At 41.0% G+C, this 1153433-nt stretch overlaps 4 protein-coding genes, 1 non-coding gene and 1 pseudogene across 5 annotated transcripts; 4 read left to right on the forward strand and 2 right to left on the reverse strand.

Moving 5' to 3' along the window:
* Positions 1-35129: 35129 nt before the first annotated feature.
* LOC125079791 (uncharacterized) lies at positions 35130-44985 on the reverse strand. The gene is made up of 5 exons (XM_047693544.1): positions 44957-44985; positions 44365-44504; positions 43385-43544; positions 42716-43011; positions 35130-35478 (listed from the first exon to the last, which is right to left on the reverse strand). The coding sequence occupies exons 1-5, from the start codon at positions 44983-44985 to the stop codon at positions 35366-35368; spliced, it is 738 nt and encodes a 245-aa protein (XP_047549500.1). The 3' UTR covers positions 35130-35365.
* Positions 44745-100928, forward strand: SLC6A5 (solute carrier family 6 member 5). Its single transcript, XM_047693770.1, has 16 exons — positions 44745-44986; positions 46357-46893; positions 49638-49776; positions 52503-52634; positions 52976-53149; positions 60248-60389; positions 63370-63502; positions 70972-71106; positions 72817-72920; positions 75797-75921; positions 81050-81162; positions 81912-82043; positions 82978-83077; positions 89075-89175; positions 93896-94063; positions 96309-100928. The coding sequence occupies exons 1-16, from the start codon at positions 44984-44986 to the stop codon at positions 96462-96464; spliced, it is 2394 nt and encodes a 797-aa protein (XP_047549726.1). The 5' UTR covers positions 44745-44983; the 3' UTR covers positions 96465-100928.
* Positions 100929-113135: 12207 nt separating this feature from the next.
* Positions 113136-958324, forward strand: NELL1 (neural EGFL like 1). The gene is given in 22 exon segments (XM_047693683.1): positions 113136-113794; positions 123026-123154; positions 194720-194870; positions 241492-241662; positions 284208-284304; positions 305967-306039; positions 306660-306742; positions 313451-313585; positions 314759-314861; positions 324296-324369; positions 328922-329021; positions 343275-343403; positions 521198-521323; positions 623042-623164; positions 737318-737337; positions 737339-737362; positions 737364-737415; positions 914663-914803; positions 938585-938778; positions 953252-953428; positions 955992-956216; positions 957736-958324. Coding segments are annotated over 22 exon segments (2433 nt in total). The 5' UTR covers positions 113136-113739; the 3' UTR covers positions 957787-958324.
* LOC125079940 (60S ribosomal protein L26-like) lies at positions 290756-291186 on the forward strand (annotated as a pseudogene).
* On the forward strand, positions 666526-668137 carry LOC125079939 (isocitrate dehydrogenase [NAD] subunit gamma, mitochondrial-like). Its single transcript, XM_047693684.1, has one exon. It carries the CDS (start codon positions 666574-666576, stop codon positions 667741-667743), a length of 1170 nt encoding a protein of 389 aa, XP_047549640.1. The 5' UTR covers positions 666526-666573; the 3' UTR covers positions 667744-668137.
* Positions 875601-875704, reverse strand: LOC125080214 (U6 spliceosomal RNA). The gene has a single exon (XR_007121250.1). It is a non-coding gene; the product is annotated as a U6 spliceosomal RNA (small nuclear RNA).
* Positions 958325-1153433: the final 195109 nt, after the last annotated feature.

The raw sequence follows: 1153433 nt of genomic DNA on the forward strand, positions 1-1153433 counted from the left end.
GTGGCTTTGAGGTGTTTTTGGAAAGCAAGCAGCGTATGATTTTCCCCTCTTTGGTACTGGACCAGAGACCACAGGAACATGAGTGGAGCCCCAGGTCTTTCATGAGTGTGTGTGTCTCTAATGACTCTCCTGCTGGGACCCTAATAGGATTTATTCCCCTTACACCTTCATCTGCTCTGGCTCCTCATGCTGTTCTATGGTATTTAGTTTAATGAGATAACTCCTGTGATCCAGGGCAAAAAAAAAAAAAAAAGAAAAAGGGGCCTGTGTTTTCCTTAAGTAGACAAAGGATAGCTGGGGAAATTCAGAATTATTTTCTCTGCCGTTATTTTATGTGACCAATATTTGATGGCAATCCTGAATATGCCGAGCCAAGAAGATGACAGTGGTCAATGGGCAGACTACATCTCACGGAAGTCCATTTAGCCTTGATAATGTGGAAAGACAGCAGCTGGGAGGGGTCTGGGGTGGGTAGCTATAAGAACTTGAAGTAATCTAGTGTCTGTGGAATAAGCAATAAAAGTGTATCTGTGAAGTGTTTAAAGTAACTAATGGAAATAAGATTAATAGACACTGGGAAGGTTATGGCAGTAGAAATAAGCAAAATCCTCCTCTATCATAGAAAAAAGGAACATAAAATGCCTAAAGGGATGTATCAAAAAATAGAGATATATTATTTAGGAATGTAAAAGTGACCACAAGAAAAATTTTAAATTATTTAATAAATTCAAAGAGGTTAGCTCTTGGGAGGAGTTGCTCCAGAGGACTGGAGCAAGGGAATCTTGTCTTATTATAATGATGATTCTTCTCTTGTACTCTGTGATTTTATAACCAAGTGTATATATAATAATATATATAGTAAAATATGTGTATGTGTATATAGTGTAAAATATTTTTATATATAGTAAAATGTAATAATATAGTATAATATACATAGTAAAAATAAAATATTTAGGTATTAAATCTGACCCCCTCTGATACTCAGGTTGGGGCTGAAGAGAGAGAAGGAACAGGGTCTGGGATGTCCCACCAAGAGGCTGATACAGTGTATCTGATTTAGTTGTTGGCCTTGTTCAGGTGTGAATGAAGAGCATGGGAATTTGCGTGGCCTGCAGTGGTCCTGCTGTCCCGCCTTCCTGTCCAGATTTGGATGCAAGACAGGTAAAAGCACATGAGTAAAGAGCACTACGAAGTACAGTTTCAAAACTGAGTTATTTCCACATTCTTCGGATGGCCTAGAGAAGTGGTCCTGTCCTGGTCAAGCTACCTATAGAGGATTATAGTCATGAAATAGCTTGGGGAGGGGTGGCCTTTTCTCTGCCTCAGCCCCATAATGAATCATACTTTAGAAAGAGAAATCTTGATTCTGTGCTTGCTGCTTATGCTGGAGCTGGAAGAGATATATGACTAAGGAGCTTGTTGGGTCAGAAATCTTCTCTACTGTTCAGTTTTACCACTGGTCCCCAAGGGCAGGTCTGCATATTCCGGGGAACTTGATTGAAAAGGCAGATCCCTGGGTACCATCCAAGAGAGTCTCATGCTCTAGGTCTTGAACAGCGCCAGGAGCCTGTGTCTTTCTGACCAGGTGTGAGAGCACGGCTTTAATCCAATCTGGTATATGTAACCCTCACAGCAGTCTTAAGAAACAGAGACCAAAGTTCAAAGACATGGAGTCATCTTCCCCAAATCGTGCTTACCAGTGAAGTCAGTATGTTAAGCATCATGTCTGCCATGATGTGCTGGTAAATGTTTAACATCCACTCCTCCCAAAACAGACCTCCTTCCCTGAAAAGAGCCCTGATGTGGAGGCTCTGCCTGTTTTGTTGGTGTCAGTACCATTACTGTGGCTGATTTCAAGTTACCAACATGCCATCCCTGAACATGGAACTGGGGAGATGCTCAAGAGACCACAAATTTTGCACATGTACAGAACAGTGTCTGGAGTAGAGCTACAGGCATAACCTTATGTAAGAGCCTAGATTACAATCAAGTGCAATTAAGTCATTAGGAAGCTGTAAAGTCTTAAGTATCCATTACCTTTGTAATGTAATTTATTTAATTGTAGGTTTAATTTTTAATAATGACTGAGTTGAGCCACTGGCTCTCACAATCACTTGAAAACTGGACACCTGACTCACGAGCTGCCCCAAGCCAGTGGGCCTGATCCAAAGCCCTCTCTAACAGTGTTTAGCGACACATGGTCTGTGGAATTCTGTAAAATCTTTTTAAAGATCAAATATGTTTGGGAAGTACCGGGTGGTTGATTTGCATCTTTAAAAAATCTACCATTTAGATTGGCGTATTGTAGTCCCTAAGAAGTTTTGGGGTAAGGAGACCTGTTGACCTCAACACCAAGTTTCCCTTTGCATGTAACAGCTTTCAGCATCCTGCAAGATGGGTGCTTCTCTGAGTCTACTTGGGGACACGCGGTGCGTTTGGGGAAATCCTAGCACAGTGATTAAAGCACTGGCTCCAGAGCTGACCACCTACCTGTGTTTGAATCCTGGTTCCACCATTTCCTGGTTGTAGGTCTTTGGGCAAAAACAAACTTCCTCAGCTACGACGTAGGCATGATAGTAATTCCTGTTTCCTGCGGTCATGGTGAAGGTTAAATGAGTTAGCAGATACACAAAGTTCTTAGAGCAATGGCGGGCCCCTGAGAAGTGCTACCTGAGTACAGGCCAGGATCAACCTTGTTCTTACCCTGCTGGACCTCTCAGTTTCCCAGCAAGCAGTATGGGAGGAAGCCACTGGTTCAAAGCATTTCTAGCCAACACAAGAAGGATTTAGGATTTGTCATTTTCTTCCCAGAACCTGCCAACTCAGACTGGGATTTTAGATTTTACAATCTCGATAAGGTCATAATTTTAACTTCCCTCATTTTACAGAACAAGAAACAGGTTCAGGGAAGAGAAATAACTTGCTCTGGATCCCACAGCTTGTGTTTGAGCCCAGATCTGTCCCCAGAGCCCATCTCCCTTCCAGTAGGCATGCTTATTCTCACTGTGTGGCTTTGAGGGAAGGAACGGCATGGAAGATAACAAGGAGGCACTAGGTATGGAATCCAAACATGTGAGCTCTTACTGCTTGAGGGGCTATGGACAAATGATAGGTAGAGGGCATTATAGCACAGACGATGTATCAGAGAATCAGCCACAATCCAAGGCCCAATTGTATCTCTTAACACTTAGGAGCTGAGTGATTATGCACCATTTACTCAGACCCCTCTAACCCTGGCTTTATCCTTCCACAAAAATGTAGAATAATTAATAAATACCTCCTTCACAGTAATGGGAATCACTTCCGTGCCTGGCACATGAGCCCAGTCAATGGTTGCTAATATTTTAACAGAAGTAAAAGCACTTTTTGGAAAACATAAAACGCTCAACAGATACTAACAGTTGCAAGCTACAGTTTGAAGGAACACAATATTGAAGGCAGGGAGACATTCCAGTGGAAGAATCCACAGGATTTGGCAGCTGGCTGGCACCTGCAGATGAATGAATGTGACAAGTTTAAAGGGTCACTGAGGTTTCAAACCTGGATAAATAATGAGGATCTTGACGAAGAAAGCTTCATTGCTGATTTGTGAAAAATGTGTTGAAAAGTCGGTTGGTGGCAAGGAAGGCTGTCTGTGAAGGCGATGTTCATTCACTGATGCACAAACACCCATCAGTGCCTGCTGTGTGTCTGGCACTGTGGTAAACTCAAGCACTGTTGGGGGAGGGGGGTGCTGGGCAACAGACCTCAATCAGATCATCACACACGTAAGTGTAAGATGCATCTGTGATCAGTGCAGAGAGAAGAAGTACATGGCATTATGAAAACAGAAGCAGAAAATGTTTCCGGAGAAAGTGATGATTCAGCAGAGATCTGAGGGATGAATGGAAATGTAAACAGGTCAGTTTAGGTTGTTCCCGGGCAGAGGTGTGATCAGGTTCCTAAAAGGCTGCTCCTATTTGGTGAGGTCAAGCAGAGGTTCTTAAACTTGAGCGCTCACCTGAATCACATACCCCGCGCTGGGATGTACCGCTCCCCCGCACCCAGTCTGATTCAGCGCATCTGGGCTGGGGCTTGTGAGGGGACACCAGTGCTGCTAATCTGGGGCCCCCTTCGAGAACCTTGCTGTAAACGAACACCCATAGCACATCTTGCCAACGAACAGAACTAAACACGAGCAACCTCTGACAAATGTTTCTCAGGTTGCGCACCACAAAAATCAATTTCCAAAGTCTTTTGGTTGAAACGATTTTACACCCGGTTGAATGTTAACAGTACATGTTCAACCTTTCTCTTTATTGAAAAATGAAAAAAACAGAAAACACCACCGTAATCGTAGCCTCGCCCTGCAGTTAGCCCTGGGTGAACAAATGTCAGAGCACTGTAAACACGCTAATGGAATCTTTGAAGGGGAAGTGGAGTGCCTGGCCCGAGAGGCCACTGTGGGTGCAGAGCCAGATGGGGGGAGCTGGCCGAGGAGCTGGTTAATTCCAGATGATCCCCTAATTTCCAGCATGGGAATTCTGTTCTTTAGTGGCTGGGAAAAGGAAGAGGTGTCAGCCATCAACCACTGATCTATTTTTATGCTTTGCAACACCACACAAGAAATCCATGACTATATCCCCTTCTAAACAAACCAAAGCAGTAGAAATCAGGCCTTCTCGGCACTCATTCTACGCTTCCTTTCCCCAGAGCTGATTTCTGGTGTAAGTTCAGCGTTTGTTTTCAGACCCTCTTCCATGCAGTTTCTATGGGAACAATTGATTCTGATTTCCCGTGAAGCTATCACGCTCCATGTTGTTCCACAACTCACTTTTTTTCCACTCATCGATAGGTACTATGGATTTGTCCACATTGGCACAGAACTCCAACCACGCTCTTCTTATTTTTTGCATATTACTGTGTAAGATAGAACCAATGAGGTTCCTTCACAGACACACATCTAAGCTGTTTCCTCTCCTGCCAGGTTTGCTGCTATTCCGTTCTGTTTTTTCATGCATACAAGCAATGCTGGAGTGAACATTCTTGGACATGGCTTCCCATAGGCAGGTGTGGACGCTTCTTGAAGGCACATATGGAGAAAGAGCACCACAGAGGCCCAGTATGAGTGTTTTATGTTTTAACAGATAGTGGCAGACTGGCCTCCACCCAGGGGGGGGCACTGCTTCCTTATACATGTGCCAATCATTGGTAAGACCAAACGTTTCTGGGCCACCATGCTGGCAGGTGGAAAAACAGTATTTCATTCATGTTTTCGTCTTCATTTCCTTCATTACTAATAAATCTGAGCATATTGTTTTTTATTTTAAAGATTTGATTTATTTGACAGAGATCACAAGTAGGCAGAGAGGCAGGCAGAGAGAGAGAGAAGGGGAAGCAGGCTCCCTGCTGAGCAGAGAACCCGATGCGGGGCTCGATCCCAGGACCCTGAGACCATGACCTGAGCTGAAGGCAGAGGCTTTAACCCACTGAGCCACCCAGGCGCCCTGAGCATATTTTTATATTTTTACTGTCCATTCAGTTTCCTTAGCCGTGAATCACCTAGTCATGACTGTTCTTTTGGGCTAGCTTTCTCTTATTGATTTGAGGCATTCCTTATATAATCTAAACGGGAATCTTTCCTCTCCGTTTCGTGAACACATTCCCCCATGTGTCTTCATTTTAGCTTTGGTTATGGATGTCTCTTCTAGGCTGGAGACGTTTCGTTTGGAATAGATTCATCATCCTTTTCCATGTAAGGGCTTTACCATCTATATCTTGTTTAAGAGGGTCTTTATTCCTGTCTTCATTTACCCTGGACCCACTTATGTGAGTTATCTTTAATGCCAGTGAGTTGTAGAACCAAAGTGATCTCACAGGCGCGGCATTCTAATCCTTTCATTGTAAAGCTGAGGAGATGGGGCACAAACAAGGAATGTGGTGTGTGATGATAACACAAATACCCCACCTCATAGCTGAGTGACAGAGCCCGGGGTTTCAGATCCCAAGGAAGAGGACTCTAAGTCGTTCCCTCATGCACTCACCATGACTTTGAACAATCTTATAGAGAGGCCCCCAACTGAGAGAAAGGTCCGTGACAGTGGACCAGAAGGTCAGAGGGCTTGGGAGATGCATGCCTTTCCCCAGAGCCAAGCTGCCTGTCCCCTCACTTATGGGAAGGCAGCATGGCTCTCCTACCTACAAGCTGTGTGACCTTGAGGAAGTGATGTGCTGCCTCAGTTTCCTCATCTGCGTGGTAGAGGTCAATAATAGCACATTCCACAAGGGGTTGATGTGAGGTTATGTGCAATGATTTAACCATAAGGATTTAACATGTAATTTGTATCCAGTAAATATTAGCTATTATTTGTTAATAACAATAACAACATATCATTATTCTTGCTTGTTTCTGGAAACTTCTGTAACTTGGGTTTCTGAGGCTTCAACCAGCTCATGGGTGCCTGTTTTGGGCACCTCTTGTCTACTCCTTCAGATCCCCCCCAGCCCGCTTTGGACTCCGGCCACTGTGTGGTGACCAGTGCAGCGGAGACTTCAGCCTGCTTTGAGCAGGGGTATGAGTCAGTACCTCCCGTTGGGTCCCCTCTCCTGACAGCCTGGGTGGGATGCCTGAGAACTTGCCGGAAGTGCTGGGCAATTAACACCCTCGCGCCACTGTGACAGGGCTACTGAGCCAGTGGACAGACACTTCCCCCTCTTCATCCCTGGGCACAGTCCTGAGGTGCAGGCCATTAGATTCCCAGCAGCTCCCACACATCACGGGGTGGCCGACTCAGCAACACATCCTCGTGGTGTATGTTTCACTTCCCTCGTCCCTCCCTCCTGCTCCTTGGGAGCATATTCCCAAGTAAACTAACTCCACGCAGGCCTTTATCTCAGGCTCTGCCTTCAGGGAGCCCAGGCTAAGACATAAGGGGACAGAGGTACCTCAGCTGTCACATGTTGGTGTCCAGCCCGGGATCTCAGGCTCAGCCCCCTAATCCAGCACCCTCCTCCTCCCACAGTATTTCTGGGAATCCTCAAGGCCAGCTCCCCTGTTTCCATGTGTCTTCCCCACATGTTCTTTGCTCTGGGACCCTCACTGATCTGCCTGAGAAGCCACTTAAGGTCCTCTGATGTCCCTTCAGATCCTGCCTGTGCCCGGTAAGGATGCACCCCTCCTCAAAGCACTGTGTTCTGGCATTCCCAGACCTGCAGCCCTGAGGAATGAAGGCAGCATTACATTGGCTCAGGGAAGCCTCATGGCAGAGGGAAAGCTCATGGGAAAGAGGACATGCCCTCTAACCATTTCTTATCACCTAGCCCTTTGGCAGGCTGCTTGGGTCTGCCCTGCAAACGGCTGTTCCAGCATGTCCTTCTGCTTGCCCTCTGTAGGGCTCAGACAGAAGTCTGTGGGATCAGGCTAGGGACTAAGAGCCTGGCAGGTACCCTACTCCCCTCCCCAACCCTGTCTTTTCTGCTAAACAAGTTTTTTCAGGATTAGGAAACTGAACTCATCTGTTTATCTCACAGATATCTGAACCCCATTTTAGACTATAGCCAAGACCTCTGGTGTGCTTGAAAGATAAAGGGCCCTGTGCATTTTACTGGTGCTGATGTCTGCATCTCAGAATCGTTTCACTGGGCCTGAGACATACCTGGTAATTTTCATTCAGTGGGACTTGGCTCAGCTGTTATGGCTCCAAAGCCTTCCTTGAACCCCTCCTCCAAACGAGGCTGGGAGTTCCTTTTGCTATCAGACAGAACCGAGTATGAGATCTGACTCCTGTCTGACGATGTTGCAATCAGTTCTAGTGCTGACACTCCCATCAGACTGGTCAAATCTTGAAAACAACAGACCAGTCAAATCTTGAAAACAACTTGTCTTTGCCTTTAAATTCCCAGTTTACAGTGTGGCACTTCTAGGCCCTCAGAAAATGCTTTTCAAGTGAATGAATAAGGCAGTAAAACACTGAGATCTTCTGGGAAGTGGAACTATCACTATCAGATGGATTCAGACACAGACCAGCTCAGTAAGACAGGGTAGCGCAGAAGAATCTAAATGCTTCTTGTCCCTTCCTCTAAGCTGTATGCTTCGTGACAACAAAGAGTCCTTGTTTACTGCTGTATTCTCATACCTGGAAGAGAGTTTAGAACCATATATGCCCCCCCATCAATATTTATTAAATAGATGAATGACCTACAGATCTATTTCTATATGTCTTCTCTCTGGAGACACTAACTGGCTTGATTTTCTGGTTTTCGTCCCTTCCCAGGAAGGAGGAGGGTCTTGAGCTAATCTTCTTCCCCTCCTCCCAACCCAATGGAGTACTGCAGATGCATTTTTGCAGATGTAAGCTTGAACCTCAATATCAGGCAAGCCAGAAGTGCACCCCAGAGAGTCAGGGGGAGCAATCATCCAGAAACACGGTGCTATGGATGGGCTGAGAGCAGGTGAGAACTTGGCCACTGAACTGAAACTGTAGGGCAGAAGGTAGAGGGTACTGTGGTATATTTTTCTTTTGATTTACTGCTTTTGTAAGAAGTGGCTCATGTACCCAGAGAATTATGAAGATAACTTAAAAATCACTACACATCCTGCAATCCTGAGGGATTAACGTTAACGTTATGAACATCCTTGCAAGAATTTCTGGATGCATGCTTTAGGTTACATTCACCTACAAACGACTGACAACCAAAATGATGACGATGTAAACGAGATTGCAGCTCATTTCTCTCTCACGTGGACGTCTGCATAGGTGGTTCAGGTTTGGCAAGGATCTCCAGCATGTCACTTACCCCGGCTCATTCCATCTTGTCACCATACTTTATGTGGCCTCCATCTCATTTTCCCAAGGACAGCATCTGCATTCTAGAAAACAGAGGAAGGAAAAAAAAAAGAGAGAGAGAGATTGCAAGAGAGGCCAAAGGAATACATATATTTCTGCTTATATCCCATTGGCCCGAACTAAGTTACATAGCTACAAAGGACACTGGGAAATGTAGTCCTTGTTCTGGCAGCCATGAGCCCTGCTACAAAATCTATTACCATGAAAGAGGGGAGAAACGGATATCCAAGGTATCTGGCAGTCTCTGTCATAGTGTTTATGCAATAATATGTAACAGGATCACAAAGACAGTATAATACAGATTACAAGCTGTGGAGATAACTGTGGGTTGAAATGGCTTCGCCACTTACTCTCCAGTTTTCTTGTCTGTAAACTTGGGGATTATAACAGCACAAACCTATTCCATAGGACTATTGTGATGATTGATGAGCTGATGTATATAAAAGGGCTTAACACAGCACCTAACAATAAGCTCTCAATAAAGGGGCTGGTTAATCTTCTGTTCTTTTTTTTTTTTTAAACACTCCCCAGTACAGTTTGGAAATTATTTTTTATTTTTTTTTTTAATTTATTTGACAGACAGAGATCACAAGTAGGCAGAGAGGCAGGGGAGGAAGCCGGCTCCCTGCTGAGCAGAGAGCCCGATGCGGGGCTCGATCCCAGGACTCTGGGATCATTACCTGAGCCGAAGACAGAGGCTTTAACCCACTGAGCCACCCAGGCGCCCCGGAAATTTTTTTTTTTTTAAACACTCCCCAGTACAGCTTGGATAAAGTTCTAAGTTATCATCTGTAAATGTACTTATCTTATTCTTTTAATGACATCATAGGATTCCATTATGTGGCAAGAACATAATTTATTTAACTAGTCCCCCCTTGATCACCATTTTAGGTTGTTCCTAATTTTTGCCATGATCAATGATACTTGCATCAACATTATTTTGTCCTTGCATGATTATCTCCTTAGGGTAAATTTCTAGATGTGAGATAGCTGGGTAAGCCTCATACAAGCAATTTTTGTAAGTAATGACATTTCACCAAAGGTGGGTATTATTAACAGGTAGCTCCTGAGGATATGGGAGCATTCCATCATAACCAAGTTTTGAGCACCTACTGTATGCGGAACCTTGTGCTAGTGGCTGCAGAGTGTCCAGAGATAAATAAGCCATGCCCTATAATCGAGAGGAAATAACCAGTCAGGGTTGGGCAATACAAAATTCAGATGCTGTGTGTATTGATGACCTGGGGCTCGAGCTAGGGTGGGAGATGGAGAAGTTCTCTCTGAGGAAGACCTATTTCACCTGGGATCTGAGACCCAAAACATGTATATGTGTGGGGAAGGAGAGGATTGGAGCAGGAAAGCATTTTCCAGGGGGAAAGGAGAATGTGTGTCGAATAGATAAGATAATGGCTAAGAACATACACTCGGAAGCCAGAGTGTCTGGGTCCAAGTCATGGCTCTGCCACTTACTGCCTGAGAACGACTTCTTCATGCCTCAGTTTTCTCATCTTTACAATGGGGGGGGGGGTGACAGTAATTATAGGGTTATCATCAAGATTGAAGAAGTTAATACATAGAAGTATTTAGAAGAGCTCCTGGCAGCTAGAAAGCACACTGTGTCAACTAGGATTACTGCTTTCCTCTTCCTGCCTTTGCTTAAAAGTCAGCCCAAGACTGAGAGTTCAACAGTCATCATCAAAGCTACTGTTTGTTTCCCCCATTTTCCCCAAGAGGAGTTTTGTCTTTCACTCTTTCAACATGTATTACTGAACACCTCCTAGAGTGTAAGCAAAATAATCTCAGACCCAGGCTTCGAGAAACAACTGTCAGATGGTGAGACATCTTTAAAATTAAAAACCTCACACAAACAGAAGCTCATTTACCCATGAACCAATCTGTGTTGGGCAGTGAAGCACAGGGTGATCTGGGAGGGCTGATCAGGGGCAGGTCCAGTGAGGACGGGTTTAAGACGACCTAGGGGACTGGGGGGTTAGGGGAGAGAGGAGACTGGCAGAGGGGGCAGTCTCTGGAAGGACTTTGAGAAGGGCTTGTCTAGCACATGGGAGGGACTGAAAGACAGCAGTGAACCAAGGGGAGGAGGGAGCGAGGGCAGAGGCACAGAGGGAACACAGTGGCAGGCAGTGGCAGGAACACAGGAGGTCTCCAGCACCCAGACAAAGACCATCTTGGAGCCTCAGGGTGGGCGTGCTGAGTCCCATCATGAACACCCATGTAGCCTCTCCAACATCTTCACTTTTGCCACCCAAAACCGACCTTCCTTCCAGCCACTAGTTTCTCAACACTTCCTTGTACTTGGCTCCCAAATAACCTCGAATTCAGCGGGAAAGTCCTCCATATGAACACATGTTCAAGAAAGAAACAGCATCTATCAAATACCTAGTATGGACCAAGGAATGCTCTGAGCCTTTTACCCATCTTTCCCCATTTACTGCCTGACAATCATGCAGTAAGTGGTATTACCTTCTTTTGATAAATAAGAAAATAGAGACCCAGAGAGCATAAGCAACTTGCGCAAAGTCACACAGCCTATCAGATGGTAGAGTCCGGTGTCTGAAGGCCTTGGGTAAACAGTTACTCCGTGTTGCTCAGACCATGGGGCAGTGCTGGGGCTTCACATGGGCTTGTTAGAATCTTGGGAGACCACTTGGCTGTGCAGAGTGATAGTTTCAGGCAGCAGCAAGCTGAAAATTACAGAAACCTCTTTTCAACCAAGTGTAGAGTTCATTAAGCTGCAGGGAGCTCTGAATATCTTCAGCATTTCCCGGCAGCTCTCTGCTCCGTGAATAAAGGAAAGAACTAATATCCATCCCTAAAAAGGTGAATGAAAGCTTTTGCTAACTCAGTACTGCAGATGAGTGTCTCCCCCATTTGGCCGCAATTACCTCGGCTGGTCCCAAGTTACATCATTGCTAGTGAAATGATTAACAAAATAATGGTAATGATACCAACGGTAAATTAAATGGAAATAAAAGGAGCTCAGCGTACTATTCAATTTCCCACTTGGGGACCACTCCTAAGTTGTGTTCTTCAGCTTCCCACTGGGAGTTTCCACATGTAAATAAATATGCCTGGTTGAAACTGCAAACTTGGACCTCTGTACAGGCCTAACCCTAGGATTGCTTCTCTCTCCAGCCAGCGAGAGTTCCCGAGGCTAATGTCAGTGAAGATGGATTCCCCCTCCCCACAAAATGTTCCAGTGAATTATGTAAATAGAGACAAACACCTTATAGGACTGACCTCTGTCACAGAATTTGACATCCTCCTGCCCTAGCCAAACCAAGTGGAAAATTGGATTTAAAGAAAACGAATCAGGACTTCCATTGCAACCCAGATGCTTTGTGGTGTCTGGGTTCTCGCCACCACAAATCAACACAACCCCACCAAGAGAAATGACCAAGAGATATGACAAGGAATGGGCATGGCCGTTGAGGTCCACTTCATGTCATCAGCAGGTACCTATCTTGTCAGAAGCCCTTTTATTTGGGTTTCAGCCATAGTCATTCGTTTTTCTAATAGTTTGCCCTACAAGAAGATGAGAGCCCTGGCTTTAAAATCCAGCTCTGCCTCTTACTGACTGTGTGATTTCAGACATGTTACTTAAAAAGCACCTGGGAACCATTCCCTCATCTTTAAAATAAGGATAATAATAGTACCTATTGACGATATGGCTTTGAGAAGTAGATAGAGAACACAGTGCCTGACCCAGACTAACCTGACCTAGACTCTGATTTTTAACATGACTTGAGGCTGTCTTAGGTCTTGAAGTTATATTGCTATCAGCTTGCATAAAATTAAGCTGTTCTTTTAAGAAGTACCTACCTGACACTTATTAGCAACATAATTTGGAGCAAAGCTCACCTTCACAAGGTTTTAGTTTCCTTTTTTGTTCCACTGAAATTGAACAAAGATAGAATTATAAGACTCTTAGAAGATAAAATCATAAGAGAGATGAAATTATAAGACTCATAAGAAAACATAGGAGTAAACTTTCATGACCTTGGATTAGGCAATGACCTCAGATATGACACAAAACGTACAAGTGATAAAAGAGAAGATTCACAAGTTGGACTATATGAGAACTGAAACCTTTTGTGCTTCAAAGGACACCTTCGAGGGGCGCCTGGGTGGCTCAGTGGGTTAAAGCCTCTGCCTTTGGCTCAGGTCATGATCCCAGGGTCCTGGGATCAAGCCCCAAATCGGGCTCTCTGCTCAGCGGGGAGCCTGCTTCTTCCTCTCTCTCTGCCTGCCTCTCTGACTACTTGTGATCTCTGTCTGTCAAAAAAAACAAAAACAAAAACAAAAAACAAAAAAAACGAGAAAATGAAAAGACAACCCACAGGATGGTAGAAAATATTTGCAAATCCTATATATTAGATAAGACTTGAATCCAGAATCTATGAAGAACACTTAGAATTCAACAACAAAAAGACAAATAAAACAATTTTCAAGTGGGCAAAGGATTTGAATAGATATTTCTCCAAAGAAGACTGACAAATGGCCAAAAGGCATACAAGAAGATGCCCCACATCATCGGCCAGAAGGAATTCCAAATAAAAACCATACAAGATCGTACTTCTCACCTATTGGAATAACTGTGAAAAGGACACATAGTAACAAGTATTAGTGAAGCTGTGGAGAACCTGGAACCCTCATATACTGCCAGTATAAAAAATGTAAAAAGGTGCAGCCACTTTTGAAAAACAGTCTGACAGTTCTTCAAAGGATAAACATAGAGTTCCTTCATGACTTAGGTGCACTAAAGTGGAAACAATGCAAAGGTCTACTGACTGGTGATGAACCTTGAAATCATTAGGGTAAGTGAAAGAAGCCAGTCACAAAAGACTACGTAGGATATGATTCCATTTTTATAAAATGTTCAGCATAGCTAAATACATAGAGACAGACTCCAGAAGGCTGGGAGAAAGTAGGAAATGACTGCTGGAACGTACAGTTTCTTGGGGGGGGGTGGTAATGAAAATGAATTTTTAAAAAATTTATTTGTCTTAGAGAGGGCAGGGGAGGGGCGGAGGAAGAAGAAGGAAGAAACCCAAGCAAACCTCCCCACTGAGCACAGAGCCCAAAAGGTGCTGGATTCCACTAGCCTGAGACCAGCACCTGAGCCAAGCCAAGAGTCTGAGGTCTAACCCACTGAGCCACCCAGGTGAGCTGGTTATGAAACTTATTTAAAATTAGACTATGGCATTGTTGGTCAACTTTGCATATATACTAAAAACAACTGAGTTTACATTTAAAAAATTCAGTGGTCTGGGGACACGATGATTGATTTGGACCTTGTCCCGTTTAACACATTATAGAATAGAAGCGGATCTTGGAATGGTGCTGGGCCCTACAGGGAAAGAATGACCCCCTTCACGTTTGTGCACCATGAAGGAGTCAATTTAGCTTGCGTACAGTAACAAATCCCATTCCCCTACCATAAAAATTCGCTATTTCATGGGTTAGCTGCTGCATATGCAAACTAGTGGTCAGGCACTTTATAACCTCTAACGTTGGATGAGTTGCTTATTACATGCGCATGCGTGCTGACAGCAGCCCCAGGAGGGCTCAGATGAGAAACTGAGGATGGAGGGTTGCAAAGACAGGAAGTTGAGGGGTTAGATGCAAATGCAAACAGCTTGACCCTAAGGCCCTTGGCCATCTTTCTTTCCATCCTGCCTGACTTCCTGTACTTGGGTGCAAGTATGTGCTTAATCGGCAGTAAGCATATAACGGACTTAAAAATAACCTTATCATTTCTAGCTTTAGTTCTTAAAAGCGGTGGTATGCTCATTCGTTTTTTAAAGCTGTGAACTCAGCTTCCCTGGATGCTCGGGCAGGCACTGTGATTTGCTTGCAGGGCACACGCTCACAGCTTTGCAGGGCTAGATACACGCCTCTTATCGAAACCAGGCTGACTGTTCTTTTTAATTTTTCCTTTGTAAATGTCTGTAATGAAAGAGCTTCCCAGAGGGCTCCTGGAGCTCTGCATTACTCCACACCTGGGGAGTTTGCTCCAGAAGCTCTAAAGAAGCCAGATTTCAAAGTGCCTGTCCCACAGTCCGCAGTTCCTCCAACCTAAACACCTGAAAACTGCTCTGGGAAGGTAAAGGCCCGGCCTCCCGCGCTGGCCGTCCTGCGGAGGGGCGGGGCAGGTGCAGTTAACTCGTGCCCTTCCCGGACCCGCCTCTTCCTGTGCACGCTGGCTGCCGGGCCTCGTGCCGCTGCACCCTGCAGCAGCCTAGAACGTTCGCTTGCCCCGTGTTTATGCCAGAGAAACCCTGGCGCAGCTCTGGAGCTAGCCACAGGCAAAAGGAAGGTTAGTGCCCACGCTGGGCGTGAGCTGCCAGGCTCCGCGCGGACAGCCGGGCCTCCACCGTGAGGGCGGCTCGCTGGGCCAGGCGTCCTCCTGGTTCCTGCCGCGTCCTTGCCCCGCACACGCGGCCTGCGGCCAAGGGCGGCCCCGCAGCCGCGTCCTCGGTGTGTGCCCAGTCGCCAAGGCCCAGTGGACCGCTGTGGACACCAGAGCTCCTTTGGGACTGTGCTTCCTTTGCAGGCATTTAGCCATTTTGCAAAGGAGCTGTCAGGGTCTGTGTGTTTTAAAAACAAAAACACCCAAACCGTGAAAATCCAGAGTTGTACGATGACCTCTGCCTGGGGAGGGGGGAATGACAAAAGAGCCCCAGAACGCCAGATTCCCCCCTCCCTCCATACCCTCACTTGCAAGGGCTCCTGCGTGGGGGTGGGGGTGGGGTTGGGGGCTAGTGCTGAGTCCAGGCTTGGGATTTCTTGTCTACAGCCCCTTGTCTACAGGCAGGTCCAGAGGGTCCCAAGGCCGCGCTTGCGGCCCCCTGCGGCGTGGCCTGATCTCCCAGCATCAGACTCTCTGCTTTAACGAATGTTTCTTTAACTGGCAACGCATCCCTGAGAGTGGGAAGAACCCGACGCTCTCGACGTGTACAGTCCGATGCGAAGAGCCAGTCAGCGGTCTCCTGCCTTACCGAGGGGCAAGAAAGCAGCGCAGAACGTGAGGCGGTGGAGATCGGGTCGTCTTCCAGGGCTCCAAGGAGGTGAAGTAACACACGCACGTACTTCGGTAAACCGCCTGAAGAGGATGGAGGTGGTGAGACCTCCCCAGCTCCCTTGCCTGAGTCACACCAGGTAAGCGATGCCTTCTTACCCGGAACAGTGGGTCAGGTTAACTGGAGAAGAGGAAGCCTGGGCCGGAGCTGCTTGGGCAAGCGGAGCCTGAGGCCTGCTCTCTGTGTTCCTCCCAGCCTTTCCCTCCCCAGGGTCAGTCCAGTTAGGAGGCTTCCAAGATTCCCCCAGACCTGGTTGGCTCCTGCGGCCCATCCCCGCCTTGTGCAGGCCTCCCTTTCTGCCTTTGTAGCATGTGGGATGGGACCTGCGGGGTCAGCTTGCCACTCTGTGACTCACTGTGAAACCCAGGCTCAGTAATAGAATCCGAAGCTCTTCCTATTCATTTTCAAGATGGTTCTCTGGGGTTTTTTATTTCTGCCAGTCTCTCTGCTTCTGGCCTGAAAACGCTAGGCCACAATCAGATGATCACAGCATTTGGTGCAAGACAATTGCTCTGATTTGCTGTTGCTTCAAGTCTGGATTACCTGCAGTAGCCTTTCTAATTAAGCCCCTCTGAGCACAAGATTTTAAAACTCACAGGTATCAGGGCCCTTCAAGTCATCAGTCCTTCCCAATCTGTCCCTTGACGCCCTTTCTCTAAAATACATGGACCCTCTTTACTATCCTGAAATGAAATTCAGAACATAAGTAACCTTCATACACAATTTTTTTAAAAAATCATCCTAAATAGGAGAAGTTAAAGTAATTTATTAGGAATATATACTTTAATATGGATGTATTTGGGTACAACCCAACTAGAGACATAATGAAAGAAGTCAGAACCTCCTCCTATGCACGTAATCATGTATATGATTCAACGTATATGCCTGCGTGAGCTCCAAATGCACAGGAATGCAGGGTATTGTATTGGTGACTCAGACCCCATGAGTTGTGTCAGTTTTCCAAAATGAGTCCCAGTATTGGTGGTTTGGTGGTTCATTTTGTGCTGGTCGAAATGAGTTCTAAAATAATTTTTTTAAGGATTTTATTTATTTTTGAGAGAGAGAGAGACAGAGTGCATGAGTGGGGGTAGGGGCAGAGGGAGAAGCAGATGCTCTACTGAGCAGGGAGCCTGATGCCAGGCTCGAACCCAGGACCTTGGGATCATGACCTGAGCCAAAGGCAGATGCCTAACCGACTGAGCCAGCCAGGCGCCCATTTCCAAAAGAATTTAAACAACTCTCAATTAAAGTAATAATAACAAAGTAACCCAACAAGTTCTACTCCTAAGTATATGTTCAAGAGAAACAGAAGTACATGTCTGTGCAAAGACTCGTACAGGAGTGCTCCCAGCAGCGTTATTCATAACAACCACAACAGGGGGACCTTCCAAATGTTTATCACCTGGTGATGGGTTGAAAAGAAGAGTGTGGTACACTTAGGGGAATGCTATTCAGCAATCATAAGAAGTAAGCAGACTAATCATCCATGGCATGGCACACCTGAACCTCAGAAAATGCTAGGCTAAGTAAAAACAGAAACTCAAAGAGCCATGTGTTGTATAATTCTATATATGTGAAACTTCTAGAAAAAAAAACAACAAATCTATTGAGACAGAAAGCAAATCAGTAGCTGCTTGGGGGTGGGGCAGGAATGACCACAGACAGGTACAAGGGACGGAAATGTTCTGACTCTCCATCGTGGTGATGGTGGCCCGACTTATCAAGCCTACCAATATCACTGAATTGGTTACATACTTCACTGTAAAACACTGATAATGCTTTAAAAATGAGTGAATCTTATAGTATGTAAATCACAACTCAATACAAGTGTTTTTAGGCCGTACTCTATCTTGATTTATATGGTAATGCCATTTTCCCAAAAATTCAGTGTATACCGGTTGTGCCAAAAATGAATTACATTCATTTCTAAGGCAGAGCCAGGTTCTAACATCAGATAATTATGAACAAGTTTTTCCTGTCCGTAAGTGTCCAGTAGGACATGGGATAGTTCACTGTGAGGGACAGTTCACGGTGAGGGACTGTCCTATGTATTGTAGGTTACCTACTATTCCTGTCCCCTGCCCAGTGAATTCCAGAAGAAGCCTCTAGTCATTGTGACACTGAAAATGTCTCTATAGAAGTCCAAATCACCCCCTAAGAAGTCGTTTCATCCCCACCGAAAAATTCCTGATGTAACCCAACATCACATGGGGAGACTGAGGCCAGGTGACGGGCAAAAACTTGCCCAGGATCCCAGAGTGAGTGAGTGCTTGGCTGCATTTTGACCCAGACATTCTAAATCACACTTCAGATTCTCTGGCCTGGGTCAGACCTGTATCATCACTGCTGTTTTTCTTTCTCTCTGGACTGCTCCATCCTTCTGGTACCTGACATGCAAACAGCCCAGCTTCATTCAAAGTTATGTAACTGAAGAGGCAGGTAGGAATGTAGAGATTGTCAGTATTATGCTAGCCCAGGAAATTCATCCTCAGGGAGCTCAAGCCACAGGGACAGCTGGCCTGTGAGTCCCAAACATGAAGCTTTGGTGAGAGAATGGGCCCAGCAATGTCAGGTACCCTCCATGCAGACTGCAGTCCAGCCTCTCCTCCTGGGGCAAACATTATTAATGGATCATGGCATGCCTGCCTTCTGAGACCGGATGCAGACTCCACCGCTTCCTCAAGACAGCCGTGGTTAACTAACTGAAATTTCCAGAAGAGACAAATAGTTACTGTCCTAGGAGTGCTGGGTCCAGATAAAGGAAATGGGTTGGGTGTGGGTATGAGACCAAGAGCCACCATTAGTCCAGGAGGAGGAGGAGAAGGCTACTGGGTGTGATAAACAAAGGAGCAGACCAAAATGAAAGACCAGACAAGGACACTGGAAACAACATTTCCGCCTTTAGTTCAGACAGATGGGTTCTCAGAGAGCAGATGCTCAGTAACTGCTTGATGAATGACCACTGAGAGAAGAACAGGGACGGTCTGTCCTGGTTTTATAGTAACCTCTTGGTCAGAGCCCAAGTAGGTTCGTGTGTGTTGCTCCCCCGAAGTGAGGCTGGAATCCAGAGGCCTCTGAAGCTGAGCTCATGGCCTAGGCTCTCTGGAGAATCCTTGTTGTGTATCAGAGGAAATTCATCCTGGACCCAAGTAGTTCTCCAGCACAGATGGATGTGATCACAAGAACGGTTTTCTCTTGGAGGGAACCAGAGAGACTCATGCAGTGGCTAAGATTTGGGGAAGAGAGTCTAGTGGCCAAGTGCATGAGCTTTGGAGTCAGGCAGACGTGCATTTAGATCCACACATTGCCAGTTACTAGCTTGGTGATCTTGAGCAAGTTGGTTAACTTCTCAGACGTCATTTTTCCTTATTTCTCCATGGGATCTAATTCATAGAGTGTTGTGAGGATTGAATGAATGGATATTCGTCTGCCTCATAAATATCCACTTATCTCTCTGCCCATTTGAAAGTAGCCATGAAATTTAGTGAGGATGGCCTGCGACCAAGCTTCAAGGAGGGGTCACGACTGATCTGATCACTTGGGGGTAATCCCAGCCCTGTTGCTACACTGATTGGTTCGGGGATGAGTCACCTAGGCTGTGCCAATCACCATGGGGGTTTTTCCTGGTTAGTTCAGTGCGCTTTAGTCAGCAAAGTTTAGAAATGTTGTTTGGTGGTAGGAGGAGGACTGACTCTCTCTCTCTCTTTTTCTCTCTTTCTTCTCCTAGGTGTGCATGAGGCATTATTTGGCCTCACTATTTTTCTCTCTGTCTCTTTCTCCTCCTAGGTGTGAATGAGGCATTACGTGGCCTCAGCCTCTGCCAGAAGCTATTTTGCATCCATGAATAAAATCTGGCCTGCAGAAAGGCAACACATGGAATAGGGCAGAACTAAATAAATAATCACAGAGAAACCAAGCCAGACCCCTCATCAAACCTTACCTGACCCAGTATGATCTGTCCTTTTTTTAAGGTTTTTATCTATTTGACAGAGAGAACACAAGCAGGGGGAGCAGCAGGCAGAGGGAGAGGGAGAAGCAGGCTCCCCCGCACAGCAGGGAACCCAATGCCGGGCTTGATCCCTGACCCTGGGATCGTGACTTGAGCCAAAGGCAGTCGCTTAACTGCTGAGCCACCCAGGTGCCCCTGTCCCTGGACTTTTAAAGCGAAATAAGCATTGGGCTTCCTGTTACTTAAAACGTAAAATGTTAGCACTTGTAAGTGCTCAATAAATGCTAGCAATCGGTCCTATTAGTGTTTTGATCAAGAAGATTACTAATTAAAAACCAAATAAAGGTTTGACATTTTCATCCCAAGATACAGCACAATTTTCCCAGTGGCATTCTGCTACTTCACACGTTTATCAAACAAGTTAACTCAACAAATTATGATTGAGTTCCTACTACGGGACCGGCCTGGTGCTGGGTGTGCGGTTGCAGCGGCGAGCCAGACACATGAGGTGCTGTCAAATGCCCAGACCCACTGGCCGGAAGAGCCTCACTCCCTCGCCACCCCTCTGAGAGGGCTCCTTCCTGCTGGGCTGAGAGGGTGACCTGCACGCTCCCAGGTGTGTGCATCCCTGAGAGGAGGGAAACCTTGCAAAATGATCACGCAGGTGGAGGCTCTGTGTGAAGGCCAAGCCGCTTGTGTGGCATCGGCTGGGAGAACTCATTCCTTCCTGCTTTCACATACTCCCACCTTGGCCAGCTAGAACCCTCCTCACCTTCTTCTACCCCTTCACCTTCATGGACCTTCAGACTTTACCAGAAGCTCTGCAAGACGCTTCCTGGCTGAGGCAGATGCTCACCGTCCTCTTCCTTGTGGGACCTCACATCCTTTTCCCTCCCCTGCTCCCTTAGTCACTCCGGGGGTTCCGGGCTTCCAGCTGCTCATTCTTCCAGCCATCCCAGCCATCCCACGGCCCTGCCCTCCAGGCTCCGGACTCTTTCAGTTCACCCTTACCTGTGATTGCCAGCCCACTGCTCTGTGCCTCAGGGGCTCGCTTTAAACCTGCCAGTGCCCCACTTCCCCACAGGGGGGTTTCTAGGGGTTCTGAAGATAATTCCATAAGGCTGAGATTCCTGACTTCTGTTGTAGCTCCTGGCCCCCTGCCTAGTCTCGCCTCATGTCTGAATAAATTCCTATCTTTAACATAATGGGAACAGTGCCTTGTCCTGGCTCAAAAGCTACATTGCTAAAAAGGGGGGGTGGGGTGCTGCATTGCTATCCCATTTTCTCCAGCATTGCTTTTCCTTTTGTCATAGATGCTGAAAGCAAACAAGAAACACATATTTAAGGGGGGAAACTCACGTTACGGCGTTTGATCAAGTGGAACGTGAAAGCCTTCCATCCGTTTTTGCTTCCGTCCGTCTCCGAGGCAACTATGCTACCAGCTGGCTGCGTAGCTCTGACCCCTGTCACCCCGGGTTCTAGAGGCAGGTCACCTGCATTCAGATCGCAGCTTTGCCACTGATGAGGTGTAGATGTTGGACAATCTAGCTAACCTCTGTGAGCCTCGGTACCCTTATGTCTAAAGCGAGAATAATAACAGGACCTACTCTTGAGGCTGCCTGGGACAGGGATGGAGGGACTAAAAAATAAAAAAGGCAGTAAAGCACTTAGAACAGCGATTGGCATATGGTCAAATGCTTAATAAGGGGAGATTATTATCAGCCCCATTTTCAGTAACAGCCATACAGGGTTCCGTAGTTGGATGTCTTTTCTTACAAGCTCATGTGGTTTATAGATTTACTCCAGACTCGTGGTCTGATGATGGGAATGAGTATTTGAAGTTAGGACCACTTGGAAAACCCCAGATCCTTGGCTTTGGTTTTCCTATTTGGAATCCAGTGACATTGTTCGTCCCAGCTTCAGGTGGTCACGTGCTGGCTAGCAGATACTGCAACAGACCGTTTTCTAGCAAGGGTCACCTCTGCATTCTTCTAGACGTGTTCTTGAACCATACACCCTTTCTTTCCTCCCGAGTTCTGTGTCCTGGGGAGCCCGCAGCCCGGATGGCCACCTCTGCTCCAAGCTGAGCTTGCTACCCATTGGAATCAGAGCACTTTTTCTCTCTGCTCTTCAGCGTGCGAGGCTGACAACACCCTTGGTTCCTAGCAGGTTAAAGCAATCCCAAAGTATCTTTGACTAGTTCTCTTTGCTGGAGAAAAAGAAAGGAAAGAAGTAACAGACCAGATGGATCTAAATTGAACACACTTTTTTCGGCACTTAATTTCCCTTACGCCAAGTGCAGAAGTCATCTGGGGGCCTTCTGGGAATACTTCCCAAACAACGCCTGGAATTTTAACCGTTTGACAGCCGTAAACCATATTGAGCCTCACGGGGCTTCGCGCCCCACCCAGGAGCTCTATCAGAAGCTACCATTTACCCTGGGAAAGCGTCCTATAAGTGGCACCAACCAATCTTCCCCAATACAAGCAGACCACAGTGGTGCTGACAACCAGGATCAGCAGAAGACGCGGGGACAAAGGAGAAAGAGCCAAGACAGTCCCCCAGAAGCAGATGCTCCGCCTTCCCCGATTAAGACAGCCATGCCTCTGTTGTCCCTTGTGTTCGTGGTGCTGTCCCATGGCCATCTCCAGATGAAAGGCAGAGAGGAGGTGGGATTCCCGTTGTTTCTTGTTCACCCCCCATATCTGGCCAGCTAGCTGGTTGATGATGGGTCTTACATCCATCCCAACTTTCACTTCTCTAGGGTCTGTTTTCTAGTTCAACAAAATATACTGGAACCATGGGGGGCTTTTTTGGCACTCATCTGAAAGAACACACCCCGACAGTCCTCCTCATTAATTGTGGGGCCTCCAGCAAGGCACTTGACCTCGCTGAGTCTTGGTTGTGTCATCTGTGAAAGGGGAAAACAATGCCCAATGCAGCGTGTTATTGTACAGATGAAACGAGAGCCGCCTCGCGAGGGCTGATGCCCAGTAGGTGCTCAGTAAATATCTTTTGGTGGATGAAGAAGTAAACGGAGACTTGCAGTTAAATGGATGAAATTGATTTGTACGTTTGAGTTTACTCTTTTATTCTTCCCCAAACCATGTAAAAATGGAGATAAACAGATAAATAGAACTGTAAACTTACACATAGAACAAAAGCAGTACAGCCTTGATCTGTGATCCCTAAAGGCACAGGAAGCAAAAAAGAAACCATCAGTGTAACATCTCCCTGTCAGTTAGTCCTTGCATAACAAACTCATCCAAACACGATGGACACAGTCATTTTATTTGCTCACAATTGTGTGAGTCTGTGGTTTGGACTGGGCTGGGTGCTTCTGCTGGTACTAATTGAGTTCAGGGTGGATGCGGTCGGGGGAACCTGGGGTGACTGAGGGCTGGTTTCTGCTGTGTGGTTTGGCTTCTCCCTCCCCGTGGTCTCTCACTAAGTAAGAAGTTGGCTTTGGCTTCTCCCCGCAGCAGTCTCAGAGCTCCTAGCAGCCAGAGGCTATCACCTAGTGCACAAACTTCTGTTGATTGGCGTCTGCTAATGTCCCATTGGCAAGTCACAGATTCAGTGTGGGAGGGGACCAGAGAGAGCCAGGATACCTTGATTCTCCGGGGAACATTCTGCAACATTATTGCACAACTTCTGAAGCACATTCGCCATCTTGCTCAGGGAAGAGGATCATGTGTCTGTGGCCTCTGGATAGAGATGTTCTCCAGCTGTACTGACCGAGCCAGAGGCAGAGCAGAAGAGATGAAAGCGGGTGGGCAAGTGAGAGCGACTCAGCCGACCAGAGAAAACAGAAGCCAACGTCCCAAGTAGGGGGCACCAAGAAGGAAACTGGTACCTTCTACGATTCTCCCTGAGAGTCAGAAATGGAAGGCACCAAGTACATCTGAAGTTCAGAGCTCAGGTGGGGCTGTAAAGAAAGGAATGGGCTGAACGCCCTTGTGAGAGGCCCTGTCCTGCCACTCTGCCTCTTTGGTCCTGCCCTGCACGATTCCGTGAATACCCGTCCATAGCTCAGAGTTAAGAAGGACCCTGGGCAAGGTGAAACCAGAAGGATTCTTATCTTGGGAGACCAGGCACTGCTGAAGGCGGGAGTGCTCTACTAAAAACAGGGGGATTACTCTGCTAACAGTAAAATAACAATAATAAGAAAATTAGATGATGCCACAAGTGATTATTAGAAATTCCAGAGAGAGAGAAAAAAAAGATTATCAAAGACTTCAATACATTTCAGTATAATTTCACAGTTTAAGGAAATGAGTTTCCAAAATGAAAAGGCCCACTGAGCACTTTGCAGAATTAATTTAAAAAGAAAAATTTTAAAGAAAAAGAAAAAAACAGAACTAAGGGAAATCACTGTGAAATTTCAAAACACTGGGAATAAAGAGAAAATCCTGACCACTTCCACAGAGAAAAGATAAGACAAACAATCAACAATGAACATGCAATGCACGAAGGTTCAGAAATCCACATGACAACAGACTTAGTGCCCACAGTAGGTGCTAGAAGATAATGGAGATGTGCTTTCAACGTACTGAAGGGAAATGATTTTCATACTAGAATGCCATACTCAGCCAAGCTGTAATTGTGGTGGTAGGCTAATGATATTTTAGACCTAAAAGACCTAAAGAAATGTACCTTACGTGCATCGTTTCTCAGGAAGCTACAAGAAATAAGGAAGACACAGAAACCAGAAAACAGTACCTGCCTGTTATTAGCATATTGTCTCTTATCTCAGAACTATAAACCCACACTTGTAATAGTCTGCTATGTGATGCCGGACGGAGACTCTGAAAAATCCCTTCCACCTCAGCCTGCTGGCTCCCTGTTAAGTTGTGCTCATGGGGAAGGGGTTTTCCAGAGGGGGAAGGGAGGGAGAGGAAGGAGGAAGGGACTTGCGCCCTCCTGTTTGCCTCCTATCTGCAATTCCTGAGAGGATCATGCTGGCCATACATTCACCCTGGCAGAAAAACCTTAAAACAACAGCTGAAACCAGTTTGCAGTTTTCCCAACACTTGCAGAATCTACTTTACTGTGCCCTAAAGATACTAGCACCCACCAAGCCACCGCCTTCCTGCACACACAGTTAAAATCACCAGATGGTTTCTGAAGCCTGATGGTAGTGAGAGGAGACCCCAGCACAAGGGGCTATGCTTCGGACTGGTGGGTCGCTTGAATGGAGAGACCCAGCTGGTGACCTTCCTCATCTATGCTCTTTGCAGACGACTTCCAGAATCATTCATTGAAACATGGAATCAGTTTCTCTGCACCTTGATTCTGGACTGCCACTGTGACTTGTTTGGCCGGGAAAATGAGATGGAAGTCATGGTGAACCAGTCCCAATCCTAACCTCAGGAGGTCTTGGGTATTTCCTTTTTCTGTCTTTGGAGTCCTCATCTGCACCATGCAGTCTGAGCTAACCCGGTGGGGGATAAGAGATCCTGGGGCATGCCATCCTCTGGCCAGCTGCCCCACCTCTACCCTCCCAAGCAGGGCTGCAGTTAACCGCAGATTCTTAAGGGAGTCCAGCTAACCCTAGGAGGACCAGTGCAAAGAGCTCAGCCCACATTGCCAACCTGCAGGACAGGGAGCTGAATGAAGCAATTGTTGTTGTTGTTTTTAAAGATTTTATTTATTTGACAGAGATCACAGGTAGGCAGAGAGGCAGGCAGAGAAAGAGGGGGAAGCAGGCTCCCTGCTGAGCAGAGTGCCAGATGCGGGGCTCAATCCTAGGACCCTGAGATCATGACCTGAGCCAAAGGCAGAGGCTTTAACCCACTGAGCCACCCAGGCGCCCCACAATTGTTGCTTTTAGCCACTACATTTTAGAGCGATTGCTGTGCAGAAATAGCTAGCTGATGTACTGGCTTAGTTAGCACCCAACCCACACTGGAGCAGGAGGACTCAGGGCTCACCAATGGATGTGTTCAAGAAACAAAATGATATCATTAGATAAACTAATGTGTTTGAATATGTTGACAGAATATTTACACCTCTAGCGAAGAGTTAAGTGATGATTTACTTTGAGATTCATTCATAGAAAGCTAGGCAATTTATAATAAAAAATAATATAATTTGTACAATCAAAATTTATTTTTTTTCTTTTTTTTTTTAAAGATTTTATTTATTTATTTGACAGAGAGAAATCCCAAGTAGGCAGAGAGGCCAGCAGAGAGAGAGGAGGAAGCAGGCTCCCTGCTGAGCAGAAAGCCCGATGTGGGGCTCGAACCCAGGACCTGGGATCATGACCTGAGCCGAAGGCAGCGGCTTAACCCACTGAGCCACCCAGGCGCCCCTCAAAATTTATTATACAAGAAAGACGATGCATCTTAATGTTTTTTTTTTTGTTTTTTGTTTTTTTTTTAAAGATTTTATTTATTTATTTGACAGAGAGAGATCACAAGCAGGCAGAGAGGCAGGCGGAGAGAGAGGAGGAAGCAGGCTCCCTGCCGAGCAGAGAACCCGATGCGGGGCTCGATCCCAGGACCCTGGGATCATGACCTGAGCCGAAGGCAGCGGCTTAACCCACTGAGCCACCCAGGCGCCCCGCATTTTAATGTTTGACAGGACTCATCTATGAATAATATCCACACAACCATAATAAAGCAAACACTGAATATTGTTTTAACCTCGAATTGTGACTTAATGATACTGGGAAGCTGGGGGTAGGTGTGACTTACGGGCGCACGTGTGATGCAGGATGAAGAGGTAAGGTAGGGAGAAACCTAAATCCCATCTTCCAGGATTAGAAGTCAAGAAATAGCGGAATGAATATGTTGGATGCATAGAGACAGATTTCAGAACAAACAATTAAATTAAGTAGATGCCTCTGTGGAGTTGCAGTATATATATAAAATAAAATTCAGATTTACCAAAATGGATGACCTTTGTGGATTTCCTTCTGTGGTAATTGCCAACTCACTATTGTGAACTTGATTCCCAAAGCTTGGTTTCAGCAGTTCTGTCTTTTTGTGTTTTTACTAGTGGAAATGCAGATAATATTCCTGAATGTTCTCCTGCGTCCCTCAGGCCCTTGCTCCCAAATCTAATCACTGTCTTTGGTTCTCCCTCCCAAATATGGTGGCCCCCCTCTCTCCGCCACCATGTGTGTGCAAGAGCTCAGGACCTCTTCCCAACCAGTTTCCCTGTCTCTTGTCTTTCTTGTTCCCTTCAGATATTCTTCACTGAGCTACCAGAAATGATCTTTATAAACAACTTACCTCAGGTCATGGCCCTGTCTAAAATTCTCCTTTATCCACTCACTAAAATGGCATGCATGGTCCTTCATGGTGTGGGCTCTCCTCTTCCCAGCCTCATCTCTTGCCACCTGTCAAGCTTATCTCCAGCCATACTGAGCCTCTTCCCACCCCTTGTTTTTGTCATGTTCTGGTTTTCTGCTTAGTTTTTGCACATGGGATTCCTTCTGACAGACCCTATTGGTTACCAACTCAAAATTCACTCTTCCTTTTCTTTTTACTTACAGATTCCTAGAAATCCCTCAGTCTCAGGGAAGACAGGCTCTAGTCTTAGTCTGGAGGTGGGCGTATAACACAGTTCTGGCTAATTATTTGCAAGAGTTCTGGCTATGGAACATCAGGAAAGGGTTTCCCTTCCTGATAAGAGGAAGATATGCAAGCAAAAACTCTCAACCCCATGGAGATGGGCTAGACACTTGGACCCGCTGTAAAGCAGTGGGAGGAAGAAAAGAGGTGCCTCCTGGAACTCAGGCTTCCTACAGCCTCTGCACCCATGATAGAAACACCACCTGACATTTTGCTGTAGAAAAATAATTCCTTCCTTGTCTATGCCACTGTTGACTGGGCATTACTTGAAGCTGAAAGTGTGTATGTTAGATATAACTACACTAATCAGCCTCGGGCCTGCTCATTAAAGAGCTCTGTCCCTGACCCCGTGCACCTAGAGCTTCTTTAATTATAGCATAATGGCTAATAGCACCAGCTCTGAAGCTGGACTGCCCAGGTCCATCACCCAGCTCTGCCGCCTACTAGTTGGTAACCTCGGACAAGTTATTTCTCCTCTCTGTGCCTCAGGTTCCTTGTCTATCAAATGGGGATAAGAAATTATTAGCTTTATCTAATTATCCCAGGGAGTAAATGAATTAATATATGTAATGTAATTTGTACCTGACTCCTGATAATCATTCCCTTGAATTTTGCTGTTATTAAATAGCAATATATTACCTTCATCATAGTCAATCACAGCAGCCTAATAATCCTTTTCCCTGATAGGTTGTAAAGTTCATAAAGGCAGGAGTACCTCTGTCTAGTTTATTATACTCTCGGGGATACTTTGTCTAGACATACTGCCCAGTAAATATTTACTGAATAAATAAACATAGATAATACAACATAAACAGTATGCAAAAAGCAAACCAAGTCAAACATTAACCCAGTTGGAAAGGCTTTGTTCACCTGAAGTCAGTTAAAGGAGTTATAAATTCATTTCCTTGTGAGTTCTAGAAGGCTACCACAGGAAAAATTCCCATCATTGCTTCAAAAGACAAAACACCCATCTGCTCATCAGACCCCCAGTGAGCAAGTTCCATTCCATCAAGCAAAAAAACCACAGGATCAGCCAAAAGATACTCCACAGCCAATGCTGAGCCAGGTGTCTGGAAGCAGTTGCCTTGGCCTTGTCCACACTTGGCCTTCTGAAGATGGAGAGTGTATCAAAGATGGGTTGTGGGAAATAACAATAAATCAAAGCACACCAATTCCAGATAACTGTTCCTCCAGTATCTTTCTTGGTTTATTTTGCTTTATTAAGCTTTTCCTTGCCATTCAGATCAGCAGCAGAGGACCTCCCACTCTCTGGACTTTCAACTCATCCTTACCCCTCACTTGAGCTGGAGCTTCATGACAGCGTTCTCCTTCCCAGTGTGTGTGAAAATAGGGAAGAAAACTCTAGCACAAGAATTGTTGCTATACAAGTATTTCAGATTTTCTGGTTAGTATGCAGTTTCTTTTCCCTCGTGTCTGCTGACAGGTAAGCCAGGGAGAAATACGCCCTGGGTCTTCAGAAACTTTCTACCATCAACCCTCCTGATAAATCACTTTCTTATTTTTCTTTCCCCATCACCTTGAGGAATTATGGCATCTTGCTTTGCAAAAGCTCAGTAATTGGAAAACTGGTTTATGAATCTGATAACCTTTTCTTTCCTAAAGGTTCCCCTCCCATCACCCAGAAAACTAAGGGAAAGAGAAAAGAAAGGGGGGGAAATGTGTGTATTTTGTGAGATCTAGGAAGATGAAAATTGAACTTATTTAATATTCCCATAGTTACTTTGCAAGAAGAACTGGAAAAGGGGCACAAGAATTTGACCTCTGTATAACAGTAAGGGTGAAGCTACATGAGGCATTTTCTTTTAAAAATGTATATATTTTTTGTCTGAGTAAGCTCTAGTTCCAAAGTGGGGCTTGAACTCATGACCCCAAGAGCAAGAGTCGCATGCTCTACCAACTAAGCCAGCTAGCTGCCCCCTTTTAAAAATATATTTTAAAAAGATTTATAGCCTTGGGGCACCAGGGTGGCTCAGTGGGTTAGAGCCTCTGTCTTCGGCTCAGGCCATGATCTCAGGGTCCTAGGTTCGAGCCCCAAATTGGGCTCTCTGCTCAGCAGGGAGCCTGCTTCCCCCACTCCGCCGCTTGCCTCTCTGCCTACTTGTGATCTCTATGTCAAGTAAATAAATAAAATCTTAAAAAAAAAAAAAGATTTGTAGCCTCTGCATTGATCAGACTTTAAACCACCTTCTCCAGAGGGTATCAGCTCCAGAGATCACCTGGTAACAAAGAGAAAGAACAACAAAAATAATAATACTAGCAACAGCTTTCATGTGTCAAGGACTGTGCTAAACTTTGCATACATTACTTCAGTCAGTCCCAACAAATCCATGAGAGAGGTTCTATTACTCCCTCACTTCCCAAAAGGAAATAAAAGCATAGAGGCTAAAAACCACTTGCCTGAAGTCATGGAGCTAGTAGCAGAGGAGCTAAGACCCCAAAGAGGTCTGACTGGAAGGTGCCCTCTCTCCACCAATGTGGGAACGTATATAATATGGGTTACCAGCATGGGACAGCTACCTGGAGCTGTAAGAGTGCCTCCCATCTCCCCAGAGCTTCTCCCTTCCAAGTGCAAGATTTTCATCAAAGAGATCGCCACACACAAAGAGGGAAGGCAGAGGTGCAAAGTGCAGCTGGCATGGGTACTCTGCTTGCTCCCAAAGTATTTTTAGGGGCACCTGGGTGGCTCAGTCAGGTAAACATCCAACTCTTTGATTTCAGCTCAGGTCACGATCCCAGGGTCTGTAGGATCGAGCCCCAGGTCAGGCTCCACACTCAGCGGGGAGTCTGCTGGACGTTCTCTCTTTCGCTCTCCCTCTGCCCCTTCCATGCTCACGCTCGCTCTCAAATAAATAAATGTTTTTTTTTTTAATATTTTTAACAACAGTGTTATTAGGCAGGTATTTTTTCATTTGCAACAAAAAAATCCCCATCCCTTTCTAGGTCCCTTCATAAACCAGAGAATGTCTGTAGAGGAAGTCCCTGCACATCACCTTCGTCAGCCTCCGGCTCATTCTGTGATCTTGTGCAGGCCTTCGTCTCTCTCTTTTTTTTTTTTTAAAGACTTTATTTATTTGACAGAGATCACAGTAGGCAGAGAGGCAGGCAGAGAGAGAGAGAGGAGGAAGCAGGCTCCCTGCCGAGCAGAGAGCCCAATGTGGGGCTCGATCCCAGAACCCTGAGATCGTCACCTAGAGCCAAAGGCAGAGGCTCAACCCACTGAGCCACCCAGGTGCCCCAGGCCTTTGTCTCTTCATGCCTCCTTTTTCTCACCTGCAAAGTGAATGGAATAATAGCATGTGCCTCCAGTCAGTCATGGGTCCAGAGGGCAGAGCCTCCAGCCACAGACGATTATTTCCAGGCCTTGAAACCTGGTGGAATTTTGCAAGGTTCACCCCTTTCTTCTTTCCATCTTCTCCCTTGAGGAATGGGGATGTCAGTAACTGCCTGCCCCACCATTGTATTTTGGAAGTAAACAACTTGTTTCCTAACTTCCCAAGTTCCCAGAGGGAGAGGAGATTTGCTGGAGGATGGGTCATACAGAGCCTCACCCATACTTGATGTTGATGATTTAAATGATGAGATTTGGGACTTCTGACTGGGTGATACTTAGAGGAGACTTTGGATTTGAGTTGATCCATTAATGGGTTGAAGTTTGAGAGAATGTTGGGGTGGGGTGACTTTATTATGTATGTGAGGCAGATGTGAATCTTTGGGGTCCAGAGCACAGTTAGCAGGAGGCTGAAAAACACCCCCCCCCCAATAAAAGATATCTGTGTCCTAATCCCTGGAACCTATGAGTGTTATCCTATACAGAAAAAAAAAAAAAAAAAGGAAAGAAGAAATCTGCAGATGTGATGAGGTTAAGAATGTTGAGATAGTGAGATTATCCTGAGTTATCCAGAAGGTTCCTAAATAAAAGGAGGGCAGAGTGAAATTTTTCACACCCAGAGAAGGTGATGAGGAGACAGACTCGACCCTGAGCTAAAGAATGCTGGCAGCCTCTAGAAGCTGGAAGAGGCAGGAAGAGATTCTCCCCAGAGCCTGTGGAGGGAGAACAGCCATATAAACACCTTCACTGTAGCTCAGGGATACTGACTGCAGTCTTCCGGCATCCAGAGCTGAGAGAAAATAAATCTCTTGTTTTTTTTTTTTTAAGATTTTGTTTATTTATTTGACAGAGATCTCAAGGAGGCAGAGAGGCAGGCAGAGAGAGAGGGGGAAGCAGGCTCCCTGCTAAGCAGAGAGCCCGATGGGGGGCTTGATCCCAGGACCCTGGGAATCATAACCTGAGCCAAAGGCAGAGGCTTTAACCCACTGAGCCATCCAGGTGCCCCTAAATCTCTTGTTTTAAACCAGCAAGTTTATTGGGCATTTCTTAGCAAAGCATCCCACTTCCAGGTACCAGAATGTCTTATTTGCTTCTTGGGGCTGCTGGGGTTTTTGGAATAATTAATTGATTGCATACATGGAAAGGCCTCAGAAGAGTGCTTTAAAACAGTTGTCTTTCATTTGTTAGTGTTGTCACTGTTATGGGCATTGGAATGTTTTCAGGAAATAGAACTTTTCTGGGTCCTTCACCAGGGGGTCCATGGATATTCTGGAGTGAAGGATGAATTCCTAGAATTTGTGTGTAGAACTCGAGGTGTATGTGCATATGTATAGTTGTGGGTCAGTTTGCCAGACCACAGATTGGGTGGCATCAAGAACAGAAATTCATTGTCCCCCAGTTCTGGAGGCCAGACACTTGAGATCAAGGTATCATTTGGTAAGACAGGTTTCTTTGAGGGCTGTGAGGGAGGAATTTGTTCCAAGCCTCCCTCAATGACCATCTTCTCTATGTCCCTTCACAAGATCTTCCCTCTAGGTGTTCTGTCTCCATGTCCCAATTTTCCTTTTTCATAAGGATACCAGTCATACTGGAGTAAGGACCTAGCCTCATGACCTCATTTTAACTTGATTATCTCTGTAAAGACTTTACCCTCCCCATAAGTCACCTTCTGAGGTCCTGGGACTTAGGACTGCAAAATATTTGGGAGCGAGGAGAACACAATTCAACCCATAACAGTGTGGATGTTTCCAGAACTTTCATCAGCTCTCAGAAGTATCCAGGACACATGCTCCTATGTGCATGGTCACACTTGCTTCCAGAGAATAAAAACCCTCTCGAAGGATAAAAGCCTAGAAGGTGGGCGGCAGTTAATGAATGGTTTTTTTTTTTGGAGGGGGGGACTTCCAAGCGCCAGGATTCTCATCTCAATAGGCAGATGCCAGTTTTACGTGGCTAAGCAACCTAAACCATACTTGGAAGTAGGCCGTTTATTTGAAGGCCATGCCTGCGGTGGAAGCAGCACGGGCTGTAGACTGACACCCATCAGCCTTGACTCCTCGGCTCTGTATGGCCTCATGTAACTCATTCAACTTCTGAGATTGTTTCTTGGTCTGAAAAGTACCGCCTACCTTAAGGCTATGGATACAAGGTACCAAACAGAGTCCTGATCCCTACAGGCGGGCAAAGACCTGTTCTCATGAGTGGGGTACAGCTAATGAGTGGAAACCAGCCCAACAGCAGTGCAGAATGCTGGAGTAGCGGTGGTCACTCACGCTCTGCCCTCAGTCGGATACAGATGCTGCTTGCCTCTTGTAAGTGACCTTGGCAGGCCAGGCTGACAGAAAACGGCATTCAGGAAAAATGGTGCCCATTGGTCTTCCACTCAGCCAGAATGGCAGGTAATCCTATAGTCTATTGCATGGATATGGCCCCAGTTTGATAGGAGACTCTTGCTCCCACCTGGGCAGGCTCAGTTTCACATGTATTAGGGTAAAGTCTAAAAAAAAAAAAAAAAAAAAAAGTCTAATTTTCTGCAACAAAGAAACCCCAAAGGACAGCAGTTTAAACAAGAGAAATGTATTTGTGTTTTATGTCATAGCTAAGACATGGTAGGCAGCCCCTCCATTCTTTTCAAGATTTATTTATTTATTTGACAGACAGAGATCACAAGTCGGCAGAGAGGCAGGCAGAGAGAGAGGAGGAAGCAGTCTCCCTGCTGAGCAGAGAGCCCGATGCGGGGCTTGATCCCAGGACCCTGGGATCATGACCTGAACTGAAGGCAGAGGCTTTAACCCACTGAGCCACCCAGGCGCCCCAGCCCAGCCCACATGGCTCTTACTTGTGAGTCCAGAGTGGTGACCACCGCTCTTGTTGTCTCTCAGCCAACAGGAACGGGGAGTATATGCTCAGGATTCTTAAGGCAAGACCCTGAGAGCACACAGCATTTGCTCATACACCATTGGCCAGAACTTAGTGACAAGGGCTCACTGAGCCATGAGGAATATTTGGATATGTCATCGTTAACTGCCAGGTACCCAGCTAAACTCGGTTACCGTGGAACAAGAAGAAAACAAATAGTGGCCAATACAGCCTGCACATGGCCACGTCTGGATCACGGGTTCCTTTCCTCATTTGAGGGCCACTAGTGGCCTTGTCCTTAGATAAATGACCTTCTTGATCATGCTTCTTTTCAGGAAACACCCTTGTTCTGCAGCATATACACATACACTGACACCTGTATGATTGAGAACATTTCTGTGGGCCTCAGGTCCACAAACAGAGATTCGAGTTCTTAGGACTGCACAGTATTTTGCAGTTAACTTAGCTCTTACCGTTCTCTTTTCCTATTTGATCTTCACCTCAGCTTTGAGAGGTAAGCAGGACTTAACTATCTCCATTTTAGAAATGTAGATATTTTTCCAGTGCTATGACAACTTGCTCTGCTCAAGGGCAGAGTTTGACAAGAGCTGGGGATGAACACCCTCCGGAACAAGCCCCAGCCAGTAAGGGATGAGGGTCTGTGACACATTGCCTCCTACCTTCCTTGTCCCCTGGTGGGAGAATTTGGACATGGTGCCTCAGAGGGACCAATGGGGCTAAACTCCAATGGCCCACAGTGGTAACTCACTAACGCTGTCTTTCCTGACTCTTCTCCCATTCCTGTCTTACCTTCCTTGCTCCCTCAGGGGGTCCCCTTCCCAAATAGTCCACCTGCATCAAAGACCTTGTCTCAGAGTCTGGCCTCTTTGAGTCCTTTCCCAAAGCTTCCTAAATTGTGGTTGAGATGTAGCTTTCTTTTTCCCTTGGATGATAGTATATAAACATGGGTCCATAGAATTCTGGGTGAGTCTGAAAACATGTGATAGAGGGACTGACAGGGTCCAGGACTCTGAGAGAGGATCCTCATGCTGTGGGCAGCCTGGAATCCAGACCACCTTGAAGCTGGCTCCATTTTGACTTTGACCTAGACATTACTTGGTACCTTGAGCTTCAGATAGTTTTGAGTTGGTTTCTGTCCCTTGCAAATAAAAGAGTCATGGTGGGATGATGTTTATTTTTTTCTTTCTGCTTGTATTTTACTATAATATAATTTAAAAAAACCAATTTAAGATTTTTTTTAATTTATTTATTTGTTAGAAAGAGAGAGAGAGAGAGGGAGCGAGCATGAGCACAGGCAGACAGAGTGGTAGGTAGAAGCAGAGGGAGAAGCAGGCTCCCCGCTGAGCAAGGAGCCCGACGTGGCACTCGATCCCAGGACGCTGGGATCATGACCTGAGCCGAAGGCAGCCGCTTAACCAACTGAGCCACCCAGGCGTCCCTAAAAAACCAATTTAATGGCCAAATTGAAAGAACAAAGTTCTAAAGGGGAAAAAAAGTATTGGAAATGTCTTTGACAGTGTCACCTTGAATAACCCATGTGAGGACAAACGCACCATTTTCTCTTAGTATCAGTGAAACCAGGCCTTCATGCAACAATGGAATCACTGAACCGTGAGTTGTCACAGGCAATCACACTCCCCAAATGCTCCCACAGCAGTGAATGACTGAGGGTCCTTCCTTTGTCAGTTCCACCAATCACCCAGGCTTTTAGAATGGTTTGGATGTAGCTTCTCATTTGGCCCCAAAGCTGTGTCCAAGTTAATGACTTGGAAAAACAGGCCATCATCCATATCATCTGTAAAAAACAGAGAGAGAGCCCTGAATCAGGCAATTCCACTCTAAAGGAAGCATTCCCAAGTCCTGCCCATTTCAATAATGTTTGCATTATTTCTCACAACAGTTTAATTAGATCCTGTGTAAACAGATGGGCTTTTTTTCTTTGGTCCTAATAGTTGTAAAATTTGGGTAGTGTGCATACTGACAATTATAAATATTTGTAGTTAACAAGTAATATTCTTTTCACTTAAAAAATTCCTTTATGCTAAAGAGAAAGCTGATTTAGTCTTATGGAAATGTACTATGGCTTTTTGTTCTATGGCATTTTGTAGCCCTAGATTGCTGGGTATCACTGGGGAGAGTGAGCATCACTGGGAAAAACCCCAGAGTACAGTGACCCTGTGCTCAGGGCTTGGGTGCATTTTCATGTACAGGTCCGTATCCATGTCTTGAGGCAGACCTCAAACTGTTCCAGATAAGATAGATCCAATTTTCAGAAAAATGCAATTCCTTTAAATGGTAACTTATTATAATCTGTAATAAATATGAGAGGGGTGGGGCCTGGGTGGTTCAGTGGGCTAAGTGTCTCGCTCTGGATTTCAGCTCAGGTCATGATCTATCTCAAGTCGTGGGAGCTCTACCCACATCAGCCTCCGCACTGGGCGTGGAGCCTGCTTAAGATTCTTTTTCTCCTTCATCCTCTCCCTCTGCTCCTCCCCCTCCCTCTCTAAATACATATACATATGAAACAATCCAAATGTGAAATAATGGCTTGTTAGTTAAATTGTGATGTACTCATATACTATGAAATATCTGTGGCAAGTAAAAGTGATTAAAAATGATAATGTAGATTTTATGGCAATGGGGCAGAGTATATCAACTATTTATTATAAGTGGGGAAAAAAAGCAGATCCCAAAAGACTATGAACAGCATTATCTCAATATTGTAAATACAAAAACTGTCTTCCTATACATGAAAATCTAGGAAGTCTTACAGCAAAATGTTAATAGGATATATTTTGGAGTGGTGGGATTATATATTTTTATGTTCTTTGAGATTTTCTAAATTTTCTAATGAACATGTATTGATTTAAAATGAGAAAAACTGGGGCGCCTGGGTGGCTCAGTGGGTTAAGCCGCTGCCTTCGGCTCAGGTCGTGATCTCAGGGTCCTGGGATCGAGCCCCGCATCGGGCTCTCTGCTCAGCGGGGAGCCTGCTTCCTCCTCTCTCTCTGCCTGCCTCTCTGCCTGCTTGTGATCTCTGTCTGTCAAATAAATAAATAAATAAAATCTTTAAAAAAAATAAAATAAAATGAGAAAAACAAAATAAAAAGTTAATTAAAATACAAAATAATATGTTTTAGAGAAGACAGGAAGGTGACATATAAGATATCAGGAGGCTATTCTATGATTTTTAAGGCACTCATTCGAAAACACTGAGTGCCTTTGGCATGTCAGTACAAGTAGAAATACAGGGCTTTTAAAAAATCAAGCCCGTCTGCCTTTGACGTGTTCACAATTTAGAAAGGCACTGCAATAGAATTTTCTGCAATGATGGAAATGTCCTCTGCACTGTCCAGTGCAAGTAGCTATTGGGTACTAAGAACGTAGTTAGTGTGACTGAAGAATGGAATTTTACACTTTATTTTATTTTCATTTAATTTTAATTTAAACAGAAGTAGCCACAGATGGCTAGTGTCTTTCTTGCATGAAAATAATTAGAATGCACCAAGTGCTAGAGAGGCACACAGGATGGAGATACTAACTGTTCATTAAAAGCCTCTGAGAGGAGATAGGTTTTGGGCAGTGGGTCTAAAGGTATAGGTAGGAATTCACTCTGGAGGGAGAACATTTTGGGCAAAGGACACTGCAGATGCAGAGGCGTAGACATGACTAGGCCTGGAACTTTTAAGAAAGAAACAAGTCACCAGGCAAAGATCATATCCCATCAAGAAAGATAAGGAGGGAGCACCTGGGAGGCTCAGGCATCCGTCTTCAGCTCTGGTCACGATCCCCGGGTTCTGCTTTAGGCTCCCTGGCTCAGCGGGGAACCTGTTTCTCCCTCTCTCTCTGCACTAGCCCCTGCCCTACCTCCCTGCTCCTGCTCTTTCAAATACATAAATAAAATCTTTTTTTTTTTTTTAAGGAAAGGTAGGGAGAGTAATACCTAGCAACTATCCTATAATATTAGATCTACAGAAAGAAATCATTTTGTTACTTGTTTAGGGGAATAATAGTGTCACAATTCAGGTAGTAACTTTCAAGCCCACTAAAACCTGATTTCTCAAGATAGAAGGAGCTCTTTGTCCACGCCAAACACTATTCTAGAAGTTTTCATGTACTTTATCTCATTTAATCACCAAAGAAACCCCATTTTACTGAAAAGGAAAACAAGGCTCACAAAATAAGTAACCCCTGGAGAACACACAGCTAGTTAAGTGGCTGAATGTGGATTCAAACTCTTGACTTAGGTCTAATTTTAAATTACCGTAAAAAGATCAACATCTATAAATATATCATGTTACTCCCATCCAGGAACACCTTGAGACTGAAAATAGAAACAAAATAGAAACACTCTGAAACAGAATGCAGACCCAAAGAGATTATGTTAAAAGATTTCATGGATCATTTCTAGACTCTAATGGTGATATCCCAGGAGACAACTACCATCATAGTAAATTAACACTGGGCTGCCTTTCAAAGATCATAGACTGAGCTGCCATTGTTTGATATGGTCTTGTCCTGTACTGAGTGCTGCAGATTACTGGAACCAGCAGTACCAAATTTGGTGCCAATGTCCATAGCCCCTTAGGCCCAATTTACAAGGGTTCCACCAAGTGACAAAATCATAAGTCCTGAAACTTATCTGTGTTACCTACTGGTATAAAGAGTCTTGAATTTTCAAAGTCCCATGTCCTGGACCATTGTCTTGACCACTGTGTCTTTCTGAACTTCGTTCAGATTCAACTCAATAGCCTTGGTTAACTCCATCAACTGCTTTTATAGTGATTCTTCCCAACATCTGTTCCGCCCTACTTGTGGGAATTCCTGCTAGGTCTGCATGACTTTGAACTCATTTTTTTTTTTTAATTTCACTAACTAGGACAACAACAGAATGCCAGGGGAAAAAGGAACATTCAAGAGAAAACAGAGAATCTTCTTTACTAACACTGTAGACATAAAACAACAATTTTCTTGCACTTGATATATGAGAAATCTCTTATTTCCAATAATGAATATATTTCAGAATTGACCTCTGTTACATGGTATCTTCCATTTTGGGTTTTGGGAAATTTGACAGATGGATAAACAGGGAAGAATGTGAACTTGGAAGGAGAACACTCATCAGTTAATCAAACATATACAACTTGTAAAGCAGGACTACTTGAAGAATGATGAGAATAAGGAGCAGAGGAAAGAAGTAAATATGTTATTTACCAGAAAGCATTGATATTGTCATTATGGAAGAATTAGAAACTGGAAATTTTCAGTATAGGGTAATTTTAGTTTATTTCATAGTTGAGCGTAGGTTACAAAGATGGGGGTGGGAGGCTCAGAGCATTCTCATGTTTTCCACATCATGTCCTCTAACAGTTCCAGCCCAGCAGAGCTAGGAGATAAAAATGCCAGGGCTGGGCGCCTGGGTGGCTCAGTGGGTTAAGCCTCTGCCTTCGGCTCAGGTCATGATCTCAGGGTCTGGGATGGAGGCCTGCATCAGGCTCTCTGCTCAGTAGGGAGCCTGTTTCCCCCTCTCTCTCTGCCTGCCTCTCTGCCTACCTGTGATCTCTCTCTCTCTCTCAAATAAATAAATAAATTCTTTAAAAAAAAATGCCAGGGCTTTAGAAGGAAGACTAGCCAAATATTAGTGGCTCAGGTTCTTAATTAACTGAATTCTTTTTTCTGAGTTCTGCTCCTCAGAGGAAGACAGTAAAATGGATAGAGGCTAAATACTTTGTAATAGAAGTAGCCTGTTGGGTGAACATCCTCATTAATTAAAGCAGTAGGTTCTAGGGCTGAATTTTAAAAATATCGTTTGTACATTTTTTTAAAAGATTTTATTTATTTATTTGACAGAGAGAAATCACAAGTAGGCAGAGAGGCAGGCAGAGAGAGAGGAGGAAGCAGGCTCCCCGCTGAGCAGAAAGCCCGATGTGGGGCTTGAACCCAGGACCTGGGATCATGACCTGAGCTGAAGGCAGCGGCTTAACCCACTGAGCCACCCAGGCGCCCCTGTACATTTTTTTTTTTTTTTTTGCATAAATTGATGACTAGGACAATTGCAACCTTTTTTAAAGTATGGCTTATCCCCTCTTTTTCCTGTTTGTTTGTTTTTTGTTTGTTTGTCCTTTTCATGTCTTCTCTCTCTCCTTTCCACTCCACTTACCCCAAAGCACACTGGGTGCCAGTATGTGTGTTTTCACATTGTACTGGATCTCTCTCTGTCTCTCTGTCTGTCTGTCTCTCACACACACACACAGTCGGATCATGTTATACACCTTTTAATGCATCTTGCTTTTCTCCCACAACTCCTCATGAAAATCTGTCTGAGCTGACTGTGTGGCTCTAAATCATGCTTTTTAACAGCTGCAAATCATTCCATATTTTAGCTCTATTATTTATCTAATGTGGATATTTTTTTCCCTGGGCTTTTTTTAATCAACCATGTTATAAATCAACATTCTTGTACTGAGCCATTATTTCTTCCAGTAGATTCCTAAGAGTGGAATTGCTGGATCAAAGGAGAGCACAGTCCTTTTCTTTTTCTCTCCCTTTAAAAGAATAGATGCTAGACTTTGTTTCTGATTTATAAGTGACCTTGAGCATTTGCTTTTCCTCCTTCGACCTCTGTTTTCTCACTGGCAAGGGAGACATGTGGGACTGTAGATGACCTTGAATGTCCTTTGCAGCTTGTTCTAAACTTATCTACATCTGCGCCTGCGCCCACTGCCCTGTGTTTTGCTGCAGTGAAGTGAGAATCATCCCCACTGCTGACTCAGGAACAAGCGTCCTGCCTGTCTGAGTCTCAGGATTTGGAACCTACATTTTGCACGCAGACTAGTCACTTAGCTGAGCCACTGATTTCCAGCCTTGGACTCTACTGTAATGCCTTGGTGAGGGAAGCTGATCTTGATTGGTTCGGTTCTCCCTGACACTTGAGGTCCAGATGAGAACTGGACAGTAAAGCTCATTACAAATCTCCTACCTTCTGTCTTTTTTCTTGAGATTTACCTTGATCTAAACAAAAGGTGTCTCCGGACAACGGTCACAGCACATCTATGTTTGGGTACCTTTTCAGGATGCTCCCAGTTTTCTTTTAATGAAGATAAATACTTGATCATTGCACGACCAAACCACTGAATGAGAAGGGAAAATGTTGCAAAAACGATTATCTGCTTTGTACGGCTTTCCACTCTGTGCATGTCTACCCATTTTAAAGCTTCTGGACTAGGGAGAAGGAACTGTTTTATTTGCTAAATCTGATGGACTTCGAACAGATAATTTTTCCAGCCTGAGTAATAACAATTGCTTATTGATAGCAAACCAGGCGGCTGACCCTTCTAGGCACTTCACACGCCTACTCCCACTTAAGCCTCAAACAACCCTCGAGTCAGGTTAATACCCTCATCATCCTTATTTTACAGATGGAGAATTCACCCTCAAGGTCACAAAGGCTGGGCGGTGGCTAAGTCTGTCTACGGAATCCATATTCATAGCAGAAAACAACACTGCAGTGGAACTGGACAGTAGTGGGCAAGTGAGACAAAAATAGGGCAGGGCTTCTTGTCTCTTGTCAAGGACACCTGAAATCCACACTGAGCCTCCGCATCTACTGTCTATAGAGGTTCAAGGTGTTTACGCCCGAAATCACCCCAACGCCAGCATCCCAGGTGGTGGGGTGGACCGGAGTCAACACAGATCTGGGCTCAAGTCATAGCTCTGCCCGCTGGCCTTAGGCAAGTTTCTTCCCCTTTCTCTCAAACTAGCCCCTTGCTCTTTCTCACCTGCTCTCCCGAGGAGGACAGGAGGCTGGTACCGCCAGCGCCTGCTAACCCCAGAGCAGGCACTGGTAAAACCCCCGTCTCCTCTCTCTCCTGTCTTCTTCCCTCGTGGGGCGGAGGGTAGCACCCTGAACGCGGCGGGCCGCACTCCAGGCCTTCTCCTGCCTGGGTTCCAGTTTGTCCCCCGGGTCGTGGCACAAACACCGGACCGGGACGGCCCCTTCTTCAGTAGACGCCACCTTCTCCCCCCACAAATGCCGTATAGACCCGGATTCTCACAAAATAGCTATTTATTTGCTTATCTGCAGGGAGCGGGGGGCAAAGTGATCGAGGGCGAAATCAATTACTATTTTTCACCTTTGACAAAGTAATTAAGGCCGTAGTGACTGGTTAATTCCGACAGAATGGCTACGCGGTGATGGACGCGGATTTACGGCCTCTTTGGCGGCGGCGCGCGGGCCAGATTATCACTCCAAACAGGCGCCGCGGAGGGCGGGGGCGGAGGCCCGAGACCGCGGGACTGGCACCTTTTATTCTAATTTTTTTTTTTTTTAATACTGCGGCTCCATCCCGGCGCCGTCCAAGCGCAGACACTCAGCCGCACAGCCGACGAGCTGCCCCGGGCCTCCAGCCTCGCCACGCTAGCTCCCTCCCGCCCTCGCATACCCCCACCCTGCCGCCCGCCGGCTTCACAGCGACCCCTCTTGGCCTCCCCGCCCCAGACCCTCCCTGCACTCGGCACGCAGCCCCTCCTTTCTAGAATCTTGCGGCTGGAAGTGGGGAGAGGTGGGAAGCTCAACCAGCGCCTCCACCACCACGCCCCCACCCTGCAGCCTTCCCTGCGCGTCAACCGCCTCGGAAGGGCCCGACGCGTGACCGGCGCCACGCGGGAACCCAAGTGCGCATTTGGCCGGGGAGGGCCCGTTGGCGACACGTCAGGCCTGGGGGCTGAGCCGGGGCGGGAGCGTCACTTGTGCCCAGGGCCGCAGTACTCCCGGGTCCCGCCCCAGCCTGGGACGTCAGTGCGTCCCGGAACGTCGGGGTGCAAGTGGACGCGCCACCCGCTCCCACGCACGGCGGGGGCGGCTCAGATGCACGCAGAAAGACCAGAGCCTTTCCAAGTCGTGACTGCCCGCGGAGAAAGTCTGTCCCGGGCCAGCAGCGGGGGGGTGGCGGGGGGGAGGACGGGGAAGACCTACCCGACCCAGGGCCGTGCCTCGTGGCTTGGAAGTGGGGGCTCTCAAGCCTGCCCCTTACCCGTCTGGCATCTTGGTCTGGCTCCTTGGAAACTGGGGTCTGTTTCGGAAGAAGCTCCAATAAGCCTCCCTCGGCTTTCCCCGGGGGTCCCAGAGTCTGGGGTGTTTCCTAGCGCCCACCGAGGCGGAAACACGCGCTCCTGCGGGCTTTTGGGCTCCGCCTGGTCTGTTGACCCTCCTACTGCCAGAGCCCAGCGTAGTCCCACCCGGGTCTTCCTTACTCCTCCTCCCCGACCTCGCTTGGCTTCCTGAGGAGAGCGCCTCCAAAGAGAGGACGAGTGGGTCCCCGCGACGTCCCTGTAGGAGGGGTGGGGGGAGATTTTCCGGGGTGTGAATGAGACTTTCTAAACCTTAGTTTCCCAAGGCTGTTGCCAAAACTAAATGTAATAATTCATGGAAAGCTCTTGCACAATGGTTCAATATTGAGAGCTTAATAAATGCTAACTCCAAACTACAATAAAAAGCGACCTGAAACCCGGCAAGCAAGGCGATTCTCAAGGAAGGCTTTATCAGGGAACCTATGCTCGTTCCATTCTAGTGCAGACCGTGGGTCCCAGCTGGTTGCCCTCGGAAGGGCCAGGCGGGCTAGCCAGTGAACCGCGGCACCCGAGCGCTCTCGAGCAGGTCGAAAGGAGGCGGGAGGGGCCTCCGCAGCGCCCCGGGCGCTCACCGCAATCTGCCGCCGCAGCCTCCCCCTGCGGCCTCCGCGGCATTGTCCGACTGCCGCGTTGGGACGGCCCAGCGGAGTGCGACGGAGCCGACCCCGAGGCGGTGGGGCGGGCTGCGGACGGCAGGGAAGAGACTGAGTGCCTTCCTAGACTCCCAACCCCCTAGGCCAGGGGTTCCCCCAAGGAGGCCGGCCAGAAAGGAGATAGGGGAAGCGTTTTATTACGAATCCCCTTTTAGTCGTCTTTGTAAAGGTGTCTTCCTTTTCTTCTGATCATAGCCATTGCTTTGTACTAACAGGAAAGTCCATCTTTTTATCTTTAGGGCCACCCCTCGCTCCTGCCGCAGTACGGTAGATCATCCTATCCTCCCGTGGCTTCCCGGTTGCCCAGCCGTGCTGCCTGGTTGTTGGAGATCGCGATTTGAAGCATCTCGCAGACATTGCACTTCCACAGGCCGGGCCGTGGTGGGGTTTTATTGAGGGGCTATGAATAAAGAATGGGTGTCTTTTGACTTTGAAATTGACCTAAGAACGAAGTCACTGTTGAAAGTAATTTCCTCTTTATTTCTCGAAAGTATTTTCAGAGGAGCCTAAAAAATACAATGAGAACAGTCACAATTTTACCCAGAATGTCTTTTGTGTTAATAGAGATAAAACAGGAAGGCAGGGGCGCCTGGGTAGCTCAGTGGTTAAATGTGTGCCTTGGGCTGAAGTCATGGTCCCAGGATCCTGGGATCTGGCCCAGAGTTGGGCTCTCTGGGAACCTGCTTCTCTCTCCCTCTCCCACTCCCCCTGCTTGTGTTCCCTGTCTAGCTGTCTCTCTGTGTGTCAAATAAATAAAATCTTTTTTTTTTAAATAGGAAGGCAAATATTAGACCTCAGTTTGTAAGCGAAACCCCTAGTTTTTTGGGAGGGCTGTCTAACAGCCCTCTAGCACTGGTTGTCTCCTAGGGTAAGGCCATGAGGATCTGAAGTCTGCATACATGCGGGCAGGTACATCTTTATAAATGAAGGACGAGTGAGCACCAGCCATCCCAGAGCTGTGGTGCTACGTGCAGACCCTCGATCTCTGGGTAATACTGTGGAATCCGCCGCCTGCAGATTGGAGAGGCAGCTATGGGATCTAGAGGAAGAGAAAGACAGAAACATGACAGTGATTTAATTCCTCCCCCCTCTCCCACCTCATAGCCCAATCCGCTCTATTGGCGGCTGCGCCTCGCCTTGGGTGCAGTGGGACGTGTCCCTCCCATGTTTCCCTTAATTAGGAGGAGGCAAACTTCTGTCATCCCCTCCCGCAGGCTTCGGTTTAGTAATCAGACCCACATGAGTCACGCCGAACACGCAGCCCCCTCCCGCCGGAGGGACAACTGGCCGGCGCACTCTTGGCTGTTGTCCCTTTAAAACTCGAATCCAAGGGGGTAATGATTTATCAAACTTGTGTTATCAAGAAAATGTCAAACGAAGGGCACCTTGCTTTGCACTGACGCAAGCCTGGCCTTTCCCAAGGAGATATAGGAAGCGCCTCTCTTGCTGGAGTCAAACCCAGTCTTGTCAATAGCTGGTTTCACTCTCTACCGGTTCAATCTGTTGCCCCTGTCAGACATGGTGAGTGTTTGCTTTTGTTCTTTTAAGAGAAGAGGGAGCTGCGGGTGGAGGGAGGGCAGATTCGTTTAGAATACTTCTTTTTGAAGTGTTCCGTGCATTTTGGAAGGGGAACGGAGGGCAGGTCTCACAGCTGTAGGTATTTTGTTTTTGTGAACATCACCTGAGGTAGGAAAGAGTTTCCTGAGGCTGTGGAGGTTGGAGAGAGCTCTTAACTGGGATCCTGGGTACTGTCCTTGGTGCTGAAAGCCAGGGGCCGGTGCTGAGGCTAGGCGCTCGGAATCCTAGAGGCTATTGAGATAAGAACGCTTGCTGGAGCCATGGTGCTTAGATCGGGTGCAAATTAATGAGTTCTGTTCTGTGCATTTATGAAAGATGGTTAGATGAGATGTGTGCTGTTGAGGTGAAGGTTATATGACCATTCTTACAGTATAGTAGTAAATATTAGTGCTAATTTTTAGGGAGCCCTGCAAGATAACAGGAGGAGAGGAAGCAGACAGAAAAAGCACTGCAGGCATTTCTCTTCATTTGAAACTCAATTGAGAAAAAGCAAATGAAAATTAGTCCTGAGTTTTGGCCCCCAAGCAGGTGTAGGGGCATGAAGGACATTAGACTCCTGTGATTAGTTATTGGAGGAAGAAGGAGAATCCAAAAACTTTGCATGCTGTTTTACATATCTGGGAATCTGGAAGTGTGTAGGTTGTGTAAGATAACAAACCTGGTTACTATCTTGTATTTTACATCTGGTTTATTATGGTGGTTGTGGGGTTGTTGTTCTTGTTGTGTTGATTGCAGCCCTTACCCCTACCTTTGCTACCTGGAGGGTAGGGATGGTGCGCTGGGATTTGCACAACTGATTTGGTCTGAAAACCCCGCTGGTGCCAGGGCATCAGCTTTGTGGCCACAGCTTGCCTATCGCAAAAAAAAAAAAAAAAAAAAAAAAAAGGCAATGTGCATTATTGAATGACAAAGGAAATGGGGCGGAAAATTAAAGAATCTTTCTACAATGGTGATGGGGAGGTGGGCACCTACAGCCGTGATGTGAAATCCAAAGAGAGCAGGGAGCTCATGGCTGTAGGGTTATTTCCACCCTCCTCTTTTCCCCCCCTCCAAAAAAAAATTCTATTTCCTTAGTTTTCCCACGATCAAGGAGAGAAATAGTAACCGGTTTATGCCATCTGGTTATTGCCAAGACGGGCAAATTGAGAAATACGGTTTTTCTTGGAGAGGGGGAAAAAAAAATTCAGATTCCAGTTTATTCCGTAGATATTGTGTCTGGACCTGAGTGGTTAACGTCTTTATATGCAGGTACAGGTATTTTTAAAGCAGCCGTGATTTTGTGTGTGTGCACGAACTTCACATTGTATTTGCAGGATTGCGGTGCTCCCAAAGAAATGAACACACAACCAGCCAACAGCCTGGGGGCGGCGATGGCGGTGGGCCACCGCAATGGCCCGTGCGCACCCAGGACGAGCCCGGAGCAGGAGCTTCCCGCTGCCGCCGCCGCGCCAACGCCGCGTGTGCCCAGGTCCGCTTCCACGGGCGCCCAAACTTTCCAGTCCCCTGACGCGCGAGCCTGCGAGACCGAGCGGCCGGGAGTGGGGGCTTGCAAACTCAGTAGCCCGCGGGCGCCGGCGGCCTCGGCAGCTCTGAGGGACTTGAACGAGGCGTGCAGCGCGCAGGCCGCCGCTCCTTCTGGGGCCGCCGGGCCCGGCAACGCTCTTCATTGTAAGATTCCGGCCCTGCGCGGCCCCGAGGGGGATGCTAACGTGAGTGTGGGCAAGGGCACCCTGGAGCGGAACAATACCCCGGCTGTGGGCTGGGTGAATATGAGCCAGAGCACCGTGGTGCTGGGCACGGATGGAATCACGTCCGTGCTCCCGGGCAGCGTGGCCACCGCTGTCGCCCAGGTAAGTAGGTAGCGCTCAGCCCGCGCCGCCTCCTGCTCCCTAGGCGTGCGAGGCGAGCCGGGCTGTGGCGGGTGCACGTGTGCTGATGGGGAGACCGGTTGGCAGTGCCAGGTAATGGATGCGGGAGGCAGCTTTGGGGCTTCGGAAGCTCGCACTGCGCTGGGGTCCCCAGTTCAGGGCGTGAGGGCCGTAGTGACCCTGCCAGAGAGATCGAGAACTCAGGAGCTGCCACTACCTGTCCCTCCCCATTCTCGGTAGCCTCAGACATTGGGGTGCAGCTTCGTTAAGCAGTTGAGGCAGATAGGTTTATGAAAACAGGACTCCCCCTTTTGTCTATGACTGAGTCTTTTAAAATGTTTTTCCTTAATTAAAAAAAATTAAAAAGGGGCACCTGGGTGGCTCAGTCAGTTGAGCCTCCGGCTGGATCTCAGCGTAGGGTCCTGAGTTCAAGCCCCACAAGTTGGGCTCCACGCTGGCCGGAGCCTACTTTTAAAAATAAAAATTAAAAAGCAAATGAATACCGAGGAACACAGCCCCCCCCCCCCCCCCCCCGCCGCACGGCAGGGAGTAACAGTTTAAGTACCTCAGCCTTTTCACTTAGAGTTACCACTTATCATTTGAGAACTCACTGATTGATGAGAGGTGGGTTTACATGAAGCTGCTTCGAAGCTTAAGCTTCAAGACCCTTCCAAAACCCAGTATCTTACTTCATTATCATAACTTTGTATATTTTGGTGTTCTTATTTTAAGGGGAAATATCTCAATTGAGTAAGTTCCATGCCCCACAAACCTGGACCTACCTCTGGATTTGATCCTTTATGCTCAACCAGAGGCATGAAAAATCCACAAAGCAAATCCCAATCCTGGGTTGGGGATAAGGCAGCTAATACTGGTTATTATTACCCTCTCTCATGGGCTCTTGTCTTCTTCCATTTCCCTCCCATCTCTCTCCTTCCTCTGATCTCTTCCCTCCTCAGTCCTGTCTCACCTATTTTAGCTATTCCCTTCCCACCCTCAGTCTTTCTGCAGTCTCCTCCCTTTCCCTGGGCTTGGGGGCTAGGCATGCAACCCGTGGTGGGTGCCCGAACCAAGATATCTGCTTGTGTGAGATTTCAGGTTTATACCCTGCTTGTGTTCATGGTCATTCTAGTGTTTGTATGCACACACACACTCACACGCACTCATCCACAGGCTCACACTGCAGGAACCCAGATGTTAGAATAAGAACTAGAAATGAACGTACACTGAGGCTTTCCCACTTGCCCCTGTTTGTGGAGTCCACTTCTGGAGTGTTTGTCTGTATATATTAGCTGCCTCTGACAGCATGTGGCCCAACAGTGTGACCCCAGGTGGAGGCAGAAAATTGTTTCAGAGGCCTTGCTTAACCTCCGCACTGCGGCAAAAGCAGCTGGAACTCCCACCCCTTTAGCTGGGGAAGAAAGGGATGGTGGGTTGGGCGGGAGGTGGTGCGCCTCGGAGGGGAGGGGGAGATGTTGCGGAGCAGGTGAAACCTGACATTTGCCTATCTTCATCTCTGCCCATTTTTCTGTTTTTGCCTTTCTGACACCTACGTTGGCCCTCCTCTCTTCCAGAGACTTCCTCCTGTCCTGATAGCTTCTTTACCGCCCACAGCCTGTGTCACAGTGTGAGACCTACCAGGTTGCTAGAATAGGAAATGAAGTATGACTGAGGAGGCAGACGTCAGGCGGTGACTTGGGTCCCTGGAACCTTTGTGTGGTGTCCAGGTGTCCTGAACATTTTGAATTTATTTGAGATGGCTTCACCCCCATCCTTTGGTGCTTAGTAGTGAGGCATTCCAGAACAAGGTACTGTCCCTAAGGGAGCATCTTAGGGTGAATTTGGAGAGGTGAGCCTCAAAGGTCCATAGATTGCTGGAGCTGGAATGTGCCTCAGGGGATAGTTATTCTGAGCCCCTCGTTTTTCAGATGGGGGCACAGAGGCTCGGAGAGAGCAAGTGGCTTGCCTGGGATTATCCAGTGGTAAAGTTTAGACCAGAACTCAAGGCTTTGGATGTCCTGTCTCTTCTCTGTCCTTCCTCTTGTTTCACACCCACATCTCCCTCCTGCCTGTTCACCTTTCCCTGGCGTTGAGAGGTGGCCCCCTTAAATTAGCGGACGAGGCAGGTTCTGCCTGTAGGCTTTGGCAGAGAACGTGAGGCAGGGGCTCTGGCTGGCTTTGGGCATCGCGCAGCTCTATTTCTGGACTAGCAGACTCCAGAGGGAGAAAGGGCTGAGGAAGGCCTGTGTTGAAGGTTTAGGGGAGGGAGGGGGTTGGTTAGGGATCTGCTTGCTGGGCATTCTAGGCATGATATGGGGGAGGGGGGCTGCTTGCCAATTGAACTCTTGGTCAAGGGTTGGGGATGGAGGGACCTGCTTGCAACCAACCAACAGTTTCAGGGTTTGGGGAAAGCTGCTTGCTGGTGTGCCCTGACTGCAGGACTTGGGAAGGTGGGGTTTAGGGGTCTGTTGAAGAGGAATCTTCAGATCCGAATAGGGAGCCTGCTTGCTGGAAGGCTCTCAGTGCAGGGTTGAGGGGTGAGGGCCCTGCTTGGAGATGCATCTTCTCTTCCAGATTGGGGTCCTGCTTGCCAATGCATCCTCGGTTGGAAAATGCGGGCCTGCTTGCCGGGAAAGACCCTCAGCAGGGGGGAGGGGCGGAATGGGGCCTGCTTGCGACCGACCCCCCCGGGGCTGTTATCCGACAATGTGCTTTTCCGCCCCCAGGAGGACGAGCAAGGGGATGAGAATAAGGCCCGAGGGAACTGGTCCAGCAAACTGGACTTCATCCTGTCCATGGTGGGGTATGCAGTGGGGCTGGGCAATGTCTGGAGGTTTCCCTACCTGGCCTTCCAGAACGGGGGAGGTACGGCTTTTCCGGTCTTTCCGCCTGCGGCGCGGCGGGGCGGGCACTTGCGGGTTGGGGAGGCGCGCAGAGCCCTGGGAGGGGGCTGGGAGGGGAGGCTCCCAGCAGCCTCCTCACGCTCCAGCCCCATCCCTAGTAGGCATCAGTGCTGAGCCAGAGGGCAGGAAGCACTGTAACTGGTTGGCACTGGATGCAGGAGGCTTTTATCAGGAGACTCAGGGAGAGGTGGGCCTCCCTGATCCCCCACTGAACCAGCCCGTGGGACTGGGTCCCCAGCCAAGTGGGCATTGACAGAGGGGAGTTCAAACTCTAATTTGGCTGACGAATATTCTGGTAGCAGCACACTTTATGTACCTAAACAGCAGTAGCTGTGTGGTCCTGGACACCAAATTAAGGACGGTTTAAGATTATAACCTGGAAATCTGAGCCTACCTGAGAGACTTTGGGAATGGGTGCTTGAGTCACGCAGAATGCAGACTGCGAGCAGAACACGCGGCGTGAGTGGAGAGAAGCCCGGGCTTGTACTCTCAAAAACCTCTCAGAAAAAAAATTTTTTAAAAATTAAAAAAAAAGTTTTTTTAAAACCCTCTCAGAAGTATCCCCACAGATACACCCTCTTGGGCACCTGTGGGGCAGATTTTGACTTTAGCCAAATTGGCAAAACCGGTTTCCGTTTCATTGGTCTTCACTGGGTGGAAGAAGCTGCTTTTGAAGGAAAACCATTTCGGAAATGGTAAAGATGCCAGTTAGGCACACGCCAGCTGCCAGTCCGCTAGAATCCCCTGTACGTCTTGTGTGCCCACCAAGGAGGAGGGACCCAGCACGTTCCAGGTCCTTTTTGTTTGCCCTCGCCACCCTGAAGCCTCTTCACCAGTGGCTTGCCCGCCCCACACGCTGCCCAAACTGACGAGTTCCCATCTCGGAATAGGAATTTTAACCTAGACTCCCTCCTAGGACCAAAGAGACCCTCACCCCCGCCCCCAGGTTAGGATTTTTGTATTTTGTTTTCTCTTGGGTGGGCTCCAGACAGGAGACCGGTGCTTCCGCATGGGGTGATTAAAATAGAAAAACATGCCTTCTCCCCTCCAATTCCAAATAAGGATGCACTGACAAGTACTTAGGAGGACTGTAGACCCTTTGCAATCAGAGATGCCCTAGAAACAGAAGAACGTGTGCTGGCCACACAAACCGAGGCCCCCTAGCTGGGTTTCCACTTGGTTTTCAGCAGGAGTCCCAGCCCAGAATGCAGGAATTGGGCTGGAGAAGCTATACTAAGGTTTCCATTGACAGCAAGCAGCTGGGTACCGCAGGATGGGGCTAGGGAGGGAGTTTCAGCGGGGGGAGGCAAAACTGCTCCAGTTTTGCCCTCCACCCTGTCCCTGCCCCTGCCCCTGATCGCCTTTGTCTGGTCCTGGGGTTCCAGGAGCTCCTTGTGGAGCCAGGCACAAGGAGGGGGAGGCAGACTCCTCCCCACCCCCCCCACCCCCCACTGCAGCTCTGGCAACCCCCTTCTGGCCCTCAGCACGGGAGAGCTCCCCTTGCCTCCTCCTTCTCAGGAACAGAAGAGAAGGATTGCATAATCCACATCTTTCTCAAAAACCCCATCAGGAGAGGCTAGAGCAGGATCCCTTGTTTTAATTTCCATCCGTTTGAGGACACTGCTGGACCTTCCCTGGCTGGAAAGGCCTGAGCAGGGGTCCTTCTGCCAGACAGGAAGTTGGAAAGAATAGACTAGAAAAAAATCAGCTTCCCTTCCCTGGAGCACAGCATTCTGGGCTCCGGCATCCCTGATACCCAAATTGGCTCTGACCCATGCAACATTTTTCCTGGTCCAATCTTTTCAAAGATCATGGCTGTTTTCCCACAGCCTTCCCAAACAACCTACAAGAATCATTGAAGGGAAAAGAGCCCCAGAGAACCTCTCGCGGTCTGTGGAGGCCTCCCGACTGCTACTGTCCTGCTTGGGGATGGGGGGTGTTCCAGGGAATAAAGAGATGGAGTTGGCAGCCCCAGGGAGCTAGATAAGACACCAAGTCTAGATAAGACACCAAATAAATATTGTCAAGTGCTCAGTGCCTGGGGAAGTGACTGTGGGAGGACAGAGGAGGGAGGCTTCTTGGAGGAGGAAGCATTTGAGTTGACCTTGAAGGACAGAAGGGACTTTTTATGTGGGGAAGGACGTTGAGAAGTGCTGGTGGCTGTAGTGGTGGGGAGAGGGATATTCTAGCCACTTGTCTGGCAGAGCAGACCCAGGACCCACAGCCAAGAGGTGTGCTGGTAACTCGGGTTATTGCACAGAAGGGCTCTTGGAATCTACCTTAGTAGATGTTAGGTCCTCGGAGGGTAGAGATGCCCAGAAGATTTCACCAAATCTCACTCCAGTATTGAGTCAAAGGTGTGGATTTGTTGCATGCTGGAAGAGCTTAATTTGGGGACATTGAAATGCTATAATAAGAAAAGAAAAGAAGAGAAAAGAATAAAACCCAATAGCACACAACCCCTAGTCACCCATCCAGTGGGGAATTGGAAAAAGGAATGTGTTTGCGGGGTACACTCACATTTTGTAGAGGAGGGCGATTAAATGTCCCGGGGTGCCTTTGGTTGAGCTGGAATATCAAAAGTTTCCTGGAAAATGAGGGCGAGCCAGCTCCCACTGCAGAGGGCAAATGTGGTCCAAGACAGCCTTGGTCTCCCGGAGCTCTCACTTGCTGCTCTCTCTTCCTAAGGTGCTTTCCTCATTCCCTACCTGATGATGCTGGCTCTAGCTGGGTTACCCATCTTCTTCCTAGAAGTGTCACTGGGCCAGTTTGCCAGCCAGGGGCCAGTGTCTGTGTGGAAGGCCATCCCGGCCCTACAAGGTGAGTCTACCCTGCCTTCCCGCCTCCTCCGCCCTATCATGCTCTCCCTGGCACCACGTGGCCTCCAGGAAGGCCATCTGCTTTTGTGAACAGTAGAATTGATGGTTTCCTTTATTTGATCAATTCCACTTCTGAGACCCTCTGGAGGGTGACCTATGGTTGCCTCTGGCGTTGTTCTGTTCCCAGGAGAATGCCTCAATTTCCCCGATAGAGTCTCCTCCCCTGTTCGTGTATCTGTGTGTAAAAGAGAGCCACCATCTAGCTGCCCACCCCTGCGCCCAAGTGTTAGAATTCCCTAGGATTGGGATTGGAATAAATCCCTGGAAATTTTGCTTCCGCAGGCTGTGGCATTGCAATGCTGATCATCTCCGTCCTAATAGCCATATACTACAATGTGATAATTTGCTACACACTTTTCTACCTGTTTGCCTCCTTTGTGTCTGTGCTGCCCTGGGGCTCCTGCAGCAACCCTTGGAACACACCAGAATGCAAAGATAAAACCAAACTTTTATTAGGTAAGTTTGGATATAAGTGGCGGGCACAGAGAGTAAAACAAACAACCACATATACTTCATTCTCACATTTATTTTTAAAATATTTTATTTATTTACTTGACAGAATGTGTGAGAGAGAGGAAGCACAAGCAGGGGGAGGGGAGAGGGAGAGGGAGAAGCAGGCTCCCCGGTGAGCAGGGAGCCCTAATGGGGACCAGACCCCAGGACCCTGGGATCCTGTGACCTGAGCTGAAGGCAGACGAGATGCTTAACTAACTGAGCCACTCAGGCGCCCCTAATTCTAACATTTTAAGAGCTCATGGCTCAGAGGAGGAGTAATCAAGCTTTGTTTGCTCATGCCTAATGGGTGTTAAAAATGCAGATTAACAGGCCCACCAGAGAGTCTGTCTGACATGGCAGATTTGGGTGGGGTTGGGAAATTGGCATCTTAGCAAGGTCTGTAGGCAATTCGGTTTGCTTGCAGGGGACAAGTCGAAAGCGATGGGGTCTGAGTCATGTGATCCTGGGTCCACTCTTGACAAAATGCTGCTCAGTGCATGAGGTAAAGATGTTCGACTCGAAGACCTCTGACAGAAATGTGGATAATGCAGTACCTAAAATGGGGATGTCCATCGGCCTGGGTAGACAGGGAGAGTTCCTGAAGGTCCCCTTCAGACCTGAAATCCCCTGGGACTTGAAGGCTTGTGGGGAGCTTTCCGCTTGCTGGATCTAAGGCAATAAAAAAAGTGAGGAGGAGCCGGGCAGACTTGTGGGCCAGACCCTCCGGTCTAAATGATCTCCCTGCCCCTGACAGGACGTGGGTCTGGGTCAGGTAACTTCACTCTCTGCATCTGTACTTTTGTCTTTAGTCAGGTAGAAATAATACTATCCTTTATCCTACTCACCTCACGGGACTGGTGTCAGGTAACAAGAAACAAACGGCCTGGGAGCCCTCCAGAAATCAGGGTGCCTCGGCCGCCTTTGGTCTCCCGTCGTTTCAGTGGGCGTCAGTAAGCAAGCCGTTTCTTGTTTTCCCAGCAGCTCTATTCGCCCCTGTTGTTACCTCAGTCTGCGCTGAGGTCAGACTCCCACGATGTCTAGCTGGTGGGCTCTTGGCTCCTGGGCCCTTTCAGCTAGCTCACTGCAGAGATGGGGGTGTTCTACAGGCCCCAACGTACACTGGCGTGTTTTTACACATGGGCATGTACATGCACGCCGTGACCACCTCCACCTAGAGAGGTGGGTTTTTTTTCCCCCCAAAGATTTTATTTATTTTTGAGGGAGAGGGAGAGAGAGCACACAAGTGGGGTGGGGAGGGGCGGAGGGAGAGGGGGAAGCAGGCTCCCCGCTGAGCAGAAAGCCCATGTGGGGCTTGATCCCAGGACCCCAAGATCTTGACCCGAGCTGAAGGCAGAGGCTTAACCCACTGAGCCACCCAGGCGTGCAGAGGTTTTGAGTAAGAGCTAAAACTAAAGACTTGTGCCCATTCAATTCAAACTGTGTTTACCCGGAAGTGCTCAGGAGTGGGGGGCGGGGATTTGTGGAGGTTCCCAGGTGTGTGGCTCACTGATGGTATGGCCAAGAGTTAGTGTCCCTTAGACTCTCTGGGCCTCAGTGTTCTTATCTGCACAGTGTCCGTGTTGATGGGTTCTTGGGTGAGGGCAACGGTTCTCAGCCCAGACTGCTGTGTATCAGAATCACCCGAGGAACTGACAGATCAAAACGTCACTTATGGTCCACTTCAGACCAATTAAATGGGGCAGTTTGGGGATGGAGTCGAGGAATCTGTGGTCTTCAAGTTCGCCAGGGAACTAAACCACCGGGTTGGAGTTTGCCCACACTCCTTCGTTAGGATGCCCCTCACCATTTTTGGACTGGAGGGTCTCACCTTCTTGCCGAAGTTTCTGCCCCCCCAGGGGTCACCTCTGCAAAGCTGCTCTCTGAGACAATGCGGCTCGGTAGCCCTTCGCAGAATCACAACTAACAATGAGCTGCTCGAATGGTTTGCTAGAGCATTTCCCAGGCTCTAGGACCTAGATGCAGAAATACCTCAAGGTCGTCTCGGAGCCTTGCTTGTCCTTCCCAGATCCTGCCTGGGAGGGAAGCGAAGTATCTGCTGAAAAAAGGGCGTATCTGCTGAAAAAAGGGCGGCTGGCTGGCTTGGTTCGGGCTCTGCGGGGAGTTTCCCTCGAGACTTCCATCAGGCACCCCATGGGACACGGTGATCAGTGTCCTGCAGCAGTCCTCCAGGAGGGAGCGTAACTCAGAAACAACATTCTCATCAGCTGATGATACCTACTGACATTTCTCTAGCACCTTAACGCTTGCTGACCGTAACCACATCTTACATACTGCATACTGTGGAAACCCTTTTACTCATGTTAAAGCCCCTGGCTTTGTGGAGTGTCCAGTCTGGCTCACAGAAACCCAGGAAACATTAAAGGCAGAGTAAGGGCATTAGCAGCTGAGCTCCTAGTTGACTAGTACAAACCATAAAAACTATGCAAGCTCTGAGCAGAGAGGAACAATGGACATTGTTCACTCTGGCTATTCCCTGGGAGCACATGGACAGGCTGGACAGATTTTTATCTCATTCTTAGCAAGTGCTTTACATTTTTTTCTTTTTTTCTTTTTTTTTTTAAAGATGTCAATCCCCACTGTCTTTTTTTTTTTTAAGATTTATTTACTTATTTATTTATTTGACAGAGAGAGAGAGAGAGAGATCAATCACAAGTAGGTAGAGAGGCAGGCAGAGAGAGGGGGGGAAGCAGGCTCTTTGCTGAGCAGAGACCCCGATGCGGGGCTTGATCCGAGGACCCTGAGACCATGACCTGAGCCGAAGGCAGAGGCTTAACCCACTGAGCCACCCAGGAGACCCATTCCCCACTATCTTTGTGTAGCTACCCACCCCCCACGCCCCGGTCTGTTCGTCTCTGTGCTCTCTGCACATGTCTGTGCTCTGTTTCTGGGGCCAGGCTCACCCTTGTGGATGTATTGGTCCTTTTGGGTCCTGGGCTGACTTTGGAAAGGTGATGATGGTCTGACTTGCAGAGATACTGGCACCTTTCTGGCCCCACTGCTCTGATGGACAAGTCAGGAGTTCACACAGTGGATATTCCAGATTCTTTCCCAAATGGCCATTCTGAGAGAGGCTTGTTTAGGAAATGCGGGAAAAAAAAATCCCTTCCCCTGGTGCAGTGTTCCACTGTTCCACTCCAGGCTCAGCCTCTCTCTGTTGCTGCCTTACCAGGAAAGAGCGGGCCACTGGTCTCAGGAGGGAGGGATTGGCTCGCAGTTAGTACCTTCAGCCTTAGCGGGGAGGTGTCTGTCCCATGTCTGGCTCAGCCGAGCTGGGGTCCAGTCGCTCTGGAGGCCCACCTCACCCACGAGGTGCCAGGGCCCTCTAAACCACCCAGCCCGGGCTCTGTCCCTGGGTAGAGGCTGGGCTTGCAGTGTATTTCTTAAGTTACAGGTTGTAAGAGAGACTGTCTTCCTCAGGAGGACCCAACCCTTCAGGTCTCTGTAAGGGAGAATGGCTAACCCATGCCCTGACAAGGGAGTCCAGTCACCGTCCTGTGAAATTTAGGAGCTGGCCGGGTCATTTAAAATGGGGACACCATAAATACCATTTCTATTTCTGGAAAGACTTCATTTTCATTAGCACTTTAATTCAGTGATCCTTTTTCCTTCCTTGTCTTTCGTGTGCTTTCATTTATCAATAACTGCCCCAGTAAAGAGAGGCCCATTCCACCAGCTTCCGATTTAGCGACATTCTGTTCGCGGGTCTTTGTTCCGCCTTGCGGGGCGGCAGCGTGCGGCGGCCAGGCCGGTCAGTCCTCTGCCGGCCCCCCTGGAGGCGCCGGGAAGCACGCTGCTGCCGCCCAGCGGTGGGAAGGGATACTGCAGGAGGCTTGCGGCGGCGGGAAGCCCGCTGCAGTGACGCAGGAATGGGGTGACCTTGCGCTGCCGCGGCGAGCAGGGATCCGGAGACATCCAGAGCCCAGAGCCCTTATCTAGCGAAGCTGCCCCGCGTGATTCACAGTGGCAGTTCTGGAAGCAAGCGATGTGGCGTTTGCCCACATATTAGCGGCGTCTTCAGTCTCAGGGGATGGATGCACTTTTTGGCAGGAGGACAGGAAATCACTACCGTGCGTACTTAAAAGTGATAGCGACAGCCCTTTCCGGCCTTCACTCAGATCGCTGCTGGGGAAGCAAATGCTCCCTCTGTAAATATTTGATAGTTATTGGGCCGGAAGCCCTCTGGAACTCTGTCATTTGATTACACTAAAGAAGAAATTATTGAATAAGGTATTCTGAGGACATTCAAAGCAGTGGCTCTCCACCCCGGGGAGATTTTTCAGGAAACATTTGATCATGTTATAGGTATTTGGGGTTGTCGCATCGGGATGGTGGGGTGCAGGCGTTGGCGGGTGGATGCTCCTGCCATCTAGTGGGCAGAGGCCAGCGGTGCTGTCCAGTGTCCTGCGATGCCCGGGACAGCTCCCCCTGCAGGGAACTTTGGCCCCGAAGTCAGTCGCGCCGTTGAAAACCTGGTCTGCAGAACTTATCAAAGGGAAAAGATTCTTATAAGAGTGGTTTTTAACATTTTATCCGATATAGTGAGATCTTCTGGGGGAATGGGTGGGAGGCCATAGGTGACTTGTGGCTGGCCAGTGGCATTGTGGGAGAGGATACTAAGGACTAGAGATGCCCACCCGGTAAAAAGATGTAACGATGACTGAGTTATGGCTAAAATCGGTGGAGTCCAAGAGTGCTCTAGGCATGGTGAGAATTATTTTTTTCATCCTCGGTGTCACTTACTTTGGCTTTTGCAGCATTTTTGTGACCTAGACACAACTATTATCCAACAGGAGAGGCTTGGACAGGTAAAGGAACTCATCTAAACTCTCCGGGCAGAGGAGCCTCGGCACCCATGGTCTTACCCACTTTGTTGTTCCATGGAGGGCATGCATTGGGAGCTCATGTTTCAGACCTGGGGGCCCATGTGCTCTATTTTGGTCATAGTTCGGTCCATGATATTTAAAAGTAATTTGATCTTATTTCCAACGTTTTAAAATGGAGAGGTTTCATGTAGATATGCACATCTTCTGTGTCTTTTTCCCAGAACACCTGGAAAAGGCATGGCACGGGTTGGCTGGAACATTCTCTGGTTTGCCAGAGTCCCCACCTCCCCTTATTACCCTCTTTTATGCCTTCATCATTTGTGTCACCAGCCTGCCTTCTGACGCTGTTCGAGTCTATGATCCCTGCTCTCTGCCTCATCGCAGAGTGGCTGAGATCATGGCTCCCAGAGAGAGAATGGTGGTTTGCCTCCTGGTTTTGCTGCATGGTCTTAACAAGCATGCTCTTCTCTGTGCCTTCGTTTCTTTATCTGCAGCGTAGACAGGGGCCATACCTACCTGGTAGGGATGATGGGAGGACTAAATTAGTTGGTACATATAAAGCACAGTATCTGGTATGCTTCATGTAAGCGTTTGCCATTGTTACTGTCGCTTTTCACTCCTTTGTAAAATAGTATCTTTTAGGATAAAATAGTATGTTGGTGGACTCTACTTAAACTATCTGTCAAGTGATGAGTTTTTATAAAGCTGTCAGAGAGGCTTGTAATATGGACAGAAAGACTTCAGCTTGTTCCTATTTAAAATGAACATAATAGGGACGTCTGGGTAACTTAGTTGGTTGAGCATCTGACTCTTGATTTCAGCTCAAGTCATGATCCCAGGGGTGTGAGATCAGGCCCCACCCTGGGTGTAGAGCCTGCTTAAGATCCTCTCTCCCTCCTCTGCCCCTGCCCCCTGCTCGCTCTCTCTAAAAAACTAAAATAAAGTATTATAGTAATATACACCTGCCAGATCTGATGAGGATCTCGTGGGATAAGCATTGTTAAAGTGTCCAGAATAGTGCCTGACACACTAAGAGCCACGTGGTGAGTCCCCTTTCCCCACTCCAGCCTTGGTCAGGCTTTCTCAACCTTGACGTTCTGCACATTTTAGCCAGATAATTCTATGGTGGGGGTCTGTCCTGGGCACTGGAAGATATTTGGCGGAGTCAGGGGCCTCTACCCACTAGATGCCAGTAACTCCCTATTCCCCAGAAATGACAAATAAACATGTCTCCAGACATTGCCAAGTGTCCTCTGGGGGACAGCTTTGTCCCCAGTTGAGAAGCACGTGTGGGGTCTTGCTGGAGGCCCACAAGCACATGGCATGGCAGCTGCCTCCACTACCCCACATGAGTGTGTGGAAAGCAGATGCAGGCTGTGTCTTAAAGCGCTTACTGTATGTCGACTTCAAGGTGACCTCCTTAGGAAGCCTTCTGTGGAGGTAGTCCTTCTGAAGGCTTGTTTACATCTGATGAAATTTCAGATTGCAGATTTCAATTTTCAAAATTCAATTGAAGATTCATTTTTGCAAGCCATTTGTTTTCTATGGAGTCATAGTCATAAGGATCAGGGTTTGAATTCTGATTCTCTTCCTTATTGGCCGTGTGATTTGAGTAGAGTTATTTAGCCTCCTTGAATTTTTCCCTCACTTTTTTAAAGACTTTTTTTTTTTTTTAAGATTTACTTATTTTTACTTGAGAGAGAGAAAGAGTTGGAGGGGGTTGGGGAGAGGAAGAGGGAGAGAGAATCTCAAGCAGACTTCACGCTGAATGGGGCTCAGTCCCACGACCCTGAGATGGGGACCTGAGCTGAAATCAAGAGTCAGACACTTAACTTACTGAACCACCAAGGTATACCCCCCCACCCATTTTTTAAAAAGGCAGCAATAGCACCTCTCTCTAGGCTGTTGTGAACATTAATGAGATAACACATGCAGAATGCTTGGCACAGCTCTGGCCATATAGGGAGTGCTCTGAAAACAACAGCCTTTGGTATCAGCACAAGGCACTGCTGTGGGTCCCGGGGGCTCCAGCGTGAATAACACATAATCCTTGGGTTCGTCTGCACCCGGCTATGCTCAGTTAACACTTCCCCAAAGTTACTCTCCAATATTTGGCAAGTATTTTCGGCTCTTGTTTTCCAGTTGCTAGAGAGAGACGTGCGTGTGTTTTCTGTACAGATCTCACCGTGTTTCTGCTCCATGCCCTCTTACACAGATTCCTGTGTCATCAGCGACCATCCCAAAATACAGATCAAGAACTCAACTTTCTGCATGACTGCCTATCCCAACTTGACAATGGTTAACTTCACCAGCCAGGCCAATAAGACATTTGTCAGCGGGAGTGAAGAGTATTTCAAGTAAGACTTTTTTTTTCTTAACTTTCTAAGGGAAACCCAGTGAATGAATGAATTTTCAAGCTGTCATCTAGAGGTGTGGGTGGCCCAAGGGATGGGTTGCCTCCCTCTGCAACCTCCCCACTACTTGAGTGACCCAGAAGGAAGGTTTCTTCCTTGATTGGGCTTCTGAGAGCGGATTGTTGGTCGTTGTGGTTTGGGAGAGCAAAGGTGACTGCGTGCTTCTGGGAATAGAATTGGTGGTGCTGTCACTCTCTATGTTGGTGACAGAACACTGCAAAACCTTCAGCCGATGGGGTCAAAGCAGACCTTCAATGAACTAGGTGTTGGGTTTTTATTTTTAATTCCTCCGAACTTCAGAAGGGAAGAGAGGCAAAAAGTATGAAAACAAGTCATTGTCGATGACTTAGTTTAAAGAAGAACTATTTTTTTTTTAAACAGTTTTGCCTCACTTTTGTACTTTCTATATCCATTTTAGTCTGGTCTTTGAGGATTGAGGTTCAGGAATATAAGGAAATCCTCAGCCATTCTAGGAAGATTTCATAAAGTTTATGGATGATTTTTTAAGGTAGATAAATGTGGAAAGAGTTCATTGAAGGGTAGGTAAGGAGTGTTCTCCAGTTAAGCTTTATGTCAGCGTTATAAACTCAGACAGGCCAAGGGCTTGGCAGGGAGGTTTTGAAGTATGAACAAGATGATAGAGAATGGTGGGGACTATGGCAAACTAGAGAGCCTTGTCTGCCACGGGGGAGGGAGGCTGCTGCTGTTGAGCTCCCAATGGTCACTGTCTTGTGGGAAGTGGGGTCACTGCTGCTAGAACTTCCATTTTATTTTATTTTAATTTTCTTTTTAAAAGATTTTATTTATTTATTTGAGAGAGAGAAAGAGAACAACCAGGGGAGCAGCAGAGGGAGAGGGAGAAGCAGACTTCCTGCTGAGCAAGGATCCTGATGTGGGGCTCAATCCTAGGACCATGACCTACCCCTGGCCCTGGGACCATGACTTAATTGACTGAGTCACTCAGGTGCCCCTAGAGCTTCTGTTTTATGAGAGTTTGGAAATAAAATCCAAATTTTTATGTCTCTCCAATTTTAAATGTTAGCAAACTAATTCAGATAAAACACTGGGGCCAAATAAAATTCACATGTCAGTGGACCCCTGGTTTGTGGCCTTCACTTAGATAGTAAGAAGTAGTCATTCCTATCCCCAGTAATTCTCCCAATTGCAAGTAATTCCTATTCCAGGTTTTCTCTCCTGTATGCACGCAGAGGGTACATGGAACAGGACAAAAGGGGGAGTTAGGCTGAATGATGACATAATTCTTTGTGAAGATAATGTAGTGGGTCTTGATTCACCCTTAGTATTGGGAAGCTGAGTTTGACCTGCTGGTTAGACAAAATCTGATCACATTATCCATGTGGTTCGAATGATTCTAGGTCTGCTTTTGGTGGTTTTCACTAATCCTCTGGGACCAGTCTTCATTTCCAAGAAGAAATGTTATTAGCCTTTGGAGAAGTCCCTTATTAAAGCATGGCGTACTTAGCATGGCCTAGATGCTGTGGAATTAATTGTTGCCTAAATGGTTTGCCCATGAGGGGAGTGGGGACACGGTAGAGAGCCTTGGCACTGCTTGGGAAATGTTCCTAAGGTTTGGGGGCCCACGTTACTTCCACCCTTGGTCACTTTTACTCAATTGTTGTTTTTTTTTTAAGATTTTATTTATTTATGTATTTGAGAGAATGAAAGATAGAGCATGAGCAGGGGGAGAGGGAGAGGCAGACTCCCCACGGAACAGGGGGCCCAACCCGGGGCTCATGACTTGAGTCGACGGCAGACGTTTAACTGACTTAACCCAGGCAGCCCACTTTCACTCCACTCTTGAGCCCTGATTGCCACAGGGGCTGAGACAGAAAGGAACGTGGTTGTTCTAGAACGCAAGGCTGTGCGCTGATTAACGGCCTCCCGAGTCCACACTCACTGGCAGGCTGGAGAGCACCGTTGCCAGCCAGGCCAGGAGTGGTGCCACCTTCGCGTCCCTCTGCAGGTCAGAACGTTCTGGGCTGACGTTTCTGCAGTCCCGTGGAGTCTGGATTCTAGCTGGCCCTTTGTTCAGGTCACAGAGAAATGCTAGGCTACAGCGTGGTGCTTGCATCCAGAATCCTGGCACTGGTCATTGCAGTTGAAAGGATTGTCTGAGTCACCGCTCTGTGTCCCCATGACTACCTCCTGTCCCCCGGAGGGCGGCCGGGCTACAAGCCACTGCCAGGGATGTGGGGGCTGCCAGGCGGGCCACGGCTTCTCGAGCAGATACACGGATGACCAGCAGTCCCCTTCTGTTCACATGTTCTCGGTCTTTGCATTCCTTGGGTAAGGGCCAGCCGGCCCTGCTTTTCCATTTCAGCCAGGCTCGGCCAGCGCCCAGAGCAACTGAACTAACCTACGGAGCAGCAGTTTTGGTCATTGAGCCTCATGACTCTTTTACATTTAAAATTATACAAATGCAATTGGAATGCAGCCTCTTAAAAGAGTAGAACACTACAAAAAATACACAAAAATCGTCCCTGATGGTTCAGAGTGCCTGTTAGTGGTGTGTCCTTACGGAAAGACCTCAGCCTCAGGAGTGTCTGTGGGCAGGCTGGGCCAGGACCCCCAATGCCGTTGGACTTGTCACACCTGTCCTGGGGCAGCTCCGGATGCCAGGGGAGCTGACTTAGCCTTGTTCGGAGGCTGCCCGGGGCCATGAGAGGCTTCCCAGCCTGTAACTGGGAACCGGGGACATCCAGCTGGCCTTTTTGCAGACAGCTGTGGGCTCGAACCCAGATCAGAGCATTCCTTACCCTGATCTCGTTAGGTCCCTAACTGGCAGGGTGAGGAGGGCGGGGGTTTATCCAAGGCTCCTGGCTTTGCTGGGAGATGACAGCCTGCAGACTGTTACCTCCCTCCCTCCTCATTCCCCTCCTTGCTCTCTCTTTCCTCTTTTTAGGTACTTTGTGCTGAAGATTTCTGCAGGGATTGAATATCCTGGGGAGATCAGGTGGCCACTGGCCTTCTGCCTCTTCCTGGCCTGGGTGATTGTGTATGCGTCCCTGGCTAAAGGAATCAAGACTTCAGGAAAAGTAAGAACTTGTATTTATCTTAAAAAAAAAAAAAATCTCTGGGACTCCCAGGCATGGTTGTATCATGAAGCCACAAAAGAGCCCTGGCAAGAGAGTCAGGATACATGGGCGTAATTCTGACTCGGACCCTAAGTAGCTCTAGGACCCTGGGCAAGTGACTTCACTCCCATCTGGAAAATGAGATAATAACACCTTTCTTTCAGGGTTGTTTTGAGGACCAAATGAGACAAATGCACACAGAGCTCCTGAGGCATGGTGTGGGTTCTGATTCATTTCCTTCCTCTCCTCTCGGGGGCTGCCACTTCGTTCAGCAGATGGGACCCGTGTCCCATGATTCAGTCACTCTCCCTAACTCTAGAATAAGTGCTACTGGCTTTTCGCTTCTTGGTGTGGCTGCCTAGTCAGTTAGTGCTTCTGCTGAGAAGCTGGAAAAAGACCAAAATTGTAAAGTGGATTCCTTCTCATCACTCCCACCACCATGTTCTGGACGTCTCATGCCCTTTTGCAACCCCCACAGCGCAACACTCTTCCACTTCATGTGCCCAAAGCACGACATGGTGACAACTCTGCCAGTGGGATTTTTGTTGAGTAAAGACTGGGCCACTCTGTCTGAGCAGTCCCTTGGCCGGCCCTTCGGAGAGATTGGAATTCCCACCCCAGGCTCAGTTCCAAAGCACAGAAGGCAAGGGGTCTGGGAAACCCCAAGACACACCGGACATTCTTGTAAGGGTCACACTGTTTCCCCTCATCTTCTTGCTGCTTGATAAAAACAAAACAAAACAAAACAAAACAAAAAACCTGTTAAACAGTTAATTGGTCACTTGATGATAATCAATATTATTTGATCATCCTAAGGGTGGCTCAGGATGAAACCCAAGATGTCTTTCAGGCCCAAGGAATGAGTGTGGCAGTGGTGGGCTCAGACCAGAGGTTGTGGGGTTGATTTGGTCTAGGTGTCAGGGTCTCAAGCTCTTCCTCCCACCTCCCAGGTGGGCTTCATAACCCCCCGCCAGGTGCCCAAACCTGGCACCCATCAGCGCAGAGCTGAGTTTGTCCTCTCCCTGGGCCCATGGCCGTGCCCATAGGTGTCTTTGGATAACAGCTCTTTCTGCTGCTCGCCCTGTAATCTGCAGCCACAGGGGCTCGAGCTGTGGGCTCCAGCAGTGTGGTCAGGATTGCAAGAGGCAGGGCCTGCACCTCAAATCACATAAGGTTGGGGGAGAAGCAGACTGGGGGTGAGGAGCTGGGTTCTAGTCCAGGGCTTCCCATGGGCTTTGCTGTGTGGGGACATCTCTACATGGGTCATGAAGCCTGGCTTAGCTTCTGGTTTGCTCTTAGCTTATATTGTTTCTCTGCTACAATGAAAAGCAAATTTTTCTTTATCTCTTGTGGAAGTCTTCGGCTTCCCCATTTCTAAAGTAAAGGCAGTCAGGCTGAGGGTGTCTGAGATGCTAGAGCTCTAACGTCATTCTGTCTGAACACTTGCTGGGGGAGCTGATCTTAGTTTTCCTCTCTGGCCTCAGTTTCCCCTTCTGTAAAATGAGAGCTGGGATCACATGACCCCCGAGGAGCCTGCTGGCTCTGAATAAGTGGTTAAGACTAGATTGTTTTTCTAAGGCAGCAGGAACATCATTTGGTCAAAGGGAGATAAGCAGAGTGTCCCAGGGAAATGTTGACATGACCCTTACAACAATGGCCCATGTGTCCTGAGGTTCCTGAACTCCTTGCCTTCTGTGGCTTGGATCCCAGCCAAGTGCTTGCTTAGCAAGAGAGGCCAAGTATTTGCACAAAGAAAACCTCACTGTTGGGACTGTCCCTTACAACTAGAAATAGAGACAGGGCAACCTTGACCATGATTGACATGGCCAGAGAGGTCTCTAGCAGACAGGTCTCTAGCAGGATAGGCTAGGTGGGGACTGCTGGAGAGAGGTGGTAGGTAAGGAGGGAGAGCAGTGGTCCTGTTGGTGACCTGGGGAAGGATGGCCTGCTGGCTCTAGAGTTGGAGCAACCTGACTTCAAATCCTGCCTTTATCACTTTCTCACTGTGTAACTTTGGATGAATCATTTGACCCACAGAGCCTCAGTTTCTGCATCTGTAATTGGGGGTAACAGTATGTATCACATAGGATTGTTACAGGTATTAATGAAATCAGCCACATATAATCCCCGGCATATGGTCGGTTCTTCACTAGCATTGGCTTTTCTCATTTTTGTGACGATGAAAGACTGATGTAGTGGGTGGGAACCGCGCCACTCTGACATCCTGAAAGCCGCGGCTCTGGTGGGGAAACGGGGAGAGGAAGGGAGCTTTGTCGAGCACCAGGTGCCTGGCCCTGTGCTAACTGCGGCGCGTGCATCAGTTCAGTCATCTGCACAACGGCCCGCTGAGTAAGGACATTTGCTCCCATTTTATAGATAGAGAAGGTGAGGTACTTCAAGGCCCAGTAAATTGCCTGAGGCCACACAGCTTTTAAGTGGCCATGGTGTGATCTGAACCCAAGGTATTTCCCTTTAAAGCCTGGACTCTTCCCAGGCCATGACATCCTTTCCCCAGGAGGGGCTGTTAGGAAGAGATGGGCCTGCAGAACTGTGGAGTCGTTGTTTGCACAGTGGGGAGGAAAGTCCCCGCACTGGGAGCCAGCACCCTGGCCTCCCTACCCCATCTCCACCACCACCAGCTGTCGTTGGCAGGGGGGCAAGTCCCAGGAAGCATTGGGGCCTTACTTTCCACCTCTGCAAACTCAAGGCTTAGAATGAATGTTCTCTAAGAGCCTTTGAGCTTTATTAGCCCATGGTTTTTTAGGACAATGTTACAGCTCGTTCTTTCTATTGGTTTGGGAGTTAATCCCTGGTGCTAGATTTTACTGGCTTTCTGGTCTGGGAAATTTTCAGGAGCCCTGCTAACTTCTCATTCTGCTTCTTTGAGAAAGGTTGCCAACTAAGGATCGATGATCTTTTTTTTTTTTTTTTTTTAAATGAGGAATGCCACCAGAAATAATGAATCCCAATTTGTTATCTTGCCCTGGGGTGTGCAGACATTGATCACGCACAGAGCATTGTTTGAAAGCCACGGTGAATGCTTGGCTGAAGCTCCTGGTTCTGACGGGCTCCTTTGTAATTGAAATCCCACAAAGACTGCCAGACTGCCATTTCTCTCTCTCTCTCTCACTCTCTCTCTCTGTCTTTAAGATTTTATTTATTTATTTATTTAGAGAGACAGTGACAGAGAAAGCACAAGCACAGGGAGTGGCAGGCAGAGGGAGAGGGGAAGCAGACTCCCCGCTGAGCAGAAAGTCCGAATCGGACTCGGTCCAGGACCCCAGGATCACCACCCAAGCCAAAGGCAGCTGCCCAACCGACCAAGCCGCCCAGGTGCCCCAGACTGCCATTTCTAAGCAAAAGAGATGTCTACCTTCTCCTGCAGCAAGATGAGCTCAGTTCCTCTTATGGGGGACCCTCAGAGACAAGAATGGCTTGTTTCTTCCTGTGAGACCTCCAGCTCCCTTCAAGCAGCTAGAATTCCAGGGGCAGGGGTGACCAGCAGACCGCCTGAAGGTCAGCTTGCGGCCTTTTTGAGCTCAGGGCCCACACTGCCTAAGCGCTATGGCACCAACAGTGCCTGGGATAGCAAGATTTCAGGAGACACTCTTTCTCAGGCTCCTGCACGCGTGTGGTCAGCTCTGAGAGTGAGTGCCTCCTTCAGTGTCACACCCTTAGTGCTGCACTGGCCGCCCCCCAGTCCCAGCTCTGCCCATCCATTTCTGATCATGTGGCCAGCAGAGTGGCCCTGCTGAGAAGAACAAAGGCTTTGGAATGGGAAAGCTTTAGGTTTGGATCTTCGCTTCAGCTGGGAGACCCTGAGTGAGATGTTTAACCTCTTGTGACATGCGTAATTGGAGTCTCACTTTTCTTCTGCAAAATGGGACTACTCACAGCTGACCCATAGAGGGAGCTCCAGAAATGGTTGTTTTCATGCAGGCTCCCCGGTAGGCAGATAACAGGTGTCTCAGCTCTGTAGACTGGTGCCATTCTGGTGGTTTTCTTCTGCCAGCCCCTGCTGCCCGGGTCACCTCTTCTTCCTTGCCTCTCCCCATCCTTACTTCCTGCAAGCCCCCAGGGTCAGGAGGTGAAGAGGATATTCCTCTGTTGTCACCTGCCCTACTGTCTTGGTGGGGTGGGGAGGTCAGACTGGCCAGGATCTCCTCCTCCCAGTTCCATCCCACAGTGGGGAGGGCATCCTGGGGCTGTTCTGGGACGGTGATTTTCTTCCAAGATGTCAAATGCCTTTGGGTTTCACAGTGTGTGTGTGCTGAAGGGCTTCGCTTCAGGGGAGAGGCAGGGTTGGTGGGATGGGGAGGATGGGGGCTGCCTTTCCCCACAGCCCCTAGTAATCACATTCTCTAGGAAGGGAGGCAGGGAGCCGCAGAGACCCCCTGACCGGTGGTGGTAGCAGTGCAGAGAAGGGAGACCCGCCAGTCCCTGCTCTGTAGCCAAAAGGAAAGTCTTGACCTTGACGGTAGGTGGTGTTTAGAGGAAGAAAATAGCCCCTCCTGTTTCCTTAAGTGGCAGCTTGGCGCAGTGGGGAGTCTACCCTTTCAGCTGCTGAGGCCGATCCCTGGCTCCCCCCAACCCATCTTTCTCTCTCTCATTCCACATTGAATCATCAGGAAATCCTGTAGCTCTTTCAGCAAAAGCATATTCCTGTTGGAGGTGTCACTGGCCCTTGCCAGGAGTACAGCCTGGCCTCCTAACTTCTGTCCCTGTGCCTCCTTTGCACCCCTGCAGTGTTACCCACCACTTCCCCTCTGTGCCACCCCGGCCCTGGAGGTGCCCAACTGGCTGAAATGTCAGATCCTGTGACCCGGCCGCCCTATGGCTGCAGCAGCTCCCTATATCCCACAGGAAAGGCCCCCACGGTTGGACACGATCAGTCCCCTCTCCACACCCCCACGTCTCTGAGTTCCTCTCCTACCTGTGCTCCCGCCAGCCACCCTGGACTCCTTCTTGCTGTTACTACGAGTCAGGAACACTCCCTCCTTAAGGCCTTTTACTCCAGCAGTTCCCTCTGCTAGACTAGCTCTCACACCCAGTTGGGTCCCTCTTACTTCCTTCAAGTCTTGGCCGATTTCTCAATGACGCCTTCCCCGCCTGCCCATTTCAACATGGCCGTCTTCCCAACCGCCCACCCCAGCTTCCCACCCCTCTTTACCCTGCTCTGTTTTCTCTGTTTCCCAGTGCACTCATTACCCTCCAGCATGCCAAATAATATGGTTAGCACCACTCCTGGCTGTCTGTCTCCCTAGTTGGAATGTCAGCTATGCAAGGGCAAGCGTCTTCATGAAGTTTACGATATACCCAAATGCTTAATGAAATGACCCCAACAGTTCTACCTTAGTCTCGATCCTAACCTTCCCTCAGCCCACCTTTGCAAGTCCCTGACTCCATCCTGGTCCCCTGAAAACCCAGTGCCTGCCAGTCCTGGCCATTCTGGAGCCCCCTGCCAGGCCCTGGGGTCTGTATATCCAGTGTGTGGTGGCATCTGTGTCTCCCTCCCAGGGGACAGGTGTTCCAGGTGCCCTAGGAGGGGAGACAGAAGCTGGGGATTTGGAAATGTGTAGCCCTGAGCCCGCAGTGCTTGCCCACCTCAAGGATCAGGGAGGGTTTGGGGGGAGCTCAGCCTCATCCCTACGAAGTTTTTGGTTGGACCTTTGGGACTCAAATGGCTTGTGAGCAGAGGGTTGCCATCGTTACAAATTCAGGGCTGGTGGGAATCCCGGGCAAGACTAACATGGCGCTTCTGGTGCCAGCACCCCCAGACCTGTCCCATTTTGTGTGACCTGTCCCAGGGAACTCCTCCAAGAGTCCCACGAGGAATACGCTATCATTACCGCCACTTTGCGGGTATGGACACTGAGTCTCAGAGAAGTTAAGTCATTTCCCAAGTGGCCCAGTTTGTAAGGGATGGGGCTAGGATTTGAGCTCAGGCTTGCAGAATGGGATCCTGATCCCAAGCTCTTGCTTTTACCCAGATGTTTGGTAGACAGGTAAGTCTCATCCAACCACAGTCCCCAAGTTCTGCTGATGTTACTTCCCAAATGTTTCTTGACTCTGGTCCCTCCCAGGAGGGAATCCAGGAGCATCCTGAATCCAGAAGCCAGGAGCATCCTTCGACTGGCATTCAGGGCCTCTCACGGTGTGCCCAAGTTGTTGCAGTAGCTCCCTATTTCCCACTGAAAATGCCCATGCTCCCGGGGACCCCCATCACTCAGCCTCCACGCCATGCCCTCCTATGGGTCATCAGACCTTTGCCCTCACATGTCTGCCTTGCCCACTTTCCTCCTCCACCTCCCCTTGCCTCCCTTAAGTTGTCCTTGGCTTCTAGATCTGGCTCAGGTGTCATCTCCGTGAATCTTTTAGCAAACTCCCAGGTTGGGTTGTACAATGCCCCCCTGGACTTCATAATGTCCTGGGTGCAATGGCGTGGCCCATTAAGCAGACATCTCTGGGTTCTCTAGGTCCTGAATCCCTCCTTCCTAATGCATCTGACACCTGGTACAGCATCCAGCTCTTAGCAGGCTTGTGGAACTTAACTGCACTGAATGACCATCTGTTACAAATCAGGCTATGCCAGTGGCTTATTAATCCACACAATTCTTTTTTTAAGAACAGTGTCCTTGTGCCCAGTTTACAGAGGCAGACGCAGATTCAGAGAACTTATTAGCTTGTCAAAGGTCTCACAGCTACTCAGGGCCAGATGTGTGGTTTCATTTGAACTTAAATGTTCCTTTTATTATTATTATCATCATCATTATTATTATTATTAAAGATAATAATGAGAGGGAGAGGAAGACAGAATCTCAAGCAGGCTCCCGCAGAACATGGAGCCCAACACAGAGCTCGATCCCACTACCCTGAAACCATGACATGAGCCAAAATCAAGATTTGGACTCTTAACCACCTGAGCCACCCAGGTGGCCCTAAACTTAAATGTTTCCAAGATCGTGCTCTTTGCACCTCGCCAGGCTGCCTCCCTTAAGGTGTCTGTATACACAAGGATGGAAAGCTTGAGCTAGAAGATCCATCTCTCATGGTGGATTTGGGGGTCTCAAGCAGAGGGTGGGGTTGGAGTTGGGGAGGAGGGAGGCATGTTGCTTTCCTCCCTGGGTAGTTCCTCAGGGAGCTACCTCGGCAGCTGGGTTGGGGGGTGCGAGGTGGCCCCAGCCTTCCGCACTGCACCTCACACGCCCACAGTCCTGGGTGTCGCCGCACAGACTTTGTTTCTGGTTCTCCCTGCTCTTGGGTCCCCAGGCCTGCCTTGTGCCCCCAGCGTTGGCAGAGTCTGGGGGAATGACCCTGGCAGCCTCACCGCCAGGCTTGTGGGTCCAGTCGGCCTCTGTCGATGCCCCTGCAGCGTGGCCACAGCCCGTGGCTCGGCTCCTCCCAGCCTCCCTTTCGGATGGTTCTTTCAGGTGGTGTACTTCACGGCCACGTTCCCGTATGTCGTGCTCGTTATCCTCCTCATCCGCGGGGTCACCCTGCCCGGAGCTGGCGCTGGGATCTGGTACTTCATCACGCCGAAGTGGGAGAAACTCACGGACGCCACGGTGGGCTTATGCTTTCATTTACAAGCCCCACTCTGGGACAGCTGGACAAGGGGGCACAGACTTCCTCCTGCAGCGTAGCTCACTGCTCACTTTTCCAAGGTCCTGATAGCCTCGGGCCGTGGTGTGCTCGGGAGCTCTTTCATGAGAAGTGGGCAGCAGGGGGTGTTCTGACCCCTGGAGCGGTTGTCCTCCGTCGTGGTCCTCCCTCCGGGGCTGCTGTGCAGTCTGGAATGAAGAATGCCCTCCCCTTATTCATAGCATCGGGCCCCTCACCCCTCTCCTCTGGTACTCATTACCACGTGCTGGGAATGGACTTCTGCTGGGTGGACAAAGGCATTACAAACCATGATAATTATGCCTGAAAGGGCGTGGACGCATTTGCAGACTTGTGACACACGGACACGGGACGAGCGCACGCTTGTACTTCCTCTTTGCCTATCCGTGCGGGCAAAAATCCCCAGCCCCCAAACCTGCCAAGGAGGGGTTCTTTAATAAGTGAATTTTCTCACCTTAAAGAGAGACTCACTTTTATAGAGTACATTAAGAACACATAGCCATAGCTTGGATGGGTTTGACTCCACCTAGCAGAAACCCCCCAGATGATGACAGTGCAAATAAGAGTTTACTTCACTCCTATGCACTGAAGTGGCCCTGGGGCACATAGCGAGGTACTCCACATAGTGAAGGCTCCACAGTGTCCCCGGCTTCCGTCTTCCCATTCTCAATCACTCACTTCTCTTATGGCTGCCGGAACTCCTGCCATCATAGCAGCATTCCAGGTAGCACAAAGGGGCGAGGAAAGGAATGGAAATAGGTACCCTCCCTCTCTTTAAAGAAGGAGAGCCCTAGAAGTCCTGCATTACGCTTAATTTTCACATCATTGGTCAGAAACAAAATCATGGAATTATCCCCTCCTAGCTGCACTTGCCCTTGATGCTGGGAGGCAGTCTCCTTGGGCCAGATGTTGGGCCTTTAAGGAAAACCATGACTTTGTTACTAAGGAGTATGGGAGAATGGATGTTGGGGTAGGCACAGACTCACCAACACACAGCACTCACCTGAATTTTCTCTTTGCATATTAAAAGCTCAATTTTAAAACTGGATTTAATTTATAAAAATGGTAGGAGGTCTATTCTGCAAATCATGTAAGTCTCCAGCGCTAACTCCTGAGCGGCCTTCTGGAGTTTTATGAGGACTGTGCTGAGAAATCACCGAGAGAACCAGGAGGCATTGTCGGCCAAGTTTAAGGAGGATGTGGCTGTAAGATCCACTGGGCTTCGGCACAGGTGGTTTTGCTAAGGGGAGGAGCTGTAGGACTTCACATCTCTAATAGCGGGGGACATCTGTGAGAATGTCAGCTTAAACAGATCTTTATCTTGTGTCCATGACTGCATTTGGCTATTGCAACTGTCTTTGGAGAGTGTATGTAGCGGAAGAAAGGGCTCTCCCCTTCTGCTCAGCTTTATCTGTGGCAGGACATAGAAGCATGAAATGTGTGTGTAGTTTGAGTTCCTCTCCTTTGCTTACAGTCTCCCGGGTAATTTCCTGCCTTTTTGGCTTCCAGCACAAACGATGCATGGCGGTGCCAATGTCCTCTCTCTCCTGACTACCTCTCCACCGGGGAGGGGACGTGGCACTGGGCAGGAGAGACTCCCCTCCCCTGGGCCAGCCTCCTCCTGACCTTGGATCTTCTCCCCTTTGGCCTCCCAGGTCTGGAAGGATGCTGCCACTCAGATCTTCTTTTCTTTGTCTGCTGCGTGGGGAGGCCTGATCACTCTCTCTTCCTACAACAAATTCCACAACAACTGCTACAGGTATGTGGGGCTGCTGGAGGGCCGAGCAGCAGGTGAGTGGGATGAGAGCGGGGACAGACCAGGGACTAAGTTGCAGACTCCTAAGGCCACATCCTCACACTTAGCCTGAAGCAGAGCCAGAGGGCTTCCTCTGCCAGAGGGGAAACCACCCGCAAAGGCCTCAATGTTGGCTTCTGGGGCCCGGACCCCAACCTGCAGGGCTGTGTCCGACACATGGCTCCGGGGCTGTTTATGGGATGGAGCTGAGGCTCTCCAGAGTTTGCCCTGCTGCCCGCTCTGTCCTGGGCTACGGAGATGATCAGGTGGTAGTCCCGGATGGAGTGTGGTCACTGTCACTTGACAAATGTTTTTCCAGAGGCCCCTGTAAGGAAGGCAGCAAGGTACAGTGAAAGAAAACTCTGCTGATGCATATGTTAAGTAATGGAAATGTCAGCAGGTGTGGCAGGGTCCCTTTCATGCTGTATATGTGCATCAAATCATCAGGCTGTATGCTTGCACTATATTACCATTTGTATCCATTGTCATACTTCAGTAAAGCTGAAGAAACAATGTGGAACCTGGGTCCCCACCCAGATCTGTTAATGAGAGTGTCTGGGGGTGGGGTGGGTCCAGGGGTCTACATATCCAGACGGGATCCTCGGGAGATCCTGAAACGTGGTGAGAGTGAGAACATTTGGATGGTGTGATATTAGACCAGGGGCTCTGCAACCCCAAAGACCTCCACCTGGGAGAGCCTGGACAGCTCCTGGAGGAGGTGACATCTGAAAGTTAAACACATCCAGCAAACAGTAGAAAACAAGGTCTGTTCTCCTGGAGAGCTGATTTAAAATAGGAAGGGAGGGGAGGAGGGAGGGAGGAAGGAAAGGAGAGAGGGAGAGAGAAGGGAGGAAAGGAAGGAAGGAAGGGAAAGAAAGAAATAGAAAAAGGAAGGAAGGGAGGGAGGGTAAAATGAAAAGAGAAGGTGTGCCCAGAGTCAGATGGACTTGGATTTGGATTATAACTTCACCATTTACTAAAACTTGAGACGTGGGCAAGATACTGCACTTCTCAGAGCCTCTTTCCTCTCGTCTGTAAAATGCGGATGGTAGTATCTCGTGGAGAGGTGAGAGCTGATGTATGCAAAGTTTGCACAGCAGTATTTCACACTTAGTAGGTACTCAATAAATGGTAGCTGCCATTATTATTATTATTATCATTTTCTAATAATGTATGAGCTATTTTGTGGACCAAGAGAAACAGATTAAGTGCAGCTGTGACCTGAGCCAGCTGGGATGGCTCCAGACAGGTGAGATCCCTGCTGGGCCATGTTCCAGCGGGTGCAGGGAAGGTGGGAGTGTATGGTACATGGTGGGAACAGCCAGCAGGGGGCATGAGTGCCAACATGATGGAGATGTGGTGGGAGCTGGTTCAAGCACTGGAGCAGATGGAGTGTGCACATGAGGCTGGAAGGAACCCAGCCCGAGCTCCGCTGAGGCCAGGCTGGAGAGAGCCTGTGTATGAGCTTGCGAGGGGTGCGTAACAAAGACCACAGCGCATGTGGTCTAAACAGCAGACCTTCCTTTCCTCACAGTTCTGGAGACCGGAAGTCCCGGATTATGGGTTTGGCGGGGTTGATTTCTTCTGAGGCCTCTCTCTCTGGCTCTCCTCCCTGCCTCCCCTGGGCCATCTCCTCCCCGCGTCCTCACGTGCTCTTCCCTCTGTGTGTGTATCTGTGTCTTCTTCTCCTCCTTTTGCAAGGGCACTGGTCACCCTGGAGGCCATCCTACCCCGATGACGTCCTTCTAGCTTAATTCCCTGTGTAAACACCTTGTCTCCAAACACAGTCACCTTCTGAGGAACTGGGGGTTAGAACCTCAACACAGGAATTTGGGGGCACACAATTCAACCTGTAACCTGAATGCCAGCTAAGGTGTGTGAACCTCGCTGGTCACAGCTGCTCATTAATGTGTGATCCCAGAACCCGTCTGAATGCAGTCCAAGGGGGTCGCATTGCTTTGCATTTGGGTAGAAAGGAGGCTCTGTGGTGTGGCAGAAGGAACACGGACTGGACAGGGAGTCTGGATTCAAATTCTGACCCACCATGAATGAGCCCATTCCCTGCTCCTGTACCTCTGTTTCCTCATCAGTAAACTAAAGGGTCAGACAAGGTGGGTTGTTCACCAAGCAGTTGCTCTGGGCCAGGCTCTGCGCACAGCAACCTGTGAGAAAGGTGGGGTCAGTGCCGCCATTTAAAATCATGTGGAAAGCAGTGACTTGCTCCAAGTTCTACCACCAACAGGGGGAGGATCAGGGTTTGAATCCTCTCTGAGGCTCCATCTGGCTTGACCTCTCTTTCCAGTCTAGGGTGGCCGGCCAGCCAGCTGGGAAACCGCAGCTGTATTACCAGAGAGGGTGCCTGGGTGAAGGCAGAGGGCTGGTCTCCCCTGCCTCACCCCCCGGGGTTCTAGGTGCTCCAAAGCCAGGCTGTCCTCAAACCCTGGTGGCCGTTCATGGTCCCACCGCCTTCTCTTCTCTCATATATGATTCCTGTCCTGGAGTCCTTGAAAGGCTCCATCCTCTCTGTCTCTGCTCTGATGGGCAATCCTGCCTCTGCCCCTTGGAGGACAGGAGCCCGGGCTCTAGAGTGCCTGGGGCTTGAGCTCGGAGCAAGAGGCCCAGGAACAGGGCAGTTGGAGAAATGTTTTTGAGCCTTTCGGTGCTAGAAAATCGACCCTGGGGGGTCTTTGATCAGGACCGTGAAAACGTGTAGAAGCAAACATGGACTCACCAACATGTGTGCGTAAGAACACACGGGCATGCCTTTATGTGTCCTTCCCCTTGTCCCTTCCGACTCACAAAGCACAGCTAATGGCACACTCTCGTCTCCTCCCCCTCAGGGACACTCTCATTGTAACCTGCACCAACAGTGCCACCAGCATCTTTGCCGGCTTCGTCATCTTCTCGGTGATCGGCTTCATGGCCAACGAACGCAAGGTCAACATTGAGAACGTGGCAGACCAAGGTAAGGTCACCTCCTGAGCTCCTGACCTGTGCTTTCTTGGGAAGCTGGCCTTCTGGAATAGAAGGGACAGTGGGACAGCCTGGGGTCCCTTTGTTGAGAGACTTCAGGCAGGGCTAGAGCTGACCGGTGGCTCACCAAAGGGGTTGCTCACCAAAGCCACATTCCTGCTTGCCTCTTCTCTCCTCTGTCTTCCGTTTCTTCTCTTAAGTCAGCTCCACGCTGAGTAAGTAAGCGCTACACCTGTTGCACCTGTTAAGGGCAGGTAGGGCCCTAAACTTCAGGTGACCTAGTGCCCCTGGAGCTGGTGTGGGCCCCGCCCGCTGCAGGCTGCTGTCCTTGCAGAGAGCCCTGGACAAACCCAGTTCAATGCTGGGCAGGAGCACTGACTTCCGAGCAGCCTTTTCCTGACAAAGTGCTTTTGGCCGAATGATTAGCTCAAACGTGCTTTCAGGACCTTCTGCTTAGTTAGAAAGTACAATGTTTACTTTCTACCCAAATGATCGCTGTATTAGTGGCTGACATTTGTATGGAACTTTCGAGTTTGTAGGGAGCTTTCCTTTTTATCTCACTTGGTCTGTATTTCTTGCACAGCCTTTTGTAGGAGGTGCTGGGTAGTTTTATTTAACTTTTCTTATTTCCACCCAGCCTTACTGCATGAGGTCTGGGGTGTTTACTAGGTTTCTGTGATAAACAGATTTCACTGTGGCCGTCGCCTGTTGTTATGATCATGCTCTAATCAGATGTTTATGGGACGCCTCAGTGTCAGGTCCAGGCCAGGGATGTGTGGGGACGTGGCCGTCCGCAGTGTGTCCCTGTGGGCAGCTTCTCCGTGCCATTGCCTTTGTTGGAAGAGCTCACTGCAGTTCTCAGATGATGGCTCGGATGCCAGCCAGGAAGGGAGCAAAGTCCTGGAAATGTCACCTTCTTGGTGGGCTGCTGGCTCTCGGCTGGTCCCCCAGGGGTAATTAATTATGGCTTCAGCAGTGCTGCCAGTGCGGTGCGCAGCGGGCCTCAAAGAGTTAAGAACTGGCACCTTGCAGGGGGGTAATTACCTCTCCCTGGAAAGAGTGTTAAACCCAGAGGGATGTTGGTTCTGCAGCACTGCATTTAACTGGCGTTTCAATAGAATGTCACCCCCCCAACTCCCACAGGGCAGCTTGGGGGTGAGAGGAGGAGAGAAGGCCCTGTCTTCGTGGGTGCCCTGCCACCCCCGCTGTCCTCATTTCCTCCCAGCAGAGTTGCTGGAGCAGGAAGGTCCTGCCCCACTTCCCAGCAGATCTGAGGTGTTTGTCACTTTTGCGACATTACAGCCAAGCTCCCTGGTAATCGGTGGCCGTGTTGTAGGGGTGAGGAGTCCTGAGATGTGGGGTCACTTTAGTTCACTCTTCTGAGCTCCTTCCTGCCCCAGGAAAGAGATCTGGGGACACATGTCACTAAAAGCCGAACAGGATTTTGTTTTCTCTTTGCAAAGAAAGACTAAGACAATTGCCTGTGTTTCTTTCTGAGATGGCCCCTTTCCAGATTTTATTCACTTTCTCTGATTTAAGCGGGGAGGAGAACACTTCCTACAGGTTCTAACACCTTGTGTTAGTGTGTGGCAGTTTCTTATCGTCACCAGCACAGGGACAGGAGAGGGGACACTGGCTCATGAGGCCTCCTGTCAGACCTTGTGGGGTAGCTGTCCCTGTTCATCTGGGTGGACACACATTCTTAGACATGACTTGCAAGATGTCTGATGTTCTCAGGGACGATGGAGGCTCTACAGAGTCTGGAATGGGGATATGGGGCCCCACTACCTCTTCTCTGGGGGAACATAGGCACGCAGACCATCAGTACCTGTTTGCTGACCCAATGTCAGTAACTGTGTTTTGGTCTTTAGTCCAAAACAGGTTCTCTTCTCAGGGGAGGCATTTCTGCCAATGTCCTTTCCCCAAATTTCAGTCGGTTTTGGGGGGACACAGGTAGGATTGGTGATGATATCAGGTTGTCCTCTGCTTCCGCAATGAGCATAGGAAAGGGGGCATGTCCAGAAAAATACCTTCCTGGGAAGCCAAACCTTTTTTTTTTTTTTTTTTTAAAGATTTTATGTATTTATTTATCAAGTGTATACCAGCAGGGGGTAAGGCAGGCAGAGGGAGACGCAGACCCCCTGCTAAAGAGGGAGCCCTGGGGTCATGACCTGAGCCCAAGGTACTTGCTTAACCAACTAAGCCACCCCAGTGTCCCTGGGAAGTCAACCTTTAGGGTCACTTGCCAACCACCTTCCTTACTGCCTGTGGAGCTGAGACTTACAGTCCAAATCCACCCGGAACCTGTACGGGCAGCAGACATGCTCTTTCTCCCTCAGAAGGACTGGGTTAGACCACAGTGCGTGAACACAAACGTGCGTATTGGATTCAGAGTTTCCAGGTCCGGGTCCCTAACCGTTCAGAGACACTGCTGATGAGAAGGGACACTCTCAAACAGGGACTGCCCGTCCACCCAACTCTGTCTCTCACGTGGATGCCAGCCCTTCCTTCCAAGAGCACAGCAGCCCGGCAGTGTCTTCTCTGAGAACTCCTCCCTTTGTCACGGGCTTCACAGCAGAGATCCCTCCCACAGTGGGCCAGGATGGTGAGGTCCCCCGTTGACCAGAGCCCTGGTTCTGTCTTGAATGGTTCTCTGGGAGACAGGATGTCAGAGACCTCCTATCCAAGCTGCTGACATGCAGAACCTCTCTCATCCCCTCTCAGGAGAAGAGTACGAATGATCTCTGTTTCCTGAGTTCTTACCAGGTCTAGGCATTGCTTGAAGCCCTTTATTTGTATCCGTATATTTACATCTCACAGAAGCAAATGTACTGATGTTCATCCAGAGAGAACCAGCCGCACCTCAAGTCTCTTGGCTGGGAAGAGGCGGAGCTGGTTTGGCAGTCCCGGAGGAGCGGGAGCTGTCATGAGCCTGCCTACCAGCCCTTGGGCTATACTTAACACTGCTTCCCAGCGGGAGAGGAGACGAACAAGGCTCTGCCTCTATGGGATATCCCGGCCTCATCTGGGGAAAGCTCTGCTGGGACTCAGTCAATCCCTTTTTCCAGTAAAACATAACAAAAGACCAAACTGAGTTGTACAAACTAATATAAAAATGTATTTTAATAATCCACTCCCCGGCCATCTTAGACAAACTGACTTTGCTGGAAACGATGCCTTCACCTGGGTGCTCTGGGGAGGCAGATGTAATAGGAAGAAGGCCGGGTGTTTTGAAATCATTTCCTGCCTCCCCAAAAAAGCAGGAAAACCCAAAGGGCCAAATCCTGTTAAAGCAATCAACGAGGTGCTCCGGTAGTGGCCATTTCAGGACCTTCTTATCCACTTTATGGCCCCAACTGTCACCAGAGCCCCGAACTGCCTTCCTCGGTGTTCTGCGTTTGAGAGCTGTTTTGAACTGTACTTTAATACAGACTTTAATGGTTTACGTGGGGGGCCCTCAGAGCCTGGCAGTACTGTCTGGTCGATAAGCGCATAGAGCGGGGCTGTCTTAGGTGTTCAAGTCTTTCTATTTTAAATACCCCAAGGCCCTTGGCAGCATTAAGAACTAACAACCTGATAAATTCCAGTTTAAAAAAGTGCTGCTGGGGCACCTGGGTGGCTCAGTCATTAACCATCTGCCTTTGGCTTAGGTCATGATCCCAGGGTCCTGGGATTGAGCCCTGCACCAGGCTATTGGGATTGAGCCCCGAATCAGGTTCCCTGCTCAGCGGGAAGCCTGCTTCCTCCTCTCCCACCCGCCTTCTTCTGTTCCCTCTCTTCCTATGTCTCTGTCAAAAAATAAGCAAAATCTTAAAAAAAAAAAAAAAAGTGCTGCTATGCTCGAGTTATAAAAACTCTAGGTGCTGTGATAATCTTGTTTCCAGGCATGCGCTGGCTGTGGGTTAGCCCGGTATTCGCTTGTCTCTGCCCCTTATCATTTAGTTTTCTGTGTACAAGGAAATGCATAACTGCTGGGTCTTTGGCCATGGTGGGTCCCAGTGATCTCCCAGTGAGTCTGCGAGGCAGGTAGGAACGGCTGGCAGGCTCGGTGAGGGCGGAAAAACGGCCCCTTAGACATCCTCCTCCAAGACTGCTTGTGGGATTTGTGGAAGACCCTGAAGCTCGTGTCCAAGTTCATTGTCCACTCCTAATAAAACTGAATATTCTGTGAGTGCTCCAGATGTGCGAGGCACTGGTCTCATGCTCTGCCTGTGCTCTCTTATTTGTTCCCCATAAACACCCTGTGGGGGACTATTGCTCTTCCCATTTTGCAGATGGGCAAAATTGAGCCTTATAGAAATGAAATGACTCGTCTAGGGTTGCATAGCCCATAAGTCATGGAGTCTGAATTTGGACCCGGATCTGTCTGACCATGAGAGCCCACACACTCTTCACCCTCATGCTGTGTCTCTCAGCCCCCTCTCCCTAACTGATTACCAGTGGATTGATGTAGCCCCATCTTTACCAAGCCTTTATAGGGCAAGATAATAAGAACGATTGATGGATTCATGATTTATGAAAAAACTTCTCCAGGAGAAGCAAATAGGGAGGGAATGATGTCATTCTGGGCATGGTCTAGCCTGTAGAGCTGGATTTCTTAACCTCAGCACTCTTGACCTTTGGGCTGGATAATTCTTTGTTGTGGGGACTGTCCTGTGCATTTCATCCCTGGCCTCTGCCCACTTGATGTCAATAATCCCTCCCCCCCAGTAGTGAGAGTCAAAAATGTCTCCAGGTATTGCTTAATGTCCCCTGGGTGGGGGTGGGAGGGCTGTACTTGCCATTGGATGAGAATCACTGTTCTACGGGGTGGTTCTTAGATGCTTCCCCAACTCATCAACACAAAGATGGGGCTTGCATGAGATACAGCCTGGCTTTGGACTCAGTCTGCTTTGGTACTATTTTTAGCCTCCCCTCTGAGTTCCCCAAGGTGTGGACCTGATGCCCCCGGTCCTTCGCTTCAGGGAACTTGAGGTCTAATGGGGAAAATGGAAGGAGATGAGGGAAGATAACTGGCAGAAGTAGCATATGGTATGTCTATGGAGAGGCCCCTGTGGGCTTCCAGGAAGAGGGGGCCTGGAGCTGAGCCTGTTTGCAGTCATCTCTCTTGTTCCTTTCAGGGCCAGGCATTGCATTTGTGGTTTATCCAGAAGCCTTAACTAGGCTGCCCCTCTCTCCATTCTGGGCCATCATCTTTTTCCTGATGCTTCTCACTCTTGGACTTGACACTATGGTAAGCCCCTCCCCCCTTTGACGCCTACCTGAGGCTCTGCCTAAAGACCCCCCTTTCCTGGATCCTGCATCCAGCCTGTGGCAGGTGTGGGCTTGGTGGTCCCCACATGTTTCCCCGGGTGATAGAGGATGGTGAGGTCCCTGTCTGGGGCTCAGGATAGCTCTGTATTTGTGGGTGACTCATGGGACAGTGCAAAGCAGCCATCCTCCCTCCCTCCCTCCTTTCTGCATGCAGGTTTTAGCCCGTGTCCTTCCTTTCTTTGGTGTCATTTTGCCAATGCAGATTCTGTGGGGCTGGATCTGGGAGAATAGTACGAAGTCGATTTTAGAGAGATTGCCGTGGGGCTGAGACTGCCACAAATCTTACTGACAGGCACTCAGAGAGCTTAGTGGTTGGGTGCAGAAAGGGTTTTTTCCTCAAGCAGAAGATCAAATTCGAGGTAAACTGGAGGAAAGGAATTTACATCTCATGAATACAAAGTGAAGCTTCAAAGTCCGTGATGGATGAATGTGCGCGCAGTCTCTGGGGGCTGGAAAGGCAGCTTCCTAAGCTCACATCCTGTTGGATCCCCCTTGCTGGCCTTGTGGGTTGGACTCCAACAAAGCCCTTTAGACCCATCAGGGGATTGGAGTCCTAAGAACCGAACCTAATACTCGTACCGCTTTCCCTGGTGGGAAGCACAACGGACTTTGGGAAGCTTTGGGGTTGGGTGGCTTGTCTGAGCTGCTCCTTTCCTGGCTCCATTCCAGTTTGCCACCATCGAGACCATCGTGACCTCCATCTCGGACGAATTCCCCAAGTACCTGCGCACACACAAGCCGGTCTTCACTCTGGGTTGCTGTATCTGTTTCTTCATCATGGGCTTTCCGATGATCACTCAGGTAAGCAGCCTGCTGGCCACAAGCTTGGGGACTGATCTATCCTTTTGTCCTTAGCTCTCGGGCTCACAGCAGTAGCCAGTCACTGCCATATCTGTGTAGACACCACCAAGTCATTAGGGATTCTGCCTGCAGATGGAAACATGTCCCCTTGGCTGCCACTGTTACTTGTAGCATCTTCGTAATTGAGATGTAGCCTTCTCGAGCCAACAAGGCAGCTGTGTCCTACTTTAGGAAAATAGAATACATGGAAATCCAAATTTACTGGCCAGAGAAGTTCCCAGTTGGGTACTCACATTATCCCTGGGAGTCTAACTGTGACGGGATTCCTTCCCGTCCTGAGTGTCTTGGTGAACGGAGTGTCAGCCCCACTCAGCTTACATGTTCCATTTGCTCTCTCTGTGACCCTGAGCCAGTCACTGCCTTGCGGCCTTAGTTTCTTCATCTGTGAAATGACGAATGGGAATAAGAGGGTCTCGAAGCCTCCTCTGTTGTAGAGAAACGGAAAGGGCAAGGTAAAGATGCAGGGGGATGTGTGAGGAATGCCCAGTGACACCTAAAGGTCAAATGAAGGTCAGTCAAATGCAGATTTATGGGTAGAAATGGCGACCTGTTGCTTAAGGCAAAAATGAAGCCATTTGCCTGCCTTCACTTGTTCATCCTCAGAAGTTGACGTTTGCTTTTTAAGAGCGAGACGTTAGATCACTTTTTGTGCTTGTTCTGTTGGTTGGCTGAGTCTCTCGAGGGTCTGCTTTGCTCGCATGGCAAGGCCTCCAGCCTGCGTTCTGGACCAGGCTTAGGTTACTACTGTGGAGGGGAGGGGAGATCCTTCGGCTCCTTGCTTACCCCTGACTCTGTCCTGCATGGGAGGATTGGCTGTTCCCAGTGGGCAGAGCCTGGATCCAGGCTCGCTGATGTGGTTCCTCTTTCCTACCAGGGCGGAATTTACATGTTTCAGCTTGTGGACACATACGCGGCGTCCTATGCCCTCGTCATCATCGCCATTTTCGAGCTAGTGGGGATCTCCTATGTGTACGGTAAGGGGACCGCCGCGCCGCACCCAGGGATTGCTGAGTGGCATAAGGCATCCACGGCGAGTAGGTTTTCCAGATTTACTAAGATAATGAAAGTGTTTAATTCCAGCAATTTAGGAGACATAAGGGACCTATATCTTTATTTCCAAATTTGCTTCTGAACTGTGATCTGAATGTATCTGAGGAGCAAAAGGTGGCTGAAGGTGAGACCCAGAAACCCCTTTGTTTCTGAAGCTCCTAGGACCTGCGCTCTGGGTATGGTCTGGCATGTGAACAGTTAAGATCTGGGGATGGGGCCAGATGAGGGAGGAGGAGTCCTGCTTTGCAGGTGTGGAATTATTTCCTGGTCTTGCTAGTGGCAGTCCCCGCCCTGTGTAGCTTGAGTGAGTGAAGAGTAGCTTCAAGACTGGTCCCCAGATACTGTAATGAGAAAAGAGACCAGCAAGCTCACAGATCCTTAGGAAACTTTATTAACATCATGGAAGTCTGTGATGCAAGAGCACCACCCCAGCTTCTCCTGGAAATAAACTTCCAATTTCCTTCCAGTTTAGTCTGTCCTCTCATCACCATAGCAACCTGCATCCCGTAACTAGTGGGACAAAAGGAAGGCAAGTCAGCAGGTGGCATCTTTGCCCTTTGTGTAGAGGTGCTTGTGCTTGGCGGGGGTCTCACTGGGTGATCTCCTCCACCCCCCGGTGTGTACTGCCAGTCACGTAAGAATGCCCTACTGAGTTCAAGGCATTAACGACCTCTTTGTGCCTGGAAGTCTCAGAACCATCCCCAGACTAAGGTAGTTAGAGTCTCCATAGCAAACCCCAGGAAGGTGAAGAATGCCAGGTTGGACTATCTATTTGTATTGTAAAACCCAAAAGAGATCACAGCAGGCTGTAAATTAAGAAGAAATGTAGGATATCCCTTGGATATGCAGAAGGGACAAATGTGCGGAGAAGAGGGGCCAGGCCAGAGGGCTCTGTGGAGCTCCCCCTTTAAAGGTGGGGATGTAGCAAAGTCCACTGGACTGCCGGGTATCCTTGGTGGGAACATCTTGCTTTTAATGTCAAGTTTCTTTTGGAAACTTAGCCCCTTATGGGGTCACCAGATGATCCGTTGGCAAAGTCACGACGGCACTCCATTTGCAATACTGGTCCAAGTGCAGCTAGCCGTCTTGACCTCCATGTCCTCACTGGTAATTGCCACAAAAGGCACACCTTCACAATTCTGTTCTATAGAACAGGACTGCCCAGTGTGGGTTACAAGCATCATTACAATAGAAACATTACACAATTTTTTTGTTTTTAGAAGTGAAATTGCACCCCCGGCCCCTTATAAATCTGATAGTAGAGTTCTTGGTTCTGAAGGAAAAAGGAAATCCTGAGTGCTTTAGTCCCTGGGACCATCCAAGGAAACTGCCTGGACTCTCAGAGAGCAGGGGTCTGGACAGCCTCCGGAGCCAGGCCAGCTCTGTGCTAGAGCTCAGGGTGAGCACAGGAAGTGGGTGAGAACCTCTGATTTGGACCTGGATAGAATTTTTAGAAGTGGATCTTAGAAGACGTATTTGAAATAAACTAACATAATTGCTGGAGGGGAAAGGAAGAGCCTGCACGTGCATATAATTTGTACTCCAGAGGGTGGTTCCTTCTCTCCTGAGAGGATGAGGCCTAAACTGTGCAGTTAGTGTTAGGCCATTGAACACGGGCTTGTGAAGAATGAAACGTTCCTGCCTGCCTCTCCTTGAGGGTGCAGGGTCCCCCAGCAGCACGTGCTAGGGCTCAGTAAGCATTAGGAATGACAGGCTTCAGTCCGTTAATAACACACACAGGTAAATGTGTGTCAGTAAATGAACAGGTATTTATTAGGCGCTTACTGTATGCCCTTTGTGCTCCTAGGAAAGCAGGGAGGTTCATTCAGGCACCTTGCTGGCTAGCTACTAGGACAAGTAAAGCCACGGCACGCTTACCTTGAGAGGAAGGTCAGGACTCAGCTGTGCATGGCTGGTTAGGGTGCTTTGCTGCCCAGAGATACAGGTGGCCCAGAGTGGCCAGGAAACCCTCAAGAAGGGAGCCTCTCAGAGATAAAATCATATAAAAGAGAATAAAGCCTGAGATGTAGTGAGTGTTGAATTTGTCGCTAACCAAGGTGAGGAAAATCTGAGCCAACACATAGGGTTTTGACTCTGAGGGATAGGACCTTTATGTTAATGATAAATGAATAATGTGAGGGACACACAGGACTGGAGACCTAATTTGTGGGACCTAGCACAAAGTGAAAGTGCAGAGTCCCTCACTGAAAATGCACTTAGAATTTCAAGATGGCAACCAAAGCCCATTCCTTTGGGAGCAGCACCCTTCTGGGCATAGGGCTCTGTAGAAGGCATAGTTCACATGCCCCAAGGATGGCCATGGCCCCATGGGAGGGAGAGCGGCCCCCAAGGCTGTGGTTTATAGAGAAGAAGCCACGAAACTGCATAGGTGAATGTGATCGGCTGGTTGAAGCCAGTGTTTGATTTCTCCGTTCAGGGTTGGTGGTGGTTGTGAGGAGCTCGTTGTGGGCCAATTTCTGAGCCTCAGATCACTTTGTTGAATCTACAGTAGTAGCCATGAGCTTACCATTTTTTTTTTTTTCCCTTCTGTTTTTCTGTCAATTTGGTGATGAGCAATTGCTCAGATCCGTTTTGGAGCCTATCTTACCGCTCTGGGGTCAAGGTCGCACAAAGGGAAGTTGCCATGTGCAGGTTCCACAAACAATTCTTCTATCAAGAGTTGGGCCTCGGGGCGCCTGGGTGGCTCAGTCATTAGGCGTCTGCCTTCGGCTCGGGTCATGATCCCAGGGTCCTGGGATTGAGCCCCTCATCGGGCTCCCTGCTCAGCGGGAAGCCTGCTTCTCCCTCCCTCACTCCCCCTGCTTGTGTTCCCTCTCTCGCTGTGTCTCTCTCTGTCAAATAAACAAATTAAAAAAAAAAAAGAGTTGGGCCTTGAAGATAAAAGGGATTTGTGTCGGTGGAAAGGACAGAGCAGGCAGAGGGAGCCACAGAAACAAAGGTCTCAGAGGAAGGCAGCCAGTGACTTAGTAAACGACTCAGGTGGGGACTTGGGTGAGTCAGGCCAGGGGGGTGGCGGTCTGGGGAGGGGTGGGCTTGTGGCTGGGCAGGAGTTGGAGCTGGTAGAGGATGGAAGAAGGGCTGGAGAGCCTGGCTCAAGAATGAGCGGGAGGCAGGAAGATGCCTGGTGGCTCCTCCTGGTGTCCCTGGGCTGTATGTGCAGGGCCCTCCCACAAGTCGGCAGAACTGTCAGAACATTCATGGGACCTGGAGCCAGCTGGAGGCAGAGGCTTGCTGTCCAGAGCCCCTATGTGAGGCTCTGAGAGGGAGATGACCTTCCTGACACTGAGCTGGCCTGGGACCCAAGCCTCCCCGCCTCAGTCCCAGCACTGCTTCTCAGCAGCAAACTCTGCCTCTTGCTGGAACCTAGTACCCGTTGTCCACCCCTACCTACAGCTCTGGGTCTAGCTCGTTGGCCCCTCTGCAGAAGCTTAAGCCCCTTTCCCGCCATCCCCCTCCTCAAATAGGAGGCCCATCTGTATGTCTTCTTAGGGTCTAACCCTGAGCCCCAATAAATGAGTTTCCCAGTCAAGCTACATGCTGTCTTGGAGATGGTCTACTGGAGAGGAATAAAACAGGATTGAAAATGATAACAGAAACTTCTAGAATCTTTTCCTTGTTTGTTTGTTTGTTTGTTTGAACAACTGAGGCCTGCCCTCAGCGTCTTGCATTTTCCAGGGCCTCAGCTTTGACTTTTATTCCTTTGAGTCTCTTTCCTCACTTGTGCTCAGAGAGTAGCGTCCAGAGACCCCTTGCAGGAAGGCATTTGATAACGCTAAAGAACATGCACCAATAACGGGTCCGCAGATAATCAGCTCAGCAGCTCAAGGCACACAGTCCTTGCCTGTGGTGAATGCAGAGAAGCAACTTGGACCCTGTTTGTGTCACGGATTGAGCTCCCCAGTCCCCCCAGTAAACCGGCAAAGCTCAGAAAGAGATTCCCTTTCCTAAGGCCGCACAGGGAATGAGAGGTGGAGCCGGGAATCGGCTCTTCGATCCGAACTCCCCACCCGGCGTTCTTCGTGGCGCTCACATTTGTGGTTGCCCTGATCAGGGTTTCTTTAAGGTAGAACAGAAAGCTGGATTTGGAGTGGATGTTAGAGCAGCTGCCTTTGGTGAACCTCCCAGCACTGTTCCCGGTGCAGCTGTTCGTTCTACAGCTGGCCTCCGGCTTGGCAGTCCCCTGTCACGGCTGTGGTCAGCGTCCTGCTGATTCACGGTCATGAGAGGCTGGTGACGTGCCGGGTCTGTGCTGGGCACGGGGTCAAAGCTCATGGCAGGAACTAAGGGCCGCGGAAGGTCTCAGCACCTGTCGTTTTGGTGATGGCAGCTAGAGCGGACTTTGGAGGAGAACTTTAACATTGCTCCCAATACTGTGAACACAGGCATAACGGAGCATACAGTTGAGTGAATTTTTACTGCAGGTAACCAGCCTCCAGATCAAGATACAGAATATTATCAGGCCCATTTTTTTTTTAAGGGGCTGAGATGAACTCTTTTGTTCCCTAGAGGAACACCGGTCTCAGCTTTCTACCCTAGGGAGAGATTGCTTTTTCATGTCCCATTATTCTTCCCAACTGCGTGCAGCTTCAGTGTCCGAGGGAGCAAGGCTAGAGGGAAAGTCTGGGCGGAGGCAGGGATAGGGGCGCCCGCTGGGGGAAGGCAGCTGGTGCATGTGGTGCCCAGAGACGGGATGGCGTAGGGTAAGAGACAGCAAGTCAGGGCTGGGAGGGGAGCCCCCAGACACAGAATCCCCCTGCTCCTTATGGCACTAAGGGCAGAGGACCCAGGAACCCCAGGGCGCTGGGAGAGCTTGGGAACAGGAGGAGCAAGGGGCCCACATCTCAGGCAAGAAGGTCTCGGGGTGTGTAGAGGGTTATGCTCCATAGGAAGAGGTGCCGTGGAGTGGGTGCTTTCCTTGAGGGGTATCTCTGCCCCTTTTGACCTATAGTGTACCCACTTATCACATAGATGACCCAAGGATGAAGAAATAGGGAGATTAAAGCCAAGGCAGCTGGGTCCCTGGTCATAGCTGCTGACTGTGACGGAACTTGAACCCAGGGACCTTTCCTGTCCTGTCAGCCTGGTAAACCCCCCCCCCCCCCCCCCCCCCATTGAGGAAAGCCATGCGTCTGCTGAGCTCAGGAAACAATTCGAGAAGCTGCCCCATTCCCGAACCTTCCTCAGCGGCTCCTGCTTCCAAAGAGTGACTTAAGGTTCTTGGTGAACCGAGAGCATGTGGGGTTGGTGGTTATGCATGGCCGTGAGAGGTTACTGTCTTTCCCTTGGTACCAGGACAGCAATGCTTTGAGTCCCAGCAAAGTGGGCAGTGGCCACTTGGAGTTTACTTCAGTGTTTGCCTGTCGTTATCATCTCACACAGAGTGAAGATACATCGGCTCATGGAAGAGTAGCCTTGGGAGGGTGGGGACAAAAACCAACATGCATGGACTCTCGGTCTGAATCCCTAGGCTTTCATCGTCCACCGTGCTTACTGACCGCAAACATAATTGGTGTTGCCAGAGTGCTTGCTAAGCACACAAGGCTGTCTCCAAAAACAACCATGCTGGTGACTGTGCTGGGCTGTGGCCATGCTGAGATGCCCGGGCCAGGCTGTACTGAGCTTTTTAGATGTCACCACGGGATGACATTTGTGAACTTCACCCCAGAGAGTATTTGCTATCTATTTAAATGTTCAGTTTGCCCTGAACTTCCCGGCAGTGAATCATTTGTCTGATGGTTTCTTGCATAATAGGGGTTATGTTGACACCAGGCTGGGGCCCTTTGTAGCCAATGGCGCTGGAGTGAGGGGCTCTAGAGCCTGTCCTGCACCTCCGTCCCCCCCAGACCTCACCCACCCCCTTCACAGCCCCTCATGCTCTGTCTCCACTTGTCTCTCTGCAGGCCTGCAAAGATTCTGTGAAGATATAGAGATGATGATTGGATTCCAGCCAAACATCTTCTGGAAAGTCTGCTGGGCGTTTGTAACTCCAACCATTTTAACCGTAAGGATTGCATGCTTCGTCGTGGACGTAGGACCTCGCGTGTGGACGTGCTGCTTTATGTTTGAACAAAGCCTATCATTCTTGTATTTCAGAAGGGGAAATTGAGGCTTGGAGAGGTATAGCAACTCACCTAAAGGGGCTTAGCTGTGACTCAGGCAGTCTGGAGATCTCTGATGGAACATTCCCTATTATATCAGTCTGCCTCATGAACCGAGAGCAGATAACAATCACATTTCCCACGGGCTAGTCAGAGTCCCAGCTCTGTTCCAAGAAGATTATGTGTGTATCTTCCTCTCTCCCTCACAGCAGCTGCTGGGATTGGTTTTAAATCATCCCCACTTTACAGTTGGGGAACCCGACACCCCCAGGTTATGTGATTGCCTAGAACTGCACACCTAGTTATGAGCAAACACAGCCGGAGTTCGAACCTAGGCAGTTGGCTCCAAAGCTCTTGCTATTAACCACTACTCCATACAGCTGCTCTACAACTAATAGAGCATACGTTAGACTTTTATTATTGCCTTTTATTGTTTTCGAGAACTATCTTATTATCCTCAAGTGCGATGATGACATTTTGAGATCATCTGACATTCTTCTTCTTAAAGATCAGAGCCCTTCGTGTGTCAGTAAATCTGCATAGGGACTTACATGCACATCCATCACCTCCTTTATTGTGCTGTAGGCTGCGGGCTTTGCCTTGATCCACCCTCCAAGCACAGGCATTGACAAGACCCTGCCTTTCCCCCGCCTCTGTGGGTTGCAATGGGTGCATCTTGGCAAGGCTGCAAGAAACTGGCTGTAGTTCTCCTTGGAGCCAGCAGGTGGCACTAGAAACCAGATCAAGACCCTTGTTTTCCCACACAGCAACCAGGTTCTCTAAAGGAAAACCAGACAGGATGTAAGTAAAATTGTAAAGAAAATATGTATTTCATTCTTTTTTCTTTTAAACTGTCACAGAGTGAGTTTTAATCAAAACATCTCAACTGCCTTCTGAAAAGACATGAGTTTAGACAGAAAAGCCATCCAGCGTTTGTTTTCTTCTGCACTGACACGGACATCATAGTGAGGCCCCCATCGATGCTCACATTTTAGAGGTTGTAATTTGCTGAAAAGTCCCACGACACTTGGCGCGTGAGGGATGAAAAGAACTAAAATAGATTTTTTGGTTTCTTGAATTCAGAACTGAAATGTGTATGAAGAGCTCAGATTTACCTAATTGGTGGGGGAAAAAAAAAAAAAGTGAGACTCTCCTGCCCGAGGCATTCTCTGTCTCTGCTGAGCATTACCCCAGTTATTACTACATCTCATTTATTCTTGGGTGAGATCAAGGCCTGCCTTTCCTTCCTGTCTTGGAAGAGATTAAACTTCAGAGAAATTTATTAAGTTTTGCAGAAACATACGACATACTGATAACAACCAGCACTACTATATAGAGGCAGTTCTAGTTAGAGGCAAGCACTCTATGAGCACTGTCCCTAAAGCCTCTGGCCCCTCTTGTTGGTTGGTGATTCTTCCCCCCATTTTACAGTTGTGTACACTGAGGCCCACAGAGGCTAAGGAGCTTGACCAAGGCCACAAAGCTTGTGGAAGGCAGGGCTAAGTCTTGAGTCCAGAGCTGTCTCGGCCTCAGTAAAATTCTCAAAGCTCAGTGCTCTCCTCTCCAAGTGGAGTTTGGCCAGTTTTTGGATAAAAAGAATTCTTATCTCTGTGAGCAGAAGGTCGGGGAAAGAAGTCCTAGGACCTGACGTGCTTTTTGAGAAAGTTTCTCAACTCTGCTGTGTTTTACTTGATATCTGTTATGAAGCTCATAGCAGAAACCTATAGAGATCCCAGAAAATATCCCGAACCAGATTCCCCTTCTGTGTTTGGGAGCTAGGGACAAGTAGAATTGGTCAATTTCATCATCATTGTCAACTGACATACCTCTCTCCAGTGCCTTCCTTGGCTGCCTTTAGCAAAAAGTCAGAGTGAGTCTGACCCAGTGGTTGAATTAGTGTCACTCATGGCCAGGCCCAGCTGAGGGCAGGGTTTTATCAAAGCTGGCTTGGCAGAAGGAAATGTCTGGCAAGAATACATTTGCTCAGATAAGTTTGATGTGGTATTTGTACAACTGGAAATGGGTACCAAAAGACCAAGCCTAACACTTATTTTTTGCTATTTGCCCCTCTGTAAAATGGAAATTTGTAGTGTGCTGGAATGAGCTAAGATTATGGCTTTATTTTTTATTTATTTATTTTAAAGATTTTATTTATTTTTTTGACAGAGAGACATCGAGAGAGGGAACACAAGCAGGGGGAGTAGGAGAGGGAGAAGCAAGCTTCCCACTGAGCAGGGAGGCTGATGGCAGGCTCAATCCTAAGACCCTGGAATCATGATCTGAGCCAAAGGCAGACACTTAACAACTGAGCCACCCAGGTGCCCCAAGATTATGGGTTTAAATTACTTCAGAGACCTCTGAAATAAAATTGATCATTTTTATATGTGCCTTCTTGGATTTACAGAGCTATAAATATTCTCCATGCAATTATTGTATACATAGATCACGTTACTGAATTATGCACACACATAAGCAGATGTATTGCTATTTATATAGTAAATGAAATGGAGCAACTTACCATAATTACATTAGGCCCTACTTCCAATAGACTGGTTAATAAAGCTTATAACTCTAGGGGCAAAATGTTTAAAAAGGGTCCGAGAGTAAGGCATCTCTTTCCGTAGGAGCAGAATTTTCAGCAGTTGTCTTCAGGCTCACATTGCTTCGAATCAATACATTGAATTATTGTTGCATTGAAATAAACGCTGGCCCCAGCATCCTGGGCTCTGCAGCAATAATGTAGATATGCCTTACACTCATATCATGCTTCACGCTTTCCTCAAACTCTTCCATACATCATCTTTCCTGACGTAACTCCCTCCAATCATTTTTGGGCAATTATTTTACTGCCTGAGATCGAAAAAGAGTGTCAGGGAAACACGGCACATAGGTCATCATTATTCAGTACTTTGTTCTGGACCGATGCAGGCAAGGACACCCTTTTCTCCAGGCGGTGCTGCTCCCCAAAGTCTTGGCAAGGACAGTTAGAAGCCCCGTTCTGTGGGGCGCCTGGGTGGCTCAGTGGGTTAAGCCGCTGCCTTCGGCTCAGGTCATGATCTCAGGGTCCTGGGATCGAGCCCCGCATCGGGCTCTCTGCTCAGCATGGAGCCTGCTTCCTCCTCTCTCTCTGCCTGCCTCTTTGCCTGCTTGTGATCTCTGTCTGTCAAATAAATAAATAAAATCTTTAAAAAAAAAAAAAAAAAAAGAAGCCCCGTTCTGTCCCTTCCCGTCCAGCACACGTGTTCCCTTGCTCCTTTCCAGCTGCACTCGCTGTGTCTTCAGAGGGTTTCCCTGGCCCTTGCCAGTGAAAGTGTGCAGGGATAGGAGAGGACTGGCAGCAGATAAATCAAGACCGCTCTTAAAATTGAGGGGGGACTTTTGAGTAAATACCTGTGCCCAGAAAACCCCTGTGTTGTGTACACTACGTGAAATATACCCATTGAAAACGGAGAAGTCTGCGACGTGACGGTCCCTCAGCTAGTTAACGGCAGAGGTGACATTGGCCTGCTGGTCCCCACATTCTTGGCACAGTTTGGTGACGAGGCCCTTTCTCCTTGAGTTGGTTGCGAGTGGTTACGAGTGGGCTTACTATAGGACCAGCTTTCCGCTCAGTCACCGCCGTGCGGACCGCTCACGTCTCACTAGGCAAACTTCAGCAGGTGGTAACAGGATGCTGGCCATGCCCCGTTCAAGGAGAAGGCAAAGTCGATTCAACTCATTAAGAAAATTAAAATACGGGACGCCTGGGTGGCTCAGTTGGTTAAGTGGCTGCCTTCGGCTCAGGTCGTGATCCCAGCGTCCTAGGATCAAGTCCCATATCGGGTTCCTTGCTCGGCAGGGAACCTGCTTCTCCCTCTGCCTCTGCCTGCCTCTCTGCCTACTTGTGATCTCTCTCTCTCTCTCTCTGACAAATAAATAAATAAAATCTTTCAAAAAAAAAAAGAAAAAAAAGAAAATTAAAATACATAAACGTAAAGGATTTCTTTCTTTTTTTAAATATTTTATTTATTTATTTGACAGAGAGAGAGAGATCACAAGTAGGCAGAGAGGCAGGCAGAGAGAGAGGGGGGAAGCAGGCTCCCTGCTGAGCAGAGAGCCCCATGTGGGGCTCGATCCCAGGACCCTGAGATCATGACCTGAGCCGAAGGCAGAGGCTTAACCCACTGAGCCACCCAGGCGCCCCAAGGATTTCTTTCTTATAACAAAAATTGATTATCCCCTATAAGAAGTGCAGACAGCCCCTTTAAAACCCCCAGTACCACCCATCAGTCACCTCGAGGTGTATCCTTTAAATTGTCTTCTCAGCCTGGGCACGTGTGGGCACATGTGTGCGTGCGTGCGTGTGCGTGCACGCACGCGTGTATGTGTACACCGATATGCCTGGGTCCATTCCAGGGGATGGCAACACAGGGTCTGCGTGTGCGTCTTCATCTCTCTGAAATTCAGTTTCTTCCTTTGGAAAGTGGGTCATTACTAATACCTCACTTTTGGGGTTGGTTTGGGTGTGAAATGAGAGCAGAGGTAGGAAAGCACCAGACTCATGGCAGGGGCTCAGCATGTCGCTGTTAGGAACGAAGACTTCGCATCTCCCGCCTAACACGTGTGTTTCTCCTTTCTTCCCAGTTTATCCTGTGCTTTAGCTTCTACCAGTGGGAGCCCATGACCTATGGCTCTTACCGCTATCCTAACTGGTCCATGGTGCTTGGATGGCTCATGCTCGCCTGTTCCGTTATCTGGATCCCAATTATGTTTGTGATAAAAATGCATCTGGCTCCTGGCAGATTTATTGAGGTAATTCCATCAGCTCCTTTCTCCTGCCATCCCCTCCCCAGGGAGAAGCTCTGAGAGCTCTGTGCATGAAAAAACAACAGATTTGGTAAACTTCTTCCCAAGGGAGACTTGGTGATTAAGTGTTCGCAGTTGCCACCGTTTCTATTAAACCCATTTTTATTACGTATCATTCCTCTAATGGAGAGGCTCAGCCAATCCGCAGGCCAAGCTGTTATTATGCCATTTCTCAGTGTAGGCGACAGCTCTGGGGAATAAGCCATCAGAAGCCCCCCATCCCCCTCGTAATTTAAATGCAGTGCTTGGATTTAACTACATGTCAGATTCCCCCTTTCCTGATCTTCCTCTCTGTCCAAGTCTTCCTCCAAACATCAGTTACCATTCCATTTTAAATCACTGCCCCTCCCTTTGTGCTGGTGTTAGGGATGGCTGAGGGGCCCAAGCTGGTGAACATGTCACCGTCCCCACACAGTGTGATGATGGGTCCGGGGTGTGGCTGATATGAGGTGAGACTCGTCTTTGTTAACCCCTTGCTGGACCCTTTCCTTGTTTCTTTCCTCATTTCAAAAGAATCTCCACACTGTCTGTCTCCGGGGTGGATGGGAAGGGACCGCCCCTTGTTGAGCCACCAGTGAGGTGTGGTCAGGCTCTCGCTGTGAGAAGTCACTCGCCCAGATGTGCTAGGAATAGACCAGCGCTGCGTCTGTTTGAAAATCCAGAGGTTGGGCCTTTTGGACCAGACCAGTGTTGCTCAGGGTTGGCCCGGGGACCAGCGGCATCGGCACCCCCTGGGATCTTGTGGGAAATGCAAAGGCTCAGGCCCCAGCTTGGCTCCACTGAACCAGAGCTGGAGAACTGGGACCCGGTGTCTGTCGTGTAACCGGCCCTCCAGCTGATTCTAAGGCTACCTGGAGTCTCAGACTTGCGACTTCCCTCAAGTCTCAGAGGTGTTGGGTTAGACCAAGGCCAGGAAACACCTGCCGATAGAGGGTAGTGAAGAAAGCTGTACAGGCTCTGCTCTTGGTCAGTCAGACTGAGGAAAGGAAGAGAACATCCCACAGAGGCTCTGAAGGGAGAAGCAACATGAGAGTAAGGTGTGTGAGTAAAGGCCTACCACAAATGTCCGTGTCGTGGGGAGGTGGCTTTTATCTTCAATGGCCTAAAGATGGAGACAGAGTTGACAAAGGGAAGGTAGGTGTCTCCTTGCTGAAGTGGGATTCCAGTTTCCATCCTCAGGAAATTGCCTGCTGTCCCCTCCAGGTAAACTCCCGTGGGCCCTTTTACCCCCAGAGATGGCTCCCTTTTGCCCCAGAGGAACCTCCCACCAACTGACCCAGGAATCTCGTTCTCTCTGCACAGCAGCTAGTGTAGCCTCTGCTGCTTCTGCCTCGGGGCGAAATTCCCTAAACTGATGAGTTGGCTGTACCAATTTATTATGGTTGATTTGGGACACAAAGGTTGCAAACTGATGATTAAGGGGAGATTAAACTAACAGCTCCGAGAAGCAGCTTCACTTTAATAGGTAATAAACATGTAATTGTTCCCCCTTATGTTTTCAGAAATATGTTTGCTTTCTTTTTTTCCAGAAAATATTCCCATCAAATTATGTTTCTGTAAAGTAAGTTCAGTTGCAGGATTAGAGATGTTCCCATTATTTCTAGCTCCCTTGCAAGAACCCACACTGCTGAACCAAGTCAGAAGCATCTATTTTTGTCAGCAGATAATTAAAATCTTTGCTCACTCTTGGCAATGTGTCTTTGGGGTTGCAGTTTTTTTCCTCGGCCACTTATATACTTTGGGGAAATATGCTAAACAAAATCCAATTATTTTGATGTAACAACCCACTGTTGAGACTACAGAACAAAAGTAATTGGGCTCATGTCCTTCGCAGACTGTGTTTGGCAGTGGAGAGAGGAAGCTTGCGAATTCTCTTCATTTGGAGGGAAAAAATGAATCATTAAAATCCGGGCCCTTTATCCTTGGTTAATCTTGTGCAAGGCAGACCCTGAGCAATTGTAGTATCGTTCGCAGGGTCACGTAAATAATTACAAGTGAACCAAACTCAGATTCCTCTTTAACATCCTTGGCCTAATTAATTGATAAGGCTGATCTTCCCAACTGCTTCTCCTGGTGGGGGACCTCTTGGCCTAGGGAGGGGTTCTGGCAAAAGTGGTGGATAGAGGAGTGTGGAGTAGGGGAGGGAGGTGCATTACTTCCATGACCCTGTGTATCTTTGGCTTCTTTGCAGAGGCTCAAGTTGGTGTGCTCGCCACAGCCGGACTGGGGCCCGTTCTTAGCTCAGCACCGTGGAGAGCGTTACAAGAACATGATTGACCCACTGGGAACCTCTTCCCTGGGACTCAAACTGCCAGTGAAGGATTTGGAACTGGGCACCCAGTGCTAGTCCACTGGCATGGGATGGCCCAGACTTGATCGAGTTTTTCCCCTCTGCCTCCCCCTCATGTTTTCCCCAGCTTTCTTTCCATGTTCTTCTGTCTCCCCACATCTTGGTTCATGGCCGTGCATGAGAGTGGTTATGTAGAGAGGTGAGACATGGCTTCGCATGCTGTCGTGAAGAGCTAGACAGACCACTTGAGGCACTTCTTTGCCCGAGTCCATGGTGTTGGTTTCCAGAAGGGTTGGTCTCCTGAGCATAGGCCTTTACCCAGCAGGAGTGGCTCAGCCAGGTGAGCGCTTTCCAGTGGGGTCACAAGCAGGTGTGCGCGACTTGGTCAGTAGGGAGGGATCTGCTGTGTGTGTTGTCATTGGTGGTGCCATCAAGACATATATAGGGCGGCAGACTCACAGGACTGGTATCTGGACTCAGTCGTGTTGCTGAGCAGCGTAGTGATTTCATTCAGATGCAGAAAGTTGAGGAGAGTGTGTCTGGAGCGTCGGCCGTGGCTGCAAAGTGTTTTAGAATAAGGGGGTTTGGACACCACTGAGGTGGCTAATAACGTTCACATTTCCATTTACAATTGGGGATCTGCTTTCCTTCATCTGGACCGACCATTTCAAGGTGTTCCAGGAACTAACACTTCCGTCTCTGTGCACTGGGAATCTCGGTGAAGAGTTCTTGTCCCTCTCTTGTCTTTTTTTTTTTTTTTTTAAGTAACCATATGTGTGAGTTCTCTTGGTCACTTCCCCCACCTGTGCACAAGAAGCCATCGTGTCATTTGCACCTCTCTACAGTCAGAGTAGAGGTCCATTCTGGTTTCTACGTGACATTTAGTGCCATGGTTCAGTGTCATGACTCCATGTTTCTTCTCCTCAAAATGTCTTTCTATGAGCTATAGACACCTTGTCTCTTAACCTCTGGGAAAACAAGACTTACCCCGGTTCTGTGTGTATATTTTATATATATAAGACACGACCTCTTACAAGACCGATACCTTCTCAATTTTTACTCTTTTTCATTCACAGTAAAGGCCAACTGTGGTCATAGAGAAATCAAAAAGAAATGCTGAGTTTAACAGAAAGCAACCATGATATCCACTGTGCCGGTAGTACATTTTAGGTCACTGTATTTACAGGAATTTCTGATAAATACAGCTTAGGTAAGTAGCAAGTGAGCCAATTAAGACTATAGCTTTTAAGACTACATTTAGACAATTCAATTTTAAGAGTTCTCAATTCGCAATACTCATAACTGTGCTCTAATGAGAGCGAATCCTATGTCTGCAGAGATTGGCGAAGCCGTGACCTTTATTACCTTCTTGTACCCTGAACATGCATATATGAAATTTAAAAAATGTGCTATGTGTTCATGTAGTGCGTACGTGTAGTGGTGTTTTCTATCCTTATAAATATCTTACGAATCACTGTAGAGATGGTGAGTTTAGAGTAGTGTAGTCTGGATTTTTTTTGTCCTTACTGTAATAATATCTAAACCTAAAATTGTTTCCTTTAGGGGAGACCATTTCAATCACTTTCTATTTGTTTGTCTTCATATTATAGGGTCTCAGGCAAAGTTTTCAGTTTAAATCTTGTATATTGATGTGACATTTTCATCCTGTTGCTCAGCAGTGAAACCTAACAGAAGACCTTAATGTAACATGTTTTTCTTTTTCTTTTTTTTTTTAAATGACTTCATTTATTGAAAAAAGAGGTCTCAATTCATTTTACTGAGCTCTTCTTTTTCTAGGGCAAATATCATTGTCATTTGCCAACAATGATGTGAATTTCTAGGTTTCAAGAATTACCTATGGAAACTGTAGAAAAGGAAAGAAAGATGGGTTTTGAGCTGTAGGTTTTCATCTCTTTGTCTACAGTGCATGTTTGTCTCGTTCTCCTTTCCTTCCTCCCTCCCAAAGCTAGAGCTTACTCAAATCTGTCACAGAAACTAAACTGAGCTTCCCCTAGACGTAGCGTTAGGAGGCTAAGCTGTGGCCTCACGTGTCAGTGTCTCCCATAGTGACCGTCTTGCCATGAACACTGGTTTCCCCCACGAAAGCCATATTCTTGAGAAGCCCCTGATGCTTTAGTGGATGTCACAGAGGGGTTCCAAAAATTAGCCTCTCCAATTGATAACCGGTGGGCTGGGAGAGGCAGGGAGGAAATCACTCAGTTTTGGAAATTATCTACAGCCTTTCCAATTTGAAGGCTGAAGAAAAAAGCTGAAATCAATTAGCATTTTCTTGAGGGACTGGTATGTGTGTGTCAGGGCGAATGATTTTTGGCTTCCCTCTCTCGCCTCTTGGCGAAAACTGGAGTTGGATGCTGGGTGCAACTCCATTTCTGCTAATTATTGCTGTTGTGATTAAAAGAAGGTGGTGGTGGGGGGACCCGCCGGCTGCTGCCAGGTTTGTTTTCCACACACTGCAAGTTGACTTGGGAGAGCAGGGACCTCCTTGCTGGCTACATACTGCGGCGTGTTTTTCAGTGGGGGCAGCTCCATTTGTGTTCCCTGGGATTTGTCCAAGTTAAGACCCAGTAGCGTTCCCTGAACAGCCAGAGTGTTTTTCCTTTTCCCTACAGTTTCCAAGTTTCACGTAAAATTCGCTTCAAGGTGAAAGGTTCCGAACTTATTGTGGAAAGAGTGACTCTGTGAGCTCAGTTTCACCCATTTCTCAAGCCATGTTCAACTTCGAGGCTTTCCCCTGGTAGAGAGGTGGTCAGCTTCTGAGCTGATTTGTCATGGGGCGTCAACCTTTGCAGCACCTACCCTAGACTGGGGTGGACGTTTCCACACGGTGTGTTTTCTTCCATAGTCAATTGGAAGAAAAAAATATATATATGAATGGAAAAGAAAGAAAATGAACAGCATTGTCACAAGCTGCTACTTGAACGTTCTCCTTCAAACTGAGTTAAAAACCAAGTTGCTGAGGAAAAACTTCCATCGGTTTACTGTGGAGAGTGGTGGGCTATTTTCCACGTATGAGATTATTTCCCAACACCAACAAATGCCAGAAAACCATTCAGAGAAAAAAAAAAAGCCATATGTTAAAAGCAGTAACCTTGTAATATCCTTAAAGGAAAAAAAAATGTATATTTCTTACCTATTGGTGTTGTGGCTTCTTCTGCAAATGTTTGTCTTGCATATTAGTAACTTTTAATCTCTTTCGGGCTGTGTGTCATGTACAGGTGTGTCCAATCTGGTCTTATTTTGTTTATTTCTTTTTCTTTTCTATTTATTTGTTGCATGAAAGCTGTGGTCAATGCAAAATCTCGATGACCTCAATGTCTTTGAAATTTCCCATGTGTTTTTAATGTGTAAGAAATGTAATCCACTGGTATTTCCGTGAGCGGCACTTTAAAAAGAATTTAACACAATGATCTTTAAATGGATAAGACTTGGGTTGTCTTTACGCTGATAATACCGCGTCAGAGTTGAGTGTCCCTTACTGAAGTTCTTATTCTGCTATCTACACGTGCCTCTGTGCTTCCTGATGAACTTTACCTGTCCGCATGGTCTTCCCATGCCTAAAATTAAAAATGTTTCTTTCCCCTTTGTGCCCTTGGCCGTCACTCACCGTCCTCTTCCCAGAGACTTGCACAATGACAATTGCTTACCGTATGCAGATGACTCAAGGGAGAGCACGCTGTATAGCAGGTTGTCTCGTAGGGACCAGAGGCCCCGGCCAGCAAATGAGCATTTCCTCCGCTTCACCCTGGGTGGGTATCATGCAGAAAACTTCCAGGCCGGGAGCAAAGGTTTGGGTGAGTTTAATTTCAATAGTCATTTCTCCACGAAGTGTCCCGAGGATTTGTAAAAGCAGAGCTCCCTGTCTTTCCCAGATTTCGCTTCCAACAGCAAGGCCAAGTGATTTTGCATTGTGGTCTCGGCTGGGGTCACCGCTGAGCAGCCTGCAGCCAAAGAGAAAAAGTCTTTTCGGATTGGGCATGCATCACCTGTGAACGCAGTGGTTTGATTTGCTTGCTGTGGATTAAATACATCTTCAGGTAACCATTTGCCTTATAGGTGTATTTTATTGTTAGGGTGATAGTAATTGACTAGGACCTGTTCTTTCATTTTTTTTTTTTCGTCTTTCTTTTGCACTTTATTATGGACCTATCATGGGATAGGTTATTTGGAAATTGCATACTTGGCTAATGTCCTAATTGCAGGCATCTTATGTGGAACTGTTGCCTATGAATAAAGATATATTCCCTAATCAGGTCCTTATATTTTTTCATTAACTGTACATGAAGAAAATATGTTACAAATGATGCATCATAGATATATATCTTACAGAGTACATATTATATACTGTGCATTATTCATTTAAAAAGTCATTATTATTGAGGCCCTACCTCAAATTTTGTATTTATGTCTACAAATGCAATTTATTGTATTATATATTTGCCTATTATATACTGGTATAAATTAGAATTTATCTTAATAATGTATGAGTTCATAAAACCCTAAATAAATGTCAGTGTTTAAAACATGATGATTATAGTATTGTGTCTATTACAAACCCATTACCCACATTCTCTCTTTCTTAACACATGGCCTTCAGGTATCCCCAGGATTGATCTATTGTATTAGAAGGAATCTGGAACAGGAATGGAAAACTGCCCTCCTGGGAAAATGAGATATTGTGCTGCTCTAGAAACAAATGCCAATTAAATTGTTATACCCTTAACTATCAGAATGCACTATTGTTTGCTGAATTATTAAATATCCCTCATGGGGAGGAGGAGAGGGAGTGGGAGAATCTGAGTGAATCTGGACAGAGGGACTGGGCTAGTAGAATCCCTGAGTGTTGAATGGCCATTTTGCCAATCTTCAACTTTATTTCAATTCAGCAAACATTTGTGTAGCTTCTGCATGGAGTTAGACCCCAGGCAAAACAGAGTAAAAGAACAGTCCAGATGTCAAGGAACTCAGAGCCTAGTAGAAAGACTACTTCTGTTAATCAAATGAATCAATAAAGACCATTTCCCCAGCCCTTTAAGGTGGGTGAAGCTGCCACATTCCCTGCCCAGAGTTAGGCCCTGAGTTCCTATGCCACGGGTAGGGACTGGTGGCTGGGCATCCCTGTCTGATCCTGCCAACCCAGAACTTCGACTCTGTCCTCAAATGAGTAAGACACAATCGCGCTCCACTCCCACCTTCAGCTTCTGTGTTGGCAGCCTACAGGGATGAGCTGGGCCACATTTAGGGGGAAAAGAAATGCCCTCACAAGCTGATTTTGAAAACCTGCCAGGCGCATACATGCCCATCCTGTGTCATGGGATTGACAAAACCACACACTCAGACTTGTCCGTGACCGTGTACTTCAGCATGCAGACCAAGCGGCAAATCCCAAACTCAGTCTAAGACCTTATGGGAAAGATGAAGAGTGTTTGGTGGGACCAGAGTTTGGTGCTGGCTCAGCATCCTTGATTTCCTTCCTGAAATCCCATTGCTCAGTTATGTTTTCATTTGTGTTTTTATGTCGGAAATTCTCAAGCATACATAAATGTGGGGAGTATGGAGTAACGAACTCCCATGTCCGTGTTACTCAGTTTCAACAATTACCAACTCATTTTCCAGTTTATCCCTGAACTGGAATCTTGCAGTATTTCTTTGAATCATTTCAAAAGATCCCAGAAACCACAGAACTTTACTTGGAAATGCTCTGTTGTGTCTTTATGCTCTCTTTTAAATGGTCTTTCCCTACACTTGTGATGAGCAGTGGGTGTTATATGTAAGTGAGGTATCAGTGAATTCTACCCCCGAAACCAATTTTACCATACATGTTGATGAACTGGAATTTAAATAAAAGCCTGAAAAAAATAGAGTGGTGACTGGGTGGCTAGGATGATTGAGCTTCAATTCTTTTTTTTTTTTTTAAGATTGTATTTATTTATTTGATAGAAGACACAGCGAGAGAGGGAACGCAAGCAGGGTGAGTGGGAGAGGGAGAAACAGGCTTCCTGCTGAGCAGAGAGCCCAATGCGGGGCTCAATCCCAGGACCCTGGGATCATGACCCAAGCTGAAGGCAGAGGCTTAATGACTGAGCCACCCTCAGGCGCCCCAGCATTCAATTCTTGATTTCTGCTCAAGTCATGATCTCGGGGTCTTGGGATCTTGGGATCGAGCTGGCATCGGGCTCTGGGCTCACTGGGAAGTCTGCTGGAGATTCTCCCTCTCCTTCTGTCCCCCTTCTCCCCTTGTGCACTCATATGCTCCCTCTCTCTCTAAAATACTAAATAAATCTTTAAAAAATAGTCTTTCCCTAAACAAGGACAATAACAAAATGTGGAAAGGACAGAGCTCATGCATCCGTGGCAGAACCCGTGTACTTGGGCTCTTAAAGAGGGGTGCAGGGCTCTGTCTGGGAGGAGCTAGTGCGGTGTTTGACCTTACAACTCTCCCGTCTTCCACCATCCAACGTGTCCTCTTGTTTTCATTTGTGTGGCAGTTTCTCGTCCCCTGTACTTGGCAGCTCTTTTCCTACCAAGCTTATTCCTTCGATAGTCCTCTCTGCTTTTGCTCGTGCTTCCTTCCTCCTCTCTAGATGTCTCTCCTGGAACCGGAGATTCAGAGTCTCACAGTTGCATGGAAGTCCGAGGCAACTCACTGCAGTATCTCGGATACACAGATTCTCTTACAACAGTCTGTTTGGCGGGAACTGGATTTACAAAGAGATCCGTGTGGGAGGAGTAGTCACTGTCTAGAAAATTCACCATGGGGACCCTTTCCCACAGGAGACTCCTCCAGGGCCTTCTAAAATACTGCAACTTTACAGAGATTGGATTTACTTCTCTGATGTTCACATTCTACTATGTAAAACAGAGACTATGTGTGATGGGGGACACCCCTTTCTTGCATTTTAGCATAATCTGTAATTTTATGAGAATCGTGATATTCCAAGTCCCCTTGCCTTTTCAGCAAGCTTCTCCAGACACTTGTAGGATTAGAAGAAAATAATGACTAGAATATAGTGTGGATCCACATTGAGAGAGATTCACGTTTTCATGATTCCTTGCTCCAGCCTCTCATTTTTTGATTGTACACTCAGGGTCTTCAGAATTTATGTTTCCAGTACCTAAGAGTTCATGACACATAGTAGATACTCAATAAATGCATTGTTGAAGTGAGTGAGCAAATACTGAGCATTGGCTCTGTACAGGGAACGGAGCTCAGTGTAACGATGTGCAAGAACACATGAGGAAGACCAGATCCTTCCCACCAGGTTACTCAGGCTTTAAGATGAGTATGTGCTTTCCAGGGATATGAAAGCAAGTAAGGGATGGCATGAGCACAAGACAGACCATTTCAAGAAAGAGTGATGGATGAAACTGGAAGGTACAGTATATGCTTGTGGGAAGTGAGAACTGAGGTTGAAACCGTAGGTAAGGACTTGAAAGTCAAATTCCTTCAGTGCCAATATGAAGAGTCCCGATGTCTGACAGGCCACTGGGAGCCATGAAAGGTTGTTGAATAATGGAGAGAGATTTCCTGGCAGAGGCAGCTATGATGCTGGAGACAAAGCATTGTCTTGGGGTTGAGGGCCAGCTCCTTTCCTTGTTTACACAGCCTCTGTTTTCTCACTTGTAAAATGGGAACATTTATACCCATCTCACATAGTCGCCGTGACGATTCCCTGAAGTTTGTATGTGAAAATGTAGCACTGCGGATGCATGTTGGGTATTTACTATTAGAGTCAGATTTGTGCATTTGAAGTGTTGATCCGATCTCTGTGTCAAGGATGGATGAGAGTGGGGAGGAACTTGAGGCAAAAAACTCTGGTTTGATTGTGCAAGAAACCAGCACCTTCAAAATGACAGAAGTGACCTGCAAGACACCAGCCAGGTCATAAATCTAGAAATACATGGGTTCTTTCCAGTCATCTCCTTCTCAACTCATGACTGGGGCCACCAAGGGTCCCACTTAAAGTCAGAGTAATCAGCATGGAGATGACATGAACCAGTAGGAACAGACATAGCAGTGGGGCTGGAGAATGGTCCTGAGACTCTCCCCACTGCTGAGTGCTGCCATGTTCGTTTCTGGATCTTGGCGCAGTCTCAGAATCCAGGGCAGGTGCTGGGGCAGGTGTGGCTCAGGAGTTTCAGGACAGGTTTGATATTTTTATCCCACCACTTGTTTCTCCATGCCTTCTCCTCTCAGTCAGTTAGTGAAGGCTGAGGGATTCTGTGGTTATTTATGAAGGATGCTCATTTGCACAATTTTCCCACCATGTCCCTCCCAACTGGGTGTTGGGGGACAGATGCACAGAGTGAGCTTTGGGCCGTACATTCTAAGAGAATATGAATTTGATCTTTCTTGGATGAGAGCATTGACAAAGACCATAATAAACAAAAAAATCACTCAGCCCCACCTGCTCAAAAGTGGAGAGTCCTGCTAAGCACAAGCCCATGACAGTCTTAATGAGCACTCCTTCCCCAATCTTGCATTCTTGCAAGAGCTTCATAGTTATACAGCCCCTGTGTCTTGAGGTGGGGGTGGGATGAACTTGCCCTAAGCCAGAACTGGTATTTTGTCAAGTTGGTACGATGTGAGAGAGAATGGTGGAGACTGAATTTCTCTGGACTTCTGTTCTTCCGTTCTTTAGTAACATCTTCCGTTTTAACTAGGTTTGTTGTTGCTCAGCCGAGTGTGACCCTTGGTATGGCAGATTGGCTACTGACTCTACTTCTTTACCCAACTCTGAATCACATCTGGGCTATGTCCTCATTGTGAACGGATTGTATTTCTTGCCTATTGCCTTTAATAGCATGGGAGCAGAAGTGACAGTGTACTCGTTTTGAGTCTAGCCCTTAGGAGACCTGGCCTATTGCCACTTGTTCATTTGTGACTCCTTGTGCCATGAGATAAACATATCCTGGCTAACCCACTGGTCTAAGGCAGATGAAGGGCATGTGGGAGAGTCACTCAACTGACACACAGACTTGCCATGAGAAATCAGTCAGCTCAGCCACTGTGGCCTGAAGCAGGCGTGCCTGGCTGAGACCAGTCCAGAGGAGCTGAATCTAGCCACCTGGTAGATATGTGAAAATAAATGCTTAGTGTTGTATGGCCCCTGAAACTTTATAGTTAGTTGTTATGCAGCAATAGCTAACAGATACATAGGGAATGGCCTTATGACTAAGTTCTGCCTGGAGATAAGTAAAAGTGATATGCAGGACTCTGAGTATGCTTTTCTCCTTCTCTTCGTTCTATTCCATGTTTACTGTCTGGAAGGTGGATATGATGGCTGGAGTATCAGCAGCTCTATTGGATCATAGGAATGATAGAGCAGAGATCTGGAAGGAGCATGGCTCCCTGAGTATTCCTAGAACCAGTGGATGAAACGTGGACTGCCCAGCTCTAGAATTCTTTTACCCGAGAGAGAAAGAGTATCAAACATCTCTTATTGATGTTATTATTATTTGGGAGTTTTTCCATTATACAAAGTTGGATGGACTCTTCAGTGATGCAGGTCATTAAATAAACTAGGAGGACTAGAAGGAGACCCAGGGAACCACTGGGAAATGTGGGAAAGCTTAATTTTACTTTGTTGGCAAGGAGGATTTTTGTGGCCTGTGACTCTGGAAAGTAGTCTAAAAAGCATTGGAAAGGACAATTTCCATTTTATGTAGCTGGCAGAAGCCAGTCTCATGAACTGATGGGATAGGTTGTTGCCTAATGTAACTAGAGCAGTCTCTCCTGGTTCTAAAATCTCTCACTATGCCATCCCATGGCCTGAAATTCCTTCAGTGGATAGTCGTTGTTTTGGGTCACAGGCTGGCTCATGGAAGCTGTAGTTCAGTGAGGACTTCTCCATCTCTCCTAACTCCGTGTGAGCAGGTATAAAAGCACGCCTTCCTCCTAACTTTCCTGCAGAGTACTGGTCACAGTGTTGAGCACATGGGACTTCTACTCCGAATGAAGTATTGTCTTAAGGCCTAGAAAAAAGACTGGGTACACGCTTTTGTGGGAAGCCCAGGGACACTGGGTGGTGGAAGAGACTTTGTGGAAGAAAGTTTGAAAGTTGATGAGGAGGAGTCAGTCATCTTTTCCTTACACTTTTGGTTTCCATGATGAGAAATTTTCCTCAAACTCTTTTGGCCTTTTGTTCCACTCCCTTCCTACTCCTTACAGAGGAGGGGGGAGGGCCATCGGTCCTCATTTCTCAATGAGCTCTCCTTCCCACTCTTGCTTTGTCCACACCAGTGGGAGCTGATGGCTGTGCCAAGGTCCAGCCTAGAGGGCAGGCTGATGGCCAGTCCATTTGGGCTTCCACATTAGGCTAGTCTCTTCCAGCGTTGTGTGTATATTCATAAAAGTCATGTTTGGCCTCCCACTAACTCTTTTACTTATCAATTGGTCAAAACTTATGCAGGGAACAGAGCTACTATTTATTCATCTCCCACAAGACCTCAACAAGGAGACGGACTCCATGGGCTTCACCCCAGGAGAAGCAGTAGACAGTTCTGAAGCTTAACAGTTCGGCACACAGATTCTGGAGTCATATTGCTTGGGTTTGAAGTTTGGCTCAGCCACTCATTTGGCAAATGGCCCAGTTTCCATATCTGTAACACAGGTATGGTGATCCCGCTTACCTAATTGGGTTGTCTTGAGGATGAAATCCACGGGAAGGACTTTTCTTAGAGCAGTAACCCAGCCAGAGTTACATGTAATAAATGGAGCCATTATTATTCTGGGCAGGGTTGGGGCAAGGCCTGCTTCTGGAGGACACTATCCTGTTGGAGAGAGGCATATCCGCTTTTTCCGGATCTATAGGGATGGACAACATGTGCTTCTTACACAACAGTTAACAGAACCTGGGTATGTGCACACCTTGGTTCTTGTCGTGGAACCTTGAAACTCATCCAAGATTTTTGATGTTAGAGATTAGGAAGGTTTTATCTGGAGAATTATTAGGTGCCTTTATTTATATGTCTCTCTAAAGATTTTTCTATCTGTCTTCCTACAGGTTGCTACCTAGCCTTGGTCCAAAGAGTGTTTGAAGTGGCAAGACAGAAGGACAATAGTTAACTATTGATATGAATCCTTCTAATTTGGGTGTCATTTAAGTGTGAAGGTAGTAATTGGAAGTAGACATTTTTTATGTAGAATTCATATATTCATATAGAGACAGAAGGGCATGCATGAGTATACTAATTTGACCCCTCCTTATGATTGCACGCAAGCTTCAGGAAACGAGAATACCCACAAAGGTTAGGGGTGCATGGTTTCAGGGAGCCCTGGGCCACCAAGCTTGTGAAGGAGACTTGGGGTGTTTGTGCTTTCCTAGGCTCTGCCACCAAATTGGCACTTGTGTTAATTTCCTAGGGCAGCCACATCATAGCAATACAAACTGGAACCTTAACACAGAAACTTAGACTCTTATAGTTCTGGAAGTTAGAAATCTGAAATCAAGGTGCTGGCAGGTCCATCCTCCCCTCAAAGTCTCTGTAGGAGGAACCTCGCTTGCGTCCTCTAGCTTCTGGTGGCTGCAAGAATTCAATTTGTCTCCTTTGTCCTCTGGTGTTCTCCCTGTCTCTGTCTTCCCGTGGCATTTCCTCTTCTTACAAGGCCATCTCGAATTAAGGCCCACACTCATGATGTCATCTGGACTCAATGACATCTGCAAAAACACAGTTTCTATGCAAGGTCACACGCACAAGTACTGGGGGTGAGAATTCTGAAATACCCTTTGGGGGGACAACACAGTCCAATCTGTAGTAGCACTATCCTCTGCTTTTCTCGTTTTATAAGAAAGCTTGTTATGTGTCCATAAATGTGAAGGTAGTTGGAAGGCTGTTTGGACAAGGAGAGCAGTTTGGGGAGGGGGACTGAAGGGCAGGAAATGAGATGCAAAATCTCTCTGCCTTGAATCTGCCTCTGGCTTGTGGATTTAGTTTGGATACTACAAAGAGTCCTTCTAGCTTTGCGCTCTGTGGAATCTGCTGTCCCACAAAGATTCAGCAATGGAGCAACTCTGGGGGCCGGTGTGAGAAGGCAGTCAGTTGTCTTGGTGATGGCCAGTGAGAAATGTCCGTTCTCCATGCTTTGCTTCCTGGGAGAGCAACCACTGAGTCATTCAGTGAACATTTATCCAGCTCCTAAAATCCACTAGGTTCTCTGTTCGAAGTGTGAAGATACACTGATGAACAAGAAAGGCAAAAATCTGACTCCTGTGAGATTGCATTGCACAGGGGAGAGAGAATAAATAAGACTAAATCATTATTTCAGATAATAATAAGCACTATAGGGGCGCCTGGGTGGCTCAGTGGCTTAAAGCCTCTGTCCTCTGCTCCGGTCGTGATCCCGAGGTCCTGAGATCAGCCGCGCATCGCATCGGGGCGAGCGGAGAGCCTGCTCCCCCTCCCACCCCGCCTGCCTCTCTGCCTACTTGTGATCTCTGTCTGTCAAATAAATAAAATCTTAAAAAAAAAATAAGCACTATACAAAAATAAAGCCAGGTAAGGAGGCAGTGAGAGACCTGGGGAAGTGAGAGGAAGACCCATTCTTTGGGTGGGGGCTCCCAAGGAGTTGACATTCGAATAGAGATTTGAGTGATGTATAAAGAGACACACACAGAGATTTATGGAAACAATGTTCCAGGTAGTGGGAGCAGTCCTTGAGGAAGGTATGAACTTGGAATGTTTGAGGAACAGCAAGAAAGCTGACCTGGAGGGAGCAAGGGGTGGTGAGTGGGGAGAGAGACAGCTGGGAAGGTAGGTAGAGGCCTGGTAAGATGTTGTGTTTTCAAAACATGGTGGAAAAGTGCAGGGGTATTTTTTTTTGCAAGGGAACGGGACTGGACACATGGTTGAACCAACTGAGCCACCCAGGCGCCCCTGGACACATGGTTTAAAAAGCAGATTATGACTGCTGGGGGTGACGAGTGGATCAGAAGAAGCAAGAGAGGAGGCAGAGGGAATAATGGGGGATTGATGGCCGTGGACTAAGAAAGGGACACTGATGGACTAGAGCAAGGTGGGAATAGTGAGGGGTGGTGAGAGGTGACTGATTTGGAGTTTTTCTTTAAGGTATACTGACAGGGCTTGATGGCTTGAAAGTGAGGGATGTGAGGGAAAGCGAGTCAAGGATGACTCCAGGTTATTTGATTGGAGCACCTGGCAAGGACTTAGAAAGCAGCAGGAAACAAGTTTGGGAAGAGGGAAAAATCAAAAGTCCTCGTTTGGCTATATTACATATTTTTTCCCCATAACCATTGAAGTTTTTTTTTTTTTTAAACCAGCTTTATTGAGATATAAGTTACATACCATACAGTGAACCTATTTAATGTCTACAGTTCAGTGGCTGTTAGTATATTAATCTGTGAGTTCTTCACACCGCCACAATCAACTTTAGAACATTTTATTACCCCAAAATAAACCTTGTGCTTTTTAGCTGTCACCTGCAAATCATTCCTTCCCCGTCCCCTCAGTCCTAGGCAACCACTTTCTGTCCCTGTAGATTTGCTCATTCTGGACATTTCCCTTAGATGGAATAAGATATGCAATCCCTTGTGACTGACTTCTTCCACTTAGTGTAATGTTTTCAAGATTCATCTGTGTTATGGTGTGCACCGGGACTTCATTTCTCTCTATTGCTGATTAATATTCCACAGTATAAATATATCACATTTTATTTATCCATTCTTCAGTTGATGGACATTGGGCTATTTCCACTTTTTGGCTATTATGAATAATGCTGCTAAGAACATTTATGTCCAACTTAGTGTGTGGACATATGTTTTTCATTTCTCTTGTGTGTGTACCTAGGAGTACAATTGCTAGATCGTATGGTAGCTTTCTCTTTAACAGTTTGAAGAACCAGTCTACATTCCCAACAGCGGTATGTGAGGGTTCTAATTTCTCCACTTCCTTGTCAACATTTGTTATCTGTCTCTTTGATTTTAGCTATCCTGGTGGCTATGAAGTGGTAGCTCACTGTAGTTTTGATCTGCATTTCCCAGATGCCTAATGACGTTGACTATCTTTTCATGTGTTTAATTGGCTTTTTGTATATCTTCTTTGGAGGAATGTTTATGCAGATCCTTTGCCCAATTTCAAATTGCGTTGTCTATTTGTAGTAGTTTCTTCATAGATACAAGTCTCAATCAGATATGTAACTAGCAATTCCCTCCCTGTCCCATGAGTTGTTTTTTCACTTCTGGTGGTGTCCTCTGAAACACAAATGTTTCTGATTTTGATGATGTGGTCATATTACATTTAAGACACCTAATAGGTAGTTGGGTGGATAAGCCTGGGGTTCAAAGGAGAACCTGGGGCTGGGGATACACATTTCAGAATCATCCATGTATAGACAGTATTGAAAGCCATGAGACTCGATGAGAACACGGAAGAGTGAGTGTGGATGGAAGAGAAGAAGGCTGACATTTAGGGGTCAGAAAGGAGAGGCAGAAGGATAATCCAAGGAAGCTCCTGGCTCCTGGAGAAATCAGGAAGGAAGCTATTCAGAAAGGCAGGGTGGACTTGGGATATGGTATTGGGTCTCACTGCTTCCTCCACTGAGCACAGGTCCCATCGCAGTATCCCAACCTCAAGCATCTAAACTGCCACATGGTCCCTTCGTTGCCACTACAGAAGTTTGCTGGGCGTGTTCTGTGAGACTTACCTTAGCCAAACAGGTGTACACACTCAGAATCCCCACGTAAGAAACGCACTTCTAAGAGGAGACTGAAGTTCTTCATTCTGTAGGAAGATCTATGACCTTGTTGAGATTAACTCTTGTTAGTGTTAATGGATGTGATGCTGCAAAGCTTTGACAGAACTTATGTCTTGCTTTAGTTTTTAATGGAACACGCTAAAAGCCCCATCCCACGGGACCCACTAATTACAGAGACCTCAAGATGGAGAACTCTAAAGGTCTTACCCAGACCATCTTTTTCCTGTGCTGGGGTAACGGTGTCTTCCAGGGGTTCTAGGATTTTTGACATCAGTGAAAGGGCCTTTGAAACAACAGTTCAAAACCACTACGGGCTGCTCCCATTGAGGTGTATCTAAAAACTGCAGAGGAGAGAGGGGCCGTGGCTCTCAACACAACATGGTTTATGGGTAGTCTCATTCACGAAGCACTATGACACTTGAGGAATCCTGTTTTCTGCAAGATGTGTGATTTTAATGCTGGCTTTAAATGTAACATGCTCCAGGTCGAAGGAAAAAGTCCTGACTCTGTAATGAAAACACAGGGTCGAGGTAGACAGCTCCCCTCCGGGCTTGAGCTGAATCCCGGAAGAGTTGGAGAATCAGTTTGGCTTTGACATCAGTTTGCCTCTTAATCTTTTCAGCTCAACTTCTAGAGTACACAACACACTTCTTTGTTGACTCGCCTTCCTCTTCAGCCATCAGGAGCTCGAATTTACCTGCTGGTTCATTTTATTTTTCATCTGTCAAGGGACCACAATGTGAAGGGCCAAGTGGGACAGTGGCTTGCATACAGAAATATCCAGAAAAATAGGGCAGAGATCAGAAAAGCATGTAGAACCTTCTCTCTTAATAAGCGGTACTGCTAATTTGGTGACTTTCAGTGGGGTCTCCTGGGGCTCTGGTTATGTGTATGTAGGGGTTAGAAATATGGGAAGTAAGAGGGGGTACACGAAGTGAGAAGGGCAGATACTTATCAGTGAACAGAATTATGAAACCTTGGAACTGGTTTCCCAAGGATGTGTGAGGACTGTTCAAAGATTTCCCTTTCCTCCCCTGGGATTGCAAATATTAAAGGGGCTGTTGGACTCAGAGAGAGAAGCCAACTTGGGCAAGTGGAGATTGAAATCCCATTGTGGGGGGACACCTGGGTGGCTCAGTTAGTTGAACGACTGCCTTCGGCTCAGGTTATGATCCTGAAGTCTCAGGGTCGAAGGTCATGATCCTGGAGTCTCAGGGTCGAGTCAGGCATCTGGCTCCCAGCTTCACAGGGAATCTGCTTCTCCCTCTGAACTTCTTCCCTCTCATGTTATCTCTCACTGTCTTTCAAATAAATAAAATCTTAAAAAAATCCCATTGGGGCTCATTTGGTATAAATCAGAGGTTCTGTCATCTCTGACTTCACGACTCTGTATCCTGGTTATAAATAACATTCCTGAGTGGAAGTGCGACAAAACCTTGGACATCTTTATAGGGAACGCCGGGGGTCCAGAAGGGGGTCACAGAGTAGGAAGAGGACTTCCCTTCTTGCCAGCAACAAAGTCTAACTTTTCTCCGCAGGGAATAGTGTTGTGGTGAGAGGAGGGTCCCAGAGGAACTGCGGGAGAGGCCAAAACTAGCTATGAAAGGAGAGAAGGGCTGTTGCCAGAATCATCAAGTCACCAAGAAAAAAAAAATGGTTAAGAATTTCCCCTGTGTGGCAGCATTTGCCCTGCAGAACCGGAAGGTTTGCAGATAGACTCCCCAGACCCCCACTGTAGCTCACTCCAGCTCGGGGACCCTTCTTCGGTGGCCCCGGCCTCCGCGACCTCCCCCACGCACTCCCGAAGCGCGCAGCCAGAGAGAGGGGTCCACCAGAGAGCGGAGACAGAAGGTGCGGGTGTCGAGCGCCGACTCAGCCGCCAGCCCCCTCAGCCCATCGCCCCTCCCCGCCCAGTTGCAGGAGCAAATCCCGGTAATTGTTTTCCGGGGAGGGGCTGGGCGCGCTCCGTGGCACCGCCGGGGCAGGGTTCCCGCGGGGGAAAAAGCCCACCCGCGAGGGCTCGGCGGCTCTTGTCTCGGCGGGGATGAACTGTGGCAACTTCGGCCACCCCCACCGGGGCGGCGAAGCAGAGCCAGCGACAGTGGCGAGGCCAGCTCGACTGGGCTGGAGCGCGTGAATCCGAAGGGGCGCCTGGCGTCTTTAGCGTCTCCTTTTTGGCCTCGCGTCCCGGGACTCCAGCTCCGGTGTTCCCGGTAGTAGCGGCTTCCGCGCCTGCCTCCTGGGTGTTCGCAGCTCGGCGGGCGAAGCAGGAGAACCCGATCCCAGCGCCGAGCGCAACCTGCAGGAGTGGCCGAGCCCCGCGCTCCCGCCCCAGCTCCGAGGCGGGCGCAGCCGCAGCGGGGGCCGGGGCTCGAGCCCCGCGCCGCCGCCGCCCGCGGTGGGGGGCGGGCTGGGGGCGGGGCGGCCAGGGCCGCCTTGCCCAGCGAGATCCCCGAGCGCAGCACCCGGCGCTGCCGATCCACCTCCCCCGCCGCCCGCTAGCAAGTTTGGCGGCTCCGTGCCCGGCGCGTCTCGAGATCCAGGCGCATTTGTTTCCTCCTGGTTTCCGCTCGCCGCGTTTGGCGGGGACCCTCGGGAGCGATGCCGAGGGATGTGATTTTAGTTGTGTGGTTCTGTGTGTGCACCGCCAGGACAGGTAAGCACGGCTGGGGCGGGCGGAGGCATCCAGGGGAAGCGGGGAGTCGCGCCGCTGTGCCCAGTGCCCGCACAGGCGTTGGGGGACCTGGAGACGAGCTCCGAGCTGGTCCGGGAAGGGCGGCGCGGTGTGGATGGGTGTCCCGGATCTCTCTGCCCTGCTCCAGGTGAAAGGGTGAAAAGTGGGACTCACGGGCTGGAAGAAGCCCCCACGAGTGCTCCCTTCCTTGGAGACGCGGCCTCGCGGACGCGGGAGTGAGGGGCGCGGCCGAGCCCGCGCACCCTCCCGCTCCTAGTAGCCAGCTTCCGGGTCGAAACCATTGCAGGTTCTGCCCGCGAGCCCACGCCCCCGAACTTGAAAGGTGCGGTGGAAATCGCTCTGACTGCGCGGGGCAGTGCCGGGAAGGGGCAGCCGCGGGAGTCGCGCCCGCAGAGAGAGCGCTTCCGGCCGGCGGGCGGGCGCGGCCGCGGCCCGGGAGCGCACGGCACGGGGTGAGGGCTGCGGGCGAACCGCGGCATTCTGTGGTCTCGCCTTGTCCCCTCCTGACTCTCCCCGGGGGCAACTCCAAGAGCGTTCTCTCCCTTTCCACCCTATCCCCAGGGGCTGGACGAACAATAATTGGTGGGAATTGGAACCGTGGAGCCAACCTAGGGAGATTTTCACAAGCTTCCAGCCAGTTTTCCCTTGCTGTAATTGCGGTTGGGGATTGTGGAGGGAGGACTAGGATAACTGGCGTAATTTCTGAAGTCCCCACTTCGTTCTGCCTCCAGAGACGCAGTTGTGAGGACTCTAAGAGCACCTCCTTCCATCCGCTCCCACTCGCCCCCAACCCCATATGTCATGGGGTTTGGAGACCCGTTCTCGGTCGTCTTCTCCACGGGTCTCATAGTAGAGGTGGGAAGGTGGGGGTTGGGTGGGGTGGGGTGGAGTGGGCACAGTATAGGCAAAAAATACAGCCCTCGGATGCCGGGGGTGGGGGTGGGAGCGTGGCGAATTTTTATTCCTGTGCTAGCCAGCCTTAGTATGCGCTGCCGACCTTGCATCCCAGAACCGGCGTGTGGTCACTCTTCCCCGTATCTCATCTCATCTCATCTCATCTCATCTCATCTCATCTCATCTCATCTCATCTCATCTCATCTTTCTTCTTCTTCTTCTTCTTCTTCTTTTTTTTTTTTTTTTTACCAATCTCATTTACCTTTTTAGAGGCATAGCCTCCTTCCCGGGCCAGGCTGCAAGTTTATGAGGAAAGGGCGAGGGAGGGTGCCGCGCCTTGGTTGGCCTGAAAGTTCCCTCCGCCTGCGCCCCAGGCGCTCTTCTTTGGCAGTTAGCCCGCCTGAGGATACAAAGTTGGGCGTTCGTCTACCCGGGTGAGAGGGTAGCAGCTTTCCCTTTGCTTAATGGAAGAGCAGCGGGTGTAGACTTATCCAGGGACAAAAGGAATTCTCCTCCTTTTTCCTGTCTTCATCCGAGCTTCCCAAGGCTTCAGGGACAGCCAGGCTCAGTCCAGCCTGGAATAGTTGCTTCTTGGGTATGGGCACCTCGGGATGGACTAGGCTTTTAAAACCAAGAACACACCGGAAGAAATGCGCCCCCAGAAAACCAGGACGGTCGAGGTTAATGCAGAACATGCACTACCAGTCCCGTGCGCGGAGAATCTGGTGCTGGTGGGCATTTTAATGGAAGAGAGAGACACAGATGGGGGAGGGGGCAGCTCCTTGGTCGTTTCACATCCTCAAGTGCACGTCGTTACCGGTTTGCCTAAATCCTTTGTTCTCATTAGTTCTTTGAAAAAGTCGGCAAAAAGTGCCCCCACCCGGAATGGCCTGGATCTCCGGGGTGCATTGCTCTTGGAGACCTTGAAGAACACAGTCTTTTCCCCTTCCCCACACTAAACCCCTTTCAATGTTGTAAAAATTCTGTTGTAGCGAAGATTCATTCATGTATTTATTCAAAGAACAGTTGAGCGCCTTGCTGGGTGCCAGGATTGGTTATGCAGAGAGGAAACGACTTGGTCCTTCTTGACTTACGGGAACTTAAAGCTTAGTTGAGAATCTAGGTAGAAACTGGAAGACTTTTTTTCCCCCCCTATAGCTTGAAGGGGGACACGGTGGGTGGTAGGAGAGGAGGGAGTGTAAGAAGTTTCATTGAAAGCAATACAGAGGAGAAATGGTAGGAATGAATTTTGGCGAGGGGTGGTTGGTGGTCAGGGAAGGCTTTAATCAGGAGGTGACATGTAAGGGGGGTGTTTTGAAGGCTTTACAGGGAGTTTTCCAGTTGGGCAGAGTGGGGCAAGGCATTCCAGGCAGAGGGTGGAGGCTGTGCACAGGCAGGGGGAGCATGGGAGGATCTGCCCTATTGGTTATGGCAGTTGCTAGGGAGCGTGGGTTTTCTGTGCCCCTTGGCACTTCTTGAACGCCAGAGGCCACATACTGCTTCTGCAAAAAAGTATCAGAAGTATCACGATGGCGGGGAGCGGGTGGTTTGGAATTATATCTCCAGTCCTTAACTTAGAATTTCTTGTCTTTTGAAGGGGTGCCATCAGCAGTTTTCTTGCGGGGGGAGGGGGGTGTGTGTGTGGCAGCCTCTTTGATTTGCCCAGGACCCACCATCCCTGCATCAAACCTTCATTCTCTTTGGTAGCAGAGGCTGACTCGTGATTAGTTTATCAGGATCCAAACAGCCGCTCAGAAAGTTTATTTGTCAAGTGGGACAATTGGTGTCTGGGCTGTTAACAGTCCAGGATGAAATAAACATGTGGTTCACTTAGTGAGCTGCTCAGATATCAGCGCCTTTTAATGGAAATGAATAGATGATATCAGGCACATTTTAATTAAAGCAGCACTGCTGTGCCTTAGTGGTTACATATGAAAAGATCTAATGATAGGTGTCACAGGAAGCTGCTTAAATTGCTCATTGTTCAGGGACCTTGTTTTAAGAGACTAAAATGGAGTCAAGATAGGAGGTGCTGTTCTCCAGGTCTTGTTATTTCTGGGTGAAAGATCATTCTGGGATTTCCAGGTACATGCTTAATAAGGACAGTTTAGAAGGCTACATTATTAGGTCCCTGAGTTTTCTCCGATGGATGGCTGGGCTGTGTGATTAATACCCAATTCCCTTTCCTGTTTGTTTTGGTCACCAGGCCAGGCCGGTGGTGGTGGTTGGGGGGTGGGTGGTAGTGGGGAGCCCCTGGGGCCCCTTTTGCTGCCTTTTGCTGCCACCTGCTGGAAAGGAGAGCCTTTTCTTTTTGAGCCACTTTACTGGCTCTTCATTAACTCCAGAATAATAGAGCCTTGAACAGAGCCCCCCGCCTGCCGTGATTATGTGTAGTATTTGGCTGACTTGGAACAGGCATAGAGCATGTTCTTCAAGGATATTGCTTTTGGGGAATTTTGCAGGGGTCCAGGGGTCTGAATCAACTGGTGGTGAAATCCTGCTGTTACATGAAGTCTGGGAACAGCTCTGCAGCATCCCATCCCTGTGTGTTGACCAGGAGAAAAGAGCTTCCATCGCAGACAGTGAGCCCGGATTACATGTGGAGTCAGCCAGGCCTGGGAGGATTTGCTTGGGAGCTTAGGCCCGGGGCCCTGAAGGTGTGCTGCACGGTCTTTGGGCCTGAGCACTCCCTGGCCAGGATGGTGGGGAGGCCAGCAGTAGCAGGTGTCCTGGGAGATTAGGGTGGAGGTTCTGAATCCCAGAGCCAGACCTCAAGTGCCTCTCTGCCAGTAACACGCTGCCTTCCAGGTTTTAAAGAATGTTTTTTCCCTAGAAGCATTTTATTCTGCCTAATTCCAGTTCCCAGCTTCAGTCATTTGTAGAGCAGTTGTGGCCAAAGTGGAGAACTTTTTTTTTTTTTTTTTTAATTTATTAGAGAGAGAGAGAGAGAGAGAGAGATCACAAGTAGCAGAGAGACAGGCAGAGAGAGAAGGGAAGCAGGCTCCCTGCCAAGCAGACAGCCTGATGTGGGACTCGATCCCAGGACCCTGAGATCATGGCCCGAGCTGAAGGCAGAGCAGGGGCTTAACCCACTGAGCCACCCAGGTGCCCCCAAAGTGGAGAACTTTAATAGGGTTTCCTTGGAAAGGGCAGGAGCTCCATGCTTGGACAAGAAGCAGAAACATTAAAGTAAAAAAAAAAAATTATTTTTATGGAACCAACGTTCTCATACTGCATTAGGTTCAGGAGAGGCCATGTAAATGCTACCTTATTAATAGGTTTTCTGATTCCCTAGGCAGTGTGTAGAGTGCTGTCTTTCTGCACATCCTGCTGTTGGCACAGGACGTTTTCATCAGGAAGGAGACCAATTAAAGGGAGAGAAGAAAAGTGTATCTGGAAGCCTAATTGATTTCTCTTGTTCTGTTTTTATGGGATGTTTTCATAACAAGAACAATGCAGTTATCCTAAAACCAGCGGATCCCTTTACTTGTGGGCTGTCAAGGAGGAATGAATATAGACTTAATATTTAGATTTCCCCAAGCACAGCCAGAGTGAGAAGCCCTTCCAGGTCAGTTGGGCATGTGGAGGGTTTGGGAGGAAGAGGAACATCTGTACATTTTGCACAATTCCAGTGGAGTTGAGGACCAGGGAGCTGTCTTAGGAAAGACAGATGCAGCAAAGCCCAGCCGGGCACCATGTCTGTGCTAGGCATGTTCCCATAGCTATCATCAAAACCTTAGGAGGTTGGGAGGCAGTTATGACCATCCTCATTTTACAGAGGAGGGAACCAAGGCTCAGAGAAGTGAAGTTATTTTTCCAGGGTTTAGTTAGGGGGAAGAGACAGGAATGAAACTGGCTCTTGGCTTAGTGTCCTTTCCACAACACTTTGTGGATGGAGCATGCTGTGTCCTCATTTGGGGACAAGGATCCAAGGGCATCCATGGGGGGTTCTGCCAGTGCTACAGAATCTGTTCGGGTGCCTTTTAGGCTTGTCTAGTTTGCAGGACTCCCAGTCTGGGAGCATTTTTCTTTCTTTCTTTCTTTTTTTTTTTAATTAAATTTTTTATTTTTTAAATTTCTTTTCAGTGTACCAAGGTTCAGTGTTTATGCACCACACCCAGTGCTCCATGCAATCCGTGCCCTCCGTAATGCCCACCACCAGGCTCACCCAACTTCCCACCCCCCGCCCCTTCAGAACCTTCAGATTGTTTTTCAGAGTCCATAGTCTCTCATGGTTCACTTCCCCGTCCAATTTCCCTCAACTCATCTGGGAGCATTTTAAGGATGTCAGTTATAGTGGGTCTTTAGTCCCTGCTTCGGTCAACTGCTGCTCCAATATTATTGCATACCAAACCATCTGGAACTCAGTGGCTTAAAACAACATTTATTTTGGTTCACGTTTCTGTAGGTTGTTCTGTTCCTGTGTTCCTGGCTTATCTAGGCCAGGTTTGGCTCAGCATGGTGCCAAACTCAAGTGGGGTATCTGCTCCATGTGCTTCTGTCTCCTTGGACCAGTGGAGCAGTGGGGCCATGTTCATGGTGCAGAGATACCAGACATGAAGCCCTGCCTCACAAGCATGGTCAGGCCTCTGCTCGTTTAACATTGTTGATGTCCCAAGCATCCCAGTGATTGAAACAAGTTATATGGCGAGGCTTAAAGTCAAAGGAAACAGAGGTTTACTTTCACTCGAGTGGAAGGAACTGTAAAGCCACACAGCAAAGAGTGTGGCTCTGGGAGGGGTAAAGATTTGAATCCAATAATTCAGTCAACCACAGGATTTTTTTCCTCCTAATTTATTTTTTTTTTAAATTTTGTTAGCCACTAACAAATGTTAGTACATCATTAGTTTTTCATGTAGTGTTCGGTGGTTCATTACTTACATACAACATGCAGTGCTCATCATAGCACGTGCCTTCCTCAATACCCATCACCCTGTTACCCTGTGCCCCTACCCTTCTCCCCTCCGAAGCCCTCAGATTGTTTCCTGGGGGTCCACAGTCTCTCATGGTTCATCTCTGTCTCTGATTTCTCCCCGTTAGGATTTCCTTCCCTTCATCTGTGGTCCTCCATGCTATTCCTTATATTCCACATAAGAGTGAAACGGTGTGATAAATGTCTTTCTCTGCTTGACTTACTTCACTTAGCATAATCCCCTCCAGTTCCATCCATGTTGACGCAAATGGTGGGTATTCATCCTTTCTGATGGCTGAGTAATATTCCCTTGTATATATGGACCACATCTTTTTTATCCATTCGTCTGTTGAAGGGCATCTCAGCTCCTTCCACAGGTTGACACTTCTCCAAAGAAGACATCCAAATGGTCAACAGACACATGAAAAAGTGCTCAACATCTCTAGCCATCAGGGAAATACAAATCAAAACCACAATGAGATATCACCTCACACCAGTCAGAATGGCTAAAATTAACAAGTCAGAAAACAAGTGTTGGCGAGGATGCGGAGAAAGGGGATCCCTCCTGTGCTGTTGGTGGGAATGCAAGTTGGTGCAGCCACTCTGGAAAACAGCATGGAGGTTCCTCAAGATGTTAAGAATAGAGCTCCCCTATGAGCCAGCAATCACATTATTAGGTATTTACCTTAAAGATACAATGCGGTAAAAAGAAGGGGCACATGCACCCCAATGTTCATAGCAGCAGTATCCTCAACCACAGGTTTCAAGAACATTTCCTTGGCCTGAATGCCATCCTGTCGTCTGGTGGTGTATCTCGAAATGCACATTGCTCGGAGGTCATTGTACCAGAGCAGTAAAGCTGCATGCACTCTTTAGTTCATTATTTAGGTCCTAAATCAGGGTGTATCTATGTTAGCCCCTGTGCGAGGCACTGGGGCTGCAGGGACACTGCGGCTCCAGGGACACTTCTGTCTTCTCGTGTCCAGCTAAGGGCACGTTCCCTGGATCACTTTCCTTATTCCCAGCCAGAGGAAGACAGCTTGGAGGTCCTCTAAGATCCCTCTTGGTTTAATTTCTGCCATACAGGTGTACAACACAATAGATTAGACTGAAATATTAGTTCTTCCCCTGCCTTTTCAAGGTGATCACAGAACTGCTGATATCTGAGCTCACTTGGAGAAAAACATCTCTGGTCTCCACCAGAGAGGCTCCTGGGGCTATGACTCTGGCTGATGGACACCCATTGGCTCAGTCCTTTGCATAGAGTAGGTGTTTGATTCGTCTTTGTGAATGGGGTCTGTGTGAGGAATGAACAAGCAGGAGGGGAGCTTAAGGGAGATCATGATGTAAAGTAGGAGCATCTCCTTTTCCTCTTCAACACACACCTTAAGCCCTCCAGTGATTTCCTGTTGCAATTAACATACCCATCTCCTTCCAGTGGCTCAAAAGGCATGCCCTACTCTCTGGCCTCATTTTCTACCACTCCCTGCCCGTTCTGCTCTGGCCACGCTGGTCTTTCTCTGTTCCCCAAATATGCCCAGTCTGTTCTTGGTTTGCAGTAGGCGAGAGCCCACTCTCTATCCCTGGAAACCTGTCCCCCCAGATCTGGCCGCTGCCCACCCCTGCGGGTAGTCAGGTTTCAGCTCAAAGGAACCCTCCCCGACTGTTCTTTCTAAAGCCCCACCCAAGTTGCTTTGTATTCCGTGACTCCATTTTATTTCCTGCGTGGCATTTATTGCCATCTTAAATTATTATTTTTTTTTTTGGCCTGTCTTCACCCGTTGGCTCAGGAATGTGTGCTCTGTGAGGACATCTCCAGTGCCCAGCACTGTGTTATGTTGTAAGCTCTCGCTAAAGCCTGTTGAACAGTTACTTCATGAATAAATGAATGAATGCAGAATGAGTAGAAGGAAGATCTGTCCTTGAGGAAACTGTCTCATAACGGGCTGCATTGGGAAGGGGGAGATTGAACCTTCAGTTCAGAGGACAAGGAGAAACAGGACAGAAACCAAGAATGCAGATTATGTACCCTGCCTTCGGTTTAACCCTTTTGTCTGCCTTGGTGAGCCTTCCTAGCCCAGGGCTCTGTAGCTGTAAGCTCCTGTTTTCTTTATAGGAAAAGAGGGTATACCAGCTTCCTTCCCCACATCTGTGGGGCCAGGGGTGAAGGCGGGAGGACAGATGATGTTGCAATAGCCCATGATGTCTTGATCATCATTCGCTCAGTCTCTCTCGGACACGTTGGGTTTCCAGATCTTGCCTCAGCAATTGCATTGCCAGCAGACAGAAGTTGACAGCTGTTGCTGATTAAAACATTTCCGACTGTGCAGTCAGAATTGCACCGCTGAGATGTTAAGTGTAGATAGATGCTGCCCTTATGAATGGCTTACCCACAGCCCCTTCCAGTGATCTCTAGCCTTATTAATACATAGAATTGGAAGTCACTTTGCAATCATGTGTGTGTCATTGCACAGAACGCCTCCTGGGTGAGAGATGGCCTTCTGCATTTGCCTTTCTCAGATCAGGCGATGGGGGCTTGTGGCCACGTTTCTCTGCACCAAGGTTCTCCAACTGAGTTGTCAGGGAATTTAACTTTCCCTTCAGGAATCTCCTTGGAGGGAAGGAACGCCTTTTGTTCTTTTTGGCCAGCTCCTCTGCCGCTCTACTCCAACAGGGACAGGAGTGTTCTGCGTCGCCCTCCTTGATATCAGGGCAGCTGTGCCTGACGCAGGGGGAGTGGCCCGAGGAGGTGTTTATGGGTGATGGTGGTGTCAGGTTTTGCTACTGTGTCACTTTTGGAAGCAGGCAGATCAGGGCCATGATCCTGTAGACACCATCCCTGGATCTGAAAGAATTTGGAAGCCCGAAGTTTCTTCATAAGTCACGTGACAGCAAAAGCTACCCTGAACTGGACCCTTTTGGTGGCGAGACTTGACCTTAACTGACACGAGGCTGTGTATAGTCTTTGTTTAGCCAGCCAGAAGAGAACATTGTACCTCTTGGTCCAGAAATACTATGTTTGATTATGGGATACTGCTTCAGATTTTGCTTAGGGTGTTACATAAAATGTAGCGTTTAGGACATAATACCTTTCCAACATATGATACATTCTGAATCTGAAATCTATTAAGCTCTGAGGGTTTTGGATAAAGGGTCCTCAATCCATAATGAATGGGGGGTAGGAGGGGAAGGGACAAAGAAACTCCAATATCACGGGGGCCACGAGCGAAGACTTGTTCTCCCTTTCCACCCCAGAAGGTAGCCTGTCCACCACTCATCACTGGCCTCCTTGTATTCCCTGCCCCTCCTGGGCTCTGTCATTTCTGTTCTGTTTTGCTGCAACAGTCTGTATTTGAAGCCAAGACAGCCTCTCTGTTCCTTTTCAGTGGTGGGCTTTGGGACGGACCCTGACCGGCAGGTGGATATTATCACCGAGCTCGACCTCGTGAACACCACCCATGGAGTCACTCAGGTGTCCGGACTGCACAATGCCAGCAAGGCCTATTTATTTCAAGGTAAAGGCCCCTCCTTCTTCAGATGGAGGCAGAGCTTGGGGAAGAGAATCTGTCTGGGGAGTGTTCCTGTGGTGTGTGTGTGTGTGTCTCAGGCTCATCTCCACTATTTTTCTTGTGTTCCTGTCATAAATATGTTCAGAAATGTCAACAGGGTTCAGATAACTGAGGGATGTTCTGAGGGTGGGAGGGAGGCACTAGAGGCATGGCTGTGAAGTAGTTGGTTTTTGGTCGTGACACATTTCCTTGGGTATTTTGGTGGGGATCTAAAGTTGAGTGAAATTGCAAAGGTCTTGAAAGCCATTGGCCAGCCATGTTATTTTTACAGGATATGTCTTCAACTATTACCCTTATCTTTACCCATATCTATACTATATCTACACCTAGTCGTCTTCATGTATTTTCTCTCCTATTTAATGGGTACATGAGCATGGAGGATGTTTTATGGCTGTATTCTCTTAGGAGTGCAGCTTACTTTGTTCTCAGTTATCAAGGGAGCATGGTGGGCTTCTTACTTATTTATTTATTATTTAAGAGAGACACGGATAGCAAGAGAGAGCAGAGTAAGGGAGGAGAGGGGGAAGCAGGGAGCCTGATGTGGGGCTTGATCCCAGGACCCTGGGATCATGACCAGAGCTGAAGGCAGACACTTAACCACATGAAACAGCCAGGCGCCCCGTGTAGTGTGCTTCTTAAAAGCCTGACTGCCTGAGATCAAATTCCAGTGGTACCGCTTACTGGCTTTGAGACTTTGGGCAATCGTTCAGCCTTACGGTGCCTGTGTCCTCATCTAAAACACTAACGTACCTCTTTCATGGGGACGTTATAAGCAGTAGAGGAGCTAATCCAGCGAAGTGGTTAAAACTGTGTCCAATACCTCTAGTAGCTCCCCAGTGAGTCCTGGCCATTAGTACAGAACTCGTGCTATGTACCACACAACATGCTAATAGTGGGATTGCCAGTATGACAGGTGCAGCCCGTTCTAAAATATAGTGGGAGAAACAGTTAGTGCACAAGGAATTACTGAATTACAATTGCTGTACTTACTAGGAAGGGGATGTATAGGCTGCCAAAACAAAGTAGTACAGGGAGATCTGATTGAACCAGTGTGGAGAGACAGTAGTGGTCAGGTAAAGGTTACCTGGAAAATTGATGCATCGGCAGAGACCTGAGAAATGAATAGCCAGCCTGGTGTAGGGAGGGGCGGGAATTCAGAGCACTGTGGGCAGGGAAAATAGTGTGTAAGAAGGTCTGAAAGCAGAAACCAATAGAAAGGTGTCTAGTGTGGCTAAATGATGGCCAGTGGCTGGAGAGGTCGGCAGGGGCTGGGTTACCTTGGACCCTGTAGGCAGAACAGATATTTAGTTGATACCCAGAGGCTTAGACACATTGATGGTTTATGGCCGGTATCTGTTCTGATAGGTGGGAGGCCATGTACACTTGTGAACGATTGTAATTCTTCTCCTTGGTGTAGCATCAGGTCAATCATTTCATAATCTACTCTTAGAACGGAGGGGGGGTGGGTCTTTGTGAAGGTCGCTGCAGGGAGTGACCTCATTGGATATGATAGGGAGGCAGCTTGGGTATTCCTCTGAAAAGTTCTGGCATGGTTCTTTTCAGTCAGCCTTTTGTGAAGACAGCACAAAGGATTATTTTAGGGGCACCTGGGTGGCTCAGTGGGTTAAAGCCTCTGCCTTTGGCTCAGGTGATAATCTCAGGGTCCTGGGATTGAGCCCTGCATTGATGGGGATGAAGCCTCTGCCTTTGGCTCAGGTCATAATCTCAGGGTCCTGGGATCGAGCCCTGCTTGGTGGGGAGCCTGCTTCCCCCTCTCTCTCTGCCTGCCTCTCTGCCTACTTGTGATCTCTTTCTCTCAAATAAGTAAATAAAAAAAAAAAGGATTATTTTAGAATGGCTGGACCAATGTTAAGAGCTGAGATTTACGTATTTACTCTAGAGATAACGTAGGTCTTGTTAATGGTATATAATAAATATACAGATATTATATGATGATACATAACAAGATCAGGGGTATGCCAATATCCATTTACTCTTACTAAGGAATTGGCGAAGATTTTAAGCTGGGTATGGTTAAGAGAATACAGATGGAATTCCTTTTCTTTTTGTCTTGTACAAGGTCTGCTCAGTTACTGTTGAGAGGTCATGCTTCATGAAGGCAGAAGTCATCTCTATTTGGGTACATCCCTACATCCCTATGCATGTATGGCATGTAGTAGGTGATAACTACACATTTTTAATTGAATTAAAATTTCTTCTGTCTCACGTGCTCCATGAAAGGCTTATTGCCTATTTGACTCACTTTTTATTCATTTATTTATTCCACAAGTGTTAGCTTCTTAGGCAAGAATTCTGTTACTTTGTGTGATCTTTGCTTTGGCATCTACCTCTGGGATGTCCAGCAGGCTCCAGCTGTGGGGAGGGATTTTCAGCTTCTTTGATGGGAAGATTAACTTCATTATGGGAGGTTGACCGAGGAGGACTTTCCCTTAAGGATCCTTGTGATGCATTGGGCCTACCTGGATTATCCAGCTGCAGTTTCTGCACGTCAAGATCTGTAATTTAATCATAGGCTAAACCTGCTTTGCTATGTAAGGTAACATATTTACATGTTCTGGCAGTTAGGACATGGACATCTTTGGGAGCCATTATTGTGCTTACCACATCGTCCACCCTCTAGTCCCTAAAGGTTCAAGTCTGTCCCACATGCAGGATACATTCACCTCATCCCAATATTCCCCAAAACTCCCCTTATCCAGTCTCGTCAGATGAAAAATTCCAAATCTGATTTTCTACATAATTTAAATCAGGTATGACTCTGACTCTGAGTATCATAAATTTGGGGGGAACCTCGTCTCCATCTATGGATCTGTGAAAAGTAGGAAACAGGTAATCTGCTTCCCAAGAAAACGGTGGGACAAGTGTAGGGTACCTATAATAGGTAGACCTGATAATAGAATGGAAATCGGAAGAAGAAGGGGGCCACCAATCCCAAGGAATTTTGAACTCCAGTAGGGCAAACTCCGTTGGATTTCGGGATTTGGGAGTAATCCTGTGTGGTCCTTGGCTCTGCCTTCTGGGCCTGTGACTCATTCCTTTGAGTTATTCTTCCTTTTTCAGGCAGAGTAGCATGTGTTTGTTGTTGAATAGTTTTATCAATCTGTTTCCTGTCTGTAGAATTTTCAAAGTCTGTCAGCTTTTTCTCATTTCATCTTCTTTCAAAGGTTTCCTTCAGTCCAGGTTGGCAGTGTTTCTGCTGTAACATTCTCAGGAACCTTTAGGGTTTCCTGTCCATTGGACAAGAGATCTTTCTTAGAGAGCCCCATCTCTCTTCCTGTCCTGTGCCAAGAGTCACATACCTGATCTCTCCAGAGAGACCTCTGTGTGATTGAATCTTCCAAACTTGATCCTTCAGAAGCACTAGCAAAAGGTTGATCAGCTACACCTGTGGTTTTCACCCCAGAGCAGTATTTCCTGGCAGTGAATCTCCTCATTTTATGTCTTTTGCAGTCCAGATAGGCTGAGAGTTCTCCCATTCCTCAGGCCCTAGTTTCTTCCTGCTTATCAGCTCATCACTTCATCTCTCTGTTTCCTCTCATCTTTTACTCTAAGCAACAAAGAGAAACCAGACTGCACCTTCAACACTTTGCTTGGAAATCTCCTCAGCTAAATGTCCAGGTTCATCTTTTACAAGTCTTGCTTTCTGTGTTATTACAGGATACAATTTAGCTAAGCTTTCTGTCACTATGTAACAAGGATCCTGTGTCTTCCAGTTTCCATTCCTTTTTAGCCCTTGCCAGCAGCATTTTTAATGTCCATGTTTCTACTAATGGTCTGTTCTCAACAATTTAAGTATTCCCTAGGATGATACAGGTTTTCTCTACCATCCTCTTACTTCATTTTGAGTTCTCACTAGCAGAGTCTTTAACATCCATATTTCCACTAACAGTTTGTTAGTGGCAGCCAGGGCTTTCTGTCATGCTCTTCAGAATTTTTTCAGCCTCTGCTCATTATTCAATTCCAGAGCCACTTCCATGTTTTTAGTTATTTGTTACAGGAGCATCCTACTTCTAGGTGAAAAAATCTATGTTAGTTTCCTGTTTTGCTGTAACAGATTGCCACAAATTTAGTGGCTAGAAACAAAACAAATTTATTATCTTATAATTTTGGATGTGAGAAGTCCAAAATGACTTTTGGCAGGCTAAAATCAAAGTATTGGCAGAGCTGTCTTCCTTCTGGAGTCTTTACAGGTATTTAGACCATTTATATTTAATGTCATTATTGACCTGTTTATATTTAAATATATCTTTTTGCTATTTGTTTTCTATTTGTCCTGTGTATTCTTTATTCAATTTTTTCCACTTTTTGGCTTCTTTTGGATTAATTAAAGTTTTTTTCCCAATGATTTCATTTAATTTCCTTTGCTGGCTTTTTAGCTATAACTCTGTTTCATTATTTTAGTGGTTGCTTTAGGCTTTATGGTATACATCGTTAAATTATTACAATCCACCTTCAAGTAAAAGTATACAACTTCATGTATATTGTAAGAACATTTCAATAGTTTACTTCTTTTCTCCTGGTCATCAATCTATCATCACACATGTTACTTCCCATCCCACATTATTATTTCTGTTTAATCAGTCAAGTATCTTTGAAAAGATTTAGATAATAAGAAAATCAATCACATAATTACCCATGTAGTTACTATTTTCTGTTTTTTTGGTATCTTGTGTGGATTCTTATTTCCATCTGATATCATTCTCATCCTGTCTCAAGGACCTCCTTCAACATTTCTTGTAGTGCAGGTCTGTTGGTGATGAATTCTTTTGGATTTTGTATGTCTGAAAAAGTATTTTGTTTTCATTTTTTTGAAAGATATTTTTGCTGGGTATAGAATACTGGGTTGACAGGTTTTTTTCCCTTTCAGTACTTTAAAGATGTTGATTCATTTTCTTCTCATGTACATTGTTTCCAACAAGAAATCTGTGTCACCTTATTTTTGTTCCTCTGTAGGTAATTTTCTTTCTTCTGATTTTAAGACTCTCTTCATCACTGATTTTGAGTGATTTGATTATGGTGTACCTCGGTGTGTTCTTTCTTTCTTTTTCTTTTCTTTTTTTTTTTCAAAGATTTTTATTTATTTATCTGACAGAGAGAGAGATTACAAGTAGGCAGAGAGGCAGGCAGAGAGAGTGGGAAGCAGGGCTCCCTGCTGAGCAGAGAGCCCGATGAGGGGCTCGATCCCAGGACCCTGAGATCATGACCTGAGCTGAAGGCAGAGGCTTTACCCACTGAGCCACCCAGGTGCCCCTCAGTGTGGTGTTCTTTATGTTTTTTTTTTCCTGTGTGAGATCTCTCTCTCTCTCTCTCTTTTTAATTTGTCAGAGAGAGAGAGCACAAGCAGGAAGAGTGGCAGCCAGAGCAGGCAGAGGGAGAAGCAGACTGTCTGATGAGCAAGGAGCCTGATGTAGGACTCTGATCCCAGGATCCTGGGATCATGACCTGAGCCGAAAGCAGATGCTTAACTGACTGAACCACCCAGGCATCCCTGTGTGAGACCTCTTGCACTTCATCAAATTTGGAAAGAATTTGGCCATTATATCTTTAACTATTTTTTTCTGTCCCCATCTCTCTTCTTTAGGGACTCCAATTACATGTATGTTTGGCTGCTTAAAGTTGTTCCATAGTTTTCAGATATTCTGTTCATTTCAAAAATTATAGTTCATTTTTTTTTCTGTAGTATTTTTGATAGTTTCTCTTGCAATACTTTCAGGGTCACTAAAGTTTTCTTCTGTAGTGTCTGCTATTAGTATCATTTAGTGTGTTTTTTTTTTTTTTTGTTAATCTCATATGTTATGGCTTCATCTCTGTAAATTTATTTTGACTCTTGAAAAAATATTCCATGTCTGCTTTTAAATTTTTGAATAGATGGAATCCAGTTATAATAACTGTTGTAATGTCCTTGACTGCTAATTCTATTGGATCAGTGGTGGGTTAATTTTTCTTGATTAATTTTTCTCCTCATTACTACTTCCTTGCATGTCTGGTAATTTTTGATTGAATGTCAGGCATTGTTATTTTACCTTGTTTAGTGCTGGCTGTTTTGTATTCTTATAAATATTCATGGTATCTTTCTAGGAAACAGTTAAGTTACTGGGAAACAGTTTGATCTTTTTGAATCCTACATATAAGGTTTCTTAGATAGCCCAAAGCAGTACTAATGTTAATAGTTAGAGTAGAGCTAATTATTTACCATCACTGAGGTAAGACATTCTATGTGCTCTACCCAATTCCCTATGAATTGTGAGAGCTTTCAGCTTAAATGGTAGAAATAGGTAGTATTCTCTCCTGTGTGTATTTTGAGCACTGTTACCTTTTGGGTCCTGGTTCTGTGTTTTTGGGTAGTTTTCTCATGTGCATGTAATCCACTGAGTACTGATCTTGAGAGAGATCTGTATTTTTTTTTCTCTCTGCTTTTGTCTCCATTCATGTATACTTTCCTGTGTAATATGAGTGACTTGGTCTCCCCTGACTCTCTGCTTCCCCACCTCAACTCAGGGATGTTGCTGGGCTCTGACCCAGCTTGGGACCTCTCCTAGAGCAATAAGCTTGGGTAATTGTAGGGCTCATCTCCCTTGTTTTTCATTTTTCAAGGATTACTGCCCTTTAGTAACTGATAAACGATGTCTTGAAAACTCCTATTTCATTGAGTATTCCTTTTTTTTTTCTTAAAGATTTTATTTATTTATTTGACAGACAGAGATCACAAGTAGGCAGAGAGGCAGGCAGAGAGAGAGGGGGAAGCAGACTCCCCGCTGAGCAGAGATCCTGATGTGGGGCTCGATCCCAGGACCCTGGGATCATGACCTGAGCTGAAGGCAGAGGCTTTAACCCACTGAGCCACCCAGGTGCCCCTGAATGTTCCTTTTAAATTTAAATTCAGATTAAAAATTTGTTTCCTTGCCCATGCTAGCCATATTTCAAGTGGTCAGTTGCTTTATGTGGCTGGGGTTAGTTACTCTGCTGGACTGTGCAGGTCTGAAGAGGCTCTGAGATTTTACTCTTTTATTATGCCACATTTAATATGGGCAAGCTACAAAATCCCGTCTTTCAGTAGTAATACATGATAGCAACTAGCAAGCTACTTGACTCACTGCCTCACAGTACTTCCATTTACTCATTGATAAAGTGGGTTAATAATAGTATCTGCTATATATGGTTATAGTGAGGATGAAATAAATTAATACATTTAAATGTTACACCTGTATTTGGTACATGGTGAGCTCTCATTAGATGTGAGTTCATACATTTTTAAGTAATAGGGTATAACTTTGGCCTTCTTCTCCTACGTGTATCATCTGTCTTGTGTGTTATTAGTGTCAGATTTTAACCTGCAGTGGTAGATTGGGATAGCGGGAAAAGCAGAGGGCTGGGGAGGGGGCAGAAGAGTAGGGATCAGGACTTTATATGTAACAATTTGTATCATTCTCACATCCTTACAGCCACATAAAGTAAGTACTTTTATTGCCCCATTTTATCAATGAGTAAGTGGAAGTACCTTGAAGGAGTACTTAGGGGTGCTTAGTGGGTATGTCACTTAATGTTCTCAAGAGTCAGATTTCTCACCTGGAAGTGGGAAGGATAATACATAGACTGGGTGTAAGGATTAAATGACAGTGTATGAGAAGGCACTGAAAGGTGTAAAGTGTAAAACACAAATTCATTATTCTTTCCTTCATTTATTTTTATCCCTTCTCATATTTCATCATCCTAAGTCCAGCTCTGAGTTGATATATATTAAGGGAGGGAAAAACCTTCATTTCAATGCTAGCCTGTTAATATTATATTGATGAATTTAAGTAGAAAGCTTGCTTAATTAGCAACACTCCTAAAATAGCAACTCCACAGCCTGATAGGATTTATTTGGGGGCTGGCCAGCCTTTTAAGGTTGTCTTTGTCACTGCTGTCCTTGTAGAGTGCAGAGAATTGAATAAGTAAGATTTTTATTCCCTTCTTACTTGAAACAAATTATATTTTACTGGGGGTTGAGAATGGGGGCGGAGAGAATGAATGGCTATGTGTGAGCCTGACATAGATCTTCTCTAAGCTGAAAAACATCCTAAATACCAGCTTTAGAGTGTCAAACATGATTTTGGAAAATTTCTGCTTTGCCTTGAATGGGACTCAGAGAAGGTCTGAGGGTTTGGAACTGTACTTCTCTCTGACTGACAGTGCCTTGCTGTTAAGTAGTTGGGAGAATGTGTCTGTCCATTGGTGTCTCCTTTATAAAAGTGAATTAAAATATGCATGAGTGAAGATTCTTTAATGTGTTGCTTTTTTTTTTTTCCTTCTGTCAGGAAAATGCTACCTTTCTGGAGGTCTGTTTTAGAAGAGTTTCTAAAGAAAAAAAAAATAGTATCTTTCAAGTCGTATGTTTTACGTGACAAGATAGAACAAAGGCTCATGTGGGATATTCAGGATGATTGAGGCTTTTATCACTTACTGCATTCTGGGATTAATGCTAGGTGTTGTGGGAGACACAGATTAATAAGGCAGAGATCTTGACCCCAGCGAGGTTATCATCTAGAAGGGCAGACACGGAATGCCCTTGGATACTCTCGTGTACAGGGGAGGAGAGCTGTCTTTGTAGTGGATTATAGATAAGATCCCAAGCATGCTGAAGAGAAGCTTCTCACTGGATAACTTGGGGAAGGCTCCTTGGAGGAGAGAGGTAGCACCTGAAGCAGACCTTGCAAAATGGACAGGAATTAAATACACCGCTCTTGTGGAATCATTTTCACGAAACAGTATTTGAAGCTTGAGTTATAGCTCTTAATGCTTTGAAAATCTGAATAAGATGGAGTTACCCAAAAGGTTTGTTTAATGCTGATCTTCCACATTTCCTGCCACCCACTATTGCCCAAGTCTGAATTGTTTTTTCTGTTGATTGGTTGCGCCTAGTCACTAATTACCTCTGGGAGCATTTACAAGTCAACCTCACTTTGAGTGGAGTGATTTAGTATAACTTTGCATTTAATCAATTAGTGGAGGGATTCAGTTCACATACCAGCATCTCCCCAATATAGGTATTTTTGCTCTTGCCAAAATAAAACTGAAGAAAGCTGTGGGAGTGGAGAGGGTTTTCAAGTTCCCCTCTGGGCAAATTAACACCTGCAGTGGCATAGTCTGGAAAATCATTCAGTGGCTATGTGACTAAATGTATATCGTAGAGAAAATAAATAATTTCCCAAATATGCACACTTCTAACATCTGCACTGAAATCTGTTTTCTTCGTCATGCTCCTTCTCCCATCAAATAATACATTAAGGACAGCAGAGATGGAGAGAGACACCAGAGAATGTAAAAAGATAAGAATTCTTTTAGAAATTACTATGCATATGTACCAATTCCAGACCTTGGGCAAATTACTTTACCTCTTGGCATGTGTTTCCTCTCAGGACATTGGATAATAATGATAATGTCTATGATACAAGATATTCTTTTTTTTTTTTTTTTAAAGATTTTATTTATTTATTTGACAGACAGAGATCACAAGTAGGCAGAGAGGCAGAGAGAGGAAGGGGGAAGCAGGCTCCCTGCTGAGCAGAGAGCCCAATGTGGGGCTTGATCCTAGGACCCTGAGATCATGACCTGAGCTGAAGGCAGAGCCTTTAACCCACTGAGTCACCCAGGTGCCCAGATACAAGATATTCTTAAGGGTTAATTTAGATAAATATTAAATTCATTGTAAACAACAAACAAATTAAATGTTAATCAGTATTATTACTAAGCATTCAACAAGTATAAATTTTTTCATTAACTGTGTAGCTGGTATCTACTACTACATACTAGGCACTTTCCAGTACAAGGAATTCAGCAGAAGCAAATCAGACAATATCTGGCTTTTAAGGGGAAACAGACAATAAGCAAATAAGTAAGTATAAAGTAAGTTTGGATAACTATAATTTTTTTCAATTTCAGATGACTTTAAATAATTTATGCATTCATTTAAAAAATATTTTAGTTATTTATTTGAAAGAGAGAGAGAGAAAGCATGAGCCAGGGGTAGGGACAAGGGGAGAGGGATGGGGACAACCAGACTCCCCACTGAGCAGGGAGCCCTACTTGGGCTCAACTTGGGGCTCAATCCCAGGACCCTGAGATCATGACCTGAGCCTAAGGCAGACACTTAACTGACGAAGCCACCCAGGTGCCTTCAATTTATACACTTAAATTCAGTAGAATATTTTTGTTTTGTTTTCTTTCAAAGAGTATTTGCAATTACCTACTGTACTTAATTCCTAATGAGGATGGATAACTTGTCTGAACTGAATTTTTTTTTTTTCCGAAAAGGAGGGTTATCTCAACTTCTAAAGTTTGTCTTTCATCCTTCTCCCAGCACTCTTACTTTTGTACTATATTCATAGAGTATTCTACAGATGAAGAAACAAGATCTAGAGATAGTTCCAGGAGCTCATGTTATCAGTAATGATGGACATAGGATTTGAACTCGGGTCTATACCTGCAGTCTGTGTCTTCGCCCCCCACTCCACCTCCTGCTTGTGTTTCCTTAATGGATGAGAGTAGGAATGAGTACATGAGTGCAATCCAATAAGAGACAGCTTCTCTTAAGAGAAACCAAAGGATGTCTGCTAGAGTATCTTTTGGCAGGTATTGTAAATCCACCAGGACAGATGGTTGTCTCGTCAGTTGGCGAGTTCCATTTAATAGAATTTTATGATTCTTTCCCTTGGCGGGGTGTGCTGAATGGCTGCAGATGAATGCCTGGTAATCTGTTTGGCAGCCCAAACAGAACATGCAAGAAAGTCAGAATGAACCACGGGGCTCCTCTTGACTGTGTATCCATTTAAAATGTAGTCTCTGTGGCCTGTTGACCAGAGTTTTCTTTTCTTTTTAAAGATTTTATTTATTTATTTGACACACACACACGCACACACACACACACACAGAGGGAACAAAAGCAGAGGGAATGGGAGAGGGAGAAGCAGGCTTCCTGCCTAGCAGGGAGCCCAATGTGGGGCTCGATCCCAAGACCCTGAGCCGAAGGCAGACAGTGAACGACTGAGCCACCCAGACGCCCGTGACCAGGAGTTTCTTTCTTTCTTTCTTTCTTTTTTTTTTTAAGATTTTATTTATTTATTTGACAGAGATCACAAGTAGGCAGAGAGGCAGGCAGAGAGAGAGGAGGAAGCAGGCCCCCTGCTGAGCAGAGAACCCGATGTGGGGCTCAATCCCAAGACCCTGGGATCATGACCTGAGCTGAAGGCAGAGGCTTTAACCCACTGAGCCACCCAGGTGCCCCGACCAGGATTTTCTTGAGAGAGCACTGTGGGTGAATGAGATGGGCACTCACTGCAGTAGTCTTTGATGAATGCTGTGATTCTTAATTGGGATGTATTTTAACATATTGGGACTAAATTCTTTCCTGTGGGAACACAACTCCAAAATTAGAATGTCAATCAGTGGAAAAATAACATTTGATATGCAAATGTTTTATTTAAATACAACTTTTCATGGATGCAGCCAGTGTGTGAGGTGGAGCCGACTCGTACTCGTACCGATAAGTGGGCTGGCTCAGTCCTCATGCTTACATTCTGGGGAAAAAACAAGGCTCGCAAACCGACCGGCAGCTCAGGGCTGCAGAGTAGGCGTGGGACCATGTGCCTGGGGAAGCAGGTTCTAGAATGGCTTTCGCTTGACTGCTGGGTAGTTTACTTCTCTGGACCTTAGGTCTTTTAAGTCATACATTTTTTTTTTTAACTTGACAAGGAGTTATTCTGCAAAACAAAAGAAGAATACATACAAGCAGGAAGGATAATAGAAGCAACAACACTCTCACTGTCCCCCAGAATCAGCAAATGTTAACATTGTGTCACATTTGCTTAGAGCCTTAGAGACAGTTACAGAATAAGTTGAAGTCTCTATGTTCCCGTCTTAGTTCCTTTCTTTTCTCAGCCTCCCTAGAGACCATGCTAACGTGGTAGATGATTACACAGTACGTGTGTGTGTGTGTGTGTGTGTGTGTGTGGTGTGTGTGTGTGTGTGTATTACCACATTTATGTGTGTCCATATGCAAGAAATATAACAGGGAGGGTGGCTATGTAGGGTATGTATGGTGGCTAAGTGTACAGCCTCAGGAGCCAGACTGTTTAGATCGAAATCCCTGCTCTGACTCTTGCTAGCTGTGTAATGTTGGGCAACTTCTTTTACTCTTTTACTTCCCTTTGGCTCACTTTTTTTCCATGTATGATATGGGGATAATAAAGCATCTATCTCATAGGATCGTTCTCTGGGTCAAGTGAGTTCATTCATATAATGTATTAGTACATTATCAGGCATATGGGAAACATTCAGTGAATGTTAACAACTGCTTATATAAATGGCATCACACAGTATGGATGTTTCTGAAACTTATCTCACTCCCCATTATCCTTTTGAGGACCTGTGGGTCTGGGTCATTAGTTTGAACTGCTGCAGAACACCTCAGTGCATTCATCCCTTTGCCTTTTTTTTTTTTTTTAAAGATTTTATTTATTTATTTGAGAGAGAGAGAGACAGTGAGAGAGAGCATGAGCGAGGAGAAGGTCAGAGAGAGAAGCAGACTCTCCGTGGAGCTGGGAGCCCAATGCGGGACTCGATCCTGGAACTCCGGGATCATGAACTGAGCCGAAGGCAGTCGTCCAACCAACTGAGCCACCCAGGCGTCCCCATCCCTTTGCCTTTTGATGGAACTTTGGCTTGGTTCAGATTTCTGACAAACCGTATTTTAGTGTGCACTTTTTGTGCGTGCCTCCTTGTCCATGGTTCTTAAATTCTTAATATATGTACCTTTCCATAGAGAGAATTCTTTTTTTTTTTTAAAGATTTTATTTATTTATTTGTCAGAGAGAGAGAGAGGGAGAGAGAGCGAGCACAGGCAGACAGAATGGCAGGCAGAGGCAGAGGGAGAAGCAGGCTCCCTGATGAGCAGAGAGCCCGATGTGGGACTCGATCCCAGGACGCCGGGATCATAACCTGAGCCGAAGGCAGCTGCTTAACCAACTGAGCCACCCAGGCGTCCCTAGAGAGAGAGAATTCTTTTTTAAAAAATTTTTTTATTTTTAAAGATCTTTATTTATTTATTTGACAGATAGAGATCACAAGTAGGCAGAGAGGCAGCCAGAGAGGGAGAGAGAGGAGGAAGCAGGCTCCTCGCTGAGCAGAGAGTCCGATATGGGGCTCGATCCCAGGACCCTGGGATCATGACCCGAGCCAAAGGCAGAGGCTTTAACCCACTGAGCCACCCAGGCACCCCCATAGAGAGGATTCTTTTTTTTTTTTTTTTTTTAAGATCTTATTTATTCATTTGACAGAGAGAGATCACAAGTAGGCAGAGAGGCAGGCAGAGAGAGAGGAGGAAGCAGGCCCCCCGCTGAGCAGAGAGCCCAAGGCAGGGCTCAATCCCAGGACCCTGGGACCATGACCCGAGCTGAAGGCAGAGGCTTTAACCCACTGAGCCACCCAGGCGCCCCCATCGAGAGGATTCTTTAAGGGAATCCTTAATTGTCCAGCAAGCCAGTCCTGTGGTTGGTTACCTCCAATGATGGAAATAATGCTATATCGCCAGGCAGTTCATATTATTTTGGGCTACGCTGTCAGAGATAATTTAAAGGAAGACACATTTTGACTTAATGGCAATGCCCTTCTGTTGCTCCCTCATTCCAGTCACATTGGCCACCTTTGGTTCCATGAACACACCAGGAGTTTCCCTGACCCATACTGTCATTTCTCCTTGCAAAAGTCCTGGAAGCCCATGTCTCTGCACTTTCTATACCTGGCTCTTACCCTTGACGAGGCCTTCTCCTGCCATCTTACTTGGTCCCCTGTTCCGCTCTCAGTCACCACTTCCTGGTGTTTAGTCCTTCAGAGTTCCTACCGTAAATGGAAATGATATATTTCTTTCTGTTTCCTTTAACTTTGTTTCCTAGTCTATTATAGATCACTGCGTGTCTCTACTCATTTTGTTTTCTGTTCTGAATCAGTATCCAGCACGATGCTAATGCCTGGCACTTTTGGTACTCAAGAAAGATTTGTTCAGGTCGAGGCACCTGTGACCTCAGAGTAAGTCTATATCCCCTTCTCATGAGGTAGGCTTTCAGAGATTTGCAGGAAGCTTTTAAGGTCTCACATCCTAACTTTCTTTAGGCTAAACATTTCTGATTACTGGGGCAGTTCCCCCATTGTTTTTTCTCCTTTGAATACCCAGCTCTTTGTCTATGTCCCTAATGATGTTTGACATCTTAAACTGAACATGGTGCTTCCAGCATGGGCTGATCAGGACATAGCAGAGCATCCCTTTCTTGTTCAAATACATATGTTCCTATTAATATTTTGCATGTGTCCCTGTTACAGAACTAACTCATGATAAACTTATTACAGACCAAGACCCCACGGAGGCTTGTTTGTTTGTTGTTCTCACTACTGCTGACCTCTGAGTTCTCCCTTCTTGATCTCATGCAGTTGGTTTTTTGGATTCATGTTTATATCTTTATGTTCATTATCATTAGATTTTATTACTGTCTATAAAGGGAGAGGGCTGGATTAAATCACCAAGGTCACTTGCAGCTCTTAAAAATGGAATCGATTATTCTAAAACAGCATTGTCCAATGGAGCTTTATGGGGTGATGGAAATGTTCTATATCTGTACAGCCCAGGACAGTAGCTATGGGCCAGATGTGGCTGTTGAGCACTTGAGTTGTGGCTACTGTAGCTGGAAAACTGAATTTTAAATCTTACTTAATTTCAAGCATTTTAAATATAAGTACCATATGTGGTTAGTGGCTATCATATTGGACAGCACAGTTCTGGAGAAAAACTTTCAGATTTTTAAGAGTTGAGAGGGTGTATCTAGCATATATGGGAAAACCAACATGGGGATAGAATGGCCTGCTCAGGATTCATTTACTCAGTCAGGGGTCTTTTATTTATTTAATAGTTTTTTTCTTTTTCTTTTTCTTTCTTTCTTTTTTTTTCCCACTGAGTGTCAACAGTGTGTTAGGCACAATACGAGGTACTAGAGATTCAGCTGTGAAGAAGACAGTCTTAGCTCCTGCTCTCAAGGGACCTTCTATCTGGTGCAGTAGTTCTCAGCTCTGGTTTCATATTAGAACTACTTGGGGAACTTTAAAAAATTCTGATGCTGAGGACCAATCTTTAAGAGATTATGATCCACTTATAAAATAAATAAGTCATGTGGATGAAAAGCACAGCATAGGGAGTTCAGTCAATAATATGTGATAACTTTGTATGCTGACAGGTGGTAACTCCACTTACTGTGGTGAACATGGCATAACACAGAGAATTGTGAACTCACTAGGTTGTGTACCTGAAACTAATATAACATTATATGTTACCTATACTTAAATTAAAAAATAGAGATGATGATTTATTTGATCTATCTACTGGGCGGCCCATAGTAGACTTTGATAGTCTTATAAAAACTCCACTGGTGATCCTAATTGGTAGTCAGGGTTCAGAATCTCTGGTCTAGGGGAAAGTAAGTACCCTTTTTGATAAATAGGGGAAGAGAGTCAAGTTTAACGTTCTACTTTGATGGGGAGGTTTCCTGCACATTTTGGAGTCTCCCACTTGATACCCACTTGACATAATCCAATCCTCCCTCTCCCCAAAAGAAAGCTTTTAGCTGTCAGAAACATGGTGGTCTGTGAAATCAGTTACATGGCCTTATTTGTTGGGTCATGGTGACCGACCTGCAAACATATCCCGAAGCTGTGAGCTCTGTCTTCTTGCAAATTGTTATTATTCGTCTCCAAACTGGGTTTCTCTGTGTGGTACTTTTTTCATCTATAGTTTTGGTCAGTTCAGATTCTAGAACTTGAAGCTAGCACTCGGCCCCAATGGGTTAAGAAGAGTGAGGAGCCAAATGTTGAGGAGGTGGAAGGAATGTCGTCTTGGAACCTTTATGGAGGAGGAGGCTTATGGTTGTACCACTCAATATAGTCAGGGCTTTGATGTGGCTAATACCAACAAGGATTGGGTTCTTTCTCCATGTTCATCGTGGAACACAAGAGGCTTCTGGAGCAGGCCGACAGAGCATCCTTTATGTAGAACATTGCTGGTTGTTGTGACCGAGGGAAAAAAGAGCATGACAAAGCATGAGCTGACTTTTAAAGCTTCTGACTGTAAGTATATCACTTTTGCTCAAAACAAGTTCCGTGCCCAAGTAAGAAAGTGACCTTCCCCTGGGAATGGCAGTAAATATTTGTGAATGATAATACAGTTTATTAACGGTCTTCCTTTCTCATCCCAGGTATTTGGTTCAGCCTGCTTTTGGCTCTGGAACATACTTGTCCCCCTGCCTGTCTCTAGGGAGAGCATCCAGAAATCTTGTGCATTCACAGGCATGGAGTCAAAGTCTACAATCCTGTGATGGGTCTTTATATCAGATACTCATTTGCCTCCTCTTGCTTCCGGTGTGCATGAACAAAAAAGGCAAATAATTTGCTTCCCATACACCCAATATATAATGTTAGATCAGGGCTAGAATAACTTAAATAAATATTTTTTTTTTTGGGAAAGGGGAAGAATGGGAGAAACACAATTATAACAACTTTGGGATTTAATGGGGGAGATGTTATAAGGGTCCCTTACGTTAGGAATTGAGCGTGCTCTTTTGTTCTTGAAGTAGATCTCCAGTCCATTGTTTTCCATGGCTCTTGGTTTTACTTTTTTGGGAGTCCCTATTCTTCCACTATTCTCCGGGGTGGCTGAAAAACTGTCAATCCACTTTTTCCCCATAAAAGTTTGGGAGCAAAGTGTTTTTTTGTTCTTGAACAGTTATAAACTAGTTGAAGATTGCGTGGCTCTTTGGCTGTAAAACAAGAATAAAACTTAGTCATTTCTGTCATTGATTTAATTCCAGTCTGCTGTATGTACCAAGGGCCACACTCACAGTTCATTCTGGTTACATTAAGCACACCAGCTTTTCATGGAAGAGCCAGACTCTTTTCACCATTTTGTCCAACTGAAAGGATTCACTGGCACTCCCTTGATTTGTTCAGATGTTTTAACAATGAGTGGGTTGTCTAACCCTTCATTTGATCCTTATCTCAAGGCTGGTTTTTCAGTTTTACCTGTCATTCTAAGGAGAGGACAAAAAGTTAGGTCTCTTTCAACCCAGTATGCCCTGGCATTTCTTTCTTTCTTTCTTTCTTTTTTTGTTTTTTAAGTTTGGTTTTTTTTTTTTTTTTAAGATTTTATTTATTTATTTGACAGACAGAGATCATAAGTAGGCAGAGCGGCAGGCAGAGAGAGGAAGAGAAGCAGGCCTCCTGCTGAGCAGAGAGCCCGATGCGGGGCCTGATCCCAGGATCCTGGGATCATGACCCGAGCTGAAAGCAGTGGCCTTAACCCACTGAGCCACCCAGGCACCCCTCTTTTTCTTTTTTTAAAGATTTAGTTAATTAATTTATTTGACAGAGAGATCAAAAGTAGGCAGAGAGTTAGGCAGAGAGAGAGGAGGAAGCAGGCTCCCCGCTGAGCAGAGAGCCCGATGCCGGGCTCAATCCAAGGACCCTGGGATCATGACCTGAGCTGAAGGCAGAGGCTTTAACCCACTGAGCCACCCAGGTGCCCCTGCCCTGGCATTTCTGACTCTCCGTTCCCCTTCATTTCCATCCACAAGGCGGCCAATTCTTTTCTCTTTCACCTTGTCTTATTTTGCTGGGGCCACCGTATCAAAGTGCCACAGATTGGGTGGCTTAAACAACAGCAGTGTATTGTCTCTAGGTTATGGAGGCCAGAAGTCCACAATCAAGGTGAGGACGGAGTGAGTTGGCCCTTCTAAGGGCTCTGAGGGGAGGATCCGTTCCAAGCCCCCTTTCTTGCCTTGTAGTTGGTTGTTTTCTCTCTGTGTCTCTTCATTTTTCCTCTAGGGGCATCTCTGTGTCCTTATTTCCCCTTTTTACAGGGACACCAGTCATATTGGATTGGGACCCACCCTCAGACCTCATATTAACATGTTACCTCTGTAAAGACCCTGTCTCCAAATGTGGTCCATTTTGAGTTACCGGGAGTTAGGGCTTCAACAACATTTGAATGTGGGTTTGGGAGGATATAATTCAATGCATAGCACATCTCTTTCCTCTAGTCCTTGTCAAAGGCAGCCAGTAATAATCAAGACACATACTAACTTTCTGTGTTTTTTCAAGCTCATCGGATTCATTTCTAGTTTATTTCAGATGGCAGTTTCACCAAATGTTTCATCACCATATAATATGAGTAAACATCTTTCTGGCCTCTATTAATATGTTCTGCCCACTGCCAGAAGCCAGTATTCTTAGTTTGTTGTCATCATATTGTGGTAGTACCCCAATTCTTGAACCACTGTGTGTATTGATAGGAAGGCTAGATGTTACAGTAAGCAACCTTAAACTCTTAGTGATTTATAATATCAAGAATTTATTTCTTGCTCAAGTTACAGGTGCATCGTGAATTGGCCATCTCTCTCCTTTCTATTTTCCTCTCTCTGAGCCTGGGTGCAATGTCTACCAGTAGCCCAGCCATGGCTATGGCAAAGGGAAAACAGAAATGGTGAATCATTCAATGGCTCTTAAAGTTAAAGGTTGGGAGTGTTGTGTCACTTCTGCTTCAGTTTCGTTGGCCAAAGCAAGTCATAAAGTTAAGCTTTAGGTCAAAGGAAATGGAGAGTACCGTTCTCCAGGGAGGGGCAGTAAATATTCCTGAGCCTGGTTATAGTCTAGCATGATAGGCTATTTTGATATTTTTAGAGAAGTTGAGAGAGACGGTAGACAGAGTTGACACCTTGGGACAAGGCAGGTGGGAAGACTAGAGCCAGGCGTGAGAAGGACTTTGACCTTAGCATTGAGATCTAACTAGAGTTGGTACCAGTGGGCTCTATCTTTCATCAGAGCCCTAGCAATTTAGGACCCAGCATTGAAAGAATCCTTGCAGGGGACATCATAGGGTTTATATCCCAGACCTTCAAGTTACAGCTCTATAACTTAGTAGCTGTGTGACTTTTGTCAAGTGACTTCACTTCTCCGAGTCTGTGTTTCTCATCTGTCAAAGGGGCCAACAGTATCATCTATCTCATCTCCCCCATGTAATAAATGTATAACCTTGGACCATGGTACTTACATATACTTCCATTTCTTCATCTGTAAAATGAAGGTAGTAATAATATGTATTCATAGAGTTGTTGACAGGATTTAAGGATGTAAAACATTTAAGCCAATGCTTGCCTTGAGAAAATGCTCAGTAAATGCTAATTGTTCTTGTAGTTGTATTAGCTGAGGTGACACACAGTGCCAGACACACAGTGAACACACAATAATATATGCAAGGTAATCGCTTTCTGCACTAACATTTTATTGAGGAGTGCAAATCTAAGAAGCCCGAGTCAGAGAGAGGGGGACAGAAGCAGAGAAGGAGAGAGGACAAGTACAATGGCTAATTCCTAAGCAGGCTACAGTTTCCTGACAAAACGAATTACTCAGAGAGGTCACATCTCCCCATGTTCAGTGCAGTAAGGGGGTGAAAGAGAATTTATCTGTGACTTCCAACTCCCTTGGATCCAAGGTCCCTCCATGAAGCATCTATGTCCCCAGACTTCTGGGCTGCATGTACGCAGATGGCTACGAGCCCTGAGACATCTCCTGCCTTGGTGGCATCAGGGAGGCCCTTAGAGCCTGAGGTGAAGGGGGGTGGCATGGGTTAGGAATGGTTGCAGCAAAGATGTGAGCCATGAAAGGACCTGGGAGCAGTCTCCAGAGCAGGCTGGAGTCTGCCAGTGCGGTGGTGGTGGTGGGGGGTGGCAGCCGCAATGTGGCTGTGTCACCACAGGAATAGTGGAAGCACTTGGCGGGGCGGTCGGGCTTGAAAGCAGAGCAAGTGTGTGAATCTGATGTGTCCTGTAAATGGAGTCCGTAGACACTACTTTGCCCCATTTTCTCACGTTACAGGTGAGGAAACTGATACCCAGTTTGGGGAAGGATTTATTTAGGGTGATGCAGCATGTTGGTTACAGATTCTAAATTAGAATCCAGTTTTTATGAAGAGTTAGTTCTGAGGTTTCCTAATCCTTAGTTTTCTGCTTCAGTTCTAGTTCATCTTCTATCCATCCATCCATCCATCCACCCATCTATGCATCCGTCCATCCAGCCAACATCTCTGTGGTTGGCCTTAACTGCAGGCCTCCCTTCTCTCTGGTGCTGGGCCGGGCACGTCTCACAGAAGCCCCGGGCACTGGGAGAGAAGAGCTGCGGGTTGCCTCTTTCTCCTCACTTCATGGCCTCTTCTGCTGTGGCGGTTGGGAAGCCAAGCTGTCTGCGGAGCTGAGCCAACCGGGAGGAAATTGGATGCACTTAGACGCTTGATAGATGGAATGACTGAGGTTGTCTGGGCCTGTACGGAGGGAAAGCAGTGGTACCATCTCTGATTCGAGCTCCAGTGTATTGGCAGTGGCTCTGAAATGTAGGGAGATGGATTTCCAAGGAGGACATCTGGCTTCTGTGAATCCTCTAGGACCTTGGACATGGCCTCCCCGTGGAGCCAAACCGTCAGAGAGGCCTGGTGGCTCCCTCCCTGCCAGGCACTGTGTAGGAGCTGGGAATTACAGGCAGGTCCACATTCTGCTTCCTGTCCTTTTGTTTTCCTTTCTTTCTTTCTTTCTTTCTTTCTTTCTTTCTTTCTTTCTTTCTTTCTTTTTTTGAATTGAAGTGTAGTTGACACATGATGTTACACTAATGTATCAAGTGTATAACACAGGGATTCAACAAATCTATACATTATGCTATGCTCACCGCAAGTGTATCTCCCACCTGCCGCCATGCAACAGTATCATACTGACTGTGTTCCCTGCATTGTACCTTTTATCCCTATGACTTATTCATTCCCTGATGGGAGGCCTGGATCTCCCATTCCCCTTCCCCCCATTTGCCCATCTTTCCCCTCCTCCCCTCTGGCCACCATGACTTCATTCTCTGTTTTTATAGGTAAGATTCTGCTTTTTGTTTGTTTGTTTGTTTTGTTTTTTAGATTTCACATGGAAGGGAAATCATATGCTGAAAGAACTGAAAGTATGGTTAGAAGATAAGCACATCTGTAAAAGCTTACTAATAACATTATACCATTCACATTAATAGCTAATAGTTATTGTGCCTGGCTAGAAGGGTCCTGCTGTGTCTCAGTGACCTGGACTTAGATTCCACGGACAGGCTTGGTGAGCCCATGGACCTCCTAAATTGCACACACATCTGTTTCTTGGGAAACGGCCTATTGTTTGCATTGTATTCCCGGGGATGTGTGCAGCTTCTCACAAACATAAGCATTCTCTGGCATTTCATCCCTTTTTCAGATGAGAAAACCAATACCTTGGAGAGATGAAATGGTGTAATCAGTACTTGAACCCCGGCCTTTTTGATCTCAAACCCTGTGTGTGACCCTCTTTGCCCTGGTGTACTCCCATGGCATTTGTAAGGGGAAATTGAGGCACGCAGTGGTCCGTCCATTCTGCCAGCTCTGATTGGTGCCCAGAAATGGTGTGTGACTGCTGGTTTGCACAGAAGGTCACTTAAGCTGTGGTCTGAAGGTGCTGTGCCTCCCCTCGGGTACCATGGCAGTGAGCAGCTGTCCCTGTCTCCGCTGAGGCTAGGGCCAGTGTATGGCTGCACAAAGAATGTAGTTTATACCTAAGGAGGAACTTCTGGATTTCAGAGTGAGTAACTGCAGGAGGGGTGATATCTATCAGAGTTGGATTTGTCTGAAAAAGTTTTGTCTAAAATCAGGAGAAGGGCACTAAGTCCCAGAATGCTTCCTTTGGTCTGTTTTTCTCTATGGTTCAAGGTGCATTTTATTCTCCTGATGTTCAAAGGTCAGCAATGAGTTAATTGGCATGTCCAGGCCTGGGGTCTATGGTTTCCTCAAGCTGCAGCCTTAGCAGGGGCATCTGATACCCATAACACTTAACTTTGCTGTTCACCTTGAGAAATGTAGTTCTGCACATGCCCGAAGAGGAGGTTTGTACCTCTCTGAGGCCCCCGGGGCTTCTGTTGCTTTGTGAGTTCCCTTCACACCTTGACAAGCTGCAAGACTTTAATGGGCTTCACACACATGGGAAATGGCCTGTTGAGGTTGTATTGTGTGAATTGAGATCACACAGGGAAAGCATTCTGTGGGATTTACTAGGCTGATGGTCTTGGCTGACTGGAAGAGGAGGAGGGAGCTGGAGCTTTGGAACTCATGGCCGAAATAAGCATCCTGCGATAGGGAATAGCAGTTGGGTTGGGCTGGAAAGGGGATCGCTGTGAGTGGGTGAGTGGGACATGTGAAGTATGTGAGTGAGTGCACATCTGTGGCTCTGGGAGTGTGAATGTGACCTTGGGCTGAGTCTGGGTGTGTGCCTAAGAGTAGGGTTGTGTATATATAGTCACTGAGACCTTGGTTTGAATTCCAGACCCATCGCTTACCAGCTGGGTGGGCTCGTTAATTTGCTTCTTTACATGTCAGTTTCTCATCTCACAGAGTGGCTGTAAGGATCCAAATAAAAGCCATGCATGAACAGTGCTAGATACATACCTGACATTGCTAGGTGTTGAGTCCATGGTAGGTGTTAGTGTTGTGATGGCAGCAGGTCTGTGCAAATATATGCTAAGGGTGTGCATAGTGTGTGCACTCACATTAGTTGTGTCCCCAGCCATCTCAGTAGACTCTCTGTGCCTAAGGGGCTTTCCCTCCTGTAGAATCACTCTTGTGCTCTCCAGACCTCCTTTTCCAGAGAAGCATTGCACAGCGAGTCCCCACTGGGGCCCATCTTTCTAGGATTTGGCCTGATTTCCTTTGGGATTGTTCATGGTTTTTGCCCTTTTTGAGTCTTTTCCCCACCCACCCTCATTTTCCCAGGGTTCTTTGGTTCTTTCCCAGGGTCATTGGTAGGGGGAGGAGGTGACCAGAGGGATGAGTGATCCAATTTTTAGGGGCCACCCACTGCCCCTTGAAATCTAGATGCAGATTTGCCGTTTCCTCCTGCTCGTTCCCTCATTGTTCTTGTGCTTTGTGGATCTGAATGAGTGGAAGAGGACATGTGAGTTACGTTCCACCTTGAAACCTCACATCAGCTTTCCGTGGTAGATATTAACACGTTTTCTCTGTTTTGAGACTCCTGTTTACCTTTTGACATGATCTACCTTATTGTCTACATGTAGCTACCACAGGATTTTCTGATCCCTAAAGCTTTGGTTAAAATAACTGTGCATCTTAGAAAGGATGGGTTCTTAGACCTCCATCTCAGTAATCATAACCTGATATTTCAGTGGTCTGTTTTGAGGACTGTGCCCCCAGCGAAATTGGGAGCAACTGTGGAGCAGAAGGGATTGGTTGTGGGTCCTGAGCAGAGTGTCGGGCACATTGTGGGTAGTCTACTTAGGCTGGTTTGAATGGGTGTATCACAAAGGCATGGCTCTTCCCTGGAGGAGCCCACAAGGCTGGTGAGCCCAAGTTGCCCCCTAGACTGTGGTTTTTGTCCTCATCCTGCATTAATGATGTGGGGTCTTATTATAGTTCTGCTAAGGTCATGACAAGAAGAGTGTAGTTGGGGAGACAGTGCAGGTACGTGCGAAGACGGTAAGCCACATGGGGCATTACCGATGTTCCTGGAGGACCGCCAGGTGGCGAGTGCTGTTGAAGGGCTGAGCATTCAGAGCGGATTTGGGGTTGACTGGATCTGGGAGGACTTGCAAAAGGAGGAGCAGAAGGAGGAGGGTTGGGTTCGGCTGAGAGGTGGAGGAGGCAGAGGATGCAGGGGGAGGGAAGCTGGGGGGGTTGGGGGAGAAGGTGTGGCCCGAGCAAAGGTGCCGAGAGGGCATGGTCAAGGACATGGGCATGGTCAAGGACATTGCCCCAGACAGCTTGGCTTACATAAAGAATTCATGTGAGAGCGTGTGGGTGAAAAGTCTGGAAAGGCAGGTTGGAGCTTGGCTGTGAAAAGCTTTGAATGCCAGGCTTAGGAGCTTATTGTGGGGAAAGCACGGGGCTTTGGTATCGTTGAGACGTGGGGTCATTCAGTCTTTCAATAAGTCATTTATTGAAATGCCAGCAGCTCTTACCCAGTGCTGAACAGACAGCGGGGGAACGTGAAGACCAACTGCTGTCCTTGCAGAACTTACCTTCTAGTGGAGTCAAGTCCTAGCTTTGTTATTTGCTACCTGGGTAAACATAGACCGGTTACTTAAAGTGTCTCAGTTTGTCCCCTGTAAAGCAGGGCTAGCCATAACTGAATGAAATAATGTAAATGAAATTGCCTGATACCCAGTTGGTATCACAGTAGTGTTAAACTCTCCCTTCCTCTTCCTCCTTGCCATTTTCCTTTCCTCCCCTTCTTTTCATCGGTGGTGGGGAGCCAGTAGCTCTGCTCTGTGCCTGCTGCTCTGGGAGGAGGACGGTTCACCTTCTCAGCTGCCTCTGGGCCGACCACTTATGGTTTACTGATGTCCGTCGGCACTTGGTCTCATGTGTTCGCCTCCTGGAAGTGACCATAAATTGGCATAGATCAAGGTAGTTCACCGGCAATAGAAATTAACCCACAAGGACCTTTGAAGTTTCTCCAGCCTCACTGCAAGTTCATATCGTGGTCTGAGCTTAAGTGAGATGATGCCCAGAGAGAACCAGGTCAGGAGTGCTGGCCATGAGGGGCAGGAACAGATGGAGATAGGAGGTGGAGACTGAGGAGGGGTGAATGGGAGATGAGAGGAGAGAAATGGCCTAGTCTAGGGGGAGACTCTATTGGGCATGGGTAGACCCCACGCAGAAGTTTATTTTTAATTCCTGTAAGTATTGGCTCATTGCCTACTGCATGCCTGCCCCTGTCTCACTGCTGAAGCTGTACAGAGAACAAGAAAACCATCCCCTGCCCTCTTGGCACTTGTACAGAATCAGAAGAGACAGATAATAAGCACAGGAATGAAGGTATAACAAGAAACCATTGACTAGAGATGAGGATCATTTGTTCATTCATTTATTTATTCAGCACCATTTTGAGTGTCTACTATTTGTTAGCTCGTGTTCTGGGTGCTGGGAACACAGCAAGCAAGGAGAACAGTCTTTACCCTCATGGATTTCTCATTCTGGCGGAGACATAGTTAATTAACCAGTAGACAAATAAATTCATAGTACAGGTCAGCTAGTGGTAAGTACTATTAAAAAAAAAAAAGGAAGATAACAGAGTATAGGTGACAAGAGGGTGTTTTTTAGATCAAGTGCATAGAAAAATCTTTACTAAGGTGATAGTAGAGCAGAGACTGGCCTGAGGTGATGGAAGAAGCCATATCACAACTGGGGAAGAACATTCTGGGTAGGCAGAACTGCAGGTGCAGAGGCTCCAAGCTTGGTGAGTTAGAGGAAAGTCTAGAAGGTCAGGGTGGCTGATGTGGGGAAGGTGAGAATGACAGCAGCAGGGATTAAGGTCGAAGAGGGAAGCAAGAGCCAGATCGTCATTGGCCTTGGAGGTTATGGAAGGGAGTTTGGATTTTATTTTCCATGGGCAAGAACGAGGTGGAGGATTTTGAGTAGGGCAGTGATAGATGATTTGCATTTTTGAAATCTGACCTGCTGCTCCATGGAGATAGAATGCAGAGGGCCAGGAACATACTAGAGAGATCAGCTTAGGAGGCTGTCAGCAGGAGTCCCGGGGAGATGATGGCTTTGAGTAGGATATCATGGAGGAGGAATATCATTCAGCTTTGGGATATATTTTGCAGGTAGAGACAATTGGACTTGTGAATTTGCAATGGATTGAGTATGGGATATGAGGGAACTGGTGGGATCAAGTTGGCCTCCTCAGTATTGCCGCTGGGAAGCTAGTGGGGGTCCTGCTTCATTCAGCCATATTAGGTCAGTTCATCTTTGAGGATCTTCTTGGATGTGTGCAAGGAGATGTTGAGGAGGTCATTGGGTTCTAGAAATACAGAGTTAAGGGCAGAGATGGGGCTGGAGGCATAATTCTGGGTGTCATCAGCATGAATGCGGGATGGGGTGAAGGGAGTGTGAGAAGATCATTCAGGGCAGTCTGTCACAGTGGTGGCCCTGGGCTATCTCTGGCAGCAGCACCTGGGGACTTGTTAGAAATCCAAATTTTCAAGCTCCCTAGACTGACTGACTCAGAAACTCCAGGTGTGGGTCTGGGGATGTGTGTTTTAACAAGCCCTCCAGATAATCCTGGAGCAAACTTCAGACTGAGCCTGGAGGAGTGAGTGTAGACAGAGACAAGGTCCAAAGATTGAGCCCTGGGTCCCTCCAACAATTAAAATCCGGAGGAGCAGAAGGAGCCAGCAGAGGGGACTGAGAAGAACCCTCCTGGAACATAAGAGGAAAACCCCATGCTTCGCGGTGGATGCCAAATGTTTAAGAAGGTGGTACGTAGCTGGGTCATGTGCTGCTGAGGACTGATGGAAATGAGGACCAACAATTGTCCAGTGAATTTGGCAACGTGAACATCTTTTCTTCATCTTACCTACAGTAGTTTCAGTGGAGGGGCTGGAAGGGACACTTGTTTGGGGTTAAGTCAAAGAGAGAAAGGAAAGCAAGGAAGCAGAGACTGCCAGTAGAGGCAAGCGTTTTACCAGGTTTTGTTGTAAAGAGCAGTGAAAGGGGCAGCAGCTGGAAGGTGATTTGGGGTCTAGGGAGGTTTTGCTTTGTTTTGTTTCAAGGTAGGAGATATGATACTTGAAAACGGGGAGGAGTCCTGTTGTAGAGACGATTAAGAATGATGCAGGACAGAAGGTGTGCTGATAGTGGCAGAGAGGTCCTTGAATAGGTGACAGGGGCTGGAATCCCATTTGTGAGTGGAGGGACGGATGTCAGGAGCAGGGCAAGCTGATCCTTCAGCAGGAGGGAAGGGAAGGGGGATACACAGTACAGAGAATGATGCATACTGAGGATGATGAATATAGGGCCATGACTCACAGGTGCAAAGATGAGGTTGTTTTTAAAATGTTCTCGGTGAAGTAAGAATGAGGTCATCAGCCGAGGGCAAGGGAAGGTGGTAGAGGTTTTTATTTTTTTTTAACATTTTATTTATTTATTTGAGAGAGAGAGACAGAGATACTGACAGAGAGCACTAGTGAGAGGAGAGGGAGAGGCAGGCTCCCCGCTGAGCAGGGAGCCGGATGTGGGGCTCAATCCCAGGACCCTGAGATCATGACCTGAGCTGAAGGCAGATGCTTAACCCACTGAACCACCCAGGTGCTCTGAGGTGGTAGAGTTTTGAGGTGAGAGAAGAAGATATGAAATAGAAGAAAATAAAATGGGGTGATGTGAGCATGCCTCCTCACGTGCTATCTATGCTCTCACAGTGGGAGTGTGAGAGGGCAGGGAGGGGTTAGAGTTTCTCCCACAGGGGCCATCTTTGCCCCAAGAGCCCCAAGAACTCACTAGCTGAGGAGGGCCACCTATTAATACATAGGTATGGCACGAATGTAGATTCCAAGCTGCCCCCAGTCAGGAAAAAAGTTGGGCACTCAGCCCAGGGTTGAAGCTGAGCCCTCTCACTGTGGTTTGGGATGGTCTTTAAGTTCTAGAAGCTTTAGGGTGCCTGGGTGGTTCAGTTCATTAAGGTTCATGATCCTGGGGTCCTGGGATTGAGCTCCTTGTCCCATGGGGAACCTGCTTCTCTCTCTCCCCCGCACCTCCCCACGCTCATGCTTGTGCTCAAATAAATAACATCTTTAAAAAAGTTCTAGAACCTTCTTGGCTTTTGCCCTTCTGCAGAGAAGACAGTGATGCCCTTGGTCTATGGGGCTTCTCAGAGCTGCACTCCATTAACCATTGTTAAAAATGTGGCTTCGGTTTATTTACTTTATAGAACATTCTGTATTTATTTTTAAAATGGTAAAGTACTTTATTTTCCCTGTAACAAAGGAAATAATCCTAAGTGTATAATGCAAAAGTTAAAAATTTTGAGACCTTTTTTCCCTCCACCATACCTCCATTCCCCAGTCATGCATGACCTTCTCTACTATTATTTTTTATTTTCGTATTCTTTCATTATTTACCCTCCACTCTCCCCCACCCTTCCACTCCAGAGCTCATGCACACTCTTGAGTCTGAGTCTGGTTTGAGTCCTGGCCCTCCAGCTTGCTATTTTGACTCTAATATTCTCCACTGATGGGAACTACAGCTGCCTGGATGTAGCTAATTACAAAATTTGGGGCAGGGAAACTTCACAATGGCCCTGGGGTAGTCATTTTCAGGCATACTTGGGTTATCCCCCAAAATGGCCAACGTGGGGCAATTTACTTATGGCAAAGCAACAGTTACTGCCATCAGTTGATAAAAGTTATTTCGAGAAATCCATGAATCCATGATAATGCTCAAAAGGGATATGACCCTGAGCAAGTTCATTAACTTCTTTGTGCCTTGATTTTTTTCATCTGTAAGACGGGGAGGTAATAATGGTTTCACCTCTTAGGACTGTTGGAAAGATTAATGAGGGTAATTCCTGCAGAGGCATGAGCAAGCGCTTGGTAGATCATGTTAAGTGTCAGTCATGATTCACATTATTATTCATACTACTATTTCCATGGAATACTCTACAAGGTTCTAGGATAAATATTCCAAGTGCAAAAATTCACAGTGGGGAAAAAAATCAAATATTTATTAAGAGCTGCCGTTTTCGAGGCACTGTGCAATGCTCCGATTTGGAACCGTCTGGAATTGTAATTTATATTTATATGTGAATTTATTTGATGTTGTTCTTCCACACTAGATGTAAGCTCCATCAGTTTAGGTTCTTTGTGGTGTTCAACTGCCATATCCTAGTAATTGGGGTAGTATTTGTTAAATAAATGAAGCAATGAAAAGCACTCGGTTGAATAGCGGAGAGAGGTATTTTATACAAACTGTGAGCAGTCTGAGAAAATGTAATAGAAAGGATTGTAAGACCATAGCAAATATTTCTATTATAGGTCGGAGGTGTGTGTGTGCACCCATACACATGCATGTGAGTACACTAGTACCTCCTTATTTGGGGGAGATAGGTTTCAAGACCCCTCCCAGTGGATGCCTGAAACTTCAAATAGGACCGAGACCTGTATATTCTCTTTCTTCCCATATGCACTTACCCATGATGAAGTTTAATTCATAGATTAGGCACAGGAAGAGACTAACAATGAGAACTAATAAAATAGAACAATTACGACAATAACGCTGTAATAAAAGTTATGTGAATGTGGTCTCTTTCTCTCTCAGAATATCTCCTATCTTCTTGTGATGATGGGAGACGATAAAATGCCCACGTGACGAGATGACGGGAGATGAATGGTTTAGGCATGTTACCTAGCACTAGGGTCCTCTTGACCATCTGATGACATGTCAGGAAAATTGTCTGCTTCTGGTCCTGAGTTGATCACATTTAACTGACCTGAGGAAGGCGAAACTGAGAAGAAGGGGGGACTCCTGTGTGTTTTGCAGGAAAGCATCCCAGACGAGGATGCTCTGAGCCTTGGCAGGTGGGAGATGTTTCATCAGGTTGGGAAGCAGGCAGGAGGCATTCTGGGAAGAGAGGCTGGTACCTGGCAGAGAGCTGGCACACAGAAGGGCTCAGCCCCGACAGACGGAAGGGATGAATGAGAGAGAGAGGCACTGAGGTGCTGTCAGGTCGCTGGGCTGGTGCGGCACACAGGGAGTGCTGATGATGGTGCATCACTGATGGTTTGGGGCAAGAGTGCTCCAGCTCTGACACAGGGTCCTGGGGGAGAATGGTCTGAGCTGCTGTGCAATCAAAATCTGGGTCACTTCACAGCTCATATACTTATAAGAAGATTTCGTGTTTTCACATGAAATGTATTTCTTGTTTCCTTTGTTCTTCTCTGGCAAAGTTGAGTCATAATACCCCGAGCTCCCATCCTGGATCTGGATTCAAGTCCCAGCTTGGCCAGAGCTACCTTGATGACCTTGGACCTTGTTCCCCACTTTACAAGTGGCGGAAATAATACCTGTTTCTCAGGGTATGATGCAATGCCACTGAGGGAACATCTGGGGAAGAGCTTTGTAAACTAGTTAGGAGCTGTGGGGCTGAGAGTGCTTTTTTCCTGGGGGTGGCAGTGCACTTGGCACTGAACCCCAGAAAGTGCAGCCAGACGTGGCTTAAATGAGTGTATTCTTAAAGAGTGTGGTTTCCATTGGAAGAGGAACTTGCTGTGGTGTCAGGACTGGGGACAGAGGTGTGAGGGCTTGTCTGTCACTTAGAACTGTGCTGTCCAGTACAGTAGCCACAAGGCCTGTGTGGCTATTGAAATTTAAATTAATGCAAATTAAATAAAATAATTTTAAATAAGTAAATAAAATAAAATAAAAGCTGCAGCTTCTCAGTTGCACTAGCCACCTTGCAAGAGCCCAGGAGTCACACTGTATTGGCTTCTTACTGTCCAGCACAGCTGTCCTTCTAGAAGGCTCTGCTGGATGTGCTCCTTGCACACTGGATCTGCAGAGCACCTCCCAGGGCCTGCTGACATTGCCTCATGCAGCCTGCAGAGGAGAGAGCCCTTGGGTGAGAAGTGAGCTCAGGGAGCATCAGTGTCACTCTGTCCTCCGTGCTGTATTTGGGGACGGGCAGGGCACATGGCTACGCTGACAGGTGCTACTTGGGAGCCAAATGCTCACCATAAAGGAATGCTGTCTCTGGGCTTCCTGCTGTGCTTCGTAGCTCCCTCAGTGATCCCAGTAGACAGTCCCCCAGCCGCCTGCTGGCCTGTCCGCCTGTGTCTACATTTTCTGCCGAGAGGTAGAGCGAGTGGGAGCCGCAGCATGGTGAAAGCACTTTCCCATTTCTGTCATTCCCTTGATGGTGCCTTCCCAGAAACCTCAGAAGGGGAAGGGCAGGGGGCCTTTTGCTCCACGGAGGTGCAGTGGGCTTTGTTTGGGTCATGGCTAGTCACGGTGATGGATGTCCTTCCCAGCCATTCCCTGGGCATGGAGTGAGGAAGGGACCTCCATTCCTGTCTGCAGGGCCCCCAAGAGGGAGTGCTTCATGTGCAGTGGGGGACAGAGTGAGAGAGGGAGTTGTGAAATGGTGCAGAAGACTCAAGGGGTCTGGAGGGGTGGTTTTTAAAGGACTCACTTGAGATAAATAAGGGGGTGACCAGTAACCCCGATAAGCTCCTCCTTCAAGCACCACCCTAATGCCTCGAGGAAGACTCAGAGAGCAAACCATTCATTCGCCCAGCAGATAGGGATTGAGCCACTGCCATTGGCCATGTCCTGTTGCAGGGGCCTAAGCTTCCAGCAGTCATAGGCACCAGCCCCTGTCCCCATGGGGTTTATGTTGCAGGGAGACAAGAAGAGCCAACCAACACCATGCTCCAGACCTTGTCCAGCCTGCTCAGTGGCCCCACTCACAACCCTACCAGAGGCCCACTCTCGCTACCCTTATCCTTCAGAAGTTACGTAACTTGTCCAAGGTCACTCAGCTGGGGAGTGGGAGGCCTGGTCTTGGCAGGCTGGCTTCCCATTCCACGCTCTCCATCCTACCTTGAGCTTTCCTGGCGCTCCATGAACCGGGGCGGGCAGAGGTGTGTGTGGAAGCAGAAGGCCTGAGCGGCCTCTGCCATGCCTGGGTGCCGCAGCCCCACGTGTCTGGCCGGCTCTCTCTCCTCTTCCTTGTGTCCTTCCCCAGACCTTAGCCTTAAGTAACTTTTCTGTGTCAGTGGTGTCAGGGATATACTTTTCCTAGCATCTCTTGGCCTGCATAAAAGGAATCTGAACTACTTTTTCTAGTATTTCCTTTTCCATCCCTTCTGGTGTTTCCTCCCCGCTTCCTGCCGGTTTACTGGTGCTGAGTTCTTCCCTCTTGTTTTCTTCTCTCTTTGCCACCCTTCCTGTTTTGACTTAAAGACTAAAACCAGTTTTGAAGCTGTTTTGGTCCTTCCTGGGTTTCTGATGTTCTCATTCCAAAGTGCAAACAGTAGCTGTCTCTGTGTACACCTTGATCCTGAAGACTTCATGCCCCCAGTAGTGATCTTCCCCAGCCTTGGTGTGGGTCTTACTCTCAGAGCCAGCATTCCAGTTATGGACGTTTGACCTTGGCCTCCTGGAACCTGGCTTAGTGCTACCACCATTAGGCTTTTTTTGTCTCTGAAATCAAGAACAAGTTACAAGGCATCACCTGGCAGAAGGGCTTCTGTTCCTCTCTCACTGTTCATAGATGCCGCTGCCTTCACATTGTGATTGAAGTGACCCCCGCCCTCTGTCTCTGAAGTCCATGAGTGTCATCATTTAATATCCTATTTAATATCCCTGATGAGGAAAATAAGAGCAGAGGCTTCTTGGAATCCTCCTTGTCAAGCCACCAAGAGAGTCAGGGTCTGTCTTTGTTTTTCATCTCTCTTGATATCCCTAAGAACTTTCCCGAGATTGGAGCTTCCTCAGGGAGTGACTTCTGGAGGTGGTGAGTACTTCAGAGAAAATACAGAGAAGCCACCCAAACCCATGAAGGTTAATTCTGCCAGAGAACACTCCCAAGTATTATATAAACCTCCCCCCCATCTTTTAAAAAAAGATTTTATTTATTTGTCAGAGTGAGTGAGAGAGAGAGAGAGAGAGAGTCAGAGAGCACAAATGCAGGAGTGTCAGGCAGAGGGAGAAGCAGGCTCTCTGCTGAGCAAGGAGCCTGATGCAGGACTCGATCCCAAGACCCTGGAATCATGACCAGAGCCCAAAGCAGACAATTAACTGACTGAGCCAACCAGGCGTCCCTGTATAAACCTTTTTAAATATTCTATTTATTTATTTGACAGAGAGACACAGTGAGAGAGGGAACACAAGCAGGGGGAGTGAGAGAGGGAGAAGCAGGCTTCCCACCAAGCCGGAAGCCTGATGCGGGGCTCGATCCCAGAACCCTGGGATCATGACCTGAGCCGAAGGCAGACGCTTAATGACTGAGCCACCCAGGTGCCCCTATAAACCTTTTTAAACTCCAGGAATTCTGGTACCTGGTGCTTGTATCTGGCCAGGGAACTGAAGAGTATATAATTCTCTGCTCAACCAATCACCCCTTCCTACAAGGCCCCCAAGGGACATATATTGCTGGAATCATGCTTTTCAAAGTTTAATGTGCATATCAAGCTCCTATAGATCTTGCTAACATGTGGATTCTATAGTTCAGTAGATCAGGGGTGGGGCTTGGAGCTCCGCATTTCTGACAAGTCCCTAGGAGATACTGATTCCGCTGGACCAAGCACCACACTTTGAGGAGCAAAGCAGCAGAGAGACAGCAAAGGAGTATATATATATATATATTTTTAAGATTTCATTTATTTATTTGACAGAGAAATCACAAGTAGGCAGAGAGGCAGGCAGAGAGAGAGGGAAGCAGTCTCCCTGCCGAGTAGAGAACCCGATGCGGGGCTCGATCCCAGGACCCTGAGATCATGACCTGAGCCGAAGGCAGAGGCTTAACCAACTGAGCCACCCAGGCACCCAGCAAAAGAGCATTTTTATGATTAGCTGGAATTCAGCCCCAATTCTGATGCATTCCTCTATTGACATGGAGTTTGCTGGAAGATTAAATATTTTTATTTATTTATTTATTTGACAGATAGAGAGTTCACAAGTAAGCAGATAGGCAGGCAGAGAGAGAGTGAGGAGGAAGCAGGTTCCCTGCTGAGCAGAGAGCCCGATATGGGGCTCAATCCCAGGACCCCGGGACCACGACCGGAGCTGAAGGCAGAGGCTTTAACCCACTGAACCACTGAGGCGCCCCAGGACTTCTTTTTCTAAGTGGAGACTTCTTTCTCTAGGCATCAGCCTAGTTCTTACTTGGCTTTCTTGGGGGTGAGATGCTGTGGAGAGCACATCTTCCCAAGCTGGAGAAGGTTCTACTGGGAATCCTTTTAAGCAGGTGCAGACACAGTGCCTTTCCTCTTGACTCAAGAATCCTGGCCTCTGGCCTAGTCTTTACTTCTCACGGCGCCGTGAAAACTACTCTCTGCCCTCTGGTATCACCAATCCATAGCAATACTTCTTTCTGGAGATGGAAGAGGTGTAAATGTTCTTTTCTGTCTAGAACAGCTCTGTATACACTTTTCCAGTAGCTGTACAAATCAGGTGATCCTTCCTGAGTGAATGTAGTTTCCTAACAGTATCTAGTCAAAGACTCTGCAGAGCTCCAAGGGCTTGAAGAAGCCATTAAATCCGGTGACTCTGAAACTTTTCACTTTTCCACTTGCTCAGGGCACAAGACCCAAGATCCCCTACCAAACTGATCCCTAATTTCTAGAGGACTGATGTCATCATAGTGAGATTACTGTTCAAAGTTTTTCTTGGCCTTTCTTTATTTTCTTTTGTAATTAGATGCATAGCTTCTTAGCAACAACCCAGAGCTCTGTATGAATCGTATTTGAGCCATGATTCTTCTCTAGGTTTCCTGTTCCTGCCCCTGCCTAATTCCCCCTTTGCATAGTATTTTGCATTGTATTTCCCTTTGTCCTTTGTGGACTTACCCCTAGCCCCTACACCTCCGAATGTTGGACTAAGCTCTGTTCTCAAGTACCTTATCTTTTTACCACCTTAGGTGATCTCCTCTGATCTCCTGGCCTCAAATACCACCTGTATGCTGATGACACCGAATTTATATTTCCAGCCTGCTGGGCTTTCTCCCAAAAGGCGGAGTTGAATACTTAACTGCCTAGTTAGCATTTCAAACATGAGATACCAAAGCCACCCACCGTCCTCACCCCCAACTCTGGACGTCTTCTTTTTATAAGACGTCTTCATCTCAAAAATAGCTCCATCGTCTACTCAGGCCCCATCCATCACCTACTGAGGCCCCCAATGTAGGGATCATCCTTGAACACTCTTATCTTTATATCTTTAATCCAGTTGGTACCTCCTCTACCTCCAAAATACATTTTGGATTAGGTCATTTCTCATTTCCATAGGCACAACCCTTCTCTATGCTACCATCAGTGGCCTTCTAACTGGTATCTTGGCCTCCACTTTTGTACCCTTGTGGTTCATCTCATGAAAAGAAGTCAGATAGGGCTACTCATGCTTACAACATTCCCACTGACTTACCAGTACACTTGAATCTCACACTAGGAACCTTCCTTATAAAGCTCTACCTTATTTGGCTGCATTTTGGGTCATTCATGGTAGCACTGTTTTTCTTGCTCGGTGTAATCAGACCGGTCTTCTCTGTTGGAACAAGTCTGTTGGTCAGCTAGTGCTGCACTTAAGCTCCCCCCAAACTCAGGGAGTATAAGATGAAGAGCCTTTATCCTCAGTTGTATAGAACTGCAACTTGACTGAATCAGGTGATGTTGTCTGAGCTTGGCTGGGAGGTTCTGCTTTAGGCTGAAAATACAGCTGGGCTTGGCTCTTCTCAGCAGTTTGAGCTCAAGTCTGTTCCACGTATGATCTTTTGAGACTCCAGTAGGAGGGACACATACTCAGGACATGCTCTTCTCATGGCAAAGCACAAGCCCAAGAGGGCAAGCCTACTGCACAGGCACGTTGTAAGCTTTTGCTCCTATCACATCTGCTCAGACTCCTTTGGCCAAAGCAAAGTCATTGGGCCGATCTCAGCATCTGGGGGCAGGGAGTGTACTCAGCCCATGGTTGGGGGAGGACAGGAGAGCGTGTGCTGAATGACAATGCAAACTATGATACACTCCAAGCTTGTTCTGCCTCAGGACCTTTTAATTTGCTGTCTCCTCTGTCTGGGGTCTTCATGAGCCTGCCTCTCATTATTCAGTTCTCAACTATGTGTTACTTTCTCGTAGAGGCCGTTGAAGGCCCTTGGTCTTGGCTAAATAACCTTGTCATTCACTCCCTACAGAACCTTGTTTTATCTTTCCCATCTCACTTTATTACTACCTGATGTTAAGGCACTTACTTGGTTTGTGGGGACGGGGCCCTGCAGCATTCACAGAAGTATTCCAGCACGTGGAACAGAACTTGTCACATAGTAAGTGCTCAATAAGTATTTGTCATTTGGCCAGCTCTCCAGTTCTTATATGCTTCGAAGCCTAACTCTTGAAAATTAGGCCTCAGGCATTATGGATACAGTTGTGTATCAGCACACGTGGTAGGCTTAATCAAATGACCCACAATGATCTAAATTGGTGATTATGGAGCTTAATTAATATAAATTTGTAAGCAGTCATAACAGCAACTAAGAATTTCTTGGCTGTCTAAAGACTGTTCACTCTAATGATTTAACTCACAATGAGCCGGTGAGGCTGGCAAGTGCAGATATTACCCTATTTCATAGGTGAGGAGACTGAGACCAAGGGGCCAGCCAGTGGCAGATTTCTGCTAGAATCTGGGTTTCCTGAGTTGGGGATGACTTCTCTGGTCATGTGGACTGTGGCCACGGGAAGAGGTTATCTTTCAGTAGTGTCGGTTGGCAGAGGGTGAAGCACAGGGTCTGTGGGATCTTTGACCTTACTCCTTACAATGATCCATCGATTGACGTTCTTTGGGAATCATTAGACAAAATTCTCTGAGCTTTTCAAGAATTCCACGTGGCATGGACTAGTGGAAAGATGTGATCTGGAGTTAAACAGATCTATGTTCAAATCCAGCTGTTCACTTTCTAGGTCAATGGTCTTGGGCAAGTAACTTAACCACTCTGACCTCAAACTCTTCTTCTGTAAAGTAAGGATATTATATTCTACCCTCTTTAGGTATGTGGTAAGGAATCAAAGCATGTAACAACTCAGTAAATAGTGGTTATCATTATTTCAAGTACTATTAAGCAATGCCTTTTTCTGATTCTATCGTGTATGCCAAATGAGACTTTCAGATAAAGAGATTGAGAATGAAATTTACATGATACAACTTGGATGATTTTTATATCTGTTTTCTCGGTCCACTCACCAATTTTTATATTACTTAGTTGTCTGTGTTGGTTTTGGTAAGTAGAAATTCTGGATATCTAAGACATAGACCTTCCAGTGTGGTTTGTTTCTGGTTGTGCACCATTTACTCTAGAAGGCTGGAAAGAACACTTGAAAGGACTTTGGTCCATCCCTATGACTGAAGTCAAGACCATAGTCCTACCATTCTAGGCCGCATCTCAGCAGACAGTGCCTGAGATCCTACGATCATGCGGAGATAAAAATGATCTGGATTTCAGAGGAACACTGCATTGTTTGTGGGCACTCAGACTTCTTGACCCTGGTAGCTGTGTGTGATTTCCTTCTCTTGTGTTTTTGGGAGTCAGTAGCCATATGCCCTTATCTGCCCAGTCTGTTGACATCAGTGCATGAAAGAAAGGCTGGTCTGGAAGGTGATGGGGTTTATACTTTTAGGGACTTTCTTGATTGCTTAGATTGCTCAGCACCAGTTGTTTCTTTATCCTCGCCATTCCTGACACGGGTTGTGCTTGTCCCGAGCACAAAGACTGCAACGTGTCAGCCCAGATGCAAAACCCTTATTTCATGGCCAAAGGTTTCTTCCTCCTGCTTATTCACCGTGGAGTTAGAAAACCCAGTATTCCTTCAGTCACTTCCCATGGCCCTTGGGATCAAACCATAATTTCTTAGATGGTTTGTGAGGTATGGGCCTTGCCTACTTGCCCAGTCGTGTCTTAACGGCTCCCTCTTTGCGCTCCTCACTCCAGCCACATTGTTGCTTCAGTTGGTGGAATGCCTCTTGTGTAAGTTTTGTATATTTTGCTTGCAAATAACTTACAGCTGATACTCAACTAGCTTAAATAATAAGGAAGATTTACTTATTATCTCACATAACAAGAAATCCTAAAGGAGGAAAGCTCCAGGTTGGTTAATTTAGTATTTCAGCGACATCAGCCAAAATCAAGGTTTCTCCCCCACCCCTCTCTTTTTGTTCCACTGTTTTCCTGTTGGTGTTGCCTTCCTCCTGCCCGCAGGATGGTTGCCACAGTTCCAGGCATCTCATGTAAACAACACCATATGCAGCAGCAGAAGAGCATATATCTCCTCTGGTATGCCTGTAGTTACCAGCTGAGAGATCTGTTATGAATTCTGCCTTTGGCTGTGTGATCTTGCTCTTAAATTACTAAATTTCTCTGAAGTCTCTCTCCTTTACAGCCTCAATGGAAAGAACTGGACCAGATAATCTTTGAATATATTTTCATTCTTTCCTTTCTTCCTTCCTTTTCTCCTTCCTTCCTTCTTTCTTGTCTTCCTTCCACCCATAGATACATCCAACCATTTGTCCATCCATCCGTCTTTTATTTGACATATTTTTACTGAAGGCCTCTTATGTCCCAGGAATAGGCAATTGAGCTAAAATAGGGAACTAAACAAAGTCCCTATTGTCATGGAATGTATAATGTCATGGGAAAGGTAGATATTAAATAATTACAACTAATCCAAGATTGCGGTGTGATTTGGCTATTCTGGGGATGTCTGACCTTGGTTGAGTGACAATTCTGGACTTAGTTAGCTTTGAGAGCAGGGATGGGACAAGGTGGATGTCTCAGGCTATAGTAAACATCAGGGACTATGGTGGGCAAGAAATTATTAATATCCTTTGGAAACCAGAAAAGAAAATCCAGCTTTCTTCATTAATTTCTCTCTTTTGTAAATTGAGATATAATTAACATACAATAAAATGAACAGATTTTAATTTAATTTGATGAATTTTGATCATTGTATACACTTATAAAACCGTTACTAAAAACTAGATACAGGAATTTACTTTAGCACTCTCCACTCCCCACTCTTCCCACTGCTTAGCTTTTCCTGTCTTTGGACTTTAGACAAATAGAATCATACTGTATGTATTTTTTGTATGTGGTTTCATTTGCTCAACCTAATATCTTTGATTCAGCCATGTTGCTGCATATATCAGTGGTACATTTTTTACTTCCAATTAGTCTTCTGTTGTATGAATATATTTTCATTTCTTTTGAGTAAATATAGTAGTGGAATTTCTGGGTCAGCAGGTAAGTGTAACTTTAAAGAAACAACCAGAGAGTTCTTCGAAGTGGTTGTTCCTTTTACCAGCCCATCAGCACAGTATGAGAGATCCTGTTGCTCTGCATCCTCGCCAGTATCTAGTATTGTTAATCCCTTTGACTTTTGCTATTCTAATGTGCATTTAGTAGTATCTTCTTGTGGTTTGAATTTGCATTTCTCTGGTGACTAAAGATGTTGAGAGTGTGTGTGTGTGTGTGTGTGTGTGTTCCTTTCTTATATCTTTGTGAACTGTTAAGGTCTTTTAGCCATCACATTTAAAAAAAATATATTGACTTATAAGAGTTCTTTATATATTCTGTTTATAAGCTCTTTGTCAGATATATGTACTGCAAATATTTTTCTGCCAGTCTCTGGCTTGTCTATTTGTATCCCTGTGGGTGTTTTCTTGAGCAGAATTTTGAATTTTGATGAAGTGCAAGATACTATTTTTTTTCTTTTTGTTTTGCTTTTTGTGTCTTATCTAAGAAATCCTTGACGACTCTAGAGTTATGAGGAAATTTTATCTTCTACGAACTTTACGGTTCCAGCTTTTATGTGTAGGTCTTTGATGCATCTGGAATTAATTTTTGTGTGTGGTATGAGAAAAAAGTTGAAGTTCATTTTTAAAAATACAGATATCTACATGTTCTGTTGCCATTTGTTAATAACACTTCCTTTTCCTGTTACATTGACTTAGTGACTTCAATAGTCATTTGGCTATATAGTGTGGGTCTATTTCTGTATTCTTCATTCTGTTCCGTTCAACTATAGCTTTATTCTGATGACATGATACATACTCTTTTGACTACTGCAGCTTTATTGTAAAACTTTTTTCTTTTTTAATTCTAAGTCTTGAAATCAGATAGTGTGGTAATTCCAACTTTGTTCTTTTCTACATGATTGCTTGGTAATTCTAGATCCTTTTCATTTTAATTTACACTTTTAGCATCAGCTTTTCAATTTCTTCAAGAAATTCTACTGGGATTTTGATGTGGATTGTATTAAATCTTTGTATCAGTTTGGAATAATGCATATCTTAAAAATAATGAATTTTCTGCGAATCAGTGAACATTATATATCTCTCTATCAGTTTAGGTTTTTAAAGTATCTGTCTTCATTATTTTATGGTTTTTAGTGTGGGGGTGTTGCATGTCTTTCTTTGGATTTATTCTTTGATGTTTTAGTTTGTTTCTGCTTTAAATGTAATACAGTTTAAATTTTATGTTTATTTGTTGCTATTTGATAGAATTGCAATGAACTTTTATATATTGATCATTTATCTTGAGACCTTGGTAAGTCCACGTATTCTTTTATTTTCTTTCCCATATTCTATAAGGTTTTCTTTATTTACAGGGATGTCCTCTGTTGATAATGGCAGTCTTCTTTTTTTTCAGTCTTTTGTCTTTGATTTCCTTTCCTGCCTTGTTGCACTGATTAAAACTTCTAATACAAGGCTGAATAGAAGGGATACTGAATATTTCTGTCCCAATCTTAGAAGGAAAGCAACGTTTCACCATTAAGTATAATGTTACCTGGAGGTTTTATTTGGTTAGTTATTTTATAGATGCCCTGTATCAGAATGAGGAGGTTGTCATCTATCCTCGTTTGCTAAGAGGTTTTTTTTTTTTATTGAGGTATAATGATATTACACTACATTACATTACAATGTAATATATTATTACATTAGTCAGGTGTACCTGATTCAATATATATGCGAAATGATCATGGCAAGTCTGGTTAACATCTAGACATCAGACAGTTAACATCTGTCATCATACATGGTTATAGAATATTCTTTTCTTGTAATGAAAACTTTGAAGATCTACTTGCTAAGAGTGTTTTTTGTTTTCCTGTCATCCTGAATGGTTGTTGCATTTTTGTTAAGTACTTTTCCTGTATTTATTGAGATGATCTGGTGCCAACCCTAGCTTTCTTCAGCTTTGGGGGTAGCTGTTTCAGCAGCAGGACTGTGGGAGGTCAAACATTTATAAACATGTCTTATACAAATGGCAAAGAGAAACTGATGCTTCTTTGAGAATTTTCTCTATTAAATGAAAGTATAACCAGTGAGACCAAAAGTTATTCCTTACCCAAGTTGTTGCCTTTTATTTTTATTTTTATTTTTTTTTAAAGATTTATTTATTTATTTATTTGACAGAGAGAGAGATCACAAGCAGGCAGAGAGGCAGGCAGAGAGAGAGGAGGAAGCAGGCTCTCCGCCGAGCAGAGAGCCCGATGCGGGGCTCGATCCCAGGACCCTGAGATCATGACCTGAGCCGAAGGCAGCGGCTTAACCCGCTGAACCACCCAGGCGCCCCAGTTGTTGCCTTTTAAACAGAAGATTTCGGAGATATATCTCATGTGCCAGAAATGACCATGGCTTTAAGATCTTACCATTAACTGTATCTGGGAGAAGTAAAAGGAAAACGTAGGGATGGGCACTATGCTTGGAATAGAAAGTGTAAGATTAACAGATGACACGGACACACTTGCTCTCATTTCTGTCAGCACTCTTAATATAGGACAGTGTGGTACAAACAGGAATAAGGGAAAATTACTGCCCAATTTAGTTATGAAATGGAAAGAGAGCCTCAAAGCGCTTTAAACAAGTTTTAGCTCTGAGGCTCAGATGCATCTCATTCCGAGACATATGGTAGATTTAGTTTTTTTTTTTTTTGTTTGTTTGTTTGTTTTCATAAAAAATGCAAATTTATTTTTGTTCCCCACTCTCTTAGTTAGGGGTCTCTCTCTCTTTTTTTAATTTAAATTTTATTATTATTTTTTAAACATATATTTTTATCCCCAGGGGTATAGGTCTGTGAATCGCCAGGTTTACACATTTCACAGCACTCACCATAGCACATACCCTCCCCAATGTCCATAACCCCACCCCCCCTCTCCCAACTCCCCTCCCCCCATCAACCCTCAGTTTGTTTTGTGAGATTAAGAGTCACTTATGGTTTGTCTTCCTCCCAATCCCATCTTGTTTCATTTACTCTTCTCCTACCCCCTTAACCCCCCATGTTGCATCTCCTCTCCCTCGTATCAGGGAGATCATATGATAGTTGTCTTTCTCCGATTGACTTAATTTCGCTAAGCATGATACCCTCTAGTTCCATCCACGTCGTCGCAAATGGCAAGATTTCATTTCTTTTGATGGCTGCATAGTATTCCATTGTGTATATATACCACATCTTCTTTATCCATTCATCTGTTGATGGCCATCTAGGTTCTTTCCATAGTTTGGCTATTGTAGACATTGCTGCTATAAACATTCGGGTGCATGTGCCCCTTCGGATCACTATGTTTGTATCTTTAGGATAAATACCCAGTAGTGCAATTGCTGGGTCATAGGGTAGTTCTATTTTCAACATTTTGAGGAACCTCCATGCTGTTTTCCAGAGTGGTTGCACCAGCTCACGTTCCCACCAACAGTGTAGGAGGGTTCCCCTTTCTCCGCATCCTCGCCAGCATCTGTCATTTCCTGACTTGTTAATTTTAGCCATTCTGACTGGTGTGAGGTGATATCTCATGGTGGTTTTGATTTGTATTTCCCTGATGCCGAGTGATATGGAGCACTTTTTCATGTGTCTGTTGGCCATCTGGATGTCTTCTTTGCAGAAATGTCTGTTCATGTCCTCTGCCCATTTCTTGATTGGATTATTTGTTCTTTGGGTGTTGAGTTTGCTAAGTTCTTTATAGATTTTGGACACTAGCCCTTTATCTGATATGTCGTTTGCAAATATCTTCTCCCATTCTGTCAGTTGTCTTTTGGTTTTGTTAACTGTTTCCTTTGCTGTGCAAAAGCTTTTGATCTTGATAAAATCCCAATAGTTCATTTTTGCTCTTGCTTCCCTTGCCTTTGGCGATGTTCCTAGGAAGATGTTGCTGGGGCTGAGGTCGAAGAGGTTGCTGCCTGTGTTCTCCTCAAGGATTTTGATGGATTCCTTTCTCACATTGAGGTCCTTCATCCATTTTGAGTCTATTTTCGTGTGTGGTGTAAGGAAATGATCCAATTTCATTTTTCTGCATGTGGCTGTCCAATTTTCCCAACACCATTTATTGAAGAGGCTGTCTTTTTTCCATTGGACATTCTTTCCTGCTTTGTCAAAGATGAGTTGACCATAGAGTTGAGGGTCTATTTCTGGGCTCTCTATTCTGTTCCATTAATCTATGTGTCTGTTTTTGTGCCAGTACCATGCTGTCTTGATGATGACGGCTTTGTAATAGAGCTTGAAGTCCGGGATTGTGATGCCACCAACTTTGGCTTTCTTTTTCAATATTCCTTTGGCTATTCGAGGTCTTTTCTGGTTCCATATAAATTTTAGGATTATTTGTTCCATTTCTTTGAAAAAAATGGATGGTACTTTGATAGGAATTGCATTAAATGTGTAGATTGCTTTAGGTAGCATAGACATTTTCACAATATTTATTCTTCCAATCCAGGAGCATGGAACATTTTTCCATTTCTTTGTGTCTTCCTCAATTTCTTTCATGAGTACTTTATAGTTTTCTGAGCATAGAGTCTTAGTCTCTTTGGTTAGGTTTATTCCTAGGTATCTTATAGTTTTGGGTGCAATTGTAAATGGGATTGACTCCTTAATTTCTCTTTCTTCTGTCTTGTTGTTGGTATAAAGAAATGCAACCGATTTCTGTGCATTGATTTTATATCCTGACACTTTACTGAATTCCTGTACAAGTTCTAGCAGTTTTGGAGTGGAGTTTTTTGGGTTTTCCACATATAGTATCATATCATCTGCGAAGAGTGATAGTTTGACTTCTTCTTTGCCGATTGGGATGCCTTTAATTTCCTTTTGTTGTCTGATTGCTGAGGCTAGGACTTCTAGTACTATGTTGAATAGCAGTGGTGATAACGGACATCCCTGCCATGTACCTGACCTTAGTGGAAAAGCTTTCAGTTTTTCTCCATTGAGAATGATATTTGCAGTGGGTTTTTCATAGATGGCTTTGATAATATTGAGGTATGTGCCCTCTATCCCTACACTTTGAGGAGTTTTGATCAGGAAGGGATGCTGTACTTTGTCAAATGCTTTTTCAGCATCTACTGAGAGCATCATATGGTTCTTGTTCTTTCTTTTATTAATGTGTTGTATCACATTGATTGATTTGTGGATGTTGAACCAACCTTGCAGCCCTGGAATAAATCCCACTTGGTCGTGGTGAATAATCCTTTTAATGTACTGTTGAATCCTATTGGCTAGTATTTTGGCGAGAGTTTTTGCATCTGTGTTCATCAACGATATTGGTCTGTAGTTCTCTTTTTTGATGGGATCCTTGTCTGGTTTTGGGATCAAGGTGATGCTGGCCTCATAAAATGAGTTTGGAAGTTTTCCTTCCATTTCTATTTTTTGGAACAGTTTCAGGAGAATAGGAATTAGTTCTTCTTTAAATGTTTGGTAGAATTCCCCCGGGAAGCCGTCTGGCCCTGGGCTTTTTGTTTGTTTGGAGATTTTTGATGACTGTTTCAATCTCCTTACTGGTTATGGGTCTGTTCAGGCTTTCTATTTCTTCCTGGTTCAGTTGTGGTAGTTTATATGTCTCTAGGAATGCATCCATTTCTTCCAGATTGTCAAATTTGTTGGCGTAGAGTTGCTCATAGTATGTTCTGATAATTGTCTGTATTTCTTTGGTGTTCGTTGTGATCTCTCCTCTTTCATTCATGATTTTATTTATTTGGGTCCTTTCTCTTTTCTTTTTGATAAGTCTGGCCAGGGGTTTATCAATCTTATTAATTCTTTCAAAGAACCAGCTCCTAGTTTCGTTGATTTGTTCTATTGTTTTTTTGGTTTCTATTTCATTGATTTCTGTTCTGATCTTTATGATTTCTCTTCTCCTGCTGGGTTTAGGGTTTCTTTCTTGTTCTTTCTCCAGCTCCTTTAGGTGTAGGGTTAGGTTGTGTACCTGAGACATTTCTTGTTTCTTGAGAACAGCTTGTACCGCTATATATTTTCCTCTTAGGACTGCCTTTGTTGTGTCCCACAGATTTTGAACTGTTGTGTTTTCATTATCATTTGTTTCCATACATTTTTTCAATTCTTCTTTAATTTCCTGGTTGACCCATTCATTCTTTAGAAGGATGCTGTTTAGTCTCCATGTGTTTGGGTTCTTTCCAAATTTCCTCTTGTGATTGAGTTCTAGCTTCAGAGCATTGTGGTCTGAAAATATGCAGGGAATGATCCCAGTCTTTTGATACCAGTTGAGACCTGATTTAGGACCGAGGATGTGATCTATTCTGGAGAATGTTCCATATGCACTAGAGTAGAATGTGTATTCTGTTGCTTTGGGATGAAATGTTCTGAATATATCTGTGATGTCCATCTGGTCCAGTGTGTCATTTAAGGCCTTTATTTCCTTGTTGATCTTTTGCTTGGATGATCTGTCCATTTCAGTGAGGGGAGTGTTAAAGTCCCCTACTATTATTGTATTATTGTTGATGTGTTTCTTTGATTTTGTTATTAATTGGTTTATATAGTTGGCTGCTCCCATGTTAGGGGCATAGATATTTAAAATTGTTAGATATTCTTATTGGACAGATCCTTTGAGTATGAGATAATGTCCTTCCTCATCTCTTATTATAGTCTTTGGCTTAAAATCTAATGGATCTGATATAAGGATTGCCACTCTTGCTTTCTTCTGATGTCCATTAGCATGGTAAATTCTTTTCCACCCCCTCACTTTAAATCTCTAGGTGTCTTCAGGTTTAAAATGCATTTCTTGTAGGCAACATATAGATGGGTTTTGTTTTTTTATCCATTCTGATACCCTGTGTCTTTTGATTGGGGCATTTAGCCCATTAACATTCAGGGTAACTATTGAGAGATATGAACTTAGTGCCATTGTATTGCCTGTAAGGTGACTGTTATTGTATATTGTCTCTGTTCCTTTCTGATCTACTACTTTTAGGGTCTCTCTTTGCTTAGAGGACCCCTTTCAATATTTCCTGTAGAGCTGGTTTGGTGTTTGCAAATTCTTTCAGTTTTTGTTTGTCCTGGAAGCTTTTAATCTCTCCTTCTATTTTCAATGATAGCCTAGCTGGATATAGTATTCTTGGCTGCATGTTTTTCTTGTTTAGTACTCTGAATATATCATGCCAGCTCTTTCTGGCCTGCCAGGTCTCTGTGGATAGGTCTGCTGCCAATCTAATATTTTTACCATTGTATGTTATAGGCTTCTTTTCCCGGGCTGCTTTCAGGATTTTCTCTTTGTCACTAAGACTTGTAAATTTTACTATTAGGTGACGGGGTGTGGACCTATTCTTATTGATTTTGAGGGGGGGTTCTCTGAACCTCCTGGATTTTGATGCTTGTTCCCTTTGCCATATTGGGGAAATTCTCTCCAATAATTCTGTCCAATATACCTTCTGCTCCCCTCTCTCTTTCTTCTTCTTCTGGAATCCCAATTATTCTAATGTTGTTTCATCTTACGGTGTCACTTATCTCTCGAATTCTCCCCTCGTGGTCCAGTAGCTGTTTGTCCCTCTTTTGCTCAGCTTCTTTATTCTCTGTCATTTGGTCTTCTATATCGCTAATTCTTTCTTCTGCCTCATTTATCCTAGCAGTGAGAGCCTCCATTTTTGATTGCCCCTCATTCATAGCTTTTTTGATTTCAACTTGGTTAGATTTTAGTTCTTTTATTTCTCCAGAAAGGGCTTTTATATCTCCCGAGAGGGTTTCTCTGATATCTTCCATGCCTTTTTCGAGCCCGGCTAGAACCTTGAGAATCGTCATTCTGAACTCTAGATCTGACATATTACCAATGTCTGTATTGATTAGGTCCCTAGCTTTTGGTACTGCCTCTTGTTCTTTTTTTTGTGGTGAATGTTTCCGCCTTGTCATTTTGTCCAGATAAGAGTATATGAAGGAGCAAGTAAAATACTAGAAGGGTGGCAACAACCCCAGGAAAATATGCTTTAACCAAATCAGAAGAGATCCCAAATTGTGAGGGGGGAGAAAGGGGATAAAAAGAGGTTCAGAAAGAAAAAAAAAATGAAACAATTAAAAGAAGAAAATGAATAAAGAAAAAATATAAAAAGGAAAAAATATATTAGCTAAACTAGTTAAAAAAACGTTAAAAAAGAAAAGGGTAAAAGTTTAAAAAATTTAGCAGAAGAAGAGAAAAAACTGAAAAAGAAAAAAAATTAAATTAACTGCAAGGCTAAAGAATCATGGGGAGAAAGCCATGAGCTCCGGCTTTGCTTTCTCCTCCTCTGTAATTCCATTGCTCTCCTTGGTACTGAAACTGCACTCCTTGGTAGGTGACCTTGGTCCTGGCTGGATTTCTTGTTGCTCTTCTGGGGGAGGGGCCTGTTGTAGTGATTCTCAAGCTTCTTTGCCCCGGGCGGAGTTGCATCGCTCTTACCAGGGGCCAGGCTGAGTAATCCCCTCAGGTTTGCTTTCGGGAGCTTTTGTTCCCTTTCTGTAGAGTTCCGGAGGGCGGGAATGTAGATGGCGGCCTCCTGGTCTCCGGCCCGGAGGAGCCGAGAGCCTGAGGCCCCACTCCTCAGTGTGCCCTCAGAGAACAGCGCCCAACTACTCCTGTCACCCTGGCCTCTGGCCGCGCTTCGAGCTGACCGAGCCTGCGACCGGTTCAAGGTAACCCCGAGTTTAGAGCTCACTCCTCGGCTCTGTCTCTATAGCCGGCTTCCCTGTTCTAATACCTGTAAGCTCTGCGACACTCAGACACCCCTGATCCTTCTGTGACCCTGCAGGACCCGAGGCCATGCTGACCCCGCATAGGCTTCACCCCGATTAAGCCTCTGGAGGGATGTCCCTCAGTGGAACAGACTTTTAAAAGTCTGATTTTGTGCTCCGTTGCTCCGCTCCTTGCCTGGAGCCGGCCCCTCCCCCCGGGGTCTATCTTCCCGTTGCTTTGGATTCACTTCTCTGCCAGTCCTACCTTGCAGAAAGTGGTTGATTTTTTGTTTCTAGAATTGCTGTTCTTCTTCTCTTCTATCTCCCGTTGGATTTGTAGGTGTTTGCAAACTTTAGATAAGCTATCTAGCTGATCTCCCGCTACCTGAAGTAGTCTCAGCCTGCTACTTCTCCGCCATCTTGACTCCTCTCCCCGGTAGATTTAGTTTTGATCATCTAGCCTCTGTCCTGGGGTCTTAGGGAACTCATGGACAATGAGGGAGGTGCTGAAGGGCTGGGAAAAAAAAATGTTATTTTTAATGGCGAAGTTGTAGATTCCAGAAAGTGTAGCTTAGTGATCTTAATATTTCTTCTTGGTAAAATTCTAGATTTCTTCTTTAACTAAACAGATGGGAGCACAAGGGGATGGGTGCCTGGGTGGCTCAGTTGGTTAAACTACTGCCTTTGGCTCAGGTCATGATCCCAGGGTTCTGGGACCAAGTGCTGCATCAGGCTTCCTGCTAAGTGGGGGAACTGCTTCTCCCTTTCCCTCTGCCCCTCCCCCTGCTTGTGCTCTCTTTCTCTCTTTCTGTCAAATAAATAAATATATAAAATCTACAAAAAAAAAAAAAGAAAAGAAAAAGAGAAATTGTTGTTTTCCCTGGAGCTAGTTCAAGAACCCACTCAAATGTCCCCATTTCTCTGATGGCTTTTTGGAGCCTGAAAGGGAGAATCAGTTCAGTTTGGTCTGTTGTGTGCCCCCATTAATTATACTTAACTCTAGCCCTGACCACATATTTTCTTGTAATTTGTGTCCATAGCTATTTGTCTCCTTTCCTAAACTACCTCTTTAAATGCCAATGCCAAGTTTATTCTCCGTGTTATTCCAGAGTTTAGCGCAGTGCCTAGAACTGTGAAGGTGCCCGTGAATGTCTGTGTGATAAATGAAACGCCAGGACCTGCCAAACTTATATTTTTAGAAGAATCTTATGTACCAGCCAAACTTTTGTACTTGCAATAGATCAATAGCCAACTCAGGGCTTATGTAAAAAGGAGAAATTTAGTTGACTCATGTAACCAAAGTAAGGGATAGAAGTGGCTTGCGTCTTCTTATATTAAAGAGCTCTATTGATGTCATAATGATTTTATCTCACTCTCTCCATGTCTCTTAGCTCTGCTCTGTTTTGGGCTGGCTGTATTTAAGTCAGCTGCTCCTCTGGGGAGCAAGGTGGTCCCTAGGACCCCAGGCTTATATCATATTCTTTCCAGAATCTTAGTGGAAAGGTACCTCTTTTTTTTTTTTTTTCAATAAGTAAAACAGAAGTTTTGGAACTATGTCTCATTGGACTGTCATGGGTTATATAACCATCCCTGAGTCAGACACCTGTGTTCAGGAGGATGGTTGATGCTGGATGTGCCAGCCTATGTCACGTGTCTACTTGTGCCATTGTGGGTGTAGTCAACACCTGAACCATATAGACAGAGGGTTGGGGAGTGGTGCTTCTCCAAAGGAAAACCGTGGTGTAGATAATAAAAAATAGGGAAGTGTATGATAAGCAGAAAAAAAAAATCCAGCTACCTCTGGCTTCTTGACCAGTTTTATTCATTGTTATTTTGCAGACGAGTATGCTTTGATTTCAGTGGGGCATTTAACACCGTCTCTCAGGATAGTCTTTGGGTAAGATTGTTACATGTGAACTTGTTGATAATATAGTTAGGTGGGTTTATAGTTGCTTGAACAAACATTTACTAAAAATGTTAATTAATGAATCACTGTTGATTTACAGGGTGGTCCCCAGGGCCATGGGGTCTGATTTTGCATGAAATTCTTTCTGGGCTGGTAGTTCTTATCAGTGGATTGGATGAAGACATCATGGATTACTTATCAAACCTTGGGTTGATGGCTTCTGGAATTTAGGGTTTCACAATATGGTAGTGTTGCAAAAACAATTTAGGAAATGATGCAGTGTCTTCAACTTTTTATTTTTGCCAAGGAGGGATGCCAATATATTAACTTCCATCTACTCATTTTGTCAATATTTTACTAAGAAACGACATTGATTACATCAACAAAGGAAGGTCATGATCTCAATAAAGAAAATCCAAAGAAACAGCTCTTCCCAAGAAAGGACAATTGAGTGCTTTATACTGATATTAAAGGAAAATGATGTAAAGTGTAGAGCAACAACAACTGCAATATAAAATTTCAGTTTTCCGGGCGCCTGGGTGGCTCAGTGGGTTAAGCCGCTGCCTTCGGCTCAGGTCATGATCTCAGGGTCCTGGGATCGAGTCCCACATCGGGCTCTCTGCTCGGCAAGAAGCCTGCTTCCCTCTCTCTCTCTCTCTACCTTCCTCTCCATCTACTTGTGATCTCTGTCAAATAAATAAATAAAATCTTTAAAAAAAATAAAATTTCAGTTTTCCAAAATTACAATGAACCTAATTTCTGTAATTTTCTGTCTATAGGTTTGTCATTTTGGAGAGTTACATTTGACAACGCATCATACGTGGAGCTTTAATGTGGACTTGACTGTTTTTTAGCCTTTGTGGAAAGTTCAGAATCATAGCTCTGCTGACAAAAGTAGAAGAACGACACCCTAATGCTCTTTCACCCAATTCAGATATTTTGCCTTACTCAAAGAGTGATTGGGAAACAGTTCCCCAACCCCCAAGCCATGTACATGCATATGTCTGGCTAACTCTTCCACCTGAGCATGTAGTCATGTCTCTTGCCTTCAGAACCTGGTGTGAGAGCCATGTCTTCTCTTCCTTGAGCTTTTGTATGCTCCCCCTGCTTCTTCGTAACATCTATTAGTTGGGTCTGCTGTAACAAAGTATCATAAACTGGGAGTCTTAAGCAATAGAACTGTATTTCTCATAGTTTTGGATGCTGGGAAGTCCAAGATCAAGGTGCCGGCATGGTTAGGTTCTGGTGAGGATCCTCTCTTTTTGGCTTGCAGATGGCTAATGTCTTGCTGTATTCTTATGTGGTGGGGGGGTATGGGGGGAGAAAGATTGAGACTGAGATTGAAATCGCAAGAGTACAAGCTCTCTAGTCTCTTCTATAAGGGCACTAATCCCATTGTGAGGAGACTCACCCTCATGACCTTATCTAAACCCAATTATCTCCCAAAGGCTCTAAGTCCAGTTACCATCACATTGGGGAGTAAGGCTTCAACATATGAATTTTGGAGTGACACAGTTCAGTCTTGAACAGTCCCTCATCCTGATTTCCCCTCATATAATTCCTCATCTGCTTCTTTTCTGGTCCACACGCGAAGCTGTGGCTAGTGTAGTCCTCCCATAGGACTCCTTATGGCACAGCCCTATTCAGAGTGTGGCTTGAACAATCCAGATTTCTTAGCATGACTTTTGCAATCTTACATGAATCTGGCTTCATCCCATTTCTCATATCACTTCCTGATTCTGAACCTTGTCCATCCTCCTGCTGGCCTTTGTGTATGTGTGCACTCTCATGATGCCAGTCTTTGCTCTCGGTGTCTTGTCAGCTAGAGATGTCCCTGTCTCCACTTCAGCCTCTTTAACTTCTCCACATGTACCATGTCTTTTCTCGACCAGTCTTAGATGACTTCAGTTTGAATTAAATGGGTTCTTTCTCCCGTGGGAAGATTCAGCATATTCCTTAAAATTTTACCCAAGCCACATTTTATTCTGCCTAATTTTGCACTTTGTTCGTCTGTCTGCTCAGGGAGGGTGTAACCTTCCTGAACACTGGGGCTCTGTTCACACTTGGTTCTCCCCGAGGACTTTGCACGCTTAAGAACCTACAGTAGACCAGCTACTTGATGAACATGGGAGGTTTCTGATGTATCCTCTTGAGAAGAAGAGATCACCATAGGATTGACTGGCTGAAAGTTCTTTATTTTGATGAATCTAAGGAGAGACATTTTGAATTAGAGCTCCTCAACAGTCGGTGGGTTTATCCCTGAGGGTGTTCAGGCAGAAGCTGGGAAGTCCGTCTCTCAGAGATATTATGGAGAACATTCCTGAATTAGTGGGAGAGGGGGTCCGAGATCCTCTTGGGCAGTGGTTCTCCATCGAAGCACTGCTGATATTTGGGGCTGGATCATTCTGTGTTATGAGGGACTGTCCTGTACGTTCTGGGATCTTTAGCAACATCTTGGGCTTCTACTGACTAGATTTCATAAGCTCCCAGTTGTAGCAATCAAAATGTCTCCAGACATTGCCAAGTGTCCCCTGGGGGCAAAATCACCCCACTTGAGGTCCACTGTGTTAGGGTCCCTTCTGTTGGTGAGAATCTATACATGTAATATTTTGCTTTTCTATTGTTTATGTAACAAATATCTTAAAAGCAGTGGGAATTCTGTAGGTTGGGACAATGACAGGGAGGCAACGGGGGAAGGAACCGATCTTTATGGAGCCTGCCATATGTCATGACAATCTGTGAGCTCCAGAGTTTTACCCGTATTTTATAGATGAGGAATTTGAGGCTCAGAAAGGTCGTGCAGCTGCTAAGGAAAATAGATGGCTCTCAAATGTGGACCTGCCTGAGAAACTCTTGTCTTCTTTCCTCCCCCCCCCCCCCGCTCTTACCTAAGTGTGTCTCTCGTTGCATTTGTTTATATTTATTTATTTATTTTATTAGCATATAATGTATGATTTGCCCCAGGGGTACAGGTCTGTGAATCGTCAGGCTTGCACACTTCACAGCATTCACCATAGCACATACCCTCTCCAATGTCCATAACCCAACCACCCTCTTCCTACCCCCTTCCCCCCAGCAACCCTCAGTTTGTTTTGTGAGATTAAGAGTCTCTTATGGGGGAAAAAAAAAAGAGTCTTTTATGGGTTTTCTCCCTCCTGATCCCATCTTGTTTCATTTTTTCCTTCCCTACCCCCCAAAGCCCCCCACTTTGCCTCTCAAATTCCTCACATCAGGGATCTCGTTGCATTTAAACTCAGCTCTTACATTAACCTGCCTCCCTTTCTATGCCCCGTATTCAAAGTTTGAGGGCATTTCAGTAATTGCTTCTTGTAGGTTTGCCGTTCAGCTCAGTGCTCCCCGTGGGCTGACCTGGAGGCTCAGATATTCAGAGCATCCATGGTCCTCATGGAGGAAGCCCACTTGAAGTATCTCAGTAGTTGGACGCTTCTACTTCCTGCCACGGATGACTTTCCTCCCAACTTATTGATTTATAACTGACCTATATAATGTTGTGTACATTTAAGGTGTATAGTACAATGATTTGATATGTATCCAGTAAAGTTCGTTAATTCCCATCATCTCCTACAATTATGTTCTTTTGTGATGAGGACATTTCATATCCACTCTTTTAACAACTTCTAAGTATATAATACAATGTTAACTCTTGTCACCATGCTGTTCATCGGATCCCCAGAATTATTCCTTCTATAACTGGAAATTTGTATCTTTTTTTTTTTTTTTAAAGATTTTATTTATTTCACAGGAATAGAGCCATCACAAGTAGGCAGAGAGGCAGGCAGAGAGAGAGGGGAAGCAGGCTCCTTGTTGAGCAGAGAGCCCGATGCGGGGCTTGATCCTAGGACCCTGGGATCCTGACCTGAGCTGAAAGCAGAGGCATAACCCACTGAGCCACCCAGGCGCCCCGGAAGTTTGTATCTTTTGACCAACATCTACTCATTTCTCCCATCCAGCCGCTGGTAACCACCATTCTCCTCTTTCTTTCTATAAATGTGCCTTTTTAAGTGAAGTAAAATTCATTCAGTATTTGTTTTTCTCTGCCTGACTTATTTCACTTAATGTAATGCCCCCAAAGTCCATCCACGTCCTTGCAAATGGCAGGATTTCCTTCTGTTTTTATGGTCAAATAATATGCCATTGTCTGTGTGTGTGTGTGTGTGTGTGTTTGTGCGTGTGCATATGTGGGTGTGTATTTTCTTTTTCTGTTTATCTGTTGGTGGACACCTAGCTTGTTCCCTTGTCTCGGCTCCTACAAATAATACTGCAGTGAACACAGGGGTGCAGATATCTCTTTGAGGTAGAGATTTCATTTCCTTTCTATATGTACCAGAGGTGGGATTGCTTGATCATATGGCAGTTCTGTTTTTAAATTTTTGAGGAATCTCCATACTGTTTTCCCTGGTGATTGCACAGTTTACAGTCCCACCAGCAGTACACAAGGAGTCTTCTTGTCTCGACATCCTCGCCAACACGTGTTCATCATAGCAGTGATGGCTTGTTTTAAGGGAGATTCAGATGTTAGGAGGGTTCACAAGGTGTGAATACGAATGTAACCACAGTATTGCTAATGACCATGAAGCCCCTGCTCTTGTTCCATTCTGCCCAAGAAGAACCTTTAGCTTTTATGTGCAAAATCTCAGGAACCCCAAGTCTTTCTGGGGTCCCTTCTATGGCACCTCACCACTCAGACTGCAGTATAGCTTCATCCACCATTGGGCAAGTTGTTCCTTTGTCTCTACTGTGGTCAGTTCTGGAATCTGCTGGGAGGTTTGTCTTTGCCCGGCCTGACAGAACCCCTTATGAGTCACTACTTCTGTCCATGTTGTCCTTGATGGACCCCAGAGATGCCAGTCTTCACGGATCCAGGAGGTCTTTGCTCTGCTTGAGGATGGAGCTCTTCTCCCTGCTTTGGCCTGGGACCTATACCCTTGGAGGAGCAGAATGTTCCTCTCTTAAAGTAGAAGAAAGACTCTTATTTGAGTTACTTTACACTTGTCTCATGGCCTCCAGGTATCCTTGCTTTCCCCAGAATCCACAAAAATCTCTCAAGAAAACCCCATCTCTTATGAGATCTTCTCTCTCTAGACATAGAAGCTCAAAGCCTGCGCAAGGGCCTGGAGAGGAGGGAGCAGTCCTCATTCTCTCCCTTCAGGCTGCCATCATAACAATGATGACAACAACAACAGTCTCTTCTTCTTTCTTCCTTGGTTGCCAAACAGAAGTCTCAGAACAGAGCGTGGCTGGGTAGTGTGGGGTGAGGAGAGAGCTTGCTCGTAGTTGTAGCCTCTGGGTCTCCACTCAGCAGCCACCAGGCCCTCTTCCACATATGAAAATGGGGCTTAACACTTGAATTGAGAGATGCCAGCATTTTCTGTACCACCAGTGAAAGTTTTAGGCTGGAGTGCATGTGGTTGTAATGTTCTCAAGGGTGTTTGACTCATCCTTTTGGTTGACATGACGAGTGTGGCCAGTTCTCTGCTGCTCACGCTGTGCCTGGGAGGCCGCTGATTGGCTCCTGTTAAAGTTGTGATTGGACAGCCCCAGAAACATTTGGGTGTACATCGGAGTTGGCTCAAATGCAGGTTCATCTCATGTCCCAGACCATGAGTCCCTAGACTTTATCTGGAAGAGTCTATCGGAAGTATGTTGTACTTTGCCCTGGAGTCCTGGGTGTGAGAGGAAGGCGAACGGAGTGTGGAAGGCAGTGCCCGGCCTGTGGAGGAGAGAGGGAGTGACCCACTAGGGCCCATGGTGACAGAAGTCAGCTGCTGGCTCTCACGCAGGACCTGGAGATTTGCCCTTTGAGGTCCTGTGAATTAAAAATCAAGATTTGTCATTAATACTGACATATGCTTGGGAATCTTTTATTTCCCTTCCTTTTTTTCCCACTAAACCTGCTTTTTGAGGTCTAATCCCATTTGACAGTGTCTGTTATAGGTTTACCTGCTGCTGCTGTATTCCCTGGCCTCATTTGGCCTCTTCCAGATATCAGGTCTGAAGGAAGGGAGGCTCCGCCCAGCATCTCCGAATGGTCAGCCTCTCAGAGCTCTAAACACTGAGATTGTGTGTTGTCTTGTGGAAATAAAAGTTAGCTCTTTTTCACGAGTGTTCAAGCTGCCGCCTTATTTAGCTGCCAAATATCCAGTCTTGTCTTGCTGTACAGACTGCAGGCATGTCTGGCATGCACTTTGGAAGTGTGGGGCCTGGAGAGGGTGGTGGAGGAAGAATTTTAGTTTTCCCCAGCACCTCACCATATTTGGGTTGCCCGATGTCATGAAGTGTCAGTGGGTGGCAAGGCACAGTTCATTGCAACACGACAGCGTGATGAAACTCACCCCCTCAGAGATCCCTGCTGCAAACAAGTAGCCATTCACCCAGGCTTCGGCTGGTTCTAGGGGGTGAAAGGGGGCACCGGTGAGGATTGCCTGGTGTTGGGAGCACCTGGGTGCAGTTAAAAACAACGTAGACCCACCATTTCCCAAACTTCATTCTCACTGTGCATTTTTGCCCAGTACACACAAGAAAACAACATATGCTTAAGCCTTTGCATTCTGGTTTGCCTGATGGTACTGGGGTTGACTTTCTGGAGGAGTGTGAGAAATGTTTTGCAGCCTCAGCTTAATCTTGGCTTTGTTTGTCAAGCTCCACAGACAAGCCCACGACTTTGGGAGATTGGCACATTGCTCCGTCTTGGAGGTCTAAATCTTCGTCCTTCAAATTCTAGGCAAGCAGCTACTTTAAAATGTCTTTTTGCACTTACATATTTTGAAACAAACTCTGGGGGAAAAATTGCATTTGGAGGGGAACTTGGAAGCAGGCTGGTTTTATAAGTGTGATAGAATAAGATGCTCAGAGATTTGTTTTAAAAAATGAAACCTTGAAACTTGAAGTCTGACATCCCTTGGGCCATATGATAAATGCTGATGGTTTTGCAGAACCACCCGTTCCTTTCCCTTCCTTTTCACATTTATTTCTTTGAAAGACATGCCAGAGCCTGAACTTTGAAGGGACTTGCAGCCTCTGCTGGGGAGTGGAAACCTCTTGAAGGAGAACTTTGTGGGTGCTTTAAATGTCTTGCCATTGGGTGCAGTGATGTGGATGATTTCCAAGACGTAAAGTCACATACTTGATGCGATGGTTTGTGATTCCCATTGTGTCTCTTGGAGTCAATTGTTTGATATGTTGTTTCAAGTCAGTTTCATGGTGAGCAGAGCGCCCTTTGGTTTTGTGATTTGTTGTCTAATTGTTTAGAAATGTCCTCATTAAAAGACAAAGTAAACATGGTTTCAGGTGTTGTGCTGAAGGCAGGAACTGTGGGGTGATGGGAGGGGGACTGGTGAGGTGGGAGAAACGCATGTGGTCCTTCTTTGAGATAAAAGCCGGTCCCAGAAACAAAGGCTGTCGGAATACAAAAGCTCTTTGTACTCCACTCACGTCAGCTGGTAGGGATGAACCCTCTCCAATGGTTGCTATCAAACTTGTCATATTTTATTCATGAGTTGTGGTGTGTGCCTGGATGAAATAAGAAAAGCAAAGCTCCAAATCATAATTATGGCATAACAAAGATAAAATAGTTATTATTGTGACATTTTTGAAGAATTCTTAAATCTCTCCAATAATTCATTTGGGAAAGTTGCGTGGAATGACAGGGTGTGTGGCACGTATTTCTGCCGGTTGGGGCTCCCGGGCTCAGTTACCCCCAGCCTCACACTGACAGACTCTTATGCAGAGTGAAGAAGAGCATAATTAAGGGGAGGGCTCCATCAGTAGTTACACATAAATAGAAACACTGACAGGCATCTTTGCATTTATCATGCTCACGTTATTACTCTGTGGTTGATCAAAATATTGTGGTGTTGCTTTTTCATTTATCTCATTTTTGAAAAATAGAATACGGGGTCTGGATTGTTTGGTACCAGTGGTAGGAGGATTTGGGGAACTAGAAGCCAGAAAAGCCCATTTAAAAGTGTACCTATAGGTATTGTGGGACAGCAACAAAGAATTGAAGAAAGAAGCCATTGGTTACATTGTGAGTTGGTTACATTGTGAGACATTTTTAAAAAAAGATGTATCGACCTCACTGGGGGGGAAAAAAGGCCAACTGTTGTTCCTTTGGCTTCCTCTGCTGACAGGGGGGTTAGTTTTTCCTCACTCGCTCACTGATGTATCCGGAGACACCTATCCACCCCTGCCATCCTTGTGCTCATCGCCTCCCATCTCTAGTCCAAAGTATTCATGGATTCAGTGCGGGATATTTATTTACTCGGGAGTTATTTTCATCATACTGGATTCTGTCCACCTGTTCACACTGCTAGCTTGTCAGCTTCTCGAGGAAGCTGGTGAGAGGAAGCCCTCCCAGTGTAGCCTCTGCATGGGTGTGACTCACATGGTGACGCCTGACCCCTGGCACTCAAGAAGACAGTGACAGCGACAAACATTTAAAAACTGTTCATGGAGATGATGGCATGTATTTGTCATGTTGCTTCTGTGATATAAGTATCATGACTATATTACCATTTAATGGGAGAGAAACAGAATTGCAGAGGGATTAAATGACCTGTGACTTAGATACCTAAGTGTCAGGACTGATTGCACATTCCAAGTTGGCTGATCTCAAATTCTACCACAACACGGGGCAGTGTTTTCCAATCTTTCCATATCTTGGCACACAAGGCAAATGACTATATAACTAGAGAGGAGGCAGCAGAGGGAATGAAGATGCTTCAAGATGGCCCCAGCAGTTGTAGGAAAACTACAGTGCCTCAGAGGAGGGAGGGGACAACTCTTAGGTTGTGGAGAGGTCCGTGGGGCTGAGGACTGAGAACTGACCATTGGGTTTGGCAAGATGCAGATTGTGAGATGTGGGCAAATAAGTGGGGTGGGTCCAGGCAGCTAAAAACACTGGCTGGATGGCTCCCTCCGGACTGTGTATGTGTCTTAATCCCTGTGGTACAGAACCTGCCACAGGCCACAGAGAACATGCCCCACAGTACGTATTTGAATTTTGGAGTAGGAAGGGAAATTCCCATTCAGCTGGGGCTGTAGAGCCTCGTGCCAGTGCAGGAATGGGGTAGGAGCCACGAGAGAGGATTTGGATAGGCATTTGAATCAGCGTGGAGAAGGCGTCTGGAGCTGCAGGTGGGAGATGTTGGGCTGCGGAGCTCCACGTGCCTCCTATGCCCTGGCACTCAGCCCACCTGTGGCCCACGGGCGCTTGCACGGGGAGGAGCTAACCGCCAATCTAGGAAGGGGTAGTTCGGGGAGCCAAAAAGGATATCTGCTGGGCAAGTGAGACCATGCCAGAATACGAGAAATTCTCCAGAAGCCCAATGAAGCCCCCTTTGAGTAAATTACCACGAAGGTGCTATTTACAACCCGGAAGGAATCACTGACTGACCACTGGCAGCTCAGGTGGGTCACCCTAGGAGCCAGGGTATTTGCAGCAATGACAAAAGACCAATTTTCCCCCAAATCGTCCTTTTCGTTTCTTGAGAAAAGCTTCTGGAAATGGGGATTGTAATTTTAGCCCTTAGTTGCAGATCTTGCTGGGGAAGGTGGTAGCGGGAAATTGGCCGCGAGGGATCTTGGAGCCAGAGAGCCATTAGGAGTTCAGGAGTAAGCGTTTTCAGTGATTCACTTCAAAGGTGACATTAATGTTGAATATGCTCGGAATAAAATCTCCAAAGAGGAGGTCAGGTTTCAAAAAAGCACGGCAAGAAGCCACACCCCTTTCTTGGAGCTTCTGTGCAAAGTCTGGAGTTCAAGGTGTCCATAGAGCATCACTGTTCCTGCTCAGCGCAGGGTTGAAAGGCCAATGGTTGTGTGGTTTCCCCAGGAACCCCGAAGCAGAGACAGACACCCTGTGGCCGAGGCAGATGGAAAAATGCCAAGGGAGACCTCCCCAGCAATGACTCTGGAGCTAATGAGTTAACAAGGCATGTACTTAGATTAATTCACGTGATCTAAGAGCTGACGGTGTGCTTTTTTGGACAGTGGAAATAAGGGAGCGGAGGGGAGGGGGAATAAAGCATCATACTGAGTTCCAAATTCTTACCCCTGTCAGAAATCTTCAGGGCACTTGTAATAATGGAGCAAAGAACCTTCTCTAGTAGCCCTGGCCAGCATAAATGGCCACCCTGATAGGTGGCCTGATTCAAGCTGGTGGGATAGGAGGGGGGTAGGGGGTGAGGTGGGAAGAGGGGTGGGGGTGGAGGCTTGGGGGTTGCTGTGCAGATGAGGGCACATTATTCATCTCTTAGTTCCTGCTGATTTACGTGGGACTAAAGCTGCTTTATGATTTCTTCCTCTTTTAGAATGTTGTAGAAAATATTTTTTTTCTTCCTCTTTCCCATAGCCTAGTGAGATGGGCCCATGTTCCTTCCTTTGCAGACATAGTGACCAGGCCTGCCTTAATGTAATAAGCCAATTACTTCTGGAAGGACCCCTGTAGCTAGCTGCCCTCTCTCCTTCAGCTCATTTGGAAAAAAACAAAACCGCATGTTTGAATCTTTTCAAGCCTCCTTGCCTTCGCCAGGTGCAGACTTGTATCAGGCCGAGTCCCCATCCTTTCCAGTATTAAGTCATGCCCCTCCCCTTTGACCACTGGGACCCCAGTAAAGGAAATTTACTTCTCTACCTCCCCTCATTCTCCTCTTCTCATTCTTTCCCTCACTCTGTCTGCAGTAATGCTGTCCCATTGGTCCCCAAATACCAAGTCCGTGCAGTTTCTGGGATGAGGTAATGTCCAGGCCAAGACAGTCCTTTCTTCTTGAGCCTCTGACACTTTGTTAATTAACAGGATGGTGGTCACTACAGCCTGTGTTGAAGCTGGATATTCATCCACTAAACCAACTGTTCCTTACATGGGAGAGGAGAACATCTCATCAGGAGTATTCTCCTGTGGTTGTCATCGAGCTTTGCAGGCTGTGTACTCCTAGAGCTCCTTCTAGTGTGATGATGGGGAACCCAGATTCCTGATAAAAAGTTGTATGAAGGGGCGCCTGGGTGGCTTAGTTGGTTAAGCCTCTGCCTTTGGCTTAGGTCATGCTTCCAGGGTCCTGGGATCGAGCCCTGCATCAGGCTCCCTGCTCAGCAGAGAGCCTGCTTCTCTCTCTTTCCCTCTGCCTGCTGCTCTGCTTACTTGTGCTCTCTCTCTGTCAAATAAACAAATAAAAAAATCTAAAAAAAAATAAAAATTGTATGAAGATACCCCAAGGTGAATTCATGCTTAGAGCTGTTTGCATATCCCCACTAGGGGAAGCCAGCTCTGTTTTGAGGCTGGGCAAGAAGTAGCCAGTGGGGTTTTCTGTCTGGCTGCACACAAGCTTATCCAGAGGAGTATTGCTTTCTGCTTCTCACTGCCACAACTGTCTTTTTGCCCACAGAGCCACGGGAGCTTACCTTTCAAACATTAGCTGTTCACCCTAGTAATTGCTCCATCCTCTAATTTAATGAAAACCCATTAAACCAAAACAATAATTAAAATGAGACATCATCTCTGTAGGAGGTTTGCATATTAAAATCACTGTGCATTTCAATGCAGGCAGATTTTTATTCTTGAAAAACTGCATTTGGAGCAACATGTAAAAATGATTTATAATGAATAATCGTAAATTAGAGAGCATAGCTGTTAAACAGGATGCCCTACTGTTTACTATTGAATTTGAGAAGATACGGCAAGGTCAAGGCCAGTACAGCATTTAAAAAGTCTTTTATGCCCAAGAATTAGGACTGTGCACAAAAGGGAACTAATTATAACTGGGTCAGCTTACTGCTTCAAACTTCATAACCAGGCTAGAGATGAAACTCAATATATGGAGGAGTTTAGGGTCTTGGAGGAAGAATTTTCTTGTCTTGATTATGTTGTCATTAGGGAAGCTGTACAGAAAAACAAAACAAAACAAAAAACAACAAAACTACAGAAATGGACTCAGAAAGCACATATTTGCCTCTTGTTGAAGGTAGGATCTTGGACAGGTCCCTTTTCTGGGAGTCCAAGGCAGCCTCTCTAAAGTGAGGCTGTTAGTGTCCACTCAGTGGGTTGTGGGGACTATGGGCTGTGATCCTGTGTGTGAACACATTGGCCCTTGTTGAAGCTCTGACTTGAGTGTGTAGCTCTCCGGGGTGCCTTTGCAAATCTTTGTGGAAAAGTCCTCGAGGGAGTTCTGGAAGTACTTAGGAAGCAAGTACTCTATACTGGGCAAGTACCATGTATCTATATTTCTGCTGAACCATGTGGGGTGGGTGGTATTACCACTGTGTCCTAGGCGAGAATACTCCAGGATGAAGGAAGTGGAGTTAACCAGGCTCTTCCAGAAGGTACATGGTGGAGTGGCATTCCAACACCAGCAGGGCCAAGACTGGAAGATGGCAAGGCAAGGCAGGGTTGCATTGTAGTTGGCCCAAGACCAGGGCTTGAATTCCAGCTACACTACTTAGTAGGGAACTTAACTCTTTGTATTTGTAACTCATAAAATGGAGGTAGCATCACTACTAGTGACCTCACGAGGCTTCTTGGCCAAAGTTAGGTTAAGTATTCAGCCTGATGTCTAGCACATAGCAAGAACTCCTGTGTTCTGAGTATTGGCTTGCTGGACCTAGATTGGAGTAGCTGGGAGCCCCAGAGACGATGACCAGTTTTCAATCTAAGAGAAGAGTGGACTGGCCATGGACTGCCTCCAACCATGGCTGGCAACCCCCGCTCACCTCCCCGTTGCCTTCCTCCTGGGCCACAGCCGTGACCAGCTGCAGCAAGAAGTCTCTCGTGGTGTGGTTGCTGGTGTCGTTTTTTCTTCCAGCCCTCCAGGACCCAAAGCCAGCCTCTGCTGTGTTCTACATAGACCAGAAATTGTCGTGTGTATCTTATGTGGCATGTACTGTTGGAAGAACTTAGTCTGTATTCATCGAATCTTCATATTTGCCCCAGGGGGTAGACGCAATCTTATTCCCATTTTACAGATGAAGAATCTGAGGCACAGAGAGGACCTTGGAGAAGTTAACCTGTGTGCTAAGTGGGAAAGCTGGAATCTGAACCAGCCGTTGGGATCCTACACTGCCCCTTAATGGTAGGATCAAGTCTCTGAGGAGGCACTTTTGTCCTGTTCAGGTTATTTTGGCCCTGTGATGCCTCCTGAGCATGCCCGCTTATGGCTCTGAACTAAACCACTCCCCTTCATCTATGTTTGTGTCTTTCATCCTGGACTCTTAGCCCCTCGTGACTAGAAGAGGTCTTAGTTTTGTGTTCAGAGGAGTGCCCAAAGTTTTAAAGGTAGTGGGCGAGGAAATAAGTGGATGAATGGGTAGATGCTGGAGAGCAGGGGCAAGGACTGCCCTCTTGTCTTTTGCAAGACCCTGGAGAGCATCCCATGGTGGGAACAATGTTTTTGCTTACACTTGCTGACCTTTTGTGCCTGTAGCTTCATGCAGTATGGGGGGCATGCCTTTAGGTTTATCTGAGTGTGGATTAAAATGCTACCCAAAGAGGTTGTGCTCTCAATTACTGCCAAAATAGACCTCCTCTTGAGTTATCATGGGCAGGGGCTTTGTGCTGCAGTGCCCCAGTGGGCTATCCTGGGGAGCTGACCAGCCTTCTTTATTGAGGAGGGGCACGGTATTCCATAGGAAGTCAGACCTGGTTAAGATTGGCTGCAGGGAGCATCTGATGTCCTCATTGATTTAAGAGACACAATTACGTGATTAGAAGCAAGGTGATTGGTGCTTATTTTCTTTTGTGGCTTGCCCTGATTATTTTTCATCTGTTTTTATAATATATTCTAACACTTTAGCATACATTTTCTTAAAGATAATTCTCTGATTTGGAAAATCAAGATCTGTGGAAGAAATTTTACATCAGTTCCCAATTATTGATGGGAGCTCTTGATGGCCAGTGGTCAGTCCTATCTCTGGGCCATATGTCACTAAAACTAGATCTTAATGTACAGTTATATGCTGTACATGTGTACATCTTGGGCATCATTGCCTAGATGCTTCCTATGTTCTAATACTTCTGGTATGCTTGTTCTATATAATTTTCCATTGAGTATATATAGTCTGATTTAACTGTTGGTCGATAACTTCTTTGGTATACAGTGCCATCTTTTTTTTTTATTCCTCTAAGTTTATTGAGCTATGATTGATAACCTAGTTTCAGGTGTACAACAGAATGATGTATGTATATTTTGCAAAATTATGAGACAAGAAGTTAACACCCATTGCCATCGTTAGAAATTTTTTCTTGTGATGAGAACTTTCAAGATCTACTCTTAGCCCTTTTCAAATACACGACATGATATTATTGTCCACATGCTGTGTGTCATATCCCTACCACTTAAGCATCTGGTAAATGGAAGCTTGAACCTTATACAAGGTAGTCTTAATCCCATGAACATCTTTTCATCAGTCTCTTGTTTCCTGGTCCTGTGACTCAGTTACAGATGGGGTTCATGCTTTACATCTCTTTACTCTGAGGTGCCCAACTGAGATGGGGCTGGAGGGATGTGGACCCAAGAGGAGACTGGATCAGTGGTGGGTTGTGCTGGAGGAGAAGGGCTCTTGGTATGCTAATTTCTTAGTGACAGGTGGGTGCCTTGATTGTCCTTACTGAAACTTTTAAAGGTTCATAAGAACTTGAACTGCCTAAACATGCCTATTTAATAAGTAAAATTATGGAGATACCAGAATCTTTTAATGGAGCCATATAGTAATACAATGTGTCATAGAATTCTTAGGTGGAGTCCCCCAGTGGAGGAGTCAGGGATGCTCAGGTAGCTTTATTATTCCTTAGGCAGCTCGTTATTTTGATGTACTTTTTTCAACAGGTTGGGGTTCTCGTTGAGTGTCTTTGGTAAACCTCCTTTGTTACACTGTGCTGTAGATTTTAGAGTCAAGATAGAGCCTCAAACGTCTGTTCCATTAATCATCTCTGTGCCGGGCACTCTGTAGAGTGTGGAGAATATATTGGTAAACCATTCCTCATGGGATTTACAGTCCAGTGGGCATGCTGGCCACTAATGAAATGATTATACGCAATAAAATGATTACACATAAAGCCTTGGTGGTTATGATAAATACAGTGAACACCTAGTATAGGGAATCTGAGCCGGCTTGGGGTGGTCAGAGAAAGCTAGCCTGAAGAATTGACAATTAAGCTGGTACCCAAAGAAGAGTAAACGGAGAGGGAAATGTAAGAATGTTACGTGTGGGGGCACCTGGGTGGCTCAGTGGGTTAAAGCCTCTGCCTTTGGCTCAGGTCATGATCCCAGGGTCCTGGGATCGAGCCCCGCATCGGGCTCTCTGCTCGGCAGGGAGCCTGCTTCCTCTTCTCTCTCACTCGGCCTGCCTCTCTGCCTACTTGTGATCTCTGTCAAATAAAAAAAAAAAAAGAATGTTACGTGTGGAGGAACACGGCCCTGGGAAGAAAAAGGAGGCTTGTGTGGCTGGAGTACAGGAGTGAGGAGGGGTGAGAACAGGGAAGGGAAGGAGGATGGCCACATAGGCAAGGGTGCCAGGCGAATGCCATGGAGTATCATGGTGGACTCTGCTGGGGCAAGACGCCACCTTTATCTCCATTGACTTGCTGTGTAAAGCTGTAAAACTTCTGCGCCTCTGTTTCTTCACCTGCAAAATGGGGGAAATGATATTTAGCTCAGGGATTGTATAAATAGTTTGCTGATAAATATTGCCTAAGTACAAAGTGTCCAGCGCTGGATGTATGATGAGGATTTGTCCCTATTCCACGTGAACAAAGTGTGGAGCTCACACACCTCCGTAACAGATGTAGCGGAGTGAGGAGTATAGTTTGAGAAACCGGCCTGCCAGGTTAGACTCTCCTCTTGGCTTATCCCAGTGTCTTTTAGAAAATCGGTAAGCTTTAGTTTTCTCACTTATAAAGGAGGAAAAATAACAGTAGCTACTCCTCGGGTTACTGTAAGTGGTATGTGCAAAGCAGTTAGCCCTCTACGTGGCACCACAATAAACTATACACACATTTATGCGTGAGTCTGCTTCTGGAGCTAATGGAGGTTTAATGGGAAGTCATTGTGTGTTTGCTAGTGAAGGTAGAAATCCTTTACCATTAACCAGGAGTCTCCTAGCATCCCTACTACTTTCTGCTCGTGATTTCTACTTCTTTGAAAGCTCCTTGGATTGATAACCTTAGACCTTCTTAAAGAAGGGCTGGAAATGATGGAAAATATGCCTCTTCCCTCTCCCCCTCCCCAGCCGGAGTTGCCCCATGGACAGTGGCGTGTTCTGAATTAGCGAACTTGCTCTGTACTCCTCAATGAAAAGCGACCTCCTATTTCAAATTGACAAGTGTTGCTTTACCTTTGAGGTCAATCTTACCATGAGCTTACATGGGACTTAGGCTAGAAGGATGTGCCAAGTCTCCATCTGGACTCTGCCATATGTGAGGTTCTCTGTTTAAACACGGTGTTATTACTGAGATGTCCCCCAAATTCTCCGTTGGTCAAGGCTGAGGTGGGCTGCCCAGGTGTTTCTTTTGCCATGTTTCTGGCTGCTGCTGCTTTTGCCCCTTCTGCTTGTCAATTGGTGGGGAGTTTCCTCTGATATTACTCAGAGTAGCTTCGGTCCTGCTGGACTTCTGGCGAGAGGGATGCTTGCAGAGAAAGAAAAATGCTAAGATAATGGAAAACACATGGGTGTTCACATCTGCACAGCAGTCCCGCAGTGAGTGCCCTCTTCTCCCTCTCTCTCCTGCCTGATAAATGCTTATTCATCTTTTTTTTTTTTTTTCTGCCGCTGGTTCAAAGCTCTGTCTTCCACCATGTCCTTCCCAGCCTCCACTGCCCCCTCCTTCATTTGTGCATTGCCCTTCTTTACCTGTCCTCCCCAGGTGGGATAGGATAGACAGCAGCTATTCTCAAGGTCAGGAACTGTGTTTCCTTGGTGCCCAGCAAGCACAGTGCCTGGCACAGAGGAAACACAGGTATGTTTGGTAATGAAAATCCTCATCCTATCATCAGGCAAAAGGGCAATGAAGCTGCTTCTGTAACAGGCAGAGAAGAGTCTGTGAATAGCCTCATTTAATTTCTTCAATCCCCTCCCTTCATCCAGTACTTTTTTTTTTTTTAACTGATGCTTAATCATCATGTTAGCATTTTTGGTCTTTAAAAATGACTAGGTAGAGCCATTTCATCCTAGGAAAGAAAAAGCACTTAACCCTTGCTGCTGATTTAGCACTTCTTAACTAGATCACGTAAAACTTATGGATGTTTGGAAGGACAACTTTTTTAATGTAAAATGGTTCACTGTAAGTGGTGGTGGTTCCTCCAGAGGTCACAAAACCACTTCACCAACCGAATTCAGATGCTTGAATCATGCGGCTTATTATTTTTTTTAAAAGATTTTATTTATTTATTTGACAGACAGAGATCACAAATAGGCAGAGAGACAGAGAGAGAGAGAGAGAGAGAGAGAGAGAGAGAAAGAGGTGGAAGCAGGCTCCCGCTGAGCAGAGAGCCCGATGTGGGGCTCGATCCCAGGATCCTGGGATCATGACCTGAGCTGAAAGCAAAGGCTTTAACCCACTGAGCCACCCAGGCGCCCCTATCATGCGGCTTATTAAATAAATCCAAAATGTCCAGGAGGAAGCAAGGGAAAGAAATGGAGTAGGATAGGGTCCATGCTATGGAAAGGATGGGCCACCCTACTGGATTCCTGGGTTTTGCATTGTTCACGTGTTCAGTCTTTGCCCCATCAGCTTCTTTGCTGATGCAGAGGTTACATGGACTGGAGCAGAGGTTCTAAAAAGATGGAGTTCAGCAGATGGGAGGTGCCTGGTGCCAGTGCATTTCCACTCTTGAGGATGGCAAGTACTCCTGGTCCCAGCAGCAGGTGCCTGTCAGTCTGGTGAGTAGTGATAGGTTTGATTAGCATTTCTCAGGTAGAGTACACGTGGGGCCAGAATGGGAATGGAATGAGTGTCCAGGATAGGTATCCGATTTAGGGATGATCTGGCTGTCATTTTGAAGGTGTTGTGATTTGTACATTATGACTTGGTTCTTCCACCCCATTCCATTCCTAGGTAACATGCTCATTCAGTCCTTTTTATCTGTGTTCAACACATTTAGGTTTCATTTACTGGATCTATGTTGAACACGTTTTACAGGTTTCTAACTTGCTATCTGTATTTAACACTTCCTATGAGCTTTATTCATCCTGCAAACTTGTTTCTCTTGTTCTCTCTAGCAGAATTGAATATTCTCCAGTAATATAGAAAGCACATCATAATGGTTGCATACAGCAGTACAATAGTTACTATAGATTCTCATTAATTGGCTTTCATAGGTAGCTCGTTTAACTCCTGGAAAGAGAAAAGTAGGTGACCCATCACTGGTTCCAGTAATTGATAAGTTTACATTTATGTTGATTTGGAAAATCAGCAGAAGAGAATTGTAGAATTGAGGTGTTTTGTAGGTAGAAAAGAGCTTCAGTCCTGTCCTTTGCTGGGTGGCTAGCAGCAGGGTATGGTGATGAACAGAAATGAACTCTTGAGTCCTGGAGAGAACTTGAGCCCCATAATCTCCAATCATGTCTAGTTTCAGATATGGAGTGTGAGGCTCAGAGAGGTAAAGTGTCTTATCCAAGGTCATATAGCTAGTTATCTGTCAAACTTGGTAGTCTTCAGTCCCTTGAAACCTGGTTCACTGTTCTTGCCTCTATGTTGTAAGAAGTGAAATTACTTTCTGGTGTTCTTTTGGCAGCTGAGTTATGGTAAGCATTTACTTGAAAGGGCTTTTCTGAAAATGAGAATGCTCATAAAGTCTCCATGTATGAAAATAGATGTTTTTTACGTTTCACTCTGGTGAGTGCTAATGGGGTCTCTTTATTTCAATGTGTCAGTCATTCATAAAGAGAAATGAGAAGTCGGCAGAAGAAATACACAGTTTTGTAGAGGGGTGGGGTGATTAGCAGTGTGGTTGTATTGGATTAGACTGTTAGATGGGGTGTCCTATAAACAGGAGGGGCTGAATTGGCCCTGAACATGCTTTTCTTTAAACTTAAAACCACGGACATGTGACATGTAACCATTTATTTTCTCCTTTTCTGAAAGGTATCCTATTCTTTTCTGACCATAATATTTGTGGTTCTTTGAAATAACAGCATACGTGATAAAAATAAATGGAAAATAAATCCAGGTGTCTTTATTGGATGCCTGTTTAATGCCAGGCATTGAGAACTGCAGATACAACAATGAATGAATAAATCTGCCTGTCCTTATGGAGCTTGTAGTCTAGAGGGAAAGAAAGGAAATACAGTAAAAAACAGAACAAACATGAAACGAGTAATACAAAGAAAGATTACAATAATTAAGTGGTATGGAGAAAAGAACCAGAGTGGTGTATTCAGTATTTCTGGAGAGCCTGCTTTGGAGGGAGTGACCAGGAGTTGCATTTGCCATTGGAGCTGATGGAGCCAGGCATGGGGAGAGTGGGAAAGAGCTCTGTGGGCCAAGGGAAGAGTAGTACAAAGTCTCTGAAGCAGGAGTGGGCTTGGGTGTGGAAGAAGAGTATGGAATTGGGAGACTTAGGAAAGTCATTTGGTATGTGACCTTGTGGGCCATGCTAAAAAGCCTGGATTTTTATCCTGGGAGGACAGGGAAGCCATGGAGGGTTTTTAGCAAGAGAATTCAAGGATGCTGACTTAGGTGTTAAAATGAGCTCTTGGACTGCCATGGAGAATGGAGAAAGCAAGGCAATATGGAAGCAGGGAGACCAGTTAGGCTGTTGGAGGTGCCCCAGTGAGAGATGCAGCTTGGAGAGGAGTTTGAGTGGAGTTGGGGGGAAGCGGACAGATTTCCAGACCTGGGTGTCCTCATGATTTGCTCTTGGATTGGATCTGGAGAGTAGAAGAAAAGGAAGGTTGAAGGACAAGTCTGGTCTTTTTGGCTTGATCTGGGTGCTGCCATTTACTCAGATTGTGAGCTCCAGGAGAAAATAGAGGCCTAGGGGAGAGGGGAGAACAAGGGTTTTGTCCTCAGCATATACAATATGAAATGCTTACTAGACCTTCATGTGAGATAGTAAGGATATTGAACGTGTCTGCTAAAGAAGAGATTGGGGGTGGTAGGTATATACTTGAGTGTCATTGGTCATGGAGCTGAAGTGATATCCAAGAGAATGGAGTGAGAGGTGAGGACACTCATCACTGATGTGCCTGCTGGAGGAAAGAGCTCTGAATATCATGGCTGACTGATCATTGTCCCTTTGCATTGGGCTCCTGCTTCAAAACCTCTGATGAGCTCTCTGGGTCAGCACTGCCCATCAGTTAATTCCTAATAGACAAAGAAGGAAACAGCAAAAAGGGCAAAAGTAAACATGTAAACCTCAAGAGCCACGTACACGTGTATATGTCCATGGCACTAAATTTTACGTGGAATTTATTAGGATTTGTACCCAGCAGTATAAAAATGTTAACAAACATTTGCTAATGATCTCTATTTGATAAAGCGATTACTTCATACATTTAATAGGTCTTGAATATTACCCTGCAAAGTCTTTGTCTGGGATTTAGTAGAAGATGTTGAAGCATTCCCTGAGTGGCACTTAGCTCCACCCTTGACAAAAACTAAAAGCCTGCCACTTAACAGTGAAGTGGTGAAGGACTTCCTTTGGATAGAAAAGCAAATGTCTTAGGTGGGTTTTCTGTGAGTAGAGTCCTTCACCTGGGTTAGGTGAGTAGAGTCCTTCACCTGGGTTAGGTGCCTCCAAGATAGAGGACCAGCGTTGCTCCCTGCCTTGCATAGCCTAGACTTTTACAGATGGAAGATGGTCGTTCCAACAGCAGCTTGAGTAATTACACAAGGATGGAGAGGCCCTGAGAAGTCCCCTGGTTCCCCTCTCCTCCTCTACCCCACCCCCATTTTGGAGATGAGAAGACTGAGGCCCAAGGTCAAGAACTTGAGGATTGTTTTTCCATTAGAAACCACTCTTCAGGACAAGGTTCTTCAAGGTCCCCATAGTCTGTGATGTTGCTTGGGCCACAGAGATTTTGAAGGTCTTGGCTATTTTTCCAGGAGTTTGAAAAACAAAGTATTTCTGCAGAGGATGGATGGGGTCAGGGCATGGGAGGAGGAACCAAACATTTCCTTTGGTATTCATTTGTCATCCTCTGAAGTTTTAATTCTGCTCTGTTGGTGGTGAGTTTCTGATTTGAGGGGGTGAGGTGTGCGATAGCGAGAACACCTAGTTTATCATGATTGGGGCGTGGCGGGGAGGGTTGGAGTATGAAATGATGAATGTCTCATTATGCAGAACTTGAAGAAAGTGATTCCTGGCCAGGGGTGTGATTAGTTGGACTCCCAGTTCCCTAAGCCTGCTGAATTGACCTCCGCTTTAATATTTCAGGAGTGGAGTCATCCACTCCATGTTTACAGAGAAATCCCAGGCACCCTTAAAGATCACAGATTGTTTAATCAAAAGTGGAATTGTCTGGCATTATTGACACTAGTCAGTCTCCGCTGGGTACAAAGCAAGGACACGTTTCCCTCTACGCCTCATGAAGAGAAACCGAGTCAATGGGGAAAAGTCCTGCTGGAGCCTGCTGAGTGGCATTTGGGACCTGCTTTAAACACCGGATTCTCTGAATTGAGGATCCATTTATCTGGTGGTCTCTCAGCTTTTTTATAGCAACTTCATCTGCTAGTATTCGGCCACATTGCTCAGTGTCCCATCCCAATTTCTGTCAGAAAATCACTGGCTGGCCCACGATGAATTTGTCCAGGTGACAAGTGGGTACAGTGACGGAAGTGGCATTTCCTGTTTCTGTGTTGAATGAGTGCTGCTGGATGAAGGGGTGGGTGGTGCCTGCAAGCAGGGTATCAGCGGGGGCGGGGGGCGTGAAAAATGGAACCGGGATCCTCTGGACCTTTCTAACTCTGTCTTTTCTCTTTCTTCCTTACCCTCTCCTTCATTCTGTGTTCTTTTCCTCCTCCTTGTTCTCTGTCCCCCTGTGTTTCTGCATTTCCTTCTTGACTCCTAGATACAGACAGAGAGATCCATGCGGCCCCTCATGTGAGTGAGAAATTAATCCAGCTGTTCCGGAACAAGAGCGACTTCACCTTTTTGGCCACCGTGCAGCAAAAGCCATCGACTTCAGGAGTGATCCTCTCCATACGAGAGCTGGAACACAGGTAAGCTGTACTTTCGAAAGTGTATTTAGAATTAACGGACTCTGCAAAATGCCTTGGAATCGGGAGGTTGGATCTCTAAGAGGGCATGCAGCTGGCTGAAGCCTTGTTGCTGTTGAACACACTGATGAATTTTCTTTGCATTAAGAACTTACTTTGGGGGCGCCTGGGTGGCTCAGTGGGTTAAGCCTCTGCCTTCGGCTCAGGTCATGATCCCAGGGTTCTGGGATGGAGCCCCGCATCAGGCCCTCTGCTCAGCAGGGAGCCTGCTTCCCCTTCTTTCTCTCTGCCTGCCTCTCCACCTACTTGTGATCTCTGTCAAATAAATAAATAAAATCTTAAAAACAAGACAAAAAGAACTTACTTTGGGCAGAGTGGCTTTCTTGTGGACTCTCCAAGGACCACTCCTGAGTGTCTTTCTTGCCCATCTTCTGTCTTCTGGTGGACTTGGCTCCTATGAAACTGCGTCCTCTGTCACTTTGGCTGGAGGTCCTCAAGCAAGTTAGACTTAACACCCTTCAGTAAGTACTTACATGTTTATGCAGTAACTGTGCTTACTGGGAACACTGGTGAATTATACAGCAGTTGTGTTGTAAGGATCTCATAAAGCTGTAGGGAAGATGGATGTCACGAAGTGTTCTAGATGTACTGCTAGAAATGGCTATTTAAGGAATAAAGGTGATAATAGTCCGTTCTGAAGGGTCACGGTGAGTTAAGCGGGCTTCAGAAAGAACTGTTGTTGTGTAAAGGAAAGTGAATATTCTTTTGACAGGCTGAATGAGAGGAGGAAGGGGTGTGAAAAAGGGCATTCCAGAAATTACTTGCTATGATTTTTGGGAAGGAAGAGGTGGGTGGGCTCAGTCATTGGCACACTGTGTATGGGGAGGGGGCTGCAGCGCTCAGGGTGGGCGGGGAGGAGCGGTGGTACTATAGAGGTGGGGGCCTCCGTAGCCACTAGAGAGAGCAGAAGTGTCTGGGAGTTCACTGATTCCCCCAGGCAGCCTGTAGTCCGTGATTGACAGAATGCCGAGTTCAGAAGCCTAGTTCCTTTGCCTTGGAGGCCTTAAAGCCAGACTGGCTCTGCAGCTTGATTGATTCCCCAGTGCTACCTGGGATTAGGCTGAGGCTTCCAGGTCCTGCTACCCTCCCCACCCCCCGATACTTCCTTAGGAAATCACTTGTTCTCAAGTTCATGTGTCAGTCTGCTTCTGGGGAACCTGAATTCAGGTAAACCTTCTTTTACCTATTCGGGAGGGTGTCAAGAGCAGAACTCTGTAAAGGCAGTTCGGGATGCTAGGTCAGTGGATAGGGAAGATCACACAGAGGGACAACTCTGGAAGGGCCAGAATTCTGGCAGGTCAGGAAGTCTTGAGGTACTGAACAGGAACAAGATGGGCAGTCAGAAGAGAAATGCAGGAAAATGCAATTTTGGGGGGTGGGATAGAGGGGTGCAGAAAACAGACTAATGAGGCTGGTGCATAGGCTCTCCATGTGCTTCTTTCCAGAGGTGAGGATCCAGTGTTCTTGTTTCAATGGTTAAACTTGATCTCTGCCTCAAAGGGATGTGATGGACCCCGATCCTTATATAGGGATGTTGTCAGCATCCGAATTTGGCTGTTTCTGGGTCAGCCAGAGAAAGCGAGGTGGCACGTGTTGGGGAGCAGGTACAGGTCAGAGGCCAAGTGTTCTGTAGACGTGGAGAAGGCATAGGAGTTCTTGTTACTCCAACATGGAGGTGTCCAGCCAGTCTCCACTTCACAGACCTGGAAGGGTCATGTGCTTGCCATTCCCCTTCACCCCTCCTCCTGGGGCAACATGGAGGGGTTGGGTGTGAGGGTAGCCTCAGTAGGAGGGCCATACGAGTGTCCAAATATGGAACGTAGAGGGTCTTGAATCTCCATGAAAGCAGACGGGGGGGACCCAAGGCGAGTGAGTGAGAAGTGAGTGGAATGGCAACTGTTGTAGTAGAGAGAGCACTGACTGCAGAGCTGACCTGATGGGGCCTGGAGTTCTAGGTCTCGCTCTGCTGCACTGTTGAAGGTCTCAGAACGCCCTTTCCTTGGAATGAAGGGAGGTGGCCATCTACTTGGCAGGGTTGCTTGTGATGGTGGAAGAGGATAGGGCCTGCAAAGTGGACTGCCCTTAAATACACATTTCTTCTGGTCTAAGCATAAATCTCAAAGCTACTACCTGGGTTTCTCTTTTGGATTTTTTTTTTTTTTTTGAAACCCAACTTCTTTTAGGAAAGGTTTAAAAAACAATTTGTGTTGCCACATGGTCATCTGATGCCACCTTCCCTTCCCTCACAGGTTTCTAAAGCAACCTGAGGGTCCTTGAATGGAGAATCATCTCAGTATTTTTGATTGTAATAGGAAAACCTCAGTCTTGATTGAAAAAAATAATAAACATAAGGAAATGGAGAATTTCACTCCCCCCTTGGAGTTCTATGGTGCCTTCCTCCATGTTTGTTTGGTCTAAAGAGATCACAAGTAGGCAGAGAGGCAGACAGAGAGAGAGAGGGAAGGAGGCTCCCCGCTGAGCAGAGAGCCTGATGCGGGGCTCAATCCCAGGACCCTGGGATCATGACCTGAGCTGAAGGCAGAGGCTTTAACCCACTGAGCCACCCAGGTGCCCCAGTAGTGGATTTTTTAAGTTGCAGAATATTGCATTGCTTGGATATACCATGTTTTATTTATAGGTTGGACATTGAATTTTTTCTTAGTTTTTGGCAGTTATGAATACTGCTTTGAAATTTCCTGTAGATGTTTTTGTGTGGGCCTATAATTATGTTCTCTTGGGTATATAACTAGGGTTAGAATGGCTAGATCGAGTGGTAACTTTGGTTTGTTGAATTGCCAGGATGTTTTCCAAAAGACCCTATTTTACATTCCTGCCAGCCGTATGTTGAGGGTTGGAGTTTTTTCACAGTTTTTATTTTTTATTTATTTATTTTTTAAAGATTTATTTATTTATTTATTTATTTGACAGATCACAAGCAGGCAGAGAGGCAGGCAGAGAGAGAGGAGGAAGCAGGCTCCCTGCTGAGCAGAGAGCCCGATGCGGGGCTCGATCCCAGGACCCTGAGATCATGACCTGAGCTGAAGGCAGCGGCTTAACCCACTGAGCCACCCAGGCGCCCCTTTTCACAGTTTTTAAATAGTTACTGTCTTTCTCTTTGACACAGCCATTCTAATAGATGTGAAGTGGCCCCTCATTGTAGTTTTGAGTTGCATTTCCTGATGGTAAATGGTGTAGAGTTTTTTGATGTTGTGTTGCCTGCTTAGACATCCTCTTTCGAGAAAGGTCTACTCAGATCATTGGCCCGTTTTTTAACTGGGTTGTGTTATGATTTTGTGATAGTTCTTTATAGACTCAAGTCCCATATCAGATAGGATTTATATTTTTTCAGCTTTGCCTTTGTCTTCAGGTAAAGCCCAGTTTCTTCAATTAGATGTTCAGTTCAGTGTGCCTCTTATTTTTCTTCGTTGCTGATACTTTTGTTCTAAGAAATTATTGCCTAACTGGAAGCTATTATGTCTTCTAGGATTTATTTTAAAAGTTTTACAGGTTTAGCTCTTTTTTTTTTTTTAAAGATTTTATTTATTTATTTGAGAGAGAGATAGTGAGAGAGAGCATGAGCGAGAAGGTCAGAGGGAGAAGCAGACTCCTCATGGAGCTGGGAGCCCCATGCGGGACTCGATCCCGGACTCCGGGATCATGACCTGAGCTGAAGGCAGTCGTCCAACCAATTGAGCCACCCAGGAGTCCCAGGTTTAGCTCTTTTAAGTCTTTGGTATATTTAAGTCTTTTTCTATATGGTGTGAAGTATAGTGGTTCAACTTCACCGATAACCAGTTGTCCCAGAGTCATTCATGGAGTCCTTTCTCCCCAGTGGATTATCTTTCGATGATTGTAGATTTCCAGTAAGTTTTGAAGTTGAAGTGTGAGCCCTCTGACTTTGTTTTTCAAGATTGTTTTGGATAGTCAAGTCCTCTTGAATTTCCATACAAGTTTTAGGACTGGCTTTTTTTTTTTTTTTAAATATTTTATTTATTTATTTGACAGAAGGATCACAATTAGGCGGAGAGGCAGGCAGAGAGAGAGGGGAAGCAGGCTCCCCGCTGAGCAGAGAGTCCAATGTGGGGCTCCATCCTAGGACCGTGAGATCACGACCTGAGCCGAAGGCAGAGGCTTAACCCACTGAGCCACCCAGGTGCCCCTAGGCCAGCTTTTTTTTTTTTTTTTAAAGATTTTATTTATTTATTTGACAGACAGAGATCACAAGTAGGCAGAGAGGCAGGCAGAGAGAGAGAGGAGGAAGCAGGGTCCCTGCTGAGCAGAGAGCCTGATGTGGGACTCGATCCCAGAACCCTGAGATCTTGACCTGAGCCGAAGGCAGAGGCTTAACCCACTGAGCCACCCAGGTGCCCCTAGGCCAGCTTTTTAATGTCTGTAAAGATGTCAGCTGGATTTTTCAAAGGGATTATGTTGAATCTGTAGGGTTTTTTTTTTAAGGAGTATTGCCATTTGGTGGTAGTATCCATGGACATGGAATTTCTTTCCCTTTTATATTCTCTTTAATTTTAAACAGTGTTTTATAGTTTCAGAGTACAGCATTTGCATGACTTTTGCTTTTTAAAGTAGAGTGGCATCAGATGATAAAGGAAATTGTTTTCATAATCTCACTTTGTCTGCTCATTGCTACTTTATAGAAATGCACCTGACGTTTCGTTGGACCTTGTGTGATGCAGACTTGCCGACCTCATTAGTTTCTTAGTGAATCGCTCTTAATACATACCAGATCTTGTTATTTGCAGATAGGACAGAAAGAAAATTATCTCTACTTGGTTGCCTTATTTTCTTGCCTAACTGGCCTGGCTAGAATTTCCAGTGCAGTGTTGAATGGAAGTGGTGAGAGCAAGTAGTCTTGTTCTTGCTCTGAAGGAGGACCGCTTTGGTCTTCACCACGGAGTGTGATGATAGCTTGTGTTAGATGTTCTTAGCCAGGTGGAAGTTGCTTTCTGTTACTGGTTTGTGGAGTCTGTGTGTACGATGTGTGTTTGTTTTTATCTTGAAAGGGTATCTTTCTTTTTTTTTGCTCCCCTCCCCAAGTGCTGTTCCTGCATATGTGGAGATGAACATGTTTTTATTCTGTTATTGGTGTGTCCTGTATTATACTAATTGAATTTTGGATGTTGTACCAAGCTTGTATTTCTGGGATAAACCCCACTTAATCATGTTGTATAATCCCTTTTATATATTCCTGGACTTGGTAGTATATTATTGAGAACTGTAACATCAATATGCAGAAGAGCTACTAGTCTGTGGTTGATGCCTTTGTCTGGTTTTGGTATCTGGACTTTTAAGCTGTGTGGATAGCCTTCCCCCACCCCAAGCCAACATTCGCCCATTGTATACTTGGTGCCTGGCATTTGAGTTGTATATTCTTTTTTTGATGATCCTCCTTGATTGAAGTATACCATTTTGAATTTTGAAAATGTTTCTTCTATTTTTATCAGCTATTCCGTTTTTGTCTTCCATTGTCTAGAATCTCCATAATAGCGAGGAATAAAAAAACAGATTAAAGTTCCTTACAAAAGACAGAAAGATGGCAGCCAATCCAGTCTTCATTGTGTTCCTAAATCTGTTTGATATGTCTGGTTGTTTCTATCTATCAATCTATCTTACATATAAATATGTATGTATGTTGTCTCATGTGAAGGAAATTTAGCTTTTTTTCTGATACACTGAAAGACCAAAAAAATGAATAGTGGTTACATTTTCTTTCTTGGTATCTTTTCGAGATGAGAGATGAAAGGGGGGAATCTGCAATTCACATAATCACATAATGTTGAACTCTTCCTGGGGAAAATCCTTGAATTCTCTTAGTAATGTTGTATTTAGGAGTATTACAACAATATTAAAAACAATAGCAATACTAATAGTAGCAACTAGTTTTACTTTAAGCACTGATAAAAGGCACTGTCCTAAATGCTGGACACTAAACTCATTACATACTTATTAACTCATTAAGAATCGAAATAGTAGGGGTGCCTGGGTGGCTCAGTGAGTTAAGCCGCTGCCTTCGGCTCAGGTCATGATCTCGGGGTCCTGGAATCGAGCCCCGCATCGGGCTCTCTGCTCAGCAGGGAGCCTGCTTCCTCCTCTCTCTCTGCCTGCCTCTCTGCCTGCTTGTGATCTCTCTCTGTCAAATAAATAAATAAAATTAAAAAGAAAAAAAAAAGAGAAAAAAAAAAAAGAATCGAAATAGTAGGGGGGCGCCTGGGTGGCTCCGTGGGTTAAAGGCTCTGCCTTCAGCTCAGGTCATGATCCCAGGGTCCTGGGATCAAGCCCCGCATCGGGCTCTCTGCTCAGTGGGGAGCCTGCTTCCTCCTCTCTCTCTGCCTGCTTCTCTGCCTAGTTGTGATCTCCGTCTGTCAAATTAAAAAAAAAAAATCTTAAAAAAAATAATTTAAATAGTAGTTTTTTCTGTGTGAGCTAATTGGAGGCTTTGTGAATTACTCTCTGGACTTGAAATATGTAGGTAATACGTCTTCCGTAAATGTTTCTGGTAGAGTCAGCCTGAAAACGATATGAGCTGATACTTGTTTTTGGGGAGGCTGAGAAATCTTTCACGACTAAAATGTTCATTTTCCATTTCTTACGGTATTAGGTAATTTTAAACTTTGTCAACTTACGTTTTGTCAAAAATCCTTTCACTGAGCCCTGTTTTCTGGGGGCAGAGGGTTGGACAGTCTGTTCTCTGTTTTTATATATTTGGTTATATTTTTAATTCATAATGTGAAATAATAGGTATTTCCTTCTTGGCCAGGCTTATCAGGGGACTGTATAATTTATTGGCCTTTTAAATGAAACCGTTCTTCGTTTTATTGGTCAAATCTGTTTTTCATTTTAAATTCATTGATTTCTGCTTTTTTACCTCCTTTTTGATTACTCTTTGTATTTTTGGTAGCTTCTTAGATGTTTTCAGTGTTTCGCAAGATCACTGAAGGCTTCATATTTTCTTGTGTATTGTTTCAAATACAGGCCACTGCTATCATTCTGTACCTCTCTGTACTTTTCTGCAGTTGTTAATTTTAGTTTGACTTCCTCTTTGATCCAAGTTGGGATGTTTAGGTTTTCAATCACTTTGAAAATTTTAATGTGTGACTTCTGGGTTTTTTTGAAGAAAAATAAGTGGGGAGAAATTTTAGACTTTGGAGATTGCTGATTTTTTTTTCCTGGTGACATTACACATGTTAAATATTGGTGGCACATTTAAATGGATGAATAGCTCTTGTGTATGTAGATACACACAGATACAACTTCGTATGTAACACTTTCCAGTCGTGTTACTCAATTTCTTTTTTTTTTTTTTTAAAGATTTTATTTATTTATTTGTCAGAGAGAGAGGGAGAGAGAGCGAGCACAGGCAGACAGAATGGCAGGCAGAGGCAGAGAGAGAAGCAGGCTCCCTGATGAGCAAGGAGCCCGATGTGGGACTCGATCCCAGGACGCTGGGATCATGACCTGAGCCGAAGGCAGCTGCTTAACCAACTGAGCCACCCAGGCGTCCCTGTTACTCAATTTCTATGTGCACTTATTTTCTGCTGGAACTGTGTGACTTGAGAGAGGTAGACTCCAACTTCTAGGATTAGATTTTTGTTCTGTTCTCCTGGGGTAGGTTGAAGGGTCAGATCTGGAAGGGTCATGTGTGACCTGTACCACATTGCATTGGCCAGGACTGGGAAATCGGGTTTAGCCTTGTGCCAAAGATGCGAGAACATGGGCATTGGAATAACTAGGTCATCTTGGTCTCGATTGTTGGGGATGGTTCCAGTGCCATCTGTGCCCAAATTAGGAAAGTAGCCTAGTTGAGAGACTGTGTCACAGGGTTTTTTGAATAGGAAGTATGCTTACATAAATAGTATGCACTTAGCAAGTCTAGAATGTTCCAAAGATTCATTTTCTCTGTCCCTGGTCAGGGGTGCTCAGAAATTTCATGGCCAGTTTCAAAGGTTCACATGGAATCTATTGTCCCAGGCACAGAGACGGCCTGGGATATATTACATCTTGTACAAGACCATGAAAAGGGTGAAGGTGTTGGTATCTGGAAGCTGAAATGAATAGTACCTTGGGATTTTTGTGATGATTAGAGGTATTTATAAAACCCCTAGCTTAGTTCTGGGTACCTAAGAGAAAAAGCGGAATTTTGATACCAAGGGGAAGAAAACAGGATGCAGAGGGAGGCCAGATAAGTTATAGTTCCTTTTTTTCAGTTCAGTGGTTAAAGGAAAATGACGTCTATCACCCAAACTCTTCTGGTAGCGTTCAGTTTCCAGTCAAAGTCCCCTTCGCTGATGGAGCACAGTGGGGAAACAGCATACTGGATCGGAACACTCTCCCCAGCCATCATGGGCTCCGTGGGACGTGATCATCCAGTTGTCTATTCCAAAGCCATAGGCCAGAAAAACTGCATTTACTGTTCTGGGAGTCAGTTTCCAGTTTCTGCTAGGCTTCTGGCTACTCTCAGGAAAGGCCATTATTGATTTAATGGTGGAAGAGTTCTTTTAGTGTCTGAATAGTTTTCTTAGCCAAAGGCAGTCTTCTCTCTCGCCTGGTGGGGATCCAGCAGCCAGAGGTGGATCATTGGGGGAGGTTGTGATGCCTTTAAACCAGGAGTGAACTTCTTGGCCCGGCAATATGTGGAAACTACCTAGGTAACTGAGCCAGGTGAGTACCCATGAAGATCTTAAGTGAGGAGATGAAATGAAATGGAAAACTCAGGTATAGGGAGGACTGATGAAAATGTACCTGCAGATAGCAGTTGAAGTATGATCTTATGTAATGGGCACTCTGTTATTCTAGATTTGTAATTTGTGATTTGGTGGGGGTGGTTTTGTTTTTGTGTTTTGCAGTTACCAATAGAGCCCGTAGAAAGAGCAACAACTCTTCATATCATTGCAGATTTGAGGTTTATTTTTCCTGATTCATGTGTGTTAATACAGAGCTGTGCTAAAATGGAAAGCTTAATTAACATAGATTAAATCTAATTGAACGTTCTGCCAGTGTATGCAAATCTGGAAGATTTAATGGCAAATCTTCTGTTTTTCAATTGTATTCCTAAATTACAAATAAAATTTCAGCATCGTTAGACAGCTGAAAGCAAGAGGTCTAAGACAAAGCTTTCTGTGCAACGGTTCTAGGAGAAGATGAAGACATTTCTGGTTTCCTAAGGAAGCCTCTCCCCGTCATGAAAGGAAACCTTGTATTTCAGAAGATACCATTTTCATTTCCACAGTTCGTTGCACTTTGATGCCAGGTACACCAGGAATTGAACCTAAGACTCTCAATTCCCAGATGTGTGAGCTGTAGGAGTTAATTTGCCTCCGTGTGCATTCGTGTAAAGTGAAAGTGCCCGGTTAGCACGTCTGGAAACCCTGAGAGGACAAACAGCAGCACTTGAGGGAATGGTTCCTCCTAGTCTCCTGTCAAGGCCCTCAACAAATGTCCTTCCCCTTCCTCTCAGGGCTGCTTTCCACATTTATTAGTTCTTCCCCAGTTACTACAGAAGGAAAAAGGGTGTATTGGGACCTTCTCAGCATTTGAAATAGTGATGAGGTTTTCACATCAAGAGATTGTTGTAAACAATTCTGTTAGGAAACAGAATACATCCTGTAATTTCTAAGCGGGCTTACCTTTGTAATTATGAATGATTTAAACCAATATTTATTTTGTACTTTTCAGATAATTGAGCAGCAGAATGGAAGGTAGGAGGTTGGGGAGAGGAAATTCTTAAATGTGTTACATGGTTTGGTGAAGCCAGCCCAAGAGAATGTTCTCCTGGGGCAATTAAAAGTATATTTTTCAGGGGCACCTGGGTGGCTCAGTTGGTTAAGTGTCAGACTCTTGGTTTCGTAGGCTCAGGTCATGATCTTAGGGTCATAACATTGAGCCCCTTGTCAGGCTCTGTGCTCAGCGTGGAATCTGCTTGAGAGTGTCTCCCTTTCCCTAAGCCCCTCCCCCCAGGCTTGCTTGGGGTCTCCTTCTAAAACTCTTATAAAAAAAAATCCAGTAATCAAACTTTTTAGGTAAACTTGGATGTTTTAATCCTTTCCTCCAAGAAGATACAGTGTAAGATGTATTTAAAAAGTAGGTGTAGGGGGGGCGCCTGGTTGGCTCAGTTGGCTGGGCAGCTGCCTTCAGCTCGGGTCATGGTCGCAGAGTCCTGGGATCGAGCCCTGCATCGGGCTCCCTGCTCAGCAAAGAGCCTGCTTCTCCCTCTCTGCCTGACGCTCTGCTTACCTGTTGACACTCTCTCTCTCTCTCTGTCAAATAAATAAATAAATAAAATCTTAAAAAAAAAAAAAAGGTAGGTGTAGGGTCGCCTGGGTGGCTCAGTGGGTTAGGCCTCCGCCTTTGGCTCAGGTCGTGATCTCAGAGTCCTGGGATCGAGTCCCACATCAGCCCCATATTGAGCCCCGCACTGGGCTCTCGCTTGGCAGGGAGCCTGCTTCCTGCCCGTCCCCTGCTCGCCTGCCTCTCTGCCTACTTGTGATCTCTGTCAAGTAGATAAATAAAATCTTAAAAAATAAATAAATAAAAAGTAGGTGTTTCCAGTTATTATGCAGCTTCCATTTGGGAAGAAGGGGAACAACATTCAACTTTGAATCTTGCCCTAATGCAGATCCAGCCATGCTGCTTTTGAGCTGAAGGTTGGCGGCAAGCCTCCATATTCCAAACAAAAACATTCGAGGCTTTGGATTTAAAACTATGTTCAGGTTGGACTGTAAGCTCCATTTCAACTTTCAGGAAATATTGATGGAAACACACGAAATGCTGTGTGGTGCTGCATGCTGGCACACAGTGAGGAGGATCATTAAACACGAGGGCGTGTGGCTAATACTCTGACGGGAGCGATTCAGGATCTTGTCCTTCCCAAAGGGCTTGAAAAGTCTGCTCACTGAGAGTTAGGCTTAATGGGTAAAATAGAGTAACTAGAAATCTGTCAGAAGATAAGTGGGAGAGGGTTCTGGGTGTGGCATGAGTGAGATGAGAAAGGGGATGAGATGAGCGCTGATATGCCTTAAAAAAACAGGGAAAAATGCATTGTTAATGGTGGGTGGGGATAGCATAGGTAAGGTGGGAGGGGCAAGATGTGGAGAGAAGGGAACCTGGACAGTCCTGCAGGAGGAGGGAGGATGGTGAATGGCTTTATGGGCCGTTGAAAGGATTTGACCTTTCCTAGAGCAACCGAGAGCCTGGCAGTGACTGAAGTGCAGCTGTAGCATGGCTTGTTTTTGCAGGATCACCCTGGCTGCTTAGTGGAGAATGGGATGGCTCAAACTTGGAGACCAAAGGCCAGTAAGAGGTTGCTGCAGCCGTGAAGAGCCTCGGTTGTGGCTAAGAGAATGGGTCGTAGATGAAGTCAGATGATGGTGTTGCAGGGGGAAGGAAGTTGATTAAGAGATAATTAAGAGATAGGGTGAACCAGGTCTAGTTCAATGTAGGATGGTGGGGTCGGACAGGGAGGAGTCCGGGGTGAGGCCATATCCGTTCTAGCTCAGGCTACTGGGAGTGCTTTGTTCTAAGGAGAAAGGGCAGGTTGGGTTGGGGGGGGGGTAGTTATCCATGTTTATGTCCCATAGTGTTGTTCCTTGAATTTACTTTGTTTTGGTTTTTAGTTGAATAAAAACCTAGAAAAGCTAAAAAGAGTAATAAAGAATGGGAAGTAGTCTCTGAGAAATGGGGTCACTTGCTTCTGAATGGAGGTGGTTTCTTGGAGGAAACAACTAAAAGCTAAAAATGTTCATCTAGAGATTCTCCCCAATGCCACTAGATAAGAAACCTGGAATCTGGGCTTATCCTTTTTACTTTTAAACGTTGCAGAGTTCAGGCACAGCTTCAGGGGAAAGTCTTCAGGCTGCAGTGTGTATTAGCAAGTCGTAATTTGCAGATGGACAAAAATGAGTGGAAGGACCTCATGTCAAGGAAATAAGGTTTTTGAGGTACACACTAATTAAGTAAAATTTAAATCTTTGTCAGAAGAAATGAAGCTGTTCAGATAACTTTTGACCTTAATTGAAGACCAGAAGTATCCTAGCAATAGAGTATAATGTTTTGGGCAAATTGCTCATGCTTGTATATATGCATATTAGATTTCAGATTGCCTAGTGTCTGAGAAATGGAAAAACAGCAAATGTAGCCATTAACCTTTACTTCTTTAGTAAAAAGTCACAGTTTCATTAATATTTATGCATAAAATCACTTAAGTTCAGTGGAATGTTAGAGAATTGAAATGGTCGTCTTTGACTTTCCTTGGACTTAGTTGTGAAACACTTGAATGTCTGGGTAGTAGGTGTTCATTCATTTGGTTCTGTGGAGAGAAATATGGACAGCTAAGCCTTGTCACGGTTGGAAGATTGAACCCTCTGGCTTGCTGAGTTCTGGGTGGAGGGTACTCCAGACCGTCAGTCCATTGACGAGGTTGGTGCCATGGCAGGATTGCTGGGCCTGTGGTCAGAAGATGTGGGCTCAGGTCTCTGCTTTGTCCATGAAAAGCCAAGAGCCCTCCATAGGGCATCTCCCTGTACCTCCTCTTACTTGTCAAATTGGAATTTATCACTCCTCAATTACTAATGTGTTACATATTAATCTGCAGGCAAGAACATTGGAGTCTGCAGTGGTGAAAAGGACATGCAAGTGACTTGTGTTCAGGGAGTTTGCCTTCTACCAGGGCAAGTCAGATAAATGTGGACAAAAATGAAACCTAAAGACAAAGGTCAAGGAGGAAAATAGAACAGAGGAGGGATGAGTAACAGGTCTGTGGAGAATAAAGGCTGCCAAAGAAGGTTCCATGAGGATGGGGCACTTAGACTGGACCTAAAGAAAGAGCCATCTAGGAGGAAATCAGAAAGACGAGTGTCCCAGGTAGTGGAGGCTTGAAGTACTGTGGTCCTGCAGCAGGATCCAGCCTGCTATGCTCGGGGGATAGACTGAGGGCTGGCGTGTATGGGACTCTGTAAACTGAGCGCGAGGAGAAGGAGTGGTTGTGGGTGAGCAGAGGCCAGCAGTAATAGCTGTCTTCACAATTTTAGTATGAGAGTGCTTCCAAAATGACCAGGTATGCTATTTATACAGGCCACATAATTTCAGGGCCCAAATCCCTTCTCAAACACCAGCTATAGGCCAAGAAAATTGACCCATTCATGAGAACTGTTCCTTGGAAATCAGAATAACTTCAAATAATTTGAAACTACAATTACATAATTTGGTAGAATAAAGGAACTCAACTAGTGTGCGTTGTTTAGGTCCGCCCCTTCCTTGACAGCTTTGGTTGCCGGTAATCCTGGCCTGGCAGGACAGAACTGGCAGTTGATCATCTGAAGCATGACAGTGTCATCTGGAGACCACCAGAACAAGGTTCTTCCAGCCAGTGACGGTCTTTCCTGAGAAGTATAGGGTCTTCTCCTAGGACAACAGTGGTGTCTGCAGAGGTGGGCAGTGGGCCATGGGGTATGTGGGAGGAGGAGGTTGTTATGGGGGATGTGCAGCCCACAGGAAAGAAACTGCAAGGAGTCACAGCAGTGACGTTGGCAAACTCCCCACGAAAGGTGGCCTGGTAGGACTGGAGCCTGGACTTCATCTTTGAGAAGAAAGGTCCCACGGCAGGCCGATAGTTGACTTGCACAGATGCTTCATTTGCCTCCCTTATGATGACCCCTATGGTATTCTTCCTCTAAAAATGTATTAAAAATTCTGAATTAGTGGCTGACACTTTGAAATTGGGGTACTTGGCCTGAAAAGTTGAGCTTTCTGGCTTCTCACGGAAAAATAGTGCCTGTCTTCTGTAGGTTGCCAGGCGTTAGCTCTCCTAATGGTTTCCCTGTGACTGTGAGGCCATGTGCAGGTTGTTGCTGTTTTTTAAACGTAGACTTAAGAGAGGGATTGATGATTTCAAGAAAACGACTAGAGTCTCAGCCCACCTCAGTCCTGTGAGATGCCCTCCTGGCCCTTGTAGGCACTGGAGATGCTGCTCCCCACTGTAGGAGTTGGGGTGCTGGTGAGGCGTTCTAGATGTGGTTGAGGGACCTGCTGAGATGGGAGCTTTAGTGCTGGAGGTTGTCGGTGGATCTAAAGAGGACGCCTTTACATGTTGGTATCTTTGTCGCAAGAGGAGGCGGCCAGTTCAGGACTTGGGGTTTGCAATGGGTGCTCTTCAAATTGATGCAGGAAGAAAGAACTAGGAGGGCAGCGAGCTGGAGCTAGTGGAGACCTCCTTGGGTTCCCCATGCTACACCTTCCAAGCAGGATTTATTTCAGAAGCTGCCTTAGATTGTGTTCCACAAATTACCAAAGACCTTGCATTTTCCGGTGTCCATGGTCACCACATTTTCTTAAGACCGATTTGGGAACTTTACAGTCTGATGAGGCATTTCTGGCTGACTTTGGGGGTAACTCTCAGTTTGGAAGACAGGGTTTGGTTCCCGAAATCATGGAATCCTTGGGAATTGTTCATGATCAACTGGGAATAGGACAACAAATTCTCCTATGAGAACTTTCTTTGAAAACCTGAACTGAGTAGTTCTTGTTGGTTCAGCGGAATTGGCTTTGTTAAAATGGATCTGCACGAGTTTAAATGGGACTGCGAAAATCACCCATGCTGGGCCATTTGTTTCCTTTTGTTCTGCCCTGATTTGACTCTGGGTACTTGGCTGTCTGAGGAATATGCAATAATTTCTCTCTGGATACTGTATATTCAGGGCCTTGAGGTCCCTCGATTCAAATGAACAAGAGAAAGGAATGTTTTGTGGCGGTTTCCAGCATTCCTTCTTGAAACAAGCGCATTGGAGTTCCTTTGGTGCTTCTTGACTTTTGTCTTAGAGAGTCTTGAGTTAAACACTGTTGGTCTGATGACCCTTCAGACTGAATTTCCATTTCTCTTGAGACCTAGTGAAAGGGGAGAAACAGAAATCTAAAACATGTCACGTGTTTGACCTTCATTGTCTGCTTTTGTCTCTGTCACCACCAAGATGTTCTTTTAATCTCGGAGATCAGGGAACTGCCGTTCAGAGAGGTTGAGAAATTTGTCCAGTGTTTTGCTGATACAAAGTAGTAGAACCAGAAAAGAAGTTCAAGTGTGAGAATTTAAAATGAGACCCAGACAGTCCTTAAGGATTTTGACCCAGTGTGACTTAAATATAATTTTTCATCTCTTACCTCTGGTACTGCTTCACAGGAGTAATTAGTTTTGGTGAGTCAGATGTGTTGAGCTTGTAATTCCAGCCTGACTCAGGGCACACACCGCTGACTAGCATAGGACTTCTCCCAAATACATTCCAAGGACCACTGGCCTGCAAAACCGAAAGGTTTTGTAAAACCAAAGGTATGAGATGAAATAAACTTGCAAAAGAGGACACTCCATCACTTGCTTGGAGAATCAGAATATTAGCATATTCAAGGCTCTTTAAAATCATGTAATAAAGTCCTAGGGACTCTATTAGGCACTTCACATGTGTCCTTAAATCCTGACGAAATGATAAAATCGGTTCTGTTATCAATTCATGGATGAGATTGTTGGTTGCTTTGTCAAGGGTCCTCGCGTGGTAAAATGGTGGAACTGGGAGTCACACCCCGCTGCCTGGTTCCTCAGCACCTTTTCTTAATCAGTGTGTTTTATGGTTCCTTAAACTTGGTTAAGGAACCACGGCATTTCCTCAACTTTGTCCTGGAGTGCTGTGGGGAGTGTTGAATATGCTTTGAACTAGCCTTCTAACGCTAGGAAATACCACGAGTATCGCATTGATCTGAGGCAACCATGGGCTGTCTGCACAGATGGAAGCAATTTGATGGCCTTGGAGAGTCTGAGAACACTGAACATCGTGGAATAGGTCAGTGTGTCTGGACTGGCAGGTAGAGAGACCAAGAGAGGCCTGATGTGGTTGACCCCTGGGTGGGTGCATCACTAGTCACTGGTGCTTGCACACTGCCTCCCCATGGCTGGTGGTGAGAGCCCGGCTGCTGAAGGCTGCTCTTGCAACACTCTGGAGGGATCTGGCCCGGCCAGTCTGGCTGGGGCACTGAGGGCGGCGCCTGGGGCGTTCTCCTCCTGTCAAGTTTAAGAGCCAGAAAGAGAGGAGCATTGTCTGCTTCTGAAGTGTCAGAGGAGACTCCATAATTCTTTGTTTCTGATGATGGTAAGATAAATCACTCCTGAGCTGTCTAGACCACGAGACACATGACACATAGGCTTTATTGATACCAAATTATCCTCCTTGAAGCCACCGTGGACCCCAGAAATCAGAAATGAGTGGATTGTGTGGAAAAATTCAGGTGCTTCAAACTTGCAGGAAGCCACGAGAATTTAGAGGAATCTTTTCCCACTTCCTTTTAGCAAAGGCTCTAAAACATGGTAAGCACAGCAACTCCAGGGGTTCAAGATCACATTTCATCTTGCATACTGTAGCCAGGGGATTCTAAGTTATGTACGACGGCTGGATGTGACCTCAGGGATGAAGAGCTAATCTACCGGACCCCTTGAGCTCCTTCCTGGAAGACAGTTGAAGCTCTGTAGTGGGTCTTACTGAGGGTGACAGGAGCTGCTCAGTCCACGTGGTAGTCGCAATGGAACAGTACTGAATGCTGTGTTGACGGGCCAAGAATTTTGAGCAAGCTTTTTCGGTAGTGACTCTTGCTGTTCTGGTTTTTTGGAGAGGAGAATGATTGTGCTTATTTCAGAGCCTGGAGAGTAACAGTGTTTCCGAATCAAGCCTGATGTACAGTAGCCCTGGGTGCACGTGGAACTTAGGAGGCTGATGTTTTTGTGAGGAGGATGGGTAGGCGACGGCCAGTGCTGTGTGCCCAAGTATGCCCGTGGCCAGTTCAGGGTCCATCCTGCTCTCTCCCCTCTCTGAAGAGTTACTAAATGTCTTTTATAAACCTGGTGCTGGGTCAGTTGCTGGGGAGGTGGAGATCTGCCTTTGGGGGAGATGGACCTATCGACAATTACAGCACCCACACTGCTCCTTTCCTAGGCACCCTTCGGTGGCTTCAGGATCCAATCCAAAGGGCTGACCGCGGCTGCAAGTGTGTGTGTGTGTGTGTGTGTGCGTGTGTGTGTGTCTGTCCCCAGCCTGCCCCTCCTGCATGGTCACTCAGGCATAGCAGTCTCCCGGAGGTTTCACAAACCTATCCAGCTCCTTATGGCCTTTGTCCCAAGGCTTTCATGCATCATTTCCTTGTCCAAGAACGCCCTTCTTCTGCAGGCTTCAGTCTTCGCTTGGTTCACTTGTCCTTTCCTGTGTTGACTTACATCTTGTCTCACAAGGCGCCTCTGATGGCCCTATCTAGAACCACCCGTCCCTCCCCTACTCTGTCACTGCCACCCTGCGGTATGTTTCTATAAACTTAAGCAGTTTATTTGTTTACTTAAGCAGTGTTTATTTGTGTACCCCTCTTCTCCCTCCCCCTCCACATCTTAGATTAGTAAATCAGGTGCAGAAACTGTACTTCTTTGCTACATTAAGCACCTTGAATGATTCCTGGCACCAACCGAAGTTTCTTGAATGAATGGCGTGGGGGTGGGGAATTCCTGTGGTAACACCGGTATGAAAACTGCTGACTCTTGTAGGGAGAAGTCAAGGAGGCTTTATAGAGAAGGAGGCATTTGACCTGGGACTGGAAGACGGAGTTTGCTGGGCCAAGGGTGCTTGTATTGGGAAGGGAGGGAGGGATGGAGGGTATTTCTGGTCATGATGGAAAAGGTGTGGTGTCTTACTCCTTCCACTCTGCTGCCCCCTCTGGCTGCCTGTAGCTACACATGACTAGTATCCTTGCTTAGAGTTTACTTGGGAACATCTCGTCCTCACGCCTCTCCTAACACAGTAAGATGAGCGTTAGCCTGATTGTGATAAGATTGGGGAAGGGGTGGCTGTGTTCATTCTTTTGCTGTGAGGATTAGCAGCTTCTAACCAGCTCCTGCTAAGAAGTACACGGGGGTTCCACATGCTGGCAGTGGGCCTGTAAAATGTCTTGAATTGATTGTAGGATAATAATGTCCATCTCCGAGAAGACTTGTTATGATTGTAAAATGTCCAATTGTTTTCATACATTTAAAACTCAGGATGATCTCCACTTGGGGCTTTTCTCACTTTTACACTTGGAATTTTAATTGAGCCTTCGTAGCTCGATCTTGAAAATGAGATAAGGTTCAAACACTGTAATTACATTTTTAAAAAGGGCAGCAGTAACCTACGTAGGAATGGGTTCAGCCTGTGTTCAGTAGTGATACACGTGCTGTTCCATGGGCATGTCAGGGCTGCTCTGGGACTCATTTGCATGTTACTGGGGAGCACTTGGTTTAGCAAATGAAGATGAGCCACGAGGAAGCTCTTAGATCACCTCAAAGAGGTGGACTGAGGGCCCTTCTCTAGATTCCTCAAGGTGGACTGAGGGCCCTTCTCTAGATTCCTCTGGGTAGGCAGTAATACTAGGTCCAGTTCTTAATTTCCCTCTTTTTTTTTTTTTTAATGTACTTGATTGAGGTAGGATTGCTGCACAAAAGGCTGTGCATATGTAACATGACATCCTGAATTTAGAGACGAGCACATACTAGCGTGTACCTGTGAAACCATCACAATGTAGGCCATGAATTTATCCATCACCTCCTGAAGTTTTCTCCTGCCTTCATTACTACTGATAGTTTGTGCTTGTGAGAAGAACCTCTTACCAAAACTTCACATACCTGATTGAGTGTTGGGAACCATAGGCACTGCTATCCAGCCCTTGTGGGCATCGGAGTGGTTAATGAGGCCACTGCTTTGTCAGGTTGAGGCGGCCTCAAGTCTGAACTGAGAGCCAAGTCAAGCCAGGGATGGACGCGGGAGTGGATGATGAGTTGGCAGTTGAGGCTAGACTCGGGGTGTGGGGGTGGGGATGGGGTCAGGGCACATATACAAGTTGGGTTTTAGGCAAATAGTGGGTTGGAAGCTATACTGGAAGACCCCAGGGACATGCAGGAGGAAGCCTTGTCTGTACACATACTCCTATCCCCGTGAACTTCCAATCCCAGAAGACCTGTTGAATGTTCTAATTACACGAGGAGCTTCTGAGACAGATATTTTAAGAATTGTTCTATATTCCTTGAATCCGAATCCCTGAGAATTTAGTATAGGACCGTCAGTTTTACATAAGTTCCTAGGTGACTCTGATGCCAGCATTCTGTGGACAAGTGTGTTGGAAGTGTTTGTGTAAGGCGTTTTTAACTACACCTTATGCACTGTCTTGAAAAGGGCAGAGAGAAGAAACAGCCATCCAGCTAGTGTTGGAAGGCAAGCCAAAGTTTGCTGGAAATGCCCCAGGGGATTCCCTGCACCTGCCACAGGGAATCTGTACTGTTGGGGATATGGGTTTGGCTGAAACAAAGAGGAAAATGACTGGCTTAAACAAGCTGAAAGCTTCATTCTCTGTCCAGAAGCTGTTTGAATGCAGGCAGTCCAGAGTTTAACATGCTAATATCACAGGGTTGGAGAACTTGCCTCCTGTGCATTGTGGTCCTGTGATCTCTAGGCTATTGCCTTCTGCCCCATGACTCATGATGGTCTGCTCCCCGACGTGTGCTGAGCTAGCATGAGGGAGAACAGAAGTGGAGCACGTACTCGTCACGTCCTAATGGCTGGACCTGCTCGCACAGCTCTACTTAGCTACAAGGAAGGTAGAGCAGTTGTGTGCTGCCCTAAGATGCTGTTACTAAAGGAAGGAGAAGAGAAGGCACCCTGGGTGAATAAGTGTGAATTCCTAGAATTTTTATTGCACAGTTCTGGGTGAGGGGATTGATACCCCTCCAGGAGAATCCTCCAGAGGCTGGCTGTGGAGTGAAGCTGGCTTTCCTGGCAATTCTCACCATAAAATTCTCCCAAGCAAGAAAGAGCTTTGGCTGGAGCCCACCTAAGTATTGGACTGCTAGAGTTAAAATGTGCTTATGCTTTGTGAAATTGACCTTAGCCTAGAAGTGATGGACAGAGTGGGGTGTCTCTAGACAGTCAATAGTTGCGTGGAGATGGAGGAAACTAGCATTTGCTGATGATATGCTTTTATGTGTTAAATATTTCCCATATGGGGTAGTAGGATGTCTGTCCAGAAGATTGAAATTTCAGACCTGGCTCTATTACGTGCTGGTAGTTGGTTTAACTATTAAAACTGAGAGATGTGTGCTGGAGTTGCCAAGTTAACAGCCTTCATTTTGGGGCTGGAGCACATCTGTGGTGGTGGGCACAGTCTGTTAATTAAGAACATGTAAGTCCCCAGGGAGGCTTTGCTAATAGGTTTTGCCACACAGGGCCAGTGGTCTCTGTATCTCTGCTAGTTCCAGCGACTTCATGTCTTCCACAGTATCCTAGAGAACAACGTAGAGTAGAAAGAGCATCATTGTTGTTGCTTAAGTCTGGGTTCAGATCTTACATCTACCACTTACTGTCTGTGTTGCCAAAGTCAGATAACATGGTTTATATTTTTGAACTTCAGCTTCTTCTGTAAACTAAGGATAGTGATGCTTTCCTTATGGGCTTGTTTTGAGGATTTGAGACATGTCTGCTACACAGTAGGCACTCAGTGGTGGTGGTCGTGATTATGTAACTGCTGTACTTTCTGTTCTCAGACCAAAGGGCATGGTTACAATTTTCCTAATGTCTTGCTTTATCTTGTATGTTCTACTCAAGGCGTATCTGTTGGAATCGGTCATGTTCGAAATGTGGTCTCTACATCTAACTTGTAAACACTAGTGACTCAGAATAAAACTAGTGATAATGAAACACATGTGTCATTGTCTTAGTGACAGGAACCATGAGCATAGCTCTTTTCTAAGGTTTAGAGTAGAGGTCTTTCTTGTGTTTCCTCCTTTCTTATTCAGGATGACTGGAGATGAAGACTTTGTGGAACTACTTTGGGGTTCCTCTCACCCAATAATTGGTGATCTCCTGACTTGTGCCCACTGCATGCCCTTGACTTTCCCTGCTGTCAAACAGCCACCCAATCTCAAGCAGGACGGGAGAACCCTTAATTTCTTCTCTTGTTGTCTTTACCTCCTCGTCATTGTTTCCCCCAGATGTCCTTCCTAGTCAGTTTGTGTCTCATTTTCTAGCTGTTCTTTGTAAGGGTTCACTTTTCTACAACTATATGACAGGTGGAAGCTTGATTTCACAGTTGGAACCAGGGCAGGTTGGTGGCTTTCCTTGATTTATTACAAGAATGACCCACTGCCTGGGGGATATGAGGAGAAGCCAAGAGTCAAGGTATCAAGAAAAAGCAGACTGAAGAGAGACTGTCTAGAGGATCCAGTCTTTTTTACAAAAGTAAAAGAAATGTCAGACTTTTCCATTGATGTGTCAGCCACTGGTGTGGCCTTCTTGGCTCTGCCTCTTGGGTGGGGAGCAAATAGTACTTTATTCACTTTTCCTTTTGAACTAATTTTAGACTTAGGTGGAAGTTGCAAAAACTTTTTCTATATCCCTCACCTGGCTTCCTCTGTTAACCTCTTATGTGACCATGGAAAACAGAGCAAACCTGGGAATTGACATTGCTCCAGTAATATGAACCAAAATACTTATTTTATTTGAACTTTACTAGTTTTTCCCACAAATCTTTAAAAAAAAAAAGACAACAAACCTCCATTCCAGGATCTTGTCTAGGACCCCACATGAGGTTTAGTTATTCCTCACTCCAAAAATGTGACCATTCCTCACACTTTGCTTGTGTTTATGACCCTGACACTTTTGAAGAATACTGGTTAGTTACATTGTAGATTGTCCCTCAAGTTGTTTCTGACATTTTGTTGTGACTAAATTAGGTATTTCTTGGGCAAGAATACTAGAGGACTGATGGGTTTTCTCCATGCATCACATCAAGGCTTTCCTGATGTTGATCTCTGTCTTCTTACCAGTCATGTTAACCTTGATCGCTAGTTTAAGGTGGAGCCTGATAGCTTTTTTTTTCCCCTGTAAAGTTTGTTTTTCCTTTTGAAGCCAGTTTGTTCTTTTAGAAGCAGTGATTGATAGAGGTCTTTTCCATCCCTCAAATGAGAAACTGCTTTTGAGTCTGTAGAATGGGGTGTGTTGTGGGTGGTCAGTCTGTGGGAGAATGTGATTGGAGCTCTGCCTCGGTAGTACACAGTTTTCTCTCGGCCCCATTTCTTCACTTTGCTCCTTTAACTTCTTTGTGGTTTAAGTCAGCCTGTGGGATTTCTTTGTATATTTCATGGTAAGGTCTTCTGTAAAAGGACATTTCTAGCATGAAAAATTAGTCTTTCTAGGCCTCTTGATGTGGTGGAAAGGAGAAACTTTTTTTTTCCCTTTTAAGAATGCATTTCCAAAATAGGTATTTTATGGGACTCTGAAATTCCTAGTGTGGAAAACAATTACTCCATCTTTTTGGGAGACTTGACTTTTTAAAATTCCATCCTAGTTGTATTTTTTTTTATGTTCATTTAGCCAACAGAATATGCCATTAGTTTTTGATGTAGTGTTCAATGATTCTTTAGTTGCATATAACACCCAGTGCTCATCACTACACAACTACACATGCCCTCCACTACACAACTACACATGCCCTCCTTAATACCCATCACCTGGTAACTTCATCTCCTAACCCCCTTCCTTCTATAACCCCCAGATTGTTTCCCAGAGTCCACAGTCTTTCATGTTTTGTCTCCTTCTCTGATTTCTTCCCATTCAGTTTTCCCTCCTTTCCCCTGTGGTCCTCCAGGCTATTCCTTATGTTCCACATATGACTGAAACCATATGATAATTGTCTTTCTCTGCTTGACTTATTTCACTTAGCATAATCACCTCCAGTTCCACCCATGTTGATGTAAATGGTGGGTATTCATCCTTTCTGATGGCTGAGTAATATTCCATTGTATATATGAATCACATGTTTATCTATTTGTCTTTTGAAAGGCCTCTCAGCTCCTTGCACAGTTTGGCTATTGTGGACATTGCTGCTGTGAACATTGGGGTGCATGTGCCCCTCTTCACTACATTTGTATCTTTGGGGTAAATACCTAGTAGTGCAATTGCTGGGTAGTAGAGTAGCTCTATTTTTAATGTCTTGAGGAACCTCCATACTGTTTTCTAGAGTGGCTGTACCAACTTGCATTCCCACCAACAGTGTAGGAGGGTCCCCCTTCTCCACATCCTTGTCAACACTTGTTTGCTGTCTTGTCAATTTGTGCCATTCTAGCGGGTGTAAGGTGGTATCTCATTATGGGTTTCTTTTTTGTTTTTTTCTCACCATAGCACCTACCCTCCCCACTGTCCATCACCCAGCCACCCCTTCCCTCCCGCCTTTCTCCCCTCCAGCAACACTCAGTTTGTTTCCTGAGATTAAAAGTCTCTTATGATTTGTCTCCCTCTCTGGTTTCATCTTGTTTCATTTTCCCCTCCCTTCCCCTTTGATCCTCTGTCTTGTTTCTCAGATTCATATGATAATTGTCTTTCTCTAGTTGACTTATTTCACTTAGCATAATACCCTCTCATTCTATCCATGTTGTTGCAAATGGAAAGATTTCGTTTTTCTTTTTGATGGCTACATAGTATTCCACGGTGTATATATACCACATCTTCTTTATCCATTCATCTGATGGACATGTAGGCTCTTTCCATAGTTTGGCTATTGTGGACATTGCTGCTATAAACATTTGGGTGCAGATGCCCCTTCCGATCACTACATTTGTATTTTTAGGGTAAGTACCAGGTAGTGCAATTGCTGGGCTATTTGTGGTTTTGATTTGTATTTCCCTGATGGCTAGTGATGTTGAACATTTTTTCATGTGTCTGTTAATCATTTGTATGTTTTCTATGGAGAAGTGTCCATGTTTTCTGCCCATTTCTTGACTGGATTATTTGTTTTTTGGGTTTTGAGTTTGAGAAGTTCTTTATAGATCTTGGATACCAGCCCTTTATCTGAAATGTCATTTAACCTCTTCAACATTGGCCACAGCAACTCATTTCAAGACCCGTCTCTAAAGGCAGGGGAAATAAAAGCAAAAATGAACTTTTGGGACTTCATCAAGATAAAATGCTTCTGCACAGCAAAGGAAACAGATAACAAAACGAAGAGGCAATCCACAGAATGGGAGAAGATATTTGTAAATGACCTTTCAGATAAAGAGAGGCTTGACTTTTGGCCTTAACATTTGAAAACCATAGCCTAGCAAACTCTTCGCTTGTAGAGAAAGTTGTAGTTGCAACTCCAAGAATGAGTGTCTACCTTCTCATACACCCTCCTATCCAAGAACAGAGAAGTGTTAGATAATTCCTAATAGGATATGCAGGTTAAAAGTCCTGATTAACAGCCATAGTCCTCTTGTAAATTCTTGGTGTAAGTCTGCAGACTGGCAGCAATGGCATCACTTGGACCTCGTTAGAAATGTAGTATCTTAAATTACACGTGAGTGAAATCATACGGTATTTCTTTCACTGACATATTTCACTCACATGTGGAATTTCAGAAACAAAACAGATGAACCTAAGGGAAGGGAAGGAAAAATAAGATGAAAATAGAGAGGGAGGCTAATTGTAAGTGATGCTTAACTTTGGGAAACTGTAGGTTGCTGGGGGTTGGAGGATGAGGTGGGTGTGGGGATGGGGTGATTGGGTGATGGGCATTGAGGGTACTTGAGGGACACCTGGGTGGCTCAGGTGGTTAAGTCCAACCCTTGATTCAGGTCATGAGCTCAGGATTCTGGGATGGAACCCCACCTCAGGCAGTCTGCTTAGTGGGGAGTCCTCTTCTCTCTGCCCCTCCCCCCACTTACGTGCATGCGTGTGTGCATGCTCTCTTTCTCTCTCAAAGTCTTAAAAAGGGCACCTGATGTAATAAGCACTGGGTGTTAAATGCATCTGATGAATCACTAAATTCTACCCCTGAAACTAATAATACAGTGTATGTTAAATAAATTGAATTTAAAGAAATTTTTTAAAAAATGCCATATCTTAGAACTCAGCCCAGACCTGCTGAATCAGAACCCGCATGTTAACAAGAGCTTTAATGGGCACTGCAAAGTCTGGAGCACTTTGAAAAAGAAACCATTGTGTTCACTGTGTGGCTCTCTCTCTCTCTCTCTTTGGTGCCTGGGTAGTCTGAGCGGATCCAGGATTAAGGCAGGATTAAGGCAGCTTCAGGATGATGCTGGGCAGGAGGCTGCTCCTGCCCTTAGCAGGCAGGATGGAGATGGAAAACTGGAATTCCGGCAGTGCAGTAAAACTGGATGAATTTTAAAGCCCATTAGTTCTTTTGGAAGGTGTAAGGGACTCTGGTTATACTGGCCTGTGTGGGAGAGGCAGCTCTGCCGCTGGTAGTCACCTCCTGTGCCTTCCGAGCTGCCAGAGATTAGACTTGGGCACTCAAAGTTTGCACATAATGAATTATTCTAAAATCAATTTACCTAACAGCCTGTTTACTTAATGATGATTTTCCCTAATGGTACTGCTGACATAAAATTCATGTTTGTGAAATTCATAACTGTTCACATGTGATAGGAAGGTAAATTGGTTTTAATCAAATTTGGTTTTAGATAAAGCTACTTTAGGTGAATTTTCACTTAGATATATTAATCATAGGTAAATTGATTTTTAGATTCCCTGATTTGAAGTGTTTTCTTTTGGAGGGTCAGAAAGTTCAGGACAGGTGGTAGCAATAACCTCACCCGTGGAAATGTTGAGTTTTTATCTCTAGCAGAGATCCTAGCTGTAAGGGAGGCTTAGCAATAGTAAAGGGCTGGCTGCGAACATACTGCATTTCTACTGGCCCCTGAGGAATTTACCACATAGCCCACCGCATGTTGGATGCCGTACTGTGAAAAAATGTTACCCAGCTGATCCCCATGTTCTAAGCTTATCCCTAAACTCGGTTGTTCTCTGTTACCCTACATGTTCATGAGAGATAATTTATGAAGCTTAGGTTTACCCTACGCTTATCAGCCTTGGTGGCCTTCTCTCAGTGTGACTTATACTGATCTGGCTTATTCATAGAATATGTTGCTTTCCTTCATGATACTAAGCAGTCCTCAATTTCACATTTATTGTAATTATTTCTTTTATTGAACTATAACTGACACACAGTGTTACTAGTTTCAGGTGTACAATGAGCATTGGGCAATTCTATGCATTACTCAATGCCCACCATAAGTAGAGTTACCATCTGTTACAATATATTGTTACAGTATTACCGACTATATTCTCTATATTCCCAATACCCTACTTTGCATCTCCAGGACTTACTTTGTAACTGGAAGTTTGCACTTGCATACCCATTAGCTATTTGGTCCATCTTCCTACTCTCCTCCCCCTGATAACCACCAGCTGGTTCTCTGTACTGGAGTCTATTTTTTGTTTTCTTCTTAGATTCCACATAAGTAAAAAATGAGGTGTTTGAGTTATTTCTTAGCATAATATTCTCTAGGCTCATCCATGTTGTTGGAAATGGGGAAGTTTTCATTATTTGAGTAGTATTCCATTGTGTATATATTACCACTTATTCATTCACGTATTGCTGGACACTTGGGTCGCTTCCATATCTTATTATGAATAATGCTACAGTAGGCTCTGGGGTGCATGTATCTTTTAAAATTAGTGCTTTTTTTGGGGGGGATCTCTAGTAATGCAATTACTGGATCATATGGTATTTCTATTTTTAGTTTCTTGAGAAACTTCCATACCATTTCTCAATAGAAAAATGTCTATTCAAGTTCTCTGCCTATTTTCTAAATAGACTCTTTTTGGTGTTGAATTGTATAAATTCTTTGTATATTTTGGATACTAATCCCTTACTGGGTATGTCATTTGCAATAAATGGAAAGATATGCCTGCTCCTGGATTGTAAGAATTAATACTGTTAAAATGTCCATTCTATTAGGGTCCCTGGGTGACTCAGCTGGTTAAGCATCCGACTTTTGATTTCAGTTCAGGTCATGAACCCAGAGTTGTGAGATCAACTGCATTGGGCTGCTTGTGGGGCATGGAGCCTGCCTAAGATTCTCTCTACTTCTGCCTAAGATTCTCTCTACTTCTTCCTCTTCCCTTCTTCCTCTCTAAAAAAAAAAGAAAAAAAATCCATACTACTGAAAGCAACCTACAGATTCAGTGTAATCCCTAACAAAATACCAGCAGCATTTTTCACAAGACTAGAACATATCTTAAAATTTGTATGAAACCACAGAAGACCTTGAATGCCCGAAGCAATCTTGAGAAAGAAGAACAAAGCTGGAAGTATCCTAATTCACATTTTTACTACAAAGCTGTAGTAATCAAAACAGTATGGCAGTGGCACAAGCATAGAGGCATATCAGTGAAACACAGGGTAGAGAGCCCAGAAATGAACTTACGATTATGTGGCCAGTTAATCTATGACAAAGTAGGCAAGAATACACGATGGGGAAAAGACTGTCTTTGCAATAAATGGTGCTGGGAAAAGTGGACAGCTAGGTGTAAAATACGAAACTGGGCCATCTTTTAACACCATACACAAAAATAAACTCAAAATGGATTACAGATCTAAATAGGAGACCTAAAACCATAAAAATCCTAGAAGGGACACAGGTAGTAATTTCTTTGACATGGGCCCTAACATTTTTCTAAAATCTCCTCAGGCAAGGGAGAAACAGAAGCATAGAATATTAAGACTACGTCAAAGTAAAAAGCTTCTGCAAAGGAAACCATCAATAAAACTAAAAGACAGCCTACTGAATGAGAGAAGATACTTGGAAATGATATATCTGATAAGGGCATAAGATCTAAAATACATAACAAGCTTCTCCAACACCAAAAAGCAATCTTAATAAAAAGTGGGCACAGGGGGGTGCCTGGGTGGCTCAGTTGTTAAGTGGCTGCCTTCGGCTCAGGTCATGATCCCAGGGTCCTGGGATTGAGCCCCACATCGGGCTCCTTGCTCCATGGGAAGCATGCTTCTCCCTCTCCCACTCTTGCTGTGTCCCTGTCAAATAAATAAAATCTTAAAGAGAAAAGTGGGCAGAGGACCTGAGAAAAGACTTTTCCAAAGAGCTGAAGATGGCCAACAGACACATGAAAAGATGCTCAGTGTCACTAGTTATCAGAGGAGTGCAAATCAAAACCACAGAGTTATCTAACACCTCACACAAGTCAGAATGGCTGAAATAAAAAATACAAGGGTTGACGAAGATGTGGAGAAGAAGGAACTCTTCTGCCCCATTGGTGGGGATGTAAATTGCTACAGCCACTGTGGAAAACAGTATGGAGGTTCCTCAAACAAAACAACAACAAAAGCCACAAAAACACTAATTCAAAAAGAGACAGGCACCATTGTGTTTATTGCAGCATTATTTACAATAACCAAGATCTGGAATAAACCTAACTCTCCATCAGTAGATAAATAGTTAAGATGTGGCATGTGTATATGTACAATGGAATTATGTAGCCATAAAGGAGATTGTTCTGTTTGACACAAAATTGATGGACCTAGAGACTATTAGGATAAGTAAAATAAGTCTGAGAAAAATACCATATTTTACTCATAAGTGGAATCTAAAAAAAAGGCAAAAAGAATGATTCTTAAAAATAGAACAAAGTGATGGTTTCCAGAGGGGAGGAGGATGGGGAGTTGGGCAAAATAGGTAAAGGAGAGTGAGAAATATAGGCTTTTGGTTATGGGATGAATAAGTTATGGGCACAAAACACACAGTTTAAGTAACATAGTCAGATATGGTAATAGGTATCAGGACAGATGGTAGCTACTCTAATGGTAAGCTTAGCATAATGTATAAACTTGTTGAATCATGAAGTGGAGCACCTCAAACTAATGTAACATTTGTTTGAGTATAGCTGACATACATTCTATCAGCACGTGGCATTCTACTGGCCAAAGGGATTGACACTTAGCTGAGATCACTTGATGAATGGAGAAAACATTCATTCTCCTTGGGCATTTTCAAGACCTCTAATAGCTCAGCTACTTCTGGCAGCCTCTTTAGGACATGAAAGAAAGCTACCTTCGGGTTGAAGACAACACATTTAATGGCAGAACAGAGAGGCAGAAAAAAAACCACAGTCGATACCTGAATAACTGACAAGCTTGATTACCTCTGTATTTTCCATCCTTGAGTCAATAAACTCCCTTATTTAAAAATAACCCTCAATAAATGTCAACCATGTCAATATTGCTTTTACTAACTCACCTTCAGAAGAAACTTTTATCTTCTATATTAGTGGTTCTCAACTACAGGGTCAAAGCAGTTTGATGTATCACAATGTGTGAGGTGTGCCATATGTGGTGCATTATTATTAATAAAAACCAGAAATTTGTGAATCTCATTAATTGGAAAACTATTAAGTCTCTATGCTCAGTGCTGAAATTGCAATGAGCAAAACCAGACATGGTCCACATGGAGTTCACAAACCAGTGGGGAGACCAGCAGTAATAAAGTAATTATACTACCATTCATTAGGTTGTCTTTTTATTTTCTTAGTTTCCTTTGCTGTGCAAAAGCTCCTCATTTTGTTGCAGTCCCAGTAGTTTATTCTGCTTTTGTTTCCCTGGTCTGAAAAGATCTATCCAAAAATGTCTTGCTAAGGCCAATGATCAAGAGATCGCTGCCTACGTTTTCTTCTAAGAGTTTCATAGGTCCAGGTCTTTGGTTTTTAATCTGTTTTGAATTATTTTTGTGCATGGTGTTAAAGTGGTCTTTTTGTGGTTCTATACAAATTTTAGGATTACTTGTTCTAGTTTTGTGAAAAATGCTGTTGGTGTTTTGATAGAGATTACATTGAATCTGTAGATTGCTTGGGGTAGTCTCGACATCTTAATGACACTAATTCTTCCTTGAGCATGAAATATCTTTCCATTTGTCCTCTTCAATTTCTTTTGCTGATGTCTGATAGTTTTCAGGCTTTTTCATGCAGGTCTTTTATTTCCTTGTTTAGTTTTATTTCTAGGTATCTCGTGGTGCAATTGTAAAAGGAATTATTTTCTCTTCTACTTGATTATTGGTATATAGAAATGCTACTGGTATCTGGGTATTTTGTATCCTGAAACTTTACTGAATTCATTTATTCTAGTAGTTTTTTTCATGGGGTCTTTTATTTTCTATGTATACAGTGTTAGGATAACGGCAGATACTGACAGTTTAACTGCATTGCCAATATGGATGCCTCTTATTTCTTGTCTGATTGTTGTGGCTGGGATTTTCAGTACTATGTTGAACAAAAATGGCCCGAGTAGACATTTTTACATCCTTTCCTGATCTTAGAGGAAAAAGCTGTTATTCACCATTGAGTATGATGTTAGTTATAGGTTTTTCATATATGACCTTTGTTATGTTGAGATATGTTTCCTCTAACCCTACCTTGTTGAGTTTTTAAACATTAATGAATGTTTAATTTTCTCAGATGCTTAGTCTGCATCTGTTAAGATGATTATATGACATTTATCTTTGTTTTGTTGATGTGGTATATCATACTGATTCTGCAAATATTAAATCATCCTTGGGTCACCAGAATACATCCCAACTTAATCTTTTTACTATGTTGAGGTATGTGATTTGCTAATGTTTTGAGGATTTTTGCATCTATATTCATCAGGTATACTAGCCTATAGTGTCTGTGCGTGTGAGATGTCTTTGGTTTTAGGATTGGGTTAATGCTGGCCTTGTCGAATGTATTTGTAATCTTTCCTTCCTTCACTACTTTTTGGAATGGTTTGGGACTTTGAAGGTTTTGTAGAATTCACCAGTACAGCCATCTAGTCCTGGGCTTTTATTTTTTGGAAGCTTTTTGAATACTGTTCAGTTATGTTACGTGTAATTGGTCTGTTCAGATTTTCTATTTATCCTGGTTGAGTTTTGGAAAGTTGTATGTTTCTAGGATTTATCCATTCCTTTTAGGTTGTCCTATTTGTTGGCATTTTTTTTTTTTTTTGTAGTAGTCTCATAATACTTAGTATTTCTTTCTTTTTTTTTTAAGATTTTATTTATTATTTGACAGAGAGAGACATAGCGAGAGAGGGATCATAAGTGGGGGGAATGGGAGAGGGAGAAGCAGGCTTCTTGCTGAGCAGGGAGCCCAATGTGGGGCTGGACCCTGGGATCATGACCTGAGCTGAAGGCAGACGCTCAGTGACTGAGCCACCGAGGCGCCCCAATACTTAGTATTTCTGTGGTCCCCGTTTTCTCTTATTTCTGACTTTATTTCATTCCTTTCTCTTTTTGAGTCTGACCCAAGGATTTATCAATTTTATCTTTTTGAAGAAGCAGCTCTTGGTTTCATTTTTTTCCCCCTATTAAGTCTGTCATTTCTTTCTACTCTGGCCTTTATTTTTTATTTTTTTATTTTTTTAAGATATTTATTTATTTATTTGACAGAGATCACAAGTAGGCCTTTATTTTTTTCCTTCTACTTTTCTTGGGCTTTGTTCTTTTGCTAGCTCCTTTATGTCTAAGTTTAGATTGTTTATTTGAGGTTGTCTTTGTTTCTTGAGTTAGGGCTGTATTGCTATATATGTCTCTCTTAGAACTGCTTTTGCTGTGTCCCAAAGATTTTGGACCATTGTGTTTTCATTTTCATTTTTCTCAATGTATTTTTTGATCTTTGATTGTTTCATTGATCCATTGGTTGTTCTATTGAGTTAAAGAAATCCCATTTTGAGTATGTTACATACAACATACCTCACTGTATTGGGAGCTCAAGTCTTGCTAACAGAAGCAGTCAGATCACTAGGTCATGTTTCCAAAGAAAGTCACTCAAAGCTTTCAGTACATGGAGTCGTGAGCACCTTGGACAAAGGAGGGTTCTTTCCTGGGCCTGTTTGAAGTATCTGTTCTGGCTTTGTCAGCGAACTGGCTGGCCTTGTGCAGTGTAATTCTTTGCCCATGACATCAGCCTTTCCAGTGACTCCTGTGGTTGCTTTAGTTATGGGATAGGTCAGGCAAGTCTGTTTTGATCCTCCTGGTTTTGTTATTGGAATCTGGCTCAGGCATCATTGTTCTAGTTTTGTCTTTGAACATGTTATTTCAGTGTGAGTTGGTTTCTTCACTTGTTATATGAAGATAATAGTTCGCCATTCATTAGACTGTTATAAGAATTCACTGAAAGAGTGTAAATAGAGTGTGAAGCTGGTATGTGGTAAGACCTTGATAAATATTAACTATTATAAAATCATTAATTAAACGGTGCTTTTATTGAATTACTTTGGGGGACTTGTTTTCTGGAACAGTGATTCTCAACTTCACTGTTAAAGCAGTTTGATCTATCACGATCAGCTGTGAGATGTGCCATATGATTTATTACTGTTAATAAACACCAGATATTTGTTAATGTATTCCAAACATATTAAGTCTTCACAATATGCTGTGCTCTCTGGTAGACTCTGATGATGCAGTAATGAGCAAAACTGACCTGGTCAGCACATTCATAGGGCTTTTAATCCAGTGGGAAAGACGGATATTAAAAAAAAAAAGTAAGAAAAATGTGTATTAAGAAACAAGTATTGTGATGGAAGGGAATATATTCCCATGAAAAATCTTGGGCAGTGGTGGGAAGTGCATATCAATGAAGTCTTTCTGGGTAGGTGGCATACAAGGTGACAAGGGAAGGATGAATAGAAGTTAACTAGGTAAAGAATGAGTGTAAGAGGACTCGGATACAGGGTGGAATGTGTTAAGTGCTATGTTTTGGTGGGAAGGAGGGGGTATGTTCAAAGACCTGAAAGAAGGTTGGTGTGTAGAGAAAAACATGGAGAGTGTACAAGCTGAAGCTGGACAGGTGGGCAGGGGCCAGAGCATATGGGTTCTTGGGGGCCATTTGAATTCTAGTCCAAGCTCAGTAGCTATGAAGTTAATGATTTGTAAGCTTAGGGTGGGGGTGATTGGAAGGGATTAGTGAGCAGATTGGAGTTTTGTTTTTAGAAAGATGACCTTGACAGTAGAATGTATTGGAAGGAAACAGTGGATCCAAGAAGACTGGTTGCAAGGCTATGCAGTTTTTTTTTTTTTAAAGATTTTATTTATTTATTTGACAGAGAGATCACAAGTAGGCAGAGAGGCAGGCAGAGAGAGGAAGGGAAGCAGGCTCCCTGCTGAGCACAGAGCCAGATACAGGGCTCCATCCCAGGACCCTGGGATCATGATCTGAGCTGAAGGCAGAGGCTTTAACCCACTGAGCCACCCAGGCGCCCCTAGGCTATGCAGTTTTAAGAGGTCATGGTGGCTTAAATAAGGAGGGTAGCAGTGGAGGAGCTGAGAAATAAAATACCCAGGAGTAGAAGCCATATGACTTGACCATGGATTGTACATTGGGCACAGGGGAGAGCGGTATCAAAGACAGTGTTTACTTTTCTAGCTTTCATTTTGATGTAGACTATAGTGGATGAGGACCAGGTCTGGGGGGAAAAGTTACTTACGTCTTGAGTTTACTAAATTGGAAAGATCAAAGTGTAGTTGAGTGGACAGTTGGCTATTTAAGTCTGTAGCTCAGAAGACAGGCCTAGACTGGAGATAAAAAGTGTGATTCATTTATGTTAAAAAGTATCTGAATGTATTGGAGTGGATTCAGGGTACATTAGGGCCACTGGTGTGAAGTGCTTTCTGAGAGGAGGGAGAAAGGACTGAAGTTAAAGATAATGTATCAGAAATTGACAACTGTGGGAAATCACCTATTTATCCTAGGTGGAAATGATTTGAGAACTGCGAGGGTGCAGGGTAAAGACCAAATGTCAGAGATGGGTTTTGTGAATCCAGCAGTGGTTTACTCTTTGGCTGTTTCCTAGCTCTGCTCTGCTTGCACACCTCCCCAGTGCAATCCATACCTGTTTTTTCTGTTACCTGAGGGCCAGACACACTTCCTCCTCTTGTCCTTCTTAGTAGTCCTCCTTCCTGAAGCACCTTTCTCACTCTCTCCAATTTTTAAAATTTAAGTGTAATTAATAGTTACTAGTTTCAGGTATACAGTGTAGGGATTCGACAATTCTATACATTTCTCAGTGTTCATCAAGGAGATGTACTCTTAATCCTCTTTAATGTACCCATTCCTCACCCACCTTCTCTCTGGTAACCATCACTTCTCTGTATTTAAAAGTCTCCCTTTTTTGGGTCTTAAATTCCACATGCGGGCAGTCATACGGTATTTGTCTCCTGACTTTATTCAGTTAGCCTAATACCCTCTAGGTCCGTCCATGTTCTTGCAAATCGCAAGATTTCAGTCTTTTATGGCTGAGTCCTATTCCATTGTGTACACATACACTACTGCTTTCTCCCTTAATGTGTGGAAGCAACTCAAGTGTTCATCCATATCTTGGCTATAGTAAATACTGTCATAAACATAGGTGTGTAATGTATCTTTTCAAAGAGTATTTTTATTTTCTTTGGGTAAATATCCATGACTGGAATTACTGGATCATATGGTAATTTTAATTTTTTGAGGAATGGTCAGACAAGGAAAAGTAAAAATGCATCCAAATTGGTAAGGAAGTAAAACTTTGACTATTTGCGCATGACATACAATATACAGCAAATCCTAAAGACTTCACCAAAAACTACTAGAACTGATGATTGAATTCAGTAAGGCCGCAGGATACAAAATCAATGTACAGAATTGTGTTGCATTTCTGTATACTCTTAATGAAGCAACAGGAAGAGAAATGAAGAAAACACTATTTACAGTTGAACCAGAAAGAGTAAAATACCTAGGAATAAACTTAACAAAAGAGATGAAAGACCTTTACTGTGACAACCACAAAATACTAATGAAAGAGACTGAGGATGACACAAGCAAATGGAAAGATAATTCCATGCTGAAGGATTGGTAGAACTAATATTGGTAAGATGCCCATAGTACACAGAAAAATCTACAGATTTTTTTTTTTAAAGATTTTATTTATTTATTTGTCATAGAGAGAGAAGCGAGAGTGAGCACAGGCAGACAGAGTGGCAGGCAGAGGCAGAGGGAGAAGCAGGCTCGCTGCCAAGCAAGGAGCCCGATGTGGGACTCGATCCCAGGACGCTGGGATCATGACCTGAGCCGAAGGCAGCTGCTTAACCAACTGAGCCACCCAGGCGTCCCGAAAAATCTACAGATTTAAGGCAATCTCTGTCAAGATACCAATAACAAATAAGTGCTTTGGTGTCACGTATTTGTGTAGCATAACAAATAGCATGGAGGACAAGGGGAGATGGAGAGGAGAAGGGAGTTGAGGGAAATTGGAAGGGGAGGTGAACCATGAGAGACTATGGACTCTGAAAAACAATCTGAGCGTTTTGAAGGGGCGGAGGGTGGGAGGTTGGGGGATCCAGGTGGTGGGTATTGGAGAGGGCACGGATTGCATGGAGCACTGGGTGTGGTGCAAGAACAATGAATACTGTTATGCTGAAAAAATAAAAAATTAAAAAAAATAATTTAACAAATAGAAAAAAAAAAAGATACCAACAACATTTTCATGCAACTAGAATAATCTTATAATTAGCATAGAACCACAAAAGATCCCAAATAACCATATCAGTCTTGGAAAAGAATGACAGCTGGAGATATCACAATCTCAGATTTTAAGAAACAGTACAAAGAGAATCAAAACAGTGTGGTACTGGCACAAACGTGGACACATATCAATGGAATAGGATAGACAGCCCAGAAATAAACCCATGCTTATTCAGTTTGTGATAAAGGAGATGAAAATATATAATGAGGAAGTACTTTCCTCTCCCTTCAATGTAAATAGTTTTTCTAGATATAGTATCTTTCTGAAACTTTACTGGATCACCATTCAATAAGGGGATTTTTACCCCCTTTTCTACAAAGATCAGGCTTTATTTTTCTGTAGGATTTTGTTTTGCCCCATCACATGGCATGTAAATTCCTTGAAGAGAGATATGTAAATCAAAAGTCTTCATACTACTTGGTGCTTACTAGGTAAAAATTACTGCCATCTCTTACGTAGGGTTTTCAATCTTGCTTTCCACAGAGCCTTAGGAAATTGGGCCTTTGACTAGTTGTAGTCTGGTTTGGTACAATATAAAATTTAAGGGCAGAGAGGAAGTTCTGTGTATAAAATGTCTTGTTATAGTAAGTCAAGAGGAAAGTGTAGAACAGTGAAGATAGTATACTATCATTTATGTTAGAAAGATGGGGAAAAAAGAATAGACTAGTATTTGCTTTTACAGCATGAAAAAACCTCTGAAAGGATGGTCTTATCAAATGATCCTCAAACAATTGGATGTCCTTCAAAATGAAATTTGACAAAGAGTTTACACCTTTTACAAAAATTTACTCAAAATGGATCACAAATCTTAAAATGCAAAAAACTAAACACTTCTAAAAGAAAATGGGAAAATCTACATGACCTTTGGTTTGGTGATGAGTTCTTTACAATATCAAGTATGTAATCCATAAAAAAAATTGGTAAGTTGGATTTTACTAAAACAAAACATTGTGCTCTGCAAAAGACACTATTAAGAAAATGAAAACAAGTAGTATCTGTTAAAGGATTTGTGTACAAAATATACTAAGAACTTTTAAAACAACAATAAGTGAGCAAGCAGCTCAATTTAAATGGGCAAGAAGTCTGAACAGGCACCTCACCAAAGAATATACATAAAGGAAAAGTGTATAAAAAGATGCTCCATGTCTCTTTTCATACAGTTACACACTGATTAGAATGACTGTAATTATAGTCATATAGAATGACTTTAATTAACCTGATACCACCAGTTGCTGGTGAGAATGTATAACAACAGGAATTCTTTCTTTGATAATCTTACAAAGCTCAATATAATCTTACTATATAATCCAGCAATTAACACTCCTAGATTTTTACTCCGTTATTTTTAAAACTTACTTTCATCCAAAAACCTGGGCATAAAATTTACTAAGCTGCTTTATTTATAATCACCTGAAACAAGAGGAAACCAAAATATCCTTCAAGAGGTGAATGGATAATTTTTGGTAGGTCTGTACAATGGGATACTATTCAGTGATTGAAAAATAATAAGCCTTCCAAAGATATGAATGAATCTTAAGTGCATGTTACTGAATAAAGGAACTCAATCTGAATAGGCTATATATTATATGATTCCATTTATATGAAATTCTTGAGGAGACAGAAATAGAAGGGTTAAGCAGATGAGTGATTTTGAGGGGTTGAGGGTTAAATAGGTGAAAACCAGGATTTCTTTCAAGCAGTGGAACTATGGGTGTGACACTCTCATGGTGGATATGTGACACTGTGCATTTGTCAAAACCCATAGGAATTTCTAGCACAAAGAGTGAACCTTAATGTATGCATAGTGTAAAAAAAAAATTGGGAGATGGGGGATCCCAAGATGGAATGTGAAAGTGAGCAATTTAACTGTATTACAAATATGTGAACAACCTCAGTGAAAAGTGGTTGGAGAAATTGCTAACCTGAGTAACTTCAGAAACAATTTACTTGGAGTCAGTAAAACTAAAGGCAAAAGGAACTGTACATAGATGGTCTGTTCTAGTTGATAGCTGTTTACATGAGGATACAGGTTAACAGTTCTAAAATCACTGTATATGTGTGCTGGAAGTAATAGAGGGTGGATTGGTATGAGGTTATGGATAAGTACACGGTGAAGGCTAGAATAATTCATATGGTAACAGATTAGAGTTTAAGGCATCAGTATAAACCTAATTTATATGTAGATACATACATACATGTGTGTGTGTGTGTGTGTGTGTGTGTGTGTGTGTGTATGCTGGTTATTATACCACATCCATTTCTTAGCTCTATCAGATAAGACCACCTAGAAACAATGATACCCCAGTAGCAATGAGCACACCAAGCATCCAGATCTTGGTTTCTAATACCACTTTCAAATAACAGCTAGGTTTCTTTGGAGAAATGCCTAATCTTAGGGCTGAGTCAGGAAACCTGTAAGACCATCCTTGAGCATCGGGTCCCATAATGGAAGGAAGTGCTCCAAAGAAAACTGTAACTCACAAATGATGGAAGTATGTCAAAGAGACAGAGGAATCAACTGAAAAAACTTCCAGTGGTCAAAGCTGGAACACTTTGGGCAACCAAATGAACTGGTATTAGGTGGTAACCCAGAGAATAAAACAACGCAGGAGTATATAGTTTTAGGTAAGTGGGAATAAAGAAAGAAATGGAGAGAATAGACAAGTCTTCCATGCAGTAGAACTCCAAATAATTTTGGTACTCCTCCTTCAAGAAGGCAGCATACTCCCCACTAGGTAAGTGTGGACTGCACATAGATTTCCTCCCAAAGAGGACAGTGTGGAGAGGGAGGAATAACTTCAGAGAAGAAACCTGACACTACTTAAACCAGGTAGTTTAACGCCAAGATTAATACCAAAACTAGTAAGTAATGTTGATGGTATTTTTGATAGGTCATGAGGATTACAATTCCTTCCCCAAAATCACACCCCAAGTCCATACATGAGACAACATCAGACTAATCATAATTGGGGGAAATTCTAAAAAACTCTTCTTGAGTAATTTTCAATTTTCAAGGTTGTAAAAAGTCTGAACTCTATCTTATGAGACCTGTTGGTTGAATCTAATGTAGCCTCCTGAATGGGATTGTGGAACAGAAGGAAGATATTAGGTGAAAACTAAAGTAATCTGACGGAGATATTGCCTTTGTATAACATTGTATCCGTAGTGGTTCATTAATTGTGATAAATGGACCATGTGGATATAAGAATATTAATAGGAGGAAACCGGATAATGAGGCATATGAGAACTCCTGTTCTTTCTTTGCAATTTGAAACTCTGTCCTAAAAACAAAAACGAAAATAATAAAAACAAAACAAAACAAAGAAACTTTGGAAGGATGCACATGAAACTGATAAAAAATGCTTGCCTATGAGAGACATTGGGCATTTTTTGGTTGTGTTTTGTTTTTACTAAGTACCTTAAATATAAATTTTTTTGAACCATGGAGATAAAAAAATTCAAATTAAAAATTTAAACTTAAAACATTAATAGTTAAGTGATGACTTCATATTTTTTGAGGAAAGCATTCATTTAAGTCTCTAGGAAAACTTAGAAGTATAGAAGGAGCTGTATGTATATGTTGGCCAGAACTACAACTTCTGTTATCTTGATATTTAGAATCTTCTTAGTTCAGAATTCCTGGGCACAAGGAGCTAGGCAAAGGCTTTAGGTACAAGGCAGTTGTGTGATTCTAGCTCCTTGCCTTGGGCTTTTTTGTTTAATGCTTCAGCTGTATTTGAAGGCCTCCCCAGTCAAAAACTAACCTGGCATTTTTCCCTATGTGAATTAGCTCATTGATTGCTTTTTTTCTTAGAATTTTTTTCTCATCGGTAAAAGAAATTTCCTAACTTTCCACGGTTCCATGTCTTTGCTCCTGACTCTCAGTATGTGGGAAAGGCAGAAGCCAGCCCTTACTTCAGTAAGAACACTGCAACTGTTCCCATGCTTTTTAAAGACTGCAGTGGAACTGTTTCGAGTAGGTATAAATAACCGTATTTTCACGTTTTGTTTAACAGTGAATGTTTTATTTTCAATAACAGGCAATTTGTAATTACTGTCACTGTTAATCTCTTGCTAGATGTTTGCTAAGAGGGTTAACTACAGAACTAAACGGTGAGTTTACAACTGCAAATAAGGTCACCAGGCCAAGTCTAAACAAAGGAAAGAGGAAGGCAGAGAAATGCTTCCTGAGAAAGAAAGGCAGGATGTGTGCACCCTCCCAGCAGCTTCAGGCCACTGAGGCTGTTGATTTCCACGTATGCAGAAAGAAAGAAGGGAAATCATAATCCCTCATGTACACTAGGAACTTGGTAGGGAATTTGCAAACATGGTATCACATTTTTGTTTTTGTTTTTGTTTTTTAAAGAGTTTATTTATTTAACAGACAGTGAGAGGGAACACAAGCAGAGGGAGTGGGAGAGGGAGAAGCAGGCTTCCCCTGAGCCTGGAGCCCCATGGCGGGGGCTCGATTCCAGGACCCTGGGATCACGATCTGAGCTGAAGGCAGACTTTTAAAGACTGAGCCACCCAGGCGTCCCAGGGTATCATGTTTTTTTCAGAAAAGAAACCTGTGAAGTAGATGTTCTTTTCTAGTAGATGAAGAAAGTGAGGTTTCAGAAAACGGTGTGTCTTGTCGTTATTTACACAGGGGATTCCATGCCTGAGGCAAGGATTGAACACGTGTTGGCTGGACTCTGAAGGCCTTTGTAGGCACATAGTTTCTGCTGTTTGTATTCCATGTTTGTATTCCAATAGAATTTGGGAGCAATGGGAGTTTTTTCAGGTAAATTAGGATTTTTTTCTTTTAATTTGGTCAAACGGCGTAGGCTGAAAGAACACTGGGGGCTAGAAGCCATAGAAGATAACTTAGGACCACTGAGGTGACCACTTCCCGTTCAGTAAGCATGATGTTTGAGGTTAACATACTGGGAGCTGATGCAAGAGAAATAATGGATTACTGAGGAAGATAATACCATATTCCTTTGGTATTTCTTTAAATAGCTTTTGAGAAGCATGCATTTTAAGAGATAGTGATTTATTGATACTATGTTGCATTTTTTGAGCGGAATTCTATTTTTGACAGAAGAAAATGCATAGTCTGTGGGCAGTAAGCAGAAAATTGGCACAGTGAGATTTGATCACCTGGCCAGTGATCCTGGACATTTAATAGGGACATGCGTAGATTGTAGTTTCCCTTTTTAAAGGTATAAACCAGTATGCATGAAGTTAGTGTTCCAAAGTCTATTGATGTGTAACAACCTGTCTCTAAACTTAGTATGTTTGCGGATTCTGTGGTCAGGAATGTGGACAGAGTCCAGAGGGATGGCTTGTCTCTGTTCTACAACGTTAGTGACTTCAGCTGGGAAGAGTGGACAGCTGGGGTAACTGTCTGGAGGTGTTTATTCTGGTGTTGGCTGTGATCCCAGTTGAGACTTCGGATCAGAGCACTCTTCTGCAGCCTCCCCAGTGTGCTTTGGGCTTCCTTACAGCATGGCAGCCCCAGGTAGTTCGACCTCACCCACAGTGGGCCAGGGCTTCAGGCTCAAATGTTCTGACAAACAAGATAGAAGCCACAGGAGGTTTTATGACTCAGCCTTGGAAGGGACCAAGCATTACTTCTGCCCTTAAAGCACTTACAAGCCCACCCAGATCGAGGGGAAGGGGACGTAGATCCAAACCTTTCAGTTGGAAGAGTATCAAGATTATATTGAAACACATGTGACAGGGGAGATAACATGACTAGTGGTTTTGGAAAATACCATTTGCAAAACAGTACTGAACCCTGTAATGTGGGCTGTCCTACACAAGGTGGGAGAGGACTATATTCGTGTCCCCTGCTGTTTCTACTTTTAGCTTAGCAGTACCTTTATCGCCATGGATACTTCTCAGAGTATTCGATGAATTATGGAAATCTAGACATATGCCGGACCCTAAAGACTACTTAGTTCAGTGGTTTCAGACTATCTTTGGAAATACATCTCTTTTATCTAAATGAAATAGGGGAAATTCCAAATTATACAACAGAGAGTGAAGCCTCTCTGGTGCCCAATCCCTTCCCTGTGCCTTAGACCCTAAAGCTTTTCCAAGGAATGCTGGGGCATTACAGAACCAATCTGATCATCTAATGGATGGGAGAAACCGAAGTACAGAGGGGCAGAGATATTTTTGCCAATGATTTCATGGGTTTGTAGCAGTTGTAAGGTTGAAATCAAGTCTTGGTATCCTTGGGCCAGTGTTCTGTGCAATATTACTTAAAATTATGCTATTGCCTTTTTTCTCCAAAGGTAAATATAGTCCTTGAGACTCCTGGCCTGAGGCTGGACACAGTGTACCTTCTTGGTGTTTTTGGCAGCTTCTCTTCATTATCCCAGCAGTAGGGAAAGGGCCAGAAGAGGGAAGTGAGATTCTGCATGAACGCCTATAGCGTTTTTAAAAAATGGTGATGGGGCACCTGGGTGGCTCAGTGGGTTAAGCCTCTGCCTTCAGCTCGGGTCATGGTCTCGGGGTCCTGGGATCGAGCCCCATGTTGGGCTCTCTGCTCAGCGGGGAGCCTGCTTCCCTCCCTCTCTCTGCCTGTCTCTCTGCCTACTTGTGATCACTCTCTCTGTCAAATAAATAAAATCTTTAAAAAAAAAATGGTGATCACTTTCTCATGGCGGGAGGAATGGGGCTTGTGCTTGGTCTTCAGGGGGCATTCTTTGCCAGGATGGGGCATCTTGGGGACTAAGGCTGGGGGGGAGCTGAGTCTACCTGAATTCTCTTGCCGTCTAACCTTGATAGGATCATACCATGTACCTGGAGGGGAATATGATGTGGTGAGAAGCATATGAATCCTGGAACTAAGTAGACTTGGATTTAAATCTTAGGAGTTACCTGACTTGGGGCAAGGCACTTTATCAATTTGAGCCTCTGTTTTTACCTTAAAATGTGAATTTAATAACCACCATTTAGGATTTTGGTGAAATGAGAAGTGGTAATATATTTAAAACCTCTTATGTAGTAGAAAGTAATGGGGTGTTGCCATTGAAAACCTCCACTTTAGTGTCTACTAGACTAGGGTTCAAGTCCTAATTTTGCCACTTGCAGATGTATAATTTTCAAAATTTTAAATTTCTTTTGTCTAATAAGCTTAAGAAATGGATCCCTTAGTGCAAGTTTTAGGGAAAAGGACAAAAAGTCTAATAAAAATAACTTGGCTGATCTTCAGCTAACTATGTTAATTGGAATTATTCCTGAATTTTTTCCTCAATACATGAAATTCAGAAAATCTTGTAAAACTTCATAGTAACTCTGTTCATAATACTCCATGGTGGGCTTTGGAGAATTATTCATGCTGATAGTGGAATAGATTCTCCCTAGCACTTGAGCAAGGGTGTAGTTTAAAAAAAAAAAAGTCTAGTTGTATAAATACAGGGTAGGAAAGATCACCTTCATGACATTTTGTGTAAAATGGTTTTCAGCGTTCAATGATGGGAAGCTCCTTGCAAGCCCTAGGATACACTCACGGTTGTGCACAGTCCTGATGGTGTCTGTGTTGCTGGATGCTATGTGGAAGGGGGAAACGATTCATTATGCTATAGCTGGAGCATGGTGATCAGCATGGGGAAGGATCTGGAAAGAGGAGGAAGGCAGAGAATCCATGTCCAGGACCTTTGTGGTCTAGGTAGTGTTCAGGGGTATAAGGAAGATGCTTGGGTTGTTCGGTCTGGAAAGGAGGACCACATAGTGAATGTCTGTGCTGTTTTTGACTATCCACAGGATGAGCAGACTTTTCTAGGAGCCACAATAGTTCCCTGGCTGAGTACTTGGCTGAGGCCCAAGGCTAAGGGGAGAAGGGCTGCTTACAAGTCCGGCTGGTGATTTTACCGTTCATATAGTCGGCCCCTTCCCCAAATCCACAGAAGACCTCTAAGCCCTTGAGGCCTGAAGAAAGCGGGGGGCAGAAGGCTTACTAGACTCTTGTGTATGTGATCACTCCACGGCCCCCTCTCCCTGGCAGCACTCCAGGGCTCTGACTTGCTCATGGCATCAGATTGCTGCCTCCCTCCCTGGAGCCAGCTGGCCAGGAAGTGAAGCCGCGCCTGCTATACTCACTGTAGTGCTGCTTAAACTTTAATGGGCACAGGAATCCCCAGGGGGCCATACCAACATGGAGATTCTGACTCACCTAGGTCTCGGTGCCCGCCCCCTTCCCCCGCCCCACAGTCTGAATTTCCACAGGTGGTGGTGATGCTGGTGTGTGTGTGGTGGTGATTCTGGTGTGTGGGCCATATTTTGAGTAACAAGACTCTACTGCAAATCCTGAGTCTTCCCTCCAGGCTCCAGCCCAGTGTCATCAGGCCATATGACCAGCTCCAAGCTGCTCGAAGAACTGAGGCTCACACCTCTGTTGCTGTTGGGAAATACTGCCTTAATTCCCCTCCCAGCACCCACAAGACCGTCTTCCCCAGATAGAACTTAGCCATGCTGTGGCCTGGTCATGTGGAGGACCATTTCAGCAGTTACTTGATGTATTTAAAAGAAACAAAACCCAAACACACCCCATTTCGGCTTCATCTGCGTTTGGGATACAGTTTTGAATGTGTGCTCGATGTTGTCAGAAACTTTACCCTACGACATACACATCGATTTTGCCTGACAGGGTGGATTTCTTCTCTTGGAGCTGTAGGTTTGAGATGACCCTGAGGTATCAGCTTGGTATAGTAATCTTTACAAGGTATGTGTATAATGAGCCATTGCTCAATGAAGCCATAACCGCAGGAACAGTGATTGAACCTGGTTAAATATATCTGACCCTCACTTTTAAAATTCTATCGGGTAATCAATAGGAGCATTTCTAATTATCTTTCATGTCCTTTTCTTTCTTTCTTTATTTTTTTTTAAAGATTTTATTTATTTATTTGACAGAGATCACAAGTAGGCAGAGAGGCAGGCGGTGGGAGGAGGGGGGAAGCAGGCTCCCTGCCAAAGCAGAGAGCCCGATGTGGGGCTCGATCCCAGGACCCCGGGATCACCACCCGAGCCAAAAGCAGAGGCTTTAGCCCACTGAGCTGCCCAGGCGCCCTTTTACGTCCTTTTTAAGGTCCCATCCCTTCCCGCAGAAGTAGCTTATTGGTCAAATTAAGTAATGGAGAGATTTTTAGTGATGATCTTGGTGAGGTCTCTTACACAAAATCATGGTGCCTTTTTTTTGTTGTTGTTCGTTCAGAAACTGTGTCATCTTGGGAAAGGCACTTAATATCCCTGATCACAAGTGATCTCCTCTGTGAAACAGGGTTAACATTATCTACCTTGAAGAAATTAAAGGAGATGACGTTAATGAAAGCATTGAGTCCATTCCTAGCACACGACATGACAGCTGCCTTTGTCTTGGATTTGTTTCTGACTTTTTTGTATGAGGGCCACATTTTATTTCCTTTCCTGCTAGTCTCAAAGCATCTTGAGAACAGGATCTGTATTTTAAATCCTCTTTTAGCCCTTTACTATGTGTTCAGTAACAAAACGTTGAATAAATTAATGAATGACCAGATAATCTCTAAGGTCTCCCTGGCCTTTTAAATTCTCAGATTTTGATTCTTTCAGTGTTCTAGCTGCTTAGAAGCAATTTGGAGAATTCCCTAAAAATGAACATCTTCCATGTTAAGGGATTTTCTTTTTTGCAGTCTTATGAAATATATATTACATTATTGCTAATAAGTGTGTACCTGAGCCTGGGAGTTAGCTGCAGTAGTATAAGTATCCTCCTTCGTTCATGACCTTGGGCCTGATTCTGTCTAGTGTGAGGTAGGTAGGTCAGGGTCTGGTCTTCCTCAGGACTGCTTTCTTGGGAGGATTCCTGTGAAAGATAAGCAAGAAATATGCATTTGCTCTTTGTCATGTGACTTGGGAGTCCTGTGTAGTAGAGGCTGTTTCAGGATCTGTTCATTTCAGTGCTCATAGAAGATGCTTTTTGTGTTTTAGATTAATTACAGTCTGATCTGTGGGGTTAGGCCAACTCAGCTGATTAGAAGAGGAATAGTAGGTCCTTTCAAATCTAGGGAGGGAACCTGGCTTCCTACATAGGCAGGTCCTTCTTGAGTTGTCTGTACGAATGAGTGACTGGGAAATGGTGCCAGTTGAGGCCATCTTTACTAGTTAGTCATTGTACCTCTGAGATTGACAGGAAGCTGGTAGAAAAAGCATGGGCTGTCAAATTTAGACCTGAGTTTAAATTACAGTTTGGGTAGATAGACTCCAGAATCTCAGTTTTTTAACATTTAAAAAAGGGATAATATCCGCCTTCTAGGTTTGTAGGGGTGATGAGTTAGAAAGTATGTTAAATGCTTAGTGCAATGCCTGGCAGTGAGATTAGGCCTGATTTAAAGACAACAGTGATGCATTTCAGAGGAGGCTTAGACTAAATGGTCTGCCACTCCAAGTATCAGCCTTGGAGCGTGCTGAGGAGTATCCCAAACTTCTGCATCTTATGATAAAAGTGCAGACTGCAGCGGTGGTGCTGAGTTTTTCATGGATCTGGAAAATGGGCGAACAGTCTGGGAAAAGAAAAGACTCCATTGCATGTTTTGTGACCTGATAATTTGAAATACTGGTTCATATGTGAGTAACTTCAACCATTCCTCCCTTCTCTAGGAATTGTTGTCCACTTAAAAGTTTTTGTCCAGGGTGGGGGGGATGTTTAGTAAAGTTATCTTAACTCAATTTCCTTCAGTCCCTGATAATTCTATATGATTTCTGTTGTCCTTTAATTCTTGGAAAAGTAAATATGGCAATAATAAAAATAAGCATCATTAAGTCCATTCCACACGTATAGTCTTTTTTTAGACAATAGAGTGTTCCGAAATGTGCTTCTATGTATTGGAAGAGACCCTATACCAAACTTTGCTAATTAGCTTGTGGCCATTCTCTTCCCAGTGGACCAATCAATATCCATTTCAGAGGCTCAAGGTATCAGGGTGAGGTTCTCCAATAATAGGTGAATTGGATTCCATGCAGCACGATTGATTTTTGGTTAGGAGATCTTTGGGTTGTGTGTGGCAGCTAATTGTAGATTCTGAGAAAGGGGGTCAAGAAGTAGTGAGGACTGATGACTTTGAGACCCAGAAGTAAAATCAAGTTTTTGTTCCTTCACATGCAGCTATTTTGAACTGGAGAGCAGTGGTCTGAGGGATGAGGTCCGATATCACTATATGCATAACGGGAAGCCCAGGACCGAGGCCCTTCCGTACCGGCTGGCAGATGGACAGTGGCATAAGCTCGCATTGTCCGTTAGCGCCTCTCATCTCCTGCTCCATGTCGACTGCAACAGGTAGGTCTGTGCTTCTGTTCTTCTGTGATTCTGTCCTTGAAATTGAGCAGTGGGAAGGGGAAAAAAAAATCAAACCCCTCCAGGCCTTACTGGGAAATAAAAACCAAGGGACCCTAATTGTAATTTAACCTACCAAATGGGCCATTAGATGTGCTGAAATGGCCAACCGTAATATGCTAAGAAAACAGTTCATTAAGATGATACAGTATCCTGTGACTAGGAACAAATGTACAAAAGGTTGATGACAGATTGGGGAGTAGTAAGTGCACCTCCGCGGACTCCTGGCACCAGCTGAAATTCCATGGAGCCGTGATCACAGTTAACTCTGATCTATTGTTGTTGAGCTCGTTCCACTTGGAAGCCAATGAGCCACTCTACCTTAGAATGAAGCTGAGAAGCCTATGCCACGGAGGCAGCTAATTCTCTTCCACTTCATCAAGCACAGCTTTGCTTAAATATCTTTTCCAAACAGAGGCTTCGTAAAGAGGCTGTGCTTTGAATCTTTGGGAATTAATGCCCTCCATTTTCTGCAGAGGGATGAACCTTTCAGGTTGCCAGTGGATGGCAGGACCATTGGTGAGACCTGGGGGGTTTTGTCGCGTGTTGTGAATTGGGGTGGAAAGGACATCTCGTCCCCCATGTCTGTCACTGGAGTCAAGTTTATTTGGAGCTGAAAAAAACTCTTGGTCTCCATTGGATCATTTGTGGCTGGACAGTGTCTAATGGCGGTTGAAGGGAATATTTTGATCACTCCCGAATCCACTGAAAATCCTTGTGGAGAGTGATCTCCCAGAGCAGGTCTTACCCATTGTTAGCAGTGCCTGTGAACTGTTGGTTCTTGTTACTGATAATGTCAAAGTTAAAATGACTGTTCAGCCACAGGACTTGTTCTGTTAGGTCAAGGATAAGGAACTGGCATGTTGTGGACAGTCTCCTTTCTGGAACTGAATGGGAGGAACAATAATCCAGGGTCAATCAGCTCCAGATTACGTTTCTGAGGAGGAGGCGCTCCAATGTGCTTGCAGTTCAAGCTCTGCTGGTTCTTTTGGAAAAGAGCTGGGAAGTGCAGAGAGCAGAAATTAATGTTAGGCTTAAGGGAACTTCTGCCATCTTGAAATGAGTCTTGGTCCATTTTGATTTATTTAAGATGCTTTCTGGACTTGGAGAGAATTGTGACTTCAACTGGACAAAGCTTCCGTAGAAACACTGGCTCCTTTTCACTCTATTGTCCTAACTTGGGCTGTCTGGAGAAAGCTGGCCCTCATCTGCCATCTTTCTTTCTACCTCCAAGAGCTCACTGGTTCCGTCAGTTTTCTAGCACTCCAGCCCAGGCAGCCTTCCTCTGGTTGCCCTGCTCCCATCTGTATGCTAATGGGAGAGCAGAAAGGCCCTGCATGTCCTATGCCACAGGTCAGAAAGGGGCCTTAAAGTTCTAGTTTAGTAATTCCCACTAATGGGGGATACTGCTGGTTTCTTGCTAAGCAATTTTTTGCTTACTCCTTCCAAAAGTTTTGTCTTCTTTTTTTTACTAATCTCTCTGGAGAAGGAAAAAGAGGAAAGAATATCTTTGCTAATCTAAGATTTCACACTTCCACAGATTCTCCAGTTCCTATGAAATACTCTTTTCTGACCTCCTCAGCCACTTCGGCAAGTTAATTTCTGTGCATCTCTTTTTAAACTTGTAAACTGGGGTAATACTTGTTCATAGATGGGAGTGCTAAATGAAATCGTCCATATAAGGGGCTCTGAGTGGTACTTAGGTTTTGATGCTCAGTACCATGTTCATTGTTGACTCTACACAGTTGTGGTACCTCTGTCTCCAAACTTTCATACACTGTATGCCCTTCTTGGCTGCCTTGGCCTTTCCACCAGGAAAGTGGAGAGAGGATGAGAGCTGGAGCCCACAGTATTTTATAAGGTCAGACTCATTTATAAAGAAATGGACTGAGGGGGATTCTGAGTATCCCTTCATTTCTCTTGAAATTTATCATATTTTAGTTCATAACCTAACATCCTTTATATAAGATCTTGGAAGGAGAATGTAAAGTTGTTACTAGTTAATAATTGATGGGCCCCAAACACAAATGAGGTTTTTGGATAGGTCAGGGGAAAGAAAGGCCCAGAACAACTGGACCACAGGAGAGGTAAAATTGATTTTCAGTGTAATTCCCAAATCTGGTGACACCTAAGAATTACTGGGGAACTTATAAAAAAAGATTGGGTGACCAGGCCCCATCTCTGATCAGCTGGATCAGATTCCCTCAGGGTAGAAACTTCTGAGAAGCTGTATTTTTTTTTAAAGATTTTATTTATTTATTTGACAGAGAGAGATCACAAGTAGAGAGGCAGGCAGAGAGAGAGGGGGAAGCAGGCTCCCTGCTGAGCAGAGAGAACCCGATACGGGGCTTGATCCCAGGACCCTGAGACCATGACCTGAGCCAAAGGCAGAGGCTTTAACCCATTGAGCCACCCAGGTGCCCCGAGAAGCTGTATTTTTAATAGGCTCTCCATGTAGGTCTTATGCAGGTGGTCTAGCCTTGGTACATGGAATGGTATTTCAAAACCAGTGGTTTAGGTGGAAGGGGGAGGAAGCTGAGGAAGAGGGTAGGTTGCAACAAAAGGTAAGGGACCTTGGAAAACCAAGTACCTGGTGCAGAGCCCCCAGAAAGAAAGAAGAAAAGATAAAGGAAAGAGGGTAGGTCTAGTGAATAGCACAGGCTTACCTTCTTTACAGGTTTCTTCCTAGCAGTGCTAGCTGATTCTAGGGTGGCAGAGACTCTGGTCCGTTTATCAAGATGCTGGTCTACTACTTATATCGGCCACTCACCCATAGAGTGAATGTCATAACGTCTGATTTTTTACCTTTTAAGCTATGCATTTCATCCTCTCGAGATTGTTTTGAAGGCTTTCCCTCTTAGAGGTACACTTTTTTTCTCAACCTGTCCTAGAGTTCTACTGGCTAGGTGACAAACAGTAATGTGATAATATTTACTGAGTGTTGACTTGTGCTAGGCACAGTGCTAAGCATTTTCTATAGATTAACTTGTCCCATACTCATGTTTACTATCTTGCTTTAAAATGATGGGGCTGAGGTTACATTATAAGTTTACAGTCCTGCTTCTAATATGTGGCTGTACTAGGATTTGGACGCAAATCTGATTCACGAGTGTTCTAAGTGCTAGGCTGTTCAACCCAACAGTTGGGGACTATGGCACTGGGAGGGCCATAAGGGAGGCCAAAGCCTGATTCAGTGTGAGCAGTTTGCTCCTTTACAGTATCTTCCTCCTGCACGTCTTAGATTGCTGATCCTTGGAGTTGTTTGGTGAGATACAGAATCTTACTAATGAAACTCATTTCATTAGCATGTGGGAAGAGACCTACATTTATTGAGCATCTATTAGAGGCCAGGTAACATGCTCGCCATAATATTTCTTAGGATAGTCATGTGGGGACAATTTTATTAGAGCTATTTTACAGGTCAGGAATTAGGCTCAAAGATCAATAACTTGGTCTCAATCATGTGTAATAAGCATACAGCCAAAACCTTGAACCGAGATCTAACTCCCATACCTTAGTCTTTCCATCCCTGCAGATCACCCCTGTAAAGAGTTAATGACCTGTACTTTCCAGGACATAGTCACAAGCACACGAAGCAGACTTCCCAGGGGAGAAATGCTACAGAAATTTCTGGAGCCATAAAAACATTTGCAATAGGAAGATTTCCCGGGAAATTCATTGCTCTGAGGAACTGGTATGTGGTGAGATTTTCCACCTTTTTAGGATGAGAATTGAGAAACAGTCTTTTCAGACCTAATTACACTAATTGTCACAAGAAAAGTGACTGCTATTTTAGTTGGTCGTGTTACACTTTCTACTTGCTACCGAGGCTCACACTTTTCTTCCTGCTTCAGCTGTTTAGCTGTTTTAGAAGCTCCTGAACTGTGGATAGCCCATTACCTCAAGCTAGAAACAGAGAAGGAACCACTTAGTTGGGTGCATAGCCTGATTATCTCCATCGCCCTGGGGTTTTTTTTCCAGCTGCCTTTGTATTTTTTTTTTAAGATTTTATTTATTCATTTGACAGACAGAGATCACAAGTAGGCAGAGAGGCAGGCAGAGAGAGGGGAAGGGAAGCAGGTTCCCTGCTGAGCAGAGAGCCTGATGTGGTGCTTGATCCCAGGACCCTGAGATCATGACCTGAGCTGAAGGCAGAGGCTTTAACCCACTGAGCCACCCGGGCTCCCCTAACATACTACGTTGGTTTTTATAAACATTTCTGCTACAGTCAGGAGAAGAAAATGAAGAGATGACTATCAAAGACCACAGCTTCCAAGAGATCCTGGCCAAGACTCAATCTCTTGCTTTCTCGACTGGATAGATGCTTCACTTCGTGAACAGAAACACATGCACACAATTTACTGAAATTAAGATAAAATGGGGAAACGAGCATGAGCCTCATGTCCAACTCAGCCAGCAGCTCCAGATCTTCTGTCCAGGAAGAGAGGACAAGTGAGCTAGGGAGATAGGATATACCTGTGTGTAGGTTTAAGTAATGGTAGAAGGCAGCAGTACAAAGAGCTGTTCTGAGGCTGTATGTGATGGATTGCTGGATTCCTGGTGGAGACACTCGAGTTTGGTAGATCACAGGAGGGAGAGTTGGAGATGTGAAATAGTCTCTCAGTCTCTTACCATCCCAGGTGAAAATGCATTACAATTTCTGCAGCTTTACAGTTTTGTTACTGTGTAATTTGATTCTGTACCAGTCACATGAATTTGGCATGGAATGAGGTCTGTTTTGTAAGCATTACAAAGCAAGTCACAGTGCTGGTGAGAGAGGAGTGTGTATGTGTGAGTGGAATCAAGTTGAGGGAAAGCTTCCAGGGAGGGCCAGGGAAGGAACTATGAAAGCAGGGAGGGAAGGAAAGGGAAGGAAGAGCTCTTCCCTGTGGCTTAATCTAGACTGAAATGAATGCTGAATCTTTGTCTTGGTTTTGTCGTTTATAAGATGTGATTTACATATGTTATACAGAAGTGTGAAATCAGATCATTTGTGCTTTACATTCCTTGAAGATTCTTTGTACATTCACTCATTTGCCGGGAACCATGCTTGCATCTGTAAAATGGAAATAATAGTGACTCTTCTAACTTAGAGTTGTTGTAAGAATATAGCAAGAGAAGGTGTGCCAAATCTTGATAATTTCAAGCTGCTTTATACTGCATCATGAAGTCCTATAGATGAATACTCTCAGAAAGAAAAGCTGTTAAAATATACTGGGAAGGAATTCAATATAGTCAGATTTTCCCCTGTGTACAAACAGTAGCTTATGTCCCAAGGATGAGGACCTAGTTTGGATTGTGGATCTATGGTGCATTGTAGGGTTTGAGGACAATCAGGTCCTTGATGTTACTTTGATGGCCAAATCTTAGGTAACGTTCTCCGGTAATTTGGTTCCATGGCTAATAATGCAACACCAAGGATATATGGTTTTTATACCAGTGGGGTCCCTTTTAAAAAACATAAATAAACAAACAAACAAATAAATAAAAAACAAAAATAAAATAAATTAAAAATAAAATAAATAACTAAAAATAAAATAAAATAAAAAATTGCAGTACCTCTTTAAAAATGGGAAATATTGTGAATAGGGAAGAAAACCTCCTCTCCATTGTGTGAAGATCTTTTGTTGATCCTAGTAGGGCAGTTTGGTGTTTTTCCCTTTTTAATCACGTGAGAGAGGAGGTGCAGAAATTTACTTCACCCTCCCCATCTCAGAAGCCAAAATTATCACAGTTTTTATGAGGAGATATACAAGTAGGTGAAGCTTTACAAAGTGAGGAAAACTCACTTGTTTTAATTTCCTTAACAAAGTAATTTTGCTTTTCTACTTGGAAAATCTGGCTTTTTAGCACAAGAATGTTCTGGACTGCAAACTGGAGCTGAAAGAGATTGGTAAATTCATATGGCCTTGAGGAAGGAATGTTCTGTTTCTGGGCCTTAGCTTTCCAGGTACAGTAAGGGGCTATAGGTCCAGGTGGTTTTTAGGTTTACTTCTGTCTCTGACCTTCTGGGCATGTCTCTGGTTTACTTGAGGCACGCTTTTCTTTTTTCCAATCTTCAGAACCCTGGAGAGCAACCCAGCCCTGACTCTTCAGGACCCTGGAGAGCAACCCAGCCTTGCCATCCTCACAGAGCCCTTTCTGTAGTATAGACCAGCAGAGGGTTTGCAGTGACCAGATTGATACATGGGTTGGTTCAGTTAGCGTGCTGCTGGTGAGCAAAGACTACTTAACTCTAAATGCCCAATCTTTTTTTCCCAGTTGTCTGTCCTCTTGCTGGAGTAGGTGCTGTATATGCATTATTAGATGCTAATGGATGGTCACGTCTTGTTCTCTCCCATCTTGAGCTCTTTATTTCTTCAAGTGTTCTGTCCCAGACATGTGACCATGGACAGCCTTTTGGCAGTGCTGGCTGACCTGGCGATGAAGGTCTTGGTAGATCGATGACCTATAAGATAGAGTAGTGCACCTCAGCCAGCAGATAATGTATAGTTGCACTGTTGAAAAACATTTCTTCTGAACACTGAGGGAAGAGAAAAACCTTTGCTGCCAAGCTGTAAAGATATAATGGGGGAAACTGGGTCTAAAGATGCATGTGTCCAGTGTTATAGATTCTTTGGCAAAGTGGAGAGTAGCTACTTAGTTGGTAGGCAGCCTAGATATTAGAGTATTGATGATCTCATTCTGACTGAGCCCCTCTCATTTCTACCCAGGCTGTGTACCCTGTGGCTTATTACATTCCAACCTAATTAGGTAGGTTCCACATTTAACTTTGCCCTGTCTTCTAATGATATCAGTAGCAGACCTGTTCCTAATTTTGTCTTTTCAAGGACCTTCATCTTTTCCTCTTGTGCCCTAGAGGGCCTAATGAACTGCACTCTTGGTGTTTTTAGTTTTGTAAATAGAGAAGACAACAAAGGAATACAATAGAATCTATTCTTTTTTTTTTTTTTAAAGATTTTATTTATTTATTTGTTAGAGAGAGTGAGAGAGAGCAGGAGCACAGGCAGAGTGGCAGGCAGAGGCAGAGGGAGAAGCAGGCTCCCCGCCAAGCAAGGAGCCCGATGCGGGACTCGATCCCAGGACGCCGGGACCATGACCTGAGCCGAAGGCAGCCGCTCAACCAACTCAGCCACCCAGGCGTCCCAATAGAATCTATTCTTTATTTGTTAACTTGTTGGCTACCCGAGGCCATGAGTAGATTGACAAGAAGGCACTTTACTGCATATGTGGGACCCAACATATATTAGAATACAGAGGAAAATGGGACTGCATTTCCAACTCTAGTGATTACATCTACATGCCTTCAAACACATCCTGAGTTGTCACTGTATTGCGTGGACAGGGTTATACACTGGGTAAATGGAAGGGGAAATAGGCTGCAAGAGAAGTAAATGTGTTCTTGTAGGAAACATACCGATGCTTGCATCTTTCTTGTTACAATTTTATTGTCTCTTTGATGGATATGCACAGTATTTTTTAAAAAGGAAAGCAAGGAGAAAAAAGTCAAGCCAGAACAATACGTGTGGTGGAAGGAATCTTGTCTTTCCAAAGAACACATTTACATATTGTCTCTGTTCCCCTTATGATCCATTTGTTGGAATAGAGCATTGGGGAATAGAAAATGCATGGCCCATGAGGATTTTTTAACTGGAACAAAAAATCGAAACACTGCATTAGTTTTTTAGTTAGACCAGGGGTTCTAAGGTGGCATGGAATGGATTTCCTACACTATTGTAAAGAAATACGTCTTTCTGGAAACTGAAAAAGTAGCCAGAGTGGTTGGAACTCAAAGAAACAGATGGATAGTTGTACCTGTTTGGTTGTCCCCTCCTTTTTAAAGAGGGTAAGGTAGGGATGGAGGCGTGGTATGAGGATGAGCAGGCTGGGAAGGAAAATGTTTCCACACATTGTTTTCCCTGCTCTGACCATAAATTCAGTTGACTTTTGTCCCTCGGCTTGTCCTTGTTAATTTCTTGTGTTTCTCCCAGTAGGAGTTCCAGAGCAACTAAGCCAGCTGCTTGGTTAATGTGTCTGGGCCCTCACTGGAGGGTTTTCCCCAGGCAATTAGAGTGGAAATAATTTCCTTTCTCTTAAAAAAACCTCTGTGATGCTGTTGTCTGCAATTCTTTCTCAGGAACATCAGGCTGCATCTATACTCACTAGAAGCTATTTGTCTGGGCATATGACTTTCCTGATAGCAAACTTAATACACAGGAACTTATGTGCTTGGAGCTGGGGCCATCAGCTGGCTTGAGACGCTCAGCATGTCTGAATTAACTAGAATGGAATTTTATTTCCACTGGACGTAAACCACTCCAGGCTGTGACATCCTGGTACGTTCTCAGCATTGCACTTGACTCACCTATTCACTCCGTGCACTTTTGCTGATAACTGGTCTCCAGGTCTGATACTGTCTTTGAAGCACGGGCAAAGAAAGAGTTGGGGAATTTATGGCTCCTGTTTCTTGAGTTCTTGGACATTTTAGCCTCAGAGGCTTAGCACCATGCTGGAGAAAGCTCAGACTTCTTGCTTAGTCATTAGCGAATTAAGGTTAGTGTCCTGCATTTCTTTAAAGATGATTCCTCTAATCACTTATCTTCAGTGTAGCCCTCTGAACTAGGTCTTATTGCATCTTCTAGATGGGGAATTGTGAGGTGCTGAGAAGAGAAGGGACTCCTCCAGGAGTATATAGTAAGTCTTTGCAGCCTGGAACCAACATGCAGAGGGCCGTCCTTATTTCAAAGAGCTTATTCTCTACCAGTCATTCCATTTTCTCTCTCTCTCTCTCTTTTTTTTTTTAACACCCTCATGTGACAAGAGAACACTCGTAACTTCTCACGGAAAAAGTACAATGTATTCCATTTATAAACTGAAGAAAACAAAGGTCAAGTTATAAGTGCTATTTTCTAAGACTGGGGATGCTAATCACCTCCTGGGGCCATTTCCCTGTGGCACTAAAATCTCCCTTGTGCATTCCAACCACTGATGGTCTTCAGACTCTCGAAGGCTTCTGTGGTATTGCTTTCAGACTCTTCTTCTTTCCTGGAATCTGAATGTTGATAGGCAGATTCTTGGTCTCAGTACCACAGAGAGCCTATTGGGTGAGGCCTTTGAATGGCCCATCATCTTTGTGTGATTGGTATGGCTTGCATATACCTCTGTGCTGATGTGTAATGGCCAAGGACCCAATATTAAATCACAACTGACTGCAAATGAGCCATTTGGCCATTTCTTGAAATGTATGAGAGATGAGTTACAGTAGTCTCAGTGTTACATGGGTGGTTTTATACTGTTTCAATATAAATTCTGATACGATTTCAAGGTGATAAACTCTGTGTTCTTTAAGGTGACTTTGAAATCACAAGGTCTCATTAAAAACTATTGGCAGTGAAATAAAGTATTGAGGCTGGGGACCCCTGATTAGGAGGACGTTGGTCATTATTGCTACTTTTATTGGTATTTAATTAGATATATACTAGAGCCTGTAGGAGCTAATAAGAGTGAGGTGCAGGATGTAGGTGAGCACCTTGAATTCAGAGTAATTTTCGCCAGTGGCAATTTTTCGCAGACATTAGGGTGATGCATAAGGAATTTGCAAACCTGATTACCATCTTTCCTACCCATCCCAGCCTGTAGGTTAGTGCATTTAATGGCCTCCTGTGAGTGTTAGGATTAAGGTTACAATCCTTCCTAGAGCTGTGAAAAATTTTTCCTGGTCTGGTCCAAGTTTCCTTCTTCAATTTCCTCTTGCACCGCGTTTCCTGCTTCTCTGACCTCCAGTTCTTTCAGTTCCTCAAGAGAACCAACGTCGTGGATGCCACAGGAGCGCCATACATGCCATTTTTGGAGTATTGAGAGGTAAATCCTACTTAGCCTTAATCCTCAGGACAAAAGAGTCTCTTGTGTTTTATACTTGGACTGTAAAACAGTGCTCCTTTTCCTGCAGTGGAGTTTTCGATCATTTCATTGATGTCTTCTTTTCCCATGGGCTGTAAGCGCCCTCAGAACTCATCATTCCCTATTCCCAATGCATATCGTAAAGCCATCATTGTACTTACGTAGCCAACAGATACTTGTGAATACCTGAATGAATGAATAAATGGAAGAGTTCTGCTTTAGAGGTCTGTATTTGTGGCTTCCGACCTGTGATCTTACCCTTCTAGATGGTTCCATTAGTTAAGCCTCCTTGTTCTCTTCGCCTCTGTCTCCTTTCTGGACAGAATGGACATCATTTCTACCCAGTCTGCTAGTACAGGATTATGGGAAGCATCCAGTGAGAACCAGCATGGAATGTGTGCTGTAAATTTCAATATGCTTTGTAAATTAGGCACAGGGAATGGCGAAGGTGAAGTAATCCTGGCATTTCTACTTTGAACTTCTGAGGATTATTCATTCCTTGAGGAAGGCAGTTAATCTATAAAAGGCTTTTGGTGATTTCCTGGTCTGATTCACAGCCCAGAGTAAACCATGCCTCACTCTCAAGTTGAATTGTGTCCGCAGGAGCTCTGGCAGGCATGAATGAGCTTAGGTGATTTACACTTACGGTCTGAAAGTAAACCCGTCACAGGTAGGATTAAGGGCCGATGTGCCCCCTCTGCTGGAGAGCAGACATAATTGGGTGGGGTATGTGTTGGTCCTGCAAGCTAGCTCTATCTCCAGTATAAACTTCTGAGGGTCTGCTTCTTGAAGCTGCTTTGGGCGCTCACAGGAAGGGCTGCCTACCAAGTCCAGTAAGTTAAGCCCTGTGGGCAGAGTTTTGTATAATATTATTATTTTTTAATGAGTATTGCATGCTTTTTGGGGGTGGCCTTATTGTGAAGCTCAATGGATTTTTCATTTCTTTAATTTTTTGAGATCGGGCGCCTGGGTGGCTCAGTGGGTTAAAGCCTCTTCCTTCGGCTCAGGTCATGATCCCAGGGTCCTGGGATCGAGCTCTGCATCAGGCTCTCTGCTCAGCAAGGAGCCTGCTTTTCCCCTCTCTCTGTGCCTGTCCCTCCTCCTACTTGTGATCTCTGTCCGTCAAATAAATAAATAAAATCTTTAATTTTTTGAGATCATAAAAGGTGCTTGCCAGATTCACAGAGTAAAATGTGTGTAAGAAGCTATGAGGACAGAAATTCTAGGGAACTATGTGAAGATTGGGGTGTAAGTTTCCAGTATAGGTATTTTTTAGCTTTGTAAGATGGAATAATATATCAGTGCATTTCCTATGTAAACTATATGTTACAGTACTGAATAACATAAAAACAAAGGTGAAAGGTATTTAAAACTGTATAATACTTACCACCCTACTCTTTTTTTCTTTTTTTAATTTCTTTTTTTTTTTTTTTTTTTTTTTAAAGATTTTATTTATTTATTTGACAGAGAGAGATCACAAGTAGGCAGAGAGGCAGGCAGAGAGAGAGGAAGGGAAGCAGGCTTCCTGATGAGCAGCAAGCCCGACGCGGGACTCGATCCCAGGACCCCGGGATCATGACCCGAGCCGAAGGCAGCGGCTTAACCCACTGAGCCACCCAGGCGCCCCATCTTTTTTTAATTTCTTATCAGTGTTCCAGAATGCATTGTTTATGCACCACACCCAATGTTCCGTGCAATATGTGCCCTCCTTAATACCCACCACCAGGCTGGCCCAACCTCCCGCCCCTTTCCCCTCCAAAACCCTCAGATTGTTTTTCAGAGTCCACAGTCTCTCATGGTTCGTCTTCCCCTCCAATTTCCCCCATCTCCCTTCTCCTCTCCACCCTACTCTTAATTCCATTGTCCATAGGTGATCATCAAAAGTTGTATTTCCATTCTTGAGGTTTATTTCTTTTCATATATCAGCACTTTCCCCCTGAATGATGAGCTGGAACGTGTCCTTCCTCAGCTGCTTTCTCATTTAACAGAATAAAGCCTTGTCACATCATTGGTGTGGAGAAGGTAGGGATGAGGGCTGTTTTGTTTCTTGTAGGATACTCTGGATCATTCTGTGCCTTGGTGGTGTACGTGGCAGTAATCACCTGCAGGCCTGCAGCCGCCTGCTTTGGGCTCTACACAACAGTGACCAAAGAAACAGGGCCGGGAGCCAAGAGCCCCTGCCCTTGGTCAGCATGTTCTGTCTCAGCGCTGTAGCTAGGGGAGATCGTGGCAATTAGCCTCTGCTCAGATGGGGGTTGCAAGATGGAAGTGGGTGTGTGATGAGGGTCAGATGCTCGGTGCTTGGGCATAATGCTAACTGTTGTTTGTGCAGTTGAAGTGGAGCCCATGCTGTCCCAGGTCAGGCATTATGTGAACATAATGAGAGAAAGTATAGTGGTTAAGATCACAAGCATTTGGAGTTGGACAACCTTGGTTTCTACTTGAGCTCTGACTCGAGTTATAGGATTTTTGGCAAAGTTAATTAACTTTCCTAAGCCTCAATCCTAAAGTTAAAGATGATGACTCCCTCACTGTATAACTAGACTTAAATAGGACCACACACGTGTGTTAGGACATCGCTGGTTGCAAATAACAGTGGCTTAAACTATATGGATATATAATGGTTACATAAACAAGTTGAGATGAGGCAGTGCCGGAGAGGAGTTGATATTCTGGTCATCTGGGACCAACGCATCCTTTATCTGCTTCTGCTGGTATCCCCAGCATTGTCTCTGGATGCTTTCCACTGGCAAAGGGGGAAAGGGTTGCTATGATTGTCAGAGACTAACCGTTCTTCCCTCCATGGTGCTGGAACTGCTCCAACAGCACTGGAGTACGAGGTACATGGAGCTCAGAGAGAGAAGTGGTTCTCGGGCAGGCTGTCACCAGTGCGGCCGGAGCAGATCCATAGTTGAGCTCTGCACCTGTTAAGAGTTCGGTACAAACCTGCATGGTGCCTGCTGGTGCTGAATTTGATAGCGATGGTTCTTCCACATCTGAGCAGAAGTGAATAGGACAAATCCAAGGAGGTGAGACCAGTATCTGGTGAATCAGGAGTCGTTTGCATACCCAGCCATTCTTGCCCTTGGGGCATCTTTAAGGCTGTTACCAAACAGGAGAGAGAATGAGGGCATCCAAGTGGCCAGTGTGGCTCCTGCCTTGAGCCATCGACTCTGGTGACCAGGGCAGCTCCTGTTAGGCCTTTGCTCTGGCCAGCCTGGCTGGTGCCTGTTGCTGCTGCCCCTTTCCCTCGAGGTCCCCTGGTAGACCCCTCGAAGCCAGGGCCGGACTGTAGCTTCTACCAAGGTCTGCCTTCCCCTTCTGCACTTGGTCATGCTCCTAGCTCCTGCGTTCTTGGCCCACTGATCGCTTGGCTTTTAATGCTTGCTGCTTTCCATGTATAGTTTGGCTATGGATTCAGTTTCCTTCTGTTTACTGACCTCCGAGCTTCAGGGCACCCCTGTCAGCGCCAACCCAGGACACACCCCTCTGTCAGGAGAGCCCGTTCCCACCCTCAGGGGAGAACAGACCTTGGTTTTCACTGATTGCCTGGTGCTGACTCCTTCCCGTACTTGGATCTCGTTTCCTTGCTGTATGTAAGCTGCAGATGGGATCCCCAGCTTGGTGCGGGTGCTGGTTACCTTGCTGGAGGTCAAGCAGGCAGCAGTGGAATCAGCATTTGCAGCTGGGTCTAGGGTTTTCATTTGGAGTAACTCTGAAATCAGGATTTCGGATTTCAGTGAAGAATGAAATACAGCCTTGACAGAATCTGTGAAGCTGTTTCACATACAAATTATGTGACTGAGCTTTGCCCCAAAGCTCATCCTTGCTAAGTGCTATGTGAAAAAGGTGATCCGCTATTTGCCAAGTGAGGAATCATGAGGCTTAACTAAACTGTCACCTTCAGAGGAAGTGTAGTTAGGTATTGGCTCCAGTCATCCCTCCAGGGGGAGACCGTGGGATGGTGGAAAAAACCTTGGAGTCTGGGCAGAGTATCTTCCATTTGCTTCTCCAGAAACCTTCTCTGCCCTCCCTTTTCCACTCCTCCGTGTCCTGCTGGTAGGCCGACCATGGGTTGCTTCATCATTTAGATTCTTGGAGTTCCTCAGCAGGAAGACCAGGCAGGAGGTAAGGGAGAGAGAGGAGAGAACAGGATTTCCCTAGATTTTCCTCTATGGGGTCACCTTGGGTTGACCGAGCCTCCTGACTGAAAGCCACAGGCCCTGTCAGATGGCCTTTTTGGGTTCTCTTAGCCTTTTCATCCCCAGAAAAGAGATTCCCTAGCTCCCTCTTTTTAAGCTTTGTGGCAGTACACCATCCCTTGTGGTTTATATACTCTCTGTTCATACCTCTCTAAATAATCAATTAATTATATTGGCTGCAAATTGCCAAACCTCTCTATTTCCCACCAAGACCCTGATGGTTACAGCTTCAAAGTCAGAGACCCTGGATCACTGCCTGACTTCACTACTTCATAGCTGTGTGTCTTTGAGTCCTGGGTTGCTCATCAATAAAAGTGAGGTGGCAATTACTCTTCTAAATCAGCAGGAAGAAAGAGTGAAAGGTGCACGGTGGGGTGTTTTCCTTGATTGGCCAGGAGTTTGGGGAAAGCAGAGAGGTTTGAGGATGGAGCACATAGGTCCCCAGAGAGGGTCCTGCATCCTCACCTGACCCCCCAGCCCAGTTAGGGAGAGGCATATCTGGTGGGGGGAGCAGACCCAACAGATGATCTGTCCAGGCTGAACCTATAGGACCTCATCTTCCATTCCTCTCGGCCTAGAATCCCAACTCTTAGAGAATACAGATGAGATCCCCTCCAGTTACAAATTATTTAGTCATGACATTAGCCTCTGTATGATGGACTCTCGGATAAGGCCTTTGGAAAACCTAATGATGTGGTCAGAAAAGAGGAAATTGTCAAAATGGTGTTAAGAGACATAGATGAAAAAGCCAATCCTTTGGCTTTTGTTTATTTTTGCTATTCAGAGTGCAATACTGGCAAAAGTAAATCCTGTTACTTGTGTCTGTGATAATCTGACAGTGGTAGCTTAAAAAAAAAAAAAAGAAAGGCAGTGGCATTTATATTGGAAATTTGCTTGGGAAGGTCTTGTGCCTGAACTTTGAGAGGAACATAGCACTGACTCTCGCTGGTCAGTCTTTATCAGGTCAGTCATCTCCTCCTCTTTTATTATCTCTGAAGGACTTCTACCGTGTAAAATCATCTTGATCATTTACCTGCTTACAATTTTATGGTGTCTCATTTTTCTCACCCATACCTCTGATCTCTAGTGAATAGTGTTAGCAACTTCAACTTGTCTTAATTTAAATCTGTGTCCCCAGTACCTGACTGGATGCTTGCTTGGGCATTTGTTGAATCAGGACGTGGATTAACAAATGAGGGAAGGACTCCTTTGCATAAGTGGCTGGGTTGGAATGGAGAGAAAATTCCAGGCGTTTACAGAGCTGATGTCTAGTATTATTTCCACAGCACTGAAGAGCTTGGCATGAACCCACAATTCCAAGATACAAAATGCTCAGGGCCCTGATAGAAGGAATGACACAGGTCAACCGTTAGAGGATTTGAATATGGGAAGTTTGACTGAGGCTTTAGATTGGAGCCTGACTGCTGTGTTCATAGGCAGATCCCCCGTTTCCACTCCTCTCCCTTGGCCTTCTTTAATTGGGCCACAGTTTTACTGTTTGTTAAAAAAAAGAAAAAATCCTACATTGTGGGTTTAATTGTAGTAATAGTATATAGATCTATGTTTGGCACATAATAAGCACTTAGTCATTGTTAATTATTATTGCCAATAATAATGGGAGCAATTGTAAAAGGAATAGGAGGAAAAGACTATGAAACGAGATTCACTGAATGCTAGCTGGTAGATGAGAAGGCTTGGGTCCTAGGCCTTGCTCTGCTGCTCAACTTTGTAAACTTCAAATACTTCCCTTCTCTTGGCATCATGCAAAATGAAGAGTCTGAATCTGATTGTCCCTGGGTGGCCTCAGATTGTACTTGGAAGTGTGGTCTCAAGGATAGACAATATGTGTGTGTTAGCACAGTGTGTGGGGGGTGTGTGTGTGATTTTTTTGGGTGATTTTCATTTTTTTCTGATGCTGTAAGATATTTTAACAGAAAAGAAAACCATGTTTCTTGTGCCCCCTTGTACCCAGCACACATACAGCTTTTTGGTATCAAACATATTCTGAAATACCCACTGGTTGGTTGACTGACTAGTTAGGTTGGGTGGTAGGAGGTTAGAGTTCCAAGGGATCTAGAAGAGCAAGGAAAAGGTGAAGGAACATTTCATTCCTTGATTTTTGGATTGTCAGTACATGTTTGGGTCATCCTCACCCATGTATACTTGAGGCAAAAAAGGGAAATGGAGGGACGCCTGGGTGGCTCAGTTGGTTGGACGACTGCCTTCGGCTTGGGTCATGATCCCGGGGTCCCAGGATTGAGTCCCACATCGGGCTCCCAGCTCCATGGGGAGTCTGCTTCTCCCTCTGACCTTCTCCTCGCTCATGCTCTTTCTCACTGTCTCTCTCTCAAATAAATAAATAAAATCTTAAAAAAAAAAAAGGAAATGGAGGACAGAGGTAAGAAGGAAAAAGTAGGAAAGAAACAAATATTTACCAGATGTTTATTGTGTATCGGGAGCTTACATATCGCATCTCATTAAGTGTTCAGAACAAGCCTGCGAGGTGTGGGAACAGATGTTTTTGAGGCCTCTTCACTTACATTTTGACCATAAGAGGTGAGCTTAGGAAGGGCCAGTTTCTAGGTCTGAGAAGTTGGGAGGCAGATTCCAGCTGAATAGAAACCCAGACCTATATGGTTCCAAATCCATCCTGTGCTCGTCCTTTGTGAGATGATTACTCCACATCTCCTCCTCATACCCTTGACACGGTCCTCTCGCTCACGCATTCTTGATGAACTTGCCTCCTGTCTGACCCAGACAATAAACAATCAAAAGAGAACCTTACTGGCTCCCCCTCACCACCTCTGCTAGCCTGTTTCTGTGTCACTGGACTCTGCATTCCCTATTACTGTGCACACTTGCCATGTTCTTATTTAGGGCCATTCCCCTTCATTTAGAGAGAATCCCTTGTTCAGGATGTCACTTCAATGACTTTTTCTGATAGCGTCAGTTTTCCCCCTCAACAGGACGCTCAAGCAGCATCAATATATCCTATAAATCTGTAATACATAAATAAAAACCTTTCCTCAATCCCATACCCCTTTCTAGCTGGTGGCCCCATTTCTCTACTTATCTCTGTAATAAAATCTCCACAAATGCTTGTAAATGCTCTGTCTTCACTTCCTCCCCTCCCATTTTTTTGTTTTTGTTTTTGTTTTTTCTCCTATCATGGCACCAAAGAAACCTTAAAGTCACCAAAAACTTCCATGTTGCCCATTGAAAGGATTGATTCTTTGTTTTCATCCTATTTGGTCTGTCAGCTGCATTTGACACAATTTGTTACTCTCTCCTTGACAATTACACTTCACTGGAGTGATCTTCTTTTGTGTCACACTCTTAATTGGTTAGAATTCGGTTAATCATAATATATCTAGGATCTGACCACTTTGCACCACTTACACAACCACCAGCCTGCTCCAAACCACTATCATCTGTTACGTATATTGTTAAAATAGTGTGCAACAGGTTTCCCTGATTCTAGTTTGGCCAGGTCCTATTCCCAGTCTTTTCTCATCTCCTCAGCCAGAGTAAGCATTTAAATTAGTTCCTGACAGTCCTTTACTTAAAACTCTCCAAAGCTTTTCCATCTCACTTACAGAGAAAAATGGAGTCTGTAGCATGACCTTAAAGTCCAAGGTGCTCTAGCTCCTTGCTGCTTCTCCATTCTCATCCCCTCCAGTCATCCCTGCTTCCTGTGCTCCAGTCCTATACGAGTCCCTGATTCTGCTCTAACATTTCACTCACACTCTGCCCTACGGCCTTGGCATTTGCTGTGCTGCCTACTATATATATATATATATATATATATATATATATATATATATATATATATATATATGTATATATATTAAAGATTTTATTTATTTGACAGAGATCACAAGTAGACAGAGAGGCAGGCGGGGGCGGGGAGCCTGATGTGGGGCTCCATCCCAGGACCCTGAGATCATGACCTGAGCCGAAGGCAGAGGCTTAACCCACTGAGCCACCCAGGTGCCCCTGCCCACTATATTTTTGTATTTGTCCTGACTTCCTTCCTCACTTCCTTAAAGTATTCAAATGCTATCTCATCAAGGAAATGATCTAAAGGAGAAACTCTCCTACGACATTGTTCACTATTCCCCTTCCTCTGTCTCATTTTCTTCACGTTTATCACTTTCTATATTTATTAGCTCAAGTGTACGCACGTCTGTCTTTAGAACTTGGCATAGTGCCTGGCCCATATTAGTGACCATGTGTTGGAGGAAAAAGCGGGAGTGACCCCAAAATATTGCTTCCTTTGTATTTTATATCACTCGGTGTTGAGCTCTTTGAGTTAAATATACATTTGGTTAAAAAAAATTAAAGCAAGGGGCGCCTGGGTGGCTCAGTGGGTTAAGGCTTCTGCCTTCGGCTCAGATCATGATCACAGGGTCCTGGGATCGGGCCCCGCATTGGGCTCTCTGCTTGGCAGGGGTCCAGCTTCCCCCCCTCTTTCTGTGCCTCTGTCTCTGCCTGCTTTTGATCTTTATCTGTCAAATAAATAAATGAAATCTTTAAAAAAAAATTAAAGCAGATGTTTTGATTTTTCTGAGCCACCAAGAGAATAAGAAGCGGGGTTACCTGGGCAGAGAGGCCTGCAGGGCCAAAAGGTTAGGTGTGAGGATGTTTTGCAGTAGGTACGGAACAGATGACTGCTACCCTGGTGGGAAGTGCTGGGGATCTCTTCCTTATTTGGGAACTGACCTGTGATGTGGAGTAGGTGAAGCAAGTTGGGTGGAGTGGAGGGTGGGGCTGGAGAAAATGTGCCAAGAGCTACCATCTTTTGAACAGATACTGCAGCCAGTCTCCATGACGTTATAAATATTTTATTTCACTATCCCCTAGGAGACTTCTATCACCTTTTAATTTTGTGACAGATTAAATGACTGTGCCCAACTCTACTAGCTCAGAAGAATTCGAGCAGGACATTATGGCACTACAGTCTCACAGGTGGGGAGGGAAAGGTGAGACATAAGAAGTAGCACTAGAGTTATCTTCATATCTTATGTTCTAATATACACCTATATACCTGTAATATTTAGAATCAAATGATAAGTTTTTCATTCTCTCTCTCTCTCTCTTTTTACTCTGTTACATTATTCAGCATACAGTATATCATTAGTTTCTGATGTAGTGTTCAATGATTCATTGTTTGCATATAAGTGCTCCATGCAAGCTGTGTCCTCCTTCATACCCATCACTGGGCTCATCTGTCGCCCCACCCACTCCCTTCTAAAACCCTCAGTTTGTTTCCCAGAATCCATAGTCTCTTATGGTTCATCTCCCACTCCGTTTTCTCCCCCTTCATTTTCCCCTTCCTTCTCCTAATGTGCTCCATGCTATTCCTTATGTTCCACAAATAAGTGAAACCATATGATAATTGTCTTTCTCTGACTTACTTCACTTCGCATAATCTCCTCCAGTCCTATCCATGTTGATGCAGGAGTTGGGCACTCATCCTTTCTAACGGCTCAGTAATATTCCGTTCTGTATATGGACCCCATCTTCTTTATCCATTTGTCTGTTGAAGGGTGTGTTGTCACTTCCCACACTTTGGCTACTGTGGACATTGCTACTATGAACATTGGGTTGCATATGGCCCTTCTTTTCACTACATCTGTATCTTTGGGTTAAATACCCAGTAGTGCAGTTGCTGAATCAAATGATAAATTTTTCAAAAAAGTGTTTGTCAAGTCCTCCCTCCCATCCCAAACCCCTTTTGAACAGTATGATGTTATGGGGGATATAGAATTAACTATATATTATATCTTCTAAGAAGCATTTATTGGCATTATTTGTATTCATTTATTATCTGTTTTGTGTTAGGTCCCATACTACTTGCTGGAGATTAAAATGATGATAATAAGAACATTAAAGTCTTACTGTATGCTGAGTGCTGTTCTAAGTGCTTTAAATGTGTTCTCTTAGGGGTGCCTGGGTCGCTCAGTGGGTTAAGCCTCTGTCTTCAGCTCAGGTCATGATCTCAGGGTCCTGGGATCAAGCCCCACATCGGGCTCTCTGCTCAGCGGGGAGACGGCTTCCCCCTTCTCTCTCTCTGCCTGCCTCTCTGCCTACTTGTGATAAATAAATAAATAAAATATTTTAAAAAATGTTCTCTTAAATGTCACAGGAGCCATATGAAGTAGGTACTGATATCCACATTTTTCAGATGAGAACTAGAAAAACACTGGTGACATAACTTATATGCTGAAGATTATATGACTAGTAAGTGACAGAGTCATGTTCTAAATCCAGTTACTTAAGAATGAAGTCCTAACTATCTATATTGAAGAGAAGGCTCAAGTTCTTAAGGATCCCGGGACACTTTTGGGAGACAGGCAGGTGCAAATAAATGATTCCTATACCAGTGTGGTAGGTGCTCCTGTGGGTAAGGATAGTCTGAGGATACAGGTGCTATTATTTTGCTTAGTGGTGGGACTTAGGAGGAAGGATTAAAAAAGCTTCCCTCATACCTTGATATAGAAAATGGTGATTGCCTACATCTGAATCGCTCTGCCATATTCCCCCAAAAGCAAAGATCAAGGAGAACCAACGAAAGTATACATACCCACATTATCAATGTAATTGGAGGCAGAGAGTAATGTAAACTTCAGCATGTAAAAAATAACATTATATAAAATGGGTGTAAAACAGCAGAAATGTGTATAAAACTGTTAAAAATGAGAAAATATATCAGCTGATACAAACTCTTAAAAAAAAACTCAGAGTAGAAAAAAATACAGTATTCCCAACTTGAATCAAACATCTTTTAACAAAACTTTAGGGATAAGAAAAATTCACCTTTAACCAGAAATTCAGACTAGAAGTGTACCCCCCCCAAAAAAGAAAAAAAAAAACATAAGTTGACTAAATATAGGGACAGAATGACAGAGAAAAAGTATCATTTTATAAATGAAGATACAATTACAAAAACTTCAAAGGAGAAGTTCAACTGAAAGAGTTATGAAGGACATTAAGGAAATGTGTTAAAATCACAAAATGAACATGAAATAAAAATAAAAATGACCAGAAAGAAAATGATCAATAAAGTTAGGTAAAGAAGATCCAACATGCATATAATTAAAATCTCTGAAGAAAAATGATAGAATAGAATATTGAATAGAATACAATATTTAATACAAGAAAGGCAAAGTGATCATAAAAAACTAATTTGGAGGACTCACACTTCTCCATTGCAAAATTTGCTACAAAATGGCAATCAAAATAGTGTGGTATTAGCATTAGACAGACATACAGACTAATGAAATAGAGAAGCCAGGCAGACCCTCACCTGTGTGGTGAACTGATTTTCAAGAAGGGTGCCAGTACCATTCAATGAGGAAAGGACAGTTTCAGCAAATGGTGCTGTAAAAACAGAGTATCTGCTTGAAAAAGAATGATTTTGGACTCTTTACCACTTATAAAAATTAACTCAAAATGGATCAAAGACCTAAAGGTAAGAGCTAAAACCTATAAAACTCTAAAAAGAAAAAAAAATAGGAAAAAACCCTTGTGATGTTGAACTTTGACAATCAGTTCTTGGCTATAACACCCAAAAACCCAGCCAATAAAAGAAAACAATCAATTGGATTTAAGATTAAGGACTTTTGTGCATGGGGCACCTGGATGGCTTAGTTGGTTAAGTGTCCAACTCTTGGTTTTGGCTCAGGTCATGATCTCATGGGTCCTGAGATTGAGCCCTTCATCATTCTCTGCACCCAGTTGGGAGTCTACTTGAAGATTCTCTCCCCCGTCCCCCTGCCAACTCATGTACTACTCTTTCTCAAAACTTAAAAAACAAACAAACAAACAAAACCAAAAGGGGAGAAAATATTTGTAAATCCTATATCTACTAAGAAATAAATATTAAGTATAAAGAACTACAACTCTACAACAAACAAACCTGCTGCTTCCAGATGGCACAGGGAAGAAGAATGGGAGCAAGAGAAAGGGAGCAGGGGACAACAGTAGAAAAGACTGTTGCCCCGAACAACTCCTCAGTCCTGTTTTTATTAGATATAGACAGTAATCAACAAAGGAGCTGAAGAAGGCCAAACATTAATCATGTGCCTTGTAGATAAACAAGAAGGAAGGCAAAATATATCTGGTCAAGCAGTATAAAGTTTATAGTCGAGCAAGCACATTCAAAGGGCTTATCTAATTAGCCACAGGTGCTCTCAGGGAGAAGGGGAGATAATCGGAAAATGAAGCAGGTGGCGTTCTGCCCTGAGTGAGCTGGGTATCCCCAGCTTCAAGGACCTATATCGTCCTCTCCCCCAGAGGCCTATTGCCAGTATATGTTCTTCTTAAGGCCGTATCTAAACATGCTTGGTAACTAGTATAATTTCTCATGGGTTATATTTTAAGTAATACATTGTTCTGAAGGACAGTTCACAAGCCAATTCAAAAAGGGCCAAAGAATTTGAGTAGACATTCCTCCAAAGAAGATACACAAATGGCCACTTAGAATGTGTAGAGATGCCAGCATCCTTTAAGAAAATGCAAATCAGAAATACAAGATTCCACTTCTTACCATTAGGATGGCTATAATTTAAAAAGGAAAATAACTGTTGGTGAGAATATAGAGAAATTAGAACCCTTGTACATTGCTGGTGGGAAAGTAAAATGGTGTATCTGCTTTGGAAAAGTTTAGTCATTATTCAGAAGACTGAAATGACCCAGCAATTCTACTTGATACACAAAGGAATCAAAAGGAGAGACTTGGACAGATGTTTGTATACCAGTGTTCCTTGTGGCAATTTTCACAAGAGTCAAAAGGCAGAGACAACCACAAATGTCCATTAACATATGGATAAACAAAATGTGGTATATACAAAGGGAATATTATTCAGCTGTGAAAATGGATGCAGTTCTGGTATGTGGATGGACCTCGAAAACATTATGCTCAGTAAAACAAGCCAGACACAAAGGGACTGTGATTCAGAACACAAAATGTTCTGTGATTCTACTTGTATGAAATGTCTATAATAAATTCCTAAGGATAAATTGGTTAGAGGTTAATGGGCTGAGGGGTAAAAGAATGAGGAGTTTCTGCTTGGTGGTTGTAGGGTTTCTATTCAGTGTAACGAGAAAGTTTTGGAAATGGCGGTGGAGGTATAATGTTGTGAACATAATTTATATCACTGAATTACACACTTAAATGGTTAAAATGGCAAATATTAAGTTAACTATCTTACCCAAACTTAGTGAATAATGTAATATACTCCCCCAAACCATTTAAGTATGTATTTCAAATGGACAAATTATATTTGAATTCTATTTAAAAAGTTAAAAATGCAAGACATCAAAATTCAAATCTGCATATTGAGCGGGCCCATCATGAATCTGGGAAAATTGACCTGTAGAGTCAGCACTGAGCTCTATCGTAGTAAAACTATTAAATTTTAAATAAAACTATTCTCATGACTTCAAGGCAAAAAGGCTAACATTTACAAAGCAAAGAAATTCAGGTTGGCATCAGACATCTTGACAGCAACATAGAAGGCAAGACAAAAGTTGAATTTTCAGTACAACTTGAGGAAAGATAGTATGAGAAAGGCTTCCCAGTTTGACAGCCAAGTTGAGTGCTGGTCCTTTATATGGTCAGATAAGTGGTAGGAAGGGATGTCAAAGCAAGGGACCAGAAGGATGGGAGCAAAAGAGTGCATGAAGGGGCGCCTGGGTGGCTCAGTGGGTTAAAGCCTCTGCCTTTGGCTCAGGTCATGATCTCAAGGTCCTGGGATCGATCCCCGCATCGGGCTCTCTGCTTAGCAGGGAGCCTGCTTCCTCCTGCCTCTCTGCCTGCTTGTGATCTCTGTCTGTCAAATAAATAAATAAAATCTTTTATTTTTTTTTTTTAATTTTTTTTTTAAAGATTTTATTTATTTATTTGACAGAGAGAGATCACAAGTAGACAGAGAGGCAGGCAGAGAGAGAGAGAGAGAGAGAGGGAAGCAGGCTCCCCGCTGAGCAGAGAGGCCGATGTGGGCCTCGATCCCAGGACCCTGAGACCATGACCTGAGCCGAAGGCAGCGGCTTAACCCACTGAGCCACCCAGGCGCCCCTAAATAAAATCTTAAAAAAAAAAAAAAAAAAAAGAGCGCATGAAGCTTCCAGGACTTGCAAATAGGTTAGTATGGCTGTAGTCTCTGTAAAATCAAGTGCAGACTCCGAAGGTCTTAGATTTAATCAAATAATTCATTTATTCATTCACTTAATTGATAGCTCTTTAGTATTATCAATGCCCACTTACCTATGTGTTACTGAAAGAGTTGTATGTAAGATCTATATGAAACGATGAGGAGGAGGTTAAAGAGACTAGTGAATGCACATAGAAGTTTTCATTTATGTGTGGAAATGTAGCATGGGATTTACTTGAGTAATGTTACTCTAAACATCCACTTTCAGTTGAAAATTTGCATTTCAGCTTTTCCATTGACCTAGTATTGGAAGCACAGGTGGACAGTTATTCCCATAAAAGGCAGAGCGAGCCGAGCCAGTATATCCATTGGGTAATCATGGTCATGGAGAGATGGTTATGTCCAGCAACTGACAAGACGGACACAAGTGCAAAAATTACTGAAAAACCACTTCATTCTGTGCCTGGCACTGGCCTGGTACCGGGGAAAATACATGGCAAGTTGTAAGAGCTGATTTTGGCTTTCAGGTTGCCCACACATGCGTAAATTGCTGGTAACAGTACAAAATGTGAGTGAGGGTTGGCACCAAGATGTGATGAGATGCTCACAAGTTTGATCTCACTATGCGCTGGTGAGTGGGCATCCAGAGACGTCCTGCCGTTCTTCATTTGAGTGTAGGATTTTAATTTCCAGTGTATCTTCCTCAACATTTTCATGCTAAAACATTTAAGTTTTAAGTAACAGAGATCAATCTGAATAATTATGGGCATGATGCTAAAAAGGTGACCAGAGTATCTCCTGGACTGAACAGAAGGAAGGGGAGGTAATTGGATTACTGGGAGGAGCTGAAAAACAACGTTCAGGTAGTTTAACACCTTCGTACTTGAACCATTTGCATCAGTATTGGGCAACAATTTTCAGTATCTAATTGAACCTGCAAAAAAGTAAGTCAAGCAGGTGCCTTTTTCTTTATTTAAAAGGTAAGGAAATAATCTCAGGCAGATAAAGTCAATTTTCCCAAGTGCAGTGGTTAAACGTAGAATTTAGAGTAGAAGCCTTCTGACTCTTGGACCTTTTCTTTTCCCATTAGACTTCTTTAAAACCTTCCTTTCTTACTAGTATGCCAAAATTTCCCTTTAGGATTCTCTAACCTTCTTACATTTTTCTTCTGTCATCCATTTCAGATTGGGAATTAAACGAGTCACCTGCATGTCCTTATGAATAGGCTCACTTGACACCTCTCTGAAAACTGGCTTGAAATTATACCATGTAATCTGAACATGAAGGAGCACAAGAAAAGGGGATAATTAATGAGTGGGAGATCTCTGTTGTCTCAGTGATTTTCTTATTATTTTCCATGAAATGCCTTATCAGAAATAGGCCATTATGGTTTAAATGATGAGACAGAGTTTGAAAAGGATTTGAAACTCCATCAGACACTTTCTGAGCTTGGAGTTGTAGCCTCATTGTTTTCCAAACTCCAATTTTTCCTCCACAATGAACAATAACTTTTTGATTAAACAGCTGGCAGTTACTATTGAATGTCTCACATTTAATAACAAAAGTCTTCCTTCAGAATGGGAAATTTTATCTAAATTGCTTTGTTCTTCTTTGGTGATTGTGAACTTCTAAAGTCTGACAGGACTGATAACATGAAAAAAAAAATTTCTCTCAAGAAGGTGATTACTTTTTAAAAGAAAGAGCCCAAACTAAATGAATAATTCTTCTGCAAAGCAGAAGTTAAGGCACATAAGTTGTCCTCTCTGTAAACATTATTAAAAAACAATCAAGTTTGTACTGACACATTTATGTTGGGAAGACTAGAGACAACTCTAGTCTTCTATAGACTTCTTCTATAGACTATAGAAGGTCCTTAGTCAAGGACCTTCATTAGTTTTGTTCTTTTTTTTTTTTTAAGATTTTATTTATTTATTTGACAGAGATCACAAGTAGGCAGAGAAGCAGGTAGAGAGAGAGAGGAGGAAGCAGGCTCCCTGCTGAGCAGAGACCCTGATGTGGGGCTCGATCCCAGGACCCTGGGATCATGACCTGAGCTGAAGGCAGAAGCTTTAACCCACTGAGCCACCTAGGCACCCCTAGTTTTGTTCTTTTTTTTTTTTTTAAAGATTTTATTTATTTATTTGAAACAGAGAGAGAGAGATCACAAACATGCAGAGAGGCATAGAGAGAGAGGGGAAAGCAGGCTCCCCACTAAGCAGAGAGCCCGATGCGGGCCTCGATCCCAGGACCCTGAGATCACGACCTGAGCCGAAGGCAGAGGCTTAACCCACTGAGCCACCCAGGCGCCCCCTAGTTTTGTTCTTAATAGGAGCAGCTACCATTATACAGTTAGCACCGTGTTTGGCACATAGTACTGAGTGCTCTATATGTTAGTACCCCAACGTCAGTCCTTTCTGCCCTCCTGCTGGCATTTTCCTTCGGCTGAAGCCAACTGGAATCAAAAGGGAAAGGGAGAGAACTTGTCAGTGCTTTGGCATAAAGTAAGGCAAAGTGGACCAAAGAGTGTATCTGGAGGGCGTAAATGGGGATCTCCAGCTCATCTTAGTTTATATTCATAGCGTCTGCCACTATGTGAAATTATAATGTTATTTGTTTATTTTTCATCTACACTATAATGCAGGTTCCAGGAGACCGGGGATATAATCTTTTTTTTTTTTTTTAAAGATTTTATTTATTTATTTGTCAGAGAGAGAGGGAGAGAGAGCAAGCACAGGCAGACAGAATGGCAGGCAGAGGCAGAGGGAGAAGCAGGCTCCCTGATGAGCAAGGAGCCTGATGTGGGACTCGATCCCAGGACGCTGGGATCATGACCTGAGCCGAAGGCAGCTGCTTAACCAACTGAGCCACCCAGGCGTCCCCCGGGGATATAATCTTGTCAAAATTTGAGTGCCTGCCTGTATGTTATCTATCCATCCATCATCTATGTAGTTATTAATGGGGCATGATCAGGAGAATTTTTATTTATAGGTGCTCCAAAAGGATGGGATGCTGAAGTTTTCTTTTTACTGCTTTCTTGTGTTTTTCATTAACTAGAAATAGACCCTTGGAGAAGCTCTGTGACTGCTGTTTGAGGGAACACATGATTCAAATAAGCCCTCCATCAGAGTTTATTTTCTGCAGTGAGGCCAGACTGGTACCTAGAAGTCTGTTTTTATGAGGAGCCTAGGAGTCTGTATCTTTGAAAGTCTTACTAGGCTATCTTGTCTACCCAGGTTTGGGAGTTGCCTAAGGACCTCATTGGTGCTTTCCAAGGTCCTGGAAAAGTATAGAGGTCAAAGAATACAGGTCTCTGTCTGCCTGTATTTTGGGAATGCAAAAGTTACAGGTCAGGGTTGGTCGGTGATTGTATTAAGACTTAATGGAGGGAGAAAAATATTCCCCTTATCCCTTACCATAGCTACTAGACCCTGATAGATTTCATAAGGATTGTTTGGAAATGGTCAATCATGAAGCCTTTAGGGACACATCCGTTTGTTCTGTGAAGCTTTAAAATGTTACATGAGGATGTCACATACACTCTAAGCTTGACAGATCGCTTTTGGGTGTTCCGATATTAATATAACAAGTGGCAGATGGACGTTGGATCAGAATACCTTCAATGTCCTCTCTGACCCTGAGAGTCCTGGTTACCAATGTGTGCGTCATATGAACAGCAGGCGTTCGATTTAACATAACATTTAAATTTTCATCTAGCTGAATAATAAAACGCAGTTAACTAAACTATCACTCAGGATTATCAGCAAATATTTTGGAGGCAGCTAGCGTAGGGCATAATTGAATGCTGTAAGCAGTGCATTTTGTCTTAACTCCTGGGTAACAAGGGACCAATGACTTTGGCTTCACTGTGCCATCAGTGGTAACACATAGGGAGTGATTTAGGGGGTTCTTAGCCCCCTTTGCTCTCAAGTTGCTACCCGCATGCTCTTAATGAAATTGGAAGGCTGATGTTGGGTACTGTTCTCGAAGAAGTTGAGCCAAGTAGCTTAGATGCGGTTTTTGCTTTTTTTTCCCTGAAAATGTTTTAAAGTGTCTTTTAGATTCTTATGTGAAAATAAGAGTATTGATCTTACCTAATAACATTAATTCATTTTATTTTGTTTTTTTAAAGATTTTATTTATTTATTCACATAGAGAGGGAGACAGTAAGAGAGGGAACACAAGCAGAGGCAGTGGGAGAGGGAGAACCCGGCTTCCTGCAGCGCAGGGAGCCTGATGCAGGGCTCGATCTCAGGACCCTGGCATCATGACTGAGCTGAAGGCAGATGCGTAACGACTGAGATACTCAGGTGCCCCCACATTAAGTCATTTTAAAAAAGCATTTATAATTTACAACATAGTTTTATTTAGATCATCTGTTTTATGTTCATTGAAAACCTGTGCAGTAGTTTTTTTATTTATTAAAAGTTTGAAGAAACTGAGGGTTCAGAAAGGTTCAGTAACTTGTCCCAGTTCACAAAGCATAAATAATTTAGGTAAGGCACGAACAGAGGTTTTCTGACTCTAGTCCCATGATCTTTCTGTATGTCATGCTGTTTCACCCATTGCTAATATTTGACTTTGTAAGTGTAGGATCTGTAGGGGATTATAAAGCAGTATGGAATGGTAGAAATGTATGCCTGAATTTGAATTTAGGCTTCACTCTTTACTGAACAGTATTAGGCAGGTCATTTAAGCTCTGAACATCTGTCATTTGAGTACAGCAATGCCTGACTTTCAGGGTTTAAGGATTATAAAGTGTGTAAAGTTCTGGCATTGAGTAGGCACTCAGAGGCAGCTCTTCGGAATTCTGAGGCTGTGTCTGAGCTTGAGTTTTACTGTCCTTGCCAAGTGAGTGGTCCTCCACCCTGTGGAAGTTCACTGCCTCCCAAGGCTGTTACTTCCCTCTGTGTTTTCTGACTTTCAGAAGATTTTTCCTATCTTGAGCCAAAAATGCCTCTTCATAGCTTACGCTTACTGGTATAAATTTTCCTTCTTTTAGCTACGCAGGATGAGTCTTATCCCTCTTGTACGTGACAGTCCTCCAGATATTTGAAGACTTTATCATGCTGTCTCTTACTCTACTTCTTCAGACTGAACCTTCTTTCATCCTTCAACCATTCATCATCTTTTTTATTTTTTATTTTAAAGATTTTTATTTATTTATTTGACAGAGAGATCACAAGTAGGCAGAGAGGCAGGCAGAGAGAGAGGAGGAAGCAGGCTCCCTGCCGAGCAGAGAGCCCGACGCGGGGCTCGATCCCAGGACTCTGAGATCATGACCTGAGCCGAAGGCAGCGGCCTAACCCACTGAGCCACCAGGCGCCCCACCATTCATCATTTTTTAAAAAAGATTTTTATTTATTTATTTGACAGACAGAGATCACAAATAGGCGGAGAGGCAGGCAGGGGAGGGTGGGAAGCAGGCTCCCTGCTGAGCAGAAAGCTCAGATGTGGGGGACCTGATCCCAGGACCCTGAGCTCATGACCTGAGCCGAAGGCAGAGGCTTTAACCCACTGAGCCACCCAGGTGCCCCAACCGTTCATCATTTGATTGGGTTCACAATCTTCCTTTTTTTTTTTCATTAAAGTTTATTCAGCATTTGAGAAGTTTCTACAACTAAGTGTGATTATCTCTGGACAGATTGGTTCAGATTGTAATGAGATAATTATCTTATGGTACAGTTTAAGATCACAACATCCTTTTTGACAGCCTTATCTTAGCTCACTGTGGACCAAAATGACTGAATATTTTTCAATATGTATTCCCGTTAAGTAATAGGTCTCAGATTCTGTCTTTGAGCAACATTGTCTCTAAGCATGGAGCCTTCCATCTTTCCATGTTAAATTTCATCCTATTTGGCCCTAATTACTTCCTATTAATGTTTCTCTTAACCCTGATGGTATATCCTAAATCTGGAATGATTGCAACAATCATACCAACTTCTCATTTTCCCAGAAACTCAAGCACATCTGTCAGTACACTGCCAAATCATAAGTAAAAACACAAAACAGGACAGACCTAACAGAGCCAGTTGTCTACCCGGATCCACAGTCAGCATTATCTTGGAATGGTATCTGAATCATGAACTTCTGGCGGAGAGTAATGGTTGGTAAGAAGTAGTGAGAGAGAGCTCTTAGGGACATAAATATGGTTAAGAAGGGAAAATACCTTGGTATGGAGACCTAGATGAGGAAAGATAAAGGAGATAGCAAGATCTAGTTGGTAGGTAACAAAGGTATGAATTGTTTAAATTTAAGTGTAATTAGCATGCGGTATATTAGCTTTGGGTGTACAATATAATGATTAAATGGTTCTGTACGTTACTCAGTGCTTATTATAAATGTATTTTTAAATTCTCTTTATGTATTTCACCCATTCCCCCACCCATCTCCTCTTTGGTAACTACCATTTCTCTGTATTTAGAAGTGTGCTTTTCTTTTTTCTTTGTCTTATTTCTTCTACACATGAGTGAAATCATACGGTATGTCTTCCTCTGCCTTGGCTGAGTATTAAATTGAGATTCATCCATGTTGAAAAGGGCAAGATTTCATTCTTTCTTACGGCTGAGTAATATACTGTGTGTGTGTGTGTGTGTGTGTGTGTGTGTGTGTGTGTGTGTGTATTCTTCTAGGGACAGACACTTGGTTTGCTTCTGTACTTTGGCTATTGTTAATAATGGTATAATAAATACAGGGGTGCATATATCTTTCTGAATATTTCTAGTGTTTTCAACTTATTGGGTAAATAACCAGTAGTGGAATTACTAGATCCTATGGCAATTCTATTTTTTATTTTTTGAGGAACCTCCATACTGTTCCTCACAATGTTGATATCACCTTGCATTCCCAGCAACAGGGCCGCAGGGTATCTTTTTCTCCACCTCCTTGCCAACACTTACTATTTTTGACTTTAGCCATTCTGACAGGTGTGAAGTGATCTCATGGTGGCTTTGGTTCACATTTCCCTGATGACGAGTGATGTTGAGCATCTTTTCATGTCTCTGTTCATATCTGTTTTCTTTGGAAAAAAATGTCTATTTGTGTCTGCTGACCATTTTTAATTGCATTATTGTTTTGGTTTTGAGTTGTGGAAGTTCTTCATCGATTTTGGAAATTAACTTGGCAAAGGTATGAATTTGAGTGTTTTCTAAGTGGATGAAGTAGGTCATCTGAGGACTTGATGGTCTCCGAGAAGATCTCCTCTCTCTGGAGAGAACCTCTTCTCTGGCAGAGTCTCTCCAGAAGTATTTTCTAATCTCATTTGAACACTATTGGCCTTTCATTTACCTCAGCAAAGGTATCTCCTTCCAGATTTCAACTTTGCTGCCTCTTTTTGTTTGCATTTGTATTTCTTTTGCATCCAGCTGGCAAGGAACAGTTCAGAAACCTGCTGAGCCCGGCTACTGTCCTCCCTCCTGAGCTCTGCATGGATTTAGCTTGGAATTCAGTTCTTACATGTTGGGGGCATAGTGTGTTCATGCCTATAATCCACTCCCCTGACTAGTCTATTTTCTCCTGTATAAATGCCAGAGGTATATTTTTTGAATCTAGACATCTGCTGTCAGCTGGTTTTGTTAAACAGATGGGTGGGAGGAGCCTGCAGAGCTCCTCTTTGCGGGCATTCCTTTCATGTTTTTCTGGTTCTGTGTGATGTGTACTCCATGTTAGTAAATAATTAATAGCCCCGGCCACCTGACATGGAAATTCAACAAGTAACTCATCAGTGTATACAGTTAGCAAACATTCCTGTACATTTTGAGGAAGTATTTTGTAGATGGCCATGAATGTGCAGCAATTGTCAGGGCCAAAAATACTGCTAATGATACTATAGATGATTTGTTCATTTACGTAGAGGTGAAGAACTCTGTTCCCATGTTTGCCCTATGATACCAAGACTGGGAGGATTGTGTTACGCCCCTGTTGACATAAGACCAACGAGGGACTTAGCCTCCCCTGCAGTCATTACCACCTTTTTAGTGAGGGGGGAACAGCATGGGAATTGCTTTGTGTTCTGCATAGGGCACTTTCTCCAAAGAGCACTATGGTATTCACTAGTACCAGCTAAAAGGCAGTGGAGGGTGAGGCTCTTGTCTGGCAAGGAAAGGTCATTGCAACTTTCCTCTTGAGGGAGAATGTGAACATTTTTCTTCAACTCCAACCAAAGCCCAGGATAAACCTCTTCATTTAGCATATACCATTTGGGCTTCATATTGTCTTATTGAACAGCAGCATAATACGTGTTGATCCACATGGTTTACATTGGAAATTCATTCTTGTCTATAATTGGGAAAGGTACTGTGGCGTCCCTTCAGACGTCTGTCTTCATCTAGGTAAATAGAAATCCAATATTCCTTCATAAGTAGTGTTGTTGAACCGTTGCATTGCTTTATGTCGAGCTCTGAGGGCTTTATCTGTTCACAGAAAATCGAGTACTTCATGGAATATTGACTGGTCTTTTAAGCAGATGGGACGGTCACTAGGGATGGCGTTCTTCACCAAAGTCATGAATAAAGAGATGTTGTACCTTGTGAAGAAAATTCCTGATGTGAGCCCTGGATTCAGGGAGTGACTTTGATGAGAAGTATCAGTTGTTCTTTGCATTGTTTGTTCCTCTGAGGCAGTTTTTATGTTTGACTGGTTGTTTAATTTTGCATGGTATTGTATTAGAAATGAGGTACATGTTAAAATACCCAGGTATACTAATGGTATGCAAACTTCCCATACATTCTCCCAATATAGCTTAATAGACAGTGCCTCGTTGGAGCGCAAGGCCTAGAAACATGCCTTTGTAGGAACTGAGTTTTCTTTAGCCGTAAGGAAGGGTAGATTGTAGATGGTGTAGGATGAATACTTGATTTCTATCAGACAGCCTGTGGGAATGTGGTAAATTTGGACTGATTATAATGCATTCAACTTTAGCATTAAATCATGTGCTTATCAAAAGGACTGCATTTGATCTAATTAATTTTCAAGTTACTATTTCTCTTGTCCTATCTGGTTTTCCTGTTAATGAGTTGTCTGCCTGACAGATTCAAACCAGCTATCCCTATCTTTTTTTTTTTTTTTTTTTTTTTTTTGTGGATGAAAAACTGAGAGGGGCCCATCTTGCTCTTTAGTTCGGTCGTCTTGTGTTGATCTCATGAACTGGAGAAGGTGAAGGAAGACCCTTGAATAGATGCTCACATTTCACTTGTTTTCACTGACTACAGTATCTGCAGGAAAATGTCAAGTTTGTCCCCCTAAAGTCTTTGCTGAATTACTTTAGAGCTTATCTATCTGCCTGTAGCCCTCCTCTTTTGAAGATAGTATCAGGGAGCATTCATTCATTCATTTATTCAATAAGTAGATGGAGTAGGCATCTGCTTTGACTAGCACTATTCTAGATGTTAGGGATACTGACAAGATAAGATAGATAAGGTCCCTGCTTCCAAGATTCTTGCTTCTGGTAGGAGGAGACAGTCAATCAAGAAAAGAGCCAAGACAATTTTGGAGACTTATTTGCTTTGATAAGAGAATAAGCTGAGTGATGGGTGGTAAGTTGCTACTTTACATAGGATGGTCAGGGAAGGTCCAGGGGAAGGAGACCCCGGAGCAGATGCAAGGATGTTGTGCTGCGGGTTTTATTTCCTGCATACTCAGCAGGTGATTGGTGGTTGTAGCAGTTAGGAATTCCAGGCACAACTTGGGGGTCTGAGTGTTGGGTCCAGAGTACCAGAAAAGATCAATTCCTTCTTTCTTGGCAGGGAGGTCTGAGAAAGCAGGCTCAGCTGGGATCAGACTCCTGGAGATTCCAGTGAGCAGTGAGAGATACATGGTCCTACCGTCAAGTGCTAGAGAGTAGGTCCAGATGGGTCATCCAGGTGAGGAGGTTCTCAGAGATGGGTAAAGAACTAACATGCAGGGCAGGCGGGATATATATTTTAAAAGGGGTGTATGAGGGCAGTCTGAAGTAAGAATTTAAAGTGAGGGCCTCTGCTCACTGGAGCCATCTTCATTTTCCCAGAAGCCTTTCCTATGGATTGGCTAAAACCAGTTCAGGTCCCAAATGGTCCTCACAAAGTGCCTAATACTGGACTGAACAAAAGTATTAGGAATGATGTCCTGTCCTATTTTACTCCTATAAGAACAGTGTATTGATAGGTTGTTGGTTGTTATTGGTTAGGTTATTGTTATTGGTTATTACCAATTGGTTATTGGTTAGGTTATTGTGTATCTAAACACACAGTGTAATAAATTAGCAAATCATCTACCTCTTTTTGAGTCTTTGTCTAAATCTATGTAATTTTTTTTCTTAATTCAAGTCTTTTGGTTTTGTTTTGTTTTTAAAGATTTTGTCAGAGAGAGAAAAAGAGCATAAGCAGGAGGAGCGGCAGGTGGAGGGTGAGGGAGAAGCAGGCTTCCCGCAGGGCAAGGAGCCAGATGTGGGACTCAATCCCAGGACCCTGGAATCATGACCTGAGCTGAAGGCAGATGCTTAACTGACTGAGCCACCCAGGCATCCCTAACCTTACATAAATTTATGATGAACTTTGAACAAAAGTCAAACTTGTTAAATGTTAAAGAACTTCATATTTAGGAAGGATATAAAAATCCTAAGATGTTTGCCCAGGGGGCTCCTGGGTGGCTCAGTCCGTTGTGTCTGACTCTTGGTTTTAGCTCAGATCATGATTTCAGGGTCTTGAGATCAAGCCCCGCCTGGGGCTCCATTCTCAGTCCGGAGTCTCCTTCCCTCCTTCTGCTCCTCCCCTTGGTCTCTTGCTCGCTCTCCCTTAAAAAAAAGTTTGCTTAGAACTTAGAATAGTGTAGAAAAGTTTGATTTATGGCTTGAAAGAATGAAAAGAATCCAATGAATATTTTAAAACTAAATGAAAATACAAAGATTTTAGGATGTCTTAGAAAATATACTTTGTCTAAAAATTTTTAATCCACTGTTTAGTATCTAAATTGTCAGTTTACTCTGTAACTGAAAAGGTTAAACTGTAACAGAAATGAATGCTGTTGAGTCCTTTGGTTGTTTTTTTTCCCCCCTCCCTATTACTTATTTACTTGTCCTAGCTTTTAAATTTGTAAGTGAAAAGAAATTTAGAGCTATAAAACTTTCAAAGTGGAAGAAACTTGAGACAAAGTAGATAATAGGTTCTTGAATTTTGACAGTGACATGGCATATCTTTAAATACACTCCGTGAGACAGGTGATGTCCTTCCTTTAAACTGTATTGCAAAGCCCAAGCAGGCATCTAAGTTACTGGTAGTCCCATTTCAGTAGATTCAGTCAGTGGGAGATGCAGCCAGTGGTCTGCTGTGGGTCATGGGACCTGTGATTCTCGGCATTCTCAGGCACCTGGGAGTTTAACAGAGAGTTTAACTTGGCACCTACCAAGTGCCAAGGCATTAAACATGTATTTCATTGACGCCTCAAGGCAACCCATACCATCACCAGTAATAGTTCTGGGTTTGTTTGTTTGTTTGTTTAATTGCAGAATCTGAGGTACAGAGAAATAACTTGATTAAGGTCATATAGCTAGTAGAATACAGAACTAGAATATAAATGCAAATCTGTTTTATCCTGAATTCATGTCGTCTTTGCTACACCATCCTATCTCTGCTATCTCTTGGCTTTGTGTGCATGAAAATACATCAGTCCTCTTTGATTTTCACTGGGGCGTACTAGGGCAAATAATACTGGCCACAACTACAGAAAATCTTTATCTCAGTGGGTTAACATAGATTTTTATTGCTTAGGTAGCATGCGTTGGGTGTGTCTTGCTGGCAGGTGGCCTTTCCATGTCATTTAGGAATATAGGATCTTCCATCTGTGGCTTTCCATTTGTGGCCTCTTCACTCTCTGTCTCCTCTAGTCAGCTGAAAGACAAGGTGGAGGAGGGAATGTTGAAAGATGCCCGAAGGAGATACATTTGGGGAAAAGGTAGGCCTGGAAGGGTTGTACGTCTGCTCACATGAGCTGGCCACTCCCAGCTATGAGGTCGGCTGGAAATGCAGTGTAGCTGTGAGGGCTGGAGGGAGAGAAAAGGGGCTTCTGGGAGAGCTAACCAGTGTTGGCCACATGCTTTAGCCCATGAACATGTTTTCCCCTTTCCTTCCTTCCTTCTTTCTTTTCTTTTCTTTCTTTCTTTCTTTTTTTTTTTTTTTTAAAGATTTTATTTATTTGACAGAGAGAGAGAAATCACAAGTAGGCAGAGAGGCAGGCAGAGAGAGAGAGGGGAGGAAGCAGGCTCCCTGCGGAGCAGAGAGCCCGATGTGGGGCTCGATCCCAGGACCCTGGGATCATGACCTGAGCCAAAGGCAGAGGCTTTAACCCACTGAGCCACCTGGGCGCTCCTTTTCTTTCTTTTTTTTTTTTTTAAACCATCTTAATTTTATTGTTTTCAGTGTTCCAGGATTCATTGTTTATGCTCCACACCCAGTGCTCCATGCAATACGTGCCCTCCTTAATACCCACCACCAGGTTCATCCATCCCCACATGACCCTCCCCTCCCCTCCCAAACCCTCACCTTGTTTCTCAGAGTCCACAGTCTCTCATGCTTCGTTCCCCTTTCCTTTTTGATGAGTAAATCAAGTCAGGAATTTTAACTCACTTGAGTGAGTAGCACAGATTAGGGTTTGGGGCTCAAATAGAGCTTTGCGATTTACAAAGCATTTAACCACGGACAAAGTATTTAACCATAGTGCACCCAGAACACCTCCCTGATGGTGGTGTCGTGAAGGATAAGCAAATGAACCCATGGAAAGCCCTCCATGTGCACTGCTTGGCACACACTGAGTAAGTGTTGGCCATTCTGTCTGCATGTCAGCTCCACTCTGTTTTTCATCCAAAAAATGTGCTCCGGTGTTCCCTTCTTTGGCAAGTCTTCTCCAATTATGACAGAATTCTGTTCTCCTTTCTGCTTTCATAGATCACTGCACCTCACTGAAAGATAAGGTGTGTGCCTATGTGTTGTCGTCCTGGCTCAGGCATTTGACCTGAGGACAAGGACTTGGCCATATTAATTTTGCTGTGTGTGTGCTGGGAGCCAACACCATATCAGACACATTGTAGACAATCTGATCTTGATGTGAAGGAAACCTCATGAACCAAAACACTGGAGTATCAAGTTTCCATTTCCTGATCGCTTGGGAAACCAAGGAGTTCATTCTGTTAGCTTTGACTTTTTATTTGACTTGCGTGATACCAGATTTAAGTGACAGATCCCTGGGCCTCACCTGCCTGTCGGCCTGAGCCAGTCCCTGAAAACAGTAACCCAGGGCTTGGCACTTCTGCCAAGATTGTATTTGTTTGGCGCGTCGGTGGCGTCACTCCCTTTGGAAAAGAGGTTCAGATAGGGATATGAGACTCTTCTTAGCTTACGATGTGTTGCCAGCATTTATCTGTGCAATACTTGTTTTGTTTCATTCATTCATCTTTCAGTCATTCACTTTTTCCTCCCCTTTGCCCTTCCCAATCCCTTGGGAAAACACTACCATGTGCCTTTGTGAGTCTTTAAATTTGTAGGTGTCCTTGGCTAATAGATATAAAGCTATTTTGAATGTGTGTATTTATAGTTAAATATTTTACAGACCCTCTTTCTTTTTTTACTGTAGTCTCAAAACTATCTTTAAACTACTTTAAATAATTTTAATCTTACAAGAAAGCTTTCAGAATGGCACAAAAAACAATCCTACACTTGGCCCAGATTCTGTTTTCTCTCTGCACAATGTGTGTTTACATGTGTCTGTATTTATACATAGACACACTGTTATTTTGAAACCTTTGAGAAGAAGTTGCAAATATCAGGACTTTACCCCTAAATACTTCAGTATGTATTTCCTAAGAACAGGGCACTTAAATATATATATATGATCAATTCTCGAAAATCAGGAAATTGAACATCAGTACAATACTAGTATATAATCTAGAGTTCAAGTTTCACCAATTTTCCTACTGAAGTCTTGCCTAGGACTCCCCCACCCCGCCACCCGTTCCCAGGTCCAAACCAGGATCCTGTGTCACATGGAGTTTTTATGTCCCTTTGGTTTCTTTTCTTTCTTTTTTTTTTTTTTTTTTAAAGATTATTTATTTATTTGTTGTCAGAGAGAGAGAGCACGAGCAGGCAGAAGGAGAGAGAGAAAGCAGGCTCCCCACTGGACAAGGAGCCCGATGCGGACAAGGAGCCCACTGGACAGGACCCTGGGATCACGACCTGAGCCAAAGGCAGCGGCTCAACCGACTGAGCCACCCAGGCATCCCATCCCTTTGGTTTCTTTTAATCAGCAGATGTTCCTCAGTCTTTCCTTTTCTTACCTGGACAATTGAAAGCGCACAGGCAGTTATTTTGTGGACTGTCCCTCAAATTTGGTTTTTCTGCTTTCCTTTTAAGAAAATGTCTAAAATCGATTTAGTTAAGATACAGTGTATCATCAGTTTCAGGAGCAGAATGTACTGATTCATCAGTTGCCCACGTTCATTCCGTCAGGCGTTCTCCTTAATGCCCATCCCCCAGTTACCCCATCCCTGTGCCAATCCCCCCCGCCCACCAACAATCTGGGTTTTTTTTGTTTTTTTTTTTTTGACCCTGTTTCTAAGTTCTCTTCATTTTGCTGTGTCTGAATCTGGTTTGTTGATATTGCCTGCTACATGGAATTCTCCAGTGAGGTCTACCACTTGGAGTAAATTGGCAGGGCTGGGGGTGGGGGGTTTGGGGGGGGGGGGAGAGGCAGCAGCCAGCAGATGTTCTTGGCATCAGGAGGGGATCCTTATGGGGGCTGTGTGACCCCTGAAATCAGTACACCCTTTTGACACAGGTGCCGGGTCACTGCCCTGCTTTAAGCAAATAAATGAGAAAGCAAACATCTGAGGCCCACTATTTTTAAGGCCGAAGGAGCATTTGTACTTGGGAAGATAAGGCATGATAGAAAGTTGATTTTTTTTTTTTAATCTTTCCTGTACTTAATAAACATTGATTAACAGCCCACTCTGATCACTGGAGCTCACCTTGTGGAATATTGAAAGCCAAAAAACAAAACAAAACAGAACATTGAAATTGAAAGCTCTTCTCATTCTGACAGATGCAAAATGTTTTAAAATGAAAGGTTCAGATAAATAGTTTGACAGTATCTTCAATGTATTAGTAAAACAACCTCACAGATAATTATGCTTCTTCCTCTTAACCTAAATACACCGATTTCCATTTCTTTCCTGTGTCCTCTGAAATTCACCACCCAGGAACATAATTTCTGCATCCTTGTCTCCATAGCTCATAAATAATTTTACATTCTACTTTCTTCCAGTGAAAATTATTTTGTCTGTACTTTCCCATATTTCATAACCTGCATATTTGTCACTGTTAATGACTGTAGTAAATTACATCAAGCTGATCTATAACTTACGCGTTTCACTTTTGTTGTAAATTTGGCTCATTTCTAGTTGTTTTTTTTTTTTGGCAAATATTAGGAAAAAAACCCTTTTAACGCAAGTATAGAGCAACTTCTTGGGTGAGAGCAATTTTGATAGATTGTTTTATCTAAAATCATTCATTCTAACATGTGAAAGGTATTGCATTCCTGTGGAGAAAACAGCCTGGCTTTTTAAGGGAGACTTACATTGTCTTGGTTATGTTTTGAGCATCCATTTATAATGAAAAGATAATTAGTACAGACGGACCGAATATATGCAGAGCTTTCTCCATTGAGTACCTTGCATGTATTGTTAGGAAAGAGCACTTTTCCAGTGGGGAATAAGAGTGACTGACAGGTGGCTCAGTCACAAGGCTGCAGTGTGACCGCTCCCAGCTGCAACAGCTCATACTTGTTCGCTGGCTGTGACACAGTGGGCGGTCTCTCAGTCTTGCCTTCTGGGAGCCACTGGAGGAACAGGTCACTCTGGAAGGTGGCAGGCAGATCCCTTCCAGAATGGAGGCCTGATGAATTGTCAGACCTTCTGAAGTACCGGGAGTTGACTTCTCCTGTAGCTGCTCCAAGAACTGAAGAGTGCAAGGAACAGACAGGCCCTCCAGAATAATTGAAATTACCTGAAATTCCCCACCCAGAATTCTTCTTCTTCTCCTTCTCCTCCTCCTCCTTCTCTTCCTCCTCCTCCTCCTTTTTTTGTATTATGTTAGTCTGCATAGAGTACATCATTAGTTTCTGATGTAGTGTTCCATGATTCATTGTTTGCCTGTAACAATGAATGTAACAATAAGGTTGTAACAAGGTTGTTACAAGGTTGTAACAATGCCTGTAACAACCCAGTGCTCCATGCAATCTGTGCCCTCCTTAATACCCATCACTGGGCTAACCCAGCTCCCTACCCCCTCCCCTCTGAAACCCTCAGTTTATTTCCCTTAGTCTATAGTCTTTCATTGTTCATCTCCCGCTCTGATTCCTCCCCTCTTCATTTTTCCCTCCCAGCTCCTAATGTCCTTCATACTATTTCTTATGTTCCACATATAAGTGAAACCATATGATAATTGTTTTTCTCTGCTTGACTTATTTCACTCAGCATAATACCCTCCAGTTCCATCCATGTTGATGCAAATGATGGGTATTCATCCTTTCGAATGGCTGAGTATATTCCACTGTATATATGGACCCCATCTTCTTTATCCATTCATCTGTTGAAGAGCATCTTGGCTCTTCCCACAATTTGGCTATTGTGGACATTGCTGCTATGAACATTGGGGTGATGTGCCCCTTCTTTTTCACTACATTTGTATCTTTGGGGCAAATGCCCAGTAGTACAATTGCTGGATCATAGGGTAGCTCTACTGACTTCTTGAGGAACCTCCATACAGTTTTACAAAGTGGCTGCACCAACTTGCATTCCCACCAACAGTGTAAGAGGGTTCCCCTTTCTCTACATCCTCTATAGCATTTGTTGTTGTGGTTTTGATTTGAATTTCTCTAATGGCTAATGATGTTGAGCATTTTTTTGCAAGTGTCTGTTAGCTGTTCATATGTCTTCAGAGAAGTGTCTGTTCATGTCTTCAACCCATTTTTTGACTTACTTGTTTTCTGCATGTTGAGTTTGAGAAGTTCTTTTTTTTTTAAATTTTGTTGCTAGTTTTATTACATTTTGCAAAGAGAACACGATCTATAGAATTTTTGCATTTTACAAGTTTTCCCCCTCATATCAACCATTTTGATTATTTCATAGATCTTTCAAAAGAACATGTATTGTATTCATGGTGGATATAAGATACTTAGGAGATAATACCTTCCCTATCTTGACCTATCAGTGGTAGGGGGTGGGACCTGAGTTTTTTGCTTTAATATTATTATACAGTACAAATGACATGGGAAGGGGGTGCAGTTCCATGATTTAAAAAAAAAAAAAAGAAAGAAAAAAAAAGAAAAGAAAGAAAGAAAAAGAGTTTGAGAAGTTCTTTACAGAACTTGGTTATCAGCCCTTTATCTATAGTGTCATTTGCAAATCTCTTCTCCCATTCAGTGGGTTGCCTCTTCGTTTTGTTTACTGTTTTTTTTTGCTGTGCAGAAGCTTTTTATCTTGATGAAGTCCCAAAAGTTCATTTTCACTTTTGTCTCCCTTGCCTTTGGAGACATGTCTTGAAAGAAGTTGGTGTGGCCAGTGTTGAAGAGGTTACTGTTTATGTTCTCCTCTAGGATTTTGATGGATTCATGTCTCATGATGAGGTCTTTCATCCATTTAGAGGTTTTTTTTTTTTTTTTTTTTTTAAGTATGGTATACGAGAATGGTCCAGTTTCATTCTTCTGTATATAGCTGTCTAATTTTCCCAGCCCTATTTATTAGAGAGACTGTCTTTTTTTCCACTGGCTATTTTTTCCTGCTTTGTTGAAGATTAGTTGACCATAGAGCTGAGGGTCCATATCTGGGCTCTCTATTCTGTTCAATTAATCTATGTGTCTGTTTTTTTTCTTCTTTTTTTAAAGATTTTATTTATTTATTTGACAGACAGAGATCACAAGTAGGCAAGGAGGCAGGCAGAGAGAGGGGGAAGCAGGCTTCCCACCGAGCAGAGAGTCCGACGTGGGGCTCGATCCCAGGACCCTAGGACCATGACCGGAGCCGAGTCTAGTGGTTAGGATTCGGTGCTCTCTCTCTATTTGTCTGTTTTTATGCCAGTACCATGCAGTCTTGGTGATCACGGCTTTGTAATATACCAGCAGCTAATGCCATGAGGACTTCAAACAACATGCATAACTTTTGGTTCTGTTTTGAGCTGTTTATTAATAACTGCATTCTTTGTCCCTGCAGAATTTATGAACGTGTGATAGACCCTCCTGAAACCAACCTTCCCCTAGGAAGCAACTTATGGCTTGGTCAACGCAACCAAAAGCATGGCTTATTCAAAGTAAGCACTTCTTTCTACTTCTGCCATGGGCTTTTCTATGTGCTCGACATGAATAATTGTCACAACAATTCCATGAAGTAGGTGCTTTGAAACTAGGCATAGTTGAGTGACTTGTTCAAGGTCACAGAGTTCACTCTACTGCCAAGTATGGATGATCCATAATGTAAATGATCCTCTATGTGTTTCTTACTGACCTAATTTTGAGAGGCTTAAGATAACCTTCAGATTGGTTTCCATTCACAGAATCTTGGGGTGGATAGATATCAAATCTCAAGTTCTGTGAGCTTTGGTTTTCTTATCTATCATGAAAATAATACAATAACTGCACTGTTGTACTTCTTGAAACCGCATACAGTGATAAAATGTAGTTAAAAACATCATGAAGATGTAAGAAAGTCGTCTTCAATAGAATGGGAGACTTTTGCTTCTGACACTATGGTAGAGTAGAGGTTTTTAAAAAATCTCCTACTTCGAAATGCCTATTAATGCTGGATTAAACAAAAATCTTTCAAGACCCATCATTGCACTTACAAGAAAGGAAATTCTTAGAGTGCAAATACATGGAGGAAAGTGAAAACTAGAGGGATATCCGCCATTTCCAAGAAGTTGGAAACCTAAGTTTCTTTTCTGTTATTCCAATTTGAGTGAGATATAGTTGACATAACTATGTAATTTTAAGATATGTAACATTTATGATTTGATATTCTTAAATGTTTCATAATGATTATCAGTTTTAACTTACACCTCCCTCACCTCACATAATTATCACCGGCTTTTTTTTGTCACCAGAATATTTAAGATCTCCACCCTTGGCAAATTTCAAGTACATGTATTTTCACAGCAGTCACCATGATGTCCATTAGATCCACAGAATTTAGTTGTTTACTTTGACCAGCATCTCCCCATTTCCCCTAATCTCTTGCAACCAGCATTCCACTGTCTCTGTGAGTTCAGGGTTTTTATACTCTACGTGTAAGTGATATTGTACACTATTTGTCTTTCTCTGTCTTATTTCCCTTGGCCCAATGCCCTCAGAGTTGATTCATGTTGGAAATGGCAGGATTTCTTTCCCCATGGCTGAATACTATTCTGTTGTATATATACTATAACTTTTTAAGCCATTCATCTTTTTCCTTGTCTGTGGTAAATAATGTGGCAATAAATATGGGGGTGAAAATCTCTCTTTGCGTTAGTGATTTAATTTCTCTTGGGTAAATACTCAGCTTAATCCCCCCCGATGGAGGATTGCTAGATCACGTGGTAGTTCTATTCTTTAACTTTTGGAGGAGCTTCCACAGTGGTTGTCCCAATTTACATTCCCACAAACAGTGTACCAAGGGTTGCTTGTTCTCCACGCTTGTTATTTTTCTGTCTTTTTGATGATAGCCATTTTTCCAGATGTGAGGTGATCTTTCATTGTTGTTTTGATCTCCATTTACCGGATGTTGACTGCCTTTCATGTATCTACAGGCCATTTGCATGTCTGTGCAGTCATTTTTCGACTGTTGAGTTCCTCTGCCCATTTTTTAATCCACTTTTTTGCTCTTGAGTTGTGGGAACTTTAAAATATATTTTGGTTATTAACCTCTTTACCAGGTTGCTGATTTGCAAGTGGTTACTCCCATTCCATAGGGTGATTTTTCATTTGGTCAATTATTTCTTTTGCTGTGTAGAAGCTTTTTAGTTTGTAGATTTACTAAATAATTTTAATTTTATTGCTTATGCTTTTGGGGTCCTATCTGAAAAATGATTGCCAAAACCAATGCCAAGAAGCTTTTCCCCCCATTTTCTTCTAGAAGTTTTATGGTTTCAGGTTTGCTGTTTAAGTTTTAATCCATTTCAAATTTTTCTGAGTGATGATACAGGAATCCAATTTCTTAGTGTGGTTATCTGGTTTTCCCAACATTTGTTGAAGAGACGATCCTTATTGAATATTTTTGATTCCTTTGTCAGATAGTAGTTGCATGTGCAGGAGTTCATTTTGGGCTCTCAGTCTTGTTCTTTTGGTATCCGTGTCTGTTTCACCCTGCCTCCTCTGCCCCACCAGACTGCTGTGATTATTGTAGTTTTGTAGTATACAGTTGGCCCTTGAACTAAAGGGTTTGAATGGCATGGGCCCACTTACATATGAATTTTTTTTGGTAAGTGCAGTACAGTACTGTAAATATTTTCCCTTTGGATTTTCTTAACATTTTCTTTCTAGCTTTAGTTTAAGAATACAGTATATAATACATATAGCTTACAAAATATGTATTAATTGTTTATGTTACTGCTTAGGAATTACGGTCAAGAGTAGGTTATTAGTAGTTAAGTTTTGGGGGTATCTGAACTTACATGTGCATTTTTTTGACTGCATTAAGTTTGGTGTTCTAACCTCTGCATCGTTAAAAGATCTAACATAGTTTGAAATCTGGAAATGTGATGCTTTCAGGTTTGTTCTTCTCTTAGCATTACTTTGGCTATTAGGAGTCTTTCTGGCTCCATACGGATTTTAGTGTTTTTGTTCTTTATTTGTTTGAAAAATGCCATTTAAAGTTTGATACGGATTGCACTGAATCTACAAATGGCTTTTGGTAGTGTGCGCATTTTAACAATATTCTTCCAATCCATGAATATGGCATATGTTTACATTTGTTTGTGTCTACTTTAATTTTTATCAAAGTTTTTTGGTTTTCATTGTACAGATTTTTCTCATCCTTAGTTAAATCCCTAAGTATTTTACTGTTTTTCATGTTATTATAAATGGGATTTTTTTTTCAGATATTTCACTGTTAATAGATAGAAATGCAACTGACTTTTATATGTTGACTTTGTATCCTGCTTTACTGACTTTATAAAGTTTTTTTGGTGGAATAGTTAGGATTTTCTATATGTAAAGTCTTATAACCTGCAAACAAAGACAATTTTACTTAGTCATTTCTGATGTGGATGCCTTTTGTTTCTTGTCTGATTGCTCTGATGAGGACTTCTATTACTGTGTTGAATAGGAGTGGTGAAAATGGGCCCCTTTGCCTTGTTTTTCATCTTAGAGGAAAAGCTTTTAACCTTCCACTGTTGAGTATGATGTTAGCTGTAGGCTTGTCACACATGGCTTTTATCATGTTGAAGTATGTTCCTTTGCCCAATTTTTTGAGTCTTTTTATTATAAAGGAAGTTACATTTTGTCAAATGCTTCTTTTGCACCTGTGAGATGATTCTGTGGTTTCTACCTTCCATTCTTTTGGGTTGTGTCACATTTATCCATTGAACCATATATTGAACCATTTTTGTATTCCAGGGAAAAATCTTGCTTGATCATAATGTATGATCCAATGCACCCTTGAATTCAGCTTGCTAACATTTTAATTTTTACATTTATATTCATTAGGATTATTGGCCTGTAGTTTTCTTGTAGTATTACCTGATTTTGGTATCAGGATAATGCTTATCTCCTTAAATTACTTTGGGATTTTGGGAAGACTTCCTCATTTTTGGGGAAGAGTTTGAGAAGGGTAGTTGTTAAATCTTACTTAAATGTTAAGTAGAATTCACCAACGAAGCCATTTGGTTCTGGGCTTTTCTTTTCCTTTAAACATCAATGCATAACTTACATAGAACAAAATTCATTCCTCTAAATGTACAATTTTGAGTTTTGGAAAACTGATAGTCATGTAAACACCATCATACTGAAGATAAAGGACCATTCTATAACTTCCAAAAATTCCCCTGTTGTGATGCTTTTGATTTATCTCATCCTCTGTATGCAACGAACTACTGATCTGTTGTCTGGCCCTATAGTTTTGCCTTTACCAGAATGTTCTGTATCGTGTGTATATGTATGTTGAGATTCACCCATCCGCGATTCATTTTTCTGATGGTACTCTAATTCTGTAGTATGGAGGTACTACAGTTTGTTTATACATCCCTCAATTCATGGACTTTTAGCTTGCTTTGAGATTTGGGCATTTATGAATACAGCCACTAAAAATACTTGCGTACAGGTTTTTGTCTGAACACAAGTTTTCTTTTGGGTATGTACAAGTGGGATTGCTGGTCTATATGTGAAGTGTACATCTAACTTTATAATAAAATTCCAGAGTATTTTCTGGGTTGGCTGTACTATTTTGCAATATCACAACAATGCATGGAAATCCCAGTTAGAACCTTAAATTTCAGTAGTCTGTGTGGGATGGGAACAGTGTCTTAGAGCTCACGCAACATTGGAAGATGGGATAGAAACTTCTAAAAACAAAGCTATATCCTAGAAGATTACAACTCCAGCAAAATGATAGGCAGAAGAGTCTACTACTTAGCCATGGGAAGCAATCCAGTAGCTAGTCATTCTCCACCTCAGTTTCATATAGGAAAAAATAATTTTCTGGGAAGAATTTGAAACCATAGTCCTGAGACCATGTAGCCTTGAAATTTGGGTTTATTTTGCCCAAGCTCAAGAAGCTATCTTAAAGTGAACCTTGGGATTCTGGAGGAAGAAAATAACCTTTGGGGAAGGTTTTCTTCTATGCAAACCTAACAGGATTCCCATAGATTAAGTTCATACAAGTAGGATTTTTAATCCAGCATGAGTGGGAGTTTGAAGGAGCAATAATGAATTAGCCTTCAAAGGGCTGCAGAAATTGGAATTCCAAGATAAAGGATTTTGAAAAGTCCGATGTTTTAAAATGTTTAAAGAAACGAAGTAACAAATGTGAGAGGACTAGAGAATATAAATGATGAGGGAAGACCAAAAAGAACTTCCAGAAATAAGAAAAACAATCATTGACATGGAAGGAAAAAACCTCAGTGAACTCGCTAAGCAGTAGATTAGATACAGGTGGGAAGAGCATTTGTAGAACAGAAAATATTATCAAAATAATTACCCTAATTATAGTATGAAGATAGAGAGGGAGATGGGAAGCTTGTAGAGAAGTAACACAAATACAAAAAAGGTATTCTAGATGTTTTTAGGGTGTGTTATGTTCATACATATATACTTGAAAACTCCAGAAGGTTATAGAAGAGATTAGAGGTACTATTAGAAGTATGATGGCTAAGAATTTTCTAAAATTGATAAAAGATACCAATTCTCACTTTTGTAATAATGTAGTCAAAGTGTGTGTTAGCTCTTGCTCTTTCTCAAAAAACTTAGCTATTTTTTAAGCTTCTGAGTTTTTTATTTAGGTCACAATTCTTCATGTTGATTAGATGACTTTTCTGGTCTGGCCTGGCTCTGCTTGATGTCTGCTGGGCTCTGGTGTGGTCGGTGGTCATTTAGCAGATCAGCAGGAGGCAGGATGATTTAAGATGGCCTCTTCACATCCCTGGTAGTAGGCTGGCTGTTGACTAGTGTAACTTAGTTCTCCTCCATATGGTCTCTCATTCTCTAGTGACCTAGAAGCTTAGTCACATGGAAGTCATAAGATTCCAAGTGTAAGAAGAGAGCAAGCTCTAGCATATTAGTGCTCTTCAAGGTTCAGCATTCCTTACCAGGTATGCTAATATGTTACTGTCCAAAGCAAGTCATAACCAAGAACCAAACTCACGGTCAAGGGAGAAAGAGATTCCATCTCTTAAAGGACACTTCTGCTGTTTCACATTGCAAGGATATGGATGCAAGGAGGGGAAGAATTTTGGACCATTTTACTCTTGTTACTCAAGTAAGATAAATAGGCACACTTAGAGATAATCCTGGAATAGTAGAATCCCAAAGACACAGAGAAGATATTAACAGTAACCCTTAAAAGGTAAATTTTCCACAAAAGAATAACATAGATTGAACAGCTGGCTTTTAATTAGTAAAAGCAGAAGCCAAACGATAATAATAAAAAAATGTTTTCACAGTTTTCAGGGAAAATAACTCCCAAATGTAGTAGCATATACCCAGCCTAATTATAATTTGAGAATGAACATGAAATAAGAATTTATAGGCAAAACTCTCAAATTTATGACTAATAGATCCTCATTAAGGAAACTTCACAGAAGAAAGACGTAAAAAATATAAGGGGAATTGGTGAACAAATGGAGGGTATACATAAACCTTAATCATTGCTCGATTAAATAATGACCAGTTTTGGAAAAAATTAAAAATATTAAACAAAATGATGATGGGATTATCTGATTTCAAGTACTCTGATGCCTTGTATTCCAAAAATGAATAGAGAAATTGGCTAACTGTAGACTAATTCACATGTTAAAAACTTAAAGTAACATCAAAATAATAGAAATATTACTTCCAGGTTTAAGTATTTGAGATTTTTTTTTTTAAAGTTCTATCAACCTAAAATAAGGCAAGAAGAGAACAAAGTTAGATACAATTCCATTTCATAATATTTACTATCAAGTGGTTTACACTTAATGATTAAAAGTACGAGTACTGTATTGGATTTATACAACTCAAGTTCTGATTGTTTATATTGAGACAATTAAAGATGCTATCTTTGCTTTTGGGGCCACTGCTGAAACTCCAGTGGCAAAAATGAAGTTCAGTCCCTTTATGACTTCTGACTGCAGTGATAACCGTGAAAGGCATTTCAGTGCACCTTCCCACATTTGCAGGAAGGTTAGGTCTTCCCTCCTCAAAAGCAGAGACAAAAGTATGATGTGCAATCTGTGCCCATCTGAAACGAGGATGAAGGACAGATTGTGTGAGGACACTTCAAAGGTCAGCAGACTGGCAAAGTCATCCACGTTTACAGGAAGAAATACGTCATCTACACTGAATGAGTGCAGCGAGAGAAGGTGGAGGGCACACCTGTCCACGTGGGCATTCCCTCTAGCAAGGTGCTTATTACTAGACTAAAGCTGGACAGACAGTAAAAAGGTTCTTGAATGTAAAGCCAAATCTCGCAAGTAGGGAAGGAAAAGGGCAAATAAAAGGTAGAAGGAATTGAGGAGGTACAGGAATAAAGGAATCTTCTATAGGACTTCCAGTAAAACCTGTGAAAATGAGAAAGGATTCTTAAATGTCGATAGTGAAGTGGTTAAAAAAAAAAAAACTGGCTGGAGTAAACAAAAGGAAGTTGTAGAATGTTCTGGCATTATCACACTTCAAGGCCCCCACATTTACCACATAATGTTACCATTTTTTTTGTTACCATTTTTTTATGTAATTTTTAAAAAATATTACTATTTAAAAGATGCACACACCTAATATATAACCTGAAAATATACATTACAGCATAACAGAATATTCTGGAAAGGATGGTCTTTACAGGGTCCTAGGTCAACTGAATATCCCGCTGGGGAAAGAGCTAATCTTGACCTCTACTGCACACTACATGCCGAATCAATTCCAGGGAATTATAGATATAGATCTGAAAGGTAAACTAGTAAAGCCTAAAAAGATAGCATAGGAAAATATCCTTATGACCTTGATGTAGGAAAAGTATTTCTTAAATGAAATCTAAAAGTAATAACTAAGAAAAAGGTTGATATATTGACTATGTTAAAATTTGCCACTTTTTTCCTTTCTCAAAACACCTAAGAGAGTAAAAAGGCATGCCCTAGAACAGAAGCTATTTGAAGTAGTTTTATCCTACAAAGGCAGAAAAGGGAGAAATTCATTGAATGAAATATCCAACTTAAGATGTCAGCAGATCAAGAGAAAATTAACATATAAGAACAGAAATGAGAATAATGAGTAGTAGATACGATAGACAAGATGAAGAAAAACACAATTTGGTCATTTGAAAAGACAAATCAAAGTTTGAGGAAGAAAAAGGAGAAAACATTAAAAAATACTGTGAACACTAAAGGACTAGTTTTTTTTTTTGTAATGGAAAATTAGAGAAAAACGGCGATTTCTAAAAACATGGATTATCAAAATGGACTTCAGAAATGAAAAATGATCTTAGAATCAATAAGGTGTTCTAAAGGGTATATGACACAAAATCTCCATCAGTTAGCTTTCGGTGCATAGCCAAGGGATTCAAAGCTTACTGGTTTGAAACAGCTGACAATACTGTGCTTTGGCACTTTGGCCTGGGCTGAGCTGAATTGTTCTTCTATTCTGAGTGGGTTCGCTCTTGTATTTTTGGTCAGCTGCTGGTTTTCTGGGGACTGGCTGTACTGGAATGGACTTTGCAGGGATGGCTCATCTCTGCATCATGTGCTCTATTTTCTGGCAGTCTAGTCCAGGCTTATTTATATGGTAGCTAATCAGGGTTTCCAGAACTGGAGCAGAAGTGTGCAGTCTTGTAACTTACACGGTGTTACTTTGCTACGTTATATTGACCAATGCAAGTTATAAAGCCAGATTCAAAAGTATGAGAATCATTTTCCATCTTTTTGAGGTGAAAATATTACAAATTCTCATTGCACAGGACAGCAGTCCCAGCAAAGAGCAAAGGATTGTGACCATTTTTCACAGTTTACCATGTTTCTCCATCAAATAAGTACTGAGTCCATGCATTTCTACAGGGGAGCTCTGTCGCATCCAAGGAAATGGTTCTAATCTTACGTAAATTCTTATGGAGAGGAGAATGAATAAAGATGCTATCCAATACCTTGATTTCCAAACTGGACATGGATTTTATAAGAAAAGAGCTGTATAAGCCCATGTACCTTTGAGCACAGATTAGATTAAAAATTCTAAGGGAAAAAAAAGTATGGGGGACCAGCCAAATCTAGCTGTATGTATCTGCGTATGTGAGAAAGACTAAGCTGGATATTTCAACAATGCAAATCTATTTTTTATTAAAAACTAATAAATTGCACATTAAACAGAAAAATCTATGGTTATCTCAAAGGCACCAAAAACACTAGATAAATTCTGTACTGCCTCATGATAAATTCTTAGCAAAATAGGAATAGAAGGAAACTTAATTAAATTGAAAGTGTGCATAAACCCACAAAAAATCATTTATAGTTTAAATATTAAGAAAATTTCTGTTAAAATCTGGAATCCGACAAGAAACTCTATTACCATAACTCATTTTCTTTTTTAAGGATTTTATTTATTTTAACAGAGAGAGAGGGAGAGAGATCACAAATAGAGAGGCAAGTGGGGCGGTTTGGCGGTCGGGAGCAGGCCCCCTGCTGAGCAGAGAGCCCATTGCGGGGCTCCATCGTAGGACCTTGAGATCATGACCTGAGCCGAAGGCAAAGGCTTAACCTACTGAGCCACCCAGGTGCCCCTGCCATAACTTATTTTCAACATGGCACTGTAGGTCCTTCTGGAAAAACATATAAAACAAACCAAACCACCCACACAAAACCCCTAAAAAATAAAACCTAAAGGAATATAAAAAACACAGTTCTTGGGGCACCTGGGTGGCTCAGTGGGTTAAGCCTCTGCCTTTGGCTCAGGTCATGATCTCAGGGTCTTGGGATCGAGCCCCGCATTGGGCTCTCTGCTCAGCAGGAAGCCTGCTTCTATTTCTCCCACTCCCCCTGCTTGTATTCCCTTTCTCGCTATCTCTCTTTGTCAAATAAATAAAATCTTTAACAAAAATATATAGCTCTTTACAAATTACATAAATATCTACATCGAAAATAGGATTCAGAAATTATTAGAATTACTAAGATTATTCAGGAAGAGTGCTGGATATAAAAATTAAACTGACAAAATCAGTTGCATTGCTGAAAAAAGGAGCAACAAATGTATAATTAAGCAGAATATTTCATTTATAATATAAAAAAATTTAGCACTTAAGAACAAATCAAGACAGATGTGTAACAATTACAGAACAAGTAAAAAACTTTATTAAAAATCATTAGAGGGACGCCTGGGTGGCTCAGTTGGTTGGACGACTGCCTTCGGCTCAGGTCATGATCCTGGAGTCCTGGGATCGAGTCCCACATTGGGCTCCCAGCTCCATGGGGAGTCTGCTTCTCCCTCTGACCTTCTCCTCCCTCATGCTCTCTCTCTCACTGTCTCTCTCTCAAATAAATAAATAAAAATCTTTAAAAAAAAATCATTAGAGAAGACCTAAATGAGGGCAGGTATATGCTGTTCTTGGAGAGGAAGTCTTAAAAATGTCACTTCTTCCCAAATTGATTTCTAGATTGAATGACCTTATAATAAATTCCCAACAGGATTTTATTTTCTGATGAAATTGGCAAGCTGATTTTAAGATTCATATGGAAGAAAAAAGACCAAGAATTCTATTTCTGAAGATGTAAAAGGGATGACTTTTTCTTTCAGATGTGAAGTCCTACTATTTAAGCATATAGCACTCAACAGTTTGATCTCTATGCAAGGATTGGCACATGAACCAAGATAATTGCATGTAGAGGCCAGGAGGAGACTCAATAATAACTTGGGAACATAATACAGATCTGAAATGGCATTCCTGATCTATGAGGAAAAGATGTATTCCTCAATAAATGGTTAGAAAAATTGTTAATTTGAGTATTTCACATATATACTAATAGATGTAACTGATTTTTGTGTATAGTGTCAGGAAAAGCTTTAATATATTTGGAAACAATATACAAAAGTCAGTTAGGATTACAACTGAGTTAAATACCTAAGTGTGAACTTCATGAGTTTCAGAAGACAACTTGGGAGCCCTATGTTTATAATCTCAAGGTAGAAAAGAATTCAAGCAATTGTAACTATAAAGCTGTTAAAAATATTTAGAAATTTAATATACAAACAAATTTAATATGTTTATCAAAGATCTTGGCAACCAGATCAATTAGCAAATAATAATATCCATTAAAGAAGTGCCAAAATCAGTCAGAAGCTTATAACTGAATAAGATATCAGGCAAAAGATATAAAGAGGCCATTTTCCAAAGTGGAGTAGCTGATGAATTTATTAAAAGGAATTCAATTTCAGTTGTTATTTTGGAAATGCAAATTAAAACCATTACAGAATACCATTTCTTACCCACTAGCCTGGCAAAAATGAAGAAGAAAAATCTGATGATGCTAAGTGTGGGGGAGGTTAATGGAGCCACTAAAAGGGGAAATTAGGAGTTTTTGTATAAAATTTAAGGTGTGTATATCTTGTCATGAGATCTGTCATGAGATCATGACACAGGACTGCAACCTTTATACACACTGAAGAAAATTTAATCATATACCCAGGAAGATATGATGTACAGTCATCATCCCAGGAACTTCTAATTTTAAAAACGTAAGGGGGAGGTTGCCTCCCAATAGGATAATGTTTAAATTGTAGTAGAATCATAAATACTAAAGTTGAAATTGAATAAATTTGCAGGAGAAAACTAAGGTATGAAATAATTTAAGAAAGCAGAACATTTCAGGAGTTGCCTGGGTGGATCAGTCAGTTAAGTGTCTGACTCTTGGTTTCTGCTTAGGTCATGATCTTGGGGTCCAGAGATCAAGCCCTGTGTCAGGCTCTCCACTTAGTGGGGAGTCTGCTTCCTCCTCTCTCCCTCTGCCCCTCCCGCTACTTGTGCACTCTCTCTTTCTAAAATAAATCTTTAAAAAAAGAATACAGAACAGTTCGATATATTGCTTATTTATACATCCACATATGTAAAAAAAATACATGGGGCTAAGCACAAATCCACAAGTGTTTATTTCTGAGTGGAAGGAATGGAAATTAGGGATGAACACTCACAAGTCTTAACTATAGTGATGTTTTAGTTCTTAAGCTGGTTGGTATATTTATAGGTGTTTGCTTAATTTGGCTTTCAATCCTTTTGTTATAAGTACTCAATCATGTAATTTTCAGGGTTGTAATTCATATATATATGTATGTATATATGTAAATGTACACACCCATACACACACACACACACACACACACACACACACACACACACGGTTTTTCAGTGTTCCCTTATTTTCCATGTTTCTAAGAATCCACAAATTTGTCCAGATGTTTTAATTCCAAACTGACTCACATTTGATGCTCTTTGTTTTGTAACTAGTTACTTCTTAGTGAAGCTATGCTTTTCCTGGGGGGGCCTTGGGTCTCTAATGAAGGGTAGCCCTGATTTCCAACCCCAGAAAGACATCAAAATCACACTGGAAGATTTTAAAATGCAAGTTCCTGTGTCTACCTTGACTACTTGTTGAGTGTGAACTGTAAAGCCCAGTAATTTATATATTTTTACAGGACTTTCTTAGTGAATTTGATTGTTTAAAGGCTCAATTATGAGTGTGCTGACCTAGTGACATGTGTTGATGGTCTAGATTAGAGTTTTAACTTGGTCTCTAGACAGAGCCATGAAAAGTAATATATGGTTGGTAATTACTTTTTGTTTTAGTGACTTCTTAGATTAGTGGCTCTCCAACTTAACAGTGCATTTTAGTCTCTGGAAGGCCTTGTTAAGATAGGATGCCAGCAAAATGGCACAGTAGGCAGCTAGCTCCAAGCTTCTGTCCCTCCACAGAAACAACAAAAAAAACAAGCAGGAATTGTCAGAACCAACTTTTGTCAAAATTTAGGAAAATAGTCAAAGGTTTATAGCAATTAATTGAATTCTCAATCAAGAAAGCAACATAAAGTAATAGGAAAGCTTTTGGTCTTAGTTCGGTGGGTGTCTTGATGATATCAGTCCTAGTTCTTTGTGGGACAGTGGTCCCTGTTTCTGGAGGGAACAGAGCAAGCCTTATCTGCAAATTATTTGGTGTGTCTGTTCTGCCCGGGACTGCCTGAAGGATTGATACAAGACAGTCGTCTAACTCACAACTCTCCTAGGTCAGAAAAATGGCAGGTGTTACCTGAAAATGTTGCAAACATAACAAATACTTCCCAGTTACCTGGGGCAAAAGAGCGATGTATCATAGATCCCTAAGCAAGGGTGAAATGCTGAAGGGAGATTCTTTGGGCAATTATGGCATTTAACAGCACCTGTGCTTAGAAAACCCAAATGCATGCCCAAAGCAAGATGCATGTTTGGAAAAGACCAGAGAAATACCCCAAGCTTTGTCTTTGGGCTGATCCCTCCAGGAACAGTGCAGGTGTGGCTAAGTATTGAAGGAGGGAAGATTCCACTATATCTCTTTCTCTTGCCTTCCTTCTTTCTCTCTCTCCCTCCCTTCCATTTCCCTCTTCCTATCTTTTCTCCATCTTCTTTTCACTCTCTCCACCTTTGGACCCCGCCCCCCAGCCCGCCCCAACATTCAAGGAAATCTATCTAAAACCTAAACGCAAGGTCAGAGACAGATTTCAGTGACCAGATATGACAAGGAATATAGTCTCTGTAAAAATAATTGGGAAAGTCATTGAACAAATGCACCACTATAGCATTCAACAATAAAGAAAAACTAAAAAAAAACCAGGAAACCCTGGGGTAGGGAGAGAATTCTATCTCTAGATCTCAAGTCACTACAATATTCGAATAACCCATGTTCAAATAAAATCACAAGGCAAATAAATAGCAAGGTATTGCTATTCACAGCAATAAAATCAACAGACAGAAATCATCCCTGAGGAAGCCCAGACACTGAACTTACTAGATAAGATTTCAAAACAACTATACTAAATGTGCTCAAAGAACTAAAGGAAAACACAGATGAAGAAACTAAGAAGTTAGGAACTTTAGGGGTCAGTTAAATGAGCATATCCATAAAGGGACAGGAATTAACACAAAGGAACCAGACAGATAGTCTGCAGCTGAGAAGTACAACTGAAATGAAAAATTCACTAGAAGAAAGCAGATTTGAACAGGCTGAGGAAAGAATCCTTGAACTTGAAGATAAGACTGTTGAAATTAACCAGTCTGAGCTGCTGAAAGAAAAATATGGATACAGGGAGGGAAATGCATTTGAAATCATTCTACCACACACTTTCCCGCTACGGTGCCTCCATTTCCTTGATCACTTGGTGTGATCTCCAGGACGGGCCAGGCTGGCTTTATGCCCACTTGGTCTGTGCTGTGCCATAGGGTGCTGGACTTAGAAGGCCCTGTGATCAGCTTTATTCTCTGCTGTTGCTATCTTCAACTTTTCAATAATTTTTGAATAAGATACTTGGCAAATTATGTAGTTGGCCCTGAGTAGAATTTACATGTGGGTGTTTATCATTGAGGACACGCTGTAGACTATAAGATTTACCAGAATTAGAACTGAGTGTGTTGTTCAGCAATTACTTAGAATAGTACCAGGTATGTGGTTGGCAGACTGTATACTCTTAGATGGAACACATCAGCGACCAATCTGTCATTTTATTAGTGGAATGGCAAAGCTCTCTCACAAAGGTATTGCAGATTATATGAGTATATATATTAAAAGCTCTTGATGCCTTGTGGTTTGTGACATGTGTCTTGTCCCTTTCTTGGTTATGTAACGTATTATTGAGTGCTCCCCGTATGCTTAACACTTCATTGTAGAAGTGATTGGCGCTTTTCCTGCCTTTGATGGACTTCTGTTTCAGCTGGCCGTGTGTGATAAAAAGCAGGGAGAGCAATTAGTCCTATTACTCAGTCCATCTTGCCGAGCGCGTGATTCTTGTAGGTGTCAGGCACCTTGTCCTTAAGAGCCCAGGTACCCAGTAGAGGCAGAAAACATAGGAGTGTTCATAGACCTGGACAATCATTTCTCTGCAGAGGTGGGTTGTAGGTGGTAGAAAAGTACTGACAATTATTGAGTGATTCCTGTGTTCTAGATTTTGTGTGGCCCTACATATATTATCTCAGTTAATGAAGTTTTACCCGCAGCGCATACTAATGAGGTAGCTATTATCTCTGTTGTGTAAATGAGGCACTGGGACTTGGGGGCTGAGCACCTTGTCGGTCTCACACAGCTTCTAAGTGATAGAAATGGGATTTAAACTTAGCCCTTTTAATTTTTTTTTCAGAGTCTATACTTAGTCATTTAAACATTCCACATACTTTTTTTTTTTTAAGATTTTATTTATTCATTTGACAGAGAAAGAGAGAAATCACAAGCAGGCAGGCAGGCAGAGAGAGAGAGAAGCAGGCTCCCTGCTGAGCAGAGAGCCCAATGCGGGGCTCGATCCCAGGACCCTGAGATCATGACCCGAGCCGAAGGCAGAGGCTTAAACCACTGAGCCACCCAGGTGCCCTTCCACACACATTTTTTAGGGGCTTACTTTTCATGTACTAGTCACTGTGTTAGATGGTGGACACGTTTCACTTCACAGTGTCCCACGGAGGAGACATATCCTGTTGTCTTTTCCTGGAGCTCCCCGCAAAGGAACAGGTGGCACTAGGGAGAAGCCCCAGAAGGGGGTTGGCAGGTGCACACCGCTCCTGTGGGCAACAATGTGATTCTCCTTTTTGCCCAATAAGAGGAGCCTCAAGAAATGGTTTTTTGGAAGAAACCTTCCAAAAACTCCTCTCCCTCTTAGAATTTTGTATGTCAGCCAGCAGGTTTCTGGCCATCCTTTGGTGACATGGTGCAGGTAGGGGAAATATGTCATTGTCCATTTCTGGAAATTATCTGGATCCATCCAGTGCTGTCAAACTCAGCCTGTAAAACAGGCAAGCACCTCTTGAGTGAAATTTGGCAGATCTTCAGGCTCTTAGTATTTATCTTGTAGAAGCTGCCTCCTGGATCCAAGAACCACGCCTGCTTTCTCCCCTCAGGACTAAATATGCTTATGGTGTGTTTTCAGGTTAAAATAGCAACATTCTCTATTTTAAATATTAATATGTTACTTCATAGGCAAAGTAAAAGCAAAAGCCTGCTCACTTGTCAAACCTAATTTCTCGGCCCTGATGGATCTTTCTGGCTGGAGCAGTAAAAGCGCTCCTGGTTAAAGAGGGAGGGAGGGAATTAAGCTTGGTGCCTGGTGTGCGAGCCCCTAACAGACCCAGCACAGAAAGTGGGGACCTCTTCCCCTCCAGTTCACAGCTGTCTCAGAAAATAGCTGACCAATAGTGACAGGCTTATGTGAATGTTCTGATTGTCACAGATTTTCATTATTGAGATGTTGACTACTGCTTGGTTTCCCTTTGGGAGATTCCAAGCTGATTATGCCGTGATTTTTCAGAGGGTAAAGAAAGAACAAGTTGAGGTGAATCGCAGTGAGTTAACAGGATGCTTGAGTGGTTTGAGTTTTCTTACATAACTTCATTCCAAAGCCAATCCCTGAGGCCAGGACAGGTTCTTTGTGTCTGTCTCTGTCTCTCTCTGTCCAGTGAATTTGGTCTGAAACCTTTCCCTTACCTGGACATCACTGTCTCCTTAACAGTTGAGCTGTCACTGGGAAGTGAAATTGATTACAATTTTTTTTTTTAATGCCACAGCTGTTGTTTTTTTTACCTCAGCTGGTTCCCATAATTCCCCAGATGGTAAACATATGTTTATAGGCACATAGAGAAAGAAGCTATATGGAATTCCTAATTCCATCGCCAATTCTTATTTTTCCTTTCATGCAGAAAGTCACAGTCGCAGAGCTGGGGAATCTTATACATTGGGATATTAATATTTCTGTGCATTAAGATTTTGGAAACAGCAGGACAGCTAATGATATGCTAATGAGCTGACAGTTTTTATGGATCGTAATGGAAGTCGACAAGTGTCTTTCTTGGCTTTTATGCAAGCTGGAATATTTTATTAACTATCTTCAGGGCAGAGAAATACATAATTGGTTGCATTTTGAAAATCCTCCTTGTGAGTTTCTCAAGTCTTACTTTTTGTTAGCCTGTTGCCAAAGCTTGGGTCCTTGCCAGCTCATAAACGGAACACATCTTCATCCCGTATTTACATGCCCAGCAGGAACTCTCCCCACCCCCTTTCTGTTTCAAAGCAATTTGTTTCAGTGTTTTAGCATACAAAAAGAGAGAACCATTTTCTTCAATGTAAACAGAGATCTGCAGGGAAATAAGAGCTTTAAAAAAGAATTAGCATTTGTTTGGTGGCAAAGCTGCTTTTATTTGTATCAGAAAGCTCTGAATGTTAGAAGGCTTTGCCCAGTCTTAGTTATTCCATACATAAGAGGGTACTAATATATAATTTTTCTAATCTTTATTGCATCTTTGTGTATTTCTTACCATGGAATGAGAAATGTTCTTGGAACAATGGAAATAATAGGCATTAGCTCCCCAAACAAAACTCGTGATGTATAACTTACCTGGTGCAAATTTATGTCCCAGTGCCTGGTGAGCTGAGTGCAGGAGGTAGAGGCTGGCAACCGGTGGATTCAACAAAGCAAAAAAACCTATCCATCTTTTCCCACCTTCCACCTATAAACTATAAACTGTAGTAAAAGTTTATTAATTTGGGCTTTGCTCCTTAGGAATTTATTCAGATTCTCAGCTTGGCTGAGATTAAGCTTTGCAGGAACGTTGAGAAAATGGATTGTTTAGCAAATTAATAGTGTAAATAAGATTGCAAGGGAGAATATTAAGCTACCTAAAAGGGTCTCCTGTTTGCTAGCACTAAAAAACTCTTTCAGCAAACTGTTAGTGTCTAATGCAGAGAATTTATGTTTGGTTGATTAAGTATCAGATTATCTGTTAAAGCAATTAAGATTGAACCTGATTTGGCAACAGGACCTTGTTCTAGCAACGTCTTGTTAGCTCCTATAACTATGAGACTTTCTCAAATTATCTATTTTTTACTTATGCCGTGTTGGAGTAGCTTAGCCCTGGGTTTGGAGTTCGTAGACCTGTAATTAATGGCCCAAGATTAAAGTACCCTTTAGGAAAACTACTTAAGTTGCCAAAGCCTTGGGTTTTTCGTAGGTCAAATGACCCGTGATCTGGCCCTGGATCAGTAGCTTGCCTTGCGTGTATCAAAATCACCTTAGAAGCTTTTTCAAAATACATCTGATGTCCCCAAGCTCCTCTAAAATTCTATTATGTATTCCTGGTTTAAAAACTGATATCCTACCTGATCTTTATAGACTTTACCAGCTCTGAAAATGATATTGCTCAATATTCTGTAATTAATAGTTTTTAGGAATTTGATGCTTTTCAAGTATTTATTATACCTGCTATGAGAAATATATACTACAGTAGAAGCTAGAGGGGACCATGAGACAGAAATCTGACTTTGCCTTCATGGTGTCTGTAATCTGGTAATTCTGTCTGTTGCAATTCAGATCCAAATCGCTAAGATTTTATTCATGTATTAGGATTTGGATGATGCTCTTGTCACCACTGGGAACTTTTAATGAATAAAGCCTCCTGCTTCCCCCCCTCCTCCAAAAGAAAACCCACAAATGATTGACAACAGAGCAGGGTTTTTTTTTTTTTTTTTTTTAAAGTGGAACTCTCTGACTTTTCATCAGAATCTTCTGGGATAGCTTTTCACAAACAAGTATCCTGGGCCCCCTCGACCCTCCTGAAACAGAATTTGAGGCATGACCCAGGAATCTGAATGTAAAACTCGAGGATTTTACCCAAACTCGGTGCTTATGCAAGGTGATTCCTAAGAAGCTCAAAGTTTGGGAAGCACTGTCATGATTGATGGTGTGAAATGCAGCATGGGTCTAAAAAAATGAGCTCAGGTGAGGCCGGGTAATAAGGGCCAGCCAGAGTTGCATTTTTCAGGTAAGTATAGATACATTGACAGTTAAATGAGAACAAACAGAAACCCGTGTTATTCTAATTTCGTCTTTGGGAGAAGTTGCAGGGATAGAAGGAACATCACCATCAGTAGAAATTGTCAGGTGACTTTGCTGTGAGAGGTAAGAGTGAGCTTCTCTATAGGTTTCTATTTTATAAAGCGCCTTCCATTTTCTAAAGAAAACTACATGCTTAGCAAATGCTGCTTTTGACAAAGGTCCAGGTACAGAACAGTTCATATGGCAATTCAACGCAAAACGTTCTGGTTCCTATTCTGGGGAAGGTGCTAGGATATAGACACATGCATGTGGTGCACATGTACTTGTATACACACACACACACACACACACACGCACACATGCTCAGACTTCTTTGGGTTACAGCTGATATTTGTACAGTGTGTGGCTGTCCTTCTTTTAGTCTAGCATGGAATTACATCCGTTCACATAAATTACATTTCCATCTTGATTTACTTGGCAAGAACAAATATTCATGCCAGTATGTGGGCTGACCTCCGTGACCTTTCCTCAGAACAAATACCAAGTCCTTTGAGTTTTGGTGTTAATGGGCATTGAGAAGCTGTCCGCTCTTCTTTCTGTTTGTGTTCAAGTCAACATCATTAACCTTCACCTGAGGGTCTGTAGAACACCCCCCAGTGTGGGTCAGATTAAAAGTAGGAAGGCAGAAGTGATGATGGGGGCAGGTGGAAGGAAGGTGTGGGGGAGGCAGTTTGTAATTTACAATGTAACTAAAATCAATAGTCACCTTTACAAATAGGAAAAGGAAAACCGGTATGTACTAAATTACCTTGCTACTGAGTGAACAGAAGGGATATCCTTTTCAAATGGATTTCCATTCATTTTTAGAAAAGTAATTAATACTGTGACAAGTATACTCTGGGTTTGAATGCTATTTCCATGGCTGATTAAAAATAAGAATGGGCCTCGGGTGCCTGGGTGGCTCAGTGGGTTAAAACCTCTGCCTTCGGTTCAGATCATGATGTCAGGGTCCTGGCATCGAGCCCCGCGTTGGGCTCTCTCCTCAGCGGGGAGCCTGCTTCCCATTCTCTTTCTCTGCCTGCCTCTCTGTCTGCTTGTGATCTCTCTCTGTCAAATGAATAAATAAAATCTTAAAAAAAAAAAAGAATGGGCCTGGTTTTTCCTGGTACATGTGCTTTCTCTACTTCCACATCTCCTAGGGTGATCAGCTGTCCCCGTGTGCCTGTGAGTCTGTTTTAGCACCAGCAGTCCTAAGTCCTGGGAAACCCTAAATCCTGAGCAGACCTGGGATAGCTGGTTACTCTGAATTCACCCGTATTTAACCTATTCAAATCAGACAGATGTTTTCTGATGTGTCTCTCCATTCTCTATAATCGTCTTTGATGGAAGCATATAGCTTTGTCTATTTTTTTGTTTAACTTGAAAGGTAGCGAGAGCCCAGAGATCTAAATTGTGACAATCTTGGTTTGAATGACCCAGAACTTGAGTGCTAGAAAGATCTTTAGCGTTTTCATCCAGACTTTTTTCCAGAGGAAGCAACTGAAACTCAGAGCAGGTGGTTGACTGAATGCTTCAAGTTCACTCAGTTAGCTTGAGATGGATCCAGAACTTGAGCCCAGGTCTCCTAACTTCTAATCCCTTGCTTTTCTCCTATTTCTCAGATGTGCTTGCAAGGTGCCCTGGGCACTCAAAGGCATGATCTTGCTTTGAGAAACCGAGCAGCTTTTTGTCAGGAAGAAGCTGATTGACTTAACTGATGCTCCATTAATTGCTCTCTGGGATTCCCCACAAAAGACTCTGAATTCATATTGAGAAGCAGTGGTAGGGGTTTCCTCCCCATGAGGAGGTTGTCTCCTCTTAAAATCACAAATACTGCATCATCCTCAAAGAGGAAGAGGTTAACAAATGTATTCAATTCCGAGAAAGAGTCCTATGATCCTGTTATTTCTATTAATGTTTCCAATTCATATTTCAGTCTGAAATAAATAAGCAGAAAACAGCATTTGTTGATTACCTTCTGTTTAGAAGACGAGCACATAATGTTACCCCCTGTGGAAGACTTGCAGCACAATCTTAGGCCTATATTTTATTTACAGATTAAGCTTAATATTCTGAATTGGCTTCTGCATCTTCCATCTGTTCTGTGATATATCTTCTGTCAAATCAAGAAGAAGAAAAAAAAAAAAAACCCTAAAACCAAAATCTCGATACTCAACTTAAAAAAAAAAAAAATCCAAAATCCAAGTCAATATTGTCATTGCAAGATGGCAATCCCATTGACTTTTTTTTTTTTTTTTTTTAAGATTTTATTTATTTACTTGACAGAGAGAAATAGGCAGAGGCAGTCAGGGGGTGGGTGAAGCAGAGTCCCTGCTGAGCAGAGAGCCTGATGCGGGGCTCGATCCCAGGACCCTGAGATCATGACCTGAGCCAAAGACAGAGGCTTTAACCCACTGAGCCACCCAGGTACCCCTCATTTACTTTCTTAAATCAGGTTGTTCTTCCAGACTAAGTTATAGAATGAAAAGACGCCCTTTTACTCACAGTGTGATGCTGAGCAAGTTTTAAGACTCCCCAACAAGCGCTCATGTTATTCAGTTAACAGAGAGTGAAGATTGTATGCAATTCTTTCCATGTCTCCTTTTATTTCCTCAATTAAACGAATCAAAAAGATTTAGTCTAATACATTTGTAGTGTCTTTTCTCCCTTGCTTAAAAAAAAAAATCACCTCAGTTGGCAAGATTTAATGTTCCAGGATGACTTAGGCATTGAGGAAATTTTTGTTTCATCAGTGTCTTTTTGGTTCAGTAGTTGAAGACCATTTACTGGTAGATCCTTCCTGTTACGATGTCATTCGTACCCACCAGTGGTAACTAATGATAGTTTTCTTTTTTTTAGATTTTTAAAATTTATTTGAAAGACAGAGATCACAAGTAGGCAGAGAGGCAGGCAGAGAGAGGGGAGGGAAGCAGGCTCCCCGCTGAGCAGAGGGCCGGATGTGGGGCTCGATCCCAGGACCCTGGGATCATGACCTAAGCTGAAGGCAGAGGTTTTCACCTACTGAGCCACCCAGGCACCCCTAATGATAGTTTTCTTAAGACGAATGTACTTTTTAAGATTTCCAGAGGAGGGTGGTTTGGAGTAGCTCACTGGGGACTCAGGGTTTTGAGTGAGGATGCCAGTGTTGTAAAAAACATTGTGCCCTGTAGATAGCATGTGACTGTCCAGGGGCCCCTGGAACTGGTAACCATAATCTTGATCACCACCTCTCTCTTCTGTTATCCAGGGAATCATCCAAGATGGGAAAGTCATCTTTATGCCAAATGGATACATAACTCAATGTCCGAACCTGAATCGCAGTAAGTAGCCACTTGAAACATTTATAAATTTCTAATATTATGTAACTTACTGGTAATAAGCATGTTGCCCAAAGCATACAAAAACTGTGGAGAGGTAGTGGGGACAGGGAAGTAATTTATCATCTATATTATATACTTCTCTGTCTTCTAAGTTTTAAAAAGCTTATGTGTTATAGAATTACCATCAGAAGGTGAGAAAAAGCCTACATTAGTAGTTGGGTTCTGTCGATTGATGCAGGAAGAGAAGTTTAGTAAGACAGTATAAATAGTAAACGTCTATTTAAATTGCTTGGCTTAGAGATGAGTTTAGTTTCTCTTCTTCTATGTAACAATTCACATTTTTCCAGTCATCTCACAATAAAAATGAGGGCTTAATTTTAATTTAAAAATGTCCTATGGCCTTTTCAGTTAATGGTCCTTTTTTCCTGTTCCTCTCTCTCTCCCTGTTAATAAAAGGAGAAGACCAAGACCTGAAATCCTGGGTGATTTCCCTCCAGTTGCAAAGTAATACTTAACCAGAAAAGCAAAAACCCTTCAACATAGCCAAGCAACTACTGTTGTAAAAATTTCTTTATTGTATTAGCACTGTATCAACATTTCTTATTATTTTTTCTATTGAGCTTGTCCAACTTGCAGTGATTTCTTAAGCCTGGTGCAAGGAATAATGGATTTGCAAGAGCTCTTGGCCAAGATGACTGCCAAAGTAGGTATCTAAATCTCACTTGTGATGTTTCATTTCTTTCTTAGTCCTATCTGGAATTTCAAGGGATATGCTATAATGGAAACATTTTTAGCCTTGGCATCTGCAATGTGTTACTATAAAAATGGTTTATGCTTACTTGAAATAGGACTACCTATAGAAAACATAACCATTTACCTCTTTGATACTATTAGGCTATATCAAAATGTTTACTTGAAGAATGTTTGGAAGAAAGAGGCTATATATATCACTGTGGATTCCCTGGGAGAGGAAAAGGAGTTTGCCCACTGGCCATTCAACTAGTAACACTGTGAGATGATAGATGGTCAGAGGCATTGCTGCTTATAAGCTAATGCGTTTTGAATGTAAGAATAATTGCCAATAATCAGAAGGGGCAAAATAGTCATTGTGAGGAACCAATTACTGTCACGAGAAGGCATTATATCACATTTCTAAGATGTGATTTATTTCGGGACTGGTCTTGAGTTAAACAGTGGAGGAGGCAAACTTTGCCTGTTACCACATTCAGTTTTATAGTTGTACATCTTCCCCTTCTCTCCATCATCCAGTTAACAAGCATTTTTCGAGGATTTGCTGTTGGCCACTGTGTCAGACACAAAGGAGGCGGTAATGTACAAGGCACTATGGCTACTCCAGAAGATATTGGGGGTGGAACCAAAAATGTAGACAGTTAGGGGGTTTGGTATGTGAGGTTTAGATTTATAACAAAAAGCCCTGAGCCCTGTGTTGAAAGGCACTGGATAAATAGAAAATATGTCTGATGCTATTGTTACGATACCAATCAGTCGTGGACGGGAGTCCCAGCCTAGGGCAAAGAAGGAATTAGCTTGGGCCAAAGAGGCATTATAATCTGTGAAAGGAAGAATTTTAATAACAGAGAAAATGATACATTATTCCTATGCCACCTGCAGCTATGACTGCTCCCAGCCATGAGCCAAGCAACATGAAGGGGGAGAAAAATAGTAGGTTGGTAGGTGTTTGGGAGGCAGGGCTGTGCTTTGGTCCCTTCGGTTGTGCTGCCGAAGATAAGGTTTCTCTTTCAAACCAGTTTTGGGCCAGGTTGTCTTTTGTCTGGAAAGGAGAGACAGAACCCTTTTGTTGGGGACCCTGAGACTGGAGAGCTGAAGCATTAGCTTTTCGGTTCAGAGTACAGTGGAAATGTGAAATGCAGCCCATTATTTGCCTTCCCGGCTTGTGGCATATAGAGGCTTGTGTTTTTAATTCATCGGGAGCAGCTCGATCTCCATAGTGTTGATTATATTTTAGCTTGCTACCAGATTTTTGGAACGAGAAACATGCCACTCAGTCTCAGGTGATTGTGGTTCCCCGGCTTTAAGGATGCTCCTTTCTTTCTTGTTCTTTCCTTCTGCAGAGAATGTCATTTTTCTCTTTCTAGCCATACATTATCTAGGAGCAACATTGAGCTCTGTCCTCCAAATGTTATTATGTAAAATGGGCATTTGTGAGGCAGTAGATATCTAATTGTGGGCAATTGCAAGCAGAAAATGGTTTCATCCACCTTCTAAACCCTGCCTCTGGCTCTTTGGAAGATTTATAAGACTGTTTCTTCCAAACCGTGAATAGAATTATAATCAGAAAACCAGGGACTTCCATTTTCAGTGGAAGATTTTGGAATCTACAGTAATCTAGAAGAGGACCATTGGTAAACTTGTTTAGAAGGGATTAGCTAATTTTAGGCTCTGCAGGCCAAGAGGCAAAATAGAAAATATTATGTATAAATTTATTTAAATATAATCACTTGAGATATGAGCACTAAAAAATGTAAAAATCATTCTTACCTCATAGGTCAGAGGAAAGTGAATGGTGGGCCAGATTTGGTCCACGGGCCCTAATTTGTCAACCCCTAATTTAGAAAATGCTAGAAAGTCAGTCATAGGAGGTAATATTTACAGAGTATTTGCTGTGTGTTAGTTACAGTGCTTAAATGTTTTGTATTCCCTATCACTTTAATCCTCACAACAGCCCTGTGAGTTGGGGTTGATTTATTAGCTTGCTTCCCAGATGAGAAGACTCAGTTTCAGGAATGTTATGTTAACTCTTCCCAAGACCATGGATGGCAGAGCTGGGACTCAGGCTCAGATCCTGAAAACTGCATCATGACCAAGAAAGTCTGTAGTTGGAGAAGGGAGGATTGGAAAGAGGAACAAAAGACATAAAGAAGGAATGACTGAGGGAGAGAGGCAGGTTGGCTGCTACCAGCATGGGGATGGAAAGACATGTGAGAACAATGGGCCAAATGGAAGAGAGGAATGTGTGTTCTGATGGAACCTGCTGGGAGCGAAACCTGAGCATGAAGCTTGTAGTAGCTTTTGGAGGGGAAAGTCAGGGCAAGAACAAGGCTCCTAAACTCACCCTTTTGTTTATAATCTGTTGTTTTCCTTGGAAATCTGTTTGGATGTTGAGTCCTAGGTTCCTATGCTGTGTGTTTCTGGCAGGACCATGCAGGGCCCCCTTATATTCCATGATCTCCTTAAAGGTTTTCAGATCATCAAGGCTTCCCAGAATCACACTGCAAACCTAGGATAAACCAGGTGAATTCTTAGCTAAGAATTCTTCAAGAATTCTCAAGGAATATAGTTCCCTCTTGTCTGTGCCAGTCTGAACAGGAAGGCCTTCTTTCTGTGCTTCATGTAAACCTTATTTCCTTTATGTGTACTCTTAAACTGAGGATACAGGCCTTTGGGGCCACATCTTTATGTAGGAGTTTCCTTTAAGAGCTCCCAATATGGGCAGACCCTGCTCCCTAACTCCTCTCCCCTTTACCCTGTGCAGCCATCAAGGTGGGACCTTGGAGGCTCATTGACCTTCTCCCAGTTGGTGTTTCTCCATATGTAAAAGGGTGACAATTAATTTTGGTTTTATGAAGATCCCATGAGACCAGGCAAGTGAGATTTAAAGGTCTGGTTTGGTGGATCGGTACACAGTAGGCACTCACTAAGCTTATAGTTGTTCATTTTGTTGTTAAACCTAGAAAAAAATGGACAGCCACTAGGGAAAGATGGTCACTAAGAAAATGTCCACCTTGCCTGGCAATAGCCGTGAGTTGCTGTCGGGTTCCTGGTCTTAGAGTTTGGTGCCAGGAGGTCTTGGAAAACTGTGGAAAGTCCTTACACGGTGTCCTAGCAGAAGGCCATGGCATCTTACCAGAGAGCAAGCCCACTGCACAAGCTGGACAGGAGTTGGAAGCCATAATCACATCAAACAGATGTACCACCAGATGAGCTCAGGGCTCTGCCCAGGAGGGCTTGCTCTTTCTTTTCTCTCTAAAGGAGAGAGAGTGCTGCAGGATGACTATGTCCTTGCTGAACACAGGACGTATCATGGGAGGAGCTTGCATGTACCTTCAGGTCAAGGTTCATAAGAGCCCTCTTTGAAAAATCCTGGCATCCTGGCACAGTGAACCTTTTTCAAGGTAGAGAAGTACAGGGAAGGTGTCTTCTGTCCCATTCCCTAAGCCATCTCCAAGAGACCACTGGTCCCTGGCTTCCTCTGGGAGTTCTCTCGGGTAGTCCTGACATTGTGGGAACAAACCCATTGCTGGGCTGCATACCTCATGATGGGGTCGGGACCCATCTTGCTCTTCCATCCCCCTGTCCTGTCATTGCATTCTGCCTTCAAGCTCAGGAAGAAGAGATGCTGGAGACTGGGAATTTGATTACTGCTACTCAAATCTTTGACAAATCTATTTATGCAAATCAAGCAGCACTTGGAGTGGCATTTCAGCTTGTAACATATTTAATTCTGAGACTTTCATTGTTGCGAGGAGCTCAATAGTGATTTTTCCAGTTAAGCTTAAAAGTTTAACACAGTAAAAGACTTTTTTCCCCTTTGATGTAGCAAATGCCAAATAAATAGCATTTCAAAGAAAGAAAAGTGCACCCCACTGCACGACTAATGTACTCATCCATTTGTTGACCTCTTGCTGTGAAAAAGTTCTCCGATGTCTGTCTTCGAATGTGTAGAGTTAAGAATAAATGATTCTGCCCATGGTTGCTTAGATAAATGCACGACAAAGGTAAGACTGAACACAGGTGTAGATTTGCTTCTAGGTCTATTTTGGATCTGTAGGTATTCTTGGAGGAAATGGCAGGGAGTGTAGAAATAGCTTTTGAAAATGAATTTGGGTAAAATCAGCATGCTAATACCAATGGCAAATTGTAAGTCATTTTTTGGTTCAGAGCTGTTTTTCTCCTTTCATTGTTCCTAGTATTTAACAGGGGGAAGAAGGAAGGTAAAGTTACATAGTAAGTGTCTTTGAAAAATTAGCTTTATGCTTTAATATGTCTTTGCTTTTGTGCCTTTTTCATGCACTTTTCTTATTACAGAGATTAGGGCTTTTCAGTGTTGTCAGAAAAGGCTAAATGTATTAAAAAGTAAAAACAGAGTTCAGAAGGGAGACATCTGCCCTGAGAATAGCTTCCATTAAAACTGAGGTTTTCTTGATATTGAGTTTTGTAGGTGAGCATAGCTCAGTTTTGTTGGACAGTATGGGAAATTGACGATACTGCCTTCAGGCAAATTCCTGAGTTTTCAGGAAACTTGGGCAGTCACAGAATTGCTTTTGGAGTCATTTAGTCTTTAAGAAGTTTCTTGGAGTGGTGTAGGCAGTAGATTATTGGAGATTTTCAGAGTGAGGCTCATTTCCTCTCACAAATTCCCTGTTCTCAGCCACTTTTAGGAGGGATGCAGGTCTAGTTGAACTCTTTTTCAACCCAGGGTCATCCATCAGTCACTACCCTTTGTAGGATCTACAGGGGCTATAGAAGTGAAGTAAAGGTAATATGCAGTGAGCTGTCACTTCTTATTACCTCTTACCTATATGTGTTTTTACTCACTTGACCTCACCAAATTCTAAGAAGTGTATTTAATGTGTCCCCTAAAGAATTGCCAAAGAACTTAATTCTCATGGACTCCAGAAACTCTAATTAAGCCAGAGCTTTACATGAATCTGAATTTTTGGAAGATGGTACATGTGGGAGCAGTCCTAGGAGGCTAATGTTTTAGGCATAGTTAATTCCGCATTTTGATGATGGTGCATGTGATTTGTCTAGCATCTTATTTGCTTTTTTCCCCTGCCCATTGGTACAGCCCACAAAAGGCAGGTGGGGACCTATTTTTCTTGAGAGATTCTAAACTTTTGGAGGAAGAAAATGAAATAAATTACAAAAGCCAAGTTTGGAATTGCATGTGGGTTCCATTATTAGACAGTGGTGCTCAGCAGTGCTGGTAGGAGTAATTGAGAGGAACATGTAAGGAATGGAACCACAGTTAGCATAGAAAGATTTTGGGAGTTCTCAACCCATATTCAACCATTGTATCTAAAATACTGGCTTGAAATGGTCTTGGTTGGACCAGAGATTGGCTTGATCTATGTGGGGAAAATACTGAAGACATGGAGGTATAAGTATGGTCGAGAAAGAAAATAGAAATCCCTTGGACTTAGAAAGTCGTATATTTTTCAATCAAGGCAGTCTCTAAAGAAAAAGGGGAAATGGTAATACTGCTATTGGATCAAGTTACACTTGAGTATGTGTGAGATTCTGTCTCAAAAAGTTGAATTTTTTTCCCCATCATATGTTTGAACGCGACTGCAGTAGGCTGCATGGAACGTGATCCAAGGAGAGAGGCTTGGCCTCCTGTCGTGTGAGCTCTTTAGTGAACCTGGTGGTGCTGAGTGTGGCCCAGAGCAGGTGTAAAGACAGGCTGACCTCAGATGTTCGGAGAGAGTAGGTTGATTAGGACTGGTTAGAAGGCAAAAGTAGGTCGGATAGGAAAAGTGGGGAGAGATTTCACAGCTCCCATCAAGGAAGAGGTTTCAAACATCCAGAGCTCACCAAAAAAAGTTTTTAAGGGTAGTGTCCTTCTGCCGTAGATGTGCGAAGAGAGGCTGGTGAGTCACTGGAAGGGCTTACTTGTCATGACATTCCAACGTAATGACCCTTTTCAAGTCAGAGACTCTAAGGTTCTGCGATTACTAATAATAACTGTGGGACCGGTGAAAATGAAACAAGCTTCTCCCTAAATCCTGATCTGACCCAGGGGTTTGGTTGCCTCTTGTCACCTCTGAACACCAAAGTGGATTCCTGGGGCATTCATTCTGGGGGTTCCTGAGCAGAGGAGAAACCAGATCCTTGTATGCATTTCACTTTTCCTGGCCCCAGCTCCCAGGAATTTTTCAGAAGAGAGGAAGCAGTGACTTCCTGCCTGAAAACCGTGGCACTCTGGTTAGTGTGCGAACACGGAGAGAATGGTGGGAAATAAATGTTAGTGCATCGGGGTTGCTGATGAGATCTCCTGTAAACATTGTAATGAGTCCTTGAGAACACATTCTTTATGAGTGTTTCTGTGTGGGCTTGAGCTGGAAGCACACATGTTTATGTACACTCATGAGGTCCCTGAGATACAGTTTAATGTCTCATTTGGCGCTCATTAGACCATAGGAGCCAATATGTCTTCAGTTTAGACTGATTCCACCTCATGGTTTTTGTTTTTGTTTCTTTCTTTTTTTTTTCTTTTTTTTTTTAATAATCTGGCTAAGAATAAGTTAGCTACTCTGAGCATTTATTTTTTCCTTCTCCTTGGATTTCCTGCCCACCCCCCTCGCTATTAGCTTTGTTAGGACAATGCAACTGAATGAAAGTAATTACACCTAGTAACTTTTATTTGCAGTTAAATTATGCAGAGACGAGACTTAGTCAGTTGGAAAACTGTCACTGCGAGAAGACCTGCCAAGTGAGTGGACTTCTCTATAGAGATCAAGACTCCTGGGTTGACGGGGATCACTGCCGGAACTGCACTTGCAAAGTAAGCCTCTTTGTCAATAAAGAGTGGTAGAGGGGCATTTTCACTACTTATTGTATAATCTGGTCTTGCAGTATACAATGCTGACTTTAGGAAGTCTGTATGATCTTTCCACCAATAAGCTTCTGCCTAGCAACCTGAGCCATTGTGAGGGGAACCCAGAAGAGTGTCATTTCATCTCTAAATACTTGGAAGTTAAAATCAGCTTCTATTTGACAGCACACTCTGATATGACCTAACATTGTTACTAACAGACTTAGCGTGTGGAATTTGAGGATTGAGAACATCAGAGGGAGGAAGGGACTTCGGTGATTTTTCAAGCAACCTAGCAGTTAGCTTCAGTCACAGCTTTTCACTGCTAGAATACATTTTATTTTTTTTTTTAAGATTTTATTTATTTATTTGACAGAGAGGGATTACAAGTAAGCAGAGAGGTAGGCAGAGAGAGGGGGAAGTAGGCTCCCCACTGAGCAGAGCGCCTAATACGGGGCTCGATCCCAGGACCCTGAGACCATGACCCGAGCTGAAGGCAGAGGCTTAACCCACTGAGCCACTCAGGTGCTCCTAGAATACATTTTAGAATGAGGTATAGTTAGTTAGTTTCTAGATGTTTTTATTGTAATTTACAAGGTCTCTGTCATCTGTTTCAGAGACTTGCAAGACCCACCTTCCCCTATACCACCCCTACCCCCTCCCTCCGACTTCCAGGGTATCCATCATCTGTTTACTCCATCTCTTTCAGAGAATTCAAGAGACCCCCAAAATTAGTCTGTGAACTCTGTGCAGTTGAAATTATTTGATAACTATCTGAAGGATGCCTTTGTGTGGGGAAAATACAAAATGGATTGTTAGGGCCTCAATAATGATTGACAGGGTCTGCAGAAGGTGTTATTTATGTTCTTGGAAAAATAGGCTTTTGTTTTCTGCCTAATCTACTTAGCTCACATGGGCAGGTGGAATGAAGGCAGTGATGTATATCAGAAAAGTAATTGAGGTGGCACAGGTTCATCTGGGCTGGAGAAAATGCTTCATTTGTGATCCTCGAGTAGACTGGGAATTCCTCACACTGCTTCTCTTTCCCTGATGAGATTTCTAAGATGAAATGTGAGCTTTTGCCAAAAAGGGAAATTTCAAAGAGCACTTCTGAGATTCCTCTCCCTGTCCTTCCTTCCTCAGAGTGGCACTGTCGAGTGTCGAAGGATGTCCTGTCCCCCTCTCAATTGCTCCCCGGACTCCCTCCCCGTGCACATTGCTGGCCAGTGCTGTAAGGTCTGTCGACGTAAGTACTGACTGAGGGTCAGAGTGGTCCTCTGTGCTTTGAGATTTTTTTCCCCTTAATGTTCAGGCCCCAATTGGTGAACATTGATGACATGAATTATCAGAAGTTGATATTAAATGTATGACAAGAAGAACTTCTTTGTTAATCAACTGTGATGTGCAGATACTTTACATAGGCTATTTTTTAAAGAGTCTCCTATCAACTCTAATTACTATTCTTTCCATTCCCTATAGAAGGAACTGGTGTTCACAGGGATTAACTACTTGACTAGGGTCAAACCTCTGGTGTAATGGGTTGTGTTGATCATGAGGTTGTAACTCCAAAGCTCCATGTGCTTTGGTCCCTCTTCTTCTGAATGATGAAGTTTAAGGCCCAGATTCTATAGGCTTTCTGAGGTCTTGGCCAGATTTCCTGTTACTAAAATGCCTTTGTTAGGAATTTTGAGATGAGCTTCAGTTAAGATATGACACAACTGCCTTCAGAGTTGGCTTGTCCAAGCTACAGGATTTAAATACTCTTACTCTGTTTTGCAAAGGACACCATTTCAGATGAAATAGTGAAGTGAGCCTGGAGACCAGCCATAAGAGTAAAAGCTGTCATTAAGAATGCTTGGCAGGTGCCATTTACTATGTAGGTGCTACACTTCTGTTCACTTAGTGACTGCTCACTACAGTCCTTTGGGTGGGGATTATTCTCCCTGTTTCTACAGGAAGCTTAGGGAAGTTAACTTACCAAGGTCGCAACCCTTGTAAGTGACCCCGGTGAGATAGGAAGCTAGTGGTGCCTGATGACAAAGCCCATGGTCTTTTCATCCATCTATAGGGTCTTCTGTAGCAAGAGTCTATGTTAGACACTTGTCATCATTTTAAGGTCATTTCTCTACCAAAAAATATCATCATCACTGCATCTTCTAAACCCAGTGGTATAGCTTTTTGCCAAGAGCAGCCTTTTCCCTAATAGGACAGTAGAGTTGGAGATTGCTTGTCTGGTCACACCAGCCCAGAACTTTCTTGGACTTTTTCAAAAGGGCCTTGGAAAGATCCTTCCTCCTTATGGTTGGCGCAGTACATCTCCTGGTCTTGAGGATGGGACTTGGAGTTGATCTAAAAAGAGAAACTTCCTTGTTTATTTCAAGCACTTTGGAAAGCCCTATTGGGCAATACAGGTAGCTCAGAGGCTGAGATGTTGACACGGTACTTTGATCCTATCAATGATGGAAAGATTGTAGGTACAGGTTATTTTTTTTTTCCAAACTTGATATTCTAACAGTGAACAGACGAAGAGGATGAAAAACTATTGGGAATTTGTTTAAAAAATAAGTTACTTCTAGTCCATTATTTTGAGTTCTCTGGATAGGTCTGTGAATACGGTCTCTAGGAAGCTGTTTGAACGTGGGAACAGATGAATCTTTCAGCTGTTTTGTGTTTTACTCTTTTGAGTTTCTAATTATAGAAGCAGTGTGTGTATTGTGTGACATTTGAACTCACTGGAGTAAAGAGGATGGAAAAAATATCTCCTAACACCACTACTTGGGAATAATCACTCTTGAAATTTCAGTGGATTTCATTTTTAAAAATTCTGTTTTGTGTGAGGTTGAGATCTTATTGTGCAGATAATTTTTATCCTACTTCATTGATTTACTTACACACACACACACACACACACACACACACACGGACTTTGTGCCCAACATGGGGATGGAACTCATGCCCCTGAGATCGAGTCACATGTTCTACCAACTGAGCCAGTCAGGCACCCCCATTGACTTACTATTATCACTTTAGTGTATTTCTGTGCTTTAAAGAACACTGTATAAACTTTTTAAAAGAATTCTTTTAAAGTCAATTAATAAACAAATAGTATTAGTTTCAGAGGTGGAGTTCAGTGATTCATCAGTCTTCTTTTTTTTAAAAGATTTTATTTATTTAGGGGTGCCTGGGTGGCCCAGTGGGTTAAAGCCTCTGCCTTTGGCTCAGGCCATGATCCCAGGGTCCTGGGATCAAGCCCCACATCGGGCTCTCTGCTCAGCAGGGAGCCTGCTTCTTCCTCTCTCTGCCTGCCTCTCTGCCTACTTGTGATCTCTGTCAAATAAATAAATAAAATCTTAAAAAAAAAAGATTTTATTTATTTATTTGACAGAGAGAGAGAGAGAGAGATCACAAACAGGCAGAGAGGCCGGCAGAGAGAGGGTGAAGTAGGCTCACTGCTGAACAGAGAGCCCAATGCGGGGCTCGATCCCAGGACCCTGAGATCATGAGTTGAGCCGAAGGCAGAGCCTTAACCCACTGAGCCACCTAGGCACCCTGATTCATCAGTCTTCTGGAACACCCAGTGCTCACTGCATCACGTGCCCTCAAGCCCACTCAGTTGTATGAACTTCATCTCAATGAGCTGTATGGCGTTTCATTGTTTTTTTTTTTTTAAGATTTTATTTATTTATTTGACAGACAGAGATCACAAGTAGGCAGAGAGGTAGGCAGAGAGAGAGGAGGAAGTAGGTTCCCTGCGGAGTGGAGAGCCTGATGCGGGGCTCGATCCGAGGACCCTGAGATCATGACCTGAGCTGAAGGCAGAGGCTTTAACCCACTGAGCCACCCAGGCGTCCCCCGTTTTGTTGTTCTTGATTGCATAACTTATTTAATCATTCTCCAATTTTCCCACTTTTCACGATTATAAATTACTCTTCAGTAACATGCTCTGAATAGAAAATACACTTTGTAGTTTATATTTTCTTAAGGTACAGTTCTCCAGAGTAGAATCAGTGGGCCGAAACACTGCCATTTTCAAGGCCCCTCATGTATGTCATATTGTCCCCTCAGTAGAAGTGTTGGGGATAGTCACTTTTCTTCATTCCAATTCCTTTGAGAGTTTTAAGTTTTGAAAAATATTTTAGAAAGTTACACGATTTTACCAATATGCTGATAGACAGCTAATTAAAATATCAGTATGTGTTTTTCTTTTTTGGTTTGTTTTGTTTTTTGTCTTTTTTTGTTTGTTTTTATTTTTTCTTTTTGTTTTGTTTTTGCTTTTGGAATTCATAGCAGTTTAGCTAGACAGTACTAATTTTCTCAGCAGTTTCGGTTGGTTTGTAGTTTAACAAGATGGTAATAAAAATAAATGAGTGAATGCTAGGTAAGAAGAAAAAATGTAAACCACAAAGAAATGATGTCAAAGTTCTCTGGATATTTCAAAGGTTAAGAACCTCTGGTTTAGAGGGCTTTCATTTATTCATAGTTGTTAACAGAAATGCACATTAGGCAGATAGTAGTAGTGCCTGGAATAGTGATAAATGAGCCCTCTGTGCTTCAGAGGGTTCACTTTCAAGGTAGGTGATTTACAGTATCTGCAATTCTCAGTGCGGTCACAGTAGGCACATGGAGAAGGCACGATCAGACCACACACGGATGGCTTGTGGGACAGTGCTGGGGAGATTAGGGAGACAGGTGTAGTAGACCTGGGGTGCTCCCTGGAGGAAGTGGAGCCAAACTAAACGTTTTTAGCCTTCCGGAAGATGACTGTGGTGGGTTGCACAGTGGAGAGGAGCAGAGGAGAATGAGGAAGAATAAAGCAGAGTTCCAACACTAGCAGGTAGAATTTCTAGGAGTTTCAAATACGTTCATATCAGAAGAAGATATGGAGATATTTACTTTGTCCGTTTTGGATACAATTTCCTAAGCTTCTGTTTGGGTTTGGGTGGACAGTGCTCTGGAAACTCTGAGAAAAGGTATTGATCCGGCTCAGGCAGCAGGAGCTATACATAAAAGCAAATGGTTTTGCCGGCTGACTTCATCAATGTCAACGCACTTCTCATGGCCTCAGGACCTGCAGCACTTAAAGGTGGGGGTGTTTGTTTGGGAATAGGAGAAAGAATTTGGTCTAAGTGTTTATGTCTTATTTCTTTGCTTGGAAAAAGAGCTTTGTCCTTGTGTTTTGATCAAAAGGCCCAGACACTCATGCAGTCTCCATGAATAGGGCAGCTTTCGTTATGGAGGTTTTCAGGTCGGATACTACGATGGTCTTCTCTCTCAGGAGAGCCTTCTAGATTCCTCAGTTGTGGACATGATGGTCCAGGAATTTATTCTCAGGGCCCCACCCCTACCAACCCAGCATCTCTGAACAGCGGGGCACTGCAGGCTATCGTCTGGTAGACTGACTTGAGAACTACCGTAGAGCGTGGGGAGGGGAGAGAGAGGATGATGGACAGGCAGTCTTCAGCTCTGCAACACAGCACTTGCACAGGAAAAGAGATGGTAGAGGGAAAGGAGATATTCTGTTTGGTAACAGGGTTTTGGTAGGCGAGAAGCAGGAATCTGCGAAGGTGGGTGTGGGATATGGAAGGACAATCGTATTCCTTTGAATTCATGCAGTCATTCATACTCCGGTTCCTCTCCCAACATTGTCCTTCCCTCTGGGTACAACTGTGTGCACATGTGGAAAATTTGTTCTATGTCAGGTGCTGTATTTAGCCCTTCCGGTGACCTAAACGCAGTCCCCACTGTTACCCCCATTTTATGGGTTAGGAATTGAAGCACAGAGATGTAACTTACCCAAGGTCTCTCAGCCTTGGTGGGGCCAAAATAAAGCCCAGGTGGTCTCTGGCTCCAGAGCTGGTGCTCTTAACCCATCTCCTGTCCCCACTGTGGTCTAGGGTGATGGACGCACCCCCACATTACAACAGAGTATTGTGGAATGTGCTTGTTGAGCAAGAAGCAGAGGTAGCATAGAGAAGGGAGCGATTCACTCCATCAGAACCGGGTGCGTATGAGGAAAACGTCACAGGGTAAGTAACAGTTGAGTAGGCTGTTTATTAAATAAATAGAAGTTTGCCACGTTGACAAGGTAGGCGGGAACACACCTGATAGACTCATACATGCAAAAGTCAAGGAAGCAGACATTGCATTGACTTTGTAGTCAAAAGCAAGATTCGAGGGAAGGGTTGGGGGCATAATCAGAGTGCTTTACCAAGGCTGCTGCGTTGGGAGAGCCAGAAGCAGGGTGGCTGGGTATGGGCTTCAGGCATGTTCCAGGTAGAGGAGATGAGACCGACAGGCCTCCACTGCCTGGAGAGGTAAAAAGGAAGGGATGGATGAGAGTGATGGCCCAAAGGCCTGGCACACGGTAGGTCCTCCATAACTTTTTTTTTTGTAAGAGACAGATGAATGAGGGGTGGAGCATCTGTAAGGGAGAAGTTGCCAGGTTTTGAACCAGAGCCCGTAGGAGACTCCTAGTGTGATTAACAGAACTAAGACAGGTGGAGGAAGTAGTGCAGGGCGTGATACGTTCTGTTGGGCATGTGTGAGCCAGAGATGCTGGAGGGACACTCAGCACGATGCAGGCATCTTGCTCAGAGAGGCGGTATCTGGAGCCAGGTCTGTGAATGAGCTCACTGAGGCGGGGAGGATTCCTGGGTGTTAGCCTTCCTGATCTGCCCGTCTCCTTTACAGTGCGGTTCAGAGGGCTGGTTTTGATATTCTAGCCCACTGATTGCCACGGAATGGCTGGAGTGTGTGTAGGGTACACATACTTAAATAAAGACAGAGCAGCCTAATGTCTGTATCTGACAGGGCTGCCAAGTTGTTTATTCAGCATGCGCCCAGATGGCAAAAGTGTCCAGTCATCGCACTGGAGAACTCCGGTCCAAATTGGAAGGGCCCCATGTCTGTGGGTGGACAGAGATGCATCTGGATAACTATTTCTTGAAAACCTCAGGACATTGGTTTCTGATATCACAGAAAAGTGCGTGTTGGTGCCAGGTTTCAATTTTATGGTCATACACTGTGAAATATTCTAGCTGGCATGTCCCCAGTGTTATATGAAGGGCTTCAGGTATGCATTTACATTTCTACTCCTACTGAAAGCTGTTGGAGTCCCAAATGCCCCAGCCAAAGGCACTGGAGCCTGACTCACCTTATGCTTGAATTTCCTCAGACATCAAAAATAAGCCTTTTGGCTGTAGATCAAGAGGTGGGATAATGAGGATTGATGTCAGGTGTATGGAGGGCAGTGACAGAAAAGGAGGGGTATGATCGGAGAAGTGGGTCAGAGAAAAGAGAAAGCAAGGGGTGTTCTTGTGACCTAAACTGGTGATCCTGAAAGCTGGCGCAGGATCAGTCATTGCGAGTTGGTATGGTGATCATGTCTACATCTCACACCAGTGCAAATGGCCGAGGCATGCGGCGTGATGTCGATGTCATTCATAGCCCCCCCGAGCACCGTGCTACGTGAGGACGTAAAATTCGGTGGACATGGATTTTTATACAAGACTGGTGAATTTGAGGGATGTTTCCCTCTGTGTGTGGCGTGAATGTAGACAGGAAGGCTTGCTATCTCCAGACAGATTCCTCCAGAACTCCTACCAAAGGAGAGGAATCAGGCAAATTTCTTAAAACAGGGGAGCAAATGGGTTCATACCATTCTGTGGGGGACAAGGGGCAAAATGAGGGAGAAAAGTCGATTTCTTTGCTTCCGAGCCTGGGCCAGGAAGCAGATGGCAGATTTGACAGCAGTGTGCTTAGCAGAGCTGTCACTCTGGAACAAGCCTTCTTGCCAAGTTGGTAGCAGCTGTGTTTAGGAGTGTGGAAGTTGATTGGACAGGAATTCCAGGCTCCTGGAGGATGTGTGGTCTCCCCATGCGGGTATGCAGGGGAATCTGTGTCATCATTAGGACCAATGAGTCATGGTCAGCTGATCAAGAAAACTGAGGCATATGAGATGGTCATGGGTCACTTTTTCAAGGAAGGAAGGAGGGGCTGATATAGAAAATTCTCTACTTTCTGTTGCTGCTTTTGGTCTGAAACTCTTGATGCCTGCTTTTAATGTTTGAAACTGCATTAAATAGCAGAAGGGACTCTTATTTGGGAATCAGAACTTTTGACTGGTTTTCACAACCAACTACAAGCACATCAATGCTAAAATTACTGTTACTAAGCCCAGAGGGTTGCTGATCTTGTGGCTGGAGATGAAATGATGAAATAGACTCAGACCCTGCCCTCACGGAGGTTATAGCTAGCAGGAGAGGTGTATAATGAATTGGGCGACAGAGAGAGAATGTGAGGTTTCAGAGCTGGATCCAGAGATTGTGGAAGCACAAAGTGAGGGCAGTGCACCAGTGCTGGAAGTCAGGAAGAGCTTGCTGGAGGTCAGGCTTATGTTGAAACTGATGGGTATAGAGGATGGGGCGTTGCCAGGAGAAGGCTGACAAGGCTGCCTGTTCTTGGAGAAGATGATAGTATGTGCAGATCCCAGATGCAAAGGAGAAGGCATGGCTGGGGTATCCGTGGATGTTGAATGTTTGTGGGGGGGGTTGGGAGAGTGGGGAATTAATACAGAGGAATTGATGAGCTGTGAAGCTTGAGAGAGAAGGAAGAGCTACCTGAATGGCTTTGCTGCATTAAGGAACTGGGACTATATTCTCAGGGCGTCAGTGACCCATGAGGATTTTAAAGCATGGCCTCATGTTTGTAATTAGCAAAATATGTCTGACTATTGTATGGGGAAGAACTGAATAAGATTGAGACCAGAACAAGGGAGAAAGGGCAGGAGATTCTGGGTCCTCAAGAGGAAGGAATAAAGATAGTTGCAGGTGGTAGGGAATAGACAAAAGTAGATTAACTTGAGAAACTTAAGGAGGGAGCAATGATATGTTTTGGATACTGATTGGGCATCAGGTTGAGTAAGAGGGAGAGGTTTAAGGGACCCCAGGTGGTAGGGTGTGGGTGCTGGAGTAGATAACAGTGCCATTTAGGAAAGGAGACACTAGAATGGAACAGATTCCAGTTGGGCATGGGTTTTTACAGGTCATTTTCCAACAGGAAGCAGACTCTGAAATATTTCCTTGTCCTTTATTAGGAAGGATCTGTCAGGACCAGTTCTAGGGTAGAAAGAGATCCTGAAGCAAGCAGAATCAGGCAAATAAGAGGTTGAACTGCAGTACAGTTACCAAAACGCTTCAGTCATTCTTCCAGGGAGTTCTGGAGCCAGAATGACTTTTCAGAAGGATCCCTAGTTGGGGCAAGGGGCCAGGACTTTGCCCTCCTTTACCAACCACTCACTGTATAGGGCTAGCCTAGGGAGAGCATTTGACCTTGGATGAGGGGGCTGACTTCAAACAAGGGCAAATCCTAGATCACTGTTCAGCTGAGCTGGTCTTCATCAGTTTCCCCAGTAGCTGCAGGAATGAGTCCTTTGGCCATCCAGGGGGAGCTGGGTGGCACACCACCGCATCCACTGTGGGATCATGATGTTAAGTATACGAAATCTCTGGGATTTCTTCTTCCTGTGGCTAACAAGAGGATGTTGGAGAAGTTGATTGCTGAGGTCTGTAGATACTTCAGTGTTCCATGAGAGCTGGAAGCTTAAAGAACTAGGAAACTACCAAATTAACTTGTTTTTAACAAATGCAGAAATAGAAACTCTAAGAGCTAAGGTTGTTTTTATAAGACGCAGAGTGAGTGGTAGAGATGCTGTAGCATGCATGTCTGCTGCTTCACCTGAAGGCTAGGGTAGAAGGTGCCTCATCTGTGCAGAAGGAGTAATCAGGCCCTTAGTTCCCCATTCCTGTTGATGTGGCTGGAGACCCAGCAGGGTCAGATCAAATTAACATATTCTGCACTTGTTTAAAAGAGAGTCAGCAAGTTGAATTGAGGACTCTCAATTGGTGAGGGGGTGGGGCGGTTCTCCAACCTCCAATTGAATGGGGGGCGAGTTCCATTTATGTTTTTTACCTTTTCTGCAAGGCCTGCCTCTGCTTCCCTAGTAGCCTGCTAGGCTCACCTTTCCAAAGACAGTCTCTCTAGGGCATTGATAAGTAGATTGGTTTGGCTTGTATTTCTCAATGGTTTTTGAACTTAGTGGGAACATAGAGTATAAGGGCATGCATTTCCCACGATCACAAGAGGAAAGAAAAACGGTGTCCTTCTGCATCAGGGCTCAGGTTCTGATGATTGAACATAGAAGTCCCCTTTTACTTACTCATTCATTTTATGGCTTAGAGTGTAAGAATCAAAGGTACCACTATTGCGCTCCACAGAGATGACCACTGCTGCTTCCTCGTTTTCACTTCTGACCACATCAGTTCATTTTCTGGTTCCTTTAGCAGTGACATTGAAATGGCTGTATATCCTCAGAGTGACAGACTGGTGGCAGACATAGTGAAGATGACCATTTGACGCAGACCTGACAGTTGTCCTTACAGCAGTCCTCTCTCATGTCTTACTCCAGCCAAAGATTTTTTTTTTTTTTTAAAGTAGGTCCCACACCCAGTGTGGGGCTCAGACTGTTGACCCTGAGTTCAAGAGTTGCATGGTCCACCAGCTGAGCCAGCCAGGCACCCTGCAGAGAGATTCTTACTGTTAGAATTCACTGAAGCTGGATGACACCTCTGGGGTCAGTTAGTTGCATAGTGTGACTGACCCGTTTTTCTGTTTTTGTTACAGCAAAATGTATCTATGGAGGCAAAGTCCTTGCAGAAGGCCAGCGGATTTTAGCAAGGAGCTGCCAGGAATGCAGAGTAAGTTTCCGTCTGAGGACCCCATCCCGCGTTGGGGGTGGCGGTTACCACATAGATAGATGGGCTTTGCTAGGGATCTGCAGTTGGCCTGAGTGGGTCCCTAAGGGGAAGGACTCAGTGGGGGTGGGGGAGGGTGGTGCTGCTGTCCAGGATGGGGAGGTCTCACCCTCCGGTCCTCACTCTGCTAGCTTCTGGTCAGCTGTGGATCAGGTACCTGGGGATAGCTTCTGAAGGACGTGAGAAGGTGAAGGGAGCCAGCAGTTACTAGGAGACAGGGAGCTTGGCAGGTGGCCCTGGGAGAGGGTTTTAAATTGATTTTGGGGAAATCACTTTGTGATGCCAGCTCTGGGAGGGGCTCTCTCTACTCCCAAGTGTCTTAAAGATTGTAAGAAAATGCCTTTTCCCTGCCTGCCGCCCCCCCCCATCTATTTCTTGGAGTAAGATGTGTAGAAGCAGAGATCTTCAGTCATCATTCAGCTAACATACCTTGATCAACCGCTCCGTTCTAGCCTGGTACTATTCTAGGTATGTAACGGCGAACACAAACAAGTCCCTGCGTTTATAGAACTTGTAGTCTAGTGGGGGAGACAGATAATAAAAGAAACAATGTGTAATATAATGGCAAATCCTATAAAAATTACAGAGACTGAAGAGAGAGAGAGCTTTTGGGTGGGTGTGGGTGGTCTGGGAAGGCCTTTCTGCAGAGGTACTGTTTGAACAAAGTGTGGGAGCTAGCCATGCAGTTACTGGGGTGAGGGGCCATCCTTGGAGTGGAAGAGTGAGAGACAGAGGGAAGGAAGGGAAGGAGGGAGCATGCGTGTGAGGTGGTGCATTACAGGGAAGCCAGAGTCCTACAAGGAAACGGAGCTGGTTTTGTGGGGCATTTCCAGAGAGACTGACAGGAACGACTTGGGCCTCAGAATAGCCCATCTTTGGATGTGGTTGTAACTACACCATTTCATTTGCTTTTCATCACATCCCTGAGGAAAAGAAAGGATTCTCTTTCAAGGATGGAGGAGAATGAGGCATTTAGAGACCTGAAGACGATCTGGAGGAACTTGAATACGATTCTTTATTGGGGCTGTGGTGGTAGGGGAGGTGGGTGGAGGAAAGGCTCTTAGCTGTTTCCTGTCTCTCACTGGCTAGAATTTACCCCCGGGGGGGTTAACTCCCTTTGACTTTCCTATTGTATTTTCCATCCCCCTTTCTTGGCTACCACTGGGAATGGCAGAGATTTTCTTGCTCCAGACAGTCTGGTGGGGATGGAGGTATGGTGGTCTTTCTGCATCAGCGGATGCTGTTCGTAGGAGCTCCTCAGTCCATGGCAGAGGCAGGGAAGGTGTGGCAGCGAGGGCTCTGTGATCTCTGTCAACAAGGCGGGCCACTGGACTTGGGCACGGGGAGAGCTGGTGGTGGTGAGGGGGTGAGGCGGTTCTCCAACCTGGGGCCAGCACATGACCACCTAGGATATTGGGTGGATTCGATGAGATAAAGCATGTGAAGAACAAGAAACAAACTCTTGTTTCAAATATTTTTACCAAGTGTTTTTAGAAGTTAAGATACTGTTTGTTTTTTTTTTTTTTAACCAAGATGAATAAACTCTTTTAGTGGTCTTGATCAGTTTTGTTCAATTATTGCTGCCCTGCAACAATACGTTAGTGACAATTTTTTGACTTATTGATGTGAGTTTTTGTGTTATTGGAAATTCAGGTTGAAGCACAGTGATTAGTAAAGAACTTGAAAGTGTTTATATTTAACCAATGACAGAGACTGTCACCCTAAATGAGAAAGAAAGGAAATATTGTATTTTCCCCCAACACAGAGTTCTAGGGGGTCATAAAAATAATGTACTCTAATCAGGAGGATTTAAAAATGTTAATTACTAGGTACTTCTTACCAGAAATAATTTTGAAAATAAAGTTAAAGAAGGTTTTGTGCCTAATTATGGGGCTGGACTAAATGGATGTAGAGGCACTTACGTTACTGTAATCACAGTTCTTATTATTTTCAAAATCATGCAAAGGGGTTTGTCTCTATTGAAACATTTGAAATTATGATCTTGCTCATTAAATATGTTAAAGGTTGATTAGAATTGTCTGATTTAATCAGCAGTCAAGGCAAGCCCTTTTCATTAAAAAAAAAAACTTCTCTGAGTGATTATTTTTTTTAAAAAGTCTCCCTTTTTAAATTTTAAATATTTCTTTTAACAAAAGCAAATATATACTCCAGATGCCAAAATCATGAGTATAGAGGAACAAGTACAAGGAAGAGAAAGGGAATTGCTCCAGAATCTCCCCATCTAGAGATAAGCATTAGCAGTTTAATTTTTGACAGCCAGGATGAAATGTAGCTTACCGTCTTGGTTTGGGTTCCCCGAAAAGCAGACCCTACAGTAAGGATTTCAGTACAAATGATCCATTAAAGTAGTGCTCTCAGGAGCAACCAGTAAGGGTGTTGGAGGATGCAGGATGGGGAAAGGGAAGGAACCAAGCAAGGATGGGATTTCGGGTGAAAGGCCTCACATAGCCTGGTTCCAGTAGGGGTGTTGGAGTGTAAATTACACCCCAGCTATGGGCTCCCCTCGAGGTAAAGAGCCTTCCATGCCCGTCAGTCCCTGGCTTTGGTTATGATGTTGGGGATGTAGAACTTGGGGGTAACTGTCTCTGCTCTCTGCATGGCAGAGGGGCTCCAGTGTCCGAGGAGTGCCATCTGAGGGTGGCAAGGATGAACCATTAGCAGCAAAACATTCTAAAGCTGGGGAATGGGCACACGGCTCTCCTAAACGGGATACATCAGTGTCCATCACTCTTACTTATGCAAGGAGGCAGGAGATAATACATTAATTTGACAGATAGAAGTAGAGGCATTAATGGTGAGTAAGCATTCTGTTTTCCTCTGCATTAAAGTTTATGCTACAGATGATAAGATTATTAATGTCCATGGGTTTGTAATGATTGGTTTGAGTCCCTGTTGCAGAAACTGAGGTACAACTGACAGGCATAGTGGCTGAGGACTGGTGCCAACTCTTGAGGCTGGATGGCGCCCAAATGTGGCCTGGATTGAGGGGTGAGAAGGGACCATTAGCTGTGAAGGAGACTCGGCATGCCTAGCAGGCTACATTCTCATCTTAGGGCCAGTTTTAAGATAAGAGAAAAGCAAGAGATCTGGGTAACTTGGATCTGATCAGGAAACCAAGAACAAGGAGGATGAAAAGACAGTACAAGGAATGTCAGAAGCAGGACTGTCAGGCTGAAAATGACAAGAAAGGGGAGGAAGCCATGGTGCAAATTACCCAAATGATGAGTCGTTAGAAATCAAATTGGTATGCTCATCATTGTTGATGTTCCTAATTAGGAATGGATGTGCCTGGTCAAGTGGGAGTTCCTGTCCCATGGTCCACAGGAAAGGTAGCCTCTCAGAAATGGGAAACTGTCTCTTCCCCATCCTTCCCGGCTGTCCAGCTCCCTCCTCTTCCCCCATCTATGTTAAAAAGTATCTTTTCACCTTAAATGAGACTCCTTTTCAAGCTTGAGTCTTAGTTGACTTAAACAGCTTCTTAGGAATAGGAGAGAAAAACTCAATATTTTAGATAAAATACTCTCAAACCCTTTTAAAATAGTAATTAATGGTCTAATTTTTAGAATTCAGAATAAAACTGAACACAGATGCTAGTGATGTCACCAAAAAAGACCTTTGGTGAATGAGGTCATAAAGATTCACCAGGTGAATATTTAAAATTTTATTGTAAGCAATTTTACTACCATACAGGGAAAAATCTAGTGCTCCTCTAATCCTCACTCCGGTCATTCATACTTGGATAATTTGGCTCTTTCCTGTTTTGTCTGCTAGGAAAGTCTCTTCTTCCTTATACTGTTATTCAAATGTGCCATCTTCTTTATCATTTCTCCCTACCTGGGTAGCATGATTCTCTGACGACACATTATCATACCTTAATTATAGAACATTTTTTTAGCACTTACCGTACTGTTTTAGGGCTTTTAGTTGAGATTGTCCTTTCTTCCTGCACTCCAGCTAGGGACTTGCTAAGCACAAGGAAGACATGTCGCGTAGCTTTGGGTTCACGGTGCGTGTGATCCTTGAGTGCTAAAGCTGGCTCCTAGAAGCTCATGAGCGCTCATTTTATATAACTTCCCTGCTCTGTTCAGGGATACCATGTTGGTGATTCTAAATTGGTCATCATCAGAATGTTCGTACCACAGGAATCAATAAACCCTACAAATTAGGGCTCCCCGTCCAACAGCCCATTGTTATCTTAGCAGCGTACCACTGTTAGTGACTTTCTGCTGCACAGAACTTGCCCGAAGATTACTGGTTGAAGTTGAGGCTGTTTAGACCTAGAAAAAGATGCTTTCTCTGCCAGGAGTCTCATCAGTTTCATCTCCGACTTTGTCATTATTGTGGAATTCCTGGGAGTGCTGTTAATTACTGAAGCTTGTTATCACTGCAGGCTGTTGACAACGCGTCTTATAGATTTGTATCCTCAACTAAAAAATATGAACATTGTTTTGTTTCCCGATGATTTGGCTTCCAGGATGGAGTTTTAGTAAAAATCACAGAAGCGTGCCCTCCTTTGAACTGCTCCGAAAAGGACCACATTCTCCCAGAGAATCAGTGCTGCAGTGTCTGTAGAGGTAAGAGGGGGCTTGCTGGTGGGGCTGTGGGTGGGATGAGGGTGGGGTGCATGAGGGTTTAATGCATAGTGTGAAGGTTGTAACAGGGGTTCCGCTCTGCTCTGCTACCTCGAAGCTTGTGTATCCTAGTTACCTTTCTCAGCCGTAGTTGCCTCAGTTATAATCTGAGGGTAATGATAGTCTTACTACTCAGGCCTGCCGGGAGGGCTAAACGGGAAAATGCCTAAGTACCTAGTATCATGCCTAGCATGTGATAAGTGTTCCGTAAGTGACAGTTCCTGTAAGAAGAATGATAGTCCCTGCAATGATGGTTATTATAACCCTCATCATTATTAGATTTTTCTCATGAGTGGCATTGCTAGGCATACTGTTTAGCCCTTTCTGTGAACCAATTTCTGTATCTGACAGAGACCTATAGTGAATCTTTTCTCAGAGAATTACATGCAACTTTTTTACTTCATGCAAGAAAAAAAGAAAAAAAAAAAAGCTTTAGCTAAGTAACACCTAACTGCTAATTCATTCTCTGGCAGAAATTGTTTTGCTTCCTTTTCCTGGACTTTTCTTTTTTCCCATATTTTGTCGTCTTCAAACCCCAGATCACATAACCTTTCCTCTCTGAAAGGACTCAACGTGGTAGAATTATGTGGACGGGGAGGACCTAAAATTGATTCAAAATCTTATGGAACAAATCCAGTCAAACTCGCCTCTGTTATGTAAAAGTTGTACCCACTGCACATCCTTTTCCACATTCTCAAATACTTATGGAGTTGGGTCCTTCCTGGCTCTCCCTTAAATCTTCTAGACCATAGTGGTTTAGCTTAGGTCACTCCATATTTCACTTTGTTCTGTCTTTTCTCTAGCACAAGGGTTGGCAGATATTTTCTGTCAAGGACCACAAAGTAAGTATTTTTGGCTTTGTGCACCAGAAGGTCTCTGTTGCAACAACTCTACTCAGTTGTTTGGCCAAAGTAACTGAGACAATAGGTGAATGAGACAATAGGTGAATTAGAATACAGTTTCATTTACAAGAGGAGGTAGCAGCCCATAATTTGTTGACCTCCTCCTCTAGCATCCTTGGATGTGTAGGAATGTTCTATGTTTTATCATGGAGTGTTCAGCTTCTGTGGTGGTTTCTCTGCTTGGTCATGAGAAAGCTACATTTGGTAAAAATTTCTAGGACAGGGGTGCCTGGGTGGCTCAGTCATTAAGTGTCTGCCTTCGGCTCAGGTCATGATCTCAGGGTCATGGGATTGAGCCCCGCATTGGGCTCCCTGCTCAGCGGGAAGCCTGCTTCTCCCTCTCCCACTCCCCCTGCTTGTATTCCCTCTCTTGATGGCTCTCTCTCTGTCAAATAAATCAAAAAATCTTAAAAAACATTCCTAGGGCTTCTTAGTATGTTGATAGCCAAGAATGGCTAACCATGCCGTCAGAATATCTTCCCCGATCCATCCGCCTTTTGGCTACAACTATCTTAACCCCTGAGATGTTGTAGAAACATGTAAAGATTGACTGGGACTTCCAGAGGGATGCATTTATTAGTAACCACGATAGGTCTGTAAGGTAGTTCTAATAATTTAATGCAAAATCCATCACTTGCTATTTGTGAAGGTGCCAAGTGAGACTCAGTTTATGTAAATCCTTCCTGATTTATGGTTTCATTAGAGCAGAATCATTGATTATCCCACCGAAACTCAAGAGGAATTTTGCTGCTCTGACCCAGTTTACAATAGACTTGGTGTCACTGCTTCTGCTAATTCTTCTCCAGAATGCGTGCACTTCTTTACCACTGCAGACACTGAGAGATGGGATCTCTCACTGAAAACAGATTGATTCAGGGTCCCACTGCTGCAACCTGGTGGGTTTTAGCAAACCTTGACACAGCTTGGAGGGAAAAGTGGGAGGTAGGAGTAAAACTTCCTAGATTAGATTATAGCTAGGACCAGTTTGTGAAGCTGAGGATTTTCTTCTTTCTCCTGATTCCTTCTTTGGCAGGAAACTACCGGCTGTGTTGGGAGGAGGCTGCTGACAGTTCTTTTGGAAGTGTCTGTATCCAAGAGGGTTGGTTATTCTCTTTGACACCTCTACATTTCAACAGGAACAAGACAGTGTCTTCAGGAAAGATACGATAAGGAGGGCCTTCTCCTGGGGAATGGGTTGAATTTAACCATTCAGGTATAGGTTCTCTGATTTACTCCCAACTCAGAGTTCAGACCCTGGAATGGAGGAAGCATTATTGTAGACAGAGGCCTTTTCAGCCCCATTTACTGTTGTTACCATCCCTTCTGTTGCTCCAGAGCAGAGCCCAGAATGTCCAGCGCCCTTGTTCACATGCTGGCACTTGCTCTGGCGAGCAGACAATCAGAAAAGGAAAGGAGAATTTTTTTTTTTTTTTCCCTGTGCAGTGGGTTAGTCTCTTCATTCTGAAAATGCAGAACTTAAATGAAGATTGACAAAAAGGCAACTCAGGTGAGCTCCAAGGTGTGTTGTCTCAAACTATGCTCTCCATGAACTTAATTCCAGATCCCCCCCCCTCTCTTTTTAAAGATTTTATTCATTTATTTGATGGAGATCACAAGTAGGCAGAGAGGCAGGCAGAGGGACAGGAGGAAGCAGGCTCCCTGCTGAGCAGAGAGCCCGACTTGGGGCTCGATCCCAGGACCCTGAGATCATGACCTGAGCTGAAGGCAGAGGCTTAATCCACTGAGCCACCCAGGTGTCCCAATTCCAGATCTCTTAATTCCAACGATTTCCCAAGAGGATCTTCAGAAGTAGCATCATAATCTTTCATAATATCCTGGGAAATATTGCTCACCTTGGACTTCTAGCTGTCTTCTACCTTTTCCTCTGTGTTGATGTTTTCTGCATCTTGCAAGAAGAGGAGGGGTTGGTTCATTTCTGTTCTGACAAGACCTGGAAAGCCCACTGGGCCTTTTCGAAAGCCTGTTATTCAATCCTCCCTTCCTCCTCCAGCTTCCCCTCTGTAAAACAGAAAGTAATGAAAAGGTGACAAACACTCAATTTCTATGTAAAGTAATTTTTAGCCTGCATATGGAGAGGCTGTACCATTTGCTTTGTGGATTGAGATTGCCTATTATTGGCAGGCAGTAAGTGAGCAGAGAGGCGGCCCCTGATGACCCGAGATGCGTGTTTCGGGGTGTGACTTCAGCTGTGTGGCTTCTGACACCCAGCTGTTATTGATTACAGAAACCCAAGCAGCTATAGCCTTGCTCAATACCTGCATGGAGGGCCTTTAATTAGCATATTTATCATCTCTGTCTGTCTTACTGTGAATGTCAGGTCATTAGTCTGAGGGAAATCACCCCATGAGAGCGTATCATTCCTTAGAAGTCCGGATCACAGCTTTCTTCGGGCCTGCTTAGGGAACGGATGTTTTCTGGGGTTTCTTTTTTTTTTTTTTTAAGATTTTATTTATTTATTTGACAGAGATCACAAGTAGGCAGAGAGGCAGGCAGAAAGAGAGAGGAGGAAGCAGGCTCCCTGCGGAGCAGAGAGCCTGATGTGAGACTTGATCCCAGAACCCTGAGATCATGACCTGAGCTGAAGGCAGAGGCTTAACCCACTGAGCCACCCAGGCGCCCTCTGGGGTTTATTTTCATTAGGACTCCATTAAGCCCCCCGACCCAAGGAGGTTTAGACTGGGAATGTAAGACAGTGAAGAAAGTGCTTCTTGCTTTCTGCCCTAGTTGGCTGGCCATAAAATACTCAGAAAGTGCTCATTTTTTTTTTAAATGTTTCAGTGATTGTATCTTATGAATTCTTTAAGTGTAGGAAATGAGGTAGATGGAGAAACATTCTGACCACATGGAATAATTCTGTCACTGTCCTGTCTGTGACTTGGAAGGAAATGATTTTTAGTACCAGCTATGTTGTTGGCTCGGTGTATTTCTTTTATTTTATATTCTTTTATTTTTTTAATTAAAAAAATTTTTTTTTAAGATTTTTATTTTTATTTATTTGACAGACAGAGATCACAAGTAGGCAGAGAGGCAGGCAGAGAAAGAGAGGGGGAAACAGACTCCCCGCTGAGCAGAGAGCCCGATGCGGGGCTTGATCCCAGAACCCTGGGATCACGACCTGAGCCGAAGGCAGAGGCTTCAACCCACTGAGCCACCCAGGTGCCCCGGCTTGGTGTATTTCTTATACAAAATTATGTTCAACCCATTTTGCTGAGTTATAGCTCATTGCCTTAATTCTAAAACGAATTTTTGTTGAGTCATGCCCATTTTCTTAGGCAGTTACACAGTTTACCATTGCCTCCCTCTCCCCCCATGACTAATCAAGGAGAGAGAGATTAAGATTTCTCCTGAGTTTTTCTCTTCGTAGGAATTAAAACTAAGACCACAGAGTTAAGAATAACAGATTCTGCCAGACTTATGGCATTCACTGTCTCAACAGAGCTGATGTCCAGACTACAGCCTTGGGCACCTTGTTTCTTTGACTCTTGGGTCATACCAAATGCTGTAACTAATTCCTCTGCCCTTTAAAGAGAAATGAAGGTAATCAGGTGAACTGGTGGTTAAATCCACAGGGCAGTTGGTGCAGCCAGGGTGTCCCTAAGGAAGGGACTAAAGGACAGTTAGGGAAGACAAAAGCCCAAAGAATAGTGATAGACGTTGGCAGGAGGATGCCATTCTGCAGTTGCTGGAGCCCAGGGTACCCTGGAGCCCAGGGTACCCATCACCACCAGTAACATCCAGAATATCCCTAATCCCTGCTGAGGTTTCTCTCTGCTGCTCAGGATAGTTTGTGCCAACAGCGTGCAATTCGCTTACCTTCATCATTATGTTAAGGCAATGGCTGTAGCGGGAGCCTGACCACTTAAAGTGTGAGGCGAAAAGGGGGAGTGGGCACTGGAGTGATATCTATGCTCCTGCTTGGGAAGAAGTAATGAAAGTGTGAATGTAGCCCCAGAATAACAAGACTGCTCATGAATCGTCACTGGGCTCCATTAAAGGGGGGCGAAAAGCCAACCATCTTGACCACGCGTCCTCCAAGGTGCTCCAGGAAAACACACTGATCATTTGGCCCGTTCCTGAATTCTTGACACACTCCTCATAATTGACTCTAATTGTAGCTTCAGTGTCGCTAGTGACTTTGGAGGGTTTTCCACTGCGTGTTTAAGACTTTCGGTGTTGGGGAAAAAAGTTCTTGCCAACATCTGTTCCTAGTGTGTTTATCTGTAATTTTAATTCATGCTCACTTGCCTTGTCATCTGGCCTGGACTGAAATGAGTTGAGATTATTTGTTCTATTTAAGATTTTATGCCCTTCAATTAAGTCCTCTGAAGACTTTTGGCATCGTATGATTTTTCCCCCCTAGTCTTCCTCATCATTCTAGTCTCCATCAGAATTTGTAATTGACATGGTTTTAGAGAGAGGATTTTCAGGGTATTTGAGACTAAAAGAGGCCTGGGAAAGAGGCACTTAATGAGTATATTATCTAGTGCCTATGTAGAGGAACTGGCAGTTAGCAGCTGGGGCAGGTCCTGTGCATACTGAGAGCTGGAATCTGATCACCCTCCCAACAGCCATGGGCTGAGGTGGGCTGGAAAGACAGGGCTCTCTGCTCAACTGTTGAGGCTGGGAGTGGAGGGCATTTGGAGATGAGTACAGTCTCCGGGCATCGGTGATGTCATTGGCCGTGAAAGTGCTGTAGTGTATCAGGGCCCACAGAGCCTCTAGAAGGAGACACATTGTGTCAGAGAGAAGATCTGAAACTAAGGGCAGGCTGCTTTGGATAGGGAGACCGTTAAGTGTAGACTACTGTCAAAGAGATGGATTGCTATCTAAGAGAGAATCTAGGAGAGTCCAGAGCTCAGTCTCTACTGGGCTCATCCTATAGGCCTAATCCTGTCAACAAGGAGGGAGAGGAATGTCCTTACCGCAAAGGGTCCAGGCTTCTATGGTATGTGTGTTGGTTGTGGAGTACGTACGGGTGTTGAGTTTTCATAAAGGATCTTTGGGCCATATCTCTCCTACACACTCTGTGGGTGGAGTTATCTCTTTACCAAGGAGGGACACGGAATATACTGTACTTCGTATACCTTAGTGCCTAGGTGACTTCCAAGGTTGGGCAAGCAGAAGGATGGGAAAGCTTTCCGGGATTTAAGTTAGGAGTGCATTTTTTCATTGTCCAGATACATCATTTCAGAGGCAACTTGCTTGACCTGAAGGAGGACATGTTAGGGGCAGGAGATTGGGGGCAAGAAAGGGTGCTCTCGGTGGAATCAAACTTGAGGCAACTCAAATCAAATCAAATCTTGCCCAAGGCTAGTGGCCTACTGATTCCTTGTGGAAGTCAGAGTAGTAAATCATAAAGATGCTTGTCCATTATTGGCTGTAGAAGCCAGAGATGCGGCAGAATGGATGAATGGTTTTGCTATCATTACAAAGGGTGTAGGGTGGGATCTAGAGAGTGGCAGTGTGTGTGTGGCGGCTCATTATAATATGTAGGGCTGTTATATGCAGATGAGGCTGGTGGCTTTAAAGACAACAAGTTGTTAATGTTATGGCCTTCCAGGGACAACAGAACTCTAGATACAGGACCATTAGGGGAGTTCACATTTTAGACTGTTCACAACTAAGAAGTGTGACCTCAGCATTTCTGTTGCTTCACTAATTTCCTTGAACATGATATGGGCACATGCTGCTTCATGTGTTTGGGACTCCTCCTACCCTTTGTCTAGTCAGCCTCACTCCGCCTTCACATGGCCTTAGATCTTGTATTAGGACCCTTTTCTAGGATACTTTCTTGAAGCACCTTGTTCCTCTCCATCAGAGCATCTCCGTACAACCCAGTACTGCATGTTGGTCATTCCTGCATGTGTGTTGGATGACGGAGAGCACGGTTATGCCTTTCACGGCAATTTTGTTGTTGTTGTTCTCAGCTTTTTGCCTCACACATGCCTGGGTACCCAGTAGGTACTTGTCATATGGATAAATGGTGCCCATGCTAGGAACTAAAATTAAGGAGGCATTCACATAAGACCTGGAATCTCATTTCTGTAGAGAATGTGTCTTCCTCTGAGTATCTGCTCATGGTCACCATTTGAGGCCAAGCTCCAAGTGGGTCTCACCCACCTTACTATCTTATTCAGGGGTGATACTCTGTCATGGGATTAAGTTAAATTTTCTTCTTACTTGGTGTATCCAGGTGGCAAGCTACCGTGGAATGTGTCCTGGAGAAAGAAACAAGGTTTGTTCTTTTGGAACGATCAGGACATGTCATGGACTAGAGAATGCTAATGGCTGGAGGAGTCCTGGTCTCTTTAGGCCAGGGTTAGCATTCCTGGAGTGTCCCTTGATGACTAAAATGCTGGCGGGGCAGTCATGTGGGATGGGGTGGAGAGATGGGGCATTAGAATCATATTTGGGTTTTTAGCCCTATTTCACCCATCACCAACAAGCTGTGTAATTAGAGGAGGTAGTTAACATCTTTGAGCCTTGGTGTATTTATCTTTAAAACACTCAGTTCTTGCTTTGGAGGACTGAGAAGATTTAGTCATTAACTAAACAAATATTTCTCAACTGCCTATAAGGTATTTCATATTGCCTTAGGCATGAGGTGACCACACTTCACATCCTTTGTCTTGAAGAAGTAAGCTTCTAATGAGATAAACATTATGTAAACACAAATAAATACATAATAATTGTGATTACTGCTATGAACAAGAATAATGGGATGGTATGGAAGAAAATAATGGGGCTTTCTTCAGACTTGGGAGACAAGGAAGCCTTCTCTGAAGAGCTTATGTTTAAGCTGGGATTTGAAGGCTGAGTAGCAATTACTCTGGCAGTGATGTGTAATCATGTTGTGAGTTGGTGGAGCAAGCTTGTAAAGACTGAATCTGGAAAGAGGTGGGAAGACTAGAAGAACTAAAAAGTCTGGAGAGGAATGATGGAGGGAGAGAGGGAGTCTTGTTTGTTGACTAAAGTCCAAGTTAAAGATTTTTGTATTTTTCTTCAGTAAAATGGAAGCTGTTTGAAATTTTTTTTTTTAAGGGGAAGAGCGAAGTGATCCAATCTGTTTTAAAAGAATCCCTTTGTGTGCAAAATGGATTAGAGACTGGGTAAGAAGGGGAACAGGAAGCCAAATGAGGCCATGTCCATTTGAGAGATGATAATAGTTTAGATTAGGATGGGTTTTTCTTATTACGTGAAGTAGAGGAGGAAATGATGTGTTCAGGAGATTTTTACAACATAAAATTAACGTATGCAATCCAATTTGAGAACATGAAGCCTATACCCAGTTTTGTACAGTTGAAGTAAATCATAACTTGACCTGAGCAGGCAACTTCTATTTCTTCTCTCTACTCCCTGCCCCCACCACTGCTGAGAAGTATCAGGGTCTCATTTTCATGGTGTTTCAAAAATTTTCCCCAAGTGTTTATGTGTACTGAATGTGGACTAATTGGAAAGCTCTCCAGGAGTTCCATTTCCAGGATGGCTTTGTTGATTAATGTAAGGAAATCGAGGTGATTTTGGTGATTAGCAACTTAGGCTTGGGCTGGTAGGTTTGTGGTTTAAAAATAAAAGGTAGAACTCTCAAACTTTAAAACTTAGAAAAGAGGGGCGCCTGGGTGGCTCAGTGGGTTAAGCCGCTGCCTTCGGCTCAGGTCATGATCTCAGAGTCCTGGGATCGTGCCCCGCATCAGGCTCTCTGCTCGGCAGGGAGCCTGCGTCCTCCTCTCTCTCTGCCTGCTTCTCTGCCTACTTGTGATCTCTCTGTCAAATAAATAAATAAAATCTTTAAAAAACAAAACAAAACAAAACAAAAAACTTAGAAAAGAAAATGTTTTTCAGTTGATGCAGGTGGATGTGTTTAAAAAATTTCTATAAAGGGGCGCCTGGGTGGCTCAGGGGGTTAAAGCCTCTGCCTTCAGCTCAGGTCATGATCCCAGGGTCATGGGATCAAGCCCCGCATCGGGCTCTCTGCTCAGCAGGGAGACTGTTCCCTCCTCTCTCTCTGTGCCTGCCTCTCTGCCTGCTTGTGATCTCTGTCTGTCAAATAAATAAAGAAAATCTTTAAAAAAAAATTCTATAAAAATTGACACAATATTTTTAACTTATATTCCATGATAAGCATGTGAAGAACGACATGCAACAGTACCATATATTTTAATAATATCACAACTCTGTTTAGTGTTAAAGGTTAAGTTGTGTTAGAGAAATTGGCTATATATTTGCCTCTAGAGGAACATGGTGTAGTTCTCTGCATATTTATAGATTCTTTTGTTCCAGATCACACTTACTGTGGCCTGATAGGTATTTAAGTGTTTGAAGTGACTTAGGCATATTAGGAACCTGGAGGGTGGGGCAGTATATTTGAGGGGTCAGGGCAAAGAGGACTCCTAGTTTTCTGGTTTAGGTGGATAAAGGTACTGTAGATGAATGTGAAGAGCCCAGAGAACATGGATTTGGGAAGTAACATCAAGCGTTTGGTTCTGGCTCAGTGACCTGTGAGTGCCTGTGAGCACGTCCAGATGCATTGTCAAGTGGCCTTTGGCTCTAATGATATAGTCTATAAAGTGGGATATGCTGGATAGTCAGTGCTATTTCCCATGCTCTAGAGGGGACTCTGAGCCTTTACTGTTGTTTCTAGGGAAGAGTAGATGTTATCAACCAGGGGCAAGAAATAATGGGGTGCAAGCATTGCCCTGCACTCAGTTTCTGCAGAGAATGGATTGGCAGAATCTGCTGTTGGGTCCTGAGTGGACCCATTTAGAAACCTTTCATAGCACATAGATGGGTTATAATCCACCGAGTGTAATTGTTAGTTGTCTAATGACAAATACTAAGCTTCCAAGTATTTAAATTGCAGAAGGATTATTTTCTTAGTGTTCTTCACAAGATCTTCAGAATGAAATCATGATTCTGCCTCTTCCTGACTACGGTAACTTGGATAAAAAAAGTTCAAGTCTCAACCACATTTTCCTAATGTGTAATGTAAGGATGACAGTAATTTTTTGGAGTGTGGAGGGTTTTGCGAGGTAAGGTGTTCAAGAGGCTTAGCGCTATACCTGGCGTGTTGGAAGAAGTCAGTAAATAGCAGTTCCTATAATTAAGATGTTTTCTGTGGGGTGCCTGGGTGGCTCAGTGGGTTAAAGCCTCTGCCTTCAGCTCAGGTCATGATCTCAGGGTCCTGGGATCGAGCCCCACATCGGGCGCTCTGCTTGGCAGGGAGCCTGCTTCCCTCTCTCTCTCTCTGCCTACTTGTGATCTCTCTCTCTCTGTCAAATGAATAAAATCTTAAAAAAAAAAAAAAAAGATGTTTTCTGTGTTTGCGCCAGTGCTAGTTAAAAGAACTCGCCATATTCCTCTATTACAGGAGAAAAATTCCGGAGGCGCAAGGCACTTACTAAAAATAGTCAAATAAAAAGTCAAGTAGAAGAACCTGAATATTGGGCTGTGTGTGTGTATTCCATAATCTAGTCACAGTTTCTAATTTTGGAAAAAAAAAATTGATTTAAGAAAGAGGGTGACTTTCAGTAGTCTCGTGCATCAGACTCTGTTGATAAACAGCTGAAGGAAAAATAACCCCAGCGGCTAGCTAGAGGACTTGTTGAGGAGATTGTGGTGGCAACCAAAGACAAATATCCAGGAAAGGAAGGATCTGTATCCTAAATGTCATGCTCTGGAGACACATCAGATAAGAAAGACAAATCCTTTAGAAGGATTCTGAAGTGTGGAGAAGTGAGGATTTATGACGTGGCAGCCAGTTCCGATGCTGGGGTGGGGTTTAAGGAATGAGGATGTCCAGCTGGGGTGATGAAAGTATCCTAAACCTGGATTGTGGTCATGGCTTCACAACTGTATAAATTTATTAAAAATCATCAAATCATATCTTTATATAGAGGTGAGTTTTATGGTATATAAATTACACCTCAGTAAAAATGCTGAAAGAAAGAAAAATGGTGACTAGCAAACCAGTCACATTTGCCTTCCAGTTGGTTCAGAGGGTAGAGGCATTAAATGCCACTGTAGATTCATTGGTCTGTTCATTCACTCGTTAATTTACCTTCCCCTGTTTCCTGCTGGCCGTAAGTCTATCCATCTCTAAGCCATCCGTCCAATTACCCTTGTGTGGGAAGCTTTGGTTGAGAGAAATGAATCAGACATAGACCCTGACTTAAAGAAGTTGGAGTGATCAAAGTGAGGATTTTTTGTTAAAAATGGTTGAAATTTCCACATGGAAAATAGAGATATATTGAGAATGAGAAGAAATGTAAATTGTGGTCTGTTTGAATCTACACATGCAAAAAGGAGATTTTCTTTATCTTTTGGATGTCGAGTGCTTAGGAACTTGTTGCTTTGGGGAGTGCAGTGGAATGGCCTAGTGAAGAATAACCTTGGCCTCAGACCTGGGTTCTGTGTGCCTACCACGACTAGCTTCTCCAAACCACGACTGCCTCCTCTTTAAAATACAGTTATTGGGGCGCCTGGGTGGCTCAGTGGGTTAAGCCGCTGCCTTCGGCCTAGGTCATGATCTCAGGGTCCTGAGGTCGAGTCCCGCATCGGGCTCTCTGCTCAGCGAGAAGCCTGCTTCCCTCTCTCTCTCTCTCTGCCTTCCTCTCCGTCTACTTGTGATCTCTCTCTGTCAAATAAATTAAAAAAATAAAATCTTTAAAAAAAAAATACAGTTATTAATTTCAGTTTCATAGGGTTGTTAATAGAATTAAATGGGCCAATGCATGTAAAACACTTGAGTGTCTGGCATATAGTATGTTATTATTATTATATCAGTGGCAGATTCTTTGACACTCTCCAGATGCACCCTTCTTCCTCATGGGTTGGAGTCCCCTTCCTTTCCGTAGGATTTTCTCCTCACCCCTTATCATGTTTCTATCTGTGATGAACCCAAGGTCAAGTTTTACATTCTCTAGAAGTGCTTTCTGCTTCCCTGAAACACTGATTATTTATACCTTTCACATCTCACTTAACATGGGTTGCCTTGTTTATACTACCCGTGTATCTGGCGTGTAATATCTTAGCTTGTAATTTTCCTTGTGTGCAGAGAACAGGTTTCAATCATCTTTATTTTGCTCCCATAAGCTTGTGTGGTGCCTCTATCCACAGAAGCAGATGCCCCATAAATAAAGATCATTCACTCCTGCAGAAAGGCAAGTGGACAGTGACTAAGTACTGCTTGAAAGAAGGCCTGGGTTAATGAATGAAACATAGGCTTTTGGCACAGTGGTCAGGCCCCACCAAAGTAGATTTGACATGAAGGTTGGTTTGTTCCATGGGCCCTTCACTGTTCTTGAAATACAATTTACCCAACCCCTTTCATTGTGGATTGACATGGCATACGCTTGGTAAAGATGCATTGGGACATCAACATTGTTTGAGTGGCTTTTTTTCCTGCCTGTCAATTGCACACAGAAGGAAAAGGACAGTTGCAGTCTCCCGGAAAGGGAAAGAAGAAACAAAGAATACGCGTCATAATGGATGCACGTATGACCTTGAGTCAGGCTTCCCAATGCAAGAAAACGTGACAAAGTAATTATTGATCAGTTCTGACATGGGGAAGGAAGTCCAGGAATTTTCTCTGGCAGTGAGAGCTGTGATGTCTAAAAATTGCCTCTTTGGTAGCAAAAGCAAGTCTTTTTTTGGGTAATGGTTATTTTAAGCCTTTAAAACCCTCCTAGAAGTGTTTTTGAATGGCAGAGGTTGCAGATTTCCAGCAAGTTAAGCTTTTGCTCTGATTTTGATGGGGGGAAGTTAGCAGATCGCAGGTAGTGAGGCTGAATCTGATACTGAGCTCACCATGGCTCTGGGTTCACTCTCTGATGTCCTGAGGAACAGTTAAACCCTTCACTTATTAATCCCTAAGTTTTGCTAAGAAGGATGTATAATACGGTAAAAAGTACCTGGGCCTTGAAGTTCACCAGACCTGATTTTAGAACCCTGGCATCTCCACTTACTAGCTAGATGTCAGTTTGAGCTTCTTTTTCCTTGTCTAGAAGTGGAGGAGAGCTAAAGGAGTGTTGAAAGGGTATTTTAGGGAGAAAAGTAATTATCCTGGAAGGAATGTCTGAGATTCAGAAAGAGTGTTGGGAAAATAAATGTTTAACACGTGCTTTAAAAATGATGCTCTGGGGACGCCTGGGTGGCTCAGTTGGTTAAGCAGCTGCCTTCGGCTCGGGTCATGATTCCAGCGTCCTGGGATCGAGTCCCGCATCGGGCTCCTTGCTCAGCAGGAGCCTGCTTCTCCCTCTGCCTCTGCCTGCCATTCTGTCTGCCTGTGCTCGCTCTCTCCCCCTCTCTCTCTGACAAATAAATAAAATCTTAAAAAAAAAAAAAAATGATGCTCTGGAGCACCTGGGTGGCTCAGTGGGTTAAACCTCTGCCTTCGGCTCAGGTCATGATCCCAGCATCCTGGGATCGAGCCCTGCATTGGGCTCTCTGGTCAGCAGGGAGCCTGTCTCTGCCTACTTGTGATCTCTCTCTCTCTGTCAAATGAATAAATAAGGTATTTAAAAAAAAAATGATGCCCCTGGGAAACATTCAAGAATGTTCCTTGCAGCATTGTGATTCAAAACCTGCAAGTCATCCCAGTGCCCGTCTGTAGCATAATGGACAGATGGCGGCATGTTCATTGCTATAGAATATCATACAGTGTTGATGAATGAACTATGGTTATGGGTGTTATCAGGGACAAATAGAAAAAAAAAACACCATAGAGAATATGTAAAATAACATTTCTTCCATGGGAAGTTCAAAACGGGCAAAAGCTGAATGATGTATTTAGAAATAAGTGCCTATATCTGGCCAAACTATAAAAACATGCAAGGGAGTGATTAACGCAAAATTCAGGATAGTTATTTTTGATGGCCAGAAGGGGGACTCTTTGGGGAAGTGTCATTAAGGGGCACTGATAATATTCTGGTCATATTGGTTCTATATATCCACATGGATTCATTCTGTATATTTTCTATGAATCATGAATTTTGTGGTAAGACAATTTAAAAAGACTGGTTATGTTAGAAAGTGAGGAGAAGGGATTCAGGGTCCGCATGGATCAAAGCCTTCCAGAAGGAACCTGCTTCGTGCTCAAGCACGAGACAGTCCAGAGTTTCCCATTCCTCTTCTCCTACTCCCTTCCTAGACCACCCATGCACATTGCCAAGGTCTGTGTTCATGTATGGTGCTGATAGACTGAAGAAAATTCACACTTTAGGATTTGCAAGTCTTCTGTTCTCTTCTGACATGAAATTTTATTCACTTCTTTTAGGTCATAACTTTTGTGCAGAAGGTCCTAAATGTGGTGAAAACTCAGAATGTAAAAACTGGAATACAAAAGCTACCTGTGAGTGCAAGAATGGTTACATTTCTGTCCAGGGAGATTCTGCTTACTGTGAAGGTAAGTGAGCTATTTAATAAAGTCGTCGGCGCAAAATGTATTCTTGGTAGACATGGTGGATGGTTGGAAGCCATCACTTGGTTCTGGTCTTTCAGGAACCTGCAAGAAATGACATCAACTCTTGAGGGCGCGCCGTTCTCCTGCTGTCTCCAGGCTTCTCAGTAGCATGTGAAAGCAAGACCTTTGGGTCTTGGGGAGGTTGTTCTGAATCACAGCAAAGCCACAAAAGCAATAGGGCTGTAGCAGATCTCATGTTCAGCTTTCACTGTAATTAACAATCACGAGCAAAACTGTAAAGACATAATTTCCTGTTGTCTTCAGTAGTTTTTTCTTTTTGAGTTCAGCTAAATGTGACATGGTGGATCCTCTTTTTGAATGATGCTTTGATCCTACCTTTGACATAACTGCCTTCTTCTTCACCTGCCAAGGTCAGATTCTTTTTTTCAGCTGGGCTTCTTAATGACTGATTCATGCGTTGCTAATTCACAAACTCTATTAAAAGTCACCATGACAGATGGACTCATAACTTTGGCACTTGGACGGGTGCCATTATAGGGGTTAGTGGCTTCAAGCATCGGTGATCCTATTTCCACTCTAGAGAGCAGAACAGCTCCCGTGTCTGATGTGAATGCTTCTTTCCGAGCTCAGTGCTCCACCTTGGAGTGAGCCTTGCACACTCCTGCTCTTTTCTAGTGTCATAGTATCTGAGTGCGCCCATTTTCAGGAGCTCACTGGCTATGTCTCATCAATTTAGAGAAGTTCTAATAGGCAAAGTGATGGCAAAGCTGTTTATGTCCTGGTTGGACCCAGTCATTCCTGTTATGACCACAAACAGTATATTGCACTTGATGCTCTGTAACTCAGGAAAGTCGATGTCTGGAATGGGACGAATGCTGAAAAACCTTGATCATGCTCTTCCAGTTGGTTGGGTTCTCTGCTGGCTCATGCATTCTCAAGGTAAAGACAGTTCATGATGATAATGATAAATTTTTTTCCATCTGTTTCTATCATTGGTCCTTGCTTAATTTTTTTGGCTTTGACTAAAGACTGCTTGAGTTGTTAGGAAAATGTGTCTAATCATCACTACTGCTCAGTACTTGGATGGCCTGTGGTTTTGGGTTCTCCTAGGAAGACTTTACTTTATTCACTACTTCTTTGTTTCTCATTAACGATACAGTATAATAGATCTTTTCCATTTCCCCTTTTGCTTACTTTTGTAGATTTAAACTTGATTAAAGAAACAAGGTGGTTGGGAGGATGAAGCTGGCCTTTTGCTTATGAATCGGTTCTCATCTATCCTTCAATATCTTATTACTTGTTTGCCAATTTTGAGGAAGAACACTATTAATTTCTTGAATGTTTATTTATCTTAGCATGTGCATGTGAGCAGGGGAAGGGGCAGAAGAGGAGGGAATCTCAAGCAGACTCCTGCAGAGCACAGAGCCTAGTGCAGGGCTCGATCCCACAACCCTGAGGTTATAACCTGAGCTGAAATCAAGAGTCAGATGCTCAACTGACTGAGCCACCCTGGTACCCCAGAATGCTGTTAATTTCAGGACTTTACCTTAATCCCTATTTTTTTTTTTTAAATATCTTAGGCTGTTTTTAGTTTTTTGTCAGAAAATTTAATTTCAAAACTTTATAATATGAATATTCTCCTCCTCATTTCCCATGGAAAAATCCTACAAGCCAGGTAATGATCTAAAAAATTTACTCACAGTTCTCTCTGGGGATAGACTGTGAACAATTATAAAAATGACAGAAGGAACCTCAAAATAATTTGAACCTGGCTCACCTCCTGGCAGAACCAGTATACCCACCATTCTGGACTCTGTTCAATTCTTGAGACCTAGCAGAATCTTGGAGAAAATTGCTGGTTTGCAAGTTGTCTGGGACTGTTTCATTCCTCACTGATGCCTTTTTTTTTTTTCTTTAAATCAACTGCATGAGAAGTCATTTGTGATTGTTAATCTGTCCTTTGTGTGTGAGGCCTTACTTACTGGTAATGATGAGTGATTCGAGGTCTGAGTCACTGTTTCTTGTATGTATTTCTTTTTAGCCTAGTGTATGTGCCTCGTCTTGGGCCGGTGCGTATTGTGGCGCCATCTTGGGTAACAGTGATGTGCTCAGGCTTCATCCTTTATCTCTCACCGTGGAGACGTCCTGCGAGTTCCAGCAGGCTTGTGCATGGAGAAGAGAGCACTGAGAGGAAATGAGCAAATGTGTGGTATAAGACTAGAACTCAGGAGTAAAGCAAGTGTCAAATACCGGCCATCTACTGGGAGGCACAGGGAACGAACCGGAGTGAGAATCCTCATTTAGAGCCAATGCCCACCTCTCCTCTCAATCTGCCATTGTCAGCACATTGGACCTGGGCCTTATTTTCCTTTGGTGGCTGATGACTGCCATAGCCTTAGGCATGGTGTCCTAACACAAGTGTCACAAGTAAGCAAGGAAGGAAGGGGGGATGGGTAAAAACCCTTCTCTCTGTGAGGTTCTTTGTGTGTATAAAGACAGCTCTTCCTAGAAGGTTCCCTGTAATCCCCTGTGGCTTCCCCCATGCAGAAGGTTTTTGCTCTCATATTTTTCAGATCTGGGTGACATCCTTTTTTATCTCTAGCACAATTTTTGGAAAGGGAATGACTGTTACTGGTTTGGGTTGTGTTCAATTCTTGGAGCTGGAGGAGGGGTTTGTCTTCCCTGAGACCAAATGATCTTTGTCCTTTAGCTGAACCACTTAGGACTGTGGCAATGGGAAGGGGGGAGTGGTTTTAGGTGGGCAGAAATCTCTGTCTACCCCATTCTTCTATGGTCAAACACAGTTTATGGTCATGCCCCAGCTCTGTCATCAGAGCTATGCCCAGCAGTGGTCTGGTAGACAAGATTAGAGGTCACCAAGTGCCCACCTGGGTACCAGGGACTCTCAGGCTGAGTTTATTGTCTTACCATAGTGGAGAGAGAAGTAGATCCTTAGGTACCTATGAACTGCTTTGGGCAAGTTATTTTTTACTCCGAGAATAAATGGAGTGAAAATGACCTATATTGTACAATGTACAATGAACAAGACTGCCTTGCATATTAAAACAAAATATTACACACATTGTCCAGGCTATCTTGAAAAGCCTATTCAGGTTCTCAGTGGAGAAAGAAGCACAAAAGGCTTTCAGATTCCTTAACTTCCTAGGGTAGTAGCAGAGATACAGTGCATTAAAGGCTCTGACTCTGCAGAGATTGCGGGAGAAACCGCCATAGAGAAGCTATCGGAACTCTTAGTCAATCAATAGAAGATAATAAGACCTTTTGTCAGCTATGATACAATTCAGAGGAGATCGTTTCATTTTGCCTTGTCCAACTCAGCACCAGTGTTCCCCATTTTGAAAACAGTTGTAGTTGGATTTTGGCGTTTTATGAATCTGGTCTGCTGAGGCTTTTTATCTCTGTGATGGCATTTTCAATGAGTTGGTCTTAAATGGTTCCTGGTACATTGGCTTACATGAGAGGCAGTGTCTGGGAAAGTATAGCAATTGGGGGGAGGGGGTCTACTTATTATCCTGAATATGGAGTCTGCATAAATAGCCTCACAAACTTTTTCTTGCTGTAGTTGAAAGTTATTTGGAAGAAGAAAAGCACAGTGTGGTGTCATAGACATCATGCAATATGCCAAGCATGGAAAGTACTACAATTAGCATTAAGTCACAATAATTTTTACTTACAGACTGCTCTGGATTTTTCAAAGTCCTCTCTGTGTAAATTATACTCCTGGAGACTTCGTCTCCTGGAGACTTCGCGTAAACCTGTGAGGGAAGAGGCGGCGTTGGCCACAGTGGCTTCATTTTGCAAGTGCCAGATACTAATGCTCAGAGAAATGAAGTCAAGATAATATTCAACTCCTTTCTACTCCCTACCCTCTCCATCCCCCGTCCTGTTCCAATATTATATTTTTGTTCAGGACACTTGCTACCTCCTTGATCCAGTGAAATGTGGGTGGATGTGACCTATATTTCACGGTATAAGCTCTAAGACCTGTTCTAAGGGTCCACCTCATTCTCTTTTCTTTGTAATGCAAAATTGGCACTATTCCAGAGCAGCTCTTCTCCTTTACTTGGTATTCCAGAATGAAGAGTGCTTGGACCAGTGGGACAATTGACAGGTGATGGATGTGTGGCATGCATGAGAAATAATTGTCTGAATCATGGAAATGCTGAGGGGTGCAATTATCTGAGGGTGCGATTACCTTTGCGTAACTTAGCCAAAGCCTACCATATCCCTTCCTGAATTAGCTGGTAGAAATTGTGTGGTTTCAGAAAGATAAGCTCTAGCTCAGTGCTCATGATTGAAAGCATTTTTTTTTTTAATAGACCAAGCATTGAAAGTTACTAGAAAAAGTGCCAATTGAGTGGGTCATTAATAGTCTGCTCAGGCCCTGCTGCCCTGCGATAGACTTTTTGCAGACCACAAGTTGTAAATTAGTGCTTTGTTATGGCCAATTCCAACATGGGAAATTGGATTTCCCAATTATGATGATAGTGAAACAAAGCATGTCAAAGACTTAGCAAATTGTCTGGTATTCACTAAACATTTAATGGATCACAATAGTTACCATTATGGTCATCATTAACTTATATAATTAACGCTTATGATTGTCTTTCTTGGAAGTTGAAAAATGTGTACTCCTGAGGCCAATATATTGCAAAAGTAGGCTTCCATCATTATATCTTTTGGGGGAGAGTCCTTAGGTGGAAGGATCAGGTCTTATCAGTTCTGCCAGGAGCATATTGTTGGCAGTGGGGGTACGAAGTGTCATTTATAATGATTAAGTTTTTCTTCGTTGGTAAATACATGAGTGGAGATGGATTCAAGGAAATGTTGTGGAAAAAATAATCTGTATTGGTATGAATTTAATTTCATGTCATAAAACCACTAAAATGTCTGAAACATGGCAACTGTTACCAAGGAGATTGATAACTTCTTTGAAATAACTGGTGTGATAAAGGGCCTGACCCTTTGAGTGTTAAGAGGCTGGGAAACTGGCAGAAAAGTCAGAATTCAACCAGAAAGTGGTTTCAGAATAGCTAAAGGGGTAGCTATTTATTGGTTGCAGAGGGTAGTACGTAGGCATTTCCATAGAAACAAGACCATGTGAACTCCTGATTAAGAGAATGCATGGGAAAAGAGCTAGTTGCTTAATTATACTTCTAATTATCCATGGATTAATCAGGTAACTCTTGTTGTTTTGATTTTTATAAAATGCATGAACCTCATGATATATGTAGCCCAGTTTATACTTAAATACGGGCTTTGGTCTCCTGAAGTCCTGCATTGGACAGCATAGAAATCAAAGCCTCTCTTGATTTTCCATGCTAATAGAATCTTAACCCTAAGCTCCAGCTCTCATTTATTTCCAGGGATTCAGAATGCATGAAATAATACCCTGGCGTATCCTTCCCCCCAACCCCATGGTGCATGCATGACTAATGGAGAGATCTTCTGGTACCCAGTTATCTGTCATCCTCACGCCCCATGTCCGGTCTTTCCAAGACTGTGATCTCTAGCCTTTGCTTTGCTCATACTAACCCCTGTGTCCCCTTCTTCCCAGCAGCAGATACAGATGAACCTTCTTCCTAGTCCTGACTTTGCTCTGTTGCAAAAGCATCTGTTCTGTCCTCCCAGCCCCTCTTATCAACCCACCCTTTCCCCTTAACTATCTTCTCAGAATTATTAAAAAAGACAAAGAAAAGAAAAAGCCCAAATCCAAATCCTGGTTATTGCATTTGGGTCAAGCCACTGGGTTAATTGTTAAGTTCTGGGCTCAGGAAGGAGGCCCTGATGAACCAAGTGGGCCAATGGTCAGGACTGAAGGTTAAAGTAGCACTGTTGTGTGTCTTTAAACCATGTTTGAGAAGATTTGTAAGATACTGTTCTGAATTTTTAGTTAATGCTTTGTGATAAAAGTGTTGCAAGTGTTGATTAGGTTTCCAGGCTAGCGCTAGTAGCCTGGTTAACTAATCGTGTAGCTGAACTATTATATGTCAAAGCTCTCCTGAATTCAGGGTCCTGAGAAAAAAGGACTATGTGCTTGTCTCCCAGTCTCTGTTAATGATACTTCCATTTACTCCATTCACAAACTATCGAAGTCCTCAGTCCCAAACTTTCCCTCACCCCCAATATCTGCTACATTAGGAAGTCTTATATTGGTGATCCCTCCAAAATGAATCCAAGTTCACCCATGTCTTGCCAGGACCCAAGCCTCCTTTATCTCTTGGCTAGTGATTGCAGTGGTGTCTTGCCTGCTGGAACCCATTCTCCAAACACTGATCAGCTTGGGCTTTTTAAAACTTTGAGTCCGGGGCACCTGGGTGGCTCAATGGGTTGAAGCCTCTGCCTTCAGCTCAGGTCATGATCCCAGGGTCCTAGGATTAAGCCCTGCATTGGGCTCTCTGCTCAGCAGGGAGCCTGCTTCCTCCTCTCTCTCTGCCTGCCTCTCTGCCTACTTGTGATCTCTGTCAAATAAATATATTTAAAAAAATCTTAAAAAAATAAAAATATGAGTCCTATTATGCCCCCCTTTTGTTTAAAATGGTCTAATGGCTTTCACTCATCTTGGAGTAATGTCCCAGTTAGGTCCTAGGTAAGGCTCTCTGTGAGTGGGAACCTACCTACCACCCTGTTTTCAACTCCTATTGCTCTTTCCTCTGCCCTCTCAACTGTCAAACCATAGTTCTTTGTGCTCCTCAAACAGGCTCGTGCAATGACATAGTTCTTAGCCTGGGATACCCTGCACCCCACGTCTTTGCAAATTTGTTTTCTAGTCATTGTTTAAATTGTAACGCAAATGTCACCACTTCAGAAAGCTCTTTCCTAACCACTCTCCCTAAATGAACTCTGCTCCTACCCTTAGCTACTCTCTGTAACATTTTTTATTTTCTCAATAGCACTTATTCTCTAAAATTTTGGGGGTTTTCCTGCTTAAAGTTCGGTGATCTTTTCTCCTTAGAATATAAGCTGTGTGATGGCAACAATTTTATCTTATTCACTGACTCTCAAGTGCCTGGAAAAGTGCATAGCACGCTGAAGACACAGAAAAATATATATTTTTTTAATTTATGAATGAAGGGAAATGTCAAGCAGATTCTTGCCTTTCCACATCTGACACTGCTTTCCTTTCTTGAATCCGATTGGTTGTCTCAGTGCTGCTTAAGGGCTGCTTTTTAAAATGCAGAGTCTGCTCCTTTTGCTAATGCCCAGTTTCTGTAATCTTACAGTGCTGCCTGCTTGAGTCCATGTAAAGACTCTGTGACCAGAGAATTGGTTTTTAAAATAATTTTGGTCACTCGATAGCAAAAAGCTAAACCAATTAAAAAATGGGCAGAATATCTGAATAGATGTTTTTTCAAAGAAGACATACTTGTGCCAATAGGGATGTTTAATATCACTAACCATCACGGAAATGCAAATCCAGACCACAGCGAGCTATCACCTCGCTCCCATTGAAGGGCTGGTCTCAAAACAACAACTGGTGACCAGTGTTGGGGAGAATATGGCAGAAAGGGAACTTTTGTGTACTGTTGGTCAGAATGTAAATTGGTGTAGCCATTATGGAAAACAGTATGGAGGAGGCTTTCAAAAAATTAAAAAGAGAACTACCGTATGACCCAGGAATTCCACTTCTAGGTATCAGAAGAAAATGAAAATACTAATTTAGAAAGATATATGTACCCTGCTGTTCATTGCAGTGTTGTTTATAATAGCCAAGGTCTGTAAACAGAAGTATCTACTAATAGGATGAATGGGTGAGGAAAATGTATATTTTATATATATATATATATATATATATATATATATGTCTATACATACACGTGTGTGTGTGTGTGTATGATGGAATTCAGCCATTAAAAAGAGGTCTTGCCATTTTTTAAAAAAATAATTTATTTATTTATTTGACAGAGAGAGAGAGAGAGAGATCACAAGTAGGCAGAGAGGCAGGCAGAGATGGGGGAGGGAAGCAGGCTCCCCGCTGAGCAGAGAGCCTGATGTGGGGCTTGATCCCAGGACCCTGGGATCATGACCTGAGCTGAAGGCAGAGGCTTTAACCCACTGAGCCACCCAGGCACCCCAGTCTTGCCATTTGTGACAGCACGGAGGGAACTTGAGGGCATTGTCCCAAGTAAAATAGTCAGAGACGATGTATCCTCTTGTTTATAAGTGGAATGTGAAAAACAAATCCAAGCTCAAACACAGATGTGTGGTTGCCAGAGTGGGGGAATGGGTTGGGGACAAAAGGGGTGAAGGGGAGGGTCAAAGATACAAACTTCCAGTTATAAAAGAAGTCATGGGGATATAATGTATAGCATGGTCCCTGTAGTTAATAATACCGTATTGCATATTTGAAAGTTGCTTAAAGAACTGGTCTTAAAGGTCCTCATCACACACATAAAGAAAAAATAGTAACTGTATGGATGGATGTTAACTCTACATCTTGTGATCAATGCAGTGTACACACATATCAAGTTGTGTTTTAATAACTGAAACTAATGTTATATGTCAATTATATCTCAATAAAATTTTAAAAATTAACAGAAAAAAATGTTGTGGCTTGACCCAATAGAAGCTTTCATTTCCATTCAAATGGACATTCAGGTGGATGTTCCTGGTTAGAACGTGGCTTTCCTCAAAGTTGGGATTCAGGAATCCAGACTCTTGTCCTCTTTGGCTCCGCCATGTATAATATGTGGTTTCCAAAGTTGCCATGGAAGGGAAAAAGGGAGTAGAAGGTGATGAAAGGGAGGTTTTTGTAGGGCCAGTGGGTCACATTCCACTGGCCAGAATTTAGCACTAGCTGTATCTAACTGTTAGAGGGGCTTGTAAATGTTGTCTAGCTCTGTGCCCAGGAGGCCAAAAAATCTGTTTTGGTGAATAGCTTTTCTTTTCTTGCCACAGATACTAAATGAAAAAATCCTCCCCCTCCATTAACTTTATGCTTTTTGCTTTTTGTTTATTGCCTGTGTCTCATCCAAATGGACTTCTGGTTTCAACTGGTTGTATTAACACTTGTTTACTTGGAAACTTGGTAGGATTTAAGGAAATGGTCTCTTGTACATTCTTGTTTGTCTTTTCTCCAGGCTTCTCTGTGGCTTCCGTTGTATCACCTCATCTGGATTTGTTCTTTCCCCAGTATACCCTACATGCCAAAGTGACCCATCTCCTTTTCCTTCCATAGAACAGTCATAGCCTCTCATGTGCTAGAATTTTGAGGTTTATGTTAGAAAGCAAACAACTCATGGAACAAGCTTATACACATTTGTAAAGGATTGATACCTCCATAATGTTCCCAGAGGTAAATGTATTCTCTAAAGAGGATGCTTGTTAATTAAGAAAATCCCCAAACTGTTAAATATCAAGTAATAGAGCAAAAGAAAGTGGAAATTTAAATCAGTGTGAATGTGGAAAAGAGCACACTGAGGCATGGAGACAGAACAGATTGTCCTTCCTGGGCTTTTGCCTTGGTAGTCAGCTGTCCTTAAGTATTCCTCCTTTGTAGCATTTTCTCTGCCTCCATTTTTTTTTTCCTTGACTACTCTCAAGGCAGTGATGTAGTGGAAGAATATTGAACTAAGGATAAGGAGATCTTGATTGATCCTGGCTCTATCACTTAGCAGTTGGGCGACCTTGGAAAGTCACCCAGTTCTTCCATGTCTTGATTTTTCTTGTGGTACAAATAGGACTTGAAACAAGGTTTGCATAGATCCATTTGTTGTGAAGGTTAAATGACATATTGAATGTGAAAGCGTTCTATGAAGGCTAAAGTAATGTAACTCATTACTGTAATATTATTTATGATAATTGTAATTATATATTATATTAAATAATAAAATGTATATTGCATATATAATATATAATTACATATAATATACAATTATATATGCTTATAATAGATAATCATATTATATAATTATTAATATATATAATTGTCACTGTACAATAAGTATTTTCATCATTGTCAATAATTGGACTAGAACTTGGTATTCAGCTATCCAGGGTTGAGTTATATACGTGTTGAGTTAATACGATTATATACACGTATGCATATACACATATTTAGAATATGTATCAAACTATGATGGTTAATTTTATGAATCTTGACTAGGCTAAGAGATACCCAGATTACTGGTAAAACATTGTAAAATACTGTTCGTGCATGTGTTGGTGATGGTGTTGTGTTTCTGGAAGAGATGAACATCTGATTCAGTAGATTGAGGAAAGAGATCTGCCCTCACCAATATGGGTGGGAATCCTTCAGTTTGTTGAGGATCTGAATGGAACAAAAAGCAAAGAAGACTAAATTCCTTTTTGGTCTTCTTGAGGTATGACAGCCATCTTTTTCTGCGTTGGGACATTGGAGTTCCTGGTTCTCAGGCTTTCGGATTCTGGGACTTACACCAGCGACTTCCTGGTCCTTAAGCCTTTGGACTTGGACTGAGTTATGCTATTGGACTGGTTGTTCATTTTTTAGATAGATTTTTGGCCTCCAGAATGCTATGAGCCAACACTTAATGATACATTTTCTTTTTATGTATCTATATACATCCTGTTGGTTTGGTTTCTCTGGGAAATCCTGACTGGTACATCTACCAATGTGTATATTGAGCTATTGTTTTATGTTGAACCCTCTGCTAGTCATTATGGGATTTATAGAAGTGGGGCTCTCTGTGGTGCTGTAGGTGAATGGCACCGGCTAGAATTCCACAGTATGAAGCCTTCAACATTGTGCGTAGTAGCCCTACCAAGGGCATAGAGAAGAGTCAGAACTAGGGTCTTGTCTCATTCTTTCCACAAACATTAATTAAGCACTTACTGTGGCTGAGTCCTGTGTTGGGTTCTGGGAATTCAAAGATGATTAAATCAGCATTCCTTTCCTCAAGAAGCTCATATTTGAAAGGAGAATGGAGCCCTGTAATCAGATAGTGAAAGTAAAACAGGAGTTTTTCCATTTTAGGATTTGAATTGTGTCTTAGGAATATACTAGTGAGAGCAGTGCATTCTGCCAGCGGGAAATGGCACAGGGTGCCCAGAGGAGGGTGAGCAGAGCCCAGTTTTCAGGAGGACATGTGAGGGAAGGCATCCCCAGGAGAGGGATTAGCATACGTAAAAGTACGAAGGGAAAAGTTTAGCATGGCTGGAACGTAAGGAGTTTGGTAGGCGATGAGAAAAGAGAATTGGCCGATGGTCAGATGGTAAAGAGAATTGTAGGCATGCTGAGGACGTTCAATTTTATCCTGTAGGCCTCTGTACGTCCTTATAGGATGCAGACATCACAACACGTGGAAAACTGGATCCATTGGGATATGGAGAAAACACTGGAGCTTTATTTTCATCTTACTCTTCTCATTTTCATTTTGGTGTAAGTTAAATAATGTACATGAATATTAGTCTATATTGGTATATATTAGTATATATGTATGTGTCAAAGAAATATTTTCATAAAGAAAGTGTATGCCCCCAAATCATTACCTATTACTAATAATCACTAGTTTAGGCCATAGGATAGCCAGTGGAGTGTCTTGGGGTTGGATTACATTACTGGATTGGCATGTTAGGAAAGTCATGCTCATCGCCACATAGAGAGGCAACATTGTGGAGAGGCTGGAGTCAGGGAGCCAGATTGGGCAGCATTGCTGAAATAATTCGTATCTTCTTGAGTTCTCAGGCTTGGCTGCAGTAGATACTGAGGAGGTAAGTCATCACTGAAATAACCAAGATGTGCTTATTCAGTTTTGCTTGGTTCCTTTTCCCAAATCGTTGTAGACGTGTTAGATCTGATTCTTCACCATGGCTTCCCTTTGAGAGCTCTGATGCCTGTTATTTTCCTGGCAGAATCTTTCTTACTCTAGTCTTTGGAGAATTGGTCAGAGGGGCTGGGTGGTATCCAGAGGCCAAGCCTGTGAAGATGGCCATCTGTTCTTTTCCACTGACGTACTTCCACTTTAAGTGTCTCTTTGGAAGACATTATTTATGTATTTTATGTACAGTACTTAGTGTTTCTATGTAGCAGAAGGAAGGAAGAGAAAAAAGAAAAGTCCCTGCTGATTTTCAGGGACAAATCCAAGGTAGAGTTCTAAATGGAAATAGAAATGGAGTAGATTTAAACTTTTTTGGTTATTAAAAAATACCCCTTAAGTCATCTCTAAGATTGTTAATATCTAGACAGGATTGAGAAAAATTGGACTCAGGAAGCTGTTATTGTGTCTTTGCTATTGTGACTGGCCCAGTGTCTGCTGTGGCTTCTGCTTCTTGATGAAATTTGTCTGGACAAACAAGAATTGTACCCTCCAAATAATGAGGGAAAGACAGCAGAGTACAGTGGGAAGGTTTGGCTTAGATTTGGTGCATCTTGGTTAGAAATTCTGGCTCAACCATTTTGGGAACATCGACCACTCTGTCTTTCCCATTTGTAAAACCCATGTCTAATACTTATTAGTGTCTTTTAAGAATTGATAAAAGAACTCAAGAGAGTTAAAAAGTCTAAAACAGGATCTAGTACAGAATAGGATTTTAATAAATGCTCAGACGTAATTAAGTCTTATGCTATATGGTTCAGCATGTTTGTCAGTGAGTTAGGCGGTAAAGAAGAGGACTAATTCCTAGAATTAGGGTGAAAGATGCCATCAGAAGGGTCTTGAAAGATCAGGACAAAGGTGACTGAAGGATGATGAATATGTGATGGGGAAGTCTGGGGTCCTCTGGAGACTCAAGTTGAAACAATGGGGTGTGGTGGGGTTTGCAGAGCTCTGGGAGGAATTAGCAGGAGATCACTGCTACGGTTGAGAACAGTCTTGTTCAAGGCCACTGTTAGTTTGTCTGGAATCCAGGTGGGAGGTGGAGAGTGGGGAGTGCAGAGTTGGGAGGCCTGGTGGATTTGATGAAGTTTGGATTGTACTCTAAGAGCAATGGGAAGTTGTTGGAGGGTTTAAGAAGGATGCAGTAAGATCCGATCTGTATCTCTGGAAAGCGTTCTGGCTGCAGCAGAGGCCAGAGTGTAAAGTAGGAATTCCAATGGTCCGTCTGTGGCAGTAATTTAGGCTGGATGGGGTGGTGGGAGTGGAGGTGGGAAGAAGGCGGGAGGTGATATCAGGAGGATCAGTTGGTTGATTGGATGTGAGGGGCTGATTGGATATTACGTGGAAAGTGAATTTGGAATCAGTTCTCTGGCTATTGGATTTATACCACATCAAACTAATTGTTGGGCTTTCTTCTCTGGGTTCTGATACGACTTTATTCAAACCTTTATTAAAGTACTCATCACACAGGATTTTACTTTTTAAATGCATTTTCTCGGTTAAGAGCTACTCATAGGTCAGGGCTGCATCTGCTTCAAGTTTGTATGCTCAAGATGCAGCCTGGGGCTTGGAACATCGGAGTGGATGCAAAGGGAATACTTTCTGAACCAGTGACTAAACCAAGGTATGAGTCCATGAATAAACGTCAGTGCTGTCCAGCTTCTTTCCACTAAGACATTTAGCATTACATGGAGAGATCTTGTTTCTTTTCCAATTTTCAAGTGGAGAAAACTGCCTTGAAATGCCTTTTAGTTGTGGCTTGCACATCTTTATAAGAACCTCCCCCTCCTCCTCTTAGTATCTAAAGGATTTGTAGAAGCCCTGGTGTTAGTTCTAGTTTCTAAGAAGTGACTCTAGAGATTCCTGGACTTCTTCCCATTCGTTTCTGGATTTCTGTTTTCTTGTGGTTGAATTTTGTCTTTTGCTACTGGCACCTGGCTTCTCAAAGCTCTCACAGGAACTTTTCGGAGCTCAGTTGAAGAAATTGGGTGTATCAGATAGATCGTAGTTTCTCTGTCAATGCTTGTAGCACGGTGCAAGCTTACGTTTTGTGTTGGACAAAGTGATACGTGTATTTGTTTTGGGTTGGGAGAAAAGAATGGAAATGAGCATTCTCTTTACAAGCACCAGAATGTACACTTAGGAGGGCTGGGATTGTGGCTCATTTTGTTTCCTGTTCTAGCTCTTGTACTTGTGCAGGGCTGGGTAGTGTGCTGAGCAGGTCTTCAGTCTTCTTTAGTCCTGTCTCTGCTTGGTCAATAAAGAAATCTAGTGTTGACACAGTAAATGACAGAGCCTGGATTTAACCTCAAATCCTGACATGAAAAATAATTGAAAATCCTATGCCGTGATGCAGGGAGAAAGAACTATGGCTGATTCCTGTTACACATTTTCATCTGCCGGGATCCATCCGACCAGGCACCCATTTTCTGCAGTTCCAGTCTGGGGCAAATTTCTTACTAATAACATTTTCTCCGAATGTTTGTTTTTCTGACCTACCAGTTCAGTATTTCACAGGGGGCGGGGTAAACAGAGTATCCTTTGTCAGTTGCAGGTAAGTTTTGCTAAATAGCCATTCTCAGGATCCCCGGGAATCTTCAGTTAGCTCACCCTTCCTGGGACTAGTCTTCTGGGAATCCAAAGGAGACTGGGCACTTTCTCACACATTGAGGCCTCAGTATCTCCTAATGCTGTGGAGTATAAGTAGTCAAAGGGAATCTGCTAAATGTGAAGTTTGAAATTCTTAAATTAAAAAAAAAAAAAAAGTAAGTGGTTTTAGGACTTTCTACATACTTGGTATCTCAGTCTGTTTCCAAAAAATTGATTTTCCCCAAATCCACTTGGATGGATTGCAGTTCATTTATAGTGAATAATTACTGTTACTCACTAATGCTATTCCCCTAGGTGATGAAAAAAAATAGGACTTTCCTTTTAGCGTTCTTGGACACCTTTAAGTGTATTACTATCCTTCGCTCCCATTCCAGTAATAGCTTGGCCTCCTGTGAAGACACAACTGAAATTGGTCACTTAGTATGTAATTAGTTCTGGTGTAGATGCAAAAGTAGATTTTCCTTAGCATGTGTGTTTATCTCCATTATCTATATATCCAGATGTATGTGCAAGTGGGTTTTTCACTTGCAAGCATACATTGTAATACATTTTAGTATAGACAATGTCCATGAAACATAGTAGCCTGAACAAATTATCTACTGCGTCAGGAGCAGGCCATTTGGTATGCATAGCTTCACCCAGGGTGCTTAATCGCTGGTGTCTGAGTATTGACCTCTTGTTGAAAATCTAGAGGGATTGTGTAAATGCTTCAGTTATATTTAATGTGGCATTCTCAAGTTCATTACACCTGTCTTAAACAGAGATGGGAAAATTATTATTATTATTTTTTTAAGATTTTATTTATTTATTTGACAGAGAGATCACAAGTAGGCAGAGAGGCAGGCAGGGACGGGTGAAGCAGGCTCCCCATTGATCAGAGAGCCCAATGTGGGGCTCCATCCCAAGATCCTGAGATCATGACCTGAGCCAAAGGCAGAGTCTCAACCCACTGAGCCACCCAGGCACCCCAGAAAATTGATTTTTTTATTCAAATATATATTTAGAACACATTGTATACCAGATATCGAAATCGCGTATGATGGTTTTGAAAAGCCCTTATGTAGCAGTGTTTAAGCATCTGCTAACTTAATTAACATGACTCCACCTACAAATAACACATGAAATGTACACCACAAAGCCAGTGTCTTGTGGAAAACCTTGAGGAAAATGGTCTTTCATGTGTTTACTACATTATTATCGGCTCTAGTAATATCTATAGGTGGAATTCTTAGAAATCTCTGGGTAGTTACCTTACAAATGCAAGGATTTTCTTACATGACTATAATGAGTTGTAAACACTTAAGGAACTAATTTAATGAAACGCTACAAAATCTGTTTCATTTGTACTTTGCCTGACCTCTTCATTATAAATTTTTATAATTTATAAATTATAATTTTTGTGAATTATGATGAAGAGGGTAGAGTATCATGTTTTAATATGTGACCCTTAAGCATGTGTGTGCATTGTAGTTTAGACAGAGCTTTAAAATACATTATTTTTTTTAATCTCCTGTGAACTCCCATAAAATATGGATTCTCATTCTTAGAATATTTTATAGACCGAGAGGGGAAGTGGCATCCCCAGGACCTGCAGCCTGGTGTCGAACCCACTTAAATGAAATCTTAATCCAAGTTAACGGCTCTTTCCATGTTGTCCTCTCGTAAAATGTACATTGTTTATTGAATACTTGAAGTATACAAGACGCTTTTCTTAGCATGGAGCTCAGGCTCGGAAGGATCTGGCATTTCTGCTTGAGTCCTTCATTGTGGAGTTGCTAACAGCGAGCCTCACCCAGTGCCTGGCAGCTGCTGGATAAATCATTGTAAAGTGCATAAATGGACTATAGGAATTGCTGCTCCTGCTGCTGTTGAGGACATGTTACATGTTCCTATGTTAAATGCTTTACATGCTGTTTCATCTTTTTCATATTATGCCCTAATAAAAATATTGCTATTTTCATGTTACTGATCAGGCACGGAGGCTAGGAAAAGTCAAGGGGCTTGCTGAGGTGACTTGGCTAGTTAAGTATTTCAATGAGGTCTCTGGGATTCCATAATCCTGGTTCTCTTCCCTGCAGGAGGGAATGGAGGCTCAGATGTTGTACTTAAACCTGTATCTTCTTATACCTCATTAGCCCCATCTGGCTGTTTCTGTACCAAACCACATCATTTCTCTAGACCTAATTCAGTCTTGAGGTGGACTGATGATGATGAGAGTGCCCCCATTCGGTTGATAGTCAGTGTGCTGAGCCTTTACAGGGGGTGTTTCCTTTGGTCTCCCAACTACACAAGCTAAGAACTGTTATTCCCATATCCCATAAAGAAGGTGATGGACTTGCCCAAGGTTACACTGTGAATAGATGGTATGCCCACAGCCCTAATCTCAGAAGTATTTGTATCCATTAAAAAAAGAAAAAAAAAAAAAAAGAACAAAAAGTAGAGGGGCACCTGGGTGGCTTAGTGGGTTAAGGCTTCTGCCTTACAGCTTAGGTCATGATCTCAGGGTGCTGGGATCGAGCCCCGCATTGGGCTCTCTGCTCAGCAGGGAGCCTGCTTCCCCCTACCCCCACTTCTCTCTGCCTCACTCTCTTGCCTACTTGTGATCTTTGTCTGTCAAATAAATAAATAAAATCTTTAAAAAAAGAAAGAACAAAAACAGAAAGCAGGTTTCCAAGAAAATTATTAATTGTAATGAGTTTTGTTTTAATGTTGTCTGCTTTTACTTTCTTTCCTAATATTTGGACATAATTTGTACATCGTAGGTAGGGAACAGTTGGGGAGCACTTGTCTCTTGATCCTCGGCTATGCAGCTGAGGAATAGGTCCCCTGTCATAGATTCAGGCCTGTTTCCTAGATCCCTTTCCCAGTTTCTCCCTGTGGAGAATTTCCTGAATACTCTCCACCTAGACCTGTCTGCCTTCCCTCTGGCCTTCCCTTCTTCCTCCCTCCAGACCCAGGAGTCCTCTGCCTCATCTTCCTCTCTAGATTACCTTGCAAAATCAGCTACTCCCATTTCTCTGTCTGCCCCATTTCTTTTCACTTTTTAATCCTGCCAGTCCCCTGATTTTCCAGTTATTATCAGCATTATTAATGCTTAGCATGTGATGGGACACACTGTTTGTAACAGCCGCAGATAGTTCCAGTTCAGAAAGAATGAATGGTATTTAATGCCCTCCCCTTCCCCCACCAGCATATTTCCTGGGGAAAGAATATTAAAGGATTAATTGGAAACCTCTTCTGTGCGCTTCATTTCTGGTTGACGCAACCAAGTTCTTCTCTTGAAAGGTCAATGACTTTTTCCATAATTTTAGCTGCTCTGCGAGAGGAACTGTAAATCTTTGTTTCTTTGCTTTATAGATCTCCCTTCAGCTCATTTAGTACGGGATAGAACATAATAAATATGTGGCTTTCTTTTGGAAAAACAAACCATGTTACCGTAAAAGGAAATGTCATTATTAAAAGTATAAGAAACAATAAATACCAACTTTTCCCGACTGGAACAGTCTGTGTGTGTGTGTGTGTGTGTGTGTGTGTGTGTGTGTGTGTGTGTGTGTGTGTGTGTTTTGTGTTAGAAAAAAATCCCACCACTGGGTCTGCTTGTGTTATCTTCTATATAAATAGCATATTTTATAATGTTTCCCAAAGGAATGAAATAATTGTTGCTTTGAAATTATATCTGCTTAAAACTAGGCACCTTAATGTTGTAAATAATGAAAGTACAGTGAATCTGATTAATGATGTGTTCAGAGAGGGGCTTATTCTGGTTAATTGGGCTTTTCGATTATGTGAGGAGAACATCTTAGAACGCGTTGTGTGCCCTTTTCTTATTGAAGAATCTGGTTGGAATTCTCGAACCTGTTTTCTGGCTTGAGTGCGCACATGGGCGTGTTCGTTGTAGGATTTCTGCTTGGTTGAGGACCCTCGCGAGGGGGATGCTCGCAAGGCCAGCAGGCTAACGTGGGCACTGATTCTCGGTCTGTTACTCAGCATGCTAGGTGTGTGTACTTGACAACACAACTTTGGAGGTCTTCTGCCCTATTCATGATTTGGGTCTTTCTTCCTGAAGTGACACACAGCGAAGGAAGAATGGGAACTCCTTAAAGTCAGAGGATGTGTTACTCATTGTTTCATCCCTAGCTCCTAGTACTCTCCATGGCATCTTGGTTAGAAAGTGTTTCTCTGAATACCCAATGATTTAAAGTTGAAATATTTGAGGGGGCGCCTGGATGGCTTAGTGGTTAAGCATCTGCCTTCGGCTCAGGTGATGATCCCATGGTCCTGGCATCTAGCCATGGCATAGGGCTCCCTGCTCAGCGGGAAGCCTGTTTCTCCCTCCCCAACTCCCCCTGCTTGTGTCCCCTCTCTCTCTGTCTCTGTCAAATAAATAAATAAAATCTTTAAAAAATGATTTTAAAAAGAGAAAAATAATTGGAGTCACTGAGGTTTTCGGTGTTTTGGATAGTTGATTTCCCTCCCTTCCTTTCCCTGCATTTATTAAGCACTGGATTTTGTGTACTCTGGCAGGTGCTAAGCCTACAATGAAAGGGACTCATATTCCCTCTGACACACCAGACATGGCGTTGAGTGCTTTTACATATATCATCTCAACTAATGGTCATATTACACTATAGAGTAGATCCTACAATTCTCATTTATTTTTTATTTTTTAAAGATTTTATTTATTTGTCAGAGAGAGAGAGAGAGAGAGAGAGAGAGAGAGTGAGTGCACAAGAGCGGGGATTGGCAGGCAGAAATAGGCAAGAGGGCAAAGGAGGCTGCCCCCTGAGCAAGGAGCCTGATAAGGGACTCAATCCTAGCACCCTGGGATCACCACCTGAGCCACCTGGGTGACACCCCCTACAATTCTCATTTAACGATAAGGCTCTAAATCCTGGCAAGATTAGGGCTGGAAGTGACCTTTAGGTCAGCTCCTTGCGTACCTAGTCTTTTATCCTTTGTGTGTGTATGTATTTTCTTTTTTCTTCTTTTTGTTTCGTTTTTTTTTCCTGAGAAGGTGGGAGGGAGAGGCAGAAAGAGAGAATCTGAAGCAGGCTCCATGTCTAGCACATGAGCCCAATGGGGGGCTCAGTCTCACAACCCCAAGATCATGGCCTGAGCCAAAATCAAGTGTGGGACGCTTAACTGACTAAGCCACCCAAACGCTCCTGTTGTCCTGGTTCCTGAAGGGCCGAGCCTCAGAACCTCCTGGGAAGTTCTGCGAAGACTTCTGTCTCCCAGGACCCTCCCCTGTCTGAGCGAAATTTTTATAGAGACCCTAGCCACCAAGAAGTTTGTGATGTATGCCTCCCTTAGGTGATTTAGCATTTTTGAATAAAATTATAAAATAAGCATCAAGAAGCCCTGTGAAATTCTTAACTTTTTCCAGAATGATAGCTTAAGAACTTTGAGAATATTACATATCAGTTTATCTTCAGATTTATTTCTCCCTCCTTCTTTTTTATTTATTTAAATTTTTATTTATTTATTATTTATTTCTCCCCTTTTGCATATCTGATGCCCTGCGGCATAGTCTGACTGTTGGATGACTCTGCAGTTCTCAGACCTTGGGATTCAGAGGTTGCCAGAGCAAGTTGCCAGATATTTCTCGTTCTGCCGTCTTCTTAGGTACTAAATGTTTGCCAGGGGATGCGTAGTTCTAGCCAAGGAGGTATAAGCAAAAATGATGCATGTAGCTTCCAAGCCACAATATTTAATTGTTGGGTAAGAACACTTATGTTTTTTTTCCTTTTGGCATTAGCAGCCAGCAGTCCCAGATAAGGACTGTTTTGGCAGCCTGGGTCCCTGAGGAGTACAGTGACCTGGGACCTCTGTGGACTTGCAGTGGACACGTAACAGGAATTAAATTTAGTTATCTAAGCTACTGAGATACCGGGGTCGTTTGTTGTTGGAGCAAACTCTGGCTAGCTATATGTGGAAACCACTATTCTGTATGATACAAGATGCTTGAAACTGAGTTTTAATGGCTAAGTCAGATTTTGTGGAGCATATGTGGAGGAAAGAGGATGCCAGACAGAAGGAAAGGCATCTGTACTTTGAAACTTGTTTATCAAATTCTTTTTTTTCTTTTCAGAAGTGATTTTAAAGGGGTGTACAGAAGTTGAGAAGAAAACTTCAATAGGAACTATGAATTGTTTATCTGTGGGTATCTCCGTTCTCTCCAAGTAAATGGGTATGACAGAAAATAGGTTGCTGAGTAAGGCGTGATGTGATGTTAAAATACTGTTGCGGAGTTTATTATACCTAGAGGGTGAATTATACGTGGGTGAGTGGTAGAAGATTAGCAATTCACATTCTTAACTATGGTCATTGACAGTGCCCAGTGGGTGCCTCTCGTCTTTGGATGGCACAGTGCCATGTTGGGCCTGCCGCCTTAATTTTATGAATAATTTGTAAGAATCATTAGACCTTTGGCATTAGTCTATAACACTTGCTTGGCCCAGTCCTTATTTTTCACTCCTGGTTTCCCTGATAGCAGTAAACTAAGAGAATATAGATGTGTGATAGATTGAGGTGCCAGCCAGAAAATTTTCTTCTAAGAAACCCATGAAATAAGGAATGTGTGGTGATGTAGAAGTGTGCTGATTGTACTGATTAGGTGTTCTTGATATGCAAGTGACAGAACTCCCAACTGAAAATGGTGTAAGCAGAGAAAATTGATGAACTAAAAGAACTGAAAATTCGAAATCTACCTTCATGTCAGGCTGGCTCCAGGGTACAAACAACGTCACCAGGACACTCTCTCTGGGTTTTGTTGTTACTCACAGGCAGATCTATTCCATAGCTACCACCAGCTTCAAGTTTGTCTTTCCAAGTGATCCCGCTAATTTTAGCAACAGTCAAAGAATTGGGTCTCACTGGTCTGGTTTGGGTCTAATACTTGGCCCTGAACCACTCACAGTGTCCTGATTAGCCAGTCCTGGGCACAGTCCCATGCCCGGAGCAGTAGCGGTCACCTCCTTCAGTCCTCTGGGCCAAGGGCAATGATGGTTGCTCAGAGGAAGCTCAGGGTGTTTCCTCAGAAGAAGTGTAAGCATAAATTCTGGGGAGGAAAAGATAATACCTGTCCTCTACTGTGATTTTTTTTCAACTTTGCAGATGAGGGAACTGTAAAAATGATATGGTTGAAAATGATTATGTAGTGAAAGTACTGAATGAAGATTTAGGAGAACTAGATTATTTGAATCTCCCTTTACTATTATCTGGCTCTGGTGCTTTAGTTGACTGGGTGGAATGATACTCTGAGCTAACAGGATATTACCAATGACTTGACCAAGGCCATATGGTCACTAGGGACAGAACAGGAAGTGGAGTCTTTTGCCCAGTCAAGAAAGGCAGAATTTTGGGGCACCTGACTGACTCCTTCAGTGGAGCATGTGGCTCTTGATCTTAGGGTTGGGGCGTTTTAATTCTACATTGGGTATAGGGATGACTTAAAAAAAGAGTCATAAAAAAAAAGCAGAATTTTAATAATAGTCATGAAAGTGCTCTGGAAGATTTTAAGAAATATGCCAGTATGATTTGCTATTTCTAAAAAGTTGTGTGTAGGTTTTTGGTTAGTCAAATTATTTTACAGGGCAGAGCTTACCCCTTACAGGATTTCTCTGATTAATCATTTAAATCTCTTAAGTGAAAAAAAAAAACACCACAATTTATTTTGTTTTGATAAATATTTTTCAGACACAACCTTTAGAGAATTTCAAGTCTAATTTTGTTATTTTAAGGCACAATCTTGATTTTCATTGTTTTTAGCAAGATGTGTTGGGAAGAGAACAAACTTGGGCATCAGAAAAACTTGGGCTCCAGTTCTGGCTCAGCTCCTTTTAAGCTTTGTGATTGTGGACAAGTTGTTGAGCCTCTCCCAGTCTGTAGGTGTTCATCCACTGTGTTTTTTTTTTTTTTTTTTTTAAAGACTTTATTTATTTGACAGAGAGAGATCACAAGTGGGCAGAGAGGCAGGCAGAGAGAGAGAAAGAGGAGGAAGCAGGCTCCCTGCAGAGCAGAGAGCCCGATGTGGGACTCGATCCCAGGACCCTGAGATCATGACCTGAGCTGAAGGCTGAGGCTTAACCCACTGAGCCACCCAGGTGCCCCCTCCACTGTGGTTTTTAAAATTACTCCCTGCCGTAGCATTCTGCCCTTTTCACTTGTCACCCCATCTGCAGCTTCTGAAGACACACGCTTCTGTGACCTGACACTTGGAATTCTTGCTCCCTCTTGGCTCATGTTTCTTTCCCCAGCCATTCAGTGATGGAGCTCCCCAAGACTTGCTCCTAGATGTTGTCTATGTTCATTCCCTACTTCTTCCCCTGCCTCTTACCTGTGTTGTGCTTTGTTTATTTAGCTCTGATGGTTGAATGACTACCACTTCTACGATGGATCCCCAGTCGAGATCTCTGTCTAAACTTCATGCCTGCATGTCTAATGACATTCTTGAGAGCTCTACCTGGATGTCTCAAAGGCACTTCCAATGCAATGTGGCCAGAACAGGTGTATTATCTTCCTCTGGAACACCTGTTCTTCTCTGCGTATTTCCTCTGTCTCTGAATGATAGCACCAGCCCTCCTATTACACAAGCCACAGATTTATGGGACATTCTTAATGCTTTCCTCTCCTTCACCGCAGTGTCCAGTCCATCACCCAGTTCACTTGATGTTATCTACTGAGTGTCTTTTCAATCCATCCACTTCTGTTCACATTCCCTGACTCCCTCTAGAACCAGCCTTTTTGAGGGGGGTTTATCATCCCGGTGGTGGCAGTAGCTTCTTACCTTCACTCTGGCTGTAATTGGTTTTGGATGCTGCACGCAGAGTCTTTTCAAAATGCAAAACCGAAGGTGCTATCTTCCCTAGCCTTAGGGTGTGGCTCCCCATCGCTCAAATGAGAAACGTCCGTGCTTAACAGCTTATCACAGGGCTCAAGGACCTCCAGGATCTCTCTCCTCATCTCACTTTGCACTGTGCTCCCCATTTCTCTGCACCTACACTTGCTGTTTCCTTCTAACAATATGCTAGTGCTTCTGCTAGTCCTTATAATGTGGACGTTGTTATTGACCACCCTTTCCTCAGATCTCAGATCAGTTACTACCTTCTCAGCTGAACTCACCACCTGGGTCACATTGCCAACGTTTACTCTCCTGGGGCCGTCTGTCTTTGTTGTACTCTGATAGTGCTAATTGTACATTTGTTTGCATGATGTTTTGATTATTTCATTGATTGCCCCCCCCAGACATTGATCCCTAGCAGTTATTAAAGTGTCATATCAGGTAACAAATAACTGGATCTCTTAGTGAAAAAGCATGATCTCTGATGCCAGGCACTTGGATTTATATCCTACTTTTGCTGCTAAGTTGCCTGATTTAAGTCAATTACTTGAATTCTCCAGGTTTTTGGGTCCCTCATCTGGAAAATGCACTAGTAATTCTGCATAGGTGGGAATCAAATGTAATAATGCAATAAACCACCTTATATGGGGGCTTGATACATGGTAAAAACTAAAAATGATGTTTATTCCCTTTCTTCTCGCCTTAGAACATGACATGTTATGTTTCACAAATGTTGGGAAGTTTTCTGTGCATTTTGCTCATCTTTATGGCTCTCTTCTCTTTTATCCTGGGCTGGGCACCCGCATGAATGTTGCTAGGTGCCGTTCAGTTCATTAGTGATAAGTCATCACCATCCTGTGTCCTCCTGGTGGTCCGTGCAGAATCACGTGTCACCTTAATGGCCAGCATTTATGATGATGGGCCATTTGCAGGGAGATGGGAGTAATTTGCTTAGTTTTGAAGGTACATTAACTTGCTTTGGTCACTAAGACTCAATGATTAAATTTCTTCTTGGAGTCTCCAAATAATATCTATACTTGAACCCTCTTTGATTTTAGATTGGGTCTGAATGAATTAAAACCCATGTTATACTGGCTAAGTTAGTGATTTTATTCCAGGTACGCTGGTTTCTTCAAGACTCTGGGTTGATTTAGGTCAGCTCCATTTACTGGAAGAATATTAGTAACATACTTTTTTAAAATGGGATTTGCCCGGTCAGCTTACCAGAATGATTACACTAGTGGCCTTGAGTTCTTATGAATGAGAAGAGTGGATGTGCCATTAGGAGGAGGAGGATGAGGTCAAAGAGTTACTCTTCACTGGCTACATCCTGCTTCGTTCTAAGAATATAAGAGGACATACAAGGATATAAAAGAACAGTAAAATTGTAGAAATAAATTCTAAGCCAAAGTCCCACTAGGCAGTGAAATCATAGCTAGACTAGAAAGATAGAAAATTTTATACCTGACTTTGTTGCCCATAAGGCTTATATAATTAGTAAAAATGGACCATACATATTTATTGAACTAAGGAGGAGCCATGATTCATTGCAAAATGCCCCCTGTCCGTGCTCAAAATGATGCCATTTCCTGGGAAGACGGAGTCTTTTGGATTCGGGGCCAGGCTCTTACTGCCATTGTTTCATGCAGATTTACTGAGGGACTTCTCCTCTTTGACCTCTGTTTCCTTCCTGGGCATGAGGAAGCTGGAATCAGAATCAGAAAAAGTCACAAGTCTGGCATTCTGTGGGACATATTGGGCTTGCAAACTTCTCTGTCCTACAGGGCACTTAGGAGAGACTTTGGTTTAATGCCTCTGAAAACACAGCTTGCAGGCTGGCGGTTGGCCTTCTGCTCGTTTTCTTCAAACACACCTGCCTCTCTCCTCCGAAAGCCGGGGAGCCCCAGGAAAGCGGGCCATGCGGTGCTTCGAGCTGGTTTCAAAGGAGTAGAGGGTTTGATCAGGAGAGGATTGTTCTCCTTTCATGTTCTGCCACTTTACAGTCTTCCCCATGTCCTGTTCTCTCCTGGGGAGGTGACTGTGCACATTCCAGATGGAGATGAAGGTCAGATTATCCAGAAATAGAGCACTTGTAAGCTGGTCACCGGCCCCCCTTTCCCCTAATTGGCAGATGCTTATCCTGTCTTTTCCTCATGAGCCTTTGGCAGCTGTAATCTTTAGGACCTGCTCAAGGACCCACAAGTCTCTGATGTTCCCAGTGCCAGGGGCTCACAGACTCCAGCCTCCATCACAGTCGTCTGGAGCCAGACAGCTGGGCCCTCTACCCAGAGTTTCTGATGGAATTGGTCTAGAGCACAGCTTGATGATTTGTCATAGATTCTCAGACAATGCGGTATTCCCCCTCCTTCCTGATGGCATGAACACACTCTGAGAGTCACTCTTCTAGAAATTCACTCACTTTTTTACCTTTCTTAGACCTACTTCAAGAGAACAGATGACTGTAGACCTCACACAGGCCTTATATCACAGTGACAGGGATGTACAGTTCTCTAAGAGAATCAGAAAATGCAGGGTTGGTCATGTGGCTCTTCTTTTTATCCTTCCAATTTTATAACCTTCACCCTCATAGCATTATATATAAAAGCATTTTCCTATGTAAAGTTCAAAAATTATTCAAAAAATATTTAACCAGATTGAAGAGGTAAGTATTTGAAAGAATTAATGCAGAAGACAACTGCAGAACACATAATGCAATATTTGCCTCCTACAATCTTTGGCATATGGTAGGCAATACTCAGAATGGCTTTTTTAACAGATAAGAGAGAAACCCCATAGGGATGAAACATTGCCTTGTTCTAATGAAAAAGGCCAAAGTCATTTTAATGAGTGTAGATTTTGTTCTAGACACATTCTAATCCTTATTCTCCCTTTGTAAGCCTCCTCAACTAGTTTGTCTTCTGTTATATGTACTCTTACCTGATAAAAATAGATGCGGCATGGGCTCTGGAGACAGTCTGCGGGTCTAAATCTCTCCTTTACCGGTTATTAGCTGAGAATGTTGAGCAAGTTACTCCCCTTTTTGGTGCCTCATTTTTCCCCATCTACGTAATGGGGATACTAATAGTACTTACACCATTGCTCTAAGGGTAACATGATAGATATAAGGGTTTGAACAGTGCTTAAGGCTTTTTAATATAATGGAGTTCTTGCCTCCTCCAGGCATAGAGTATTTTATGGGAGTGACTTTTTTTTTTTTTTTAAAGATTTTATTTATTTATTTGACAGACAGAGATCACAAGTAGGCAGAGAGGCAGGCAGAGAGAGAGGGGGAAGCAGGCTCCCTGCTGAGCAGAAAGCCCGATGCGGAGCTCAATCCCCACACCCCTGAGATCATGATCTGAGCCGAAGGCAGAGGCTCAACCCACTGTGGCACCCAGGAAGTGACTTATTGATTCTGAAAACCAGGATCCGTGTTTTCCACTTAAGGAAACAGAGGTCTAAGAACGGTGGGGATTCGTCTGTGCTCTCGAAGACTGGTAACTGTCCCCAGCTTAGCCTCCGGGCTTGAGCTGTACTTCCACTTCCGTTAGAGACTGTAAATATGATGTGGTATCGTCTCTCTGCTGTTTGGTATTTGGAATCCCCCATTGTTCCAAGAGATGTTTCTTTAATTTGGTAAATTTCCTCTTGCTATTTTTTCCTTGCTTGCTATCGTAGCGCATAGGGATGGGTTGCATTTCAGACGTAACATCCCTTCTTAGCAAACGTTAGTCATTTGAGTCAGAAATGAATGATCTAACATGGTAAATAAATAGCCACAAATTCCATCCCATAAGCCCTATTATCATCTGTTCGTAGATAATAATGGCAAGATCTCACGCTCATAATGCTTACATAGTTTTATCCGAAGCTTTTTCTTCTTGGGTTGTCAGAACACCTCAGGGAGGGTTGTCGTTTTCTGGATTCTCTTCCCCACAGAGCTCGGAGTTGAACAGATCTGTGTTCTCCTTTGGACTCCTCCACTCGCTAGCCCTTTAGCCTCAGGTGCAAAGCGCTTGATCTCCCTGAGCCTTGGTTTCTCCATCTGTAAGGGTAGTGCCCCTTCACAGTGTTGAAGTGAATGTTGGTTGAGTCATTTGCCTGTGCTCACTTAGCTGACAAGTGGTGGGGCTGGGTAGACGCCCAGGTGTGTGGGACACAGAATCCTCTCATTGATGATCTTCCTCAGTTTCTGAAGAGGCGGGGAAGATAGAAGGTTTGTCGTCTTTCATCTTCAGTGTCTGGGAGATGAATGAGGCCCAGGGTGCCATGGGGAGGAGCTGTCCTTCAGTGGTTTGGTTGCAGCAGAAAAGCTGGTGGGCCTCATCCCTGGGCAGGGACATCTTCCAGCTCCGTGCTGGAGAAAAAAGCCTGTTTGCAGACTCATTGCAAAAAGGGTGACCCATACAGACAAGGCCTGGGCACTGAAGCGGTTTTTAATTGTCTTGGTTTCTCCTGCTTTACTCCTATGTTTTCTGTTCCACTGCCTTCTTGACTTTGACCTTCTTTCTAGGCCTTGAACTCATCCAGTATGAGGGAGAATTGGAGGTAACTGGGCGGCTGGATGGTGTGAAATCAGTTGGGGTGTAAAGCAGCTCCAGTCACTGCCCTCGGTTCTTTCCTTGACAGCACCCTGGGCAGACTACATAGCTTTCTAGAGACGTCTGTGTATTAAAAGCCCAGTCTAGTTTGGGATTGGAATCTCCTGTCCAGTTTAATAACTTTCTCTTTCCTTGTTAGCACTGCCCAAGTTTTAGGCTGAGGGAGTAGAGCCTGGCTTTTCAATTTTGCCTCCCCTGGGCCCTCCCTCCCATTGCCTGTGTCCCGAACAAACATGGCAATCCCCTCTTGCCTCGCCTCTCCTAGTTAATTGCCACTCCCTTTCTTCTTCCTCTTTGAGCTGTTCACTCTCACAGTCTCGCGCTGCCTTGGTCTCTACTCAACTGGCAGCTCTTGCGTGTGGTCCAGCCCAGATGGCTCAAGTCTGGCTACCTTTCACGCGTTCACTGGACGCCTGGGAAGTATACATTCTTGTCATGCTAACACCAAGAGTGTGAGATGCTCTTTGGCTAGCTGTTTTTTCTGCCCTGGCATTTCTCTCCAGTGCTCTTCCTCCTCTGTTCAGAGATAAGATTACTAAGTTCATCACAAAACTAGATCCAGAAGAACTATAGCTTCGCAGTCTTTCCTCCTTGGTAGCACCATCAAGCTCTCGAAAACTAACCTAGAAAAAGCATTTCTCCCAGGCGAATGAGTTACAACACCTCATCCTATTTCCCTGCTCTGTAATCCTTGGCTTCTATGGACAGGGGAGGGGAATGGAGTTGTGGAATTGGGGTAGAAGAACCTGGAGAATGGTGTCTGGCACCCAGTACTTTCTGTCCTCTGCTTTGAGACTGATTCTGGTTAAGAGGGGAAGGTCCTGGTCAACATCCGATGGCACTCTCCTCTCTGTCGTGTCTCCAGCTGCTTCCTCAGCCATGCCCATCTTCTGGTGCCTTCTCCTGGATTTCTCAGTTTGCTGGTCTCCTGGGCAAATCGCTATACCTGAAAGACAACTCCAGTGTTTGCCCAACAGGTCTAGCTTTTCCAGATAAAGTTCAGCTTTTTAGAGATGGGATTATCTTAAGTTGTCCAGAGAGGTTCCAAGTGACCATTGGTCTGGTGAGAAAGCCTGGTGCCATATGCCCCGCCAAGGTGAGGACGGTCTTGCCTACTGCATGGGAACATACTCTAGGATGTCTTCCGCTGTCCCATTATTTCTGATACCAGCATTTCTGGCTGCTGATGGTTTTGTTGGAACATACTGTCTTTGTTCCTGTAGATCAGTGGGCTGGGCTGACTGTATAAATCCACTGTTTAATTGTTACTGGGATTTCTGAAGTGTATTTTCTCAAGAAGGGAAAGGCAAAGTAAATGAACCTTCATTATGTGACTTCTGATCTTCATACCGACGCTCTTATTTAATTTTTCCAGTGACTTTGTGTGGTAGCTGATCTTATTTCCCTTTTATGGAGATGTAAATTGAGGCCCTGAGAAATTGAAGTCACATGCCCAATCTGTCTAGAGTCAGGGCCAGAAGAAAAATTCAGGTTGGTTTGATTCCAAAATCCTTAGCTCTTTGCCCCACATGACAATGAAAAGACGGCGGAGGAGGCGTCCTGAGCCAGGCCAGTATGTTGGCATCTGCCTCGGGGTGAGTGTTTGTAGAAACTGGCACAGGCTGCAGGAGACTGCTTTTGGTGCTGGCACTGACCACCTGGGAGGACATGAATGGCTAGTTCCTGGCCCGAGGAGGGACTGCTCTTGAACTAGTACCTGCTCTGGGAAAGATACTTGCTACTCCACTCTGGCTTCCATTCTCCAAGCTTATCATTATGCACATTCCTCACAGCAGCAGAGGAAGTTAATTTGGCAGAAGGAAATTAAACTCGTCTCTTATTCTTCATTCCCCCAGAAGTGTTGTACTTGAGGAGAATCACATTCCCAAGGTGACAGGCATTGTGCAGAAAGGGCACAGCAAACTCTCTCCTTCCTTTGTTCCTTCAAAGCCTGTGTAGGGTGCAGAAAAAAAGTGCTACAAATATTTTTATTTAACCCAATAATGTTTTTATGAAGACAAAGATATTTACGTGCAAGGTTATTAATTCTGAGTTACAGGCTGCTGAATATGTAAGTAAAAACAGTTCCTGGGGCAGCTCTGTAAACAGGGCTGTGCTGATGAGGAGGCTGGGCAGGAAACTGTTTTCATTTAAATGTGAGCTCAATTACTGTACTCCTACCTAACAAAGAGGACGGGGTTTCTGGATTTCCTGCTTGGTCTGGGATTTTAATTTCTGGCCTTTACTTTAAATTGGATTCCTCATGTGTTTCATTGCTGTCCAGGTTGCTGGAGCCTAGGGCATTCTGCCAGAGGGATGAATCCTTCCTGGAAATGTAGTACTTCAGAAGTTCTTTGGCTCAATCTGCCCATCTTCTAGATTAGGAAAGGAGATCCAAAGAAGATAAGAAGCTGGGTGCAAGTTGTAGTTTGTCACTTACAAGATGGCGGCCACTCTGGCCTGTTGGGGGTTAGGGTGTTGAGTAAAAGGTACAGCCTGGAGCAGAATGTCTGTTATCCGGCCGGGTGGGGCTCTTTCCACTGGATCAGAATGACTCCTGCTCCCCCAGCCGACTTGTCATTTTTCACACTTCTTAGAAACTGAGGTAAAGGCATGGTGCTCATCATTGCCTTGCTGTGCTTTTAGCTTTTAGGGAAGGGGCTTCTGTCTGCCTAGAATGCCTTTCTTTTGTGTGCCTGGCAAACACTTAACTGATAATTCTGGCTCAATTTAGATACTTTCATGGAGCCTTCCTTCACTCTCCCAGACAGACTTCAAAATTCTCCCAACTAAGTTTCCATTTTATACATTTTACTACCTACAATTCCACTTACTGTAATTGTGATGTTGTGACTGATGAGTGAGTGACCTGTTATTCATACAGTGGACTGTCAGGGTCTTGAGGATACTCGCTAGCCTGGGTTTGGTCCCTTTACCTGTTTGTTGACTAAATGAGTAGATAGCAATGCTGGGCTGTGGCCAGGATATTGGTGAGACTTCTGGTGCAGCACATGAGGGAACTTGCCTTCACTTCTTACTTAGACGTGGCTCTACGGACTGCTCTTTGCTGGTGTCCATTAGATTGGCCACCAAAGGGAGTGTTAAAGCATATTCTTTGCCGTAAAAACAAAACAAAACAAAGCAAAAGCAGTATGAATCAGTGTGACTAAGTAAGAAATAGATATTTGTTCTCTGCCCTTCTTTCCTGGAACACTTGGTACAGAGCTTCTAAAACCCTTGGAATACTCTAAAGTGATAAATGCCTTTTTGTATGCTGATGAGATGACTGGTGGCTAAGAGCTCCTGGATAGCCCTGGATAGGGTCTGGCTGCCAGGGAGATCAACCATATGATGAGAGAGTTGGAAATTTCAATCCTGTACAGCCTTTAGCTGGACGAGGGGTTGGATGTTAAAGCCTTCATAAGAAACTAAATGGATCTGGAGAGCTTCTGAGTTGGTGAATAAGAACCACATCCATGTGTTAGGAAGATGGCACCCTCCAAACTCCATGGATTCTATAGCTCCTGGGCTCAGGACCCTTCCAGACTTCACCCTACACATCTTTTCATCTGGCTGTTCATTGTTATCCTTTAAAATATCCTTTGTAATAAAGTATTAGTAGGAAAGAACTTTTCTGAGTTCTGGGAGCCAATCTAGCAAATTATCAAACTCAAGGGTAGGGGTCATGGGACTCTCTCATTTATAGCTTATCAGTCACTGTGGGCTTGCTATTGGTGTCTGAGGTGGGGGCAGTCTTTTGTATGACCGAGAGCCTAACCTTTGTGACCCAATACTACCTCCAGGTAGACGGAGTCAGAATTGAATTGTAGTACACCCAGTGTTGTCCAGGGAGTTGGCCAGTGTGTGTGTATGTGTTGGGGGGAAATCCACACGTTTGGGTCAGAACTATTTTGTGAGTACAGGAAACAAGAGGGATTTTCCTTTAGTTATATTTTTCCTTTGAGGCGTCACCATTTTCTACATCCTTAATAAAATTTTACAAAATGTGGGGGCGCCTGGGTGGCTCAGTGGGTTAAAGCCTCTGCCTTCGGCTCAGGTCATGATCCCAGGGTCCTGGGATCGAGCCCCGCATCGGGCTCTCTGCTCAGCGGGGAGCCTGCTTCCTCCTCTCTCTCTGCCTGTCTCTCTACCTACTTGTGATCTCTCTCTGTCAAATGAATAAATAAAAAAATCTTTAAAAAAAAAATTAAAAAAAATTTTACAAAATGTGATTCCTATATTCTTCTGTCTCTTCAAAGACAATAATTGAAAGATAAATAAGTTGCGGTGGTCATATAACCTCTGTGTAGCTTACAAATAATATCTTGGTTATTTAAGACAACTTTTGAGGGGTCCAATTTACTCTGTCATTGTTGCAGAGTGCTTGGATGCTGGGCTTAGAGACACATACACCTATTTCCCCCACATACAGCACACGCTCCAAGACAATCATGGCCCAAACTCAGCAGGCCAGTTTTGAAAATAAGCACTGAACACTGTCCTGAAAAATACATGAAGATTCTCCGAACAGCCAAATGCTGCAATAAAAGCAATGTGACTAAACCTTTGTGAGCTCGAGCAGAACTGTCTGTGGTGCGTCGGTGTCTGTAAAGGCTCACAGTAGATGCCTATTTCTGTGATCTGATTTATTTTTCACTCTGGTTGGAAGAGCAGAAAGCCAGTCCGCTAAAAGCTATGCTTTCTAAATAGCCACAATTAAAAGTAAGAAAGGACAGCAAATGCATTGCTAATGAACAGAAAGTTTCTCACGTTGAAAAATGTAAAACCAAGCCATGGAAATTTGTGGGAAAAAATGTGAAACTATACACGTTTTCAAAGTGGTACTGAAAGAATATTTATGCCCATGCTTATGGTAGATTGTCCGCATTTTGCAAATCTGCCATTTTACTTACATGTGAATTAGTTTAAATTTTATTTTATAAGTGCCAGGCCTTAGAAGAGCTGAACTTGAATTATTTGTTGTCCCCTGGAGTTACTGTAGTTATTTCAGTGTAATATCCTGCTGAGATTTATATGAAAATGAATTTTAATTTCTAATAAGGTAACCATATGCTTTGGAGAGTGTTGCATAAAGTGTCATAAATAATTACTGTTTCTAACAGATTCAACCATGCGATGATCAGACCTTATTTTCACCACTCACATTAGACCTGGATTTTAGCTGTTGCCATATTCCACCATGCTTTCTTCGGATCTTGAAATAATAACGGGAGAGCTACCCTGGTGGGAGCTGCAGGGCAGAAACCTGTTCCCTTCTTCCCTTCTAGGTTCTTTGGTCAAATAGTTAAATTGACATAAGACAGAAGAATAGGAGAAAGACAAATTTTGTACATACAGGAGCCCCAAAGACAGGAGACTTAAGGGCAGGTTAGGCATTGAAGGGCTGGAATGCCATCCCTAAGGGATGGGATAAGGGCTCTGGGGCTTTAAAGGGAAGAGGCCAAGTTCATAGGACCATAGTAGGGTAGATTTTGGTATTTGGAAGTGTGCCCTGCCATGCAGATCGGTCTTCCAGGCCGAAGTGAACTCCTGTAACAGCTCCTTTTCTGCTATAGGTTCTCTATCTAAATTCTTCTGGGTGGTTAAAGGAGAGAGAAGAGGTTTTCTTGAGTCTGCTAGACCTTAATTGCTTTCAGCTCAAAATAATTCACATGCCAAAGAGGCATACGTTGGGGTCATGTATTCTTCCCCCTCTTTCTGCCCACTTAGGTATTTTATTTTAGAACCACAATGTCCCCAGGGGAGGGAGGGTATCCCACAGACTTGGCGTTACCTTTTTTCGCTTCTAATTGCTGCAAAGAAAATTGATCACAATAGGTACAGTGTGTATGAATTGTTCAGAGGAATTAACTTGACTCATCCTTTTCCTGTGATTAATAGTTATTAATTTCAGTAACGGTGAATAGCTAAGTCAGAGGGAGCAGAAATTTAAAAAAAAAATCACCTTCCAGAAATAGTTTCCTTTTCCACATCCTGGAAGAGCAGAGTGACTCCTTATCTCAGTTCTTCCTTTTGTTATCCCTTCTTCACCATCTTTCTTTGCCTTACTGAGTGTCGATCAATAAGTCAATTAGTACATATTTATGCGCTGCCCTGTTTCATGCTGGGCAGTGTTAGGACATTAAAAGAAGAGTGAGACGTGCTCTCTGTCTTCCATAAATCAACTCCTGAGAGCTAATCAGGCTCACTGAGTTTAAGTGGAGGAGAAGATTCCGACAAATGTTAGGTCACTGGGCACTGAATGAGGTAAGTTCCATGAAGGCGAATTGAAGAATGAACAAGGTTTGGATGGATTTTCCCAAAGGAGGGATTTTCTGCTCATTCTACAAGGGCTTATCTTAATACAGTAATCTACAGGCATTGGGGATGAAATCAGTGCCTTACAATTCAGTGTCCTTCAGTCCCACTCGTCCTTATCCATGGTTTCGTTTAACTGTGGTCACCCTGAGTCCGGAAGGAGATGATCCTTGTCCTGATGTATTGTCAGAAGGCCAGTAGTACCCTCATGCCATGTCACCATGCCAGAGTCCTCCACTCTATGTTCTGTCATCACGTGGGCATTTTCTCCTCTCACGACTTCATAAAAAGGGTGAGTACATTAAGTGATTTTGAGAAAGAGACCACATTCACGTAACTTTCCTTATAGTGTATCATAGTTGTTTTATTACTAGTTATTGTTAATCTCCTATGGTGCCTACTTTCTAAAATAAACACACTGAAAAGAAATAAAATAAAATGGAAAAAATTAAAAATAAAAAATAGGGGGGGCCTGCCTGGCTCAGTGGATTAAAACCTCTGCCTTTGGCTCAGGTCATGATCTCAGGGTCCTGGGATCAAGCCCCGCATCAGGCTCTCTGCTCAGCGGGGAGCCTGCTTCCCTTCCTCTCTCTCTCTGCCTGCCTCTCTGCCTACTTGTGATCTCTGTCTGTCAAATAAATAAAATTAAAGAAAATAAACATTATCATAGGTGTATCTGTATAAGAAAAAAAAACTTAGTATGTATAGATACTGATACGGTGTGTGGTTTCAGACACCCACTGGGTAGTCTTGGAATGTATGCCCTACATGTAAGTGGGGAATACTGTATAGAATTTATTTTCTTCTGTCTGATCTAATTCTCATGACTTATACTTGAGAAAAGGGGGAGGAAGTGCCAAACCTTGGGTCTCTGTTCAAAGTTTAAAGCACTCTTACAGTTTTTGGATACTTCCCTTTTCCCTTTATCTTCTCAAGGTGACACGTCCTTCTGGCAGCTAGGTTTGGAGTGTCTGCTCTGCAGCGTCATTCTCTCCCTAACTTTGGGTGAGACGTCAATCTTCAGGTGGTGGTCTCTGCTCCTCTGTATCCCAGCGGAGGTTTCCATGCTTGGCAAGTGCTCCCAGGGTACCTTCCCGTCTTGACGACTGTGGGTCCCACCTCTGCTGTCACTGGGGCTGCTGATCGTCTGAGATCTAATAGCTCCCATTTACTCACCTGCCTGGGCATCCCTGTGTTAGGATGATTCTGCCCCCACCCCTGTGGCCCCTTCCTGATGACCTCACCGTGAAAAGTTTACGCAGTGGGGACCCAGGAAACTCTGGATTCTTTCCCGCCTTATCCCCAGGATCTGAGGAACTACTGATCCTCTTTCTGCCTAAATACGCCACATCACTATTTCTGGGTACCTGCAACTTCCCCTTGTCGATGTGGAGTGCACTGTAACAGGATCGCCTGCCACACTTCCAAATGCTGGCTGAGCAGTGAATTCTTTGTTCTCCCATCTTCCTCTATCTGATGTAGAGTTTTTGTCTTCTGGATGCCTGTGCCCCTGCAAATCTAAGGGCTTGGGAGTATTAGGTCCTTGATGCCTTCATTCTTTGTACACCCTCTCTGAATCTCATCTACCTCTGTGCTGCCCCCACTGGAAAGGCTTCAGCTGCCTTTTTGTATCAAGTAGGAACTTCCCTGACATCATACTTTCCTAGAAGTCCTGCCTCATGGATATGTATACCTTGCCTTTTGTTTTTTCGAAACACCCTTGTCCTTAATGATGAGAAAAGTGGTAGGAGAAGAAAAACTACCATCACAAAACTCAATTCTCAAGAGGAAAAATACATCAAGAAATGTTTCACAAAATCTATCTACTAAAAACATACAGTATATGACCAAAGGGGCTCAACCATGTGTCTCTGATTTATAATTTAGTAAAATAGTGAAAGATGGCAGTTGCCTTAGATTTAAGATGGCAGATCCCTGACATCAAGGCAGTCATGTATGTGGGACATAACCAGACTAAAGTGAGGCATCTGCCAAAACCTGAAGGATGAGACAGGAGTGTTCAGCGGTTCCTTTGCATTTCACAACTCAGAGAACTGGGGTCAGATTAGAAGTCCATCTTCTGGGGCACCTGGGTGGCTCAGTCGATTAAGTATCTGCCTCCGGCTTTTGTTATGGTATCACGGTCCTGAGATTGAGCCCCTCATAGGGCTCCCTACTCAGCCGGGAGCCTGCTTCTCCCTCGCCCTCTGCCTGCTACTCTCCCTGCTTGTGCTCTGTGTCAAATAAATAAATACAATCTTAAAAAAAAAAAAAAAGTCCATCTTCCCAGACCAGCCCGAGAAAGAGAATAGTGCTAAATACAGCGTGTTACCATTAATGGAACCCTGGAAGAGAAGAAAGGCACTAGTGGAAGGAACAGTGAAATATAAATGAAGTCTGGAGTTGAGTTAATAGTAATGGAACAATGTTGATTTCTTAGTTTTTACAAAAACACCACAGTGATATAATATGTTGCCATTAGGAGTGTTTAGGAACTCTCTGTACCATCTCTGCAGCTTTTTTGAGGAGTTTAAAATTATTCCTTAATAAAAAGTTTATTTAAGATATGTTACTTGTATCTGTGGACAAAGCCAGAAAGCAAGAGGCAAATGCAAAACTGTTAAACTGATTACTGCAATCTTGCTTCTTAACTCTTTTGGATGTTTTTGGAATATTTTTAAGATTATAAGAATGCTGAACAATTAAAATTATATTTCTTTCTTTGTAAGTTATGTATATGTATATGTATACATTGTTTTATTTACATGTGCTGTTTTTAATGAACCGTCATTTAGATATGTTTAAAAAAAAAAAAGGGGCGCCTGGGTGGCACAGTGGGTTAAAGCCTCTGCCTTCGGCTCAGGTCATGATCCCAGGGTCCTGGGATCGAGCCCCGCATCGGGCTCTTTGCTCAGCAGGGAGCCTGCTTCCTCCTCTCTCTCTGCCTGCCTCTCTGCCTACTTGTGATCTCTGTCTGTCAAATAAATAAATAAAATCTTTAAAAAAAAAAAAAAAGAAAGGCTACCTCTCTTCCAGTACTTTTGATAGAACCATCCTCCATTAGAATGGCAGTCATCCTGCATTCAGTATAGATAACAAGGTCCCTCCCCATTTTCTTTTAATCACAGCCGATTTTTTTGTTGTTGCTGTTTCTCAAGTTTTTTTTTCCCCTAAGGATACATTTTTGCACTCAGTGTACAGTTTTTTTCCAAAATGATGATGGTGACAATTTTCATTAAGCATTACACACACTGCCTTCCCCACTCTCTTTATGTATTTCTAGTCCTGTTACTACCCAAATTAATCTTCTTTCCTAGGTGTGTAAGCACCGTGACACAAAATACTGAGCCGAAGCAGTGGCTAATTGAACAGTTTTGGCCTGGTCAATAATGTTGACCGGTAGGAAAACTTCCACTGTCTTCCCTACTCCTGCTGGTCAGCATTATTAACTTTGCAGTCTAATGAGTGCCTTTGAAAATTGCCATCAGGGTATGCCTCTGTATAAGAGGAGATTGGATTAAATTCAATCTAATGCCAAGGATGATGAAAATTACATGTCTTACCTTCTTGTAAAGACTTTTTATGGAACTTTGCTTTCTTTTTGTAATTTCACCTTTTCTTAAAAGGAATACACATTTTTAGTAGGATTCAAAGGATGATACCATCACTTGACAAATTTAACTCGACACATCAAATGAACAAGATTCCTATTATTTATTAGGCTAGACTCTGGTTTACAAAAGAGACTCTTGGTGTCCAGGTTTGGAATATGTGGTGGTTTTTAGTCTATTCTATGCTGAGTCCCTGCCTTAAATCAGTGATGGTTGTCAAATACCAAGGTTAGGGGGCTAATCCTGCAAGACTGGCAGAAACCCTGTCATGGAAGAGTACTGGACATAAGATATGTTCTGCAATCCACTGCATGGTTCTGTTTTTCTGCTTTGTGTCCTTGCCCATCACTGTTGGTGCTTTTGTAAGAGTTAAGGCTCCATTAGGCTTGAACGTGATGCTACCCTTGCATCCTGATGTTACTCTACAGCTTTGCTCTGGTCTACATGCTAGCTCTTGGGGTCTTGGCAGCGCTCTCTCTGTAGTATGACATTTTTAGTGGTGACAGCACCTAGAACCAGAAACACGCAACTCATTCCTTAGACTTTCCATCCTAAAAAGTCATGTCTCAGTTTGAATTTTTTGGGGTTTCATTGCCAATGCTAGAGCAGCGGGCCTTCCAAGGGGAGCTGAGGAACATCCATTGAAGCCATCCTCCAAAATTAGTCCCTTCTCCTCTGGTGGCTAAATTGGTACTAGTTCTGCAAGTCTAACAGTAATGGTGGCATTGCAAACAGGTGACTGTTGAAGGCATCACATGCCTACTAATACTCTTCCTCTGGACCTTGTTCTGTTTTGTTTTTAAAAGCTCATTAATAAGACTTTGAAACCTCTTTAGAAAGCCTCAGCTTCCCTTACTTGAATTTCCCTGAGCTCTCAATTTTAAAGAACATAGATTTTTGGTTTTGGGGTTTTTTTAATTTTTATGGATTTGAGTTTTAAGCTGTTTTAACTGGATATATTTCAGCTTCAAATAATGTGGTTTCTGTTGTTCTTTTGTTCATTGTAGTATCCAAAGTTTTAGCTTCTGATCTGCTACCTGCTCTGCAAAGGACATCGACACTCCAGAGTGTTTGTTAATTATATTTGATTACTTGAAAGGTCATATGAAGGCTTTGAGTGTGTGTGTTTGGGTGGCAATATTTAACACGTTGATAGATCATGTCCCTCAGGTCCCCAAAGGGCACATAAATGGGGTTGGACAAAAGGTGTTAGCAGTGATTGACTAAATCACAATGAAAGATGTGAATCTGGCTTTGGGAAACTTTTCTTTCCTAATAAGCTGACATTCACTGTTACTGTTTGAGCTTGAATAAAAACCTTAATCCAGTTTCCTATGTTGCTGAGGGTTGGTGAGATTCAAGATCATTGTAGAATGTTTGAGCGTAACCTACTTGAGAATTTCTTCTTGAATTGTCCTGTCATCCAAATCCTGCCTTTTGGTGTGCAGAGTTAGAACCTCAGAGTTGTTACTGGCTTTTGATCTTTGGCCAGAATCCTCTGAAGGTGTTGGAGTTCTTTTTTCCCCTTAGGCTTTGGATTCTCAGTATTCTTTCTCCTAGCAATTATGGACATGCATACTTAAAAAGAAGCTAAAGAAAACCTGGGAAGGACAAAAATAGCTCTTAGTCACTTTGAAAATCTTAGCTTTTTGAAATCAAGAGATTCTGTAGGAGAAAACATTATAATACCTCCAATTGATCCTAACAGAGTACATTTGACTGGGTTTATATAGATCAGATAAATTGCTTTTTTACAAACTGCAGCAGAAGGTGAAGCTTTTGATAGCCATTATTTCTGGACATAAATGTTCTTTTTTTGTAGCAGGATAAAATACAACTCTTTATGTCCCATGGAGGCAAGCTCACAGGCATAGAACAGCATAAGAGGTGACAGCTCCCTACTTCCAGGGTGAGATGTGGGACCAGTGAAGTAGGGCTTACAAAAAGGTGCCTGGAAAGTCATCTTGACTATGCACTTTATCTCATTAAAAAGTTTGTAGACAGAAGAAGCAATGGAAGATTGGAGGGAGGTTTTTGGGGGGGGGGTGGGGAGAGTGCGAGCAGCATTGTTAAATTCTTTCTACCTTTGGGAAGGGGAGAGGAGAATTTCCTCTCCTCTTGAGCCTGATGAGAAGAGCTTCAAGGATATCCCTGGGGAATTTGTGTTTCTGGGAGCTTGAGAGTTGGTTGAAGTAGTGCCTTAAGCAGTGGGGAAAGGGGCTCTGATTGAAATTTTTGCACCCCCAATTAGAGTCACATTTCAGATATCCCTGGTGGGTTACTTGGATTTTCTGGGAAGCAGATGCTGAAAGAGAGTTAGAAGGGAGACTTCTTTACTAGGGAAGAGGGAAAGACCTATGAAAAATGGAGTGGGAAGCCACCATATGGGGGAGGGGTATCCACAGACCACCTGTCGACCTGGGGGAGTCTTGGCCAGTCAGTAGAGAACTCCCTGAACCAAGAATGTCTGTTAGAGGAATCCCATGTTGCTCATAAATGGTGCTTCTGCAGTACTCAGGCCCTGGCTGGAGAGCCCAGGAAGCTTGTGGCCTCAGCTTTCATGCTGCTGCTGTGGGATGATGCAGATGTTGGCTCTCCCCGAACTGCTTTTCACAACTAAACAGCAAGATCTTTCTTGAAGACAGCCGAGCGGCACATCTCCATGGCTACCAGGGACCGATAAACCACTTCTCCATACGTTGAGGATCTAGGCCATAGGGCCTAAAAGTCTTTAGATCCAGAGAATATGGAGGCTAAGCAAGAATATTCTAGAACACTGACCTACAGTAGCTAGCCAACAAAAGGAAAGGCTTTGCAGATACTTGGGCACTCTGACCATTCTGTCCCTGGTAGATATATCTGGAGCAGTGAATGGGAGCTGCTGAAGGTTGGGGGATAAGGGAACTGTAACGTCATCTTGCTTATCTGGACAGTTTGTTCCATTGTATTGAATTAGAAAGCTTTAATTTCAGTAAGTAGAGAGTACACAGAGCAGGGGGAAGCCACTTTGGAACTTCTTCAGCCAGAAAAGACCTGCAGGCTTGCACCGAATCTTCCTCCATACTGTCCCCAACTACCTTGCTATTGCTCCAACCAATAAGTGTCACGTTCCGTATGACAGAAGGTGTTACTGCTCAGGGACTGCTTGACTGCCAGAGCTCTCAGCCAGTAGGGAACTTTCCTCCTCCACTGAGCCACTTGGGTAAGGCATACTGTCCTTGGACTGGCTCTTCTGCCAATCCTGATGCCTCCGACCGCTGGCTCATACGGTCTCCTGCCACCTCCCCCTGCAGTGGATTCTCTTTTGCAACCTTTGGCTACACTAGGAGTCAGGTCGAATGCTAAGAATTTCTCTTAATGCCCCAGATTCCTCTGTCCCTAGCGTGTTGCACTGAATCCTTAAAAGCATGGTTATAATTTTAACCACAAATAGAATGTGTAGTAAATTAATATTTCACCCACTAATGGAATCGGTAACTTCTGTATTTTTAAATATGCTATCTATTCTTATTAATTAATAACTAATTGAATAAGGATGTGTAGAAACATCTTGTATGTCTATGCTCTGTGGTGGAGTACATTTGGGAATAAAATGGTTAGACTCAGTCCCTGATTTTAGGAGGCTAACAGCCTTTACATTTTCCTATAATCATGCCTTTTGCAGATACAATTAGGTTTTTTCATTTAGCTTTATTGATTGTTGGTTCTTTGACAAAGTGGGGACATATTTGGCTACCCCTGTACCAAGACATGCTATGGGAAGACCAAGAGGTCCTCAGCAATGCAGTGGTGATGAAAATGCCATTTTTCGAAGTCACATTCACCTTGTGCCCTGGACGGCCTAGGGTGAGACTGGCAGGAGCACTAGACGTCATCTAGCCCAGAGTCCTCATTTTTAGGACTCAGAGTCCAAAGCTTGGAGGGAGCAAGTGACTTGCCCCAGGTCACAGATCCCATAAATGAGCCGCCTGGGGCTCTGGATCTTTCTCCACACCCTTTGTGCTGACTAGTGTTGGTGCAGAGACAATGGGCCTAGTGCCGGGGAAGCTAGAAGGGCATTCGCCTGCTACTGTGTGAGCTGTGGGGAAACTTGGGTCCAGGATCCCCCAGCTCTGGGGATATTTGACTCTAAGAAATACACTCAAGAATGGATGCCAAATTAGCTTTTGCATTTTACCTAAAATATTTACTTAGTTGCCTCTAAATGTTGTAGGCTCACATTTTGAGGTAGCCAAGTGTTCAAATACCAAATCTAGATGATCATTTCTCCTGGATATTTGTGGAGTGAGGGATGTTGTAATAAAGGAAGGGCCTGGGCACATCTGGGTCATGGGTTACTATACTAGTGCTCTATGATCCACCTGGACAAGTGATGGTTTTCCCATCTGCGTTTCCACTCTACTTCATGGTGCCTGTTAGAGCACCTGTGACACTGGAAGTTCATTTTCCATTTCTTTGTCTTTCTTGTCCATAATAGGTATTCTGTATATACTAATAAAACTAATAATAAAATCTAATTAGAATGGCATACCAAGTTTACATAATATATAATAACAATAAACATTAATGCAGACCTTTCTTTGATTGCAAATTACTTTTGTTTATTGCCTTTACTTCATTCTAATATATCGCCCCCCCACCCCCTCCCAAAGGGGCGTATTACCATTGTTCTATGAAGGCACAGCATTAGAGGAACCATAGTTATATTGTGTTATTTAATAGGAAAATTGAGATTTTAACCCAGGAATCCTGCGTCTAAACTCCCCATGGAAATTTTCAACTACCTGGCATGGTCTGGTACCATTTAGTTTTCACATGTGCAGGGGGAGAATAAGAGAAGTGAGCTTTCTGTACTGTTGAACTTAAAGGACCATCCTTTATGTTTTTGCCTTAAAATGTCCATTTAAAAATAAAGTGATGGTGGTAGCATACGGTATGTGAAATCTTTACTGTCTGAAAAGAATATTGGCTCAATTTATGAGAGTTTCAGTCTTTAAAAACAATGTTTTTGCAATGTGTGTTACCAATCTGCTAAACTCAAAGCCTAGGAACCACAGCTACCTTGGTAGACAGCTCAACCAGTTAATTTTTTCCATACCTGTATTTTGGAAGCAAACGGTGAGCAAACAAGCTCATATAAAATATTTAATTAAGACAACATCCATCTAAAAACCATCTAGGGCATGTCCTATGATCAGAATACACCAAATCTATTCTCTCAAATTTGCTTTAGCTACAGCTCTGGAAAGTGAGGGCTCATATTCGGAATTAGCAGAGTTGTGTTATTCTTGTGAGCTTGTATTTTATTACTATGGTATTTGCTGGCACTTAGGGGTGGTTAAAAACATTTATATGACGATTTTCTGCAATAAGATTTCAAATGAGGTTTATTGCTACTTCTCATTTAAGCCTCCTCTTAAAATACTCTGTTTCGAAAATATTCCAGACAATTACTTTCTTCTCTGTGTTTACAATATAGGTAACACTAAAGTTTTCCCCCTTTTGCCCCAGAGGCTGGTGGTGGGAGCAGAAGGTGAGCGTGGTTCCCTCAGTCTGCATTCCCACCGTGTAGCTGTTTTGAGCCGGCCTGTGGCAGAGTTCTTCCAGGGAAGGAACATGGCTGGCTCATCACACACTGGTGGCATTTGGAGCCCACTTTCTCCAAGCAGGGGTGCTGCTGCCTGATCCCTGGCATTTTGCTGCCTCTTGGCCCTTGTCTTCCTGGATGAGTAGCATGTATTTTCAATCTCTTCTTTTCTCGATCAAGACGGTGTTTATGAGCATCGGCATTAATGACACAGTTGTGCAGCCCCGAGGTTAAAGCTTTCCGATGTCTCATTAACTCACAATGGCATTTCATTTTTAATATTGTCTATGCACCCTTGCTTGAATCATCACAGTTCAAATGACTTTAATTTGCAGAGGCAAACTTAACAGTGATGGATGCTCTAGAGTTACAGCCCAGAGGGGTGGCTGCCACCTTGGTGGGCTTATTCTTGGCTAAAAATTTTGCATGATGATAGGAACGTGTCTTGTGCTGAGAGTACAACATAGCAGCAATAAAGCAAGTTTTGGACTTAGACTGACCTGGGTCTGAGTCCCACCTGCGTCAGTTGCCAGTGGACTTTGACAGCTCACTTAACCTTGAGTTATGACTTCTTTATAAAATACATGTAATTGGACTAACTTCATAGATTTTAGGGGAAGATTAAAATAGCAAAACACCCCTGGTGTCTGGCAAAGTACTGGGATATGGAGTCTGTCTTCTGTGTTGTTCCTGGTGACACTCAAGGAACTCATTTTAATTGAGTGTTTTTCTTGGAATGGCTGAGACTCAGAATGACAGCAAGTGTAGACAATCAGAAGCCTTCCTAGTCTCTCAGTATGGTGTCTAAAGGCAGAATCTCTACTCTTGATGGGGGATGCAGAATTTGGAGGTCTTGACCCTCTCCCCAAATCCCTCTGGATCCTTCTCAAGGAGTGAGATTGTTAATACAACTGGGTTATGTTGTACCTGAGTAATGGGGCCTTATCTTCCTTCGTGTGGTGACTTAGTCTGGCCTTGCTCTCTGAAACAGCTCTAGGCATCTTTGGTTCTCAGCCTGCTCTTTCCTCGTTTCAGTGCTTACAGTTTCTCAAAACCAAGTCTCTGATGGAGCCCGCTGCAGCAGGTTACGATCCCAAGACTTCTCTCAGGATTGAAGCTGTTAGCTGCATGGCGTTCATCTAAAAGCCTTGTGGGGTGCCTGGGTGGCTCAGTGGGTTAGGCCACTGCCTTCGGCTCAGGTCATGATCTCAGAGTCCTGGGATCGAGCCCCGCATCGGGCTCTCTGCTCAGCAGGGAGCCTGCTTCCTCCTCTCTCTCTGCCTGCCTCTCTGCCTGCTTGTGATCTATCTGTCAAAAAAAAAAAAATAAAAAATAAAAGCCTTGTGTCCACTGTGGGACATGACTTCCTACTTGTCATTGCCCCTTCCATGACTGTTTCCCTCAGACAACCTCATAGGGTAGTGGGTGGGCTGACCCAAAGTGAATTCCTTGGTCTTTGAGTGAAATGAGCATTATCTCCAGCAGCCTCTGACACTATCAATCACTAGGGAAGCAAAACAAAATTAAGTTCAGAGTTAACTTGAATGGCTGTCAACCTTATTGGTGGGTAAGCAGGTGATATATTTACAAATAACAGTGCTTGATGAATAACGCGATTCTGCGTTATTCTTGGGAGCAGAACAGAAGTTCACAGATCTCTTGATCAAGGCAGCGTTGTGTTTCAGACATAGGCTTCCATCCTGTCCCTTAACTTGGGAAACCAGAGAAAGCCATCAACTCGGCATCTTCCTCTTACCCTCTCACTGTATGGTTACATTTTATTTTCCCAAGTTGGGGTGGAGGCAGGCATTTTTGAAATTCCTAGAACATTTAAACTTGTTACGAATGTCCGTTCTTTGTGACATGTTTTCCCCGGAAGACATAGTAACGTGAGACGTAATGATAGGGTTGGGCATTCACAGCTGTGTGTATATATCGGGCATGGGGTGAGAAATTGCAGAAATGATTGGGATGAAAGTTACTGCTAGCCTGGGGCTGCTCTCTGCTTTAACTGCTGCAAATCTTGTTTGGAGCTTTTCGCATGCATATATTACATTTCCTGGCAGCCTTTCTCACTGGCATTCTCTTCCTTCTCTTGGATATTTCTCTGTTCTGTTAGCAACAAGGCAGCCGGATTCCATCCTCTTGGTGTATCAGTGTTGGATATGTGTGGGAGGGATGCATGCGTTCATTTGTAACTTAGGTGTTATGCTTTTATGATTGATCAGTAATTTCATCCCATCCTCCAATTCTCAAATTAAGGAATGACAACAGGATCAAGATGCCCACTTAAAAACAAGCAATTTTAAAAATTAAGGCATGGTCTACAATAGAAAGTGATTTCTGTAACACTTGGGATATGTAACTAAAGTTGTGAATATGAATGGAATTATCCACGTTTGTTTACTTGCAGAAGTGCAGACGAGGTTCATTTCCTAACATGGAGCCTTCTGTGACTTATACTAGAGACACGAAGAGTTCAGAGCTGGAAGTTGTTTTATTAATGATTTAAGGCAACCTTCTCATTTTATGCTGGGGGAAATTGGTGCTCAGGGAAGTGAAGTAACTGCCTCAAGTTTCTTAGGGGAGGAAGTTGAACTCCCCAGTGCTTTCTCAACAGCTCCCACTTGCCTTCTCTCAACTCCTACGGTAATGATAGCTCATAATCCCCAAATAATTAGATACTGGATCACACATTCTGCAACATCCTCCATTGCTTCTTGTTTCATATGCATAGACTTGTCTAACCTCCCTCACTGAAAGTATGTTGAGAGGGAGAAGCTCTATCCTAGAGCCTTTCTATCCTGAAGACCGACAGATGCTAATCATTTAGTGGAAAGATGTGGTAAATTTTTGTTGATTGAACTATCTGGGTATTTTGTCTACATGATTCTCCATAAAAGGATACTGGGATAATTTTTGAAAATTTATTAGAATGTTTTAGGGTCTCAGATATGGGGTCAAGACTGTGAGTGTCTTGGGTACAAAGGCTGCATATAGTAATTTTTAAATTCATTGAGCCTGGTACCTAATAGGTGCTGAAAAGTTGAATAAATGAAGGAATGAGTAACTGAAAGAAAAGTGTGGGTGGTAAACTAATAGCAGGGGGAAAAAAGCTGTGACCAGAAGTATGGGGGAAGGGAGGAACAAATTTATAGGGAAAGGCTAACTTGCTAGAATCCCCATGCCCATCCTCATGTGTATCCTACACTGGAATGTGAGACAGGCAGACTCAAGAGGTCTCCTTTTGGGGGGCCTAAGTCTGTGATATCTTCCTGTCACATTGTAGTACCAGCCATTCAAAGTCACTAGCCTTGGGCATTTGAGAGGGAAAGTAGAATTTAACATGAAGGGGAAGGTTATGTTCCTAAACCTCATCATCTCCTCAACTGAAGCAATTCCAAATGCCAAGAAAGGTTGACTCGACAGGCTCCAAGCAGGTTCCCAGGATCCAGTGTGAGTGTGATAGTTTGTCTGGTGGGAGGTGGGTTTCAATCACACTTTGATGTCCTTGGGGCCGTGTAGTATTTGGTATGTTTCCAACCCATAATACTTCAGTTCACTGTTGTAAACATGACAGCCACTTGAAGATGGGTCCCAATGACTGTCACCGCTGCCTCAGAGCCACCATCGACGGAATTCTAGGAACACCAGTTCCCCTGGCTCAGCATACTCCTTGGCATTGAGCCCCACAGTTTTCTCCTGTCAACTTCTAAGGAGCCTGGTGGCACTTAGTATCACTCATTCCCTAAGCATTGTTGCTGGTCTTCTATTTCTTAGATGGAGTGCAAAAAGCCGAGGCTGTGGGGCGCTGGGTGGTTCAGTGGGTTAAAGCCTCTGCCTTCGGCTCAGGTCATGATCTCAGGGTCCTGGGATCAAGCCCCGCATCGGGCTCTCTGCTCAGCGGGGAACCTGCTTCCTTTCCTCTCTGCCTGCCTCTCTGCCTACTTGTGATCTCTGTCTGTCAAATAAATAAATAAAATCTTAAAAAAAGCTGAGGCTATGAAGGTGGAAACACATTGCCTGTGTCCATGGTGCGCGCTGGTGAGAACAGAATAAGACTCCAACCCTTGCTTAGACTTTATAATGTCTTGTATGGCAAACCTGTGGCTCACGGTGAATCACAGAGCATCCCCAGAGGAAAAAGGCATGACTGGTTACCCAGAAAGCCATGCAAGGTGGCGTTTCCTCTTGTGTAATTCACCACGGCACAGGGTTGCCTCTTGTTCCCTCAGAAATCTGATTTTGCCAGTTGGCGAAGATTTCCCTCTCTTACGGACAGGCTGAGGTTTGACATGCTCATAGAACTTGATTACATATGATATCTCAGAATGCCAATTCAATAATTTATAGTAACTGTCAGGCGATTCAGATATTTGTCTCAGGTAGCCCAGGATATTCTCACCTTGAAGGGAAGGGAAAATGATCAGAGGCTTTAACAAGTGTGTGCTCAGAGGAGGATTTTACTAGCAGCAGGCTCGGGTAGGCTGGTGAGTCTGTGTGGACAGTACACATACCCTATCAGGAGGTGGCTGCTCTTGAGTGGCCACGAGAGTCCTCTGTCCCTGGGGTGCATCCTGCCCAATTCCCCATCCTTTCCTTATGGTCTGTGGTTGTAGCCGTTTGCTGTTCTGGCTTATTTGAGGAACGGAGGTGTGAAATATTTGGTGGAGTGGTTTGACTGGAATGTTTTGTTGGAGACTGTGCTATATGAATATTTTTTCTCTTAGCTGTATTTCATATTAATGTCTATGACTCACCCCTTCCCCCTGCTGCCCTAATTCAATCTGAATTAAATAATTTCATACATCTGCAAAATTTGAGAAAGCAAAAGGAAGTAAAACTTGGCTTAAGTTTGATAGTAATGCTAAATTTTAAACATTTTATTTATTTATTTGAGAGAGAGCATGAGCGAGGAGAAGGTCAGAGGGAGAAGCAGACTCCCCATGGAGCTGGGAGCCTGATGCGGGACTCGATCCCAGGACTCCAGGATCATGACCTGAGCCGAAGGCAGTCGCTTAACCAACTGAGCCACCCAGGCACCCCAGTAATGCTAAATTTTAAATGCATTACTTCTTCCTTTTCTCTAGGATTTTCTAAACCTGAGAAATTTGGTCTGTTTTATTTATGCTTTAAATTGGGAGAAAAACTTGAGCTTGAAGATCTGCATCTCTGGAGAGTTTGATGAATGTGGATCCTGAGTTTGGTGACTCAGAAGATTTAAGAAATCATAATGAGTTCACAGTTCTTGGTCATAAGCTATTTTTTCTTAATGATGTTCTTATATTACTCTCTTCTATACAATTTTTTTCATTATCTATTGTCTTTCTTTTATGGTAAATGAGGATTCAGCTTGCCAACGACTCCCCGCCCCACCTTGTCTGCCCCTTCTCTTCCCTCCCTTCCTAGAGAAATAGGATTAACAGGAGACCTCAGGTGCGGTTTGAAAGGGCTGGACTGTGCCAAGGGTGCAGTTAGAATCCCCAAAGACTGGGGCACAGCAGACCTGGTTCAAATAGCCATGCTCTGACCTGACAGCTACAACTTAAGTTAAAACTTAGGACCCTGGGTTTTATCCTCCTCAAATTCAAAGTGGTTGGGGCATCTGCCTTCTGCTCAGGTTATGATCCCAGAGCCCCGGGATTGAGCCCCACATCAGGTCCCTGCTCAGTGGGGAGTCTGCTTCTCCCTCTGACCTTCCTCCATCTTGTGCTCACTTGCTCACTTGCTCCCTCTCAAATAAATGAGTAAAATCTTAAAAAAAAAACAAACAAAGTGGCAATACTTGCCATCTAGAAATCGAGGGTAAATCATACACTAAAATGTATGTAAAGTACCTAGAATTGCATGCCTTGAAAATAAGCTAAGCTGAGGGTAGACCTGAGGGGCTCTTCTGAAATGTGAGGCATTGCAAAGCTTGACAAACATTGTTACTGGAGAATTTAAAACAGGTAAAAATATACACTCCTCACCATCCCTGCCCCGGCCCACTTCCTGACCCAGATCATTTTGTAAAAAGCCTCCACAAAGTCCAAACTGCCCAGCTTGAGTCATGTCCTCTCTGGAGTATTTTCCTGTTTTGCCTGCCCACTGTCCCTTCTGTTCAAGGTCTTTCTCTAAACCAGCGACACTGCCATGGATGAGGCTTCCTTCTGCTTCGTCAATTACAATCACACTGTAGTTCTCATTCCTTGAAATAACTCCCGAGTCACCTCGATTGGAGTTTTTGGTGCTCTTGAATTCTTCACTCATTTATAGAATTCTCGCAGTCTCTTTCTCCAGACTGCTAATCTCATCCGTGCAATGTGGGTTTCACATGTTTTATTTTTTGGGTGTCATCCTTATTTCCCTGCTGTTTGCTTTCTTAGCATTTAACTATGTGCTGAAGTCAGCTTAAGACACCTGTTTAGCGAAGTCTTTCTGTAGCTCCCACGCAGGATATGTTTGTGGTCCATTGTGTGGATCAGTCAGTCCCTTTTCTTCCTATAACAGGTTTGTCTCTCCGGAAGGAGACACCACTGAGATAGAATTCAGGGTGCGATATGTTTATTAGGGATTAACATCTGTGAAAGCAAAGGGAAGGAAATGGGATTGGGCAGAGAGAGAAGTTATAATGCTAACATGGCAAAGATCTGGAGCAAATACACATGTCAGAGTTGTGCCGTGTTCGACCAAAACATCCAAGCATGTGTATCTCCTTTGGGCTCTGTCCCTGGTGCAGCCTGCCCTGGGGAGGGCATGTCCTCAGAACTCCCATCTCCCTGCAGCCACGTGGACCCTAAAAGAGCTGACAGCTGGGGACCATCTACTGACCACACTCTGCATCTGGGCAGAAAGTCCTTCCTGCACGGGCATCTTTGGTTTCCATCTTCCTATCTATCGCATATGCAGAATCCTTTTATCAGTTTCTTAGCCAACGCCCTTGTGTGTGGTCCACTGATGATGGTCTGACTTCTCCACAGGACTGTGAGCTCCCCAAGCTCGGGGGCTCTGTGTGATTTTGCTCACATCCAGCATTGAGTGTGTAACAGGGATGCAAGGAAAAGTCATAAGTACATTTCTCCTTAGTTTCAACTTCTGGAGTTATTTCTAGTACTAGAGTCACTATAATCTGAAGAGCAGGAAACGTTTAGCTAATTCCCTGAGCCCCTTTTGGATTCCAACAACTCTTGTACCTCTGCAAAAGTAATTTCATTTTCACAACCGCTTTGCGGGATCAAGTTCTTGCTCCCACTTTCCAGTTGAAGAGATGCCGTTGAGAGAATTGGGGGAGCTCTGACTCCAGGACCTTCTATTTTCCAATGTACCACATATACCCCACCTGCTGGTGAGAGTGGGCCTCCAGGCACCATGATGAGAGAAGGTTGGGCTAGGAGCCATGTCTCTTCTGGCATCCATATTGAGATTCTAACCCCAAGGACACAGGCCACCCCCCAGTTAAGCGCCACTCTAGCCATCCTCCTATTTAGTTCTTGCCAAGCTAAGGTAGGAAGGGCTCTCTCCTACCACCAGAATGCGCTGTTTCTTAGAGCAATCATCCTGGGACTACACATCTCCATCTGCTTTGCTCTTTCTGTCCATTCCAACCCTGAGAGCATGTCCCAGCTTTTGCTTGTGTACTGTGTTCAGAGCTGTTCCCCTTGCCAGCCTTGAATTCAGACCCACAAGGTTTCCCCTAGGATCCCCTTTCTTTCTCCCCACTTGGCGTTGTCTTGGAGAGAGGGGTGTCAGAAGCTCCCTTGCTCCCTCATTCTGCACGGAAGCCTTGGCTGGCAACTGTCAGGACCAATATTCCGTTCCTGATCTCTCCCCTGAGCCTGTTTGTGCCCTCATTTGGGCAGACCCCAGGCCATGCCCTGAAACTGCTGATTTATGTGCCATGTGAAAGTGGATATTCACTTGACTTGGCCTCTCCCTCTGCCCCAAGTTCTAGAAATTTCTAGAGGAATCCAGTATTAGAAAGGGTCTAGAAATGGGCCAGTTGGGCTCCTAATCATGGAGCAAGTGTTTCCCCCCCCCCTAAAAAAATGGGTGGCTAGAGGACAAAGTTGTGGGAGTGACACAAGGGCGGCAACCTTGTAGGAGAAAATCTCAGCCTGTGCCAGGAGAGCTCAGTGGCGGATGTCTGGGCTGGAGAAAGCCCGATGCCCGGAAGTGGTAGGTGTGAACGCGGAGAGCACATGTAGTTTCGTATACGCTATCAGTCTCCATGTGGTAACTAGAAACATGGTCTGTGGTCACACTGGATCTGAATCCACACTCCGCCACCGCGTGACCTTAAGCAAGTTACTTTCCTCACTTGTAGTTTTCTCCTTTACAACATTAGGAAAATTATGGTAGCTATCTCACTGTGTTGCTGTGAGGATTAAATGGGTTTTTACATTATTACACAAGGGTGTTTTTCTTTTCTTTTGTTCTTTAAGTGAACTTTTTATTATAGAGCAGTTTTAGATTTGCAGAAAGGTTGTGGAGATAGCACATGGAGTTCTCAGTTTCATAGCAAGTTTGCTTATAGTTAAACAATATTGATACATTTTGATTAACTGAAGTCTATACCTTTATTCAGATTTCCTTAATTTTTACCTAACGTCCTTTATGTGTTAGAGGATCCTGCCCCATCCATTATACCCCTTATAGTCCGTCACCATCTCTCCTTACACTTCCCTGGATGTGACCATTTCCTTTTTTTAATTTTTTTAACATAAAACGTTTTTTATGTTCAATTTTTTTTTGTATAGTTAACATGCAATGATATATTAGTTTCTGGTGTACAACATAGTGATTCGACAAGTCTATATGTTACATTATGCTCTGCTCACTGCGAGTGTAGCTACCACCTGTCACCATGCAGCACTTTTACAGAATCATTAACTGTGTTTGCCAGGCTGTACCTTTTATTCCCAGGACTTACTCATTCCATAACTGGAAGCCTATGTCTCCCATGCCCCTTTCTCATTTCCCCATCTCTACACTCACTCCCCTCTGGCAACAGTTTGTTGTATTTGTAAGTCTGATTATGCGTGTTTGTTCATTTTATTTTGTTTTTTAGATTGCATAAATGAATGAAATCCTATAGTACTTGTCTTTCTTAGTCTTACCTCACTTAGCATTACACCCTCTGGGTCCATCCAAGGCAAATGGAAAAATCTCATTTTTTTATACGGCTGGGTAATATTCCTCTGTGTGTGTGTGTGTGTGTGTGTGTGTGTGTGTGTGTGTGTGTGTGTGTGTGTTTATGTGTATGCATGTCTATATATACAACATTTTCTTTATCTATTCATCTCTTGATGGGCATTTACGTTGCTTCCCTATCTTGGCTATTATAAATAATGCTGTAATAAACAAAGGGGTGTGTAGAAATTTTTAACAAAAATGTTTAAAGATATTCTTTCTGGTGAATGAGTGAAAGAGCATGAGCAGGGGGAGAGGGAGAGAGAAAATCTCAAGCAGACACCCCATAGAGCACAGAGCCTGATGCAGGGCTTGATCTTACCGCCCTGAGATCATGACCTGAGCCAAAATCAAGAGTCTATCACATAACTGACTGAGCCCCCCAGGTGCACCTAGAACTTTTTAAACTAGTGTTTTTGTCTTCTTTGGGTTAATACCTACTAAGGGACTATTTTTAATTTTTCTGAGGACCCTCTTTAGTTTTTCCACAGTGGCTGTATCAGTTTATGTTCCCACCAGTGGGGCGTGGGAGTTCCTTTTTCTTTAGAAGCTTGCCAACACTGGTTATTTCTTGTCTTTTTGACTTTAGCTGTTCTGACAAGTATAAGGTCAACTCTCACTGTGGTTCTGATTTGCATTTCCCTGATGGTTAGTGATGTGGAGCATCTTTTCATGCATCTGTTGGCCATCTATAGGTCTTTGGAAAAATGCCTAGTTAGGTTCTCTGCCCAGTTTTAATTGGATTTTTTTTAAATTTTGAGTCATATAAGTTTATATATTTTCAATTTTAAGCCCGTATTGGATATATTATTTGCATATATTTTCTCCCATTCAGTAGGTTGGCTTTTTTGTTGATTGTTGCCCTTGTGCAGGAGCTTTTTATTTTGATGTCATCCCAGTAGTTCGTTTTTGTTTTTAGTTTGTTTTTGTTTTTATTTCCCTATGTAGAAAAATGTTAAGGCTAATGTCAAAGAAATTACTGCTTATGTTCTCTTCTAAATCTGCATCTGCTGTGTCCCAAATAGTTTGGACCACTGTCTTTTCATTTTCATTTGTCTCCATTTATTTGTTGATTCCTTCTTTGTTTTCTTCATTGACCTATTGGTTGTTCACTGTCATGTTATTTAGCCTCCACAGGTTTGTCTTTCTCCAGTTATTTATTTATTTATTTATTTATTTTTTGTGATTTCTAGTTGCATAGATTTCTGTTCTGAAAAGATGCATGGTATCATTTCAATCTTAAATTTATTGAGACTTGTTTTGTGGTCTACCATGTGATCTATCCTGGAGAATGTTCTGTGTACACTTGAAAAGAACGTCTATTTTGTTTTTGAATGGAATATTCTGTATATGTCTGTTATGTCCATTTAGTCTAATGTGTTATTTAAAGCCACTGTTTCCTTACAGATTTTCTGCCTAGATGACCTGTCCATTGATGCAAGAGAATTACTAACATTGCCTACTATTATTGTATTACTGTCCATTTCTCCCCTTATGTCCATTAATATTTGATTTAAATATTTAGGTGCTTCATTGTTGGGCTCCCTAGATATTTAAAGTTGTTCTATCCTCTTGTTTGATCGTTAAATAATGTCGTTGTTATTTGTTACAGTCTTTGTGTTAAAGTCTATTTTGTTTGATGTAAGTACTGCTATTTTGGCTTTCTTTTTGCTTCCATTTACATGGTAAGTGTTTTTTTCATCCCTTCACTTTCAGTCTGTATGTACCTTTAGGTCTGAAGTGAGTCTGTTGTAGGCAACACGTATATAGGTCTTTTTAAAGAAAATCCATTCTGCTGGCAAATATTTTTTGATTAAAACATTTAAGTCATTTATATTTAATTATTGGTTGATATGTACTATTGCTTTTTGGTTAATTGTTCTCTGATTGTTTTGTAGTTCTCTTGTTTTCTTTGTGATTGGTGAGTTTCTGTACTGTTATGTATGACTTTATGTTGTGTGTATCTATCTCTAACAGGTTTTGGGTTTGTGGTTAACATGAGGTTCATATATAACATCTAAATATATAGCATTATATACTAAGTTGATTATCACTGGAGTTGAAACACATTCTAAAAAGCTTTGTTTACTCCTCCACATTTTATGTATGTGCAGTCCTATTTCACATCTTTTTATTCAAAATTTTCTTCTAATTATGGCCTTTTCAATTCCACTTAAGGAGGTCCCTTAATATTTTTTATAATGCTGGTTTAGTTGTGATCAACTCCCTTAACTTTTGTTTATCTGGGAAACCCTTTCTCTCTCCTTCAAATTTGAATGATGGTCTTGCTGGGTAGAATATTCTTGGTTCTAGGTTTTTTTCCCTTTTAGCAAATTTCTGATGAAAAATAAGCTAGTAGCTTTATGGGTTTTCCCCTGTATATAACTTTTGCTTCTTTTTTGTTCTTTTAAAATTCTCTGTTTATCTTAAACCTTTGATTTGATTTTTAAAAAAATCTTTTATTTTTTTACTGACATATAATTATTATTAGCCCCAGGGGTACAGGTCTGTGAATCACCAGTTTTACACTTCACAGCACTCACCATAGCACATACCTTCCCCAATGTACATAACCCAACCACCCTCTCCTTACCCCCCTCCCCGCTGGCAACCCTCAGTTTGTTTTGTGAGATTAAGAGTGTCTTATGGTAGGGCACCTGGGTGGCTCAGTGGGTTAAAGCCTCTGCCTTCGGCTCAGGTCATGATCCCAGGGCCCTGGGATCGAGCCCTGCATCGGGCTCTCTGCTCAGCAGGGAGCCTGCTGCCCCCTCTCTCTCTGTCTGCCTCTCTGCCTACTTGTGATCTCTGTCTGTCAAATAAAAAAAAAAAAAAAAAAAAAAGAGTGTCTTATGGTTTGTCTCCCTCCCAATCCCATCTTGTTTCATTTATTCCTTTCCTACCCCTCAAACCCCCCACATTACCTCTCAACTTCCTCATATCAGGGAGATCATATGATAATTGTCTTTCTCTGATTGACTTATTTCGCTAAGCATATTATGCTTATACCCTCTAGTTCCATCCATGTTGTCACAAATGGTAAGATTTCATTTTTTTGGATGGCTGCATAGTATTCCATTGTATATAAATACCACATCTTCTGGGGCGCCTGGGTGGCTCAGTGGGTTAAGCCACTGCCTTCGGCTCAGGTCATGATCTCGGGGTCCTGGGATCGAGTCCCGCATCGGGCTCTCTGCTCAGCAGGGAGCCTGCTTCCCTCTCTCTCTCTGCCTGCCTCTCTGTCTACTTGTGATCTCTCTCTGTCAAATAAATAAATAAAATCTTTAAAAAAAAATACCACATCTTCTTTATCCATTCATCTTTTGATGGACATCTAGGTTCTTTCCATAGTTTGGCTATTGTGAACATTGCTGCTATAAACATTTAGGTGCATGTGCCCCTTCGGATCACTACATTTGTATCTTTAGGGTAAATACCCAGTAGTGCGATTGCTGGGTCATAGGGTAGCTCTATTTTCAACTTTTTGAGGAACCTCCATGCTGTTTTCCATAGTGGTTGCACAGCTTGCATTCCCACCAACAGTGTAGGAGCGTTCCCCTTTATCTGCATCCTTGCCAGCATCTGTCATTGCCTGAATTGTTAATTTTAGCTATTCTGACTGGTATGAGGTGGTATCTCATTGTGGTTTTGATTTGTATTTCCCTGATGCCGAGTGATGTGGAGCACTTTTTCATGCGTCTGTTGGCCGTCTGGATGTCTTCTTTGCAGAAATATCTGTTCATGTCCTCTGCCCATTTCTTGATTGGATTATTTGTTCTTTGGGTGTTGAGTTAAACCTTTGATATTTAATTATTATGTATTGTGTAGTTTTCCTTGGGATCACCTAATTTGGAAATCTTCTAGAACCTGGATATCTATTTCATTACCTAGGTTAGGGGAATTTTCAGCTATTTCTTCAAGTAAGTTTTCTTCCCCTTTCTCTTTCTCTTTTCCTTCTGGAAATGTTAGTTGTCTTGATATTATCCAGAAGATCCTCAACCTATCCTCATTTAAAAAAATTTTTTTTTTCTTGCTGTTCAGCTTGGGTGCTTTCCGTTACCCTGTCACTCAGAACGCTGATATGTTCTTCTGCATCTGCTAGTCTACTTTTGATTCCCTTTAGTGTATTTTCCATTTCAATTATTGTATTCTTCAATTCTGAGTGGTTGTTCTTAGATATTTTTCTCTTTATTGAAGGTCTCGCTGAGTTCTTCTGCTCTTTTCTCCAGCCTGGTGAACGTCTTGATAATGATTAGTTCCAACTCTTTATCAGGCATATTGCTTATCTCCGTTTCATTTAGTTGCTTTTCTGTGGTTTTATATACTTCCTTCTTGTGGAGCATATTCCTCTGTCTCCTCATTTGCTTGACTTTGTGTTTCTATGAATTAGGTGGAACACCCCTTCTAAACTCGAAGGAGTGGTCTTGTGTATGGTCATTCCTTCTTAGGCTGTGCATGCTTGGTGACTTCTGCTGGCTGGTGGGAGCTGTGGCTAGTGGGGCTGTGGGTCATGGCCACTCCATTCTGGGTCTGCTCTGGGGAGATGACTGGAACTGGAGTGTTTGCAGACTGGGACAGCCTTGAGGCTCTCTGCGCAGGTGGTGCCCTGGCAGGACAGGTATTCCTGACATGGGTGCAAGCTGAGGGATCTGGGGTCTCTCCACACTGAGGGTGCCCTATCAGGATAGCTAAAGCTTAAGTGAGTGTGGTTTGGTGTGGTGCATGGGGTCTCTGTGCAAAGTGTGCCTTGGCAGGATGGCTGAAGATGAAGTAATTGTGAGGTGGGTGTCTTGGGGCTCTCCACATTGAAGGTTCCCTGGGCAGGCAACAGGAATGAAGTCTGATTCAGGCAGTGGTGTTCTAGGGTGCTCTGTGCTGGGGGTTCCCTGGTGGGTTGGCTGGACCCAAAGCAGGCATGAGCTGTTGTTCTTGGTGTGCTCCATGCAGGTGGCACTCTGACAAGACCCCTGGATCTAAATCAAGTATCAGCTGGGAGTTCTGGGAGTACTTTGTTCCGTGAGGGCCCTTCAAGGCATCTGAGGCTGAAATGGTGTGGGCCTGGAGTGCTGCATGGTGCTTTGCATCTATGTCACCTTGGCACCAAAGGCTGGGATTATAGTACCTGCTGACCAGGGTGTCCTGGTCTGCACTGCCCTGTGGCCACCTTGGGGGGAAGGCTGTGACTGGTATGGGCTAGACACTCTGAACTCTAAGGCAGCAGGCAGGTTAGGGTGCCTAGATCTGGCACTGGTCTGTGCTTTACAAAGGGATGGGGTATGTCAGTTGTGTCTGCCAGGCCTTCCCATTTGGGGGAAGTCCCAGCAACTCCCTAACCACCTAGGGACTCTCCCATCTGGCAGAGTTGTAAGGCTGGCTTTTTTATATACTAATTGTTGTTTTATACCTCAGCTTTTTACCTGCGTCTTGGGGTTTCCAGGATGGGTGTGGCCTAGAGGCCCAGGGCTTGCTGAAGGGACAAGCCAGCTATGGCAACCAGACCCTGCTCCAGTGTGTGCTTTCAGTGGGGAGAGGAAAGAGCTTTAAATGCTCACCAGTCCTTCTGACCCATAGAGAATTCTAGTAGCTTTTCCACAGTTTGGCAGAGTTTGAGGGCTGGTTTGATAACCTAGTTGCTCTTTTAAACTGTGGCTTTTCTTCTGTGCCCAAGGTCAGACAAAGCTTCTCCCCGTCCTACAGTACTGACCCGCCACACTGCAGTTCTCAGCATCAGGGGCGGGGGTCCTCTTCATTACCATGTCCCCATCTCTCTCTCAATGTGTAAAAGCCATTCAGTCAACCCTCATTTCTTCTTCAGAAGGAATTGGTTTATAAATAGGTGTAATTTGGTGTGTTCTGTAGAGTAGGTGAGTTCAGAGTCTTACGTTGCCATCTTGGGCTGGAAGACCCAATAGTTGATAGTTTCCTTGCTCTTGATGGCCTCAGCAATATGGAGGAGTACTGGTTGGGTAGTTCACAGACTGTCACTCCGTTGGGATTTTTCTGATGTTTTTCTCATGTTTAGACTGGGGTTATATGTTGGGGAAGGAGGACTTGTGGATATTTATACTTTGGGTCACAATTGAGTATTATATTTTTTGTTGGCTCTAATTGTCCCAACTTTGTCAAATGAGAACTTTTCCAGTCGGTTCTGGTGACAGGGATTTCAAGTTTGATTCGGCTTCATCAACTCAGTGGCTTGTTCGGATTTGATAAAATAGGCAGCCGGGGTTCTGAGCAGGGGTCGCCTGTGCTCTCGCTGCTTTTGACTGTGATTAGAGCCTTCCACTTTGCCAGAATGTGTCAAGCCATGTCCCCTGCAGGTCTCTCTAGCCTCTAAAATCGGAATTCCTGGAGCCACGCTTGTTCGGTCTGTTGCCTTACCTCCTCTCCCTGTTCACACTATAAATTCTGTTTGAACAACTGGGAAAGAGCCTCCCTAGGAGAAAGATTAATGAAGAAATGTGGTTTAATGTACCACTTTCTTAGCCCCACAATGCTAGCATTTCTTGTGGTTTGAAATTTTTCTAACCAAGCGCTAGACAGGCTGATTTCTCAGGTGAGTTTTACATTCGTGGGGCTAATGGCCCCTGTAATTCAATGTATGCATATTTCTATAATTATTTGCTTGCAGATTGCTCTAATCTCAGGAGAGTGTGAGCTCCTGGAAGGCAGAGACTATTTTATACATACTTGTGAATCCACTGTCTAGCACAGTGCTGTATTAGAGGCTTTACAATGTTGATTTATTTGGTGAACTTAAAATCTTATAATCAATTTACATAATAAAATTTATATTTAAGGAAAGTCATAAATTGGCCCCCTTCCTCCCTATGTTGTAGTCATTTTGTTATCAACCTCTTGAAGTACTTTTAGGGAAAAAAAAACAAAAAAGCACTGATTTTGGTTCTTGTTTTCTGTAGCTGAATTTTTCTGTTGCATTTTTCAAATATTTTCCTCTTGGCTTTCACTTACACCGAACATCCTTGTTAACTGACTTGAACTTTGTTTCCTCAGATCTCTGTACTTGTTATGTCAGTGCTATTTTTCATAAGGTAGCCATCTTTTGAACAATTTCTTTCTATTTACCATTTTCATTCCCCCCGCACTTCCCTTTTCTTACTCTGAGAGTGTTCTGCTCAGTTTCCTTCAAGCTTTAACATCAAGGAGTTTGATGAAGATATTAGCTCTCTTTATTGCTGAAGTCTACATAAAGAATGCACGAGGCTCTGAGACCCGGGTGTGAATGAAGAAAGGTGTTGGTGAGGGACCCAGGAGAAGAGGGAGAGAGAGAGAGGAGATTTGTTCCTGCTATTGAAGTTACTGCCGTGGTTACTTGGCGTGAACATATTGTGAGCTCAGGACTCCATCTGCACATCAGCTCTTGCTTTCCTGTGGCGATAGCAGTTTGTACTTGGGAGTGACCTTGATGATAAATGCCTGTCCAGGTTGTGTCGGCCTGACAATATATTAGCCTTTGAAGGTCATTCTTCTTTCTTCCTTTCACCATAGGCTTTAACCTGTTACCCCGAGGTGACTTTATTTGCTTTCCAGCTTTGTTTTGTCCTGTAGCTGAATCAATGTGGTTGTGAAAAGGTCAGCAGCTTCTGGAAGGGCTTGGCGTGTAATGGAATGTAAGGCCCATTTTCAAGATTCCTCTCCATCCCTCCTTCTCCTTCCCCTCCCACCGAGAATTGATTCCAGCACCCCATCTGTGCTTTTCCTCTAAATGATTCTTCTTTACAGGTGTTAACGTTGCATTTAAGTAAAACATGACATTGCCCTCTTTTAAGCAGGCACATCCTGTTGGAAACACAGTGCGTTCTCCATGCCCACAAACCTCCTGGTAATTATCCTTGCATTGTCACCCTTTCTGGGTGACCATTTAGCCGCATAAATGGTGATTTTAGGCCTGATATTCGTAGTTTGAATGTATGGAGCTTTTGTGTCTGGACACAGAGCTGCAGGTTCCTGTAAGCATCTGCCTGTGTGCTTCTAGTATTGGCGGAAAGTAACTGTGCCCCCCAGATCCTGCATTGGAAAGAGCCTTTTCTATTGTGCTGCTTATTGGCATTACTGCACAGTAATGGGTGGATACCAGATAATATACTAGAGCCTAACCTTTCTAGTTCTGCTGTGTGTAAGGACAGAGAGGACCATTCAGGGCAAGGTGGGTGTCATTACATTCTTTTTCACAACAAATCAGTTTTGGCTTAGTTTACACTTTCTCCCTCTGTTAGCTAAGGATAAACAAGTTACCTAGAGAAGCTTTGGGATAAATCAGGGAAGTAAAGTTATTGATAATTTATTCTCTCTTAGGCCTTGGAAGCATTTAGTCAGAAGCCCTTTGTAAACACCAACCAATGCTACTTTAAATAGCTAGTAGGTTCTCCAGTCCCTCAAAAAGGCATGTAGATGTGCCATGCTTTAGTTCTACTCTCTTTCTAGTTTTCTTTCTTTGTTCTCACCCATACACACTTTGTTCTCTCCATGGTGAAGAAATCAAGGTTGCTGTAACAAACCATGCCCTTCACCTCTTGGGGCTTTGCGCATGCTGTGCTCTTACCGTGTTACTTTTCCCCACGGTGGTTTCCCACTTTGCATTACCAGCAGATAAACCCCAAGGCAGCATTCAAGGCCCGTCCTTATTAAACCTTCAGCGACCCTCTCCTTCCCCACCTATAGAATTAACCACTCCTAACTTCATGCCCTACTTCTGCTTGGTATGTTGTGGCACTGATCACCATACCTGGCAATTTTTTGGTCTGTGTCTGTCCAGACCAGTGCTGTCCATTAGAACTTTCTGCAGTGAGGTAAAGCTGCTCATTATGGTAGCCAACAGCCCCATGTGGTTATTGAATACTTGAAATGTGGCTCGTGCAAATTGAGGAACTGAAATATAGTTGGTTGCTGCTGCCATATTGGATAGTGCAGGTCTAGACTGGTAGTTCTTGAAGTTTGGCCTGTATCATAGTCACCTGAGGGTTTATCAAAAAATGGATTTCTAGGACTCAACCCTACAGTTACTGATTCAGGGGTCTAGGGAAGGGCCAGATAAGTTTTATTTCTAACACGTTCCTAAGTAATGCTGATATTTTTGATTGAGCGTTTATACTGGAAAACCTAGTGGTGTGGACCACTGTTGGCAAATGACAGCCTCCAGGCCAAATTTAATCAGATACCAGTCTTTGAATATGTTGTATTAAAAGATCATGTACATGGTTTATGGCTGCTTTTATTCCACAGTGACAGGGTTGAGTAGTTGTGACAGAGATCATGACTTTGGCAGCCAAAAATAACTTGCTCTCTGACCCTTTAGAGGGAAGGTTTGTTGCTCCTTGGTCTTTGTGAATGTGCCTTTTTCATCTTCGTAGCTCTGGCCCTTGCAACAAAGTCTGGTGCAGAGCAGACACTGCATGAATGAATGAAAGAAGCATTGTCTAGGATCCCTGTTGAGTATAAATACTGGATTTATTTGTGATAGATTGTTTCAAAACTTATAAAAAGCCTACAACAATCTGTTTCTGTTGTTTTTACTTCAGCCTTGAGGCATTTAAAATTCATGTCCCTTAGCAATTTGAACAAGGTGAAAGCTTTGAGTAAAGGACTATGAAATGGAAAAACCACATTATTCGGAAAGGTAGGAATATTGCCAATTCAATTTATTATTATTATGTGTAGTAATATTTTACAGTCATCTTATTGGAAAACCATTTTACCCTGGAACTAGTAGGGTGACCTTTCCTTGAGATTACAAAGAATAGCTTTGGAGCCCTGATCCTAACACTTCCGTTGTGCCCTTCTAGGGTAAAAATTAGGGGAACTTTCAGCTTGGTTTGTCTTGGCACTCCCTCAGGCCCCTGAGTCACAGGTGTGTTGACCAATTTCAAGGTTCAGAGACCATTAATGAAGAGCTTTTTGGAGTTGCATTAAAGTGAAGATTGTGTGGCCTATAAGCATTTTTTTCTTTCCTGTTTCATGTGGCTTATTTGTGCTAATGAAGAGGTTGGAAAAATCTTAGGTTACCAGCATCTAAAGCAGGTAACCAATCTGAAACCTACAAGTTATCCTTGATCTCTTCCTGAATTTCTCTTATCAGCATAGTGTTTAAATAGGGAGACCTTGTAATCAGACTGCCTAGGTCCAAAAATCTAGCTTGGCTCATGATGAGCTGTGTCACCCTGGGAACGTTACTTAATTCTTGGTAAATTCACCAAAATTTCCTGTGCTTCAGTGTTGACACTGGATTCTATGTGGTAGATAGGGCATACCACCATCGCCATCCCCTCCTAATGGCCCTATCTTCATCATATTACAGAGAAATTCTCTTTTCCTCCATGATTGTGGGTTAAAAGCAGCCAATGACAGACACCTTTGTTGGTATTGGGAAGCTGGAGAGAAGCCACCATTGTTCTCCAGAAGCATTTACAGGCTGGCAGTAGGGTGGATGTCAAAGCACAGCAGTTTTCCCAGGAAGCCCTTGAGAGTGACATGTTTGCTCCTGAAGCTCCAGGCAATTTTGGGGGCTCTCCAGAGATTCTTTCGACATTTAGTGGCTTCCTCGTGAGCTTCCGAAGTAACAGACTTTACTGCTATAGTCTGAGATCATTGGTGGTTGCTTCCCAGATTTTACTCCCTTTGTCCTTCCAAACCATTTAAACCCCTCTGATTCTTTTTCATACCTGGCATCCACAGAGTGGCTTCTGATTTCCTAATCACACCCTGATATGGTTGGTATTCTCATCAGTTAAATGCAAATAATAATCATGCCTGCCTTATAGTATTAAATGAAAAATATAATATACCCAGAGCTCTTTGAACGTATTCTATATTAATTAATTTTTGAGTGTGTGTCCACTTCATCCCCTTTCAGGCTTTGGACTCCATTCCATTCTAGATTCCCTTCTTGGATACCTCCTCTGCTTTCTGTCTAATTTGCGTAATGTATCTGTTCTTCACTTGATCGTAGAAGTGTCAAGTCTCTCTCCTCCTTACTATCCTTACTATCGCTAGCTCCCATTATCTGTTAGGTCAAGTGTGGAAACTAGTCCCATGGAGTGGAAGAACAGGTTGTCCATGATAGATGACTTGTCCCCTCAGCCTGTCCTGTAGCCCTGCTGAACTTGATGATCCCAGAACTTAACGCTAGTATTTCATACCTCTCTGCCTTTGCACATGTTGTTCCACCTGCTAGGGAAATCCTTCCCACTTCTGTGCACCTGTTTAACTTCTCCATCTTTAATATTTTGCTCCTGTGTCTTCCTTTCCAAGATCCTAAGCACAGTTGTTCATTTATTCTTCTAACTTCCATTCTGCTTTGAACTTATTTACCATGCTTGCCTCAGAGTATTCAAATTAAATATTTGTATGTTTGTCTTTGCCTTCATTGTGTAAGATATTTGGGTCAAAAGCCTTTTCTAATTTCTCTTGGTATCTCCAGCCCAGGGAGAAGGATGAAATAGGTTTCATTAATACGCGTTCAGTGAATGAATGATCAAACACTTTCCGCTGAACATAGACCCTGTGGCTTCCAAAGGAGTACACTTGGCCACGGGGCTTAGAGGCCGTGGTGTTACTGATTCTGTCATCCTGTAAAGCCTGTGTCTGAGGACATGGAACCATAGGACATATCTTGGCCAGTGGGTACAAAGGTTGATCTGTTAAACTGACAGTGATTGGAAACAAGCCGTGAATGCTGTTGGCAGCCCTGTGATGTCAGATATCTGGGTTTGATCTTCCTGATTAGGAGACTGTCTGATTCTTCAGGGGATGCTGTTCTCCTCCCTGTCGGTCTGGCTGTCGTCGCTGGCTCCTTCAGTGTGGCGGGCGGCTGAGATCATGAGGGCCTGGTAGCAGAAGAGGTCCTTGTCTGCCAATGTAGAGGTGAAGCCAACGTGTAATGTGCTGCTCTTGCCCCACGAGCAGGTGCAAGGGAAGATGTGTATTTTTAGTGACACTTGAGTTCTACTTGGAAATTGTCAGTGAGTAGGTTACTGAAAGAAGGTTTAGATCTATTATTTACCAAATGGTACAAGTTGGAGATGGATGCAGTGTGGCAGAATCGTTCGTTCGTTTCTCATCGGCATAGCTACTTCCCGTTCCCCTCTTGTAGTCCACTTCATTTCAAGTATCCCTGATGTTTGGGCATCTCCCACTCTCTAATCAAGATGATGTACTCCTTACAAAGCAGTAGAGAAGTTTGCACTTTCCTTTCTCTCTTAATTGGGCTTTTGAAAGCTTGACTCCCCTAGGGGCATGACAAAGCGCTTTAGTTAAAGTTGGATGTAGAAGGTGTGGACTTAAGTCTTAGATCTACCACAAACTGGTTTTGTGACTTTAGACAAATCACTTAACCTTTCTGAGTCTCAGGTTCACGCTCTTTTTAAATGGGAAGGATTATAATTGGTCTTCTTAGCTCCTAGGGCATGTTAATCTGATTAAAGGCTTTCTAGTACTAGGGCAAAACTAGAACCAGTTCCAGTTCTTCCAAATGAGTGAGTTATTACACCGGAACATAGATGCTTAAACGATGAGAAGGACACGGCTGAACTTTGACACCATATCCTCTCCTGCCAGTATCCAGTGGCAGCAGAAGGGTAGGGCGTATGTGGGCCAAGACGGGGTTTGGGGGTTAGAGATTCTCACCATTCCAAGAAGAGTGTGGTTTACTCTGATGGAAGAAAAGGGAGAGTAGACTCATTGTATGCTGTTAAGACCTTGTCTGGTTAGGGACTATGCATCATTTAGTGGTTATCAATGGTGGGGGGGAGACTTTGCCTCCCAGAGGACATTTGGCGATGTCTGGAGAGATTTCTGATTGTTACAACCACAGGAGAAGGTATGGGGGATGGGGCGGGCAATGCATCTGGCATCTAATTGGGTGGTGGCCAAGGATGCTGCTAAACAGCCTGCAATGTGTGGGACAAGCCTCCACCACAAAGAGCTGTCTGGTCCTAAATGCCAGTAGTGCTCTGGTTGGAAAATGCTGCTGAATCCTCTTTTGTCCTGTCCCAGAGTTCTAGGACTAATCAGGATGCAGAGAATCCAGAGGATATGATGAACACTCTGAGTGGCCTGCTTGAAGGTCATTTCTTGGTTTGGTCCTAGACCCCACTCCGGAATTCTCCAGGTTTTTAGCTCAAAGACCCTGGTACTTGCTTATGACATGAACTTGCATTAGACTCTTCTCTGCCTGTTGTTCACCCTGGGATAGTTTCTTGTATCAATATAATATAATGATTAAGAATATGGACTTGGGGGCACCTGGGTGGCTCAGTGGGTTAAGCCTCTGCCTTCGGCTCAGGTCATGATCCCAGGGTCCTGGGATCGAGCCCCACATCGGGCTCTCTGCTCTGCAGGGAGCCTGCTTCCTCCTCTCTCTCTCTCTGCCTGCCTCTCTGCCTACTTGTGATCTCTGTCTGTCAAATAAATAAATAAAATCTTTAAAAAAAAAAAAAAGAATATGGACTTGGCAGGGGCGCCTGGGTGGCTCAGTCATTAAGCGTCTGCCTTCAGCTCAGGTCATGATCCCAGGGTCCTGGGATCCAGCCCCGCATCAGGCTCCCTGCTCGGCGGGGAGCCTGGTTCGCTCTCTCTCTCATCTCTCTCCCACTGTCTCTACTTGTGTTCCCTCTCTTTCTCTGAAATAAATATCTTAAAAAAAAAAAAAAAAAGGAATATGGACATGGCAGATAGAACGCCTACTTTGAATCCTGGGACCTCTCTCTGGCTTTACTTACTTGACTATAAAATGGAGATAATAGTACCCATCTCAGACAGTTGTAGTGCAGTGAATTTGTGCAAATAAAATAGACTAACGAATTAATACCTAGGATGGTACTTGGCACTCAGTGTTAGCAGACGTTAACCATCATGTACCTGTCGTCCAGAGCCAGTACACATCAGAATAGCATCACTCTGTGGTTCCCGTATCATTTCAATTCAGTTGGTCACAACTGTATTTCATGCCTTACTTTGTGCCCGACAATGCTGAGCAGCGGGAAATAAAAGATTTCCTTCAGGAATCCATTGGCCTGAAGGTAGATGTATTACTGTGTGGTCCAGTGTTTAGGATAGGACTCCTGTGCTCCACTGAGGCCATGCCAGGGCCGAGAGTGGTTCCTTCTGTCCACAGCCATCTGGGAAGAAAGGTAGGTGCTTTTTCTGTTTGTTTATTTGTTTGTTTGTTTTTCCATTTTAGAATTTGGTTTATATACATTGACAAAGCAGATGCGGAAAAGGGCTTTCCACATAGAAAGCAGAAACTTTTTTTTTTTTTTTAAAGATTTTATTTATTTATTTGACAGACAGAGATCACAAGCAGGCAGAGAGAGAGAGGGGGAAGCAGGCTCCCTGCAGAGCAGAGAGCCCGATGCAGGGCTGGATCCCAGGACCCTGAGATTACAACCGGAGCCGAGGGCAGAGCCTTTAACCCACTGAGCCACCCAGGCATCCCAAGCAGAAGCTTCTCATTGTCTAAACACAACGTGCTGTCTCTCTTGAACCCTGTCCACACCAAAGCTTTGTCTCCCTGACAAGTGTCACTGAATGCATCTCCCTGATCTGCAGTTGCAGGAAGACATTACTCCTTATTGTCTCTTTTCTCTTTTTATGCCTTAATAAATAGGTCTTTTTTTTTTTTTAAAGATTTTATTTATTTATTTGACAGAGAAATCACAAGTAGGCAGAGAGGCAGGCAGAGAGAGAGGAGGAAGCAGGCTCCCTGCTGAGCAGAAAGCCCGATGTGGGGCCTGAACCCAGGACCTGGGATCATGACCTGAGCCGAAGGCAGCGGCTTAACCCACTGAGCCACCCAGGTGCCCCAATAAATAGGTCTTAATAAAGAAGACATCTTTGTGTAGGAAGGCTCTGAACATGCTCCTTTTATCCCTTGCCTGCTTGGAAAGAGGTACCACTATAGGAAGCCCCAGAACAAGCTCTCATTTTGGGAGCCCATGCAGTAGACCACCTGGACATCGTATCAGACAGCAGTGGTCTGTGAAGCTGCTTGATCTGGTTCACCCTCATGATGCTCAGGAAAGAAAATCCTTGCTGGTGGGGATCGGCTGGCTGACAGTATAGACAGAAACTTGGGACTTCAAAAAAAAAAAAAAAAATTCTTTCCTGGAGTTTTTAGGCCTTCAGAAAGGTACCCAAGCTGCCAAGTATCTTTACTACAGAGAAACAGGGATTATGTTTTGCTTGCAACTGTATTTTAATGAGCTACTTTTGCCTTAAGAGTTGAGATAAATGGTATTTATATATCCAGTCTTACAGCCGGTCTCCCGAGCCAACCCGCACACCCTGAATGCCAACGTTCGATATTGAAGTTCAGCTTGATGGGGTGGGGGTGGGGCCTGCATCCAGAGAGAGCTTTTAAAACTTTAATACCTCTTTCATGCTTATCTGAGAGTGTGAAAATGTGAGTGAATGATCAGTTAATTATGGCCCATACAGTTGTGGATAATTGCTCATTCTCTTTCAAGAAAAAACAAAAAAGTATGGTTCCCTGAGTAGTTGCTTGATTTTAGGCTCGGGGTTTAAAAATTCAGCTTATTTTTATCTTGAGAACAGGGCTCAGGGAAGGCAAGTCAGATGAAGGCTTTATTATTGCTAATGATGATTTCGTACCTTTAGAGACGCACCTGTGTTGATTGCATGGAAACTACTGTTCTCCCGTGAATGCATGCAGATTGCATTATGTACACGGTACATGGCCTCCTGTTTTGTTGCATAGCGACTTACGTCGGAGATGGGAGGCGGTACTTTCACAGTGGTGACGGGCCTGGTTGCAAATTTGTTTGTGGTTGTTAAACTATCAGAAGAATGTGCCGTTTCACTTGAGTTCCAAAGGGACTGATACCATTAGCATCGTGCTTGGGCTGACCAAACCAAAGTCCCAAGATAGAACTGAGAGAAGCAAAGTGAGCTTCTCTCTTTGCTGTCAGACCTTCTCCATTCTCTTTTCTGCCTTCATGAAAAGTGCAGTTTCCTGGTTGCTTAACCCTGACATGATTGCTGTTTTTCTGTAAGGGCCTGTCCTGTGCATTGTGGGGGGCTTAGCGGCATACTCGACTTCTACCCAGTACCATGCACTCCCCCAATTCTGATAACTAAAAATGTCTCTAGACATCACTAAGCGTTCTCTAAAAGGCAAAATTGCCTGTGGTTGAACACTTGTGTGCTAGCTGATGCTGCATTGATAACAGAAAAGAATCTGTTATCCCATGACTCTCGATTATATGCTGGGTAGTGCACCAACTTCTTCAACACAGTTATCTACAGTGAACTGTACGCACTGATTGGTCCACACAAGTCCTATTTTATACTTGTTGTCCCACTGAAATAATAGTATCCCTGTTCACTTTTAGGAGTACACAGGTTTAAATGATAAATTTCCTAGGCTGCTTAATTTTGAGGAAGATAGGATTGCAGAAAAGGACAATAGGCTCAGAAATTCAAGCGACTTACTAAATAAAGGTCAGGACGTACAGCTGCTAAATCGGTTTCCTAATCCTAAATCAGGACTGTGTAAGTCCAAAGCCCTATTGGTGGTTTTGATTTTTTTTTCTGATTTCCCCACAATGATCTCTAGTAACTCTCAATATTAAGAGGGTTTGTAAAAACACCCGTAGTAGAAGATGCTGGAAGAGTTCATCCTTCTCAGCATCCAGAAGGGAGAAGAGAGAGTTTAGAGTTGGACCATTCTAGATTCAAGAATTCTAGATTCTGAATTTCAGCCATTTACTTTTCAATGGCCTGGGGAATATGCGTCTTCTACTTCTGCCTCTATGAAATAGAGATGATAATTTAACACAAGGTTATCATAAGGATTAAATTAGATAATGTATGTATAGTATAGTGCCTGACATATATTAAGCACTCAGTAAATTGTTGATGATTAGATTTCAAGATACAAAGGAATGTAGGCAGGATCCTAGGGCTGTGATAGGCAGGAAGGGTCCTGAGCAAGGGTTACCTGTCTGTTCTCTGGCTCCATGAGAGGCCTGCATCTGGAAAGACTATTCATGGAAATTTTGTAACCCAAAGCTTAAGCTTTTCCTCCTTACCTAGGAGAGTTCCAATTTATAGGAAATTGTTGGAAAGCAAACAAACAAACCAAAGTACCATAAAGAACCAAAGTGACGGGTCTGTAGAGGTGGGATTTCACTTTGCATGGTGTAGGAGAGGGAGTGGCAAGTCTGGTCTTGGAAGCCCAGTGCTGATTTTATTCACAGACAAGCAGCTGTTCGATCTTAAGCAAGTCCTGCCCCACTTTTGAGCCATAATTTTCTCACTGTAGAAGAAATGGAGACTAAGCCTCGATATCTTCCCATCTATTAAAAAACAGACTCACAAAATAATTTTATAGCAATGTGAAAAAACACTACAAGAAGCTACATTCAGCCACACCTGACATCTCTCCAAATCCTGGGTGTGTCACTTCTACTTGGATTTTAAAGTTGTATAAATCTGGATGCCTGGTTGGCCCAGTTGGTTAAGCGTCTGCCTTTGGTTCAGGTCATGATCCCAGGGTCCTGGGATCGAGTCCCAATTCAGACTTCTTGCTCAGCGGGGAGTCTGTTTCTCCCTCCGCCCCTCACCCCTCTCATGCTCTCTCTTGCTCGCTCTCTCTCGCTCTCAAATAAATAAATAAATAATCTTTAAAAAAAACAATAAAGTTTCCTAAATCTAAGGAGTTACTCCTGGCTAGTGGCAATATGGGGGACTTTTATTTTTTGGGGTTTATTTGTATTTGCCAGATGTTCTATTGTACACATCTGATGACTTCTCCAATCAGGAAACATTTAATGCTGCTGACTTATTTTTTAAGTCTATGAACCTGCCAATTTTTTCAAGTATTATTGACACACTGTGTTACATTTGTTTCAGATATACAACATGAATGACTGGACAAGCTTCTAGGTTGTGCTCTGCTCACCATGGTGCAGTGGCCTTCTGCCACCATGCAACACTGTTATAGTGCCATTGACTCTAGCCCCTATGCTGTGCCTTTTATCCCCAAGACTTAGTCATTTTTTAACTGTAAGCCTGTGTCCCCCACTGCCCTTTATGCATTTTGTCCTTCCTGGCCCACCAGTCTCCTCTGGCAACCATCAGTTCTCTGTATTTATGGGTCTGTTTCTTCTTTTTGTCTCATTTGTTGTGTATTATAGGGTTTACATGTAAGTGAAATCGTATTTTCTTTGTCTTTTTCTGACTTACTTCACTTATAATATCTTCCACATCTGTCTGTGTTGTCACAAATGGCAAGATTTTATCCTTTTTTGTGGCTGAGTCATATTCCTGTGTGCATGTGTGTGCGTGTGCGTGCGTGCGTGTGTGTGTGCATGCGTGCGTGCCACATTTTCTTCATTCATCCGTTGATGGACACTTGGGTGTCTTTCGTATCTTGGCTATTGTAAATAATGCTGCAATAAATACAGGGGAGTGTGTATCTTTTTGCATTAGTGTTTTTGTTTTCTTTGAGTAAATACCCAGCAGTGGAATGATAGAATCAGAGGGTAGTTCTGTTTTTAATTATACTATTTTCCACAGTGGCTGTACCAATTTACATTCCTGCCGGTAGTGCGCAAGGGTTATATTTTTCCTGCACATCCTTGCCAACACTTGTTATTTCTTGTCGTTCTAATTCCAAACACTCTGACAGGTGTGAGGTGATGTCTCATTGTGGTTTTGATTTGCATTTCCTCATGATTAGTGACATTGAGCCTCATTTCATGTGTCTGCTGGCCATTTGTATGTCTTTAGAAAAATGTCTATTCTAGTCCTGTGCCCAGTTTTAATGGGATTATTTATTTATTGGTGTGGAGTTGTAGAAGTTGTTTATATATTTTGGATATTAACCTGTTGATGGATGTATCATATGCAGATCTTTTCTCCCATCCAGTAAGTTGCCTTTTTGTTTTGTTGATGGCTTCCTTTGTTGTGCAGAGGCTTTTTATTTTGATGTAGTCCCAATAGTTTCTTTTTGTTTTTGTTTTCTTTGTCTTGAGAGACATATTGTCAGAAACTGTTGCTAAGGACAAGGTCAAAGAAATTACTACCTATGTTCCCCCCCCACCCCCCCCACCCCCTCCGCTGTGCCCAAGGTGTTTCATGGTTTCAGGTCTCTTATTTAGGTCTTTAATCTATTTGGAGTTAATTTTTGTATATGGTACAAGAAAGTGGTCCATGTTCATTCGGTTTTTACATGTAACTTCAGCTTTCCTGGCAGCATTTATTGAAAAGGCTGTTTTCTTCTGAATTGTGTATTCTTTCCTGTTTGTCCTGGTGACCATTAAAGTGTCAGTTTGTTTCCTGGCTTGCTATCCTGTTCCATTGATCTGTGTGTCTGTGTTTCTCTCAGGGCCTTATCGTTTTGGTGACTACAGCTTTGTTGTGTATCTTGAAATCTGGGATGCCTCCAGCTTTGTTCTTCTTGCTCAAGATTGCTTTGGGCATTTGGGGTCTTTCATTGTTTTATATAGATTTTAGGATTATTTGTTCAAGTTCTGTGGAAATTGCTGGTGGTATTTTGTTGATAGGTATTGCATTGAATCTATAGATTGCTTTGTGTGGATGGACATTTTAATAGTACTACATATTCTAGTGCATGAGCATGGAATATCTTTTCTGTCATCTTCAATTGTTTTCATTAATATTTGATAGTTTTCAGAGTATAGGTCCTTTACCTCCTTGGTTAAATTTGTTCCTAGGTATTATTTTTGGTGCAATTTTAAATGGAATCTAAATTTCTCTTTCTGGTACTTTGTTATTGGTGTAGAGAAATGCAACCAATCTGGGACACCTGGGTGGCTCCGTTGGTTAAGGGTCAGACTCTTGGTTTTGGATCAGGTCTTGATCTCAGGGTCGTGGATTCGAGCCCCATGTTGGGCTCCACATTTGGCATGGACTCTGCTCGAGATTCTCTCCCTTCCCCATCCTTCTGATTCCCCCCCTGCTCATGCATGTGTGTGTATGTGCACACTCTCCCTCTCTGTTAAATAAATGAATGTTTAAAAAAGAAGGAAATGCAACCAGTTTTTGGATATTAATTTTGTATCCTACAACTTCACTGAATTCATTGATTTTAATGGTTTTTTTGGTTAAGCCTTTAGGGCTTTCCATGTATAGTATTATGTCAACTGCAAATTATGACAGTTTAACTTCATCAATTTGGATGCTTCATATATATATATATATGTATATATATATATATATATATATTTTTTTTTTTTTTTTTTTTTTTTTTTTTTTTTGTCTGATTGCTGTGGCTGGGATTTCCAATACTGTGTTAAATAAGAGTGGTGAGGGCGGACATACTTGTCTTGTTCCTAATCTTAGAGGATAAGCTCTGTTTTTCACTACTGAATATGATGTTAGTGGTGGATTTTTCATATATGGTCTTTATTGTGTTATGTTCCCTATAAATCCACTTAGTTGAGAGTTTTTATCATAAACAGACAGTGAATTTTGTCAGGTGATTTTTCTATATTGATTAAGGTGATGACAGGATTTTTAATCCTTCATTTTGTTGATGTGGTGTATCACGACTTACAAATATTGAACCATCCTGCCATTTCTGGAATAAATCCCACTTGATTGTCGTGAATGATCCTTTTAATGTATTTTTTTTTAAATTTTATTTATTTATTTGACAGACGGAGATCACAAGTAGGCAGAGAAGCAGGCAGAGAGGGGGGGGAAGCAGGCTCCCTGCTGAGCAGAGAGCCCGATGTGGGGCTCGATCCCTGGACCCCGAGATCATGACCCGAGCCGAAGACAGAGGCTTAAACCACTGAGCCACCCAGGTGCCCCCTTTTAATGTATTTTTGAATGGTATTTGCTAAGATTTTGTTGAGGGTTTTTTTGTCTGTTTTTATCAGGGATATGGGCCCATGATTGTGTTGTGAATAAGTGTGTGTGTGTGTGTGGGGGGGGTAATCTTTGTTTGGTTTTTGGAATCGGGATAGTGCTGGCATTGTAGAATGTATTGAACATGCAAACTTAATAGGCCAAGAGGGAAAAAAATACTCTCCAGCTAGAAGAAAACTTCTACGTCTTAACACTTAGAATGTAGGCAATGTTCAACTCTGCTGGGCTTCTGAACCAAGATCTGAAAGCTAATGTAGCAAGGAACATGCTAAGAGAGGCAGTGCATACATGTACCCATGCCAAACTCCAGCTCTTAGCTGCATGTGCAGAGGTAGCTGGAGTGGCAACTTTATTCTGCTCATTAACCCGGAGAAAACAGATGTGTATGGCTCTTTGCTCAGTTGCCTTGATGGGTTTTATCTTACTTTTCCCTTTTGTACGTATATTATTAATTGCTAAGGGTTGCTCTGAGGTGATGTACTGTTGGATACAAGCTGCTTTACCAAAACAGTTGCCAATGTTTTTCAAGGTCCTTCTTATAAATAATGATGTCTAGTTAGTCATCAAAAGTAGTAACAATTCTTATCCTTTATAAAAAAGAAAAAAGACCCTGAGATGTATTGATGTTCCACAGTGTGGGAACAGACACGCTCTGCTTCACTCAGACATTCTGAAACCTTAGGAATGTGTTGGTTAATTTCATTGATTCATTTATTCACAAATTGCTGAACCACGAAATCAACTTGGAGAAATGCATTTACCCAAAATCAAGTAAGTCAGAAAAATGAAATTGATTATCATGTTCATTATTAATGTGGCTAAACTGTTTTATCACTTACTTTACCTAACAGGTTCTTTGCGAATTGTCAGTATTTGACCTGTGGACTCACATGGTCTTTGCAGGATGCACTGTCATAGGGCTTTGGTTGGGCAGTAGAGTTGCAAGTTCCACCTCTACCACTTAAAGTTGTACTTTACCAGCTTTTTCATTGATCCAGTGGAAATAATAATCATTTCTATCTTGTAGGATGGTTTGATCAGTAGTGGCATAAAATTGCTTACAAGAGTGCCTGGTGTATATTACATCTCAATGACTACATGCTTTTATTCTTCTGATTAAAGGAGTTGAATTTTGTGGGTGACAAACATGAAAGCAAATGAACTTCCCTAAAACAAGATTTAGCAAGGCCACAGGATCTTCTTTATGTTTAGGTTCATGGCTTATTCAGTAGTCTCAAATGCCATTGTTTCTTAGTAATCCAGTCACCTTCTCTGTTCATCTTGCCTGTTTATATAAATAGTGGTTCATTCAGTGAAAAAAATTCACCAAAAGCTTCTCTTCCCATGTCATGAATGGTGTTCTCTGTCAACTTCAACTTGCGGTGATCTCTCTGTCACAAACTTGAAGTGTCTATTCATGTCAGTCCCTCATTCATTCATGGAACACTCGAGGCCCTGCTTGTCCCCCTTGATAGCAATACTGTGTAAGTGCAGAGGCAGAGATGTGTGAAATACTACCTTTACGTTAAGGTCACTGCCCCCTAAGAACTTGTCTTTAGGGACATGATCTATATAGTATTCTTGAAATTTCCATGTATCATCTTTCATACTTGGCTAGATTTTATTCTCTTTCTGTGCCCGACACGTGGTGCTTTTTGCCTCCATGGTAGGTGCTCAAAAAGTACACAAGAAGGAAGAATAGATAAGAGACTGTAGCCATTCTTTTTTGAGTCTTTGGAGTACCAAGCCCTGTGTTTCATCTGCAGCATCCCATTTATTTCTACAGTCCCGTGAAGCTGGTGTTACTCTCTTCATTTTAGAGTCAAGGAAGTAGAGACTCAGGGAATTTAAATAACTTCCCAGTGTCACAGACCTGCTTAGTGAAAGACTCTGAATTTGAACCCAGGTATATTTCATTCTCATCTCCATATTCTAAAATGTTTTGTTCTACTAGATGGTTGGAGGCATGGGTGTGTGCATAATTAGGTGAATGAATTTGATCTAAAGGAAATTTCGGGGTTTTTTGTATTCTTTGGTTTTCCTCACTGACCACTACTTTTCAGTCACCCTTGATGTTTCCTCCTCCCCTTCCTGAGTTCTAAACTTTAAGGTGCCCTGGGGTTTTCTTCATGGACTTTTCTTTCTTTAAACTTTCTTGATGATTTCATCCAGTCTTCTAGTTTGAAAGAGCATCTGTGTATAAGTCATGCCCATGTTTATACCTGAGTCCCTTCCTGATCCCTCCATCCCAGAATCAGATATTTTACTGTTCACTTTATACCTCCACTTGATACGCAGAAAGCACGTAAGAGTTAATACATCCAAAACCGATCTCCTCGTATTCCTGTTTTCCCCTGACCTGCAGTTCTTAAGTTCTTAAGTCTTTGCCATCAGTTAAAAGCCATCATTTGAGTTGCTTAGGCTAAAATGTAAAGTGTCATCCTTGATAGCCATTTCTCACATCACACATCTAATTAATCAGCAAAGCCTATGGACTCAATGTTCAAAACAAATCCATACTCTATCTGCCCACATTTCACCATCTTTATTGCCATTATCTGGTTTAAGCTGCCATCAGCCGTCACCTGTTACTGTAATAGTGTCTTAAACTCCTCAGTTTATGCTCCTGCACACACCCCTCCCCACCCCATCTCTGTGGCACATAGCCGATAATGTGATCCCTTTCAGAGTGTAAATCAGGTCGTGTCACTTGTCTTCCCAGACCTTTTCTGCAGCTTCCTAATTCACTCTGTAAATGCCAAGCTTTGGAGTCCTACCTAGTCTGCTATGCCCTCACCTCCCAGAGCTCATCTCCTCCTAATCTTCCCTGTACTTAGCCTCTTTCTGCCACACTGACCTCCTCGCTGATCTGCAAATACACCAGACAAGGTTCTTTCTCTTGGACCCTGTGATGACTTTTTCCTCAGAATGTTTCATTCCTTCCTGTGTCACCAATCAGTAAAGTCTGTTTAAGATCGCAGCTCATTCTTCATCCCTGTCCCTCTTCTCCCTTTTATGTTCTCTGTAGCATCACCTTCTTAACCATAGACGGGAAGCTGTATGAAGGCAGGGATGTTTGTCTGTTGTGTTTCTTGTCTCAGCCCCCAGGGCATGCCCAGTGCATTGTATATACTCAGTAAATGAATGAGTAATTTGCGTATTTACTTGACAGTCACTGTGCTGAGCATTTGGAATTTGTTCTTAAGTTACGAAGTATTCACCATGTTCTTTTAAAATTAAATAGTCTTATGTTGTATACTTTACAGATGAGACACCTAAGCTTGAAAAGATGAACTATTTTGCTAGACTGTAGACATGGGTTTCCTTCACCTGAAACCCCCTGCTCCAAACAGTTAAGTTCTGCTGTTTATAGTGGGCCAGCCCAGATCTCTGGCCCCGCCCCCTTCTTAGAAATACATTCCATTTTAGCCCTCTTGAGACAGTTCCTTCTGGGGTGCTGTAATATTGGCATTTCTCAGTTTCTTGAGAGGGATTAACAGGCATTCGTTAGGAGAAAGGAGGAGATTTAGTGCTGGGAAGGGGGTTGGGGGAAGGCTTGGGACCAGAATTTATTTTAAACGACATCTGCAGGAAATGGTTAAACACCTGTTTCACTTCTTGCAAGGCGATAATCTGCTCTGTCTGTGAGGGCCAGCCCGGCTCCCTGGACACCTCTGATGGGGGCTTAACAGGCGGCTCTCATGTTTACTCTGGGGCCAGCCTGGCTTAGCTGTTTCATCTGTATTTCTGGTTCTTCTTGCTACTTTCAATCTCTTGCAAGGCAAGGACCGTGCCTTCTATTAGTGAGTGAAACGAGGGTGACTGTTAGTAAAAGTAAACAGACCTAAGTTCCAGATGGGTGAGTAAAGGAACACATGACCGTGTGAGGTCCATTCCTCAGCCCCCCTCCTTGACACTCTTCACGCTGGGCCTGGGGCTGATCCCAGACCCGATGCCTGTTTATTCCACCTTTGTACAGTTAATGCTCACCGACATCGTGGTTTGCTCGGCGCTGGGCCACGTCAGCAATAACCACCTCTCAGCTTCTGGGGTCTTCATATAGGACCAGAGGACAGAGGATCTGTTTAAAAGTATATTCCTGGGGGCACCTGGGTGGCTCAGTGGGTTAAGCCGCTGCCTTCGGCTCAGGTCATGATCTCAGGGTCCTGGGATCGAGTCCCGCATCGGGCTCTCTGCTCGGCGGGGAGCCTGCTTCCCTCTCTCTCTCTCTGCCTGCCTCTCTGTGTACTTGTGATCTCTCTCTGTCAAATAAATAAATAAAATCTTAAAAAAAAAAAAAGTGCATTCCTGGGGATGCCTGGGTGGCTCAGTGGGTTAAGCCGCTGCCTTGGGCTCGGATCATGATCTCGGGGTCCTGGGATCGAGTCCCGCGTCGGGCTCTCTGCTCAGCGGGGAGCCTGCTTCCCTCTCTGTCTCTCTCTGCCTGCCTCTCCGTCTACTTGTGCTCACTCTCTGTCAAATAAGTAAATAAATAAAATCTTAAAAAAAAAAAAGTGCATTCCCGGACTCCTTACAGTTCCCCCAAAAAACTTGTTTTCTCCTGTTTTGAGTTTCAGCGGGACACAGCTTAGTCTCCCTGAAATCTTCGTATTCTCTCTGAAAAGCTAATTTGTTGGACAAAAATGAGCAGTTGAAAGGCATTACCAGAAGTTGGAGTGCTGGGGTGGGCCTGGCCATGCAGAGAGTGAAGCTTAGCTGTGCTCCAGGTGTTACTTCATGCAGAATTCTCGCTGTGGCTTCTCTTTGCCAGCAGCCTAGCTCTTCTTGTACCCATGGTTTTGTTTGTTTGTTTTTTAAGTCAGACTGGATTCAAGTCTGTGGGGAGAAACAGGTCTCAGGTCTCTACATTTGTTTCTTAGAAACTCACCTGTTCCCTGTGGAACCCAGCTGAAAATAGAGACAAAACAAAATGTAACAATTTAAAAATTCCATGTATCTAAGTTCCAGAAACCATTGTACATTATAAGAATGCTTTTCACCCAGCACATAATATTTCTGTGTTGGGGGCAGTTCCTGGGAGATTTTGATTAAATTAATCCATGCTAGGGAGGGCATCGGTGTTGGAATTGAAAGCTCTCCCTATGAGTCTGACATGCAGGCAGGACGGAGAGCAGCTGCTCTCAGTGGTCTCTGGGCTGGGCACTAAGAGAATCCTTGCCTCTTGCAGATTTAATGTAGTGCCTTGGCAAGGGAGAAGTGTAACCTCTTCACAACTTAAAAAATTTTAAGGAAACTTAGCATCTTTAAATTAATCTTACTCAGCATGTCGGAGAGCAGGGATGACTGGTAATGGCCACCAATGAAATGAAAGGCTTGGGTTGACCAAACCAGTTTAATTAACTTATATATTTTCTTAAGACTCTACTGAGAATACCTCCCAGGCTGATTTTATTCTAGTCTTCCCATCCACCTCTTTCCATACTTCTCTCCCTTTCTTCTCTCTCCTTGTATCCAAACTCTCCTCTTTTCTCTCTACCTTTCTTCTTTGATTTATATTTCTCTCTTTCCCCTCTACTTATTTCTCTTTTTTGGCCAGAGTGCAAGATGTGGTAATTCTGTACTATCTGCAATATTTATTAAGGAACTTATGTCCTCAATGATTTATTTTAAAAGCAAATTAGTTGGGCATTTTCTATTTCTCTTAACTGAAAAGGTCCTGAAATGAGGTTTTTGTTTGTTTGTTTGTTTGTTTTTTAAATTTGCATGACCTCCTGAAAAGTTGGCATCCCCAGGTTCTGCCCTTCCCCTCTTATGATTTGCTGGAATCTAATAGAACCTGATTACCTCCCTAAATTAGCACAATACAAGTTAAAAGAATTCCGTGAGCCTGTAACCACACCTTTCTCATCCTCAGTATTGCATGTGGATTCTTAAATGTTAACTTTGATGTTTCAAAAACAAGCACCAAAATCCATGGATTTTCTACTTTTCTCTGGAAATAAAGGAATTAAGTGGAAGAGAACTGTTGTTGGCTTCCCTGTTAGCATGTGGGGATGTTTGTTCTGCTCCATCTTCCTAACATTCATCGCAAGTGGATGAGACTAGGGTTCTGTCTTCAGTAACTGGCCAAGTTAAGCTTATTTAAAGTTCACATCATAATTAGGTCTGCACTGATTTCCTTTAACTTTTTTTTTTTTTTTTTTGGTCAATTTGGTATTTGTGTAACAAACTCGTTTGGTTGCATAGGTTTAAATTTGCTGAGTTTCCCAGCTCATACCACTTCTGCCTTGATATCATCCTCCTTCCCCTCACTGTCTTCGCGGTTACCCTCATTACAACCACCACCACCACCGTGACCTTCCAGAGGCACGAGGAAAGCCCAGCTGAGCTCTGAGTGTCTGTGCAAGAGCCTGACTTCTCAGGCTTGTGTCTGAAAACTCCACTTGAATGACTTCAAGCAGATAATCTGATTTTCTGAGTTCCAAGCTTATATTGACCTGAACTGCTTGCTGTGTGAGTCTTGGTTTCAGGCTCAGAGTCCCAAGGGGAAGCAGGAGAGGAAGAAAGGGAGCAGGCGGAAGAGTTCAATAAAGGGCACAAAAGAATATTCGATTTAAATAAAGGTAAGAGTCACCTAACGTGTTAGCTTCCAGTGTTCAGTTCTCCCTCCATCCATTACCCTAACAGAAGAGAAATGGAAAAACTATTTGCTGCTTTTATTTTAATGGCAGGTATCTTCTCCCTGAAAGCAATATTAAAGATCTTAAAGTGTCCCGTATCCTCAGCATGACCTCCTGTGTCCTGCTGAATGGGTACTTGAGAGACAGCCGTCAGAGGACTAAATGCAGTGATCAGAAGCTCATAATAGTACGTTAGGTGACAGGTGACAGGTATGTGCAAGTTTCAGGAGGTAACAGCCTGTAGTATTGGATGTTAGCTTGTTAATCGAACTTTCAAATTACATTAGCTATTTCTCCAAGAGTCAGCAGAAGAGAGTCGTCAGAACAGGTATGTTCTATAAGAAAATTATTACTGCCCTTGTGAGTCTGGATGTAGGAACCGTGGATGGATAGGAAGAGTTCCCAGTTTGTCCTGGTTAAAGCCTTCTCAGGATCCAAAGATTTGATGTACCTCTGTGGTTGGGTGGTTTGAACTTTCGGAGACACCCTTTGACCTTTCAGTTGCACAAACCACTGTTCTCGATGAAGTGTCTGGCTGGAGTGCCTTTTCTGGGCAGCCTTTTAATATTCAGCTCATGCTATTGTTAAATCAGCAACTTGGGGACTAGGGTCCTTCTGTGCTTGGCTTCCAGTTCTATATCTGAGACCATTAACTTACTTGATAAAGACGCAGTGGTAATGAGAAGCAGTCTGTGTCCTCCTACATCTCAATTTCAGACTTGTTTTGTCTTCGTTTTCTATGTGTTTCCTCTTTTCTTTTGATTTTATTGTCTTATAGCATGTTGGCTTTTACCTGTTTAACTCAGTGGGGGAGTACATTCTTGTGCTTTTCTAAAAAAGTTTCGGAAACATACATGCTAATTTTATGTTTTTGTTTTGTTCAGATTAGAGCAATAATATGTGTTCATTTTAGAGAATGAAGTTAAAGGTCCCCAGTGATTTTAACCTCTCTTCCCCAGATAAAATTAGCATTCATCTTTTGGCACGCTTACTGCCAGGATTTCGGTGTGTGTGCCGGCACGTGTGTGTGCACGCGCATGCGCGTGTGTGTCAATATCATTGTTGGTTTTTACATCAACATCCATAGTTGAACAAGATGGCAGTCGTACTTTTAATACTATATTTCTCTTTAATATTATTTGCATTTTCCTAAGCTATAAATTTTTTAAAGAAAAGGATTTATGGTAACTGTGTAACATTGCATTGTTCAGATGTATCATTCTCTGCATTTCCCTGTTGCTAGATACTGAGGTCGTTTTCAGTTTTCACTTTTATAAATAATGCCTCAGTGAACATCCTTGTATATAAATCTTGTTTAGATCCCTGATTGTTCCCTTTGAATATATTCTCATGTTAATACTCAAAAAAATTTTTTTTTTCAGGTAAAATACCATTTCTTGGGGCTGGATAGTTTTGTGTTTTATAAAATGGGTTGATAAATACAAGCGAGCATTGTGTTCTGGGAAGAAACTGGATTCGAGTTTAGAAGGTGCAGATTGAGCACAAGTTATCCTTAGTTGTGTGACCTCAGGAAGGTCTTTCACCACACTGGGTTTTTGTTTTGTTTTGTTTTTTCCTTTTTTGCACAGTGGGGGATATGAAACTTGTCTTTTTCTTCTTCTTATGAGGATCAAATGAGATCGTGATAATAGCACTTTTGTATACTTTAAAGCACTTTACTCTGTGAGGTTTTGGTTAATGTATCTTCGCATAGAGGTATTTTTCAGGGGGGTGGCATATCATAATTAATTTTTAAAAGGATTTTATTTATTTATTTGAGAGACAGAGATCACAGGTAGGCAGAGAGGCAGGCAGAGAGAGAGGGGGGAAGCAGGCTCCCCACTAAGCCGAGAACCTGATGTGGGGCTCGATCCCAGGACTCTGAGATCATGACCTGAGCCAAAGGCAGAGGCTTAACCCACTGGCCACCCAGGTGCCCCTTGTTTTGTTTTAATTTGCTAAGTATTTTAGACAAATGGAAAGATAAAATAAAAATTCATTTGGGGGCTTCTGGGTGGCTCAGTTGGTTAAGCCTCTGACTCTTGATTTTGGCTTGCGTCATGATCTCAGGGTTGTGACAATGAGCCCTGCTTTGGGCTTGTGCCTGGTGTGGAGCCTCCTTAAGATTTATTTCCCTCTCTACCAACCCCCCCCCCCCAAATTCATGTGCCTATGGTCTATTTTAAGAAATAAGACATTTCTTAATGTTCTAATTACTAATCTAATTGAGACAACATACCCTGTTCCAGTTGTACTGTCTCTCCCTCCCCCTAAGAAACTACTCTTCACAATTATGTCCTTATTCTCAGTATGTCTTTGTAACTTCACAGGCTTTGAAGTTAGACATTTCATTTTTGTGTTTTAGATTGTCACCCTTAAAGTTGTAACATCCAGACTTAGCTTAACAACATGTAAAGTTATTGTTTTCATCCTCCTTCTGAACAGACTTACTTAGAATGCTGTAAGTCCAAATATCTATTTCTTTTATGTTACTTTTTCTCAGAATTCTAGGGCTATTTTGTTTTGTCACTACACTATTTATGCTATGTATTAATTTATTTATACTATCAGACCGGATAGTCATTGTTGGTGTGATTTATTGTCATGGTCTTTGCTCACTATTCTTTTGTTCTGGATTTTCTTTTCTCAGTGTATCTGTGAGAAGTTTCTTCAGTGAAAACCATTAATGGTAATCTCAATATTCTAGGATTTCTGTTACCTTCTGTCAGCGTCTTAGAAGCACTATACCATGGTCTTCTGGTTTCCCTTTGTTGGTGTGGAAGAGAAGTGTGCTGCTCTGATCATCATATTCTAAAAAATACTTTTTTGTAGGTGATGCCATTACTTCACTTGTATAATATGTACTTCCTCTTTTGTCAGCTATAGTTTTAGTATGATTTATCCATGTGTGAATTTCTTTATATTTAATGTGTTCAGTATTAATTTCCTGAATTTGAGTATTGGTGACAATCATAAAATCTGGCATATTTTCAACTATTCTCTTCAAGTATTGTCTCTTTCCTATTCTCACTTTTCTCCCTCCCTTACAACTCTAGTTAAGATTTCTTCCTCTGGCATCCATGTCTCTTTATTCATACTTATATACATGGCATGGAAAGGGTTATGCTGCAATTTTGGTAATTTATTAGAATATACCTGCCAGTTAATGAATTCTTTCTCCAGTTACACAATTTGTGATTGTGATAGTGATTTCTTCAGTTACAGAATTTGTGATTGTAACCCTAACCCTAATCCTAACCCTAACATCTGTACATACAGGCATACACACCCTACATATACAGACATATCACATATATGTGTATATTCATACATATATTTCTAGAAGTTCTGTGCTTTTTCAAATCTACCTGATCCCTTTTGATAGTATCTTTTTCCTTTGTTGTATTTTTGGATTCCGTCTTCAGGTTTACAAACTGCTTAAAACATACATGTTTATAACATGTATTGCAAAATTCTATTATCTAAAGATAATATTATTCTCATTTAACTCTTGGTTCCTTTTTTTGCTTAGTCTCATTGTGCATTGTTTTTTGGTTTAGTAATTGTGGATTGTGAACTCATTTTCAACAGCAATTAGCAATGGGAATCCTGTGGAGCCTGGATTAAGGGTAGATCTCTACAGACCAGAACTGTTCAATAGAAATGTCTGCAGTGATGAAAATGTTGAATTTCCAGTATGGTAGCCACTAGTCATATGCGACTATTACACACTTGAAATATGGTTAACGTGAGCAACTGGATTTTCAGTTTAAAGTTTTCATTTAGTCACATATGGCTAGTGGCCAACTTATTGGGCAGCACAGAGCTAGAGGCTCTTTGTTTTTGCTTCTTTCAGGTGCACTTTGTGACTATTCATTTGGGGCCACTTTATGTTAACTTTGTGGCCTGAGGTATTGCATACCACACAGATGAGTAGGGTTTATCCTGAAACAGTCAGTGTAAGCCTGTGGCTATGCAAATTCAGGGAGATATTTTTATATATACAAGAAAGGCACATTCCCTATCCATCTCTCTTTTCTGGTGGACAAAGTTTTAGCCCACACAGCTCTTAAGAAGTCCCAACTTTGTTTAAAGATGTCATTTCTAATCTTGGGAAAATCCATATTCTCCTCTCTTTCCCCCAACATTGAAATCTGCCAGTCATTTGGTCAGAAATCACTTATATGTCTGGTTTTTACCTCCCTGGCCTTTTTTTTTGGCCCCTGGAAATTTCCTCTACACACTCTTAAAAGCTCAGATAGTCATTTGGAAGAGGATTTGTTATATTTTATCCAGCATTACCAACTGTGATGAAATAGGCAGTTATCAGGACATTTACTGTGCCTTACTGTTGGAAATGAAATGTTGTTAGTTCTTTTTGTCTGACTGATTTATTTGTACCAGATACTGGAAGCCTTTCTTGCTGGGCATGGAGAGGTATTTGCTGGTAGTTAAGTAACAGAATAGAAATGTAAAGAAGTCTTTTCACAGGCCATTAAGTTCATGAATATAGTAGATGAAACATAATACTTTGTATCGGCAAGTAAATACGGTATGTTTATAGAGTTTAGCCTACCTAGTTTATGAGTAAGCTGCAAGCATCTTCTTACTCTAGCTGTATCAAGGCACATGGGATTATTGATTTGTCAGCCCCAAGTCCATGTTGTGAAGGTCAAATTACTTTATTTCAGCTGTGTAAGAAACCTGGAAGGTAGCAGTGAGATTCAGTTAGCTAGGTGATAGGTTGTAAATGCCTCTGTGGTTTTGTTTTTGGAAAAAGGATCTTGGTTTGGTGAGTCTATTGGTGATAAGTCTATCATTTCTCCCCCTCTCTGTTTTAAAATGCACATATGAATTAAATGTAAGTTAGTTGCTAGGAAAAGCACCTACATAATGTAAGAGAAGGCCGAGGGTAATCTGTACGAGAAAGAGAAATATAGAACTGTACTTTGGTTAATACAGACCCCACTATATAGCATTTCAGATATACTCTGTAATGTTGCACATACTGATTTCTATAATTACGGAATTGATGGTGTTAAATGAACGTTTTAGGTGTACTTTCTGCTACAAGCCAGCTCCCTCGTAGCAAGATGTCTAGATACCATCAAGGATCAAGGCTCTCCCCCCTCCCCATCCTCAGCATGTCTGTTTTTATCTTTAGGCTTGCCACATGGTTGTATCTAGACATAATATTCTTATTCAGGGTAGGAAGAAAGGAAAACAAATGGTAGCTCTGTCTGTCCCTTTAATGAGGAGAGAAAAGACTTGCTCTAAAACTCATGCAACAACAGTCTTCTGTCTCACTGGATTGTATTATGTCACATGGCCACCTCTGGCTGCAAAGGATGTTGGGAAATTGGATGTCTCACTTTTTTCAGACTAGTAGAAGGTAGGCAAGGAAGGAGTTGGGAACAGTTATTGGAATAGTTAAATTAACAGTGCCGCAGTGGGTGTTAGAAATTTAGAGTGAGGGGCATTTATGACTCACTTGGATGAGAAAGTCACATAGCGGGAGCCAGGAAGCCTCACTTAGATCAGCTCTGCCTTCTGCATGGGTATATTGGTGTAGACTGAGGACTTCCATCTGCAGACCTAGCCCCAGTGAATGGGAGTCAACCCTGAACTCACCAGCAGATGGGTTGGGTCTGGAATTTATCTCGTCCTGACATCAGGCTTCTGGAATGCATGGTTGAGAACCTTAGCTCCCACTTTTTTGCTGAGTGTTCGTGTTATCTCCAGGTGCCAAGAGTTATGCCAATCTCAATGGCAGGTTTTCAGCCTTTACTTTTCCATTGTACTTAAGTCTCTGGGTGTCACCCAACATGCTGGGCTGAGGTTCCGATACTTGCATTACTTGCTTGCAGGCTTCTCCTGTTACTCTTTACTAAATTATAGCGACATTAGTGCTGAGAAGCTCCTGCTGCTGGGCTGGCTGTCATGACTCCCACCGACGTAGTAAATCAAGATGCCAACAGGGCTCTCTGAGGCTCACCGTGACTTAGGAATACTGCCTATTTTATTTGCCTTCTTCTCAGGCTTAACCTTTCCTGGTGTTCACATCTTCTCCTTCCTCTTGTTACTTGCTTCACTGTCAAGGTTGCCCAGGCTGTGTCAGTTTTTAGAACCAAAGCTGTCCAGAGTTCCTACACTTTCCAGGCTTGACGATGAAGACAGTTTGGGTCTTAATCTTACAACCGTGAGCAATTTTAACATGGCCCGAGAATTCTCAGATTATTCGTTTACCTTCCATTCTGCTTCTAATATCTAAAATTCTAAAGCTAGCAGGTTCCTTGTTTTAGCCAGTTTTGTTATCAGCACCTTCTAGGTTCCAGGCTTTGTGGTGGGAATAGAGTTACATAGCACATTCCTGTCTACATGTTAGCCTGGTGGAGAAGATCATAATCAACAATTAGCACAAGGGTGAAGGTTTTATGAAAGGAGGAATGAACAGTGGCAATGCAGGGGCTCTGAGCCAACCCATGAAACTTGGAAATGCCTCTCTGAGGGGGTGGTTGGGACCAGGAGGTGAGGGAGGGGGGCAGCATATAGGGCCAGCACATGGGCAAGAGTGGAAGGGCCAGGGAACAGAGAGCAGGGCCTGTTTCATGGGTGAGTGACCTGTAGACTTACATAGGACTCTTCCTGGAGAACTACCTTATCCTTGTTTTAAAGCTCTGTTGTTGCCATCTTGAAAATCTTAATTTTTGAACAAGGAGGCCCCACATTTTTATTTTGTTCTGGGCTCCACCAGTTATGAGGCTGGTCTTGATGGAGAGAAATCCAATATGCTGAAGGGTGGCTATTGGAGTAGATGGAGAAGAAGGTAGTTTTTCAAAAAACAAATACTTATGGAAAGGTGACAAAGATGACCTTTTCTTCAGTCATTTACGTTCAACAAATATTAAATTAGTACTACACATCAGACAGCTTACAAGAATAAAACCACAATGAATAAAACCAGTAAAAATTCTTGCTCTCAGGTAGCCTATTGTCTAGTTGGGGAGGGCAGACAGTAACAAATAACAGAATGTCAAGTGCTCTGAAAGAGATGCAGTAGGGTAGGATGAAATGATGATGGGAGAGTGTTTGGTGTGTGTGCTATTTGAAACAGATTGGTCAGGCAAGGCATGCCCATGTAGGTGGAGCTTGGTAGAGCGGTCAGAGGGGAACACAGAGATGTGATCATGTGGGTCTTTGTAGGCCATGATAAGTAAGGACTTTGGATTTTCCTCTAAGATAGGTAGCCATTGGAGAGTTTCCAGCAGAAAATTGACATAACTTATTTATACCTTGAAAGTACCCTGTTGAGACTAGACTGCTGGGAGGCAAAGGTAGAAGCAGGAAAATTCGTTATGCTATTGTAATAATCTAGCACAGAGGATAGTAGCCTATGAGTGAGTGTTAGTGGAAACATGGTGTGACGAGTGGTTGGCTTCTGGTTGGATTTATCATGAAACTGATTGGATTTGTTGATGACATGGGATATAGTGTGTGAGAAAGGATGAGACTGAGGTTATTCCCATATCAGTCATTTACATGTTAATGTGAATAAGGACATATAATTCCTTTCTGAGGGCAAATTTGACAAAAAGCAGGATAAAGAATTTAGGGAGATGAAAAAGAAACAAAAGATTGGAAATAATTTAAACATCATATGCTTACTATTTTGCCTTGTTAACTTTTAGGAGCGAACTAGTGAAATTACATTTATATTATCCACAGGACTGAGACAAAGCATTTCTTTAAAGACTGATACAAATATGATTGAAAAGGATCACCAGAAATGTGTATAAAGGAATAAGGAATAGTGGGCTTGCCCGATGCCTTGTTTTTAAGAGTAACTTTATCATCTATACTAATAGTTTTCAGAAGTTTGACAACAGATCCTGAGCTAATTACATTGGAATCACCATTGGCATGTGTTAAAAAACAGATTTCTGGGGCTCTTCCCTTCCAAATTCTAATGTATTACTAAATGTCGTGGTTTAGTTTTTATAAAGCTTGCTAGTTGATTCCAGTGTGTATTTGTTTGGGAAACCAATATCTATAATATTTCTTTGATGATACTTTACAAAAACTGGCTATGAAAATTTTGGACTGGCAAGAAAGCAAATAGTAAAGTAGTATAAGAATCATGGATTTTATGAGTAAGTTAGCCACTTAAAAGCTATGGGGGGAGGGCGCCTGGGTGGCTTAGTGGGTTAAACCTCTGCGTTCAGCTCAGGTCATGATCTCAGGGTCCTGGAATTGAGCCCCACATTGGGCTCTCTGCTCAGCGGGGAACCTGCTTCCCCCTCTCTCCCTGCCTGCTTCTCTGCCTACTTGTGATCTCTGTCTGTCAAATAAATAAATAAATAAAAATGAAAAAAGCTATGGGATAAAAATCTTTTCATCTTCATACCTTTTAAAACCTGGGGGAAAAGAGAAATTAGTTGTCACAAACACTAAGAGTTTAGTTGCATTTTCTTTTGAAATTAGGCAATATATACACTAATATATATATATATATTTTTTTTTGGTGATTTGCTGAAGGAAAAAGAAAGAACACTAGATTAAAAATATACGGTTTCTAGTACCAGCTCTGGTAGTAACTTGCTTTGGTAGTACTGTCTTAGAACTGAGTCCTAGTAGCTCCTTAGAGCCAATTATGATGTTTCCAAGAATTGTGAGAGCCACTTGTTAACACAGCCCATATTAAAAATTAAATTGTATACATTAAATTATGTTTACATTAAATATAATGTATAATGTTATAATATATACATTAAATGTATACATAAAATTACGTACAGTTAAATTATGTTAGAAACAAAGGTAATAATTCCTTTTTTTTACATTTTACCATTGTGATCTATGATTTTGTAGTTGTGTGGTGGAAATGCTGTATAAAAGTTTTATGGACTCAATTGTGTTCTCCAAATATTGAAGCCTTCACCTCCAACATAAATGTGTTTGTAGATACATAGTTAGGGGTAAATTATGTAATCAGGGCAGGATCCTGGTGTGATAAGATGATGCTTTTATAAGAAGAGACACTGGAGACCTGGCTTTCTCTTTCTCTGCCTGTGAGGTCACAGAGAGCAGGTGGCTGTCAGCAAGCCAGGAAGTTTGCTCTCCCAAGGAAGCAAAACAGCCAACACTTTGATTGTAGACTCTCCAGCCTCCAGAACAGTGAGAAAATAAACTTCTGTTGTTGAAGCCATCCAATCTGGGGTCCTTTGTTATGGCAGTTTGAGCAGACTAAGACAAATGGTGTATTGCTGTGGATTTCTTCCCACTTCCACATATAGTGAAATCATGTCGGTAACTTGAAATTGGCCATGGTGGAAGTATTTACATCACAGAAATTGGCAAATGCTACAAATCAGGGCTTCTGTGATTTATTGTTTAGTTGGCTGTGTAGGCTGGGGCTGACGAATGATGGTCCATGGGACAAATCCAGCCCAGGACTTTTTTTTTTTGTGTAGTCAGCTAAGCATGTGTTTTTTTTTTTTTTTTTCCTTTTTTTTTTTTAAACATTTATAAAAGGTTGTGACAACAAACAAATGAATTAAAAAACCACATACATAATGAAGAATATATGGTACAGACCTATGTAGCCTGCAAAGCCTGACATATGTCCTGTCTTGCTCTTTACAGAACAAGTTTGTTGACTTCTAGCTTAGATTAGACAAAGTGACAGAGTGTTAATAATACAGAGTCATCTTAACAGCTTTTTTGTGTCTGTAGTAGTTACTTTGTGAATAGTACAAAAAATTGAGGAGATAGTCTTTTTATTATTATTATTATTATTATTATTATTATTATTATTTATTTTTCTCATTTACAGAGGAGGAGATAGTCTTCTGGCATTCAAAAATGATTTTCCAAGTCTGCAAAGAAGTCTCCCAGCACTGGCAAATGAATGAGGTCTTGAAACATGTCTGCTGTTTGATTTTAATTATCTCACTAGTGTAAATAAAATATCAGCCAACATCCTTGTTGGAATTTTACTGGTTCATCCGTTGCAGCTATAGGTTGGATTTGAATACAAGTGTTCAGCAAAACCCCAAAAAAGCATTTTGTGAGAATCAACTGGTTACATAGTGTTTAGGTAAAGACTATTGTATATTTTATGACTTGTAATACTACATATTTATAGTAGGAAAACTATGAAATAACCCCCAGTATATTTCTACATTAGATACGGATTTCTACAGAATTTAGTTGCCCTGAAGCTGTTGGCTTGAAACTCCATACATGTATTAGCTCACAATTCCTGTGGGTCAGGAGTCCTGCACAGGGTAGCTGCGTTTTCTGCTTGTGGCCTCCTGAGGTTGTGATAAAGATTTTCTGCTTAGGCTCTTCTCCCAAGGTAGCTGCGTTCTGTTCTTGTCCAAAGGCTCAGCTGCGAAAGAATATACTCTGATTGTTGGCAGCATTGATTTCCTCAAAGCTGTGAGACTGAAGAACCTAGCTTCTTTCTGGATGTCCGCTAAAGGCTGCCCTCCGTTCCTAAAGACCGCCCTCAGATCCTTGGTGTGTGGGTTACCACATGATGATGTTTATTTTTTTTTTTTAACTAATGTATAATTGACACACTGTGTTACATTTGGTTGTGCAATGTAACAATTCTACCTGTCCATTTTAAGCTATAGCACAAGTGTAGTTAACATTTGTTACCAGGCAACTCTATGACAATATATTGACTCTATTTCCTATAATGTTCCTTTCATTTCTGTGACTCATTGCATGATTGGGAGCCTGTATCTCCCACTCCCCTTCACCTGTTTTGATCATCCCCTCAGTCCTTTCCCTAGTGGCAACCATTATTTTTTCTCTGGATTTGTGGATCTGTTTTTACTTTTAGTTTGTGTATTCTGCTGGTTAGAGTCCATGTGTAAGTGAATTCATACGGTATTTCTTTCTCTGACTTATTTCTCTTAGTCTGGTATCCTCTAGGTCTATGCATGTTGTCACAAAAGGCAAGATCTCATCCTGTTTTATGGCTGGGTAGCATTCCTTTAGTATGCACCCATACTCTGCCTCTTCTCTAGCCATCCATCTATCGATGGAAACTTTGTTGCTTCCGTATCTTGGAAATAATTGCAAAGCAAATAATGCTGCAATTAAAAAAATACATCATTTTGGATTAGAGTATTTATTTTCTTTGGGTAAATATCAAGTAGTGGAATTAATGAATCCTATGGTAAGTCTATTTTTAACTTTTTAAGGAGCCACCATGCTGTTTTCCACAGTGCCTCCACCAGTTTGTGTTCTCACCAATCGTGCACAGGTGGTCCTTTTTCTGCACATCTTCCCTAGGACCTGTGTCCAGTGTTTCTAATTTTAGCCATTCTAACCGGTGAGGTGCTATCTCATTGTGGTTTTGGTTTGCATTTCCCTGATGATGAGTAATGTTGAGGATCTTTTCATGTGTTCCTTGGCCATCTGTATGTCATTTTTGGCAAAATGTCCATGTCTTCTGCCTATTTTAAAAATTGAATTATTTGTTTTTTGGGTGTTGAATTGTATCAGGTCTTCATATCTTTTGGATACTAACCCTTTATTGGATATGCCGTTTGCAAATATCTTCTTATATTCAGTAGGTTGCCTTTTTGTTTTGTTGATGGTTCCCTTTGCTGTGCCGAAGCTTTTTATTTTGATGTAGTCCCAATAGTCTATTTTTATTTTTGTTTCCCTTGCCTCAGGAAAACTATTTAGAAAAATGTTGCTGTGGCTGATGTAAGAGAAATTACTGCCTGTGCTCTCTTAAAGGATGTTTATGGTTTCAGGTCTTGCATTAGGGCCTTTGTCCATTTTGAGTTTATTTTTGTGTAAGAAGTAAGAAAGTGGTTCAGCTTCATTCTTTTGTATGTAGCTGTCCAGTTTCCTCAACACTTTATTGAAGACACTCTCTTTTTTCCATTGCATATTCTTGTCTCCTCTGTCAAAGATTAATTGACCATATAATTATAATTAATTAAAATTGACCATTGGATTTCTGGGTTCTCTTTCCTGCTCCAGTGTGTCTTTGTGTCTGTTTCTGTGCCATACTTTTCCCAAACTAACCATACTGTTTTGACTATTGCAACTTTGTAGTATGTTTTGATACTTGGGATTGTGATATGTCCAGCTTCTTTGTTCTTCAAGATGGCTTTGGTTATTTGTGGTGTTTAGTGGTTCCATACAAATTTTAAGATGATTTGTTTTGGATCTCTGAAAAATTGGTATTTTGAGAGGGAAGACATTAGGTCTGTTTACTGCTTTGGGTAGTATGGACATTTAAACAATATTTGTTCTTCTTTTCTATGGCCATGGAATATCTTTTCATTTGTTTATGTCATCTTTAATTTCCTTCATCAGTATTTTATGGTTTTCAGAGTATAGATCTGTCATCTAGTTGGATAAGTTTATTCTTAGTTATTATTAGTTTATAGGAATGCAATGGATTTCTGTATATTGATTTTGTGTCCTGTGACCTTACTGAATTTATGTATCAGTTCTAGTTTTTTGGTGGAATCTTTAGGGTTTTCTCTATATAGTATCATGTTATCTGCAAATAATGAAAGTTTTACTTCTTCCGTATGTATTTCAATGGATTTTATTTCTTGTCTGCTTCCTGTGGCAAGGACTTCCAATACTATGATGAATCAAAGTGTGAGAATAGACATCTTTATCTTTTTCCTTGTATTAAAGGAAAGCTCTCAGGCTTTCACTGCTGAGTATGATGTTCTCTGTGGGTTTTTCATATATGGCTTTTATTATGTTGAGCTATGTTCCCCTCTAAATCCACTATGATGAGGATTTTTATGGTGAAGGGACATTATACTTTGTCAAATGGTTTTTCTACCTCTATTGAAATGATCATATGGTTTTTATTTTTTCTCTAATTGATGTGATATATCACATTGATTTTTCAAATCCTGAACTACCCTTGCATCCCAGGAATAAATCCATTTAATTGTGTTTGACTGATTTTTATGATGTATTGTTGGATTCAGCTTGTTCTTATTTTGTTAAGGAATTTTGCATCCGTGCTCATTAGAGATATTGTTCTGTAGTTTTGTTTTGTTTTGTTTTTTTGAAGTGTCTTTATCTGGTTTTGGTATAAGCATAATGCTGGTCTCATAGACTGAGTTTGGAAGGTTTCTTCTTCTTCTTCTTCTTTTTTTTTTTTCAAGAATAGTTTAAGAAGAATTGGTATTAACTCTTCTTTTAATGTTTGGTAGAAGCCATCTGGCACTGGACTTTAGTTTATTGAATTTTTGTTGCTGTTGTTAGTTTGTTTTTTGATTCCTGATTCAATTTCCTGACAGGTAATTGGTCTGTTCAAATTTTCTATTTCTTCATGATTCAAATTGGAAGATTGTATGTCTTTAGGAATTTATCCATTTCTTTTAGTTTGTCCAATTTGTTGGCATATAATTTTTCACAATATACTCTTATATAATCCTCTCTATTTCTGTGTTGTTGCTTATTATTTCTCCTCTTTGATTTTGATTTTGAGTCCCCCCCCCTTTTATCTTGAAGAGTCTGGCTCAAGGTTTATCAATTTTGATGATGATCTCAAAGAACCAGCTCCTTGTTTCATTATCTTTCTCTCTCTCTCTTTTTTTTTTCTCTTTCATTTCTTTCTTTTCCAATACTTATTATTTCCTTCCTTCTATGGCTTTTTTTGTTTTTGTTTTTGTTTTCAGTTCTTCTTTTTCTATCTCCTTTAGATGTAACTTTACAGTGTTTGAGATTTTTCTTGCCTCTTGCAGTAGACAAGTATTGCAACAAACTTTCCTCCTAGAACAGCCATTGCTGCATCCCAGACTTTTGAACCATTGTATTTTTATTTGTCCCCAAGTATTTTTTATTTCCTCTGTGATTCCTTGATTGACTCAGTTATTAACAATTAATATTAACAATTAATATCAACATATTATCATGTTTAGTCACATGTTATTTAACCTCCATGTGTTTGTGTTCTTTCCAGATTTTTTTCTTGTGGTTGATTTCTAGTTTCACAGGGCTGTGTTTGGAAAAGATGCATGGTATGACTCCAGTCTTTCAGTTTTTTGGGGACTGGTTTTGTCGCCTAAAATGTGATCTTAAAGTATGTGTATTCTGCTGTTTTAGGGTGGATTATTCTGATTATATTTGTTAAATCCACTTGGTTATTGAAAGCCACTGTTTTCTTGTTGGTTTTCTATTTGGTTGATCTATCCATTGATGTAAGTGGAATATTAAAGTCCTCTACTATTATTGTACTACTCTTAATTACTTTTGTTTTTAGGTGGTTAACCATTTGCATACTCCTATGATCGGTGTATAAATATTTATAATTGTTATATATTATTGTTGAATTGTTATTTTTGTGAGTGTATAGTATCTTTTTTACCTTGTTAAAGTATGTTCCATGCCCACTCTGTAGCCCAACGTGGGTCTTGAACTCATGACCCTGAGGTGAGATCAAGAGTTGGATGCTTCCTATTTAGCCACCTAGTTTTAAAGTCTGTTTTTTCTGCTATCACCTCAGCCTTCTTTTCACTTCTGTTTGCACCTTTTTTTTTGTTTGTTTTTAACCAAGGTGATTTAATTTTTTTTCTTCAAAAGAGCTCGCTCTCTCTCTGTCTCTGTCTCTCTCTCTCTATATATATTTAATATAATATATATTTTATATTTATTATAAAATATATATAAAATATATAAAAATATATTATTATATAAAATATATATTATATAATATATTATATAATATATAATTATATTTATATATTATATAAAATATATATTATATAAAATAAATATTATATAAAATATATATTAAATAAATATATATTTAATATAATATATATTTAATATAAATATATATATTTAATTTATATTTTAGGTAGTTAACATACATTGCAATATTTGTTTCTGAAGAAGAATTCAGGGAATGATTGCTTATATACAACACCTAGAGCTCATGGTAAGAAGTACCGTCCTAAATACCCATTGCCTATCTAGCCCACCCCCTACCCACCCCCTTCCGTCAACCCGCAGTTTGTTCTCCATTGTTAAGAGTCTCCAGACGCCCGGGTGGTTCAGTCAGTTAAGCCACTGCCCTGATCCCAGGGTCTCGGAATTGAGTCCAGCATCGGGCTTCTTGCTCTGCAGGGAGCCTGCTTCTCTCTCTGCCTCTTCCTGCCTCTTCCTACTTGTGTCCTCTCTGTCTCTCTGACAAATAAATACATGTATAAATAAACAAAATCTTAAAAAATAAAGCAGGATCTATGACATCCTTGTCTTTATTGTTAAGAGTCTCTTATGGCTTGTTTCTCTTTCCTTTTTTTCTTTTACCCCTTCCTGTATATTCATCTGTTTTCTTCCTTAAATGCCACATATGACTGAGATCACATGGTTTTTATCTTTCTCTGACCTATTTCACTTAACATAATATACTCTGTCTCCTTCCAAATCATTGCAAATGGCAGAATATAGTTCTGTTTGATGGCTGAGTAATAATTCCATTGCATATAAAAACTACCTCTTTGGACTCTCTCCATAGTTTGGCTATTGTTGATAATGCTGCTGTAAACATCAGGATGCGTTTATCCCTTTGAGTCTGTAGTTTTGTATCCTTTGGATAAATACCTGGTAGTGCAGTTGCTGAGTCATAGGATAGTTCGTCTTTAACATTTTGCGGGACCTCCAGAGTGGGTGCACCAGTTTACATTTCCACTGACAGTGCAGTAGGGCTCCCCTTTCCCTGCATCCTCACCAACACCGCTTGTTTCTTATGTTGTTAATTTTAGCCATCCTGACAGGTATGAGATGGTATTTCACTGTGGCTTTGATTTGTATTTCCCTGATGATGAGTGATGTTGAGCATCTTTTCATGTTTGTTAGCCTTCTGGATGTCTTCTTTGGAAAAGTGTGTATTCATGTTTTCTGCCCATTTCTTAACTGGGTTATCTGTTTTTTGGGTATTGAGTTTGATAAGTTCTTCATAAATTTTGGATATTAAGCCTTTATCAGATACATTGTTTGCAAATATCTTCTCCCATTCTGTAGGCTTTTAGTTCTGTCTATTGTTTCCTTTGCTGTGCAGAAGCTTTTTATCTTGATGAAGTCCCAGTAGTTCATTTTTGCTTTCATTTCCTTTGCCTTTGGTGACATGTCTAGTAAGAAGTTGCTATGGGCCAGGTCAAAGAGGTTTCTGCCTGTGTTCTCTAGGATTTTGATGGTTTCCTGTCTCACATTAAGGTCTTTCATTCATTTTGAATTTATTTTTGTGGATGGTGTAAGAAAATGGTCCAGTTCACTTTCACTCTGCCTGTGTCTTAAGGTCTGAAATGAGTCTCTCTCTCTCTTTTATTAACATATAATGTATTATTTGCCCCAGGGGTACAGGGCTATGAATCATCAGGCTTAAACATTTCACAGCACTCACCATGGCACATACCCTCCCCATCCATAACCCAGCCACCCTATCCCTAACCACCCCCAACCGGCAAGCAACCCTCAGTTTGTTTCATGAGATTAAGAGTCTCTTATGGTTTGTCTCCCTCCAGATCCCATCTCGTTTCATTTTTTCCTTCCCTACCCCTCACAGCCCCCGACCCTGCCTCTCAAATTCCTTGTATCAGAGAGGTCATATATTATTCTTTCTCTGATTTATTTATGAAATGAGTCTCTTATAGCCAGCTTATAGATCTTGCTTTTTTAGAACCCATTCTATCACCTTGTGTCTTTGGATTGTGCTGTTTAGTCCATCTACTTTCAAAGTAATGATTGATAGATACATACTTATTGGCATTTTGTTACTTGATTTATAGTTGTTTTTGTACTTTTTCTCTGTTGCTTCTGTTCTCTTCTGTTTGCTGTTTTTCTTTAGTAACTCACTTGGAACTCTTTATTTTTTTGCATTCTATTACTGGTTTTTGATTTGTGGTTAGCATTAGGTATGTATATAACATCTTAAGCATACAGAAGTTTGTGTTAAATTGATTGCTTAAGTCAAACCCGCTCTTCATTCCTCTCCCTCTTCCCCCCATGTTTTGGATATGTGGTATCATATTTCACATCCTTTTATTTTGTGACTCTTTTGACTGATTTTTATAGATATACTTTATTGCTTTCTCTCAAATTTTCTTATTGCTACTTATGGCCTTTCCTTTCCATTCAAAGAGTCCCTTTTAACATTTTTTCTAGGGATGATTTAGTGGTGATGAAATCTTTGGAGCTTTGTTTGTCTGGGAAACTATCCTTCCATTCAGAATGATAGCTTTGTAAAATAGAGTACTTTTGTTTGCAGTGTTTTTTTCTTTCAGCATTTCGAATATATCATGCCACTCTCTTCTGTCTTGAAAAATTTCTGCTGAAAAATTAGCTGGTAGCCTTATGGGTTTTCTCTTCTTGTATTCTATTAACTCTTAAAGTTCTCTATCACTGTTTCCTTTTTCTTTTTTTAAAAAATATTTTATTTATTTATTTATTTTGAGAGAGAGAGACAGAGAGAAAGCTTGAGAGGAGAGAAGGTCAGAGGGAGAAGCAGACTCCCCATGGAGCTGGAAGCCCGATGCGTGACTCGATTCTGAGACTCTGGGATCATGAACTGAGCCACCCAGGTGCCCTCTATAACTGTTTTTTTTCTTTTTTAAACCATTTTCATTATGTGTCTTGGTGTACCTTGGGTTTATTTTGTTGGGGACTCTCTGCATCTCCTTAAGCTGGGGAAGGAAACAGAAATGCAGATTTTGGAAGTCTTCAGCTGTTATTTCTTCAGATAAATTTTTTGCTCCCTTTTCTGTCTCTGCTTTCTGGGCTGCCTGTAAGCTGGATGCTATTATGCTTGGTGGTGTCACTGAGTTCCCTTAGTCTCTTTTCTTTTTTACTCTTATTTTTTCTCTCTCCTGTTTTGCTTGATTCCTTTCCATTCCCAGGTCACTGATTCATTCTTCTTCTTCCTCTATCTGCTATTTATTCCATCTAGGTATTTTTAATTTAAGTTATTGAGTCCTTCACTTATGATAGGTTCTCTTTTTATGTTTTCTGTCTCTTTGTTGAGGGTCTCATCTCATTGAGGTCCTCCACTCTTTTCTCAAGTCCAGTGAGTATCTTTATTTTTTTATTTTTTTTTAAAGATTTTTATTTATTTATTTGACAGAGAGAGATCACAAGTATACAGAGAGGCAGGCAGAGAGAGGTAGGGAAGCAGGCTCCCTGCTGAGCAGAGAGCCCGATGTGGGACTCGATCCCAGGACCCTGAGATCATGACCTGAGCCGAAGGCAGCGGCTTAAACCACTGAGCCACCCAGGCGCCCCCAGTGAGTATCTTTATGACTATAAATTATCTATCATGCATATTGCTCACCTCCATCTCATTGCTGTCTTGCCATGATGTCCTGCTTTTTCATTTGGGACATATTACTTTGTCTCCTCATTTTGTCTGCCCTTTTTTTTTTTAATGTGTTTGGATAGTCATCTGTGTCTTCTACTCTTGAAAGTGGTAGCTTCATGAAGAAGAGGTTTGTGGTGCTATGCAGTGATTTGTCACTTGTTCACTCAAAACTGGGCTTTAAGGGTGTCTCCTATGTGTATTGTGTGTGTCCTACATTGTTGCTGAGCCACTTTAGCCTTTGGTCCAGTCATCTACAGTGCCTCTCCCTGCCTGTTGTGGGCAGGTTTATGTCCCCATTTTTTTCAGTGGGCCAGTCTAGGGCTGCCTTGGGCACGAGTTGGGTCAGACCAGGTGTTTAACAGAGATGCAGTAGCACCAAACTGCAGGTTGCTTTTCCCGTGTTATCTCTTCTGAAGTTTTCATGGGTGGGCATGATCTGTCTCAAACCAGATGTCTGCCCCAGCCCACTGCTGGGGCTGCCATGAGACTGGTATGTTATCTCCCCTCCTCCCTTGGGAAGGAGTCATTTTGGGTTGGTACTGGCCCTTGGTGGTGGTACTTGCACAGTGCCAGCAGGCTTGTGGGACTGCTGTGGATGGGCTCTGGCCGTGGACATATTGGAGGGTACTAGTTGGAAGGAGAATGCTGGGGTGGGTTGTATGGTATCAGCAAGGATTGCACCAGTGTGCCATGGGTGTCAGCTGCCCTAGAAAACTAATGCCCTGGCTGTGGTGGAGAAATTGGGTTCAGGTTTGCTGTTAATAAGCTAGGTTGGGAGCACTGATGTTCAGTTTGTTTCTGTAGTTGTCTATGCTTCTAGGCCGAGGTATGGGGAAGGGAAATGGTGCCTCCCAAACCTTTGGTTCTTGGAGAGGTTTCCCGGGGAACCCTGCCCCTCTGAGGTTAGTATACAAAACCTCCTTCCTGTGTGCCCCACGGGTTCTTCAAACTGCTGCTTCTGTGCTGCATGTCCTTGAGGTTGTTTGTTGTGCTATCTCTTGAAGGGTGGCAACTTGCTTCCTCATGCTGTTCTGGCTCTCTCAGAGCTGAGCTCACTGATTTTTAAAGTTCTAGATCTTAAGCTCCACTAATTGTTGGGCTCTTAGAGTTTTCAAAGCCAAATGTTACTGGGATTTTTCTTCCTCATGTGGGTCCCCTGTGCCTGGGGTGCCTGGCATAGGGTCTGGTTCTCTTTTCTCTGTCCCTCCCTGCTCTAGACAGATAGTGGATCTGTTTGGCTCTCGACCTGTCTTTGCCCTTTTACACTCTTCCGTGTGGCCTTTTCTTAAGATTTACCTGTGGAGAATCTGCTCTGGTAGTCTTAGGGTCATTTTCTGTGTTGTTTATACTGATGTTGAGTGTTACCTAGTTGTATCCATGGAAGGAGGTGAACTTAGGATCCCCCTACTCGGCTGTCTTCCCTGGAAGTCCCCAAACTAAGTATTCTTTGGGGCTGGTGGGCTACTTTCTATGGGGTTGATGGGGCTACTTCCCTGTCATGGATGACCCATTGACTGTTTAGTAGCACCTTGTCTAATCCACATATTTGTGTTTTTTTCTCGTGATTGATTTCAAGTCATACTGTTGTAGGTGGTAAAGATAGGATTTCAATATTCCTAAATTTATCAAGACTTGTGCACTGTAACTTGTCATCTGTTCTGGACAGTGTTTCACGTGCAGTTGGAAAGAATGTGAGTTGTGCTGCTTTTGGATAGAATGCTCTTATATGTCTCTTAGGCCCATATCATCTAATGTGTCATTCAAAGACATTGTGTCCTTATTGAGATATATATATATATATATTTTTTTTGCCTGGATGATCTATCCATTGATATAAATAGGGTATTAAAGTCCTCTACTAATACTGTATTACTATCAATTTTTTATGTCAATATTTGCAGTATTTAGGTTCTTCGATGGTGAGTGTATAGATATTTACAGTACTGTTATATTCTCTTGTTGGTGTGACTGCTTTATTATTTGTAAGGCCCTTCTTAATTAACCCAGGCTTTTTGTTTGTTTGTTTGTTTCCATTTGCATGAAATATCTTATTTCCACCTTCTACTTCTCGTCTGTGTTTTTACATCGGAAGTGAGTCTCTTGTAGGAAGCATATAGATGGGTCTTTTCTTTTTTTAAAAATGCATCCTGCCATCCTTTGTTTTCTAATTGGAGTATATAAACCATTTACTTTTTTAAAAAGATTTTATTTATTTATTTGACACAGAGAGCGAGAGAGATCACAAGTAGGCAGAGAGGCAGGCAGAGAGAGGAGGAAGCAGGTTCCCTGCTGAGCAGAGAGCCTCACAATGTGGGGCTCAATCCTAGGACCCTGGGATCATGACCTGAGCCCAAGGCAGAGGCTTTAACCCACTGAGCCACCCAGGCGCCCCATAAACCATTTACTTTTAAAGTAATTATTGATAAGTATGTGCTTCTTTTCATTTTGTTAACTGGTGTTTTTGTTTTTGTTTTCTTTGTATGAATTTCATATATAACATCCTTTTCACTTAAATTCAGAAAGATACTAAAAGAAATTCCTTTTTACTCCCTTCCACACATTATATATACATATGTAGAAAATCATATTTTACATATTTTTGTTTCTAATTTTCTTCTAAACATTTATTAGCATACTAGTGGGTGAGGATGAAGTCACCAAACATGTTCAGACCTTCCTATTTTCATTTGTAAAATTAAATTGTTAAATCGTATATCTCCACTTGGGCTTTAGGTAACACAGAGAGGTAAAATGTGCTTTAGTAACTGAGGTTGGTTTGTTTGGTTTTTGGTGGCTTAAACTTAATTCGACCTTTTCCATACTTGCTTGACCAGGGAATATTTTATAAATGAAATCCCACTTAAGAGCCTATGGAATTTGTCTTCTGTAGCACCCTTTTTGGGTGCTCCATTCAAGGTGATGTCCAAAATAGATTTTTTTTTTTAAAGATTTTTATTTATTTATTTGGCAGAGAGGCAGGCAGAGAGAAAGGAAGGGAAGCAGACTCCCTGCTGAGCAGAGAGCCCGGCGCGGGGCTCGATCCCAGGACCCGGGGATCATGACCTGAGCCGAAAGCAGAGGCTTAACCCACTGAGCCACCCAGGTGCCCCCAAAATAGGTTTTAATACTTAATAACTTTATCATACTTAACTTTGTATTTCAGTCAGGATCTTTGCACTCCTTGTTTCCTTTACCTAGAAATTCTTTCTCCAGATCTTTTCTGGGCTAACTTTTTCTTACCAACTCATCTGTCCCTTTCTAACAGACTTCTTTTCTGAGCGTCCTAGTCTCTCACTACTCTCTTTGGTCTGTTGTCCTGTGTTATTTTATCCAGTGCATTTATCATTGAACACGTTGAACTAGAATGTTAGAGCAACTGACGTATGGACTAATGCTGATTTTCAAATGTTTGTTACTAGTCTATGACAAGGAAAAGTAGCTTACTCCAAAACATAAATCAACAAAATCTTCAAATATGCTGCTTATTTCAGATGACATTTTTGTTCCTTTTTCTGTTTTAATTTTTTTTTTTTTTTTGGTAGCAAGTCTGTCTATAAAGGAAGTAGTGTGCTGATTTACTTTTCCATATCCATTCCTTAACTTGTGAGTTAAAATAAAATGTCCTCAGAATAACCATTTTGGGTAGCGCCAGGTTAGAGGAGGAGTTGACAGATCAAAGAGGTAAGAAGGAGTTGGAGTAAGACTAAATGGAAGACAGGTGGCAGGTCAGTAGTCAATGGAAGGTGCTTAAGGGGAATAGAATTTGAGGGAAGAGAAACTTCAGTGCTTCTTTTTTTTCCTTTTTAAACCTCATTTTAATCTGCCTTTAGATTTTTATATAAGACCAATAAAGAAAAAAAATTACCACTGTTACATGATTTTCTGTATGGGGAAAAGTTCAGTATTATGGCGAAGATCCGTACCACACCTAATCCTTGTTAAAAGTCTCCAATGCCCTGATTGCCAACTGTTTCAATTTTCATTGTGTAAAACAAAAAGGGCCAATTATATGGCAGGTTTGACTTTACTGAGTCTCCATGCAGGGCTTAACAGAGAGGAAAACCCTTCTCTAAAATGCATGAAATTGGAGAGTGGGAATTCCCAAAGGTAGTCTGGAGTCCCCTCTGAGGTAACAGATCCCCAAGCCTTTATTCCATTGACCCACACCGTTCTTTCATCTCTGTTGCAACGAAGTCTGGTTTTGAAGGAAGGTCATCCCTTCTACAATAGATGAAACTCAAGTTAATAGTTTTGTAGAGGGTGTGTAATTTCATGTCTTTACTGAGAAAAAAATTAATTTAGTTAGTTGAAACATATAGGAAAATACAGGTTAAATATGAGTAGAAACGTATTTCCTTCTAATCTTCAATAATATAAAATTATCACAAGTATTCATGTATTTCCTTCCAACTTTATTCTTTACACCCATATACTTTCTTTATACACAGTTGGGATCACACTGAATATTTACACCTCTTAAGAAATACTAGGCATCAAAAAAAGAAAAAAAGAAAAAAAAGGGCATCATGTTAAAAGCACTTCCCTATGTCCTTAGAATTCTTTGTAAACATCTATTTAATGTGGCTGAACAAGATCCTTTCACAAGTATTGAATAAATTATATGATCATTCCAATATTTTTGAACTTCCAGTTTGTTTTAATTTTTCTCTCTATTATATATATGACTTGAGCAACATTTTTTGACTCATCTTTGTATGCCTTTAGAAGGAATTGAATTCTGTTAAGCCAGTATACCAACCTGTGGCATCATGTGTTACAGCCTTGAAGTCCTCTACTCTTGATATCCTTCCTGTGTTCTGCATCTTTTATCTTAATGTACCGGGAGCTATTGTTTGTTGGTAGTGTAGACTTAGACCTTTCGTGACATGAGCACAGAGAAGGATATGGGGTACTCGCAAGAGGGAATTTTTATGCCTGCCTGGACACTGCCATTTCTCTGTTAGTAGTGTCCACTGGTCTTTGACTTCTTTGGCTCTCAACCAATATTGGATAAAAAGATGAGCATGAGAAGTTTCCTAATTTTAGTGGAAATTCAACTGTTATCTGTATTTTCATGGCCAAAGCTTAAATCACTTATCACTCATATTATCTTGGGTCATTAGAAAAAAAAATAACTTGTTCTCTGACCTAATATAATTTCTAAAGCCATTACACAATCTCTTTGTAGCGTGTATTGATAATAGGCTTTAAAATTTAAAAGGATGCAGTTACGAGTGGAATGCTGAAAAGAGGGAAAAAATGAAATCGTCAAGGTCAGTAATCCATGTCCTTGCTTTTAAACCTGTTATGGCTGTCCAGCTTTTCTTTTTCAACTTCCTGTTGTTTTATAAGGGTGCACATTACTTATCAAAAAGTGACACCTTTTCTTGTACTCATCAGCAAACCAACATGATGCCACATGGAAAGGATTTAGAGGATTTACTTGATTGTAATCTGGATTCATTATAGTTACGAGAACAGTGCCACTTGACCAAAAAGTCTTGGAGAAGCTGAGTGCAAACTATACCATTGATCCCGTATCAGTGGGTGACTCTCAGGAAGGCTCTTGACTATTTTAAAAATTTACTTTCTACATCAGTAAGATTGGGCTCATCATGTCTTAATTACTTTGCATAGTTATGGATTAACATAGTTAAGTGTTATAAAAATACACAGGGTTAATACCAATATAATATTGTTTCATTAACGGGTGACCACTCAATGGAGAGATGGAGTTCTGATTTTAAGGTGATCTTACACAGCAGCAAGTCAGGGAGTCAATTAAAGGGAGACCAGGTATTATTTCTCACCAACTGTAGGCTCGGTGGTTAGGACAGAACACATTTGATGGGCTTACAACTTGGAGAAGCTGTGGTTCCAAGGGCATGTGTAAATTGCTCTGTAGAGACCACAGCACGAATTGTTGTTAGAGCTGGGGTTTGAGCTCAGATCAGTCTGATTTTGAACATGCTTTTTATACTAGAAAAGGATTTACAAACTTTTAAAAGGGGAAAAAAAAACAAAATAACAGGACTTTATTTATATGTTTATTTTAATAGTTCTTAAATATGTATAAACACAAATTATGTATATATTTCTAATAATTATACCTCTTATATGACTACAAAGACAAGTCCGTTTACTAGTTAAAAATAAACAAAGCCATAGCTAATAAAATTCAAATGAATTATGTTGATTCACCATGAGGAGGGGTAGTATTTTGCTGAACTTAATTAAATACTAACAGTGTGTGTGTATCGTGGATTGGGAGGCACAGGGTCTTCGGATCTGGCATGTGAGCACCATCAACTGTGGCTTGATTCATTTGTCTCCACTTTCTATATTTGAACCACTCTTAAGTCTTCTTTTTTCTTTTTTTCTTATTTATTTTTAAAAAGTTTTTTTTTTAATTAGAGAGAGGGGGGGTGAGAGAGAGAGCACAAACACGGTAAAGGGCAGAGGGAGAAACAGACTCCCTGCTGAGCAGGGAGCCAGATGTGGGACTCAAATCCAGGACCCTGGGATCATAACTCGAGCCGAAGGCAGACGCCTACCTCAGCCACCCAGATGCCTTTACGTCTTTTTTAAAGGACATTCTGTAAATACCATCTGTCCTGAATCTTTTATCTGTCAAATTCACTTCTTTGTCATTTGTTAATAGTACTTAAAATATATAGTGCATTGTAAATTAAAAAAAAGGGCACAAAAAATGCATGGCAGTGCTCAGTTATGAAGAGTACATCCAGATTATCCCAAATACAGTAACATGAAAATGTTCATTTTATTGTTAAATGTATTGTATGGGTCTCCTAGACTCCTGAACAGTTACTCCCTGATGTATATATCCCTGATATATACATGTATATATGTATATATACATATATGTATATATCCCTGATGTGCCATGGACCCTTTTTCAGGACAATGGGCCATACTACTGTGCTCATGAGCCCACAGGAAAGACAGAGTCTCAAGGGCAATGGACCAGGAGCTAGGAAAATAAATATTCACAGGTGGTTTTGAGCTTAGAAATGCCATGGAGGAATATCCATTGAGATAGTCAACAGTGGTCCTACTCCAGACAGTCTATAATGTCTGCCAAAAAACTTAGCCCAGACATGTACCACTGTAGGTCAGAAGTCTGGCACTAAGTGTTTGAAATGGAAGCCTACACTGCAGACAGTAACTCCCTTGGTGCACCTACTTTTCTTTTCATCTCTTATTGGTTGGAGCCAGTCCTTTGCCATGCTGCCCGGGGGACTTGCTGGTGATAATGTTTGAAAACATCTGATGAGATCTGAAGGGGAGGTCAGGGAACCCATGTGTTCCAGCAACACTGGAGACTGAATTTTACAAAATTTGAGGTACCATTGTGGCAGTTGTTGCACTATATAGAACATGGTTATTGAGATTTCGTTTCACTGAAATGCCTATCTTTTTTGTCATTTTTTAGTGGATTCACATGCCTTTTGGTAAATTGAAGATCCAGAATGAATGGTAATTGCAGACCCGTGTATTGAAGTAGTCTTTGAAATTGTCATAAGCACACTGAGAGTAACTTATATTGATATTGAATATTTGATAATATTAACTCACCATGGGGGTGCCTGGGTGGCTCAGTGGGTTAAAGCCTCTAACTTTGGGTCAGGTCATGATCCCAGGGTCCTGGGATCGAGCCCCGCATCGGGCTCTCTGCACGGCAGGGAGCCTGCTTCCTCCTCTCTCTCTCTGCCTGCCTCTCTGCCTACTTGTGATCTCTGTCTGTCAAATAAATAAATAAATAATCTTAAAAAAAAATTAACTCACCATGGTAGAAAAGGGGGCATGTTCATGAAAAAAAAAATCTTTTCAAAATGTATGAAGATAGATGATAGCCCTATCTGGGGTGAAAAGAGTGAGTGGGCAAGGAGAGTACTTGTTTTCATTCACTAACTTAAAAAATACTGAGATTCTACAATGGCCAAGCACCTGTGTTCATTACAGCAGATGTAATAGTAAAGAGATTGACATAGTCTGGCTCTAAACTTGTGAAAGTTATATTCTGGGGTGCAGGGTGGATGTTAAATGAGAAAATAAAATGGCCATAGATTTTAATAATTCTGGAAGTCAAGGCCTTTTATCTGGGAGGAGCTTTGTGTGTTCTAAGGATTGTGGTTTTGTTTCAAGACAGGGGGAGAGAGGCACATCATGAAGTTCAGGAGGCTGGCAGAGTCTGCATTTTAAAAGGTCTGGGGGATATTTTAAGGGATCTTAAATTTTTCCTAAGTGTAAGGGGTCACTACTGAAAGATTCTAAGAAGAGGCAGAACCTTGATTTAGATTTTTTTGTAGATCAGTGACGGCTTTATGAAAAATGAATGGGAGGTGGTCACCATGGAAGCAAGGACTCCACAGAACCTTCTTCAGGGAGAGAGGGTGGTGATTGGAGAGTAGCTGTAAAGATGGGGCGAAGTGAACGGATTTGAGATCTGTTTAAATAGATAATTCTCACAGATGAATTAAATAGAGTGGAGTAAAAGAAAGGGAGGAATCCATGATGACCACAGAGTTTTGGGATTAGTAATTGTGTGGATGATAGTATCACTTAGAGGGGAAAATAAAATTGATTTGGGATATGTTCTCATTGCTCTATCTGTGTAATAGTCAAGTGGAGTTGAATAGTAAGAGATTGGATATATGAATGTCAAGTCCAAAGAAGTCTGTACTGGAGACATAATTTTTTTTTAAAGATTTTATTTATTTATTTGACAGAGAGAGATCGCAAGTAGGCAGAGAGGCAGGCAGAGAGAGAGAAGGAGGGAGAGGAGGAAGCAGGCTCCCTGCTGAGCAGAGAGTCCGATGGGGGACTCAATCCCAGGACCCTGAGATCATGACCTGAGCCGAAGGCAGAGGCTTAATCTACTGAGCCACCCAGGCACCCTGAAGACATAAATTTAATGAGTTATCAGGATATAAGTGATACTTGAAAGCATAAAAATTGTTGAGTTCATCCAGTGAGAATGATAAGAGGTCAGACCAGGTCCTGAGGAATCTTAAAGTTTAAACTTTGGGTGGAGATAGAAGGGCCAGCGGTGAGCACTGATATATTGTGCTCAGTGAGCTAGAAGGTGCCTTTGATGAGAAGGCAGGAGCCTAGGACAGAGTTTGAACGAGGTGGAGATAATTCTGTCAAATGTTGCTGAGAGACATTAGGGGATCAGAAAGCTATCTCTCTTTTTCTTTTTTTTAGGATTTTATTTATTTATTTGACAGATCACAGTAGGCAGAGAGGCAGGCAGAGAGAGAGGAGGAAGCAGGCTCCCCGCTGAGCAGAGAGCCGATGCGGGGCTCGATCCCAGGACCCTGAGATCATGACCCGAGCCGAAGGCGGAGGCTTTAACCACTGAGCCACCCAGGTGCCCCAGAAAGCTATCTCTTTGGCAGGCGGTATATTGTGATTGTTGGTGATTTTGACACAAGAGCGGTACCTGTGGGAGTTACAGAGGTGGAAGGCTGCCAGATGGCAGTAGGTTGAGGAGTGAATTAAAGGTAAAAATGTGAAAAAGCACACGCAGACGACTCTACTGAGAAATGTTAAAGAGTAGCATAAAAATGGGCTGGTAGCAGGGGACAGATTGGGGAACAAGCTGAAGTTTGTTTCTGTTACTCTTTGGTTATTGTATGCATGTATGTTCATTTTTTAAGACGAATGGTATTAGAGCATGTTACAAACACAGATAGAAAAGATCCAACAGAGGAGAGATTCATGCCAGGGGGTGTCTTTTAGGGGGACAAGTAATATACAATCTAGAGGACAAGTAGAGAAAATGCCCATTGATAAGAGGATGGACATTTCTTTTAGTAAGAAGTAAAAGATGGGTGTGTGTAGGAGTGTTGATGTGGTGTTTGAAAGATGAGTGTTTCTATATGAGCTTGTGCTCTGTATGGAATGTGTAGTGGGGATATCAGGTGGGAGCTGGAGCACATACATTCTTGGAATCTGGAGAGAAGAGAAGTTTGACTAGTCTTCTCAGAGATGGGAGAGAGAGAGAGGTTGAAAGGAATGTCTTAGAGCGTTTTGAATCTCCATAAAGCAGATTGCATAAATTTGTTTCTTGACACTGTGAACTGTTTGAAGGCAGAGAAGTGGAGAGTTGTGTTCTACACCATTTCGGGTTTTGTCTAGACAAGTGTGGCGAGGAACAGATGGCCAAGGGAATTGAGATCAGGGGAATGATGAAAAAGAATGATGTGGAATCTAGGCTATCCAGAGCAAGCAAAGGGGAGAAAGCTGGTGAAGAGGGAGAAAGCCAAGAGTAGATCACTGGATTGACAGCCTCCATGAGGTGAAAAAGATGGCAGAGGTGAAGACACTCAAGTGAGCACGGAGGGTAAGAGCTGGTGGTTTGCCTATAGAGGTGTGAAACGTGATGGTTGGCGGTGGTACGCTTGCTGCTGCTGCTGCTGAGGTGTGGGTGTGAGGAGAGGTGTGAGAAGGCTGAAGCAGACTGAGGGAAAAGGGCTTTGAGGTTGAGAAACTGAGAGTCCAGGAGACGTTTACTTTGACCTCTTCTCAAACTATGGTCTCTGGTGTACAGAAGATACGCAGAAGAGCTGTTGTATAAGGAGGAGTTTCCTATTCAAATATACTTGGTAAATGCCACATACTTTTCTATTCATCCTCTTCCTTAGATATAAGTCATACTTTACATAGAAGACTCTAAGAAAGGGCACCTGGGTGACTCAGTGGGTTAAAGCTTCTGTCTTCGGCTCAGGTCATGGTCTCAGGGTCCTGGGATCGAGTCCCCATCGGGCTCTCTACTCAGCAGGGAGCCTGCTTCCCGCTCTCTCTCTGGCTGCCTCTCTGCCTACTTGTGATCTCTGTCTGTTAAATAAATAAATAAAATCTTAAAAAAAAAAAAAAAGAAGACTCTAAGATGTTCTGCTAGAAACTTGTTAAATTGATTTCACTTTGTTATTTTTTTTTTTCAGACCACATTCTCATTTCTTATCTTTTGCTACACGTTCTTGACTATTCTCACCATTTTATTCTTCTGGACCAACATGGTCACATTTCAGTAATAATCTTGTCTGGACTTGCATTGAAATTGAATTAAATGTATAATTAAATTTCAGAATAATTGCCTTTTAAGTATTACTTAGTTTTATCACAAATGCCTTCCCATTTGTTCAAGTACTTTTGAGTCTCTAGGTAAAGTTTTATGTTTTTTTCTTTTTCCCTCCAACATATGTCCTTTCTGAATGCTTCTTGTTAATATTATTCCTGGTTATCATATGTTGTGCTAATGTAGTGATTATCTTTTTTCATTACGTGTTGTACCTTTTTATTGCTGGCGTTTAAGGATGCTATTGATTTTTGTGTATTTACTTTGTATCTCTTCATTACTGAACTCTTTTAGTAGTGTTAATGGTATTTTAATTGGTTCTCCAAGGCAGACGTTCTAAATCTCAGAAAAGTGTAGACTAGTTTTTAAAGGAAAAAATATTTTGATCAACTTGTGATCACTCCAATTATTTTTAAAGATAATTAGAATAACATTCATAGAATATGAAAATTAAGAATATGCCTATTATGATAGCTTATAATTACATATCATGAAACCATAACATCAAATTAACAGTACTCATTATATGTGGTTAATAACATTTTGTTGAATTCAAACCATTGTGTGTGATGTGACTGTGTACTGATTGCTTCAGCACACAGGGTCATTGGGTTCAGCATCAAGTATCATGCACTTGGGAAAGACCCAGTTCAAGCCCTCATTCTTGTTTTCCCCATCACTGCCAAGTACTCACTCTTGGCATCTCTTGATGAAAATGCAAAATGTAGGCTCTACTTTGTTCTTATCAGAACTCAACAATTTGGGGACAATTGTGACAGAATCATGAGGCCATTCACAATTATCATCTATGACCTGTAGGCCAAATCCAGCTTTGCCCATTCATTTATTCCAGATTTTTAAAAAAGTTACCTTTCAGATGATTGGAGAGAGAAAAATATAAAATCCCTGTTGACTACTCAAGGATCCCTGTGAATGTATCCATGAACCTTGGGGGTAACAGAATCAAGTATGAAAAATGTTGCTTTTGAGAAATGCAGGTAAAACAAGAATACAACAGCCCTCGTATTTTTTTTTTTTTAAGATTTTATTTATTTGTCAAAGAGAGGGAGAGAGAGCAAGCACAGGCAGACAGAATGGCAGGCAGAGGCAGAGGGAGAAGCAGGCTCCCTGATGAGCAAGGAGCCCGATGTGGGACTCGATCCCAGGACGCCGGGATCATGACCTGAGCCGAAGGCAGCTGCTTAACCAACTGAGCCACCCAGGCGTCCCCAGCCCTCGTATTTTTATGCAAAAAGTTATCAACTACATCTTTTCTATTTCAGTTCCTCTCTTTATTAGCTTACTGTCAGAACTTTCTGAAGTGAATTATATTCAAGAAGGATAACGAACACTCAGTTCAAGGTTGCTGTCCTTGGTTTGTCTTCTTAAGGAGGAGATTAGCTTGGTTTGTCTTCTGACCCAGCTCCCATTTATCATAAAGCTAGTATGTCAGCTAAGGGTGTAGGTGAATGGATACACTCCCTAGTGTCTCCCTAGTTTGCCACGGAAGCATGCCAAAACTGGGGTGATCAACACACCATGTGGAAGTGGAATTTTCCAAGTCGGAGAAGCTCAGAGCCGAGGGGTTTACCTTCCTAGGCTGAAGGAGAGCTCACATCCACATTGAAGGGCTTGTCTCTAGCCCTCAAGGCATATTCTACCACCCTCAGATGGCACTTTTCTGTTTCTTACTATTTCTTCAGCTCTACAGAAGCCTGCCTGTAGCTCATCAGGGAATGTCAATTCTTTCTTCTTTAACTTGGGACACTGTATAGCCCAGGGGTTATTGGCAGGTGCAAAGCTTTAAACAGCTTTCTGGCAAAAGTAGGTCTAAAGCTTTTTTGAAAATAATTATGGATGTCTTTTCTTACATGGTTTTTGATGTAGTCCGGTTTTATACTTCTGAATCAATGTGTCATCATCTGTTGCCTAGAGGACAGCCTGTCTTCAAAATTTTCATATTCATTACAGAAAGTCACCGTATTCCTTATAATTTTCATGCCTTCAAGTCTTCTCTTAGATTTTCATTTGTATTCCTGATGATGAAGATCTGTGTGTTTGTCTCATTCGATCATTTGACATCTTCCTACCTCTTAACATTTCTCTCTGAGGTAACGTGAGCATGGTCTCCTTGTTCTCTCTTCTAGCAGAGAAGTTGGGTTGTTTTTTTTTTTTTTTTTTTTTTTTTTTTTTTTTTGGTTAAGATTTTATTTATTTATTTGACAGACAGAGATCACAAGGAGGCAGAGAGGCAGGCAGGCAGATAGAGAGAGGAAGGAATCAGGTTCCCTGCCAAGCAGAGAGCCCAAAGTGGGTCTCGATCCCAGGACCCTGAGATCATGACCTGAGCCGAAGGCAGAGGCTTAACCCACTGAGCCACCCAGGTGCCCCAAGCAGAGAAGTTTTCTCATCTGCTTGGTTCCTTTTGATTTTCTGGCTCCTGTGACTTTTCAATGTTGTGAACAAACATGATTCTTACATTCTCAGGACTGTGAAAAACATGGGTCACAGTCACAAGGATATGCTTAGCACTGTTTACCAACTACTTTTTTTCTCTTGGGTTACTTCCTTCTCTTCCTTTTCATGCACATGCGATGTTCCTGCATCTGACGGCTTCTTGTCATTTTCCTCTGTTGGCGTTATCCCGTTATGTGATGGCTTCCTCCTGTGGTTGCTGTTCTTACTCGCATCTGGCAAGGCCATGCTTCTGAAAGTGCCTTGGATACAGTTTTCCAGAAAACCCACTCTGACTGGGAGTCTGGCATGCAGGGATTTTATTGGGCAGTGTCTCGGGAACACATGTGTGAAGAAGTGAAAGAAGTGGGACTGGGAAAAGGAAGCAGTAGAAATGGCGTGTAGTCATAACAACTGCCACAGCCATTTGTGGAGGAAGTTCTGGAGCTGGGGTGGCTTGGCGGTTGTCTTTGCATTGAAATAAAAGGATTGCCTTAATCCGGCAGAGATGTCATTGAGTATGACCTTGGGCAAGTCAAGGAAGGGGATATGACTTTGGGCAAGGCAGCTCTCCTTGGCTGAGGGAAATGCCTAAAAAGAGAAATCAGCTAAGAGGTATCAGCTGCCAACACCCTTGGACTCTGAGGGAGTAAGAGCCCCAGTCTTTCGAAGAGAGTTGGGCAATGTGGTCCCTCTAGCCATTATCAGAAGTCTCTCTCTTATCCTTTTCAGTATTTGCTTTTTTTGCTAAACCTTTTCCCGACCAGCCATTTCTGCCATATATTGTTTTCACATTTATCTTTCCTTCCAGAATTATATCACTTAAACCAACTTTAGTCGATTTGGATCTGAGGTGATTCCAGAAACTCTAACTACTTCACATGTTTATGATTCAAGAAACATAAGGCAAATTGGCCTCAAGATCTGAGTTAGATAGCATTTGATTAACAGGTCTAGGTTTGCACATAAACCCTTTACTTGCTACACAGGGCTTCTGTCATAGGATGTATCTTTTGAGTTTCTATTGCCACATGGCCGAGACCAGAGTGAGTGTGGTAGGGACTGCCCAAAGGTATGTCTGCAAGGTGGGACATTATTAAGGGCATTTTTGCCAATGAGCTACCATAGGTAGCATCTTGAGAGGAGGAGACACACTTCTTCCTTCTTTGTTCAAGAATCTGAAATTGTGGGGCACCTGGGTGACTCAGTGGGTTAAAGCCTCTGACTTCGGCTCAGGTCATGATCCCAGCGTCCTGGGATCGAGCCCTACATCGGTCTCTCTGCTCCGCAGGGAGCCTACTTCCCTCTCTCTCTCTGCCTGCCTCTCTGCCTACTTGTGATCTCTGTCTGTCAAATAAATAAATAAAAATCTTAAAAAAAAAAAAAGAAAATCTGAAATTGCAATGTCTTGGAGCCAACCAGTATGACCCCAAGTCCCCTTCATTATTTTTTTTCCCTTATGTGAACAGGAAACCTTGTGGTCCATCCTCATATTCTTTGGGGTCTGAGATGGTTCAGCACATTAGATAGAGTTTCTTTGTTCTTACATGTAATACTGACTCACCTTGATTTCCGATTTTCTGCCTCGCAGAATGTAAGCCATCCGTGAATGTGGAATGGGGGAATGAATGAAGGACAGGGGCGAGTGAAGGGAATTACTGATAGATGGCGGCACTTGTTGTTTTATAGTAAAGACAAAACTTTTGGTCTAATCCCACTGGTTTAAAAAATCAGCATCTTGATAATTGGAAGCGATAGAAAGTAGGGAAGTAGGAAAGGAGATTAGCTAGGGAGGAGTCATTGCATGGGTGCAGGGAGCCTTGTTCCTTACCCTTGGGAGTTCCGGACTGTGGTTCCCAGGACCACATTATAGACCCACTTCTAAGGGCCTCTTCTCACCACCTAGTTCCTTCACATTTCCACCATTTACACTAAAGCCAACTGTATTGAAGCTTTCTGAGCTGCATTTTTAGGGCTTACTTCAACATACTGTGCTTCCTAGGTATTTTTCTGCTAAGCCCATGGAGAGGGAAAACCACTTAAAGTTGTCCATCCAGCCCTGGACATGGCTGTAAGGCCTTTCCCAAAGCTCAGTGGGTCTCAGAACATACACATCCATCCCCAACAAAGATCTCATCTTTCTGTTGCTGCATTCAGGCTAAATCTTTGGAAGACTGATCTAGCTCAGTAATTCCTAGCAACTCCACATTGCATGCTTGAATTCAATGCTTTAAAAGTTTCAATGAGGGGCACCTGGGTGGCTCAGTGGGGTAAAGCCTCTGGCTTTGGCTCTGGTCTTTATGCCAGGGTCTTTGGATGGAGGCCCCCACATCGGGCTCTGCTCAGCAGGGAGCCTGCTTCCCTTCCCCTCTCTCTGCCTGCCTCTCTGCCTACTTGTGATCTCTGTCGCATAAATAAATAAAATCTTTAAAAAAAAGTTACAATGAAAAAAAATCTATATTAATGAAATACTAGTTTGACAACTGATCCCACAAGCAAACCCAGATGTAGATGCCAGTCATTGGCGATGGCTGTGCTGCATTTTAAAAACTTTAAGAGCCCATGAACAAAGATATAATCGTCTGCCTTTGTTGGCAGCATTATTAACTTGGCTTGTCCCACCTCCTCCCATCGCATGAGACGATATGTATAGTTTTTAGTTAGCTTTGCGATATCAAGGGTATGTGCGGAAATCAAAAGAAAAACCTGCAAGGTTTTCTTTTTCTTTTAAATCTCACTTCAGCCTTTCTTCTGTAAACTAATAATTTTAATCAGATTCTTGGAAGTGACAATCTGAATAGAGATTACTTAAAACTCATAAATTACATAAAGGCAGTTTTTGAGACAGTCTATTTTAAATTGGCTTCCCTCTCCCCCCTCCCCCCAATAGTTGATTTAATAAGATGTCACGTGCCTGTGAGACAGCGCAGGGTCTGAAGTGGCTGGCAGAATTAAAATATGCAGCGTTATCTGACTCAGACAAGAGGAATTATTTCTGAATCTGCTGTGACGCATAAATATGCAGACCTACATCCGGGATCAGCCTGCAAGGCTTGGGTTAGGGTCAGGAAGAGTCTTTTTCTGAGATAAATGATTTTTAAAAAGTTTTCTGCTTTAGTGTTTATCCTCCTCTCTAACTAGGATTAAGAAATGCCAGGGTTACCTCAACGTCCCTGGCATTTAGCTTTTCTTCTCTGTAGAGTGAGGGGACTGGCCTCTGGAGCCACAAAGAATCCACCTGATTTTAACATTTTGTGATTCAAAGGTCTGTTCCCGACAGCCAAGCCTCTGTGCCTCTTTGGATCTGGGGGCTTGGGGGCTACTCCTTATAATTCCTCACTGTTCTCCTGGTTCACCAGGTGGTTATAGCTCCTAAGATCTAGTCCTGATAATGGAAGGGGATCTCAGTGAAAGGAGCTTCATAGAAGAGAAACTTCCGTTTCTGGACTCTGTACCCACCAAGTTCCAGTGGTTGCTTTTTATAAGCATCTGTTGACTTTTGGACTTTCTTTTCCAGGATGGGACGTCTCACTTAAAAATTGTAGGGCAGGAGTGACGGGATAAGGAAGTGGTCTTCACCACATCTGCCACAAGTGTTCTGTTCCCCCTTCGGTTGTTGTTCTTTTATTCATTCAGTAGATCTTTACTGACAGCCCACAGTGCACCAGGCACTGCTTTAGGATGTTGGGGAGGAGGATGAACAAAGCTGGTAAAAATCCTTACCTCTGTAGGGTCCATATCCCAGCAATTGGAAATAGGAAATAAACATAATAAATTATGAGATAGTATGTATTAGGGAGGAAAAAAATACAACAGGTGTGGCAGATGGGCAATTCTGGTTGTGGGAAGGGCGGTCCTCCCTGTGAGGTTGGCAATTGATGAGACTTGGAATGAGTGAGGGGCCATTCTTGTATCTGGAGGGAGAGAGTTGCAGGCTGCAGAGACACCCAACGCAAATGCCGCAGGGCAGGAATGTTCTTGGCTTGAGCAAGGAGCAGCCAGGAGGCCAGTGTGGCTTCAGGGTGCCGAGTGGGGGAGGAGTAGGTGTGGTGAGTGAGATCTCCAAAGCCTTATGCATCATTGTAAGGACTTTAGCCTTAGCTTTGGGTGAAATTGGGACCCCCGGAGTGTCAGAGCCAAGGAGTCACATGATCTGACCTATTTACCCAGGTTTCCTGTGGCTACTCTGTTGAGAGTAGACTTTGGGGTGGGATGTGGCACAAGGGTAGTAAGGGTAGAAGCAGGCCGATTTACTTAGAAGGCTAGTGGAAAAATGCAGGAGGAGATGGTGGTATCTTGGGCCACAATGGTAGCCGTGGAGACGCTGGGAGGGGTAACATGCTATATCTATTTGAAAGGTATAGCCAACAGCTTATTAATTTAGTGAGCCATTCTGCAAATATTGACGTCTTTGGTATACCAGCTACAGCTCCAGGCATGGAAGCATAGTGAACAAGGGACTCTCTATGAGTTCTGTGAGGAAAACACAGTAGGTTCTGTGGTGGACTCTCAAGAGTGAGTGGGTGAGAACACTGGGCTGTGTAGTTTGGTTCCTGAAGAGGGTGCTGAGAGCGGAACAAGGGGAAGCCCCCAGTCTGGGGTAGAGCATGCCATTGCCAATAGGGCAGCAGACGGGAATGTCCTAGGGCAGGTACAAGCTTGGCCTGTTTGAAGAAGAGAGGAGTCCAGTGAGGGTAGGTGAGTCTAAGGGGTGGGCGGTAGAGCTAAAAGATAAAGTTGGAAAGGCCGGCAGAGCCAAACCCATGTTGGGTGGAGATCTGAGGAGGGAGCCGGAACTCGGAAGGTTGTTGGGGCAGAGACTCCAGAGAGCTTGAAGGGAGAGAAGAGGCATTCTGTGGTGGACATTAGAAGCACGCTGCTGGAGCTGAAATGCTAGCTCTCTTGGGCCCATCTTCAGGAAGGCTTCCATCCCTTCTGACCAGGGAGGTGAAGCAGCAGCTACTGAGGAGTTAGAACTGGGTGGGCTGAACTAGTGTGACCCATTCTGAGCGTAAGTGCACTCTCCCTGCTTAGAGCCTTGGAGAGTTCAGGGCAGGTGCTCTCCCCAGAGATCTCAGAGGGGGAACACCCAGTACCGTATAATGTCAGGTTAGCTTATGAGTAACAGAAAGGGGAGAATAAGCTACCGGAGTCCTGCACAGTTAGGGGTGGGAGTCCATCAGCCGTGTGCTCAGTTGTTTCCATCACTTTCAAGAACCTCCTGCCACTGTCTCCATCAGTCAAAAACAGAGGCAGCTGGAGAAATTGTCAGGCCTGGGAAGCTCTACCTAAAACATAATTGTTAGGCAAAATTGCTTTTCTTTGTATATGCGTCCATGTTTGCAATAGGTCTCCCTTAGGCTGTAGGGTGCCTTATTTGTGTGAATGTGTCTCTCTGATAAACCAGATTCTTGGTCAAAATCAATTCCTATTTATATGAAATCTAAACAATAGGAAGAACAACAGCAACAGAAAACTTGATTTTTTTTTCCATTAAGTGTTTTGTAGGTTCTTCTTATGTATTTTTCAAAATATGATTGCTTTTCCAGATTTCAAAAGTAGTATATTTTTATTGCAGAGAAATTGAAATGTAGAGAAATCTCAAAAGACCAAATAAAACCATCTGTAATCCTTTCACCTAGAGATAAACCACAGTTAACATTTTGATATGGACTCATCCAATTTATGCCTCTTTCTGTATCTCTCTTTTTAATGTGAATACTTTTCTTTTTCATAAAGGTAGTACCATATTGCATTTACTAAGTGGTCAAATGTTTTCCCATTTAACATAAACCCTAAATATTTAAGACCATAATTTTGGGTCAGGCGTACAACATTATAATTCAGTATTTGTATTCACCACAAAGCGATCACTCCCCAAAATCTCAGTTCCGTAGATCATCCTACAATTGACTGCTTTCATTCCCCACCCTTCCCCTCTGGGAGCCACCAGTCGGTTCTCTCTGTCTATGAATTCATTTTTGCTTAGTTTTGTTTGTTAATTTGTTTTTAGATTTCATGTATAAGTCAAATCATCATGCAGTATTTCTTTCTTGACTTATTTCACTTGGTATGACATCCTCAAGGTCCATTCATGTTGTCACAAATAGCAAGATCTCATACTTTTAAATGGCTGAACGGTATTCCATTGTGTGTGTGTGTGGGGGGGGAGAGACATCTTTACCCATTCACCCATTGATGGACATTTAGGTTGTTTTCATACCTTGGCTATTGTAAGTGATGCTGCAAGGAAAAAAAGGAGCAGATATCTTACTGACTTAAGTTCTTCATATTTAGATAAAAAATCCAGTAGTGAAATAGCTGGATCAGGTGGCAATTCAGAATCTCCATCATGTTTGCTACAGTGGTCACACCAGTTTACAAACCCCTCAATGGTGTGTGAGGGTTCCCTTTTCTCCACATCCTCTCCAGCTTTTGTTATTTCTTATTTTTTGATAATAGTGTGAGGCACTATCTCCTTATGGCTTTGATTTGCAGTTCCCTAATAATTAGTGGTACTGAACATCTTTTCATGTACCTGTTGCCCAACTGTGCCGTCTTTGGAAAAAAATGTCTATTTAGATCCTCTGCCTATTTTTAAATCAGGTTGTCAATTTTATTGTTGTTGTGGAGCTGTGTGAGTTCTTTGTATGTATTTTGGATATTAGCTCCTCACCAGATGTATGGTTTGCAAGCATCTCCTCCCATTCAGTATGCTGGTTTTCCATTTTGGTGTTGGCTTACTTTGTTGTGCAGAAGACTTTGAGTCCATGTTTGTGTGTATTAGGTGAAACAGTCTTGAAGGGAATGGTCTTATGAGGGAGGTAATAGGGGTTCAGAAGCACAGTCTCTCTTGGCCTCTTGAGCCAGACACTCAAGGGGCATCCCTGATGTGGTCTGTGCCCACTGGCTCTGTCGGGACAGGCTGTGCCTGCTCGAGGTAGAGGGTGGGCAGGGCTCAGGGCATTTAACCAGCCTGGTTGTGGTACCCATGCTGTATGGGCATCATAGGGCACCAGGTACTCACTGGGCTTGCTTGTGGCACACCTGTGTGTTGTGGCCAGGGCAGAAAGCACACTCACTGGAGTTGGCAGGCATTTTTGGTGTCTGACAGCTACTTGACCAGTAAGTTAGAAGGAGATTACAAAAAATGGTGCCTGTCACCCTCCTGTCTTCCTTGGAAGAAGTCACTGCAGATTCTTGCCTCTCTTGCAGCAACTTTATTGCCGTGGCCAGCGCGACAAATCGACCAGGACAACGTGAGGATAAGAGGATGGTGAAAAAAAATTAAGAGACAAAGAGATGGGGGCCAGGAGGAGCATTGAGGAGGATGTCCAACAGTACCGATTTTATTCCACATCTTACAAGCATTTATAAGGCTGACCACAATAGAAGGAGTAATACATCAGTACCTAGTCAGATGACCGCAAGTTTCTATAACAAGTTTACATTAACTACAAGCAAACCTCGTGATGCCAGGTAGTCTTGGCTAAAAGCCATTAGCAAGACAATCAACCAGGGAATGGGTTATGGGAGGTACAGGAACAACAAGGACCAACTAAGAATTCATGACCCTGACCACATTGTTCCCTTCTGTAGGGAGAGCGTGTGAGAAGTCACTGTAGGCGAGCGTTCGACACATAGCACAGACCCTTTCTCAGTGTTACTCAACTTTCCCGTCCTTAACCTTGTCAAGGTGTCCGGACTTTGAAGGAGACACAAGTCAGGGCCTGGTTTGATCCTCAATTCCAACCATACCGTAGCCTCCAACACTTTATGATTAGGAAGTGGGTCTCTTACTTATGGTTTATTTCCAACTATTAATTTTGCCTTGGAACTCAGGGCAGGACAGTCTGCACCCAAACCCTCAAGAGCAAGTTCTTTGTTCCCTACAGTTTTATAGTTCCCCTGGAGTTAATCTTGTTGACTTTCAAAACTGGGCATGTTGGGGGCTCATCTTTCTGGTGCCAGACCAGTATATTGGGGTATGTGATGTGGGGCACAGTCCCCTCACTCTTCAAAGTAAAGTTTAATATTTTGGGGATCCCTTCCCAATTGTGGGTCATTGTGGCTGGGGTGAGTTCCTTTCCTCTCATACTTATCTCACATGTTTATCTTTTGTTGTGGAGGCCATTTCATCCAGTTCTGAGGTATTTTTCAGAAGAAAGAGATTTCCATATATTGCTGTGAATTTGTTGTATCCATGGGTGGAGGTGTGTTCAGGATCTCTTTATGCTGCCATCTTGAACCCTTCCCCTCTGCAAGGACATAATTTTAAATGGCTTCCTGCATTGTATCTTCTGTGTTCTACAGTTCTTTAAAATTTAGTATTTTTTATACAACTGTTATGGTGACTTTCTATACACATTTTTTTTTAAGATTTTATTTATTTATTTGACAGAGAGAGAGATCACAAGTAGGTAGAGAGGGAGGCAGGCTCCCTGCTGAGCAGAGAGCCAAATGAGGGGCTCAATCCCAGGACCCTGAGACCATGACCTGAGCCAAAGGCAGAGGCTTAACTCACTGAGCTACCCATGCACCCCTGTATACACATTTTTGTGAGTATCTCTATTTTTTCATAGAATGTAAGACTGTCTAAAGAAAGTAGATTTCACTGTTTTAAGGTTTTTGTAAAATATTGCAAAATTGTCCTCAAAAATAGTTTATTCATTATTCATAGTTTATATAAGTACTTTGACCCTAGTCAGGTCATCTTCGCTGATATTACACTTCTTGGGTCTTTCCAACTTGATAGATTAAACCAGTGATAACTCACTGTTATTTTAATTTTTATTATTCTGATTAGAAGTGTGTTAATTATTTTTTGTATGCATAATAATATGTGCATTTTTTCTTTTGTGAATTGCAAATTCATGCCCTTTGCTCATTTTTTTGGCTCATTCATCTTTATCTTTTTAATTTTTATGGCATAAGAACATGTGTAGTTAACTTTCAAGTATGTCATTTGCCTTTTAATGTTATTTATGGTATTCTTGGATTGACAGATTTTTTTTTGATTGACATCAAATCTTTTAAAACTTTGTCATCATTGCTTCTTTCTTTGCTTTTATGATTAGAAACGTATCTTTAATTTCTGTGCTATTTTATAGTTTAATCTTAAACAATTACTCATTTCCCTTTCCTTGTGGTATGAGATAAGAGTCTAGCATTATAATTTGTTCCTCAAATAGTTGACCAAATGCACTAGAACTATTTACTAAATAATCTTAATTTTATTGCTAATTTAAAATGTCTTTTATCATATGAAAAAATAACTTATGTTATTATTTTTTTGTGGTTTCATATTGTGTTTTTACTATCAGGCTATATAAGCTTTTAGCTTAAATTTTTCTTCCTTCTTTTCTCTTTATTCTTTTTTAATTTTAAAAATTGTTTGGCTCTTCTTCCTTATTGATTTTTTTCCACAACATGTTTCTAAATTTGCTAATAATTGCAATTCCAATGAAAATGCATCCATGAAATTTATTACATTTACAAGTGCTTTTGAGAGCACTGAAGACTTTATAGGAATACAGTATTTCTCTTTTGCAAGCTAATTTCCATATCCCTTAAACTTTTTAAGTTTATTTTCTTGTTATAAATTTGTTACTGTATTAAGCATTTGGTTCACTATTAAGAATAGAACTTCTGTTATCTTGATTGTTGGTCCTATTTTTTTTTTTTTTAAGAGAGCATCGCCCAACTTAGAGCGATATTGTTCTTTTTTTTTTTTTTTTAAGATTCTATTTATTTATTTGACAGACAGAGATCACAAGCAGGCAGAGAGGCAGGCAGAGAGACAGGAGGAAGCAGGCTCCCTGCTGAGCAGAGAGCCCGATGCAGGACTTGATCCCAGGACTCCGAGATCATGACCTGAGCCGAAGGCAGCGGCTTAACCCACTGAGCCACCCAGGCGCCCCGATTGTTGGTCCTATTTAGGGGGAATATTGATCTACGGTTTTGTTTTTTCACTGGTTTCATCGCGAGCAGAGGAAATACCAAGGGAAGGATTGCTTAAATGGGCCCAGTTATGAGCAGTGGGTCAGGGGCTATTCTCATAAGAGGAAACACCTGGGCACGTTTCATTTCTCTTTCATCCTCTGTCCTCAACCAGCAAGCCCAGCATCCTTCTGAGCATACCATAGAAACTCAGTAAATACCGTTCGTGAAAAGTCCTTGTCAGTTATTCAAATAATCTGTATTGACCTCTGCCAATAGTGAGATTGGGAAAGGAGGGGTCGAGGGAAAGGTTGATTTCAACTCTGTACATTTTGGAATACTGTATTATCTGGGTCAGTATATCACTGACCCCTAACATTTGCTGAGGACTCTCACCCGTGTAGGCATCGGGCCAAAGCACAAAGCATGCATGAATGCTTTTGATCCCCTCTGCAGGCCCAGGGAGTAGGTATGTCTTTATCTGCATTTTGAGGACAGACATGCTGCTGTGAGAGAGGAGCAGTCATTTGCCCAGGTCAAAGTGGTCACAGCAAGTAGAGCCAGATGTTGACATCCAGCAATGCATTTCCATAGGCCTTGCCTTCCTGCATTTGGAGCCAAGTTACACTGACTCCTGGGTTCTCCCTCCAGGAAACCCCTTTCAGTGAATGACATGACCATCACATTAGCCATGGTGGTATGACATGATATTGGTAAATAAGATGACCTTCTTTGCTCTTTTCCAAAAGTCAAAATTCTTCTACTTGCGATCCATGCCTTAAAAATGCAGTGTAGCAGAAGAATTTTTCCTCAGAGGTGAGGAGGTTGGGGTCTACGCTCATCCCTTCATCTGACTCCCTGTGTGGCCTGTTAGTCACCTGCCCCTTCAGCTTCAGTGTCAGTCTCTAAATAAAGTCAGGATGGATTATGTAAGCTTCAGGGAACTTTTTTTGGTAACTGGAGCAACCCGTAATAATGATAGAACATTCCGGGGGAGGCCTGCCTTTCAAATGGACGTTCATTTGAGACCAACTGCATTTTCATGCTGAGCAAGAAGTTTATTCTTTTAATAAATCAATTACTTGAGCAAGCTTTTCTCTTCATTAACTTCCATTTCATTTTCTATTACAGTTGAAAGCAAGTGCTCCTCTAAAACATATAAATGTACACCAAATGAAAACTTCAGTATTTGTTAGTTCCTAGAATCACTGAATTTTAGAACAAGAAAGGATATTAGAAATTATCCAGCACAGATAAGGAAACCGAAACTCAGGGGTGCTGACTCACTTCCGGAGATCGCACAGCAACTAGCTGGCAAAAATGTGACTCAGGACCATGTGTGACTTCAAGCTGTAGCCCTGTATTAGGTCAGTGATTTCCCTGGTAAAAATATTTGAGTTGCAAAGACCTGAAAAACTCAAGAAATCTGGGGAAAAGGAGGAGAGAAGGGATTTGTGGGTTTCATTTCAAAGGCTGAAGGCTTTAAAAATAAAGGACAAGCAACAAATTTACCGTGTATATGACTGAGTATATATTTAATAAGAGTTTTGTCAAATAATAAGAAGATGGAGAAACTAACTTTTTAAATTGGCAAGACAAAACACATAAGCATTATCATAAAAGAAATATGCATGACCCATTAAAAATTGTGGATCTTGTTGGTAATTAAAGACATAAAAAATAAAATAGATGCCATTTTTTCAGTCCATAAAATAAGTCAAGATTAAGGTGAAGATAGCTTGAATAAGGAAATGGACATCCTCACAAATTTCCTTTTGGGAAGTTGATGGGACCTACTTTTTAGCATAGCAATTTGACAGTGTTCATCAAAGTCTTAAAAATTTACATTTCCAATTATTCGCAGATTTTATTCCTGGGAATTTAGGATGTGATTATGCATACATATGCCAATATATGGGTGTTTGTTTAAAATAAAGATTGAGGGGCACATGGGTGTCTCAGTGGGTTAAAGCCTCTGCTTTTGGCTCTGGTCATGATCCCAGGGTCCTGGGATCAGCCCCATATCCCATTGGGCTCTCTGCTCAGCAGGGAGCCTGCTTCCCTTCCCCTCTCTCTCTTCCTGCATCTCTGGCTACTTGAGATCTCTGTCTGTCAAATAAATAAATAAAATCTTCAAAAAATAAAATAAAGATTGAAGCAAAAATTTCCAGTAATAATAAGCTGGTTACATTTCATTAGTGTATATACATATAATAAACTTGAAAGTCATAGTGTAGAAAATATGCAATAAAATAGAAATACTTGACGTATTATTCATGTACACAAAGCAAGCTGCTAATGAGGAGTTAAGTGAAATCCCTCTTTTGAAAATTTTATCAACATTTGGATATTTCATGCCCAAATTTATATATTATGAATGATCTTTAAATTTTTACCTACCTATATTTCTTTTTCTATAATGACCAAATGTTATTTGTATTGCCCAAGAAAAACACAGTATTAGGATTATTTTCAAAGACTTCTAAATGGTTTAAGGAAACTAATTATTTTTGCTTATATCTTCCCTTAAATTCAGAAGCTTTGTTCCTTAAAACCTATGTCAAATGTTTGCTTGCTTTCAGCCAAAGTAGATACAGTGTGAGCTCAAAATCTAGGCTATAGAAGATCCCAGACCATAAGCAATGTCCTTGTGTACAAGAGCAAGTCCTCTTTTTAAGGAAATTTTATCATTTACCAGTGGATGTAGCTCCCATAAGATATAACTGATAAACTTATAGGTAGAGGGGCATTTGTATGGGCATGGGCATGAAGCAAATTTGTACAGGGTTCTCTCTGGTTTAGGTTTAGGGATTTGTAAGTTCATTATAAACATTTTCTAAAAAAAGAAATCAAATACAATTTGATTGACATCATCTAAAAATGTATTATCTTTATATGTGTTCCTATCTCCTATTATAATAAAATAGTTTGGGGTCTGACAGTCATCTTCTGAAATGAAAACATGATTTAATGACATGGTATTTCCCAGGCTTTAAGTGAAGCAAATATTTGGATTAGCGTGTTTAAATTAAATTGTTGTTTTCTTTTGCTGTTATTAGCTAGCACAGTCCGTGTCGTGTCATTTCTTGTTTAACTGCACTGTGCGTTCAGATTGGTTTTGGAAGCCGGGTGGTAGACCTCTTGGCATTTTATCCTGCTTTCACGTTGACGCTCAGGCCACTCATTGCTGAAAATCGCTGAAACCATAATGGTGATATTTGTGTTTATCCTGCGCTAGTAAAGCAAGGTGATGTCCCAGATCATAATACGAGCTTTACTTTAGCCACAGTGCCAAGTGCATTTTCTGTTGGTTTCGGTGGAGATGTAATTAACTTGGATGTAGCAGTGGATTATTCGTATGCATAGGGCTTTAAACCTATAGAACGTCTTATGGAAATGTGGCATCTAGTTTTAGTGTGGGTGGTTGGTCTTGCGTGTGAGCATCAGAGGGACTATGAGCTATGGGGGTGGGGATTCACATAGACAGGTAGGACCTAATTCCCCACTCCACCCCTTCACTGTTGTGGCTTCTCTTTGGTTTTGTGATGAGGTCCAGAATGAGATTCTTGATTTCTCTGCAAGGAGAAAATTAAATTTCATTGAAGATAGAGCCAGTCACTTGGCAGGGCAATGGCTAGACAGTCTCCATTTTATCTGGCTTCCTCTGCGTGATTCCTGCTGACCATTGCATTCCCCAGCACCTAATGCTTATTAGGCATACGACGAACTGTGAAATTCTGCTCGTCTTTCAGGGGTCAGCCCCTGTGGTACCCTTCTCCATGACAGAACAAAGATTGCCCTTAACCTCTGTTCTGGTAACATTCTACATGTACCTCTTTTTATGTACTTTTGACCTTGCATGGCAGTTAATTTTTCCTTACTCTTCCATCTTTACATACATTCTGCAAGTTTCTGAGCTTAAGGGCACAGACCAAATGTTATTCAAAATTTTATCTGCAGTGCCTTAACCCATACTCCAACAATACTTAGTGAATATTTGCTACTTCCTTTGAGTGGAACTTTGGGGATTTCTCCATCTGCTTTGGGTGCTGCATTCTGAATTTATCTAGGAGGGTTCCTCCCATGTACACCTTCACAACTAGTCCCCAGAGGAATCTTGCCTGTTCTCTTGGTTTTTAGTCCCAATGATACCAAAGGGCCTCCCAATGAGAAATTCTTAAGGATTTCAATATAATATTTTATTTTACCAAGTAAAAGAAAACTGGATATTTTACCAACTCAGAGAAATTAAGAGCTTTTTGCTTTCTGATATACACCAGGGTCTAAAAGTGATTAACATGATATGGCTGGCTTCCTACACTCTCCAGGTCGGTGATCATCTATTCATTGCCCTGTGAGACCCAGGGCAGTTTGCGGATGAATAAATAAGTCTTTTTTCCACTAGTGCTTCCACCATTGCTGCCACTGGAATTAAGTGGATTAGCCTTTTGTGGATCAGAGGTTGAATCTATGTTTCTAAATTTTAAAAAAATTTGTCCATCTTCTGACATCTTCAAGAATTTATCTGTATGGGCCCAGCAGGCCAGCCATACTGAGGAGTGTTTTATGAGAATAAACCACATAGGGTTAGGCACATTAACTAGGTGAATAGCTCCTTTTTGTCATTCTGCTTCTGCTTCTGCTGTGAACGCCATGTTCTCACTTTTCATTTCTTTGAGTCATCTCTGTACCTCACTTAGTATACTGTGGCTCCGGACTTGTACAGCTCTGGGTTCAAATCTTGATTCCCTTTCGTCATAGCTTTGACATTTTGCGCAAATCACTTAAACTCTCTGAATCTCCATGGTCCCTTTTGTGATAGTTAATTTATGTTTCAACTTTACTGGGCTAAGGGATAACCAAATAGTTGACTAAACAGTATTTCTGGCTGTGTCTGTGAGATCGTTGGAATCAGTGGGCTGAGTAACCAAAGATCTCCCTTACCAATGTGAGCAGGCATTATCCAATCTGTTGGGGGCTGGAACAGAACGAACAGGTAGAGGAAGGGTGAATTCTGTCTTTTCTTGAATTGGGATGTCCATCTTAATGCTGTTGGATATTGGAGTTCCAGGTTCTTGGGCCTGTTGGACTCCGAGATGTATGCCAGTGTTGTCACCCCCCACCTCCCCACCCCTCCATCCCTCCATCGCCCTGCCCCCCATGGCCTCTGGTTTACTGGCTTTCAGCCTCTGACTGGGAGTTAGTTACCCTGTTGGTTTTCCTGATTCTCTCGCTTTCAGGGCTCAGACTGACTCACCCCACTGGTTTTCCTGTCTCTCTAGCTTGTAGCTGGCTGATTGTGGGACTTCTTGGCCTTCATAAAGTTGTGAGCCAATTCCTATAATAAATCTCTTCTAATTTTGGTCAGTCTTCCCTGGTTCTGTTTCTCTGGAGAAAGCTGACTAATACACCTTTTGTACAATGGAAGTGGTAATATTCATCTCATAGAAATTTATGAAGATTGAATTATATAATGTTAAAACCTTGGAAATTATAAGTACTAAAAACTATTAGCTATTATTATTTTTTTAAAGATTTTATTTAATTTGACAGAACATTGAGAGAGGGAACACAAGCAGGGGGAGTGGGAGGAGGAGAAGCAGGCCTCCCACTGAGCAGGGAGCCCGATGTGGGGCTTGACCCCAGGACCCTGGGATCATGACCTGAACCGAAGGCAGACGCTTAATGACTGAGCCACCCAGGCACCCTACATGCATATTTTTTTTAAATATAATGTTTCAACCTAGTTCTTGCTGTAATTGCTTACATCTGGGAAAATGTTATATTACTGATTGCAGAATTCTGTTATGTACCAAAATAATGTATCAGATGTAGGGAAGCATAAAATACGAAAGAAGAAAATTCTTGAATTGTCTAGGACCACTTCCGTTATCTTTACTGAAAGTGGTTCAGTTTGTGGATCTCTGATCTTTGAGATTGTTAAAGTGTAAAATACACAGCACATTTTGAATTAGTGTGGAAAAGTAGAACATCTCAGTAATTTTTTTAATGTTGGTTACATTTTGGGGTGGCATTTTGTGCAAAATGAATTAAGTAAAATATATAATTAAAATTAATTTTACGCTTCTCACTTTTTAAAAAAATGGTTGCTAAAAAATTAAAATTGCGTAGGGGTCTCACATTTGAGGCTCACATATATTTCCACTGGATAGTGCTGGTCCAGGATTAGGAGAAGACTAGGAGCTTCCTTTCACCATTAGATCTTAAGCTTCAGTCTGGTTACTAATTCATACATTTGATCCCTTTGGGCCACTGCTGCTTCTCTATTTTATTAAGCTAGTTAAAAACCGAACTGTAGGAAGAGTGAACTTCAGGCTCTCTGTTGGAAGGGCTATGTTCCTACACCAACAGGTGTACTGCAGCTCACTTCTGGTACTGACCACTTGAGTTAGAGACCCGTCAAATTAAAGGGGACAGTGTGCAGCAGAATGCCCTCACCTCAGACTAACTCACTACAGATCTGCTCGGGGGGTGGGGGGTGGGTTCTTCTGGTCTTCCTCAGGCTCTGTATTTCACTAAACCAAGTTACAGTGCTCAAGAACATTCTGTAATTATGCTACAGTTTTATGATAAAGGATACAAATCCTTTATAATGAAGGGACGTGGGGAGGGCAAGGACTAGGAGGGTCCCAAACACTTCCTTGCTGCCTTCCAGTGGAATCAGAGTGTATCACCCTATGTCACCCTTCTAGCACATCAATATGTTCACCAACCAGGAATTTTGGTGTCTAGAATTTGTAATGGGATTTTATGATTTCATTATTGGCTATGTGATTGAAGTCAATCTGCAGCCCCCCTTCTCTCCCTGGAGGTCAGGCCGGCTCAAGGTTCCAACTCTCTAATCCCATGGTTGGTCTTTTGGGTGACCAGCCGGCATCCTGAAGTTACCCAGGGGCCCACCAAGAGTCACTTCATCAGCATAAACTCAGGTGTGATACAGGCTTATGAGTAACAAAGATACTTCTCCTTGGGAAACTCCCAGAGTCTTAGAAGCTGTGTGCCAGGAAGTAGGACAAGACCAGACAAATTCTTTATTATAAAACAGACTGAAAAGTCCAGTGTGGAAGAGCAAAGAGACGGATTCATCATTCAGCTAATATATATTGAGTTGCCAGGCATTGTTCTAGAAACTTAAAAGATAGCATGAACGTCGAACATCCCTGCCTTCTTGGAACTTACTTTCTAGCACAGGCATACAGACAATATGTTAAAACCTGAAAAAATAAATCATTTTTGGAGGATATTATCAAGTGGGGCCATGGGAGGAGCTGGAGTAACAACAGGGGGCACCAGTGCTGAGGTGGTGAGAGTGTCAGTGATGGGTTGTCATTTGTAGTATGTGGTCAAATTAGGTCTTGTAAGAGAGTGATATTGAAGCCAAGACTTATAGGAGTGGATGTTAGCTCTGTACAAATCCTGAGGAAGAATGTTCCAAACCAAGGTAATAGCCAGTGCGAAGGCCTAAGTGCAGAAGTGTTCGGGTATGATGGGGAAACCGCCAGAGGAACAGTGTGAACAGAGCAAGAAGAGCAAATGAAGATAGGAGAGGAGAGAAGTAGAGGAAGCAAGGGGCCAGATCCCACCGGGCCTCACACACTGTTGTGTAGACTCTGGATTTTATTTTGAATGAACTCTCTCATTGGAGAATTTTGAGCACAGGAATAACGCAAACTGATTTTTAAATAGATTCACTCTGGCTTTGTGCTAAAAATGGAATATAGTGAGCCAGGATAGAAGGGAGACCTACTTTGAGGCAATTGTCATTATCCAGGCAGGAGATAATAGGTCGGAATAAGGTGATAACAGAGGAAGTGGTGAGAGTAGTCAGATTCTGGTAGGCTTCATAGAATTTCCTCAAAAATTGGGAGGGGGGGGGGGCAAGGGAATGAGTGTCGTCCAAGATAAAACAGACAGGGAATTGGATGTCTTGTGTGCCATGGTAAGGAGTTTAGGTTTTATCCTAAGTACATAGGGAATCCAGTCAAGAGTGTAAGCAAAGGAGTTCCCGGAGTATGTTAATATTTTACAAACATTGCTCTCAAGGGTCTGCAGAAGACTGGATTTCGGAGGAGATGCTGGGGTCAGAGGGTGGCATTTAAACTCCTTGTGGCACTCCTATCTTAGAGGACTCAACCCATTCATATTCAACATACTAAAACACACCCATGACCTCTATTACATGCCAATTTTTGCTACAAATATTTAAAGGAGTTTACTAATTTTGCTTTTGAAATCATTTGGCCTAAGTTACACATTTGATTCCTGAGTGAATGATTTCTCAGTGGTCTTTATGCATACTCATGATAAGACAGATAATCTGGGGGCACCTGGGTGGCTCATTTGGTTAAGTGTCTGCCTTTGGCTCAGGTCATGATCCCAGAGTCTTGGGATGGAGTCCCTCATCGGGCTTCCAGCTCCATGGGGAGTCTGCTTCTCCCTCTGAACTTCTCCCCTCTCATGCTCTCTCTCACTCTCTCTCAAATAAATAAATAAAATCTTAAGAAAAAAAAAAAAGAAACATAATCTAGCCTACAAACCGTTTTTAGGTGTAAAGATATTTTGCAAATGTAGAAATTAACAATTTGTGAAGTTGGTGTAATAGGACATTTTGCAGACAGAATAACTCATTAATGATTGTGCTTAAAGAACAAAAAAGCTACACTTTTTTTTTTTTTTTTTTCAACAGGACCGAGAGATTTTTTTTATGGGCTCCTAAAAAGCTTATAGGCTCACAAGCCTAATGGATTAAATGACCCTGGATGCCAGGAGAATTAGGAAGCTGTTTCATTAGAGAGGAACCTTTTAAAAGGATCTGGTTCCCATTGACTTGATGAAGGCAGGATTTTAGAGAAGTCCAAGTGTATATAGTGTCCTAGTCTTAGTTTTGTAATTTCTTTTTCAGAAGTCACCTTGTCTTCCTAGACACACTGATCTTGGATTTGCTAGAATGAGTAGGTGATTTTGCTACTTGACTCAATTTGCTATAATATGATCTGTTCATTTCACTGTGGAGGTATTTTCCACCCTGATTCCGTGAGGCTGCCTAGAGAATTATTAAGGGGCTTAAAAAAACCCAGAACATTGATTTTGTTTTTACCATCCTTGATAATGGATTGCCTTTTCATTTTCCTGGTAAGCTGGCATTGGATTGCCTCTATTGAATTCAAAGAGAAATCTCGTCTTAGCTATATTATATAGGGCTAGATGTTAACTGTGGAGTAAATAATTCTAGGGAGACTCTGCTTGTTTTAACTCTGAATTCACTTGAAGTTATTATGAAACAGGGCAAAGGTTTTGCAGTGAATCTTGGAAGAAGTGTTTTCTCCCCATTCAACTGAGTAAGTGGTTGTGTGATTAAATGTTCTAATACTCTGTGTGCTACAGAAGAAAGAGAAACTATCAGTTAAAAAAAAATCAAACTAGCAGTCTTTAAAGATCAAGTATCTTTCTCTTATTGCCATGATGCTCTGGCTAGGACCATTTATAAATGCTTTCTCCCTTTCTGGGGGATCTGTGGATGCCCTAGGTGTCCTTAATTCATTTATTATTTGGAATATTATAATTTATCTGATTTGTAGCCTTTTTCCTGAGTGGGATTCCTAGTTCTACTTTTAAATGAATATTATTCATCAGATTTGATTGTTCTCTTGTGGTCATTTACTCTGGAGCCCTGGCTAGTAATGAAACAAAAGGTTTTTCTGGCTGGATATCACGCTGACAAATGATGACACCGTTTTCATCAATGATCAGTGTCATCAGTGATGACAACCTTTTCTTAACTTGGAGCTTCCAGTTTCTTCATAAAGACGTTATTTCTCCCAGTTCTCCATACACCGTTTTCATCGCTGTGATAGAAACTGTCGATGGGCAGCACTGGGATCGAATTCCTGGGCACCATGGGATCTCCTCACATCTTGTGTTGACTGTCCTCCATAATTAGTGTTTTACTTTCTTCTATATTAGTGGAACCACTAATGTTATTTTTTTTTGGCTTTTGCTTTTAATATGTCATTAAATGGTACAACATGAAATAGTGGAAGAAATACGGGTTGTGGATTTAGAATTTTCAGTTAGCAGCTTTTCCCTCCCCTCCGTAATTTCGGCCAGTTGATTTACTTCTCTCCACGTACATCACCTTCCTGATCCATAAAATGACAGTTGCTCTCATTCAATTGCTCAGTGTGCTTTTATTGAGAATTCCTATGTGCCAGGCAGTGTACTAGGCACTGGGTATATAATCCTGAATATAGAAAGTTCTGGCCCTCTTGGAACTGACCTTTTATCACCAATTGAGTGAGGTAGGACACGAGGCTCTCTGACACATGATAGTTTCTAAATACAGTGCCACTTCCTTGACCTCCCTCTCTCCACAGGAAGGGATTAACATACAGGGAAGGATTTATTATTGTTTCATTTCTCTTGGTTTGCTTTCAAACCTGAAAGGTGAATTGGTGGTGAAGTCATAGTTTTTCAATGTGAGATCACTAACAAGTACAAACAGAAAGCAAATGATCAAGGCTGGTTTGCGGACAGCACATTAAGTCAGCTGTCCTAGATTCTGACTACTTGTGAGAGTCGAAACCTTCCAATTTTGCAGACAAGATATTTTCTGAAAGTCTTGCATTTTAAAGTAGTGTGCACTCTCCCTGGCCCAGCCTTGGATGAAACACTGTGTGTCTCGGGCACCTGAGTGGCTCAGTTGGTTAATCGTCTGCCTTCGGTTCAGGTCATGATCCCAACATTCTGGGATCCAGCCGCATGTGCAAGGAGCCCGCTTTTCCCTCTCCCTCTGTCTAGTGCTCCTCCTGCTTGTGCTCTCACTTACTCTCTATGTCAAATAAATAAAATCTTAAACAAACAAACCAACCATAAAACACTGTGTCTATAATTGGAGTAAGGTTTGCTCTGAGACGTTCCATATACTGGGAGGAAGACAGTTCACAGTGCTCAGAGGAACATTGTCAGGAATGTCTTTGACCAAGGAAAAAAGTGACAAGTTTTACAGAGAGGGAGTTCTCTCTCCCTTAAGGACAAACACATTAACAAAGGAGTCTGGAAATGGACTGGAAGCAAGTGCAAAATGCTTGGGGAAAGCATGGACTTGGTATATGCCATGGATACGATGTTTTTCTAATATAGTCTATATCCTTTTCCTCCCAAATTTGTCACTTTCCTTGGGTTACGACCTTACCACAGAGGGTGATGTGTTCATTCTAGAGTCTGGTGGACTTTGGGTGTTTCCTAGACACTTCACTAGGACCAAGGCAAGTCCTTGTGTAAAAGGAGCTTTGCTGATCGAACAGAGTAATGGTGTGAACAATGGCTGACATTTCTGGAGGGCCTACTGTGTGGTGTATTCTGTTGTAGGGTTTTTTTTTTTTTTAATTTATTTTTTATAAGATTTTATTTATTTATTTGACAGACAGAGATCACCAGCAGGCAGAGAGGCAGGCAGAGAGAGAGGAGGAAACAGGCTCCCTGCTGAGCAGAGAGCCCAATGAGGGGCTCGATCCCAGGACCCTGGGATCATGACCTGAGCTGAAGGCAGAGGCTTTAACCCGCTGAGCCACCCAGGCGCCCCTGTTGTAGAGTTACTGCGTTTAATCCTCCAAAAATGTTCTGTTTTAGAAATAGAGAATTTAATTGGCTGAAGGCCATTGACTTCATTACATAAAGTCAGTTTAAATCAGGACCATCTGAGTCTAGGGTATACTCTTTTCTACTTAGCTAGATAAGCAGTGGACAATTCTGTAAGGATTAGGATCCACTGGCCAGCCTAGAATACATACAGAAATTGAACAGTGGCTTGCTGTATGGGGCTGACTCACTCTCTCCTCAGTTCTCTTTGCCTTTCAACACACACATAATGTGCAGAAGGACACGTATATTCAAACACATGTGTTTTCCAGAGCTTTGATTATTCATCAGCTGACTATAAATGGGTACAGCCAGCAGATGGGGCTGTGGAGAGGAGTGCAATCATTATCTTGACTTGGAAGAGTTGAAAGAAAGGGAAGACACAAGGCCAGTATGCTGGTAACACAGTCTGTCTGCTATTAACCAACAAGTTCAGGAGACCAAGTGCCCACAATTGTGATGCAATTTGGGCGGAGGTGAATTGAATAAATCAGTCTTGGGCCTCTATTGATTGTGTAGAACTGCCTTCTGAATATCTTAAGTTTGCCTGAAGGCAAATCCCCAGTGTCTCATAAGGTGCTTAATGTTTATTAAATAAGACTTTTGGGCCCCTGTGAACCCCTGAACCCAGGCAGTGGCAGAAGGAATGGATTAGCTCTGAATCCACGTATGTAAGATATGCATGCATTCCTTTGGAATCCTAAGGGACTTGAATTTGACAGAACAGAGCCAGGCGCTGCCTTTCATTTAGAATTTTCTTCTGGTAACATTCATTTGGCGTTTATGGCCTGGAGTTGAAAACAGTGAATATCGATGTCCACTTGGCAAGAACAGAAGGCCTTAGTTGTGGAAACAGATGGATTTGTTTTTTAAGCTCTTTGAATGGTTTGTCGCGTGGAGAATTATTACATAGTGTATCTCCCATTTGTGGTGATAGCTTCTAGAAGTTGTCAACAGTAAACAATTTCAAGAAGCGGAGTCTTCAGATTAATATTCCTGGCATGTAGCTTAGTGATATTACTCTGGGAGAATGGCGGTAAGAGGAGAATTGACGTAAAGAGTAAAGTCCGTATATTTAACTCAGTAAGTCCCAATCTTTTGTCGAGCTGTACTCTGCTATTATTCAGGTAGGCCTCTTTGCCCACACAATGGGTTGCGGTGGCATACGTTTATTATTTAATATTTTAAAACCAGACTGATATTTGGTTTGCAGTATTATTTGGAGCATTTTAGAATCTTTCTTGAGATGACTGTAATGGAGTAGGCTGGGAATCACCAATGGAAGGCCAGTGGAATATGTTGAGAAGATACGTATTTTGGAGGCAGAAAGTAGTCATGTCAGCTTGACTACTAACTGTGTCTGCGTGACCCTGTAAGAAGTATGCACACGGTGCTGAACACACAGGTGCTCTGGAAATGTTCATTGTCTTCATTTCTTCTCTTGGATTTATTGGTCCTCATAGATGGTTGAAGCGCTGTCAGGGTCTACTGGGTCGGTTAAATTAAAAGAACAAATTAATGTTCCTGTGGGATGAAACGGCACGTTTAGTCATCTCCCATCCCAAATAGCTTACTCACCTCCTTACTCCCTGACTGGGGCTGGAGGTATACAGAGGGTGATTCCAACATGCAACATTGTGCTCCATGAAATGAGAAGAAGACTCAAAGCGGTGTATACGCTAATGCCTATACATATCCTTTCTCCACTGGGGCTTTCTCATTAAATAGGGATAGAAAATTCTAGAAATTAAGAAGCCCTTCTAAACAAAGGAACGTTTTGATATTGGTAAACTTGGCATTTGAGGATCCTGGATGAACTTTTAACTTGAGTTCTTTGTTCCCTCCAAATGGTGTTATGAGACTGGCTCTCTGTTAAGGGCAAATAATTAGAAAAACAGAGAGTAGGGCTGATCCAAGAACACTGAGAATCTATTGCTGTTTTCGGGGCTTCATGCGGTTTCTGCTAAAATTGAACAATATCGATCTTTTTCTAGTTTATATAAAGGTGCAGTAATACACAGAGTGTGTTTTTTGGGAAAGATTTGTTTCCGCGCTTTTTCTTAACCTTGGCGGCTGCCGTTTTTGCCTCGTATTGAGCTTGGCATACAAGAGACACACGCAGCTCAGCGCAGTAGTATCTGAGGATAGTAGTTTAGTCGTTCAGGGGAGAAAAGAGCCCATGGCATTAAGATTTGCAAGTGAAAGAAATTGAAAATCATTGTCCAAAACTGAGCCTGAAGATGCCTTAAAAAATATCCCCAAGCAGGAGAAATTGTTAGCCAAGTCAATTATTCTACTTGCCAGATGGAAAATATTGGGTGGTGTTTTTTCTTTCCCTCATTCTGACAACTGGAAGCCCTCCTTATCCTGCTTGCTTAAAAACTGACAAACATGTCTTGCATTGTAAAGACACCACATATGCTAAGAGCTAACCTGGTTTTCTGCCTCCTGTATAATATAGTCTAGCTGCGCTTCAGTATCTGAGGACATCAGCCTGCTAAGAGGTCACGGACATGACTTTGGAATCAGGGTCATTTGGCTTTACACTTAGTGCGTAATCCTGGGCGAATTTTGAGTGTCAGTTTCATCCTTTGCAAAATAGAGTAGTACCTATCTAGTAAGTTTATTGTGAAGATTAAATGTATTAATAAAGCAGAATGTATGCTGTCTTTGGGGAATGGATCGAGTCTGGTTTGAGTATCACTATAAGCCTGGTGACTATAATGGGTACTCAGTAAGTATTTCTTAAGGGAATTAATGGGTAATGTATGTTAAGCATTGAGCAATGTATCTAGCATGTATTGGTCTCTTAATAAATGTTAAGGATAGTAGTGTAATATTGGTGTATGTTGTATTATTAGCATTAATATTGCATCTGTTGAAATAAAACTCCCAAGAACGTTTTATAGCTGAAAAGAGGACTGAGTACCTTTAAAATGACAACTCGCAAAACAACTTATCACTCAGAGCTTTTTCATGTCGTCAGTGTGGCTTTGGGCAGGTCTCTGGATAACTGTCATTTCATCAGGCCAAACCTTGAAGATGACTAGACTTCTAAGCTCTCATTACTTAGCACTATGTTTCCAGGCTGTTGAGGGTGGCTTTTGGAAGTGGCAGGTGGCTCAAAGTCTAAGCTCTCATTATTTAGCACTATGTTTCCAGGCTGTTGAGGGTGGCTTTTGGAAGTGGCAGGTGGCTCAAAGTCTCATACTTGGACTCTCAAAGCTTGACTCTAAGAGGGGAGAAAATGGAAAGCTGTTGGAGTCCTTCAGCTGAATAGGTAACTAATGAGATAACCACTTGGCGAGGCACTTCCATTTCCTTCCTTAAAGGAGGAGTGTCTTTGAATGGAGGTATCTAGCCCACTTTCAGACCAGTGTCTTTGATATCTGCATAGGGCTTCTTTGATCTCCAAGCATTCGGTTTGTTTCACCATAATGATTCAGATCTTCCCCCTGCTCCCCAGCTGGTGGCAGAAGCCTATGAGAACAAAGGAAACTGAAGCCAAAATCTTCTCTTTATCGGGGGACTAGGATTGCCTTGTCACCAGTACATGTGGAGGAGAATGAATTGAAACTAGCAACTAAGGTATCTTTATCAAGGTTTGGTCTATTAACTTGCTTAGCTTTGTAATGGAAGCCATTAGAATCTCTAGCATGGCAGATAAACTCTTAGGTAGCTGAAGCAGCTAATAGCCAAATGGCATATAATAATCAAGTCAATAAATATGGGAATTATCAAACCCAAGTGCAATGGCCTGGAATAGAAACTGAGTGCTTGTAAATTACTCCATTGTTATCTGCAGGAAAGAACAATACAAGTTGAAATATTGAAACTCTGTGCCTCACAGTTCTTGTACTGTCCTCTGTACAGGGTGATCTCTGGATTTTTTTTAGAATTCTCAGTTAAGTTGTCCCCCCACCCCTACCCTACCTGCAGGACTCTGGCTTGAATTCTGTTTTCATTTTGAACATCAATAGTTCATTGTGTAAAAAAGCGTTCTTTGGCCTTAAAGTTCTTGGTACTTTCTGTGAGGAATATAGCACAGCAACAATTCTTTATAAGGCTGGGAGATATAAAAAATGACAGACTAAAGATAGGTGGTTAAGTTCTAACAAAACCCAGCACATAAAGATTGCTTGGTAGAGATTTATACAGAGAAACAGAACTACTGTTCATGCCAGAGAAATCCGTAAAGAGGAACTGAGAAAGAAATGAAGAACGTAGGCTTCAAAGCTGTAATGAGACATGGCTGCCTTAGGCAACGTCAGTGAGGAATAACATGCCCTAATTTTATTGTCTGAGAAGCAAAACATTTCTTTTTCTGTTGATTATTCAGAATATGTGCCATTAGCCATATGTGTACATCTTTAGTCAGCAGTACGACTATAACCCACATTTCATTAACATGTGTTTTACTTCCTGCTCAAATACACAAGATGGAGGAATATGTCCCTGACCATACACAAGATGGAGGAATATGTCCCTAACCTTTTAATCTAGCTTGCTCTTTCTTCCTTCACTTCCTCATCATTTATAACACCAAAGATTCCCAAGCCCTCTCTTCCTAGGTGACATCCCTCCCTTTTTCTCTCTGCTGTTGATGTTGCAGGCTGCTCATGGCCAGTGTGGTCAAAGATGTCTTAGAGCAGAGCCTGCCAATGTCTGGAAGTTATGTTGAGCGTCTGTCTTGTCTCATCACCTTTGAGGCAGATAATAAATCTGAATTCGCTCTAGCATTTTGCAAATAATCGTTTGTCGTCATCATGGGCCATCTTTGAATAATTGACTTAGGATTGATCTGGACTCTCATTGCCTAGAGAGTTTAAAGAAAGAATCAGTGTTTGCAATTTCCAGGATGGCTTGAGTCTGCTTCCTCAATAGAAGAAAGAAAAGTACAGATACAAACCAAGTTTTGGTCTACTGCTATCTAACTATTTTTGGGAATCTGTGGTTGGGTATACATGGATGTCAGTAAGTACAAATTATCTAATGAATGAGTGGATGATTTTCCATTTAAGTCCTAGTGTAACTGTTCAGTGTTGAGCCAAAGAAGAATTTAGCCCCTCAGATCTGCAAGTCTTAGCGGATAGAGGAAGACTTTGATGCTTAAAGCCAGTGCATGGCATCATGGCTGTAGGCTATCAAGGGCTATTTGGTGGGTCTGCAGATAAAATACCAATTCACAGAAGTAAAGGTGGTTAGGAGCAAGCAGTCAGAGAGGGCTTTCTGGATTAAAGGAAGAAGGTGAAAATAGTACAAAATGCGTCAGTTTTATGACTGCATATCTTAGTAATTATTTCTAAAAATTGTTCCTGTAACTGGATTCAGCCAATTAAGTGCTATAAATAATAAGTAAATCTTTCCTATTATTGGTTGAGAATGTGAAGGGAGTGGAAGTAATTTTAAAGAGGCTTCATCTAGGCAAAACATAATACAGTTTAGCTGGAAAGAAATGGGAAACTAGCTTCTTCCAAAAGCTGTAGCATACAGAGTAGTCAGAGGTTGGAGAACACAGACCTTTGGAATCACAGGTCAGAGAACTAGAGCAAGGCTGAAAAGTCTAGTCTTTTAAGCCTTAATAGTTGAGGATGGGCTTCAGGGGTAAATGGTGCTTCTAGGAGGTCAAGGACCTTGCCACTCCAAGTGAGGTCTAAGACTGGTGGTGTCAGCATCATCAGGGAGTTCACTAGAAATGCAGACTCTTAAGACCCTCCCAGACCTACTGAATCAGATTCTGAGTATTAACATGATTTTCAGGTCATGTGTAGGCACTTTAATACTTGAGAAGCACTGATGGAGAAAGCAGCTGCATTCTTAGCTGGGCAGTCTGCTGTAATACAGAGGTACCCTGCACATGGCTGACAGTCTTCAGAATCACCTGGGTAGCTGTTTGTTTGTTTGTTTTTGTTTTTTTCAACAATAACTCAGATCTAATGAATTTGGGAGCAGATTGTATAGAGATTGTTTCTAATCGCCTTATTGAGATAGACCTTATATACCACAAAGTTTCATATATGATTACTTTTTTTTAAAAAGCTTTCTTGATGATTCTAATGCACAGCCAAACTCGGAAACCTCTGGAAGAATACAAGTAGGAGGCTATTATGCTTTCCAGATGGAAGACACAGATTTGAATTTGGACCATGTCAACAAGTAAAGGTGTGTGGGCAGAAATGCAGGGAGAAATTAAGATAATTTTCTGGAATTTTAACAGGAGTTGATGATTGATTTTACATAGGGTAAATAAGTATTTCAGGAATCTAACATTATGTCAGTTTTTCATTTGATGGACTTCCCTCTTTTCTACATAGGGTTATTATCTATAGTACAATCAAATTCAGCAGGAGAAACAAGTTTTATCATTAATAATTCTTGAACACAGTATCTTTGATTGTACATGTAAAGGGTACTAATCTCCGTCTTGATCTCTCCCTTGTCTATTGCACAAACCCTTCTAAGTACCTTTCTGTATGCCTTCCCTCCACATGAGTTAAGGTAATTAGTAAGCTACTGTTCCATTCTGGAATACCCTTCATTTATACATGCCTGTTTTCATTATAATGCCAAGCAAGAGGAGGGAGCTTTATGCTTGAAATAACCATGAGTGCTATAGGATCTGAACAGTCTTAGCCAAGACTTTACCTCTATAGTGTTTTTGGCTCATTTCACTCGGAAACTCATAAGAATGTAAATTTCCTGCAGTGTTCTTCTTACTTATCCGTTTTTCTGTAATGGGTCATGTGACACAGTGGTCAGAAGGAACATGGTTATTGAGAATGGTAAGGAGAGAAGACTGGTCCTTGAGTAAGTTGGAATCTGCTAGTTTCTCTGATTCTGTCTCTCTTGGGTTCTAACCGATTCTGGACAATTTTTATGAACACATAAACAACTGCACTCCTAAACTGTTAACTAAAGATGACTAAACAGTTTTCCAGCATCTGGAGGAAATTCTACAGACTCTCATGCTTTGTGGGTTGCATTGAGAAACACAGTTGTGAAGACAGTCTTTTTACTCTGTGTGTGTTGTGATCAGCATAGCTAATAGGAAAAAGATCAGAAGCAGCCTCAACCCATGCCTACCGTCAGTGTCTAGCATGGAGGTAGATTCTGCATCAACCAGAAATGGGGCTGGCCCTGTATGATATGGGGTGCATCCTCTGAGGTAGACAGAGTTGAATTTTTTCCTCAGCTGCACCCATCAGCTCCTCCCTTTGCTCCATTAGAGACTGTAACTATAGCTCTAAGCAAAGCATGACACCTTGCTCACTTCTTTGGCTTTATTATATACAATGCTGTAGGCAGGGGCTGATGTAGAAAATGACCTGGACTAATATATATACTAAGAATTACTGTTTTTCATAGACTGAATTAACATTAAAGACCACAAACCATGTCTGTTTCCTAGGACAAAAATCTTTTTTCAGAATCACAGAACCATTCAGGGAAGGGTAAGAGAAGACACTGTCTCAGGCCAGTAGAGCTTTATTAGTGAATGTTGGCAGAAACCAGACTCGGTTTTGTCCCTCGCATCCCAGCTTCTAATTTTAGATGTGCGAGGACAAACAACAAGTACCCAAGGGAATAAAAGTAGGGATGGAAAGGGTCACTGGCACCAAGTAATCACTAGTTTTGACTTGCTCTCCATTCATTTCAAGATGTATGAAAAGCAGAGGAAATGAGCTTATTTAAAAATTCATCAGAATAACATAAGACCATATTATTCTAAGGACTAGAGGAAATGCATACTCTTGTAGATGATGCTCCACGGGAACGAAAGGCAATTTTATGTGGTACCTCATTAAGATAGGGAAAAAAATTATCACAAGGAGATATCAAAATGCTGTAAAAAGCCAATAAACTGGAGAGCAATCTGAGATGGTAGGCCTACTGAGCAAGGAAACCATGGTAAGAATGATGACAATTAAAGAGCAGAATTAAAATTTTTTTTAAAGATTTTATTTATTTATTTGACAGACAGAGATCACAGTGGGCAGAGAGGCAGGCAGAGAAAGAGGGGGGAAGCAGGCTCCCTGCTGAGCAGAGAGAGCCTGATGTGGGACTTGATCCCAGGACCCTGAGACCATCACCTGAGCCGAAAGCAGAGGTGTCATCCTCTGAGCCAACCAGGCGTTACACTCTAACATAAGTAACATGGCAGAAAGTAGAATTGGTGGTAGGTATTTCAAACTTTGAAATAGTCTGAGAAAGCAGAGGGAAAGAACAAAAAAAATTAAGAGAGATGAGAAGGTTGTGGATAGAATGCAGCTGTAATAGTCTTCTCAAGTGGGAAACTCCAAGTAGCATTAGGTTAATTATATAATAAAGATTTTTAAAAACCTCCATAGGAGAAAAGATTGTAGGTAGCAATAACAGAAAGAGTCCTATGCTTAAATATATTCTGATGACTTCTTTCAAAGATAAAGAATTTAAAATTTGGCAAAATCCTGTAGAGGAAGAAATAAAAATGAAAATAAGAGGATAGCCTCAGAGAAACAAAATCAGGGGGGTCCCAGCCTTCTCTTGTGCAAAAGAAGGTATCAAAAGATAAAAGGAAAATTATGTTTTGATGGAAAAAAATGTGATCCAAGAAATACCAATTCAGCCAAATTGTTCTTTATGTATTATGACAATGGAAATTCTAAGGGCTCAAAAATCACCCTTTGAAAGAAGCATTCTACATAACCAGAAGTAATTTAAAATAAAGAGCTCAAGAATGGAGTAATCATATTATGAAAGAACACACATAAATATCAAAGCTGATTGCTCTTAGAATGCATCTTAAATAATTTTAATGTAAATTAATTGCCCAGGAAAAGCATGTATTAAAAATGTAAACCTAAAAGGAAAAATGTTCCGTAGAAAATAGAAGTGAAAGCATGATAAATTTTGTATTTCACGTATGACCCTGAAGAATTAGATTGCTATATATATCTATGATATAATAACATGAGAGAGAAATGGAGAAAGGAATATGATTCTGGTTTTGAAAAATCTGAAAATACTAGTAGAGTTGAAGGTTGAGGGTTTGTCTTCTTGAATCCCCACAGAAGGTGTAGGCAGACAATCACGGTCCTCTTAATAAAATGAGGAAATAGACAAATGGTGATGGAGCCTGAAACAGAAAGTCAAACCCGAGATAATAGATTAAGCATATGGTATACATTAACCGTAAACGCTTAAGGCAAAAACCTTCTTTGAGTTTAAAAAATCAACTATATTCAGATTTTAAAAGTTATAAGTAAAAATAAAATTACAGAATCGGGCCAAGGTCTAACAAATAAATCAGAACAGAAAGAATGCAGGGGAGGCAGTATTAATATCCATCAAAGTAAAAAAAATGCAAAAGACATGAAATGAGAAAAGTCACTTAATATTGATGAAAGGTAAAACCTGGGGTGCCTGGGTGGCTCAGGTCATGATCCCAGGGTCCTGGGATCAAGCCTGCATGGGGCTCTTTGCTCAGCAGGGAGCCTGCTTCCCCATCCCCCCACCCCCGCCTGCCTCTCTGCCTACTTGTGATCTCTGTCAAATAAATAAATAAAATCTTTAAAAAAAAAAAAGAAAGAAAGAAAGGTAAAACCTATGAGAAAGGCATCACAGATAGGAATCTGTGTTTACTAATAAAACATCAAAACACATAAAGCAAAATCTGTTAGACAAACAAGGAGAAATTGACAGAAACATAATTAGAGTAACAGGTTTTAAAGTACTGCTCTGTGACAAATCAAAAATGAGCAGAAGGGGGGGGCGCCTGGGTGGCTCAGTGGGTTAAGCTGCTGCCTTCAGCTCAGGTCATGATCTCAGGGTCCTGGGATTGAGTCCCGCATTGGGCTCTCTGCTCAGCAGGGAGCCTGCTTCCCTCTCTCTCTCTCTCTGCCTGCCTCTCTGTCTACTTGTGATCTCTCTCTGTCAAATAAACAAATAAAATCTTTAAAAAAATGAGCAGAAGGAGTCAATAATTAATAAAAATGGATAGATACATATCAAATGTTGTACCCTATACAAGTATACCTGTTTTTCAGATGTTCCTAGAACATTACCAACGCTGGTACTAGAAATCCACCAGTGAAGTCCCTAAACCCAGAAATTAGGCAGGGATACTTTGGCTCTTTGGCACAGGAAAACTCTGAAAGAATGGCAGTCATTTCAAGAACTTAAAAGCCTTAACAACTCAGAAATGTATATTAGACCAATCTCCTAAATAATTATTGTTCAAGGAAGAAGTAAAACATAAGTACCAGATTATTTAGAATTTTTTAGAATTGGTGGAATATTTGAAACAAACACAGCACTGCATGCCAGATTTATGCTGTGTGGCCATGATGTGGGAAACAAATAAAAATTATTAAATTTACTTACCACCTAGAGCCCACTGACGAGTCTTTGAAACAGGCAGGGTGACATTCCTCTAGGGACTCAACTGCCTCACTGTTAATACTTTGCTAAGGGCCAAAGGCAATCCTAGTCTGAACCCGAACCCAGGATTCTGTAAGTCTACTTTAACATATAAAAATTTCTTTGGAGGGGCACCTGGGTGGCTCAGTGGGTTAAGCCTCTGCCTTCAGCATGGGTCATAATCCTAGGGTCCTGGGATGGAGCCCCGTATCAGGCTGTCTGCTCAGCAGGGAGCCTGCTTGCCCCCTCTCTCTGTCTGCCTCTCTGCTTACTTCTGATCTCTTTCTCTATCAAATACATAAAAAATAAAATCTTAAAAAAAAATTCCTTTGGGGGCACCTGGGTGGCTCAGTCGTTGGGTGTCAGCCTTCAGCTCAGGTCATGATCCCAGGGTCCTGGGATTGAGCCCCACATCAGGTTCCAACCCCGTGTCGGGCACCCTGCTATGGAAAGGCTGCTTCTCCATCTTCCACTCCCTCTGCTTGTGTTCCCTCTCTCACTGTGTCTCTGTCTGTCAAACAATAAATTAAAAAAAAAAATTCCTTTGGAAACTTCTTTTGTCAAAAGATACCTGTCAGCTATCATTTCCCAAGCATATGGCCCACTGATAAACATCTGAAGGGTTTCATGACCTTTTTTCTGGAAATAGCTAGCCCCCCCTGAGATCCTGGAAACCTTGCTCCAAAATTCCTCAGAGACTTACGCTATCCCTCACCTCCTCCCAACTTGAAAGTATATAATGGACCACTCCTCATGACTCTAGAGCAGCTCTTTCTGCCCACGCATCTGTCCCTGTGCTCTAGTAAAATCACCTTTTTGCACCAACAACGTCTCAAGAATTCTTGGGCGTTGGCTTCAAACCCTAACGTCTTTCGTACATCATATGGCGCCCAGTGTGGGGCCTTGAGTCCCAAATCTCATCTGGACTCTGAACTGTGGTGCAGACTTCATGAGTACTTTGTTTTCTCTTCCTTTACTCTCATTTCAGGGGCTCTTGTACCCCTAACATCTTTCCTGTATCAGCCACACCTGTGTTTTGATGTAAATTAATACTTTTTACATGCTTTTATTCTATTAGGAAAGGTAGCTTATAGGGCTGATTAGAGCAGAAAGTAACTGAATAATAAAGATGACAAAAACTGAAGGGGCCAGTTGTTAGTTGCTTAAGAATTGCTTACAAATGTGTGTTAGAAAAGGGAAGATATTAGAGATCCTTATAAACCTCTTCTTGGTGAGAGTGGCACCTTTTGAAAGTGGTTTCTGTATGAGGAGGGGAAAGATAGAATGATGGCCTTGGTTTGAACATGTTGGCTTGTGATTCATTACTATAATGTAATAAGGTAATAATAATAGCAGTTAATATTTTTTCTTACATACTGGGGATGTGGCTAGGCACTGTGCACATTACAGTGTGTGATGTGTACATCATTGCAGATGATTTACAAATATTACCTGAATTAACCCTCATCATATTTTTATAATTGAAAAATGGTGCTTTTTTTTTTTTTTTTCCTTTCTATAGCTCTGGCATGTTTTATTTAATTAGACCACTACTGGGGTATATATTTCAGTTGTTACCGGGCTTGCTTCGACAAAATGTGTTTCAGTGAAAATCCTTGAATTTATCTCTTGTGTTCAGGGTGATTATGTTCATCTGTAGAACAATATCCTGCAAATGGATTATGTCAAAAGTATATACATTTCAGATTTTAGTAGATCTTGTCAACTTGTCTTCCAAGAATTGGTAACAAAAACATCTCTCATTTTGGGATCCTTGTCATTTGACTTTACCAATCTTTCCTTGCTCTTGCTATCATCTGCTATTATTTTCCTTATCCATGTGTCTTCTAGTTCACAGTCTTTCTCTTTATGCCAATTCTTGTCATGATTCTGGTAATTTCAACCTGTGTATGGTGAACCTATCCATGTTGATATCTCAGTTTACTGAACTAGTATTTTTCCACTCAGTCATAGCTCTCCATCCATCCCTTCTCATGGTTTAAACAATATTTGTATATTAATGATTTCCTAGTCATGCTCAAGGATTTGTCATCGGAAATGGAAACAGTTCTGAAATTTTAAATCATTTCATTCTTTAGGCAGAAAATTCTGTACTTCCACCTTCCTTGCTGAACTACTGTAGTAAAGTTATTTTACCTCACTGATGGGTTTAGTCTATTGCTTTCATCTCTTTTCCCTAATTCTTAGACCTCCTCATGTTTTTCCTTTGCTTCTTTGTACAGACTAACTTCCATCTGTACCATCTTGGTGCAGATTAAATTCCATCTGGCTCATCATTATAATCACTTTCTGGAACATAGTTCCCAATCTCCTTGTTCTTCTCTTCCATATTGTACTTACCGTAACCTTGGATGAACTCAATTATCCAACTTTTTCACATGTGTTCACAAGTAGCTGAACATTACCAAGGAAAAAAATGCAACCAAGTGAACGGATTTTATTTCACACTTAGGATCACAGTATTTCACTTAGAAATTCATTATTACTCCATAATCAACTAACCTCCTAATAAATTGAATAGTTTCTCTTACTCCTCAAGCTCTCAACCTGCCCTTCTTATGCTGTACTACTACCACTCTTGGTTTGTGACCTTATTTTTCACTGAGAAAAATAGAAGTCCCTGGAAGAGAACTACTTCATTGCCCAATATCCAGTTCTACCTGTATCAGTACTCAAATAGTCTTCTTTCTGGCTGCAATAAGTCCTTCTCATCTTCAAAGGCCAGTCCTTGCCTCTGCTCTGTATCCCATGCCTTCTCATCTTTCCAAGTACCTTGCTTCTTTGTTTGTCACCTCTTCCTTCTGTGTCATCAATTTCATCCTCTCTTTGTTATTTCCATCAGTATACCATCATTACTTTTCATCCTACAAAAAATGTCTTCTTTGTCCATGTCGTCTAAGAGCTACTGCCCCATCTTTGTACTTTCAAGGCCATTTCTCAGAATTGTCTCTCCAGGCTGTTTCTAGTTCTTGACTCACATCTGTTCCAATTCCATTTCCAATCCGACCATTCTCCTTTGACTTACATGTTGCCAGGTGCAAGGGACCGCTCCCTGTCATCTTCTTTTGGATCTCTTAGTGACATTTGATGTTAACTACTACTCCTCTTCTTGGGACACTTGCTTCTCTGTTCTTCTGTGACAACTTAATCTCCTAATTCCTTCCCCATCTCTCTGGTCACTCTTTTTCTCACCAAACTCAAAATTTAATGTTTTCTAAGAGACTGGTCTCTTTTCTTCTTCCTTTTTTCCCCCTAGAAGTTCATATTAGATATGGTCATATTAGTATCTTCAGCCCAAATCTTTTTTGAGCTGTGAGTTTGTATGGAATTGCTCAGTTACTTTTTTTTTTTTTAAAGATTTTATTTATTTATTTGACAGACAGAGATCACGAGTAGGCAGAGAGGCAGGCAGAGAGAGAGAGAAGGAAGCAGGCTCCCCGCTGAGCAGAGAGCCCGATGCCCAGGACCCTGGGATCATGACCTGAGCTGAAGGCAGAGGCTTTAACCTACTGAGCCACCCAGGTGCCCCGCTCAGTTACTTTTTAAAATTCATAATGTGTCCTGAAGTGAACTCCTGACTTTCTAAAGATGTGCCTGGCAGTCTTTTTGTTATTATACAATTACCTGTTCAGTTATAATGCTAGAAGCCTGAGAGTCCTTCTTCAGTGCATCAAGCAAGTCTCATCAACCATTTGTATCCATTTAATACAGAAAATCTCTCATATCCATCTGCTTCTCCCCCACGTTCAAAGTGCCATGATTTGTTTTTTGTCCTAGTGATGTAGCTTCCTTTTTGCTCTTCCTTTTTCCTTTCTCCTTTGTCCTTATCCCATCTAGTCTGCATCCAGCACTCACTGATCTCTGTACAAAGTAAAAATGAAGTCATATGAGTAACAACGATGTGTTAAGTGGTTTATATACAATATCTCATGTATTCATAAAATGATCTTATGAAGTACTACTATTGCCCTTATGGAGGTTAGGAGGTTAAGTAACTTCAGGTCCATGGAGATCGGGTGAGGGAACTGAAATTTAAACCCAGGCTTCTTGACCCCAGAACCCACAGTCTGAACCACCACTTAATGCTTTTTCCCAGAAATATACCATTTTCCTCCAAATAGCATCTTGACCTCTTACAGTTTGATATCTCATCTACATTTCCTGTGGGGTCCTTGGGAAAATTACAGCCAAATTCTTTACAGTAGTGGTGGTTTTTCTGGCACTCAGCATCAAAGGGAGGTTTGTTTTAGGCAGCTGAATTGGGACAAGCTTACTAGGCCTTCATCAAACACTCGAGGGCTCCATTCAGGTGAATGGGGCTTTATATAGACTATGAGGCTGTTGAGGTGAACTCAGTATGACAAAAAACAAAAACTAAAAGAAAAAACATAATTTTCTGTGAAATACAGATTTAGAAAAGAATCAAGGTGTTTCTTTAGAAATAACATATTTACATACTCTTTCTCTGCAACTGCAGAGTATCCACTGTTTTCTTATCATTTAATTATAGTCATCAAAGATGCAGATGCAGACTGCTGTCCGTGTATGACAACTTTTTCATGAAGGTCTGCATAAAAAACAAACTCTTTTAATTATTTTCCTCCAGTACCTCCTCCCTATGCTGCCAAAGTCATCTTTCTAAAGTGCAGCCCAGATACAACAATTTCAGCAAGTGGGGACATATGTGATTTCCCTCTACCAATTGAACAACAAAGGTTGGGCTCTCTTATTTTAGCATAAGTCCCTCCAGGATCTGGTTCCAGTGCCGTTTTTCTCCAGACTTACCTGCGCCTATTCCCTTAATATATATTATGCTCTCAACAGTGACACTAATTGCTTTTTGTACACAAACTCCTATTTTCTTATTCCTTTTCTCTCTTTTCTTAGCTTCTTTAGCCTGAAATGCTTTGTACTTCCCAGTGTCTGCACTCAAAAGTCCCTATTCAAGGTACAAAAACGTAAGGCATGGTGTTAGGTAAGTATTATTATTATTATTAGCGACTTTGTTTTTCTTATAGCATGATTTAGTAGAAGAGGGGCTCAGAAAAGTGGAGAGCTTTAGGGTCCTTGGTACAGGTTGGATGAGTGGGAATGCAGAGAGCGGGGCCTGTGCTGGGCTGTTTGGGCAGCCAGAGCCTCAGGCTTGGAGAATGGACCTTCAGACCGAAGTCAGTGAATCAACAAACTGGCCAACAAGAGTGGACATCTGGCCAGCTCCCAGGTAAAGTAGGAAGAAGGGAGCAAGTTTCTAGATGATAATAAAGTCAGTATATTTTTTTTACAGGGTCATTGAGAAGGTCAAAAATATCAGGGGCCAAAAGTCAAAAGAGGTAAAAAATATCAGAGGTCAAAAATACCAGAGGACCATGGCATCTTAAAAGAAAATGGTTAGGTGTGTGGTGGACTACTGGTCATGGCCAGCAGGTTGCTTAGAGTGTTACTGTTTGAGGTAGTAGATGACTTGAGGTCAGAAGCCATAGGAGGGACTTTGCCCAGGCCAGGATCACTCTTCCCAAGCTTTGCTGCTGAATTTCTTTCTCTAAGACACCTTTGGAAGAAAAAGTTGCTTGGAGACAAAAATAACTCACTGTGAGTCCTACTGCTGATTATATCCATTGTGGTGCCACTGTCACTACACTATACACTCCTTGGAACACCTCTTCTTTGCTCTTATATTATGAATTGTGTTAGGGTTATGCGCCTATCATGGACAGAGTGGGAGGCCTATTCATACATGACCTCTTACTTTGTAGACATTGCCTTATAAAATCATGCCTACAGTAATAGAGACATTCTGACAGCATTAAAAGGAAGCTTCTCTCATACCACTTTAAACTTGGGACTTATTACCAGACTCACTGCTATCTAGTGTACTATAAATTAACAGACTTCAGATTTTTAAAAGTAATTATCTTGCCAATGACACAATAAAAATGTACTGTTACCATTAAAAGTCATTTTGTATAAGGTAAGCATTATTAGCTTTTATAATCCTATTTTGGAATTTCATTTTTTGTAAAAATACTAAAAGCCTTAAAAAAGAAGTATGGCAGGAACATTACTCATGGTGTTGCAGGTTGTACTTTGCAAAACTCCAGGGAGGTTTCTGTTCTCACTGTAGTTACTGTAGATTTGTATTGTCATACTGATTTCCAGGTAGATGTCATTGAAATATCTTGAGGAAGGGATGCCTGTCTCACTTTTTTGTACAAGGTTGTGGCTGCATCTAGCAATGAGGTTGTTTTCTGAGCTGCTCTTGAGCTCTGAGGTCCTGGGTATATGCATGTCAAGGTTAATTACTTCCCATCACCTCAGTTTCCTAGTCCTTCTGGCTGTTTTATTGATGTAAAATAAACCAGTATGCCATTCAATCAAGTTTTTCATCTAATGATAGAGTGATCAGAATAACACCTGTAGCATATGATTGTTGGGAAGTTAAAACAAGATAATGAATACATTCTAAATGTGGCACTTGGCTCAAAAGATATTAGTTGTATTGATAGCTTGATTTATTGATTGAGATTGACTCTAAGTTGCATAGTTCAAGGATGAGAGTTTGGCTTTCCATATTAGGATCAAGGACTTTTCTAGCCTGAGGTGGAATGGTAGTTTGCGGGGCCAATTGTGCTGGGATATCAAGTGGGTACAGGCACCATGGTTATTTCCAGGTGGGAAATAATTTGTTAGCCAGTGGTGTGTAAGTACAAGAGACTGCTTATCATCTCACTGTACATGATCCCCTTTGTCCTTATGGCACAAGGGCAGTGCACTTGGGTCTCGAAACTAATCTTTTTTGTAGTACTGTTGTTTGAGGGCTTGATGGCAACACAGGCGTATGTTCAGACCAGTTAACAACACAACATCATGGACTTTCTCCTTATTCCAGTGACAGTTCAGGGCATATGCTCCAGAGTTAGGCTGTCTGGTATGGAATCCTAGATTTAACCTTTATTAGCTGTGTAACCTTGGACTAGAACTTAGAAGTGCTGTACTTCTGTTTCCTTATCTATACCATGAATATCAGAAGTACTTAACTTTTCCAGTGTGAAGTTTGAAGGAGGCCATTCAGTTAATGTGTTTATAACCATGTCTAGCACATAAAATTAAAAACCTGTTAGGTCTCATTCTTAAACATGTGTATATACATTCATTTATTCATTAAAAATATTTACTGAGGTCCTAGTATGTGTTAGATAGTCTAAGAAGAGAATACCGCAGTGAACAAGAAAGACAAGATTTTTACTCTCATGGGACCTACCTACTGTTGGAAGGGACAGATAGCAAACAGTCAACGAGCCCTGTATTTCAGAGTGGCAGAGGATGATAAGTGACTGTGGGAGGTGATCCTTTATCCTGATCTTCAGGGAGACCATCTGAGGAGGTGACCTTTGAGTCAAGACCTGAAGGATGAGAAGGGACCAGCTTTGGCCAAAGATTATTTTAGATAAATTATTTGGAGAGAACCAGAAATGCCCCAGTAGAAGAATGACCTGGATATATGTTCAAAAAACAGAAATTTGGTGTGAGATGGCCAACAGACACGTGAAAAAGTGGTCGACATCACTCAGCATCAGGGAAATACAAATCAGAACCACAATGAGATACCACCTCACACCAGTCAGAATGGCTAAAATTAATAAGTCAGGAAATACAGATGTTGGCGAGGATTCAGAGAAGAGGGAATCCTCCTACACTGTTGGTGGGAGTGCAAGCTGGTGCAGCCACTCTAGAAAACATCATGGAGGTTCCTCAAAAAGTTGAAAATAGACCTACCCTATGACCCAGCAATTGTATTACTGGGTATTTACCCTAAAGATACAAATGTAGTGATCAGAAGGGGCAAGTGCACCCAAAAGTTTATAACAGCAATGTCCACAATAGCCAAACTATGGAAAGAACCTAGATGTCCATCAACAGATGAATAGATAAAGAAGAGGTGGTGTATACACACACACACACACACACAGGAATACTATGCAGCCATCAAAAGAAATGAAATCTTGCCGTTTGCAATGACGTGGATGGAACTAGAGGGTATTATGCTTAGCGAAATAAGTCAATCAGAGAAAGACAATTATCATGATCTCTCTGATATGAGGAATCTGAGAGGCAGGGCGGGAGGTTTGGTAGGTAGGGAAGGAAAAAAATGAAACAAGATGGGATCAGGAGAGAGACAAACCATAAGAGACTCTTAATCTCACAGAACAAACTGAGCGCTGCTGGGGGCATGGGGGCTGAGAGTGTGGTTGGGTTATGGACACTATGGTGAGTGGTGTGAAGTGTGTAAGTCTGATGATTCACAGACCTGTACCTCTGGGGCAAATAATATATGTTAATAAAAATAATAAAAAAAAAAGAAATTTGGTGTGGAATCGAATTTGGGACAGAAATGTAGGAAAGACAGGTAGAAGTCAGGTCATGAAAGGACCACAGGAAGCCAGTCGGGTTTTATTCTAAATATAAAAAGAAAGCAAAGGAGAGTTTTAAGCGAGCGAGGGATATGATCTGATTCATGATTTAAAAAAAAAAATAACTCAGCCTGCTTAGGGAGGAGTGAATTTTGAAGGCCGGAGTTGAAGTGGGAACACCATGAAGCCGATGTAGGGTTTTTTTTGTTTGTTTGTTTTGTTTTGTTTATATGTGAGGGGCAGCTGCATTATCTTTCTATCTTCCATGTTTGAAATGTAGTATTTGCTTAGGAAATGCTTCCTGGAAGGAGTAAGGAATCAGGAACCTAGGTAAGTTGCATGTGGGAGGCATCTTCTCCCCCATGGGCTTGTAGACAAAGGCTGTGTCACACCCTTGCACCTGCCCACACCCACTTGTTTTGCTCTCAGTAATGCAAGCTGAGTGACTGTTCCCAAGGTGGAAAAAGAGAAGGGGCCAAAGATTAAGAAAGAAGGAAGAGAGTACTCTGTATCCTTTTTTTCATCCTCTAGATTTTTAAGCAGTGAACTTTGTGACATTAAACAGTTGTTTTAATTTTGGGCATATGACTTATTTTAGAAAAATATGATTTTGATTTTGCAGCCCACTAAGAGCACTAGTGTTTTCATTTAGCTAAATGTTATCTTTATGTTTGGAGAAGGTGAATTTGAGAGACTTTTCAAGGCATTCTTAATGCAGCTCATAGACGGAATTTGAGCTTCAAACATACACGGCAATACACAGCAGTCTGGGCAAAATAATAATCTTGATGGAAGTAAGTTAATAGAGTACTTCTGTACACCTGCATCTATGTTGTACATTGTTTTTTTTCTCTCTCTCTCTCTCTCTTTTTTTTAAAAGATTTTATTTATTTATTTGACAGAGAGAGATCACAAGTGGGCAGAGAAGTAGGCAGAGAGAGAGGAGGAAGCAGGCTCCCCGCTGAGCAGAGAGCCTGATGCGGGGCTCCATCCCAGGACCCTGGGATCATGACCGGAGTCGAAGGCAGAGGCTTTAACCCACTGAGCCACCCAGGCGCCCCATTTTCTCTTTGATTATCACAATTACTCTGCGGGGTAGAATTAGGTTTTCACATAAGGAAACTGAGGATCAGATAAATTTATTTGCTTAAAGCAATACAGTGAGTAGGCAATACAGTAAAACAATACAGGGAGTAATACAATTCAGTGAGTAAGCCCAGACCAAAAGCTGCATTTGAGCTCAATGCCTATATATGTTCTGTCTACCAACCCATTGCCTCTTCTTGGGTCAGCTGTATCCATAAGCTGGACAAATTCAACAGATTCGTACTGATAACAACAAGTCATTTTTCCTTCACACTATCTTATGTTGCATGTACAGGTCAAGTAAATAGAGTTTTTTTTTTTTTTTTCCAGCTGCAAAGTGAGAGAGTATTAGTTTCTTACCACAGACATCTAATTTATTACAAGTTTATCTTCAAAATGGTTATAGAGGTCAGCATTCACACTTCTTGGGAGATTTGCAGCATTTTTTAGGTAGAGAGAGACGTCTTCCCATCAGAATTCTCATCAGCATTTAATTTTTCAAAGAGGTTCGAAGTCCTTCAAAATGCCACAGCTAAAGGTTGTCGGGGGCACGGGGAATTTGAGATCAATTACATGGGTAGTCTGCTCCGATTTATCATTTGAAGATAGCATCTGTGTGAATTTAGAGAGAGGCTAGTCAATATCACAACCCAGAGATAGGACACAGCTGGTCTAAGAGTTTGAGATAAAAAGAGAAGCGAAGCCCCTAAATGGGTGGGGGATGGGAAATAGATCAAAATGCCGAGTGACAGCTACTTTAGCATAATTGTTCAGAGTAAAGCTATGCTAAGGCAGGGATTACTCATTTTACATATCATACCCTTGTGTTCATCCTGGACCAAGAGCAAAATCTAATAGATTGCAAAAGTAAATAGGTGTATTGAGCATATGGAAATTGGTTTACTTAGATTAACATGTCTGTCTCGCTTTTCATTCCCATCTTCCAGGTGGCTAAAAGGGCATGTATTAAAAAAAAACAAAAATCAAAGTGGTAATCCCTTGAAATACACCTAAAAAATTAAATAATCACTTAGGATTAAAAAATAATTGTGGATACGTCTCTTCCCACCTTTGGACAATGCCATCCCTCTTTTAGTAGCTTCTTCTCCTGAACAGAAGGAGTGGGTTATAAAGCATGCATCAGACTCCTCGTTTATGATGCATATTAGTATTGCCAACTGTATAAATTCTGTAGGAAACAAAAGTAAGGCCAAGACAAAACAAATAAAGCTGTTTATTCATAACCTTGTGGCAAGGGAAGCCATCGGCCATTACTTTCAGTTTTACACAAAGGATTCAAAACTTTGACAAAGGGCTGTCAGTTTTACAAAGTAAAAAGAGGAAAGGCTGAGACAGTCTCTGATTGGCATGCTTACTATTAAGGTAGGGATTTTGGGGAGTGGGGGAGACTTTGTAATTGTTCAGGAGCATTGGCAGTCCTTGGTGGTCAGCAAGAGAGTGGTTTAGGAGTATTTCCAATGAGGAAGGAGTATCCAGTGTTAGGGACAGAAGGCTTTCTGTGGTGGTTCTTTGTTGGAACAAATATGAGCTGAAGAGGTGTTTTTTACAGACAGATGGTCATGATGGCTCTTATTTGGGGGAGGGGGGCGCTGTGGCAAGAACTTTCTCAAGGTTCATTTCTCTCCAGCTCTGGTGGAGGATGGAGGAATCAGGGCTTCTCCTGGAACGTGGTGTATTTGTGAGTTGACTGTCTTCATCTCCTATGGGAGTTCAACTTCTGTTCTGCCACTTCCTGGAGTTTGAGATGTACAGTGATAGAGAAAATAAAGAGTCCACAAAGAGGAGAAATGACCTAAGAGTGGATGTTAAATGGCCCAGAAACATTTGGTCTCGGCTGGGTTTATAAAGGTTAGTTCATCTTCACAGTATTGAACAGCATTGTTTGTCATGGGTGATGGTGTGGATGTAAGCCATAAAAATTATGGTTAACACTCCTTTCTCAGAGAGAGAACAGAAGATGGCCATGATGTGATTCATAAATAATGGTACAAGGCATTGGGGTTCTCCCTCTTTGCTTTCTCTCTCCAGGTCTAGCAGGTATTTGGGTTGATGGCATGCTGGTGTATTTCTGACAAACAGCAGTGAACCTTGAGGTCATCGTGTCTGAGAGTCAGGGTTGGCTCTGTCACTTTTCAGCCATGTGGTCTTGAGCTCATGGAAGGGCCTGATACTTAGAGAAGGGCAATTTAGGGATGAGATTGGTGCCATTTAATGTAGAGAACATCTTCTTAAACTTGGGCTTTCTTGGCCAGCTTACTTGGAAAAGAAAGAAATTCATTTTCATATGGACTTTAACAAATGTCTTCTTTCCTTTTTTTAAAATGTAGTTGACACACAACATGACATTAGTTTCAGGTACACAGTGTAGTGCTTTGACAACTCAACGTCCTTGAGTATGTCTGACGGAGGTTATTTTCTGTTGGATACAATTTGGATGTGAGGCAAAACCTCTAGCTTGTGGGGAGACAGATCACAGTTTCACTCAGATACAGGATATATTGGTTCTTGTGAGAAGAATGCTGTTATGATATGTTCTCTCCCAACCAGTTCTATTATTAGGTATAATCTTTTTATGAGAATCATATATTGAAAGAGCTGGAACTTCAAAATAAACACAGATTGCAACTCTGGCTCTGCCACTTGCGAGTCATATGGTCTTAGGAAATTTAATTAACTTTTCCAAACCCAACTTTCCTTTCCTATAAAGTGGAATCTTGTAGATTAAAGCTAATGAAGACACATTTCTTGGCACATTAATAAGTGTTCAGTAAATCGTAGCTGTATTTGTATGACATACAATGTGTCTTAGCCAACATCAGGCAATTTGTTTGTGACCAGATATCTTCTTACTAATAACTACTCCCTTCTCTGAAGGAATACCTCTTTTGAACCTGGGAAATAGATCATATCACTCAATAGATTTTACCCCGTTGTTTAAAAAGCTTAGATAAAGACATCAGCACATTTTCTGAGCATTATAAAATATACCTATGGAATTTCCAGCTAAGTTGAAAACTGACCTTCATATAACTTTGGTTTAAATAACCCAGTTATGGGAGAAAGGGGACTTAGTGAATAAATGAGGTTATTTCTAAAGCTGATAGCAAGTGCACAGGAGCATAGATAGGAATGGGTGCTAATCTGTGGAGGTTCATTTTCAATTTTAGAGGCAAATATTTAAAAAAATATTTGAGCCTCCAATGAAGGAACTAGGCAGATGGGGAAAATGTTCATTATAGGACCAGTTCTTATCTGACCATGCTTCTAATTCTGACCTTTATGTTAATATCTGAGATATTCATCCTAGGTTTTCTCCACTGCTGTCATCCTTCCAGGTATCCGTACATCCAATTATCCATCCTCAATGATATGTTTTACTTAGCCCATAGTGGATATTAGGTACTGTTTGTCATGAGTGTTAAAGACAAAGAAATATAAGATAGCCTTTGCTTTTGAAAAAATCAGGCCAGCAGAGGAGTAGACGAATGGTAAATACTGATGATATAAATTAACTTTACAGAAGTTGACTGTATGGATGTTGAGGCAATATCACAGTTCTATCAAAGTAGGTCCTGAATCAGGAGTAATATGTACAAGGTGAAACAGGGGACCCAGTAGAAAAATGGAGGATGGAAAGGTAAGGCTTTTTTGTGGAGTGAAATTCAGAATGGGCTCTGGATAGTAAGCCTGTTTTTGCTAAAAGGACAGGTGAGTAGAACACCCATTTCCTTGATGGATACTAAATACATCCATGTCTAAGGTACCACATGAGAAGTGGCATCCAATAATGCTAGGTGATAAGATTTGAATTTGTTTTTAAACATATGATTTTCTTTTCTTTCTTTCTTTTTTTTTTTAAATTTTATTTATTTGACAGAGAGTGCATGTATGAGAGTGAACATGAGCAGGGAGAAGGGCAGAGGGAGAAGCAGGCTTCCTGCTCAGTGCCCGGAATCATGACCTGAGCCAAAAGCAGATGTTTAACCACCTGAGCCACCCAGGTGCCCCTATGCGTAGGTTTTTCTGAATAGCTTTATCATCCTCTTGGTTGAAGTTTGTTACTAGGACTCAGTGGTTCAGGATTTGGCTCAGTACTGACTCGGTTACAAGTTAGATGGAATATCCATGGTGATGTAGGAGGAAAGGAGGTAGGGAGTGGGGACTGCTGGGCAGAGGGCTCAGCAGTGAAGAGGGAGCACTCTGATGCTCACTGCCTGGCTTTGGATCTTGGCTCTGGTAGGTATGAGCTGTCTAATCATTAGCATGTTACCAAACTCTTCTGTGCCTTAGTTTTACCCATCTATAAAATGGTATGAGTGATGTCACTGCCTAATGTTCTAGTGAGAATTAAATGAGATAATATGTAGAAAGAGCTTAGAACAGAGTCCTCCTGTGCTCCAGGAGCAGCAACAGCTGCACCTGCCTCCTGGGGTGAACGAGGAAAACCGAGGCGCTTCTGCATTCCAGGCACACCTCTCTCGACATTTCACATATGTGATCAATCCTCAAAAACCATCCAAAGTGGGAGTACTTTGACAAAATAGCCATTTCATAGAAAAGGAGCTAGGCAACAGATATGCCTAAGGTCATATACACGTGTGTATGTTACATATACATAATACATCCGAATCGTTTCATCTACTGCTAATACTTGTCATGCAGAGACCTCATAGCTGGAGAACATAGGGGTGGCCAGGGAGTGGGAGGCTCCAGAATGGCCAGGGAGAGGTCTAGGGTGAGCACACCTAGAGCTGAAGTTGCTGGGAACAGGCTCATTGCAGAAGTGTAGGCAGGGAGGCCGTTCTGCTGAGGATGCTCTGGTAGGATCAGGGTAGAGAAGAAGCAGGTTGGAGTATGAGACCTAAGTTGAGTTTCCCATGAGCTGCAGGAACAAAGACATGGCAGGTTGTGGTGTGCAAGGAAGTGTTTAGCTGGATGGCTCAGAGGTTGGGGAGCAGAGGGCCTTGGTTGTAGAGTTGGTGGATTTCCATAGCTTGCACACTGCTGCCAATGTGAAGCCATCGACTAGATTTATAAACTTACAGTCAGATCTCACGAGCTCACTCAGGCCCACTGCAACGCCCTCACTGAAAGCTGTCCACACTCCGGATGACAAACGGGAGTGGTTCTTCCTGCCACCTGCAGATTCCATCTTTTAACTCCTGAGAAGAGTCCTCTTGCTGGGGATGGGGGGTGGGTTGGGGGTTATTTAGTTTTCATGGTAAATTTGCCACTAGTTCTGCCTCTTCCTTAGCCAGAAACCTCCCTAGCATTTTCAGTTTGGTCCCTTGGCAAAGGCTGCACTTGTGGACTGAATAGCTTCATCAGGCCTTTGACATCACCTGGGATCTGCTCCTGCACCTGCGTGAGTCACACTCCCTTCAGTTTCTATCATCTTGACCCATTGCACAAACTGCCAGGCCTTCTTATCAATGGGCTTTTTTAAGTGCCTACTTTTAAGCCTATGTTTGGTGTCCTTTGACCTGATCTTTCTTTCTCCTTGTTATTTCTCCCATTGCACTGTGTTCCCTGGAAACTGGGCTGCCTTGTAAACAAACGCCCTTGGACTCCTTGCAGAATGCCCTTCATCTCTTAGCCTCCTTGCATTTCTCTGGGGATACAGCTCTGCTGTAGTTCTCTGAGTGCAGGTTGCATTTTCTTTCACACTCAGTGTACCTTGGAGCCCAAATACAGCATCGGCTTTTCCAAAGACAGCTTTACTGCATCGAGAGTAGTATCTTCTGTCCTAATACACGATCTTCTTTTGAAGTCCCGGCCATCTGCTCATAACACCTGCTCCCCATTCTAGTTGCTGTCAATGACAGATATCCTAGCCACTCCTCCTCACTCACTGAGGTCTTTGATGTCTAGTGGCTTGGACTTCACCTCCATGCGGAGCAATGCCATCATTCTGGGCAAAAGTCCAACCTTGGAGATTTTTATCTTTGGGACTATAATCGCCTTCACTTTCATACCTCTTCATTATGCTCCTAGTCTTGCTTTTCCTTAACTGCTCTACCCCTAAAATCATAAACTCCCCCTAGGTAGCATCTTTTAGGCTCAAGCTTGCACATGAACTGTTTCCACTTACCGACCCTCTACAATCCTACTTCTACCCCCATTCTGCTGGCACGGTTCTTAGTGTGATCCCCAGTACTGCCCTGTCAGATCCATACTCTACACATTGCCAAAAGGAGCTTGTAAAAACCCGTCAGTGATCCTATTATTGTCTAATGTAAAACTCTTTCATAATTCTGTTAATTTATTCATTCATTTACAGATCTAAGCCATGAGCTAAGCAGTCCAAAATTGCTTGCTCTAGACACCTGCCCACACCTCATTACTGTTTTATTTAAGAATGAAATAAAAATATTTTTAGATTTCCCCTTACCCCCAGATTGCTTCCCTTATATTTCCATGTAGCTTGTATTTTCATGTAGCACCTCTGTTCGCCTTGACCTCAGGAACGAATTGCACACTCCTTCGCAGGGCGAAGTTTGAGACCTGCCTTGATCTGTCCTGTGTTCACCGTCCTCATGCTTTCCTGAGTTCTCTGTGGTTCCCCTACTGCCTTTCCGTGCTATGAAGTCACACGCCTGGATGTGTCTTCTTCATGCCCTTGAATCTAGCCTTTGGTAATCCTTTCCTTTCCATGTCTGACCTTTTCCCTTATCGAGCTTGTGAACATTTCTTTGTGATGAGCGCTTGTATCATGTCCTTTGTTACATAGAATTGCTCCTCACTTCATGTGACCGTTCCATGTGTGTTTCCTCTAAAGTGCTCGCAGCGTTCTGTCTCCACTTACAAACTGTGGAAGCCCTGGCCAAGATGTCTTCATTTCTGTCACCACCTCACCAAGTGTAGTTGAGCCTAGGGAGCACTCTGTCCCCCAGGATCTCACCATGACCAGTCCACCTGCCCTGTCCTGCTCCATCCAAGGTAGTCAGGACACAGTCCTTGGGAAGACAAGTGGCACAGCATTTCCTAATGGAACTTCTTAGAGAGACCTGATGGTATCATTTGGTAAGAGAACCTTCATCTTGAATTAGGTGCTCCCAGGACATAAGTGTGTTAAGATTCTGAGGGAGGATACTGTCATTGATGGCGCTCTGGTCCTGTTTTCTTTCTCCAGCTTTCTTACCTGGTACATTTTTGTAGATAAGCACTTGATGTTCTCTATCCTCCAGTTCCATTTCCACCTCCCTTCTCTCTTTCTCTCTCTTTCTCTGTTCTATGGAGGGAGGTGTGTTTTAAAATTCTAAGATGTATTTGCAGCTCTCAGGAGTGTTTCTACATTAGACCTCAGTACCTATCTAAAAGGATGGATATCAGCACTTTTTTAAATCTAAGAAATGCTATTATTATCATTATTTTAATTATTATATCATGGCTATTTAAATTTACTTCTCCAAGATTGTTTATCTAGGTTAGGAAGACCAGTCCATCTTTATCAGCCTTTCATGTAGTCAAGAATCTTCTTTGGCCACTTCCAAAAGAGCTTTCCACTTAGCATACATTTTGAGTGTTTATGTGTAGGCATTTTCATTTTTCACAACTTAATGGACCAAGACCTTACAGAACTGCAACTGCCCCCTGTCCCAGTCCCCTACAAAGACCTTCCAAACATCCCACCATCATTGGTCTGAGGAATTGTCCCCGCTCTCAGGCCGGGGAAGGGAAAAGTGAGTTTGTCTCGGCAGGAGGTGGAAGTCTTATGGAGGCCAGGGGGGAGCTCAGAGGAAAATGACTTGCCCTTTGTGTCTTGGGAAGGATCTAGTCAAGGGGCCTTGGCCGCCTCAGTGCATGAGTCATTGACAGGCAGAGGAGAGTAACTTGAGGAGATGACTCATTATTACTGGGATCCCCAGGGCTGGCCACAGAGAAGAGCCAGGCCGGGTAGCTTGTTGAGAAAGGCTACCTTTTCATCAAAAGAGAAATTGCAGCTAAGGACATTTCTTGAGGTCTGAGATGCCGTGCACTGTTATATATATGCGTAATGAGACCATCTCACTGCATCTTCACATAAAACACTGTATTTCTGAGATGTGGAAACCCAAGGTCAGAAACATCAGGGCACTTGCCCAGAGTAACAGTAATTGGTAGCCAAGCTGGGATTTGAGCTAAGATTTCACACATTTTTTTTCTTTCTAGCTCCTTGAGTTTCAGCTACCCAGGGACATACGTGTTTCCTCTTTCCTGAGAAAGGAGAATTGCAGGCTTGGCATTGTCCCCCTTGTTTTTTTTTTAAGAACAACTGTAGAAGATAATCCACATACCATCAGTTCATAATTTAAAGTGTACAAGTCATTGATTTTTGATACATTGCATTGTTTGACAAATTGTGGTAAAATACATATAGCCTAAAATTTGCCATTTTAGCCATTCTTAAGCCTACCGTTTCGTGGCATTCATTACATTCACAGTGTTGTGCCACCATCACCACTATCTATTTCAGAGACATTTTCACCACCCCAAAGCATCCCTGTAACTGCCTAGCAATAAGGACCCCTCTCAACCCCCGGAAACCTCCACTGAAGGTCCAGCCACAATGGCAAACAGTTGGGTGGTTCCTCAAAAACCTGAGCATGGAATTACCAGCCGGCTCAATCCTTTTATTCCTGGATATACACCTAAAGGAACAGAAAACAGGGGCTTGACCAGAAACTTGTATGCCCTCTTCATTGCAGCGTTATTCACATAAGCTACCAGGTGGATTGTTTCCTTTTTCCACATCATCCTAACAACATGCCTCTTCTTTACCAGAGCAGCCCTGCTGAATTTTTATGGTATTGTAAAATACACTAACCATGAGGTGCATTACATCTCTGGAACTGATTTTTCCAATAACAGGACATTTGTAGTGTTTTTTTTTTTTTTAAGATTTTATTTATTTATTTGACAGAGATCACAAGTAGACAGAGAGGCAGGCAGAGAGAGAGGAAGCAGGCACCCTGCCAAGCAGAGACTGCAGGACTCGATCCCAGGACCCGGAGATCATGAGCTGAGCTGAAGGCAGAGGCTTAACCCACTGAGCCACCCAGGTGCCCCATTTGTAGTTGTTGACTACTCCCTCCACCAACCCACCTCCCTCCCCACTCTGGCAATTGCCAGTCTATTTTCTATATGAGTTTGGTGTGGTTTCTTGTTGTTGTTGAGTTTTTCTAGATTCCATGTATCTGTGAGATCATGCAGTGTTTGTCCTTTCTGGACTAATTTATTTCACTTAGTGTAATACCCATTAGGTCCACCCATGTTGTCAGAACTGGGAAGAGTTTACTATGAGTGAATAACAATTCAGTGATCATATACACCGTATTTTCTTTATCCATTTATCCATTTATGGATGCTTAGGCTTTTTCCATATCTCGGGTACTATAAATAATAGTGTAGTGAACACGAGGATACATGTATCTTCTTGAATTAGTGTTTTTGCTTTCTTCAGCTAGACACCCAAGAGTGGGCTTGCTAGGGGATATGGTAGTTCTAGTTTCAGTTTTTTGAGGAACCTCCATACTGTTTTCCATAGCGGTTCCATCCATTTACATTCCAGCCAACAGTGCACAAGTGTTTCCTGTTTGCCACATCCTCTCCAACATTGCTTTTCTTAGTTTGTATTTAAATTCCAGTTAAGGGCGCCTGGGTGGCTCAGTGGGTTAAGCCGCTGCCTTCGGCTCAGGTCATGATCTCAGGGTCCTGGGATCGAGGCCCGCGTCGGGCTCTCTGCTCAGCGGGGGGCCTGCTTCCTCCTCTCTCTCTGCCTGCCTCTCTGCCTACTTGTGATTTCTCTCTGTCAAATAAATAAATAAAATCTTAAAAAATAATAATAAATTCCAGTTAACATACAGTGTACTATTAGTTTCAGTAATTCAGTGATTTAACACTCCATACAACACCTGGGACTCATCATCACAAGTGTATCACTCATCACCTATTTCACTTACCCCCACCCCCTTCTCCTCTGGGACCCTCAGTTCTCTGTAGATAGGAGTCTGTTTCCTGGTTTTCCTCTCCATTTTTTTTTTTAAGATTTTATTTATTTATTTGACAGACAGAGATCACAAGTAGGCAGAGAGGCAGACAGATAGAGAGAGAGGGGGAAGCAGGCTCCCTGCAGAGCACAGAGCCCGATGTGGGGCTCGATCCCAGGACACTGGGACCATGACCTGAGCCGAAGGCAGAGGCTTTAACCCACTGAGCCACCCAGGTGCCCCACCTCTCCATTTTTTTTTCCCCTCCCCTCTGTTCATTTGTTTCTTAAATTCTTCATTTGAACGAGATCCTATAGTCTTTGTGTTTTCCTGAGTTATTTCACTTAGCATAATACTCTGTAGCTCCAACCATGTTGTTGAAAATGGCAAGATTTCTTTCTTTCTTCTCTTTCTTTCTTTTTTTTAAGATTTTATTTATTTATTTGACAGACAGAGATCACAAGTAGGCAGAGAGGCAGGTAGAGAGAGAGAGGGGGAAGCAGGCTCCCCACTGAGCAGAGAGCCCGATGTGGGGCTCAATCCCAGGATGCTGGGATCATGACCTGAGCCTAAGGCAGAGGCTTTAACTCACTGAGCTACCCAGGTGCCCCAAGATTTCTTTCTTTTTAATGGCTGAGTAACATTCTGGACATATATATCACATCTTCTTTATCCATTCATCAGCTGATAGATACGTGGGCTATTTCCATTATTTGACTATTATAAATAATGTTGCTATGAACCTTGGGGTGCATGCATTCCTTGGATAATATCCATTCACAAGTGCGCAAGGATACCTCCCTGTGGCTTTGATTTGCATTTCTTTGATGATTAATGATATTGAGCACCTTTCATTTACCTGTTGACCATTTGTAGGTCTTTGGGAAAATATTCAGATCCTCTGGCTAATTTTTAATACAATGTTTTGATGAGTTTTATTAATTTTAAATATTAACCCCATCTCAGATAAATGATTTACAAATATTTTCTCCCATTCCGTTGATTGCCTTCTCATTTTGTTGATGGTTTCCTTTGCTGTGCAGAAGCTTGTTAGTTTGATGTAGTGTTTAATTCTACTCTCTGTATTGGGCTTCTAAGCTAGATAATATTTCAGGTAGAGGCAGGTCAGTATAGAGCAGTGTTTCTTAAGCTTCTTTTCATTATTTGCCCCCAAGGTGTCTTTGAGACATTTTTTTCCTTATCACTCTCCCATGAAATTTAATACCACAGATACTCCATATATCTCTTCATGTATTTACATATACGCTAGAGAATCACAACTTGTATATCTAAGATTTTTTTACTCCCCCAAGGGCTGCTGGTTTTTTGTTTTTTTTTTGTTTTGTCCCTTACAGGTGATTACACTCAGTTGAGAGCAGTGGCATGGAGATGAAAGCACCACCTTGGGAGCCAGGTCTACCCAGACTTGAGTTTTAGTTCTGCCCCTTACTTGTTATGTGACCGTGGGCAAGTTGTTTAGTCTCTCCATACCTTAACTTATTCATCTGTACACATGAATGCTACAAAACTTCCATCAAAGGGTTAAGATGAACATTAAATGAATTAGTGTGTGTTAGGGAAGCCTGGTGCTTCATAAAGGCTATACAATGTGAGTTATCATTTTTCTTTAACGGGTTCTTCCATTAAAAAATAGTTGAAGACCAGTGAACTATATGGAAACCAGCCTGTCTTCCATTTCCTGCCTTTTGAATGCTGTTTTTCGCTCTGTTTTTGGGTTGTATTTTCAGAGGAAAATGGGTAACAAGTCATTATTCAGTGTTTATTTTTTTCCCCTCTTCCCATCCATTCATTTTTGTATTTTCTCAATAGACACATAGTATAGGATTCTGGACTTTTTCATTTTTAAGAATCAGCTGAAATACTTTATGGTTTTGATTTTCATATTGGAGTACATAGATTCAGTCAAACATGTAAGAATTGGGAATAATGTTGATTTCTGTTTAAGAGGATTATTTCATCTAAGGAATCTTTCCACGTGAGGAAACACACAAGAAGTAGCCTGCCTTCCTGAGTATGTTCAGCTGATAGTCATTTATCATACAGATAGATGCCAGAACACAGGTACTGGTTTTATTGAATGTAGGTTGTGTTTATTAACTATCGGCTCATTGGTCTTGAGGACCCTGTTTATTTATGCAATTCACAGTCTGATAATTAATCACTGGTTAATTTGGTGCTGCAGTGAGTCAGATGTAAACTTCTGGCACCAAATCATTTATTTTTAAAAGACTAAAGCCTGTGCATTTTATTTTCAGGGCATGGTAAGAGTGGTGAATAAATAATTTGCCCAGTTGTGACTACAGCAAATTGCTATTTAATTAACCAAGGAAGGTAGATACTCTGTTGAGAAGGGGGAAGCTCAGGAGGCCTGTAGAAAGGAAGAATAGAGTGGATGCCAAGGTCATCTTCCAGCTGGTTAGCCTCTTGTGCATCCATAAAACAGAGATATTAATACGTGCCTATCTATATGGTAATTGTGAAGATGGAATGAATACACGCAAAGTGCTTAAAACGATACTTGGCACAAAGTAGTGATCGATAAATTCTGCTTACTATAAAGGGTAGTTGAGACCAGAGATAAAGAAGCTATAGATGGCTTTGCTGGTGGCATTGCTCTCCCTCGTCTCGTTCACTCTCAGCTGACTTTCCTTTATCTTTGTAAAGCAGAAGAATAGCTGACCAACATCTCCTCATTTCTCCCATGCCCCAAGCCCCTGGTGACCACTGTTGTAGTTTCTGTTTTTGTCACTGTGACTTTTTTTTTTCTTTAGATTCCACATACAAGTGGTATCATACAGTGTTTGTCTTTCTCTATCTGATTTATTTCACTTAGCATGGTACCCTCAAGGTCCATCCATGTTGTCTCAAATGGTAGGATTTCCTTTTTTCTCACGGCTAAATTATATTCTTTGGTACATATATGTATATACAACATATTCTTTATCCATTCATCTTTTGATGGTCAAAGAGTACAAACTTCCAGTACCAGATGAATAAGTTTCTGGTATTAATGTAGTGTGGTGATTCTATTAATGATGCTTTGAAAGTTGCTAAGAGAATAGATCTTAAAACTTAAGACCACAAAAATGTGGTGGTTATGTGATGAAAATATAAGCTAAGGCTATGGTGGTAATCATTCTGCTGTATTTTAGTGTATCATATCTATATGTGATACACCTTAAAGTTGCACAGTGTTATGTGCCAATTATATCTTGACAAGCTTGAAGGAAATAAAACATTGTTGCCCTGTTCAGTTGGTGATTCGGTCATCAACATTTTAGGAAGACATCTTGCTTTCCCAAGACTCAGGTATCTTGTAGGTGAATTTTTCCCCAGTTCCCTTTGTTGGAATTAGACAGTTCCTTCTCTAGTAGGACTTGTGAGGTTCGTGTTCATGTGACTGTCTCTCTGCTAGATTAGTTTCTTTATTGGCTAGTTTTTTTTTTCACTTTGTTTAAAAGCCTGAAGACAAGGACTACATTCCACTGACCTTTGGATCTTTACTGCCAGTGGAATCCGGCAATCTCTTAACACCTCTTGAATTTTCTTTCTCAACTGTAGGGAAGACCAGAGACCATGATAGCTTGTACATTTCCAATATGTTCTTTGTTAGTCCAACTGACTCACACCTCATGAGAAAACCTTAGAATTCTTTGGAAGAACTCACTGACTTTGCTGGCACCATTGGCTGAAGTAGAATTCAGATGCAGATGGACTCAGGAAGGCTACAGCACAGCTTGCACGAATTAGCTTCCACTCATTGTGCTGCTTTCCTTGCAGATACTCCACATCAGGTTATGGACACTCCCAAAAGTCAGGACGCCAGGCTGGAAAAAAAAAAATCTTAGAGTGGTGTCTTAAAATGCTTTTTCAATGTCAGCTAAGAATTGATATGCTTTGATTTCCAATGGCACAGAGATATGCTATTTTATGATAGAATTTGATTCTGAAATTGAACCCAGTGGGGAAAATAAACATCCTGGCATGACTTTTTCAAATATCTGACATAGCTATATTTGGGAAATACATTTAAATGTCAGAAAACTAACAACCTAATTTCTACATTGTGGTGTATTTAACTCTAGGAAGATTTTTTTTTTTTTTTTTTTTTACTGTGCATGGGCTGACCAGAAGATTATTTAGAGTTTTAATCTGCAAATATTAGATTAGACATTGTTTGACATGTACCTTAGATGATGATGTAAAAATCCATTTCACCAGGCAAGAGAGAAATTTAAATTTAAAGAAATTTAAAAATTAAAATCATTTTATTAGCTTTGGAGCTGCCTAAGACTGGTTGGCTTCAACAACAGAAATGAATTGACTCACCATAGTGGAGGCTGGAAGTCTGAGATCAGGGTATCACCGTGGTTGGGATCTAGTGAAGGCTCTCCTGGCTTACAGATTATTGTGTTCTTCTTGTGTCCTCACATGGTAGAGCAAGCGAAAACTATCTAGAGCCTCTTCATATGAAAGCATAAATGTCATCTTGAAGCACCACTCTCATCGTGTCATCTAAATGTAATTACCTCCCCAGAAGCCCTATTTTCAAATACTATCATATTGGGGGTTAGGGTATCAAAGCATGAATTTGGATGGGGTACACAATTTAGTCCATAGAAGTTATCTAGGCACCTCTCTAGGTTGACTTACCATTTTTTCCCCTTCTCTCTCTCTCCTTCCCTTCCTTCGTGCCTCCTTGTTCTCCTCCCTTCTTCTTGTCTTCCTCTTTCCCTTCCTCCTTTTCCTCCTTTCTTCCTTGCTCCACGAAAGCTCCTTGTGATAACATGGTTTAAGGCACAGACATTCATGGTTTGAATCTGATAAATATATTTTGCTTGGTTTGAAATGTTTGGGAAAAGAAAGAATGCAGATTTGAAAAAAAATAATGCTTGGTAACAAATAACAGGGGGGACATGGGGAGATGGAGAGAAGGGAGTTGAGGGAAATTGGAGGGGGAGATGAACCATGAGAGACTATGGACTCTGAAAAACAATTTGAGGGTCTTGAAGGGGTGGGGGGGTGGGAAGTTGGGGGAGCCTGGTGGTGGGTATTATGGAGGGCACGTATTGCATAGAGCACTGGGTGTGGTGCATAAACAATGAATTCTGGTACACTGAAAAGAAATTAAATTAAAAAAAAAAAAGAAAAACAATAATGCTTGGATATGCAACTTCTCTAAAAATATCAGAGATCTAGCCCAATCACTGAGAGGCAGTACTAGAGGGTTCAGAGGTTAGACTCTGGAGCCATTCTACCAGAATTCGTATCTTGGCAGTCCAGGTACATCTCCTAGCTGTGTGACCTTAGACAATTTACTAAACATTTCTAAACTGTGCTTAGCACATAGTAAGTGCCATGCAATGATGTCTTACTACTCCTTCATGGCATTATCTGACTGGAGCTCTGGTTATTCACAGTCAAAAGTCTTGTGATTATCTTTCCACCACTGAGATGCAGCGTCACTTTCCATGAGTCACTGGCCTTGCACTATGCTTTCTCCCTGAAAGATAGGACCTTTTTGTTTGTTTATTCTTGGAAGTAGGAAAATGAAAGTTTGATGTACGTTTTAAGAAAAATAAGAGACAATGGCTTTCTTTGTGGCAGGGACATATTTTGTATATAGATCTTCTACCTTCTTTAGGCACTTGATTTATATTTCTAGATTCTATAGGCATTTGATTTTTTCAGGAAGAAAACCATAATTATAGAGAAGCATGGAACAAGCACTAGTTTTGGAACTAGAAGACCTTGATTTTGCTATCAGCTCAATGGTCTACCTTTGGATTCTCTTTCTGTTTTCTCTGGGCTTCTGTTCTCTCATCTGAAATAGAGCATAATAATCCATATCTTGTCTACCAGACTGGATTTTTATAAGTTCAAGTCAGAGACCATATAGACTTGAAAAAATACCCAGTCTGACACAGAGGGAGAGCATTGATAATTCTAACAACTGATTGGCCAGAGCCACCATGTTTTTATAACTCGATTTCTGCAAAGGCAGGAAATTAAAGTCTGGTAGAATTGCCCTGCAGGTTAAATGACTAGTCTTTGGAGAACTTGTCCAAATCAGTGCTTTTGTATGGATATATGTTTGCTAGTTCTAGCCGCTCTTGGTTTTCAGGGGAGATGCAACTTATTTGACCATAGGTATCAAGGAACAGTGAGAACACATGGATGATCTGAATAGTATTCTTTAGGACTTGTGTCTTGAGAAAGTTTCTGGAACATCTGTACGTTCCTCAAAATAAGAGAAGAGAGGGGGTGGCTCAAGAGAAAGTGCTTCAGTAGGTTTTTATGATCTGTGGACAGAAAGCTTGAATATGTCAAGAACTTTAGAATGGTGGGGCGCCTGGGTGGCTCAGTGGGTTAAGCCGCTGCCTTCGGCTCAGGTTATGATCCCAGGTCCTGGGTTCGAGCCCCGCATCGGGCTTTCTGCTCAGCGGGGAGCCTGCTTCCTCCTCTCTCTCTGCCTGCCTCTCTGCTTACTTGTGATTTCTCTCTGTGAAATAAATAAATAAAATCTTTAAAAAAAAAAAAAAAGAACTTTAGAATGGGGGGGGAGTGGATGGTCTTTTGATACTCTCTGGTCCAACTCCCTGATATCATAGATGGGAAAATCAAGGTCTAGGGAAGAAAACGTGACCTGCCAGTGCTTATAGTTAGCGAATATAAAAAGCAGAAGTATAACTTAACTCTTGACTGTCAACCTAGTACTCTTGGTCCAGCAGTCAGAGTAGAACAAGTATGCTTCTTGGAATCCCAGGAACCTAGGTTAAAATTCTAGGTACTCTATATGTAGTTTCTGATGCTAGTCAGAAATGGATGGAAATAATGAGAAATGGAAATAATGGAAATGGAGTGAAAATAGTGAGGATGGAAATAATGGAAATATTTGATGGCATGGAAATGGAAATTATGGAAATAATGAGATGGGATATCCACAGTGCTTGCAACAGAGTACAGTCTCAGTAAATTTTGGTTTGCTTTCCCCATTCTGTTTCCTTTTTAAATGTGCATGAGAAGTAAGCATAACCACCTCCTACCAACCCCTCAGCTCCAACCTTCTCACCTTTTCCATGTTGCCTTTTTCTAGGAAATTCTTAGCAACAAGTCTGAGTAGATCATACCATTTTATCAAGGGAATTCTTTGCATTTGCTTCTATCTTAGCTACCCAGACCCTGCACTCTAATTTAATGATGATAATGCCAAATTTGGGTCTGTGTTTGCTCTGAACTCTTATGCAGATGGAATCTGGTGATATATGAAGAATCATTATGCCACATCAAGTTTCATTTTAAAGTCCATAAGTATACCTTTTGAAAATGAAAACAAACTACTTCAACATCCCGGGGTGGAACATAAATCATGTACTTTTATTACCTCAAAAGACCACCAGAAGATGAGCTCCAATATTTCAAAGGTGACAAGCAATCTATATGAATGAATCGTAATTCGAGCCCCATTATACTCAGGCTGATATATATTGCAGTGGGGTTTATAAATGTTTCTCGAAAAATATTAAAAAGCAAAAAAAGAAACAACCAGAACTTTTGTCTCTAGTTTCTAATCCTAAAGGAGACAATCAGTCTTTTGCAACCAGCATTGAGACTGTATCAAGCTCTGGGTTCAGGGTAGGAACAGAATCCCACTACCTGTTTTGGGGCTCTGGGTCACTGGAGCCCAAAGTGTGAAAATGTTAAGATTGATTTAAAAGAGCTAAAGAACCAGTGATGCATGGATTAGCATCGCTCTTCCAACAGAGTGTAGTACCAGAACAAATGTTAGGAACAGCATTGCACACAGACATAGAATTTGAAGATCTACTCGTTTCCACAGGCTTCCTGGCAGCATCAGACATATGTAACGGAGTTACAGGATTGAATCATTTTCGAAGGCTAGAAATGGTACTGTGAGGACAGTGCCAACTTTGAAGTCAGACCATGTGGATTTAAACACAGGCTCTTAGGCTTATGACTTTGTGCCTTGGGCAAGTGACCTAATAATCTCCCAGCCGCGTTCCCTCATCAGGACATGGGGCTACCTATTTCTTTCAAGAAGAATAAATGGAGTGATGAGATGCTACCTGGGGGCTACCTAGCACAGTGTCTAATACGTAGAAATGACATCTATGAGAAATACTCATGGAAATAGTACTAACCAGGTGCCAGGCGGCTGGTTCCTAGTTTTACCCTCTGAGGTTATACACATGGAACCTCTTACTCTTCTTGGTATTACCCTGTATCTAATGGTGCATTAAAAAAAAAAAAAACCCACAATAAAAACAAAAAACAAAGCAAGACAACCCATTCATCCTTCCAGTAATTAGGTTAACTGTTGTTCTTATAAAAACTTTTTAGACTGATTGAGACCTTTAACTTGAACTGGGACTAGAGTGTGTCTAGTCTCCACCTTGAGGTTCAGCCTTAGGCTTAGCCTCTTTTTGTCTCTTGGATTTGGACTGAATGTCACACCAGGAGAGAGACCCTTGCTTGGGAAAGAAATCAACTTCAGACAGAACACCCGCACCACCTGGGCAAAAGTTGGATGACTTTCAGATTAAAATCTCTGGTGCTTTGGGCATTATGCTTTTCTTCCTGTGAGCCTCAGTGCGTTCTTTAATTAGGGAGTTCTCTCTGGGGTTTGTTTGCTTGTTGTTGTAATTATTCATTACCTGTCAGAATCCTTGTGAACAATAAGCAGCATTTGTCTTAGGCTCATTTAAAAAATCTCACCTCACTAGTTATCAAGATTGTTTTCTCAGGATATTTCAACTCTGAAGATGTTCGTTAATTCTGTTTTGATGCATTCTATAATCAGATTTCCTTCTGAAGCACTCTTGAGTCCTATCGAAACTGTCTGCAGGGTTGTGCCTTTCCCCGAGGATGAAGAGGCAATCTTTGTTTCGGCAGATGTGGATGCTAGTCCATCCACTAGCAACGGACTAGCCAGATTGCTGGTCCATCCCCAGCCCCATCCAAAAAACAGGGAAATTCTCAGTTCCTTCCTTCCTACTGTATTCTTTCCTCAAGGGACCCAGCTAGAGGACTCTAAACACTTGACAATTTTTTTCCGTCCCCTCTGCATTAGTTTTATAACTAGGTAGTTTTTGTATCTCGTGTTTGCGTGATGGGGAATAAGCAATAAAGATAAGGTTGTAACAGTATAATTTTCTGGCACATTTATCAATTTTTCTGCTTTATTTTGGTGCCGTTTCTGGACCGGTACCAGGAAATTATGAGATCCGCAAGAGCTGAAATGATCAGTGGTGTGAAGTGAAAATGAAACCAGCGCAGAGATACCTCCCTGGTCCAGCGGGGATGTATGGCATGGCATCCAGTGTGACTCGTGGAGAGAAAAGGTTGGATAAATTCTCCCTGGAATCTTCTAACCATCCCCCGTCCTGTTTTTGAAAATATTTTTTTATTCAGAGTCTGAGAATCCTCTGAAACAAAGGGATGGTTCAGCTGTTTGAGTCAAAATAAGTTTGTTAAAACCAACTAACTCCTTCAAATCTTGATGAGGCAGATGCCTCTCATTCACTTATCCAGTGGCCTGAGGGAAACAAGCCAGGAGTTTCTCTCTGGGAGGAGCCGACAAAGGTCTATGACAGGGGAACGTTCATTGGAGTCAGCAGCCGTTTGGTAGCTGTGGCCCATGGGCTGAAGATTGAACTGCCTCTCTGTCAAGTCCTGACTAGTTTCTCATCTTAAAGAATGTCTGGACCTCCCTACAGAATGAGACAGAATTCAGTGTGGCTGTACCTCGGAGAGTCAAATACCAAGGTCTTTTAGCCTTCAGCTTGGCCAGCTCCAATCCATTCTCTTCACTACAGCTGAGTGATATTTTAAAAACAGAAACTGGTTTGTGCCCCTACTTGACTAAGGTCTAGACTCCTTCCCTGTGGCCCATGAGGCTCAGCAGGATCCAGCCTGAGCTTACCTTGCCAGTTTCACTTTAAATAGACAAAGGTCCTTTCCCTAATTCTTCTCCAACATTCTTCTATGTCTGGTATGTTATTCCTCTCAACTTCACCTTTTAGGTCTTCGATGAAACATCACATCCACAGAGACTGCCTCTCTGGCTCTCTCGGACCACATCCAATCCCCCTGTTAAAAGGTCTTCCATTCTTTGTAGAACTTAAAAGTTTTGCTCAATGTCTTGCCAGGCTGTGAGGTTTGTGGTGGCATTTTGGTCATCCTCTGCTTCAGGGCCTAGCAGAAGGATAATTAGTGTTCACGACTCACTGATTCTCTCCCTTCCTAACTCTGCAGAGACAACAAGTTTAGCCTCTATAGTTTCCCTTGCTTTTCCCCACCTCTGGTCTCTACTTGGTGAATTTCTGTTCATCTTTTAAGATCAAGCTTAATGGTCTCTTTGAGATGCTTTTCCTAGTCACCAGTCAGGGTGGGCCTGATGGCTTAAATGAACAGAAGCCTCTTTCAAGCTCATGCAGCATCGTCATCAGGCTCTGCACTCAGGGACCCAGGCTGAGACGGTACCCACCTGTGTACTTCCATGATTTCCAAAGCAGGAATAAGAAAATGTGGTAAGTCAAGTGCGGGCTCTTAATCTTTCCATCTAGGGGTGGTATGCTTTGCTCAGGCATCATGTCTAGTCATATAGCTATGCTTAATTTCAAAGAGGATGGGGAAGTACATTTGTATGGTGTGCCCTGGAGGAGGAAAACTGGTAATGCTTGAGGAACAACACCAATGCCAGCCAACTCCCTCCAATGCCTGGCTTCTTCTGGTATTCCCAGCCTCTCACTTTTACAGGGATCTGTTCTTCTACTCCCCTCATTGTTGCATGAAAGACTTTGGAATCAACAAGAACTGAATCACCTCCAAAATATTAATGTCAAGCACACCACTTTACAACCCTGTCTCCTAGCTTTCCAGCTCCTGCATTCTAGTACCCTCACGGTAACCACACCTTGCCTCCCTTAGGATTCCTGCTACAGTTTGGGTTCCCTAAGACGCAAACTCTGATCTGGATGCTGGGATGCAGGGAGATTATCCGCTTAGGGAGTGCTCCTGGCATGAAGGCCTCTGGGGAAGGCAAGAATGTAGGATTGGACAGAGGGAGAAGTTAGTTCAATCTCACTGAGTGCTCTGAAATCCAGATGGTCCTTTAAAATTATCTTGAGCTGGGGTCATTGAGAATCAGTCTTTGTTGTAGGTCACTCCCAGGATGAAAGTGTGACTGTGACTATATAATCTCTCATTAGCCAAGGACATTCTCCATAAAAGGATAACAACTGATGGCATTAGCAGACAGTTGTCCCATTAGCTGGGGGATTAAATTCTCTAGTTCTGAAGTGATATCTGAGAAGTGCAGTGCAGTGCCCACCTCTAGTACCCAGTCCTGCTTTCAACTGTCTGCCTCCCTCTTCATGTCCTCACATCTGTCCTTGATAGCCGAGATTCCTAGATACCTCATTATCACTAACTCTTTCTTTATTCTCAGTTCCCCTGTATCTCTTTTGACTTATAGCTGGATAAAAACTCATCTCTGGTTACACCAAACTTTCCAGAATACTTGAGTAAAGTTGGAGAAAAACACATGGCCATGTTGACTGCTCTCACTAACTCATTCACGATCACAAATCACAGCAGCTCCTTAGCCCCTAAACTATATGCTCAAAGAAATGTTGTCTCCTTTTATCAAAATGACTATTTAATACCTTATCCCCATTCCTTAAATATCTGATACCTCCTCCCTTTCTTAATTATCAGGTGTTACCCTCTCTTTTCATTTTCACTGAGAAAATTAAAACAAACAAAGGAGGGCTACTTCCTCTTCCCTCCACCAAATCTGCCAGCCAGCTCCACGTCTTCCCTGATCTCGGCTTGGTTCTTGTTGTCAAGATGACTCGTTCCACCTGGGCACTGCTTCCCCCAAGACTTTGCTCCTGCAATGCTCTCTGACTTCTACATCATCAGTTTGCCTCACTTGTATCGAATCCTTCCCAAGAGCATTACAAACGTGCTATGATCTCTCCCATCTTAATGCAAGACTGTCTTGACACCGAGTCTCCCCAGAACTACTACCCCATTTTTCTTTATGGGGAAAAAAATCTCAGAAGGTTTGCCTTGTTTTTATTTCTCTGTTCCCTCCTCTTTGTTCCCATCTTTAATTGACTCGACTCAGGCTTTTCTCCACCACCTTTCCAAATCTACACTTCCTAGGTCAAGGTCAGCAGTGAACTACTTCATGCCAAATCTAGTGGTTAGTGATGTCTTGGTCTTATTCAACTTCTTAGTAGGTGACCAAAGTGATCATCACTCCTTTCTGGAAACCTTTTCCTCTTGACTTTTGTGATATCCACTGTTCTGTGAAGCAAAATGCTTCAATGATGCCAGGAATCGACTTGTTAAAGAATTCTAATGCCCTGGGTGCCAGAAAGATCTGAACTACATCTCATGCTTATGTGCAGTTACTGTTCTATCTTAAATTCGTTGGAGAGTTCCCTTCATAGCCTAGCTTGATGGAATCTCATTATATAGTTTTTATAGTCCCATTGTCCATTTATTATAATTGTGCATTGTCCTAGATCATTTTTGGAAGCACATGATCTTGTGTAAGTAGAACACTTTGTTTATTGCCTGAAGCACTTCAGTACTTTCTCGTGTTTTGTCCTCACATTTAAGGAAGTCTTGCTAACTGCCGAGTGTCCTTCTAGGACCTCAGTTATTCCACACTAACTTTTATTTATGGACTGACAGATATTTAGTGCTGAAAAGAATCTGATACTATTTTAGTGTGTTTCATAAGGAAATAAGTCAATCTTCTTTCACTTTTAAAATCGATAAGTAAGATTTCTAGCGCCCCATTATAGCTGTTTTTATCCTTGTTGCTGCACGTGAACTGCATTAGGACTTGGGTGGTTACCTTCCTAATAACACTACGCTTGACTGTCTTTTTCAAGGTGCTTCCATGAAGTAAAGCATGGTAAAACAGAGACTGATTTCCAAGTTCAAATCCTAACAGGGCGACTTTGTGCCAGATATTTAACTTCTCTAAGCCTCAATATTCTAGACTTAGAATGTCGGTAGTGCTGTACTCGGATCATGGAATTGAATGCGGCTTATATTAGATAATGAATTGAAAGATGTGAAGCAGTAGGTTCAGAACTGACCTGTATGACAAACTGACGAGACCCTTGGGACTCAGCATGGTTAAATGCAAGTCACAGGCTAGTAACTGGAAGAACCAGAGCTAGAACTCTCATTGTGTTAGGTCCTCATGCTGTGCGCCACCATCCCTTCCTCTGCATCTCCATAAGCGCTCTGAGTAAAATGAACACACCAGGCAGTTTTGAAAACAACTTCCGGGAAAGACTCAAGTCTCTGCTTAAGGCTATGGGTTATTTCAGTTCTTACCGTGAATGCCCATGAGGAAGCGGGTGATGCTCTGACTGCCATTTCAGAGAGAAAGAAATCTTTTTGTTGAATCAGCCCATTATTCTGTCACACCGGAAGGATCTCTAGGTCAAGGGACAAAAGATGTCAGTTTGCATTAGACAACAGCTGTTGTCTATATTCACAGTACAACATGGGAGAAACTGGCTGCGCCATCATTTTTTAACAGATGGATTAAAGCGTGTCTTAGTAGGACACACGAGCAGAGAGGGCTGGATCCTCTTGATCTCTCTGATACAAGCTACACCATGTACAGTGGACATCTAATAAATATTAATTGGTATCAACTCACTGGACACAGAACTCCTTGTTTTTGGATGTTTAACTCCAGCATCCTCCTTGGAGAGGGACTAATAACAGCAGATTCAATCTTCATACTTCTTGGTTTCTTTCTTTCTTTCCTTCTTTTTTTAAAGATTTTATTTATTTATTTGACAGAGAGAGATCACAAGTAGGCAGAGAGGCAGGCAGAGACAGAGAGAGGAGGAAGCAGGCTCCCCGCCGAGCGGAGAGCCGGATGCGGCACTCAGTCCCAGGACCCCGAGATCATGACCCAAGCCGAAGGCAGAGGCCCAACCCACTGAGCCACCCATGCGCCCCACATCTTGGTTTCTTAACTGTTACATCTCACCTTGCCTCTTTCTCGAAATACTTTCAGCTCAAGATGGGATCTAAAGCACCTGAATGCAGCTGAATTTGCATTTGAGTTTTTGTGTTTACTGCATCTTGCTTTTTCTCTTAGCTTTGATGGACATTTGCCCATTTCAATTTCCTTGTCAGATGATTATAGTGAGTAGGGTTCATTCCTTCACCTAACTGTGATGTTGCTTCTTTTGTTCTCTTTCAGATATTGATGAGTGTGCAGCTAAGATGCATTACTGTCATGCCAACACTGTGTGCGTGAACTTGGCTGGGTTATATCGCTGTGACTGTGTCCCAGGCTACATCCGAGTCGATGACTTCTCTTGCACAGGTGAGCACGAAGAAGCAACTTCGATTTTCTGATTTACCCCTTCTCTGCACCCTAGGTGTGTTGTTAAATTTAGCTCCAGGTGTCCTCCGTTCTACTGTAAACCAGCCAGCTAGTTTTTCTCTTGCATTATTTTACTGTTCCCTTTGGAGAAAAAGGTGCGAAATGGAGTTTTATCTGTGTAATTTATTTCTACTCCCAGCAGACCTAGAGACATCAGTTTTAAGGATAGAAAATTACCAAATTATTTTCCTTCTGTCATGCTGGAACGTTTTTGTATATAAGAAAATGTACTTTGTCCCCATCGAGAAAGGCAAGGATTAAATTTAGAGGGGAATGGAGTACCTAGTGGTCGGGGATTGGGAATTTTCGGAGCCAGTCAAAACTTTGGATTGACATGTGCTGACAGTCAGTTTCCCTGATATGTCAGGGCTCGCAGTGCTCAGCCGGAAGAAACTCTAGGGATGTGGGCGGTGCCTTCGTGTGAGCAGTGCTGGCTTTATGGGCATTTGGTGTGGGGGGTTCCAATATACTTCCAGTTTTGTATATGGAGATGTGAACAGTAATTTGGCCACAAATGGTAGAAAGTTCTGATTCTTTTTGTTTTTGGTCAAATGTCTTTAAATGACCAATCTGTAATCTATAAGAAAAGTGCCCCTCGAGCACAAAATTTCAGTCATTTTTGTACCTTTCCCTCATTCACTCAGAATGGACTGCTACTCTTAGTGTATTTTATTCCCAAGACCTTTTCAGAAGCGCAGAAAGTGGCAGAAGTTAGGGAAGCATGTTTGTACATCTAAAAAGCCTTTTCCATTGATTGTTGTATATATAAGTTACTATTTTTCGGCTAAGGAGCTGGTAATGTGAGAGTAATATAGGTTTCTGATGGCCGCAGATGGCCAATCTCATTTATCGTTTATGTGGTATAACTAAAATTCCTAGAGAGAAAAGAGATTGCGTAAACACAGCATGCTGAGAGCTAAACATTTTAAGGGGGGGCACGAAAACCCTTTTGGACCCGTAAACAAACAGTCTAAAAATCTGATGTTCTGCATGATTGTTTCTTTGTTCTTACGATTTACCTTTACTCTGTGATCAGAAGGAACCAGTGAATATCCTTCTACAACAATAGCACATATCATGGAACTCCCTAAACCTTGATTAAGGCTCTGCTGTGTAGAAAGGCCTTGTTGAAGTCACAGCAGAATACTGCCTCTGCTTTACTTTTTCCCGAAGGGCGAAAAGACTGGCGCTCAGTGCTCATTGGAAGCCTCTTAAGGATGGGTGCCCTGCCTAGTGGTTTATATATGGAACGAGATAAAAAATGTGTTATTTATAGAATTACTTTGAGAAAGCAAACTATGTTATTTGGATTAAAAGACATGGGTGTGCATGTCAGTGGGTACCCAAGCATCCCCCCTCAAAAAAAAAAGGGAGAGGCTCAGGAGGACTTTCTCTGACTTACATAATTAGATGGCTACTCACGATCCTCTCACTTGATTTCAATTTTCTGAATATCACTTATCACCATGTAGAGTTTTTATTTTTTATATGTGATTTTCAAAAATTTGTCTCTATTAGAATATAAGATCTGAGAGCGGGGACCTTTTCTCTTCTGTTCACTACCTATTTTGGTTACTTAAAAACATAACGTAGCTGGAGGAGTTGGGGGTGTAGAGAACCTGGCAGAGCGCAGTACTCAAAAAATATTTATTGAATGAAGGAATGAACAAAACTATTTAGCCTTGGGCTATTTTTTTTAAAAATTCATTTATGAATGAAAGCTCGTATCTGCTGTATCTGCCGTAGCTGTGATATGTAACTCTTAGGTTATTGTGAACATCAGATTGTATATGTGAAAACATTTATCATGGTATTTGGATCAGTCAGGATGTTCTGCAGTAACAACCCCAAATATGCTGGACTTAAAATAACAAGGTTTTGTTTGTCTTTCACTGGTCAGCAGGAAAGCTGCTCTGCTTGTCATAATTACTGTGGAGGTACAAGCAGATAGAACAGTCAGTATTGTGAACATTTCCAGTCACCAAGATGTGAAAGAGAGAGCCTGGGGGGGTCTTGGCAACACTCATTCCATGTTGCTGTCAGGGAGGGACACGTACCCTTTCCACACTCTGCTCGTCTACTAGATCTAGTCATCAGTACCTAGCCAATACAAAGGGATGAGGAAGTGGAATTCTGGTTCGTGCCTAGAATTAGGAGAAAACTAGAACTATTTGGTAGATGGTGCTAGTGAATACTGTAGTGATTGACACTTAATAGATTCTCAACAGATCGTGTTTCCTTTGACGGGAGCTGTTTATTAAAATAACCCTTTTCTTTTCAACAGTACACGGTGTGTTGGGGAAAGTAGTCTCATAAAAATGATGATGATATTAAGCAGCACTAAGTACTATGATGGAAGAACTAGCAAAATACAATAAGAAAAAGTTGCTTGATTTCCAGAATGGAGTGTGTAGGGTGTTTTTGCAAGCCAAGAGTATCTACTGGAGTTTTCTGAGGCATGTTAGCATGCAGTGAGTGGATTGGGGTAGGATTTCACAGTGTAGAAAATGGATGGGAGTGAAGAGACCTAAGAGACAAGCATTCTTCCTGCCATTTCTCCTCTAGACCAAATTCTAGAGCCTCCATGAGATGCTTGCGTAGTAAGCTGGAGCTCTGATACTTACCTTGGTGTCCTGAAAGTAAGCCTCTTAGGCCAGAGGTGCTTTTCACTCTCTAAGACAGATCCGGTCCCCACCTCCAATCTCTGTCATTTCTTTATTGGCAAAGACTTCTTCCTCTGAGTCTCTATTTGTCTGTGGTAATAAGTAAGGTGTATAATAGATGTTGGCCACTGTAAGGCATCTTTTCAGGTATTTCATTTTTCAAAGATCAATTTCTGGGAGAAATTGACAGACCTGAAGGCATCCTTTGTTTGCCCCAAGCTCCTGATACAGCATTTCTCATTATTGGCATTCGTGATTTCCGAAGTTCATTCTAGACTCTGTCCCAAAGCAATCAGTATCTGCTGCTACTGTTATAAGTTAATTTTCTAAGTATGTCAAGGTCACTGTTTCCTTTCTTTTAGTGTGCCGTTTAGCCGGACCCGAACTGCCCTAGAAGTCAGTAGTAATACTGAAAAATTATGTTCAGCTAAATATTAGTGAGCCTAGAAGTAAAGAAGATCTACCAGCTTTGGTAATAGATTATTGAATGATTGATTGATTCACCCATGTCATTCATTTATTCATATATCTAATACATAACTAGTATCAGGCACAAATATTAGGAAATACAGTCACTGAGAATAGTGATAAATGACCTCTGTGCTCTGGGAGTTCATGATTGAAGCAACGTCTGCACATGAAAAATCTCAAATGTATATTCACTGTCAAAATATGTTCCAGTATTTGCCAAATCAATCCCTCTTGAAAGTCTTAGTAGAATTTAGATGAGTATTAGGTGTTTAATCTCATGTTAATTGTTAGCCCTTTTTAAGTTCCAAAGAAGAAACCCTGAGATAGCGTTTCCAGAGTTTATGCTGGTAACCACGGTCCTTTTAGAAAGACTGCACCTGAGACAAATAGATGCTCAAGGGGAAACGCAGTGTGTCAAATAGAAAAGAAACTTTAGCTCTTTCCCCCTTTTCATCTTGTTTTAAAAATGGAAAAAAAATCATATCTCATGGGAAAATAAAATAAGGAGGGTTTTACATTGAGAATACTTACCCACAACTTAAAATGTGTTAGGACTTAATTTTTATCCCTAGAAGCTGGGGATTCCCCGACATGACCATGTATTATATACGAGGCTCTGTACTTTTTTCTAGGAAAGCGTCCCTTGCCCTTTGAAAGGGTGAGATTAAAGCGTTGGATGCTTGGGCCAGTTTTTGGCCTTAGGACTTGTGTGCGTCTACTTCACTTTACTTTCTCTCCTATAAGAGAACGATGGGTTGTCTTTGCTCTTTTATGAATTTTGAAACTGGAGGATTCCCTGAAATTGGTCTGGTGGGGTGCTTTTCTCTTTTCTTTACCTTTTGATTTTTGCCATGGTCAGACTCCTTGATTTACTGGTCCCTGACTTTCATTTATCCCCAGTTAAACTAAGGCTGTGTTTAAGTTGTTTGATAAGATGTTATCATTAGATTCTCAGGCAGCTCAAAAGCAGAATACCTGTGATTTATGACAAAAGCATGCAGCAATAAGACAGACACTTGACAGTAATGGGTAAGCATTCATTTTTATGCCAGAAACTTCCCATGAAGGTAAGAAATAAAGGAAACAAGTAAGGTAACCTCTATCCCATGTGATTTCTATTACCTTGCTCAGAAGAATTGTATTTTCTTGATATTGGCATGGAAGAAAGCTTGAAGAAAGTATATGTTTGAACTACTTCAAATAAGCTTGGTTATAGTTAGATATCACAGTCCATTAATTTTAGTGGTTTAAATTAAGTACCTTACAATGAAAGGCAGTGAGGTAACAGTTTAAAAGACTTAGTAGGAGTAAAAGGCCACTGTGACAAATTTTAGATCAGTTTTCTGAAAGAGAAAAAAAAAAAAAAAAAACCTTTCTCCTAAGGTAGAAGATATAAAGAACACTTTGAAATATGAAGTACCTGATGTCATTTTATGAAGCAGAGCCATATGAAGTAGAGCCAAAATAGAACATTCTGGAACTTAGTAGAGCATGGTCATAAAATGTCTATTGATTATCCTTATCTTTAAAGCACATAGCATGTGCTTGTTTTGGACATGCTTGTTCTTACTTACTTTTGACTCCCTGGCAGCATTAAGGGGTTATTAATTACTTGGCCCTCAGGCTCAGAAAAGGTGAGATAGCTTTAAGAATGAAATTCCAGTCGTGGGCATGTAGACTACTTCTACTGAGTGAAAGACGCTGTATCAAATGCTTTATGGTGCAAAACTGCTTTTATTAAAGATGGCAGGAAGCATCTACTGATGTACTGAATAAAGAAAGTCAAAGTAAGACTTACAGTTTTGGATATTCTAAAACCCAGCTAAAAGTTGTGATGATTATTAGGGGACATTTATCCTTCGCTTTGATTTGGCTGGTATGTCCCCACCCTTTTCTATCCCCCTTCTTTAAATGGTTGTCTCTGTTACCCACTTCCCCATTCAGAGGAGGGATGTGACAGTGCTGAAAGCAGGGCTCCAAGATCCTGATTTGTTTTTGTGCAGAAGTTCTCAACTCTCAGCTCAGGTTAGAATCGCTCAGGACTCAGGACACAGGTAAAAGTTAATGTTCGGGTATACCCTTGCGTTTGGTCTAGGTCTGAGACCTCCTGGCTTCAGTTTGTTTAAAGGTCCAGGTGATTCTAATATGCCGTCTGCTTTTGTAAAACAGAATGGTAGAAAAGATTTTTTTTTTTGAAATATTTTATTTATTTATTTGACACAGAGAGAGAGAGATGGAGAGCAGGAACCCAAGTAGGGGGAGTGGGAGAGGGAAAGCTCCGAAGCAGGGAGCCTGATGTGCGACTTCATCCCAGGACCCTGGGATCATGACCTGAGCTGAAGGCAGATGCTTAAGGAGTGAGCCACCCAGGAGCCCTGGTAGAAAAGATTCTGAAAGGAGGAGAATTGTTCTCCATATTATCGACTAGAAAATCTAGAGTGGAGGAAGGTCAGGAAATAATGACTCAACCAGTTTCTGGAGAAAGGGCCCTTGCCTCCAAGGCTGCATTCTGAGATATGTAAGCTCTGGAGAGAGAAAATCCTCAGCAAAATACTAGCAAACAGAGTCCACAATACATTAAAAAATCATTCACCATGATCAAGTGGGATTTATTCCTGGGATGTAAGCGTATTCAGTATTCACAAATGAAACAGTGTGATACATCACATCAATAAGATAAAGGCTAAAAACCATATGATTATTTCAGTAGATGCAGAAAAAGCATTTGACAAAGTACAACATCCATTCATGATAAAAACCCTCGACAAAGTAAGTTGAAAGAGAACATAGCTCAACATAATAAAGGCCATATGTGAAAAACCCACAGCTAAAATCATACTCAGTGGGGAAAAACTGAGAGCTTTCCCCTTAAAACAAGGATGTCCACTCTCACCACTTCATTCAACGGAGTACTGGAAGTATGAGCCACAGCAATCAGACAACAAAAAGAAATAAAAGGCATCCAAAACAGTATGAAAGAAGTAAAATGTTTACTGTTTGCAGATGATATGTAGAAAACCTCAAAAGAGTCCACTGAAAAACTACTACAATTGATAAAAGCATTCAGTAAAGTCTCAGATAAAAATCAATATGAAGGGGCACCTGGGTGGCTCAGTGGGTTAAAGCCTCTGCCTTCAGCTCAGGTCATGATTCCAGGGTCCTGGGATCGAGCCCCACATCTGGCTCTCTGCTCAGTGGGGAGCCTGCTTCCCCCTCCTCTCTCTGCCTGCCTCTCTGCCTACGTGTGATCTCTGTCTGTCAAGTAAATAAATAAAAATTTAAAAAAAAAAAAAAATCAATATGAAGAGGGGCGCCTGGGTGGCTCAGTGGGTTAAGCCACTGCCTTCGGCTCAGGTCATGATCTCAGGGTCCTGGGATCGAGTCCCGCATCGGGCTCTCTGCTCTGCAGGGAGCCTGCTTCCCTCTCTCTTTCTCTGCCTGCCTCTCTGTCTACTTGTGATCTCTCTCTGTCAAATCAATAAATAAAATCTTAAAAAAAAATCAATATGAAGAAATCTATTGTTACCATAATAATGAAGCAGAAGGAGGAGAAATTAAGAAAACAGTCCCACTGAAAAGTACATGAAAAGTAGTAAAATACCTAGGAATAAACCTAACCAAAGCAGTGAAACACCTGTACTGTGAAAAGTATAAAATACTGAGGAAAGAAATTGAAGGTGACACAAGTAAATGGAAAGACATTCCATGCTCATGGATTAGAACAAATATTGTTAAAATGTATGTAGTACCGAAAGCATTCTACACATTTAATACAATCCATGTCAAAATACCGCTAGCATTTGTCGCAAAACTAGAACAAAAAATCCTGAAATTTATGTGGAACCACAAATGTCCTTGAATTGCTAAAGTAATTCCAACTTACTTTCCAATTAACAAAATTACTTTGGTAATTTTGAAAAAGAAAAGCAAAGCTGAAGGTATTTGAATTGCAGACTAAAAGTTATATTAGCTCCAGTAGTCAAAACAGATGGCAGTGACACAAAAATAGACACACAGATCAATGGAACAGAATAGGAAACCCAGAAATATACCCAGAACTATATGGTCAATTAATATTTAACAAAGCAAGAGAGAATGTACACAGGGGAAGAACACTCTCTTCAACAAAAGGTGTTGGGAAAACTGGAAAGCAACATGCAAGGGAATGAAACTGGGCCACTTTCTTATACCATACACAACCATAAACTCAAACTGGATTAATGATCTAAATGTGAGACCTCAGCCAATAAAAATCCTTGGAGAGCTCAGGTAGCAATCTCCCTGACATTGTACATACCAACCTTTTTCTTGATATGTCTCCTGAGGCAAAGGAAACAAAAGCAAAAATAAACTATTGGGACTACATCAGAATTAAAATCTTCTGCACAACAAAGGGAATGATCAACCAAACTAAAAGGCAACCTAATGATTGAGAGAAAATATTTGCAAATGACTTATCTGATAAAGGGTTACTGTCCAAAACACATAAAGAACTGATACAACTCAATACCTAAAAAGCAAATAATCCAGTTAGAAAATGGGCAGAAGACATGAACAGGCATTTCTACAAAGAAGGGATCCCGATGGCCAACAGATACATGAAAACATGCTCAACGCCACTCATCAGGGAAATGCAAATCAAAACCACAATGAGATCTCACCTCACACCTGTCAGAAAGGCTAAAATCAAAAACATAAAAAAACAATGTTGATGAAGATGTAGGGAAAAAAGGAACCCTCTTGCACTGTTGGTGGGAATGCAAACCAGTGCAGCCACTGTGGAAAATCTTACGGAGGTTTCTCATATGGTTAAAAAGCACAACTACTCTGTTCCAGCAATCACACTACTGGGTGTTTACCCACCTCAGAAAAACCCCCAAACCCCTCCACTAATTCGGAGTGGTACATGCACCCTGCTATGTTTATAGCAGCATTATTTAAAGAGCCAAATTATGGAAAGAGTTCAAGTGTCTATTGACAGATGACTGGATAAAGAAGAAGTGGTATAGTTATGCAATGGAATATTATTCAGGCATAAAAAGAATGAAATCTTGGGGCACCTGGGTGGCTCAGTGGTTAAGCCTCTGCTTTCAGCTCGGGTCATGATCTCAGGGTCCTTGGATCAAGCTCCACGTCAGGCTCTCCGCTCGGCAGGGAGCCTACTCCCCCCCCCCCCCCCCGCCTGCCTCTCTGCCTACTTGTGATCTCTCTCTCTGTCAAATAAATAAATAAAATCTTAAAAAAAAAAAAAGAATGAGGGCGCCTGGGTGGTTCAGTGGGTTAAGCTGCTGCCTTCGGCTCGGGTCATGATCTCAGGGTCCTGGGATCGAGGCCCGCATCAGGCTCTCTGCTCAGCGGGGAGCCTGCTTCCCTCTCTCTCTCTCTCTCTGCCTGCCTCTCTGTCTACTTGTGATCTCTCTCTGTCAAATAAATAAATAAAATCTTTAAAAAAAAAAAAGAATGAAATCTTGCCATTTGCAACAACATGGATGGAAGCAGAGAGTATAATGCTAAGTGAAATAGAATACTCAGAGAAAGACAAATACTGTATGATTTCACTCATGTGGAATTTAAGAAAACCCATGAGCAAAGAAAAAAATGTGATTAAAAAACCAAGAAACATACTCAAATATAGAGAACCAACAGATGGTTACTAGAGGGGAGGTAGGTAGGGGAATGAGTGACATAGAGGGTGGGAATTAAGGAGAGCACTTGTGATGAGCACTGGCTGAGATGTGGAAATGTTCATTACTATATTTTACACCTGAAACTAATAAAACACTGTTAAATGTGCTGGAATTACCATTTAGGGTGGAAAAAAGACTGTAGAGAGAGAGGCTATGTGATACCTCTGCAGGCGGGTCCTTATGGGGAGATTCTGAATCTTCAACTGTGACATGAGTGCTGGGATGCCTCAAAGAGCTCTAAAGATACATGACCTATCTGTGGCACCTTGGGTCCTCTGGGACAAGGATGAGACTTCTCCCTCTCTGCCAATGTCTTGCTCATTTGGAATCCTCTAGACCTGTGACACAGCCTGATGGAAGTAGGGAATTCTCAGATGACTGAGACAAACATTTCCACAGCCCCACTTGTCCAGGAGAATTGGAGAATCATTCATTAAGTTAAATTGAAGGAATTATAGAAATCTACATTACTTGTACATACATCTTTGTGACTGGGCTTCTCTGCTATGACAGGTGAAGGAAACAAAGTCAACTAAAGAAATAAAAGGAAGAAATTGAGAGGCCCCTCCAAACAGGGATTACATAGGGTAAAAACTCATGGAACATTGGGTGTTTCAGGGCAACTTCAGTTTTCCATATGTAATTCTGGAAAAGCCAACGGTCAGATATTTATTGTATTTCACAATAGCAGTGTTAAAATAATGCTAAAGTTTTTAAAATCAGTAAATATGTCTGGGGATAACAAAGGACATTCCCTATAAGGTTTTGGGATGAAAATAAGTCTGAAGGATTTGTGCAGTGTTTGGCTTCTTTGTTGGGTTGAAGTGGGAGTGAGTTCTTTTTATACCAGCACTGTTGTAAAGGATCTAGGACCATTGACTGCTGCAGAGAAACTAAGATGAATGATGGAGCCTGCCCCCACGGTATTTGTGTACAAACCTATTAAGTACTGTGTTACCCTTGACCCAAATTCATCAAAGAGGCTTGTTAATATTTCTACACACTCTATTGTTGGAATGGTGTGTTCAGAATCACAATTAAGCTTTCATGGAAAGGAGTTTAAGGATGACTTAGCACTTACACCATTATCGAGGCTAGTCATGCTGCCTGGCTGTGTCCACATTTGGGTGGACACAGTGCATGGACATTTCTCTTTAATAACCTAATGAGCTACTTATTCTCTTTATTTCCATCTCCAAGATATGGTCAGTGCACATACGTAACTATTGCCCTACTATTTTAAGGTTTAGTGAGCCATCTTAGGATTTCTTCAAGATAATTGAGAATATATATTACTGGTTCATGGGCCAGAGTGAAATGTCTAAATTTTCATGGTTAAAAATCTAGTGCATATATTTGTGTATAAATTTTACAGGTTGAAAGCTTTGGCACTTATTTGCTTTATGAATTGGAAAACGATTTGAGTTCTATGCTGTTTCATCAGTATCCTCTATACAGGCTCAAAGAATTATGAAGCATAAAGTGGGACAGTGTAGGCGTATCAGTTCAGATAATTTTAAAGGACGTAATAATAAAAAACCCTTCTGACTTCACTGGCTTAAATGATAAATATATTCTCTTCTAACAAAGTCTAAAGGGACAGTGTTTCCAGAATTAGTGAATTCAGCTCCTCCATAACCTCATCAGTGACAGGTTTTTTTTTTTTACCTTTTTATTTTCAGCGTGACAGTTTGTACTTGTATCTCCCTTCAAAGTCTCAAAATGGCTGAAGCAACTCCTAGCCTCATAGTTTGACTAACTGTGTCCCAAAGTCAGAAGGGACAGAGGATTCCCTTTCTGTAGTGATTTTTTTAAGATCAAAGAGAACTTTATTAGAAGGCTACCTCCAGCAGATTTGTTTTCATGTCTCATTGGCCAAAACTGTTCAAAATAACTATTAATAAAATATATCCTAGACAAAAAGAATTAGCTTGAATCAAGATTTATCTCTAAGGTTGGCGTAGGTCCCAGCTTTCTCTGTAGTACTTGGCTAACTTATATCTAAACAAAATTTGGGTTCCATTCTCAATGAAGGAGAAGGCTGTGTGTATGTGTAGATTCACAATTATAAAGACAACTGACAGCATCTGTTAAGAGTATTCAAAGGTTTGAAAACATTTACAAGCTTAGGAGTAATTACAAGAAATGCAAGTAGGTATCTATATGACTATCTGTGGGTAGATATGTAGATAGGTACTATATATTTAGTTATATGTTAATCACCCATTTCTGGAGATGGTCCAAGAAATAGGCGCTTTCATACATTGCTGATAGGCATGTTAATTGTTACAAACTTTCTTGAAGGCAATTTGAGCATTTATCAAAAGGCCTAGAAACATTTATTTATAGCAACTTATTCCAAGGAAACAATCAGTCTCAGTTACATATGTGAGAATATTTTCATTATGGCCATCTGAAATTGAAAGCAGCCTAAATATGAACTAATGGAAGTTTGATTAAATGAATTTAAAAAATCCATATATGGGAATACAGTGAATATTAAAATAATTTTTAGAAGAATATTCTCTGTCACTGTATAGTAGGATGAGATTCAAGTTGGTATATATATTGTTTTCCAATTACAATGGTAAATATAATTATGAATGAACGCATGCATAGTCACACACATATACAGACACAGAAACCAGGCAAGGCATAGCCCTCCAAAGAAATAAGTAACAAAGTATCTGAGTGGACAGTTATCTATGATATCTTTTCTTTATGCTTAGTATTTTCCAAATTTTCTGTGGAATTGAATACAGTGCTCTGAATCTGCATTGTGTTTTCATGTCAGAAAAAGGTTATTAAAATAACAGAAAATGCTAGACAAAGGTGAGATTAAGTTTATTTTGTTCAAATCCCCTCTTATCCTACTACATTAAATTTTTAAAAATGTTTATGATTTGGTAATGCTAGTGCCTTTTATCCGAGTGACCTAGATTATGAATCGGAACTAAAGAGATTTAAAGCCGTGGCTCTGCTTCCTCATATTCCTGGAGAACTTGATTGGCCAACATGGCAGTTAAAGGACTCTTGGAATTATGATGCTCTTTTCCTCCTATGTGGATCCAGGAAGGTGACCTGTTGGGTAGGTCCCACCTGCTCTATTCTTTATAAGCCCTTCTGGCAGGGCTTCCAGGTTCAAGGTGTGGTCCAGTGTTTTTTTCTGGACTGTGACCAAGACAGAGATACTGAGAAGAGACTGAACAGGCCTGGGATTTCCATAGTAGAGTAATCCCTGGATGAGAAACCAGCAACATGGATTCTAGTCCATCTAGTCCATGATGTCTAGTCTGGGTTCCTGAATTCTAGTCCTGCCCTTGCTACCAGCTCAGTGTATGAATATCACCAACTCACTGGTTTTCTTTGGACCTTGAAAGATCAAGGTTGACTAGCTCAGTAGTTTTTAGTCAGAGGAGCTGGGATTCCAAATAAGTTTTCTTCTTGAAAGATTTCAGCTTCTTTTTTTAATGGTAACTTTGTGAAACTTCTAATTCCATGATTCTATAGGCTATGGTTCCTGACCTGTAGGAGGTTATGGTCTCTTTGAGGGACATAGAATTTACATTTAAGGAGAATAATTTTATAGGGCACATAACTAAATGTTAAATTGTGAGTTACGGATAATAAATGTGGGAAAGAGCCTTGGTACTGGAAGAAAGGCATTCATTACTAATGGTGGAGAGATGTATTTTCTACAGGAAGGTGTCTGAAGGAGTTCTGTTGTTGGGTGGGGGATGGCGAAAGAAGAATTGAGAAGTGATAGGGGGTCTGGTACTTAAGAAATAGATCCAGGTCCACGTTGGTTGATCTACAGCTTGACCTAGAGCTCATCTGAGAAAGAACAGAAGTCTTTGAGTCAGATGGGCCTGGTTTCCTACTAAAATGCCAGGCATTTGTCACCTCGATCATCTTGAATTAACTTCTGATTAATGGACACGTCTTGCTCCCAGAATTGCAAGGAGTGAATGCAGTAGTGTTTATAAAGTGCTTAGAAGAGGGCTCCGCACTGATGCTCAATACACGTTTTACATGTGAGGAAGCTGACTTGAGAATGTCAGGAGGTTAAAGAATGGTCCATAACCACCGGCTAGGAAGTAGGGGAGCAGAGAGATGAATGTGGGGCTCCTGACTCCGGAGACTCAAATGCAACCACTATCAGAGCCCTTTTGAAGATGCCCTTAAAGTGCTGAGGCAACGTGGTCTGCAGATGCTTAGGAAGCAACTGCCATTATTAGAAAGAAAGAAAGAGCCTGGGACTTGGGGCACAGAGAAGCCTGTTTTATGCCCAACTCTGCAAAGCTTTGGGATCTTGGGGAGACTCCTTCAGGGTTCCGCGTTTCTGTTTATTACAGCAGGAGAGAGAGTTGTGTTTTAAGGTTTCAGCGTGTGAGGAGCCTCACCCACTGACTGACCTTTTAGTACTGGTGCTTAGTATTGAAGCCTCAAGCCTAGTAACACATTTCCTTATCCCTCCCCTCTTTTCTTCAAGCTCTTGAAGCACTTCAGAGGACAGCATGGCACCTTGGAATACATTTGAAAAGCTGCTTTTCTTGAGAAACTCAATTTCTAGAGACAGGGTCCAGAGTCTCTGGAAACACAGGTGCAGTCAGGTGCTTATGCTGCTGGGTTAAGGAGACCAGTGAGAAGTGGATTTCACAGTGGTTGGTGGTAGATTTAAAGGGAAATATTGCATTCTGAAGTTAATAGCTTGTAAGATGCAGTAGACCAGAGTTTTGGAACAAGTTCCATAAGTTCTCTTTAAACATTTAAGCTTGTTTCCTGAGAAGGGATAGCCCTTAAACTGAGAACACAACTGACATTTATTAGCCTAGACGGCTGGCATCTAGTTAGTCCTTTGGCGTGGCTATGGGACAAATTGTTTTCAGGGGAAGGATGGAAGGTCAGAACTCAGTGTAGGTTGGACTCCGGGATGAGGTCTTTGGCAGTTGGGAAATGTCCTTAAAGGGAATTTACACAAAGAGATGTGTAAAGAAAACAGCAAGTTTAATAAAAATATAAAAGTGACTCTAATGATAAAATAATACATGTATGTTGTAGTAACATTAAGAAACCATAATAATAATAATAATAATAACAATAAGCATGCATAATTTATCTCTGTTTGGAAGATTTCCTCCTATAGTTTTCTATGCCTATGTCTGTATTCTGCGTTGTGAAAATCATACAGCATCTGCCAGGTAATATTTTAATTTGTCTACTTATTTCATGAACTTAGCCCAAATTAGTAAAGTTGCAACTGTTGGTGACTGTGAAATAGGCTGTCCTATGGATACATTGTTACAGTTTTTACCAGCTGGAGAAGTGTTAACATCCAGTTGCCTCTGTGTCTTCCTGCCGCCTTATCATATGCATGTGTTGATTCTTCCTGTGTTAATGAGAGTGGTCATTGTTTTGCTCAGGTTGCTTGAGGAGTGATTTATAGCACAACAGTCAGAGCAGCCCCAAGCTGGAGGGATACGTGCTTAGGGTTACGGAGAGGGAGGAGCCAGTGTCTCGGGTGTTATTCATTAAGGACATTTCAGGGAGACGTGGGTTCCTAAAGAGCTCTGTAATATTAACACACACCTTGGTGGCTTGAGGACCTTGTTTAATTACTTTATGTAAGAAAACTTTGTAGCTAGACAGAGGCACTCTGGTGAGTTCATGATATGTGTTTTCTAAATTTATATTTGAATTCTTTGTCCTTTAAAGTTCAAAGAGGATGCATTTCCTAGATCAGCTATCCACTTTTTTTCTCCTTTAAGGCGTTGATTTCCCCATTCCAATTGATAAGTTAAATATAGGGAAAGCATTAAAGTATCAGGAGTTTCAAATAGCTGGGATGTTAGACACTTGTAAGACATCAGAACATGCTTTCAAATTATAGTCATTAGATTCTGAATTTTGATGAATTTTGTGCCCAAAAAGGTCTTGCTTATAGAGTATCTAAAACCTTTAGGGAATTTTCTCATCAGGGAAACTATTTCTTCCCCCAAAGCAAGTGGTCCATTTGACTTGGTTATATTAAAAATGTGGCATTGCGGTGTGCCAGGGTAGTTCAGTCCTTAAGTGTCTGCCTTCAGCTCAGGTCATGATCCCAGGGTCCTGGGACCGAGCCCCACATCGGGCTCCCTACTCAGCAGGAAGCCTGCTTCTCCCTCTCTTGCTGTGTCTCTCCCTGTCAAATAAATAAAATCTTTAAAAAAAAATGTGGTATTGATCGGAGGAGACAGAGATGATTCTTGCCTATCAGTGAGGTGGGGGAGGGTATTGGGACAATTCCTGTCTTATCTAGAGAGTGCGTGGCTCTAAATGATGTTGATGTTACAGTAGCCCAGGCTAGCAGCTTATGGGGCAGAAGGAAGAAAGTGAAGGTGGACCCTGTGATGATTTTCTTGGCCTCATGCAAACCTTTCATTTATTTGTTTTTTAGGGTAGGTTGGGGCAACTCACAGATTTGGAGGTGAGGAAGACTAGAAAGTTGGGCCCTCAATCTATTTTCAGGATTTAGAAAATCAGCAAGTCACAAAATAGCACTAGCAAGGTATCATATTTACCTTTCACAGCTGCTGGAGTTTTAAGTTTAATATTTGGACATGATTGATTCTGTTTCACCTCCTCTTTCTTTTTTTCCTCTTAACTCTCTACTTTTAGACGTATTATAGCTTTAATCCTTGAATCTTACTTTCGTTACCTTTCATATTTGCTTCATTAATGTGTGTGTGATTATGTATGGTTGAAGCTGACAAATGGTGTTTTAAATGAAAGACTGGGGGTCAAAAATGCTGTAAAACAGGAACGACTGCAAAGTGTTGGCGAGGATGTGGAGAAGGATGGAACTCTCGTGCACCGTTGGTGCGAATGGAGAATGGTACAGATACTGTAGAAGGTTGACCCTTCCTCAAACAATTAAAAATAGTTGTAAAATGATATCCACCAATTCCACTTCGGATATATACCCCAGATAATTGAAAACAGGTTCTTAAAGAAATATTTGCACATGCATGTTCATAGCATCCTTGTTTACAATACCAAAAATGTAGAAGCAACATAAGTCTCCCTGGATAGATCATTAGGTAGGTGAAATGGGATATACACATATTATGGAATGTCATTCAGCCTTAAGAAAGGAAGTTCTGATACATGCTACAGTATGGCTAAACCATAGAGAACATTGTGCTAAGTGATGTGAGGCCCTCCCAAAAAGACAAATACTGTGTGATTTCATTTATATGTGTTATCTAACGTAGTCAGGTTCACTGAGACAAAGTGGAATGGTTGTGACCCATGGGCTGGGGGGAGGGAGTTATTAAATGCACATATCACTTCAGTTTTGCAAGATAAAAAGAGTTTAGAGATGGAGGCTGGTGATGATTGTGGAAAAATATGAGCGTCTTTAATACTACTGAACCGTTTACTCAAAACTAGCTAAGATGGTAAATTTTATGTTACATGTATTTTACCAGAATTTTTAAATATTGGGGAAAAATGCCATTGGAGAAAGATCTCTTCTTGTTACTAAATCAACTTTAGAAATAACATTTACCATTGTTTTCCTTAGTCCATATTAGACATCAGCTTTTTGAGCTCATATAGTGATTTGTTCGTTCCTTACTTTATTCATTCATTAAAGACCACTCGAGAAATCCAAGCATCAGGTGTTGTTCTAGATGTCAGACATACACCCGTGAATGAAGCAAAACTTTGTTATCAGTGGAGCATGTGTTCTAGTTGGGTGCAGTCAAACAGTAAATGGGTAAATGTAGATTATGCCAAGCGGTGATGAGAACTATGGGGAGATGTGAAGTGAGGGAAGAGAGAGGGAGGGGCAGGCTGCATGGGCCATGGTACTGTTTGATGTGGGGTGGTCTGGAAAGGTCTCACTGAGAAGCCAGCGTAGAAGCAAAGACACGAGAGGAGTGAGTGTGCAAGCCATGCCGATATACGAAATAGCAGTTGTGGGATCTGGGCATAGCAAAGGGATAGTATAGTCATCTGCTCAGTGACTAAGGATTAGATAAGAAGGCTTATTAAATCTGGAAACTCTAACCTGCCTGTCTTTAGCCTACAAGCGTCTCTACTGTTCTCTGGTAGAATAACGTACATGGGTTTCATGGCCATTATTTGCCTCGGAGACTCCTTTCCCAGACTCTGGGTCATGGCTGTCTTCCTGAGTAGAGATGATAGATGTCAGGCCATTGGATAAATGAGGCGTTACTGTATTTTTCCTATAAATGGAAGGGAAAGGTTTAATGGCCCCAGCCATTACTAGGACAAACCCCCTTTTTGAAGAACAGAGTTCAGGAAGGGGCACTTTGAGCACAGCATGTAGGGAATTCAGTGCCCGTGTCGCATTACTATTGACGAGGCCCACATAGTTAATTCTGCAGGGTAAATGCAGCAACTCTAGAGTCAGGGCCAAAAAATATCTCTAAGCAACCAGGGAGCTGAAAGAGCCTTGGTTTTCCTTTATGCTTACATCTGTGGTTTTCCATTTTCCCTGCTGTTGATAAATAATTCAGAAAAGAAAAGAACTTTACAGCCCCGACTTTTTAATGCAGAGGACAAATACATTATGTGACTGGTCCCCGAACACCCACAGGCTTTTAAGCAAGAAGGTCAGTAGATTGTATTTGTCGGTTGGCAGCATGTTCTCTGGGGCTTTGCAATGGATTGGCTTTGTTCTTGCGATGAGAAAAAGGGGAGGTCTGTGTGGATGATATGTACAGAACTAGCGCTGCCATGTTGTCATGGTTCCTAAGTGGACTGCTCAGCAACAGGTCATAGACTGGTGGGTTGGGCGGCATGGCTCAGAAGGAAAGAATACATGGGATATCTCGTGACATCAGGTCACCATCTTGATGCCAAAGTGGCAGGGCCGCAGTGTCACAGTGAGCATCTGGGAACCAGGACATGCTGGCAGGGAGGGGAAAAGGATCAGGATGCCTCGTGTTGGAAGTTTTGTCCTCGTGTGACTAGTATGTGCATGCTAACCCAAGTATGAGATCCGTTTGCATTTACATCTGAAAATCCTTTCTAATGTAAGCATAATAATGTATAATGTGCACGTCTATGTATGTATATAAAATACAAAGCCAGAAGCTGACTTTGAAACTTGACTTTAATGGATATAAATGTTGGGGTGATTCTTGTTTAGAAACAATGTCACTACCTCTATATTTAATAATTTGGGTCAACATTCATAATGGATGCTGATGATGAGTTTGCCAAAGAAAATAGGGTAGAGAGGGAAAAATTGGTATTGGTTCACTAGAGCAGCTTATTTTAATCCAGAATAATATACTACATGCCCTTTAATAGTAGATTAAAAAGTCACTTTCAGAGGTCCCATTAAATTCCTGCTCTTTGAAGGCAAGAATCATGGCCTTGAATCTCTTCATCCACAGTGCCTGCCATAAGGAGAGGCATTTGTTCCCTTTCTCCTCCCTCCCTCCCTTCTCTCCTTCCTTCCTTTTGACTAAATGCCTGTCTTCAATCATTGGGAGCATTATAATAGCAATTTTGTTTGATTTGTAGAACTTTATTTTTAAAGATGCTTTTAGTTTCATTCTTAAAGCTTTTTAATAGATTTTTAAAATCACGTGCAGACATCCTACTGACATTTTCTTTCTTTGGTAGTGTTTGTTTCAGTGAGTATTTATGTCACTTTTGCATATCGACTCAGGCCATCATGATGTTTTATTAACTACTATTGACTTGTGACTTGGAATTATCACACACATGATCAAAGAACCTTCGTTGGCCTGTCAGGAGATTTCTGCAGAGGAAAACCGTAGACGTGGGTTCAGGATGGGCAGCTGGCCTCCCCTGTGAAGTCCTTTTCATGCCGAGTTTGTAGTTGCTTTTGAAACTTATTGGCAAGTGTCACCCATCTGCTTTGTTTAAACTGGTGCCCACAGAGCCGAAGCAGGGACGCCACTACTTACAGTGTGCTGGTGAAGGGTGCCGGTGGTGCTTTCCCTCAAGGACTGGCCCGTAGTGGGAGGGACGGGTGTGGAGAAGCAGTGATGGAGGTTCCCGGAGAGTAGAAGTAAATATCAGAAAACCTACATTCAAGTCTCAGCTTTGACTGTCCCTCACTTTATGACTTTGGGCAAGTTTCTATATATAAGGATCCTCTTTCTTCTTGGTGCTGAGGAAGAGGCCTCTGGTTTCAGGTCTCTGAAAATCTGTGATTCTAAGTATTGTGAGTTGTCAAGAAAGGCAGAAGGGCAAGTACTTGAGGCTGGGATGACTGGAGAAAACTTGGTTTGAGTTGGTAGTTCCGGAGCCTAAAAGAGGATTTTCTGCTGGTGGTTGGCACTGTGAGGACGGACTGCAAGGAGTTGAAGCTTGGATGGAGAAAGGCCCCAGGTGGGCGGAGAGTGTTTTAACTGCCCTGGAACGACCACTCTTGAAAGTGGGGGGTGCCCTTAACCAAAGATTAATGTGATGCTTTGGCTTCTTGGTTTCAAACCCCCTGATTCTGGTAGTGTGGATAATCACTCATTCAACACAAGTACATGCTAATTATCATTTATGCGCTGAGAATAAGGTGTGGAGGAGACAGGTTCCTGCTCTTGTACAAGAAACTTTTTTGGAAACTTCAGGTACCCTTATGATTTGTCAGGAATTTCTGCTGTAAGGAATTGGCATGAGTGTGGGAGGCAGTTTGGGACACTTTGAAGTTCATCTGAGAGCTGTGAACTTACACATTTCAATTATCTACTTAAGAGAATGTGCTTTATAATGCAGAGTCCAAATACATGAGTATTGGAGGTGTGATACACAGTTACATCAAACTTAAAGCCAGCAGAACTAGGTTTACTAACTACTTGAACTTGTACAAATTTCCTAACTTCCCGAAAGTTTGATCTCTCATTTATATCATGTGCATAGTATTAGTATTTATATCCAGGGTGTTTTTGAGGATTAAATGAAATATAAATGTAAAATGCTTTACCTATTGCTAGTATATGATACATGCTCAATACACGTTAGGTGTTACTGTTGGTATTATTTTTATTTTGTTTTTCACTTAATATTTAACATGTAATTATGGTACCTCTTAAAGGGGTGGAGAAACCACACCATCCCCTTTATTGCTTTCTATTAAACCAGAAGAGCTCCTTGGCTGTTGGGAGAACGTGAATCAGATGAGCCATCTGTCTTTATCTCTTTTAGAAAGCGTCTCTCTGTAAAGATTTCTTGAGTGATAGGGAGGAAAAAAAATGATGTATCTCTTACATGTGATGGTGACTGTATTACTTAGGATAGATTGATTGGTCCTATGATTGGTAGCTTGTAAAGGACCAAACCAGAGAAGTGTGTCTGGTGTGACCCAGATGAGCACAGAGCAGATGAAGATGCTTCAGGAAACATTGCTGATAGGACCACATTTCCCAGCTGGATTGGGGGGCGGGACACATGGTGCAGGGTAGAACCCTGGCTTCAGAGCCTGAAAGGCTTGAATTTGCATCTTTGTTTCACAAGTCATGTGACCTGCAGCGGGCCATTGTAACTGGTCTGAGCCTGTTTTCTCATTTCCAGAATGGAATGATCACAACCGTGCTTTTTATCATGTGGTAATGTGAGAGTTAAGTGAGCTAATACAGGTAAAACTGTTAGTGGAAGTATGGCGCACAGAATCGGCAGCTAAAATTCACAACCAGCTATCTCACAATACTGCAGCATAGTTGCTCAATAAATACTGGGCTCCTCTTTCCCCTCAATTACTTTATATACTTTAATTTGGTTCTGTAGAGTTGAAGTGAAATACATGAAACACTGGCTTTTACCTTTTGAGATTTCTCAGTTCTTAGTCCCTAAACTTAGTGTTTCATTCTCATGCCTGAGTCCCTGCAAACTGTTTGTGGATTCTAACGTCTGCACCTCTCCCCACTTCCATGGCCAGATTATAGGTTATCTTGTACCCATACGACCTTACACAAAGACATTTAGTGTTTTATTACCAAAGAATTTAAGGGTTGCAAAACAGATCTTAATGGTCTTTATATTGATCAGTCATCCAACAAATATTTAAGTATCTGCTATATCCTGGACTTTGTTCAAGTTATTGGATATACAGTTGGGTACAAGATAGACCTAGTCCCTGCCATCACGGAGCTTCTATTTCCAGACAGGGGAACTGTTGATTAAAAACAAACCTTTTCAGTTTTGTGTGGTGTGAAGAAAAACACAACAGGCATAAAGGACTAAGAAATATTTGGTGGGACCAAGAGAGCTACTTTTTTTTTTTTTCTTTTTTAAGAGGGCTACTTTTTAAAGCACAATGTGAGCAGGACGAATGAGGCACTGGCCTATTTGAACCAAAATCAGATTAAGGGGACAATATAAGCCATCTAGAGTTCTCTGAGAACATGGGAGTCAGAGGAAACAATGAGTGCTACCTTCCTCAAGAAAAATTGACTTTGGTATGTTTGAGGAACACAGAGAAGGCTGTCTGGCCTAGTGTGAGAGAGGTAGGTGGTAGGGTGAGAGCAGGTCCTGTAGGAAGGGGCACGTCCTATATGAACGACCCTGGTAAGTTTAGATTTAATTCTAAATGTTATGGAAACCATTGAAAGTTTATTCAACTATAGCAACTATTAGTCATTATTGACAAATAGATGCATTTATGTAAACTTTTCTATATTTCCAGCAGTGATGGGGGAGGGGAGGGCTTGTGTGGGGTTGGTGTCGAGTTCAGAGAAGTAGTACAGGAAATGTCTCTGCCCATAAGGAAGTTAATAAAGGAGTAGAGGAGCAGGTCTAACACATGGAACAATTTGAAAGCGATGCTCTAAACCATAGTGGTATCTTTAAGTACAAAAGAAGATAAAAGAAGGAAGATGCTTTTTGGTTTGGAGTGATTTATAAAGAATGTCTGGGAAGTTTTGAGAACCAGGTATGGAGGGCATATAAGGCTTCCTGAGTAGATTAGACATGAATAGGTAATCAGGAGCCATTATAAACTCCTGGACTGGTTATTTAGATGATTGATCTGGCAATTCTATGCTTTGGAAGAAGGATTAAATGCTCAAGATAATTTGGATTGCACAATAAACTTGTTCATCAATGCCTGGATACAGTTGGTGGCTATAGTAGCAGGCTGGGTAGAGGATATTAAAGAGAAAGAAATATATTTAAAAAACTTAAGTGTTTGTACTTTGTAGGACTAGAAAGATGGCATTTCAATGGAAATGGAATTATTGGGGGGAAAAAAGGAGTCATTCTGGAGAATAGTATGGGTCACATTGATAGTGACATTGGGTATTTATTCAGGCATTTCTATTCAGTGGGGTTTAATAAAGTGAAATAGCATTAGGTGATATTTAACCAAAGGATTGGGGATTCGATGACTCCTATTCCTTACCATCATCATCACCATCATTTGGGTTGATGTCTGTTTTCTCCAGTGACAGGCTATTGTGTGATAGTAAGGTATGCAGTAGACAATTTAATCTCAAGGTTAAATGGGGACATCATCTTCACCAGTCAAGTCCAAATTGTATCAGCAGCTCTCTTTTATGTATCCAAATGCCCAGTGCTCACCAGTAAAGAAGCAAAGAAAAGGCAAGTTGACTGGACCTCTCTTTAGATGCAGTAATTCTGCCTGCAGTTAACATGGCCCAGTTAATCCCTTGGGATATGACTCCATCTGGTTGGTATGCCCTACTCCTAGAAAGGAGAGAGGAATGAGAATGGGGTAAAGAAAGCAGTGGAAATCTTCTCCTTTCCAAGAATGGGAATTCCTCCTATAAGTGGATGGAAATACTGAACTGGATTCCATGTGGACATGAGATATCAGAAATGGAGATGTGAGTCCTTCTGATGCAGATAGATGAGTGAGGATGATAAAACACTTAGACGAAAGCGTGTCTGGGCAGTAGTCTGGAGGAGACCCCTGTGTGGAGGCCTTGGGTAGAGCCAGCGGCGAGAGGCAGCACTGAGAGTGGCAATAAAATTAAGAGATTATAAAGTAGAAATAAAAAGAAGAAAGACTTGGTGTTTGGCAATATTGCTATAGGATCAAACAGAGAAAATTCTATTATGTTTGACATGAAGAGAGTCATTGGCAGTAGTCCAAAGAACGGAATCATTACTGTCTCCAGTAATAGGATTTAAAAAAAGATATTTTGATAGGAATTTGGATGGTGGTTAGAATTTAGAGGATTTTGGTAGTCGAGCAGTTAGAATTGTAGGAGAAACCTGAAAGAAAACCAGCAAGGCCCAGTGAAAGAGCTCGTTCACCGCAAGCCGACTCACTGCAAGCCGACTTTCACCGCAAGCCAGCTTTTAAGGTGAAGACTACTGGAAAGCCATATGGGAGGAGTAGATAAAGGGTACTTAGTGGGAAGACATTGTTGTGGGAACACGGGCACAAATGGAGAGGCTGGCTTTGTGGAAGAGGATGGGAACCTTTTATGCTGAGGCCAGAAGGAAGGGTTCCAGGATGGATGCTGGGAGACGGGGGTCTTTTGAGCAAGCCGTGCATTCCTGTAGAGATCCCTCCCCAGCAGGGCACTAACTCTGTCTTTTCATTCAGTACATTTTGCAGCAACACATTTTCCTTCCTCTATCTTTCCCAAGCCGTGAAAAACAGTTATACTTTATGTAAATAAAAATGCAAGGTTTTCCCCCTGGAGGGACCTCTGAAATATAGTAGACACTTTATTGCTCTGTCACATTCCCTGTGCTTTGTTTTGTGACGGTATTTTGTTATCTGAGGATGGGGAGCACCTGATGGTAATGTTAAGTAAGTCAATCTGGGGTTGAAAGCTCTGCATGAATGGCGCTTAATTCTTATTCCCTCATTGCTCTTGGTTGGGGGGGGGGGAGATCTCATATTTGCTCTCAGTCTCCCCATCTGCAGAACTGGTATAAAAACTGCCCTTCTCCTCCTGAGGGCATGAAGGGGATTACTAAGCTAATGTTTTATAAATCACTGAGAAGATTCTAAATGGGAAGTGCTATCATTACCCACCTACTAGATATGATGGCACTCATAGCGATATATTTATTACCTCATGTTCATTTCCACGGCAGTAGCCTGCACATTTGTAAAGGGATTATGCTTTCTCTGCCAAGGCAAAAATGGAGGCATACCATCTATCACCCCAAGACATAGCAGCAAGAAAACAAAGAGTAAATGTGTGGTTTGTTTTGCCCTAAATGTTTTGGGCATAGATTGTGAAATATTCCCCTGAAAACAAAAATCTGCCCTCTACCTTGCTGGCATAATGTTTAAAATAAAACGAGACGTGAATGCTTCTTGGGACAAGCTGGGTTTGAGATGGCAACATACGAAGTTTGAAATCCAACTGTGAGTAGGGATGACTTATGAATTCAATGCCTATCAACTTTTAAAATCATATTCCAACACGAATAGGAAGGTCTGATATTTCTGTTTGGAAGTAGAACTAATGAAAGGGTCCTTCCTTTTGGCAATATGTTGGTTTAGGGGCTTTGCTTTGTGTAGTCTCATGTCAAGGGTCCTGGATGACTAGTGATCCCAGCATGTAGCTTATCTTACTCTAGGAAATACTAGACTCTATAGATCTTTTCTATAGTGAACTCTGTGGGCGTTCTCCAAGTATTACCCCTGGACGATAGGAATTGGCTCCTGTGTGCACACACGTACACACCCACACACACATCTATCTATACATACTGGCCTAAGCCAAACTCTTGTCTTGCAGATGTAGAAATTGTTGCTTTGTTTCTCTGATAAAACTGGTTTTAGACAAAAAATAGGGATGATCACTCTCTTAGACCATGCTAATGTTAATAGAGAAGAAGCATTCTTTTCTTCTATGTGAAACTTGAAATGATGTTGTCATCATTAATAATAATAATAATAAAACTTAACTTAATAATCAGTTAAGTCAAGTGATGACAGTGGAGTTTGTCAAGGAATGTCCTCGTGGGAGTGTGTTTGTGGGAATAATAGAAGCGGGAAATGTTGAAAGTTTGTGTTTCTAATAGAGGCTTAGTGAGTGAGATCCTTTAGGTCATAAAGAGATGACGTGGATAGAATCAGAACAGAATGAGTCCATCCTACCTCCACCCCCTAAAATACTGTCCTAAAGTAGGAGAAAGGACGGTCTTCATGAAGTCACAGTTGGTTTTTTTTTTTTTTTTTTTTTTTGTATATTCTCTTAGTGCTATTTTCTCAATGTGCTGTCATGCCCAGTGAGGCCTGAAATGGTACCATCAATTCAGTCCCTGTCCTGCCTTGGGGCCACTGCACTCGTGTTCTCTTTGTCTGTCATGTGCTTCCGCTGATAATCTGCCCCCTTGCTCCCTCATTTCCCTCCATCTTCTAATGAAAGTATCTAGCTCAGTGAGGCTTTTCTGGCCACATTTCTGAAATTTCAGTCTCTCTCGACACTTTTTTTCCTCACTCCTCTGCTTTTTACCCCCTTGGAATGTGTCACTGTCTACCATGCTTTCACTCTCCTTATTTATCATCTGGTTTTCCCACTGGAACAAGTTGGAGGAGGGTAGAGCCTTTTGTCAGTTTTCGCTGATGTTCTGTCCTAGCACCTCGAATAGTGTCTGGTACATAGTGGATACTTAATTAATGTTTGCTCACATTGTAGACGATCAGTAAATGTGACCAGTACAGAGTCTAGGTATTGGGCTCTGTGGTAGATGCTAAAGGTATGCTAAGTTGCAAGTAACCGAAAGCCCAACTCAAAGTAGAGTAAGCCATAAGGGGGGCAGTTAGTGGCTTACCTACACATATGTTCAGAGATTGAGTGGTTTTGAGGGCTGGTTTGATAAAGAATGAAGGGATGGCATCAAGGGCCTGGTTCATTTCCTTTCTTTCCATCTCTCTGTCTGCCTTGCATCATTTTGACTTCATGCTAAGCCTCCTGGCATCTCATTGTGATTCTAAGATGGGTGTGACCAGCAACTCTATCTTTGACATCGGCGGAGAAATAATGGTCTCTGAGAAACTGTCAAAAGTGTTAAGAAGCTTCATTCCCAGAAGCCCCAGCTCACATATCCACTCCCAAATCAAACACTGGGATCAGTGATAATGGTGAGTCGCTTAGCTTTAGTCACATGTCCCATCCCAAAAGCCTGGGTTGGACTTGGTGTCTCCCAGAAACACCCCTTCTGTCTTCATACTGGAGCTCTGTGGTTACCCTAATGAATATCAGGATACTGATAAAAAGGAAAGCAAGTGGATAATTGGGAGAGAACTACAAAGCCCTCTGAACCATACAGGATCACCCGTTTCACAAAATCTAAGGTCTACTGAAGGAATTAATGTGTAATTGGACTTATGTGCCCTGTGATGGGAATATGGATGTGAGGTTTAAGGATATCCCATATAGGGGCGCCTGGGTGGCTCAGTGGGTTAAAACCTCTGCTTTCGGCTCAGGTCATGATCCCAGGGTCCCTGGCTCAGGTCATGATCCGCGTCCGGCTCTCTGCTCAGCGGGGAGCCTGCTTCCCTCCTCTCTCTCTCTGCCTACCTCTCTGTCCACTTGTGAGCTCTCTCTGTCAAATACATAAATAAAATCTTAAAAAAAATAATTAAAAAAAAGGATATCCCATATATAAAGCACTTAGAACTGTCAGACACATTGGGGTTTAAAAACTGCTGCTGAAATTACTTGTATTGTTATTATTTTAATACACAGAAGCCTTGGAAGGGTATTCTGAGGGTCATGTCTCTCTACCACCACCAGCTTTAGAACAGGCTAGAGCCACAGTGCTGAAAGTCAGCAGTTAATAAACCCTAAGGCATTTGCTTCATGAAGCTCATAAAGCTCACCCAGGATAAAATGTATCCAATGAGTTCCCGTTTAGGTCATTTTCATAAAAAGAAGTAAGAATTTAAATTCTTTGGATTCAGATTTATAATATGTTGCCAGCTCTTTAGTAAAAAACTCTCAAATTGGAGACTTTTAAGTCAGAAAGGAAATTGCAGTTCTAGAACTATCGTCCTCATTTTATGAATGAAAAACTGAGGCCCAAAGAGATTGATTTGCTCCAAGGTTACATGAGTAGTTAGTGACACAACTGCTATTTGAACCCAGATCATTAGACTCTGTTTTTTTTCCAGATTATGTGTCAGAATTTTCTGTGACTGACACTGGAGAAAATACGTGAATGACTCTTTTTATAGACCCCACAAAATAGTCTTCCAATGTCCCAAGAGAACAAGAAACTAAGTGCTTTGGAAGATTTAGTTTTCACAGATGAAAAATGGCCGATTTTATCGTTTTGAGAAATTGGAGACTCAATTTTATTTCTTCCTGTGCCCATACACACATCCATTGAACGCACAATGCATTTGCAGAGAAAAATCTTGCTTGATTAGACTAACTGATCTTAAAAATCAAACTTGAGATCTCAAAGCTCAAAAGAAATATAACATTAAAAAAAAACTCAATAGAAAACTTGTGATTCTTCATATTCAGTCACTTGTTTCTTCAAGGACACAATCTGAAGCTAGCTGCTTCCTATCTGCTACCACCCTTCCCCCTCCCCCAAGCTCTGTAGGTTTGCTCTAAGCATTTTAGAGCTGGAGGGTTTCTCTGGGAAGCACATGCCCTTGAGTTTGCTTTTCTGGAGGTGTATTATCCTCCCTTCTCATTGTGCAACCCTGGGTGAGCCAGTTAACCTCTCTGTGCCTCGGATAATAAAAACCAGTCCCTCCCTACCCTGTAGATACACGGTAAAGATAGATTATGCTTCAGTGAATTTTGAATAAGAAATCTGTGAAGATAAATGGCCAATAATGTTGGAACCTTATAAATCTGAGGAGGAATGATAAGGGAGGTGATTAAGGAAACAGAGCAGTAGCTTACTACAGAGGGCAAACTCCAAGTACTCGGCAATGTAAGAAGCAGTGGTGAGAACATCATTCCATGTCCGCTTCTCTCTCCTTTTTCTTTCTCTGTCTCTCCTATCCCTCTTGAATAGAGCCCTGACTTGGAGGTCCAGTGCCCTGAAACCAGATTCCAGTCCTGACTCTCCTTTCCATTCCTATTAAATGCTGAGGATATCAGCTGGTCAGCAGGTGGAGGCCTGTTAGGATGAGCCTTTCCATTCCTCTCAAGAAAAATGCATTGAGTGGTAATGGAATATAGTTGGTACACTGGGGAATGCTTCACTCAGTACCTGTTCTAACTCCCGGCAGGCATGCATTCCTGTTACTTGTTGGCTGGAATGCTAGAATCCATTCCCCTTCGGAAAGGGAACATTTCCCAAGTTCCCTTGCCATGAGGGTCCCAAGCCTGACCAAGTATGACTTAGAGTTGGCCAAGTAGTTGGATTCTTGGAGGCTTTGATTAGAAACTGGGTTAGGAGGGAGGAAAGGAAATAGTAGAAGTTTCCATTGTGCTGGCTTTCCTCATGGCCGAGACAGGGTGTTGGCTTCCTGCTTTTCCTGGAGACTTTGTGGTTTGACAGGAGGTCTGTGCCTCCTGCCTGCAGCAGAAACAGCATCTTCTTGGCATGTCAGTTCTGTGGTATGGCTTGGGGAGCGGTTCCTCGAAGTTTAGCTTGGAAACTCTTGAGCCTCTCCCTGTTGCCGCCTGCTTCTCTCCTGTCATAGTGCACAGTGAAGGAGCTTGGATCCCGCTGCTTGTGGATCCAGCATATCCCTCTGAACTGCTTTATATGACGAAAGGAACTTCAGTATTTCTGCCTTGATAGCGTAGTCACTGTTTCTCATTGGGGAGTCTAGTCCAAACGGTTGCATGGCCCCCATGGGAAGGGAGTACAGTAGGGCACAAATCCGTCTGTTCCCGGGCCTGGGGGAACTCAGCGAGGCTCCCTCTGGGTCCTGAGGTTGAACTACATACCAGTGAACAAATGTCCTCCCAATGGCAGCTTGAGCGGGTTACAGGGAGAAGAGGAGGATTCGAGGAAGGATTGATGGCATGACTGTGCGCATGAGTTTCCAGGCCAAACTCCCTCCTTATGCTGTTACTATTTGCCTTCTGGAATCTGTTTGGCCATTAAGCACAAGGGTCAAAGGTTACTTTGCCCCAACTCGCTGGAGCTCAAGGACAGTTTTGGGTAAACGTTGTGGCAGCATTTTTATCATCTCAGTAGCTTGCGAGAGAATTTCTCTTAGGGATGTTTGCTTAGGAAAATAATTTGAGAAGCTCCCTGGCTGGAATTAAGGGGCTGGAAGGGCCAGGGCACTGTGCCATAGAGATGAACAGGAATGTGAAGCTGATGGAGAATGAGAAAGGAGAGGGGAGGAGGGAGAGCAGCCAGCAGCCTGTGAAGTTGGGACCTGATGTTGGGGTGAAACAGCAGGAAATCCTCCACGGGGAAGCAGCCAAATGACTTGTCGGAACAAGGATATCTCAGGTTCAAGGCAAGAAGTTTGCATAGGTGGATGTAAGGCCCTTTTAAAAAGTAAATAAATAAATGTATTTGCTTGTACAGATGCATATTACAAAGGTGCTTTCCCTTTTCCCCTTCTGTTCTTTTCTGCTTTATTTCATTCTTCTAGAAATTAAGGGAGGAGCTGAGTTTCACATCTAATTTTGTTTTATGGGAAACAAAAATAGCATACCTCCAACAGTAAAACTATGCAGAGGGTTAATGAATTCATTCAAATTATATGCCTCAGCCTCAGCCTGTTGGAATTTACATAAATCTCCTGTCGGGCTTTGGACCTGGACCATTGTGCAGTTAGGGGGTGGGCCAATCTGGAAGGTCAGGGAATCCCAGACTGATAATTAGGTTATTTTTTTTCCAAAGAGCTCTCTGTTTATAGGCAGGCTCTCCATTATAAAGTCTCAAGGAGACTGGATATCTGTTAATTTTTGAACATGGAGCCAAAGGTGAGGCTTGCAAATGTAAAAGACCAGTGAACTGACCGGGTAAGAGAAGTCTCTGGCAGCACCAGTGAAAGGACACGAAGCAAGAAGCCACCACAGCCACCCGACAGAACGTGGGGGAAGAAAGATTCATAAAGAATAGACCCCGAATGGCAGGAAAGGGTAAGTGTAAATTATAGGTTGAAGGGAAGAAGACTATATCTCATGTCTCAAAATGGTATTTCAAAATAAGTGAGGAAGGGAAAGACAGGAGGGGCTGCTGGGGAGCCTTAAGGGCCAATGCATATATATATGTATATACATATATGTATATACATATATGTATATATGTATACATGTATGTATATATATGTATATATATATATGTATGTATATATATATGTGTGTGTATATATATATATATATATATATATATATATATATACACATTTAAGATTTTATTTATTTATTTGACAGAGAGAGAGAGGGAAGCAGGCTCCCCGCTGAGCAGAGAGCCCGATGCGGGGCTCGATCCCAGGACCCTGAGATCATGACCTGAGCCGAAGGCAGCGGCTTAACCCACTGAGCCACCCAGGCGCCCCCCAATGCGTATATTTAAGGCAAGGGGACACATATAAGGGAAACAGCATGACACGGGCCACGCGGCATACAGTGTGGAAAGAAACCTCAGGTGGGTCATGAGATGGGATGAGAGCGGGCACGGTGCTGGGGAAGGCGAAGAGCGCACTGGAACGAGCTTCTGCTAAATGGAAATTAGGAGGACTCCACTGTTTTTCTTGATTATTTCATGTAAAAATTGTGTCATGATTGAGTCACATAGTTTGAGATATGTGGAGGCGCATTCATGTGTACTTTCCTGCATCTGCGTTTGCATACTACAAGTGAGAAAAGAAGCTCTTACAAAATCACACGCGCGAAGCTTTAGGTGTTCAGATTTGTCAATAATATAAAGACAGCGATGGCGAAAATAAGCAAAAGAGAATGAATTCAGGTTTTGTTGGTTAGCAGGAGCATTCTGTCTCTTATGCTACGTTCCTGGGGTCTACATCCCAGGCGAATATTCCTAGGGACCCAAAGGAGAGGATATTGTACCCCAGAACGCTGCTACTTCTAGTGTGACTGAGTCAGGAACAAGGTAAGTGAAAGTAGCGATCAGAGCAGGTGGACGGCCCTAATACCCATTTCAAGAACTAAACTGTATCCAAAGGCTGAAAAAGAGTCACTGAGTAGAATGCTACGTTTGAATATGGTTTCAGTAGTAGAATGTGCTCTAATTGGCGAGAAGGAAGAGAAAGACTGATATGCCCTAAAACCTAGACGTGAGGTAGGGTTTCCCTTGACAAGAAATCCTTAAAATGCTGCTCTTCCCCTCAGACTGTGGAATCAGGCAGAATGGCTAGGAATGCCTGGTCCATCAAATATCGGTACTCACCTGTGGGCACATCATTTCAGTGGTTTTCTCAGTCACAGAACTTAAGGAATCATCATAATAATATGTACTATATTGGGCTTTTATAATTAATGGAGCTCATCCACGTAAAGCACTTGGAAAAAATGCCAGGTACATAGTAAGTGCTATAAGGTTATATATTTATTATTATTATTATCATTGTTTCTTATGTTCCAGGCATAGAGGGCAGTGCTTAATACGGAGTATCTAACTTAATTGTCACAACAATTCTATGAGTAGGTATTACTACTAACCTCATTTTACAAATGGAGAAAATGAGATTTAGAGAAGTCCAATAATTAGTTCACACAGTAAGTGGTGGACTTGGGTTTCAAACCTAGGCAAGCCAAGCCTAGAGCATCCTCATGCTTAACTGTGTAAATTGCTTAGGTGCCTAACACACACTAATGGTGTGGCAAATAGTAGATAGTCCCGTTATTATTTGAAATGGTATTGGTTTGGGGTAGAGGAAGAGAGTTCATCCAAACAATTGAGATAGAAAGGCTTGGGTGGGTAATGCTTAATACCGATAGGCTGTCAGATATAGAACAATGTCAAAATTAACATTTGGGGTCAGATTGATGGTGCTGCTGTTACTCTTAATAAGCCACAAACATTGGAGATAAAATTCAACAGCCAAATAAGCTTGGTTTGGGCCAAGTGTTTATGTAGGTTTTGAGTAAGGCAGATCCAGTAAAAAGATGACCTCGGGACCCTATTTGACCTTCATGGTGGACCTTGCCTGTGCAATGTGCTCCTTGGGAACAATGTCATGGCCAGCTTAGTGGACTTGATGTACCAGGAGTCTGGTATCAGTCAATTCTTATTTTCCAACACTGAATTTCAAGAGTGAAGGAGTTTCCTTTTACAACACAAGGGGGTCTGGTTTTGTTTCTATTTTACTCCTTTTTTTTTTTTTTTTTTCCTGTTTTTGTCTCTTCCCTCCTTTATTCCCAGGGTTTAGCCTAGGGCCTAGAACAAAGTAAATTCATAGGAAGTATATATCCACAGAGTGTCCTCAGACTGAATCTTGTTCTGCTAGTCTTGGGCTACATAAACTAACATAAGCTATTTTATTCCCTTTCAGTTTTATTCCGTTCATTTGTAAAATGAGAATAATGCTTATCATCAAAGGTTATAAGGATGAACTTGAATAAGATGTATGTATATGTGTGTATATATGTATGTGTATATATGTATGTATATTTACATAGCGTGGGTGGGGTGAAGGGCATAGAAAAGCAAAATGAAACATTTTGCACCAAGCTTCTGCCATCTTCAGGTCTGAGGGATTGGCAGAGAAAAACTGGTGGTGTCAGAGGCAAGAAGAGAGCCTTGGGGCTATGGACTGCTCAGGGGAGCTGTGGTTATGGAGGCATGAAGATGCTAACCAAGAAAGGGGCACCAAATAAGGGAAGAAAGGGGAAGAATTACCTCGCCTCCCTGTCCTCCAGCCTCCAACTAGAGCCTCCAGGGTGACTCAGCACAGTGCCGAGAAGCAGGAGAAGAGATGCGGGTGTGAGGTGGGCGGATGGAAAATGGGGGCTCACCAGTACCCAGACCAAACTGTAAAGAAAACTAATAAGGAAGAAAATACAACTGTGACTAATTTTCATCTAGAAAATCATCCTTTCCTGCTTTGTAGTACTGACCCAATCCCAATGCACTGGCCTTCTAAATAGGGTTCTGAAGGAATTTACTTAGAATACCTTTCAGTTTGAGCAATAGCAGTTCTGTGGGACCTTAATAGCTAACATTTGGGGAAAAAAATGGTTTCTATGCTTAAATGAATGTGGTAAAAGCTGAGTTGAACAGAATAAGATTTATTTACAGAATGGTTTCTCAGAGCCTTTGCTAACTCCAGGACTATTTTGAATCTCCCTGTGGGAGAGCGTAATGTATAGCATCCCCCAAATCTTTTTCTGGGAGCTTTTCATGGATATATACTCTTCGGAATACATTGAAGGAAATTCTGATCTCAGAGTAGAGGGGAAATCTATGACCGTCGTATCTCCGCTTCTCAAATGCAAGCTGGGGCTTAGACTTTGGGGGTCAGAACCCTCAGTTGCCATAAATGGATCAGCTTCTCATGGTTAGATGCCTTTGTGTAAGAAATCGTTTTCATTTCTCTGGTCCCTGAGGGCAGTGGTTACTTTGGATTCATTTTGCATTAGTTAGAAGTATCCTAGCGGGAAGTGACGCCGTGACAATAGTGTCCTTCCAGCTAAGGCCTCTACTGACCAGGTTGTATTTCCATTGGGCCCCTTCAGGCCCAGCCAGCTGTGTCCACATTCCCAGTATCATTTAGCAAGTCTCTTAAATGTGTGTGACACTGAGTAATACAGAAAGGGTTTGATACCATGTCTGTCACCAAGGAACTGGGAATGTCACCATCAAGGGATAAACCACCCAGAGAAGAATTCCAGATCACCTTAATCAAACTCTAAAACCCATTGTGGAACCAAGGGATCTTCAGTCCTTGGTTGTAGTTGTGCGTGTGACGAAAGAAAGCTTCTCAGATGCTGCACAGCCTCACCTGGGGGTTGCAAGGAAGGGGATTTACTAAAGGGGGAGAGGGTGTGTCGTTTCAGGCAGAAGAAGCGGTAAAAACAGGAATAATAGGCTTTTTGCAGGTAAAGCATAACTTCGGGTGATGGATTCGTGGAAGGAGAGGACCAGGCTCTGTCTGATTTCTGCTGCCAAACGGATTCTGCTCGCGGTGGATTTTGCTTCAGGTTTATGAGCCTTCCCGTCGTCTCTTCCCTGAGTGGCTGATGAGCGGTGTGGGCTCGACTGCTCCCTAGGGGCTCTTAGTATCCTTTTCACCCACTGAAACTTTATTACTGGGAACAGCCCCTTGTACACCTTTCACACTGATTCATCTGCAAGGAGCCAGTAAATTGGATGGAGGACCAGGGTGAATTTCACTCGAGGTCGTTCTGCAGAGTAATGGCCAAAATAGAAGCCTTCTGAGTTCCTGAGTTTGGACAGGAAAGTTTTCCTTTTTAAGATGTGTATGTATGACAGAATACTATGCTAACATATCTCATTATATTACATTCTCTTCGGTCCCACCTTGCAGCACCGGAACAGAAATCCTGGGGATGGAGAAATAAAGACTCACTCATCCTGGGTTTGGTAGTTTGGTTTTGCTAGCTGTTCTCAATCCCCTCTCTTTCTAAACCAGTCACAGCCTATAGGGAAAATCATGAGACCTTTGTGGTAGTTTTTTTACTCTGTTACTTAGGTTCTGCTTGGAAAGGGAGACCGTATACTGCTGTTGTTAAGAACACCAGCTTTGTCATTGGGTGGACTTACCTTGGACTCTTTTTTTTTTTTTTTATCATTTTTTTAAAATTTATTTTCAGCATGACAGTATTCATTGTTTTTGTACCACACTCAGTGCTCCATGCAATCCGTGCCCTCTCTAATACCCACCACCCGGTTCCCCCAACCTCCCACCCCTCCACCTCTTTAAACCCTTCAGATTGTTTTTCAGAGTCCATAGTCTCTCATTGTTCACCTCCCCTTCCAATTTCCCCCAGCTCCCTTCTCCTAACTCCCCATGTCCTCCATGCTATTTGTTGGACTCTGTTTTGTTGGTGGCCTGGTTGCTAAGGAAATTCAAGTCTGCATCTTAGTATTCGATGCACCCCCCTCCCTCTGTAGCATGCAGCTTTACATTTTCTGTCTTGGATTTCCTAAATCCTAAAGCAACAGTCCTGCTCATCATTGACTTATTTCATCAAATATTTATGGAGCACCCGCTGTGTGCCAAGCGGCTGTCACCAGGGACGACGACACGGCCAGGATGCACGAAGGTTTTCTTCGTGTGGAGTTGATGTTCTAGGTGATGACAGGGAACAGGTTAACGGGTTTACTTGTTTACTACAGACATGACCAGCTCAGGTAGGGCTAGTGACAGTGAAAAAATACCAGCTAGTGATACTTGCTCCGAAGGAAACAAAACAGGTAAAGCTAGCAAGTGAATGGGCTTGGGTGGAGGGCTGTGACAGTTTGGGTGGTCTGGGAACATCTCTCTGAGGAGGTGGCTTTCGAGCTGAAGAATTACAAGATCCAGCCTTGCAAGACCTGGGAGGAGAGTATTTGAGGCCAAGGGAAGAGCAGTTGCAAAGGTCCTGGGCCAGTGGGAATGAATTTCCTGGAGCAGAGTGAAGTCCAGTGGTGGTGCTCAGGGTGAAGAGATGCTGGAGGAGCCCTTTTGAACTAGAAGCAGGAAAATGCATGGTCAGCAGAGTTGGGTCTGCATATGATTGGGGCTAGCCTTACCTCACTCTCAGCAAACTGTGAGTGCAAAGGTGCCAAACCATCTGGTGGTTCTTACCAAAAGAGCAAAAGAAGGGGGCTTCCCAGGCTGCCAGGGGACAGAGAGACCTCAGACTCTGACTTGGTGACTGCTGTAGCCTGTTGGTTTGGTTCAGTTTTAGGGCTTTAGGCAAGCTGGGAGCCTGCCCCCCAGAATGTCCTTTGGCCCTGTTCTCAGAAATCTCTCCATTTGCTGAGGAGCCAGGAGAGTGGTATGAGGGGCTGGTGGCCTAGAGGCAGCAGAGGTGGGTGGGCCCTGGCTGTCACCTTTGCCACATTGGTTGGTGATAGGTCTCACTTATGACCTGGGCAGAAGACCCTGAGATCCAAGTGTACCTGGAGGAGTAGAGGTGTAGTTCTCAGCCATGGCTGAGTATTTGAGTTATCTGAAGTGGGTGCTTTTTGAAATGCTGAGGCCCAGGCCTTGTCCTAGTTCTGTATGTTTTGGAGCAAAGGAAGGCACCCGGGTGTGTGCTTAGGGTGCAGGGGATGGTTGATAGCTTTTTGTTTGCACAAAACATTAGTTGTTCAGCAGTGGCGGTAGTGTCAATGTGATTGAGAGAATTTACACTTTTAATCTATTTCCTGATCCCAGTTCTCCCCTCGGCACTTCTCATCTCTGCCCTCTTTTCCCAGTGCAGCCATTTGACAGGTGGTGTGTTTTTGCTTGACATTGATTAAAGTTCCAACTCCGTTGCTCAAAACAGAGTACATCCTAAATGTGGAACCAGCAAAGAGGACTGCAGTTTTGGCCAAGAGACATTGTTTCTAATACATTTTTGAAAAACGCAGTCCTCATTTGTTTTCTTGTTGGACAGGGTCTGGGTATGTTGGTGGTTGAAGGAAAGAGAGGACAGAACTGGGGCTTGTAATACTGTTGACCTTGCTATAAGCCCTGACAATGCTGTGGACTCTTAGATTTGAACTTATTAGCATTTTCATCTCAGGAAGTATCCAGCTTAGCTTTCGTCTGTGCAATTGACAGTGGAAGGTGGTCCTTAAAATTAGAATTCCCTTAGATGAGTTTGTTTTTAATTGAACAAAAGTACGCAAATAAGAAAATCAGAAGAGGATTTTCTCTTTCCAAGAATGAGCATGAGAATGAAATATTTCAGGCACAAAGTGCTTCATAGCTTTGTGTTCTTTTTTTTAATCTGTCTATTCCCACCGATTTTACCTGATTATTTCCGGGGTGATTCTAGTGGTTTGGCTTCAAGAGCTTCCCTGTCTTTCTGTATTTACAGACTTTCTCACAAAAAAGTCTAATTTCAGGTCAGATCTGTTTCCTCTAATTTTCATTTGTCACCCCCTTCTGTCTCAGAGTGAGCTTTTTAAATTATTTTTCTGAAATTCACGAGATGCCTCCTTCCTGTTGATGCAGATGGTGCGAAGAAGGCTGGGACTCTTTATGTTCTCCTTAACCTTCTGAAAGAAGATGGATTTAGTCCAGGCATTTGCAGTACAATTGTGTTTTCATCAAGTATTTTACAAATCATAAAATTGCTAGCATGTTAAATAGACATGTTTGACCAGATGGATCATTCATTAAGCCCATCTGAGGCTGAGAGCCAGGTTCTCAAGAATGAGAAGCTTGGTTTGGGTTTTGTGCATGAGTTAATGTTGTGTGTTTGTACATGTCTGTGAGAGAGGGGGCACATCAGTGTGGCTGGGAATTACTATCATTTGTTTTGGGTAGAACAGGCTTGCAGGAGAACTCATTAAATAGTTCCTGAGCTCTCACTATGTATCAGGCACTCTACTAGGCACTGGGGATACAGCAGTAAATAAGACAGTCTGTCTGCTATCATGTAATTCATCCTCACTAAGGCTTTTGGGAGATGAAACTAAAGCAATGAAAAGGATTTTTCACTCATTTAGTGCCTAGAATATGCCTGTTACTCTGCTGTACAATTTAAAACATTGTATCACCTTATTGATCATAGTCATAAATAATATTATAAGCCAGTGAGGTAAATGTTATCCTCATTTTGCTACTAGAGCAAATTGAGGCTTAGAGATTAATATCGATTGCCCAACATTATACCCCTAGTAAGAGATGGATCTAGGATTGTCCGTCTTCAAAGTCTGTACCCTTTCTATCACACTGTGCTGTTTCTCTTAAGAAGTTGAGAAAGGATTCCTACCCCATAGAAAGTCTACTTTCCACTCCCAGAGGCAGTCATTGATTTATCCCATCTCTCTCTCTCTCTCTCTCTTTTTTTTTAAGATTTTATTTATTTGTTTGACAGAGAGAGAGATCACAAGTACGCAGAGAGGCAGGTAGAGAGAGGGGGGGAAGCAGGCTCCCCGCTGAGCAGAGAGCCTGATGCGGGGCTCGATGCCAGGACTCTGAGATCATGATCTGAGCCGAAGGCAGAGGCTTAACCCACTGAGACACCCAGGTGCCCCTATCCCATCTCTTTACTAGAATTGAGAACCATGCTATGGGCAGCATTAAAGAATTCATGTGTGACTAAACTCATGGCTGTATCTCCCCACTTAGTGGATAAGCTGAAAAGAGCTGTAAAAATGGGATTAGATTGCCTGAGTAATAAGCCATGTGGCTTATGCTGCAGGCTTCGATTGAGCTGAGACATGTGGTGGGCAGAATGCTAGTCTTTTTTTTAAAGGCTCTTTAATGAATGAGCTGCTACCTATCCCTGACTGGGGGTAGATGGGACTGGATAATTCTCAAGATCCTATTTTTAGGTCTGTTGAAACCTTTGATCAGAAACAATGCATGCATCTCAGAATATTTTCTCACCCTGTGGCATGGTGACATTGGAGTTAGGTGGAAAGATGATGGGTGTAGGACTTGACATGGCTAGGGAAATCTATCTCTGCAGCCATTTCTGGAAAACAAAACGGAACTGTGAAACCCAATCCAATTCAATCCATTAAACATTGAGTGATTATTATCTGCCAGACTTTATGCAAAGTTCTGAGGATACAGAGATGAAAAAGCCACAGTGTCTTCCCTTAAGAAACACATGTCTAGGTGGTGAGACATACATGTAAAAATATAGGTTCTCCTTCCAGCTGATAGTGGCAAAAACATAAAAATTTCCAAGTTTCTTAGATAGTCAAGAGGAGGAGAGATTAACAGAGGAACTGAAGAAAGTCTTCCTGGTAGGAGGAGAATGTGTAACTTTCTGTGGGGAGAGTTTTGTAGGATGATGAGAAATAAAGCAGGCAGTCATGGGACAGGTAAGAAGATATTCTAAGCAGTGGAGATAGAATTTGAAAGGGAGGACTTTAAGAAATGTTCGGAAAATATGTGGACTTGCTATGAGGTTAGTGCACAAAATGTGAAAACAGGGAAATAATGAAGGTGGGTGATGAAACTCACCAGAGGCCATGTCGTGAAGAACCTTGTATTATATTGCAAAAGTATGTACAGCCTTGGTTTGTAAGCATTTGGTCTATGGGTGTCTTGTGGGTGAAGGTAGGGGGAAAAAACTCAAATGAAAGGTTATTGAATTATTTCAGGGAAGATATAGCAGACTGAATTAAGGCAATTAGGAAAGAGAGTACAGATTTTTCCCAGGGTAAAGGTTGCAAATCCTGTAATTGTTGTGGTATGGGAGTGTGGGAGTGAAAAGTCAACAGACATTGATGTTTAGGTTCTGATTCACGGCACTGGGGGGATGGTGGTGCTACTAACCCAAAAAAGGAGAGTTTGATAATGGGAGATCGTTGCTTCAGTTTGGACAGGTTGTGTGGGGGGAATTTTAGAAGCTGTTACAGAAATGATTAGGTTGGGTAAATGGCTGTGCCTGGAACTCTAAATCACTAGGCATGAATATTTGGGGGGGGGGGTGTTGTCAAGACAAAAATGACATCTTAAAATGCGGAAATATTTGAACTCACCTTTCGAGAATAAACAGAACAGAACTCTAGGAAAATTAGCACTGAAAGAGGAGACTTTAACCCAGAAGACTGAGGAGTAGTTAAGAGGTTGGAAAACTACCAGGAAGGTGGTGTCCTTAAAATGGAGGAGATGAGAATTCAGAGGAGGAGAAAACAGGGAACTGAGTAGTCAAGTAACATTCCTGTAAACCATCCCTTGAGTTAGCATGTAGAGGTGCACTGTGACCCTTGCCAAGGAAGTGCTGGGACAGGGGCAGAAGCTAGAATCTTATATTAAAGGGTGGATGGGTGATTGAGAAGTGAAAACAGCAACTGGAAACCATTTTTCCAAAGAGCGTGGGTAGCAAGAGAGGGATATGGGATAGGGAGGAGGGGTTGAGATTGCTTAGACAGGGAGACACTTGAGGCTTAGAAGAAGGCAAGGTTTCAGTAACAACGCAGAGGCCAGAGACAGAACAGTGTTGAACATTACACAGTTCAATGAGCCCATCTCACATGGCACTGAATGCAACAGGACTTCTTCGTCCCGGGAGCCCGTAGGGGAGGGGGAATTTAAAGGTATCCCAATGACATGGATGATTAGATTTGAAGAGATCTAAAACTTGGAAAATGTATGGTGGTTATTGGGTCATGCATAGAGACATTGAAATCATTTTGGATAAGTCTGAAATGTGGGGTGAAGTTATTAGGGCAGCTCTTCATACACACCAAATTAAAAAAAAAATTAAAAATCCCAACCTCTTTTAAATATTTGCCTTTGACTAATACTATGTTTTGTCCTGGCTGAGCTATTCGATCGAAATATCTTTACAGTATTTCATTTTCCTCCTCACATAAATAGGACATGTAGTATTAGATATATTTGTTTGTAAAGGAAAATTATACAAGCATATAACAGCACACGGTGTGTGTGAAAGCAAGTATTTGATAGTTGTTGAATGAATTAAAATGTTTATCATCAACTTCTATGCATGAGAATGTATTGACACAATACATGCATTTATCTTTATACTTCTTGGTATAACCGTTCTTGCTGAGACATGAGAAAGCAAAATGTCTGCTTCAAATGAAAACTGCAGTTTTAAACTGATTATGTCTGTTGGTTGTTCACTTGTGAATTTGCATTTCTGATGTCCTTGTTCCTTAGTAACATTTTCTTCTTTGAGAAGCACCATGGTCTAGTAGTTTAGAACATAAGCTCTGGAGCCAGGTTGCTTGGGTATAAATTCTGTGGGCAACCCCTCTCCTAGCTAAATGAGTACTGAAGACAGCATCTAGCCATCCTATATATGAGTGTTACCTCTTCATAGTTTCTGATTATACTTTATATAAATCCATAATCATTTGAATGCTAGGTGCGATTCTACCAACTTGAGATTCCATACTTTTACCTTGGTTCTTAGTCTCATCATGTGATGTGTTAGGGTCTACACAGTAAATGACCACATCTTTGTAAAATATCCTGCTATAGCAGAATTTTGTCTGTGTTAGGAAAATACTTTTTCAGTATTCATATCTTATCTGCATTTTCATTCAAACTTCCTGTAAGTATGATGGGACTGGGTGGGCAAGTAGTTTTTGGTTTAGACATTTTTATTAAATTCATATTTATTAAATAGTAATAAAATCTTACTTTCTGTCAGATTTTTTTTTTCTCCAGAAGCCTTCATGTTTTCATGTGTACGATCTCTTTTGTTTTCTGAATTTGAGGATAGACCAGTAACAGTATTGACAGACTATAAGATGGAGGGATTGAAAGGTTGTTAGATTTGTCCAAGGTCACATAATCATCAGTATTTTTTTTTGTACTGAACATATCATACAGAGTGCTCCTGGTCTGGCTTTGACTCATGCCTTGGTTCTAATGCCTTTCTTACTCTTGAGACCAAGATGGTGACTCTCCTGGAGCTCTGTTGGAGCTAGGTCTTGGTTTCTGTGCCAGAATCTCTACCGTTACTCTATATCCTCTTGGTATTTAAGTACCTGCCTTAAATACCAAGTCAGCGTAAGTACCTTAAGTACCAGTTAGTGTAAGTCCTTGGACTTTGTCATAGGATTTAAACCCCTTTGCCCATTGGCAAATTTTCCTGAAGCTGCCTCCTTAGATCTCTACATTATATATCCTTCTTAGTTCTCCCGTGGAGTTACTTAATAGACCCAGCTGTGATTGATCAGAGGAGAAATATACTGAAGGGATATGAGAGTTAGGTAGGTGGGAGATGTGAACCAAGGGAATAAAGGCACGTCAAGGATCTTGCATTAAGAATGGTCTGATTAGGATGCCATGGGTAGTACTATGGCACTGGAATATATGCGACTTTATATATGGTTTTATCAACCCTGCACATTCAACATCATGACACTGAAGTCTCAGATATAAATTTTTTCTATAGTGGTTAGGTCTGATTGGCCAATGCCTTAGTTTCCCAAGAGCTTAAGGCCCTGAGAGAGGTCCTCTTTCCCGAAGTCACTCATTCATGCTCCAGTTGTCTTGGTATGGAGAGGGAAAAGTACTGTCCTCTTTGGCATCTGTAGTATCAGCTGGGGCTTTGCCTATAATCAATCTTGAGATAATTGTCACAACGTAAGGATGCTTAGTTGCTGTGTAATTAAACACAAAAGTGAAGCACACTACCAGCTATTTGTTATCTCATTGCTTGTGATCACACCCATATCCCTTTCACCTGAGCCACATGCTGAATCTATTTTTAGTACTCACATCCTTTTCATCGGTTCCATTCAGCTGTGGTCGCTCTCAGGTCTGGATGATGTCTCAAGACCTAACAACCAGAACCCAATTATTCCTTATGATTTTAGCAGTTTCCCCAGGCACCTCTCCTGCTAGCTAATCTGCATGTACCCCAAAGAACAGCACTGTTTTTTTTTTTTTTTCCAAAGAGAACAGCATTTGGATTTTATTAAGTACAAGCACATGTATCTCTTTGAAGAATACAGAGAATGCATATGTAAATCTCTTCCTCCCTGCCATGCACCTTTTTAAAATTGAGGACAGGTGAAGGCTTCAGGGGGTAATTTAAAGTAACAACTGCAGTGTTGTAGCATGTGAGAAACACTGAGTGTCCACAGCTGGGGACCGTTTTCTATTTGTGGTTTGAGGACATTTTTCTCAGCTAGTATTTTTTAGATCCTGTCACAAATGCCTGGGTATTGTTTGAAATGTCAGCTATTTGTAAATATCATCTGACATTGTGTTCTCTCGGTTAATCAGAATGGAAAACAGTTTTATTTAAAATCACTTTTCAGTGTATGGTGTGTTTTAATTGTATTGTGTGCCCTTTTGTTCCTCAGTAATAGTTAAAAGGGGACAGAATTTCCCTCACTACACTGGATGCTGGAATATGTTAGCAATTTTATATTTTTCTGTTATTCTACAACCAGTGCATATAGATATATGCATGTGAAATCATAATATTTGAAATCTCCTTATTCTTTTGTTTGGGGGAAAAAACAACAAATGGCACTTTCAGGGAAAGCAATTTATGAATATTTTAGCAACTTCTGAGCATGGATATTCTATTTCAAGGGAAAAGAAACTAGATTAATACTGTGTTTTCATGGAAACAAAGGAAACTTATACATTTGTATTTCTAAGTATTTGTTACCCAATTCATGTTCCATTTTAGCTCTGCTACAAATGGAAAGGTCATCTTTTTCTATCTGCATGTATTACCGCAATCTCTTTGGGACCAAAGATCCTTATAATCTAACATACTGATTTTAAAAAACTTACTCAATTTAAACGTGTATTTTTTATGGATTTGCTTTTTCAACTCTGATTTTAGCCTCTTTTTACCCTTTGCAAGTACATTGATACTTATTAGTATTTTTAAATTTTATTTACAAATTGATTTAGAAATATTTAAAATAGACTAAAGGGTATAAGGGATAACAGTACAAGTAGCTCATCTCAGAGATCCTTCTGGTTAGCTCTTTGACCCTCTGTGATGGAAGGAGCACTTTCCTTCCATCTGGGTAATTGTTCATTTCTTCTGATCACCCTCCTTCTCTTCTTTAGAGCTGCCTCTGTCTTCTCTCTCCTCTCCCTTAAGTTCCATAGGACAGTACTGTTCAAATATGATGAGTCATGTCACACACACACACATGCATACACACACACGTTACCTATATACATTTAAATATATATAATACCTATTTATTTATTTACTTAAATATATATTTAAGTTTTTATTGGCTAAATTAAAAAAGATGCAGCCAATTCTAATAGTACATCTTACCTAATCTACTATATTTAAAATATAATTTCATGCAATATTAAATGATAAATAAGATATTTTGTTTTTGGTTTTGGTTTTATTTTATTTGCACTAAGTCGTTGAAACCCGTTGTGTATTTTACACCTAAAGCACATCTCAATTTGGACTAGTCCCATTTGGTGGCATATTGGATAGTTCAGCTCTAAGCAGTAAAATTTCCCTCTCCAAACTTGACTCTGAGAATCTTTATCTCACATCTAGATCAGAATTTTGGCTTGTTTTGTTTTTTTTTGTGAGCTGAATGGAGAGAAAGTGGGCTGGGTGGAGCATGGATGGAGAAGGAGATGTGTCTCAACACAAGAGAGTGAAACGAGGGGTCATGGTATACTACAGGAGATGACTAGATTGAAGATCTAACCCTTCCAGGTGAATCTTACTGGTTGGTCTTAGAGTAGTACAGTGTGTTTGTATGGTGATCTTTTTGTAGATATAGGCAAGTTTTAACATTCTGGATAGTTCTATGTTATGAAAAACATGAAGCTGTGCCTCCAAGAAAACACTGGGCTTTGGATTTGTTTCTAAATGAAATTGTTTCTAAATGAAATCTGCCCTTAAAGCCCGTTAGACATTAGTGAGTCATTGGTAGGTCTGGGGTCGGGGGTGGGTCTTATGCAGAGTTTGAGCAGAGCCAAAATCTGCTTATGTATTTACTACCTTTTGGGTACTGTGAATAACTACTACTATAAGCTACTAGTTTAGGAATTTGTGTAACATGTGCTTTTTGCATAATTGTATGTTTTAAATAATCAGGTCAACAATGTAACTGAGACATGTTGATGCAGAAAGACATAAATCACAGTTGCTGAGGACCCAACGTGTTCATAGTCTAGAAAGGGAGACATGTTCTACTGTCAAAGTACGGTACTAGAAATTGGCATAATTTAGAAAGAGATTGTACTGAGAAAGGAGGGGTCAAACCTGTGTTGGGGGGACAGTGAGACTTTATTGAGTTAATGATAGTGGTGTCTAGTTTTGGAAAAAGAAGATCAAGTTCTTGAGAGATTGAGAAGGGTAGTCTGAGCAGAGCAGTCAGGTAGGGGATGTTAGGAAAATTTCAAGTCAGCTGGTATCACCAGAGTATACAATGTCAAAAAAGAAGTGACAGGCAAGAAAATGGGAAGCGTGGAGGACACAGGTCCTAGTGGGCTAGGGCTTCAAACCTTATCAAGTAGAATTTGGTTTAAAACACAACCGTTCGGCAGTTTTGTTGAGGATGCATGGAGAGAAGGCTTTCTATAGATAGATTGCTTTAAAGCTTTTGGGATAGTCTAGATGAAGGACAATGATGGGCAGGAGTAAATTGGTGGTAGTAAATGCTATTGAAAATGTAAACACTTAACGACTTGAAGACTTATGGACTGCATTATGTCCCCCCAAAACTTATAGGTTGAAGCCCTAAACCACAATGTGACTATATTTGGAGATAGAGCCTTTAAGGAAGTAATTGAAATTAAATGGAGTTCTAAGGGTGGAGCCCTTATCTGATAGGACTGGTGTTTTGATGAGAACAAGAAGGACCAGCAGTAGTGCATGCTGCCAGAGAAGACCGCATCTGAGGAGACTGGGGCAAGTGGCCGTCTGCGAACCTCTCAAGAGAAACTATCCCTGTAAGGATCTTGGTCTTGGACTTTCAGTCTCCAGAACTGAGAGAAAATAAATTTGATATTTAAGCTACTCCATTTGTGGTATTTTCTCATAGCAGCCATAGCACGTGGATGAAAGTGTTGATTTCAAGTAGATACTAGTTGTAAATAGTTTTCATTTAAGGACTTTTTCATTATATTCTGTACACTCTCCTTTGTAAGAGATCTGAGAAAACAAGGTTGTTGAAACACGTTGTGGAATTTAAGAGGATAAAATGGCTGGAGAAGATGAGTTAGTTGGATATTAGGACACCTGTGGGAGTCCCAGAATTCTACACACGACTTTTCTCCTCAGCCTTCACAATCTTATCTGAGACAGTGGATGTCCATGTCAGGTGCCTAGATAACCGTGGGAGAGTTTCATCAACCTGATTAGCGGGTCACCTTCATTGGTCAAGTGTTGTGTCTGTTATGCTGCATGCTCTAGATACCATGCTTTCTATGTCTTATCCAAAATCACCCCCATTGACTCCATTTCTGAAAGAAATCATGGTACTATAAAAATGCATCAGTCATTTTGGCTTTTAAAAATAGAGTAAGGTCAAAAACATACATTTTTTTCTTCAGAGCATTCAGAATATCCTGCTGTGATGGATTCTTGTCAAGAGGATAGAAGGAGACCTAAAATCCCCTGGTTTGCGCCTCATTTTAAAGTTTTTTTTTTTTTGTTTCCATTATAAAGCCACTTTGTGGGATGCAAGTGAAATCAGAGATGAAGACTCATCCCTATGTCTTATTTCTTGGCGCTTCTCTAGATGATTTCATTTTTAGTAAACATTCCTCAGTGGGAACTTTTTATTTTCTTCTTATTCCCAGTCCACTCCATTATTTTCTCACTGTAATTTCCTTCCCGTAGGGCCTTGATTCTTTATTTCAAATAATTGATTTAAGTGCATTTGATTTATACCATCCCATTGATAAAGCAGGTCTGTTTGTGTTGAATTGTTAATAATTTTCAAAAGTTGACTTCAGAAGATGTTACAGTATGTTCTAGCTAATGTCCTTTTTGATGCCATGAACAGAGGCAGACCCTTCCCTGTAATGATTTTCACTGGCTGCCTTTGGTGTGTCCTGTGGTTTTCTGTCTTCCTTCCAAACTGCTGAGTTCTGTGGCCTGGGATATGTCTGTTCCTTAGAGTAATAATAGGAACTTCCCTTGCTCTGGTGATCTCATGCAGTTCATCTTTAATGACATGTTGTGTGCTGATGACTTCAAAATTTATACCTCTTACTTTGAACTCTCTCTTAGGATCTAATCTTCTAAACCCAAGAGTCAAATTGGCAGTTCTGCCTGGATATCTAATAAGCTTTTCAGACTTGTCTTGTCCATAAGTGAGCTCTTGCATTCCTCTCAAACTTCTGTTTCTTTCTCCAGTCTTTCCTGTTTCTATGAATAGCACCATAATCCATTTAGGAGTTTAATGCCAAAACTTTTGATCAAATGAAAGAAAAAGGATATGGCAATATAAAACATAAATTTACAGATGAAGGAATAAGTAAAATATATCAGTTGGACACAGTGTAAAAAAGATGGAATTCTTATTAAAAGAGGAAAACTTTTAGAGTATTTTAAAAAGTAAAAATGTTTATATAATCATTCTGTCCCAAGCTTAAACGTCATCAGTAGCTTCCCTTATGGTAGGATAATGTTGAAACACTTTACATTGTATATTAATCAGGGATCTTTATACGTTGAGTATTAGGAAACGACTCACACTGACTTAAACAAAAGAGGATATGTGTTGACTCAAGCAGCTTGGAGGTCCAGACGTGGTACTGATTTTCAGAGTATTGACCCAGTGAATCAATGGTATTATCATGAGCAGTTTTCTTTTTTCTTCATTTCTTGGCTTGTAATACAGCATTGCCTACAATCTGAGGCTAAACCTCTCTTTGTGCTCTGAAAATGTGTGTGAGTTAGCCACCGGTCTTTCAGTTTTAAGTCTAAGAGGAAAGAGGGAATCTGCTTTTGGAACAATTCATACGAAAATACTAGGTTTAAGTGTTGGTCTGACTTGATCTGACTTGGGTTCTATGCTTTTCCACAAAAACTGTAGACAGTGGGATGGAGTATTACAGTTGACTTTAAGCCAGTCAGGGCCCTTTCCTGGGATGGCTATTGGATCAAATCTTCCCAAACACCAAGAACACACACTTGTTAGAGAGGAGGGAATGTCTTGATTATGAGGTTGGCAATTGGCAAAAATACTCATTACATCTTCTCTCAAAGATATGAATGTCTACTTCTGACCCTGAGTCTTCTCCCTTGTTCATTATTTTTCAGTTGTGTTGGTCATCTTTTTATTCCTCGGACATGTTTTCACTTCAGGACATTTGTAGTAGCTGTTCCCTCTGTGCGGAAGCCCGTTTCCCACACTTCACATGGCTGGTTTCTTCTCATTTTTTCAGATCTTTGCTTAATTGAAATCGCCCTCTTAAAATACCCTTCTTTTGAGTACTTACCTGGAATAGACCAAATGGTGCATTCTACCACCTTCTACCCAACCTTAGTTACTCTACATTATCCTTTATTTCTTTCCTTTATTATATTCATCAAAATCTGTAATACTATAGCTCGTTTACTTAATATTGCAGAGAAAGTTCTTATCAATCTTATTCTGGTTAGATTCTTAGCGTGTAGAAAAATGGGTAAGAACATAATTGGTGTTTAATAAGTATAAAGTAAAAAATGAATAGCTTCCTAAATCTTTAAAAATCTGTGTTGGAAGGAAATTAAAAGATTATCTCTGACAAATGGCCGGTCTGTCTCTGCCTTAACAATCCTAGTGACATGGAATTTACTGTGTCCCCAGGCATCCCATTTCAACTTTGGACATGTCTGACCATTAGAACACTCTTCTTTTTTATACTGAGATGGTGTTTTTTAACTCATCTGACCCAGACATGCTGATACAAGTTCTGTTTCTTGGAGCCTAATTTTATATGATATTCCTTCCTGTTGTTGAGGACAGCTAGCACTCCCTCCTCCCTTCCTATATTTTATTTTTTCTTAGTTTCTCTGATTTTTTTCTTTTAAGATTTTATTTATTTATTTGAGCTAGAACAGGAGTGAGAGACAGAGCACAGGAGGGGCGGAGAGAGAGGGAGAGGCAGATGCCCTGCTGAGCAGGGAGCCCGATGTGGGGCTCCATCCCAGGACCCCGGGATCATGACCTGAGCCGAAGGCAGACGCTTCAACCGGCTGAGCCACCCAGGTGCCCCAACGTTTCTCTAATTTTTTTCATCCATTTCTTACCTAACAGGATTTTGACTTTCCTCACCATCCTATGACTCATCAGTTAATGTGCTCTAGTGTATTTTCAACTGTGCTCAGCGATATCTCCAGTACTATTTATACTATTTATTGTCCACCGAAAGGGAACTTTCTCTGCCTTATTTTAGATACGGTAATTCTCTTAAATACTCCTAATGCCTCTAACCTCTGGCTTTCAGTTGAACTTACGATAAGTTAAAACTCCTGCTTATTTTTCTCAAGCACTACTGTCAAGTCTTAAGCCATCAACTTGTAAAATTATGCATATTTTTCAACGAGTCATCGTTTTTTGTTGTTGTCGAAAAGGTCAGAGAATTGTTTTTTTGAGGAAGGCTTTGTGAGGAAGACAGCTGGCCATTCAGGCATTTGCATTGGTTACATTCCAGGAGACTTGCCAGGGACCTTTATTGCTGCCTTCTTCCCAAATATTTGTCAGAAGATATGATTCAGTTCTCTCCCGCTGATGCAGTATATCCGCTCTCTGAATTCTAATGAGAGAGAAAACCTTGACACGACTATTACATAATTCTTATCAAAAACTCAGGGTGGCCTGAAGGATATCCAGCCCATCCATCATTCCAAATGCTCTAAATTATACCTTTTAATCTTGCCAGATCATTTGGAACCATGTCTGTTGGGACCTTGGTGCTTATTTTTTTCCCCTCATAAAACTGCTTTTATCAAGTGGTATTTGGGCTTTTACCAGTAACCAACACTGAGGGTTGCAGTAGGGAATAACCAAGGGAAAGTTGTATGTATAGCAGGGACGTTATGAAGGATGGTGTTCAAGTCCCCACACATAGTACTTTTTTTCTTAAGAAGATTGGAGAGAGGTTTTTTTCTCATGTTACAGTAGCAAAATGGTGAAAAGCGGGTGCTTTCTTGAAGAGATGGCTTGTTCTTATTTTATGACGTTGTGTATCCAGTAAATGTCTGTATTTTTCCCTCTCATTTGACTGTCGGGAAGCTTACCACTACCTTTGGCTCACGCGTAGTAACCGTGTAGGACTCTGTAGTATGCATCTTAGTGGCTGATGTTACTGTTGACTTGACTGCTGTCATACTCCTGTTTCCTTTCCCATTAAAACATAAGGTTTGGTTTATAATTTTCTGTTGTGTGATGAGGTATGCTAATAGAAGTTTTATTCTGTCTGAACTCTTCTATCTCCTTTATCCTAGTATTTTTGGAGAGACCCTCCCTTACTTCATTTGTGCCTCATGGGGCAGCCAATCATAATTCCTTGGTTGCTTTTTGGCATGGGGTAATCGTGTAACTGGTCTGACCCTTGGCCACATAGGTGGGCGTTTTATCCAAGCCAGACCAGGTAGAGTAATCCCATACCACCTATGTTGAGGACATTGGAAAAACTTCTTGTCTTTTTTATTCATAACTGCAAGGTTGTAGGCTTAGTACCTCTGGTGGGCGCACTTCCTTCCCCAGGGTACTCTCTTAAACCATTGATAAGATAAGAGAATTAGGTCAATATGCAAATAGAAACAGGCAAACAAAAACGGGAGAGAGAGAAAAAGAGACAGAGAACACCTTGAAGATATAATTTGAAATTTATCTAGTACCGAAGGCAGATCCGTACTTATGTCACAGTTCCTGTGCAACAATATAAACCTATTTCTCCTTTAAACAAATTGTATTTGTTTTTTGTCATATTTGTCTAATATATAATACTGTGTTTTAAAATTTACTGTATTTTTGGGGCGCCTGGGTGGCTCAGCGGGTTAAGCCGCTGCCTTCGGCTCAGGTCATGATCTCAGGGTCCTGGGATCAAGCCCCGCATCGGGCTCTCTGCTCAGAAGCCTGCTTCTTCCTCTCTCTCTGCCTGCCTCTCTGCCTACTTGTGATCTCTCTCTGTCAAATGAATAAATAAAATCTTAAAAAAAAATAAAAATAAAAAAAAATAAAATTTACTGTATTTTTATAAGCTTCTTTAAATACTTTGCTGAATGTCAGTATATATAATGTTTATGTGTATAAATATATACATAGTATATGTTCAATTGTTTATTAAAGACAGAAATGAACGAATTTACATTTACCTATATACAGCTGCATTCTGTGCGCTAATCTCCATCCTCTTGACAGGCTGTGATCCTTTTAGATTTAAATCCTATTATCTAATACTTCCTCTCCTTACTAACATGTTATCTGTCATCTGTATATCTGATCGGTATAACTTAACTTAGAAATCCACGTAAATCATGAACCAAAATGATACACACAATGGATTTGGGCATATACATACGTTTCAAAGACCACTTTATTGGTAGGTACAGGATTTGGGTCAGGTTATTTTTCACCGGTAAATCCGAACATATCCACCTGTGTCCTTACGGCTGTGCCTCAATATGTTTTCCTGATATTCCAAAGCATCATGTTTTCTGTGGTTCCTCATTCTACTAATAGAATGATCTTTGGTATCAGTTCCTGGAGAATTCCTAGCAAATGGTACATTTTTAAGCCTTACAGTTTTATATTTTTCTTTTTTTTTTTCCTTTTCTTTTTAATTTTTTTAATTTATTTTTTTAAAGATTTTTGTTTATTTATTTGACAAAGAGAGACACAGTGAGAGAGGGAACACAAGCAGGGGGAGTGGGAGAGGGAGAAGCAGGCTTCCCACTGAGCAGGAAGCCCAATGTGGGACTTGATCCCAGAACCCTGGGATCATGACCTGAGCTGAAGGCAGATGCTTAACGACTGAGCCACCCAGGCGCCCCTATATTTTTCTGGTCATAAAAGAAATACTAGCTTACTGTGGAACTTGTAAATAAATGTGTATATAATGAAGAAGGCAAAATTGATCTATAATCCTGCCCTGAAATAACTGTCATTTTTTTTGGTACATAAACTTTAACGTATGTAGTACGTTTTTGGTGCGTATACTTTTATGTATGTATACAGAGGTATTATTAACTTATGCCAGAGATAACTATTAACTTTTTGGTATGTATACGTTTATTCCTTTCTATGCACATAATATTACTGTGGTTTTTTAATGAAATCATGACAGATTCTTTTAGAAATGGCTTTTCTTCACTTCAAAATGTGAGCATTTCTATGCATTAATAGTTTTTTGTTGTTGTTTTTGTTTTTTTTGTGAGATGGGGAGAGGGAAAAGGTAGGGGCAGAGGAAGAAGGAGAAATAGAATCCTAACCAGACTCCACATTCAGCAGAGACTGATGTGCGGCTCAGTCTCAGAATCCTGAGATCATGATGTGAGTGGAAATCAAGAGTTCTGCATTTCTCCGACCGAGCCACCCAAGTGTTCTTGCGTTATTAGCATTTTTAATGCCATAGGGATTTTCTCTATTTTGAGGTGTTTACATAAGCTGCTTACAGCTCTTGGACAAGTAGTTTTTCTAGTCTAACTTCTGCCTTATGGTCTAAAGCCCCCGAGGTTTGGGTTCCTTTGCCTTTCTGAATCCCTGATACCTATGCTGCTGTCACTTTTTCCTTCAGAAGCCTACCTTATTACGGGAGGTGGTTCTCAGGGTCCAGAGTGCAAGTTCTCCATATTAAATTCAATACCTCAGTCCTCTTCTGGGGCAGCAGGGCAGGCATGTGGATTTCTGGTGCTCCTCCCTGAGTTTCCTCTCCCAATTTTTCTCTAAATTAGATCGATCCCCTTTAATGCTTTGTTATTGCATTGACACTGATCATTTTTTATTCAGATATTTTTATTACAATGAAAAGACAGGATTTTTCTTAGGACTGTGGCAACTGAAATTACATTTGCGTGTTTCTGAACTTCCTTTGAACTTGGTAAAATGTGCTTCATGATGATCTGGTTTTCAGATCCAAGTAACCGTATTTCAGATTCATTTTCAAACATCACGGCTGTGATGGTCCAAGAAAGGCATTTTAAACTTATTTTTTGCTTTTAAATTTTTAATTTTTTATTTATTTATTTTTTAAGGATTTTATTTATTTATTTGGCAGAGAGAGAGGGGGAAGCAGGCTCCCTGTGGAGCAGAGAGCCTGATGCGGGGCTCCATCCTAGAACCCTGGGATCATGACCTGAGCTGAAGGCAGAGCTTTAACCCACTGAGCCACCCAGGCGCCCCAGCTTTTTGTTTTTTTAGACCTACCTATTGAGCACTATACAGTCAGTAATGTCTCATCCAAGCCTGTATGTCTCTTCAGCTCCTTCTGAATCTAAAATTCTAGACTCCTTATTATCAGGTTTTTAACTAGTAGCCATTCTGCAGGAGAGTCCCCGATCAGCAGACCAAGGGAATGCTGTTTCAGTTCAAGCTTGTTAGCTCACAGTTGATTCTTCATGGCTTCTTGTCTTCTGTATCCTGTTTGGACTGTTGGGAATAAAGCTGCGTTTCAACCAGCCGTGCCCCACGTACAGAGAAGGCGGAATTTGCAGCGCATGCTGTCAGGTGATAACATGTTCCTTCCCCCAGGAACATGCGGTTGATCCCAGTGCCAAAACCACTGTATCTTCTCCGTTCTGAGCTTTGAGAAAATGTCCAGTATTTTAAGTATTTCCTCCCCAACCCCCAACATACAGGCAAGTAGTTTTGATTTCATATCCTACCTGGGTGTGTCCTGTCCTTTCCGGAGAGATTAGTCTCAGAGCCTTTTTGTTTATCTCTTTTTTCTATTATTTTCATTTAATAATGACCTTGTGATAAAGAAACCCATTTGTAGAGTATTTCACATATGCCACAAGCTGTGCCAGATGCTTTAGGTGCACAGTGAAGGCTAAGGCAATTTCTGCACCTTTTCAGAAATGTAACTCTTAACGTAATTCCCTTTTAAAGACAGTTTGTAGCTTAACCTAGATATTTCTGGGTAATGAGAGTGGGGAAAACTAGGTATTTTTTAATGTTGGCAGTTCATGGGGACTTATAAGACTTGACACATGGACAGCTGTGTCTGTGTGTGAGCACGTGTACGTGCACAATGCCACTTTGCCTTGATTTGATAGAGCGGTCCCTAAAAACAAGTTTGGGTTTAGGAACAAGGGGGATTATAAAGTGTGATTTTTCTCTATTAATGTATTACATTCCTTTTACGAGAGAACTCACTATTGGATATCTCTAAATAGCTAGCTCCCCCCCTCCATGCATTTCAAATTTGATTAGACTTGCAAAAATTTGATTTACCTACAACTTCTCAAAAAGATGTGTGCAGAAGAGTTCTGTGGAAGGAGACACACAGTGTTTGAGGCATCGTGGTTTAGATGAGTTAATTTTGACAGTGGGAGGCGGATGGGGTAAATTTAAAGCTTGGCTATAGAGGCCAGTGAGGAAAAAGGTAAATTATAGACACTTTAGCAGATTTTCTGGAAGTATTAATCTAACTTCCAGTTCTGTTTTGCTTAGAATTAAATATGTACCGTTCTCTCAGATTTACAAAGTGCTTCTACATTCTTTTTCTAGTTTAACGACTTATGTACTCTGTCACAAGGAGAATGACACTTTGTCTCTCTCCCTATTTATCAAAACCCTCCCACACTTTAATACCCAACATGAGTTCTACTTCGTGAAATCTTTCCTCATATTCCAGGAGAAGGCAGTGATGCCCTCCAGCAGGTTTTCTAGCCTAAAGACCCCACGAAACGGAGATTGGCCCTTTCCAGCAATTTCTCCCCATGTCCCCTATCTTCTCATTCTGGATAGTGGTATACCACAGGGAAAAAGCAGGGACTCAGGGGTAGGAGAGACTTGGACTGATATGTGTTGGATTCAAGTCTTGGCTTCAAACCTTTTTGGCCAGATGACCCTGGGCAAGTATGTTATCCACACAGTGCTTCAGTTTCCTTGGGAGAGCATGAGTACTTCGTTGGAATCATGTGAAGACGAAATAAGTGTAAGTAAAGCACTTAAAAGAGTACCTGCCATGTGGCAATCAACATAATTATTACACAGACCACAAGCCAGAACTTCGGGCCCCAAATTAGTGACTAAGACCCCAAACTTCTCACTTTCTATGAAAAAAAAAAAATATGTGATTGGCTAATATAGATTGTAAAGGTTAAGAATATTGAGGTGCCTTCCTCTGAATTCCTTTTGCTCCTAACTCTAAAATTTTGGCTAGACTTATCATATTTTCCCAAGGTGTGTATTCGCTGGGACTTAACTCCAGCAGCTTCACAATCAGTAGGCTTAATCAGCTCTCTACTCAGCGGACTGGTGCACAGGGTAGGGCAATAGGACGCTAGGGAAGATTACCCTGGGAGGCAATGCTTGATCTGAGAGCTAAGGGATGGAGAGTTAAATAGCCCAAGAGTCCTTGTTTATTAAATTCCACATTTCCCATAAAGTATTTATGTTGGCTGGCAAACACTGCATCTTAAAATATTCAAAGTCATTCTTCCCCACCCCCTTTAGCATCTAGCACTATTCTGGGTAGTGTATGGAGTACACGGTAGATTGCTGAAAAATATCTACACCTCGATGCCAAATTGAAGTGATCAGATGGTCCAGATCACTATTTGTCTTTGCAAATTATAAACTCATTGATTAAATGCATTCTCTATCTCGAACAATGGAAGGGAAGGGCGGAAAATGGGGATGGAAAGGAGGAGAAAAATGGCTCTAGTTGTGGCAAAGCATGTGGGCATATGGGGAGTTTGGAGGAGCAAGGAGAAAGAAACAGTGAGAATTCATTTTATCCATTTAAATTGGGAGACTGTTTGAGACCTGCTGTTCTTAGTCATTTTTTGTGCTACAGTTCGCATGAATAAATTCCCTGGGTGTGCAGAGATTAGCTATAACCCCACATCATTTATGATTTCTCAATATGGGCTGCAGAATAGATAGGAAAGACAGCAGGTTACGTGTAATTAATCCCTGTAATCTAGCTCCACTTCTTCCCCTCCCTGTCCAGAACTGAAAGGCAGGTGAATGAGGGGGAACTTATAATTAGGATCAACTTGAATCCATTTTTATTGACATTCAAGGAGTAAATCCTTTTAAACTTCTGTACTTGAAATATGAGTAGCTGCAAATCACTTGTTACTTGTCTCCCACACAAACAGGACATCCTGGGACCAACACATCCTGGCCCCATGCCTGAAAATCCTGTTTCAGGCTACAATTGGAATATTTTTGCAAGAAATTCAGGTTATGGAGTTGCTGTCTAAAATTGGAGGCAGGATTACCCTGGCTTTCTTTCATTTTTAAAAGAACTATCCTATTTCCTGAGCTCTTTCCTGTCAATTCTACATTCTGGGTGGCTTTGTGAGCTCGTAGCCCCATTAGTACCTGTAGATGACATCTTGTTATTTGTTTGGTTTCTGGGCCTTTCTGCTTGGCTGGATTTTTCATTTCTAACCACTCTTCAATTTCATGTTTGCGCTCTCTTTTTCTCTAACTGGAGAGTCCGTGTTTGAGCTCAACTTTATTGTGAATGCACATATGTTATATCCTGATACAATGAGATATGAGAAGAGATTTTTGGCAAAGCATACTTAATCACTGTAAATATTTCCTGTTCAAATTCATGATGAATTTTAATCAAGTAGAAAATGTCCTTAATTGGGCCAATTTAGAATTCAGAAGTGATCTCCTGAAATAATATGTGACAGTGCTGGTTTTAAAGTTATGTGTTTCTCCTCTTTAAGGTGAAAAATGGGTTGCTAGATAGAAATCAATCTTTCTCCATTTAGCTTCTCCACAGACGGACTGGTGACGTGAGAACTGCTCAGAAACTATATTGCGGAAGAAGCTTCAGATCACTATGACAAGGATGTCATCATGTATTTCTTCAGTGGCGTTTTTTGTCCTTGGACACATTTAAATATTAAAACCTAGTGTGAAGGGCTCTCTTCCTGGCTATGACTGCTGGCACAGCCAATGGAAAAACTTAGGCTTTGTGCGGTTTAGTTCTGACTTACAAGCTTGGTGTTCGAGGTCTTTAGTCAACTGATCCTCTGTGCCCATCTAACCTGATGGTTTTCCTGTGTGGCTTCCGTTCCATTTCTTCATCTTAACCTCATCCTACCGTATTTATGCCAGCTCCTAGATCTTTGCTGCTAAAGAACCCTCCATTCCCCATTAGAATTACCCTAGTGTTTCCTTCGTGCTTACTTCAGGCCTCCTTATTTGCATTCAGAGGGCATAGAGGGTAGTCTTGAAGCTTTCTTCCTCTTTTTCCTGATGGCTGTGAGGATTAAACAAGTTAGTGCACTTAAAGCAACTTAGTACACCGTGCCAACCACATTATAAGTGCTCCCTAAGTGGAGAGGTCGTGAAGTTTTGCTGGTCTCTGGGAACTTTCTGCACCATCAAGTTCAGAGTTCCAGTACCTTCCCTTCCCTTCTCTTCCCTTCCCTTCCCTTCGTCTGTCTTTCTTTCTTTCTTTCTTTCTTTCTTTCTTTCTCCTTCCTTCCTTCCTTCCTTCCTTCCTTCCTTCCTTCCTTCTCTTAATTTTAAGTTGTTTCATTGAAGTAAAATTTGTTTCTCCCATAGGGAGAGGTGAGATCATTTTCAAGACCAGGATTGTGGTGATCAAGGAGATGCTTGTCTCAAAAGTCTCTTTGCTTTCCTCATGGGGGATGCTGGGAATGAGACAGCAGTTATATTGTAAACCACAGGAGGACTCTGAAAAGCTGTCTGTGAGCCCACCTGGGGTTTGTTATTGTGTGACAGCTTCCTGTTGAGTGTCCTGCAAGTAGGCTTGAACCGTTTAGTAATCGCTGTTGAATTGGAGTGGTCTTGATAGCATTTTGAGGCCTTTAAAGTTGATTCCACTGAAATTTCCTCGTGAAACTGAGGAACAATGAAGGATTCTTTAGAAGAGGGAAGGAGGTGAGCCTGGCGTCCTTTTGCGCTTTGCCTACATCTGTGTCCCATCCAGTAGGCGCGGAGCAAGCGTGGGCCCTCTCTGTGTTGTCATCCATCCACAGTTCAGTCAGCAACACCAATGGGAATTTCTGATAATGTGGATCTTTTCAGACTCCCGTGTTTCTGCCTGGGTTTAAAAACCCCAGTAAAGAGAGGCAGTAGGAATGAGAAATTCCCAGGATTGAGAAGTCTCAACAGTAAATCCAGGCATAATGAGCTCCTGGGTGAGAATAAACTTGAATTTACCTTATGTTTGGCACTAAGCTGGCAGTGTCAGAGGCGCCAACATTCCCTTTCCCTGGCCTTAATGTCTAAATGTGTTTTTCCCCTAGTGGCAGGGTCACTGATGCAAGATGCAATACGAGACCCCTTGTAGGTGACAGGCTTGCCTGATACCACCTTTCCCCCAAGGCCAAGAGACATTGCCTTTGGCAAAGCCTCTAGATTCCTTAAGAGTTCTATTAAAGGTCACAATGGCAGTCACCCAGTTCATAACCTGGTACAGAGAACTTCTTGCAAATGCTGATTTGGAAGTGTCCACCCCGGAGGCTTTGATTTCATAGACTGTAGGTGGGACCCTGGAATCTACATCTTAAAGATTCCCTCATGTTTTTGATGCAAATTCTTTATACTTTGAAAATGATTGCACCAAGGACTTTGTAGTGGTTTTGGTGCCTGCAGTGTGGGAAGGACAAAGGCATATGCTTCTCATATTTGGTTCCGTCTCATGAAATCCTCATTGACTCTTATTCAATGCACAACTTCTGGTGTCTCAGTCCTATCTGAGAACTTCTGACTGTGTGGCCCTAAGAATCCCTTCATCCTTTGCCTTTCGTAAGGTAGGTGGACAGAGGCTATGTGGATATTCATTGAATATGAGTCTGACTCTCTGCTGTGATTTTACCTCTAGTGTTAATTTCACCACCACACTATGAAACAGGTACCACTGTCTCTGTTTTGCGGACCCAGAAACAAATCTGTAGAGGTCATGGATTTATCCAAGGTCACTCAAATGATGAATCATAGGATTGGCATTCAGATCCAAATCTCCCTTCTTTGAAGCCCATGCCCATTTCATTATAAAGAGTGTATAATATATCAGAGTACTTACCTTCCTCTTCTCCCATCCTGACCCTTATTCACCCAAAGCCATGTTAATGGACTCCAGGTTGAAGGAATAATAACATGTTATCTGGTCACATTGTGTTCTTAGACACTGAGAGGAGTAACCAGTTAAAAACCAGTGACCTGGTACAGGAAGTGCTACTGTTTTTTTTTGTTGTTTTTTTTTTAAAGATTTTATTTATTTATTTGACAGAGAGAAATCACAAGTAAGCAGAGAGGCAGGCAGAGAGAGAGGAGGAAGCAGGCTCCCTGCTGAGCAGAGAGCCCGATGTGGGGCTCGAACCCAGGACCTGGGATCATGACCTGAGCCGAAGGCAGCGGCTTAACCCACTGAGCCACCCAGGCGCCCCGGAAGTGCTACTGTTTTATCGTGGTCCTACTTCTCTAATAAGGATTTCCTTTATTTCACAGTTCTGCTATTTTGTTGGCCATGTCTTAGGCCACTGATTACCAAGTATTTAAAGATATTTGATCCTCATTCTCAAGGAGTTTGCAATCTAGTTGAGCATATGAAATTATGGAATTGCCAAGAGCACTGCCCCCTTCCCCTCCTCATTCTTAGGAAGATTGTATAAGTGGTACATCTGATCATTTTTCAAGGCACTTTGCTACGGCACTCATTAATAGAATTACCATAGAGAACATTATGACAAACGACCTTTCTTCAATTCTAAAATTTCTCTATTAGTACGTTTAGTTAGGGAGAAAAAAAGAAAGAAAACCCATTTAAAGGAAAATATTAAGTAAATGATAGAAGAGGCTTTTATATTTGTGAGGCAAAAATTGGAAGATAGCCTGTGGTAGCTCTCAGAGGTAACATTATGAACGATTCTGATTGGTGAAATGCTGAGGAGTTGTGCTGTGGTTGGGCAACGATCAGGTAAAGGACATCATGTCACAGTTACCTGCGCACTCTTTTCAAAGTACCCAGCATCTTTCAGACTGAAAACTGCTGGTTTATTTAACAATTACTGTCTGGGGTCTAGCCTTCAAGTAGCATAGATGTATAGTGATAGTCTTCTGTGTTACCATCACATCATTCCTGGAGGATCTCTCCCTGGAAGAGTTGTGCTAGAGCGAGGTCCTGAAAACAGAAAATGTTTTGAACATGAAAGTGGTAAAGGATATTTTAGGCAGGAGACCAGCAGAAATACAGATGTAGAGGAAATAACGTATTTGAAGGATTTTAAAGCCAAATGAAGGGGAGTGTTTGGATTATGCTCTAGTTAGCTATTGCCACAATATTTATCTATCATAAAACAAGTCAAAACTCCGTGAATTTAAAAAATGATCATTTATTCCCAAGGACCTGTGGGTTGGCTGGGGTGGCTTTGCTTCCTAATGTGGGTCTGCCAGTGTGTGTCTCCTTCATGGGTCTCTCAGCCTTGAGGCAGCAATCGAGAGAGGCAGGCTCCTAGTGTGGCAAAGGAAAGTGCAAGGCAAGCAGAAACATATGTTTTAAACACACATTTTAAGCCTCCACACACATCCTGTCAGCTAACATCCGCTGGCCAAAGTGATTAACACAGGAGAGAACAAAATAAAAGGGCAAGGATATGCACTTTTCCCTTAGCAAGAAGAACTGGAAAGTTACCTGGCGAAGGATGTTAGATACAGAGAGGTATGAGGAATTGGGAACATTAATGCAATCTTTGATAGACGTCAGCACGTGGTGGTCATGGGATATAAAACTAGAATGATGGTGCCTATCCATTATGGCTAATGGTAAATAATAAGTGCTCTATAAGTAACAATAGATGTTTAATAAGTAAGTGTTAACATGAATGGGTATAGATGAAAGACCTGGAAGTCTGTAATGTTAGATTTAACATGAGTAACTGATTTCCAAGATAGTTACATGACCATGCGAGAGGTGTGAAGAAGACTTCCAAAAAGTGAATTTGATACCCATCCATCTCCTGAATTTCTCAGTTTGGTTGCAATAACCCAGCTGCTGTTTCTTACCTATCACTTCCTCAGAGCTGCCTCCTACACAGCCAATTCTGCTGTGTGCTCTGCCAGTGATCCTTAAACTCTACTTCTCACCCTTATTCAGCTGTTTTTGGTTTTTCTGTGTTCACATGTTTGCAAATATGCTGTTACTAAATGTAAAATGTATCTTCTGTCAATGAATGTTTTTATCATTTGCTCTCTCTTTGGCATTCATGTTTTGCAATTTAGCTTTTCCCCCCCCTTCCTGGCTGTTTCCTTCTTCAGCTCAGTTGTTATGGAAACTTTCTCCCCCTCCTTGCCTGTACGCAGGCACCTGCTGCTAATTCCTCTTGTTCCATCAACATTGAGAAGGTAGAACCAGAATGAGGCTCTTGGGATTTATGCTCTAAATCTAACTGATTTTAAGACTTTCTTGAAATTGACAACTTTATATCTTGAACATTTGGCAATTTTGGATTATTCTCATCAGCTTCCAAGTCTCACATATATTTTGGTGAAAGTTTAATATTTGGCACACTTCATATGTGTTCATATTTCTCTAGTGAAACTCATGCAGTGTGAGCATTTCATAGCTTAGTTTTCTTATATTATCGTTTCTATTTCATAGAGTAGAATATAATCTTGAAAGGATGCTCAGTTTTGATCAGTGTGTTATTTTCTAGCATTTTTTTTTTTTTTTTTGTAGAGGGATGGAAGAAGACAATTTGGGTAATTGTCTAAATCTTCAAGTTAAAAGTAGAACTATTAAGGGTCTCTTCTATATAAATAACAAAGTCTTTTGACCAACATCTCCTAAAAAAGGATCCCAGTTTTAAAGACCGAGCTTGTTTTTACCATCTTCCATTTTTCTATTCTTCCACGAGTTTTTTTTTTTTAAATAAACAATAGAAAATGATTAAAAGACTCTTATCATCCTGTCTTAAAATACTGAGAAATTATTCAAGTTTGTGAATCAGTGTTGGATAGTAAGAAGGTAGGAATCTTTCTAGGGATTTCTTAAGGATAAACCATAACTTTCAGTGAGGGCTACTACAGATCATACTTAGAGGTGAGATATACAGAAAAACCCACTTTGTGTGTGAATTCAGTATCTGTTTGCAGTATTTGAAATGATGACAGTTACATAGGGCTTATTATTATTTTTTTCCATTACATTCTTTATTTAGGTTTCTAAGACCAAATTGGTTCTGGGGCTTCAGTAGTGTATACTTACCTGGTGGCTGTAGTTATCATCCACCAAATTCCTAGACCCAATGTGACTACACTAGAATTTGACTTAAAGAGGAGACTCAGTGAGTAGCCTTTTATGTGCTTCCTTTAGCCACACTTTTCATGTCATTTGAGTTAGAAGAGGTTTTATCCCTCCTCCCTTCACAACTGGAATATGGAAAGTATCTATATAGCAGTTTAGGATAGGAATGAAAAGGCATTTTCTGGGAGGAGCCACCTGGTAAATATTTTAGGCTCTCTAGGCAATGACTACCCCAGTCTGGCATGGTAGCTGCAGGAAAGCAACCACCAGAGTATATATATAAGCAAATGAGTATAGTTGTGTTCCAATAAAACTTTATTCACAAGAAGAGGTAGCTGAATGGAGAGCTGAGTTTGGCTGACGGGCCGTATTTTGACCCGAGGCAGACAAATGATTAGGAGACAGTGGTATGTACGTGGGCTTTGGGCAACATCATTTTCCTTTTTTTTTTTATAGCATTAAATTAACCTGTATTACATAATCTCTGGTTTGTATCCTGTCATCTGGAAGAAAAACAACTCTGTGGTTGCTTCCAAAGCTGAGTTTATAGCAGCCGCTTCCTTTTTGTTATGCAAATGAGAGAGTGTTAATTGGAAAGCAAATTTTTAGTTGGCTGAAATATGTTCTAATCTGGAGTTACTAATTCGTGCCTGCTTCTGTTTGCTGTGCTGCTCTTCCTGGTTCTCATCAGAGGGTCTACATAGAGATTCTCTTTTGGCCTCTCAGAAAATACTCTAAGATCAAAAGCAGACAATTTTTCTTTCTGTGGAAGAGAAATGAGTTGGCAAATAATGTAGAAATAAATCATCCATTTCTATTTATTTACAGCTGGGAGCTGTCTAGGCTTCAATTTAGAAGAGCGATTTTTGTTCCTCCTCTGGTTGAGCGGCGTACACATGAGCCCAGTTCTGTCTCTGAATTTTGTCTCGGAAGTTCTTGGGCTGTGATTTCTGCCTTCCCTTCTATTCGTCTCTGGTCTATTTCCCATCCGTTCTCTGGGGCCAAGGCTTAGGCATCACTGTGTTGGTCAGATCATCTGGAAGCCTCATGGTAATCCTTTGCCTAAGTTTCCAGCTCTTTATTTAAGAATCCCTCTTCTGGGGTATCCCCCAATAATTGAACACCTTTATTTCATAAAATGTCTTCTGCTTAGAAAACTAAACTTTCGGGCGCCTGGGTGGCTCAATGGGTTAAGCCGCTGCCTTCGGCTCAGGTCATGATCTCAGGGTCCTGGGATCGAGTCCCGCATCGGGCTCTCTGCTCGACAGGGAGCCTGCTTCCCTCTCTCTCTCTGCCTGCCTCTCTGTCTACTTGTGATCTCTGTCTGTCAAATAAATAAATAAAATCTTTAAAAAAAAAAAAAAGAAAAGAAAAGAAAACTACACTTTCCAGGTAAGTCCTGAATCCCAACCCCGTCTTATCTCCCCATTTTGTTGTTAGGCAAAGAAATCACCCTGTCAAGGAGCTTCTTGGAAAGATGGGATGCACCTAGGGCCTGTACTTCCCCCTTAAAGTCCACAAATCTTTGCTAAGCTGAATCTTGCTCCACAGTAACATCACAGGAGCTGGACCAATTTTAGGCCTTTTAAACCTAATTTATGAGTCATCACTGAGATTGTGCTGGCTTTCAGTTGCCTGATGTGGGGGGGAAATGAGCAATGATTTTTAGTATTTTTTTTAATTTTTTTTTTTTATGTGACAGAGAGAGAGAGAGATCACAAGTAGGCAGAGAGGCAGGCAGAGAGAGAGGGGAAAGCAGGCTCCCGGCTGAGCAGAGAGCCCGATGTGGGGCTCGATCCCAGGACCCTGAGATCATGACCTGAGCCGAAGGCAGTGGCTTAACCCACTGAGCCACCCAGGCGCCTCTTTAGTATTTTTTTTAAAGATTTTATTTATTTATTTGACATAGGGAGAGACAGGGAGAGAGGGATCACAAGTGGGGGGTAGGGGTGTGTAAGAGGGAGAGAAGCAGGCTTCCCACTGAGCAGGGAGCCCGATGTGTGTCTCCATCCCAGGACCCTGGGAACATGACCTGAGCCAAAGGCAGATGCTTAACAACTGAGCCACCCAGACGCCCCGAGTAGTAATTTTATATTGCATTTGTGGGGGAAAGCAGAGCAAATAGCAGAAGTTCACGTGAAACTAGGCAAGTAACTTAATTCAGGGAATATTTATTGAAAGGAGACAAGTAGCTGGTAGTTGTTGAATGGGTGTTAAGTGCCAGAACTCTGGGACTCTAAGGAATCTGAGCATTAGTAACTTGGATTTGAAACCCAATTCTGACTCCAGAGCTTCTTCTTTGTCCCTATATCCACTGTCACAGTAGCAGTACATACTGACTTCAGGGAACAGCTGGGGAATTACACCTCTTCTTCTCCCATCTCTGACCTACATACTCTGTAAGAAATTTGAACTTTTAGAATGTTGAATTTTTAGAATGTTTCTGAATGCAATTTAGAAAATGCCTCCACTTAATTTTGTTGACATTTACTCCTTTGTTTCTTCTCCACTGTAGCAAGTTTACGTGTTTGCTCTTTTCTGTCTGGACCACAGCCAAATTGCAAAACCCCCAGATTTTCATTTAAATGATAGAAAATATAACACCTTAAATTATCGTTATTTCTTTCCAGTAGTAGAGAACCAATAGGGAGAGGCTGGTTTCTGAGTGTGTGTGTGGTTCATCCTGTAAGAGTAGTAGCTATTTTTTTTTTTTAAGATTTTATTTATTTATTTGACAGAGAGAGACACAGTGAAAGAGGGAACACAAGCAGGGGGAGTGGGAAAGGGAGAAGCAGGTTTCCAGCCAAGAAAGGGAGCCTGATGCAGAACTTGAACTCAAGACCCTGAGATCAAGATCTGAGCTGAGCTCAGGAGTTAGGGCCTTAATCGACTGAGCCAGCCAGGTACCCCAAGTAGCTACATTTTAAATAGTAATTTTATGGGTCAGGCATTCTTATATTTTACATATATTGACTCATTTAATTCCCACATCAGCCTTACAAATTGGGTACTACCATTATCCCAAGGTAACAGACGAGAATACAGAGAGGTGAGCTAACTTCCCAGTTAACTTCATACAATCACTAATTAGAGGGGCTGAGATTCAAACCCTGCTTCAGGTGTACAATATAGTGATTCAATAATTCTATACATTACTCAGTGCTCATCATGGTAAGTGCACTCCTTAATCCCCATCACCTATTTCACCCATCCCCCTACCCACCACCCCTCCGGTAACCATCAGTTTGTTCTCTATAGTTAAGTCTGTTTCTTGGTTTGTCTCTTTCTTTCTTCCTTCGGGATGTTTCTTAAATTAAATATAGCACTAAAATCATATGGTATTTGTCTTTCTCTGACTGCCTTACTTCCCTTAGCATTATACTGTCTATATCTACCCATGTTGCAAATGGCAGATTTCATTCCTTATGACTAATATTCCATTACACACACACACACACACACACACACACACACACACACGTATATGTACACACATGTACACACATGTATACATACATATATGTATACATGCACACACACCACACATTCTTTTTCTCTTCATCTTTTGGTGAACACTTGGGCTGCATCTGTAATCTGGCTATTTTAAATAATGCTGCAGTAAACAAACATAGGGGTGTATATATATTTTCAAATTAGTGTTTTCATATTCTTTGGGTGAATACCAGTAGTGGAATCACTAGATCATGTGGTAATTCTGTTTTTAACTTTTGAGGAACCTCCATACTCTTCACTGCAGTGGCTGCACCAGTTTACATTCCCAGCAACAGTGCACAAGGGTTTCTTTTTTCTCCACATCCTCACCAACACTGTTTCTTGTGCTTCTGAGTTTAACTATTCTGACAGGTGTGAAGTGATACCTCATTATGGTTTTGACCTGCATTTCCCTGATAATGAGTGGTGTTGAACTTCTTTTCATGTGTCTGTTGGCCATCTGTATGTCTTTTTTTTTCTTTTTAAGATTTTATTTATTTATTTGACAGACTGAGATCACAAGTAGGCAGAGAGGCAGGCAGAGAGAGAGGAGGAAGCAGGCTCCCTGCTGAGCAGAGAGCCCGATGCATGTGGGGCTTGATCCCAGGACACTGGGATCACGACCTGAGCTGAAGGCAGAGGCTTTAACCCGCTGAGCCACCCAGGCGCCCCCATCTGTATGTCTTTAGAGAAGTGTCTGTTCATGTCTTCTGCCCATTTCTTAATTGGATGATTATTATTTTTGGTGTTGAAGTTGTGTAAGTTTTTTATGTACTTTGGATACTAACCCTTTATCAGTATATGTCATTTGCAAATATCTTCTCCCATTCAGGAAGTTGTCTTTTAGTTTTGGTGATTATTTCTTTTGCTATGCAGAAGCTTTTTACTTTGATGTAATTCCAATACTTTATTTTTGCTTTTATTTCCTTTGCCTCAGGAAACATAACTAGAAAGATGTTGCTATGGCCAATGTAGAAGAAATTACTACTTGTGCTGTCTTCTAGGAATTTTATAGTTTCAGGTATCACATTTGGGTCCTTAATTCATTTGGAGTGTTTTTGGGTTTTTTTGGTTTTTTTTGCATATGGTGTGGGAAAGTGATCCAATTTTATTATTTTATATGTGGCTGCCCAGTTTTTCCAGCACCATTAGTTGAAGAGACTGTTTTTTTTTTCCCATTGCTTATTCTTGCCTCCTTTCTCAAGGATTAATCGACCATATAATTGCTGGTTTATTTCTGGGCGCTCTATTCTGTTCTGTTGATCTGTGTGATTATTTTTGTGCCAGCACCATACTGTTTTCATTACGATAGCCTTGTAGTGTATGTTTATATCTAGGATTTTGATACCTCCAATTTTGTTCTTTTCAAGATAGCTTTGGCTATTCCGGATCTTTTGCAGTTCTGTACAAATTTTAAGATCGTTTATTCCAGTTCTGTGAAAAATGCTATTTTTTTTAAGATTTTATTTATTTGACAGAGAGAGAGAGATTGCAAGTAGGCAGAGAGGCAGGCAGAAAGAGAGGGGGAAGCAGGCTCCCCGCTGAGCAGAGAGCCTGGTGTGGGGCTCCATCCCAGGACCCTGAGATCATGACCTCAGCCAAAGGTGGAGGCTTAATCCACTGAGCCACCCAGGCACCCCTGCTATCGGTATTTTGATAGAAATTGCATTAAATCTGTAGATTGCTTTGAACAGTATGGACATTTTAACAATATTTGTTCTTCTAATCAATGAGAATGAAATTTATTTCCATTTATTTATGTCATCCTCAATTTCTTTTATCAGTATTTTATAGTTTTCAGAGGGCCGATCTTTCACCTCCTTGGTTAAGTTTGTTCTTTGGTGTTATTTTGGTACATTTGTAAATGGTGTTGCTTTCTTAATTTCTCTTCTACTTTATTATTAATGTATAGTAAGAAAACAGATTGCTATACATTGATTTTGTATCCTGTGATTTTACTGAAGTCATTGATCAGTTCTAGTAATTTATGTGGTGGAGTCTATTTTCTATATACAGTATCATGTCATCAGCAAATAGTGAAAGTTTTACTTCTTCCTTACCAATTTAGCTGCCTTTTATTTCTCTTTCTTTTCAGTTGCTGTGTCTGGGACTTCCAGTACTATGTTGAATAAAAGTGGAGATAATGGGTATTCTTTTTTGTTCCTGATCTTAGGCAGAAAGTTCTCAGTTGTTTTTTTTTTGTTTGTTTGTTTTTTTTTGGTCATTGATTGTGATGTTCACTGTGGGTTTTTCATATAAGCACTTTCTTATATTGAGAGGTGTGGTCCCTCCAAACCTTCTTTGTTGAGGGTTTATCATGAATAGATATTGTACTTTGTCAGATTCTTTTTCTTCATCTTTTGAAATGATCATATGGTTTTTATCTTTTCTCTTGTTGATGTGACAGAGAATAATGATTGATTTGCAGATATTGAATCAACCTTGCACCCTAGGAATAAATCCCACTTGATCATGGTGAGTTGTTTTTTTTAATATATTGTAGGGTTTGGCTTGCTAATATTCTCTTGAGGATTTTTGCATCTATGTTCATTTCTTTTTTCTTGTAGTTCTATCTTTTTGTAGTCTTTATCTTGTTTTGGTATCAGGGTAATACTCATAGAATGAATTTGGAAACTTTCCTTTTTCTTTTTTCTTTTTTTTTTTTTTCTTTTTCTTTTCTCTTTATTTTTTTAGGAGTTTGTGAAGGGTAGGTATTAACTCCTGCTAAATGTTTGGTAGAATTCTCCTGTGAAGCCATCTGGTCCTAAGCTTTTGTTTGTTGGGAGCTTTTTGTTTTGTTTTAAGATCTTATTTATTTGAGAGAGAGAGAGACAGAACACAAGCAGAGGAGCAGAAGGAGAGGGAGAAGCAGACTCCACTCTGAGTGGGGAGCTTGACCTGGGGCTTGATCCCAGGACAGTGAGATCATGACCTGAGCTGAAGGTAGACACTTAACCGGCTAAGCCACCCAGGTGCCCTGTTGGGAGCTTTTTGATTACTGATTCAATTTGACTGCTGGTAATCAGTCTTTCAAATTCTCTGTTTCATCCTAATTCAGTTTTGGGAGGTTTGTTTCTAAGAATGTGTCCATTTCTTCTAGGCTGTCCAATTTGAGAATAATTTTTCATAATACTCCCTTATAATACTTTGTAATTCTGTGGTGTTGATTGCTATATCTCCTCTTTCATTTCTGATTTGAGTTCTTCTTTTTTTTTTATGAGTCTAACTAAAGGTTTATCATTTTTGTTGATCTTTTCTAAGAACCACCTCCTATTTTCATTGATGTGTTCTATTGTTTTTGTATTGTTTTAAGTTTCTATTTTATTTTTGCTCTGATCTTATTATTATCTTCCATCTAATTATTTTTTTCTCCTCTAGCTACCTTTGGTTTAAGATTAGGTAGTTGATTTGTGATTTTTCTTCCTGATGTTGACTTGTCTTGCTATAAACTTCTCTCATATACAGCTTTTGCTAGATCCCAAGGATTTCTGGACCATTCTGTTTTCATTTTCATTTATCTCCATATTTTTTTATTTCCTCATTGATTTCTTTGTTGACTCATTGTTTAGTAGCATTTTTTTTTTTTATCCTTCATGTATTTGTATTCTTTTTAGATTTTTTGTTGTGGTTGGGGAAGACCCATGATATGACTTTAATCTTTTCAAATTTGTTGAGATGTGTTTTGTGGTCTAATATGTAATATTCTAGAGAATGTTGCATATGCACTTGAAAGAAGGTGTATTCTTCCCTTTTAGGATGGAATGTTCTGAGTAAATCTGTTAAATCCATCTGGTCCGATGTGTTATTCAAAACCACTGTTTCCTTTTTGATTTTCTGATTGGATGATGTGGGGTATTAAAGTCCCCTACTTTTATTGTATTACTCTTAGTTACTTTGTTTGTTATCAGCTTCTTTATGTATTTTGGTTCTCCCGTGTTGGGTGCATAAAGATTTATAGTTGTTATATCTTATTGTTGAATTATTTCCTCTATGATTATATAGTGGCCTTCTTTCTCTCTTGTTAGAGTCTTTGTTTTAAAATCTATTTTGTCCATTATAGGTGTTGCTACCCTGGCTTTCTTTTCACCCCATTTGCATGATAAATGCTTTTCTATCCCTTCACTTCCATGTGCATGTGTATGTAGGTATGAAATGAGTCTCTTGTAGGCAGCATATAGATGAGTCTGGCTTGTTTATCCATTTCTTCACCCTGTGTCTCTCTTTTTTTTTTTTTTTAAGATTTTATTTATTTATTTGACAGAGATCACAAGTCGGCAGAGAGGCAGGCAGAGACAGAGAGGAGGAAGGAGGCTCCCTGAAGAGCAGGGAGCCCGATGCGGGGCTCGATCCCAGCACCCTGGGATCATGACCCGAGCTGAAGGCAGAGGCTTTAACCCACTGAGCCACCCAGGCTCCCAACCCTATGTCTCTTGATCGGAACACTTAATCCCTCGATATTCAAAGTAACTATTGATAGACATGTACCTATTCCTGTTTTATTACTTGTTTTACGGCAATTTTTGTAGTTTTTCTCTGTTCCTTTTTTCAGTTTGTCTCTTCTCTCACTGTTTTCTTTAGTGATATATTTGGATTCCTTTCTGTTTATTTTTGCAGTTATATTACTGGTTTTGATTTGTGGTTACTGTTAGGTTTATATATAACATATTCTGCATGTAGCAGTCTATATGTAGCTGATGGCCACTTAGATGTGAACCTATTTTTTACTCTTCCCCACTATGTTTTAGGTATATGGTGTCATACTTTACATCCTTTTGTTTTGTAAATCCCTTGACTGATTTTTATAGATATACTTAACTTTATTGCTTTTGTGTTTCCTCCTTCTCTTCGTCCTGCTCATTGTTTCCCGTTTCACTCAAAGAATGTCTTTTATTAACATTTCTTGTAGGACTCATGCAGTGGTGATGAATTCCCTTGACTTTTGTCTGGGAAACTCTTTGCTTTCCTTTTATTTTTTTATTTTTATCTATTTTTTTAAAGATTTTACTCATTTATTTGTCAGAGAGAGAGAAGGAGAGAGAGCACAAGCAGGGGAAAAAGAAACAGCAGGCAGAGAGAGAAGCAGGCTCCTCGCTGAGCAAGGAGCCCGATGTGGGACTCCATACCAGGACTCCAGGATCATGACCTGAGCTGAAGGCAGAGGCTTAACTGACTGAGCCATCCAGGCGCCCTGTCTTTCCTTTTATGCTCACTGTTAGCCTTGCTGGATAGAGTATTCTTGGCTGCAGATTTTTTTTTTTCCTTTTAGCATTTTGAGTATATCCTGCCCCTCTCTTCTTGCCTGCAAAGCTTCTCCTAAATATTTAGCTGATAGCCTTATGGGATTTCCCTTGTATGTATCTGCTTTCTTTGGTTGCTTTTAAAATTTTCTTTTTATCATTACTTTTTGCTATTTTAATTATGTGTCTTGTGGACTTACTTGGGTTGATTTTGTTGGGAATTCTCTGTTCATCCTGCATCTGCATTTCTGTTTCCTTTTCCAAATTTGGTATGTTTTCAGCTATTATTTCTTCAAATAAAATTTCTATCCCCTTTTCTCTTTCTCCTCCTTCCGGAATCCCTATAATGCAAATGTTATTATACTTGAGGATTTCACTGAGTTCTCTTAGTCTATTTTCATATGTTATTATCATGTTTTCTCTCTCCTGCTCGACTTCATCAATTTCCATTACTCTGTCCTCTATGTTGCTTATTCTTATGCTTCCTCTGGCCTGTTTATTCCAATAAATATCATTTATTGAGTTCTTCATCTCTTACTGGTTATTTTTTTAATGTTTTCTACCTCCTTGTTGAGGATCTCACTGAGGTCCTCCACTCTTTTCTCAAGTTCAGTTAGTATCTTTATGATGTTTGCTTCAAATTTTATATCAGACATATTACTTTGTGTCATTTAGCTCTCTCACTGTGATTTTGTCCTATTCTTGTATTTGGGACACATTCCTCTCTCTCCTTATTTTGTGTACTCTGTGTCCATTTCTACATATTAGGAAAGTCAGCTATGTCTCCTGCTCTTTAAAGTAGTTATGAAGAAGAGGTCCTGTGCCCTGTAGTTCAGTGTCCCCTGTTCACCAGAACCTGGTGCTTCAGGGTATCTTCTGTGTGTGTTACATATACCCTTTTATTGTGGCTGAGCCTGATTTGCCTTTAGTCTGGTCATATGCAATGGCTCTCTTTGCCTGTTGTGGGTAGGGTTTGGTCCCTGTGTTGTTAGCAGACCAGTCTGTGGTCACCTTGGGCTTAAGTTGGTTCAGACCAGATGTTATCCAGAGATGCATTAGCACCAAACTGAACAGCACTTTCCCTGTGTTTGTTCCCTGAGAAGCTTTGACTGGTGGGTGGGGCCTGCAGTCAGACCTATCCTCTGTTGGTAGCCCACTGGTTGGACTAGTGTGTGTGGGATTATCTTCTTGTCTTTCCAGGGTAGGAGTCACTTTAGAGTGGTGCTGGCTTTGTTGGGGCTGCTTGCACTCTGCCAGGCTTGTGACACCACTTTGGATGGACTCTGGCTAAAGGCGTATTGGAGGGGATGGGTCCTTAGGAGAATATGGAGAAGGAAGGGTGGATGTATGGTAACAGCATGGTCCACCCTGGTCCAGTGCAACAGAGGACCTGTAGCTGCCTGAGAAAATTCCTGCCTAAGCTGCCAGGTTGAAGGAGCTGTTAGAAAGCTAGGTGGAGGGGTGCCTGGGTAGCTCGGTGAGTTAAAGTCTCTACCTTCGGCTCCGGTCATGATCCCGGGGTACTGCGATCAAGCCCTGCATCGGGCTCTCTGCTCAGCGGGGAGCCTGTTTCCCCCTCTCTCTCTCTGTCTGCCTCTCTGCCTACTTGTGATCTCTGTCTGTCAAATAAATAAATAAAATCTTAAAAAAAAAAAAAAAAAAGAAAGCTAGGTGGAGAATGTTGGTGATGTGTTGGTTCTCACAGGTGTCTGGGTATCTAGGCTGGAGGTGGGGAAGGGAAATGGCACCTGCCAGCTCTTTTGTTCTTGGAGATGTCCTTCAAAGTTCCCTGCCCCTTCAGCACGGGCTCTGAGATTAGTAAATAAATCTCCTTTCCATGTACCCCAGTAATTTTTTTAAACTGCTGCTTATATGCTGTAACTCAGTGGGGCTGCTTGTGGTGCTCTCTTTAAGGGCAAAGAATCTGTTTCCTCTTACCCTCCTGGATCTCCCAGAACCAAGTGCACTAATTTTTAAAGTTCTGAGTGCTAAGCCCCACTGATTTGAAGAACTAGGGCGACCAGGTCCCTCTGATTTTCAAAGCCAGATGTTACATGGATTGTGCTTCCCAGTGTGGATCTTGTGTGCCTAAGTTTGCTGGTGTGGAGTTCTGTTTCTGTCTTGTCTCCATGTACTGGAGTCCCTCCCTCCTGCCAATAGTCCTTAGGAGTCTGTTTATCTACCCCCCGACATCACCCCATCCCTGCCTTTCCTACTCTTTTTGTTGTGGCTTCTCTACATTTAGCTGTGGGAAATCTTTTCTGCCAGTCTTCCAGTCATTTTCTGCATTATTTATACCAAAATAGGTGTTATCTAGGTATATCCATGGGAAGAGGTGAGCTCAGTGTCCTTCTAGTCCACCATCATCCCTGGAAGTCTGAAAATCATTTTTATAGGTTTCAGAACATCTGTTCATAAGGTCAGTTGAACAAATAAACCTTGTGCCTGAGTATCTTTTTCAGGATATGGGTGTGTTCTATTGCTGTGAATGCTCAAGAGAGCTTCTGTGTTTGCAGATAAATTTACAAAGATTTAAACAATATCCACTCTCTCTCTCTCCCCTGGTGAGATGATCATTAATTAAGGAAATGGAGGCATTGATCTGCTTGATGGCATTCCATCAGCAGAGTCATGGCCTGTGAAAAGGCTGGTTAAGATTTTCATTCGTATTTCTGGGATGTTTCCCAGTTGGATGGTAGTATTCTCATCTCCCATGTTACCTGTCAAAGGATAATGGATGCCTGTGGTGGGAACAACACAGACCCAATAGGTATTCTTTCATTTTAATAATGTCATTGGAATCAGGTTTGTGGTGCCAAGTGGAACAGGATTAGGAAATCAATTAGGTCTTTGAACAATCAAGAACAACAAATAGGTATAAGGGAAGGTAAAAAGAAATAATTCCTTTATTCTGAAACGAAGGAAATCAGCTGCATTTCCATTACTGATTCTCGCTTTCTCTCTTTTAAGAATCGCAGATGGAATTATTAATTTTCTATGTGTTTTTTACATTTTGACCCATAATATGTTTCCACATTTAGTGTGGGCAATGTGATATAGAGGCAGTAGCACCCACCCTAAATCACGAGGCTGAGCGTGAGTCCAAGTTGTCCAGGAACTGCTGTGTGAGCTTGGATAGGTCAGTTGGTTTCAATGGTCTTCAGTTTTCGGTTTTGTGAAGAGGTTGGTGGTAATCAACACCCCACATTCCCCCTCCCCCATTCTTTAGGCCCCTCCCTTGTCTTGTTTTCCTTGGCTCAGTAATGTGTATTATTTCAAATCAGTCAGTTGAGAAGAGACCCTCACATTTTCAAGATATATGCCAGTGTCTCTGAAAAACACATGCCATCCCCAAAAGAGTACTAGTTTTTTTGTTTTTTTACAGAATGGTTTATGATATATTTTGCTGAAGTGAAGGTTGCCAGTCCTACTGATGAGTGGGTTTTGATTGAAGCAAAATCATGTTTAAGAGATGTAGATTTGTGCCTTCTGTTCTCATTGTTGAGATGGAAATTTTGAAGTCATTTAGTTGGGTAGTGATTTGTGAATTTTTTCACTTTTCTAAATATAGTGTTCAAAAAAAATCTATATGCACTATGAAGTAAACATGTGTTACATCCTCAAATGGAAACCTCAGATACAGCATTTTATTCTATTTTAGGATTTGCACCAGTTGTTACTTGTGTTCTATCAGGTAATCAGATAAGAATTGTCTTCTTTTGAGTCAGACCAGTGGTCTGTCATCTTGCAAATCATCTGTCCATCCCTTCTGAGGGTTTTTATTAGACAGGAATACCCAGAGATGATATAAAAGAATGTTTTCTCTCTTGATGTCCACTTCCTGAGATTATAGACAAATAGTCCAAATATTAGGAGTTTTAATTTACAATGGTTTTTTGTTTTGTTTTGAAATTTAAGTAGGGACATACTTGCATTTCATTCCAGGCTCTTTCATCTTTTTACCTTATCCTGGGCAAAGCAACCTTCCTGAACCTCACTTTCAGTCTGTGAAATTGAGACCCTACTTCCCACCTTCCCACCTCACACGGTTGCCCTGAGATTGAAGAACAATTGTAGGTATAAAGATCTTAGTGCAGTGTCTGGCATGCATTCGTTCCTTCTGCTCTGGTATTTAACCTACTTCTTGCTTACTATTGTTCATGAAAAAAGGGTTGCCTTGATAGTCCCATATCTGGGCTTTGATGAATATATCTGTTTTTTAGAAGTCAATGAAACTAACCTTAACTTAAACGAGAGACTTATTATAGAGCTACCAGGAGCTTATAGACTTGTTTCTTAGGATAGAAACTCACCTAGAAAGGCTAGAATCAAGGAGGTTCCTCATGGCCAAGGTATAGGAAGGAAGGAATGGTCTCATCGTAGGAATGGCTAGGTGGAAAACCTAGCCAATTTCTCTGCTCTCTTCTCTCTCTCAAAATTCACAGTCGAAGGGGAGGAGTCAGATTGGCTGAGGGCAGGTCACGTGGCTTCTCCATGGCATTCTGTAGCATGCTGAAAGGAAGGCCCAGTTCCCTCGGATCCTGTAATAGGAGGGGAATTCCTAGAGGTACCTTTCCACCACAGTACACACAGTAGTGGTGAAGGACATGAGGCTCCCCGTAAGGAACCTGAGGTACCAGTAGGAAGGGAAAATGCATTCTGGATGGCCAAAGTAGCAAATGTCAGTGGTAGCCTATGAGTGCTCATAGTGTCTATCATGTTTTTACAGACTCTGAATCTATCAGCTCTCAGTCTTTATCTTGGTAAACTTAAGGGTCTTGATTGATTTTAGTTTGTTCTCTTAAGACAGCCTTTCCCCATCTCCTGTGATGTTTTAATTGCTCGTCCCTGGACCTTCTCCAAGTCTTGTCAAGTCTCCATTGAGCTGCAGCAGCCAGAGCTGCGCGGTGTTTGCGTGCCGACGTGGTATGATGGGTTTCAAGGAGAGGGTAATGTGTTTGGTTTTATGTTCAATATCCTTAGTCAACACTAATGTTATTTACTGGAGGATAAGAAGCTTCATTTTTATATCACTTGGGCATCCAGTAGCATAAGCTTTGCTGCCACTTGGGAGAACTAGCATTTTACAAACAGGGGAGCGTGAATAAACAATGGTGGTATTTGGTGCTACTTGTTAGAAGGGGAAGAAATTAAAGATTCACATTTTCTACATACTCCCAATATATTCATCCCCTCCTCCCCCCGCCCCCAACCAAAACTGTTCTTTGAGTGTAGAAACCCTTTCGTTTAGGACTTAGATCCACATTTATTTAGTTGTCAATTCTCCTTTTCCAAATGTACGACCCTAGACAAGTCACTTTAGTGTTGCTGAGTTTTAGTTGTGTTTTCAGTGAAATGGGAATGATAATACTGAGCTTGACAAAATTATTAAAGCTATGGCAACATTTTGGGGCACCTGGGTGGCTCAGTTGGGTAAGTGTCTGCCTTCCACTCAGGTCATGATCTTGGGGCCCTGGGATGGAGCCCTGTGTCAGGCTCCCTGCTTGGCAGGGAGTCTGCCTGTCCCCCTCCCTCTGCTGCTCCCTCCTGCTCATGCACAGTCTCTCTCAAATAAAGAAATAAAATCTTTAAAAAAAAAATGCTTTGGCAACACATCTGCCACATGGTAGAAATAGAATTTCAAAGTCCCATTTTTTCTTACCCTCGCATCAGAGAGACAAGAGAAATTTGAAATAATGGAAATCCTTGGATCATTTTGGGGTCAGTCAAGGGAGACTTTACAGAAGAGGGGAGCCGAGAGCTGGTGTTTGAGGGAAAAGGGACATGACTTGCTCCAAGGAAGGAGTGAGAGCATGAATGGGTAAGTGTCAACATGTCTGAAAACTGGAAGTCAAGAAGATCAACCAGTTTTTGTTGCGATCATTAGAGTGACTGGCTAGAAAAAGATGCAGGATGGGGGTGAGAGGCCCTCTAAGGAGATGAAGTTTGATTGGGTTGCTTGTCTGCCCAGGAGGCATCAAGTCAAAGTAACACTTAGGATGATAAATTCAGCCATGAGAACCTAGCCTATTTCAAAAAGTAGATTGACTGGACTATAAAGCAATAAATACTTTAATTTCAAGGGTTTGCCTATTTTTTTTTAAAGATTTTATTTATTTATTTGACAGAGGGAGAGAGATCACTAGTAGGCAGAGCAGCAGGCAGAGAAAGGAGGGGAAGCAGGCTCCCTGCTGAGCAGAGAGCCTGATGTGGGGCTCGATCCCAGAACCCTGAGATCAGGTCCTGAGCTGAAGGCAGAGGCTTAACCCACTGAGCCACTCAGGATCCCCAAGTGTTTGCCTATTATTAAACTTAATGCAGTGCCTCTGATAAAGGGTGCTGACTCTATTAGTTGTCACTGGCTATATTCTAACCTCTTGTCTCTGAGTTGTCTCCATGGTTTGTAACTTTGCGTCTGCCCCAGGGTTGCCAAATTCACAGCCTTATAGAATATTCAAGATTAGGGGCACCAGGGTGTCTCAGTCAGTCAGGCATCTGGCTCTTGATGATTTCAACTCAGGTCCATCTCAGAGCTGTGAGATTGAGTCCCATGTCGGGCTCCGCACTGAATGTGGAGCCTGTTAAGGAGTCTTTCTCTCCCTCTGCCCCGCCATGCTCATGTTCATGTGCTCTCTTTCTACCATAAATAAATAAATACATACATACATACATACATACATAAATACATAAATACATACATAAATACATAAATAAATAAGAAAGAAAGAAAGAAAGAAAGAAAGAAAGAAAGAAAGAAAGAAAGAAAGAATGTTCAAGATCAGCTACTCTAATCTACCCAGTTTTCAGATGAAAAAAGAGAGGACCTCTTGTGCATGAAGATCTTGGGCTTTTGAAGCCCTGTGTCCTAGAAAAGCCATGTATTGTAGGTAGATTTCTGGTCCCTTCCAAAATGCATGAGCTTGAATATGTTATCTGACCTTTGGAATACGGATTTCCTGCCTTTTTAACGGGGTCAGCAATACCTGCCGCAAAAGGTGATCGTGAGGCTAAACGAAGGGAACACCTGGTTGCAGGGCTCAGTCAGTGTCACTTCGTTCCCCTTTCTTGTGGAACGGACTCATGTTCTAGAATTTACGGGAGGAGTTGTGCCATCCCTGAGGGGAAGGGGACACCAGGGGAAAAGTGAAATCAGAAGGAATCTAAGAGTAAATATGACCATGTATTTTTGCTCTGTTCTTAGTTCTCAGGATCATTTTGGGAAGGAGATAAACGGCATTTCCTCCTTGATCACTGCATCTAGGGCTGGGACACTTCTCATGATTATGGTAGAAATTCAGGCTGACATTTAAGGGGTGAGACAGATGGCCGTCATCTCCCTTAAGAATAACTGCACCCCAGCCCTTTCTCCACGACTCTGCAAATGTGTTTGGCTCCCATAGAAGGCTTATGTGTTGGCAGTTTTGGCGAAGTGATTCCTTACAGCCCAGGCATGTCTTTCAGATGGCCCTGTGGCTTTTTTCCTCACCTTTACTTATTCTTGGAGTCCTGACATTTATAGCCCTGAAGGTTACAGAGGCTTTTCCGCAGAGCTGAAGGAATTATTGAACTGGAATGATTTTTTTTCCCTTTAATTAAAAATTAAAAATTTTTTTTTTTTTTAACTGAAAAGCAAAGCATAATACACGGCCAGGCAAAGTGGTTAGAGAACACGTGCAAATTAGGCTGGATTTAAGTTTCAGAGTCTCCTCTTGCCTGCTCTGTGGTCTCTGGCTGTGCGACCTTGGCTCTTTGATCTTGAATATTTCTACAGTCTGTTCCAGCATAAGTTTCTTGTGATACCATAAACTACTACAAACCTAGAGAAAAATCTAGAGTGTGATATAATAAACAATCTTACCCACCACTGAATCTTTCCAGATCTTACTATGTTGCAATCTTGCCATATGTACCTTCTGTATGAAAAGGCAGACCTAGCTTTAAAGTTCCTGTATATTCTTCTTGGATCTCATTCTGAGTCTTTTCTCTCTTGAATTTGATACCTACTGTTTCCATGCATGTTTTTATACTATCATTGTCTTATTTGTATATCTGTGAATAATATGTAGTATTGTTTGGCATGTTTTTAACTTTATAAAAATGATATTATACCATACATTTACAATCACCATTTGTTTTTGTCACTCAGTGTAATGTTTTTGACTCATGTTCACATATGTAGCTCTAATTCATTCATTTTAATTGCTGTGTAGTAACCCATTGTATGAGTAGTCCACAATTTATTTTCCCTGTTTCCTGTTGACTACTTTTGATAATGATAGATGATGCTGGAATTAATACACCAGCAAAGGTCTCCTTCTGCTGTGTGCATCCTTAATTTGCCTCAGTATTGTCAAATTGCTTTTAAAGATTGGAATACCGTTGCCCCAGTTCCTTATTCCTAGATTTACTTATTTTTTATTTACTTGGTAGCTACAGCAACTGTTAAGGATCCTAAATATACTTATCTTGATTTAACAAGCATTGTACATTCTCTTTGGCAATGTACTACACTAAATATAAAAATAAGAAAGACATGATAACCTGGTTGCAATGAATCCTAGCCTTTATATGAGTCATATGCACATGTAATTATTACTATATATAATAGAACGTCTGCTCAGTCTATCAGGCTATCATAATTTACTAGTGCCACCTTAAGTTCAATGGAAGCAAATTACCTTAAAATCTTGGTCTTCTATTGTATATTTTCAGTTTTTTACTTGGAGCGCTCCTGGCATTGTAAGAAATACATATGACTGGGGATACAGTTACATTTTAATTTTTAATAAGTTTGCCTTCATCATAGAGTCCTCTAGTTATATTCCTTAGCTGCACAAAATGTAACTATTCCAAGAAAAAGGAGACTTTTTGTTGTCATTTATGTTTAATACAGATGTTAGCATGTCAAATTTAGAAGTATTGAAGCCAGAGACCCAGGAATGGCTGTCTTGTGGATTATGGAAAGCTGCTCAGTCATTGGTTCAACAAGACAGTAGGTCTTGTTTCCCGTTTTTGTTGTCAGTCAAATCCATAAGACGTGACTGGTTTGCCCAGCAGCAAGTTTATGTAGCTTTAAGAAAGGATATAGAACAGAGGGTCATGAGCTTGTTGTACAACCAACAGCATCACAGAAGCCTCAGACATGGCTTCTGGTGTCCCATCATAACGGGTGCTTCTTTTATGCTTCCAAGGTTCTGGAACTAACTCTAGCGGGGATCACATAGGCACAGGGAAGCTGGAGGGTCCTTGGTCCCCCAGCTTAAAAACCTTGAGAGTCCTCTTGTATCTAAAGGGGGGTATGCTCAGTTCCCATTCTGAAGCTCAACGGCAGGCGGAAATAACTACATATTCTGGTGACTAAAGACAGCATGCTCGGGGACAGCCTTCGCTTGGGAATCAGCACATGGCAAACCTAGCGAGACCCCTGCGGATCTCTGATGAATATGTTTCCTCATTTGGTGTTGGGAAGAAATGCAACAATCAATCAAATATTCCTCAAGCATTTCAGAGGTTGGAGGAAGAGATTATAGCCCAGGCGTTATCTCTCATTTTCTAGATTGTCTCGGATTACTAAACCTCAGCAATTCAGGAAGAAATGGGGAGATAACATAGTAAGGATGACACTTACTGCCTCCCTGGCAAGGAAGCCTTTGCATATTCTATAGGACACATTCTGAGGTTAGCACTATATATAATAGAGTGGTTTAAGAGCCTGGGTAGCTGTGTCCATGTTCAAGTCATGGTATGTGTCCCTGAGGTAGGCAGAATAGTGGTGTCTGAGAAGGTATCCATATTCGAATCCCTGGGACATGTGAATAAATGAGGTTATAAGCAAAGGGGGATAAAGGTTGCTGATGGAATTAAGGTTGCTAATCAAATGATTTTGAAAGGTTTCATTATCTTGAATTATCTGGGTGGCTCCAGTGTAATCACCAGGGCCTTTATGAGTAGAAAAGATGAGTGGAAGAGGAAGGCAAAAATGAGACAAACAGATGGAAGCCTGAGAAGGATTTAGCTCAACATTGCTGGTTTTGAAGATGCATGAATGGGACCGTGAGCCAAGGAATGTGGGCAGCCTCTAGAAGCTGGAAAAGGCGGGGAAATATCTTCTTCTGGAGCCTCCCCCACCCCTGCCCCCCAAAGACCGCAGCCTTGCAGACACCTTCATTTTAACCCAGTCAAAGCCATGTTGGATTTTTGGCCCACAGAACTGAAAGGTCTTGAATTTGCCTTGTTTCAAGCCACTGAGTTTCTGGTAATTTGTAACAGCCAGCAATGCCCTTCACCTCTCTGTGCTTCAGTTTCTCATTTTGTCCAATGATGATTATGACAATTTCTTTTCCTTGGTGACTGTAAGATGTAAGCGCTAGTGCCAGGGTCCTCTGCTGACTCTTGGGAAGACTCATTTTCTGATTGCAAGTCAAGAGATACTGGTCATAGTCTCAGGCAAAATATTGACAATAGTAATTTTCTGCCTTTCTCCCAGAATCCCATGGGAAAACCAACTATTAACTTCTATTTTTAATCAAAGTGCTGTTCATGTATAACTTTTTGTTACAGTGTAACTTACACATTTCCAATGGACTTACTGGATTGTACGTCAAAGACACGTGAAGAAAAGGCAAAGATACGACACATGAACCACCATTTGATTATAGGAGATAGTGTTGGCATAATTGATGATATTAATTCCAGTGACTAGTATTGAGTAATATGTTTTTCCTTTCAGTTCTAGATTTATAGCACTTTCCATTTCCTGCTTTTGTGGTAGTAATTATAGTTCTTTATTCTAAACCCCAGAGATGGATGTTATCTTTTAATTGCAACCCCTGCCTATGATGTTTGAATGTAAGCACAATTGTATTTATTTAATTTGGCTGAGGATGAAGTTGGAAGCGTCACATATTTGACCAGGATATAATTAGCATACCTCCCCTAACATCATCTTGAGTGTTTGAAAAGCGTTTATTAATTTTCAGGAAGTAGGATGGCAAAGTGCTTGGTGCACTGTTTGCTACTGATTAAACATATCACAAATATTTTTGGTCAATTTTGATTGAATATACAGTTGAAAGGTAAATTGGGGCAGGTAAAATTAAGACTTACTCATCTTGTTTGCTTTCTAAAGTATTCCTTTATCGAGGGCAGCCATATATCAGGTGTGTGCGTGTGTGTGTGTGTGTGTATGTGTGTATGTTTGTGGAATGAAAAGTGAACGTGAGGCCATTATAATTGGTTTTCTCTGTTTTCAAAGACATGGTAGTAAGTACTGGTTACAGGTATATTATTTGCATGTTCTTCCTTTTCAGATGACTCATAGGTACAGTTAAAGGGCACATTTTGTAGTGACAGAATTAAAAAATGCATTTTTCCTGTGGAGAATTTATGAAGCAGAGGTTCATTTAGATTGTGGACTGGAAGCGTCTCAGGAGCACAAACAGAATGCTGAAGAAGGGGGCGTGGACGCACTTTGCTGGGTAGTTAGCAGTGGTTACATCACAGCTCGCCCATAGCTGTTTCAGCTCCCTCCGAGGGCAAGCTTATCACAAAATGTACTTACCCATTTTTCAGTCCAAAGAAAGAGAACCAAGGGGGAATCTTGTTTTGCAAAACCTTGTCATTGTTTTCAAAACATTTATCCACTGAGGAATGATACTCTTTTATAATATTTCAGCAGTTAAAATGAAAATAACTCTGATGCATTCCCTGACAGTTTGTCAGTTCCTCTCTCAACATGAGGGCCAGTGAGGAAATTGGGTTTTATTTGACTACTAAAAGGTGAAAATCCAGAAGTTAAGATTGAATAAATACGTTGTATTTTTTATTGTTGCCAATAGATGATTTATCTAATGTGAGAATAGGATTCCTTTTCAAAGGGGTTGGAAGTTAGAAAAACTTACTGGGGGACGCCTGGGTGGCTCAGTTGGTTGGGCGGCTGCCTTCAGCTCAGGTCATGATCCCACTGTTCTGGGATCGAGTCCCACATCAGGCTCCTTGCTCAGCAGGGAGCCTGCTTCTCCCTCTGCCTCTGCCTGCCTCTCTGTCTGCCTGTGCTCTCTCTCTCTCTCTCTAACAAATAAATAAATAAAATCTTTAAAAAAAAAAAAGAGAAAAGCTTACTGGGATGCTCTGCTATTCAGAATTTAAATGAGGAAAAGTTAAATTTGAAATTTGGCAATCTCAAGTCAATCATAAAGTATCTCTTGCTATTATATGACAAAGGGGTGGGAATAGGGTAATTTTTCAAGAACTTTTCAAGGAGTGGGTCTGAATGCACACACTGCAGAGAGAGGGGCATAAAGGCATTTTGTTACAGAAGTTTTGAAAGATCAAGTCAATAAATATTTGAAAATGTGTTTGCATTTTAAAGCTACTCAGCATGTTTGGCATAGCCACAAGCCAAAAAAGAGCATTTTAAAAAGAAGGGAAAGTGTCTTTAGAGAGGAAAAATAATCCTCCTGTGACTAAATCTGTAACAGAAGTGTTGGAGGAACTCTGTGTCCAGGAGATACTGGGTTGTTTTGAGTTGTGTTTTCTGTAAAGTTATCAAACACCAGAAAAGTTCATAGATAAGAAGTCATTTCATTTGATGTTCCTGATTTTATATATATATATTATATATATATATATATATATATATATATATACACATACACACACACACACATATATATATATATACACACTATATATAGTGTGTATATATATATATATTTTTTTTTTTTGAGTGACAGGGATTAAAGGAAAGGTTTTAGAGACTGCTGCTTTCACTTTTGGCACTACAAAGGGAGAAGTCAGTATCAGATTTTTAGATTCTAAGGATTTGTCCTAGTTTTATGAAAAAAAATCTCATTATGTTTATACTTGAAATTCTTAGCTTTGTATACTTTACAGGATTAGATGCTAGCTGCACTAGGGTTCCTCTTTGGGGAGCCTCACAGGTGTGGATCATTCCCATTCCATCTAATTTCATTCCTTTTGAGCCAGATGATAGTTATAATGTCAGCATTTTACATTGGAGGGTTCTCCAGCTATGAAGCAAAGGACAGAGACCAAATACTTATTGACCTTTAATCACTATTAAAATGTGTCTGTAGGACAGACTGTCAGTTTCCTGGGTGGCATTTCTAGGTGCTCTGTCTCCTGCTGCTGTACTTACCCATGGCCTCTGGACCTGCTAGCAGCCACCTGTTAACCCCCAGGCTGGAGCTCCGCCCTGATGTTGGACCCACCTGCAGCAAATCAGTAAAGCTTGGCTCCTTGACTAGAAGGGTCTTGGTTATCTTTTCCCAACATTATCCTTTGGAGTAACTAGAAACTAGCATTAAACAGGAAGAGCGGATAGCTCAGTGGTTCTCAACCTTCATGTTTATCCTAGGGGACGTTTAAAAAATACTATGCCTGAACCCCACAATAACAATTCTAATTCAGTTGGTCTCCCTGATAGCTGGGCGTTGGTTCATTTTAAGAATTCCCCCAGATGTATTAATGTGATGTGTGGCCAAGAAGATCTGGAAGTTGGATCAGACATAAAATTCTATAAGTGTGGTTCCTGAACCAGTGGTATCAGCATCACTTGGGAACATTTTGGAGATCCAAATGCTCGGGCAACTGAAAACCAACTGAATCAGAAACATTTTAGGGGTAGGATTCAGCAATCTGTGTTTTAAGAAGCCCTCCGTATTCAGAAGCATGCCGAGTTTTGAGAGGTACTGCTCCATACTCATCTAAGGTTGAGAAATGGCTTGAGAGCATACTCTGCTGATGACATTATATCCAAACTGTGGGTCAGCACAGGTGCACACTGATGAATAAGTCAGGCACCAGCCTGGGAGGCTGTAGAGCCTCCTTTAGGGAGGAAGTAGAATGCAGAGATCCATGCTGGCAACCCACCATCCCAGGTTCTAGTGTCAGAAGGCAGTGCCTGGTCCTGGCAAGTTGTGTTCAGAGCGTGAGCTTTGGAGAGAGGCTGTCCTAAGGTCAAATCTTGAACTTTTTAAGAAATAGCATAGGTAACTAACTCTCTGAATATCATTTTTCAGGTAGGTAACACAAGAATGGTAATTACTATCTTTTAATGTTATGAAAAAGAGAATTAAATCGTGGATGAGGAATATCCAGCAACAGTGAATGTTTAGAACATGCCCAGTGTAAAATGCAGTCTCAAATTATTGATGATTCTCATACAAGAAATAATCATTGCATTTTCCATGGGCTGTCACATTCCCCTCCTGTGTCCATGGCAAATATTATAAATTAACCCCAGAAATCTTCTCAGTGAGCTGGGAGCTTGAGTGCTTTCTCAGATAGCTCTCCTGGCAACCACAGTCATATGATCAGACCTGGCTTTCAAAATAAACTCTGTTTGTCATCCCTGGTTAAGAATGCAGAAATCTTCTTAGAGCTCTTCCTCTTCCTTTATTTCCTGTCCATATGTAGGGAGCACCTCACACATAGGTGTCCAGTTGACGTATAATGCTGGCCACATGCATAATTTGCAATATTCTGGTAGCCACATTAGGAAAATAATATGAAACAAGTGAAATAAAATTTAACATTTTTTATTTAATGCAATATGTCCAAAATGTTACTGCTTCACTGTGTAATTGATAGAAAATTATTGAGATGTTTTGTATTCTTATTTATGGGATTAAGTCCTGAAGTCTGGTGTGTATGTTACAGTTAGAACACATCTCAATCCAGACTAGCTGTATTTCAAGGGCTCGATAGCCACGTGTGGCTCATGGATGCCATAGTGCACAGTGAAGGACTAGGTCCTCAGGTCAAGGACAGAGACAAGGCGTGTCCTAACGTCAGCTAGCTCTCTGTGTGTTCAGCAATGCAGTCACAAGCAAATCATCCTATTTTCCTGCACAACTTGGATTTTCACAAAGAGCAGAGTCATGTAGTCTGTGTGAGAGCAGAATGCCTGACATCCGTTCAGGCTTTGTTTCTTTTCCTTGTTGCTACATTGTGCATGTTTGACCTGAACGGTCAGCTCCAGTTGGAGCCTGGAGGTCTTACGCTCTCTGACCTCATCCCTTGCGTTGAGTGGGGGATTTGACTGAGTGCTGCTGCAAGGTGAATGTGCTTCTGCTATCCTGCTTGACATTAGTCCACAATAACTTGACAAAATAGCTACTTAATGAGCTTATGCTATAACACGCCAAGTGCTGTTCTAAGCTATTCGTGTAGAGGGTGATGGAAACTCACCAAGGGCTTCTACCACACTTAGGATACGCTCCTTATAGCTTAAAAAGACCTACCTGATTAGACCCATAGTTACTTGGAAGACCTGATTTCCCTACCATCATCCCACTGCCTCACTTCCCTCCTGCTGCCCCAGCCTCCTGGCCCTCCTTTCCCCCTCTGCACTCTTGATATTGGTTTTCTCTCTGCCTGGAGTGCTATTGCCCAGGATTGTTGAATGGCTTACTCCTTCATTCACGTGTCCTTAGAGAAACCTATCTAATTTAATATCCATCATTCCCTCATTCTGCTTTATTTTTCCTCATATTAATTATCACCATCCCAAATTAATGCATATTTCTTGTGTATTTATTTGTGGGTTGTCTCCCCCACTAGAATGTGATCTCCACATGCCAGGGAAATTATCTTTGTTCACCATTTTGTTTTCTGTGCTCAGAATAGTACAAACGCATAGCAGATGTGTGATAAATATTAGAATAACATCCCATACGTCTTATTTAATCTTTATCCAGCCTTTTTTACTAAAGGAAAGGAGTGTGAGAAACCACATATCACACAGTCGTTAAATAGCAAAGCTGAGACTTTAACTTGATATTATGTGCATCCAGAGCTCAGATTTCCAATTACTGCCTTTTCCCTCCTCTAGGGAAGCTAAAACGTTGTCTCTGACCTTTGTCTGTGCTTCTGTCCTCTTGTAAATTCTCCAGGAAAACCTCTTGGTTTTGTTGGTATGATTTTTCTTCCTCCTCTTATATTCATACATTCTTAGGCATCATTAACCTGAGAAAATGAATGTAGAATGTAGTGACAGGTTTCAACAGTGCTATCCACATATGCATTGATGAGCCCAGGGCCATCATTTAGTTGATCTTGATGAAAATGTATTTTGATTGCTGCAGAACTGTGCTTCTTTGGGTTCATTTTGGGTCCATCTATGCTAAGTGGTAACTGAAGACTTTGCAGAGTAAAGACCGTGTGCAACAACTAACAGGAAGTCATTTATTCGTATAGCTCGCTTTGAGGATGGAAGTCAATTTCAGAGGAGGAAACAGTCTTTTCATGGGCTTTGCCTCCATTTCAGCCCAGTTCCACAAAATCTCCTTCAACTCCTGTTTCATATCATGCCCTGGGTACAGAGCTAAGGAGATTGTCCTTGTTACCTATTGCCGTATAAATGGCTACCTCAGACTTGGTGTAAAACAACTGCTATTTTACTATGCTCGTAAATTCTGTGGGTCAGTAATCCAAACAGGGCCCAATAGAGGTGGCTTGTGTTTCCTTGATATCTGGGCCTTAGTGGGGAAGGCATCAGTGGCTGGAGAAATGGAATCTTCTGATGGCTTCTTTCCTCACATATCTGGTGCTTAGGTTGATGCTCCTTGAAGTCTGGGCTCAGCTGGGTCCATTGACTGGACAGTATACACATGTCTGGCCATGTGTCTTCAGCTTTTCACAGCATAGCAATTGGGTTCTAAGAGATAATCTCTTGAGGTGGGGCATCCAGACATCAAGCATTCCAGAAACTGACAGACATCTGACTTAGCCTTGGAAATCACGTTACATACTTTATGCTACATTCCCTTGGGTATATACATGTTTTTAAGGGCAATCCAGGTTAAAAAGGTGGGTAATTAGACTGAACCTCTTGTTGGGGAATAGTGGGGTTACCTTGCAAATAGCACATTTTGGACATTCTTGGAAATTCTTCCATAGACATAGAAGAAAATGGTATTTCACACTACCTGTGCATGCTGGAAGTCGATCACCGAAGGAGAGACACATCAGTTTCATCTTTCTTTGGAAAGCAATACTGTCCTACCGCGGACACATTATGTCTATAAATAGGGTTAAATGTCCATCTCAGTGTTCAATAAGCAGTTTTTGTGGACCTATCACCTTGCTGTAATGACTCACTGTGTGAGTTCTGGTGTTGCTTTGGAGCTTGGACTGTGTTTTTTTGTTTCTATATCTTTTCAGTGTTGACCCCCAGCCTCATGTGCCTGGCTAATTCCCGTTCAGTCTTTTATATGTCACTTCCCTCAGGAAGGCTTCCCTGACTCTTGCCTGGATTATGTTCTGCTTTTGTATATTCCAAATCTAGCGCATGTTGTCTGTGATCCGAAGAACCTGCTTTGTCTTTAGCTTGTAGGCTTTAGGAAGGCAGGACCAGGGTGTGTCTCTGCCTTTGTAATCTGTGCCTACCACTTAAGTGGTCCGAAATACTTACTTACTGTTAAAGAAAGCTGCTTTTTAAATCTATTATTGAGCGTCTGATCTGGAGGGGAAAAAAGGCAACCAAGGACAGAGAGAGGACCACAAAGTTTGCATGATCTATTTCTCTTCCTTTTCCATACTCTCTTTTCCTTCTTTTTAGTCTTCCTCTGTACTCAGAGAGGAAATCGATCATAGAAACCAGCCAGCATACTTACCTGTACCCATTGGGCCCCCAGCACTGTAGAGGGAAGTGGGGAAGTATCTGACATTACATCCTTTATGGCGAGTTGACTCTGCCAGCAACTAAGAAGAAAGAAGTCTACCATTTACTGTGTGATGCAGAACGTGTACCCCAGTGTGGGCAAGGAGGTGGATAAAGCCCCGGGTCTTCCTATGCTCCAGAGATTTTCTTGTTAATACAGATTCCTAGGAATACTCACCAGAGAGCCGACTTGGTGGAGACCTACTGTAAGCCTCTTTCCGTCTCAATGAATTCGTACTTTAATATTTCCAGGTGGCATTTCCTTGATAGTTGGCCTAACAAAAATTTTTAGATATTATTATTTTCATAGTTCCAGGCTAGTTAATTTTTTTTAAAGCTAACAGTTGCTCAGTATCTGCTACATAGTGGGCCCTGAGCAAACATTTCTGATCATATTTTCTTAATATTGTTCCGCAGCCAGGCAGGTAGTATAATGTCTGCTTTAACGATGGATAAATTGAGTCTCAGAAGGGCTAAGATGACTGGTATCTTGGATCACCTGCCTGTGGGGGCCTGTGGTTCAGACTCAGTATGTCTGCCCCTCACTCTTCCATTTACCCAACTGAAGCACGGTCAGATGATTTCATTACAGACTTGTACGTACCCTTTCCCTCGATTCTCTGGTGTCTCTTTTCCAGAAAACCATGAAGGACATCAGGAGGACTTGGCTCCTCAGTGTCCTCTCAGCAACTTAGGGTGTGAAAAATTCTATGCAATGTTTGTATATTAGTTTTCTAGCATTGCTGTAACAAAGTGCCACCCACTGGATGGCTTAAAACAACAGAATTATTTTCTTAGGATTTTGGAAGTCAGAATCCAGAATCAAGGAATCAGTTAAGGTCAGGCTGTCTCCACAGGCTCTAGGGGAGATTCTGGTAACTCCTGGTATTCCTTGACTTGTGGTTGCATAATTCTAATCTCTTTCTCTGTCTTCGCATGAACTTCTTCCTTCCTTTCTGATGTGTCTCCTCTTTTTGTAAGGGCACCAGTCATTGAATTTAGGGCTCACTTAATGGCATATGCCTTCACCTTAACTAATTACATGTGCAGAAATCCTGTGTCAATCCCCCAGCACCCCAGCAATGGGGTATGGAGGACGAATTCAGTAGAAATGAAAGAAGCATGTTGGAAAGCAGGGGACTAGGACTAGCACATTTTTCAAGGTTCTGGTGTTTCCTTTGATTCCAGCCTCTCTTTCTTGGGGACCTGGTAAGTCAAATGAGACCTCCAAAGTACCTGACAAGGAGTCACAATCACTGAATAAAAGGGAGGAAAAGAGTCTTTCTTGATCCAGTTTGTTTTGTTTTTCTGTACTATCCCCTTGCTTCAGAAAGAGAAAGAAAACATATTCATACCCAGCCTCCCGGAAGGAACAGGCAAACTTCTGTGATAAAGAGAAACATTAATACAGCACTATTTTTCCTGCTGTTTTACATTTAGATGGTTTTCTTCAGAGTTCCTTCAGATAGTTGTAGAATCAAAAAAATTCACAAGCCATCCTCTTCACAGTGGAGAGTCAGAAGGCCTCAGAAAAAAAAAAAGAAAAAAAAAAGGAAAAAAAGGTCACTTCCAGGATGCTTATATGACCATTACATAAAACCAAAGTCAAACAACAGTTATGCTTGTTTCATTCTCATGTTGGCGATTTCTTTTGGACAAGGTGTTTTCAAAGAAGCCCAGAGACACTGGACCACAGTTCAGTTCTTCATCAGTTTTGTAGTTTAATGATGCATTTCTAAATTATTCCTGTGGAGCAAAATTAACGTTTACTGAATACGTATTACTTGGTTGGTGTGCTGCTAGACACTTTTTCCATGCTTTCTCAGCTAATCTTTCCAACAGCTCTGCGTGATGTGTCTTATTGTTTCCATTTTTGGGTGATGACACTGAGGCTCAGGGACATTAAGTACATTCGCTTAGATCCCAGAGTGAGCAAATGACAAAGCTGGGCGTGGACCCAGGGCCTCTGGGGCATAGAGGAGAGTAACAAAGCTCCTAGTAAAATCCTCCCATAATTACTAAGGAAGGATTCATGGAAAATGCAGGCCAGCATGGCACTGTGGTGATGTTGATGGTGTTCCTGATGGTGGTCATGGTCTCTGCCATTTTTGAAGCACTTCCTATGTGCCCCAAAATGATATCGAGTGGTTTGCAAAGTTTATTTTCATGAGTGTTCATTATATAAATGTTTTTTGAACATCTCTTCTGTAGGAAAGTCTGTTCAGACTGAGGAAACAGAGAATAAGCCAAGTTTTCTACTCTTTAGTTTTGGTATTGTCCACATGTTGTTCACACAGAAACCGGATCATGGACAGCAGACCCGGTCTCTCTAGGATTTCCATCCAGTGCTGGGATTTGCATGTAGATTGGTCAGCCTCCAAAGCTTTGCTTTTTCTGTACAAACGTGGATAAATCTGAAACCATTTTATTCATTCATTAAAAAAAAAAACCTGTTGATTTGTAATAAAAGATATATGTTTGTTGTAAAAGAAAAATTCAGAAGTGACTAAAATAAATAGTTTAAATATCTCGTATTTATCCTTTATTCACCCTCCCCTGAGTACTAAACCACTGGTAATAGTTTAACATACATTTTATATACTTCCTATGTACCAAATATATATAAATGATTAACATGCATTGTATATAACCTACCATATTTAATATATAATACTACATATCCAAGTAGAAAAGCACTTGAAAAAAAAAAAAAAAAGCACTTGATTGAATTTCTACTTTGTGTTTTGTTTCTTACTGCTGTGGGAAAATTGAAAAGGATGGGAACTAGTCTCTACTCATTCCCACCTTTTCTCTGTAATCCACATGCCTGTTCTGCTCATAACCCTACTCAGGGCTTTGAGTGAAGGACAGCTGCTGGTTCTGGAGACCCATTGTCTCTTTGCCTATGGACAGAGTTAATACATATTTTCGAAGAGACCGAATTATGGTAGAATGAGCTGGGATGATGGGGTTTGGTATATGAAGAGGTCAAAAGGGACTGAGTTAAAGTTGCTACACTCAGGAGCCAGAAGATGGAGACCTGTAAGTTCTTAAAGGGGTGTCTCCCAGAATGGGACCAGTTCCACTGAGGAGGATGGATTTGTGGTGTAGCAAAGACTCGGGTCCGTGATATTAGGATACCCGCTCTTGGTGAAGATCTTGGCATGAACTTAGCAGGGAGTCAGCAGGACTTTGAGCTGCCTTTTTTTTTTTTTTTTTTAAAGATTTTATTTATTTATTTGAGAGAGAGACAGTGAGAGAGAGCATGAGCGAGGAGAAGGTCAGAGGGAGAAGCAGACTCCCCATGGAGCTGGAAGCCCGATGTGGGACTTGATCCCGGGACCCTGGGATCATGACCTGAGCCGAAGGCAGTTGTCCAACCAACTGAGCCACCCAGGCGTCCCTGAGCTGCCTTTTTGTGGGTTATGGTAATAACCAGTGTAAAACTCAGTCTCCTCATGAACTTTTGTCTACAATCCTGAGAACCATAGTACAATCCTGCTAAGTACAAAGTAGGAGTGGAAAGTAACGGAATGATGAATGAGATTCACTGTCCATTCCAGCAAATGGGGAGCTTTGAGATGTATTTATTTTGAGTTTGAAAGATGTTTCTTGAATTCAAGCAATTCAAGCACCATTTTAGATTGTAAGTAACATATGTCCTTGCGCCTAAAGCATAGATTTTCAGTTTTCACATTTAGGAAAGTAAGGATCATCTCGTAATTGATGCATACATTTCACACATAATTACTTTCTCCTTCCCCCCAAAATATTACTGTAAAATAAGTAGTATTTTCAGTTAAGGTCATATGGCATATTCCTAGGATGTTAGCAAAATAATTAACATTCCTTATACCCATTTGCAAAATAACATTTCATCTGAGAATGATTTCTGATGAGTCTTTACGTCCTTATCCTAGAGCATGGATAGTGAGATAAGTGTTAATAATTTTTAAAAAACTTTATTGAAAAACAGTTTTAATAGCATAAAGTTTACCTCCTTAATGTGTACAATTCAGGGGTTTTAAGTATATTTTGAATTGCACAACCATTATTATATCTGATTTTAGAACACTGTTACCATCCCAAGAAGAAAACTGGTGCCCATTCACTATTATTCTCCATATTCTCAAGCTTGGTCCTAGATAACCACTCATCTGTTTTCTGTCTCTATAGATTTGCCTATTGTGGACATTTCATGTAAATGAGATTATACAACACACAGTCTCCTATGACTTATTTCTTTCACTTAGCAAAATGTTTTTGAGGTTCATGCATGGTACATGTTGTAGCACATAGCAGTAGCACTCTTTTAATACTGAATAATATAAAATATAAAATAACATGCAAAAATAGTATTGTATGGATGTACCACATTCTCTTTATGGATTCATCAGTTGATAAATACGTGAGTTGTTTCCACTGTCTGGCTATTATGAATAACATTTATATGAATATTTCTCTGCAACTATTTGTGTGGGCAAATGTTTTCATTTCTCTTGGATATATACCTTGGAGTAAAATTGCTGGAACATGTGGTAGCCCTATGTTTAGTAGTGTGCAGAACTACCAAAGTCATTTCCAAAGTGGCTGAAATGTTTTAGACTCCCAATAGCGATGTAGAAGGGATTCGATTTCCCGACATTCTTATCATCACTTGTCTGTGTTTTTGATTCTAGCATGTGTGAAATGGTATCTCACTGTGTTTTTTGCATTGGATGTTCATAATTTCTAATGATTCTGAGCATCTTTTCACGTGCTTATTACCCATTTGTGTATCTTCTTTGGAGAAATGTCTTTTTAAATATTTTTTCCATTTTCTGAGTGGGATATCTTTTTGTTAAGTTGTATGTGCTTGAATCAAGTCACTTGTCAGATAAATGATTTGTGGATATTTTCTTACAAGGCTTAGGTTATCTCAGAATCCTTAGCAATTCTTTATGAAAGAAATGGCCTGCTTCAAAGAGAGCTCCTAAAACCACATCATTTTCTCCTCCTCCCACAAAGCCTCTGTGATAAATACATCAACACATCAGTACGAGCTGTATTTAATTTTTGAGCTCTTCAAAGTTTCCCTCACCTGTCTGATTCAATTATGTTTTTCTTAGTCTTATTTCTCCTTGACCTCTCTACAACTTTTTTTTTTTAAGATTTTATTTATTTGAGAGAGAGAGACCACAAGTAGGCAGAGAGGCAAGCAGAGAGAGAGAGAGAGGAGGAAGCAGGCTCCCTGCCTAGCAGAGAGCCCGATGCAGGACTCAATCCCAGAACCCTGAGATCATGACCTGAGTGGAAGGCAGAGGCTTAACCCACTGAGCCACCCAGGCACCCCTCTACAACTTTTTATGCTAAATCAATCATACTCTTTGTCTACCTTTTTTTTCCCCTCCCTCTTCTCCCTCGCTCCTTTTCTCCCTTCCTTCCTTTTATAAATATTAGGCACCGACTAAGTTTCAGAAGTTCTGCTAAGGGCTGGATCTAAAGTAAAGAAAGATAAATTTGAGATACATCCCCAAGCAAATTATGCGATAGTAAAAAAGGCAGGTATTAGTAAAAATACCAATACACTAATTAATGTAGAACTGTAACTAGTTACCCCTTTGAAGGAGAAGGGCTGAGTGTTGTAGGAGTAGGTTCCTTACACACCAAGGAAATCAGGTGTTCTTTACTGAGGATGTGAGGACCGAGTTGACAGAACAGGGATGAGCAAGCATAAACCGGGCTGAGAGGGAAGGACATGTGAAAGTACCCGACCTGAGGGAAGGAAGTAAAGGCAGCGCGGTTGAGCAGAGCAGGCATGAAAATGAAACAACCTGTTGCTAGGCAGTTAGGTGGAGGTGAAACGGCGAGGGGACCAGGAGGACATAGTAACAATATCCACATTTTGAGATCAAAGGCAGTAAAAGTTGAGATCAAAGGAAGTAAAAGGATGGAAGATTTCAGCAGGGACGGCAAGACGATCAGATTCGAATTCCTGATAGATTGCGCTAAATGTAGTAGGAAGAATAAATTTAAAGTGGGCAATACTGAATGTGGGGAAGATCCATTAAGAAGCAACAACACCTGGGGCGCCTGGGTGGCTCAGTGGGTTGAGCCGCTGCCTTCGGCTCAGGTCATGATCTCAGGGTCCTGGGATCGAGCCCCGCATCAGGCTCTCTGCTCAGCAGGGAGCCTGCTTCCTCCTCTCTCTCTCTCTCTCTCTCTGCCTGCCTCTCTGCCTGCTTGTGATCTCTCTCTGTCAAATAAATAAATAAAATCTTAAAAAAAAAAAAAAGAAGCAACAACACCTAAGTTAATGATAGCATCTTAGCTGTAGGTGAGATAACAGTGGTTTGGATGAGGGTGACGGCAATGGAAATTGGGATATAGGAATGAATTTGAGAGATACTTAGAAAAATCAAGACTTGGTGATGTATTTGTTATAAGGGATTAAGGGAGAAAGGGGTTTCAAGAATGACTAACAATGACATGTCTCTAATTCTTCTGTCCTGGTTTGACAGTGACTGCCTTGGTTTGACTCTATTTCCTTATAACCTTGGGTCATAACCTCTCTGTTCCTATTTCTTCATACAGAAATAGAGATGATAATAATTCTTAAGTCATATGAATTCTATAACACATTAGAGCAGAGTCCAGCTCATAGTATGCTCATTGTGTGTTACTTATGAAAAATCCCAATTATTAATGCTGTGTAGAAAAGAAGCAGAGAAGGAAAGTGACTAATTTCTTAGAAATTAAATATATGGAAGACTTTCGATTCTGATCAAGATGGAATAGCCCCATTTTTCCCAGACCTTTTCTCCTACAACAAAAAGAAAATCCTTAGACGTAACACAGCAGATAGTCAGGAAGACTCTGAAAGGTGAAAGGAAAGTAAACTACCTGAAAACTTTGGGACTTGAGGAGCCACAAGGAGTAAGTTCCCCATTTTATTTGTTCATCTCATATGTCTTAGTTGAGGAGCTGAAGAAGACTGCAGCCCAAAGCCAGCAATAGGCACATATTATAAAAGCTCCAAGAAAAGCCAACTCTACTTATTCTAGGGAAAAGGGGGATTAACAGAACAAACAGAAAACCTTTTTGAAAATATACACTCTACTTGAGCCATCTGTCAATGGGAACCTGCTGATTCCCTCCCTATAGTAATGTCATTGGAGTTGAGCGTAGACATGGCCTCCACTCCACCCAGCAGCTTGGAGACTGAACAAAGCACTGGAAGGTAGGGTCAATAGCCACTACTCTTTCCCAACTTCATTGTTAGTAGAGCTCCCCAAGGAGCTGAACCTCTGCCGTGTACTGACAAGGTATTTTGAGATATAACTAACATTATATTTAATAAGGAGAGACTGAATGCTTTCTCACTTAGATTAATAATAAATCAATGATGTTCACTCTCACCGCTTTTGTGCAACATAGTTTTGGAAATCCACATGATAAGGGAACAAAAGGAAATAAAAAGCATAGAGGTCAGAGAGAAAGAAATTAAACTATTTATAGATGACATGATTGTAGATGTAGAAAATTGTGAGGAATTTATAAGAAATATAGAATGATTTCTGCAATGTCACAAGCTATGATATCAACACACAAAAATCAATTATATTCTTATATGCTAGCAACCAACATGTAGAAACCAAAATTAAAAGAATAATATTATATACAGTGGTTCCAAGGTAAGATGAAATACTAGTTATAAAGCTAATGAAGCATGTATAGGATCTGTATGCTGAAAATTACAAAATACTAATGAAAGAAATCAAAGAATAAAGTCATGAAAATATATGTTCACATAAAAACCTGCATCCAGATGTTCATGGAAACTTATTCATAGTAGCAAAATACAGGAGACAATCCAAATGTCCCTTAATGTGTGTATGTTGAACAAACTGATGCATTTTTACAGTGGAATACTTCTCCCTAACAAGTAGAAATGGACTATGGATACGTACAACAACCTGAATGGAATTCAAGGGCATTTTGTCTAGTGAGAAAAGTTAATCTCAAAATTGACTTTATGTTTAATTCTATTTATACAACACTCTAAATGGCAAATCTATAGAGATGAGAACATATAAGTAGCTGACAAGGGACAGAGACTGGGTATAGGTGGATGTTGGGAAGTGGTAAGTAGGTGTAAACAAAGAAAAAATAGCTTGATTGTGGCAGTGGTTACCTGAATTTATACACAGGATAATACTGCTTACAACTATACACTTACATACACATACACACCCCTCAGAATAGTTGTAGATTTTAAAAACTGGTATAAGCTGAATAAGACTTTCATAGACTACTAACAATAATATACCCATGTCTGTTTTCTGGCTTCCACATTCTACTACAGCTATATACGACAGCACTCTTGGGGTCAGCTGGATGAAGTGTATGTAATGGGACTTCTTGTACTATCTTTGCAGCTTCCTTTAAATCTGTGACTATTTTCCTTTAAAAAGTAAAAACATACTGTCACTGTGGCCAACACTTTAGAAACTCCTTTGGATCGTACCATAAAGAGGAGTTTTGGAAAGAATGGAGGAAAAGAGATGAGCTGGAGGGGAGTTTGAGTTCCAGACATACAACTTATTATCTATGTACTTATACCTCTTGGGCACTTCAGACCCCAGTTTCCTCATCTATGAAATGTGATTGGTGAGATGAGTTGGCATCTTACAGTGGGTTTTTTTTTTTTTTAACAATTTTGTAAAATAGATAAGAGACTACTTTGGACAAAGAAAAGCGGCAAGCCAGCCAGACCACAGACCTGGAACATTTGCAGCTGGAGTGACCATTTCAGTGTCTTCTTTGGGTCCTGATTAGTCCACTAAGGAAAATAAGATGTTAATGGATAATGGCTTTTGATTACCTTTGATTGCAGTGTTACAGAGGTAGATCAGAGTCTTTCTGAGCCCTTCTGTGGAAGGAAAAGGAGGAAGAGGAGGAAGAGAAAAGACCTATGTGAAAATGACAGTGCTTCATGAGTGCTCAATAAATATTAGCCAGCATACCAATAATTATCATCGTCAGTGGAGAAACAGCCTTCCACCACAATCATTATTCTTTTTTCCAAGAGGGTGGATACTCCAAATATACTGTAATCAAACTCAGGTCATACATCAACAATTACAAACATAACATCCGTCACCTTCCCAATCTATAGTCTTGTTTCTTGGGAGCATAATTGAATGTAAGCAAATACTTGTTTGGGTCTTCAAAGAGCTATTCTTCTTTTATTTAATTTATTTTTAATTTTATTTTATTTTTTAAATTAAATTTAATTTTTTTCGTTGTTCCAAAATTCATTGTTTATTTAATTGTCTTCAAAATCCTGTCTTTCATTGCCTTTCTGCCTGAACTACAAGCCTATAAAGGAAAGAGGATGTTTTCTTAACCAATTTTAAATACTATCCAACAATTAAGTCTGCTGACAAATAATTGCAGTAGTGAGGGTAATAGTAATAACAATAATAAAATAGTGTACATTTATGGAGCATATACTAGTTGCATTGTGCTCTAAGCCTTTTACCTCTATTAGCTAATACAATCCTCACGACAACCTCAGGAGATAGGTTCTGTTATTATCCACATTTTACACCTTAGGAAACTAAGACACTGATTGTCTCCATCACTTAAGTTCACATAGCTAGTAAGTGGCAAAATCAGGGTCCTCTAACCCAGGCTACATGGTTTTGGAGTCTGCACTCCCAACTGTTTTGTCACGCCTCCTCTCCAAGTTTTGCCCTGCGCCTTTGACAGCATCTCCAACCGCTGGAAGGGAATTTGATGTTTTTAGAGATTATTTCTTCTACGGTTATTTCTGTCCAAGATAAGTCAGATCTTCAGTGGGAATTTGAGGCTAGTTTAGAAGAAGACCTCCTTCCTTTCTGGCTTTATGGAATCCCTTCCATATGACTTGGTTTAACTTCAACCATATCCAAATTTGCTTTTTTTTTTTTTTTTTTTAAGATTTTATTTATTTATTTGACAGAGAGAGATCACAAGTAGGCAGAGAGGCAGGCAGAGAGAGAGGAAGGGAAGCAGGCTTCCCGCCGAGCAGCGAGCCCGATGTGGGACTCGATCCCAGGACTCTGGGATCATGACCTGAGCCGAAGGCAGCGGCTTAACCCACTGAGCCACCCAGGCGCCCTCCAAATTTGCTTTTAACTGCTCAGTGATATAGTCACTCTGGTGCCCAGTGTCCTAATTCCGAGTTCCTCTACTTAATGATTTTGTGACATTAGGCAGATTATTGAATGTCTCTTTATTTCAGCTCCTTTATTGTAAAATGAGCCATCTTCATATGATTGATAGGAGAATTAAATGATGTATGTATGACATTTAGCTCAATGCTTGGCACTCTGTAGGCTCAGGACCATTATGTGAAGTAATAAGCTAAGAGAAGGTTGTATAAAATATGCTACAGTGTCTCTCTTCAAAGTTACTCAGATAAAACATTAATGATAAAAATCACAAACATCACCATGTATGTGAGTGCCTCCAAAGACCAGATTTGGTAATAGTTCCAAGATGGTAAATTTATGTGGTATGGAGAGCAGATATGGCTTTTATGGCAAGAGAATGGGCATGAAGTGGTGTTTGAAGCTGGGCAGGGGCACAGATAGTGCAGCTACATTGGGAGACTCTGTATTGAGCCATAGAAACAAAATGGCAAACTGGAGAGAGGTAGGAATGAACTACCTTTGCAGGCCAGTGATGGCACCACCTCAGCAGAGAAGACAGTTTCCTTCAAAAATAATTAGAAGACCAGGTAGAATGGATGTGTTAATTAACTTGATGAGGGGAAGTGTTTCATGATGTATGCATTTAAGAAATCATCACATTGAACACTTTGAATAACTTACAGTTTTGTCACTTAGACCTCAGCAAAGCTTGGCGGGGGTGGGGCGGTGGAAGACAAGGTAGGTGAGAGTGGACCAGACGTTTGGGATGTTGCATAAAACCATACCTTGCTTTCACCTGTTATGCCCTTCATGGACAATTCTGACTGAGAAAACCATGACCATTTTTAAAAGACCAGTTCAAATACTACCTTTTTTATTTTTTAAAAAATTTTATGTATTTATTTGACAGAGACACAGCAAGAGAGGGAACACAAGCAGGGGGAGTGGGAGAGCGAGAAGCAGGCTTCCTGCTGAGCAGAGGGCCTGATGCAGGGCTTGATCCTAGGACTCTGGGATCATGACCTGAGCTGAACGCAGTCGCTTAATGAATGACCCACCCAGGCGCCCCCAAATACTATCTTTTGCAGGAAGACTCTCCCTTTCAACAGAAATTGCTCCCCCCGCCAGGGACTCGTACTTCAGTTTATCTTGATTCCTCCTATCTAGCATCGCCACACATGCCGCCTTGCGTGGGTTATTCTGAGTCATGCCTGTTATTCCAGTGTGATTATTAGCAGAGTCCCCGTTCATTCTAAAATATATTCTGTTTGTCTGATAAGATACAAGGTCACCTACTTACAGCCCTCATTGCTTCTCTCTTGTGTTCTGCTTAGCTGCATATTGACGTCTGGTGGCTTCTATTAAAATGTTCACGTGAGCTGAGACCATATCTACTCACCTTCATATTCCCAGTACACACCCTAATAGTTATTAAATGAATTTAAATAAGGGATTGAAAACGTGGGTGTTGAAATCAATATTCTTGGACTTTTTGTGTGCCCCACATCCTCTGGTATCATACCTGCGTATACTAGGTGCTTCATAGGTCTGTAAATTTGATCTGACATCCATGCGGTTATACTATTGCTCGAGTGTGCTGGAGATGACATTAGCACAGACTAGAAGTGAGTCGTCGTAAATCTTCTTTTCTCCCTATTTGCTAACCCATGCTCATTTCTCACTGACCCGTTTGGGTTGGTCTTAAGGCTGAAAGAAAAAAAAAAAATTTAAATCCAAGGCGTTGCATCAAGAGTCATATGCTCGTTTGTGTTCTCTTATAATTGCACACGGGTGACTAAAACAGCCCTGCTTTGTAGAATTCAGCCTTTCTCATTATCGGGTCTCAGTTAGAAAAGTTAGGATAAAAATTAATGAAGATCGATGGTATTTCAACTGATTGCTACATTATCTAACAGGACCCTTTATAAACTATTGAATGTTTAGTGTTTTTCAGTTAGTATTATTTTGGGGAGGTTTCTAGCTGGGATTTCAGCTCTTGTTTTATGTTGTTTTGGGACTTACATAAATCTATTTGAATTTTCTTCTTAAAATGTCTAAGAAGTTATACTTCTTAAAATGTCTAAGAAGTTATACTTCTTAAAATGTCTAAGAAGTTATACTAGCAGATATTAAAGGGAATAGGCCTAAACTTTTTTTTTTAGATTTTTATTTATTTATTTGACAGAGATCACAAATAGGCAGAGAGGCAGGCAAAGAGAGAGGGGGAAGCAGGATCCCTGCCGAGCAGAGAGCCCAATGAGGGGCTCGATCCCAGGACCCTGAGATCATGACCTGAGCCAAAGGCAGAGGTTTAACCTACTGAACCACCCAAGCACCCAAGGCCTAAATTTTTGATACTGTTCTTTACAAAGTAGCCATTTGGATAACTACTTAAAGTTCCTGATTATGACAGGAAAGTGTCATTATCTGTGAAATCCTGATTTCTAACTTGGAATCTTTCAGTCCATTTTGTAAAGTGTTGGATCTCATCCTCCAGCATCTTGTAGGTTAAGGATGACACAGCTCTTTGAAAATGTACAACCACGTGACTGCCTATCAGGCGTCAACCCAGAGGGTTGAATGCTGACCCCTGTGAACTTGGCCTACATGGAAAACTGGAGTTCAGGGCCCTTCTGAAGGCCCTTGAGGTGAGGTCAAAAGAGTAAATCCCTTTTGATTCTCCACAACCCCATGCTTGCCAGCATTTCCTGTGACCAATGGAATTCTTTGAAATTCCTTGTTAGTAAATGCTTCGCTAGGTTAGATTAACGGAGCCTTCCTCTTCAGTTTCAAAGAAACCATGGAATCTCATATGTGGGATTTATTTCTTTTTCCTTCTTTAACCTTAGAGGAAGTTTTCCCAGCCAAGGTGCTATTGATGTTTTTATTGTAATGTAATCAATGTTTCTTGTGCTGGGTTTTCCTGTGTATCGTAAGATGCTTAGCAGCATTCCTGGCCTGTATCCACTAGATTCTAATAGCACCCCTATCACAAGCCATGACAACCAAGGATATCGTTAGACAGTGTTAAATGTTTCTAGTGGGAAGGGGATGCAGAATTGGCCTCTGTTGAGAAACGCTGCCTTGGACCCTCTATAGAAACCTTTTGCAGGACATGGAAAAGGCAATGCCCTTAGAGCAGCACTTGCCAATCATGCAACTTGCCTGACTAAGACACTGGCTTCTTGGACCCTTAGTTTCTTTGCCTGCAAAGCAGGAACAATGACATCCATCTTGTAGGGTTGTTGAGATTCCAACCTCACTAGGCACAGAAGCTACCAGGTGCATAGTTAAGATCCCCATACCCTGTCTCTGTCCCTGTCATTCTTACTTGGTGAGTCCCAGCTTACTTTTCCAACACTTGTGATGCCAACTTATAAAAAGATGTCTGTCTCTCTTTCTCCCCCTGCAAACAGAACATGATGAATGTGGCAGTGGGCAGCACAACTGTGATGAGAACGCCATCTGCACCAACACTGTCCAGGGACACAGCTGCACCTGCAAACCGGGCTACGTGGGCAATGGCACCATCTGCAGAGGTAGGCTTGCGACCTAAGCGGGGAGCCGGGAGCAGCTTCCCTGCTTGGGCTCCCGGTATTCACGTGGCAGACCCTTTCCACCATGGTGGTAGCTGAGCCTGGCCAGGGTTCCATTCCTGGTCTATCATCTGGTGAGGGCACTGTGCATCAGAGAAGAAGAAAAATGCTTTATGTCTACATTTTGGATTGAATGCAGATGGTATGCCTTTGGGTCAGGGACATGGTTCCACAATTGTGTGTGGTTCGGTTTGGCTTTGCCTCTCGTCTGAGTTTGTGAGGGACACTGTGATTGCGGATGTGGGTTTTTGCTCCCTGTGAGCTTTGCTCAGAGGACAGGTGGGAGCTGCCTGTGGCCATACTCAAGGTATGTGCTTGGTTGGAGGCGTCAAGTCTCTCTCTGTGTCCTGAGCGATTCAGCAATTGAGAGGTAGTTCCTCGGCCGCCATCTGCCTTTAGAATAAAATTAAAATTGCTCCTGATGGCTTATGAGAACATGCAGAATCCGGTCTCTGGCTCCTCTCAGCTGGTCTTTCTCTTTTCTCTCCCCTTCATTCCTTCTACAACCAACATGTTATTCCTACTTTTTCTCAGAGTCGCCAACCACATTCCTGTTTCAGGGTTGTGTGCTTGCTGTCCCCTCAGCCTGGATGTTTACTTCCTTCAGGTCTCTCCACAAGGGTCCCCTTATCATAGAAATTTTGGTTGGCCAACCCTCAAATAGCACTCCTATATTTCTTAGCCTTGTGCCCTACTTTTCTTTTCCTTCACTAATACGACATGACAGAACATTGTACATTTATGTCTTTGCTTCTGTATTGTCTGCCTCCCCATGGGGATGGAAGCTCTCTGAGAGCAATTAACTTAGTTTTGCCTCCCTGGTCTGTCCCCAGCAATTAGAACGGAGCTTGGCACATTGTAGGCACTCAGTAAATATGTGTTAACTTACTGGATTAACCAAAGAAGAAAGTGACAACATTATATTGAAAAAGGGGCAAAACGTACAAAAAACAGGAAATAATCCTTTGAGTTCGGTATTATTATAATTATCATCCCCATTTTAGAGGTGAGAAAGGTTAAGTAACTTGCCCAAGGACACACAGCGTATTATCAGCACTCCTCTGCGGAGATGACATGCTGATGAAGAGAGAGAAATAATGTGCAGTGACCAAGTGACCATATTCGTGCACTCGACTGGGGAGAATTTTTTAAAAATTGATTCTTGGTGCGCTAAGTGGGTGACTGTCAGTTAAGCATCTGACTCTTGGTTTTGGATTGAGGATTTGGCTTGGGATTGAGTGGCAAGTGGGGCTTCAGATTCAGCGTGGAGCCTGCTGAAAATTCTCTGTCTCCCTCTGCCTCTCTGCACTGCTAGTGCGCTCTCCCTCTCTCATCAATAAATCTTTAAAAAATTTGATGTTGGGGCGCCTGGGTGGCTCGGTGGGTGAAAGCCTCTGCCTTTGGCTCAGGTCATGATCCCAGGTCGTGGGATCGAGCCCCACATCGGGCTCTCTGCTCAGCAGGGAGCCTGCTTCCTCCTCTCTCTCTCTCTGCCTGCCTCTCTGCCTACTTGTGATCTCTGTCTGTCAAATAAATAAATAAAATCTTAAAAAAAAATTTGATGTTATGCTCTGTTGATGAGGTTGGGGTAAACAGATTTGTTTTTTATTTGTTTACATGACAGTGTAAATTGGTGAAACTTTTTAATGGCAATTTGAGAAAATCTATCAACATGTAAAGTAATCTGAGGAGTAATTTCAGGATTCTCTCGATTCCATCGATTTTTACCTGCGGAAATATATTATAGAAAAGGCACATGTCATGAGGGGGAGGAATATGCACTACCATGATGTTTTGCTGCATAGTTTGTATTCACTGAAAGCCAGAAACCAGCAAAATATGTTGGTAGTAGAATGATAAATCACAAGTCATTTCGTGGAATAGAGTACAGAGGTTTAAAACTTGATGTATGTATATACACGTGTGCATGCGCATACACACACTCTGACACATGTTTTTGAGAAAAACAGACCTATAGGACAATACCTATAATATCGTCACATGTCTGATTTATTATTTACAAATACCTATATGCATACTTTTATGTCAATGTGCAGAGACCGGAAACATGCAAACTGTTCATTTTATCGTCCAGGGGGATGTGTCTGTGCAGCAAAGAACATTGACCTCAATGAATTCAATGTTGTTTGCATCTTTTACAATGGGAATTTACATGAATTTTAAAAGAAGGCTAAAGATACTTCCCAAGTGAAACAAAAAGATATAAATATTAATACAATTCCATGGATTATCAAGCCCGCTGCTGGTAGTTGCATGCTAATGCTAGAGTGTGAGCAGCACATAGAGATTTGACTTCAGTGCATTTTTTCTCAGAATTATGTTACCTCATAAAGTAATATTAATTACACTAGTTCAGTGAGTCTGTGTTTGCCAAACCCTTGCATGCCACTGTGATGAGCAGTGGCTCCCCCTTTGTGGAGTTTGAAAGTCTGATTGTAAAAAAATATGAGTTCCATTAACGTTTCTGGTGTCCACAGTCTTGAAAGTAAAGAATCAAGAACAGTAATTCTGTTTAATGTGGTTCTCCCGGTCCCTTGTGTGGCCGTCAATAAGATAGGGAGCATCTCATGTTTTATATATGTTGCCTGGCGGGGGCAGGGCGGTGTAGTTGCAGAACTGGACCACGAGTTTACAGAGTCTTAGACAAGGTCTAAGACAAGGAAATCTTAGACAAGATTTTCTTGCTGGTGAGTTGTAACTTCTATATTTTTACATAGTAAAGTGGGTTAACATCACCATCTGTGTTTTTCCAACAATGTTATTGCAAAGAATTCTTAAGAGTGTATATGTATCAGTGTGTTTTTAAAATATCAAATGCTGTAAAATGTAAAAACAGTATCAGCGGTGGTGCAGTGTATGAGGAGAAGGAGAGGGGGTGGTTGATGAGTTGGCTTGAACCTCCGCCTTCTGACCGAAGTACCCAAATTTGTGTCTCAGTTTCAGAGCACGCTGTGTGCAGTTAACTTTTCCAACTGCAACTGAAACATTTACAGAGGGAGTTAGACAAGAATAACTAGACAACTGGAACTGATTTTTTTTTTTTAAGGATTTTATTTGAGAAAGAGCAAAAGAGAAAGGGAGCAGGAGGGGGGCAGAGGGAGAGAGAATCTCAGGCAGACTCCCTGTTGAGTGCGGAGGCCAACTGGGTGCTTGATCCCGTGACCCTGAGATCATGGCCTGAGCCCCAGTCAAGAGTGAGACACTGAACTGACTGAGACACCCAAGTGCCCTGCAAAGATCCTTCTAAGTCAGAGAGAGAGCAGCAAGAGCAGGGGACAGAGCACAGGGAGAAACAGGCTCCCTGCTGAGCTGGAAGGTCCCCCACCCCTCCCTGATACTGGACTAGATCCCAGGACCTTGAGTGGAAGACAGCCTCTTCAAGGCGGTGCCCTTGAACTGTGTTTTTTTTTTTTTTTTTTTAATGTATGAAAGCTCTTCTAGAGGTGGTGGTGTTCATGGAATTGACTGCATCTGCATAGAAATAAACACCATTAACAACATGCACAAGCAAAACACGAGGCAGCAAGTTCTCGAACAATACTAATTGGTATGAATTCATTCAGATGAACTTTCCTGGAGGCCACTGCCCAGGGAAGGTGTTCTTTCTTTTTTTCTTTATTTATTTTGGATTTTTTTTTTTTTTTTCATGTGGTTGGTAAGTACCTCTTCAGCTTCAGCAGTCACAAAATATGTGCAAGCCGGCTTGCTGAGTGTGTTCACATATGTTACCTCATTAGTTCCCACCGTATCCCTGGGAGGTGGATAGTGTTGTTCCAGCTCACAGGTAAATCTTGGAAAAGGCATGGCTTGATCCAATTTAACTTGATTAGTGCTACTGTCTTTAGTCCCCTTCCTTCGTGTTTTTTTTTTTTTTTTCTTCTCTTTCCCCTTCTTCCTTTCCTCTCTGGACATTCATCATTTAACACTCATTTGTTTGTTTGTTTGTTTTCTTCTAACTAGAGACCATAAAATCAGCAAGGGAAGAGACAGTACAATGGCAATATATAATTTTTTAAATTTGCTCCCATTTTTGATAAACAGACTAAATTACTTTTGAATCTAGGCAAGAGCTGTTGCTAAAAGTTTGGGGTTAAACGGACAAAACACTGGCAAACTGTTTCAGATCTGAATTGCACAACAAGACCTGAGGGTTGGGGTCGTCTGTAGGAATGTTGATCTGCTTTGCCAGTGCTGCATGAACCTGGATCTGAAACTGGGCTCTGGGCAGCTGTCGGGAGGTAAAAGACAGGGCCTTCTCCCTTGTTTGTCCCTTAGGCCTGGATAAGATGTGATGATCCTTGAGAACATTATCTTTTTTTTTTTTTTTTTAAAGATTTTTATTTATTTATTTGACGGAGAGAGACACAGCTAGAGAAGGAACATAGCAGAGGGAATGGGAGAGGGAGAAGCAGGCCCCCCCGTGGAGCAGGGAGCCTGATGTGGGGCTTGATCCCAGGACTCTGGGATCATGACCTGAGCCGAAGGCAGACACTTAATGACTGAGCCACCCAGGCGCCCCGAGAACATTCTTAATGACTGATAATATTGACATTTATTTTTCAAACATAGAGTAAATGTGAATTCTATGTCTGGAGCATAGTTCTGGGCACCAAAAGAGTAAAAGACAAACAAGACAAGGTCGCTGGAGACGTCACCATTTAGTGTGGGGAGAAAGATTCCAACAGATGCTTCCTACCCAATGTAACTATTTACAAAATAGTATTATCTCATGTGAAAGAGGCTTACAAAAAATTATTCAAAACGTCGAGCCCTTGTGAAAGGCATTATGAGGTGTTGGTTAGGACTCCTTTGGTTGCAAGCAAGAGAAATCTCCTGGCAAACCTGGCTATGAAATTGTCATAGAGCCCAGAGTAAAGTGCGAGTGGGGGGAAAAAGTAGGAAAAAAGGAAAAGTCTTCTGTTTAAAAGTACTAAAATATAAAACTTTTGCCTTTCTTTTGTAGTGTCTTTCATACCTGATCGAGGTGTTTTTTATTTGCTATTTAAAGTCACTCTCCAGGGTGCCTGAGTAGCTCAGTTGGTCAAGTATCTGACTGTTTCTCTCACTCCTTCTATCTCTGTCTCTCCCCCAACCCCTCCCCCCAAAAATCAGTTAAAAAATAATGTTATTCCCGTTGGCCATGGGGGATGCTCTTGAGGTGAGTGCAAATGCTCGGAGGAGCCTCAGGCCCATCCCCTATCTTGACCCACACACACACTCAGCCCACTGACCGCAGGGATCCTCTCTGCCCTGACCAGTGCAGTGTGACCTGGTGGGGGCAGGGAGGTTGAGCCCGGTAGCTCCCCTTCCCTTGAGCCCTGCACCCCAGTCCCCAACAGATGAGAAACCTAAGAGACCGCAGTCTCCCCACCAATTCCCTGCGTCACCGTGGAATGCACCTGCGTGCTGCTCGCTCAGGGTGAGGCTGACGCAGGCATACTTTACCTGGAAAACCCAGCACATGCATCCCCCCACGCCCCCGAGCGGTCCTGTGTCTGCACAGGACCCTGCTGGGGGCAGAGGGCAGTTGCTGCTGAGTGGCAAAGACAGAGGTTGTGAGGGAACAGGGCTCAGGGGTCTGAAGAAGGGAGAGCTGAGAACTCATCCTGGGGTGGGTGGGGGGTAGGGGAGAGGCCAATGGTGGTGGAACCACGCATTAGCTAGGGCTGCAAAGCCCCAGGGCATGCTGTCTTATTCCATTAGATTGCATTTTCAAAACCTATTCAAAGATGCAGTTATTAAGAATGTTAAGATGGGGGCACGGAGCTTTAATCCCCAGATGAAGGGTTCTTCTGAGCTGGTTGTATGCTGGTGAAGGTGGACCTGTCTGTTGGCCTTTGCTTTCCGGGTGTGTCCTACAACCTAAGGGCAAAAATGTGGTTGGGGTTTAGGAACACCTTTCTCCAGGAGCTCCAGTGCTGCTAGTACTCGCTCCTGTCTCCTTGCGGCTGCACTGTGAAGTGGCTCCCTACTTCTGTCTCCTTCTAGACTGGCTTTGTGTTTTGTCTTTGTGATTGAGGATCAGATCCTCTGTTATAACTTCAGACACTTGGCCTTATCAGGCTACCTGAGATGATCTCTCGGGGACCAGCATATTAACTATTTATGATAATTGTTATGGTTTGAGAAGAGCCTAAAAATGAAGTCTTTTTTCTCCCTCCACCTGCATTCAGAACCGGTTGAGATAAATCAAGCGGTGGAAACCCTAATGTCAATATGAATATTGATAAGAATTACACCAGAGAACATGGCTTATGTATTTGACAATAGTATTCATGATACTGAACCGCCAAATTAGACCACCACACCTGTTTACCGTGGACCAAGGCAGCCCCTGGAGCGTCTCCCCATAGGGCCTCCTCTGCGCTCAGGAGGGCACTAGAACCAGCCCAGAGTGGGTGTTTCCTTCGTACCTCCTGATCCCTAGTGCATAAGTGAGGAAAGAGCTGGGCTCTGCGTGTCCAGGTCCTCTCTCTCGCACTCACCAGCATTCAGGGAAGAACCAGAAGGTGGTTCAAGGGGAAACCTTTCTTAGGGAAATCAGATAGCTAGAAAAGAAGTCCCCTACCCCCCAAATCCACCAACAACTTCTATTAAGCAGTGGCAAAATGTTAAAAAAAAAAAAAAAAGGGCGGCAAAATGTTTGTGTGTAGTTTCACCTTCTTAGATGAAAGATGTGCAAGGAGCTTTTTTTTTTTTTTTTTGAAATTTGAATTCTTTAAATAAAAAATCAGAGCTAAGGAGTTAGCCCCTGGGGCTTTTATTGGCTCCCCATCTCACTGTCCATTCTCTGGCTAAAGCTCTCTCCAATGTGGGTCTTCTGATCTAGGGTCTGTCCTAAACCTGGTGTGATGCCCTTGCTCAAAACCCTCCAGCGTTTCAGGAGATGGTAATATCACACTCATAGTGTCCCCTCCGTGCTTTTTTGATGCTCAGAGAAATATGTTAAACACTGGAGAAGGAAAGGACAGTTATTTTCTAACCACGGGAAGAGGCTCTTTCATGACTTGGCAGGTTATCGCAATGTACCTTCGTTTTTTTTCCTACCTTTCAATTCCATGAAGCCCTCTCTGATCTCAGGCTGGGTGAGCACCCCTCCTCTGTGCTCCAAGACACTCTCCAAGCACTGCTCTAGCCCCATGCTGCAGCTGAACGTTTACTTGCCTGCTTTCTACAGGCCATGACTGCAGATCTAGGTTCAACCACATTTAGCACAGAGCTAAGCGTGGTATAGTGCTCAGAAGTTTCCTGATGAATGAACACATCAAGATGCCTTTCTGATAGAGCATACACTTGTGTATCAAGAAGATTCTTGGAAGATTCTGTAACAGATGCCTGGGTGGCTCAGTGGGTTAAAGCCTCTGCCTTCGGCTTAGATCATGATCCCAGGTTCCTGGGATCGAGCCCCGCATCGGGCTCCCTGCTTAGTGGAGAGCCTGCTTCCCCCCCTTCTCTCTGCCTGCCTTTCTGCCTACTTGTGATCTCTCTGTCAACTAAATAAATAAAATCTTAAAAAAATAAAAAGTAGATTCTGTAACAAAGCAAAATCTGCGTGGGACACAGAGGCACTTAAGCCACTCAAGCCTTGCCCCCAGCCAAGGATATCTCTGCTCCCAAAGGTAGATCTGCACATGGCCCTTAGTGTGGAATCTGCTTTGCTAATGGAATGACAGACCTTCAGAGAAAATCACACCAATGGAATTCACTTCCCTGTAGAAGTTCCTGGAACGTAGCTATGTGTTTATTCCAAGGCACCCCAGCATCCTTCTAGCTCTCTGAAGTCACTTATTATGAGTGTGTTTGCAGGGAGGTGTATTTGGGGAAGTGCTGCTTCCCAGAAATGCTGCTTGATGGGAGGCAGATAAACCTTACGAGAAAAACCCAGAAAGTCAGTTAACAGAAGGCCAGAGAAGGCTTGGTGTAGACAGAAAGATTCATGTGACAGAGCATGCTTAAGATGTAAATGAAATTCTGAGTTAAGTAAGTAATCTAGGGACCTTACCTGTCCAGGGTTGCTTTCAGAGAATCAGGGGTACGAATGGAGCACAGGAGAGGGAGAGGCAGGAGAGAAAAATCCGTTGTTTTAATACGATACTGCTGAAGATAATAAAGTTGGTAAACTGCTGGGTTGTGACTCAGAGAAGATGATGTTTAGGGATTTTGAAGCGCATGCAAGGGGAATAGGAAAGCCTTTGGCAAGAGTGCTCACGGCACTCCAGATGTCGTTTTGGAAGCGGCTAATGTAATGAGGAAGAATCCAGAAAGGTCTCAATCTAAAATTCTGTCTTTAGATATACGGACAGAACGTTGGAGAGAATGACGAGAGGCGAGATTGACATTCGGGCCAGGTTTGACACATTTAGAGCCAGGTCCATTTGTAAGAACACAATCAGAGTGATAAATAGTTAAAGGTGGTGGAATTTTTTTAGGAGTGCACGTCTGATTACAGAGCAATATCGTCATATTTCAAGGAGGGATTTGAAACTCTACCGTACACGTGATTCATTTATAAAATCAGGAAGCAGGTGGGTTAGAGGAAGCTCAGGTCAACTTTCAACAAGTGTGGACTGCATTTGGTGCAGTGAGGGCTACTGACAATTTTCCACCTAAAGATGATGGTATGGGAGTCTGTCCCTTTTGCTAGTGGTTAAAGTTTTAGTTTGTCCCCATCCCCCACCCCCGGATCATATTGAAATAATTGGACCAGGTCAGATTACTATAAGAAATGTGACTTTCAGATTTTTTTTAGGACTATTTGATGATTTGACCCTGGATCGTAAATGTAAAGAAAGGACTGATGGTGGGCATTGTGACAAAATCCCTTTCAGTTGAGTTCAGCCAGTTATAGAAGGTGTTGTTGACACAGGGGTACAAACTTGAATATTCAGTGGTAAGAAAGAGTTTATCAGGAACATGCCGAATCATAATGTCATGCTTAAACAGTCATAAACCTCAGGAGTGGGTTATAGAATGACATCATTTTCTACTGAAGAAGCTAACTTGTATTGAACAAAGTCTACACTTTTCAGCAGGGCACTCAAGACCCAGTGATAGCTTGACCCCATCTAGATATTTCTAGCCTCATCTTTTACAAGAGCTTTGCCCATTCCCTTACCACTCACACTGAAACTTAACTAAGTATTCTCTGTCCAGGCCCAGCCAGGTAACTCAGGCTCCCTTCCCTCTCTTTGGGATCATTTATTATACTGGAGAGACTTTTCCATCCTCCTTTTCTTCCAGTTGAAATCCTGTTACCCTTCTTCTTTTTTTTTTTTTTTTTCCTTAAAGATTTTATTTACTTATTTGAGAGAGAGAGTATGAACAAGGGGGAAGGGCAGAAGGAAAAGGAGAGGCAGACTCCCTCCCAAGCAGGAAGCCTGACACAGGGCTCGATCCCAGGATGCTGAGATCATGACCCAAGCTGAAGGTAGACACTTAACCCACTGAGCCACCCAGGCATCCCCTGTTTACCCTTCCTAGTCCCACTCAAATCCCATTTTTCCTTGATCTTTTCAGTCAGAATAAATCATTTCTCCTATCATTTCTGCTTGTATTTAATGCATTATGCCTTATTAAATTTAGCTGTTTATGTATCAGCCTTACTCACTGATAGGAGACCTTGTGCTTTCTGGGTGCTCAGTAAATAAATATTGATATGAAATGGGATTGGCTAGTTCATCTGGCACAAAGCCATTCTGCTCTTGTAGCCTCGTGTTAATTACCCTGAATCTGTACCATTGTCAGACAATCAAAGAAGAATTAAAGTTGTAAATGCTTGAGAAATATCTTTTTTAATATTTTAGAAAATCGTCAGTGGGCTTGTTATTTAAGTTCAAAGACTGTTGTACATACAAAATTCATTTATTCTATGTTTCATTCCTATTGATCCCAAATACCCCTTTGATACCAAGTGTCCTGTGGATACTGAACATGATCATACCAGAAAGGGTCAAATCCTTTACCCCAATGTAAGAGGCAATGGGGCAGGCCAAGTGTGGTATCTTTTTTGCGTGTTTACATCTTTTTTTTTTTTTTTTTTTTGCTTCTATTTCAGAATCTTTTTCAAATGGCTTCTGTTTAAACTCATTCACTATTCACTCAGCAGTCCTACCTAGGACTAGGTGTAGAGCAGAGAAGCACTTGTGATGGGAAGTCAGGAGAACATGGGGAACATGACAAGTTACTAAACACAGAACTCTGCCTCTCATGTTCCAAGAGACTTCCATAGTTTCTCAGCATGGGCTGTCGAGTAGGACATTGTCTTTTCATACTGTGTCTTGGCTCCCCGGTTGACCAATGGGAAACACTGATGAGTCTCAGATCTGTGTTCCACTGTGTGGCTCCAAACAGCATGGAATCAGTTATTATGATGGTCATATAACTTTGCACCATTGATAAATTTAGGATCACATTGTTTCATAAAAGTGGAGTATTTCTCTCCCACTGCCTGGTGGAGATTTAGAGTATCACCATTTTTGTCTCCATTCCTGCAGGTTCAAAATGGACATGAGACAATGTGGGAATCATAGTGTTGGCTTTATCTTGGGCTCCCTGGGACAATCAGGCCCTCTTCCAGGGCTCTCCTCTCATTCTGTCTTAATTGAAAAGGCAGAAGCTGAAGAGACAATGCTTGCTCAGATCTTTGCTTTCCTGATTGCATACAGATGGAGAGTTGTAGAAGTCCTCTCTATGCCTGATCCAGAAGGTCTGAGAGAAGAGATGGGTTGTATCATGTTGGAGCCATGGTCTCTGTGGCATATGTGAATCAGTTTGTCACTTGGCAAGGAGACACTTCTCCTTCTAAGGGACATAGCTATTTTCTGTTTGACAGGAGACACAAAGAAACTTAAAACAATCATTCTACTCATTCCCTTCTGAGGACTAAAGAAGATAGCATGCTAAATAACGACTCTCCAGCCTCACTACTCAACCCCCAGAAATGCTCACCTATTTTAAATGCGCTATTACTGGTAGTAAAAGTATATTGGTAGTCATGTTAACATGAGTATTCGAATATCAACAGCAGTATTAAGCAGCATTAAAATAACTTCAAACCTTTCTGGCAAACTCACTCTTCTACAAATGCTTACCAACCAGCACTGGTGCTAAATTTAGAAGTGGATGTGTTTGTTATGGTCCTAAAGCACGGGAGGGCACTTTTTAACACTGATTTAATTCTAAGAGGAAAAAAGTGTGTCTATGTTTAGAGGAGATCATTATGCTTAAAGTTTCAATAATGTTTCTTTCGAGAAATGTGACTGAAACTAGAAAATGAAACTGATTGTGCCATAAGTTATCAAGAGGTGCTCTGTTTATCAGCTTGATAAAGAACTGCAAGTGGGCAAAGAAGCTGTTATTTCCGTCTTGAAACCAATACAGTATGTTAGCAACACTGGGGCAAGGAGGGGACTTGGATGGTATAAGATACAATATATTGGTTGCGTAGATTGGCTTTACAAGGCAGACTTGATATCACCTCGTCCTAGCCTTTATTATCCTTTTCCTTCAAGTACATTTCTACTGGGCGAAAAGAGTCTCTTGAATGCACTCGAAGCACTTTCCATCACTTACCAAGTCCATGCTTACCTTTTAAAGTTTGCAGACAGTACTGCCTTCCTCTATAGAGAAACATGTTAAACCAGCTTGCATCACACAGGGAGTGGAAATCTGACACTTAGGCAAGTGCTGATTCTTTGGAGTGCATTTTGAGGTTGTACTTTGGTGAGTTACATAGGTGTTTGTTATCCATAATTGTCACATCTGAAATGACTCATGAGATTAGCAGAGCCATATAAATATATAGCAGTCAATTTTATTTTAAAACAGTCTACTAAACATTGACTTTCTGTTCAGAAGTCAAGATAACATGATCTTTCTTTTGTAAATAACAATTCTCAATGGACCAAGAGATGTTCCCTAATGTTCCTTTAGGCAACATTATTGAAGATAACATAGTCAGTCTCTAAGCCATCTTCTGGGTTATGATCTGTTTGGGAAAGCAGTTACTTGTAAAATATTCAAAGTATTTAACAGCAGGTACTATTATAGAATGATGCCAGCTGTACTTGACATGCCCAGATCAACTCAGAATACGTGCAGAGTATTTATTATACGTAGATCCAGAAAACCATAGTACCCAGTCAGGTGCCATATTTTAAGGCAAGGTTAACTTTAATGGAATTGGTCTCTCTCGATGAGGATTGTGCTGTGTTGTCAGGAGCCCAGGCCGGGTACTGCCGCTGGGTCTGCCTGGCCCAGATGCTTCTTTCTATTACCTTAGAGATTGCTCTTGACTCAGATTTTTACTAAAGACACAAAGGACAAATGGAAAAACACATACAATGTGTAAATGTCAGCAGACTTTGGGGGTATCGCTAATGTCAGTCCTCCCGCAATGGGATATTGGCAGAATCCTTTAACTACTGCTGGCCAGTAGAATGTGGTGGTTCACAGTTGTGTGTTTTGTATTTCTGCCTCATTCCATCCCAACACAGTGATGTGTTTCTTCATCTCAGCCACATGCATACTAGAATAAAGCTAGTATGCTCATGGCCGAGTGCCTCAGCTCTGTTGGTAATTGCTCACAGATTCCCTGGCAAATACACATCTAGGTATATATGAAAAGATGAACGAAATGCGATAAAAACAGACAGTGAATTCAGTGCGGCCAAGCCTTAACATACATTCTCCTCCAGCTTGGCCGCACTGAATTCACTGTCTGTTTTTATCGCATTTCGTTCATCTTTTCATATATACCTAGATGTGTATTTGCCAGGGAATCTGGTTAAATAGTGTCCTGTGTTAACTGAACCAGTCATGTGACCTCTTGCTACCCCTTGCCCATTTGTTATTAGACATAATGAATTCGCTTTTCAAATGTCTTCTCACTTCTTTGCTCCGAAATGGGGAAACTGTAGTGCAGAAGAATAGCTAACATACACGAGATTACTTAATGTAAGGCAAGGAAGCAGTGGTACCTGCTATGATAGAAAAGGTCCAAAATTTCAGTAGATCCAAAACAAATTCTTATTTTTCCCATCGTTGCTCATAGAGTGGGTGGCAAGTGGGACTGTTGTTCCACAGGTAGGTCAGGGACCCACTCACCTTCCATCTTGTGGTTGCAACCTCTTCCTGGTTTTCAGAGTCCTCATCCTTCCATCAGCCGATGGGGAAAAGGAGGTCATGCAGTGGAGGTATTCATGGACCAGACCTGCAAGTGCCACGTATCACTTTGGCTTACAAGGCATTGGGCAGAACTCCATCCATGGCCATACCCAATCGAGCAGAACCTCTGTGTGCCTGGGAAGCGGGAGGACACAGCTGTCAGTGAGCACCAGCGGTCTCTGCTGTATTGTTGCAAATAAAATTCTAAGTGAATAGAAGTGGCTGCATTATTATTTGTGGAAAATGAACCTCGGGGCAGTTACGAAATGGAATCTGGCTGATGCACTGGGAAGATCACTTGTAGGCCTTCAGGTAAGAAAGGCTGGGAGTACCCAGGGTTTAAAACTTTCTCCAACTGAGTGAATGCATTCTTTCCAACTGTGTCATCACCACTTCTATCTGGCTTCAATCAAATTAGACAGTTCACTTTTTGTCCAAGCTTTCTGATCTTGCCAGTTTTAAGAAAAATTGAGAAACTGCTTTATGGGTCACTTAAAAGCAGTGCAAAGAACTCAGAATCATTAAGTGTCTCTTGAGTCGAACTGCCAGTGACACAGTAAAGTAACTCTCCACCTGAGCCCTGGACCTCTCATAATTCTATGACTTAAATAACTGATTCCTTCATGTTATTGTGACAATTCTCTTCATCTTGTCACTGATGATTTCTTCCAAAATTGGTAAGTTTTCCACTTTTAATCGTAAGACAGAAATCACGTGTCTGTTCTCTTGCACTGTGTTCTTGTACTCCTTTGTGGGTAATACCAGTTTTTTCAGTGTGGTACATCCTGAAAGACGCTGGGCAGGAATAAGGCAAAAATTCAAATTTATTCAAATTATTTATTCAAATCTAGCTTATGCTTTTAGGTTTGTGGTAGGAATAAGGTCTTTTCTTATAGGTTGAACACTAAAATTGCATAAAGTGGTTATTTAGCTTGTATAAGTACCCACATAGATGACAAAGGAATTCTAGATAGCCCTCTAAAACATAGCCTGTTTTTCGAGCTGTGCCTAAACAAGATTGGGAAATAGTTTGCTTTCAGTCTTCTAGACTATTGAAAGCTGATTTGTGGAGTTTTACATAAATAAGGATATTGAATTTTGGTATATTCACTTCCAGTATCTCTTTGAAGACTATATTAAGGAGAAGAAAACCAAAGTGTAATAAATGTCTTCGGAGAGGATTTGCTTTACGTTTTACAAAACAAAGCGCAAAACATGCATATTCACAGATGTGTGTTCTAAAATCAGTAGATGTTTTGGCTCTAGAATAGCATTTTCCAGTTGAAATGTGACGTAAAACACACACATTACTTTAAATTTCTAAAAGTTGCCTTAACGAAGGAAAGTAAAAATAGGTTTGACACCCCTCAGATCAGAGATTTCAAGTGCTCAGCAATCACCTGTGGCTAGTGGCTACGTCAGCAGCTATAAAACCTTCGGGGTAGGTTACAATTAATAAGAAATTACATTGGCACACTCCTTAATCTGCACCCTTAAGCACACAGGGGAAATCTCTGGGGAGGCAACATGGCACCCTTAAAGCAGGAAATGGCATTTTCCATGATTTTGTTATACTGAAAGCCGGTTCTGACTTTCAGTTGATTGTAAAACTACAGTGTTTATTAAGCAGACAGATGGCTGGAATCCATATACCAGGGGTTGCAAATATCTAATTCCTTCTACAGTATGTCATTTCCTGTCTCAAGATGGAATTTCACCGTAAAGTCAGGTATTAAATAGAAATGGTTAACATTCATCAAAGCTCAAATGATACTAAAATAAGAGAGTAGAAGGAAAAAGAAAACAAGTCTATAGCATTTACCTTTGTTGCACCTCAAGATCAATTTTGTATTAAAAACAGTTCATAAAAGAGCAGACATAATGCTTTTCCTAACGACCTGCTCACTATGATGATGATACTTACCAGCTTTAAATAGTGACATGCTCTGCAGTCTCTTCTTAAAACCATTAGCCAGAGAAAAGCTATGCAAGTCACAAGGGAAGCGTGACAATTTGTGGATGATTTTCTGATATGCTTAAACATGTCACTTAGTGGGATCACACTTGAATGCCAGATTTACAGAGAATATAGCCTCATTATTTTAGACCCAACTGATTGGGAATAGTATTACTGATATTACCAAGAGGAAGTTCCAAACTTTGTAAGGGACTTCAGAATCCGACACTTGGAATGAAATTCTGACACATACTGTGTCATCTAGGGCAACATCTCTTAATTTCTCCGTCTTTGATTGCTTGCCTAAGGAATATGGAGGGTGTGACACTAACCTCACAGTAGGTATTACCATCCCTGTCTTTTCCATTCTGGCTGCTCTCCAGTCCATCCAGCGCACAGTCAGCAGCTGAGCGATTTTACATGTTTGACCTGCAGGCAGGATGGCAGAGTGGTAAAGAGCATAGCTTCTGTAGCTGGGCTGCTTGGTTGGAAGCCCAGCTCTACTACTTAGCTGGCTGTGCCATCCTGAGGTAGTCACCTAACCAATCTGTGCCTCACTTTTACAATTAGAGATAATAATTGTATCTACTTCCAGGGGCTGTTTGTATGGTTAGATGAGGTGTAAGTGCTTAGAGCAGTGCCTGGCATGCACTGAGTACTATTGAGTATCTATCTGTCTATCCTGTGAGTCTGTGCTGAAGACTATTTTGCATATCTACTTGACCTTCAGGGTGGGACTTGAACTTCTTAGAATGGTAGGCTGGCCTTTCTGGATCTAGTTCCCACCTACCTCTAGCCTTATTTCCTGCCACGTCCACTGTGATAAAATACATACTTGCATCAAACTACTTATAGTTGTCTTGCCGTGGAGTTAGCTTAATGGTCAAGTGTATGGATTTTTGGATTCAATCTGCTATATTTAGAACTGGTCTCCAGCACTTTGCAATTCTCATGAGCATGAAAGTTGCTCAGACTTCTCTGACTTGACAGTTAAAGAGCTTGTACATTAGGGTGGCTGGGTGGCTCAGTGGGTTAAAGCCTCTGCCTTCCGCTCAGGTCGTGATCCAGGACCCTGGAATCGAGACCCCCATAGGGCTCTCTGCTCAGCAGGGGGCCTGCTTCCTCCTCTCTCTGCCTACTTGTGATCTCTGTCAAAAAAAGAAAAGAGTATGTTCTCAGTTGTTCTGTCCTCATTTGAATGAAATATCTTTTCCCATCATTTTTGCTTGGCTTTTGCTTGTCCATCAAAATGAAGTAAAATTTTTAGCTCTTTCAAGCAATCTACCCTTGCCCCTGCTTTGGGTCCCCTGCCTAGCGCTCTGAGTCCTGCTATTATCACGTTGACTGTAACTGCTAATTTGCTTAATCCGTTTCCCTCACTGGTCTGGGAAAGCAGACAGCATGTCCTTGTTATCTTTGTGTCCTTAAAATATAAGATGTAGGCATTATTTAATAAGTATTTGTTGAGGAAAATAACCAAAAAAATAATTGTGAGGTTTAAGTGAAATAACCTATGTTGAGTATTTGACACATAGTAGGAACTAATGGCCGTTCCCTTAAGATTCACCTTCAAGGTATTTAAGTCATGTGTGAAATGGGTATTCTACTTTTCTGAGAAAACTAAGAAAATCAATAAATGAGGGTCTTGCTCAAAGCTAGTATTCTACATTTGGTTTCTGTTTAGATGTGCCTTTGGTCAGCAGATTAGTGAATGGTTTATCACCAGATTCAAGTAATTCCATTTCATATATACTGTGTTTTCTCTTACTCCAAGAATATTGAAGCAATATAAAACGTAATACTATAAAAAGATATGACCACCTACCCCCAAACCCACCCCTACGACAGTAGGAACAGCTAGCATTTTTGTGACACCTGTGAGCCACACATTATGCTAAGAGCCTGATGACAAGTATCTCTTACAGTCATACTAGTTCTCAATGAAGAAGGTCCAGTTATGTCCCCATTGTGTGTGTAAGGCATCTGAAGCTTAGAAAGGATGATTGAGGCAATTAACTATGTAGTCTGGGTCAGAGATGAAGTTAGGCAGCGAGGAAGGGTTTTATGGAATCATGGATTGAGTTGTCATGTGTGTGGTTATGAGCTTGGAGAATGCAAACACCTTCCATGGAATGTACATCATGTGGGAATTTCTCTGGAGAGAGTGATAAGGGAAATGGATTTTGGGGACATGAACAAAAAATCCTGATCATAGCCGGCTAATGGAGGAAACATTCTCTGGAGAGGATAAGGATTTAGGGAAAATTGTTTCCCAACAGCAGAAATTCCAAAAGTCATAGCCAGGATCTGTGGGAGAAAAGAAGCTGCAGAAACGACATTGAGCTTGAACTGAGACGGATACAGGGAAAGATCCTGTTTTTGGAGTGTTCATTGATGGAGCCTGGTTAGATTCATCTTAATATCCCAGTGGTGGTTCCTGGGGTTCCTGGGGTTCAGGAGAATCATAGATGCAGAAACTAGTTTATGGAAGTGACAGAAAATGAGGACAGCCAGAATAGGGAATTGAACTCCTGTTGTTGTTGCTACCCAGCATTCTTTTACCTGTTGATAACCATTCCTCAGTTTCTTTCTAGAAGCCACCTCTCCTTGCTTTCGGTCCATATGACCTTAGCATTGGACCCCTTCCTCTTTCTTTGAGACACTTAGAGCAGTGTGTTTTCCTGGCCACAGGGATTAGTTGAAGGTTTGACAAGTCACTTAAGCAGATCAATTACTCATAAGCCAGCCCCCACAAAACACACACCAGCCCTGCCTCTGGGCATATTATCTCACTGTTCTAGCAGGGGAGGAATCTGGAAGGATATGACCAGGAACAGTTGTGGTCATTTGGGAACCTTGGGGAGAAGCTATCTTAGAATGAAGCCAACACAGAATTGTGTGGGGAGGCAAAGTTGTCCTCGATCCAGAAATACTATTGGAACTTCTGCACCCAGCCACGCCTGAAGTAGGACCACCCCTAGTTTTGATTAATCTCATTTAGTTGTTTTTTTCTGTCATTTTCTGACAAAGTGCTAACTTCTGGTATGGTAACTTGTGTCTCTGTGAAGGAAAGCAGTATGAATTATTGATATTCCAATGGGAAAAATCTTTGTATTTATTATCTTTTCCCTTTTTTTTTTTTTCCTTAAAGTAGGCTCCAAGCCCAGCATGGAGCCCTGTGTGGAACTTGAACTCAGGACCCTGAGATCAAGACCTGAGCTAAGATCCAGTCAGACACGTAACTGACTGAGCCACCCAGGTGCCCCAAGTCTTTGTTATTTCTATGAGAATAAGATTTATTTAGATTAAATATTATATGAATCAGGGTGGTCAGGGTTCTAATTATTAAGTCAGAGGGAGTGCTATATTTTAAACGGACTAATAATTAGCAGATCTGACTATAGGCTTGTACATTTTTTCCCCCCTCAGGCATGACTGAATTATCAACCTCAGTATTTTCAAATGAATTTTTTCTTATTCACCAAAAATATTCATTATCGTATAAACACACATGTGGGGTATTATAGATGCTTTTCTCCTCTCTGCTCTACTCTGGAGCCTTTCAGTTCAGGTCAATAAAACAGTCACCACTTTGTACCATTCACACCATTTTTAGAACCTGCAGGGTTCTTTCTTGCCCCTGGCTTTTGGAGTTAAAAATATAATTTCCCTCTTCTTTAGCTTGGTACTGTTTTGATTCCTTATCAGCTGCCAGCTGGATTTGAAAGCCTGTAGCCTCATCACCCAGACTGGTAGGGGAAAGTTGTCATACTTTGTCTCCGGCTGATATGAATTAAAGCACCAATAAACTCCAAAGAGATGCCCTTTGGGTAAGAGTAAACCAATGACTCTCATTCAGATCATTCCATAAGTTATATTATCTTGAACAAAACATTCTGCTTTTGACATTGCAGCTTATGAATATGGGGGAGAAAGCAGTAACTCCTAATCTTTTATATCATGATATGCGTAGAGGTGATAACGTGTGATAGGCACGGGGGTATAAATAGATGAGGTGGCTCTTTGCTGAGGATCACCTGGCTGGGCTGAGGGGAGCATCGTCAGCACACAGTATCCTCTCCTTGGTGCTCTGATCAGAAAGCCCAAGATTTGCAAACTCTATGGGCTGCATTGGGATCCTAGCCTGGCCACTAACCCACACTTTATTCTTGGGCCATTCTCCTTTCCTTTTTGGTCCTCAGTTAAGTGCATCCTTAACCAAAGAATGTGAAGTCTGGTCCAGATGTAAATGTCTACATATTTGGAGCATTAATGGGCCTAATAAATGGAGGTTTAGGAGATACACTGAGGCATTAAACATATTAAGATTCCAGGGGATGGGATGGATCCCAAGTAGATTTTTGGCTTCAGGATGGCCTATTTTGTGAATTTGGTTTCTAGGCACTAGGATGTTGTTCAGAAACAAGTTCAAGGATAAGGTTTCCATATATTAGAGGATCAAGGACAAGCATAGGACTTGGGAACAGGGTTGTGTTTACTGAATGCACATGGACATGAAAACACTACTGAATATATATAGTGTATTTAAGTGTAAGGCTCTGTCCAGATGTTTACACACATACACTTCCCTTTAATCCTTATCAAATCCCCAGAAGACATATATTATCCTTTTTATAAATAAAACAGCAGAGACCTAGGTTACAACTTAATTACACTGTTAACAAATGGCAAAACTAGGATTTGAACACAGCTCTAGCTGACTTCGAAGCCTAATCTCTTTTCGTTGGTATGTAAAAGGGCTTACGTATAGGAATCTTCAGAACGTGGGCCCCAGAGGAAACACTGAATACAACTTGTGGCATCCTATCGGTTTTACTCCCCTAATACTGATCTGGAGGACCTGTATGCCTTCTGCCTTAGGTTGAGGTTGGAGGTTGATCTGTTGAGTAAAAGGGGGAGGTAAGTTTTTGACCCATTTATCCCTGACATATACTCTAACCAGACATCAATTTTTTTCCCCCCAAATCAGATGCCACCGAGGGAACCTTATCAATTTGAAAACTTGGTGGCATGTTACATATTTTAGGGTATCAGACTGAACCTCAAAATGTACCCAGGTATATGTTGATATCCCATATTAAAGTTATTCAAAAGTAGTCAGCTGCTGCTTCTGTAGTTAGTGAACAATCTGAAATGGAGCTTAAATAGAAGCTTCTCGTTTCTTGAAAAAATAGATATGGTTTGGGATTTGGCTTTTATATGTTCAGGCTGCCAGTAGAGCTAGCAAGAGAAGGGAAACACTTGAAATAAGTCAGAGGGTAGGAAGAACGATATGAAAGCCTTGACTTTTGGATGTTCATCTTTTTGAAGGTAGCTATCGATCACTTAAATGTAGTTTTGCGTTCCATGGCCTCTCAGCACCTACCTCTTGATCAGTAATTTCACCAACTGAATAGTTCCTGAACTTGGAGTGTGCAGCTGCTGAGAGGTGGAATATCCTAGTCTGTGCTCAGAAGTATTGACATCTGAGTAAATTTATAAAAAATCACATCATTATAGGTGCACCTGGGTGGCTCTGTCGGTTAAGCCCCTGACTCCTGACTTCAGCTCAGATCGTGGTCTCAGGGTGGTAACATCAAGCCCCAGATGGGGCTCCATGCTCAGCGAGGAGTCTGTTCCCTCTCCCACGACCCCTCCCCGCCGCTTGCATGTTTTGCTCTCTCTCTAAAATAAATAAATCCTTTTAAAAAAGACTACATTTTAAGTAAACCTCTCTTTGGGTCAGGATTAATCTAGAAATGGTATGAGATACTCACTGATAGATAATCAAGGGATTTTAGAGCTGGGAGCACCCCTAGGGATTTTTTTTCTAGGATTTTTTTTCTGTTTCTAGGTCAGGATGTCCTGGGGAAAGGACTTGCTTCTGTCTTAACAGAATGAGGCTGGGAAGCCAAGTTTTTAATTCTGGGAAAACTTTTCATTATTCTGTGATATCTTTTTAGACTTTGTTTCACAACTATTTCAGTATACAACCATACACGTGCGTGCACACACACACACACACACACACACATACACATACATACAGCTATAGGGATAGAGTTTATAACCATGATTTGCATAGCAATTTGCCTATTATCAAAGTAATTTTCACTCTGCTATTTCCCAAATAGTCCTTGAGGGAGATACTATCTTAGAGCCTGCTTTATAGATGATGAAACTGAGTTTAATCAGGGGAAGTAACTTGCTCAAGGCCACACAACAAAGACTCACTAGAGGTCAGACTTCAAGGCAGATTCTTTGAATACAGAATATACTTTTCTTCCGACATTTGATCATAAAGGCGACTGTGTAGTGTAACACCTGCTTTGTGACATTTTTGAGAGTGACAGAGGGAACTTATTAATGATTTCATTGGTAAGATAGTACCCTTTTAGACAAACTGTGATAGAACATGTGGTCATCTTATAGTTCACCTTCTACTACTTGGTCATCTCAGAATATGTCATGTGAAAATCGGCATGTAATGCTCAAAACAAAAATCTTGGGTTTAGTTTGGGGATTGGAGGCCTGGGAAGGTGTCAACAAGTCATTTTTAAGCTAACAAATGAGGATAACTAGACAGGGGTCCGAGGTTTGCAGAGGGAGGTGGCGTGGGGGAAAAGAGAAAGATGTCCGTGTAAATGGAACACTGGGGACCGGTTGCAAGAAAGAGCAGAATGTGTGTGGAGCGACTCCCCCCTTCATATGCTTGGTTGTTCAACTACCAAAGTTGCACGAGAATTGTAGGCCACAGGTCCATGCCAAGAATTTTTCATAGCATTAGGCAATGAAAGTGATAAATGTATCTCTGTGAAGTCAGCCTGTGTTGAATATAAGCCTAATTACAAGACTAAATGGAACGCTCATAATGGTACCTGGAGAAAATGTAACAATGGAGGGAAAAAAAGCCATTTCCTTGCTACCCAAGGAATTACATTATGGAAATTGCACCCTCAGAATGAATTAATAGCTGGCTTAAAAAAATTTAGTGCCCAGCAAACAAATGCATACATTAAGCATCTTGAGTAAGGTGAATGTTAGAGTAAGAGACTTTGCATGGAAGGAATGAGGATGAGTAAAAGGGAGCTTAGAATCTGCATAGCAGGAGAACAGGCACGTACACACGGGAACCAAAGGCTTTTGAACTGCCCTGATGTTCATCTTCGCCCTCCAACTGTCTCCAGTAGGGTCTGGACAAGCTTGGGTCTGTTGCCAGCTCCTTGGCTAGCAGATGTGGCAGAGGCCCTGGTGGTCACGATGAAAAGACAAGCAAGCTGAACCGTGTTGCCTGGTTGGTGAGCTGCTGCTTTGCCATGAAGTGGAGTTTCACTGTGTCCCTTCTTTTCACGTTACATTTCACAACCATTTCTGCAAGAGCCCAGCTGTTCTGAGATGGCCGCTGCCGTGGGGGGCGGGGTTGAGGAATGGGTGAGATAGTGTGTGGCTCAGGGATGTCTGACAGCTGCTGAACAGGCCTCATGGCCTTCGGACAGTTGCCACATTGCTTTCCAGAAGCACATTCCTTCACCTTTCTCTGACATCGGAGGGAGTGGAAGAGAGTGGTTATGATCTGAAGTGACAGACATCCTTGATGGGGATGAGCTAATTTACGGGGGGAAGTGCAGTCTACAGATGAAGAACAAAGAGAATAAGGGCCCCATGGATGGTCTTAAGGCCTTTAATGAAGCCTAGTGAGAGCATCCTTAGTGGGTAGATTGGTTTTGGAACCATGGTTTGGGATGTATTTTCCCCACTGTGGTTAGCAGGGGTTTATCCTACCCATCCATAGAAACTAAACTTCTAAATCTGACACCTCAGCTTCATTAAGCTGGCTGATAACCTGTGCTCTGCAGACTTTGTTTCCCAGGAAAAGTAATTGCCTTGTTTTTTTTAGTGGTTGAAAAACAGAGCAGCTCTCCTTAGGAAGCCCCCAGGATGTATTGTAAGGCAAATAGGCTTTTCTCCTTGGATCATCTACTACAGAGCTAACAACTAAACTCAAAGTTTCTTAGTAAAATGCCCTCTCCCATGTAGACTTGGAGAGAGAATTGGATTGCAATTTGACAAGATTATAGCCAGGCAAACATCTGGGGTGGGGGAGGCGGAGGAAAGAAGCCCAGTGTAGGTGGGAAAAGGGAAATGAAGATGTTTTGTTAAAGAAGCTGCCTCTCCTCCATTTGTGTAGTAATCAGTTTGTGTCCCCTCCTCTCCCGTTCCCTGAAACAATTTCATTATTGTGTTGCCTGACTGCAGATTATACTCTATTTTTAAATATGTTCACGAGGGGCGCCTGGGTGGCTCAGTGGGTTAAAAGCCTCTGCCTTCGGCTCAGGTCATGATCTCAGGTTCCTGGGATCGAGCCCCACGTCGGGCTCTCTGCTAAGTGGGGAGCCTGCTTCCCTTCCTCTCTCTCTGCCTGCCTCTCTGCCTACTTATGATCTCTGTCTGTCAAATAAATAAAATTAAAAAAAAAATCTTTAAATATGTTCACGAAAATATGCTAGCCAAGTGAAATTTAAAACATACCCGGTTTTTCCCTAAAAGGTTTTATTTGCTTGTGCCCCTCTGTCCTGATTCTTTATTGACCCTTGTTATCTCCACTTCTGATGGGAATCACCCCATGCTCTCTTTCTGCTTCTGTACAGTGGCTATTCTGCTTGAAAAGCTCTCTAGGTTTTAACTGTTGAGAAAAACTGTTGAAAAGCTTTACCTTCTCACAGAGGACTTTGCCAGTTCCCATATCACTCAAACATGCTCCTTCCTCGCTGCTCCCATTGCAAGGAATTCTAAAGTCCATACCAACACTTAGCACATTCACCATCGTTTCTGTTTATGGTGTTGTCTTCATATCATGCTGTGATTCCCTCAAAGGAGACCGAGCTCTTTCTTTCTCGTGTCTATGGCCTCGTGCAGTGTTCCGTACATAAAGAACACTTAACGGATGTCCAGTATTACCCATTTATGTTTATGGCATTTACCTTCCAAGGTTCCCTCACTTCATACTCGTGATACACAGTTTTTACCTCTACTGAACAATATCTGTATAATTACATATTAGCTTTTACTGAAAACCAGAGATAGGTACAAACTTGTATGACTTGGTTTGAGTGCGTTAATGCTACGTGGGGTGGATTTACTTCCGTATTATATAAAAGTTAACAGAAGTAAAGAGCTACTGATCTAAGTCTGAAGGTGGGTGGAAAATGAATCCCACTGGGTTGCCCCTTGTGGTGACAGCTAAGATCTGGAGGACAGATACACTGTCAGATCTACTCACATTGGCAGTTTTCTTTCAAAGGCAACATCACTCTTCACTTTGGCCTCTAGAGGTCACAGGCAGTGTAAAGCATTACCAAGCCTGAAATAGAGAGCGGGTCTCACCCTGGCTCCCTGGGGTCAGGTATATTCATGCTATCAAACTGTCAGTGACCTAATAATCGTGCTCGCTTTGCTAGACTGTGGAACCCGTGGCCATCACAGTAGGTAGATGACAGCTCTCATCCGTGACCTTTTCTAAAGGCTCTCACTCCGGGCTATGGATGCAAACTTGGAGGGAGGGACCTGGTGTGTCAAAACAATGATCAAGTAGCAGGATGATTAAGAGCGTAAGAGTATCTGAGTTTGGGTTCCCGCAGGGGCAGACTAGGAGAAAAAGATTTGAGTTCTTGGGGCTTTATTTAGGGGGCAAGCCCAGGAAACACTGATAGGGGATTGGGAGAGTCAGACATGAAAAGGAAGATCGCTACTGTTGGGTGTTCCATTTAAGAGAACTGAGTTACAGTTGTGGGCAAAGGAGCTCATTCCCAATGGGACATTGTCCTCTAGGTTTATCTCACCCAGCAGGCAAGTCATTGGTGGATGGCTGCTCCAGGAAAAATTAATTTCCAGTGCTCATCTACTGCTGGCTTCCTCTCAGGCTTCGAGATACAGATACTGGGAGTAGGAAATCGAACAGGTATGTGATATAATGCTAAGGCCCAAGGAGGTGTGGGAGAGGGACCTAGACTGTCTATTACAAGATGTTAGAATGGGACTCTTCATTTTTCAGTCTGGCCCCAAGATACATAGCTGGTGTAAAATTTCAAAGTGAGAGGCCAGACCACTGAGTGCATACTTCTACGTAGATATTTTCGAGCGAATTTGGGGACTTCTGAATTCCTCACCCACTTCAAGGATATGGAAAGTTTTAAGGGAGTGTGGTTAGGATTTCTTAAGGAGGATTTTTTTGTTTTGGAGAAATCTGTCCTGTGAACCTCTTAACTGCCAGATGTGCTCGCATCTTCTCTTTTTTCAAGCCTGGAAGCCCCGTTATGAGATCACTTGGAGAAGCTGGTATGTGTGTTCTGAAGTTTGGTTACACAATGATCTAGAATCTCAGTCCCGCCCCTAGGAAACCTGGAGTATCGAAAAGACAAACTGGTGAACTGCTTTGGAGTTGAAGCAAATGTGAGCTTGTAGCTGTGATGGGAAGGAACAGCACTCTTGAAAAGGACCTGGAAGGGGCATGAGTGTCTCCCCATGGCCAGTATGCTAGACTGGAGCCATTTTAAGTTTCTTTGCTAGGAAAGTTACAAGGAAGTGGCAATGGAATAGTGAGAGCGAAAGGGGATTAGAAGAGAGACAGGAGTAGAAGCTATATGGCCACCGGAGAGACAGTTCCCCATCCTTGGCCGTGGTAAGAGGGGAGTACCCTTGAGAGAGTCCATAGCCCTGCATAGGCCACTGGAAATCCCTACATTCAGCGCTAACTACATCTGTCTTTGAATATGTGCCCTCTTCCCTTGGTATCCTCTGTCAACCTGATCCTTGCAGGAGAAAAGAAAAATCGCCATCTGGGGAAAAGGGAGACACATAAGTGGGGAAAGAGAAGGGAATATGTTCCTTTCTCCCATGGTAAGTGCCCAGCCACAGCAGACCACACCAGTGGCTAAATGTTGAAGCAATTTTGGAGTCTGCATTAATGTCTGGTGGTAGATAGTTGTTCACAGGACTTTTTCTTATCTGAGAATAAGGGGAATAAGGGGAAAAGCTATGAACTCGACAAAGAGTTCATCCAGGCACAAGGAAAAAATCTTTCTTTAGAGTCAGGGGAAGAATGAAATTTGTTCCTTTATTTGTTTCTTTATTATATCTTTATTATATTTGTTTCTTTAGGGCGGTGTTTATTGAAGTGTAGACTTTGGGAAGAGAACTTTTTGAATTTCTTTTTCTGTAGTTTATTGGCAATGTGGTCTAGGTTAAGTTCCTTACTGTATTAGAGTTCTCCAGAGAACCAGTAGGGGACACCACACACACACACACACACACACACACACACACACATTTAAAAAGAGATTTATTATAAGGAATTGGCTCACATGATTACGAGGGCTGGCCATGTTCAAAATCTGTGGAAACCATCTCCTAGTTGAAGCCCAAAGGCTAAAAGCTGTTGTAGAATCAGGAAGAGCCAGTGATGTCTTAGTTTGAAAGCCATCTGTCAAGAAAAACCAATGTTCTAGTGTGAAGGTTGTTAGGACAATTCCCTCTTATTTGAGGGAGGGTCAGCCTTTTGTTTTATACCGGTTTTTATCAGATTCGATGAGGTCTACCCACATTATGGCCTGTGATCTGCTTTATGCAGTCTGCTGATTTAAACATTAATGTCAACCGACACATCCTCACAGAAATGCCAGAATGATGTTTAGCCATGTGTCTGGGCATTTCCTGGTCCAGTTAGGTTGACATATACAATTAACCATCACGGTTCCCTTTCATGAGTCAATGTCGTTACCTCATGGGTTGTGCAGAGATCTAATGAGAAAGTTTGTGCTTTAGAGAGGAGCCATATGTAGGCAATACATTCTGTGATGTGATTTATGTATGATCAAAATTACCTTCAAATCCTTTAAATCTCTTACGAAGTGTAGCTCAGTGTAGTTTCTCGGTTCATTTAGTCAACAGATCCTTACTGCGTGACAAAATTTGTTCTAGATATGGTGGGTATAGCAGGAAACTAAGCAGATGCCCTGAAGCTGGAGAGTTAGGCAATACAAATAAGCAAATAAGTATATATGATCTGTTTTCAATTTAGTGTTGGGGTACTAAGAAGAAAAAAATAAAGCAAGATAAGAAATTAGAGTGAAGGATAGAGGGAAGATTCTTTGATATAAACTGATAGTGATATCTGAGGAAGGCTTGAACTGGTGGGGAGGCAAGTCACACAGGTACCTGAGAAGACTGTTGAAAGCAGAGGGAACGGCGAGTGTGAAATCCCGGAGGGCGGAGGTAGGGAAGGAACTGCGAGTAAACCCAGGTGGCTGGAACAATTGATCAAGAAGAAGAAGAGCAGAGACATTCAGAGGACTGAGGGCCAGATCACCAGGCACTTGCAAGTTTTGGTAAGAGATGTGCTTTGGGTTTTATTTTATGTATAGGGGGAGGTCATTAGTGTTTTTCTAAAGTGGGTAGTGATGTGACTAGATTTGTCCTTTTAAAAGGATTACTTGGGCTTCTGTGAGCCTTTTAGACCACCAGGAGGCAAAAGTGGAAACAGGGAGACCAGATAAGAGCATATCGCAGTAGTTCACGTGAGAGATGATGATGGGCTATGGTTGTAGCACTGGAATTACTGAAAAGGCTGAATTTGGGCAATATTTTGAAGTTAGATCCAAAAGGATGTATTGATGGATTGAGTGTATGAGAGACAATGAGCTGTCAAGAATGATGCTCCCAAGGCTTTCAGTGAGAGCCAAAAGGAAAGAGCTATTTACTGAGATGGACACAATGGCAGAAAGAAGAGCTGTTAAAGTCAGTGAGTCCAATGCAACTGGGGTTTCCTGCAGAATCAGAAGAGATTGAGGTTTCTATAGTTTCTCTATCTGGTATAGTTTCTATACCAGATGAAGGTATGGTGTTTTGGAGCCATAGTGAAGAAAAACAGATATAAATATTATGTCTTTCAACATTAAAACTACATTCAGTAAAATACCCATGTATTTAGAGGCATAAAGGAATAATGGAGACTGCTTTAGGCAGTGACAGATTTCCATCTTCCATCTTCCATTTCAAACTCTCATTTTATGGCAAAAACTCCTTTGAAGTGAAGGTGACTGGCAAGAGGAATCATCTACGACCTACACTATTTCTCCCAATATTTTCTTCCTTCTTCCCTCCCTCCCTCCCTCCTTCCAAATTGTCTCTGCCCGCTGCTATGCCCATAAGAGTAAAGGTACAAATACTACTCCAGTATGACTGGAACTTTTTTCTTGATACACTTGAACAACTGCCATGATTGAGTTAAATGCTATAGGTGAAAAACTAGGATTTCTCCACATGAGATGAATGTAAAATGCCCTTCTTAATTTTTAGATGCATGATCTGATACTTATCTCCATACACTTTAGGTAGATTAAGAGCTGACATACAATTGCCGAAATGTTTTTAGCAAGCAGTACTCAAATAGTCTGCAAATATTAGAAAACACTATCACCTGTGACTAAATTTAATTTTAGCAAACCTGGCATGTTATGTATTCATCTGGAAATACTTAGTTCTCTTACAGTATGCTTGCTGACACCCAGACCGTCATGAGCACCATTGACAATGTCTCCCTGTTTTTTTTGTTTTTTTTTGTTTTTTTTTTTCCCCAATTGGACTGCTCTATCGGGTTCATTTCTGATTGGCTCACTGGGGAGACATTAACAAGGTACTAGACAAGTGATAGATCTCTATTCTTTTGCTTGTAATTAGATTTGACAATCAGTATGGTAGGTTGCCTCAGGAAACAGATAACTGTCCATGAAGCTGCTTCGGTATCATGAGAATGTCTTCATTTGGGGACCCTTTGTACAGCTGGAGGAGCCCAGGAATATGTGGCTGGCACCATGGATATTCAAATATGGCCCATTACTACTTGGAGCATTCTGATGTTTCAGTTTTTTAAAATCAAAGTATAGCTGGAATACAACATTATATTAGTTTCAGGTTCATAAATAGTCATTTAACATTTATATACATTATGAAATCATGATGAGTTTAATTACCATCTGTCACCATATGAAGTTATCACAGTTTTATTGACTATATCCGCTATGCTGTCCTTTACATCCCTTTGACTTGTTTTATAACTGGCAGGTTTTTTTTTTTAATTTTAAAAGATTTTATTTGTTTATTTGAGAGAGAGACAGTGAGAGGGAGCATGAGAGGGGAGAAAGTCAGAGGGAGAAGCAGACTCCCCATGGAGCAGGGAGCCTGATGCGGGACTCAATCCCAGGACTCTGGGATCGTGACCTGAGCTGAAGGCAGTGGCTTAACCAACTGAGCCACGCAGGTGCCCATAACTGGCAGTTTTTACCTTTTAGTCCCCTTCATCTGTTTTGCCCCTACCCCTACACCTCTCCTCTCTGACAAACACTAGTTTGTTCTCTGTGTTAATGATTTTGTTTCTATTTTGTTCGTTTTTTAAAAACGTAACACCTGTGAGTAAATCATGTAATATTCGTCTTTCTCTGACTTACTTCACTTACTGTCATACCCCCAGGTCCATCTGTGTTGTCACAAAAGGCAAGATTTCATTGTTGTGTTTGTTGTTGTTGTTGTTATGGAAGACACACATATTCCATTTGTGTGTGTGTCTTTATTCTTCCGTGATGGACACTTAGTTTGCTTCCGTAACTTGGCTGTTATAAATAATACTTAAGTGAACTTAGAGATGCATGTGTCTTTTTGAGTTATGTTTTTGTTTTCTTCAGGTAGGTACCCAGAAGTGGAATTGCTGGATTGTATGGTAGTCCTACTTTTCAGTTTTTGAGGAACTTCTGTGCTGTTTTCCACAGTAACTGCACCAGTTTGCCTTCTCCCCAGCGGTGCTCAAGAGTTCCCTTTCCCCCACACCCTTGCTAACACTTAGTTCTCGTCTTTTCGGTGCTTGCCATTCTGACAGATGTGGGATGATTTTTCACTGTGGGTTTGATTTGCATTTCTCTGATGATAAGTGATGTCGGCCATCATCTCCCGTGCTACTGACCATCTGTATGTCTTCTTTGGATAAGTATCTATTCAGGTGTCTGCCTATTTTTTAAATTGGATTGTTTGGGTTTTTTTAAATATGTATTTAATTTTTAAACACTGTGTTTGGGAGTTGGGGACAAAAACCGGATAAAACATTTACCTTCAGTTGGCCACTTCTGTATGCACATTCTCATTCTTTGACACCTCATACCAAACTGCAGCTCAGTGAAGAGAAGTATTATAAGTTGCTGAAGAATTGTCTGTCTTCTAGCTGGTAAGCTAACAGATTAATAAATATGTAGCAGATAGAGTCCTCATTTACATCAGGGAAAATGATATTCTGTCTTGAGGGCTATTGTGAGGATCCTCTCCCTTTTTCTCGACATACTTTAGATGAATGAATTTTAACTCACATGGATATTGGCCCTAAAAATACTAAAAGATTAGTCGATGCTCAGAAAATTTGAAGACAGCCTTTGAAATAATTTCTTTTTGGTAAAGGGAGAACTATAAATGAAAGTTAATTCACTTTCCCCTAGAAGACGTATTAATACTTTCCATCAATTTCTCAAATTGCTAAGTAGAGAAAGGTTAGAATATTAAGGGCTGTAAATATTCTTCAAGTGGATGTAATATTAAAGAATCTCTGTACCTTATTGAACAGACATTGAAGAAGTGATCATACTAGTCAACTGTTTTTGGTTATCAAAGGGTTACTTAATACATCACTTGCTGCATAGAATGTTAGTTCATTGGTTCTTCAAATTTTTTAAGTTACAGTTTTGAGCCAATAAATGTAATATGAAATTGGAATGAAATAAAATGAAATGCTGTTTTAGTTTTATTCCTTTGGTTATTTAGAGAATACCCTCAGATATTGTATTTGCACAAGTAAAAATGATTATAAACATGTATTGAATTAGGCACTGTTCAAATTGCATGTATTTAATCCTCAAAAACTCTTTGAGGAAAGTATTATAACCCTCATTTATGAAATAGGAAACTGAGGCAGAGATTTTTTTTTTAAAGCAATTTTCCCAAGGGCAAATGGTTGCAAATGAAAGAGGTAGGGTAACAACATAAGCAGTCTGCTAACTTTTAACTCTCATACTTTGCTGCCTTCAATGAAAAAAATCTATGAATGGACATTCAAAAATTAATTTTTGTTTCTGTGAATTTACACATACATGTAGTTTAAAAAGCCAAATTGTTCTAGAAGGCTTTATAAAGATGATGAATCCCTTCGAAAAATTTCCCCATTTCTTGTCCTTATAGGCAACCACTTTCAGGACTTTTAACAGATTCTTTTGCTGTTTTCATCCATATCTCTAAACAGCATCTTTCTTTGCTACTTCTTCATACTTCCAATTTTGACATTTTTTTATTGACTTCCTACCATATAACATGGGGATTTGGCTGTCTTAATTACACCTCACCACACATCTTTTTGTTAGATTAGTTATTCTGTGTTTGTGTTACGGTGACTATATGCAAGCTACTGAAGAATGAATTAACAAGTATACTTGGTTTCCTTTCTTGCACTGATCTTTGTTCCCCTGTCATTAATAATCACTGTGTTCATAGATTTTTAAATTATGTTTTTATTTTTTTATTTTTTAAATGTTTTATTTATTTATTTGACAGAGATCACAAGTAGGCAAAGAGGCAGGCAGAGAAAGAGGAGGAAGCAGACTCCCTGCAGAGCAGAGAGCCCAATGCAGGGCTCGATCCCAGGACTCCAGGATCATGACCCGAGCTGAAGGCAGAGGCTTTAACCCACTGAGCCACCCAGGCGCCCCGTATAGATTTTTTTTTTTTAAGATTTTTATTTATTTATATGACAGAAAGCGCAAGCAGGGGTAGCTGCAGGCAGAGGGAGAGGGACAAGCAGACTGCTTGCTGAACAGGGAACCTGATGCTGGGCTTGATCCCAGGATTTGGGGATTAGGACTTGAGCTAAAGGCAGATGTTTAGTGAAGTGAGATACCCAGGCACCTGGATTCGTAGATTTTATAGCACAGTATGTTATGGATTTATCATAATTTATCCCCAAACTCTTACCAGTTATATAAATACTCCTAAAGATATTAACACTTTCTTGTTCATGAATAAATTTCCCCCAAATGTTGGTTGATTTCTAGGCTTGCCACATAGCTCATGTTCCGGGAATATCTCTTCACCAGGATTCTGGGAATCCCCTTTACAGTTCCCTGGGATGGTAGGTCCTGTTCCTGTAAGTCATACACACTCTTTCTTGGTTTTTTGCTCTGGCTTGATGGAACACATTTTCCAGCAGGAAGAGGGAGGGAGAGGCAGGCTCCTCACTGAGGAAGAAGACTGACCTGGGGCTCAATCCCAGGACCTTTCGATCATCACCTGAGCCAAGGGTGGACCCTTAACCAACTGAGCCACCCAGGCGCCCCTCTATGTTTTTTCATAGCATATTGTTTTCGTTTCATGAATGCAGCAGTGTTTTTTCTCTGAAGGCATTAATGACGGTTTATTTGATGTTTTCTTCTCTTGATGGAGTCCTTGTATTTTCCTCATTGCTTCTGTTTATTGATTTGCTCTGGCTTCTGTCATTTACAATAGAAGCTTCCTCCCGTGTGTTTGAACCTGGCTCTTCACTCCCAATTAAGAGGTGGATAAAAAGACACTAATTGAAAGTTCTGTGCAAATGGGGATGTGGTTGACAGTGAAATTCAGTGTAAGGTGATCTGGGTCATTCTTTTGGTAAGCACTTGATTGTCAGTATCTTTATTTTATTTTTAGTTGGTTTCCTTAGAAAATAATTTTCAAAGCTCCTGCCTAGGGAAGCTAAGCACGGATCTCAGCATTCTCTTTGCTCTATAAATGTTCACTAATTTCCCCTGAATTCAGTACTGAGTTAGCACTTGGTTGTGAATGGTGTTCCTCAGTATAGAGCATAAATGTCCCATGTTCTCCTAAACTGGTGGAGGGGCAGTCAAATAACAGAATGATAGAGAAGAGGATCTGGGTAACTACATACTTTAAGGAGACCTTCAGCCCACCTTGACCTGCCGCTGTTGCCAATTCCTGAGCCTTTTGGGTTCTGTGATGCAAAATAAACTGTTTCTTGGCTTCTCTCACTGAGCGGGATTCAACTTTTCAAATCTGCAAATTCAGTCATCACTCTTTCATCTGCTTTCCTGCTTCCTAAATTTTGCTCTCCTAACATTCTCATTGCTCTTCTAGGTATACAGTTTTAAAAACTCAAAAACTTAAATAGAACTTCATTGGATTTCAAGAAGGAGCTGATATAAGTGCATGCATTTAACCAATAATCTTGGAAATTTGTTTGTGGGTATTTTTAGTTTTGTATAATTATCAGTTCATGTCTTAGATGCCTGAAAGTCTGTCATAGTGATCAAGTGTTTTGTGTGAGACTCTTCTTTCCCTTTTCAGGGATGGGAGAGGGAACAGGATGGGAAGAGGACACACGGAGACAAAATAGCACCAAAGAAAAGCAGCATGACGTAGGAGAAAGAACCCAAGCTTAGGTGGAAGAGACTTGAGTCTGAATCAACTGTCAACTTAACAGGAAGTATTAATCCTCCTGGCATATCACTTTCCTTAATTATAATGCAACGGGAATAACACCTACCTCATGGTTGCATTTTTCAGACTGAGATAAAGTATTACTTACCATACAGTGTTGGATGTGGTGCCCAGTAGAGGCCATTTTCCATTTTGAATTAAGGGAGGGCATTTGCAGTCACAGGATGGAAAAAAATCCATTTCAGAACATTTTTAGATTTGTATAAATTACACCTGCTTTGTAATACTGACCATAGATAAACCAGTTGGCTAACCTAGCTGGCTTCAGAAAGCCTCCTCTGATTTCAGATTCTGTACTTATGGTAACCGTATTGGAAAAAATAGTTTTAACAGGTGTAGAATGTGCTTTATAGGAGCTATGATTTAGGGCTCATTGAAAGTGCGACTTATTGAGAAAACCTGCAGTGATTGGTTGAGCGGCTTTCAAGAGTTATGTAGTCTGTGTCTCTTTAGAACTAAAAATTGAGACAGATGTAACAGAGAGGACTTCATTGACTTGTGTGTCCAATCATTGTTAGCCCAAAGAGATATTTTTGCTATACCCTGCTTAAAAGGAAAGCCTCTGAAATGCACAGTAGTTGAAGGAGGGTATAATAATCACACTTGTGGTATAGTTCTTGGAAGGCTGCAATCTTCCTAGATAGGGAGAAATAATTTAGAGTGGCGTAGTCAAGGACTCATGTAACAGAAAAGTATTTAATGGAGTTGTTCGTGTGGCTGTAATGTTTAGTTAGAAAGGAAGGTAAAAGATAAGTTGTTTCCAACTGACCTGTCATCTCAAGTCTTTACCTGTCTTCTTTCTAAGGAAGTCTAATGTCGTGTAAGTATCAGTTTCATGACTAGACTATAAACCTCACTGTTTCAGACAAAAACAAACCACATCAATAATGTGAACTCCCCACGCCCACCTTAATACCCTTTATGCGGAGAGTGGATTTTCGCCTTTACTAATGAAAACTGTATCCAAAAAAAACTCTTCTTAGGGCAAATATAAGTGTAGCTCTTCCTCAGACAAGGGTTTTTTCAGTGGATGTGGTATTGTATCATGTGGGTTCTTGTCTGGAAAATAAGGAGGGCATTTTTTGTTTACTTTCAATCTGGCTCTCCACAGTTCTGTGAGAACTGTGCCTCTTTTAGCTCTTCTGTGGTTTATTAGATAGCGATAGAATGACAGGAGAGAAATTGCATTAATGTTGTAATAGAGAAAATGGAACAAATTAAATCTCCATGCATTGATCTTTTTAGAAAAATTATTGATAAAACAGTATTCATAATCATGATTCTGTAAGATAACATGAAGTGGATTTTGAGAGTTTTCTTAAGAGTGTGTGCTAAAATTACTGCTTTCAGTGAGGCAAAGCTTTGGTATAAAGTGCTCTTGGGTGTTGAAAATTTATTGTCTCTCTTTTTACTTGCATGTTTTCCTTTTTAAAGTGGTATCTTTCAATACCTTTTTTTTTTTTTTTTTTTAATTTCAAAAACCTTAAATGTTTCTCTGCTCCCTTCAGGGTATCATAAATTTCCTCAGTTTGCCATGCAAGGTTTTTGACCCTCTGACCCCAATTTAATTTACCCCCTTGTCTGCCACTGTTTTTCTACCTAAACCCTTCCTTTCAGCCAAATGGGCATGCATAGTTACCCTACAGGCTTTCAGATTTTGCCTCCATTTCCGAATTTCTCTCCTTCCCTCCATATGTATCTACTGCTATCCCTTCTTTGAGATTTGGCTAAAGCCCTTTCCCTCCCCACCCGAGCTCAAGCACGTGGTCCGTCCATCTTCTGCACTTCGTGCCCTGGTTATGTCACTCAGGAACCATTTAGCCTTGACCCATGTTATACCTACACACATTTTGTTTAACTCTGCCTAGAACACAAGCTCCTTGAAGGCAGGAGGTTTCATATTTGTTTCGTAGCATTTTTGCTGACATTGAAAGATCCACTGGTATGTTGCTTGCTTGTTCATCTGTCTGTCTATCTGCCATGTATTTTCTGTTGTCTACTCTCACTATAGTTTAAGTTCCAAAAGGGGTCATGAATATTGCAAAAACTACAGAGGTCATATATGGCAGGCAGTTTGGCTCTGGAGCCTGTGCTCTCGATCACTAATCAGTGCAGCCTAATGGTGGTTGTCAGTGACTCCATGATTGCCACTCTAATTTTGCTTAGGGTGTCAACAGGATATTGACACTGTTGACTACTCCTTCCTTGCATCTTTCACTTTTCGTGGCTTCTGTGCCATCCTTTTATTTTTATTTTCCTCCTCCCTCCCTGATAGCTTGTCCCGTAGTCCTCTCTGTGTGTTCCAAATATTGACTTATGATCTCTAGTTTTGTCCACATCCTTTTTCTGTGCTTTCACTACAATCATCTTACTAGCCTAGTATTTCTTGACCTCTTGACATATTACGGTGTCAGAATCCATCAGGACATGTGTCAAAACCACTCACTTATTCATAAAGCATTAAGTTACAAGCGCTTGCAAATGATTTACTTTTTTAAATTGACTCGCCTCAGAGTTACCATTATAAGGATGTCACAGGAACTCATTTGCACTTCAGTAGAGCCTGCTTGTTTGTGTGGGGAAGGAAGGACTTTGAGTTAGTTGGAAGTGAATTGATTATAATTCATGGCCTATTTTATATTAGCTGAAAATATCTGCAAACTATGGTTATTGGTATGTCATTGATAGTTACAACAATTTTGAGATATTATTTGTAAACTGGGGATTTATAGTTTGTTACTTATAGTTTGTTTCCTTGATTTTACCCATGGATGCATTTTTAATGATGGAAGGAGGTGAAGAAAGCATGGATATGCATCTATCTCTGCATAGCATAGAAATGAGAATGCAGTCTAGTTACAGGTTCCAAATCAAAGGCAATGTGATGAGCCAAATGACATGCACAGTATTATTTATATTAACGTCGTGAATAAATATAAATATTATGTGCTACATGTTTAATTATAAAATGAGTTACTTTTCTGTATTAGTATATGCTTTTTTATTACTCATAGAGGTTTAAATTTGATTTTTAAAATACAGTTCTACATAGTTTTTTATGTTAGATTAGTCATCTGTATTTTTCCCTCAAAAAATGATGTTTTGAGATTGTCAAATAGTTTTACTCATCATTTACTATTACAATGCTTTTGAAAATATAACCTAAAAAAACAGCATTGGGAATGCTTTGCTTTATTTGGTCAATGACTTTTGTTCATATGTGTGTATGTCTGGTGTGTGTCTCTTATGAATGCCATTCATCATTTGCCCTAGCAGAGGAAAAGCTGAAAACCTCTGCTCGAGGCTATATTATACACACCTGTGTGGTTTACTCTCTCCCATATGTTGGTGACTCCTGAATTTCTGTCATTACCCACAATCTTTTCTCTGCAGCTGTCTCATTTATTAAGACACCCACTGGGCATCTTTTTGTGGATGTCCTACAGGCTTCCCAAACATGTCGTAGCTGAAACTTAGCTCATTTTCTGTCCTTAGTCCCTGACCCAACTGCTCTTTTTTCCAGTGTTACACATTTTTATTAGTGGTATCATCCACCCAGTCTGTTAAAGACGTTAAGCATAATATTCAGTGTCTCCTAGGTCATTAGTCTAGTCCAGTTTTTAATCTCCAAAATATCTCTGAAAGAATTTCTCTCCTTCTTCACTGCCTTTACTTTAGTACAGCTGCTTTTCATTTCCTCTTGGGACAATTTCATAGCCCAATGGTTCTCAAACTTCAGTATGTATCAGCATCATTAAAACATAGATTGTTGGGTTCCAACTCCAGACTTCTGATTTAATAAGTCCAAGGATAGTCCCCAAAATTTGCATTTCTAACCAGTTTGTGGAAAGCCTGACATTGCTGGTTTGGGGATCACTTTTTGGGTGATAGCCTGTTAATTGGCCTTCCTGCCACCAGGCTAGCCACCTTACTGCTTCTCCTCCAAAGGATAATTTTTAAAATCCAAGCTCTAGTCTCTCTCCCTGACTTAAACCATTATACTATCTTAGCGTTACACTTAAAATTGACTTCAATGAACTCTCACCCCTCGAATATGTGAAACGATGGCACCCTTGTTATTCTTTTAGCTGTACCACATATATCTTTTTTTTTCCACTAAGATTAAGAACTTTTTCACTTGTCCATGTACATTTGTAGATCAGCCTGGCTATTAAAATCTCAACCACCATCCATTTTATAATCCAATTCTCAGGGCTTCCTTCCTTCTTCATACACACCTTTAAAAGGTTTATCTTCTTTCCAACGTGAGGAAGATTTGTGTTAATCGTTATGTAACAGTGGCCCGTTGGCAGAAACAGTATTGTGTAGGCGGGCCTGGATCATTTCTCTTCCATTGTTCTCTCTCTGGATAGTCATCTGCTCCAGCCTCTGGCCCTGGTGGTGGACAGCTATTATCTATCTTATGTGACATATTAAGTGACAAACAGGTCCAGCTGGCTCCTACTCTACAGCTGTTTTATATCAATTTCCAGGAGGAGGAAGCAGTAATGTTTCCTTTCTTTACTCCCAGTGGGCTGCGTCCCAGCACACCAATGCTGGCCCCACCTGGCTTTACCTCCCTTGTGGGGAGGTAAAGATAGGCTCTTGCTATTCAAACTGTGCTAAGGGACCAGGAGACTCTGTCTCACTAGGGAACTCTTTAGTAAGGCAGAATCTGCGCTCTTCCCTCAACAAAACTGCTGAATTAGAATCTCTATTTCAGTGAGATCCTGTGGTGATCAAGTTTGAGAAGCACTGGCTTAGGCCTCTGGGATCCCTGGATATGCTCACCTTACCTCTTGCCATTCTCTATTAATTCATAATGATAGGAATTTGGCAGATATTCACACCTTTCTGTGATAGCCATTTTCTTCATCTGTAAAATGGGGACTGCAATGTCTACCTTGGTAGATTATGGTGATGTATGTAAAATATCCAGCACAATACCTTAGGAGTGATGAGTGTTCTATATTGGTAGTCATTATTAGGTCTGTATCTTCATCTTCTAGGATTTTAATAGTCCTTTGGAAGTCTGCATAAATAACTCCCCTACCTCGTCTACCAATGACTAACCTGCACCAAGGGCATTGGTACCTGAAAGTTAAATGAAAATGAGATTGTACCTGGTTTATAATTAAAGATATGCCTTATTTTCAATTAAGTGGCATAGCTGGGATGGCTTTGTGAAGCATAGATGTTGCCTGCTTTGCAGGTTGAGTGGTTAATTTCTAGATATACATAGATATTAATCCTTGTAACTCTGAGCTAGGAAAATGCATTAAAAGACACTGATCATCACAGTTAGAAGGGAAATGCAAATCAAAAACTGTAAGATACTACCACAACATGTTAGAATGGCTAAAATTAGAAATACATATCAAGTCTTGGTGAGGATGTGAAGAAGCTGTAATTCTCTTGCATTGCTGGTATAGATCTAAAATAGCACAATCATTTTAGAATAGTGTTTGTCAGTTTCTCAACAAGTTAACAATAAAAAGGAACAAACTCCAGTAGGCAGAAAATGAGTAAGGACAACGTTGAGCTAAATAACATCATCATGACCTGGGTATAATTGACATATACAGACTATTTCACCCAGTAAGAGCAGAATACACATTTTTCTCAAACTCACAAGGGGGATTTACTGAGAACACATTCTGGGCCATAAGACACACCTTAACAAATATAAAAGAATTGAATCAAATAATGTCTGTTGTGAGACCACAATGAAATTAAACTAGAAATCAGTAACAGAAAGATACCAGGAGAATCCTAAAATAAATGTGACGATTAAACAACACCTTTCTAAATAACATGTGGGTCAAAGAAGAAATTTCAAGAAGTTGAAATATATATTTTGAACAAAATGAAAACGAAAACACAGCTTATCAAAATTTGTGGGGTGTGGTAAAAGCTGTATTTAGAGGGAAATGTGTAGTAGCGAATGCATATAATAGAAAAGAATAAAGTTGTATGAATCAACAATATAAGGCTTTACTTTAGGAAACTAGTAAAAGATGGATAAGTCTAAAGTAAGCAAAAAAAAAAAAAAAGAAATGGAGTAGCAGTCAATGAAATTGAAAATAACAAATCAGTAGAGGGAATCAATAAAACCAAACCTAAACAGGCTCTTTGGAAAGATCAATGAAATTAATAAGACTTTAGAAAAGCTAAAAAAAAAAAAAAAAAAAAAAAAAAAAAAGAGAAAGAACCTAAATTGCTAATATCAAAAATGAAAGAAGGGACATTACTACAAATCCTATGGACATTAAAAAGGATAATAAGGAATTTTTATGAGGAACTTTATGCCCACAAATTTGATAACCTAGATGAAATAGAACAATTCTTTGAAATAGAATTATTTGTCACAATTCACATCAGAAGCAGCAGACTATCTGAATAAACCTACATATGTTTAAAAATTGAATCAGTAATTAATAGTCTTCCAAAACAGAAATCATCAGGCCCAGGTGGGTTCACATTTAAGAAAAAAATGATACCAATTTAAGAAAGAAATTATACCAGTTCTCTACAATATATTCCAGATGATGGAAAGAGAAAATACCTCTAACTCATTCTATAAGATCAACAATACCCTACTAAAAAGACCATACAAGGATGTTATAAGAATAGAAAATGACAGACCAATCTCTCAGGAGCGTAGATGCAAAAATCTCAAAAAATATTAGCAAATTGAATATAACAATGTATAAAAGAATTATAAAACATAATTGAGATTTATGTCAGGTATATAGTGCTGGTTCAACAATAAAAAAATCAGTTAATGTAATCCATCACTTTAATAGGCTAAAAAAAAAAAAAAAAAAGAAAAGAAAAATCACATGATCGTACCAGTAGATGCAGGAAAGCATTTGACAAAATCCAACACCCATTCATGATAAAACTAGGAATAGAGAACTTCATTAACTTTATTAAGAATATCTACATACAACCTACAGCTAGCATCATACTTGGAGAACACAAAGCTTTCCACAAAGATCAAGTACAAGGCAAGGATGTCTCCTCTAACACTCCTTTTCAATATTATACTAGAATTTCTAACTAATGGTGTAAGACATGGAAGTTAAAGGTTTACAAATTGAAAGTGAAGAAATGAAAGTGTTGTTTGCAGGTGAGAAGATTATGTAGAAAATGTGAAAGAATCAGCAGAAAAAACTTACTGGAACTAATAAGTGATTATAATAAGATTATAGGATATAAAGTTAATACAGGAAGGTCAGTTGTTTTCCTATATGCTAGTAATGAATAAGTGGAATTCAAAATTAAAACTTCAATATCATTTATGTTAGCATCCCTTAAAATGAAATACTTACGTATAAATAAAAAATATGTAGAAGACATATATGAAGAAAACTATAAAATTCTGATGAAGAAAATCAAAGAAGAACTAAATAAATTGAGTTTTCTATTCATGGATAGGTTATCTTAGTATTGTCAAGATATCAGGTCTTCCCCACTTGATGTATAGATTCAATGCAAAGTTAATCAAAATCTCAAAAAGTTGTTTTTTGGATATCAATAAGCTGATTCCAAAGTATATACGGTGAAGCAAAAACCCACAAGAGCCAACGCAATATTGAAGAAGTGGAAAACTGAAAGACCTCAACTTCAAGATTTACTAAAGATGCTACAGTAATCAAGGCAGTGATATTGGCAGAAGAACAGATAAATAAATCAATGGAAGAGAATAGGGAACCCAGAAATACAAATAGTCAACTGATTGTTGGCAAAGGAACAAAACATCATAATGGAGCAAAAATAATCTTTCCAGCAAATGGTGTTAGAACAACTGGACATACAAATGCAAAAAAAAAAAAAAAGTCTAGACAGACCTTAAATCCATCACTAAAATTAACTCAAAATGGATCTTAGCCTTATATGTAATATACAAAACTATAACACTCAAAGAATATAACGTAGGAGAAAATCTAGATGACATTGTATATGGTGATGACATTTTACTCTTATTTATTTATTTTTTAAAGATTTCATTTATTTTAGAGAGAGAGAGAGAGAGAGAGAGAGCATGAGCAGGGGGAGTGGGAAAAGGAGAAGCAGTCTCCCTGCTAAGCAAGGAGCCCAATGTCGGACTCCATCCTGGGACTATGGGATCATGACCTGAGCTGAACGTAGACGCTTAATCGATTGAGCCACCCAGGCTCCCCATGGTGATGACTTTTTAGATATAACACCAAAGGCAGGATCCATGAAAGAAATAATTAATAAGATGGACTTTGTTAAAGTTAAAAACTTCTCTAAAAAAAAGACAAACTCAAGCAAATGAGAAGACAAGCCACAGACTGGGAGAAATTATTTGCAAAAGGCACATCTGATAAAAGACTGTCATCCAGAAAATACAAAGAACTCTTAAAACTCGACAATAAGAAAACAAACAATCCAGTTAAAAAATCAGCTAAAACCTTGACAGATACCTCATCAAAGAAGATGGCAAATAAGCATATGAAAAGATACTTACATTGTATGTCATCAGGGAAATGCAAATTAAGACAATGAGATACCAGTACATGCCTATTAGAATGACTAAAGTCTGGAACACTGACAACAAATTCTGACAAGGTTATAGAACGATGGGAATTTTAATTAACTGCTGGTCAGAATGAAAAGTGGTACAACTACTTTGGAGGACAGTTGACCAGTTTCTGGCAAAACCAATCATACTTTTACCATAGAATCCAGAAGTTGTGTTTCCTTGTTACTTACTCAAATAAGTTGAAAATTTATGTCCACAGAAAACCTGCACATGTATATTTGTGGTAGCTTCATTTCTAATTACCAAAACCTGGAAAATACCAAAATGTCCTTCATGAGGTGAATATCTAAACTGTGGCACATCCAGACAGTGGGATTTAGTTCTGTGCTAAAAAGTAATGAGATATGGTCCATGAAAAGACATGGAGGTAACCTTAACTGCATATTACTAAATCAATGAGGCCAAGCTGAAGAGGCTATATACAGTGTGATTTCAATTATATGACATCCTGGGAAATGCAAAACTGTGGAGACACTGAAAAGATCAGTGGTTATCAGGGGCTGGGGGAAGTGAATGATAAGTAGGCAAAGCAGAGCAGATTTTTAGGGCTGTGAAACTATACCATATAATACTATTGTGGGAGAATACACCCCATTATCTATTTGTCCAAACTCCAAAAGTACTACCCTCGGAGTGAACTCTAGTTTAAACTATGGACTTTGGGTGAAAATGTTTTGTCAATGTAAGTTCATGAGTTGTAACAAACGTACCACTCTGGTGCAGTATTTTGATAATGGGGGATAATTTTATGGGCTGTAGGTGTTGTCTGTGAAATCTCTGTACCTCGCATTCAATTTTTCTATGAACCTAAAACTGCTCTAAAATATAAAGCCAGTTTTGAAAAAGTATATCATACAGAGCTGAGCACATAGAATAAATTTTCTATAGTAGATATCACTTCTTGGCTAGCTCTCATTCTCACTGCAGTAGAATGTCAAAATAGAATACAAGGAAGGAGAGAGAGTTGTTACCTAGCAAGAATTATGGATCTAGAATTCCACCAAAAGAAGTCAATTCAAAACAAGAGGAAGAATGCATATCTTTACATAAATTACTCTCTACTTAATGATCATCTCATTGAAGATGCTGCCAGCTACCATTTGCTCGGTGAAGACCATGTTGCGACCTTCTACTCTCTGCCATTCTCCGGAGATTTTATTTGGCCGTGAGACCTCACTGAGGAGCTTCTCTTTCAAACGCAGTATTCTTCCATTGGCCAAGTATGGTGGGCGACACACTGTGACTCTGATTCCTGGGGATGGCATTGGACCTGAACTTATGCTGCATGTCAAGACTGTATTCAGACATGCACGTGTGCCTGTGGACTTTGAGGAGATAATGGTTAACTCCACTTCTGGTGAAGAGGACATTCACAATGCCATCATGGCAGTCAGCCGAAACCGTGTGGCTTTGAAGGGCAACATTGAAACTGACCACAACCTGCCACCATCTCACAAGTCCCGTAACAACATGTTTCGCACCACTCTAGATCTCTATGCCAACGTCATCCATTTTAAAAGCCTGCCAGGTGTGGAGACCCGGCACAAGGACGTAGACATCTTAGTTGTTCGGGAAAACACAGAGGGTGAATACAGCAACCTAGAGCATGAGAGTGTGAAGGGAGTGATCGAGAGCCTCAAGATCATTACCAAGGCCAAGTCTTTGCGCATTGCTGAATATGCCTTCCAGCTGGCCCAAGAAATGGGACGCAAGAAAGTGACAGCGGTGCACAAGGCCAACATCATGAAACTGGGAGATGGTCTTTTCCTCCGGTGTTGTAAGGAAGTGGCCTCCTGCTATCCTCAGCTGACCTTCGAGGGCATGACCGTGGATAACACCACCACGCAGTTGGTATCCGGGCCCCAGCAGTTTGATGTCATGGTGATGCCCAATCTTTATGGCAACATTGTCAACAATGTCTGCATAGGGTTGGTTGGGGGAGCAGGCCTTGTGCCTGGTGCGAACTATGGACATGTGTGCGCGGTGTTTGAAATAGCGTCAAGGCAGTCGGGCAGAAATTTAGCCAATAAGAATATGGCCAACCCAGCTGCCATGCTGCTGGCAAGCTGTATGATGCTGGATTACCTCAAGCTCCACTCCTATGCCACCTCCATTCGCACTGCAGTCTTGGCATCCTTGGAGAACAGAAACATCCACACTCCGGACATTGGAGGCCAGAGTACCACAAAGGACATCATTCAAGATATAATAAACCACATTAGTACTGTCAGTTAAATGGTCAGTGCCTTGGAGGCTGGGCTATTCCCCAAGTCTCTCCCACTCTTTACCTTCCTCTTCTCACTTAGGCACTCTAGCCAGCTCGGATGATGTAGACTCTGGAATAAACTAGTTCCTGCTCTGGCTCCAACTCAGAAGAGATAGGAGAAGTAAATCTGATTTATTCTATGAGATGAAAACGTCATGAATGCCATAAACATTGCTTGTTTAAATTAGCCGAGTCTATTGTGTTATATATGTACTGAGGAATTCTTCTCTATTTTAATCCATAGTTCACACTTCTCGATGTCACGATACACTGAATAAATCAGAGCTGTTTGTAGAATCCTGGGACTTTCTCACAACCTGGAACACTGATTTTTCTCTTTATCTGGATCATTAAAATTCAGCAAATCATCCTGCAGAGAAATCTGGCTTCTCTCTAGAGGTTGTTAATGAGTTAATTAGTGCAATAAAATTTGCTTACAAAATATACATTGTAATCTTAATAATAAATAAGGTACCATAAAGCTGAGCTAGTACAGAATGCTTCCACTCCCTGCTAAGTATCTCATCTTTTTCCATGGTTGTGTTCATATTTCGAAGGAATTTTCAGTGGTATCATTTTTTACATGTGGACATCCCTGAACACTGCAGCTCTCCTGCATTCTTGAATTCCTTCCAGTTGGCCTCAAGAATCTAGAGTTCAAATCCCCAGTTAACAGGTACAGGACCCCTGATTCTTTGCTGTACAAATGTAATTTTGGGTTATAAACTCCATATTCAATGCTTCACAGTTCGGGATCATTTGCTTTCTTTCAATCTCCTTTTTTAAGGAAAGCATATACATAAGTAAATGAAAAGTGACATGAAATGAAAAAATTGAAAAGTGAAAAGAAAATGAAATGTTTACTGTCATTTACTGTCATCAGAATATATTTTATTTACAGTATTTTTAAGATCATAGTTGGGAAATACACAAACAGTAATGATAATTTATTAGGGCTCAGACATTGTTATTACCCAAGTTGGAAATAAATACAATGGTTTATGAAAACTTTCAGTGGTTTCATCTGCAGGAGTGGACTGCAAATAAAAGTGAGGTGGAGAAAAACAGTGAATCCTTAAACTATTTTGGAAACTTTTGTGTCTCAGCTTTAATGTTCATCCTGCTGTGGTTCATGAACCATTAACCACAAGTTAAAGACAGTGGACTTTTAGACTTGAAAAATTCCTTATGGTTTCCAGAAGTCTCTGCCTTTTCATACTATGTTATCATCTTATGCTCCTTATATATCAAGTCAGGGCCGGGTTTGAGGGGATTTAGTTTGAGCAGGAAGTGACTATTTACCCATCTAGAAGTCTGTTTTTAAGAACAAGGCCAGCAGGGAGAAGTTAGTTATAAAATATTCACGGTATTCTCTTAGTGGACATTGGATGTATTGTTGGCCAGGGCTGCCACTGCCCCACATGGTGCCCTGCTCTGGGCAGATCTAGAGCTGCACCAGAGGCATGGTTTGATGAGTAGAGCAATGGGTGAATTTTTGGCGTGCAGTCCTCCCACCTCCACGGCTGCACAACCCCATACTACCTGAACAGACACTACCCACTCTGTACCTCTTTCTCCCATAACTAGGGGAATTTATACATGGTGCAACCAGCCCAATACAGACTGTAACCTGGCCACTGGCTTCTATTTGACAATGAGTATTTATGCCAATAGGTATGTTTGAACTACAGTTTCTCTTTATGGTTAAAGGTGGTTGTCTCCAGAGTCATCCCACAGTTCATCCAGACTGCTCTGATGGCACACATTACAGTGGAATTTTCCATTTATCAGTATTAGGTTTGTCCCACTTAGCTATGAACTTTTTAATCTTTTTTTAATTTTAATTTTAATTAATTAATTAATTTTTAAAAGATTCCATTTATTTGACGGAGAGAGGTACAGTGAGAGAGGGAACACGAGCAGTGGGAGAGGGAGAAGCAGGCTTCCCGATAATCCGGGAGCCCAATGCGGGGCTCGATCCCAGGACCCTGAGATCACGACCTGAATTGAAGGGAGATGCTTAACCAACTGAGCCACCCAGGCACCACAAATCTTTTTTTTTTTTTTTTTAAGATTTTATTTATTCATTTGTCAGAGCGTACACACAAGCAGAGAGAGTGGCAAGCAGAGGGGAGAAGCAGGCGCCCCCCTGAGCAAGGACCCCGATGTGGGACTTGATCCCAGGATCCTGGGATCATGACCTGAGCAGAAGGCATATGCTTAACTGACTGAGCCATCCAGGCATCCCAGCTGTGAGAATTTCTAGGGCAAATGCTGTGTAATCTATTCCCTTGTCCTCTATAGCCCCTAATGTAGTGACTGATACAGACAAAATAAACAATCTTTGTTTATTGAATCATCCAAAAAATGAAGGACCTGGCATGTACTGCCTCATATTTCTTAAAGTGAGATAATCATTGTACCTACCTCATAGGGTCATTGGAAGACTGAGGGAGAAAATACAGAGCTGATAGCACTGTCACATGATAAGTGCTTGCTGTGTTTAGAGATTATTAATTATTATCCCTTTTTTACCACTCTAAAAGATAATTCTGAGGAGAATTGAGCAAATTAAATTAATACTGTCTTTGGAACTTACTGGATAAGTTGCTTAATTTATATTACGGGTTTGTAACTCACATTCAGCATGGGGAGTGAATCATATCTGCTTGTCCACGAAGTCCCCTTATTTCTCTCCTTTTTTATTTCCTTTTTTTTTAAAAAGATTTTATTTATTTATTTGACAGACAGAGATCACAAGTAGGCAGAGAGGCAGGCAGAGAGAGAGGAGGAAGGATGCTCCCTGCTGAGCAGAGAGCCCGATGTGGGGCTCGATCCCAGACCCTGAGATCATGACCTGAGCTGAAGGGCAGAGGCCTTAACCCACTGAGCCACCCAGGCACCCGTCTCCTTTTTTATTATTTCTTGAATCCAGTTACCTCTCTTCTTAACTCTCTGACCCCTCCTTTCTCATTAGACTTTTTCATTATTGGTAACTTAACAATTTCTGTTATTTCTAACTTGTGTCCTGCCTATAGTTTAGCTCCCTTAAATCTGTTTTCTGCAATGCCCTCAGTAAGTTCTTTCTGAAAGGAAGATAAGATCATGTCACTTCCCTACTTAAAGCCTCTCATTCAGCAGCTATCCTTTGGCCTTAAGAGAAGGTCAGCTGAACATAGTGTGGGAGAGACCTCCCATGTTCTGAGATCTGCTTCCTTCCCCAAGTTCACTATTTCCGTCCCTTCTCTTCACCATAGTAACAGCAGACTGTGGCACTCCAAAGAGAGTGCAGACAGAGTTCATTGTTAAACAGCCATATATCCTTTCTAGGTCAGACCTTTGCCCATGGCTTTGGTTCCTCTCCCCTTCAGGTGATGATCTCCTTTTCACCTTAGAAGACTAAACTTAATCAGTACCACCTTTGGGAAGCTTCCTTGGCTAACTCTCTTTCCATTCCGTGTTGAGATTGAGGGAAGTAGCTCTCCCAGTTCTCCCAGAGCTTGCTGGATATCCTACCTAGTATGCAGCCCTCTGGGTATCATCACATGCTTTCCTTCCCATCAACCGCAGGGACTACCGATGTGTTCCGTGGCTACAGGAATGATGGAGTTGTCCACAACTGTAACCTCAGGATCTGGTGCAGGGACAGCTCTTTTTGCTCGCTCTCAATATTAATGGAAGTAAGATGGGAAGGAAGGTAAAAAGATGGAAGAAAAAAAATAAATAAAAAGAATGGCCTGAATTCACAGGCAGGAGTTGAGAACCCAAAGAACTACTCTGTTGCAAAATACTGCTGTCTGGCTTCAGTCTGTGAACTTTCTTTACAAGTCTGCTCCTCTCTAAAGAACACCATTGGCCTCAAGGCAGTAAAACAGGTGGTTGGCAGGCTGCTTCTGTTTCCTGAGAAGATTTCTGTACATGTATTAGATGATTTTATCTCAGACTTTATCAGTTTACTCTGCTTCATTTAAAGTCCTGATGAGGGGCGCCTGGGTGGCTCAGTGGGTTAAGCCACTGCCTTCGGCTCAGGTCATGATCTCAGGGTCCTGGAATCGAGTCCCACATCAGGCTCTCTGCTCGGCAGGGAGCCTGCTTCCCTTCCTCTCTCTCTGCCTGCCTCTCTGCCTACTTGTGATCTCTGTCTGTCAAATAAATAAATAAAAATCTAAAAAATAAAAAATAATAAAAAATAAAATCCTGATGAATAGTAGAACTACAATAGAATAGTAACTACAAATTGTCTGATTTTTCTCTAAGTTAACTCCTCCTCATTATGGCTATATTGTAGTTAATGACCCTACAAATGGTTCAGGTGGCATAGCTGCCATTCATCCCAGTTCTTCCACATAGGAGCTCTGTGACACCGCACAAGTTGCTTAACCTCTCTGATCTGCAGTTTGCTCATCTGCAAAATAAGGGTAGATACTTTCCTTCATAAGATCATCATAAAAATTAAGTAAGGTTGCTTTAGATGTCTGTAGCTGTGTAAGAAATCACTTCAAAACTGAGTGGCTTCAAACAAGTCATTATTATTTACCAGTCTGTAGTGTGACCAGATGATAGTTCTCTCATCAGTATCCTTTCTTAAGGGTTATGAAAAAGGTTGTCAGTGAAGGTCAATATAAAGTTGGACAACTAGACTGCATCACTCCATAATATCTGCCCTCCCCCCACCATCTACATACATACACTTGCTTTTATAGAAGGATGCTTTAAAAATTCTGACTTCAGGGCACATGGGTGGCTCAGTGGGTTTAAGACTCTGCTTTCGGCTTGGGTCGTGGTCTCAGGGTCCAGGGACCGAGCCCTGCATCGGGCTCTTTGCTTAGTGGGGAGCCTGCTTCCTCCTCCTCTCTCTGCCTGCCTCTCTGCCGACTTGTGATCTCTCTCTGTCAAATAAATAAATAAAATCTTTTTAAAAAAAATTCTGACTTCAGCTTTCCTCAGTGTCTGGGATGAAAAATCTTGTGAGGGGAGGTTTCTGAATTTGGGGAAAAACAATCTGTTTAAAAGGTCAGCAGAGAAGATTCCTCTCAGAACTGACGACCAGGAGAACTTGATTTTCACCATGAATTTGGGTCCTTCTACCAGGTAATGTGAGATATGTAATCCATTGAGAGATTCCCCACTATATTGGCTACCAGGAAGCATCAAAAAAAAAAAAAAATGCCATGAGCATTTTTTGTCCATGAAATGTTCTCTTCTCATTCTGGTACTTAATTTTTTTTTTTTTTTACTTTATTAATTCCATTTTCTTATATTTTGTTTTACCATAAGCTGCTTGAACCACAGAGAAACAGAAGAGGAAAAGCTGGGTTCTTCACCTTCACATTCTTTCCTTTCATTCCTCCATTTTATTTTATTTTTTTTTAAGATTTTATTTATTTATTTGACAGACAAAGATCACAATTAGGCAGAGAGGCAGGCAGAGAGAGAGTGGGGGAAGCCGAGCATGGAGCCTGATGTGGGGCTTGATCCCAGGGACCCTGAGATCATCATGACCTGAGCCGAAGGTAGAGGCATTAACCACTGAGCCACCCAGGCACCCCTCAATCCTCCATTTTAATATTGACATCAGACCAGTCTCCTTAAAGAAATGTTTAGATTGCCACTAGTCCATTCAATCCCCCTCACATGTTCCATCATCTGGAATGTATTCAAGGGCTTCCAGAAGGCATTTCAAAAATTGATAAATACTCAACTTCTTCGTGGTAGTGACAGACAGGGACAAAAATTTAGAAGAGAAGTGATGTGCTGTTGAAACGAGAATGGCTAAAATAAAGATATGAAATGGAAACAAAGAATATGTAAATTGTGTAAATAGGAGAATTTTGAAGACATATATCCAGTTCTGGGTCATTACAGAGGTTGAAGAAAAAAGATAGTATTACCATAGGCTCAGTTGAGAATATGAAAAATATCTGCAGGAAGCTGATTATAGAACTAGACAATTTTTGGAGGAAGTCTCTTGGTCCTTGGAGTTTCCCTGATAATTTGAATAACATGGGAACTCAATGCGCTAAAGTTTTCTTTATATCAAAATGAATTTGTGGGGCACCTGGGTGACTCAGTGGGTTAAGCCTCCGCCTTTAGCTCGGGTCATGATCTCAGGGTCCTGGGATCAAGTCCCACATTGGTCTCTCTGCTCGGCGGGGAGCCTGCTTCCCCTCTCTCTCTTCCTGCCTCTCTGCCTACTTGTGATCTCTCTCTGTCAAAAAATAAATAAAATCCTCAAAAAAATTTTTTTTAAAAAGAATTTGCTTATACTGATATAGGAAGCTACCTAGATTGCATTTGTGACTGCTCCAAGAAACAAAGAAAAAAGAAAGTAAATATATTTAAAATGGGAGAAAAAAATGGCTCTTTACAAAAGCAATTAAAAAAATTGGAAAGTCTTGTTACCAATATTGCAAATGCTTAAAACCTACATAGCCTGAGTGTAAAAGCAGTATCTACAGAGGAAGACTCAAGACCGAGCTCTAATCAGCTTTCACATCTGGTTTGCTGCTCTTAGTGCCAAATCTACTTCATGCAAAATAGATGTAAATGAATGAGAGAGAGAGAATATCATATATGTCCAAAGACAAGGCATTTTCCCTCTTTTCTATGCCTCAGAAAAAAAGAATTGCCTTAAATTAGAGTCCTTATCCATGTTCTCATATTACCAGGTATTCTGTCAGTTGTTTTTTTTTTTTAAAGATTTTAATTATTTATTTGACAGAGATCACAAGTAGGCAGAGAGGCAGGCAGAGAGAGAGGGGGAAGCAGCCTCCCCACTGAGCAGAGAGCTCGATGTGGGGCTCGATCTCAGGACCCTGAGATCATGGCCAGAGCCGAAGGCAGAGGCTTTAACCCACTGAGCCACCCAGGCGCCCCGTCAGTTCTTTTGTTTTGAACAATAAGAAGCTATTTGGAGGAGGAAAAGAAAGATCATGAGCTGTGCCAGTTTAGGATTTTTATAGAATTTATCTGGAGAATAGTGTTTAAACAGGGAGAAAAAAAATCCCTCAACAGCAAAATTAGTCATTATTCCTGGGAGTGTGTTCTCAAAATTGCAAGTATTGAATATTATTATGTATATGCCTTTTAAAAATCACTTAATAACATAGTTCAGTTTCTGGTCACCATGTAGAGATCACAGATATTTGCCTGTCAGACAAATGGGAAAACAAGAAGTCCTAACATGACACAATTGAATTCTTGTGACTTCACTTGAAATTTCCAAAGAAAGCATCAAACATAGATTCAAAAGGTGCTTTATCTCCAACAACTTAGACAGATGGGACGATGATAGGTTTGGAAAACTTTTAGAGAACTTGAAAAATGACTGTTCTGGGGAAGACCTTGAAGTCAGAATGCCTGGGAAGAGATTAAATGCAGTGGGAAAAGAAAGGGTAATATTTCTAAATTGATCTATTTCATGTAGCATATTAAGTAATGTATTTGATACAACTATGCATAATGACTGATATGCATAATGACTCATCAGTCAAACATTATATAGAGATGTCTATTTAATATGGTCCTCAAAGTTACTCAAATTTGAGGCACAAATTTTTCTTTTTTTTTTTTTTTAAGATTTTATTTATTTATTTGACAGACAGAGATCACAAGTAGGCAGAGAGGCAGGCAGAGAGGGGGAAGCAGGTCCCCTGCTGAGCAGAGAGCCCCATGTGGGGCTCGATCCCAGGACCCTGAGATCATGACTTGAGCCAAAGGCAGAGGCTTTAACCCACTGAGCCACCCAGGTGCCCTGTCTTTCTTTCTCTCTTTCTTTTTTTTTTAATTTTCTTTTTCTTTTCTTTTTTTTTTTTTTAGATCTTTTAATTGATAAAAGAGGACATTTTCTCCTTTTATTTGAGGTTGCTTCCTATTCAGGCATTTACCTTATCTCTTAAATGGAACATTCTGTAGAAAATAAGAGATTTTTGAAGTTACTGTGCAGAAATCTATAATAGCAAAGGAAGAAGTAGAGATTTCCGGGTACACAAGTGGTACTGGGGAAAGAAATGTAAAGGAATTTCCAATGAAATGGTGTTTAACTATTTAAGGCTGTGGCTAGAGCGCACCTAAATACTTCACGTAGTTTTGATCTTCCAACTTGATAAAAGATGTGATTTCTGTGGAAAGGTATGATGCCAAAAATCAGAAAAAGATGTTAGAAAGCCTGATTTATAAAGAACTCATTTTCTCCAGTGAGGAAAATCTCTGGGACTGATCTATGCAGGGTGTTCATGCTGTAATGGAATTAGGTCATTTTGATCCCAATTTTATTCTTGCCAGCCCCAAGACACTTGTTGACTTAGTAACTTCATTCATTTGTTCTTTCTCTTATTCCTTTGTTCCACAACGTCCTTTGTCCTCCTCTGGGTTCTTGCTTTGAGCCAGGCACTGTGTAAGCCTTTAAGGATGCGGCTTTGAGAATCTATGTCCTTCCTCTTGAGGGCTGAGAATCAGTAATCACTGGGGAGTTATTATGGGGTGTGGTGAGTATTGTAGTAGTGGCATAAGCAGAGGGAGTGAGAACACACAAGAGGGGACGTTAGAAAGCTCCTCGGAGTAAGTTGTGCCTCCAGGAGTGAGTGGGAGGGAGGGGAAGGGAAGAAGAAAGGAGGAGGATGGCACACGGTTAAGCATAGAGACACAACTTCTAGAGCTGCCGTCATAAGCCATCACCTGTCCATTACCTGATATTTAAAAATTTACTTTTCCCCATCATTTCTTTTTTCTTTCTTTCTTTTTTTTTTTAAGATTTTGTTTATTTATTTGATAGAGCACAGAGAGTGGGAGTGGCAGGCAGAGGGAGAAGCAGATTCCCCTCTGACCAAGGAGCCCGATGTGGGACTCGATGCCAGGACCTGGGACCATGACCTTGAGCTGAAGGCAGATGCTTAATTTACCCAGGCGTCCTCCCCCATCATTTCTTATTTTGTATATAATTATCACTGAATTCATTTTACCTACAAAAACTTGCCCTGATTATCTATAAGGTGGGATTTTCAACGTTTAAGATGAACATCTGATTTTTCTTGGACGTGATTTTTTTTTTTTTTTGGAAGGATAAACCCTTTACATTGATTAATTCACCTTATTAGCTCCTTCATCACGGTCGGTTCTAATTCTTGTGATTAGGAATGTTTGTTATTAAGCTACTTCACAGCCCCGTTACTGCCTCTTCAGAGCCTTTCTCTTGTGTTTCTATCAGTCACTCAGTGAGGATGTTTCATCATTCTCTTCTTTCTGGCACACTTCTTGATTCCTCAATCTCCTCTCAGATGTCTCCTGGATAGTAAAGTTGATCTCTAGAAACAGATCGTCTTCTCTTCTGTGATGCTGAGTTCCAGACTGAACCCCCTGCTCTGATACAATCTTGATCTCTTACTCGCTCTGGAATAGGGCTTGGTGTTCATTTGGGGTCTTATCTAGGACCTTCTCTGTCATCCCTCATTCTGCTGCCAGTGGCACTCCCTATTTCCCCTGATTGCCCCAGACTCTGGCTGGGGTCTGTCATAGTTCCAATCACCACTCCTCCGCGGTGCTAGTAGGACCCGTGCCATCCACACTTGCCCATGCCAAAACTGCTGCTGGATTTAAGTCAGTAAGCACACTACAGCGACAGCTACTTTCCTAATGAGAGTGACCCTGTCACTCATCTGCCTGATACTTTCATCGTCCTCTTCCAAGAAGCCACCTGTCTGCAAAAAGGTCTGTCAACCTCTCCATCTTCTTCTAGGAGACTGTTTGGTTTCTGTTTAGAGCACTCAAGAAATGAGCAGCTAAGAGTATTAGCATTACTTGACCGTGGTTATTGTTTTCATCCAGATTGACAGATGCTTTTTATAGTCTCTGGCTGAGTTTCATCTGAAAAGAGCTTAAAATGCACAGGAGGAGGAAAGTGCTTCTCTCCTAGGATCCCCACTGAGCTGATAACAGTCTATGGGAAGTCATCTATTTAAACAGAAATAAACACGCCTTGGGATGCCAGGAGCCTATTTTCAGCTTTATTAAGCTATTTTCAGCTTTATTAAGAAATCTGTGTTTAATTTTTCCAAACATTTCCTTTCCCGTTCATTTAGCTTTTCAGTGTGTGCGGATCAATTAGAACACTTGATGAGAATGCAAACGTTGCATTCTGCTCCTCACAGAAATGCCGTGCATTTGGAGAAGGAGTAAAGAATCTGGAAGATTTCCAAGGGCCTTGTCAGAAACTTGTACCTACCTGGCTTTTCATGGGGACAAGTATTCTTGGTCCGATGTTACCCGGGTCCTGGGAAATCTTCCCGTTGGTATCTTTTCCTGTTTAAAAAAAAAAAAAAAATTCCTGGAACTCCTGGGTGGCTCAGCTGGTTGGGTGTCTGCCTTTGGCTTGGGTCATGATCCTAGGGTCCGGGGTTCGAGTCCCACATTGGGCTCCTTGCTCCTGCTTCTCTCTCTGCCTCTGCCTGCCTCTCTGCCTGCTTGTGTACGCTCTCTCTCTCTCTCTCTGACAAATAAATGGATAAAGTCTTTAAAAAAAAATTCCTTAGGACCATATAGATTAGTCAGACATTAGGCCATGGTGAGATTTGAGTGTGTGTGTGTGTACAGTCTAGTAGTACATACGTTAGGCTGTGTGGGCTGCCTGGCCTCCCTGGTAGCTCTTGAGTTCTGCCATTTTAAAACAATGGGAGGCACAGACAGAATAAACATGGCTGTGTTCTAAGAAAATGTTATTTATGGACACTGACTGTAATTTAAGGTAGACATAAGTTTCACATGTTATGTAATACTCTTTTTCTTTTGACTTTGTCCAATCATGAAAAATTGTAAAAGCCATTGTTTGCTCACATGCCATAAACAAACAAACAAACAAACAAACAAAAAACAAGCCTGTGGGCTGTAATTTGTGCGCCTTTGCTGTAGGCAAAGGGACTCAAGTAATGAACAAGACAGAAGCCCAGTTCTCATGTGACGTTTGTTTTCCACGAGGGAAGACGGACAGTGAGCATCCAAACACACAAATAATGAATATTCTATCAAGTTCTGAGAGCTAGGAAGAAAGGACAACAGAACAAAATGCAGATGTTGTGACTGAAAACAGCTAGTGGTAGAAAGACTGTGGGTGGGCGTTGCTTTAGCTGATAGGGAAAGTTTCTCGGACTTGGTATCTGAGTAGGCTTCCGGATAGTGCCGGGGAGACATGCAGATATCGGATAGTGCCGGGGAGACATGCAGATATCGCGTCCAAGTAGATGGAATGATGGAGGCAGGGCCCCAAGTCACGGCGAGCTTGGGGTGTTTGAAGATGACTGGTCTAGCTGGTGAGGACATTGCAGAGGGGATGGGAAGGCCATGCCGTGAGATACGGATACAGTGACAAGTCCATGTAGGACTCTGGGCCAGAAGAAGGGCTCTGGGATTGATTCAAGTTTCAGTGCTAGGCCATCGGTAGAGTTAAAGCTGGGGAGGGATGGGAAATGTTTTAGGACTTTGGATAGGTCACTTTGGCTGCAGAATAGATGAGGGACAGTAGTGAGGGGACAAAAGTGGAGGCCAGGAGCACAGTCAGGAGGCTAGTCCAAAATAGAAGCTTTTCCATTTACTGTTCTAACACTTGATATGGGAATGTGGTAGAGACTGAGGAGAAGATGAGAAGTAGCGATGTAATAGCTTGGCTTGGACTACCAAATGAGATTTACATCAAGAACACCACAAAGAAATGAAGTCCATATTATTTCTATTGCCTTAGTCATCCTCACAGTGGCAGTTAACTTGCTACCTGTGGCATTATTTTATTTAATTCTCACAGTTCTGTGAGGTAGGTTTCTTTCCACAGCAGAGATGAAGAAATTGGAATACTAAAAGGGTCTGCATCAGACCCAAAGGTCTCAGAACTGGCAGGTGGCAGAGGGGGTCTAGGACCCATGTTTTTCCTGGTCTTAAGCATGTGACCTTTTCACTTACATTTCAGTTATCTATTATTATACATTGAACCAGCCCAGAGTGTTCTGGCTTTAAACAATGATTCGTTATTTTTTATGATTTGAGGGTCATCGGGGCTCAGTGAGTGGTTCTGTTCCCTGTGGTTTTGGCTGGGAGCATGCATGAGGCTACAATCCAATTGGAGCTCATCAGAGTCTGGAACATCCAAGATAACCTCATTCCCATGGTTGCCAATTGGTGCTAATTGGCTGGCGTGTCTCTCTTCTCCCTTATGTGACATCTCCACTATGGCTTCTGCCTTTATATGGAAATGTTTAGCACTGTTTCCTTTCTTTGTGGTATATCAGCACTCTTCTAGGCAACTAAGGAGAAGCTAGAGCATCCAACCCATGTTGACTCCTGTGTTGACTAGACATCAGTTGTGTTCCGGGTGTGAGTGGAGCACTGTGCTGGGAACTGTGGAAAAGGAAGAACTAGGTAAGACATGGGTCCTGCTGTCAAGGTGCTTCAGGTCTAGAAGAAAATATTACGCTGCCAAATGAGTACCTGAAAAAAACACAGATGTGTGTTTGTGGATGGAAAATACACTACAAGATACATATCCGATTGCCCTTCTTGAAGGCTTGGACAAATTTCAGAAAGATGTTCTTCCTGTAAAGTGGATACTGTTCTCTGGCTTGCTCTAATTTTCTATATTATGGAGGAAATTGAAGCATTTATTCTTCGAGAAAACTAGAGAGCATTGTGAAAACTCAGTGTTTCTCATAGATGACCTAATTTCCGGTCAATTCAGTGTTTGAAGAAGGAGAATTTCATCTGCCACCATGACCTCCAGCTTTGTTTGATCTCTGACTGGTTTAGGTCACTGAAGAGTATTGATATTTTTTCCAGTGAAACCTTCCAGGAGTCTGCTTTCTATAAATATATATATATATATGTATATATATATGAAAACCCGTAGACTAGCCACTGGCATGAAAAGTCCCAGTGTGCTCATCATGTATATAACAGATGTCTGAGCAACAAAAACTTGCATATAATAGATGTTCATTTAATGTTAATGTAGCAGCTAGGACCTACTGTTCATTGTTATAGTATAGTATAGATGTTTGGCAGTCAAATGACATTTAAAAACAAAGCTGCAATGCCATTCAACATGTGCTGATACTTCAGACATTGTGTTTAAATGCCTTCTGTGTATCGTTTCCTTTTATCTTTGTACATGTTTGTGATTGTAGATACTGTAATTATCTTCATTTTCTAGATAGAAACATTTTTTGGCACAAGAGTTATGTAACTTGTCCAGGGGACAGAGCCAGGGCTTGAACCCTGGTCCTTTTGATTCCCAAGTCCATTCCCTTCACCTCCACGTAACACAGAAGTAGCAATGGGGAGAGAGCATTGGCAGAGCCTCTAGGAGAGCTGAGATCTAATCCTGCGGACTGAACTCACTAGCTGTGTGATCTTGGACAAACCAGCTTCCTTTGCCTGGAAAAAAAAAAATTACCTCTTTTCTATAAAGCACAGACATTTATAAATTTAAATTATAAATTTATATAGACATTTATAAAGCAGCCCATATTTCTGTGCTTATTTAGAGCCTACATTTTCTTTACATTTATATTTACATTACAATTACATTTACATTGTATCTATCTCCTGTACCGTTCTTTTTTTTTTTAAGATTTTATTTATTTATTTGACAGACAGAGATCACAAGTAGACAGAGAGGCAGGCAGAGAGAGGAGGAAGCAGGCTCCCCGCTGAGCAGGGAGCCCAATGTGGGGCTTGATCCCAGGACCCTGGGATCATGACCTGAGCGGAAGGCAGAGGCTTCAACCCACTGAGTTACCCAGGTGCCCCTCTTTCTTTTTTAATTAGTGCTTACCCTGTTCTGATAATCTATATCATCTACTCAGTCATTCTTTATTGTCTATCTCTCCTGCTCTAGGATGCAAATGCCAGTAAGGGCAGGGATCTTTGTTTATTTTGCATAAAGATATATCCCAAGAGACTTTCAGACTTGCCAGCACATGAGAAGCCCCAAGAAATACATGGTGTACTTACTAAGGAATATTGTTATGGGAGAGAGGATGAGGCATCCCACAATGAGGAATATGGAGTAAGAAAGGACAATAAGACATTGGGCATCTTGGTCTTTTAAGTTGTTTTCTTTTATGTGAGGAAGCAATGAGGGAAGGAGACCAGACTGTGGGTAGGTTACCCTGTAGTGAGGGTCTTCAGTGTCACACACAACAGTTCAGATTTTATTTGTTTGCTGATAGTCAGTTTTGATCACCTGGGTCAAAATCCCAGGGGTGTGGTGGTTGTTTCCAAGAGACAACCCTTGAGGCTTAATACTGAATTTGCAAGTAACATTTAACTTTCTGCTCAAATGTATGGTCAGCCTTTACTGGGAAATGACAACAGCCATCACGAAAATAAGAAATGGTGTTGTTGTACTCTGAGCTCAGTGAGAAAAATGTGCAGTTGCAGATGTGTTATTCCTTATTTATGGTAATTGAATTTTAAATTTAATTTAGCAGTAAAAATCTGCTATTTAAAGGATTGTTACACTGTAAAAGACTTGAGAAGCACATAGATTCTAGGTGTACTTAGAGAATCATTTGATGCCTGATGGGTGACAAACATAAATGCATCCAAATTAATCATAATTGCCATTCTAGCACGTAAAATGCAGCAATGTGTTTATCAAAAGGACGCTTCCAGAAGATATGAAAAGAACACGATAAATAGCAGGGCCAAAGACTTATGTTGCAAAGCTATGCGGGGAACAGAAGCTACCAAACGTATCCCTGCATAGTTGAGACAATATAGATTTTGTGTATATATCAGTTTATTATAAATATTTCATAAACATTTTAAGAAAACAGCTGTGTATTTTTCTATTATGAACATTTACAATAGTCTTCTTAGCCTTTTATGAACTTTTGCATGTTTCAGCTTTTAAATTTTCATAATCCTAACTAATGCAATCAATTTCTTAGTGCCCATCCTGTTTTCCATATTAAGGATTGTTCTCAGAAGAGACCATACTCAGAGTGGAATTACTGGGACAAAGGATATGAATTACTTTCTCATCAGCCTGTCTGTTAACTTGATTAGTGAAAATTGGGATTTGTTAATGCTTTGTCTTTTATTGTTTTTAATTGCTGATGAGGTTGAGATTATGTTTATTTGTAATTTTATAGTTTTGATAAAGATTTTTTTAATAATTTTTTTTCTTAAATATTAAAATAAATTTTATAAAGTTTATATGTAATTGTTTCCTCTTCTCTGAAATGCCTCCTTAGGCCCTGGGACTTTTTGTCTGTTGGAGTCTAGTGTTTTTGATTGGGATCTCACACTCAGAATTCTGCATATGCAAAAGCTAGGTCTTTCAGTCCAGCTAAATGGTCATGCTACTAGAATAATTAATCAATACATTGCAACAGTTGGTCGATCTTCTGACATGATGGGTCATTTCATCTGTACAAGTGGCTCAATTAAGTGAAACATCTGGTGGGATAAAGGTGCACCCAATAAATCATGTTAGGAAGTGGAGCTGAAAATCAAAGCATAAACTAGTTCCTGACTTGCCCGTGAGTTCACAGGCACCTCCCTTTTGATTTTTTCCAAAGCGTAATGACGATGGAAAGTTCAGGAAATGTGGTGTTTCTCCACGTACGGGGGAGCCTCTGCACTAATTGCAGTATGTCAGTGTTTTTATCTTCCTTCTCATGGGGTGTTCTGAGAGCAATCTTCCCCTTGAAATTAACAGCCTGGGTTCTCTCCTTTCAGTGACCCTTCGCCAGATGAAAACTCTCATCGACTTAATTTAATCAATGAGGAAGAGCGTTCCCTCATTTCTCATAGGTTGTCTTCTGCAGTTGGATTCATGCCAGATCTAGAGATGAGGAGATTTTAGGAAACTATTTGAAATAATGAGTGCAAGGTGACTACGCTTGAGGTGAAAGAAAGGAACCATTTTATTTTTACCTGAGTGTGGAAATTTTCTTATTAGCAGTGATATCTCCTAACTTTGCCCCCTTACCCCTGAGACCTAATAACATGGAGGGGCACTAGGAGTCAAGGTCAGCAGGCGTAAAACCTGTCTGAGTTCTCTGATCTTGTCCCGTGCCACGAATGAAAATTAGATTGTTTCAACACAGATTGGTTCTGTGAAGAATCAGGGTGTTAGGTTGACAGTGTGCTTTCCCCCTCTGATTTTCTATTCAGTTATTTGGTTTATTTAAGTGTTCTTTGATTTAAAAATAGTTGCTCTAAAAATAGACACCCTGACTGTACTGTTGCTCTGCTGGAATTGGGCTTGGTGACCCTGCATCTGAACATACCATTTTCTCCTGGCAGGTGTCATGGCTGTCAACATTGACAGCTCTTTGAGTAATTAAAATTTAAATGATGCTAGTGCCCGTGTGGCTTTAATAGGATTATACCTATCTTCTATGGATGAAAATATTTCAGTCATTTAACCCATGATGTGCAGCTGACCCCAAACACATACATATATTCACACACACGTGTGTGGTCATAAGACAAAACTCAATTCAGATAACACTCACAATAAAGGTATAATTGTTTTTACCTCAGCCAGGCACAGTTTCTTTCTGGTTCTCTGTCCTGAATATCCAACAGCAATAATGACAGATCTAATAAGCATATCCCTTAAAACCCAGCCTAGGGTAGAAACACTGGTTCCATAATCTGTACCATGATAAAGTGTAGGGACACCTCTCCCTAGCTTTAATTCCAAATGAAAAACCAAATGCTTTCTATATTCTTTCAGTAGAGTGGTCCATCAGAACCTCTGCTTTTTTTTTTTTTAAAGATTTTATTTATTTGACAGACAGTGAGAGAGGGAACACAAGCAGAGGAAGTGGGAGAGGGAGAAGCAGGCTCCCCGCTGAGCAAGGAGCCCAATGCAGGACTTGATCCCAGGACCCTGGGATCATGACTTGAGCCGAAGGCAGACGCTTAATGACTGAGCCCCCTCGGTGCCCCAGAACCTCTGCTTTTGAAGAAGCAGGTTAAACTATGGTTCAACAGCCTGGATGACTCAGATAACAAGTTGCACCCAAGATCACATTTTATTTGGTGAGTGATGGAAACAGTAAACCTTGTATTATTACGTTTTATTTATTAAGTGATTACAGTTGTCTATTCTTATTTTACCTCAGAAGGATTCAGGGTTGTATGCCATAGATTGAAGCAAGCTAAACAAAAAGTTGGTGTGAAACCAAACATGAAGCACTATTAAGCATATGTAGGAAATAGCCTGGGTCATAGAGAATCCAACAGCTCTAAGTTGGAACCTTGGCCTTTTTACTTTCCACTGAGAGACTTTGAGAAAGTGACTCAACTGCTCAAGTCTTAGTATCTTCATCCATTAAAAAAAGGGATAAAACACTAAACATCTCATGAGATGGTTGTAAAGCTTAAATAGGTAACACAGGTAAAAGAGGTTAGAGAGTATCATGGTGTAGGGAGCTATTAAAGAAAGGTAATAGTGTTGACCAATATAGCACCTGCATTAAAGGAAGCCAACCAGATTTGAAAATCTGTTTTCTGACCTAACACACTAGGAAAGCACGCTGCTGAGAATGAGGGCAAGTTGAGCCTCCCTAAGCGCTCCCTTGGAGAAGGCTGATAGTAGGTCATCAGAAGGACTGCAGGCTGTAAAACACTGCATTTCCTTGGTAGCTTCTGAAGAAATTTGTCTAAAGAGTGTATAGGTATAGAATTGTGAAGAGAGCAGCATGAACGATCTCTAGAAGGAATAATCAATAAATGTTTTAGTCTCTTATCCTAAAGATATGATTCCATTTCTAATATTACTATGTCTTCTGGGAAGAAAGGTTTTTTGTTTTTGTTTTTGTTTTTAAGATTTTATTCGTTCATTTTGGGAAGAAAGTTTTTTATTTTTTTTTTAAACAGTTTTATTTGTTTATTTGACAGAGAGACACAGCAAGAGAGGGAACACAAGCAGGGGGAGTAGGAGAGCGCGAAGCAGGCTTCTTGCAGAGCAGGGAACACGATGTGGGGCTTGATCTCAGGACCCTGGGATCATGACCTGAGCTGAAGGCAGATGCTTAAGGAATGAGCCACCCAGGCGCTGCAGAAGAAAACTTTTTGAGAGAGGGAGCAAGAAGAAGGGGAGGAAGAGAGAGAATACTGAGTAGGCTCCGAGCCCAGCAGAGAGCCTGACTTGGAGCTCAATCTCAGAACACAGATCGTGACTTCAGCCGAAATCAAGAGTCAAAGGCTTAACCAGTTGAGCCACCCAGGTGCCCAGGAAGAAAGCCATTTTTGAAGGGAACATCAAGATCTTATTTTTTTCTGTCATCCCTCTAAAATTCTATTTTCGTTTTCTTTCCCTCCTCCTCAACTTCCTAGCAGTCCATCAGCATTACTTTGAAGTTTATCTAGCAGTGGGAAATGATTTTCTTTTCTTTCTTTCTTTTTTTTTTTTTTAAGATTTCATTTATTTATTCGACAGACCACAAGCAGGCAGAGAGAGGAGGCGGGGTGGGAAGCAGACTCCCTACCGAGCAGAGAGCCCAATGTAGGGCTCATCCCAGGATCCTGGGATCATGACCTGAGCTGAAGGCAGAGGCTTTAACCCACTGAGCCACCCAGGCGCCCCGGGAAATGATTTTCTTAAGACATTATCTTGTGATAGTATCATGAGCTGCTGACATTAGTTCTAATTAAACACACAGTAAATGGTTTAATTTCCTTCTTGAACCTCTTATGTACTGTATGTCAGACATGTTCTTTTTGATCATCCCATGGGGCTAATATCACATTATAGGAATTTCATTAAAAGGAAAAGAGTTTGGGAGCAAGCAGACTTCAAAATGCCTTGAAAAGAGCAAAGTTTGAGGTAGAGTTTACTTTCGGGTAGGCCCAGGTGGCTGCCATTTTCTAGATCATTGTTGTGTACCACACACCATGTTGGACACTTAGCATATAGTTTTATTTCAGTTTTACCTCAGTTCCTTGGAGACAAGTGTATTATCCTTATTTCATTGAAGAATCAGCTGAACCCAGAAACCTGTGGTAATATTGTCAAGGTGACCCAATAAGCTGTGGGGATGACCTTCTTTGATTCTAGGCCCACCTCCAAAGCTTTCTACCTCATCATCCTATACTGCCCCCTAAGTACAAATATAAACACTCTCGAAGGAGTGACACTTTCTGTCATTCCTTACAATGACTTTTAAAATGTCTGATCTTCCTGTTCTCCATTATTCAGTGAAAAGAACTGATCTGAATACAAATATTTCATCAAGTAGAGTTCATCATTAGGTGTTCCCAAATGAATGAGTGGATGGGAATTTTTAGAAAATTTAAATCATTTTTTAGTCTTTCATGATGGAGACCAACTTTCTCCTCATTCCAGCCACTATTCTCATGTTGCTCATGATCTTAATGACAGTTTTGGACAAGTTAAAGGTAGGAGCTGTAATTCCTTTCTGTTAATATAAAGTCATTTCTACTTAATGTTTATAATAAATAAGGGGCTATACTAGGTCCTTTATATGCATTAAATGAAAAGAACTTCACAAGAACTGAGAGAGAAAAATTGATATTAAGCCTAATTTCATAGAGGTGCTAGCCTGGTTCAGTCAGTAGAGCATGCTACGCTTAGTCCTTGGGGTTATAAGTTTAAGCCTCATGTGGAGTGTAAAGATTACTTAAAAATAAAATCTTAACTGAATGGATGAAGAAGATGTGATACACACACACACACACACACACACACACACACACACACACACACACATATATACAATGTAATACTATGCAGCCATCAAAAAACCCCAAATCTTGCCATTTGCAATGATGTGATGGAACTAGAGGGTATTATGCTGAGCGGAATAAGTCAGAGAAAGACAATTATCATGTGATCTCCCTGATGGAGGAATTTGAGAGGCAGGACGGTGGCGGGGGGGGGTCATAGGGGAAGGGAGGGATGATGAAACAAGATGGGATCAGGAGGGAGACAAACCACCATAGCAGACTCTAAATCTCAGGAAACAAACTGAGGGTTGCTGGAGGAGAGGGGGTTGGTTGGGGTAGTTGGGTGATGGACACTGGGGAGGGTATGTGCTATGGTGAGTGGTGTGAATTGTGTAAGACCAATGATTCACAGACCTGTACCCCTGGGGCAAATAATACATTATATGTAAATTTAAAAAAAGAAAGAAAGAAAATGCTTTTGCAAAAAAATAATAAAAAAAGTAAAATCCTAACAAAATCTAAATAGATGAGAAAAATGAGGTCCTGAGGAGCTATTTACTTATTCAAGGTACATAAAAGAAACAAGTTACAGGGGTGATATTTGATACTAGATCTACCTGGCTCTTAAATGTGTGCATTTTCTTTTACACTCATCATAATGACTAATATTTAGGTTCACTCACCCTGTGAATTAGTGTGTTGAGATGGGCTGATAATTACAATAATACTTTGACATTTAGAGTTATAATAATATATATATATATAAAACATATTATATAAAATGTATAATATAAACTGAGCAAATATTCATTGAGTGGCTACTATGTGTCAGGCGTTATCATAGGCACTGGATCCAAAGCAAAAGGAGAAACTAATTTGGTTCCTGTCCTCCTGGTCTTTATAGTCTATTGGGAAGGCATAGATTAAATCAGATAACTAATGACACTCGTGATACATGATGTGAAGTAATGCAAGGTGCCAGAAGAGCTTATGATTCATAAATTTGACCTAGTTTCTGGGTCAAGAAAGGCTTTCATGGGGGAAATTAATCATAGGTTTAACTAAAAGTGGTTATTAGCTCATGTACCTTTTGATCTTCTGATAGTGTTGATGCCATTTTATAGGAATTTAACAAGACGGTGGTTTGGAACGGTGGTGGCCAAGCAGAGAATGGTGTTCTAGCCTCTGTGCTGGTTCAGATGCACGAAGGACTTTGCATGTTGGAGTGCAGGGAGCAGGAGGCTGACTATGGAACAGGGTCAGAACCCACAGAGCATGGGGTGCCTGTGAGGCAATTTCATCTGTTTTTCTAATGGGTGCTGAGAATACATTGAAAGGATTAATTTGTATACAATCTGTCGTTCAAGTTGACTAAGCTTTGCTTTTCAACTTCAGTATATGCGCTCCAGACACTGGGTAAGTAACCCATGTAGTGGCTTTATGAGGTGAAAATCATTCTGTGTGTTTCAGGAACAAGATCTGTAGCTTTACTCATTTCTCACATAGTGTTTAACAACTCTGAAGCAGCTTATTGATGCTATCAGGAAGCTGATACATTTCTAAAAAGAAATGCATTATCCATGCTATAAAATTAAATGTTGCATTGCAAAGCAATGTACTAAATATCTTTTGAGTCAATTTTTGTAAACTAAATGTTAATAATATATTGAAGCAAAAGGGTGCATAAATCCATCGGGAATATATTTCTTAAAGAAGTTTATTTAGTTACCCTGTATTGATAGGCAGATTTTAATTACCTTTGTACAAATGTATATTTTTCATGCATGGGAAAAGATATACATTCTTTTACCCATATTGTCATTCAGGCTTGCATGTATTTATTTGGGGCTTTGAGGATAAATGCATTTTAGAAATTACTCTCTTTTGATTTAAAAAAAAAAGTAGTCTAAAATCAAATACATTTTTAAAACCTTCTTTTACACAAATATTAACATGTCCTTGTATAGTCTGGATTCTGTTTTAAGAAACTCTAAAATGGATCATAGCTATAAATGCCTACATTAATTTTCAGTGCAAAAATTGGAGCTATCCCTAAAGCATTCTGAACATATCCTGTATAGTGTATAGTCCTACAATTTTGGATAATAAGAGGCTGAGAACCCTCTTATACCTAAAACAGACAACAACACAACAACAATAACAACAACAAAACAAAACTCACAGCATTTGCTGAGCACCTTCTGTGTGCTAGACACTTTTCATATCATCTCATTGAATCATCATGAACCAAGAGGATAAATACCATTATTACCCTATTTTATAGATGAACAAGGCACAGAAAGGTTCGGTAAGTTGTTCTGTCCCCACAACTAGTAAGAGTTTGAGCTTGGCTGGGAACAAGAGTTTGGCAGGCTGAGTGGAGAGTCCATGTTCTTCAGCTTGTATCTGGCCGTGATGATTCCAATGTGGGATGGTTCCTTTAGAAAAGATGGTTTTTGTTTTTTTTTTTTAAGATTTTATTTATTTATTTGAGAGAGAGACAGTGAGAGAGAGCATGAGCGAGGAGATGGTCAGAGGGAGAAGCAGACTCCCCATGGAGCTGGGAGCCCTATGCGGGACTCGATCCCGGGACTCCGGGATCATGACCTGAGCCGAAGGCAGTCGTCCAACCAACTGAGCCACCCAGGCGTCCCAGAAAAGATGTTTTATATGATCTTTTTTTCTGTCTCTCCTTTTGGAATGGCTGCTTTGTTACAGCTTGATGTTAACACCTATCCCCTCAAATAAACTAACTCTTCCAGAAAAAAGTAATAGAATAATAGCACAGATGATGATGAAGTAGCAGCTCCCATTACTCAAACCTGATTATATGCCAGACCCTAGGGTCAGTACTCTACATTTTCCAACTTCCTTCTCAACTCTAGAAGGAGGTTTAAATGTTCCCTTTTCACATATTAGGACTCAGAAGCTCAGAGGATTGAAGTAAACTGTCCTCAGAGTGGCGAAGGTGAGAATATTGATGTCTGAACATCATACAAGTCTGTGCCCTTAACACAGTACACAAAATTGTCTCAACTATACACATGTTTGCATGCAGTGCAAGTATGGATAGGTGTGAAAGGCAGGGATGTGTGAGAGAAATAATTTATAGTTTATCAAAATATGAGGTCTGGCACTGCAATTTTTTACAAGATTTTTTATTTTTTTATATTTTGAGATGCCATTTTTAATTTATAAAACTGGGACAGTTTTTTTTTTTAACTCATATTTAGAGTGAACAAGAATTCCACCAGATTGGCAGTCTAAGCCACTGCTGGTAACAGTGTTCATCCAGAGGTTATTTTTTTTTAAATTAATATATAATGTATTATTTGTTTCAGGGGTACAGGTCTATGAATCATCAGTCTTACACAATTTATAGCACTCACCATAGCACATACCCTCTTCAATGTCCATCACCCAGCCACCCCCCTCCACTCCAGCAACCCTCAGTCTGTTTCCTGAGATTGAGTGTCTTGTGATTTGTCTCCCTCTCTGGTTTCATCTTGTTTCATATTTCCCTCCCTTCCCCTATGATCCTCTGTCTGGTTTCTCAAATTCCTCATTGATCAGGGAGATCATATGATAATTGTCTTTTTCAGATTGACTTATTTCGCTCAGCATAATACCCTCTAGTTCCATCTACATCATTGCAAATGGCAAGATTTCATTTTAATGGCTGCATAGTATTCCAGTGTGTGTGTGTGTGTGTGTGTGTGTGTGTGTGTGTGTGTACACACCACATCTTCTTTTTTATTTTTATTTGAGAGAGAGAGCGAGAGCAGAGCGGGAAGGGTAGAGGGAAAGGGAGAGAATCTCAAGCAGATTCCATGCTGTGCGCAGAGCCTGATGTGGTACTTGATCTCACAACACTGAGATCATGACCTGAGCTGAAACCACGAGTCTAATGCTTAACCAAATGAGCCATCCAGGCACCCTTGGCACTGTAGTGTTTTTAAGACCCAAATACCACTGCATTTAAGTCAGCCTTACCTCTTACCTCTCTGGGGAAGTGAAGATCAGAGGATGTCCTTCCTCCTCAGAAGTAGCCCTGTATGTTAGGAGTTCTCCTCCCCACCCTCCCCTTATTTATGATGAATGAACCTGTAACCATTCATGTCTCTGTATCCATTTGATTTTTTTTTTCTAGTTAGGTTGTCAGCCAGTTTTCAGGAATTTGCCAGTTTCTTCAGTTTCCTTTTTAATGTTCAGATTCTTAAAAATCTTCTCCAACTAGTAATGGAGCCTGACAGCCTGACCATCTGTGCCCAAGCTCTTACCATGAAACAGGTCCGGTGTCAGCTGTCACTCATGATTCGCAGAAATGAATGAGGTATGATACCTTCTTCTAAGAATCAGTCAAATGCAGGGAAAGAAAAACCCAGAGTATATGTGACCCGTTGAATCTCCTATCAGGAAGATGACCTTAGATCCTGTAATAAGAGTCTTGTTTTCTGTGCTCGCTTCGGCAGCACCTATACTAAAGACTCTTGTTTTCATGTCTTTAGCCTTTTGACTTTTGACTATTTTCAAGCCATTCCAAAGACCACTAATGTGAAATCATTCTTATTTTGCTGATACACCAACTTGGATCTTTTGCACTTGAGAATCAAGTCATTCGACACTCTGGAAAGTTATTCATTTAATCCTTCAATAAATGTTTATGGAAGGTTTCTCGTAGTGGCTCCAGGGTCCTTTTTTTCCAGGTTCAGATCCATCCTGTTACTAACCCTGCAACCAGGGATATGTCTCTTGGCTTTGTCAGGTTTAGTTCCCCATGTGTGAAGCATGGATAGTAATAGAATTGATGGCAGACCTTTGTGGTGAGATAATATAAATGAAGCACTTTAGGATGATATCTGAGGCACAGTGAGGGCTCAGTACATGTTAGCTGTCACTATCGATAGGAGCATTTTCTAGGTACTCCACAGAGTGCTGGACTAAAATGATGGGCAAACCCAGATGTGGTCCCTCCTCTCAAGATGCCGTGTTTGAGGAGCTGAAAGAAGACTCAGCATGACGGGAGCACAGAAAGTGGAGGAAGTGAGGGTAGATGACAATAGAGAAGGGGATAGGGACTTTATGCATGTAAAATTTAGCCGAATCCTCAGAGCAATGGGAAGCTACTAAAGTGGTTACGAAAGGGGGGGGTGATATGTTGTATTTATATTTGGAAAGGTTCCCAGCGGATGGGTGGATGGTTCAGGAGAGCATCAGGAGATGCTCTCAGGATGCAGCCAGAGAGCTCTCAATCAGTACCTGAAACGGCCTCGACGATAAACACTCGCCAGCAGTGCAAAACTGACAGGTGTAACAGTCAGGGATGGAGAAAAGAAACATTTTTTTTATTAAAATACAAGTGGCCCAGTATCACACAATTAGGAAGTAGGTAACTAGATTGGAACCAGAGTTCATGCTCTTTGCCGCATGATCTTGCTTGGTTCACTGATGTTGGCCAGACACAGTGGGCATTCAGACTACCACAGAGGCAGTGACGATGGAGAGTGGTACCCAAACTCCAGAAGTGTTTGGGTCCAGGAACCAACAGAAGTTGGCGAAGGATTGGATGTACCAGACAAGCCAGGCTGTCTCTCTATGTGATATAGATATATATCATCTATATCTATATCTATATATTATATATAGATCTAATAACATTCCCCCCTCAGTATATTAAATGGTAGACAAAATTTTTCCCTTCTAAACATTTTGCAGAGCTTTTACACTTTTGAGCCAGTTTCAAAAGTTTGAGCCAGTTAAAGGAATTACTTTATATGTTTTTTTTTAAAATTCTTGTTTTTCATTAATAGAGAGTTTTAAAAGGCAATATTAAGTTATAAGTACAATGACTTCAATTATTATACTCTTAGCACTTGGATGCATTAAGTTTGCTTCTCATTCTAAAGGATCCAGTGTGTGTCTCAGTAAACATTTAGGGTATTTTCTTAATCTGAGTTTGTCAAAAATATGTTGTCTTTTAGTAATATCCCTGATATGTCAGCTTTCTCTTCCTTTTGTGTCATCCACAGCTCTAATCTTCTAAGTTCCCACTGTTAAATCCCCAATTTTTAAATCTGATACACAGGGGACTTCTTGTGGAAAATTTCTAACATGAAATTTACTTGGTATCATGCCTTATTAACTTTCAAGCACTTGAACGATACCTGTGTTTCTACACCTTTAAAAATTTATTTTTCCCCATTATGAAGATTAGTAAATGGCCAGTTAAACAAATCTTGAAAATACTGAAGACTAAAAGGAAAGAGAAAAAAAATCACTCCTTAGCATAGTACCACTGTTGAGAGATGCTCACTGCTTACATGTTGATGTATTTCCTTCCACTCTTTATTCTGTGTTTAGTGTCACCATTGGGGAGATCCAGCTGTAGGGGAAGAGGGCACGTGATCGACTTCTCTGTCTTGGTGAGAAATCTCAAGTTGATTTCATCTAGTCTCACCATGGCCAGATGCCCCCACTCTTTTTGTACCCCCAAGGCAACCAGAGCTCCCTTCTCTAATCCTGGGGACTGAAATTGTTCCTAAATCACTAAATGGGGTTATCCCGTAAGAGATGGATTAGATGTGAACTGGGGAGAGTCTCAAGATACTGGTGAGTGACATTGCTGCTGGATTATTTTCAGGAAAAGTACTGGCAGCTGGCCCTCAGTGGACAGCAAAGAGAGAGATGCGTAGATGGCTACTTCTGCTTGGAGTCTCTGGTTATGCATATGGCTCCCTCCTGCAGGTAGAACTTGGGGAGGGCCAGAAAAGCACGGCCCTCAGACAATAATGAAGATATTTCATGAGCACAAAAAGTAGAGTGGGGACACATAAATTAGAGGTTGATATAATGGTTTCTTTATGTAGCTATGATTATGATCATAGTAACAGTTATCATTATTTAGCTATATAGTGCTTTATTTCTGTCAATATATTCCATGTGGCAAACATTATATTTCCCTAGGTTAGCATAAAAAATGGCATTGATGATCATAATCATAATATTTTTACTTACATAGTGTTAATGGAAACTTGCCCAATATCACACAGCTAATAAGGGTCAAGCTGAAATTGAAACTAGTATTCATGCTCTTGCCACTAAATGCCACTACCAGATCTCCTTGGGAGCACAATGGTAAATCACTATGTAATATCCCATTGTATGCATTAGCATTTACTTAACCATTCTCTTACTGAAGTAAAGAATTCTTATTAGAGCTTACTTTTTCTTCCAATGATAAAGAATGCGGTCGTGTCATCTTGATACAGAAAGCTTTGTTGTTGTTTCATTGACTTAGTTTTTTTTTCCTTAAGATACAGTTACCAAAATGGGTTTTTTGACTCAAATTTTATACACAAGCCTGTCGCTTTTGACATACATGTCACAGTGCTGCTTCTTGTCTGAGTGGTTGAATTCACACTGCCAGCAAAGACTGGTGGGAATTTCTCTTCTAGAGAGTTTGTGTCTCTCTCTGTGGCACTCATGCTCTGCCGTTAGGTGCAAGGTGCTCTGCGGCTTCATATTCCCCTCAGGGAACCAGGCGTTTACTTGGAACATTGGACAATAGGCAGGTAAATTTGGCCATGGGAAGTGAGGAGAATGGGGTGGGGGAGGGAATGAGTTGCAGGCAGAGGAAATAGGAACAAAAACAGATGCAAAGGAAAGCCCCTCTGTTCTGAACACAAGTTTAATTTTTGTTTTTGGGTCAAGTGACTCGAACAAGGGAGTCTGAGCTCCGGTCAGCCACTTAATAGGCTATAAGCGTCCTCTTGGACTTCTAATATTAGTTATTCTGTAACCGTGTAAGTGAAATAAAATAAAAATCCCCCATATCTTCAAACAAATTCTGTATGTTGCTTGAAATCTAAAAATACATATCTTTTATGGAGTAGGATGTAGAGGCTCCATGCGATTCCAGATGAAAGCTGTTATTTCCAGAAGATAACTAATAATCCCAGAAGATCCATGGGGTAGATGTCAATTTGAACAATTTTAAACTTTAAACTTCTTGTTCCTCTCTACAGCCTGTCAGGATATCCATTTGTTTCACTGATCTTGACTGGATTCTATAGCACAGTGCGTTCTTTCTCTTGTATCGTAGAGAGAATTTCTTATAAACTTAGGGGAAACATAAATCAAGTCAGACCTGACATTGACACCCGGAGGTAGGGCAGTGTGGAGTCCGTGTTCTTAATCCAGTAGGCACCATCCGCTCCTTGGGGTCAGGGAGGCAATGCTTTAGGACGGCTGCCACAGTCAGCTGTCCTCAGAAGTTGTGTATTTGAAGGGCACCGAAGAGCTCCCCTCTTCCCAGAACATGATGGAAAATAACTTTCAGGGGCTTGTCCATCTTTCTGAAGTAACGCCCTTTGTAATTTATTTGAAACAAGGCCATTATCACATCGTAAATATCTTTAAAAAAAAACATTTATTTATTTGAAAGAGAGAGAGATCACAAGTAGGGAGAGAGGCGGGGGGGGGGGGGGGTTGGGGAGCAGGCTTCCTGCTGAGCAGAGAGCCCAACCCGGGGCTCCATCCCAGGGTCCTGGATCATGACCCGAGCCGAAGGCAGAGGCTCAACCCACTCAGCCACCCAGGCGCCCCAACATTGTAAATATCTTATCCATCCTTAAAGTCCCCACCGACATGATCTCTCTCCCAGGAAGGAAGTTCTGTCCATGATATTTCTCTTTTTAGAGCATCAGCTTGTTTGTTTATTCTCCTCCCTCCTGCGTGTGGAAGCCCCAAAGCAGGATGTATCCAGTTCACGTTTGCATTCCCAATACCCAGTACATAGGAGGTCCTCCATAAATGTCCGCTAAATGGACACGGGAATAAAGGATGGATTCATTTTCCCCAGTAAGAATTATTCTTCCTTTTGGCTCTTATTGTACTATTTCTTTTATTATTTTTTTTATTTATGTCAATTTTTTTCTTTTATTTCTTTTCAGTGTCACAAAATTCATTGTTTATGCACCACACCCAGTGCTCCATGCAATACATGCCCTCCTAAATGCCCACCACCATGCTCATCCAGCCCCCCACTCCCTTCCTCTCCACAACCTTCAGTTTGTTTCTCAGAGTCCACAGTCTCTCATGGTTCATACTGTTTCTTTTAGAAACAAAAGAGGTAAGCATCCCTGCCCTAGATTCCCACTCTGGGCTCTCACCTTCGAATGCTGGCTCCAGCTCTTATGAGCAGCGTGACAGACCATGGCAAATGGCTAACTTCTTTGTGCCTCAGTTTATTCATCTGTAAAGTAGAATTGGGATTACTTTATAAGGCTCTTCTTTAGATTAAATGAAAATACTTAAAATGAGTTTATAATATTGTGTTATTTTTTTCATGATTCTTTGTATGCATGCTAATATGATTTATTCAGTTCGCTTCATTAAAATAGAGCCTCATTCAGCTTTGAATCTTCATTCTCTACCAATTGTGAGGTCTCAGCGGCAGTGACTAAACATAATCGGCATACTAATTTGGAGGGTTCATCTTGTTAAAGCATGCATAACTTGAATTTGCTAACCTTGTGACTGCTTTGGACAGAAGACCTCATGAGAGCTGGGATTGCGTCTTTTTATTTTTTCTTTTTCTCTTGAATACCCAGCAGCGGACTCTGCTTGGCATCCACTGGTCATGTACTAAGTATTTGGCTGACTGGCATGTGCGAGACACTGTGCTCAAGACCTTCAGGTACATAAGACCCAGTCCTTGTCTCCGTGGCACTTTAGAATAGTTCTTATTGGAGCTAGTTGAGAAAATACAGCCAGAAGCGGAGAGAATAGAACCCGGGTGTATGAAGTCTGATAGGAGGGTGGGTCTAACGGGGCTTGGGATATACTCCAAAAGCCTCCCCAAAAGATGCTGTTTAGTAAATCATTGGGCTTTCGTGTCTCCTCACTCACTGCGATTCTCTCTACTCCTGCCAGATCCCCACTGCCAAACTGGGGCGGTCTGACATCCCCTTTCCTCTCCTGCAGCTGACCCCAGTTGTGTTTTCATTCACAACATTGGCTCAGGGCCCTTTTTTACAGGAAATATATTTGAATATGAGCCTGCGTCATTGGCATTATTTATAACAATTAGGATAATTATTTTCATTTACCCCCTGGAAGTCTAGTGCTCAGCCGCCTCAGCAAACTGCTCCAGAGAGCATGGGAAGAGTTGGAAGCCCTCATCCTTCACTGAAACCCTTCGAACCTCACATGATGCACTTACATCACCCTGACAGTCTGAGAGGCTCTCACAGCTTCACTGAGATGGTGATGAAGTATCAGAATAAAAACTGAAAATATCAGTGTGAATATGATGCTGTGTTGGCAAGGAACTCCACGGACTTCCTCATACATTATCCTGTCCTCACAATGTCCTTGGAAAGTAGACAGTATGGTTCCCATCTGACAGACGAAGCCTCACTGAGGAGATTGGCTCCAGCGGCCGAGTTGGGTCCCAGCAAACCCAAGGTTCTTAATGGCTCTCCTGGTATCCCTGACTCTTCCTAACAGAGTGCAAAGTACCCATATGTGCTTCCCTTTGGTCCCATGGCCTGCTGAAGAGCAGCATGAAGCACCTTCTCTTACCTGACGAGGGGTTCCAACTTTCCTACTCGCTGTTCTCCGGGACAAGCCCCCTGAAATATGCTTTCCGTGCACACTTAAATACTTTATGTTAATAGTGATTGAAGTCAGATTTCAAGTAATACTTCCTGTGGTTTATTGGCCCAGTTAATTTAACATTAAGAAAGAAACGAGCATGAATAAAAAGCATGGCACATTTCCATATGCAAATGTGTGCCTGGAGGAAGCTGTTAGATGTGGGGCCATCAGTAAATTCCAGAAATTTAGTAGGCTTGCACATGACTGTCCCATTAGTTCCTGCAGGTTCTGGGGTTTGTCATAGAGCTCCTCCTTCATCTCTGGTCTTTCTTTATGGGTCTTGATTTTTTTGTTTTGTTTTGTTGTTGTTGTTACTCCGAAGCTCGCTGGCTCAGAGAATGCGTGGTCGGTGCTGTACATGAGCAATGGGATACTGTCTCCAAGGAGATTTGTAATTCTGTGGCTCTGACAGGTGCTTATGGCGGGGCTTCATTTCCTGCCTGGCCTCAACTATCCATAACAGCCACAGCAGTAATCCTGCCAGGAGAGGGAAAGGTCATGGCTCGGGGGAGATGTTTTCGTGCAGAATTCTGATCAACCCTGGGATTCCTCAGAGGTATTCAGGGACCACTGCTGGGCACAGGAGGGAGACCAGCCAGCATCACTGTAGAGTTTTGCTTTTCATCTCTTACATATTTGTTATCTTAAAAGGGGGGCAGAGTTCTACTGAGTTAAAAGTCACCAAGCGCTAATGAAGAAATAGGAGAGAGCAAGTTATAAGAGTGACAGACTGTTTGCTGTAGTCTGGGAACTGAGTTCAGTTCTGGATCTCTGTTTTCTCACTTGATCCTCTACCCCTGTGAGTATTTCCATTTTAGAGATGAGAATGCTGAGGCTCACAGAGGGGGAGTCAGTCACTTATCCAGGTCACATGGCTACTGAGTGGCAGACCCAGGGCTCCTTTCCCTTGTTTCTTTCCACAGTTCTACATGGGACACCACACAGTCCCACACGTGGCAAAAACCACTGAGGATATAGCAGTATTCAAGGAGGATATGACACCATCTTCATGGGGCTTATTGTCCAGCGGGATTTGAACTCAAGTCTGTGCGACAGTAGCACCTGAGCTCTTAACTCTTAAACCATCATGTTTCTAAACACCAAACCCTGAGAACTCATCTTTGAGGTAGTTTCTGGAGAACACATGAAAGATTGAAAGGAACAGATGCATCCCAAATGAGTCAGACTGTAGTCACTTTCTTGGGGATGTGTGGGCAGGGAAAATCCCATGGAATGATGGATTCTGTGTTCATAGAGTCTAAGACAAGTCCCCTCTTTGGCAGTGAAAGGAAAATGCATGGACATCTTATTCAGAACAGTTCCTTTCCAATGTCAAGCTATGACCTTATAGTATAAAGATCACTAAACTGTCACATAAGGAGAACTTGTTTCATGTCTTGAACCCTTACCTTGGGAAAGTAATTTTACTTCTTTAGCACATTTCCCTACCTGTAAAGTACCATGTTTAGATGGTCTCCTTGGTAACTTTTAGCTCAAATGGTCTGACTCTGGGTTTGTGAGTGAAGTATGTGTATGCCCTCTGGGATTGGAGAGCATATATACCCCTTTGTCTGCTTCAGGATGGGATGTCCTCTGCAACAGGGACTTAAAAAAATTTTTTTTTGACTATTAGTAATAAGAAACACATTTTACATTGTGATAGTACACAAGCATACACACATATACATACATATCAGAAAAAATTTTTCATAAAAATACTGTTACTTATGTGATATAGTCTTAATCTATTATATTCTGTTCCAGTCTTACTTGTTTTTGTAGACGTGTTGACCCTGATCTAATAAATTCATTTCATAATTGACTTCATAACCCACTAGTTGTGCCTGGTTCCATAAAGCCAGGCCACCCCAAGGAGAGTTTCTCAAGGTCAAGCCACATCAGCCTTCCACTTGCTTTGGAAGATTAAAAAATACATATATTTTATTCCTTGGACTGCTGAGCAAATACCCCATTGCCCTCCGGGATGGTTGTTCCTCCCTCTTTGACTAAGCAGGCAATCTCTCCCAATTTCCTGCTCTGCCTCCATGATGCATTAGACCCTCTACTGTCCTTTAAGTGAATCGGAAGTGCCCGCTTGGATAGAAGCACAAGCCGTTGTTATATGAAGAAGTGATAGGCCAATTCAGCCTGGAATAAAACTGCTTCACTCAGTCATCAAAGAGCTCTTTAAAATTCTCTAATGCATGGAGCTTAACTGGAGAGAAAAAAGAATCACCCATATTTTGTTAGGACACAACACCGCAGTCAAGCGCTTTCAACTTGTGAAGTGGCTTTATTACAGACAGGTTGGTGTCCCTTTTGCTTGGTAGAGACATTATTGTGCTAACTTAATGGATTTGTAAACTGAGACTGACAGCCCTAAAAACTAAGGGATCTTTGACAGAGACTAGATTACCCGATGGGGTAGAACAATGTGGCAGCTCTCTCCGTGAAGTGTTTTCTCATAAAACCTCCCTGTGAAGATACTGACAAGGTCAGGGGAGAAGGAGGTTGTCATTTAGCAAACCTTGTGGAATATTTCATTTCTAGTGGTCTCACCTGTTTCTGTTCATCATGGAGGCCATTTTATTTTCACCCCAATTCTTAGCAACCTAGGAAACACCTTTAACTTTACTGAGACGTTTAGCTCTGTCTGGTTTTCTCCTTTAGCGAGGGCACTTTACTTCTGGTAGTGGTTCTCATTTTACCCCTGACATGGCTCCAAGATGACTATCCTGTTTGTTTATGTCTCAGCTAAAATGTCCCCTCGAAACAGCCTTTACTGACCAGCTTGTGAGACAGGCTGCCAGTCTCTCTGCCATATTACCCTCTTTTATTTTACAACACATTTTTACCATCTGAAATTTTCTTATTTATTTCTATAAATGTTCATTAACTGACAACTTCTGGTAGCCTATGAGTTCCACTGGGAGAAAGGACTATGTTCCCCTCTCTATTTTAGAACCAAAACCTTGCCTGACAGAGTCGGGGCTCAGTAGAAATATGTGAAATCATATTATGTGTTTACTCTCCACTCCTAATTCCAAACTGAAAATAATCTTTCCTTTCCTCAGTTCTAAAAGAACTTGCTCTGACACTGCTTTCCGCCTTGGATGGTCATTTCTTACATAAATATTCACATCTTCTGCTAGAGTATGAGTTCCTAAAGGGAAAGGTCAATATTTTATTTGGGAAATTAACTTTTCTTACCTGCCTCTGTGACCAGTTGTGGTGCTGGAAACTGCTAACACTGTGTTAATTAATCTTTATCAAAATGCTATGAAATAGTCATTATGACCCCATTTTTGCAGGTGAGGGTCCCAGGCTTAACAACTTAAGAGATAGATCCCATTCACTTAGCCAGTAAATGGCAGATTTGGGCTTCAGAAAAAAGAGCATTGGGTTTTCTTTATTTTCTTTTACATCCCTTTGGGCCCAGCATGGAGAATCATCTTAAGTATTTCAAAAATTAATGAAAATTTCAAAGGAGCTTCAGTCTCGATTCTCAAGAGTAATACTAATGACTTCCTGCAAGGGATATTAGATTTACTTCTATTTTTTTCTACCTGTTCCTCAGGTGGTGTGGTGCTGGTAGAAGCACCTGCTTCCCAGAGAAGCCTGAGTGGCAATTTCTTTAAACAGATGCCAGTTTTTCACTCAACATTGATATTTAGTAACTACCTCAAGGTTCCAGACATAAGTAATAGAAGGGGCAACACAGTAGGCAAGATGGGGAGGGGAAAAAAAATGGGTAAGAGACGTTAGAACAGGAAGACAAATGTTAGAGAAGTAGGTCTTGGAAACATTTAATCTTCCCTGAGAAATATATTTTGTTTCTCCTTTAGGTTAAAGAGGGTAATGTATCATACCTCCCTTTTCTTCCTTGTCTGTCAAGAATTTGCAAATTATGGTCCCTCCTGTGCCTTTTATTTTGTAGCATATTTGCATTCTATTGTTGTAAAATGACTCTGACTTTCTCTTCATCAGTCTTTCTGTGTGTCTTAAATAGGAGTTTCTTTTCCTTCTGGGAGAAATAGAAATCTTTGAGAAAACTTGAAAAATAACGAAAAGTAAAAATACAACTGTAATTTCATCATTCAGAGAATATAATACTGTTGATTCCTTTCCAGTCGGACTACTTTTTTCTTCCTGTGTATCATGTTTTGTCATGATATAAATGTACAATTCTGTTTTCTGGCTTTTTTCCCCTGGAATTTATTAAGCATTCAGGTTGTTTCCAACCTTACCCAATTATAAATAATGCTTTAGATGATACCTACTTTTGTTAATTGTTGTCTGCCTCTCTGATGTATTTCCTCTGGATACTTGCAAGTAGAATAATTTGTTTAGGGCTTTCCACAACAGCTAAAACCAATTTAGTTTCTCACCAGTGTTACATGACATTGCCTGTCCTGCCTCCTTTTTCAGTATTGGATATTTTGTCCTAAGTTTATTGCTGATTTGAAGATTAAAAAATTAGTTGTCGGGGCGCCTGGGTGGCTCAGTGGGTTAAGCCGCCGCCTTCGGCTCGGGTCATGATCTCAGGGTCCTGGGATCGAGTCCCGCATCGGGCTCTCTGCTCGACAGGGAGCCTGCTTCTCTCTCTCTCTCTCTCTCTGCCTGCCTGCCTCTCTGTCTACTTGTGATTTCTCTCTGTCAAATAAATAATAAATAAAATCTTAAAAAAAATTAGTTGTCCATTGTTTTAAAACGAGCCTTTTGATTACTCATGAGGTTGATATTTTTTCATTTGTGTATTGATCTTCCGCATGTTTTCTTATGTTAAACTTTTTTTGCCTGTTTTAAAAACATTTTTAAATTGAGGTGATATTTCCATATAGTTAAGTACAGAGATCCTAAATGTATTTTTCAACCTATGAAGAACGCCTGCACTTGTTTAATCCCATCACTGTGAAGCTATAAAACATGCCTGTCATCCCCCAAATTTCCCTGTGCCCCTTTTCAGTCACTGACTGTACCCAGAGGCAACCACTGTTCTGATTTCTTTCACAGAAGTCTTTCCTACCCTGGCACTTCATATAGATGGGATTGTACAGTGTATAACTCTTTTATAACAAGCTTCTTTAGCTCAGGATAATGTTTTTAATGACTTTCTTACTAGATGTTTTGAGTTACTTTTAGTGGTTGATCAAAGACTTACATATACATCTTAGGGAACCTATGTCAGACTTATACTCATTTAATTCCAATGAGATGTAGAAATGTTACTTACACATAGCTCTATTCCCTCCTCCATTTTGTGCCATTATTGTTACACATATTACATATGTCAACCCAACAGTCCTCTGTTATAATTATTTCTGTATATAATTTTATATCTTTTAAAATACCTGAGAGAAGAAAACAATTTTATAGAAAAAGAGCAATTATATAATCTTTTATATTAAATTGTATAATAGCATTTGCCATATTTTGGCAAATTACATAAAATTTTATATTAAATTATAAAATAGTATTTGCTATAATTTGGTTCTCTCTCTTCCTGTGGATTTGAATTACCATCAAATATAATTCCTCTTCACCAATATAACTTTGCTCCCACTTACCCTATTTGTGTGGTTATTGTCAAATACGTTATAGTTATATACTATATAGGCCTGATGATACAGTTCCACATTGTTTTATACAATTGGTTCTTAAGAGAAAAAAAGGGAGAATATGCATTTATACTGTATTATAATTGGATAAGTATACAATTTTTATGTAAGAATTCCACTGGTTTTTTTCCTTTTTATGTGGGCAAGAATTTCATTTGGGGTCACTTGCTTTTAAACTGAAGAATTTACTTTAATAGTTCTTGACAATGACTTGGTTAGCAACAGATTCAGTTTTGTTTTTTAAACTGGGAATGTCTTTATTTTTCTTCAGTGATGAAAGATTTTTTCTTTCTTTCTTTCTTTCTTTTTTTTTTTTTTTTAAGATTTTATTTATTTGACACAGAGAGAGAGAGAGACCATGAGGAAGGGGGGAAGGGACAGCAGGAGAGGGAGAAGAAGAATTCCCACTGAGCAGAGAGCCTAATGCCGGGCTTGATCCCAGGCCCCTGAGGTCATAACCTGAGCTGAAGGCAGGTGCTTAACCAACTGAACCACCCAGGCACTCCTGAAAGATTTTTTTCTTATCTAATCCTTTTTTCCTGGTTTTATTGAGAAGTGATTCACTGAGATTACTGTGTAAGTTTCAGATGTACAGCGTGATGGTTTGATTTACATGTAGTGTGAAGTGATTACCACAATAGTTTCTGTTACCATCCATCAGATTTTATAGATAAAATAAAAAGGGAAAAAAAAATCTCCTAATGGGCACTCTTGGGATCTTCTGTCAATAGCTTTCCTATATTTCACATAGCGGTGTGAGCTGCAGTATTCATGTTACACATTACATTCCTAGCACTCATTTTCTTTTCTTTTTTTTTTTTTTTGGTACTCATTTTCTAATTAGAACTTTGTGCATTTTGACTGTGTGTCTTCATGTCCTCCTTCCCTCACTGCCTACCTCTGGTAACCACAATTCTAATTTCTTTTGCTATGATTTCGGTGGGGTTATCTTACATTCCACCTATAAGTGAGACCATACAATATTTGCCTTTCTCTTACTTATTTCATTTAGTATAGTGCCTTCAAGGTCCATCCATGTTGCTACAAATACCAGGATTTCCTCGTTTTTAGGGCTGAATAAAATTCCACTGTGTATATGTGTATGTGTATATCTCAACAACCACTGAATCCACTCCTCTGTTCATATACTCTTAGGTGGTTTCCATGTCTTGATTATTATAAATAATGCTATGAACATGAGTTTGGAGATATTGTTTCAAGTTTGTATTAGCATTTTTAGTTCCTTTCAGTATATTCACAGAAGTGGAATTCCTGAATCAGATAGTTCTATTTTTAATGTTTTGAGGCGTCCGCATGCTGTTTTCCATAGTGGCCGTACCAATCTTATAACCCCACCAAGAGAGCATGAGAGTTCCTTTTTCTTCACATCTATCAAAGCATTTATTCTCTTGTCTTTTTGATAATGGCTGTTCTAACAGGTATGAGGCAATATCTCATTGGGGCTTTAACTTGCATTTCCCGAATGACTAGTGATGTGGAGCATCTTTTAATGTACCTGTTGGCCTTTTGTATATCTTCTTAGGAAAAATGTCTATTCAGGAAATATTTTTATTGGACATCAGATTGTTTTGCAGTTTCATTCTTTTGGCGCTTTAAATATGTACTCTTCACTGTCCTCTGATCTCCATTGTTTCTAAGGAGATGTCAGCTGTCACTGAGATTTTTTTTTTTTCCTTCTACACAGTGAGTCATTTTCCTTTGTTGTCCAAATCTTTTCTTTGTCTTCCTCTTTCTACTTTTTTTCTATGACCTGACTAGTATGAATTTCTTTGCACTTATCCTACTTGGAATCTGTTGAGCTCTTTTGGATGTGTAGATTAACATTTTTCATCAAATTTGGGAAGTTTTAACCACCTCTTCAAATATTTTTCTCCTTTTTCTTTTTCCTATCCTCTCATACTCCCAATTATACTGATATTGTGCACTTAATAGTGCCCTTTAATTCTAAGACTGTTGCTTTTTTTTTCTAGTTTTTTTAATGTGTTCTTCAGATTGCCTGATCTCTTTTGATCTGCCTTTAAGTATATTGATTCTTCTACCGGCTCAAATCATGTTTGAAGAACCTAGCACATCTTTGACTTGTAGTTTTCCACTCCAGGATTTTTCTTTGGATCTTTATCCCTTTATTGCTATTCTCTATTTGATGAGAAATTGTCATCATACCTTCCTTTAAAGGCATGGCTTCCTTTAATTCTTTCAACATGTTCATTGTAGCTGCTTTAGTGACTTTAAAACCTTAGCCTTCTCATTGTTCTGGGAGTAAGGGTTTCACTTTTTTTTTTTTTTTTTTTTTCACTTTTATTTTCTTGATTGTAGAGTGTCTCATGATGTTTTGGGTGGCAAAGTGACCATTTTGGATAAAATTACTGTAGCAACTGTGGGTATTGATCCCCACCTCCAAGGCTTCTAATTTTTTTTGTTGTTTGCTTTTTTATGTGTTTAAACACTTTCAGTGAAGCCAATTTCCCTGACAGTGTGAAGTTCCTGATGTTCCTCCTCCTAGGTGTAGCCTTGAGTGTGGTTATCATCACCCTGGGAAAGCAGTTGTTAGGGTTCTCTAATTTCTCTTATAAGCTTCTGGCCTCTGTTGGTAGCACACACAGGTAGTAGGCTCCACTGATTTAGTTGATTGCTCTGTTTTTGACAATGCTATTGAATGCACCTTGTTCTACAGTTTGATTCAGTTTATTTCAGGCCCCTTGGTGGGACTATTTTGAGGCCAGTCTTCAAAGTGTATTCTGACCACAGGCAGTCTGTCCTTTCTGTCTCGTCCCTGACTCTCTTGGGTAAACTTGCTGACCTGTGTTTAGCTTTATTGATCAGCCTCTTTATTGCTTACCATCAAAATCTCCATTTTCTTTCTTTCTTTTTTTTTTTTTAGAGTACTCTAAAGCTTGAAATTTTCCACACTCTTTTCTAAATGAAATTGTTCCTTTAGGCAGTTCTTTGGTGTTCTCTCTTCCTATGGCCTGTGTGGCTTGTTTTTCAGTTTAATTTGAGTGAATATAGCATAGCCTCTACCCTAGGGAACAGTTAACCCTATTTCTAAGACTGGTCTTTTGGGGACTCTACTTAATGCTCTGAGTATTCAACAAGATCCCTCAAATTTGGGGCATGTGGGTGGCTTAGAGGGTTAAGCCTCTGCCTTCGGCTCAGGTCAGGATCTCAGGGTCCTGGGATCGAGCCCCACATTGGGCTCTCTGCTTGGTGGGGAGCCTGCTTCCCCCCCGCCCTGCCTGCTTGCTTGTGATCGCTCTCTCTGTCAAATACATAAATAAAATCATAAATTAAAATAAATAAAAAAGTTATGTCAAATAAATAAATAAAGATCCCTCAAATTTTACTGGTTAGAACTTGAATGTCTTCCAACCCTATTCAACTGCAATAAATTCTTCAGATTACAATGCTTCATTAGTTCTTTGGCTGGCTACTTGGAGTGCTACTCCAAGGATGCACAGTTCTGTGTTCAGAGATTCAAGATGTCTCTGATGCAGATTTCCAAAACTTCTTCTGTTCAGTTGCCTCCTCTGGGCCACTCTGGCCTTATATTCTAGTCATCTCTACTTCCTCAAACTCTGGTCTTTGTCCCATAACCCCAGGAAGCACTCTGTGCTCTACTTGAATTTCCTTGTCCTGCGCCATGCCTATAAAGTACCTCCAGGCAGAAAATCGAGGCAATGTTAGAAATTACTTTATTTTCTTTTCCTTCTATGAGGTGTGCTTCCCATTATTTGAAATCTGTAAATGGTTGTTTCAGATACTCTATACAGGCCTCGTTATTGATGGTAAAAGGAACGGCCTCCTTGTGTCATCTAAACTTTCATCACAAGAAGTCGTCCTGTCCATTGTTTTTTTAACTTAGTGATTTTCTTATTTACTTATTTGAGCAAGTGCTTTAAAAATCCAAAACCTTGATCTTTGTCTTAGATTAGCTGACATTTTCCTCTTCTGTCATTTACCTTTAAATTAATTTGTGCTGTTTTAGCACAAATTAATTTAATGTTTACATAACTGAAACTGTTGCTGTTTTCTTTTTGATTTCTTCCAACTAGGGATTAAGTATTTGCCTAGTTTCTTTTTTTTTTTTTTTTGAGGGGCTTCACTTTTTTTTTTTTTTTTTTTTTTTTTGAGGGGCTTCACTTTTTTTCCATCTAATTCTTGTTCTACTGAGCTTAGTTTGGGTATTGCTATAAGATGGTTTTGTATGTCTTTCATTCCAATTTTATTCATGTCATTTGTAGAAAAAATGTTGTATAAAGAAATTAATTAAATAACACTGGAAAGTAGTTAAATGTTATTATCAGTTATTTTAGAGTTCATGCATATCCTGTGTCATAGACTTAAGGTCGTTCTTGGGTCATATGAGATTAAGATATATCACACTGTAAGCTTCTTTTTAAAAGATAAAAAATGCGTAAAATCAATAAAAATGGTAATAAGGATGTGAAGACTAGGACAAGCTACTAAAGAACAAAGCAGCAGCCAAAAGTGGATAGTTCTGATTTAAGGCCATGGTAACACAATGACCAGACTTGCAGTGAGAAGAGACTTACATTTGAATCCTGGCTCTGCCAGTTACTACCTTTGTGAACTTTCACTCCATTCTTTCCAGGTTATGTTTAAGGTGAAATCAGACAATGTAGGTAAAGCAGTTCCAGACACTTCACCACTGTGGCTGCTATTACTGATGTGATTGTAGTAATGAAAATCAGAAATATAAAAAGTTGGAGATGTAGTTTGAATGATGTAAGTGGGCAAGGATGAAGGAGTATGGTTTGACCTTTGCTCTCTTTATAATAAAGTAAGCAGAATAGTATGGATGATGTGCTTTTGAGCTTGCTGCTATCTGTATGTGTGCATCCATTCAGCATCACTAGGTGACTCTCCTCCCTCCAAGTAGAAGCACCTACTTACTGTTTCCATCAGTTGCCGTATAATTCAGTTCCTGACCTTTGTGCAGAGATTTCACTGGGCTCAGAAGCATTGGATTAGGAAGCAGGTGGAGAGTGGGGAGAAAAAGGATGGCCGGCAGTGTTTGCATGGCTTTGCCTGTCCCAGTGAGTAAGTGCTCTGTCTGTTTTATCTGTTCTCGATAGATACGTGTATAAACCATATTAGACAAAAATTGGCTCATTCCTACTTTGCTCAAAGGAGGCTTATAGTGAAAAAGCACTGAAATAAGGGTATGAATCTCTGAATTGAAAATCCTTTTTCTACACCCTTTTGCTTCATGATGTTAAGCAGGTTCTTTCTTTCTGGTTTCCGCTTTGCTGTTAGGACATATAATCACTAGGGCCAGGGAAAGTCCTGCCTGTGCAACAGAGTTCATTCATTTACTAACTTTTTCATCACATTTTAATTGAATGATTTCTTTGTGTTAGACGCAGTGTTTGGTGCTGGGGACACAGCTGTGTAAAAATCACAGAGCTTCTCGTTGTTCCTACCCTCAAGGAATGTGTTGTCTAGAAGCATAGATGGACAGTAAATAAATGAGTGTATGTATAGAGAATGCTACAAAGGAGAAATGCAGTGATGTCATGAGTGATAAATAATGCAGGCCATTGGTTTGCAAACTTTATCTGCAAAGGGACAGAGAGCAAATATTTTAGGAATTATAGACCAGTACATACAATGAGTAATTGTTCTCTCCAAAGAGCCAAGAGTCTTCTTTATAGTTTACATTTAAAAATGAAAAACCATCCAAAAAAATAAATAAAATGAGAAACCATCCTTAGGTTATACAGGTCTTATAAAAACAGGTGGCAGGCTATCATGGGCTGCCCTGATTAGGCAAAGTATGTAATGCATAGTACAGTCTGCTGGGTGTTGTATCTCTACTCAGGGAATGTTAATGGTCCCTCTTCTCTTAGTTAAAGGATTTGTGTGAGAGACATCTCTCTCTCTCTCTCTCTCTCTGTTTCCACCTGTCTCTAATTCCATTTTTCTCCTTTTGCATTGTGTCCTCCTAGAGTTCAAAAACATAAGGGGAATACATGCAGTCTTGCTTACCCGTACATTCTTTATATTTTAATTTGGCCACCTGTGTGTCTCCTCTGAGAAAGGATTTAACTGTGTAATTCGTTTCCATATGGTGTTCTGCAGAGTGTAGTGGTTAATGCAGTTCTGTGTGTTTTGTGACAGCAGCTAGGTTTGGTCACCAGTATGTTCGGCTGTACCTGCTGAGGCAGCTGCAGAGAGAGAGATGGAGAGCAGATACTGGAGGCACAGAACGAGAAGAGAGAAGAACAGCTAAGATACCTAGCTCCTACAGCACCATTAGCAAACATGTTCGTTTTGACTCTCCATTGTTTTGCAAGTTAAAAAAAAAAAATCTATTTTTACTTAATAGAAGCAGAGGCCTAATATTCTCTGTGGACCCACTAAGCTCTTTGGAAAGGCTCCTGAATGGGAAACAAATTCCATTCGAAGATAAGACAACATCTATTATGTTTTCAAACTCATAATAATACTGCAAATACAAAAGCCAAAATTTTTTTAAATGTCACTTAAGATGCCTGAAACACTTAAAAATGTTCTGAATTGTATTCATTCTACTCTAAGCCTATCCTAAGGTTTCAATTCAAACATTTTTATAGATACCTCTAAATTTAGTTACACCAAGAACTAGAAAAGGAGAAAAAAAGTCCAAATGAATTCAATTATCAAATATTTCTTCTATTTCTCTCTCTCTCTCTCTCCTTGCTCTCTTTTTTTTCCTCACTTACCCCTTAATTGTCTGAGTGTCTGACTTTTTCTGATCATGTTTTATTTAAACTAAGAAAAAATGTAACTGGGGAAAATGCCAAAGATCTAATCAAGGAATTGTCAATAATAACCATGTGACTCAAGCCATAAATCACTTTGGATTAAGTATCACCCTTCATCTGGGTGTGAAATTTTCAATACCATTTATTTGTTATCTGCCAATGGAGATTAAAATCTCCCCTTCCCAGGAGATGTTTCAGAAATGGATGGATCCTCACTGTCAGGACAGCTAGGAACCTGCCTGCCTGAAGACAGTCAAATAAAACTGGTGGCATGCTGGGTCCTTTTCTTCCCTAAAAACTTCCATCTATTTCTATACAACAACCAGTTTAGAAAGTGAAAATTTAGTCTAACCATTCTGTTTTGTATATGATGACAAATGCTTCTTAAGAAAAAGAATTGATTGATGATCTTAACATTGAATGGTTGTGGGGTGTGTGTGTGTGTGTGTGTGTTTGCCATCCAGATGTATTTAACAAAGTGAACAAAGAGCCTTTCCATGAAACTCCTGCAATTGAAATAATAACTAATATTCTGAGCACTCGCTGTGTTCTAGACACTAATTCCGTTACTTACGTGTGTTACTTCATTGGATTTTCCCAATTGCCCTATGAAGTAATTCGTTACCTTCATTTACAGAAGAATTTCTAAAGTACAGAGAGATTGTCAGCCCAAAGTTACACCATTTATAAGCGGGAAGGCCAAGATTTGAACCTAGTTACCACAGCTTAACTGTACCAGCTCCTGTCTCCTTCCTTTGTAGAGGTTTTCGGATTTGCAGTTCTCTATTTCTTTGTGTATCTTTTTTACTACGTCCCCCTCCTCCCTTCACTGTCATTTGCATGACTGCAAGATTGTCGTATTTTGTTCCCTGCTGCATTCTCAAAGCCCTAGGATAGTGGCTGGCACAACAGTGGGAAAGCGGCGAATAAGTATCTTTTGGAAAAATGAATGTAAAATGTCCTACAGGCAAGGTGTTGGCTGGCAGTAGTACTAAAGGTAATATTTGTCTTCTGCTTTGTAGATGAAAAACAATTTTTCACAGTTACCAAGAATTGCTGGGTGGTGGCTGACAGTTTTTGAGTATTTTGTTGACCTCATGAGTCCAGCTGCCATCATGAGTACCAACTCTACTCAACCTGCGCCCAACTTACAGGAGGAGGAGGCCTCCACAGGAGTTTTCCTGATGAGCCTCTGACCTCCTCCTCCCAATTCCTCTCTGTTGCCATCTACCTTCTCTTCATTGCCCAATGGGAGGGAGAAGCGAAAGCTCTTATTCTTCCCTTTTGAGAAATAGCATAGGAGCTGATTTTTTTTTTTTTGAAGTGAATTTTAACCTGCCCTAATGATCATCAGAGCCCCCACATTGCCTACTGACTGCAAGTCGGATAGTGTTCTCAACATTCTACATGTGGTAGCTCATTTAATTCTCAGAGGAACACTATGAAGTAGAGATCACCATCCCTAAACACAAAGACAGTTTAAGCATTATGTCAAAATTGAGCACCCCATAAGTCTGGTTTCAGTCTGGTTCCAGAGACTACAGTCTTTTTTTTTTTTTTTTTTAAAGCAGATACTAATATAGATCTTTTTTTTATTTTTGAAAGATTTTATTTATTTATTTGACAAACAGAAATCACAAATAGGCAGTGAGGTAGGCAGAGAGAGAGAGAAGGGGAGGCAGGCTCCCTGCTGAGCCAAGAGCCCCATGTGGGGTTCGATCCCAGGACCCCAAGACCATGACCTGAACCAAAGGCAGAGGCTTAACCCACTGAGCCACCCAGGCACCCCCCAGTGACTACAGTCTTAAAGCCCACACTACCACAGTGATAACTGCTAGGACTCCTGGCCAGGGTTGATTGTGGCGAGACTACCCTCTGCTAGTGCTTTAGCTTTTTTTTCTTTTTGATAGTCTCCCTTGCAAGTGAATTAGGTACTACTAATTTCCCCATTTTGCATAGGAGAAAACGAAGACTCATAGATATTAGTTATGTGAACTTGGACATACTGTTTTAATCAGATCAATTCCTACGTCAAATCACAATGAAGACCAAAGGCAGAGGGAATAGACTCAGAAGACTTCTGCTTTTAAAGCAAAGTTTGCTTCAGTTCCTTTTGAATATTAGGCCCTACCACAGTGTATCCCAAGTCTGTCTTAGTTCTATGCAAAATTAACTGATATTTATATAATAATAACTAATGCACATGATCCCATGTATTACAAATATTTCAGCATTCTTTAGCAAAGACCTTTATTATCAGAACTGTGATTCTGATAGCAAATCTTCAGTTTCACATAAACTTGCCCCTGAATAATAACTAGAACCCTTGTATGTATATGTGAGTAACAATAACACTCTGCACCTGTGTCGCACTTACAGAAACACATTTAGTTGCTATTTACTATCAGCCAGGCTCTGTGTCAAACCCTTTTACATAGATTATCTTATTGAGTCTTACAAATGGAGAAAACTTACCCCTATACCTGAGTCACTTGAGGTTATAGAGGCCAGTGACTTATTTAAGCAAGAATCAGTAAATGGGGAAGTATTCCCAGGACTGTGCAATTCAGAATTTAAGATCTTGCCACCGTGCTTTTCAGTCTTGCCTGGTTCTCCCAAAATTCTTAAAGAACAAACAAAATGAACAAAAAACAAAAACAGTTTACGTGATTGGCTCTAGATCACAATATTTATAATAGGCAGAGACAGTCCTAGGATTCAGGTCAACTAGATACTCCTCTGTTGGATTTGACACTGCACTTAATTAGTCTTATACTTGTATACATAGTCTATACATATATTAAACAGACACGAAAATAAATCTTTCCTATTTAAACTTATAAAAAATTTTATTGCCTGCTTTTCTTTGCTGTACTCAGGTGACCCTCTAAGACTTCTAATTGCTGAGGTTATTACATTTACGTTCAAGGATTAGGATATTATTGCAAGAACATGTTAAATTCCAAAAATCACAGGAAATAGAAGATACTCCTTTTGAAGATCTTATTGAGATTCTGATAGGGTAAAGCTTAAATAAAGAAATAAGTAGGTCGAAATAGGAGATGAGTTTTGCATGTGAAGACTCAGTATTCTCAGTTAAACAATATGTGGTCCTTAGACGATGATGCGAGAAGGGACTCTTCTGTTGTTTCAATGCAGAGAAGTCTTCATGCAGGCTGGGACAAGGGAGGTGCTTAGGAGCTTCTCAACGAAATGACAATTTTCAAGGTACTTGTCTTGGGAGCATTGAGCACAGTATTTCCTAAAACTGGACCTGAAATGGATGGAGCCTGGGAGTACTAGTCGGCCCATGTAATTGATATCATGATAAGATAAAGGTTGTTCTCTGGATCCTTCTTCTCTCCTACCATCAAAGATAATGTGAAAAATCCATATAACTCCGTTCATTACACCTGATGTGTCATTGTATTAATCAGGATAGAAAGACTATTCCATTCCAATAGTAAAGCATGTGATCTCAGTAGCTTAGACTATAAAAGTTTCTTACTCTCATGAAATCCGATGTGCATTGCGTTACCCTTGTCTATCTCATCGTTATGCCACGTGTTCCACAGGGCTTCCGAGATCACTGTGACAGCAGAAAGGAGGGGAAGACAAGACACTCTGACTCTTACGCTCCCTGTCACTTCTGCTCACAACCCATTGGCTAACACCGTCACATGACCCCAGCCAACTGAAATGGAGGCTGAGAAATGTAGATCTGGTGATTAATTGGTGAATGATGTCCCCAAACCCTTAACTATGATCTCTCCTTGTTGTCCTTGATGCCAGCCAGCTTTGTTGTCTCCTGCTTTTCATTCTTCTCATCCTGTTTTTTTTTCCCAGTGCTGGCATGCCTTCATTTTTCCTTGTTTCCCCTTCGTTCAGACACCACTGGACAAATTATATATACTGTGCAAGGCTGCTTGCATGATCCTGAGAGGGAGGGCCTCCTTAGTTATGTGCCTCACATATTTCTCTTGCCTCACCCTTGTCCTGGTGTAGTTACTCTGTGCCAAGTGGTTTCTGAATTGAGTTATATATAGGAATTAAACACGATTCCTATCCTTGTAAGAGAGATGGGATAAGGAGACAGTGCAGTATTGTAACAAATGCACATTATATAATTTCTACAGGTAGTGTATTATGTACCAGTAGCATTTGCTAAATGCTAATCAGAGCACTTTGTTAGATCATGAGTTATGGAATTGAAGTAACTGTAATCCTGCTTTAGAAAGAGAAATTGCAATGGAAGGACATTGGTGAAAACATAAAAGATCACCCATTGTGCATACTTGAAGTAGGTATATACATTGTGTCAGAGGTTCTCAGACTCTGCTGCCTGGATGGGGGGTTCTGAGTGAAGCCTAAAATGTGTGAGATTATCTGGTCCAGAGAAGGTACAAGGTTTGGATCTATCAAAGCTTCTGAGGTTATTTGCCCCAGTTTCTGGGGGTGGATGCAGACAGTGACTGCTCTTCTGTTTCATGAAATTTTACCCCAGGCTTATAGGAACAAAGATACTCCGACTTCTCAGAAAATAGACAGCAACATTTGCCCCTTGAAATGGCTGGCATTAATAGTCTTGCAAGGAGGAAAGAAGCATTTCCTTTCTTTTTTTTCAATGTCTAAAGAAGCTGTCCCTGCCAAAGGACTTTAAAAAGCTAGTAAGACTTGAATGGAATGTTAATAAAGCATGAAAATAAACAATAAAGCTGTAAAGTGGCAAAATCTGAAGTGATCTTGATCAGTTGGGACAGAGATCAGTCTCATAGGTCCAGGGTTGGGCTTTCATGAGGCCCTTGAACCCCCTGATACATTCGTATGTATTTGGTTTGATGCATTTTATGGAGAAGGGTCCATCTTTAAAATATTAAGAGACACTAATCTGATTTAAAGAGGCGGAATTCCCGGTCTGTAGAGATCTAAAGACATACCTGAGCTCGAGGAAATAATCAGGATTAAATCCATTTTTAGAACCCTGTCCCTCTCAGCCTCACTGCTATCGGTTGAATTGTGCCCCTGCCCCAAATATTGTTGCAGCCTCAGTGACCCAGTACCTGTGAATGCTGCCTTATTTGGAAATAGAATCTGCAGATGTAACCATCTGCATGGAAATGAGATTATTAACTGAGGTTAAAATGTTAAAATGAGGTTATTAAGGTGACCCAAATCCAATATAACTGAAGAGGAAAACTCTGTGAAGATGGGGACACAAAGCAATTTGGTAATGTGCAAACAGGGACAGTGATTTGAGTTCTGCATCTACCAGCCCAGGAATGCTGAGGTTTGCTGACCACCACCGCCAGAAGCTGGAACAGCCAAGGAAGGATTGGTCCCTAGAGCCATTGGAGAGAGTATGGCCCTGCCAACACCTTGGTTCCAGACTTCTAGCCTGCAAACTGTGAGAGAATACATTTCTGTTCTCTCAAGCCACCATGTTTGTGGTAATATGTCAACCCTAGGAAATGAATACACTCACTCATTTCTAATTCTCCATATCAGCACATTAGTTTTCATCATATTGATGCCAGTGCTGATAATTATGTTTTGCTGTGTTTTTAAATACATGTTTACCAGTCCTAGTTTATGTACCTCCCCAGGCAATCTGGGTCCATCTGTTCTCTGGGCCTTGGCTACTTGCCATGCTTCCTGGCTTGAATAGCTGGGCAATGGCTTCTATCATTCTCACAGCCTTAACAGTCCAGCCACCAGTCATAATTTATTGATTCTCTCACCTATTCTGGGGCCAAGTGCCAACTTTGGGACCTTCTCTATATGCTGGCTCTGGAAGCACCTGCAGCAGCTTCTATGTTTAAGTCCAACCCAACTAGACCCATGGAAGCTCTAGCTTCCCCATTACCTCTACAGGGGCAGGGTAACATCAACTAGAATTACTGAATAATGTTTCTTGGGGTAAATTTTGATAAAAGAAGATAGGAATTGTAGCAGGATAAGCCGAAAATTGTTTTCTTTTCTCCCTATCATACACGCTGTTCTAAGATGTGGAGGTTCTATACAGCCTTTCCAACCTATCCCATGTCACCAAGAAACCATTGGTATTTTCTTGGGAGGATATGGTCAGATCATTGTGCATAATGTTGTTTGGCTTTACCTACTATAAACAAAGGACTTCTATGTTTCTCCATGAACTCTTTCTATACTCCTAAGATTTCTGGTCACCAAATGTGTGTGTATGTGTGTGTGTGTGTGTGTGTGTGTGTGTGTGTGTGTGTGTGTGTGGAGGGGGCATCCCATGCCAAGCAGTTCTATAATACCAGCTATATGTCTAATACTACCCAACTAGAGATAGTGCTAAATCCCACAGGTTCAGGGTTCAGTCCTAAAAGACTGCCCTCTCCACCACAAATTCAACTGACAATTTCAAGTCCAGGTTGTCCCCTGTGCTATAATTCAGAGGTTCCCATGACCCCAACTTCAGGTTTGGTTAATTTGCTCAAGTGGCCCCCAGAACTCAGGAAAAGGATTTACTTACTAGATAACTCATTCATTATAAAAGAGGACAACTCAAGTATAGTCAGATGGAAGAGCAGCACAGGGCAGTCTAGGAAGGGGTGCGGAGCTTCCGTGCCCTCTCTGAGCTCCACTCTTCCTGGACTTGCATGTGTTTACCAACATGGAAGCTCTCCAAACCCTGTCCTTTTTGGGCTCTTATGGAGACTTCATGTAGGCATGGTTGATTAAGTCATTGGCTGGCCATTGGTGACTGAACTCCATCTTTAGCTCCTCTCCCCTCCCTAGAGGTGGGGTGGGGTAGGGTGGAGTGGAGCTGGGCTGAATGTTTCATCTAGCTAGCTGATCATGTGGTTGGTTCCTCTTGGCAGCCAGCCCCATCTTTAGGGCTCATTAACATAAACTCAGGTGTGATTGAAAGGAATTTGTTATGAATAACCAAGGACACCAATTTCATGTTTATGCTCTGAAGCTGGGAACAAAGCTAAGTGTTTTTTAAATGATGCTGCTCTAGCTATTAAAGAGGAAATCACAAGGGCTTTAGGAATTAGGTGCCAGGAACTGTGGATGAACACCAAATATATGTTTTGTGTTATACCATAATATCACAGCTATTGTTATGGGTTGAATTGCATTCCCCCACAATTCATGAAGTCCTAAGCCCTGGTATCTCAGAACATGACTTCATTTGGAAAATAGTATCGTTGCAGATGTAATTAATTAAAGTAAAGTGATAATGGAGTAGAGTGGGTCCCTCATCTGATAGGACTTGTATCCCTATAAAAATGGAAAATTTGAATACACAGAGAATACCATATGAAGATGAAGGCAGAGTTTGGGGTGACATTTTTACAAGCCCACAAATGCCGAAGCTTGCCAGCAAACCACTGTAAGCTAGGAGAGAAGGGCTTGAAACAGATTCTCATTCACAGTCCTTGGAAAGTACCTGCCAACACCTTGATCTTGAACCTGTAGCCCCAGAACTGTGAAATGATAGAATTTTGTAGTTTAAGCCATTTTTTTGTGATACTTTATTATTGAAGTGCTGGCAAACCAACACACTTACTTCTCTACCTTATTTCTCACTCTCATTCTTTCTTGCTTTCACTCAGTTGTATCAACTCCCTGTCAGAACCAGGTTATTCTTCCATAAATGTAAGCCAGTATAACTTTGACTTCTATTTTGATTTTAATATGTGTGTGGTTATCCCTGGGTTAAGTGCTGACTCAGAGAGAGAGACAGGATCTGTCCTTTTCCTGGAAAAGCTCATGATTTTAAGCAAGACCAGTCTAATTGGTAAAACACCAGGAATCCAACAGGGCAGAATGTTGCGTAATATAGAAATGTATTGTGAAGGAGTTCAGGAAAAAGAGAGTCACATCATAAGTTTCTAGAACTGCAAAATAAATTATTAACGATGGGGAGCCTGTTTATCTGTGTGGCTTCCTAGCATCACCAAAAAAGCACGAATTCCTGTTCAGTGTCATCTGTACACATTTTTGAATTCTCACAAACGGATTTGTGGCAGGCAAAGGGAAGTCTTATTCCAAATGGGAGCTCAGGCATTTGTAAACAAGACCCCATGTTGGTGATTCAGACAAAATAATCAGGGTTTATGATTGTGGGAGTCTGGAGTATATGTGATGAATGATATTAATTGGGAGTGATTTGATACTAGAGGGTAAGGGGAGAGAATTTCTCCAGCTAAGTACACATGGCCAGTAGCTGAAACTATTCCCCAGACCAAGCCATTATCCCTGTCAAAAGGTATTTATTAGGTGCTTATTTTTACACCATGCTGTGCTAACTGTCAAACCAGCTAGCTCTTGGAACCCACTCCCTTATCTTAAGAGATAAACTGAGGCACATTAAAATTTATGAGAGTTGATTTGAGCAGATACCAGTTTGAATTGAGCAGCCCTTTGCTAGAAGGAACTAAGGGAGAGGCTTTTGTAGAGTACACGTGGAGCCCAAACAAGGAAATTATTTGACTGGTTATAGCTTAAGTGCTTACCTTATTTGGGAAAGCCTACTTGGCTGTTTGTGATTGGTCAAGTTTGGATTTCTTAACCTTGAAGTATTTGCAGGAATTGACTCTAGCTCAGGTTTTCATGCTTCTGCATTCCACTGGCACAGTGATTGATGTCACCTCAGTCTAATGGCTTCCTGGTTTGATTACTTGAACAGTTGACAGTATAATCCATGTGGGTTTGAAGGAGAGAACAACCAGCCTCCCATGGAGTTTAGTGCTTCATGTAAAGAATCTTGGTATATTTAAGAATACCTTTTTTTAATTAAAGAAGAAACCAATTGAGATCTTACTTTCTTTGTTCACTGTTTAAAAAGATCTCCACAGTTAGGGGACCACATGAGCTGGTTGGTGTATACTAATAGTCAGAATATGGAATTTGCTCAAAATCTCTGATTTTTGCTTCCAAACTATAATCCCACTACCCTAAGGGAGTTATGTCCAGCAGTAGCATGGACTATAACCTCTCTGATGCCAAGGCTAGTTCCCGTCTATCTCCACTGGATCCTGAGCACCCGCAGAAAGGTGTATAAAATCATCTGAGGAATGAGACAGCCTTCCTTCTGGCTGGATTCAGTCAGAATAATGTCTCAGGAGGAAGACACCAAAAGTTTGTTGAGCACCTGTCATGTCCCAAGGTCCTTACCAGGGACTTGATTTCTATAATCCCAAGGGAGACCCTTTCCTTCATTTTGAAATGAGTTATTATTTATTGACAATTGTAGAGTCAAATAAGAGTGTGTGTATATGAAGAAGTTGGCACTGTGTCTGGCAGAGGGCACATTTTTAGGTCTCTTTCTCCTCTTCCCTTTACATCCAGCATCTACCAAACAGGCTTCCCAGTGATTTTTCTACACTCCTGCTTAGATGAGGTGCATAACAGCCCACCAGAGATGCGGCTGTGTTTTTGGTTAGCATCATTTTTAAGGAAAATACCCGTCTTCCCCTTCTCTAGTCTCCTTCTTTTAATAATATTGGATGGAACCTTTACTGCCCGCAGAGTCTAGACCCCAAATATCTGTCATTTGGACCACTGAAATACCTCTAAATTCAAAGCTTGTAATCTCCTCTTTCAATTCATACTTTCTTTCTTTCTTTTTTTCTTTAACTTCAGCATAGCTAATACACAGTGTTCTATTAATGTTGGTGTACAATGTAGTGATTCAACAATGTTGTACATTACTCAGTGCTCATCATCAGTGGACTCCTTAAGCCCCGTCACCTACTTCACCCATCTCCCCAACCACATCCTCTCTGGTAACCACCGGTGTATTTCACATGGTGAAGAGTCAGTCTTCTGGTTTGTCTCCTTTTTTCTTCAATTGGTTTGTTTCTTAAATTCCACATATGAGTGAAATCATATTGTATTTGTTTTTCTCTGATGGCTCCATTTCGATTACATTATACTGTCTAGATCTGTCCAGGTTACTGCCTTTTCATTCCAAAAGAAATCTATCTTTAGACTCTCTGTGATCAGGTTCCTACCTTACCCTTGAGACTGCGATAGTTCGGGGCTCCTATGGAGGTTACATTTCCATGCACTGGCATGATCTTGTTCTACAAGTTTGCAGTTTTCCTACAGATGCTTCTGATTGTGCCTTCCATCTCTTTCTCTATCTTTCTTTCCTTATCCAGCTCTGTTCATTCTTTCTGAAACAGCTCATGCTGTTAGGCTCCTCCTGGTAGCCTATGGAAAGCCTTGGTACTCTTCCTTAAGGGTGTCTTACATCTTGTGCTCTCTCAGGAATTTAGGATATTATATTCAGATCACCTGGTAGTACCTGTTGCTCCCACAGCAGTCTAGCTCATGGGTCAGCAAAGTTTCTCTGTAAAAAGCCAGGTCATAAATACTTAAGCTTTGCGGGGCATGTGGCCTCTGTCTCAACTCTTCAGTTCTACCATCCCAGCAAAACAGCCCAAGACGTTACGTAAATGGCCCTGACTGTATTCCAATAAAACTTGATTCGTTAAAGTAGATAGCAGGCCAGATTTGGTCTGTGGGTTGTAATTTGTTAACTCTTGATAATGAGAATCCTATCTTAGATTTCTCAGTATCTCCAGTGCCTAGATTAAGGAGCTTGCTCCATGTTAATTCAGCCGACAGAGTTCGCTCCTCCAAACCATCACGTGCCAAGTCCTTATTCTTTTTTAATTTGAAGTACAGCCAGATTGCTGTTAAATATTTTCCATTTTGTATCCAGCAGGTGTTGCCTCATTTCGGGTCCAGAGGCAAGTCTATATTACTAAATTCCCAGGTCACCTGGCAATAAGGAGATCTGTGCATTCTGCCCGAGCATGGAAGGCTTCTTGCTCATTTTCTCAGATATCCTGTTGCCGTCCAGTCTTTCAGCTCTCCTTGAACCAGCCACAGTGCTGTCTGTGACCTGTTTATTGAAAGCTGTGTAACTAAGTACAGTAATAGAATTTTCCAATCAATACCCAATTGTAGCAGGAGCTGGTGAAGAGATTTCAGGGCAGCTGTAGCATGCTGAGATAACTTGGTGTCACTAAGAAATCAGTCAGCAGAGAACAGTATTAATTGAGTTCCATCAATCACACATGTGGGTGCTGGGCCTGAAATTTGGTGTAGAAACAATAGTATTGCATCGTGTGTATTTGGTTGTGTAAACCCAGACAGCAAACTCATCTGAACTGTGCTGAAACGGCACTCGGCTGGTCTAGACCTTTCATAACAGCTTTTTTATGTTTTGGGGTTTTGTTTGTTTGTTTGTTTTTTACCCCCTATTCAAAAACGCCACAGTCTCCACTGTGTATTAACATAAAATGAAAAGCAGTAGCACCTAGTGGTAAGCCTGGTACAGTGGCCACCTTGAGGGAATACAGCCTAATAGAGCTTTGGAATCAAAAGACCCAAAATTAAAATTTCCACCTGTTCCTCCTACTGTGTGTTTTCAGTGCTAGTTAGGTTCTGTCCAGAGCATCAGTGTTCTTACCTCTGCAATGGGGATGATGCCTAACTGCCTCATCACAGTGTTTTGGTGAATTTCAAAGCAATTTTTGGCTGTGAAAATGCTATGTAATGATAGTTGTATTATGAACACCTCAGTAATTCTGCTTCTCCAGGGAATGATGTGTCAACTGTAAGTGAATTTTCTTTGTAATTTAATCTGTTAAGTGCCAGAAGTTTAATTTTAACAATTCTTATGGAAGTATTTCTCAAAGAATGCACAATGAACTAACTGCTTTATTAGACCAAATAGTTGATGCAAATTTAACTTATTTGTTGTTCAGAATTAACACTGGGAATTATGCTTCTGTTTTCATTGTTGTTGCTCTAAGTGCTGTTGGCTCTGATACTTCCCTATGATTGGGCTCTAACTTCAGAAGTAGCTTGGCTTTTGCCTTCCAGAAAATCCCAATTTGCCACTTTGTTAATTTGGGCAATTGGCATCTTTCCACGAAAGGGGAGTGCAGACTTGGAGAATTACTGAAATAATGTTATAGTTGGAAGGAACATCTCAATACTGTGGAGTTTCAGTCTCTTCTTAGAAAGAAGTGAAATGAGATCCAAGAATTTAATGACTTTATCAGTCTCACAGAGAAAACGAATGTCAAAATCTATCCTCAATCCCTGATCTCCTGACAACATTAACAGTCACAGACTTGCATAGAGCTTCATAGTTTCCAAAGCATTTCCATATCCATATCTTAGTGGGACCTCTCTGAAACCCTGGGAAGTTGGCAGGGTGTGGGGGGAGTCATTACCTCTGTTTCATAAATGCTAAGTGACGTTCCCATGGCCACCCGGTTGGTATATGATCCGAGATCCTGGGGACATGAACACATACCTGCTGACCACAGATTCTAGTTTTATTGTAAGCCATTTTGTATTTCACACTACTGAACAATTTCCCACCTACTCGAGCATGCAGGATCAACATTATGTGACATCTGGGGCAGTGTGGGTTTGCTGACTGCTCACAATGATCTTACTCAAAGAGATGTCTTCTCCCAGTGGCTTCTTCATGTTTCAGAGCCGTTTCTTCAGGTGGCTGGTGGTGTGCTCTGAATTGTTCGCAGCCCTTCACACCTCATCCGGAAGTACTGTACCACAAGCAGTAGCAATCACAGGCACTGTGCTCTACCACATGAGTTTCTATCCACTTAAGCTCACAGTCTGCTTCCACCTCTCTCTTCTCCTGTCTCCTGTCTCCTGTCACGATTCTCTTAGTACTTTCAGTTCCACCAATACTGAGTTAGTTGAAGTCCCCAAAGCCTGTTTTTTGCTGTCTTAGTACAAAACAGATCAGTTTGAGGTGATACTCGGCCCAACTCAAACTGGCTCAGGCACACCAGGGAGTTTATTGGCTCATTAAACTGACAATGCAGGAGTAGAAAAGGCCTTGCTGGACTCAAGGTTTCTGAATTAACGTGAAGAAAACTGCTCTCTCTTTCTCCCCATTCCTTCAGTCTAAATTTTTGTGTGCTAGATTTTATCCTCAGGCCGCCCTCACATGGAAAGATGACCATTGGCAGTTTTAGACTCAGAGCTGTTAAGCAAGTCCATTGAAATGAGAGTACTTCCTACCACCCCAACCCTATAATATAATAAAATATATATTAGTATATTATTAATATATAATATATATTACTATATATAGTATTACAATATATAATATCACAATATATTACAAGATATAATACAATACATAATAATATATTGCAATATACAATATTATAATATATAATATGTTATTATATATTGTATATTATATTATATTATTATATATTTATTATATTATTATATGTTGTGTTATATATTGTATAATACTATTATATATTGTAATATATAATTATATATTATAATATTGCATATTATAATATATATTGAATATATAATATATTATAAAGTATATATAAAATAATATATAATATATATAACATAATATAATAATACAGTATAAATATAATAAATATATTAAAATAATAAAATATAACATAAAATATAATATAATATAATTAAAAAGTGTTCCCTTTGAAGTGGCTTAGTTATATATGTCCATTCTTAGAACAGGGCATGCAGTGAACTCAGCCTAAGCCACAAGAACTAAGAGCAGGGATAAGAGGGATTTGGGACATTAGAGTACATGGTGCTACTGTCAATGGCAAAAAGATGCTGCACAGGTAAAAACAATGGCATATTCATTATATGCATTAAAATGCCTTGCTCCCTCTTACTCACCTGAGAAATTCCTATCTGTCCTTCCACAGTCTACTCACAAGACTATTTTAGGCAAAGGGAGTAACAGATGAAGAGACCCTGAACTGGGAAAGAACTTGGCTTGTTTAAGGAATAAAATCATAAGAGGATATTCACCGAAGATGCTATTTCCCCCAAGATATTCAATTTTAACTTGTAACAGAATTCTAGACACACATAACATTAAACGCTGAGTCATTATTGCTAACAAGAAATTTCTTTCCATTTAATCTCTCTCCCTAGGAGTTTTGAGCTAAGGGACACCTGGGTGGCACAATTGGTTGAGCGCATGACTCTCGGCTTTTGGCTCAGGCCGTGTCTTCAGGGTTGTGAGATCCAGCTCCGCCTTGGGCTCAGCACAGATCTGCGTGGAGCCTGCTTAAGTTTCTCTCTCCCTGTGCCCCTCCCCTTCATGTGTGTGCTCGATCGCACGCTCAGTCTCTCTCTCTCTCTCTCTCTCAAATAAACAAATTTGGGGCGCCTGGGTGGCTCAGTCGGTTGAGAACCTGGCTCTTAATTTTGACTCAAGTCATGGTCTCAAGGTTGTGAAATTGAGCCCCCAGTCAGCCTCCGTACTCAGTGGGGAAGTCTGCTTGAGATTCTGTCTCTCCTCTGCTTCTCCTCCCACGCATGCTCGCTCGCTCTCTCTCTCTTAAATAAATAAATAAATAAATCTTCTAAATTAATTAATGAATGATAAAAAAGAGGGAAGCTTTGAGCTGAGCTTAGCACGGTATTTCCAGGCAGAGTTCTGGGAGCCCGAGGGCGGCCTGCCTCCCAAGTGCTTTACCCTGCCTGTGGTGGTAGGTGGAGCCTACGGAGTAAGACAGGTCTGAGGAGTACCCAGGTTATACTGGAGATAAATGGTTCAGAAGGTTAAACTGTTAAGAGCTGGAAAGAGAGGGAGGACAAAACTGATAATCTGAACAGGTAGAGACAACAGGGATATGGCTGAGCTGGGGTCCTGAGATGACCAGCTATGATGGGATGCTCCGGGGCACAGTAGAGTATTGCTATGCAGGATGGGCAGACCTATCTCCAGGGAGTCGTCTTTCTGCTTCTAGTAAGATCCTTTTCCTTTGATGGAATCAGTAAAGTAATGTTAGGAGGTATAAACATGATTAAGCTATTTCCCAAACTTTGGTTCTGTTTCTTCAGTATAATGAAGACTTTGGACTTAAGAGGAAAGACACAAACAAGGGAGTAAGGGTTAGAGCAAAGAAGCTTCTTTGTACTTGTCATCCTTCCAGTCATTAAAGACACAGACTGTCCACTTACCTCATGTATAGCAGGCCATGTTCTGGGCACTGAGAGAAAGGCAGAAATGAGGATTTCAGGGTTCTTGTTCCTTTGTAAGCTTGGGGAGCAGTACATCAGTCTTTTCAAAACAATGTGAGAGGCCGCCTCACCTCTCAAGAGCTGTGTGAAATTGAAAGGCATTTGTCCTCTTCAGGCCTCTGTTTATAAAGTTAAAGTAATACATCTGCCTTATAGCATTTGGGGGGGGGGATTAAAAGAGATAAACAGTGTTAAACGATTAAGGCACTGTCTGGATATAGTAAATGAGCAGTACTTTTTCTAAAGGCTATGATCACAGCAGAGATTCAGGGTAACAAGGCAGAGGAAATATCTGTGCCGTTTGAACTGGGTCTTAAAGGGTGAATTGATAAGTGAGGGAAGGACATTACAGGATGGAGAAGCATGTGAAATAGTATAGTAATCTAAAGGAGAATTTTGTTTATGATAGAATTTGGTAAAACATATTGAGGAATATTGAAAAAAAAATTGAAAAAAAAAAAAACTGGAATGAGGGCAGCTCGTGTTGTAGGTGAGATATAGCTAAACATCTAGAAAGACAGATAACCAGGCAGTGGCGAAGGCTCGAGGCCTGGCGGGCATGTGTAGCATGAGCCCAGCCATTAATCAGACAGGCTCACTTAAGAGAACCCTGGGCTCTGACTTTGAAGGCAGCCAAAGAAAGGTCAAATATATGTTTTTGAATCCTCCAGCAAGCAGAGCTCTTTGGAATGCTTTGCATTCTACAACATGATAATTAATAATTCTAATTCTGAATTTAATTAAATCTAATTCTGAAGGCTTGGGACCTTGAAGCACGGAAGTGAAAAATAGCACCCCTTCCACAAAATGCAAACAACAGCCTGGTAACCCTGTGAGTTAGGGTCTCGTTTACCATTATAATTGCCTATGTCAGTGTCTTTTTCCCTAGGTGGGTTTCCCTTTTGTGAGTGTAAGTACAAAACTAATGATAATAGCGTCAAGAATTATTAATATCCTTTGAGCACCCGGCTCTAAACGCTTGACCTACAGCAACCTTTACTCTTCACAACGACCATACAAAGAAGATGCCGTTTTAATTCTCCATTCTGTCATGAGGAAAATGATGTTTACAGGTGTTTCTCCATAAGCTCTAGGTTACACAGCTAGAAAAAGACTTGAAATTTGCAGCCTGGCAGCCCGTGTCCTGGAGTGTGTCATCTGACCGTTGAGGTGTCTGTGTTAGGTATTTGAAAGGACAGGGATGAGGAGGGCAGTGTTTGCTGCTGTGTTTGATCGCTAAGACAGTTCTTTTTCTTCTTTTCTTCTTTTTCTCATCTTTCTCTCCTCCCTTATTTCTACCACCCACCCCCCGCCCTGCTCCCCACACCACATACCCCTTAAAAAACCCGAACAAGCCTTCTCCCACTGTGGGGATTTGGCATCACTTCTCAGGCACCTGAGGCTGTGTCAGAATCCCAGAGCCTGGAATTCTCAGTCTCTGCCTCATAATTAACTTTTTTTCTTGGGCAAGTCATCAAACTTCTCTCCTCTCCGTGTCCCTGTTCATTACAGAGTGAAGGCACCATGACAAACCGCCTCTTAAGATTCTTGCCCAGCGCTCTTTCCACAAAAGCACAAAATGCTTTACGAATCTGAGAAATTGCTCTGATTTCAGGCTGGAGGTGGGTAGGAAATGGAAAAGCCCTCTCAGGAACTCTGGTCCACCCGAATGACCCAGCTACTGTCACCGCAGCCTGGATTCATATCTCACTCAAGATTTAACATCTCATTCCATGTGGTTCTATAAAATCACAGACTGCGTTTGCCTGGGAGAGCTTGCTGGAATTTATTTCTTGAAAGTCTCCAGACTGTGACCTCCCAGGGGAATCTATGTCTTGGCTCCGATATGGTGGTGCAGCGAGAAACCTTCTGACCCCCTCACCTGGGCTCTCTCCTCAACTGCTTTCCACGGATAGCACTTCTGTGCTCCTATTTCTTAGCGCATCTGTAAATGCCAAACACTGAATTATGAATTGCTTTCAGAGTTTTTGTTGCAAAGGTATAATTTGACTGTTGCCTTAGTTTTTACATCGTAGGGAGTCCTTAACTAACTTCCTGAATTTTGCTTTTTGAAATTTGAACGCCACCTCTTACTCGGTTCCTCTTCCTAGGTTTTGTCTTAAACCCGTATTATTTTCCTTGCCATTGATTCTAGGCCTCAAGAAGCTCTCAAACCCTGGTGTTGATTTTTATACCACTCAGGGAAGACCTAACTATATTCGCTGTGTTACATCAAATAATATATTAAATTTATTAATAATAAATTAAATATAATTAATAAAACATAATAAATATATTAATTCTATTAATTAACCTGCAGGAAAGGAGACTGACAGTTTTAAGAGGAACTAACCATTATTGGGCACTTACTGTTTGTAGGCAAGTACTTCATATGTACTACTTCTTTGATGCTGGTAATATCAGTATGCCCAAGGTTCTCCCAGTGCCTTAACTATACAGATAAGGAATTTAATGCTTAATTAAGGACATGAAGCAGTTTTCAAAATAAGGTCATGGTGGTAATCCTTTTGTATTATAGAAATGTGATAAATCAACACATTTTTCACCTTAAACTTACATAGTGCTTTATGTCGGTTATATCTCACCAAAGTTGAGGGGTGGGAATCAGTCAGCTAATAAGGGTTGTGGAACGATGACTGGAATCTAGGTCTGTTTCCAGAGTCTTACCCCCTCACAAGCTGTAGGCTCTGTAGGAGAATTACCCAGCACCCGTGCTGTTTGGTTTATGTGTCAGTGATTGACCCCTGTGTGCACAAAGTCAGGGCCAAATATTCCTCAATCCCAAGTTTTGAGAGATGTCCTGCTGAATTACTCTTCTTTTTATATATTTCATCCATTTCTGCATTTCAGAGACTTTAGCTCATGAAACCTATTCATATTCAAATGTTGACGGTGCCTTTCTAGGGAAAAGCCACCGGTCTTATTCTGAATGAAACTGGAATTGCAGGAAAAGAAGGCAATATTGGCAGTCCCAAATCCTTCCTAAGAGTGTGGGTACCTGACGAGGAAGGCAGAGTAGGAGGAGCTCTTCAGTCAAAGAGCCAAAAGCCTGGGTTAGTCGACTACCAGCGCCAGTCACCTCTTCTTCCTCCTCATGGCCTGTCTTCCAGCAAGCTCAGTCCTTCTTTGGTTCTACCAGTGGTGCTCCATGACTCTGTTCTTCTGTCTGTGCTGTTCCTCCCCACCCCTGACTTGACCGTCCTTGGTCCCATCCTGCCTTACAGTTACTTACTGTTTTTCTGGTTTTAGCTCAAGTATCTGCTGTTGTGTGGACCTCTCTTTGACCTTCTAGGAAGAAGCAGTCCTTTCTTTCTCTCTGCCTCCTTTGAGTTTGTGACGGTGGTATTGCTAGGCTCTCTAAAGCACTACATAATCTGTACAATCCACACCTCAGGGCTTTTGCCCTTGCTGTAACCTCTACTTAGAACACTTTTCTGCTTGATGGCTCACTCTTTCTTTGCTTGGTCTTTACTCATATGTCACCTACTCAGTGAGGCCTTCCATTATCCCCTTGTTTAATTGCAACCTTCCCCATAGGCACAGCCTCCACTCCCCTGCTCTCTTCTGTTTCTCACTATATTACCTTTCACATAACTTTGTCACTTGCACATCTATTTTGTTGTTCTGTATCTTCTCCCACTAGAATACAGACCCGTAATATGAAATATTTTATCTAGGGCACTTGGGTGGCTCATTCATTAAACGGCTGCCTTTGGCTCAGGTCATGATCCTGGAGTCCTGGGGTTGAACCCTGCATTGGTCTCCCTGCTCCCTCTTCCCCTCCCAACTGTTTGTGCTCCCTCTCTCACTGTGTCTCTCTCCGTCAAATAAATAAAATCTTTAAAGACAATATTTTATCTATTCTTTGTAATCCCTGCTTCTCAGAATAATCTTTGGCACAGAGGGTGTTCAATTACTTAATTGTTGAATGACAAAATGAAGGATTGTCTAGCTTTTCTAGCCTTTGGCACCATTGACATTTTGGTCTGGATAATTCTTGGCTTTGGGGCTGTCCTGTGCATGCAGGATGTTCAGTGGTAGCATCCTTGCTCTCTATCCACTAGTATGGCCACCAGTGGCACTTCGCCATTTGTGACAAATGAAAAGATCTCCAGACATTGTCATATATCCCCTAGGGTAGGGAGGATTGCCCTCAGAGAGAACTGCTGTAATAAACTCACAGGTTCTGGAGAACAGGGATCATATTAGAGTATCTAGTGTCTTAATATGTAGTAAATATTTGAGACATTTTAAAAACAGAATTGATCTGACACAGTCAAATGGTCCTCTTGAATTTCATGATATAGTTCATGACACAAAACTGTCTTCTGAAACATTATTTTCTCCATATAATTAATTTACAAAAAAAATAGAAGTTTAGTATCACCAGAGTTCCAGGTGATACATAGAGGAAATCAGAATTGCAAAAAAAATATGACCCTGGTCCTTAAGAATCTCACAGTCCAGTTAGAGAAGCATATGTACAGCACCCCCTCCAAAAAATGGAAAAGGTTGCACTATCTCTTTATTCAGCCTGTGCCATTCCCATCTAATTTATCTTCTGTAACAGATTTTCTATGAAGTCCCATAGAGTGAATATTTTGACTTTCCAGACCAGAGGGTGTCTGTTGCGACTACATCTGCAGAAAATAACAGCATTACAGACATTTTCTTATATCAGTGCTTCTAAAGCTAAGACCAAAATCTCAAGACTAATCTAAAAGTGACTGTTCCCCCACACCATCACAGAATGCTACAGACTAGAAGAATACAGTGATTACCAAGGATATATGAAACAAGGGCACAGTTTAAACTGCAGCCTTAGTGGGCTGGGGAAGCAAATCATTGGATCATAGCCGTATTTTATAAATGATAGAAAATACAGTACAATACAAGGTGATACAATGAAGGCAATACAATAGAAAATATCAAAATGTGTTACACAGACTTAGTCTTCTGGTACTGGTTGTGTATATGTGAAGGCTTCTGATATAAAACTTATTTCTTACTATTTAGTAAAAAGATTAGCAAAGCATGATCTTAAACCAAATAACGACAATGATGGACAGAACAAAAGTCTGTATGCGGATAACCAGGCAGGACAGTACTATGCTTGAAGGTCACTAACAAATCCAGGAAGTGGATGGGAAATGGGAAGATGGAGAGGACGGGTCACAGATTCTAAAATGCTCCTGCTGGCCTGTGTGGCTTACTGCATTCTCTTATGCTGTTCGGTCTCTGACCTTGATGTGAGTTACAAACATTGGCTCATTTTCATCTTCTGTTCAGTACCTTTTCACAGGACAAACCTTGACCTGACCTGCCCTTTTTCCTGTGCTTCTCTGCTTTGCAAAAATCCCATTCTTTCTTCCAGACCCAACTCAAATGCCAGCTCTGTTGAAAAGCTTTGCCCTAAGTCCACCAGGCATAATTTATCATGTTCTCCTCCATGTTCTCTCAGCACTTTATTCGTACTGCTATAGTAGCATTTATCATGTTTTATGATGCTTGGTTTTATATGTGCCACTCTCTTTCTCTGGCTTGTGAACTTCCTGGGAATGGGGACCATCTCTCCCCTCGTTGTAGGCTTCTCAGTGTCTAGCATGTCATCTGCACATGGTAGGTGGGCAAGCCCCACGTGGATGGCTTAGAGAGGTGGTTGATGTGGGACCCGAAACCCAGGGAACCGCTTTATGACACTGTGACCTTCCCCTTCTCTAAGCCAGCTTTGTCATCTGACAATGATGATAGCATGTCTAATGCACTGGGCTGCTGTTGTTAGCATGAAAGGGAATATTGTCTATAACGTCCATAATAGGTCCTCCAAAAATGGAATTCACCATTACTGTTGTTAATATTATTACAGTTGATAAGGGGTTTGCAAAGGGGTATTGGAATTGTGGATACAATCATAGATGGTACGAGGGATGAAAGGTGATTTGGGGCCAATAATGAAATACTAACTTACACAATAGACTGTGTGCTTGCAACCAGAATGATATGAAAATTGAGAGTTGTAGACATGTAGATGTTTGGTTTGATGTATCAGACAAACCACCTGGATGAATTTACTCTTATCTTTTCTCTTATTCTAAACTGTTTTCTGAGGGGAGAAATTGGGAGGGGAGAAATGGAAAATAATGGGTTAAAATAACAGAATTTTGCTCCTGAGGACACCTAGTAGACTTAAATAGTGTGAAGTTGGAACACACTTCCTCACTCTCAACACTATTGACATTTGCAGTCAGATAGTTCTTTGTCAGGCAGGGTCAACCTATGCATTACAAGATGTTTAGCAACATCCCTGTCCTCTGCCCACCAAATGCCATTAGCCCGCTGACCCCACCTGCCATCTTCTGAGGACGAAAAATATTTGAGGTGGTCTTTGATGGACACATACCATGTTCTGAAAGAGGTGAGCAATAAACCAAAAAGCAAACATGGAGTTGATATCCCCTTTGTTATTGACAGAACTGGGTTAAAGAACATGAGTTTCAGTCTGTAACAAGCTAGTTTGCTAAGAATGAACACAGAATTTAAGGCCGACTTGCCAACCACATCCCAGGGAGGAAGGTGTCATTCAGGAGATAAGGAAAACTGATTCCGTCTGAAGGCGGCTTACTCACAAGAGAGATGCGGGGTGGCCATAGAGTTATGCTGGGCATGAATAGATTTTAAATAGCTCCTTCCCCCTCACCTCCTGATTTTTGGATTTTAGGTTCACATAATCAACTTAATTATAATCTTTGATTCAAGACATCTTATGATCATTGGTCCATGATGGTCAGCTATCATTTACTTACATACCTCAGTGGTTATTTTTAAATGATGTAATTCACATCTAGTAACGAATTATCTAGAATAAAACTAGAAGTATAACAGTTACATACTTATGAACATACAGTGCTTCTCTGCCTAGTCTCCTGCTTCTCCCACCTGAGAATCATCATCCTGATACATATTCTTCCTAAATTTGCCAGTGGAATTTAAATCCTTTACCTCCACAGGGCAGAGTGAGCAATGCTGGCAGAGAGAGGTCAGAAATGAACTTAAGGAGAGAAGCAAAGGGTTTCCTTTTAACAGATGGCGCTGAGGCATGTTTGTTTCCTTTTATTTTGTCAGGATACAGGGTATCCCTAGAAACCAAATATATGCCCATAGAACTTTAAGAGGATCCTGCAGAGTGTCTAGAACTTGAAAGGTTGTTACTTTTTATTAGTGTAAAACTATTTTTATCAAACTGAATACATGATGATGATACTGAACATCTACAAACTGGTGTCTGCAAACCCACATTCTCATTTTGTTTCCCTTAATGCCCAAGTTTTGTTTCCCATGCTGAGAATTGTTGCCTGTAAAACAAGTAGTCTGTCTTTGGATTAATGCTTCCTCAATTTTGAGTTTTCAGATTTTATTTTCATGCACAAGGCAGAGTCCTTTCCAAAATAGAACAGTACCATTTCAGAGTTGATCCAGTGCTACATCTCCCCCAGGGTAATACATTAATAACAAATGACACTGTGATGACTGATTCAGGTTCATAATTCCATTGTATATTTGCAATCTATTCAAGACATGCTTCAGAATTAGGAAAGTGGTTGGCAAAAGAGCCACATACCCATGATGCCTGAGTTTTTCCAAGAGGAGCTGTGGCTCCAAGTTCCATTGCAAACCATATGATACTATGTCATCTAGTCAAGGATATAGTGACAGTGAGCCCTCATTAAAGAATAAGCTCCATTGCATAGGGATCTTTTCTAAGTCACTGCCACATCTCCAGGATGTAGCACACAAACCGGTGTGTTCCGAATAGTATTGCTATTCGGAAAAACAGATTCCTGGGGGCGCCTGGGTGGCTCAGTGGGTTAAAGCCTCTGCCTTCAGTTCAGGTCATGATCCCAGGGTCCAGGGATGGAGCCCCGCATCGGGCTCTCTGCTCAGCAGGGAGCCTGATTCCTCCTCTCTCTCTGCCTGCCTCTCTGCCTACTTGTGATCTCTGTCTGTCAAATAAATAAATAAAATCTTTAAAAAAAAAAAAAAAAGAAAGAAAAACAGATTCCTGGTGATGAATAAGAATCAGGTCTAGTTCTTGAGCATATCACACCTGCCATGCCCTGTGCTGGGTGGTTTACATTGGTAATTGAATTGAACCTTGCACAGCATGGGTGTTATTATTGTTTTTGCTTTGTTCTTTAGGAAACTGAGGTCCACAGGAATGAAATAATTTGCTGTAGGTGACACAGCTAATAAATACAGAAGAAGGACTTGAGCCATGTAATTCTGCCATCCTATCTTCTCATAAAGTAGAAAGAAATGTGATGGTAACTTGGCTTCTCGTTTCAGTTATGCCACCAACAAAGTAATGCTGCACCAAATTTTAGGTCCTTTTGAGTATCAGAATCGTTTTCCTTGAAATGCTAGATTGATAGTTGAGGAAGAAGAACCAGATATAACAATCTATTCACAACCTGTAGTTTAGGATACCTGTGTATTTGGATATCTTAGAAGGTATTCAAAGAAAACTTGAGTTGATCTTGAGTTCACGTTTTGGATGGCATGCTTCCTTATTTGCTTTAGTGTTTTGTTTTTCACAGTACTATGTCATATTCTGTGTGGTTCAAATAAGTAATGAATTTCTTTTTTATCCAGGGTAATTGCCATTTAAAAATCACACATGCCTGGATTTGGTCAATCATGATGAGACTTGGCCAAAAATGGAGATTAGATAAGATGTACATGAACTCGAGCAACTCCCTGCCTCCCTTCTCTTTCCTGTCACATATGCGATTTGGTATATTTTTTTGCTTTCAGTATATAATTCATTTCCTTAGCCATTATGGAACTATTGAAAAAAGAATAAAGCTTCCCATGTGAATATTGGATTGCAGATTAGTCTGTACTATAACATATAAAGAAAAGGCAAGACTTTGTAGCCAAAGAAGCCTTTGCTTAAATCTTGAGCTCTGCTGCTTTCCAACTGGATGGCCTTAGTTGGGGTATTTCATTTTGAGCCCCAGTTTTACCTTTTTTGTAAAAGAAATAATAACACCTACCTAATAACACGACGTTAAGGGCCATTACTAGTATTAGAAATTAAAGCATAAATAACAAGGGATGCCTTTCACCCATCGTTGGTGAAGCTGAACACCTTGTCAGATGGGTTTGTATTGTCTGGGTGTTAGATGATTTGTCCTTGTCCCATGCTTCACAGCCATGACATTATGGCTGTCAAATAAATTTATATAACAAGATACTTAACACTGTTGTGCCCTACACTATTTAAAGGCCCTTACTATGAATATTAACTAATTTCATCCTCATAGCACTGTATTTATTATCACATCTATGTCCTTAAAACATCACAAACATCTCATGCTTTCTTCACAAAAATCTCTATCATTTCTTCTTAAGAGTCGAGTCAGTCAGGAGCACACATGTATTATGAATCTCTCGATCTGCGTGTATACATGAGTGTGTGTGCACATATGTGCACACACCTCTGGATCAAGTGTTGTTTCACTAAAGAAACCCAAGCTGCACTTCTTGCTTCTAAACTCGTCTTCTTTTGGGGTCACTTGAAACTCTTCCTTACCAGCTTTCCATCTATCATTTTCAGTTTGCAAAACCACTTTATTTTTTTGTTACCAGCTTTGATGCAGAGCTATAGGTTAGATACTTTACTTGGAAATGGTAGTCATCAGAGCACACATGTGTGTTCTTTGGGGACAAGTGATTTTGTGTACATTTGTATGCATATATTTATATACATATTGATTTTTTATTTTTGGTGAACATAACAAGGCAGATGTTGTGTAAATGTTTTTTACAGTCGCAGGGTACTAAGATGTTGGAAAATGGGGAATGGTATTTGGATAGCAAGGTATGCACTATCTGTTCTGTGGCAGATGCAAAGGAGCTCACAATTACTAAGCTACAGAATGTTAAATTATCCAGTGATATTAAATGATATGGGAAATGGCAATATTGTGAGAAGTTCTATGTAGCTGAACTACTGTCAAACTATCCGAAGACGTTATGTAGCTTTTTAGATTTAAAGCCATATTATTTGTGTGATGATGGCAAAATATAACCATGGTATCTTTCCAGGTGTGACACGTTTCTAATTGCAATTGAAAACCATTTGCTCACCTAGCTCTCATGTGAAAAAAACAAAACAAATCTGTGGTACCAAGTTGCAATCATCTTCATTTAGGAGAAATTTTGCAGTTTGGCACACTAAATTACTGGTTCTCCTACAAGGATTGAAAATAAATTATTTGGCATGGAAGTGTTGAGGAATTATTATGAACAATAGTTTTCTGATTAGAATAGTCTGCGAAATATAGGTGATTCATTCAGCAATGATTTTTCAGCATTGACTGTGTTCTCGGATTCTGAAATGGTGGTACAGTAGGGAAGAAGAACAAATCCCAGTTTCTTGTCCTATGGTTCTTACAGTCCACTGGACAAAAACAGAAGATGGTAGTCAAATATATGTAAAGTGAACAATGGTAGTTAGTACTGCAAAGGAGAGGTTCCGGGAGCTATGTTGTGCTAGTGGGTAATAGGGAAATTACACCTGGTCTCAGAAGGCTAGCAGGTAGTACTGAGATGGGGTTGGGATCATTTTTTGATGCTTTGAAACTGCATTTTTCACAATAGAAGCATTTTCCTGTGTTAAGTGTTGTAACTCTAAGGACAGGCATTGTTTTATTATAGAATTGTGGAAACATCTTAAATATTCAAAAGTAAGTGTTTAGTTAAATGTATGTTACCTAAAATTATACCGAATATCTGGGGTGGCTCAAGCTAGTTAAGCATCCGCTTTGGGTTGTGGCTCAGGACATGATCTCAGGTCATCAGATCAAGCCCATGTCCAGCTTGTGCTTAGTGCGAAACCTACTTGAGATTCTCTCTTCCTCTCTCTCTGTCCCTCCCCATGCTTATGTGTGCACACATGCGAGTGCTCTCTCAATAGATAAATAAATAAAATCTTTAAAAACTTATATTGACTACCGAAAATCTTTTAAAGCAATATAAGATGTTTATATTGTAGGGGCACCTGGGGTGGCTCAGCGGGTTAGCCGCTGCCTTCGGCTCAGGTCATGATTCCAGGGGTCTGGGATCGAGCCCCGCATCGGGCTCTCTGCTCAGTGGGGAGCCTGCCTTCTTCCTCTCTCTCTGCCTGCCTCTCTGCCTACTTGTGATTCTCTCTCTGTCAAATGAATAAATAAAAATCTTTAAAAAAAATACTTTAAAAAAAAGAATGTTATATTGTAATAAACGATGTTTGGGAGTAGTTACAAAATAGCATTTAAATTGCCTTTGCCTTTATTCCTACCCTATCCTTTCTAGTTACACAATTTGTCCTATTTGATTTCAAATATGTTAATAACCAGAATAACAACAGTAGTAGCTGCTCGTACTATTACTTACACGTGCCATCCCTATGTGAAATAGTTTATATCTGTTGTTTCAAATGATCTCGTGTAAATGAGTGAAATAGGCATTATGACATTTCTTTCTTTCCTATATACCAAACTTTTAAATATGTCAACACAGGTATGTATGTTCTATGCACCAAAGAAAGAATTGTTTCAGTGTTCACACTATTCACCATGAGTTTCCTTAGTGCCATCTTATCTAAGAATATCTCTTATTCTTTTTTTTTTTTTTTTTTTTTTTTTTTTTTTTTTTTTTTGTGACAGCATTCTGCCAAGAAGGCTGGCAGATATGGTGGAACCTGTGTGTCCTCCTAACAAGTGTGTCTGTCCTTCTGGATTCACAGGAAGCCACTGTGAGAAAGGTAACCTTGCCTGTTTTGTTATTTTGGTGGGGGGTGCAGAGAGTGGAGAGAAGAGGAGAGACTTTCAGAGAGAATGGATCTCTTTCTCTAGGTATAGCACTGTGGATTGACTCGATATGTCCAATTTTGATGGTAGATGTACCTCTCCCAAGGTAGTTTCTTCTGCTTGCTACATAATAGGCATCTTCTCTTTGAAAATAGGGCTTCATTGGCTCTCCCTCCGGTTGTGTCTAATACAGCAAGTCCAGTCTTTTCTCTGCTGTGCTTGCCAGTATGCATTTTATTGCTTAATAGAGATAAAGCCTCACGAACTGGACTTGCCCCACTTGTCATTTATTGGGTAGCATCACATGCAACTATTTAAGTTTTAACAATCTGCTGCATCAACGGAATCTAAATTAGAACCACATGCTCCTTGCGTAAAAGCGCGTTAAATAACTCTAGCAGGTTTATGGGTGTCCTTGGAATTTTATTATAATATTGGTTTATTACAAACATTATCATTCATGGACCTGATAATGTAAGCCAATTAGCATCAGTAAGATTCCATTATGCGCCCCTTTCTGTTTGCAGTAAATGTAATGTTTATACTCAGTGCTATTTGGTGAAATCCAGCTCTGTCATTAATTGAAGAGGTCCTCCTACCTTTGTGTAAGTGGAATTTGACAATCAATATTAGTTTGCCAGTGTTCGTAATCAATGGAAGCAACAGGTCTATGTCATATAAAACTAAATATTTCAGTGTATTTGTCCATGAGTTTTATTGGGGTAAAACCACTGTACCGTATTTTTCTGAGAAGGGAATAAACTTGACACTTACCATAGAATTGCAGAGAAAAGTGGAAATACAACGTTTTCATCATCATTCCTATTATCTGATGAGACGGAGGATGTCTTCATCTAATGCCAAAGATCCAAGCAAAGCTCTTTTTTCCTTTATGTTTAAAAGTTTCATTTTTTTAATGAGCCTATTCATTATACCCCAAATTGTCCCACATATTACATTGTGCTACCTATACATTTATAAGGCACCTTGATCCTTTAAAAAACATGTCAAATTTTACATAAATTATTCAACAAGAAAATCAACAATGTGTGTGCCATTGTTTCCATATTTTGTGATATTATCAACAAATCAAGTCACATTTATTAAATAATATTAATTGGCTCATCCTTAAAAAGAGACCTGCCAAACTCTGCTCCTGAGCAGCACGAGAGCATTACCACATGGAGCTGAAATATTCTTGCCAAAAGCAAAGACATTTAATGGTACCTCAACACACATGCCTTTATTGCAGTACCTTGGATTTTGATTAGGTTTTCTAAAATGAAAAAAAAAAAAAAAGCAAAACAAAAACCAAACTAAAGGTTTTGTCTTATCTCCTCTAGAACTGCTGTTTTTCCCTAAAATGAGTACCCAGGGATGTGTGGAGACAGAATGGTGATGGTGATGATGTTGATCATGACTCATGAGAGACGATTTCTCATGTGGTAGTTAAATCTCAGGCCTCGTGAATGAATGCGTTCATATGAACAACAAACGAGATTGCTATGGTTGCTACAGCTTTATAGATGGCAGACTAAAGCTTTGGCTAGGTGGAGTGATCTCTGCAATGCTACAGAGCCAGTGTCAGAACTGAGAATGAAACATAAGTTGCATTGTGCAAAGCCTGCGTTATAAACCCTTGTGTGTGTTTCTCAAGGATAATGTGTGGACTTCCTGTTAAAATCCAGATTTCTCCACTTCTACCCCGTATCTGGTGAATCAGAAAGTCTGAGTGGGGAGGGTCCACAAACGTGTACTTGCACCAAGCACCTCAGGTTGTTATAAACCAGTTGCTGTTACATTGTAATTGAGATCCTTAACCAGAACGTCTGTAAAGTTCTTACTCTTTTTACTTTTTAAAGAAATAGCGGAGAGCATTGATCTCTTAGACCAGGGTCTGAGTTAGTGGCAGCTGAGGAAAAATTAACTGTAGTTTCTGATGGCTTGTTCATTTGACCTCTGGCCTTTTCTCTTTTCAATAAGTGGTTGGTTGGATCAGTGCTTATATTCTGGCCCATGATGTGGAGCAGGAAAAATAGAGATAAAGGAGAAAATCAAGACCAGAGAGAAAAATAAAACAAGGATTGGTAGGACATGGGTTCCTACGTAGACGTTATTAATATAAATGTTGGATTTGAGATTGAGAATTGCATTTTCCTGAATATGTACACAGTTATTGTAGGATAAAAAAACAAACAAACAAACAACATTTCTCTGCATGTGACGCTCTCTCCCATCAGTAGCAAAGCCGTTCCATTTGATACTGGCCAGTAGTCTAATTCTGCAAGACTTTTTGTCAGTAGAATAAAGTACACATTTTCCAGTCAGTTGTGTGCAAGGGATGTAGATGAATTGTAGGCAAATACTGAAAACCTATGTCATACCTTATCTGAATTACTTTGTCATGTTGATCATTAAGAATAAACATCAATTCTGTTTTCCATTGAATAGTGATATGGATACCTTGAGTCTTAGAGTGCAAGTGAAAAATACAAATGCATTATGAATGTCTCATAGCATGATTAGACTAAATCTTTCATTGGGTTTCTTTCCATTTCAGGGCTAATTAAATGGTCTCATTTAATCTATGTAGAGTTCACTTATGTTTAGTCTTAAAATGTTTCCCATGGCCCCCCCGGTCATTGGTTTAATGCATTGTGACATTCAGCCTTTTAGAATCCATGCACTTTTAGTTAAATCTTGGAAATCATTTGTTAAAGAAAATGCATATCTAGAATTTAGTGAGGTTTAAAACAGCCACCTGTGTTGGTATGTAACACAAGGTGAACAGCTCATGTGAAATCAAAGAGGTACACTAAATCCATAAATAGGTTACCTTTCATGAAACAGAACACCATCTTCTGAGAACTGAATGAGATTAGGTTTTCTACTTAGTATTAAGGAAATTTGCAACCAAGAACAAGTAGAGATTATGTACAAGGTATCAAACTATGTCTAATTAAGGGTTTCTTAACCTTGACAATATTGACTTTGTGGACCAGATAATTCTCGGTTGTAGAGGGCTGTCCAGCATCACCAGACTCTATACCCACTAAATACCATCAGCTGTGTCATCCCCAGTCATGACGAGCAGAAATGTCTCTTGACATGGCCAAATATTCCTTGGGAGGCAGAAGTAATTCCTCTGGACCACACCACATTTAAATGTAGCATTTAAAAAAGTGTTTTATAAAAATGGTTATGTTGTGTGTATACATATGTATATATATGTATGTGCATATGTATGCACATAGACACATTATTTGAGGGAAATGTATCAGTGTTAGTTGATAATACAAAAATTACAAGCATTTTTTTTTGCTAGTGAAAACATTTTAAAGCATCTTTTGAGCATTTTTTAGAAGTGCTTAGAGTTGCTATAATTTATTTTTATTTATTTTTTTTTAAAGATTTTATTTATTTATTTTGACAGAGAGAGAGATCACAAGCAGGCAGAGAGGCAGGCAGAGAGAGGGGAGGAAGCAGGCTCCCCGCAGAGCAGAGAGCCCGATGCGGGGCTCGATCCCAGGACCCTGAGATCATGACCTGAGCCGAAGGCAGCGGCTTAACCACTGAGCCACCCAGGCGCCCCTAGAGTTGCTATAATTTAGAACATTCCTGACATCCGTGAGCCAGAGACTGGCCGATAGCCATCGTGTGTTATGCGAGGCACACTTTCTTACGGTCCTATGAACCAGGTTGATGTACAAGCTGGGAGAGTTGTCCGTCCATTTTCTACCAGTGACATTGTAAATACGTGAATGCTTCAACCCCGCCAGGAAGCATGTGACCCGAACCCTTGTGTTCTCCTGAACAAAGAGGAAATTCTCTATTCTTTTCTTCTTTCCTTCTTCCATCAATCTTCCTTCCTTCCTTCCTTCCTTCCTTCCTTCCTTCTTCCCCTCTTCCCCTCCCTTTTCTTTCACTCTCTCGCTCTTAGAGAATATGTGCATGGACAAACTGGGGAAGGGCCAGGCAGAGGGAGAAAGAGATTCTTAAGCAGGCTCCACACCCAGGGTCCCAGGGTCTGCACTGGACTTGGGGGCTCAATCTCATGACCCTGAGATCACGACCTGAGTTGAAATCAGGAGTCAGACACTTAACTAGTTGAGACACCCAGATGTCCCTCTTCTTTTTTCTTTTTTAGAAGGAAGTTGTTAATAGACGTAGTAAGATAATGTCTCATAGTATAAAACTTAGATGCACATGTTTTAAATGGAGTTTTCTCTAAAATGATCTCTCTGTGACAATACTAGGCAGTCACTTTTAGTAGGAGTTTTGACTAGGACATAAATGCTGATGTTCTCTGTGGTGGCACACACAAGACAGCTAATTTTACTGCATTTCCCTATTTGTATATCCCACGAATTCTAAATTGTATAAATTCATACAGTCATAAGCAACATCTTGTGAATTAGACAGTGAGAACTGGGCAGTACTCATCAACTATAGGCTAGACCATAGTATAATGTAAAAAACTGGGAAAAAAATATGCTGATATTATAAAAATTGCAGACCTTGCCTTTTTCCCACATAACTTCCGAAATGGGTTCCTTTTTTGTAAATATAATTCATTTAACTCACACAAGCTTTGAACTCTGATAATCTGCCGGCCTTTCCAAAGCATATTAAGAACCTGGTCAGGAATATTCAGGGAAATCTATAAATAGCAAAAAAAAAAAAAAGAAGTTTGACAGTGTTATCCATCGGCAGTATAATTTCCAGTAGCCATTGTTTTCTTATTTTCTTATTTCTTATCTGGATTTTCTAATACAATAAATATTATTTATGTTTATTTTAAACTTGTAAAAATCATTACTTACTACAAAGAACATAAAAACTCACAAAAGGACTGGATTTTCTCAGGTCTTGGAGTTCTTTTAACTCTGGCCTTAAAAGGAAGTGACTTTTGCCAGATAATTTATTCTGTTCTTTTCCTGTGCCTCCAGAGTTGCAGATACATAGACAGAGGGTAGCAGCTTGCCCTGAGTATGTTATCCATCCCCCAAGTAAAAAAATGTTCAGAAACAGGGCTTCTGTATTCTTCCAAATTTTAAATACCTCTCCAGTTTGGAGAGATCTATACTGATGTTCATCTATATGCATTTTCTCTGCCCTCCCTTGTTTCAGGGAAACACTTTAAGAGCTTTTAAGAAGGTGAATAGTAGTTCTCTTCTGTAAACGGAGAAGAGAATACTTCTTTTTCCTCTCCAGGTATCACAGAAAGGCATGTAGGAAAAGAATGAGTGCAAATGTGCCTGTTCAAAATCCTAGCAGTTGGGAAATTTATTGACCTTCTCTCAGCAGGAGTTTTCTCTGGTGGTCTGGCACGTGGCTGAGAGAAAATGGCAGCTTCCATTTCTCAAGTTGCTGCCGTCCTGTAACCAGTAGGTCCTGGAGTCAGCTGTGCTTTTGTGGCATCATTTAAAAGGGAAATATGAGGATTTGAGGTTTCTCTAAGTCGACCCCAGCAAAAAAAAAAAAAAAAGAATGCACACAGATGCTCTGTTAAAATTTCATTAAAGTCATCTGAGTGTGAATTTGCTTGAGGATATGTGTCCTGCTCTGGATATTTCCAGAAATAGAGAGTAGAAGAGGAGAGGCATTGCAGTGGAGGAGGAGAGGAGCCCAGACCTACCAACACTGAGTTCATCCACTTCGAGTACCTTGCGTGGCACCTTCTTCTTGTCCTCAACTCCATCCACTCAACTTTTCTTCTTTCAGCTATGATGGAGAAATTGGGCCAGAGGTCCAACACACTTCCCCATGGCTCCAACAGGGGATGGCCACTTAATCCTCAGAGCTGCTCGGAGCTATTTCAAAATGCTGTCCTTGACCTGCCAAGATCACCATTTTGCCAGATTTCTGGCATGGGGAAAAATACCTCCAGCCATTTTTCATTCTCATCTCCTTGAGACAGAGCATGTTTTCAACTCATTTCAGTAAAACTGTAGGGAGTGATACCTTTTGCTCACAAGCAGGGACTTGGACTATACATTAGAGATGCAGCCAGGGGTGGGAAAGAGGACTGGACTAAGGGACAGAGGTCTGAGTTCTGATACTAGATGTGCCTCATGAACTATTTAGCCTCTGCCAAGTGAAATTTGCGTGAAGCTACCACTCATCTGAGTCCCCCAAAGTTTGCATTTGTTACTTCTTGTGAGGCAGCTAGTTTCACCCTATAGAACACGTATGAAGACATGTCTGCATGTTAATCAGCCAGGCTCTAGTGGAGGTGAGGTTCTCAACCATGTATGGCTGAATCCAGAGTCCATACACCTTCCAATCATCTGTTGCCTGTTGATTGCATTCTCTCCCTCCAAGGGCACTTAAACCAAATGGATTCTATAGAAGACCAAATACATCATGTTCTCCTATGATGAATGAGCCATAATTTCCTACTTCATTATGTGCATTGTTTTACACATTCCTTTCAACATCTTTGTGCCTAAGGCAGGAAGAGAGTAACAAAAATTGGGGTTGAGAGCACAGTCCCTTGAAGCCACACTAGCTCATTTTAAGATGGGGTTTCAGAACCTGCACTATGGGATCAGATACATGTAATGTTTCTTAGCTTGGTAGCCACTAAAAATTTTTTTTATAATATTATGGTGAGATTAAATGAAATCATCTATTTAAATCGCTTGGTAGAGTGCCTGGCATACAAGAGATGTCTGGAAATGATATCTATTGTTAATTCTGTTCTCAGTTTACCAGGTGATAAAGTTGAGGCTCAGAAATCATAGGCTGCTTCTTCAAGGACACTCAGCAGGTAAATGGTGGAGCCATGCCTTATGTTCCTCTGCTGCCACCAAGGTCTCTAGTGTTTCTGCCAGCTCTTATGGCCTTGCACTGTACCACTCAAATGTAAAGTGGTTTTATTTATGTTGTCTTTGCCAATTCATATTCTCTCTGGTCCCATAAACATTTTATATAATTTTGTATCAAGCAAACACATATTAATTTATGCACCAGAGTTTTGCTCTGGGGATAGAGTAAGTTAATTCACCTGAAATAACAGCATGTGTAATCTAGATATGGTTCTTGGGAATAATGTTTTCTTGCTCTTGTTTATTTCCCATTTGTTGGAGTTGAGATTGAAGGCTTAACACCACGTTCTCACTGTATTATTGATGGCATAGGTGGCTTTGTACCTAGGTGAGGGGAGACCTCATCCAAAACTCTACCCAGTGCTCCTTCTACAAATGTTTCCTTACCCCTTTCTTGATTCCCCAGATTCACATAGAAAAACAACATCTAGACTCTCAGTTTGGCACCAGGAAACCTGGACGCTCTTCCCAAATTCCACTCGTGACCAGCTATGTGTTGGCGGCATCCGTTTTTCTGTATAACATGGAAGTAATCATCTTAGAAAAACCATAGCGTGGTCTGAATTTATTCATCAAACTTCCCTAGGAATTCCCACTGAGAGAATAATCAGAGATAGATAAATGAATGGGGTTTAAAACCTTGATGGCATTTTAAATAACAATACATTGCAAGCAACCCAGATTTATAACAATAGAGAATTAGTAAAATAAATTACAGGTAATGATTGTATGGAACCTTTAAAACCTATGGAGAAAGACTATTTCGTGAGATGGGAGATAAAGTGCAGAGTTAAGAATATAAACTCTGGAATCAGACTGTCCAATTTTACCCTTGCTCTATTATCTTGGGAAGTTACTTCAGTCATTTGTGCCTAAGTTTCCTGATTTAAAAAATGAGAATGAGAAGAATACTGCCTCATTGAGAGTATTTCTAAGATTTCCTGGATCTGGGGAGCACTCTCTAGGCATTAGAACATTATGAAGTGAAAATGGCATGTTCAATCTGAGTCTGGTTTTTATGCACAGACACACATGCACTACACACAGAAAAAAAATTGCCGAGATGATGTTGATCTCACTATGGCTTATAAGGTCCTTGTGTTATTTGGGAGCTTTCAGGATCAAAAAAAGTCTCAGTTAAGAAACTAAGTCAATATTGTATTAACGCTAAGTAAAAGGTTTATACTGGCCCCACTCATCAGCCTGCCTCAATCTTTGCAAAGTGAGAAGCAACTGTGGAGAGTTTCCCTTTTTTTTTTCTTTTCTTTCAATACCCTGTTTTAAAATTCACAGGTGTCCTGACTGTTACCCAGAGTTTTGTTTTGCTTTGTTTTGTTTTTAAGATTTTATATATTTATTTGACAGAGATCACAAGTAGGCAGAGAGACAGGTAGAGAGAGGGGGAAGCAGAGACCCCCTGAGGTCCCTGCTGAGCAGAGACCCCCAATGTGGGACTTGATCCCAGGACCCTGAGATCATGACCTGAGCGGAAGGCAGAGGCTTTAACCCACTGAACCACCCAGGCGCCCCAGAATGAGAGTTTTATGGGAAAGAGAATAAGGCCTCATAGAACCAGTGCGTTGGTGGTCTTCTAGCATTGAGGTCTTCTGGATCGGAGACATGCAGTGGCTGGTTCCTGCTTCATGAGGTGCTTTGACGGTGTCTTCAATCACTAGGGATGAAGTTCCATTGACATGGACAATCCTTTCCTCCTTCTGTAGCTCTAAGCTTGTGAGGGTCCCCTCCTCTGTTGTGGCCCTGGAAGATTCACAGATGATTAGGTGGAGACTCTGATGGTGCTTTTGTAGGATCCCTACAAAGTAGAAACTTTTCCCCATCATCATTCCAACTGCAGCCTTCTCTTAATGTGGTTTTGTTTGTTTAGTTTTGCTCTGCCCTGTGGCTGAGGCAGCCACAGATCCAGGCATGAACCTTTAGATTTCTGGGGTATGAATCAAATATCAGTTGCTGTGTCCTTCACTATCCGGAGTGGCTGTGCTTGAAGTCTGTCGTCCTTAGATGAGTTTTCAGAGGAAGATCTTCCCTCTCTCCCTATTTCCCCCCAACCCCCACAAAAGTAAGTCACCTAGAACAGTCAGCATGCTCACCAGCTTTCTTATTTTTAATCTTTTAATTTTTTAAATTTTTATTAACATATAATGTATTATTTGCCCCAGGTGTACAGGTCTGTGAATCATCAGGCTTATACCTTTCACAGCACTCACCATAGCACATACCTTCCCCAATGTCCATAACCCAGTCTCCCTCTCCCTACCCTCCCATCCCCCAGCAACCCTCAGTTTGTTTTGTGAGATTAAGAGTCTCTTACGGTTTGTCTCCCTCCCAATCTCCTCTTGTTTCATTTATTCCTTTCCTACCCCACAAACCCACCACATTGCCTCACAACGTCCTCATATCAGGGAGATCATATGATAATTATCTTTCCTTGATTGACTTATTTTGCTCGGCATAATACCCTCTAGTTCCATCCATGTTGTTGCAAATGGTGAGATTTCATTTCTTTTGATGGCTGCGTAGTATTCCATGGTGTATATATACCACATCTTCTTTATCCATTCATCTGTTGATGGACATCTAGGTTCTTTCCATAGTTTGGCTATTGTAGACATTGCTGCTATAAACATTCGGTGCACGTGCCCCTTCAGATCACTACATTTGTATCTTTAGGGTAAATACCCAGCAGTGCGATTGCTGTGTCATAGGGTAGCTCTATTTTCAACTTTTTGAGGAACCTCCATGCTGTTTTCCAGAGTGGCTGTACCAGCTTGCATTCCCACCAACAGTGTAGGAGGGATCCCTTTTCTCCGCATCCTCACCAGCATCTGTCATTTCCTGACTTGTTAATTTTAGCCATTCTGACTGGTGTGAGGTGGTGTCTCACTGTGGTTTTCATTTGTACTTCCCTGATGCCCAGTGATGTGGAGCACTTTTTCATTTGTCTGGCCAACCAGCTTTCTTTAATAATATCCTTCCTTTGGGCCTTGTCCACATGCCTTGCTGAATTTCTAGGCCTTTGTTTACAAAGCTAGAACGTGGTTAATGGTTAGTACAGGTACAACTGACTTTTGAAAGTGATATAAAATAATCTAGCAGCCAGCTTTGGAAGGCAGGTATCCTTAATACATTATCATCTGCCAAATGTCTGACATTGCACAAGTCCAGTTTACCCTATTACATTCGGGTTCAGTAAATGCTTGATAAATGAATAAATGAATGAGTACAGGGAAGGATCTTAAATTTCACATGGTCCACTCTTTTCATTTTGTAAATCACAAGTTCTAATAACTCCAATTGAAATCTAATTTAAAAAACACCCAAGTCAAAGCATATCATATTGGGGGTGGAGGACAGAAATGCCATTAGTATAAAAATTTGGTGTATTTTCAGTAGCTTTGTCAGCATGGCTTTCCAGAAAGCAAAGTGAAGGGAGCCAATCTCTTTAGTAGATTGGTTTTCCCCATCAAATACACGAAGGCAGTTAGGTATTACCTTGTCTAGTTAGTTCTTGTTCCCCACCAGGAAAGCTCACGCTATTGAACTATGAAAGTGAGGAGTTTGGTTCATATGTTCATTTTTAATCCTGTACCCTGGGGAATACAAACACCACCATAACTTGAGCACTGTGGCCCACCAGAAAGGAAGCCCAAGTGTCTGTGAAAATATGACCAACAGGAATCCAGAAAGGGCAAACTTTCCCTACTAACTAGTATCTAAGAATTCTTTGTATCACAGAATACATACTGCGCTATAGATCACATGGAAAAAGACTAATTGAAGCCAACAGACTGACGGAGAGGGAATATAACTCTTGTGATTTGCATCACTCTCTCCTAATAGAAGCCACTGATTGGAAAAGGCACTTGCCTGAAAATGTTCACTCAGGTCCAAAAAATGATAAATCAGACATCAAAATGTATGGATTTATTCTGGTAATGGTTGAAGAGATAAGCAGTTTCTGGCTTGGTGGGCTAATATGATTTTAAAGCATTCTCCAGTTTAACAGAGACTTTAAAGTTATCTGAGGGTGGCCATGGTTTCAGCTCAAGTCGATTGAGCCCATGAGGGGACACTTTATCTTATAAGCACTGAGGAGGTGCTGAAAAGTTTTCTTATCATGGTTTTATTTTGTTAAGGAATACCTTGCTAAGAAAACCTTTCATTACCTTCTCAGTGCTTATGAGATAAAGGCAGATTCCATGGCCTGATACGTAAAGGCCCCTGTGGCTGGTCTCTGCCTACCTGTCTAGCATTACCTCCTCCTTCTCCTTCACATAATCTACATTCCTGCCTGTTTGAAACTACTTCTGGCCACTGAAATGCACCTTTTATCTATTTAGTTTTACCAGTCTCTGAGCTTTTGTTTGTAATGTTCACCCTGCTGGTAACATACAGACTTAGATATTGATCACAAATATATGATATTAATTTAAAACAATAGAAAAGAGTGGTTATTGAGGGTCTACAATAATCTAGAATACCTCTGATCCTTCTCCCTCTCACATGTGGTCTTTCTTGTTGGTCTTCCACTTGATGGCAGGTTCTATCTTCTCATATCCCCTGGATCAATATCTTTTTTTTTAAAGATTTTATTTATTTATTTGACAGAGATCACAAGTAGGCAGAGAGGCAGGCAGAGGGAGAGAGAGAGGGAAGCAGGCTGCCTGCTGAGCAGAGAGCCTGATGTGGGGCTCCATCCCAGGACCCTGGGATCATGACCTAAGCTGAAGGCAAAGGCTTTAACCCACTGAGCCACCCAGGCACCGCCCCCCGGATCAATATCTTGAAATTATCCTTGACTTTTGTTTTTCAGTGCATATCTAAATCTTTGCTTGGCCTCCAACATATATCTAGAATCCAAATTATACATCTCTACCGCAGTCACTCTTGGACATGACATCATCATCATCTCTAATCCAGACAAATGTGAAAACCTGACTTACCTTCCTTCCACTGTGATGCAATTATTGTCAACTTTCAAGAAAATAATAAAGGGGACATTACTAAATAATTTAGAACTAGTCATTCCTCTGTCCCAAATCCTCTATTGCTCCTTGTTTTCACACGCAGTCATCACAATTGCCTGTGAGACTACACGCCCTCCCTCCCCCCCACCGTTACCTATCTACCCCCTTCGATTCAGAGTGTTCCCCCCTCACTTGTATTCCATCTTTTCCAGTCATTATGGTCTCCTTGATTTTCTGAGAACACAGTAGTCCTCTTTCCTTTACTCTGGTTTGCTTAGAATTTTTTTTTCTCCCTCATGTTATGTATTTGGTCAAGAGTTATCTCCTCAGAGAGACCCTCATCCCTGACTAAAATAATAGATGTCCTGGGGAGTCTGGGTGGCTCAGTCGGTTGTGTCTGACTTTGGTTCAGGTCATGATCCCAGGGCCTGGGATCCAGCCCCATGTCAGGCTCTGTTCTCAGTGGGGAGTCTGCTTGTCCCTCTGCCCTTCCCCCTCCCCACCTCTCACTCTCTCAAACAAATAAAATCTTCAAATAAAATAATTCGTGTCCTCCTCCTGGTCACTGTTTTACTGTCTTCAAAGCCCTTATCACTCTCTGACATGATCATGCTTCTTTTTATATGGTCTGACAGCCTACCCAGTATTTAAGCTACATGACGAAAGGGCTTTTTGTCTTACTGCCAATGTGCCGTTAGTACCCAGAACAGTGACAGGTACACAACAGTTGGCCAAAAACATTTTGTGAATCAATAGATAGTAAGGATCTCTTAGTTTTTGTGGTAATCTCCAAAGAGACAACACTGTCATCATGGTATATCTTGGGAAGAATAAGAAAATTACTATTGTAAGTCACATACCTTCATCCCTGATATTTTTAGGTCATATGTAGTCAGAGTTGTCCTTGATTTCCCTTTACTCTCACTTTCCCATTCAGTCGATCACTGCAGTCTTTTTTTTTTTTTTTTCCTCCTCCTTCCACTGCCTTGTCTACATCATTGGAATGGTTTTTACCTGGAATGACTAGAAGAGAAGTCTATAGACCCCAAGTCCAGTTCTTCCCTCAGAAAAAAATTTCTTCCTGCATTGCAGCCAGGATCAACCCTATAAAAGACGAATATAATCAAATCACTTCTGTGCTGAAAACCTTAAATGGTCTCCAGTACCTTTGGTTTAAACCTTGGCCTCCTTTCAGTAACATCGCTGACTCTCTCTGAGCCACTTCCGCATTCAGTGTTATGATCAATCCCTTCCCACCCTGAAATTCTTCAGATTTTCTCAAAGCAATAATCTTTCTACCTCAGGGCTCTGCCTGTGGCATTTGCTCCATATGGAACCCTTTGCTTACTTTCTCCACTTTCCTTTTTACCCCACCACATCCAGTCCCCAGCTTCCCCTATTCTCTCACACAGATCTTAACTTAAGCTGTTGTTCAGAGGTGTTTTCCAACTCCTTAGTCAAGGTCAGTCCCCTTCCAGCATGCTCCATATTGACCTGGGTTTCCCTTTCCTAAAATGTGACATGGATGAGTGCCTGTTGACTTGTTTTCTCTTCCCTTTCTTCCTACCACCCATCCCTATAGCATAGCTGACAGAGTTTAACTTCTCTCCCCTGCCCCCGCAAACCTACAAAGTATTAACTTGATAGAGTAATTATTATCTCACTGTATCTCCAAATCAAAATGATATGTGTCCTAATCACTTTTCCTTCATTCCTGTCCTGCTGGTCCTGTTCTTCTCACACCAAGGTGTTAATGATAAGAAATATAAATAAGATCATAGTTATACCACATGTTTCTGAATGACAAAAGCATTAGCATCTATGAAAAAAACTTTGATACGTAAACTAGGTGATTCATTTTTGGATAAGTAAGTTCCTCCTTACTCCTTGGACTGTTAGAGCACATCCCTGACTCTACTAAGTGTAGCCAGATACGGTGATTCCTGGGTTCTTAAATTGCCAAGCAGCCCTTCTGGATTGGACCACTCGATTGGAACAGCTGAAGAACTGCGAATTGCACTTTGAAGCACTTTTTGATTTACTATCGGCAAATTATCATAGCACTGTCTTTCAGTAAAAATGATGTCAAGCAACAATGGCAAACTTTAATTTTTCCAGATTCTTGGTCTTCAGATACGTGGAAATACCACAATCAGTGGTGCATTCCCCGTAAATGTTAGCATTAGCATTTTGAAGACATTTATGTTTTTCTCTGCCTAATTTTTCTCAGCATCTTTTGCAGTGTTTCTCGAATCTCTGAAGATTGGAGTCAGAATGGTGAAGGAATATTTAAACTACGTACTTATTATTTAATGCTCAGGCTAGATCTTGTGCTAAGTGTTTGACATACGTTACATTATCTAAACCTCACCTCAGAAGCCAGTCATTGATCGGCATCTCCCAACTCTCATTGCGTACCTAATTTCATCAGAAACTCTATACTGGGGCGCCTGGGTGGCTCAGTGGGTTGGGCCGCTGCCTTCGGCTCGGGTCATGATCTCAGGGTCCTGGGATCGAGTCCCATGTCGGGCTCTCTGCTCAGCAGGGAGCCTGCTTCCCTTCCTCTCTCTCTTCCTGCCTCTCTGCCTACTTGTGATCTCTGTCTGTCAAATAAATAAATAAAATATAAAAAAAAAAAAAAGAAAGAAACTCTATACTGTTGCTAGTTGCCCTCTTTAAGCCCATAAGCACACCTCAGGAACTTTGCACCTGGTCTTCCCTCTTGCTGGAATGTTCTTTATATACATGACTCATTTCTTTATCTCCTCAAATATCACTTGTCAGAGTGGCCTGCCCTACTAGTCTGTTAAAATTGGAGCCCCGCTTGGGTGGCTCAGTCAGAAGAAGTGTGCAAATCTTAATCTTGAGGTCATGAGTTCCAGCCCCACATTAAGGGGTAAAGATTATTTAAATAACTAAGTAAAAACTTTAACCAACTAACATTGCAGCCCCAAACTTTTCCCCAAGCAACAGTATCTCCATTTTCTGCCCCCACTCACCATACTTGTCACCATTTAAGACACTGAATATATCATTCAATCTGTCTTGTTTATCATGTCTTCCCCCATTGGAAGGCTGACTACCCTGATGGCAGAGACTTTTGTCAGTGTTTGCCACTGTAGCTCCAGCTCTGAGAACTGAGTGCCTGACAGTTAGCATGCACTCAAAAAATACTTAGTGAATAAATGAATGATTATCCTTATTTATTGAGTAAATTGAGGTTAAGAGCCGCCAAGTAATATGCCCAAGATTATAGGGCTAACAAATGTCAGAGCTGTGATTTGGGCAGTTCTTTTTGCCTCAAAGCCCAGGCCTTTAAACACCATTGTTTTCAGTCCTTTTCAAAAAGGCAAAGCTGATTAAAAAGGCTCTAACAATTTGCCAGAGTGTGTCTCTTGTGTCTTGTTTTTCTTTGTTCAACTCTGAATTGAGTGTGCCACTGTGATTCCTCTGTATACCATCTATAACACACTGATGGTTTGAGAGACTAACCTTTTCCTTGTAGTACTTTAATTAATACTCTGTTCTTTTTTTTTTAAGATTTTATTTATTTGACAGAGAGAGAGAGAACACAAGTAAGCAGAGTGGCAGGCAGAGGGAGGGGGGAAGTAGGCTCTCTGCCTGCTCAGGGAGCCCGAAGCAGGGCTCGATCCCAGGACCCTGGAATCATGACCTGAGCCGAAGGCAACCACTTAACCCACTGAGCCACCCAGGTGCCCCAATACTCTGTTCTTTAGAATGGGACTGGCATAATAGAAATATTTTGTGTAGGATGGGTCTTTAAATCTCCAAGGCATGCTTCCAGGACCCATGTCATCTCTCTTTTAATCTCATGACAACTGCACAAAGGATGTATTGTCATCCTGGTTTTACAGATGATGGAACAGTAGTAATGAGATTAAAGAAATTGCTTATGTTTGTAAAGGTTAGAAGGAGGATATCTGGGACTTGAATTCTCTGATGGTTTAAAATTACATGCTTTTTAAATTTTCTTCATTATTCTGTTGTGCCACCCCTCATCTCTCCCGTATAAGAGTATTCATTTCTCTTCCCCAGCTCATTAACATGGAGGTTTAATCTTGAAAGTGCCAGGAGGATGCCACTGTGATACCCATTTACCCTGTAGAGCATTCTTCAACTAGAACAATGGGGCACAGCATAACCTTTCAAGCTGGACAACCTCAGCCACTCTCTGTAATGTGTCATTGACCCAAGTTATAGAACTTCCTGAGCTGTGAGAATCTCTCAATGTTCTAAGAACTAGAGAAAATCTACTTAGTAAATAGCAGATAATAATAAATTGGTAGGTGGTAAAGAATCCACTGGGTGCAAACTGTCATCTATAGCCTGTATATTTGAGAGCAAAGTTACCAATTATAGCGAATACTTAGAACTCTTCAAAGTCACCGAATCTCTCAAAGCCATTTTCTTTTTAGAGCATCTTAAGAAACCATAGTGAAATAAGCATCATTTCCAACTGACAAAGAAACATGTTCAGGTAGGTTCAGATGAGTTTTCTGATTTCAGACAGTTACAAACACTGAGCTGGCATTCCAATAGGGAGCTTTCAGTTCTCCCGTCCAACCTTTGATCTTGAAGTGGAATAAAAGCAATGTGAGCCTCTCAGTAATGCCACTTCAACAGAGATTAATAATTGGATATTATCTAAAATAAAATATCTCTGACATGGTAGGGTATGGCATAACACATCCTCCAAGAAGTGAAACTTTAAAAATCAAAAGGAAATAAGACCTCTGAACAGATGTTTGTAGATAAGGATTGTATGAGATCTGAAGTCTGTTTCATGTATGCCTGTAGATCTTTTTAATTTAACAACCCTCATTTTTTTCTTCAGGGAAAACTTATTTTAATACCAAGTGAATACATTTTCATGATGTGGACTTTCTTATGTTTCGATAGTTATTAGCTTAACTGGGCGCCTGAGAGAAACCTTTCCGTATTCCTCAGTCTATGAACATTCCTGTTGCCAATACTTTTAAAGTGACTATGTGCCACCCACTGTGGCAATTACTTAAGTGGATTATAAGATAGATACTACTATTATCCTCATTTTATAGGCGAGGAAAAGGAAACTCAAACAGCTATTAGGCTTGAGATTGGAATTTGCTTCTACAGGACAATGTAGTTTTTGTTGTTCTCCTAAGTTCCTAGCTCTCTGCATTGTTGAAGGAATTTCTTTTTTTTTTTTAAGATTTTATTTATTTGACAGAGATCACAAGTAGACAGAGAGGCAGGCAGAGCAAGAGAAAGAAGCAGGCTCCCCACCGAGCAGAGAGCCCGATGCGGGGCTCAATCCCAGGACCCTGAGATCATGACCTGTGCCTCGAAGGCAGAAGCTTAACCCACTGAGCCACCCAGGTGCCCCGAAGGAATTTCTGAAGAATCATTTCTCTGTCACTCTCCCTTTCTCTATTCAGTTTCTGTAGTTTGTCTTTTTTTTTTTTAAAGACTTTATTTGAGAAAGAGGGAGAAGGTGAGTAGGGGGAGGGGCAGAAGAAGAAGGAGAGAGAGAGTCTAAAGCAGATTCCCCAAGGAGCATGGAGCCCTACACAGGGCTCAGTCTCATGACACTGAAATCGTGACCTGGGCTGAAACCAAGAGTCAGGGGTGCTTAACCAATTAAGCTACCCAGGTGCCCCCAGTTTTTGTAATACTTAGCAGAGTTATCATCTGGTAAAATCATTGGTTGGTGAATATCACATTCTATCCCCTCTTCTTTAAGGTGATCTTAAGGCCCCGAAATAATCCTAGAAATGTGGGAGGAGGGAAAAGCAGAAAAGTTGGAAAACACACAAAGAGATAATAAGCTTTTATTTAAATATGATCTGTAGATAGAAAAGCACACAAAGCATAAATATATACAACTCAATGAATTATCATAAGCTAAAAACATCTTTGAAACCCAAACCAAGATAAAAAAAGATGACTAGAAGATTATCTGTATCCCGGAAGCTGTGACTCCTGCCTTCTTCCAAGACCCTACCAAGAGGAGCCATTGTCTTGACTTCTAACACATGGACTAATTTTGCCTTGTTTTGAATATCATACAAGTGGAATCAAACTATATGGCCTCTTTTGTTTGACTTCTTTTGTTGGACATTAGATTTGTAAGATTTACCTTTATACCTATAGTTTTTAAATTCTTCTGGCATAGTATTCCATTTTGTGGATATGCCAAAATGTATGCATCCATTCTATTCTTGGACATTTAAACTCTCAACAGTTTTGGTTATTTTGCTACAATAAATGTTCTTCTACATGTCTTTGGGTGACTATATATAAATATTTTCATATATATATATATCAAGGAACAAAATTGCTAGGTATGCTTAGTTTCAGCTTTAATAGATACTACCAAATTTTTCCCAAAGTGTTTGTACCTATTTATACTCCCAGTAGTAATAAGTGGAAATTCTAATCACATCATAACTTTATCAGTGCTTAGGTAGTGTCTGTTTTATTTCAGCCATCCTGCTATGGTACTACGTTATGGTTTTAACTTGCACTTGTCTGATGACTAATAGAGTTGAGCTTACAATACATCTGTAAGCTCATCGTGCATTTGATTTTACTGCTTTATGAAGTACCCAGTCAAGTCTTTTGCTGTTTTATCTATTCTACTATTCTTTCCTGATGCACATAGTTTTAAAAGTTGAATGGTTCTACATGGTCCCTTATGAAAAAATAGTAACTCTTTCCTCTAGTCCTACTCTATTCCTCCTTTCTAGAGTACTTCATTTTCTTCCTCATATCTCTAATAATCGTACATTTATATCACCATTTCTTGGTTTCTCAGTTTTAGACCTTATCTGTTGACCACCATGGAAGATAAAAGATTCATCTCTTTCTCAATTTCCACCCTTAGTACACACACAGACAGACACACAGACATGTCCCATTTCTCTCTTCTTCAGTTGTGATGAGACCAATATTCAGTGTTTACCTTCTTATGTATATACAGATAACATTTATATGGGAGCCACATAGTTAGCTGTCATTAGTTCTCCTGTTGTACACAAATGCTCGCTTTATCTGGATTTAATTATCTCATTTCGTTACTGTTTATTCACCCAATCTTGTATTCACTCAGTGTTGATTCAATCTGAAATTTTCCTTGAAGAATGATATCCTCCAAACACAATAAAATGCATTTTATATTTTATGACTTTAAGTCGAAGGAAGTTTTTTCCAAAGACTTCTGACCTTCTCCATTCTATACTGTTAACCCTTTAGGTTTCTATCAGAGTGCTTTTCTTTGAATGTCCTTTCGACATCATCTCTTTCTTGTTATATTTCCTGTTTCCTGAATTCTGTCCATTTCTCTTCTTTGGGTTACAACCTCATTTTTATAGGACAGGTATTTAATTGGCTTCCTGAGAAAGAGTGCATGGGAGATAAATCATTCAAATGTTTCAAATATTGCATGTCTGAAAATGTTTTTACTCTACCTTTGTACTTAGTTGATAGTTTGGATGGGTTTAGAATTTTAGATTAAAAAGCAATTTTCTTCAGAACATTGTAGGAGTAACTCTGTTGTCTTATTTTTCAGTATAACTTTTGAGAAGTGCAGTGTCTTTCTATTTGTGACTATTTGAATGACATCTGACTTCTCTTTGGAAAATTCTAGACTTTTTATTCTCAGTGTTATAAAATTTGATGATGATGTGCCTTTGTGAGTATCTATTATGAAACCAGTACACTGAGAACTTTGAAGAGCCTTTCCATTTGAAAGTTCCTGGTTTTGTTTCTAGGATTAAAAAAAATTCTTTGATATCTTACTTCCCAGAATTGTCTTTGTTCTTTATTTCTGGAACACCTATTATTTGGGTGTTACACCTTTAGATTGGACTGATTGTTTGATTACTTCTGCCTCATTTTTCATCTGTCTCTCCTTTTATTTCACTTTTCTTTGTTGGGGAGGCAGAGATATTTCATCATTTCATCAACTCTATCCTCCAAAGTTATTGTTACTCATTTTTGCCATCCTGTTTTTTTACTGTTTCCTGAATCTTCTTTTTATATTATTTTGAATTCTTGTTAGATAGTAATCTTCTTTGATATTTTTGAGCAGACAGCAACAATTTTTAAAGTTTTTTATTAATATTGTCTCTTTTCTCCAACGTGCTCCCCCCCCCACTGGTTCTTGTCTCCCTTTTCTCACACATCTAGTAGCCTTAGCTATCTGCTCGCTTTTATGAGTAAGACATTAAAACATTGGTGGAAACCTCAATTTACCTATGCAGGGTATTGATGTAAATGATTTTAGGCTCATTCTTTTTGAGCTGTTCCAATCTTATAGAGAAGATTCTTCCAATCTAATGAAAGGAATAAAATTTCTGGGAAATTATACTCCACTGCTAGCATTCTGAGAGTCAGGTGGGGAAGGTAAAGCAAAGGCTTTTCAGCATTCATTATGTAAATTTTCACTTCACCCCCTTTTTCTTAGTGTGGTATTGTCAGGAAAAAAGAATTCCTTCTGCCTTTAAGGTCCTTCTAGCTGGACTAAGAGTCAAATTGACATGACTGATTAATAGGAGAAAATAAAATTTAATTTCATACATACAGGCAATCCAACAGACATGAGATTCAAAGATATTGAGGCAACATGAGGTGTATATGTCATTCTGACTAAGGAGCAGGAGGGAGTAGAGATATGGGACTTGAGAGGAAAGGAATGCAATTCATGGGAAGATGAAAAAGTGTGTTTGGTAAACAAATGTTTGCTGGGCCACTTAGGAACAAAGAGGACTGTGATCAAACCGGTCTTGGTAGGTTCCTCCCTCTCTACCATGCATAATTCATATCATAATATAGTTATCTATGGTGATAGCTCTCTTCCTGGAGCTGGTCCTCTATCTAAACTCATTTTATGCAGTTGAAGAGGAGGTAAAGAACTTTTCTTGAGTCTTCTGGGTTTTGATTGCTTTTTAACATAAAATAATTTTTATGCCAAAGTGGCCCATATTTGGGTAGACTGCCATTGGCCCTATAGTATCTATGCTCTCAGTTGTCTTCCAGTTTTTGTGGTACTCTATGCTGGAAAATAAAACTAGTTTTTGATGGGGTAGGAGAAGGACAGCAGTCTGGATAGGGGATTGGCCCTGAGGAATCTACCTTTCTATGTAATTTCCAATTAATTTTCCCCTTTGCCTCACAGCAGCTGATGCTGCCAATTTTTTAGTTTAGTGATAAGTCAAGTTGCTTCTTTGCTGCCTCCACTGCAGGCTAGGAGTCATTTTCCCCATCTCTTCTGAGTGAGTTAAACTCATTCATCTCTTTCCTAGCTTCCAAATTTATGTTCTTTGTCTCTTCTCCAAGGTGCTTTGTCTTTGCGGGTTTCTGACCTTCATAATTTGTTTCTAATATTATTTTACTAGTGTTTGATGGAGCAGTAGAGGCAAATGTATGTATTGAAAGCAGTGTCTTTAACTGGAAGGTAGACCCTCCATTCTAAAATAGTTTCTTGGGATGCCTGGGTGGCTTAGTTGGTTGGACGACTGCCTTCGGCTCAGGTCATGATCCTGGAGTCCTGGGATCGAGTCCCACATCGGGCTCCCAGCTCCATGGGGAGTCTGCTTCTCCCTCTGACCTTCTCCTCGCTCATGCTCTCTCTCACTGTCTCTCTCTCAAATAAATAAATAAATAAATAAAATAAATTAAAAAATAAAATAAAATTGTTTCTTTTTTTTTTTTAAAGATTTTATTTATTTATTTGACAGAGAGAGATCACAAGCAGGCAGAGAGGCAGACAGAGAGAGAGGAGGAAGCAGGCTCCCTGCTGAGCAGAGAGCCCGATGCAGGGCTCGATCCCAGGACCCCGAGATCATGACCTGAGCCGAAGGCAGCGGCTTAACCCACTGAGCCACCCAGGCGCCGCAATAAAATTGTTTCTTACACATAGATGAAAAGTCATAAGGGACCCTGGCCAATATGAAAATGTATATACAATAAGATAATATTATAACAGATTATGAAATTAGATGCTATAAAATATATTTCTCTTTTAGAAGAAACAAGACTGGGAGAAAAAATACAATTTATAAGTATTCCATGATAGCTGCTGTCTCAAAAAAAAAAAAATCAGAAGTGGCTTCCTGAAAGGATAGACATTTCCCCTTTGAAAAAAGACTATCTATTTAATTTCAAAGGCTGATAGAGCATTATTTAAATGTTAAATGTTTGAATTATTCCTTTAAATTGGCAGGATGTTTTGGGAAAATGGGACTATAAATTGCTGCTCCACTAAGGACAGTTAAGTCAGGTTTTTAAAAAACCAAGAGCTATTTCACATGAAATTTCATTTGAAATACAATTTCAAATGATTTGGAAGTAAGCCTTTCAGTGGCTTGGGAAATGACCAAGGGAATGTAAATAAGAGGAAATGGTAAAGGGAAATGTAGTACATAATTGGGGTTGAAGGACCATCAAGATACCAGAGAGATGAGCACTGGGCTCAGACTTATTTAACAACTTCATTAATGATCTGGAAGAAGAAAGACTCAACAAGTTAATTAAATCTACAGATGGTCCTTAGTGGAAGTTACAAATACCAGGGAGAACTGAGAAATAATACAGAAAGACCTAAGGGTCAAAAGCTTTGATAGCTTTGGGCACAGAAGAGCAAAATTAAATTTGGGGAGGATAATTACAATTGATACACTTTGTTCAATGAAAAAAAATAGGAGTTAAATTGCAAACAGTTAATGCTGACTAAAAAATAGTAAAGCTAAAAGAAATTCTGTGGCTGATAAACAAATTATTTAGAGAAGAGCAGAGCTTTGTGACTCTAGAAATAAATTCATTTTAAAAATAAAATGCACTTTTTAACATATTTGTCATCTGCCTAATATTCACAAAACATTTAGTCACCAGAAGGTTGACATTACAAACACAAGAGTTGCTCTAACCCTCAAACACACTTAGATTTTCATAAGGTGTGTGGATGAGAACCTCACAAATACACTGCAATGGATTCATGAGGTTACAATTGAGAAGTGAGGGGAAGAATGTCATGATTCAGGAGGCACTATTGAGAAGACACCATGTAGCAGTTGACTTCAACTCTTAAGGATAGACTGTATTGGTGTGGTAGGAGTTTGGGAAGATTGGTGGGTAATTTTATACCCTAGCCTAGTTGTACCATTTATAGTAGAGAGCCCTCTCAAATCTGGGTGTCAGAAAAGCTTGTTGGATTTGAATGGAACTGTTAATAGAATTCAACCGAAGCCTGGGGGCAATAGAGCAGCCTGGATAAAGTTAAGAGTGGTAACCATTACATTAGAACGGACGTTCTCTATTTGTGGCCCAGATGTCAACCACTGTTTGAGTACTTTCCTCATGTCAGGATCGTTCCAAATATCATAGTGAAAGAATTCCCTTTAATTCTCACACTCCTTCTACAAGATTAGCCATTATTTTCATCCTTAATTTGCAATCATGAAAACCGAAGCCTAGAAAATGTAAGAATATCATCTAAGGGGAAGTACTAATAAGCACAGGGAAACTGGAATTCAAACCTAGATCCGTATGTGTTTTTTTTTTTTTTTAACTGTGCTACACCATCTCTCATAGAATAGAAGCATAAATAATATATGCAGATCTCATGTGTATATGTCTTTGACTGTTCTTTAGAGCTCTAGGTGCTTGTCCTAGGCAGAGAAACATTTTTCTTCTGCGACTCTCATTGACAGAACTGTTATTGTATATAGAGTATGTGAGCAGAATTCGCTGTGCAATTTCCAACACAAAATCATCTTAAAGGAAGAGTGTTTTGTACCCGGGTTAAATGATTATGTGTCTTGGGAGGGAAGACACGTAAACTCATCAACATGTAGCAGAAATTATATAATCTGATCATGCCATCCCTGACCATTGTCACCCAGAGTAAACTCCTTCTAAGAATCACCATGTTTTAAAATTTCAATATTAATTGATGTTTTCAGGAGGTGTTGCTTATATATGTTAGAATTCAGATATTCTACAAATTTAAGGAAATGCATTGAAAGTCTCTCTCTACCCTCCATCTACAAGTGTCCCTACATAGAAGGAATAAGAATTACTGGTTTTTATCATATAGGCCACCAATTTTAATAGGACCACATGGTATGGGCTTGTTTACAGCTGATGATGATGAAGATACTTGGTGGAGTGGAATACAAGAGGAATTAAGTGGATTGGAGAGAATTAAGATAGTTTTATTTGGAGGCAGCTAGACTGGGAAAACTCCCCATCAAAAGTGTAGTGAAAATCACTAAGACATTGAAAAGTGGTGGGATAAAGTGTAGGCAGCTTTACTGGAAAGTGAACAGGGTATGAGGGGGAAATCCAGATTAACACTGAGAAAGAGACGTCTATGCTAACTGATGGCTCAAGCCTCTTCCTGTCTGCCGTCTCTTCAGAATGAATCAAAATTCCTCAATCCTGGAGATATCTCCAGGTGAGAAGAATTCTGTGTTTGTAATAAAGGTGAGATTGTTCGAATTGAAACTTAATCACATTTAGGAAAGTCAAGTATATCTTTTGGGATAGATCAAGCAGATTATGAAATGACTTCAGCAGGCTGATAACAAGACCTTTCTAACTTTTGAAATCTATGTTTGACCAAGTAAAACACATAGGAAGAAAATCTTGTTTTGGTTCCTGGGCCAAGAGACCAAAGAAATCCTTCTAACATTGACTGAAATGACTCATTCAATTTCTAGACTTCACTTCCCCCATGAAAATGACATCAGTGATTGTGGACCAAACTTTTCATGATAGAGTAGAATCCCTTCTATTGTTCTAGTAATAGTATTTTCTCCATTATTTAACACCATGGGAAACATCACAGGTCATGTTACAATGGAGAACCTTGAAAAGCATGAAATATTAAGAGCATAATTCTATTTTTTGACACCAGCAGAAATTACATTGGCCTCTCTGAAAATAACAGCAGAATCGAAGGCTCAAAGATGAAGGAACCTAAAAAAAATAAAATAAAAAAGAAACATCAATCCTCAAAATCAACCAAGTATGAGAATTTATTGATTAGGAAGGGGAAAAAGAAAAACACTAGCTGAGATGACTTCTCATCTAGAGAGACCAGGTCAATTCGTACAGACTTCAAATGTCTTTTCAGTATCTTCGTCAGTTCCAGGGACATGCAGTTGCAAGTTTTGGCAGAAGCAGTTTTCACTTGCACATACCTGATGATGAAGCCTCCTTCTTCGTGTAAATGTATTTTTGCCCTGTTATTTGTCATCAAAGCATCAGTAATTCAGTAAGCCATACCCTGTGAACTTAATCATCATCTGCAGTATAACCTTTCCCCCAAGGACAAAAGTATAAAGAGAACTAAACTTGTAGGAACAGAGTGTGGGGCGCAAAGTTTTTCTAAAGCAGTTTTTAATACCAGTAACCAGCATCACTTTTATAGAGTTACCTACCTTGTTCCCATATAAAACACTAAAAAATAAGCTCTGATTCCTTTAGTAAGTAAAAATTAGCTTCTGAATGCTAGATAAAAGAGCAGAAACTGATTTCATCCCAGTAACCCGAAGGATTTCTAAAGAAAGGACTAAAGACATACAAAAACAGGGCAGTTAGGGCCACTTGTGAATTGCAGAATTGGCGTGTGTTCATTTAGCCCATAAATGGTTACCAACTACTTGCTGTGGACAAAAACAGCTTAAAATAAATCCAGATCATGAGCTACCATGGGAAATAAAAGAGGCACAAAAATAATTATTGATACCTAATCTTAAAAGGATAAATTCTGCATGAGAGCCATGAAGATCTCTGACAGGACTTCCGTGGAGGAGTATCCCTTCTGTTTGGGGAGAGTGGAGGAAGGATCAAGACCATTTTCATGAATGACGGGTGTTTGGATAGAACCTTAAAGAATGATTCAGACCTATCCAGCTCAAAGTCAAGAAGTGGCATTCCAGGCAGAGTGGCACGAACAGAATTTTGCAGTGTGAAATTACAGGAACATCTGGGGAAGGCTGAGCAATCTAGTTTGAAAGGTAGGTGGGATCACGCTTGCTTGTATTAAGCTCAGATGCAGGAGGATGAGTTCATCGTCTCAGTTGCTGCACACCATCGTGCTATTATTGTAAGTTCTCTCTCTTGTGTATCTATTTAATCTCTCCTCTCACTGCTCCCTGTTCTCATTCCTCACTCCACCACACAGACAACCATGCAGTGTACCAGATCAGTCTCTTGACTCATCTGTGTTCCTTTAATGTGAATTTCTGTTCTTTGCCTTTTGATTTGCAATTTATTTAAGTGGTATGATGCCGTATATTTTACTGTGATTCTCCCTTTTAAAAACTCAGCACCTTCATTTAAATGTACAATTTAGATTGATTGCCCCGTTTGCTTCAAGGTCCCTTGGACTGGCAGTGCTTCTTAGTGCGGGACTCTTCTTGGGCTTCTATTATGTTCTCGTCCCTTTCCCTCCAAAATAAAACTCAGGTGGCCACAGTCCCTCTCACCCACCACCGCTATTACTGTCAGCTGCCTCTTAACTTTCCCCTGTGGACCTGTGTGAAAATGTCCCTGCAACGTAGACCCAAAGAGGGACCGATGGGTTTATAAACTTTATTGGATGAAGTACTGTTCCCAGAACAGCTGCATCAGACTGCAGTTCTCTTGACAGTGGGGGATGCTGGCAGCGTACGGATGACATTGTCCTGACGTCTGTTTGCCGATGTGATATATGTAACTGATTAGTCATTGTTTTAGTTTTACAAAGTACAAATGAGTTTGAATATCTCTTCCTATGCTTCTTAGCCTTTAGATTACCTTGTCTTTAAATTACCTATTCATGTATTTTGCCCCCTTTTCTGTTGTGGTTTCTGTCTTTCCCTTGTTGATTTTAAGTAGAATGATGTTTAATAGTGGCAAAAATGGCACATGCTCACTTTGTTCCCCATCGTAAAATACTGTGGCATAAGTTTTTTTTTCCCCATTAATTTCAATGATTGAAGTGAGTTTGTGAAATACTACTTCTGGTATAGAAAGTTATTTTCTATTCCAGAGCCATAAAGACATGATGACCTCACATAATTATATATAATAAGTATGTGTATATATACATATGTATGGATATATACACATGGATGCAAACCTTATATAATTATATAATATATATGTATAATAAATGTGTGCATATATATGCATATATATGAGGGTTATAAAAACCACAGTAAATATGAAGCTCATATTGTTGTGAAAAGTACATAAATAATTTATTCCTTTAAAAATTAGTATATCGGGCACCTGGGTGGCTCAGTGGATTAAGCCGCTGCCTTCGGCTCAGGTCATGATCTCAGGGTTCTGGGATAGAGTCCCACATCGGGCTCTCTGCTTAGCAGGGTGCCTGCTTCCCTCTCTCTCTCTCTCTCTGCCTGCCTCTCCGTCTACCTGTGATCTCTCTCTGTCAAATAAATAAATAAAATCTTTAAAAAAAATAAAAAATAAAAATTAGTATATCTGTGTAAAACAAGTGAAGTGGTGGCTCGTAGTGTTAGGCATGAATGGCTTTATCATTTTTCACCTGTCCATTGATTTTGGTAAGCTAAAAAGGTAATACATTTTCTTTGGAAATATGGGCAAATGTGGAAAAGTACAAAGGGCAAAATTAAAATTATTCAAATCTTAACACCGCGGTAGGAAATATTCATGGTACTCTATTTCCTTTCACTTTGCATAATTACGTGCACTTTTATAAAATATTCAATTTAAAAATATGCATATTTTATCATTTTAAGTCCTATAAAACATGTAAATTATATAATTAAATGTCCATTTACACTAAGTCACTAAGTCTTATATAACTATACCAGTAGTATTTTATAGCCACATGTGCTCTAATAGCAGATTTTAAATTACCTAAAATCATGCATATTAGGGGCATCTGGCTGACTCAGTCAGAAGAGTGTGCGGCTCTGGATCTTGGGGTTGTGAGTTGAAGCCCCATGTTGGGCATAGAGGTTACTAATAAATAAAGTTCAAAATGAAAATAAAATTATGCATATTAAACATTAATATTTTATTTATATAAGGAATCTAAATTCTACATAAACTTTAAAAAAATATTTTTAATTAACAATTTAGCCCATACTATAGATATTAGACTATATCTTATTTTTATATTAATGACAAATCATAAACTGTTACTTTTTTACAGAAGAGATTAATAATAATATAATAATAATAATTATAGACGTGGCTTATTCACTGTGTTCCATTGGAATGTCCACAGGTGGGCTTTATAACTGTACACTGTAGTTCCAAGCACCAATCTCTGAACATGGCTACAAACTATGTCCCCTGAGTCCCTCTGTTTCTTGAAATGTTCATTAAAAAATATGACATGTGTGGTTCCTCCTTTTCTAGCAATCTGAAATCTTGTGTAATTTACTCCCTATCTCTTTTCTGATGTTGGATGACTCATAAATGTGCATGAGTTAAGTTTTATGGAAAGTTTCTGGAGCCACAGGACTAGACCTAATTGCCTTGGTAAGGCAGAGATCTAAGAGGTACCACCAACTGGTGTTGGAGGGAATTAGATCTGCAGGAGAATCAAAGGAGACTGGCCTCAGGCAAAGGCAGGGATCCTTGTATAGCCTCAGAGAGGTCCAGTTTGAGGAGGGTAGGTGGAAGGAGCACAAGGTTTCATTACAGCAGAGAATAAACCTATTTTACCAATGACCCTTATGGTGCCTGGTATACAATAGATGCTCAAGAAAGGGCCTCTGAACTGAATTCTTAAGTTCCTTTGTATGATGTTTAAAAGCTACTTTTGTTTTTACACATACATGCTTGCTTAAGAAGTTTACTATTCCATTCTTACCTTGCATCCTCATTTTTCCATTTCTCTTTCCTTCTGATTCCTTACATTTTGGACAGCGTATAGTGAGTGATTTTCATAGCATTAATTGGAACTAATAACTCTCAAGTGATCCAATTATTCAATAGTGGTTAGAAACACTTCTCAGAATGAGCATTATGATATTTTGATTCGTGTATCACTAGGAATAGCAGTCATTCTCTCTTTTGAAGGGGAAAAAAAAAAACAAACTTAGATGACCTCAGCAGGTGTAATCAGCTATATTTCACAGGCTTCTCTTGAAATTCGCTGGAAAGGCCCAAGGAAAGTAAAGCATTAGGGATGGTAATGGAATATGAAACACGTTTATTTCAGTTCAACGGTATGTCTCCAAGTGGAAAAGTACTTCAGGATTGGAGGGTTCCTAAGAAACAATGAATTATGTGTTTGGTTTCATTATTAGTAACAAGGCATTTTGTCAAGCCATGTTTGTTGTTGACGGTCTCATTTTGATGGTATTCAGTTACTGTCATTTGGTAGGACTTGAGGTCAGTAAGTAAGAAGAGCATGGATTTTCATGTAAGGCTACACATGATTTTGGAATCTTATTTCAACACTTACCATTATATGTCACTGGGCAAGTTTATCATAATTTCTCTAGGTTTTAGTTTACTCACTTGTCAGGTTAGAACAACAGTGGCTAAATGAATTTTTGAGGCCTAAGTGAAAATAATCATTGACAACCTTTATTGAGGGCTAACTCTGTACCAGATGCATATGGCAGAGTTTTTCCATGGATTTGTTGATGTAAGCTTCAAAGTGCAGACAAGAATTTCCCCCATTTTACATATGGGAGATGAGGGATGAGGGAACAGAGACAGAGAGATAATAAGTAATTTAACTCCAGGTGAAGGTGGAATTTGGCAGATCCAGGGTTCGAGTTAAAGCCAGCAAGCTTCCGGTTACTGTGTTGACCTCTGTCATCTGTGAGAGCCCTGCTGCTGATGGGGGGAAATGCTGCTGGGGGAAGAGAGCGGTGACGCTGGTAAGGGATGTTCACGGAGGCGGTGGTGCTAAGGAAAGAACATGACTGGCCTCCTTACCCTGGACAAATCTGTATCTTTCTCATAGCTGCTTCAATGTAGCATTGCCACCTAGTTTAGAATTTAACAGATGGAATATCTGTGCAAATAGGAAAGATCATTTCTGTACCCATTATTAGCGGGCTACTCCATTGTTAGATGGTACGTGAAAGTAACTTCTAACTCTGTGTTTCTGCTTTCCCTTCATTTTCACACTTCTTCAAGAGAGTCAACTTTAATAAAACTCTAGTTTGGGTCATAGAATCCTTTCTAGAATCTCCAGATTAACATCAAATCTTCTCTCATTCAATACCTACTCCATACCCCACTCAACTCCTCCCCCCGCAAAGCTTGTTTCCTTATGAATTCCTTCTCGTCTGTTTGTGGTGGGGGTAGTGCTTGTTTGTGGTGTGTGAAAGGAACTCACTCCCACTCACAGCACATCAACTTTTCAGTCATTCCTATCTTCAGGTGAAATCTGCCTTCTTATAATTCAGCTATTGGTCCCTCCCATGTAACAGCTTCCCAGCCGCTGAGTGACTAATCTGAAAGTTTTCCCCCATGTAACTTCCCCTTTTGGATTTGATGCATAGCTTGAGGCTGCCAAGTTCATCGGGTGGGGTGGGGGTGGTTATAATTCTGCCACCATATGTATTCACAGCCCTCCTGCCAATTTCCTCTTCCCTCTTCAAGTTGATAAACATGCAGTGCCCTCTGTGTGTCTCTCCATTTCTCAGATGAAGGGAAACTTTCATTTGTGCTCTGCCCAAATCAGATCCCAATAAAAAGCTCAGTGAGCAGGTACTTATGACTAGTCTAGGCCACCAATGAAGGAAAAAGTGAGACTTTAGGTTTCATTAATATGTCACCCTTTAGCATGTGTCTTCCCATATGATTGTGGAGATTTAAGCTCTTCTTTCTCCATCTGTCCACCCATTTCATGGTTAATGGTCCCTGTCCACCATTAAAGCAGTAGGCGTAGAAGTCAGAGGAAGACAGTGTTAAGGAGAGAGATGAGAGGGAGGGAAGGAGGTGGGGGGAGAGGGAGAGAGATACCGACTTTGCAAGGGTCTGTGTCAGTCAAACAGAAAATTACACATTTCAGACACCAATGATGGCAGCGATGACAAATTTCACAGTGTGTCTTTGAATGTCATAGAGCTATAGAAAGTATATGGCAAAGAAAAGCACCACATTTAGTCTCTACTCCTTTCTTTCTACTTCAAATTATACAACCCTTTCTGTAACATTGGCTGTTAAAAGCTAAAATACCATTTGCTATACAGCAATCTTAATAGAACATACAGAGTGTCTTTTCAGTGAAAACGTAGAAGATTTTTTATTGAATTGACAATATAGAATCTGTAGCCAGAGCCCCTCGAGAAGAAAAAAATGTATATTTTAACCAATGTAAGTCACCTGCAAACCATAAAGCTGTCCAGGGTAATTAGAAAAAGAAAAACCCAGATAATTAAAAGGGGCAATTGGGAAGACTTTATTTATTACTTTGAAAAATGTAAAACAGAATCTTTTTTTCCTCCCAAATTCTTAAATGCAAAATGCTTACCTGGCAAGCAGGAGCCCAGGTGAGGACTTTGAAGGCCTATCAGGCTTATGCATTCACTATTGGTCCTGTGTCCTTCTAACATCAGCAATTTAAGTAAGTTATACTATGTTCCCTGTGGGGACACTCCCCAGAAAGTGAAAATTGACCTGAGTTCCTTCTGGCAGGTGTAGTTCATAATCTCAGAACTGTACCAAGGGTCTGTTAGACTGTACCTGGCAGGTGGAAACGTGCATCACGGAAACGTAAGGAAAGGGGTTGTAGCCTGTTTGGTCAGAGAAAGCAAGGCAAACTCCCTAGCATTTCTGATTTAACCCATTGAATTTAACCTTATGAATTTAACCCATTCATAGGACACAAAGCACTTTTGACCTTAACATAGGCTGGAGCAAAAGAACAGTGAGTTTCAAGTCCGTTGTCCTGGGTGTACATCCTGTCTCCACCTGGGAGTAACTGCAATATTTGCAAACTCCTATGATTCCTCTGAACTTAAGAGAATAATATAGCATAACAACCTCTACTTCACAACTTCGTAGTGAGGAATAAATATGACAATGTAGTTTTATTTTTTTTTAAGATTTTATTTATTTATTTGACAGACAGAGATCACAAGTAGGCAGAGAGGCAGGCAGAGAGAGAGAGAGAGAGAAGATGAAGCAGGCTCCCTGCGGAGCAGACAGCCCAATGCGGGACTCGATCCCAGAACCCTGGGATCATGACCTGGGCCGAAGGCAGAGGCTTTAACCCACTGAGCCACCGAGGCGCCCCGACAATGTAGTTTTAGAACAATGCCTTCAAAATAGCATTTTTCTTAAAGATTTTGTTTATTTTAGAGTGTGAGCATGCACCAGTAAGAGTTGGGTGGGCAGAACACAGAGCTAGAGGAGATCACCATTTGAGCTGAAATCAAGAGTAGGCTGCTCAACCATCTAAGCCATCCAGACACTCCCCAAAATAGTGTATTTTTTTAAATTTCTTTTCAATGTAACAGTATTCATCGTTTTTGCACCACACCCAGTGCTCCATGCAATCCGTGCCCTCTCTAATACCCACCACCTGGTTCCCCCAACCTCCCACCGCCCCCGCTCCTTCAAAACCCTCAGATTGTTTTTCAGAGTCCATAGTCTCTCATGGTTCACCTCCCCTTCCAATTTCCCTCAATATTTTTAAACACAGTTTGCATCCCTTTTCTGTGATTTAACTTTTAAACAGGAAAAGAGTTTGCTACTTAAATGTTAGAAGACATATACAAATCTGATCTAAGCTTTAAATATCGATACAGGTGTAGGGTTTTGTAATTCACCTTGGCCTCTAGTCCTTCCAGTTGTCAAGTTGTAGCCGTGGCCATGTGTGGTTTCTCATCCAGCTTTCTTGATGTCAACCATATTGAAAGTCCCATGCAGGTGAGCTTAACGACTGCATTCTAGAACAGTTCTTTGATGGTCTCTATCCGTATTTTCAGCACCCTGTTTTCCTCATTCTCTTCCTATTCAGGGAAGAAAGGAACAGGATACTCTCATCTGTAGGAAAGTACTAGAGATTTTAGGCAAGGGATCCACCCATAATGTTTGCATTTCAAAGAGATTACAGTTTGGGAATGAAATGTCAGTGTTCTAATGGTGAACTCTGAGACAGTGTCACAAATTCATGCCATGTCACCTATGGCCTGGGCACCTAGATTTTCTTGTAATGCAGTCACACTTCATTATCAGGTTGCCAAGTGTGGCCATCCGAGGAGAAAGGCAGAATTAAGAAGGATAACTGGAACTACAGAGCACTCTAATGCTTAATGGAAATAACCATTCTTCTTTTTTAAAAAATCCACCTTTATCATGATCCCAGGTCCTGGGATCGAGTCCCACATTGGGCTCCCTGCTCCTTGGGGAGCCTGCTTCTCCCTCTGCCTCTACCTGCCTCTCTCTCTGCTTCTCATGAATAAATTAAAAAATAAAATAAAAATCTTAAAAATCCACCTTTAATCTAGAAGACATCCTTGGTATATTGGTCTCTACCACTCTACTAAAGAGTAAAAAGGCTTTAACTCCCATGATATGAGGGTTAGCCTAGCTACAATTCTTTTTTTTTTTAAGATTTTATTTATTTATTTGACACAGACAGAGAAAGATCACAAGTAGGCAGAGAGGCAGGCGGAGAGAGAGAGGGGGAAGCAGGCTCCCCGCCAAGCAGAGAGCCCAATGTGGGGCTCGATCCCAGGACCCTGAGATCATGACCTGAGCTGAAGGCAGAGGCTTAACCCACTGAGCCACCCAGGCACCCCCAAGCTACAATTCTTTAACTTAAGAAGGCATCTGAAGATAGGTCCTCCATCAGCAGCATGTAAAGCCTATCGAAGTTTCTAAACCTTTCCCATTTACTTCTCCAGTCACCCTGAGATAGAGCTGACCACTGTAATTGTCTTTTAATTGGATAATCATCCAAGGGTGAGAGAAGCTAAGAGCCAGTTAGCCCTACTGATGTTGGCTGATGCCTGAAGAGTTGAGCACTGGGTCACTTATCAATATCTGTAGGGAAGCCACCAACAGACAGAAGCAAGTAAGAGGTAGCTGACCTCTTGTGGTGGACACTCTTTGCTGCTGAAGTAGGTGTTAGATTATTCTATGTAGATTCAGGTATATAGAAAAGCCAAATACTCTTTTTCTATTATCTTAAATCATAACCCTCTTCTGAGCCCCCATTTCTTAGACTGATGGGAATTCAGTTTTTATTAATGAGGATTCCTTCCCAGGGTCCTATGAAGACCTTGGGACCTCATGGACCCCAAAAGCATTTGAGCATGTCATATAATCTACACTGGACAATGCTGGGATATTGATAAATGTACTCAAACGATGTTAAGAATCTTTTCTTTCTCTCTTATCTGTTTTCATCTGGGATAATTTCATTATCAGCATGGATAATACCATCCCATACACCCATCCTCACTTGCTGGTCATCCTAGTATAAAAGAGTTCTATAGCTCTTGACAAATGTGTCCTTAACTGGGTTTCATTGAAATGTTTAGGTTGAGTGTTGCTGATATATCATTCTGCATGAATGATCACCAAATTAGGGAGGGAGAAGTCCATAATGGAAAGTCAAGTCTGTTTTTAGAAGAACAGGGAATCGATGTTGGACATGCAAAAACAACCAATGTCTCTTTGGGCACAGAAAATAGGAATCTTTTCAAGTTAGAGACCTGTTTCCCCAGGCACATCATTCAACTATCTCCAACAACTTTAGCTCTGTCCTTTTTGTAGGGTCCTGAGAATGAGTGGCTGTAGGTTTATATTACCGGTGGAACGCATCCTCTCCCATCCATTTATCAGTATTGTAGGAAAGATCTCTCCTTCCTGCTGCCATCTCTCCAATCAAGAGCTCTGGGCTTCTCCCCCCATAGGAGTATTGTTTAATCTCATTGCTAAACCTCAGTTTTCATAAGGGGAATGTGATCTGTAAGTTATTTTCTCAGGCCTGAAATCTAGAAAGAGCCTCTACTCTTAGAAGGAGTGAAGAGGGAAATATAAGGAAGAGATTGTAAACAATATCTTAACACATTTTCCATCTATGTTTGTTAATTTATATTCATATTTCCTTCTACTTGAATGGGGTAGGTCACACACTCAGAATGGACCAGCAGACTGACTTATTATTGCTATTCTTTAATTAGTTGCTTTCATATAGAATTAAGGAGGTAGGACAGTACAGTTCAAAGGCTTCATCAGGAATTTTTGCATATGTGGCCCCTACTGGAATAATTATAGCAAGATAGGATTTTTCTGACTTACCTTGTCCAGTTCTGCTTCACGAACCCCTACAAATTCTGATTTGGGACCACCTAGTCCTAATTTCTCATTTTATAGGCAAATCTGAGACCATAGATATTGTGACTATTCAAAAAGTGAGTAGACTTATAACTATTTTCCTGAGATGCCAGCACTGTAGAATGACACTTGTTACTACTGAATCATTGCAATAGTCCATGTAAAATAGAAATAATTATGTGAGGATTAAAAATAATAATGATAAAGACTAGACATTCATCATGTAGCTGATATGCCCCAGTACTGGGATTAAAACTTGATTTTTTTTTTAATTGAAAGTTCACTACCTGAAGCTCAGAACTACTGCTAGGTTCTATACCTGGGTCTCCTGAGTTTCAGGCTGGAAGACCTTCCTCGGGGAACTGGAGGGGATCCATTGCTATCACTGTCTTTCAAATTCTGTTTCTTGGTGAAACTTAAGAGTTTTAGCAGAGTCGCTTTACTACACACTTGAGGTCAGATGGTAGCCAAATATCTTACTCCAGGCCATCCGTTCCACCTTCAGCCGTGGGAGTCATACCTTTCATCTCTTAGGTTGGACATGGCCAACAACCTGCATTCAAAAAAAGGTTTTGCAGTAAAAACCTGTGAAGACCTTGAATCTCCTGATCTGCAGGGCACTTTCAGTATGGCTTCCGATGGCTGTGTGGTTCTACCCATAGACCCTCTGGGCCCCCCAAGCTCCTCTCTGGTCAGACAAACCACATTGCTGCCTGCACCAGGCCCTGCTGCTGCTTGGCTTGCTTTTGACATTGCCATCCGGCATTTTAATAACCACTTGTTTAGCCTCCCGACAATGACCAAAAGGCATGGATGGCCCCATCCAATTTTGCAAGGAATATGGGAATATCTTAGTTTGGGTTAGTCTGTTTTACAGTTTTATTTTTACTGTTATAAGAAGAAACAGGATGCTTATTTGTGTGTGCGAGTGTGTGCATGTGCACATGTTGTATTTACTAGTTCAGACCTTCCATTGTGTTCCGTGCTAACAAAATACAGAAGTCTGGGGGCCTGAGGTGATTGAGGTCAGTGGGATTGTTTCCAGTGAAGATAATATAAGAAATCAGATTGTGGGCCATAAGAAGGTTGGCCAAAACAAACTGTCATCTTCAGGTGCTTTCCCTAGGATTTTCATTAGATCCTCTGCAGCATCAGTTATCACCTCCTAACCAACTGACTCACCAGTCTTTATTCCTGGACCTAATCCTTTCCACACTTGAGACCCACATGCTGCTTTGAAATTGGTTTCTCAATGTGTTGAAAGACCCTTGACCTAGTCAAAAATGGACATATCATCTTTCCTTGTCCTGAATTAATTCTTTCTGCTCAAAGTTCTCATTTATTCTTCCTACCACCTCCTCTTTTTTTGTACGCCTGCCCCTAGCCACAGCCAGAAATGGTGAACCTGTAATCAAATTAGGTCCTGAGACCCAGGCAGATGCTTACTGAGCAACCAAACACATGTTGAGCCAAATGGATTCTGTCTCCTGGGAAAATTTCAAAACAGGATGTAGAGAATGAGTTAGTGAGACTGCACAGGCCACATGAATTTTAAATTCATATGCAGATAAAAACAGAGTTGGTGCTAGGAAAACGAAATTTACAGAAGCAGAAGTAAGAGCTTTGTAGTAGAAGCCAGTCTTCAGCAGGAGAAGAGAGAAGACAAATACGGAAGAGTAAATTTCTTGATTGCTTGGTTCCTGAGAACATCAATACTTGATATCATTTGATTCTGAAAGTTCTCTACATGTTTTTATTTAATCATACTTTTCCTTGAATTTAAGTGGGGTTTTGTTCCTTGCAATGAAAGTAGGGTTTTGGAAAAAAAAAAAAAAAAAGAAAAAAAGAAAGTAGGGTTTTGTCCCTTGCATTCCTTTTCCTGAATTTTCTAATAATTACCATAAGAAGGAGATCATTTAGTGATTACTCTTCTAGTTATGGCACTACTTAGTACTTTACCGTAATTAACTTCTCAATCTTAAAATAGGGCAATAGGGAGTGATAGGGAGTATACTCTGTACAGATGAGGGAGTGTGGTTTAGAGAAATCCAACATCTTGTTCAAGGTCATATAAAACTATGTCTTGTGCCAGAATTGGGCAATTAGCCATCTCACTAAAGTCATCTCCTTATTTCTTTAATTCTACTATTTATCAGGCTTAAAAGTTAAATCTTTATAAAAAGTATTTATTTTACATCCTAACATCCAGTAAATTCTCTGAACTCTCTTGTGAAATATTCTCTTTTGCTCAGCATTCTAATACCCCTAGTTTACAGTGTTGCTGAGGGCAGGTCTCTTTTTTATAAAGACCTCCATCAAATCTCTTCTGTGAATTGTTTGCCAGATTCTTCTTTCCAAAGCCCAACTATAATTATATTACTCCACCCTTTGGAGTTCTTCAGTGGGTCCCCATTACCTGTCAGGACAACACTTTTACACTGTGTCAATACCTTATCTGGGATCTCCCCAAATTAGATTTCCTTTCCCATCTCTCATCCCTCTTACATTACCTTGCCCTCCTTCTAAACAAAGCTACTTATTATTTCTCCAAATAGTCTTTGGACATTGCTACTTCTGTGTTTTGCTTCTCAGTTTCCCTACCCCAAAAGACTTTTCTTCTTCTGTAACTTTCTATAATCCATTTGAAATGCTCTTTCCCCCATAAAATATTTGATGATTCTTCCATTCGGGTATGATTACTCACTCTCTCCCTCAGGACCCTTAGAATGTCTCTTAGATGCTTTGAATGTAATTCCTCTTCGTTTTCTTGTGATAGAGAGTTGTTAGTTGCACATAGAGGGGTGGCACGTACTTGGCCTGTATATGATTACTGTGCCCGTGGCAGGCAGCATGAGTTCACTGAAGTTCTCTTTACTGGGATCCTGGGTACCACCTTAGAATCCCTCTAACATAATACTCAAGGAGGACACTACCAACCAAGTGGAATCGTCATCCAAAATGAAATTGGACTGGCATCCTCATTATAATAGCTCCTGCTCCTCTTCATACCTGGTCCTTGGCTTTGGACTCAGCACAGCTGTAGAGAGCATTCCAGAGCCTTTTCTGAGGACTGCCTATCTCCTGAGTCTCTGTTTCCTTTTGTCAGGGCACTGTTTTAGGCTGAGGAAGAAAGGAGGCCAAATGTTCCAGGGCTTTGACTGCTTTTGCTGCACTTTTCTCACTAGCCCTACTTACAGAGATACAGATGCTGAATCATTAAAAAAAGGCCACTAGCCTATTTAAAAACCCCCAAACCCAAACACATGTTTTGTTTGTTTTGTTTTGTTTTAAAGATTTTGTTTATTTATTTGACAGAGAGAGAGAGATCACAAGTAGGCAGAGGGGCAGGCAGAGAGAGAGGGAGAAGCAGGATCCCTGCCGAGCAGAGAGCCTAATGCGGGGCTCTATCCCAGGACCCTGAGATTATGACCTGAGCCGAAGGCAGAGGCTTAACCCACTGAGCCACCCAGGTGCCCCCCAAACACGTTTTAATGTGAGCATTGATTTCTAATCTGTAGATGAGAATGTTGTTATGTTGACATGTCATTTATTCCCAATACAGCTGGTCAGATTTTTATCTTAGTTGAGTAGACACTGACCTAGATGTTATCTGTCCCCTTCTTCCAGGTCATAGCTCAACATTTGGAAGCACATGTTGTATGCCGCTCTCTCATACACACATGCCAGTGTACATACTACAAATGAAAGAATTCAAGAAAGAACAAATGATGTTCAAACAGGTTTTACATTTTAAAATTTAGGACATAAAATTCTGCTAAGATTTCATTTCTTATAATACTTATAATAATTATATATTTTAGATGAATGTTTAAAAAAAACAAAATGAGCTTGCTTTATCACTGTTCTTAACAACTTAATGCATTACAATGTTTTCCCCCCTTTTTATGGGACTCTTTTTTTCCTTCTGATACAGTGGAAACATCAACTGCCTTTCCTTTTTCGTTATTCCATCATGTAGCTATAAGAAAACAAACCTGTTTAAGAGAACATGATGTTTAATGTCTATGGTGTATTGAGTATTCACTACTTGTGTAATTCATTTCATTCCCATTCTACAATAATTGGAGAAGCCTTCAGTTATTTGGGAAAGTGCATCACCAATGAAGGCAATACAACCTGAGTAAATTTCAGATTCCATCAGGTTTTACTTTAAAACTGAGAGAGGGAATGGGGTAGGGAAAAGAAAGGAGAGTTTTCTTTCTCTATCTTTTTTTATTTATTTCTTTTTTTAACATTTCCTAGTCTGGGCTTCATTCCAGCACTATATTCACATGATTCAATAATTTATAACCTAACATAAATCAGATACCCATCCCAGTTAAGTGTGATTTGTTATATGTGTAGATTTCTGTTTATGGTATCTTTATTGAGATTTTCAGCAATAAGATGTAATATGTAATCTCTACCTATTTAAAGCTTCATGCTGTTTGATCACGAAAATGATTTGCATCTTCCTTATCTTAGTAGGGAGAATGTTTGATACAAGTTTGCTTACTATGAAGTCCCTGTGGTATAGCGTGCTTGGCAAGCCCCGTACACTGCACTGGAGCATACGGTGTGTGCCGACTGGAGGTGGAATTAGAGACACTATGCACTGGTGGCTGATAAACAGCAATTTAGTTGTGGAGAAAATTAGCTTAATATAAATCCAGAATTTCTTCTCCCCCTCCCCCAGCAGATGGCATCTATGGCGATATTTTCTGAAGAGAATAGAGCCTGGCCATTTTGTTTCTCTTAATATACCAGATGTGATAGAGATAGTACCAATTGGGGGGTCAAATTACCCCAAATTCGGACACGGATTCCCTCACAAATTAGCATTATAACCCCAAGGGAGGTATAGAACTTTCTGCTTCTCATTTTCCTCATCTGGACATGAATAGAATATCTAATTTACAAGTGAAAGAATTAAATGGGATTCCTCTAAAGTGCCTAACATAATATCTGCCATACAGTAGGCATTCAAGAAAAGGAAGTTGTTGGTGTTCTGCCGCATATGGGGGGAGAGAGACGGAGACATCATCCGCAAGTGAGTGAGCAGAGGACACTGTGGTTTCGTGGACGTTTTGTGAACCTGTTGGTGGGCTTTGCTTTGTTTTAGATTTCTCAGGAATTCCTTTGTTGAAACCACAGCCTTGAGGGGTGTTTGCTTACTGTTTACTCTTCTTCATCAGTACGTGTCTAACAATAAGTAACAATCAACCCTAGTTGGGGTGGGGAAGAATAAAAATACTTAAGTGGAGATGTGTGTTAAAAAGTGATTTATGGGGGTGTCTTGGTGACTCAGTTAAGTGTCCAACTCTTAATTTTGGCTCAGATCATGGTCTCAGGGTCATGAGATCGAGGGCCCCCCCACACTCCCCAGACTACACTCAGCACAGAGTCTTCTTGAAATTCTCTCTCTCCCTCTCCTTTTGCCCCTCCCCCCACTTACACACTCACTCACATGTGCTCTCTGTCTCAGAAACAGTTAAAAAATAAAATCTTAATTTAAAAAATGATGTGGTCTGCAGCAGCACCGAAACTAAGATGAGGTAAAAAATGTAAGAGGTTACCGAAAAAATCTGTGATCTCTCGTTCTGCAGACATCCTGGGCAGCGATCCTGGCCTGTGATCATGTTATGTTCTCTTACCCCCACCATGTATATGGAATGTAGTATTCTAGATATCCCGGTACTTTGGCTCATGAAACAAGTGTATGGTAACAAAATGCATGAGAAACTTTATTAAATCTAATAAAATTCTAATTGCCAATTCACAGGGCACCTCAGTCCCTTGCAGTGGGTTGCTTTCACTGTTTTAAGTATCAGTATCACCAGATGACAGCGTCCACGACTGCTGAGTCATCCAGAATTCTGAGAGATGGGATCCAAGATGAGCCATAAACCAGGAGTCAGATCTGGGTAAACCCCTTATGACAGTGGTTTTGAAATTACATTCCAAAAAAGTGAGAGGGATTGCTGGGCTGGGATGTAGTAAATGGGCTTTCAGCACTTATCCGAACATATATTTGAAGAAAAAGTTTGATTTTAGAAAGGTGAACTTAAATAAATCTTTAACCAGGCCCTCTTTCCCCATCTTACTTTTGTGAAATCTCAACGTAGGTGAAGTGTTTAGTCTCAGCCTCCTGCTGGATTAATAAGGAGACTAAAATAGGATCCCAGATCTTCCAGCATCGGCCTTCAGGTTCTTTCCTTATTTGGGGCCATGCTCGTCTGCATATCTGTTCCAAGGCATCTCAACTGCCTTGTCACCTTTCCTCCTCAAATACTGGTTGTTTGTCATCTGTGTGGAATGGCAAAGCAATTCCTCCAATGTGGAAAAATATTTTTTTGAGGTTATGACGAGTTATCAACATTTATTTCCTCCTATGACCTGCCACAGTTTGAATCAATGTTTCCAGAGGTAAAATGCAGGACATACTTCATCAGCTGTCAGGAAGTAGGGGGCCTCGGTGGGGACGTGTAAACAGCATCTTGGTTTATATTCTCGCTATATAGCGTGATCAAGGCTTTTGTTGCACACGATGGTAGTAAAATCTTTACAGCCCTCCATTTAATGACAGACTGGTCTTTCTGAAGCCTTAGGACACAAACCTACCCGGAATTAGAGATTAGGGAGAAAGAAATTCATGAACTTGAGCAACCATGATTATCGTCCAGAGAGACTAATTATATGTTTAATGAGCTTGAAGCTGGTGGAAGATGCATGAGAATTCTGTGCCGCTGGGTCTGGTAAAGGGTCTCTGGAAATTGAGTTAATTTGAATATAGTTATGAACGAGGGTAGGGGAGAGGGTGGGTCAAGGAAGAAAGAACTGGTGGGAATAAAGCATGAAGGGTATTTGGTTTTTTTTTTTAACCCTCTTTGATTTTCTTTCACACATAACCCGTTTTGGGAAGTTGAAGGAAGCTATGAATAATTGCCCCAGAAATATTTGCATATATACGCTGGACATGTTTGAGAATGAGTAAGGGCTTTAGTGACCTGCTAAAGTCTATCCCATAGGCAGCCATGGATCACAGAACCACTGGGAATATAGAGAAAGACAAACCACATGTGATTTAGTTTATATTACGCCTGATAAACCCTCCTCTTTTTCTAAACTCTCTTTGTTTTAATAAGAAATCTCTAGATTTTTCACGAATACATTAATCTTTTCTTTTTATTGTTTTGCCTCCTTTCACTGCTTCCTTTGAATTTTAAAGGACATTTTACAGAGTGAGAAGAGGGCTATTTTAAAATGGGTCTTTGTAATCAAATCTCTTAACATGGGTTACTTTGAATAGGGAGTACTTTGAAAGGGATTCCACAGGTACTTCTGGAATCCTTTCAAGTGTCTTAATGCAGGACTCCCTCTCCCACGCTGACCTCCCACGGTGACCACATTTACTAGGGCAGTTTCCATCTCCCCCTTCCCCTTGTTCACGCTCACGATGAGGCAGTGTTCCCAAAAAAAGATATCAGCAGAATTTGAAGAAAACTAGAGGACCAAGATAATCCCTGAATTTCCTTTTGAATAAGTTAATCATGCCAAGTAAATGCCATTCACTCTTTCAGGGCTGTTCTAACTATTTGAAACTAGAGTGACTTAGAGCTTTGACTGAAGAAGCTTGACTTGTCTGAGAATCCCCTCCTTGAAGGCACAAGTGTAGCCTCGTTGCCTCCACCTTGCCCTTGCTCTCAGCAACTTTATGGAAAAGAACAGCAGAGCCATCAGAGAAGATGGCTAAGTGTGCCTTTGCTGCCCCCTGTGTTCAGAGGCGCACAGCCTGGGGCTGCCTCAAAGCAAGTTGCCCTGGAAACAAGTGGTTTAGGCCACGTGGGGTAAGTGCCTCTTTCTCAGACTTAAAAAGGATTTAATTTCTCAGTATGAGTTTGATAACCCCAGGGTACCTTGTTTTTTTTTAGAAGTTTGATGAGTTTCTCATCTTCTTGAGTCTGTGTGTGTCCAGATTAAAAATGTCACGATGATGCTAGTTTTATTGATCTCTGTTTCTTGTGTGTGTTTGGTTCCTCATTTGTTTCCTTTTCTCCCAGTCTATTTTTTTTTTTTAATTTTTTTTATTTTTACAGGATTAGTCTTGGGTAGTAACTATGTCACTCTGATGTCCTTCCTTTTAGTGACAACCGAACATCCAGACTGGGATTTTTAATCCCTTACTTTGCACAAGAGAATTATTTGCCTAATGTTTGCCTTCATTTGCCTTACTTAAAGAAGGTGAAGCAAAAAGGCAAGGGTTGGAGTGTTGCCATTCTCTGCCACTAATACTTGAAGACAGTTGTAGAAGCCATGTTTTGGGACCTGGAGACCCATGCCAGGTGACATTTTAGTTGTCACTATTTAGATTCCATTCATGCATTTCCACAGTCCTCAGGAGGGGTAGCAGGGGATGTGGGGCAGCCTCTTGGTAAACTGACTTCTGGTGCTGTGTGCTTCCAAAGAAATTATGCCTCTTGCAAAGACTGAGCTATGCAGTGTTTTGGTCTCTTGGAGTCCTGCTGCCACAGCATTCCAGGAGGCAAAGTTCTTCAGGGAGAATATAGAACTAGGTAAGGTGTCTCCAAATGCTGATTCTCTGCTAAGAATAAAGATTATTATTATTTTTTTTAAAGATTTTATTTATTTATTTGTGAGAGAGAGAGTGAGAGAGCGAGCACAGGCAGGCAAAGGCAGAGGGAGAAGCAGGCTCCCTTGCTGAGCAAGGAGCCCAATGTGGGACTCGATCCCAGGAGACTGGGATCATGACCCGAGCTGAAGGCAGCTGCTTCACCAACTGAGCCACCCAGGCATCCCAAGAATAAAGATTATTGTCTGTTTTTTTCTGCCCACTCCTTGACTATAGTTGGCCTACCTTGTTCAGGCTTGGGAGTAAATGAAGACAACTTAAAAAAATCATAACAGGGCGTTGGGCTAAAAGAATATTGCCTTGGAGGGGAACAATTTAGTGCTTCTAACCTTGGGGTAGGGCTACCTCCCTAGAAATTAGTGAGGTAGCTAGCTTCATAAATGTTGGCCTATGTGGACTTTCATTTTCCCTTCAAAAGTTATTCAGCCTCTGTTCCTTTACTCCCTGCATTAATTAGTCATTTGCAAAGGAAAATGAAGAGAAAAAAAGGAGATAAAATTGACCTTTGATTGCAAATATCTTTTCAGGGTTTCATATACTAAGGCCAGAATTTTGAGAAAATTTAGGTGACGGAAAGATAAATGGATTTTCTATCTTCCCACTTCCCCATTCCCCAAACTGGAAGATGTCAGGTGGGGATTTTTAGAAACAGAATCTCCCATGACTGCTCAGACTCAAAAACCATCTAATAGGAATTGGATCTTCAGACTCCAACATGTAAACCAGGGGCCTGGTGACAAGTGATCTTACCAGCATGGCCCTGGAGGCAACTTGTGGGCAGCTTCCTGATCTTCACTTGCTGTAACACATGCGGACTAAATCCCAAGCCCTTTGTTTCCCTTTGATATTTATGTGAGTCAGGGTAACAGTTGTGTAAAGTGTATTTTAGTTCATTTATATTGTATCCCCTACTTCATGTTGATTTATTTAGCGTATCTAATCCTCACAAAAATGTTGAGTTTGTCCCTTTTCATGGATGAGGAAAATAATGCAGTAATATAATCTGTCCAAGGTCCATAGCTGGTAGGTGACAGAATGGGAACACAAAGCCAGACAGCGTGGCTCCCAAGTTCAGGCACCTAAGCAGTATGACACACCGCCTCTTACTACAGAATACATTCATATGTGTAAGGAACTCAGAGCCTAGAATGTGGTGTGTGTGATGTGGTGTGTGAGTATTTGCTGTTTCTGCTGCTGCTTATTCTCGTTGCTGCTGTTCTTGTTCTTGCCATTCCTGTTCTTTTCCTCTTCCTCCTCCCCCTCTTTTACCTCCTTTTTTTCCTTTCTTTTCCTCCTCCCTGCTCCTTCTCCTTCCCTTTATAATAATTATTACAGTATTTATTTTAACAGTGTGGTATGCCAGATGTGCATTAATAAGTTGCTGCCTTTAGAACCTTTTTTGGGACATTTACTTACAGATTACTAAGAGATGTTCCCATTCACTATTTGAAGCTTCATATATGTCTTATATATTTGGTGATTTTTATATCAGAGATCTTGATTTTTTAAAAATTCAGGGAACACCTTTGGGACTCAGTCAGGTGAGCATCTGACTCTTGATTTTGGCTCAGGTCATGGTCTCAGGGTCGTGAAATAGAGCCTGACATTGGGCTCTGCACTGAGTGTGGAGTCTGCTTAAAAAGATTCTCTCTTCCTCTCCCTCTGCCTCTCCTTCTGCATGTGCACTCTATCTCTCTCAAATAAATAAATGTCTTAAAAATTAAAAAAATAAATAAAAATTCAGAATCCTTGGGGCGCCTGGGTGGCTCAGTGGGTTAAGCTGCTGCCTTCGGCTCAGGTCATGATCTCAGGGTCCTGGGATCGAGTCCCACATCGGGCTCTCTGCTCAGCAGGAAGCCTGCTTCTCTCTCTCTGCCTGCCTCTCTGTCTACTTGTGATCTCTGTCTGTCAAATAAATAAATAAAATCTTTAAAAAAAAAATTCAGAATCCTTGTTTAAGGAGCTCCTCAAACCCCAAAATAATAATTTGCTTGTCTTCCAAATATGAATCTTCAGGTTATTTTCTTTTGCTAGCAAATCATCTGTGATGCATCTGTTAGAGTTATTATGAGTGAGACTGATTGTATCACAGGAGGTTTGTATATTCAGCCTTTAAAGAGGAATAAGAGTCAGTGTTGAACCACTCTTGCATCCCTGGAATATATCCCACTTAATCATAGTATGTGCCTTTTAATGTACTGTTGAGTTTGGTTTGTTAGTATTTTGTTGAAGGTTTTAGTATCTGTATTCATCAGGGTTATTGACCTGTAGTTTTCTTATTTTTGTGTTGTCTTTTTCTGGTTTTTGTATCAGGGTAGTGCTGGCCTTTTAAAATGAATTTGGGGGCTGCCTGGGCAATTCAGTCAGTTAAATGTCCAACTCTTGATTTTGGCTCAGGTCATGATCCTTGGGGTCATGGAATCAAGCCCCATGTCAGGCTCTAAGCTCAGCAGGGAATCTGCCTAAGATTCTTTCTCTCCTCTACCTCTGTCCCTCCCACCCTCCCCACTCTCTCTTTCTTTCTCTCAAATAAATAGAATAAATCTCTAATTTAAAAAAAATGACATTGGAAGCATTTCCTCCTCTTCATTTTTTTGGAAGAGTTTGAGAAGGATAGGTATTAAATATTCTTTGTTTAGTAGAATTCACCACCGAGGCCATTTGGTCCTAGACTTTTGCTTGGTGGGAGGTTTTTGATTACTGATTCAATCTCCTAACTAGTCATTCATCTCCTAGGATTTTGTATTTTTTCATGATTCAGTCTTAGAAGATTATAGGTTTCCAGAAATAACTTCATTTCTTCTAGGTTGTCCAAGTTGTTGGCTTATAATTGTTCATAGTATTCTCTTATGATCCTTTGTATTTCTGTGGTAACAGTTATAAATTCTCTTTCATTTCTTTTTTTTTATTTTTTAAAAGATTTTATTTATTTATTTGACACACAGAGAGAGATCACAAGTAGGAAGAGAGGCAGGCAGAGAGAGAGGGGGAAGTCGGCTCCTTGCTGAGCAGAGAGCCCAACGTGGGGCTCGATCCCAGACCCTGAGACCATGACCTGAGCTGAAGGCAGAGGTGTAACCCACTGAGCCACCCAGGAGCCCCAGTAAATTCTCTTCCATTTCTGATTTTATTTATTTGAGCCCTCTTTTTCTTGGTGACTCTGGTTAAAGTTTTGTCAATTTTATCTTTTAAAGAACGAGTTCTTAGTTTAATTTATCTTTTCTGTTGGCTTTTTAGTCTCTATTTCTTCTGTTTCCTTTCTGCCAGTCCTCACTTAAGGCTGTCCTTTCATGATAAATCAAGCAGTATATCTCTTCACAAGAACCATAAAATCTTTTTGAGTCATTTTAAAGAAAATAAAAGAAGTTGATTCCCCTAGCCTATTTGCTCCATAAGAGCAAATACTGTGTCTTTTATTTATGCATAGTTGATTTTCAGTGGCTTTTAAATAAATGAGGTTTATAAGAATGTATGAATAAATAAATGAGTGAATGAACAGATGAATGAAGATGTGCTAGAACTTATGTCTTCTTTGGTAATGCCATTCAGTTCTATACAATAAATATTTATTTGCATCAGGTCCTGAGTTTGATACTATGGATACAAGGATGAGTAAGAAACCATCAGTTTTTTTCAAGGAATTTAGTGGGGGCAAGGACACCAGTTATAATTAGACAGCTTAGAGACTTTTTGTACTTGAGTCTAGTAGTTGAGATCCAAAAAGACCCAAGTCTCTTTGTCTTATTTGAGGAAAGACAGTATCTTTGCATCAGGATAAGGGCTCTTTTAGGTCAGAAAATCAGTGAGGACCTATGGCTGCAAAGTAACAAAAAAAAATCTTACTCTGTAGTAAATTATACTATCAGCTCAAAATTTCTTCCATCCTTTTTTGGGGAGGGTGCTTTCCTTCTAGGCTTCTCTAAACCATTCCTTATTAGATTTCTCTATATCAGAGACTTATACTTCCCACTCTGACATCATTAGCCATATGACTTGCTTTGACCAATGGACTATACATGGGAGCCACTTGTCTCACTTCTGATATAAAGCTTTAAAAGCCATTGCATGGTTCAGCAGTCTTTTTTTCTCTCTGCCATAAGGATGGCATGTCCAAAATATAGGTTGTTTGTTCTCTCTGGATTCCATAGTGAAGAGGATTAGAGCAGAGCTGCAGCCAACCTGCTGAATGAGAATTAAACCACTACTTTTGTAAAAACGGAGATACTAGAATTGTTTATTACTGCAGCATGCCTACCCTATGATAACAGATACATTTCCCAAGAGTAGAGAAGGGGATGTTTCCACCCATTTTTCCCCCTTAATGATCCCTACTCACATTTGCCTGTTCTGGGAAGTCTGGATGAAAGAATAAAAGGATTTGGGGGTACTGATGGATGCCATGTTCCTTTGGTTTCAGTGTACTATAATATGATGCCTTTGACCAAGTCCACTTGTACTTGAGAATTGGTTGTACTACCCAAACACATAAAACAGAAGCAGCGAATCTTGGTAAAGGTAAAAGGTAGTAAGAGAAAGGGGCCTCTATGAAAACAAAGCCCAAAATGAATTTTTATAATCCTGCCGAGGCCATTTTGAGAGTTCTAAAATTGCCAAACAAAACTGAAAAAAATCCTATCCATAAGTTTCTCCATCAGTTGTCATAGAAACCATCACTTTTTTAAAAATAATACTGAGATAATTAAATGTTAACAATTAAATGAAACTTATAAATTGCAGATTGAAGAGCTTTTGATGGGTCACAGAAATAGAGTCCCAATTAGTCATGAATTCAACTTTTGTCATAAATTTTTGCAGCATTTCCCACAAAGGTATATATTGCAATTCTCTAAGGAACCTGTCACTCTTCTCTGACTATTCTGTATTGCTGGTGTCAAGGAAGAGAAGTTTTTACTACATCTGTTGGTTTGATACATATATTTATAATAAGACTACAGAATATAATCTTATTCAATCCCTTGGGGAAAAAATACCTAGGTTGTCAATTTGATGAATAAAACGTAAAATGGGTGAGTAGGAATACACATAGGGGATAGCAAGTATATATAGCTTTGGATGTTGCTAAAGAGATTAATTCTTTCAGTCTGTGAGAAATTCAGCTTTCATCTTATACAGATCACATCTCAGTAAGAAGTCTGTCTTTGAGTCTCTCTCCTTTTCTGTAGGACGACTGTATGCCTGCGGTATTGACCTAATCATTTAGTAGTAAATTCAATGGGAGAGGAATCAAGTTAAACATGATTAATTAAACATATGCATTTACACATATCTCTTCATATCCCTGGGAAAGGAAAAAAATTATATAAATGACAGTAAAGGGATAAGAAAAAAGGTAGAAATACAGAAATATAAAAAAGAAAAGGGATGGGAGTGGCTGAAAATGGAGGATATGGAGTATTTGGACAAATAGACAGTAGGTCACATAAAAGTGAAAGTTAAGTCTTTGCATAGTTACTTACAAAGAAGTTTGGAAAGACTTAGGAATTGGCACCATATGCTACCACTGAAGGTGAAGGTCAAGTGTAGGGATAAACAGAGTAGGGATGGATGAAAACTTGTCTAAGAAGCATTTAGACACCAGGTCCCTTTCCCTCCCTTTTGCAAACAGAGGCTTCATCTTTGAAGCCTGACCATTTGCTTGTGAGAGAAATTGTACCAGAAAACCTACAGACATGGGAGAATAAGTACAGCAAAAGGCAGGGTGAGGATGTATAAGGAAAATCAGAGAAAGTATAAAGAAACCTCTAAAATTGCAGCATCCCTAATTCCTTTCCCTTACTTGGCAGTCTGGCATTTACTTCTCAAGGGATTGAGAATGATTGCTCTCTGAGAACAATGACTACCTCAAAATAAAAGACCCTGAGGTATACTAGAATTTGAATATCTTCCAACAAAGTAGACAAAAAGCCTAAAAAAAAAGAAACACAGAAATAAGACAACCAAAATGGATAAAAGAAATCCACAGAGAATGAGTGTGAACAGAAAAAAAAAATGCCCAAGGGAAATCTATAATATTTGCAGAAAGATGAAAAAACATTGCACTTATGAGACAATAATATGCTATAAAATGAAACTTTCAAAGAATAAGAAAGAAGTTTTAGAAATTAGAAAAATGATAGAAATACAAAAATTCATTAGACTAGTTGAAAGATCAATTTGAAGATAATCTCCAAAAAAGAAAATAAAAACCAAAAAGAAAAGGGAAATAGAGGAGCAAAAGTAAAAAAAAATTATAGGACATGTTCAGAAGGTTAATTCTGGATAATGGAAGTTAAAGATAGAGAAGGCAGAAAACATTAGAAGAACATGAACAAAGATATAATGAATAAAATTACTACCAATGCAAGGACATGAATTCCCATACATGAAGAACTCACTAAATACCTAGGTACAATTAAAAAAATCATACTATTATAAAATTTTTAAACAGAAAAAAAAAAAAGATTCTACATGATTCTAGAAGAGAAAACAGGTCATGCATGAAGAATGCAGAATCTGAATGGCATTGACTTCCCATGTAGTATTAGAAACAAGAAGACTATACAAGAAAGTATTCAGAATCTTAAAGGAAGTTAGAGTCCACAACTGGATACCCAACTGTATATTAGTCAGTAATGAAAAGTTTTATAGACAGACTAATATTCCCCCAAAGATGCCCAGGTCCTAATTCCCCAAACCTAAATCCCCAAAAGGGTTTTTGCAGTTGTTATTAAATTAAGGACCCTGAGATAGGGAGAGTATCCTGGATTATCAGTGTGAACCTAAGTAATCAGAAGGTCTTCATAAGAGAGAATATTAATCAATGATAAAGACAGTGCTCAATATTGAAGCCAATTCCCAACAGTAGCTCATGCCTTCTTTTGGAGCTATTAGAGATGTTCTCCTCCAAAATGAGGATATAAACCGTGGAATACATGGAATTTGGCAAAAGAGAGTATGCACGCAGGAGAGAAATTTTAAAGGATGGATATAATAATTATAAAATCAACTTGTGCCAACCATAAACAATGTTTACATAGTTATAATATAAACACTAAATTTCGGCAGACAAATTTGTGAATAAAGTATGTTAGGGCATACAAGTAACAGAAAACAAAAAGGTGTCTTCATCTTCCAAACAGGGACACCAAGTAACAATGTTAAGAATTAGAGGGGCACCTGGGTGGCTCAGTGGGTTAAAGCCTCTGCCTTTGGCTCAGGTCATGATCTCAGGTCCTGGGATCGAGCCCCGCATCGAGCTCTCTGCTCAGCGGGGAGCCTGCTTGCTCCTCTCTCTCTGCCTGCTTCTCTGCCGGCTTGTGATCTCTGTCTGTCAAATAAATAAATTAAATTAAAAAAAAAAAAGATTTAGAAAAATCAAAAAATGAGCATTAAACAAAAGCTCTCCATAATTGTGGAATTAAATACCAGAAGACATAGCTAAAAGAGAAGAATATTGGACAAACGGATAAAGAAGATATAGTCCATATATACAGTGGAGTATTATGCCTCCACCAGAAAGGATGAATACCCAACTTTTGTATCAGCATGGACGGGACTGGAGGAGATTATGCTGAGTAAAATAAGTCAAGCAGAGAGAGTCAATTATCATATGGTTTCACTTACTTGTGGGGCATAAGGAATAACATGGAGGACATTGGGAGATGGAGAGAAGTGAGTTGGTGGAAATTGGAGGGGGATACGAACCATGAAAGACTGTGGACTCTAGGAAACAAACTGAGGGTTTGGGAGGGGAGGAGGGTGGGAGGTTGGGTGAGCCTGGTGGTGGGTATTAAGGAGGGCACATACTGCATGGAGCACTGGGTGTGGTGCATAAACAATGAATTCTGGAACACTGAAAAGAAATGAAATTTTTTTAAAAAGAGAAGAATATGCTTGGCTTTGGGGGCTGAGAGTCAGAAATAGGGAAGAATTGACATTTTTAAACACTGTTTATATATTATGTAGAACTAGAAGTACATAAAAAGAAATATGATGAGATTGGAGAGGAGAAAACCTTTTGGTCATATTCTCCTTTTTCTTCCTTTTTCAATAATTCCATTTCTCCTATTTCAAGAATCTTACTCTCCTTGATACTAAGTTTTCCACTGGACTTCTTACATTGTAATATTGGATGCCTGTTTATGGTACTCTCGGCTGCTCTAATCCTTGAGATCTGCATTCACCATCCCACTACAGAGACATGCAGTTGCCATATGATCTCCTTAGGCTGAATTCTGTGTCTCAGTCATCATTTATCCCCGAATCTAGTAAAATCCCTGGCATACAATATATAGTGGTTGAATACATGAAATTCTGGCTGAAAAAAATGAATGAATGCTTAATCGTTGTTATAATTTTATGAGCATCATAAATCACAGATTAATATGAGAAAAGAAGATACTTTCAGAGCTTTTCATGGGAAGTGGGTGTTTGAAATGTTCTTGAGGAGATAATGGTAGCACAAATTGTATATCTCTGTATTGTCACATATACTGTTTTCACCTCCAGAGTCTCAAAGTTCATTATATAATTAAGCACACTTTTAACAAGGTCCATTTGTACTGTGTTCAGCAGGTTAATTCTGCAACTGAATCACTGTGGTGATGTCAGTTACTAAACACAGTACCATACTGCCAGCTATTGGGAATAGATTTCCCTGTGTAATTGTGATGTATGTCTCCCAACAGTTGACATGTGCTGACAGTGATATGAACAGTCTATGATGATTCCAATTATTTCAGCCGACTAGAGCAATTATTATAATACTTTTAAAGGAATTTATAGTTCTTCCACGTTCCTGTGATTAGGCTGACCAAATCAGTGGGTGCCAAGACAGCATAAATGACATCCTGGACTTGGATTTGGAGACCTAAATGCAAATTCTGCCTTCATAAATCTTCATTAACTTCTATGAGTGTATTTGTCAGTTGTTGCGGTAATTCTATGTGATAAACAATTCCTCAACATAAGGAAGGGCTTACGGCAGCAAACATTTATTTTTCTGACTCACTCAGGTCAGCTGGGTTGGCTAGGACTCTGATAGGTTCAGCAAAAACTGGGTGGACTTAACTTCAGGTAGTGGTTAGGTTTAGATATGTTCCAGATATCAATTCGCAGGGCTCCGTTAGGGAAAAAATTGAGCTATTGTAAGTATGAAGGCAATAGGGGTTTTATTACAGTAAATTGATCTTACACCAGTGTGGAAGAGCTGTTCAATTAAGGTCTGGTAAAGAGGTGAAGAGGAATCAGAAGAAGCCAAATACGGGTGAGAGAAGATTACACGGATGAATCTGACCTGGTTTGAGCTCTCTGATAAGTAGCTAGTGCTGAAGCTAGGTAGAAAAAGCCTGGTCTACGTGTTTATAATCAAAGGTAGAAATTGTCTTCCAGATAAAATGATACAGATTTTCAGTGAACAGTCTTACTTGAACAGAACTTACTTGAGAGAGAAGGAAGAGAGAGTTCACAGAGGGCTAGTATTATATTCTATGGTAGAGGGAGAACATGTAGAGCTAACATCTTTTGTCCTCCATTTTCCTAGAGTCCGCAATAAAGCCAGGGTTATAGTCTTTCATGGAGAATAATTATTAGTGGAAACACGTTTCTGGCAAAGGAGTGATACAAAAGGGTTTTCTGCTGTCGTTCTGAGCCAATTTAAGTCTTTGAAGTCATGAATTCATTTGGAGAGTTTCTGATGAAATCATTATTTTAAATCTGGGCAAAGGATTTGGATTCAGTTAGTAATTGATAAACATTCCAAGAATGTTCAGTTTTCTCTGATAGAATGTTTCAGATGGAGAAACAATAATTACTCTTCTTTATTTGGAGAACTCAACAAAACATCTATTTTTATAGGATTTTTACTTTGAAACTTTTTGCTTTCTTAAAGAAACCATAAGGACCACCTTTCATAGCTGACCTGCTACTGTTTAGGAAAGATGTGATCTCTGTGGGAAAGTGCTGAGGAAAAAAGAGAAGGAAAATGCTTCTAATTCACAAATAAAGTGTGGGCCAGTACCAGTTAAAGCACATGCCTTGTTATCTAGGAGTTCTAGAACCTGTGAAAGGCAGCACTAACAAACAACTTTGTTGTCTATGATAATCTAGGAAAGACATATGAACGTTCCTGTCAGGAATCTAGACCTGTTACCACTGTTGCTAGAATTTTTATGCGGGGAATAATAGCTTCATGGTCACTTCCATGATAATTCTCCATATTGCAGTGTTTGAGTCATAGCCAACACTTGAGGCCTTGGATTCCAGACCAGCTCATTTTGATGCTCTGGTCCACTAACTCCTCATAACATAGAAATCTTAAAGCGAATGTGAGTTCTTCTTTTACATTCACAGGAAGCATTTTTAATTTGCTCATGCAGGAAGAAAGAAATTGGTTTAATACTTTGATTGCTTTGTTCACTGAAATAGTGATTTTAAAACACTTAATATTAAACTGAAAAGTCAAAAATGTTTTAAAACATCTTTAAGACAATTACATAAAGCTCATGGGCTTCAATATTAAAGTAACACTGATAAGTTGGGAGGAATGTAATAAGATGATTCAAATGTCTTAGCTGACTTTCAAAAAAGGGCTTGAATCTGAGTTTCCTTTTTTAGCTTTTCAACTGATAAAGGGGAAATTTTTGACTTTTTTTTTTAAAAACCAGAATATGAATGTGGAAGCTAATCTATTATGGGCACAGAAACCACATGTGGCAAAGACGCTTCGAGCCTGGCTTGGCTATAAACATGACTTCAATGCAACACACAGCAGACGTATGCCTTGCTATTCCAAGAAACTTTCCTATTCCAAATCTACATCTTCTGAGCTGCATCAGCTTTGAAATTCAAATGCTGCATCATTTGGAAGTTGCTTTTGAAGGGGAAAATTTTTTATGATACATTTTCCCTTGTCGACTGGATTAATGACAAAACCTTTGCATGTTTGCTGGTTAGAAAAGGCAATGAGCAGGATCATTTCTTATCTGTCTGTAAGATAAATTGACCAACTTGGTTGGTTGGGGATGTGCTTTTGCAAGATTCCAGAGAACATCTTTGCTAGTTACCGTGAAAACCTCAGGGGCACCATCTCTTAAGAGGCAAGAGAGGATTCTAGGACTTATCTGCCTTATTTCCTTGATTCTTTGATCTGTGAAATGATAAGAATAGTACCGGTCTATCTTAGTGAGTTGTGATGATGAGATAAAAGAGGTAAGATTTCTAAACAGTGCTTGGGACATCTTAGATGTTTCTTACACGCTCACTTCTTCCGTCCATTGCACTAAGGAAGCCATTAGGCAGATACCATGAATCCATGAAGTACCTGGAAAACAAAAGATATTAAGCAATTCGTATCACATCTAAACATAACACCTGCCTAGATTCACTGCCTGTTAAAATTATCTGTTGACTATACTTGACCTATCTTTCCAGCAACAAGCTGACTTGAAATCCAGCCTTTTTGATCATTCTTGTGTCCCTTTGGTTTTCCACTATATTTTGACATTTTGGGTGCATTTTAAAGTTTTACTTATTTTGGCTGAAGACACTTCCTACATGATGTATATATATTTGGGAGTATTTTATGAATGAGAATGTTTTGAATTCTTGTGAGCATCTTTTTCTACTCCATGCACTTTGGAAAACAGGACTTTTAGTCATTTAGTCTAAAATCTTCTATAACTAATCTTTAATTTGTTATTTCCCTCTAATTTTTAAAGGGCATTTGAACATTAAAGCGGTCTTAGGGGAACCTTTTTTGATGAAGTGCTCTGTTACCTCTCAGATGTGCATTCAATCCCCTGTAAAAGAACCCAGGTCTTTTGAGACACAGTGCAGTGCTTTTTTTTTTTTTTTTTAAGATTTTATTTATTTATTTGACAGATCACAAGTAGGCAGAGAGGCAGGCAGAGAGAGAGAGGGAAGCAGGCTCCCCACTGAGCAGAGAGCCTGATGCGGGGCTTGATCCCAGGACGCTGAGATCATAGCCTGAGCCGAAGGTAGAGGCTTAACCCACTGAGCCACCCAGGCGCCCCAGTGCTTCTTTAATCATAGAAACTGATTCATGGGATGAAATTAAGGTCACCATTCAGACTTCATGAACTTCAGATAATAAGAAATGGCAAAATAGAAAACCCCTCAACCTACAGCATAAGCCAACAGGAATCCTGCCTGACTTCAGGAAGCACGTGCTTGTCTCACCATTCCTCAATCCCCTGTGACATTTTGATATTTGTTTCATTGCTTGTCACTGTGCTCTTGTGGTTATTCCTCCCCGTCCAGCCTGAACCACTGGAGGGTACTTAGCAAGTCCAGTTCATTTCTATATCCTTTAGATAACGCTATATGCAATAGTATGGAGTCTAGTAGGTCTTCAGTGAATTTTGAAACAAGAAGGAAATGGTTAGGGAGAAACTATACGTATATTTAAAAAAAATCTATGGGTGACTTTGGAATGGAAAACACATCTAATCTTATTCTTTCAACTTTGGGAGTAAACTATGTTTTAATTTTTTTTTAATTTGGGACTCCTGGGTGGTTCAGTTGGTTAAGCAGCTGCCTTCAACTCAGGTCATGATCCCAGTGTCCTGGGATTGAGTCCCACATCGGGCTCCTAGCTTGGCAGGAAGCCTGCTTCTCCCTCTGCCTCTGCCTGCTGCTCTGTCTGCCTGTGCGCGCCCGCGCTGTCTGTCTGTCTCTCTCTCTCTCTGACAAATAAATAAAATCTTTAAAAAAATTTAATTTTTTTTTAATTTTTAAATTTTTTTATAAACATATGTATTATTAGCTCCAGGGGTATAGGTCTGTGAATCGCTGGGTTTATACACCTCACAGCACTCACCTAAACTATGTTTTAATTTAATGGTATTATTGATTCAGAAGGGTGTTTGAGATACCTGCTTGGTTCCTGCCAATATTTGCTTGGCTGAATTCCTCTACTTGCTTCAGATTTATGTTTCTATCCTACCTTCTCAGCGAGGCCTGTCCTGACTATCTATTTAATGTGGCAGCATATTCCCCTACCTCAGTCTGTATTCCCATTGCCTGCTACCTATTCTCTGCTTGCTTTTTCCAAAATCCATTTACCTTCCAAAACTCTGCATTATGTAATTATTGATTATAATTATCATTTACAGTCCCTGGCCTGCAGGGAGTACATTCCAGTAGGGTAGATCTGTTGATGTGATTTGTTCACTGATATATTCCATGTGTCTTGCATGATGTCTAGTACATAATAGGAATTCAATAAATCTTCGTTAAAGATATGAATACGAGATTCTTTTTTTTTTAAGATTTATTTGAGAGAGAATGTGCATGAGTAGGGGAGGGGCAGAGGGAGAGAGGGTGGGGGAAGCAGACTCTCTGCTGAGCAGAGAGCCCCATGTGAGGCTCAGTCTCACAACCCTGAGATCACAACCCAAGCCTAAACCAAGAGTCAAATGCTCCAACTGATTGAGCCATCCCGGTGCCCCTGAATACAAGATTCTTAAAAATAGTTCTTATGCCTGTAATATGTCTCCAAGGCAGGAGTTAGGATTTAGAGATTTTATACAGATTTACCATAGTAAGGTTGAAGTAGTAAGGGGTCTATTATCAGAAAATTATCCATTTATCCCAACTGTGACCTCCTGAAGTTTTGCCATAGTTGAGAAAGGTTTCCTTCTGTATTAGCACCAATGGTGCATTCTTGACTCTGAGCGGCCATCGACATTGTCCTGCCTCTTCTACTGTCTCCTTTTGCCATTTAGCTCAGTCTACTTCTACACACTTTCATGCTAATTACCATGTTATGCCCTGTGCTATTAGCTGTCTTTCAGCAGGAGTAAAGCTAAGTGTTTACGAATGTGGGCTCTGAGTTTCAACTGCTTGGGTTTTTGCCTTGAACTTACCTTTGCTCATTGGATGTGTGACTCTGGGCTGTTTTTCTTTACCGCTCTGCCCTGTACCTCAATGTTCTCATCTATAAAATTGGGGAAATCCTTGCATCTTCCTGAAGGACTGTTTAATGGATGAATAAGATTCTATGTAAAGTGCTTAGAATGGTGTCTAGCATAGAGTAAACTCTCAAGAATAGAATGAAAGCTATTTTAGTTTTGGCTTAAGTGCTGTAAATTTGAGTGTAGGGATCATCCAGCCATCTTACCTTTTTGTGTATGTTCTATTGAACATAATACCAAACGTTACGCCTATCTAGTGAATGATTCTTTGACTTTTCAGTGCCTTCTTTGGTCACTTCTAACAATTGTGAAGGTAAATGCTCTCATGTTTTCCCTAAAGAGAGGTAAGAATATAAAACAAAACAAATTTCACACAGTGATGATATTAGTTTTTATTATACTAACATTTCTCTGAGGAACCTGGAGTGAAAATACTTGTCATTGTTGCTTTTTAGAGCTATTAGCTTCCTGACTCTTCAGCCTTAAACCTTACATCTCTCATCTCAAATCCTGATCATTGTCACTGCCCACCAGGATACACCTGTAGTCAAGTAAAACTGGATTTATTACTCACTGCAGCAAGAGATATTGGATATTATTAGAAATAGTAGCTAGTGAATTTTTTTAATGTATTGTTGGATTTGGTAGTCTAGTATTTTGTTGAGAATTTTTGCACCTGTTTTCGTCAGGGATATTGGCCTGTGTTCTCTTTTTGAGTGGTGTCTTTGTCTGGTTTTGGTATGAGGGTATTGCTGGCCTTATACATGGAATTTGGAAATTTTCCTTCCTTTTCTTTCTTCTTTAAATGTTTGGTAGAATTTGCCTGTAAAGCCATCTGGTCCTGGACTTTGATTTATTGGAAGTTTTTTGATAACTAAGTAGTTTCTTTTTTGGTTATCAGTATGTTCCAATTTTGCATTTCTTCCTATTTCAGTTTTGGTAGTTTATATGCTTCTAGGAATTTATCCATTTCTTCTAAGTTGCCTAATTTTTAGCACATAGTTTTTCATAATACTCTCTTATGATTGTATTTCTGTGGTGTTGGTTGTTATTATTCCTTTGTCATTTGTGGTTTTATTTATTTGAGTCTCTTTTTTTCCTCCATAAGTCTAGCTAGAGGTTTATCAACTTTATCAATTTTCTTTTAAAGAACCAGCTCCTAGCTTCATTGATCTGTTCATTTTGGGGGTTTTTTGTTTTGTTTTGTTTTTTAGTTTCTATATCATTTATTTCCACTCTAATTTTTATTATTTCCTTCCTTACTGCTGGTTTTAGGTTTTGTTTGTTGTTCTTTTTCTAGCTCCTTTAGGTGCAAAATTACATTGTTTGTGGTTTTTTGTTTTTGTTTTCTTCTTCTTGAGGTTATTCTCTATTGCTATAAACCTACTTCTTCAAACAGCATTTTGCTGCATCCCAGAAGTTTTGGACTGTAGTGTTTTCATTTTTACTTGTTTCTCTGTACTTTATTTCTTCTTTAATTTCCTGGTTGATCCATTTATTGTTTTGTAGCATGTTATTTAACTTCACTGTATTTGTGGTATTTCCAGATCTTTTCTTGTGGTTGATTACTAGTTTCATAACATTGTGTTATGTACAAAATGTACATGGTATAATTTTATTCTTTAATTTGTTGAACTTTGTTCCATGCGATAATATGTCACCTATTCTGGAGAATGTTCCATGTATACTTGAAAAGAATGTGTATTCTTTTTTTAGGATAGAATATTCTGAATATATCTGTTAAATCTGTCTGTTTTAATGCGTCATTCAAAGCCATTGTTTCCTTGTTGATTTTCTATCAAGATGATCTATCCATTGACGTAAGCAGCGTGTGAAAGTTCCTTACTATTACAGTGTTATAAGGATTCAAGGATTCATTCCTTTATATTTGTTATTAACTATTTATGTATTTGGGTACTCCCATGTTGGGTACTTGAATATTTATAATCATTATATCTTCTTGTTGGATTGTCCCTTTTATTATTAATATGATATTCTTCTTTGTCTCTTATTACAGTCATTGTTTTAAGGTCCTTTTTGTCCAATATAAGTATCACTACTCTGGCTCTCTTTGGACATCCATTTGTATGCTAGATATTTCTCCATGCTCTCACTTTCAATCTACAGGTGTCTTTAGGTCTAAAATGGGTCTCTTGGAGGCAATATATACATGGGTCTTGTTTGTTTTTTTGTTTGCTTTTGTTTTGTTTTTGTTGTTTTGTTTTGTTTTTATCTACCCTGTAGCCCTGTTTCTTTTCATTTGAGCATTTAGTCGAATTGCATTCAAAATAATTATTGACAGATATTTATTACCATTTTGTTACTTGTTTTTTGGTGGTTTCTGAAGATTTTCCTTGATTCTTTCTTGTCTTTCTCACTTTCATGGTTTGCTGATTTTCTTAAGCGATATATTTGGATTGCTTTCTGTTTATTCTTTGCATATTTATTAGTGGGTTTTGAAATAACGGCTACCATTAGGTTTGTATGAACTTCTTCCACATATAGCAGTCTATATTAATGTTGATGATCATATAAGTTTTAACCCATTCACCTCTCCCTGTTGTAGGTATATGTTACTATATTTTTATATCTTTTATGTGAGTTCCTTGACTAATTTTTTTATAGAAATACTCATTTTTACTGCTTTTGTGTTTTCTACCTCTATGCTGTCACTTCTGGCCTCTCCTTTCCATTCAAAGACACCCCTTTAATTTTTCTTGCAGACCTGATTTAGTGATCATGACCTCCTTTAGTTTTTGGTAGTCTGGGAAACTCTGTATCTCTCTTTCTCTTCTGAATGCTAGCCTTACTGGATAGAGCATTTTTGGCTACATATATTTTTCCCAGTCAGAACTTTGACTATATCATGCCACTCCCTTCTGGCTTGCCACGTTTCTGCTGAAGAATCTCCTGCTAGCTTTATGGGCTTTCCCCGTATGTTACTGATTTCTTTTTGTCTTGCTGCTTTCAAACTTTTTTTCTTAATCACTATATTTTGCCACTTTAATTACAATATGTTTTGGTGTGGGTCTACTTTTTATGATTTTGTTGGGGGGTCTTCTGTGCATCCTGAATCTGAATTCATCCTGTTTCCCCAGATAAGGAAAGTTTTCAGCTATTATGTCTTCAAGTAAACCTCTGCTCCCTTTTCTCTCTCTTCTTTTTCTGGGACTCCTATAATACGAATGTTAGTACATTTGATGGAGTCACTGAGTTCCCTAAGTTCTCATTTTGCATAAAGCTTTTCTCTTTCTCATTTTTCAACTATCTTACTTTACATTACTCTGTCATCTAGGTCACTAAATTAGTTCTCTGCTTCTTCCAACCTGGTATTCATTATATCAAGCATGTTTCTCAATTCATTTATTATGTGCTTTATCTCTGTTATGTTATTCCTTATCTCTGTGTTAAGGGTCTTACTCATATGTTCCACTCTTTTCTCAAATCCAGTGAGTATCCTCATGATCGTGATCATTCTCTATTAGGCATGTTACTTCTATCTATTTTGCTTCAATCTCTGGCTGTGATCTTGTCCTGTCCTTTCATTTAGGATACGTTTTTAGGATAAATTTTTCTGTTATCTTGTTTTGTCTGCCTCCCTGTGTCTGTTCTGTGTGTTGAGATAGTCTGCTGTGTCTTCTGCTTTTGGGTAGTGACTTTAGTCCTGGAGTGCCCTATAGATAGTGTCCCCTGTTCACCAGAACCTAGTATTTCAGGAGAGTGTCCTATGTGTGTTACTTTCACCCGGCTGTTGTGTCTGAATCACTTTCCTTTCAATTTAGTCATCTACATGGACTCTTTGCCTGTTGTGGGTTATGCTTATAGTCTGTGGTGTTAGTGGGACTCAGGCAGGCCAGCTCTGAGGGGGCTTGCCCACTAGAGAAATTGAGAGTGGGGCGATGGTGTTAGCAAAATTTGCATTGTGCCACTTGTCCTATGCCAGATCCCCCACACCACTTCAGTGGCCAGGGCCTGCATGCCAAGGCAACCAGGGACTCAAGGTTGGGCACAGCTGGACTTGGCATATGACAGTGGCTGGGGTTGGTGTGACAGCTGAGTGCGGTATGTAGCTGTGGCTGTGCAGCTAGAAGTTGTGCATGGGACACAAATGGCTAGGGATGAACATCTGGGCACAGTATGGCAGATGTGCACTGCGTGTGGTGGCAGATGTTTATTCAGCAGCTGGCATGGTGCATATATGGCTTTATTAAAATTTTCCTCGAACCTAAGGCTGAGGCTAGCAGCCTTGGAGTGGACTCGTCTTTAGGAGAATTTGTGGGCATGGGACACTGTTAGTGGTTTAGGTAGTAAGTGTCTGTGCAGCCCCACCTCCTGCAGATAGCTCTGTGTTTATGTGAGGGGATTGGGGGAAGTAAATGGTACCTTCCAGCTCCCTCATTTTTGAAATCCCCCAACACACTCCAGAATTAGTATCAACAGATCTGTGTCTTCTTTGCCCATGGTGTTGTGTAACTGCTAATTTTGTGTTGCTTCTCTGCAGGCTGTTGTCTCTTTATGAGCAGTGACCCAGCTATCACTTACCCTCTCAGCTTGCCCAGTGCTCAGTCAGCTGATTTTTAAAGCTCTGGGCTCCAAGTCCTAATGGTTTTATAAACTCATAGAATTCAGCATCTGATTTTTAAAGCAAAGCGTTATGGGGATTAGTCTTCCCCATGTTTGCTCCCTAGTGTGAGGGCCCATTTCTCTGCCTTCTTCACCCCTGCAGTTCCCTCCTTCCTGCAGGCAGCCTCCCCCTGCCATTCTTACCTTCCCAATGTTTCAAATGCTGCTTCTTCTCTATATTTAGTTTTGGAGTTTTTTCTGCCAGTATTCAAATCACTCTCTGGTTCATTGACTTGGATATGGATGATATTTAGTTGAAAACATGGGATAAGGTAAGCTCAGGGCCCTCCTACTCTGTCATCTTTCCAAACTCCTCCTTAAACATTTAAATATGTATCTAAATCCTAACTCCCACACCATAGTTTTCCAGCTTTCAAATGGAGATAGAAGGTAGGGGATGGGGTAACTGGGTGATGGCCATGTGATGTGATGAGCACTGGGTGTTGCATGCAATTGATGAATAACTGAACTCTACATCTGAAACGAATGATACATTATATATTAATTAATTGAATTAAAATAAGATAAATAAAAAATAATAAAATGGAGATAGCGATACCTGCTTCTCACAATAGCTGAGAAAATTGAAATTAGGTATGTTAATTATTTGGCACTTGTGTTTCTTTATTGATGTTAGTTCTCTTTCCTTGTCATTTAATTTAATAAATTTGGCATCAGTATGTGGTATGTCTTCAACAAGATGTTTCGTTAATGCCTTGGCTAAACAAGTAGTCCAGCAGTAAATTAATTTGACCTTGTTTCTTCATTGGATATACAGTGAAAACTTGATTAAAGAAGCATCCAGTTTCATGGACTATATGGAAATTTTGCTGTTATTTTATCATTAATAGATACTTTAAAAATGAAGAGAAATGATTTAATTAAAACAACTAACAAAAGAAGGACTATATGTCTATAGGTCCCTATTAGTTCATCAGGAAGTTCTTTGCTCTGATCCTAAGTCATCAGAAAATACTTATTTTTATTTCATTTACTAAAATAAAAACAGAGATGATTTTTTTTTTAAAGATTTTATTTATTTATTTGTCAGAGAGAGAGATCGCGAGAGTGAGCACAAGCAGATAGAGTGGCAGGCAGAGGCAGAGGGAGAAGCAGGCTACCTGCTGAGCAAGGAGCCCGACGTGGGACTCGATTCCAGGACGCTGGGATCATGACCTGAGCCGAAGGCAGCGGCTCAACCCACTGAGCCACCCAGGCATCCCCAGAGATGATTTTTAAAATGACTTACAACAGGGGCACCTGGGTGGCTCAGTGGGTTAAAGCCTCTGCCTTCGGCTCAGGTCATGATTTCAGGGTCCTGGGATTGAGCCCTATGTTAGGCTCTCTGCTCAGCAGGGAGCCTGCTTCCCCCGCCACCTGCCTCTCTGCCTACTTGTGATCTCTGTCAAATAAATAAATAAAATCTTTTAAAAAAATAAAAACAACAATTCACCCAGTCACCCTGTGTACTTGATCAATGCCTATTCATCCTTCAGATGTCATTTTAGATGAATCTATTATAAGAAACCTATTCTGATTGCCTAGGGTTATGATTCAGAAGCCTACTTCTGGAATTCTATGAATCAACTCTTTTAAGCTTGACCAAATACTTCCTGGTTTGTCTATATCCAACAATAGAGAATAAGCTTTGTCATTGCATTGTTCCTGTTCATTTTTATCCCTGATCATTTTCTAACACTTAGCACCAAAAAAAATTCCCTCAGAGGAGGGGCACCAGCAAGTACTCAAAGATAGTTAAGTGATCAGTCAATAGAAAGGAGGTTAGACTAAATGAATTTTAGTTAAACAAGAAATTGAATTATTTAAGGTAGTCCACTTATATGAAGCACTCTAAGTCTTTGGGGTATTTACATTTAGTCCCTCAAATATTAAGCAACTTGAGTTAGTTCACATAGATTAATTGAGCATATATTATGTGCATGAAACTGTGATAAGTTCAGCAGAGGCATCTCTTGTCCTCTAAGATGTTTTGTACAAGTCTATGCTTAGCACAAGATGGAAAAATACCAGGCTCGAAAGCACCATTGGAGCTGAGGCACCATTTGACAATGACATCTCAGCACCACACTGGAGACTTTACCTAAGTGAGAGATGAGGCCAGCAGTATAAACAGTGAATATGAAAACAGGAATAATTTAAGACCTTGAAGTAGAAATTGGCCACAAATAACTTTGCTATTTCCTGTCAGCAATGTTTGGTTTTTGCTTTTTTATTTTTGTGCTACCCTTCCTTTTTGTGCATTAATTATAAACTACGGGATGGCTGGTGCTTAATGAATGATTTTCAGTGTTTGTGTTATTGAATGAGTGCAAAAGTTCACATAAAGGCCTGGTGAGAAGCAAAATCTGTTAGGCGTGAAATTGAAGGATGTTCTGTCTTTTTTATTTTCTTCATAATTGAAACGGAGGGTTTTTGTTTTTATTTTATTTTAAAAAGAACACATTTTTTATGATTATAAAATGTGCTGCAGTTTTATTGTAGAACACTTGGATCATATCAAATCCTCAAAGAAGAAATAATCATCACTCTTTGTCCCTCCAACCAGAGATAACCTAACATACCATATGTCTAATTATATTGTCCCACTGTATGTACACATACAGACTTTTCTCAATAGCAATCTCCTGACACATGTAAAGTGATGGCACATTATAAAATTAAAAATGAGATCATGCTGTAAAGAGTTTTAAACTTTTCCCCCTTAATAGAATATAATGAATATATTTTTAGACAATAGACCTACATTGTCATCATCCAAATCAGTTTCTTAATGGTGAACAGCAAAGAAAAATTTGATGGTTTACTAGCCTAAGAAGAATTACCATTCAGGTACTTCATCTTTTTATGTTTTTTAACCTAATTCTTGGATAAAATTTCTGGAAATTGTTCCCCAGTATGCACAAATTGAAGGATCTTACTACACATAGCCAAACTGTTCTTAGTAATAGTTATTAATACTCCCACCAGCTGGAAAAGAGAGTGCTCACTTCAACACCCTACCAACATTGGATAATTTCATTATTCTGAGTCTTTGCTAATATTACAAGTAAAATTAGATTGATAACCTATTTCTGATAAAAGAATCCATCTTATTGATCTTAGAAATTTTCATGCTAGTGTTTATTACATCCACTTATATTTTCTTTGCATTTTGTTCATATTTCACCCAGTGTGCATATTTTCTGTTTTAACCTGCTAATCCTTCTTAAAATATTATTGTACTCTATTTGTAATTATTACTTTAAGTGTTGCATACTGTCAAATACATATACAGAGTTCACCAATAGACATGCATACTCATGTATGTATTATTTTAAATACTTTATTGAGCTCTAATCTACATAGAAAAAACCCACCTATTTCAAGTGTACAATATGTTAAGTTTTTATATAGGTATGCACCCATAATACCATTACCACAATTAGGATGGTGAAAATATAAATCATCCCTAAACCTGCCTCATCTGTCTGTAATTTTCAATTCCACTCTCCTCTGCCTCCCATCAAACCAAATCCACACATCTTATTTCTCTTACTATATACTAGTTTGAGTTTTCTAGTTCTTATATCAACGAAACCATACAATATGTACTCTTCTATTGTCTGATGAATTTCACTTAATTACTTGTGCTGTTTAGTGGTATCTGCTTTTTTTTTTCTATCTTGAAATGAGCACCAAATGAATATATCAATGTAGTTTAAAAATAAGCCTTGGAATAAGGTAGAGTGAACCCTCCATATTTTTCTTCTTATTCAAAATTCTTTCTTTTTTTTTTTAGAGGTTTCAAACACATTTCCCATTTGCTTTGTTGGTGACCTGTTAAAACTAATGAAAATGGATAATTATGATGCAACTTTAGCTTCTTCAGGGTCAGGAAAAAGTAGAAATCTATTATTATTGTTCATTTAATTTTTAAAAAATAAATATTTATCCAAAAATAGAGATGCTCTTGATCTGATGGCACAGCTCAAAAAGAAGTGAGCCATCTATGTCCCTCCTTTTTTATTTTAATTTATTTTATTGTAATCACCTTGAGTGATAAATGTGGGGGACGTCCATTGAATTTTCTGCAAATCCTTAAGAAGAAAACAAGGAACAAAAAACATTCTTAATTCAAAAGAAAAGTACTTCCAGACTTAGTCTGCTAAGAGTGTATTTTGATAATGCCTCACAGTTTGAACATTCATATTTATAGCTGTAGAAAGAAATATAATTTATGCTATTGAGGGATAATCTGGTGTAATTGATATGTCGCCTGATGATACTAGTTACAATCTGGGTGAAAGTTAGAATTGGTGGAGTCATATTTTAGATATCCTAACAACTTTGAAAGTACAACTGAAAAATAGAAAAAAATTACTATTGCACCAAGCCACTGGCTATATAAATTCTGTCCTTTCAAGATTACATGATGAGTTTGGAAGAATGGCTATATATTGACTCACTTACATGGAAGAAAGCAAAATTTGGACCACAGAAAAGGAAGAGTGGAACTATACACAATGTGGGTCCCTTTTAAATCTATTATTGTTAATAAAATATTTTAATCCCAATATCATCAATATACAGTGCTACACTAGTTTCAGGTGTCAAATATAGTGATTCAGGGGTTCCATACATTACCTAGTACTCATCACAAGTGCACTCCTTAACCCCATCACCAATTTCCCCCATCTCCCCACACGTGTCTCCTCTGGTAACCATCTTTTTTCTGTAGTTAAGAGTCTGTTTCTTGTTTGTCCCTTTTTTCTCTTTCCCCTTGCTCTTCATTTTATTTCTTAAATCCCACATATGATTTAAAACATGGTGTTTGTCTTTATCAGATTCACTTATTTCACTAGGCATTATTCTCTCTAGCTCCACCCATGTCCTTGCCACTGGCAAGATTTTCATTATTTCTTTGGGTGAATAATATTCCATTGTATATATCTGTGTATATGTATATATGTATACATACCACTTCTTCTTTATCCGTTCTTCAGTTGATGGACACTTAGGCTGCTTCTGTAATTTGGCTATTGTAAATAATGCTGCAGTAAACATATGGGTGCATATATATCCCTTTGAATTATTGTTACTGAATTTGGGGGGTAAAAACCCAGTATTATGATTACTGAGTCATAGGGTAGTGCTATTTTTAGTTTTGGGGAAACTCCAAACTGCTACACCAGTTTGCATTCCTACCGACAATGAATAAGGTTTTTTTGTTTTGTTTTGTTTTGTTTTGTTTTTTTCCACATCCTCTCCAACACTAGCTCTTACTTGTGTTGTTTATTTTAGCTATTCTGACAGTTGTGGGGTGATATATCATTGTAGTTTTGATTTGTATTTCTCTGATGATGCGTGATGTCATGTTGAACATCTTTTCATATGTCTGTGGGCAATCTGAATGTCATCTTTGGAGAAATGTCTGTTCATGTCGTCTGCCCATTTTTGTTGTTGTTGTTGTTGTTGTTGTTGTTGTTGTTGTATTCTTTGTTTTTTAGGTATTGAGTTTTATGAGTTGTTGATATATTTTGGATACTAACCCCTTATCAGGTATGTCATTTGTAAATGTATTCTCCCATTCAGTAGGTTGCCTTTTTCATTTGTTGGTTCATTCCTTCACCGTGCAGAAGCTTTTTGTTTTGATGTAATCCCAATAATTTATTTTTGCTTTTGTTTCCCTTACCTAAGGAGACATATCTAGATAAATGTTGCTGTGGCCAATGTAAGAGTAATTACTACTTGTGCCCTCTTCTAGGATTTTTATGGTTTCAGGTCTCATGTTTAGGTCTTCAGTTGATTTTGAGCTTATTTTTGTGTATGGTGTTGGAAAGTGGTTCAGTTTCTTTCTTTTGCAGGTAGATGACCAGTATTCCCACCACTATTTGTTGAAGACACTCTTTTTTTCCCCATTGGATATTATTTACTGCTTTGTCAAAGATTAATTGATCAAATAGTCATGAGTTTACTTTTAGGCTTTCTATTCTGCTCAATTGATATTTTTGTACCAGTACTGTTCTATTTTGTTCTGTTGTCTATTTTTGTGCTGGTACCATACTAGTTTTTTTATTCCAGCTTTGTCAAATAATTTGAAGTCTGGAATTGTGATACTTCCAGCTATGCTTTTCTTTTTATTTATTTTATTTATTTATTTATTTTGTCAGAGAGAGAGGGAGAGAGAGCAAGCACAGGCAGACAGAATGGCAGGCAGAGGCAGAGAGAGAAGCAGGCTCCCCGCCAAGCAAGGAGCCCGATGTGGGACTCGATCCCAGGATGCTGGGATCATGACCTGAGCCGAAGGCAGCTGCTTAACCAACTGAGCCACCCAGGCGTCCCTGCTTTTCTTTTTAAAAATTACTTTATTTTGGGGTCCTATGTGGTATCATATAAATGTTAAGATTCTTTGATCTAGTTCTGTGAAAAATACTGGTGGTATTTTGAGGGGGATCATATTAAATCTGTAGATTGCTTTCAGTAGTATAAATGTTTGAACAATACTTTTTTTTTCCCATGAGCACAGAATGTCCTTCCATTTCTTTGTGTCATCTTCAATTTCTTTTATCAATGTTTTGTTATTTTTAGACTGCAGATCTTTTACCTCTTTGGTTAGGTTTATGCCTAAGTTATCTTACTGGTGTTGGTGTAATTGTAAATGGGGTTGTTTTCTTAATTTCTCTTTCTACTGCTTCATTACTGGTGTGTAAAAATGCAACAGATTTCTGCACATTGATTTTATATCCTGGGACTTCACTGAATTCATTTATCAGTTCTAGTAGTTTTTGGATGGAGTCTTTAGGGTTTTCTGTATATAGTATCAGGTCATCTGCAAATAGTTAAAGTTTTACTTTTTCCTTACCAATTTTGATGTCTTTTATTTCTTCTTGTTGTCTAATTGCTGTGGCTATGACTTACAGCACTATTTTGAATAAAAGTGGTGAGAGTGGACATCCTTGTCTTATTTCTGACTTTAGGAGGAAGCTCTTAGTTTTTCCCCAATGAGTATGATGTTAGCTGTGGGTTTTTCATATATGGCATTTATGATGAGGTATATTCCCTCTAAACCTACTTTGATGAGGGAGGGCTTCTTATCATGAATGACTGTTTTATTTTGTCAAATACTTTCTCTGCATCTGTTGAAATGATCATATGAGTTTACCCGTTCTTTTATTGATGAGATATAGCATGCTGATTGACTTATAAATATTGAACTATCCTTGCCTACTAGCAATAAATCTCACTTGATTGTGAGGAATTTTTTTTTTCAATGTATTGTTGGCAAGTATTGCCAGTGTTTTGTCAAGGAATTATGTATCTGTATTCATCAGAAATGGTGGCCTGTAGTGTGTGTGTGTGCATATGTGTATCTTTATCTGATTTAGGTATAAGGATAATCCTGGCCTCATAGAATGAATTTGGAAGTTTTTCCTTTTATTTTTTTAAATAGTTTGGAAAGAATAAGTATTAACTCTTCTTTTAATATTTTCAGAAGGCCACCTGTGTGGCTCAGTTTGTTAAGCATCTAACTCTTGATTTTGGCTCAGGTTCTAATTTCCAGGTAGTGAGATTAAGCCCCATGGTGGGCTCCATGCTCAGTGGGGAGTCTGTCTGAGATTCTGTCTCTCCTTCTCCCTCCATCCCTCCCCCCACAGATATGCTCTCTAAACAAACAAATAAATACAATCTTTGAAAATATTTAAAAAGTATTTGGTAGAATTTGCCTGTGAAGCTATCTTGTCCTGGACTTTAGTTTTGGTGGGTTATATGTTCCTAGGTGTATCCATCTCTTCTAGGTGGTCTCATTGGTTTGCATGTAGTTTTTCATTAAATTGTATTTCTGTGATGTTGGTTGTTATTTCTCCTCTTTCATTTGTGATAAACTCTGGCAGGAGTTTATCAATTTTGTTGATCTTTTGAAAGATCCAGCTTTTGGTTCATTGATCTTTTAGGTTTTTTTAGTTTTTATATTACTTATTTCTTCTGTAGTCTTTCTTATTTCCTTCCTCCTGATCATTTGGTGTTTTGTTTGTTCTTTTTCTGGCTCTTTTATGCATAAGGTTAGGTTGTTTATTTGAGATTTTTCTTGCTTCTTGAGGTAGGCCTGTATTTCTATGAACTTCCCTCTTAGAACCTCTTTGGCTGCATCACAAAAGTTTTGGGTCATTGTGTTTTCATTTCCATGTGTTTCCACGTACTTTTTGATTTAATAATTAAGCTATTCATTATTTATTAGCCTGTTATTTAAATTCAACATATTTGTAGTTTTCCAGATTTTTTCCCTTGTGCTTGAGTGCTAGTTTCATAACATTTTGGTCAGGAAGTATGCATCATATGACTTTGATCTTCTTGAATTGTTGAGACTTGTTAAGTTCTCTATTCTGGAGAATATTACTTGTGCACTTGAAAAGAATGTATATTTTGCTGTTTTAGGATGGAATGTTCTGACTATATCTTAAATCCATCTGGTACAGTGTGTCATTCAAATCCACTGTTTCCATGTTATTTGTTTATTTGGATGATCTTTCCATCCATGTAAGTGGGGTGTTAAAATTTCCTGCCATTATTGTGTTAGAATCAGTTAGTTCCTTTTTTTTTTTTTTTTTTGGTTATTAACTTTTATGTGTTTGGGTACTCACGTATTGGATGCATAAATATTTATAATGGTTATTTCTTCTTTTTGGATTTTCCCCTTTCTAATAAACATTTTGAGTAGTCCCTCTTTCAGCATTCTTGTTACAATTATCTTCCCTTATTTTTTATTTGCAATAGATGGATTGCAAAATGCCTTTATTTTATTAAATAACTACATATATGTTTTTAGAAATAAATGGTAGGAAATGAATAGAAAGAATGTTTTTGCCATGCATGTGATAAACACTTCATTCATATCTTCTGGTTTAATTCTTTGAGCAACATTAGCAAGGTTGATATGTCATTTTACTGATTATGAAATTAAGCCTGAGATTGACTCGTTCAGGAACTCAAAACTAGTTAGTGTTAGAAGTGTGATTTAGTTTGAGGATATTATGATTCCAAAGCCTGTTTTTCCTAAGGACCATTATTTGTAATTTGTTATTATAAAATAACTGTGGGCCACATTATAAGGAGGCTCTTCTTTAGAGGCTGCATTCAGAGTGCCATCTTGGTAATTCCATTTACATTCAGTCCCCACAAAGAAATCTAAATGATTCTGGGAAAATAGGATCAGGAATTCACATTAAGTGATATTTGGTGGGCTAAAAGAGAATGACGTGTTTTTTTGTTTGTTTGTTTGTTTGTTTTTTTGAGAATGACATGTGTTTTAACTCAGCCTGACAGGTGCTAAAATGTTTGGACCAACAAATACTTTAGGGAGACTGCTACTTCTCCCCTAAGAAATAGAATGCTTTTAAGAAGTTTCTTAATTGGGCGCCTGGGTGGCTCAGTGGGTTAAGCCGCTGCCTTCGGCTCGGGTCATGATCTCAGGGTCCTGGGATAGAGGCCCGCATCGGGCTCTCTGCTCAGCAGGGAGCCTGCTTCCCTCTCTCTCTCTCTCTCTGCCTGCCTCTCCATCTACTTGTGATCTCTCTCTGTCAAATAAATAAATAAATAAATCTTTAAAAAAAAAAAAGAAGTTTCTTAATTATTTCCTTTGTGTGTGTGTGTGTGTACATACATGCTTAAACACATACATGTGTGTCTATATGTTTGTGTAAGAGATAGGACAGCATTGTCTAAATGTGGTACTTAATTTCATTCAGAACTATTTTTGTACCTGAAGGATTCTGGTGGAAGCTTTCATAGTAATACATATAATATTCTTTAAATTATTTTGACAGGTAGAAGCTAATTATTACCAGCAAGGAAAAAGCAGAAGAGTGGAGTTTAAGAAACACTTATTGATGTTTCTGTTACAGTAAAGATATTCACATATCATTTGTTCCTCACAATATATTTGAAGTAAAAAAAAAAAATCCCTTTAATTGAAATATGAAAAATCTCAATGCAGAAGATATTTATTGTCATTCAGTGTGTGATATCTAATGTCTAAAAAACAGCTACTTCATGCATTTTGCCTGGCTATTTTGGTTGTAGCAGGTGGGTAAACCTAGACCCTATTATCCTATATTAGCCTGAAGTGAAAGCTATCTTTTTTTTTTTTTTCCCCTTGAATGACCTTAGTAGTTGGTGGCTTTCAAGGAGTTATTCTTTTGGTCTAAGTTATTTAATTTATAGTTGTTTATAATACCATCTGATAATTGATTTGACCTCTCTAAATTTGTAGTTGTTAGTTCTCCTTTCTTTTTTCTTGATAATTCTGCCTAGAGGTTCATTGACTTTATTGACCTTTTCAAAGAATCAGATTTTAAAGTTAGTGATTTTTTTCTCTTGTTTATCCATTTCTTCTATTACTGATTGTGGCTCTTTATTACTTCCTTCCTTATGCTTACTCTGAGTATAATTCTTTTTAAAGCTTCTTAGAATGGAAGCTTAGATTATTGATTTGACATCTTTCTTCTTTTTATATATGGCTGTTCAATGCTTTAAATTTTCTTTTAATTCATTGCTTTAACAAAATTCCATAAATTTTCATAATTTGTTTTAATTGTCATTTATTTTTAAAAGATTTTATTAATTTACTTGAGAGAGAGAACATGAGTGGGGAGAGAAGCAAAGGGAGAGGGACAAATAAATCCATGCTGAGCACCAAGGCCAAAGTGGGACTTAGTCCCATTACACTGAGATCATGACCTGACCTGAAATCCAGAGTTGGGTGGTCAATCAGCTGAACCACCTGGTGCTCCAAATTTTCATTTAATTCAAACTCTGTTATAATTTAAGCTATCACTTTCTCTTTGATCCACGGATGGGTGTGTGTGTGCTGAATTTCCAAATACTTGGGTGTATTCCAAATTCATTTCTATTATCTACTTCCATTTTAATTCTTATTTTGTCCTAGAACATTATCTATATGACTTAATTTTTTTTAATTTATGAGAATTATTTAGTAGTCGAGAATATAATCTGATCTACTAAACGTTCCATGAGTGCTTCAAAGGAATTTGGGGTGGATGATTTTATAGATGTGAAGTAGGGAAGGTTGGTTGATAGTGTTAAGTCTTCTGTGTCATTACTAATTTATTTTCTACTTGTTCCATCATTATTGGAAGACAGTTGTAACTCTAGCTTTCTTTTAATTACTGTATGCATGGTAGATCTCTCCATATCTGTGTCTTTACATTTCACTGGCTGACTTTGGTAGCATATAATCAGGTCTTCCTTTTTTACTTTTTTTTTTAAAAGATTTTATTTATTTGAAGAAAAGAGAGACAGTGAGCAAGAGAGACAGACAGAGACAGAGAAGGAGCAGGGGGGAGGGTAGATGAAGAGGGAGAAGCAGACCCCACTAAGTAGGGAGACTGACCTGGGACTCTGTCCCAGGACCATGACCTGAGCTGAAGGCAGCTCAGCTGAACCCTTAACAGACTAAGCCACCCAGGCACCCTAGGTTTGCTTTTTTATCCAGTCTCACAATCTTTGCCTTTAATTGGACTAGTTAGGCTATTTGCATCTAGTGCAATTATTTTTATGGTTGGGTTTGATCTATAATTACTATTTAATCCATATTGTTATTTATATTTATTTATACTATTGGTTCTTCATAACCTTCCCCCTACTTTTCTTACCTTCTTTAGGCTTGTTTTTAATCATTCAGTTTATCCTCATTATTATCTTTTTAGCTATAACTCTTTATTTTATTTTTTTTTTTAGATGGTTCTCCAGGGCTTATAATAATATCTTTAACTTATCCCAGTCTACCTTCAAATAATGTTAACTTGCTTCACATATAGTATAAGAAGTTATCACAGGTTCTTTTACATTTTATACAATAATAAACTTCTATTTTCCCCCTTTCTTTCCTTTGTGCTATTTTTGTCATACATTTTATTTCTACATACGTTGTAAACTCCAAGATATATAAATATTAGGTTTTTAAAGGCAACTTATCTTTTCAAAGTTAAAAATGAGAAAAAGTATCTTTCATATTTATTCATATGTTTACCATTTCCAGAGCTTTTTAATCTTTTATCTTTTAGATTCAGATTCTTTCTGTGTGAAGAATCTCCTTAAACATTCATTGTTTTGTAAGTTGGTTGGTGATGGATTCTCTCAGCTTTTGTTTACCTGAAAATACCCTTTTACATCTTCATTATTGAAAGATACTTCACTGAATGTAGAATTATAGGTTGACAGTTTTTCCTTCCAATACTTTAAAAAATTATCTTGTCTTTCTGGTTGAATTTTTTGAAGAAGAAGAAGAATATGTGATCATTCTTATCATTTTTCTGTCTTATATAATAGCATGTGCGTTAATCTGGTTGTTTTTTAAGATTTTTTTTTTTATCCTTGGCTTTTATCCATTTGATTAATATGTGCTTTGGTGGGCTTTGCTATTGTTTTTAATGTCCTTCTGTTTAGGATTTGTTGAGTTTTTAGATATGTGATGTTATGGTTTTCATCAACTTTGGAAACATTATGGCTATAAGTAAGCCATTATTTCTTTCAGTAAGTTACTTTTGAATCCCTTTCACCTCTTCTTACCTGAACTAGAGTTGTCTATTAGACTGCTTGATGTTCTACAGGTCACTCAGAGTCTGCATTTTTTTTCTTCTCTTTCTTTGCTTCATTGTGGGAAGATTTTATTGCTGTGTCTTCAGTTATACTGATTTATCATCTACAGTGCCCAACCTTCTGCTTGGTGTATTCTCTTTCTCTCTCTGCACTATGGTCTGATTATTGGCAGAATGCTAGGAGAAATCACATGACTTTCTCTTTTTTCTCTTAGGGATCACTGTCCTGCACTTCCCTGCTCTCTGTAGTGTGTTATTTTATAAAAAAAAAAATTTTAGTTGTTTAATTCAGGGAGTGCATTTCTTTTTGGGGTAGAATAAGACTATTCTCTGAGCAGATTTTGATAATATTTTCTTCATATTTATCTTATGTTGTCATTTTTGACAGTCCCCTTTACGAACAAATATTCACTGGACATCTATTAAACTACATGTTATAGAAACAAAAAGATGATTAAGAACCTAGTTGTGCCCTCAAGTAGCAAGGCGACTATGTAAACCAAAACATATTATAAAATAAGTTAGGGTTTGTGGAAGAAATGTTTAAAGTCTGCAGTCAAGGGTACAAAATAAGCATGGTGAGAATTTTAACACAAATATATATACAGAACAGAAGTAAATATACCCCTATTTTCTGTGAGATTGTAAGATCAAAGTTTTTTTTTTTTTAGGTGATTATTATTATTATTTTTTAAATACAATTTCCTTAACCTGATATATTAACTTCAGAAGGCCAGGATAAATTCTGTAATCCCTTGAAAAATATGTTCAATAAGGTTACAAAGACAAGCAAATGGTGCTTCCCTGAAGGGGCTGGCAGTGTAGCAGAGGAAAAAAAAAGTGTAAATAAATAAATTTAGGGAAGTGTTCTAAAACTGAATAGCAAGAGCTATGTAAGTGTTGAATTTGCACAAAGAAAGAATAGGCCAGTTCTAGGTGAGCAAGCAGAAAGTCTTGATTAAGGAATTTTCTGTGATCCTATTTCTGAAAATTGAGAAGTTCTTTGGTAGGTAGATTGATGTGTTATATGTTGTGTGGGTAGAACATCATGGGGGAAAAGATGGAAAAGTAATCGATACATGAATCAGATTCTTGTGCTCCATAATATGGAAAAAATTTAAAATGTGAAGAGCCCAGAGTGTAGTGGAGGTGAATGTAGTTGAAGATAAGGTTGAAAGGTAGGGTTAAAGTAAAATTCTATTGCTTATTGACTAAGAACAGTGATGTAAATTCATTGTTCAAGATTACTTTCCCAAATGTAGGCATGGACAGGGGTACCCTTCACTAAAATAGTCAATATAGAAGTAGTAAGTTTAGAGGAGAAAGGTAAATTTAATTTCAGAGTTTTAGACCTTAAGTTCTCAGGGATATCAACTTAAAGAAATCCAATAGCTATTTGAACACAATGTTCTTGCTATAATTTGTGGGAGAAGGACTAAATGTAAAGTTTTAAGATTTATCAGCTACAGGTTGTTACCAAATCCATTAGTGTTGATTAAATAATCAAGAGGAAATATAAGGAGGAATAGATTACCTGTAAGAGGGAAAGAATAGTTAGGAAGAAAAGAGCAAAAACAGAATTTGTGTCTCAGAAGCAACGGGAGGTGAGAAAAACATTAGCAGTTTAACATGCTTAAGTTTAATGTGTGATAAATGACAGAAGAGTCTGCTGGATTGGGTAGTTAGGAGGTCAGTGGTAAAATTTGTGACAAGGAGAAATGAGGGCCCAATTAAGATGGCAATAGGAAGATGAGGTTAATAGAGACGGAGGCTGAAAACTAATCACTCCCCAGGAAACATGGCTGGGAAGGGAGGATGATACCCAATGAGAGACACTGTGCAGGAAGTTATTATTTTTAGGAAGTAAAACACTTAAATATATTTTTAGCCTCTGTTACAAGAACTAGTAGAGAAGGAGACGTTGAAAATTTAGTAGGGAATTTTCTCAATGATAGTGTGGGTATGGTGAGACCATCTTTTTCATACACAGCTGGAGGGTGTATAAATTGGTATAATCTTTCTGAAAGGCAATTTGGTAATGTGTGTAAAGAGCCTTAAAAATACAGTTTTCGACCCTGAAATTCCCCTTATAGAATTCCACCCTGTGGGTAAAATCAGATACAGATAAAGACTTATTTACAAGGATAATACTCACAGCATCACTTATAATAACAAAAAATGGAAACAATCCTTATGCCCAACAAAGGCGCATAGTTATATAAATTATATGTATTCATAGAGTGTTAAACAACCATTGAAAATCCTATTTTCAGCAACTTACAAATTATTGGGCAAAATGCTCTTGCAATACACTGTTGAGTGAAAAATGAGAAACAAAAAAAAAGCTGAATATAGAAATGATTCAAATGTTGAAAATAGAAATATAACACTTGAAAGAGAAAATATACAAATGAACAGGAAAAACTAGAAAATTGAGCAGTGTTTTGGCATAGACTTAAGAAGACTAGATTACAACAGTGACCTAAAAGACCCAATATAGGTAGAGAAGTACTTCCACCTAAATGGGAGAAATAAAAGGATATTTCTCGATGTGGGGAAGAAAATGAAAAGACTTGATTTTTTTTTTCCCATCAAATGAAAGGAAAATCCTTTTCCAGTATCCTCATAATAACCCCCCTGGTATTAATAACATGTATTAAGGGCTAATTTTGTGTCATATGTGACACATAATGTTGCATCATATGTTACATGTTTTTATTTTTTTTTATTTTTTTTTTAAAGATTTTATTTATTTATTTGACAGAGAGAAATCACAAGTAAGCAGAGAGGCAGGCAGAGAGAGAGGAGGAAGCAGGCTCCCTGCTGAGCAGAAAGCCCGATGTGGGGCTCGAACCCAGGACCTGGGATCATGACCTGAGCCGAAGGCAGCGGCCTAACCCACTGAGCCACCCAGGCGCCCTGTTACATGTTTTTAATATTCACAGTATCCATTATTAAATATAAGCAAACCGAGCCATGGAGAAAGTTAGAAGTTGCACATACTAGGACATGGTGGAGCTGAGATTTGTGTCTAGTTCTCTTTGTCACTACAGTGTAGTCCCCAGCCTTCTAAAGAGTGGCATGGGCAACCTTGATAAGGAGAGACTTAAAATATGTAATAGTCACTGGAGAAATAGAAGCAAGCTGACCCGAGACAATAAGAAAAAGAAGTGGCTGAGTGGCACCAAGGGTCTTAAGATCCCTTATTTGGAGTGCCACCAGTTCACAAAACTGTGTTAGTTCCTCCAAATGCAGTTGTATGACTTGGTGTAGGAAAGGAAAGGAGAGAAGGTTGGATTAATTGAAAGTCATGGCTTGGTAAGGAGAGTCAACAAAATGGGTAGGATTTGAAAATTTTGAGGGTATTGACAATAAATGAAGCCAAATGGGATCTAAGCTTAATATTAATTTTAAGAATTTTACAAAAGAGTGAGGAAACAGAATGGAGGAAGAAACTGCAGGACTTGAAGGGGCTCAGGGGTACAGTGAAAAGGGCTGAAATGGCATGTTGATATAATCTGTTGGCAACAAGAAGGTTGAAGACTTTGAAGTTATATGGTTAGATGAGCTATCCAGAATTCTATGAAAAATGAAAAACCATCTTTGTAGAAGTCAGAAGTGGAGATAAAAGACTTTGGGGTATGTTTCAAAGTGTTTAGTAGGTGAAATGGTCACCAGAATATCTCTAGATGATAGAAATGTGAGGTAGCGCAGATGTGGGCAAGTAGAATGACATGAACTTCAATGGATGAAGGAGGTTTGCATGAGGACCAGTGAAACAAAGATACAGGATCAGCAAAGAGCACTAAAAGAATGACCCTGGACTTTATTAGCTTTGGAAACATAGGGAGAGCAATTTTCCTGGCGAAGCAGGTTATAGTCCTATGTTTAGCTCATTGCCTGATGCAAATTAATGCTGAATGCCAATTCATTCTCACCCTGTAGATAAATGAATATAAAATTAATGGGTCCACACCAGGAGACAGAGGGATTGGGAAGAACTGAGGATGTGGGGGGATGGGGTCTGTTGACATTGGAACAGGGTTTCCAGTGAGCATAATAGAGAGTATTTGTAAAGACCAGGGATAGGTAAAAAAACATACTGGAGAAATGCACAGGATGATAGATGGATGTGAATCATAAGACGTTTGTTAGCTAGAAGGACTCATGTACTATCCAGTGACTGAGGATGGCAGACATGACAGGTGTGGCTCCCACTGACTCTGCTGACCTGAGAGCAGAACAACTAAAGCCCAAGTATTCTGAGAGGCCAGCAATATTAGAAGTTTGCTGTCTTTGCTCAGTACTCAGATGGCAAAATGTGGAGATGCTTTTATGATGTTTTTCTTTTTTTAAAAAAGATTTTATTTACTTATTTGTCAGAGAGAGAAAGCACAAGTAGGCAGAGTGGCAGGCAGAGGCAGAGAGAGAAGCAGGCTCTCTGCTGGACAAGGAGCCCGATGCAGGACTCAATCCCAGGACCCTGGGATCATGACCTGAGCCGAAGGCAGAGGCTTAACCGACTGAGCCACCCAGGTGTCCCTTATGATGTTTTTTTTTAAAAGCTCTTTCTGCCTTGGTTATTGGGAATGATTAGCAAGACTTTAAACTCCATTCCCAGAAGGGTTGTTGGTTTGAGGTAGCTACAGGGCTTTTTCCAGAAAAGAATTAGGTGTGATAGAGCAGCTTAGGTGAATCTACCCTTAAGTAGAACTCTTTATGTGACTGGGGATGAATTTGGATATTTTCTCCAGGGTCTTAGCCCTCAGTATTGTAGAGGGATACTTCTGGTTACTAAAACCCTAAATCATGTCCCTGATTCTATTTTACTGCTCCAACAATTTGGTGAGAGCCTTTGAGGTGCTATAACCCATCTTCTGTGGCGTATGTGTCAGTAGGATGCATATAAAAATATGATAATATATATTAGTCCTGAGACACATACAGGTGAACTAGATGAATTACTTGTGGAGAGAAACACCCACAACTCCCTCACATTGTCACTGAGGTAATATAATTTTTTAAAGGAAGAATTATCGACATCTAGTGAAATGTGAAATCAGTATCTGTATTATTTAGTGAACACATGCTGGGCATTTTTACCAGAATTACTGGTAAACATCTTCAGTCATAAATTTCCCAAATTCTTGGATGGATTTGTGTTTTAATTAAATTCTTAGCTGGAAACTAAAGGCAGATGGGAAACATTGTTAATAATTCTATAATTGATAACAATCACTTCTGAAACACAGAAACAATTCATAGCTCACTAATTATTTCAGAGGATATACACTCTGAATTTTTAAGAGAAACACTCAGTGACATGGGAAGTCAAGACTTTCAGTGGGTGAAGACTGGGTTAGAGGCAGATGTCTCAGGTTTGAATTCGGGCTTAACCACTTACTAACATGGACATTTGTCTTCCTTAAGCTTTGGTTTCCTCATCTATAAAGTGAGAATAATTCTTATTTCACAGGATTAATATGAAAAATAAATAAAATATATTTGGATAAACAATGCATAATTTCTGGTACCGGGCAAGTTCTCAAAATTCACTTGAAATTAACATATGAAACATGAATACGAAAACGCCCTAGAGGTTGTCAATATCCATACAGTCATTCCCCCACCCCATGTGACAATTCAACTCTTTTTTTTTTTTTTAATTTTTATAAATTTCTACCTTGAGGATCAAGGACAACCTATTTTTTAATAAAGGTCTGGTTAGTCCTGAATTTAAGTCAACTTAACTTTACTTAATGTAGTGTTTCCCAACATGCTTAATGCTAGACATTTTTCTTCACAAAAACTATTAATGTCTTGGGGCTCCTGGGTGGCTCAGTGGGTTAAGCCTCTGCCTTCAGCTCAGGTCATGATCTCAGGATCCTGGGATCTAGCCCAGCAGGGAGCCTGCTCCCCCACCCCACCCCCCCGCTCTCTGCCTGCTTATGATCTCTCTCTCTCTCTCTCTCTGTCAAATAAATAAATAAAATCTTTTAAAAAAAAACTATTAATGTCTTTTTTTTAAAGATTTTATTCATTTATTTGACAGAGAGAAAGATCACAAGTAGGCAGAGAAGCAGGCAGAGAGAGGGGGGAAAGCAGGCTCCCTGCTGTGCAGAGAGCCCGACGTGGGGCTCAATCCTAGGACCCTGAGATCATGACCTGAGCCGAAGGCAGAGGCTTTAACCCACTGAGCCCCCCGGGCGCACCCCAACTATTAATGTCTTAAGGAATCAAAATTTCTTAGAATGATTTAGGAAACACTGAAAAAAGGTTTCAATCCCCCTCTTATTGGTGGGTTGAAGTTAGTGCAAATTGACATGTTTGTTTGTTTGTTTTAAAGATTTTATTTATTTATTTGACAGAGAGAGATCACAAGTAGGCAGAGAAGCAGGCAGGGAGAGAGAGGAGGAAGCAGGCTCCCTGCCAAGCAGAGAGCCCGATACGGGACTTGATCCGACACCCTGAGATCATCACCTGAGCTGAAGGCAAAGGCTTAACTTACTGAGCCACGTAGGCACCCAGTTTGTTTGTTTTTAAGTAGGCTCCACGTCCAGCATGGAGCCCAATTCAGGGCTTGAACTCAACAACCCTGAGATCAAAACCCGAGTTGATATCAAGAGTCAAATGTTTAATCAACTGAACTACCAAGGTACTCTAGCAGATTGATGTTGATTAGCGGGGTTCCATCTTTGGACTTTTAACTATAAAGTCTTAATTCTTACAGCATCCTTCAGAGGTCTCACTATTATGAAGTTGAGAAGACAGAGGCATGGAGAGTTTTAGCATCTTGCTTACGATAACAACACCACTTAGAAGCAATGAAAAAAAAAAACTAAAAAACTAAGAAGCAATGAAAGTCAATTTGAAAACTGCCAGCTTCTGTAATCACAATGCTAATTTGGGATTTAATCAGCTAGTGTGGTTCAGCGATTGCCAAGTGGAAAGTGAAGACCAAGAAACTCAAAAGGGAGCCCCATGGAGTGGTATGCTCCCAAAGGCCAGAGAAAGTGTGGAAGCCAGGGAAAAGTTAGGAAACCACAGAAGCAGAGCCAGAAGCAAAAGCAGTGAGCTGAGAATAAACTGAGAGAAATGTGGGGCATTTTTTTCTAGGCTGCTGGATGCTGTAAGTGGCTTGCTTTTATCTGTCACTCATGGTCTTGTGTGTGGGTTAGCCTGCTGAGTTTATAAGAGCAGTAATAGGATGGACATCTTGGTTCAAATGAGAGAATTTTATTAAATGAGGCCATGGAACTCTATTCAATGTGTAGATTCATACAATTAGAATTAAATAAAAGAAAATCATATTGAGTCAAATAAATATAAGTAGGAAGGCAGCAGGCATAGCTACATTTCATTTGGATTTTGAAAAAAAAAATTTTTTTTTAAAGATTTATTTATTTGACAGACAAAGATCACAAGTAGGCAGAGAGGCAGACAGAGAGAGAGAGGAGGAAGCAGGCTCCCTGCTGAGCAGAGAGCCCGATGCGGGGCTCGATCCCAGGACCCTGGGATCGAGCCCGATGCGGGGCTCGATCCCAGGACCCTGGGATCATGACCTGAGCCGAAGGCAGAGGCTTAACCCACTGAGCCACCCAGGCGCCCGGATTTTGAAAATTCTTTTATGTGAAAGAATCTACTTACTGTATCCTTGTGGATACCAGAAGACCAGAGCTTGCTCCTTGGCGTAGCCCAAACAGATGCTAAATGGAATGCCCTATTTTAGCTGGGAAGTATTGTGAATTTAAGGAAAAATAATTAAAATGAATCGTTTTTTCCCCTCTAAGACCTGTGTTCTTCCTGATGTTAAGAAGGTTCCTTTACTGGGATATGGGAACCATATGATGGTCAAAGAAATAGATTTGACTCACCATGCCAGGAGGAGTCATAGGGTTTGGAGCAAGAGACCTGGAGATGAAGAAGAGCTACTGTGGAGTCTATCACTCCATCTTACCCCAGGCGTGGTTTACCTTTTCTTGTATAGGTTTCTTCTTGATCCCTTGTCCATAATGGGCATACTATCAGAAGCTGGGTTCTTAGTCAACAGTGGTAATTTCTCAGAGTGAAGGAGGCCTCATTTGGTCACATGTTCCCAAGAAGCTGTCTGCATCTGCTAACATAGGCTAGTGTGCACATTCCCTGAGACCCAAACTTGACACAGTTTTGAGAGTTAGGTAATTCTTCTCCTTTATACCCACCACAGAAGAACTCTTTAAAGTTGCCAAAGTAAAAACTCCTTTGTAACAGAGTACCTGTCCTTGAGTGGAATAGTAGTTTGAATACCTCTTCTTTTTTTTAAATTTTTATTTATTTTTTAAATTTCAGTGTTCCAGAATTCATTGTATATGCACCACACCCAGTGCTCCATGTAGTGCATGGCCTCTACAATACCCACCACTAGGCTCACCCAATCTCCCACCCCTCTCCCTTCCAAAACCCTCAGATTATTTCTCAGAATCCACAGTCTCTCATGATTCGTCTCCCCCTCCAGTTTCCCCCAACTCCCTTCACCTCTTCATCTCCCCATGTCCTCCATGTTATTCCTTATGCTCCACAAGTAAGTGAAACCATATGATAATTGACTCTCTCTGCTTGATTTATTTCACTCAGCATAATCTCTTCTAATCCCCTCCATGTTGATACAAAAGTTGGGTATTCATCCTTTCTGATGGAGGAGTAATACTCCATAGTATATACGGACCACATCTTCCATTTTCTAAATCTGGACTGAATAAGGCAAGAAACCACTGCAGAAAATGTAGGCCTGGAATGCATCGTAAATTCAAATGGGCTCTTTGAAATATTCACCAAGGATAAATTTGCTTAGTAATTCTCTAGAACCTGTCCCAAATTACCTTAATTGCACTACAGAGTCCAGCTCTAGGAACCTCCTTTCTGCCTGCCCTTCTGAAGCATGATGCTGGATCTCTGTCCTGAAGTAAAGATGGACGAACAGTGCGCCAAAAGGGGAAGATTTATTCTGTCATATCAGTGATCATTGGTTCTGTTTCCTGCTTTGTAGTGAAATGAGAGCAGTGAGCTATACAAGACCTAGTATAAGATATCAATGGTTTTGGGAGAATTGATTATTTGGTAGTTTGATTTTTAATAAATTAATTTGTAGCAAATTAATTTTCAACTATATCGAACTAGACCCCCATCCATATCAGCCTGCCCCGTTAATGGGTGTTACAGAGCAGGATGGATAACTATGGGACTTTCTCCTTTTACAGTTCAGGACTTTTTTTTTTTTTTTTTAAATCTACAGTTATGCTTTCTACTCCTCAGGGACTGAGTAACTTAGTCATGGGGAATTTTGCAAAGGTTTCTTATTTCCACAGCAAATATGTTCTCTCTCTTTAGTTTGATAGAGTCTACTCAAGAGTGATTTCTTTTCTGCATTCCGAACCTAAGCTAAGTGATAAGAGCTATACCTGTCATAGAGAGCTTCATCTGTTATTTTGGTCATCTATTGCTGCCTAACAAATCACACCACCACTTAGTAGCATAAAACAGTGACATTTTAATTCTTCTCCTGGCTCCTTGGATGAAAAAATTCAGATGAGAGTAAGCAGGGATGCCTCGTCTCTATTCCATGATGTCTGGGGCCACAACTAGAAAAACTCTAAAGACTGGATGTGTCTTGAATGGCTGAGTCTGGAACAATTTGAAGCTTTCATTTCTCACATGTCTGGAGCCTGGGCTAGAATGATTTTAAGGCTGGGCTAAGCTGAGACTGTTGACCAGTGTCACCATACATGGTATCTTCATGTGACTTGGGCTTCCTCACGGGTGGGTGCCCTCGAGGTAGTTGAGTTTCTTCTATGGGTTTCAGGGATCCAAATTCAAGATTTTAGTGAACAAGGTAGAAGCTGAGTAACTTTTATGACCTAGATTTGGACATCACATAAATTGACTTTTATTCATACTCCAAAACTAGAAGCAGTCATAGCCTTCCCAGATCAAGAATACATAAAATCAGCTCCTACCTCTCGCTAGAAAGTATGAAAGAATTCTTGACTATATTTTTTAAATTGCCACATTTGATAACTACTATCCTTTAGCAGTCTACTTTGGTCCTGGACATATATTCTAGGGATATTTCCATGGCTCAAAAAATAAAGCTCAGGATAACAGTTCAGGGCCAATTTGGGAGGCTCAAGAGAGTACTAGTCTCATTAACTCATAGTCTTTCTCTTTGGATGTCAAAAGACATTCCCTAGCTTCACCATATATATGTCTTGATCACTGGACTTCCCAGGATGCATCTTAGCTGTCTGCAAATTAGTCGGGGGCTTTGCTGTCTCTGAAAATATTCACCACAGTCTTAGAAATAATAAGCCAATTCAAACTGAGGATTATTGAATATGGGTATTGACTCTGGCTGCTCTGGGACATTGCAAAGCGGTGCTTACTTACTTAAGTGGATTCACCACAATCTGAGCTCTTTTTTCTTCACAGACTTGCAGAACTAAAATTCAGTATGTGTTAGCACATGCTCTTAGTGATGAGATCATGTGAAGCTAGTTGCAGAAGGCTAATGTATAAGCACATACCAATTTAATAATTTATTTGGAGAACTATAATTACCTAGAGGTACTTTCATTCACTGGCTTCAGTCTTTCCCTGGAGGCATCCTGCATGAAAAATCAAATTAGAGGCCAACTGGACAAAATTGTGGAAGGGCCGGTATGATGTCATGATTATGTTGTATACTCAGTGCCTACCACTGTGTGGTGTGGATGAGGCTCGCAATAAATGTTTGTTGAATATGTAAAAGCATAAATTAGAAGAGGCCTTAAGGGGATGCAATCTGTTGGTTTTCAAACATTCCTAAGGTTCTTGAAGAGGTGATCTAGAAGCCGCCTTGGGAGTTAGTGGGCAGGAAGTAGCAAGGGCCTTAGAGCAGCTCCCTTTCTATTTATTTCGGAATTTCAGACTCTTACAAAGAAGTAAACTTTGAGAAGTGTTCTATTGATACAAAACATCAGCAGTTAATAATAGAAAATATGATCAATAGTTATGTTTGTCAATAAGGAAACTGAGATATATATGTAGATATATATGTATCTATAATTTGCCCAGAGTTTTACAGTTATCAAGACACTAAGCTGGCTCTCAAATTGAAGCTTCCCACTCCAACCCTTGGTCTGTTTCTAATATGCAACATGCTAATGATTCCCTGAAAATTTGGCCCCTAATTTGCTATAAGTTCTCCTATCCATCTCCTGACAATAGCTTTTGGCATCTGTCCAGAACTTATTACAGCATTTTCATTTTCTTTCTGAGAAGCAGCACTTGACATTTCAATCATCACCTTATAAAACTCCATCCTGCCTCAGTTTTTTCCTTCTACCTCCTAGAGCCTCATTCATTTACTTTATTTTTTTAATTCCTTGGACAGCCTCACAGACCAGTTATTTCCTAATAGAAAGAGGAAAGGAGGAAGAAGGATGCATTGGACAATAAAATCCAGGCAAAAGCTCATTCTAAAACACATCTTCCTTGAAGCATTCTTATCACTGCTATTGTTCATACCATTCTGTCTGTTTCCTTAAGCTACCATTTAAATACCATTTAAAGCTTCTGATGCTTTAAAGAGGTCAAAATAATCCTAGTAGCTTACTTACATGTAAAAAAAAAATGCAAGCCTTAATCCAAGAAAAGTATTTCTTGCTCATCCTCAGCGAACTGTACAACTGACCTTGCCTTGGAGCTGTACACACTACCTTTCTATCCACAATTGACTAGGAGAATGAGAGAAGTGGAGATGATTGGAGATGAAAAGGGCTCTGGGAACCTTGAAATACAGTTTTATTTTACACATGAAGAGACTGAAACCCAGAGAGGTGGAATAATTTGCTCAAGGCCACACAACTAATTAGTGGCAAAGAACGGTCTCTTGATCCCTCGTCTAGGACTCTATTAGCAATAGCAAGTTTATTTTTGCTTCCAGCCCATTGCATTGCCCTCCAGAAGAAACTCTAGTGGCAGAGCAGTTTCCCGTCATTACATAGGGCCACTGAGATCCAATGGACCAGATGTGGCACCCAACTAGCTGAAGTCCTGAGGGGCACACAATTGTGGAGCCATGCATGAGTCCAATGGCTATAAATCAAGACAAAAACACAGCCAGCAGCATCACGGGCTGAGTCCTCTAGCTGTGCCTACAGCTCATCATCCCAACTCTGTTGTGATAGTTGATTGAGGGATTAGCAGTGTATTCATCTAAAGAAGATAGAAACAGACAGTAGAGACTGAAGACAGGTGTTTCTATGATTCCCTCGGAAAAGACCTGAGCAATGAGTCCTAGTCTGGAGGAGTATTTTAAAGCTTTTTTATTTTTTATTTTTTTATTTTTTAAGTAGCAAAAAGATTTTATTTTTCCAGGAAAAATCTTACCTAGAACTGCAGTGCTTAAAATGAATTTAAAAAGAGCTGGTCTGGTTGAATTTGAGGAGAGAATAAGTTGTCCTCTGAGGCTCCAGGAGGCAACAGAGTTTGGAAATTACTAACCAACAGAGGGAGAACCTGCTACAGAGAGCAGTTTTAGAAATCCGTGGTAATAATTTTGGTTTCCATAGTGACTAGAGGGGGCTACTATTGTTATATAGTGGGTAGGAGCCAGGGATGTCAATGTCAGAGAGCCTGCAATGTGGAGGATGGCTCTAGACATTGAAGACCAATCCCAATATCCTACATGATGGATGTTGCTGGGGAGGAAAAATTTTTCTCTTTCAAAGTAATTCTAGCTGTTCTAAGAATCAAATTGACATGATACAGATTAACAGAAAATCAAACAAAAATTTAATAACATATATAACTACTGCATACTTGGGAGAGACCCAGAAAAACTGAGTAACTTAACAAAGTATCCAAAGTTATTGCCTTAAATACATCTCCAGCTAAAGACAGATGATATGGGGGTGGGGAGTCAGTTATTGGAGGATGTGAGGAAAAGCACAGTGAACAAGGGTAAAGTTATTATGCAGATTTAAGTCCCTGCCTTCTCTACTGATTATCAGTTTCTAGACACTTAGAGTCATCCTATCTGGTAGTAAAGGAAACACCCTTACGAATGGAGATATCCCTTATACGTGTAAATGTCTCTACAATGAGTAACATCTCAGTTTTTAGCACTTCTTTTGTGTCTGCAGTTTCTTAAAAATAACCAGCTTAAAATAAGCACTGTGCCAGGGGTGCCTGGGTGGCTCAGTCAGTTGGGCATGTGCCTTCAGCCCTGGTCATGGTCCCAGAGTCCCAGGATCGAGCCCCACATCAGAGCTCCCTGCTCATTGGGGAGTCTGCTTCTCCCTTTGTCCCTCACCCCACTCATGCTGTCTCTTCCACACACACACACACACACTCTCACTTTCAAATAAATAAATAAAATCTTAAAAAAAAAAAGCAGTATGCCAAAGAGGTATATCTTGGGGTGGCATAATCCATCCCCTACACTGTGAATATTTCCCCAGATATTCACATAGATGAAAAAGCAGTTTGTAAGTAGCTGAGCCTAAAATCCAACCCTATTTTACATATGACAGGCAGTATTTATTACACAGTTTAAATATACATTGCATTTTCCAGAAATGTAACAACTGGGCTAATTGGGGGAAGAGTGTAATTTTTGTTTTTGTTTTGTTTTGTTTTGTTTTAGGAGCTTTACCAGAGTTCCTTACCAGGAGAGTAACAGAAGGCTTAAAATCTAGAGTTTTGGAACCAGACTGCCTGGCTTTGAATCCCAGATGCTGTACATACTAGCTATGTATGACTTTAGCCAAGTGCTTAACCAGTTTATACCTCCTTTAGCTGTAACTTGGAGACAGTAAAAGTGTCTTTCTCTCGATGTTGTGAGAATTATTTGAGTCAATAATGTAATGTGCTTAGAGCAGTACTTGGCACAAAGTAAATGCTGTAACTTTATCTTAGAAAATTCTATCCAAGCATTTTTGGTGACTATGACATATACATGGATATACATATTTATGTCTTCTTAAAAATATCAACTGGAAGAAAAAAATATTGAAAATCAATTGAATGTTGATTTATTTCACTTAAATATGAACTTAACAGGAGTAAACATCTAACTGCTTAATTAAAGTTTTCTAGGGTAATCCTTCCCAGACTATTGCATATAATGTATCATAAATTACTTTCTTTTTGTATCTTAAATTTAGAGTTTATGTTGATTTTTCTTAACAGAATATGTGTATAGGTAGTTTAAATTATTTTGAAATCTCATTTCAGGGTAGTAGAGAAAGCATTATAAAATGCTTGTTAGGAACAGGATACATCAGGTATGATCAGATGGAGAACCACTATGGAGATGAATGAGAAGAATGTGGACCTTGTAGGTTTATATCTAATGAAATCAGATTTGTTCTGGCTAAAGCTGATAACAAGAGTTTTTTCTAGCCCACTTTGTTTCTTCCAAAGTCTGTATATAACCTTTAAGGCTTCAGTAAACATAATTTGAAAATAACTCTAGGACAGAGATATGTGTGCACTCTCTCTTTCTCTTGCTCCCTCTCACTCTTTCTGTCTTAAGTTTCATGGGCAATCTCCCTAGTAGACTAAGGAGGAACCAACAATGGAATTGTTCTTAATGGCATAGCAATTAGAGAAGCAAAAAGCTAAAAGATTTATTTATTATTATAAATGATCACTAATGATTACATTATGGTAAAACTAGACATTTCTCAAGTTTGTTTAAGAGAGAGTTCATCATTCTCAGATTCTCAGAATCTGAGGGAACCGTTACCAGATAAGGATGCGTTGCCTGCCACTAATAGTAAGTCAAACACTGACACTGGTTTTGCAAAGAGAAAACGTGTTTCATTGCATGGCACCAACAAGGAGACAAGAGAAAATTTCTCAAACCCATCTCCCCAAGAATGGGGGAGCTTAGTATCTATGGGATTTTAGAGAGGGGTGGGGTTTTGGGGATGGATGTAGGTGATTGGAAGTTGGGAGAAGGTGAGGGAAGAGGAACAATACTGCTGTTTCTGCACAGGCACCATCCAGTAACATACTTGTACATACTTGTATGTACAAAGGATGGCAGCGCCAGAAGGTCTCAGCTTATGTTTTCACTTTACTTTAGTCTTGGTCTTCTAAACGCAACTGCAAGAATTCTGCCTGGTTTTCTCCAGCTTTAGTTAGTCTTATCAGTGGTCTGTCACCTTCTGCAAAACCGGCCCATAAATCAGGTTAACCAGAGTTTTCTTAATGTAGAAGGGTTAAGCATCTGTTAACACATTGATTTCAGAATAATGCTTTGTTCACTGAATATTACAAGGGTTTTAAGCTGGTTATGGCTTACAATTACTGTTTTTCTTGATTCTTAACTATAAGTCATTATCAGTTATATCAGTATCACTTTTGTTTCTTATGATTTTTTTTTTTGGCCTAAACTCAGATATCAATATTCTTTCATATTGTGACCAATAACTTGCCAATAACAGGATTTTTATGTACTTGCATTTCAGTTAAAGTATGAATTGTCTATACAAAATCTCAATTTGCTTCTAAGAATGGTGAGTTTATATTTGTCAATTCAATAACAAATAACTACCTGAAAAAAAAAGATGAAGTGGGTTGGATAGAATCTATCATCCTACCTAAAAGGACCAGGATTGATAACATTTAAGAGACCCTTCTAGACCAGAAAGGTATACCTGGGGGTGAGGCAGGTACAGAAAAGATCCAGGAATCACGATGCCCTGTAGGAAAGGTAGAGAGATTGAATGCCCACCCAGACACCAGTTCTGTTAATGGAGGTGATTATTTTTTATCTAAAAGCATGCTTGCAGAACACAACAGGCATGCTAAACTGACAGATGAACCCAAGTTCTCCTGAGGAATTCTGCCTGGAAAGACAATGAACAGACAGGTCAGATCTGAAATAGCACATCTTTGCTTTCAGATGCAAGATATTTTTCTGTTGGGAATTCTGGGCTTTTTACCTAGATTCCATTCATCCATGAGCAAGAAAAACAGATACTTCCAGAACTTATCAGGACTGCCAAGGATCTCTATCCTAATAGAAATAGAAGTACAGGTCAATCAAATTATAGATAGAACTATATGGAATTTCTAGGGGTCTCCTTACTTCCCATCAAAACACATCCAGAACCACCTTTTTTTTTTCTTTTTCAATTCAATAGCTCTCCAGAACTATTTATCTTATAAGTGAAAGTTATATACTTAAACCAGTGTTTTCCCCACTTCCCCCACCCTCCAGCTCTTGGCAACCAACTTCTCTCTATGAGTTCCACAAGTCTGACATTTTTAGATTCCTCATATATGTGCGATTGATGCAGTTTTGGAATATAAGTGAGGTTCAGAGCCAACAACCAAGAAAGAATTCTTGAGACGTCTTTGGTGCAAAATGGTGGTTTTATTAAAGCACAAGGACAGGACCTGTGGGCAAGACCAGGGGATAGAACCCATGGGCCGAAAGAGCTGCTGTGCTGGGGTTGCCTGATTATATACTCAGGCAAGTATATAATTAATAATCAGTAATAATAATAATCAGTAATAAAAAGTAATAATAATAATGGGGGGGCCTGATTATATACTCAGGAGCTGGGGGAAGTAAGGAGAAGGGAGGTTTCAGCAGAAATTTCATATGCTAAAGAGGACCTACAAGATAATGGAGGCTTTGCCATTGTCAAGTTAAAGCTGTTGATCCATCTAGCAAGGCATTAAGACCACTGGGAGATTCCTGGAAGAAAGTCATACACTTCCCACCCAGGAGTGGTGGGGGGAGGGGAGAGGAGGCGAGGTGTCCACTTATGCTTTGTCTTCAGCTAGCCTTCTACTTCCTCATCAAGATCATGTAGTACTTGTCTTTCTGTATCTAACTTATTCTACTTAGCATAGGATGAGTAGGTTGGGGGGGGTGTCTTCCTGTACTTTGTTAAAAAACAGGATTCAGCTGAGTAAATCTGAGATCAAAGTGAATTTACTAAGTGATTAAGGAATGGTAAAACATCCCACCTAGCAAGTAGATTCATGGATGTTTTTTATAGGAAAGAGGGTGGGCCAGGAGTTATTGGCAAAAGAAAAAAAGGGATTGTTTTAGAAAAGATCACCTTCCCTTAGGGGAAAGGCAGGAAGTCTTAATATGCAAATAACCTCATTTTCCTTGGGGGATGGAGATGGAGAGGGCCCATGTGACAGATTACCTCATTGGCCTAAGGAGAAAATTCCCCATTGATTGGTTTAAAATTCTACTAGTAGAGAGGTTAAAACTGCAATTAGTCTTGGTTTGCTATGGGGGGGGGGGGGGGATTCCACTTTGGACCTACCCTTTTCTTTTTAATACCTTCAGAGTTTTCCTAGTTGGTCTAAGAATCAAATCGGTATGATAAATTAACAGGAAAAAAATGAAACAAATTTAATAACACATATACATCTGTACACATGGGAGAGACCTGAATGACTCACTGAACTGACCAAAGTCATCACCTTAAATACCATCTCCAGCTATAGACATTAGGGGTGGGGAGTCAGTTGTGGGAGGTTACCAGGAAAAGCACAGTAAACCAGGATATAGTAACAACCATACGATTTAAGTGCATGCCTTCCTGCTGATAACAGTTGCTAGAGAGGTAGAGTCATTCCCCTCTTGAGGAAGACACCCTCCCAAATGGAGATTTCCCTTATATGTGAAAATATCTCTTACAAAAGGGTAACTTCTCAGTTTTTTTTTTTTTTTTAAGCTCCTTTTTTGTCTGCAGTTTCTTAAAAATAACCAGCTTAGAACTAGTAATAAGCCAAAGGGATATATCTTGGGCTGGTAAAATTTGCTTCCCTACAACTGGAAGACCAAATCCTGTGTAATTACAATACATTTTTTTTTAAAGTAGATTTTGTATGAGTCCCAGAAGTGAAAATGACTGTGTTGAATGAACTCCACTTGCAAAGAAAGGTTTTACAGAAATACCTAGTACCCTCCCTCCACTATATCAGAAAGCAATGCAGTTTCAGTTGGAAAATGTGCATTTGGTTTTCTTCCAGGTCGAAAATTCTACAATTTCAAAAGAAATTAGATTCCTACTAACCCTGTTCGGCTCCCCGTAATCTTTGCCATAGCTCTTTGTAGTTTGGGGCAGAACTTGGATAAATGGACTTCATTTCCCATTCTCCTTCACTTGGATTTTAATTAAAACGTGAATTACCTTTACTCGTTAAAGAGAATTGAAGACTGTCTGTATGCCACACATTTTTTAGGTTTAGGGATGATGCAAAGATAGCGAACCTGATTTCAAGCTGCTCAAGGTCCAGGGCTTTTTTGGTACAGACAAATGAAACCTAATCATAATGCAGTGGAGTAAGCATTGTGTTTGAGATAAATAAAGTGCACTAAGGACTGGAGGGTGTTGTTGGGTGGCAGCATCTTGAATTCAAAGGCATTGTGAAAGTATAAGTTCCACTGCATTGTTTAAGGAGAGAGTAGATGGTTCTTTGGATTGCCAGATTTCTTGAACCCTTTTTAAATGAGACTGGGACACACAGTAGATCTTTCTGAATGCAAGTGTTATCACTGCACGACATGTATCATCTCTTCTTTGAGTTCATCTGAAGAGTTTAATGAAGAGTAGAATCTGGCTAATGATTTTCAGCATTCATCTATAAAAGGCAAACAACTAACATTTACTGATATGCCAGGTACTTGCATATGTGGTTTTCTACATGAACTCATTTAACCCTCACCACTATATTACAAGGTAATGACTTTCTTTATTCCCACTTTAGAGATGGAGAATTGAGGTGAAGAAATATGCACAGCATGACCAAAGCTGGTACAAAGTAACCTTACCTACTGTGTCTAAAAATATGCATCTAAAATTCAGCTATGATCCTATCACTTCAGATTAAAGCCTCAATGGCTCCTTTTGCCTAGGCTCAGAAGGGTAAAATCCACTGTCCTTTGTGTGGTATCTTAGGCTTCCAGGTATGGCCACTTCTCCAGTCTCATCTTTAACCTTATCTTGCCTTTAACTATGTATTTCAGCCATACATACGGATCTCCCTTAAACCTCTTTTTGCATTTTTGTCATTTTAAATTGCCTGATATGTACTTCTTAGAGCCCTGCTCTTTGCAGATTTAGCTCCACTGTCACCCTTTCTAGTACATTTTCCCCACTAGCTCTAGGTCAGTGGTAGTGCCTGTCCTATACTTGGTAGTCTATGCATCTTCATGACTGGAACTTACCACACTGCACAGACTTCTTTATAAACACTTCACTTTAAGTGTTTCTGCCCTGTAGAGGCTGTGAATGCCTCATGTCTTACTCATTCTGGCATTGCCAGCATCTGGCACAGTAAAGCAGATGTACATAATAGTCACTTCTAAATATTGTCAATAGTCCTCATTGTTATATTCAGGAAGGATCAGACCCAAACCTTCTAAAACAGAGCATATCTGTTTAAAACTATAAAAACTTGCAGAGAAATTCTTCCTAGATTTACAATATTGCATTTGCTTGTGGTTGTCATTTCTTGTAGTCAGGAATCTGTAAGGAAAAATGGCTCTATACATGAATCACATTGTGTACCACTTTTTTCTCTCTCTTTCTTTTCAATGGTCTTTTTCTCTATATTAAAAAAAGATTACAGGTTTGGAAATGAATTCGGAAGGTTTAGAGAAAGGAGCCTGGAGAAAATGAATAAAATTGAGCCTAAGATAAAATTAGCAGGCTTGCTACTTTTTCAATCTTGACCACCAGAATAGACTTTATAATAAAAATATTTAGGTCTGTATTCCTTTCTGATTCATTCTCAGGTCTTTTTGATCCAAAGAGCCATGTTTCCTAACTGGTGATCTAGAAACATGGTATTTCCCTTAAATAGTAGACTTTAAAGAACTAAAAATAATTTCAAAGATTAAATGAATGTGTCATAATATGATAGCTTCCATTTATTGTTTGCTTGCCATGATGAACAGTTTACATTTCTTGTAACATTTGATAACCACAACAATTCAGTGAAGAAGGTGCCATCATTATTCTCATTATAAAAATAAGGATATGAGGCTTGAAGAGCTTAGGACTTTGTCCCATGTCAATGGCTAAAAGAGACAAACCTGAGACACTAAACCAGTTCTGTGTGATTCCCAAGTTCATGATCTTCTTTACTTCACTGACTACACACTTATGGACATGTTTATATACATGCATGTGTGGAAAAACCAATAGATACAGGCTCCTGAGTATTTAAAGCTATAATGGAAATATCAAAAATTTAATTTTTTCTTTCATATGAAATGTCCATGTTGACTCTGGTCAACAGATAGAAAAGAAATAAGGTTTAAAACACTTATTTTAGCCTGGTCCCAAAGACTATGGCATTCATTTGAGTTCAGTTTCAAGAGTGACTTTAGCACTAGGGGCAGTGGGGAATAAGACTGATATTTTTTTCCTGATGGCTTTTGAGCTATCTAAGCTCCCAGAAGCAAGACACAAGGCTCACTGTCTGGTTTGTTTTGTTTTGTTTTTGTTCCAAAACGTCTCTGCCCAGCTCTGGCTCACTGATCAGCAATACTTCCAGTCTCCTGAAAAATTCAGTTCACTCTTCCCCCGATTAGCAAATCCCCTTCTCTCTTCAGCTCAGTTCATCATTAGTTTGATTGTATTTCCAGATACCTGAGACCCTGTCTGCTTATCAGGTACTACTTGCTTTCCCTTAACCTACATTTTTGAACTTTAAAGATTTGGAGCATTACAACATTATTTTTACTCATGTCACTAAGCACATTCTTTCAATTGTTACTGAGTCATAAATCACTCCTTGGCCTTTACCCACTTCCAGGTTTTCAGTTAACTATTGAGAGCATATTCTGAAATGCCTCTTGGAAAATAAAACCTTCCTCTACTTGTTTACTTGTCTTGTTATCTCATTATACTGAGAGAAGGAGAAAATCATGTAGTATTTGAATCAAGTCAGATGGGTTGGTATGAAAAATTAGGGATCACTTCTTAGGGGAAAAAAATGACAAAGCTTTGATATTCTTGAACAATCTGAAAAATCTATTATGTTGTTGATATCTCCTGAGGGGAAAGAAGCATTCAAGAAGAAGGAGTCAAATAGGAAATGTTTCTAACAATTCCTCCTTTCTTCTCCTCCCCCGCTCACTCCCTCTTTCTTCCATTTAAATTATCCATGTTATTACCAGTTATTAGACTTCTACTATGGATAAAGTGGTGTGCAAAGCTCCCAGATATAGAGAATAGAGACACAAAGATTAATCAAACTTAGTCTTAGCCTCAAATTGTTTTTATAATACTAGGGGAGACAAAACATACAGAACAGAAAGGTGACAACCATACAAAGTGGAGAGTGCTCAGTGGCATAGAAAGGCACAGGTGTGTATATAGAAGTTCAGATGAGAATTCTTCCTACTGGGAAATCAGGAAATCTTCATGACTGTGGCACCATTTGAACTGGAGTCCTAGAAAAGATAGGAGTGTTGGGCTGGGGCCAAAATTCCAAATGGAGGAACGTAAAGGAATGAGAGAAATCTCATGTTTCCATCAGTTCCCTCCTTTTGGCCGCATGCCTCTGGGCCTCGAGGCCTGAATTCCTTAAGCCCTAAGCTCTTCAGACCCTTTACCATTCATTTACCCAGATCAAAGTCACTTGTTCTGTTTTGGATGAATATTCAGGACCTTATTATAGGTGACTGACTACCTAATCTATTGATTTGTCCACACTAAGATATCACTGGTTTTCTATATCATTCATTTACTTATTCATATTTTAAAAGGAATTTCTGAGATGTGAGTTCAATTTTACACACATAGTATTAGATTATCAGGTGCCTGTTCTTGTTTTAGGGAAGGAAGGAGTATTTTCAACATTCCCTCAGATTAGAGAGAGCTCTATTCTCAAAGTTAACCTGGCATTCCCTTTGTCAAATGTTATTGGGCACAAGAAACCCAGAGCAGGATCAGTCTTTTGTGAGCAAGATGATTTGTGTGTAATGAATTCAATTATTTGGCAGACAAAAGTTTGGGGTGGGGGTAGAAATACAAGGTTTACATGGGGTACACTGTAGTTCGAGTCAAAGCTTAGAAATCTGCTCTTTCTCCTAAGTATTAAGAAAACAAATGATCTCTTAAAAGTTGCAAAAATCTGTGTTCCAAGAGCCTCCTGGCTCAAAGTGTCTGTCCAGGTATTTTAAAAGGATGCCTTACTTTACCATGAGGGGTTAAGGAAGGTAAATAGATGTTTCTTTTTTTTTTGTTTTATTTTGTTTTTATTGCTTTAAGCATCTTTCAGAAATTCTGCAGGTCACATGAAATAGGTTGAATGAAAGAATAAGAAAACAAAAAGATTATGAAATATTTTACTGATAGGTGAAACCTAATACAATTTTTTTTTATATTTTGACTATATTTTATTATTATTAATATTTTTTTATTTTTTCAGCATAACAGTATTCATTATTTTTGCACCACACCCAGTGCTCCATGCAATCCGTGCCCTCTACAATACCCACCACCTGGTGCCCCCAACCTCCCACCCCCCCACCCCTTCAAAATTCTCAGATCGTTTTTCAGAGTCCATAGTCTCTCATGGTTCACCTCCCCTTCCAATTTCCCTCAACTCCCTTCTCCTCTCCATCTCCCCTTGTCCCCCATGCTATTTGTTATGCTCCACAAATAAGTGAAACCATATGATAATTGACTCTCTCTGCTTGACTTATTTCACTCAGCATAATCTCTTCCAGTCCCGTCCATGTTGCTACAAAACTTGGGGATTCATCCTTTCTTTTTTCTTTTTTTTTTTTTTTTTTTACAGCTTTATAAACATATATTTTTATCCCCAGGGGTACAGGTCTGCGAATCGCCAGGTTTACACACTTCACAGCATACTACTACTACTACTACACTACTCACCATAGTACATACCCTCCCCAATATCCATAACCCCACCCCCCTCTCCCAACCCCCTCCCCCCATCAACCCTCAGTTTGTTTTGTGAGATTAAGAGTCACTTATGGTTTGTCTCCTTCCCAATCCCATCTTGTTTCATTTACTCTTCTCCTACCCCTTCAACCCCCCATGTTGCATCTCCTCTCCCTCATATCAGGGAGATCATATGATAGTTGTCTTTCTCCGATTGACTTATTTCGCTAAGCATGATACCCTCTAGTTCCATCCACGTCGTCGCAAATGGCAAGATTTCACTTCTTTTGATGGCTGCATAGTATTCCATTGTGTATATATACCACATCTTCTTTATCCATTCGTCTCTTGATGGACATCTAGGTTCTTTCCATAGTTTGGCTATTGTAGACATTGCTGCTATAAACATTCGGGTGCACGTGCCCCTTCGGATCACTACGTTTGTATCTTTAGGGTAAATACCCAGCAGTGCAATTGCAGGGTCATAGGGTAGTTCTATTTTCAACATTTTGAGGAACCTCCATGCTGTTTTCCAGAGTGGTTGCACCAGCTTGCATTCCCACCAACAGTGTAGGAGGGTTCCCCTTTCTCCGCATCCTCACCAGCATCTGTCATTTCCTGACTTGTTAATTTTAGCCATTCTGACTGGTGTGAGGTGATATCTCATGGTGGTTTTGATTTGTATTTCCCTGATGCCGAGTGATGTGGAGCACTTTTTCATGTGTCTGTTGGCCATCTGGATGTCTTCTTTGCAGAAATGTCTGTTCATGTCCTCTGCCCATTTCTTGATTGGATTATTTGTTCTTTGGGTGTTGAGTTTGCTAAGTTCTTTATAGATTTTGGACACTAGCCCTTTATCTGATATGTCATTTACAAATATCTTCTCCCATTCTGTCAGTTGTCTTTTGGTTTTGTTCACTGTTTCCTTTGCTGTGCAAAAGCTTTTGATCTTGATAAAATCCCAAAAGTTCATTTTTTCCCTTGCTTCCCTTGCCTTTGGTGATGTTCCTAGGAAGATGTTGCTGCGGCTGAGGTCGAAGAGGTTGCTGCCTGTGTTCTCCTCGAGGATTTTGATGGATTCTTTTCTCACGTTGAGATCCTTCATCCATTTTGAGTCTATTTTCGTGTGTGGTGTAAGGAAATGATCCAATTTCATTTTTCTGCATGTGGCTGTCCAATTTTCCCAACACCATTTATTGAAGAGGCTGTCTTTTTTCCATTGGACATTCTTTCCTGCTTTGTCGAAGATGAGTTGACCATAGAGTTGAGGATCCATTTCTGGGCTCTCTATTCTGTTCCATTGATCTATGTGTCTGTTTTTGTGCCAGTACCATGCTGTCTTGATGATGACAGCTTTGTAATAGAGCTTGAAGTCCGGAATTGTGATGCCACCAACTTTGGCTTTCTTTTTCAATATTCCTTTGGCTATTCGAGGTCTTTTCTGGTTCCATATAAATTTTAGGATTATTTGTTCCATTTCTTTGAAAAAAATGGATGGTACTTTGATAGGAATTGCATTAAATGTGTAGATTGCTTTAGGTAGCATAGACATTTTCACAATATTTATTCTTCCAATCCAGGAGCATGGAACATTTTTCCATTTCTTTGTGTCTTCCTCAATTTCTTTCATGAGTACTTTATAGTTTTCTGAGTATAGATTCTTAGTCTCTTTGGTTAGGTTTATTCCTAGGTATCTTATAGTTTTGGGTGCAATTGTAAATGGGATGGACTCTTTAATTTCTCTTTCTTCTGTCTTGTTGTTGGTGTAGAGAAATGCAACTGATTTCTGGGCATTGATTTTATATCCTGACACTTTACTGAATTCCTGTACAAGTTCTAGCAGTTTTGGAGTGGAGTCTTTTGGGTTTTCCACATATAGTATCATATCATCTGCAAAGAGCGATAGTTTGACTTCTTCTTTGCCGATTTGGATGCCTTTAATTTCCTTTTGTTGTCTGATTGCTGAGGCTAGGACTTCTAGTACTATGTTAAATAGCAGTGGTGATAACGGACATCCCTGCCGTGTTCCTGACCTTAGCGGAAAAGCTTTCAGTTTTTCTCCATTGAGAATGATATTTGCGGTGGGTTTTTCATAGATGGCTTTGATAATATTGAGGTATGTGCCGTCTATCCCTACACTTTGAAGAGTTTTGATCAGGAAGGGATGCTGTACTTTGTCAAATGCTTTTTCAGCATCTATGGAGAGTATCATATGGTTCTTGTTCTTTCTTTTATTAATGTGTTGTATCACGTTGATTGATTTGCGGATGTTGAACCAACCTTGCAGCCCTGGAATAAATCCCACTTGGTCGTGGTGAATAATCCTTTTAATGTACTGTTGAATCCTATTGGCTAGTATTTTGGCGAGAATTTTTGCATCTGTGTTCATCAAGGATATTGGTCTGTAGTTCTCTTTTTTGTTGGGATCCTTGTCTGGTTTTGGGATCAAGGTGATGCTGGCCTCATAAAATGAGTTTGGAAGTTTTCCTTCTATTGCTATTTTTTGGAACAGTTTCAGGAGAATAGGAATTAGTTCTTCTTTAAATGTTTGGTAGAATTCCCCCGGGAAGCCGTCTGGCCCTGGGCTTTTGTTAGTTTGGAGATTTTTGATGACTGTTTCAATCTCCTTACTGGTTATGGGTCTGTTGAGGCTTTCTATTTCTTCCTGGTTCAGTTGTGGTCGTTTATATGTCTCTAAGAATGCATCCATTTCTTCCAGATTGTCAAATTTGTTGGCGTAGAGTTGCTCATAGTATGTTCTTATAATTGTCTGTATTTCTTTGGTGTTCGTTGTGATCTCTCCTCTTTCATTCATGATTTTGTTTATTTGGGTCCTTTCTCTTTTCTTTTTGATAAGTCTGGCCAGGGGTTTATCAATCTTATTAATTCTTTCAAAGAACCAGCTCCTAGTTTCGTTGATTTGTTCTATTGTTTTTTTGGTTTCTATTTCATTGATTTCTGCTCTAATCTTTATGATTTCTCTTCTCCTGCTGGGTTTAGGGTTTCTTTCTTGTTCTTTCTCCAGCTCCTTTAGGTGTAGGGTTAGGTTGTGTACCTGAGACCTTTCTTGTTTCTTGAGAAAGGCTTGTACCGCTATATATTTTCCTCTCAGGACTGCCTTTGTTGTGTCCCACAGATTCTGAACCGTTGTGTTTTCATTATCATTTGTTTCCATAATTTTTTTCAATTCTTCTTTAATTTCCTGGTTGACCCATTCATTCTTTAGAAGGATGCTGTTTAGTCTCCATGTATTTGGGTTCTTTCCAAATTTCCTCTTGTGATTGAGTTCTAGCTTTAGAGCATTGTGGTCTGAAAATATGCAGGGAATGATCCCAATCTTTTGATACCGGTTGAGACTTGATTTAGGACCAAGAATGTGATCTATTCTGGAGAATGTTCCATGTGCACTCGAGAAGAATGTGTATTCTGTTGCTTTGGGATGAAATGTTCTGAATATATCTGTGATGTCGATCTGGTCCAGTGTGTCATTTAAGGCCTTGATTTCCTTGTTGATCTTTTGCTTGGATGATCTGTCCATTTCAGTGAGGGGAGTGTTAAAATCCCCTACTATTATTGTATTCTTGTCGATGTGTTTCTTTGATTTTGTTATTAATTGGTTTATATAGTTGGCTGCTCCCACGTTAGGGGCATAGATATTTAAAATTGTTAGATCTTCTTGTTGGACAGTTCCTTTGAGTATGATATAGTGTCCTTCCTCATCTCTTATTATAGTCTTTGGCTTAAAATCTAATTGATCTGTATAAGGATTGCCACTCCTGCTTTCTTCTGATGTCCATTAGCATGGTAAATTCTTTTCCACCCCCTCACTTTAAACCTGGAGGTGTCTTCGGGTTTAAGATGAGTTTCTTGTAGGCAACATATAGATGGGTTTTGTTTTTTTATCCATTCTGATACCCTGTGTCTTTTGATTGGGGCATTTAGCCCATTAACATTCAGGGTAAGTATTGAGAGATATGAATTTAGTGCCATTGTATTGCCTGTAAGGTGACTGTTATTGTATATTGTCTCTGTTTCTTTCTGATCTACTACTTTGAGGGTCTCTCTTTGCTTAGAGGACCCCTTTCAATATTTCCTGTAGAGCTGGTTTGGTATTTGCAAATTCTTTCAGTTTTTGTTTGTCCTGGAAGCTTTTAATCTCTCCTTCTATTTTCAATGATAGCCTAGCTGGATATAGTATTCTTGGCTGCATGTTTTTCTCATTTAGTACTCTGAATATATCATGCCAGCTCTTTCTGGCCTGCCAGGTCTCTGTGGATAAGTCTGCTGCCAATCTAATATTTTTACCATTGTACGTTACAGACTTCTTTTCCCGGGCTGCTTTCAGGATCCTCTCTTTGTCACTAAGACTTGTAAATTTTACTATTAGGTGACGGGGTGTGGACCTATTCTTATTGATTTTGAGGGGGGTTCTCTGAACCTCCTGAATTTTGATGCTTGTTCCCTTTGCCATATTGGGGAAATTCTCTCCAATAATTCTCTCCAATATACCTTCTGCTCCCCTCTCTGTTTCCTCTTCTTCTGGAATCCCTATTATTCTAATGTTGTTTCGTCTTATGGTGTCACTTATCTCTCGAATTCTCCCCTCGTGGTCCAGTAGCTGTTTGTCCCTCTTTTGCTCAGCTTCTTTATTCTCTGTCATTTGGTCTTCTATATCGCTAATTCTTTCTTCTGCCTCATTTATCCTAGCAGTGAGAGCCTCCATTTTTGATTGCACCTCATTAATAGCTTTTTCGATTTCAACTTGGTTAGATTTTAGTTCTTTTATTTCTCCAGAAAGGGCTTTTATATCTCCCGAGAGGGTTGCTTTAATATCTTCCATGCCTTTTTCAAGCCCGGCTAGAACCTTGAGAATCGTCATTCTGAACTCTAGATCTGACATATTACCAATGTCTGTATTGATTAGGTCCCTAGCCTTTGGTACTGCCTCTTGTTCTTTTTTTTGTTGTGAATTTTTCCGCCTTGTCATTTTGTCCAGATAAGAGATTATGAAGGAGCAAGTAAAATACTAAAAGGGTGGCAACAACCCCAGGAAAATATGCTTTAGCCAAATCAGAAGAGATCCCGAATTGTGAGGGGGGAGAAAGGGGATAAAAAGGGGTTCAAAAAGAAAAACAAAAAAAAAAAAACCAACAAAAAAAAAACTATTTAAAAAAAGAAAGCCGATAAAGAAAAAATATAAAAAGAGGAAAAAAAATATATATTAGATAAACTATTTAAAAAACGTTAAAAAAGGAAACGGTAAAAGTTAAAAAAATTTAGCAGAAGAAGAGAAAAAGAAAAAAAAATTGAAAAAGAAAAAAAAATTAAATTAACTGCAAGGCTAAAAAATCATGGTGAGAAAGCCATGAGTTCCGTGCTTTGCTTTCTTCTCCTCTGGAATTCCGCCGCTCTCCTTGGTAGGTGAACTTGGTCCTGGCTGGGTTTCCCGGTGATCTTCTGGGGGAGGGGCCTTTCAGAAAGTGGTTGATTTTCTGTTTCTAGAATTGCTGTTCTTCTTCTCTTCAATCTCCCGTTGGATTTGTAGGTGTTTGCAATCTTTAGATAAGCTATTTAGCTGATCTCCCACTACCCGAAGTAGTCTCAGCCTGCTACTTCTCCGCCATCTTGACTCCTCCTCCCAAATAGATGTTTCTTAAAATTGCAAAATATTTCTCAAATTTCTTAACATTATGTACCATGTACTATTTGTAGGATATTTCTCCTTTACAAAACTTCCTTGTGGCTTATCATCCCTCTCACATTAAAATGTAATCTCAACCTAAGCCTGTGAGATCCTACACGATCTGGCCTCTATTTATCTCTTTGCTCTTCCTCATCTCCTATCTTTATCTCCATGGCTTAAATTGCTTTAGTCACATCAGCTTTCTTCATTGACTATAGTAATTTCGTTGTTATTGCACTTTCTGTATCTTCTGCCTAGAGGGGTCATTTCTTAGCTTGTGGCTATCATTTAATATAGAATAAGTATGAAGATTTTACTACATACAGTAATCATTAATTAATACACCAAGTGTATTAACTTTAGCTAATACTAATAATATTTATTCTCTATTTGACAAAGTTTTTTTTTTTTTCACATCTGTTATCTCATTTCAATGCATATCTGAGCTGGAAGGCATCTTAGAGACTCAGAGTGGAAAGGAATTCTTGCAGTGTCCCATAATCCCTGTGGTGGGTCTCCATGTTCTTTCTGATATGACCAGATGCCTTACAGCCTACATAGGAGAAAAATAAAAGGGGGAAAAAAAGCTAAAAGCAAATTCTATCTTAATGCCCTAATTTTTTCCTTTGCCTAATGTTAACATTTATCATAACAAACTTCCTTAAAAGCTCTTCTACTTATTTTATCAATGTTTTTTAATTATGTGAAGACATGACAGAGCCATATTTCAGTGTCATTTTAATTGAAAGTATTGATTTCTAAAGTTGCTCCCTGCTGGGAAAATTTTAATTATGTTCCACATATCCCCAACCTGAATGGTTCTGTGTAAATTGTAATGTTTTTCATAGCTATCTGTTTCCTTTCCATCCCTAAGAGGAATACACATCTTCAGCCTTTGTCACATCACTTAGAGTGCCTCCTGTAGACACCATTAGCAGTACTGGCTTTGTGACTTGCTTTGGCCATTAGTATGTGAGTGAATAGGTTGTAGGTGGTATCCAAGCAAAACATGTTGTACAAAGGGGCTGCTCTCTTATCCTGATTTTCAGAATGGGAAGATAGGTGGAGTAGATTTGTCATAGATCTAGAACAAAGCTTGACTTGCAGCCTTCATGTAGTATGTGTAAAAAACAAGTATTTTATTGTTGTCAGTTTGATCTATTAAGAAATGTTGAATTCATTTGTTAGCATAGCAAATCTGAGTAATAGAGGCTCAAGAATGTACAGCAAAGAATTACAAGAGCTTGAGGTTGAAGATATTACAGTGGTCAGTGAGTTCTGGCCTTTATCCAGTATGGGAGTTACTCTATAGAGTATCATATCAGCCATCAAGCCACTCACTGCTTGAAATTCATCACTCTCAAGAAGCTATCTTATCAACTACTCAAGCATTTTTGAATCTCAGTGTATCTAAATAATACCTTGATGATGTTGCTACATCTGTGACAGCATCTGAGTTGTGCCTATATAATTACTAATAATTTCTTATAAATTAATTTTATACTTGAATAAATTTACATAACAAGGATACATTGTTAGCACTGCCAGAAATGTAAACCCATTTTCACTTGCCTTAAACAGAAGATCATTAGGTAAAAATACATACATACTCTAGATTTGAAACAGAATTATTAATTCTAGTTATGCTCTATCAATTCCTATAGCTATGGGCTTTATTATTAGGAAGGATTAGAAATTGATCCCTACTCCTTGTTACCAGAAAGATGAAAAAGAAAATAAAGGATAACTTACTGTGTGATTTGGGGCTGTTCAACCTGTGCCTTTTTGTGGGCCATTAAGAAGACACACCAGAAAACAGATGGGAAAAGCAAAAAAAGCATCACTTCTCTGAAGGGCAGTTAATCATGAATGAAGGCTTTTCAATGACTTCTTTTATGATAATAGAATTGATATCATGGGGATTGACTTTAATGAAAAGATGATCAAATTCTAATTCTCCTTCTACTTGTATATCATCACCTCTCCCTGCATGTCTAAGTCTTTTCTTCTCCAGGGAAAACCTTTCCAGGTCATTCAGCTTTTCCTTGTGTGCTATGCTTCCTATAACTCTCTGCCAGTCTAGTCTCCCTCTCCTGAGAGGCTGTCTTCTTGCTGGTTCCTTCAGTGTGGTATGGAAGTAAGCAGAACTCATTTTTGAACAGTTGAATTGGTCTGGAAACCTCTTATGTAAAATTTACTATTTTTTTTCTGTCTCTCAAATTTAATTATGGACATAATAGGAGACTTTGGGAAACAACAAATGACTACTAGTTGATTCTCTCTGGTACAAAGGCAAATATCCTTCCCTTTCTGAAATAAAAGTTTTCCTGAAGCTTTTGCTATTAGCTTTGGGATTAGCAGAATTTTAAACTGTCCTAAGCCCAGCACTAGTTTTCTTTTAACCATTCCATCACCAACATAGCATCAAAGCTGCTGTTCCTACAAATTGCCTTCCTGTTCCCATTCAAGAAAAAATGCAAATCAGTCAAGTAAGAGATTGTAGCAGCAGGACCTAGTCAAATAGATTAGGGAAGTAGGACAGTTTCACTGTCAGGGAAGAACCTGTCACGCCACCTGGCAGACTCTTTTGTGAGTGAAGCTATTAGACTCTCCATTTGACTTGACAATGTCAGCCACAGACATGCTAAATTGTCACACTTCTCTAGCAAAAAATCCTGAGCAGTAATTCCTTGAGTTAAAATAGCCTTCAGACCTCTCTGGCTACCCAGAATTTAACTGGATTGCTCTGCAGTGAATGCCTGATTAAAGCTCCTCTGTGTGTGTGTAGTGGGAAGGAGTCCGTTCTTCACCTCCACAAATTGCTCATTAGTATTAGGTGTGTGCCTAACCAATACCACCGAAGAGGAGGGAAATAAGCCAATTATAACGTTACAGCATTCAGTTCTCCTCAGATGGCTTTGATATTTTCCTTAATATTTCCCTCCTAAGCCAAGTAGAGTGATATGAATAGTTAGGGAAATAAATTAAATTGATTTTCTACCGTTGTGGCTTGCTGCCTTTTACTTCTTCATAGCTGCTTTTCTGGCTCCTAGCTCTATGGTCTTAGACAGATCTACCTATTCCTTAACTTCTTCCAGCCTTAGTTTATTTCTCAGTAAAAGGAGAGTTTAAAATGCCTTCCTCCAAAGGCCACTGTAAATATTCAGTGAGATGACATGTGAGAGACCCCTAAGTTACTGCCTAGCACATAGTAAGTGCTCAATAAATGGTGTTTAAATCAGAATCAGACTATACAAAATATTAAATCGTGTTTCTAATGTGAATGCCTTACAGGTGACATCTGTCTCCATTCAAAGAGCCTATAAGGCCAGCTACAAAGACCCCTTCATAAAGGGCTTATGTGCATTATTCATCATTTCTATTCATACAGGACTTAATGACTGTGGGAGAGAGCTCAGAAAAGAACAGTGAAAATGATGAAAGGTCCATAAGGTCATTGCTCTGAGGAAAAGGTTAGAGGAGATGGGTTCTTTAATCTGGGCAGGTGAAGATTGCAGCGTGACTTAATAATGGTCTTTAAGCATGATTGATGTTAGTAACTGAAAGAGTAATGGAAGGGTTGCATTAAAGTGGAAACACATCCTTAACACTCTCCCAAGACCTGCTGGATACTTCCTAAGAGCACAAGCAGATGAAATAGATTCCTCTTGCTTATAGTAGTAGGTCTTGAGGCTGGAGTCAAGGCAAAAACTCCCTCGTCATTGTACTTGTCAGAGGCAGGATCTGGATGGCTGGTGGCTGGGTATTTTTGAGAATGTTCTGCCTCGTGGACTTTAGACAATTTCATGACCTCTATCTACAGACTGTGATCTTGCCTCTTAATCTGGGCTAAAGCTCCTGATGCCCAGAAGAGTGTGTGACTCACAGTGGAATGTGTGACAAGCATCGGCTAAAGAGCTTTTCTTCTTGTCTTTTGAAAAAGGGAGATCCTATGCTACCCTTGGGGTTGATGCACATGACATATGCTAATATGGCTAATATGGCAAATACTAGCTTTCTTCATAGAAATTATTGTAGTGGTGGTAGTAGGAGGACAATTTGAACGTTAGGAACTGGATAACTTCTGTTTTCACCAAATTATGAACTCCGTGAGGACAGTTTATTTACTCTCCAGTGTTGGAGTTCAGTGGCTCTCAGTCATGGTTGTACTTGGGGCACCTGGGTAGCTCAGTCGGTTAAGCAGCTGCCTTAGGCTCAGGTCATGATCCCAGGATCCTAGCATCAAGCCCTGCATCAGGCTCCCTGCTCAGCAAGAAGCCTGCTTCTCCCTCTACCACTCCTGCTGCTTGTGTTCCATCTCTTGCTGTCTCTCTGTCAAATAAATAAAAATATTAAAAAAATAATCATGGTTGTGCCTTAGAATTTCCTGGGGAGCTTTAAAATAAACTCTGAAACCAGAGACTCAGAACAGACTGTTGGACTCCAAATCTCTGGGTATGGCGCATGGGCACTGCTGTTTTGTGTACGGTACCTCAGGTTTGTGAATTGTTATTCTAGCTGAATGCAAAAATAGAACTAGGAGAGTGGTGGGCAGATAGCTAGTATGTGTTGTAGTCTTTATCTCAACAGTTGGGAACTCTAGAAAACTCCAGAATCATCCTGAAAAGAACAAAAGTGTAGTTTATTTAGAGGACGTTGGAACTTTTTCTTATCCTCTTAACACTGACTCTCCATGGAAAAGGGACACCAGAAGGTTCAAGGTAGTCTCTAACTTTCATTGTTTTACACCCTAACATTTAACTCATCTCTCACATAGATGATAAAACTGCTTCTTTAAAATCTGCACAAGGAAGGACGGCTTTTGATCCCTGTCTTTTACAGAGTTTTATATACCTCTTAACTTTTATGCCAGACATTTCCAGCCAAGATGTAAACGTCTCGTATGTTCTGGAGCCAGGAGCAGCAACTCCTGTTGAGGATATTATATTACCTGATTCTATACGCCAGGGAGATAACTGAATGTCTACTAGGGCCACAAAAGTCTGTAGACTATGATGACATGGATGGTTAATATCTGGAGAATCATAAAGGATGAATGAGCATTTAACAAACAGATAAATACCCCATGTTGGATGTTCAAAATACTTAGTACAATATTTAAGAAGGGGAAAAGAAGTCTGCATGCAGCTCTGGTATTTGGATCATTCTGTCTTAAAACAATTACCAAAGTTTTGGCAGTGAGGGGAAATGGAAAGGTGTTCTTTCCACTCCTTCTTGTCCTCATGATTTCCTCATAATACGACCATGCTTGTCACTAGTTTTAGTTACTAGTTAGAAGAACAATTACTTAAGAATCTAATACCTATTCCATGAAAAATACTGCTCAGTTCCAATTTACCCCTGCAAGAGTGTGTGGTGGTTTTTGTTTTGTTTAACCTCAGGAACCTACTATTTTTAAAAGATTGTCATTAAATGAAAGCAGAACAAAACAAAATTGTCACATAACTTTTTTTTTTTTTAAAGATTTTATTTATTTATTTGACAGAGATCACAAGTAGGCAGAGAGGCAGGCAGAGAGAGAAGAGGAAGCAGGCTCCCTGCCGAGCAGAGAGCCAGATGTGGGGCTCAATCCCAGGACTCTGGGATCACTACCTGAGCCAAAGGCAGAGTCCCAGCCCTCTGAGCCACCCAGGTGCCCCTCACACAACTTTTAAACATCAGAAAATTCACTTCAGTGTACCCCCAGATTTATCGATCCCATTTGATGAATGGTGGCTGGCTTCATCATGCTTCCTATCAGGCTTCTAGAAGGTGTATGGAGAGTAAAAGAATGTGCCTGCTTTTCCAGCACTCTGTTCAGCAATCTAATGAGTAGCTGTAGGACAGCTGTTCTGTATTGATGGCCCAAGTGAAAGCCAAATTCAAGTGCCGTTGCAAATAAGATCAAATTAACCTTTTGTTAGTGTGAAGAACTCCACTTGTTTAATTTCTTAGAGCCCAAATCACTTTAGCATGAATGTGGCCGGAAAGACTGGTTTCAGTAAAGCCACTGTTTTCTGTGTACTACCCCCATACTTTAAAAAAAAAAAAAAAAAAATTTCTTGTTTGAGACACATGCCAATATATGCTTCCTACAACGGACACCTTCAACAACCTAACTAATGAATTGTTACGCAGGAGGTTCTGTGGTTATCCACTGAAATATAGGTCTGACTCTCCCAAGTACAATGATATCAACATGGTCAGAAGCAACGGTGCTAACTTGGACAGTAATTTACCAACTGGTTTAGCTACTAGATAAAACGGCTAGTAAGGCAATTCTGCACTAAGTATGAAGATTTTTTGTTTTTTTTTTAAGATTTTATTTATTTATTTGACAGGCAGAGATCACAAGTAGGCAGAGAGGCAGGCAGAGAGAGAGAGAGAGGAGGAAGCAGGCTCCCCGCTGAGCAGAGAGCCCGATGTGGGGCTCAATCCCAGGACCCTGAGATCATGACCTGAGCAGAAGACAGAGGCTTTAACCCACTGAGCCACCCAGGTGCCCCATGTATGAAGATTTTTTAAAAAGTCTTCACACCTTTGGAGTCAGAATCCAATTTGTAAGAGAATTTCCTAGGGAAACTGTAAAACTAGTATTTATATGGAAAATGTGCCTTGTGCTTCTTGTCATTAATCAAAAGAGAACAAATGAAAAGTGACCAGGTGTTTTTTAGCATCAGGTATAATGAAGTAAATTAGCAATATTAATGAAATATTATATGATTATCATATTTTGGTATAATGTTAAGTAACAAAAGTATGAAATGGAATGCATGGCATTATACCCTGATTGTAAAAGAATGCATACAAATGTTAGTAGTAGTTGGCTTGGGTAGTGGAATTTAAGGGAGATTTTCCCCGTTACATTTTTTGTTATATAAATGTCCAAACTTTCTATACTTCTTCTTCCCTGATGTCAATGGTCCTCTTACTTTTTTTCCTAAAACAGCAACAAGGAAGAAAACACTTGCTGATACAACAAATTCAAATATAAACACCTAAGAAGAAAAATAAAATTCATTTCCCTTCACTCTCAGAAATCACCCTCATTTTTTTTCTGTATAGACATGTGCTCTATAATTTTTTTGAAGGTATTTATAATTCTGGGTTATACTGGGTGACTTTTTTTTTTTAATATTTTTTTAATTTCACTTTTTTCTTCCCTTTTTTTCATTTCTTCCTGTAGCTGGACCTCCTTCCCTTGTAATCACCTAATATACACGTTACAAATATATACTTCAAGATTATGTAGGTAGAAGTTTGTGTTTATATACCTATGTTTGGGGGTGCCTGGGTGGCTCAGTGGGTTAAAGCCTCTGCCTTTGGCTCAGGTCATGGTCTCAGGGTCCTGGGATTGAGCCCTGCATCGGGCTCTCTGCTCAGCGGGGAGCCTGCTTCCTCCTCTCTCTCTGCCTGCCTCTCTGACTACTTGTGATCTCTACCAGATAAATAAATAAAATCTTAAAAAAAGAGAAGATATATACCTATGTTTGTATTATGTACATACATATGTGTATATGTATGTAGCATGGGATATCTATGTCCATATAACCTACATAAGTATATATTATGTTTGCAGATGTATGAATAGCAATATGGAATTGCCGATACTCAACTGCTTTTGACTTACAAAAATGCCAGCTTTATAGGATATATTCTTCAAATTAATAGATTCATTCATTTTAAAAGTATTAAATGACATTCCATGGTGTGGACAAACCATAGTTTACTCAGTCTTTGCCTTATTGATAGTGTTCACTTTGTTCTCAGTAAAAGCAATGGTCCAATAATCATCATTGTACATATATTGTGAATATGCAGTGATTTTTATACCTAAGCAATATATTTTGCGTGTGATAGACATTTTCCAGAGCTATTTAAATATATTATTAACAAAGACATTTTAAATAATTTGTAGTTTGTATTTGTAAAACTTTTAATTTATCATTTTTTGGCTAAAATAAAAAATAAATCCTACTAAATAATAATGAAGAGTGGTCTTATCTGACTTTTTAAAAATTTTTTTAGCAAATCTCCTTATCCTTTGAGATTGCTGCTGCTGTTTTTTAGTATATAGACTTTAGCACAGCTAGGTTGTTTTCTAATTTTATTTTGTCTAGAGTTTTTATTTGGGATAGTTACCAAATTTTATCAAATGTTTTTTAAGCAGTTATTGTTTTAGAATATTCTTACAAAACAGCATTTGTAATTCACATATGTGTTGAGAGGCATATAAAGTGAACATTTGTGAATGAGCCATCCAACTTAAAATATAAAGAACAACATTACCCATAATTTGAAATTATCTTATTCTTGCTCATTGCTCACTATTCTGTCCTTTTGTCCCTTACCCTTACGTGCAAAGTCTTTTCAGATTTGCATATTTGTTATTCCCTTGCATTTAAAAATATATAATTTCAACACAAATGCACAGATAAATAAATACATGTTTTTACTGGTTTTGAGCTTCAGAAAAACGGCACCATACTACATATTTTGGAAACTAGGCACACATCCTGCCAGCTAGTAATCTTATTCTTTGGTTTATCCTAAAGAGGCACTTACCAGTATGTGTACTGGAGATATGTAAGGCCAATCTCCTCAATATTATTTATAATGGGAATAATCTGGAAGTAATCTAAATATTCATTAATGGAAGAATAGGTTAATAAAATATGGCATATTCATACCATGTAATATTAGAAAGTAATATTGATTAATGCTAATGTAATTATTAGAGATAATAAAATATTTCCAATAACATGGATGAATGTTATAAACATGCTTTTCATTGGGAAAATGCAAGTCATAGAAGTCTGCATCTATTGATTTCTCTCCCATAGCGGACTGAGATTGAGGACTGTTGATTATTTTCTTTTTAAAGATTTATTTATTTATTTATTTATTTATTTATTTATTTATTTGACAGATCACAGGTAGGCAGGGAAGCAGGCTCCCTGCTGAGCAGAGAGCCCGATGCGGGTCTCGATGCAGGGCTCGATGCGGGGCTCGATCCCAGGACTCTGGGATCATGACCTGAGCCGAAGGCAGAGGCTTTAACCCACTGAGCCACCCAGGCGCCCCGATTATTTTCTTTATTAATGATGTTGAATCATCTTATTCTTTGAATAAATCTACCTTATTCATAACGTATTAATTCTGTTCTTTTTGAAAACTTTAAAAAACACCTTTATTGAGATATAATTCAAGTACCATGAAATTCCCTATATAATGTTTATAAGTCAGAGGCTTTTTCATATAGTCACGAAGTTGTACGATCATTACTAATTTCTAATGTTAGAATATCTTTATCACCCCAAAAAGAAACCACAAAACCATTAAGCAGCCACCTCCATAACCCCTATACCTGCAAACATTATACTACTTTCTGGCTCTCTGGATTTGCCTCGTCTGGTATTCCATTTTAATAGAATCCTGTAATATGTGGGCTCTTATGTCTGGCTTCTCTCAGTAAACATAAGGTTTTTCATGGTTGATATCCATGTTTTAGTACGTATCAGCGCCTCATTCCTTTCCATGACCAAATAATAACTCCACTGTGTGTGTGTGTGTGTGTGTGTGTGTGTGTGTGTGTGTGTGTGTTTGCATGTGACAGTTATCAGTTCATCAGTTAATTGATTTTGGGTTACTTCCATACATTTATTATGAATAAGGCCACTATAAATATTTCTGTCCAAGTCTTCATTTAAATATATATATTTAATTCTCTTTTGTTTATACCTATGAGTAGAACTGATAGGTCATATGATAATTCTACATTTAACCATTTGAGTAACTACCAAACAGTTTACACAGATGGCTATACCATTTTACATTCCTACCAGAAAAGTATAATTGTTTTCAAATTCTCCACATCCTTACCACCACTTGTTATCTGACTTTTTGATTAAAGCTGTCCTAATGGGTTTGAAGTGATATCCCATTGTGGTTTTGGTTTGCATTTCCCAGATGGTTAACAAAGTCAAGCATCTTTTTGTGTGCTTTTTGGGAATTTGCACATGTTCTTTAGAGAAATGTCGATCCTCGAAGTTTCTGCATATAATATTAATGTATTAAGAATTTTCATGTAAGAATTTAGAATTTTCATATATGAGCTACTCTATGTTTTGTTATTTATCTATATTTGGTGGTGATACTTTTATAAGCTACATTTGAGAGCTGTTATTTCTTACACTCAATATGGAAACACATAGGGCGCCTGGGGGGTTCAGTGGGTTAAGCCACTGCCTTCAGCTCAGGACATGATCCCAGAGTCCTGCTCCCTGCTCAGCTGGGAGCCTGCTTCACCTTCTTCTCCCCACTCGTGCTCTCTTTTGCTTTCTCTGTCTGTCTTTTTCTCTTTCTTCCCTCAAATAAATAAATAAAATCTTAAAAAATATATGGAAACATCTATTAAGATTCATTACCTTTTAAAATGTCAGTAAACTTGTCTATGCAGTCACATGATCTCAAAGCCTTTGAAAATGATAGTTTTCTTTTTTTTCACTTTTCCAATCTCTTTTAGGATGGGTTCTTCTCAATACTTCTTCTATGGACAATTATAGTAATTAATACTTCTGAAAAATTATCCATTTCCTAAGAATTTACAAATCAGTTACCAACAGTTTCTCATGTAATTATTTTAATCTTTTAATAGCTATGATTATGTCCCTTTTTCCATTGCTAATTTTATTGATGTTTGCTCTTTTTTTGTATTCATACTTAGGCTTCTGGGAGTTTCTTCCTTTTAACCTAGTTTTTTAAGTATTTTTGTTCTTATTTCAATTTTACAGATTTTAGCTATTAAACTGATTATTTTCTTATTTCATTTAAGATTTTTTTATTTGTTAAGAAGATGACCAAAATTTTTTATTTAAATGTAGACCTTTTTCTCTACTTATATCCGACAATTTTTTAAAGGTTTCAACTATTTGTTTTCCAGGTAGCTCACAATTACAGGTTTGATTTTTTCATTTGGTCCAAAGCTTGTTGAGAAAAGTCTTTTGAAGTTTTAGGTAGTTAATCAGTATTAAATTGTTTTAAAATCTATTATTTCTGGGGCGCTTGGGTGGCTCAGTGGGTTAAGCCGCTGCCTTCAGCTCAGGTCATGATCTCAGGGTCCTGGGATTGAGCCCTGCATCGGGCTCTCTGCTCAGCAGGGAGCCTGCTTCCTCCTCTCTCTCTACCTGCCTCTCTGCCTGCTTGTGATCTCTCTCTGTCAAATAAATAAATAAAATCTTTAAAAAAAAATCTATTATTTCTTATTTAATTTATTATATTAGAAAATATGAGCTAAAAATCATTTGTTTTAAAAATATTTTAATATTTTATTCAATGCCAGAGACCTGATCAACATTATATCTCTCACAAATATCTTACTGATTTATAAGTTACTAAGTATATATAAAATATATAGTATATGCACATATAAACTAAAGTTTTTGTAATCAATATTTTTCTCATATATATTAGATCCCTCTGGTTATTAAGGGAGTATTATAACATTTTCAATAATTTATGTTAAATTCACTTGTGTTCAATACTTGAATTTCCTCTTTACAATTAGTTGCTTTGTTTAATGCTATACCTGGGTATAACTGTAAGAAATATATTCTTAATCAAGTTTTGCCTTAATTTTTTATTTTATTGTATCTTGGGTTTTATTCTTAAATTACAATTTATCTGATATCAGTGTTATCTCTACAACTTTGTTTGCATTGCCTGGTAAGTTTTGGCCTGTTATTTTAAATCTTTCTTATTTCACATTTTAATGAGACAACACAACCACAGAAAAAAAAAAATACAAGAATGGGACGCTCACCTGACTGAGCTGTCTAGGCACCCCATGAGAAGTGCACATCTTTTTTTTTTTTTTTAAAAGATTTTATTTATTTATTTGACAGAGAGAGATCACAAGCAGGCAGAGAGGCAGGCAGAGAGACAGGAGGAAGCAGGCTCCCTGCTGAGCAGAGAGCCCGATGCGGGACTCGATCCCAGGACTCCGAGATCATGACCTGAGCTGAAGGCAGCAGCTTAACCCACTGAGCCACCCAGGCGCCCCATGAGAAGTGCACATCTTAATACCCATCACCTGTTTCAGGCATCTCCCCACACCCCTCCCCTCCAGGAACCATCAGTTTGTTTTCTGTAGTTAAGTTTCTATTTCTTGATTTGCCTCTCTCTCTTTTTTCTCTCTTTACTCATTTGTTTGTTTGTTTTGTTTTCTAAATTTCACATATGAGTGAAATCATCTGGTATTTGTCTTTCTCTGACAGACTAATTTAACTTAGCATAATACTCTCTTGCTCCATTCATGTCTTTGCAAAGGAGAAGATTTCATTCTTTTTTATGGCTGAGTTATACTCTGTTGTATATATATAATATGCACTACCTCTTCTTTATCCATTCATCAGTCACTGGATACTTGGGTTTTTTCCATAATTGGGCTATTGTAGATAATACTGCTATAAACATTGGGATATATGTATCCCTTTTAATTAATGTCCTTGTAACTTTTGAGTAAATACCCTAAGTACTGCAGTTGCTGGGTCGTAGGGTAGTGCTATTTTTAAGTTTTTGAGGAACCTCCATACTGCTTTCCAGAGTAACTGCACTGATTTGCTTTCCCACCAACAGTACAAAAGAGTTCCCCTTTCTCTACATCCTTGCCAACACCTGTTGTTTCTTGCGTTGATTTCGCCATTCTGATAGGTGTGAGGTTGTATCTCAGCATAGTTTTGATTTGTAGTTTCCTGGTGTTAAGTGATGTTGGGCATCTTTTCATGTGTCTGTTGGCCATCTGGATTATCTTCTTTGAAAAGTGTCTGTTCATGTCTTCTCCCCGTTTTTAATTGGATTATTTGTTTTTTGAATGTTGAGTTTAAGTTCTTTATATATTTTGGATACTAACCTTTGATCACAAATGTCACTTGTAAATATCTTCTCCCATTCCAAAGGTTGCCTTTTACACTTATTGTTTCCTTTGCTGTGCAGAAGCTTTTTATCTTGATGAAGTCCCAATAGTTCATTTTTGCTTTAGTTTCCCTTGCCTAAGGAGGAATATCTAGAAAGAAGTTGCTACAGCTGACATCAGTTATTGCCTGTGTTCTCCTCTAGGATTTTGATAGTTTCAGGTTGCGTGCTTAGTTCTTTCATTTATTTTTGTGTATGGTTTAGTAAAGTGGCCCAGTTTCATTATTTTACACATTGCTCCCCAGTTTTCCCAACACAATTTGTTGGAAGAGGCCATCTTTTTTCCATTGGATATTCTTTTCTGCTTTGTCGAAGTTTAACTGACCAGATACTTGTGCATCCATTTCTGGGTTTTCTCTTCTGTTCCATTGATCTATGTGTCTATTTTTGTGCCAGTACCATACTGTCCTGATCAGTACAGCTTTGTAATAGAAACTGAAGTCCAGAATTATGATGCCTCCAGCTTTGGTTTTCTTTTTCAAAGTTGCTTTGGCTATCTGGGGTTTTTTGTGGTTCCATACACATTTTAGGATTATTTCTTCTACCTCTGTGAAAAATGCTGTGGTATTTTGATGGGGATTACATTAAATGTGTATTGCTTTGGGTGATATAGACATTTTTTTTTTTAAAGATTTTATTTATTTATTTGACAGAGAGGGAGATCACAAGTAGGCAGAGAGACAGAGAGGGGAGGGGAAGCAGGCTCCCTGCCGAGCAGAGAGCGAGATGTGGGACTCGATCCCAGGATTCTGGGATCATGACCTGAGCTGAAGGCAGAGGCCCAACCCGCTGAGCCACCCAGGCGCCCTAGACATTTTAACAGTATTTGCTCTTCCACTCCATGAGCATGGAATGTCTTTCCATTTCTTTGTGCCACCTTCAATTTCTTTCTTCAGTGTTTTTTGGTTTTCAGAGTACAAACCTTTTACTTCTTTGGTTAGGTTTAATTCCTAGACATGTTATAGTTTTCAGTACACCTGTAAATGGAATCAATTCCTTGATTTCTCTGTTGCATCATTATTGATGTATAGAAATGCAAGAGAGTTCTATATGTTGATTTTATATCCTGTGTCTTTACTGAATTTGTTTAACAGTTCTAGTAATTTTTTGGTGGGGTCTTTCAGGTTTTCTACATAGAGTATCATGTCATCTGCAAATAGTGATAGTTTGATTTTTTTTCCCCCTGCTGATTTGGATGCCTTTTTATTTCTTTTCATTGTCTGATAGCCGAGCCTCAGTCTTCCAGTACTATGTTAAATAACAGTGGTGAGAGTGTACATTGCTGTCTTGTTCCTGACTGTAGAGAAAAAGTTCTGTTATTCCCCATTGAGGATGATTTTAGCTATCAGGTTTTTTTTTTAATATGGCCTTTAGTATTCATACCAAAGGCTATAAAGGGATGAGGTATGTTCCCTCTATCCCTGCTTTCTTGAGGGTTTTTTTTTTTTTATCAAGAATGGATGTTGTACTTTGTCAAATGCTTTTTCTGTGTCTGTTAAGAGAATCGTATGGTTCTTATCCTTTATTTTATCAACGTGGTGTATTATATTGATTGATTTGAGATATTGAACAATCCTTGCAACCCAGGAATAAATCCAACTTGATGGTTGTGAATGATTTTTTTGAATGTATTTTTGGATTCAATTTGCTTGTGTTTTATTGAGAGTTCTGCATCCATGTTCACTGGGGACATTGGCCTGTAGTCCTCCTTTTTAGTGGTGTCTTTATCTCGTTTTGGTATCAGGGTAATACTAGCCTTATAGAATGAATATGGAAGCTTTCCTTCCTTTTCTATTTTTTGGAACAGTTTGAGAAGAATAGATATTAACTCCTCTCTAAATGTTTGGTAGAATTCCCCTGTGAGCCTTCTGGCCCTGGACTTCTGTTTGTTGGAATTTTCTTTTATTACTGATTCAGTTTCTTTGCTGGTTATCAGTTGGTTCCAGTTTTCTATTTCTTCCTTTTTCAAATTTGGTAGTTTATATGTTTCTAGGAATTATATTTTTCTACATTGTCCAATTTGTTGGCATATAGTTTTTCATAATATTCTCATAATTTTTTGCATTTCTGTCATTTTATTTACTTGGGTCCTTTCTCTTTTCTTTTGATAAGTCTGTTAGAGATTTATCAATTTTATTAATTTTTTTTCAAAGAACCAGCTCCTGGTTTCATTGATTTATTCCCTTTTTTTTAAGTTTCTATATCATTTATTTCTGCTCTGACCTTTATTATTTCCTTCCTTCTGCTGTTTTAAGCCTTCGTTTGTATTTCTTTTTCTAGCTCCTCTGATGTAAGATTAGGTTGTTTGGGATTTTTCTTGCTTTCTGAGGTAGACTATTGCTAAAAACTTCCCTCTTAGGACCACCTTTGCTATCCCAAAGGTTTTGGACTATTGTATTTTTCACTTTCATTTGTTTCCATGTATTTTTTATTTCTTCTTCAGTTTCCTGCTTGACCCATTTGTTGTTTAGTAGCATGTTGTTTAACCTCCATATATTTGTAGCCTTTCCGAAATTTTTCTTGTGGTTGACTTCAAGTTTCATAGCGTTGTGGTCAGAACAGGTACATGGTATGATTTCAGTCTTTTGTATTTGTTGAGGCCTGCTTTGTGACTTAATATGTGATCTATTCTGGAGAATGTTCCATGTTCACTTAGTAAGAATGTGTATTCTGCTGCTTTAGGATGGAATGTTCTGAATATGTCTAATAAGTCTACCTGGTCCTATTCAAAGCTATTGTTTCTTTGTTGATTTTCTGCTTAGATGATCTTTCCGTTAATGTAAGTGGGTTATTAAAATCTCCCATTACTGTGTTATTATCAATTAGTTCCTCTATGTTTTTATTGTTTTACATATCTGTGTGCTCCCATGTTGGGTGCATAAATATTTACAATTGTCATATCTTCTTGTTGAATTGTTCCCTTTATGATTATATAGTGCCCTACTTTGTCTCTTGTTACAGTCTTTGTTTTAAAGTCTAGTTTGTCTGATAGAAGTATTGCTATTCCAGCTCTCTTTTGACATCCTTTCATGTGATAAATATTTCTGCACCCCCTTACTTTCAATCTGTAGGTGGCTTTAGGTCTCAAATGAGTTTCTTGTAGGCAGCATCTAGATGGGTCTTGTTTTTTTGTGTTTATTTGTTTTTGTTTGTTTGGGGTTTTTTTATTATTACTATTATCATCCATTCTGACACTCTGTGTCTTTTGATTGGAGCCTTTAGTCCATTGATATTCAAAGCAATTATTGATATATATGTTTACTGCCATTTTATTGCTTGCTCTGTCATTTTTTCTGGAGAGTATATCTTCTTGAAGGACTGGTGTAGTGGTGATGAATTCCTTTAACTTCTGCTTGTTTGGGAAACTCTTTGTCTTTCCTTTTATTGTCAATGTTAGCTTTGCTGCATAGAGTATTCTTGGCTGCAGATTTTTTGCATTCAGAACTTTGAATATATCATGCCACTCTCCTGGCTTGCCAGTTTTCTGTTGAAAATCTCCTTTTAGCCTTATGGGTTTTCCCTTGTAAGTTAAGGATTTTGTCTTGTTGCCGTTTAGAAATTTTTCTTTGTCACTATATTTTTCAAATTTAATTACAGGATATGTTGGTGTTAGCCTGCTCTTGTTGATTGTGTTGGGGTTTTCTGTGCTCCAGGATCTGGATGTTTCCTTCCCCAGAATAGGGAAATTTTTTGCTGTTATTTCTTGAAATAAATTTTCTGCACATTTTTTCCTCTCTTCTTCTCTTGGGACTCCTCTCCTATAAATGTTGTTATGTTTGACAGACTCACTGAGTTCCCTACATTTATTCTTGTGTTGCAAAATTCTTTCTCTCTCTTGTTCTGCTTCATTATTTTCCATTATTTTGTCTTCTAGGTCACTAACTTCTTCTGTATCTTCTCCCAGCCTGCTGTTCATTGCATCAGGCCTGTTTCCAATCTTATGTATTGTATTCTTCATCTCTAATTGATTCTTTTTTAAACTGCTTTATCTCTGTTGTCAGGGTCTCACTGATGTCTTCTGCTCTTTTCTCAAGCCCAGTGAGTATTCTTATGATTTTTGCTTTAAATTCTTCATCAGGCATGTTACTTACATCTGTTTCACTTAGATCTCTGGCCATGGCGTTTTCTTGTTCTTTCATTTAAAAATTTCTCTATCTTGGCATTTTGTCTAAGTCTCTGCCTTCTTCTCTCTGTTTGAAAAACCACTTAGGTCTCCTACTCCTGAAAGTAATGGTTTTAAGAAAAAGATGGAGTGCCTGGGTGGCTCAGTGGGTTAAGCCCCTGCCTTTGTCTCAGGTCATGGTCTCAGAGTCCTGGGATTGAGCCCCACATCGGGCTCTCCACTCGGCAGAAACCTGCTTCCCCACCCCCAACCCCCCACCTGCTTCTCTGCCTACTTGTGATCTCTCTCTCTCTCTCTCTCTGTCAAATAAATAAATAAAATCTTTAAAATAAAAAAAAAAAAAAAAGAAGAAGAAAAGAGGTCATGTAGTGCCCAGGGCCTAGTGCTTCAGGGAGTGTCTTCAGTGTGTGCTGATTACACTCTCTTCTTGTATTTTGGCTGCTCTATCCTTTAGGCCAATTGTCTACAGAGGCTCTCTTTGCCTGGTCTTGGCAGTGTTTGGTCCCTGGCCTGAATGTAGTGAGTTTTAACTAGGTGTGCTCTGGTCTTCTTGTGAAATGAGACCTGATACCAACTCCACCAGAACTGAGGCCCTGCAGAACTCTCAGTTTGGGAAACATGATTTGGGCATGGGTTTGTGCTGGTTTTCTGGGGGGAGGGGCCAGCCTCACTGGGACTAAAGGTAAGCTTGACTGAGAAGAGCTTGCCAGCCTGAGTGCAGGGGGTAGGGCTTGATCTAAGCAAGTTAGGCAGCCAGCTTAGGTATTGTACTGCTTCCAGCAGGAGGCTCTGTGTTTATGCTGAAGGATAGGAAAGGGAAATGGTGCCAGCCAGCTTCTTTGTTCCAGAAGAAGTGTTCTGTGAAGGCTGCCTCTCAGGGACATGGTCCAAGAAGAGTGAATAATGTCCTCCCTGTGTGTACCAAGCATTCCTCAGATCACCACCTCCATGATGTCTGCCCCTGTGTTGGTTGTTTGCCTTCCCTTCAGGAGCAGCATGGTGCCTTCTGTGCTTTATCCCAGCCTAGCCCACTGACTTTTAAAACTCCAGGCTTTATGCCTCACTGGTTGCCAAATCTCGTGAAATTTAGCCCCTCTCATTTTCCAAGCGTATGTCTTTGGGGAGTTGTTCTTACATTTTTCCAGTGTGCTCCTCTCTCTCTTGCCCTTCTCCATGACCATGGCTCCCTCCCCTTCATAGCACCCTTGATCCATTTCTCCTTTTAAACCATATCTCAGAACTTCCTACCTTTTTGACGTTGTCTCTTCTCTCCCTTTAGTTGTGGAGTTTGTTCTGTCTTCAGGTCAATTTCTAGATTATTTAGGATGATTTGATAGTTCTCTAGTTGTGTTTGTGGGACAAAACAAGCCTAGGCTCCTCCTACTCCCCTACCATCTTGGGCTTTTTCTATCTAGAGTTTTCATTCACTGCTTTTTAGATATATACATATAGAACCATGTATTTCTAATAATGTGTTTTAATTGCTGCATAATATTCTATTTCAAGTAGATATTATTTAGTTTTCATTTTTCTAGTGATCAACTTTTAGGTTATTTCAATTGTTAATATTACAGTGTCATACTTAATATCCTTGTGGAAGTCCCCTTGTAAGCTTTTGCAGGAATTTCTTTAGGATACATATCTAGAGCTGGAATTACCACATCATAGGGTAGTACTATCACCAATTTTATTAGATATTGACAAATTACTCTCCAGAGGGTTTTACCAATTTATACCAATGTATGAGAGTTGATCTTACACATATTTCACTAATATTTAGTATAGACAGATTTTACATTTTTCCAATCTAACATATATGTTGGTTTCTTATTGTGTTTATTTGCATTTCCTTGAATGATACAGAAATTTAACATCTTTTCTTCAATTTATTGGCCATTCTGTTTATCTCTAGTCCATATTTCTATTGTGTCATTAATATTTTTCCTATAGATTTATAGGATATAGGATTTTCTAATTGCACAGTGGATACTAATTCTTAGTTTTACGTAATCTTTACAAATTTTAGTCCATGAAACGTTTTGCTGTTAATGCTGTTTTGTTAATTTCTTTTAAGTTTTGTGTTTACATCATATTTTAGAATTCCTTTCATACATGGTTCATGAAGGCATTATCTCACATTTTTCCCTGAATGTTAAATAATTTTGCATTTGTTACCAAGGTCTTTAATACATTAGAGTTTATTTTTATATTTGGTGTGGAAATAGAGATGTATTTATTGTTGCTGCTCCACAAGAAGAGCCAGTTGTCTTGTGTATTTGACTAGTGCACCTATACTCTGATACCACTTCATTATAATTACATTCATACATATTACTAAGACTGTTTCCAGATTTTCCATAGTCATTGGTCTTTTTGCTTCATGGATCTATTTGCTCTTCATACAACAATAACACTTTAATTTTGAAAAACTATAGGTTTTCTGGTAGCATGCATTTCCCACCTTATTTTATTTTGGTTTTGTTTACTGCAATTTTGTTTACTGTAATTTTGAAAAACTATAGGTTATCAGCTAGCATGCATTTCCCACCTTATTTTACTTTGAATGTATCTTCTTAGTTTTTCTTAGAATCCAAGTCTGGTGGCTAGCTGTCTCTTCTCCCATTGCTACAGATATTGTGAGTTATGGCAGGTTGTAAGTTAACTATTGAAGCACTGAGAGGAAGATTCTTTGTGCTCATCAACTCTGCTTCTCTTCACCTAGGCATGAGAGGATTCAGTCCTCCAACTCAGCTTCTCATGATTCTCAAGGACAAGGAGTGGCAGGTGCTTCAGGGTTATTGGCATAAGTGTAATAAAGTTCCACTTCTATGAGTCCAAGGATCTTTGAATACCTCAGGAATCATTGTGTTTTCTTCCTTGTCCCAGGGCTACCCAGCACCAGTCTAATTACATTTCAAACCCAGGGTGGGAAAGCTTATGTCCACAATTTAAGTTGGGACTCTGGATCCTGGCTTAGCTTGCTGACATCTACAAGGACCTGACTAGTTGCCATAACCAACCCTGCATTCCTCAGGAGAAGACATAGTTGGTTGGATTGGACTTAAGAGAGGAGAGCAAAAGGATATGTTTAGGCCTTTGTCTTTCTAGAATCTTTTCTTCCAAATTTTATGTAATGATAATTTGCTATTTTGATCTGAAAAAAATTTAAAGTAAATCAGTAAAGGATTATCTTCTTTTTTGTGGCATCCACTTCCCCAGATAATTAGCTTGATTAACTATGACTACTTCATAAGAACTTAGTACTTTCAAAACCTTACAGAATTTGGGTTTTCATCTCTCATAAGAATTCTTACTTATGCTACCTTAAAGTATACTGTTTGACCCAAAAATACTTCCAGTAATTATAAATTTTATAAATAGCCTTAGATCATTTCTCAGTTCTCACCAAGTGCTAAAGGAGTGCATTGCATCTAATTACTAATTATTATGTCCCTTTAACTTGTTTACTCTTCATGAAAGCTTTATTTTAGGAACCCCACCTTTATGATTTGCCCTTTATGACTTTAATATTTTATTTTCCCCCATGATATTTATAATCAATCAGAACTGCAATTTCCAACAGTTTGCCTTATCATTGAAAAGTATATACATTTGGGTGGCAATTATTTATACTTTCTTTTTATTTTTAGCACCCATAACTACTGCTCTAGTTCTAATATGGGGTTTATCCATGTTACCTGTTATAAGTTATCCTTATTAACAATGATATAATACTAACCCTCTTTTGGTATTGTTGGAAGGTTTAGATGAAATATTATGTTTACAAAATTTTTATAAGTTGTTTACAAGGTATTTCAGCCATCTCATTTGAACTTAATTCTTAGTCTGTGAAGAAAACACTTTCTCCATTAGAGAAGAGAAACTGAGATCCAACATCATATTTACAATTCTTAAATATGATACAGGACTCAAACTCATATTTTCTGACTTTTATTTCAGTATTGTTTTTCTCCCATGTCAAATTCTACTGTACAGAATGTTAAAATATTTTACCTATTACAAAAGGTTAAATTTTGTCAGTAATTGTCCTGATGGTACTAGAGGATGTATTTTTTACCATTTACTATCAATGGATATTGTCATAGAATAATATTTTCAAGTTCCTGAAACTAAATATGACTCTGCCAATATGCCTAATATTTAGGTCTTCAAATGTGGTATGTATGTGTGGAGGGGTATTTTAGTGAGTTTCTTTTAATGATAATGATATCTCAACACTATTCCATGGTTAGAAATTTTTTATCTGTATGGGTTTGGCAATTTAATGATGACTTGTTCTATTTCCCTATCATTTTCATTCTTCCTCTTCGTCATCATCGTCTTCTTCTTCTTCTTCTTCTTCTATGCAGGCTTAAACTCACAACCCTGAGATCAACACCCAAGCTGAGACCAAGAGTCTGATGCTTAACTGACTGAGCCACCTGAGCACCCACCCCTTCATTTTCATTCTTAAGTCAACTAGAAAGCCACTAAAACTGTATGATTTCATACTGGCATACAGTTGCAGTGATTGTCTTGCATGTGACCAGGTATTAGGTAAAGGTTGGCTCACATTCCTGTGTGTAGAACCTCACATTAGCAAGTTACATGGTAGGACTTGCTTTTTCTTGGTATTTGTTAATATGGAGAACATTGTGACAACTATTTAATTTCATCTGCATATCTCATCTGATTATGCTGTGAGGCAAAATAGCAGGAAACCCCATTATTTGAGTCATTAGCAATGAACTGGACAAAAGAATGTGTAATCGACTGTGGGCAATAATATGTGCATTGTTGGGATTTAAATTAATTTGTCCCATCTGCTATAATTTCTATAAATCTTTCATGAATGACAAAAAAGAGTTACAACTTACTACTTTTCAGCCATTGATGTTTTGAAGTAGGTCAGGATCTGTGCTTTGTGGCCTTAGTGCACCCTTCACCTGAGTGATGATCTGTTTGTGATGGGGTAAATGGAGTAAGTAGAGTAAGACATATACAAATAGTGTCTAGGAGCCAATATATTTACATGTTATAGCTCCTCTTAACTGCACCTCTCCCTTTGCCAATATTTTGTACTTTTCTTCCAAGTCCCAAAAGTTTAATCTTTTCCAACATCAGCCCAGGATAAAACTCATTAACCTTCTTGTCCTCCTGTCTTTGGGAAACAGTGACCATAGCTTTGAAATGCTCTCTTCTTATTATATGTGTTGCCTGCCAACTTTCCCAGGATCAGAACTTGCTGAAGTCTGGGAAAGCAGATGCTGGTGGCCGCTGATTCACATCGACTGATTTCCTACAGGTGCCACTCCATTGATTTGTTATTAATAATATTATCAATTATGGAAATAGAGGTGGTATGATCAAAATTTACAAAGAATGGAGAGGTGAATAAGGATTATCAGTATAGGGGCGCCTGGGTGGCTCAGTGGGTTAAGCCTCTGCTTCAACTCAAGTCATGATCTCAGGGTCCTGGGATCGAACCCCGAATTGGGCTCTCTGCTCAGCAGGGAGCCTGCTTCCTCCTCTCTCTCTGCCTGCCTCTCTGCCTGCTTGTGATCTCTCTCTGTCAACTAAATAAATAAAATCTTTAAAAAAAAATTATCAGTATAGTTTAGGAGGTTGCTGCTATGGATGACTAGTCTTGATGGAAGGACTTCCCTGAATTATCTGGCACTGGGTTAGATGGGAAGACAGGAATAAAGAGGACGCATGACAAGGAAGTGGCAGATTTCTAGTAAGATCTTCTGGGGGTTTTTTTGTTTGTTTTTAGATCTTCTGTTTTTAAAACCCATAATCTTTCAATTGCGAAATACTGCAGAGGGATGCCTGGATGGCTCACTCAGTTGAGTGGCCAATTCTTGATTTCTGCTCAGGTCATGATCTCGAGGTCCTGGGTCAAGCCCCAGTATTTGGGCTCTGTGTTCAGCAAGGAGTCTGCTTGAGGATTTTCTCCCTTCCCCTCTCCCTCCGCTCCTTCCCCTGCTCTCACACGCTCTCTCTCAAATATATATTTTTTAAAAAAATACTGCAGGAAGCAGGAGTTTGTTTTAAAGACTGGTTACTCCATTTATTCTCACCTTGATTGTTGGGATTTTCTCCACCAGGCTCAGGCAACTGTTATCATCAACATTTACCACATGGCCCTGGGGAAGTTAAGTACTCCTGGTGTTTCTGCAGCCTGATTTATCAGAATCTTTTTCAATTTAATTTTGAAAGAAGTTCTGCCCAAAATACCTTGATTGCCTTTTAGTACTTCGTTCTTCACAGTCTTCCTGCCTCTCAGACACTTGAGGTTTAGGATCCTTTTGGCAAGCAAATACATCACAGTGACCCTTTCTGGCCACACACCCACGGTATGACTATGCAAGGAAAAAACTGGTATAGCAAATGTGCACGGTTTTCCTCCTTGAGCAGGTCATTGCAAATCTGGCTATTTATGTTCATAGAGTAATTCCTTTTCTGTTCTTTGTTCCCAAAGAAAGAACACACAAAGCATATCTTGAATGATAAATAGAAAATTGAAGAAAACAGGAATAAGCATGAAGAGAGGCTCAGGTTTCTGCCAGCTTCTCAGAGTACATTAAGATTCCCCTATCAACCACATACCAGTCAAGACATAGGATTTAAGACATGAGCATATACTAGTGTTATAATCAAATAAAGCAGTGTGTTTTTCAAAAAAAGAAACGTAAGTAATTCTGGATGTGTCTTGTTCTATCATACTTTTGGTGTGTGTCTTGGGCAAGTCCTCGTATCTGTAGGAGCCTCGGTTTCCTCATTTGTGAGACTCTTCCTTGGGGTTCTTTTAAGGTCTTTGAAGTTTCCTTGAAGTTCTAATATTCCTGCTAACCTCTAGGCCTGTGGTGTCCAAAATGGGAGCCTACCATTCGAAATATGGCTGCTGCAACTGAGCAATTTAATTTTTCATTTTAATTAATTTGTTTAAAGTTCTAAAATTGATGCACTGTAAAATACTTTCCCTTTAGTACAACTTTATTGTGCTTTAGACTACCTTTAACTGTACTGCATCATAAGATGAATGCCATTTTTACAGTATGACTGTTGGCTTACGATGTTTCTAGTGGCTCATGAATAAATGTTTTACATCGATTTCATGTTGAAATGGTAATAGTTTAGATATATTGAATGAAATAAAAGATATTAGTGTAATTAATTTAACTCCTTTCTCTTAACTTTTTAAATGTGATTTCTAGAAAATGGGAAATTCCATGTCCAGCTCATATTATATTTCAGTTGGACAGCACTGCTCCCGATGGCTCTGGAGGATGCCTCGACATGAGGGTTGACATTTGCAGCCCAGAAAACAGCTCTATATAAATCTGAAGAGTTAGAGGAAAGGTTCCTATTGTGTGCTTATTATGAGGCTGGGGTCAATCCCTTACTCTTTACTTGGTCTAGTTCCTAACTGAAGGGCTCTCAGGTAATAGATAGCATTTACATTACCCCTCAACTTGAGTAACTGAGTATGAATCCAGTCACTTGAAAGCTATTCTCAGTCAGTGAGACCCTGCAAATAATGCCCAATTCAGACAGTGCCTTGATTCCTCAGACTCTCCATAGGCAAGGTACTTCACATGCTCAATCTAGTTCTTAATTTTGGATTCTTGGCTCTTTTTTTCCCTGTTTTTTGAAATCCAGTAGTTAATCCTTGAACCTACATCACCTCCATATTTTTCCTTAATTTCAACCTTGGTATTGTAATGAACACTGTGACATTACTGAGAGACTTGTCTTATGTCCCTTGCCTAGGGCTGGATCCAAGAACTACTGAGCTGAATTTTCAGCAGGGATTTTTCTCTTGCCAAAGCCACACTGAATTAGTAAATAACTTGTGGCTTTTTTCTTTCTCACTGTGCAAATGCTGGCTCCATGAGAGCTCTGTGACAGCTGGGACCTTGTTTGTCTTCCAGGGCTTAAAGCAGCTGACTGTCATAGAAGTGTCCAGTAGATATTTTGACTGGGTAATTAGAAGCTAGGATGGTTTTTCCTAAGCACATATAACTTTTAGTATGATAATACCATCATAATAATAATTCACATTTGTCAAAGGCTTTGTAGTTGACACATGCATTCACATCCATTATCATATTTTATCTTCACATCGGCACCATACAGGGATTATTTCATGTTCTTCAGAAGCAGAGACAGAATCTCAGAGAGGTGAGTAAACAGTGGGGCAGGAGTTGGAACTTCATGTCTTTTGATCACAGACCTATTTACTTTCCTATACTTACAGCAGCTTCTACCATCTGACTTCAGTGTTTGTGCATAATTGAGTAAACTTGCAGGGTGCGTTTGTAATGCTTGTCTTAATTAACTTGATGTTTATCATGATGTACCTATACAAGGCTGTGGGAAACTTGGTTTTCAAAATTGCTGATTCTCTCTCTTCCTATCTTGACATATCTCCTATGTCATACACATTTGGTCATTTTCCTGCTTTTCCTCTGGCTTCCAGAGAGTATATATACTACTATAATTTTAATTTCAATGAGTTTTTAGTTATTTTAAACTTATTCACCCTCTAGCTTAAAGATTTTATTTTTTTTATTTATTTGTCAGAGAGAGAGAGGGAGAGAGAGCAAGCACAGGCAGACAGAATGGCAGGCAGAGGCAGAGGGAGAAGCAGGCTCCCTGATGAGCAAGGAGCCCGATGTGGGACTCGATCCCAGGACGCCGGGATTATGACCTGAGCCGAAGGCAGCTGCTCAACCAACTGAGCCACCCAGGCGTCCCCACCCTCTAGCTTAAAGCAGAGATTCTGAAGTCGTGTTCAGCTTCTCATTCTTGTCTTTCCCCAGCCTGCCACCAGATGCTATTGATTCCACTTTTAAATCCCTCCTTTCTGCACACTCTATGGGTACCCCCCTTGGTACCTCTTGATCTGATTATTTCATTATGGTAAGTTTGAGAATTAAAAATTTTCTATACTAAAGAGTTTTCTAAAATTATCAGTAAGTGTCTTGATAAATAAGTTGAAACTTCCTTGCCATACTGGCTTTGGGATGTCACCTTACTTGAGGTCTATCTCTGTTCTAAGGCCTCCTAAATGATTTTCCTATTTCCAACCAGTCTTCCTCCAATCTTTGCTAACCCATGTCTCCAGAGTGATCTTTTCACAATAGAAATGTGATTGCCATGCTCCTACTGCAAAGCCTTTGGATGAATTTCCACTGTGTGCATGATTAATGGTAACTAAATTCAGTGGAACTTTGATCATGGTCTTTTGTAGAGGAATCCCATATTATCTAATTAACTCTCTCTCTCTTCCTCACTTTACTCCTTTTAAACCCTGTATACCACAATGTTTCCTGAACACTCTGCATTTTTTCCTGAATCCAGATTTTTTTATATACAGTATTTCCTGGGCCTCTCATGCTTTTTTATGTCCATCATGTAAAATTCTGTTTGCCTTCAAGGTTCAGCTTAGATTTCTCACCCATGCACTCTCTCTAATTCTCTTCTCTATCCTCCAGTAGCTCCCCTTCTAAAATAACTTGAATCATCCCCTCTATTTTCACTTCTAGAATACTGATATAATTGTCTATTTCTCCTCCGTCAGACTATGACATCTCAAGTCTGGAGACCTTGGCTTTTCTCCATGTGTGTTCTGTGCCTTGTTCTTAGTCCTAGTAGCCTTTCAGTAACTGAATAATTGACTAGAGGTTAGAATCCTAAATTTTCCTCTAGGTGCATACACTGAAATCCCAAAGCCATCTAGCCAGTGTAGGGCCACCAGCATGCCAGAGTCTCATAATACAAATATCTTAATAGGATAAGACAGGCTGAAAACTGATTAAAAAAAAAAAATCATGCTGGTGCATGTGTGAAAAATACTTTTTTGCAAATGAAGTGTACTATCTTAGTGATTTTTTAGAAAGCTCAGCATTCAAAGTGTGTTGGATTATTATAAAGAACTGTTGAGGAGCTAAGATGACAAAGTAGTAGGAGGACCCTAGGCTTGCTTCATCCTTCAAACACAGCTGCATAAATACCAAATCATTCTGAAGACCCAAGAAATCAGTCTGAGAACTGACAGAACAAACTGCACAACTAGAGGGAGAGAAGAGGCCACACCATGAAAGATAGGAGGTGTGGAAATATGGTTTTGGGGAAGAAATAGATTGCAAGTGCTCTGGAGGTAACCCTGAGAGAGAGAGAGAGATTGAGGAGCACACAGGGGGGTGAACAAGGAAAACACTTCCCCAAAGCCACTGACTGGGAAAATAAGAGAGGCTGATTTTCATGAGTTTTTGTAACCAACAGAATAGTTTTAGAGGTCCATGGCATGGCTGGTATAGAGCCCTGAGGGTCCTACAGGGCTCCTGTAGAGAAGACGGGCAGGTAACCCTGGGGGCAGATGGCACAGTCTGAGGATTACTGAAGACAAACTGGGAGAGAGACAGTTCCATCTTCTTGGAGCACATCTGAAAGAGGGGCCTTGCCTCTCTGAGGACTAAAGAGCCAGTGGGTAACATTTCCCTCCCAGTCCCTCAGCATAGGTATAGAGACACCTGCTGAGGGTGGTTTACCTGGATACTGCCTCTTTAGCAGGCTTTGCTCCAAACCCCATGCTCCTGTGCTCTGGTTTTGACTGCCTTTCTGTGTCAAATCTGCCTCAATCCCAGCATCACAAGACCCTCCCCTAGAAGACATAGCACAGGTCTCCACCATACCAGACTCATTTGAGACCTAAAGACATGTGCGGATGTAGTCATTAAGGTTGGAGAGACATATTTGATAGTAAGATGGGGAAGAAACATTTACCATGCAAATAGACATCACATCAGACAAACCAGATTTTATTTTTTTAGAGGGAAAGAGTACAAACATGGGTGGAGGGGAGAGAAAGAAAATCTTAAGCAGGCTTCATGCTCAGTGCAGAGCCTGATGCAGGGATCAGTCTCACGACCCTGAGATCATAACCTGAGCCAAAACCAAGACTTGGACACTTAACTGACTGAGCCACCTGGGTGCCCCATAAAGAACTTATAAAATGCTATACCCAGGGGTGCCTGGGTGGCTCAGTGGGTTAAGCCTCTGCCTTCAGCTCAGGTCATGACCTCAGGGTCCTGGGATAGAGCCCCGCATGGGACTCTCTGCTCAGCGGGGAGCCTGCTTCCCCCTTACTCTCTGCCTGCCTCTCTGCCTACATGTGATCTCTGTCTGTGTCAAATAAATAAATAAAATCTTTTTTTTTTAAAAAAAGCAACACCCAAAAAACAATCCAATTAAAAAATGGACAGAAGACATGAATAGACATTTTTCCATAGAAGACATATAACTGGCTAATAGACACATAAAAGATACTTAACATCACTCATCATCAGGAAAATACAAAACTACAATGAAATATCACTTCACACCTGTCAGAATCCTAAAATTAACAACACAGGAAACCACAGATATTGAGAATGCACAGAATGGGGAACATTGTTACACTGTTGATGGGAATGCAAACTGGTACAGCCACTCCGGAAAACAGTATGGCAGTTCCTCAGAAAGTTCAAAACAGAACTACCTAAGATCCAGAAATTGTGCTACTAGTATTTACCTATTTACCGTAAGGATACAAAGACACTGACTCAAAGTGATGTGTGCACCCTGATGTTTGTAGCAGCATTATCAACAATAGCCAAATTATGGAAAGAGCCCAACTGTCCATCAACTGAAGAATGGATAAAGATGTGGTGTGTGTATGTATATATGTATACACACACACGCGCGCACACGCACATACACAATGGAATATTCCTTCACCATAAAGAATGAAATCTTAGTATTTTCAAGGACTTGCATGAAGCTAGAGTGTATTATGCTAAGCGAAACAAGTCAGAGAAAGAGAAATACCATATGATTTCACTTATATGTGGAATTTAAGAAATAGATGAACAGGGGCGCCTGGGTGGCTCAGTGGGTTAAAGCCTCTGCCTTCGGCTCAGGTCATGATCTCAGGGTCCTGGGATCGAGCCCCGCATCGGGCTCTCTGCTCAGCGAGGAGCCTGCTTTCTCCTCTCTCTCTCTGCCTGCCTCTCTGCCTACTTGTGATCTCTGTCAAATCAATAAAATCTTTAAAAAAAAAAAAAGAAAAAGAAATAGATGAACAGAAAGGGGAAAAGGCAAACCAGAAAAAAGACTCTAAACTATAGAGAACAAAATGAGGGCTGCTAGAGGAGAGGTGAGCAGGGAGCTGGGTTAAAGGTGTGATGGGCATTAAGGAGAGCACTTGTGATGAGTACTGGGTGTTATATATAAATGATGAGTCACTCAGTTCACCTGAAATGAACTAATTGGATTTATTTATTTATTTTTTAAGATTTTATTTATTTATTTGACAGAGATCACAAGTAGGCAGAGAGGCAGGTGGCGGGGGAAGCAGGCTCCCTGCTGAGCAGAGAGCCTAACATAGGGCTCGATCCCAGGACCCCGGGATCATGACCTGAGCCGAAGGCAGCGGCTTTAACCCACTGAGCCACCCAGGCGCCCCAACTAATTGGATTTAAATTAAAACTTGAAAAAGAAAAAAAAAGTGTCAATTTGGCTGTCATTTTCTAATTTATGAATTTATTTTGACATTTAGAAAACTTAGAGCAGCCTGATAATGGCAATCTAGAAATGCAATTGCACAGTTCAGCCTGGTGTTCAGCATGATATCACCCCTGACTGACCCAACAATTCACAGGTCCACCTTTGCCCCGAGTCATGGTGCTCAAACATAGTTGGGATGATGTATTTGTGATTCTCAGGCCTAAAGGGTCCTAACGCACTTAAAAGAATAACACCATATAATGATTTTGTATTCTTAGTAGAAGCTGCAGGATCTGAAATAAAATGGCTTGTGCTTTAATTGAGCTTTGAGGTGTTCTCCCTGTATGATTTGGGACTTTCATTTCATCATCTGGAAGAATCAGGCAAATACTTCATACAATTGATGGAGAAATGAAGAAAGATAATATATTCAAAGCATACAGAATAATGACCATTATTATCTCAAAATACTTACTGACCTAAGTCCATTAAATTCTAACCCTAGAGAAAGGTATTAGATTCACTCTAGTGTTTCCTACTGTGTGACCCTGTTTGTCAGTGCTTAGTATGGAGGAAATAGTTAATGAATATTTGTTGAATAAATGCCATGATTTCTAGGATCATGGCCAGAAAGATAGTAGATGAGAGTTCCTTTCAGTGGCTGCACTGTCATTCTGTCCTACCCAAGAAAGAAATGGAAGAAGGAGGAGGCAGGGCTATCCTATCATATATTGAACGTGCAGTATTTTCAGGCAGTTAGGTGGATTCATATTATATATGTTTAATCTTTACTCTGTCAATGTAATATGTTCTCCATACTTTAAAACACAAATAATCAGGCATCCACTAGTTCGAGGTCACATTCTAGAAGAAGCGAAGTCAGAATTGACTCAGGACTGCTGAGTTCTTTCCATCAGATTAAGTGTCTGGGACATCCTGAACAAAACGCATCTTCAGTTTTCTAAAATTTTTTTCTTCTTCATTGACTATCTTCCCTTCATATAAAAAGCATATTCCAGGGAAAAAAGAAAAAAACAAGTTTGGATTCATGTTACACTTGATCTGGGAGAAACCAAAGTTTAAACATTAGGTTAAAGGGTTTTTGTTTTGTTTTATTTTGTTTTGTTTTTTAGAGATTTATCCTCCAGGTGTATCTGGTAGAAACAAAAGCTCATTCTTTCTGGAGGAATTCACCACCACCTCTGGTCCCACCAGGTTCTCAGATAAAACACCATTGAGCACAATCTGCCGTTCAAAATTTCTAGCTAATATGAATGGGAGTCAGAAAAATAATAAACAACAGATGACATGTACAAGGGCTTCAGAAAATAGAGTTTTAGGTCCTAACAAATATTTCAGGAATTATAATAGGTAATTAAGTTTGTTGAATACAGATTATGTGGTTTTTGAGGTACCTCAGATCTTTTGTGAGTGTAGAAGGCTAAAATTAATGATTTTAATTAATTAGACAGCTTATGAAGTTAACAAAAATAACCACAGAACAAAGCAGAGTGAATCAAAGGAGAAAAAAATAAAGATGATACCAAAAATAAATAAAATGAAAAATCTAAATCATCAATACTAAAGTTATTTTTTTTAAAGATTTTTTTATAAACCAAATCCTAGTGGCACTAATTAAGGACAAAAGAGACGAGATATAAAAATAATCATGACTAGGCGCCTACGTGGCTCAGTTGGTTGAGTGACTGCCTTGGGCTCAGGTCATGAACCTGAAGTCCTGGGATCAAGTCCCACATTGGGCTCCCTGCTCAGCAGGGAGTTTTCTTTTCCTGCTGACCTCTGTCCTCTCCTGCTCTCTCTCTCTCTCTCTCTCATTCTCTCTCTCTCTCTCTCTCTCTCTCGCTTACAAATAAATAAATAAAATCTTAAAAAAAAAGGAGGAAAAAAATAATCATGATTAGAAGTAAGAACTGAAACTTAAATACAGGTACCACAAATATTTCTTTAAAAATAACAGTTTTATATTATAATTTGAGAACTTTCATGATATACACATATTAATGGAAAAATATAGTTTGCCAAAGACTCAAGACATTTTTTTAAATGAGTAGATATATAACAACTAAAATTTTCAATTCACTAAAAATCTGTGTTCACCTAGCCATACACATAGATACTAAAAACCTAAGTGCAGATAAATACCAGCAAGTCCCGTTAAATACCCAGGAAACATATGCTGCTGATCCTTACAAGATACTCCAGAGAGTAACAAAGGGGAAGGACTTCCCAATTTAACTTACTATGGATAGCATAATGTTGTTACAAACTAGGTTACATCAATTTAATACAGGAAAATCATAGTTTCATATCACTTATGTTTTAAAATTCTCTTCAGAACAAATGTAAGTAAAACAACCTGAAATGTTTTTTTTTAATCTCATAAACAGGTTGCCTTTATCCTAGAAATTCGAGGATAATTTAATAGTACTTAATATATCAATATAATTAATTACATTACATGATACAAGGAAAGAAAGATGCAGAATCACCCCAAAGAGAAAAAGCTTTCAATAAAATTCATTCACTATGTTGAAAAAAACTTAGCAACTGAGATACAGAATTTAAAAATCTATAGCAAGTGTCATATTTAATAGTGAATCAATAGAAACAACCCCTTTTAAAAACATAACAAAGGGAAAAAATTGAAAATCATTTTACATTAGCATAAATTACTTTGTGTTCATCAAAGAAACCGTCCTCTCACAAAAATGAGAATAGGGGTACGTGGGTGGCTCAGCTGGTTGGTTGTGGGTCTGACTCTTGATTTCAGCTCAGGTCATGATCCTCAGGTGGTTTTGGGTTCCACACTCAGTGGGGAGTCTGCTTTGGATTGTCTCTCCTACTCCCCACTGTGCACTCTCTTGAATAAATAAATCGTTAAAAAATAAAATTATAGGGCGCCTGGGTGGCTCAGTGGGTTAAGCCGCTGCCTTCGGCTCAGGTCATGATCTCAGGGTCCTGGGATCGAGCCCCGCATCGGGCTCTCTGCTCAGCAGGGAGCCTGCTTCCTCCTCTCTCTCTACCTGCCTCTCTGCCTGCTTGTGATCTCTCTCTGTCAAATAAATAAATTAAAAAAAAAAATAAAAAAAATAAAATTATAAACTACATAAATGGAGAGAAGATACTTGTGAAATATATAAACCAACAAGATAATATATAGATTATATAAATAACTTGTTCCAGTCTCTATAAAAAGAAAGCAAAATGGACAAAACTTATAAACATAACTTATAGAAACAAAAATCCATAAATCTATGGAAAGACGATCTAAATAAAACCACACTGAAATTACGCACCCACTGTTGTAACAAGACTTATGACAATGCCAAGGGTTGCCAAAGACATGAAGCAACTGGAAAAATTCCACACTTTTGCTGGAACATATATTCATATAAATTTTGAGCACTTTGGTCAGTGCTTCGCTTTGGTAAGTGTGACTGTGCACATACTCCCTGACCCAACAATTCCACTTATAGGAATATATTTGAGGAGCCCTTGGACATGAACACAAGAACCCAAAACAGGAATGTCCATAACTTCATTGATTATGATTGTAAAAATCTGGGAACAAAATTTCCATCAAGGAAAGGATGAAATAATAGTACAGAAATTGAATATATTGGGCTTACTCCTCTCAACAGCAGTAAATGTCAAAATGATGTTAAGTGATAAGAGGAAGTTATAAAAATATGTGTGCAGGGGCACGTGGGTGGCTCAGTGGGTTAAATCCTCTGCCTTCGGCTCAGGTCATGATCCCAGGGTTCTGGGATCAAACTCCACATCAGGCTCTCTGCTCAGCAGGGAGCCTGCTTCCCTTCCTCTCTCTCTGCCTGCCTAGCTCTGACTACTTGTGATCTCTGTCTGTCAAATGAATAAATAAAATCTTAAAAAAAAAAAAAAAAAGAAAAGAAAAGTCCAGGGACCGAGGCCTAATTAACATCTCCGGCATTTGTATTGAATGACAAGACCTCTTTAGCCCTCTAGGTGTGGGCCAGGATGACTTTACATGATTCTGTAATGTCAGTGAATGCACGACTGGTAGCATCTTGTTTCCAATTATAGATCATAAACCATAATGGATGCCTTTTAGAAACTGTATTTATAAATGTGCAGAGAGCAGAGAATAGTGGCTGTATTCAATAAACACCATAAATAACTGTGCTGGAGTGAAGCACAGAATTCAAATGCAATTTAGATATTCTCTATGGAATTTGCAAACCATTTTCTCAAGTACACCTGGGAAAATTCCCATTTCTGCCCTTTCCTTGAATTTTGTAGAAGCATGTAGAAAAGCTCAGTCTAATCTTTTTTCTTGGTGTCAATCTGGCCCTTCTCACAGTTCTCTGGTTCAGCTAACGTACAAACAGTTGTTGAGAGCTAAATCTTAATACAGTTTCAGGAGACAAATTGCAGTTCACTTGTTCTTGCCCAAATCTGCCAAAATACCATAGTGCAGCCTGGTAGAACAGGTTTAAAGTACGGTATGAATTCTTGGAGCACAAAGAGAGACACCTGCGTGTGAGCACTTTTTAAATGTATATATTTTGAACCCTCAAGAGTTCTTTATTCACCTCAACCCCTCTTGCTTGAATACGTATTGTTCTTTTAACCACCCTGCATGTGATCTCCCTTTCTAGTAGGTGACCTGCCCTGCATCTTCTCGACTTATCAGCTGTACCCATCTCTCCTAGCTAAGACTTCCTTAGCTATTCTAAGAGTGATTTTTTTTATGTGTGTTTGTATTTCCATGATTTGATTGAAACAATAGTTAAGAGAAGGGAAACATACTCTCATGGTTTATATCTCATTTCCTTCATTTTTAAAAAAAATTTTTATTTTTTATTCATATATAATGTATTATTAGCCCCAGGGTACAGGTCTGTGAACCGCCAGGTTTACACACTTCACAGCACTCACCATAGCATGAAAAATATGGAATGCTTCACAAATTTGCATGTCATCCTTGCACAGGGGCCATGCTAATCTTCTTTGTATTCCAGTTTTAGTATATGTGCTGCCGAAGTGAGCACCATTACCTTCATTTCTTAGGTGGGTAGTCTTGAGCAGGTCCTATAACTTCTCATCTGTAAAATGGGGATAATAATAGTACTTATATCATCAGGTTGTTCAGAGGGTTAAGTAAGCTAATACTTGTGAAGTATTTGGCAGAGTAAGCACTTAATAAGAGCTAGTTGTTGCTGCTGTTATCACTATCATTACTAAGATGTTATCCCCTGGTGCCTGGGTGGCTCCGTCAGTTAACTGTCTGCCTTTGGCTTAGGTCATGATCCTAGGGTCCTGGGATTGAGCCCTACATGGGACTCTATGCTCAGGCAGCAGCCTGCTTTTCCCTCTCCCTCTGCCTGCCACTCCCCCAGCTTGTGATCTGTCAGATAGATGAAATCTTTAAATGTTATCCCCAGTATACTCAAGTAAATGTGTGTACTGGAATAATCTGGAATAGTCTCTTGCTTAGATCCTCAAACACACCCTAGTTCCTACAACTTTCTTATTTAAATTTTTCCTCTGGAGTTACTACTGGGCTTACTCCGCATGCCCCAGCAGGAGCTAGGCAATGACCCAAAGCAGCCTTCCACTGAGCTTGCGCCATCCTTACCGACAATCATGTAGAAGGCTGTGGGGCATGGTGGTAAACAAGGCAGAAGAGTCCCTGCTTTCGTGAGCTTATATTCTAGGGTAGAAAGACCATACACAACTGTATGTACCAGGTCATCAGAGACTGACTAATGTTATGAAGAAAAGAAAGCATGGTCATGAAATAGGGAGAGACTGAAGAGAGAAAGCTGCTTTATAAATGGTGGTCAAGGAAGGATTCTTTGAGTTGGTGGCATTTCAGCTGAGACCTAAATAACAGCAGGAGCTGGTTGTGTTTATTAACAATGTTCTAGGAAGAGGAGACCACGAGTACAAAATCTCCACGTTAGATGTTGGACTGGAGAAGACTAGGGTGTCCACAGTGCAGTGGGCTAAGGGGAGAGTGGAGCAGGATGAGAAAAAGGGTAAGGAAGGTCCAGGTCTTACAAGGAATTGTAATACAGTTCAAAGCTTCTATTAAAATCTGAATACAGGAAAACCCATGCATTGGAGATGGGCTTAAAATACGAGCCTGCCCAGGGAGTCAGCTCCAGGAATTAAATTCATGAAGACCTGGCTGCTGTTTGGTGCCATCTGGTGGTGATTGTCCCCAGGCCTCAAGGTCACATTGACTGCTTCTAATTCCTTGTCTTGACTGGAACATGGCAGCTGTTCCAGAAATGTCCTAGTGAGTTGGTGCTCATTCATGATCGCTGATGATCGCAAAAGATAGAGCGAAGAGAATATTGGGTATATGGGACCCATTCTCATTCCCAAAGCAGAGCCAAATTTTATTTACTACTGACCTTGCGTTCTCTTTTCTGCCCCTCCTCCTGAAAAGATAAGTATTTTATTCTACCTCTCTTTGAAAATAAAGCTAGTCAGGGATGGCTCAGTTGGTTTTGCCTCCAACTGTTGATTTCGGCTCAGGTCATGATCTCAGGAAGAGGAGACCACGAGTACATCAGGCTTGTGTTCAGTGCAGGGTCTGCTTGAGATTCTGTTCCTCTTGCTCTGCCTCTCCCCCAGTTTGTGCACTCTTTCTCAATAAATAAATAAAATCTTCAAAAAGAAAGAAAGGGGAAAAAAGGCTAGTCAGAGATAGAGCACCAAATACCACTCAGAAATCACATTATATTTGAAAACATGTTATCAGAAAGTATGTCATCCCAAGATTTTACTGGTAGGATGATCTTGGAACTTTGGTTTGGTACTTACTACATTTCATTTATAATACTGTCTAATATTTTAATTATATATGTGCTGGTAACCTTCAAAGAATGTGAACTTCGGCAAAGCAGGAATAAGTCGTATTCATCTTTGTGCCCTGGTAGGAAAGGGTTAAAAGAAACCAACATTTTTATTCACTGACTACAAACAGTAGTACAAGTCTCATTTAATAGTCACAAAAAGTCTATAAGGTAAGAATTACTATGTCTGTTTTAAAGATGAAGATGAGGATGAATCCAAAACCATACAGCGAGGAAAGAACATTTCTATGAATTCAATCCCAAACCATCTCAAAATATAAGCTTATGTGTCATGAAAAAAAAAAAAATCTCTGCAACAGATATAAACCAAAAAGCACATTTGCATTCCACCTCCCCAGATCCATTGCCTTGAACACCCAGGCTGGTTGCTGGTATGTGGCTGATGTCCAAGAGATGATTGATGGGTTATATATCAAAAACCTACTTGGTCATTTTGGAGTAATAAAGTGGGGTTAATGACCTCTATTTGACAAACAAAGTAAGCATTCGAGGTGATAGGATACTAAATTTATTCTCGAGCATTAATTCCACAGGCAGCTGAGGTCCGGGACCCCAGGCAACTCACTGATGCTGCCACAGCAGAGGCTCTTACCAATGCCACACAGTCAGTCCCTGCTGTTCAATTAGGTTCTGGCTTGTGATTCTCTTTCCTCCCAAACCATTTTACTCAATGATTTGTAGTCAACACCAAAGGAAAAATTAATGCCTGTGAAATAATATTGAGTAAGGAGAAGAGAGGCCTTACTATGCAAACTATTCACATTTATTAATTTGAATTAATTTATAATTCTGTATGAAAGAAATGTGATGGGCATTTCCCCTCTGCCCTGCAGCACCAGACATGTGCCTCAGGACTGGTCATATGAACCCATTGGGACTGAAATACTAGAATTTCTATTTCTATTCGTTTTTATTATGTAAAATAAAACTTTACTAATTTTTAATTGTGAATTATTTAATTCCAAGCAATTGACCTGGCAACATCATTTAATTAGTACATAAAGTGATACAAGATTCAGAGAAAGGGGCACTTGGAGTGGATCAGCTGGTGAAGTGTCTGACTCTTGGTTTCAGCTCAGGTCAGAATCTCAGGGTTGGGAGATCAAGCCCTGCATCTAGCTCTGCACTCGGCACAGAGTCTACTTGTGATTCTCTCCTTCTTCTGCCTCTCCCTCCACTCACACTCTTTCTCTCTCTCTAAAGAATAAATAAATAAATGAAATCTTCTTTAAAAAAGATTTGCAGAATCAACTAAACATATTCCATCATTTTGCAAATATTAAAAATAATACAACAACCATTTTTTAAATTAGTATAATTAACATTGCAAATAACCTTTGTATTTGTTTGGTATTGAAAAATGCTTATATGGGGATTGCATGCTAAAAATATTCCTAATGTCAGAGGTGCATCAGCCAAAATTTAGAGATTTAGTTGCCCTTGCCAGCATGAGGGCAGCCTCTTCTGGCAGGTGTCACAAATTTAGATGTCTATACCTGTCAAAGATGAGTTGGGTGAGCCAGGAATGGACTGGTCTGCAACACAGAGTCCATGAACCATTTAAAGGGGGCAGCCAGTGCTCATCTTTTGCCTTGTGGAATGTGGATCCAGGTTTGATAGATTAATTTTTTTTTAAAGATGCCAGGAATCCAAAATTTTATGTGGAAACTGCAGGCTCTTGATATTGGCAGTGGGGTTCAGTTGTAAAATATAAGTCTGTGTGTGCCAGGCAAAACCATACAATGTGTGGAAGCTGTTTCTTGTCCCAGGGCTGACTGTTCGGGTCATCTGTTGTAAGGCCACAGGGGTAGATCTGGCACAGGGAGTTAGGCAGTTTTGTTTTTGACAGGAGAGCCCTGCCTTAGGAATTGGGAAGCAGTATTGATTTTGTTGAGGACTGGTTTTCAATTTATTTCTTCCTTTGCCAATATCATTATTGAGAAGGAAGGAGTTAAGTGATGATGGTGGTACTAGTGATGGTGATGACCGCAGTGGGTGAGAGAGTCCTTCTTGAAGAAAGATTTCCTATAGCTTGAAGGTTCATAGGACTGAAGGTAAAGCCACCAAAAATGGTAAAATGCTCTGGGGGATGATTTGACTCTTCCTGGACAATGTTCATGGAAACTGAAATCATTTAATAATAATTTTTTTCTGGACATTTACGTCACTGTTACGGGACTGACTTTCACATGGGCCTCAATATAAACAATCTGGGGACTTCCGTGGCTGCCATGTTTCTGCTTCCTTCAGAAAATCTCAGTCTTAGTCACAGGACCAGGACGAGGATAGGGCCAATGGAAGTAATTTAGTGAAGATTTCTGGAAGAGAAAAGACCCAATTGTAGTGAAAGCTTGCTGATGAGGAGGGAGCCTATAGAATTATCACCATTAGGAGACCCGCTCCCCTGCAGCATGTTAACTAATTCTCTCTCTGTCTCTCTCTCTCTCTCTGGGGAAAACTTTCTCTTGCTTCCTGCCATTCAGTTCTTTCCTTTCTCTCCCTAAGTGCCTGAATAGTTGCATATTAGGCTACAAAGAACTTAGGGCTAGGAGGCAGGGCTTATCCCACTGTGAGTACTCTCTGTAAGGTTCTGTTTCCTCGTGTTTGAAGGGACCCTCTGAATCCCAAAGTGCCCACCTCACTGTGGTAGTGTGTGGATCAAACAAGATGCGTGTGTGATAGCACATTCAACATGGTTCTCTGCTGCACATGCCCTACGGGATCATTATTGCCAAGCCTGTAAGGGGCAGCATTTCGCATCAGAAAGATCTGTTAGACACTCCATGGTCTGAGTTTGAAGCTAGAACATTCTCTAAAATAACAAGGGGTAGGTTGGCCCCTCCACTTGCTTGATTGCAGGTTAGGGAAGGAGAGAACCTGAGGCCCTGGCTCTGGATGTGTCCCCACAAATACTGTAGTTTCTCAGTGTAGTTGACACTGAGTTTCCCTCAGAGAAGTTTTTTTTCTATGTGTGTCTCCCCCAACATGCTGTGAAGCCCTCAAGGGAAGAGGCCATGTGTCGTTACTTATGAATGCACAGAAGAAGGTGGAAAAAGAGGTAGTGCTGCAATTAGTAGGAGGGCAGAGTATTTGGCCTTCTCTAGATTTCCTCTTGTATCCTAGCTAGCTCTGTCATGTACTATCCTATGGCCTTGGGTAAGTGACTACATTCCTGGATTTTTTTTCTCTGTGAAGTGGGGAGAAGAGAGAGTGAATTGTGCATTTCAGGGCTGCCATGGAGACTAAAACATGGTGCCTGAACTCTGAATAGACATTGAAGACATCTTCATTCTCTCCCTTTTTTATTTTATTTATTTATTTATAAAGATTTTACTTATTTATTTAACAGAGATCACAAATAGGGAGAGAGGCAGGCAGAGAGAGAGGAAGAAGCAGGCTCCCCGCTGAGCAGAGAGAGCCTGATGTGGGGCTCGATTCCCGGGACCCTGGGATCATGACCTGAGCCGAAGGCAGAGGCTTTAACCCACTGAGCCACCCAGGTGCTCCTCTCTCCCATTTTTATATTCGGTAGATCACAAAGTCTCTGGACACATGTCAAGTGATAAATGGTGTGTGTGTGTGTGTGTGTGTGTGTGTGTGCGCGTGTGTGTGTTGTGTGTGCGTGTGTGTGTGAGCATGCTTAAAATATGTCTAGTAATTTGGCATTGCAACTCTTTAGACAACCATTGAAATGATTCGTGCTGTTAGGGATTTGTCTAATGAGCTAAGAGAACTTAGATACCTCTCTCTCTCTGGTACTCCATTTTCCTACATGTAAAAAGAAAGTCATTGGACTCAGAGTCTGCAAACTGAAAGCTCAAGTTTGGTGAAAACATGGTGTGTTTATTCTGTCCAGTGTTGACCCAACTGGTGTTTTAAAAAAGAATAAAACCAAACTTCCAGCCAGACTTAACCAGTGATGAAGGATAAAGGAGCAGTGTTTGCTGGGATTCCATCATGGAATAACATGGTGACATTTCCTAGAGCTAAGTAATAACCAGTCCCATTGGGCGGGGCATATGCTCTCTCCGGTTTACTAATGCCTGGGCTACATCGTTTACTTAGGTTGCCTGCTTGGATCTTCTAATTTTTGGAGTGCATGACTTGAAGTATGGTAGCATATAAAAATTCCATTCCTTTGTTCCTCTCTGATTTGATAATTTCCAAGCACATGGAATTTAGCAATTCTTCATTATCACCAGTATTACAATGACTAACCCACAGAATTGAAAAGAGCTGTTGTTTCTATATAAGCACTGGAAAGGGGTTTATAGCAATCATAGGCAATGCAACTATCCTCTAACTCGTTTATCAGTGATCCTCATCCCAGGTAATCTACTCTCTCAGTAGTCTGTCTTCTCTGGATACCAAAACAGTTTCTCATGTTGAGTGATTGTTTATTCAAAGAGAAATAATTAATTTTCTTTGTTTCTACTTATAGTTACTTGGTCCTCACTCTGAGCTTCTCAAGTCATAGATTATCAATCAGATTGACTTAGTGGGGGCCGGCTCTGGCTCTGGACCCTTTGATAGCAGAATCAGTCCTGCATAAACATTTTCAAACCAAATGTATCCAGGATGCTGTGGAGCTATGACCAGCCAAAGCAGAATAGGGGCTTTTGGAGTATCTTAACCCCAGGTCGTTCTATCTATTTCAGAGTGGACCTAAATGTTCTCTTCTGAATTTCTTCTCCAACTCACAGAAGAGAGAAAAAGATACTTTTTTCCCTTTCAGAAACACAAATTATAAAACTGAATTTGATTTGACGAAACCTTTTTTTCCCCCAAATAACTTTTTCATTGTGGTGATTGCTTGTCTGCCATTATACAACATAAAAGAATTTTCTCTGGGTATAATCAGTTGGTGACAGAAATACAGTGAAGCTTTCTAGAGGACTGATTTAAGTTATTCACTTTTCATTGGGAGGCTGAAGCCTCTCTGTTTTATTTGGAGGTAAATTATCTTATTTGTCATGTCTGCAGAAATACCCCCATATGAATAACATAGGCTATTCATGACGTAGGAAATAACATAGGAAAACTCAAAGTAAAAAGCATGGACCTGTCCTTAAAGGGATAAGTTTAACATCTTACAAGAATAAATTAAATACCAATTTGTGTTCCTCCTGCTTAAAAGCAGGAAAACAGAATTGTTGAAGGTGACCTCACTGCCTTAACCAAGGATTCTTAAGTCCATAAAGATACTCAGAATTAGATATAATGGCAGGAGAGCAAAAAGTAAAACAGAGCTATTTTTGTTCCTGAGTCACATCAGTCATGTAGTTTGGTGAGAATAACAGTGTGGCCTATTGAAAGGTAGAGTAGCCTATCGAAGTTTTGGAATCTGGAAAAAAAATAGTTTGAATCTTACCATAATATGTACTAGATCTATTACTTTATTCTTTCCCTTTTGGGCTTGGTTTTCTTTTTTTTTTTTTTTAAAGATTTTATTTATTTATTTGACAGAGAGAGATCACAAGCAGGCAGAGAGGCAGGCAGAGAGAGAGGAGGAAGCAGGCTCCCTGCTGAGCAGAGAGCCCGATGCGGGGCTCGATCCCAGGACCCTGAGATCATGACCTGAGCCGAAGGCAGCGGCTTAACCCACTGAGCCACCCAGACGCCCCTGGGCTTGGTTTTCTTATCTGGAAAATAGAATGTTCTGTTAGTTGGAATTGCTTTGGGCTGCAAGTAACAGAAAACTCAAGTAATTGTGACTTAATGAGAAAATTTTTAGTTACATCTCATGACAAGCAGTCTGGCAATATGTAGCTCTGTGGTTGGCTTAGCAGTTCAGTGTTATCAGAAGGCTAGTTTGGTATGCCCATGATTTTATTGGGTTTTCTCCCATGGTGCCAAGATGGCTATACCTCCACTTATCAAGTCTTCCATTCAGCTTGCTAAATAAAATGAGTATGTCAGAAATTCTGTTATTTTACCGTGAAAGGCAACCCCATTTTTATTTTATCCCCAGCAGACTTTATTTCTCATTGGCCAGAACTTGGTCAGATGCCCAGATCTAGACAGGTCACTGGGAAAGGGAGAAGAATAACATTATTACTGTAGGCCTGTCGTTCTCAAAGTGTGGTCCTTAGGATGGTTCTGGCCAATTTGTTAAAATACAAATGGTTGGCCTCTACCCCCAAACCATTTGATTCATTATGGTGGGGTTGGGCCTGATCATTATCATTTCCACTATATTCCCTGCTACTGTTAATGCTGCTAGGTCAAGGATTACTCTTTGGACCACTTACTTAGTTCAAGAGTGATTCAGCCCCTGGGGCTGGGATATGGGCCTGCTTTTTTTCTGAGATTAAGGAATCAATCACTACTCTTTAAACAAATCAAAGCTCTAACATGGGAAGGAAATGGAGGGTGGTGTATCAGTCACAGTCTAGATGTAAATGATTTTGTGGAGATAATTTAAAAGAATGAAATATTTGCAAAAGTGTTAGAAGAGCTTAATGAGAAATTGGGGGTGGGTGGGTAGGAATAACTAAAAATGAGCATCTCTGGCATCTACTACTGCTGCTTGGGCAGAAGTGGTGTATCTGTTGTCAGAGATGCTGCCAAAGTAGAGAATATGGAAGAAATGTCCTGCTTCTCTCTTCCTTCCTTCCTCCCTCCCTCCCTCCTTCTTTCCTTCCATCCCACCCTCCATCCCACCCAAGTCACCAATGCCTCCAATCAGCCACACCTAACCAAAAGCCAGTTAGCAAAAGAGTCTGAGAAATACAGCTCTGAGGAGTCAACAGAGGAAAAGCAGGTACCAAAATAATAGAAATAGATGAATGACCAACCAGCACAGGGATTGGAAGGATGACTCATGGTCAGCCACAAATGCTTGCTGTATATAAGGTTGATAGAAGAATTTTAAAACATTTAATGTAGTAGGGCGCCTGTGTGGCTCAGATGGTTAAGCATCTGCCTTTGGCTTAGGTCATGATCTCCAGGTCCTGGGATCGAGTCCCACGTCCAGCTCCCAGCTCAGCCGGGATTTGACTTCTCCCTCTCCCTCTTCCTCTCCCCCTGCTTGTATTCTCTCTGTCTCTCTCTCTCTCTCTCTCAAATAAATAAATAAATCTTTAAAAAAAATTGGAGTAGTTAATACCATACTAGTTACACAACAAGGTTTCAATGAATGGTGATGATGGAATGAAATGATATCCAGAGAATTGCCAGCATGCATTATGTGACCTCTAAGGGTATGAAATGTACTCCGCCACCTTCCTTGAGTCCTCAGAGAGGTTCCTTTTATACAATACAGAGAATGACATTGAATGCCCTATCAGCCTTCTTGAAAACAATTATGCAGACATCAAGAACTTTGACCTGATACCTAGAGGAGAATAGAGAATTGAAAGTGTGCTTTTATCCTGAGAAGCATTCCAGAGGGAAGCTTGAAGATTGTCCTGAGTAGCATGGTTGCATTGAGCCAGTATATTTGTCTCATGGTGTGCTGCAATTGTAACATAAATAGTTAAACTCTGTTCTTGGTTCAGATACCTCAAGGTGGAGCTGATTTTGCATCTTGCTCCAGGAATGGGTTGGTAGTGCAGACATGGCCACAATAATTACTTCAGGACTCAGCAAGGGACCAAAGAGAGACCAATGAATCTCAAATCCGAGATTTTTGACAGCACTTTTTAAGAATCTCTTTTCCATAGCTTTAGAATAGTGTTAGTCTAGAACAGCTGGAATCACTCCATGAAGAGGCTCTGGCTCCAGATGAAGCTAATATGATGAGAGCAGAATGGCGAGAGGAGAGGGGGTTCTAAATCGTGATGATATGGCTTGCTTATATCTAGATTCTATAGATCCTGGAGACGCTGGACTTTCCCATTATGTGAGACAGTATGTTTGTTTCAGGGGAGGTCATGTTAAGCAAGGTTAAAGTACAGTTTGCAGCTAATGGTCCAAAGTCAAAGTGTTTGGGCACTACTTAATATTCAAGTACTCATTCCTATGGCTCTTCCCTGTGCCTGCTCCTCACACCTCCTGCTGACCTACTTTCTGTTCTCCTAGATCTTTATTTCACAATTACGTCTCCAGTCCTTGTTGGGATGTGCAGAACCATATTTTTGTGTTTCCTCCAGTTCTTAGTATCAAAAATTTGCATTTGGATTTTCTGCCTCAGGTTGTGTTAAGAAATATCCCTTCTAGTTTAATAGTCTGTGAGATATTCTTATGTTGTCACTAACCCTACCTCATATACTCCAGCCCTGTGGGCAGAACCAATATAGCGTAAAAACTTATTTGCTGGGCTTTTACTGGTTTTCTACAGTAGAAAGTTACATCATTGGGTTTAAACTTTTCTTTTCTCTAGTAGAAGCATTACAGCCATAAGTTTGTTACTAGGCATTGTTTAGTTGACTCCCACCAATTTTAACGTGTTGTATTTTTTAAATTCAACTCACAACATTTCATAATTTCCTTGTGATGTCTTTTTTAATCTATGGGCTTTTAGTAGAAGTGGTGTAATTTCTAAATATTTTCACTTTTATGGATATTTCACTGTTATTTGATTTCTAATTTGATGTTATTGATCAGAGGACACTGTAGAATTTCAGTCTTTTGAAATTTTTGAGATTGTTTTATGAAACAACATTTATTTGTGTTATATTTTGGTCAATGTTCCTGTGCACTTGCCAAAAATATCTATGCTCCAATCATTGGGTATAATGTTCAGTAATGTCAGTGAGTATTGTTTAGGTCTGTATTCTTACTGATTTTTTTTCTGTCTGGTTATTCTATCAATTACTGAAATAAGGGTGTTAAAAATCTCTGGATTTCTGTATCTTTCCCTTAAGATCTTTAGTTTTGTTTCAAGTATTTTGAAGTTTTGCTCTTAAGAACTTTTTTATTGGGCGCCTGGGTGGCTCAGTGGGTTAAGCCGCTGCCTTCGGCTCAGGTCAAGATCTCAGGGTCCTGGGATCGAGTCCCGCATCGGGCTCTCTGCTCAGCAGGGAGCCTGCTTCCCTCTCTCTCTCTATCTCTCTCTGCCTGCCTCTCCATCTACTTGTGATCTCTCTGTCAAATAAATAAATAAAATCTTTAAAAAAAAAAAAGAACTTTTTTATTAATTATTTTATTAACAGGTAATGTATTATTTGCCCCAGGGGTATAGGTCTGTGAATCATCAGGCTTATACACTTAACAGCACTCACCACAGCACATACCCTCCCCAATGTCCATCACTTAATCATCCTCTCCCTCAGCAATGCTCAGTTTGTTTTGTGAGATTAAGAGTCTTTTATGGTTTGTCTTCCTCCATTGGTTTATCTACCTGATGTATTGACTCTTATGAAGTATCTTATTTATCATTGCTAATTTTCCTTATCTTGAAGACTTTTTTCTAATATAAATACAGCTAATCCATCCTTTAACACAGTTAATATATATTATCAGATCAGGTTACATGCTCTAAATATATTACAGTTTTGGCAGTTATAACTCAATAAAGATGAAAATATAGCTAAGCTAGCTTTCTATCATTGATGTCTGCATGATCTATCTTTTTCTATACTTATTTTTTAAGTTGTTTGTTCTTTTTTATTTATAGTGTATTGTTTGAAGACAATATATAATTGGGTCTTCTTTTTTATCTAGCCTGATAATGTTTGCCTTTATCTGAGTGTGTGTGTGTGTGTGTGTGTGTGTGTGTGTGTGTGTGTGTGTATACTTTGTTAAATTCTGTTGTAGTTAAACATTATATTACTCTCAGGTGTACGATATATGTTTCGGCAATTCTATATATTACTCAGTGCTCATCAAGATATGTGTACTTTTAATCCCATTCACCTATTTCACCCATTCCCCCCATCCACCTTCTCTCTGGTAACCATCAGCTTATTCTCTGTATTGAGTCTGTTTCTTGGTTGTCTTTTTTTCTTTCTGTGGTTTCTTAAATTCCACATATGAGTGAAATCATGTGGTATTTGTCTTTCTCTGTCTTATTTTGCTTAGCATTAAACTTTTTAGTTCCATCCATGCTGCAAATGGAAAGATTTCATTCTTTTTTATGGCTGAGAAATATTCCATAGGTATAATGTGGTGTATATATATACCACATCTTCTTTATCCATTCATATATTGATAGACACTTGGACAGCTTGCATAATGCAGCTGTTGTAAATAATGCTACAGGGCACCTGGGTGGCTCTGTGGTTAAGCGTCCAACTCTTGATCTCAGCCTAGGTCTTGATCTCAGGGTCATGGGTTCAGGCCCCACACTGGGAAGCCTACTTAATAATAATAATAATAATAATAATAATAATGCTGCAATAAACATAAAGGTACATATATCTTTTCAAATTGGTGTTTTCATATTCTTTTGGTAAATACCCAGTGGTATGATTACTGGATCATATGGTAATCCTATTTTTAATTATTTGAGGAAACTCCAAACTGTTTTTCACAGTGGCTGCACCAGTTTACATTCCACCAATAGTACAACAGGGTTCCTTTTCCTCCACATCCTCACCAATACTTGTTGTATTGTGTACTTGTGTTGTTGATTTTAGCCATTCTGACAGGTGTGAGGTGATATCTCACGGTTTTGATTTGAATTTTGCTGATTATGAGTGATGTTGAGCATCTTTTCGTGAGTCTGTTTGCTATCTGGATATGTTCTTTGGAGAAATGTCTATTCATGTCTTCTGCCCATTTTATAATTGGAATATTTAGTTTTTTAGTGCTCCGTTGTATCAGTTCTTTTTATTTTTGGATACTAACACTGATCAGGTATGTCATTTGCAAATATCTTCTTCCATTCAGTAGGTTGTCTTTTTGTTGTTTTCTTCACTGTGTAGAAGCTTTTTATTTTGATGTAATCCCAGTAGTTTTGTGGGGTTTTAAAAAAATATTTATTTATTTATTTTTAGAGATAGAGCATGAGCAAGGTGGGAGTGAGCAGAGGGAGAGGGAGAGAGAATCTCAAGCAGATTCCATGTTGATCGCAGAGCCTAATGTGGAACTTGATCTCAACCCTGAGATCACAGCCTGAGCCAAAACCAAGAGTTAGATGCATAACAGACTGCACTAACCAAATATCTGCCAATAGTTTACTTTTGCTTTTGTTTCCTCTCCCTCAGGAGTCCTTTCTAGAAAAATGTCACTATGGCCAGTGTTAGAGAAATGACTGCCTGTGTGCTCCTCTATGATTGTTATGGTTTCAGGTCTCATAATTAGGTCTTTTATCCATGTTTTCTTAATTTCTCTTTCTGTTGCTTTATTGTGAGCATATAGAAATACAAAGGATTTCTGTATTTCTGATTTTGTATGCTGTGACCTTACTGGATTCATTTGTCAGTTCTAGTCATCTTGCAGTGGAGTCTTTCAGGGTTTCTCTATATAGCATCATTATATCTGTAAATAATGAAAGTTTTATTTCTTTTTTACCAATTTAGATGCATCTTTTTCATCCTGATTGTCTGATTGCTGTGCCTAGGACTTCCAGTCCTGTGTTGTATAAAGGTGATAAGAGTGGACATCATTGTCTATTCCTGGTCTTAAGGGGAAAGCTCTCAGTTTTTCCCCATTGAGTATGATATCCACTGTGGGTTTTTCATATACAGCCTTTATTTTGTTGACATATGTTCCCTCCTAGCCTACTTTGGTGAAGGTTTTTATCATGAATGGATGTTGTACTTTGTCACAAGCTTTTTCTGAATCTATTGAAATAGTATGTTTTTTTTTTCATTTCTGCTTAATGTGATTTATCATGTTGATTGATTTGAGAATATTGAACCACCCTTGCATCACAGAAATAAATCCCACTTAAATATGGTGAATGATTTTTTTTAATGCATTATTGGATTTGGTTTTCTAATGTTTTGTTGAGGATGTCTTATACCTATATTCATCAAGGATATTGGCCTGTAGGTTGTTTGTTTGTTTTTGAAGTACATAAATATTTATAACTGTTATATCTTCGTGTTGGATTGTCCCCCTTATTATATAGTGTCCTTTATTGCTTGATACAGTCTGTTTTAAAGTCTATTTTGTCCTATATATAGGTGTTGCTACCTTGGCTTTCTTTTCTTTTCCATATGCAGGATAAATACTTTTCCATCCTTTCATTTTCAATCTGTATATGTTTAGGTCTGAAACGAATCTCTTGTAGGCAGCATGTAGATTGGTCTTGCTTTTTTAACGTTCTGTTACCTATGTCTTTTGATTGGAGAATTTAGTCCATTTACATTCAATGTAATTATTGATAGGTATGTTCTTATTGCCATTTTGTTACTTGTTTTATGATTGTTTTTATAGTTCTTCCCCATTCCTTTTTTCTATTTGGCTCTTCTCTCTTGTTTTCCTGGCTTTCTTTAATGGTATACTTAGATTCTTTTCTCTTCATTTTTTGCATATCTATTACTAGTTTTTTATTTATTACCATTAGGATTATTTATTATATCTTAGGCATATAGCAGTCTGCATTAAGTTGATGGTCACTTAAGTTTAAACCCATTCTTTATGCCTTCCCCCCTCCCATGTTTTAGGTATATGGTGTCATACTTTACCTCTTTTTATTTTGTGAATCCTTCGAGTGATTTTTATAGATATACTTAATTTTACTGCTTTTTAAAATTTCTACCTTTCTTACTCTTACTTATGATCTTTCCTTTCCACACAAGGAATTCCCCTTTAACATTTCTTATAGGCCTGGTTTAGTGGTCATGAATTCCTTTAACTTTTTTCTGTCTGTGAAACTCTTTATCTTTCCTTATTTTCTGAATGATAGCCTTACTGGACAGAATATGCTTGGTTGCAGGTTTGTTTTGTTTGTTTGTTTGTCTGTCTGTTTTTCCTTTCAGCTAGTAAAGTTTCCTTCTGGCTTGTAAAGTTTCTACTAAAAAATCTGTTTTATGGCCTTAAGGGTTTCCTTTGTACCCACTCTTTGCTTTGCTTTTGCTGCTTTTAAAATTCTCTTTATCATTACTTTTTGCCCTTTTAATGACTATGTGTCTTGGTGTGCCCCTCCTTTGGTTGATTTGTTGGGGGCTCTCTGTGTCTCCTGGATTTGGATTTCTATTTCCTTCCCCGGAATCAGGATATTTTCATCTGTTACTTCTTCAAAGGAATTTTCTGCCCACCTCTCTCTCTTTTCTCCTTCTGAGATCCCTAGAATGCAAGTGTTATAATACTCGATGGTGTCGCTAAGTTCCCTTTGTCTATTTTTATTTATTACTATTTTTTTTCTTTCTCCTGTTTAGCTTGACTGGTTTCCTTTAGACTGTCCTCTGGGTTGCTGATTCATTCTTCTGCTTCCTCTAGTCTATTGATTCTGTCTAACATATTTTTAATTTCAGTTGAGTTCTTCATCTTTGGTTCTTTTTCATGTTTTCTGTCTCTTTGTTTAGGATCTCACTGAGGTCTTCCCCTCTTTTTCAGGTCCAGTAAATACCTTTATGACCACTACTTTAAATTCTTTATCAGGCATACTATTCATCTCCATTCTTTTAGGTTTCTTACTGTGGTTTTGTCCTGCTCTTTCATTTGGAACATACTCCTCTCTCTTTGTCTAACTCTGTCTCCATCTCTATGCCTTAGAAAAGTCAGCTACATCTCTTGTCTTGAAGGTAATGGCCTTATGAAGAAGAGATCCTGTAATCTCCTGCAGTGCAGTGTTCCTTGTTCACCAGAATCTGGCACTTCAGGGATGTCTCTTGGAGTGTTATATGCACCCTCCTGTTGTGGCTGAGCCACATTTGCCTTCAGTCCAGCCATCCACAATGTCTCTCTTTGCCTTTCATGAGCAGTGCTTGGTCTCAGTGTTGTTAGTGGGCCAGTCTGGGCCCGTTTTGAGCTTGAGTTGATGCAGTCCAGCTGTTTGCCAGAGATGCAGTAGCATTGAACTGCAGGGCACATTCCCTGTATTCTCCCCTTAGAAGCTCTCTTTGGTGTGCTCATTGTTTTGCTGGGGTTGCAGTTGGAGTGGTTTATGTGGTTATTTTGCCATCTCCCTGGGGCAAAAGTCACTTTGCAGGGATGCTGACCCTTGTCAGGGTTGCTTGCACACTGTCAGGCTTGTGGCACTGCTTTAGATGTGCTCTAGTCAAAGGTATATGGAAGTGGGCAAGTCCCTAGGAGAATGTGGGGGCTAGGCACATGGTGTTAGCCAGGTTTGCATATGTATGCTATGGGTAGAAACCTAGAGTCACTTTAGAAAACTCCTGGGGTGCCTGGGTGGTTCAGTCAGAAAAGCACCTGCTTTTGACTCAGGTCATGATCCCAGGGTCCTGGGATTGAGTCCCGTGTCAGGATCCCTACTTCTACCTCTGCCCCTCCCTTCAATCATGTTTTTTCTCTCTCTCTCTCAGATGAAATCTAGAAAGAAAGAAAAGAAAGAAAGAAAGAAAGAAAGAAAGAAAGAAAGAAAGAAAGAAAGGAAAAAAGAAAAGAAAAAGAAGGAAGGATAAAAGAAAGGGAGAGAGAGAAAGAGAGAGAGGGAAGGAAAGCAGAAAGGCAGGCAGGCTGGTGAGGGCAGGGTGTCTTTTGCTGGCAAGTTCCATACTTGTCCACTGCAGGAGGGCATTTGCAGCTGTCCTGGAAAACTGCTGCTGAGGCCAGCCTGACTGAAGGATGTAGATCTGCAGAAGTGTGTGGAGGCAAGGTACACTGTTAGCAAGCTAGGTGGAGAGTGTTGGTGCTGCCGTGGTTCCCACAGGTGTTCATTTATCTAGGCTGGGGTGCAGGGAAGGGTCATGGTACCTGTCCACACTTTTTTTTTTTTTTTTCTTCTTGGAGAACTCTCCCAAGCATCTCAGTTCCTCCAGTATAGGCTCTGAGATAAGTAAATAAACCCAGGCATTTTTCAAACTGTTGCTTCTGTGCTGTATCTCAGTGGAACTTTTTGTTGTGCTGTCTCTTTAAGGGTAGGGACTTTTCTTTTACCCTCTTTTTACCCTTTTCTTTTACACTCTCTGCTCTCCTAGAGCCAAGACAGCTGATTTTTAAAGTTCCATGTGTCAAGCCCTGCTGACTGTAAGAACTTGTGAAATTTGGCCCCTCTGGTTTTCAAAGCCAAGTGTTATGTGAGGTGCCTGGTGTGAGGGTGTGTTCCTTTCCTCTCTCCACCCTCTCCATGTTCCTCCTTCCCAAGGACAGTCCTGTGAGTCTGTTTAGCTCCTGAACTTGTCTCCATCCTTCCTCTTCTCTTTGATGTGGCTTCTACTTTACTTTTAGCTGCAAAGAGTCTGTTCTGCCAATCTTCAAGTTGTTTTCTGGGTTATTTACACTGATGTGAGTGTTACCTAGTTGTATCTTTGGGATGAGGTGAGTTTAGGATCTGTATACTCTGCCATCTTCCCTGGAAGCCGATATACAATTAAGGTAAATACTGCTGTGGTTGGATTTGAGTTTACCATTTTGCAGTTTCTTTTCTATTTGTCTCTTAACCTTTTTATTTTTCTTATTTATGATTTTTTGGATTTTAGATTTTTTTCTTCTTACTTTTTTCATTATTTTTAGTGGTTTTCTAGGAATCTTCTAAGCATCTTTAATTTATCCATCTACTTTGAGTTACTAATGTACTAGATCAGTATAGTTCCATTTTTCACAAACTACTTAGAATTAATGTTTTAATACTTCAGTATAGTTTTTTTTTAACCACTCACCTGTTCCTTTTGCTCTTGTCATTTGTTACATTTATATACATGATGGATTCTATAATAATGTTATTACCTTTTATTTGTATTTGTCATTTGTATTTTAAAGAGAAAAAAGGAAAATCAATTTTTTAAAACATTTTCACATCAATTTATCATTGGTAACATGATTCCACTAGATCTGAGATATCATCTGGTTTCTTTCTCCTTCAGCCCTGAGAACTTCCTTCATTATTTCTTATAGTGCTGGTCAGCTTGCTGTGATTCATTGTTTTGGTTTATTTGAAAATATCTTCTTGTTACTTATTTTAAAGAAGTTGTTTTACTGCATATAGAATTTTGGATATACAACCGTTTACACTTAGTGTGATTATTGATATGGGTAAAGTCTTTCATCTTGCTATTTGTTTTCCATTTGTCCCATCTGTTCTTTGTTCTCTTTCTACTTTTTAATGTATTTTTTCTTCAGTGAGTAATTTTTAGGAGTCTATTTTGTCTCTGTTGTTTCCTTATTACTTATAAATCTTTTGTTATTTACTGGTGGCTTTTGTGTTTATAGTTTACATCTTTAAATTATTACAAATGGCTAACTTCAAGAGATATTATACTACCATAAGTATAATATAAGAAACTTACAGTAGTATACTTCCATTTCTTTCCTTGTTAGCCTTCTTGTTATTGTTGTCATACATTTAATTTCAGGTTTTAAACCCCAGAATATAGTGTTTTTGCATAAATAGCCAAAATTCTTTAAAGAGGTTTAAATCATAAGAAATTAAGTTAAAATAAAAAATCTTAAATAAAAATAAAATTTTAAGAAAAAATAATAAAGGAGAAAATAATTTTCTTTCTTTCCAGTATCCTTCATTCTTTTATGTATGTTCATATTTTTATTTGTTACTATTTTCCTTCTGCCATAAGAATTCCCTTTAACATTTTATGTAGTGCAAAAAGGCAGGTGATGAGTCCTTTCAGCTTTTATCAGTCTGAAAGTTTATTTTACCTCATTTTTGAAATTTATTTTTGCCAGGTATAGAATCCTAAGTTGAGAGGCCTTTTTTTTTTTTTTTTTTTTTTCTTTTATTGCCTTAACACTGTTACTTTGTTTTTTTCCCCTGGCATTATTTTACTAAAGAAATCTGCTGACTTGCTTATCTTTGCTTGTCTTCATGTAACATGTCTTGTTTTCTCTGTTGCTTTTACTATTTATTTATTTATTTATTTTTATTTTACTTTATCACTGTTTGGGAAAAGTTTTATTATGGTGTAACTTCGTGTTTTTTTTCTCCATGTCTCTTGCACTTGGGGCTCACTGAGCTTCTTGGATCTGTTTCCTTATAGTTTTGAATACATTTGAGATATTTTCCCCTGTTTTCCTGCTCCTTGTTCAAGGATTCCAATTACACATATATTAGGCCCCTTATTTCCCCACATAGCTCATTGAGTCCCTTTTATTTTCTTTTTCCTTTATATTCATTTTGGGTAGTTTCTATTTCTGTGTCTTGAAGTTCACTGATTTTTTCTTCTGTAACATCTCATCTGTTCAAAGCCCCATCCAGTTTATTTTTCACCTTATTGTAACTATTAACTCTAATAGCTTGATTTGGAGTTATGTGTTTGTATGTGTATGTTATATATATATGTGTATATATATATATAGATATATATATATATAATTTATAATATAGAGCATGTGTGTGCATATAAATACAGAAACACACATATTCTTCATTTCTCTCCTTAGTTTTTTAAACATATATATACATGTTCTGTCTTCTAATTCTAACATCTGTTTGAGGTTTGTGTTAGCATCAAATGATTTATTTTCCTCTTCATTTTGAGTTAGATTTTCCTGTTTCCAATCATGCCAGTAATTTTTGATTGGGTGCCAGTCAATATTGATTTGATCTTATTGAATGCTGGATATTTTTATATTCCTATAAATATCTCTAAGCCTTTTTTCTTAGACAGTTAAGATACATATACATAATTATATCCTTTTAGATCTTGCTTTTAAGATTATTGTTGGGGCCAGAGCAATGTTTAATAAAGGACTAATTATTCTGCACTCTCAAAGCAAGATCATACTCTATCTTGTATTATCCAATGAATTAGAATGTCCAGTCCAGCTTGTGGAAGCATGCATTCTTTTCTCCTTGTGTGAGCACCAGGTACTTTTTCTCTTATCCTTTCTGGTTGTCTTTTTCCAGCTTTGGGTATTTTCATCATTCTTATTTTCTGATCAGTACTCTACTAAATACTTGGATATGACACCCTGTAGAATCCCATCTTTGTTAAAATAAAAGTCTGTTCAGTTTTCAACACTGTAGGTTTTCATTTCAGTCCTTGGATACATTTATTTATTTATTTATTTTAAGTTCGGTGTACTAAATCCAACAATCTGGGTAAGATTAGAGTTGGTTTATTTATTTTTTTAAAGATTTTATTTATTTGACAGAGAGAGAGATCACCAGTAGGCAGAGAGGCAGGCAGGGGGGTGGGAAGCAGGTTCCTCACTGAGCAGAGATCCCAATGTGATGCCGGACTTGATCCCAGGACACTGGGATCATGACCTGAGTCAAAGGCAGAGGCTTAACCCACTGAGCCACCCAGGCATCCCTAGAGTTGGTTTCTATTATCTGCTTCTTCTCTTTGACATGGGTCACATTTTCTTATTTCTTTAGGTGTATAATTTTTTCTCGTGTATTGCATATTAAGTTCCTTCTTAGTAGAAGTCTAATTTTTCCTCTGAGGAGTGTTTATTTTCATTATAGAAGGCAGTTGAATCGGTTAGACTTGGACTCCAAACTCTGCCTTCTCTGTGATATCATTGGCTGAAATCTTCACTCAAGTATTTATATAGCACCAGGAAATCTTTTCCTAACAATGAGTTAAGTTAGTTGTAGGCCTGAAATGGTGCTTAGCCGTGGGTGATGATAAAAGAGCAGCTTTGTGTGAGGATACCATGAGAAGTCAACAATCTGTAGTCCAGAAAAGGGTTCTCACCAGAACTCAACCATACTGGTACCCTGACCTTGGGACTTCAGCTGAGAACTGTGAGAAATAAATTTCTGTTGTTGATTAGTGAGAGAGAGAGAGAAAGGGAGAGACAGGGGCTGCTTCTTCCTTTAAAGTATGCAGGAGCTATATGGTATAATGGCTAATAGTATGTATTTTTGTATCAAATAGACATTGGTTTAAATTACCACTCTGAAGCTTTCCAGATGCTTTACTATGAGCATATTATTTAAACATCTAAGCCTCCATTTTCTATAAAATTAAGGTTGCTCTAATTATGTCAGAGCTATTCAGAGGATCAAATGAAGTAGTGAATATAAAGCGTTTGTCAGAGTGACTGAGACAGAAAATTATTAACAGGTAGACGTTTAACCATTCTGTTTGGTAGGGGGAGAAACTATAGCAAGAAACAGAATATTCCAAAATAGAATAGATGTAAGAGTTAAATAGGGAGGTTAAACTTTTAAAGATTTAGGAATTCCGAGAAAAGGAAGTGGACTTCTTTGTTTAATTAATGTTTGTGCTTGGATTTTAATTTTTTAAAAAATCACTTTCAAGGTGGGAAGCATGAGGTAAAATTGCATCTAGAATATGTAGATTCTAAGACTACCAGGCCAGAGTGTGCAAAGGTTTATTACTGAAGAACTCTAAGAAATAAAAGCAAATTGGTAGGTAAAGCGAGGTCAGATTATTTATGTTTTGAATGCCTGGCGGGAGGTTTTTACAGTAATGATCGCTTGTAATTACTAGAGGAATGGGATATAATAAAATCACAGAATCATAGGAATTTCAGACTGGAAATGCAAATGATCTTGTTCAATTTTTTTTAAACCCATGTTCATATGCAGTGAAATTTTATAGATGTACGGTACAGAAATGTATAGCTGCTCAGTGATCCCTCAAGGTGAGTCTATCTAGAGATTCAACTATTCTGCTTAAGAAAACCATCATGGAAACCTAGTGCTATCTACAGTTCTTGAAAAACCTTGACCAGTTTAATCTTTGCTTATCATAAAAATTAAAGAATTAATGTATTGAGTTAGAAAATGACTTACCTAAGCTCAAGTATTGAATGACTGTTATTTTAATTAAGTTTTGCTGAGTCATTAGTTTTGGGAACATTAGCCTAATATTTCTATAGACATTAGAAAGGATAGGGACTGAAATACCCTCTAGGAGACACTGTAATTATTCAGGTCTGAAAAAATAAGAAACTTGAGCCTGGAGATGGCAACAGAGCTAGAGAGTGGATACAAAGCAGATTTCCAAACCATATCAAAGGGAGAATTTCCAGTGCAGCCTCCATCCTTTCCTCCATCTTTCGCATATCCAACAAGTATTCATTTTTGTACATATTAATTTCCAGGTCCAGCTCTGTCTTCATGTTACCCATGTTACGTTTTTGGGAAGGGGAGGAGACAGAAGACAAATAAGATATCCATGTAAAAGTCAAAGTAGTTAGGTGGTGATAAGTGCAAAGGAGAAAAGCTAGCAAGAGAAAAGCTAGAGACTATTTGAGCTGGGGCAAGTAAGCATGGTTGTCATTTTAGATACAGTGGTCAAGAAGGGGCTTGCTGAGAAGATGGATATTTGAGTGAAGACTTGAAGGTTGAGAGATTAAGAAGTGGTGCTCTCTGAGAGAACACTGTAGGGAGAAGGCACAGCATATATGAACAACACGCAAAGGCAAAAGCATGCCTGGGCTGACTGAGGAATCGCTAGGAAGTCAGCGTACTTGTCCTGGATTAGTGAAAGGAACAGTGTTTGATGAATTCAGAGAGATAAGAGCAGGCAGTCTTTTAGTTACAGTTACAGATCCTGTAACTTTGTAAGCCATTATGAGAACTTTGACCTTTTATTCATGGATGGTGAGGAGTGAGCTAGGAAGGTGTGTTGGGGAGCAAAAGGAGTTTGAAATACAGAAAGACACATGTTGTGAAATGCTTTGGGCATTGAGTTTGAAGAGAGGTTAGCTAATCTGCCGGTAATAATAAATGTGTATATGAACTTGCGTTAGAGGCCAGTTTGGCGATGGGGACCAGAGAGCCTCGGGACTAGAGAGAAAAGTTTGAGTGTGAATAGATTGGCTCTTTATGGAAGAATTTGGGAATGACTTGGTTAGCCAAAAAAGAAGGACATCAGAGATAAAATTGGAAGCATTCAACCAGGAAGAGACTGATTCTCTTGTGCCAAGTCAGTAAAGAAGATTTATAGAAGGCACAGAGCCATATCACCAATGCCATTGACACCATTATTAATAGCCAGCACCTTTGAGTTTAATGGACTGAAACTAGTGGGTAATCAGAATTTACAAAGAAGAAACAGTAAGAGTGATGTCATTATATATTTTGTGCAGCTGTTGTTTGACTTCCAAAGTGTCTTCATATCTTATTGTAGCTTTGTTTGTGACACACACAAAACATTCATTTTTTAATTTGACTAATGAAGAAACTGAAGTTGCTTAAAACTTACAGCAAGCATTCAGTTGGTCAGTAGCAGATGAAGGCCTAAGCCTAAAACCCAGTTCTCCCATCTTCTGGGGTATTAAACCTAGAAGTGTTAAACAAAGAGATTGTGCTATAATACAGTCCTTTCATTTTGCATATGAGAATTGAGGCCTGGAGACTTGGACTGTCTTGGCATGGACACATAACTCCTCTGTGGCCAAACAGGGATTAGAAATTCGAGAATGTTAATTATCGCAGGCCTAACGAGTGCCTGCCTAGCTCTGTAGAGTAGCCTTACATTGGTCCCATTCAATCCTTAAAGCAACATTATGAGCTGGGCAAAACCATCTTCATTTAAGAACCAAGGGAACTAAAGCTGAAAACAGATAAATGATTTGCTCAGAGTCCCACGACTGGTATTAACAGAGCCAAGATTCCAGCAAGTATATCTGACTACAAAGCTTTGTCTCATTCCAATGCAAAAGTTCTCCCACCTCTTTAGAGGTCTCTAATCTGTGATTGGTGCTAAGGTGTTTTTCTCGTGTGCTTGCTTTTATTTTTAGAGATCATGTCTTCATAACTTCTGACCTCTGCATTATTTCCCCTTCATATGGAAAGGGGTCTATCAAAACAATAAGGAAATTTTGGCTGCAGCAGTAAAGCAGCCTACAATGGTGAGGTTGCTGAATAAGACAGGAACGTACTTCTGCTCATATAAACAATCCGTGATAGTATCAGGTCTGTGGAAGGGCTCCACTCTCTGTAGTCATGCAGACACTACCATTTTTTTTTTATTAAGATTTTATTTATTTATTTGACAGAGAGAGATCACAAGTAGGCAGAGAGGCAGTCAGGGGTGTGGTGAAGCAGGCTCCCTGCTGAGCAGAGAACTCGATGTGGGGCTTGATCCCAAGACCCTGAGATCACAACCTGGGCTGAAGGCAGAGGCTTTAACCCACTGAGCCACCCAGGTGCCCCCAGGCACTACCATTTTTAAGATGTGGTTTTCAGGGGTGCCTAGGTGACTCAGTGGGTTAAGCCTCTGCCTTTGACTCTGGTCATGATCTCAGGGTCCTGGGTTCGAGCCCTGTGTCAGGCTCTCTGCTCGGCAGGGAGCCTGCTTGCCCCTTTCTCTCTGCCTGCCATATTTTTGGTATTTTATGTTACTGATTCCACTTAAATTCATGTGACTTCCGGGGGAGAGAACCCATGTTGTGTGTGTTATGACTCATGTTATGTGGTGTGTATTATAGACTCATAGATTCTATTCCTCAGTGTTTTACAATGTGACAATTATCTCAAAACCCACAGGAGTATTATTAAAGATCCAGACATCACCTCTGTGTCCTAACCATCCTAACCAGCTTCTTTTTTTTTTTTTAAGATTTTATTTATTTATTTGACAGACAGTGATCACAAGTAGGCACAGAGGCAGGCAGAGAGAGAGAGAGAGAGAGGAGGAAGCAGGCTCCCTGCTGAGTGGAGAGCCCGATGCAAGACTTGATTGCAGGACTCTGGGATCATGACCTGAGCAGAAGGCAGAGGCTTTAACCCACTGAGCCACCCAGGCACCCCTGTCCAGTTTCTTGATTACAAGTTAATACTAATTTTTTGTTTTCTGTTTTTACTTTTTTAAAATTTTTAATTCTTTTCCAATTTTTACTGACATTCTAATTAACATATAGTGGAATATTGGTTTCAGGAGTAGAATTTAATGTTTCATCAATTACGTATAACACCCAGGGCTCATAGTAACAAGTGCCCTCCTTAATGCCCATCATCCATTTAGCCCATCCCCCACCACCTCCCTCCATCAACCCTCAGTTTGTTCTCTCTCGTTAAGAGTCTCTTATGGTTTGCTTCCTCTCTCTCTCTTTTTTTTCCCTTCCTATATGCTCATCTGTTTTGTTTCTTAAATTCCATATATGAGTGAAATCATATGGTATTTCTCTTTCTTTGGCATAATTTGCTTAGCATAACACACTCTAACTTCATCTACTATTTTTTTTTTTTAGCAGTATATAGAGTTAAAAGTTAACATTCTGTACAACAGGAGAAATATAACAGATTTTGCTTATGAGTCTTTTGTTCATTAATCCTGTAAAGTTTGATTTTATTTTCCCAACATCTGCCGATGAGAAAATAAAGATATAGAAAAATCTGTACAATACATTAGTGTGTTGGTGAGCAGGAATTTGAATCATGTTTGTCTCCAAAGTCCATGTTCTGTTAACCATGGTTACTTTTTTACATTCCAGTTTGCCCTGATAGACTCTAAGTGCCTGGAGTGCATGGACATTTTCTTTTCACCTCTGTATCACACAGTGTGATACAGTGTTTCCTATATGTATGTTCAAAAACCTTTTGTCAAGTGAATGAAAGTATCAAAGTTTTTCCCATGACTCAATCGCCTCACTTTACAAATCCTTAGAAAAGATAAAATCTGGGGCACCTGGGCAGCTCAGTTGGTTAAGAGTCTGACTCTTGATTTCAGTTTAGGTCATGATCTCAGATTGTGAGATCAAGACCCATGTCAGGCTCTGCACTGGATGTAGAGCCTGCTTGAGATCCCCCCACCCCCCACTGCTCATGCATGCTATCTCTGTTTCTCTAAACAAAACAAAACAAAAATGTAAAATCCAACTGCTTCTTGAACCTCTACTTCCCTGTGAACTTTAATCCATTAGTATGATATGCAATACTATATCCTTGACAGTAAGCTTTAAGATAAACTATTAATTTCACAAATTTCCAAAGAGCACATCTGAGACAGAAGAGATCAGGTAAAGGAAGAGATTCATCTAACTCCAGAAATAAGAATTTTGCAAGAATCTAAGGATTTGTTTGCAAATGGCTTTTAATACTAATATCATTGTACATTCCAAATAGGATTAAATGTGTTCCTTAGGACTCATCCTATGGAAAACCCTTTGGTAGTTACCTGGTTTTCATTGTGATAAAAAAATATCTCAAGGTACAGGTAGGATTGTTCATTGAAGTAGGTAGAGCTATGTGTCTTTTTGTTGCTTATTCCGCCTTAAAAATCTCTGACAGTTAGACCTGGAAACAAAGTATTAAATAGAAACTACATGTTGTCTTTTCAAGGTAAATAACATAAAAAAGTTAAGCTAACCCCATTTTATTTAGCTTTGGGAATTGATATTGTATCTTTGTGATTTGCAAACAGTAGGAAATCTTGTCGTACTTTGAATCTCTATTTCAACACTTTTTCATTATTCCTTTCATTCAATCCATTGTCAATTATTTTTACATTCATTTTTACACACTTTTATTGTATGCCTTCATATTACTTGATACTCACTATCACTAGAAATATAAATCTAAGATGATGTCTCTGTTCTTGGGGAAATTTGGATTTGAGTGATGGACATAAAAGGGGCATTACTATGATAGAGGAAGACATGTGCTTAAATAGATGGGGGCATATACACTGAGCCATTATGGGAGGGAGGACCTGTGAGTCTGGAGGAGTTGGAGAAAGTGATACTGACTGGAGTTTAAAGGATGCTTGTATATACCTCCTCCCCTTTGTCATGAGCACTTGTATTTCAAGGAATCATATCTTTGCTTCTGCATCTGCCACAGCACAAATATCCTCTTGAGCATGTCATGTTTTCAGCTTAGCAGTTATTATAGAATTGAATAAATGTTACATATTTGTGCAAATCATTCTTCATTTGTCAATAAGATGATTTGATAGAGTAGTGACAGATACAAGTTCTAGCAAGTTCTGAACTTGGTTTTGCCATTTTGTTTCCTGTGTGACCTAGGCTATAAGGTGAGTTTTTAGTAGCAGACACGTGACACTGAGGATATAGAAATAAAAGCGGTTCCGCTTTTAAGAATCCCCCATCAGGCGCCTGGGTGGCTCAGTGGGTTCGGCCTCTGCCTTCGGCTCAGGTCATGATCCCAGGGTCCTGGGATCAAGCCTCATATCGGGCTCCCTGCTCTGGGGGAGGCTGCTTCTCCCTCTGCCACTCCCCCTGCTTGTTTCCTATCTCCCTGTCTCTCTCTCTGTCAAAAAAAAAAAAAAAATCCCCCATCATAGGGACGCCTGGGTGGCTCAGTCAGTTAAACATCGGCCTTCAGCTCAGGTCATGATCTCAGGGTTCTGGGATCAAGTCCCACATCTGGCTCCTTGTTGAGCCAGGAGTCTGCTTCTCCCTCATCCTGCTTGTGCTCTTTCTCAAAACAAAGAAACAAAAAAGGGGCCTGAATAACTCGGTTAAGCATCCAACTCTTGATTTCAGCTCAGGTCATGATCTGAGGGTTGTGAGATCGAGTCCCATGTTAGGCTCCGTGCTGAGTAGGGAGTCTGCTTGAGGATCGTCTCTCCCTCTATCCTTTCCCTGTATCCCGTCCCCCCAGGTTGCTCTCTCTCTTCATGTCTTCAGGTCTGTGCTGGATTAAACTGAGATTTAAGCAAAATCCTAGGACTTTTTCTAGGAAGGAAAAATGATACATAATTTTTGTTCATTTCCTTTGAAATGAGTAACCCATTGTGTGATGCAGCCAAGCTTTTGGTTTACAAAGTGACCTCTATACATGCAGGACAGGGAGAGGCAGAAGAAGGAAGCAAACCACTGCAGATTAGTAGATAGCAAGCATAAACACAAAGGAATTTAACTTAAAAGGCTTGTCTTGAGCAATTGCAAGATAAGTAGATCTCTTCACCCATCTGCCAGAATCTCAAAAGTTTATACAGAGGCCTTCACTGTGTTCAATTATGTATACTGTTCAGATGGTCCCAACAACACATTGCTCTCTCAAGGCTGTGTCCTTGAAAACAGCTCTCTCTGTGGGAACAGTGGGCAGAATGTATATTGCAAGGATAGGGGAGGGGCTGCGGAGCCTCTGATTTCTTGGGTCCAGCTCTCTGGTCACCCAGCAGTAATGTCCTCTCAATGACCTTCCCAACACAGGCTCACTGTGATTCATGAGAATTCATTGAGAAAGTGTTGGATTCCATTGTGAATTGCAGAGACCCTATTCCCAAGGCATCTGTCTTGTTTGTTTGCCTGTGGCAAGTGTGACTGGGAGAAACAAATCTCTGAGGACCAACGTAGCCATTACCGATTTACAATTTTTAAAGTCCCCAAAATGTCACTGTAAGGCCTTTAAGTGTTACCTGTATTTGGGTTTGTGGTGGTTGCTTTTAATACTGCTGTGACTATGTAGAAGAAATGGCCAGTTTTATGAATGCAATGAAAATGTGAGCACCTCTCACATGTAGTCTGGTTGCATATAAAGTGGAAATTTTGACTTCAGTTGTAGACGTTATAGAACAAATGTGCAGCCTTGTTATCAGGTGCTGGTATGTGGGGAGTCCTGGTTATTCCCAGTGAATTGCCAGAACCTGCTATGCACAGTGCATCTCCCAGGCAAGGGACATTTCCACTACTTTTCTCATTTTCATTGCAAGCCAGGGAGGGATTCCCTGATGTATCTGGGGCCAGTTGTAGACATATAACTGTCTGGTTGTCTTTGCTCTCACAGTTCCCCATGCTGCACAGATAACTTCTGTCCTGCTGAATCACAAAAGACTTTAATAGTCTCTTTTATTATTATCCCCATTTGGGGAATAAAAATATATGTGAATTGAAAAGATTTTTGCACATGATTCACCACTCCTGCTTCTCCTAGAAATTGAACATTGAATTGAGGGATAGAGGAAGTATTTAAAAGATATTCAGATAATTTATCCTCCAAACTGGTATGGTTTTGAAAAGGAAATGGACAGCAGATGTAAGCCTAGGACTTGTGATTATTTTGGTTATCTGAGAAGGTTTTGTTGTGTATTCCCTGATTCCTCAAAATACTAACTGTGGTTGGATGGTTGTTACCTGAATACTGTCAGAAGTCTAGAAGTGACAGGATGTGTGGGTATCATGACCACCTTTCTGGGGGCTTTGGAAATCAGTGTCTTAGATAGAATCTGTTGCTTCTCCATTGCAGAGAGTGGTCTTTCAGCCTTACATGAAGAAGCTATCTTTGAAAATCAGTCTTCACATTACACCTGTTTCTTTTGGTGACCTGTATTTAAAAATAGTGAACTGGGGCACCTGGGTGGCTCAGTGGGTTAAAGCCTCTGCCTTCAGCTCAGGTCATGATCCCAGGGTTCTGGGATCGAGCCCCACATAGGGCTCTTTGCTCTGTGGGGAGCCTGCTTCCTCCTCTCCCTCTCTGCCTGTCTCTCTGCCTACTTGTGATCTCTGTCTGTCAAATAAATAAATAAAATCTTTGAAAAAAAATACTGAACTGACTCAATAAGCTAGGGCCAGCTCTTTTGATCTGTGAGACATAGCCTCAAGTTACCTCTGTATTTCAGTTTTTAAAAATTTAAATGATTTAAGGTGTGTCTCACAAAATATCACGTCTGTAAAATTTTAAAAGTTATAATATATCTTTAAAATTCATATTCTGGGGATTTATAATACATGTATAAACAACCTGACTACAGTAGCTGAAGGTGGCCCTGGCTCCTGTGGGCTTATTACATTTAAAAACCTGAGATATGGTTGGAGTCTGTGGAGAGAGCTGAATAAGAGGACACTAAGCTCACCTTGTCCCATGGATACAGCCAAATAATACCCACATCAGCATAAATAAACCCCCAAATGACCCGAGGACTGGCAGAACAAACATAACAACCAAAGATAGAGACTAGGCCACATAGAAGAAGGCAGAAAGCATGCAGACACAGTTTGAGAGAAAAATGGACCTTAGATGGAGCCTGGGTCTTTGAGAAGGATGAAAAAAACACTGTCACACCGGGGAACCTATATGGAGGACACTTGGCTTTGAGAGTGAGAGAGGCTGAATTTCGTGTGTTCTTAGGTCAAGCAGGACTTAAAGCCTGGAATTTTAAAAATCAGCAGGCTCCACTTTAGGATAGCCCATAAGGCTTTAGCAAGCTAAGTCCCCACCCTTAAAAAGATAGCACAACAGTCAGCAGAGTGCAGCATAGAAGTAGCAATGGGGCACACTGATGGGAGAGTGATTTACTTGTCTCAGAGCCTGTTCCAAAGAGGCAAGGATCACAGGGAGACCCCTCCAGGAAAAAAGGAGCTGGCACATGCTGTTTCTCTCCCTTGCCCTTCAGCATAAACACAGGACCATGTGCAGGAACCAGGATGGCACCACAACACTCTTTCCAACTCACTATCCAACATGTTTACCCCAAGACCTGCCCCCAACACTTGGGCAGATCTGCCCTTTCCACTGAAGCTTTCCTCAGCCCCAGCACTGAAGCAACCAGAAGACCAGTAGCAAGCCTCACTGGTACCCCAGGTACACCAGGAGATGCTGCTCCTGACCAGCATCTTTTGCAGGGCTTCATTTCTGGTGGCAGTGGTGCCAGGTTGCTTTTCACAAGCAAACCAGTGCATACCTTGTTAAAATATCCCACCAAGCCAGGGACTAAACACTGCCCATGAAAGGAAAAAAGAGCCTCCATGGACAACTGGACTATAGGAAAAATAGGCTAGGACTACAGCAAGGCACACACAACACACATAAGAGATACCCAAGAAGCACCAAATCTTGAGGAACAAGGTACACTGCACTGAAGGCACCAAAGGACCTCTTCTTCGTAAGTCCATTCCTTCCAAGACAAGATGTAGCTGCCTTCCCAAACACAGAGAAACAGATACAGAGAGTTAGACAAAATGAGAAGACAGAGGAATATATCCCAAATAAAATAATAGGACCAAACCACAGCAAGAGACCTAAGTGAAACAGAGATAAGTAATAAGAAATATGCCTGATAGAGAATTTAAAAATAATGATCATAAAGATACTCTTGGACTTGAGAAAAGTATGAAGGATGTCAGTTAGACATTTAACAAAGAGATTAAAAAGAAAAAAGAACCAATCAGAGATGAAGAACACAATGAATGAAATTCGGTAGTACACTTGATGGAATAAATAAACTAATGGAATCAGAAGAATGAATTAATGATCTGGAAGACAGAGAAATGGAAAGTAATCAAGCTGAACAAATGAGAGGGAAAAAATTACACAAACTGAGAATAGCCTTAGGGAACTCAGTGACTCCATCAAATGAAATAACTTTTGTACTACAGGGATCCCAGAAGAAGAAGAGAAAGAAAGGGGGGGCAGAAAATTTACTTGAAGGAATAATAGCTGAAAACTTCCCAAATCTGGGGAAGGAAACAGATATCCATATCCAGGAGGCACAGAGATCCCCCCCCCAAAAAAAAAAATCAGCACAAAGAGGTCCCCAGCAAGACAGAATAATTAAAATGACAAAAAATAGGGGCGCCTGGGTGGCTCAGTGGGTTAAGCCTCTGCCTTCGGCTCAGGTCATGGTCCCAGGGTCCTGGGATCGAGCCCCGCATCGGGCTCTCTGCTCAGCAGTGAGCCTGCTTCCCCCTCTCTCTGCCTGCCTCTCTGCCTACTTGTGATTTCTCTCTCTCTCTCTCTGTCAAATAAATAAATAAAATCTTTAAAAAATAATAAAGAAGATAAAATGACAAAAAAATAGAGATAAGGAAAAAAATTTAAAAGCAGCAAGAGAAAAGAAAAGAGTTAGATACAAGGAAAATCCCATAAGGCTTTCAGCTGAATTTTCAGAGAAACTTTGAAGACCAAAAGGGAGTGGCATAATATATTCAAAGTTCTAAAAGGTAAAATCTGCAGCCAAGAATACTCTGTCCAGCAAGGCTATCAATCAGAATAGAAGGAGAGAGAAAGAGTTTCTGAGACATATAAAAATTAAAGAAGACACCTGCAGACTGAAAGTTAGGAGATGGAGAAACATTTATCATACAAATGGATGTCAAAAGAAAGCAGAGATAGTGGTACTTCTATCAGACAAAGTAGACTTTAAAACAAAGACTGTAACAAGTGACAAAGGACAGTGTATAATAATAAAAGGGACAATCTGACAAGAAGATAAACAATGCAAATATTTAAACACCCAACATGGGAGCATCCAAATACATAAATCAGCTAATAACAAACATAAAGGAAGTAATCGACAGGAGTGCAATAATAGTAGTGGACTTTAACACCCCACCGACATTGATGGACAGATCATCCAAACAGAAAACCAACAAGTAACGAGTGGCTTTGAATGGCAACACTGGAACAGATGGATTTAACAGATACATTCAGAACATTCCATCCTCAAACACTAGAATGCACATTCTTTTAAAGAGCACATGGAGTAGATCATATAATCTGCAATAATCACACAATAGATCACAGGATAGATCTCTTTTAATGTCACAAAACAAGTCTCAACAAATTCAAAAAGATCGAAGTCATACCATGCATCTTTTCTGACCACACTGTTATGAAACTAGAATTCAAGCGTAAGAAAAAATCTGGAAAGAGCACAACATGGAGATTAAACAGTAAGCTTCTGAACAGTGAATGGGCCAACCAGAAAATAAAAGAAGAAATTAACAAATACACAGAAACAAATGATAACATAATGTTCCAGAATCTTCGAGATGCAGCAAAGGCAGTCCTGAGAGGGAAGTTTATAATAATACCTCAAGAAGCAAGAAAAATCAGAAATAAAAAAATCTAACTTTGAACTTAAAAGAGCTAGAAAAAAAGAAACGAAACCTAAAACTATCAGAAGAAAAGAAATAAAGATTAGAGCAGAAATAAACAAAAAAGAAACTAAAAAACAATATAACAAATCAATGAAACTAGGAGCTGGTTTTTTGAAAGGTTCAACAAAATTGATAAACCTCTAGCCAGATTCATCCAGAGAGAGAAAGAGAGAGGACCCACTCAGCATAATCTCTTCCAGTCCTGTCCATATTGATACAAAAGTTGAATATTCATCCTTTCTGATGGAGGCATAATATTCAATTGTATATATGGACCACATCTTCTTTATCCACTCCTCTGTTGAAGGGCATCTTGGCTCTTTCTACAGTTTGACGACTGCGGCCATTCCTTCTATGAACATTGGGGTACAGACGACCCTTCTTTCACTACATCTGTATCTTATGGTTTCACTTACTTGTGGAGCATAAGGAATAACATGGAGGACATTGGGAGGAGAGGAGAAGTGAGTTCGGGGAAATCAAGTTGAGGGTTTTGGAGGGGAGGAAGGTGGAGGTTGGTTGAGCCTGGTGGTGGGTATTAAGGAGGGCACGTATTGCATGGAGCACTGGGTATGGTGCATGAACAATGAACCTTGGAACACTGAAAAAAATTTAAATTAAAAAATAATAATAATAATAAAAAAAGAGAGAGGACCCAGATAAATAAAATCACAATGAAAAGGAGAAATACCAACCCACTCCACAGATATATAAACAATTGTAAAAGAATATTATGGAAAATTATATTCCAACAAATTGGACAACCTAGAAGAAATGTATAAATTCCTAGAAATGTATAATGTAACAAAACAAAACCAGGAAGAAATAGAAAATTTGAACAGACCAAATACCAGCAAAGAAATTGAATCAGTAATTTTAAAAACTGCCAACAAACAAAAGTGTAGGACCAGATGGTTAAACGGGTGAATTCTACCAAGCATTTAAAGATGAGTTAATACCTATTCTTCTCAAATGATTCCAACAAATAGAAGAGGAAGAAAGCTGTCAAATCCATTCTGTGAGTCCAGTATCACCCTGATATGAAAACCAGATAAAGTCACAACAAAATATGAGAACTATAGGCCAATATCACTGATGAATAGAGATGCAAAAAATCTCAACAAAATACTAGCAAACCAAATCTAACAATACATTAAAAATAAATCATTCACCACGATCAAGTGAGATTTATTCCTGGAATACAAGAGTGGTTCAACATTTGCAAATCAGTGTGATACATCATATCAATAAGAGGATAACTACATAATCGTTTCAATAGTTGTAAAAAAGAAAAAAAGCATTTGACAAAGTACAATACCCATGATACAAACCCTCAACAAAGTAGGTTTAGAGGGAACATACCTCAGTGGAATAAAGGCCTTATATGAAAAACCCACAGCAAACATCATACTCAGTGGGACATACTGAGAGCCTTTCCCCTAAGGTGAGGATCAAGAAAAGGATTTCCACTATCACCACTTTTATTCAATATGGTACTGTAAATCCCAGTGACAGCAATGAGACAACAAAAAGAAATAAAAGGCCTCACATTAGTGAGGAAGAGGTAAAACTTTAATTGCTGATGACCTCATTCTATTATGTGGAAAACCTGAAAGACTTCATGACAAAACTACTAGAACTGATGATGAATTCACTAAAGTTGCAGGGTACAAAATTAGTGTGTGCAAATCTGTTGCATCCCTATATACTAATAATGAAACAGCAGAAAGTAAAATGAGGAAACAATCCCATTTACAGTTCTACCCAAAATAATAAATTATCTAGGGATAAACTTGTCCAGTTTATCTATAACTATATAACACTGACTATAACACTAACTATAAAACACTGATGAAAGAATGTGAAGATGACACAAACAAATGGAAAGGTATTTCATGCTCATGGATTGGAAGAATAAATATTGTTAAAAATGTCTATACTACATAAAACAATCTATAGATTTAAAGCAATCCCTGCCAAAGTATTCAATAGCATTTTTCACAGAACTGGAACAAACAATCCTAACATTTGTAAGGAACCACAAAAGACCACAAATAGCCAAATCAATGTTTAAAAAGAAAAACCGGTACTTGGGTGGCATAGTCAGTTAAGCGTCTGACTCTTGATTTCAGCTCAGGTCATGATCTCAGGGTCGTGAAATGGAGCCCCTTGCTGGGTTCCACACTCAGTGCATAGTCTGCTTGAGTTTTTCTCTCCCTCTCCCTCTGCTCCTCCTCTCCATGCACTCTGTCTCTAAAACAAATGTGTTTATAAAAAGAGAAAATCAAAACTGGAGCTATCACAATTCCAGACTTTGAGTTATATTACAAAACTGAAGTACTCAAAAAAGCATGGTAGTGGCATAAAAACAGACACATAGATCAATGGAACAGAAGAGAAAACCCAGAAATAAACCCACAATTATATGGTCAATCAATTTTTGACAAAGGAGGAAAGAATATATAATGGAAATCTCTCTTCAACAAATGTTGCTGGGAAAACTGGACAGCTACATGGAAAAGAATGAACCCAGACAACTTTCTCACACCATACACAAAAATAAACTCAAAATGGATTAAGGACCTAAATGTGAAACTTGAAGCTATAAAAATCTTAGAAATGAACAGAGGCAGTAATGTCTCTGACATTGGCCATAGCAACATTTTTCTAGATGTGTCTCCTGAGACAAGGGGATTAAAAGCAAAAATAAGGGGTGCCTGGGTGGCTCAGTGGGTTAAGCCTCTGCCTTTGGCTCAGGTCATGATCCCAGGGTCCTGGGATCGAGCCCCGCATCGGGCTCTCTGCTCAGTGGGGAGCCTGCTTCCCTCTCTCTCTCTCTGCCTGCCTCTCTGCCTACTTGTGATCTCTGTCTGTTAAATAAATAAATAAAATCTTTAAAAATAATAAATAAAAGCAAAAATATTGTGATTACTTCAAAATAAAAGTTTCTGCACAGTGAAGGAAACAATCAACAAAATTAAAAGGCAACCTATGGAATGGGAGAAGATAACTGCAAATGACATGTCCAGTAAAGAGTTAGTATCTACTATATAAGAAAGAAATGAATCAAGGGTGCCTGGGTGGCTCAGTGGGTTAAACATCTGCCTCAGCTCAGGTCATGGTTCCAGAGTCCTACAGTCGAGCCCCACATCATGCTCCCTGCTCAGTGGGGAGTCTGCTTCTCCCTCTCCTCTGTTGCTCCCCCTGCTTGTGTTTTTCTCTCACTCTCTGTCAAATAAATAAATAAAATCTAAAAAAAACAAAAACCTGATACAACTCAACACCCCAAAAACAAATAATCTAATTAAAAAATGGGCAGAAGACACGAACAGACATTTCTCCAAAGAAGATACACATATGATAAATGAAAGACAGACTCATGCTGAGATGCTCACATCACTCATCATCAGGGAAATGCAAATCAAAACCACAATGAAATATCACCTCACACCAGTCAGAGTGGCTAAAATTGACAACACAAGAAATGTGTTGGCGAGGATGTGGAGACAAAGGAACCCTAATGCAGTGTGGTGGGAATGCAAAGTGGTGCAGCCACTGGGAAGACACCATGGAGATTCCTCAAAAAGTTAGAGATAGAACTACCCTCTGATCCAGTCATCACCCTACTGTGTATTTACTCCCAAAATACAAAAGCACTAATCTGAAGGGATACATATACCCTGTGTTTATTGCAGCATTATCTACCATAGTCAAATGTTGGAAATAGCCCAAGTATACATTGATGGATGAGTGAACAAAGAAGATGTGGTGTATATATATAATGAAATATTATTCAGCCATAAAAGAACTAAATCTTGCTATATGCAATGACATGGAGCTAGAGAATATAATGCTAAGCAAAATAAGTCAGTCAGAGAAAGACAAATACCATATGATCTCACTCATGTGGAATTTAAGAAGCATAACAAATGAGCAAGTAAAAAAAGAGATAAACCAAGAAACAGATTCTTAACTATAGAAAATAAACTGATGGTTATTAGTAGGGTTGTGGGGGGTTGGGTTAAACAGGTGATAGGGATTAAATAGTATACTTATCCTGATGAGCACATAGTCATGTATAGAATTGTTGAATCACTCAGTTGTACATATGAAACTAATATAATGTTGTATGTTAACTGTACTGGAATTAAAATTAAAACTTTAAAAAAATAAAGAATTAATAAGAAAAAGTAAGGGATGCTCTGTGTCAAAGAATTATATGGGCTGAATGATAATAAGTCATAAAGGAAGAAATCGCAGTGACATACCACCTTACATCAGTTAGAAGGTCTAAAATTAACAAGACAGGGAAGAACAAATGTTGGTGAGGATGTGGAGAAAGTGGACCCCTCTTACACTGTTGGTGGGAATGCAGCCTGGTACAGTCACTCTGGAAAACAGTATGGAGGTTCCTTGAGACCTTAAGCTCTTAAAAATAGAGCTACCCTATGACCCAGCAATTGTAACACTAGGTATTTACCCCAAAGATACAGATGTAGTGAAAAGAAGGGGCACTTATACCCCAATGTTCATAGCAGCAATGTCCACAACAGCCAAGCTGTGGAAGGAGCCAAGATGCCCTTCAACAGATGAATGGATAAAGAAGATGTGGTCCATATATACAATGGAATATTACTCAGCCATCAGAAAGGATGAATACCCACCATTTGCATCAACATAGGTGGAACTGGAAGGGATTATGCTAAGTGCAGTAAGTCAAGCAGAGGAGGACAATTATCATATGGTTTCACTCCTATGTGGAACATAAGGAATAGCACGGAAGATGATAGAGGAAGGAAGGGAAATCTGAATGGGAAGAAATCAGAGAGGGAGACAAACCATGAGAGAGTCTGGACTCTGGGAAAACAACTGAGGGTTAAGAAGGGAGGGAGGGTAAAGGGAATGGCTAACCAAGTGATGGGTATTAAGGAGAGCATGTGATATGATGCACCCTGGGTATTATATGCAACGAATGAATTGTTGAACACTACATCAAAAACTAATGATGTACTATATGTTGTCTAATTGAACATAAGAAAAAAATTATAAGGAAGAAGATGGCAGTTGGCAGAAAAGAAAAAGAAGCAGGAACAAGAAAAAGGAAAGGGAAAAAAAAGCTGGATTTGCCCAGTATAAAGAGCTACACTTTTTCTCTCCTTACTTGGCTGGAATGCCACAAGCCGAGACTGACAGGTTACAAACTACATTCACAGCCGTGTGCTCACCTTAGGACGTGTCAAGGTAATAGAACAACTGGTAGTTGATTGCCCCTGAGCCAATGCCTACAGCAGGGCACTGCTGAGAAAGACTCCAAAATGTGTTTTATTCATTATGTGTTATATCCCAATATTAATTAGATTTCTATTTGTAGAAGACTGGCATAGTTCAGCTATTTCCAGGAGACCTAGTAAAAGATTTCTAGCCAACAATGGTTGTATTCCAAGAAACAATTACATGGAGAGATTCTACAAGAATGAGCTGACCTTGGCATAACAACTGACAGCTTGTCTTTCTGCAGTGGTGTCAGCTCCAGCTCAGAGGCAAGCCTTTGGGCTAGAGAATCTGTACGTGATCTAGGCCTTTGCTTATGTTAAGTCAGATCTTAGAGCAAACAAAGCCCAGTATATGTCCTTTCATCAGGAACGACTGAAGAAGGTATTAAGGAGGGCATGTGTTGTGATGAGCACTGGGTGTTATATGCAACTAATGAATCACTGAACATTGCATCAGAAACTATGAGGTACTATAAGCTGGCTAACAACATAATAATAAAAAAAAATAAAGGAAGGACTGAAGAGTGAGGATCTCTGATTGACTATCATAAACCAAGTCCTTAAGCTTTGAAAGAATTAGAACAGTAGTTCTCCACATATGCTCCCCAAAATAGTCTCACAGGACTAATCCATCCCTCGGCCAAATAAATTTGGGAAACAGTGCATATTATTTTTCTCCTCCCTAAGTTTTGCAGGAGTTATGAATATGATAAGTCTCTTTGATAGGACAGTATAAAAAAATCAGTTCAACACTATTAAACCCAGAGTTCTCTGAGCTTATTTTTTTATAGATTTTTCAAAGAACAGCAAATAATATCTAGAATTACTCTTTTGGAAACAGTGAATCTGCCATATATACTCAATACCAAAAGTGTGCCAAACATCCTCAGTTTACTTTTTGGTTATGCAGAAGCCAACAACATTTGTAGGTAGGATGCCTTCATGACCATCAGCTCTCATTTACTATTCAGTATATGAGAACCCATCCCTGGCTTTCCGTTTGTTAGGATTCTGGAAAAAAATAGGATTTGGTTCTTCCTGTAACTTTCATTTTAGGTAACTAACCACTTTTAACTGATCTGTTGACATGAGCATGTTTTAGGTGTTTACTGAAAGGTTAGTGTCAAAAGAAATTAATGTCCTGGTGGGCTTGTGTTTTTCTCTGAGACAGATATTGATGAATGCACAGAGGGAATCATTGAGTGCCACAACCATTCCCGCTGCGTCAACCTGCCAGGGTGGTACCACTGTGAGTGCAGAAGCGGTTTCCATGACGATGGGACCTATTCACTGTCTGGGGAGTCCTGTGTTGGTAAGCAGCTTTTAGCCGTGCCCTCCGTCCTTCTGGCCCTTTGCAGGAGGGGGAGTCTGCTTTGGTACTCTCTTCAGCTCCCAGTGTTAAGATATGACCCCTCACTGGCTAAACACATCAGTTTTCAAATTTCCTCCCTCAACAATTCAGGGATTAGGCCAGCGATTATGCAGTGTGGGGTTTTAGGGTTTCTATATGGAAACTGGGGCAGTTAGAGTATTAAAGCCTGGGTCTGTGTGCTGTGGCTTTTGGTTCTTTTGAAGTAAAATCATGGTGGCTGGCTGAAATTTTTAACAGTTTGAGAAACAGAAGTGGGAGGAGAAGAAGAAATACTGGTGGACTGAGAAAGTTGAGGTTAAATCCCAGCTCTTGTACTGAAAAAGGCACTGCACCTCTCTGAGTCTTTGTCAGTGAAAGGGTAAAACCGGACTATTAATATATATGTGTTGCTAGGATTAAATGGGATGTCACACATTTAAAGACTGTAAGCTTTACGTTGTTGTACAAACATAATACAGCTGCATTAATCTTACTACTGTTATTACCACCATCATCCTTACAAAATCTCCTTTAATCACTGTTCTGCTTGAGGTTCTGTTAAATGCTGAACAGAGGAAGCTAGCAGATGGAGTTCTTTTACCTTCAAGACCCTACAACTTTCATGATGTCCAAACAACTGATCAAACCTGTCATTGTTTCCATGAGAACCTTGGCCAATCCACATATATCATGTCCTTTGAACTCAACTAAATTCTTCATGCGGATTTGGATAGACCTTCAGGGCAAGCCTTCTGACCTTGGGGTCAGACTGCTGAATTAGAAAATGGGAATGTGATTTTGAAAATTCATTGTCTCTGCTCATTGCAAATATATATATATATATATATATATATATATATATATATATATATATATATATATAAAATTTATTTAGAAAGTTGCTACTCATAGCCACCTAGTGTTTTTCCAACTTCTTTCCTGAGGTTATTTTAAAGTAAAGACGAATTAGGGAACACTGGGCACACAGCATGAGTTGTCTACCACAGTTTGACACTCCTGTTGAGAGGTAGGCAGTATTGTTGGTTAAAGCATGGATCCTGGAGCTAAACTCCTTGCTGTCAAATTCCAGCTCTTTCATTTCCAAATAGGTTCCCTGTGGCAAGATCTTATCTAGTTCATACCTTGGTTATCTCATCTGTGAAATGGAAATGTGGCTATCAAGGTTATATGAGCACTGTGAGAATTAACTGAATTGAAACCTGTTAAATGTTCCGGTAAATGTTAGTTACCATTATCTTCAGTGTTCCTGCATATTCAGCACTCTGCCACGGGCTCTATCCATGTTTTTTTTTAATTCTTTTTTGTTTGTCTATTTTATTTTATTTTAATTTATTTTTTATTATTATTAACATATATTATTTGTTTCAGGGGTACAGGTCTGTGATTCATCAGTCTTACACAATACACAGTGTTCACCATAACACATACCCTCCCCAGTGTTTAATTTATTTTACAAGACCAGTACTCTAACCCCTGAGCTATGGAGCCTTCCCCATGTTTAATTTATTTTAGAGAGAGAGAGAGTGTGGGGCCATGAGAGAGAGAGCTGGGGCCGTGGGGAGTGGGATGGGGTAGGGCAGGGCAGAGGGAGAAAATGTCAAGCCAACTGAGTTTAGAGCCCAACTTGGGGCTGGATCTCATGACCCTGAGATCATAACCAGAACTGAAATCGAGTCAGATGCTTAACTGACTGAGCCACCCAATTTCCCCTCTTTTACTCTTTAAATAACAATTTGTGACCTTAGGGACAGGCTTATAGTTATCCTGGGTCTTCAGGTACTTCCTTGACATCTGGCCAGGAAGTTCTGCATGTGTGCAATTCAGTGTAAATAGAAGTTATGTGACTAGGAATAGACAGAGTGGCAGTTGTGACTGAGCAATGGAGATAGAAAGAATATTGGCCTTATGTGCTATTATACATTTTGGCACTAGAAATAAAAATCTCATTTTTAAACACTGTATTTGACCTCATTAAATGGGTGACTCTTAGCTTTTTATTGCATAAAGGACCTTAAAGATTACCTAGTTAAACCAAGTTCATAACTGCCTGGATCTGCCATGGTCTTGGCACACTAAAATGCCTTTGCTGGTGCTGTCCTCTCTGGCTGGAATGGAACAGAACTCTGCAGAGATGACCCTATCTTTTCCTTGATCGCCTTGATTCACATGGAAATTTCTGTTCTTTTTCCTATTTTTGGCTTCTGTTCCACCGGGCTCCCATGAGGCATTTTTGGGTGTTTTCATTGGAGTCATCACACCTGTCCTCTGCTAACTCCACTTTTCTCCTGATGTATGTTTCTCTGGTTTGTACCATAGAAACTTCTACCACTGTACAGTTATTTGCTCTCCAAATAGACTGTGAGTGTGAAATGGACTTTATTCTTCTGTCTCTCCAGTAAGACGCTTTGGTAGTTGGTGTTCAGCCAATGAGAAAAATGCAATCACTTCATGTCCCTGATAAAGAAATTTAGTCTCAGAAAGGGTGACACCTTGTTCCCAGCCACCTAGTTGGTTTGATACAAGTTGAGACTCAGCCCTCAGTCAAGGGTGATTCTACATCCCAGATACCAGGTGCAGTTCTGGTTTAGTCCCGGTGTTCTGATGTAATTGTCCAAAGCACCCTGTGACTCTCATAAATGTCCCCATTGGGATGACAGATTTCATGGTCATCTCACCCATAGATTTTTCTCTGCCATGCTGGGGTGGTCTGCCCTCCCCGAGAAAGCACTTTCTTCTTCCGTGAACTGATCCCTGGTCTGCACAGGAAAACTACAGTAAAGTGGGTTCCTTGGCAAGGCAACAGAGTTGTCTTTATCAGTGGCATTTTTGATTAGGGTAATTGTTAATCTGAATGACCCTTCATTTCCACACTTTTAATAAATATCTTTGTGAATGGGTCTTAATAAGAATAGAAATTTGGTCCTTCTTCTGTTTTTCTTTGGTAGTCGAGAGCACTCTTAGTTCAGAGTATTTCATGGTGCAACAGATACATATGTCAATCGTGTCATTTTCTTACTACAACTTTCTAATGCCTCCCTGTTGAATATAAAATAAAATCCTAACTTCATGTGGCCTTCAAGGCTTTCAGTGATGCCGCATCTATCTACTTCTTAGACTTCACTCCTATAGATGTTAACCTTTTTAATTTTTTCACGCCTTGAACATGACAATGAACTCACTCCATTTTGGAGCTTTTGCCTTTGCTGCTCTGTCTGGGACACCCAATGCCTGTCTTGTTACAACATATCATTCTCAGCTCAAATGCCTCTCTCTGACCATGTTATCTGAAGTAGTCCTTTTCTGGTGACTTCATTATATTACTCTCTTTTATAACTTTTGTAGCATTTTAAAATTCTCAGTTGAAGAAAGGATGAATCCCCAAGTTTTGTAGCAACATGGACGGGACTGGAAGAGATGATGCTGAGTGAAATAAGTCAAGCAGAGAGAGTCAATTATCATATGGTTTCACTTATTTGTGGAGCATAACAAATAGCATGGAGGACAAGGGGAGATGGAGAGGAGAAGGGAGTTGAGGGAAATTGGAAGGGGAGGTGAACCATGAGAGACTATGGACTCTGAAAAACGATCTGAGAATTTTGAAGGGGTGGGGGGTGGGAGGTTGGGGGCACCAGGTGGTGGGTATTGTAGAGGGCACGGATTGCATGGAGCACTGGGTGTGGTGCAAAAATAATGAATACTGTTATGCTGAAAAAAATAAAAAAATTTAAAAAAAAATAAAAAAAAAATTCTCAGTTGACTGATTGTATCCATGTGTGTAATTGTCAAAGGTACAGGTTGAGGACCAAGACCTTGTTTATATTTTGCCATGGTACCTCCAGCCCCTCGAGCAATGTGGGCACAAGTGAGGCATTTAGTGCATATATGTCAATGTCTGAAGAACTAGATAATCAAAACCGTATCAGGTCAGATTTATTTTCTGTTTGGTTTGACATTACTAGTTGTGTGCCTGATGATTATAACATAAGGTGTTAAATATCACAAAATCACATGAGTCTTTATCTCAGGGGAAAAAAAAATATATTGAGAACAGTCATCACACCAGCCTTGTGTTGTTTTCTGAGAATATGGGTATGAACTAGAGAAGATCTCTGTGCTTGAGGGATTTGTGACCTTAAATATTCTGAATCATAAAAATGCACCTTCATGGCACTGAAAACCATCGCATCAGAATGAGCCCTAAGTAACATCATCTACTGATGCTTACATATGAAGAAATAGCATCTAAGAGAATCTTTAAAACCTTTTAGAAGGTATTTTAGCAACATGTAATCAGCTATGCTTTTTCCTGGAATAATAGTGGGAATGGCATATGTCAGAATCCAAAATGTGGCAGCTGAGGACAACTGATGCCACTCTGTGCCAGTTTCTGTTAGATGGGAATAATAACACCTGCTCCATTGACGTCATCAATTACTGTAAGCATCGAATGTTGCTGATGTCCTTAAAAAAACCGCACACATGCAAGATTTACCATTTCATGAGAAAAATGTTTAAGATTAGCCTCCTGCTCCTAAAAAAGATCATATTATTGAAAAGGACTAGTATTAGGTAGCGAAGATCATATTAGGATTAGTATGAGGTAGAGACAGAATTGGCATCACTTAGAAGTTTAACAGGCTGAGTGTCTGTCTGCTTCTTTCTCATATGCTTGTGTGTGTTTTATAATTCCAGAGATGTGCACACAGAAATCTGCCAGCTGGTATTTGCAGACAGGATGGCAGTGATTACCTACGGTTGTTACCATGGGGTGCAGGGAATTCTGGGTTTGGATGCCATAGTTTGAGTCAGTGATTCTTAGTTGTAACATAGAAGTTTTGAGCAGTCGCCTTTTTTGTCTAGACATAGTTATCTGGGTCATCTAGAAATGAGAACTAATGTATAATTAGCAATGGCATATGTCAAGAGCAGGATTTTACGTACTTTGAAAAGGAGATTCAGACTCCCTTGACAGGGACGCCTGGGTGGCTCAGTTGGTTAAGCAGCTGCCTTCGGCTCAGGTCATGATCCCAGTGTCCTGGGATCGAGTCCCACATCGGGCTCCTTGCTCATCAGGGAGCCTGCTTCTCCCTCTGCCTCTGCCTGCCATTCTGTCTGCCTGTGCTCGCTCTCTCTCCCTCTCTCTCTCTCTGACAAATAAATAAATAAAATCTTTAAAAAAAAAAAAAAAAAAAAAAGACTCCCTTGACCTCCCTCTGTCTCCGTGATCTTGCTCCTGCAAATGAGCCTTTATTTTGCTCTGCTCCGTCTTGTACCATGCATGGATCCACAAGCCTGCCCAAATCATTCTTCCACTCTTCTCAAACCCTGGACTCTCTTTCCTCTACTTCTTTACTTGTATGCTTTCTCCTGACCATCCCTCTGTCCCCATTTCCACATGTCAAAATCCTGATAAAGTCCTGCTTCCTAAACCAGTGATTCTTTTTTTTTTTTTTTTAAGATTTTATTTATTTGAGGGAGAGATCAAGAGTGCAAGTGAACTGGAGAGGCAGAGGGAGAGGAGAAACAGACTTACCACGGAGCAGGGAACCTGACCCTGGGATCATGACCTGAGTCAAAGGCAGACACTTAACTGACTGAGCCACCCAAGTACCCCTAAATCATTGATTGTGAAACCTGATTCACAGGACATTCACCTAAGTAGCTTTTGGAAAATACTTATGATGGGCCAGCCCACCCTGGAGATTCGGACTCATTGGACCTCTTGTGGGACTTAGAGGTCATTATTTAAAAAAAAAAAAAAAAAAAGTCTCCAAATGATTAGAAAGAATATTGAATTATCATAGAAAACCACTGTCATAGATTTTTCCAATAAATATTATAATAATAATAATACTAGTAAAAACCTCCCTTTTATGTGTCCCTGTAACTATGTATTCACATCTCTCTCTGGAACTTGCTAAATCAGGCTTGTCTTCTTCATTCGTCCTTTATAGCCTGCCGTCCAGTCGAGGTGTTTGGATTTCCTTTTTAGATTTGCGTTGAATAAAATTGTATTGGTCATATACTTGTTGTTATTGCACGAATTTTCAAATCCCAGTAAAACTCACTTTGTCGAGGAAGGCACCCTGAAGGCTCACGTATAGCTGTTCTTACGTAACGTGGCCCCTCGGCCTCCATTGCTGCTGCCTCCGCAGGACCTGGTTGTGCGAGGCGGGTCCCCAGACCCCCACCGGAAGCAACCCAACAAGGACTTATTTGTCCCAACAGCTGCTGCAACTGTCCTCAACTTGCAAAGCCATATCAAACCGCCAAAAAAGGTCCAGTTGGAATCTCCTGGGAAGATTTCGCTTTTAACTGGTTGATAGATCAAGATGGATTGAAATGGCCTAAGAATGGTGTGGGTTCTGCTATCCCTGCTCAGTGCCTGGTTCTCTTAGGAGTGGCGATAAAAAGGGCTAGGACCTAGAGATGCTCCCAGAGGGGTAAGAGTTACAAAGGATTAGCAGGTGACAGCGTGATACAGTGGGGGTAGGGCAGGCCGGGGCGTGGCGGGGGGGGGGGGGGGGGGGGGGGGAGGGGAGGAAGGCAGATTTGAAGTGTATGTAGGCCCGGAATTGGATCCCAAGTTGGCCACTTTCTACCTTGAGGGGCCTTTGGCCAGATATTTAACCACTCTAAGCCTTAGTTCCCTTAGCATACAATGATTAAAATAATACCTGCTGGTGGAATTTTTTGTAATGTAAGCGTTCTCATTTGCAAATATCCTGGCAAGTAGTAGATAATAATAGTCAACATTTAACCTCACTTCCCCTCGAATCCCTCATCTGTCAAATGAAGGCAGCCATAGTAATACTAATAAGAGCTAACATTTATTGAGAGCTTACTTGGTGCCAGACACTGCTCTAAGCAATTTACAGAAGTGCCATCCTTATAAATTGCTGTGGAGTAATTGCGAGGATTAAATAAGCCAACATGGGGGAAAAAGCATTCAGCACTTGTGTTCTAAGTGCTCAGTAGCTGTTAGCTGTTACCGTGAACCCAACACCCACACTGTGTGCCACACCCCAGGCCGGGGAATTACAGACATCACCCAGATCAGTTCTCCCACTGCCACAGGAGGGAAGTCCTCTCCCTGTGACTGTGGTGAAAACAAGGAAAATGAGGTCCCAGGATGAAGACAGCTTGTCCCAGACGCCACAGCTGAGAAACGGCATGCAGAGACCGTAATGCAGGTCTGTTTGATCCCAAAGCTGCTGCTTTTAATATGTTAGCATTGCAGTGCTTTCTGGAGAGGAGAAGGCCAGCTAGGAGCCCCTGGTTGAGGGATGTGTTTTAAGCAGGGCAGCGGGCAGTCAAGGAGACACGGCAAACAGAGAATGAGTGAGACCCAGGCCGACAGTAGTTACATTCCATCTGAATCAAGAGCATTGGCGAATTATTTTATCCAGTGGACTCACTGTCTTGTGTCTTGGTGTTTAAGTTGTGGGACACTCGGTGGATTTTCTCTCTTTGCAAGCAATAAAGAGCCCACCCACTCACCCCTGTACAGAAAGTATTTTCAGTTAAACAGTGCTAGTCAATGAGGTCTCACTGACTACAAAATTGGTATTTGTTCCTGAAGAACTTCAGCAACTGTAGATTTGGTTTTCAGCCAAGAAATAGACTCTCTATTATTGAAGAGTCTGCCCAAAGGCAGATGCCACCTGGCCATGGTGCTGTTTAAATTGCTTTATGCTTCTAGCTAGAAACAGGATGAAGTATATAGGAATGTAGTTTGGGGACTCAGAGGACCTCAGCCGCATGGCACACAAATGACACATGTCACTAATAGGGGTTGGGTGGACCGACCAGTCACAGACAGCACCTGGGTGTGGAATGGATAGGAAAGAGGATAGATAGGGGCAGGACGCAGAATGGACAGGTGAAGACCATTTGCCAGCCTCTCACAAATGGGATCTTCTGGGTCCCTGAGAATGGCCTTAACAGTGGACAGTAACACACAGTTGGAGGTGTTAGATCAGGTGAGAAGTCAGTCCCATCAGACCCTTAGGAAGCTTCCTGCCCCGCTGTCAAGACAAGCCTCACATAAGACTGGAGCTGATCAGCACATAAGGTAAATTGAATATATTCTGGGGACTTCTAAGGGAAGGTGAAAAGCATCTCCTCAGTTTGGGTGATAAATACTTCTCAATATGATGTCAGAATAGAATTCATTTCACCAGACTCAGGTATGAACCTGAGGCTCATTGGTCACCCTCCCCCCATCCACACTGACACAACAGACCTCCATACTCTCCTCTACTTTAGTTTGGAGCTAAAACCAGACAGTTCAGGGAATTACTCTCACAGGATCTCTAACTAACTCTGGGGTCTATTCTGGCCCTGTGTAGTATCTTTTCAGTAACAGTGTTCAAACATCTTCCTAATGGCACCTTCAGCCGGCAAGATCAAACCACTGCAGGCTCCTGCTTTGAAGCAGTTGCTTAGTGGACTGGGGAACAGGAGGACCTCAGTGCTTGTCCACAGGAAGATCATATGGGCAAAAAGGAAGAGGAAGAAAATTAGAAAGCTATTTAACCAATCAAGCACAAAAACCCTCTGTAAGCATACTAATGTTACAAGTTTTCAGTCCATCCAAATTAGCCTGCCGTGGTCTTAGCATAAAGATGGGAGGTGTGGAGGACGCAGAGACTCCTCCTTGTTTTAGGGACTATTCTTGCGGCATCCCACGGGGACTTTAAAACACCAAGTTGAAGATAAAAATCAACATACGTGAAACAACCAATAACATTCTGAAACAGGTTATAATTAACCGCAAAATTATGTGGTCAACACTGTAAAATGGGTAATTAGGGAAGAGAGTGGTCAGAGAGAGTCAAGGAACCGTCCTCCCAACCACTCAGGGATGATTACACTTGAAGGGTAGGAGGGTTTGGGTATATTATTAGTAGCTAACTTGATTACTTCATGTTCTAGGCAATATTCTAAGAGTTTTATGTTTCCAAACTCCCTTCATCCTCAAAACAACTCCTGTCAGGTAAATATAATCTCTGCTTATTAGACAAACTGAGGCACACAGAGATGTTTAACAAATTATTCATGGTCACACAGCTGTTTATTGGTAGAGTTTCTTTTCCAGAAAGCATTAACATCTTTTCTAAAAATTGTGTATATGTATTAATATTTCTGTTAAGCAACAAAATATTGCTTTGGGGCCTGCTAGTCTTGCTGCGGGAACGGTAATGTAAGAGCCATATTTTTATTTTTTTATCAAATATTTTTATTTATCAAATGCCAACTGTGTGCCACTTGACCTTCAAAACCCTTTTTCAAGTAGGTAGCAAATGAGGAGAAATAGGTCAAGTAGCATGGCCACCTGTGAAATGGCCCATGTTCTTTCTACTCTCCTAATCGCCTCAGACAGTTGCATATTAATTGAAGATAACTTATGACAGGATTACATTAAGTGATGACTATGCAGATAATCATGTCATTTTCTCCTTCATTGTATGCTCTGGAAAACATCAAGTCCGGATGTTTACATCTAGTTTGTTTTACATGTGTGTACAGAAGAAACTAAGACTTAACTCCCCGCCCGTGTAGTCTAGGGATTATCACATATCTCAACAAAAGACAAGGATCTGGGTGGTGGCCATCTGAGAAGTCAACCTGAGCACATCCACACGCTCCTCTGCTGAGAGGTGGCCCCAGGGCTCTGGGAACTGCTACACAATGTCCAGTTGTAGTCGGGGATCAGAATCTCCTGAGTCAAAATGGGTGGCACACTCCAAGAGCTGTAGCAGCGCACATGAAAAAACTGACTCAAACTCTTTACAGCAGCTGAGGCCTGTGCGGTTTGCTATATACTGTCCCCCACTGCATTGAATTAAGAAAGCATGATTGTGCTTTGTAGGCCCTATATTTTGTTATGGGGGTCTTGGTTTTATCTGGCATAGAGAGAAAAATAATAAAGTGACTTTGACTAAATGAAGCTTTTCTTCCCCCATACAGTTGGTGTCAGTGGTTAAAACCCAACTGGGGCAGGACTTCAAGCAGAACATTTAGCAAAGTCTAGATCTAGACACACGGGGATATTTTTCAAAGAAGGATTTTATTAGTAAATATATTTGGGAAATTCTAAATGAAATATAATTTACCTGGTTTTATTAAATGCAGGACTTATCAGAGCCTTTGCTACACATTGTTAGTGTCCTGAATTTATTTGGCCTTAAAACCTTTTTTTTTTTTAACCTAAAAACCTTGTGTATTTGGCACTCTGTAGGATACATTACCTGAAAACTCATAGATGAAAATAGCCTACTCTAGGAATTTCCACAAAATCTCATTTATTCAGTATTGTTGAATAATGAGCTGCTCAAAAGAGGGCATTTTTCAAGTTCTCCAACAAAAGGTTATTGAGCACACTGCTTGTCCTTTAAGTACCTCTAATTTTTAGACTATTATTGAATTTTGTTGTAAAGAATGTGACTTTTTGTCTATGACTTTCTTTTCTACTGTGGTCTTTAAAAATGCAAATCATTCAACTCTACTGTCCTCTAATCGAGTGATCTCCTTGAGGCTTATTGGAGTATTGCTGGTTTGTCCATAAGCTGATGGTCCCATATGATAAACGTATTTCTCTTTGGAATGGATATTTTTGTCTCCTTTTCATATTGCTCCCCTAACCTCTAGCTTTTTTAGTACTAATGTGGAAGATTGTTCTGCTTTGCAGTGTTGTAAATGAAGGCTTGGTAATGTGATGTCTCAGGCCACAGCAACTCAAAAGCAGTACTTAGATACCAGGTGCTTACTTAGACTCTGGGGATGTAAAGAGGAATGACGCAGGGTTCCAGAGGCCCTGGAGGGCAATTTTGCATTTCATGCATAGGCGAAGTGGGAGTTCTGCGAAGGGAAATGAGCGGGGAGGGAGCTCTGAGGATGGCCTGGACGGGGAGGGTGGAGCCGAGGGTGGAGGAGTAGTAGTTGGGAAAAAGGCTAATATGTTTCTCTAAAAAGTGATTTGCAGTGCAGTTATGGTTACCTTTAAGTCCTCCCTGTCATTGTGAACTGGGCCTTTTTGGGAAAGATTAAGTTAACACAATAGAGGCACTTTGATGTCTTCCCATACAGCATCTTGAGGCTGGTAACATGTAAAATCTTCTTTATGAAGTTTGAAATGATTTGGTTTGTTGTTGTCCCTTCCTTCCTAGACAATTGACATTTCCAACTGTGTGACAACAAAATGAGTGTGGTATTCCTAAAAAAGAGTTTCCTAACATTACTGTCCGTGAACTCAATTCCATGTAGCTTAGGGCAGTAATTCTAGAAGTACGATCAGCCAGCGTCAGCATCACCTGGGATGTCCCTGGAAATAAAAACAGTCTACCCCACCCCAGACCTACCAGGTCAGCAAGTCTGGGGATTGGGCTGGTGGTTTGTTTTTTAATGAGCCCTATTTAGGTGATTCTGATGCCCACTCACGTTTGAGAATCACAGTGCCTTCGAGATTTGGTTGAAAGCCTTCAGAGGGCTGCGTGAATGCCCCGAAACTGATGCAGGTTTGTGAATATGTGTGTTCCACGCATCTTTTGGAGGAAGTGGAGCCACCACAGTTTTCACTGGGGTCTCCGATCTGACCCCAGCAATGTAAACAACACCACTGAAATACCAGGATCCAGCTTTGGTGTCACCAGTCACCACCCTTATTTACCTTCTGGACGTTTTTTACCTGGGGATCCACAATTTGATCTCAGGGGGTGTTCGTCTGCCTTTCTCAGTTTCTGAGCACCTTTGGTCTTGAATTGCATGTAGGGGCCAGCTTCCTACATCCTGAAGCTCAGTGGAAACAATTGTTTTATGACAGAAACTTCTGGCTTGATTGTCTTAGAGCCAAAGATCATGTCAATGCTGCAACTCAGAGATCGGCATCTACAACCTCTTTGAAATAAATATTGAATTGTTTGCTTTAGTCTGCGGTTACTCATGCTGCTGTGAAATATTTACCTCTGGGTTTATGAGCAGGGAATTTTAAATGATTGTACTCAAACCAAACAAAGCACTGTCAACAACAACAAAAAATCACCTTTCACTCGTTCCGTGAGCATTTGTTAAGAGGTCTGGTCTGTGCTAAGTCCATGTGCTAAGTCTTAGACACACAAGGAGGAATATCCTTTGGAGTCTGGAATGGGGGAGGAGTGGGGAATGGGGAAGGATGGGGGATAGGCTTTGGGGGAGGTTGAACTGCGATTAGATATAAAAGTAAATAAAAGTCAGACTCTAAGGAAAAACTTGCTCATTCTTTCTTGGGTCAGGGCATGTGGAGATGGCAATGTACGTAAAGAGTCTTTCACAGAAAATATGATTTTTTTCATTGCATCTATGGGATAAGAAGGAATTTGTTTCTGGGAAAAATAGATATTAAGTAAGTATTCCAGGCAGGAATAGCAGGCAGAGTCATGAAAGAGATCTAACTGTGTCCAAGGGATGGTGAAATTTCCAGGATGGATAAAGTACTTTCCATCTCATGAGAGCATTGTAGGTGGGGAGCAATATGAAAGTAGCCCTACAAATAGAGGTGGAAACCAGATTATAAAGTGTCTTGTGTTCTAAGCTAAGGAGCTAAAAGTCATGAATCTTACTTCATAATATCAGTGTCTTGATGTTGTTAAAATATTAATTTATCTGTATGAATTGCCATATAAATATATTATTTAGCTCTAAATACAGTATTATTTCTCACACACTTTTAAACCCTCTATCATATATATGTTGTTGTGATTTCCACACCTGTGCCATTTTGCTTCTCCTATTCCTTTCCCTTACAATGTCTCTTCTGAGAAAAGTGAGGCCATCAGAATTAGCTGGCAATTGATCATGACCCTTATCCTACAGCTACTATGTGCTAACATCTTGTTCTGTAGTTCTCAGAACAACCCTTCCAATTGGGTGTGATTCCCCATTTTATAAAAGGAGAAAATGAAGAACAGAGAGGTCTGTTCTCTGCCACATGGGGTGAGTAACAATTTCTCAACTGAGCAGTTGTGAAAGGACTTACTAAAGCAGTTAGTTTGGGGACACATATATGTAAAATACAGACTTAATTGCACAAAAGTTTAATTTTGTGCAAATTCCTACATATATGACCTTGTAGCAACTCCAACTGCATCATCTTTCTGCTAAAATATCGCTGAGATGACAGAGTAGTATGATTAGATTGTTCATATGGCTTCTCTTTGAAGAGATGTAGACAGAGAAGAGAGTAAGATGCTTTGATAATGGTCCAAGCAGTAGAAATGGAGCGGTGTATTACTGGGTAGATGGTTAGCCAGCCCTTGTTGGAGTTAGGCCCTTACCCTTCTGCAGAGACTAGGACACAGGAGCCATATATACAGGTGTTGGCTGTTTTTTGGCAGCCTTGAGCCTTCCTAAGCAGGAACATAATTAAGGGGGGTCAAGCCATTAAGGATGTGCTCTTGCATGTAGAGCCTGTGCTAGTGTTTGTTCAAAGGTTTTAATGTGGTGAGGTGAGATAAGGTTCACAAAATCAATTGTGCTGATTTTGTGAGGATCCGCAGTGTTTATCGGCCAAGACTGAGGCATCATCAAGAGGAGGATTCAGAGGAGCCTGAATGAAGTTTGCTCAAAGAGAGAATCTTTGCGAGTGGCCTCCTTTGCTTTTCCTGGGAAACCAACTAAGTTTGGGTCTTTATGGTTTTGCCTCCCCTCCCTAGGAGGAAAAACACAGAAAGGAAAAAATATCAAAATAAACGAACTTGTCTCCTAAAAGTCTAGAGAAGAGTGGGCTAAAGTCTCTTATTCCTTGCTTCATTTTCCCTTGACTCCACAAATGCCTTCTAGACCTTTCCAGAGAATATCCCTTCAAAATAGAAGATAGCCCCAAATCTATTTTTACTCAGTTCAGTTGACTAGAAGAAGAAATATAAAGAGAGGAAGTAGATCCAAGAGAAGAGATTGTCCAAGAAAAGACACCATGAAATGACGTTAAGATTTTTTTATAGCTTGTTAGTTCTCTCAGTAGATGCTGCCCTTCTTAGCACAGTTGTCCAAATTGTTATCCTTCATCAATATCTTAACTCTCCTTCTATTGAGAAAGAGATTCGGGAAGACCTTTGACAAATTCCTAGAAGTTAGGGACCAAAATAAACAGTGGTTGAAGGAGAGAATAAATGATAGGCATGGATGGTCTCTGAATTCTTAGGGGCTATGTTTGGACCATCTTGTTGTTTGGATTGAGACCTGGTTTTAGAATTGTACCATTGACCATGATTTTTTGACATTGATTTCTATGTAAGTTGTAGGATGTTTCAAGTAGTAAATGAAATTACTCTGTAACCTCTCTGTGAAGAAATTATTTCCATCTGACAACTTGTTTGAAAGAATGATTTATCAAAATAGAGAGTTAGTTTCGGTTTTCACCCCACCTGGATTCCCCATGTGTATTTGTCACCAAGGACTTCATTTTCCAAGTCTTCAATGCGGATAGAAAAATCATGTTTATCTCTTCATTACTTTCTCTTTTTGGCACCTGCTTATAAACCCTCATTAAGAGAGATAAAAGATGTAATAAATATTGACAGTCTAGGAAAAACTGTTTAGTTCTAAAAAATCTCTTTGTCATCCTGAAGCTGGGTTCTTCCATTCTCCTCTATCCTGTTTTCCATCTATTACCACACATAGTCTAACACTGGAATTACAAACAGTCCTACAAAGGTAAAAAGTAATTATGCTGAGTGAAATAAGTCAAGCAGAGAAAGTCAGTTATCATATGGTTTCTCTTACTTGCAGAACATAAGGAATAACATGGAGGACATTAGGAGAAGGAAGGTAAAAGTGAAGGGGGGGAAATCGGATGGGGAGACAAACCATAAGAGACTGTGGACTCTGAGAAACAAACTGAGGGTTTTCAAGGTGATGGGGGTGGGAGGATGGATGAGCCTGGTGGTGGGTATTAAGGAGGGCAGGTCTTGCATGGAGCACTGGGTGTTAAACATAAACAATGAATCTTGGAACACTACATCAAAAACCAATGATGCACTGTATGGTGACTAACATAACACAATAAAAAAAGATACAAAGTTAAATAAAAAAAATAAAACTAATCATACAAGTTGGAAATAGACAATATCTTAGAAAATATACAATTCCTATACTGTAACAAAGAGAAAGATGGAGATCCCCAAAGGACAAGCATTCTTTTTTAAATCCCAGCTCAACCAGTTCCAATTTAACACATGTGCATGCAATTCATACCAGACGAAAGACACTCTACAGGTGCTGTGGGACACACAAAGATAAGTAAAACCAGACTATTCATTCTGAATGGATAAGGACATTAGAAAAGTACGTTCACAGCTCTGCATATGACGTTACATAACGCAGATACAAAATTCAATGGCAAGAGGGAAATTCTTTTCAGTTGAGGATGAAACTTCATTATATAATAAAATGAATATAATAATAGAACCTGCCTGGCTCAGTGTTAGGCATTTAACAGCTTGTAAAAAACATAACTGCTCCACTCAGGGATGCAGACGCAGCTCTACCATAACCCACCCTCTCACCTATGAGCAGATCTATGAGAACATAAATCCAAGGGTTGTTGGCATCAATACTGTGGCCTCTCTGCAATAAAATTCTCTTTGGATAGCAAGTATTTCAATATTTATAGATTTTTTATTTTCTCCACTGGTCAGAATTATATTGGTTTTAAACAGATTTAATCACTAGTTAAAGAAGCATGAGTTATTCATGGCAGAAAGTAAACCACCTTCGTTGATTTAGAAAGCTATTCTGCTTTTATTCTACTCCTCTTTTCTTACTTAGAAGGAATCGTTTTCTCCATCTGCAGTAGAACACCTTTATTTGTACAGCCTATAAAGGTGATCTGTGACCAGGGCAAGTCCATAGAGTGTCAAGAAACTATATTCTTTTAATATTAGTCACTTAATATTAACACCAGATTTACTGAGTAGGGCTCAGAGAGAGCTTAGAGTGTTAGCACTTCTGAGTTTGGCTGGCCAATGTACTGATCAAATCCATGAGAATCTATGAAAATTTAGAATTCAAGTGGAAATCCTCAGTGAACAGATGAAGGTGTCAGCTTAGAAAGAGCTCAGGACTGGCAGAGTGGATTTGAGTATATCCCAAAAAGATGGGACAAGGGAATTCATGAGATGAGACGGACACTATGAGAGGAAAAAAAAAATAGAAACAGTATGATCAAGAACAACTATAATAGCTAATCATTTTTGATAATTTACTACCTGATAAGCATTAGTACATGCTTACTGAAATTACTAGGTTATCTCAGGAATTACTATTTATCCACATTTTTGAAACGTAGGATGTTAAGTAAATTTACCAGAGTCATAAAAACAATAGGTTTTGGGATTGGACTGGTGTGCTGCTGACTCATTTGTCTTGATTTGCCTAGAAGTTTCCTAGTTGTAGCACTGAAGGTCAGCTATCTCAGGGACTCCTCAGTCCTAGGCAAACTGGGACAACTGGTCCCATTAACTGGCACCCAGAGCTGCTGGATTCCAAAGGTTAGGCTTTAGTTGGAATGTTATACCTCTTCCACTGAGGAGAAAGAGAGCCAATGATCAGCAATGGGATTTTGGGAAATGTTTAATGACTTAAAAAATTGGAGAAGTCTACAAGGTCTTTACTTGTAGGACCATGTCTGTATTCTTTGCCTATTTTATCCCCAGTCCCTATCACTATGTCTAGGACAGCATAGATGCTCATAAATACATTTGTAATTAGTAAATTGATGATTGACGATTAGTGATTAGATGAACGAAGAGGTAAGAGGATGAATAGGGCAGTATCATATTCCACAAGGATCAAGAAGAGAACTCTTAGACTGAAATGACAAATATTGTAACAAATGCTATTATTGATTAAAGGGTGATGGTTTCGTGAACTACTGGTCATGAGAAACTTCAGGATTTAGACTTTGAAGAGAGGGTTGCTTGGAAGCTTACAAACTTTAGGAGAGGATGAAGATACATCAGTGGGGGTGCCTGCTAGTGGTAGATACTGGGAAGCAAGAACTGGCTCCAGGGACTAGATAAGGAAAGGGTGAGCCCAAGCAAGCTGCTTTGTTTTTCTCTTTCCTTGGCTTAGAGAGGCTGCTCAGTTAAAGGAAAAGGGCAAGACTTGTTGGAAACTAACAAAATTACACACTGAGCAATAAGAGAAACACCATAGGAAATGGTTTCTTCCCGACTCAAGAAGGGGGGGAGGCTAGAACAAAGAGGAGTTGACCAGGAAGGACATTGGAACTTCCTAAGAGATAATGGCATCTCAGCTAGACCCAAAACTAGGCTCACTTTTCTTTTAGTCTTTACCTTTTTGGTCAGAACACTTCATGTTTCATTAAACTGAGATGAATTTAAGTCCCTAATTATGCTGATGGATCTCTTGTGATGGGTCCTATGTGTGTCGACCCCATCTTTAACAGTCTGTGTTCTAAAGGAACATGATACCCAAGTACAGTATGACTAGCACAGGAGAGAACCTGGCTATCACCTCTCTTGTTCTGGACCTGAAACTTTCTGAGCAGGTTACAGTTTCATTAGCCATGTGTTTTGCAAGCCACTTCACACCTCAGATTTATCTTCTTGTTTCTTTCACTTACTTTGCTGACGCACAGCATGTGTATTTTTCCCTGTGACTTTCTCTCTGCCACCGTAAAAGAAGCAGTATTGCTTTAGCTATGGGAGAGGCATCTGCACCCTAGCTTGTCTATCATTAATAAACCCTCAAGCTCTGTTCTCATTTCCAAGCTACTAATGCCTGGTAATGATCTCCGAGTCAGAACACACACACAGCTGGATATTCAAACCCCAGGTTAAATTTTGTTTTCTGACACTTCACCTGTTTTGAGTTTGGACGTAAGACTAGATGTGTTATGAAATTTATCCAAGAAGGTGGAATATGGGGTAATGAAAAAATTCACTCCTTTGACCTAACCACTACCAAAGCCCTGACAAAAGTGTTTCCCTTAATCTCTGAAATCAACCTTCAGAACTTTCAGCTCCTGAGGCAGGTGCCATTACTGTTGTTATGCTAATAAAATTTCTGCAGAGCCATTTTTCTCAAAGGGTAAGAAAATTGTTTGGGGCTAGGTTGGGATTGGTTTGATTGCTGCTGATATAAACATTTCTGGATTGTGTTTTCTTACATGCCCAAATAACCCAAGAACCTCAAATTAAAGAACAAAACAGATTGACTAGGCAAAGCAGACTTTTTTTAAAAAGCAAAACTGAGTACAATAATAACAGCTTTCAGAAATTGTGAAAATGTCAATGCAAGAAAATTAGTTCTAATGTCAGCCTAGCCATAGAATTGTATTGAGGAAATTCTCATCTGAGCATGGAGCATTTAAATAATGAATTTACCAGGAGAAACACGAAGAAATCACAGAAAGCCATTACTTACAATAAAAAAAAACAAGTACACTTTAATGATTATAGATTTGAGTGTGGAATATTTTGTCTGATTTTAGCTTCATTGCCTCTTTGTCATTGGAGGCCTGTCAGATGATTTGGGTAAGTGTCATGGGTGAACGTCTTTGTGTTTGCTCAGCAGAGAACAACAGTTGCAATATGTAAATAGGGTGCCTCTTCCCTTTGGATGCCTTGGGATATGTATAATAGATTAAGTTGGCTTTGTGCAGAGCAAACAGGTCTGTATTACCAAGAATATGAATGATGTCGGTTTCCATAATTGCTAACATCTGGCTTTCCATAAATCTGTTAAATTGCATGGAAGCAGAATTAGATTTCTGTGTCATAAGTAAAGCAATTACATGGAACTCTGTAGGCAATATGGTCCTATATTCAACTGTGAAATCCTTTCATTTTGGAGTAGCAAAAGGAAATCCAGGTTTGGCCCCTTGCTTTGATGGCACACACTAGGTGTGTTTGTCTTTATGCTCAGGTTTCTTGATTTGTGAGAGGAAAGCACTGCCAATATGCTTGCAACTTTGTAAATGCAAAAATAACCAAATGTTAAAAAAAAAATCAGATTATAGTTGGCCATTAATTGCCAGTTTAGAGATTATTTGAGAGAGGACCATAAGCTAAAGATCCTTTTGTAGCTACTGGTTGGAATCTTGAAATTACTCTTCCGAACAATTTCTGAAGTGCTTGGTGAATGGGTCTTCCTCTGTCCTTGTCCTCAAGCATGTGACAGGAAATGGAAGTGGAGATGGAAGAAGGAAGGTTGCCTTCCTATTTCAGGGTGGTTACTGTTTTGCTGTATTTATTGTACTTTGAACCAGACTAATGGACTTTCCCAGATGAAAACTCAACAATAAAATGTATTCCCTGAGGGGGGAGGTTGCATTTATGTCTTATGCTTACTGAACACCCATGAGACCAAAATTTTGCAAAATAGGCTTTATGGTAGTAATGGTTCAAAAACTTTCTAGATTTAAGTAAGTTAAATAAAGACATTGTACAGCCACAGTGCATTCTGGTGTACTTTGCAGGGAGAAGAGAAAAAGGAAAAGAGATTTCATCCTTGCCCTCAATAAGCTCACTATCTATCTATGGAGATGGGTATATTAAATGTGAATTCCTAAGAGATAAATGCAAGGATAGCATTCTGGATAAAGTAGAGTCAGTAGTGACTGATATGCAGAATGAGAAATGCTGATGTTTGATCCTGATTTTGAAGACAGCACAGGAATGAAGATAGCATAGGAAGGGAAGTGCTTATGTCATCAACTAATTAATTTGTATGTCAACCCATTTCATACAGGCTAAGAAAAAGTAGAGTAGGGATGGGGAGAGCACTCCCATAATAAGAAAAGAAATAACCAAGACACAGACAGAGGAAACAACACAGACTGTTTGTGGATCATTCATTGAAAGGGATGAGACAGAAGCTAATAATTGAAGTGTTAGATCAAGGCTTATATGATATTCCAGGAGTTTAAATCTTCTATTACAGACATCAGTGATCCACTGAGAGATGGTAAGTAGAGGAGTGACATGGACAAATTTGCTTTTTAGAATGCCACTCCCCTGTGAAAGGTGTTTAGAGTAGTGATTCTCATCTGGCTGAACAGAGCCCAGATGTCTGGATCCTACTTTACACCAATTAAATCAGTCTCTAGTGGTGGTGAGTCTGGGCACCAGTACTTTTTAAAGTCTCAAATGTTTCTGTTGAGCCCACCATCAAAAATCATGGGATTAGAGTGAGAAGTGATTGGAGTCAGGAAGACCAGATAGGAGGCTAAGGCACTAGTCAGGGACATGTGTGAAGAGCTGAGCTAAGACAGAATTCAGAGAAATCTGAATTTGGTTTTTTGTGATTACATGTGTGTTGAGCCATCAGTTTATCAATTAACTCTGTCTGTATCTTCTGAATATCCGAACTGGATTGTAAATGTGATGAGACAAGTGTAAGACTGAATATTTTAATTATCACTTTCAACAAAAACTGAGGAGTGAGAAAAATGCAAATGTATCACTTTAGTATTGTTCCAAGACAGGATATACCACCAACATTCTCACTGCAGTCGGAGTTCAAGGAGGTGAGTGATTACTGTGAATTAGTATAATATTAAGAGATGCTTAATTGAGGAGATAGGGCTTGAATTTTGTCTTAAATATCTTATTTGACTTTGAAAAGACCATAAATTGGAGTGCCTGCATGGCTCAGGTGGTTAAGCCAATGACTCTTGATTTGGGCTCAGGTCATGATCTCAGGATTGTGATACTGAGTGGGGCTCTGGGCTCTAGGCTGTGTGCATGGAGCCTGCTTAAGACTCCCCCTGTCCCTCTCCTTCTGTCCCTAACTCCCTCCCTGCTCACATGTGCACTCTCCCTTCCTCTCCCTCTCTAAATAAATAAATAAATAAATAAATAAATAAATAACTGATCAGAAACCAGTTGGGTATGGTTTTAAAGATTTTATTTATTTATTTGACTGAGAGAGAGAGAGAGACAGAGAGGGAATACAAGCAGGGGGAGCGGGAGAGGGAGAAGTAGGCTTCCTGCAGAGCAGGGAGCCTGATGTGGGGCTCCATCCCAGGACCCTGGGATCATGACCTGAGCCGAAGGCAGACACTTAACGACTGAACCACTCAGGTGCCCCGGGTATGGTTTTAAATAGGTGATAAATAAGCATCAGAGAGGCTAAATAATGTGACCAAAGACATATAGTCATGTATAAAATGCCTTGTATGTAGTAAGCACTCAATTAAATAGAAGAGTATGGTTTCAAACAGGGGTCACCTGATTCCCACATCCAATGCTACTTTTAATTGGGAAGAGTTAGAGGAAGAAAACTGGCAAGATGAGAAAGGTTTCTAGGTAGGAGCACATAATGGTCAAATGTGTTGGGAACAGCATGGACTCTATGAGGAAGAGTAAAGATGTAACTAAGGTCAGATTATAGTTGACTTGTGGTCTAGGTATTGTGAGTTTGGTTCATTTCCACAGTTTTCAAGGGAGAAACCATTTTTCATTAATTAAATGTCTTTACTGAGGCTACGTCAGATGGGACAAAGACAAAAAAGAAATAAATCTTGAAAATAAGCTTCTAAAAATATTGTATGAACTCCATCACACTTTCTGCTTTGTACCTCTGCTGTGAAGCCAAGTTTTATACCAGTAATGCTACATGCAGTCAGCAAGGAAGGATAGGTCATTTCTTTCTCTTTATGTTTAAGTCACAGTAGTTTCAAATTTCTAGCAAATTTTAAGTCATTATATTTTCAGAATTTTGACTAAAAACAATCCATGTAAGATCTTATCCTTGAAAATGAGTTTCAGTATCCAGGTGGTAAATAGTTGAAGGTAGGTAAAACCACACAACATTCTAATATTCTGAAGGATGACTTGAGACCTTGAGTTGGCACGGAAAAGAACTCTCCTGCATGTATTAGAAGGCCCAGGATACATCCCTTGCTCTAACATGGTACTAGATGTGTGACCACTTACTCATCTCTGTGCCTTAATTTCCTGTTTTGTAAATGAGAATAACTGTTTCTATCTTGCAATCGTATGGCATAACTCACAGAAAATCTTAGAAAAACTTTGAAACAATATCTAAGTACAGCGTACTACCAGTAAAATTGATATTATGCCTTTTTAAACACTTCATTGCTCTGAGTACTTTAAGAAAAAAATGCTACTTTTAGTTATTTTTTTAATTTAGCCATAACCCTTAACCAAATGCCTATAACCTTATACATATTTAACTCGAAATTTTGTCTGTAGAACAAGTTAATTTATACTGATCTTAATCTAACTTACTATACAGGTTAAACCTCCCAATCGGAGTGCCTGGGTGGTGCAGTTGGTTGAGTCACGGACTCTTGGCTTCAGCTGGGGTCATGATCTTGGGGTCGTGGGATCGAGCCCTACATCAGGCTCCACACTCCATGTGGAGTCTGCTTAGAACTCTTCCCTCCTCTTCCTCTGCCCCTCCCCGCCCCCTCAAATAAGTAAATAAATCTTTAAAAAAAACCAAAGCCTCCCAACCAGAAGCCTACCAATAGTTATCTCTGTGTACTTCCATGTTTCCTTGTTATCACCATTGCGAGATCAGCATCTTACACATCATCACCAACGTTTATAATATCCAGTGTGCATAAAAACATTGTGTGTAGAAGACTTGGTAAAAATATACTGGAATCAGTGTTATCAGCATCTGAAGGATACTTGAAGGACATGGCAGTAGATTAATCAATGGAGCAGAAGACTCTGACAGACAAATGACCAGTATCTTTAAATAGTGTAAAGACTGTCATAAATAAAGAAAAATCAAGTAGACTTTTCTTGAGTGGTCTCAGAGCTAGGACCAGTAAGTAGAAGTAAATGGAAAATATAGTTCATTTCAATTTAAGGAAGACATTTCTAAAAGAGTTATTCAGTGATGGAATTGGCTGTCTTTTGAGGTAATAGATAGTCCACTGGGGAAGGGCTCAATCCAGGACTGGACAGCTCTGTGTTTGGGATGTTGTTAAGGTCACTCAAGCTTTGAATATCAGAGAAGGCTGACTGGATTTATGCTTTCCTTCCATATTTAGCTGTCATTCAAAAACAGCAAAATATATGTGTGTCTTCCATCAGCATCCGTGCCATGCCTACAATAGCTCTCAGATGGGTTTTTTTGTGGGAACAGAAATGTTTTTAGCCCTTAGGATGGAAAGGATTCGATTAGGCAAGGCAGTTACCAGGAATTATTCCCTCTTCTTTTACCCTTGGCCCAAGGATCTGGGGGCAGTCTAATTGGTTCAGGGTTGTCCTAATTGCCCACTTGTTCCTAATCTGTTCACATCTTTACTGGAAGACCCAGATCTCCATAGGGTGTATCCACACTCTTAATGAATTAGCACTATTTATGGCCTCTGGACGGTATACTTCTTGGGAATATCTTAAAACTAGTTTAGAGCTGCTACTGGATAATTTAGTAATAATTGGAGTCCAACAACTGCAGATTCGAGTATCAGACCTGCCACCCATTAGCTATATGACAGTTATTTTATGTTATTTCACTTCTGTGAGCCTCAGCCTTATTATTTGCAAAATAGAGATAAGATGCTCCCACGCAGAGCTGCTTTACAGAGTAAATGAGATAATGCATGTAAACAACTTGGCACGGTACCTGGCACAAGGTAAATGCTCAGCAGTGTTAATCAGTGCTATCGTAAAGGGTTACTATTTTCTAATAACAATCTTGGCTAGATTCTGAAGCTCTGTGCCTTCTTTATTGCAGACATTGATGAATGTGCCTTAAGAACTCATACCTGTTGGAATGATTCTGCATGTGTCAACCTGGCAGGGGGCTTTGACTGCCTCTGTCCCTCTGGGCCCTCCTGCTCTGGTGACTGCCCACATGAAGGAGGACTGAAGCACAATGGGCAAGTGTGGACCTTGAAGGAAGACAGGTGTTCTGTCTGTTCCTGCAAGGTAAGGCTCATTGAGGGCAGCGGGAACTGGAACTGTTCTTTTCCTTCCTTCACTCTCTCCTCTTCCACCCCAGTGCTTTCCCCCAGGTGTTGACTTGTGGGTCTCCTCTAGTTTCTGAAAAGACTTATCCTGTTCTAATCCGTGCTACAGCTAATGATGATGCTGAGTGGCAGCAACCCTGTTTTGAACTGATTATGCTGTTCGTGAGAAGTGAGGTGTGTAGTTGAGAAGAGACAGCAGAGCATAGAGGGACTGGGGCAGAGAAGCCAATGTTAGTCCCTCCACTGAGAGCCTGCAGTGCCTTTCGGGCTGTCTGGGTGAGAGCTTTCATGAGCCCTCATCCCACACTTACACAAACTTGCTGATTAAAATGACTCTTTGCCTGAAATGATCACCTATGTGAACTCTCTCATTTTGGGGTGATGCTGTCCAGAAAAGCAAGGCTCACAGGCTTGCTTCTAATGGTCAGAGACAGGTGGACTTCTATTCTGAACAAATGGTAATGATTGTATGAGGCCATCTGCTAGATGATGTCTTCTTGTTCGTGTTGCTGGGCTGACTATTCCTTACATTACGTTCTTTGGAAAAGTAAGCTTAATGCTTATGAAAATAAAATTCTGTCATCACCCGTTTTTGCTTTATGCTTTGCAAAATGGGCCCATTAAAATGATTTCCTTGTGCTTTATTTCTTTTGTTGATCTTGCCTATTTCTTTTCCTTTGATATTACTTTACTGTAGCTCTTGCATTGTATTTTTTATGTCTGTTGAGATGGTACTTTTTAATCTTGCACTTTATGGGTGTGGGAACCATGAGAAATGACTTGTTGAGTGGCCTGTTAGGGAGCTGGTATCCTGATAAATTCAGAGTTTTCTCTGGAAATAGAGTTAAAACGTCATTCAGTTCATTCACCTGCCTTCAAGTCTGCCACACCTCCAAAAGACCTGGGGGCCCCTTTTTAAGAAAGCTAAACCAAGTGTTTAGATTACCCCGTGAAGTTCATTTTTTTAATCTTACGCATTCATCTGGTTCCACACATCCAAACATAGGCCCAGGGACTCCATATACTGAGTATCTCCCATGTTCGGAGCATTCTGTAATTTAAAAACAGCTTCACACTTAATTCTTATAACGCAACTTCAAAAGACAAAGCTTTAAGTTTTAGGGCAAATCATGTGCCCTAAATATCACAAGATGTAAATATCCAAGCAGGGAGTTGAATTCTATTAGCTTGCCCCAAATTTCATAGTTCTCTTATCTGGCCACATGTCATAAAACTCTACAGATGGGTACCTGCTGATAAATTTAAAACTAATTAAGCAGTCAATCCAACTTGACTGAGCTCAAACTCTAAACTTTGTACTGTGTTAATGATTGCATGGGGCACTGACGCAAAGGACAAAGTTTTTAGTGAAGGAAAAGCTTGTTGAGCTTTAGAATAGTTGAGAAAGTTTTGTGGAAGAGGTTGGAAATTAGGTCTCCATTCAGCCAGCAGAACAAGAATGCAGTTCTTTATTAGTTCTTCTCTAGAAAATACTCTTTTCCCCAAACTTACGAGGATGATCACAACCTGACCCCAAATCCTTTTTAGGCTTCATAGGTCCCCAGTCCCCAGAATAAGCAGTAGATTTTAGCTGAGTCTTGACTAATGTATGACACCAAAATTTCTTGTTCAGTTTTTGTTTTATTTAAGCCCAAGGGAGGGAAATTACCAATCACTAAAACTTCCCAAGTTTCATTAATGAATCATCCTAATAATCCAAGCAGTATGAATTTTTATATTCTGCTTTGACTCTTAAAATCTCTCCAAAGTCATGAGAATTTGAAACGCTACAAGAGATGAACAGATGTAGTAATCCTATACTGTTAATATAACTCACCTCCTCCACCACCGCACCCCTTAATGAATAAAGTACTGGAAGATTTCTTTACCTGAATTTTTTGCTGGTTTATTTTCCAGTTGCACTTATTACTCATTAATAACATAACTTCAAGAGCTTGTGGAGGGAGAGGAGGGCCTGAATTTAGGAGCTAAATTAAAAACCCTATATCAAATTCTATAAGACATTCCCAAAAGTTGAACTTATAAGTGACCCTGCTTTTTTTTTCTTTCCATTATTTGCAACTGAAAGTGTTTTATTCCAATTTCATAAGAGATAGCTTTAGTACTTAAACATCTAAATGGACTACAATAGCATCAACTTAGAGACTAAGAAATAAAATCAAGGTTGGGACATAAATCCTGGCTCTTTAACCATACTGTTGTTTCAAATTCAAATAAAATTGAATCACATAATAGTAGAATTACCCAAGCCAACAAAGGGTCAAGGCTTACTGTTAAAAGAAGCAGAGTCAATCAGTCTACAGAGTCAATGCAATCCCTATCAAAACACCAATAGTATTTTTAATAAAACTAGAATAATAATCCTAAAATTTGTATGGAACCACAAAGCATTCTTGAAAAGGAACAAGTCTGGAGGTATCATAATCCCAGATTTCATTTATACCTAAAGCTATATTGACCAAAACATTATGGTATTGGCACAAAAATAGAGATAGATCAGTGGAACAGAATAGAGAGCCCAGAAATGAATCCACACTTAAGTGGTCAATCTACAACAAAAGAAGCAAGACTATATAATGGTGAAAAGACAGTCTCTTTGATGAGTGGTATTGAGAAAATTGGACAGCTACATGCAAAAGAATAAAACTGGATTACTTTCTTGTACTTCTACACAAAAATAAACTCAAAATGGATTAAAGAACTAAATATGAGGCCTGAAGCCATAAAACTCCTAAAAGAAAACATAGGCAGTAATTTCTTTGCCATCAGCCTTAATAACATCTTTCTAGACCTGTCTCCTAAGGCTAAAGGAAACAAAAGTAAAAATAAACCATTGGGACAGTAACGGAATAAAATTCTTTGGCATAGCAAAGGAAACAAGCAATAAAATGACAAGGCAACCTACATAATGGAAGAAGATATTTGCAAATAATATATCTGATAAAGAACTAATATCCAAGATATATAAAGAACTGAGACTAAACACCAAAAATAATCTGACTAAAAATGGCCAAAGACCTGGCTAGACATTTTTTCCAAGTAAGACATCCAGATGGCCCACAGGCACATAAAAATATGCTCAGCATCGTTAGTCATTAGGGGTATTATGAATCAAAACCACAATGAGATATCACCTCATACTAGTCAGATACACAGTATCAAAAGATGAGAAATAACAAATGTTGGCAAGGATGTGAAGGAAAAGGAACTGTTATGTACTGTTGGTGGGAATGTGAATTGGTGCAACCACTGTGGAAATCAGTGGGGAGGTTCCTCAAAAGTTAAAAACAGAAATGCCATATAATCCAGTAATTCTACTACTGGGTATTTACCCAAAGAAAATGAAAACAGTAATTCGGAAAGATAGACACACTCCTGTGTTTATTGCCACATTATTTACAATAGCCAAGATATAGAAGCAACCCAAGTGTCCATCAGTATATGAATGGATAAAGAAGATGTGGTATACAAATGCACATATGGAATGATGGTATTTTACTCAGCCATAAAAAAAGAATGAAATCTTGCAGATTTACAATAACATGGGTAGACCTAGAGAGTGTTATGCTAAATCAGAGTAAGGTAACTACCCTGTGATTTAACTCATGTGGGATCTAAAAAAAACAAATGAACAAAGCAAAAAAAGAAACATACTCATAAATACAAAGAGCAAACTGATGGTTGCTGAAGGAGAAGGGGTTGGGTAAGTGGGTGAAATAGATGTAGGAGATTCAGAGGTGTAAACCTCCAGTTATAAAATAAATAAGATGGAGATGAAAAGGACAGCATAGGGAATATAGTCAGTAATATAGTATGGTGACAGATGCTGACTATACTTATTGTGTTATATAGTTTTTTATATATATATCTATATATATATATAGATATAAATGGGGGTGGGGAGTGCAGACTAAGAATACCCACTTGGGGTATTATGCTGAGTGGAACAAGTTAATCAGAGAAAGACAATTATGATCTCCCTGATATGAGGAAGTTGAGAGGCAGAGTGGGGGGTTTGGGGGGTAGGGAAGGAAAAAAATGAAACAAGATGGGATCGGGAGGGAGACAAACCATAAGAGACTCTTAATCTCACAAAACAAACGGAGGGTTGCTGGGGGGAGGTGGGTAGGGAGAGGGCGGTTGAGTTATGGACATTGGGGAGGGTATATGCTATGGTGAGTGCTGTGAAGTGTGTAAACCTGGCAATTCACAGACCTGTACCCCTGGGGCTAATAATACATTATATGTTAATTTTAAAAAAGAATACCCACTTGAACAAAATTAGATCACACAATTGAAGAAACATTGAGATAAAACTTCTCTAGACCCTCAAGACAAGAGCTCAAACAAGATAGGCAAAAAGGCAAGATCATTAAACAACAGAAAGAGGAGAGTGGCTCTTGGAGAAAGAGTTGAGGGGAAAAGCTATGCATTACAAAGACTAGTTCAAAAGCTTCTTGGAATCAAACCTGTACTGATGCCATGGAGATGAGGGGAAAACCCATCAATTTTGAGGTAGAAAAGTGGAGAAAAAACACGATTACATGATGGATATGGAAACTGACAGTAATAATTTAGCACACAGTGGGTTTTCCTGAAGAGAAAAACACAACAATTGTAGCAAACCAATTTTACAGAGAAGAGAGAAGGATGGTGGTTTGTACACCAAAAGGATTCTATTACTGTAACAAGACCAATCCATATAAAGCCATCAGGACCAGTACTAGTTCCATAGGCATCAGGGCAAGATTATGTCAGCATAGCATAGGAAATTTCAGACTGGCTTCAGACTTTCCTCCAAAGCTCAAGATGTCACTTTGTGACCTTGAACAGATGACTTAGCATCAGAGCCTTTTTCGTCAGCTGTACAATGAGAAGAGTGGCTAGATGATTTCAGAAGTTCTTTCTGGCTCTAGAATTCTGTGAGTCTGGAAACACCAGCTGGTGACATTTATGCCCTCTGTATTTCTCTTTCACTTTTTCCAAAATGTTTTAGTTTGGGGCTTAACATCATTATTCATGCAGACCTTTCAAATCCTTTCCAGGATTTTCCCTTTTCTTTCCTGCCAGCAGCTAGTATTTCTATATTTACTTTACAGTATTATGTATACATTTATTTGCATATTTTACATTGAAGTAAGATTGGTTTGTCATCATATACAAATTATTCTTTTGAATTCTCTACAATACAAAGAGCAATTATTTGGGTCAGTTTCGTTTTTGAAGATTTAAATACTTAAATTGTTTGAAAATAACCTGGATTACACAATAAATTACATTTTCCCACAAGGTTTTCAGCCCTTCTAACACCTGCTTAAAAATGTCAGGCTTCAAGATGTCTGAATATCACTATAGGGCTGAGTACACCAGCATTAGTCTTTTGAGTCCATTTGTTTTATGTACATAATTGTAGGACTTTTTCTTAAAGTTTTCTTGAAACAGAAGTTTTACATGAAAATGTTGTACTCCTATGCTGAGGTGTCCTATCATCTAATTCTGTTATTTTATCCATTTTAGATATAAAATGCAGCAATGAAAATTTTAAATATATAAATATATATGAGTTATATGTATAAATATTCAACAGAGAAGGTTTATAAATAGCAGGGAAAAAATGGTAGATTTGGAGTGAAATTCTTGTCAAAGTCTTTCCCTAGTTTTTGGTTTCATATGTAATTTCAGGGCACCCTTACCTTGACAAGAAGCAGATGAAACACCTGCAATGAATAATTAGGGCATCCATGAAAATGTGCATTTACGTAGGCACTATTGAGTGATAGCACACAGTGTAGTCCAACATAATTTCTCCTGTAACTTTGCCACATATTATCTGAAGTTCTGATAAGACTTAGAAAAGTCTTAATTTGATTTATATAGGACACATGGCAATGAAGAGACCTGGTGTGGAAGAGAGGGCAGGGGGAACAATAATGTCATTGATAATTCTGTATAGATACTTTTGGGCAATTCCTTTCTCCACCCCAGGATCTTCCCCCGTCATAAGGGTGGAGGTAGAAATGAGCTAACATTTCTCATGTGTCTGGCACTCTTTGTATCCCCTTGTACTTTGACAACAATCTCATGAAGTAAATATAATTATCCCTTTACAGAAGAAACAGAAACTCAAGTTTCACACAAGTAATTAGTGACAGTAGAAGTGAAACTGAGATACCCATGACAAAATCACCAGGTCTCTACTTGAAGAAACTGGCTCCCAGCCCTACTGCTCTGCGTGGGTGTGGTTCTGTAAATTCTGCAAGATATTTTACATCTCCAAGCCATGGTTTTATCAGTATGACTGGGTTAATATCTACAGACACATTTACCCTGAGAGTGAACTAAGATAAAGAGATGTTTGAAGTACTCAACTCAGAGCCTTGCAGAAAGAGCTGTCTCTCCAGGAGTAATCACTTAGCAAAAAAGAGTCAAAGTTATTTTAAAGACCACTTCTCCCCTTGAGAGTCAATACACCAGGTTAGCTACCAGTGTTTCATGCCCATTGAAAGAGGTCTTGAAACATGTCTACAACTTAATGGAGTTCAACAATAAAGCCAGGTCAACACAAATGGATTTGGGCTTTTGTTTAGATGCCATACGCTTCCTTGACAGTGACAGTGATTTTATGCACCTTCAGACCACTTAGTTGATTAGGAAAAAGATTGCTGAATTGCTTGGAATCCATGTTCTTCTAGCATTATCCAGACTATAGATACCCAGCATGAAAAATGATTCTCTCTCTGGGCTTGACCCCTAAATCTTAGTTATAGCCCAGTTTCTTTTCACAGATACCCATCTGTGGCTCTTCCATTTATAAATTTGTCAAGAGCTTTAGGAACACATCTTTATTTTCTACCTGTGCTACATGGGAAGAGAGAGAGGTCTCAGATTTATTAGCGTCTAGGAAACTGCAGCATTTTAGTATGACTACATCGTGGCCATATTTATATTTTTGATTGTGGAGATGAACAAGCAAATGGGTATACAAACAATCGCCTGTTATGCCCTGGTAGAGTCATGAACAATTTGTTAAAGGAACATAGAAAGGGAAAGTATACTCTATCCTAGGATCTATAAAGAACTCCTCAAACTCAACACACACAAAACAGTCATATCAAAAAATGGGCAGAAGATATGAACAGACACTTCTCCAATGAAGACAAACAAATGGCTATCAGACACATGAAAAAATGTTCATCATCACTAGCCATCAGGGAGATTCAAATTAAAACCACATTGAGATACCACCTTACACCACTTAGAATGGCCAAAATTAGCAAGACAGGAAACAACATGTGTTGGAGGGGATGTGGAGAAAGGGGAACCCTCTTACACTGTTGGTGGGAATGCAAGTTGGTGCAGCCACTTTGGAGAACAGTGTGGAGATTCCTCAAGAAATTAAAAATAGAGCTTCCCTATGATCCTGCAATTGCACTACTGGGTATTTACCCCAAAGATACAGATGTAGTGAAAAGAAGGGCCATCTGTACCCCAGTGTTTATAGCAGCAATGGCCACGGTATCCTAGGAGGATAACAGAAAGAAATAAGGGAGATGCCACAGAGGAGGTGAAGTTTGAGTAAGACCCTAAGGTTGAGAAATTTAGCCAAGGAGAGAGAGATGTGAGGAAAGTGAATCCCAAAGAGGGAAGAGCAAGACCAAAGAGGCAAAAACACTACATGTGTTCTGCTAAGGAAAATGTGAAGTAAACGATGAGCTTTGAATATCAGGAAAAAAAAAAAGAAGAAGAAAAAGAATATGGGAAGGGTGATAAGCCTGGGGAGATAAAGGCTAGGGACACAGCCAGACGATGGAATTTAGACTTAACTTGTGGGCTGTAGAGGATCATGAGTGACTTTTTGTTTAGGACTGGCATGGCCCAATCAGGGTCTGATCCACAGCACAACAAAAAGACCGAGGAGATCAAAACTAAATGGAGAGATACTACTTAGGCTGAAGTAAAGTTTTGGGAGCATACAGATGAGAACCTGAAGGAGGGATAGAGAAGTAAGATCACATGAAAGATAACAGAAACTAAGTGATATGTCCTGAGGAATGATGATGTCAGACTCAGCCTCTGGGGCAATGTGTGCCCTCATTCTGTGGGCAGAAGAAAAGCTCGAGCCCGGCATGTTTGAGACTTAGCATCCCCATTTTCTTGGGCAAACAATTTCAGGTGCCACTGACAAGAGAAAGAGCCAGGGTCAGCAAGTTAGGCCAGTGCACACTGGATAAAGGTCAGACACAATACTGACTCCTGCACCATTACCAACTACGGCGACTATTAGTAGAAAGTGGCAGAAAAAGAACATGCTATGCAGGCCAGATTTCATTTCTGTGCTTCCTATAGCATTGTTTTATCTTGATTTGTTTTGTTTATTGAAATGTGACTAGGACGCATCCTAAAACTAAGTGTAGTACTGAAGACTCGAGCAATGCCAGGTCTTGAGTTTTTCTGGCAATGATGGAGGTGGATAGGGATATGGATACCATAAATAACCAGTCACCCTCCACATCGTCATAAACAGAAGGAGGGTAAAGTGGGGAGGAACTTTGCCAGATTATCTGGAACGCTGTCATTTGACCTGGCCTTATATGAGCCTTTGCTCAGAAACTGAGGAAGGTGGCCATGGTAGGGAAACCTAAGGGGTTCGTGTGTTTCCTTCAGGCAAGAAGGAAGCTCCGTCTGCTGGGAGCTTACAATAGAATGACCCTGCCAGTCTCCATGTGACTCTTACACATACAGTGAAGAACAAGGATGAGTCAGCTTGTGCCTGGGGCCAGGGTAGAGGTTAGTTTTCTGAAATCCTGCAGTTTACTCAGAAAACTGTTCTGCTTTGCTGTCAGAACCTAACCAGCAATATTGTCAGTACCTTCCTCTCTAGAGTGTTTTTGATGGCAGGAGTTGGCTGTGCAATCCCCAAGATTGTTTCCTTTTCTTTGAAAGATGAACAAAGTGGCAAGTTTAGTTCCCCTCAAAACTCTAGGGGTTCTCTCAAAGAAGAGGGTCTTGTTTTCCATTCCCCTGACTTCATACTTCCACTGTGCCATTCCAAACCCTGCCTTTCTTTGCAGAACCTTAAGGGTTATGCCATGCTAATCCCCCAATGGACTGGGTTACCTTATTTCTCCATCAGACATTCCCAAGCTTTCCTGTGCTCCAGAATCCCCCGGAGGGCTTGTGAAACATTGATCACTGATTCTACCCCTAGACTTTCTGGTTCAGTGGGTTGGGTTAGAGCCCAACAGATTTCATTTCTAGCTAGTTCCTGGGAGATTCTAATGCTGCTGGTCAGAGAACCACTCTTTGAAAACCATCGCCCCAAGAATCCTTCTGATTTCAGTTTGTGTGGAAGTCCTTTTATCCTACCCTCAGCCTCCTCATGATACAGGGAAGCAGCATGTATTGGAAAATCATTGCTATCAAAGTCCAGAGTATGGTCTAGTTCCTATTTTTACATTACTCTGCTATGTGGAAAAGTCCTTTCCCCTCTCTGGTCCTGATTTCCTCTTCATTAAAATGAGACAGTTGGATTCAATGACTGGTAAAGGTTTTATTAGAGAGGTGCTAATTAGAGAGGGCTAATAGACTAGTTGTCGGATGTAACCTGGAGGCAAAATTAATATTTTGTAAAGAAGATTGGATAGCACACCACAATAAATTTGCATGTGAGAAGATAGAAGAGATGGGTGGGTCTAGAGTACCACTCTGAATTTTACCCTTTATATCAGAGATCAAAACATGTTTTCTATAAAGAACCAGACAGGCTTTGCTTATGTACAGTCTCTCCTCACATACTGAACTCTGACGTTTGAGTGTGAAAACAGCCACAGACAATATGTAAATGAATGAGGGAAGCTATGTTCTTTTTTTTTTTTTTTTAATTTTTTTTTTAAATTTTTTTTTTGTTTATTTGACAGAGCTAGAGAGAGAGCACAAGTAAGCAGAGCGGCAGGGAGAGGGGGAGAGAGAGAAGCAGGGTCTCTGCTGAGCAGGGAGCCTGATGCGGGGCTTGATCCCAGGACCCTGGAATCATGACCCAAACCGAAGGCAGCCGCTTAACCAACTGAGCCACCCGGGCGCCCCCTTTTTTAAGATTTTATTTTTATTTATTTGACACAGAGAGAGCTATCACAAGTAGGCAGAGAGGTAGGCAGAGCAAGAGGAGGAAGCAGGCTCCCTGTTGAGCTGAGAGCCCGATGCAGGGCTCAATCCCAGGACCCCAAGATCATGACCTGAGCCGAAGGCAGAGGCTTAACCCACTGAGCCACCCAGGCACCCCGGAAGCTGTGTTCTTATTAATAAAACTTTGTTTACAGAAACAGGCGACTGCCAGAATTTGGACCGTAGGCATCACTTTGCCTAAACCCCAGGTTAGATTATTATTCAATTTCCATCAATAATTTTAAGTCCAGCTTCTTGATTTAGAAGTTTCCAAACAATGGTAGGGGGAAAAAAAAGTGATATTTTGTAATCTGCAGTAAATAAATTAAACTATTCAGTAATAAAATGTATAATTTATAATATAAAACCCATAACTTTCCATGGCATTATAAGAATAAATTCATATTTTATTTGCTAGGAAGGTATATATCCCTGCTTCTTAAAATTCAGGAGCAATTTAAATATTACAATGGTTATTAATTGTTTATAGCTGAGCTTTCATTACAAAACTGCAGAAAAGCATTTAGCTTCTATGGCAGAAGGGTGGGAAAAATACATCTTTGGCATGTAAATGGGGCTTGTTCTGACCACCTCGGCTGGGATAGAGGTCAAGGTCTGGGAATGACCCCAGAGATGTACCACGAGAAGGATTACTCACCATCCCTTAGCTACATTTCCTTGCCAAGTTTGGATTCTAGTGTGGTTGTGTTCTGTGAGCTGAGGTTTTGTAATGGCATTCTCACTGAATTAATGGAGCCACCTGTGACATTTTCATTATTAAAAATGATTTTCTTGACAGTTACTCTGTAATTCAAAAGGCAAAATGAACATAGCCATTGTTCTAAAATATGTTAGAGACTAAGAGGGGCCTATTTGGCATTATCCCATAATTGATGAGATATGAAATTGCTTTAGTTTGCACTAACCCTGGAGGCTATCCACTTATTCTCATTCATTCTTTTAATCCCCACATGTGGCCAGAAACCTGACATTCTGATTGGGCCTCATTGCCTGTGGTACAGTAACATATTCTAAAAGAATCTGTCCCTGTTTGATATGGTTTGTGAACATAGTTATGTGGGTTACTGAGGCCCAGTCCTTCTATAGTTGGGGAGAGTAATATCGTGACCTCAGTAGCTGAGCTGACCAAATGGTTTTTTTTTTTTTTTAAAGATTTTATTTATTTATTTGACAGAGAGAGATCACAAGTAGAGAGGCAGGCAGAGAGAGAGGGGGAAGCAGGCTTCTTGCTGAGCAGAGAGCCCGATGCGGGACTCGATCCCAGGACCCTGAGATCATGACCTGAGCCGAAGGCAGCGGCTTAACCCACTGAGCCACCCAGGTGCCCCAACCAAATGGTTTTACATTGTAGTTACCATTACTTTTCTTAACTTCTTGGCTAAAATAAATTGCTAGGGAGTCATTCTGGGCAATAATCACACAAGCAAAATATGTTAGTGAGTTAAAATAAAGGTCTATTGTTGGAAGATGCCTAGGCTCTGGACAGTTCTTGGTCCAGACTAATTATAATCTCTGTCTTAAATCACCTGCTTGACTGGAGTGTGTGTGTGTGTGTGTGTGTGTGCGCGCGCGCGCGCGCCTGCGCGCGCGCATGCGCAAGCACTCATGGCTGTGTGCATTTATATAATCTTTCACCCTTTGATATTTGGAAAATTATGATTTCCTGTCATTTCCTGCAGTAATAGAAAAAATGCACATGCTTTGAGGGAAAGCATTTTTCAACCTGTTATTATATACATAGCCAGCATGTCTCCTTTCCATTTTCCATAAAAAATGTAAAGCACTTAAAGATTTCCACATTCGCTAACAGTAAACTTGTCTCAGCAAGCCCTGTCCTATTCAACATTGTTATCAATGAAGTAGATGAAGACCCTGAGGGCAGGTCCATCAAGTTTGCAGATGTCACAAAGCAGTGAAGGAGGACAAACTATGGGGATGACAGAAACAGCATTTAGAAAACATTGTGACAAGAAGGAGAGATGAAATGGATCTAACAAGCCACAGTATAGTAAGGATAACCATCAGGTTTTATCCATGCTGCCCCCCCCATAACTAAGCGCACAAAATGGGGATAGGGCTTAATAAGGTTTTAGTCTCCATTAAGCTCAATATCAATCAACACCATGACATAACCACAATAAGTAAGGACATAAATACTGAAATCAGCCTGCATTAAAGAAAGTACCGTGCTTAAAACAAGGTGACTGGGAGTCCCAATTCACTGTGCTAGTCAGACTGTTACTAAAGAATTACATTTAGTTCTTTTCCTCAACTACCTCATTTGAGAAATGGAGTATAAATCATACTCCACAGAATTATCAAGACCAAATGTGCTACTGCATATAAAAGGCTTAGCACAATGTATGTGCTTAGCCCAAAATAAGTGTTAAGATGATGATAATGATGATGATGGTGGTAGTGGTGGTGATGGTGGTGATGACTATTATTACTATTGGAAATACTTGAAACTGTTGAAGATAAGGCAATGATAACAGTGAAAGGACACAGAACTAGTGGGACTGGTCAAAAAATTAGTGATGTTTAATCCAGAGATGAGATGATTCCATGGAGACATAAATGCTGTCTTCTAAGAACAGAAGAGTTGCAAATGTGACAGAAGGGATTGGGAGTTCTGTGACTAGCAGTGGTGTGAGCAAATCTCAATGGATAGAGGCAACAAGAAGTCCAGTTTTTCGACTTCAGACATGAACAGAGATACGGTCTTCAGATGCCTTCCATAATGGTGGCTTCCTTGAGACTAGAGAGCTTCAAGCACAGTCTTGATGACTTTTGAATGATTGTCGTAGTGAGAGTTCAGCATAGGTCCAGGCGTCTTGGTTATGTGTCCTTGAAGGTACCACTGACTCTGAGAGTCTTTGGTTTTGTCAATATTCCGCAGAGCAGTTATCACCATAATTGGTGGCGACAGGTCTTACCTTACATTTTCAGCGCCTTTATTGTCTGAGGTGAGAAATTACGTGAGCAACACACATATAATGGGGACAGATGGCAAATGTACAGTCTTTTTTTTTTTTTTTTTAAGATTTTATTATTTATTTGACAGAGAGAGAGATCACAAGTAGGCAGAGAGGCAGGCAGAGAGAGAGAGGGGGAAGCAGACTCCCCACCAAGCAGAGAGCCGGATGTGGGGCTCGATCCCAGGACCCTGGGATCATGACTTGAGCCGAAGGCAGAGGATTTAACCCACTGAGCCACCCAGGCACCCCAAATGTACAGTCTTAATGTTTGAACGCTGTTGAACTTCATGTCTTTATGAGTATGAGTGTTCAGGGCCATTACCCCAGAAATTGTACTATGCCTGTTATTTGGGCAACTACCTCAAGGTGGAAGGTGGCACCTGACCTGAGCCCCTTGTAATAAGCACCTTAAAGCCTGTGTTAGGAGAAGAAAAATTGTTTTGAAACTGGAAGCCCTGACAGTGTTCCTTAGACATTGCTAACACTGGATAAATCATTTAGCAACTCTGGGCCTCAGTTAATTCTTCTTTGAAAAGGGTAGAGTCATCCTTCCCTCCCAGAGTTGAGAAGGGGTACAATTCAATGAATGCCTTTGAATGCATTTCGTGGCATCATTGTGAACTGGGAAAAATACAGTAGCATGATTTCCCAATCAAATGAGTTCGTGAGCATATATGCATTTTAACTGCTTAGTTTAATTGAATTCTATTTAGAAATGTGATTTTTGGGGGGTGCCTGGGTGGCTCAGTGGGTTTAGCCTCTGCCTTCGGCTCAGGTCATGATCCCAGGGTCCTGGGATCGAGCCCTGCATCAGGCTCTCTGCTTAGCAGGGAGCCTGCTTCCCCCTCTCTCTCTGCCTGCCTCTCTGCCTACTTGTGATCCCTATCTATCAAATAAATAAATAAAATCTTTAAAAAAATGTGATTATTTTTTTTTGGAAACATTAGGGGGTAAAAAGTTTCAAAGAACATACTGACTTTTTTAAACTTAGAAATATCTCTGTTTTTATGTGGGCTGCTCTGCAGACAAGGTCAGGGAAAGGGTGTGTGTGTGTGTGTGCATGGATGCATGCGTGTACACACACACACAAGTGCATATGTTTTGAGCAAAATGAGAGGTGGCCAGGGGAGTACTTTGACTCTAAGAAATCTTTCCTGTGTGCTCTGTAAAGTGTTTATAAGGTTTGCTTTTCATAGTGCTGCTACTCTGTTTCCCTAATGATATAACCTGCTTCACCTCATTTCTAAACAGGACGGAAAGATATTCTGTCGACGGACGGCTTGTGATTGCCGGAATCCAAGTGTTGACCTTTTCTGTTGCCCAGAGTGTGACACCAGGGTCACAAGTCAATGTTTAGATCAAAATGGACACAAGCTTTATCGGAGTGGAGACAATTGGACTCATAGCTGCCAGCAGTGCCGGTGTCTGGTACGTCAGCTTCCCTGACAGGCCGTTATCCCTCTTCCCTGAAACAGTTGCTAACTCAGTTGCCTTTGGGCTTGAGTTTCCTGCTCTTTGCGATACTATTCAGGGAGCTCAAGTCTTGTGGCTCCTAAGGGGCAAATGCTCTGCCTGAAGACATTCAGATTCTACTATTCAAAGCAATATACAGAGACAGGCTGGGGGGATGGGTGATACAGGTGATAGGGATTAAGGAGTGCACCATGATGAGCTCTGCGCGATGGATGGAAGGGTTGAATCCCTGTACTGTACATCCGACATGAATATAATGGTGTGTGTTAACTGTACTGGAATTAAAGCTTTTATAAAACCCCAAAACCAAAAACAATATACAAGACAAAAAGTATCAGATTTGGCCCAACTTGGGTTAGTTTCCAACTGCCAATTTTTGGCAAAACCAGATCAAGAATAATCCATCCACAACAGAAAGTCTTCAGGGCCTTGACTGGGACTTGTAGTTCTTATAGAGCCCAACTTTGATTTCTTGGGCCCTGACCATTGAAGGTTTCAATATGAGAGAAAGCAGAACACAGCAGAAATATAAATATCAGGGATTGAGTCAGAGAGACCAAGAATTCAGTCTTACTTCTTCCACATGCTAGCTCTGTGCTATTAATTTGGGCAAGTTCTCATGTTGCACTGGTCGTTCTTTCCTTCATTGCACACAAGGGAAACTAAGCACTTTGTAGTTCTGCTCTGATGATAAGAAAATATACGTGAAGCACAAATATGGCATTTGGCATGTAGAAGGTCCTTAGTGCACAATAATGACTATTGATAGTATTTCCTAGATTGAAAACTCTGTTTTGGATTCAAAGCCTTCCTATAGAAAAAAAATTGTAGGTAATTTTGGATTTTAATATAAAAATATGATCTTTATATTAAATCAGATTAAATATTAAATTTATTTAAATATTTAAATGTTAAATATTTAGATTATTTAAATTTTTAAAATAATCTAAAATTTATTTTTTTTATTTTAAATTTAAATATTTAAATATTTAGATTAAATATTTTTATATTAAATCAGATCTCATCAGATTTGAGATGTCCAGAGGAAAAAAACTTAATTGCTGGATCTGGTTCTCTGTGTTTCGAATCACGCCACACACAAAGCTTTCAAAGGACGCAAAGACTGTTGGGAAACATAATCATAGTGAATATGATGTTCCATCTGTGAGGAAGTCATAACTTTTGGAACCAAGTCACAACTAGTAAACTTAGAATGGAACCTATGAGCTGCATTCCATAGTTTAACATTTGCTGAAATTAGTGGTTTAGTCTACAGATACTGTATGAAGACAAACATTTAGAGAAATTGTATTGTAAATTGCTATCGGATTTTCTAAAGTCTCCTGGCGAATGTGCAGATCATTTTAATAGAATGCATTCTTCTGACTCACTCCTCATACTGAGAAGTATAACTCAGATATATTCAAATCAAAGCCATTTTTTCCCAAGCTCCCATCCAAGGGCAAATAAACCCCATACAACTAGAAAATTAGCTTCCATATCAGTCTGGAAAATTACATTTCTTCTTCAAAAAGCCAGTCATCAGGCACTTAGAAGAATCGGAATTAATTTCAGACATGAAATTTTCAGAGCATTTCAGAAGTGAACATGTAGCTTAAAAATTACTTGAATATAATGTGGGCCATATTTGATAAATATTTATCAAGGCATTGTATGTGCTAGACTCTGAATGATATAATGGTGAGCATGATAGGTATGGTCTATCACCCAAGGTCATTGTCTTGTGAAGCTGACCAAATAATTAGATGTGAGTTTGCACGAACTCCAGTGATTTGTCATGATAACAGAAGAAGAGGCTGCATAGAGGTATAGCCCGCTCAATGGAGCCACAATTGGCAGATTCTGAAACACAGAGGGGCTCCAACGGAACTGTTAACTACTACTAGTTAGTGATGTTATAGCTATATGTCACATTGAAAACCATTCTGAAATAGTTCTCTTGATATTACCCAATCTCAATTTTAAATCTGATACTAGGAACTCAGTTCATGAAGTGGGTGAAATACTATTATGCTTCAAGTTTCCCTTTGACCTTAAGAGTAATTAATTTCTCTTTAAACACTAGCCAACACCTTATCACCTATTCACTTACTACTCGATTGATGAGCATTTTTTGGCCAAAATTCTGCTAAGTACCAGGGGGATAAAGAAACAAGCCCAAAGCCTGCAGGTTCAAAACGTAATGTAGAAATGTACTGAGAGTGGTGACGAGGATCGTAAGTGTGACAAACAAAAAAATTAAGGACTGCAATTGATGTACAGGGACAGGATCCATCTGTTTTTGGGGCTGCCCTAGATAGTCAGCAAAAGCACCCTGGGGGAGGTGAAATCTATGGTAGCTCTTCAAGGAGCTAAGCATAATCTACCCATAAAGGTGGAAGTAAAAACATTCCGTAAGGACAGTGACATTCCCTCCCCCCTTAGCCCCCTGTAGGACTTTGGGGACAGAATTGTGCATAAGAACATGGATGAGCCATTTTTGGCTTTCTCTCTACAGGAAGGAGAGGTAGACTGCTGGCCACTCACTTGTCCCAACTTGAGCTGTGAGTACACAGCCATCTTGGAAGGGGAGTGCTGTCCCCGCTGTGTCAGTGACCCCTGCCTGGCTGATAACATTGCCTATGACATCAGAAGAACTTGCCTGGACAGCTATGGCATTTCAAGGCTTAGTGGCTCAGTGTGGACATTGGCTGGATCCCCCTGCACAACCTGCAAGTGCAAGGTAATTGGATGTCCTGAGGACAGTCGGGCCTTGAACCATTGTCAGAGAACTCCTGCAGGAGGTCCGTTCCTGATATTCCAGAATGCCCAGATTCTGAGGGGCCTGGTGAAAACACAGGCAGGCATTTACTTCTCACAGGAGGTTAATATGTCTGAATGGATCATAGCTGTACCACATAGAAAGGCAAACTCCAAATGAACATGGAGTAAAAACAGTCCTCTCTCTTGCCTTTGAACTACAGAATTTTAACAATTGACACTAGGACCAATTATGGTTGATTTAAGCTGTTTTGACCTGCATATTAAAAAGAAAAGAAAGAAAGGAAAAAAGATCTCTTTTCATTGTGGAAAATTGTATAAGCTCTTTCATGAAACTGTCAGTGTTAAAAAAAAAAAGTGTTCTATGAAGTTATTTGCTTTGTTTAATTATTAGTGCCTAATGCGGGAACCTGAAGCTCTTGCTGCAGGACTTAATTAATTGTGATTATTTTCCTGTCTTTTTAGAGGAGTTCCCATGAGGGATCCTCATATGTCTTTAAAATTAAAAACTGACCCCTCCCTATAACGCTTGCGAAGAGCTATGACTATGCTGACTTGAAGCAGGGGTTAGGCAGTGTTAGATCTCTGCCAAAATATCTGTTTAAGATTCCCATGATTAAGCACACTTAAAATATTAGTCTATTTGGTTCTCTCAAATCCTGGCTCATTTCAGACATCAGTGGAAGGTTCTCAACTCATCTTTTTATGGCTGTTATAAAGGCAGATTGGAAAAGTGCCACCTTAAGACTCAGCCCCAATAGAAAAAGGCCAGTATCAAACTTCACATAGCAAAAGAAACATGGTCGTGTGTGTGTGTGTGTGTGTGTGTGTGTGTGTGTGTGTGTGTGTGAGAGAGAGAGAGAGAGAGAGAGTGGGGGATGTGGAAACCGTTATTTAGTAGTATTTCTCTGAGGTCATGTTTGAGATTCTTTTAGGGGAATTATAAAAATATATTTATATTAATGCATGTCCTTGATTTTTAATGAATTTCCAATAATATATATATCTAAACATGTATTGTTCCCTTCATAGTCACCATGAGGGACTCTATTCCTAATGTACAGACCTTTCTGGAACCCATTTTGGAGTTGCCTTCAGGTCCTTGTGGTACTTTAGACTAGCTTTGTTAATGGCAAATGATCATTGAGGGGTTTATTTTTAAAAACAATTTTATCTGGATTAAGTCCAGCAAGTAAGTGGTATAAACAACCTAGAAATATAGGGGAGGAGTCCCAAACCTGGTTTGAGCTCAGACAGAGGTATAATTTTATACTGTTAGCAGGAGCTAGCAGGAGGGACTCAAGAGTGTCTCATATATCCTTCCTTTTTACTCCTTGTGTAGCCTCCTTCTTAACTTTTCAGTAGCGTTCATGGAGTTTGTGTCAAAACACAGCTATAGTCATTTTGAATATGAAAATGTACCCTGCTGATTGATAGATAGCCTCTGTCTCATTAGCTAACACTTGTGTCTTAATGCACAGAATGGAAATGTCTGCTGCTCTGTGGATTTGGAATGTCTTCATAATAACTGAAGTATTTCAAACGGACTCATCATTGTGGGAGAAGAATGGACGAAATGACCATCCAGCATGGTGAAGAACAGGAGTTGGTGTTGGTTGTTTTTTTGGTTTTTTGTTTTTTGGGTTTTATATCATGGACAATTACCAAAGTCTCCGTCCGAAGAAGGTGTTTGGGGGTTGCCTTTTGGACCTACCACTTTGTTCATTCTTGCTAACCTAGTCTAGGTGACCTACAGTGCAGTGCTTTTAAGTCTCTGGTTGTTAAAAGAAGTTTCCCGTGTTGTAAATCACATGTTTCCCTTACCAGATCATTTGCAAATACATTTAAATGATCTCATGGTAAATGTTGATGTATTTTTTGGTTTATTTTGTGTACAAACCTAATAGAGATTCAGCTCTTTTATTTTTTTCTTGAGTTTTGGATCAAATTCTACAAATAAAGTTGCCTGTTGTGATTTTGTCCCATCTACTCTATACTTAGTATTGAGATCCCTGTGAAATGTTTTGATGAGTGTATGTCTGTAGAGTCTTGCTGCATTATACTTTCATTTCCAACTGCTGAACACACTTAGATGCTCACTCATTCAGCTTCAACAAGGTGAAGGAAATGATGATATATTAAAGAGGGGAACGACCACAGAGATAATTATATAATTATTTTTAAAAGAACCTTCTCCTCCCTCTTGCAAACAAAATGAAACAAAAGCTTAAGTCACAATTTAGAAATAGCAATGCTTAACACCTTTCCAAGTATTGAAAAAGAGAATCTTTGCATTTGTTTTATATGGTAATTGATAATTTACAAGGGACCTGCATACCTACTAATGCAAGTTCTTATCCTAGCACAGGTGAATGGTATTATTCCTGCATTACAGAAGAGTAAATGAATGTATGCTAGGCAACCAGTTTGTACAGATCTAGTTGATTTGTAGCATGTTGGGACTGGTAACCAGGTCTCCTAGTGCCTGCCCAATGATGTTTTCCTCTAAACCACACAACCTCTCAGAGGGTAGAGGATACACTTTTAGGAAAAAGTTATTTGTATGCTCAGTAGTTCTTTGAGAACAGCGCAAGTTCTCATCTGAGTCACCACCATATTTCTAACTAAGAGTTGGCAGTTATTGAGCGATACAAAAGGAAGAAAATGTGTAAGTAACATTTTATCTGAGAATTCAAACTTAGGTTGTAGGTTCAGGTAAATCATGTCTTAGTGGGCTAAGGCTCTTGAATTCATCATTATTCTGAATCAAGTTGGTTCATGAAGTTTTGTTCACTTTCCCAAGATTGAAAAAGATGTTAAGTCAGTCGTACTAAAAATAATGTTTTAAATCCCTTGAATTAGTAATATTATTAATTAAAAATTACAGCCTCAGATTACCATTATTCATTGGTAGTTGGCAGAGATTATACTCAATATCGTCAAATGTTGTAAAGTTGGACTTAACCACATTAAATTAATTTCATGTGCTGAATTAGGTCAGTAGTAGTTTAAATACTACATTTGACAGCTAGTGCTAAAGTGTGATAGATTAGAACATATCTCCACTTTATTTCAATTCCTTAAATGTAATCCTGGGATGGAGAACTTGAAAATGATTCTTTTGAAAATATTTATGACCCAAGATAAAAAAATATCTTTGAATTTTCATTGGAAAAAAACAAAGACATTTACAAGAATCATTCATAACCATACAGGTCAGCATTGACAAACTATGATCCCTGGGCCAAATCTGGCCTTTGCTAGAACACAGTGGTGTGCATTCGTTAATATATACTCTACTGCTGAAGAGGTAAAATGGCGGAACTAAGTAGTTCCAACAGAGACCAGGTGGCTCAGCAAAACCAAAAATATTACCATCTTGCCCTCTACAGAAAGAGTTCACCAACTTCTTGTGTGGAAGATGACTGAATGCTAGTATGTATTTTAGAATATGTTTCCATTATTTTCCAAGGAATTTTCAAACTTTAACCATTTTCTTTGAATTTCTGTATGTTCCTGCAGAGCCATTAGCATTAATGGCTTATCCTAAAATACTGGTTGTTTAAACTACAGTCATAAAAACCAGTATTTTCCTCTTTTCATTTTAGATCTGGTGGGTAAATATAATCTGTGCTAATTTGATAATAAAATGTTATCGATACTTAGCACAATTTACTGCCAACTCCTGTCAATAAGGGGTTTGCTTTCTATAAAATAATTGGTAATATTTTCTTATTCAAAAAATTGAATGCTTTATACATAAGATCCTCTGCTATGCTCTACTGGGGAGATAAAGATGAGTAACATTGTCTTTAAAGATCACCATTATGTGAACCTTTAAGAGGTGTTGAGAATCTTTGATTCTATTAGAGGTTCCAGTTGAAATCACCACCAGAAATAACTTCTTGACCTAGAAATTTTAAAAAACAGTTACTTTTTAAAAAAATGTAAATCTCTTGATGGAGTTTACTTAAGTCTCATGCCATGATTTGCAGTGTAAAATGGATGTCCATTTAATGAGACAAAGAAATATTTGACAAATCTCTCCTTACAGACCATAACCATTGTCTGTACCATCACAAGTGTAAAGACGCTAACACACAGTCTAGTAAGAAACAATGAGGAATATATCAACAATGATGTAATTACCCTGCAACAACCTGTTGTATGAAAACATTGTGATTCAGGAGAGTAGAACATGAGGGGAGATGAAAGTTCTTTGTATGAATTAGGCACATCTAATAAACACAAAATTTACCTCATTTTCTTCTAGGTTACATATGAAATGTATATATATGTGCATATGTATTAAATATAACACTGTAAATGTAAGTAGATCAATATATAATATATTATGTGTAACCTACAATGCATATATGTTAATATATATTCATGTGCTATGTGTCTATACATGTACATACATATACATACATGTGCACAGATGTACACACATATACACACACATATCCCCAGAACATCCCCTCTTCTGAGCTTTATAGTTCTGTGCTTATGTCCCTGTTGTGAAATTTTAATAGACCTTGTATGTGGTTACAATGGACTATAGGCCAGGCTATGTACAATCTTCATCTTCTAGCACCCAACATAGGGCCTTGCATAGAGTGTGTCTTCAATTAATTTTAAAAAATTGAATTCATAATCTTTTAGAGTGTCCAAAAATTACCATTGGATAGTGGAAACAGTCCACCCTAGTGGTGTTCTAGTATTCTAAGGCAGTAAGGTCTGTTTGAAAATCCAAATGTATCCAGTGCTTCAATATAAAAATTCGATCAAAGCTGTTTCTCTGTTTGGAACAGGGGTTGAGAACCCCCTTCCAATGCGTCACACCATAGCTCACAAACTACAACAGAGTAGTTTCTTTTCTTTTTTTTTAAACATCTTAATTTTATTTTATGTTTTCAGTGTTCCAAGATTCATTGTTTATGCACCACCCCAGTGCTCCATGCAATACGTGCCCTCCTTAATACCCACCACCAGGCTCACCCATCATCCAACCCCCTCTCTTCCAAAACCATCAGTTTGTTTCTCAGAGTCCATAGTCTCTCATCAGAGCACAGTTTCAAAGTCATTGACCTAACCCCTCATCTCCACTTCTACAAATGAAACCAACCAACACGTAGGTTAAGTGACTTGCCCAGTCACAGACCTACAACTACCACTCAATCCACACTGATTTTCCCTGTGCCATCCTGCTAATGATCCCAAATGTTTTCCCACATTCCAATTTCAAGTGAGCTTTTCTTACCCTTTCTCAATGGATGCCTTTAAGAAACAATCCTGGATGAGCTTCAATATCTGTGATTATCTCTGTGTTCTATATCCCTCTTGATTGTGATATCGCTTTCTGAAATTCTGATACTAGGAACTGAGAAATACTCAGATTAAAAGCCTGACAGCATATCTAAACCTGCAATAGCAACAAACCATTTACCCAATCACCCAATCTCATGCTCTATAGGAAAAGTTTAAAATACAATTACTCTTAGTCTGAAGGTTAAAACACACACACGAATACACACACACATACACACACACACACACACACGCTCAGAATACAATGAAATCTGGCACCGAAAGGCAATCTTAGATACAGTCTGTTTTATGATCTCATTATTCATTCATGCATTTATTTTTTTTCTTTCATTCAGTGACTGTGGCAGTCTGCAGATACAGAAGTGAAGAGATGAAATTGGTCTCTATCTTCATGGTTTTTGTGGCCTCAGGTAGAAAAGACCGACAATAAGCTAGAAAATATGTAGGTGAACAATAGGACTACAGACTATATCAGAACCAGGAAGAAGAAAAAGGAGGGCAAATGCAGAAGCCCACTTCAGTGAGGTAATCAAGGAAGAGCTCTCTAAGGGAGACATAGGCAAGCTGAGATCTGGAGAAAGAGAAGGAGCCATTCATGCAAAGTGCTGGGGGAGTAACTCCAGATATAGGTACAAAGGACTGCAAGGTGGGAAGAGGTGGGAAGAGGTTGTGAGTGGAGCCGGAGGCCAGTAAGTGAAGGGGAAAATGATATGAGATGAGGTTGGACAGGTAGGTTGCTGCCAAATGTGGCAGACCACACTCACATGAAGGCCAGAGTCACGCTTTCATTCTGAAATCAATGGGAAATTATCAAAGAATTATTTTGTTTGTTCACCTTTTTATCCACCCAAATACTTATATTATAAATATTTTTAGCTATCCATCTATATTTAATTACTGTTCAACAAGCATGAAACTCCTGCTGTATACCTAGTTAAAGATATGACAATACTGTCTTTTCCATTAGAAGTTTATGATCTAGATAGGGTTATCACAAAGCAATAAAAAGGACATTCATGGCATGTTCAGAAATAAATTCAAGGAACATTTATAAGTAATCAGATCTTCAAATCAGTTTGATGCCTCTACTCTACCTTCTTAATTTCTTGGTTCTTGTGTATTGGAATCATAATCAGTTCTGTGGTTCATAACTGTGATGTCATCATGTTATAGATTCAAACAGGGGTAATAGACACTGAGGAAGAAGAGAATCTGATTAAATTGAGAACATAATGACCAGTGCTACCACTGTCATAACAACTCTAGAATGTAGTAGCCAACTCTTCAAGATGGAATCCACCATGTAATGCCAAGCTGTTGGGGAGAAATTATTTAAGTTACCAGAAGAATAATGTTTCTTTAATTTGAAGCAATTCTTTAATACTTGAAATTATTGAAATTTTGGAGAAATATTATTGAAAAGGGAAATCAGTATCTTAGGAACTGAGAAGCCAAATTGATCTCTTTAAACACATAGAAATGCAAATTTCCCTGGTTATTGGTGTTGGTGTGCCAGTCTCACATGATAAAAAAAAATCAACTTTAAAAGGAATATTTACGGGGCACCCGGGTGGCTCAGTGGGTTAAGCCGCTGCCTTCAGCTCAGGTCATGATCTCAGGGTCCTGGGATCGAGCCCTGCATCGGGCTCTCTGCTCAGCAGGGAGCCTGCTTCCTCCTCTCTCTCTGACTGCCTCTCTGCCTGCTTGTGATCTCTCTCTATCAAATAAATAAATAAAATCTTAAAAAAAAAAAGAATATTTACACATTTGTAGTATTTTAGCACTATTGTTTAAATAAAGAACCAAATGAATTTAAGGATGGGAAATGGGAAAGCTTCTTTTAAATGCAAAACTAAAATACATTCTTTTGATCATAAATATCAAATACTATGCAACTTGGGAAATGAAGACATTTTAAAGAAAATAGAACAAAAATCTGGGTACTATATTCCATGATGTTTAGAAGTGCTGAAGTATTGCTTTTGGTCATGTTTGTGAACAAAGTTTTAACGATTCTACTGTGTACCAGGGAAGAATATTTTTAGATAACTTCAGATATAAAATTTGAAAATGTCATTAAAAGAATGAGTCACTAAACTGGAAATCAGAGTGACAGGTTGTAAGCAGATTTTTAAACACCAGCTATGCCAGGGGACAATGTAAAGAAGTACCCAGAGTCAAAGGGAGTCACGAAAACTGCAGTGACACGAAGAGCGCATCTCACAGGTCTCAGTCAGTTGTGAGCCGATTGTTGCCAGGGGACAATACGTGCCCAGTCCCAAGCTTTTCAATTTTTCAAGAGAAGCTATAAATTTGGATGTTAATGTGTGATGTTATGAGTCTTAGATTCTTTTAAGGTTTCGTTTATTGGAGAGAGAGAGAGCATGTGAGAGAGAGCCAGCATGAATGTGAGGGAGAGATGCAAGGAAGAGGGAGAAGCAGGACCAATCCCAGGACCCCGGGACCATGACCTGAGCCGAAGGCAGATGCCCAACAGACTGAGCCACCCAGGTACCCTGAATATTAAATTCTGAATCCAAGTTTAAAAGGGTGAATTCAGGGGTGCCTGGGTGGCTCAGTGGGTTAAAGCCTCTGCTTTTGGCTCAGGTCACGATCTCAGGGTCTTGGGATTGAGCCCCGCATTGGGCTTTCTGCTCGGCGGGGAGCCTGCTTCCCCTTCTCTCTCTCTGCCTATGTCTCTGTCTACTTGTGATCTCTGTCAAATAAATAAATAAAAATCTTAAAAAATAAATAAATAAAAATAAAAGGGTGAATTCAGGCCATGTAAAACATGTGAGTGGACTGATGAGTCTCATAGAATTAATTTGGCACAGACCTCTGGTTTAAAGCCACAGGAAATCCTCAAGTTAACTAGTGCTCCCTCAAAGTTTACAGGTCAGTGAAACAATTGCTTTTCTCTTACCCTCACCTCATCGTCTCATTCACTTGAATCATGTGGTGTTTACTAAAGGTATCTAAACCCCAGAATTCCTCAGTATGTTCTGTATCTGCTTCTGCAAAGTGTGTATATTGACATTTCTTGTGATTGGTTCAATTCTACTGGAACAAGAACGCTTCTCAAATGGGTGGAATATCAGCTTCTAATCTTCTAGAAGGCATCATCAGTAATTCTTCAATATTTCCACTTCTGAAATAAATGATGTGTTTGTAGAAAGTACTCATTGGAAAGGCTTAAATTTGAAATGTATTACTTTTTGTCAAACTGTTCATTTCCCAAGCAACAGGTATGGGTTGTGTACTGATGATGATGGAGTGTTGTGGAAGCTTGGTGCAAGAACAAAACAGCTGACCCCTGTTCCTTCCTGGTCCAACTTCACCCTGACTTATAACCAGACAAAACACAGCAGACCGGGGAAGCCCAGGTAGGCTAAAACCCCAGAAAGTATATGGCTTGCTGGCAGGATCTTGGAGTGTCATCTGCACAGATCAAGGAAAACCCAGAATACCTTCTCCTTAACAATAGCAGAGTATCTGGACAGCTGCAGTACATCCAAGAAAGAAATGTTTTTCATTCCTCTCTGTTATTCAGCAGATAAGAAAAATGCAGAAAATAAATATAAATAAAGCAGTCTTAAAAGTCTTTGTAATTAAAGAGAGTGAAAAGGGACCCCATATTGGAAAGAATCAGAATTAAGATTAGTCTTAGGTATTAGTGTCCTGTGGCTGCTGTAACAAATCATCGCAAACGTGGTGTCTTTTTTTTTTTTTAATGAACATATAATGTATTACTTGTTACAGGTCTGTGAATCATCAGTATTATACAATTGACAGCACTCAGCATAGCACATACCCTCCCCAATGTCCATCACCTGGCCACCCCCTCCTTCCTACACCCTTTCCCTCCACCAAACCTCAGTTTGTTTCCTGAGATTGAGAGTCTTTTATGGTTTGCCTCCCTCCCTTGTCCCATCTTGTTTCATTTTTCCCTCCCTTCCCCCAGGACTCCCCCCCCCAAATTCCTCATATCAGAGAGATCATATGATAATTGTCTTTCTCTGATTTATTTCACTTAGCATAATATCCTCTAGTTCCATCCACGTCATTGCAAATGCAAGGTTTCAACAAACCTGGTGTCTTAAAATAACACGAATCTATTTTCTCACAGTTTTTAAGGCCAAATTCTGAAAATGTCCACAGAGACTCTAGGGGAGAATCCTTCTTTGCCTTTTCCAGCTTCAGATGGCTCTGCTCAGTCTTGGTTTATGGCTGCAACACTCCATCCTCTGCCACCATGATCACACTCTTCTCTGTGTGTCTCTATTCTATGTGTCTCTTATACAGATTTTTGTCATTGGATTTCAGGGGCACCTGATAACACAGGAGATCTTCCCATCTCAAGACCCTGAATCACATTTGCAAAACCCTTTTTCCAAAGAATGCATGTTCTAGGGATTAAGGTGTAAGCATGACTTTTGAGGAGCCACCATTTAGTTTAGTACTCTTCGATCAAGAAGGCTCCCCCCCCAAAATTCTTGATTTAACCCTTATATGTCTTGAAGAGTTGTGATTCCTCCTTTCTTATGCACTAGGGTAGACCCATGTCTGTAATTCTCGCTCCCATTTAGAAACAATGCCTTCCCAACTACAGTGTACAAAAGACTAACAGACTGGAACTTAACACATTCCAGAAATTATTTTCCAGAGAAAATTAAATTTAAGGCCTCAGAGAGAAAAAATCATGGATGGAATCAAGGACACAACTATAAAAATTAAGGGAATGATGAGGTCATGGATGCTTGACTTTGGTCCACATTGCTTGCATAGTATTTGGTGTCTATTCACAGTCTATCACCAACATTGCAAAAATTCAGAAGTAGAAAGTTCAGTTGCATGCTTGTTTCTCTTTTTAAAAAGGACTTTTTGAGGAAGGAAAAAAAAAAGACTTCTGACCATACAACAACAACAATAAATAAATAAATAGTCCATCAGATATTTATCTGGAATTCCAAACAGACCGTAAAAGCTTCATGAATTCTGTGTAAGTCAATTTCAGGTTTCTCTCTCCTACTTGACACTGTTCCAGATAAAGCTCGAGACTAATGGTCTTGAAATCTTGGGAGTATGTGTTGCAAATATCTCCCTTTGCCCAGCAAGATAACAGATTTGCCCAGTATACCTGACAGCACTAGGGTATATCAATTTCATCTCTTGATTGTGCACTGGTGTTTGTTAACTGACTATAGTTTATCACAGATTCTTCCCTTCATTTCATTCGAAGGTAGTTTGAAAGAATTCAGCTCTGAGCATTTTGAAGAAATGTGGACATTTTGTGTTCAGGAAGTAAACTAACACATCCATTTTAATTAATCATCAGATGTTTCATGGGCAATCTACCAGGCTCTGTATTTTTGGAGCTGAGAGAAGAGAACTAATATAGAATTCATGTATTCTCCAACAAGGATGGGACTAAGCGTTACACAAATGTTGTCTTAACTTCATACTTAAAACTACTCCTAAAATCTGGGGACAGTGATCCACATTTTACATGAACGTGGCTTACAACACAGAGCTGTGAGTAGAGGTTCTGTGCTTCTGAAGCTAAAACAATATGGAGTAGCTGGAAAATACTTAGAAAGGGAGACTTGAGGTTGACTTGAAGGATTAGGAACAGAAAGGCTTTCCCAGAATCAGAACAAGGAAATGAAGTAGGGAAGAGGAGAGCGGATGACCAGAAAGAGTGAAGACTAGAACAGGCCAAGTGATGTAGACTGGGTTGCCCAGGACCTGAGATCCATTCTTAGCTCTAGCAGAACCACCATTTTGACGGTAAATCCCAGCAGGACCTTGCTGTGCTGCATTGGGTGAAATAGTGTATTCCTGGCACACGCGTGGCTAGAGGGGCCCTGTGGCTCCATGATTCAATAGCTGTTAATTTTCACTTCCACTTTCTGGGTGAGGTGGGTAATTACATTCAGCTGTCTGCAACCGTCCCTGTGCTATTTTCCTGAAGACCCGTAACTCTTCATTTGTTCTCATGAGTGGGGTTGCCTCGTGAGCTGTGAAATGCATCTAGCTGTCCAGTCCCTGGCAGAAGCCTGTTCATCATCTGCCCTTCTAGTCTGGATCTAGATGGTTCCATCACACTGCCTTTCAGTGGGGAGATTTATTTTTCTAGTCACTTTACATAGCAATCTAAGAAAAGATGAGAAATCGTTTGCACTCCGCAATGGGCAAAACTAGTAAAAATGCCCACTGTTGGAGTGTGAAAAAAAATGACATATTGTGAAAATTCAAAACTGAAGAGTAAAACTAAGGAACTCAGACCAAGGAAAAGGTTTAGCCGGCCTTTGAAAACCACCCATGTCATGCACAAGAGCAAAAGTGGGAAACAGCACGAAGCGACATAAATGCTAATAAATCAGGGTATTCAGCTCAAGCTTTGGAGTCCCCAAACTAAAAACAATGGGGGGGCACCTGGGTGGCTCAGTGGGTTAAGCCGCTGCCTTCCGCTCAGGTCACGATCCCAGGGTCCTGGGGTCGAGTCCCGCATCGGGCTCTCCGCTCAGCGGGAAGCCTGCTTCCCTTCCTCTCTCTCTGCCTGCCTCTCTGCCTACTTGTGATCTCTGTCTGTCAAATAAATAAAATCTTTAAAAAAAAAAAACAAAAAAAACAATGGGAATTGTGGTGTCTTGAGAATGTCCCCCCTGAGTGCATGCATATAATCTTGATTCAAAGAACTCTCTTCATGGAAAGAAATCAGCTGCTTCTGGTTTATGCTTTTTTTTTTTCAGTCATTTATGAACTTATGATAGATGTTGAATGTCATTTTATTGAACTCCTCTTGGGACAACGGTATTTGGGAAAACAAGAATGAAAACAGCAAGGTACAGACATTCAGAGGAAAAGGAAGTCACTTCCAGAAAAAGGGTGGGATACACAGCATTACACTGTTAAAGAAAACATTGCTTGATAAAATAGCTCTTCAAGCTGGGAATTCATTTTGCTAAAATTTAAGACAAATACTAGGTGAGGTAGTTTTAAGGAGCTCTAAAAAGGAGGGTATGAGCAGTAACTGCTTGTGGTGTCATATCGTAGTTGGAACTAGACCAATAGAGCATTCCTGAAGATCTGGTAGGACAATCGGGATTGGGGGGAAGGGGAGCAGTCAGCGGGTGCGTAGGAGGGTGGGGGTGTTGGTCAGGAACAACAGAAAATGCGGAAAGAAACAAATGGTGTCAGCTGAAGTTCAAGTCTTTGCTGATACTTGACCAGGTACGTTGCACAGTTTTAAGGTAAGAGGTTGGTGCATGGGAATAAGGTCACAGAACGTGATTTTGATATCCTCGTGTGTTATTTGAATCACACCACCTGCACGACAGAGAGTGGGGAGCAAAATGGCAAGCAGAAGAAGAATGAAAACAAACTGTACCTGGAAGATACAAGATAAAGTGGAGAAAACACATGTCTTGGAGTCAAACAGACCCGGGTTTGAATACCAGTTTCTTTGTTCCTTAGTCCCGTCAACTGTGAACAAGTTACTAACCTCTCTAAAAGGCAGCATCCTTGTTTATGAAAAGGGATTAATACCACACATCTTGAGGGAGTTTTATGAAGTTCCTAAATTTCCTAGTTGCTCAATGCACGAGAGTTATTATTTAGAGAGTCTCCTTTGATGCTTTTTCTCCTACTGATGCCCTCTCATGCCCTGCCCTCTCTCACCTCATTGTCTTAGGCAACTGCGTAGATTGCTGGCCAGAAATTGTGTTAATGCTTTTCTGGAGAGTTCAAAGCATCTTAGCCATATTGATGAGTCGTCAAGAAAATGCATAGCTTATCCAGTTTGTGTTTTCCCCTCCAAGGATATGAATGGGTACCTTGAACATCTGAAGGTGCTTTGAGGGAGAAAAAAATCCAAAAAGGATGACGAACTGCTAACAATCCGGGTAAATCAGCACTTGAATTCTGCTGTCAGGCGGTATGGGGAAGTGGAACGATGATAAAGGGGTGTGTTGGAGACAGGTGATTACAAACAAGTAGGTCATGATTGGAAATGATTACCTACTGGCTGAAGGACCAAAATCTAATGATGAGGAGCCGTCAGGTAATTTGAAGTCATTTGATCCGATAAATATTGTGTAGCTGAAAGGCTGGAGTATTGTTTCCCTAGGAAAATCTGCAAGGAAAGAAACATTTTACTTTAAAGGTACATGAAGAGGACCCTACGCACAGTTAGGAAATGGGAGGAACTTCTGAAGAAATAATATGGTTGGTGGCACTTTTCAAATTACACAGGACGAAAAGAGCTTTTTGAACCGCAGAGAAGATTTTGAGTAGATTAATTCAAATCTTCCCTATTCAAGTGGCTTCAACAAATCGCCCAGTTGTCACGTATGCATTCAGGTTCTGAGGGCTGCGGGGTGGTCTCTCCTGCAGTTTGTCCTGTCCAGTCGGATCCACCAGTGTTCAACGAGTACTCGTGACTTAACTATATTCCATGGAGATTGTTAAAAGCCAAACCTAGGGGGACCTTGCGTGGCTCAGTTGGTAATGCCCCTGACCCCTCTCTCTTCTTCTGCCCCTCCCCCCACTTGAGTTCTCATGCGCACTCTCTCTCACTAAAAAGCAAACAACAAAAACAAAAAATCCCCAGGAGTTCCAAATGAAGCCTAGCTAAAAAATGCCAAGGAGCCCCACCTGCTGAAAGAGGTGAGTCATTTCTTTTCCCTCCCAGGTTTTAACACTCATTGTCATAGGCAAAGAATCAAAAAATGACTATTCTTTCCCAGAAAAAGTATAAGGATTATATTGTTTTTAGGGGAAGGAAGTACCTTACATAACGTTAAAAAAGCAGGCACAAAATGCTGCAATTATCTCTTCCTGATACAATTATCTAGATAATTTAAGGAAAAGACAACAAAAATAAGTACTTAAATTATTCACACTAGAGGGGAAAAATTGTAGATTGAAACTCTAGGACTAAAATGTGTTGAATGCATACTTTGACCTGGTTTTCAGCCAAAAATATTTATTATGTGCCAACTGTGTGTCAATTAAAGAAGGAAAAGAATAAAAGAACACTGGCCCTTGTTTCTAAATATGTAAGGGGTTAGAGACTATGACTTTAAAAGCAATGTGCTAATGGTTGTGATTGAGGTCGCCATAAGATGCTAAGGGAGTAGAAAGGAGGACTACCTAACTCCTCCTTTTGGCGTAAAAATTTGTCAGGGAAGTCCTCAAAAGGACAGGTTGAAATGAAAATATCTGAGAAAAAAGCACAATAGATAGTGTTCCAGAAGATGAGAACAACATAAGAAAATACATGGGGGAGTGATTTGGTGGCATCTGTAGATGGTTCCACACTGCTGGGACATAATTGTGAAATGGAATATATGGGAAAATGGTAAGAAGGACATTGAAGAGGGTAGCAGGGGCCAAGTTTTGAAGGGTCTTGTATGTGAACATATGAAACAATTGGACAATGATCAGGGAAAACAATTTGATAATCCACTTTTAAAGTTTAAAATGGGAAAAAAATACTTTGTTGACATTGCAAGTAAGGTCCTGGTGACCATGACAACTTCCTGGACCTTTAGCTCCTGCCACAGAAGTGTTAAGTGCTCTAGGATATCGTTTCACCTTTTTTAAATAAAGGAGCCAAGAAGAGTAAAGACTGGTAAGTCAAGCATAGGAGAAAAAGCAACATTATGGAAAAGAGAGAAGAGATGATCCCAGAAAAAAAGACTGAGCAAGAACCTTTCAGGTTACAGTCCTTTACAGTACATTCTTCTTACCTTGGCCTCTGTTCTTATGTCCTTGCTACTTTGGGTTTCTAAAGCCCAAATAGACAGGTGCCTAGATGGCTCAGTGGTTGAAGCCTCTACCTGCAGGTCAGGTCATGATCTCAGGGTCTTGGGATCAAGTCCCACATCAAGCTCTTTGTTCGATGGGGAACCTGCTTCCCCCTCTCTCTCTGCCTATCTCTCTGCCTACTTGTGATCTCTGTCAAATAAATAAATAAAATCTTAAAAAAAAAATTAAAGCCTGAGTAGAATATTGTGAGTGAGGTTAGAAAGTGTGTTTTGGCCCACCCTTCTCTCCCTCTCTAAAAAAAAGTGGGGAGAGTGTGGCGCCTGGGTGGCAAAATCAGTTAAGCTTCCGACTCTTGAATTTGGCCCAGGTCATGATCTGAGGGTCGTGAGATGGAGTCCCATGTCAGGTTGTGCTGGGCATGGAGCTTAAGCTTCTCTCTCACTCTTTACCTTATCGCCCCTCACCCTCTCTTAAAAAAAAAAAAAAAAAAAAAAGTGTGTTTTTGACTAAATGGTAGAGTGAGAGAAAAGTGGAGTGTTAAGTTAAATAACCAAGGAAGGTGTGAGTAAACGGGGCACAGATCAGCTCCTCTCCTATCTTCATTCTGAGGATAAACAGTGAACTTCAAGAATAAGTTATACTCCTAGGATTGTCTCTGAAGGTATGCCCTTATTCTCCTTTAATATGTCAGTTTCAGGCATACATTTGTTTATTCTTTCATGTAATTTTCTATAATGTGTTATTCTACTTACGATATTATTCTTAAGAAGATAAGTTTCATGAAGGCACTAAAAAGGTAAAAGGTCCTATTCTAACCAGCATTTATTAGTGACTTGCTATGAACTAGTATTGCTGGCAGTTTCCTCCATGTTCACAATAAACCTGTGACAACAGTACTATTTTTAATCCCATTTTACGAATGAGGAAACCAAAGCAGAGGGAGACTAAATAATTTGCCTTAAGGTTGCAGAGTTCCCAAGATTCATCCCATCTGGGATGAATCTAGTAGAGGTGTTAAATTTTAACTGACCAGCTGAGCTTGTTAAGCTTTCCCTCCTCCTACACTAGAAAATAATTTTTCAATTTTGTTTCTTCTGTTCACCTAGATAATTTTTCCATTGTGTTACCCAGCCTCCCTTTGTCCTTTTTCCTCTGATCACTAAATGTTTCAGTCAGGGTCCAGAGAGAGAGAGAAACAAAACAAAACAGGGACCACTTTAGATATTTTCAGCAGAGGGAATTTAATACAGGGGATTAGTTACACGTGTGTTGGAAGAGCTCTGAAGCTAAACAGAGGAAGCCAAGTCAGAGATTAGCAGCATCTGGAAGCTTTTGAAAGGATAACAAGAGGACGCACTGTTAACTAAAATGCAGGAACCTGAACCAGGGCCAACCGGCAGAAGCTAGAAACGAGGTGGGGGTTGCACTGGGAGCCACAAAGAGCAGCCTGTCTGGGGAGAGCTGGAGTACAGAGGACATTGCTCAAGGCCGAGAGACAAGAGAAAAAACTGATTTCTTTCCTCCTCCCACCTTGTCTTCTGATGCCTCCCTTTCATCCAGCCTACCCTTAAGTCAGAGGGAAATGGAGGGCTGGGAAGCGTAATGTGACAGGGGAAGGACTGGAGAGGAATGTGAGAACAAATCAGCAAATGGCTGGTTCCCCAATGGCCTGCTTGACCAGTTTGCTCCAGGGCCCTCTTTTCTCAATCAAACCACAGATGTTGCCTGCCCATAAACCACTAAAAATCAAGCATTTCTTTTCAAAGCTATGGTTGGTGACCCTCAATACAGATAGGTACACTCTTGAAGGAAACAGGGTTGCCTTTCCCTTGGATGGCAGCCAGTAATCTTTGACGCTGATATAAGTTAGAAAAAGATAAGAAAACGGTATCTTTGTTGGAATTTATGACCTAAAGAAGTTAGATCTCACTTTCAAGGCCACAGTTTGATATCTTATGTTATTATCCTCTTTATGTATTTCCCCCACAACTTTTTTTTTTAAAGATTTTATTTATTTATTTGACAGACAGAGATCACAGAGAAGCAGGCAGAGAGAGAGGAGGAAGCAGGCTCCCCGCTGAGCAGAGAGCCTGATGCGGGGCTCGATCCCAGGACCCTGGGATCATGACCTGAGCCGAAGGCAGAGGCTTTAACCCACTGAGCCACCCAGGCGCCCCTCCCCCACAACTTCTGAAGTATGCTCCCCGGGGCATCACTACTCACCACAGAACTGATTTATATTTTGTCCTGTTAAACAGAATGGCAACTCATGCAACATTTCATATGGGCATATATGTGAAAAGCAAAATAGTGCGCCTGAGTGGGAGGTAGCGGGCACCTGGTCCCACATACTGGCGCATTTGACAGGGAGCTAGCTACTTTCTTGAACAGTCTCTACAGTACTTAAGAGACTACAAAGTGGGGTACCTGGGTGGCTCAGTGGGTTAAGCCTCTTCCTTCATGATCTCAGGGCCCTGGGATCGAGTCCCGCATCGGGCTCTCTGCTCATCGGAGAGCCTACTTCCCCCTCTCTCTTTGCCTGCTTCTTTGCCTACTTGTGATTTCTCTCTGTGTGCATCAAATAAATAAAATCTTTAAAAAAAAAAGAGAGAGAGAGACTGAAAGGTGTCTGAGATAAGACTTAGTAAAAGATTCTCTCGCTCTTTCCCCCCAAATTTCTTATTCAGCTACCTTTATACATTTGATTATCCCTGGTGTGGTTGCTGGTCACTAAAAGTTCTGATTCAAATAGTTTGCAATGAAATAGCCTTCCTAACAAACTTCCTTATTAGCATTAGCACTACCCTGGGTCACCCCTGATGCTATCCTTTCTCATTTTACTTTGAGGACCTTTCATTTCTAGTTGTGTTCATCCAAACTAGTATAGTTGAACCTGTCTTGAATGGCTCTGAGTTCTCTAGAGTCCTTTCCAATCCATGGTCAGAAGTCTCTATGAAGAATACTAGGATAACTTAGAATGCAGGGAGTAGTTTGTTCCAGTGAATCCCTATTATGTTCTTAGTATGTTGCCTGTTTCTCTTTATGTCTAAACTTGCTAGATGAGTAATTGCTACATCTCTACATTTCATTTTGCCTGTGTAGACAGCTTCAGGACATTTGACATAGTTGAATATGGAATGGGGAAAAGCTTGCATAGCAAATTGGCTAAATTCCTTTTTCTTTTCTTTCTTTTTTTCTTTTTCTTTTTCTTTTCTTTCTTTCTTTTTTCTTTTACTTTTTTTTTTTTTTTTTTTGGTTAAAGATTTATTTATTTATTTGGGAGAAAGAGAGAGCAACTGGAAGGGGAAGGAGGTGGGGGAGAAAATCTCAAGTGGACCCTACAGTGACTGTTGGAGCCCAATGTGGGGTTTGATCTAAAGACCCTGAGATCACAACCTGAGCCAAAATCAGGAGTCAGACACCCAGGCACCCCAAATTGAGTGAATTTGTGAAACAGGAACCTATTTTTCCTTTCCTCCCTCAGCTTTCTCAGTCTGGTTTTGTTTTTATAGAAATCCATCATTTCAGTCATTGTGAAAGTCTTGCTTGGAAAACAACTGTAGCATTGATAATCAGTGAAAATATGCTATAGACAATCCAAATACTTATTAAAACTGCTCTCTGCCTGAGTTTAGAAGCAATTGAGCAATAGCAAAGTAATAGCAAAGAAGCAAAAAAGAAACAGGTTTTAAAATATTAGACTATTACATGTAGAACTGTTTGGAGACTCTAACCTGGGTGCCTAGCACTAGTGACTTCATAAAGTTAATTCCCAGAATTAAATAGATTTATCCATGTAGCTAGCACTGGACAATAGCAAATCTCCCACACATGTAGAGCTTGCCCCTGTAAAATTTAATGCATGGAGAAGCAGGATAGAATTTATGTTGTCTGCAGGGAGACCAATTCCAAAATTCAAGGAGGAAGGAATGGACTAAGATTTGTAGGCACTCGGCTTCTTTCCTTAACTGACTAATCATATTAGTAATTCCTTCTCTTGTTAGGTAGTAGGTAAATGGGCAAAGAAGCCAGGTGCTTCCACAAAAAAGGAAGATGTGGAGTAAAATATTGTCTGTTTCTTCCTTTGTTCAACTTATAACTTGTTCTCTCCCCGTTACTTTTCCTCTCTCTTTTCACTCTTCTTTATTCTCAATTTTATTTAATTCATACAGCAAATATCACTGAGTAACTGTTTTAGGCAGGTTCTATGACAGGAATCTCCTTATGCTCCATTTCCTGCCCCATTCTTACCTGGGCTTTATACCAACCTGTTGCCTATGTGTGAACTGCCAAATGTATTGAAGGAAAACAGTGAAGTAAATTATATATATATATATATACACATACACACACACACATACACATACATACACATACATGCACATACAGAGAGAGAGAGACATACTGAGTTCTTTGTTGGGTATTATTTTTAATCCATTTGCTTAATCATTCAAAACATATTTACTGAGCATGTAATGTGTGATACTTCACAAGTGTTGGGGATAGCACAATAAACAAGAGGGGAGAAGTCCTTGCCTCAGGTGTTTATATTACAGTTAGGGAGGTTGATGATAAGCAAACAAATACACCTATAATGTTACAAAGATGTAAGTGCCTTAAGGATAATAACACAAAGTGGGGAAGGAAGATCTCTCTGAGGAGAAGATCTATAAGCATAGATCTGAATGGAATGAAGTAGTTAGCCATGCAAATATATGGGAAAAGAGCCTTCAAAGCAGATGCAACAAGTATAGAAGGCTTGGGATAGAAACAAATTGACCTAAAAGAACTATACAGAACATTGTATCCCAAAACCTCAGAACACAATTTCTTTTCAAGCACACTCGAAATGTTTACAAAAATTGACCATATGTTGTTGCTACATATTTTAAGTCTCAATAAACTTTTTAAAGATTGGATTTATACATGATATATTATCTGAACACCATGTAACTGGACTAAAAATCAATTTAAAAAATATACTGTGTGCTTGTAAATTAAGAACTATTTCTAAATAGCAGAGAGGTTGAAATAAGGACTACTTATTTATCAAAATGGTTATCATAATGCATATTAGAATTACTTTGAACTTAATAGAAATACTGTATATCAAGATTTGTGGCATACAGCAGTTAAGTGGAGGGGGCATTAGAACATACACACACACACACACACACACACACACACACATTCTAAAGAAAAATAATCAAATTTAACAAAGAACCCATCTCATGAAGTTAAAAAGAAAATATCAAAGTAAGACTGTGAAAATTAGAAGGAGGGAAAGGATTATATTAAAAAACTGAAGAAAAAATAAGGCAAACATTGAATAAAAAGGATCAACACAGCCAGTAATTCTTTAAAAGGCTGGGAAGACTGTCAAACCTCTGATGAGATCTACCAAGGTGGGAGGGAGAAGAAAAGAAAGTACATAAAACTATCATCAGGAAAAAGGTACTTGGACAGTACCTATGACTGAACTACATTAAGTCCTCTCCATAAACTTTGAAGATTCTGGTGGGCAGGTGCAGACATCAACTCATCTTGCAACTGCCCAAGACAAGCTGCCTATTTTATGTTCCCATGCTTATTAAGCCTGCCACCATCAGTCTGGAGTGGCCTGTATCTTTCTTTGGTCTCTCCTTGTATAGGGCCAACTTCACGTTTTATCCAGGGAACTCCCAAGATGGTGAACCAACACAGAAACAGGACTCCTAAATTCCTTGTAAATTCCTCAGTGATACAAGCACCAGGAGCATCTTTTCTTCTAATGAGTCTCTGGATGGACTTCTGGAAGGCTCCTGAGTAGGGGCTGGTCCCAGAAAGACCAAGCCATGATTAGAAGCTTGGAATTTTTAAACCCTACCCCCCATCCAGAAAGGACTAGAAATGGTGTTAATAATTAATCATGCCTATGTAAGGACGCTTCCATAAAATTTCAATAGTATGAGGCTCAGAACCTTCCAGGCTGGTGAACTTATCCACATGGGGAGGATGATCTGCCCCAAATCCACAGGGACAGAAGCTCTTATGCTCAGACCTCATGCTATTCTTCTGAATGTTCATCTGTATCTTTTGTCATATCCTTTAATAAACTGGTGAACCTAGGTGTTCCCCTGAGTTCTGTGAGTTGCTCTAGGAAATTAATCAAACTGAGAAGGGAGTCAAGGGAACCTCCAATATGTGACCAAATTGGACAGAGATCGTGGGTAACCCAGGGACCAATTACCAGCTATTGACATCTGAAATTGATAGGAAGGGTCTTGTGGCACTGAGTCCTTAACCTGTGGGATCTGGCACTACCTTCAGAAAGATAGTGTCAAAATTGAGCTACATTTTAGGACAGCCAGCTGGTATAATGGAGAATTGCTTGCTGTGGGGAAAACCTCACACATTTGGTGACCAGGAGCATCAGAAGTGAAATGCTCCATAAGAGTAAAAAAGGAGACTCCCAGGAGAAAGTCTCATAGGAGGAAAAACTGAAGTTTCCTTTTATAGTCACTCATAATGGATCCTAAACATAATGTGAGAAAATTGAATCCTGAAATATGTGAAATGATGATCTATCTCATCCAAGATTAACATCTCAAGAATGAAAACTGATTTAACTATAGCAAATAAATTGGTATAATTCTTCTTATTTACAGATTAAAGGAGAAGAAACATAGCTCAATACCTCAATAGAAGCAGAAAAAAATACTTCATAATATCCAAGGTCTAGTCATATTAAAAGAAAGTACAAAACTAAGAATAAAGGAGAATATCATTGATCCGCCAAAACACATCTACAAATGAAGTACTGTAAACATAATATTATATGGTGAAATATTAAAAAGTCTCCCTTTGGGACGAGGAACATGACAATGATGTCCATATGACCATTTCTATTTAGCTTCATATTTGAAGTCTTAGCATTAAACCAGGAAGAAAATGACACAAAAAACATAAGAATTAGAAAAGAATGTATATTACATTATTACCATAATTTTAATTAATATTGTATTCATGGAAAATCCATAAGAATCTATAGATGAATAATTAGAAGAGGAAAATTATTAAATACATTGTTATAAGTTATTTTAGATAAGTTATTAGCCTATCATTTAAATTATTAAACAAGAAAGTTATGCAATTGTTAGTTATGAAATCAAGACAGAACTATAAATTTTGATACCACATTCTAGCCATGAATAGGTGAAACAAGAAACAACAACTAAATCCAACCTGTAGCATCATAAAAATCTATAAAATATGGGCGCCTGGGTGGCTCAGTGGGTTAAGCCGCTGCCTTCGGCTCAGGTCATGATCTCAGGGTCCTGGGATCGAGTCCCGCATCAGGCTCTCTGCTCAGCAGGGAGCCTGCTTCCCTCTCTCTCTCTCTCTGCCTGCCTCTCTGTCTACTTGTGATCTCTGTCAAATAAATAAATAAAATCTTAAAAAAAAATCTATAAAATATGTAGTAGAGTCTAACAAAAGTTTGAAATTTCTCTAAGAGAATAATAAAATATTACTGAAAAACACAAAGTGGAAGATGTAATATGTTAATTATGAAGAGTCATTATTTTAAAGTTATCAGTTGGCCTAAGTTGGTATAAGGAACCAATATTATTCCAATCAAAACCCCAACATATGTTTTGGCAAGATAATTCTAACATTTTTATAGATATTTAATGACAATAGTTAGAATATGCCTGAAGAAAATAATAAGCTAAAAGACTTCTCTCATCACATGTTATTTATTATAAAGCAAAAATAAGTAAGACAGTGTGATGTTGATAAATAAATCAATAGAAGAGAATAAAAAGCTTAGAGATAGACCCAGACATATATGGGTTCAAATTTTCACAAACATGGCATGGCAGAGCAATGAAGAGATGGACTTTTCAATAAATAGTGCTGAAGGAATTGGATTTTTTATTTTTTCAGGAATTATATATTCATATGAAAAAGGTTGATTCACTACTTTACATCATTCACAAAACAAATTCCAGAGCAAGGATCCAAATGTGAGTATATGAGGAGACCATCATAATTTGGGAGTTAAGCTATAAAAAGCACTAAGCATAAAGAAAAAAATGAATACACTTGGTCATAATAAAATGATTATTTTTTCCTCATCATAAATCACTTTAACAAAGTGAAAAGGCAAGTATGCAACATGCATAATCAGTAAAAGGGTCTGTATTCAAAATTTATAAAGACACTTTGTGATCCATTAAGAAGAAGACACCAAAAAGAAAAATCAGCAATATACTTGAATGATCCAAAGATTAAAGTTAAGGCCAATAACCTGTGAAAGGGAGCTCAGTCTCATTTGTAGTCAGGAAATTGCAAGTTAAAGTCACAAGGAATGACAGCTACACCCCTACTTAGATGGACAAAAATTTAAAAAAAAATTGACAGATCCTAAGAGATGTTTAGGGATATGGAAACAGTCCTATCCTACTGTTCGAAGGCTAAATTTTAGGATTTTGTAAAAGTTGGCATGATCTTCCAGTATTAATGACCCGTATATTCCCAGGAATTTCAGTGTTAGATATTTATGCTAAAGAAACTCGTGATTATGTGGCCCAATATACCTGGGTAAGAATGTTCATAACATCATTGCTCAAAATGCCCTCAAACTAGAAATGTACCAAAGATCTATCTATACTAGTGTGAATTAAAAAACGTGGAATGTTTGCATAAAGTGGAATTATATACATCAAAATAAATGAATGCAGCTGCACACAACAACATAGCTTATCTTAACATAAATTTGAACAAAAGAAGGAAGACATGAAATGAGACCTATAGACTGATTCCATCTACACAAAGTCCAAAATACACAAAACTAAAATTATTGTATGTGTATATACACATAAATATTTAATTAAATAAAATTATCTTTAAAATTAAGATAGTATGCCCATAAAGCAAGGAAGGTGTTTGTAATCAGGAAGGTAACACAGGAACATCAAGGTCTCTGGTAGGCTTACATCATTCTATCTTTGATTAGTGTGGTTTTGTAGATGTTAATTCATTCACTGAAATATTCACTTGTATGTTAGGATTGTTTCAATGCATGTTTTATTTTAAATAGAGATTGTATCTCCTCCCTCCAAAAAAAAAAAAAAAAAAAGGAAAAGCTGCAGGCTTGCCCTTGAAATAGTTACACTGATAAGGGACAAAGTTGAAAAAACAATTACTTTTTCCTAGTTGACTACAATAAAGGTTGTAAAGATAGAGCTATCCCTTCTTCTAAGATGTCGCTGAGAAATGACCAATTAAAACTTTGAGGCAGGAGTCTAACTATTAAAAAGCTTGCAACTTTCATGTAACTAGGACACCTATTTTATTAGGATTATTAGTGTAGTGAAACAGAATAAATATTCCAAATTATTGAATTTCACTATCAAAATCCCTAAGCAGTTATAAATCAGGAAATATTAGAAATTATACATGATCATAAAGACTTAGTTTTTGTCCTCTTTTCTGCTCCCTATCTATAACAATCTATAGAGAGATTCCATGACCTGAAGCAGAGAATCAGTGGATAAAAAAATGAGAGCTAGCTAAGTGATGGCTTGTCTCTATATTCCAACAAAACCTTAGGAATCTCAGTGCAAAGAGGACCTGTGTCTCCCTGGTCCTCTCTGGAGCCCTGGCAGAAGGTTTCTCAATGTCTCTTGTGTCATACTAATATGAAAACAATAGAGAGCTGGACAGTGAAGGCAGTGTGAATGTTTGCTCTGCCCTGGGTCCACGCACAGCCCCAAAGTGACGCAAAACAGTCATTGATTCTTCCCCTGCCTATGGAAAGGAGATGGAAGTTAGCTGCAGGAGAGAGCCAGAGGTCCTGAGGAAGAACCGGAAACATAAATGGAACTTGACAAGAAATCACAAAGATTGGCTCGTCTCTGTGCCTCTGATTCTCCATCTTTGTGCATCACCTGCCTGAAAGGAATACACTTGGGACTAGATAGAGCAAGCGGCGTCTTAAAAGATGCCTAAAAATATAAGACAGAATACTAATGTTAGAATGGATGCCTTCCTCTCCATTTGTAATTTACGACATTCTGAATTCATAATGAAAGCTGGCAAGAGGAAAGGAAAGATGGGGCCGGGGGAGGGAAGGATAGAATTTAAAATGTGAATTGTCTCTGGGCACCTGGGTGGCTCAGTGGGTTAAGCCGCTGCCTTCGGCTCAGATCATGATCTCAGGGTCCTGGGATTGAGTCCCGCATCGGGCTCTCTGCTCAGCGGGGAGCCTGCTTCCCTCTCTCTCTGCCTGCCTCTCCGTCTACTTGTGATCTCTCTCTGTCAAATAAATAAATAAAATCTTTAAAAAAAAAAAAAAGGTTTGGGCTTAACAGCTCTTTTCTTTAAAAAAAAAAAGAAAAGAAAATGTGAATTGTCTAAAAACATACAGAATCGTAGTGAATGTACTTGGAAGTTACAAGGTTGACATTTTCTGTATCAGGCAGAATGGAGGCTAAGAATCACCAATTAAACGGAGGCATATAAAACAAACTGTTTCATACTCTTGGGCTTAGGGCCATTATTTTTTCTTTTAACCTGCAATATATCCAACAATTTCCATTTAGTTTTCAGGATTGTGTGTACTTGATCTCAGTGGCTGCTCCGGAAACAATATGCTATCGGCGGTAAAAAAAAAAAAAAAAATGTCTAACCGAGGCTTCACAAGTAAAGAATGTTTACTTGACAGATCTTAATTCAGAAAAAGCTGTGCAAGGTGAACTCCATAATTTGACAACATAGCCAAAGTCCTTCTCTTTGCTGATACATTTACAATGCCTGGCAATTTTGGTGTTTCCTACTTGCAAAGAACTTCCTTAGCACTTAACCATTTAAATTTCAGAGAAAGGTAATTAAGGAATAATTTTCCCATGGTGATGTTTGTGGTTTTATCAAATGAATCAGCTTCAAGCATCGCAGTAAAGGTTGCGTTCAAACTGAGCCTAGTTTATAATAATGGAAGCAGATGGTTTACCGAGTTAGGGAATGAGAACTGATTATTGATTTGCTATCCCTGTAACGACATCAGTGGAGAGTGATAATGGACTGTACCACTTATAACAGAGTAAATTGCCATTTTTATATTACTTCCTTTCTCGCAAATTGGCTACTAGCAGTGAGAGTGAAATATATGGCTGTCTCATATCTCGAAGCACTAAACAAATTGCACTAGACGCATGCAACAAACCATGGTAGAACATTTGCTGATATTTATAACTTGAGATCAGGCTAAAAACTCCACATTAAAAAGTTCACAATTCTCCCCATTTATTTGTCAGCCGTTTAGGTGTTACTTCCTCAATTCTTGGCTGCTGTGGTTATTCTGGAATAATGCATAATTGGTTCTTAGCTCACAGTGCTAAAGATGTACTCTGGGGCTCTTAACCATTCGTCATTTCCAAGACAAAATAGAAGCTATTTTCAGAGCTTGTATTTCTTGAAAAAGGAAAAGTGTTCTACAAAAATAATGGAAAAGAGCGTTAGGAATCAGAAATGTAGTTTTTAAATGATTCTTGTATGAAGAAGACTTTGTGCCGCTTTGGAGCACAAAGTCTTTTTGTCTTTAATCCAGGCTTTCTTCCCGCTACTTTCTCTCGGGCAGTTGGCATTCTGCCACGGGAGGCTACCTGATGTATTCATCCCAGAGTCACTCTTGCAACAACATTTTCTGTCTTCCTGTTGGATATGGTCTCAGCCACCACACATTCTGCCATTGATTCTGTTTATAAGCTGGATGATTCTATGTGATACAGGGTGACACAATCACTTTATGCCAAGACAGGGACACCTGGGTGACTAGTCGTTAAGTGTCTGCCTTCGGCTCAGGTCATGATCCCAAGGTCCTGGGATCAAGCCCGGAATCAGGGTCCCTGCTCTGCAGGAAACCTGCTTCTCCCTCTGCCACTCCCCCTGCTGTGTTCCCTCTCTTGCTATGTCTCTCGCCATCAAATAAGTAAAATCTTAAAAAAAAAAATTATGCCAAGACAAACAGGTGTTTGTTTCCATGCTTGGCACCTGCAACTCATGTAGCTAGGAAGGTTACTTTAAGTAAGGTTACTTTAAGTATGGGCAAGTAGTGTAGCTTCTCACCAGAAGACTGTATGTATATTCAGAAATCCGTTTTTTCTCCAGCTGCAAGAGCTCTATCACTGTTCAGAACAGGATTCTCAGACCCTGTCACACCAACTTGGTGGTGCATGTTGTATCCTCAAGCAGAGAATCTGTATTGTTTCAGAGAGTTAATAAATGCCCTTTCTCCTTTATTCCTCTTGAAGATCACTGAATAAATGAGAGAAGTGGAGTATGAGGAGAAGAATCTAAAGGCCATGCATAGGGATGCAGAGATAACAAAAAGTTTTCTTATTCTGATCTAATGGCAGTAGTTTCCTGGAATCTTCTGTTGGAAAGGACGCTGAGGTCACATGTTGGCTCACTGGGAAAGCGATACCATATTGGATTCTGATACCTGCCTTGGCATAGAATATAGAACAGCACATATCACATGGTTCCTACCCATGACACCTAAGAATTCCTTGCATTTGTTTGAAGTTTCCTAGCTGTTGGAACATCCCTGGATGTGGTGTACCATCCAGTTGACATTTTAAATAGAAATCGTATGGTCTCTTTTCTAATGTAGAACCTCAAGGCAGACAGCTGAGACATAGCACCAAACTAGTGGCTCTAGACAACTAGACAAACTAGAAGCTTGTTCACAAACTCACCATGGCGATTTGTTTAAAAAGGACAAAATCCTCACATAAATCTGAAGTAGAGAAATGTTCTGCATATTCAGGCTTATTTAAATGTATGGTTTCCATGTAGTTCCCTCTTTCATTCTCTGGAGAATGATTTGAAAGCATGTATCTTCATTTGGAGATCAACAGCTATTCCTTATTGATATTTGCATTATCTTGAATCCTAGAGCTTGTTCATGACAGAAAAAAATGCTTTTATTTACCTTATTTTGATTTATTTACTTGCCTTGTCATACAAGTACTGTTGTACATATCCTCAGCCAGAAAGAGTAATTATTGTTGGGCATGCAGCCCTGCCCTTAAAATAAAACCCAGACTATTTTGTAATAAAAATATATCTATCTAGGTACACTGGTTTTATAAAAATATGTTTCTTTACATAGTCAATAGTTCACAATAGGAGGTGATTTGGCCCCTTACGGGACATTTAGCAATATTTGGAGATACTTTTGGTTGTCATATTGGGGATCAGTCAGAAGAATGCTGGTAGCACCAATGGATAGAAGACAAGAATACGCTAAATGCCTAGGAAAGCACCCACAACAAAAAATTAGCTAAAATTCGGAGACCTGTTCTAACTCAGAGTGTAAAACACTCATGTTGTAAGTCATAGCTGTAAACATATTTTTACTGGTCTTCTACTTAGTAACCTAATTAAAGAGCACAATAGTCTAAAATCAGCCATAAATCTCTTTTGAAATTTATCATTATAAACTTAAGGTGTCAATAATCTTTATCACTAATATTTACCAAAATAGACTAAATGCTGTGACACAAATGAAGGCTTAAGAAATTTTAAGGATGAAGTCATAGAATATATTCTCTGACCACAGTGGAATTGACCTAGAAATCAATAGAAAATTAAGAAGAATATCCCAAATATTTACAATTGAAATAAAATACTTCTAAATTACAAATGGATGAAAGAGAAGATGAAAAAGAAAATTATGAAATATTTTGAAATGATTACAAAATAATGAAAGTATGATGTATCAGTATAAAGCAGTACTTTGTGGCAAATTTGTAGCTCTAAATGCATATTAGAAAAGAATAATAAAAATCAATAAGCATTCATCTTGAGAAGTTATAACATAAATTTTAAAAATTATATATGAAATCCCAGTGTATATAAAAAGGCAAATACATTATGACTAAGTGAGGTTTATTCTCAGAATGCAAGATTAGAATAACATTTGAAAATCACTCAATGGAATTCCCTACTTTAACAGAAAAAAATGGAGGAAAAAACATATGGTCATATCAATATATGCAAAAGATGCTTTTTTTTAAAGATTATATTCATTCATTTGAGAGCAAAAGAGAGCATGTGTGAGATCACATGAGCTGGGGGCAGAGGCAGAGGGAGAAGCAGACTTCCCACTGAGCAGAGAGCCCAACTTGGGGCTGGAACCCAGGACCCCAGGATCATGACACTTGAGCCAAAGCCAGATGCTGAAAAGACTGAGCCACCCAGGTGCCCCACAGAAGAAGCTTTTAAAAATAAAACTCAGTACCTGCTTGGAATATTTTTAAAACCTCTCAATAAATTAAATTGGAACTAGATGTGAAGTTCTTTAATCTGATAAAGAATACCTATGAAGAAAAACCTAAAGCTATATGACATTAATGAAAAAAATAGTGTATACTTTCCACTTGAATTTGGGAACAAGTTACCAATGTCCATTGTTACAACATCTAATTGACCTTGTCCTGGAGTTCTTGGGGCCATGCTTCTTTTTTGGGTTTCTTTGTTTTTTGGAGTTATTCTCTCTCTCTCTCTCTCTCTCAATGCTTCCTAACTGTTGTTCAGACAGGTTCTGTGGAGTAAGTAAATAATGATTTACTCCACATAAGATAACATATACTGAAAATTGTAACACATTGATGAAAGAAATTGAAGAAGACATAAATAGAAAGACATCCTCATGTGCAAACTGAAGTTACAAAGAAGAAAGCTGTTAGAAGGAACATAGGAGAGCAGAAGCACAAAGAGAAGGAAAAGCATCATGAGCCCAAGTTCATACAACATTTAGATAACAATAATCACAAGTACCATTTATTGTGCCTTTACTTTATGCCAAATTTTGTTATACAGGCTTATTTGGTCTTTATAGATTACAAATACAGAGATCTTTCAATTAGTCAAGGCTAAGACAGGATAGCAGTGTCATTGTGAGTACTAAGGAATTAAGACATTAGTTATATAAATTAGACCTTACACAAATATGAGAGGAGCTGAGGAAATAAGTCTGGGAGAGGAGGGTGTAAAGAGGTCAGAGAAACAATCAGTGACCAGTCAGCCTGAAGGACTGGTACAGATGGACAAATTAGAGTTTGCAGATCAATGCAAGAAGTCAAGCACATCTGGCCACAGAAATCAGGCAGCATTGGGGTAGCTCTATGAGATATATTTGCGTCTCTATAGCTATTGCTTTTGTGGGTCCATAGCCAACCACCTGGTTGTAGGCCTATAGCCACTGTAGGTCATCAGGGCCAGTTACTAGGAAAATGAGTTAGATGTGGAATGGAAGATAGAAAGGACAAACTGAAACTGCCAGACATTTCCATAGTCATCCTTGACCATGTCTGAACATGGCTATCTACTAAAAGTAATGACTTCTGCTTCACTTCGTCTTCCTGATCCCAAGTAAGTTCTCCTTTTGGCCAACCATAACCTGGAACCATATGGTGAAGAGGATCTTGGGAAACACAGATCCTAGCTTCAACCATGTATACATAAAACAAAGCAATGCAATCTATTTTGCCAGTTTTACAAATGAGGAAAGGGAAGCTCACGCTGGTGGAACAACAGTCCCCAGGTTGTTAAACACTGAATAAATACTTGACTGTGATGCAAACCCAGTGTATCTGATGCCAAACTCTGACTCTCACCAGTGCTCTATGATAAGGATAGGTCATCCACTTGAATTTTCTGGTTCAGGTTCCACATTGTTACATCCTGTTAGTTTTCTTGAGGGGTTTTTATGAAACTTGTAACCAATCAACATCTTATGTGGTTTTAGCAAAGATTAAATGTGTCTGTATAAAATGAGTATTTAATAATACTTTGCCCTGTGAGCTCTTGATTCCTTGTAGCTATTGATGTAATGATGTCTTTGATGATGATGAATGGCCTTCACCTTCAACAGCTTCATAAAGAAAAGCTTGGGCCAAGGCTTCTGGACAAAAATTTAACTTTGCCACTTAATCTTGGCTCTAATCATAACTTGTGAATTTCAGTTTTTTAACCTCTAAATGAGGATAACACACTCTTCTCCCCTTTCTAGGGTTTTTGGGAATATCAAAATAATATTTTTCAAAACAAAGATAAAATGAAAAGATAGTCACAAAACCAAAGAAACTATATTTCTCCATTCCCGGACTTAAGCTTTTCCAGTTAGCCTTACGAGTGATTTTCCAGAGTGAAATGTCTCACTGTAATAATCTCTATTATCCAGGGAGGTCTTGAAAAAGACACAAAGACACAAAGAAAATATGTGCAAGATATAACCTACAAACCAAAATGAAGCCTGTCTACCGCCTACCCCCACTGCCACCCTGATGAAAGCTTTAGGCTGAGCTATGTCTGCAGTCTTGCTACTGTTTTCACGCTACGCCTCAGCACCTTGTGCTCAGGTGGTTATCTCCTGAGTTCCCCATTACTTTAAGGAAGCTGTATTTCTAATCTGGCAGGAAGACCTTTTGCTTGCCCTGTTAGATTAAATCACAGGCCTCCTTATCAGCACAAAACTGAGAGAAAGCTTGCAAATCGAATATAGACTTTACCTGTGAGCAGCATGACAAATCAACAGAAACCACCGCATCCTTGCAAGGAATACTCATTGTTGGTCCAGATGTTCCTCTAAGCACAACCCAGCATTTGGATTGCAATTAGGCCTCCTCCAAATTAAGACTTTAGGAACATCTCAGCTTTAAAGAACTCATAAATGAAAGTCATTTGCACTGCAGTCTCTGTTGTGGTTTAAAAGGAAAAAAAAAACATTTAAAAGAGAAATGTGTGGGATATTGAGTCATCCCTTATAGCCAAGGATTTTTATCTGAGCTGATTTTCCTGTAAAACGTTGATGAGATATGAAGGAAGTCAGACCCAAGACAAGTATCCACTTGTATAACAACCTGGGGTCCCGTACTCTGGCCAGTTAGACCTGAATTCCTGGTTCCATACTTCTTTCCTGGATCATTTTAAGGAAAACTTAATACATGTTTTTCTTTTGGAATGTATTGCCTACCTCAGAGTTTCTTTTTTAAGAAATTTTTATATTCTGATCTCTTTGCTGCTTCCTTTTCCTGCCTTCCTCCTAGGAAGTTGTACATAGAGAGACCAGCTTTTGTGAGCTGATACTTGTCTTGTCCTTAATGCCCCAGAAGCTTCTGAGAAGTTTCTTAAGGACACTTGTACTTGAGCCTCTGGACAGCTCAAGACAAACTCAATCCAGGCTCAGCACAGCAAAGATGCTTATAATGATACTGAAGGTAAACCAAAGACAGAGCAGGTTGTGTGAATGACATGTGTACCCATAAGCATGAACATTTGCTTAGGTCATAACTAAAATTCCCAGTAGCCCCGGGGCCTCCTAAAAGGAGAAGTGGATGACCCAAATCTTTCCTAAAGATGAAGAAGAATCAGGTGTTGGATAACTGAGTTAGTTACCTGTAATGGTCACCTGAACTCAATCAAGTGTTTTCTGGTCAGTGCAACAGCTCTAATCTAATAAACTGATGAGCAGAGAAAATGAGAGCAGTGAGAGGGGAAAGGCCCTGTTTTGGTCCTCAGGCCGTTGTGAGGCCGGCAACCAGCCAGACCTTCTCTGGATGACCTGTGTGCCTTAGGACTGGGAGAAGGCTCAGCATAAGCAGAATCACATGAATTGTAGGAATCGGTCAATCAAGAACTCTAAAACCTACTAAGAAAGATTAAAAACAAGGGTAGTCAATTTGGGGTAAGAGGTCTAGGTGCTCGGCTTAGGGAGTGGGGGGCCATGGTGAGTATCTCTCATCTGCTGTGCTGATTTGTCCTGCATCACATTCCTGAGGCAGGTGATCTGTTTCTGTCTTTCAGCACCTTCTAGGCTTTGCTTTAGGATGGGGACACTTGGTACGAGCCGTATCTTTTCAGGAGTGAGAGGAATCAACTTGCTTCTTCAGAGAGGGAAACAAACCATAAAAGACTCTTAACTCTAGGAAACAGAGGGTGGCTGGAGGGGACGGGGTATTTGGGTGACGGGCATTAAGGAAGGCAATTGGTGGAATGAGCCCTGGGTGTTGTATGCAACTGATGAATCACTGAACTCTATCTCCGAAGTTTCTAATATGCTTTATGTTAATTAATTGATTTTAAGTAATAACAATAAAAGAATCAACGTGTTCCTTTCTGTTTTCTGTTCTTCTGATCATCACCCCAATCAATGCTTCTTTACCCACAGGTTCTTCCCAAAGGAAAAGTTGCATCCAGTCTGCTGTCTTAGAAACAGTCCCAGAAGTAGCCCTCCTCAAGCTCCCTAAAGATAGCCATAGCAGCTGGCTGGCCTTCCCTCCGGAGAGAGACAGATTCCAGGCTCACAGGGGCAGCGCGCCAAGCACAACCCAGGTAAGAGCTCTGAGTTCTGAGTTTCCATTCCACTTTAGTAAGTCTGATCTCTTGTTGTTGTCCTTCATTCCAATCAGAGTAGGTGCTTCCTGCAGTCTTTACCTTATAGAGTTTTTTTTTTTTAATCACCTAGTTAGCTGGCTATCTAGTTAACCATCTTTTTAGTGAATTTTTTCTATTAAAAGGGCTAGTATAATTTATTTCTCCTCTTACAGCTATAGCAATTGGTACCAAAACCCACACCATCCAAGATGAGATTGCAGATAGGTTTGGAAACGTCCTTGAGTTTGAATGCAGAACTGGACACCTTGCCAATGGCAAATTAAATGCTAGGAACGCATGGCATGCCATGGCATCAACAATTAATCAAATCGCCTGCACTAAACGGTGATGATATGCCTACTAAATATTTCTATCTCCTGATGGGGCCCTAGGTAACAGAGTTTACTGGGGGGCTCTGTTAGAAAATTTTACCTTCATATGGCTTTCCTTGGCTTGTAGAATAAAATCCAAATTTCATCCCATGGGTTTGACTTCATCCCATGGGTTTGACTTCATCCCATGGGTTTGACTTCACAGTATCTTGTCCCTTTCCCAAATTATCTCCTACCATCCTCCCCTTGCTCCAGTCCTTTGACCCTCACAGGAGGAAACTCTCCCTCATCTAAGGGCCTGTGTAATAGTGGTTGACTATCCACTGGGATGCACTTTCCCCAGGTCTTTGTATGGATGGCTTCCTTTCATGCAGAACCTAGCTCTAATGTCACATTATTTCAAAGTCCTTCCATGATCAGACAATCACTGTGTCTGTCTGAAAAAGGTGGCCAGCACCTTCATACTCGAATGCCACTCAAATTGAGAAAAAATAGAAAAATATTCATCATATTTCAAATTGAGAATTCTCAGGAAAACCTACAATTGCAGGTCATTATTTAAGCATTGACACTCAGCTATGTAGTTTCAGATAAGTGTTCTTTTACTTTATTTATATATTTCCTTTTTTGTAAATAGTAACATACTTTTTTTGGGCAGAGGACCGATAAATGGCATTATGAAATCAATAATATTCATCAGATCTTTATCAGCTTAACCTGTTTACTGAGTATTGCCCTGGTCATGTTTCTAAAACAGAACTGTGCCCAGAAGGAGTGCTCATTACATATAAAAACATGTAGAATGAGTATTGGTTAGAATTCTGTAAGAATTGTGCATTTTCAAACTTAAATTGAAAAATTAGAAGTAATTAAATAACACATAAGAAAGTATGGAAATCTTAGGTATTTGAACAGGCAGTATTGAAAATGGCCTTTCAAATGGTAAATGATTAACAAAAAACACTTGAAATTCATGAATCTGCTCTTCATAACAGGACAGATATAAAAAATAGATGAATTTGTGGATGGTCTTTTAATATTAATATGAGAAGAAATTTGGCTGTACTGATTTAGAGAGAGAGATTAACAAGAGAGAAGATGCAATTTTCATTTAGAGTCTTTCCTTGCTTCTTGGTTGCTGCTTGTGTCTGGCAGCTCCTGACACCCTCTGAGAGCCCCTGGCCATCCCCCAGGAGACTCTAGCAGCCCTTCTGGCTGTTGATCATACACCAGATAGAACAGAGAGCGCTTGGAAGCCTGCGCTTGACCCAGCTGGGGGAATCTGGGGGCAACAAAAGTGCTGAGAAACAAGGAAGAGTTGACAATTGAAGAGGCGAACACAGCTTTCTTGGCAGGTACTGGTTAGATGATCTGTGGTGAGATTTTCCCGGCTCATTCACGAAGCCCAACTCCTCAGCCAGGCAGCCTTCAATTCGGCCAAAAAGCCAAAATGGAATTCAAGGTGGGAATTTTTTTCTCTTAATTCTGGAAGATTTCTGAGGCATGAGGCTGTGATTTGCTTTTCTCACAACTCCTGAGATTTAACTCAGCATAACTCAGAGACATGTTACATAAACACAGATATGAAAGCTTCCTGGATTACAATGCCATTTTGTTTACATTGGGACTGTAGGTCATTTCAGTGATACGAATTAAAAAGCTGACAGGATACTGAAAATATTAGCCTAATCCACTGATAGCCACCCCACCACCCAACACACACACACACACACACACACACACACACACACACACAGGGTAATTCATTTAGCTGAAAGCAACTCAATGTTCCCATGTTGGCTACTTTGCTTGGAAGCCTGGTGGTGAGCCAGTTACTTCTTCACATTAATATGGAACAGACTTAACCCAAGGTGTTCCTTCCAGATAGCCTCACTGAATTGGATTACGACTAGATTTTAAAATTCACTTCTGAGAGAAAATTCCCCTGAGCAGAAAGAGACAGCAGATGTATTAAGTGTTCATTAAAAAAAAAAAAAAAAAAAAGAGGGAGAGAGATTTATATCTCCACTAGGCTTATTTCTTGCTGAAAATGTTTCGTCCTTCTCAACATGTAGAACACACTTTCAAAGAAGAAAACTTCTTGGGAAAGACACAAAAGAAAGACGAGGTTAAGAAAGAGTCTGACGGTCTCTCACAGACCATGTCTGAGTTGCAGGGTTCCCATTTATTCTACAAAGCTGGTATACGTGTGCTTTCAGAGTGACTAGAGACTGGAGAATCTAAAGGCACTTAGGCCATCCAAATTTCTTCCTGAAATTGGAGGAGGGAATCACTTATTTTCAAGAAAAGAAGAGCCTCAAGTCAGGATGCCTGGGTGGCTCAGTCGGTTAAGCCGCTGCCTTTGGCTCAGGTCATGATCCCAGGGTCCTGGGATTGAGTCCCACATGGGGGGGGGGGTCCTTGCTCAGCAGGGAGCCTGCTTCTCTCTTCACCTCTGCCTGCCTCTCTGCCTGCTTGTGCATTCACGCACACGCGCTCTCTCTCTCTCTGACAAATAAAATAAACCTTAAAAAAAAAAGAAAAGAAAACTCTCAAATCAGATATTTTAGCTTGTAACTTAAAGTATAGAACCTCCAATTTAGATTATTTTTAGTTTATAAATTGCTTTGAACTAGCTCACCTTGTTCTCAGAAAGATTTGAGATAGTTAAAATAGCACATACATTTTGGTGGAGGCAGGAACTTAAAATAAGAGGAAAAAAATGAGGCAGAAGGAAATGAAGAGTGGAAAATTCAGGTGGGTTGAAAACTTGTGTTTAATACAGTATAGTTTGCTTCTTGCATTAGGTGGAGAGCAAAGTTGTCTTCAAGCTTTTCAGCAACCAGTGGGCATAGAGAAACATTGCTCTCTACGTGGTTCATAATGGCCAAAAGACAGAAAATGAACTAGTGGCTTCAGAAAAGCAACCTTTTCCTGCTATCAAAAGAACACATTTTCTCCCATTTTTTAAAAGAAGGGATACCCTATAATATAATGAGCACAATCTTTTCTTTCTGAATATGGAATAAGTTTAAAAGAACTGTTTCATATAATGCCTCTCAGTGTAGGCTAGCAGCCATCGTTCCAATTATGAGCACATTAAATCCCTTAATATTTCCCAGAGAGAATTTTAGTTTGAGTGATATGATGCAGCAAAAGAGTGGGACTCTGGGGATCCAGCTCGGAACCAAGATAGATAATGCACAATTCAGAACAGCGGTCCCTGCCCTGACTGCACATTAGAAACATGTGAGATACTTTAAAAAAATACTGCAGAATACACACCATCCCAGATAAATTAAATCATAGCTTCTGCACGTGAATCCCACAAAATGGGGTTTCTTCCAAAAGTTTCTCAGATGAGTCTAACATGTTTCCAGCAGTGATGGAGAGGAGTCAGTGAACTGCAGACACTTTGGTCTGTGGCCCATGCATCATGCTCTTTTGCCACATTTTGGAAACTGAGCCATGGCCGGTCTGAATTTGTTCTCCATAAAAGATACCGGAAGTGCATCTACTTAGACAGCAAGATGAATGAAAAGCCATGGATTACAATTGTTTTTATCTAAAGTTGGATGATTGAGACACAGCTCTTCTGTGTAGAGGGAGCCCCTCTGGACAAAGCCAAATTTCTTGAAGGGAAAGGACTACTGGTAAAAATGAACAGATGAGTGGCTGCTGGTTTCCTCACATTAGCAGAGCTCTTTCCTGTCCATAAAGCACTTTCACATACATAATATCAAATGAGTCTTTTTAAGAACATTTGAAGCAGGTACAGTATCATTTACATTTCATCAATTATTTCGCTGAGTTCCAAGAAGTAAAGTAATTTGCCCAAGTTTCCATAGCTAGTGACAGTCCAAGGACTAGAACTAGAATCTGTTGACACCTGATCCAGTTCTCTCTGAAGCAAGCCTTTCATTCTTCTAACTTCAAACCAAAACTTGCTCTACTGGAAAATCCCACTGAGGATGCTCACACAAGAGGAAAAAAAAATGTTTTTTTGATTCTACATCTTCTTTCAGCCACCGCTCCATTATTCTCCTCCCCTTTCCCATTGAGCCTCATAAGAGATTTTTATCCATACTACTTGTCTCTACTTTCTCATCCTTTACTTTCAATTTATGGTACCCTAGTTGGCTTTAGTTCCCAACATAGCACTGGACAGGTCTGGAAAAGTCACTGGGGTAGGCAGCCTCCAAAATGGTCCTCCATGATTCCCACATCCTACTCTCAGGTAGTGCTGCCCCCCTTCTGCATTGTCCCAATGTTGGTCCTTTTGATAACACACCGCAGAAGTTGTGATAGGTCACTTCTGATGTTGGGTTGTAAAGGCTGAGGCTTTCTTGTTGGCTGTCTATGTTCTCTGTTTCTTTCACTCACTCTGGGAGGAGACAGCTATCTGTGAGGACATTCAGGCAGTCTATACGGAAAGCTGTCCACGTTGGGTGGAACTCAAGATTCCGGCCAATAGGTAGCAAGGGACTAAGGCCTGCCAATGCCCACATAAGTGAACATAATATCAAATCCTCTGCTGAGAACCTTCAGAGGGCTAGGGCCCCAACAACATCATGATAGACCGTCAGCCAGAACCTTCACCCAGCTGAACTGTTAGAATCCTGAGCCCCAAAAACTGTGTAAAAATAATATTTATTATTTTAAGCTACTAGGTTTTAGAGGACTTTGTTAAGCAGTGATAGATAACTAATATAATCATCAATATTTTCAATCTTGCCAAATGCAATGATCAAAGGTCTTCAGCTGTATTTCTCACAGTTGATTATTCTTTACATAAAATGCTTTAATCTCCCATGAACAAGGGTATGTGCTATGGTAAGTGCTGTGAAGTGTGTAAACCTGGCGATTCACAGACCTGTACCCCTGGGGCTAATAATACATTATACATTTAAAAAAAATTAAAAAATTATTTTTAAAAAATCTCCCCTGAACAGCCCTTTCTCCAAAGAAGACATACAAATGGCCAACAGACACACGAAAAAATGCTCAACATTACTCAGCATTAGGGAAATACAAATCAAAACCACTATGTGATACCACCTCATACAAGTCAAAATGGCTTAAATTAACAACTCAAGAGATAACAGGTGTTAGTGAGGATGTGGAGAAAGGAACTCTCTTACTCTGTTGGTGGGAGTGCAAGCTGATACAGCCACTCTGGAAAGCAGTGGAGGTTCCTCAGAAAGTTAAAACTAGAGCTACCCTATGACCCACCAATTGTATTACTAGGTCTTCACACAGAGGATGCAAACATAGTGATCCAAAGGGCATGTGGACCCCAATGTTTATAGCAACAATGTCCACAAGAGCCAAACTGGAAAGAGCCCAGATGTCCATCAACAGATGAATGGATAAAGAAGATGAGATGTCACGCGCACGCGCACGTGCACACACACACACACACACACACACACAGGAATATTACTCAGCCATCAAGAAGAATGAAATCTTGCCATTTGCAATGACATGGATTGAACTAGAGAGTATTATGCTAAGTGAAATAAGTCAGAGAAAGACAATTATCATATGATTCCACTCATATGTGGAACTTAAACAAAACAGACGATCATAGGGGAGGGGAGGGAAATAAGATAAAATCAGAGAGGGAGACAAACCATAAGAGACTCTTAACTATAGGAAATGAACTGAGGGTTGCTAGAGGGGAGGTGGGCGGGGGATGGGATAACTGGGTGGTGGGCATTAAGGAGGGCATGTGATGTGATGAGCACTGGGTGTTTGTATGCCACAGATGAATCACTGAACTCTACCTCTGAAACTAATAATATACTATATGTTAATTAATTGAATTTAATTAACAATTTTAAATTAAATTATTTAAATTAAATCAAATTATTAAATATCAAAATATTATTAAATATTAAAAATTAAAATTATTAAAAGTTAAATAATTTTTTTAAAAAATTCTTTCATCTCTTGGATTTCAAGACACCTTAATATTCTGGTTTTCCTTCTACTTCATTTATCTGTTCTTATTTTTCATTGCTGCCACATCTTTTCACCCTAAAGAGTCAGACTCCTTAATTTTCAAACCTCTTCTTGATTTACACTCTATTCATAGATAATATCAGTTGGCCTCATGGTTTAATATTATCTCAATGCCATTGACTCTTGAATTCCTACCTCCAGTCCTGGTCTCACTGAGCTGTAGATCCAACCACTACCCCAAAGCTTCCCTTGAGAATCTCATGCTCAAACTCAATGTGTTTAAAGCAAGAATCAATTTCTGTCCTCACAGTGATTCCTCATTCAGGATTTTCCATCTCAGTGAATGGCACCAACGCTGCCCAGTTGTTCAGGTCAAAAAACTAGGAGAAATGCTTGATTTTCTTCTTTCCTTTCCTTTAGACTATTTAGACAACAAGCTGATGTCTTGAACATAACGGCATTAGCATCACTAAGGGGCTTGTTAGACAAGCAGCATCTTAGGTCTCTTGCCAGACCTACTTAACCACAATCATCTTAACAAAACTTTTAGTTGATTCCTAACCACAATTACACATGAAAAGCACTAATCCAGAGGACCAAACTCTGTCAATTAACTAGTTACATTCTGTAGGTCAGTATCCCCTTAATCTACTCTTTAAAATTGGGGAGGTGGGGGGTGCCTGGGTGGCTCAGTGGGTTAAGCCTCTGCCTTTGGCTCAGATCATAATCTCAGGGTCCTGGGATGGAGCCCTGCATCTGGCTTTCTGCTCAGCAGGGAGCTTGCTTCTCCCCCCACCCGCCCCGCCTCTGCCCACTTGTGATCAATAAAATTGGGGTGGTGGTTTCATAAGTTTGGAAAACACTATAAAATGTGTTATTTAGGTTTTTAAAATTTCTTATAATAAAAAATACATTGAACTCTGTTTAGGCCTGCTTTTTCACCTCAAAACCAGTTAAAATTCCCCTCCCTCCCTCTCTCCCTCTCTCTGTCTCTCCATTGCTTTCTTAGCCTGCATGTATTAACATTCGTTGAAACTACTATTCCATTCCACTGAGAAACATTGTGCCTGATAGTCTGTCAGTTATTGTCTGGTCTCAGATTTTTTTTTTTTTAAGATTTTATTTATTTATTTGACAGACAGAGAGCACAAGGAGGCAGAGAGGCAGGCAGAGAGAGAGGAGGAAGCAGGTTCCCCGCTGAGCAGAGAGCCCGATGCAGGGCTCGATCCCAGGACCCTGGGATCATGACCTGAGCTGAAGGCAGAGGCATTAACCCACTGAGCCACCCAGGCGCCCCTGGTCTCAGATTTTTAATTCATTTGTTCCCTCGTCTATTATTTAACGGACATTTACTATTCTGCATGGAGCGTATTCTGTGCAAGATACTCTCCTATGTGTTGGGGTGAAGGACTGCATAATATCTGTCCAGCAGGTGCACGGCTGGGTCGAGTCATCCTCAGACATGTGAAATGAAGGTTTACAAGTCCACATCCCACTGCTGGTGACCTTGTCATCCTCAGGGAACAGTTGGTCAGGGACAAAGGGTGGAATCAGGAACTAATGCTCTTCTCTGACATCTAACTAGGACAGTCTGGCTCTGGTATGACAACTCCCCATCCCTCTTCTCACATAGCCCCGTTGGGCACCTTGTGGCTTTCTGTAACATTTTGTTTGTTTCTTCTGAGCTTCTGGCAGATCTTGACACCTCCTGTTGGATTGGAATGCAACATTAAAGGGTCAACACTCTTAACAGTTTCATTTTTTTTTCCTGAACCACACCCCTGTCTTGGGATGGTTGTATGTATCCAGGAGTATCTTATGAATGCCTCTTTTTTTGCAAAATATTTTCCCATTTATTTTCACTGGGTTATTTATGATTATTCAGGAAACAACTCCAGCATCTTCTCCTCCAGGAAGCCTGTTTTGAATTCCTTCCCCGGGGCTTCTGCTGAATTTGCATAGGATGGCATCCTGACTATCCTGGTTATATTCACTTATGACATTAAATTGAAATTCTCTCTATATGTCTCCACATTTCTTGTACTAGGTCTTAAGTCTCTCAAAAGCAGAGGTCCTCATTTATTCATGGTCAGGGCAACATTGCCTAGCTTACTTCCTGGATCATGGTAGGCAGTCAGAATATTTGATGAGTTAAGTCGAAAACATTTATGTAAGCAAGAACAATACATTCCTTCGCCTGCCTGTCGATGAAGACTACAGGATTTGAGTAGCACAATTCCAGCTTTCTTAAATCTCAGGGTATTTACTGAGGGCCAGTAGTGGTCATGACTACAGGGCTAAACAAGTAAAATGAAGGAGAGACACACAGCTGGTTTAAGGCAGTAGGGAGTGATATAGAATGTGAAGAAATGTATCCAAAATGGCCTATGCCTTTAAAAAACAAAAAAAGTCCAACACACACACACACACACACACACACACACACACACACACACACAATATAAAATAATGTGAAGTTAACCCATTTTTTATTGCTTTCTAAAATACTGAGCCAAACTGCCAGAGAGCTTATGGCCTTTGGTGAATTTATAGGTTTTTATAAATACACCTTCTTTTAAAAATGCTACTTTTCTTTATATCCCATATAAAAATTCATTGTTGAAAATCTAAAGAGTCCAAAGAAAGATATAGAAAACACCCATTATTCCACCACATAGACTTATGTTATTATATTACATATACATTATGTAATATATGTGATATATAAGATTCCAATTTCAGATAATTTCATATTTTCTTTAAAAAAACTCAGACATGAGGAGTGCCCTTGATATGTCTCTAAATATTTATATATTCATTCAATGAATATTTACTGATTATCTTAAATATATCAGAAACACAATAACACATCCCACTATTTAACTAATTGCTAATTGTTGGACATACAAATTATTTCAGTGTTTGCTCTATAAAAGCTGATATGGCAAACATTCGCTTCCATAAAATTTTGTGAAAGCTTTAATTTTCACCAGCCCCATCATTCTTTGTTTAGAGATATGCAGTTTTTAAAAAGGGAAAAAAATATCCTTGAGTGGGAGCTTCTTAAATTATGAAAATTTGCCATCTAGATTAGTGAAAAAATTCTGGCAGTTGCTTTAGGTAAATGCTGCAGCATTATTTTATATAAAATTCACATTAAACCACAACTCCCCTTTTGTTTATTTTTTTGCTAAAAGGAATGATGACTCAAGAGAAGTCTCCAGTTGGAGACCTCAGGCACTTTCCAATATAAACTCAGCCCAGAGCATGAGATAGAAATCTGCCACCTAATTTATTACCCACCACCCAGGGCCTTTGAATCATAGTTGAGTTGAGAGGTTTATGGCAAAGAAGGAAAAGGAAAGAAACTGATTAAAGAACTACTTTTTAGCTAACATTATGCTGGATCCTTGGGGCTCCTGGGAGGCTCAGTCAGTTAAGCATCTGCCTTCAGCTGAGGTCCTGATCCTGGGGTCCAGGGACCAAGACCCAAGCTGGGCTCCAACTTGGGTTATTATCTCAATATTATCTCAATGCCATTTACTCTTGAATCATTGACTCTCTGGTGACTTGCAGAGACTTGCTCAGGGGGGAGTCTTCTTCTCCCTCTTTCTCTGTCCCTCCCCTGCTCCCCATTTGTGCACTCTCTCTCTCTTTCTCTCTCTCTCTCAAATAAATAAATAATCTTAAAAAAATGAAAATAAAAATACCATGCCTTTCATTTAACAGGTAGTCAGCAAATCTTTCTAAAACAAACAGCTGTGCTTTTACTAGCTCTCCATTCTTAGAAAACTAATTAACCATCTCAGTTTCCTTGTCTGTAATAATATTTTCTGTAAATTCCCACAAAAGCCCTCTGGAGTTTAGACAAATCTTATTTTACATATGAGAAAACTGAGTCTGAGATTTGCTAACAGACATGTCCAGGCTTATCAACTAAATAGTGGTTAAGCTTGCACTTGAATCTCAAGATCAATTCTAAGAATAGTTCTCCTCTCTTAGCATTTTCTCATGAGTCAAGTTCATTCACCTACCAGTGATGCTGGCATCGAGGGGGCATAACACCTCAGGATACTACAGGGCTTACCTGGAGCCTCACTAACAGCTGAAGATGCCAGTAGACATTGGGCTAATCTGGTGCCTCACTCACTCACTGGTATCTTCAGAGTGTCTAGTTCAAATCCAACCTCATCTAATGCATGAATCCCCAGTAAAACAGCCTCAACCTGTGGTTACAGTTTCTGTTTCAAACTTGCTAGGGAAGAACCTGAGGTAGCCCCTTCAATCTCTGGTCCAGCGTAATCTCAAAATTCCCTGTTGGATTTAATCAAGTCAAGACCATGCCAAATATCATAAACAAACCAGCATCCACTCCATTTTTGAGAATGAATATAACTGAGGTTTTCTGCTAGGTTTTTAATTAAATGAATTTAATTAAATGAATGAATTAATGAAATGATTTAATTCTCTTACTAAACCTGTGGGATAGATACTCATGGAAGTTGCAGCTTAAATATGACTTCGTTAAAACCACAGAGTTAAGACAGAGCCAAATCGAGGATATATGTGAGATCTGTCTGATTTGGAAGCTGAAGCCCTAAAACACTGAGCTGGAGTTGCACAAACTTCAGGTGTCGACCCACTAGTGTTATAAGGGCCTATTTAGCCAGAGCAGTTCCATCCTGACCCTGCACCGCCCCCCTCAGGGAACTTACTTAAAAACAAGTCCCAGAAACCAGTCCCAGGTAACAAAGCCCAAATACAAGGGTGGGTCAGGCCAGGTGTAAGTATCCAATTGGTGGGGGTGCATACTGTCTCCCTAGCTACCAAGGAGTATGGACCCCACCCTTTGGATGCCCTTTGGGCATCAATTCTGACCAAGGTGATAGGCTAGTTCAAATATCTACTATAGGATAAATTGTGATTCAATTGGTCACTTACATGTGACCTAGCAGGACTGTGCAATGTTCTCTGTGTTACAATCTCATTGGCAACCTGTGCGTGGCCAGACCCAACCACATGGCCTTTGCCCTTAAGAGCTAGTCTGTAAGGCAGAGAGAGGTCACCTCTTTGTAAGAGATGGCCCTGGCTGGTCAGTTTGATTCTCGAAGCTTGGCACAAAATAAAGCTTTGCTTGACCTTCAGTATCAGTCTCGCTCTTTTGACCATGGACCCAACAGTGTCAGTGTCACTATACTGTGCAGTGCAATTCTAGGAGTTCTATCCACTTCTCTGTATCATACAGGGAAACTGAGTGCATATGAAATTAATTTTGTGAGTCTCAACTTGCATTAGACAATGCAAAATAGAAAATATCCAGGGTATCACACACAGCAAAGTCATAGAAGTGGTGTTCCAGGGTAGGAGGAGTCAAGATGGTGGAGAAGTAGCAGGCTGAGACTACTTCAAGTAGCGGGAGATCAGCTAGATAGCTTATCTAAAGATTGCAAACACCTACAAATCCAAGGGGAGATTGAAGAGAAGAAGAACAGCAATTCTAGAAACAGAAAATCAACCACTTTCTGAAAGGTAGGACTGGCGGAGAAGTGAATCCAAAGCGACGGGAAGATAGACCGCAGGGGGAGGGGCCGGCTCCCGGCAAGCGGCGGAGCAATGGAGCACAAAATCAGGACTTTTAAAAGTCTGTTCCGCTGAGGGACATCGCTCCAGAGGCTTAACTGGGGTGAAGCCCACGCGGGGTCAGCATGGCCTCAGGTCCCACAGGGTCACAGAAGGATCGGGGGTGTCTGAGTGTCGCAGAGCTCGCAGGTATTAGAATGTGGAAGCCGGCTACAGAGACAGAGCCGAGGAGTGAGCTCTAAGCTCGGGGTTACCTTGAACCGGTCGCAAGCAAGGTCAGCTTGGAGCGCGGCCAGAGGCCAGGGTGACGGGAGTAATTGGCTGCTGTTCTCTGAGGGCACACGGAGGAGTGGGGCCCCGGGCTCTCGGCTCCTCCGGGCGGGAGACTGGGAGGCCGTCATCTTCATCCCCGCCTTCCGGAACTCTACGGAAAGTGCTCAGGGAACAAAAGCTCCTGAAAGCAAACCCGAGCGGATTACTCAGACCGGCCCCTGGTAAGGGCGGTGCAACTCCGCCGGGGGCAAAGACACTTGAGAATCACTACAACAGGCCCCTCCCCCAGAAGATCAACAAGAAATCCAGCCAGGACCAAGTTCACCTACCAAGGAGTGCAGTTTCAATACCAAGGAGAGCAGCGGAATTCCAGAGGAGGAGAAAGCAAAGCACGGAGCTCATGGCTTTCTCCCCATGATTCTTTAGCCTTGCAGTTAATTTAATTTTTTTTTCTTTTTCAAATTTTTTTTTCTTCTTCTGTTAAATTTTTTTAAATTTTACCCTTTTCTTTTTTAACGTTTTTTAACTAGTTTATCTAATATATATATATATATATATATATATTTTTTCCTTTTTATATTTTTTCTTTATTCATTTTCTTCTTTTAATTGTTTCATTTTTTTTTCTTCTGAACCTCTTTTTATACCCTTTCTCCCCCCTCACGATTTCGGATCTCTTCTGATTTTGGTTAAAGCATATTTTCCTGGGGTTGTTGCCACCCTTTTAGTATTTTGCTTGCTCCTTCATATACTCTTATCTGGACAAAATGACAAGGCGGAAAAATTCACCACAAAAAAAGAACAAGAGGCACTACCAAAGGCTAGGGACCTAATCAATACAGACATTGGTAATATGTCAGATCTAGAGTTCAGAATGACAATTCTCAAGGTTCTAGCCAGGCTCAAAAAAGGCATGGAAGATATTAGAGAAACCCTCTCAGGAGATATAAAAGCCCTTTCTGGAGAAATAAAAGAACTAAAATCTAACCAAGTTGAAATCAAAAAAGCTATTAATGAGGTGCAATCAAAAATGGAGGCTCTCACTGCTAAGATAAATGAAGCAGAAGAAAGAATTAGCGATATAGAAGACCAAATGACAGAGAATAAAGAAGCTGAGCAAAAGAGGGACAAACAGCTACTGGACCACAAGGGGAGAATTTGAGAGCTAAGTGACACCATAAGACGAAACAACATTAGAATAATTGGGATTCCAGAAGAAGAAAGAGAGAGGGGAGCAGAAGGTATGTCGGAGAGAATTATTGGAGAGAATTTCCCCAATATGGCAAAGGGAACAAGCATCAAAATCCAGGAGATTCAGAGAGCCCCCCTCAAAATCAATAAGAATAGGTGCACACCCCGTCACCTAATAGTAAAATTTACAAGACAAAGAGAAAATCCTGAAAGCAGCCCGGGAAAAGAAGTCTGTAATATAGAATGGTAAAAATATTAGATTGGCAGCAGACTTATCCACAGAGACCTGGCAGGCCAGAAAGAGTTGGCATGATATATTCAGAGCACTCAATGAGAAAAACATGCAGCCAAGAATAATATATCCAGCTAGGCTATCATTGAAGATAGAAGGAGAGATTAAAAGCTTCCAGGACAAACAAAAACTGAAAGAATTGGCAAACACCAAACCAGCTCTACAGGAAATATTGAAAGGGCTCCTCTAAGCAAAGCAAGACCCTAAAAGTAGTAGATCAGAAAGGAACAGAGACAATATACAATAACAGTCACCTTACAGGCAATACAATGGCACTAAATTCATATGTCTCAATAGTTGCCCTGAATGTTAATGGGCTAAATGCCCCAATCAAAAGACACAGGATATCAGAATGGATAAAAAAACAAAACCCATCTATATGTTGCCTACAAGAAACTCATCTTAAACCCGAAGACACCTCCAGATTTAAAGTGAGGGGGTGGAAAAGAATTTACCATGCTAATGGACATCAGAAGAAAGCAGGAGTGGCAATCCTTATATCAGATCAATTAGATTTTAAGCCAAAGACTATAATAAGAGATGAGGAAGGACACTATATCATACTCAAAGGATCTGTCCAACAAGAAGATCTAACAATTTTAACTATCTATGCCCCTACCGTGGAAGCAGCCAACTATATAAACCAATTAATAACAGAATCAAAGAAACACATCAACAATAATACAGTAATAGTAGGGGACTTTAACACTCCCCTCACTGAAATGGACAGATCATCCCAGCAAAAGATCAACAAGGAAATCAAGGCCTTAAATGACACACTGGACCAGATGGACATCACAGATATATTCAGAACATTTCATCCCAAAGCAACAGAATACACATTCTTCTCGAGTGCACATGGAACATTCTCCAGAATAGATCACATCCTTGGTCTTAAATCAGGTCTCAACTGGTATCAAAAGATTGGGATCATTCCCTGCATATTTTCAGACCACAATGTTCTGAAGTTTTAACTCAATCACAAGAGGAAATTTGGAAAGAACCCAAATACATGGAGACTAAACAGCATCCTTCTAAAGAATGAATGGGTCAACCAGGAAATTAAAGAAGAATTGAAAAAAATCATGGAAACAAATGATAATGAAAACACAATGGTTCAAAATCTGTGGGACACAACAAAGGCAGTCCTGAGAGGAAAATATATAGGGGTACAAGCCTTTCTCAAGAAACAAGAAAGGTCTCAGGTACACAACCTAACCCTACACCTAAAGGAGCTGGAGAAAGAACAAGAAAGAAACCCTAAACCCAGCAGGAGAAGTGAAATCATAAAGATCAGAGCAGAAATCAATGAAATAGAAACAAACAAAAAAAAAACAATAGAACAAATCAATGAAACTAGGAGCAGGTTCTTTGAAAGAATTAATAAGATTGATAAACCCCTGGCCAGACTTATCAAAAAGAAAAGAGAAAGGACCCAAATAAATAAAATCATGAATGAAAGAGGAGAGATCACCACTAACACCAAAGAAATACAGACAATTATAAGAACATTCTATGAGCAACTCTACGCCAACAAATTTGACAATCTGGAAGAAATGGATGCATTCCTAGAGACATATAAACTACCACATCTGAACCAGGAAGAAATAGAAAGCCTCAACAGACCCATAAGCAGTAAGGAGATTGAAACAGTCATCAAAAATCTCCAAAAAAACAAAAGCCCAGGGCGAGATGGCTTCCCAGGGGAATTCTAACAAACATTTAAAGAAGAACTAATTCCTATTCTCCTGAAACTGTTCCAAAAAATAGAAATGGAAGGAAAACTTCCAAACTCATTTTATGAGGCCAGCATCACCTTGATCCCCAAACCAGACAAGGATCAAATCAAAAAAGAGAACTACAGACCAATATCCTTGATGAACACAGATGCAAAAATTCTCACCAAAATACTAGCCAATAGGATTCAACAGTACATTAAAAGGATTATTCACCACGACCAAGTGGGATTTATTCCAGGGCTGCAAGGTTGGTTCAACATCCGCAAATCAATCAATGTGATACAACACATTAATAAAGGAAAGAACAAGAACCATATGATACTCTCAATAGATGCTGAAAAAGCATTTGACAAAGTACAGCATCCCTTCCTGATCAAAACTCTTCAAAGTGTAGGGATAGACGGCACATACCTCAATATTATCAAAGCCATCTATGAAAAACCCACCGCAAATATCATTCTCAATGGAGAAAAACTGAAAGCTTTTCCGCTAAGGTCAGGAACACGGCAGGGATGTCCGTTATCACCACTGCTATTCAACATAGTACTGGAAGTCCTAGCCTCAGCAATCAGACAACAAAAGGAAATTAAATGCATCCATATCAGCAAAGAAGAAGTCAAACTATCACTCTTCGCAGATGATATGATACTATATGTGGAAAACCCAAAAACCTCCACTCCAAAACTGCTTGAACTTGTACAGGAATTCAGTAAAGTGTCAGGATATAAAATCAATGCACAGAAATCAATTGCATTTCTCTACACCAACAACAAGACAGAAGAAAGAGAAATTAAGGAGTCAATCCCATTTACAATTGCACCCAAAACTATAAGATACCTAGGAATAAACCTAACCAAAGAGGCTAAGAATCTATACTCAGAAAACTATAAGGTACTCATGAAAGAAACTGAGGAAGACACAAAGAAATGGAAAAATGTTCCATGCTCCTGGATTGGAAGAATAAATATTATGAAAATGTCTATGCTACCTAAAGCAATCTACACATTTAATGCAATTCCTATCAAAGTACCATCCATTTTTTTCAAAGAAATGGAACAAATAATCCTAAAATTTATATGGAACCAGAAAAGACCTCGAATAGCCAAAGGAATATTGAAAAAGAAAGCCAAAGTTGGTGGCATCACAATCCCGGACTTCAAGCTCTATTACAAAGCTGTCATCATCAAGACAGCATGGTACTGGCACAAAAACAGACACATAGATCAATGGAACAGAATAGAGAGCCCAGAAATGGACCCTCAAGTCTATGGTCAACTCATCTTCGACAAAGCAGGAAAGAATGTCCAATGGAAAAAAGACAGCCTCTTCAATAAATGGTGTTGGGAAAATTGGACAGCCACATGCAGAGAAATGAAATTGGATCTTTTCCTTACACCACACATGAAAATAGACTCAAAATGGATGAAGGACCTCAATGTGAGAAAGGAATCCATCAAAATCCTTGAGGAGAACACAGGCAGCAACCTCTTGGACCTCAGCTGCAGCAACATCTTCTTAGGAACATCGCCAAAGGCAAGGGAAGCAAGGGCAAAAATGAACTATTGGGATTTTATCAAGATCAAAAGCTTTTGCACAGCAAAGGAAACTGTTAACAAAACCAAAAGACAACTGACAGAATGGGAGAAGATATTTGCAAACGACATATCAGATAAAGGGCTAGTGTCCAAAATCTATAAAGAACTTAGCAAACTCAACACCCAAAGAACAAATAATCCAATCAAGAAATGGGCAGAGGACATGAACAGACATTTCTGCAAAGAAGACATCCAGATGGCCAACAGACACATGAAAAAGTGCTCCACATCACTCGGCATCAGGGAAATACAAATCAAAACCACTATGAGATATCACCTCACACCAGTCAGAATGGCTAAAATTAACAAGTCAGGAAATGACAGATGCTGGCGAGGATGCGGAGAAAGGGGAACCCTCCTACACTGTTGGTGGGAATGCGAGCTGGTGCAACCACTCTGGAAAACAGCATGGAGGTTCTTCAAAATGTTGAAAATAGAACTATCCTATGACCCAGCAATTGCACTACTGGGTATTTATCCTAAAGATACAAACGTAGTGATCCGAAGGGGCACGTGCACCCGAATGTTTATAGCAGCAATGTCTACAATAGCCAAACTATGGAAAGAACCTAGATGTCCATCAACAGACGAATGGATAAAGAAGATGTGGTATATATACACAATGGAATACTATGCAGCCATCAAAGGAAATGAAATCTTGCCATTTGTGACGATGTGGATGGAACTAGAGGGTATCATGCTTAGTGAAATAAGTCAATCGGAGAAAGACAACTATCATATGATCTCCTTGATATGAGGGAGAGGAGATGCAACATGGGGGGTTAAGGGGGTAGGAGAAGAGTAAATGAAACAAGAGGGGATTGGGAGGGAGGCAAACCATAAGTGACTCTTAATCTCACAAAACAAACTGAGGGTTGATGGGGGGAGGGGTTTGGGAGGGGGGGGGTGGGGTTATGGACATTGGGGAGGTATGTACTATGGTGAGTGCTGTGAAATGTGTAAACCTGGCGATTCACAGACCTGTAACCCTGGGGATAAAAATATATGTTTAAAAAAATAATAAAATTAATAAAAAAAAAAGTGGTGTTCCATAAAGTGTGTGTGTGTGTGTGTGTGTGCGTGTGCGCGTGCGCGTGCGTGCGTGTGTGTGTGTGTGTGTGTAGCAACATCTGTAATGTCTGGGAGCACAGACTCTGGAGCCAAATTACTTGTGTTCTGATGCTGGATCTGCCATTGGCCAACTGCAAGTCTTTATAACTTACTTGATTCTCCCTGCCTCAGGTGCCTTATCTGTAAATTAAAGTTAATAATGATGACCACCTCATAGTCTTATTGAGAAAATTCAAGAAATTAATGTATATAAGGCACTTCACATGGTGCCTCCCACTAGTAAGCATTCATTACTATTTTTAATTTTTTTCTGCAATTTCTACTACTAGTACTATTATGTGTGTGTACTGGATTATGAGTAAGGATTTTTTTCTTACCATAGATCATGGTCAAAAAATTTGAAGGCCGTTGCCCTCAACTCCTCCTTATTCATAAGTACATCCAATTGAATTTGCAAATAACCAATGGCCCTCTGATAATACATTACTAAATGTGACTATTCTGGTGGGCCCAGAGAGATTAAGTAATTCTACTCGGGCAAGGGAAGGGAAGGAAGCAGTGCTTAGGTAATCAGGAATAATTGGTATGGCCATTATTCCTAATAGCCCAATTGGAACTATTGGAATAAAAAAGGACCCACAGAGAATGTAACTGAAAGGGGCAACAGAAATGAAATAGCACAACATGTCCTTTGAGTTTAAGTGTATTTTCCCACCCTTATCAGAACAGAATCCCCAGTTGTAGTAAGAGACTTGCATAGTTGTTTTCTGAGATTTAGAAAAAATTCCTTTTCCATTCCCCCAAATTCAGAGGGCTCTCCCCAACCCATATCAGAATTAGGGAGAGCAGGGGCGCCTGGGTGGCCCAGTGAGTTAAAGCCTCTGCCTTCGACTCAGGTCATGATCTCAGGGTCCTGAGATTGAGCGCCGCATCAGGCTCTCTGCTCAGCGGGGAGCCTGCTTCCTCCTCTCTCTCTCTGCCTGCCTCTCTGCCTACTTGTGATCTCTGTCTGTCAAGTAAATAAATAAAATCTTAAAAAAAATAAAGAATTAGGGAGAGCAATGTACTATGAGACAGTAGATAAACAGTGGCTCTTAAATATGGAGCCTGAGGCTTGTTTCCCAGCTTCAGCATTAATTAGCTGTGCGGCTGTGAGTGGGTCAGGCAGGGTGCACATTTCTGGGACATCTCATTTTTCCTTTCTATAAAAATGTATTATACTGTTCCGTACACTATCATCCTCAAAGGAAGGTTGTGAGGTTCAAATAAGATAGTGGATTTTAAAATATTTAATATCTGTAATTTGGAGGCTTTTCCTGAAACACTATGGATTGAAATGCCACGCTGAATTGTGGATCACAGTCTAATGACCTATCCCTTCATACTCACCTCTCCCTCCTTTCACCCTTGAATGCTCTACTCCAGCTGCATACAGACATATGCAGGGGAACATGACATTTTGTAAAAGATACATATCAACAAATATATAAAACATGTATTTCAGTTTTATAAAATGCCACGTTCTTTCATGTCTCATTTTTCACACCCACCTCTCTATCAGCCCAGAGCACTTTTCCTACTCCCGCTTCTCACCATGCCTCTCTAATAGATCTTACCTTATCGTGGAAGCACTTTTGTGTCCCAGGTCCATTTATGAATCCCATTGCAGAGTCCCTGTATTTCCCTTGCTGAATGGTATTGTATTTGTTTCTGGTTATAATGGACTCTTATCTGTACAGTGTGATAATGGCTAATTTGTCACTGACAAATTTCCAGTATTTTTCAGTGTGTGGAACATAATAGTTGCTCAATAAGTACATGCTGAATCATAAAAATAAGTTATGGTCTTCTCTATACTGATAGGGGCTGTAAACCAGGGAGAAATTTTTGGGTAATCAGGTGTAGAGATCATAAATCGGGACAGCAGGCCAAACGGAAAGTACCAAGCCATTATTCACTTACAGCAACAGTGCGTGCAAGAGGCGAAAGAAAAGACACTTAGTGTTTTATTTTCCACCACAGTACAGCACTCACCAGGAGGGTCTGATGGGTGGGGGAAGGGGTGGGAGGGGCATGTGTTCTTTCTGAGGAGCTAGGTCTTCTTTGGCCACTAAGCAAGTGCCCTGAGGCACTGTGTTCTTTTTCACTGAAGGTAGGAGTCTCAACACCTTCAAGATTATGGGCCTTATCAGCACCAGAGAGCTTCTCAACAGTTAATAATAATTAGGAGGCCAGGTGCCTAGGTGGCTCAGTCATTAAGCATCTGCCTCTGGCTCAGGTCACAATCTCAGGGTCCTGGGATCAAGCCCCATATTGGGCTCCCTGCTCACAGGAAACCTGCTTCTCCCTCTCCTCCCTGCTCTTGCTCTCTTTCACTATGTCTCTCTCAAATTAAAAACAAAACAAAAACAAAAACAAACAAACCCCCCCTCCCCAAAACACAAAACTTAAGACAAAACCAAAACAAAACATAGTTATGATGCCCAGTTTAGCTCAGGGCCTCCCATGGTCTCTGGTCTCATTGTCATGGCACCTGACCAGTGGCTAGGAACTGCTGCCCAGTTTTTTTTAGAGCTCCTTTATTGGATTTCTAATTTGACCCACTGGGTGAGCTCAGCCAGGGTGTGGCAGGTTAAAGAGAAGGAGTGGTGGTATCCTGTGAACTGAACACATTTGTGAAGAACTTGCTAGCATCCCCGCAACCCACTGGTGAGGTGCTCTGAGGAACACTCTGGCTTTCTGCTCTTCCAAAACCACATAGTGCTCAACTGACCATCCTGCTTCCTGGGCCAAGTTGTCAGGTGTGGAGGTAGTCAGTTAGGACAAGGAATCAACTCAAAGTTATAATCAAGTCTCTCTTCTAGTGTGACAACACAGACAAGAGACAAAGAAAAAGACACTGGCTCCTCAAGGTGCCATTTTTGCCGTGGAAAGAAACTGGTGTGGGGGGTAGATGACAGCAGTGAGTTTGAGGGATTATCTCACTGTTAGGGAGCACCAAACAAAAGGCCTCTGCTTTTTTTTTTAGGAATCTAGAGGGGTTTGGGGCAGAAGAAGGTCAGAATAAAGAGCTAGGAATGGAAAAGTATTGAGTCGGAGGGGGAAAAGTGCCTTAGTCAAGCCCTCTCCCACTCTCCCTTGAAAAGTCCCCTGAATGGAAGCATCTGAGTCAGGAACATAGATCCTCTATTCCTAGGAGCACAGCTGGCCTAGTGGGGCTGCCCAGCTGAGTCAGTCTTCAATGGCCAGTCCTTCCAGAAAGCTGCAATGCACTGGCTGTGCGCCAAGTCTGGTGGGCAGAGAGCCGCTTCCCTCATGAGGCCAGCCAGGCAAAGCCTGGTAATTGTCAGTGGTCAGGCCTGCAGGATCACACACGGGATTTTGGCCTGAAGCTGGACTCCTCACAAACAACACGAGTAGGTCCAGATGAAGGAAGAGACACGGGCGGACGCTGGAGGGAATTAATTGTTGCAAACAGTTCCAAAGCTGGAGTTAAATAAGGGCCCTGCACTGTCAGTTGGACAAGCAAAGATGGCCAAGTAGGGCTAATATCCAAGAATGAGAACCAGGAAGCCCTAAAGAGGCTGAGAGCAGATCCAGTGGCAAGTGGGACAAACACATGGACTGAGAAGCCCAGATGAGGATGTCAAAGGTGACTTTCACAGATCGCTTTGGTCATTCCTATCATTGACTCCCGAGGAGCAGATAGTTCCTAGCTTCTAACACACTCACCCTCTGATCAGAGACACACAGCTAGGCATGGGAAGAATGTCGTGCCCAGCACCATTGACAGGCTGGCAATCCCCTCTTCTCCAGCAATGCTTGGAGCCCATACCACACATTCTAGGCAAGGAACACATGCCAACGGTTTCAAATTCAGCAGAGAAGGGAGGCTGGCCCAGGAAGAAAGGGAGAGTGAAAGAGCTATCTTACGATGGACTGGGCTATCAGCCCTGGCACCTCGGTCTTTAATTTTAAAAGCACTGTGTAATGTGCTGTACTGATGTAACTTGTTTTTGCTTTCTTGGATTTCCCCTAACTCATTTGCCACTGGTCTCAGCACCCCAGGAGGATAAAAATAACTTTATTTCTGCTGCCTCAGGTTTTCTTCCTATAGATGGAGAAAAATCGGGAAAATTGCATTTTATTTTCTTGATGAAGCTATCATAGGATTTGTAGCCGTATAACCAGAGAACTAAGTGACAAGAAGTTAGGGAATACAAAGCATCTGCCATCAAATGAATTCTTCACGGGGGTGGGGTGGGGGGGTTGGGGGGTTGGGGGGATGGATTTGAAAATGAATGCAGCCGAGAAGATAACAGTTGACAGAGTATCAGCTCCTGCTTTGGTCCTGCTCTGATCATCTTTCTCATCAATTATTTACAGCAGGAAGATCTACATTAAAATTAATCATGAAATCCTGAATTGCTCCTTTACATTAATAATGAAAAACTGCACCAAATGCAAACAGACACCCATAATAGAATATGAAATAATGCTTAACACGCCGAGGGAAAGAGGCTCTTTATGTGAAACACCGAGAGGCTAATTACGGTAAAATCATGAGGGCTCTGGCCCGTGACCCAGCCTGGCAGCTGCACCTGACGAACACATGTTCGTTTCTGTTTCATCGGCAGTTGTCCTATATAGTGCGGTGTTCAGAGCAGCCCCTGGTGGCTACTGAGTAGTGACTGCAAACAGGGAGTTTGGGGGGCATGGGAACCACAGCTTTTGAGTCGGTGCCCAGCGCAGAACGACATCTCAGGATGCGGCTGGTGTCACTGTCCTAACGACGTGAAGAGCCGGGCTACACACCCAGTGTGACATGCACAGATTTGAGTCTCAGGCGAGCAGAATCTTAAGGTTTCTAATTTCTCTCCGTGAATGCTTTATTTATTTGAAAACATTCTCTGGTGGAACCTGGGATGCTCTGTCTGCGTGTGCTAAGCTACAAATCATGCCCATTTCAGCATTCTGTGGTCAGAAGACTTAACATGTCCTTGAAAGCCCATTCACGGTTAACCTGGATGCCTGATGGAGCACTGAGGAAGAAAATGTAGTGTTTTATCCAAACTCAGAGGTACATAAAATTACCTATTTACTTTCAACCCGGCAGCCAAATGTTAAGTGATAAAATCCCCCAAAGGTGACAAAAAGTGTTGTGATAGATTAATCGAGAAATGCTTTCCCTGGGATGAAGGTTTCTCCTGCAAGTCATGGTTCTTGTGGAATACTTGAACAGCCCCTGTGCTAATCTGCAGTCTAGTTGAAACAGGTTTCCTATGTTCTTTGTGGCATGAGTTCCCTTGGGCTCATGTTTCTATACTGCAGTGGGGAGCTGCGGATTGTCAGCCGGGGGAAGTAGCCATGTGAAAAGTGAGCCTCACGGATCTTATATGGAACAAAAATCAGAAGGGCCATAAACCCTTCTCTGCAGTGCCCACAAACACCACACACTTCTTCCTCCATCTGTTCCTAATGGTTGGAGTAGAAGTACAGAAGTCTTCTAATAAACAGGCAGAATCCTCGTTCTTACCCAGAAATTTAACAACCATTCGCCGAATGATTCCCATACACACAGCGACTATTTGTCAGAGGCATGCAAATCAGGTCTAAAAATGTGTCCTTGTTCTCCCACTGCAATGTTGCCTTGAAGCACTTTGCTTCAGTGGAGACTTTGCACAACTCCTGGCCCACAGTGCATCCGGCTGAGCCGCCTCTCTGTTGCCCACCACTGGTGCTCCAGCAGAGCTGCTGTCAGGCAGACTGAAGCAAGGGGAGTTCGAGATAGAGACGGGGAGGGGAGGGGCTCCCAGCTGCTCTGCTTACATGTCTACACTGTGACTCTTCATGGGTATTTAAAGCACAATTTCCCGAAGTGTGTGCTCCGGGCTGTTATTAGATGTGTGTGACAAAATATAATGCATCAATACATTCATTAAAGCTTCTGAAGAATTCTTGCACTATAAACTTCCTTTAACCTCATATAACCCAGAATGTTCCAAACTTGTAGGAGCACTGGACTTTGGAAAGCATTCTATTTTAGTAGTCCAAGAAAATCAGCTGGTCTCTTGGCTAGTGCATCCTTTAGTTCTTTGGAATTATTTCTGGAGTGTTAGGCTGAGAAACCTCAAAAGAGTCCAGTAGAGGGAGGAAGGGATGGAGAATTTTTCTCCCTAGATTCCTTTCATCTCCCGTTTCCTACTGGTTGAAATTCTTCTTTTAGGGAGCTATTTACCCTGTATTTCAGGATTGCATCATCCAGCGAGATGGTAAGTGGAAGCTAGGTCCCACATGCTGTCATGTGGCATGACAGGGGCACTTGGAGGCTGATCCGCAGCTGGTTGGCCTTGGGTGACTGAGTGGCATGGCCTCTGTGCCACCCCAATCCATGAGGCACTGAGGCAGCCATAGCCTAGGAGGGAGAAGCATGAGGCTAGGCGAGAGAATCTGAGAAAGGCATGTCTTCCTTGAATCTCTTTTCCTTTGTGGCACATGCTAGAAGCCTGGTGTGAAACAAAACCATTGACAAAAAGAGTGCAAAGGAACCTCAAGAAGGTTGAAAAGATGGTGCACACATGCTTTTGCTCTCAAGGACGCTTAGGTTAGAAGGTAGTGTAGGGAATAAGAAATCACCAGAGAAAAATCTAGGAAAGTACATATTGGTAAAGAAGATTCAAATCATGTTCTAGATTGTGTGTTCTATGCCTGCAAATTGAAGGCTGGTCCTGTAGGAATTCAGGAAAACAGTCATAGGTTGCCTTTATGCAAAAGACCTTGAATAAAATGTAGAAGTCAGATTAGCTAGGAAGTGAGGGACTCACAAAAAGATGGCATTTGATGAAATCCAAAATGAAGAGGGAGTTTTGTTTAGGATGACTTTCACGAAGACAGGTGTACAGCTGACATTTGTTTTCTTTGACCCAGAAATAAGTATTTCTCCTTTGCACTCTCATATGTCTTATACATCCCGCTGCCATTTGCTCCATATTACCTGTCCAAAACTGGGCTTGTGAGAGTACCCCTCTGCCTTCCGCCTTTTTTTCTTCTTTTTCCTGAGTCTTCTCCATTCCATTAATGATAACCCCATGTCTAACGTTGCTTAGACCAAAACATGTATATTCTTCTTTGATGACTCTCTCGCTCTCTGCATTCATTCCATTGGGCAGCCCTCTAGACTCACCCTGTAAAAATGCTCCCAAATTTGGCACTACCTCCCAGCATCACTGTAGGGACTCTCTTTAAGCCACCATACAGAATTATTGTGCTTCTCTCCTAACCAGTATCTCTGGTTTTATTCTGGTTTATTTATAGTCTGTTGGCCACTCAATGCTCAGAATGAGCCTTTTAAGATCCATGTCAATCACTTTTCTGCTAAAAAGTCTTCATTTTTTTTGTTTCATTTAGAGGAAGAACCAAACTCCCAACAGTGGTCTTCAGCGATACATGATCTGGCTTCTGGTTATGGCTTGGGGTCTCCTGTTATTCCTTCCCTATAACCCCATTTATTGTGCTCTAGCCACCCTGAACTTCTGCTATTCATATGATGCCTCAGGGACAATTCTATTCAAGGTCTGGGCATAGGCTAATCCCTCTGCCTGGAATGCTTTTCCCCCAGATGCCTACATGACATGTCCCCTCACTTCCTTTAAGTCTGCTTATGTCAACACATCAAGGAGGCTTTTCTGGCCTATTTAAAATTGCAACCCTTGCTCCCTAGCCTCCGTATTCCCCTTCCCTGCTTTATGTCTCTCCCTAGCATTTATCATCTTCTGTACAGTGATCTGATGCTTTTCCTGCCTCCTTGCCAGAATATAAACTCCATAAAGGTAGGGTTTTTGGGCTATTTGATCACTGCTCTATTTTTAGTGCTTAGATGAGTGGCTGATTTATAGCAGGTACTGTATAAATACTTACTAATTAAAGAAAATTTGGTTACTTGTTTACTATCACAGGTCTGTCTATCAGATGAACTTCTAAGAACACAGAATATTCTATTTTAATCATTAGCACTGACCACATGACTTGGCTCTTGGTAAGCCTCAATGAATGAAGGGGAGAATGCTATGTAGAAACATGTTGTTTGGAGAAGACTGTTCCCAAAGGAGGTGGACGAAAAGGAGGAAACAAACATTTGTTGAAGAATTGCTGTGTAATTTATACATGTCTTCAGAGTAATGGCTTAAGATGGTAAGTGGTGCATGCCCCGTTAACAGAAGAGACAAGCCACTATCAGAGGGTTCAAGTACCATGTCCATCAGTCACAAAGGTAGAGGCAAAGTCTCTAGATACTTTCTAGTATCTCACATGATGACAGTGTGAACTAATGTCTACTCCAAGCCAAGGAGAAAATACCCCCAAGTTTAAAATATCCTTCAGGTTAGGGGGCACCTGCTTGGCTCAGTCCATTAAGCATCTGACTCTTGATTTCAGCTCAGGTCATGATTCCAGGGTTGTGAGATCGAGCCCAGTGTCAAGGCTTTGTGCTGGGCATGGAGCCTGCTTAGGATTCTCTCTCCCCCTCTCCCTTTGCCCTTCTCCACCCTCCACCCCTCTCAAATAAATAAGTAATCCTTAAGTTTGATTTAATATTTGGACCAGTCATTTCTTCCCCTTTGTGGGTTTTCTCTCCCCAGTGAAGGAAGTAAATTGTTTATTCAGCCAAATTTTAAATTTCACAAGATAAAGTCTCAGGTCTCTTACTTACTTATTACTCAGTCTTTCCTGCTTCTCTGGTGATTTTACTTGCATCACCATCAAGGATCTTTCCTTAATTATTTGCATATTTTGTTATTTGTGATTAAACCATCCTCTTTATGTAATTTAAAGAGGCTTGTGGGAGCTGGGAGCAAGCCAGATGTGTGCAATTAGGTCGGAGACCACGAGGAACACCCCAACCAGCAGCATGTGGGCTTCAGGCTTGCTCATTAATGTTTCTCTTTGCTTTCTACAAGTTTATGTCTGGCAGTTACTTTGTGGGAGAACTGACCTGGCAAAATGAAGGTTTTTATTTTTTTAATCCCAACTGATCTTTGAAGTTTTCTGTATCAACTCACCCAGCTGGGAAATGAACAGCCATTGGTTCCGAATTGGAGACCGTTTCATCAGGGGAATTGTTTTGAATGGGATATAAAAATTAAACTCCTTCTCCAGCACACCCTTCCCCATTCTGATAATCAGAGCTAAGAAGGGAAGACCCAAGCGATCACGTCTGTGTGTTTGAATAATTACATCACATCGCTTCTTCATGCAATTCAGGTGGAGATGCATTTAGGCAGAGTGACTCTTGATCATGATCAAGGTAGCTTTTCAGAAGAGAGGCATCAAAAAAGGAAAGGTGCTTTTAATTACATGGGACACAATTGAGATCTAACTGGAGCATATCCCTGGGGAAAAAAATAATTGGAATTAAACCGACCATCTGCATTACCACTGATTGGAGAAAAGGAGTGAGATTCTATTTAATTTTATAAGATGACCATGGAAGGAAAAGCATTGTGAAGAAGCACTTCATTAAGAACATGGGAGGGGGATGCGCCTGGGTGGCTCAGTCGGTTAAGCATCTGCCTTCCGCTCAGGTCGTGATCTCAGGGTCCTGGGATCAAGCCCCACATTGGGCTCTCTACTCAGCTGGGAGCCTACTTCTCCCTCTGCCTCTAGCTCACCCTGCTGGGGCTCTCTCTCTCTCTCTCTCTCCCCCTCTCTTTCTGTCAAATAAATAAATGAAATCTTCAAAAAAAAAAAAAAAAGGAACATGAGGGGAAACCACCAAATTTATAATTATCTTTGTTTTGACACACTTAGTGGAGAAAAAAAAAAGTGCTTGATTATGTAACTGGTGACTTAGTTTCTCTATTACTGTTTTTCTCCAAATGGCTGGGAGTGCTTAGTTTCTAGCATTATTCAGTGGATCATCTCTGGGAATGGATTAACTCAGAGAGGTTGGATGAGCCAGTGGAAAGACAGCAGAAGAACTGAAAGTGCTCCAAAGTTTGTAAGGAAAGTTGAAAGCAGATACCAACAGTAAGCACAGAGTCTAAAAAGCCTATTGGGATTGTCAAAGTAGGACTATTGGACTAGGAAACAAACAAAAAAACCTCACACACACAAGGGGATAGATTAAAAATAGCAAAAGAAAAAAAAAAAGAACCCAAAGCAATTTTTTCATGCCAAGCAATATGTTCTAACATGTATTCACATTATATGTTAATCCTCTGAGGAAATTTATGTTGTTCAAAATATAGCTGAGGATATCAGGAATGAAAGAGGCTGAAGAATTCATCTAAAGCTCATGCAGCTCTTAAACAGCAAAACTAGAATTTCCATCTAGATTGATTTCATATAAAAGCTTATGTTCACCTTTAGTATTTTAAACTGTCAAGGTAAAACAGCCCTGAGTAATTTCCATAAGCACTGTTTGTGTGATTATAATACATCTTCATTTGTGACTGACTCTACCAAGATTGGGTAGGTTAATTTGGTGTGAAGATACTCAGAGTCCACAAATATAAGGATGTTAATAAGTGAGGCATCCTAAAAGTAAGAAATTGTGAATTTTTCTTCCAGCTTCATAGCAAATTTTTGTGAATTTAGGAATGTCATTTTCTCTTTCTAGGCCTCAGTTTCTCATTTATTATGATAGCACTGAACTTGCTTGTCTATAGGGGTCCTTTAAGAATAAATATTCTATGATTCTGCCATGTGCATTTGTATGCTGTGTGTCTCCCAGATCCTTGGGGTTCCAAGTGATTGAGAATGGTCCAAGTGGTCTGGTTTATTTTATAATATACACTAACGTTTATTAGGTTCTTAGTGTGCATATGAAACTGTTTTAAATACTTTATTTAATCCTTATAATAAAACTGAGTTGTTCTATTATTACTCCCATATTACAGGGCAAAAACCTAAACACTCAAAGATTGGGTGAACAGCCAGGTGTCATATGACCAGTAGTTTTATACCCCAGGATTCCAATCTAGATGTTTTAGTCTGAGGGTTTGTGCCCCTACTTATTACCCATCTGTCATCACCAGAGGACTATAGCCCATTATCTCTCTGCGGGGTATTTACACCCTCCAATAAAACCTAAAACACTAGCAATGGGGTTGTAGTGTTATTTAGATTATCACCTCGGAAAAAGCCACTCCTAAAACATTTTTGAGGACTGACTTTAAGTAGTGATTTGAATTCCATTTGTATAATCGGAATCAGTTTAAAACATATGCCAAAGATATTAACATAGCGATTGCCCACCTAGAATTTTCTTCAGTGGCAAAATGTTTACTTACAAGTCCACTTATAAATATAGATGCAAAACCCCCCAACAAAATACTAGGTAATTGAACCCAGCAATATATAAAAATGGATTATCCATGGGTATGTGGGACTCTAGCTTAGTAATGCAAGGTTGGTTTAATATCTCAAAATAATGTGACATACCACATCCATAGAATAAAGTACAAAGATCTCATGATCACCTCAATAAACACAGAAAAAGCATTTGACAAAATTCAACACCCATTCATATCTATATGTGGAATACAATTTTGCAGTAAGAAAGAAATGGAGTATTGATACATGCTGTAACATAGAAAACCCTTAAAAACATTATATCAGTGAAAGAAACTGGTCACAAAGGACCACATAGTTTATGATTCTACTGCAATGACAGGTCCAAAATAGGCAAATCTTTTTTTTTTAAAATATTTTATTTACTTATTTGACAGAGATCACAAGTAGACAGAGAGGCAGACGGAGGTGGGGGGAAGCAGGCTCCCTGCTGAACAGAGAGCCTGATGTGCCCAGGACCCTGAGATCATGACCTGAGCTGAAAGCAGAGGCTTCACCCACTGAGCCATCCAGGCACCCCCAAAATAGGCAAATCTTTAGAGACAGAAGGTAGACTAGTAGTAGGACTTGGGCATTGGGGGTAGGAATTAAAGTGGGGGTTTCTGAGGTAATAAAAATATTATAAACTTGGTTGTGCTGAGAATATACATTTCTGCAACTATACTAAAACACATTGGCTTGTACCCTTTGAATGGATAGACTCTATGGTTTATGAACTATATCTCAATGAAGCTATTTAAAAGTAGTCTAACACATTTGATAGAAATGTAATACTCTACAGATTTCATCACTGTTGGTGATGACCAAGAGTTGACCACAGTTGTTGAGATCAATTTTGCCTCAAAAATAAGACCACTCCTTCATTTCTCAGTTCTTTTTATGTTCAGACCCATAGTCTAGAACTAGACAACCTCTATTTCTTTATTTTTTTAAGATTTATTTATTTATTTCAAAGGGAGAGCGAGTATGAGTGTGTGAGTGGCGGGGGGTGGGGCTGAGGGAAAGGGAAAGCAGACTCCCTGCTGAACTTGGAGCCCCATGCTGGGCATGATCTTCTAACCTGTAGATCATGACCTAGAGATTGTGACCTGAGCCAAAACCAAGGGCTGGACACTTAACCAACTGAGCCACCCAGGTGCCCCCAAAATCTTTATTTCTTAGATGTGATTCCTGGTTTCATTCAAAGAATCCAGAAGGAAAAGAGAGAATAGTATATGAGGGAGGAGTTAGTATATGTATCACAGAAAAAGTGGCCCTTTTTAGAAATATAATCTCTAGATTAGAAAGTATTTTAATATTTATATTATTCGTCCCATTTATTCTGTTAAGTCATTGTCAGAAGATGTCAGTTTACATCTCCATCGCCATATGACCATTCAGTGCTTGATGTTTACCTCCCAAATTGTCCCACTCTGTTTTCCACTATTTTATAGCACAGTTCTTTTTTACATTTAGGAGAAATCTATCTCAATAAGTTGAAACTTAAATGCTTTTGGTTTTATTCCTTAAGGCCAAGAGATCAGTCAGATTCCTCCTTTCATCATGACTACCCTTCATTGATTTGCAAGTACCTATCATACCCAGAAGCAAAGATGTGTGATGGGATAAGCATAAGAATTTGATCCAGATAGGCAGACTATGAGCCTTGGGCAAATTACTTAACGTTTCTGAGTTTTACTTTCACATCTGTGTAATGTGAACAATAACAGCTACTTTACAGAATTCTTAATGAAATTTGTTGGATAGTTTTTATTTTTAAGTGCCTAGCAGAAGGTAGGTGTTCTAGAACATTAGCGCCCTTCTCCTAGCCGTTGCCTCCTTCTGTGTCTTTCTAGTAAACTTTAGTTAATCCAATTTCCCATTATGTAAAATGATAATAACTGAAATGTGTAACCTATGCTTGACCTGTAAATATAGGGTAAAGTGAAGAATGAACTGGGGGGGATTTTTTCTGAACTTGTAGAGATTAAGGTAGCCCACTTTGTAGGGATTCCATAATACTTTGCCAGCCATTTATAGGCTGAGTATGTATCTCCTTTCCTCTGGCTATCCATAAGAAATTCTTGCTCTGTAAACGAACCCCCAACTCACTCATTAGGTTCATTAGGGTGAGGAATAGAGACTTTAAAAATCTCTGAATTCCTTCCAACCTTACAGAGAGTTTGTGTTTTGGACCTGTGCAATTCAGAGTTTCGCTTTCCTGCTGGTCCTTGCCTTTCTTCCTTCACAAGCAAGAATCTATTCTAGAGCTAAAATTGCACTGAGGAGTCTAGCTATAGAGTGCAGGACTATCAGGCATGATAGTAGACAGCTTTTAGGGTTAGGAAGAAACTCAACATTCTCAAGCATTTTCAGTGACTACGACCATTGTGATCAGCACTTTTCTTTTACCAATTTTAAGCATTTACTATTATTCTCTAATCCTACATAGGAGAAAGCTGAGACTCAAAGAGTAGAGAGCTGCTGAAGGTCTCAAAAGCAATGCCATTCTATTTGTGAAGCTTCCCTCTCCAGTACACACAGTTATCCTGATTTTATATAAAAACAAGGGTTAGCCCCAGCAAAACTCTTGAACTGGATTGTTGTGGTTTGACTCTACACATTAATTTTATATTTTATATCCTGAAACTTTGCTGAATTCATGTATTAGTTCTAGTTCTAGCTATTTTTTGTGGAGTCTTCTGGGTTTTCCTTATAGAGTATCATGCCATCTGCAAATAGTGAAAGTCTGACTTTTTCCTTGCCGATTGGCATGCCTTTTATTTCTGATTGCTGAGGCTAAGACTTCCAGTACTATGTTAAATAGTAATTTGACCTATTCTTTAGGGATGATTGACTTTGAAGTCATACATCTGCATAATGGTTATCTTTTTAAATTTTTTTTCAGGATTAATTTATCAAAGACTGATTCCGGGAAGGTTTCATGCCAGAACAGAAATTGGTCTCCTGCAGAGCTCCTTGGAAACCTTCCACAGTCTCAAGGTGTGGTGCTAAGTCCCCAGGTACCCCCAAACTCTCTCAGGAGGTCAGCCCTTTCAGTACTATTTTCATAATAATAGTCAGATGTTATTTGCCCTTGTGACTTTCACCCTCTCATAATTGCACAGTGCAGTTTTCCAGAAACTACATGACATGTAATATCACAATGGACTGAATGTTGAAGCAGATATAAGAATTTGGGGTCTTCCAATAAGTCAGACATCAAAGACATTTGCTAAATAAATAAATAAAGACATTTGCAAAAAGTTTTAAAAAAGTCACTAATTTTTTCTTGCCTTTTTTTGTTTTTTAAAATAAAATTTTTCATTAAAAATGTTATTGTTTATGTTATATTGACATGAAAATGAGCTTATTGCTTTAAAATATATTAATATAAATGTTTGAAAATTTACCAGTTTTAATTATTTCTAGTGAATATCAACATATAGAACCCACATAATTTACTCAGGGTTTTTAATAATTTTTAAGAGTTTAAAAGGGTCCAGAGACCAAAAAGTTTGAGAACCACTGGCCTTAGGCAATCGATGTTGGTCTAGTGCTGAGATGGACTTGGGCTATAGCCTTGCTCATGCACGGAAGAGGCTGGTACTTTTTGAGACTCACTACCTACAATATGGGTTACCTCCAAGTACAATGGACAGCAGAAAAACTCTGTATCTGCTATGGGTCCTAAGTCAGTGACTTTTCCCCCATAAACCTGTTCTGGGGGGGAGTGTGTTTACTTCCTGATTCTTCACATAACGCTCATTCAGCATCTTTGATTTAAAATTTCTGTTAAACAAATGTGACTCCAAATATAAATTCCAATTAGAGGTCTGAGAATTGGGGGAGTTGAAATAGATGGAGAGCATATATCTTTCCAGTTTATATTCTGGAACTTTAGATTTTATTTTGTTTTATATATGAATTCAGGAGAATCATTGGTTTTATGAAAGTATAAGATTATAAACCCTTTTGATAATGAGACTTACTCTCCCTCCCAGAAATGGTTACTATGTTATGCTGGTAGGAGTCAGAATGGAAATTGCTTGGAATATGATACTTTGTTACAGTAGCAGTCTCTAATGTTTACCCCAACTAGTATCACTGTCCTTAAGAGAAGCCAAAGATATCCTAGATATGGTTTTGCCACCTGGTTTGCTTAACCCAATGCATCAGTGGTAAATATGATACAAATAGAGTCTTGAAGTTTTTACTTTAAGTTTATCCTCTTGGTGTTCTTGGAGCCCCAAGACACCTTGTAAACAAGCATGGGCTGGTTGGCTAATTAGAGACATGTGACGTGTGAACAGTTACATCCAGCACCCCAGCAGAGAGCGAGTTAACTGTCACATGTGTGAGTGAGGCTATTCAGGACCAGCTAATGACCAATCATCCCACATTTGACCATAGATGTATGAATAAGACCAGACAAAAGCCTTGAGCACAGCAGAATTGTCTAGCAGGACTGGGAGCCAAATAAACAGCCTTTGTTTAAAGCTTTACATTTTGGTAGGCTGATTAAATAGCTCTAAGTATGTGATATTGAAATTTACTATAATTTATTGCTTGTAAAAATCCTGATGGAAACTTCTTTGTGACAGGTTATCTAACTTCTACTGAGGAAGCAAATGAATCAATAAAATCAAGGTTTCTCTCTTAATTTGTGTTACCCCGAGCCTTAGAAGCTTTTGGTATGAATGTGTTGGTGGGGAAGATGGTAGAAGGTGGGTGGGTAATGATCCAGAGTTTGGAAGAGGTGCATTTGTTTGGTTAACTCTAGGAACTTTCTCATGCCAATCTTTGGTTTTCTCCAATGGTAAACTGAAAGATTGATACTTGAATTTTGTTTCCACCAAGAAATTTTGAAAAAAATTCTCTGCTACAGTACAGTAAATAATAATGAATTGATCTGATAAAGGTTGCATGATAATATAGAGATCGATGGCTTATTAGAGGTATCAAACTGGAAGCAAGACTCAAAACAGAAAAAGGCAAAATGGAGCCAGTAGGAGTGAATTGCTAGCAGAAATTCAGGCTGGAGGTACATTGGGAGGGATCACAAAAGCCGTTTACTTAAGACTTCCTTAGGAACACGTGACAAAGGTCAGGCACACCTGTATGAAGCTGTCCAGATCCAGAGGGATGTGCGTGAGCATCAGGTAGCTGTGTTAGGGTACGGAGTCGACCACCCCTCAAATGGACAGAGGACACTCACGATAATGCAAGTCACATATCGAGGTTTATTTCCAGGTAGCTGGGGTCCAAGTATCTGCCCAGCGCAGCGGGTTTCAACAAGGACCGTGAGCACTCAAAGCCAAGGGTTTATATAGCATTTTTAAAAAACGTCCAACTCAGTAATTTTCCATCACTCCGGAGACCATACATACTTTTGGCTTGTGCCCCCCCGGTGGTTTAGTAAGATAAGCTCTTTTCTAACATCTGGTCCCCATGGCACAACCACCTAGCCGCCCTGGTGGTTTAAGCTGATTAGCTGTAGCTGGGGTGTTGCAGGGTGGGGGTCCTTTCTTGGAACTAAAGCAGGGTGGGGGTCGCTGGAACTAAAGTAAAGTAGGGGAAAGTTCAGCCCTTGGGCCTGAGATGGCTGCCCAGGCTGTACTTATGCTAACCCACTCTTATAGCTGAACCCAGGCCTGACAGAAGTCTCTTTAGAGGAGGAACACGACCGTTCCCTCTAAGCTTATGTGCCAGGCTTAGAGCTGGTAGGAGCCAGAAATGAGTCTTAGCTTCATCACTTGTTGGATGTGTGTCCCTCTCCAAGATGTACAAAATGGGAATGGGATAATAAAAGCACTTAAACTTGAGAATTATGAGAATATGTGCCATATTTTTCTTTCTTTCCTCCCTTCCTCTTCTTCCTTCCTCCCTTCTGTCCGTCCTTCCTTCCTTCCTTTCTTCTTCTTCCTTCCTCCCTTCTGTCCTTCCTTCCTTCCTTCCTTCCTCCCTTCCTTCTTCCCTTCCTTCCTGTTATTTGTACAAAGAAAATGTAACTTCTTTCAGGTCTCCATATGACTTTTGTGGGCCCTTATGCACTTTTGCCTTTGTGGATGCCGCTTGCATGAAAACATACTAAAAACTAATTTTATGACTGTGTTGGTATAAAGACAGATGTAATCTTTGACCTTAATGGTTAACTTTTGTCTCCTTTTATAAAAGAAATTAAGACATTTTTGTGGGATCGTGAACGGATTCTGGTTCTTAGGTATTGGGTTTACTGTGCCTAATGGACATGTCAGCCCTGGCTTCATCATTTTCTATAGCTGATCTCTTCCCCCTTATGATGAGCCTCCAGCCCCACCTCCCCACACACAAGCGTGTACACACCACTGAGGAGCTGGGGAAATATATCAGCTTTAAGCTTACCAATTATTTCAGCTCTTACAGGTTTGTGCCTTTCTCATAAATAGTTGGTCAGTGAAAAAATTCACCTTTGCAAATGGACTCTCCACCCTACTTCCTAACATCTTGACAGAAGCCCTTAGAAATGCTATTGTTTCTTTTTCTTTTTCCAGGCTTATCAAGGGATAATTGACAAATATTAGTTGTAGATATTTAAGGTATACAACATGATTTGATATACATACCTGTTGTGGAATGATTATCAAGATCAAGATAATTAACACATCCTTCATTTCACATAGTTAACTATTTTGCCTTTCTTCTCTCATGGTAAAAATGCTTAAGGTCTTCTGGGTGTTTTCCTGAAGCTAGAGGATGGCAGAAGTCACAGTCTGTTCTCTTTTCTACAGTAAGTGCTCCCTGGATCTCTCCTTGCTGATTCTGCTCTCTGCACTCACCTCTAAGGTCTGACAGTGACTTTCATTTGGTCCCTAACCTAAGGGCATAAGTGGTAGCCCTCAGAGTGAAGTCATTTCTCTCTCAAGGTGTCTACCTCTCAGGAAGGCTGTCTAGCCTAGACCCTCAGCCCTCTTTACCTCCCACTGTAGGCATCAATGAATGTCTAAATGACATTTATAACCATTCTTGAAAGTATGGTTTTAGGACCCAGCAGGATCGCTGGAGAGTTTGTTAGAAATGCAGAACCTCAAGCCCTACCCCAGAACTCAATTACCACAATCTGCATTTCAACAAGAGCTCCAGGTTGTGCCATTAGGCCCTAAAGCCTGAGAAGCCTCACTTTGAAGCTTATGCTGGGGGATTGCTCTTTGGAGAGCACAGAGGCATATGGACACAGCTTCTCTTCCCATCTAATCATTTGGAGTTGTCACGTTTTGCTCTGCACCTGTTACCCTCATATATTCCTAAAACCCCTCTACCTCCTGAGTCCCATGCAGGAAAGAGGACAAAAGCTTCTATATCCCCAACTTCTCCAGGGCTCTCTGGCTCAGAACTTGGGTCTGCCAGCAAGTCTCCAGGAGATGCATCTTACCACCTCCTTCTTTTGCCTCTAGCCATAAGGTTGCCCAGTTTCTTCCTGCACCTGTAGAATTGGTACCTATTTCTGGGTACTGGTTTTTATTTTCCAAAGACAGCTTATTTTCTTCTTCAGCTTGATGTTTTCACAAATACTGGTTCAAAACAAGTCTCCTTGGGCCCATTATCCATAGTCTTGATCCAGATTTTCAACATTCTATGAGGAAGGAAATACTAAAGACAAAAGCCAAAAAAAAAAAAAAAAGGTAATTAGGAAATGGACACTAAAATAGCTCAACTGTTAAGTCTACTCAAGATCTAGATCTTTTGAAAAAATTATTCAAATATATACACTTCTGGCAAAATTGAAAAAGAAAGCACAAGTAAAAAGAAATCACAAATCATGCAAAACAAAACATGTAAAATTATATACTCTGTGTACTTACAAATGTGAAAATCCTAACAATATGGAGCTTTTTCTGTTTATTAACATAAATTAACAAAATAGGATAGAGTTAAAAAACTGAATATACGAATACTGTAAAATATATTAAAGGTTGTCTAAGAATCATTCTGAAAGTCTTTTGAGGTCAGACATTTTTCTTCTGGAGTCTTTCAAACTTGTAGGGACTCAATTCCTATGCTATATAAACTTATTTTTTCCAGAAACATAAAAGATGTAAAGCTACTCAATCCACATCACGAATGAAGCAAGTACAACTGATTTCAAAACATTACAAAGATGGCACATAAAAGGAAACCATGGATCAAAGAGACTTACAAGCATTCAAAATAAAATGTTAGTGAATCAAATCCCACAGTACATCAAGAGAATAATGTACCAAAAAGAACATAGGATTTGCAAATAAGATTTATTGTTTTGGAATCTAAATCATGTAAATAGGTCAAAAAAGTAAACATCCCAGTTGATTATTAAAAATCATTTGGTAAGTTTCAGCTCATACTCTGATTTTTTAACAAAACCTATAAATATCAAAATTACTATAAAATATTTTAATTATGATATCTATCCATAAATAATCCTATCAAAGTCAAAGGAGTAATACTCAAGGCCTAACCACTACATGCCAAAAATATCATGCGCTGTTATTTTATAATGAAATATTTTATACAGGGGCACCTGGGTGGTTCAGTGGGTTAAAGCTTCTGCCTTCGGCTCAGGTCATGATCCCAGGGTCCTGGAATCGAGCCCTGCATTGGGCTCTCTGCGCAGCAGGGAGCCTACTTCCCTTCCTCACTCTCTCTGCTTGCCTCTCTGCCTACTTGTGATCTCTATCAAATAAATAAATAAAACCTTAAAAAAAAAGAAATATTTTATACATATAAAACTTTTAAAATATACAGATATGATAACTTGTACATACAATGCAGCAAAAGAAAAAGAATAAAGATTTATATTAAGAGGGTTCCCCTCTGATTTAACTTCCCGTTTTGATCACCTTCTCACCAGAGATAGAAGCTATCTTGAATTTTGTATTCGTAATTCCCCAGATAGAGAACTAAACAATGCACTGGCTAATTTTGTACAGGTTCTGTATCTATATAAATTGTGTCATACTGTATATACTATTTGCAATCTACTTTTTAACTTACTATCATGAGAATCTCTCATGCTGGTATTTGATAATCTTTTCTTTTCACTATTGTTTACTATTAGACTCTTTGAATCAGCCACAGTGGATGTTCCCTTGTTCTACAGATGTATATTCAAGTTATTTGCTTATATGTTCATTGGATTGCTTTACTATGAATATTTTTGCTCAAACTCTTGGTACGTAGTGTCTGTATGTCTGAGTAGACACACTGCTGTCCAGTAGAATTTTCTGAATTGAAATTCTGAATTTTCAGATATGAAATATTCTAAAAAAAGTTAGGGCAGTTATATTATTATCATTACACACATGTCTGGATTTTTTTTTTTTCTGAAATCACAAATAGATGTGTGTTAAGCCTTTTCATTCTATCCTCCACATGCCTTGGTATCTAATTCATGGTTCTCATTTGACCTTTTCTTTGCCTTGCTTCTTCACTGCTATTTTTTTTTATTTGTTTGTTTTATCTCCTTATTGCCTTCTCTTTCATTAATGGTATTTTTCTTCTCTTCATTTCTTTTTTTTTCTCTCACTTCCAACTTTTTATCTCTGGTTCCCAGTTATCCCTGAAATGTTATCATGTGTACTTAAATTTGCAAAGTCTAAGATTTATCATTTTATTTTCTATACTCTAAATAATACAGGATTTAATAATTCTTTTTTTAATATTTAATTTTTAATTAACATATAATGTATTATTAGCCCCAGGGGTACAGGTCTGTGAATTGCCAGGTTTACACACTTCACAGCACTCACCATAGCACTTACCTTCCCCAATGTCCATAACCCAACCACCTCTCCCTAGCCCCCCTCTCCCCAGCAACCCTCAGTTTGTTTTGTGAGATTGAGTCTCTTATGGTTTGTCTCCCTCCTGATCCCATCTTATTTCATTTATTCCTTTCCTACCCCCCCAAACCCCCCACATTGCCTCTCAACTTCCTCATATCAGGGAGATCATATGATAATTGTCTTTCACTGATTGACATATTTTGCTCAGCATAATATCCTCTAGTTCCATCCACGTCATTGCAGATGGCAAGATTTCATTTCTTTTGATGGCTGCATAGTATTCCATTGTATATATATATATATATATATATATATATATATATATATATATACACCACATCTTCCTTATCCATTCATCTGTTGATGGACATCTAGGTTCTTTCCACAGTTTGGCTATTGTGAACATTGCTTCTATAAACATTTGGGTCACTACATTTGTATCTTTAGGGTAAATACCCAGTAGCGTGATTGCTGGGTTGTAGGGTAGCTCTATTTTCAACTTTTTGAGGAACCTCCATGCTGTTTTCCAGAGTGGCTGCACCAGCTTGCATTCCCACCAACAGTGTAGGGCAGTTCCCCTTTCTCCACATACTCTCCATCATCTGTCATTTCTTGACTTGTTCATTTTAGCTGGGATTTAATAATTCTTTAACTCTGATTACTTCATTTCATTCCATCCTCATGCTATTTTTTATTGGCATTTTCGTACTCAATTTAGTATTGTAGTATAGCTTCTCAATTAGGCATTAATTTTGTAGAACTGAATTAATCTAATGAAAAAATCTAATTGCATTGTTATCTTTGCATATTGTTGGTATTGTTTAAGGTTCTGTTTTAAAGTGGGCTTTAGGAGATCCCATTTCATTCATCTTGACTTATCTTTAAACCTCCATATAGCTGGGATGCCTGTGTAGCTCAGTCGGTTAAGCGTCTGCCTTCAGCTCAGGTCATGATCTCAGGACCCTGGAATCCAGTGAGTCCCACATCATGCTCCTTGCTCAGGGGAGCCTGCTTCTCCCTCTGTCTGCCGCTTTCCCTACTTATGTGTGTTCTCTGTCTGACGAGTAAAGAAATCTATTTAAACCTCCGTATAGCTAGATATACCTGTGCAAATAAAGGAAATTCCTTGAAATGTATGTCAACTGATCCTCAGAATTTGGGGAAAATATCCTATTAGAAATTTTAATGCATGTTATAAGCTAATGAATGAATTATCAGAAGTACTTCAAGATGATGATTCTGTAAAAAATAAGATACCTTTGATTGACCTTGTCTGCAAAACCATCTGTACCTTTATTAAATCCTCTTACTTTCCGTGATATGCAGTTATTTGCAAAGTTGCAATAAGAGTCTGACTTAATTGGAGAAACCAGATTTATAACCACTGTGCCGGGAATATCATATCTGAGATAAATTGTCTTTGATTAGAAAGGACAAGCCTGCTATCCAGGAACAAGAGCTTCATTTCTTTTTTTTTTTTTTTTTAAAGATTTTATTTATTTATTTGACAGAGAGAAATCACAAGTAGGCAGAGAGGCAGGCAGAGAGAGAGGAGGAAGCAGGCTCCCTGCTGAGCAGAAAGCCCGATGTGGGGCTTGAACCCAGGACCTGGGATCATGACCTGAGCCGAAGGCAGCGGCTTAACCCACTGAGCCACCCAGGCGCCCCAAGAGCTTCATTTCTTATATGGAAAGGATGCTTTCAAAGTCCATCGAGGAAATCAGTCTGTTATCTGTTTTATGCTTTAGAGTTGTGTTTAGTAAAGAATGTCATCTCTTAGTAGAAACGAAATGTCGATAAACCAGAAGAAATTAAAAAATGGAATATATCCATGCAGTTATAGATTCTGTGGTTGAAAGCTGATAGAGGCAAATTAGATAGTTCTTGCTTTTTAGCCTCAAAATAAATAAACAGGCGAGGGCAATAGAAAATATGTCTAGCTAGGAAAAAAGGATCAAATGTATGACCCTAATTGCTTTACCTAGCCACCTAGCCCCCAGACAGAAGGTAGCTTTCTTCTTGAGCTCTGTTAGGCATGCAGCAAGGAGTCCCTTATGTATTAATCATCATCTCCTCTTGCCTCTGTGTAAATAAAATGCATGAGATAGGAGAGAACATGAAATTAATGATAAGCAGAACATTGTGGAACAAGCTTTTTTGGTCATATTTGTTCCTTGGGTGTGGAGGTTAACCAAGGAGGGTGGAAGTGAGGTAGGGAGGGAGGGGGGAAATGGAGGGTGGCGCTGAAAATGTTAATTAATTTTTTCCTGAGCCTGGCTTCTGTGAGCCTGAGAAAGGCACAGCAATCCCCCTGCCCCTTCCCACCCAGTGCCATAACCTCAAGTAAGAAAAGGGAGTCCCCTCAGCAATGATACTTGCCCCTGGGAATTCTGGGATCTTTTCTTATCCTTGTGAGCTCCTGTTCTCTACATCTTCAGCACCCACCCATAATCAGTACTGTCCCAGGCATAGCTGGCATTTTAGCCCTCTGTGACAATCTGAGATGGATAATGTAGGTAGGTAGGGAAAAACAGACCCATTTCCTCTTTCCTACTTGAAAGATTTCCTATGGGATAGAGGGTCTAGAAATATCTTTGTGGAACTGAGATTACAAACAAACACTTCAGAGTAGGAATGCTCCAGGTACAGTCCAAACATTTTACATATATTTAATCCCCCTCCAAAACCCTTTAAGGTTTCAGAGGCAAATTTACCCTGGAATTAATGAAACTTAAATTTCAGAATCAGTTCCCCAATTTTATGTTGTGATTTTGTATTCACTTCCTTAAGTGTTACTTTCAAAATCCTATAAGCCTTAGATCCCCCAACCCCAGGTGCACTTTTTTTTTTTTAAGATTATTTATTTATTTTATTTATTTGACAGAGAGAGATCACAAGTAGGCAGAGAGGCAGGCTGAGAGAGAGGGGGAAGCAGGCTCTCCGCTGAACAGAGAGCCGGATGCGGGGCTTGATCCCAGGACGCTGAGATCATGACCTGAGCCGAAGGCAGAGGCTTAACCCACTGAGCCACTCAGGCGCGCCCCCAGGTGCACTCTTGAGGGTGAGGAGACCCATGGAGAATTTATGCACCTTGCCCAAGTTCCTACAGCTGGTCAAGGTGGAAGAGGCAAACTCATTCCCAGGCTGTCCCAATCCAGAGTACACCCTCTTTTACTCTGTGACTCTGTGTGGTCTTGGAAAGCTAAAGAGTAAAGCCTTTATGTCCAAGCCTAGGCCTTCCAAGCCAGTCTGTTTGAGTCATTTATCCCATTTAAGAATGAGATAAACCTTAAAAGTTTAAAATTTCTACTCTACTTGAATTTACTATGATTCCAATTTAATACTAAATACCTACAGGATTATTATTATTATGATAAATCAACAATTATTGATAGAATCCCATTTTTCAGGGTCTTGCCAATGTTAAGTAGTTTTCTGAAAATTATGTAAGTTACCTCTCCAGGAGAGAATCTGTGACTTAAGTTCAGGCAAATCTGACTAGAGCTCATGTATTTAACCACTACTCGATATTGCCTAAATTCAAGAGCTCAGAATTTGACTGACTACCGCTGTTTTCATTTTACCTTCACGTGCCATTTATTAAACACTATGATGTGTTAGAAGGCATGCAATGTTTTTGTAACTGTCATAACAACCCTTCAAGGTAGCTGTATTTGTCCTCACTTCAGGGGGGGGCTAGCTGAGATTTGAAGAGTTCAGTAACTTGTCAGTTGTCCCAGACCTGGTAAGTGGCAGAGGCAGGATTGCCTAGAAGACCTGAACCTGAAGTCTAGATTTTCTGCTACATGAACCCTGTCATGGGGAATTGGCATCAATGACACTTTATTAACCATCCACGTGTAAAACTCATTTCTCCACAAAGCTGCCTCTTGTGTGTAAGCTAAATGGAGAATTCCCTGTCCTTGAAAACTTCTTTTGTTCTCTCACTTCGGTTCCAAAAGATTTTTGGCATTTTTCTAAAAACCAAAGCAATGCACTCCTACACTGTAAAAATGTATTCAAGGTTTGAGAACCTACTCCCCAATGAGGGTTCCAAAAATGGTTTCGAGCACGCTCCACATCACTGGAGAAAATGTAGAGGCTCACAGTGTGCAAATCTTGTGATGATATGTGTACTGACAATCACGTTGCTGTCAAAATTTACCTTGTACAAGTATTTGTATCTCCTTGGGCTATCCTTTTGAGTAAAATATATCATCAGAAAGAACAGAAGGATTTTTCTTTGTCCTTAAGTGTGGCTTGAATTGATTTTTTGAAACTGCTCCAAAGTGTGTGCTTTCGTTGTATAATCCATCCTAAGTGTTTTAAAATAAAAGGACTATCAAATCACTTGGCAGAACGAGACCTATGATGCCCAGAAAGGCCAATTTATATTCAGTTGGTGCCCTGGCAAGCAGCATGATTGATATCATTCAGATTTGAGACCCAGAGTGATAAACAGTTACACATGACCAAGTGCCACACTTGAGGGCTCATGGGCCCCTGGTGAATTATTGTTTTGTTTTGCCCCTGGTTCTTGTAGACTGAAAACTTCGTTTTCATAAATTAATCAGTGATGGCGTTTTGCATTTCTGATTTGTTGCCTTTCTCAAAAGGCCTTTACTTGCAGTTTATAATGCTGAGCGGCACAGTTTCAAGCTGCCCGAAGAGATAGGAAACAATGGGATAGTCAGAAGGTTTTCTGTATGTTATCGTGGCAAATAAATACAGCATTCTCTAAAGGGCGCATTTTCAAATGCAAGGACATGAAAGTGCAAAGACATTTTAAAATGTTTTTATTATATCTTGAGTAGATCTGAAATAATTTTCCTAAAAAGGTTGTAAATTAAAAGAAATAACAAAGGAAAACCTATATTCTAACCATCCATTTTAAGGAGGAAAAAACCCCCACAAAACAACCAAACAAGTTCCTTTAAAATTTCCCCTCTGCTTCTCCTAGATACAATGTTCCATCCTCCCTCATCAGAAGTAACCATGACTGGAGCACCTCACCTGCTTAGTTGGGTAAGTGACTGACTCTTGATTTTGGCTCAGGTTAGGATCTCAGGGTCCAGAAATCAAACCCAGCATTGGTCTCCACGCTCAGCGTGGAACCTGCATGCTGTGCAGCCCCTCTCACGCAAATATGTTTTCTCTCACTCAATACAAATAATTAAAATCTTAAAGAGGAAAAGAAAAGAAAAGAAAAACAAGAACCATAACCCCTATACTCAATTTTAGGTTTATGCAAAGAATTGTTTACTTTAAAGGTTTTTGCATCATACTCTGTGGATTTTGGGGTGATTTATATGTTTTATACGCTTTCCTGTACAGCATATTTGCGATGTTTATCTGTGTTGATATTTATAGCTATAATTGATTTATTTTCATTACTCTATATGATTCAATTACATGAACATGCCACGATTTATCATTTTCCAGTGAAAGGACATTTGTATGGTTCCTGTTCCTTTGAATATTCTTATATATGACCATTCCCACATATTTTATTGGGTGTATAAGAGTAAGAGTTGATGTTTATTCATAATATATTCATGCATTTACATAACATATTAATAGATGTGTGGGTCCATAGGGTAATTTACATCTTCAACTTTACTAGATGTTGCTGAACTATTCTTTTTTTTCTTTAAAGATTTTCATTTATTTATTTATTTATTTATTTATTTATTTATTTGACAGATGGAGATCATAAGTAGGCAGAGAGGCAGGCAGAGAGAGAGAGGGGGAAGCAGGCTCCCTGCTGAGCAGAGAGCCCAATGTGGGGCTTGATCCCAGGACCCTGGGATCATGACCTGAGCCAAAGGCAGAGGCTTAACCCACTGAGCCGCCCAGGTGCCCCCGAACTATTCTTTGAAGTATTTGTACATTCTTTCAGGTCTTCTACAGTTTCAACGAGGCTTGATATTGTCAGGAATTGACATTTTTGTACATCTGGGCGATGCAAAATAGAATAATACTGTAGTTTAATTTGCATTTACCTGATTACTTATAAAAAGGAGCATATTTCTGCATGTGTATTGACTTTTTAAAAATTTTTTTTTATTTTCAGCATAACAGTATTCCTTGTTTTTGCACTGCATCCAGTGCTCCATGCAATCCGTGCCCTCTCCAATACCCACCACCTGGCTCCCCCAACCTCCCACCCCCCGCCCCTTCAAACCCCGCAGATTGTTTATCAGAGTCCATAGTCTCTCATGGTTCACCTCCCCTTCCAATTTCCCTCAACTCCCTTCTCCTCTCCATCTCCCCTTGCCCTCCATGTTATTTGTTATGCTCCACAAATCAGTGAAACCATATGGTAATTGACTCTCTCTGCTTGACTTATTTATTGACCTTTTATTGCATGTTTCTTCTTCAGTGAAGTGTCTGTTATTCACTATTGTTCTATTGAATTGTTCATCTTATTAGTTTGTCGGTTTATATCATGAAACTATTTCTTCCTATTTCTCACTTATCTTTTTACTCTATGATATTTGATGAACAAAGTTCCTAATTTTACGGTAGGTAAATCTTTCAATAATTTCTTTATGTTCTGTCCTTTTGTTTGTTATTTATGAAATCTTTCCCTGGCACATAAAATGCCTTTTATATAGACTTCAAAAATTGAATACTTTTGCCTTTCAAATTGAGTTTTTGTACCTGGTTGTAACTGATTTTGTACATGGTATGACATTTGAGTCCAGTTTCATTTTTGGTTTAATATACATAATCACTTGGCCTAACATCATTTATTATAAGCTTGTATTTCTTTCCTTACCTCCGACACCATCCCTGACATTCATTCATTCTGCTCGCGCTCACTGAGTGGCTGATATGTTCCTGGCACCACCATAGGGATTAGGGATCCAGAGGAAACAAATTAGATTAAAGTGCCTACTCAAATGGGGCCTTCACTTCAGTTGAGGGGAGAGATAACAGCTAATAACAAATATACAAAGAAAAGTAAGATTGACTTTTTGGATGGTAATCAATGCTATAAAGAAAATAAAAAGAGGAGAATAGGAAATGTGGGCCTGGAAAGTGTTTTTTGGTGTTTTGTTTTGTTTTGCTTTGTTTTTAATTGGCTTATCAGGAAGGACTTTACTAAGAAGCTAGCATTAGAGGAAGGATTGGAAGAAAGTGAAGGAACAAGTTTTGTGAAGATCCGGGGGTGCTGGGCTGATGTCTTAGATACACAAAAGAAAAAATAGACAGCTCCAGAGGTAGAAGTATGCCTGGTAGGTTCAGAGAAGTCTCTCTGAAGAGTATAAGCAGGGAGAAGATAGAAAATGGGTTCACAGAGGGAGCATGGGGCCAAGTTTATAAGACAGGAAGCCTCTGAAATATGACACACTCTGAATTATATTTTTTAAAGGTTCATGGCATCCATCAGTAATCAGAAGATCATTGTATCCATCAAGGAGTATCAATCAGAAATATTGTAGTTTGGGAATAAATAACCTCATAATTTCAGTCTGAAACCATGAATGTTTCATCCTTGCCCATGTTATGCTCATTGCAAGCCACAGAGGTGCTATGGTCCATATTCTTCTCAGTTTTGGGACTGAGACTGGCTAAGAAGTTACCACTACGAGTGCTGTGGGTTTCCATGAGCATGAGAAAAAGAGACTAGTCAGACATATGCCAGCCACTAGTTTCCATTCGTATGTGATGTGTAGAGGTTTCCACATCATTTGCACTCTCATTTCACTGGCCAAGATAAATGAAATGACCATTTTGGCTTCAAGGGGGCAGAGAGGTATAGTCTTCCTACACACTGGGGAAAGAGCGGAAGTATCCAGTGGATAGGACTACTATCTACACACATCTGGCTGCTGTGTGGAGAACACACGGTCAGTGGGCAGAGGCAGCAGGAAGGAAGACTGAAGACAAACAGGGAGGTAGCAGAGGATGTGGTAAGAATTAGCTGAGTGCTGGGTAAATTTTGAAAGTAGAGGCAATTTCCTCAATGGATTTGATGCAAGGTTTGAAAGAAAGAGGAAGCAGGGATCATTCTGAGGATGTTGGTCTGAGCAGCTGGATAATTAGATGTCGTTTACTGTGATGGACAATCTTTCAGGACAAGCAGGGTTTTTTGTTTGTTTTTGCTGTGTGTGTGTGTGTGTGTGTGTGTGTGTGTGTGTGTATGTGTATTTGTGTGTGTGTATAATCATACCTTCAGAATTAGATTCTTCTACTCCTTCTAACATCTTTGTCAGCATTTCGCTCTATTAAGTTTCTCCTGTTTTTATAATTTTGTTTTTTTTTTTTTTTTAGGATTTTATTTATTTATTTGACAGACAGAGATCACAAGTAGGCAGAGAGGCAGGCAGAGAGAGAGGGGGAAGCAGCTCCCCTCTGAGCAGGGAGCCCAATTCAGGGTTCGATCCCAGGACCCTGGGATCATGACCTGAGTTGAAGGCAGAGGATTTAATCCACTGAGATACCCAGGTGCCCCAAGTTTTTCCTGTTTTTAAGCATCTAGGACAGTTTCTGTTTTACTTGCTGGTTCCTGACTGATGCTGAGGGTGTGAATATTGAAGAGCAGTGTAGGAAGGGACTTTCCAGGGGCACACAAAATTCCCTGGCCCCATCCTTGGTCCAGCCAATGGTGATGTGGAGGCCTGAGAGGACTATTGCAACCAAAGCATCTTGATCTCCTAAAGCCAGAGCATAAAGAGCTGTACTACTGCCTTTTGGTTCCTGCCAGTTACAAATCAAGTTTCCAGGTATAACTGCTGGGCTTCATTGATAGTGGTTTTGCTGATCTCTGTGCCAATATCATATGGTCATAATTAGCAAAGTTTTATAGGTTAAGATATTTGGATGTTAGCTTTCTGAACTAGAAAGATTCCTTGTTTTCAGGAGTCCTTTGATTCTTTATTTGAAATTTTAGGATCACTTGAGAAGTTAATACAATCAAATAAGATCAAATCTCTTGAGATTTTTATTGGCTTTACATTGAATTTATAAATCACTGTGGGAGAATTTTACCTTTACAATAATGAGGCTTCCATTTTAAGAACATGCTAAAGCTCTCCAATTATTTCAGTCTTTTTAAAAGTCTTCAGCTAGAAATTTATAGTGTTCTCCTACAAAGAGTTGCATATCTTGTATTAGGTTTATTCTTAAAGACTTTATATACTTATTATTTATTGTATAAATTACACTTTCTATTATATGTTTATAAATTAAATTTTCTAACTGTGTTTTGTAAATTATATTTTTGCAAATTATATTTTCTAACTGTATGCTATCATTACAGGGAATTGAAATTCTTTGTGTATTTTATTTTTATTATTATGTTTTAGTTGTGTTTCCTATAAACAATGTAGAATCAGATTTTTAAAGTAACATAATTAGTCCATTTACACTTATTGTAGCTGCTGATATAGTTAGGTTATGTTTTCTTTCTGCTTTCTATTTGTCTCATCTTTGCCAATTTATGCTTTTTCTTCTTTTCTTTTATAATAATTAGATTTCTTCTCAACCCTTGTCTTTTCTTTTATTGAGAGCTATACAACCTGAGTTACCCTGAAGTTTTAACAAACACACTTCGCTTATGACAGCCTACAATTAATTAACATCTTATTCTTTTTTTGAATAATACAAAGGCCTCCAAATATTTTAATTCTTTTCATACTATCCCCACATATATATTCTTTTGGTTGGATATTTTAGTTTTCTCTTTCTTCTTTTCACATGCATAATATCATTATTATTGTTTTGTATTGTGTGTGTTTATTTAAATTTACACAGATATTATCAATTTCTTTATTCATAATTCCTTTTCACATGTCTGACTTTCCATTTGGAATCAAGTTGTTTCTGCCTAAAATCTGTGATGAAATGAAGATAACTATAAATTCTTTCATACTCCTATGGAGAAGTGGAGTTAATTTTCCTCCCTTGGATCTGGGCTGGGATGTAACAGTTTTGTTTAGCAGATTGTGGTTTAAGTGATACATGCCAGTTACGGGCATTTATGAGAAATAGAACCTCCTGTAATGGTCTCTGAGAGCCCGACATTGACATGGAGGAAGTATGCCTATAACTGCAGAGACACCACAAATACAGGAGGGAGGACTACATGGAGAGGGGTGTAGTCTGGTGGAGCTCAGTCTTTCAGCTCTACCACCACCCCAAAAGCATCAGGTACGCAAGGGAAGTCATCTGGACTTTTCAGACCTGCTGAGTCACAAGGTAAATTATTAACACATGGATCCATTTCATGTCATGAAGAGCAGCAGAGCACTCTAGCTCATCATATTCCTGACCCACAAAAACTGATATAATCAAATGATTATTGTTTTAAGTTGCTATGTTTGGGGATAATGTATCACGTAGCAATAGTTAATCAGAACAGATGTCTTTGGTTTTTCTTTAACTGGAAAGTAGTTTGCTCTGACTCTTGAAATACATTTTTACTGAAGAAAAAAAAATGTGTTGGTAGCTATTTTCTCTCAGCACACTGAAAATATTTTCTGGCATTCACTCTTGCTGTTGAGAAATCAGCTCTTAGTCTGTTTGTCTTTTGAAAGTGATCAGATTTTTGTTTTATTTTGTTAGAATTTTTTTTAAATCTCTGATTATTTTTAAGATCTACTCTTTTTCTTTGGCTTCCCAAAGCTTCACTAAGATGTGCAATGATTTTCCTTTTTTTAGTTTGTTTGATCCTGTGAGGGATTTACTGGTCTTCATCCAATTTCAAATGGAATTTTAATTGCTTTCTATCATCAGCACTCAGCTACATGGAAAATACTGATCCATACTCTTCTCAATTTGTACCTAACTCTCTTTTCTTCCAGAATTCCTTTTTTTCCTCCCCTAAAGACTTATTTATTTATTTAAGAGAGATTGAGAGAGAAAGAGAGAACACAGGAGCCAGGGGAGGGACAGAGGGAGAGGGAGAAACAGCCTCCCCATTGAGCAGGGAGCCTGGTGCAGGGCTCAATCCCAGAATCCTGGGATCCCAGAACCCTGCTCATGACCTGAGCAGAAGGCAGATGCTTAACCAACTGAGCCATCCAGGCACCTCTTCTTCCAGAATTCCAAATAGATGTCTATTAGACTTATTCTACTCTCCATGTCTATTAATCTACTTTTCATGATATCAAATAATGTTCATGTATTTATCTCTTCAGGTATAATTAATTTCTTATTTAAACCTTTTTTTACTCCAAAAATCCTTATTTAAACTTTTAAAGTAATTTCTTATTAAAACAAAACTATCATTTTATTTTTTTTCAACATCTTATAAAAATTCTTAAACTTCCACAAATTGAGAGAATTTTGTAAGTAAACACCCACATACTCAGAATTAGATTCTGTTGCTGACAATTTGCAATACTTGTGTCACATTTCCATCTTTCTATCCATCTAACCATCATCTGATTTTGCATATTTTATTATGAAAGTTACAAATATATATTTCCCCAAAGTATAGATTTAAGATTTAAGAAAAGTCACAAAGGTATTACAGGTTCTCATATACCCTTTCTCCAGCTTCTCCTAATGTTAACATCTTATGCAGCAACAGGACAATTGTTAAAACTAGGAAATGAACATTGATACACCACTCTAACTTAGAGAACTTGTTCAAATTTTATTTAACTATTTTTTTCGTCTAACATCCTTTTAATGTTCTAGGATCAAATCCAGGATTCCAGATTGCATTTGGTTTTAATGTATTCTTCGTCTTCTCCAACCTGTGACAGTTTGTCATTCTTTCTTCTCTTTCATGACCTGACACTTTTGAAGAGTACCAGTCAGCTATTTCATAGAATGTCCTCAAACTGGATTTGTCTGATGTTTTCTCATGATTAGGTCAAGGTTGTACAATTTTGACAAGAATACTGGAGAAGTGATGTTGTGATCCCAGTTTATGTCAGGAGATATATGATACTGATATCATATTATGGCAATGTTAATTTGACCATTTGGTTAGGGTACTGCCTGCTTATATGATTCTTCTAAAAATTCATGCTATAATTTCATTTTTGTTCCTTATTTTTATTTTAAACATGTAAAAGATTTATCTTATATTCTGTGTCCTTTAATTTTAGTGTTTGTAATATTTGCAGGAATTATTATGGTCCAGGTTAATTTTGTTTGATTTGAGATAATCTGAGTGAAGATGGGACTCTGGTACAAACTGTACTACCTCTGCTTTATAGAACAGTGGAAAGATGACGGGATTTGCAGCCACACTGGTGAGAACACAAATCTACCATTTGTTAGCTGTGTAATTATGAGTAACTTAGCTTATCCGAAAATCAGTTTTCCTGTGTGTAAAGTGGAAATAAGCTTTATCTGACTTATTTGTGATGGATATTTAAAAGAGTCTATAAAATAAAATATCTGTCCTACAGAATTAGGAGATTCAAGAAGATAATATTCTCTTGAGTCAAGCTCACCAGTTACCAATATAAGACATTTATCAATAGGAAAGGATTGTTAAGGTCACTTCTAAAGAAAACAAATTTAGAGGGTCCCCACACAAAGTAATGCAGGCACTACTATCATTTTAGGGAGAAGTTGTTTGAGTCAAAGTAACTAAGGGATTCCCAATATAAAGGGAGCACTCAGTAGTCCACAAAGCATATTCACATTCATCGTTTCACATGAGGAAGCATTTGAATTTCACAGGATGTGGTAAGTAGATTATTGTCCTCATTATACATATAAAGATTCTGAGCCATAAATATGCCATGTAACTGCATCTAAATTTGCTGCCCTAATAAGTAGGTTGTGTGGGGGAAGATTCAAAAACAGATTTCTGGGGGCTCCTGAGTGGCTCAGTGGGTTAAAGCCTCTGCCTTAGGCTCAGGTCATGACCCAGGGTCCTGGGATCAAGCCCCGCATTGGGCTCTCTGCTCAGCGGGGAACCTGCTTCCTTTCCTCTCTGCCTGCCTCTCTGCCTACTTGTGATCTCTGTCTGTCAAATAAACAAATAAAATCTTTAAAACAAAACAGATTTCTGGAGTCCAGGGCCAATATCTTTCTACCAACAATGCAATTTCTACCACCTAATGCTCATGAATTTTCCTATCAACATCCTTCCCTTAACATATCCAGCAACAACCCAGAGGCCTCTAATGTACCACCACCTCTCTCCCCTACAGGTCTATATGCCTGTTGAGGTCTATCCTCAACCTCCAATTACTCTTTATCAGTCATTGCTCCATTTCAAAGCGTTATTAATCAATGGCATTAACTAATATAGAACCGAATATCTCCTAATGAAGTATTAAACATTTTGTATAAAAACGATTTTTCATATATAATTTTATAATCAGTGCATATTCATCTATGCATGCTATCCCAATTCTTATCTTATTGGAAATGAAGACAATGTTTAATGTGTTATACATCCCCATAAAGGGTGCTTGGATGCTTTAACATAGAAAAAGAGGCAGATAAAGTGACTCTTCAGATATAAGAGAGGTTGATCTGAGTGCAGTTGGGTACCCTAAATCCCAGTCTACCTCCTGGTGCATCTTAACTTCAGAGTGTATTAGAAGGACTATGGAAGACCAAGGATTGGTGTTTTGGTGAAGTTAGGTAAAAACTGCTGAACACTCTAGGTAATTCCTTAGCTCTTCTATTTAACACAAAAATGCTACATTAATTCTACTCAGAGGAACACAGTTAAAACAATAATAATCACAGTTATCTTTCATATATATTGTATATGTAGTGCTCAATGAAAGATTAAATATATATAATTCTTTTAAGTAATTTATATATTATAATATAGTTGAGATACAACTGACATAGAACATTGTATAAGTTTAAGGTGTGCACTGTGTTTATCTGATATATTTATATATTGCAATATGATGACTTATTTATGCCATAAAACAACTCTATGAAAAAGATATATTTATAACTCTATTATAAGGATGGGGAAATTGAGGTGCAAAGAAATAAGGTAAATTCCCTGAAGTTGCATATCTAATAAGCAGCAGGGCCTGGGTCTGAAACCCATATAGGTTGGTTCTGCAGCTCTATACCATTTGTTAGGGCCAGAAAAACACTCAAGAGTAGGCTTCAACCAGAAAACTCTATCCTCTACAAATCAACTTCATCCCCCTAATGATAAGAAGATATCACTGACACAGGATGACATCCCTCAAGGCTTTACTCAGAAATTTGCATTACCAAAAGTTCACTTCAATAGAACAATCCAAATTCCTGATTTTTAAATTTGGAATTCTAATTCATCATCCATATTTAAAATATTTTTAGGGGTGCCTGGGTGGCTCAGTTGGTTAAGCATCCAACTTTTGATCTCCGCTCAGGTCTTGATCTCAGGTTTGTAAGTTCAAGCTTCGTGTTGGACTCCACACTGGGTGTGGAGCCTACTTCAAAAAAATTAAAATGTTTTCAAATTTGGCATAATTATAAATTTACAGGAAATTATAAAAAATGTGTAAGAACTTTCTGTGTATTCTTCAACTAGTTTCCTCCAGTGGTGACACCTTTATAATACACTACAATACTGAACCAGAAAATGAATATTGATATAATCTACAGACTTTATTCAGATTTCTCCACTTTTACATGCCAAACTGTGTGTGTGTATGTGAGTGTGTGTGTAGGTGTTTAGTTCTGTATTTCTATACAATTTCATCACAAGTGTAGATCTGTGTCACCATTACCACAACGAAGATACAGAACTGTTCCATCACCACAAGTCTCCTTATATACTCCTTTATACTCACACTGACCTTCCTACTCATCATCTATAATAAACAATCAACATTTAAGCAAAGTCTATGCACCTATACTTGGTGGTTGCCTAAATAAAGTCTTAAAAAACAAAAATAAGGAAAGGATAAACATGGCAGTTAAGATTCTGCAAAAGCACTAGCTGACCCAAAGGTTCTTGATTTGGGCACATTTTTGTTGTTGTTGTTTGTGTTTGGATGTAGGGTACACAAATCTTTGCTTAGAAAAACTGAGTTTTAAGCCCAGAAGAGGGCAGTCAGTGAAAAACTTCCTCTTCATCATTAGAACAGAGCAGGATGGGCAATTCATCTTTATGTCCTCAGTTGTTTTAACTACCAGAAAACATGGACAAGTGTTCTGACTCTTCCACTTCTGATCTTGTGACTGTGCATAGTCTGAGGCTTCTGTTTCCTTCCTTGTTGAGTGGGGATAATGCTTGTGAGATCACTTTATAAAGGTTAAAATCCACTGCTATTATAATAGATTAGTCAAGGAGTCATGTCTTCTATGTACTCCACTTAGCAGTAACCATCCATCCTCCTTGGGAAACATCTAGATTACTGTTAACTTGAAAACAAAGTGCCCTGCTGGGAGACAGTTGAGGGATGAGAGGAATTTGGATTTCTGAGTCACACAGCTATGAAATGTCTGACAGAGAAGAACAGTTAGTGTCAGATATGCTTGATTTGCCAGAAAAAAACTGAAGGACACTCTCCCCTGGCTCAGATATTCATCAGTAAGTGGAGGTCACACAAATAGAATATGACTTTAGTTTCTCCTAGCTAATCACAAACAACCAGAGCTCCGAAACCTTGCCAATAGTCTTCAGTTTTAAGTACCCAATTCTGAGGAAAGACAACAAATGATAGGGAGTAAAGGGGATCACACCCAGTGGATGTCTTATTTATTCTTTTATAAAGTTAAGAAAGAGCTCTGGTGGAGTAGAGAGAACTCTGAACTAAGAAAGCAGAAGACATCCATTCCAGAAAAAGCCTTGTCATGTTAATGATAGGAGGTCTAGGGGAAATCACTTGGCCTTTTTTAGTCTTTATTTGTCTGCAAGATGGCGTAATGCTTACCTATCCTATACATTGTTAAGATGAGTAAAATGAAAAAAATATGTAAAAATGTTGTTCGGTGGGTGCCTGGGTGGCTCAGTAGGTTAAGTGTCTGCCTTTGGCTCAGGGCATGATCCCAGTGTCCTGGGATGGAGCTATATGCTGGGCTTTCTGTTCAGCAAGGACCCTGCTTCTCCCTCTCCCTCTATCTGCTGCTAATCCTTCTTGTGCTCTCTTTCTGTTAAATAAGTAAAACCTTTAAAACAAATACTGTTTGAATTGTCATGTGGCATATAAAAGATATGTGTGTATATATGTATGGGTATAATATATGTACTGTATGTATGCTGGATACATATGGTGTGTATATATACCATATATACATACACAGGAATTGCCAAGTGCTATACTTATGAGATGTATGTTTATATGTATGTAGGGAGTATACATATGGTATATACATACATACACATGCACACACACACAGATATATTAGATTTCATAGTTACTATTGTTATTTTTCAAGAAAAGAAAAATGTATATGTAGAATTGTCCTACTCCTGACAGCCCAGAAACCAAAAAGGAATTGTCGTTTGAAAACTGGTGTGTTGTGACACTTAGGATACGTGGTAATGACAAAGGTTGTTTTTCCTAGAAAAGTGTGTAGGATATAAGAACTCAAAGCAATTTATAGCCAGAACAGAGGTGAGAGTTTAAGTCCCAAGCCCCTCACCTGACAGACAATTAAATCACAGCCAAAGCAAAGTGACTTATCCAAATTAGTGATGGATACTGGACTGTGGTAAATGAGGGACAAGAGGAAGTTTAATGGGAGCAGCAACTATGGTAAGCTCAATTCTGATAGGGAAAGAAGGTATGAGACAGAAGGTACCATTTATATAAGACTAAAAGAAGGATATCAACAGAGATAGAATGTAAGAAAGACACTCCATTTAGAGGGACCAGTGGGTACCGAGACCCAAAGGCAGGGTAAAGCCTACAGATAACGCTGGTAAGTTCTCATTTTAGTGATATCCAGGGTCTATGCCGTACCTTATGTACGCTATGTTTCCAAGGAGAAAAGGAAGACTGGCTCCTATTTGAGAACCAAGAATATGTTGAAGTGTTCACCTTTTTTTTTTTTTTTAAGGTTTCATTTCTTTATTTGAGAGTGAGAGAGAGAACTCATGTGCATGCACAAGTGGGGGGAGGGGCAGAGGAAGAGAGAGAAGCAGGGTGCTGGGTTGGGAGCTAGATCCCAGGACCCTGGCACCATGACCTGAGCCAAATGCAGATGCTTAACTGACTGCCCAACCCAGGATCCCGGAAATGTACATTTCTAGGAGAAAACGAAGATACAAATCATTCATTTTACTCTGGTGTTAGATACTCCCACTCACTTAATTTAAGGGAATGGTTCTCAAACTTTAATATGCATTAGGATTGCCTGGGGATAAAAGAAATACTAACACCTGTCTACCATCCTCAGTTATTCTGATGGTAGACAAATTACGGTATAGGGTGCAACCCGATCAGATCATGATTATTTAAGTTCCCAAGGGGTTTCTACATTGCAGCAAAGTTGGGAACCACTGAGTAAAGGAGCAAGTAAATAAAGGCACTGATGCTTTAATATGCAAAACAGTTACCTAAGAGAGATAACATTAATCTCCTATTAATATCTTGATTAATTAAGTAATTAATTAGTTTAACAAATCAGGGAAGGAATGGGACACTAGATAGTCAAGTTTTAATTGTAGGAGGCTAGGACAAGTCTTGGAAAATCATAGAAAAAATTTTTCTACTGTGTGATTTTTCATGAAGTCCCATGCTGGGAGTCAAATTGACATTTTTATAAATACAATTCAATGCATGTATTCATTATCAAGTTGGTAAAGAGACGAGTAAAGGAATTACCACCAGCACAGACCCAGAATTTGCTAAGGAATTAACTAATAAGCAATTGAAAACTTAAAGAATTTTAAATCTATTAATTTTGTTAATTAAATCCTGTCATTTATTCAATAAGTGCTAATTAACTATGTATCACATGTTGTTTGAGCTATGGGGGGATACAGTAATAAAAAGATTTTAATAGCTCATGCCTAGAGGAGCTTGGGCAATATTTGAGCAGAGATCCAAATTCGGTTAAAAAAAAAAAAGTCAGCCAAAATATATATAGAGAAAGCCTTTCAGGAAGATGGAAAACCTAGTACATCACTTTGAGAAGAGAACCCAGCCTAGGCATTTGCTGCCACCAGTATGGATGCTGAATAACTTCCTGCACACCTATGCTTATTTCTCATGGGAATTTAATTCAGCAAGCTTCTTTGCATCTACCATTCTTAATTAGTCCCATAGAAAAGTATTTTTTTTCTTTATTTTGTTTTTGTTTTTTTAATTTATTTTTGTTTTTGTTTTGGCTGGCTTTTCTTGTTTCAACAGGAATGAAAGTCTGGTATATTCTCTTATACTCTAACTTAAAACAGACATATTTGTTCATATTCCTTTTTAATTGTACCAATTTTAATTTTTTTAATTTCAGGACCTGCATTTTTTTAAATAAAGAAGATAAGAAAAATACGAAGGAAGGAAGGAAGGACTTAAATGTATGTCCCATGAAGGCAGGGACGTTTCACTTATTTCATCCATTTTTTTCCATTGCTTTGTCCCAGTCCCTAGAAGTTGCCTGGGATATAGTAATTACTCAATAGCCAGTTGTTTAATAAATGTGTGAATAAGAAAATGAATGAATAATGAATTAGGCATAAATATATGATACTTTCGGTATCAAGTATTAGAATATGTCAAGTATTGATGGGAATGAAATTGATGGGAAATGAAACAATTGATGAGACTGCATTATGGATTACTTCTTAATGTATTCATCAATAACTGAGTTTCCAGTTGTTGTACGTATCATATAGCCTTGTTGTACCTATCATCTTGACAGAAGCAGAGCTATTCTAATTCTACCTGTGCCAGCTAGTTGAATAGCCATTTGAATCTTGAATCATAATTGCCACCATGTACAGTGTAGAACAAGAGCAGAAATCAGCTTGTCTCTGGGCATGGCTGCACCTCATGACTGAAACACATCTGCAGTCTGAACACTAGCAACATGTGAAGGGAGAGATGGAATGTTATCTTTCAAATGCCTTTAACAAGTTCTTAAGGCTGTTATGCCAAACGGTTCCCTGTACATTGTACAGTTTACACAATTGCATATGGTAACCCTGTTTAAGGTGACAATTCCAATTAGGTATTTAAACTTCTCAAGAGCCCTTCTGTCCATATGGGCTCTCTGGTTCTATATTATTTGTTCATGCTAGATTTCTAACCTTGAATTCATATTAAAAAAATGGGAATGATGAAATGATCATAAACAGAGTACAAGAGCCTAGAACATAAATTTCTCTGTTTTTTCTTAGCCTTGTTGCAGCATCATTGACAATAACATTGTAAGACATTTAAAGTATACAACATGATGATTTATGTTTACATTGTGAAAGGACTCCCCCCATTGATTTAAGGAGCACACCCAACACCTCATAAACTTTCTCTGTGTGGTTCATTGCTCTATCTTCGATAGCTAAAAATAATACATGACATGTTATAGGCAGTTCAATAAAGGTATTGAATTTCTCCATGAAACTACCTTGAACCAGCTACTTAAATATGTTTCTTTTTTCTTACTACAACTTTATGAGTTAAATGTTTTTATACAAACTTATGGAAGAGATAATTGGAGAGATTGAATAATTTATTGTTCCAGTCCATTTGATCTGCTATTACTAAAGTACCAGAGAAAGCATGACTTAAGCAACAAGCATGTATTTTTCACAGTTGCAGAGGTTGGGAAGTCCAAGATCAACATGTTGGGGGATTTGCTTTCTGGTGAGACCCTGCTTCCTGTTTCATAGATGCCTATGTTCTTCCTATACCCTCAAATGGTGCTCTCTGGGGTCTCTTTTAAAAGGGCACTAATCCCATTTATGAGGGTTCCACACTCATGACCTTATCAACTTCCAAAGGCCATCTCTGTCATATTGGGGATTAGGAATTCAACATAGTAATTTTGGAGGGACATACACATTCAGTCCAATCACTTGCCTGGTATCCTAGAGCTAGTAAGTGCAAGAGCAAAGATTCAATCTTTGTCTCTGAATCTCACACTTAAACTCTTGCGCTATCCTACGTTATCTTCCTAATACAAACAACTCTCCTAAATCCCAGTTAATCTGCCCCATCAGGAATAACTTTCCCATGTGGATCAATTATTTCAGAAAACTCTTGCAAGATAATATCTTATAAATGGGGAAACACTCAAAGATCCCACCATAGTGACTAGGTACCTATGGAGGAATCAATGTAAAGCAGATCTGGCCTGCTGCCTGTTTGAGAAAATATAACTTAACGGGAACAGTGCCAGGCTTACTCATTCATGGGTTGTCTATCCCCGCTTTCCTGCTCCAACAGCCAGCTGCATGGGAGAACACTTGAGTTTTGTTTCTGGTACACACACACACACTAAGCAGAGCATAGAGCTTGATGTTAGGACCCTCTTTGAGAATTATTGATGCTATTCTGCTCCTGCAGCTACTGGTCCCCATATTAATGATTGACTAAACATCCCCTTTTGATCTGAATCTAGCAGGTGAAAGATTTTAGCAGACTCCTATACCAGAAATGAATTCAGCTTCTAGTTCACTATAAGCCACTACAAGACAAGTAGAGATGTGTAAGGATGCATAAACAGAGGAAAATTCCAGAAAGATGAAAAGAGTCTGTAGTTCAAAGAATCTTCTCTGAAGTTTCAGCAAAAGGGTGTTATGCTAAGATAGACTTATTTCATGAAATTGCAAAGTTAAGAAAAATTTTAAAAAATATGTATTTTCTTAGGAAATATCTGACGTGCCTTGGAAGATAGTGCTAACTGCATAAACAGCCATTTAGCTAGGTATAGAATTGTGGAGTCCCACATATCTTCCTTCATAGTTTTGCAAATATCTTCAGACTGTGTTTACATAGGAAAAATTGGGGGTCCACCTAACATTAATTTAATTAAATTTTATTGGATTTTGGTGGTTCTTTATCTTCAAAGTACAAAGAGTCAGCCTGTATCTAGAAACATACTTTCATGTTTTGTTATTTTTCAAAATTATAACATACATCTCCATTTTTAGACTAAAGATACTTCAGTTGGGGAACATCATGAAAAAGATGGGACTGCTGATTGACCCATAAGCTGGACCCAGGACCCTTATCCCTTCCCTTGTCCTTGGAATGTGGGTTCTGCTGGATATTCCAGTTCCCAGAGGCTGCTCCAGGACACAGCCTTGAGATGGTAATGCAGTGTTGAGAACACCTGCGTGGTATACACGACTGAGCCCAGTTAGGGCCTCTATATAAACTTTTAAGATTGGGCAGACTGGGACGCCTGGGTGGCTCAGTTGGTTAAGCAGCTGCCTTTGACTCAGGTCATGATCCCAGCGTCCTGGGATCAAGTCCCACATAGGGCTCCTTGTTCTGTGGGGATCCTGCTTCTCCCTCTGCCTGTGCTCACTCTCTCTCACTTTCTGACAAATAAATAAATAAAGTCTTTAAAAAAAAAAAAAAGATTTGGCTGACTGGTGTAGGGATCCATTCATCTTGCTGCTGCCTCAGGTAAGCCTCCGAGGTAAGTTCCTTTTGCTATTATTAAACATTGCCACCTACTAACCTGGAATGGTTTGTCTCTTTCTTTGGTCTTTCCCTGCCCTTTGAGGACAGAGGCCAGTTTCAGATTATACCTGGGAAGATTCCGGGAGGGTTATAAACCAAATTACATGGTAGCACAAAGATGTTTTCTTCTCTCAAACTATTAATCTCTTGCTTAATGATTAAGCACTAGAGGCAATTCCAGTAAAATCATAAAGAATAACCATTTTTCTTAACACTGTTAGAGGTTTTAAAAAGTTAACTAAGATATAAAACAAGGAAGAAGCAGTAAAATTATCTTTCTTTTCCTCTAACTTTTCTAAAATGCACAGAATTATTATTACTTGCAGGAGATTTAATTGTCTTCTTATAAACCTCAATAAAACCAACAAGGAAAAAATTATAGGATTGTTTAATACCTTGACCAAAATAAAATCTACACTCCAAAGCAAAACCAAAATCCTTTACTATACACTAGCAACAGAAAATTAAAAGAACTAGTAAAAAATAATAATTCTAACTCAGAGGAATACAATTATAGTAATATGAAACATATATGAGTTATATGTTGAAAACTATAAATACTTATTAAGGGATATAAATACAGACTCATATAAAGGGAAAGCAATCATCCCAGGAAAGAACAAAGTAATAACTAGAACAATACAATCCTAGTTATAGGCAGTGTTCTGAGAAGGGGGAGAATTTATTTCCTTCTGCATGAAAGGTAAACCTCTTTTTTCCCCATCTTTGCCTTCTATTTCTCCAGCTATATATTTTAAATTGTATTGTGATTGGACTTCTAATTATCTAATTATGTATCTAATTGTACGTTATAACTCTATTAAGAAAATTGTATTCCTAATTTTTAAAAATCTCAAGGGAGAAATGCTCCAGTCCAGAATTCTGCATGTTCATAGATTCGCAGATTTCTGATGGGACTACAAAACGGTACAACTTTTCTGGAAAGGCGGTCTGGCAGCTTCTTAAAGAAAAACAAGACAGGTAGCTAGCATACAAGTCAGGGCTTGTACTTCCTGGCCTTTATGCCATTGAAATGTAATCTCATGTTCACACAAAAACATGTATACAAATGTTCATAGCAGAGTTACGCATCATAGCCCACACTGGAAGCAGCCTCGGTGTCCTTCCAATGCCAGTGAACGCTTAAACAAGGTCTGCCCCACCCATGCGGTGGACAACTGCAAAGCAGTAAAAAAGCATGAAGTATTTAAAAATGCAACAACCTGGGTGAACCTTCAGAAAATTTTGTTGAGTAAAAAAGCCACTCCCCAGAGGTTACATTGTTGGGTCTGTAATCAAAGGAACGAGACTGATACAAAGCGAAGGTCAAGCAAAGCTTTATTTTGCGCCAAGCATCCCTGAGAATCAAATTGACCAGTCAGGGCCATCTCTTACAAAGAGGTGACCCTTCCCCGCCTCACAGATTAACTTTTATAGAGCAAAGTCCACGTGGTTGACCCTAGCTACACACAGGTGGCCAATGAGGTTACAATTTTCCCTAGTAGATATTTGAACTAGCCTATCACCTTGGTCAGAATTGGTGCCCAAAAGGCGGGGCCCACTCTCCCCAGTAGCTAGGGAGACAGTATGCGTGCTCCACTGATTGGATGTCTCCACCTGGCCTGACCTGCCCTTGTATCTGGGCTTTGCAAGTAAGTTCCTCTGGGAGGGGTAGGGTCAATCTAAGTTTACTGCATAAACAACAAAATGGCTCCCTCTGGCTAAGTGGGCCCTTACAACATATTATGATTATTCTACAGATATTACATTTTGAAGTGACAAAATTGCAGAGATGAAGACTAGAAGAACAGTTGTCAGGGGTTGATAGCAAAGGTGCATGGGAGGACGGTGCGGGTGAAAAGGCAGCATGCAGGGATCTCCATGGTGTTGGAACTGTTCCGTATCTTGATTATGTCAATGTCAATATCCTGGCTGTGATCTTTTACTGTGGTTTTGTAATGTATTTCCATTTGGGGAAACTATGTAAAGGGTGTACAAGAGCTCTTTGGATTACTTGTTAGGACTTGAAGTGAATCTACAATTATCTGAAAATCGGACCTTTAGTTAAAATTTTAAAAGGCCAAAGTATAAAAGTCAAACGCAGGAAAAACTATATAGCATGTACGAGGTCTACTTTTACCAATAAAAAGCAAAGATTAAGAGAATATACCTAAATATTTCAAATGGTTCCTTTTGAATTTATGGAAGTTACTGTTTTTTATCCTTCTCTACAACTGAAGGTACTTCCTGAATTTTCTTAAATGAGCCTGTACCATTAGAATCAGAAAACAAGAATGATGCTATGTGTTCAGCATCAGATGTGCCAGGTACTACTCTGAGAACTTTATAAGCAGTATCAGGAGTAAATGAATTCATATTTGTAAAGGGCAAAAATATAGTCTAGTACATAATAAGCACTATATAAATATTCATAAATAAAATGATAAATCATATTATTTAATTTTCACAAAACCCTATAAATAGGGAAAATTATTGGCTTCATTTTATAACTCAGAAAATGAAGGCATAAAAGGTTAAATAACTTTCCTAAGTTGATACTGCTGGTATGTACTAGGGTAAGGATTTATTTTTATTTTTTTTTCTTTTTTAAAGATTTTATTTATTTATTTGAGAGAGAGACAGTGAGAGAGAGCATGAGTGAGGAGAAGGTCAGAGAGAGACTCCCTGTGGAGCTGGGAGCCTGATGCGGGACTCTGGGATCATGACCTGAGCCGAAGGCAGTCATCCAACCAACTGAGCCACCCAGGTGTCCCTAGGGTAAGGATTTAAATGCGGTCAGTGCCCTTTAAGTCCATACTCTATACCACTACAGATGGAACTGGTCCCAGCTGTGTTCTCCAATTCCTTCCTCGTAGTTGTACATCTCATCTGATCATTTGATCCCACAGCTTTTTGGTTTGTCTGTTTGTCTTAACCTAATTTATTCTCTTGTAGGAGGAATGAGATGAAAGACATTTGCATTTTTTCTCATTAGTGTTTGGCATATATGATGAAACCAGGAAGAAGTTAATATGCCTAAGTCAGCAAAAAATAAATGTGCCTTTCTTCACAATCAAGCTAATGCTCCGTACAATAGTAGAGATTCCAATGAATTTGTATACCGCCCAATTTTCCAAATTTGGTACCCCTAATAACTTGTCTATTTATCAATATGAATTAATAACCATCTATTTTTTAAAAGATTTTTTAATGATTTTATTTATTTATTATTTTAGAGAAAGAGGGAGAGTGCTGAGCACGGAGCCTGATGTGGGGTTTGATCTCTTGACCCTAAGATCATGACCTGAGCCAAGACCAAGAGTCAGTGCTTACCTGACTGAGGCACCCAGGTGCCCGTCAGCCATCTATTATTTTTCAAAGACTCCCAATAGTCACTGTTTAAATATTATCAGCCTAACAATCTTTTAGTTACTACTCTTAATTGCCGTAGACAGATGAGGATCTACCCCTATTAGAACAAAGTCAATTAGAATGTATTTTACAACTGAAAAGAAATTAATACTAGCATATTGAATTTTATTCCACATCCCTCGAACACATCATAAAGAATCATCTATATGACTATAACCAAAGATATTTTAACATTTCTGCATGGCGTTATCAAGATTAATGAGAAGTAGTGTAAAAACTTTAAGTATAGACCCACCACTTCATTCAATAGAATATTATAATAGCAATAGGGTTATAATAGCAATAGATATAATTGCTAATATTCATGCAGGTACAACGTATCTGAGAGTCAAGCAGCATACAAGTTGAACAAGCAGAGGTCCTGAATATGAGACAGACAGTGGTTCATATCCCTATTGCATCGCTAAAGAACAGTGGTAAATCATAGACATTACTTAACATATTTTTTTCTTTGATTTATTTTTTATTATAAGTATTTTATAATGACTTCATTGAGGTATAATTGACATAACCTGCACATATTTAAAGTGAATAATTTTATAAGTTTTGACATCTATGTACAACCATAAATCATCAACACAGTCAAGATAATGAATATATCTATCACTCCCCCAAATTTGCTTATGCCCTTGTTATCCCATCCTTCTGACCTTTTTTCCTTGCTTATTCTCTAGCCCCAACACTTATTTTCTTCCTGTAACCATCAATTAGTTTCTAGTTTCTAGAAACTCTAGTTTCTAGAGTTTTAGGTAAATTAAATAATACAGTGCATATTACATTTTGTTGGGATTCTCTCACTAAACATAATTATTTTGAGATCTATCCATGTTGTTTTATGTATCAATAGATCATTCTGTTTTATGGCTGAGTAATAGTCCACTATGTGGATTTCTTTTTTTTTTTTTTGATTGTGTATATTTATTTTTTCCCATTTTTAAAAATTTAATTTCTTTTCAGTGTAACAGAATTCATTGTTTATGCACCACACTACATGGTTTTCTCACAATTTGTTTACTCATTCATTTCTTAGTGGGCATTTGAATTGTTTTCAGTTTTTGGCTACCACAAGTAAAGCTGAGATAGATATTTATGTATATGCCCATTCCTTATAGGTATACCTTAAAGTGGAATGGCTGTATCATATGATAGGTGTATGTTTCAGCTTTAAAGAAATTTCTAGTTTCTCATAGTTTTCATGAGATGCCACGTCCCTACCAGCACTGTATAATTCCAAATGTTCTACATCCTTGTTAATGTAGTAGGGTTAGTTTTAAAAATTTTAGACAATCCAATAGATGTGTAGTATATCTCATTGTATTTTTTTCTAATTTTTTTATTGTGGTAAAATATATAGTCATAAAACTTACCATCTTAAACATCTTTATGTACACAGTTCAGTGATATTATATACATTCATAATGTATTATCATCGACACCATCCATTTTCCAAACTCTTCATTTTGTAAAACTGCAATTCTATTTACACATTAAATAATAATTCCCCATTCCCTCTTCCCTGTAGCCCCTAATGACTTCCATTTTACTTTCTGTCTCTAGGACTTGGACAACTCTAAGTACCTCATATAAGTGGAATCCTATAGTATTTGTCCTTTTGTGACTGACTTATTTCATTAGCATAATGTCCTCAAGTTTAGTTCATGTTAGGGTATATGTCAGTTTCCTCCTCCCCCTCCCCCTTCCCCTTCTTCTCCTCCTCATCTTCCTTCTTCAAACACACAGAGAGAAAGAGTGCAAGCAGAGAGGGGGACAGAGGGAGAAGCAGGCTCCAAGTGGGGCTCCATCTCACAACCTGAGATCATGACCTGAGCCAAAATCAAGAGTTAGATGCTTAAATGACTGAACCACCTAGGGGCCCTGGTTTCCTTCTTTTTTAAAGCTGAATAATATTCTGTTGTATGTACATACCACATTTTTGTTTATTTTTTTTATTCATCTACTTGTCAGCAGAAAATTGAGTTGTTTTGTTTTAGCTTGGGAAAGATGCTGCTATGAACATGGTTGTACAAATATTTCTTTAAGATCCTGCTTTCTGTTCTTTTGAGCACTTACCCAATTGCTGGATCATATTGTAATTTTATTTTTTGTGTGTGTAATCACTATACTGTTTTCCTGAATGGCTCTACCACTCTGAATTTCCACCAATAGTGCACAAGAGTTCTAATTTCCCTATAGCCTCGCTAACATTTATTATTTTTTGTTTGTTTGCTTGTTTGTTTTTTTGATAGTAGCCATCCTAATTGATACTAGGTGGTATCTCACAGTAGTTTTGATTTGTATTTCCCTAATGATTAGTAACGTCAAGCATCTTTTCATGTGCTTATTGGCTATTTTTATATCTTATTTGGGAAAATGTCTGTTTAAGTCCTTTGTTCATTTTTTAATTGTGTTGTTTGGGTTTTTGGGGGTGTGCAGGCGTTTCAAAGACTTTAGTTCTTAGGGCAGTATTAAGTTTAACATTTGAGCATAAAGTGCAGCGAAATACTGCCTACTGACTATCTCCTATCTACCAAGTGTTTCCCTATTATTGACATCTTTCATTGGCATGGTACATTTTAAAATTGATGAACCAATATTAATACATTATTATTAATTGAGGTCCAAAGTTTCTTTTAGGATTTATTCCTGGCATTTTACATTTCTGTGGATTTGATGAATGCTTAATATCCTGTGTTCACAAATACATTATCATATAGAATAGTTTTACCACCTTAAAATCCTCCAGTGTCCCAACCACTGGAAACTAATGATCTTTTTACTGTCTCTACAGGTTTACTTTTTCCAAATGTTATATAGTTGAAATCATGTGGTATGTAGTCTTTCAGACTTGCTTCTTTCGTTTGTCAATATACATCTGAGGTTTCTCCATATCTTTTGTGGCTTGGTAGCTCATTTCTTTTTATTGCTATTACTACATTATCTGGATATGACAGGTTGTTGATACACTAACTTACTGAAGGACATCTTGGTTGCTTCCAGGTTTTGGCAATTATGAATAAAACTCCTCTAGACACCCATGTCCAAGATTTTGCAGGGACATAGTTTTCAACTTTGTTGGGCATTTGGGCACATGAGTGAAATCCTGATTGCTGGATTCAGCCTTGTAAGAAACTTTATATTCAACTATGTTCAACCTTATAAGAAACTTCCATGATGGTTTCTGAAGTGGCTGTACCATTTTATATTCCCATCAATATGAATGAGAGTTACTTTTGCTCAACGTCTTGCCTAGATTTGATATTGTTGTCAGCAGTTTGAATTTTAGCCATTTTAAAAGATGTGCAGTGGTAACCTGTTTTAATTTGCAATTCTTTAATAACCTATGATTTCATATAACTTTTCATATGCTTATTTGCCATCTGTACATTTTCTTTCGTGAGAAATCTTCACTTCAGATTTTTTGCCTTGCTTTTCTTTTCACTTCTTTTGAAATTCCAAAATCATAACTTTCTAATTGCTACATACAGATTTTTATACTTATTTTTAAGTTTTATTTTATTAACATAAAATATATGATTTGCTCCAGGGGTACAGGTCTGTGAATTGTCAGGCTTACACAATTCACAGCACTTACCATAGCACATACCCTCCCCAATGTCCATCACCTAGCCACCTATTCTCCCCCACCCCCCACAGCAGCCCTCAGTTTGTTTCCTGAGATTAAGAGTCTCTTATGGTTTGTCTCACTCCCTGGTCCCATCTTGTTTCATTTTTACCTCCCTTTCCCCCACAGCCCCCTGCCCTGCCTCTCAAATTCCTTATATCATGTGCATCCGAATGTTTATAGCAGCAATGTCCACAATAGCCAAACTATGGAAAGAACCTAGATGTGCATCAATAGATGAATGGATAATGAAGATGTGGTATATGTATACAATGGAATATTATGCAGTCATCAACCCCCCAAAATCTTGCCATTTGCAATGATGTGGATGAACTAGAGGGTATTATACTAAGCGAAATTAAGTCAATTAGAGAAAGAAAATTATATGATCTCTCTGATATGAGAAATTCGTTTGGGTTTTTCTTTGCATTTCCATAATGACAATGGATACCTTTTCATTCATTGATTTGCTTTTCATATGTCTTTGAAGTAGTGTTTATTCAAATTTTTTACCATTTTTAATTGGGTCACTTGTTTTTTTAATTACTGGGTTTTGGGGGGTTCTTTATATATTCTGAATGCCAGTCCTCTATCAGATAAATGATTTTCAAATCTTTTTTTTTCCAGACTTGGCTGATATTATTATTTTCTTAACAGAATATTTTGAAGAACAGAAGTTCTTAATTAGTGAATTTTATTGTGCATAACTAACATCTTAATAAACAAAAGAAGAGGGTTAAGTAAGTCGATTTAAAGGATCTGAAGAAACGGAATATTGTGAAAATAATCAACCCTGACTCTTGTCCTATCCTAAATTCTGCTCTCATGTCCTTATTGAAATGCTTGACTTTTCACCTTCCTGATGTCAACTACACAGGCATTGTCTAACTGTCCTCCTTGTTAAGGATGGGATTTCTCTCTCTTTGTTATTCTTAATAGGCCCTGAAAAGATTCTTCCTTAATCTCAGTTGTGGCTGTTTCTTCAACCAAATCATCCCTTTCTATCTCTGCATCTTGCCTCTTAAAAACTTACTGATTCTTGGACCTTCCTGATGCTGACTCCAGATCTAGGTACATTTTGGATTCGTCCTTCTCTCCTACCTCTTTGTCCTCCTTCCTTTCTTCCTTTTCCTTTCTCCCTTCCATCTTTCCACTTTTCCTTTCTTCAGTAATCATCTGAGTATCTATTACGGGCAAGAAATTGTGATAAGCACTAGGAAAACGAACAGAGTGTCTGTATTTCTTGCCTTCAATAGAGAGAGGTGAGAGAGAGAGAGAGAGAGAAACACACACAGACACACACACACAGACACACACACACACAGACACACACACACACACCTGAGTTATAGTGGAATTACCATATGCTAAGGAGCACATTACATAACTCAGGATGGGCAGGGAAATTGTCCTGGAGGTAGTAACCCTAATTTGTTACCTGCTGCAGAAATGAAGATTTTTGACACTATTTTCTTTTCTTTCTTCTTCTTCTTCTTCTTCTTCTTCTTCTTCTTCTTCTTCTTCTTCTTCTTCTTTTTTTTAAAGATTTTATTTATTTGATGGAGAGAGAGAGAGAGATCACAAGTAGGCAGAGAGGCAGGCAAAGAGGTGGGGGAGAAGCAGGCTCCCTGCTGAGCAGAGAGCCTGATATGGGGTTCAATCCCAGGACCCTGAGATCAATGACCTGATCCGAAGGCAGAGGCTTAACCCACTGAGCCACCCAGGCGCCCCTTTGCAAAGCTACATGTGTCCATAAGGCCCCTCCTCCTATGGGGATGGATCTCTATCACTTTCTTGGCCATAAGCTTTACTAGCCCAACCTGTCCCACAGCTTTCTGAAGCATGAACTGCCTACAGGTTTGCCCATAGGACAAGAAGGACTTTCTGGGCCAGCATTTCTGACTAGCACTTGACTTTATTCAGCACAGAGTTCCCGGAATAGGGGACCTAAATTAAATCCACTGTTTTTACTGTTCCTGCTTCAATTTCAATTCAGTACAAAAACATAGCTAGAGGTGAGAGAACACATTTAATTAAATATTGTATGCAGCTGATGAATGTATACAAAAGCATCACCCACAGGGTATAGATTTTTATAATGAACCTCTTCCTTTGACTTTTTTTGACTTCCAACCCCTTTTTGAACTTCTGCTCTGAGAAGCCAGATTGCTCTTGTCTTGTACATTCAATTTGACAATAGGCCTTCTTGGAAGAGCTGAGTTCGTCCCGCTTGCTGTTAGCACAGCAGGGTCCATCCTCATGATGCTTCAAATCTCACAGTTATCCCGAACTGGCAGAATAATTCTTGACTCTCTTAATGAGACTCAGCACCCCAGCCCTGATGTCAAAGGGAAGCTTTTTCTAAAGTGTTCAAGCAGCATCTAGTGAAGATCTTACTGTGTGCCATATTGTCAGTAAAACGACCAATATTTCCCATAACCTGAGCAATGACCTTGAATTTACTAAGGGAATTAACTAAAATGCAGTAATCTTGGCTATGCTTTCATGGACTACCAGGGACAAATTAAGGGTTGCAAAATAGATGATTTCAGGATGCCATTTATTTCTTTGAGTGACAAATATTCTCTCTTTATTCCTACCTCCATGAATGTATTTTAATGTATTTACTCTGTGATTGTAAATACTCAAACTTCTTTATGTATACACTATCATCCTAAAACAGAGGTGACTTAATTTTAGGGAAACTGAACATATTTCATCATCATTTCCTTCCCCCCGTACCACCGTGCCCTGTATGTGGAGGTAGCTCATCAAGGCGCTGTAGGGGGAAGCTTTGTTGCACTGTTTGAGAGTTTCTCCTATCCCTGCCTTGCTATGGGAGGGTCAACCAGGCTATAATCTTTACGGGGATGTTTTGCATTATAACTCAGACTTTATTGCAGTGCTCAAGCGGTGTACTTTCAAATTCGTGTTTCAAAGGAAAAAAGAATGATGCATTCCATGTAGAGAAACTTTGATGGGACTATTGTGGCTGTCCTATAGAATGAGGTTTCTCAGAAGTGGTCAAAGGTGGACTGGTGGAGAGCCATTTTAATGGAGTCTCTTTTTTAACTAGTGAGTTTTGGATAATGTTTTCTGAAACTCCCCATGTACGCAAGTTCCCAAAGGATGGACAGTTCCAGATGAAATAGTTGCTATATATGAATTCTCTCTGAATCACGACAGACAGAAATAGACCAGATAGCTTCCTTTGGCCCTCTTTGTGAATAACAATTTTTATTTCCTGTTTTCAAATGACATACTTAGCTCCTAATTCTAGCCAATTTCAGCTGAAAAGGAGTTTATTAAAAGACATTGAGTGACACAAAGAACACACGGGGAAGGGAGATGATGAGGTTGGGGAATGGAGCAGTAGCTAATGGAGCTTCCTGGGTGTAATCCACAATCAGTCCCTCTACTCAGAGGGGATGGAAAGACTGAAGAAAGAGGCAAGCCATTCCAGGTGTGTAGGTGGCAATTTTAATAAGCAAACAGAACTAACATATGAGGCTTGTCTTGGGAGGCAGAAGACAAAAGGATCCCCACGCCTGCCTGCCAAATCTTAAAAGTTTATAGAGGGGGTGCCTGGGTGGCATGGTCAGCTAAGCGTCTAACTCCTGATTTTGGCTCAGGTCATGATCTCAGTGTCCTCGTATCAAGCCCCGAATCAGGCTCCATGCTCAATGGGGAGTCTGCTTAAGACTCTCTCTCCCTAGGGCACCCGGGTGGCTCAGTTGGTTAAGTGTCTGCCTTCAGCTCAGGTCATGATCCCAGGGTCCTGGGATTGAGCCGCACACCAGGCTCCCTACTCAGCGGAGAGCCTGCTTTTCCTTCTCCCTCTGCTGCTCCCCCTGTTTGTGAGCTCTCTTTCTCTCGTGTCAAACAAATAAAATCTTTAAAAAAATAAAAATATTTTATTTTTATCCTGGGATGGATCCTGGGATGGAGCCCAGCATGGGGCTCTCTGCTTGGCAGGGAGCCTGCTTCCCTTCCTTTCTCTCTGCCTACCTCTCTGCCTGCTTGTGATCTCTGTCTGTCAAATAAATAAATAAAATCTTAAAAAAAAAAAAGGCCTTAACTAGGTTCACTCAGGTATACCACACAGGTGTTCCCAACTTCATATCACTAGCTCAAGGCTGTGTCCTTGGAGAAGCCTCTGGAAGCAGGGGAGGCCAGCAGGACCCACATTCCAAGGTGGGGCTGGTGGTGAAGAGCCTCCATGTGCCGGGGTCCACCTCACAGGTCAATCAGGGATCACATCTTTTCCTGACATCCCCAACACTAAGAAACACAAAGCCATGCTCCTGGAAGACTGATTAGAATTCATTACAAGATCTCACTACTAGATCCCCACTGATCTCGCCGTGGCACAAGGGATGGTAGGCCATGCTCTGTCCTCTAGAATCATCTCTGGCGCTCCTTACACCTTTCTGCCTTGGCAGCCTCAGGCAGAGCCATCTGATTGCTCAGGTGTAGGTCCCACTCCCTCGCCCCTGCAGCCAGGGAGTGAAATGCAGGAAGAGCCGCCCTTCCGGCAACTTCCACCGTGGGAAGAAGCCCCGGCTTCCACCACTTTGGGGACGTAGCCTGAAGATGAAAGATGTTTGGATAGAAGATACCCAACAAACCAAACAGAAGAGCGTGAGAGAAACAAGTGACAACTCTCTGCCAACCTATTGTCATCGTCATTTTAAATCACATTCTATTCACTCTATTTTTAAGAACAGTTAGAAAATAGAGTTTAATCACTTTTTTTTTTTAAGAACAGTTCAAGATTGCTAGGACTGCACACATTCTAAATGTCAGAGCTGAGATTTTTACCCCACTGGGATCCACTTCCCAAGGGTGAGCTTTTCCCCGTGAGGCCACTAACTCTTTGTACTTGACTTTCTCCTCGTCAGACCTGACACAGACTGGGATCCGTCAGGCATTCAACAAGAATTCAGTTCCTGAGTGCTCTCCCAGGCTAGAACTAAGGCCTGGTGTTGGGGATAAAACTGATAACCTCAGAATTGCCCAGCACTTCACAATCCCTGAAATCTGGATCCAAAGGAAGCCACAGGTGATTTCAATACAGAGCAGCCCACGAGAGAACCTCTCATCAAATAAAGCTCCCGGCTTCCCTCCAGAGGCAGTGTGGGTTACCTGCTTGGCAGGAAGTACCTGTGAGAAGGAAGTCTTTGGGGCTCCCTAGCTCAGCTTCCTATCAGGCACCCGCATGTGTGCTGCTCAGCCCCGCACGGTGTGGTAAGTACAGCAGCAGGCACTGGACTGTCCCTGGGGCGGGTGTGTGTGTGTGTGTGTGTGTGTGGAGGGGAGATGTGGGGGTGTGGGGGGCTGGACTGGCTGGCCACAGTTACCAGCACTGCGTGTAGGGGATGGGGAAAGTTCAGTGCTGGGTCGGAGGGAGATATAAATCCAGATTTGTCACTTAGCTTTAGCCGTTATCAAGTTGACATTTGGATTTCCGTCTGGCTGACTCCAGTGACTATTTCTCAGTTGGCTTCAAACTTTGTAGGAGACTAAAGGGAAGTTAAAACATCATTTATCCAGTCTAAGCCTTAGTCAAAGTGACAGGAGTTAGGAAGTTATTTGAGTCTCTCTTCTCCCTTTACCTTTGTCTTCCCTTTAATCTCTCTTCTAGAACTTTCTTCCATAATATCCTCTCCTTCTCCCCCTCTTCCCTTCCCTACATTTATTCCTCTCTTTCTGCACTGTCTCTGTCTCCTCTTTTTTCCATCCTCCTCTCTCCCCAATCTCTCTCCTCCCAGCCCAGGGTGTCCTCCTTTTTCCCTTTCTCCTTCCTTTCCCTTCTCTCTCTCAAACCCCCTCTATGCTTATCCCAACTCTCTCCTTGTCTCTTATTCCACAAATGTGCCCTTTGTATTTTTATGCGAGATTTCCCTCTGTAGGCTGTGTACCCCAGTCTCACTGGTGGGGAATGGTTGCCAGAGTAATTAAACAGGAGAAAGATGTATGGAGTGTGTGTACTGGTCTGAGAGAGGACAATGTCTCTTGGTGGAGACTGTGGTCTGGTCTTGGTGTAAGGGTCTATTTAGCCAGAGCGGCCCCACCCTGGTTGAACTGCCATTTTGCTGTTTATGCAGTAAAACTTAAATTGACCTTGCCCCTCTTCCCCCCGGGGATTTACTTAAGAGGAAGTCCCGGAAACCAGTCCCAGGTAACAAAATCCAAATACAAGGGTGGGTCAGGCCAGGTAGAGGTATTCAATCAGTGGGGGCGCATACTGTCTCCTAGCTACCAAGGAGTATGGGCCCTGCCCTTTGGGCACCTTTTGGGCGCCATTCTAACCAAGGTGATAGGCTGGTTCAAATGTCTACTAAGGTAAATTGTAATTCAGTTGGTCACCTAGCATGACTGTGCAGCTTTCTCTGTGTGTGTTACAACTTCATTGGCCACCTGTGTGTGGCCAGGCCCAACCACATGGCCTTTGCTCTATAAAAGTTAGTCTGGAAAGCAGGGAGGGGTCGCCCTCTCTTGTAAGAGGTGCATCCCCGAACGTTCGGTCTGATTCTTGATACTTGGGGCGAAATAAAGCTTTGCTTGATTTTTTGTTTTGTATCAGTCTCGCTCCTTTGATCATGGACCCGTTATTGGGGTACCCATTTTTGGGGGGACCCAACATTGGTATTGCTGGTGAAACCAGTGGGCCGAGTGATTATCCGGAGGTAATTTTCCCCTTCAGCCCTGATCTACCTCAGTCTCCTACTTCTTCGAGAAGAGACACAAAAGGAGTAGATGTTGAGGAGAGGTATACAAACACGGATAATCAGGGTTGCAAAAAACTACGAAAGGCCGTTAGTGCCCAAATAGGAATATACTATCAAAAGTACAGTCCTGACGTGGGGATTTTAAGGCATGGCAGCTAGTCCAGAAATTTCTCTTTCCTCTTTTCCCATGTTGGTCAGGAGTCTTGTCCCTTATTCATTCCAATACTTTTATTTTCTGAGGGGAGTTTTAGGAATTAAAACTTTTTGTTTATTATTATTATATACTTTTATTCAGGTCTTTACATGTCTAGCCTAGTCTCCCAAAAGTTACTTTTTGTCAAAATTGGTTGTTTATATGATCTCTTAAGACCATTAAACTCGTAAACTTTTAGTTTACGATAATGCTGGATTAGAACTTTATCCTCTCTTCTGATCATTTCTGATAGAGGTGGCATGTCGCATCCCATAAATTTACTAATTTAGCTCTAGAAATTCATGACTGCAGCTCCAATTCTTCTTTTTTTTTAAAGATTTATTTATTTATTTGAGAGAGAGAGAGAGAGAGAGAGCGAGAGAGGTGAGCGTGAAAGTGAGAGTGGGAGGAGCATGAACCAGAGGGGCAGAGGGAGAGGAAGAAAGAATCTCAAGCAGATTCCTCACCCAGTCCCAATGAGGGGCTGGATCTCCCAACCCTGAGATCCTGACCTGAGCGGAAAGCAAGTGCTGGACCCTTCAGCACCACCACCCAGGCGCCCTGTGGCCCAGTTATTACCATCACACACTTTGCCCTGGTTACAGCCTTCCGATTTTTATAATGGAAAATTTCAGAAAGGAGCAGAGTGTTTATTACAAAGGTTTTTGGAATGCCATCCTAAACTCATTTAAATTAAATAAAACTACTTGCTAATGTGGGAGGGTAAAAAGAAACAAGGGTTGGGGGAGGGTTAGAGAGGCTTTGTCTCAGGAGGAGCGGAGAAAGGAGCCATTCAGGTGGAAGTGTTTGCTGTCAATTTCTGTGAACTATGCTTTCAAATTATTTAAGAGCGGTCATGTGGAAGATGTAATTTGGATGGCCTAATTGACCCCAGAAGGCAGGATCAGGGCCAATAAAGGAATATGACAGATCTATTTTAATTTAAGACAAAGCATAAATTTCTAGAGTCAGTGCATCTCAAATATGAGTAAGACTGCATGAGAAAGTGGGGATATTTATATATCCTTTGCCATGTACCAAGTACACACGTTACTCGATGCTTTAGCTCTTTGCATACTTTGGTGCCCTGGGAATCTGTATATTTTTAAAATAGACCTCTTTCGGGGCACCTGGGTGGCTCAGTGGGTTAAAGCCTCTGCCTTCGGCTCAGGTCACGATCCCAGGGTCCTGGGATCGAGCCCCGCATCAGGCTCTCTGCACAGTGGGGAGCCTGCTTTCCCCTCTCTCTCTCTGCCTGCCTCTCTGCCTACTTGTGATCTCTGTCTGTCAAATAAATAAAATCTTTAAAAATAAATAAATAAAATAGACCTCTTTCCAGTTAATTCTTCCTGTTTGTTTATGTTTGGGAACTGCGGGCCTTTTGCAGTTTTTTGCAAGCCTGAGTGTCTGTGTTCCTATTAACCTCTCCTCATCGCCTACTCCTTGTGTGTCTCTTCTCCCAAAAACAGGAGACTGAGGAAAGTCAGGGCCAAAAGGGAAAATTAGTGACATTTTCTTCCATTTTTCTTGTATCATCCATGTGGCTTAAGATTGCAGAGTTGTTCTTTGACTTTGTTTCTTTATGAGCCAATATAAAGGTCTAAATTACTAGCTGAATAAGTTCACTGTTTTACTACTCTGATGTTTTACAACAAAATAAAAGAAAATAAAATTAGACATGTCCCAAAAGTAAGACTAGAGAAGGGGGAAGGCGCTTTCCTTCTCCATAGATAAGAAGCCTAATAATCACAGATGGAAAATCACTATAAATAAGAGTCTGGAAATGAGACTAGACACTAGGATTTAACTGCTCTTGTGTCTTGGGAGCTTTCCAGGAGACATCAGAAAGTGTTTTGTTTTTGTTTTTGAGAGATGGGTTTTCATGTATGTGTAGAGTGCAACAGAACTGGACTCCTAGAATGCAACAGTTGAACTTTTCTTTTTAAGTAGGAGCCCAGGGCTTGAATTCACAACCCTGAGATCAAGACCTGAGCTGAGATGAAGAGTGGGACACTTAACCGACAGAACCACCCAGGTGTCCCTTGAACATTTTAATGAGCAGAATTATTATCTCAAAAGTGAAGGAAAAACAGGCAGAAAGACGGTGACTTTTCCCATAGAAACAGAAAGGCGGGACAAATCGAAAGGGCAATTTGTATTTCTCTTCTAAGCACACCCTGTTAGATCATAGCTTCAGAGACCTCCTCCAACTTGACCAAGCCACTGGGCTTTAGATCTGGGATTTGAATCTCTTTTAAAGTCTACACCAGCAGTTCAGTGACTGAGCACACATCAGAATCTCCTGGAAGGCTCGTTAAAACAGAATACTGCATGCCACCCTCAGAGTTTCTGAATCTTTAGATCTGGATTGGGACTCAGGAATTTGTTCAAGTTCTCTGTGAACCATACCATTTGGGGAGGATTTGAACTGCTGCAAAGCCTTCCTCCTGTTAAAAGGGCTCCCAAAACAATTTGGACCAAAAGGTGAAATCTGATGATACTGGGCACGTTCATTTAACATGAGTACAATTATTTAGTTGTCAATATTATAAATCCAGGGATTTCAGATGAAAATCTTTTTTTCTGGAAAAGATCAGAAGACCTGTCATGGCAAGTCAACTGAAGCTTTGTCTTAGCATCCTGTGTTAGAATGTTTATCTTCCTGCCATTTCAAATAGTTACTTTACCTGCTTTGCCCTACACTGAATAATAATATAATCAGTGACATTTATTGGATTATTAAGCTCCATTATTAAGCAAATATTGGTATTTGCCAGTGCCCACGTGCTTTCCCTGTATTAACTACTGAGCCCTCACAACCCTCTAAGAGTTGTGTTTTTCTCAGAGTTAGGTGATGGGGACAAATAGAACAAACAATCACGGCTCACACAATAGAGGTCCATTTCCACAGCTCTTACACCATAAGCTATGAGACCTTGCAAATGATAACCACACTAGCCAGGCACTGTTGGCAAGCGCTTTGGATATGTTAACTCCCCGAACATTTATAACAACACTTAGAGGCACTATAACCACTTCTGTTTTACAGAAATGGAAACTAAGGCAGGAAGAAATTAAGCACCTTGACCAAGTACATAGAGATGGTGTTAGCAGAACAAGAACTTAGCCCACCTGACTCTAGAGTACATACCCTTGGGTTCTGCTGCAGACATTTTTGTGACTCTGATCTAGGCCACGGCCTCCTTTATACAGATGAGGAAATAAAGTATTGGAGATGTAAAATGACTTCCTCAAAATTGCAGAATGAGTTAGCAGTACAGGTCACACGCATATGCATGAGTACCAGCAAGTAGGCTGACCATGACCCTCAGTGGGCGTTCTGGTTCATTGTCCTTTTAATACAAATGGCAAAGAGGTTAAATAAATGTTAATAAGATTCTATCCATTCTTTTATCTAAGAGTGATCTCAAATGGCTACCTCAATTATTCTCAACCTGGCTGCACAGTGGAAGGTCTCACCGAGAAATTTTTTAAAAAACATGATGCCCGGGTCCCACCCCAGGCCAATTACAGAAGAATCAGAGGGGTAAGTCTGTGACTTTCTTTATCACCCCAGGTGATTCTAATGTGCAACCAGAATGAAGACCTTCTGGATTACACTGTCAGGATATGTAGATTGGGTGTAATGGCTGGTAATTAGACATTGATGCTATCTTCTTCTGGAAGTTGTACAGGTTTCTGTAAAGACATCTGGTTCCATGTTCGAAGCCAACTGCATCCCTTTAGCCAAATGCAATAATTGCTTGTTACTGATGTGTGTCCATGAATAATTGAAGAGTCTTACTTTGCTCCTGCTCCCATTAACTCCTGTGACTAAAGGAACCTGGGCTCTTCCTGTAAGAAGTAAACAAACTTAATCTGTGGAAAACTGCTGGCTTTTTTTGGTTAATTTCCATGTTTATTACTTTTACCCCTTGTCCCCATCTAATTTGATGGTTCTTTTTGCTGCTTACATGTGACTGACGTGTGGAGTAATGCTATAGAAAGTGTCATTTGAAAAGCTCTCTAGTCCCCACGCTAGCCTTGATCCTCACGACACGTATGTGATTGGTCACTGTCAGTTCAATGGGGAGAAAAATTAGGAAATTTTGAAAACACAAATTCAGCCATACTAGTAATTTCAAGTTCTCTTCCAAAAGCTATTCAGTCTTCCAGAGGTAAATATAATGAGAATCATCCAAGCAGTGCTTTGGCAGCAAAACAACATTAATTTGAATAAACATTTATAGTGTACTTTCTTCCTCTTCTATAATATTTACCGCCCTTTATTATAGCTGTCCTTTGAAGGACTGACTTTTCTGTGAGAATTTAGGCCCTGGAAATACAGGAAACATGTCTTTCGTCTTCATCGTTATGTTCTACCACATTGTAAGCACTAAATAAACATTTTCTGAACTTATAATAGTTAAGCGAATGAATATCTGAGCTGGACATTCAAACAAAATTAAGACCTGACTTCAGTCATTGTAAAGCTTGAAAGATTAAGAAGGAAATAGAAACACTCAAGAATTATAATTCATTATGGTTAGGGCTATACAAAAGGGAGGTATAAAGAAGGAAAGGTCTTCTGTAGGCTAGCAATCTACATAAATCACTTCTGCCCCCAAGATAGGAATGGCCATGAAAGTTAAAGTTTCTAGAATGTACTTCATTTTATGGATTTGAATGTGGGACAATGCAAATAATTTACACAATTCTGAAATATTGAATTTTTAAAAATCCCGAAAATTAAAAGAAAAAAAAATGAATCTAACTCTGGGTCAAGTTGATGGTATAGCAACAAAGAGAAATCACTTAAAAATGATTTTTGAAACCCACCTATTTACATGTACATATTAGTTGAGTACACTAGGGATGAGTTCCCATATATTTACCTCTTAACTCTGTGGTGTATTAATGCAGAATTGGTTCCCAGTTTGCTCATGCCTGCCTCTCCCCGTGCTCTTGTCAGTCCCATACTGACTCTGGACTTGGTATATGACTTCCTGTATCAGTCTGCTAGGACTGCCTTACCAGAGTACCACAGACTGGGTGGCCTGAAAAACAGAAACTTGCTGTCTCACAGATCAGGGGGTGTAAGTCTGAAATCAAGATATCAGAAGGGCCATGCTCCTTTTGAAGGTGCTAGGAAAGGATTTCTTCATGACTTGTCTTCTAGTTTCTGGTAGTTCCCGGACTTGTGACAATAGGATTCCAGTCTTTGCAAGGTATTGGCCCTGTGTGTGTGTGTGTGTGTGTGTGTGTGTGTGTGTATGTCAGAATTTCCCCTTTTTATAAGAACATCGTGGATTAGGTCCTATTTTTAAGGGCCTATTGGAATAGGTGCTCACTCTAATATGACCTCCTCTTAATTTAACTGATTACATTTGCAACAAACTTAATTCCAGATAAGTTCACATTCTGAAGCAGTGGAAGTTAGGACTTGGACTTATGAATTTTGAGGAAGACACCATGAAACTTATGACACTTGCTTTGTTCAGTGAAATATTATCAAAGGTGACAAAGCAGAGATTTGAAGAGTGCTTGTACTTTGGGGCTTGCTCTCTTCTACTACCTTTAGAAACCTGCCACCATGTCCAGGACTAGCCTGCTGAATGTTGAGGGAATTGTGGCCCATTTGCCCCCATGACAAATTCCTAGCTGACCTACATAGGCAAAGACACCCAGGTGACTGGGGATTAGTCTAGTGGAGATGAGCAAAAGAACCACTTAGCTAAGGCCTATTCAAATTGCATTGTGACTTAAAAGTGAGTCTTTTTTGAGTGTAGTTGACACACAATGTTACATTAGCTTCAGGAGTACAATAGTGATTCCACAAGTTCATACATCATGCAGGGTTTACCACAAGTGCAGCCCCATCACTAATATCACTGACTATATTCCCTATGCTGTGCCTTTTATTCCTAAGACTGATTCATTCTCTGACTGGAAGCCTGGAGCTCCCACTCCCCTGAGCCCATTTTGTGTTGCTTAAAACTACAAAGTTTTGCTATACAATAACGTATAACTAGTTGTGTGTTAAGAATGTGGGGAGAAATGAATCCGTTTCCACCTTTCAAATGTTCAAGCATTTCTATGAAGAACTTGCTGTTACCAAAATGCTAAATTTGGTCTCGTAAATTTAGACACTACTCAACACTTGTCTCCTTCCTTTTCACTGTTCGCTGTCTCCAGCGGTTTCTTGGAGTGAACCAAGGAATTAAAAAAAAAAAAAAAAGTTTGCTGATAAATTGTCTTGTTGTATTGTTAGGCAAAAAGGGAAAAAAAACTCAACAAGCTCAACACTATTCTTTCTTTCTATAGACATTATTTAAAGAATTGTCCATTGTTCACTTATTTTTTAATTAGCAGATAGTTAAGCAAGTTTTTTTTCTTTTAGCACCTATAGGCAACAAAGTGCTTATAGAAAAGATTTTGTATATGCTAGTCATATCTTCAATATAGATATTATTTTACTCTACATATTTTATAACACAGACTCATAATCTCAGAGTTGGAATGGGCCCTAGATGCCACTTGTTTTAATTTCTTACCCATGTAAGAAATTAACATTCCCAGCAGGCAATCTTTCTTCCTCTGCTTGCATGCTCCTCGTGATGAAAGGCTAATTGCCTCATAAGGAAGTGGATTTTGTTGTAGAATAACAGCACTTATGAAAAATACTTCCTTGTCTTGACCTCAAATCTGCCTCCTCATCACATGCCCAGTTTTCTCAAAGGCTCTGTCCTTCTGTCCACTTTGCCGCTAGTCCTAGGAGCAACAGATATGTCTTCTTCATTGACAGACCTTCACATACTAGAAGGCATGCCACCTCTGCCTTGGTCTTTCCTTAACTGTAATGATAAATATTCTAACGTGTATAGATCTAATGTTCTATCTTCTCTAAGAAGAGAAGTTCTGATAAGTCTAGAGTTCACCACCATTTTTTAAAAAGATTTATTTATTTTGCAGAGAGAGTGTGAGCATGCACGTGTGGGTGGAGGGTGGGGATGAGCAGAGGGAGAGAAAGAATCTCAAGGAGACACCCCACTAAGCACAGAGGCCGATGTAGGGCTCAATCTCATGGCCCTGAGATCCTGACCTAAGGTGAAACCAAGAGTTGGACACTCAACCAGCCGAGCCATCCAGGAGCCCCGACTTCACTACCATTCTTAAACAATTTCTAGAAGAACTGGACAGAGTATTAAAAAGAAGAACTTGGCGGGGGAGGGGAGCAGAATTCACCACAGAAATAAAATGAGATATTGCAGAACATCACTGTTGTGTATACTCTTTCTGGAAAAACCTTAGTGAGGTCGTCAAGAGATGTGAACTTTAAATCCCATATAGTATCTCTAACAAGAATGGTGTCTCACAAATTATCAGGATATCTAGGGACTTAAAACCAAAAAAACCTAAAACTTCACTTTGTTGTCAAAGGTGAGCTCATTTGGGAAGTCAGCTATTGGAGATGAGGTTGATAGGATAACTTATTTCCTTTGTCCTTTTCCTGGACAGTTAGAAACCTATTCCTCCATCTGTATCTGCCTGGAGAGAGCAGATTGGAAGGAAGGCACTGTATCTGTCAATGAAGAGCATATTAATCACGGTTTTCCTTGGTTGCTCACATGACCTAAGTTGGGTCTAGTCAAGGAGTGCATCTATCTTGGGTCTTGCTGGGGGAAAAAAACAACAAAAAACAGCCACTTTGTCAGAGAATCGGCAAAGGCTAGTTTGTGTTTTTTTTCTCCTTTCCAGTGCCCAGTTCACTTTTGAAGCCTGTTAAATTAGGAAACAGACTCATAAATCAGCATATTAAAGTTGTAAGTTCACAAATTCTTCAAATAGGCAGAAAGAGGTTCACATCCTGGCTCCTCCACTTGTTAATAATGTAAGCTTGAGATGAGTTGCCGAATCATTCTGAGTCTCTGGGTCGATAACAAGAGGCAGAGGGTCTCCGGTGAACCTGAATGAACGCTTCATTCCTTGAACGCGCTCCCACATCCTGAAGCAAGAGGCAAAGGCCCTGTACTTCTTACAACTATTTATTATTTATGGTCAATTATGAAATCATAAAAACATTGAATATTGAAAGTAAAGCTGCTTCCTTAGGACATCAGAAATGTAGTTTATCTTTAACCAAGGCAGTGATGCTGTATCACAGGTGCATATTATGCTGCTAAAAAGGGGGCAGGACCGGGGCACCTGGGTGGCTCAGTGGGTTGAGCCTCTGCCTTCGGCTTAGGTCATGATCTTAGGGCCCTGGGATCGAGCCCCACATCGGACGGACTCTCTGCTCACCGGGGAGCCTGACTCCCCCCTCTCTGCCTGCCTCTCTGCCTACTTGTGATCTCTCTCTCCCTCTCTGTGTCAAATAAATAAAAATCTTAAAAAAAAAAAAAGGGGGGGGGGCAGGACCGAAGCAAGCTTGTTAAAAATTATAACTCAAAGCCAAGGCACTTCACTTTTGCCCCAGGGGCTTGTGATTGAGCACCACGTGACCAGGATTTGATTTCAGGTCTTCCACCTATGAGCTAGAAGTTCAGACCAATCTGGATTTCAGCCCCACCCACAGAATGAAAGGCTTCCTTTGTATACTATGCAATGGTTCTTTCTTGTTCCTTCAATCTTTTGATTATTCCTGAAGCACGTAGGCAGGCACTTGTGTCTTCGTGGTTTTGAGTATGTAAACCTTGTCTCCTTGGTGACAGCAATTCTCTTCTGTTTTATACAATTTCTCTTTCCCACTGTATAGAGAATTGGGATGAGGCAAAAATTATAGGTGTTTTGTAAGCCCATGTAGGATTGAACTGATTATGCTAAGAGACAGAGATAAGCATGCATTAAATTCTCCACTCTTCAGACTCCTATCGTTCAATGCATCGCTTAAATGGCACATCTTCATGAACATTTCTTTTAACACCTCTGCTCCCCACCAAACACACCACACTGTCCAACGGCCTCAAGACCAGCTGCCCAATTTTCTGTGTGTCTATAAATGGTCTAGCTTTAGGAAAGTAATGGCTTGCCACTCAGTTATTTAAGTGCCTGTCATTTTCCCTACATTTTGAGAGTTTGGAGAAAAAATGCATATAAATCCTAGTCCGTAGCCAGGTACCTGGGGCTTAGAAAACTGTGTATTAAATGAATGAGTAATGATAGTGCTGAAGATGATAGAAGCTAACTTTCTGAGTATTGTCTATCGATTATGCCTTGTTCTAAGCTCTCTAAATGAATGAGTGGCTTTCATGGATACAGTCCCTTTACGACAAAGGTGCTATTATTTTCACCATTTTGTACATGAGAAAATTGAGGCACAGAGTGTTAAGTAACTTGCTAGGCAGTAAGATGTAGAGTCTGGGAATAAATACAACATTCTGTTATTAGTAATTAGTCATTGAAGACTTTTCTATGTTGTCTCTTCTGAAGGAGGAAAAGAAAAATTAATGAGAATAAAATGGGCACCCCTCCCCCCATACACATATATCTACTTGATCATTAGCACATTGATCCTGTTTCTGAATCAAAATCTCCACGTCTATGGGGTATTGTTCCTCACTTTCACTTTAGAGTGGTAGGCAGGATAATGATCTCCAAATACTGAGCCCAGTTTCTAATCCCTGGAACCTGTGGATATGCTGATTTTCATGGTAAAAGGGATTTTGCAGGTGGGATTAAGGAACTTGATATGAGGAGAATATGCTGGGTTATTGAGGTAGACTCAATGTAATCACAAGGATCCTTATAAGTAAAACTGAGAGGAAGAGTCAGAGAATTGAAGATTGTAGGCAGGTGGCTTTGAAAATGGAATAAGGGACCATGAGCCAAAGAATGCAGTGGCTTCTGGAAGCTGGAGAAAAAATGAATTATTCCGTAGACCTAGGGGGAAACAGCCTTTTTCATGCCTGAATTTAGCCCATTGAAACTTAGTTCAGATTTCTAACTTCCAGAACTGTAAGAGAATAAATTTGTTTCACTTTAGGTCACGAAAGTTTGTGTCTTGGGGAAATTTATAATGACAGCCACAGGAAGCTAATAGGTCAGATATAGTGGCCTCTGATGGTATATTTACTGTCAAACTTGAAGGAGTTTGGTTTGATAGATTAGTTGCTACCCGGCTAAGTAGAGATTGTGATCCTCCCTGTGGAAATAGCACGTAGATACAGATTTTGATGGGAGAAGGGAAAATAATTAGTCTTGGATTTCTTCCTGGCTGGAGTTGAAAGGCAGTCTGCCCTGGGTGGGTTTTTAAAAAGTTAACATATAATGTATTATTCGTTCCAGGGGTACAGGTCTGTGAATCATCAGGCTTACACATTTCACACCACTCACCACAGCACGTACCCTCCCCAATGTCCAAAACCCAGCCATCCTATCCCTACTCACCCTGCAACCCTATCCCCACCCTCAACCCCCAGCAACCCTCCGTTTATTTCATGAGATTAAGAGTCTCTTATGGTTTGTCTTCCTCCCGATTCCATCTTGCTTCATTTTTTCCCTCCCTACCCTCCATGACCCTTGGCCCTGCCTCTCAAATTCCTCATATCAGAGATCATATGATAATTGTCCTTCTCTGATTGACTTATTTCACTCAGCATAATACCTTCTAGTTCCATCCACATCATCGCAAATGGCAAGATTTCGTTTCTTTTGATGGCTGCGTAGTATTCCATTGTATATCTATACCACATCTTTATCCATTCATCTGTTGATGGACATCTAGGTTCTTTCCATAGTTGGGCTATTGTGCACATTGCTGCTATAAACATTCAGTTGCATGTGACCCTTCAGAGCACTACATTTGTATCTTTAGGGTAAATACCCAGTAGTGTGATTGCTGGGTCGTAAGGTAGCTCTACTTTCAACTTTTTGAGGAGCCTCCATACTGTTTTCCAGAGTGGCTGCACCAGCTTTCATTCCCACCAACAGTGTAGGAGGGTTCCCCTTTTTCCACCTCCTTGCCAACACCTGTCATTTCCTGCATGGTTAATTTTAGCCATTCTGACTGGTGTGAGGTGGTATCTCACGGTTGTTTTGATTTGTATTTCCCTGATGCCGAATGATGTGGAGCACTTTTTCACGTCTGTTGGCCATTTGGATGTCATCTTTGCTGAAATGTCTGTTCATGTCTTCTGCCCATTTCTTGATTAGATTATTTGTTCTTTGGGTGTTGAGTTTGATATGTTCTTTCTAGATTTTGGGTACTAGCCCTTTATTTGATAAGTCATTTGTGAATATCTTCTCTGTCAGTCATCTTTTGGTTTTGTTTACTATTTCCTTTGCTGTACAAAAGGAAGGGCAAAAATGAACTATTGCCCTAATGCCTAATTGCCCTAACCCCTAATGCCCTGGGTCACTGAACCATTGCTTTGGTTTGGAAAGAGGCTCATTTGGAGAGTATGTTGCCACTTCTGAGGCAAATGTCATTGAAAATTGTGGGTGGATAGGTGGACACAGAAATGACACTGCGAAGATTAGGAAACCAACCCAAGGGAGTTGGGCAGTGAACACTTCTACTGTGCAGGGCCCGAGGGGAAATGGTGAGCTCTGATATCATTTATTGAGGTGTCATTGAGCAGCCCTGACTCAGAACAGAGAACACTCTGACAAGAGCTTCGGCCCTTGTAACATCTCAATTTAAGGCAGTAATCCTTCATGCTGGGGCAACCTCACTGTGTGAAAGAACAGCAATGAGTGATCTTCATGGTGTGTGTGTGTGTGTGAGAGAGAGCGAGAGAGAGAGATGGAAGCATTCCCTGTCAGTGACAGAGAGAAAGACTATTCAGGAACTGGTGTTGAGACTGCTGACCAGCAACACTTGGAGATCCAAGAATTAAACCATGTTGTTTTCCACAGTTTATCAAGAATATAAACTGTGGATGGGTTAAAGGTTAAATACATAAAGAGAATTCATATAATCTTTTCCTCAACTGTGGAGCTTCTGAATATTGATGTCTGTAGGGACTTTCTAAGCTGAAAAGCTACAGAATAAGTACAAAAGAAAAGACTAGCATTGAACTAACCAAATTTGAATTTAATAACCAAATTTAAGAGGCAGGCAACAAGTGAGGGAAGAACAATGAACAATGCATCGCATATGACAGCATCTTTCTATAATAGAGAGCACTAATGCGAGGAAGAGAATAGAAGCCCCTGGTAGATACATATGTAAAAGACATGGACAGTTCATAAGAGGAAATTCAATTAAAAACAAGTGGAAAAATACTCAGCCTCACTTGTAATCAGAGATATGCAAATGAAAACGAGATACCGTTTTTGCTTATCAAATCAGTAAACATTTAAAAAAAAAACAAACCTTGTAATATCCATAAGAGCTTTCATATGCTGCTAATGGGGTGTAAAATTGCACCATTTTTGAAAAGAGTCAAATTTGAAATTTTTTCTAAACAAATAATTGTATTATGGAAAGGTCTGATACACAAAACTCTCCAACAGAGTATTTTTTGTAATATCAGAGCACCTAAAACCTCTTGAACATTTAAAAGTGCAATGAAAGTTTTTTAGAGAATGGATATTGTCTAACCAGAATAATACTCAACCATTTAAGTATTCATTCACAAAGTGTATGTTACCAATTAGTTACAAAATAAAGCATACAGAATTATATCTCTATAATTTTTCAATGTTTTTGGAAACCTCTGTATAGGAAACAAAACTGGTAAAATATATTAAAATGTTAACGTGAAGATATTTCTACAAATTCTTGCTTTTCTGTGTTTTCTTTTCCCTGGTGGTCCCATTTTATTTAATAAGCATGCACAATTTTTGTAATCAAAAAATAAACATTAAACAATCTCTGTCTGGTTGTATTTAAAAAGGAGACCTCATGTAAGCTTGGATGTAAAATAGGAAAAGAAGAAGTGATTCTATTAAGAAAAGACCAGGTGAAAAAAATGTAGAGTATCATAGCTTATATCTAACAGGAACATGTAAGCAATGCAAACAGGTTTCAAGCAAATGTTCAGTGGGGATCAGAGAAGGGTTTTGTTTTAAGAGTAGAATACTGTTTCCTTTGGAAAGGGAAAATGACAGTGTTTCTTAGACACAAACCAGCCGAACCTGTTGCCACCTCTCCTCTCTTCATGCTTATTCCAATTATGTGCAAAACACCCAGAAGGAAATAACTAACCTCTTGATTGCTTGTCTTGCAAATTCAAACCTATAAATTGATAGCAAATGCCATCTTATGAAGTAGAACCCAAGAATGCTTAATTCTCTGTAAGACTCCTAGCAAACTAGAAAACTGTACAGAGGCATAGTATTTACAAGCACTTTGATTTCCATTCACCTGTGGCATTTTATGAATTATGAAATGAATTTCATTTTAAGTTATTGCATTTGCTATAATAATTGGAGAGGTGATCTGCAGTGACACAGTAGATGTAGAGAGCTGGGTGATTTCAACAGCAACCTGTTGCTTGATCCTGAAAGTAATCCAATTAGAACAAATCCACTTCCATTTGTACTTCATGCAGGGCGGCCAGGGGTGGAACTAGCTCCTTTTTCCAAATATGAAATTCACATAGTTGGGAGTTGGTTTTCTTCCTCCTCTGGTAGGGCCAGAGTTAGAGGGCTCCACTGGGAAAAGATCTGGAAGCTTTTCTAAGCTGGGGTAGCGGTGTTGATAATCGGTCCGACCAGCTGCCCACAGTTATGCCTCCATTTCCACTTCTGTGGATTGCGACAGGTGTTACCTGTTTCACAAAGCAGCTGCACCTAAGGGCCATAAACCGCCCACTCTACCCCCTGCATAATCATCCATCCCACAGAGCTCATCATTGGTTTTTGAAAGCCACAGTCCCTTTTAATGCATCCTTTGCTGGTGAAGAATCGCTTGGCAGCGTGGGCTATTATAATGCACCCACCATATTCAATGAGATTGTCACCATCTGTTCCACCTTCCAATTACCAAAGCACACGGAAATCAAAAGGCGGAGACATCAGAAATCCTGGATAATATTTTCTGTTCATTATGGCTCTGGCCTGATGTGGGTTTTAAGAATTTCATCTGAAACATGTTGTAGGATAAAGCACACTTCCTTTCTATTACTGAGATGCAATTAGAATATCGGGATCCAGGGCTGGGAGAAAATTCCTCCATGTGAAATACGCATGGGCACAGTCCCCTAACCTCCAATATGTACTGGAGATTCCTGCTTAGCTTTCGAAGGTCACCTAATGTTAGGCGTGAAGGGTTTATGTAGTAACTCCCTGAGCCTATATTGCCAGGGCAATTGGAAGTGGAGTTGTACAAGTAGGTACCGTAGCATCGATGTTTCCATGTTTCTGCCCAACAGGCAATGGGCTTTCAGCAAGACTTAAAGCAAAAAGTGGCTGTGCCCACTGAAGTGATTGTGTGTGCACGCATGTGTATGCAAGGGAGTACTGAAGGAGAATGAGGACAGAAGTCAGGGATGGGAAATTAACGCTGATCCTAAAAGACAATTAAGGTGCCAGAGACAGCACAGAGACAGTATGAATTAAAACTAAAACACTCAAGTTGAACAAACAGTGCTCTAGCAGGACCCAGCCATTCTGGAGAGTAACAGGAAATGACCCAGTGCAGGGAGCTGACATCATAAGGGCAACTAGTTCCTGAGGATCCACACCAACGGGATACGGAAATGTTTTTAAAATAGGCCAGATATATATTCTCAGCTCTCTGTATTATGAACCACTGCTCTAGGTGAAGGAAAGCTGGAGACGAGGGTAGAAACACATGGAATGTGGTTTAAAGCTGGTCGTCTCACACTCTGCTCCATCCGTGTGATTCTCCGCACGGTGTCTTCATCCCCAGTTAAGGGTCCTCTGTTCTTTCCCAAGTCCTATGCGAAGGAAGCTCTCTGGTTATTTATAGTATCTGCATTCTTGACTTAGATGGGGTAAAACTGGAAAGTTGTAGACCCACATTCAGTGTTAGGTTTGTGAACGCCTTTCTTCATGTGCATAAATGGATTCTGTGTTTCCCACCTACTCCTCCTGTCCCCAGAGAATGGGCATCAACTGCATTGTCAGTACTCCTGAGTTGGCCAGGTTTGTGGTATGTCTAGCTGGCCAAGCACAGGATGGGTTTCAGTGTGGGTATACTTGCCAGCTTTAACGAATTGATGATAGTGAGATAGAACTACCTGTCCTGTATTTTTGTTTTTGTTTTTAAATCTCCTGGAGAAATGGAGTGCATAGATATTTTTGATAAGGTTAAAAACTGGGAGCCTAACCAGGGGCCCCGACTCATGACCGAATGACTATCAGCAGATTGTGTATACCGCCTCGTATTATGAACACTATTGGCTATTCTGTGTCAACCATGTTTCAGTAACAAAATAAAGAATAAAAAAAATGCTAATTGCTGGCTATCCCTCTCTTCCTTTTTGCTAATAGTAATAATTTGTTTCACATTTTATCTGCATGAGAAGTCATTTACAGCCATAAATTTGGGACCTGTATTTATTGCTTAACTACTCATGTATTTTTAAAACCAGCTTTACTAAGGTCTAACAGGTATAAACCGCATATACTTAAATTGTATAATTTTACAAATTTTGACGTGTAATTACTCTTGTGAAACCATCACCACAGTCAATAGAATAAACATAACCCTCACTCCCGAGACGTTTCTTGTTTCCTTTTCTAACTCCTCCCCCTAAACCCTCCCTACTCCTCTTACCCAACAATCGCTGATCTACTTATCACCATAGATGTGTTTGCATTATCTAGAGTTTTATGTAAATGGAATCATACAGTATGCACTTAAAAAAAAATCTGACTTCTTTCATTCAACCTAAAATTATTTTAGGACCCACTCCTGCTGTGGTAATTCTCAATAGTTTGATCCTTTTTATTGCTGAGTAGTAATGGTATAGCTACACCATTATCCGTTTTGTTTGTCCATTCACCTGTGGATGGACGGCTGCGTGTGCATTTCCAGGATAGGGCTATCATAAATAATGTTGCTTTGAGCATTCATCAACAGGATTGCACATTTTAATTTCCTATAATTTTTATATTTCACAGCGGGAACTCAAACTAAATCAACACTTTTCTGGCATCTGGAATGGACATATACAGCTTTCCTGGAATTTATGAAGCCACCTAACAGGTGTCAGGTAAGCAGAAATTTGGCTCATTTATTTGCTAGCTCTTTCTTTCTAATGATTTCTTTTTACATGAAAGCAAAGATGTTGCTGTTTAACCAACAAACAAAAATATATTAGAACAGCCACTCAATTTAGTCTCTGATTCAGCCCTGTAAAATAACACACATAGCAACAGAACTCAGATAGCTGTTTTTCAGTAAATGATTCCAATTCTTCAATTTTAAGATGCATGTTTTGCCGTATTTTAACCTTTTGAAGACGTGGATGCCTCTTTTGATTGTTTTATACATTTAATATAGAGTTTCTCTCCCCCGTCCTTAAATGTCTACCAACCAATGAATGGAAAAACATAAATGGTATGGCCATATGATGGAATACTATTCACCAATGAAAAGGGAAGAGGTACTGATCTGGGCTATAACAGAGATGAAACTTGCAAGGATTATATTAAGTGAAAACCAGTCACAAAGGTCACAGATTGTCTGATACCATTTGCACGAGATATCCAGAATACACAAATCCATACAGCAGATCAGTAGTTTTCAGGGACTGAGGGGAGAGCAAATGAGTGGTTAATGTGCACAAGGGTTCCTTTTGGGGGCAGTGAAAAAGTTCGGGAACTGGATGGTGGCAACGGTTGCATAAGAACGTTGTGCATGTACTTGATGCCACTGAATTCATACTTCAGGTTGTGAAAATGAATTTGATGTCATGTGTATTTTATCACAAGAAAAGAGCAAGGAAAAATGATCTTAAGAGATAGGTTACATTAGCGATTTGGTATATAACTGATGAGAAATTGAAACCACGGACGTGGTATGACTTAGCATCTCATGAGTGGCAGGCTGGCGTTATGTGTGTGCACGTGCTTTGTGTACTCTGCCTGGGTCTTGAATGCACTGCAGTTAAGTTCATGTCTTTCACAAAGAAAACTTTGTGAAAAAGTATCACAAAGAAACAACTGCCGTTGTTTCAATGTTTTTTTTTTTTAAAGATATTATTTATTTATTTGACAGACAGAGATCACAAGTAGGCAGAGAGGCAGGCAGAGAGAGAGAGAGAGAGGAGGAAGCAGGCTCCCCGCAGAGCAGAGAGCCCGATGTGGGGCTCGATCCCAGGACCCTGGGATCATGACCTGAGCCGAAGGCAGAGGCTTTAACCCACTGAGCCACCCAGGTGCCCCGTTGTTTCAATGTTTTGATCGAAAACTATGACCATGCATCGAATAATACCGGATTTATCCCTGTGTAGTGCGAGGAGGAGAGTTTTGGCGGGGCGGGGGGAGGGGGAAGCGCCCTACTGGCGCTGGCCAAACCAGTTTAAAACCCAGGACAACCTGTTTCCAGTTGTGTGAAATGGTAGCCTCTCTGATTTAGCATTTAACCTTGCAAACAGGACATGAGGCTGATATGACTTATTTCACCAGAGCGACTGAATTACATGTATAAAGTGCCCAGCCTAAAGCCTGGGACATAGAGTGGCTGTTTAACAAGTCTAATGTTCCGTCTGCTGCCCACTCTCCTGAAATACACAGCCGTTAATTACACACGACAGTATAAAATACCAGTATCTCTCTTGCGTAGAGGAACTTGTGGTGGGGACATCCTGCTTGATTTCCAGAGTCTCTCCTTATCAGATACATGGCATGCTTTCTAGCTTTTCTCCACCTGTCTACAACAATTGTGTCTTGTAGGCAAGAAACTCTGAAGACCTAATACAAACAAATGCAAAGGAAAAGTACTTTGATTCAAATATCTAGGGTAAGATAGCGACTCCTAAAGAAACTTAATTAAAATCTAAATCAAAATGGATATTTGACAGGGGAATAGGATCTGGATGTCCCACCTTATAACAAAGAAATATTCCGTTTCAGTCGGGAATGAACTACTAGGTAGCTTAGTAATAAAGCATCCAAGTGCAGAATCATTTGAAGATATACTCCTCTCTGTCCTGAGTAGAGCACTCAAACCAATCCAATTCCATTTACTAGCTGTAGTTTATATCCCCAGGTGAAAAGACGGACTTTACATTTTCGTTAGAGGATTTGCAATAGGAAACCATTAGTGCCCGATCTCCCCACACAGTGAGCACACAGGGCATATATTTCAGCTTTTATATGAACCAAATTCATTTATTCTGCTTTTCTCTACAGAAATTAGGTTGTGCTTTTTTTTTTCCAGATGAAAAGGTAGGACACATTCATTTCTTTCAGGTTAGTGGAAGATGGTGGCTGTGATCAAACCGGTCCCCAGTAGCATGGGCTTTTACTTTATAACAAGCTGGAACTCAGGTTGTGAGTGTGGCCACAATAAGTTCTTCCTGCAGGAACGTTAACCTAGCTTCCAATCTCCCCTGTCCAGGAGCTAAAACTACCTCATGCCTTTTCATCCATGGGCAAAGCAAAATAACATCCTCATTCCCGAGACACTGAGGCTTTAAATATTGTGACCCCTAGATCCCTGTGTCCCATCTTGAGCCTGGTGTGGAGGGCCACGCTATCGTTAGCTGCTGCCATTTACCCTAGCCCTATAATTCCTTATTAATTCTTACTTGCTATTTCTTTCTTTCTTCTATCATCTATCTATCAATCACCTATTTATGTATTTATGTCTTTAACACTAAGGCACATGCACTGTGGCTGTCACCTATGCGTGCATATGCACACACACACACACACACACACACGCTCTTCCAATATAGGAAATGTTTTATATTGACAGACCAATATTTCTAGTAGCACAGCTGACTATTGTATTTCTTCTTTGGGTCAGCTTTGAAGCCAGTTCTGGTGCCCGTTATCAGGAGATGAAATGGAAAGCAGGAACTCATTTGACTCTACCTAGCCAGAGCTCATAATCTGATGATTCAATCATCTTATCCTCACGAATAGTGGGATTTGAACTGTGTTCCTTGGGCTGGAAACCAGAATAAAGTATTTGGAAATGCTGGTGGATAGTTTACTGGGTTAGTAAGGGAATTTCTACGTAGTGGAGTAGTAAAAGAATTAAGAGGTTCACGGAGCTACCCCTTTGAGACAGATGGTAGAGAATTCAATGGTATCAACCATGTGCAAAGAATCTGGAATATTAGTGATTTGGGCAGTCTTGACGTATAAGGAAGAGATAGTGCGATGTGTGTCATGGGAGTAACCACTCTTCCAGTTCCTTCTCTTATCATGTCCAGTCCCTGTGCCCATGGCAAACCCTCACAGAGACCTTCCCCAGTGAGGCCACAGGAGACTTCTCTACATAATGTTCCTCACAGCCTCCGGTCATTCTGTGGAAGTTCATGGGTATGTTGTATGTATTCCTAAACTAGAATGAACTTACCGAGAGTGCCTTCTGTATGCTGGTGAGAATCATGTACATTAGGAATATGGTGATATGTTATAGAATCTTTGTATCTTTAAAAAAATTCTAGTTTCTGTTCCTCATAAGTCCTTGAATGTGAGGTCTAGTTTCTGTGGTGCATGATGCCGTAGTCTCCTGGATACTTATTTGTGTAGGTAGCTAAGACCCACCTAAAGAGATGTTCTTTATCTGCACTGGGATCTGAGGCAGACATCACCAAGGGCCTCTCTTCTATGAGCTCTTTACTTCACTGAGTCTCAAATCTAATGTCTTGGCATAAAACCTACAGTGTATCTATAACCTATTCAATGAGGTTGAACTGATCCATGGGCTTTGGAAATAAATGGTCTGAACATGAATCCAGTCTCCTTAACTTACTAATAACAGTGGGACCTTAGAAAAATAATTTGTTTTCTCTTGTGCCTCTATTCCCTTATCTGTAAAATGAGAGTACTACTAGATTTATCTCACCATATTTGGGGAAGGTATTAAATAAGTTCATATATGTAACGGTATTAGGTCAGTGCCTGAAACATAGTAACCATCCATCTAATCTTAGATTGCTTAGCTATGTAACATAGCTTATACTAGTGGTAATAGGACATTGACTCTTCAGTGAAAATGCCTGGAGTCATCCAAACTTGGTTCCTGTTAATGCTGTAAACTTGGACATGTTACCTAATTGCGCAAAGTGTCAGTTTGCTTAGCTGTTAAATGGAAACAGTACTGCATGAATTTAACTTGTTGCAGAGGATTTGATTACATATTTGATGTAAAATAACCATGTCAACTTCAGGCAAAAGATAATCCATTGATAAATTATATTTTTGATGATCGTTGGGAAGATAGAGTTTTTGATGATAATGAGATGGCACTGATATAAAGACACTAAATGAATAGAGTCTGAATTGGCTGGGAATTTGGGAAATCAAGGAAAAATGGCTCATACACTTTGAGAGAATCTTGGGTGGGTGTGCTATGAGATTCTTATTTTATACTGGACACTATGTGGCTCCAAAAATCTCCTAGATTCTTCTATATTTTTTGAAGTTACCTAAGAATGCTGAGAGAGCCATGGGAACCCAGTAAAGGAGAGTGGGTCACTTCTTAAGTTAAATCTGTATCCAGAATTACAGGAAAACAGAAGACAGACCTCAGCTACCAAAGAATTTATAGCAAGGAAAGAAAGGAGCTATGCTTAATACCACAGGTATTGCCTGAGATAGCCCTGAAGAGTTCTTGTGTTTACTTGACAAGTCTCTGACCTAACAACTTCTCACTCTTCCTCAATTATTCTAAATTTAACCTTTCCAGATTTTAACAGCACTACTATATATTGAAAATTACATTTGGTTATGTGCTCTCCATCTTGCTGGACCCTCAGTCTTTTCAGATAATACATCTCTTATCTATAACCTCATTTGGAAATTATTTATTCCCTTATATACTGGAAATATAAAATTATTTATTTATTTATTTATTTTTTTAAAAAGATTTTATTTATTTATTTGATAGACAGAGATCACAAGTAGGCAGAGAGGCTGGCAGAGAGGGAGGAGGAAGCAGGCTCCCTGCTGAGCAGAGAGCCCGATGCGGGGCTCGATCCCAGGACCCTAGGATCATGACCTGAGCCGAAGGCAGAGGCTTTAACCCACTGAGCCACCCAGGCGCCCCTGGAAATATAAATTTTTTTAAAATGAGCCTTTTCAACCTTGAAAAAAGCTTATCCAAGAGATCCTACCATTGCTACAAATAACCTAGTTCCCTTATCTTTTCAGATAAAGTATCTTGCTGGGTTAGTGTTCTTATTTTCTCATTATTGAAAGTGACTTATGAGACCCTCATGAAGATAACACAGATGTGTAATAAAGAGATAATAATTTTCCATTTTAGTTTTATAACACAATTTTCTCCTTTTCAAAACACACACACACACACACACACTTATTATGATGTTTAGAAAGTATCTGTGAAGTAATAGCCATACCATGATTGTTGGAATAATAAATATAAAATCACTCTACCAAAGAGTAGTCATCTTGGAAAAAATAAAAAAAAAAAGAAATCCTGTTAAATTATAGTAATAGTATTGATTGTACCCTTCGTTGAAAGAGTCAACAGAGCCGAGATCTCTCCTTTTACAATGACCTTGGATGATGATTTCACTCCTCTATGACTCTGGGTGTTGAAAGGTGATAGAAAAGTTAGCTCCTTTATTTAAAAGTATGTTACAGATTTAAGGAGTTTATTCATTTAATATATTTGAACACCAGATGAATAGAAAACTGTTACTAGTATAATCTCATTATATCTGCCTAATAATTTGCTGAGGAAAAAACGATACTAGCTTAAAATGTTCTCAAGGGATATATACGTTTATATGTAAATATAAATGTCTGAAAGTGAACAGTATTTACCCCAATTACAAGGTTGTTGAATTGCTTTGAGGAAAGAACTCACTTTCCCTGAGACAATAGATTGATGATATGTTGCCCTCATGGCAAACCCTATTAGATTCCACTCACCTTCTACAGCCCTGACCTTTTAGCTGAAGCCATGTTTTTCTTAACTATAAACCCGGCTGTGGTTGAGTTAGTCTCAGCTGGTTAGAGCACCATCTGTTCTGTGATTCACTTTCATATTTGGGTTAGATCGGTCTTGACGAGGTTTGCCACGGCACTGCTTGTACCTCTAAATTATGTTTTTCTAAAACTCATGAAGAGTGCCCTACTTCAGATGGTGTGTTTTATTTGTCCTCATAACCTCCTCGGAGGGTATCTTCCAGTGTCTTATTTGAACTTCATATTTTATTTAACATTATGTGACTCTGGAATATCACCTGAGATTCTTTTCTCTTTCTTTTTTTTTTGGTTGAAGTTACCCCAGGATGCTGATAGGGCCAAGGTAGCTCAGAAAAGGAAGATGAGTCCTTTAAGCTAAATGCTTTGTACCCATACCTGTGAGGAAAAAAAAAGAGAAAGGTGTTGGTTCCCCAAAAGTCTAAGAGCCCTGACTTGCTCTTCTTACCACAATACCAAGACTGTAGTGATGCCCTAAATCAAAATTCTGTAGATGAGACCTTAGGGCACATTAGAACAAGCCACCCCTATGAGCTTTCTAGTAACTCTTATACCACGTTAGTTCTGTTCTCGCCCCACTTTTTAAACCCTGTGCTCTCTCAGATTCCTTATTTTCAGCTATTATGCAAGTTAAGATTTCTATACTCTTGGGACACAATAATTTGCCAATGAGCCCTCCTAGTCAGTGTTAGCATTTGACGGAGTATTGCCAATTTCTGACCTATCCTGGTGAACAGCAAGCCAGGCACAATGCAGTCTTGAATTAGGGCAAGGATGGCATTCTTTTCTTTCTTTCTTTCTTTCTTTTTTTTTTTTTTTGGCAAATGACAAGACTAATTTATTAAAATTAATCTGCAACCAACTGTAATCTGAGAATAAAGTAAAATGATTTTAGTTGTGTGTCTATTTATGTCAATTATCTGATAGCAAATGTCTGATTTTGTTTAAAAAGTATGTATGACTTATTTTGAGCAAACACTGGAATGTGAACTAATTAAGATGCAGAGCTAAGTAAGAGATGGTCTTTACTTTCCAGGTGCTTTCAATCAAGTGACTGGGCTAGTTATAAGCAGGAGTCCTTCAAATGCAAGCTGTACAAATGGAGCATTTATTGAGCACTTACTTTGTGCCAACCTGTATACTGAGCATTTATTTTATTTTTTTTAAAGATTTTATTTATTTGACAGACAGAGATCACAAGTAGGCAGAGAGGCAGGCAGAGAGAGAGGGGGAAGCAGGCTCCCTGCTGAGCAGAGAGCCGGATTCGGGACTTGATCCCAGGACCCTGGGATCATGACCTGAGCCAAAGGCAGAGGCATTAACTCTGTGAGCCACCCAGGCACCCCATATATTGAGCATTTTAAGATATTATTCAATTTAAGTCATAGAGCAATCTTCAGATGTAGATAAAATTATCTCACTTTCACAGATGAGAAAACTTAATGTTAAAAGTTTAGGGGCACCTGGGTGGCTCAGTGGGTTGAGCCTCTGCCTTTGGCTCAGGTCATGGTCTCAGGGTCCTGGGATGGAGCCCCGCATCAGGCTCTCTGCTCAGCAGGAAGCCTGCTTCCCTTCCTCTCTTTCTGGCTGCCTCTCTGCCTACCTGTGATCTCTGTCTGTCAAATAAATAAATAAAATCTTTTAAAAAAAAAGTTACTTGCCTATGGCCTCAAAGATCTGGAAATTTAAGGAAAACAGATGCAAATTCCTCTGGCTCTGAGACTCAAAGGCCTTTCTGCTCTATCCAATGAACTTCTTAGTGTCTGATTTTTGTTTGATGCCTAACAGGCTTTGAAACATTTATTTATGAGGCCCTCATGTGCTGAGCTTTTTGTAGCAAAGTAGGGGGAATCTGTTTCAGAGGATGGAGCAATAATAGGTTGAGAGGGAAGGACCTCCATGGAACCTCTCCATTACCCTGAACAGTGAATACAGAGAATGAAGGTCACCTCTGAAATCATTTAGCACTTTGTATTTTATTTTATTTTATTTTATTTTATTTTATTTTATTTTTAAAGATTTTATTTATTTATTTGACAGACAGAGATCACAAGTAGGCAGAGAGGCAGGCAGAGAGAGAGAGGAGGAAGCAGGCTCCCTGCGGAGCAGAGAGCCCGACGCGGGGCTCGATCCCAGGAACCTGGGATCATGACCTGAGCCAAAGGCAGAGGCTTTAACCCACTGAGCCACCCAGGCGCCCCAGCACTTTGTATTTTAAATTCCCATTCCTACATATTACATAAGCAAACCCTAGTCTTTGACATATCCCAGTCTTAAAATATTTCTCTCTGACCGCGAAGTGGGTAAAGATGACATCTGGAGGCTCATTCGCCAGGACCGAAGAGAGATACGTAAATGAAGTGCGAGGGTAGAACGTAGAGATGACTTTAGATCGGCAGTTTTTGTTCTTCCCGTCTACTGTCACCTTTCCAAGTACTGCCTCAGTAACCCCCCAGCATCGGTCTGCGGTCCTCATCCAACAAGCCACATCTTAGGCCAAGCATTACTCGACATGCTTTGCATATATTTTATCCTTGTAAAATCTGATCAAGGTAGATAATACATCGTCCCCTTTTCCTGATGAGGAAATTAAAAGGCATGTTTGTTAAGAAGCAATACTCAGAGTTTGAATCGGAATGTGGATATGGATCAAGCAACCTGATTCCAGGAAAAGAAAAAAGACCACCAAATAAATCTCAATGGAGAGACAAGAATGGGTTCCACTGCAAATGCAGTTATGCTGTGCTTGTCCTCATGGGGACAAGTCTTAGCAACTTCCATTTATGTAACTAAGACATCTTCCTTGAAAGCAAAGGAACAGGCATCTTATTTTTTTAACCCATTGTTTGGGTATTTTTGGTTTGTGTATCTTATTTAAATTCTATTAATGAACATTTAGTGTATCATTAGCTTCGGATGTAGAGTTCGATTATTCATTATATAATTATATATATGCATTATATCACATATTCATTATATCATGGGCCCTCCTTAATGCCATTTTGTTCAAGTCCACTCCTTTGTTCGACTTAGAGAGGAGACCATTCAAACACAGCATAAAACTTGGCTGGATCTTGAGCTTGAACAGTATAGGATATATACCACTGCCTCTGTCTGTCCTTCTATGGTATTTTTTTTTTTTTATCAGAATGACTATCTTCTGCACTCTAATTAAAAAGAAAGAGAAGAATCTTTATCTCAAGGATTGGGGCTGCAGATATTCTTGCTTAAGGATAGTTATAACCCGTTTTGATTAGTAGGGTACATAAGAGAAGGTCTGCCTATAGAATATATCCAAAATCTGATAGCTCTTGCTCCTTCCTTGTTCCCAGTCTGATTCAAGTAACCATTTTCTCTTACCTGGATTTTGTCAATCACTTTCTAACTATTTGTCCTTCTTCCATTCTTTGCTTATTTCCATCTCACCTGTCTCTAGCAGCCAGAGTAATTGGTGTATAATATTACATTCTGACCTTGACATTACCCCTCTACTCACAAATCTCCCACGGTTTTGCATATAAGTCATAATATTTAAAGCTTTAAGAATGGTCTCTAAGATACTGCACAATCTGGCTTCTGCCCCAGATATACTAGCCTCTTTGAAATTCCTATAACATCTTCCCAACCCAGAGCCTTTTCATGTGCACTATATTCTCCTTAAATACACTCCCCTTCCCTGAGATAGCCATCCCCAGGTCTTTACTTAGATTGTCAGCTTTTCTCATGTTTTCTCTTATGGACTATTTCCTCTCTGGCACCCCCTCTGTGTTTTTTCAGAGCACTAATCATAATCCGACAGATCTGTAATCTGAGATCTACCTTTTCTTCTTTTTTTTTTTTAAGATTTTATTTCTTTGTCAGAGACAGAGGGAGAGAGAGTGAGCGAGCACAGGCAGACAGAGAGGCAGGCAGAGGCAGAGGGAGAAGCAGGCTCCCCGCCGAGCAAGGAGCCCGATGTGGGACTCGATCCCAGGATGCTGGGATCATGACCTGAGCCGAAGGCAGCCGCTTAACCAACTGAGCCACCCAGGCGTCCCCTTATTTTCTTTACTTACTGTCTCTTTACTCTCATGAAGAGATAAGTTACCTGAAGGAAAAGTTTTTTGTCTTTTATTTACTGATGAACCCTTATGACCTAGAACATTGTGGATATAGTAGCTTCTCAGTATATATTTGCTGAATAAATAAATGAATGAAATAATTAATGAGGTGATGACAGTGCAGCTTTTGGAAAAGATTGTGGTACTGGGATCTCCTCTGACACAAACTTGAGGATATCCTGCCAGACATCAGGTTAATTAAAGAACTGGTGAACTATAATGATCTTATTTTCTCTATACTATCAGGGTCATAAGAAGACCTAATAATGGGAGAAGAATTTCGACATGGGTAATGCCTTCTTCTATGTTATAGCCCTCTCCCTTTCTAGGTCAAATATGAGAATAGTTGGAGCTATTATCTTGAACAACAAAATTATACATGACAATTGATTCTTCCCAACATAGTCATTTTGTATGTTACAAAATATAAATCTGATTGTATCCCCAGCAAGTTAAGCCTTTGGTGGTTTCTTTTTGCTTTTATGATAAAGACTGAGTATGTAACAAGAGACACGAGATGTTATACTCTGGCTTCCTGCAGACCCTTACTATCTGTTTCTTTTCACACGACTCTGACCTTTGCCTTGTTGCTCTAGTCGTGATTTCCTGTTGCTGATCCCAGCAAATGTTCTCTCCTACCTGTGCTTCACTGAGATTGAAGTGCCTAAATGAGCATCTTCCTTCACCTGAACAATTCTTACTTATTCCCCAGAATTTGGTGGCTCAGTCATCACTTCCTCATGTAAAAATTCTCTCACTTATTGTCCAGATCCCCCTACTCTTTTTTTTTTAAAGATTTTATTTATTTATTCGACAGACAGATCATAAGTAGGCAGAGAGGCAGGCAGAGAGGGGGGGAAGCAGGTTCCCCGCTGAGCAGGGAACCCAATGTGGGGTTCGATCCCAGGACCCTGAGATCATGACTTGAGCTGAAGGCAGAGACTTAACCTCCTAAGCCACCCAGGTTCCCCCCAAATCCCCCTACTCTTACAAACATACCTTCTCTTGGATCCAAGTACCAATTTGGGGCTAATGATTTGGCTATTAAATTTCTCCTTTGCTAGTCTTTCAGCATCATGGAAACTGAGACTCTTGTTTGTTCTCATTATGCCCCCATCACGAGCAGCACAGGGCCTCACATGTAGTGGTCAGGAGCGTGTTGAAGGAGTGAAGGCAGTAATATCCACATGCCTTCACATCTGGTGACTACATGCAGAGTTTGGGTCCTCCAGAGACTAAGGCTGATTAGCCCAGCTGATTGTACATTTTAATAATTATTGGTGTTGGTGTGTCATGTTTTTTCTAAACTCAACATTTTCCTTATTACTTCTATTTTTTTTTAAATGGGGGAAGCTATATGATCTTGAACAAGTAGCTTATCTTCTATGAGTCTAATTTTTAATATATACTAAAAAGTCATCTTATGAGTTTGTAATGAATTCAGTGAATGTCAATGAGATAATGAGTATGGTTTAAAATAATAATCCAATAAGATTAGTTCCCATATTTGGGAGCATTCTATATACTCAATGCTGTACTAGGTAATTTATATAAATTATCTTATTTCATCCTTCTAAAAAATCTATTAACTAATTTAATAATAGCTATAATTTATTGAGTAGTTCCTATGTGCCAAGGCTTGCCTAAATTATTTCCTTTGGTTCTTTCATCTTTGAGAGGTAGATATTAATATTCTGACTTTGCTAATGAGGGACCTGAGGCTTGGGTGTGTTTGAAAAGTTTTTAGGTTCACACTAGTTTATAAGTTTCATGATAGTTGCTGGAAGTAAATGCTGTGCATTTCTAAGTTTCTTTGTAGACAAGAAAAGAAACTAAATGGTAAGCAATGTTCAAGATTATGTAACTCACATACTGGTTAATACAAATTCAAAGTGACCCTGGAGATCCTTTAATATAATGTCAACCCTAATTTTACAAACCTTGGAAATGAAATTGTTTTGATCCTTTAGAGCATAGGTACTTTGAAGGTAGAAGACATTTCCTTTTTATTCTTAGTACCACACATATTGCTGTACATGATGTAGGTGCTTAATAATATTTATGGCATTAAATTTTTTGAGTCATTAATCAAGACAGAGCCAAAATTAACCCAAATCTCCTGACCTCTAATACAGGGCTCATTTTATTGAATAAAATACTAAAAATGATTAAGCTCTGTTCAGTGCTTTCTTTCTTTCTTTGAGAGAGAGAGAGAGGGAGGGAGAGGGAGAGGGAGCATGTGTGCATGTTGGGGCAGATGGAGAGAGAGAGAGAAGAGAATCTTAAGCAGTTTCCATACCACTGCAAGCCCAACGTGGGGCTCGACCCCACAACCCTGAGATCATGACCTGAACTGAAACCCAGAGTGGGACACTTAACCAACCGAGCCACTCATGTGCCCCTCAGTGCTTTCCTCATTAAACAGCATCATTATTATTAATAACAGGGGGATTAGAACATTTCACAGGTGGTATTATCACTACTACTATATCTGAAAGAGAATCTGGATCCCCCTGTAGACTTTATTGCAAATTGCCTTTTTGTATCATTGGTTTCCTGACAGATGACAGGGGACCAGATTTTCCTCTTTAGGTCTTAAAGGCAGCAAAGAGGAGACTCATAGTTATAAATCAGTTCAGGGGATGGTGCAGTTTTCTTGGTGGCAGCAGATTGCTGGCATTCATGTAATCCCAGAGGAGAAATGCTACAGCAGTTAGCCAGATAAATGAATATAGGTAGGTGTGTGGTTATGGAGGTGGTAAATCCCGACCATGCAATTAGTTGCATAGAGATGGAAATGTTTGCACAGAGGGAAACATGCAAATAAGATGGCCGTGGAAACATTAAAGGGATTGAATTTGTTCCAACATGTAAAGCAAGCAGCCTAATTAACAATCTTCAAGAAATGACTTTGCTTAATGACCTCAGACAGCAATGTCCAATGCTTCTCAGTTCTGTCAATGAAGGAAGAGTATGAGATATAAAATATAGCAGAGAACACTAAGGTGTGACAGGCAGAGTTCCTATTGTTGAAAAATTTTCCTCCCTGAACTTGAACAAGAGCACCTGTTAAGCTTCTTCCCCCAGACAGCTTTAAAGAAAGATACCCTCATGTGTCTGGGATGATCAAAAGCACTACCCTGTTCAAAAAAAAAAAAGGCTTCAATGCACCCCACCTCAAGAACCTGATAGCATCCCTTTTAGATCTAAGATTATACCATTTTATTTTTTATGAGTAAAAAAATACCTCTCATTTATTTACATCCTTGATGACATTCACAGTGTATCAGTTCAATCAAAGCAATCTTTTACCTATTGAAAGACCAGTTTACTCAAGATATTTGAGAAAGAGCAACAGAACAATTGAGTTTGGTTTCATACAAATCCAGACCTGGTTTTCTGTTAAAAATTGGATGACTTGAATATCCCATGACAGACAATGGCATTGGATATCTAGATTCAGGGCCTGTTTCATGCACTGATGACCTGGCGGTCCTTGTAATTCTCAGGTTACTGAGAAATTCCACCAGCCTAAGATACTTACCCACTACTATGCTCTGGTCCCTGAAATTTCTACCATGAGTCAACCCTTCATTTCAATTAAGAAATCCTAATTCTTACACAGGTGTTAAGACTATAAATGTTCAGGGATAGCTAGTCTATTGGACGATTTTCAAACAACTATCAGTCCATGCAGTGAAAGAGTGGATACTGTACAGTTCAAGTTTGATGGGAGACAAAGCAGGCAGACAGGTGAAGAGTATGTGGTGCTGACAGGAAGATGGGAAGGAGACGAGCCCAGTGAGGCCAAAAGTAGAATGAAAGCATCAGGATAGGGGTGCTAGAGTTATCTCATGCCAACTCATAAGAGCGAACTTAAATTTTCAGGAGTTTTTAAAGTCAACTTTTAAAGCACAGCCATTATTACAAATTAACAAATATAATATAAACAAATCCACATTTTAAAAAAAGTCCCTAAATACTCAGAGTGTATTACCTCTTAATTATTTTACTATTATCTGTGCTATTCTCATTATTTACAGGGAAATACTATGTAATAATGAGCTAAGGGGCATTTCTTCCCAACTCTGTGTATAGTGACGTCATGTTGATAGCTTGAAATTAGCCATGGCAGGAGGACTTAGGCCATGGAAATCAGTAAATGCTACAAATCAGGGGGCTCGATTCTTTTTTTTCCACAGAGTCCACTGTTAAGCACTTACCAGCACACCATGACTGTGGCAGTTCATGAAAATTATTAGCCTCCCACAGGAGTAATAAAGTGTGGCTGGTAACCACGGATAAAGACCCAGCTCCTGGGCCGAAGCAGTTAATTCCAAAGTGTTCTAAATCCTCTAACACCTGTTATCTGTGGATGATAAGTGACAAACAGTTCATAATTTCTGCTGTCCACCAAGTCCTTGCTACATCGTTAACAACTTGTGGCCTACAAAAGTATTGTCTCACCAGCTAAATGGAAACACCTGGAAATCTCCGAAGCATTTTTCCTTCTACATGTTTTCCTCCTATTTGTAGTAATTCTTTCAAATGGGTTTGCTAGGGCTTTCGCAGATGTGCCTGAGAACAGGTTTTCCTTAGGTAGAATATTTCATCAAGTGTTCAGCACAAAAACCTAGGGAGTCGGAACATCGCAGTGGTACTCACAGCTGGGTCTGAATTTTGGCTTGTCGTTAACCAGATGTGTGACCTCAGATCTGTCACTCCCTAATACTCAGCTTCCTCCATCTTTTTTTTTTTTTTTTTTTAAGATTTTATTTATTTGACAGACAGAGATCACAAGTAGGCAGAGAGGCAGGCAGAGAGAGGAAGGGAAGCAGGCTCCCTGCTGAGCAGAGAGCCCGATGCGGGACTCGATCCCAGGACCCTGGGATCATGACCTGAGCCGAAGGCAGCGACTTAACCCACTGAGCCACCCAGGCGCCCCTCAGCTTCCTCCATCTTAAACCAGAGTGAGTACATCTTACCTGGCAGTGTGAGCATGAAGGTTTCATGAGGCGACGTGTGTAAAAGTAAAAGATGAAAGTGCCTGGCCTAGAAAGGTGTTTATGAAATGTCAGTCTTCTTCACTGTCCTTTTCTTATCTTTTCCACTAAGATATAGAAGCTTTTCAGGGCAAGGACTATTCCAAGGGCAGGAAAACCATGAATTGCCCCAAACCAGCCTACTGGAGTGTATGGATTTCAAAGTCCTGTTTGCACACTCCCAAGCTAAAAGTTATCTTTGATTTCACAAAGCCCCAGAGACAGCCTGAAGATACATTTTGAGAAGAACAGATTTCTAGGGGTATTCTTACAGTTGAAAGAGACTTTTGAATGTGATCTGGTCTTTCTAAAATAGCTTGGGGCCTTGGACAGGGAGAAAGGAAGAAAAACTGAGATCAAGTTTCAGTGATCTATTCATCCAGAATTAGCAGTGTTTGCATATTTTGATAAAAAGTGTTATTCCGTGAGACAAACACGGGGATTTCTTTAACTGCTATCATGATCTAACCAAAAGGTTTAAATGAGCAGTGTTGGATCTATTCTGAGAGACACTGGTAAAATAGAAGACTCATTTTCATTAAGCCTGGAATCTGGATACATCTCAACACTGAGCTATATGTTGCCTTCTTAACATGATAAAGGAAAGGAAAGGAGATCACATGGAAATATCTATTTTCCACAGGTTCCCATAAGCCTTTGGGGTTTACAAACACAAATGTTCTCCTAAATTATTAAAATCAGCTTTTGTTTTGAACAGTGGGTGACTTGAAATGCCTAGTAATTAATGGCGTTTAGAGAAGGAAAATGATAGAAAGGAGTGTGAGGTGAGGTGGGGAAGGGGGGATGGAGATGGAAAACTGGATTGTAAAAAAGAAAACATATAGGGAGGAAGGAAAGAGGAAGGTGAATAATCAGTTCTTTATACATTTTTATTGATAAGCTGACTCTGCACTTTCTAACGTGTACTTATATTTGTATTATAACTCCAAAGTTACAATCTCTAAGAATTCAGAACCTTACTGCTGTAACTCAAATTTATATACAGTTTTTATTACAAAAAGTGCTCCACGGTGGGCAGCCAGGGTGTACTAGTGATGACCAACCTTCATCTCCGTGTCTTTGTCTCTCACTTGGTTCTAGACAAATGTGAACACACAATTGGAAATGTATCTTCAAATACATTTGCTGAACACGTCTCCCTGGATAGCCCAAAGTACCTTCAATTGGCACATCGAACAATGAATTTACTATTTATTTTTAAACTTCTTGGCCTTTGCTCAAGCCAGTTTATCTTTCTAGACTGATGGGTGTCTGTGTGTGTGTGTGTGTGAGAGAGAGAGAGAGAGACAGAGACAGAGAGAATGCCCCAATGTTTCCTCAGCTGTCCAAGTCAGAGCTCTGTAAGTCACAACAGACTGTATGTTCCTCTCTTCCCCTCCCAATTACTATTCACTAAGATCTGTCCGTCCTCCTCCCTAAACTTACTCAGTCCACCCTCTAGGTCACATACAACTGCGGGCTCCCCATTGTTCTAATCTAGGCAGTCATCATGCTTGCCTGTTGTACTGGAATCATCAGATTTCCTGAAATAAGTCTCTTCTCCTTAAAACCTTTCCCATTCTGTCCCCCAAGAGATTCTGTTAGGATGCACAACTGATTATGCCTCTCTTCTGCTTAAAATCTGCCCCTGTCAGAACAGATTCTGAAATCCTTATCATGTACACAAAACCCCTCTGACCTGGCCTTCTGCTTCCACTCTGGACTTCCTCACACTGTCCCAAGATACATTGTTGAATAAATAAAGCAGTGAATGTTCTAGTTCGGATACATCACATGTTTTTTAGTTTCCAAATTTTCTGCGTTCTCTTGCACCTCTAAGAGTTTGAAAGGGCTATCTTCTCTGCTTGAAAGCACTTTCATTTCCCTTCTTTACCTGCTTTACTCTCTTCTACAGGCAGCTGAAGCAGTGTTTTTTTTTCCCCCATGTGTTCCATGTTTTTTCCATTTCTAAACTGTCATTGGAATTTTCTCAACTAGGAATATTTTTGATATTGATACAGCTACTAGGAATCTCCTTTTCTTCGGTAGGGACACAGAGAAAATGCAGCAAGAGATAGGAAAAAGAAACAGGAGAATGTGGACATCAGTGTTTCTTAAACCAGTCTCAGCTCAAGTTTTCAGAAACAACCATCATTCTCTAGAGAGACTCAACAGAAGGCAGAAAGGCAGGTATAAAAGTCTGAAGTGGGAAAGAGCGAGGACCCAAACAAAACTGGAAGGCTAGTTTGGCAGGGAACTAAGAAGCTTCGTTTGACTGAAATCTGCTGATATTCTCACTGACCTTTAGGTACATTTATCAGATGACAGAACTTAGGAAAAAATCATATCAATCATATCCTGATGCTGAAATACTTGTTAAAAAATCAGCTTTCAGCTTCTCCCCAAATAGTATCTCCTCCCCCCAAAACAGAGACTGTTTCAAAAATTCTCAATGTAAATACAGAAGATTTCGCTGATTCTAATTTTCACAGTCTGCTGTACACAGGTAAGGGCACAAGCATGCAGGCTGGTGATCTTTTCATGCCAAATGATACATAGTTTCGGATTCTGGCTCCTGTGAACCCTGCTGGAAGGGGTGGTGTAGGATGTAGTTGGTGAATTAAAACCGATTTTTTCATGACAGGAATATCACTTATAAGAGCCAAAAATTCATTCCAACTGACTTAAGCAAAAAAAAGGAAATTTATCGGATACAGGGACATTTCATGGAATGCAACAGCAGGAAGTGGACAGTCTGGATTCAGAATGAAGTGAATCAAGGAAATAGTAGGTGACATCTGGAGGGACTCTCTCCATCTCTCTCGGGCCATGTGGTCTCTCATCTCTGCACTTCTGAAGGCTGCCTCGTTCCTCCTTTTGTCTGTGTACACCAGGTTGCTTTACTTTTCGCTGTCCAAAGGCCGATCTATGTGATCTACCAGTCCCAACACAAATTGTGGACTAACTAAAGTTCTATCTTCCAATTATAAATCCTGAGGGGGGAAAATTTGGCCCTTTTTGTGTCAGATTAAACTTGTCAGATTTAGCCAATAAATGTGTGGCATGCAACATTTGGGACATGCTTATACCAGAAAATTTGATGTTACCTGAAATTCAAATGTAACTGAGTGTCTTGTACTTTACTTGGTAATCCCATGTCAGGTATCCTGTCTTGGTCCAATCAACTGTTGCGGGCATGGGGACAAGGCAAATGGAGCCAAGGATGGGCTTGTACTTCTGCTTGTTAACTGAGTGATAGCAAATTCTTAGGAGAGGAGATGTGGGTTTAATATGTACATGAAATAATCTATTGCATCTAGGATAGAGTAAATGAGCGAGAGAACTTCGGTTTTATGGAGGGGGTGGGATTCAGATAATAAGTAAAATATTTGCCTGTTGACTAAGACCAGAACAGTTTCCACTAGGCAAAATTTTTAGATGATATATATTTTTAATAATTTATGAGATGTACTGAAATGAAATTTCATCCATGTGCTTGACTTAGATTTCATCCCATAAACATTATCTGAGCGCCTTTGTACTAGAATCTTAAATTTATGTTTTCTTTTAAATTTGGATACACATCTCGAGAGCTGACATCATCATTGTAACTCTGCAACTGGGGAAATGGAAGCTCAGAGAGGCTAATTCCCTACCCGAGATAACCCAACTAGAAAGCAACAAAGCAGAATTTGAAACCAGGGCTGCCAGAAGCCAGAGCTTCTCACTGTACTGTGTCACTTCTGAAGGTTGTTGCTTTGTACCCCAACATCAGCACTGTTCCAGGCTGCCACTAAAGACTGCTATAACTCCTTTGTTGGGATCTTAAATCAGCAGCCGCATTTTATATGATGAAAGGTCTAGGGACCACTTCCCTATGGAGCACAAGTAAGAGTGCTTGGCTTCCACCCAATATTTTTCTAGAATTGCTTTCCAATATCCCCGTCTGTTTTCTAATGCTAAACGAGTGTAGCACTGGTTGAGGTACCTTCTATACTGTTGAGAACAATAACTGATGCATAAACCATGCATATTCATGAGTGGAATTATAGCAATGCATAAACGCCCTACATTGGTGCCTCATGATCAACATCCACTTCCTCTCTTTTTGTTGTTGTCATATAAAATAAAGGAAGGGGGGCTGGTAGGCTCAGTGACTAATCAAAGATAATTATACCATTGCTATCCAAACATTTTTCTGGGCCTCTGTCAGGCAAGCAGGATTGAACATTTAATGTACTGTTTTAAGACAGGCCCTATGCAAAGGGTAACAAGAATGATGATAGAATCTTTTTGTGAAAACAAAGAATCAGAGACTTTCTGGAAAGAACAGGCAATTTTAATTCAGTGGTTGGCAAAATGTTTTTTTTCCATTATTAAATACTAAATAATATTGAAATGAATGAATGGATTATTCTGAATAAAAGCAAGATTGCAATAAAATTGAAATATTTGAATGGGATGAGGGCAATATTGTGGTCCTTCCCAGGATGCTTTTCCCTGACCCCTATCTTTTATACCTGGAGGTCACTTGTTTTGAGTACATACTGGATACTCAAACAGCATTGTCATTGGACAAAAGATAAACTAAATCATAGCTCTTAATTGCATCATAGAATGAAGTTTGGGTTGATCCTAAAACTAGTCATAATGTTTCAACAACAATATTTAATATCTTTCTATATGTTAGGCACTGTTCTATGCATTGATGGGACAATGGCAAGCAAAAACAACTATAGTTCTTTCTCACATAAACCTTAGGTTTCGTGTGGGAAGATGGTCCTTTACAGAAAAAATCAAATACATGCATAATACGAAATTGGGATATGAACAATAATAAAAAGTTACACAATGCAATGAGAGCACAAATTAGGCCTGATGAACTCCACCTCATCAGGAATTTGGGAGTCAGCCTCCCTGGGAATTGATAGTTGAAGCAGATACCATTTTAAGTAGGTTGAGATATATGATGTTCCTGAAAATATTAGAGATAGAAAACAGATATTTTTCAAACATTTGGGTCTTAAAAGGAAGAGAGAGATAAAGTGGAAGAAAAGGAAATGGGATTAGGTTTTACTTTATTTAGTTTTGATAGAATTGAAGTGATTGATTTTAAAATGCCAATAGGAGGAACACATTGAGGGATAAACTAAAATGAAAGAAAATTGATACTGCAAATATCTAGAAAAGGTGGGAGAAATCAGCCTCACAAGAAGGGTGAGAAGGAGGAGGAAGTAGATATTTATTTTAATAGGAAAAGCTAAGAAAGTAATAGGTTTAGAGGTAGTTAAATTTAAGGTAGCGATAGCAAGAAATTGAGGGAACTCTTATCTGATGACTTTTATTTTCCCCATAGAATAGGTAAAGACATCCACTGAGAATGAGTGACAAGTTGGGAAGGGTAGAGGTTTGAGAAGAGAGGATTTTAAAAACGCATTGTAGTAAGAAAAAACTAGCTGACCAGCAAAATATAGTGGTATTGGAACAGAGAGTTGAAGTTGTATTTGCTGATTATGATCAACAGAATGTAGCAGTTCCTTACATCATACACAAAAATAAACTCAAAATGGATGAAAGACCTAAATGTGAGATAGGAATCCATCAAAATCCTAGAGGAAAACATAGGTGGCAATCTCTTGGACCTTGGCCACAGCAACTTCTTGCTAGACATGTCTCCAAAAGACAAGGGAAACAAAAGCAGAAATGAACTATTGTGATTTCATCAGGATAAAATCTTTTTGCACAGCAAAGGAAACAGTTAACAAAACTGCATGGCAAACTGTGGAATGGCAGAAGATATTTATTTGCAAATGACTTATCAGATAAAGGGCTGGTATCCAAAATCTATAAAGAACTTATCAAACTCAACACCCAAAAAAACCCCAAAATAATCCAGACAAGAAATGGGCAGAAGACATTTCTCCAAAGAAGACATACAAATGGCCAACAGACACATGAAAGAATGTTCAACATCACTCAGCATCAGCGAAATACAAAACAAAACCACAGTGAGATGATACCACCTCACACCTGTCAGAATAGCTAAAATTAACAAGTCAGGAAACAACAAATGTTGGCAAGGGTGTGGAGAAAGGGGAACCCTCTTACACTGCTGGTGGGAATGCAAACTGGTGCAGCCACTCTGGAAAACAATATGGAGATTTCTTAGAAAGTTAAAAATAGAACTACCCTACGACCAGAAATTGCACTGCTAAACTTTATCCAAAGGATACAAACATAGTGCTTCAAAAGGATACATGTACCCCAGTGTTTATAGCAATAATGTCCACAATAGCCAAACTATGGAAAGAACCAAATGTCCATCAACAGATGAATGGATAAAAAGATGTGGCATACACATACACACGTGCACACATGTGTACACACACACACACACACACACATACACACACTGGAATATTACCCAGCCATCAAAAAGAATGAAATCTTGCCATTTGCAATGATGTGGATGGAACTAGAGGGTATTATGCTAAGCAAAATAAATCAGTCAGAGAAAGACAAATACCATTTGATTTCACTCATATATGGGATTTAAGAAACAAAACAGATGAACATAGAGGAAGGAAAGAAAAAATAAGATGAAAACAGAGCAAGACAAACCATAAGAGACTCTTAATCATAGGAAACAAACTGAAGGTTGCTGGAGAGCAGGTGGCTATGGGGATCCGTTAACTGAGTGATGGGCATTAAGGAGGGCGTGTGATATAATGAGCACTAGATGTTGATGCAACTGATGAACCCATAAATTCTTCACCTGAAATTAATAATACAGTATATGTTCTCTAAATTAAATTTAATTTAAAAAGGCAGCAGTAATAAAGCACAATATAAAGCAGCTTTCTCCAGTATCACTTAAATACTTTAGTTCAGACACAGAAAAAAGTGGATAGTTGGATAGCAAGCAAATGTGAGGGTTGGGAAATTGCAGAGATATGAGAGCTTTTAAGCAACTGGCAAGGATCTTACTAGAAAGCTAAGCTATGGACTCTAAGCTCGTTTAATCGGGTGCTACTTTCTCTTGGTATAAAATTATAAGATTAATAACAAATTCCTCTTATGCTGCCCAAAATCGTGATAGAAAATCTTCATGTTGCTTTTGTTAGGCATAAGTTTGATTGATCGATTGATAATTCAAAGACAAAACTTCTACTTTATCCTTTTATAAGGATATTTCCATGATCTTATTTTCCAGTTTAGTTCAAACTTTGTTCCTATGAGTCCCCAGGATGGATGTCATCCTCTCCTCTGACTCCTGCTTCCTCTGACTCCTGCTTCCAAATGATTTTACTTTGTGCCAGGCTGGAACATAGTTTGCCACTTCCTTGGCTTTTGCAGAAGAATCCTCTATCCTCCGATACTTCAATGCCAGCGTAGAGTTTACTGAGATTCCTTTCAGGAGATGAGGTAGAACCACCGCACAACATACACCACAGTTAGGAACTTCAGAATCTCCTTGGTCATATCTTTCTCCCTCAGGGTCTCTTTGTCGAGCTCCACTCCATCACCATTGCCAGGATGCCTTGTCTCCTCTCATTGCTGCATGCATATCTAAGCTTTTCCTTCCCACTTGTTCTTCCTCTTAAATGCAAAACAAATCTCTCTGTCAGTCTCAGCCTCCAACGTCTTTAGAGTCTCGATACAAACAGGTCCATATTCAGACCCTGGAGATTCAGCTTCTACACAGAGGCAGATACATCAAAACATCCCAGGAAAAGATGGGTCTCTCTCAGCAAGGTGTTCCCATAACCTGTTCACCAAGGGAGAGGAATTTTCTCCCAGTGGAGCCTTCTTCCTTCAGATGAGGTCAGCCCCAACGATACCTGGGTTCTAGACTTCTGGCCTCCAGAACTGTAAAAGATGGAATTTCTGTTGTTTTAGGCCACCCAGTTTGTGATCATTTCTTGCAGCAGCTCTAGAAAACTAAGTCCTATATGGAAGGACCACATTTAATGTAACATTTGGGCTTTTCTTTGCCTCATTTGTTCATATCGTGGGAAGGAGAATGAAGTCTGGATTTATACTTAAGGGTAGTATCTGGCTATGCACGGCATTGCTTTTTTTTTCTTCCCCTTTTCTTTGGGAGCTAGTTTCCATCAGAAATCCTATCTTTTAATCTGCTACTCCATATTCTGAGTTATAGAATTATTTTTCCAGTGCAGCTATGAAAGGGCATGTAACTATGTTTACTGACTAGGTCTAGTATTAGGAAGCCAGCTGTTGTCACACACACACACACCTAAACCACAATCCTCTATGTCAATGTTACTTGTAATAAAGGCAATGGTATTTTTCTACACTGACGTTCACCTCAGAATTTATTTCCATTTTAGTCAATTCTAAAATCTTTTGGACTTTACTCTTTACTTGACTAACCCAAAGTTTTCTACAGCCCTTTCCTCAGCTCTACCCCACTTGAGATAACTGAGGAAAAAAGAAATCTGTGCTATCAGATGACTATTTTGTAGACTCACAAGACCCCAAAGGAATAAGAGCAATTTCTGACTTCTTAAAGCCAGAAACCTAAAGACAATAAAGCCACATATTAAAAATTTGGACAGAAAATTGTTTTTCAACCTAGAATCTGAAACCTAGCCAAAATATCCATCAAGTGTGAGGGTAGAAAAAGTCATCTTTTTTTTTTTAAGTCTTTGTAGCAGAATAGAGTACTTAAGGAGTTTATTTCTGAGTGACTATCTTATCTGACAGATTTGACTCTTGAAATATTACACTGAAAGTTTTTTACAGAGTTATTGGAAGGAGTGAAGGTATTTGGCAAGAAGGAGAAGAAAATTAAAAATTACTAACTCAGGGAAATAATTGAAAGATGTTCAGGAAAGGAAAATTGGTTCATGAGTAAAAAGATAATTACAGTTATAATTAAAACACTGAATATTGATTTAACTAAGTTAAAATTATATTGAATGAATAAGAGAGGGAGTGAAAGATATAAGAAAGGCAAAATATTTTTACCTTATACTACTGTGCCTTCAGTATGTTAGATAATTCAAGAGAGGAGGGGGTGTGTGTGTGCATCTGTTAACAATTAAATAAGAGAAGAGGCAATTCAAAGAAATAATGAGGAGAAGCACTTCCAAAGGCAGAAATAGGAGAGTGATGGGAACAGCTACATTTGTTATAAGCTTTTGTGTATTATTTAAGTTCTTAAACCATCTGCATGTGTACTTTAAGAATAATAAAAGTTTATTTAAAATGTATAAAAATAAAAGTCTATAAAATTCATCTTATAAACTTGATATATTAATGTATATTCATGAAATAAATCTACTAACTATATAGTGAAAACAAAATAAATCTTACCCTGAAGTTATATATTGGTATGCATTTGTGTACAATTTGGTGATGAGAAGCAAATAGGCATAAAATAAAAATTGGAGCCTTGGGCTTCAATCTATGAGTGAAAATTAAACATGCATATAAATAAAAATATAAGGAAAACCAAAATTGAACTAAAATACGAGGCAACCATAAAATGAAAGATGGATGATTGGAACTAAAGCCTTGGGTATTTATATCTTCTAGTCAGGAGGAAAAAGAATTGATGAGCTTCACATTCTTTAGATAGAACATGGTAAAGATATATTACATATATATCTGTATATCTATATATAGATATAGATATACTTGAGATATATCTCAAGTAACAAATTATAAGACTTATGTATATTTTAGGGGCGATCCATATGTGATGCAGTTATTTTTGCTGAACACAAAATGAACAAAAATCCCTGCCCTCATGGACATTATCACTTAAGTAATTTCAAGTACAATGAAAAATTTGCAAAATTTATCACACATTAGAGCCTAATGGTTAGCTTAGAAGTGTCAAATACCAAAAATCAACATCATATTAAGCAGTTGCTGTGACAAAAATGCTGTTTAAGTAGAATTAATTTGAAAAGAGAGAAACTGATCATCAGGTTTGAAAATGAAAAAAAAGAAGTCACCCTTCTAAATGGTTCATAATCTGCAAAACACAATGGAAATTATTAAAGTTTAGGTAAAAACAATGAATCCATTGTGTACAAAAACTTTGGATGTAACAAAGGCAATATTTATAAATTTATGTATTAGAAGAAAAGAAAATTGCTAAGCTTTAAAATTAAAAACAACATATTAAATTCCAAGAAGTAAAAGAAAGGAAATAACAAATGCAAAAGTGGAATTCATCAAAACAGAAAACAAATAGCTGTAGGATTGCCAAAATTGACCAAAATATAATTAGTGAAAATATAAATCAACAATATAAAGAATGAAGAGAAGGCTATTTTTTCATATGCAGTTGAGGTTTTTTTTAATCTTTCAAAATAATGTGTACAACATAATGCAAAAAATTAACATTGTGATACAGTGGTTATAGAAATTACCAAAACTTAAGATGAATGGAAACAGGGAAACAGTTCAAACTGGGAGTGTAGGAAAATCCTGAAATTATCCTTCCACGGAAACAACAAAGTTACAGCTCATATGAGATAATTTCCTCTGAAAATGCCCTGAATACTATATGAGCAGAACTTCCACAATAAAGGATAAAGGGGCCACATCAAGATGGGTAGGAGAGGCAGAGACATGCTCTCACCCAAAACCCCATTCTAGATGTGGCAACGTATAATCAGGAGGGATCTCAAAATATGGAACTTTTCCAAGGAGCAAAGGACGAGTCCCCACCATCAGGTACCCTGAAGAGATGAGCCCCCAAAATCTTTGACTTTGCAAACCAAAAGGGAGTGTGTCCAGGAGAACCAGAGAACTCTAGGGAACAGAGAACCCTCTTTTAAAAGGCTTGTGTGAAGACACTTGCCCCAGGAACCATAGCAAAAGCAGCAGCTTGAAAAGTTCCCAGACCATATGTGAAAGAGATCCATTTACTAATCTTAAAGCAGCTGCTGAGGAGGCAAGAATTTTGGAAGATTCTCTCAGGGAAAGAAAGTGCTAGTGGATGTGATTTTGTTCTCTCATTCTACCTTGCTGTAGCTGGTGGTGGTGGGCACTACTTTGGCAGTCTCCCTCTAACCCACTAGCACTGCTGAGCACACCCAGCTCCCCTGCAGCCACAGCTCTGCCACAGTGGGTGGTTATACACAGCCCACACAGGGGATGCCCATTGAGCTCTGGTGGCCAGGGGGAATTGCACTTCCAGGTCTTCTCCTACAGCAGGGTCACTCCTTCAAGACTGGAAGAGAAAGCTCTATTGCCTAAGGCATAGAAACTAGCATAGATAATAAAAACAACACATAGATGTTCTAAATGAGAGAATAAGGCAAAATCTCATAGAAAGACCTTAATAAAATGGAGATAGGTAATCTACCTTGTAAAGAGTTCAGAGTAATGGTCATAAAGATGCTCACTGAAGTTGGAAAAAAAATGGATCAATGCACTGAGAACTTCAACAGAGACAGAAATATGTGAAAGTATGACACAGAAGTTACAGAGATTAAGAATACAATAACTGAACTGAAAAATATGCTAGAGGAGTTCAACAGCAGACCGCAGTGGAACTCACCTATGTAGAAGATCAAAAAGGAAAAAGAATTTTAAAAGGAAAAGATACCTTAAGGGACGTATGGAACAACATCAAGTAGAATAACATTTGCAGAGAGAAAAGGGCATATAATTTATTTGAAGAAATGGTGGCTGAAAATTTCCCTAATCTGGGGAAGAGAACAGATATACGGGCCCAGGAAGTCCAGAAAATACCAAATAAGGTGAACCCAAGGAGAGCCACATCAAGACAATATAATTAAAATGTCAAAAGTTAAAGAGAAGCGGTTAAGTTTAAAGGAGGAAGGAGAAAAACAAACTTATGTACAAGAAAAACAATAAATACAAGAGCCATGAGTGAATTTTTCAGCATCAACTTTGCAGGCCAGAAGGGAGTGGCATGACATATTCAAAGTGCCAAAAGAAAAGAACCGTACCCAGGAGAGTATTCTTGGTTGGACTTTTTTTTTTTTTTTTTTTTTTTTTTTTTTTTTTTAATAACATCCAGCTAGTGTGAAGGTCAAAAGACGAAAGTAGTAAAATTTACTAAAACTCCAATAAATAGCTAAGAGATACATAAAATAAATGTAAAATGTAAAATGTTCATCAAAAACTTAAGACAGGGAGTAAAAAATGTAGTTTTGGAATGTGTTCAAATTTATGTTATTATTGATTTGAAATAGACTGTTATATACATATGACACTATATATGAACCTCACAGTCATCACAAAGAAAAAATTATAACAAATACATAAAGACAATGAGGAAGTAATCTAAACATAACACCAAAAAATGGTATCAAACCCGAAGGAAAGAAAGAGAAGAAAAATGGAACAGAGAAGAATTACAATAATAGCCAGGAAACAAATAACAAAAAGGCAATAGTGCATATCTATCAATGATTACTTTCGATGTAAATGCACTAAATTCTCTAAACAAAAAGACATACAGCGACTGAATGGATTAAACAACTCCTGGGGCACCTAGGTGGTTCAGTCTGTAAGCAGCTGACTCATGATCTCAGCTCAGGTCTTGATCTCAGGGTTGTGAGTTCAAGCCCTACACTGGGCTCTGTGCTAGGATGGGACCTACTTAAACACAAATGAAAAAACATGACTCCTTTGTATTCTGCCTAGAAGATGCTCACTTCAGAAGGAAGAACAAAGAGAGTGAAACCGAAGAGCTTCTAGAAGAAAACAGGCTGTAAGCTCCTTGACATCAGTCTTAGCACTGTTTTCGTACATTTGTTTGTTTTTGGATCAGACTCGAAAAGCAAGGGCAGCAAAGGTAAAACCAAATACGTGGGACTGCATCAGACTAAAAAGCTTCTGCACAGCCAAGGGAATCATGAACAAAATGAAAAAGCAGCTTACTGAATGGAAGACAGTATTTTCAAATTATATATCCAGTAGAAGGTTAAAATCCAAAATATATAAAGAACTCATAATTCAATAATGATGACAACAGCAAAAACCCAAACGATCTGATTAAAACATGAGTAAAGGATCTGAATAGACATTTTCCCCAAGACAACATACAGGTGGCCAAGTGGCCATGAGGAGACGCTCAACCTCACTCATCATTAGAGCAATGTATATCAAATCACAATGAGGTATCACCTCACATTCTTTGGAGTGGGCTATTATCAAAAAAAGACAAGAAAGAGTGAGTATTAGGATATGAAGAAAAGGAACCCCTTGTACACTGTTGGTGGGAATGTAAACTGGTGCAGCTACTATGGAAAACGCTATGGAGGTTTCTCAAAAAATTAATAAATAGAACTACCATATGATCTATTCCACTTCTGGTACCTATCCAACTTAAATGAAAACCATCATTCAAAAACATATGTGTGTGTGTGTGTGTGTGTGTATATATATATATATATATATATATATATATATATATATATATTTAAAGATTTTATTTATTTATTTGACAGAGAGAGATCACAAGTAGACAGAGAGGCAGGCAGAGAGAGAGAGAGAGAGGGAAGCAGGCTTCCTGCTGAGCAGAGAGCCCGATGTGGGACTCAATCCCCGGACCCTGAGATCATGACCTGAGCCGAAGGCAGCGGCTTAACCCACTGAGCTACCCAGGCGCCCCGTATATATATATATATATATATATTTTAAAGATTCATTTATTGTAGAGTGGAGGAAAGTGGGAGTGGCAAAGGGAGAGAGAGAATCTCAAGCAGACTCTGCACTGAGTGCAGAGTCTGACTCAGGGTTTGGTCTCACGACCCTGAGATCATGACCTGAGCTGAAACCAAGAGGTAGACATTTAACCGACTGAGCCATCAAGGTGCCCCCCAAACATATTTATACTTTAATGTTCATTGCAGCATTATTTATAACAGCCAGGATATGGAAACAACCTAAGTGTCCATCAGTAGACGACTAGATAAAGAAAATGTGATATATATAAAATGGAATTCTACTTAGCCATAAAAAAGAACGAAATCTTGCCACCTGTAACAACATGGATGGATTTTTAGGGTATTATGCTAACCTTTAGGGTATTATGCTAAGTGAAATAAGTCAGACAAAGGTAAATACCACATGATTTAACTTATCAGTGGAATCTAAAACACAAAACCAAACCCAACCCAGGCTCTTACATACAGAGAACAAACTGGGGGTTGTCCGAGTGGTAGGGCATTGAGGTGGTAAAATGGGTGAGGAGGATCAAGAAGAAGAAACTTCCAGTTACAACATAAATAAGGCACAGGAATGTAATGTGCAGCATGGGGAATATAGTCAACAATATTGTATTAACATTTTATGGTAAGAGATGGTAACTAGGCTTATTTTTATGATCTGTTTGCAATGAACACAAATGTCAAATCACTATGTTGTATATGTGAGACTAACAGAATGTCAATTATACTTAAAGAAAAAAAGATCAATGAAATGTGAGATATATCAATATTAACACCAGACTGGTTAACTTTTACCTAGCCCTATTTAAACGTTCACTATTTTTATCCAGGTTTCATTTGAATCCAACTTCATATTTAGGAAAGTTGGTATTTATATCTAAAAAACCTCAATCAAATATTTGCTCACTAGGGAGACTTCCATACTTGCAGGAGACAGAGTTATTTTTCCAACTAATATAGGCATTTGACTTTAAGCAAATCACTTAATCTTGCTAAATTTACTCCCTTTCAGTAGCTAATTCCGTAAAATTGTTGTACAGATTATCTGAGATTAACACAAGTAAAGCATTTAGCCCTAATTCATATTAAAAGTACATCAATTCATAACCATTATAACTGCATCTGAAGGGGGATTAATTGGTAACTACTAATATTCTCTCCTCTGTGCTCCCATTGCACACTCTTTTGCATTTAACATGAACAATAATACTTGATCACTTTCTATATCTACCTTTCCCACTATACTGAACTCCTCAAAGGTAAGTCAGAGACTCATTTTAATTTCTCTGAGTCTAGCAATGGACAGTCAGTATCTTTTAATTACTAAAGGAATAAAACAAGTAATAAATCAATTATTCTGTCCATGTACCCATCAGTTTGTCTAGATACTAACTAGGTCTAAAATCTTGCATTATTTGGCTTTACTTTGCAGTTTAATAAAATCATGGGTATATTTATATTTTTGAGGTATTAAGTGAAAACTTATTTGATGAAAACATAATTCTTACAAAAACAGTGTTTGGATGAGACTGTAAACACTTTTACATTGAAGCTAAATTTTATTAATCTGAAGATCCATATTAGAGTATGTATATATTACATATATATTTTTATAATTTTAAATAACACATATAAGTACATATATAACTATATTAATACGTGCAAATGTATATTTGTTTTATATAAACAACTCTAAATATAAAATATATATAAATGTAAAAAAGATTTATATATATAAAAATAAGTATAGTTACATATATATAACTATGTAATATGTATAAATATATATGTATTTGGAAAAAATATATATACAAATATTTTAGTACTTATATCCTGCTTCCATGAGAAGCTTTGGAGTGTTTAACAATAAAATATAGATATAGACTAGTGCTATTAAAAATAATTATGCAGTGATGAGATCAGAATTCTAGTTGTATCAAAAATGTAGACTAAATTGAGTTTTACCAAACATTTACCTCTGGGCCACCTGAAGCTAAAGTTCAACCCCCCATTTTGGTCATCTTCTCTCACCTTGCCTTCCTCAAAGTTTTTTCCCCAAAGTACTTTGTTTCACAAGAGAATCATTTGTAGCAGAATGCTCACTTCCGGTTCTGTTCTGGGAAATTTAACTAAATACATCTATCTTGTTTGAACTAGCCTGCAAGCAATCTGATTTGACTGAGTCTAGTCTGACCACCACAGAATTCTTAGAATTCATGTTTCAGTGCCTCTTTGTCTTGAACGAAGTATCCCTAACAGTTACTGAGTTCATTTTGTATTTCCTTTTTCCTGTAACTTATCATTTAGGCAACATTGGTAGTATATAGGTAGTAATGATGGGGCGGTGTTGGGTTGCTTTAAACATGTGAATCTCTCCCGCATTACTGAAGGCTCCCTGAGACTCTTAATCTGCCACCTCCCTAGCTTATTCTGTGTTTAGACTATATACGGAGTGAGAAATTCTTTATTTTTTTAGATATATGAAGGACTCCATGCCTGGGTGGCTCAGTTGGTTACGCAACTGCCTTCTGCTCAGGTCATGATCCTGGAATCCCCGGATCTAGTCCCACATCAGGCTCCCTGCTTGGCGGGGAGTCTGCTTCTCCCCTCTGACCCCCCCACATGCTCTTTCTCTCTCTTTCAATAAATAACATCTTTAAAAAAAATAAATATATGAAGGACTTATGGTTAAAAGGGGGATGTTACATTTAAAATTGCATTTATATAGATAGAACACTGGTTTTTGCTTGGATTATATGTTTACCTAAATTAACTTGAGGGCCACATAATTTCCATGAACTAGCCCTCCTTTCCCTATTCATCTGTTGGTGTGTCAATTTTCCTTACAAATAGTTTTTTAAAAAATGATAGATTTGGGGGTGTCTGGGTGGCTCAGTCAGTTAAGTATCTGACTCTGTTTCGTCTGAGGTCATGATCTCAGGGTTGTGAGATTGAGTCCCATGTTGGGCTCCATGCTGGGCATGGAGCCTGATTAAGACTCTTTCTCCCTTTCACTTTGCCCCCTCCCCCTCTAACAGAAAAGATATATTTTTGCCTATTCCAAATTATAACCTATTTAGAAATGAGAATTTCCGAATGAATTGTTACCTTTTTCGCTTCTAACCTGAAAATCCCAGCTCTTTAAGTGAAAACCCCAATAGGATTGACAACTCATTGTTAAATGTGCACACTTGTCTAGGATTGTGAGCCTTCTCATTTTGTTCATCCTGGTGAGTGAGGTTAGGAGGAGCAAACACTCTATTAAGGCATGGGGAAGCGGCACTGAATTGTAGAGTAATAACCATAAATTACTGCAACTCCGGGATTTGGAAATTAATCGGGGGGAGGGGTTAAACATGAATTGCATCCATTAGTGCCACAGAGGCTTTTTATTGCCATTTTCTACCCTTTTCCTGGAATGTCTATCATGCAGGGACATCATAATTAGATTCCACTGAAAATGAGAATAAAAAAAGACTTTCAGAAATTGGAGTAGCATCCTTTTTGTAGGACTGTTTATATTATTTCCCTGTGGGCATTGCTTTTTCTGTATTATCTACATAATTTTTTTTACTATGACATCAGATTCTGTTACTTTTGGGCTCCTATGTAAGCCAAAAGAGAATGCTGAAGCTATCTATTACTCTTAACATTTCAGACCAATAATATATTTACTGAGTAAAATGCAAAAACTTGGAACGAAGATGTGCTTTGTTGTTCACAAATTGAAATGGGGTGTAAGGGATTTCTGTAGAAATCAAGGTAAAGCCCAGAGGAGAAGCCTCTAATAGTCACAATGTCTCTGGGGTCTGATTTTAAAAAGTCTTTCATTTGTACTAGAGAGCCACTGTCTCACCCGGGAGCTGGGGAAGTGGGCACCTCCATCCTTGATACACAGCGCCTTTTTTGTCCCATCTTCATTGTTCAGTTTGTGTATTTTTAAACTTAGGAACATGTCTATCCTACCCACTAACTTCTTTGCTCCTTGGAGGAAAGAGGTCAAGCCTATTTCACATGTACGCACATTTTTAAGTCTTTGGTTTATTAGCTGTGTAAGGGATTCATCATGTTCTAATTAAAAATGTATGCCGTGCATACAAATGCTCAACTATGGTACATTTATACCTATTCACATTTTTAAACATGAAGTTCAACATAGGAAATCTGCACTCCTTTGTCCTGAGCTCTGTATTAATTTTCTTTTGCTGCATAAGAAATTACCACTAGCTTAGTGGCTTAAAACAACCGAATTATTATCTGACAGTTTCTGTGCCTCAGGAATCTGGCACAGTGTCACTTTTCACTGGATAATTCACGAGGACATCCTCTTTAGCAGTGAATCCAGTTTTCGATATCCATCTCTCACCCGTGCTCCTGAACATACTAGCTCAAGCATTTATTTTGATCCTTGCTTCTTGGTCAGAAAGGCAAACCAAATTTCAACTCAATTAATAATTTAAAAAACAGATAAGAAAATAATAATTTCCACTTTTGAGTAATTACTCTTTTTCAGGTCCTGTGCTGAGCATTTCATATATACCTTTTCTCAAAATAAGGTAACCAAGAAAGAAGGAGTTTTCATCATTTGCTTAAGCCACAGAGCTAGAGGCAATTAGAGTCTGAATCGAAATCTGAGGACTTCAGAAACCAAACTTTTGCTCTAATGCTATTTTTAATCTCTTATAATTTTCTTACTAAATATCAGGAAACCTATCCTATCCTTTTCCACTGTCATTCCTCAGACTCCCAGAAATGCAATCAGATCAGCTTCTGGTTAACTTGAGAAATTAAAGTTGGATAATTTGATTTATACCCACCAGCATTTCATGCATCAATTCTTAGTTATTTGGTAACTTAGAAGTATTTAAGCTTATAATTTATTTTTTATGCATAGGTATATTTAAAAACTCCAGAAACTAAAATTAGCTTTGAATTTGGCATTGCCAATGAAAATGTAGAGTACTCATTTTTTACATATATGAAGAAATAAAGATAATTATTGTTTCGCTATTGTCATCATGATCACCAGAGCTAGAAACTCTGTGTCTGATAGAGTGCTAGTTTTTACATAAATTTTATATAGATTAGTTAAATCATTTAAGTGTCCTAAAGATTTTCAAGATAAATATTAATGTGGCTCATTTTACTGATGATGAAACTCAGAAAGGTGAACTTGCTGAAAGTCTTGTCACTAGTGACTACTAAAGCTGGAGTTTGAACTTCCTACTTCTTTCAAATATGTCTTGCCATCTTCCTAAAAACACCATACCTTAGTGGTCTGGAGGGCTGGGACCATGTTTTATCCTTCATTAGTAGTATTTTTCCCAGTGTTTAGCATGGGGCTCTGTCACTCTTTGGTGACCAAGAAATATCCGCTTATTAAAGCTTAGAGGCTGAAACTTCAGAGAAATTAATCTTGAAGAGAAAAAACTAGAGAACACTACAGGATATTCATATCACTTATTTCCATGAAGTGTGTTTTGGAAAGAGTTGGAGAATTCATCTCAGCCAAATTTATAAACATTATATTGACAATACCAACTGTTGCTGGCATGTTGGAGGAGAGATGGTAAAAACTTGCATTTGGAAAACTCTAACATTTTTGACATATTTTGACAATTGTCTTCAAATAAGGAATGGTTTTCATTAATAAAATCATAAGTGCAACTTCCTACAGTACTACGCTAATGAACAGGAAGGAATGATCACCCTAAACTAGAAAATCTGATGTAAGGACTGTAGAAAAACTAAGCCAGCAACAAGACATACTTTACCTAGTTGCTCTAATGTTTTGTAAAGAACCAACTTGGAAGTCCTCCTGCTTAGCTAAGTAGGCATATTTGGGTGCAGTGAGCTGTTTCAAGCAAGTCATTTCAATTATGCAAGAGTATAAACTACTTTAGAATTACATTGTAAACAGCATTTTCAATCTTGTATTGCAATTATACACTGAATGTAGAATCAAATCAGAATATAGAAATCCCAAAGACTGCTGGCAGAAATAAAAAAGGGACCTGATTCTCTAAACAAGGAAGGGCACAATTTCTCAGCAGCTGGCTTGGCTTTCCCAGAAGCCACTCAGTTAAGTTCTTGCTGCACAGTCAAGTTCCACAGAACAACCCATTCATGAAAAAACCTTGGCACTGAATAAGTTCATTAGTTATAACTTTTCCCCTCCCTCTTAGAATGAACTCTTAATGAAGAGTAGTAAAGTATGGGAGGCAACAGTGATGATGTGGCCAGAAGCATGGTATTAGAAACAATCATTCTGGGTGCAAGTCAGAGGTCTGGAATCTAAAGGAACTCAGGCAAATGACTTAACATCTGTAGGCTTAGCCTTCTCCTCTGTACAATAGGGATAGTATCACTAGCTACTTCTTAAGATTATTTTAATATAAGGGGTGAAAAGATATTATCTCAGTGCTTGAAAGCAAATAAATAATAATTGGTCTTAGAGCTAACTTCCAGAAGAGTGGAATGAGGAATTCCATGGAGCTCCTGAGAGAAACAATGACTAGTGAAAAATATTTTTATTAAGGTCTCTTTCTAAATCTCTTTTAAAAGTTGAAATGAAAACACTAATTCAAAAATACAAATGCACCCCATGTTCACTACAGCATTATCCATAATAGCCAAGGTATGGAAACAAGATATGGAAACCATCAATGGATGAATGGATAAAGAAGAGTAGTATGTACATAAATGGAATACTACTCAGCCTTAAAAAAAGAACAAGAGCTTGCCATTTCTGGCATCATGGTTGGACCTTGATGGCATTATGCTAAGTGAAAGAAGTCAGAGAAAAGACAAATATCCTATGATCTCACTTATACGTGGAATCTAAGAAAATAAACAACCCAAACTCATAGAAATAGAGACCAGATTGGTGGTCACCAGAGGCAGGGGATGAAGGGTGGGCAAAATGGGTGAAAGGAGTCAAGAGGTATCAACTTCCAGTTGTAAAATAAGTAATGGAGATGTAACATAGAGTGTGATGACTATAGTTATAATACTGTGTTACGTATTTGAAACTTGCTAAAGAGAGTGGGTCTTAAGAATCCTCACTTTGAACATACCTATTACAGTTTCTTTGGACCTGTGGAAAAGAGATCTAATGCCTCAACCCCTCAGATTTTATTCTATCTACTTGTGGATAACAGTATGAGTTTCAGAGTTTTATGAGTTCAAATAATATTTCCACCATGTACCATTCTGATTCTGGAAGGTAAATGGAGATATAGGGCTCACAGCTTTGTTATTTTAGGGGGGTGCTGGCTATGTGGATATCTGTGGAAGATTGGACATTAATGGCTACTACCCTAGCAGTGTCATGGGGTCATACCATGGCTGAGCCTGTGATCAGAAGAGGACCAAGGTGAAGAATTTATCTACGTGACTTATTCAGAGAAGCAGTGCCCAACAGACAGTAGACAACCAGCATTACACAGGAGCATTGTGTTTTTTCCAGTGATCCTTTTGACAGTAAATATGCACGTGGATCTGGGGTGGGGAGATCATCTTAACTGGGACAGGCTGCAAATCCCTTGGAGGTACTTATATAATATGTATAGCATTTCAGTATTAAAAAACAAAACACTAGCTTGCCCTGGTATAAGCATTTGCAATAATTACAGTATAATAGTCTCCAGAAGCCCCCAGATGCAGAGAGTACAGATGTAGCAATGATTTAGTGTTGCCATTTATTGGCAAGCTGCAGCGTAAACATAAAAGAATCTAGAAATTCATAGTCTTGGTGAAAAAGTGATTCAGATATTCAACTATGAAGTCTAGGCAGGTGGGGAGGAAAACCTGACCTCTCATCTGGGAGTTTCAAGCCAAGAAAAGATGGAATGATTAACCATTAGAGGATGAAGGAAATGGGGGACTACGTATAGTGGAACAGTAAGTCCGTTGGAGAGAACTAGAAGGATACAAGGTTGTAGTTAAACCTCGACATATAAAATTTTAAGATTTTGTAGGTAGAAGATGGCCCAAGGATGACATGTTTTAGGATTTCTCTGGTCCAAATGGAGTGGGATCAATGGTCAGTAGAATGAGTTAAGAAACAGAGAGCTGGGTGTTTGCTAGGTTATCCACCTAGAATTTTAAAGGCTCTAAGGAAGATAGAAATACCTGAGTAGGAAAAAAAAATATCCCTGGTAGCAAAGTATGTCAACAGAAGATAGCAATAACGAGGGGTAAATAGTGTAGAACATGGCAGCATACACCTTGAAGGAAGAGGGAATTTTACAAAAGACAGGAGGAACGTTGTTCTGGAAGCCATGCTAAGGCAGAAGGTATGTGGACTGAGGGAGGATGAGCATTTCTCCTGAAATGGAGACAAAGGGGAACAAAACTTGCAGAGAAGAAGCAGATTTTGTTAGAGCAAAGGGAATATTTTATATCAAAATATTAAGGGTATTTGCATTGTAGAGGTTCCAGAAGGCATAGTAGAAATGGATGGGGAAAAGAGAAGGAGTGGGATGTGGGAGGACAGTCAAAGAAGGAAAGTACCAAGAAGCATTGGGAAGGGAGTCTATAGGAGTATAGATAATGAGTAGAAGACAGTGTTGCTTTAAAAAAAAAAAAAACATAGATTTTGCATTTCTGTCACTTTTTTATTAACATATTATTTGCATTTCTGTCACTTTTTTATTAACTTTTTTTTTGTTTTTGATTCATCAGTCTTGCACAATTCATAGCGTTCACCCTAGCACATACCCTCCCCAGTGTCCATCACCCAGTAACCCCCCCCACACCCCAGCAACCCTGTTTGTTTCCTGAGATTAACAGTCTTTTATGGTTTGTCTCCCTCTCTGAGTTCACCTTGTTTCATTTTTCCTTTCCTTCCCCTATGATCCTCTGTCTTATTTCTCAAATTCCTCATATCAATGAGATCATCTGAGAATGACAGTGTTGCATTTTAAGTATAGACTCTGCAGTTAATCCACCTTGGTCTGGATCTTAGTTCCACTGAGTCATTAGCTGTGTGTCCCTGGTCAAACTGCTAAACTCTCTCAGACTTATCTCTTAAATGGGAAAAATTGAACAAGATAATGCACACACATTTTTAATCTAATGCCTTAGACAAAGGAAGTGCTTAATTAAATTATGAATATAGGTACATTATAACTTCAGTTCACTAAGGTTGCCAGATGTGTGAAACATGGCAGAACTGGGTAGCCTGAAGGCTCATGCTTTCAAATAGATCTGTTTGCAGAGTGACATAGGTGCAAGCTATGACTCCGTGAAGACAAGAAAGAAGCCAGATGAAACTTTGCCTGGTGAAATGGGCACTTTGCTTATTACTTGAATAGGGTAGTTACTATTTCAGTGCAGGGTGAGATGTGCTGTATTAGAGGGTCTATACGGAGGTATAGGTGCAAAGACGAATGACTAATTCTACCTGTGTAGGAAGTCAGGGAGGCATATGCCTAGGACTCATTACTGAAACCGAGTCAGAGTTGTGAAGGTGGAGTAGGAAAGGAGAGGGAACAGCGTGTGCAAAGACATTCAGTCATGAAGGGCACAGGGTGTTGTGCTGAGAACAGCCAGAAATGGGATGATCCCTGGGTGATGGTGGGAAAGGAGCAGGAAATGAAACAGGGAAGTGGGCTGATTCTAAAGAGCAAGTGACAAGGAGCCAAAGAACAGTTGACTGAGTGGTTCTGGATCAGTAAGAGAAATAAACTATGCAGGAAAGTCTTCCGACACCAGCTTCCCTACAGGAAAGATGTTTCTGAAGAAAGAAACAAGGAATTCTGGGCAAATGAGAGCAAGAGGCAAAACAGATACAGTCCACTTTGAAGATTATAGCCATAAACATTCAAGGAAGTCTATATCGAGAGTGAGACGTTAACTTACAGATCAGGGCCTGAATTCTACCACCGTGTCATTCCTCGTTCTGATCCTTCTTTATTTGTCAACTCTTCCCTAAATTAGTTCACATTAACATTTCAATGACAAGTTGAAAATGTACCAGGTCCAATCCCTCATTTCAAGATAAGGAGACTGAAGTTTGGCAAAGGTTAAGTCCCTGGACCAAGGATGCAATGCTGCTTAGTGGCAGGGTTACGACTTGAATTGCAGCATTCTGAATGCTCATGCAGGGAGCTTTCCACAGCTTTCCACCTTGACGTCAGTACAGTCCTTTCCTCCTGAGATCTGTGATGTGGACTATTTGAGCATAAGGGCTACGGCAGAGAAAAAAAATATAGAAGAGCAACTGAAAAGCCATGAAGAGGATATAGAAATGGCAGAGGAGGGAGAGTATTGAATTGCATTTATTGTCATAAATAGAGCATTCTTGTATGTGCTGTCACAACTACTTCTTGGTAAAGTTGTCTTGGACTTTTCAATTATATAACTGAGATTCCCATGAAAATTCCCCTTTGAAAAAAAGATTTTTGTATGAAAATATTTAACATGGGTCAATCAATTCTCTTACAAGAAATTATAAAAAATTATGACCTCTGGGACTGAAAATGTAGAGCTGATGTATAATTTCAGAGATCCAGGATTTGCAAAATCATAAAGAGATGGAAAAACTCAAGGAACTTGATCCAAGGGATTAACTTCTCCATACAGGAATGTATCAATTAGGAAGCATCTTATCTGCAAGGAAGTATGGAAAGGAAGAATTGGAGTGGTAAACATTGGTGGTGCCTACCTTCCCTGATCTACTGTGAAACCGTGTCCTGAAACAGCCCCTGATATTCCAGTCCCTGTGGGAAACTGATCTCTGTTGTGTAGATGGTTTCATTAAGACATCAAAGACTACGTCTGGTGATAACTGAACACAAAATCATACAACTCACTGACCTGACCATTTTCCATGCTCAGCCAGCAAACTCAGTAATTTTCCTTCCCATGAAGATTTTCTTAGTGAGAAAATGAACTGGTCATATTGATGCAAATGTGCTCAGTTTTCTGACAGTTAAATGTCTCATTGTAAATCAATATGATAGCCTTTGTTTTTATATCATTCATCCGGAGCTTGATTTGTGGGAATTCAATCCAAAAAGACAGATATGTTCTCAATATGCTAACATAAAATTGTATCTGTGAGCCGGTGAGGCTGAAAGCCAGCCTGTGGACCATGGTGAATTCTCCAAGTCAAGGACATCTTGTGAACCCCTCAGCAGCCAGTCAGCTTTATCCTTGAGGTCCTTGATACATTTGTGTCCTTAGCTTCAAACCTTTACTATCTCCTACCCAGAAACATACTTAAAGCAATCAAAAGATTTTGTTCACCTTCCTAAGCAGATATAAAATTCCCTTAGTAGGGTTCTTTTTTTCCTCAAGCCCAGGAAAATGCTAATTAAAGATCAAATCAATTATCAAAGAAGTACTACTAAAAAAACAAGTGAATTATTTTCTTTCCGTAAGCCTTCAGTTAGATTTTACTAAGGTATCAAACCCCTTCACTGTGGTAATATTATGTAGAAAGGAGTCTAGAGACAATAATCTATATTTCCAATGATATGCACTATAGTAATGATTATAGTAAATTGCCATAAAATTATTGCTCTGTTTTAGTCAATACTGTATCTAAAAGGTATCCTCTGTTTCAAAGCAGATAAAATAAGCTCATTTATGTTAATACCTATCTTAACACTCAGTAAAATTTTCCTAATGCATTAATTATAACTCCAGGTAGACCGATGATTATTTCATATATTCTAATTAGGAATCACTTTATTCAGTCAGCCATACACATCAGTAAACAAGTAGAATGAATTCCCTTGGGAGGTGATAAAAAGACAATGATTTCCTCTGCACTACAGCTTAGAGAATTTACCCTACAATCAAGGAGTAATTAGAGAAGAAAATGAGGATTTAGAAAACATACTTGCAAGTGTGAGCATTTGGCAAGGCTGTTACTTTGAAAGGATGAAATGAAAATGGACATCTTCATTACTAATCATATATGGGGAAATACATTAGCTATCGTGGCCTCCTTTCAGAAGTAAGCCAAAAAATACAATCAAATTAGCTGCTTTTGTAGGAGAACAAATTGGAATGTAATCATCTCATTTAAATGTTAGGTTCCCAGAAGGGAGAAAGATGAAACCAACTCAACACATTTCTAATAATTTATCCCTTTATTATAGAGATCTATCCCCACAAGATCAAGCTAATTGATATTAATTTTTGATGCTGTGGTTTGTAACAGGAGCTCTCATTCCAACTTTTGGTCCATGATCCAGTGATTAAAATAAGGAGCAGAGGTGGTAGTAGAAAGAGGGAAAGTCATTAAACTGGCTGATTTAATTACTATCTGTGTTTGGACTTCCCATTTATCATCCCATTTTTAGCTGTCAAAGACATTTTCAAAAATTACTGTGTAGAAGGAAGAGATACGGCTTTAAAATACACGCATTTGTTATATATATAATTTCAAGTCGGTGTCACAAATGCAATCTGTATTCTTCAGCTTTTGAGTTAATGTGCTCACTTGCCAGCTATTTTTACACAGTGCCAGTAAATACAATCTCATAACTGACAACGATCCACATTACTTAAGGTGAAATACTCAGAGGTCCTTTAGTTCACAGTTGGGGCTTGGAAGTAGAACATTTTAATTATCTGGAAAGCAGTCAAATAGCAAATCAAACATTAAAAGACCAACAGCATCTTTATAAAATTACAATTCAGCTTCTGGGCTTTCATAATAATTTGTTCCTCTGACCACAGAAAGCCTTTAGAAAAAGTCAACAAGTCATTCTATTAGTCTTAATGGAGGAATAAAGTCTTGAACTCATGAACAACTGTGTGAAATAAAGGAGAAAGGTCCCAGCTTATTAAAATTAGTGTCAATCAGGTTAGACAGGTAATCAATAACTGTCCACTTACATTGTTCAGCCAGCCATAGTACTCAGAAACAAGCCTTATATCTATTTTAGGTTCACTGACACTTTACTAGGAATAAATTGTGGGTGGGGAAGCTGGGTCATTTCAGAAAACCTTAGGAAAAAAAAAATTGTCGGAAGAATTGTAACCTTCATGCCTTTGGCTGGGGTTCTCCTATTATGCTAACCTGGATGATCATGAGAAGTTAGGGGGAAAAATTTTGTAAGAATAATGCTCAGGGGCATAAACTTTGACAATGTCTTTTGAATGCTTAGACTTACTTGTTTAAATATATTTGCTAACAGATTATGGATTTAGGATACCATGATAAAATGTGTTCCCAAAACAGGATTTATTTCAAAAGGATCATAATTCTACTTCTAAGAAGGTACATATTTAGACAGAGGCCAATTATTATTTTTTAATTCAAAAAACTAATGAATATAAAATATGTGGTAGCTCATGAATGATGTATTGAGTGGTTATGAGAAATGATGGTCTCCATATGGTGGTTAGACTACTGTATGGTTCACTTGCTTCGCAATTTCAAGTCCTAATTTTCAGATGCATGAAAACCATTAGAGGAAACCACCTGGAAACTGAGATTCTCATTTACTCCTGAAAAATCTACAGACCTATGAGATTGATTAAAAAGAAAAGAAAAGAAATAAAAAAGAGAGCAACAGATATGTTTATTGTACATTGAATATCAGTGATAAGCGGATACTAGAATAGGTGTTGGAAAAGACAGTGGAGGATCTAGCCCAACACCTTTATTTTATAAAAGAGAATACAGATTTTTTTTCAAGAGCTTTAGTTACTTAAAGGCAAAGCACAACTTAAAGGAATATTTTGGGGCTTCTGATTCAGTGTTCATTCCACTGAATCTAGGAACCATATTTTTTTTCTGTCCCTATAGAAGATATTTCAATTTTCCCTTAAACATTTTTAATATACAAATAAATTAATGAAATAAGGAAACATTTAAGCCTGAAATTAGGTTATCTCAAGCTTTGCATCACTTTGAAACAATTGTTCATGTTGGGTGTATGGATTTCTCCCCTTAGATTTCTTAGGTCCTAATAACAAATATATCTCACTAAGCCAGAATGCTGTCCATATTCAGTGAAATTCTGTTATAGCCACACTTTAAGAATTACCCCAGGAAGTTTTCAGCTTTCATCATCCAACAACCTCGCTAAAAAGGATAATTGACCACCCCTCTGAAGGGTGAAAATCACTATCACAGTGTGATCTCTGATTAATTCCTTTTTAATTTGCTTAATACTTAAATTTATCCAGCACATGTAGAAGTATCCTCAGATATAAAACAGTCATAAACATAAACTTTACTACAAGTCCAAGGTCTTTCAAAATTAAGGACATAGGAGATGTTAAATACTAAGAGGGGGGTGCACCGGATGTCAAAGCTTTCAAAGCTTGGTTGAAAATGGGACCACACTAACGATCCTACTGGAGTTTGAATCTTGGTTGCCCACTTACTAGCTGTGTGATTCTACCTCAGTTTTTAGATCTGCGTAATGAAACCAATCATGGTACCTCCCACTGTTAGGGTGTCTATGATAATTACACGTTTTAAGAAATAAATTCTGTAAATAGCACACAGTAAGCACTCAATAAATACATATTGTGATGACTATTGTTATTTTTGGCTTCCTTTCTTCTCTGCACTGTTCATTTCTTATCACTTAGAGATGTCTGATCTTAGCAGTAGATGACTGAGGCACTGGCCAAAATTAATCTTTGTATTTTTTTAATTTTAATTTAAAAAATTTAATTTTATTTTCTCAGTGTTCCAAGATTCATTGTTTATGCACCAAATCCCAGTACTCCATGCAATATGTGCCCTCCTTAATATCTACCACCAGGCTCACCTAACCCCCCCTCTCCCCTCCAAAACCCTCAGTTTGTTTCTCAGTCTACAACCCTAATCTTTGTATTTCAAAAAGAAAATCAGGGATTGCAAGAAAATGGGTAAAATATAGCAAGGCACTTAATTAATTTATTTTTAAAGATTTTATTTATTTGACAGAGAAATCACAAGTATGCAGAGGGGCAGGCAGAGAGAGAGGGGGAAGTAGGCTCCCTGCTGAGCAGAGTTAGGCACTTGATTTAGCTTAAAGTAATGTATGTTTTTCATTTTCAAGTCACACTTGTGACCTTAAATTACATATTATGGTGAATCATGGGCAAATTAAAAATATTACGGAAGACACAATTCTGAATTCAAATATAAAATTCCTTGGTTAAAACATTCATTCCCAGGTTAAAACCATAGGTTTGCTTTGGATTTAAATAGAAAAACAACAGTTTGTGAGGCCTCTTCCATGAAAGAGGATCTAGTTTAAATTTGGTGACAATTTAATGCTTGTGCTGCATTCCTCTACAGACTCAGAAACAATTTATAAACATGTACTGTATCATTATCCTCGTTTCTCAGAGACTCCAAAGCGTAGGCGGAGATTAGTGTTTTCAGGCAAATAACCAAGCATTTCTTGGCTTGCTGCTGGGTACTGATGAGTGTCCTAGGACCTTAGGTATATCTTCAAATGTCTCATTTACTGCCATTTTCTTTAAAAAAAAAAATGCTGATTGAAGTAGAAAGTGAGTGAATCATACAAATTTAATTTAACGTTTGTAAACCTAGAGCTATCATAGTTGCATGGGGGGACATCAACATGATTGAAATAGGATGCTTTTCCTCAAAGAGAGTATAATTTTGTTGGGGAGATAATCATAATGATGATGGCTAATGTATTTTCAGTGTTTACTCGGTGTCAAGCATTATAGTAAGTTCTTGATACATGTTGTCTCAAATTTATTTTTACAACCACCCTATAGCTGATCCACCCAATTTGTAGTAAAAATAATGAAGAAATAGAGAGGTTGAGACACTTCCCCAAGGTTACAGGTGCAAGCTGGGAGAGGCTACTCACTCATACATCTGCCTTACCACATTGAGCCTTCATGAGTATCCCCATTGGTGGGGCTCTGAACTTCCTAGTCCAGTAGCCCTGACCTTCTGGTGACTAGACACAATACTCCTTCAAGAGCTTCACATCTACAACCTTACCTCTTTCTCTACTTCCTTAAAGAGTTTTCGTATAGATCAGTATCTTAGTTCTTGATGGTTTCAATAACTTACTCTCTCCTCTGAAGATCTCATCCTCCCTTCTGTTCAGCAACCCATTCACTGACCTGAAGCACTAACTTCATGCTTTCATAATGGCAGTTTCAAGTATCACACTCCCCAACCACCACCTCCTATCCTTCTTACCTATTGCCTCATTTTTTTTCAATCCCATATAAACACAACCCTGCCCCCAATCTTTTCTTCCTCTCAGGATCTCTTATGTTCTCATTTCCCTTCTTATCCAGTTCAAATTTCACTGTCCAACTTAACTACCTTGCTCCCCCTCCTTCTTATGTAGTTTCTTGACAAAATCTAATCTTGGATAAATTCAGTGCTATATCTACCTCGTCCCAGTGCTCAGGACATCTGAACTGGATGAAAGAAGAACATAAAAATACTGATTTTATTTTATTTTTCCCCAATTTTGTTGAGATATAATTGACATATAACTTCGTATTAGTTTAAGGTATACAACATAATGATTTGATATACACACACACACACACACACACACACACACACATATATAATCAAAATGATGACCACAATAAATTAACATCCATCACCTCTCATAGTTACACATTTTTTTTAAAGATTTTATTTATTTATTGGGCAGAGAGAGAGATCACAAGTAGGCAGAGAAGCAGGCAGAGAGAGAGGGGGAAGCAGGCTCCCCGCTGAGCAGAGAGCCCGATGTGGGGCTCAATCCCAGGACCCTGAGATCATGACTTGAGCTGAAGGCAGAGGCTTAACCCACTGAACCACCCAGGCACCCCATACATTTATTTTTGTAATGAGAACTTTTAAGATCTACTCTCTTAGCAGTTTCAACATTTTGAACATACAATACAGTATTGCTAACTATAGTTATCATGTGTCCCTTACATCCCTAGACCTTATTTATCTTATAGCTGGAAGTCCATACCTTATGATGATCTTCACACATTTTTTCCACCTCCTTCCCTTTTCTTCCTCCTCCTCCTCCCTTTCTGGCATCCCCCAGTTTGTTCTTTGTTCCTTGAATTCAGTTTCTTTAGATTCCATATATCAGTGAGATCGTACTATATTTGTTTTTTTTTCTGTCTGACTTATTTCACTTAGAATAATGCTCTCAAGTTTCATGCATTTTATTATAAATAGCAGGATTTCCTTCCTTTTTGTGGATGGATCATATTATATGGTGTGTGTATGTATATAACATATACATACATATATACCCACACATTTCTTTATCCATTCGTCAATGGACATTTAGGTTGTTTCCATGTCTTGACTATTGTAAATATTGCTGTAGTGAATATGGGGGGGTGCAGGCACCTCTCTGAGATAGTGATCTCATTTCCTTAGAATATACACCCTGAAGTAAAATTGCTGGATGATACGGTAGCTCTATTTTTAATTTTTTGAGGAACCTCTATACTGTTTTCCACAGTGGCTGTCCCATTCACATTCCCACCAGTAGTGTGTAAGGGTCCCTTTTCTCCACATCCTCAGTAACGCTTGTTGTCATTTGTCTTTTTAATGATAGCAATTCTAGCAGGTGTGAGGTGATACTGCATTATGGTTTTGGGTTGTATTTCCCTGACAATCAGTGATATTGAACTTCTTTTCATGTACCTGTTAGCCATTTGTGTATCCTCTTTGGAAAAATGTCTATTCAGTTACTCTGCCCATTTTTAAATTGGATTGTTTGGTTTTTGCTATTGAGTTGTATGAGTTCTATATATGGTTTGGATATTAGCCCCTTATCAGTTATATGATTTGCAAATATTTTTCTCATTCCATGGTTTGTCTTTTCATTTTGTTGGTGGTTTCCTTTGCAGTACAAAAGCTTATTAGTTTCATGTAGTCACACTAATTTATTTTACTTCTGAAGTCTTTGCTTTTGGTGTTAAATCCAAAAAGTCATTCCTAAGACACATGCTAAGAAGTTTAACACCTATGTTTTCTTCTGGGAGTTTTATGGTTTCAAGTGTTATGTTCAAGTCTTTATTTTTGTGTCATGTTGTAAGATAGGGTACCAGTTTCATCATTCTTTTGCATGTGTCGTTTCAGTTTTCCTGACATATAGTGAAGAGACTATTCTTTACCTGTTGCATATCCTCAGTTCGTTTGTCATAAATTAATTGGCCATATATGCATGGGTTTACTTCAGGGCTGTTTTTTTCCATTAATCAACATATCTGTTTTTACTCCTACACTATACTGTTTTAATTACTATAGCTTCATAATATAGTTTGAAATCAGGAAGTATGATATTCTCAGCTTTGTTCTTTCTCAAGATTTTTTTTTTTTGGATTCACATTTTTATGGATCCATACAAGTGTTTGGATTGTTTATTCTGGCTTTATTTTAAATGCATAATCATTTCTTTTAAGAGTAGCTTTAATGCTACAGAAGAATCAAACTAATTTCCCTAGCTCAATAGTTGTCAAAATTTTCTGTTTCAAGACCCTCTTCTCCTTAAATTTATGTATTCAAGAACTTCTCTATATGTGGATTGCATCTACCACTATTTGTCATTATTAGAAATTAAAGCAGAGAAAGTTTAAAACATTTATTAATATACTTAAAAACAAAGTAAATCCATTACATATTAACAAATATTTTATGAATAACAACTCTACCTTGCAAGAACAAAGAAGTTGATGTAAAGAGTATCATTTTATATTTTGCAAATCTCCTCTGTGTCTGGGCTAATGGAACACAGCTAGATTCTTATGTCTGCATCTACACTGAAACTCCTGCAACATCATATGTCATGCTGTCTTTGAAAATTGCAATGTGTACTAATGACAGAATCAGAGTAAAAAAACAAAGAAATTACATTGAAAATAGTTTTGACCTCCTAGGCTCACTTAAAGGCTCTTGGGGGCCTGCAGGAACCCCCAGTGACAACTTTAAACTGCTTCTCTAGTCATTCATTTCCTCACTCAGCTAGATAAATAATTTCCTACTATATTCTTTTTTCTTCAAACCTTCAATACCTACTTCCCTCTCTTTGCTCATAATTGACATAAATATAATTCCTTGAAAAGTAGAAACAATCAGAAGAGAATTTTCATACATTCCTACCACTTTCTCCTACCCTCCCTTCATCCATTCCTGTATACTGTACCCAACCCCTGTACCCTACCTTGACTCTGAAGTAGGTACTTTCTCTTTTCTTCCCTGTCTATCCAAACTTATCTTTCCATAATCTTCCTTAACTTTGTAAGTGGCAACTAATCCTTCAAGTTGTTCCAGCCAAGTAAAATCTTCCAGACCTCCAAACATAAATGTTTTCCCCACTTCTCAAATTGCTTCATTGGCTTATCTCTCTCATGAAAAACCAGTGTTCTTCCATTAGCCTACAAAATCCTATACAACCTGGTCCTGTGCTGACTTTTTGATCTCCTCTTCTTCCATTCTTTCTCTGATCCACCCAACTCCAGCCACAATGGACTTCTTTCTGGTTCTTGAATGACATGCTATACGCTGAGGGGTCTGTATATACTTCATGTGTAATAGGAAGTCTTTGCAAATTTTTTGCTTTGCACCATTACTTCAAATAGATCAGTCCTTGCTCTTTTGGAGTTTTATCAACACTGGGAAACTGAGGCAGCATCTAAAGTTTGACACAGTGTTTCTGATGATCTAAAACTTTGAATTCCCATTAGAGAACATTTTTACACTTCACTGGATTTCAATGCCAATTAGAATCTCTGAACTGAGGGGTGTCTGAGTGTCTTAGTTGGTTGAGCCTCTGATCCTTGATCTCAGCTTAGGCTTAGATCTTGATCTCAGGGTTGTGAGTTCCCACCCTGTATTAGACTTCACATCCAGTGTAGAGACTACAGGGGGAAAGAAAACTAATCTCTGAACAGAGTATTGGGTGGTCACAGTTACATTGAGAGAATTTGACTATAAGGAGTAAAAATACATGTGTTTGATGAATGGTACAGAAAATAAAAGCTGTGGGAATTCATAATTTTTTTAAAAAGTTTTTATGGGGGAAGGTAGCTCTTTAGCTGTATTTTGAATAGTGAGTAGTATATGGGTAAGTTAAAAATCATCACAGGGACATAACAAGAGGCTGAATTTTTGAACAGGGTAAGGAGACAAGATTTAAGAGCAGGGCATCACGAAGGATTAAATCGACTGAAAAAAATGAGTTTACATTACCAGGTAAAGAGCATGAGATGTTTATACTCATCTTCTCCAAATTTAATGAGCTTAATCCTTCTACATTCTGAAGGGTCTATAAATTCAGATCCACATAGTTTCCATGATAAGATTATGGCGATTTGTGTGTATTTATAGTTTACTGGCCTGATTCTATTTTTTAGAGTAGAATATATTTATTTTCAAAATATGTAAACATCGGGTTTCAATAGTCATTTTTTTTTTCCTTTTTAAGTGTAATAGTATTCACAGCCACATTGAGTTTAAAGATCAGAGAAGTCTTCCAGTAGTACTTTTTCCTACAATGTGTCTGATTTGATTTTGAAGCAGAAATCGGATCATATCTGATTACCACTTGACTTGTGGGCAGCACCATTGTAAGATAAAAAGCCATCAGAGAAATATGTACAAAGTCTCAGTCTCTTCCATAATGCTCTCAAAAGTGCACTTTCCAATTCATTGTTCCAGACTAAAAAAAAAAAAAAAAAGCAAGCATTCATGCTCAGAAACATTATGTCAATGAATCAGTATCACTATCCTTCTTTACCATCCATCAGTTTTTTGTTCTGTGTCAAGCTCTGTTTCCATAATCAATCTTTGGCTGTTTGTGATTGGGACTAAGCACCTTTTGTGCTTTCGAGATATTGCAAGTAAGTGCAAACCAAAGAGAAAATAGATTATTCAAGCACAAGCTTTATTTATGCTCTGACACCAGTACCCTAGCTTTCATCCTCTTCCATGCATTGACTGATTTCCCAATATCTACTGAAAAGATAAAAATCTTACTATTGTGCAGGTTTTTGACAGCACAATGAAAATTGTTTTCCAGAAGGGAAGTTGGCCCATTCTTTATTAAACTCTTGCATTTTAAGCCCCATTTCCTTAAAAAAAGAAAATTTTCACTTCAGAGCAGTTTACAATGTGTAGATTTGCTTTTTTATTTTCTTTTTTTTAAAGCATAAAAACAGAAGTTCAAATTTGGAGACAATAGTTTTCTTCCTTTGTAAAAATTCTTTTGAGATTAAAAACTCCACACTATGGACAAGGACAATATCAATTAACAGAGAAAGTTTAGAAAATTCTACCCAACTATGATAGTTTTAAGTACTTAACTACATAATTTCCAAGCTCCTACTACCAGTCATGGCTGTGTTCCAACATTTAAAGATAATTGGCTATTCTAGTATACTACTTTGTATTTGAAAGAATATGTAGGGATTCCCCAAATTCAATAACCCAGAACATTTACCAGTCATTTTATGCTTCCATTTTGAAGAAATGTTTAATTTTTTTTGTTTGTTTAGTTTTTTCTGTTTCAATATCCATGGTAACATGCTCAGTAACAGGACTTTCTACTGAAGGATACCTGATAGAGAAAGTCAAGAGGCATGACTGTTCTTCCCATCTGCGCAAATGTAACAAGAGTGGACTCAGCTGAATATTTAGGAAGAAATTAGCTTAGGGGTCTGCTGTCACTCCTCTCCACCACCCAGAACATTGTTACAGTAACTGGTTGCATACGAATTTTGGGAGAAACCTATCTTGCTTGGAAGGTTTCTAGTAATGAGAACACTGGACTCTTCATGATGGCTACTATTATTTTGGCTGTACAGAAAGAAAGAGGTGATTTGGTGTATGGATATCTGAGAAAGATAAGAAATCAGTAGGGTCATGACACACACATGTGACAGCACAACTGAAAAACTGTAGAGCCTGCGGCAGCTTTGTAGCAAGAAAACAGTCCTTGTAATGAAAGCATCAACAGAATTGACAGCACTGACAGAGGGTGCGTGGGATTATCCTTCGATGAGATGACCGAAGTAGAAGAATATTTCTTGTTTTTGCTAGCTCAGCACCATTCCCCCTTCTCCTGCTAAGGGAACTTGAATTTCCTTTGTAAGCACTGCACTGTCAGCTGATGGTGGGACTTCCCTTATCCTTCAGGAGTAGGGACTTAACCCACCCAGGCCTGATAAAACAGAGCCCTATAAAATCTTTTTTACAAATCATTTTTTTAGAAATGGGGACATAATATGCATTCCACCAAATTCATTCTTTTAAGGTCTACAGGGCATTGATCTTCAGCACATTTACATAGTTTTGCAACCATCACCAATACCAAATCTCAAAATGATTTTATCAGCACCCACCCCCAAACCTTGTACCTATTAGCCATTGTTCTCATTCCCATCCACCATAAGTCCTTGGTAACTACTAATCTTCTTTCTCTCTCCATGGATTTTCTTGTGTGAGCATTTTATACAAATGGAATCATATCATATATATATGATATTTTATGTCTGCCTTCCTTCACGGAGCATAATGCTTTCAAAGGTTTATCCATGCAGTAGTATGAGTATCTTCATTCCTTTGATGGCTGAATAATATTCCAGTCTATGGTTATACTACATTTTGTTCATCCATTTATCAGTTGTTGGGTGTAAGGGCCTATTTAGCCAGAGCAGCCCCACCCCAGTTGAACAGCCATTTTGTTGTTTATGCAGTAAAACTTAAACTGACACTGCTCCCCCTCCCACCCCCAGGGGAACTTACTTAAAAGCAAGTCTGAGAAACCAGTCCCAGGTAACAAAGCCCAAATACAAGGGTAGGTCAGGTCAGGTGGAGGTAACAGCCTGAATGCAGGGATGAGTCGGGTCAGGTGGAGACATCCAATCAGTAGAGCGCGCATATTGTCTCTCTAGCTACCAAGGAGTGTGGGCCCCGCCTTTTGGGCACCAATTCTGACCAAGGTGATAGGCTAGTTCAAATAGCTACTATGAAGTGAATTGTAGTTCAACTGGCCACCCATGTGGGACCTAGCATGACTGTGCAGCTTTCTCTGTGTGTTACAATCTCATTGGCCACCTGTGGGTGGCCAGGCAACCACATGGCCTTTGCTCTATAAAAGTTAGTCTGGGAGGCAGGGAGGGGTCGCCCTCTCTGTAAGGGGCGGCCCTGACTGGTCTGTTGATGGTCGGTTTGATTCTTGATGCTCGGCGCGAAATAAAGCTTTGGTTGACCTTTGCTTTGTATCAGTCTCGCTCCTTTGACCATGGACCCATTATTGGGGGACCCAACAATGGGCATTCCACTTTTTTGCCTTTTATGACTGATGCTGCTATTGATGTTGTTTTTGATGAGATTTGGTGGGCTCCGGAGCTGATGGCCAAGAAAGAATTCTTGAGGTGTCTTTGGTACAAGATGGTGGTTTTAGTAAAGTGCAAGAACAGAACCCGTGGGCAGCAAGAGCCACTACTGCGGCTGTTGCTACTCTTTCTACTCTCTCCTGCCCCTAGATCAGAGAAGCAAGGGGATCATATACCTTGGGGTTGGGAGATTTAAAGATAAGGGAAATTCCAAAGGGACGTTCATATGTTAAAGAAGACTCAATGTCCTGGAGGAGTGTTACAATCTGCTTACCTCAGGTATTTGCCAGTGGGCTGCAGGTTATAAGGAGGTGTAGTTTCATCTACATTTTCTTCTGCCTTTGTTTCCCACATCACTATAAATATTCATGTACAAATTTTTATTGGAAGATATGATATAAATTATTTTGGCTAGATGCTTTGAGTGGAATCACTGACTCCTACAACAATGCTATATTTATGTGTAATAGGGAAAATAATAGCATTTTTCTGGGCAGAACTCGAGGAGCTTCCATCTTACTCTTTTTCTTCCAGGGGTTGCAGACTGCTGGCTTTCCACATAATTGTGGACTGTTGGTTTTCTAGGTTGGTGTGGTGAGCCTAGAAGAAAAGGATGGGACTAGGAGAGGTTAAAATACTATAAATCTTATTATTTTCAACTATTGTGATCTTTTTCTTGGGTAAGTGCTCCCCAGGTGGCTGAAAACTTTTAGTTAATATCCAGAGTTCTGAAAACATTGATTATGAGGGTTTCTGCCAGTGTTCTTGTTGCTTTTAAGAATGATAGGATTTGGGACGCCTGGGTGGCTCAGTTGGTTAAGCAGCTGCCTTCGGCTCAGGTCATGATCCCGGCGTCCTGGGATCGAGTCCCACATCGGGCTCCTTGTTTGGCGGGGAGCCTGCTTCTCCCTCTGCCTGCCATTCTGTCTGCCTGTGCTCGCTCGCTCTCCTCTCTCTCTGACAAATAAATAAAATCTTTAAAAAAAAAAAAAAGAATGATAGGATTTTTGGAAGTCCTTTCTCTGCTGTTTATAGCTGATATCACTAAGTCCCTAGGTTTTGCAATTCTCCATTCTGTCAAGGCACATAATTTGATCTGGTCCTGAGAAAAATGACTTGACTTTTGCATGTTTCGAGGGTCTAAGGTCTCAGTCTGGTAGTTACTTGAGGGGCACTGTCCATGTCCCCAGGGCCTTCTGACTTCAAGCTTCCAGTTGTGGATATTTGCATTTGGCTCCTGCCTAAGAGCCTTCTCTAAAGCCATTTTCGTCTGTTCAACTTCATGTACATCAGCCTGGACCTGCTTCACATTAGCAATAACCAATACCAGTTGGTATACAAGTGTCCACTGTTCCTGGTCCTTTAGGTAGTATAAATTTGACCTATCTGTTGTACATTGGTGCTTGGAATCTCCCTTCAGGATTGAACTACAATTCCCGTGCTGGTAGTTGATTTATAATGCACTCCTTATTTGTTCCTTTAGAGTCCCTATCCTGCTTCCCCCAGTTCTTACTGACATAGCCTGTACTTCTCAGATGAATTATTTGGTCTTGAAACTTTTTCTCAAGTTCTGGAGAGAATCCAACTTAGAGACAATGTATGCCTGGAGGCCACTGCAAGTAACATATTCTATAATAAGAAAGCTGACCTGAGAAGAGGTGTTCTGGGGGTAAAAGCTGAGATAGCAAAGATGAGTTCTGGGGACAATGTTTAAACCTACCAGTTAAGTCCTATTTCTTTCTGTGGACCTTTAGTTATGGGCCAAAATATTCCCTTTTTGGTTTCAACTGTATTTGAGTTAGGTTTCTTCTTTCTATTTTTTTTCCTTGGAAAGATTATGCATAATATTATATTATTGACTGTGGACTTAAGGGGGAAAACCCACAATAATAGATTTAAGTAAACAAGGTAAATTTATGAAACCAATCAAGAGCACCCTGACAGAGCCTTAGAAGTCTCTCAGAGGGAGAGATCAAAGATTTTTATAAGGTTTCAGACCTAAGCTTCAGTCACTTTAATCAGGTCTTTCAAGAGAAGTGTTTGTGATTGGGACAAAAACATGACACAATAGCTTAAGATTGGTGACCTAGCACAGTGCGCACTTCGAAGCAAGCCTTGATAAGTAAACTGCTTGCTTGACAATCAAGCTATTTGCCCAGATGAGCAATCCATTGTCCTATGAAAACTATTTGCCCAGATGAGCAAATTGTTTGTTCAGATAAATTGATATGCAGGAATATCCTGAAGCAAACAGTGAAGTTATTTATCAGTTTAAAATCTTCCTCTAATAAATAGTTAAGTCTTATTGACACAGGTATTCTCTGTTCTCAATCTTGGTATTTAAGCAATGTGATACAGGTGGTATGAGTTCCCATAAAGAATAAGAATTTTCTCTTCGGGGAAAGGGTCAGTGACATTGAAGGAATTCTGGGCAAGGGAGAAAAAAACAACATAAAGGTAATTAAGAATGAACAAAACATTAACAATGACGGAACTAAGTACATAGGAAATTAGCTATGAAAGAGTATTTTGATGAGATGTATAGAAGTAGGAACCAGAATTTTGTCATCTTAGGAATGAGGAGACTTGGGACACCTGGGTGGTTCAGTCGGTTAAGCATCTGACTTTGGCTTATGTCATGATCCCAGGGTCCCCGCGTCCACTTCTGCATCGGGCTCCTTGCTCGGTGGGGAGCCTGCTTCTCCCTCTGCCTGCCGTTCCCCTGCTTGTGCTCACTCTCTCTCTCTGAAAAATAAATAAATAATCTTAAACAAAAAAAAAAAAAAATGAGGAGCCTCTGAAAGTTATGATACCTTACTACTGAAAAATATTTGTGTTTGGATTTTTTGTTTTGTTCTGTTTTGCTCGGAAATCTTGCATTTTAAGGGGTCACAAAATGTACCATCAACTGAGGAATTCTGTTGAATATTGAAATCTTTTTAATATTTTAATACTAAAACCTATGCTCTTTGAAGGTTGATTGGAAAATGAGAGCTAAATCATTATCTGTAAAGAATGATAGCGGGGGAGTGAGACTGAGCATTTTGGCTTCCATCTCTGCATGTTGTGGGTCCCAAGAAAGAGCATTATTTATTCATTATATAGCTGAGGAAGGGACAGTCCAAAGTTTCACTTAACATTTGTCAAATAACACTGTTTACAATTTATGGCAAAAGCTCTTATAGTCACCAAGGTCCTTTTCTTCAGATTCTGAGGAAACCCAGCAAGAATGCAAAAGCAGCTAATATTCTTAGACTAATATCAAGCGTCACATTTAGACCAATCTGGATTCTTATCCTGACTCAGACACTTAATAGAAAGACGACATTGGGCAAGTTAGCATCCTTGTCCTTTAGTTACCTTATGCAAATTGAAGGAAAAGATAAACTACCTCATGAATGTGATATGAAAATCAAATGGCGGCCAAAAAAAACAGAGAGTTTGGGATGAAGTCGGAAAGCATTAAAGATCGGCTTTGTTTTTGCTTTTTTCCTTGAGTGGGCTTCTATGAAAATATGCACAAGGAGAGGGAAATAAAGGTCCAGGCCAATTTCTAATGGAGGTAATGGCTGAGTTCCAAGCCTTCTAAGCTCTGGCTTCTCACATTCATGTATTTGTTTCAACTGTAAAGCTGCTCTCAGACTCTTCATGTGAGCACCCCAAGGGAAGTTGAGAATTTAGGATTTTTTTCTCCCAGGCAGATCTGCCCCTTAATCAAAGCTTTTATTGGAACAGGAATGACTGCAATTTGACATTTGAGCATCAGAAAGAGGAAGCCCTCTAGGAAGTCACTCTACGGTTGTAACTCTTGCATTATGGGTAAGTGTGAGGAATTTGGGAGCTAAATTAGAGGAGATATAGGCAGTGAACTAGAAATGAGGAGATAGAGGCTCTGCTACTTCCTATAGACATTTAAGTATGTGTCACGACTTCTTGAAATCTTAGTGTCTTCATCCATGATTGGGAGACTTTGCAAGTTCACCCGAGGATTACATGAGACAAGGCTGAATGAAGTAATTTTACAATTCTAAAAAGATATATGAATATGAATTTCAATACTTCTTCCTATTACATCCCTGCAGATACTTGAAGAGATGCCAAATAAAAGCCATTAATATATGAGGCAGCAGCAGTTAGGCCAGCGGGTGACCTTAGGCACAGTTGACTGCAGCGTCCTTTTTACCATGGGTAGTATGACACTAACTGGAGACTAGTAATAGTGGCACGGAAGATCTTCCTGGAGGTTTCTAAGTGCTCGGTGCCGAAGACTGAAGCAATGAGATGCACCAAGCAAGAAAGAAGTCCTCTTGATATTTTTTTCACATCTTCTTTAACAGTGTGAAAAGGCAAACTTGAAAATTTAATCTTGGTTTCTTAGGAAAGATACTGTATTCTATTCTTCCACAAGTCTTTAGTGAGCACCTGTGTGCCAAAATATTAATTGTTCTTTATGGAAAGACATCTATATGTCAGAGATCATAGCATGCTCTTGTCATCTTCACATAATTGTTGAAGATAAAGTAACTTCATGAAGATAGAGCCTCAGTAGCTTTTGGCAGAAGGGAGGTTCAAGTCTGGGTCTGCACCATTCTAGAGGCTGTGCACTCAAACACAAAGCTCTACTGACACTCATTTGTCTTTGAAAGTCTTTACTCTTCTTCAGCTGATTTAATTAAATTCCATAAAGTTATCTTAAACAAGCACAGAGAGCAATTCACTTCACTTCAATGTTTAAAATAAACTTGCTTTATCCAGCATTTTGTGGATCAGAAGGGGAATGAAAATGGAATAAAAAGAAAATTATAAATCCCCATCTGGAAAGTTCAAAGACATTTTTATTTTACATTAAATCATGCACAAAAGAAATCTGAACACTGCTTTACATAAAAAAATATTAGAATTGGACATCAGATATTCAGAATGCTTTCTTTGTGCTTTAGGACAGAGAATCTCCATCTGGTATTTCTTGTGGTCAGGCTTATTCCATTGAAGTATTATAAAACTTATCTATCACTTAGAGTGAAAAAAAAAATGTCACTTCCATGATTCCAAGTTTACACGGAATGGAATGCACGAGAATGCCAGAGAGTTGTTGGCAGTGTGGTTGATATAGGGAAAAAGACATAAAAATAAGCAAATGGGAGACAGAAAGTGGGTCTCTCTGTTCAAAACTGTCTCATCGATCTTACTGAAACACTCAGATGTTGAAATGGAAATCCCAGGAACAAAAAATCTTCAAGCCCAGAAGCCACTAACACTATCATCAAGAAACTTTAATGTGGGGTGCCTGGGTGGCTCAGTGGGTTAAGCTTCTGCCTTGGGCTCAGGTCATGATCTCAGGGTCCTGGGATTGAGCCCCACATCGGGCTCTCTCCTCAGCAGGGAGCCTGCTTCCCCTCCGTCTCTGCCTGCCTCTCTGCCTACTTGTGATCTCTGTCAAATGAATAAAATCTTTAAAAAAAAACTTTAATGTGTGCAGAGTTGCACATAGAAAGAATATCTGCAAGTCACTTAAAAATATGGATGACTGTAGATCTTCAACTTGGTTCCTTCAAATTCTTCAAAATGACTATTATGAAGGAAAAGATTTTATTTCTTGGACAAACATAGTTTTGGAGGCCTACAAATGTTTCCCATTGATGTAAACATATCACATAGGCAGGTAGCATACCTCTATCTGGTCTTGCATCAACTTGACATTTTTGGTCACAGCAGAGGATCTCAGATGGTGCAGAAGTATTTGTCTCCCAACAGCAGGCAAAATCAAGGGGTTGTCTCCCAAAGTTGTAAGTGCACGTATTCTGTGGTGTAGCGGAGAGCTGCCTCAAGACATATGTGAAGAGAAATTCTAAGGATGATGAAGCCAGACTCCACTCGGCATGGAGCCACAGCAAGTCAGCACGAGAGTAAATGTGGCTGCCCACCAACCCTAAGAAATCCTTTGCGTCTGAAGCTGAGCTTTTTATTGTTAGTGCGGTTGAAGGAGTGCAACTGAAGAGTATATGTCCCCTATCCATCGCTGGAGAGGAACATACGTCAATAAGTCTAATTGGGATGACAGGCTTTCGCTAGCCTGTGACTAAAAACACCAGGAACCATTTTTAATCTATAAAATTAGCTAGGTTGTAGGATTTTCAGGCAACAAAGGTGATGCAACTACTTTAAATGATAATTTGGCGATACATGTCAAAAGCCTTCGTGTCCATAGGCTTTTCTACAGGCAATTTTAATCCTAGAAACTAATTTTAAGGGGGATGTATTCAAAGTTTTGTCTAAAGAATGGTTGTTCATGCCAACGTTAAGTTGTAAGAATAAAAAGTAGAACCAACCAAGGTCCTATACAAAGAATGGGTAAATAAGTTACCACATGTCAATAAGAGGAAATACTCTTCAGTTATTTTAATGATCACTGTACATTATAATTATTAGACACTGAGGGTCAGAGACCATTTTTAAAATCGTACGAATAACTCGGGCCCCCTCCCATTCTAAAATGTACATGAGTTGACCTAAATTTGTACTCAGGGTTTGGCATAAAATGTCAGAAAGTTCACAGATTCCCCCCCAGTGCATGTGGGGGATACTAAGTTAAAAATTCGACATGAAGGACCACTGGATTATAAAATATTCACAAGGCATTAACTTTAAGAAAACAGAGTATCTAACATATATGCAGTATGATTCCTTTTTAAGTACGTATGTCTATACACAAATATTATATTTTTAGGATCCCTAAAGCAAGCCTATTCAAGAGCATAGGCTTCCTGACCCCAGTAAGCGACAAAAATCACATCTTAATATTTTAATTATTTCCTCGAAATTTCAATTTTTCCTCTTAGTTTGTCTAAACAAATAAAAAAATGCTCAACTACCTATGAATTACACCTCAAAAAAGAGCTTTATTACTTTTGACCAAAGAGCACATATTTCAACAGAAATACTTTATGTATAAAGTAATGCTATGTTTCAGTTTGGCACTTTTCTGAGTTTTTGTGTGTGCCTCTGCACACGCGTGTGTGTGCATGTGTGTGAAAGAGAGAGATTTAAACTTCTTAGCTGCAACCATTAGAAACCAACTCTAGCCATTTAGGCAGAAGAGGCAATTATTAAATAAAATGAACTAGATGAGAGCCTCCAGAATGACAGTATAAAGAATATGAAACCCCTCTGCACCAAAACGAAACAAAACAACAACAACAAAAAAACCAAAACCCACAATAGTATTAAAAACTATTTAATCTTTAAAAATGTTCCTAAGATTATGCAGCAAATGAATAAATATTTATTCAAGAAAATCTGTACAGTCTTATAAAACAGTAAGAGTATTAAATGTCTATGAGAGGAAAAAAAAAAGTCAATGAGAGTCCTGAGCCATGATTTACTTCCCCACCTAATTCAGCATGATAGAAGTTCCATTCCAGGAAGCTGAACCAAAGAAAATGGGACTCCAACTCCCCCAAGTTTCCATTCAGGACTGTGGTACCTCTTTCAGACAGACAAGTTGCCATCTTTTCTCATTTCCCCAAGCTCCAGTGTTTCAAAGGCCAAGTTCCAGGTTTATGCAGCTGAGAAGTCAGAAACTTCTTCCCTTCTCCACACAGCTCTCATTCAAAGAGAGAGGCTTTGTGTCATGTGTGACAGGCCGACAATACTGCGTAGCCAACTGGCCTCATCCTATCTCACTTGCAGGGTTGGGGTTTCATGCAGAAAAAGGCAAGATGAGAAAACCAGACTTTAAAAATTGGCACTAGTGACTATGAAGGGCATTTTATAGTAATAAAAGGAATCAATTTATTAGGAAGATATGCTACCTGTCAACACATATGTATACACCTCACAACAGAGCTCCAAAATATATCAAGCAAAATCTGACAGAATGGAAGGGAGAAATGGGCAGTGCAACGATAATTGTTGAAGAAGTCAATACTCTGATTTTAATAATGGTTATAATAAGTATGCAGAAGACCAACAAGCAAACAGATTATTTGAACACTGCAAACCTACTAGACCTAACATACATATACAGGACACTGCGGTCAAGAACAGCAGAATACACATTCTTCTAAAGAACACATGACACATTCTCTCGAATACACCATTTTCTAGGCCACAAAACAGGCTTCAGTAAAATGAAAAAGGTTGAAATCATACAAAGTATTTTCTCCAACCATGATGGAATAAAATTAAAAATAATGGAAATAAGTCTAAGAAGTACACAAATACATGGAAATTTAGCAACATATTCCTAAATAATCAATGGATCACATAAGAAATCACAAGATAAATTAAAAGATACTTCAAAATTGGGGCGCCTGGGTGGCTCAGTGGGTTAAGCCGCTGCCTTCGGCTCAGGTCATGATCCCAGGTCCTGGGTTCGAGCCCCGCATCGGGCTTTCTGCTCAGCAGGGAGCCTGCTTCCTCTTCTCTCTCTGCCTGCTTGTGATTTCTCTCTGTCAAATAAATAAATGAAATCTTTGAAAAAAAATATATACTTCAAAATGAATGAAATTTAGGACACAGCATATCAAAACTTATGAGCGGCAATGAAAGGAACCATGCTTGGAAAGCAATGCATAGCCATACTAAGCTATATTGAACAAAATATCTCAAATCAAAAACATATATATATATATAATATATTTTATATGTAAATATATATTACATATACATATTTTAATGTGTATATATACATTAAAAGTTCAGAAGGTTGGGGTGCCTGGGTGGCTCAGTGGGTTAAAGTCTCTGCCTTTGGCTCAGGTCATGATCTCAGGGTCTTGGGATTGAGCCCCACATAGGGCTCTCTGCTCAGCAGGGAGCCTGCTTCCCCCTCTCCCTCTGTCTGCCTCTCTGCCTGCTTGGGATCTCTGTATGTCAAGTAAATAAATAAAAATCTTAAAAAAAAAGTACAGAAGATTGTAATATCAAAATCTTATCAGCTGAGGCATTGTTTTCTTCCCTTCTACTATTCAGTATTTTACAAATATTTTAAAAAATGAAATAGCATTTTAATTATTTTTAAATGATACTAAAGTCATCTTTAATCATTGCTTTGTATTTTTATAACTTTTAATTCTTCCACCTGGTCAGCAGGAATATCCTATTTGGATACTCTAGGCATTCCTCCAATAGCTTGGTTTTGTTAATTAAATTTCTAATATCATTTCATGGCATTTTTGGAAAAGACTGTCTTTTCACCTGTGCATTTGTGAGAGCCTCACCTATTACTTACTGTATCTGTCATCCTGGTTAAATCACATTCTCATAAATCTTCCATGGACAGTGTAGTCTATTTCTAATGAAAGCCTTCAGCTTTGAAAAAGAAGCATCCAAATGAGGCACTTGAAAGTCTTCTTTCATTCAAATTGCTGAGGAAGCTTTAAGTACCTTGCTGCCCAAATGACTTAGTGAAATTAATGATCCAAAATGAAAGTTAAAACCTTTATAGTCCTTTCTGGAAACAAGATCAGCACACAAAGAGCTGGGGGAAACCATGCCAGGGAGGTCTCACTATCAAGTCAGAGGGACCAGTGCTTTTCTAGGGAGCCAATAAATCAACATGATTTCAAATTCCCAGGGTTCACTGAAAAGAGCAATTATGTTAGTCACAATAATAAGGTTGAGGCTGGGGATCTGAATCATATGCCAAATGTGATGGGAATATAGGTATTGAGAATCCAGGGCAGCAGCATAATTTTTTTCAAATGAGATGTGATTTTGTGATAAGGTTAAATGCACAGGCAGTGCAGTTGAACAAATGTGGATTCATATCTGAACACTTAAGAGTTGTACGACCTTGGAAACAGTTATAGACAGAAACCATTTACATGGAAACAGGATGCATTAAAACAATTAGATGATTTTCTGCCTAAACCAGAAAGATAAATGACTTGTATATGTCTATAATTTTATTCCACAGGTAAATGGAACAATGAATTCACATAATTTAGTAAATATAATTAACTTTCAAGAGGCTCCTTCCTGGGAGTTACTCATGTATTAATTATTTAACAAATATTTACTGAGCACCTACCATGTGCCTGGCACTCTAGAGGTTCATTTGAGTGTGGGAACAGAATGAGGGGTCACAGGGAGGATAATGTGCATAAAGGTGCTTGTTCTCAAATAGCTCATATTAATGGGGAAAAAGGGACTGCAAAGAACGGCTCAAAAGATGCACATGCAAGTGTCATGTGTGTACATACTACTTATTCACCAAGGTATATATAAGGTGTTCTACCATGATTATTAAGGGCTTGAGGAGTCTAGAAGAGAATCTGATTAAGTCTCTGAATTGATTTAGTGCAAAAAAAAAGTCTAGTCAGCATTTCAGCCATAGAATCACTGAGGTCTTGCCTAATCTGGAGATTTTAAGATAATATATCGGTTACATCAATAGAAGCGAATAGGCCTAAGCTATCTATTAAAAGAAAAGTTTTCAACTTGGCTAGGAAACAAAGACCCAACTCTAATCTGCATAAAAGAGAATAATCTAAAAAATAATTCAGAAAGGCTAAAAAACCCCCAAAGAATGGACAAAGATACACCAGACTAATGGAAGCAATAAAACAGCATTGTTCTACTGATTTCAAAGTAGAATTTACATTAAAAAGCTTCAAATTCAATTAAAGGACACTTTATGAAATCAATGCTAAAAGCCACAAGTCAGAACAAGTTTATAACAGGATTATCTGTACCAAAAATATGACAGCAACTTTCCTTATAAAGCAAAAGCTGCAGAATAGACAAGGATACATAGATAAAAACATACTACTAATAAAACTATCTTATTTTTTATTTTTTTAAAAGATTTTACTATTTACTGATTTATTTAGAGAGAGCACATGAACAGGGGAAGGGGGAGGGCCAGAGGGAGAGGGAGAGAGAGATGCTCAAGCAGACTCCACAATGAGTGTGGAGCCCAACACAGGGCTCAATCCCACAGCCCTGAGAGATCATGAACTGAGCCAAAATTCAGAGTTCACGCCTAACTGACTGACCCATCCCAGTGCCCTAATAATAAGACAATTTTAGACACCACTCTCTGTACAAAACAGATCAAGTGGTCAGAAAGTAAGAATATGGAGGACCTAAACAATATGGTCAGTAAGGGCAGTCATATGACTATATGTTGAACTGGGTGTCCTGATAATAGAGAACATACGTCATCTCAAAAACACTTGGGAAAGGGGCACCTGCATGGCTCAGTCAGTTAAGCATCTGCATTCTGCTCAGGTCATGATCTTAGGGTCCTGGGATCAAGCCCCATGTTGGGCTGCCTGCTCAGTGAGGAGTCTGCTATTCCCTCTCCCTCTGCCTTTTCCCCTCACTCATGACATCCCCCCCCACCTCTATCAAATAAATAAATAAAATATTTTAAAGAAAAGAACACCTGGGACAAAAATTAGTTATATGTAGGGCACAAAATGCAGTACTAAGTTCTGTAAAGTAGAAATAACACACATTGATCACAATGTAATAAAACTATAAACTCACAGCAGTATAAAAACAAAACCCTTCAACCTAAAAAAAATTTAAAAGGCATGTAATAACTCATGGCTGGAAGGGAAAATAAGAAACAAAATTACAAAATTTCTAAAAGTGAACAATGAGGTGATTATGCTGCCTATCAGAATCAATGGGACATCATTAAAAGAATGACCAAGAAAAATCAAGATAAATAAACAAACTCAATACCCAGTGGAGGAAGTGAAAACAGTGAATTAAGCCCCAATTTAGAATGCCAGGAAAAAAAGAGAACAATGCAGTTCAAAAAAAAAAAAAAAAGTAGAAATAAGCATGTGATTAAATTGAAAGCAAAAATTGTTGAGGCAGAACATAGAAAAAACAATTGATGTAATTTAATAAATCAAAATCCTGTTTTTTGATTAACAAAGTAGGCAAAACTAGTAGTCAATCCAAGGAAGAGAAGAGCCCAAATATACAAAATGAGAGGTGACACGGGAACAAGAGAGATCAAAACAAAAGGAATATATAAAATTATGAGACTGTACAGATTATTGAGACCACAGCAGAGGTGGAAAAACTTTACCACATCCATTCCCAGTGAATAAACAGTGTTTCAAAGAACAACAAATAAGCTCAGACCTAGATGGTGTCACAGCAGATTCTACTGATCTTTAAACAGGGGGATAGTTCCAGTGATACCTAAATTGCTCCAGAGCCTAGAAAACAAAGGACATTTTCAAATTCCTTTTTAAGACTAATACCTAAACCTGATAAAAATTGCAGAAAGAAGGAAAATTACATATGGACATCACTTAAAAACAAAAGAAACATTATTATTTATTTATTTATTTTTAATTTTTTTATTTTTTCAGCATAACAGTGTTCATTACAAAAGAAACATTTTTTAACAGCACCCAGCATGGCAAGAGGAAAATAATACCCATGATCAAGTAAGATTCATTGGAAGAATGTGGCATTTGTTCACTATTAGGAAACGTATTAATATGATATACAGTATTAACAGATCTAAACAGAAAACTGATATACATGTTGACAGATGTTGAAAAATCTTTTGAGAAACCCAACCCCATTCATTTATAATTTAAAAAATCCTCAGGATATCAGGATTGGTTACTTCGAGGACACTGGAGGTTATTCTGAGTGCCAGGGGAAGCCAATGGAGAATATTTAAGCAAGGCAGTAACATGATCTGATTGATACTTGAAGGATACCACTCTGGTTTCGGTACAGCAAACAGAACTCAGAGGGGCAGGAGTGAACTGATGCAGGGAGACCAGTAGTACCTACTTCAGTAAAGCCCTGAAGTCTTGACCTAAACCACGAGGGACTTGATGTTCCAGGGAAGGAGAAAAAACAACAACAACAACAACAACAGGTGACTCTTCCAGAAATAGCCTTAAGAAAAGTCCTAACCTGTTTTCACTTCCCAGGTTGCAAAGAAAAGCCACCACAAATCCTAGGGAAGTTAGTTAAACATTAAGAGCTATTTTAGAAAAAGTTTCTTTTATTAATAGTGCAGGTGACCCTCAAACTGTGAGGCTCCTCTTACATATCGATTTTTTTTTTCAATAAATACAGTATTATACTGTAAATATATTTTCTCTTCCTTATGTTCTTCATGTGTTCTTTTCTCTAGCTTTATTATAAGAATACTGTATGGAACACATATAGAAATGAGTGTTAGCTGTTTCTGTTGTTGGTTAAGGCTTCTGGTCTTAGGCTATTAGTAGTGAAGTTTTGGGGAAGTCAAAATTTGGGTGTAAATTTTCAACTGCATGGGGGTCAGTGCACCCAGCCTCTGTATTGTTCAAGGCTCAACTGTAATTTTTGCACAAGTCTGTCGTCAGATACTTCAGTGTATAAATTAAAATTTTTTGGGGTGAGAACCCTCACAATTTTGTTAAATATAAACCCCCAAACTGGCTCTTTTCCTTCAATTGCTATTACACTGTTTTTAAGTGTAAATGTGACTAGCCACAGTTGCATTTTATTGATTTATATTTTAATTATACATTGCATGATTGAAAGTTAATGGGATGATTATCTATTGAGTGAGTATTGAGAAGTAATTGGAAGTTGAGAGAGTCTTTTGAGTAGTGGCAGGCAGGGAAAAGGGATCATTCTCTCCAGTATAAATAGTAAAATGGCCATAGGATATGAAGGTGGTTTAAGAATTTGTCAGTGAGCGTAAAGATCAGGCCTTATCCACGTTTCTGTCAGAAGCCCCAAGCTTCAGGCTAGAACTTGTCATGCAAGTGAATCTGGAAGAAAAGATCTGAATAACTAGACACAAATACTGAGGTGTTTTTAGGGTAAACCTTAAAGAAAAACAGCTCCCACTTGCCTTTAAGTTAGAAAAGCTACTGTGATTAGAGATATCATTTTCCTTACCTTTTTTTTTCAACTGATAATTTTTATGTCATCTGGAATTTTACATGGCTCATATTTTTAAGCTCATTATACGTATGCTTATTTTAAAAAATTGAACAAATGGCTTTCAATCCTGCTTCAAATGGTCATCTTCCTTTTTTTTTTTTTAAATATTTTATTTCTTTATTTAGAGATGAGGGAGGGTCAAAGGCAGAGGGAGAGAGAGAATCTCAAGCAGACTTCATGCTGAGTATGGAGCCTGACATGGGGCTTGATCTCATGGCCTTGAGAGCATGACCTGGGCCAAAATCAAAAGTCAGGACTTTAACCCACTGAGCTACTCAGGTGCCCTGGACATTTTCCCCTTTTGATTGGAATTCTGTTTCCCTCCCCTCAGAAGAGGTGGAAAGAGATCCATTCTCTTATTCTCTCAGCTGTTGCACTGCTCCAAAATTGTTTTCATCTAAAGATGTCATCGTGTTGCTTGTTCCCTTAAAAATCTTCCAAACTCCTCAGCAGTTACAGAATAAAGTCCATGCTTTTTAGCATTGTTTCCAAAATCCCGAACCTCATAGTTATCTTACATCCATGAAACTTTCCCTCTGACTTTTCTCAACTCTGTATTTTTGGTCACATTTTCTTCTTACCTAGAGTAGCATTCTTTTATTTCCCTGTTTGGTGACCTTCTATTCATCCAGCCAGACTCAACTGAAATGTTTTTGCCTTTGCCCCACATTTTCTGGCATCAACATTATTTCTGTGTCTCCATAGCACTTAGTTCCACCTTTTCATTAGAGGATTTATATTATTATTTAGTTGTTCTTTATGCATTGGTCTCCACTTCAGTATAGTGAGACACTGGTATTAGTAACTGAGTCTTCAGTTTTCAGTTTTTTGTGTTTTTGCTTATTCAACAAATATTTGTTGAGTGTCCACAGTGTGGCAAGTCATGAAGTGACAGAGTGACATAGGTAGGAAGAAGCAACGTTAGAGCAGAGACAATCTCTTTGAGAGGATGACCCTTGAAACAAGATCTGGGGGTTGAGAAGGAGCCAGCCAGTAAGGCTCTGTGGGAGGAAAGAGAAGGGGAGATGGTCTGATATAGAAGTTAGGTTGGCAGGTTTGAGAACAGGGGGCCAGTAAGACTGGGGCAGAATGAGGCACAGGGAAAATGGTAGCATGAACCAAATTCATGTCTACTTTCATAGACTTCATGCTGAGCCTGACAAACAGAAGAATTAATCAAAAGTAATTTCCTGAATAAATACTGTATTGAAAATTAAATTTTAATCCACTAGGTTGTTTAGAATAACATAACTTAAGAAATGATGGCATGCTTGCAAATCTATCAAATCATACCTTGCATCACAAAGGAAAAAAAATCAGGCCTCGCCAGACACTGAGTCTTATAAGATAAATATCCCATGAAATCCTTCTGAGAAATTAAGCAAGAAAGTGGGTGTTTTCACTGCAGTTCTACTGAAGATAAATGGTTGTCATAGTTGCTTCTAATGCTGATCCCTAATTAAAACTCAAGGCATATTAAATTACTGCTCAGTGATGTACCAGAAATCAATTTAATAAAGCCCAAATATATAGCTTTCTGTTTATCCTACTTGATCTAAAAGTAAGTCCTAGAAAATCTAGAGGTGTAGCTTCAAATCAGGCAAGCCCTAATATTCAGGGAAGGTACTCAGGGGGTCCCAAAGCATTGTGGGCCCAGCTGGACAGCCAGGTGGCACAACCCTGAATTTCACCCCTACCCAGGTAAGATCAATTCTCCTTTTATCCATTTATATAGGAGACTTAAGCATAAGAATCCTTTGAAGAGGGCTTCACTGCCAATGGATGTTAGAAAACTGCTGATCTAAAAATAATATTTAGTTGCTGCAATATAATGTCGCTCCAAGTCATGTTAACTTCCACTCTACACTTCTCTGGGTATGTGAAAGAACATACTCACCTCCAAAGCCTTATTTCTGAACCGTGTTCCTTCACTTTCCTTTACATGTGATCCCAACCTGTTAATGGCTTTTGTGACACAACCCAATCATGTAATGTCTCATTTCTATCCTGTCATGCCCTTTGGACTCTGTATTTTTTCACCATAGTCCTAGGTACAACCTTTGATTTTGACTCTTCAGAGCAATTCTGCTTTTCTCCAAGTTATACTGTTTTAGATCACCTCTTCTAAATGCTTTTATTCTTTTAATTTAGTGGTGCAAGCTGTCTGACCCTGGCATAACTCCTGGAGATGATGCTTCCTCCAAGCCCGGTCCAAGCCTTCACTGAGAAGGGCTATGAAGACTCCCTCCAAAGCAGGTAGGGTGTGCTGCCATGCCGATTTTCTACTTGACCCTGACTAGAATCGACTCTTCATTGACCCCTTCCTTTAGGCTTTTTGTTTTTTCATTTTTTTACTATAAGATCACGAGTGCCCAGTCATTGTGCACTGTCATTTAATGATAGAAGGTATGGGTTTCCATCTGTGCGATGGTGAAAAGTCACTGCGTATGTGACATCATCTCTGTGTCATCCCTATTTCTTGTTTCTGAATGAATGATACGGTGCCATGTTTGTGAAAACAACTTGGAAAGTACAAATTGCCACGTAAATGGTTACTTTATAATAATATTTTCAGCTGTAGACTTAGAGTCCCAATGGTTTTTCTTTATAGGTGTGTTTTATAGCAGTTTTTAGCCTTACTCCCTCTGAAGACACAGATCAAATTTCTTAGCCCATCTTTTTTTTTTTTTTTTTTTAAGTTTGGAGCAAACCCCCTGTGTATTACCCTATTCTTCAGTCACCATCTTTATCCATCCCCCTGCGGAATCTGGTAGATGTCTGCACTTGTATCAGTAGGCCAGGTATTTTACCAGTACTGAGATAAATTCGATCAACATGCTTATACCCAGTGTGCACCCAGCATTGCCCAAGATTAGCTGCCACTTTAGGAAAAGTTATTGGAGGAACTAAGTGTAATCCATGATTAGAGTCAAATTATCTTGAATGTTTTCTTTTATCTAGAAGTCTGACTCATTCAGGAAATTATTCTAATTTTGCCTTTATTTGCTACTTTATTTTTTGAATGTTTACTTGGTTTACCTCCTTCCACTCTAAGTAAAAAGCCTTTATTTAAAATGCTAGCATTTACAATAATAATAATGACAATAGTAATAGTGAGAAAAACAAGGAAAGTTACATTTGGAGTCTGCAATGTGACAGGAGTAATTGGATGCCAGTTTTACAAACAAGGGAATTGAGACTTAAAGAAGTCAAACCATAGCAAAATTTAGAGAGTAGCTTAGTGTTTAGCTGTATAGGAAAACAAATGAACACAAACACTCCATGTCAATGTAAAATATAGTGTCATCATAAAATAACACAGGATATTAGAGGGTGGTTATGACCTTCCATAAAAGGTATTCTTTGAGATATTAAAGTGGAACACCTGGGGGTAAATTCAGATTTGGGGAGGCCTAAAGCTTATAAGATTTAGAGTCAGACCCTAAGAAAGAGTATAAAATTATAAATTAAGATTAAATATAAAGAAAATATGTATAAGAAGAGAAATTAATTTTGTAAAAATATGACAAATATCACAAAGATCATAAAACAAAAATAACTACAGTTTTACTTAGGAATATTTGTATTATCTCACATATAGTTTTTTTCATTTATTATTTGATTCTATACTCAGTGATTACCTTTTGATATAACAGTGGTTTTATAATATCAGTTTCTACAGACAGAACCAAGAAGAAAATTCCTAAAGATAGTATCTTTACTATGCACATCATGCATGATTGTGAAAAAAAAAATTTTAATCATAGTTTGAAAATGTTTCTTTCAGCTTTATGATTTGTTTTTGGTTGTGTTGTATAAATGTTTGCAAATTTTTATCAAATTGGGGAATTAGTGGTCAAGTCTTTTATAAATGAGCTGACATATGTCAAAGCCTATCACGTTTTCTTTTACAAAGCAACTGGCCTTAAATATTCTTTTGGTTGCTGACCCTCATTAGAAGTTTGTTGTCAACATCTTTATGTCATACCACCTGAAAGCTGTTTCTACCCTGGGATGATGTGTAATAACTATGCCCAGACATGACTGTAAGCCATTTCATACATCACACTGAATCCCAAATGAATGGATCCTCAATTCAGCTTCCACTTCAAAAAATGTTCATAGCTCCTCCCATCCCACCCAGCATAATAGAGGAGAAGTGAGAGTGAAAAGAGACAACAGTCTTAACCTATTGCATTAAAATACTTGATTTTTAAAAATTTTATGAAAATGTGTAACCTGTGTGGACATATCGTGAAGGCCTCTAGGGCCTTGAAAGGGGCAAGTGGGAAGGCCTGATTTTTTACTTCATTAGCTTCATAATAATTCCACTTCTGGGTTGAAGAATGAAAGGCAAGGCAGATGTGAAATAGCCACGGACTGCTGATCTTTGAGCCTTGATACAAGAACAGCTCACCCGTGTTCAAACCGAGTGTTGCTCTACCCGTATCCTAGCCTCATTGTATTTTAAAAATATTCATGATGAACAATGTGTATTTGAATGGCAGCCAAATGAGAAAAGACCTCATCCTTTTGCATGTGTATCTGCCCAATTTCATAGCCTGAGATGATGCAAAAATGTCAGTCCATGATCTATATCCCATTTCTTATGATTATCTCTAGAGCTTGTAAAAATCTCTGTACTTTTTCTCTTTTAATCCTATCTAGTTTCTATTACACAGTGATTTATTTGAACAAAATCTATTACGTAATAATGCTTGGTGATTATTGTTTTTATTTTTATTTTTTTTTTTAAAGATTTTATTTATTTATTTGACAGAGAGAGATCACAAGTAGACGGAGAGGAAGGCAGAGAGAGAGAGAGAGAGAGAGGGAAGCAGGCTTCTCGCTGAGCAGAGAGCCCAACGTGGGACTCGATCCCAGGACCCTGAGATCATGACCTGAGCCGAAGGCAGTGGCTTAACCCACTGAGCCACCCAGGCGCCCCGATTGTTTTTATAAACCCAAGTTTAACCTACTTTATTCAGTTCCATGCCTTCCCAAATGTACTGAATGAAATGAACTAAATTTTCTTCTTTTACTTTCACCTTGCCCCAAGTCAAAGAATAAGATGGTGCTGAAAAAGTAATTGGTTCTGTGTGGTAACCAAAATTCTAAAATGACTCTTAAGCTAGCTGCCCCCTTTTATCCATTCAATATATAATCCCCTCTCCTTGAATGTAGGCTGGACCTGTGAATATGAGGGGATATTACTCCCCTGATTGGGCTGTGTTATGTGGCAAAGGTGAAGTGATTTTATAGATGCATTTAAGGTCCCTAACTTACCAATATTAAATTAATCAAGAGAGATTATGCTGGGTGGGCCTGGCCTAATTAGGTGAGTTTATTAAAATATGGTTGTGAGGTCAGAGATAAAAGTCAAAAATGATAAGAACCACCAAAGATTCTCTCTCCTGCCAGACTTGAAGAAGTGATATTTCATGTTGTGGAAAAAGCCACAAGGCAGAGAATGGTGGGTAGGCATAGAAACCAAAGATCTCAGTTCTACAACCACTATGAACTAAATTCTGCCAACACCCAGTGAATTTATAAGTGAACATCAAAATCCAGTCAATACCACGCCCCAGACAACACCTTGATGTCAGCTTAGTGAGACCCTGAGCAGAGGTTCTGTGCCCAAACTCCTGACCCACAGAAAGTGTGAAAAAGTAATTCATTATGAATATTCACTATTCACTGTCATAATTCATTATGCAGCAATAGAAAGCCAATGTAATCTGTTTTAACCTAAAAGTTAACAAGATAAACCAATATATTTGGAAATTAAACTCTGCAAAAATAATGAATATTTATTATCCATGATTTATTAATTAAATATCTCTTTGGGGTTCAGTATCTTCCTATCCATGAAATGGGAATGAGAGGAAGAATATTATGCTTCAGCAATGGCTGCTAGACTTTGGGCTCTTACAGACTAGTAAAATCTTCAGAAAATTATTTCTAAGACCAATTTTAACTTTCAACTACTTATTTTATGAAGAGTACATAACTCTGCTATTATTAAACTAGTGTGAAGAACAGTATCTTGACACAAAGGGTGATGGTCAGTTTTCTGTGTCAGCTTCATTAGGCAACAATCCCCAGTTTCTCAATCAAGTTGTTGCAGTGGTGGTACTTTGTAGACAGGATTAAGGTCAATAATCAATTAACTTTAAGTAAGGGAGATAACCCAACATAATCTGGGTGGTCCTGATTCAATCAGTGGAAAGGCTTTTGAGAGAAGAAATAAGGTTTCCCTAAGCAAGAAGAAATTCCACCTAGGAATAGCAACTACAGCTCATTCCAGAGAGTTCTAGCCTGTCTTTCCTAACAGCTTGCCCTATAGATTTCAGACTTGCCTTGACAGTCCCTGCAGTTCTTTAAACCAGAATCTTGTGATATATCTTTTAATACATACTCCTCTATTTGTTCTGTTTGTCTGATGGAACCCTGACTGATACCCCCATATAAAGCAATAGTAATAAAGGTAAAGTTAAGGTGATCTCCTACACCACAATTATTTTTGACTTATTTCCTACTGACTTGTCATTGAGATGGGGTTAGCCTCAGTGCTCAATGGTTTCATAAACTGCTTTGAACTGTATTCTTATCATTTTAAGCACCCATAATCATCAGAATAAAAAACAAAACAAACCCACCCAGTATCTATTACTTTGTCTAGCCCTGGCAAATAAATAAGCTGAAGAGGCAACTTATATGAGTACCCAAGGTTGCATGGTACAGAGAAATGAAGGAGGAGGGTGAAGGCGGGGGTAAAAAGAGAAGGAAAGCAGGCCTGATCCAGCTGCCTGATTCCTCCATCTTCTGAATTAATCTTACCAACCCTTGAAAGGCTGCATCAAGTATTTATTTCATCTTGTGAG

The sequence above is a fragment of the Lutra lutra genome, chromosome 10, assembly GCF_902655055.1.
Source record: "Lutra lutra chromosome 10, mLutLut1.2, whole genome shotgun sequence".
NCBI classification, from domain to species: Eukaryota; Metazoa; Chordata; class Mammalia; order Carnivora; family Mustelidae; genus Lutra; species Lutra lutra.

What these genes read in the sequence shown, in the direction of transcription:
- SLC6A5 (XM_047693770.1), top strand. An exon ending in AGAAACTCACGGACGCCACG is followed by an intron (nt 71,107 to 72,816) that starts GTGGGCTTATGC and finishes TTGGCCTCCCAG; the next exon opens with GTCTGGAAGGATGCTGCCAC. An exon ending in GCTTTCCGATGATCACTCAG is followed by an intron (nt 82,044 to 82,977) that starts GTAAGCAGCCTG and finishes CTTTCCTACCAG; the next exon opens with GGCGGAATTTACATGTTTCA.
- LOC125079791 (XM_047693544.1), bottom strand. Translation starts at nt 44,985, where the DNA reads ATGTCTGACAGGGGCAACAGATTGAACCG. An exon ending in AAAGATGTACCTGCCCGCAT is followed by an intron (nt 43,545 to 44,364) that starts GTATGCAGACTT and finishes CCCCTGGCCTAG; the next exon opens with GGGGTTGGGAGTCTAGGAAG. An exon ending in GGCTGCGGCGGCAGATTGCG is followed by an intron (nt 43,012 to 43,384) that starts GTGAGCGCCCGG and finishes CCCCTCCTACAG; the next exon opens with GGACGTCGCGGGGACCCACT.
- LOC125079939 (XM_047693684.1), top strand. Translation starts at nt 666,574, where the DNA reads ATGATCATCTCATTGAAGATGCTGCCAGCTACCATTTGCTCGGTGAAG.